Source organism: Pogona vitticeps, chromosome 15, assembly GCF_051106095.1.
Source record: "Pogona vitticeps strain Pit_001003342236 chromosome 15, PviZW2.1, whole genome shotgun sequence".
Classification (NCBI taxonomy): domain Eukaryota; kingdom Metazoa; phylum Chordata; class Lepidosauria; order Squamata; family Agamidae; genus Pogona; species Pogona vitticeps.
This window is the reverse complement of record NC_135797.1, coordinates 10,303,211-11,438,260: the sequence shown is the minus strand read 5'-3', so window position 1 is coordinate 11,438,260 and position 1,135,050 is coordinate 10,303,211. Positions and strand designations below refer to the sequence as shown.

At 47.4% G+C, this 1,135,050-nt stretch overlaps 15 protein-coding genes and 3 long non-coding RNA genes across 66 annotated transcripts; 8 read left to right on the top strand and 10 right to left on the bottom strand.

Annotated features, from left to right (window-relative positions):
* Window positions 1-18,490: 18,490 nt before the first annotated feature.
* POLA2 (DNA polymerase alpha 2, accessory subunit) lies at window positions 18,491-46,163 on the bottom strand. Of its 2 annotated transcripts, none has more exons than XM_072983831.2 (18): window positions 46,006-46,163; window positions 43,286-43,410; window positions 42,054-42,130; window positions 41,742-41,799; window positions 40,568-40,674; window positions 38,561-38,754; window positions 37,463-37,551; window positions 36,615-36,770; window positions 35,886-35,948; window positions 34,289-34,331; window positions 32,929-33,053; window positions 31,811-31,849; window positions 30,134-30,207; window positions 28,986-29,094; window positions 26,258-26,361; window positions 22,045-22,104; window positions 20,482-20,608; window positions 18,491-18,917 (listed from the first exon to the last, which is right to left on the bottom strand). In XM_072983831.2, exons 1-18 carry the CDS (start codon window positions 46,100-46,102, stop codon window positions 18,771-18,773), a joined length of 1,794 nt encoding a protein of 597 aa, XP_072839932.2. In that variant the 5' UTR covers window positions 46,103-46,163; the 3' UTR covers window positions 18,491-18,770. The 2 variants fall into 2 exon arrangements, with proteins under 2 accessions (XP_072839932.2, XP_078238201.1); XM_078382075.1 differs by lacking the exon at window positions 46,006-46,163 and adding an exon at window positions 45,281-45,409.
* Window positions 46,164-47,459: 1,296 nt separating this feature from the next.
* CAPN1 (calpain 1) lies at window positions 47,460-93,303 on the bottom strand. Its single transcript, XM_072984396.2, has 22 exons — window positions 93,147-93,303; window positions 75,563-75,850; window positions 73,453-73,522; window positions 71,047-71,165; window positions 67,988-68,121; window positions 67,635-67,803; window positions 66,063-66,146; window positions 64,424-64,509; window positions 62,641-62,715; window positions 61,998-62,158; window positions 60,653-60,828; window positions 60,518-60,529; window positions 59,591-59,802; window positions 58,717-58,756; window positions 58,384-58,449; window positions 57,169-57,226; window positions 55,509-55,573; window positions 53,294-53,362; window positions 51,986-52,064; window positions 51,198-51,314; window positions 50,630-50,688; window positions 47,460-49,404 (listed from the first exon to the last, which is right to left on the bottom strand). Exons 2-22 carry the CDS (start codon window positions 75,827-75,829, stop codon window positions 49,378-49,380), a joined length of 2,145 nt encoding a protein of 714 aa, XP_072840497.1. The 5' UTR covers window positions 75,830-75,850; window positions 93,147-93,303; the 3' UTR covers window positions 47,460-49,377.
* Window positions 93,304-96,591: 3,288 nt separating this feature from the next.
* On the bottom strand, window positions 96,592-107,143 carry SPDYC (speedy/RINGO cell cycle regulator family member C). Of its 2 annotated transcripts, none has more exons than XM_072983985.2 (7): window positions 107,057-107,143; window positions 104,534-104,786; window positions 103,544-103,602; window positions 102,946-103,031; window positions 102,145-102,316; window positions 99,186-99,465; window positions 96,592-97,408 (listed from the first exon to the last, which is right to left on the bottom strand). In XM_072983985.2, exons 2-7 carry the CDS (start codon window positions 104,742-104,744, stop codon window positions 97,347-97,349), a joined length of 870 nt encoding a protein of 289 aa, XP_072840086.2. In that variant the 5' UTR covers window positions 104,745-104,786; window positions 107,057-107,143; the 3' UTR covers window positions 96,592-97,346. The 2 variants fall into 2 exon arrangements, with proteins under 2 accessions (XP_072840086.2, XP_078238202.1); XM_078382076.1 differs by having other exon boundaries at window positions 104,534-104,784; window positions 107,082-107,116.
* Window positions 107,144-109,773: 2,630 nt separating this feature from the next.
* LOC144584878 (uncharacterized) lies at window positions 109,774-127,240 on the bottom strand. The gene is made up of 5 exons (XM_078382074.1): window positions 125,632-127,240; window positions 115,947-124,020; window positions 115,716-115,789; window positions 114,806-114,881; window positions 109,774-114,226 (listed from the first exon to the last, which is right to left on the bottom strand). The coding sequence occupies exons 2-5, from the start codon at window positions 118,079-118,081 to the stop codon at window positions 114,139-114,141; spliced, it is 2,373 nt and encodes a 790-aa protein (XP_078238200.1). The 5' UTR covers window positions 118,082-124,020; window positions 125,632-127,240; the 3' UTR covers window positions 109,774-114,138.
* Window positions 127,241-151,677: 24,437 nt separating this feature from the next.
* On the top strand, window positions 151,678-158,271 carry LOC140702761 (zinc finger protein-like 1). The gene is made up of 5 exons (XM_078382072.1): window positions 151,678-152,052; window positions 155,257-155,450; window positions 155,752-155,825; window positions 156,520-156,686; window positions 157,284-158,271. The coding sequence occupies exons 1-5, from the start codon at window positions 151,944-151,946 to the stop codon at window positions 157,286-157,288; spliced, it is 549 nt and encodes a 182-aa protein (XP_078238198.1). The 5' UTR covers window positions 151,678-151,943; the 3' UTR covers window positions 157,289-158,271.
* LOC144583050 (zinc finger protein-like 1) lies at window positions 156,767-173,326 on the top strand. The gene is made up of 6 exons (XM_078382073.1): window positions 156,767-157,404; window positions 160,625-160,818; window positions 161,120-161,195; window positions 161,896-162,062; window positions 162,762-162,891; window positions 172,002-173,326. The coding sequence occupies exons 1-4, from the start codon at window positions 157,296-157,298 to the stop codon at window positions 161,982-161,984; spliced, it is 468 nt and encodes a 155-aa protein (XP_078238199.1). The 5' UTR covers window positions 156,767-157,295; the 3' UTR covers window positions 161,985-162,062; window positions 162,762-162,891; window positions 172,002-173,326.
* LOC144584935 (maestro heat-like repeat-containing protein family member 2B) lies at window positions 164,765-168,223 on the bottom strand. Its single transcript, XM_078382221.1, has one exon. The coding sequence runs from the start codon at window positions 168,221-168,223 to the stop codon at window positions 164,765-164,767; it is 3,459 nt and encodes a 1,152-aa protein (XP_078238347.1).
* Window positions 173,327-189,967: 16,641 nt separating the features above from the next.
* Window positions 189,968-226,068, top strand: SYVN1 (synoviolin 1). 4 transcript variants are annotated; one of them, XM_078382070.1, is made up of 16 exons: window positions 189,968-190,561; window positions 197,264-197,422; window positions 198,602-198,694; window positions 199,345-199,442; window positions 201,636-201,684; window positions 204,442-204,545; window positions 206,655-206,781; window positions 206,987-207,086; window positions 209,176-209,241; window positions 211,398-211,514; window positions 213,223-213,389; window positions 214,974-215,126; window positions 215,687-215,806; window positions 219,564-219,750; window positions 220,899-221,080; window positions 222,088-226,068. In XM_078382070.1, the coding sequence occupies exons 5-16, from the start codon at window positions 201,636-201,638 to the stop codon at window positions 222,237-222,239; spliced, it is 1,524 nt and encodes a 507-aa protein (XP_078238196.1). In that variant the 5' UTR covers window positions 189,968-190,561; window positions 197,264-197,422; window positions 198,602-198,694; window positions 199,345-199,442; the 3' UTR covers window positions 222,240-226,068. The 4 variants fall into 4 exon arrangements, with proteins under 4 accessions (XP_078238196.1, XP_072840568.2, XP_072840569.2 ...); XM_072984467.2 differs by having other exon boundaries at window positions 199,290-199,442; XM_072984468.2 differs by lacking the exon at window positions 189,968-190,561 and adding an exon at window positions 190,606-193,662 and having other exon boundaries at window positions 199,290-199,442.
* Window positions 226,069-229,056: 2,988 nt separating this feature from the next.
* LOC110083759 (NACHT, LRR and PYD domains-containing protein 12) lies at window positions 229,057-255,050 on the top strand. 4 transcript variants are annotated; one of them, XM_072983927.2, is made up of 11 exons: window positions 229,057-229,157; window positions 229,812-229,957; window positions 233,155-233,209; window positions 235,816-235,982; window positions 236,897-237,074; window positions 240,466-240,531; window positions 242,058-243,783; window positions 247,462-247,548; window positions 249,042-249,212; window positions 250,972-251,139; window positions 253,969-255,050. In XM_072983927.2, exons 3-11 carry the CDS (start codon window positions 233,203-233,205, stop codon window positions 254,054-254,056), a joined length of 2,658 nt encoding a protein of 885 aa, XP_072840028.2. In that variant the 5' UTR covers window positions 229,057-229,157; window positions 229,812-229,957; window positions 233,155-233,202; the 3' UTR covers window positions 254,057-255,050. The 4 variants fall into 4 exon arrangements, with proteins under 4 accessions (XP_072840028.2, XP_072840030.2, XP_072840029.2 ...); XM_072983929.2 differs by having other exon boundaries at window positions 229,065-229,157; window positions 229,812-229,875; XM_072983928.2 differs by lacking the exon at window positions 229,057-229,157 and adding an exon at window positions 229,182-229,328 and having other exon boundaries at window positions 229,812-229,875.
* Window positions 255,051-264,988: 9,938 nt separating this feature from the next.
* Window positions 264,989-275,952, bottom strand: LOC110083760 (cystatin-POGU1). The gene is made up of 3 exons (XM_020802468.3): window positions 275,684-275,952; window positions 273,658-273,783; window positions 264,989-265,239 (listed from the first exon to the last, which is right to left on the bottom strand). Exons 1-3 carry the CDS (start codon window positions 275,900-275,902, stop codon window positions 265,150-265,152), a joined length of 435 nt encoding a protein of 144 aa, XP_020658127.3. The 5' UTR covers window positions 275,903-275,952; the 3' UTR covers window positions 264,989-265,149.
* A 25,416-nt stretch (window positions 275,953-301,368) lies between these two features.
* FRMD8 (FERM domain containing 8) lies at window positions 301,369-332,191 on the bottom strand. Of its 2 annotated transcripts, XM_020802462.3 has the most exons (11): window positions 332,084-332,191; window positions 328,467-328,548; window positions 327,643-327,810; window positions 325,451-325,552; window positions 324,440-324,498; window positions 323,156-323,322; window positions 318,183-318,413; window positions 317,045-317,168; window positions 315,399-315,542; window positions 312,399-312,615; window positions 301,369-311,805 (listed from the first exon to the last, which is right to left on the bottom strand). In XM_020802462.3, exons 2-11 carry the CDS (start codon window positions 328,546-328,548, stop codon window positions 311,687-311,689), a joined length of 1,413 nt encoding a protein of 470 aa, XP_020658121.3. In that variant the 5' UTR covers window positions 332,084-332,191; the 3' UTR covers window positions 301,369-311,686. The 2 variants fall into 2 exon arrangements, with proteins under 2 accessions (XP_020658121.3, XP_072840556.2); XM_072984455.2 differs by lacking the exons at window positions 328,467-328,548; window positions 332,084-332,191 and having other exon boundaries at window positions 325,443-325,552; window positions 327,643-327,804.
* A 1,954-nt stretch (window positions 332,192-334,145) lies between these two features.
* Window positions 334,146-348,734, top strand: SLC25A45 (solute carrier family 25 member 45). 2 transcript variants are annotated; one of them, XM_072984456.2, is made up of 7 exons: window positions 334,148-334,508; window positions 335,011-335,077; window positions 337,555-337,598; window positions 338,507-338,578; window positions 343,100-343,285; window positions 344,440-344,710; window positions 348,109-348,734. In XM_072984456.2, the coding sequence occupies exons 1-7, from the start codon at window positions 334,431-334,433 to the stop codon at window positions 348,375-348,377; spliced, it is 987 nt and encodes a 328-aa protein (XP_072840557.2). In that variant the 5' UTR covers window positions 334,148-334,430; the 3' UTR covers window positions 348,378-348,734. The 2 variants fall into 2 exon arrangements, with proteins under 2 accessions (XP_078238194.1, XP_072840557.2); XM_078382068.1 differs by lacking the exons at window positions 337,555-337,598; window positions 338,507-338,578 and having other exon boundaries at window positions 334,146-334,508.
* A 44,283-nt stretch (window positions 348,735-393,017) lies between these two features.
* NRXN2 (neurexin 2) lies at window positions 393,018-952,521 on the bottom strand. 37 transcript variants are annotated; one of them, XM_078382057.1, is made up of 23 exons: window positions 952,175-952,520; window positions 888,856-890,008; window positions 856,086-856,103; window positions 805,611-805,640; window positions 778,521-778,589; window positions 728,040-728,341; window positions 723,638-723,682; window positions 691,198-691,359; window positions 687,480-687,918; window positions 682,878-683,261; window positions 678,498-678,701; window positions 675,665-675,691; window positions 666,001-666,120; window positions 663,278-663,662; window positions 651,074-651,264; window positions 649,077-649,250; window positions 643,194-643,313; window positions 538,463-538,644; window positions 484,156-484,327; window positions 470,849-470,938; window positions 458,642-458,964; window positions 437,955-438,033; window positions 393,018-402,301 (listed from the first exon to the last, which is right to left on the bottom strand). In XM_078382057.1, the coding sequence occupies exons 2-23, from the start codon at window positions 889,574-889,576 to the stop codon at window positions 401,997-401,999; spliced, it is 4,542 nt and encodes a 1,513-aa protein (XP_078238183.1). In that variant the 5' UTR covers window positions 889,577-890,008; window positions 952,175-952,520; the 3' UTR covers window positions 393,018-401,996. The 37 variants fall into 37 exon arrangements, with proteins under 37 accessions (XP_078238183.1, XP_078238184.1, XP_072840291.2 ...); XM_078382058.1 differs by having other exon boundaries at window positions 663,278-663,659; XM_072984190.2 differs by having other exon boundaries at window positions 663,278-663,659; window positions 723,659-723,682; window positions 952,175-952,519.
* Window positions 604,869-607,991, top strand: LOC144584877 (uncharacterized). The gene is made up of 2 exons (XR_013539358.1): window positions 604,869-605,096; window positions 605,400-607,991. It is a non-coding gene; the product is annotated as an uncharacterized LOC144584877 (long non-coding RNA).
* Window positions 710,292-723,749, top strand: LOC144584876 (uncharacterized). Its single transcript, XR_013539357.1, has 2 exons — window positions 710,292-720,773; window positions 721,719-723,749. It is a non-coding gene; the product is annotated as an uncharacterized LOC144584876 (long non-coding RNA).
* On the top strand, window positions 741,549-745,981 carry LOC144584875 (uncharacterized). The gene is made up of 2 exons (XR_013539356.1): window positions 741,549-743,572; window positions 745,706-745,981. It is a non-coding gene; the product is annotated as an uncharacterized LOC144584875 (long non-coding RNA).
* A 55,351-nt stretch (window positions 952,522-1,007,872) lies between the features above and the next one.
* Window positions 1,007,873-1,064,242, bottom strand: RASGRP2 (RAS guanyl releasing protein 2). Of its 3 annotated transcripts, none has more exons than XM_078382036.1 (17): window positions 1,064,118-1,064,242; window positions 1,054,993-1,055,159; window positions 1,054,377-1,054,479; window positions 1,052,815-1,052,877; window positions 1,051,832-1,051,963; window positions 1,050,656-1,050,806; window positions 1,048,458-1,048,631; window positions 1,043,871-1,043,987; window positions 1,042,256-1,042,537; window positions 1,037,731-1,037,808; window positions 1,031,109-1,031,231; window positions 1,029,602-1,029,717; window positions 1,021,800-1,021,941; window positions 1,018,545-1,018,581; window positions 1,017,884-1,018,042; window positions 1,009,988-1,010,084; window positions 1,007,873-1,008,234 (listed from the first exon to the last, which is right to left on the bottom strand). In XM_078382036.1, exons 2-16 carry the CDS (start codon window positions 1,055,063-1,055,065, stop codon window positions 1,010,026-1,010,028), a joined length of 1,809 nt encoding a protein of 602 aa, XP_078238162.1. In that variant the 5' UTR covers window positions 1,055,066-1,055,159; window positions 1,064,118-1,064,242; the 3' UTR covers window positions 1,007,873-1,008,234; window positions 1,009,988-1,010,025. The 3 variants fall into 3 exon arrangements, with proteins under 3 accessions (XP_078238162.1, XP_078238161.1, XP_078238163.1); XM_078382035.1 differs by having other exon boundaries at window positions 1,054,993-1,055,150; window positions 1,064,117-1,064,241; XM_078382037.1 differs by lacking the exons at window positions 1,007,873-1,008,234; window positions 1,009,988-1,010,084 and adding an exon at window positions 1,014,484-1,014,550 and having other exon boundaries at window positions 1,054,993-1,055,150; window positions 1,064,117-1,064,241.
* A 23,016-nt stretch (window positions 1,064,243-1,087,258) lies between these two features.
* On the bottom strand, window positions 1,087,259-1,116,452 carry PYGM (glycogen phosphorylase, muscle associated). The gene is made up of 19 exons (XM_020802471.3): window positions 1,116,076-1,116,452; window positions 1,112,801-1,112,902; window positions 1,111,704-1,111,782; window positions 1,110,498-1,110,733; window positions 1,108,363-1,108,474; window positions 1,106,274-1,106,356; window positions 1,105,254-1,105,397; window positions 1,104,164-1,104,256; window positions 1,102,467-1,102,613; window positions 1,100,205-1,100,368; window positions 1,099,697-1,099,811; window positions 1,099,402-1,099,503; window positions 1,097,834-1,097,981; window positions 1,095,434-1,095,492; window positions 1,092,582-1,092,723; window positions 1,092,273-1,092,480; window positions 1,090,938-1,091,072; window positions 1,088,905-1,088,971; window positions 1,087,259-1,087,960 (listed from the first exon to the last, which is right to left on the bottom strand). Exons 1-19 carry the CDS (start codon window positions 1,116,316-1,116,318, stop codon window positions 1,087,808-1,087,810), a joined length of 2,532 nt encoding a protein of 843 aa, XP_020658130.3. The 5' UTR covers window positions 1,116,319-1,116,452; the 3' UTR covers window positions 1,087,259-1,087,807.
* Between the last annotated feature and the right edge of the window lie 18,598 nt (window positions 1,116,453-1,135,050).

The window sequence follows — 1,135,050 nt, the reverse complement described above, 5'->3', positions numbered from 1 at the left end:
CTTGCAAGAAGTCCGCTCCTGGTGAATCTTCTGATTTGTCCAGACTGATCCCAGACAGAACGTCTGGTGCCCGCCGGCAGCGTAGAAAACCTAAAATAAAACTCCAAGTCTCCTAGTTTCATGGGACTTCTGAGCACATGCCCCCCCGGGCAAGAGGAAAGACAGACAGGGTGTCTGCATTATGAAGATTCCCCAGGATAGTTATGCCTTCCTCCGATAAAAAAAAAAAAAAAATCCGGTTTCCCAGTCACTGAAATAAGATAGGCTTTCTTCCTTGGCACATACAAAGTTCAAGTTTTTATTCATCAAAGTGGGCATTTATGCCGCGGGAGAGTCCAGAGGTACCACCTACGCATTCTCCAAGGATCTCGTGTCAGTGGTTTAGGCCTCCGGCTGTGGAGCCAGAGGCTCGGAGTTCGATTCCCGACTGTGCCTCCTTGATAGGACTCCATCATTCAAAGGGTCCCTTTCCAGCTCTGCAATTCTAAGATTATAAAATGTGTCGTCTCCAATAATAAGGGCTCTGATTCCCCACAACCACATTTCCCCCCCCCTACTGCTGATTTCTTATATGATCCATTAGATCCTTTGCCAAGGTTTGCCCCCCGCAATCAGCGAACAAAAACATCTTTTGAGCCCGTCCTTGATCCGCCTCGGGAGGAGAAAAATGTCGAGAACAGCAACGAAAGAACTAAATGTCACGCCGTGGCCTGTAATTAACAACACTAATTGAGGGCTTCTTCACCGAGTAATAATTACTATAATCTCCCTACTGTGTTTGGTGTGTGTATATTCTTTTAAATTGCGTTTTTCAATTATTTTTTTTAAGCAACGATTTTTCTTCCACAATAAAAACAAAACAGCAGCTCGTCAGGAATCAAACTCATCAGGGGAACCTAATTTTAATCCACGGGCTCGTTCTGAGGACAAAGCGAACGGCAGAATTCTAAACCCAGACCTTTTTTTTCCCCAGCCTCTCAGAATTTTTGGGAAAATAGAACGACCAAGGAGGGGGGGAAAGACCCACACAGGTCAACTAAGGTTCTCTGAAAAGGGGCAAGAGAAAGATAACCAATAATAAAACTACAGTGGTGCCTCGCATAACGAGTGCACTGTTTAATGATGAATCCGCATAGCGATCTCTTTTTTGAAATCGCTAATGCAATCGCATTGCGATGTTTTAATGGGTAAAACATTGCATTGCGATGATCGGTAAGCGTTTCACTTACTGATCTTCGCATTGCGATGTTTTTTTTAAAACAGCTGATCGGCAGTTCCAAAATGGCCTACAACCTGGTTAAGAGAGGGGGTGCTTCCCAAAATCTGGGGTATCCCGGCCGCAGCATCCTGGAGGTACTTAGAAATTTGTTGATTTTCTTCTCTTCAAGCCCATATAAGCAGAGGAGGATGAACAGGGAAAGGCACAGAAGGAAAAGCGGGACTCGCTTACCTTCCGCCATACCTGGGGGGGGAGCGAGTAAAAGGCCAGACCCTGCAGCGAAGACAAGACCCGAGGATTCAAGGATCCGATCAGGCCTTTTCTACCCATAGACTCGTCGGCTTTGGGCGTTTGCCCAAGGAAGAAAGCAAAATAATGTTCGGCAGGCCCATCAATGTGGCGGGACAGGATGCAGAGGGTCTACGGATTCCTCCTTTGCTGAAGGGACTTAAAAAAAATAGGAACCTGGATGGCCCCCCTTCTCTTTCTTTTGCATTATATTTATCTGGCACTTTTCCTCTGCCCGGCTCAAGGTGGAGCATCCCGCATCCCCACCTCACCTGTGGTCCAGAGCTGATGGAGAGGCAGAGAGAGGAAGCAAGTGTCGTGGACCTCGTGGCTCGGCAGGGATGGACGCCCAGTGCTCCCGGGCCTGGGACTGAGGGCGCTGGGTGCTGCGGCATGGGCCAGTGGCTAAGAATAGGCCACTGGCCTGACCGGGCTGGAATCGGCCGAGGGCTTAAGCGCCACTAACTCCAAACAGAAGCAGGGAAAAGCTGACGAATGAAGCAGCCTTTTGTCCCGGGCGCTTGGCACGGCCCTGATACCAACCGGAGCTGGACGCCGGCCGGCTGGCTTGGCTCGGCTGCCGCCGACGTGCTGACAGAGCAGGTGCGGGCGAGGCGGGCGTTCGTCAGGAAAGGAGGATTTGCAAAAAGGGAAACAAAAGGCCTCGTTGGCGAATTTGCTACGGGGCCACACGCGCGGGCAGGAAACCACAACCTGCGGTGGCCTACCGACAGACAGACTTTTTTTTTTTACTACACGCCGGAACAAGGCCAGCCCTCCCGCCGGACAGAGCCCAGCAGCCACTGCAAGCCACCGATCGGAGACGGCACAAAAGAAGGGACCACCCGTGTCCTTTGTTCTTCTGGCACTTTGACAACCAGGGAGAGAGAAAGGGGGCCGCTTGTGGGGTTTTCCTGCCTCCGGTGCTGCCAAAATAATTCGGTTCCCCTCGGACGACCACGGCTTGGGGGAGGCACAGCCGTGGGAGGGGATAAGTGGCCTATGGGGCTGGACTTCAACACCCATCCTTACCAGCTAAATGACTGATGGGAACTGTAATGCAACAGCTTGTGGGAAGAGACAGAGGCTGACCATGGGGCACAGATATATTTTTTCAGTGTATAAGACCCCCCCCCACTTTTCTAACCCAAAAGTAAGAAATCTAAGTGGGACTTAGTGTAGGGGGAAAGGGATCAAAGCCCTGCAGGATCGCTTTGATCCTTGCTTTCTTTCCACTTAGTTTTCTCTCCTCAGCTTACTTCCGTGGATAAGACGGCCATCAATTTTTATTCTAAAGATTTTAGACAAAAATATAGTCTTATGCACGGAAAAATACAGTGTATATATTATATATGATTCCCCCAGGCCACAACCTGTAAGGGGATCGCTACAGCCATTTACGGCCGACTCTGAGACAAACACACGTGGGTATAACAGCAACGGCAGTGTCAAGAACCCAACCAAATTTTTACCGGACACACACATGGTGCAATGACCATTGAATGGACATGAACCCCAGGACGTAGCCCATCTGGAGCCATCAGATGGTGCTGGGCAGCATTCATCCCCCCCCGCCTTCCTCAAGCCTAGTACAGTCTATGCTCGCTATTGGTAACCATGGTGGGGAAAGCACACACCCCCATGTTCAGAGGCAGTCTACCTTCGACAGACAAGACCAGGAGCTGTCAGATCTTGCTTCGAGGCTGGCGATGGGATGGTTGCCCACCTCCTCTCCTCCGAAGGCTAGCTTAGAAAGGACTGGGCAAAGCTGCCTTCCATATCTCCGCCCGTTTGTGGTCCCTTCTCAGCGTCCACCATGATGCTTCGCTTGACCGGAGAGCTGCACTGACCCTTGAGCATCACAGTCAGAATAGGGGAAAAGGGCAGAGAAAGCTCTCGTCCTGACTTGCCTACGAGCCTCCTATGCCCCATTTCTGGTCTTGGCCCCCCCAGTAAACTCACCAGGTGACCTTAAACCAGTCTTCTCTTCCTGCTTTTGTCCCTCCGTCCAGGAGGGGAAATCATAGGACTTTCCCCTGCTTTGGACTCCGGATCCCATCTGCCCCCCCAGCTAAACCAACCAATGGTATGAGATGACGTATACCATCAACATCGAAGGAACCACGCATGTTCACGGCAGGTAAGGAGAACCACCCGGTATGGCCCATTTCGGGCTCTGGACACCCTCGTGCGTGATTTCTGGATGGGTGCACCCACTCTTTGGGACTGCCATTCCCATAAACCCCTGACCCCCATGGGCTGGGGCTCCTGGGAACTGGAGTCCCAAAACATCCGGAAGGCAAGAAGTTCCTAAAATGTTTAGGAGTATCATCAGATCTTGACTAAACGACAGGCGACGTGCTTCGTGGAGGATTCTGGGAATTATGGGGGTGGTGGTAGAAGAGATGGAAAAGCCTAACATTCCCAAGCTATGATGATGACGACCATCAGCACTCTCTCCAGGGACACCGAGGAGGGTCTCCATAGATTCTGCACATACATAGAACAGGTGGCACATTTTCCACCCGGCCGCCCAGCGGCATGCCATCCATGCGCTGTGCCCCATTACCCCCTCTTACCAAGCCCTCCGTCTCCATTTCACGAGCCCCCCCCCCGGGGTCTCCTGAGCCAAGCCGGGTCCAAAGATAGCTCCCGACAGGGTGGGGTAGGGTTGGGGGGGTATCTAAAATTACAAAGCCATTCCCCCCCTGCTCCCCGTCAGGTATTGTTGGCTTTCGAGCTTGGCGAGGGTCCCAGAATCCGACCGGCGAGCCAACAACCTTAAACCACTAAGAGTAGACACACACACACACCCCAGACCCCAACAGATAGGACAACATTTGGGGGGGGGCAAAATGAAGCTGGGGGGGCAATTGCAAAGAAGGATACCCTGCTTCCACCAAAAATTATGCTAATTTTGTATTTTAATCATTTTATCTTTAATTGTTGTAAGCCGCCCAGAGACCTTTGGGTACAGTGGGGGGCATATAGGTTAAATAAATAAATAAATAAATTTGGCTCCCCAAAAAATGCATTAGGGCTTATTTTTAGGGGATGTTTTTTTTTTTTCATGGACAACTATCTGCATTTATTCAAATAAAGTCCTGTCCCCTTCTTCTGGCTGCTGCACGAGGGTAGAGGACGAGGTTTCACTGAACTGGGGCTTATTTTGGGGGTAAGGCTTATATTATGACGAGCATCCTAAAAAATCCTACTAGGGCTTATTTTCAGGTTAGGTCTTATTTTTTGGGGGGGGGGGAAACAGGGTAGGCATTCCCGGGGGGGGGCTTTACATCGACTTGGGGGGGCGTTGTAGGGGAGAGCACTAAGTGTCCCCATTTTCCAGATTTCCTATTAGACAATGAGCCGTTGTCCCTTTAAGGATCTTTAAACCTTTTCTCCCCTCTTGACGCCTATATACGTCGTTACCTAACGAACCACCACCCTGACGATGTCCAATTTTTTACTTACGCCAATAAAGTTTTTTTTTTTTATCTCTCTCTCCTGCAGTATCAGCGAGTTCATGGATCCGACCTTTCTGCCTACCACACCCTAGCCATAAAAAAGTCCGGATTTCGCCCTTCCCTCCCCCTAGCCTTCAGCCCGACCCGTTTTTTCCCCCAAAATACAGAGGGGGGGTGTCGAAGTTTTCACGCCAAGACAGATGGGGAACAGGCGGGTCTGGCTCACTTTTTAATGGGCTGGGGATCACTATTATTATTATTTTTTAAAAGGCATCATTTTTGAATCTGACTTTTTTTTAAAAAAAAGCTGTTCCCTACGATTCCAAAATATTTCGGCTCCTCCTCGCCCTCCAAGGCTGGCACAATAAAATCCTTGTGTTCATTTCTAGAATGGAAAAATTAAAAAAAAAAACTGGAGATGCAAAATAAATAAATTTTTAAAAAAACATCGTGGTGCGTCGTCATTTTCTTTCAACGACAGACCGAGAGCAAGGAAATGCAAAAATAAGGGAGAAATGATATATAATAGGAGGGACCCTATTTCATCTGGGGGGGGGAATTAAAGCATCTGCAAAAGAGTTAAGAAAGGTGTCTGGGGGTATTTTCCATCTGCTGACAGAATTCAGGGGGGGGAGGCTGTTAAGATCAAGCAGAATTTATTTGTTCTGTGCGACATCCTTTGGAACTCTCTGCCACTGGACGTGCTTTTAATCGCAGCCTCGCCTCCAAACGCTTTGGGGAAAGGATTACGACCCATTGGTGGAGGGAGAAGAGGAAGTGAGCGTTAGCCACGTTTTGGTTTTATTTTGCCACGTTTTCTACCCCATCCAAGAGGTCAAAGGGGTCTTCATGGCAAGGTCCGCCCAGCAACCTTGCGAGGTAGGCCGGGGGGGGGGAAAGGTAAAAAATATATATATATCAGGGCTTTTTCATGGTGATCTTGAAATGCAAAGGGGCAAAGATCAGGGAAACCTGGGAGGAGACGGTCTGACAATCCGGCTGCAAACATGCAGACCTTTTGCCTAGGAAGGTTTTTGTGGAGCGACCCCCGGGCAGAGGCAGAAGAGCAGGAGCTGAGCTGGTCAGTTGGCAACCCCAAAAGAGGGGGGGGGAGGCTGGTGGAAAGATCCACATTTTAAAACCCTCCTGCATGCAATCCGAGGAGTCTCTTTGCAAACGCCCGATTTAGTTGGACAAAGTTGGCTGAAAACACACACACACACACACCCGGCCAGCGCCTGCTGGGCATTGTAGTCCCCCCCCAAAAAAGTCAAGCTTTTTCTAGGAGAAAGAGATTCCCCGAGCCAAATTCTGAACCCGACCTGTTCTACCTGGAGAAGATCTCCAGGACCTTTCCCCCGACCCCCTTTTTTTAATGGATTATTTTAATTGATGGGGTGCAGGGGGGGACGAGCCCCGATCTCCTAAAAGCCGAGTCTCCCCCCCCAAAAAAAAACAACAACCGAGAAAAGGAAAGGAAGACACCCACCCAAAAAAGACCGAAATCACTGAAGACCCGCATGTTAACGCGCCAGCCCCACCCGAATCCTGACTTTGGCAACGTTCACACGTTCCGAGTCAAGGGCACAAGCCAAAGGAAAGCGATCCCGTGCAAGCAGACCCGTGTTTGGTTTGAAAGGCTCGCCAAACCCCCACCACCACCTCCCCCTTCCCGGGCTTACCTGGCGGGGGGGATCCTCCAACCGCCGCCGCCGCTTCCCCTCCTCTTCCTGCGGCAACTCACACGACCCCGCCCTTCGCGGGCCGAGGATAAGGAGCCGCCGCCGCCGCCGAGGCCCCGCCCCCCTCGAGCCGCAGCCAATCGCGAGGCGGGCAGCGCCCCAAGCCCCGCCTCCCCCTCGTGGGTTCTCTTCCCCCCCTCCCAGGGGGCGTTCCCTCCCCTCTTTCGCTCTCTCTCTCTCTCCGCCTCTTTGTCGGTTCGTTCTCAGGTTTGCTGGTTCGAATCCCCACTGGGGCTCCTGGATTGTGGGGGGGGCTGGACTCGATGACCACACAGTACCCCCTTCCAGCTCTGAGATGAGAAGAAGGGAAGAATAAGGCCAACCACGCCTGTTGGGCTGTTGTTGTTGTTGTTGTTGTTGTTGTTGTTGTTGTTGTTGTATTTATTTATTTATTTATTTATTTATTTATTTATTTTCATCCCTAACCCGTGGGGCATCTACTCGGTCCCATTTCCCCCCCTTCTGTTGGCACTGATGTGCTTTTTTTTTGTGCCAAGGAGAAGCCCTGACAACTTGAAAGCAGCAGCAGTTTTGCTTCGGAGCAGCTTCTGAGCAAAGCAGGAGGTTCTCTGCGGGGTGGCGTTGACAGCGACGGAACTTGGTCCTGAGTTCGAATCCCTGCCCCAACCATTGAAAATTCCCTCGGATTGCGGAATGGCTTAAAACTGGTCCTTAAATACAGCGGTGCTTCGCTAGACGATGATAATCTGTTCCATTGAAATCGCTGTTTAGCGAAATCATCGTCTAGCGAAAAGCATTTTCCCATTGGAATGCATTGAAACCTGTTTAATGCGTTCCGATGGGGGGGGAAATCGTTGTTGTCTAGCGAAGATCGGCCATAGGAAAGCCGCTTTGCGAACTGCCGATCAGCTGTTTAAATCGCTGTCTTGCGAAGCTTAGGTCCCGAAAACACCCGTTTTTGCGAGCGCGGAGGGAGCTGTCAAAATCGTCGTCTAGCGAAAATCGATTTGCGAAGTGGGGACCAAACATTGTCCAGCGAAATTGCCCCATAGGAATCACTGTTTTGCGAATTGCTATAGCGATTGGAAAAGGCCAATGTCTAGCGAAAAAAAACTGTCTTGCGGGGGTAAATGTCTAGCGAGGCACCACTTGTATCTCGCTCACCTCAAAAGCCCTTTTGGGGGCTGCTACACGTCCATTCCGACTGAACTGACACAAAATCAAGGCATTGCCGGGTGTTGATTTGGGGTTGCTCGGCCCTCCTGGCTCATTTCCCAAGGAGTGGCAATGTTGAGGGTGTTGCAATGGAACAGCCACTGCTGGTGCCTTTTGCTTTTCCCTTCCTATTTCCGCAGCCCGTGAGCAAGCTGGTCATCCCCACGCCGGCCCGAAGAAATCATCCCAACGCCGGCCATCTATTCGACCAATAATTAGACCTAGTAAAAGACACTGAATCGAATCCTGCTTAAGCCATTTAAAATGCATTTTTAAAAGCAATGTGCAATCTCTCTCTCCCTTCGGTTTAAGCCCTGGCGTTGAGATCATTCGAAAAGCAGGCCGGCGGTTTTTTTTAAACACCCCACAAGTCCAGGCCTGGCAGCATCGTGGGTGGCCTTTGGGCGTCATGCCTCGTTTTTTTTGGGAAGCTGGACCGCCCTTAACAGGGTTACTCTGTGAAAGCGAAGTGCGACGAGCCTCTCGCGCATTGAGAGTGTGGAAGATTTCTCCACAAATACTATCAGCTTTGGGTATCTGGAGCCGCTGGCTTTCAAATTAAGACTCACGAGGGAAGAAAGAGAAGCATGTCGAGTCTAAGATAACGGGGGTCACCGTCCTACGCCTGCATCCGAGATCGGATGCGAGATGCCCCGATGTTGCCCGTTTCCGGGCAAAAAATGATCTCGCGCACTTCTGTAAACTTCGCCGTGCGTTTTTCTGGTCATGACATGTCACCAAATCACCCCCAACGGATGCTGACCCTGTGAATCAAGAGATCTGGAAAAAAATAATGTCCTGCCTTTCTTGAAAACTCAACCCCGTGGCTTCCTTGAGAGAATCCGTCCATCTCGTATTCGTCCTTCCTCTTTTCCTGCTGCCTTCCACTTTTCCCTGCATTATTGTCTTTTCCAGACATAATCCTGCCTTCTCATCTTAGGCCCAAAGTAAGACAGCTTCGGTTTCAGCGTTTTCGCCTCCAGAGATTGTTCAGGCTTGATTTAATCTGGGACCCACTCGTTTGTCTTTCTGGCAGTCCAAGGTAGCCACAAAACTCTCACTCAGCACTAAATTTAAAAAAATACGTATTCCCCCCCCATCAGCTTTTTTCCCCCCTGTCCAACTTTATACAGTCACACCTGTACACGGTGATCGGAAATACGAGGGTGTGGATGACCCTGGTCTCCGGTGATACATACCTGCACTTCGTTGCTCGCCTTCCGAGTCTCCGCTTTCTGATTTCTTGTATTGAATTCCATTAAATTGCACAACGGTGCTTCTGATCCCGATGGTGAAAGGAAAAAGCCGCAGGAGTCATGTCACAGTGCGAACCCCGAGGGGCTTGCTTCTGACTCAACAGCATGCCTGGGATTGCAGTGACCCACAACAAACCACAACGTAGACTGGGCTCCTTAGCTTTGCATATTTCCTACACGTCTCCGGAGATAAACGTGCAATTAAAAGTGCAAGAGTATTTTTTTTTTCAGCTGCTCTCCTGCCTCCGTAATTAGGTGCATGACCCAGATTCGAAAAGCGTTAGGAATCTATTAATATGGAGGGGGACGGGGTGGGGCGGAGGAGAAGAGAGATGGTCAGAAACGTGTCTCACATGCCACACATCTCGAACTTGTGACGAAGACATGAATCCATCATGCTTCATCACTAAGAACAGCTTCTGCTTGGTTTCTCCAAGTCCCATAGTCCCCCTCTATTCAACACTGGTTAGGTCTCGCCTTGAACCCTGTGTCCAGTTCTGGACACCACACTTGAAGAAGGATGCTGACACACTGGAACAAGTTCAGAGGGAGGGCAACCAGGAGGATGATCATGGGGCTGGAAACCAAGGAGGAAAGACTTAAAGAACTGAGCATGTTTAGCCTTGAGAAAAGAAGATGGAGGGGAGAGAGGGGAGCCCTTTTCAAATACAGTGGTGCCTCGCTAGACGGTTACTCCGCATGACAGTTTTTTCGCTAGACATTGACTTTTTGCGATCGCTATAGCGATTCACAAAACAGTGATTCCTATGGGGGAATTTCGCTCGACAATGTTTGGTCCCTGCTTCGCAAACGAATTTTCGCTAGACGACGATTTTGACAGCTCCCTCCGCGCTCGCAAAACGGGTGTTTTTGGGACCTAAGCTTCGTAAGACAGCGATTTAAACAGCTGATCGGCGGTTCACGAAGCGGCTTTCCTGTGGCCGATCTTCGCTAGATAATGACGATTCTTTCCCATTGGAACACATTAAACAGGTTTCAATGCATTCCAATGGGGAAATGCTTTTCGCTAGACAATGATTTCGCTAAACAACGATTTTATTGGAACGGATTACTGAATCATTGTCTAGTGAGGCACCACTGTACTTGAAAGGTAGTCATACAACGAAGGGGCAGGATCTGTTCTCGATCATCCCAGAGTGCAGGACACGTCATTATGGGCTCTAGCAACAGGAAGTTAGAGTTAAGCTGAATATCAGGAAAAATTTCCTAACTGTTAGAGCAGTACGACAAGGGAGGTGGGCGAGCGCTCCAACGCTGGAGGCATTCAAGCGAAAACTGAACAACCATCTGCTTTGATTGGCACTGAGTTGGATTCAACGGCTTTAGAGGTCCCTTCCAACTTCATTATTCTATGAATATGAATATGAATGGCAAATCTTTGGTGGAGACCTATCTTGGGGATCTATTTCATTTCTTTCAGAAAGGTGGGTTAGATCCATTCCTTAACCCACTTCCATTCCTCCCCTCTGATAAAAGCTGCTTTGGCATCTGTTGGGCATAACGAGTCATTATTTCTCCGCCCTGACCCAAAGGTTTCACAGAAAACTTGACTTTTTCTGCAGTTGGCCATTCCAAACAGTTTGCCATTTTTACAGCCAAAGCTATAAAAATCACACTTGACTCGAACAGCCGCAGTTCCAGAGCCACTTATAGATCAATAGATTTTACCTTGGTTTTAAATGTTTTATTGTTCAGTTTTATTTGTTGGTTTAATATAATGCACTTGATTGTGCCGTTTGTTATTGTTATAGTTATTGTCTATGAATCAAAGGGACCCATTGATCAGAGGGATGGGATATGAATGAATGAATGAATGAATGAATGAATGAATGAATAAATGAATAAACAAAGAAATAAACAAACAAATAAATATATAGCATAAGCTTCTGTCGGCTACATGGGCCACCCAGGTGGAGTCTGCAAAAGACACCCAGCATAACCGGTTCGTCTTTAAATTGCCACAAGACTTCTGGATATTTCTGCACCTGAGAAACGGGGTAGAACACAGAATATATTCTGCAACACGCTAACGTGTCTATACTCCACTGGAAATGTTTCGTCAGATGATTTAGCTTTCCTTAGGAGAAAAGTGGGTGTGGAAGCTTGTAAATAACAAAGCAATTTCACGGATCTTGTCTTTTGACCACGACAGTCAATAAATATGTCCGTTCAGCATAGGACAACAGTTTCTGATGAGGAACGGACCGCAGGCGCCCCCAAAATGCCACCTCTCCATCACATGAAGATGACTCTAAGGTCTCAAAAATGACAGTCGTGGAACACAAGCCATGAAATTTCGGACCAAGCTGGGAAGACTCTGAGTATATCCAGGAGAGGAGATGGCGTCTCCGCCATCCAACAAACACCCCAGCTAAATATGGAGAGTCATATCACTCCAATGTTTGTTTCCAGAAAATGAATTGCACACCACAGTAAGTATTCTGAGCACTTAAACACACATACACACTCAATGCAAAACACTCATGAAGATGTTGCATTGTTTTTTTTTCAGCCTGGAAAGCTGTCATTGAGAAAATATTTCTAGATTGTGGCACATATCAAACCCTTTCATTGTACAGTGGTGCCTCACTTAATGAGTGCCTCACTCAATGTTGAATTCGCATAACGATGGCCTTTGCTGGAAATTTGGCCACCTCACCTAACGATGTTTCCTATGGGGGATTTTCGCATAACGATGTTTGGGACCTTGCTTCACTTAACGATGACAGTTTTAGGTCCCCTGTTTCGTTTAACGTTTTTTTTGACAGCCCTGTTTTCGCTATTTTAAAAATATTCTAAAATGTTTAAAAATGTTTAAAATGCTTGGAATCGCTAGTGCACCTAATAAAACCTTCGTTAAAGTAATTTGGCTTCGTTCTGAGTCGTTTTGAATTTTTGGTGATTTTTTTTCACCATTGAAATGTATTGAATAGGCTCCTATTGGAACGGATTAACCGGTTTTCAATGCATTCCTATGGGAAATGGTGTTTCGCTTAACGATGTTTTCACATAACGATGTTTTAAATGGAACCAATTAACATCGTTATGCGAGGCACCACTGTATATTCCCTCCCACCATCTCAGGTAGAAGAGCTTTTAATGCAGTCTTCTCTTTCCCCCAAGGACATCGGTCCAGTACATCTGACCAAAGCAGTGTCCAAAACCACAGTGTCCGTAGTGACGTGGTAGACTTAGGAACCATACAGCAAAAGCACAGTGATTTGGAGTTAGCTGAGATGGTGCCACCATCTGCTCTTCCCCATCGGATTTCCCTGCTTCTTCTGGGCTCAAATTGCAGAGGTTTTGCGACCGCCATTTTGCTTCACAAAACAGCGATTCCTATGGGGGAATTATGCTGGACGATGATTTGGATGTATTTACCACTTAAATGATTAATTGTCTTCCCCGAGGGAAGGGTAAGGTATAGTCAAAGCCAGCTCAGTACATTTTGCTCTCTGAAACTAAGGGTAATTTGTTGTTTAGTTGTTGTATCCGACTCTTCGTGACCCCATGGACCAGAGAGCACGCCAGGCCCTCCTGTCTTCCACTGCCTCCCGGAGTTGGGTCAAATTCATGCTGGTCGCTTCGATGACCCTGTCCAACCATCTCATCCTCTGTCTTCCCCTTCTCTTCTTGCCTTCACACTTACCCAACATCAGGGTCTTTTCCAGGGAGTTTTCTCTTCTCATGAGATGGCCAAAGTCTTGGAGCCTCAGCTTCAGGATCTGTCCTTCCAGGGAGCACTCGGGGTTGATTTCCTTCAGAACGAAGAGGTTTGTTCTCCTTGCAGTCCAGGGGACTCTCAAGAGCCTCCTCCAGCACCACAATTCAAAAGCATCAATTCTTCGGCAGTCAGCCTTCTTTATGGTCCAGCTCCCACTTCCAAGATAAATGGTACTCTTCTCTATCCTGCGCATAGAAGCTGGCTGGATTGGCTGTCACATCTTAACTTCCATAGTGATAACAAGACAAGGTAGATGACCACACACCTGAGGGCATCACCTGGATTCGGAAGTGAAAGGAGGGGACTGCGTGACTTACGTATTTCTGCCCTCAAGAGAGAGAAACGGTCCAGGGTAAATGGCCGAGAGGCTGCCCGGGTGATGACCTCACCCTGCCTTGCGGTTCATGATAGTTCCAGACGGAGTCATGCTTTATTGAAGTATCTGGAGAGCCGGAGATCTTCCTATGACTTGGCCCAACAAGGAGGAGAAATCAGAACTCAGAAGCAAAATCCATATTTGGCCTGGCTTCTCCTCTGCTTAAAAGCCGGCCAAGCCTATAATTTTCAATAATCTGTCAACGTGGAATCCTTCCCAGTTTGGGATGAGATGAACAAGGTTGGGGGGGGGGAAATACACATTCTGTTTTTGGAGGTGGAGGAATGTTGAAGCCAGTGATCATCGCTTTGGTTTCAAAGCTGAGAACATCTGTTCCACCTGGGGCGTGCGTGGCATCGGTCCCACACAAAGCCGATGCCACGCATGGCCCAGGGGGAGGAGATTTTATCAGCTCGGGTTTCAGAGCAGCTTTGAAACCGAAGCGGTAGTACGTGAAGCCAGGTTGTTTGTTTAGCGAGGTGTGGCGGTGTGAAAACAGCAAGGCCAATGAGTCGGCTTGGGAAACAACCCTTTCCTACATTCTGGACGTACGTACAGAAGGAAAACATCTGCGCCGCCCCAGTCGACGTGGGGAACGGCAGACGCTCCTTGGCTGGGAGGCTGGTGCAACAGCCCCCGAGGTTTTCAGAGTTTTGCCCACTTTTCACAGCATTGGCTGCCTTGCAAACTGACGCAGCTTCAGGATCTGTCCTTCCAGGGAGCACTCGGGGTTGATTTCCTTCAAAATGGATAGGTTTGTTCTCCTTGCAGTCCAGGGGACTCTCAAGAGCCCTCTCCAGCACCACAATTCAAAAGCATCCATTCTTTGGCCTCCATATCTTCCCCTTCTATTATATTTCCCTATTCTATTTGCCAGGAGGTGATGGGACCAGTGTCCATGATCTTAATTTTTTTTTTTTTGATGTTGAGCTTCAGACTCTCCTCTTTTACTCTCATCCCTTTACCGTCCTCCGAAAAAAGTGGCTTACCATTTGCAAACGGCTGGAGAACAACGCTACAAAGAAAGAGAGGTAATCCCAAACAAACCCCAGAATCTATTCTGGAGTGATATCTGATTAGAACTAGAAACACACACAAAAAATGTATCCCGATCTTTCAAGGTTTCACATGTTTTTGTCAAGATATTGACAAAATAAAATGGTGGACCTAAAAACGAAGCCAGAAGCTGGATCTTAATGCCACGCAGACGACAAAGACTTAAAAACCAGACTTCCTCCTGCTCGCCAACAAGATCTGTAACGTTGACAGCCCACTCGCTTCGCGACGAAGGTATCCGTTTGATACGGACGTCGGAGGGAACCGTTATGTGCATGTGTCACAGACCCCAAAGCTGGGGACTCAGCATCTGTCCTCACAAAGCAATATACAGTCATGCCCCGCTTTACAATTACCGTTTAATGACGAATCTGCTTGACGGTGAGGTTTTTGTGATCGCTTTTGCGAACGCAAAACGATGGTTTGAATAAGGGTTTTCCCGCTTTGCGATGATCGGTTCCCTGCTTCGGGAACTGATTTTCGCTTTACGACGAAGAAAACAGCTGATCGTTGGGTTTTCAAAATGGCGACTGGGTGTACAAAATGGCTCCCCGCTGTGTTTAGGAGCCATTTTTCACTTTACAGGCACCCAAAAATGGCTGCCCCTATGGAGGATCTTCGCTGGACAGTGAGTTTTCAGCCCATTGGAATGCATTGAGGGGTCTTCAATGCGTTTCAATGGGTTTTTTAGTTTCGTTTGATGTTTTCGCTCTACAGTGATTTCGCTGGAATGAATTAACATCGTCAAGCGAGGCACCACTGTATTTTAAAAGAAAAAGGGGGTCGGGGAAAGCATCTGCCCGCCTTCCAAACCAGAAAAAAAAAATCCCAGATCTAGTCTTCTTTGGTGTCACTGGGAATAAATATAAATGAACAAGCAAGCAAGTAAAGGTATATCAACTTTTGGCACATGGCCGCTGTCCAGAGGCTGAGCTTCCCATTCTGAAATCTTTTTTGGGCTATAGTCTAAAGCAAATTTTTGTTGTTGTTTAGTCGTGTTCGACTCTTGGTGACCCTATAGACCAGAGCACGCTGGGCCCTCCTGTCTTCCACGGCCTCCCGGAGTTGGGTCAAAATCATGTTGGTCGCTTCGATGACCCTGTCCAGCCATCTCGTCCTCTGTCGTCCCCTTTTCCTCTGGCCACCGAAATTCGGGGGGGCAGTTCCTACCCATTCTTCTGCCAGCTGTTGAAGGGGCAAAGCTTGAACTAAAACTCCAGCCGTGGGTTAAATGGGAGCAGGAGAGCAGCCTTCCACCCCTGCCCAAAGCTGACCTTCAGCCCCGTGGAAGAGATTACACCTAAGCCATACCGGCCTGACTCTGACGTCTGCCTGATATCGCCTAAGATACCGGCCCTTTATGACCGGAAAACATTCCCATCATTGTGGGGAAGAAAAAAACATTCAAACATTTGACAAGCCCCAACTGTATCACATGCACGCCCATCCATGCTCACAAGCATGCGTGCACGACAACCAAGTAACACAATTTTCCAATGAGCTTCATGGCCTTGAGAATCTGTATTTTGCAGTTCTCCAAATACTGTCAGTTCAGGGAAATGCCTGATTTACGTGAAAAATAAATTGCTTGGGCAGACCCGTATAAAAGGCTTGGTTATCTCTCTTGAAAAGAAGCCTGCTTGTTAATCGTAATTCCGTCTGCTTTTTCCCTTTTTGTTTTGGCAAGAGTTAATTGTCTCAATTAGAACGCCTTGCCTTACTGTTTGTGCATCACCCCCTAATGATCTGTCAGGTTGAAATGTGTGTTGTAACAACTAAATACGTGTCCGGAAACTGTGCGCGATTACCTTCTGGCATGCGAAAGGCACTCTGTATAGGATTCCTTACATCTTTCCCTTAGCACGATTTCCTCACACACAGCCTTTAGACCACGCTTCCCCACACAAAGCACCCTTTTACTTACAACGTCCTCATCAAGACCTTCATTAAACATACAAATTAGCAGACACGCACTTTAGGCAAAGGGCCGTCCCCTCCCCACCTCCTTTTAATTGTCGTTTCTGCTAATTACGCATTACTCCATTTTGCGGGGGGGGGGGTGATGTCGGGATCTTGCGGCCAACTTTTGTTCTAGAAAGCTTGGCAACTGGCTGGGAAGAAAAAATCCGAGCCTCGGCTTCTGCATTTAAAACCTTGTCGTATTGACCTCAAGGCTCTGTACAATCATAACCGCCCGTCCCTCCTCACCCCAAATGACATTTCTGGCTGAAAAACACCTTAACAAGATTGCGGCGAGATCTATAAGGAAGAGGCCAACAAACTGGAGCCCTAGGAGGAAAGACGGAAAGAACTGGGCAGGTTTAGCCTTAAGAAAAGAAGATGGAGGGGACATAGGAGAGCCTTCTTCAAATCCTTAAAAGGTAGTTTTAGAGGGGCAGGATTTGTCCTCAATCATCCCAAAGCACAGGACACACCATCATGGGCTCAAGCGACAGGAAGCCAGATTTAGGCTGACGATCAGGAAAAACTTTCTAACTGTTAGAGCAGTACGACAATGGAGCTCATCTCGGGAGGTGGTGAGCGCTACAGCGCTGTGGCGGCATTCAAGGGAAAACTGAACCACTCTCTGCCCGATCTGCTTTGATTCAGATTCCTGCCTTGAGCAGAGGGTTGGATTCGATGGCCTTTCGTAGACCCTTTCCAATTCCATCATTCAATGTTGTTCCTCCTGCTCTTATTTAGGTGCTGTCGTAGTCATTTCGAACCCGCAGCAGCCTTATGTATTAGTGACCCTCCTGAAGGACCTTTCACGAAATGCCCCAATTTGTCCAATTAGGGGTGTGTGTGAACTGAGCTTTCGACCTTCTACCTGCCAAGGGGGACCCTCTCCCACTGAGGCCCACTCTCTGTTCACAACGACCCCCCTGTATCCCGAGATAATGATGGTCCTGGGGAACGGGCGATGATCCAGATGTTTCTGGATCCCGATGCTGCTCCCCAGGACTGATGGCGATCCATCCAACATCTGGAAGACGCTGTGGTGTCCACCTCTGCCCCAGAATCCCGGATTCTTCATGTCAGGACGTTAACAGCCCAGGCGTCCTCCGCACAAATGGGACCCACAAAGCCGACGAAGAAACCCTTGACGGTAAGAGGATTCTTTTCGACGAGCCCATAAATGCCTTCTTTCGTTCAGTCCCTTTTCTGCCCTGCTCTTCCCGGAACCGAACCCAACAGGAATTAAGACGCCCCACTTGCTGGCCTCCACAGCCGAAAGAGAGCGAACTCGGTCCCTCTCGTTCTTTTTTTTCTTCCGTCTCTTGGTCTGGCTTGCCTTTGGGGGAATCTCCTGGCGGCTGATGCCTGAATATCCGCCCACCCTGAATTCCTTTCCCTTGGTATCATCTTTCCCCTTTTAGCCTTTGCTGCTTTGCATGAATTTTATTTCTGACATTATAAAGCCTGCTTGGTTATTGTTTTCCCCCAAAGCCCCTCCCCACCAAAGGTTTGGGGGTTCCTCTGTAATCTCTTTCAATTTTTTTTTTTGGGGGGGGAGGAAGCATTTTTATGAAAATTGCTGCCAACTGGGTTTTACGCCGCCTAAGTAGATCCCAAGAACCGGGACGCTGCTGTACGACAGGCCAAGGACCATGATTTTATGACATCTCTTTTAGCGGAAAGTACCTAGAGATAAAAAGTTGGGTTGTCGTTGTGTTTTTCTTCCCAGATTCCAAGTACTCACATTTTTATTACCTGTTCTGCACTTTTAACTGTATGGAGCAGCCCAGTTTTACAGACTGTGTACTACGTCCCTAACACAGCGGGAGAGAATTCCCGTTTCAGAGTTAAAAGAGTTTAAAAAAACAGGTTCCTGCTTTAACAACAGCCCGGAGGACCGGTGACCCCAACACCCCCTGACTCCTGAAATGCCTCTGCGCGTCATCCCGTCTCTACGCAGAGATACACTGAGTCTCAACATGGAGGCTCTATTAAGCAAGACTTTACATAGCCAGGCCCCTTCTAAACCCCGTTATTCTATGATTCATGCCGAAAGCATGCTGGTTTTTTTTGGTAAGCGGTCCAAGAACATCTGGAGCGTCGCCGTTGCCCAGTCTTGAGACGCTCAAGACTTTCCAGAGAGTAAACTGTGAAATGAAAAGTTCGCTGTAAACAAAGTAAAGGACAGCCAAGCAATAAACAGGAAGACTTTTTGTTTTTAAATTTATCAAAAGCGTGTGTCAAGAAAACCAGGCCCCTTTCGGCCCACTCCGGTCGGGGCGATTGCATCAGATGATGAGGTGCAAATCTCTCCAGATGTCCTGGATTCCCAGCACCCTCTGGTTGCTGAATCTGATGGAAAAATCCCCAAACAGCTGCAACCTTTGACCTCGACGTGGGAACTCCCTTCCTGCCTCGGACCCGGGATGTCTCCTGCTCCGAGTTCTAGCGAAACCTCCGCTGGGACGTTCAGCGCAGAGACCACTGGGTTAGATCCGGACAACCTGAGCCGAGACGCAGGGGCTCCTCCGCACCCCCTCGGAAGCCTGTCGCTGGAGCCACAGACGCCCGTAGGTGCCCCCCACCTGGCCTTTCGTGAGCCGTCCGGGATTAACGCAGACACACCCGAGGACTTCCTGAACAGGAGGACGACCGTGGAGAAGAACAGAAATCGGATTAGAAAATCCACAGAACAGAACAGTTTGGGCTAATGGGGAACTGGTGACATTCCATGTTGGATGGGAGTCTCCGTCAGAGCCATCTAGATTTTTTGGGTCCCTCCAACTTCTTTGATCAGAACAAAAAGGGCTAACTCTGGTGAGGAACACGAACACAGACCTCAGGCTCTGTTGAGTACGGGGCAGAAATTAATTCACACTGCCCCTTGGAAAGGTAGCAGTTGCATGCATTGAAGTTTGACCAAGAGGCTGACGGAGCCGTAAGGAAGTCAAAACTGCCTCCTGACCCCGGGCAGCAGAAGCAGCCATACAGTAGGATCCCCTTTATCAACAGGATCAGTATCTGCAGATTCACTGATCCACAATATGAAAATATTAAAAAGAAGAATCCTAGAAAAATATATTTCTACAGATGAAGTTAAGAGAATTGGCCACTAGAGGGAGCGAGAGACCCGGCTACGTAAAGCGTTCCCCAGAGAAATATATTTCCATCATGTCATTACCAAAATTGGCCACTAGAAGGAGCCAGAGACCTAGCTATGTTAAGCGTTCACTATCATCCACGTTTTCCAGCATCAGCGGTAGGGGTTTGGAACCGATCCACTGTGAACACGGGGTCCTACTGTACTGTCCGGAGGCTGAAAGCCTTTTGAGATAGAAAACTGAAGAATGGTCATATAGACCAGATGGGCGGGATACAAATCAAATAAATAAATACATAAATAAATGGACAGAAGATGAGCAGAAGCTCCAGGACAGAAGTCTGCTTAGAAATCTGGAATGTGAAAAGTATATAGGTGCTGGTGGTGGATCTACAGTACAATAAAATTAATGAAGTTGAATCTTCAGATTTTTGGGTATAAATGACACCTGTCAATTCAGGGTGGGTGAATGACAGGCAGAGATACCAGGCGTCTTGTTTTTACTTGGGGGGCCGGCGATGCACAGCATTGTTATCCAGTTGCAACCCCACCATACCAAGATGTTAATGGCAGCCATTCCAGTCCTCATTGAGAAAACCTGCTTCAACTGCAGGGTAATTGCCACGTACATTAGCATCATACCACTATACTGTCCTACTGTTCCTCTTGACATTGAGTCCCGTCGTGTCCGGCTCTAGGGCGTGGTGCTCATCCCCATCTCCAAGCCATAGAGCCAGCGTTTGTCCGTAGGCTGTTTCCGTGGTCAGGTGGCCAGCGCGACTAGACATGCAACACCGTGACCTTCCCACCGAGGTGGTCCCTATTTATCTACTTGCATTTACATGCTTTCGAACGGCTAGGTTGGCAGGAGCTTGGACAAGCGACGGGAGCTTACTCCATTGCCTGGATTCGATCTTATGACGGCTGGTCTTCTGACCCTGCAGCAGAGGCTTCTGCGGTTTAACCCGCAGCGCCACCCACGTCCCCTTTTAATTTATACTACACATATAAATGACAAATAAAAGCAAGTCCCAAGTCTGGCCCTGCCAGGGCTAAACACAGCTTAGAAAGATGCAACAAAATGGACGAGCCGCTCCTACCTTAATGAAATACTTCAGGTCCGACGGAGTGATCAATACGTCCGGGGTGAGAGGCAGAGGCGTGTACTGGCAGAACTTCTCGTAATCGATGTTCATCTCTTCGGCAGGAGGGTAGAGCGGGTAATAGCTGTTTTAGGATTCGAGGCAGACAGGGAGAGGAGGCATAGGGTGAGGAGGGGAGAAAAGATCTCGTTACCTACACTTCTACAATCTTTTCCCCCTACAGACCTCTCTCTCTCTCTCTCTCTCTCTCTCTCTCTCTCTCTCTCTGTGTGTGTGTGTGTGTGTGTGTGTGTGTGTGTCTGTCTTAAATTCAGTGTTAAAAAAAGGCACTGAGTTCCAAGGTGTTTTTTTCCCTTTCCCTTTCTGGCGCATTTCCACTGCAAGGGGCTGGAGATTCTGCCAACGGTCACCCTCCCACCCTCTTGAGCCTGCAAAGTTCGGGCATGGCTGGGGTGAAGAGGAGACAGAGGGTGGGGAGAAAGAGGCCCTACCCGCTCACAAGGATTAAACATGGTGAGATCTGGTGGGCGCAGCTGGCATGCCAGATTTAGCAGTCCTAGCGCTCAGCCTGGCTACCACCGAGATTCGGGCATCCAGGCTCAAGGCGTGACCCCTTGGAAGGCGAACCTGAGTGGACGGGGCGAGCACGGGGTGGCTGTTGTTCCCTGGCCTGCCTTCTGACACCTCCATCTTGTCCAGTTGAAGCATCGGCTTCAGAGAATCCTAGAATCATGGGGTTGGAAGGGGCCTCTTAAGGCCATCAGGTCCAACCCCCTTGCTCAGTGCAAGAATCCTAATCAAAGCAGATCTGACAAAAGGGTGGTCCAATTTTCTCTTCAATACCTCCAGCGTTGGAGAGCTCCCCACCTCCCAAGGTCATTGGGTTCCATTGTCATACTGCTCTAACAGTTAAGTTTCTTCCTGATATTTGGCTTAAATCTTACTTCCTGTAACTTGAGTCCATTATGATGTGTCCTGCACTCTGGGACGATCGAGAACAGATCTTGCCCCTCCTCTGTATGACTATCTTTCAAGGATTTGAAAAAATGCTATCCTCTCTCCCTCCGTCTTCTTTTCTCTAAGCTAAACATCCCCATTTCTTTCCGTCTTTCCTCCTAGGGCTTCCTTTCCAGTCCCCCGATCTTCCTTCTTTTGTCCTCCACTGTATTTGCTCCAGTTGGTTGGCATCCTTTTAAAACCGTGGGGTGTCCAGAACTGGATACAATCTAGTTTGTTTGCCTTAACCCGGTTCCTTACTGACATAACCCAATAATGTGGGAAAAGAGTAATACAGGAACGCTCTCGGCGACAAACTCGGAGCCGGCCGCCTCGAGCATTTTTGTGCCAGAAGCAAATGACAGACCAGAGACCCTCTTCCTTCTCCCATTCTAGGTTTTTTTAAAAAACGGAATGGATTGCTTGCTGAGTTTCCCTTCAACCCCCTGGGAAAAGGGCAGCATCCTCCGCCATACCTAAAGGCAAAGAGGGAGGCAACAGACAGAGAGAGTGGGGTAGGGGACAAACTTACTTTCTTCTATGTTCTGTAACTAAAGATCTTACCTCCGCTGCGTCAAGATGTGCTTCAGAATTCGAGAAAAACGGTCCAAAGCACTGAAAGAACTGGGGAGAAAGAGAAAATGAAGGGGGATAAACAGCATAGTGAAAATGGAAGAGGGGATACTTTTAAAATACAGTGGTGCCCCGCATAGCGAGGTTAATCCGTTCCGGATTAGCCCTCGCTATGCGGAATCGTCGCTAAACGGGTAGGGAAAAGGTACTGAAACGCATTAAACTTAGTTTAATGCGTTCCAATACCTTGCTTACTTACCCGTTCAGCGAGGATTCCCCTTGCCGGCAGCCATTTTCGCGCCCTCGCTAAGCGAGGGCAGGGCGTGAAAACGGCTGCCGGCAGCCATTTCCGGGCTTCCGGCGGCCATTTTGGAGCCGCCAAACAGCTGTTCGGCGGCTCCAAAATGGCCGCTGCAATACCCGATCTTCGCAATGTGGGTTTTCCCCATTGCGAAGATCGGGTATGTTTCCGTATAGCGATCCCGAAAAAGGGATCGCTATACGGAAACATCGCTATACGGTGCACTCGCTAAGCGAGGCACCACTGTAGCTTTAAAACAATACTCTACATTTGTAATCGCTTAGACAGAGATGAGGAAACATGGCCCCCTAGATGTTGCCGAACTTCAAGTCCCATCCTGCCAGGCCGCCTAGAGATTATGGGAATTGTTATCCTTCTCACAACTCTTTATCTACAAACTCCTTCCAGGCCTCATCGGCGTCACAGGCTTTGTTATGAAGAGAAGCCGCATTTGGGGAGAAGACAGCACAGAATGTGTCAAAGAATGGATCCTGTTCGTTCCCAGACAAGCCTTCGCAAAAATAAGCGTTTAAATCTGGCCCTTGAAAGAATGCCACATAGCACTGCTTGTAGACATGATCATGGGTGGAAGTCAATTCCACACACACACACCAGCAAAATTTATAACATAAATTAGATCTCTGGTATTTAGAAACACCAACAGATTTATTCTCCGTTTTTTTTTTCTCTCTCTCTCTGGATTGCTTTGCTGGAGGACTCTCCAGCCTGTCCCCTCTTGAGAATATAAAGCTTCCACGCGGAGGAAATCAAGTGGTGTCCATCCATTGCAAACTGGGCCACAGATGACTCCCAGGAAAGCCCAACACATTCTCGGGAGCAGATCCGCACCGGGTTTCTGCCTCTCCATCAAAGGGGAAAGAGGGTGGATGGAAGAGGCAGGCCTGTGGCTTCCCACATCAGTTCTGGCAACCAGGGCTTTGCGCTCCAGGGCCCCCGGATTTAGAGGGAATTGACATCTGGAAGTGAAACTAATGCCGAGTGTTAGAAAAATAAACTCTGATACCTCCTGGGCATGTTTTACTCTCCTTTTTCTGGAAGCATAAGCCTTTTCTTTGGGAGGGGACACTGAATCTTCCTCCTCCTTTTTTCCCCCACAATTATTTCATGCCCACGTCCCACCACAGAGGATTAGAGAGGGTCCCACTTCCAGCAGGTACCCAAATACACAACGGCGAAAGGCAGGGCGAGGAACCCTTGCGTGGGGCTGGGACTTGGGACGTGGACGTTCTAAGCCCCACTGAGCCATGGAACCCGTTGGATGACCTAGAATGTTGGGGACTCTCATCAGGGAAGAAGGCAGAGGAGAAGTAAACACTGGAGGAAAGGCGGGATAGGCAAATGAATGAATAATCTGGAGATATCTGTCCATATAGGGGGCAGAGGAGGTCTATGGAGTGTTCTCCGCAGCCATGCTGCAGCTGCCAAGACATTGCCGAAACAGGTCTCTGTGCACCCACAAAAGCGTCTTCGATATCAGAGAAAATACCTACTCTACATTGCTTACCTGGCGGTCTCTGAAGGAGAGGAAAACAGACCCCCTTAAACCAAGGGAGGGAGAAGTTGGGTGGGCAGGGTTTGCACAGGGCGAGGATGGAAAATGGGTGCTAGATTAGGGGGAGCTGCTGAGAAAAATGGCTCTCATGGACTCTGCAACTCAGCAAGTTCTGTGGGGCATAGTGCTTAAACCTGTAGTCAAGCCTCTGCTCAATGACTTGAATTCAATCCCAATAGGTCCAAGTAGCCGGCTTGAGGTTGACTCAGCCTGCCATCCTTCCGAGGTCAGTAAAATGAACACCTGATTCACGGAAAAGGGGGGGGGGAAGAAGTGTTCCTTGCATAATTGTGTTGCAAACCGCCCAGAGCGTGGGGCAGTTTATAAGTCGAATCCATCCATCGATCGATCAAAAATAAAACCACCCGCAGCCACTTTAAGCCGCTGCAGTGAGCCACACGTCTGCTGTGGGAGGTGCACCGATAGTGAAAAACCCACAACAGGGACACCACGAGTGTTCACGTTCACTCTGATATTTCGGAGTTTAAATAGTATACAGGGTGGTGGCCTTATTGACAAGTTTGGAAAGCGAATCACTCCTGTTTGGAAACTTCACCTCTTCTTTTGGAAGGAAGGAAGGAAGGAAGAAGGCTGGAGCATATACGTGAGAAAGCTAGCCTTGAGGGTCGGCAGGCGGCCCCCCATTACGTCATGAAAACAAACAAGGAATGTAAAGAAGATGTTCACGGCCGAAATCCTGTTCGTGCAGCCCCACCACGTAAGACTGAGGTCATCAGCCACGGGGATTTTTTCAGAAATGAAACATATCCATTATCAGGTCAAAACAAAATAAAGAAGATAAACATGTGGTGGCATCTTAAAATACCTCTTCTATAAACCTTTCTCGTCCCCAGTGGAAAGCCCCAATCCACTCAACCCTTTCCACGGAAGCCTCAAAAGCTGCGATGATTTGAGTGGCCGTACTGGATGACACTGAGCAAAGTTACAGACACCCGGCCCTCGGGATGTATTCATAATATTTTATACCCCGCCTTTCTCCACCTACGGCAGCTTCGGAGCCCTGTAAAAGCAGCAAGGAGAGCGTGCGAGAGAACATTCCTCTAAGGAACGTTTAAAAAAAAATAAGCGGGAGGCACCCTTCCAAGACCCACACAAAGTTTGGGCTGAGGTTTGAGAGCCTCCTGACCCCCAAGAAAGGACCGGGGCAGCTGTAGACTTACTTCTCTCACTCACTCACACAACTGTGACACTTCTGGGAGATTGAATCACGCCTGATTCATATTGTTTCCTCTCCGACCGCAGGGCAACCCCACCCTTTCCTCTCTCAGAAGGGACCACGTTCTCTGTTACTGGTAGAGTTCTCTCTAGATTAAGAGTGCTTTTTTTTTTAAAAAAAAAGAAAAGCAATAGGGTTGAGCAAGAATTGCTGATGATTTACCGCCTGTGAATGAGCCACCAACCTCCCACTCTCTGTTTTGACACACAATCGGACAGGAGCGTGGCGTCGAGAGAGCTATTGGCCTTCCCTTTAGGGGTATTGTTGCCTTCTATCGGCACATTTAGCTTTCTGCTTCTATTTTTTTGGCCTTTCTTCCCAAAAACCTGATGGTAATAAACACGGCCTTCTTCCCCTCTATTTTCCCAACCCACCGGTGAGGGAGATTGGGATGAGAAACGGGAAGGCGCCATCCAATAAATTTCAGGGCAGAGCGGGAACTTGAACCGGGGTCTCCGGCGTCCTAGTCTAGTCCAACCACCCCTGCCCCACACGGGCCCGAAGGATGAAGGCTTTCTTCCGACACGATTGTCCATGAGACACCCAGGCCCGTGACTTATCATCCAACACGATTGCTCCTCAAACCCAACACTCGTTGAGCGTGTCAGACCCTAACGTCTAGGAACAGGGACCTGATTCATGCCACTTGCTCTTAAATTGGACTGACGTTGCTCCAGTTACTCAAGGTGTTGTTGTTTTTTCAATGAATCAAACCCAACTTCCGGTTCAGAACCCACCCAGCCCTCCTTTATTTTTTTTGGGGGGGGGGTGGGAAGCCTGTTTTTAAGAGGGACTCAGGACCGAAGAATCAAGACTCAGGACTTGTCGAAGGCCGCCAACCTAGAGGGCCAAGTGTACGTAACATTGCTGAGCCGTGTCTCGAAATACAGCCAACTCAAGGAATCACAGCAAGTCCTTGGACTACAAACCCCATGATCCTCAGCCCCACATAGCCACTGCTTTCCCCTCCAAGCGGCGCTGGAGAGCCCTGGCTCTATTCACCGCCGAAACCATGGGAGTTGTAGTCCCACCTATCGGGGGGGGGCGCCGGCTTGGGACCGAGGAGGCTTTCCTCTCACGGCTGGGAACCTACCTGATTTCTTCGGAGCCCATGTGGAAGAGCAGGTCCACTGACGTCAGGCCCAGAAGCACCCCGTTGACCTCCAGGGTGCAAGGGTCGGAGACGAACAGCACCCTCTGAAATTAGAAAAAAGGAAAAGGGAAGGACGAGGGGGCAACTCCGTGAGTCAGCTTCAAAATCCACAGCGCGGTCCAAGACCTCAGATACAGCAGAAGCAGATTTTCACACTTATCTATAAACATAGTTCTTTGAATGGCCTCTCCCAATTCAAAGAGACCCTTGTCCAGCAGGCCGAGGCAAAGAGGCAGTCCCGAACTCAGCCAAATCAGGGAGCTGGACAGGGGACAGATTGTATTTGTCTTCAGCATGGAAGGGATGGTCACTCTCAAATTGGCCTTCTCAGCCACACTAGACGCTGTTCCAAGACCTCCATCGGCTCTCGAGACTGAAGGATGCCTACACCATCTCATGCTTTAAGACTGTGTCTCTATCTTTAGCACAGTATACCAAGCTCCCCCACAACTTTATTTGACCCTCTTACTTTTAGGTGCAGTTTGAAATTGGCAAGGGCTCTTTTGACGGGATTTACAGCCGGGACACCCTTCTGCGTGCGCTTTCCAACTCCATTATTGTATGTTTTTTTTGTTGTTGTTTAGTAGTTAACTCGTGTCCAACTCTTCGTGGCCCTATGGACCAGAGCATGCCAGGCCCTCCTGTCTTCCACTGCCTCCTGGAGTTGGGTCAAATTCATGTTGGTGGCTTCGATGACCCTGTCCAACCATCTCATCCTTGGTCGTCCCCTTCTCCTCTTGCCCTCACCCTTTCCCAACATCAGGGTCTTTTCCAGGGAGTCTTCTCTTCTCCTGAGATGGCCAAAGTACTGGAGCCTCAGCTTCAGGATCTGTCCCTCCAGTGAGCACTCAGGGTTGATTTCCTTTAGAATTGATAGGTTTGTTCTCTTTGCAGTCCAGGGGACTCTCAAGAGCCTCCTCCAGCACCACAATTCAAAATTCTATGACTACGTAAATCTGTTTCAGATAAATAAGCAAAACAAGACTGGTACAAAATTCACAGATGAGCAAGGATTCAAGGCTGAAAGAATCCTAGGTCCGGCTGAAGACTGCAACCTAGGGTATAAAGAAACCTGAAACTTTACCAATGTTCTGAACTATGACATCCATCAGCCCCACCCGGGACAGCCAAGCGGGGCTGGAGCTGCGTTGACAGATGCAAAAAGCTGTTCCATCAATTTTTTAAATTTTTATTTTTTGCTAGAAAAGGAATAAATAGGGCAGGAATTTCTGTCCTAGTCAAAAATTATGAGTTTGGGGACAGCGGCCGGAAGGGACGACCGAGTGTTATTTCCTAACCGTGAAATGAAACAACCGGCCGACGTTGCAACAGATCTTCCAGGGAAGCCCCACCATTAGCCTCCTCTCCTTGATGCGGGAAAAATGACTCAAGACTCCTTTGGAAAAAAAAAGGAGAATGGCTAAAAATGAAACTTCCTGCCCCGTGAGAAACAGGAAGTCCTTTTCAAGGGTGAATTTTGTGCCGGAAGGATTCTCCCAACGCCACCCTCCCTTGGGGTTCATTTTCTGAAAATTCGGGGAAAGGGGTTGAAAGGCTGGTTTCCGGGGGTGGGGGGATGTCAGGCCACACTACGGACAGCCTGATCCCTACTAGAGGGCGTATCGGAGGGCAGGTGGGCCTGATTCCCTTTTGCAAATTGGGGTCCAGCCCCTCACAGAGGCCCACAGAAACCGAACGGGTCAGTGAGGAACTGCAGAAACCTGGCTTGCAGGCTGTGCATTTGGGGGGGGGGGGTTCCAGCCAGGAGATGACGGTGCATACAGGAATTACCTGGCTTCCCCACCTATCTCTACGGACAACAATACATGAAACTACAGGAGGAGCCCCACATTTGTGGGGGGAACAGTTCCAAGTGTGCCCCCCATGGATGTCAAAACCCTGCAGATACAGAGCATCGTTTCTTCTCCCTCTAGTGGCCACGATGGTCATTACATTCTGGAAACACATACAGTGGTACTGTACCTCGATTTACGAAATTAATGCGTTTTCCGGGACATTACGGAAAGCGAAAAATTCGTTAAACCGGAATGTGGATTGCTATAGGAACAGGGGCAGTGCTATAAACCTCCAGGCACTAATGCATCCTGGGGAAACTTCCTTTATACTCCAAAAAAAAAAAAAAAAAAAAAAAAAAAAAAAAAAAAAAAAAAAAAAAAACCAGAAACCGAGGCATTATTTTCAATGGATTTCAGTTCGTAAACCGAAAATTATGTTAACCGAGGCATTCGTAAACCGAGATACTACTGTATTTTTGGTTTTCTCTTTTAATAGTTTCAGACTGTGGATAAGGGAAACTGTGGATACCGATCCCGCGGATATGGCAGTCCTATGGTATTTATAGGCCCCCACTTCTAATTTTTTTTAAAAAAACTGGGAAGCGTTTGCCAGCTGGCGGAGGGATGACCCCCTCCGTCCATCCTGCTTCCCACCGAGGGCCTCAATGCGCTTTCCTTTAACTCCTCGCTCCTCGGAGGCTCCCGTTGCTTCTCAGGTCTCAGTGGCCACCCTCTCCAAGCTGGAGGGGCCCACAAGCTCGAACCCTGGGCTTCCTGTCCCATCATGACTGAAAATTACAGCCACCAGAGAACAGCCAGACTGAGATGTCTTCCCCGCGAGCTTAAATAAAGGGGCAGGTTCTTCGATGTACCTGCTTGTCTTCCTTCGACAGCTCAAAGCGGGCAAAAGGCGGCTGGGGGTACACGCAGACATGGTGGACGTCTCTCAGAGAAGGGACGATGACCAGGTGCGAGCCGGCACTGTTGGAAAGACATGGACAAACCGAGGATAGGTAAGCGGGAATATCTGAGGGGGGGGGGGGAATCACAATGACCTGTATGTGCATCCTGGACACCACACGGTGCCTAATGTGTCCGGATGTGGCAGTGCAGCAAAATGAGACAAAAAGAAATACAGTGTTGCCTTGCTTAATGAGCGCCTCGGTTAACAACAAATCCGCATAGCGACGGATTTTTTACGATCGCATAACAATATTTTTAATGGTAAAAAATCGCTCTGCGATATCGGTAAGCTGTTTCGCTTACCGATTTTCGCATAGCGATGTTTTAAAAACAGCTGATCGGCGGTTCCAAAATGGCCACCGGGGAAAAAATGGCCACCCGCTGTGTTTTCACGCCGATTCCTCACATAACGGGCAGCAAAAATGGCGGCCGTATGGAGGATTTTCACTTAAAGGTGAGTTTCAAGCCCACAGGAATGCATTAAACGGGGTTTAATGCATTCCTATGGGCTTTTTCTTTTCGCATACCGACGAATCCAGATAACAACGATTTTTCTAGAACGGATTATCGTCGCTATGCGGGGCACCACTGTACATTATGTTGGAAGTGAAAAAAAAAATACACTTGCTAATTTTTTTAAATTTTGGTGAAGAGACAAGTCTTCTGTAGGTTCAAGGACAGTTTAAGAAACTCAGGCCCATTCCTTCCTCCTGTCTTTCATTTTTCGGGCGTCACTGAGCCCGAGAAGGGACTTCTGCAGGACTCGAAAGGTTGCGCTCCAATCGAAACAGAAGGCACCGTTCAACTGGGTGTTTTATGTTGGACGCGCTTGCCTGCGGAGAAGCGTCAGGCTCTTTCCCTCCTCATATTCAGAAAACGCATTAAACACATTGCTTTCCGGGAGGCACTTTGGAATATCCTCTAATTTCGATTATATTTTGTAGTTCAATCCCTGGGCATTAAGATCATCAGGGGAGGGCCTTTCTCTCGATCCCCTCCACAAGGTGGGGAGACCCTCTGCAAAATCGGGGCAACCTAAGAAGGTCCAAACTCTTACCTCCTTGTCCTTTCAATGATTGTCTTCAGGCAAATCTTGAAAACGTCTTCAAAGGAGGACGTGAGCTGGCAGTCCTAAGAGAAACAGAACGACAGAGAGGAGCAAGAAGTCACCCTTTCACTCCACACACGGAACGTCACTTGTTTAGTCTCTGAGTTATATTCATGAAAGACCCCTGCCTGGAAGTCTGGAGAGCGGGTGAAACCAGCCAAGGGGGCTGATGTTGTGAAACAGGCTTGTTTATTTCATGCATTGGTATACCGCTTAGTGCAAAGTGCTAGTCTAAGCGGTTTACAACGACATAACGGAAACCCAACCACCGAACATAGACGCAAATAAACAAGCAATAGATACAAACCCAACATGATGGTGACCTAGGACATAGCTTAAGATGATTTTGAACGTCGCTTGAAGGAGGGGAGTCACAGAATCATGGAGTCGGAAAGGGCCTCTAAGGCCATTGAGTCTAACCCCCTGCTCAAGACAGGAATCCCAAAAAGGTCTGACAGAGTGGCTCAATTTTCTCTTGAAGGCCTCCTGGGTCGGAGCCCTCGCCACCTCCTGAGGTCATTGGGTTCCATCGTCTTCAGATCCTCTTATTACGGAATGGGATCTTCGTACTTCAACGGGGATCCCCTTCCGTAAGGATGGGCCACGACCGAGAAGGCATGATTTCTTACAACAGTCCTCTTTGCCTCTCTCGGTGTGGCAACCTGGAGAAGCAAGGCCTGAGAAGAATGGGTGGCGTGGGCTGATGTTTATTTATTTATTTATTTGATTTATATCCCGCCCATCTGGTCTGGTCGAGGAAAAGATGCTCCAGCAGATACGGAGCAGGACCCCACATGGTTACCGTTGAACCAATAAACTTGACTTGGCAGAAGTTCTTCCCGGGTAAACGAACCGCTCAAAATCATGAGGACCGGAAGCTTACTTGACACGTAGAGCAGAGATGTCAAGTCAGTGGCAGAGTAGCCACCTGAGACCCACAGCCCTGCAGCCAAGGGGTGCAGCTGTGGGGCAGAGCACAAGCTTTGCATGCAAGTCAAGGGGGCTCAGCCCCAAAAGGATCGGGTCTCCAAGAATGAGAATAGACCCTGATGGGTCTTTTGGACTCTGATCAACTGCAGCCTATCAGCAAAAGGAATCTTGCGCTCAAGAAGCCAGTCGCCGGATCGCAGGCAAGGCAGGCAGCCCGCTTTCTTCCAGGAAAGGATCCAGAGCTGAATGGGAGGGCGGCTACATCTCTCTCATCGGCGACCGGCCTCAGAAATAGGAAACTCCTTTATTTATTTATTAAATTTGTATCCCGCCCATTTAGAGATCGTCCACTCTGGCCGGCTCACAATAAAATGGAATAAAAACAATCAAATAAGCTAAGAGGTTTTTAGAGAAGTACAACACTACGGGGATTTCCATCCTTTCACTTAACGCCCGTGTATAAAAATCGTAAGGTCAAACTAAGAAAAGGAACCTAAGTCAGCAGACGTCTACTTTTCTCCTAAAGTCTGTGGAAATAAGACACTTGATTTCTGACAGATTCCTGAAAGACAACTGGGAACTACAGGATCTCGGAGGGGGGGGGGTTTCCACGATCCGGGTGCCACCACCGAGAAAGCCCACCCCGACAACAGCTTAGAAAAAGACGAGCTTTCATCACTTTATCCCGAAACCTACCTCAACTTGTTTGTGCTTCGCGTCAAGGAAGGGTCCAAGCTGTCAACAATGAAAGGAAATTTAGGGTCAACCCAGGCAGGAAGACAACACCCTAATTAGTCGCGACGGTCGTTTCTGAAAACTCATCAAGCACCTTTCAATGCTGTGGGCCATGAAGGGTGAGCAGCGGAGAAAGGATGTGTTTTTAATTCCAAGAATTGGAAAGCTTCCACAAAAACCCAAGCGGATGCCAGATGTGATGAGAGCCGCAGAGAAAAACAGCTCTGTGCGAATAGGCAGAGTAGGAATCCGTAGCCTTCAGATGGGTTCTGGACTACAACTCCCAGAATCCCCAACACTCATGGTAGCTGTAGCACCAAGTGCCCAGAGGGCACCATTTTATCTTGCACGTAGGGAGGCAAGGGTGGGTGGCACCTTTATTAAACTACACACATCATCTTAGAATGGCAGATCTGGAAGGAAAACTACCGTGGTGCCTCGCTTAACGACTGCTATGTTAAACGACAAAACTGCAATACGATGAACTTTTTGCAACCACTTTGCGATCGCAAAACGATGTTCTAATAGGAAAAATTCGCTTTGCGATGATCGGTTCCCTGCTTCGGGAACCGATTCTTCCCATTACGACGATTTTAAAACAGCTGATCGGCAGTTTCAAAATGGCGCCGGCTGTGTAAAAATGGCTCCCCGCTGTGTTTTTGGACAGATTCCTCGCTTTACAGGCAGCGAAACTGGCCGCCCCTATGGAGGATCTTCGCTGGACGGTGAGTTTTCAGCCCATTGGAACTCATTAACCGGGTTTTCAATGCGTTTCAATGGGCTTTTTATTTTCGCTTAACGAGGATTTCGCTGGAACGGATTATCCTCGTTAAGTGAGGCACCACTGTATAGACCTCACCAAGTCCAGCCCCTCACAAGGAGGCAGAGGTGGGACTCGAACTCCCAACCTCAGGCTCCACAGATACTTCAACCACTGAGCTATCCAGCCGTTCACAAACAGAAGCCAGTTTCTGACCTATTTCAGGGCTTCCTCGGACCCAGGAATGGTGCAGAAGAGTAACGAAGTTCCAAAACAGGACGGCCAAGGGTAACTATGATTGTGGATGCTTCATGCTTACCAAAATGCAAACGTCCGGCTTGTCTTTATTAATAACGTCTATTAAGTCCAGCATGGGATCGTAGGTGATGCTGTCTGAGGTGGTATAGGGGCCGCAGGCGACCAGCACCATCTGTGGCCCTAAATCTGAGGAGGTTACAAAGATAAGAGACATGCATAAGACATAAGATCCCATACAAGCGTGGATCTGTTGAGCCCTGGTTGCGCTGAAATCCCCCACTTTTTAGAATCTTGCACTGCGGCGTCCAGATCAAAAGCTGTACAAAATTGCTCCTATTAGGGAAAAGGACTCACAAAACTGCACTATGTTTGGGATACAGTGCTAGGAGAAGGGCTGCTTGTTCAGAACGGTGTACGGTGGGACCCTATATCCATGGGAGATTGGTTCTGAGCCTTCTCCCCGTGGATGCTGAAAAACGCGGATAACAGCGAACACGATTTTAATAGGGAACGCTATATATTGTGTTGTCTCTGGTTCCCTCTAGTGGCCCGTTCTGAGCGCTCCAACACTCCCACCCCTTCTTTTTTTAAAAAAATTAAGGTCTTAAGGGAAAGGCTGCGCTCCGTTTTATAACATAGCCACCTCTTCAGGAACATAACGTGTCATGTTTTCCACTAATTCTTTTTTTAAACCGAGAGGGGTTTAGGAAGCCCACGGGCCCCCCAAACCAGCTTCTGACCGCCTAAACCACCGAGCTATCCAGCAGTTCCTCCCTGTGCTACAGGACATGCGATTTGATCTTACAAGCCAATTCCTCCCACTTTCCCTCCATTCTGTTTTAGCTCTTTAAAAAAAAAAACAAAGCCGATATGCCTGGATATTTTCATAGGGGTGCAGGCCTCCAAGACCAAGAGAAAAGGAAACCTTCCCCCCCCCCCGGATCCTTACGAGTAGCCCACCAAATTTTTTAAAAACAGAACACAATTGAAGAGCACAGTTCCAGCTTTTATAGGTCTGAAAAAACATGAACAGCTAAGTTTCTAGTCCTTATGAATACTTACACAGAAAAGGTTGGTGACAATTTAAGGAACAACACATAGGAAGTGAGTAAGATTTCTACCCTTAAATAAAGCAGATTCTGCAAGGGTAAGGTTTATCTAATGCAGAATCCGCTTTATTTTTAATTCCACCCTAATAGCCACCATTTAGAACGAGCTGCGAAAGGAGCATTTCATGTGGGCAGACGGACACTAAATCTTTGACACTGGTAGACTCCAGCACCCATCTCTCCCAGCCCAAACAGACAATGGCAAAGGATGATGGGATTTGCAATCCAACCCCCTTTGAGAGGACTACATGTCCTAGAACAGGTTGAATCCTAAGACCTCGTTTAAGAAAATAAGCATCAGGACTAACTCACTTTCTGCCTGATCCGAAGGATGATGGAAAGGCAGTGGCACTCCCTGAGGAGAAAAGAAACAAGATTTAATATTTGCACTTTGAAAAAAAGAACACAAAATGTTCTCAAGTATTTCTATATGTAAAATATTTTTCACTCTGCCTTTCTCTTAAAAAAAGGACGCAAGGTGGCTTACATCATTAAAAACAATATTAAAAGCTAAAAACAGTAAATCATTCAAACGTTAAAGAAGAATGAACAACAATAGATCAAAAAGGTTCAGGAAAAGCAATAGGAAAAACAGATTTAGAAGCCGCAAAATAGAAATCATCCTGTTTATTGTCTTCTAATTACTCAGTCGCTGAGGGAAAGCCTGCCTGAAGAGAAGTCTTGGCCTGCGTTCAGAAAGACAACAAAGATGTGGCCAGCCTGGGCCTCCAGTGGCAAGGAGTTCCACCGTCTGGGAGAACACCTTCTCCCGTGTCCCCGCGAAGTGCAACTAAGAGATCCCGGGCTGGTGATTTGACGTTTCAGGCCACAAAATTAGAGCGTGAGAGAGAAGCAGCTTTTAAAAACGACTCACTGAAAACAGGTTTTATTATTTCAGTTATTTAGAATTTGCTTTCCAAGCCGTCACGAGGTTCCTTCCGGGGGGCGGGGGGGGGGGGAGTCGTTTGCAACTAAAAGCAATCAGAAACTAACCAGGAAGCGAAAGTGCTCAGAGGTCCATCTCCTAGCCTGTTATTCCAGATACAAGTCATTCCCTATTTGTTATTTATCACCCTGTTTTTGAAAGCAAATCATGGCCATTACCCATTACAATGTTGAAAAAGTAACTTTTTATGTGGCTTGTTACTTTTTAAAAAAAATAAGTTTAACAACAACCACCTGAATACTGTAACTCATTTTTGAAACATTTCTTACAAAGCAACAAATTATAGGTAAATAATTTACATGTCATTTTTTAATGTCAAAACACTCTTTGGAAGATTGGCAACTAACTTAAAAAAACTGGGTTATGTTTCTGGTTTGCTACAAGAGCTACGAAACCAACAGGTTTTAGATGCCATGCTAAGATTCTGGCCCCTGGTTCATCTCTGGCTTCCTTAGACCAGTGCTGGAGAAATAAATTTATTTATTATTATCTATTATGGTCGGGTGACCAGCTCATAAAATGTATTTATGGCTAAAATATACAAAATGCAGTTTAAAAAAATATACAACCAATTAATAAAACATGTTATGTGGCTAAAATATACAAAATGCAGTTTAAAAAATGTACAATCTGTTTTTAAAACGTATTATGTGGTTAAATATACAAAATGCAATTTTAAAAAAGTATAGAACAAATAATTAATTGCATACTGGTTGCAAAATATGGGGAGAATCAAATCCAGCATTTTTTCTAGCTGTCATTTAAACCACTGGATCGTCTAAGGCGAACTAGTTTGGTGCTGGAGAATGTCACCCTATAAGGTCAAGGGTCTCCAAGATTTTCAGAGGGAGGGCCACAACCTATAGGTTCCAGATTTTCAAGGATCGAACCACACAAATTCCAGAAAAACTCCAGCCGTGAAAAAAGCACCAGAACAAGCGAGTGTAAACAGCAGTTTCTCACCTCATACAACTTGGATGCAAAGAACATTCTGCCCGTATTGTTGATACCTTCCATAACCACAACCTGGAAAATTTGGGGGGGGGGGGAGAGAGAAGTGAAACTCAATCAAGTGGAACTTTTAAAAAACATTTTCTACTGCAGTATGGTAGAAACCCCTCATCCATGGGATCAGTATCCACTGATTTGCTTATCCACGGTCTGAAAATATTCAAAACCTTAAAAGGAAAAAAAACCTAGAAAAATATACCGTATTTTTCCGTGTATAAGACGCCCCCATGTATAACATGCCACCCCCACTTTTTAAATCCAAAATTAAGAAATCTAAGTGGGGCTTAGCGAGTGTAGGGGGAAAGGGATCAAAGCGCTGCAGGATCGCTTTGATCCCTGCTTTCCCCTCCACTTGTTTTTGTTCTCTCCTCAGCTTACTTCCGTGTATAAGACGACCTTCAATTTTTAGTCTAAAGATTTTAGACAAAAGTATAGCCTCATACACGGAAAAATACGGTATATATATTGAACTTCTCAACACCCTTCTTAAAATGTGATGCCCAGAACTGGACACAGGACGGTGAGTGAGGCCTGACCGAGACAGAAAAGTGGCAAAAATACATTCCTTTTTCTCTGTCATCAAAAAGTCACGTAATTTTGTCCACTCTTGCTGTGTCTATAACTCAAGTCTTCTGAAAGGCAGAGACACCTCGACGTTGCCCTACCTGCAAGACGCCTCACCTGTCCAGGGAAGAAGGAGTATTCTGGGAGCTCCGAGACATCCACAGGCACCAGCCCTCCCGAGGAGTGCTCTTGATCCCCTTCCAGGACCACAGACTTGGCGTTTAGCTTCCCATTGGAATCGCATCCGATCTGGCCCAGAACAGTCACACGGGCCTTCCATTAAAAAAAAAAAGAGCATAGGTCAATTTTTAAGACACTTTACATGAAATCTGATACACAAAATCAACGGCTGCCCATTCCTGCAAGGAGAACCCTTGGACCCCCTTATCCGCGGGATCGGTATCCACTGATTCACTTATATAGTCTAAAACTGTAAAAACTATGAAGTTACCAGGACGGGCACTAGAGGGAGACAGAGATCACGCTATGCATAGTGTTTGCTATTATAATATTATTCACTATATTGCGTTTTTCAGCATTACTCATCGGTGTGGGATTTTGAGAACTGTAATTCAAGAAACTAATTTTTCTATCTCTGCATCTATACTCTCTCTAGTTCAAATAAATAGATAAACTGCATTAAATAAATATAGCTTGCCGCAGTTCTCTACTTATTAGGGAGGGCTCCCCCCCCATTTCTAGATAGTTCCAACCCCACCTGCGGATTCTGAAAAACGTGGATGATCACAAACATTGTAATAGCAAACGCTATACATAGATAACCATGGTTTCTGGCTCCCTCTGATGGCCAGTTCTGGGAACCATCATTAGAAATATATATTTCTAGGATTTTTCTTTTAATATTTCCAGACAGTGGATAAGTGAATCAGTGGATAAGGGGATCCTACTGCACTCATAAAATGTAAAAGCAGCAGAACTCAGAAAACCTTAGGCATATAGATTACCTGGGTAGGGATGACCAGAGAGCAAAATTCTTCTATTTTGTAGTACTCCTTTAGTGCTTCACCAAGTTCTTCAATCTTACAGGAGATCACTGACATTTTTTTTTAAAAAAATGAGACGGAAATCAAGATTAGTGTAAGGAAATAAAAAGCAATAGGACACCACCAAAAGTCGTTAAATAGTAGCAACCGCAGCAGCTTGCTTTAAAGTTGCACAAATTCCAGCATTTCTACAGCCATGAATACAAGACGAAAGAAATATAAGCCCAATCAGGACTGTATAAGCCACATAATGAATCTTATTTTATTTATTTAACTTATTTGCCGCCCACTCTACCCAAAGGTCTCTGTCATATTAAGGTGGCATCTGAAGAATCGTTTCCAGTCTTGTGGGCCTCTTCAAATGTGCCAGGGCCATTTGGAGGGGCCCACAGACTGGGAAATGTGAGGATTTTCTGATAGGTAATCCTGTTCGTATTGCATCCTCCTTTGACAGGGGGCCCTGGACACTGACAAGAGTTACCCAAAGATCTGTGGCCAAAAAGGGGTTAAGAAGGGTTGCTCTAGAGAATCTTCCATATACAGCAAGACCCCCCCAATATCCACGGGGGATCGCTTTCAAGTCCCCCTATTGATCTGAAAAAGCTGATTATAGTGAATAATATACATAACGTGGTCTCTGGCTCTCTCTAAGGGCCAGCTCTGAAAACGTCATCTTTAGAACTCGATACCGTTTCCCCCGGAAATAAGACCTAACCTGAAAATAAGCCCTAGGATGATTTTTCAGGAAAATAAGCCCTACCCCCCAAAATAAGCCCCATTTAAGTGAAACCCCCACCTCCACCCTTGTGCAGCCACCAGAAGATACATGAAAAAATAAAACATCCCCTGAAAATAAGCCCTAAGGTGCTTATTTTTTGAGCAAAAATTAATATAAGACCCTGTCTTGTTTTTGGGGAAACATGGTATTCCTAGGATTTTTTTTCTTTTAACATTTTCAGTGCCATGGATAAGCAGATACTGATCCCGTGGATATTGGGGGGCCTGGGTTACCTACCCTATTCCCACCCAGGTCTTTTAAACTTATTTATTTTAAAATACCTTCCCGGTAGTCCATCAGATCCTGGAACATGAATTTGTATGGCTTTGTGAGTGAATCTGTGTCCGCCGTAAACTGTGTCACCGTGGCGGTCGCACCCCCGCTTCCATGCCAGGAGGCGCCGTGGACAGAGCCGAAAGAGGCCACCACCTCCCCACGATTGCTCCGGGAGCTGTATTTCTGTGACGGGGTCGCGCTTCGTTTGGACGGAAAAATAGTTTATTAAAAATGTGACGTTGATTCCACACACAGACACCCCATTTTCAAATATCACTCAGTCTTAACTAGAGATGGGCAGTTCGGGGGTTCGTGCCGGTTCGTCCTTTGGACAAACAGGCGTTCTGCGGTTCGCAGCCAAGCCTACCCCTGCAGGCGCCCACTCGAGGCGGTGCCCCAGCTTCTCTGCTCTGCCTCCCCCAGGCGCTGCCTCTGAGTGGGCGCCCACCAGAGGAGGCAGGGCTGAGAAACGCTCGACACCTGCTTGTCCAAAGGACGAACTGGCACGAACCAGCGGTTCGCACCCATCTCGTCTTAAATTTCGCCCAATCCTAGTTAAAGCTCTGACTGGATTAGTTGGCGGATTCCTTTATTTATTTGTATCTTTCGCTTTTTCCTGCAAACCCAAAACGGCTCACAACATACATTTATGAAAATATAGCTGGGGAAATAAAATTACAGGATGAAAATAGAGGTCTGCGCAACCGGCGTGACATCACCAGCAACAGTGTCGGCCCTATGCCTTCAGTCTATCAGGTGACAAGACCAACCTGAAGCCAGATCTGAAAGAAAAATTTGAAGCAATGGTGTCTACTAACCATGGTTAGTAGAAACCATGGTTAGTAGAAACCATGGTTAGTAGAAACCATGGTTAGTAGAAATCATGGTTAGTAGAAACCATGGTTAGTAGAAATCATGGTTAGTAGAAACCATGGTTAGTAGAAACCATGGTTAGTAGAAATCATGGTTAGTAGAAACCATGGTTAGTAGAAATCATGGTTAGTAGAAATCATGGTTAGTAGAAATCATGGTTAGTAGAAACCATGGTTAGTAGAAATCATGGTTAGTAGAAATCATGGTTAGTAGAAATCATGGTTAGTAGAAACCATGGTTAGTAGAAATCATGGTTAGTAGAAATCATGGTTAGTAGAAACCATGGTTAGTAGAAATCATGGTTTCTACTAACCATGGTTTCCTGTCTGCTAGAATCCAGGGGTTGCTCTGATGAGAAAGCTTTTCCCTGTCATTTCCTTTCCTCTTCCTGTGGCAGATCAAAGTAGTTGAAAGAATGAGTGGCTGTTGTTCTGTGCTGTCAAGATGGGTGTGAAGCAGAAAAACGGGTCGTTCATGAGGGTTTGTCACTAAACATGAGCCACCACAACCCCCTCTAGAACAACTAACCCATTTGCGGTTTGTTTTTCCAGTTCAAGCCGGGAGGTATTACCTGCTCCTGCGGGCGCCACCTGCTGGGGCGGCCGGAGCAGGCAGAGGGAGCGGCAGGGAGGGGGCCGGTGGGCATCCCTTTTTGGCAAAGCAAACTAAAGGGCAAAGGGGAAAAAGTTTCCCCAGAGAAAAAGGTCGCTGAACCGGGTCGCGAAACAAACCAGCCCAGTTTGTTGGTGGAATTTTTTGTTTGGGGTTTGTTTCGTGCCCACCTCTGTCTTAGAGTGGCCTTAACGGGACTTTCAAGATCAGTGAGATGGTTTAAAGACCCGTCTCGCCAGCTCTACACCACCAGTGAGTTTCTACAGCTGAGCGGGGATTTGATCCCCTGTCTCCAAATTAAGACACAGTCCATGTCTCTGTCCATGACCCCACACCGGGCATCTGGAAGAACGAGAGCATGGATAAATTGCTTTTTCGGGCTAAACCGAGAACCCACCTCACTGGGGGAGGTGGGGGTGCAACGCGTAGCACGCACAACTGAACGGTAAACCGCCCCGAGAGTGCTTTAAGTGCTTTGCTTTGGTTCAAAGGTAAGCAATTTGTTCAACGCCTTGGTTAGGGCCTACCTGGGCGAGAAACTGTTGGGAGAGAAGGCCAGGCGGGGGCTGCGGCCAGAAAGAGTCCGTTTGGACCGCGGGTTCTCCGGCGTTGTGATCTCCCTTTTCTGAGAGGCCTGCAAGACAAGGTAGAGTGGGACTCGGCGAGGGGCGGCAAGAACGAGAGAAGATCCTTACGATCGCACAGCTGTTAGCAGGACATGTTGGGTCTTCTCTTTTTTCAGCCCTGTATGGAGCTGTGAACATGCAGACTGTGCTCTGCCACTGAGTGATGACTGTCCCCTCGGTTTGCGAAACGGATCTGCTACGAAAGGGGAGGCGCTATAGGCGCCATGCGTCCTGGGAAAACCCTGTCGTAGTGCAAAAAAAAGAGAAAACAACGTAACCCAGGGCTTTATTTCTTACAGATTTCGGTTCGCAAACCGAAAATTACGTAAACCGAGGTGTTCGCAAACCGAGCCGATCAGCTATTGGAAAATCATCGCTATGCGATAATCGGTAAGCGAAACAGGTTACCGATCATCGCAAAGCGATTTTTTCCTATTTAAAACATCGCAATGTGATCGCTTTTGTGATCACGAAATCTTCATCGCTATGCGGATTTGTCGTTAAAAGGGGCGTCCGTTAAGCGAGGCACCATTGTAATAGCAAATACTATACATGGCATTGTCTCTGGCTCCCTCTAGTGGCCCATTCTGGTAATGACACTGTGGAAATATATTTCTCTAGCGAACGCTATGCGTTGTCTCTGGTTCCCTCCAGTGGCCAGTTCTGGTCATCATTAGAAATATGTATTTCTAGATTTTTTTTTCTTTTATTATTTTTAATATTTTCAGACTGTGGGTCTGTGAACGGGTGGATCCTGACTCCACGTCTACAGAGGTCCAAATGTACTCAAAATAGTCTCACCAGACCAAGCCAAAGGCTCACCTCAGGTGGGAGTCTGTTTCCACAGGGGCCAACGAGATGAGACTAGGTTACCTCAGCGTAGAACGTGAGGCAAAAGCACCTTCCTACTGAAGTTCCCCAAGAAATGGTACCGAGAAGCAGGTTGACTCTGCTCCTAAAGAGACCATCCTAAAGAGAACCAACCTTGTATCGGCGAAAAAAGACATTTGTCATCTACACTCTTCTAAAAAGGAGCTTCTCTCGGGCAGAAAAACAGAGCCCGGCGCGTACTTACTTTTGACGGTGATGTGTAAGTATCCAGAAGATGCTGGTCCTCCTCCTCAGCGTCTGAACTGAGCAAAGTTAAGAGTTAAAAGCATCCACTCATGCCTATGTAAACCCATGACCCTCCAGTGACTACAAATCCCATCTGCCCTAGGCAACATAACCACAGAGGAGGCATGCCTCTAGGGCTAAACCATGGAGAAGAAATCGGAGAAGGTTGTGTTCCACGACCCAGCTTGTTCCAATGTCTTTTTTTTTTTTCCAAATCCCTGATAAAATTGGGCACCTCGGCTCCGACCCTACCGAACATTATAAAGGATACTGCTCAGTGATCTGGTGGATTCCAGAAGTACGGGTTTCCTTCCTTCTTGAAGGTTTCGCAGTTCGCTTCATAAGCGCCTGGGGAGAAATCCCACACAGTCAAATGCCTGGAAGGTCAACCCCTCTCATCGCGAAAGACACTTCGGTATTATCAAAGTAAAACTCAGCCGCTGTGCGGTTTTTTGTTTTGAGAATGGGAATTCTCTTCAGAACAGACTGTCATCTCTCAGCTGTGATGGCTATACCAAGGAAAGAGGGAGGGAAGATGAAACTACAGGCAGGACCCCCAATATCCATGGGGGATCAGATTCAAGTCCCTCCCACGGATGCTGAAAAATAATATTTATGGCAAGCGCTATTACAGTATAACAACAAAAAATGCTATACATTGCATGGTCTCTGCTTCCCTCTACTGGCCAATTCTGGTAATGACACTGAAATATATTTCTCTACTGAACACTATACACAGATTGGTCTTTGGCTCCCTCTAGTGCCCCGTTCTGGTAACATCAATAGAAATATATATAGGATTTTTCTTTTATTATTCCTAATTCCAGACCGTGGATAAGTGACTCAGGATTTTGATCCCATAGATAAGGGGATCCTACTGTATGTTTCTGCTTTCTTGCTTTTAAATCAGGAGCACAGGCCTTCCCGTACATCTAAAATGCTGACTCGATGGGAAATAGGAACACGGATATTTATCATGATTAAGTTCACTTTCTGCTTAACTGAGGGACAATCTGTGCAATGCCCCCCCTCATTTTGTAAGGCAAGGATTTTAACCCCGTAGACTTGACCCGGAAGCTCCTTAGTGCTTTAAGGTCACTTACAATCCTGAAAAGGACAAGCCATTTTTTTTCCTTGTCAAAAAGTTTGGTCTTTTATTGTTTTATTAAAGTTTTTACTTGGAAGCTAAACCTGTAAAGTTTTTTGAACACTCCCAGCTGCCTAGAGATTCAGATACCTGTAACTGGAGCTTGGGACATGGTTGAGTACAACTCCCATCATCCCCAACCACTGACCATCCTCATAGGGGCACATGGGAATTGGGATCCAACCAATTCTTGGGGGCCCCCCTGCAGACTCCCAATTCCTAATACAGACAGCACAAAACATGACGGACTGGCAACCTTAGAGCAGCCTCTTACATCCCTGCCATTAGCCAATGCTTTCTCTCTAGCCCATAATTTCCTTTTTTCCACGTCCAAACCCAACTGCTAATCCCCTTACCTCATGTTCAAAGACGTAGAGGGAGTCAGCGGTCAGATGAATGGTTCCCTTTGTGGCAAAAAAGGCGACCAGTTCTTCGGCTAACGTCACCGCCTTCAGCCGGTGCAACATGCAAAGTTCTTCCACTATGCAAGAGAGAAACAGACCCAGAACAGATTATTTTTTATTAACCAGAAGAAGGGGAGCCGTTTAGCGCATCTCACCGGTTTTTCCTCTAAGGGTGGCTCCACCCTATCTTGTACCACGTCCTCCGTCCAGACGGTGGCTTTCTCTAATCCAGTGCTAAGGGGCAGGGAGAATGGGATCAATAGTCCAGCGCGGCTGGGGAAGGAGTGTCAGTGACATGGGATGGAAATTTACAGATTTGTTAACCAGTAGCAGCTATTTGGCTGAATTATTTCACACACTTTCAAGAAACAGCATGGACAGTCATATCCAACAAACCATCCCTATTTAGAGCATTTCTTAGCTTGTCTTCTGTCTCTAGCGGGAATGTTTGCAAAACCAGGCTGCGACAGAACTGAACACCAAACACAGGCCATAAATTACTGCATCTGAGAGATGGACCCATACATCACCGACTCTCAAAGCTGGCATGAATACTTTGTGAACTCTGTATTTTACTGACTTCTCACATTAAAATAGAACAGTTTGCCTTTAAGAGTTATATCTGATATTTCCTTTTTGGGACGAGTGCAAGTGTTCCTGCTGGCTGGGGGATTGAGTGATTAAATTTTTTATACTGCCCATCTGACCGACGGTCACTTTGGGTGGTTCGCTATGATAACAACATAACATAATCCAAGTGCAATTAAATTCGATCGCAATTGAACTAAACTGAGAAACATTCAGATTAAAACGAAAGGCCGACAATCTCCGCAGTTCTTGCTGGGCCAATTTTGAAAAGCCGGCCGGAATTACAAAAAAAAAAAAATTGAGAAGCTTCTTGAAAGACACCTGTCAGATTTTGGTTGGTCATTTATTCCAATTCATTCTGGGAGGAGGAACTCAAAAACGTTACCACTGTCTAGATGCACAACTTAGACCCAACCCAACATACCTAAAATTCTAGACAAGACGCCATGCATCGGCTGAAGTGGGTTGCAAGCCCACCAAAGAAGGGAGTAAGCGTCATTAACGTATGGCCGGACACTTGGTTACTTTTGCTGTTCCGGAGGGACACCGCTAATCCACTGCTGATCAGCCTAGATGGGTCTTTGATTTGATCCAAACCATTGCTCTCTCCTTAAAATTTGTCGCTCCTTTATTTAAAGCCCCTCCCTTCATCGCCGAAAGAAACTTCCCACCCCAAATCTGACCCCTTCTTGGCTCTCCAAAGTCGATGCCCTTGAGAGGTTTCTGATGGCCACCTCCCTATTGGCCCAGACCCCCCCCAATGCTGGCCGCTGGACGTCCCAAAGGGAGATGGGAGTCCTGGACCATCTGCGGTTCCACAAGCTGCCAGTCTCTACCTTCGACCCACAACTCTTGTCTTGCTGTTGTGTGCTTTGGTGACCTGCAAAACAGCCCCTCTTCAAGCACCCTGCTATGCTCTTGCAAACTTAAAAGCCAGTGGCTTCCTTGACAGAGTCCGTCCATCTCCCTGGCGGTCCTCCTCTTTCCTGGCTTCTTCCAACTTTCCCCAATTTCTATGGCTTAGCACAGACCTGAGCCGTTTTGGACATCAAAACTTTACTGGTCTTTGACCGCAATAAAGTATTCAAACCATTCGTTCAAACATCAAAAACCATTTATAGCTTTTTGTCTAAAGTTGATCAGTTGCTTCTTTTTAACATACCGCAAAAAAAACTCTTTAGTATTTGTGAAGATTTAACACGTTTGAAATAAAAACAATCATAACATCCCTATTTTATTTTTAGGTAAAGTTGGTTCACCACCACCCCGAACAGTTCATATTTTTCATGTGCCCCCCCCATAGAAATCAATTGCCCACCCCTGGCTTAGCACAGTGAACAGTGTTTGAGCCGGACCCACCGAATCCATGGGGATTTAGGGGGTCGCCTCCTCCGTAAGTCCCATAGATTCCCATGGGTCTACTCGAACTGGGAATGACTTCAGCCTAGAAAGCAACAGTTAGAGCAGCGCTTCCCCAAACCTTTGGGGGGGGGCTCCAGATGTTCTTGGACTACAAGTCCCAGAAGCCTTTGCCACCCCCTGTGCTGGCCAGGGTTTCTGGGAGTTGTAGTCCAAGAACATCTGGAAAGTTGGGGGCCGTGGAGTTAGAGCAGTTGCCCCCAACCTTGGGGGGCCTCCAGATGTTCTTGGACTACAACCCCCAGAAACTCTGGCCAGCAGAGGTGGCGGCAAAGGCTTCTGGGACTTGTAGTCCGAGAACATCTAGAGGTCCAAGGTTGGGGACCAGGGAGTTAAGAGGAGTCCCCCTTTGAACCAGCGAAACCTAGGAAGGAGGGAGCCGACTCACCAAACCCCCATGGATTCAGTGGGTCTACGCTCGTGTAAAGAGAGGGGACTTTTTTGGGGCCCTGGTCTCTTCCAGGGAGACATAACTTTCTTGGTAAGGAGAGTTGCGGCTTGGTCTGCTCTAGGATGACCGCCACCGCCCCCCCCGGGTTGCTGGCCTGTCTTGCTTCGCCCCCCACCCACCCCCCAAATGGCTGCCCCCTCCCCTTCCCCTTCCCCCCTCATAGGGATCGGGGCCCTCCACTCCCCCCCCCCACGTCCCTCGTCGGCTCCCGTACACTTTCCCGCCACGGCCTCCTCCTCCTCGCCCTCCGCCAAGTCCAGCCCGAAGGTCTTCAGCTCCCCCCGCACGACCTCCAGCACCGGCGACCCCATGGCGGGCTCCGCGTTTCCCGCCACACAGGGAAGGGGCGTGGCCAAGGCCGGGGAGGAAGGGGCGGAGTCAGACCTCCGTGTTGTGATTGGACGACGGGCTCCCCAGGGAGGCGGGGCCGGAGGAACTTCCGCGGAGCCGAGGACTTCCGCTCGGCCGGGTTGCTTGGAGACGGGGGGCCGTCGAGTTTTGCTTTCCAAAATGCCTAGAGCGGCCGGCTTCCTTCTTTTGGCTTTTGCAAACGGGAGTTTGCGTTTGCAAACTTGTGTACAAGCAGCGCTGCTTCCCCAACCTTATTTATTTATTCTTGTGCTTGGACTGCAATTCCCAGAAGCCCCGCCTGGCCTATCTGGGGGTGGGTGGGTGAAGGCTTCTGGGAACTGCAGTCCAAGAACACTGTGGGGCCACCCCCAGCTGCACATTATTCCCTGAAGCAAAATGAGAAAAAAAATGAGTTGTTGTTTTTTTAGGACTGCAACTGATGGCTCTTCGCCAGCCCTGCAGCAAATGTCAGGCTGCAGTTTGTAGGACATTTCCTTGCACCAGCTTCTATGCAAATAAAATAAAATAAAATAAAATAAAAAGGATTAAGTGAATCTGAAAATGCAAAGAAAACTTAACAAGTCCCAGCATCATCTTGTGGGGTTTCTGGATCCCAACGGAGAGACACCTTGGATGACTATATTTGAATCAATGTAGATGGTTGTACATGAAACAAATAAAACATCCCCTGAAAATAAGCCCTAATGTGTTTTTTTTTTGGGAGCAAAAATTAATATAAGAGCCCTGTCTTATTTTCGGGGAAACACGGTACTAAAAAAGATCCAACCAGAAGGTTAATTTGTGTGTGTCTATTTTTAGAGAGGAGGGGATTGCTCAGCCTTTATAGTTGTTGGGACACCTTGCCAGAACCACCACATCAGAAGTTATGGCTGCAAGCATTTTCCCATTTAAGCCAGCAGCTTAAATGGGAACCTCCAAATATACAGGATTAAAAATCCCGCTTCTCTTAGACTTTCAGTAAAGGGGAAGTCTTTTTCCCTTTGGAGTGTTTCTTGACAGACATACTTGAAAACAAGTAAACTGAATTTTAGTAAATATTTGTTATCTAGGGTGCCAAAGATGTTCATCTTCCTTTGGAAACATGGAACCTCATCTTGAGTGATAAACCATTGTGGGCACGATCCATTAATCTAATTTATAATTCACCAAAGGAATGATGGAAGTTATACTAAATTATACTAAGATCATCCACAGGCCCCCAGATTGCCCATCACTTTTTTCAGGAAACGAATGCCATTCAGGTGGAGAGAACTGTGGAAAAAACATGTTATATAAAGAGTTGATTCATGCCAGGACTTCCAATTTTAATAATAGCACTTTTATGATGATTTATTTCTGGCAATAAAAGAAATCTCTTTATACAATACAAAACAAACAAAAAAAGAAGAAGATAAAAGTACCCAGTTATATCAGGAGAGTACAAAGTAATCCTTATTATGGAAGCTCCCAGCAAGATTACAGAAGGAAGCCCATCCCTCAGGCAAAAATTATTCCATCATCATCAGGTCAGCGAAGCTGGAAAGAGCTCCGAAGGGAAGCTAGGAGCATCCAGGCCGCCTCAAAGCTTAGCCAGCGTAGATGGAAGCAGAGAAGGAGTGTACAAACCACCTGCATTGAGGCATCAGGCCACCACATTGCCCATCGCGAGACAAAAAAACCCACAAATACGCATACCTTAAGGGCAGTTAAGTAACAGAATACTTAGGAAAGCTTCCAGAAAAATTATGCATGTACCCAATGATTCGGGCAACAACGTGGATTTTTTTTAAAATTTCCTCCATCAACTCTTTGGGGGGCAGAGGAGAAAATTGCTAATAATGCCATGCCTTTTGGATCTTTGTGGGCTGTCAGCTGGGGAAGTGAAGAAACCCTGATGAATTCCCCATTCTCTGCAAGACAGGCCACCTCAACGCTTTAAGACTTCTCGAACGAGTGTCGGTTTCCCCTCCGTGATAGTTCTCATTTCTGTTGCGAGAACCTGACGAGCGAGTCAGGATTTGCTATCAGCACGTCCTGAAAATGGGTCGGTGGAAGGATGTCCAGCTCAGAAAGTGAAAGCTGCTTTTTCGAAGTCACTAGTTATTTGCAATTTAAATCCCCCCTTCTCCTTCTCCTTTCGCTCCTATTGTATTAAAACGGTAGCTTTTGCCATTACAGGGTGTATGGCCTGAGTGTGTTTCGCTCCCCAGGCGGGGCTGTATGTGGCTTATAAAAATGACCGACAGTGAACTATTTCATGATTTTGGAAGGGCAAAAAAGTAGAGCGACATTTTAAAACACTGAACTATACAAAGCAATGACTTTTCATGGCTTATGACTGTAATTAGCGACTTTTCAAATTCAACTTCCAAGCTCTAGTACAGCTCCTGAAACCTCCCATTTCTTGCCAAAAGGGAGACAGAAGGTTATCACCAACTTAAAAAAAAAAAACTTCCTGTGAATTGTGATGGCCCAAAATATTTTGATGCCAAGGCAAGATGGCTCACATACAGGAACAGACTAAGCTACGATAGCCTGGCTGTTGACATCTTAATTCATCCTTCGGAGGGGAGATTTTCCTCTGCGATACCTGACAGCAGAAGGCTGGCTGAAGGCCTGCAGGATTGGTGCAGGACCTCCTTCAATGCCATCTCCCCGCCCTGTATCCAGAGAATACCTTACTTTTTGGGGGAAATAAATCCTAAAAAGACTGGCCAAGGAGCAGATTGTTTTCTCCCCCCAGCCCAGCAACGTCTACTGTCCGAAGCTGAGCCACAGAGTCCTTATGCTGGCACGGCACATCAATAAAACTCAGTTTAGAGTCCACGGCTGTCAGACCTGTTTTGGGGCTTTTTGGCACAAAAAGCATGGCGATTCCTTGGCCAACGCCTCTCGCTTACAGATCCTTAAAAGTGGCATTCCATTCAAGTGGCTTCTGGGGGGGGGTCGCACAAGGGGACCAGGCACAACGGTGGAGGTGGAGAAAAAGAGAAAATTCAACTTTGGCAGGCGAAGGTCACGTCGGAGGTGGAGGGAGGGTGTCGTGCTCGCCCAGGTGCGGCTGTGTGCGTGCGCGCCTGTGCACATCTTTATATTTGGCAGCAGCAAAACGAAAGCAAGAAGCAACCACGTTGTTACGCAAGGCACTTGCAGGTTAAAAAAAAAAATAAGAAAAGGTGTTCCACGGAGGGGGAAAGGCTGTAGAGCCATGCAGCGTTGAGTCCGTGTTCTTCTTTCAGGCAAACATGGTTAGCTGTATCCACTGCAAAGGGAGAGGAGAAAAAGGGACACAGACATCCGCATTAGCAACGTCAGTGGTTATGACAAGTATGGATAGATAAAGACGGCAGCCCTTGAAACAGGGTGATCTCTGAGACAGAAACAAACAAAGAGGCCTTTTGGCATCAAGTTGCACATACCGATTATCGATGAACTTAAGTAGAAATTATTGATTATTATAATTTAAACAGGATTACAATGCCTCTCCCCGCAGTGAGAAAGACAGAGGCTAAGGGACTCTCTCCCTGTGTGCCAGCGACTTTCCAAGTAGAACTAAATTTTAAAGCATTCAACTAGAGAAAGCAACAATTGTAGTTTCCATCTGGGATCGACCAGGTGCTTGATCTCCAGAGATCCTGACGAGGCTTTTGGGGTCTGAGTCCCAAATCTGATTCTTTGGTGAAGGTGAAGGTAAAGGTTCCCCTTGACATTTTCAGTCCAGTCGTGTCCGACTCTAGGGCGCGGTGCTCATCCCTGTCTCCAAGCCGTAGAGCCAGCATTTGTCTGAAGACTGTTTCTGTGGTCACGTGGCCAGTGTGACTAGACACAGAACGCCATTTTACCTTCCCACCGAGGTGGTACCTATTTATCTACTTGCATGCTTTCGAACAGCTAGGTTGGCAGGAGCTGGGACAAAGCAACGGGAGCTCCCTCCATCATGTGGATTCGATCTTACGACGGCTGGCCTTCTGACCCTGCAGCCCAGAGGCTTCTGTGGTTTAACCCACAGCGCCACCACGTCCCTTGTACCTTTGGTACCACGTCCCAAATCTGAGTCCCTATTAAAAGCAAACTTCTCCCCCACCCCCAGAATAAAAGAGAGGAAGGGGTGGGGGTTCTGGGTCACAAGTCAAGTCTGAGTCATTTGGGGGGGGGAATGCAAAGTGAGTCTGAGTCAAGACTTAAGTCCAACTTAAGTCCAACTTGCAGTGAATCCCACAACTTGAGTTCCCATGTCCCTGTTGAACCTGTTTTTTTACTTTTTGAGACACTGACCAAACAACTGTTTGCCTGATTCATCTGTTGACCTCTGAGCACCACACACTGTTGTGCATGAGTGACGTGTGTGTGTGTGTGAAGTAATTTCTCTCCACTAAATCGGGAAAAAAACACCCTTTAAAATAACTAATTCTGTTCTGTCTCAGTCCCTTAAATCTGAGCATCTCTAGGCCCTCCGTGTGCTGTTCCCAGGACTGAGAAGGCATTACCTTAACCAAGTCAAAGGTGACGATTCCGTCCTTGTCTGAGTCCAGGGCTTGGAAAAATCCTGAAGAAAAGGAAATAAAGAAAAAAAAGAGGAAGTACTGTATGACAAATTAAAATAGCCAATTCCCTTGCAGGGCTTTTCCTGGGAAAAGAAATCAAGGATCATGACCTAATACATCCCTCACTAAATTCTGTATCATTAAAAGAAAAAGTAAGATGGGGGGGTAAAGTAAGTACTTTCCAATTAATAAGGTACAGATCAGTCAAATCCTGCAAAAAAAAAATTTCCATTCAGCCCTATTCAGCCCAGCTGGAACCCATTCATTCCTTTTTGTGGTGCACCTCACCTATCATAAGCTTCCCCCACCCAAAATTTGCCCTGTCCAAAAAAAAAAATGAAATGAGAAGTAAAGAGTAACTTAGTGAGTAATTAGTTACTTTTAAAACACAGGAACAGGACAAATGTGAACTACTTTTATAAAGTAACTTTCTTCGCTCTGTTCTGTAGGCAAAGCCAAGAGCTCCACCGAGTCCCGGGCCTTCCCCCCCAGGCATCATCACCCTACTCACGGAACATGGTTTCAAGTCGCACTAAACAGCAGACAAAATTGTCGAAATCAATAGCCAGGTCTGGCTCTGCATAGCGCGTGATGATCAACTCGTAGAGTTTCTTGTTCAGCTTGAAGCCTGCCGAGACACAACAGGAAAGCCCAAACTCGTTTCCCTTCCCCACGGAGATAAAATTAAATTTTTTTTTTAATGCAGAAAATGAGGATTTGCTTCTAAAAATGTATTAGGAACCATGCGGGACAGCGATTATACTGCAATACTGCAGTCAAGACTCTGCTCACCACTTGAGACAGCTTTAAAGCACTATGGCGTGGTACTGTATATAAACAGCGCAGCTTGATCCTGTTACCAATAGAAACAGGATTTGAACAAGATTTAGCTAATTTTAATTCTTTTTTTAATGACAGCAGAAAAGGTCAACCTCTAGACTCATTTTTGTTTGTTTGTTTGTCAGTGGCTCTTTATTTTAACTCATTTAAAACTCGCAGTTTTATGAATCAGCTTGTGCCCTGTGGACTCCTCGGTCACAGAAAATTGCTCCTCATTTCTATGTTGTGCGAGTTCTCAGTTTGTGTGTTTGTGTTTGTGTGTCTCCTCTGCCAGGAAAGGAGAAGCAAAATTGAGATCAAGCTCAGAGAGTACGTCATGGGCTCAAAGATATTTAGAGAATTTAGTGGTCAAGTGAGAATTTGAACCCGGGTTTGTTTGAAAGGTGGACCGGATACAGAATAAACCTGAAAAGTGAGCACCTCGTTCCTTCATTTGTTCCATTTATATCTGCATCTCACCTGCAGATTCCAGGGCCATCCGCATCTCGTAGGCGCTCATGCTTCCCGACTTGTCTAAATCAAACTTCCTAAAGACCGCCTTAAAGTGGGGGGAGAGAAAAAGAAATCAGATGACCAACAAGACGGCATCTTGCAAAATCATCCCAATGGGATAATCTACAAAAAATTTTAGACTATCAGAGGCAGGGCCCAAGACACACTTCATAGATTCTGTAGAAATCACGTTGAGAAGCCTAACCTGGTCAATAAATAGTCCCTCCTTTAGCAAGCCAAGAAAAAGCTCCCCAAATCTTCTCTTACCTGCTGAAAATGGACCCAATCCTACCCTAAGCAAAACAATTTTGCCTGCCAGCAGAAAAATAACCCAGATGGAGTTATTTCCATTTCTCTGTTAGGAGAAAGTTACACAGTTCTAAAAAGACCCCCTTTATTTTCATTACCAGTTGTGTCTACCGAACTCAGAGATGGGCTTGTCCCAAATTTCTTGAAATCAGGAAGATTTATATAGGGAGATGTGGATCTTCAGATAGCCTTACTTTCCAAAAGAGGTAAACAGGACAGAACTTTGTTTGCTTCTCATCACATACAAACTCTAGATCCTGGTTTGTTGCTCCTAAACAAGCCAGGATTTATTAAATTGTTTGAAATTTGGAAGACGTATCTTGGGAGGTGTGAATCTTCAGATAGCCTTACTTTCCAAGAGGTAAACAAAACAGAACCTGTTTGCTTCTCATCACATACAAACTCTAAATCCTGGTTTGTTGCTCCTAAACAAACCAGGATTTGTAAAAGCAAATATATATATATATATATCCTGGCCTATTCATGAGATCAGCGTGGTCAAGTGTCATAATCAGCTTTCCATTTCGGGTTTGTTTTGCTTTGCTTCATCTTATAAAAAGATTTTCAAATTCTCTTTTGGATTATTCAAAATGCCACTCGTTTTTACTGAAAAAACTGCCCATCTACAGAATATTTGGGGTATGTATATGTGGAAGGTCGGTTCAAGCCCCCTCCCAGACATGGAAAAACACAAAATTACCAAACATTATACATTGCATCATCTCTAGCTCCCTCTAGTAAATACACCCTGGAAATGCATATAAATACTTATTTCTGGGGGGGGGGGGTTATTTTGTATTTTCAGGCAGTGGATCAGTGAATCCATGGGCAGCGATCTCACAAATGGGGGGGGAGGTGTCCTGCTGTATTCACAGAAGAGCATTTCAGGTGGATGAAGAAACCTCCTTAAGAGCTAAATTGGATTTCCATTCCTCCTTTTATTTTTCATCGTAAAGGGAAACTTACCAAATAATTTCTAATCTTCGTCCAAAGGACATTGAATTCCACCAGTCCAAGCTTTCCATTTCCGTCCCTCTGATCACGGAAGGAACCGTTAAGGAGACGTTCCTGCTGAAGATTGGCAGTTTCTCCCTTTTCGTCATTCCACTGAAAAGCCATGCATTTCTCTAAATATCTAGTCGGGAGGAGGACATGCACCCCTGCGCGCGTTCTGTGCCATCACGTCAGACTTATAGACCCCCTAATCGGGTGTTTAAGGGGAGTGAGATGTTTAAGGAGTGCTTTTCCATCACTGAGCGGGGATTTGAACCCTGTTCTCCAGCGCCCTCATCACTCAACCCACTACACAACACTGCGATCTAGTTTGATAGGTTTATCTGTAATATTCACAGGTTCTGGGGTGGGTGGGTGGAATCCGTTTCCCCAGCATCAATACACTGCTGTGAACTCCCCCTCTTGAAATGCCAGGTGTTTGGGGTGGGCTTGATCTTGAACACAGAACCATCAAGTTTAAAGAACAAGGGAATCACAGACGACTAGCAATATTTTGTCCAGGCAACAGAGATAAGGTGGCTTATCTATCTATCTATCTATCTATCTATCTATCTATCTATCTATCTATCTATCTATCTATCTATCTATCTATCTATCTATCTATCTATCTATCTATCTATCTATCTATCTATCTATCTTATCTACCTACCTACCTACCTACCTACCTACAGTGGTGCCTCGCATAGCGATGTTAATCCGTGCAGCAAAAATTGCTGCTAAGCGATTTTGTCGCGATATGATTTTTAAAAGCCCATAGAAAAGCATTGAAACCCCTTCAATGCGTTCCTATGGGCTTAAAACTAACCTTTAAGTGAACATCCTCCATAGCGCCGCCATTTTCGGTGCCTCTAAAGCGAGGAATCTGTCCCAGAAAACAGCAGGCGGCCATTTTGAAACCGCTGATCAGCTGTTAAAAAAATCATCGCTTTGCGATGATCGGTAAGCGAAACAGGAACTGATCGTCGCAAAGCAAAAAAACCCCATAGGAAACATCACAAAGCGATCGCTTTTGCGATTGCAAAAAGTTCATCGCTATGCGGTTTCGTCGCTAAACAGAGCGCCCGTTAAGCGAGGCACCACTGTATCTATATATCTATTACTGGGATATGACTTATGAATGGTATGCATACAAATAGACATAAATATAAAGATACAGATGGACAGAGAAATATTTGTTTGTGTGATAAGACTACCCTTTAAAGGGCCTTCTTTCCTCTTTCTCTGCAAGATGACACATACATTTTCAAAGAACAAAGAAAATAATAAATGGCAGTCTGGCCATAAGGGAAGCTGTTACCCTTAATGAATATACAGTAAGACCCCCGTATCTGTGGGGATAGGTTCCAAGTTCCCCCCGTGGATGCGTGAAACTGCGGATAGCCACAAACTCATTCAAGAGACCACACGGAGGGCTGGGTTGCCGCAGTGGCAGCCGCAGACCGCCGAAACTGCGGACGACGGCTCCATGATAGAGAGATCCTAACGGCACAAAACCGGGGGAAACATCACATTTCTCCGCTCGGTTATCTTACCGGTTTTGTCATAAAGCTTGTTGGGAAAGGCGTGACGGTGACGGGAACTGACTTGCAGAAGACGGCAAGGCTTCTGGAGGGGCAGAGAGCCAGGATTAGATCTAATGGGCGTCATTTCCAGGAGGAAGAGAATGGCATGACTGGATGGGTGACGTCAACGGTATACAAACGGCTCAAGGGCGGATTGTTTCTCTTTCCGACCGGAGCAGGGAAGGCCTCTGGTACCCTAACCACTGGACAATCTAAACCAAGCCCAGGAGGGAACAGATGACCTCTTCCACGTCACAGTCCTCTAATTGCAGTAAAAGGTATCGATGAGTCACATTTCTATCCATTCTTTCCTCCACCGGATTCATGTCCTTCCCCCCCGGTCCCCCTTTCCCATTTCACCTGCAGAATAACCCCGTGAGATAGATCCGGCTAAGAGGGAAGGTTATCCCGTGAATTTCACGGCTGAGACTGGAACACGGGGCTCCCGAAACTTTCGAGCACGACACCGTGCCGGATTTCGTTACGCACTTTATATAGAAACCTCCCAAAAAGCCTGAAAATAGGATTATAATTCTCGCAGCTGCTTTTGTCACCAGCAACCGGGAAAAAAGAGGCCCTGTCCCCACGTTGCCTGAAGAGGATACATCCATGAGGTTCACCATGCTCCGGCAGGACTCCAGGCTGAAGCCTTTGGTGCGAAGATCTTTATCTGTGGTTCGAAACAGAGAGAGGGGAAAGTTCAGAGCAAGGGGGCAGGTGGGACAAAATCTACCACTGGTGTTGGAGCGCTCACCACCTCCCGAGGTCATGGGTTCCATTTTCGTAGCGCTCTAACAGTTAAGAATTTTTTTCCTGATACAGTGGTGCCTCGCTTAACGACGATAATCCGTTCCAGGAAAATCACCGTTAAGCGAAAACATTGTAAAGCGAAATTAAAAACCCCATTAAAACACATTGAAACCCGTTCAATGCGTTCCAATGGGGTAAAAACCATCGTACAGTGAAGATCCTCCATACGGCGGCCATTTTCGCTGCCTGTATAGCGAGGAATCTGTCCCTAAACACAGCAGGGAGCCATTTTAATTACCCGGTGGCCATTTGGAAACTGCCATTAGAAGAACATCGTTTTGCGAAGAATCGGTTCCCGGAGCAGTGAATCAATCATCGCAAAGCGAAATTCCCCCATTTAGACCATCGTTTTGCAATCATAATTGCAATCACAAAAGGATTGTCGTAAAGCAAATTTGTCGTAATGCGGGGCAATCGTTAAGCGAGGCACCACTGTATTCATCTGAAATCTGGCTTCCTTTAACTTGAGCCCATTGTTAAAAGAAAGGGTGGGCACGGGCGGAAATTCAAGAGGACTAAACAGTCATGGTGGTGGTGGATTTTGTCTCAAGACCTGAGGTTTCCTGTTGCTCTTTCTGTGTGTGTATGTCTTCCATGCCATCAAGTTGGTGACCATTCCACAGGGACAGAAGCTCACGGGGGCAGCATTTGCTGCACACACAGAAGGTCCTAAATTCCATCTCCCGCCGCTCCCCTTAGAAGGATCAGGAAGCTGAGAGGTGGGGAACTCTGGAGCGCCATGACTGGCTTGTGCAGACAAGACTACAGTGGTGCCTCGCTTTACGATTGTCCTGCATTGCAACAAAACTGCATTACGATGATGGTGTAAATGGGGTTTTTCACTTTGCGATGATTGGTTCCCTGCTTCGGGAACCGATTCTTCGCAAAACGACGATTTAAAAACAGCTGATCAGCAGTTTCAAAAGGGCCGCCAGGTAAACAAATTGGCTCCCCGCTGTTTTCTGGGACGGATTCCTCACAAGACAGGCAGCGAAAATGGCTGCCCTATGGAGGATCTTCGCTGGACGGTGAGTTTTGACCCCACTGGAATGCATTGAAGGGGTTTCAATGCGTTTCAACTGGGGTTTTTTCGCTTTACGATGTTTTCGCTTAACGGCGATTTTCCTGGAATGGATTATCGCCGTTAAGCGAGGCCCCACTGTAAATGGAATGTAAGCAGAAACGAGGCTGCTTTCGGCCTTCTTACGCCAGAGGAGCAATGAACATCAGAGGGAATTTCTGCAAATGGCAGTCCATGAAAATAACATTTCTGGGCATTTTCCCTGATGCAGGGGACCCCGACTCTCATACACAAGGATGCTGCACAGGCAAGCAAATAAAGTGTGTGAAACAGGTCTGCCCCTTGAGGTATATTTGGGTTCACCCACCACCACCTTCTGCATGCCTCATTGGAAGTTTTTTAAAAAGCAGGACCAATGTTTTCTCCAGACTTACGTTTCCCTATGATTCTGTTGAGAATCGTCTGCAATTCACGAACGCTGATTTCCATGTCCTGGAAGGAAATGCAATTCTATAAAGATTAGAAAGTCAACTCAACGTGTTTTGAAAGCCTGGCTCTTGGTCCAGCTATCCCATCGGATCTTAAAGGAGAGCCAAACCCTTGCAGGACCTCGACGTAACAGCCAGTCTCGACTTTCGTTTTGGCCATGCATGGCCGTGAACACAATTTGAAAGAGAGGCTGAATCAGGACGGTATAAGTTGCATGGCAAACTTTATAATGTGGCAAGTGAAGAACAGTTTCCAGTCTGGGGCCCCCTTCAAATGTGCCAGGGGACCCCAGAGGGTCATCTACCCCTGTCGGGAATGGCTAACCTAAATACTACAGTGGTGCCTCGCAAGACGATTTTAATTCGTTCTGCGAAAATCGTCGTCTTGCGAAAAAAAGTCTTGCGATGTTCCCTATGGGAACCTCGGAAGACGAATGAAATTTATTCATCTTTTGAGGCATCAGTCTCAGGGGGAAAACCGTCTTGCGAAGCACGGGCATAGAAAAAAAACATCTTGCGAGGCACCATAGCGATTGCAAAAACTAATCGTCTTGCGGATTAATCGTCCTGCGAGGCAATCGTCTTGCAAGGCACCACTGTACTCCAAAGCAGGCTGGTTCACACCTGGCCCTCCAGATGTGGTCAAATTGCAGCTCCTACCATTCCGAACCACAGGACAGGGAAGGTACGGATAAAGAGAGTCGCGTACCAGCAACATCTGGAAAAACACACATCTCCCTTACAGGAGAACGTTTGAGAACGATGTGTACTAAAACAAATTTGGGAAGTCCAGATGTGTACTATTTCCTGCAGGAAGCGATCAACACGTGGTCCTCTGCACACAGTGGAAATGCAACGCTTGGTATCTTTTACCATTCTGGTCGGACAGATGGGAGTTATAGTCCAGCCACATCTGGAGAGGGGCGTAAGTTCCTCTTTGGCGGAATAATTTCCCCCAGGAAAGGGCGCTGCCTTCTTGACAAGCGTTTGTCCCTTAGCGCGGCTCAAGTTCATTCAAGTTGTTCTCATCCTCCCTCGCCTTCTTGTCGAAGGAGGATGGCCCCCTCGCCCGCTTGTGGGTTTTTGCCAGTGAAGGGACACTTCTCCCGTCAAACGTTGCCTCCCCCCCCCAAGAGAAAAGAAGGTCCTATGTGCACTCACCGCGCCGGCCAACTGCTTAAAGAGCTGCTTGAAGCTGTCGTCAATTTCGCCCTCTGAAAGCACTTTCTACGGGTGGAAAAGAGAGAAGGATGGGTGTCAGGGGGTTGGCCTCAGGGGAGACCACATAGAAAAACACAACACTTAGTTTCTGCCTTTGGAGCTGGCCGGTGCTAATTGTCCCCGGTTGCTCACACAACGGTTTCATTTTATCAGATATTTTTGCGGCCACGACAGCTGAAGGCTTCTGGGAGATGCAGTTAAAAAAAGGAGCAACTTTGCCAAAGTCTAGACTCCCCACAAAAGGGTGAAACGTCCCTGCCAGAAAGTTCCTACCTCATCCGGGAGATTAGCCTGGATTTCATCGTCCATTTCCCTGTAAAAATACACGCAAACAGATGGATTTGTGTAGAGAAAAACACAAACACAGTGCAACGCAATCGCGAGTGAAGATGACGGAAAACACACTATAAAGCGAGCAGGAGGAACAAGGATTTCAAAAGCGAAACAAGAACACCTCGGACAAGTTTTGAGCCTTCAAACCGATCCACCCTTTGGGGACAGTTGTTTTTTAAATCCTGCCGCATTGAAACACTATTAATCCCAAATAGAAGGGAGGGAGGTCTCCAAACGCCTCGGGTTCTTTTCCGAAATGCGTGGTGAGAGCACTCCTGAGCATGTGCAAAGTATTTGTCTCATTTCAGAGAACAGCTACGCTTGAGCCTCGCTGAACTGCTGCCGGTCAGTTCCCACAGGGCTAGGCTTGAGGGTCAAACTGAATGCACCAGGACCTTTGTATCTGCAGGGGATTATTTTCAAGGTGCCCCCCCGTGAATGCTGAAAACCGCAGATAATAGCAAAAAGAAAAATCGTAAAAGAAAATTTCAGATATAATATTTTCACCATGTATTACCAGAACTGGCCACTTGAAGGCGGCAGAGACCATGTATCCTTCAACAACATAGCATGCTTTCTGCCTCCCTCTAGTGGTCAGTTCTGGTAAACACCTCATGAAAATATGCATTTCTAGGTTTTTTTTTTTTCTTTTAATATATTTTATATTTTCAGACCGGGGATAAGTGAAACCACCAGTACTGCTCCGACCTATACAAAGGACCTAGTGAATAAACCTGCTCTTTATGTTCTGGTTACAGACAATTGTTCCCTCATCGCCCTACCTCAACGCAGCCCCCGGACATGAATGACTTACACCGTCCCGGCTTTGTTCTCCGAAAAGACGCGGAGCACGAAATCCCCTTCCTTGTTTGGCTCGAACGTGGAAGGCACCACGATGTACTCTCCCGGGGGTAGCCGGAACCGGGTGCTGACCTCGCGCAGGTTAATGAACTGCTCGGAGCGGGCCCGCGAGGCGTTCGACAGGAAGAAGTCGCGCTTCAGGTGGACCGACGCCTGCCCCACATACTGCCGGGGAGAAAGGGGCAGAGATTGAGGTGGGGCTTTGCCTCACACAGGAACTTTAGAGAGGACGTAGGTTTGATTCCGGCCACTTCCAGATACGGAGGAGAAGAAAACCATCTGAAACCCTTAGCGTGCAGCTGCCGGTCAGAGTCTGGTGTACTAAAAACAAGACGGACCGACAGACTAGTAGAGGAACATGCTTTATTTTCCTCTTCTGTGTCAACCAGTCCTTCGTCCTTGACGGTGAGGACTTGAATTTTACTTTCACTGCCTGGAGAATCAACACCCGACCAGAAAAGACGGGTCTTACACATCGCCGAAAAAGAGCACCCAATTGGCCTGAGGTCACCCAATTGAGCTCCGCGGATGAGGTGGGATTTGAACCCAGCTCTCCTGAGTCCTCGTCCTCTAACCACAACCGCACACTGGCTCCCCCGTAGAAGCCAGCCTGTCTTAAACCGAGCGCCACCCAGATGTGTCACGAGCGACAATTCCCGTGCACGGCGGTCAGAATACTTAATCCTGAACTTAAATGGATCAAACATTCGACTCCGCGTCAGAGACGGGCCAGTCTGCGGTTCCGGGGTGCAAGCAGCAAGACCCAAACCACACATCTGCACACCTCTGTTCAGCAAAAGGAAGACTCAGCACTTCCCAGACTCCTGATCGAACAGCGTTGGCGTTACTTACTCGAGAATGTCGGGCTTTGGACACCTACCTCAGGGGGGACCTGAAGAAAGACAGAAAAGGAGGCAAATCCATAAATCAGCCAAAGCCGGAGATCGATCCAGGCCGCCAGGACTCTGCTGCAGGCAAGCCGGAAGGGCGACCCCCCGCGGCCCGCCGCGGTTACCTCGTAGACAGCGAAGCCGATGGTCTCCATGTCCTTGCCCAGCCGCCGTTCCCGGCGCCGGTGCTTCTGCATCAAGGCCAGAAGGAAGCTGCAGCCGGGCTCTCTCCTCCCATCCTCGTCCTCGTGGTCGACCTCTTCGAGGCGGATTTTAAACTGGGGGTTGATCCAGAACGTTGCTGACGAAGGCAAAAGAAAAAAAAACGGGTGGGAAAGATTCGCAACAGGGCAGAGCAAAAAGAACAAGACCCATCTGTGGCTACAGCCGAAAAGAACATTCATACCTGAAGTTTCAATCCATGGGAGGAAATTTAATCTATTTATCTTAACTTATCCCCTTTCTGCTCTCGGCCCCATGGATTTTATGACATGTAATCATTTTCTACTCTACCTTTTTTTTTTTTTGCTTTAATATTCAATTTCACCTTCCATTTTTTTTACCTTTAACTCTTCTTCTACCTGGTTCTTCTCCATGTTATTTTATATCCTTATTGTCCCCCCCCCGCTCTTGTCTTCTTTTCTTTCCTCTCCTATATCTTACTCACTTTAGCTTCTACTTCCCTAAATTCTCAATTCTTTCTCTTCTTACCGGGTCTCACCTATCTAAATAATATTTTCGGTTATATTATAGAAAATACAATAGAAAATTATTCTATTCTATTGTAGAAAATTATATATTAACATATATCTCTGATGTTTTTACAAGAACGTCCGTGCTAGGATTTTATAATGAATGTTTATTTTTTTTTGTATTTTTGTATCTTCAAGGTGGATTTTAAACTGGGGGCTGATCCAGAACATAGCTGAAGGAGGCAGGAAACAGAGTAAAAAAAGATTCACAATACAGAGCAAGTGGAATGGTGTTTACTCCCCCGTTTCTTGCATCCTGCTCCAAGCATTCGAATAGTGACATGTCCTGACTTCCTAGGTACAGTGGCGCCTCGCTAGACGATAATCCGTTCCACTGAAATCGCTGTTTAGCGAAATCATCGTCTAGCGAGAAGCATTTCCCCACTGGAATGCAGTGAAACCTCTTTAATGCGTTCCAATGGGAAAGAATCGTCGTTGTCTAGCGAAGATCGGCCATAGGAAAGCCGCTTTGCGAACCGCCGATCAGCTGTTTAAATCGCTGTCTTGCGAAGCTTAGGTCCCGAAAACACCCGTTTTTGCGAGCTGTCAAAATCGTTGTCTAGCGAAAATCGGTTTGCGAAGCAGGGACCAAACATTGTCCAGCGAAATTCCCCCATAGGAATCACTGTTTTGCGAATTGCTATAGCAGTCGCAAAAAGCCAATGTCTAGCGAAAAAACTGTCATGCGGGGTAACTGTCTAGCGAGGCACCACTGTACCTGGGAAGTTCCGACAGCCACCTGCGGTGCTTCCCCTCCTCCAGGTGCCGTCGTACAGGTTGGTGTTCCATTTCCGGATTGTGCGCGACTTCAGTGCATCCGGGGTGAGGTTGCAGATCTCCAGGCGGTTAAACTCTCGAAGGAAGTCTTGGAAGGACATCCTGGAGCCGAGGGTGATGGAGGGGAAAAGAAGAGGGTGGTGAGCCGAGAAATCACATGCCTTTATTTCGGAGGGCACATCGCAAACAGAAAACCACCTCCGTCCCGTTTTTAAGAATCCCCCCCTTTTCTCTTAGAAAGCGTCCCATTGCTAAGAAAAAGCCTTCCGGGAGAGAAAGGTCTTTGTCGAGTAGCGGAAAGAGAGGGCCAGCCCGGTCTCCTGTGGCAGGGAGTTCCACAGCCCAGGAGCAGGGATAGAGAAAAGACCGCCCTGGGTGGGTGGTGGGACGGAGAGAAAGGCCTCTGTTGAGGATTTTAAAAGCCGTGCAGTGTTTTTAAAGGGAGAGATGGCCTTTCAAGTCGCTTGGGGCCATGTCGATGAGGGCTTTATAGGTCAAGACCAGCGTAACTTGTAAAGAGAAAGAGCATGAGTGAGAAAGTTTAATAAAGGAAGCCTTTAAAAGCAAATGAAAACGATTCCTACCAAAATTCGCCATCTTCCATTTTAATTCTCAGCTGCTGTCCGATCGCCGGATCCACCACATTCCATTCGCCAGAACTGCAAAATAGGAGAGAGAGAAAAAATCCAGGAAATTGAGAATTTTATTTCAGGTCAAAGATCCCTCTTCTTGCGGAAGAAAGAGAGATCTTTGCTTCTCATTCTGCTTAGAAGTGAAAACAAAGGGGAACTCTTCAGGATGGCTGAAAATCCAGTAATAGGTTGCAATTAGAGTAGAGTTTGAAAGCTGGACAGTTAAGAAAGCGGACAGAAAAAAAATATTGAATTGTTGGAAAGGTAGCGCTGGACGAGAGCTTTCTGGATACCCGGGACTGCCAGAGAGACAAGCAGTGGGTCCTAAATCAAATCAAGCCTGAACTCTCTTGAGAGGCAGAAATGGTGAAACTGAAGCTCTCCGACTTTGGCCACCTCATGAGAAAGCGGGATTCTCTGGAAAAGACAATAATGCTGGAAAAGGTGGAAGGCAGCAGGAAAAGAGGAAAGACCCAATGTGAGATGGATTAATTCCCTAGAGGAAGCCACAGGTTTGAGTCTGCAAGGAGATGACATTTTGGGGATCCCTCTTTCACGGGATCGCCATACGTTGGAGACCACGTGTGGCACATAACCACAACAAGAGCAGGCCCCTTGAATCAGTAGATTTTAGGCAGCATTGACTCACCAAATCCAGGCTGGCTCAATGGGCCGACTCTATTTGCAACTTACTATTGGATTTTTGAAGGGAAACCCATTCTCAGTGAAAACCCCATCTGTTTTTCCTGGTTTATTTCTCATGTGTTTTGACCGGGATGAGAAACAAGTTTGGAAGAGGCTGTAGGAGTCACGAAGATCTGATCTCTAAAGGGGGGAGCTGGACGTCCAAAAGTTTTGTGTTGTTTGGACAACACGAAGTCGTAAGCAGCACGAGGGTAACGGGGACTCTTGGAGAAAAGGTGGACAGGAATTGCTCTCCAACCAGATGTGGCCCCCTCCCCAGAACACGGAGGGGGGGCCCACACGTTCCTATACCCCAAAGTACCCCAAACCTTAATCTTTGTGGTTGTTGTGGGTTTTTCAGGCTCTTTGGCCGTGTTCTGGAGGTTGTTCTTCCTAACGTTTCGCCCGTCTCTGCGGCCGGCCCCTTCAGAGGACAGCACTCTGTGCTCTGGTGTTGTTGGCTTGGGAATGGAGTATTTATGGCTGTGAGATGGGCTTTTGTCCTTTTCAGGAGATGGGTGATTAGTGTGTCTTGTTGTCGGTGTATCTTTGTGTTCACAGAATACAGTGACAGACAAACGGGTAAGCAGCGCTTCTGACTCCCACTGTGTAACAAGGTAAGACTGGATGCAGAATCCAGATACTTGGAGTCCCACAGAATCTGGTCAAGCACACGTACACACACTCACGGCTATAAAAGCGTGCGGCTTATATATTGCCCCACGGTGCTTAAAGCACTCTCTGGATGGTTTACAGTTGAATTATAAAGGCTCGACATTGCTGCCACCCCCACCACCATACGAGCTGGGTACTCATTGTACCAACCTTGGATGGATGGAAGGCTGAGTGAACCTCAAGCTGGCTACCTGAGGCCACTGGGATTGAACTCAGATCGTGAGCAGGGTTTTGGCCGCAGTACTGCAGTTTAACCACTGCACCAAATCAGTAATCTCTGCTATGCCAAGTGGGGCGACGTCCCGCACATACACACACACACACGATGCTTCAGCAACATTGGTGCAAAATTCCTCACAATGGCTGAGCCCCTTACTTGTCACTCCACGCTCCGGTCCATTCTACCTCTCCCCAGGGGTTTCGTATCCGTATCAGCTGAACCCTCTGTCCCCGATAGTTGACCTGAGGGAAGACAGAGGCAAGAAGAGAGGCCGGTTACGAGAAAATCTACTACCAAGGAAGGGGGTGACGAGTTGGCGCTGGATTTTACAGGGAGTCAAGGTAATTTTCTTAAGACTTTCCAACTGGAAGAGAAGTTTCCCAGTGGCCAGGGGTTGGAGAAGTCAGTTATGAGGGAAGGAAGGAAGGGCAGTGAGTGAGCCAGTGAAAGAAAGAAAGAAAGAAAGAAAGAAAGAAAGAAAGAAAGAAAGAAAGAAAGAAAGAAAGAAAGAAAGAAAGAAAGAAAGAAAGAAAGAAAGAAAGAAAGAAAGAAAGGGAAGGAAGGAAGGAAGGAAGGAAGGAAGGAAGGAAGGAAGGAAGGAAGGAAGGAAGGAAGGAAGGAAAGGGAAGAGAAAAATACAGGGCAATCTCTTTCTGAAAACAAAGCAAACCGTAAAACTTTCCCACAATGCCTTTCATGCATGATCAAGTTGATAAGTCTGGGTTTCAAGCAGTACTTTCTGCTTATCTCTTGGGGACATACTTAAGCTTCGCTTTGACAGAACAGAAATTTATCTTTACTGGCCATCAGGTCACAAGCCCGGCTCCTTCCTCATCAGGCTGTCTCTCACATCCAGTATCAACAAGGACGTGACTACCGAACTTTATTCTAGGTTATTCAGAAGAGGAAAAAACATATAGCCGGAGGGGGAGGGGGAGGGAGAACCCACCCTGATGCTGAAAGTCACTGGTCAGTTCCAGAAAAGGGCGCTGCCCATCTGTATGGCTGATGTCTACCAGTATATACGAAAAACTGTGAGTAAAATGAAGCCTTTTATTCTGTCTCATTACTGGTGTCTCTAAGTGAATGCACTGAGATAGTAAGTACTGTACCTATTGACGTAAACTACCCAAAACAAGGGGTGGTCTACTGAGAGAAGACTTGTGGTTCAATCTGTACTGCTGGTCCCTGAACTTTCATGTACTATGTAATTAGAGGAAGTAATTTTAAATAATCAGACACGACTTAACGACCAAACAACAACAAAATTTTTAAAGCACGCTCAATTCTGCACTTTGTCTACCCTTGAACTACTGCAAGACATCAGCCATACAGATGGGCAGCGCCCTTTTCTGGAACTGACCAGTGACTTTCAGTGCAACTCTTTGTAACTCTTAATCATCCACTGTAAAGGTTTCACGCTATATCCTGCGTTGTGGCCTGTTTTGATCTACAGCGGTGCCCCGCATAGCGACGTTAATCCGTTCCAGGATTAACGTCGCTATCCGGATTCGTCGCTATGCAGGGGAGAAACGCTTCCCAATCATCGCAATGCGATGTTTTGCCACCTAAAACATCACAATGCGATTGCATTAGCGATCGCAAAAAACACGTCGCTATCCGGATTCGTCGTTAAACGGTGCACTCGTTAAGGGAGGCACCACTGTATATTAGTTCCAGAATGGCTCATGAGCAGCTGTATTTTACCTTATGGGGATCATTTTGGTTCTACTGCCCACTAAACGGGAACCATCTGGTTAAAAGCAAAAAAAAGGGGGAATGACGGGAAGATCACCTGTTCCGCTCCAGTGACAGAATAAGCGTGGCCCTTGACCAGTTTCTTGAATGTCACGGCCTCCATGTCAAATGCGCTGGTTATCTGAAGAGCAGGAATAAGGGGTTGGGGAGAGTGGAGGAAGAAACGGAGTTACGGTCCAAAACGTATAATCACAGAATCGTAGAATAACTGGAGTTGGAAGGCACCCAACACCCCTGTTCAAGGCAGGAATACAAATCAAAGCCGATCCAACAGAGGGACATCCAATTTGCCCTTAAATGCATAGAAGCCCTCACCAGTTCGTTCCATTGTCGTACCACTCTAACAGTTAGGAAGTTTTTCCTGATATTCAGCCAAAATCTGCCATCCTGTAACTTCAGCCCATTATGACATGTCTTGCACTCCGGGACGATCTAGAACGGATCCTGCCCCTCTTCTTTATGACAGCCTTTTGAGTCTTTGAAAAGGGCTCTCCTATCTCCCCTCAGTCTTCTTTTCTCAAGGCTAAACCTGTCGAATTCTTTCCGTCTTTCCCCCCCAGGACCTGGTTTCCAGTCCCCTGATCATCGTTTGAACTCGCTTCAGGATGCTGCAGCAGCAACAACAACATCCATAGGAAGGTAAGACATTACAGTGGTGCCCCGCATAGCGACGATAATCCGTTCCGGATTAAATCCGGTTTAATGCGTTCCTATGGGGACAAAACTCACTGTTATGCGAAGATTCCCCATACGGCCGCCATTTTCGCCGCCTCGGTAAGCGAGGAATTGGCGCGAAAATGCTGCGGGCAGCCATTTTCTTCATCCGGCGGCCATTTTGGAACCACCGATCAGCTGTTCTGCAAACATCGCAATGCGAAGATCATCATCGCAATGCGATTTTTGCCCATTAGAATTATTGCAATGTGATTGCTTTTGCGATCACTAAACCCGCATCGCTATGCGGATTTGTCGTTAAATGGGTCGCTCGTTATGCGAGGCACCACTGTATTATGGGAACCGAACGAAGCACCTGATGCACACCTGGCCCCGAGAAGGTAGAAGATGGTCTAAACCACCGGTGCAGTTGAACAAAGGCACCCGCGGGGCTCAGGTGCTGAGTTTTTCCCCCTCTTCCAAGAAGGATGACTCGTTAAACCCAGCAGAACAAGAGCAGTAGAAGAGGTGAGCTGACCCGCTCGTGCAAAAGGCAACTTCTACGCCTTTCAGGTGAACGGAACTGGTGGATTTATAGAGCCACATTTGTGCCAGGAAGGAGATCCTATTAACATTTTCCGTGTCAGCCCCCAAACGACCTTGCAGGTAAGGCGCAAAGGTAATCCGGACTCCAAGAGATGAGAAGATCATTTATGACGATGGCCCCTCCAGGGTTCCTCATTGCCTCTGAGCTTAGGTGTTATCCACATGGTAACATCTGGGGGAGTGGGTCTCCATCGTGAGCACTCGGCCACTTCCCATTATCCCACTGTAGCCCATCATCCTTTGCTGAGGCGCATGTCCAGAAGCGCCCACCTGTCTCGGATTCCTTCATATCAGAAGCGCGCCCCACCGGAGACCGCAAACGTCGGGGGGGGGCTGTTGACATACTCACATCAATGGAGCAGCCCATGAGGGACCCCCTCTCCAGGGCTTTCAAGATGATGTGGAAGAGGTCGCTGGGGGGCTTCCGGAGGTCATACCACTCCGTCACGCCGCCGGTGAAGTCTTCAAACCCTTCCGAGGTGCTGCCTCCGGAGAGCGCCTCATAGCAGCCGTTCAGCCTAGGGCAGGGAGAAGAACATGTTAGCGGTTGCGTCTACGAATCCCCAGGAAGGTGTTGATGGGGGAAAAGGGAGCCTGAAAGGGAAGGGACTGGCCAACGTCACCTGGGGAGGGGTGGGAGAAACCCCTCGTACAACCCACACCGGCCACTGAATGCATACCGCCAAGGGAAGGGGTGCTTACTTGGCGTACGCCTTCTCCAGCAGAGCGCTCCAAAATTCGTTGCCTTCTGCCGAATGCACAAACACCAGCTTGCCATCTTTGGTCGGGAGCAGGTCGTCCACGACCACGTCTATCCACTCGCCAAACTGCCAGATCTGCATCGGGGCGGGGCGGGGGGGGGACACACAAAACCGACATGTTGAAAAAGTCAACCCAGGCATGGCGCGAACATCGTTGCCAAGTTACACCGGACCACGGACTTCAGAGTCAAGCCAGATCTAGCGTGCTCTCTCCTGATTCCCATTGGCTGAACAGCCACGGAAGACATAACACTCGAAACCGCGATTATTAGTGCCGGGCCGCGGTTTCCCATCTTGGACTACAACAAATGCTCATGCCTAGATCATGGGTTCAGACATCACTCTTAACCATGACCGAAAAAGAATTACCATGATTAGGTGTTTGTGGCCAGAAATATTCACGCTAATTCCCTGAGAGCCATTGTAATCAATTGTGCTGGAGACTCCCAGATATGAACGGTCTCTTATTATTTTATATCTCTGTGATTTTATTCTGATTTTATTTGATTATATTTGTATTTTAAACAATTGTGACGGCATTTAGCTAATAGAATAAACTTAAACTTGGAACTTGGATTAAGTGTTGTTGTTTTTGTCTGCACTGGGACATGGTTACAGGCCAAGCGATTTCTAGGAGATGCTGTCCGGGAGAACCCCTGTATCCGCGGGATCGTTATCCGCTGATTCACTGACCCATGGTCTGAAAATATCAACCATATTAAATGAAAAAACTGAAGATATATGTATTTCCAGTGCTGGCGTTACCGGAACAGGCCACTACAGAGAACCAGAGACTATGTGTTTGCTCTTTTAAGAGGAATAATAACCATGTATGGTAGGGTCAAGCTGAGAGATGGAGAGAGACTGGCTCAAGGCTGCCCAGTGAGTTTCAGGGGTCACTGAGAATCTGAATTTTCCAAGTCCAACCCTCTAAGCGCCCTTATAGAATCATAAAATTTAAAAAACTTCATTTTATAGAAATAGGACTTTCCTTTTAATATTTTCAGATCATGGATAAGCGAATCTGTGGATACGGATCCCGCGGATAAAGGGGTCCTACTGTGTTCGTTTATTGACATGGAACAGCCTGGCTGATAAGTCTTTTCTGGACTCTTACTAGGTGGGGGGGAGCCTACGGGAACTGTCACAATGAGGGTTTGAGCGTTTCCTGCCACTGACCTGCTTGCTTTATTTGTATCAGGGTGTGGCACACTTTAAAACTATGCACATCGATTAAATATAAAGTCCATTCACATTTAAAACGTTAATAGGATCTGATTCTTTTTGGACCAGAAGCGGGCTACTTCGGTGGCGCTATCTCCGGGATTTATGAGCTCCACTTTGCAGCCGGCTAATCCTTCCCGTCCAGAAGCGTTGCACAGCCAACCCACCGGCCGAAAGACGCTCTTTCTGACTTGCCGACGCCTGCCAAGGGCACTCTGCACATGTTCAGAGGTTGACTCCCTAACTCGCATTTGTGTTGGGCCTCTCGGTCATCCCCCCCCCAGCCCAGTCACCGTGCCAGGTGCAACGACACAAGGGAGGGTGGCGTCGGCTTTGGAGAAGACACCTCCCAGCCAGGAGGCGCCAAATGGTTTTCACCTCTGCCACCGACTGCCCTGGGCAGGGAGCGGCTGCCCCACCCCTTAGCCCTCCCAAGGAGCAGGGCTGAAATGCCAAGGTGGTTCCCACCTGCAAGGGCAGATTCCAGAAATGGGAGGGCCATCGGGCGCGGCGGCTTAAAATAACCCCAGCCATCACATCACGGCTTGCCAGAGGCTGCAAGGCGTTCTGCCGGGTAGGGGGTGGGGTGGGGCTCGTCATAGTGCGAATGGGGATTTCTGCCCTTCGTGAACCGGGTTTGCGTGGAAGGAGGAAAGAAACAGTTCAAAGAAAGCAACGGCACATGTTGGAAAGCATTGCAACCTGCACAGGATGCCTTTTAAGAGGTTTTTAGCCAGGAGGGACCTTCCTGGACTTGGGTGAATGTCAAGCAATTCCCCTTTCTCCCTCAGATTCATTTTCCCTGTCTTTTTTTTTTCTTTCCCCCCAGTCAGAGTTCAGTTGAGAGTCTGTTACGGAGTATGAAGACGGTTAGAGGGAGGTGTTCTGTCAGCTGTGTAACCCAGGCAGTCAACATGAAGCTAGTTAACCAGTTCAGCTCAGCCGCGTAACCAGTTAAGATTTAATCCACAATATATGTATGTATGTATGTATGTATGTATGTATGTATGTATGTATGTATGTATGTATGTATGTATGTATGTATGTATGTATACACACCAGGACTAAAGGTTTCGTTTTACTGACAGTTCTTCATATATATATATATATGAAGAACTGTGAGTAAAATGAAACCTTTAGTCTTTCTCAGTGTCTTACCAGTGTCTCTGGTGTGTGTGTGTGTGTGTGTTCTATATATAGAACACACACACACACACACACACACACACACAAAGAACAGTGTAAGTAAAATGAAATCTTTCATTCTTTCTTATTACTGGTGTCTCTGCATGAATACGTATATTGAGACAATATGTGTGCCAGTTGAAGTAAGTTAACCAAATAAGGGGTTGATCTACTGAGAGGAGACTTGTAGCTGTAGGTCCCTGAACTTTGGTCCACTGCATAATCGAGGACGCCTTTTTAAGCTACACTCAATTAATTCCTCATACGCACCTGGCCAATCAGACCCACCCAGCCATAAAGAAACAGGGCGTAGCCCTAACCAGAGGTGGGGTCCCATGTGCCTCACCCAGGATCTGTGTCCAAAAAAACAACAACAATCTCTACAGAAGTCTCTTTTTTCCAAAAATGGCTGCAAACATTCCAGCGAGCCCTGCTGGGGAGCCAGCCACGTGGGGAGCCTCTGCCTCGTTTCCTGGACCAACTGTGTTTGCCGCAGGTGGGCAGGAGTGCGATTCTGCTGGGGAAACCAGGTGCGCAGCCCCAACACCTGGGCCGGTGTCAGCAACCGTGCCCCGCCAGGCAGTGGCTCACCTCGAAGTGGAAGATCCCAGCGTAGCCATTCTGGAAACTCTGCCCGTGGGGGACGACGCGGTGAAGAAGCGGATCGTTCAGGGTGAGCGAGGCGATGGCCGCCAGAAGCCAGCAATCGCCTGGAGAGTGAGGAAAAGAGACAAAGGAAGGATCAGCCAGGGAAAGCTGTTCTAATCTAGAGGGTTATGAGTTGACTTTCTTGCCAAGGTCTCGATCACGACGCACAGCCTGCGTTTCATTATTCTGGGCTACTGCCGGAGATCAGAATGCCCCACTTCCAAGCTTTTTCCGAAGGCTCTTTATCCTTCCTTAGAAGCCTAAGGCAGCAGACGGCTCATCTCCTCCTCCTCCCCCTTGATCTTCACAACAGCCCTGAAAGGTAGGCGAGGCTCAGAAAAACAGAACGGACACCAAGCCACTCCTTGTTTTCTCATGGGTCAGTGACGAACATGCTCGAGTCTCGCTAGAGCAGTCGAAGCCCTATACGGCTTGTATCCGGGCGACCTGAAGGACCAAATCTCCCCATATCAGCCTTCCTGGTGTTTCAGATCGTCAGAGGAGGCCCTCCTCCTCTCGGTCCCATTGCCAGCGCAGGGAGGGCGGATGGGGACACAAGACGGGGGCCTTCTCGGTGGTGGCTCCCGGGTTATGGAATGATCTCCCTCGGGAGATCAGGCTGGCAGCCGAACTTCCTTTTTTTTATCCTTCCGCCGACAGCGGAAGACTCATATTTTTCAGGCAGGCTTTTAACCATCCTTATGGATTCCCCAAACGCCTTTTAAAAGCTAGGACAGTTTTTCATGCCTCTTTGCTTTTAATGGTTCGATTGTGTTCTAATTCACATCTAGTTTAAGTGTTTCTTAATGTTTAACTTATTCTCTTTTTAATTCTGATCTTTTTAATATCGTGAGCCACCTGGAGAAAAGTGGGTCATCAATAAAGCAAATAAAATAAACCATTACTCCAGGCTGCTCCCCTTTCTAATAATTAACCATCACACACACCCAGAAAAACCACCCGGCCATCTGTTTCCTTATCCACCTTCTTACTCTGAACAAATCTGACGCTCTTTGATTTCAGAAACTAAGCAATATTGAGCGTTATTTTATTGGTATCATTTTTATATTTCCTTTTCTTCTTTTGAAAAAAAAGGCTTCCATTCAGATGATGAAATCTCTAGGCCTACGCAGAATGAATAGATTTTACTGCTTTTATTGTTTTAATCTCATTATACCCAGGGAACACCTGGTTAATGGCCCAGAAAAGTCTGTGCGGCATGCATTCGATTCCCTGATTTGAAATGTTCTTGACCATTTGACATGTAACTTCGGTCCCCCCCCACTCCCCCAGAAGCAATTTGTTATAGATGACTGTGTTATAATTACAGAGGGTATTCATATTCATAGACTAATAAAAATACCCCCATATATGAATACTCTCATCTCTAGTTACAATCACAATTCCCATTCTCCCCATGCTACATGGAGATGGTGGGTGCTGTAGTCTAATGTGCACAGAGGGCTCTCTGGATGGGTTTCTATCTCCAGTGGGAATGTTTACAATAGAGCTTAACACCAAACGCGTGAGATGTAACCGCACACCCAGGATGCTTAAAGCCAATGAATGTTTTACTCGTGATTTCTGTATTTCATTCCCGCTACCCCATTATGTCTGAAGAAGTGGACACAATCTACAAAAGCTGACATTGAAATACAGTGGTGCCTCGCATAACGAGCGCACCGTTTAATGACGAATCCGCATAGCGATCTATTTTTTGGGATCGCTAATGCGATCACATTGCAATGTTTTAATAGCCTAAACATCGCATTGCGATGATCGGTAAGTGTTTCGCTTACCGATCTTCACATTGTGATGTTTGCGGAACAGCTGATTGGCGGTTCCAAAATGGCCGGCGGGTGCCCAAAATGGCCGCCGCAACCGTTTCTGCACGATTTCCTCGCTTACCGAGGCGGCGAAAATGGCGGCACTATGGAGGATCTTTGCATAACGGTGAGTTTTCGCCCCATAAGAACGCATTAAACTTCGTTTCTATGGGGTTCCCCCCCCCCCGGCATTGCGATGTTTCTGAATAGCGACGATTAATCCGGAACGGATTAATGTCACTATGCGGGGCACCACTGTATAATCACCTTTAAGGTGCCACATGGTTTTTTATATCTTGTTTTGTTTTGTTTTGTTTCTTTGGACTTTTGCCTGATAGGCTAACTCGGCTACCGCTTCTAAAACTATAATATTTAGTTATTTCGCATTCTCCCTGCATTTCCCCAGGAGCTCAAGACAGTGCAGATGCTTTCTCCTCTCCTTTTTATTGTCCCAGCAACCCTGCACGACAAGAATCAGACTTTAAAGACAGTTCACCCCCTGCATTGGAGGAAAGGGACTTACCCAACGCTCCTTGGCAAACATCTGTGCGGGTGGCCCCATCGACAATGAAGAGCGGGTTACGGCACAGCTCCTGAAACACACAGCAGAGCGGGGCGCGTTATCCTTCTAGTCTGTGGCTGCTGGATCAAGTCTTAGCATCCCCTGCCGGAAACCTTAAAGGTGAGATGGATCAGTGGCCCAAACTCAGTCGATTCCTATGTTCCCAATTAAACCAGTCATTTAATTCAAAACTAGGAGAGGTGGGCTCTTCGTTTAATTCCCAAAGGTCTCATGTTCTACCTTGGGAAAGACCTCTAACTCCCTGGAGGGCCCCGCGAATGTGGAGCGAATTCAGCTAGACAGATTCAGCTTTCTCACTCCTATTCAATGCCAGTGTTTTTAAAGAACGACAAGGAGCATGCATCTTGCTTTGAATTAGCATAGGGCAACTCTCTCTCCTCCCTAATTCATTACTCATTCAAGCAGTGGGAAACCCTTAGCGGTCCAGATGTTGATGAACTACACCTTCCATTATCCCCAAACTCCACTGGACAGGGTGGCTAGCACTGGTGAGAACAGGAGTTCAACCTCTGGCCTTAAAAGAGTAGAGAACCGGTCAAAACAAATCAAGCGAGTTTCAACGGGGAGGGAATGTAAAGTTCTCTATATAGGCGGGGGGGGGGATGGACGGACCACAAAGCACAAATATAGGAAGGGACACCATTGGCTTGACATGTGAAAAGAATGGAAGGATTGCCGTCGATCGGAAGTTAAGCATGAGTCAGCAAGGTGACGCAGCAGCAAAAAAGGCGAATGTGATATTCAGCTGCATTGACAGACTCATTGAAGAGCACTATGGGAGGAAAAAAAAACCCAATCCAGCAGTAGAAAAGGAAGACCAGCTGGAAGTCACCAAAGGATGGGGAGAACAGCCAGTGCACAGTGCAGCTTTGTAGCCATGAACGTCAACAAGATCATGAAACTGTGATCAACTCCTTGATACAGTAAATCCAGAGATGGACCATCCCGAACCGATGCTGCCCTTCCTCTGCTTCCAGAAAAACCTGCTGAGAGGAGAAACCCGCTCACCCCTTTTGTAACCATCCCCACCGGCCGGGGTGCTCAGGCAGTAAAGACGTTTCACCGAACGTTCCACCGTAATCTGCTCTCCTGCCACTCAAGCCCATGAGATCCAGGGCCGCCCTTTCGATCGGCAGCCGATAACAAACCTGGACTACCTTCCACGCGACAAACATTCATCTATCTGAAGAGCCGCCGTGAGGACAATCCATTTTCACCAGGCCTAATCTCGTCAACTTCTGAAAGACGTCGTCAGCCTCGTTTTCTGGTGCTCTGAAATGCCACCATGATCATCACCACCCCAAAGACGTAGATGGAGAAAATATGATGGCCAGCCAGCCAACGAACTAGATCAGTGGTCCCCCCCATTTTGGGTCCCCAGATGTTCTTGGACTAAAACTCATGTTGTTGTTATTTAGTCGTTCAGTCATGTCCGACTCTTCGTGACCCCATGAACCAGAGCATGCCAGGCCCTCCTGTCTTCCACTGCCTCCCAGAATTGGGTCAAATTCATGTTGGTTGCTTCGCAGACACTGTCCAACCATCTCATCCTCTGTCGTCCCCTTCTCCTCTTGACCTCACGCTTTCCCAACATCCAAGTCTTTTCCAGGGAGTCTTCTCTTCTCGTGAGATGGTCAAAGGATTGGAGCCTCAGCTTCAGGATCTGTCCTTCCAGGGAGCACTCAGGCTTGAAAACTATGAAAACTCACAGAAGCCTTCAATACTCGTTCTGCTGGCCAGAATTTCTGGGAGTTGCTGTCCTAAAACATCTGGGGACCCAAGGTGGGGAGCCACTGAACCAGATAAATAAACAGGCACTAGAATCCCTTTCTAAAACAAGGTGCATGATCTTGTTTCAGGGGAAGAGGGGATGACGAAGGGGAAACTGAAACACGAAGTGGACTTCCAGTCCCGTACAAGTAAGAGAGACCTCAGCTACTGAGCTACCCAGCCGTCTACAACAACAGCGCCGGCCCGCCTGAGTCACAAAGCCACCAACGAGAACCGACCAAAAAAGGACGATAAGGGCCCAGCACAGCTTGCACCTCACCGTAGGTCTTTTCCACTTGACTCCGTAGGTTTTGGAGGAATTGGGACCCAGCTCTTTGAAACCCAGGGAAGACGCCGAAGCCGGGAAGGTTTCGTCTCTGAAAAGAGTTCCGTTCCGCAAACATTCGTTCCGAAGTCTCTCAAAATCCTGTCCCAGGTACTTCACGGCGTTCTCGTGTTTCCCCAGCCCCAAATCCTTCGCTCGCTGCTTTTGGACCTGGGCAGAGACCCCCGTGCAGTAGACCGGCACAATTATTTCTTCGGACATCTTGGCCTTTGGGAAACTTTCCTGAAATAGACAGAAAGGAGTAAAAACTAGAGAACGGAACGCCAGTTTTACTTCCCCCCCCCATGTGCAGGTATATTAAATCCCACATTCTCCCTTCCCCTCTGAACATGACGACATTTGAAACCGTCTTTAAAAAACCTATAAAATTCTTTGCCATGTAGCAAATCCAATAAATGCAAGTGTTCTCAAGCCTACATTCCTGTAAACGTTGAGGAGCGTGCTTTAAAATAAAGAGGTGGCCCAACCATCGCTCATAGGAATTTTAAGCCAGACCTTGAAAACTTTAGCAGTCAAAAGTTCTGGATTTGGATGAGCAAAGCTGTCAGCATCAGCTTTTTCCCACCTCCAAATGACTAAAAAAAAATCTCAAGTTCTTTCTGTCCCAAATTAGGAAGACGTTTGCACATTCTTACCGAAAACATGAGACAAAACGTTCGCACATCCGTATTAAAAAAAAAGCAGTGGGATCCTTAACGGAGCGAGTATAAAGCAACTATCATAAAACAAATCAATTAAATAGTAAGGCAGAAGTGTTCAAAACTAAACGGGCTGTCGCTGCCGAGTTTGGAAGTAAAGATTTATGAGTAATGCAGTTAACTTCTTATGTTTTTGGCTAACAAGAGTATAATGAAGTCCCATTTGAAAGGCAGAACACTTCAGGGTAAAAATCAGGGAAGAAAGTCCATATACTGCTCTAAGAAGTAAACACTTCCTACTGCTATTCAAGAATTACTTTTAAAGGCATTTTAAGGAAGTTTTAGTAGCGTTTCAAAGCATGTTTTCAACTTGTCTACAGTTTTTTTTATCCATGTGGAGCACACTGTGTTTTCTCCCCCCCCCCAATAAAAAATAGCAATCACAGAAAATCAAAGAAAGTGACATCAAGGCTAAACTCCAGTAGTAAGTCATAGAATCATGGAGTGGGACGGGGCCTCGGAGGTCATTGAGTCTGACCCCTTGCTCAAGGCAGGCGTCCACATCAAAGCAGATCTGACAGAGGGTGGTCCCGTTTTCTCTCGAAGGCCAGTGTTCGAGTGCTCACCACGTCCCTGCGCAACTAGCGCAGGCCCATGGAATCAATGGGACTGACTCACTAAATTCCCACTGATTCAATGAGTTTACTCTCATTGCGGCTTACTACTATATTTCAGCCACTGTGTTACATTTTTTTTCCCAATACTGTACTGAGTGACGGCTATGGATTACTTTTTGACAGCTCCCTCCCCGCTCGCAAAACGGGTGTTTTCGGGACCTAAGCTTCGCAAGACAGCGATTTAAACAACTGATGGGTGGTTCGCAAAGCGGCTTTCCTATGGCCGATCTTCGCTAGACAACCACGATTCTTCCCCATTGAAATGCATTAAACAGGTTTCAATGCATTCCAATGAGGAAAATGCTTTTTCGCTAGACGATGATTTCGCTAAACAGCGATTTCAGTGGAACGGATTATCATGGTCTAGCGAGGCACCCCTGTACTTTGAATTCCAGCCGGAAAATGGACTGGCAGCTTCAACTCCAGTGTTTGTACTGAAGATGGCTTTTTATTTGGAATAAGGACAACCCAAACTTGACTTCCTTTTCACGGGAAGACTGGGGTAGCTCAGTATGACAAAAGATATTTTGTATTTGATTCCTGCCATTTCCCTGTAGCGCCGCAAAAGTTCTTTTGGCAGGAAAGCCCGGACAACGGCTGTGAGTCAGTTGTTATAGAGCCCGTGGATCATTGACATGCGCCGTTGGCCCTCTCTACCACCATGCGATGTTCTTCCTGGCTCCCTCCTGGCCCTGTCTCCAATCATCTGGGTATGAGTAGAAGCTACAGGAATGCAGAAAAACATGCAGAATGGGATAGTGGGGATCAGATGTGAACTTCTCACTGACCTCCACTCGCTAGCTTGCTTTCCAACCCTCTTTCCCTTCCGTCTTCCTTACTCGCGAAGCACGCTTCTCAACCCGCATGGCTGTGAAACATCTGGACGACACCCAGGTAGTCATACCAGGAGATCAGAGATAGCAACAGGGTGGGAGAGTTTGAAATCATGCAAATCAAGGGAAATTCTGTGGTTTTAGAAGTTTAATTTGTATAGAAGCAGTAGATGACCGGAGTCTTCTTAAACAATGAAGACTGGGGACACAGACAGCCCCATGCTGAAATCCTGCAGCAAGTTCCCACCAGAGGAAGCTCATTGAATGGAATGGAATTTACACGGGAGCTGACTCACCAAATCACCACCTATTCAGTGGCCTACTCTAGTTGACTTACTAACGGATGTTAGCCACCGAATTCAACTACAGGAGACCATCTTCTTTTTTCCCATTCAGCTGAATATTAATCCATTTATGAAAATGCCAAATATCATGTAGTATTTGGAGATATTTACAGTGGTGCCTCGCATGACAAGGATAATTCGTTCCGTTGAAATCGCTGTTAAGCGAAATCCTCGTCAAGCGAAATGAAAAAGCCCACTGAAATGCATTGAAACCAGTTCAATGCATTCCAATGGGCTGAAAACTCACCGTCCAGTGAAGATCATTCATAGGGGCGGGCATTTTCGGTGCCTGTAAAGCGGGGAATCTATCCTGAAAACACAGCAGGGAGCCATTTTGCACAGCGGGTGGCCATTTTAGAACCACCGATCAGCTGTTTCAAAATCGTTTAGTGAAAAATCGGTTCCCAAGCAGGGAACTGATCATCGTTAAGCGAATTTTCCCCATAGGAACATCGTTTTGGGATCACAAAAGCGATTGCAAAAACTTCATTGTCAGGCAGTTTTGTCATTTAACAAGGCAATCATTAAGCGAGGCACCACTGTATTCATATCTCAGACAGGCATTCTAGGCACTCTGCTTAGCTGTGCTTAGAATATTCTCCATCTGAATCCCAAATATATCACAGCTAGCAGCTGCGTATACATCGGCACGAGGATAACACCGTTTCCAATACTTCACCCTTGCAAAAGTCCATCGGAGTCTTCTGATCCTGCTTCACTGAAAGCAGGGTGGCTAAAAATCAATGTGTTTTTTTTAAAAAAATCAAACTGATTTAAATCACAATTTAAATTTTAAAAATGTTTTTTTAAAATTTGACATCGTCAAAAAACCCAGAATTTTTTAAATTGTGATTTAAATCAACTTCATTTAACTGGGATTTGAGTTGTTAACTTGCTCCAAGTTTTAACTTGGTCAACTCGATTTAAATCCCATCCACCGCAGCGATTAAGCCAAGCCTGACCCAGGTCACTGATAAAGAGGGGTATTGTTAAAGAGTGGCAAGTATTCATTTAAAAAAAGAAACAAAAGGTACGCCTCTACTTCTTATAATTACTAGAAGAAAATTTTGTAATGTCGTTGCCACACCAGATACATTCTCCTGCATGATATAAATCAGCGGTGTCCAACCTTGGGGCCTCCAGATGTTCTTGGACTACATCTCCCAGAAGCCTTCACCACCACCTCTGCTAGCCAGGATTTCTGGGAGTTGAAGTCCAAGAACATCTGGAGGCCCAAGTTGGAGGACCACTGATATAAATGATTATGACAATTTTAATTCCTGGCCAGGGAGGCTATGTGGAAAGATGACAAACAGGATTCTTCCAGATGCTTGAGGCTATCTATGAGTAGAGAAAAGGGACTTAATCTTGGTGCAGCTTAGGCCCACTCAGGAGAAAACATCTGTCTCTTCTCCGGAGAGGTCAGACTGGCAGAACAGTCAAAGAGTGTTTAAGTGGAATTAACTCGGGAGAGGGAGGTTCTTAAATCATCCATGAAAGGCCTGCCATGGACGGAGTGGGAGAAGAGAAACGTGAAGACTGAAAGAACAACAACAACAAAAAAGGCTCGGTTGTCCGCCTGCCTGGGAAAACCGGCTTGTCATTTGAAGAAAAATCAGCTAATGCTGATCTGGTAAGGCACCGGTACAGAGGGGGAGAAAATCAGAATACCCAAGCAAATTGAATCTAGGGATCTGCCCCACCAAGCCGGCCAGAATAATTAATTTTATTTAAAATATTCTCCCCTTCTTCTTTCTCCTTAATAAGGACCCAAAGCAGCTTACATCATTAAAAGACAACATTCACGCTAACCACTGGGAGTATACAAATACAGTGGTGCCTCGCAGTGCGACGTTAATTCGTTCTGAAAAAATCGCTGTTGCACAAAAACGTCGCAATGCGAAAATAAAAAGCCCATAGAAATACATTAAAACCTGATTAATGCATTCCTATGGGCTTAAAACTCACGGTTCAGCGAAGATCCTCCATAGCGCTGCCATTTTCGCTGCCTCTAAAGAGAGGGATCCGTCCCAGAAAACAGCGGGCAGCCATGTTTTTTTCCTGGTGGCCATTTTCAAACCGCCGATCAGCTGTGCGAAAAGGGTTGCTTTGCAATGATCGGTCATCGCAAAGCGAAAATACCCCATAGGGAACATCGCAAAGCGATCGTAAAACCGATCGCAAAAACAGCGTCGCTAAGCAATTTTGTCGCTAAACAGAGCAATCGCTAAGCGAGGCACCACTGTAGTGAAAAGAATCAAACACCATACTAAAACACAGAAGCAACCCAAAAACACATTCCATGCAGTAAGGGACAAAAATCCATTTAAAAAAACAAAACACTTGTTCGCTTGCCCGGTGGACTCTCTTGATCTTCCATTTAGTGTCCTTCCACTTACCCTAACGTTTGATATTAACGAATCGTGGTCTCATTCTGACACAGAAAATACAACTTCTCCTTTTGTTGCTTCCAGTTGAGTCATTGGCCTTCTAGGGAGGGCCATGTGGCCAAAAGCCATCTCTTCAGTTGCCTGAAGCCAAGTTCGTACAATAAACAAAATCCGGCCTTTGCAGAATTCAATGAGTCACGTTTCTGCTGACGGCTGAGGCCAAGTTCTCGATCAGAGTCTGGTGATCATTGATCTCTTACCTTTGCGTTCCAGTCAACGCTTATGATCATCATTACATCCCAGTTTGGTATCTGATGTATTTCGTCTTCCCCACTGATATAAAAGCTTTCTACGTTTTTCTAGCATCCGAGGCTGAAGTTAAATGATGGTTATGTTGATACGTTTTCAAAGATATCTGACTGATATGAATCCATCAGAATTTGCATTAGAGCCCCTCACTCTTTGTGCTGTGCCTAACCCCATTCATTTTCTTGTCCACTTTAATTCGCTCACAGCAAGCAGTGCAATCTTCAAATGTCCTATTTCTCGCTTTACAGTTTGTACCTCGATTCATACTTCTGACATTACGTGTTCTAATTGTATTTGTCACGCAACACTGGGTTTTTCCTTCTGCTCTCTGCAAAGACACAACTAAACATCCCTTTGGCTCAAATTCAGTTCCTTCATTAGCAACAGTGCTGTTCATACTTGTCCATGCTTTTTCTTCCTCTAACAGCTAATTAGGTACTTTCTGACCTAGGAGTCCTCTCTTCCAGCACTATCTCTTGCTCCATTTTGGACTGTCTCATCCTCATAGAGTTTACAAGGTATAAAACATCCATAAGTGGCTTACTCTTGCCATCTTCTGCACAGTACTAACAAGAGTTAGCTGGAATGTCACCGCTGTTGTGAAAAATCTTCCACCAGTGTCACTTTCCACAACTGTGGATGCCCAGTTGTTGCCTTTTGTGAGTTTCTCCACACCTCCTCTTGCCATTGAAACAACTGCACAACAAACTTGCAAACTGCTCTATAATCCCAGAAAAACATTTTAGGGCAAACTTTCAGGCAGGCAAGAAGTTCACAGATGAGTCACCCTCGCCCACGGTTCTAACTGCATTGGAATAAATCTGATGAGCTGTTATTGGAGGCCACACCCTAGCTGGGTGCAAATGTGTTCAGACCTGCTCAGGCGTTATCAGGGGAAAAAAGGTGACGATGTCAGAAGACTTGAAACTGAATGCGAATTTGAGGATGGAGGACAGACACAAATTTGGGGACGAAGGCCAGCGAACGTTGAGTCTAGAGCGTCTCTCATTCCGGGTTGAGGGACTCCGGAAGTCTATGTTTCTGGTACTCCACAGAACCACGAAACTCACTGAATCTGGAGCAGGCATCATCTACTCCTCATCCACCCCAGAACGTTTTGGAAGGACAGATGTGGTGAAGAGCCACGTACCCCCACCTTGACCTCGTTCAAGGAAAGGCTGGAGAGAACTGTAACAAATGAATAAATATGTACAGTGGTGCCCCGCATAGCGACGATAATCCGCTCCGAAAAAATCGTTGCTATCCGGATTCATCACTATGCGGGGCAAAAAAGTCCATAGGAACGCATTGAAACATGTTTAATGTGTTCCTATGGGCAAAAAACTCACTGTTATCCGGAAATCCTCCATGCGACCGCCATTTTCGCTGCCTGGTAAGCGAGGAAAGGGCGCGAAAACACTGCGGGCGGCCATTTTCTTTACTCGGTGGCCATTTTGGAACCACCGATCAGCTGTTAGAAAAAACATTGCTATTCGTTTCGCTTACTGATCATCGCAAAGCGATTTTTGGCCATCTAAAACATTGTTATGCGATCGCTTTTGCGATCACAAAAAACGCATCGCTATGCAGATTCGTCGTTAAACGAATCGCTCGTTATGCAGGGCACCACTGTAATCGGAACCATCCATGCTCTTTCCTCAAATGGATGTCTTACAAATAGGTGGGGTGCCCCACTGCCATCCTCCCTACAAGTGGGCGCAATGGGGGTTTGAGAGTCCAGTGTCTATGGAAAGTGGTGGCTTTTGGAAAACGGCATTCAGTGACTCTTTCTCTGACTTAATTCTCAATAAATTTACCATTTCTTTTGCGCTACTTGTGCAGTCATCTCAGCCTGGTAAAGCAGACCTGAGCCCCTGAATGCTGGTATCCTAATAAATCAGGGAGGATTTTATATACCTTGTTTTCTCTTTGCTGTGGAACTCCCTGCCACTGGAGGCCAACCTGGCCCTGTCTTGGCTGTCCCTTCACAAGCAGACAAAGACCTTCCTCTTCAGGCAAGCTTTCTCTCAGTGTCTGGTGACCTGGGTGTGATTTTTTAAATGAACTCTTACGCATTATTGTTTTGACTGTTTTTTAAGTATTGCTTTCGTATACCATTTCTCAGAGAGGTATTTGTTTATTCCTTTTTCATATCTGTCTATGCAGCTGACAGATTTTACTTTCTTGGGCTCCATGATCAGTGCAGATGGGGACAGCAGCCACGAAATTAAAAGACGCCTGCTTCTTGGGAGGAAAGCCATGACAAACCTCGACAGCGTCTTAAAAAGCAGAGACATCACCTTGCCGACAAAAGTCTGCATAGCCAAAGCTATGGTTTTTCCTGTCGTGATGTATGGATGTGAGAGCTGGACCATAAAGAAAGCAGACCGCCGAAGAATTGAAGCCTTTGAATTGTGGTGCTGGAGGAGGCTCTTGAGAATCCCCTGGACTGCAAGGAGAAGAAACCGATCCATTCTGAAGGAAATCAACCCCGAGGGCTCGCTGGAAGGACAGATCCTGAAGCTGAGGCTCCAATCCTTTGGCCATCTCATGAGAAGAGAAGACTCCTTGGATGATGTTGGGAAAATGTGAAGGCAAGAGAAGGGGATGACGTAGGACGAGATGGATGGACAGGGTCATTGAAGCGACCAACATGAATTTGGCCAAACTCTGGGAGGCCGTGGAAGACAGTTGGGCCTGGTGTGCTCTGGTCCATGGGATCACAAAGAGTCGGACATGACTTAACCATACTTGTTTTTAGCTTTAAAATTGTCTTTCAATGATATCAGAATCTAAGTGGTGGCTTGCAGGGCCTACTTTATTGCAACCGGCAGGGTGATGGAGGGAACCAGAGGCTGCACCGTGGTTGAGTCTGCCTGACAAAGCCCTCTGTGCTACTCAAAACCTTGCCACATTGTAAAACCGCAGGATGGTTCCAGGAAAAGATGCTATCTCCATCATTTGCCTGCAAGGGTAGAAAAATGAGGAAGAGAAACTTCTCTCGGTGTCAAACCCAGGTTCCTTACCTGGCTGAATATTCAAACCTGGAACTGCGCAATGCGTTTTCTGTCCGTGCATGTCAAAACTCTTCTCTATTAATGCATCTATCCACACGTCTATCTCCTAAGCTTTCGGACCCTCCCTCGGCAGCCACATTTATGAATATACTCTTAATTTGTGGTTGTTATTGTCAAGTCACGCCTAATGTACGGTGATCCTATGAATGAACATTCTCCAAAACAGGTCTTGTAGACTCAAGCCTGTGGTTTCCTTTAGGGCATCGTCCATCTCGCATTTCGGTGTCCTCTCTTCCTGCGGCCTTCTAATTTTCTCGCCATTATTGTCTTTTCCAGAGAATCCTGTCTTCTCAGTGAGGTGTGGTCCAAAGCAGGACAGTCTCCATTACAACCTTTTTGCTCCCAGCGATCATTCAAGTTTGATCTGATCTGCTTGTCTTTCTAGAAGGCTCCAACACCAAATTGCAAACAGATCATGTTTTCCCCACCCCTGTCCATTTTCTTAACGGTCTAGCTTTTCACACCCATCCGCGGCGATCGGAAAAACAACAGCGTGGATGATCTTGATCTGGGTCTCCGGTGACACATCCTTGCACCTGATGATCTTTTCTCATTCCTCCATGGCTGCCCTTCTATAACTCCATCTTCTGATTTCTTGACTGAAGTTTCCCTTTTGACTGGTGACTGACGGTTAAAATGTTGTCCTCTGGATATTATTCGGCTGCAACTCCAGCACAGTCATCAGCGAGGAATTCAAAGAGTGTCTGGAAGGCTGCGTTTCGCTCGCCCTGCAAGCTGAACTGCTCTTTTCCATGTCTCCCAACCTAGTTATTCCAGGAATCAAGGGATTTAAAAAAATGCTATGGAAGACTTCAAAGGATGTGGGGTTAACACCTAACCCTTAGTGAAGCCTCAAACCAGGAAGTAGGTATATTGGCCAAGAAACACAACTGAATAGTGGGTGTAAATTTGCATTTCAGGGAAAGCCAAGAGGGGAGGTGGAAAGAGAACCACATTTAGGACAAAGGGCAACATAAAAGGAAATGTAGCGGCATAGATACCAAAACCACAGCAATGGGAGATGTTCCTCTATGGGAAATGGCGATCCAGCATACAAGTGGTGCCTCGCTAGACAGTTACCCCGCATGACAGGTTTTTTCTGCTGGACATTGACTTTTTGCCATCGCTATAGCGATTCGCAAAACAGTGATTCCTATGGGGGAATTTTGCTGGACAATGTTCGGCCTCTGCTTCGCAAACCGATTTTCGCTAGACAACGATTTTGACAGCTCCCTCCGCGCTCGCATAACGGGTGTTTTTGGGACCTAAGCTTCGCAAGACAGCAATTTAAACAGCTAATCGGCGGTTCGCAAAGCGGCTTTCCTATGGCCGATCTTCGCTAGACGATTATTCTTCCCCCTTGGAACGCATTAAACAGGTTTCAATGCATTCCAATGGGGAGATGCTGTTCGCTAGATGATGATTTCGCTAAACAGCAATTTCAGTGGAATGGATTACCATCATCTAGCGAGGCACCACTGTATATACAGGCCAGTCTGGACTATGAAATTTGGTGTGATCCAGCAGGTGCTTTAAAAGTCCTTAATCTTCAGTGCAATTGATTTTAACTCAAGTACAAGCCCGGGAAGGCAGAACAAAGAGCTGGTTTGCATAGCAATGAATCATGACCAAAAGACTGGATGCCAGAGCAGTGTGCCACAAAGGCGTGGGCCAGCTCTTAAAGGGGAAGGGCGGGTCATTTAAAGTAGAAACACAAGTAGACAAGGCCTTTTCTCCCCCATACCAAACAGTGCTATCAGGGAGCCGCACACCGTAACTACCACGGCTGCACCAGGCTGGCAAAACTGTCTTCAGGGTAACAAGTTTCCGTTTCTCAGTGTCTGAGGTTGTGTGTCACAACTAGTTCCTGATCGTATTCAACGAATATTGTTCCGTGCAGAATCCTTTCTGCTTTGTATTTTGGGTCTTATAGGTCGATAGGGATGTGGTGGCACTGCAGGTCAAACCGCAGAAGCCTCTGGGCTGCAAGGTCGGAAGACCAGCCGTCGCAAGATCGAATCCATGCGGCGGAGGGAGCTCCCGTTGCTTGTCCCAGCTCCTGCCAACATGTTCGAAAGCATGTAAAAAATGTGAGTAGATAAATAGGTACCACCTCGGTGGGAAGGTCACGGCATTCCGTGTCTAGTCACACTGGCTACGTGACCACGGAAACGGTCTTCAGACAAAACGCTGGCTCTACGGCTTGGAAACGGGGATGAGCACCGCGCCCTAGAGTCGGACACGACTGGACTGAAAATGTCAAGGGGAACCTCTATTACCTTATAGGTCCACATACAATCCAAAGTTAAGACCTAGGTGTTTATTTGGGGGTAAAACCACAATCGGAGTGGCTTTCCTTTTAGGTAACCAGAAGTCGACGCGAGGCCTGCTCACATCTAGGAGAAAAGGCACACATTTGAGTTTTAGCAGAGTTTAGGTCCATTTCTATCATAATATGAGCCACGTTCCTCTAATGCATCTACGAAAAGATTTTCTATCTTTTGAAAAAAGCGGTGTGATTCGGAAACAAAGGCAAGATCGTCGGCATAAATGAAACCCTCCAGGAAGCGGGCGGTCCTTGGTGTGTAGATATTAAACAAAACAGGAGCCTGGACGTTGCCCTCGCGTAGACCATACTTTTGCATCAGTTGCGTTATCCCTGAAAGAGTCGTGCTTTTACAAAAAGGGTTGCTATTCCTTGAATTCGGTGGGTGCATCCAACAGTTAGAGGCCTCGCTCAATGAGCTATCCAGCCAGCCCTACCAGCAGCAAAGAGCACATGGTTAACTCAATCATCTTCCTCATTCCAAGACATCCTCAATATGTTACATTAAATGTAGGACTGGCGCTCTACCGTTCTTCTCATGTCCAAAGCTACCATTTGGAGAGAGGACCGGTAGGGTCCACTACAGTTAAGGACTCTGTGCAAACAGTTCCAAAAAAAATGATGATGATTCATTTCCAATAGTGGGCCTTGGAGGTAGTTTCATCCTCTGGATACAGACAAATTGGTCACGGGCTCCCAGGGAATGGACCGATGTTTGTACAGTACCGTACTTCCGCTAACCCGCTTCTTAAGAAATCATCTCTCCTGCAGAAGAAGGCTGCTCTTGATCGTGTCTATCATCTTGAATTGTGAACCTGCTGGCATGAACTGGCACGCCATGGGCCAGTGCTATTTGGCATTGGGGTACAGACTGAATTCACCCACCGTTGGGTTACAGGCTCAGTAACAAATAGGTTATAGTTTTCTGCGGCCATCTCCTGCCATTGAAAGATGGGGGATAATTTGCTTTCATGCCTCGAGGCTACTTGGAAGGTCCCCTCACCCTCTATTTTAGCACAGCTTCTCCATGGTTGAGAGGCTGCTTAAGAGAACTGTCTGGGGTTTTATAGATTGCATGGGGCGGTTTATAAATACAGGATACCGTGCAATTGCTTAGCTCCACTGTTATTATCTCTATACCATCCGGTTGGGTGCAATCTTTGCGTCGGCCATTTGCGTTTCGTTTTTTTCTTCTACAATCTGAGCAACGGCTTTTAAAAGTCGTGCAGCCGATGCGTCGGAGATGCCGGGAGGCTTGCCCGCCGCCCACAGCCCGGGCGGAACCAGCGGCCTTAGGATCGCTTGCCATTTACTCCTTCAGCTCCAGGTTGCTGGTAAGGTCTTCTTTAGGCGGCCGGCTCCTTTCGACAATGGTTGCCTGTCATTGCCCTCTCACGCCTCGGGGAACCTAGAAACGGTCCGTTCTGCCCTGTCCTCGCGCTAAACAGAACCAGACCCGGAGCCGTTTAACAAGAATCAGTAGAGGTGTCTAGTGGCCAGCGTTGGTCTCTCTCTCTCTCACTTTCCCCAAACAGGTACATTTGGGAGAACAAACATCTCACTTGGAAGGCCCCTTCATAAACAGAGCCCAAATGCCACCCAAATGCATGTCGGAAACCGTTCAAACCACCTTTTCTAGGAGGAGTAACAGACAAGATATACACCCAGGCGGGATTTGGTGTCCCCTGCCCATCTGTCTTTTCTAGAGCCGCAGGTAGATTGGTAAGCTTCCTTCCTACTCCTTCATCAGCTCACTCTTCCCCAGGGTACAATGAAACAATGTCATACGGCTTTTCCATAACTGTTTTGTTTGTTTAGTCGTGTCCGACTCTTCGTGACCCCATGGGCCAGAGCACGCCAGGCTTTTCCATAATAGCGGCCAGCAAATCTTAAGAGGCACAAAAGCCAGTTCTAGAGTTTCTGTAAAGTGACTTAAGGATCTCCCTATTCCCTGGGCTCTCCCCAAATGGCTCCAACAGCCACGGACTCACCAGAAGACCTCTGTTACTCTACCGCTATAAATACCAAGTGATTCTAATTCTGTGAGGCGGAGAGCGGAGCCACCCATTTGGAGAAAACGGTGACCTGCCTTAATTTTATGTACAGAAACCAAATGTTCTGACAAATTGAATTTGACGTGGATATGGGGTGGGATCCCTCACCACACCTGAGGCAAGGAGGCTGTGACTGCCATCCTGCAATATCTGAGGAGTCCCTTCACTCTTGTGTAACCGGACGGCTAGCTATTGTTTACTTGACGTAGGAAGAAGGGTTCTTTATTAGGAGTCCAGACAACACCTCCCACACGAGCTTCTCCAGGTTTCAGATCCACTGCTCTAAAGGCAAGAGCGGAGAGGACAGGACTGTGGAACTCCCATCCACTGGAAATCAAGTGGGGCCTCCCTGCTGTCCTTCCACCTTTAGACAATTTTTTTTGTGTGGAACTGGAGAGGCTAGCACAGGATAAACGTTCTTTTAAAAATCTCACCTTATATCCCCTACATGGCAGGAAAGAGAGACATACACTTAATAATAAATAAATAAATTTTGTCTGCAGGCCATCACTCTTAACCCCACGCAACAGACATGGTGAACACCATCCACCCGCCCGTAACGGTAATTTGCCTTAGATCCAAATCAACTTCCTTATGTTTTTATGTCTTCGGCAGGGTGGAATGTCCCATTGAGAGCCAGGCAGCTGACAATTCAAGATGATTGATATTTCAATATTTATCTTCGGATGGAGTTTGTAGGACACGGATGGGGGGAAAAGTTACTTTTTAAGACTCCCGCTTCCAGAAACCGCATTTGTGATCCCCAATGGGGTGGGTCCAAAAATTACTTTTCTAATGATTTGATGGCTCTGGTGAGTCACAAGATATGTGCACTGAACCCTCAGCATTCTCCCTACTTATTATCTCGGCTGATCTGGCGTGACTGCCAGAGTAACGGCTGCAAAAACAACACTCGAAATTTATGAAGCCTGAGCAGTCACAGAATCATATGGACTACTTGCTCTACTTCTGTCACCTATGAAAACCCCGCAGCTCTTCAACGCTTTTATTAACGACTTGGATGAGACAGTGCACGGAACACCTATCAAATTTGTGGACGATACAAAATAAAGTGGAATAGCTAATACCTTGGAAGACAGGAACACAATTCAAAAAGATCTTAATAGGCTTGAGCACTGAAAAACCACAGAATGAATTTTAACAGGGATAAATGCAACATTCTAGGCCTAGTGGGGAAGAAACCAAAGGGTGGCTCAGTAATACTAAAAGTAAGAAGGATCTTGGAATTGATGCAGATCAAAGCCGGAAAGCCCAAAGGGTGATGCGGCTGCAAAAAAAGCAAATGCGATTTTAGGCTGTATTAACAAAAGTATAGTCTCCAAATCCCATGAAGTATTAGTTTCTCTATTTGGCACTGGTGAAGCCTCGTCTTCAATGCTGTGTCTCGTTCTGGACGCCACCATTCAAGAAGGATGCTAACAAATTGGAACAAGTTCAGAGGAGGCAATAAGGATGATGAGGGGGGATGGAAACCAAGCCCTTGGAGGAAAGATGGAAAGAACTGGGCAGGTTTAGCCTTGAGAAAAGAAGCCGGAGGGGAGAGAGGACAGCCCTTTTCAGATCTTTGAAAAGGTCAGTCAGAAGAGAAGCAGGATCTGTTCTCGGTCATCCTAGAGTGCACGACAAGCCATAATGGGCTCAAGCTACATGAAACCAGATTTCGGCCGAATATCAGGAAAAACTTCTCAACTGTTAGATCAGTACGACAATGGAACCGAGGACCTCGGGAGGTGGCGAGCGCTCCAGCGCTGGAGGGCTTCAAGGGGAAAATTGGACAACCGTCCATCAGATCTGCTTTGATTTCGATTCCTGCCTTGAGCAGGGGGTTGGACTAGATGACCTCTGAGGGCCCCCTCTTCCCACTTCCTTGTTCTGCAATTCTTGACACTTTGCCTGTGTTTAATGCTTGGAAAAGCAAGCCAACCGGCGGGCATGGGTGTACCATTGGCAGGATCTACGAAACAGCAGATGGAAAAGAGTGACATTTCCAGACGCTGGGGAAGAAACGGCAAAAATACAATATACTCCCACAAAATGGAGTGGGGGGGGAAATCTTGCCTTTTGCCTCAGGCGGTAAGGTATCTTGCAATGCCTCTGTAAGCAGAACCACAAGAGCACACAGTTCGAATCGTGCAACTAAATTGCTCCAGGGCCCTCCTAGTACTCTTAGAAACAAAGCAGCCCATTTACCTCTTTATTTATTTATTAATTAAATTTATACCCCGCCCAGCTAGACCCAGAAGTCTACTCTGCCTCACATGCAAATTTCCAAGTAACGACTCGTTTACATAACAATATACTAAACAGGCCTGTTCAGGACACTTACTCTCTAAGCTCTGTTGCCACATCAACATGGAGGGGGGGGGAAAGGCTGCAACACACACACAAAACATATGGTGGAAATTAAGGGGAGGGGGAAAGGGGGGGAGAAACAACTAACAAAAGCACCAGAACATATTTTCAGCTTCCTTTTTTTCCTGGGAGGAATGAGCGGACTCCACTTTGAGGCCAGGAACACGGCCCCGGGCTTTCTCGTTAATAGTTCAGAAGTTATACATTTTTAAAATAATAATAATTTGTGTCTGTGTGTGTGTGTTATCGAAGGGCAGCTCCCATCGTTCCTAATCAACATCGTTAAGGGTGTGGTGGGGGGATTGTGGGAATGATAGGCTCCAACACAAACACACACACACACACACACACACACACACACACACACACAAGTCACGCAAAAGACATTAACAAGGGTTTTTTCCTCGCTTCGCTGTGCTTTTTCACCGTACTCTCATGAATGTATTCGTTTCAACTTTACATACAACCAGTCCAGTTCTGAATGCTGGCCAAGGATCAATATTTTTTTTTCACTGCCTCCTCTTCCTCTTCCTCTCTTTACACCAGGCATTCTTATCCAAGGGATACACCGAAGGCAGCTTCCAATCTGCCGGTAAATTCATCCTCCAGGCCAGAAATGAGCCCCAGAGATCCTGTTTCGGTTTAGACCCCGATCCTGCTGTTACTGAGAATCCACCTTTAGTTTTCATGCTGTTGGTGTTTTTAACCTTCCGTCTCTTGATCATGTAAAATATATTTTCACTTGTCGAAGCGGCCAGAATAGGGATTTTGCACTAAGGAGACGGTATATAATTTTTTTAAAAAAATAGCTAAGTAAACACTTCTTGCTCGCTCTCGGTGAGAATTAGTTTTTAAACTTGGCACTTCCCTTCCAGGCAGAAACAAGTGAGGTTCGGGCTGGGTTTGAGAGGGGGGGACTGTGAAGAACAAGCCCACCCCCTATCAGACAAGCCAGTTCTGTTCACATGTTCGGAACAGGGGTAGACCACGTCTCCATAAGCATCAGCACCCGGCTGGATTAGGCCAATGTGACTGGTAGCCCAAGATCTTGTCTCAAAACCCTGGCCTGTAAGATCACTGGCTCACAAGCCCAGGCCAAGAACACATAACCACCTCCCCTTGCTATTTCCTCAGGTTGGCCTTCAAAGGGATAGACTGCCCCTGAACCATGAGGTTCCACTAAATGGACCAAAACAGGGTTGTCGGGTTTTTTTTAACAGCCCACTGGGCTCAAAGCCATTCCAATCTTCCCCTCGCAAGTTCCACACATCCGTCATAAACGGTGTCCGAAAACGGCTTCCTTTCCTCGCTACTGCCTGTGAATTCTTTTGGAGAGACTCCGTGGTTTCAATATTTTAGACAAACACAACAACGGCTTGGCCGAGGGAATCCCGGCTTCTCAGGTTTACCTTTCCTTGGCACGAGGGATATTACGACAGCGGCGAGGAAGTCGATTTTTCGCCACCATGAACCTCGTGTGGGTGTCTACTGAGAGCCCTAAGCCGTCCCGGGGTGAGCAGGCAGGCCGAGGATCCTTCCTGGGGGATCCCACATTTTGGCAAAACTCCTCCGCAGGGACAGAAGTCGAAACCCCGAGGAGCGGGAGGCCTCCGAGTGGCCGGCTTTGCCAAGCGGTTCAGAGGAAACCGTTCCATGGGGACCAGCTCCAGAGCCGAGGCCTGAGCGTCCACTGTTCTGGGGTGAGGAGCCCAGCATTGCAGCAGAGAGAGAGAGAGAGAAAGAGGACTTAAGCCTGAGTTAAGTGAGTTTGTATTATTATTATTTTATTCAAGGCATCCTTCCCTAACCGGTTCAAAGTCGGAGCAGGGAAGGGCCGGTCCAAGCACTGCAAATGTTGGCAACCTTGCAGGGTTGGGCTGAGTCTCTGAGGCTGACTTGGCCTTGACCAGGGGAAGGCAGAACCGTTAGCTTTGCAGAAGATCTGCTCCTGGCAAGAGTAGCCACCACTGGAAGTGGGTTTGTGGACGGATCTGGACCCAGCTGCTGCCTGCCTGGAAGGGACTCAGACTCTCTCTCTCTCTCTCTCTCTCTCTCTCTCTCTCTTTTCTTGGGGGCCCGATTCTGGGAGTGCCCTGCAGAAGAGAGCGCAGGAAGCCGCTGGGCTTTTGGCACTCTGAACGCAAGCCTCCCCCTGTCCCCGATCCTTCTCTCCTTTTCTCCAAAACCGAAAGTCACTCACCCAGTGGCTCCATTTACGCACAGGCACCCCACCCCAAAGAAACACGACCGGCTATAAACAGAGCAAGATCAAGAGCCATGGAATCCGTGGGTCAAGCCAACTTCGCCGCCAGAAAAAAAGAAAAAAAGAGGGCGGCGGGGGTTGTGTAACCGGGCAGGCACCGCGGAAGCGTCAGGCCCTTTCCTTACCCCCCCTTTGCAGCCCAGCTCAACGCCCTTCTCAAAGGTCCCGAGCCGATCTCCCCCAAAACGCTTAGTATCCCCCCCCACCCAGAGCCCACCTCCCGGGAAGGCTCACCTGTCACCCAAGGGCGTCTCCAGCGGGCCAGGGGGGATCGCCAAGGCTCCGGGGGCGATCTGCTTCGCCCAAGCCCTGGCCGACTCGCGTGTAGCTCCGATCCCCCCCTCCCTCCGCCTCTGTGCAGCTGTTGGAAGTCAACGGAGGAGGAGGAGGAGCGGCTCCTCCCTGCCAGACTCCTCCCTGCGTGCGCCCTCGCCAAACCGGGGGAATGGAGAGGCGAGGGCGCACGGGCTGGGGGGAAAAAACCCTGGGGGTAGGGATCGGATCGGGGTTGAAGGCGGGGGAAATCGCCCCGCTTGCTCGCCCCTACCCCGGGGGGAAGGGAGAGTAGGCTGCCCGGCCCCTGCCCCCCTTCTCTCCGCATTGCAAGGGGGGCAAAGGCGCTCCAAGGGGCGCACGAGCTTGGCGCGCCACGGCCCGTGCGCTCTCCGATCGTGGCGCACGGATGGACTTGGGGGGGGGGGCGCAGCAAGGCTGTCTTTTCTCAACGCCTCGCCCCCCCCCTGTGCCTTTGGAGGACCCCAAGCGTGGCCTTTGAAAAACTGCCCCCCCTCCAGTGAAGCCGGAGCAGGGGATGGAAGGGGGGGGGCTCTCAAACAGCTCAACTTAATAAGAGTCATCTTAGAGCTGCAGAGCAGGAAGGGACCCTGTGGGTCATCCAGTCCAACCCCGGTAAGCACCAGGGTGGGGGGATTCGAACTCGCAACCCGGGAGATCTAAACCGCCGCACGATCCAGGTACCCCCTGGTGTGTATTCATTGAGGCAATGAAGAAGATGTAGGCAGGAAAAGGGCTGCCAAGGTCTTCTTTATATCATGGTCCTTGGCTGTCCTGGGGATGCGACGCCAGACGTTTCTGGGACGTCTGCCCAATAAGGCAGCCGTTTTATAGCTATAAAATTTTGCCACAAATTGGGTTGTGAATATCTGCTGCGCACTACGAAGCGTGGATCTCGGCTGAGTCTCTCCGAGATGTGCTGGAACTTGTTCGGCCAGCCAGTTTCCGCCTCTCCATTCTCCCTATTTTCTCAAGATCCTTTCTCCCCCTCAGCAATACACATCCTTTTTGATACCTCGGGGACATCCATGTCTTTTCACCTCACCAACCCCAGAGCTTCAGAACGCAGCCAAGATGATCTGGAAAACCAGGAAATTGCCTTTAAAAAAAAAAAAGCTATTTGGAAATAACTCTCAAACACCTCATTTCCTGCTTCTTTTAAAGAAGCCATCCCCGTTTCCTGCTGGATTATGTTGTCAAGGGTTGGGCCCTTACAAAACAGCAAGGTAATGTATGTGGGTCCTAAGCCTACCAAATACTGTCAAAGGCTGTTGACATTATCCTACTTGAACATCAAGAAGTTAGGATTTGATATGTTCCGCTATGTATTAGCAGTATGGTCTCTAGGACCTCTTCCTTTTCAGAATCCAGCCTGAACAGAAGGTATTTCTCACTCCATGTTGCAACATCTTGAGCATAACGCTGTGCTTTGCATGGAAAATTAATGCAATGGTCCTATAGCTCCTGCACTCTTTGACATTACCTTGGATTGGAAAATATATTGAATGTTTCCCATCTGCAGGCCATTGTTTGGCTTTCCATATTGGCCACTGTATTCTTCTTAGGATTTTGATACCCTGTTGTCTGGAGTAACACAGGTGCGCAGTTTGAGGGTGCCTTTGGATACATCTCTCAGTCTGGATTGCCCAGGTTTCAGTGGTGCCCAGGACAGCCTTTGCACAATTTAAAGTACAGTGGTGCCTCACTTAACGATTGCCCCGCATTACAACGAATCCGCTTCACGACGTTTTTGCAATCGCTTTTGCAATTGCAAAACACTGGTCTAAATAGGTTTTTTTCCACTTTGTGATGATCGGTTCCCTGCTTCAGGAACCGATTCTTCGCAAAACGATTTTTTTAAACAACTGATGGTGGTTTCAAAATGGCCACCGGGTAATTAAAATGGCCCCCCGCTGTGTTTAGGGACAGATTCCTTACTATACAGGCACTGAAAATAGCCGCCGTATGGAGGATCTTCGCTGGACGGTGAGTTTTTAGCTCATTGGAACACATTGAACGGTTTTCAATGCGTTTCAGTGGGCTTTTTATTTTCCCTTTACGATGTTTTCGCTTAACAGTGATTCTCCTGGAATGGATTATCGCCGTTAAGCGAGGCACCACTGTAGTGTGTGAGCTGTGCCTGATCCTGGAGACGTCTGATCTGACACATGGATTAGTTACATCCCGACTGGATTACTGTAATACTTTCTATGTGGGGTTGCCTCTCGAAAGTGTTCAGAAAGTTCAATGGGTCCAAAATGCAGCAGCCAGAGTGCTGATAGGGTGGGTCACAGGGGATCACATCATTTCCCTGTTTTCAGCAGCTCTGCTGGCTGCCAATCTGTTTCCAGGCACAATTCAAAGTGCTGGTTCTGGCCTATAAAGCCCTCATTAATCTGGGTCCAAACTATCTCAAAGACCATCTCTCCCATAGTGAGCTGGCTCGTGTGTTAAGATCATGAAGGGAAGCCTTTTTCTCAGTCCTGTCACCTTCACAGGTGCATTTGGTGGGGACTCAGGAAGGGGCCTTCTCTGTGGCTGCTCCCAGACTCTGGAACTCCCTCCCACATGAGGCCAGGCTGGCCCCATTTTTGCTGTCTTTCCACAAGCAGGTGAAAACCTTTCTCTTCAGGCAAGCTTTTCTGGGGCGAGTGACTGAGTGGGTTTGTTAAATGTATTGCTGTATTATACTGTTTTAATGTGTTTTGGTGTTGTTTTTGTTTACCATTTTTAGTGTGACATTTGTTTGATCCTTTCAGTATTGTGTAATCACTGTTGTTAGGTTAACATACTGTCTTTTAATGATGCAAGCCACCGTGACACCTTTCTAAGGAAAAAGGCATGGTAAAAATATTTTAAATAAATAATAATCCTATTAGTATCCCAACTATTCCTGGTGATTTATTTTTTTCCAAATGCTTTTAGAGCAGCTTTCACTGCACTTTCTAAAACTAGGTTCTTCATCACATGGTTCTTCTTCAAAGGAATTTGGCATCCTTGCATGGCTTCTGTATAGTTCTTCAGCAGACTATTTCTATATTTTTTTCTATTTTATCCTGATTAGATAATATGTTCCCTGTTAATCTTTGAGCACCCCTATTCCAGAGTTAAATTTCCCTTTAATTTCTTGGATGTTTGGCCTCTCATTTCTTCCCTCTTGTTGTTTCTTTACACTGATTATTGTACAGTAATAGATCTCTTTGTCTCTACATGACAATTTACTGGAAGATTACTTTTAGGATTCTGATCCTGTCACCTCTTACGTTTGCTTCTCACTTGTCCTTAACAATTTTAAGAGTTTCATCAGTTTAGGCTTTAATTTTCTTAGTCCAAATTATCTTTTTGCATCATTCCGTGTTAGTAGACTACAGTATTTTGAGCACCATTTCCAAGGGAAGTTTAACTTTATATGTAAACACAATGTAACTTTAAATGTAACAATATAACAATATTGCAACATTGTTACAATATAACAGGTAACAGTAACAATATAACAATAAATACATTTCAAAAGGCAAAAGCATAAGATATTCCAGGGGGGGAAAAAGGATGCAAACCTATTCTCTACTAAAAGAAGGTCTTGGTTTGGCATTTCTTTGCCCTCCTGTTTTACCAAGCAGTGGCCATTCCATGTTTTCACCCGAAGCGACCAGTACAAGGGCTGTAACTTTATGAAGTAGCACCCTCTTAAAAAACGAACCTCCTCCCTCATTCCCTTTTCTCTTCTGAAATGTAAACCTGGCAGCAAGGAAATATTTTTTGGAAAAGATAAACGGGCTTTGGAATGCCTCGGGCCGAAAAGCAGCATAAAAATGCACCATGAATAAATGAATAACCGCTGGTGAATCAGAAATCATTAAAAGTTCTCGACGTTAGCCTGGTCTCCTAGATATTTTTTTTTATTAGGAGTCTGTCCAGCCAGTGTATTTGGCATTGAACGAGTCGTACTGAATAGCCCGTGTTTGTTAGGTTTTTGTTTTTTTAAATACATACAAATACAACATTGTGTGTTCTCTCTATGAACGGGAAGATAAAGTGCATAAACACTGCAGATGGAGATGAAAAATAGGAACGTCCAACAAGAACCACTCCGAGGACGGAAATAATGTCTGTGTGGAGAAAAGCCTTGACCACCGGATGCTAGCCCAGGAACTGGCCGTCCTTGTCTGTTCCCTCCGTCTCCATATCAGATTCCTGCAGGACTGCCAGCCAAAAGATTTAAGGTGAAACCATAACCTGCAGAGAATTTAGAAGCTACACATTTGATGAAAATTATAACCACAGCATTACTATTATCTTGAACGCAGAAGTGTTCCGACTAGCGATGGGGTAACTGCTGTGTTGACGGAATACCCATATTAAAAACAGTTGCAGACTGCCATCCACAAACCATCAATTCTGACATCTGACAGAAAACGGTACACCCCTTCTTCTGGCAGCTGGGGGGCGGGGGGACAGGGAGGTGGCGGCTGTGTCAAGGTCCCAAATACTGTGCTGACACACAGTAGAACCCCACACACACACACACTGCTGCAGCAACCATAGGTTCTGATTTAGAGAAACCCCCTACCCATCACTTTGGACTGGGACAATTATGGGACAATACTCTAGAAGCTTTAAAAAATATTTATATTAACAAAAAAGTTTCCCTTTCTCATGCACAGTGCTGCCTCGCATTACAATGTTAATTCATTCCAGTGAAATCGCTGTAGAACGAAAACGTCGTAATGCAAAAATAAAAAGCCCATTGAAACGCATTGAAACCCCTTCAATGCGTTCCAATGGGCTGGAAACTCACCGTCCCGCGAAGATCCTCCATAGGGCGGCCATTTTCGGTGGCTGTCTTGCGAGGAATCCCTCCCAGAAAACAGTGGGGAGCCATTTTGTTTACCTGGCAGCCATTTTGAAACCGCCGATCAGCTGGAGGAAAACCGTCGCTTTGCGAAGAATCAGTTCCTGAAGCAGGGAACCGATCACCGCAAAGCGAAAAAATCCCATTCAGACCATCATTTTGCGGTCACAGAAAGATCGCCGTAATGCGGGGCAATCGTAAAGCGAGGCGCCACTGTAAGCAGAAATCTTGCTAAACACACGGATTGGTAGAACTTGTGTATTCTGTGCTGTCAATTCGGAACTGACATAGCAACCCTAATAGGGCTTTCGAGGTAAGTGAGATACTTTAAGGAGTGGTTTGACCAATTCGACTCCCTCTCGGTGAACTTCCGTGGCTGAGCGGGAATTGGAACCCTCTTCTCCAGAGCCCTAGTCCGTCCCTCTATCCAATATATCACACTAGGAAATTCAATAAACTGACCACTTGCCATTTCAGCATTTAAACTGTGCCTGTCCTCACCCCAGAGAACCACCCAGTTTAGATTTAAGGTGCAAACCCCACGGACTCGTTCATCGCTATTCGGCACTGGTTAGGCCTCCTCTTGAGTCCTGTGTCCAGTTCTGGACAGCACACTTTAAGAAGGATGCTGACAAATTCAAACAAGTTCAGAGGAGGGCAATAAGGATGATCAGGGGGTTGGAAATCACAGCCTTGGAGAAAAGATGGAACAAACTAGGCACGTCTATCCTGGAGAAAACAAGACAGAGAGGAGATAGGATAGCACTTATCAAATGTTTGAAATACAGAGGAGGGACAGGACCTGTTCTCAACCACCCCAGAGAGCAGGACACATAATACTCAAGCTACGGAAACCCAGATTTCCGCTGAAGATCAGGAAAAAGTTCTTAACTGTTAGAGCAGTACGACAACGGAACCGATGATCTCGGGAGGCGGTGAGCGCTACAGCGCTGTGGAGGCATTCAAGAGAAAGCAGGAGAAACCTCTGTCAGCTCTGCTTTGATTTGTATTCCTTCCCTGAGCAGGGGGGTTGGACTGGATGGCCTTAAAGGTCCCTTCCAACTCCATGAGTTTATGATTTTCAGTTAGAACGTGCATCAAGTTAAAAAGGCATTATTAGTACTTACTCAGCATGCTATAATCCGTTTGCAGATCTACCATCAGAAGAGGGAAGCTGTTCAAATCCTGGGTCGGTGGCGTGGCAGGCATCCCGCTGCTGCGGGAGGGAGCTGTTTCCGTATCTTCTTCTACCAGATCGCAGGCACAGAGAAGGCAGACTGGGGGCGTTACCCCCGGCCCTCTAGGGAGCAAGTCGTCGTCCGTCTTCAAGTAACTCCTCAGCGCCCCACTGTGGTGGGCGGCTCGTTCGCGGGACCATGCCCAGTGAGAAGGCTTCCTCAACATGATCTAGGCAACAAGGAGGCTAGCCGTTACAAAAAGATAATAAATCCAGAGCACCAAATACACAGAATACTTTGGCAAAAAAAAAAATCAGTGTAAATCGTTCTAGCGTGGTGTTCCGAAAACTTCACTCCGACCCTCCGCTTCGGTGGTGTGTAAAATGGCTCACAGAAACTCCCCAGGGCTGGATCTGTCCCGTTTTCAAAAGACATGCTCTTAGGTACGGTTCCTCTGTAAAATGAAAAAAATTGTGCACTGGAAGATGGAGGGGAGAGAGAGGAGAGCCCTTTTCAAATAATTGAAAGGTAGTCCTATAGAGGAGGGGCAGGATCTGTTCTCGATCATCTCAGAGTCCAGGACACGTCATAATGAGTTCAAGCTACAGGAAGTTAGATTTTGTCTATCACGAAAAACTTCTTAACTGTTAGGGCAGTAGGACAACGGGATCAACGAAGTTGGAATGGGGGTGAATGCTCCAACGCTGGAGACATTTTCCAAGAGAAAACTGGACCATCCTCCGTCAAGATCTGCTTTGCTTTGGATTCCTGCCTTGAGCAGGAGGGTTGGACTGGATGGTCTTCGAGGCCCCTTCCCACCCCATGATTCTAGCTTCTCTCACTCCTCTTATTTAACACCCGGTGCCCCCGAAGACCATTCTTGCAGGTCCCCCCCACAGGGCCTTCCGTTCTCGACTGCTAAGCAGAGCAAAGAAACTGGTTCGGGAATGCTGGGGAGGGGCAAACAAGAATGGCCAGTTGTTGGAGGAGAGTGACGTACAACATACCAGCTCTGCTTTGCACCCCTTCGGCAGCCCAGAATTTATTTATTTATTTATTTATTTATTTATTTATTTATTTATTTATTTATTTTATTTATTTATTTATTTATTTATTTATTTATTTGATTTTTTACCCTGCCCCTCTAGACCATGTCTCCTTTTTTTTGCTTTGTTGAGTTCCTTTGTTGCAGTACGAAGGCTCTTTAACGCTATACATGGAACCACTGCTGGAGATCATTCATAACTTTGGAGTCGAGTGTCATCACCAGTGATCTGCTGATGACACCCAGTTATATCTGTTGTTAACCCAAGCAGCCAAACGGCTATAATAATCCTTATCCGTTGTCTTGAGGCCGGGGCAACGCGGCTGTGGGTTAACAAACTGGACCCAGAAAAGACAGAGGGGAGTCACGCTGGTCATTCACCAAACAACAAATCCAGCTGTTATCTCTGGAAGGGCTGATGGACGAAAGATGCCCTTGTAAACGAAGGTAAGGTGTTTTATTAGATCCAATGTTCTTCCTAGAGAAACAGGTGGGAGCTAGGGACAGCTCCTCATTTTACCATCTGTCCCTGGTCTGGAAAACTTTTGTTCCTGGTCTGGAAGACATGATCCTGCTGTCCAATACTTCTGTAACATCAAGACTAGACTACTACAATTGTCTCTACGTGGGCCTGCCCTTGAAGGCAAGACTATTGACAAATGCCTCTGGTCACAACCATATGACATCGATTCTGCACTAATAACACTGACCACCCCTGTTTTTTCCTAGCTTCAATTCAAGATGTTGGTTATTGTCATTCATTCATTCATTCATTCATTCATTCATTCATTCATTCATTCATTCATTCAATTTCTACCCCGCCTATCTGGTCATAGCGACCACTCTAGGTGGCTTAAAACTCATTAAAAACAGTTAAAAACTTGGCTATTTAAGCAGGCCTTTCCTCCAGTCAGCTAAGTCTTTTCTTTTTTTCTCATCTTATCCCATTTTGCTAACTTTTTCTTAATCTAATTGTATGAATTAATATACTAATTGTATTTTAAGATTATTTATATTTTATATTGTCTTATTTTATGCTGTAAGCCGCCCCGAGTAGACATGGTCTAGAGGGGCGGGGTATAAATAAATAAATAAATAAATAAATAAATAAATAAATAAATAAATAAATAAATAAATAAATAAATAAATAAATAAATAAATAAAATTAAAGGCATAGGATCCACAACCCCCAGGGACAACAGAGATGGTCTGGGTATCCCCTTTTCCAGGTGTCAACTCTTCAAGTTGTTTAGCTTGAAAATAACGGGAAAAATATATTTTCTTATCGCTCCCTCCAGTGCTCTGGAACGTGTTTCCCGAGTCCCGACAATATCAGATGTCCTTCCAGGAGCGAAAGCCAAGTCGAATTATTTCAGCCAGCCTTGGGATGTTCCAAATTTTTCTTTTAAAATGTCAATTTTTATAAATCCGGTGTCTTCACTGCTAATGTGAAAATATCTGTGCTGTTTCGGATTGTGACGTTTATTATAGATTTAGATGTTTTGTTTAACTTTACTGTATCGTGTCATTCTTCTCCAACAAAACTGTATACAAAAGAAAATAATAAATAGACTGTTGCTCCACCACCACTAAAATAAAATTTAACAGGTAGCCCCATCAATTTCTATATTAGAATAAAAAGGCGCTCTCTTTGGCATTTGGCCCTCATCTGAAAAATGCCATAGCTTTTAAGGAGGGGTCAAAATAGAATTAATTAATTAATTAATTAATTAATTAATTAATTAATTAATTAATTAATTAATTAATTAATTAATATGCAGAGACATCATTATTCTTCTCTGATCACCCCTTCCCAGCTCAGGATCAAAACCAGGCAAACTAAAAGTAGCGGCGCCAGCTAACCTCATCGCAGCACCGCCGGCTAACAAATGCTCTATACTTCATTTTCGCCCAAAAGACATCGCGCATTTTCAGAAATTCCGGGATCATCTTCCTCCAATTGTCACCAAGGGCCCAGGGGAAGATCTCATATTTGTAATCTTCTGCGTCTTCTTCCATGTCATTTGCTAGGTATCTGTAATTAGGACAAGGTAGTCATGGGGGACATGTGAACACCTCTAGACATTTGCTCTTTACAGGCAAATACTGGCTGATTTCCCAAGTGCAGTCGTGCCCCGCTTTACGATTACCCCGTTTAACAACGAATCCGCTTGACAGTGAGGTTTTTGCAATCGCTTTTGCGATCGCAAAACGATGGTTTGAATGGGGTTTTTCTGCTTAGCAATGATCGGTTCCCGAAGCAGGGAACCAATTTTCGCTTTACGACAATCAAAAACAGCTGATCGTCGGGTTTCAAAATGGCCACCGGCTGAAGAAAATGGCCCCCCACTGTACTTAGGGACGGATTCCTCGCTGCACAGGCATGGAAAATGGCTGCCCCTATGGAGGATCTTCGCTGGACGGTGAGTTTTCAGCCCGTTGGAATGCATTAACCGGGTTTTAATGCGTTTCAATGGGTTTTTTAATTTCGTTTGACAATGTTTTCACTCTACAGTGATTATCATCGTCAAGTGAGGCATCACCGTAGCAGAAAAGAGTGGCTGGAGACCTAGAACACGTTCAAGGGGCCCTTCCCGCAACCTTTTCCGAGCAAATTCCAATTAAGGACCCTTCCATTTTACCAAAGCATTACAAGACACTTACAGAGCAACGAAGAGATTAATCCGTGTGTATTCTCTCATATGTAGGCCAGCACGTTTGAAGTACATCAGAGCCATAGCGATAAGATACTGAAAGAGAGGATTACTAAATTCCATTCTGGACCACAATCATAACTTAAGGGGTGGAATGGGGAAAAGGAAGAAGGCAGAAAAGCCACCTGTAACAAACAAAGACTCAGAAATCTCATGCCGGCTAAAATCCTACTGCATAGTTACACCTGTAAAAGGTGAGCAGCGTAACATATATTTTTTTTTGCACACCATATATTTACAAAAATAAATGAAAATTACTAAAAATGGCCACCACCACCTCAAAAGTACTCTCCAAAAGTTAATTAATTGGAATAATGCAAAGGACGGTTTATTATTCAGTCCGTTAATGCCAATGGCATTTAAGTTTCAGTTACAACTCTTATTTTTTTAATTATCAAATTAGGTATGACACACTGATTTTAATAGCTTATTTCCCAGCTCTGGGAACATATCATGCTATGACATAGAATTTGGTTTCCAATGATCTTTTGAAACAGCCATGATGCTGTAACAGCAATTTTAGGTTAATCACGTGATGGAAAACTCACCTTATCTGAGATTCTATAACATGTGTCCATTGATAGGAAATCTTGTATTAAACCATCCTCTGAAAAAAAGAGAAAACCATTTTCTACCATTTTTCATTAACAAAGGCTGAGATAATTCTTTTAAAATATTTGTCTGCTTGCTGCTTTTAAATATGTACTGTATAGTCGTTTCAGTGAACTCAGCTGCCTTGGGTACTTTTAAGGAGAAACACTGATTTTAATTCCTGTTGTTTTTAAATTATAATACTTGTTTAATTCTTTTAAAATATTTGTCTGCTTGCCGCTTTTAAATACGTATAGCCGTTTCAATGATCTCAGCTGCCTTGGGTACTTTTAAGGAGAAACACTGATTTTAATTCCTGTTTTTTATTATAATACTTGTTTAAGTCTTTTTAAATATTTGTCTGCTTGCTGCTTTTAAATATAGTCTTTTTAGCCATCTCAGCTGCCTTGGGTACTTTTAAGGAGAAACATGGGGTTAAAATATTTTAAATAAATAAACATTTTGCAACTTAAAATAGGCAGCAAATGGTACTTTCTACTCCTCCAAGCGAAGGTGCGTACCGCCTCAAATCAGCCCGGCTGTTTTAGCATTCAAGGCAGGCTGTCTCCACACATGTCAAAGTTTTCAGTAAATATACAAAAGCAAATATTTAAAAAAATAGTGTTGTGGCGTGATACCCTGAAATCTGTGGCCTGGAATCATTGTCTGATGGGAAGATTTGTACAGAACCTAGTTCCCGACCCATGCAATGAAATGATGGGGAAACCCTGACGTCAGCCTTTGGTTCCACACCTCCACGAGCTGTCAAAACAGAAGGTTTAGATCAGTGGTCGCCCAACCTTGGGGGACCTCCAGATGTTCTCGGACTACAACGCCCAGAAGCCTTTTTGCCACCACCTCTGCTGGCCAGGATTTCTGGGAGTTGAAGTCCAAGAACATCTGGAGGCCCCCAAGGTTTGGGGAACCACTGGTTTAGATGATCTCACCCAGCAGGCTGAAGAAGGCCTCTTGCTCTTCTCGACACAGGAGGAGGAACGGGAGATGTGAGACGGTCGAAGGCTCTCTCTCAAGTCCTGGCGCGCCACTGTTGGGTCTCTTGACCTCCTGCCTGCTGCAACATCGCTGTTGCCCGAGGCTCTCTGGCTTCGCCCCTCTGGCGACGGCAGGAAGGATGCAAGCCACCGGCTTGTCTTTCATCTTTCCTTTCGAAGGGTAGCAGCAGAAGCTGGAAGACCACCTCTAGGGAGGAAGAGATACACACACCAAGCTTCAGATCAGCCAAGAACCATTCGGAGGAGAGGGACCTTCCTAACGCTCTTATACTGCGCAGCTCACGCTGGTCCTCCATCCCTATCGTGTCCAGGCAGGGAGATCCCCCCCAGGTTCACCCTCCTCTTGAACCAAGCCAGGCCACTGGCGCTTCTAACCCATGACGGTCTTCCGAGGCACCGTCCGGCAAAGATTCTAATGGTTTCAACACCATCCAGAGATGCCCTTCCTTTCAAGAATCTGCCTTGGGTGGCCGGCCATCATTAGGACCGGATGGTCACGGCCGGAATGGCAGGTCCTCCTTCCCACCAAGTAAACAGTGACCCAAGGAGAATCTTCTCGAAAGCTTGCGTATAAGTTAGAACGGCTGAAGGACAGATATTCCAACTGGGGCTGTGAATCACTCGTGAAAGCGTTCTGCTCCCAGTATGAATGGTTAAATAATGGGGGATAAATCGGAGATTCAGGAAAAACCAAAACCACATATGGGGGATGCTGCTGCTTGTAGTAAACACCCCCTGCTTTCCACTTCCTCATTTCGTAGCTTCTGGCTACAGGTCTGGATAAAGGAACAGCCAAAACGTAGTCACTGGACCACACGTAGAGAGAGGTGGCCACCACCCACTCCTGTCTCCGTGGCCAGACAGCCAGTGGGATCTTTTGGGTAGAATATGGGGCTACTAGGGCCTGGAAGAGTGGGACTTTAGTCCCCATTAAACCACAGGTACCCAGTGTGGTGTGGTGTCGTGGACAGAGTGAACCCTGGACTCTGGAGAGCAGGGTACGAATCCTTGCTCAGCCGTATAAACTCACTGGTGGGGGCCTTTCTGATTGCACTCTGAGTTTATCACCTCATTGCTCTGGATTTTTACAGCGAATGTACGGCTCATTCACTGGATTTTTGCAGCGAATGGACGGCTGTCCGCCATGGTCTACCATTCCTCTAATACCTTTGGAGAAAGACAGAGGAGCTGCAAAGAACATTCAAATATTTAGCGGAATAAGCGCCTTTCTCTGAAGCCATCCTTAGACGAAACGGGAAGCAGCAAAATATCCAAACTCTCTAATATAACTCAGTCTATTACATGACTGTTAGTGAGAAAAACCGATCACAAGTATTCAAAGATGCAACCCTGCCTGGCTGGAGGGGTAGAACTTATTTGCAGGATAAGTACAGTTTCCCAGCTATCAGGAACACCAGATACAATCCCTCTATCACAAATGCGTAGAAGGCAAATTCCCAACCTATAAAGCAATTAAAAATAAATCATAGCTTTAATTACATAAATTCTCAGACATGCATCATTAACGTCTTCATTTATCTAGTTTGAATACCATGTCATAAACACATTATTTATCATTTTAAAAGAACATATTCCACACTCCATATTTTCCCCCAATTTTTCCAGAATAAAAAAGCAGCTTTGGGGGGGGGACCCTCTTTTTCCTCCAATTTTTCTGATTTTTCACCCCCAGGTCTTCTCATCTCCAGTCCTAGGTTGAGTTTCTGACCCCACCAAGCCTTTTAACATTCCCTATAGGCACCACAGTACACTAGGACCCCCGTTATCCGCAGGATCGGTATCCGCAGATTCACTTATCCATGGTCTGAAAATATGAAGAGAAAAATCTTAGAAATAAATATTGCTAAAGATAAAGTTACCCAAACTTGCTCTTAAAGCGAGCCGGAGACCAGGCTATGCATAGACTTCCCAAGTACATTATTATTATTATTATTATTATTATTATTATTATTATTATTATTATTATTATTATTATTATTATTATTATTATTATTATTATTATTATTATTATTATTATTATTATTATTATTATTATTGCTGCATCCACGGGAGGGGGAGCTTGGAACCAATCTCCCACAGACAGAGGGTCCTACTGTAATTCGGATTACACCCCTAAAAGCACACATCAAAACGCTTCTGCAGCACTGTTTTTACACAAAACCGTCTCTTCCTTTGCAACCACAGCTTCCAAGGCCAAGAGAAGTATTGCTAATTATTGCAGCATATAAATTCCCTTGCTTCTGCCTGAACTAGCATTAAATGCATTCCCCCAGAATTAAGACACATTTGCAAAAAAAAATAAAAATTAAAAATAAATTAAAGGGGGGAGACTATTATTAATAGGAAGTTGGGAGGGAAATGACCCCCCCAAAAAAGAAAATAGAACCCCCCCTTTCCTTGACCCCCCCTTCCCCCCACCTTTCCCCCCTCCCGCACCTGAGCAGAGCAAAAAAAACCCAACCCCTCCCAGTACAGTAAATGGGAGCTGCTGGTGGGCGGAGCCTCCGGCGACCACAGGGAACACGCCCAGTTTTTCCCCCAGCTCTGCCTTTTTATAGGTTCAGAGGCGCTCCCGCTCAGCCAATCACGGAGAGGGAGGGCGGGGAAGGGAAGGGAAGGAAGGAGGGGTCAAGGTATGGTCAGGCACCAGAGCCCAGTTAGTGACATGCGCAGTCGGTGGCTTGAAATTGGCCAGGCTGTGCACTGATGTGCAAGGAGGCATGGTGGGGGGGGGACTCATAGTGACCCTCTGCAAAACTCCCCCTCCTCAACTGCCCTGCTCTCAGCCATTGCACATGCAAAGTTGTGGATTCCTGTAGGGACTCCGTCCATCTCACATTTCAGCCTCCTCTTTTCCTACTGCCCCCCAGTTTTCCCAACATTATGATCTTTTCCCAAGGAACCAATCTCCCACGGACAGGGGGGTCCTACTGTAATTCACATTACACCCCTGTAGCACACAAAACAAAATACAAAACAATTTCTTCCTTTGCAACCACAGCTTAAAGGGCCAAGAGAAGTAGTATTCCTATTATTGCAGCATATAATTCCCTTGGTTCTGCCTGAATTTGCTTTAAATGCATTCCCCCAGAATTAAGACACATTTGTTAAAAAAAAGGGGGGGGGAGACTAACAGGGAGTTGAGAGGGAAATGACCCCCCAAAAGAAAATGGAAACCCCCTTTCCTTCCCCCCCTTCCCGCACCTGAGCAGAGCAAAACAAAAAACAACCTCTGCAAAACGCCCCGTCCTCAACTGCCCTGCTCTCAGCCATTGCAAATGCAAAGTTGTGGATTCCTTTAGGGAGTCGTCCATCTCACATTTCAGCTTCCTCTTTTCCTACTGCCTCCCAGCTTTCCCAGCATTATGATCATTTCCCAGGGAATCCTCTCTTCTCGTGATGTCCCCAAAGTAGGGCAGCCTCAGTTTCAACATTTGCACTTACGTAGGAGTAGATCTGGTTGTATGAATAGGCCACGTTTTTGCACTTTGCCTGTTCCAGTACTGGCTGTCCCATGGCCGAAGCAAAAGAGGGGGGTGCATTAAAAGGTTTCCATCATCCTTGTTCAGAACATGTCTCTGGAAGTTGGTCCTTCGATGCCGTAAACCCAAAACTCTTCCATTTTACTTCTCATTTTCCGGAGGCCTCGACTTTCAAGAGGACAGTCCTTGGCAGGGAGAGGAAGAGTTTGCAGAATAAAATAAAAAGCCTTGTTTAGTCGTTTAGTTGCATCCGACTCTTCGTGACCCCCCATGGACCAAAGCATGCCAGGCCCTCCTGTCTTCCATGGCCTCCCAGAGTCAGGTCAAAGTCATGCTGGTCGCTTCGGTGACCGTGTCCATCCATCTCGTCCTCTGTCGTCCCTCTTCTCCTCTTGCCTTCACACTTTCCCAACATCAGGGCCTTTTCCAGGGAGTTTTCTCTTCTTATGAGACTGCCAAGGTATTGGAGCCTCTGCTTTAGGATCTATCCTTCCAGTGAAAAAAGCCCACAGTGTGGCAAGGGCCGAGGAAAACCTTCGGCAAATATTCGTGGGGAGAGAGGCCGAGGGTGGCCCCGGCCGGGCGTTCCCCGGTGTGCAAGGCAGGACACGGTTCTCGTCCATTTCTGTGTTTCCAGCCCTTAAAGGAGGGGAGGGTGAGCAGGTGAGGCCTGGGCGAGAGGGAGGGAACACACACACACACACACACACACACACACACACACACACACACACATACCTTAAAGCCACGGCGACACCCTTGAATCCTGGGCTGCCCAGGCCTTTTGCACATGCTCAGAGGCAATGCGGGTCATTCCGGCTTTTTCAAAAGACACAAATAAGGCCATTTTTAAAAAATGCAACTTGCCACAGTTCTGGCATCGGATGCCTAGACTGTAGCGTTCTGATCTCCTCTTCCCCCCCCCCCCGTGCATTCCAGGGAACCGAATGCAAATTGTGCTATTTTGGGAGGTCCCCCTGTATATTTTTAACTTAAAAAAACTGATTGCCCCCCCAAGGGGCAGGAGAGGGCTCCCTCCGTTTTGAAAAGCACCCCCTTTAAAGATAAATATTTAGAGGCTGAGCAAGCGGGACGCTGGGTGGGGCGTCTCCAACCCCCTGGAACTTTTCACCCTTCAGTGATCCAGGGATTGTTTCTCTACGTTCTTGGCAGGATTTTGCTCCAGGGTTACACGGCGCTTCCCTGCCTCACCCAGAAAGGAGCAGCAGACAGCGTAAGGATCCGGCCCATTCTGGGACATGTGTCGGCCCATTATTTAAAGGTAAGCTTGCCGGAAGAGAAAGGTCTCTTGGCCCGCTGGCAGAAGGACAGCCAAGAGCAGGGGGCCCAGCCTGGCCTCCAGTGGCAGGGAGTTCCAGAGGCTGCAGGAACAGCCACCGAGAAGGCCCTGTGCTGTGTCTCCCCACCAAAGTCCCCAATGAGGGTGGGGGGGACCGAGAGAAAGGCTGCCCCTGATGATCTGAACAGGAATGGCTCCTCTCGCCCTCCACCATGCTATAGGAAACATAGTGTTGCTGCATTAAACGTTAGATGTTAGATGCGCTGCTCACATCCAAGTAGCCAAACAGGTTTTTGTGAGCATTGAAAGCCACTGCCCCCCTCCCCTGGTCAAACAAGTTTGTTTCAACCCATACCTTTGTTTCACGCTTTTAAAAAGCTGCTTTCCAAAGCAGTCTACAATAAAAAAATAGGACGTCACTGCCGAGATTGTTTTCAAAAACTTTAATAGAACATTAATAATGATACTGGAAAAGTTATAAACAGCAGCTATTACTGATCGTAAATTATCTTAAATAAATAAATAAATAAATTACAAAAGGAAAGGCCTAGTAAATCACAGAGTCATAAAATTTGGAAAACTTGGTTTCATGGCTGGGATCTGATAGTTGTTGTGGGTTTTTCGGGCTCTTTGGCCGTGTTCTGAAAGTTGTTCTTCCTAACGTTTTGCCCGTCTCTGTGGCCATGGGCATCTCCAGAGGACAGGAGTCAGAACTCTGTGCTCTGGTGCAGTTTGTTTGGAGAGTTGAGTATATATAGCTGTGGGATCAGCTTTTGTCCTTTTCAGGAGATGGGTGATTATGGTGATCGGTGTTTTTGTTGTTGTTGTGGGTAGATTGTTGTGATAAGGAGGAGAGATTATCTGTCAGTGTGATTGATGGGTGTCGTTAGCTGGTCTTCTGCGTGCAGTGATCATCGGTCCTTGTGGCTGGGTAGAGTTCGTTGACCTTTTGCAGGCTGTATTTCTCAGTGCTGTTAGCCAGGGTTTGTTGAGTTTTAAACTTTCTTCTTTTTAGTGGAAGGTCTGCTGATGCTTGTGGGTTTCAATGGATTCCCTGTGCAGTCGAACGTAGTGATTGCTGGTGTTGTCCAGTACAGTATTTTGAAATAGAATTTCATGTCCAGTGTGTTTTAGGGCATGTTCAGCTACTGCCGATTTTTCCAGTTGTTTTAGTCTGCAGTGTCTCTCATGTTCTTTGATTCCGGTGTGGATGCTTCATTTTGTGGTTCCAATATATACCTGGCCACAACCGCATGGTATCCGATATACTCCTGCAGTGGTGAGAGGGTCCCTTCTGTCCTTTGCTGACCGTAACATTTATTGTATTTTTGTGGTGGGCTTGAATACTGTTTGTAGGTTGTGTTTTTTCAAAAGTTTCCCCATGCGATCTGTGACCCCTTTGATGTGTGGCAGAAATACTTTGTTTGTGGGTGGCTGTTTTTCCTCTTCAGTTTGGTTTTGTTTCCTTGGTTTGATGGCTCTTGTGATTTCATTTTTGGAATAGCCATTCGCCTGTAGGGCCCAATTCAGGTGGCTGAGTTCAGTGCTCAGAAACTGAGCTTCACATCCTATTTGCATGCTCTACCACTGTTTTGATTATGCCTCTTTTTTGCTGTGGGTGGTGGTTGGAGTTTTTGTATAGGTACCGGTCTGTGTACCTATACACAGGTGGGTGGGTGGCTTTTCTGTAGACCCTGAGTCCCAATAGGAGGTCAGTTTTGCATATGACCATGGCCTCTAAGAACAGGAGTTGGCCCTCTATTTCTTTTTCCATGGCCGTTCTTAGATGCTATGGTCATCTGCAAAACTGACCTTCTATTGGGACACAAGGTCTACATTAAATCCACCCGCACAGACCAGTACCTACACAAAAACTCCAACCATGACCCACAGCAAAAAAAGGCATAATCAAAATACTGGGAAACTGTGCAAATCGGAGCTGTGAAGCTCAATTTCTCAGCACCGAACTCAACCATCTGAATTGGGCCCTACAGGCAAATGGCTACTCCAAAAACGAAATCACAAGAGCCATCAAACCAAGGAAACAACACCAAACTGAAGAAGAAAAACAGCCACCCACAAATAAAGCACCGTATTTTTCCGTGTATAAAATGAGACTTTTCTACTTAAACAATTAGACCAAAAATGGAGGGTCGTTTTATACATGGCAAGCAGCCGCTTTCCCTGCCTTTTGCAAAACCACAGATTAAAGCATCCATGAAAGGGCAGTGCACTCGCACCCCTTTGATCCTGAAGCAGCCAGGAAACGGCGTCAGGATCAAAGGGGTGCGAGCGCGCTGCCCTTTCATGGCTGCATTACCCATTTCCTAAGCTCCGGAGGGCTTAGGAAGTGGGAAATGCAGCGGGGAAAGGGTGTCAGGATCAAAGGGGTGCGAGCGCGCTGCTCTTTCATGGCTGCATTACCCATTTCCTAAGCTCCGGAGGGCTTAGGAAGTGGGAAATGCAGCGCGGAAAGGGCGTCAGGATCAAAGGGGTGCGAGCGCGCTGCCCTTTCATGGCTGCATTACCCATTTTCTAAGCTCCGGAGGGCTTAGGAAGTGGGAAATGCAGTCGGGAAAGGGCGGGAGGATCAAAGGGGTGCGAGCGTGCAGATTTTCTAATTTGGGGGTTAGAAAAGGGGGTCGTCTTATACTTTGGGTTGTCTTGTAAACGGAAAAATACGGTATTTCTGCCATACATCAAAGGGGTCACAGACCGCATGGGGAAACTTTTGAAAAAACACAACCTACAAACAGTATTCAAGCCCATACAACAAATGTTACGGTCAGCAAAGGACAGAAGGGACCCCCCTCACCACTGCAGGAGTATACCGGATACCTTGCGGTTGTGGCCAGGTATATATTGGAATCACAAAACGAAGCATCCACACCGGAATCAAAGAACATGAGAGACGCTGCAGACGAAAACAACCGAAAAAATCGGCTGTAGCTGAACATGCCCAGAAACAAGCTGGACATAAAATTCTATTTCAAAATACTGAAGTACTGGACAACACCAGCAATCACTACGTTAGACTGCACAGGGAATCCATTGAAACCCACAAACACCAGCAGAGCTTCAACAAAAAAGAAGTTTAAAACTCAACAAAGCCTGGCTCCCAGCACTGAAAAATACAGCCTGCAAAAGGTCAAGAAACTCTACCCAGCCACAAGAACCAGTGATCACTGCATGCAAAAGACCAGCTAACGACACCCATCAATCACAGTGACAGATCTCTCCTCCTTATCACAACAATATACCCATTTTAAAAAAAACCACTGATCACCATAATCACCCATCTCCTGAAAAGGACAAAGGCTGATCCCACAGCTATAAATACTCAACTCTCCAAACAAGCTGCACCAGATTACAGAGTTCTGATTCCTGTCCTCTGAAGAGGCCGACCACAGAGACTGGCGAAACGTTAGGAAGAATAACTTTCAGAACACAGTCAAAAGCCTGAAAAACCCACAACAGCCATTGTTCCCACTAGGTTTTTTTTTTTTTGAATTGTGTGTGACTTTTGCCATTTATTGACAATGTTCTCGTTGGTCTGTCTCCAGGACCGCTTTTTTCCAAGTATGGCCAAGCCAGAAACAAGGAGGGGCCATAATAATAAATAATCATAATCAAGAAGCAAGGGTCTTCCTGAGGCCAAAATCAGCTTTCTTCTAGCACCAGTTCCAGAAATGATCAAATGCATCTTGAATGAAGCACACACGCACACTCGAACCCTGTCCATGTGGCTTGGCGTGAATCGTTCTCATGTCCGCACAACAGAACTTGCCTCCCGGAGGCAGGAGAGCTACCTTTCCGTGGCCCAACTCTGACGGGTTTTCCCTCCTTTCTCCATCCGAGAGAGATCATCAGGAACAGAGGGATCTCTATCGACGTCGCCTCATTCGGGAAGAGGTTCGGGCAAACGGGAAGCCAGCGACACACGTCCCTCGGGCTCTGATCAAGGGTGAAACAGACTCCCACCAGTGAAGATGTTCTCCCTGCTCAAAAGGCACAACCTGGATCCAGTTTCTGTTGCATCAGCACTGGTGTCCTTGTTCCTTTGAAGAATCTCAGGAGGTCCGGCCGATGAGCCGTATTCGTGACTCGGCCAGCTGGTGTTTCCTAGGTGAAACTCCTCTATCCGTGTCTTCGGCTCGGGTCGGTTTGGGGGACTCGGAGCGCTCTTCCTCCCTCCTCAGAGGTGCTGCTGAGAAAGCCGATAAGGCCACAGCGAGGAGCTGCCCAGGACAGGTGGGTCCCATTGCAGGCATGTTGAGGTTGGAAAAAACCTTGAGGCGGAAAAGGCATGATGCGGGAGAGGGCTGTCTGGTGGATTGGGCCCGGATAAGGCCTTGCCAGCTCGTCCGGAGAGACCTGGAAGCGAGGGGGAGAGAACAGCCCTTCCGTCGTGGCTTTCAAAATCCATCCATAACTCAGACGGAGGCCTTTTATAAACCCATTTTGTAACATCCGGGAACATAAGATGAAGTAATTTAGTTCCTGTTTGTTATGATTTTGTAATGTAACTTGCTGCATTGTAGAAGCTAACTATTTACAGGTAACTATTTACAGGTAACTGTCTTCTAGGTCAATCATAACGTCCAAGTTTAATTGCAGATTTGGGCAGTTTTTTTTGGAAGGCAGAAAGAACTGAACGGCGGCCGAGGCAGATCTTGTACTGAAGAGGGACGATCTCGATCTTCTCTAGGGGTCCCTCTGGGCCAGCGCGGACCCCCTCAGCAGATGGAGCACCTGTTCCTCTTCATGTGCTTCCACCTCCTCCGGAGCTGCCCTATTCCGGGAGAGGGGCCCACCTCTGCAGCCCTGTGAGATTCGGAAGAAAACAGGGGATGAGGAAAAGAGGAAGGAAAGAAAGACGAGAGATGAGCATTAAAGATTGGAGACCCCCCCAAAAAAAGCAGGGTTAACCCGTTCTTGCACTTGCCAAAGCCATCTCCCTTAAAGAGATCCTTGCATCTGCTTCGGCCCAAAACACCCCCCCCCAAAAGGTAATAGCCCAATACTCGGACCAAAAAAATACAGTTTGGCCACGAATCCGGGTCAGGCTGGAGTGCATTTCCCCGTGTGTCCTGTGACGGGCCAGGAAATAGACAGCACCGTACTGCACCACAAGGGGAACAAACTGGAGGCTCTAGTCCTCATGATACCGAATAAAAGGCAGTTTAAATGGGAATAGAGGACACTGCCTGACACCAAAGGCACCGTGGGTCCATCTCAGATGGCAGAGAGGGTGTCCACAAACTGGAGAAACCGCTGATCTCAAACCCCGGTTCCTGGGAGATGGGACAGGAAACAGGGTTTTTCCCTCTTGCCCATAAATAAACCCACCCACCCCTCGTTGGTTCCCTCTTTTGCCCGTCAACCGGGAACAGGAATACTCACTGCGTCACGAACCGGGTCCTCTGATGGGGCGATTCCTGGAGGACCTGCTCTCGCCGCCGCCGAAGCCTGAGCCCCTCTGCGCCGTTGGGAGAGAGAAATCGGAAGAAAGGCAAAAGAAACTAAATATTGATTCCCACCGCTTTCGGGCTTCGTCCTGATTTCACTTTGCTTGGCTAAAACCCCTCCCGCTCCTCTGTCTGTGGGGGGGGGGGCGTTTGGTCAAACTGAACACAACAAAGGAGCAAAAAAAGTGTGTTGCGTTTTTTTTAAAAAACAGGACGCGACAACCACCGCTGTTTGAAATAAAGATTGACTCACAAGAGCCAAGTGTAGCTTAAGAGCAGGGGGGGAAAAGAAGTAGAGAATGTTGGAGCGATTGCAATCTTGCACGCTGCCTTTAGTAGGCGTGGCTGGGAGGACGTTTTCTAGGCTGCGATGACCATCAATCTACCCAGCAGTAACCAATCGTTCCTTCCTGCCTCTGAATTCAAAGCCAGCCCCGCCTCTCTTTGCTCAATTCTCCCCCCCCCCCCCCGGTCTGTGGTCTGCTAATCGCAGTCCGTCTTTTGAAATCTGTTGCTGAAAGCAGTCGCGTCTGTCAGTTTGCTATTCAAAGGGCAAGTAATTAAACCTTTTATTCTTTCTCCACCTAATCTCTGAGAGAGAGAGAGAGAGTTATGGAGATTGCAGGTGCCACTTAGTGAGAAAAAAGGAGTGGCCTATTTTGGGGGACGTGAAGCTATTCTGCTCTGTAAATCCCTGCCCTTTTGCAGCACAGCTAGAAGAGTTAACCAGCACCCCAAACTCTGCAGCAGAGAAGAGGGACTCAAGAAAACGGTCTCTTATCCTGCTGGGCGCTAAGACGGAAGAAACACTGAGCGCTAGAAAATGACACGCGGCCCCTCCTGACCTTCTGTCCTCACGGCTTTGTCCAGGTCTTGGTTCAGGAATTTGTAAAACCGATCCAGTTCACGCTCCTTCCTCCTGGAAAAGGAAGCAAGAGGACAAAGAAGCTTAGAGGGGAAATCGTCCGACAGGGCCCTGAGCAGAAACCCACTGTGGGGCAAATTCAAAAAAGGGAGCGAGGGAGAAAGGCCCTCCCCTTCTGCTCCGGTTTACTCCCTCGTCTTCATATACTCACAGCGACAGCTGGTCCTGGAACCGGAAATCCGCATTGGCCTGAGCCCCCAGGCCATGATACTCTGATGTCCCACATGCCTCCAGGTTGGGTGGGGCAGCGTTAAGCATCTCTGCTAGGAGGAGACTTCGATGGTCCCCCTCACCACTGTTGGTCTGGTTATTTTCTGCCTTCTTGAATTCCTCCATTGGTGTCTCATCCATGAAAACATGGGTGGGTGGGGCAGGGGTTAAGGGCTGATTGGATTGGGATTGCTCCCCATCGGCCTCAGCCTCCAGGCCACGATCTTCTGAATCGGGAGGGTCTTCCAGAGAAAGCGAGAAATCCCCAGAACCATCTCCGCAAACGTCCCAGGTGGCGTTAGCTATGAACTGTCCATCTGGTTCGTTCTGATCCACCTGGAGGGACACGTCGCCCTCGGAGCATCCCAGTTCATTTCCTTCTGCGACATCTCCATCGCAGGGCCCGGGGGCTCCGGGAGCACCAAGAATGTCTTCACTCTGGTTTTGGTCACAGGAGGGGGTACCAGCGAGGATGATGTCAGCTGGCATCTCACTGTCTCCACATCCCTCCAGGTTGGGTAGGGCAGCCTCAGGCATCTGTGCCAGGAGGAGACCTTCACTGTCCTCCTCACCACTGTTGGTCTGGCTGTTTTCTGCCTTCTTGGATTTCTCCATTGGTGTCTCATCCACGAAAACATGGGTGGGTGGGGTGGCGGTTAGGGGCACATCCCATTGGGATTGCTCCCCATCGGCCTCAGCCCCCCGGCCACGATCTTCTCCATCGGGAGGGTCTTCCAGGGAAACCAAGAAATCCCCAGAACCATCTCCGGAAGCGTCCCAGGTGGCGTCAGATACGAACTGGGACTGTCCACCTGGTTTGTTCTGATCCACCTGGAGGGACACGTCGCCCTCGGAGCATCCCTGTTCGTTTCCTTCTGCGACATCTCCATCGCAGGGCTCGGGGGCTCCGGGAGCACCAAGAACGTCTTCACTCGGTGTTTGGTCACAGGAAGGGGTGCAGGTGAGGATGATGTCAGCTGTCATCTCGCTGTCTCCACATCCCTCCAGGTTGGGTAGGGCAGCCTCGGGCATCTCTGCCAGGAGAACTTGATTGTCCTCACCACCGTTGGTCTGGTTGTTTTCTGCCTTCTTGAATTCCTCCGTTGGTGTCTCATCCACGAAAACATGGGTGGGTGGGGTGGCGGTTAGGGGCACATCACATTGGGATTTCTGCCCATCAGCCTCAGCCTCCAGGCCACGATCTTCTGAATTGGGAGGGTCTTCTAGAGAAAGCGAGAAATCCCCAGAACCATCTCCGCAAACGTCCCAGGTGGCGTCCGCTATGAACTGAGACCGTCCATCTGGTTCGTTCTGATCCACCTGGAGGGACACGTCACCCTCGGAGCGTCCAAGTCCGTTTCCTTCTGCGACATCTCCATCGCAGGGCCCGGTGGCTCTGGGAGCACCAAGAATGTCTTCACCCTGTTTTTGGTCACAGGAGGGGGTACCAGCGAGGATGATGTCAGCTGGCATCTCACTGTCTCCACATCCCTCCAGGTTGGGTAGGGCAGCCTCGGCCATCTCTGCCAGGAGAACTTGATTGTCCTCACCACCGTTGGTCTGGTTGTCTTCTGCTTTCTTGAATTCCTCCATTGGTGTCTCATCCACAAAAACATGGGTGGGTGGGGTGGCGGTTAGGGGCACATCCCATTGGGATTGCTCCCCATCGGCCTCAGTCCCCCGGTCACGATCTTCTGCATCGGGAGGGTCTTCCAGGGAAACCAAGAAATCCCCAGAACCATCTCCGGAAGCGTCCCAGGTGGCGTCCGCTATGAACTGAGACCGTCCATCTGGTTCGTTCTGATCCACCTGGAGGGACACGTCACCCTCGGAGCGTCCCAGTTCATTTCCTTCTGCGACATCTCCATCGCAGGGCCCGGGGGCTCCGGGAGCACCAAGAACGTCTTCACCCTGTTTTTGGTCACAGGAAGGGTCGCTGGTGAGGATGACGGCAGCTGTCTTTTTCTCAATCATCCCACACCTCTCTGGGTACTTTATTCTGTAGTAACAGCACATCCATGGAAAATGTTCGTGGGGCGGCAGTTTTGGGTGGATCATATAGGGATTGCTCCCCATCAGCCTGACCGCATGGGCCACGATCCTCCGGTGGTTCAGGAAAGAGGACCAAGAGTCCCAAACTGGAAGGTGGCCCCACAGCACCTGTGTCTCTGGAAAAGTTGTTTCTTCCGTCCAGCACTCCACCCCCTGTTCAAGCTGGTCGTTTGGCTCTGGAGGGTGCTCCGGGGAGGATGATTGTGGGAGTGATCCATCCAGGGCCAGAGATCTTGACTGGCGTGGGCTCCTAATCCTAGGAGATGCACCACATCCGAAACCTTGAAGAAGAAGAAAAGAAACACTTTGTTACAAGACGGAGGGGGGGGGAAACGTGGCTTCTTGAGAAAACTCGATTTCTTCTATTGGCAAATAAATTAGAACTGATATATGTATGGAGAACAAGCTATCCCAAATCCAGAGACTATGCCTTCTACTCAAATAGACACCAATCATGGTCAAGAATTGATGCATGCTGGATCCCTCGAACATGGATAGATGAAGTACAAGAAACACAAATGTTACCCAGGACAATATCAGACCGCTGTACAGTTACACTGAAGGTCCAGACCTATACAAAACCCATCACAATGGAGACTAAACACCAATTTATTGAGAGACGAGGAAGCAGCGAAGACGATTAGGGAAGAGACGGAAGACTTCTTCCAAAGAAATGCAACACAGGGAATGTCAACACAGACTATTTGGGAAGCAAGCAAAGCAGTATATTCCAAGGTGTGTCCATAAAAATTACAGCAGCAAGGAGAAGGGAAAGAAATAAAAAATACAAAGCACTAGAGGCAGAACTGAAGAAAGAGGAGGCACAATTGAAACAACATCCAACAGCGACACACTTAAAACAGAAGATACAGATGATACAACATAAATTGAATACCCTAATAACTGAGGACCTAGCAAACAAATTAAAATATACAAAACAAATATATTTTGAAAACGCCAATAAAGTATGGAGACGGCTGGCATATAAGTTAAAGAAGCAAAGAGCCAAATATTATATCTTAAGCCTCAGAAACCAAAAAGGAGAACTAGTCACGGGACCTCGAGAACTCAGAGAAATAGTGGAAAAGTTCTATACAAAATTATACACAGAAGGATGCATGCCATCCAGGAAGCAGAAAGAATATATCCAAAGAAAAAAACCACACCAAGCTATCAAAACAACAACAAGATATTCTGAACCAGCCATTTACAATGTATGAAGTTTCAGTAATAGAAGCACTAGTGCATCAGATACGGATATCGGATAAAATTAAAGGACTTAAAATCAGAGGAGAAATATTCAAGGTACAGGCCTTTGCGGATGACCTGCTCATAGTAGTTGAAAATCCTAAGGAATCAATAGAAGCTATAATTTTGGAATTAAAAGAATATGGTGAAATGACAGGGTTAAAAATAAACCACAAAACCCCAAAATTATGACTAAAACATGCATAAACAGGAGATTGATTAATTATTACAAATTACAAATTTTCAGGAAAGGAAAATATTTGGGCATATTCTTTACAAAGAACACAAGCACTCTTTTGAAAGATAATTACTTAAAATTGATGGACGAAATTAAGAAAGACCTTTCTAGTTGGACAAATCTACAATTATCAATGATGGGTAGAATTGCTACAATCAAAATGAACATTCTACCAAAATTCATATTCCTTTTCCCAACAATCCCAATTGTTTTAAAACAAATAATATTAATAATAATGATAAATTTATCTGGCAGACGAAAAAACCCAGAATTAAAATTAAACATCTACAAGACCAAAAAATAAGAGGAGGAATGGGGCTTCCGAATTGGCTTCTCTATTACAGGGCATCTGCATTGATATGGATTAAGGAGTGGATAATGTTGGAAAACACGAGACTCCTAAAACTAGAAGGATACGATCTGAAATAGGGCTGGCATGCCTTCGTATGGCACAATAGAACAGAAGACTTCAAACAATCCAATAACCATATACTAAGGAAGGCACTCTTGTCAAAGTGGAATAAAGTCAAAAACCAAATGTATATTAAAATACCACAGTGGGTAACGCCAATTGAAGCATTTGTTCTACCACATTTGAGAGAAAATAAGAAAATAGTAAGATGCAGTGAGGTTATAAATATCGACGGTTCTATTAAAAGACAACAAGAGCTAATAGACCGAGGCATTGAAATGGATTGGTGGGCGCGATCCCAATTAATATCAAGGTATACTAAAGATAAGCAACAGGGATTTTATCAAGAAAACACTCCTTTCGACAGAACTCTTTTAGAATCAGAAAGAAAATGGATTAAGTTACTGTATATAGTTTCTTGCTAGATTTTGAAACACAAGATGAAGTAGTAAAAGCATGCATGATCAAATGGGCACTGAATGTAGGACACAATATTGAATTAAACCAATGGGAACAAATCTGGAAAATAAATATAAATATAACTAAATCTACTGTATTCAAGGAGAATATACTGTATATAAAATGTTCTACAGACAGTATATGACTCCCACAATTCTGGGCAAAATAAGCACTCAGTTCTCAAATATATGTTGGAAATGTAAACAGAAAGAAGGGACATTTTACCACAGTGTAAAGAAGCCCAAAAATACTGGCCCAAAATACTGCAAGAGATATTAGAAACTCCAGTATCAATGATACCAGAATTTTTTCCTACGAAATATTTTGCCTAATACATCAGATTCTGAAAAAAATATTCTTAGCCATCCATATGATAACAGCGGCGAAAATAGTCTTCGCGAAACACTGGATGGAGTCTGGAATACCCCAAATGGATGAACTGATAGGGAAAATACTGGAAACCACAGAAATAGAAGTTAACAGAATGGTTGAATCCAAAAACGAAAAAGGACCATCAGGAAACTTGGCTGTCACTATATACATGGTTGCAAACAAAACAAAACAAAACAAAAACCCAGCTACATAATTACCGTAATAATGGGAATTACAAAATACCTGTCTGGATTTAGATTTTTTCCCCTATATAATGTATATATTTTTGTATGATAATTGGAATTATTCTTAGAAGAGATTATTTAGAATTATTATGGGGGAAAAAATACCAATTTGTAATGTGACCGTTCAAATCCACCCCCTCTAAATGTATCCTTACCCCAGTTGTCCCTTACTCTACCCTACCTCTATAAAGAGAAAAATTAATTAATTAATTAATTTAAAAAGAGAGAGAGAAAACTCACCTTTCTCCTCCTCCTCCTCGGGAGGATCGTCCACATCGCGATTGGGTCTGCGCATCCATCTCTCAAGGGCTTGAGCGATGATCACCGTGAGAGTCAGCATTTTGCGATGGAAAAACACAGGGATGAATCTGTGCTTCCCTCACGCTCGCTGTCCCTCAACAGAGTGAGCCTTGGTCCTCCTCCTCCTCCTCCTGAGTAAATCCTGTTGTCACAAGATGACCTGGCCAAGGTTTGTGAAGTCACAGAAAGGTGCCAACTTGAGCTGGCCAAGGAGGTTGACAAAAAAAAAAATGGGCTAACCCTTGTATGTTAGTAAACCTCCCTATTCATAAATACGTGAAAAATAAATATCTCCCTTCTCCGGGTTTTTGATACCCCTGAGGACAAGCCGTGGTTAAGCACAAGCACAAAATAGGCTCATTTGTAGAGATAGATTTATCTATCTTTTAAAAGATGGTTTCCCCACCTTTCTCCTTAAAAAGGGGCCAAAGCAGCTGAACATCCTTAAAATAAAAGATAATATTCAGTTCTTCCAAAAAAACACACACACTGGTTTATGAATGTGGAATATTGAGCATCTGTCTTCATGATTCGAAAAGCCAAGAAAGGGCCCGAAAGGGCGGCACAATAGGGTGCCCGCGTTGCCAGCAGGAGAAAGGACGCCAAGCTTTACCTAGCGGAGGGCAGCCTGAATCTTGACAGCACCCACAGCAGCTGTCTAGAATGATGGCCAGCAAAGGGCCCCTTCCAGCTCAAGAGTTCTAAGAGGATGATGATGGCCAAGCTACTTCATTCCTTTCCTGCATTCTATTTCTGTTTCAGACGGGCACCCTAATATTGCAACGCTCAGAGACTTAAAGCACTGAGGTCTCCAGCCAGCTCTACTACCATCTTGATCGTCCTGTTATTTTTTTTCATTAAAATGGTCCTTAAAGTTTCTAAAAATTTCAATTTTTTTTCAGTGCAGAACGCATGTATACACTTGTTGTTATGGACCATAGATTTATGGTGATCCTAACAGGGCTATTTAAGGGGTGGTTTTACCAGTTCCACACACCCCATGAGTTTTAATGGCTGAGCAGTGATTCGAACCCAGGTCTCTGGAATCTCAGTCATTAATTTACCCACTTCCCCACATGGGATGTCACATATACGTACTTATACACCACCCCCAAATAAGGGAACCACAATATGATAAGCAGCAGAGGCAAACCAAGTATCTTATTCATATTAAAAATTCTCTTAAGGTAGTTCTTAAAATGAAAAAAAAAACAGTGTTGAGATAAAGTATAATGAAGTCTCAGGAACTCCCTGCTAGTGGAGACTGGGCCATAGCTTAGCAACCTTTTCTTTTTGGACTACAACCCCTATTCTCTCCAGTCAGCATGTGCTTGAACTGACAGGCCAGGGTTTTCTCCTCGCTTCTCACAGGCCGTCAAACGTGTGATCTGGCTCAGGGTTGAAAAGCAAGCGGTTGCTTCTACTTATGGGCATGTTTTTAAATGTACTCTTCATTGGTGCTTCTGCTTTGCCTTTGCAAAAAAATGTGGATTATGGTTAATACTCTTTTAACAGAGAACACTAGCTCTTATGACTTCATCTTCAGAAATATTTGTTTCTAAGATTTCGCTTTTAATGTTTTCAGACCGTGGATCATTGAATCAGTGGATACTGGTCCCGTGGATAAGGAGTCCTAATAGCAAAAAACATGTTTTTTGCATCCTGCGTTAGATGAAGAGGGTAGCTGCTTCTGAAAACGCGCATTGCATTGAAGGCCACCCAGCCTTCCTCAAAGGCAGGAGCCGCTATCCTGTATTTTCCGAGACTCCCACTGGCCCATCATCTCCCTGAAAATCCCCCAAATGAAAGCTTTGCTTGGAAAGCCTCACTAAGTGCCCTTCTAGGTGCGTCGGGTGAAATTCTTATCATGCTCAGGAGGCATGACCTGGGGAGTTCGTGCTGGTTCTGAACTGACTCATGCGTGTTTTCTCCTTGCACGGAGATTCCAGGGATTCGAATCCAAGACCTCTTCCACACAGAGGAAGAGCTCTGGGGAGGGGGGGGGGTCTTCTTCCCGAAAAGCACAAACCCTAAACTTTGTTTGTCTTCGAACCCGCGCAAAAGTCCCCTTTCCGAGCCAGACAGAAAAACCACACACACACCACGGAGGAGGCGACTGGAGGTTTATTTGGTCTCGCTTCTCAGGTTTCAGTCTGTCCCTCGATGGGGCCGGGCTAGACACAGTAGGGGTTCCCTGGCGCATGTGGGGGGGCAGGAGGGGGCATGCCAGGGAGCTGGGCACGTGTGCGAACTTTTCAAATCAGGATGGCACAATTGTTGTTGTTGTTTAGTCGTTAAGTCGTGTCCGACTCTTCGTGACCCCATGGACCAGAGCACGCCAGGCCCTCCTGTCTTCCACAGCCTCCCGGAGTTTGGTCAAATTCATGTTGGTCGCTTCGATGACCCTGTCCATCCATCTCGTCCTCCGTCGTCCCCCTTCTCCTCTTGCCCTCACACTTTCCCAACATCAGGGTCTTTTCCAGGGAGTCTTCTCTTCTCACGAGACGGCCAAAGTATTCGAGCCTCAGCTTCAGGATCTGTCCGTCCAGTGAGCACTCGGGGTTGATTTCCTTCAGAACGGAGAGGTTTGTCCTCCTTGCAGTCCAGGGGACTCTTTCCCTGTTGCTCTGTGCTCTGTCTCATATCAGGACTGGAATCATGAGCCAAGATTTCCAGGCAGATCTGCAACCTGTGTCAGCCGGGGAGAGAAAGAGGAGTCCACGTCTTAAAAATCAACCAAGGCACTGGCTTCTCCGAGGTTCCCCTTCTCCTCCTCCACCTCCCTGGTGTCTCGCCCGCCTTTTCTCCTGTCCACCCTGACCAAGACACCAAGATCGCCTGGCGTCTCCTGCAGGAGAATTTGCGCAGAAACGATTTTACCACCATCCTACATTGCTACTGTGTTTTTACTGTGAGGTGTTGGCTAAAGAAGGTTTGGCGTTTCTCAATTCGCACTCAAATCCCTCGGCTCCTGTAGCTCTTTCGCTCAGGACGGGAAAAGCCCAAATTTGGGAAGTTCCTTTTAAAAACTCCAGCTACCTCAACTGTGGGTGAAAGTTCATTATTTTGAAAAACAAACTCATTATGTGTTTTGAGGACTGTTACTTTTTTTTGTTTGTTACTGTGCCTTTTCCTTCCTAAAAAAATAAATAAACCAATAAAATGTAGTTCGATCCTTCTTGTTGCATTGCTTGAGAAACTGAACTTTGTTAAGCCTTTCTTCTCAAAGAAGAAAAGAAAAAAGTAATTAGTTGCAGGTAGTTCTGTTACTTGTAACTCATTACTCCCCTCTGTGTGGAGGCTTCCAGAGACCCCTTTGAGGAGAGGGACAGCCAGACATTAAACATGGAGCCAGATTTTAAATCCATGTGCCACCCATCGTCCGGGTCAACATTTCATGGAATCAGAAGGAACTGGGAATTTTAGGGCAGAATCTCTGTGGTTTTCTTGTTTTTTATTTTCGGCAGGAATCCTCCGAGATCAGCCTGGAGACTTCCAGCTTTAAAGATCGGGTAGAAGAGGGTGGGAAGGGCAGCTCTCGGAGAGCGGTCGTTGGTGCCGACGGACGATACTGGGTGAGGTGGACAGTCTGATCTGGCGGATGGCATAGGCCAGGGAGAACCCAGGTGACCAGCAATCGTGGGGAATCGCCTGTTCATCCTCCAGGTGGGTGGGTGGGGGGACAGATCCAGGCTGACCCAGGTGGAGGAAGAACGGTCTGGTTTACAAGCAGGCAGCCTGGAGAGAACCAGGCTGGCCATCTGCATAACAATCAGATCCAGCAACCAGGAGTCTTCAGGCACTCATTCAGAGACACCTCATTTCCCAGGATGCTCCATTAGAGGGTTGCCTCCCTGGCTATCCGTTCCTCTGCTCTGTCGTCTGCCTGCCTGCCTGCCGTGAACTCTGAGCAGGCTCAGGCCTGCCTCCCTCTTCAGCCCTGCTCCCGCTGACTGGTCAGGGTCCCGGGTGCGAACGGTCGTCTTCAACAGCGGGGAGCCAGGGGTCCAGCCAACAGCACCAACAGTCCAACTGGCCAGGAGAGGAGCAGGGGGACGGAAACCTGAGCACGGAGCCAGAGCCGAAATGCTGGGTCAGGAACCACGGATCTGGAGCACCAGGGGTCAAGAGCACAGGAACAGCCCAGCCAAGGACTTCCGTTCTTGAAGTCCTCCGGGCTCCCCAGTGGACCTCCTGAGAGCCCCCACAGCTCTCGATCCTGCAAACACTGGGCTCCTCCGGGGACCAAGCTGGCCCCAATCCTGCAGCTGCCAGGGCGGTCGTGCAGGGGACGCCTTACCGCCACCTGGATCCTGTTCTTCCTCGCGAGCGTCCCAAGGAAGCGAGGAAGGAATCCACTGGACGTCTGGTAAACGGTACTGGACCGATCTCTGAAATGGTCTTCACTAAAGGTAACTGACAACATAAATGAAAAGAAGATCATCATTAGCTGAGAACGATTTATTTATAAAATATAGATGAGATATTTTATATCTCATTCATAACCGAAGAGTCGGACACGACTAAACGACTAAACGACGGCAACGACGAGATGAGATATTACATTCTTCCCTCCTTCTGCCACACAGAAGTGAGGCCTCTATTTATTTCCAGTATATTCTATACCAGAGAGAAAACAGGTTGTTGCTACTTTTCTAGAATAGCTTACGGTGCTTTTAGTAATAGCAACAAACACATAAACGTTTGAAGCAACGAAAGCATTGAAAATACTTTAAAACGCGACACTTTTGAGACAAGGAAAGAGCTGATTCTAACTCTATTTGGATTCGTACTGGGGAAATCCCACTCTCTCTTTTTTCCCCTCCTTTCTTCCCCCTTTACCAGAAGAGAACCGACTTTCCCAAAACCAGTTCTGAAATTCAGATCACATCCTCCTCCCAATTGGATAAGCAGCGCCCTCGGATCCGGCTGTCGCCCCGCAAACACCCAGCCGTTTCCCTTCCAAGCCCTGGTAGGCGGCCTTCCCACCGCCTTCTCTTCCCACCTCTCTCTGGAGGATGGAGACGGCTCTGCTGGGGGCCAAAGGGTCTTCCTTCCCTGGAACCCCAAAACCCTCCACAGGCAGGTTAAGGGCACAAAGGACGGGAGACGGATCATTTCTAGGGTGTATCTTAGATCTAAAATTTCCTAGCAGAGCTCTTCACTCTTGACATGCTGTCCTCATTATGTTTAATAGCTCCTGAATCCTAAGATATGCTTTTTCCAAGGCTCTTGCAATTCATACCCAAGACTGAGAAACCCAGGAATAAATGCTAATAGAGGACAACTTCTGTTTCCTGTTGAATACGTTAGCTCCGTGGTCACCAAACTTCGGCCTCCAGAGGTTCTTGAACTTCAGCCCCCAGAAGTCCTGGCCAGCAGAGGTGGTGGCGAAGGCTTCTGGGAGTTGTAGTCCAAGAACATCTGGAGGCCCAAGGTTGGGGACCACTGCGTTAGCTTGTATCTACAAATCTACACAAAATAATAAGGCAGCTAGCAGGCCAGGCGCAAGTGTATCGGTATTTTTGCAACTGAAACAACATTGAAGGATGGAGGCAGAAATTCCAGCAGTTGTCCTCTCTCCTGATCCGGACAAGACAAAGCAAGGTGTGGAAGCAAAACTTCCTTTTCAGGACAAGGAGCTCCTTGGTGGGTCTCTTCCCACCAGTCTCTCTTTGAAGCAGTGGCTGGCGCACAAGCTGTTCTCCCGAGGGACGGAGAAGGCTTTTGGGTCCTCCTCTCTTATTCCCTGCACTGGCCTTGAGCAAGAGCCCTGGAACGGGCTTGCCTCTCTCCTAGTCTGAGCAACCCTGCCATCCTCTCTCTGTGTCTGCATGTGCATGCAGGCAAGGATGGACATGTGCAACCCTCACCCCATCCAGACTGATATGTGGATGACAGGCGCTTCCCCCACCCCCCAGGTGATAGGCAGGCCTCAGAGGGTGGCATGATGCTGCTAGAGCATTTGGACCACACCAGAATCTTGTTGAAATTCTCCACAGAGGAGGAATTGTATCCTTTGCTGCCCTTTCTTTGTAAGAGAAGCAAAATTAAATCTGCCTTTTCTGAAGAAGCATGCCTCCTTTAGCCAGTTTGGATATCCAAAAGGGGACAACTTAAAAAAGGAGCACATCAAGAAATCCCGATTGGGAGGTTCAGAGCTATCCAAATGGGCATCTTCAAGAACGTGGTGGTCCTGTGAAAGCCTCATAACTTCCGTAAAGATGAGGGAAGCCCGCCGAGCCGTCTTCTTTGGGATGTTTCTCCGGGGACTTAGAAGAAAGAGCAGCTGCAGCAAAAGACGACACAGAAGAAACGACAACAGAACTGAGCTGGAAGTCTTCATTGTGCGGAAGACTTTTTCCTCTAGTGCTTGCTCGTGTCGTGACACCCGAGGGTCAGCTGTGGGTGCAAAGAAATAGCAAAGCGGCATTACAGCCCATCTCCATCTTGGAAAATAAGGCCCTCCTTCAAGGAGGAAGCCACATAAGAGGGAGAAGAGGGACTAAGCCGCCTAGAGTGGTCTTAACCGACCAGATAGGCGGGATAGTAAGTAAGTAAGTAAGTAAGTAAGTAAGTAAGTAAGTAAGTAAATAAATAAATAAATAAATAAATAAATAAATAAATAAATAAATAAATAAATAAATAAGGTACAACAGCGCCCCAATCGCAGGGCAGAACGGAGTGATTGGCAGAATCAACCCCTGCCTACTGAGACACTGTGGATCTGCATACTCCAATGTATTTTTATTTATTTTTATTAGACTTATATACCATCTAGGACATGTGTATTCTGGGCAGTTTACACAAAAAACAAAGATACAAATGTAATAACTGGAAACATAAATGTATTAAACTCCTCCAACATGACTGAGTTGACCATGTGAAGCCTGAAACATCCCAGGCATCAAAGTTAATATATAATGTTTACTAAAATGTGATCTAAGCCACTGGTTCTTAACCTTGGGTTACTCAGGAGTTTTGGACTGCAGCTCCCAGAAGCCTTCACCACCAACTGTGCTGGCTGGGGTTTCTGGGAGATGCAGTTCAAAAACATCTGAGTAACAAAGGTTAAGAACCACTGATCTAAGCAAAAGGGATCACATTGATAAAAAAAAAAATCAGATATACATTTTTTTTTCCTTCTGGTAAGATTACGCATAAGCGTTGGGTGTTGTTCTGAAGGTGACTGAATGAGGTCTGTGGGGAATCTGTTTGTTCGCTTTTACAGGCGAGAGAAAATAAGAAGAGCCCCAGAGAGTCAGTGGTTAAATCCTAAAACATCAAGCAAAGATCTGAAGGGCCAGAAATCTGGGGAAACGCTCCAAAATCAGGATCCGGCTCTCAGAAAGGTTTAAAAAAGGCAGGCAGCCATTTTCCCCCCCACAGGCAGCCATGTGGAGAAAAGGAGCAGATTTATTAGATCTGGTTCATGAGGGAAGGGGAAAGGAGGGGTCCGGCCCCTCTTCTTCAAAACTCTCAAATTCCACCCTCTCAAATGCCTCCCTGAACTCCTCACAGACTCTCTAACTCTCTCTCTCTCTAACTGACATTTCACTTCAGACTCTCTCCTTGACTGTCTCCCTCAGGGATTCATGGCCTCAGGGACCAACGGACAATCTCCATCACCTCCCCCCTCCTCTGGCTCCCTTGCACAGCAGATTACTTCCTCATGGAAAGAAATTTATTTTAAAAATTAAGTTTCCAAATTTTATTGCTCTCTGGAAAAACAGATCTGCTCCATCTCCTTCATCACAGCCTTTGGGTATTTGAACATCTCTGCAACATCTTCTCTTCCTCCATGGTCCCTTCAAAAGAATTGGCTTCCAGATCTATTATTCCAGCACCCGTCCAAACATAAGGTCCTTATCCGTGGATTTAACATGCCCATAAAAACATGTCTAACATGTATCAGGAAATGCCTGCCATTTACTTACACCAAAATGACGGAATTATTTTTCTGGAAAGGTCTGACAAGTTCTTACCCCTACTATTTATTTATTTATTTATTTTATTTCTATCCCGCCTATCTGATCATATTAGACCACTCTAGGCGGCTCACTCTATGTGAGGCTGAGGCATGTTATGATTTGAGCCCAGGAGAAGGATTTGGTGACCCTCTCCTCAAGACAAAGCAGGGTTCTTCTGCTTCTTGCACAACCTCTTAGGGAGGGGGCCAGGCATAGCTCAGCCAGGAGTCGGCTGCAAAGGGCTGGTGCCACAACCAAGGACGCCCGATGGGGAAGTTTTCATGGGCTCCTCCAGTGTGGCAACCCAGAGGAGCATGGCTGGAGAAGATCTGGTGGCATGAGTGGGAGATATCCTTGGGAAAGACACTCTGAGGGTTATGGGCTCCCAAACTGTAAAAGGTAAGCACACTAAAACCTTGAACTTGACCGGAGGTGACACAGGTAACCAGTGCAGACAAGCCAAGACTGGGGAAGATTTGGTCAAATGTACTCAAATTTACCTGGTGGCTTCATTCTAAACCCACTGCAGTCTCCAGGTCAACTTCAAGGGAAGTCAGAAAGTTCAGGCAGTAAATCTTGGAGAACATCAGTGCATGCACCAGTGTCCTCGGTTTATTCGTTCATTTATTAAATTTATACCCCGCTCATCTAGACCAAAGTCTACACTGGGCGGCTAACAATAATAGACACAGCTGGCGCACGCAGCACATGATTGGTAGTAGCTGAAGATCGGAACTGATTTCACTGAATCATCCAAGGTGAGCAGCATTTTGTACTGATGACCTCCCACCCCTCGAAGTACAACCGGGAATCTTATTTCACCTGCAGGACCGCTTCCTGATTTCATACAGGCTGACAAGTAGGTTGAGGAGAGTGGGCTGCAAGTGAGCCCCCAACTCCCCCCAAATGAATTAAGGACCCTGCAATGTATCTAGTCGATGTGACTCACAGGTAGACCTGTTTGCAGGCAGTGACCTTCAGGAGGCTTCTTGGCATGTGAACCTCGCTGTCCTCATTTCCACACAGGGGCCAGCCACCATGGATCGTTTGCGTGCGCCCCCCCCCCGTGCTTCCAAAGCAGCCCCATTCAAAGCAAGACAAGTCGGGAGCCCTTTTCATTCCTCCCCGATTCCTCAAAACCGAAGGCATGTGAAACACACGTGTGCAATTTGAAGCGTAACGTGTGCAAGACAGAGACCCACAAACGTGCTATGGAGGTCGTTTGCATTGGAGAGGCGCCGGAAATGCAAAAATGGCAGGGACTTCCACACCCGTCCATGGGGAAAGGGTCCATTCCACGTTCTGTCACCAGGGCAGGATGGAGCCCAGCTGCAATGCATTTGAGATCAAAATACAGTGGTGCCTCGCAGAATGAGCGCACCGTAGAGCGATGAATTCACTCTACGGTGACGCTTTTGTGATCACATTAGCGATCGCAGAGCGATGCCCCCAATGGGCGAAAATCGCAGAGCGAAGGTTGGTAAGCGGTTCGCTTACCGACCTTCGCTTTGCGACCCATCAATCAGCTGGTCGGCGGGTCCAAAATGACCGCCGGAACAGCCGAAATGGCTGCGCGCAGCGTTTTCGCACCCTCCCCTCGCTTACCAAGGGCGCAAAAACGCTGCAGCCGGCCATTTCGGCTGTTCCGGCGGCCATTTTGGACCCGCCAGACAGCTGATCGCAGCCATTTTCGCGCCCTTGTTCAGCGAGGGGAGGGCGCGAAAATGGCTGACGGCCATAGGGAAGCATCGCTGAACGGTGAATATTCGGCCCAATTGGAATGCATTAAACCATGTTTAATGCGTTCCAATGGGTTTTTTCTTACCGCTCAGCGATGTTTCACACAGCGAGGGTTAATCCGGGACAGATTAACCTCGCTGTGCGAGGCACCACTGTACAGTATTTTTAGATCATGGGCTTCTGGCCCCTTCATGGTCACGCTGACTACCTCACGCCGTTTCCGTTCTGTCAACCAGATCTGCTCCGGCATGAAGGGTCCCTCAGGCCCACTCCATCCATCAGAACTTCAGGTGTTTTCTCCCAACTCCTGCCCAGATAACACACCTGGAGAAACATCTGTCTTACTAAGGAACAACATTTTGCATAGCGAAGAAGTGAAAGAACTGCAAGAAGGCGGTTCCCAAGAGGGGGCACAAACTGAACTCAACCAAAGAACTTCACGATAGCTCAGAGGTTTTAGGTCTCTGGCTGTGGAGCCAGAGGTTGGGAGTTTGATTCCCCCACTGGGCCTCCTTGGAAGGGACTGAACTGGATGATCTTTGGGTGTCCCTCCCTCCAGTTCGGCCGTTCTCAGGTATCCCAGTTGTCCCGTCCGGCAACTCCTTCGCTCTTCTAGTTGACTTTCGTCACTCATGATCCTTCAGGCAGAGATTTATTTACTATTTATTTGTTTAAAATACTTATATTCCACCTTCCTCCTAAAAGAAGTCAAAAGGATATTTGCTTTATACTTACTGCTGACCGTTACTAAGTGCTTCAATCAATGCAAGTAATATAAATGAATCCAGAGTGTACATCACAGTGCAGAACTTAATTTTTTTTGTACAAAAATCAGGTCAAATTCATGCAGGTTTTTCCTTCTTTCTCCACTTCCTTCGTGCATCTTTGCAACTTCCTTTTAGTCCCACGAATGCTTAAAAGGAACCCCCAAACTCTACAAATGTGAGAACAGACGATACCTTTATTGGGCCATAAAACAATAAAAACAATTTTAAAAACCCAACTGAAAAGAAACAAACAAACATCAAGCTCTCAATAAGTCATCTTCTCCAGGCTGTGCACCAAGTTCTTATGGGTAGTTCCAAAATTATATACTTTGATTGAAGCCCCAAAGTCTTACAGCCATTCTAGGGGCCAAGTTTAGCTTCTTAGATGGAAACAGCTGCTTACAAACCCCTCTGACATGTTGTTTGAATGCATGAGGATAGCTAGGCTGCTTCGGCCACCTGAATAAACCTGTAACTTTAACTGGAAGAGGACAGTTGGTGCTACTCAGTTCTTCTTGGTCTTGGGGGTGTCGTACTTCCTTTTGCTTGAATACCGCAAAAGCAACAGGATGACAATGGAGGGAAGCGTCATGACCCCGAAGGCCGCCATGCGTGCTTTATCTTGTCCTAGTTTTGAACCATGCCAGAGGATCGGACTCCAAAACCCCTCCTCCAGCAGGCAACCACACGCCCCCCCCCTGCGCCGCCCGGCCAACCCTTGAAGGCAGCGGCTCCCAACCTTTTCCAAACCCTGGACTGGTTGGGAGGGGGGGTGTCCGTGTGTGGGAATGCGTTCCCTTTTTGTCTTTCTTCTCAACTTAGTAATTTAGACACTGATATTTGAAATTGTCATGCTTCGAGGGGGAAAAATTCTAAGGCCCAAGAATTTTTGAAAGATATCTTTAACTATGAAGTAAAAGTCCATGTTCTCTGACATGTGCCACTGCTACAACTTTTAAAGAGTCTCATCGCCAGGACCAAAGTCTTTTTTCTTTTTCTTTTTTTTGAAATTTTTTTTTATTTTTAATTTTTTTCCCCTTTATTTATTTCTAAAGAATGAAAGGACAATTGAACATTTTACAAATATTGAATACAAAACTATTCCCCACTTTTCTCCAAATCACACATATATACCTTTACCCATCACCTTTTTTAAAAAAATTGACCAACAATCTAACTCTCTTTTCAAACCACATGTCTCCATTTTATCGGCATATTTTAATAATGGCTTCCAGTTTTCCATGAATTTACTATGGATTATTTTGCCTCTATGTACTCTAACTTTATTCGTCATTTTTTCCATCAACAATGTATGCCATATTTTACTTGTGAATGCTTGCAGTGAGAGATCTTGGGATTTTTTCCAATTTTTAGCTATTTCAGATCTTGCGGTGCCTATGAGATTTGCAATTAATTCTTTATATTGTAGTTTCTCATTTCCCCCCGTGAATAATGAAAATAACAATAATGTTTCATTAATCTCTATTTTTTTATTAGTCAGTGTTTCTATCCATTTAATTACCTCCAGCCAAAAAGTTTCTATTTTGGGGCAAGAGATCCACATATGTTCCAGAGTTCCCTTTTGACCGCAGTTCCTCCAACATTTATCAGATATATCTTTATTAATTCTGTGTAGTTTTGTAGGGCATAGATGCCATCGGTGCACTACCTTTAGAACCATTTCTTTTGCACTTGCTGAAATAGATTTATATGGATATTTTTTCCAGATTCCTGTCCAAGTTTCTTCAGGTATATTAATATTTAAATTTGTTTCCCAGACTGTTTTAGATCCTCCACCTTTTCCATATTCTTTTTCAATAATACTTTTATATATTAGTGAGGTTAATCCTTTCTTTTTATTTTTATCTTTTTGTATACAATATTGTTCGAATTCGGTTAATGTTCTTAGAAGGCCAGTTTTTTGTTGTAAGTGAGTAGCGAAACTTCTTATTTGTTTTATTTGTAGCCAACTGCTTTTTATTTGCTTTGTTTTCTCCTCTATTTGTCTGATAGTGAGTGGTTCCCCTGACTCGAATAAGTCATTAATTCTATATATTCCAATTTGCTTCCATTCCTTAAATTGTGCACATTTTTCTTTAGACTTAAAATCTGGGTGATCCATGAGGGGACATAAAGGGGATACTGGGGGGGGCCAATGTTTTACTATGTTTTCTCCATATCCTTAATGTTTCAGAAATGAATGGGTTCTGTATTTGTTCTCCTTTTCCAATTGTTTTTGTAGTATAAATATACTTGTTTACTATGTCCATTTTCATTTCACTTTCCATTTTAACCCAGTCTGAATTTTTACAAGTCTCGTCAATTTGTATAAGTTTAATAATTTGGTTTATTTGCAAAGCTTCATAGTATTTTAGGAGCTGTGGTATTCCTAATCCCCTCTTTTGACCCTGTCTATATTTGACACTATTTATAAATCTTATCTTCTTTCCCTTTCCTGCAATAAAATTTTCTAGCTTTCCTTGCCATAGTTTTACTTTTTTTGTATCTGGCTGTAATGGGATATTTTGGAATAGAAATTGAAATTTTGGTAATATATAAGATTTAATCAGAGCAATTCTCCCCAGCATTGATAAGTTCAAATTGACCCATTTTGTCATTTTTTCTTTTGCAAATTTAAATAGATTTTTATAATTTCTGTAGATTAATTGATTAAGATTTTTTGTTACCCATATTCCTAAGTATTTAAAACTTGAATAACATAACTAAATGAGATGCATCTCTAATTTCATTTTGTTTCCTAATAGGGATATTTAAACATAATAATTTAGATTTTTGAAAATTAACTTTTAAACCTGTATATTGACTATACTCCTCTAATATTTCTTTTAAATGTTCTATTCTTTTTAATGGGTCTTCCAAAAAGAGAAGCATATCATCTGCATATAAATTAATTTTGTGTTGTCTGTTTTTTGTGGACAGTCCTCTAATGTTTTCACTTTCTCTTATTTTTGTCGCAAGAGGTTCTATTATTAATGCAAATAGGATTGGAGACAAGGGATCGCCTTGTCTAGTTCCCCTAAATAATGTAAATTTTTCAGATTCCAATCCGTTAATAAGTACCGTGGCACCTGCTCCTATATATAATTCCTTTAAAACTTTAATAAAGTTTTTACCCATATTCATTTTTTCCAACAGATCAAACATGAATTTCCATTCCACCCGGTCAAAGGCCTTAAGAGCATCCAGTGAGAGTATTGCCATCTTCTTTTTTTCTTTATTGGCTGTGTATATAATATTCAATACTCTCTGGATAGCATCAGGCATTTGTCTTCCTGGCATAAACCCATATTGGTCTGTATGAACATATTTAGTTACAAAACTACTTAATCTTTGTGCCAGTATTGTTGAAAAAAAATTTGATCTTGATTTTGCAGTGTTATAGGTCTGTAAGATGAAGGAAACATTGGGTCTTTTTCTGGTTTCAATATAGTTATTATTCTGGCCGTATGCCATGACTCTGGTATTTTGTCACCTCCCAAAATTGAGTTAAATAGCTTTAGAAGATGTTCTATGAGATCTTCTTCCCATACTTTATAGAAATCAGCTGTGAATCCATCACAGCCTGGTGCTTTTCCTTTCTTAAGTTTTTTGATAACTGAATTTATCTCAGTTTTTGTTATTGGGCTATTTAAATAGTCTTTATGTTCCTCTAAAATTTGGTTTATTGGTAATGTTTGTATAAATTTTTTAGTATTTATGTCCGGTGTTACTTCTGATTTATATAAATCTTTATAATATTCCATGACCAAAATCTTAATATTAAATATTAAATAAATATTAAATTACTATGGAGTATTTATTACGCAATGAGGGCAGAGTTTTCCCTTAATAATTATCCTGGAGGGATGGAATAAGGAGCCGGGCAGGCCAAAGTCGGTAGGGTGCTGCTTTCTCCTCATATTCTGAGAGGGCTGGGCATTTGCTAGATAAAATCTTTCTAGTTAAATTCTGAGACTCCCTACCCATTTTCGCCTTCTACATGGGCTTGATTTATGCCACCAACTTCTCCCCCCCCCCATGAACAGCAACTGAAGAAAAATTAAGCATGGACCAAATCCCCCAAATCGGGCTTGGGTTCCCCTTCACTCCACAAAGGGCGCTGAGGACATGTCCACACCAAATTCATGGAGGAATTCAAACCCATTAAAGGACTATTGTTCAATTTGCGAAGTGAGGTCTCCCTTCCACATGGCCCTGCATTTCTATAAATTCTCTAGAATGAGGGTTTCCATGTAATTTCTCTGGCTCGAATGGTCCTGGCACGGAGGAGGACTCCATAGGCGAGTGTTCATCCCAGCGCCTTCATCAGTATATGGAAGAACTAGGATTTTTCTTCTTCGCATAACGCCTTGTACCTGGACTATGACCGTAGTAAGATTCTGTCCAGGCAGAGCTGGGAAAATGGTGGTGGTGGAGGTGGGGGTTTTGGCCCACAGCTCCCAACCCCACACAGCCACTGGGATTGCTCCCGGAAGCCCCCCTTCCACCCACCCCACAAGGAGGGCTGGTGGTTCACTGGTAGAGCTTAGCAGGTTGATGGACCCAGCTCTAGTATCTGCCATAGATTGTCAAAGGAGCAGGAGGATCCGTCCAAGGGGGGGGGGAAGGCCAGGGGCTTTTTGGCAATGAGTGACACCCACCAAAGGTGGGACGAAAGCTCCCAGCCCAGGGAAAGCAGCTTCGGAAAGGCATGCAAGAGCAGTGCCCAAGGCGAGCCTTTCCTTTGATTGCAGGGAGAGGGGAAGACGTTTATTAAATGTTAGAGAATCGGGTCCTGGGGAGGATAAACTAATAGAAATAAAATATCTTAAAATGCCCCCAGAATTTAGAAGCTTCTACGATAGGGCTGGAGAAAGGGCTGAGAGCCTGCTTGGTCTTCTGGAGAGGCTGAAGAATAAGAGGAAAAACAAGAGGCCAGCAGGAAGGAAGAGAAGATGCGGGGGAGAAACCAGACACCACAGCCATCCTTCCTGCTCCTGAAGCAGAAGAGTCAAAAGGGACATCTCAGGACCCCATCTGGCTAAGGGAGAGGCACCGTAGAGCAACTTCTCCCTGGGAAGGCTGAGCCGTGCTTCCCATCCATTCCTCTTCCACACCGGTGCCACAAATTTGGAACCATCACTCTGGTGGAGTGGACAGTGCAGAAACACGTGGGCAAGAGTTTCCTCCGCTCCCATGATCAATGTCTTTCGAGGCATGGGATTCCTTTGAAGCTACCATATAGTAAGGCTAGCAAGACCCATTTGCCTACTCCATGGGTAAAAAGGGGTCTGTTAACCTCACACAGGTGCCGCTTTCCATGCCCTGGCATAGCTGTTCTAACAGGCAAGGGAGGGGATCCCATGGGTTGAGCATCACACAGAAGGAAATTCAAGTAGACAGACACTGAAGACGTGGATCTTCTCTTAAAACATCCCCTCCTTGTATTAGCTGTCCTTAGGGCAGCACTCTGCAAAATTCTAATGCAACGCCCAATTTTCTGCTGAAGGCAGGCGACCCTAGTTGGACTGACCTACTTACTAGATCAACAGTCATTGAATCGGGTAGTAGGAGAGTGAGAGAGGATGAGTGAGAGGAAGCAACATTTCCCAAGGTCTCTGTAAATTCCAGAGGAAAAAGTTTTAATATTTCATTTGTTTTTCTTTCCCAAGATATCCCCCACGGAAAAAAAGAATATGAAAATACTGATTTCCCCTACCCAATCTGTTTAACTATCCTTGGGAAATTTGGGGACAGTTTAAGGAAGATGGAAACTTCTGTAAGGAATGGGGAAGAAAACCTCCAAGCCTGACCCCATAACCGCCAGGGTCTGTCCTCTGAGGAGTCCGAGGGCCCTTCCGCCTCCTCGACAGGCCTCCACTCCTTGGATATGGGAAGGTTCCTGGAATATATCTACCCTTTCACCGGAGACGGCAAGCGACCGGCAGAGAAATCGTGCTGCTCTTTTCGATTGGAGATCAAATTCTCCTACTACTCAGTTCAGGGCTATTGGCGAGACTTCTTATTTCCACTTCCCTCCCCCTCGTGGACAGGCAGGATGGACCTTTACATTTGTTATAAATCGCCGGAAGTGGCGGCGGAAGGGCCCCCCCCGGGTGCCTCGAGACCCCACTCCGGATCCGCTGCCAGCACCAGCTGCTCCAGATCTGCCTGCCGAGGTGGCGCCAGCACTGCGGCTGCAACCCCCTTCTCAGGTCTGGGGGGTTTCTGAAGACCATTGCAGAGATCGAACCACTACTTCTTCTTGACCTAAGGCCAGGACAGGGACTTGCCCAGTCCCACGCTGAGGCCGGTGCCGTGTGGCCGAAAAAGAAGATGGAGGACTCCACGTGGCGAGCGGCGAAGAGGGGTCTGGGTAGGCCCACCAAGGAAGGACCTGGCAGCACAAGCCCCTTTGAGGTGGTGTCCCCAACCGCTGGTCCGGAGCCCGGTAATGGGATGTAGCCTTGGCAGGAACGGGTGGGGCAGGGTGAGCTCGTGCGCATGCAGGCAACGACACGCCCCCTGGCGCTGCCCAGCCAACCCCCGAAGGCAGCAGCCCCCCAACCTTTTCCAAACCATGGACTGATTGGGGAGGGTGTCCGTGTGTGGGGATTTCTCTCCTTTTTCTTTCTTCTAAACTTAGTAATTTAGGTACTGAAATATTTGCTGGAAGTGCAGCCCCCCCCAGGAGAACCAGGAGCAGCCGAGATGTCTCCCGAGAAGACCTGCCCTCGGACCTGGACAGACCCCTGGAGGCACCCTTGACTTCAGAGAAAGCTGAACATCTGTTGGCAAACCTTTTTGGGCTTGAGTTCCCAACCTGATGGGGTGGGGGAATACATCGGGTGGTGTGTTACCGTCGGGGCAGAACCGGAAGTGGTGGCGTGGAAGGTGCCTCGAGACCCCACCCCGGATCCGCTGCCAGCACCAGTATGTATGCCTCCACCGCGGCAGCCCTCGGCTATGGTGCGGAGGATATTAGACAGCAAGGTCACTGGGCATCATCCTCTTATCATAGGTATGTCCGGGCACTCCCTAATGTGTAGGCAGGGGCCTACTGTGTTTATGTCTTACAGGTGCCCCACTGGAAGCAGGACGGAGACACATCGTGCTGCTGGGTCGCAGTTATGTTTTTTGGGCAGTGAAAGATGCTGCCGCATCCCCATGGGGGAGCAACTTTCGCCTTGATGCAAGCGCTCATTTTGAATGGAGAGGGCGCCGCGGCGTACTGTGGATTCAGCTTGGTCGAGCGGCTGCCTTCGGACAACACCTGCCAGACGTGTTGGCGACACACCTGGGCGATACACGATATGGCACGGTTGAGGGGCACCTACCCTGACATGCGTACTGTATGGTCGACAATCACCCCTCGCCTGTTTTGGAGGGATGGAGACCATTTTTGCCCGTAAACACTGCCCGTCGCAATGTTGACAGGGAAGTCTGCAGAGCTGTTTGCAGATGCCTGGGGTCTGTCGTCGGCCACCACAGGATCTGTTGGGATAGGCCAGGATTTTTCCGGCCAGATGGCGTTCATCTGTCCGAAGTTTGGATGTTTTCCAGGAAGACATCAAGGGGGGCCCACTTGGTGAGCTAGATCAGCTTGATGGTGGGCATGGGACATAGCAGGGCTGTGTGGTGTGGATTAAACAGGTATTTGAAGGAGCAAAATCAAATTGTAGTGGCAAGTAATTATACCTTATCCGAACGCAGATCGTGTGATTACAGTGCTTGGGGGGAAAGATGCACTGAGGACACACTTGGACCATCAGTCGGCACACAGCGAGTGGCACGAGGTCCGGAGCGGTCAAATTTTGACCGGGGGGTCCCACTGTTTTCAAGGGGGGGAGGCCAGAGATGAGGGTTTAGCACATTGGCGGTTTAGAAGGGTCATTTTAGCCCCTGAAACCTGAGAATCTGTCAAACTTCAAAACTCCAAAGTCAATGGCCTCCATTTGTTTAAAATGGTGAAAACATTATGCCTTGCCATGCACTTCGGAAAACTAACAGAGTCCTGTAAAAACAGAAAAATAATTAACTATTCACTGTAAGAAGTGCAAGGAGACAGCAAATATCTACAAGAACTACTCTGGGCATTCTCATACTGCTATGAGAGTCATGCAGTTTCACTTTCCTAGGCAAAACAGTCAAGAAGCTAAATCAAATAGAAATTTCACCTGCCTCTAGTATTCTCTTTCTGTTCCTGTACAGAAGAGCACCGCAACAATGGACATGTTTTCCCCTTTCTAGCAGATTTACGCAACTAGTATGTTGCTCCTCCCTAGGCACCCGAAGTCATTCCCAGTCCATGGGTCCTGTAGCCAAACCCACTCCCGACCCCCCATATGGGGTCTTCGCTCCCTTTTATCTCCACTGCTCCTGCCTCAGTCTCCACCCTCTTTTTCCTCTCTATTCCTGCCAAATCGTCCAACGGCTACCCTTAGCCCACGCAATTCTTTCTCTGAGTCGTGGGCATCAGGACCCCATTGTCCAGTTCTTCTAGGTGTAGGCACGGGTGACATTTGGGCCTCCTTTTCTGCTTTTGTTGGAAGGGACTCCGGCGAGAGATTCTTCTCTCTCGCCCCTCGTCTCACACTTTGCTGATGCAAACTGGGCATTGGGTGAGAAAACCACTTCAGATGAACATCCTAATAAAAGTCATTATTTTAATGTTAAAGAAGTGTGTTTGTCTATTTATTTGTTTCTATTGATGGAGAACTCTTTATCCATTTATTTACACCAGTACAGTAATAATATTCAGAGCTCGTGGGAACGGGGGGAACCCGGGGAACTAAATGTGCAGGATTTCATTTCCTCAAGACTCTGACATTTAAGGCAGCAAGCAGCAGCAACACGATTTTCTCGTGGTGCCTCCTTGCCAGCTCCCCTTTGCTCCGAAAGGCCAGGAGAGAGGAGGAGGAGGGCAACGCTGTCCCCTTGCCACTGACGGAATGCTTTGGGTGACAGCCGACAAACGCCAGCCAGCCAAGGAGTCGCCTTCACCTTCCAAGGGAGAAGCGGGAGGCGCCCAAGTCCAGCCTGCGGCCAACGGACGACCATCCCTTGGCGTTCCAACTGGGCTGGCCTTTGTCGACAGGACGCGATAAGACGAATAGAAGCTGCTTATATAAAAGAGCAGTTCAATTTCACTAAAATACGGGTGTGAGTCTGTGGGCCCAGGCAACTGATCACGTTATGCCTTAACTATTGGTAAAGCTGGACACGCACACACCCTAGCCAATGTGTGGGGGATCGGTTCCAAGCTGGAGTTGGCCAGGAAAAGTCATAGATCTACAGGGAGACTATTTGGAGGATCCCATGCTTTTGAGTAAATGAGAAAGGGAACCGCGGAGGGGGTTACTGCACCACCAGGAGAAAAGTCTGAAATTAAGAAAGCTAATACAATGGGGGAACCCAACGTCCAATTTGCAGAGTTGGCCGCTAGAAGAACTGAGAAGGAAGATCAGAGGAGCAGGTGAACAGCAATGGGGCTGTCCAACCGCTGAGACAGTAAAATACCAACGTCAGCGATGCTGGCAGTCTAGGGCTAAAAGTAATGTTACCCGGGTAATGACAGATGTTTTGTAAAATGTACAAATTTGAGAGGAAAAGACGGTGGCATTTCTTGATAGCCCCTTTAATGTTCGCCATTAGAGAAGTACCTCCAACGTCTACTGCTTTCCCCCCCTCTTGACAGGATGTCCGGGTGGGATCCTCGAGGAGTGTTGGATTTAGTGAGAGAAAAGCGGGAAAGACGAGCCGCCAAGAGCGGTCAAGCCACTAATTGAGACGAGAACTCACTTTAAAAAAGTGGCCGAATTGGCAAAAGTTCAGCTACAAAAAGGACGACAAGGGCAGAAGGAAAGATAAGATTTGAAGGTACGACCTAGACCATTCGAACCAGGACAAAAAGGGGGGCTGTTGCGACCTGCCGATAATGCAAAACTCTTTGCTCTTATGAAGTAATAAGACGCGTAGGGCAGGCAGACTATGAAGTAGTCATGCGTGACAGAAAGAAGATGAAAGGCCTTTTTCATGTTCATTTGCTGAAGGAATGGAGGGGGGGAGAGGTCCTTTGGGGGGAGGAAGAAGAAGAGGACTTGTGTTTTCCTACAGGCCAGGGTTAGCTCCTACAGGACAGCATCAAATCCATACCCCGCCTCAGGTCATGGTTCAGGGACTGGAAACCAAAGGCCGCGCAGGACTGCTCCGGCCTCCCATCTGCAGCTGGAACTCGCTTGTCCAAACGGTCAAGATTGACCAGAATCTGTTAAAGAAAAAGCATATGAACCCCAACCACATTTTCCCACCAGAGATGTGTAATGGAGTGGGTGCGTGTAGGTGCCCCCAAACACATCACCAGGAGCAAAGGGGGGGGGGATCCAGAAATGTCCTTTCTTGTGTGATGTCTGAATTCAACCAGCCCTCAAGCCACTGCCCATTGTACCACCTGCCTTTTAATTTAAATTCCCGGGGCTTCAAGATGAACCCCACAGCTGGCACGCAAGCCCAAAAAGGTTCGCCACCACTGGGACTCTGACTGGATTTGATTTTGGCGCATTGCCTTGTACCTGGAAAATTAGCAGAGGAGAGCTAGGCTACATAGATCTGGGAAAATAGTGGGGTTTTTTGGCCCACAGCGGCACTCACCTATCTCTTAGCACACACACCCCTTTGTAACTTGAACCCAGTATCGCCTTTTTTTCACCATTCCTTCTTTTTTGGCTTTATTTGAAACCTCTTGCAAAGTGGGATCATCTTGCTGCCACAGTCACGTCTGTTCGCGAGGCGCCCCTTCCAAAAAATCCTCTCCTCGATCTTTCCTCGGGCATTCTCCTTGGAACCGTTCGTTTGTGTCCTCCAACTGCAATCCAGACCAAGGAACATCTCCTTTGGGAGGCTCGGGTGCACCCCTCCTTTCCGTTTCCTTTCTTCTCCTGCTCCCTCAATGTCTGCCCAAGCCGTATGAGACGCTTCCAAGTCCTCACGAATACCCCTCGCGCACAACGTTTCTCCCAGCTGAACGCCTCGGGGAGCCTCGACCCTGCCCCAGAGTTGCTTCTGCCCCCTCTTTGAACCCGATCCTTCTGGTTCCCAGTGCAATCCCAGCCATGACGGCTTGTCGGCAGAAGCTGGGATTGCCAACCTGGTCTGAAGTTCTGACCCAGCCCACGCCCAGGAGAGTTTGAGTGAGAGGGAAGGAAGAAGGACGATCCCATCCCCTGCCAGGACCAGCGGAAGTTCTTCCTTTATTCCCACCTCCCTCCTTGCGAGCGCTGGGGATTCCTCCTCAGTGTTGTGCTGTGGTGGCTTTCCCCCTTCTTTCTTGCCTTTCACCCCACCGCTGTATCCCACCCCCCAGAGGTTGGGCACGCAAGCCCAAAAAGGTTCGCCACCAGATGTTCAGATTCCTCTGAAGTCGAAGGTGCTTCCAAGGGTCTTTCCAAATCATTGATTAGGTCCTCCAGAGAGTCCCGGGGGCTGATCACTGCACTTCCCGGGGCTTCAAGATGAACCGGAGACCAGCTGTGGCAAGCGTGCCATACGTTTGCCAGCTCTGACTTAGACCACATACCGATGAAGGTGACGGGATGAGCCCCGCGCTGAGGCCTTCGCCTACCCGCGGTGGGAGAGACGTCAGAGTACCTGCCCCCAGCATCTACAGCGAGCTCCAGCTGCAGATGGGAGGCCGGCGAACAAGAATAATCCAAGTCAGTATTTACAGGTGTTTATTCCTGCAATTCTTGGAGTTATAATGAACTCTGTTGGTGTAACATGCTTTACTTATTATACTGACACATATAACTGGACCCTGCATGACTGCATGTTGTTTGGCATTCTTCTTAGCACGACAGACCCTGTGCTCTCTATGGCTTCTCTGAAAAATGTTGGGAAGTAAGAGAAATTGCTTTTCTAAAGTACGCTATGCAAGAGACGTGTATCCCTGGGGATACAAATATGAAGAGCAGCAGCGCAGGTGCCACGGAGGTCCATTCCTTTCCCCCAGAACCGTTGGGGCTCAGCTTATGATCTGTTTTATAAAGGGAATTGTGATTGCACAAAAAAACCTGCCTTATGTCAATCTCCATGCCTTTTTTAATACTCCACCCATCAAGAGGGCAGAAGACGGCGGTCCCAACACAAGCCCGGCCTCCCTTTCCATTCCAAGGTTGCCAACATCCCCAAGCCCAGATGGGGACCAAATGCGAGACTGAGCTGAACTCTCCTTGCTTTTTTGGGAGGGGACCAAATACAAAATAAATCCCTCCAACATTTGCAAGGTGAGATTTCAAGTCCCCACGAATACACCTCACCCACAAAGTTTCTCCCCCACGGCGGGGGAGACGTCAGAGAACCTGCCCCCAGCATCTACAGCGAGCTCCAGCTGCCGATGGGAGGCCGCCGAACAAGCACAGTCCATGTCAGACCATCTACCTCCTAGAGTGGTCTGGTAGTCCAGCTAGGCGGGATATAAATCAAATAAATAAATACCGGTGAAGGTGATGGGCCGAGCCCCACGCTGAGGCCGGAGCAGGGACTGGGGCGTCTCCGCCCGTAGCCGAAAAAGAAGACGGAGGCCTTTATAAACTGAGGATCCGAGAAGAATGCCTGGGAGGTTAAAGCTTGTGTTAATGGGGAAGAAAAAAGGGCCCTCGTGGCTCCTGGGTGTGGAAAGACTTTGGTGTGTCGCTTGAGAGGCGTTCAGCTGGGAGAAACGTTGTGGGCGAGGGGTATTCGTGGGGACTTGGAAGCGTCTCATACGGCTTGGGCAGACATTGAGGGAGCAGGAGAAGAAAGGAAACGGAAAGGAGGGGTGCACCCGAGCCTCCCAAAGGAGATGTTCCTTGGTCTGGATTGCATTTGGAGCACACAAACGAACGCCATGAAATGGAGGGTTCCAAGGAGAATGCCCGAGGAAAGATCGAGGAGAGGATTTTTTTGGAAGCGGCGCCTTGCGAACAGACGTGACTGTGGCAGCAAGATGATCCCACTTTGGAAGAGGTTTCAAATAAAGCCAAAAAAGAAGGAATGGTGAAAAAAAGGCGATACTGGGTTCAAGTTACAAAGGGGTGTGTGTGCTAAGAGATAGGTGAGTGCCGCTGTGGGCCAAAAAACCCCACTATTTTTCCAGATCTATGTGGCCTAGCTCTCCTCTGCTAATTTTCCAGGTACAAGGCAATGCACCAAAATCAAAACCACTTAAGAGTCCCAGTGGTGGCGAACCTTTTTGGGCTTGCGTGGCCAACCTGTGGGGAGAAAAAGCGGGCCGTGTCCCGCTGCAGTGGCAGAACCAGAAGTGGGGGCAGAAGGGTGGATCCTGGCACGGAGGTGCCTCGAGACCCATTCCAGATCCGGAATGGGGTCTTCTCAGGTTTGGCTGTGCGGGGTGTGTGTGTGTGCGTGCAAAATATTGATCTGGCAACTTATGGCTTGCGTGCCAGCAGAAAGGGCTCCGCGGGCCAGCTGGCACAGAGGAATGGATACCCAAGTGCTCGTCCCAGCACCTTAATCGGTAGATGGCCTGACTAGGATTTTTCTTCTTCGCGCATTTGCCTTGTACCTGGACTATGACCGTAGTAAGAGTCTGTCCAGGTAGAGCTAGGAAAGTGTGGGTGGGGCTTTTGGCCCACAACTCCCAACCCCACACAGCCACTGGGATTGCTCCCGGAAGGGCCCCCTCCCACCCACCCCACATGGAGGGCTGGTGGTTCACTGGTAGAGCTTAGCAGGTTGGTGGACCCAGCTCTAGTATCTGCCATAGCTTGTCAAAGGAGCAGAAGGATCCGTCCAAGATGGCGGCCGGGGGGGGGAAAGCCAGGTGCTTTTTGGGAATGAGTGACACCCACCAAAGGTGGGACAAAAGCTCCAGGCCCAGGGAAAGCAGCTTCGGAAAGGCATGCAAGAGCAGTGCCCAAGGCGAGCCTTTCCTTTGATTGCAGGGAGAGGGGCAGACGTTCATTAAATGTTAGACAATCGGGGTCCACTGGTCCGAAGCCCGGTAATGGGACCTGGCACTTCAAAGGGAGGGAGTCCAGGGCCTCAAGTTTAGCACGCACTCTTTCAGAATCGGTGCGGCCTCCACCGCGGCAGCCCTGGGCTATTGTGCGGAGGATATTAAAGTCTTCATCCGGCAGACCCTGTTGCACAGGAACGCTCTGCTCTCCTCCTTCATCCTGGGCCGGGAATTGCCAACCGCCCCTCAGGACCCCCCAAAGCCCGCCCCTGCCCTGCATGTGGAGTTGTGCAAAGAGGAACCCCTAATGGATCTTCTGGTCGATGTCGCCTCGGGGGGGGGGAAGGATTCCGAAATCATTGTAGATCACAAGAAGAATATGAGCCAATCGTGTGATGCAACAGCAAAAAAGGCCAATGCTATTTGAGGCTGCGTTAACAGAAATTTAGTCTTCAAATCCCATGAGTTGCTAGTTCCCCTCTATTCTGTACTGTTTAGGCCTCTTCTTGAGTCTTGTGTCTCTGGAGAAAAGAAGACGGGGGGGGGGGGAGATAGGAGAGCCCTTTTGAAATACTTGAAAGGCTGTCCTACAGAGGAGGGCCAGGATCTGTCCTCCATCGTCCCAGAGTGCAGGACACGTCATGATGGGCTCAAGCTACAGAGAGCCAGAATTCGGCTGAAATGTCAGGGAAAACGTCTTAACTATTAGAGCAGTATAACAATGGAGCCAATAATTGGGGAGGTGGTGAGCGCTCCATAGCTGGAGGCATTTAAGAAAAAACGGGAGCACCCTCTGTCGGGTCTGCTTGGACTTGGATTCCTGCCTTGAGCAGGGGGTCAGACTGGGTGGCCTTGTAGACCCCTTCCACCTCCATGAATATTTTGATTCTATGCCGAGAAAAAAGTGCTTGGAGGCTGCTGTTTAAAGCCATCTTTTTCCCTCTTCTAGAGGGTGCTCTCCCCTCGCCTTCCTCACTACGTAGCCCCTGTTCCCCTCGCCCTCACTCCCCTCACGCCAGCCTCATTTCCTGGCCCTGGCCCTCCCATGTCCGGATCACCCCCTGGATTTTCGTCTCGTCCGGACCTCGCACCTCGCCCGGGAGGGCGCCCGTCCAAGCTGCCGGCTCCAGAGGCCACCAACTCTTTCGCGGTGCCCACGCTGGACCCCTTCGCCCATGGAGACTTCTCCGCCCCAGAAGAGCCACCCAGCCCGGCGGCTTCCAACCCTTTTTGCGGGGGCCCCGCTGGGCGGCTCTGCCCTCCTCCCTCCATGCCAGGCTCGGTGGGCCAGCCCTGGTGGTTGGCATCTGGGGCCCCAAAATGAGCAGGCCCGGAAGAGGGACCCGCTTGCCTTCAGCTTGTTTTGGATGTGAGCAACATACACTCGGCGCTGACTGGACAAGATTGGTGGTCAAACACTGGAAGCCCAAACCGCCGTGAAAACGGGGTGAGGGGGTCGGAAGTATTTCTGGACTGTAAAAGGGGGCGAACCTTGAAGTACTCCGTGACCGGCCTTCTCCTCTCTGCCCTGACTCCCTCTTCCCAAATCCTTCCCATACCTTACTGGAATCCCTCTGCTCCTTTCGCAACCGGTTCTTCCTCGCGAGCGTCCCAAGGAAGCGAGGAGGGAATTCGCTGGACGTCGGTCACGGTCACAACAGGGAAGGGAAAAGGCCACCGGGTGCAAGAAAGGAGAACTGTTTTCACTGCCTTTCCTTGTAACGAACACTAACCACTGAGCATTACTTTCCTGTCTCTGTTGCCCGCCCCCCACGCTCTCCAGAGGTGCAGACGTTCGGGGCAGGGAGCGTTCCCCATCGGAGAGCCATCTTCCTCCTGCCCTGGGTGCCCATCCTGTTTGCCCCGTGCCAAATTGACTTGCCACGATTGTGACGTGGGCGCTCTCCCTGTTGAACGCCGGGCGGGGAGGCCTCTTCAGCAGCCAGCCCCACACTCTTGCCATCCGTCCTCGCCTTGGGGGCGCCGTCCTTTTCGTTTTGACATCCCTCGTGCCGCCCAAAACCAGAGGAGGAAAAAGCCAAGAGCTTTCAGCTTGCCAAAGCACACACACACACCTTTTGTCCCCGCTGGGTAAGCCTCCTGCCAGCCGGGGATGATGGGAGACCTTGCCCTGGCATCTTTCCTCAAAAATAGCTCTGGGCGGCGTTTGGCTGAGCCTTGCCACACGAGCGGGAGACGAGAGCGCCAGGCAGCTGGGCAGTGGGGCCTGCAGAGCCTCTCAGGGTGGGCTTCGCCGCGGAGGGCGCTTCTTGGCCGCACTTCCATTCCCCAAAAGGCCTGGGCCCCCCCTTTGGCCCCTGTCCCAGAGGTGGGGGAGGGGAGGGCGTGGGCTGGGTTGGGCGTGGGTGGGGACAGGCCAGAGGCCCACCTGCCCTTCGAACCCGCTCCCCATCGTGGTCCTTGGTAGGGAAGGGAAGGGAGCCATTTCCGTGGGGAAATTAGATTTAATTCCCCTGGTTTCCCCCGTTCCCACGACTCCTGCAATTGTGGGTGAGGATCAGGCGGGGGTCTTCCAGCTGAAACCCTGCCTCACCCTCCTATTGGTGGTGTCTGTGATCTTCTTGGTCGGGGGGGGGGTTGGAGACCCTCACAGGTTGAAGAGGCAGAAGGCCTTCTCAGGTGGGGCCACATCCTGATGAGACTGAGAACTGGGGCGGGGGGTGGTTGTGTGTGTGTGTGTGTGAGGTCGTTGTTCAGATGCCTGGGTTCCTTTCCTAAAGGAGAGTTTGTGTGGAGGGATCATCGCTTGGGGGGCTCCGCATTTTAAGCATCCGGCGGCAGAGCAAGAGGTTGGGAGTTTTAACCCCCTGCTTGGTGGGGTCCTGGGAGAAAAAGGCAGCCTGGGTCGCCTTGGGCAAACTGCACAGATCCAGAGGGAAAAAAGAAGGGTAAAGCGATTCTGTACATTTGCTCCCTAAGAAACTGCCTGGCGAGTCAGAATGGATGTGATCGCACATCAATTATTGCCAAGAACAACCAGGCTGGATAGCTCAGTGGTTTAAGTCTCTGGCTGCAGAGCCACAGGTTGCTGGTTTAATTTCCACACCACCACCCTGTGCCTTCTGCAAGGAGAACCAGCCTGGGTGGCCTTGGGCAAGCAGCTCAGTCCCAGAGCAGCCCCCGACAAAGGGAAGGGTCAACCACTGCTGTGCCTTCTCTACCTGGAAAACTCTGGGGGGGGGGGAAGGTCACCCCAAGTTGGAATTGACTTGATAGCACATAGTGAGAATTGCTTGGGACACCCTTTCCTGATGGGGGCTAGAAATAGTCCCACTGTGGTACCTCGGTTCCACTCCTGTGCAGATGGGAGTGCTGTCGTTGGGATACCTTTTTGTCAGTTCGGGGTGAAGGACAAACTAGGCGATGTATTTGTTTTTAACCCATGAACACCACCGCCACCCACGCACACACACACACACCGGTGCTTATCAAAAAAGAAATAATATTTGTAAGCTCTGATTCTGGCTTGAAGTGTCAGGCGGGCGGGGAGGGAATAACTTAGGCCTACATTTCTGTGTCTTTGTTATTTATTTAAAATATATTTTCACCCTGCCTCTCTCTCCTTTAAAAAGGACACCCCCAGGGGGTGCCGTCCTCATTGAAAAGACAATATTTAAAAGCAGTAAGTATACAGATAGGAAAAGGGAGTAAACAAAGGAGCCTTCGGTGGCTCACATCTTCACCCAAGGCTGGGAGATGCGTGGGTGTTTTCAAAGAGATGAAAGAGGGTGAGAGATGGCCATCTTTCAAGGATGCTTTCGCTATGGATTCCTGGTTTTGTGAAGTTTTGGACTTGAAACGCCTTGGAGACGTTTTCCAACCCTGCAATTCTATGAGAGATGATGTTCTTAGGTAAGGAAACTGAGCTTTCGGTGAACACAATATCCCGTGTGTTGTTTATGTACGTATGGCCTTAAGGATCTGTAAGGATTGCAGGACTATCGGTCTTGAAATGTCCAGCATTGAAGCAAGCAAAAAGCAAAATTAAACCCACTTCCTACCTTCCAAAGGGTCTGTCGCTAGAAGAAAGGGCAGCTCTCTTTCAGCCTTTCTGCAAAGCCCTGGGCAGGCCTGTTGCTGTTCCTTCTGTCTCAAACTGCTTCCGTTCCTTTCTCCGTAGATCTCTTTCACTGGTCCTGCCTCAATGAGATGGCCAGCCAGTTGCCAAAGAACATGGCCCCGGCTGGCTACCAGTGTCCCAGTTGCCAAGGGCCCGTCTTCCCACCAGCCAACCTTGTCAGCCCAGTGGCATCGGTGCTACGGGAGAAGCTGTCAACAGTGAACTGGGCACGGGCCGGACTGGGACTGCCGCTGGTAAGAGGTGGCTCTGTGGTGGGTTTCTGTGCTTGATCCTGGGCTGGGCTGATGAAGTTTAAAAAGAAAACCTCTCTTTTTCAGAAGCAGCCTTACTTCAATTTTAATTTACTCTAATGCAATCTTAGATTTTTGGGTAATGGTTTAAGAAACCTTGGCTAATATTTAATCCATTGAGGTGGATGTCCAGCATGTGTATATATTTTATCTCAACTTTTTTTGTTTCCCACCGCTCTGGATTTTGTAATTTTGTATTCCTAGTCATGAACCTCGGTCTGGTGTTTGCTTTCTGTCCACTCAGATCGATGAAATAGAGGCAGTCCAGGAGAGATTCTCTCGACGCCACAGACTACACAGACTGGTCCAGCTTCAGTGGTGAGTCTTGCCCAAGCCACAAGGGGCCTCACCGTTCCGCTCACTACCGTGCATTTCCCAGCCACCATCGTCATTCTGACCTTCAGAGGCTAAGAGGGGGATATTTAATCCTCAGAATTTGCCAATAAAATAGAATTCGGCATAATCCACATTTTTTTCCAGCATCCTTGGGTTTTTTTAAAAATTGATCCCCTGTGGATGGGGGGGGGGGGCGTCTTACTGCATTGCCTTTTGGGGTTGCCCTGGTGATTCGTGTTCTCTAGTGTGCAATCCACGGACCACTATAACGTGCAAACCATAGAAGGCGGAGTACGGGCACCCCATTAAAAAAAGAACAGTAGTGAAGAGTTAGAACACTGAAACGAACAAAATCAGCATGAAAATAAACACTACTAAGATTCCTAGGTGTGTTGCTGGAGTTAGAGTGTCCCGTTAGGACTCACGAGACCTGGGTTCAAATCTCCACTCAGCTGTGGAAACCCATCGGGGAGGGTCGCCATCATGGTCAACCCCTCCGGGAATGTTTCACGTACTTTGAAAACTCTGTTAGGGTCACTGTGTGTTGGAAGCAGTTTTGCACCCTATATCAGGGACCTCAAGAGCCACAAGTGGCAGAAGGGGTTTTTAAAGTGGGTGGGGGAACAGGAACATTTTGATAGAGAGTCAGGAAGATCAACTACCCCCCCTTCTCCCTACACAGGGCTCCAGACGGAAGAGGCGGCCCCCCAGCCAAGCTCCTACGGCCCCAGCTCTGCCTTCGCCTCTCCTCAGCCACCTCAGCAAAGCCTGAACAACGGCGGTGTGCAGGAACACCACACGGTCATCGCCATGAATGCCTTGGCCAGCGGTCCTGTCACCATCAATGCAGGTAGGGGGGTCCGTGAGCAGCCATTTTCTACAGGCGAAGCCGGCAGGCCCTGGGGAGCTTTCTACGGGGGGGGGGGGGCTGCCCTTGAGGTCTGTTCAAATGTCACAGGTCCAGAATGCTCTGCTGCCGTGTTGGTCTCTGGAGCGTCTCTTTATATGACCCATGTAACCCCTTATCCTAGCTTATCTGCCTTGACTGCCTATTTGCTTCCGGGCCACATTCAAGGTGCTTCTGTAAACTCTTATAAAGCCCTTAAGGGTTTAGGACCCTGTTACCTGGCTGAGCACCTTGGAAACTGGACCCTCAAAACCAGGCCTTTTCTGTGATGGCCGCTTTCCTTTGGAACTTCCTGCCACCAGAGGTGCCACTGGCCCCGTCCCTTCTGGGTTTTAGGACGCCACTGAAGACCTGGCTGTTTTCCCACGCCTCTAATCAAGTCATTTTATCTATCCCTTCCACCCCCAGCCTGCCATTAATCTTTTTTCTTTCCCTTTTGTGGTTCCTGTGGTCGTGTCTGGAACCCCCTTTTCCCCCTCACTGTGATTATCCTTACTGATTTATGCCTGCGTTGTCCTCCTGTTCGCCACCCAGATTAAGTAGTTTATGACACCCGGGAAGGCAGAGTCGGATGAGCTTCAGAGGCCCGTATCGACTTTGACGAGGACAAGTACCGCCGGCGGCCCGTGCTCGGCTGGCTGGCCCAAATCCTCAAGTAAGTTCGGGAACAGCACAGTGGAAAGCAGGGAGGCTGAGAGACACGCTACGGGGGGGGGGGTCTCCCTCCCTTGCTTCACGCTGGCTTTATTCCACGTAGGACCTGGTTTTCTCAACGGGACTGGAAGATGGTGGTTTGGATGTGAAGGGGCTGGTTGCAACCCCATTGTCATAGACCACTCCCTGGTCAAATTTAGTCTATTAGCTTCTTCTCCCCTCTGCAAGGGTGGGGGATCTATTAAGATGACCCACCCTCGGAGACTAATGGATCCAGATGGATTCCTGAATGCTCTGGGGGATTATCCGTCTGAAGCTCAGGTCACCTTATGGAATAGGGAGATGACCCGGGCGGCTGACACGATCCCACAGGCCTCTCCCTGTTCGCCGAGCCCAGACAGCTCCTTGGTATACTTGGGCCCTGGATACCTGAAGGACCGCCTCCTTCCATAGAGCCTACCCGGCAGTTAAGATCTAGCCAGGGGGCCCTTTTGAAAGAGCCGTCCCTCAAGGAGGTAAGAGGGACGCCTTGCAGACAAAGGGCCTTTTCGGCAGCTGCCCCCAGACTATGGAATGCCCTCCCGACTGAGATTCGTCGGGCGCCGAGGCTGATGACATTTCGGCGCCAGGTCAAAACCTTCCTGTTCCAGAAGGCTTTTAATCGAAATAATATCAGCTGTGGGTCCTGATGATGGCAATTCTAATTGTATTTTAATTGTATTTTTTAATCATAATATCTTTTATTGTATTGAATTTTAATTGTTGTGAGCCGCCCAGAGACCTCTGGGTAGAGTGGGCGGCATAGAACTTAAATAACTAAATAAACAAACAAACACATAAACAAATAAATAAATATATACAATGTGGTATTCTTCTTGTCTTCATCTAGTTTGGTTTTGCCTCTTTTCTCCTCATTTCCACTTCCTCCCTAGAATTAACGTTCATTTTTTTGTTGTGCTTTCATAAAATTTTGTATTCTTCTTGTATTCATCTTGTTCGGTTTTCTTCTGTTTTCTCCTCGTTTCCACTTCGTCCCTAGAATTAACTATTTTTGTTGTGGTTGTTGTGGGTGTTCCGGTCTTCTTGGCCGTGTTCTGAAGGTGGTTCTTCCTAACCTTTCGCCAGTCTCTGTGGCCGGCATCTTCAGGGGACAGCAAACTGTGCTCTGGGTAAGCTGGGCAGTGAGAAGGCTAGTTTGTGAGATAGGCTATTGTCCTAACCAGGAGATGGGTGATTAGTGTGTTTTGTTGCCTTCTCTCAGTGAGGGGAGGAAGACGACGTCCCGGGAAGGGGCGGTGGGGGCGGCCTCGGAGGCCTGGGTCCTCTCTCTTCCGCGGGGGAGGGAGCGAAGGCTCGGACGACGCCTGGGTCCTTTCCCCCCCCCCACAAGGCTTATTATATGTGAGAAGGGATCGTAGCTCGGACGACGCCTGGGTCCCTTTCCGGGAGGGGGGAGGGGAGGGGGGAGGGGGAGTTAGTGGGACGTTTGACCTCTAGGCCGCCTGGGTCCGTTTTCCTCAGGATATGTTGTGTGTGTGTGTGTGTGTCTGTGAGTGAGTGAAAGAAAGTGTCCTCCCTGGGACGCCTGGGTTCTTTTCTCGAGGAGGGTGTGCCTGAGGGGGTGGGAGTGGAAGCAGCGCCACTAGGACGCATGGCTTCCCTTCCTCGGGGGCGGGGGGGGGGTTGGAGACCCTCACAGGTTGAAGAGGGAGAAGGCCTTCTCAGGTGGGGCCACATCCTGATGAGACTGAGAACTGGGGCGGGGGGTGGTTGTGTGTGTGTGTGAGGTCGTTGTTCAGATGCCTGGGTTCCTTTCCTAAAGGAGAGTTTGTGTGGAGGGATCATCGCTTGGGTGGCTCCGCATTTTAAGCATCCGGCGGCAGAGCAAGAGGTTGGGAGTTTTAACCCCCTGCTTGGTGGGGTCCTGGGAGAAAAAGGCAGCCTGGGTCGCCTTGGGCAAGCTGCACAGATCCAGAGGGAAAAAAGAAGAAGGGTAAAGCGATTCTGTACATTCTCTCCCTAAGAAACTGCCTGGCGAGTCAGAATGGATGTGATTGCAGACTGGATAGCTCAGTGGTTTAAGTCTCTGGCTGCAGAGCCACAGGTTGCTGGTTTAATTTCCACACCACCACCCTGTGCCTTCTGCAAGGAGAACCAGCCTGGGTGGCCTTGGGCCAGCAGCTCAGTCCCAGAGCAGCCCCCGACAAAGGGAAGGGTCAACCACTGCTGTGCCTTCTCTACCTGGAAAACTCTGGGGGGGGGGAAGGTCACCCCAAGTTGGAATTGACTTGATAGCACATAGTGAGAATTGCTTGGGACACCCTTTCCTGATGGGGGCTAGAAATAGTCCCACTGTGGTACCTCGGTTCCACTCCTGTGCAGATGGGAGTGCTGTCGTTGGGATACCTTTTTGTCAGTTCGGGGTGAAGGACAAACTAGGCAATGTATTTGTTTTTAACCCATGAACACCACCGCCACCCACGCACACACGCACGCACACACACCGGTGCTTATCAACCAAGAAATAATATTTGTAAGCTCTGATTCTGGCTTGAAGTGTCGGGCGGGCGGGGAGGGAATAACCTAGGCCTACAGTTCTGTGTCTTTGTTATTTATTTAAAATATATTTTCACCCTGCCTCTCTCTCCTTTAAAAAGGACACCCCCAGGGGGTGCCGTCCTCATTGAAAAGACAATATTTAAAAGCAGTAAGTATACAGATAGGAAAAGGGAGTAAACAAAGGAGCCTTCGGTGGCTCACATCTTCACCCAAGGCTGGGAGATGCGTGGGTGTTTTCAAAGAGATGAAAGAGGGTTAGAGATGGCCATCTTTCAAGGATGCTTTCGCTATGGATTCCTGGTTTTGTGAAGTTTTGGACTTGAAACGCCTTGGAGACGTTTTCCACCTCTGCAATTCTATGAGAGATGCTGTTCTTAGGTAAGGAAACTGAGCTTTCGGTGAACACAATATCCCGTGTCTTGTTTATGTACGTATGGCCTTAAGGATCTGTAAGGATTGCAGGACTATCGGTCTTGAAATGTCCAGCATTGAAGCAAGCAAAAAGCAAAATTAAACCCACTTCCTACCTTCCAAAGGGTCTGTCCCAAGAAGAAAGGGCAGCTCTCTTTCAGCCTTTCTGCAAAGCCCTAGGCAGGCCTGTTGCTGTTCCTTCTGTCTCAAACTGCTTCCGTTCCTTTCTCCGTAGATCTCTTTCACTGGTCCTGCCTCAATGAGACGGCCAGCCAGTTGCCAAAGAACACGGCCCCGGCTGGCTACCAGTGTCCCAGTTGCCAAGGGCCCATCTTCCCACCAGCCAACCTTGTCAGCCCAGTGGCATCGGTGCTACGGGAGAAGCTGTCGACAGTGAACTGGGCGCGGGCCGGACTGGGACTGCCGCTGGTAAGAGGTGGCTCTGTGGTGGGTTTCTGTGCTTGATCCTGGGCTGGGCTGATGAAGTTTAAAAAGAAAACCTCTCTTTTTCAGAAGCAGCCTTACTTCAATTTTAATTTACTCTAATGCAATCTTAGATTTTTGGGTAATGGCTTAAGAAACCTTGGCTAATATTTAATCCATTGAGGTGGATGTCCAGCATGTGTATATATTTTATCTCAACTTTTTTTGTTTCCCACCGCTCTGGATTTTGTAATTTTGTATTCCTAGTCATGAACCTCGGTCTGGTGTTTGCTTTCTGTCCACTCAGATCGATGAAATAGAGGCAGTCCAGGAGAGATTCTCTCGACGCCACAGACTACACAGACTGGTCCAGCTTCAGTGGTGAGTCTTGCCCAAGCCACAAGGGGCCTCACCGTTCCGCTCACTACCGTGCATTTCCCAGCCACCATCGTCATTCTGACCTTCAGAGGCTAAGAGGGGGATATTTAATCCTCAGAATTTGCCAATAAAATAGAATTCGGCATAATCCACATTTTTTTCCCAGCATCCTTGGGTTTTTTTTTAAATTGATCCCCTGTGGATGGGGGGGGGCGTCTTACTGCATTGCCTTTTGGGGTTGCCCTGGTGATTCGTGTTCTCTAGTGTGCAATCCACGGACCACTATAACGTGCAAACCGTAGAAGGCGGAGTACGGGCACCCCATTAAAAAAAGAACAGTAGTGAAGAGTTAGAACACTGAAACGAACAAAATCAGCATGAAAATAAACACTACTAAGATTCCTAGGTGTGTTGCTGGAGTTAGAGTGTCCCGTTAGGACTCACGAGACCTGGGTTCAAATCTCCACTCAGCTGTGGAAACCCATCGGGGTCGCCATCATGGTCAACCCCTCCGGGAACGTTTCACGTACTTTGAAAACTACGTTAGGGTCACTGTGTGTTGGAAGCAGTTTTGCACCCTATATCAGGGACATCAAGAGCCACAAGTGGCAGAAGGGGTTTTTAAAGTGGGTGGGGGAACAGGAACATTTTGATAGAGAGTCAGGAAGATCAACTACCCCCCCTTCTCCCTACACAGGGCTCCAGACGGAAGAGGCGGCCCCCCAGCCAAGCTCCTACGGCCCCACTCTGCCTTCGCCTCTCCTCAGCCACCTCAGCAAAGCCTGAACAACGGCGGTGTGCAGGAACACCACACGGTCATCGCCATGAATGCCTTGGCCAGCAGTCCTGTCACCATCAACACAGGTAGGGGGGGGCCGTGAGCAGCCATTTTCTACAGGCGAAGCCGGCAGGCCCTGGGGAGCTTTCTACGGGGGGGGGGGGGCTGCCCTTGAAGGCTGTTCAAATGTCGCAGGTCCAGAATGCTCTGCTGCCGTGTTGGTCTCTGGAGCGTCTCTTTATATGACCCATGTAACCCCTTATCCTAGCTTATCTGCCTTGACTGCCTGTTTGCTTCCGGGCCACATTCAAGGTGCTTCTGTAAACTTTTATAAAGCCCTTGAGGGTTTAGGACCCTGTTACCTGGCTGAGCACCTCTCCCTTGGAAATTGGACCCTCAAAACCAGGCCTTTTCTGTGATGGCCGCTTTCCTTTGGAACTTCCTGCCACCAGAGGTGCCACTGGCCCCATCCCTTCTGGGTTTTAGGACACCACTGAAGACCTGGCTGTTTTCCCACGCCTCTAATCAAGTCATTTTATCTATCCCTTCCACCCCACAGCCTGCTATTAATCTTTTTTTTCCCTTTTGTGGTTCCTGTGGTCGTGTCTGGAACCCCCTTTTCCCCCTCACTGTGATTATCCTTACTGATTTATGCCTGCGTTGTCCTCCTGTTCGCCACCCAGATTAAGTAGTTTATGACACCCGGGAAGGCAGAGTCGGATGAGCTTCAGAGGCCCGTATCGACTTTGACGAGGACAAGTACCGCCGGCGGCCCGTGCTCGGCTGGCTGGCCCAAATCCTCAAGTAAGTTCGGGAACAGCACAGTGGAAAGCAGGGAGGCTGAGAGACACGCTACGGGGGGGGGGTCTCCCTCCCTTGCTTCACGCTGGCTTTATTCCACGTAGGACCTGGTTTTCTCAACGGGACTGGAAGATGGTGGTTTGGATGTGAAGGGGCTGGTTGCAACCCCATTGTCATAGACCACTCCCTGGTCAAATTTAGTCTATTAGCTTCTTCTCCCCTCTGCAAGGGTGGGGGATCTATTAAGATGACCCACCCTCGGAGACTAATGGATCCAGATGGATTCCTGAATGCTCTGGGGGATTATCCGTCTGAAGCTCAGGTCACCTTATGGAATAGGGAGATGACCCGGGCGGCGGACACGATCCCACAGGCCTCTCCCTGTTCGCCGAGCCCAGACAGCTCCTTGGTATACTTGGGCCCTGGATACCTGAAGGACCGCCTCCTTCCATAGAGCCTACCCGGCAGTTAAGATCTAGCCAGGGGGCCCTTTTGAAAGAGCCGTCCCTCAAGGAGGTAAGAGGGACGCCTTGCAGACAAAGGGCCTTTTCGGCAGCTGCCCCCAGACTATGGAATGCCCTCCCGACTGAGATTCGTCGGGCGCCGAGGCTGATGACATTTCGGCGCCAGGTCAAAACCTTCCTGTTCCAGAAGGCTTTTAATCGAAATAATATCAGCTGTGGGTCCTGATGATGGCAATTCTAATTGTATTTTAATTGTATTTTTTAATCATAATATCTTTTATTGTATTGAATTTTAATTGTTGTGAGCCGCCCAGAGACCTCTGGGTAGAGTGGGCGGCATAGAACTTAAATAACTAAATAAACAAACAAACACATAAACAAATAAATAAATATATACAATGTGGTATTCTTCTTGTCTTCATCTAGTTTGGTTTTGCCTCTTTTCTCCTCATTTCCACTTCCTCCCTAGAATTAACATTCATTTTTTTGTTGTGCTTTCATAAAATTTTGTATTCTTCTTGTATTCATCTTGTTCGGTTTTCTTCTGTTTTCTCCTCGTTTCCACTTCGTCCCTAGAATTAACTATTTTTGTTGTGGTTGTTGTGGGTGTTCCGGTCTTCTTGGCCGTGTTCTGAAGGTGGTTCTTCCTAACCTTTCGCCAGTCTCTGTGGCCGGCATCTTCAGGGGACAGCAAACTGTGCTCTGGGTAGGCTGGGAGTGAAGTCTTTATGGCTGTGAGAAGGCTAGTTTGTGAGATAGGCTATTGTCCTAACCAGGAGATGGGTGATTAGTGTGTTTTGTTGCCTTCTCTCAGTGAGGGGAGGAAGACGACGTCCCGGGAAGGGGCGGTGGGGGCGGCCTCGGAGGCCTGGGTCCTCTCTCTTCCGCGGGGGAGGGAGCGAAGGCTCGGACGACGCCTGGGTCCTTCCCTCCCCCCCCTCAAGGCTTATTATATGTGAGAAGGGATCGTAGCTCGGACGACGCCTGGGTCCCTTTCCGGGAGGGGGGAGGGGAGGGGGGGTTAGTGGGACGTTCGACCTCTAGGAGGCCTGGGTCCTTTTTCCTCAGGATATGTTGTGTGTGTGTGAGTGAGTGAGTGAGTGAGTGAGTGAGTGAGTGAGTGAGTGAAAGAAAGTGTCCTCCCTGGGACGCCTGGGTTCTTTTCTCGAGGAGGGTGTGCCTGAAGGGGGGGTGGGAGTGGAAGCAGCGCCACGAGGACGCCTGGCTTCCCTTCCTCGGGGGCGGGGGGGGGGGGTTGGAGACCCTCACAGGTTGAAGAGGCAGAAGGCCTTCTCAGGTGGGGCCACATCCTGATGAGACTGAGAACTGGGGCGGGGGGTGGTTGTGTGTGTGTGTGAGGTCGTTGTTCAGATGCCTGGGTTCCTTTCCTAAAGGAGAGTTTGTGTGGAGGGATCATCGCTTGGGTGGCTCCGCATTTTAAGCATCCGGCGGCAGAGCAAGAGGTTGGGAGTTTTAACCCCCTGCTTGGTGGGGTCCTGGGAGAAAAAGGCAGCCTGGGTCGCCTTGGGCAAGCTGCACAGATCCAGAGGGAAAAAAGAAGAAGGGTAAAGCGATTCTGTACATTCTCTCCCTAAGAAACTGCCTGGCGAGTCAGAATGGATGTGATTGCAGACTGGATAGCTCAGTGGTTTAAGTCTCTGGCTGCAGAGCCACAGGTTGCTGGTTTAATTTCCACACCACCACCCTGTGCCTTCTGCAAGGAGAACCAGCCTGGGTGGCCTTGGGCCAGCAGCTCAGTCCCAGAGCAGCCCCCGACAAAGGGAAGGGTCAACCACTGCTGTGCCTTCTCTACCTGGAAGGTCACCCAAAGTTGGAATTGACTTGACAGCACATAGTGAGGATTGCTTGGGACACCCTTTCCTGATGGGGGCTAGAAATAGTCCCACTGTGGTACCTCGGTTCCACTCCTGTGCAGATGGGAGTGCTGTCGTTGGGATACCTTTTTGTCAGTTCGGGGTGAAGGACAAACTAGGCAATGTATTTGTTTTTAACCCATGAACACCACCGCCACCCACGCACACACACACACACACACACCGGTGCTTATCAAAAAAGAAATAATATTTGTAAGCTCTGATTCTGGCTTGAAGTGTCAGGCGGGCGGGGAGGGAATAACTTAGGCCTACATTTCTGTGTCTTTGTTATTTATTTAAAATATATTTTCACCCTGCCTCTCTCTCCTTTAAAAAGGACACCCCCAGGGGGTGCCGTCCTCATTGAAAAGACAATATTTAAAAGCAGTAAGTATACAGATAGGAAAAGGGAGTAAACAAAGGAGCCTTCGGTGGCTCACATCTTCACCCAAGGCTGGGAGATGCGTGGGTGTTTTCAAAGAGATGAAAGAGGGTTAGAGATGGCCATCTTTCAAGGATGCTTTCGCTATGGATTCCTGGTTTTGTGAAGTTTTGGACTTGAAACGCCTTGGAGACGTTTTCCACCTCTGCAATTTTATGAGAGATGCTGTTCTTAGGTAAGGAAACTGAGCTTTCGGTGAACACAATATCCCGTGTCTTGTTTATGTACGTATGGCCTTAAGGATCTGTAAGGATCGCAGGACTATCGGTCTTGAAATGTCCAGCATTGAAGCAAGCAAAAAGCAAAATTAAACCCACTTCCTACCTTCCAAAGGGTCTGTCGCTAGAAGAAAGTGCGTCTTTCTTTCAGCCTTTCTGCAAAGGCCTGGGCAGGCCTGTTGCTGTTCCTTCTGTCTCAAACTGCTTCCGTTCCTTTCTCCGTAGATCTCTTTCACTGGTCCTGCCTCAATGAGACGGCCAGCCAGTTGCCAAAGAACACGGCCCCGGCTGGCTACCAGTGTCCCAGTTGCCAAGGGCCCGTCTTCCCACCAGCCAACCTTGTCAGCCCAGTGGCGTCGGTGCTACGGGAGAAGCTGTCGACAGTGAACTGGGCACGGGCCGGACTGGGACTGCCGCTGGTAAGAGGTGGCTCTGTGGTGGGTTTCTGTGCTTGATCCCGGGCTGGGCTGATGAAGTTTAAAAAGAAAACCTCTCTTTTTCAGAAGCAGCCTTACTTCAATTTTAATTTACTCTAATGCAATCTTAGATTTTTGGGTAATGGCTTAAGAAACCTTGGCTAATATTTAATCCATTGAGGTGAATGTCCAGCATGTGTATATATTTTATCTCAACTTTTTTTGTTTCCCACCGCTCTGGATTTTGTAATTTTGTATTCCTAGTCATGAACCTCGGTCTGGTGTTTGCTTTCTGTCCACTCAGATCGATGAAATAGAGGCAGTCCAGGAGACAGATTCTCTCGACGCCACAGACTACACAGACTGGTCCAGCTTCAGTGGTGAGTCTTGCCCAAGCCACAAGGGGCCTCACCGTTCCGCTCACTACCGTGCATTTCCCAGCCACCATCGTCATTCTGACCTTCAGAGGCTAAGAGGGGGATATTTAATCCTCAGAATTTGCCAATAAAATAGAATTCGGCATAATCCACATTTTTTTCCAGCATCCTTGGGTTTTTTTTAAAAATTGATCCCCTGTGGATGGGGGGGGGGGCGTCTTACTGCATTGCCTTTTGGGGTTGCCCTGGTGATTCGTGTTCTCTAGTGTGCAATCCACGGACCACTATAACGTGCAAACCATAGAAGGCGGAGTACGGGCACCCCATTAAAAAAAGAACAGTAGTGAAGAGTTAGAACACTGAAACGAACAAAATCAGCATGAAAATAAACACTACTAAGATTCCTAGGTGTGTTGCTGGAGTTAGAGTGTCCCGTTAGGACTCACGAGACCTGGGTTCAAATCTCCACTCAGCTGTGGAAACCCATCGGGGAGGGTCGCCATCATGGTCAACCCCTCCGGGAATGTTTCACGTACTTTGAAAACTCTGTTAGGGTCACTGTGTGTTGGAAGCAGTTTTGCACCCTATATCAGGGACATCAAGAGCCACAAGTGGCAGAAGGGGTTTTTAAAGTGGGTGGGGGAACAGGAACATTTTGATAGAGAGTCAGGAAGATCAACTACCCCCCCTTCTCCCTACACAGGGCTCCAGACGGAAGAGGCGGCCCCCCAGCCAAGCTCCTACGGCCCCACTCTGCCTTCGCCTCTCCTCAGCCACCTCAGCAAAGCCTGAACAACGGCGGTGTGCAGGAACACCACACGGTGATCGCCATGAATGCCTTGGCCAGCAGTCCTGTCACCATCAACACAGGTAGGGGGGGTCCGTGAGCAGCCATTTTCTACAGGCGAAGCCGGCAGGCCCTGGGGAGCTTTCTACGGGGGGGGGGGGCTGCCCTTGAAGGCTGTTCAAATGTCGCAGGTCCAGAATGCTCTGCTGCCGTGTTGGTCTCTGGAGCGTCTCTTTATATGACCCATGTAACCCCTTATCCTAGCTTATCTGCCTTGACTGCCTGTTTGCTTCCGGGCCACATTCAAGGTGCTTCTGTTAACTTTTATAAAGCCCTTAAGGGTTTAGGACCCTGTTACCTGGCTGAGCACCTCTCCCTTGGAAATTGGACCCTCAAAACCAGGCCTTTTCTGTGATGGCCGCTTTCCTTTGGAACTTCCTGCCACCAGAGGTGCCACCGGCCCCATCCCTTCTGGGTTTTAGGACACCACTGAAGACCTGGCTGTTTTCCCACGCCTCTAATCAAGTCATTTTATCTATCCCTTCCACCCCACAGCCTGCCATTAATCTTTTTTTTCCCTTTTGTGGTTCCTGTGGTCGTGTCTGGAACCCCCTTTTCCCCCTCACTGTGATTATCCTTACTGATTTATGCCTGCGTTGTCCTCCTGTTCGCCACCCAGATTAAGTAGTCTAGCGACCCAGTTGGGCAGGATAGAAATATAAATAAATAATATTTCTTTTTTTAATCCTTATTTGTGCTCTCGTCCATTCCTTTGGCCGCAGGCTCCTCACCGCAGAAAGTTTATGACACCCGGGAAGGCAGAGTCGGATGAGCTTCAGAGGCCCGTATCGACTTTGACGAGGACAAGTACCGCCGGCGGCCCGTGCTCGGCTGGCTGGCCCAAATCCTCAAGTAAGTTCGGGAACAGCACAGTGGAAAGCAGGGAGGCTGAGAGACACGCTACGGCGGGGGGTCTCCCTCCCTTGCTTCACGCTGGCTTTATTCCACGTAGGACCTGGTTTTCTCAACGGGACTGGAAGATGGTGGTTTGGATGTGAAGGGGCTGGTTGCAACCCCATTGTCATAGACCACTCCCTGGTCAAATTTAGTCTATTAGCTTCTTCTCCCCTCTGCAAGGGTGGGGGATCTATTAAGATGACCCACCCTCGGAGACTAATGGATCCAGATGGATTCCTGAATGCTCTGGGGGATTATCCGTCTGAAGCTCAGGTCACCTTATGGAATAGGGAGATGACCCGGGCGGCTGACACGATCCCACAGGCCTCTCCCTGTTCGCCGAGCCCAGACAGCTCCTTGGTATACTTGGGCCCTGGATACCTGAAGGACCGCCTCCTTCCATAGAGCCTACCCGGCAGTTAAGATCTAGCCAGGGGGCCCTTTTGAAAGAGCCATCCCTCAAGGAGGTAAGAGGGACGGCTTGCAGACAAAGGGCCTTTTCGGCAGCTGCCCCCAGACTATGGAATGCCCTCCCGACTGAGATTCGTCGGGCGCCGAGGCTGATGACATTTCAGCGCCAGGTCAAAACCTTCCTGTTCCAGAAGGCTTTTAATCGAAATAATATCAGCTGTGGGTCCTGATGATGGCAATTCTAATTGTATTTTAATTGTATTTTTTAATCATAATATCTTTTATTGTATTGAATTTTAATTGTTGTGAGCCGCCCAGAGACCTCTGGGTAGAGTGGGCGGCATAGAACTTAAATAACTAAATAAACAAACACATAAACAAATAAATAAATATATACAATGTGGTATTCTTCTTGTCTTCATCTAGTTTGGTTTTGCCTCTTTTCTCCTCATTTCCACTTCCTCCCTAGAATTAACATTCATTTTTTTGTTGTGCTTTCATAAAATTTTGTATTCTTCTTGTATTCATCTTGTTTGGTTTTCTTCTGTTTTCTCCTCGTTTCCACTTCGTCCCTAGAATTAACTATTTTTGTTGTGGTTGTTGTGGGTGTTCTGGTCTTCTTGGCCGTGTTCTGAAGGTGGTTCTTCCTAACCTTTCGCCAGTCTCTGTGGCCGGCATCTTCAGGGGACAGCAAACTGTGCTCTGGGTAAGCTGGGCAGTGAGAAGGCTAGTTTGTGAGATAGGCTATTGTCCTAACCAGGAGATGGGTGATTAGTGTGTTTTGTTGCCTTCTCACAACCATAAAGACTCCACTCTCAAGCCTACCCAGAGCACAGTTTGCTGTCCCCTGAAGATGCCGGCCAGAGACTGGCGAAAGGTTAGGAAGAACCACCTTCAGAACACGGCCAAGAAGCCCGGAAAACCCACAACAACCCTTAGGTCCCGGCCATGAAAGCCTTCGCCAATACAAAATTTTGTTGTGCTTTCATACAATTTTGTGTTCTTCTTGCATTCATCTTGTTTGGTTTTCTCTCTTTTCTCCTCGTTTCCTCTTCCTCCCTAGAATTCACATTTATTCTTGTTGTGTTTTCATAAGATGTTGTATTCTTCTTGTATTGATCTTGTTTGGTTTTGTCTGTTTTCTTCAATGCCATTTTTCAAAAAATAAAAATAAAAAACAGGTTATCTGGGCTACCCAGAAATCAATAAATGGGTCTGAGGTGGACCAACCTACAGAATTCATCGCCACGTGATCATCTCTCTATTAGGCGAGGATCTCACAGGAGGCGATGCATTGGAACCTGAACTCCAGTTCCTCCAGTCCCACGTGCCAGGTCTTGGATCTTGTCCTATGGCTGGTGAATGCCTGGCTGTGTTGTTCGTTTTCAGGAGGTGGGCCGTTTGTTCTGAATGGAATTTAGTCTCGCCGCCAAAACAGAAGCCTCTTTCGCCAGGTGCGACCTCTCGGAGTGGTGCTGGTGGTGGCCTGTAGAAGATCATCCTTCTTCAGGATCGTGGCTTCCAGAGCCCCCGTGGCGGCGGCTGCCCCCGGCAGGTTTGGGCCGGCCCTCTCCCGCAACGCCTCCAGCCCAGTCAGAACAAGATGCAGCGTCTCATCTTCTATCCCTGTCACTGGGATGCTCTGTAAAAGGGCCCCTGAAATTTCCAGAGCTTTCATCCGGACCTCGTCCTGGCCGCTCGAGAAATAGGTTGCCGTTTTTCTCAGGAGGTCCACGCTCCGTTTGGGGCTTTCTTTGACCAGGTGCTGGCAGAGGTCTACAGTAATTTTTGTGGAGCTGATGTTGGTCGTCTTACACAGATGCCGAAGCCGTTTTTCTGCAACAAAATCCAGGGCGTGGGAAAAAGCAACTCTGCACGCCTCCGAGACTTTGCGGTTGCGGTCGCTCTGATGGACGAGCAGGGGCGCCAGATTTTGCTTCACCTGCTCCGCAAAAAACGCCGGGCACTGCCCTTTGGCCGAGGTGGCCAAGACCGCAAAGAGGTGGAAGGCCGCCCCGCGAACGTGGTCATCCTCGTCACACAGGAACACTGTGACGTTCCTGCAGATGTCCTTGAAGACGGAGGCCACTTTGTCCCACCTGAGGTGCTGGAGAACGAGGGAGAAGGTGTCCAACACTTCAGCCACCACCGGGGCGTCGCGTAGGTGACCGCAAAGGACTTGAAGGATCACCTTCTTTTGTCCTCTCACCTCAACCGGTGCCCAAAAGAGAAGCCGGCCCAAGCTTCTCAGAGCCATGAGGCAGATGTCCGGCTGCCGGTCTTCGGCTCGTTCCTTCAGGACCGGAAGGAAGGCTCTCAGCTGGATCCTTTCTTTGCTGCAGAGCGGAATCACCTCGGTCAAGATTGTGGTTCCCAGGAGCCGGAGGTTTGAGGATCCCGACTTCATCCAGGGAAGGACCCTCTGGATGAGCACGCCCTCGAGCATGCCAGTCTGCAGCAGGCACCCGGTCAACATACGGAGGCCCTCCGGGTGAGTCGCAGGATCCCCAAACGAGCACCAGGACTTCACTTGCGCCGGGAGAGAGTACAGGAGCTGGGGAAACGCGTTCCACACCATCACCTCCATGTGCAGCCCCAAGAGCACTTCGTACATGGCACAGGTGGCCTTGAGGTGTTTTACTCCCACCTCCTCCTCCTCAAGCTCTTCACGGCCAGAGCTGGAAATGGTCCCCAGGATGGACGGCCGGGTCATGAAGGACAGCAGCTTCGGGAGGATCAGCAAGGCTAGGGATGGGTCCCCACCTAAGTGCCTCCAGATCCTGCTGGTCCCACTGGCCAGCGGAAGGGGTTGGCGGAGGAGGTGACTCACGACGGTGTCCAGGTGCTGGTGGGCCAGGGTGAAGACCGCCTCCATCAGGACCTCCTCCAAGCCATACTGTGTGGTGGCCGGCAGGTGGCTGGAGAAAAGGTCCAAGAGTCCTGGGATCTGGCTCTTTATCGTATCCCCACGGTTTTGGACGAGGGCAGGCAGCCAGCAACCTCCAGCCGTGGGACAGATGGGGATCCTGGAGGCGAGGTCTTCCAGGAGGGCTTCCACGAAGTCCAGCACCTGATCTTCAGGGAGGTGGGTGCTCACCACCTTAGCCAGCGTGGCCGAGGCCTCAGTCAGATCAGGGGGGACTTCCGCTTGCAGATCACAGAGGGCGGAATCCAGTTCTTTGTCTTCCTCCTCTGTGATTCTTGACCGGCCTTGAATGAGCACCAAGTGGCTGATGCCCTTGGCCGCCCATCGCCGGCACTCGATGGAGCTCTCCCAGGTATAGGGGGCTAGGAAGACCACCCGGCCACCATAGGCTTTCAGATTTTCTCCCTCCGGAAGACCTGCAGTGACCTGGAAGGCAGCGAGCACCTGGCAACTGGCCTGCAGGGCCCTCTCTCGGATCCACTCGGATCGCGTCAGCCAGGGCTCCATCACCTGGATCATTTCCTCAGTCCTCTCTGAGCTTGGATCTTCCTTCACGAGGACCTGGATGAGCTTCCCCATAGCTTCCATCGACCTGGTGTACTTGATCTCTACGTCGGAGGCCTCCTGCTCTGTCCTGGCCCTCTTTTTCAGGCGCTCCAGGGGAGGGAGGGGAAACAGGCACCTGGTGACGAGAGCCAGCAGACCCCGGAGGTCTTCAGCCGGCAGGCACGGCTTGAGTTGGCTGACAGAGACGACGGCCGTGATGGCTCTCGGGCAAAGGGATGTCTCAAAGAAGCATTTCCTTCCAAGAAAGCCCAACAAAGTGTCCAGGATCTCTTCTTTGCAGGCCAGCCGGAAGCTGGCATTCTGGGCTTCGTGGACGGCGTTGCAAATGTCCGTCACGCTTTTGCAGAATGTCAGTTCCCTGTGGGTGCCCTTGTTCTCAGCGGTGACACCCAGGAGTTGGCAGCTGGCCCTGTAATGGCCGAGGGCTCGCCTCAGGATGCCCGTCCCCACCTCCAGCGACAACAACTCTTTCCGGGCCTTTAGGGTGATCTGGCCGTAGATGAAAACCAGTCCTTGGTGGAGCTGGCCTCGTCTGCTGTTCTGGTCATCCTTCTGGTGGGCGAGGAGGGCAGCCATCCCAGCTGTGCAGTCCTCTAATGTGGCCAGAGTGAGGCCCAAATGCCCCGCAGCAGAGAAAGAAAGGATCTTGGCTGCTTTCTCTATCTGTGCTGCTTCCCGGAAATCAGATTTTTCCACCAGCTCCTTCAGCCTGCCCTGAACGAACGCCCGGTCCTCGCAACAGGCCAGCGACACTCCCAGCGCTTTATAGAGGAAGCTCTTTTCCCGGGACCCATCGGTGTAACTGGGCCTCTGCTCTTCCAGGTTGATGATGACATTTTGGGACCACCCATCATCCTCTATCCTTTTCAGGGTTTTCCTCAGAAACTGCAGAAGCTTCTGCTCCCATTCTGGCTGGCTCGCTCTTGGGCCTTCTGCCTGGCAAAATCCCCAGATCTCCGGGATCTGCTCTGCCCAAAGCTGGATGACGGCTTCGTGGACGTCAGCCCGTAAGGCGTGCAGACGTTGGAGGGCCCAAAACCCTCTCCGGCTACGAGGGGCAGCCGAGACCAGAAGCCGCACAAGGAGCTGCTGAGGACTTGGAAGTTTTACTCCTCCTTGGCAAGACCCAAGATGCAGCCTGGATCCTTCCGGCCGAAGGGCGGCCAACTCCTTCAAGCGCCTGCAGAGTGGCGTCAGAGCAGGAGCGTATCCCTCTGCCACCACAAGGGACAAGAGCTTCGGCCACAGAACTTTATTCCTTCCTGGGGCTGAAGCGTTGAGGTGCTCAAGCACATTCATGGCTGGTCCTTGGGAAAGGACCTCCTTTTCTTTTTCAGCCAGGACTCTGACAGAGTCTTGGCCGTCTACGAGCATTGCTTCCATCATGAGACTGATCAGACAGCCAGTCTCTCTCTACTGGAAACAGTAAAATGATGGGGCAAGTGTGTGAGGAGGGGAAGGCTGGTTTTACTATTGTGACAGGAGATGATGACTCATTGACCAGGGAGGCTGCTGGCCTGGGGGCTGCTCCCATGGTCATAAAGGGCCACCAGTTGATCTCTTTCCTAATTTTATTTATTTATTTATTTATTTATTTATTTATTTATTTATTTATTTATTTATTTATTTATTAAATTTATACCCCACCCCTCTAGACCATGTCTACAAGGAGATAATTATCTACATAGGAGATAATTATATCTCCTATGAAAGACTGAGGTCCATTCAGGACTTCACGTTGAAATAAAAACAGGTTTATTGGTTTTTAAGTTATTTCAGGATAATGGTTCTTACGCACATTCTTAAAGTTACAGAAAGCTTCAGAATTTTCCCTTTAACCCCTTCTATCTTAACTAATAGACCTTTGGTCTAGATGGGTGGGATAGAATTTTAATTAATAAACAAACAAACAAATAAACAAGTATCTCTCATTTGGTTGCAGTTTTTATATATGTAATCTCTTCTATCTTAACTAATACCGATCACGCTCTGGCTCTTCACTCCCTGCACACACTCTCTACCTCAAAACTTAAACGATCCTCCTTCCTCTTCCAAACTTTTATTCCCTCCACACTGATTTATAACAGAAAAAAAATCCACAGTGGGTTCTCTTATGTACCGGACTGCCCAGCGTTTTGGTCGCTGTTGAGCGTGCCTTGGTTTCTGTTAAGGACTGCGCTGGAGAGACCATTTTCCTCTCAGACCTGCGTTTCACGAGCGGGGAGACGGCACCTGGAAGGGATGGGGGAGAACGGGATGTGAAAAACAGAGGTTTAACAGAGGGAATCCTGGAATTCAACTTTTTTTTTAAAGGTTCCTTGGGTCCTTTTTTAAGGAGAAAGCCAGGGTCAAGCCTATTTTAAATAAATAAATAAATAAATTCACACTTAGTCAGAAAACCAAGCAGCTTCCATCGGAATTCACAGCAATCCTGTAATACAGCACAAGGCAAAACCAGCACCTCAGTTTCATTAGCCATTTCACTTGCCAAATGGAAAAAAAAAAAAAAAAAAAAACCTTCCCAGTGGAAATTGAACCCTGAACTCAACTGTCAAAGCCAAAACTGCCAGTCGGGAGAAACAATCACATTTGGCCACAGATGGCAAACTAAAGATTAAAGATACGCCCTTGTTGTTCTGCTGCTGCCTTCCACCTTTCCCCGCAGGATGGTCTTTTCCGGAGAACCCTGTCTTCTCATGATCCACCCAAAGTAGGACAGCCTCAGTGTCATCATCTTCACCTCCGGAGATTGTTCAGGCATGATTTGATCTAAGACCCGCTTGTTGGGTCTTTCTGGCCGTCAGGCGTAACCACATAGCTCTCCTCCAGCTCCAGCTTTCAAATCTGGTGTTTCGACTCATTCCATCCCGAATGGCTTTTGGCCAGGCCGCCTCCTTTTCTTGTAATTTTATCACCTTTTCGGCGATCATGGCGTGGACGGGACGATGCCTTCTTTGCATTTCTCTTGGCATTTCTGTTGTGATAAGAGGCACGATCCTGGTGGGATTTATTTTTTTAAAAAAAATGTAATTAAATAAGCACAGGAAGAGGCTAGGTAAGCAAAATAAAATCAATGTAAACATTTGATATAAGTAAATAAACAAGTAATCAAGTAAATAAGTCAATAAATAAGCTAATAAACAAATAAATGTATCCACAAAGGCTTTCACGGCCGGGATCTGATGGTTGTTGTGGGTTTTTCGGGCTCTTTGGCCGTGTTCTGAAGGTTGTTCTTCCTGACGTTTCACCAGTCTCTGTGGCCGGCCTCTTCAGAGGACAGAAGTAGCACTCTGTGTTCTGGTGTGGCATTTTAGTGAATCTTTATTGAATGTTTGGGGACACCCATATTCCACCTTTCCCGAGTGAGCAAAAGGCGGCGCTCCCTCCCTCCCTCCCTGTTTTATCCTTGGAACAACGACCTAGTAAGTCAGGCCGAGAGGCAAAGAATATGACTGACCCCAGGCGAATGTACTATTTTTTAAAAAAATATGCAATTCGGCTCCCGAAATTGTCAGTTTTGGGGCAGGAGGAAGAGTTCTTTGTTACTCTAAATGAGGCTTGGAGGTTTCATCTCTTTGTGGTGTGAGTGACTTTTCTATTGCATACCTTGCTTGCGTGGATCAGTGAGACTGTCACTGGTTCATGCATTGGATATTCTCTGGGATTTTAAAAAAAAACTGTTTCTAGGCAGAGCAACAGTCTTATGTGGTACCTTTAACTTGAAAAAAATCATAGTAAAACGAGGACGGTTGTTTGTTTGATTGAAGCGGTCTCACCCCAAAACTTTTTCCCTCTGTGTCCTGCCCTCATGCCTTTTCAATCACACACCCCCTCTGTCTCGAGGCCATTTGCTTTCCTCCTGTGACATCAAGGACTCATCCTCCCCCCTTTTCCCCCAGTGACACCTCTGCTCTTTCCAGGGCTTTATCTCTCTCACCCATATCCCACCTCAGATGGCTCAGTGTGGAGTGGGAAGGGAGGCAGTTAATTGTGCCCCCTCCCCCTCGTTCATCGCTGGTCACCTGGCCCCTCCTCCTTCATTCATCTCAGGCCAACAAACGGTTCTAAGAACCAATAGTACATTTAGGAAGCGGTTCTATAGAATAGGTGAGAACCTGCTGAATCCCACCTCTGCTACTACTCTATACTAAAGGGATCATGATGAACTCCATATGGCAGATGGGGAACCAAGGATGAGAGACAAAATGGCTGACCAGGCCACACCGTGAGTTCGGAGCCGAGGGGAAATTAAAACTGGAGACTTCTTCCTTGTCAGTCCACCACCTTCACAAGTGCCTCTGATGGGGACGCAGGAGAGAGCCTTCTCTGTGGCTGGCCCTGGGGTTTTTATGGCTTCCTCCTGCAGGAGGCCAGACTGGCCCCACTTTTGCTCTCCTTCCGCATGAGGGCAAGGACCTTTCTCTTCAGGAAAGCCTTCCCTCAGGAAGCAGCTACATGAGTACTGTGGTTTTTACATAGATTATGATGCATTACTACTTTGAATGGATTTTTAGAAGGAGGGCTCCAGCCCTTCTTCTTCAAAATCGTTTCCCTCGCCAAGCCAAAGAAAGCAAAGCAACGTGGTCGGGGGGGGGGGGGGGAACGACCCCTCGAAAAAATTGGAGGGAAGAAGGGTATTCTCTTTTTTAAAAAAATGCCAGAGAATCACAGGCTAACATAGTCTGGCTGGCAATGACCCCACCCCAAATTTACAGAAGCATATACAAAAGAAATATAAATAAATGGTACGGGGATAGAAAGGTTTATGAACTGCAGACTTTAGTGTTTCAAAAGGAATGGTCAAAATATAGCCTGAAAAATAAATAAGTCCTTTGTCTTATGCCTATGCAATATTAAAACATAGAGAGTCATATAGCCAATGATTAGATTAATACTAAATATGTCTGGAACAGATTGTGTAATTGCATTTTAATTATTTTGCCCTTTTATTTTGCCTTTTTATTGTATTTTAAATGCTGTAAGCCGCTCAGAGACCTTCGGGTAGTGTGGGCGGCATATAAGTTAAATAAATAATAAAATAAATAAATAAATATATTCCAGGCAAGCATTGGTATAGTGTGGATGTTGAAACTGATTTGTATAAAGGCCCATTTGGCCTTTGAATGAAAAATAAAGAAGACTTTTGTCTCATATCTTCTAGGCAAGTTTCTCTAGCTTTGAAGAACATTTCTAAATTCGGTACACCATCCCCTAAAGCTGGATGGCATGGATGCAAGCGTGGATGGAGAGAGAGGGCCCTCAGAGGAGCATGTGCTCAGCCCTTCTCCATTTTGAAAATAAGGCCCTCCTTCCAGGAGGAAGCCACATAAGAGGGAGAGGAGGGACTAAGGCACAAGAGCGGCCAATAGCAAGGCAGAACAGAGTGATTGGCAGAATCAACCACTGCCTACAGTTACACAAGGGATCTGCATACTCCAACTTATTTTTATTTATTTTTATAAAACTTATGTACCGCCCATTTAGGACATGTCTACTCCAGGCAGTTTACACAAAATACAAGAAAAAAAAGATACAAATGTGATAAATGAAAACATAAATGCATTAAAGTACTCCAACATGACCACAGGTTGTAAAATAGCCAAAAAAAAATGAAAATAGAAATATTAAAATAAAAATAACCCTTTAAAAAACATGAAACAGATGGCACCGACTCATTTCAGAGTGGATAGAGGAATCCTCTTGCAGCGGATTGATGGGCCTCCCCCGAGAGGTCACCTGGATGACCTTGTGGGTCGGGCAGATGACATTAATTAATTTATTTGAGACGCTCCAAGAAACAACATGGGCCCGAACTGTGCAGGGCTTTGTATGTGACTGTCAAAACCTTGAACCTGATCTGGGACGTCACAGGCAACCGGTGGAAGCGAGCCAAAGCTGGAGTGACGTCCAATTGACTCGCACCAACCACCAGTCTGGCTGCCACGTTCTGGACCCGCTGAAGTCTCTGGATCAGGTTCAAGGGGAGCCCCACATAGAGGGAGTTGCAGTAGTCAATCCAGGAGATAACCGGGGCCTGCAGCAAAGGTCCTGAGGGAGTCCTCGTCTAGGTAGGGGCGAAGGTGGACAATTAGCCTGAGCTGGTTAAAGGCTGATCTGGACACAGCTGCAATCTGGGACTCCCAAGAAAGATAGGGATCCAGAAGAATGCCCAAATTCTGCGCTTGACCTCTACACTGGAGGGGAGCACCATCCAACCTAGAGACCACCATCCCCAACCTCTCAGAGGTCCCCCCCCCAGGAACAAAATGTCTGTTTTGTCCCGGTTCAGTTTGTTAGCCGTGGTCCCCCCCCCGATTTTTTCTGATCCCCCCCAGGTCTTCCCATCTAGTCCTAGGTTTAGTTTCTAACCACACCAAGCCTTTTAGCATTCCCTAAACTTTAAGGTACCACAGTACACTAGGACCCTCTTATCCACAGGATCAGCATCCGCGGATTCACTTATCCATGGTCTGAAAATATTGAAAATATTAAACGAAAACTCCTAGAAATATATATATATATTGCTAAAGAGAGCCAGACACCTGCTATGTATAAACCTCCCTACTATTACAGTATAGTGTTCATTATAATCAGCGTTTTTCAGTATCCACGAGGGGGGGGGGACTGGGAACCAATCTCCCACGGACAGGGGGTCCTACTGTAAATTGTATTACACCCCTGAAGCACACAAAACAAAATATAAAACAATCTCTTCCTTTGCAACCATACCTTCAAGGGCCAAGAGAAGTATTCCTATTATTGCAGCATATAATTCCCTTGGTTATGCCTGAATTTGCATTAAACGCATTCCCCCAGAATTAAGGCACATTTCTTTAATAAAAAGGGGGGGGGAGACTAACAGGGAGTTGAGAGGGAAATGACCCCCCAAAAGAAAACGGAAGCCCCCTTTTCTTTCCCCTTCCCGCACTTGAGCACAGCAAAACAAAAAGCAACCTCTGCAAAACGCCCCGTCCTCAACTGCCCTGCTCTCAGCCATTGCAAATGCAAAGTTGTGGATTCCTGTAAGGAGTCCGTCCATCTCACATTTGAGCTTCCTCTTTTCCTGCTGCCTTAAAGCTTTCCCAGCATTATGCTCTGTCCCCAGGGAATCCTCTCTTCTCGTGATGTCCCCAAAGTAGGGCAGCTTCAGTTTCAACATTTGTGCTTACATAGGAGTAGATCTGGTTCCTTGAATAGGCTACGTTTTTGCACTCTGCCTGTTCCATTACTGGCTGTCCCATTAATGACACTTAATAATGACTGGGTTGGGTGCCACCTGGCAGGTCCTCACCCACCGGTGCGGTGCCAGCGCCCTGGATTCTGCCCCCCACCTCCTCCCCCAGGCGCCCCCTCCAGAGAAGGAGGCGGAGCAAGAAAGGCTGCAGGGTTGCTTCCAAGAGGGTGCCTGCAGGAGGAGGTGGGGGGGCAGGATCTGGAGCAGCTGGGCAACACCTGTGGGCCCGATCCACCAAACTGCGCTAAGTACCCATCTCTATCTACTCTGCTCACATCACGTCAAATTTTTGAGAATCCCTTTTTAGCATAGACTGAACCCAGCAGGACAGGATTCTCTGGAATGAGAAGACATGGACCTCAATATGATCCTTTTATTCATCTTCTGATCAGCTTATCAGGATGCTCTGATGAGAAGATGATAATATACTGTTTATCGAACGAGGGTTCATGTGTTACTGATTGGGTTGCTTCCCCACCCCCACCCCTGCATTGCCAGGCATATGAAAGCCCAGCTGGGTTAGTTGCGTTGGATATGTTGTCCATTTCTGGCTCTTTGAGTCCTGTTGCTTAATTTCCACTTACTGCGTGTCTATTTCTACATTGTTTTAATGTGTTTTAATTTTTGTAAGCCGCCCCAAGTAGACGTTGTCTAGGGGGGGGGCGGGGTAAAAAATTGAATAAATAAATAAATAAAATAAATAAAATATTTAGCAGTCCTTTCTTTCTTTCAGCTCTGCTGAACATACTTTTTAAACCAAAAAATCCTCCTGCATATATCATCACATTTTTCATTGGAGTCGCAATTAGAACAGCAGCCTGTTTTACGTCGCAGGTACTGTGTCTGCACTTAATGAAGTGGGAGAAAACAAAGAAAGCAGACTATGTATTTTCTTGTACAAATGAATAGAAAATAGTAGTTTGCAATTTGGGAAGTTTGTAATTTGCGAAGGGTGTTCTTGCAGCATCAAAAATAAATTCCAGCAACAATTTTTCATTTCGTAGCACAATAAGTACTGATGGACTGGAGTATCCCCACCCTCATGCCGTACATAACATGATAGCATATCAGTGCTCAAAAGCTTGGGCCAGTTGGAATCTGACCCTTTGTTGCTTCAGTTGAAAAATACCGATACAATTCCACCAGGCCTGCTAGCTGCCTTATTACTTTGTGTACATTTGTAGATATAAGCTGGTGGATCAGCTAATGTATTCAACAGGAAACAGAAGTTGTCCTTTGTTAGCATTTATTCCTGAAATTCTTTGCTAGAGGACCTATGCCTCCTTGTCCTCTGCTTCTTAGGAATGTGGCTTGATATGTTCCCTCCCCCCCCCCCCCCCCGTTTTGGTTCATTGTTTAGATCAAATTGATCCTTCACTTTCTGGCAACTTGAACACTTTAGCCAGGGATCTAGTGAGAGATCATTTTCTGGAAGATCTAAATCTTGAGTATGAATCGCAAGCGCCTTGCAAAAATCATGTCTCAGGATTCAGGAGCCATTATAATTACAGAGGACAGCATCTCGAGAGTGAAGAGCTCTGCTGGGCAATTTTAGATCTAAAATACACCTTAGAAATGATCAGTCTCCCGTCCTTTGTGCCCTTAACCTGCCTGTGGAGGGTCTTGGGGTTGCAGGGAAGGAAGCCCCTCTGGCCCCCAGCAGAGCCGTCTCCATCCTCCAGAGAGAGGTGGGAAGAGAAGGCGATGGGAAGGCTGCCTACCAGGGCTTGGAAGGGAAACGGCTGGGTGTTTGCGGGGCGACAGCCGGATCCGAGGGCGCTGCTTATCCAATTGGGAGGAGGATGTGATCTGAATTTCAGAACTGGTTTTGGGAAAGTCGGTTCTCTTCTGGGAAAGAGAAGAAAAAAGAAAGGAGAAAAAAAGAGAAAGATAGTGTGATTTCCCCGGTACAAATCCAAATAGAGTTAAGATCAGTTCTTTCACTGTATCAAAAGTGTCAAGTTTTAAGTATTTTTAATGCTTTTGTTGCTTCAAATGTTTATGTGTTTGTTGCTCTATCTAAAAGCACTGTAAGCTCGTCTAGAAAAGCAGCACCAATCTACCTTCTCTCTGGTATAGAATATAAATAAATAGAGGCCTCACTTCTGTGGGGCAGAAGGGGGGAAGTATGTAATATCTTATCTATATTTTATAAATAAATCATTCTCAGCTAATGATACGTTCTTTTCATTTATATTGTCAGTTACCTTTGGTGAAGACCTTTTCTGACATTGATCCAGAACTGTTTTTCCATCTATTTACACCAATAATAATATTTACAGCAGCATTTCAAATGGATTTTCATGTATTCCAAAAATCATTTTGTCAGGTAAGTTGTATAATGTCCAGTTCCTTATTTAGAGGTTTACTGTCCTCACACACGAGGATAAGGACCAGATTGTCCAGAAATGTGTGTCGTCAGAGCAGTCCTTCTGAGGAACAGGGGCTTCAGGAGGGGATAATCCGAGGAGGAGGAAAGCTAACCGATTAAATTGGGGTCCTGATGAGCAAAAGTCTTTCGATAAGTTAAAGGAAATATTGTCAGCCTTGCCCAGCCGATATGCCCCCGACTTCAATATCCCGTTCATCCTTCAGACAGATGCTTCTGACAGAGGGATAGGCGCGGTTTTGTCCCAAAAAAGGGGAGAGTTGGAATATCCAATAATGTATCTCAGTAAAAAGCTAAGTGAGAGGGAGAGAAAGTATGCCACGATAGAAAAGGAAGCATTGGCAGTTAAGTGGGCCATGCAGACGCTGAGATACTATTTGTTAGGGGCTCCTTTTACGCTAGTCACGGACCATGCCCCTCTTCAATGGCTGAACCAAATGAAAGACACTAATCCGCGGTTAACACGGTGGTACCTTAGTCTACAACCTTATTCCTTTCAGGTACAGTACAAGAAAGGCGCAGCCCATTCTAATGCAGACTATTTCTCTCGGCAGGAAAGAGAGGAGCCCGAATGGAAGAGAGGATGGCCCACTTGGAAGGGGGGGCGTGTGAAGGAGGAAAGAGGAGTGCGCCGTCCTCCGTGGAAAGTCATACTGTAGAAGAGGCCGAATATGCAGTAGGAATACTAATTGACATTGAGCAGACTGAAGTAGTGTCAGTAAAACCAACGGAGGTGTGCCTTGTGAAGGAAGGAGGGGAGGAGCTAGATTTAATAGTTTGGGAGGAGATAAAAGGAGGAGAAAACGCTCGGGCTTTTAGAATCTGCACCGATGCAAACATAGAGAGGAGCAAGAATCGAGGGGTCCAGACTGAACCCATGCTTGGATTTGAGACTCCAGTAGGAGTTGCGGCCGGTTTCCCCAATCTGGCTACGGGAGGAGGTTTGTTGCCAGATCCGAACTTTCCCCGAGGGTCGGAAAAGTCTTATGAGCCTTTGGAATGGCTGGTAACGGTACACCACCGCAATTATCCTGGTGGGAGGAGGGTAATACGCCCTGGACCCGAATACCAGAAGAAGCCCCTGGAGGGAGACTGGGCGAGGCACCCTTGTTGCGGAACGGTCTGTGCCGTTCGGAGTGCCCCCCTCCGCCCCATGACCGATCGAGAGAGGTTCGGACCGGCCCCTTACTAGGTGATCATGAAATATCCTCTGATGTGCGCGCGAAGAGGTACCATTTGTTAGATGACCGTATGGTTACAGGATCCGTTTAATCCAAAGGAACTAAGCTTTGTAAACAATAAACTTTCTAACGTTGGATTTTATGAAGAGCCTCCGACTCTTTTTCCCGCCTACACAACCAGTGCCCCCCCCCCGGCTAGAGAAGAACTTCCTTACATATTGTCAGTTACCTTTGGTGAAGACCTTTTCTGACATTGATCCAGAATGGTTTTTCCATCTATTTACACCAATAATAATATTTACAGCGGCATTTCAAATGGATTTTCATGTATTCCAAAAATCATTTTGTCAGGTAATGTGTATAATGTCCAGTTTCTTATTTAGAGGTTTACTGTCCTCACACACGAGGATAAGGACCGGATTGTCCGAAATGTGTGTCGTCAGAGCAGTCCTTCTGAGGAACAACAGGGGCTTCAGGAGGGGATAATCCGAGGAGGAGGAGAAGTGGTGCAGATTGCAGATGTGCCTAAGTACCAGCTGTTTCTCCTCCAAAATCTCCTCCAAAGTCATTCCCCCATTGGTTCTGCATTATTGTTAAAATTATATAAATAAATTTGAGGAATCCTGTTGGAATAAATCAATTTGCAACAAGCGGCTGAGAAGTAAACTGAAATTAATAGGTGGGGAGTTCCAAACACTTGGAAGTTTTCATTATATGTGATATGTAACATAAATTACTAAGGATTACTGAGAAAGCTATCAGAAAGTGAAAACGTTGACCCAGTGTGTAGCTGCTGTGAAAAGGGTTTTAATTTTGTACTGGCTTAATGCGGCTCCTTGGGCATAATAGGTTGATTAGGGAAGTATTTCTTTTATATATTTTGGAAGATTAGATTTGTTTACAATATTGTCAAAGAAATACAGTAGCTATTGCAGGACTTGAATGGATGCACCATTTAAAAATGATTGGCCAAGGAGCCATACGTCCTGTTTTGGGAACCATCTTTAGTTAATTTAATCTCTGTTTAACCTTTTTCTTCCTTTTTAATTCATCATATTTTTGAGTAATATATTGGATGCTTTTGACTGTTTTTATCTCTTTGAAGCATTTTGAGTTAAGTAAAGTCGTGTATCTCAACAAATAATAAATAAACATGCACCAGATAAATGTCCACAGAGATTTCTTAGCGTGCAGGAATTCACTTTAAAAAGTCATGCCTTTTGTGTAAGTGTGCAACAGGATTTCAACCAATATCTTTAAAAATGAAACCAGGAAATTGGGCTGTGGGCTTCTCATTTCACAAAGTAAAACGCTTCTGAAGTCCTTCACAGCCTTGTGGGACAAATATGCCCATGTGCAGCCCTGAAGCCGAAGGGTTGTGGAAGGTCCACATGCTTTCAGTGCCTGCTGCCAGACTGTTGGATGGCTTCAGGGGACATCCTGTGCATCCACTCTTGCTCAGAGCATTACGAGCATCCTCTACAGCTCAGGAAGAAGGAAGTGCAGCCACTAGAACAGAGGACTTGCCCGGGACCCCTGTGAGCAGGCTGTACATTTGACAAGAATGTATTGATTATCCGGGATGAACGTTTGGTGGGATTCTCCTGTGCCTGAGCTATAGGGCCATCCTTGCCCACTCTCCTGTTCTGATGGAGGTGCTTCTTTCACCCCTGATTCTACTGTGGGTTGTGCTTTTTGTAGCTGATGTGTGGGAACTGAGCAAATAGGCAGGAGCTGTGCCTAGTGGAGCATATGCTGAGGGGATAGAGTTGGGTGCCGTCACGACGTTAACCGGGCTATAGCACCGTCCCAAACTGAGCTTTACTCAGGCGTAGAACCATTCAAGGGGTTATGGGAGGTAAGTGAGTTGTTTTGTATGTGTTCATGAACTGTTGTGAAATTGCAGTCAGACAAGGGTGAAGGGGAAACCTCCCTAATGTGTGTAAACGGGTTGATTGGTATAAATACATAATTCTTACATTCCCAAACTTTCAGTCATTTTGAGTTTCTTAACATTCATACTCCTATGGCATTAAAACTTCAGTCCTGCCTCCCTTCATTTAATATAAATGGATGTAGTAAATAATTCTGAGATACTGTAAATGATCCGTGTACATTTTAATTCCAATACTGTATATATATGTATTGTATTTACAGGTGTTTATTCTTGCTGTTCTCGGATTTTTAATGAATTCTGCTTGCAAAGGATTGTTATCGTATAAAATTAATGCACATAACTGGTCCTGGGATGACAGCATATTGTTTGGCATTCTTCTTAGCACGACAGACCCTTTGCTCTCTGTGGCTTCAGTAAAAAATGTTGGTAAGTAAGAGAAATTGCTTTTCTAAAGAGACGTCCATCCCTGGGGACACAAGTATGAAGAGCAGCACTGCAGGTGCCACGGAGGTCCATTCCTTTCCCCCAGAACCAGCCGGGAGTGATTTCAAAAGAGATTAAGAGCCTTCATTTTTGATTTGCTCCAAATATACAATATTGCTTTGAACTAGAAATGGAGGTGTTCGTATACGAACATGAATACCCCCGTACTGGTGGTGGACATGACGAGGGTCCAGCCCCACACAAGCTGACTCAGCATGCCATTTCCCAAGGGTAGGGTCTTGCACTATTTATTGTGAAAACACGTCCTCTGTTTCTTGAAGCCCACAAAGGACAGATCTGCCTTGCAAGGAGGCCGTTCGAGTGTCGCCTGCTGATTGAGGAAGAGAGGAATACCTGTAACGTGTGGATTGGTATAATTAGTTGCCATCTGCCTCCTGTCTAAAAAGGGTATAAAACCCATCTGAAATAGCCTATTGGTGTGCATCCCGGTCTTTGCACCGGCTGTATCTCCACCGGTGGAATACAGCTGTTTTGAATGTGATATAGATTATCAATTTATAGAATTTCAATTGTAAATGAAACTCATAAAGAAAAAGATGCATAGTACTGAGGCACTAAAAGCCTTTAAATAGCATTAAGCGGTCACTAGAAACACTGAATAATATTTTTGCATTTTGTAAAAGTAAGAAGTACACTTACAACTTGATATAGTTGTAATTGAATAGTTTATTAGAGGCACAGAAGAAAAAGATGTTATCGGATAATTTGCCAATCTCGCGGCATGAAAGGGGGCGATCTGTGGTCAGTGCCTGAGACTGCTTTCGCTCTGCAGTGCCTTTGGGCGCCTCAGATTGCACGGAAGCCTTTCAGATTTAAACAAACCAAGTGCTTCTCGATTGCCACTGGCAGGACTGCGATGGCTGGCAGGGATCTGGCAGAATTGGCTTTACTTTGACAGGCTCCCCCCCCCCGAAGTCTGAGGGTCTCAAAGGGTTCCCGAGGGCAAAAGGGAGTCCCGGGGAACCTCATAATTCAAAAAGAGGGAGATAAGGAGGCTTCTCCTTACTTTACCCAAAAACATTTCACCTCAGGGAAAGCACTGCTTCAAGAACTTGGTCTTCCCCCAGCTTTCCACCGATTCTCCTACTGTTTACCCTAAACTTGTACCTCAGAGAATCGTCTTAGTCGACAGGGAAACTGACCTTTTCACACAATTCTTAACTCTTTGCCGAGTTAGAATTTCCAGCCTATAAATCCTACCGTACAGGATTTGCCAGAGACCTCCTCAGGAGTTCCAAACTCACCTCTACCTAGTCTCTAAATCCACCACCTAGAATTTTTCCAGACCTCTCCTGGTGTTTTAAAATCTCCTGGTGTTAATATCTCACAATGCTGCCACCAAATATGTGACCACCAGCCCTATCCTGGCTAATCACCTGTAAACTATCCCTTTTGTTCACTGGGTTTGCCTATATTCGTAATTCTTTACCATTACCTTAAAACGTTTACCTCAGGAAATATGTTAAAACTCTTCTTGAGACTTATTTCTGTGTCCAGGCTAAGCTCTCTCAGTGACTCTTTACTTTACCCAAAATGTTTTTACCTCAAGAGTTCACTACACCACTTGTTTCTAGGCTCAAGCCACTTTCCAGCAATGCTTCTACTAATTAACCTCAGACCTCCCTCTGGACCTATTACAGCCAGAGTGGAGGAAGGCAATAGGGACAAAGGATTCTCACTAGTCTTTTAATTAGAGAGAATGGAAAAATACTCTAAAAGAAGCCTAGGGGTAAATTGGATGAGTTAGTAACTCATATTTTAAGGGAGATTCTAGAAACAGGGAACAGCGAAAGGTATTTCTGCACCACCAGAAGAAAAATTTCTGAAATTAAGAAAGCTAGTAACATGGGGGAACTGAAGGTTCAATTTTGCAGAGTTGTCAGCTAGATAACTGATTACATAGATGAAATGACATGGTTTTGTATTGTAGGACTGGACATACAAGATGTGTGCTTGCTATTTTAACTTGCATTTGATGGATATCCCAAACGATGAACAATGTGACTATTATGATCCAATGACGGATGTTGTCATTCTTGTCCATGGTGCTGTAAAAGATTGTCAACTGGGCCAGTGTTACTACGCACCCTGTATTCTACTGAAAACATGCCGCCATGTAAGGAGAATTGGTGTCCTCATTTAGCCCATAGCACAGTTTCAGCACCGGAAGGGAGAGAGCACAAATCCTGCAAAGGTAGGTTCCCTGATGGGATGGTAAAGACCGAGTCTTTGCTCCTCCCCTCTTTCCTGCTATTTGGGGCCCTTGTGCCTCTTGAATCCAAATGGGACTGAGCTTTCTCTCCATACTCATTCTAAACATCTTAAAATCTCATTTCTTTTCTCTTTCAAGAAATAAGCACCTTAAAAAAAATGTCAGCAATATTTCAGAAACCATGAAGAAACTGTTTTAAAGCTATAAAATGTTCTTTTCTGATAAGTCTTTTCTCCTCTTTGCTTTAATAGATTACTGCTAAATTGAAACTTCTCATGGTGGCAAACTGCCGCAAACCCACTTTGGAAACCAGCTCTAAAAAATCTTAAGGAAACGACTCTTAGCCCTTCTCCTTTCTGCTGGAGTTTTTTGTTTTGTTTTGTAGGTTTGCTTAAGTCAAATACTGCTAAACCGAAGGCTTCCGACATTGTGAACATCCACTGCTAATCCAGTTTGGAAATCATCTCTCTTTCCCCCCCCCCCATCAGCTCCTTTAAAAATCTTGCAGAAATGTTTTTCTTTGCTGGCTGTTATTGTTTAATGCCAGGGTGAAAGCTTCCAGCCAGGAAAGCCCTTGCCGTCCAGTCCACTTTGGGATACAAAGTTAAACAAACAAACAAAAAACACAAACAGAATGTAGTTTTTGATGCACTTTTTCATAGCTGACACTGCCGATGAAGGTAATGGGATGAGCCCCGCGCTGAGGCCTTCGCCTACCCGCGGTGGGGGAGACGTCAGAGGACCTGCCCCCAGCATCTACAGCGAGCTCCAGCTGCAGATAGGAGGCCGGTGAACAAGAATAATCCAAATCAGTATTTACAGGTGTTTATTCTTGGAATTCTTGGAGTTATAATGAACTTTGTTGGTGTAACATGTTTTACATATTATACTGACACATATAACTGGACCCTGCATGACTGCATGTTGTTTGGCATTCTTCTTAGCACGACAGACCCTGTGCTCTCTGTGGCTTCTCTAAAAAATGTTGGGAAGTAAGAGAAATTGCTTTTCTAAAGTACACTATGCAAGAGACGTGTATCCCTGGGGATACAAATATGAAGAGCAGCAGCGCAGGTGCCACGGAGGTCCATTCCTTTCCCCCAGAACCGTTGGGGCTCAGCTTATGATCTGTTTTATAAAGGGAATTGTGATTGCACAAAAAACCCTGCCTTATGTCAATCTCCATGCCTTTTTTTATACTCCACCCATCAAGAGGGCAGAAGACGGCGGTCCCAACACAAGCCCGGCCTCCCTTTCCATTCCAAGGTTGCCAACATCCCCAAGCCCAGATGGGGACCAAATGCGAGACTGAGCTGAACTCTCTTTGCTTTTTTGGGAGGGGACCAAAAACAAAATAGATCCCTCCAACATTTGCAAGGTGAGATTTCAAGAAGCGGCTTAAGTTGCTTTGCCCCCCCCCCCCACTCTCTCCTCTCAGTTTCCCTGGCCCAGCAGATGGGACCCAAATGCTGATGCTTTTGCTCCCTGAGCTGACACAAATAGGATGCTATCTGGACAGAGGAGCTCATGCTTTCACCCCGGACAAGCAGCCTCTGAAAAAGAAAGGAGCTAACAGCTGCATTTTCAGGCACACGGAGTACTTGTAGCAGTGGGAGCTCCTGAACCCATCCCCAAGAATCCCCACTGCTGTCTAGGGAGCCCCCTAAATCGTATGAAAGGGAGCAGAGCAGAAGTGGAGCCTACAGAGGCCTCATCACTCCGGGTCCTGCAAAGTCACAGCTCAAAATTGGCATTTGGTCAAAGGGGGGGGGAGCATTCTGTGCTGGAAAACACAAATACCCCATAGTTTCACACACACACACAAGCTCTTGCTGGTCTTCACAGGACACCGTGATCGATCAGAACTATCTCACAAAGGCCCTTTGCCCGTCTGATCCATCTTGGAGCCTTTGCGTGCCTCAGATTGCATGGAACCCATTAAAAGTTTTTTTTAAATTGCTTCTCAATTGCCACTGGCAGGACTGTGATGGCTGGCAGGGATCTGGCAGAATTGGCTTTACTCTGAAAGGCTTCTCTGCCCCCCCCCCAAGTCTGAGGGTCTCAAAGGGTTCCCCAGGGCAAAAGGGAGCCCCGGGGAACTTCATAATTCAAAAGGAGGGAAATAAGGAGGCTTCTCCTTACTTTACCCAAAAAACATTTCACCTCAGGGAAAGCACTGCTTCAAGAACTTGGTCTTCCCCCAGCTTTCCACTGATTCTCCTACCATTTACCCTAAACGTGTACCTCAGAGAATCGTCTTAGTCAACAGGAAAATTGACTTTTTCACACAATTCTTAACTCTTTACTTGAGTTAGAATTTCCAGCCACAAGGCTTATAAATCCTACTGCACAGGATTTGCCAGAGACCTCATCAGGAGCTCCAAATACTCCGAAACATCTTTGGATCTTACTCCTCTACCTAGTCTCTAAATCCACCACCTAGAATTTTTCCAGACCTCTCCTGGTGTTTTAAAATCTCCTGGTGTTAATATCTCACAACGCTGCCACCAAATGTCTGCCCACCAGCCCTATCCTGGCTAATCACCTGTAAACTATCCTTTTTGTTCACTGCCTTTGCCTATATTCCTATTTCTTTACAATTACCTTAAAATGTTTACCTCAGGAAATATGTTAAAACTCTTCCTGAGACTTATTTCTGTGTCCAGGCTAAGCTCTCTCAGTGACCTTTTACTTTACCCAAAATATTTTTAACCTCGAGAGTTCACTGCACCACTTGTTTCTAGGCTCAAGCCGCTTTCCAGCAATGCTTCTACTAATTAACCTCAGACTTTTACCTCAGAGAATGGCTGGGCTGTACTAGGTTTTCTCAGTGTCTCCTTACATTACCCAAAAACATTTCACCTCAGGGAAAGCACTGTTTCAAGAACTTGGTCTTCCCCCAGCTTTCCACCGATTCTCCTACCATTTACCCTAAACTTGTACCTCAGAGAATCATGTTAGTCGACAGGGAAACTGACTCGGGAAGTCTCTGCCCCCCCCCCCAAATCTAAAGCAATGGTGGATATCTTCTAGGCAAGTTTCTCTAGCTTTGAAGAATATTTCTAAATTCATTACACCATCCCCTAAAGCTGGATGGCATGGATGCAAGTGTGGATGGAGAAAGAGTTCCCTCAGAGGACCATGTGCTCAGCCCTTCTCCATCTTGGAAAATAAGGCCCTCCTTCCAGGAAGAAGCCACATAAGAGAGGAGGGACTAAGGCACAAGAGCGGCCAATAGCAAGGCAGAACAGAGTGATTGGCAGAATCAACCACTGCCTACAGTTACACAAGGGATCTGCATACTCCAATTTATTTTTATTTATTTTTATAAAACTTATGTACCGCCCATTTAGGACATGTCTACTCCAGGCAGTTTACACAAAATACAAGAAAAAAAAAGATACAAACGTGATAAATGTAAACATAAATGCATTAAAGTTCTCCAGCACGACTGGGATTAAATTGCAAAGCCTCCAACGTCACAGGCTTCAATGTTAGTATATAATGTTTACTAAAATGTGATGTAAGCAAAAGATACATTTTTTTAAAAAAATGACATATATTTTATCAGCTTATTTGATAGTGTGAAGGGTAAAAGGGGCTAAAGTGGGAGCTTCTGCTTGGCTGTTGGGACCCGATCAAGCCACCAAGTTCTTTGCAACAGCCCTCCTCACAAGGCTCTCTTTAAAAAAGAATAACGCCAGAGAATCCCAGGCTAACAACATCTGGCTAAAGGTGACCCCCCACGTGTCCCCTACATAAACACACACAAAAGAAATATAACGAAATGGTACGGGGGGGGGGAGGAGAAAGGTTTATTAACTGCAGACCTTAGTATTTCTGTACCAATGGTCAAAATAGAGGCTTTGAGGGGAAAATAAAGAAGGCCTTTGTCTTATATATTCAAGGCAAGTGTTTGTATAGTGTGGCTGTTGAAACTGTTTTACATACAGGATCATTTAATCCCTACTACTTAAAGGGATCATGATGAACTCCATATGACAGATGGGGAACCAAGGATGATAGACAAAATGGCTGACCAGGCCACACAGTGAGGGAAATTAAAACTGGAGACTTCTTCCTTCGTCAGTCCACCACCTTCACAAGTGCCTCTGATGGGGATGCAGGAGAGAGCCTTCTCTGTGGCTGGCCCCAGGCGGTTTTTATGGCTCCCTCCCGCAGGAGGCCAGACTGGCCCCACCTTGGCTCTCCTTCCGCATGAGGGCAAGGACCTTTCTCTTCAGGAAAGCCTTCCCTCAGGAAGCAGCTACATGAGTACTGTGGTTTTTACATAGATTATGATGCATTACTACTTTGAATGGATTTTTAGAAGGAGGGCTCCAGCCCTTCTTCTTCAAAACCGTTTTCCTCGCCAAGCCAAAGAAAGCAAAGCAATGTGGTCGGGGAGGTTGGGGACCCCTCGAAAAAATTGGAGGGAAGAAGGGTATTCTCTTTTTTTAAAAAATGCCAGAGAACCACAGGCTAACATAGTCTGGCTGGCAATGACCCCACCCCAAATTTACAGAAGCATATACAAAAGAAATATAAATAAATGGTACGGGGATAGAAAGGTTTATGAACTGCAGACTTTAGTGTTTCAATAGGAATGGTCAAAATATAGCCTGAAAAATAAATAAGTCCTTTGTCTTATGCCTATGCAATATTAAAACATAGAGAGTCATATAGCCAATGATTAGATTAATACTAAATATGTCTGGAACAGATTGTGTAATTGCATTTTAATTATTTTGCCCTTTTATTTTGCCTTTTTATTGTATTTTAAATGCTGTAAGCCGCTCAGAGACCTTCGGGTAGTGTGGGCGGCATATAAGTTAAATAAATAATAAAATAAATAAATAAATATATTCCAGGCAAGCATTGGTATAGTGTGGATGTTGAAACTGATTTGTATAAAGGCCCATTTGGCCTTTGAATGAAAAATAAAGAAGACTTTTGTCTCATATCTTCTAGGCAAGTTTCTCTAGCTTTGAAGAACATTTCTAAATTCGGTACACCATCCCCTAAAGCTGGATGGCATGGATGCAAGCGTGGATGGAGAGAGAGGGCCCTCAGAGGAGCATGTGCTCAGCCCTTCTCCATCTTGGAAAATAAGGCCCTCCTTCCAGGAGGAAGCCACATAAGAGGGAGAGGAGGGACTAAGGCACAAGAGCGGCCAATAGCAAGGCAGAACAGAGTGATTGGCAGAATCAACCACTGCCTACAGTTACACAAGGGATCTGCATATTCCAATTTATTTGATTTCGTGGTTCATTTCATTAGACTTACTGTATCTACTGCCCATCTAGGACATTTATAACTTGGGCAGTTTATACAAAATACAAGAGGGGAAAAAGATACACATGTGATAAATGAAAACATACATGCATTAAAGTACTCCAACATGACCACAGCTTGTAAAATAGACAAAAAAAATGAAAATAGAAATATTAAAATTAATAAAAATAACCCTTTAAAAAACATGAAACAGATGGCACCGACTCATCTCAGAGTGGATAGAGGAATCCTCTTGCAGCGGATTGATGGGCCTCCCCCGAGAGGTCACCTGGATGACCTTGTGGGTCGGGCAGATGACATTAATTAATTTATTTGAGACACTCCAAGAAACAACATGGGCCCGAACTGTGCAGGGCTTTGTATGTGACTGTCAAAACCTTGAACCTGATCGGGGACGCCACGGGCAACCGGTGGAAGCGAGCCAAAGCTGGAGTGACGTCCAATTGACTCGCACCAACCACCAGTCTGGCTGCCACGTTCTGGACCCGCTGAAGTCTCTGGATCAGGTTCAAGGGGAGCCCCACATAGAGGGAGTTGCAGTAGTCAATCCAGGAGATAACCGGGGCCTGCAGCAAAGGTCCTGAGGGAGTCCTCGTCTAGGTAGGGGCGAAGGTGGACAATTAGCCTGAGCTGGTTAAAGGCTGATCTGGACACGGCTGCAATCTGGGACTCCCAAGAAAGATAGGGATCCAGAAGAATGCCCAAATTCTGCGCTTGACCTCTACACTGGAGGGGAGCACCATCCAACCTAGAGACCACCACCCCCAACCTCTCAGAGGTCCCCCCGAGGAGCAATATGTCTGTTTTGTCCCAGTTCAGTTTAAGGCTGTTAGCCCTGGTCCCCCCCTCAATTTTTCTGATCCCCCCCAGGCCTTCCCATCTCTATCTAGTCCTAAGTTTAGTTTTTAACCACACCAAGCCTTTTAGCATTCCCTAAACTTTAAGGTACCACAGTACACTAGGTCCCTCTTATCCACAGGATCAGCATCCGCGGATTCACTTATCCATGGTCTGAAAATATTAAAAGAAAAATTCTAGAAATATATATATATTGCTAAAGAGAGCCAGACACCTGCTATGTATAAACCTCCCTACTATTATAGTGTTCATTATAATCAACGTTTTTCAGTATCGGGGTGGGGGTGGGAAAGAGTTGGAACTAATCTCCCACAGACAGGGGGTCCTACTGTAATTTGTATTACACCCCTGAAGCACACAAAACAAAATATAAAACAATTTCTTCCTTTGCAAACATAGCTTCAAGGGCCAAGAGAAGTATTCCTATTATTGCAGCATATAATTCCCTTGGTTCTGCCTGAACTTGTATTAAATGCATTCCCCCAGAATTAAGACATATTTGCAAAAAAAGGGGGGGGGGAGACTAACAGGGAGTTGGGAGGGAAATGACCCCCCAAAAGAAAATGGAAGCCCCCTTTTCTTTCCCCTTCCTGCACTTGAGCACAGCAAAACAAAAAACAACCTCTGCAAAACGCCCCGTCCTCAACTGCCCTGCTCTCAGCAATTGCAAACGCAAAGTTGTGGATTCCTGTAAGGAGTCCGTCCATCTCACATTTGAGATTCCTCTTTTCCTACTGCCTCCCAGCTTTCCCAGCATTATGATCATTTCCCAGGGAATCCTCTCTTCTCATAATGTCCCCAGAGTAGGACAGCCCCAGTTACAACACTTGCACTTACACAGGAGTAGAGCTGGTTGCATGAATAGGTCAGGGTTTGGCACTTTGCCTGTTCTGCTACTGGCTGTCCCATGGATGACAGTTAATAAATACATGATTGAATTTAGAGCTTCCTTTGAGTATGAACATAGAGAAGACGCTGCATTGCAAGCACACATGACTTTGGAAACGAAGTGCAATCACCCTTCCTGCCAGGAAGATAGATATGTATATGTAATAAAAGGTGTGTGTGTGTATATGCAGTAACTATAATTAACCCAATAGACAATCTTTATCTATGAGCAAGTTATGCCAAAATCTGTGGGACTGCCTTTTATTTAGATATTCTTCATATTTTTATCCCATGTTTTCCTCTAGGAATTCAATGTAGTTTTTATAAATCTTCTGTTTTCACCCACACAATTCTATTCCGGGTTTTGAACTGGATTCAGATTCCAACCCAGGCATGGAAATTCACTGGGGGAGTGGAACTGCTAAAATCACTTCTTAAATGCCGCACTGAGAGCCCCGTGAGGGTCGCTAGAACTCTGTTCCAACTAGACAGCACAGAATAAGCAGGCAGACAGGTATGTTCGCCTCTTGCAGCCAAAGCAACAGAGCCCTGTGGCACCCTTAAGACTGAAAAGTTTTATTTGGCACAAGCTTTTGCAGACTTTAGCCCACTTCAGATGCTTCAGGCAATCCATATGTTCTTCTTTAGAAGCAAAAAAATCACAAAACAAAAAAAACCAGTCGCTTCTAATCGGGCAGGATCCGGTCCACTGCCAATTGAATAACATTTATTGACTTTTAAAGTGGAAGAAGACTCTTGTTGGACCCTAAAGCCTCCGCGTTCCAACTTCTCCCCTCCCTTAGCAACGCCTCTTCCAGCCGAACTCGGCAACAATTTTTTGATTGGACAACTCTCCAGACTTTAGACCAATCAGGAGGAGCCACGGGACCCTCTTTTTTTTTCCCCTCCAGTCGGGCGTTGGAAGACAACACGAAGCCGAGCTGTTTTGGACTGTACCATGTGGTCCCTTGAAAGGGGGGGGAATAGTAGAAAAAAAAGGAGAGATAGAGGCGGAGGAAACGAGACCCAGGCATTGAGAACGGCTTTATTTTTAAAAAAGGCTTTTTAAAGAGAACCAGTAAGCCTCAGTTTGGGTGAGGAGGCGAAGAAGAAGAAAATAAAGTCCAGGGACAGACTCTTGGTACTTCCCAACAGGAAGTGAGGTGTCTCTTGAGCGTCGGGACTTCCGGTGAAGGGGGAGAAGAGACGACTTAGTGGAGGCGGAGGAGGGGGAAGGGGTTTTTCCGGGGCCAGCGGTTGTGGGTGAGTTATGGGGCCGGGGGGGGGGTGTCAAAGTGTGGGGAGGAGAGGGTTAGCTGGCCCCTTGGTGGCTGCCCTAGGGATGGGAAACGGGGGGGGGGGGGAACACAGCTCGGTCCCTTCCCCTCTGCGAGGTTTCCTACCTGAAACGTGTCTAAAACCCGGGACAAGGGTGCACGCATTCACACGTGTACACGGGATGCAGGCCTAGTGGTCTGCCCACACGGGGCTGCTGTAGGTAGGAGCCTGTGGGAGGTGAACGCTTGCCACGAAGTGGGGAGGAAGACCCAGGTGAACGTCAACATAGACGTTCAGAGTGGTCGACTAGACAGACCAGCTGGGCGGGATATAAATCAAATAAATAAATAAATAAAATAATCCTCTTAGAACTGCAGGGAGGGACCCCCAAAGATCATCAAGTCCAGCCCCTGCCAAGGAGGCCCATTGGGGGGAATTGAACCTTTGCCTCTGCAGGCAGAATATCTACACCACGGAGGTATCCAGATGTATTCGCGAAGGCTTTCATGGCCAGGATCTAATGGTTCTTGTGGGGTTTTCAGGCTCTTTGGCCGTGTTCTGAAGGTTGTTCTTCCTGACGTTTCATCAGTCTCTGTGGCCGGCCTCTTCAGAGGACAGGAGTAGGAACAGAGCATGGACAGAGTTCCGACTCCAGTCCTCTGAAGATGCTGGCCACAGAGACGGGCGAAACGTCAGGAAGGACAACCTTCAGAACACGGCCAAAGAGCCCGAAAAACCCACAACAACCATTAGTATCCAGATGTGCTGGCTGAACTACTATTGTGTGGAGGTGGCTGATAAAAATTTTGCAGAACAGTACCCACAGAACCCTTGCCTTAGCAGGCTGGTAAAAAAAAAATAATATAAAATGTAAAACATTGCAGCCCTTTAAAGTTTTATTTTGGTATGATCTTTGGGGGTGGGGGTGGGGTTTCAAATCCACTTCCCCACACATTTGACTTGGGGAGGTCAATTTGGGTCCAGGAAAGCTCAAGCTAAAAGGGTTAGGCTTGAAATTTGTTTTTATTTTCCCAAAGTTATGTGTCCCTAAAACAGAACAGATGTTAGAAGGCCCTGACCAGTGACAGGTTCAACCTTTCTGTTATTCTTTTGCTGCTGTTACCCAGAGTGGAACTTTTTCTCACCTATTGCAACAGAAATAAGAGAGAGCCTTGAAATCGTGTAAAGACTCATCAGTTTTTGGCCTACGTGTTTGTAGACTTCAGTCGCTTCTTCCAGCTGCAGTGCATGAAAGTTTATGCCAAAAAAGGAGAGGCTTTAATATGCCACATGATTGTTTTTGTTAGTACTGTGTTCATGTGCACATGACTTACAATGCACACATCTGTGGCACCTTAAAATATTTATATTAGAATGGTTTTGGAGTGATATCAGTATACAGCTTGTGTGTGCCAATGGCTTTATGTGACTTGTTTTGTTGTAATGTTTGTCGAGAGCTTGCTGGGTTAGTCAACATAATTATTTTCCGTGGTGCAGACTGTGTGGGTTCTGAAAGATGTGCGTGTTTTAGGTTGTTTTAAACAACGAATAGAGAAATTTGGTACCCCCAAATGTTTTGAATTTCAGCTCCAAGAAGTATCAGCCAATCTGGCTAATAGTAAAGAGTGATGATAGTCACAGCCCAATACATCTAGTGGGCTAAAAGTTTCTCACTCCTGCTTGAAGACAGAATACGTTAAGGATGGGGATGAATGGCATATTGCTCCAGGCATCCTATGTGTTTCTCTGCTTGTGAATAAGCAATGTGCTGTAGCTTCTCAAGATGCCTGTAGGCTTATGGAAGGAGGCGGAAACTTTGGCCCTCTAGATACTCAGGTGTTTTTGAACTGCAACTCCTAGAAATCCCAGCCAGCACAGCTGGTGGTGAAGGCTTCTGGGAGTTGCAGTCCAAAAACACCTGAGTAACCCAAGATTAAGAACCACTGCTCTAGATTAGGGATTCCCAAGCTTGAGTCTCCAGATGTTTTTAGACTACAACTCCCAGAAACCCTGGCCAGCTCAGCTAGTGGGGAAGTCTTCTAGGAGTTTTAGTCCTTAGAACATCTGGGGACCCAAGGTTGGAAACAGCTGCTCTAAATATTTACGTTCAAGTCCCAAAAAACCCATAGGAGGTAGTGGGAGCTGAAGCCTAAAGCATCTGGAAGTACCTAACTAATAAGCCAGGCTTTATGAACAGATGCAAATGCAGGCTTATAGATGGTACTCAGTCAAATAATTCATATTTGACTCTCATGAGAAACTCAAATTTGCAATTGTTTTACCTGCCTGTGCCCTGGAAGGAGCTTCAAAACTACCCACGGACTTCAGAAAATAACTGAACTTTTAACCTGGGTGTTCCTGATTCAAAGCTGGGTCACCCAGAGGGTAGGCTGTGTCTCAAGCGATGTAATTGACTGACACTCGATTGAATGGCTGGTAAAACAAGGATAGAAATAGCAGGAAATTAATACCACTGTATCTTGCTTTTCCAAAATGTGATGGCGGGAGAGCGCATATAGCTCTGTCTCTCTTTTGGTTTTGATACTTTTATTTCAGATTGTATCTTGTTTCCCAAAAGTGGTTTCAGGGTGTACTCGAGATAAAAGAATGTTTATAAAATAATAGCAGAAGCAGTAGATTGGAATTACCAAATTACAGCATGTTTTTCAGTGTTTTGGTAGAGGTGTGAGCTGGGCATCCATATGTTGTGAGATGGCATCTCCTATCAGCCTGAACCAGCATAGCCATGTTTGGGGGAGATGATGGAAGTTGCAGTCAACAATCTTTTTGAGTATGCTGAGATGCCCACCTCTGATGCATCACAAACTCCAGGAAAAAGTATAAAATGGTTACAGGATGCTTCTGGAGCACATGACTGAGATTTCCACAAGCCATTGTAGTGACACTTCTAACCCTTATAAATATTGTTTATTTGGTGTCATCGATTGACATTGTGCTTTACAAAGAACGGATGGACAGATCTCTGACCATTAGGAGCTGTTGGTGTATAAAAACAGACCACAAACCAGATGGGGCAGCTTCATAGTTCCAAGAGAGGGGCACTACACTTCAGAGTGTAAAATTCTGTGAGTAAACAGAGGACTGTTTGTTTACTTTATTTAGAGAATTTATATCCCACCTTATAGCCAGATAAATCCTCAGGACAGTTTACGAAGTTAGGATTAGATAATTTGCAGGAATGACTGCTTCTAGATCAGGGGTCTTCAACCCCCTGGTCTGTGGCCCAGTGCCAGTCCGCGGATACGGATCACCCCACCGCCCGCATGTGCGTGCGGTGGGCGTCTCACGCTCGCGCAAAAAGGTTGGGGACCACTTTTCTAGATGATAGCAGAGATGATGGTGATGTTCTGCTTTTCTCCTTTTTTTCCTGTTGCCTTCGTTCCTCACTTGTGAGCTGCCTGCTAGTGTTTGGAAGACCCGAGCTGCCACTATCAGGAAGCAGAGTGAGGCAGCAGCCCCTTACTCTCTGCTGGATAGCTCAGTGGTTTAGATCTCTCGTTGCAGAGCTAGGGGTTCAACCTTGACAGGGCTGGACTTGATGATCTCTAGGGTCCCTTCCAGCTCTGCACTTCTAAGCTTATTAGTATTCTTATGGTCTGAGCTGCCTTTATTTGGAGAAGGTGCTGACATCCATGTGGAAGTAAGACTCATGGGGAGTCCAATGGGCTATTTTGTCTTTTGCCTCGGGCAGTAAAATGTCCAGAACAAGCTTAAACCTGAATGCAGATGCATTTCTGATTTCTTTCAGTGTAATTCCCCTCTTAGGCTACTTTCTTAACACATTCTTGAGTACTTTTGACACTGGCTTTTCCACCAGAGGTCACTATCTGAGCGTGTTGCTTTAAGCCTACTGTGTGTTCAGTTGACCACAACAGTTCTCTTTTAACGGTTTCTGCTTATTCATTTTTTTTTAGTCTCACCATGCAAATGGTTGTATCTATTTATAGGGGAGCAGTATGTGCATATTTTAGACAAATATTTAAACTTTAATGCCAGCATCCGTGCTTCAAGAAGAATCTTGCACAGTTTCTTATTTCTGCTACCTGTTACCAAGCCTTGGATCTTCATTGGACGTAGCAGCTCTGCATGAATCATAGTATCGGAAGGAGCCTATAGGGTCACCGGGTGCAACCCCCTGCTCAAGGCAAGAATCGTCATCAAAGCCGATCTGAAAACTGGTTGTCCAACTTTCTCTTGAATGCCTCTAGTACTGGAGCACTCACATTCTCCCGAGTTCATTAGTTCCCTTGTTGTACTGCTCTAACAGACTTAGCTGAAACATATCACGTTTTTTTATTTGAATTGAAGTGCGCACTATAATTTGTATAGCCAGGAACTAGAGTCCCATCTTACATTAAAGGGAGTAAATTCTGTTAAGGTTTTTTTTTAAGCTGAGGTTCAATGGACACTTATCCGGGATAAGCTTTTGCCGTGGATTTCTTGTACTAGCAGGGAGCTAAACTCGTTAACCGTTAGGACCTCTTCCTGCTCTACAGTTCTGTGGCTTTGTTTCCGAAGGGTCAAACCAGCTCGCTTCCAGAGTTGGATTCTCTTGGATCTATGTTGAATATTTTTAGGGGCAGCTTCTCTTCTGAACTCTTTGGCACTTGAAGCTGTCAAGCATAGCTGAAACTAAAAACAGTCTTGGCTCTGAAATGAAATTGCATGCCATCTTGAAAGCAGGTTTTTTTCTTGAGCTTGGTTCACATTTCAGTCTGGCTGGTCGCTGTACCTAGAGTTGAGAAAAGGAGTCTCCCACCCTCTGTGGACCATGTGGCTTCCATTCCCAATTTACAAGATTCTGGAATGAAATTCCCTTCGAGTTACATAGTGTAAATCTTGCTGAGTAGAAGCTTGGTTTTCTGAATGCTATCCAGGGATGCTGTGAGAATTGCTATGTTTGGGCCTTTTTTGGGAAGTAGTTTTCCAAGGAGCAGAGATAAGCTGTAGGTTTAGAAGTTCCCTTGCAACCCAACTGCTGAAAGAGTCTTACTGTGTATTCCATATTGTCTTTGTGCCCATCAAATTTCTTTCAATTCCCTTGTCACAACAGTCACATTCCAAGAATGGAATGATTGAGTTCCTTTGCATAAACAGGGTGCAGTTGGTTGTGCTAAAAAGCGCTGAATTCAGCATTCAGACATTCGAATGATCACTTTTCCTAAGAAAACCAAGTTTAAAACCCCCTTCGTTCCCATGATCAGCTTGAAAACACGGGAGGAGTGCTAGAGCCTCGTGGCGCAGTGGTTAAAACGCTGTACTGCAGCTAAAACTCTGCTCACGACCTGGGGTTCAAATCCCAGGTAGCCGGCTCAAGGTTGACTCAGCCTTCCATTCTTCCGAGGTCGGTAAAATGAGTACCCAGCTTGCTGGGGGGGGGGCACTGTGTAGCCTGTATAATTAAAAATTGTAAACCGCCCGGAGAGTGCTTGTAGCGCTATGGGGCGGTATATAAGTCCAATAAATAAATAAATAAATAAATTGTTAAAATCTCCAGTGATGATGATCTGAGTAAGAATCTTTGGTGGGGAGGAGTGGCTACTGTAATGCATACAGTAAACTTGGGAAGCTGACCGTTAAGGAAAAAATTACCCCAAAGAATTCAGAACTCAATAAATCCAACAGACATGTGACCACTTTTATAGTGTATTGTACCTTTTTGTTACTCATATCAATAAAACCTCATCCCGGTCTCCCACTTCATTATGGAATGATGTTTATGAATAAGTCTTCCGCTACCTGTTCTTTATTTGTGTTGAAACCCTTGTTAAATAAGTTCTTCCTTGACCATTCGGAGCTGGATATTAAAAGTTAGTTGTATGTGTGAGAACCAGGCCCTTTGGGAGAGAAAGAAGCCTGTATTTTCTGAGAAGAGATTATTTTACCCCATTAAAAATACCCTTTTATGCAAACATAGTGGGGGTTTGCACGTTATTTGGCTACTATAAAAGGGGGTTCTGACTTGAAAAGGTTGGGAATCCCTGGAGTCTCATATACGTAATGAATTTTCATTATTTTTCTATCTTCCTTATGGATATTGTTATGATTTTTAAAGCATCAATAAAAATATTTTCTAAAGAGCTGGCATATTAATAATTAATTTTTATTTATTACTATTGGTGCTTATTTTTTTATATCCTATCCTTTTCCCACAGGAGCTTGGGCAGACTAACAATCTATTTAAACCATAAAACTAAAAATTGAAAACTACAAAAGAAGCCAGGGCTTCTTCTCAGGGTCCATAGTAGAAGGAAAATTAGGCTTGTAAAATAAGTACAGGTTCAAAATGTCCTTCTATCCCGCCTTTATTGGGGGGAATGGTGGTCAGAATTTGGTTTTTCTCGTTGCAGAATTTATGGGCCGTGCCGAGCACTGAAGGATGTTTCCGAAATTGTTGGCCCAGAAAAAGTATTTTAAAGCCCACTGGCTAATCCATGAATGAAAGGTGAACAATCCCCCAGTTAGCACAGTGAGAATATTCTGAGATTCGTAGTCTCACAAATAGATTAACAAGTCGGCAAAGAGTTTGCGTACAGATGGCTGAGAATAACGACATGGAAGCACTGGACCATTAGAATGCAAATAGGGTGGCTTCTCATGTTCTATGTTTGTTTTCTTCACCTCCGCTGCTGTTGCCACCTCTAACCCAGCTGTCGTCTTCCGCAGTTTGCCGGCCTTGGGACCTGTGGGGAGATGTTTCGAACGGCCATCATGATGGCTGGCAGCCTGGCTTTGACCTCCGCGGTGGTGGCTCACGCCTATTATCTCAAGCATCAGTTTTACCCGACCGTGGTGTACCTGACCAAATCCAGCCCAAGCATGGCGGTAAGTACGCACAGCTCGGTAGCATCAAGTAGGGGGTTTTATGGCGTTGCTGTGGTCCGTTTACAGTTGCACCATCAAAGAGGCCAGTCAAAATTCAAGAATCTGGCGTAAGAGGAGGGGGATCCTCTCCAACCCAAGGACTCAGTTTAGTTCCCGAAATCTGTGTGGCCTCTTCAGGCAACAAGGCTGAAGGCAAAGCAATGGGACAAAAAAAAAGCCAGCGTATTTTAATTTCAGGTTTTTTGCTGGCCTTTGGAGAGACTTTTCAGCTTTTTCAGAATATGGAATTTTCTGTACAGAAGCTTGAACAACTTCTAGTCTGTAGTGCCGTGGAAGGATTTGAGGGTGGGTGGGTACTGCTAACTGGAGAAGCTGCTGTCTTAACCAGGGTGGACTCATTGATCCATGAGATTTAAGTATATTGATTTACCAGTTGGATTCAGTCGGTCTTCTCCAACTGAGATTAGCATTTGGATGCAGTCTTAGAATAGAAGTGCTGGATAGCTCAGTGGTTTAGGTATCGAACTCTGGAGCCAGAGGTTTGAAGTTCGATTCCCCTCCTTGGAAAAAGTTGGGCTCACTGATCCATAGGGTCCTTTCCAGCTCTGCATTTCTAAGATTATTATGATATTATTATAATAGGCGTAGAGGAAATGTGTTTAAGCTGCAATGCCTATCAGCCTTGGTGCGGCCAATGGCTTGGTGTGGCCAGTGGCTTCCAAAAATAGTTTGGAAGGCACCAGTTTATTTATTTGTTATGTTGATTGTCAGCATCAATACACAGTTTAGGGCTGTTGAGGTTCCAACATCGATGTCCCATTCAAAAAGAGAGGGCGTAGCTGTCCATGGTCGTCTGGTTTCAGGATCTGGATCAAGCTTTCTAATTGGTCACCCTCCAGTTCTTGTTAGACGTCACTGCCACCATCCCTGACTTACTGGCCTGGGGCTCATGGGGTTTGTAGTCTGGTGTATCTGCTGTCTTAAGGAATGAGGCAATTGGAGATTTCTCTCCATGTCTGCCGGTTTCTGTTCTGGGGATTCCGTTGCAGACTGGAAGGAAACAATCTTTGGGCAGGAACGGCTGGGAACTGTCCTTCTATATTAGAGGCGAGTTTCCTTCAGAGACGGTTGCTTGAAATGCCTTCTCCCTCTTTGCCATTTCTCTGCTTGCCTCGCCAGGTGCTGTACATCCAGGCCTTTGTGTTGGTGTTCCTGTTGGGCAAATTTATGGGGAAAGTGTTTTTCGGGCAGCTCCGAGCAGCAGAAATGGAGGTAAGCCTCGCGGAGGGAAAATTGGAATAAGCCTCAGGTCTCGTTCTTGTGGGACACTGTGAGGGTTTTACTGAAAACATTGGGCATCGTGAGGAAGGGCTTCAAAAGCTCCTTTAAAAAACAACAACTCTGGCAGCATCTCCACTTATCGTGAAGGCACGATGGAGGTCTTCATTGGCCGTCTCAGAGGCTGCAGTAAAGTGTCGGGAGAGAGAGCTTCACGCCACAAAGAAAGCATTAAACAGAGAGATAAATTTGGTCTCAAAAGGCCTCTCTTTGTTATCCTGTCCTTGATCCAGCGAGCTGAGGGTGGCGTACGTTCTCTTCAACAGCCCTGTGAGGTGGGCCAGGTTGAGATTGGCATGAAAAATCATCCAGGGCGTTTCACAGATTGGGAATTGGTGGGTGGTTGCAGGGTGGACTAGAAGTTGGATTTTCCCAAGCCCAGCTCTCTAATCCCGACATCCTCCTGACTCCTTCCTAAAGGCAGTGTCTTTCCCTGGAGGCAAGGAGGGCTGAGGCCCTTGGAATGAGGGGCGCAAGGGGAGGGTCCTGGAATCAGAGAGAGCGCCTTAAACCCATCTCTCTTGCGCAGCATCTGCTTGAGCGGTCATGGTATGCCGTGACCGAGACCTGCCTTGCCTTCACAGTCTTCAGGGATGACTTCAGCCCACGCTTTGTGGCTCTCTTCACCCTCCTCCTCTTCCTGAAATGCTTCCACTGGCTCGCCGAGGACCGGGTGGACTTTGTGAGTACGAGGGGGCGAAGCTGTGGTTGGTGCGGAAAGACGTTGGGATCTGGGAGGAAGGAGAGAGAGAGAGAGCCTGTGCCTCCTTAGTGCAGTGCACAACCCTGCTGTGGGAGGGGGGGAGCAATAGGATAAAAACGCAGCAAGCATGAATCGGTTAAATAAAACCGATAAGCAGCACACAAGACAGGACAAGCTAAAACGCAGCACGAGGCAGGTAGCAAGCAGAGCAGCAGAAAAGCACATCAGGTGGGGGTTGCCGGAAAAGGCCTCTCTATAAAGCAACTGTTTTCAAGGGTCTTTTAAACGTTGAGAGGGAGGCAGCCAGGCGAAGTTCCACCAGCCGGTGATTCCAAAGTGTTGGCGCCACTGCAGAGAAGGCCATGCTCCTACTAGATGACTTCCTGGCAGATTCAATCGTGCAGTTTATTTCAGCCGTATGGGCTGCATTCTGCATTATTTATTTATTTATTTATTTATTTATTTATTTATTTATTTATTTATTTATTTCCAGTGGGCTTTGCACGCATGTTCATATTTGCATACACATCTTATTGTGGTTGCCCACTCCCTCTTTCTCCCTTGCGCACAGACATATAGTAGCACATTCATATCTCCTGGCAGCTTCCAGAAATATCCGCTGATTCACTTATCCATGATCTCAAAATATTAAAAATAAATATTAAAGGAAAAATCCTCAAAATATATTAACAATGAAGTTAGCAGAACCGGTCACTAGAGGAAGCAGGAGGCCATGCTATGTATAAGCATTTGCTGTTTATAATGACGTTTGTTATAATCCAGCCTCTGGGACAGGAGACTTGGAACCGATTATCTGTAGATGCAGGGGTTCTCCTGTAAACAGCCACAGAAGCAAGGGAGGACCTTCCCACCCATGCCCCCCCTGACCCGTATCTTCTTGAAGATCAGCTCCCATCATTCTTCATCGCTGGTTCTGCTGGCTTTGGCTGATGGGAGTCATATGCTAAAAAACATCTGGAGGGACACATTTCCCCCCCCCTTCTCTGGAGGAAGTGGAAAATTTAACACTGTGGTGTCCACCCCAGGTCATGAATATTGAAATGATATTTGCATAGATAATGGGGGTGCTGGAGAGGCGGAGTCACGAGATACAAGAGACTGAGCAGGAAGAGGGGACTTTAGATAGGGAGTTTGAGAGAGAGTTGAAGCGCTTGAAGAGTTCTGGAGTTTTGGCTGGAGAGTGGTGTTTGAGAGGAATAAAGGAGAATGGTTGTGTAAGAATTAACAACATTGCTTATCTGTAACAAACAATTTCTATTTGGTTCTTTTAAAATGACATACGGCCTGGGCCTCGATAATTAATAATAGGTAAGGTTGATGTAATCAACTGGTGGCAGCTGAAGGGCACGCCGCGTGCGTTCTTTGTTTGGTGAAACAAGCAGGGGCCACGTGGGAATCGTGACAAGCACTAACCTTTTGAAAAACCCGATCGAAGTTCCTAGTCCACAAAAAAAAAAAAAAACTAGAGTAGCCTGTGTTTCCATGTTGGCCATAGAGGAGGGGAAGCCTGCTGGTTCCATGATGGCAAATCAGGATCCAGGTTCTCTCGGAAGGCAGTTTTCCCAAAAGATTTGTCTGCCAGGGAGAGACTGGTAGGACCGGCAGGACAATATTTGCCCCGCACTCCACCCTGCGTCGTCATCGGTCCCTCCTCTGCCAGCCCACATGCCTCCTTCCCTGCATGGGATCTCTTCTGGGCCATCCTTGTGGCAACCGGGCAGTTTCTTAAAGAAGAGGCTATTGCCAAAGGGGTCTCTGGCTTTTGTGTTCCCAAGGCATCCCACAGTTTCTTGAGAAACCAATTCGCTTGCTTGCCATGACCAATCTTTCTCGCAAATCTACCACGGCAGGAATTTTAGTTTAGGGTCTCCATTGGGTCCGTCATTCACGTGAGACCGTAGCAAGGACCAAAAGGTCGGGGGGGGGCAAGAGAAGCTCCTTAAGAAGTGCTCCAGAGTCTTCTGGGTGCCACGCTCGAGAGACCCGCGTTCCCCAGGAAGAAGCCCTTGTGATGGGGCGCCATCCCGAAAACGTTTGGTCAGGGTGGAAGGATGCTATTGTTATTGGGGAGAGGGGCCTGCCAAACGGGTGGGTGAGGAACGGATACGCTGGCTGACTCCTGACTCTTGATCCTTTTCCCCTCCTCTTTAGATGGAGAGGAGCCCTCACATTTCCTGGCTCTTCCATTTCCGCATTGTCTGTAAGTACCCCCGCCTCCCCTGGGGCTTTTCCTCGGGTTCAGTCATTCCTTTCTTCAGCTGCTGATTGACAGACGCCAGCCTTGTGTCACCGCACTGTGTTCGGTGCATATACAGGCATTCTGCAGCCCTGTAGCAGAACATCTCGTTACATTCCTGAGTCTCACTGAATGCAGTGTGGAGAATTCCTATTCAGGATGCCAGCCAGCCGAGCTCTTGCCAAACGAGATTCTGTTCCACTACAACCTATGTTCTACATTTATTTAATAATCACTGGGTTGTACAGAAGGGCCTTTTTGCCTTCTTAAGTCCGCTGTCCGCCCCGCCCCCCCGCCCCAGCAAGAGCACTTGTGTAATCCTTGGGATTTCCACCCCAATAAGCTGATACTTCCATAATCATTCCCAAGCTTCTGTGGTGGGTCCTGATCATCTTCTAGTTAAGGACTGTCTTCAACCGAAAAGGAGTTTCTCCATGCCTCTGATCTTGTAGTGGATAGGTAGCACCAGGCGGTGGTTTGAAGGATACCCTCAGATTTTCAGTTCCGCTCTCCTTGGCACTGAATTTAGACAAGCTTGGTGTACAGCCTACATGTTCTCCCCCCCCCCCCTTATTTACATGGGCAGTTAAGAGAATGCAGCCTGGCGACCACATGGGGTTGCAGCCTGTGATCCACAGAGGAAGCCACGGGCTTGACTTTGTAAGGCCCAAACGGGGCTGTGAAGGTCAAGCCCTTTTGGAGGCGAGCGTGCGCAAAATCCTGTTGCGTACATAGTGCACACCTTCCCATTGTCTGCCAGTGTAAAGGGCAAGCGCATGCGTGCTCATGTGTTTGTGAATGGTTTAGCATATGTGGGCGGACCTCTGTGCGTTAGTAGTTCCATGCAAGGCAAAAATCCTCAAGACCTGAAAATGGCTTTCAAATGATCTTTAAAATACCTGTATATTACTAGGGTCTCTGCTAGTTTGAGCAGGACAGCAGTGCCAGCAGGTGACCCACAGATGCTGTTGCAGTCTGGATTGGGTGTTGGAAATACAGTGGTGCCTCGTATAGCGACAATAATTCGTGCAGCAAAAATCGCTGCAAAGCGATTTCGTCACTATGCGATATTAAAAAGCCCATAGGAATGCATTGAAACCCCTTCAATGCGTTCCTATGAGCTTCAGACTCACCTTTAAGCGAAAATCCTCCATACGGCGGCCATTTTCGCTGCCTGGTAAGCGAGGAATCCATCCCAGAAAACAGCGGGCGGCCATTTTTTTTACCCGGTGGCCATTTTGAAACTGCCGATCAGCTGTTAAAAAATCATCACTTTGCGATGATCGGTAAGCGAAACGGTACCGATCATCGCAAAGCGATTTTTCCCTATTAAAAACGTCGCAAAAAGTTAATCGCTATGCAATTTCATTGTTAAACGGGGCGCCCGTTAAGTGAGGCACCACTGTACTTGGTTTAAACTAATGGAAAGCTTCCTGTCCTTCAGGTGCTGAGGTTGTGGGATCGCCATTTGTCCTAGGGAACCATCCTTCAGGTGGTTCGGATCCCAGCCATGGCAATCTGGCAGCAATTATTTTACTTCTAAAGCCCCTGGGGAGCTTTGCAGCAGGAAAGGAGCGGGGATGGGAAGCTTTCCATCGGTTTAAAGTAAATAGATCCAGGGTCCAATCTAGGCTACACAACATAAATGTACAGAACAGGATTTAGCCCCATGAATTTGGAAGCAAATTGACAGTACAGTAGGACCCCCCTCCCCCGGGATCAGTATCCTCTGGTTTATGTTTCTGCTGCCTGGAAATACTACAAAGAAAAACCACTCAGAAATACATACAGTGGTGCCCCGTATAGCGAGGTTAATCCGTTCTGGATTAACCTTCGCTATACGAAAACATTGCTGTGCGGGTAAGCAAAGCCTATTGGAACGCATTAAACTTAGTTTAATGTGTTCCAATAAGCGTGGAAACTTACCCCTCCAGCGATGTTTTCGCTCCGGCGGCCATTTTGGAGCCGCAGAACAGCTGATCGGCGGCTCCAAAATGGCCGCCGGATGACCCGAAATGGCCCCTATCAGTGTTTTCGCGCCCTCCCCTTACTGACGGAGGTCGCGAAAATGCTTCGCGGAGGCATTTCGGGCCATCCGCGGCCATTTTGGAGCCGCCGATCAGCTGTTCTGCGGCTCCAAAATGGCCGCCGGAGGCCCCAATCGTCGCAAAGCGAGTGCGGCGATTGGGGCTGATCCGTATAGCGATCCCCAAAAAGGGATCGCTATACGGATTCTTCGTTAAACGGTGCGCTCGTTAAGCGAGGCACCACTGTATATCTATTTCCAGGGTGTATTTTCTGGCCACTGCAGGGAGTCAGAAACCATGGCACGTGTCCCGTTAGATCCTTTTTGCCCTCTGCAGGGTTGCTTGGGACCGATGAATACTGGGGTCCTGCTGTTGGCAGTGACACCAACAGCCCCAGTGATGAGGAAACCTGGGGCCTCGATAACATGGGATTCCAACTCTCGACAGGACCTGCCCGCTCGGCTTTTGTGCCCAGTGTTCGGGAATGATCTCGTGCCCTCTGTACCTGTCCGGTGTATTCTTTTTCCAAGGGGAAATGGGGGGGGTTGAAGTGTTCTCTGTAGGCGCTGTGAATGCCCAGTGGGCAGAGCGGCAGGTGGTGAAAAGGGCACCACCACCACCGGTGTGCTGCTTCTCACGCACCACCCTTTCCCTCGCTCGTCCGTCTTCCCCTGATGGTCTTCCTCTTTTGTAGCTCTGATGGTTCTCCTGGGCATCCTGGACTTCCTGTTCGTCAGCCACGCCTACCACAGCATCCTCACGAGGGGGGCCTCTGTCCAGCTGGTCTTTGGCTTTGAGGTGAGGAAGTGCGGCGGCTGGAGCATCATCAAAGGGCTCCAGTAGCCTTCGATGGAACCCTCAGGCTGCAAAGAGTCGGGGCCCGTGGGAGTCTGGCCACTGTCCCAGGGGCAGCAGAGCCTGGAAGGATGGCGTGGGTGTCGCCTCCCCAGGCATTGAGTTCCTTCCCCCCCCCCCTTTGGAGACTCTTCCGTGTCTCCATTCTGCTCAGCGGCCCAACTGCTGTGGAGGGAATTGCACCACTGTTGCCCGATGCCCTCTTGTTGGTCGTTGGCCGGAAGGAGGTGCACGTGCAACATTGCACAGGCCGCCTCCTGCACGAGTGGGTTGATCAGCTTGCGGCAGATCCCTGCAGCCTGACGATCTTCCCTCCAGGGCTGAGTGCGAAGCTGGGTATGTCGGCAAAAGAGCGGGGGGGGGCTCTCTGCTCTTCCTCCTCTTGCCCACTTGGCTTTTACACTGGCCGTGGGGGAAGGGAAAGGGAGGAAAAATCCCTTTTGCAGCCAGCGGGGAGGATACTGTGGACGGGCAAAGGAGAAAACGAGCACCCTCTTTCTCCTCTGCTAGCCACCTGCATTTCTACCCTATGGATTATTTTGTACTTCCTGCTTATTACCCATGTGGTGCTCTGGTCTTGTGAATATCATGGGAGTATTTTCTTGCAGGTACAATAGAACTTCCTTATCCGTGGGAGCAGTATCCGCTGATTCACTTATCCACGGTCTGAAAATATTAAAAGGAAAAAAACCCAAAATACATAGAGTGGTGCCTCGCAAGACGAGCGCCCCGTTTAACGGCGAAATCACATTACAACAAACTTTTAGCATTCACAAAAGCGATCGCTTTACCATGATTTCATTGGGGGAATTTCGCTTTGCGATGATCGGTTCCCTGCTTCGGGAACCGATTCTCGCAAAACAAAATTTTCGGCCAGCTGATCGGCGGGTTCAAAATGGCCACCGGCTTAAAAAAAAATGGCTCCCTGCTCTTTTCTGGGACGGATTCCTCGCTGCACGGGCAGCGAAAATGGCTGCGCTATGGAGGATCATCGCTGGACTCTGAGTTTTAAGCCCATAGGAACCCATTAATCGGGTTTTAATGCGTTTCTGTGGGCTTTTTTGTTTCGCATTATGACATTTTCTTTCTACAGTGATTTCGCTGGAACGAATTAACGTCGTAATGCGAGGCACCACTGTATTTCTACCAATGAAATTACCAGAACTGGCCACTTGAGCGAGCCAGAAATCATGCTGTGTATAGTATTCACTATTATAATAGTGTTTGCTCTAATCTGCATTTTTTTAAGCATCTGCAGAGGAGATCGGGGCCGATTCCTCATAAATAAGAGAATTCTACAGGAAATATCCTTTGGGGGCCTTGGTAGCAAATCTCTTGCTTCGGCTGTTGCTCAGTGAACTGATGCGGAGCAGAATACCCTGTCTGTATTCATGGGAAGGAGACCCTTAGCAATGGCTCTCATATGGGCTCCAGTGCAGAGCAGGGCTAAGAAGCATGTTTGAAATGGCTGATTAAGAGCCTGAAGTTCAGGCTGACATCTGCCCAGTAAAAGAGCAATAAAGGAGCCACTGATCGCCGACGGCGTAGAAGACCATATTTTCTAGCCGGTTAAGGCTTAAAATTCCGGGCAAGTTATAAATCTTTTCAGCTTCTAGACAGAATCAGGCCAACGTCTGGAAGAGTGACAGGAGCGTTTCCATTCTGACCCTTCTTGCCTTGGCCCACGACAGAATCTGGCACACGGGGAGGAACGCTAGTTGTGCCAGAGCAGAAACAGGGAACACGTGACCCCCCCCCCATCTCCTGGCTGAGAATTCCCAAAAAACCCCTCCTGTTGCTGACTGGGGTTGATGGAAGTCCTAGAGGAGCAGTGTTGGAAGGGCTCTCCTGGGGATCGTAGTAGAGATTTTCATAACATCCACGAGGTCCGATGGTGTGCTCTCCCACTCCCACGAGTCCTTTCAGCGGGAAGCCCTTAGTTTTCCTGTTACTAGGAAAGGGAGGCCCTCGTTCATGAGAAACAGCATAACGGCTCCCTCTTCCAGGCAGTTCACTTGGGGGACCCCCCCTCCCCGCGGCTTGTTTCCACAGTATGCCATCCTGATGACGATGGTGCTCACGATCTTCATCAAATACATCCTGCATTCCATCGATCTGCAGAGCGAGAATCCCTGGGACAACAAGGCCGTATACATGCTGTACACGGAGCTCTTCACAGGTAAGGGGTTCAGCCAAGAGGTGGATCCCTCTGTGGCTAGATGCTTGGAGGGATCTTTTGCTAGCCGGGGATCCATTTGGTCTCAAGACTGAGCATAGCGGTGATCTTCCTACAGCTGCTCCTCTTTGCTTTCCGTGAGCTTAACGGGGACAGAGTGCAGGAGCCAAACCTTGACACTATCCTCTCCTCTCTTCCTCCTCCCCAGGTTTCATCAAGGTCCTCTTGTACGTGGCCTTCATGACCATTATGATCAAGGTGCACACATTCCCGCTGTTCGCTATCCGGCCCATGTATCTCGCGATGAGGTGAGGTTAAGGGATGGGACAAGCGTGCTCCTGAGTTTGCGAGGGGTTTTGTCTGCCCGGACTGGCCCGGATGTGTAGTTGCAGGGAAGGCACAACCTCCTCTTGACTTGAAAATGACTTCAGAATAAAAATTTTTTGAGAACGGTCGCAACAGACCTCCTCTGCATGGGGTTGGGGTACCTTGTGGATTGTTTTAAAAGTCTGTAAATAACTTAGCTCTTTGCAAGCTTGAGCCAAACGACCCAAGTGTCAGTGGGTCTTGTGCTGGAAGACAAATGTAGATCTTAGCTATCTCTATCTGGCATCCAATACGTGTAATTTGTATGTCTGATACAAGGAGCCTCGTGCAGGGGTTAAATTGCAGCACTGCAGTCAAGACTGCTAACAACCCAGGTCCGATCTCAGCTAGCTGGCTCAAGGTTCGCTCCGCTGTCCATCCATCTGAGGTCGGTAAATTAAATTGCGGGTGTTTGTGCAATGTGCAGCCTGCGTAATTAAATCCTAAACTGTCAGTGACAAGATCCCCTAAAGGATTCTTGCTGCCCGAACAGAGGGGGTCCAGGCATATGTCCACTCCTAATTAGTTGAGCAGAGTCCGGGTGAGCCAGCCAGGATGTGACACAAAGCCTTTTCCACAAGTCTGTTCTTGTAAGTAATTAAGAAATTAAAAACAAAGATAAAATCATGAGCTTTGGGGTCTGCCAGGACAAACAAAGCTCAGGCAAGAAATGGACTCTGTAGCATTCTGTGGCCTAACTATTATTCTGGAAGCAGGCTCAGCAGATTGGCTGTTCAAGAGACCAAACTTAGGATTTTAAAATAATTGTTTTATTAGAAAAATAAAGTATTTAGAAATTCTTCAGTTTGCTGCATGAGCAAAGCATAAGTTACATTTCCGTAAGATTTTGCAGTTAGAATCTTAACAAATTCCGTTTAGCAAAAATGAAATAAAATTCTAAAAAAGGGCTTGGAAGGCAGGCAAGGCATAGCCCCCCCCCTCCTCTATTCTCTCTCTAAACTACATCTTAGCAAAAACACTAAAAACTGTCATCTGGAACTCAATCCTCCATTCTAGTTCCTAATTCTAAGTCAAAGTTCTAAGAACTAAGATCCTGTCCACATCCTCCATTTTCTTCATTGTTGGCACCGCCCTGCTTCTTCTTCGTTCTTCCAAGATGTTAACCAATCGGCGTAAAGGATGGTCTCCCCCTCACCACGCCTCCTTTTCCCACGAGAAGTACAGGTGGTGTTTCCCCATCACTTTCCCTGCCATCAGAGTGGTATCATCTGCATATCGGAGGTTGTTGATATTTCTTCCAGCAATCTTAATTCCGGCTTGGGATTCCTCCTGTCCAGCCTTCCGCATGATGTATTCTGCTGGATTCTTTCTACAACTACATATCCCATTCATAATTCACATTTTAACCTTAATAATCTATACCATGACATAAGTGCTGTAAGCGCTAAGGAATGTTATATGAGCAGCATGCTTTGCTTTGCACCCCCCTCTTTTTTATTATTTGTTTGTTTATTTTATTTTGGCTAAGTTTCTTGGCGAGAAGCATACTGCTGCGTAAATCCTGCCTGCTCGTTGCCATGAAGACTTCCATGCTTTCTGTTATGCGAGCATAAATCAGCTTGTAAAATTAGCTCTGGCCTGTCTGAAAGATCTGCCTTGGGATACGGCTGCTTTTATAGGATGATCCCCTGCCGAATTGGCCAATCGTCTTTTACGTTGGTGAACTGTCACCCATAGATTCCTGGCTCTTTGTTCTTCTGAGAAAGCGAAGGCACAAGTTCTTTACAGACTTCTAAAAACAATTGACTTAAACCAACTTAATACCAATAAGGAGGATACTTTTAAAAATGAGCATCTGGGGTCACTGAAAGAAGAGGGATATTATTACAGTAGTCATAAGGACTGGAGTAGGGCCCTTTCCCCATAGATATGGAGGTCCTCCAGTACATTTTTTTTCTGATAAAGTATTTGTGAAGGGTTTCTACCCCACATGATTGATCTCGTGGCTGTCTTTGAGGGGTTTTTGATAAATCGGTCGTAAGTTTGATTTGCCTCTCTCTGTCTCCCCAGGCAGTTCAAGAAAGCGGTGACCGACGCCATCATGTCCCGCCGGGCGATCCGCAACATGAACACCCTGTAAGTAATTTCTGTGCGGAAGATGGCCCCCAGAGAGTGCTATATTTTTCTATATGGTGTGGTGGGAGAGTTCACCAGTTCTAGAGCCAACTGGAGAGGAGGACTAAGCAGTAGGACCGAGAAGGCAGAGGGGACATGTCAGGGAAGAATAGCATTTAATCCAGGAATGAGCAATTTGTCATATTGTAAGGCGACATTTTTTGCCACCCCTGCAGTGGACTCGCCCTGCTTCTGAGCTTGCCAAAAAAAATGGAAGAAAATTGACACAGGAAATAGCTGGATGTTCTGGTTTTGGGTTTTTTTTTGTTTCGGAATGCAAATTTGCTGTCCCTGGACGTTTCTGATGTCAGAAAAGACCATTCTTGTCTGAGAAAGGAGTCTTGTTGCAGCCACGCATAGCCAAAATGCCACTATGCATTTGTAATTGACCATTTACCAGCGGGTACTGCCCCATGTAAAGGCGGCAGGGCCAAAACCACCCCTGCCGGAAGTGACACCACCTCTGTAATTGGCCAACTCTTCCAGAGGCTTAGGGCATCCCTTTCTTGTGACTACCGAGTCATTAAGGCCACAGATCCTGACTCCTCTGCTTCTCCAGTCAAGGAAGGAACCTTTCGCTCAATAGCTGTAACCAGAGCAGAAGGACGTGATTGAGCATCAGGAACTTACCACCGCCATCACATAACCTGTAGAGAAGGCTTTTGTTTTTAAAGTTTCAAGAGAAAAAAAATAGAAAGGCCAAATTTAACAAATGCACGAAAAGAGCAGTTCAGCGAACTCTCTTGAGTGTGCAGGCAGGACAGATTAAGCAAGTGGTAATGAGCTAGCTTTGGATTTCACAGACTCTGGTCGTCGGCCTATGGCCGAGCATACACAGAGTGCATCTCAAGGAATTAATTATCCAGCAAGAGGGCGCAGTGAGGGAAGTGAGGACACAAAGCAGTTGATTTCGCCAACCCTCATACCTTTGGAACCCAGAAAGATCGGGATTCTGGTGTGTGTGCCGGTTCTTGAGAAAACCGGTGCTCACAATGGAGAATTTGTGCTCACAATGGAGCTTGTCTCCAAGGTTGCTGTGGCAGAGACTGTGCTAAGACCACAATTTAGGCCCCACAAAGCGGAAGTGGTTTCTTCACGGGGACACCCAGGACCCTCAAAAAGGCTGGGGGTGGGTGGATAGCATGTGTCCTGCATCCTGTCTTTTGTCGCCGCCGCCCCTCCATTATAAGCACTGAGAGTTGTGTGGCATCTGAATGCCTGGTTTCATTGCACCCCACTCTTTCTGTGAAACATTATTCCCAGTTGAGGAGCTCAAACTATGAGAGATGGGCACAAGCTATCGGTTTGGTGGTTCCGGTTCGCTTCCCGGCCAGACAGATCTTTGGCGGTTCTCAGCCCTGCCTCCCCCAGCAGCTGACCACTCAAAGGTAGTGCCTGGAGAAGGTGGGGCCCTGCCAGAGGAGGCGGGGCTTGGAAATGCGGAACACCGCTTGGACCGACGAACTGGTTCGTGCCTGTAGCGGATAGCCCAGATGTTGCCTGTCCGTCACTGCGGAACCTTGACGGGAGAGCCAATAGAGAGACCATCAGGCGGGGCCAGAGAAGAGTTTTGGGGGTCAGGTGAAGGAGAGGAGTGCTGGAAAGAGGGTTAGAGAGCTGTTGGCTTGGGAATTGGACCGGGGGCGGGGGGCAGAGATAGATAGATAGATAGATAGATAGATAGATAGATAGATAGATAGATAGATAGATAGATAGATAGATAGATAGATAGATAGATAGATAGATAGATAGATAGATAGATAGATAGATAGAGTTAAAAAGGGTGATTGGAATGAACCGAACCTTGATTAATATAGGTGATTCGCTTTGTGATTTACACTGCAATTTTCAACTGATAATTAACCCCACCCTGTTCAATAAACTGATTGTGTTTGGCAGCGTAAGTGTCCACTGTTTAATTGACATCTGGTGGCAGCGTGAAGAGGAGGAGGGAGCGTGAGCCTTTGTGAGGACGAAATAAAACAGGGGCCGCAAGGGCGAGCGCCGCAGTGCCCGTCTCTAATACCAGATTTCTGCCCTGTCTTGTTTCCTTCACCTGGGAAAGTTTCACAACTCCCTGTGCGGACTTGATGACGTGTCCCCTTTCTTCCTCTCAGGTACCCCGATGCCACTCCGGAAGAGCTGCATGCGATGGACAACGTGTGCATTATTTGCCGGGAAGAGATGGTGACGGGAGCGAAACGCCTCCCTTGTAATCACATCTTCCACACCAGGTGGGGAGAATCTTGAAGGAGAGCCTGGCTTTTCTTCCTTCCTTCCTTCCATTTATCACAGGCACCTTGACGCAGAAGGGGGGGACCGGCTGTAGCTGTCCCAAGTCTCGGTGGTGAAAGAGGGAGAGGGGGGCAGGCCTTCCACAGCCATTTTCCTGGGATCTTTGGATCAAAGAAGCTCAGAGCGTAACCCCCTCACATCAACTTGTCCTAAGGAGTCAGTATTGTCTACTGCGTATTGTCCTAACCTTTTTAAAGTCACAGGGATGTTGAGAAGGGGAAGGTCAGCCAAGCCAGAGAGAGCTGTGTTTGCCACTTTGAGCTCGCTAACAGAAGGGTGGGATGTGTAAATAAATAGTTAATAGAACAGTTCCTGAACAATTAGCTCTTGACATCCCAGTCGCTGCCGGCAGAGTGTGGTTCTTTGGGCGAGTGTCGGATTCCAGCTGCCCTCCTCCTTCACCACTGGCAGTGCTGCCGTGACTCGCCAGCCTCTGGAGGGTCACATGTTTCTCTCTCTCGTTTGCTTTCTGTCCCGTTGGGCCCTGTTGGAATTTCCAGAACAGAGATGAGGGAATAGGACCGGGCTTTGTCGCCCTTGGAGAAGGGGTAAGGCTGGGACCATGGCCCAAGTGTGAGCCGGGGCATCACCACGATTAGAAAAGTTGGGCTGGCCATAGAGTTTCCCGGTTCTCATTCTTATTTATTTATTTACAGTGGTGCCTTGCTTAACGATTGCCTCGTTAAACAACAAAACCACTATACGATGACTGTTTTGCTATTGCAAAATGATGTTTTAATAGGGAAAATTAGCTTCCCGACAATCAGTTCCCTGCTTCGGGAACCGATTTTTCGCTAGACGACATTTTTAAAACAGGTGATCGGCGGCTTCAAAATGGCTGCCCGCTGTGTAAAATGGCTCGCTGCTGTGTTTTGGGACGGATTCCTCGCTTTACAGGCACCGAAAATGGCCGCCTCTGTGGAGGATCTTCACTGGACAGTGAGTTATTCAGGCCATTGGAACACATTGAATGAGTTTTCAGTGCATTTCAGTGGGATTTCGTATTTCGCTTAACGAGGATTTCACTCTACAGTGATTTTGCTGGAACGGATTATCTTCGTTAAGTGAGGCACCACTGTATTTACTTGATTTCTATACAGCCCTATTCGTGCAGAGCCCTATTCTAGGTGCTTGACAACAGTAGATAAAAATACAGGACTGAACAGTAAGTCCGCAGCAATTGAAACGTTAAAAAGAAATAAATAGCAAGCTGCACCAAGGACAGTTACGTGAATGAGGACAGGGCAGGGAGGGTCACTGTGGAGGGTAAAAAACCCTGAAAAGCAGTGGATTTGAGTTGTCTTCTGAATGTTAACCGGGGGGGGGGCAAGTGTAGTTGTGTCGGGAGCAGTTCCACAACATTGGAGCTGCCGCGAAGAAGGCCCGACCTCTTGTGGACGGCTTCTGGGCCTCCTTTTGGGGGGGGGGGTGTGACCCTGAGGAGCTTAGCCTGGGAAGATCGAGTCGGTCATTGGGGAGAGGCATTGACCCATGAAATCCACGGACGTGTTTCTCTCAGCCTGGGCTAATTCAGAGGGTTGTAAGGATTATGTGAAGCAAAACGTAGTGTTTTATTGATTTGACGTGCAGGAGCCTTGAGCCACGTGATGCTTATTCTGAGGGTGGTTCCCTTTCTTCTTTCCTTAGCTGCCTGCGGTCGTGGTTCCAGCGCCAGCAGACTTGTCCTACCTGTCGGATGGACGTTCTCCGGGCCTCCGTCCCCACGCAGTCTCAGACCCCCCCGGAGCAGCAGGAAGGAGGGCCGCAGCAACAGCCCCCACACCAGACCCCATTGATACCCCAGCCCCCAAACTGTGAGTCTTCTTTAGGAATCGCTAAGCGCAGTGTCCCAAATAAGTTTCCCGTGAATCCCAGCTTTTTACCACCAGGAAATCCCAGAGTAACCGCATTCATTTCCCCAGATTACCAAAAGGAGAAGATTTTTTTTTGAAAAACGACCCTATGGGGTTCCTGCAAATTTCAAGAAGGGTGTAACTATTCCTAGAAGTGGGCAAAACTAAAGTGTGGGGCGAAGAGAAAGAAAGAACAAGCAAAATATTGTGTATCCCTTTAAAACTTAAGAGATCGAAAGATTTAAAGAATAAACTCGGTCCAAGAAATAGCTGTTAACATTTCCATGGCATCTGGCCTTATCTCCCTGACCAGGACCTGCTAATTCAAGTAATTAACATTGTCCGTCCGTTTGTTTGTTTTGCTTTTATGCTTCTTTTCTCCCCGCAGCTAGTTCACAATCGGTTATAGTCAGCATTAAAAAGACTGCCAGAAGGAGCACTAACAAGCAATGAAACGTAGATCAGTAGTAAAACCACCATTAAAGGCAATATTAAAAACATCTTTAAAATTTCTACATTCACTAGTTGCAGCGTTCTTTTTTAAAAAAACCTCACCATTTAAAAGCCTGTCTGAAAAGGAAGTTAGAGACTTCCTTTCCTGTGTTAATGAACCATTTCACTTAGTGTATTATCTATAATATATCATTACCTGGTCATGAGGATAATATCTTTTTACGTGGCACACACAAGATACAGTATAGAGAAATACTTGCACGTGTCTAGATGTCTGAGGAAGTGGATGTGGGTCACCCCAGCTCACATTGCAATAATTCTCGGATGCTTCTGTTCAACAAGCACCTTGTAACTCGAATGGTCCCCTCAAATAAAGTGGTGCCCCGCATAGCAACGTTAATCCGTTACAGGAAAAACGTTGCTATGCGGGGGGGGGGGAACCCCGTAGGAACACATTAAACTCCGCTTAATGCGTTCCTATGGGGACAAAACTCACCGCTAAGTGGGAATCCTCAATCCGGCCGCCATTTTTGCCACCTCGGTAAGCGAGGAATCGGCGCGAAAACGCTGCAGGCGGCCATTTTCTTCTTCCAGTGGCCATTTTGGAACACCAATCAGCTGTTCCAAAACATCGCAATGCGAAGATCAGTAAGCGAAACGCTTACCGATCATCGCAATGCGATGTTTACCCTATTCAGAACATCGCAATGCGATCGGTTTTTTGATCGCAAAAAATGTGTCGCTATGCAGATTCGTCGTTAAACGTTGGACCGTATGTTTATTATTTCCTGTAATAGCAGACTTGTAATTAGACAAGATACTTTTTTGGCAGAAAACAAGAAACGCACCTGCTAGAAACTGGCTCAGCCCCCGCCAATTGAAAGCGTTACGTTCAGCTTTTTCTATCAACTCAGTCCTCTTCAGTTGCTTTATATTTTTGTTTCGCTCTGCGAGAATGCTTTGGTGCCCAGGAGTTGGCCTGTTCTCCTCTTGGCAGGCTCTCCCTTTCTGTGACCTTTTGAGCTGCATCCGCATGGGGCGCCCTGACGCTCCTTGATCCTCAGTGCCTCGTCTCTCTTTGTTTTTCTGCAGTTCCGCAAGGCATCCTGCCCCCCTTCCCGCCGGGGATGTTCCCGCTGTGGCCCCCCATCGCTCCGTTCCCTCCCGTGCCGGGCGTCCAGCCACCCAACAACGCGGACGGTGCTTCAGCAGCCTCGCCTTCTACATCCGGAACACAAACAGCAGGTAAGCGAGGCAGCATGTTTCCCTTCCCTGCTGTAGGGCATTATCTGTTCTGTCCGGACGGTGGCTCTCCTTGAAAAACACACACACACACACACACACACACACACACACACACACACACACACACCGTCTGGATGCCTTTTCTGCCATTGAGAAGAAATTCCACACGGACGTTTCCACCCCAAGGCGCGTTGCCTTCACTGTCCCCTTTCCAGACCATCATGGGAAAGTCCTGACCCTCTCTTCTTACCGTTCCTACCTGAGATGCTAGAGAAAAATGTTCTTCTCTACAGAACAACATTCACGCTACATCTTCCAAGAGGGGTGGGCTGCTAATTCTCTGTTCCAGTGGAAATATGGAGGAGGTGAACATCTGGCTTAGCTTTACGGCCCGTAGGGAATGCGTCTCAAATGACCAGTGTGAGAGGCAGGCAGCCTCCCAGAATCTGGGATGTGAATAAACAAGTATCCACTGAATGCAGCACTGGAGGCAGAGTCAGGATTTCTGGATTTGCTGTGAACCTGTCCCACAAGCGTGACATCCGTCTCTTCTCCTGCAGGCGCCACAAGGCCCAGCGGTGATTCGGCCTCTGCGTCGGACACGACTGCTTCGACAGGAGCCGGGCCAGGTTTTCCCTTCCCTCCCGCATGGATGGGGATGCCCTTCCCACCTCTCTTTGGTAAGTCCAGGACAGAAGTACCTTATCTGCAGGATCAGTATCTACTGATTCATTTATCCGCAGTCTAAAAATATCAAAAGAAAGTACAGTGGTGCCCTGCAAGACGGACGCTCCATTTAACGACAAAACCGCTTGATGTCGATGTTTTTGCGATCGCAAAAGTGATTGCAGAACGATGTTGCCAATGGGGGAATTTCGCTTTGCGATGATCGGTTCCCTGCTTCGGGAACCGATTCTCGCAAAGCGATGATTTTTTAACAGCTGATCAGCGGTTTCAAAATGGCCGTCTGCTGTTTTCTGGGACGGATTCCTTGCTGCACAGGCAGCAAAAATGGCTGCACTATGGAGGATCTTTGCTGGACAGTGAGTTTCCAGCCCATAGGAACGCATTAACCGGGTTTTAATGTGTTTCTATGGGCTTTTTAAAATTGTTTTACGACATTTTTGTTCTACAGTGATTTCGCTGGAACGAATTAATGTAATGCGAGGCACCACTCTATATATTTCTAAAGATGAAGTTGCCAGAACTGGCCGCTAGAGACCATGCTATGTACGAGGGGGTGCTGATAAGTATCGAGCCTTTCCCAGAAAAAAAAATTGAGCTAGGAAGCTGTAACTGCCACACTATTATTCTACACAATTCCCCCAGGAAGCCAGTGTGCTTGTGACATCCGTCCTGCAGCTTCTCGAGTCCCTGCAAATAAAATTCTTCCATCTGCTCGTGTAACCACTCATTTGCAGCATTCGTTGCCTCCAGAACACTCCCAAATTGTTGTCCCTTTAGGTGTTTTTTTTTTTTAGTTTGAGGAACAGATGATAGTCAGAATGACTATAGTTTGTGACATTTCATCATGAATCTGCTTTGCACCTTTCCCTTGGAGAAACAGGAACTTGATTATGGTCTTACGCTCTTCCACATTGAACTTTTCTGGAGGTGCCGCCATGTTCACTTTGAAAATGAAAGATTAAGTTAAAATCATAGGTAGTTGATTTTTGCACCGTTGAATATAGACAAATTGGCCAATATACCCTGCAGTTTATAGCTTCCTGGCTCAGGTTTTTTTTCTGGGTGAGGCTCAGTGCTTATCGGCACCCCCTCGTATAGCGATTGCTGATTTTCTGTGGGCAGAAGCAGTCCTCCTGTACTTTGCTGACTTGTGCGGGAGGGACTTATGGCTGGCAGGAGAACGGCGGAGTTCAAAATTCCCATCAGATGCTTCTAAAAGGGTTCTCCCTTAAAAAAATTAATTTTTTTTGAATATCACTTGAAAATGTTGCTTTCTCTAGCCGTAAAATAGCTTCGCTTTTGCTGTTCTGCTATTTTTCCAACGTTGCTTCTTTCACCTTTACGCTGAAAACCTGTGCATCTCAGGCTGGGTGATTGAGGATGCTTAACCCCAGGAAAGCCCGAGAAGGAGCAAACGGGGAACCGGGCCTTCTTGGTGGCTGCTCCCCTGCTTTTGGAACGAGCTGCTGCCCAAAAATTCCACCTGGCCCCCCTTCCCTCGAGATTTTTAAGAAATCTTTTTTAAAAAAAAAAACTTCTATTTCGACAGGTTTTCCTGGCCACCCCACCCTAAGAACTGTCCTGAGAATATAGACTATACATTTAGCATCTAAAACCGCCTTGACAATTTTTTGTCCAGTCGTGTTCGACTCTAGGAGGCGGTGCTCATCCCCGTTTCCAAGCCGTAGAGCCAGCGTTTGTCCGAAGACAATCTTCCCTGGTCACATGGCCAGTGCGACTTAGACACGGAACGCTGTTACCTTCCCACCGAGGTGGTCCCTATTTATCTACTTGCATTTGCATGCTTTCGAACCGCTAGGTTGGTGGGAGCTGGGACAAGCGATGGGCGCTCACTCCGTCGCGTGGATTCGATCTTACGACTGCTTGGTCTTCTGACCCTGCAGCACAGGCTTCTGCGGTTTAGCCCGCAGCCCCTCCACGTCCCCCACCTAAAACCGCCACCTGACTTTAAATTAGTTTTAACTGTTGTTGAAATTCTATATTATATTGTTTATTGTTGTGCACACACAGATGGGTGTTTTAGAAGTTTAAAAATTAATTAATTGATTAAGGTTTTTACCTTCATCTACCTTGAACACAAGAGGTTAGAAGTGCAGTTCTTCCACCCGGTCCTGAAATTCCCCGAATTATGTAGGACAAAGCAGGTTAAACTATAGCACTGCAATTAAAGGAGGGAGTCTTCGTCTGTCTGTACAAGCTGCCCTGCCTTGTGTCCGTTCCTGCCCTTTTGATGTTCCCGACTGTCAGCTGGATTTGTCTTAAATCAAATTGATTTCAATAAAAAGATCAAATTTTTTGGCCATTTAATTTTAAAAAATATTTTTTTAAAAAAAATAAATCATAATTTAAATCAATTTCAGTTTTTTAAAAAAAGCATTGATTTTTATTCAACCTGCTTTCTGCTAGATCAGTGGTTCCCAACCTTGGGCCTCCAGATGTTCTTGAACTTCAACTCCCAGAAATCCTGGCCAGCAGAGGTGGTGAAGGCTTCTGGGAGTTGTAGTTCAAGAACATCTGGAGGCCCAAGGTTGGGAATCACTGCGCTAGATGATGAAGGATGTCCTGTGGATTTGGAATTATCCCTGTTGTGCCCCTCAAAAGCCAGAATCAAAAAGTCCAGAACAAATTCTGTTCTTATTTGAAAAGAGCTTTTAGAATAAACACGATAAAATTGTGATCGGCTGAAAGATAAGTGATCAGAATCATGGTGTGTCACTTCTGTCTGTGGCGTACATGGCTGCCTTCGCGCCTTCGTCCACACCACCAACCCTGCGAGGTCGAAGGCTGAGTGACCGCCTGAGATTGCTAAGTTGAGTTTTATGGCTCGGTGGGACTAGACTGCGGACGTCCCAGTCCAGCGACACCACATGGGCTCACGTCATGTGACATAGCAGATCTCGCGGCCCAGGGTTTCAAGGTCCTGATAGAGTGACTAGCTATCAGTTAGTGATGGGACCCCCTACTTAATGAAGAGGCAGACAAGATGGCCAAAGGGGGGGGGGGGAGAGAGAGATCTTCTGCCTTCCACTCTGTGATTTTGGCTGCCCGTTGGGTCTACCGGTTAGCTCAGATGCCCCCCCCCTTGCCTTAAGAGGGCCCTGCCCTTAGACTCAGGTGGCTGAACAGCCTGTTACGAAGCCTTAAAACCTCTGAGGTCCTGAGCCGCTCCGCCTGGAGGTTGGCTTCTTAGAAACGCAGTGGGAACAGTGACTTCCCTGTACCCTTTCCTTACCTTGTTCCAATAGCTTTTATCTCTTGTCTGGTGGCTAGCGCCGTCTCGGTCCCTAGTCGTCGTCATCTTAGAACTGCAGGGCTGGAAGGGTCCCTATAGATTACCGAGTCCAGTCCCTGCCGAGGAAGCACAGCGGGGGACTGGAACTCCCAACCTCGGGCTCCCCACCCAGAGATCTCAACCACGTGGGTGCAGTCCACACGTCATGAGGGGAGAGCGCTCGGCCCGCTCCCTTCTGCCGTTGCTTGCCACGAGCAAAAGCGATCGTCTGACAAAGGGCTATTTTGGTGGCCTTCCTCACCGTGTAGCCGAAGCCACGTGGAGAAGCGGCCTGAATCCAGCCATTTCCCTCCCCCTCCCCGATGGAGAATGTCCCTTCCATGCCTTAAAAGTGACGGCCGGAGGATTGCACACACTCTCTGCTCACTGGCCTCGGCGAGGGGAGGAGGCAGCTTCGGACTGACTTGACATCCTCTTGTCCTCTTCTCTGCCCAAAGGCTTCCCTCCGATGCCGGTGCCCCCCTCCGGGTTTGCGGGACTGACCGAAGAAGAGCTACGTGCCATGGAAGGCCACGAGCGGCAGCATTTGGAGGCCCGGCTCCAGTGCTTGCAGAACATCCACACCCTCCTCGACGCGGCCATGCTGCAGATCAACCAGTACCTCACCGTGCTGGCGACCCTCGGGTGAGTGAGCGCTTTTCTCTTGTGGCGTTGGCCGGGAGACGCAAAATAAGTTTTGAAACCAAAGTCTGGTTTTGCAACGGTGGCAAGCGCTTAAGTGTGCAACTGGAACGCTTTGCACTGGGAGGGGCACACTTTGCCCCCTCCTCTTTATTTATGCAGCACACACTTTTTAAAGTGGTGCCATTGGGGCTGGCAGAAAAACCTGGCGGTGTGACATCCTCCGGTCTTAGTGCCGGCTCAGGGTGCTCTTTTTACACGCCTCATCCTCATCGTTGGCTAACATTTGGGGGCCGGTGGATGCAGTCCCCCCCCCCAAGTGGGCTGTTTTCAGAAGGAAGGATCCACTGCTGGGGCCTTTTAGAACCGGTTCTTCCAATACCACCTCCCTGGTGATCCTGCCTGTTGCCCCTTTGGCTTCTTGAGCACCAGAACGTACAAAAAGGAATTCTGGACATGGATTGATGTTTATATTACAGTTGGGGCCCCGTGTCTGCAGCAGATCGGTTCCAAGCCCCCTCTCCCGTGGATGCTGAAAAACACGGATTGTAGCGAACATTCTTAATACTAGGGAACGCTATACATAGCATGGTCTTTAACACCCTTTAGTGGCAACTTCATTGTTAGAAATATTTATCAGCTTTTTAAAAAAATATTTTTAAAATTTTAGACCGTGGATAAGTGAATCGGTGGATACTGATCCTGCTCATGGGGGGGGGGTCATGCTGTATTTATTCAAGGTTTAGACTTGAATAAGTCTTGAATGTTCTGACTGTATAAGCTTTAACTTTTTTAGTGTGGGCTTCCTAGCGTTGGGGTGTTTCGTTAAAGACTTATTAGCATTTCATGCTTATGATATGGATTACTGAAATGGAAAATGAGTAAGGTGCCTACGCCCAGCCAGCCACGGCCTAATGTGTTTGTGACGTCTATATCCTGCCCTCCCAAGGTCGCGTATGTGGCAGCTTCCTTTCTCAGCATCACATCGCTGTGAAGTGAGTCAGGCAGGGAGAGCCGTGGCGGGCTCAGGATCATGCCGTTGAGTTATCAACGCTCAGTTGCAATTTCAGCGTGGGTCTCTTTTAAGTTGCAGCCCAGCACACGAATTGGCGGTTGTATCCTTCTCACTGGTCCCCCTCTGTCTCTCCCAGGACGCCGCGACCGGCACCGCCACCAAGTGCTTCAGCCCCTTCGACATCTTCTCCAGAAACTCCCAGTCCTGGCCCTGAACCTACGTCCAGTGGCGAGCCTGGCCCCACGACCTTCCAGCCAGCTGACAGCACCTCTTCAGTAGTAGCCGCCGCCGCCGACACAGAGTCCTCTGGTCAAACAGGTATGCAAATAATAGGAAGCCCCATTTGTAGGGGGGCAGTGTGGTAGACTTCGTTTTTAAAATCCATTATCCATTTATAGCCTGCTCTTTCCATCCTTTGCTTTATAAGGTTGGAAAGAATTGTGTGGGGCATTCGTTACTGCTGGGATTGGGGGTAGACGGCAGAGTTGCGATGGAGAAAGCAAAGAGAGAGAGATCTCTCTGTGAGAAGGATCCTGGAACCTGTTGTAGATCAAAAGCTGAATATGAAGCCCAGCAGTGCAGTGTGGCTGCAAAAAAGGCAAACATGATTTTAGGCTACATTAACAGAAGTATACTCTTCAAGCCCCATGAGGTACTAGTCCCTCTCTGTTCAGCACTGATTAGGCCTCCTCTTGAGTACTATGTCCGGTTCTGGACCACCACGTTATTAAAAAGGATGCCGACAAACTGGAGCAAGTTCAGAGGAGGGCAACCAGGAGGATCAGATGATTTGGAAGCCAAGGAGGAAAGACTGAAAGAACGGAGCATGTTCAGCTTTGAGAAATTAAGATTGAGAGGAGATTGGATAGCCCTTTCCAAATCCTTGAAAGGCAGGATCTTTTCTCCATCCTCCCAGAGTGGAGGACAGGTAAGCTGTCCTCAGGAAGAAGGCAGCTCAAGCTACAGGAGACCAAATTTCAGCTGAATATCAGGAAAAAAAAACTCTCAATTGTTAGAGCAGTATGACAATGGAACCTATGACCTCTGGAGGTGGGTGAGCGTTCCAGTGCTTGGAGGCATTTAAGGGAATGTTGGATGTTGAAGTCAGACCGGTTGGGATTGATGGCCTCCTCAGCCCCTTCCAACTCCATGATTCTGTTAGAAAAACAATGGACAAAAGACAAATAATTTTGACCCTTCCGCGTTGGAGTAAGTTTGAAGCATAGGGACTAGAAACTTGATGCTAATGATCATTGCTTTGCATTATTTTGGTGTGTTCCCCCCCCCCCGCCTTTGGTGTCACTTCTTATTCCTGTTTATTTCAGATCCACGCCTGGTGGCAGGGGCTGAGGGCTACACGGAGTCCCCTGAATGCAAGCAGGATGGGGAGAACTCTTTGCTGGAGGAACCAGACACCGCAGAGCTGCGCCGGCGCCGGCTCCAGAAACTAGAACTGCCCTCCTCTTCTTCCCATTGATATCCCCACCCGCCTCGCCCGGTGCCTGAGTCCGTGGTCCCTGACGGGTTTTCTCTCCATGGGCGATGAAAAGGAAAAAAACAAGTGGCAGGCCGTGCAAGCAAAGCGGGGCCAGACGAACGAGGCCTGGATGTCTTAAACTTGTGCCATCGCGTGCCCTTGGAGGAAAGGCTGGGAGGAGGCCCCTTTCAGCAGGACGGGTGGGGTGCGGGAGGCGTCTAGAACTGACTCTGCCTTGATTTATACCGTGACGAAAAGACGACTGTCCATCCAGCAGCAGGCGAGGCCAGGTCGTCCAGACTTTTCCCCCCATCAGGACATGGCCCCTCTTCCTGGGTGACAACCTTTCCTATCTCAGTGTCAGCTGGATGGACTTCCACTCCGCAGTAGCAGCGGCCTCAGCAAGAGAGAGCGGCCTCTTTTCTCTTTCTCTCCCCCACCCCAAATGCCATCTGAAGTCAGTTGAGAAATTACCCACATCATTAAGAGTGGCAGCCCGTGGCTTCTGCATATAATTGGTTTCCGTTGGCTTTAGTTCTTCCCCTTTTCTGATTTTTTTTGGGGAGGGGGCAGGTGCATGGGTTCTTCAGCTGCCCTTCCTAAGCATGGCAGCGGCATCAATACGGAGCTGACAGAATATATGGTTTCCCTCTCCTTTTTTTGTGGGTGTAAGAGATGGCCTCCTGATCCCTTTTACAGCAGGAACCAAAACCTGTTCAGAAGGCGTCGTAAACACAGCGAGCTTCATTTGGGTTTCCTTTTAAAACAAAACTCTTTAAAAAGTGGGATTCCGTGGGATGAACAAGGAAACTGTAGATGGAATACGTTGGTATGCGGTGTCGGCTTGATCTGATTCAAGGGGCCGGTGTGAGGTGGCTTCACCTCTGTTTTCTGGGTGGAATGAGATTTCGGTTGCCTTCAACGGCATCTGTGGGTCTTTGGCGTCCTGATCCCTGGGTTTCCAGCTCTGAGCCTCCACTGTGGCCAACAGACCGTATGTTTAGCGCAGAGAGAAAGAAGCACACCCATAATGTGGCCCACAGAAAGGGGTGAGACCCAAAGCAAAGGTCCTCTGGATTTGGACGACGAGTCCTATCAATCCGGTCAGGGATGATAGGGATGAGAACTGACGGGTGTTTTGAGTTGAGCCCCACCTGTGGAGGCCCGTGCCTTCCACCACTCTCTCCAAGAGCATGCTTCGTGGGACACCCTGTTTGTTCACTAGACCAATGGGTTCCTAACCTCGAGTCATCCAGGCGTTCTTAGACTACAAGACCCAGAAGCCTTCACCAACAGCTGTGCTGGCCAGGGTTTCTGGGAGTTGCAGTCCATGAACACCCAAGGTTGGGAACGCACCGTGCTCCAGCCTTGCCTGTCCTCTCCCTTGTGTGCGCTGTCCAGAAATCTGTCATAACTTACCATTAAGATACTTCTCAATTCTGATTATTTTCTCTTTTCTCTTCTTCCTTTCTCTTTTTTTTTTCTTTCTCTCTTTTGGCATATATATGTATTTATTTAGCTTCAGACCCCATCTGCTTATTCAGGAAAACTGGCCCTGTTTTTGCAACTCCAGGCTAGGGGTTAGGGTCTCTCTCTCTCTCTTTTTTTGGTGTATTGTTTAAAACAGGTTAGCAAGCTGTGAAATGCAGTATTAATCTTGGCTGTCCAGCCCAAATAGGGAATCAGAAGCCGAGACAGACTGGATGCGATGGAAAGAAAAGGACGCGGCAGGGATGATTTGAAGTATCGATTTCAATAAAAGATTTTGGTCAAGGTTTCCCCCCTCTTTCTTGGTTTCAAAAGACCTCTCTCTCTTCTCCCACGGTCTTATGATAAAATTAAGAGAGAGTAGTGTACTGTTTGCTAGGCAGGGAGCTGGCCCCTGGAGCTGGTGTCAGTCTGATTGTGGGGGATTGTTATACCGAGGAGTCTGCTGGAGGAATATCGGAGAGGGTGATTCGGTGACGAGTGCATTCCTTCCCTCCCACCTAGTCATGCAAACGTCACTCTTAGGAAGAGAGGCTGGAAATCCGTGCCTGGTAAGTGAATAGGCCACGTGTGAAGGGAATTCTGTGGTTACGTGTCGGGGTGGTGATGAACTGGTTTTGGGAAGACAGAAGAGAGGCATGAAGCAGAGGTGATATATGCCGAGCTTCCCCACCCCTGGTGTTGCTGGACAGGAGGTGCCAGTGAGTCGGGAGGTATAACTAGCGGGCCTTAGAAAACCAGCAACATCTGGATGACCCCCCCTAGGGTCTAGGAAGCAGTGCTCCCCCCCCATCACATATCAACAGACGAGAAAACATCAGCAGACATCCAGTAATTTTTGTTGTAATGCTAGTCTTTTATGCACGGGTAGGAAACAGATGATGGGAGCCTAAGGACGCAGCAGGTGGAAACGGCATCCGGTCGCGTTCTCCAAGCTTGGTCCTCGTGCTGTTCTCAAAGGATTCCCATCTTCTGTTGGTGGCGCTGCGGCTTTCCTTGGCCCCCCCTCGGGTCCTTCTTCAAGGCGTTTCCTGGGCTGCGTCCCTTGGTCCTGGAGAGAACAAGCTTGAACCCACGTTGTCGGGACTCTTCAGAGCCAGAATGCGACCTAGAAGGGGAAGGGAAGAAAGCGTGGTAGGCTGCCGGGCTTTGTCGGGGGGGGGGCACAGTCTGGGGACCCGCCCAGAGGTCCGACGTCACTGCGTTTCGTTTCACTTAGAAGCTGGGTACATAACTTTGATCTTACACAAATAAATAACATTATTGGTAGCTAAGTAACATTGTTGGTATCTTTTTTCTGTTAAAAAGAAAGCTTAGAGGAAACACATAGGATGGAGCAGAAAGAAAACAGACCTGAGGAAGAAGAAAAATACAGATGGAAATTGGAGAGCGGGCTTTCTTTTAGGTGTTAAGATGACCAGGGTTTGCTAGGTTTAATTCCCTTTCCTGCTTCTGGACCCTTCCTGTGTGTTTGGGGGGGGAAGCCTTTGGCATTCCAGGTATTTGGGGGCTATAGTTTGGATCTTCTCTCGTGTCCAGTCCTATCAAGTGGTTGGGAGTGGCAGAGGAAAATCCAGCATTTTTTCGCTTTCTCGGGTGGAATGGGCTGAGTCTATATGCAGAGGATTGGATGTTTGCTGCCAGTTTTCTTCCCTTGTTTAAAACAAATAAATAAATCTCTGTGAACCGTTGGCATCCAGTTAAGTAGCGAGATTTCTTCACTCCTGCACAAGCCATGCACATGGCCGGCCTCTCTCACACCCGTGCGTCTTCATTGCTTTTGCAAAGTGTTATCCCCTTTTGATGTTCAGAGATTTTATAGCAGAAGGAAACGAGGAGTAAATCCCCCTCCCAGCCTAGACGTCTCCGTTTCCCAACCCGATTCCAATCTTCATGTGAAAGAGATAAACTGTGTTTTATAAACACGCTCGCTTGCACATAAAGAACTGTTTCTAAGGCCACCGCGGCCGTTTGTAACCTCTTTAGGATGAAATAAATGCCATTTTTAAAGAGCAACTTGGCAGTAGAGGGGAATGGAATGATTAAGGGGAAGAATCTGTAACCCTTGCTTTGATTTTGTTTGTTAAATCATAAGTATTTGGGTCACGATCTGTTGAAGGCCACAAGAGTTGTAATTGTCACCTTTAGATCTGGCTCCTCGGCAGATTTGATATTGAGAACTGAAGCAACACAGCTAAACAAATGTTTATGGCTTCTAATTTCCTGTTCAGCCACATGTTACACATGGAGGTTTAGGGTAATTATTTAATTCTTTGTAAATATTATATAATTTTTACTAGCTTGAATTGTGTATATATGGCAAATAAAAACTTGCATTAAAGATTGTGTTGTGTTTAAAACAACAACAACAAACCATCTGCGATTGTTACAGTTTGCATTTAGATGGTGTTCCCTTAACACCAGAACTCAACTGCCTTCCAAAGTCAAATGATAAATGTCTCCAGGGGTTCACTTAGTTTAAAACAACGCTCCAACGTTGATCTTTTGTGCATATATACACTAGGACCCCTTATCCACGGAATCAGTATCTGCTGATCCACCTAGCTGAAAATATTAAAAGAAAAATGCCCAATATATATTGAACGATGAAGTTGCCAGAACAGGCTAATAAAGGAAGTCAGAGACTATGCTATGTAGTATAACGTTCACTATTATAATATTGTTTTCTGTCAACTGTGTTCTTCAGCATTCCATTCCAAGGGGAACTTGGAACCGATCCCCAGCGGACCACAGGATTGTGCTCACAGGATCTCCCTCCAAGCCCACTTTATCCAACAAAGCTGTGAGATTCAAATAAAGTTGTCTGCTACCCAGCTGAATGGGGTTTGGTACCCATGTCTCCCTAGACCTGGTTGGATTCTGACCTCTGTACTGTAGGGACTACCCTTATGCTGTTTACTTCTTGCTCCATTTATGCTGGAGCAAACCAGATCCTTTTGGAAAGGGATTTAAAAAACAACAACAGTATAGCAGGAAAAAAAGAACAGTAAGTTGGGCGGTTATGGGCCCTGGAACTGTGGCCGTATTGCAAACCCCACCACCGCAGCCCTTGTCAGCATACCTCGGGCGGGGGATGATGAAAGGTGCAGTTCAACCACATCTGGAGGATTGCAAGTTGAGCATCCCTGCACTAGAGGCTCCTGCAGCCCTTCCGGCAGAGTGGCAAAGCCAACGCCTTCATCTCAAACCGTTACATAAGCAAAGCTGGGTTGCAACATTCCGGTTCAAAAGCCATTCTTTCTGTGAACTAAAAAGGGGGGGGGAATGAGTTAATCACTAGTATTCAAAACAGGAGAAAGTTCTTTAGGTGCAACTAGGACCCCCTGTCTGTGGGATCAGTATCTGATTCATTTATCCACGGATTCATTTATCCGCGGATTCATTTATCCACGCCCTGAAAATACAAAATAAAAAATCCAGAAGTGGCCAATAGATGGCGACAGAGACCATGCAATTTATGTATAGCATTTGATACTTCCATGTTTTTCGGCATGGAACCAATCTCCTTCGGATACAGCGGTTCTACTGTATTCTTTATTTTAGTTATATGTTGCCTTTATTCTCATGGGGGGCACCAAGACTATTTGGTCAGTTAAAACCGCACAATAAACGCAATTTAAAATGTTGTGAGATGCAACATTTAAAAAAAGCTAAAATCATCCAAAAAAACAACACAATACTTAAATGTTTCAAGAATAATTTTTTAATCTGAGTACAATAGATGCAGCATTCTTCACTTATCCCTTTAAAACCTGTCTGAAAAAGAAAGGTCTTTGTTCAATGATGCAAAGATAGTGTAGGTCCTAAGCGGCTGTCGGTGCCCTACGCAAAAGAAAGACAGTTGCTTTCGCACATCAACCCACTTCTGACTTAATGGTGAGCCTATGAACGGAGGACATTCAACAGGTCCTGTCCTTAACAGCCTTGTTGAGGTCTTGCAGACTAAAGGCCACTGGCTTCCTTCATGAAGTCGACCCATCTCACAGCTCATCTTCCTCGTCTCCTGGTGCCTTCCGTTTTCCCCATCACCCTTGCGTTTCCCAGCAAATCTTCTCGTGATGCATCCAAAACAGGAAAGCCTCGGTTTATTCCTTTTAGTTTATCGGGGGGGTTCCGGCTTGATTGGATCTTCACCCCACTTGGATATGTTCCTGACAGTCCACACACTCTGTGAAGTTTTCTTCTAACATCTTGTGTTGAATAAATTAATCCCCCCCTCCCCTTCCAGTTAGCTTTCTTCACTGGCTAGGTTTCCTATCTGCATAATCTAGACCAGTGATGGCGAACCTATGGCACGCGTGCCACAGCTGGCACACACAGCCCTCTCTGTGGGCACATGAGTCATACGTTGCCATCGATAAATACTTAACTGTCCTCTGATCCTGGATTTCGGCACTCCCCTCTGCTGGTGCACAGGGAAGTGGTGGCGCTTCGGGTTAAACCACAGAAGCCTCTGTACTGCAAGGTCAGAAGACCTGCTGTCGTGAGATCAAATCCAGGCAACGGAAGGAGCTCCCATTGCTTGTCCCAGCTCCTGCCAACCTAGCAGTTCGAAAGCATGTAAAAAATGTGAGTAGATAAATAGGGACCACCTCGGTGGGAAGGTAACAGCATTCCATGTCTAGTCACGCCAGCCACATGAACATGTTTTGTTTTGTTTTGTTGTTGTTTTGTTGTTGTTGTTGTTGTTAATGTTAATGTTAATGTTAATGCTATTAATATTAATATTAATATTAATATTTTGTTGTTGTAAGAGTGGCAAGATTGATATTTGCAAGGAATTGGAAGAATAATAATCAAATCGAGATGGAGGCATGGTTTAAAGAAATGTGGAATGTGGGCATTCATGATAAGCTAACGCCTAGAATTAAGATTAGAAAATGGTTTGCTGGTGACAAATGATTTTAAAGTTTTGGAAGAAGCAAAAAGCTTAGTCTGTGCAAGCATTAGCAGGGAATTAGGTTTTAGTAGGTGTGTCTGAGAAAAAGAAAGGTTATGTCTCATTAGGATTTCATTTTGTTTCAGGAGAGAAATGGGGCAGTTACAAAAGATAAATAAACCTAGAAGCGTTTTATACAAAAGACCAAGGAGGACAAATCAGCAAAATTAGCCCCCAGGCTTGGTAAGGAAGGACGGAGTGGGACACGTGTATTGAGTGCCTGCTTGTTTTGTTTGCTTGCTGAGCGAGTGGCCTTTTCTTTTTGAGGTCCTGGTTTTCCTTGTTTTTTTATTGTCCTCTTTTTTAAAAAAAAACTTTCCTTTTTGTATAGAAAAGGCGGCCGGGCGGAGGGAAGAGAACCATCGGCTGCTCGGACTTTGCTCGTGTGAAAGCGAAACTCGCGGGGCGAAGTCCTCGCCTTTCAGACGCGCCCCGGGAGGGGAGAGCTGGGCGGATTAGGCTCGATCCAGGTCGGTGGGACTCCCACCCCACCCCCCCAATCATCCTTCAAGGGGTTCTGGGTGCGAGGTTCAGCTGGCCTTCCTCCTCCTCCTCTTCCTCTTCTGCTCCAGCCATTGGACACAGCGGAGCCACGCTCTTCCGTGTCGGGCTCCCTCGGTCGTGGGGACGCTCATCCCCAGGTTGGCGTGTTCTCCGCTCCAGATGCTCCTTTTGGCATTTTTGTTGCGTAAAATGGGGGGCCAGCACCCTGGACAGAGCGAGGCTTCCTGGGGGAAAGGAGGAGGAGGAGGAGAGATCCACCCAGGTTTTTGCACAGCCATGGCTTGGAGGTTTAAATTTTATATTTTGGGTTATTACTGTTCTGGCCCAGATCTCATGATTGGTGTCTTTGTGGGTTGTTGTGTTTTGAATTGCAATGAAAGTAGCCACCCCCAGAGAATAGTGCCTTGAGCAGGGTGTCAAGGTAAGGAACAAAGCAGGTGAAGGATCATGGCCAGCAGCCTCTTTGATTTGGGACCATGTATTAAAGTATTTGCCATGTAGCCCCATGAGAAAGTGGACTGGCTGGGTCAGCGAACGCTCACAGGAAAATAGAGCAATTAATCTCTCCGGGGCCACAACATTTTGATCTCGTTTAATGTTGTATTTTCTTTTTATTTCAGCCTGATTTGCTGGCCCAGACTGACAGGGCGACCTCTTCTAAAGCTGCTGGTTGACGTTACCAGGGTACGTCTCGCTCTCTGGGAGAAGGTCCGGTGGAGATCTCCCTGCCTCGGGCGGGAACTTGGGCGCCTTGATTGGAAAAACGGTACGCGCATTTGCCTGCAGTCAAATGCCCGGCTCGTCCAAAAGCCTCACAAGATTCCGTTGTGCCCTTCGGTCGTCTGCCAGGTTATCAGTGGGGCCACCAGAGAGAGCAAGCTTACCGTATTTATTTATTTCCGATTGTTATTTGTACTGATACCCCGAAAGGTCTAAAAGTTTTAACGCTTGCCACTTTTTAATGTTGTTTTTAAAGAAACATGTGCACCCTCTACTTCTTGGTTGTGGCCCCTTAAGTCATAAGCTGCTGCTCTGAACTACCGGAAGGCTCAGTGGTTGTGGTCTCTGAGTGCGGAGCCGTCGGTTGGGAGTTCGATTCCTCCACTGGGCCTCCTTGGCAGGGGCTGGACTTGTTGACCCGTGGGGCCCCTCCGAGCTCTGCAGCTCTAAGATTATTTTTGTGGTTGCTAGAATGTAACTGAAACATTTTCTTTCTTTTTTTATTTTTAAAATATAATTCCATTCTACTTTTATGCTCCTGCCTTTTTTGGGGGGGGATTGATTTCTGATGTAATTATTTGCCTGCCACTGAATTAATTAATTAATTGCACACTGTTAACTCAGTTCCGACTTACGGCAACCCTTGTATGATTTTCCAGGTAGAGAGTACTCAGAAGTGGTTTACTCTACTCTTCCCTTCAGCTGGGGGGCCTCCTAGGATTGTGCAATTTGCCCAGGGCGACGCAGGCGGCACAGTGGAGAATCGAACTCCCAACCTCTGGTTTTGCAGCCAGGTGGCTAAACTATCAAGCCGGCTTGCCTGCAATTTAGTACCCTGTTTCCCCGAAAAGAAGCCCTAACCTGAAAATAAGCCCTAGTATGATTTTTCAGGGTTCTCGAAATATAAGCCCTACCCCAAAAATAAGCCCCAGTTCAGTGAAACCCCCGCCCTCCACCCTTGTGCAGCAACCAGAAGAGGACAGGACTGTAAAATAAAACATCCCCTGAAAATAAGCCCTAATGCATTTTTGGAGCAAAATTTAATATAAGACCCTGTCTTATTTTCGGGGAAATACGGTGTATTTGCGTATAACATTTTACCGGCCTTTCTTAAGGAGACACAAGGCGGTTTGCATAATTAAAAGACAATATTTACCGCCAAAAACTATAAGTATACGAATGTTAAAGAACAAAGAAATACCACACGAAAAGACAGTATACGAAAGCAACACCAAAAAATACATTCAAAACAATAAGGCGCAACCATCCATTTAAAAATCTCACCCAGGCAGCCGGTCATTAAGTTTCGGTCTTTGTCTATTTTTAAGCATTTGTACCTACAAATTTTTTCATTATTGTAAGTTTAATTTCTGTATAAGAGAGATTTGTCTGGAGGAAAGAGACAATTCAGTGGGGGCAGCCGGAAAAGTTGATGGCATGTTTGTCTTGTGTAATGCGGCATACACGTGCAGCGAGTGCAAAACTGGTGGCATTGTTAGAAGAAAAAGTGAAAGAACTGAAACAGTGAGTAGCCACATTTAAGGCTATAAGAAAAGATGAATTATGCATTGACAGAACTCTTGAGCTGCAACAGCAGTCAATGGGGGCACTTCCTAACCCTTAGAGCAGTACAACGATGGAACCCATAATCTCGAGAGGTGGGGAGCGCTCCAACACTGAAGACAGTCAAGAGAAATTTGGACGACAACATGGCAGATATCCTTTCATTTGGATTCCTACCTTGAGCCAAGGGTTGGGCTCGATGGCCTTAGAGGTCCCTTCCAACGTCATTATTCTATGATTTTCAAAAAGTTACATGGTTTTAATAACTCTTGAGTTTTTGTACATACAGTGGTGACTCGCTTAACGGCGATAATCCGTTCCAGGAAAATCGCTGTTGAGCAAAAACGTTGTAAAGCGAAAATATGGGCTGAAAACTCACCGTCCAGCGAAGATCCTCCATACAGTGGCCATTTTCGGTGCCTGTATAGCGAGAAATCCGTCCCTAAACACAGCGGGGAGCCATTTTAATTACCCGGCGGCCATTTTGCAATCACCGATCAGCTGTTAAAAAAACATCGTTTTGCGAAGAATCAGTTCCCGAAGCAGGGAACCGATCATCGCAAAGCGAAAAAAAACCCTATTTAGACCATCGTTTTGCAATCGCAAAAGCGATTGCAAAAATGTCGTGAAGCGGATTCGTCGTAATGTGGGGTAATCGTAAAGCAGGGCATGACTGTAGAAGCAATACAGAGGAAGAAAGCTTTTAGAATTGCCTAGAATCAATTCACCGGTGAACCTCCTTATACTGATACCCACGTGAATTTTGGAATGGCTTGAAAAGGTTATCTGGCACACATAGGAATTAATCCTGTTAAGGATAAACATCAACTGTGATGGACCACCACAGATTCAAACTTTTGAAGGCTGTTATAAAGTTTTATATTGCTCTGAGGTCATTGTTTGAGTGCTGTACTTTGGACCTTGACATAACCAGATGTTGGAGAATTTTTGCCTAGGGGTTAGGGAAAAAAAGCAAGAGAAATCTGTGGAGCCTGCAATCTTGTTAGTATATGTTTCGTGCTTCTGGCAATAGGACAATACATGTGAGCATCACAAAAGCACCAGGTGGCCAATCCGGATATCAAACAGACTGCGTAACTGAAGGTACTAGGTGTGTTCCCTCCACCAAAACAAAACCAGGAGCTGATTCTGGTATTAACAGGAATTGTCAATATCAGACCCTAGAGTAAAGCTGAAAAAGAACACTAAGAGAACCATAGTTCCAAAATGCAGTTTAAAAACCGTTTCTGATGAAACTGTCTGTGAACCGTGCTTATCCATTACGATCTTCCAGTTTCCCCTACGATTTCACATATTTTACATCTGATATGCTTTTTGCACTGACTGAAATCCGGTTGCTTTGAGTAAGAAGATTTGTAACTTTCAGTCTGTTCCTAGCCAGCGTCTCTGCTACAAGTCTCCGAAGTGCGCGTACACCTGGCCCGGTGTGTATATGTGTGAGAATCACTGCAAGGCACAACACTTCTGGGTTTTCATATTCTCTCTTTAAAAGAGTCTTACTCAAGGAAAGCCTGCCAAGCAGCAAGACCTTTGTTCCACGAGGCTTCTTGTATTTCACGCATTTCCCCATTTTGCTGTCAGATGAGGTTGTTTGTTTGCAGTATGTTTACAGCAAGAATTCTATTTAATTTTTTTAAAAAAAATTTATCTCCTTTTCAGACTTAATGTGAAAGCCACCCCAGGGACCTCACTCACGGAAGTAGCAAAATGGAAGGTAAGCCGTATCTCTTGTAGTTATGTGTCATCGAGTCCAAACCGACTTATAGTGATTGTTAGAAAACTTTCAAGGTAAAATATTGAGATATTTAGGGAGAAGAAGGGGTTAACTCTTTCCATACCTGCCACTGAGTTTCCATGGCTGAGCGGGAATTCGAACCCAAGCCTCCTGAGTCTTAGTCTGTAAGTCTGTCCACGACAACATACTGGGTGTTTAAGCCATGTGTTTGCAGTGAGGAGTTGTCAGGAATAAGGAGGGGCTACCACTGTAAGGGACGTGGTGGCGCTATGGGCTAAACCGCAGAAGCCTTTGTGTGCTGCAGGGTCAGAAGACCAGCAGTCGTAAGATCGAATCCACGCGACGGAAGGAGCGCCCGTCGCTGTGTCCCAGCTCCTCGCCAACCTAGCAGTTCGAAAGCATGCAAATGTGAGTAGATAAATAGGGACCACCTCAGTGGCAAGGTAAAACGGCGTTCCCTAGTCACGCTGGCCACGTGACAACGGAAACTGTCTTAGGACAAGCGCTGGCTCTATGGCTTGAAAACGGGATGAGCACCACCCCCTAGAGTCGGACACGACTGGACAAAAATGTCAAGGGGAACCTTTACCTTTACCTTTTTACCTGTTCTGTTCTCCATTGGTGTCATTTCCATCAGAGCCTGGAAGTGTTTGGATTACACTGTGATTGTGGCTCTTTCCAAGTTCTGAGTTTTATACCACTTCCTTCGTAAGCGGTTTCCCTCCCATCCCATAAGGAAAGGAGGTTTTGTATTTCTTTGCATATAAAATTGTCTTGCAAATGTGCTTTTTTAGCACCTGTGTCTCCCACTTACAGATTTTGGTGCACACATTTTTTGTAAAGCCAAGAATTATATCATCCGTTTCACCGGTGTGCAATTTCTGGACAGTGTAAAAAGCAAAAGCCAAAAAACCCACCCTGAAACAATTCGATCCAGAATTTTATGCTGTTGAAAAGCAGGGTGGAGGGGGAAAAACCAACAATGATGGTGTCTTTAAAATCAAACGGATTTAAATCATGATTTAAATCAAATTGATTTACAAAAATTGAAATGGTCAAAAAAATTCCAATTTTTAAAATTTAAATCGTGATTTAAATCAAAGTATGGAAGAGCACATGATGAAAATGTCCTGTTCAATGCAGAGGAACTGATTATGTCAGGTGGTTCACTAGCATGATTTGGGCTCATCCAACTCTTAATTTGGTTACAGTGGTGCCTTGCTTAACGACGATAATCCGTTCCAGGAAAATCACTGTTAAGCGAAAACGTCGTAAAGGGAAATTAAAAAAACCATTGAAACACATTGAAAACCGTTAAATGCGTTCCAGTGGGCTAAAAACTCACCGTCCAGCGAAGATCCTCCATACAGTGACCATTTTCGGTGCCTGTATAGTGAGGAATCTGTCCCTAAGCACAGCGGGGAGCCATTTTAAGCATCCGGTGGCCATTTTGAAAACCCAACGATCAGCTGTTTTTTATTGTCGTAAAGTGAAAATCGGTTCCCGAAGCAGGGAACCGATCATCGCTAAGCGAAATTCCCCCATTTAGACCATCATTTTGCGATCACAAAACATCGTCGTAAAGCGGATTTGTCATAATGCAGGGTAATCGTTAAGCGGGGCACAACTGTAGTTGAATATTCTGGTCCGCCCAACCAGAATATTCTCTCGTCAACTGCCAGAGAGACATTCTCTGTACCTCTTGAATTATTTAGCATAGCATAGGCATCCTTCAGTCTCGAGAGACCATGGTACTTTATGCCCTGAAATTCTCGTTGCTGGAAGGAGCCAGGAAAAAAATGGTGTCTTAAAAATACTTTACATTTCGCTTTTGTGGTAGAATCACAGGATCATGGAGTCGGAAAGCGCCTATAAAGCCATTGACTCCAACCCCCTGCTTAAGGCAGGAATCCGGGTAAAAGCAAGAAAGAATATTTGTCTTAGGAAGACATTGTAAACATAGGTTGAAATCCTGTTCCGAAAGTTACACCGCATAAGGCTGATGATGTGGTCAACCATGGGAATGTTTTGGGAATTAAAAAAAAATTAGAGTTCCCCTCCACCCAACCCCCCCCCCAAAAAAATGGTCTCAAGGCCTCCATGAAACCATTTATCGTAGAAAATCAGTTGAAGGGCATAGAATAGGCCGGAGTCTTTTAATTTCTGAAAAATCACTGCTGGGGGGGTTATTTTCAGGGGCTGTTTTAGGAAATTAGACTTCTCTCTGTCCTGCTGTGTAGAAGATTTCAGCTAACAATTGTCACGAAGGGTCCAGAGAAGGACGATGATTATATTGTAGGTGGCAATTCCTTTAGCTAAATGATTCAAGTTAGCCACATCGTATGTTTTTTAATCAAGCACTTGACTTAACAGTGTTCTCTGGAAACTCCCTGCGTTTAAATAGGTTTGTTTGCAAACTCTCGAAACAAGAACGGCTGACGATCTCGTGCTGAAGCTGCAGAAGGAAGCGCCAACTGGGTTATGTAGTTACGACACTACCAGCTTCTGGAGGCTTCGGAGATGATGGTCTTTAGAGTCAGCTCCATAACAGCTATATGTTATGCTGATGTCATTTATGTTCCCAGGAAATATCCAAGAGTTTGGCCGCTGTCTAGACAGCTTTACAGAAGGCCAACTAAGGAAACTTACCGAGCACTTCAAGCAAGACTTGATTTATGTCATTGAAAATGACATTAACGGGGTGGTCTCCAACCTGAAGCGTAAGAATGTCATCACATCTCAGCAAGCCCAGGTAAAGAGTGCTCTGCAGTTTTGCAATCAGCCCTTCTCAGGCTGTTGGTGCCCTGGATATAGTTTGCATAAGGATTTACAGTAGGACCCCCTTATCCGCAGGATCCGTATCCGCTGATTCACCTATCCACGGTCTGAAAAGTTTTAAAATATGGAGGGGAAATTCTAGAAATGTATATTTCTGAAGATGAAGTGAACGGAACCTGTCACGAAAGGGAGCCAGAGACGTTCCCTAGAGAAATATGTTCCCATGTTGTCATTACTAGAACTGGCCCCTCAAGGGAGCCAGAGACGGTGCTATGCGTAGCATTTGCTCTTAAAATAGTGTTCACTATAATCCACCTTTTCAGTGTCTGCAGGACTGCAGGACCCCATGAATAAGGGGGTATCCTTCTGTCTTTATTTAAAATATTTTTGCTCTGCCGTTCTTCTTAAGAAGGATCCAAGGGAGCTTGCCTCATTCCAAGACCATATTTAAAGCTCAAAACAGTAAGTAGAGCAAAGGACCAAGCAAAAGCAACCCCTAAAACATAAGGCGCAACTCTCTGTTTAAAAACCCCACTCACGCAGCCAGTCCCTGAGGGAAAACTTGCCTGAAGAGAAAGGTCTTGGCCTGCTTGTGGAAGGATAGCCAAGACGGGGCCAGCCTGGCCTCCAGTGGCAGGGGGTTCCAGTGTCCGAGAGCAGCCACCGGGAAGGCCCTCTCCCGTGTCCCCACCAAACGCATCTCTAAAGGTGGCAGGACTTAATGCTGAAGTAAACTCATAAAGCAAGATGTCCTTTATCTTGAGCCTAATCCGTTTAGCGCTTCCTAGTTTAGAACCAGCGCTTCGAATTGTTTTCAAAAAAAGAGAGAGCTTTAGCCAGCCAGTCATGAGTTTTATTTAAACTCTCCAAACTGCGCTTTCCGATTAGGCTTACACGGAATTGGAGACGCGCCAGGATTCAACCAAAGCAGCAGAGAAACTGGTGGCTGACTTCTTTTCTAAGAGCAAAGTGATGGCGATGGAGCTCTGGAAGTGTCTGTTTTCTCAGATGAGCCAGTGTCCTCACCCCAACCTTGAAGGGATGATGGATGAAATCATCTGCAATGGTAAAGTGCTGCTCTCATAAGAATCACAGAGTCATAGGATAAGCGCGTGGGAAGGCGTCGGCAGGGCTATTAAAGCCAATCCCCTGCCCAAATCAAAGCGAAAATCCTCCATACGGCGGTCATTTTCGGTGCCTGTAAAGCAAGGAATCCATCCTAGAAAACAGCGGGGGGGGGGGCATTTTCTTCAGCTGGTGGCCATTTTGAAACCCGACGATCAGCTGTTTGCTGATCGTGGTAAAGCGAAAATCGGTTCCCGAAGCAGGGAACCGATCATCGTTAAACGAAAAAACCCCATTTAAATCATCGTTTTGCGATTGCAAATGCGATCGCAACAACCTAATCGTACAGCAATTTCCTCGTTAAGCGAGGCAATCATTACGCAAGGCACCACTGTATTTGAAAAGGGCTATCCTATTCTCTCTCTGTCTTCTTTTCTCAGAGCTAAATGGGACCAATTCTTCCTGTCTTTCCTCACAGGGCTTGGTTTCCGGTCCCCTGATCATCTTTCTTGCTCTCCTCTGAATTTGTCCTAGTGTGTTGACATCCTTCTTTAAAGTGCAATATCCAGAACTGAACATGTTACTCAAAATGAGGCTTAACTAGTGGCACATAGATGGGAATAAGCACTTCACAGTATTTGGAGACTGGAATTACGTTAGTGCCGCTTAAAATAGCATTTGCTATTTTTGCAGCCACATTGCACTGTTGGCTCCTATTCAGCTTGTGAATTTTAGTCATTCCAAGATCCTTCTTATTCACAGTATTACCGAGCCAAGTATCCCCCACCTTGTAACTGTTTGATTTATTCCACACACACCCCTCGGGGCAGATCTTTGCCCCTTGTCCATGTTAAATATCCTTCTGTTATTTTCAAGGCTCGAATTGGTCAAGATCTTTTTTACTTTGGCCCCTGTCTTCCAAGGTATGGGCTCTTCCACCCAATTTTCTGTCATCTACAAATCAGATAAATGTTCCTTGCACCTCCTCATCCATGAATAAAAATGTTGAAGAGCACCAGGCCCACAAATTAGCCACTGAGTAGCTGAGCCACTATTTCTTTTCTTTGTCTTTTGCTTTATACATGCTGGAAAAATGCTTTTTTGTTTCTTTTAGTGTCTCTAGCTAATCTCAGCTCACTCTCAGCTTTTGCCTTCCTAATGCCATCCCTGCAATTCCTGACTACAGTCGTGCCCCACTTAACGATTACCCCGCATTACGACGAATCCGCTTCACAACAATGTTTTTGCAGTCGCAATTGCGATCGCAAAGCGATGTTTTAAATGGGTTTTTTTCGCTTTGCAAAGATCGGTTCCCTCGTTTGGGAACCGATTCTTCGCATTACGACAATCAAAACAGCTGATCGTCGGGTTTTCAAAATGGTTGCCGGGTGCTCAAAATGGCTCCCCACTGTATTTAGGGATGGAGTCCTCGCTATACAGGCACTGAAAATGGTCGATGTATGGAGGATCTTCGCTGGACTGTGAGTTTTTAGCCCGTTGGAAAGCATTAACCAGGTTTTAATGTGTTTCAATGGGTTTTTTATTTTCGCTTTATGACGTTTTCGCTCTACAGCGATTTCGCTGGAACGAATTAACGTCGTTAAGGTGAGGCACCACTGTACTTGTCTGTAATCTTCCTTTGTGGCCTGGCCTTCTTTCCACTTCCTCTATGTGTCCTTTTTTTATTTTCAAGCCCAACTTGCGTTCAGTTTCCTGTTAGGATCTCCTCCTGCAGGACCGTACCTATCATTGTTCTGAGTTGATTAAAACTTGGCTCTCTTAAAACCCAGCGTATGCATGCAGCTGCACTCTGCTTTTTGTTTCCTTTGAAATCAAGAACTCTAGTAGAACATGCTCACATTCTCCCAGAGTTTCCCCTAGTGCCCCTTCTATAAAAACTCATATTTGTTGGTTAAGATTAAGTCAAGGATAACTTCACCTCTAGTTTCTTCCTCCACTTTTTTGCGGGAGAAGATTATCCGCCCTACAAGCCAGTCTCCTTTTCAACAGGTGGTCTGGTCGAAGATCTCCCAGTATATCCAGTTAAAAGAGGATGTGTATCTATTCTTTTCCTGTTTAATAGCATTTTATGTAGGTGGTTTTTTAAAGGAAAAGTTACGGCATGACGTTGAATATAGTAACAAAAGGAAGAGATTGTTTCCCTGGATCTTGCATTACTCCCTGATAAAATTTTGCAAATGAGAAGGCTGAGCAACAGAATGACAGCCTTGGTGGGCACATCAAGCTTGATGACCCGTCCTTCCCAATGCTGTTGAGAAATTATATTTTGTTTGAATAGAAATTGGTGACACACAGCTTCCATTTTTTACCTCTGAAAAGACTTAGATCAATTTTGTTGTTGTTTAGTCGTTTAGTCATGTCCGACTCTTCGTGACCCCATGGACCAGAGCACGCCAGGCCCTCATGTCTTCCACGGCCTCCCGGAGTTGGGTCAAATTCATATTGGTCGCTTCGATGACCCTGTCCATCTTAGATCAATACCTGACGTTATATATCTAGCCATCTTTGTCTGCCAGCCTATGTTCATAGTAGAGCCAACCCTGCCTCCTGGACCTTTAGCCAGAGGAAGACAAATGAGAGACCGATGGGTTCAAGGAAGAAGAGAGAGACAGCCTTGGGTTTCCACAAGCTGAGGAGGGCTTTTAGATGTCACAAATCCACAGGGTCCCCTGTAAATTAAGTTTCCCAGGTAGGTGGGGCTCATCAGCCTTGGAAGGCAGCCCATCTAAGGAGAAGGAAAACTCCGATTCCAAACCTCCACTGCCTTGTGGCTATATCCACTCATGGAAAAGGCTTCAGGATTAAACCTAGAGGCAAAATCCGGCATCCTGGAGGCAGTTCGTGTCATTCTGGCAACTCCTGCAACGTCGCTGGAACCAGTTATATTGGCTCTCGCCTTTCCATTGGACCATATCAGTGACGTGGAGAGGGGGGATTTGCTGCTTGTGTAACAGCCTATCCTCCACATTATTCTACCCAGGCTTCGGGCTCTAGAGAGGACACTCCAGCTACCTCTATGCAGAGCACGTTACCATCGTCTCTCGAGACTGAAGGATGCCACTGAATGGCAGCCTGTAAGTTGGAAGTGACCTGAGAACAGCACCTGGTGGTTAATTATTTTCTGCTCCTTCCCAATGTTCGTTTATTATTTTGTTATCTATTTATTATAATATGAACTTCCCCAGAGCCACTTTAGAAGGTTAGTAATTAGAACTTTTAAACTTACATACATAAAAACAGGCAGTCTACCAGGATCACACACAAACTTGCCTTTTCAACATAACACTCAGTTGCGATTTGATGGAGGAGATTTTGCTGAGAATAATGTTTGACTTTTCTCTCTCTCTCTCTCTCTCCCATGACTTTCCAAGGTCAAACTCTGTTAGACGAGATTCTCATAAATGAAACCGGACACACTCTTGACCCAGAAATGAAAGGTACCCGAAGGGTGAGGGGGCCGTACGGTGGGCGTTGCTGTAAACTCAACAAAGCTATAGAAAAACGGTGATGGCTTTAGCTGAACACACCAGTCAAAGCACTGGACCATTAAGGGCCCCATGATAAATTACAGGCCCATCATTAGAAGGGGGAAATTCAGTAGTGTTCCAGAGACGTGATTCAGGCAGACCTTTGTGACCGAGGAATCATAATTGCAAACGAAACACAAAGCAAGCTAATTTCCTCGTTTTGGGGTGTGAAACGGTCCTGCTGCGACAAATCAGACATTCTTACAAGAAATGGGCACGAACTGATTCGTCCCGGTTCGCTTCTCCCCTTCCCACCTTTCTCTGGCTCCAACCGCTACTCGCCAACTGCCGCTTGCGTGTTTTTTTAACACACCCTTGGCTCATCTTCCAGTCACAAGCAAGACTTCTCTGCTCCATCCTTTTGCCCAAGGGAGAGATCAGCCGAGAGGGCCGGGCAAAGAGCTGCTGCCGGGGGGCCGGAAGATCAGTCGAGGAAGTGCGGGAAGCTAACATGCTGGTCCCGATGAGTGAGTGATACCTGACTGAGCCCGAGGAGGCCGGGCGGGGGAGGCGCAGTACAGTGGTGCCTCGCTAGACAGTTACCCCGCATGACAGTTTTTTCGCTAGACATTGGCTTTTTGCAATCGCTATAGCGATTCGCAAAACAGTCATTCCTATGGGGGAATTTCGCTGGACAATGTTTGGTCCCTGCTTCACAAGACAGTGATTTAAACAGCTGATCGGTGGTTCGCAAAGCAGCTTTCCTATGGCCGATCTTCGCTAGACAACAACGATTCTTCCCCATTGGAACCCATTAAACAGGTTTCAATGCATTCCAATGGGGGAATGCTTTTTGCTAGACAATGATTTCGCTAAACAGCGATTTCAGTGGAACGGACTGTCATCGTCTAGCGAGGCACCACTGTACCTGTGTCGCCGCCTTTGTTAGCATTCATATGAAGACGAAGAGTGAGATAGGTGGGGGTCTGGGTCTCCTTCATGAGAGAGAAGATACGGCCTTCAAGATTTCATTTCTTATAACTTCTTTTTGTTCATTGAGGGTGGGAAATCTGGCTCTTTTTTTTCCAGCTCTTTCCCCTTTTATCTTCATAACACCCCTGTAAGGTTTGGCTGGAAGACGGGGCCTCCTGCCAGGTTCGCCCAGCGAGGTGATGCTTTAGGGTTGTTCACCTGCTCAACTTATTGAAACAGGAGGGAGGACCGAAATGTCTTGAGGACCAATCCTGCACACCAGAGCTTTGGTTCAAACGGAGGGGCAGGATTTGGGGGAGTTCAAAAATCAAAGTGTGGGGTTTGGGGAAGAAGTCCCCAAAGGAAAATGGGCGGCACCCTTGACACATTTTGAAGTGATGGTGGCATGGTCACATGCCACTATCACCCCATGACACTGTTTCCTCCAGAATGTGATGTCGCCCAACACTGTTGATTCCTGTGACACCCTTGTGTGTGTGTTTTGTTGTTGTTGCTCTCATCAGTTGTTCAGGATGAACTTAAAAGCATTCTGTTTGAACAAACGCGTCGACTGCAAGAAAACAGAGAAGGAGCGGGACCCCACGGTCAAAGCTTCCCCATCGTCAGCCGCTACGTAGAGCTGAAAGTGATCTCAGAGGCTCACTTCAGAAGACAGAGGCTCCAGGAGCACGAGGCCCTGGCCGCTGCTGGCGAGCTGAACGAGTATCGCCTCCGTCAGAAAACACAAGCCAAGCTGGAGCGGATCACTCTGGACCGCCTTTTCCGATGGTGCTCCCGACTGAAGCAGACGGCCCGCTCGGTGATGGTGAGCGGCGTAGCCGGGGTGGGGAAAACCACCCTGGTGCAGAAGTTTCTGTTCGACTGGGCAACGAATAAACACTATCAGAAGTTCTCCTTTGTTTTCTTCTTCAAGTTCCGAGACCTCAACGCGGTCGGGTCAGGAACCAGCCTGGAAAGCCTGATCTTACAAAGTTACCCTGACTTGGAAGTCCAACTGGGAGCCATTCTGCAAGACCCCGACAGACTCCTCTTCATATTTGATGGACTGGACGAGAGCAACGGTGACCTTCATTTGAAATCCCCCGAGTTTTGCACCCGGCCAAAGGATGTGAAGCCGGTCCCTGTGATTGTCGCCAGCTTGCTAAAGGAGAAGCTTCTGAAGGGGTGTTCCATCCTTCTGACAAGCCGCCCGAGCAAACTTGCCAATTTGGAGGCGGGCGTCTTTCACAGGGTGGTCAGTATTGTAGGCTTCTTGTCTCAGGAAAGAGAAAGGTATTTCCTTAACTACTTTGAGGAGGAGGCGGTGGCACAAAACGCCTTGGCCCACGTGAGGGACAGCCAGGTCCTCTACACCCTCTGCTACAATCCCTCTTACTGCTGGATCACTTGCACCGCCTTGCAGCCTTACTTCACCGCCAACGCCGAGCGAGGCCATCCGTTGCCCAGAACCGTAACTCAGCTCTTCGTAAGCTACGTCAAGCATATGTTGGTCAACCACACCAGCGAGCCCCTGAGGCAAACAGACGTGCGGGAGAGGCTGACTCGTCTGGGCTGGTTAGCCGACTACGGCCTGAACCACCACATACTCATTTTTGAGGAGAATTCCTTAGAAGGCTTCCATGTGCCCGAATCTCCTCTTCGTACGGCTTTCCTGGTGGAGAACCTCAAGCTTCACAAGCCTCCTGAGGTCACCTATTCCTTCGTTCACCTCACCGTTCAAGAATTTTTCGCTGCCCTCGTCCCTTTTCTGGAATTCGACGAAGATAATTTTGAAGAGACCAAGGCGGGAGCCCGAGGCGACCGAAGTGGGGAGTTCGACATATTTCTTCGCTTCCTCTCCGGCCTGTCCGATCCTGCGACCCGCGGACCCTTGGAGGCCATTTTGGGGGAATTCTCAAAACCAGCCTCGGGAAAAGTCATCGATTATCTCTCTAGCATAGACTGCACGGCTCTCCTGAGCAGCACCGAACACGGCGGTAAAAGGAAAGCCCTGAACTACCTCAGTTGGCTCTTTGAAGCTCAGAACGAGCCGCTTGTCCTCCAGATGTTGGGCGGCCACGTTTGCATGACCTTCTCCAAACTGATCCTCACTCCCGTCGATTGTGCCATCCTTGGGTATATCTTGCGCTGCTGCAACCAGATGGAACGTCTCGACCTCGATTCCTGCTACATCCAAACCGAAGGGTTACAGAAACTTGGCCCTCATCTGCACAAAATCCGAGAGCTCAGGTAAGAGGTGAAAAAGGAGTCTGATTTTGTTGCTGTTGCGTGCCGTCAAATCGCCTCTTGACTCAAGGCAACCCTGCGAATGAGCCCTCCCAAAACGGCCCCCGCCTTTAACAAGCCCTCCTAAACAATTGTAAACTGAAGCCCATGGCTTCCTTAAGGGAGTCTGTACATCGTGTATTGGGTCCTCCTCTTTTCCTGCTGCCTTCTGCTTTTCTCAGCATCATTCTCTTTTCTAGGGAATCCTGGTTTCTCCCAATGTGCCCAAAGTTAGTACAGCCTCCGTTTCACTGTTTTTGCCTCCAGAGAGAGTTCGGGCTTGATTTGATCCAGGACCCACTTCTTCAGGTCTTTCTGGCAAAAGGGGTTTGTGAATAATGTATAACTGGGAATTCAACTGAAGATTTAGAAGGAGGTCTAGAAGGCCATTGACTCCAACCCCGCTGCTCAAGGAAGGAATCCAAACCGAAGCAGATCTGACAGAGGATGGTCCAGTTTTCTTTTGAAGGCCTCCAGCGCTGGAGCGCTCACCACCTCCCGAGGACATGGGTTCCGTTGTCATACTGCTTGAACAGTTTCCAAATACAGTGGTGCCCCGCATAGCGATGATAATCTGTTCCAAAAAAATCATTGCTATACGGATTCGTCGCTATGCGGGGCAAAAATGCCCATAGGAACGCATTAAAACATGTTTAATGTGTTCCTGTGGGCAAAAAACTCACCGTTATGCGGAGATCCTCCATGCGGCCGCCATTTTTGCTGCCTGGTAAGTGAGGAAAGGGCACGAAAATACTGCGGGCGGCCATTTTTTTTTTTACCCGGTGGCCATTTTGGAACCGCCGATAAGCTGTTTAAAAAAACGTTATGCGAAAATCGGTAAGCGAAACGCTTACCGATCATCGCAAAGCGATGTTTTACCATTTAAAACATCGTTATGCGATCGCTTTTGCGATCGCAAAAAAACCATCGCTATGCGGATTCGTCGTTAAACGAATCGCTCGTTATGCAGGGCACCACTGTACTTCATGGGATTGAAGCAGATAAAATGCAATTGCAAGATGTTTTGTACTGGTATCAGGGCCAGGCTAGGAGATAGACCTGTAGGTGGAACCAGACTTCACAGCCTAGAGATAAGGATTGGTGTCATCAGGTTTTTAAATCTGATGACACCAGTTTTTAAATCAGGCCAATTCAGTCCATCTCCCTTCCACTGTCAACAACTGAATTTTGCTGGTGCAGTAAGGTACCGACTACTATTAACTCTATTATTCCTTTTACTCAGGTGGCAAAATATGACTCTCATAACTTACGCAGTGGGCAGGTTGCCCCTAATAGCAGGTTAAAGCGCTGCTTTGACTAAATGGGTCCCTGCGCTTGCAGGAACAAGAGCTTGCTTGTGTACCGTTTTGCTAATTAGGCAAAATGTGGTGGGCGTAAAGCGCTGGTGGAACTAAGTTGGTCAGGGACCAGTTTGCTCTATCTGCAATTCGGGACCCTTTCAAAGCAGAATGGGAAGCAAAGTGTGTTGACTGCATACCGCCCCATAGAGCTTAAAATTCTCTCTGGGTGGGTTGCAATTTAATTAGACAGACTACACATCGCCCCCTCGTCCCCATGAGCGGGGAACTCAGCGTACTCACCTCAGAAGGATGGAAGGTTGAGTCAAACTCAAGCGGGTTTTTCTGAACCCGGCATTGAACTCTGATGGTGAGCAGAGTCTCAGCTGCTATCCACCTCCCTTAATAGTTTTAGCACTCCCTGCGGACAAAATTTCACAGCTTGACCCCTTTGCTGAAGCCTCCTCATGATCTTAGGAAACCGAAAACTCCCTCCTACCCATCTGCGGAGTGGGAGAAGAAGTAAGGGCTTGTGGGTTTTTAAAAGAGCCTTTCTAAGGGACCTCTGGGTGATACCTCACTTAGGAAATGAGAAGCAGACTTTTGCTGTCTGTCTCGCTCCCCCTCCACAGGGGAGTTGGAGGACATTTTCGGTTTCCTACCGTGTTTCCCTGAAAATAAGCCCTAGTATGATTTTTTTCAGGATGCTCGTAATAGAAGCCCTGCCCCCAAAATAAGCCCCAGTTAAGTGAAACCTTGTCCTCCACCCTTCTGCAGCAACCAGAAGATGACATGACTGTTTTTGAATAAATGTAGATAGTAGGTACATGAAAAAAATAAAACATCCCCTGAAAATAAGCCCTATTGCTTTTTTTGGAGCAAAAATTAATATAATACACTGTCTTATTTTCGGGGAAACACGGTAGTATCATGAAGCAACTTAGGCAAAGTACGTAGGAACGCATAGGAGGGGATAAGGTGAAGTCTGTTACTGTTTTTTCTTCTTCTTCTCTCCCTTTAAAGGGAAAAAGGCCCAAATAAGGTCGCTTGAGGTGCTGTACAAGGATAATCCCAAATAACATACGGGAGGATCCCACCCACCCACCCCCCATCTGCAGGGTCAATACCAACTTCCTGAAAATACTAAATAATTTTTTTTCCAAAATACCTCGTTATATATCTTTCCTGGGTGTATGAAAGAACTGGTCACGTTTAGCCTTGAGAAAAGAAGACTGAGGGGTGATATGAGCACACTTTTCAAATCCTTGAAAGGATGTCCTACAGAAGAGAGGAGAGGATCTGTCCTCGATCCTCTCAGAGTGCAGGATGCATCATAATGGGCTCAAATTTCAGAAAGCCAGATTTAGGCAGAATATCAGGGAAAACTTCCTAACTGTTAGAGCAGTACGACAATGGGACCATGACCTCGAGAGGTGGTGAGCACTCAAACCCTGGAGGCCTTCAAGAGAAACTTAGACAACCACCTGGCAGATCTCCTTTGATCTGTATTCCTGCCTTGAGCAGGGGGTTGGACTGGATGACCTTGTAGACCCCTTCCAACTTCACTATTCTATGCTTTACCAGAAATGGCTACTAGAGGGAGCCAGAAACCATGCAATATATAGTGTTCCCTAAAGGTAAAGGTACCCCTTGACAATTTTGTCCAGTTGTGTCCGACTCTAGGCGGCGCTGCTCATCTCCGTTTCCAACCCATAGAGCTAACGTTTTGTCTGCAGACAATCCTCCGTGGTCACGTGGCCAGCGTGACTAGACACGGAATGCCATTTACCTTCCCACCGAGGTGGTACCTATTGATCTACTCGCATTTTTGCATGCTTTCGAACCACTACGTTGGCGGGAGCTTGGACAAGCGACGGGCGCTCACTCCGTCGCGTGGATTCGATCTTACGACTGCAAGTCTTCTGACCTTGCAGCACAGAGGCTTCTGTGGTTTAACCTGCAGCGCCACCACGTCCCTTAATAGCATTCGATACATCCATGGAGGAAGGGCTTGGAACCGATCCCCTCCTGGATACCACAGTCCTACTGCACCACACTTCAAAACAATCCTGTTTGGCACAGTTCTAGCCTGATCCAGGCTGGGAGAATTTGGCTGTCTGGTCACACTCCAAATTGTAGGTTGACTCACCGGTCAACTGCGCCTCTTCTTCTGCCCTTTTGTACACGGATCGGCGTGCTCAGAGAACAACGCCTGTGGACGATGAGGACAGTGGCTGACCATCCCGCAGCGGACAGAATTCTACGCCCCTTTCCAGTTGTATTTCGGAGTGTCGTGACTGCTGGACGCTTTGGCGATACTCATTCTTTCAACTTCTTTCCCCAGTCTTTGCAACAATTATCTGCAGGATTCTGCCGTCAAGCACCTGGCTGCTGCACTGAAGCATCGGGACTGCCGCCTGGAGACCCTGAGGTATGCTTAGAAGAAGCGTAAGCTGGTGTGGTCCGTTCCCTAGTAAACCGATGCTAGGTGCGGGGTAAAAAGGATGGAGGAGAAGGAATTCAAGTTTCAAGTTTATTTAGGTTTTGGTCGCCCGTGGCTCGTACACCATGTCAAGTTTTAGAGCTTCAAAAAGACGCACACCTTTAAACAAACCTTTGCCGCACCGGCGACACCATGTTTCCACCGTCTGCTCAAGACCAGCTTTAGTCTTGAGGTATCCGAGAGGGTTGAATATGTGTGTCAATTGCGATTTTTGGAGGAATTGCTTCTCTTGCTGTTTCATCGGTCGGACAGTCGGAGAAGGGGTGGGGTGGGGTATCGCGTTACTAGCAGGCAACAGGAACGGGGGCCCAGGGGTACCTGGAGAAAGTGTCCCCGTCGGAAGCGCAGGCAGCGAGCACTCCTATATGACCGCCTCAGCTTTGGGACGGTCAGTAAGATAAAGAGGCAGGTGAAATTGGGGAGAATATCTTCATTCCCAGGGGAAGTAGGGAGCACTTCTGCCCCGCATCCTCTTGGAGAATGCCTAGAAATTATCCTGACTAGAACTGGCCATTAAAGATTCGTCCCTCTGCATCCTGTTTTCAAAGTGCTTTGTGTTTTTAGATCAGCCATATAGCCGTGATGGGAAATCTTAAGTTCTGGGTTCAAATCTGGCTCTCCTGGAGTCCTCCTCCGGCCATCTGGGGTTCCCAAGATGGTCACATCCCCTTTCCTCGGGACACCACGGCTTGGTAGCGGTTCTGGACAGCTCAAATCCAAAGTGCTGCTTTTAAGGCTTCGAGACGGGTGGAAAAACTTTTAAGCTGAATATCATCCTGATTATGCATGCACAAGATGGCACCGAAGTACAGTGGCGCCTCGCTTTACAATTGCCCCGCATTACGACGAATCCGCTTAACGGCAATTGCGATCGCAAAACAATGGTCTAAATGGGGGGATTTCGCTTTACGATGATCAGTTCCCTGCTTCGGGAACCGATTCTTTGCAAAACAATGTTTTTCTAACAGCTGACCGGCGGTTTCAAAATGGCCACCGGGTAATTAAAATGGCTCCCCGCTGTGTTTAGGGACGGATTTCTCGCTATACAGGCAGTGAAAATGGCCACCGTATGGAGGATCTTCGCTGGACTGTGAGTTTTTACCCCATTGGAACGCATTGAACGGGTTTCAATGCGTTTCGATGGGGTTTTTTATTTCGCTTTATGATGTTTCCGCTTAACGGCGATTTTCCTGGAACGGATTATCATCGTTAAGCGAGGCACCACTGTATCCCTTTTGGGAGGCTATGCTGAGAAAAAAGATGGAATATAAATCAAATAAATAACATTGCCCTGTGATCCCCCTTCTTGCTGGCAGAACCGAGCACATCAGGACTCCACATTTCATTTGGGTTCAGGGAATTCGTTCCAGAGGCTTGATTTCTTTCTCTTTTTCTTTCCGTTTTCCTTTTGCCATTTCCAGTTTGGCAAAGAACGGGCTAACCGAAAAGTGCTGCGAGGGCTTGAAGCAGGCCTGCTTAGCCAATCGGACCCTCTTGCGCCTCAATCTGACCCGGAACAAGCTGCAGAACGAAGGCATTTCCATCTTACTGGGCGTATTCAGTAATCCAAACTGCGTGATAGAGGAGCTATCGTAAGTGGTAACCGAAGCACCCCTTCCTTGGGGGGGGGGATTTCAGAAAGCTGGCAATACACCTGATCGCTTTCCAAACAAAAAGACGCAATTCTTGAACGTTCATTTATTTATCTATAAAATACATCCTCTGCCCTTTGAAATAATGAAGGTGAGGTCTCCCACCCACCCACTTCCCCCCAAATAAAACAGCAAGTGGAAGCAAGAACTGCCAATGATCAAGTTTGATTTTTTAAAAAGGTAAACCTGCCCAGTTCTTTCCGTCTTTCCTCCTAGGGCTTGGTTTCCAGTGCCCTGTCCACCCTGGTTGCCCTCCTCTTGCGTTACTTTCTGTTTGACCAAATCCTTTTCTTTGTGGAGAGACTGTTCTAGAGCAGTGGTCGCCAACCTTGAGTGCTCGGGGATTCTTGGACTCCTAGAAGCCTTCACCGCTATCTGTGTTAGAAAGGGCTTCTGGGAGTTGCGCTCCAAGAGAAGCGCCTTTAGTGACGACCACTGGATAGAGCTGCTGAAGCAAACCATGGAAAGAGGGAGAACGAGGGTGGGTGGGTGGGTGGATGGATGGATGGATGGATGGATGGATGGATGGATGGATGGGTTAGTCAATAGATGGATAGATGGGGGGAGGGAGGGAGGGAGGGAGGGAGGGAGGGAGGGAGCACCGTTCTGGATAGTTTGCAACCATAGATAAAACATGCAGTACAAGCCAGCATATAGCCAAGAATTAAAACATCAATAAAATAAATAATAACAAGCGATAGCAGGTATGTAAAATCAAAATCAAACATGGTAGCCTCCCTGAAAAGCAAGGTTTTAAGTTTGAATATTAGCAGGGAGGGGTCCAGGTGTAGCCTCCACCGGGAGCTGGTTCCACAATATCGGAGCCACCACAAAGAAGGCCTGATCTCTCGTGGAGGACGTCCACACCTCCCTCAGAGTGGCTACCCAGAAGAGCTTTTCTTGGGAGAATCTGGTGGATAGGGTGGGCCCCAGGAGGGTCTGACAACCTCCTGCAGACCCATCATGGATTGTATCACACACACACCCCACCATCTGAAGTGGACAGAAGTCCCTTGATGATTTGAAACCTGCCTATTTTTATTTTAATATGAATTTTTAAAAGGCACACAGGAGGTGTGCTTTGGAATTGAAGGAGAATTGGGCTTTTCAGAATGTGATTATGCATGATTTAATGCAAAATACAGTGGTGCCTCGCTTGAAGACATTAATTCATTCCAGCAAAATCGCTGTAGTGCGAAAACGTCGTCAAGCGAAATTTTTTAAAAAACCATTGAAACGCATTGAAACCGTTCAATGCATTCCAATGGGCGAAATACCTGCTCGTCCAGTGAAGAACCTCCATACGGCGGCCATTTTCTGGTGGCTGTAATGTGAGGAATCCGTCCATAACACAGCGGGGAGCCATTTTCTGCAGCCGGTGGCCATTTTGAAACCCGACGATCAGCTGTTTGCTGATTATCGTAAAGCAAAAAATCGGTTCCCGAAACAGGGAACCGATCAACTTTAAGCGAAATTCCCCCATCTAAACATCATTTTGCGATCGCAAAAGCGATTGCAAAAACTTCAACGTTAAGCGGATTCGTCGTCCAGCGGGGTAATCATCCAGCGGGGCACCACTGTACTCTTTTTCCACTGGCGGGCGGGTGTTATGGGCCTTAGATATGGCTTGCAGGCTACTTGTTAGTCATGGCTGGCCTTTCAGATCGACCACCTTTGAACCGCGGCGTCTGTGTTCCAGATTCCAGGAGAATGCTTTGTCCGACGAGGCCTGCCCGATGCTGTTCTCGGCTCTCTTCGGAAACCAGACTCTCAGACGTCTCAACCTGAGTGGCAACAACTTCACAGATGCGTGTTTTGAAGAGATGTGCAATCTTATCCTGGCGTGCCGTGGCCTTGAAGAGATCAGGTATGATAACGAACCATTCAAGCACATGCCTGTTAAGAAGCGAAACATCCTTGGTGTAGTAGGTGTGTGCAAGCTCAGGGTGTTTGTGCTGCCTTAATTTGTGTGCGCACACAAAAATCAAAGTAAAAATTACTGTAATAAGTACCTCCCCCAACTTTTTTTTCCCCATAACGGAGGTATAGTGGAGTTATATTTCAAGTGCTGTGAGCTGGGGAAAAATGGGTTCTTAACGGTGGTGTCTCTAAAGCAGGTTTCTAGATGGTGTTTTAAGATGTTTAGATGGCGTCTCGAAAGGTTTCCCAGATGTTATTGAACTATAACTCCCAGAGATCGTGGCCGACAGAGCTCCGGATTAAGGCTTCTGGGAGTTTTAGTCCAAGAACACCTGAGGAAGCATTGCTCTAAAGCAGTGGTCCCCCAACCTTGGCCATCCAGATGTTCTTGGACTTCAACTCCAAGAAATCCTGGCCAGCAGAGGTGGTGGTGAAAAGGCTTCTGGGAGTTGTAGTCCAAGAACATCTGGAGGCCCAAGGTTGGACAAGCCTGCTCTAAAGGTGCACGTGGTATTTGTCCCGTACGGCTGTCACGTGGCGGAAGAGGACACCCTCAACTGTGAAGTTGTCTCTCCTGTTTGCTTCCATAGGCAGGGTCTTCAGACCGACCAGGCTGGCCCCGGTTCCCCCTTAAAAGGGCGCCTTTCTCAGCCTTTGGTTGCCATCAGATGAGGTCGTTTGGGCCACTGGTGGCGGAGAACCGATCCTGCTACCCCCCTCTGTATTTCAAAAATACTATCGTATCTCCCCTCAGTTTCCTTTTCTCAAAAAGAAGATCCCTCCCCCCAAAAAAGCAATTATTTTTAGTGCCATAACGCTCGATCCTTTCTTACCCTCTGCTCCCACCCTCAAATAAATTATCCTCTGCTTTTTAGGGACTATTCCCACTTCTCTTCAGTTTTTTCCCCCTTATTTCGTTTTTCTTTACTACGACCACAAAGAAGTCACTTTTAGTCTCTTACGTGCTCCTCTTCTTCTTGAAGAGGCCGCAGACAGCAGTGCGTGGGCTAAGTCTACGGTTGAGCGCAACAGCGATAGCCCAGCAGGAAAGAAACCCACCAACAGCTGCACGGCCAAATTCTCCTTGGGTTGAAAAGTTACACGGTGTGCCTCAGATAGCACTGGGTAGATTCCAAGTCCTCCCGTCAGAGGCTCCGGTAATGGCCTCGCGGTCGTCTTCCATGGGGGAACACCACCAAAATTCATGGAGACAGAGGCTGCGTTAAAGGAGAAGGATGAGGGAACGGTTTCTGTTGTGATCAGGGCCTCCTTTCTGTCGACAGAAGAGATCAAGAAAAGGGGATCCCAGGACAATATTAAAATTAAGGCCAGGAATTAAGACACGCCAAGCAGCTGCCTTTGTAGCCGATGCAAATCTGGACCTCATGCAGTTTGCTGGTGGGGCACAAGCTTATCCCTGCCGGGAGACATACTGGGCCAAAACTGGTGGGCCAACACCAGGCTAAAAAAGAGCCTCGTGGTGCAGCGATTAGACTGCCGTACCATTGGCCAAGACTCTGGTCATCATGATCTGCGTTTGATCCTCATGGGCTCACATAGTTGGCTCAAAGTTGATGCCAACCTTCTGAAGTTGGAAAATAGTGTACCCACCTAGCTTGGCGGGGGCAATGTGTTGCCCACCTATTTGAGCTATAAACTGCCCAGAGAGAACATTAAGTGCTATGACACAGTATATAAGCTGTACACTAATGCTCTTGGTTTTAAAAAAATAACCTCACCTTGTACCCTATTTTGAAAAGATTCTCAGTGAGGTGTAGTGGATAGAATGGCGGATGAGGACTCTGGAGAACAGGGTTCAAATCCCCGCTCAGCTATGGAAAAACTCGCGATGGGAATGGAAGTGTTAAAACCACTCCTTAAATTTCTCACCTTAAAAGCCCTGTTAGGATCACAATAAGTTGTTTATGACCTGACGGGACAGAACAACGCACAATGTTTTGGAGCAGACGAAAGTAGCTGATTCTTGTTCTTCCGTGTTGAAGGAAAGGTTAACTTGCCACTCTTCTTGGTTTTGGATACAAAATGGGGGAGGCATTCTCTTGTTCTTAGCATAGATTTAGTTTCCAGACTTTGGAACTCCCTGCCACAGGAGGTTAGGCTGGCCCCAACTTTACTGTCCTTCCCTAAGCAGGCGAAGACTGGCTACCTGAGAGGTTGTTGTTGGTTGTTGTTGTTTTTTTTGTACAGTATTTGTTTGATCCCTTTTAATATTTGTATAACTGCTATTATTACCCTGTTTCCCCCCAAAATAAGACCTAACCTGAAAATAAGCCCTAGTACGGTTTTTCAGGATACTCATAATATAAGACCTACCCCAAAAATAAGCCCCATTTAAGTGAAACCCCGCCCTCCACCCTTGTGCAGCAATCAGACGAAGATGACATGATTTTATTTGAATCAATGTAGATGGGTGTACATAAAAAATAAATAAAACAACCCCTGAAAATAAGCCCTAATGTGTTTTTTGGAGCAAAAATTAATATAAGACCCTGTCTAATTTTGGGGGAAACACGGTAGCTTTAAGTACTGTCTTTTAATTACTGTATGTCAGCCGCCTTGGGCCCTTTTTAAGGAGAAAGGGGTTAAACATCTATTTAAAACAAACTTGTTTAATTCTGAGGTGTTGGCATTTGTTAGAAATAGGAACTCCGGACCCACAAAAATTTGTGATAACTTTTATGAGAGTGGCACAATCACACCTCCTATTAAAATTGTTTTTTCTATATACAGTATATATATTTGCCTCTTCTTCTAGGCTTAACTTATGTGACTTCACTCCAGAGGTGGAAAAAAAGCTGAAGACACTTGAAGAGTCCAGAGAGGGCCTCAAGATTTTCATCTAAAGCTCTGGCACTAAAACACATCCATAAAGCATACGTAGCAAGAGAAAGCAAGGCCACCGCAAGCCCTTTTTCGAGGCCTGCTTCCTTGCACTTTTGCTCTTCCTCAACGTTTGATAGGGGATGGAATTTTTTTTAAAGTTCTGGGCCAACAAATCCCATGGTTCTCCGTTCCGAGTGCTCTACCTGACTGACAGACAACTAAATGTGGTTCACCTGGGGAAAGGGCCTCAAATGGAAGGCTTTGAGGCTGAACTAGGCCTAGCTGCATCCAGCTTCCTGTTTTTATTTTCCCCCCTCGTTTCCTACTGCATTGCACTTTTTCCTGTTCATGCGAATACAGGTTGACTTTTACTGTTACAAATGGATGTTTTCCATTTGTAAGGCCTCCGTATTATCTCCTATACAGTGGTGCCTCGCTTAATGATTACCTTGTTAAATGAATCCGCTTAACGATGAGGTTTTTTCAATCGTTTTGCAATTGCAAAACGGTGTTTTAATGGGCAAAAATTCGCTTCCCGATGATTGGTTCCCTGCTTCGGGAACCGATTCTTTGCATTACGATGATCAAAACAGCTGATCGTCGGGTTTCAGAATGGCCGCCCGCTGTGTAAAATGGCTCCCCGCTGTGCTTTAGGACAGATTCTTCGCTGCACAGGCATCGGAAAATGGCCACGCTACGGAGGATCTTCGCTGGACGCTGAGGTATTTCCCTCCTTGGAACGCATTGAACCGGTTTTCAATGCATTTCAATGGGCTTTTTTTAGTTTGCTTGACGAGGATTTTGCTCTACAGCGATTTCGCTGGAACGGATTATCCTCGTCAAGTGAAGCACCACTGTACAAGCCAACCAAAATGAAACTTGTACGTATATGCTTATAAGTGCCAAATGTTATCTTGCCATGATTTTTGGAATGTCCGTCATTCCCCCCCCCCGCGCACCTGCACCATCCACCACTGTGGTGGACCAAGTCTAGTAAACACTTTTATACAATCAGATGCTAGCTTTTGTTTGTGACTTTTTTTTCTTAGCAGTCTGATAAGAGCATCGCCCACCCTTGCCTTTGCTGTGTTACCCATAAAAGCCTCTGGACGTTTGCGGAATGCATTTCCTTCTCTCGCCTTCTTTAAGCTCCACCCCTGGAGGGGGGGTCCATTAAAGCAGAGTTCCACAACCCTCGGTCTGTGGCCCGGTGCCGGTCCGTGGCCTGAGCCGGACCGGTCGTGGAGAGACACCTTCCCCCTTTGCACACACTCCCCACACACAGCCCCTTTGTGTCTGCGCACAAGCGCTGCACCACGCTTTGCGCATGCACACGAGCATGCGTGAGAAAGAGCGCTCCTTTGCACATGCACATGAGCACAGGGCAGTGCCCTGCCTTCCCCAGCCGGTCCGCGGGGCTAAGAAAGGTTGCGGATCGCTGCTTTAAAGTATTCAGACTGAATGGAAGGTGTGGAGGGGCCCTTCTTAGGTTTGCACCCTCCCTCCGCTCCATTCCTGGAGAAGAGGCAGAAGGAGGCAAACTGGGCCCCCAAAGTGGGTGGGGTTGCTCCAGCCTAGGAATCGGATGATCATAGAACCAGAATCATGGAGTTGGAAGGGGCCGAGAAGGCCATCGAGTCAAACTCCCTGTTCAGTACAGGAATCCCAGTCAAAAGCCGATCTGACAGACGATGGTCCGATTTCTTCTTGAATGCCTCCAATGTTGCAGCAAACACCACCTCCCAGAGTAATTGGTTCCACTGTCGTGCTGCTCTAACAGTTAAGAGGTTTTTACTGATATTCAGCCTAAATCTGGCTCCCTGTAGCTCGAGACCATTATGGCCTGTCCTGCACTCTGGGATGATCGAGAACAGATCCCGCCCCTGCTCTGAATGACTCCCTTTCAGGTATTTGAAGGGGGCTATGCGATTCCCCCTCAGTCTTCTTTTCTCGAGGCTAAACATGCCCAGTTCTTTCAGTTTTTCTTCATAAGGCTTGGTTTCCAGACCCCTGATCCTCCTTGTCACCTTCCTCTGAACTTGTTCCAATTTGTTAGCATCCTTCTGTAAAGTGCAGTGTCCCGAACTGGGCACAGTACTCAAGAGGAGGCCTAACCAGTGCTGAATAGAGGAGAATTAGTACTGCACGGGATTTGGGGACTATACCTCTATTAATGCAGCCGAAAATAGCATTGGCCTTTTTTGCTGCTGCATCACATTGTTGGCTCATGATGTTAAGAGCGTGGCTATACCTCGCTGCATCCTCTGGCCAGGTAACCCATTGCAGTTTCCCATCCTTAGTCTAGAAAAATCTGGGATGGCAGGCCTTTGTGTCCTGCTCTTTCCTGCTTCTTCCACCCTCCAGCTGTCACGGTCTTCAGCTTATGTGGCACAACTTCCTGTCCTTGCCAAGAAGCACTCTGAGGAACCCTGGACACAGAAAGAGAAGAACTTTACCCTCACAAATGTGTTAATGACTGCCGGAATGCTGCCTTAGGCACCGGTCTCTGCACTCAGAAAGCTAATCACTCAGGGAGGTGAATCTTAGCAGCTAGTCCTTCCCGCCCCACTTGCTTTTTTAAAAAAAGTGGCATTCAAATGGTGCAAGCTCCCCAGATTGTAACTTCGTTGTCCATGCTAGGCGCAGCCCGGCAAGAGCTGTGCTGAGAGGCACCCCATATTTTGCTCTTGAGTCATGTAGCAGTGCTTGTGTGAGTCAATTTTATTCTGCTATTTCAGGACACAGGAAAATAGGAGTCTACCAGATTTTTAGGCTAAGACAAACCTGCAGTGGATTCAGACTGAATTCCCAGCTTCAATGGGGTGATTTTTAAGTGATTTTATTGCAGTTGTGGAAGGAAAGGTTGGGTGGAGAAGGATCTTCAGCATCTAAACATGTTATGCTGCCCAGGTTGTCAAGAATATTCACAGGTCTGCAGTAATGGCAGGTGTTCTGTGCCTCCCAACCAGAAACACTGTAAACCAGCATTTTAGTTTCTGGAAAGGGGGAAAGGGACAAAAAGAGAAATAAGTTGGAGAGCCATGGAATTTGCCCCCTCCTTTGCCAGGGACGTGGTGGCGCTGCAGGCTAAACCACAGAAGCCTCTGTGCTGCAGGGTCAGAAGACCAAGCAGTCGTAATATCGAATCCACGCGTCGGAGTGAGCGCCCGTCGCTTGTCCCAGCTCCCGCCAACCTAGCGGTTCGAAAGCATGCAAATGCAAGTAGATCAATAGGGACCACCTTGGTGGGAAGGTAACAGCGTTCCGTGTCTAAGTCGCACTGGCCACGTGACCACGGAAGATTGTCTTCAGACAAACGCTGGCTCTATGGCTTGAAGAGCGGGATGAGCGCCGCCCCCTAGAGTCGAACACGACTGGACAAAAATTGTCAAGGGGAACCTTTACCTTTACCTTTACCTTTTGCTGGACTTAATATTGAAGAGGGACGCAAGGGGATCCAGGCAGATGCTGGACAAATGCTCAACAATCTGGAAACAAGGCTGAGGGCCAAATTTCCTCCCATCTCCCTGCTGACAACTGGGAGGTTGGATACAGCGAATAAACCTGGGGAAACCCAACTTTCTGGATGGATGTTCACCGTGGATCCACTCGTACCCTTAGATAACCTTCTTGTTTACTGGTTCCAGAAGAGCGGTTCCCAACCTGGAGTCCCAGGATGTTCTTCAACTAAAACACTTGGAAATCCTGGACAGCACACCTAGCGTTGCAAGCTTCTGGAAGTTTTAGTCCGAGAACATCTGGAGACCCAAATTTGGGCAAGGCGCTGGAAGGATAAGATTCAGGACTTTGCCTTCGCTTCCCTAAAACGTTAGGGCCGCCCTCTACGTTTTGGGAGGCTCCAGGCCCAGATGGAGTTGTTTTTATTTATTTATTTATTTATTTGAGCAAAATATTTTTGCCCCGCCTTTCTCCTTTAAAAGGCCGCAAGGCCACTTACATCATAAAAATGCAAGGTCAAAGCTAACAACAGTGAGTATACAAACATTAAAAGGGATTAAACAAATACCATACAAAAAAACCAAAAAAAACACCCATAAGCAACACCAAAACACATTCAAAGCAGTAGGGTACAATGATTCATTCAAAATCCCCCACGCAAGCAGCCAGTCACTGAGGGAAAACAGAAGGAGAGCTAAGATGGGGCCAGCCTGACCTCCAGTGGGAGGGAGTTCCAAAGTCTAGAGGCAGCCACAGAAAAATCCCTCTCCTGAGCCCCCACCAAATACACCTGTGAAGGTGGTGGGACTGAGAGAAAGGCCTGGTGATCTCAACACTTGAGTAGGCTCATAAAGGAAGATGCGGTCCTTGAGACAGCTTGGAACCAAGGAATTTGGGGCTTCCTCGGTCAGAACCAACACCTTGAATTCAGCACAGGCTGCTTCCCTATCCTCTGAAGGAGCAGAAGCCACCTACCCGGCAGGATGGCCGCTGAAGGTCAGTTAACTCCACTTAGCAATCTGCCGAGGACCCAGAGGTATCGCGGGACATGGATACGTCCTTCGATGCCAATCGGCTCCTGAAACGATCTTGTCAGGGAAATCCACCTCCCGGATGCATCTCTGTTCCTAAAAGGATCTTACCGGACCAGGGCTTAGCCGGAGACCAGATGAAATGATACGAGGCCATGTGTCGAGGCCGTGGAAGGAAGAGCGCATCGTCCCCAAGGCTGACACATTAAACATCGGCGTCCATCCTTTACTCAAACACCAACGACCCAAACCAGCCGCCAACTTACCTCCTGCTCAGATTCAGGTGGTGGCTGACAGCGTTTCGGATCCTCGTCCTCTTGTGAGTCAAAATGCCTCAGGAAGTCAAATTAAGGCAGAGAACGTGCCCTGGTCCTTCCTTCCTCCTTTGTCCAGTTGGTGTTCACCGAAAATATGGTGAATGAAGCTGAGGGTCGTCCCAACGGCTTTCTGCAAGAGGAGAGGGAGGCCTGTCTTTTTTTGAGACACGCTGAGTTCCTTCGTGGCTCCACAAATAAAGCTCCCCCAGCCTTTGCACTGCAGGAAAGGGTCCAGAGCAGACCTTGTAAATATTACATTTTGGGTGAAAAGAACTGCCCAAATCTCAGCTAGTATGATCAGCGGCCATGCCAGCTGGCAGGAACTGCAGTTCAAAAGTAACTTCTCCAAGCACTGGGCTACACCGGATACAAAGCCCAACACTGCCTTCTCTTTTTGGAAATCAAGCACCTCCGTTTTTCAGCCATTCTGATTCTCCTTCGTCAAATACAGTGGTGCCTCGCTTGACGATTGCCTCGTGGGATGAAAAACCCGCAAGACGATTGTTTTTTTTGTGATCACTATGGTGCCTCGCAAGATGTTTTTTTTCTATGACCCTGCTTCGCAAGATTTTTTTTTTAGACCGATGCTTTGCAAGACTCTTTTTTTTTTACCAATGCTTTGCAAGACAATTTTTTTAGATCGATGCATAGGGAACCTTGCAAGACGCTTTTTTCACAAGACGACGATTTTCACAGAACGAATTAAAATCGTCTTGCGAGGCACCACTGTACTTGCCCCACCTATAGCTTTCTTACAGTTTAAACTCCTCTGCCTCAGATACAGTACCAAATGGTTACTGGCCTCCTTCGGAGCGGCCACCCGGAGGAGCATGGCCTGGGAAGATCTGATGGCGTGGGAGGATGATCTTGGGAAAAGATGCTCCAACACATAAAGGTCCCAAACCACGGACAGCTTTGAAGGTGAGTGTCAAAACCTTGAACCTGATCTGGGGTGTAACAGGTAACCTGTTCAGATGAGCCAGGACTGGGGAGATGTGTTCAAATTCACTCACACCCACCATGAGGCCTGGTGGACGCGTTCTACACCCACGGCAGTCTCTGGGTCAGCCTCAAGGGAAGCCCCACATAGGAAGTGTAACAGCAGTCAACCCTGGGGAAATCATCCATGCATGCACCAACATCATGAGGGCTCTCTCATCTCGGTAGAGGCAGAGACGGGCAATGACCCATAGTTGATTAAAGGCTAACCTGCAACTTACAGAGGAGCTGACTTACTAAATCTCCTACTCTAGTGCAACTTACTGCACTAAGCAATAGGATTTGGGCCAACATTTACTGTATATTGATATTATCTCTACTTATCCCCATTGATTGACACTCCTAGGTTGCTACTTTCTTCTTTTGCATAACCTTTTTTGAATAAATATTAAAATCAAGGTGACACTCTAAAACCCTCTTCTAATTTCTTATTTAATCAGAGAGAGAAAAGTTATTTTCTGATATTTGGATTACTGGTCCCAGAATACTTCAGCGTGTGTGGCTACTGGTTACATTGGCTGGGAGAATACTGGGGCTGTGGTCCAAAAAAGTTACTTTTCTAGCTTTTTTGTAATTACAACCAAGAAGACCTCTAAATAGGAACTTTTATAAAAGTAAGGAGTTTGTTAGGAGCAGCTGAAAAACGGGTAAATAAACAGTTTGGCCGAAATCCTGTTGCATAAATTTTGGCTGTGGAAGTCTGGTGATGCTGTGGGCAGGAGAAGATTTTCCGTCACACGGTTGGTATGACCCACTTATAATCAGCCTCCTTGTATGGGAGCAGCAGGACTGAAGGATCTCTTTAATGACCTGAAATCTCCTCTGCTTGATGACATTAATTGGGGTGGGGTGGGGTGGCTTGATAGAGCCTCTTTCCATCTTGGGGGGGTCCTACAACTCACACGCAATAAGACTGATTATGCACGCAACTCAGACAAGCTGTGGAATGGAAAAGGGGACTCTTTAATTGCCAAACATCTCTTCCTGCTGGTGACCTCACCACCATTCCATAACCATAACTTATGCAACAGGATTATGGCTGTTGCATAAATGGAAAGACAACAGGATACAATGGGATTACATTAAAAAAATAATAACAAAGGTTTCCCTATGTTATCTGTCTGAATTCCTCGGGGTTCTCTGCTTCTTTCAATGGGGCCTCTGCTTCCCTTACCTCAATCTGCGGATCTGCATCTTCCAAATGTCTGTACAGTGGTGCCTCTCTTAACGACGATAATCCGTTCCAGGGAAATTGCCGTTAAGCGAAAACATCGTAAAACAAAATTAAAAACCTATTGAAACGCATTGAAACCCATTCAGTGTGTTCCAATGGGGTAAAAACTCACCGTCCAGCGAAGATCCTCCATATGGTGGCCATTTTCGCTGCCAGTATAGTGAAGAATCCTAAACACAGCAGGGAATCGTTTTAAGCACCGGTGGCCATTTTGAAAACCTGACGATCAGCTGTTTTTGATCGTCGTAAAGCAAAAATCGGTTCCTGAAGCAGGGAACCGATCTTCGCAAAGCGAAATTCCCCCATTTAGACCATCGTATTGCGATCGGAATTACGGTCGCAAAAAAGATTGTCATAAAGCAGATTCGTCGTAATGCAGGGCAATCGTTAAGTGAGGCACCACTGTATAAAGACCCTGGGTGCTGCTTATTGTAATATTCTAGGGCCTCCTCCTTGAAGATGTCCACTACAGGATGAAACTCCCCATGTTCTTCCAGCAACTGGGTTTCCTGGTTAGCCTCCATCCGCAGTCGCTCTTCTGAGTCTAGCAGTGGTTCTTCTCTTGCCTCTAGTCGTCTAGGTCTTCCACGTCTTCCCAGAAAGGCTCTTCCAGATCTTCCCGGAAAAGCCGCAGCTCTTCCAGGCTTTCCCAGAAGAGCATCTCCTCTGAGTATTTTATTTATTTATTAGATTTTTTTTATCCTGCCCCCCCTCTAGACAATGTCTACTCGGAGGTATTCTTCATGTGTCCCACACACCGGCTGCCCCAGGAGGAGCACACCCCCCCCCGAGGAGCAACAGCACCCAGGAGACCCACATTTTTGGCAAGGGGACACTGGAAAGCGGGGGGCTGTCTGGCTGGAGGTGGGAGACCTGCTGATAAAAGGGCAGGGAGGAGCCCTCCCTCCATCTGGCTCCACTCCACAAGCCATGAAATCGTAAAATTACAATTTAAAAAAAATCAGGTCTGACAACGCAGCAGAAACCTCTCTTAGTTACAGGTACATCTCTTTCCTTTCTCCCTGTAAATTCACCTGACCTGGCTCTGCACCTCCGCATTTAACGACCGGACCTCCTCCCAGGTTAATCAGCCTGAGAGGGGAGCAACTGGCCCGAGGCGACCCGCTGAGTTTGGCTCATTGGGGGACAAGAACCCAGATTCCCCAAGTTCTCGGTCCATTACTGGACCCACACCACCGGCCCTCCATTTGTGATTTCAAGGCAACGTTTGGGGGGAAGCACTCCAGTTATTATGGATTCTTGTACAGTGGTGCCTCGCTTAACGATTGTAATTGGTTCCAAAAAAAATCGCTATGTGAAAACATTGTTAAGCGAAACACCATTTCCCATAGAGATGCACTGAAAACCGGATAATCCGTTCCAATAACGGATTATCATCCTTAAGCGAAAATCCCCATAGGAAAAAACATTAAGCGAAACCCATTGAAATGCATTGAAGCCTATTTCAATGGGGGGGAAAATTTACAAAAAATTCAAAAAGTCTCAGAACAAAGCCAAATTAAGTTAACGAAAGTTTTATTAGGTGCACTAACGATTCCAAGCATTTTAAACATTTTAAACATATTAGAATATTTTAAAAATAGCAAAAACGGGGGCTGTAAAAAAACGTTAAGCGAAACAAGGGGACCTAAAACTGTCATCGTTAAGCGAAGCATGGTCCCGAAATCATTAAGCGAAAATCGCCCATAGGGAAAATCGTTAAGTGAAGCACAAGATTGCTCCGAAAAAGCCATCGTTAAGTGAATTTTTCGTTGTACGAAGCAATTGTTAAGCGAGGCACCACTGTACTTTGGTCAACAATGATGACATTCTAAGTTCCTTTCCCCAGATTTCCCCCTCTGTCGTTCTTGTCTTTCCTATCAGTTATGGATTGTCCCAAAGGAACAACCAAATACTGTTCATGGTCTGATGTCTTAGCCCCCCATTCTCTAGGGCATTAGGGAGTTAACCACGTAAAACAGGCCGTCAGGGCATCTCCTTCGCTCACACCACGTAGCTAGCAGGTTATTCCAGCAAATTTGGGGGAAGAAGCAGAGAAACCTCTGCAAGCAACTATCTCTGGATAAATTCAATAATAAGAAAATAAATGACACGTTTATTTCCTTTCTCTGACACCACGTTCTACCTAATTGGTAGGGCTGCCTTCCAGAACATAACGATAGGAGAGAGACCCCCCCAGTTCCCAAACGAACCTAAAAAAAGCCAGGGATCTCAGAGGCAAATCTGAGGTTAAACCTTTCCTTACAAAACAACCTGAAGTCAAAGATGGGTGACATCGTTATTAGACCATTGGGGGGGATAATCATAAAATAATGGAGTTGGAAGGGGCCTATAAGGCCATTGAGTCCACCCCACTGCTTAAGACAGGAATTCGAATCAAAGCAGATCTGACAGAGGGTTGTCTAATGTTCTCTGGAAGGCCTCCAGCATTGGAGGGCTCCCCACCTCCCGAGGTCATCGGTTCCGTTGTCGTACTGCTCTAACAGTTGAGACATTTTTCCTAACACCGATAGGGCTCAAAGTACGAGCTAGTTTCTGAACCCTCGTGGTCCTTAATTAGGCAATTGATGTGGGACAGGCCACGTTGTTTAAAGGAAGTTCCAAGATGGGAGCTACAGACTCAGGTCAAATGTGAAGATTTCGGATTCCACCTCTGGAATCCAGTGTGGGTTTGAATCTCTCTGTCTTGCTAGATGAAATACTCAAGTCTTGCCTTTGGATTGTGTACAAAGACTACATTCCCTCCCCCCTTTTCCTCATTAGGACAGGCCCTCCCCAAAAGCAGATCCGAGGTCATAGCAACGCATTCGGCTTGATCTGAGCCCCGTCACAGGGACAGACAGTCCTGTCGGAAGAGCCTTTGAAACACTGAGCAAGAAGATGCTGCCCCTCTGAAAGGGGCCATTCACAAATGCTTTCCTTGGCAAGGCGTTGCAGGAGGTGCGATTAAGGTGGACGGGAAGTACCCGGTTTGCAAACAGACCAAAGGCCAAGCACAACGCTTCTGCCCGAAGAGATACCAGCCCTGGTTTACGCCCCGATGCACTTGATCCCTGGGACGTTTGATCTAAATGTCACTGCTCCCGGCTGAAATGGCATTGCGTGGCTGTTCAGGTGAGCTTCTCTGTAATTGAAGTACATCATGGCTTAAAATGAGGAGTTGTTACTCAACGAGCAGAGCAGAATGGCCGTGTTCCTTTCCTGGCCTTTCAGGTTTAAAAAGAATCGGCTAGAAGGGGTGGAAACCACGTTCCCGTTGCCGACAAGCAGACCTTTTAAAAAATGAGTTTTGGACTGCAGTTTCCAGAAGTTCCTACTGGCATTTCTGGTGGGGTGGGGGGTGGGTGGGAGAGAGACTTCTAAGAGTTCAGACTTGAGCAGGTAGAATTTTCCATGATCTCTGTGTCGTTTCTGTGCCGTCAAGTTGGAACCGATCAATAAGTGACCCTTAAGAGGGCTTTCAAGGTAAGTGAGAAATTTAAGGAATGGTTTTACCAGTTCTACTCCCCCAGTGAGCTTTTCTGGCTAAGCGGAGATTTGAACTCGGTTCTCTATTGGACCCCACTGAGAATTTTGGTATTATCTAGCACCTGCTCTCTGGCATGATTCCTAAAAAGCTCTCCTCCAACATCATATTTCCAATTAATCAATTTTAGGCCTGCCAGCCTTTTTTTTTTGGGGGGGGGTTAACGAGTTTTCACTTCAGTACACAACACATGCAGCCACCCCCAAAGGGAAAAATAATATTGTTAAAAAGATTTCAGGGGAAAGAGCTGAAATTCGCATAAAAGGTGAGGTGCCACTCCTGTAGGTAGCCAATGGGGAACTTCCCTTTTCTGTTTTGGGGCTTTAATTCAACTAGCGCTTAAAAATATGACTGCAAAATGTACATTTTTCAAGCTGTCAAGAAAATACCTTTATTAAGACCAGTAAACCAAATCACAGAAGAAAGAATGATCAAGACGAATGATTTTTACAAGTCGGAAAAGTAAAATAACAAAAATAGTGAGCCATGCTTCCGAGCCGTGGTTCCATTTCAGCTTCCGTGACATTCAGGAACTCGAGGGCGTGCAGCTGATGGAGGACAGCCTTGTGTCTTGCATCCACGGACGGGACCATACCACGAATTCACAGATTTGCTTCTGGGGGAGGGGGGAAAGAGACAAAAATGGGATTGAGATAGTTAGCGCGCTTCCATTGAGTGGGAATTCTTGCATACATGGCAAAGAGAACAAGTCCAGTCAGAAATTGAGCCACCTCTTTCTGGATAGAGTACAAGAATCATCCTCCACCTCATCTTGGTCACCCCTCCTGGACACTAGTCCAACTCAACAGCTGGGCTCACACACAACGGCAAGCCAGGAGCAGGCGTGCCGAATGCTAGCTTGTTGTTGCTGTTTTCTGAAACTGTCTTAACAAGCCATGGTTGGCAAACCTTCATTACCGATCTTGGTCTGATTAAACCATAGCTTGTCATTACATCTGAACTGTGGTTTGTTTTAGATTGACCCAACTTGAAACATAAGCTGACAAAGGGACAAAAGAGAAACAGATCAGAAATGGAAAGGGTTTCACACCTGCAGAAAAATCCACAGCTAAAAGCAACAACATCCGTTAGCTTGCAATGCACATCGTGCAGCCTTTAAGGATTGTTCTGAAAAGTTCCCAAAATTAAAACAGCTGATGTTCCCATAGAAACCAAGATAACCAGGCCCATAGGAAGCACAGTTCGTTAAAATAAGCTGCCGTCTCACTTTTTAAAAAAAAAAAATCTATTTTTTAAAATTTAAAAACAAGTTTGGTGGTTTTTTTAAAACTGGACATGGCCCATTTCATCGATAAGGGCAGATTCATCTCCTAGAGAGTCCTCTGGAAGTAGCCCTGAAGCACTAGAACTTGCTCATCTTCAACAAAGTGTAACATGCAAACACAAGGATTGAGGAAACGAATTCAGAGATCCATTGACGAGATTCTTCAGGCACAGCCCCCACTCCCTGTCATTGGGGCCGCCAACAATTTCCTTCAAGGGACCCCTTCTACATCTACTCTGATCCAGAGATTACAGTGGTGCCTCGCTAGACGATGATACTCCATTCCACTGAAATCGCTGTTTAGCGAAATCATCGTCTAGCGAAAAGCATTTCCTCATTGGAATGCATTGAAACCTGTTTTAATGTGTTCCAATGGGGAAGAATCGTCGTTGTCTACTAGCGAAGATCGGCCATAGGAAAGCCGCTTTGCGAACCGCCAACCAGCTGTTTAAATAGCTGTCTTGCAAAGCTTAGGTCCCGAAGAAACCCGTTTTGCGAGCACGGAGGGAGCTGTCAAAATCGTAGTCTAGCAAAAATTGGTTTGCAAAGCAGGGACCAAACATTGTCCAGCAAAATTGCCCCATAGGAATCACTGTTTTGCGAATCGCTATAGTGATTGCAAAAAGTCAATGTCTAGCGAAAAAACTATCATGTGGGGTAACTGTCTAGCGAGGCACCACAGTATCTCTGACCTGTTCTGAGGAGCACGCAACCCATCCTCCATGCAGTGACCACAGACTAGCCACCTCAGCCAGAGGTTACTTCTTCAATCAACTTATTCCAAGAACAAGATGAAAACAATCTTATTGATTCCAAAGCCCCAGGAACCACAGAAGCTGGCAAACCCAGCTCATCAAAATATAAGTATGTCGCCACTGTTACTCTTTCAAGGGCTGCGGCAGTGCGAGACAAACTCACCATGGCTGTTTCTTCGAAAACCGCATAAACTTCGGACACTTTCAACCAACGAACAAGAAGGCGTGAATTTCATTTATTCCCTGGAAAATGGCTATGGAGACAGAGCGAGTTCTATTCCCTTCTAGTCTCTAAACTGCAGCCATTTGTCACCATGGGAAAAAATAGAGGGCGACTTTGAAAGAGTACGAGAAATTAGGCTGGTGGCGCTGCGGGTTAAACCGCAGAAGCCTCTGTGCTGCAAGGTCGGAAGACCAAGCAGTCGTAAGATCGAATCCACGCGACGGAGTGAGCTCCCGTCACTTTGTCCCAGCTCCCGCCAACCTAGCGGTTCGAAAGCATGCAAATGCAAGTAGATAAATAGGGACCACCTCGGTGGGAAGGTAACAGCGTTCCGTGTCTAAGTCGCACTGGCCATGTGACCACGGAAGATTGTCTTCGGACAAAAAAACGCTGGCTCTATGGCTTGGAAACGGGGATGAGCACCACCCCCTAGAGCCGGAGACGACAGGACGAAAATTGTCAAGGGGAACTTTTACCTTTACCTAATGATCTTATCCCAAGTTCATCAAAAGAAGGCTTGCCGACTAAAGGGGGGAAAAATGGGAGTTACTCTTCTTCTTTTGCTTTCGGCAAACAATTCTGCGGGAGAGAAGATATGGTACGGGGGGGGGGACAGCTCCTTTGAACCCTTGACAAGCTGTCAAGTCTAACAAAGCCATGACATGCTCTCTTGTCGCTCGCCAGAGGACAGCTCCAGGTTTAATGGGTGGGGGTTACAGGAGAGCAGATATGAGTTGAACATTACGGCCACTGTAGAACATTTGTCTAACTTACTGCGACTCGCTAGAGATGCCCGGGCACCTTGGCAATCAGCTGCAGCAAGTTATGGGAAATGGACGGGACACATTCGAAGGACGGGCAGAACGCTTCACCAAGGAATCAGGGACTTAGAGGGGTGGTAATGGACTCCTAGGAAATGTGGCTTCGGCGCAATTTTGAACTCCATGACAGCCTTTGAAAGAAAATGGCATCCGCCAGTCTGAAAAAGAGGTGGCTGATGGAAGCAGAGGCGCAGTGGAAGCTGGCCAGATAGATTAGTGCATCCTGGACAGAATATTGAGCCAGGTGCCAGCTCCCTCCCACACGTTGGCACTTCCCACCCCTTTTGCTGGAAAGACAAGCGGGCATGACGGTAATTCATCCCAAGAACAAGACGAACCCAGAGCAAGCATTCCAGCAGTACACGTGGCACCAGAAGAAACAGCATCTTAAGACGTAGCCTGTTTCATCCCTGTTTAAATCCCTGAAGGAAGGGAGAGGGCAAAAGGCTGCGTGGGGAGCAAACAGTCTGCAAAATGTGGTTAAAAAGAGCAAGACCTCTGGACTTTTGGAGACTTTTCCCACGGAAACCCAATAAAGTCGAAGGCCGCTCTGAAGATCCAGGGTCCCGGCAGACCAGGTTATCTGTGATCACTAAATCACCATAACTTCAGGGAGATGAAGATTCCGTTCCACTCTTTAAAGTCTTTTAAATCTAACTTTTGTTTGTTGATTACAGAGATCGATAGTGATTCATGAGTATCTTCTTTAGATTTCCTCGTTTTTATAATTTGGTATTTTTACTTGGCTTCTCTTAATGAGCTTATCCTTACAGGTTAGTTGGGATGAAGAACGGGGACCGGCCGAACGTCAACCGTGAGTTTCATGGCTCCTCAGAGACAAGAATGCGGCTCTCCCAGTTCCACACCCTACCTCATGCAATGATCTAAGTAGGCTGATGACCGTTCTGCATTTTTGCAAAATGATCGGGAACAAAATCTCTTCTTGGCACGGTCAGGATGTCTTCTGCCCACACAACGGAGCTGAATGTTAAGGCCAGTCATAAACTCCAGCTATTAAACTGGAGCTGGACGGGATTTAAGGGAACAACGAAAACAATCAGTGAAATGGGGAAGATTCTGAAAGCAAGGAAGTCTTCTTTTTCTAGAAAGGACGCCCAAAATAGCCCAAAATGTTGCAGCTTGCTTGGGGGAGGCAAATTTGACGGCATGACAAGTCCAAAGAGAAGCTTTCAGATATTTCTGGGCCACAACTGCCATCATCCTTCACAATAAGACTGATGTGTTTGGTAGCCCAAGAACATCTGGAAGGCTGCTTTCTTCATGCCTGCCCTTATCCTTCACAAGCATGAATGAACTCAACACAAAGTTTGTCCAAGAACACAAAACATCCTGGCAGCCTGGACTTTGTACTTCTCAGCAGGACCTGAAATATTATTTGCATTTTGCAACCCAGCCCCCCAAGAGTGCTCCTAGCTGCCCCCATCTGGATTCAAGCTACAAGCATAATCTTGAAGGCCAGGATCCCTTTCACAACACTAACGCAACACAGGGCACACAAAGACCTTTGCTTGTCAGATATCTGATGAGTTGACTTGCTCTATGCTCAACTTTCTGGTGTGCCAGTCTTCCCAGTGGCTCTCAGCCTTTGGCCCTCTTGATCAGTGGTCCCCAACCTTGGGCCTCCATATGTTCTTGGACTACAACTCCCAGAAGCCTTCACCACCATCTCTGCTGGCCAGGATTTCTGGGAGTTGAAGTCCAAGAACATCTGGAGGCCCAAGGTTGGGGGTCACTGCTCTAGATGGTCCAGCTAACCCCGATCAACATAGCTGATGGTAAGCGTTTTTCAGAGTTGGAATAAATATCTGAATGGCCCACTTGGAACTAAAAAACCCAACATAAAGCTCTAAATGGATCCCTGCTATCAAAAAGGCTGTGTTTCTCTCTATGAGCCCGTTCCGGTGTTGAGATGATCAGGGGAGACCTTTCTCTCAGCTTCACCAACTTCACTGGTGCATTTGGTGGGGGACACAGGAGAGAGCCTTCTCTGTTGCTGCTCCCAGACTCTGGAACTCCCTGCCACTGGAGGCCAGGCTGGCCCCATCTTTGCCATCCTTGCACAAACAGGCAAAGATCTTTCTCTTTAGATAAGCTTTCCCTTTGTAACTGGCCATCAGGGAAGAGTTTTTAAATGGAGTGTTGTGCCTTCTTACTTTGAATCTGTTTTTGGTTATGGTTTTGTTTACCATTTTACCATGGTATTTTGCTTGTTTGCTTCTTTTTAATAGCTGCATACTTGCTGTTTTTAGCTTTTACACATTGTATTTTAATGTTACTCTGGGTCCTTTTTAGGGAGAAAGGTGGGGTAAATATTTTAAATAAATAAATATTTAGCTGCTTTTTATCCCCTGCTTGTTTGAAAGTTTTATTTTCATTGCCTTGCTATTTTTAATCCCTCTTGCAAAGAGCTCTAACCTGGTTGGTTTGTGTATGGGGGAAATTTACAAAAAGACTAAATCAGTTTTTAAAATACAGAGGATGAAAGCCAGCAATCCAGATGTCATAGCATTCACCACGACTGGCCTTGATTCCCAGGTGTTGCAATTCGCCAACATCTGGAAAGTCACACGTAAATACTGAAACCTTTGTTAAAACGGTGCCTAAAATTCACCACCACAAGAACTGCTGGTCTTCATCCACAGTCATTACTTAGAAATGTATAAATATAAACTATTTGTAATTACTTAAAGAGTACAGGTTTTGAGAGCTTCACCAACTGGAAGGAAAATTTGTGGAGGGTGTATTAAATCAGGGATGGCCACCTAGGTGAGACTCTCCAGATGTCCTCAGACTGCAGTTCTGGTCCACCCTCACCATTAACCAAGCTGGGCAGGGCAGATGGTTGCAGCCTGGCAACATCTGGAGGGCTACCAGTGGCCCGTGACCCTGGAGCCTTCAACCCGAGCTAATACAGGCTGCTCTATAAGAGAAGCAGGAAGAGATCAAGAGTGGATTTCCGCCCTGTCACAAGTCACTCGTTTTGATGACTTCTGTCATCAACAGGATGACAAAAAGAGAAGCTGATTGCCAGCGTCAACCAGACAACCTCCCTCTCATGACCTTCTTATGTTGACTAATTCTTAAATACAGGGAAGGAGTGGCTCATAATATTCCTACCAGGAAGTGTTGAGGGCTTACGCAATGTTTACAATGAAAACAGGTCTATAGCAAAGCTCTGCGGCTTGGGGTGAAGCAGCCACGTTGCAGACAGAAGTCCCAGCTCTGAACTGGGCTCCCCAAGCAGGGCCACTGGTGGGGCTTCAGATGCTGAGCTGTGTCTCCCAGTGTTTCTTCCCCCATTGAGCTGTCTGGAAGCTCAGCCCTGGCTCTCAAGGTAGGAGTAAGAAAGGGCCATTGGCAAGAGCTACAGAATGTGTCCCAACTGGTGTGAACCACGCATAAGCAACCAGGCGTGGTGAAATCCTGAAATTTCCCCCTCAAGCCTCAGCCAGCACGGCCGATGGTAAGACGTTGTGGAAGTGGACCTCGAAATGCGTGGGGAGCACCATGTTGCTGTTGTAGGGGGTGCTGAACGTGGTGGAACCACAAAAAGGTTCTTAAGTGCTTCTCCAGTGTCGGGGCCAGCAGAGCTGGCCAGAGGATGTTGGATAATTGTGTCCCATGAACAGCTGTCATTTCAGGATTTAGCAAAGTCAAATTCAACATCGAATATCCTCCTCTATACTTAGCTGAAAAGGTCAGCCAACAGCCACCTCAACAGGCTTATCTTGCAGACGAACTCAAGGGATTATGACTTTTTACGTAAAAAGAGGAAGTTGCTTGAAACCCTTGGCCCGTTTCCATTTGGACCAGCAGGGGCTCGGCTAGTTCTTGGCCAGAAACCTGTAAGGGCTAAATCCTGCTTTACATTTTTCCACGCAAAGCAGGTGTGCCACAATTCTCTCTATAGCTTCTTGCTGTCCTGGAGCAAACTGTAGAATCCGCCGATGCTAATTTAGAACTGTGCCTTTTAATACAAGGGGTCTAAGTGATAAGATCTCGAGACAGCAGAGCAAACCAGATCCACACAACTCAGGAGAGCAGTCGGGGTTCTGTGGGACTCAATGGGGCTCTTAAAAATTGGGTTGAGTATCTACATAAAAAAAACCCAGCTCAAAATGAACTGGGAATGATGTACAGTCGTGCACCGCTTAATGATTGCCCCGCATTACGATGAATCTGCTTTACAATGATCTTTTTGCGATCGCAATTGCAATAGCAAAACGATTTTTTAAATGGGGTTTTTTTCGCTTTGTGAAGATCAGCTCCCGAAGCAGGGAACCGATTCTTCGCATTACAACAATCAAAACAGCTGATCGTCGGGTTTTCAAAATGGCCGCCAGGTGCTCAAAATGGCTCCCCGCTGTGCTTAGGGACGGATTCCTTGCTATGCAGGCACTGAAAATGTCCCCCATATAGATGATCTTCACTGGACTGTGAGTTTTTAGCCCACTGGAATGCATTAACCGGGTTTTAATGCGTTTCAGTGGGTTTTTATTTTCGCTTTATGACGTTTTTGCTCTACAGCGATTTCACTGGAACGAATTAACGTCGTTAAGCGAGGCACCACTGTATGTGATATTTGTCCCCAAAATCTGATAGTTAGGCAACTTTGATGCCAGTTTTAGATTACTGTGATCGACCATTATCGTTTCAGAACCGCAGAGCTGAGAGGGACCTTATAGATCATCCAGTCCAGCCCTTGTCAAGGAGGCACAGTGGGGAACTGAACTCTCAACCTCTGTCTCCACAGCCAGATGCCTAAACCACTGAGCTATCCAGCAGTCTGGCCCCTCCGTTGCCACCCAAAAGGCAGAGTTTGCAAAAAAAGGGGATCCAAGCGAAGAATTAACTTCTGAGGGGGTGGAGGGAACATGTAGATTGCAACCCACACTAGACCCAAACTACAAAGACCTAGTTGCTAGACTGCAGGCAAAAGTATCTGGAGATACATACAATGTGCGTTGTTCAAAAAATGTCAGTCATTTCCAATGGCTGGAATCTTACTGGTGTTCACATATGCTCTGCATGAGCACCAACGGATCAGCTAATTGCAGCTGATGAATGAGGTGCCAGAGTTCGCTGCAGTTGTATATGTCATGAGACATGTGACTAAGACATGCCCAGCACCTCATTAATTAGCAGCGGTGTAAACACCAATAGGAGGCTGGCCATGTTGCTTTCATTATCATGGTACTGCTTGACACCCCTCCCCAAGGGTTCTGAGAACCTGGGATCTCCAGCAGTCAAACTAATTCTCAGGGTTGTTTACAGGCGTGTAGGGTGGCGAACCCGTCTCCTAAATCTGGCCCCTTCTGGGCCTCAGAGCTTCCCAAAAGCTTTTTTTTTCACTAAAGTGGGGTTTCCGACAACCCCCTTTAGTGAAAAGTAAAGCTAAAATATCTGATCTTTGCACAATACGACATGATTTCACCTTATACACCTGCCAAAAATACATGTAGAAACATCTGTCAAAACTTTACTCCAGTTTACAGGAAGGATTTTAATTTCTTTTTTAAATTCTGGGAACTGAAAGGTCCAGGGGTAGAATGAAAAACAACAGACTGCCCACAGATTCCATTTCTGATCTCTTATCTAAAAAGGAAATCTAGAATTTTAGCAGTCCAGCCTCTAGGACAAACCTCTGATAACACGGACCAACCGAACCAACGGGATTTATATCACTGTTGACTTACCTTTCACCAACTGATGGGATGGTCGACTTTGTTTGAGACCAGCCACCAGATTTAGGCCAAGGTGTAACTATATTCTTTTTATTGGGGGAGGAAATAATTGGGTTTCTCTCCTTGTTTGTCATTGCGCCTTTTGCTGCAAATTCAAAGCCAGTTAAGAGACGTATTCCAGAAAGGGTACCACCCTTTATCATGAGATAAACCCTGACATGCTTGCTCTCGGCAAACCATCTCACCTGTTCTGCTTCGGAGGGCACCGCGCAGTTCTCTGAGCCCACGTTCTTCAATCCACAGCCAACCTTCTTTTCGCACCGCGTGTTCACGATCTCTACCGTCAGATAGTATTGCATTCCTGACACCACCTGGGGAGTGGTGGGGGGAAGGACTGTTAATACAGCATGAACATGATACTTAAATTTTTTTTTAAATGTGCACGGCTCCATGCCCCCAAAGTAGTTCCAGTGAGTCAGCAGAGAGAGAGAGAGAGAGCTTTGGGGGATTACTTTTTTTTTAAAATGAATCAATATAAGCACCTCTTGACAGCAGCCACCCAACAGCAATCCAAACCTGGAAATGCTGCTCCGGGCTTCCCCACCGTCTTGCCAACACCCGCAGAAAAGAAAGGAGGTATCAGTTCAAGAAGAAAGTCCTTCAAGCCTCTCAGCTGACAGTGGAGTAAAACAACAGAAGAGAGGCAAGATCTCTTCTCGATCATCCCAGAGTGCAGGACATGCAACAAATGGGCTCAAGTTAAAGGAAGCCAAATTTCGGCTGAATATCAGGAAAAACTTCCTAACTGTTAGAGCAGGACGATAAGGGAACCAGTGACCGCGGGAGTTGGTGAGTGCTCCAACACTGGAGGCATTCAAGAGAAACTTAAATCATCACCCGGTCGATATGCTTTGATTTGATTCCTGCCTTGAGCAGGGGGGTTGGACTGGATGGCCTTATGAGGCCCCCTTCCATCTTCCACTTTTCTATGATTTCTATGAACCTTTCTTGAAACTGCCAAATAATCTTGACTTGTTTATTGGTTACATTTATACCCTGCCTCTCTGACCACAAGCTGAGGGTGGTTTAGAGTGCTCCTGTCCTCATTTTGTCCTCCTCACAACCCCAGGACGCTAAGATTTATTCCCAAGGCCGAACTCAAGCCCTCGGATCCAGCCCAACGCTGACACCCCCCCCCCTTCCCTCCTCTTTTCATAGGATTGTAGCAAAGGCTTTGAGGGACCAAAGCTCCACCTAACATCCAGAAATCTTGTCTCTAGGACAGCTTCAGCCCTTTCCTTCTGCCCCTCGGGCCATCATCCTCTTTGATCCTAACCCCCCCCTGGAACTCCACATTCCACCACTTCCAGATTTTCAAGATCTCCCTCGCCTTGCCAGTCACGGCTTCCCCACACCGCCAACCTGACCTAGGCAGAAACTTTCTGTTCTATACGGTTGTCAGACAAGAAGAGCGTGGCTGGAGTGTCAAGGAGCAAATCTGGAACGGCAATGTGCAAGACAGCCAAAAAACAAAGGGAGATTCTTATTGGTTCTTACTGCATTTTCTCTACCTCGGCAAGCACTTCCAAGACTTTTCAACCCCATGTGCCGAATGAATTTCCATGGCTTTTCCTACTTAAATACCTTCTTGTGCAAGTCTCTCTCATCAAGAAAAGTGCCTTTATATTTGTTTGGTCTTTATGTTTTTTATACTGCCACCCATTTTTCTCATTTTCTGCTTCTTATGAACCACCCATAATCATCACACTACTGGGGACAGTACATAAAGTGGATGAAACTCAAATAAATATGTGCAGGGCACAGATTTCCTATCCTGTCTCAAGCCAGCAACCTGCCTTGGGCCAGACTTCGAATCCCACAGTCGTCTTTCAGCCCCGGGCCAAACAGATTCAGGATCAGACCTAGGCTGTTATATTGCCCAGTTTGCACCAGCACTGACAGTCCCCCTTCATCATCACTCGGCCTTATTCACCCAAGGGCAGGCTTGCAGGAACCCTAAACCAAAAAGAGCATTTCCACACACCCCCAATAACTTAAGTTTTAGTTATTGCGCTTTTATTTGCTCCTGTTTTAATTATGCCACACTGGATTCCATTTTCGGGGGAGGGGGGGAAGAGAGGAAAAGGAGGCTAGAAACCAATCGGGGACATAATCAAGCCAGCGAGAAAAAAAAAAGCGAACCCCGCAGAGTCTTGGGTCAAAGGCCTTCCGCGCCTCCTCCTCCTCCTCCTCCCGTTTTACCTGCCTTACCTGCGTCTCCGCCTCCAGGACCCGGACGGGCTTGTAACAAAACATGCTGTTGCTGGCCCTGTTGTAGGCTTCGAGGGCGAAGCGGGCGGCCTCCTGAACCCCCGGGTTGGAGACGGGCACCTCCTCCAGGGCCCCGACCGCCCGCTCCCCCCGCGCCACCAGGGGCAGCAACGAAAGCAGCGCCACCAGCGCCCATACAGGTGAGCCTCCCGAAGCCATGGCTGCGTCACTGAAGGATGCGCTCGGCTCCGGCCGCCGCCGCGGTTATCACCCAGCCGAGGCCACGCCCACCGGGCGCAAACAGCCAATCGGAGGGCAACAAAGACAGCATGGACAGGTGAGGCGAGGCTGCCGCCTTTCTCCGGACAGACGCTCCCGGGGAGCCCCTCCAGGTAAGGAGACAGGCGCCAAATGGGGTGCAGGAGAGGGGAAATGAGCAGCACGCTTCTTGGGGAGTGGGGTGGGGCAGATTTGGGACACCCCCCCAAGAATTACGGGGGTGCTCCAGCTTTTTCATGATACCAAAACAAGAGCAGGTGATTATAGATCATTTTTCTTAAAAAAAATACTAGTTTTTCTGTAGGTATACTAGCTTTCATTACGCTTTGCACCAGTCTATTGTGAACAGTGCGGCCAAATAATAATATTTAAACTGAAATTAAGCAGTTTTAAGACATCAACCTTGTTTCGGTATAGTTAGATAAAATTCTATGCACCCGTACTTGCACACATTCCACTGAATGTCTCAAAAACGTAGTATTTAAAATTCTGTGCTTTTAACTGTAATTTATTGTATTGTACTCGTTTTACTGCATTTTATGATACAGTATTTGATTTATGCCCAATTGTACTGGATTATTATTATTTTGTATATGTATTACTTTGTTACTCTGTTGTTTTATCTGCTGTAAACCGCCCAGAGTGGCCCTGGCTGCCAGATGGGCAGTATCTAAATCAAATAAATAAAAATAAAATAAAATAAAAAATAAAATGAATAATAATAATAATAATAATAATAATAATAATAATAATAATAATAATAATAATAATAATAATAATAATAATAATAATAATAATAATAATAATAATAATAATAATGTCCCAAACCCAGGGCAGATGCCAGTACTTTTATTTGCCCCCCCCCCCCCCCCAAAGTGAGCTCCCAAAGGCAGGCTGGCAATGTCAACCAGAGACATTTCGGGGTCAAATCCTACGGCAGGCGGTTATGGGTTGGGTTCTTTTTAGGGATGCATAGGAGCACCAACATTTGGATTTGGAACTCATCAGATTCATAATGACAGCCCTCGGGTTCAGGATTTTTATCAATCCACATTTCCAGATATCTGGAGCTCTGTCACCTCCAATGTCAGTTAATCAGGCATGGACGGAGGCCTCCTCTCCTTTCATCAACCCATCGACATCCCCTAAAGCCCGCTGGGGAGATCCATACTTTGTGAGCCGTATGTGGCTGCCACCATTAAGCAGGCCAGGAATTACGTTTCCATCTGGATTAGCCCACAATAGTTCTTTTAAATGGGATCTCGCTGTACTTCCCACACCGTAAGGCTACAAACAAAGCAGGCAATTGTAATGGGGCAAAGGGGGATTGGCTTGGATCATTATTCTGTCACATTTGTAGTATTAGAGCTTATAATCATTCCACGACAGGTTTGGGACAAGCTGAAAGCCCCCCCCCCCCAAAGAACATATTTAATCTTCATCCTTTTGTCACAGGATGAAGAAACAAAGTGGCTTGGGAACTGAGCGATGTGGGGGGGCTTACCCCAATATTCCAGCCCCTCTTGCCCTGACCATGAGCCACCAATGCTTGACCCCCCTTTGAGGGGTAGGGCTGGCGGTCTCTTGTGTTGGAATGTCATTGGGGGAGAGGGAATTATGTGTGTAAGAAAAAGCATTTTTAAATAATGTACAATACCCAGTTGTGCTTTGGGGGGTCAGCCAGAACTCTGCTTTATTGAGCAAACCACCTCTTCACCTCAATCTCTTCTCTTTATCTTCCCATTTTGTTCTGAGAAACTGGTGTTTTTACTAGGTCGCATTGGCCAGAACTTTGACACAGTCTGTGCTTTTGTGATTCCTGTCTCCAGCATGTTAATTAGCCTAAATCTGGTCACCAGTCACAACTCATTTGAGTTACTTACAAAAAGGCAAGTCTGCTCTTGTACAAACGCTATTGATGTACTGAGTCTACTTTAGCCAAGACAAGGTAGGCCCTTTGTGATCACACGGTGTGTGGGCGGAAATGGGGCTTTATACTGTAGACGACAACTCCAAAATCACAGCCCCACTGGTTATAGGGATTTGGGTCTTGTAGTCATGAAAACCCAAAAGTTCCAACTCAAGTTTTGCAAGAATGTTCCAACAGGTTGTCAAAACTTCATATTCTCCCCAGGAATGTGGGGACCACATTCCTTTCAAAACTGGTGAAAATAAAGGACTCAGGGCAAAGCGCGCCATCTCTGCTGGCCTAAGGCCTTCTATCCTCCCCCTGTAGACTTGGGCCTGAAAGCTCAAGGCACCGTATGTGGACAGAGCGGGTAAACTGTAAGATGTATGTGTGCGTTAGGCGTCAACAAGTCACATCAGATGTACAGAAACCCTAACAAGATTTTCAAGGGAAGTGAGTTATTTGGTTTCGCCAGTGATTCACAAGTTCCCATGGCTGAATGGAGATTTGAACTCAGATCTCTCAGATTCTGCTCCATCAATGTTATACCTTGCACCACACTAGGTGTTATGACTAGCCAGAACCAGCTTTACATGCAATGCTGTGTAGGTACACAGGAGGCTGGTTTACTGCCGTTCACGATATTTGTCCACATCTGTCCAGAACAGCAAGCATACCTGAGCTTTTCCCCCTCATGTGCTGCCCGACCCTTTTGACAAGTCTGTTGACAAGAAATGAAAGCCGTATCTTCCTGTTCTGAAAAACCTGCTTTATGCCACTGAGGAGTTACTTCTCCCTTAACAGTTGTGGCCCTCTTTTCTTTGTCACCCTCCCTCCTCTCCCAACAAGAAAGGGGCCCCTTAAAATTAAAGGTATTATTTAATCAGAGATTAAAGAAAAACGCCTAAAAATAATGGGTGTGCATCCACTTGTGGAAGATACAGGAAGGAAGAGGCCAAGACAGCCTCCTACAAAAGTTCTACATCCTAGGCACATTGCCAGGTGTGAAATGCCACTGTCACAACTTGTGCCCAGAGAACAGTCTCTTTTGGGGCCATAAATGAATATTTCCAATGTAATCCCACGTCTGAGGAATTGGGGCTCGTCCACAAAACCTCAAATTAAAATATAGCCCTTTGTCTTTATGGCGCCAAGTGTTTTTGTCTTTTTTACCTTTTGTTTTTGATTCCGTATCCTAGGAGCAAGACTCCTCAAGTCTGTGATTCCAGAAACCAAAGGGGCAAAAACTATTGAGAGAAGTGCCGGAAAATGAAGTGCTTCCCTGACATCCACTGACAAGCTTGCAGCAACGCAAGAAATTACTCTGGAGGATGTCTGCCCGCTAAGACACCTTGGAACATACTGTGAACACGCTTACTTTGTAGTAGCCTGTAACCGAAGGAAGATACTCTAGGGGCCAGTGGTCCCCAAACTTGGGTCTCCAGATGTTTTTGGACTTCAACTCCAAGAAATCCTGGCCAGCAGAGGTGGTGGTGGCTTCTGGGAGTTGTAGTCCAAGAACATCTGGAGGCCCAAGGCTGGGGACTACTGCAGTTTAGGCAACAGAATGTACCAAATTGGGCTTCATTTCTTGGATGGGATAGCAAGCAACTGATCTCATATGAAGAAGCATTAACAGAAATGAGACAAATTGATTAGCAATCAAATCATTTATTAGAAAATTAACATGAAGATTTCCAAGTGGCAGCTCTACAATACATCTGTAACAAGGGCCCTACAGCGAAGGGAGCTGTGCTCCTGCTGAATGAACCGTCATATTCTTAGGAAGAGCCCAAGCTGCATTTTTTTATTATATAAGGCAGTACAAACCACTGGAACACTGAGTGAAAAACATGCCTCCAAATGGAATGAAGGTAACTTGTTGAAATAAAGGGGGGGCCACCCCAATTGTCCTGGGCTGCTCCTCTTCTCAAGAAAGAGTAGGCTCCCCCGTTCAAATTAACCGATTGACGAAAAATCAACTTAAAAGGAGAACAAGAAGCCATCGTTAGAATATCCTCTTTTGCTTCACAAAAAACAGCCATGTTAAAGGTGTCTTTAATAGTTGAGCCATGAATGGGTAGAAAAACATAAACACCAGTTGCACTGGACGTAAGCAAGGGCGCCGCAGGGATTCGAACCCCATCCTGGAAACCAGGAGTGCCAACCACCAGCACCTTTTGCTTTTTTTTGGGCAATACAACCAGGTGAAAAGCAAAACCTGAGAAAACACAAGGTTGTTCTCTCAGGAAAAGAAAAACCTTATGGAGTTATGATGAAATCTGCTCCATAAAGCTTCCACTTCTGACCACTGATCTACTGCGACCTGAAAAAGTCTTAGCACAGAGTTGCAAAAACCCTCCCCAAAGCCGCCTGCACTAAAATACAAACAGAGAGCAAAGAAGGCACCACCCAATGCACAGAACCGTTGATTAGAATGCACGACCGTTTTATTAATTTTTAAAGTATGTCATCTAGACCGTACTGGCTATTTGTTTTGTGCTGATCACATTACAATCATATTTGGTTATCTGTGGAAACCCACATTTCAATTGTGAGGCTAAATTCAGAGTTAGAAGTTACAGGCAAGCTCCGCCATCTACTAAAACTAGTCTGATAATTGGTATTTGAAAGGCGTTACCTTGAGAACAGCAGCAGTGGGCAGGATCCAAGCTTTTAACACGGTGTCAAGTGATTTGTGTTGTCTGAGCTATGAACTGAATGGCTGTTCCTGGAAAATTCTGAGCAGAAAAACCCGGTTTGGGGCATAATCCCTGTCCTCCACCCCCAAATGCATGTATTTGTCTGTTATCAATTTAGGAAGTCTAAACAAACCATGGCTTGAGAGTTACCACCACCATGGCTGCAGGCACATACACCTCATGGCCTATTTTAATCCGTCCAATGCAGAGTTACTGCATGGTGCAACTTTCAAAATGAGTCTGCTATTTAATTGTACAGAATTATGCTGGACAAACCAGTCTTTCTGTCTGTTCTGCCTCCCACTTAATTCTGTGTCACGTGATCTAAGGCTTTGCGTTAAAATGGGGACTTCCCATAGCCTTGAAGACTAATGGGTCTCTCAACCCATCTTGCCTTAATCCTAAAATACAGGAAGACATAATAGTAACACCCTTCTGAATGCAGCCATCAGCATGAAGCTGGGTCAGCATACTTAACCTGAGGAGGCAGGACAGGAGATTGATTACAATCTCCCACTGAATATTCTAGTCTTATACTTGAAGAAGTAGCAAAAAAGATTATTCACCTGTTCTTTTGTCCACTGAAGTATGAATTCGTGTATCTGGCAGTTTCTTCTACTGATCTGTGAAAAGCAACCTCAAGACACTAATGCCCCCCCATATTCTTCATAAAACTGAGTAGAAATATATTTTTAATACAGCTATTCTTACTGACAACTTCTGGGGCTCATCGTGAAGAGCTGGTTTTGTCTGAATGTCATATGTGTTCTTGATTGCCGCTGCTAAAAAACCAGAAAAGGAGAGACACCCACACAAAAGCATTGCACTAAAAATGGTACTAAACTGGTCAACTTTAGTCACATGAAATCAGCGAGGCTTCATCTCAGGCTTATAATTTATTTGAATGGGGGCTTCCCACAGCCTTGAAGACCAGTGGGTTTCAACCCATTTTGCCTCAACCCTAAATAATTCAACTAGCACCTTTTCGGTGCAGCCATCAGCATAAAGCTGGGTCAGTCTTGTTAATCGGAGGAGGCAAAACAGAGGTAAGTTTAAATCTCCCGTAAAATATTCTGGTTTTATACTTGATGTAAATAAAAGAAAAGATGGTTCACCTGTTATTTTGTCCACTGAAGTGTGAATTCATGTATCTGGCAGTTTCTTCTACTGATCTGTGAAAAGCAACCTCAAGAGACTAATGCTCCCCCCCCAAACTTTCCAATAAAAATGGGTAAATTCTGAATACAACTGTTCTTACTGGCTTGACTTCTATGGCTGATCATGAAGAGCAGGTTTTGTTTTTTGAGTGTTGTGTGCTCTTGATTGACACTGTTAAAAAACCAGAGAAGGAGAGACGCACACAAAAGCATTGCACTGATAAAAAGGTCACTAACAGACAACATGTGAAGTGAACTTGCCATCTGAGCTTCTTGAGGATTTGATTTCTTGTGTCTTAAGATGCATCTGGAAAAGACTAAAGGCTTCAGTACCCGCCCCCCCCGCCTTACCCCAAAGAACAAAAGTGCATTGTTACCTACAGCAGCCGTCCAACCGTACATGTCTCCCAATCACACTAGGGACATTTACACACCAGGGCTTTACCCAAAGCGGGATTCACGAGCTCCTTTCAACCCACAGGCATTTTGTCACTCAGATTGGTCATTTGTTGCTCCTTCTACAATCAATCACTATTCCACACCAAGACAAGCTTTTCTCATATGCTCTATGCAAGCAGATCAAGCACACTGCCATCATTGTTACTTGCCACCTGAACAGATCTGTTTCGGAAATGGCTCTTTCTGAGATCTGCAAAAAAGAAGAGCTGGAACAAGGTGAGCCCTGCCCTCCCCTCGCCCACCTCCCTTAAAACATGTTCAAATCCAAACTGACAGGATGTGTATGAGTGGAACTCACTGCATAGGGTCTTCACAGAGTGACACATGAACACACAAGGAGAATCAATCCTTGACAGCTTCACAAGCGGCAGAGGAGCAGCTACTAGGCACTATGAGATGAAGCCTCTGAAACAAAGCACTCAACAGTTGCCCCCTTAATTCTCCACCCCCAGCCCTGTCGCCCTCATGTAAACTGGGAGGAAATGACATTCACGAGCACTGCAGAAGATGGATGCAAGCAGTTGGAAGTGACATGCAAGTTTCTACATAGGCTGACTGACAAGGGTTATTCTTTAGGCTCTGTCTGCACAGTCACAAGACATATGTACTCGTAATTTTATCTCCACAAATTTAGGATTGGCCTGGTTTTATTGACCAAGGCTCAGGCTCTGGGGAAATACAGAGCTGCTTCTGTCAGAAGGCATGGATTAGAAAACTACTTACCCCAAACTGCTATGTTTTTTATCCCCACTCGTCTAGTTTTAATCAGTTTAGGAATCTCCCTTGGTCAGATCATTTCCTTAGTTACAAGATCTCTATATGCCAAGTGCCTGGATCTACAATTGGTCTCAGTGGAATAAAGAAAGGAGGAAAACGTATGCAGCAAAAACTCCTGCCTGATTTAGAGAGTCAAGTCTTCTGTTCAATTTCTGCTCTTGTCCATTAATGACCAGATGTTCTCGGAGAAAAAAATCTGAAAGATCGACAAGAACACCCCCCACCCCTGCCCCCAAAGGCCCCCACAACCATCCACAAAAACAGCACAAGCACATTTTATTTTATTTTTTAAAAAAACAAAGACATAACTTTCTATTCCCGGAAAGGATTGGAAACTTTATTAAGATGTTGGTGTGCTCCTCTTGGGGGTTTTGTGCAACTGTTTTGAGTGCAACAGTAGAATGAATCATTTACTTCCTGATGCAATTTATCAATTCAGTGCTCACTACTGCCTCCAAAAGGTGGCATGTACTCCCCACCCACCACCATCTTTTGCCAGCACCACTTGGGAGTGGCCTGCATGGTGTGTCAAGGGGCAGAGCCATCAAGGCCCATGTGCCCAGGAGATAAAGAGGGCAGGAACTCCCTTCAGCAGGGAAGTGGGAGCTACAGACAACCCAACACATCCATCAATCAGCAGCCACAAGGGCCAGGGACAAAGTTCTTTGGGAGGGGGGCGCTCCTATGCTTGGCCAGTTTAATAGCCCAGAAAATATGTTTTGAGAATTCATGCAACCCTGGGTAGTGGGGTGAGGAAGACTTATCTGTAACCGAGGCTGGTTGGCTTATACACCTCCTGCTTGGAATGAAGCCCAATTCCTTTTCTTAGAAGTGTTGAGCACCTGGCTGGGGTAAACAATCAACAACACACAAGCCGCCTCCTCCTCGCCTCCAATTCCAAGACAGCACATCTGACACGTTAGGGCATTCTCCATTAATATTTTTTCTCTTCAATTCCATTATGAATCAATTCACATCAACTTATTCTGGTAACCGCTTGGTTGAAAGCAACTCGGCTTTCTTCCCCTGAAGATTTTTGGCTTTCAATTTAAATTATCGTATCGTAGAAAATGGCATTGCTCTCCTTTGCTTTATGCTTGCTTCTCACTGAACAGAACTTGGGGACATCTCACAAATCAAGCCACACACTTCCAATTCGCTTTTTTCATTGCTTATGGCTTTGTGGATTTTCTCCACGCTCGCTGACAGGGCACTTGCACTTGATTCCATCTGGCATCTTTTTTTCCATCAAACAAGAGGGCATAGAATATATCTGCCTTTACTTATCATTCCCAAGGAAGTTGCTCCCTCTGCTTTATAGGAGGTCATGGCTTTTCCCAGGCTCCAAGAGCATTCTAGCTTTCAGAAGACGGATCTGAAAAAGGTCTAGACAAGAGTTGTTCCCGCGCCAAGCCCCACCCCGACACAAGACACATTTCAAGCTATGAACATTTAAAGGCAGGTTCCTCCGTTTTAATTAATGATAAACCATCGTTACTCAAGCTTACATTAGCTAATGACCACCAGGGTCGTTCATCTTTCAATTTTTCCAGTATGTTACAACATCACTTATATATGCTTCAATGCATTATCATGCCTCAACTGAAACACTCATTTACATAGAGAAACAATCAAAAGCGGAATATCTTACTTGAAACATTACACAAGCTACCATCAGAAGGACTCAGACCCCAGGATCATTAAGCTCCTTCTTTCTTTCTGAAGCCTCTACAGTAGCTTTAAGACATTAAGCACCTGGAAAAAATGCCAAAAGAAAACCAGAGACTGGCGTATCTGAAGGGTCAAGATTTCCACACCATCCCCTGCCAATGCAATTTGAGGTTTTTAAAGTAAAAAGGCAGCAGTTCCCGTTCTCCTTCCCAAGTTTAGAGGGTCCGCAGGAGAACTAGCTCACTCGGCTTGATGCCCGTATCATTATACAGCGCTTAAGCTGCAAGGGACTTTGCTTGAAGCGTCTGCAATTAGTTACCCCGAGAACAAGATTCACCTTAACTTCTAAACATTACTTGCCCATCCAGGCTAGAAGCTGGTTTTTGTTTGTTTTTTTCTCCAGGCCTGATGTTACAGAGCTCCTGGGAAAAGAATCTGAGAACAGCAGAGTTAACACCCCTCCCCTCCGGTCCGGTCACGCATCACGCCCTTTGCATCCCGCATTACACACCGACAAGCAGGTCACTACTCCGTAGTTTCCCCTAGGAAGAACTTAGCTTTCCAGTCCCCAGCTCTTCTTAAACTGCCACTGAACGACACCGATGGAGAGAGAGCGAGCGGGGCCTCAAAGCAACCTCCAGCTTTAGGAACTGCACTTTCTTGCCAGGAAAAGCCGCTCCCGCGTCTGAGGTGGTGGGATCCTTGCCACAGTACTGCAGAACCACACTTCTACACCAAGCCACCCAGGCATGTTACCGTACCTGAAAAAAGCCTAGACGTAAGCTGCTGTTTACTTCCCAAACCCATCCCGCTGCGCCCAGCCCACAATCAAGGCTAAATCACAATCAAGAGGTTTTGATACTTAGCACTTATTCGCAGAGAAAAGGTGCAGCTACACACAGCATCCTGGGTCCGCCTGTCCTCCAGCAAAAACTCCCCGGCTCCTCCTCCTCCTCGACCACTGGGACTCAGGAGCGCCCCCTTTGGCCATCACCAAATGTTTCCTCAATAGGCCACCTCTGCCTCTCTCTCTTTTTTGACACAGGGACCACCAAGTCATCCTCAATAGGCTTCCTTTACCTTTGGGCTTTGTTTCCTGGAACTTTCTGGAAATCCTTTGCTTCTACACAATACCTGAAGGGACAAAAACAACATTTCCCTACCGCCCCCTCCTCCCCCGCTACCAAGAAGTCCCAAGAACCACAAATTAAGCGAAATATTCTCACCCTTTCCCAGGGTTGCTTTTGCTGCCGCTACCTGCCAGGTTCGCTCTCCACCTGCTTTTTTTTTTGGCGAAAGGCTACAGCCACACAGACGGCTAAGCTACCATTTCCAGAGCCAGGTGGGGGAAAAAAGAGCTTTTCTAACCTCAGGAAGACGGTATACACACGCAGCTCGCTTCCCTTCCTTTGTAGACTTGCTCATTATGTTCTCAGCAAGAGACAAGGCGTAAACAGGCCTGCAAAGAGAGAGACCTACAAGAAACCCCCCATCCCTTCCCCCAAGAAAAGAAACCCCTTTTACAAGCAGGCTAAAAGCCAAGATGGCCAAACATTTTCACGAGGATTAGGTTACCAACTACGCAGAACCACAGGATCTTCGCTTCTGTTCCCCTTCATGTTTTCCCCTATAAAGGATTCTTTCTTCATCTTTCTAGAGCCTTCTACACCTAAGGATCTTCCCACATTTCCTCTTCCTCAGCAGTCTGTTCCGCTGACTGTGCCTTCTTTCTTTTCTAGTTTTTCTTTTTTTCTAGCTTCTTTTTTCTTTTCTAGCTTTTCTTTTTTCTAGCTTCTTTTTTTCTTTTCTAGCTTTTCTTTCTTTTCTAGCTTCTTTTTTTCTCTTTTCTACCTTCTTTTCTAACTTCAGGGGCTCCTTCTGTGCCTGTCTTCCTAGGCTTCACAACAAGAGGCCCAATGCCGCCTTGTGCAAGCCAGGTGGCTCCTTTACGGGGCTTTTTCATTTTAGTCCTCTGGCAAGGGCAACACAAATGCACATTTAAAAAGAAAATTCTTCCCTAGGCAGCATCCCTTATACAGGAAAGTCCCACCAACACACAACTACCACCAAAAGGGCTGCCAACCTTTAGTCCAAATAGCCCCTGCGCTGTTATAACATGCAGTTAAGATGGCAACAAATGGGACCCCGTTGGGAATTTCTTACTCAGTCCTTTTCCTTTCTTCCCTCTTTGCTAGCTTGTCCACAAATGCCCAAAAGCTGAGTTAAAGACATCTAGAGGCTCCTCTTCCCTTCTTGTTTTTGCTCCGGATCATCTTCTAAGTCGCCTTCTAACTTCTCTCTTCTAAGTATTCTTCCCAATCTTGTTTTTTCCTACCTTCAGCAACTCTTAAGCATTTTATCAAATTACTTCTGTAGTTGCTCTTTTAAAAAGTAATTTCTCTTTTTTTTCTCTGCTTGAAGCAGACTTATCTTCATCTAGATTTTCAGGTTTGTTTACTCTTTAAAACTAGTCTTCCATTAGTCATGGCAAAATACTTTTTTTCCTAACCAAGACTATGCTTTTCCTTTCTCTTGCCTTTTCTCTCTTCATTTTTTTTAAAATCTTCAGAAAAAAAATTACTTCATTTTCAGCCTTCTAATTTCTAAAATTTTCTTACTTCATTTTCAGCCTTCTTATTTTCTAAAATTTTCTTACTTCATTTTCAGCCTTCTAATTTTCTAGACTTTTAAGAAGTCTGCCTTTTGTCAAAAAAAAAATATTTTCTCTATTTAAAAATTAATTCATCTTCTTCAATTTTCTAGCCTTGCATTATTATTTTTCGCCTTTTAAAGTTTTTTTTTTCTTTCTTGATTTTGCCAGGAACCTAATTTTCTATTTTTTAAGATTAATTCATCTTTTTCTTCTGTCTTCTGCTTTCTTTTAGTATCTATTTTGCCTTTAAAATGTTTCCCTTAGTTAACTACATCCTTTTTAGTTATAAACTATAATTAATATTTTAGCAAAGTAAAACAGTCTTCTCTTACTTTTAAAATATTAGCTATAGTTATTAAAGCAAGTCTAAACTGCCTTGTTTAAAGTTTTCTTTTTAAACCTAACGTCTCCGCACCACCTCCCATCCTCGCCTCCCTAGCGCTCCCTACAACTCTAAGGAGGGAGGGGCTGAGCCCTCCTTTTATAGCCAGGGACAGTCTCACTCACTGGAATTTGCTCGCTCCTTCCGCCGAGTCACAAAAAATAGTTCTTGGCCCTATTAACATACAGCGTGTTCCTTTTAAAATGGTTGCTCTTTGCAGTACTTTTGTAGGCTGTTAGTAATGCATACTAATAAATACTATAAAGGGCTGAGGGGAAGTAATACTTTTCTGTGAATCATTTTCGTACTTAAGATGGCATGCCTGTAAATGCCAGGCAAATTAGGTGCTGTAAATAGGCTTACAATTTTGCCTTGTCATTAAGGGTTTAATCCTAAATATACATAGAGAGCATATTTAGAAGGAGGCCCTGTCCACCTTTTTATTTTGCTCCAAGTACTCCTAGATTGGATACAGCACTAAAAAGATGTACCTCACCACCGTGTTTTTGCACAGTTTGAACGAAAAAAAGCAGACTTTGCCCTGAAGGTTTTTATAAACGGGTACGAGTTCTTTCCATCCCCTGATGAACAACATTGTTGAATTTAAGTTAATTGTGTCCTTTTTTTATATTCAGGATGGTCTTTATATCCCAGTTTTCCTCAGACTTAACAGAAGGCAGTGTACAGTATATATATATATAGTCTGAGGAAAATTGGGATATAAAGTCCATCAGGAATATAAAAAAGGAGATACTTAACTTAAATTCAACAATCTTGTTCATTAGGGGATGGAAAGCACTGGTACCAGTTTATATATATAATATATTATAGCCCTATATATATATTTGGGGCACTTAGGGCCCCAGAGGATTTGGTACAGGATAAAAATGGGGAGCAGCCATTTTATCCTGTACCAAATCCTCTGGGGGTCCTGAGTGCCCCAAATTTTAATCTGGCAATATAATCAGAGAATCACTGTGGGGACTAATCTAACTGACCTTTAAAATTCAGTGTGCGATGACACTATGTAGCTGCTTTGCTCAAAGTATCAAAATGCCAAAAATAATAAACAGGGTGAAGAACAAGAATAAAGGGACCTATTCTAGCCAGACTTTGCTTTATATAACATGTTTCCAGAAGTGTATCTAGGTTTGCCTGTATCCTATTCTAGGTACAATCTATCTAGTTTAGGAAATAGCCTAAGGGTAAACTTTGTTTTTCCAGTGTGGGCTTTTGGGAGGGGTCTAAAAAAAATCCATGAAAATTCACATTGAAATAAACAGATCAGTCTTTTAAGGTTCCACCCTTGTTTTGTTTACATGGCTCTGTATTTATATAGCCTATCAGCATTTCATGCCTCCGGAAAGGGTAGTGTGGAGAGCTGCTCCCTATGTTTACTCGGAAGTAAGTCCATTGGCCAGTGGCATGTTGTGATGCATGATTGTGCAAAGCAAAGAGGGGCCCAATATCCTCCTTTGCCACAGGCAGCAAAATGTTTGGGGTCGGCCCTGTTCCTCAACTGGCTCACTCAATGCCCTTTTAAGGAAAAAAGCAGGATTAAAATATTTTAAATACAGGAAATGGAATAAAGAAGGGCAGAAATGCTGCCCAAAAGCGGGGGGGGGGGGGAGAGAAAACTTTTCTATGGCCCGTTCATCCATAACTGGGTACACCTCGATGGTTTTATCCTCTTACTTTTGTCTCACTTTCTAGGTAAAAACAGAATAAATAATAATAATAGAAGAAATAAAAAACCCAGAAAATTGCTTCTGGATAATTCAGGAGCTCCAAAATCCATTTGGGTTGCACCTCCCCCTTTTATGAACTGTAATATATTTTTCAAAGCTGCAAACTGTATATATATTTTTCAGCCCACGGTGATGGTGGTTTTTCCAGTCATGGGCTTCTGCCAATTACAGAGTTTTTCCCTCTAAGCAAGCAGAAAAACAGGAAAATACGAAGCAAGTGAAATGCTACGAAGATATCTCAAGGTTGTTCTGATTAAGAAAAAACTGAGTTTTGTTAAATTCCTCCAAACATGGGATATAACAAATTAGAAAACAGGTACAGAATAATACTTCTGCACGAATAGACCACTATATATTATTATTATTAATGATATATATTATGTACACAGTGTTCAGGCTCTTTGGCAGAGCCTATTAATAGACTGCAAATCGTGTTATTTTGGTGTTGATCTGTCCACATGCTTTTATGCGTGTGTGTGTGTGGGGGGGTTGTGCCTTCCGTGCACATTTAAATTTATATCCAAACGAAACAATATTCTCTGCAAGTGGGGGGGGGGGAGAGAGAAGAGGTAGGCAGAAAGGCTGGCGTTTGTTATTGCCTCAGGAGTGCAAACATTGTATTTACTTGGGAGTTATCATGGCTTTTCGGTTCACAAAATGGACGCCCGGGCTGACGTTCAAGCCAGGCGGGGGCGGGGCGAGGAGCGCACGCAGCGCGGAGGGATACGAAACGTGCCGGCTGAGGCGGAAGGCGAAAGGCGTGTGTCGCAGCTGCAATTGCTCTGGCAGGCCGGTCCTATCCGGCTCCAACCGGTTCCAGCCGGTCTGTTGAACGCCGCCTGAATGCCGCAGTGACTCAGTGCGCATGCGCGATGCAGAGACACTCTGGCTTCCGCCCCTAGCTTTGCTTTTTTTAAAAAAAATTTTTTTGGCAAGTTGTTTGTTTAGCAAGTTTGCAGCGCATGGGAAAGAATAGGAAGTCTAGGGGGTTGGGGGCTGAAGTTTCGATAGGAAAAGGGGAAGAGTTTTTAGGAGTGCAATGAAAATTAAGGGAGTCAGTCCCTTCCTTAAGCGAAGGTTCATTCCTGTCTCCTGGAGGCTTATTTAGGGCGCACCCTCCATTTTGAATTAAATGCAGCCTCATGAAACACGTTACTGAATTTTTTTCCAAAACATCTTCTCCTTTAGGCTTATGGTTACTGGATAGCCTGAGGGAAAATTCCCTGAGGGAACTCAACCCCCCCCCCTCAGGCTTGCACACTTTCGGTGGCCTTTTGGTCAATCCTTGAATACCTCAGGCATGTTAAAAACATCTGCTTATAATGTTAAAAACATTGTTTCCACCCCTTGGAAATGACTTTTGTGAGCCGTCAGCCTACATGCCCTGGAAAGAGGCTGGCGAGCCATGGAGGAGCATGGTTGTGTTGATAATTTTTTTAAAGCTTCTTGTTTTTAAACTCACTATTTTTCCAGAGAGGTGTGTGAGAGGACTGGGCTGTTTTGTCGTAGCTGAAGCAACAGGGACCAAAGAGGATGGCAAGACTTAAAGCAGATTAAATCAGTGGGAAAGGCTTTATTAAAATCTCGTCAAAGGGCTCAAAGCAGTGTCCTTATAGCCTCTTAATTCCCTCCTCGTTTGTGTGGTCTTCTCGACAAACCTGTGAAGGAGCTCATTTTGAAAAGGGGGCTTGATAGATCATTTGTGGAAACAGGGAAGGCTGTGCTTATGGGGATGATGGGTGGGGGAGGCTAAATTCTACACACCCACCCAGCTGGATGACAATGAGAGTTTTGCACCTATTATTCCATCATCCACCTCTAAAGGGACAATTTAAGACTTATGGAGGCTGCATGGCATGGATTAGTGGAGGGGGAGTTTGATAGGCGGTGTGTCTCCTTCCAGGAGAAGCTGGATTGCAGATCCCATCATCCTTGGCTGGGGCTGAAGGGCCGAGAAGCCCCAAAATGTCTGGATGGCCATCGGTTTCCTGTCCCTGAAACAGAATGTCGTGAGGGCTGGGGAAACCCATGTTCAAATCCCAGCCATGATAATTTGAGTCAGTCACCTCTTTCAGTCCTTCTTGGGGTGGTTGTGAGGGTGGAAGACACACTTGAGCTTCTGAAGGACTGAGTAAGGGAATGAACATGTAAAAATGTGATAAGACATAATATTAAAATCTGTTATTTGCAAAGGAGGGATTAAGAATACAGAGTGCTTGGATTTTATAGGAGGTGATTTGGATGGAAACACCCTAGAATCATGTGTTGTATTGTTAGAGTGTGGGTTTCTGGGGTGGATTTCTCAATAATGTTTCTTAAAATATTTCAGCGTGAGCTTGCCTAGGTTTTGCAACACTAACTGCCAAACTGGGACTCCAGAGCCCTTAATGTCCAGCCAGCATGGCCAGCAGTCAGACGTGATGGAAGCTGTTGTAATTCAACATCTAGATAAATACAAGCTGACCATTGTTGTAATCTAGTACTGTATTGCCTTCACATTTCAGTAAGAAGGATAAAATGGAACATACTGGACCATATTATGTTGGACAAGACTCCTTGTCAACTTAGTTCAGTACTGGCCTCCTCTTGAGAACCTGGAAAATAAGGAAGGTCTTTCTTAACACTTTCTGTCTAATCCTCTGTGAACGGAAAATACCAGACACTGGGGGAAAATTCTGATTTTACATTCAAAGTGGGTTATTTTGCATTCAGAGTGCAGGCATCCTCCTTTAGGATTCAGTTTGGGAGTGAGTGATCTATAAATAATATAAATAAATAAAAGCTACATTTTATTCCTTTGCTTTCATTGTATCCATTTTAATGGAAGTTTGCTGAATCATTCTCTCTGCATTGCAGCACCAAATGGAGTGGAAAGGCTGTAGCAGTGAACCACCTCCTTCCGTGATTTGCCTGCAGGCATCGCACTCTTAAAGGCCTCACATTCTTTGACTTATTTTTCTTTTTAAAAGCAGCAGCAAGGATATAAGGTAGCATACTTTTCAATGTGTTAACTTGCATCACTTAGTAGGAAAGAAAACCACAATAAAGTGTCAGCATTCCTTACAATACCAAATGTAGATGCAGTCACTGAGTGCCTGTTCCTTTGCCAAAAAATGTGAGGCATAAGAAAAAAGCTAGCGGTTTTTGAAGAATCTCTTGCAAATGGGGATGTATATTGGTTTTTAAGCTCAAGGTGGGGAACAGCCTTTTAATTTTCAAGGTCCTAAATGGCTTAGACCTGTAAATTTCCAGAGTCTGTGAAATGTGAAGTACCACAGGTTTTAAATGTCATCAGCTTTCTTTGGGGTCTGGGGGACCATGGAGAGATGAAAGGAAATAGAAAATGCAGGGGAAAGAATTGGTCAGAAATCCTAGGTGGAGATTGGGGTGGATTCTAAAATCTTTTTTTCTTGCATTACTTTGATTTTGCACTTCCATTTAATGCTTCCCAGAAACCACCTAGTTAACTAATTCCTCCTCACAACAGGAACATAGGGCTTCGGTGAATATTAGTACGTGGTTAAAATCACTCTCTTGTCTCCGTTTTTATTGGAAACTTTCCCTGAAAGAGCCAAGCCAGCAGGCACGTTTTATAGTCTCTTATTCCAGAGCCATCACACCTCACTCAGCAAACACACCCACACAGAGTTGTTTTTGCACTGACAAAAGCCTCCATTTCGAAAGGATCAGGTTAGGCGTTGGTGCTAAGTTCTGACCTTTGTCTTCTGATAAGCCAGAAAAGAATTTTTTAAAAATCTGAGTTGTTTACAGTTATGCTAAGTCTAGTCTCTGACTGGTGTTCTCTATGTGAATTCTCTCACACATACGCATACTGTACATCTTTTGTTTCCCTCTGTGAATTGAAATAATGCCTTTCCCATTTGGAAACTTTGAGTATGGAGCTGCCCACGGCCGGATTCCTCATTCTGCCATTTCCTGAGCTGTAAATAAAATGGTGGATCTTTAATCATTTTGCTGCTGTTGCTTCTGTAACTTTTCTCCATTCTGTTGTGGTGGCTGCTCCTCCTTTTTCTCTTCTAAGCCTACATGAAGCAGCCTCTGTGCCTTGCCTAAGGTAACAAACGGAAGGAAAAGACTGTAAGCTGATACTTCCTGCTTTTAGACAAGTTACTGAGAAGGAAACAGTGTTTTTAAACCTTGATTGTGTGTGTGAAAAGTTAGGGTGATAGAAGAATAATGCTTATACAGTAAAAATGGGACGTTTTTCTCATAGATGGAGGTGGAAAATGGGAGAGAGGGGCCTTGAGACTATAATAGTGTAAGTGAGAATATAAGCCATGGTTAGAGCTAAACTAGCTGACTACGCAAAAGCCTTTGACTGTGTGGACCAGAGCAAACTATGGCAATTTCTTATAGAAATGGGAGTGCCTGACCGCCTCATCTATCCCCTGAGAAACCTATACATGGGACAGGAAGCAACAGTTAGAACTGGATATGAAACAACTGATTGGTTCAAAATTGGGAAAGGAGTACGACAAGGCTGTATATTGCAGTTAGGCTCCAATACTTTGGCCATCTTGTGAGAAGAGAAGACTCCGTGGAAAAGACCCTGTTGTTGTTCTCAAGAGGAGAAGGGGACGACAGAGGATGAGATGGTTGGACAGGGTCACCGAAGCAACCAACATGAATTTGACCCAACTCCGGGAGGCAGTGGAAGATAGGAGGGCCTGGGGTGCTCTGGTCCATGGGGTCACGAAGAGTCAGACATGACTTAACGACTAAACAATAACAAGCTGGGGAAACCATTGTCAAACGCTCCAAACCGCAGATTATGACCAGCTAGTGGCTCATTCATCAACTGACCCATGGAACATTCTCTGCATAATGCCAGATGTATCAAGTCAGCCATAACAATGTGTTGGCAGCAGAGATGGTTTGCATATGAACTTCAATGCAAAAGGAAGCAAAAAAAAACCTGCTCTAAAAATACAGGATCTTGCTAGATAAGCAGTAGTCATCCATATTATTGGAATTTTTGGATAATTATTCAATTTTTCGTTCATGTAACCTTCTTTAGCCCCATGCTGGCAGGGGCCAATGGGAGTTGTGGTTTTTTTCCCCCAACCTTGGGTAACTCAGGTGTTCTTGGATGGCAACTCTCAGAAACCCCAGCCAGCACAGCTGCTGGGTGAATGCTTCTGGGAATTTGCAGTCCACGAACACCTGAGTCACCCAAGGCTAGGAACTGCTGGTCTAACACATCTGGAAGGCATCAGGTCAGAGACCATCCCGCTTTCTCCAATTTCTTGCCTAAATTTCGAAAGCTGATGTCAAGGCAGTGGAAGATAGGAGGGCCTGGCGTGCTCTGGTCCATGGGGTCACGAAGAGTCGGACATGACTAAATGACGACGATGTCAAGGCAGTCCTTGGTTGATGTAGGAGCAGACTCTGTCCTGGCTGCCAAGCTCTTTCTGGTTGTGTACAGAATGTGTTGGAAGCTTTTGTAAGGTAGTCGAGGCAGAAAATAAGATTGAGCCCATAACCCTGGGGACGGAATGGTGCTGGGAAAGCAAGTCTAATTCTGTCGATTTGACCTTACTTCTGAGTAAACATGCACCAGATTGTTGGCTAATCCTCTCAAACCGCCCTATGCCTTAAATTGAATATGCAGCCGATAAAAGCCTTAACGAACCTCGGAGGTGGTATAACCTGTTCTTGGTTTGTTTGTTGCCAACTGCTTTAATAATAATTAAAAAAACAACACAAAGTATTCTTCCTGTTCTTTCTAGCAAGGCTGGGTGGAGGTTTTGCATGGTGAGCGGTTACATGAAGTTATGTAAGTGTCTTTGGGGCAAATCCGCCCATGGGGTTTCTCTTGGCCCCACTCCGATTTCTGTTGCGCTCAGCACAAAGCTCTCCCTTCTGCAGGGGTGGGAGGCGGAATAAGCGTAGGAAAGGATGCAGCCGGCCGGATCTTATTTCTATTTCTCCTTTGCCAGAACTCAGTGGAAATTTCCCAGAGCCAGCAAAGAACGAGATTGCCTGCCTTTGTTCTCTCCCTCAGTTTCCCTGACTTAATCATCTTTTCATTTGAGGGGGGCTTGGGCCTGTTGCTATATCAACCCTCTGCTCCCTGGATTGGTCAGGGTGGTGTTGTGAGGCTGGGCTGGGGGAAAAACATCTTTTATTTTACTTTTATTTTAGGTGTGTGTGTGTGTTTGTGTGGTGTCATGGGGCTGGCAGCCTGCAGATCCTGCGCAGAAGAGGCACTTACGCAACTCCGGACGTTCTGCCTTCTTCACTTCCCGTGGAAGAGCCACTGTGACTGTGTGGCTCTGAATGCGGGATTAGAGAGAGAGAAAAAATCAACATTGGTTTATAATCTTTACCGGGTCATTAAAATTAATCTGGATCCGGGAGTTGGACTCAATGGCTTTAAAGGCCTTTTTCCAACTCAATGATTCCAAGTAAATTGATCACGATGGGATAGAACAGTTCATCTTTAAGGCACCCCTATATTTTTTTTGAATGTTTTCTCTTTTCATTTTGTCTGGATATCCTTTAGACTGGGCATGGAGAGACTCATAATTATATATAAAAATCTTAGAATTGCCGGGTTAAGAGGGACCCTCTGGATCATCCAATCCCACCCCTGTCAAGTGGCCCCTGTGGGGAATTGAACTCCCAACCCTACCTAAACCACTAAGTGATCTAGAAAGTTCTAGAAAGTCTAAAAACCATCCCAGCCTGGTATTGAAGAGAAAAAAAATCTGTCACAAGGAAAGCATTCCAGAACTGGGGTACTGTCTAAGAAGGGGTTCTTAAAATGGGCCCATTGTCTTTCTGTTTTTTTGTTTGTGTGTGCATGTTTTAAGTACTGGTACTTTTTAATCTACCAGTTTTTAATGGTATACTTGTTTAATTCTGTTCCCATATTGTAATATTTTCTTAATACTTTTTTTTTAATGCTGTAAGCTGCTTTGGGCCCTTTGTTACTTAGTGAGGTAGATACATGCTAGTGGTCTAACTAAAGATGGTATCTTCTGTTTCCTTTCCCTTTAGCCCTGGTGAATTGAGCAAACAGCAACATCCTCCTTTTCCAAGTGCTAGGCTGGGTGATTTCAGAAAGTGCAGCAACAGGGCAGTAAACGTGACCACCATCTATCGGTGTTTGCTCCTCGGCAGTTGTTGCCCAAAGGTAGACTGCCTCGGAAACTGGAGGTTCCATTTCTAACAAATAAGAATAGTAAAAGAGTCTTACTGGATCTGGCCACTAAGTCCAGAATTCTTGTTTCCCATGGGCAATATTTCCCCTGGGGGAGTACCAGATCCCTATAGGGGAGACCACACCAGAGAAGTTAAGCTTCGGGGGGGCGGGTGTTGATCCAGGCCTGGATGCAGAGAGTGTTGTTCTCTCGGGGCCAGGAGGGGATAGAGAGAGCTTAAAAGACCCTGCCTTTATGGATCTAAAGAAAATTAATTCCCTCCTCTCTGTAAATGGTTTGGGCAGACCTGATTTTCAGTAAATGGGAGTCAATGCAAGAGTTCAATTCTGATCAGAAGCACAAAAACGCACAGCCCCTGAACCTGGTGACATCTAGTCTTTTAATGGCTGTAGGTTTGCCAGGCCGTAACCATGAGGTCAACGGGCAGGAAGGGAGGGAGGGAGGATTTCTCTGCCTTTTGTCCGATTAGGAAGCAGCTTCCAGCAAAGAGATGATGCACACAAAGGATGAGTCACTGGACCTAAAATGGCTTCTGCGGCAGTGGTGTGACTAAGTTGAGATCCCTGCCCACAGCAGGAAGCAGATCCTGCTGTGGCGGTTGGTGCAGGATCCCTCCCACTTCTGCTTTGAGGGAGGAGAGATTCCTTTTGCACCACGCTCCCCCCTGTCTTCTGGTGAGGAGTGTTAACATTTCATTTTCATTGAGTCTGTTTTAGGTCCACACGGGGCCACTGTGAGATATTTCTCCCCCGTGTGTGTGTGTGTGTTTGTGTTGATTGACTGATGGGTTGGTTGAATGTGATGCAAAGGACCGATGGCCCTGCGAGATGTTGGTGGACTAGCAATATTGGTGCAGCCAATATTGTCAATGACAGTAGCAGTCTGAACCCAGTAAGACCTGAAGTGCTTGCAGGTCCCCGACTCTTGTTTTATTCCATACCCAGTGTCTCTTCAAGGATTTCAGAAGGCATGAAGGATTCAGCCTCCTTCCCCTCACATTTCATCCTCAAAATGTTGGGACGTTGGGAGGTGATTCTGAAAGAGAGAACATCTGCCTGCACACTCAGCCTGGGGTATTCAGCAGTTCAATTGGGCTCTCCCCTCCCAATGTCTGAATCCCTCCAAATAAATTGGACTACGGTGTCCCTGTTGATGGGGATGATGGGAACGGCCATCCATGTCATCTGGAAGACATTCATTAGGTAGGGATGCAAATAACCCTTATAACATGCTGGTTCTCATTCACATTTCTATTCTCTCTCTCTCTCTCTCTCTCTGCAAACCTGGATAGAAGCACAAGTTTGGAGAGGAAAACAGTCTGAAATTTAACACCAGTGTCCCCACAGCAAAAGTGGGTGGGTGCGTCCCGTGCTGAGAATTTAGATTCCGTGGCTTAATTAGCAGAGGGCAGAATGTAAAAAAAAAAAGTCATACCCTTGTGAGGAGGGAATCAGAGAGGGACAATAAAACATTGCTCACTGGTAGTGACTGATCAACAGTATGATCATTAAGAACATTGTTTTTCTAAGACAAAGGTCATTTGGAGGTTGTGTCAGAGACAAGCTAAGGGCAGAAGTTGCAACCTCACAGCAGTGCAGAAGAAGTCAGGGTAGAAAACACACAAACTGCAATGAGAGCAGGATTTAAATACAAACCTCTTGCTATATAGATGTTCTAAGAATAACATCCTGCACGTTGGAGGCCATTCAGAGCTGGTCTGTGTTTTCTTTGGGGGGGCATCCTTTACATTTCAGGTCAAAACTCTCTCCTTCCATAGACAGTGTGAATTCTGTCTTACCTCTCTGATTTTTCACATCCAGAGAAGCAGGAGGTAGAAGTGGTTCCACTATGAACCTTGTTCTTCCTTTACTGCCACTGCTGCCTCCACTCCCATGCCAAAATGCTGCTCCCGTGGTAGAAATGTGATGTCGTAACTAAATATGTATGGAAGTGAGAGCTGGACCCTAAAGAAGGCTGACTGCTGAAGAATTGATGCTTTTGAACTGTGGTGCTGAAGGAGACTCTTGAGAGTCCCCTGGACTGCAAGGAGAACAAACCTCTCCATTCTGAAGGAAATCAACCCCGAGTGCTCTCTGGAAGTACAGATCCTGAAGCTGAGACTCCAGTACTTTGGCCATCTGATGAGAAGAGAAGACTCCCTGGAAAAGACCCTGATGTTGGGAAAGTGTGAGGGTAAGAGGAGAAGGGGACGACAGAGGACGGAAATGGCTGGACAGTGTCATCAAAGCGACCAACATGACTTTGACCCAACTCCGGGAGGCAGTGGAAGACAGGAGGGCCTGGCGTGCTCTGGTCCATGAGGTCACGAAGAGTAGTACACGACTAAACAACTAAACAACAACAAAACGAATATTCTACTACTGTATTTTTAAGAAGTTGATAGATTTCTTTTCCCTTAAATGTTTTTTTTTGTTTGGTTAGGCTCTACAATATTTTAAAAATTCCCTTTTTTGAAAAAGCACAGAGCAAGAACCTAAATTTAGACATAGCGGAAGTTTGCCACTACCTGTCCTGTTCTTCAGTCAGAAAATAATTGGGCCAAATCGATTTGGGCTAAACTCCATCTCGTATCCTTTATGTAATTATCAGTTCAGCGTTGTTTTCAAAATTAGAAGAGGCCTAATTTAGATTAGGGTTTGGGCAAAATAATCTTTAATCTCTTCCAGCACAGTCCAAATTCATCCTCATCTGTACTTGCTGTTTTCTTCCAGCTCTTACTGGTAACCAGAAACATTAGATCAGAATCAAGAGGGTGGGATACTTAAATAACAGTACTTTGTGTTTGAAGGTTATCTTTCAAAGAAATCTCAACAACAACAACAACTACAACAGCCCCTACATACAAACACATACAAGCTTTGTGTTTGTGTTTTGATGACACTAACCTTTTCCCACTTAATACAAACAAAGCCCTAGGAGAAAAGACTGAAAGAACTGGGCATGTTTAGCCTTGAGAAATGATGACTGAGGGGAGATAGGACAGCACTTGTCAAATACTTTAAAGTTAGTCATACAGAAGAGGAGCAGGATTTGTTCTGGTCATTCCAGAGTGCAGAACACATAATAATGGGTTCAAGTTACACGGAAGCCAGATTTAGACTAGATATCAGGAAAAATATCTTAACTGTTAGAGCAGTATGACAATGGAACCAATTACCTTGGAAGGTGGTGAGTGCTCCAATGTTGGGGGCGTTCAAGAGAAAATTGGATGTCCATGTGACAGATCTGTTTTTGTTAGGATTCCTTCCTTGAGCGGGAGGTTGACTCATTAGGCCCCTTCCAACTCCATTATTCTATGATTCAACAATGCTAGTGATGGGCAGTATTGTAATTCACAGTTGTTGTTTTTTTGTAAACAATGCTGTCTGTTGTACAACTTGAATGCTTAACTACATCATTCTGAGACAGGGAGAAAGATTTTGGGAATAAAGAGGGTGCAGAGCCAGACAGCTGATTTGGAATATCACAGTAAGGTAGCAAATTGTTAGGGTTTAATGCATCGCTGGGAGCCGAGGTTGTGGGGAGTGACAGATTAGGAGCCCTGGCTTCAGATCTCTGCAGTAGAATCTCACTATGTATGTTTACATGATAATGACAAAATCACTTTTTAAAATTTCTTACATACTTAGAAGTCCTTGTTAACGCTGGAAAAAGTTGGATGCACCTTGATGACACATATATATTCGTTATTGGTGGGGAAGTTGCTTGCATGATTTGATACCTTAGGTGCTAAAATAACAACACTGTGCGCTTTGCTGGGATTTGGTTAGCCAGCGGCTTGATTTGATATACCACTTCCTGTAGGAAGCCCACTTGAGCCATTGCTACGACCGACCTATTATTTCAACAACTTGAAGGCAATCAGGATAGCTAGGTTTATTATTATTATTAGATTAGATGCCAACAAGTTATTTGAAAGTTGATTCTCTGAATGCAAGTAGATAGTCCTTTTTCCACAGCAGTGAAAAACGTACCACCCGCCATCCATATTTCTCGGCACATTAAAAGTTGGAGCCTGTGTATGTAGTGTAGCTGGACTGGCACATGGGAAATCCAGGTTCTTTTAACTACTGATCTATTATAAAACCCACCGAGGGCCATTCATTCTGTCTTCGCCTGACCTACCTCTCAGGCCTGTTTTGAGGAAAGTGGTAAAGAGAGGAGTTGTGAACATCACCTTTAACTTATTAAAAGCAGGATGTGACTGTCATCGTAGGTGTTCCCAGCCCATCATCACCTCCTCTACAGTCATCCACTGCTGATACAAATTGCTAAGTAACACAGGATGGCATGTTTATGACTTAAGAGGATAAGAATATCCATTGCAGATGAGTTTAAAATTACCGCAGACTGCAGTGTCTTTAAATATCACAGTATCCATTTTAACACTAATTCTTTGATAAAAGTCATGGAAGAGTTTTGTCACTACTGGAAAAATGATCCTTCATTGATCAACAGTGTGCTATAAGACCACCCTCCTGGAAATATATGTTACGTTTGATGGAGCAACACTGAGTGGGAAATGTACACCATTTCCAGAAGATGAAAGCATTCCCTTTGGTGACCATCTAAATTAATTTTGATTCTACTTCTTAAGATAAGGCCAGTACTTGGAAGTAAGGATACCAAATGTTCACCGTCTACCAAATGTTGGGCGTAACATCTTAACACGTTCTGCTTTAAAACTGGAGAGGGGTGAATCCCACATACTGAAGTAATTAAAGCTCAGTCACGCTTCCGAATGGTTGATTATGAAATTTATTCTGGAACTAAAATAAAGGTTGTGAAAACTTTATTACTGTACATTTTTAATGAACAAGGAAAAAATAAATGAATGTGAGACGACCTACAATTAACAAAGGCACTTTACAACATGAGAAACAGTTTTTGGAGGAAGGTGTTTGAGTTGCAATTGAAAGATTAATGTTTTAACTTATAAAAAGTAATATTGTTAGATAGAACCAAATAAAGCCATTAAATTAAATAAAAGTATAATTCACGAGGCAGGTGACAGAAATCATGTTACTCTAATTTAGTGAGATAGCAGCCTCATAGATATTCCAATAAAAATGCATCTGAGCCCAGATCAGTCATCTGTCTTTAGCATTGCAGGAATTACTGAACGGTATGAAGCCTCTATCATGCATACCGTGGGAGCGAGTCAAACTTTATATTTAAACTTATGAAATCAGATTGGGTTGGCAAAACCAGGTAAACACGAAGCAGGTGATGCTGTGAACTATAAAACACATTCACATGGTATTCAATGAAACCACATCCCTCGTAAACATGTATAGGTTTGCAGGCATCCTCACCAGATGTTGCTGTCAATGTCCAGGTCACTGTATTTTTCCGTGTATAAGACGCCCCCATGTATAAGACACCCCCCCACTTTTCTAACCCAAAATTAAGAAATCTAAGTGGGGCTTAGCAAATGTAGGGTAAAAAGGATCAAAGCCCTGCAGGATCACTTTGATCCCTGCTTTCCTTTCTACTTGTTTTTTTCTGTCCCCAACTTATTTCCGTGTATAAGACGACCCTCAATTTTTAGTCTAAAGATTTTAGACAAAAGTATAGACTTATACATGGAAAAATACAGGTATCTCCTGAAACCAATGCCTCAGAGCTTAGCCACCTTTGATGGTTTGCAAGTCCCATCAAGCCATCATCAGCCAATACACTGCTGTTGAAACTAGTTACTAGAACACTACTTGGTTGGCTGTTCATTAATAAAGAATTCCAAGTGATATTCATATAGCCTATGAAAGCCGTTTGCTTCTTCGCAAATCCACTGACATTCCATTCCCAACCCTAGAACACAGTCACTGCCAAAAATATATATATCCTTACCACGTTCTTCTCCTATAAGAGTCGGAATACAAATGCTATTTAGGTCTGTTAACATTTGTCATCTGTTTTTTTTCCTACACAAAGGCAGATATGTGTATTTTCAACCTCCTTTCCCCTCAACCCACAAGCGGACAATACTGGAAATGCACGAACTGTCAAAACTGCTGACATATTTTAAGAGGACAATGTCAGTTTATTGTGTTCTCGAAGGCTTTCAACAATGTCAGTTAATCCACAGATTTAAGAATTAGTTTTGTGATCCAAATATAGTGCCTGTGTATTTTGCATATATGATAGAATGGTTATTTTTGTGTTTGTCCATGGAAACATTTAAATTGTCTGGGTTTTTTTTTTTTAAATTAAAATATTCTGATAGATCTACCTTTAATAGTTTGCTCAAGACAGTCTCCTTTACAGAGGCTTTTAAGGGCATCTTTGCACGAACCTATTTGTCTTGCATGTCCAATTATGGGTTGATGTTCTTGAGTCGTTTGCCTCATGGTGCTTGATTTGATTCAGGTACTTTTTATTATCATGGTTATTGTTTAATTTATTGTTATATTTTTGCTTTGACCTTATTTGATTGTTAACCACCCAGAATAGTCCTTTGCACTAATTGGGTGGTATATATAAATAAATAATAAATATAAAAGTCTAAGAAAGAAATTTAGGAAACCTACCCTTGATAAACAATAAAAGGTCTAGTTATCGCTTGCTGGAGATAAAGAGGAAGAAAATGAGGAAACGTACGAGGCTGATTTACTTATCCTTTATGACAAACCATTTTAAATACGGAGCTGACAATGCCCTTTAAAATATGATCAAACCCCTCTCAATACTAAATATACACTGAAAGCGAAACAGTACGGATCTTCTTTATGCAACTCTTCAGGTAGGAAATCTGGAGTCTGGCTCACCTCCCCAGTTCCCACCAGATCTAACAGCATGGCAAATAATTGTGGGTAATGGGAGTTGTAGTCCAACATATTGGTAGCCCAGTTTTCCCCACTGCCTGTAAGTATGCCTGATAAGGCAACTCAGCCCTTTAGACATCATCCAGACATCAATTGCAGCTGTTTCTTTGACTCTGCCTGCTGAGAGACCCCCTCCACGTTTAAAGCCAAATACTGCGCATGTTTGAGCAACTGCAGTCCTTCAGATGTTGCTGGATGGCAGATCCCATCAGCCGTATTTTATTTCAAGCGCATCGTTACTCAGCTTCAGTTAGGGGTTAAGGAGCTGCTGTCTAAAACATCTGGAAGACCACCTCGGTATTTAGGGGGAGGCACCACTGCAATTAGCAGGGTATTCAGTGTAAGTATATTTGAGATTGTAACCCAGCTTCCCTTAAAATAAAGAATTTTATTCTTCAGATCCTGCCACCTTAAAATACATTATGGATACATTTCTTTCTTTCTTTCTTTCTTTCTTTCTTTCTTTCTTTCTTTCTTTCTTTCTTTCTTTCTTTCTTTCTTTCTTTCTTTCTTTCTTTCCACATTCCAGAGCATCGTTTGCATCATTTTACATCAAGCAAACCAGCCCCTTGCCCCAATTAGCCACAACATCAGAGACCCCTTACTTGTCATGAAAGAAAATGGTAAATCTTTTTCCTTAGGGGAATAAAAATGAACACACAAAGCAGAGTTCCAGTATTAGTATGTTCGGGTTTCCACATTCTCCCCCTGCTTAATAAGGCACAAGAATTGGAAGTCTCTACAAATAAAAAAGGTATTTGGCAAGAAAAAACACTCTTCTCACCATTCCCTTTAGAAGCGATTAAATACAGTTTTACGTTGCAGCATCAGGATGAAAAAGTATGTCCTTCCAAAAGAAAAAAACTCATCCTGGCTTTGCATGAAGAGAAGGAACCAAGAAGAGTGAGTCCCCACCTTTCACGAAGCCGTCTCAGATGAAAAGTTAATGTGGAATAACCCCTTTCTCCTAGTTCTGACTCTCTTTTTTTTAAACTCATCATGGCTGTGAGCTTCTCATAGCATTCTGCACTGCCGGAGAAAGATGCAGAAAATCAGGATGAGGCTGTAAGCCATTCCTCTGACCACTGTTAAAAGTGCAAAAAAAATTTGCAATCTGTAGGCGGTTTCCCCCCCCCTTCCCCAAAATGGTGCTGAAACATGGAAACTTAGAAACAAAATAAATGTCAGCCTAGGATGGAGAAAAGCTACAGCTCTGATTCCTGCTCTCCTGCATGCTCTTTTTTTATTTCTTTCTGACCCTCCAAAAATCTCTTTAGGGTTTTGCACTGGGCGAGCCAATCTGATCTCTTACGGTCTTGATCTGGTCACCTTGAGAGAAACCAACGAGAGAAACCTCAGTGGCCCCTGCTTCCTCCAGCCGACTTTTTTCTAAGATCGGGTGAAGAATTCACCTGGAAGAGAAAGCTAACAAAATGCTGATCGTTGGTTCCCACCCACCAGCCTAGTGGAGGATCATCCGGTCTGCCCTTGCCAACAATACCCCACCTGGCCCCAAAATACTAGGTCAGTGCACGGTGCTGTATTGAGAAGATCCTCTTGGTATTAAAGATGGCACCGAGAAGGCTCAGCGGGGAGGGGGGGGTCACCAGCCCCACAACCTTTTGCAAACACCCCCAGCACCACCTCGCCCCCCCCTCGCATAAAACTTGTTTTTCTCATAGGATCCCACCGGAGTTTAAAAGATGCTACCTTTGGATCCAGGAACCTTACCTCTGGAGAGCAAGAGAACGGTGTGGGTTGACTCACTCTCTGACCCCTGGAAAAGAAAACCGCAGAAGATTTTGCACACAAACCTTCTCCACCCCCCCCAACACACACACACGCTCAACGCAACCCTGAACCCCACCACTGGGAAATCTTACATAGGAGGAGACCAGCCACCCTCCCTCTTTAAGCCCTCCCCTTATTCCTCCCATCATTTCAACAAATGCCTACTGGCCAGCACCCATTCCGCCGAGAAAGGCCTACACGACATTGCAGGGGAGGATTTTCTCCTAAGCATCCCTACTTGAAGGGGGGGGGGAACAGCCTTCAAGGACCCCTGTGCTCTCTAGTAATGCATTCCCTCTTCCTACTTCCCCCGCTTAGCATCTTTTTAAAAATCTGCCTCCCCCCACATCATCTCCACTGCATTCCTGTTCTGGACCACTAAAAATGCCCTGGTTACCAACAGGGCCATCAACGGCCTCTGCCTGCCTGCTTTCTGAGAGCATCCGCTGCCTCCTGCACTTTATAAAGCCTGTGGCGAGGCTGAGCACCGCCGAGCCAAGGACCCCGTCGGAAGGATTCCTCCACCCCATTGAAGCCGAGATGGAGAGAAAAAAAAGTCCCCATCATGTATTTTCAGTTCCCCCGCAGCCCCTGTCACTCCACTGGTTTGGTGTGCGAACCACAGTACATTTTGTAATGTTTAAACTGGGCACTAATGTAAACCCTTTTTATTTCCTTGTATTTTTTTTTTTCAGTGGTATTTTGGGAAGATGCTGGCAGCTGCATTGTCCCTCTACCCTCTTTGGCTTCAAAAGATATAAACAAGATGTCTAGGGAATGCTTGGTGCTTTTCAGAAGTGAACAGCAGTCCATGAAAATTCTCGTGCTGCAATACATTTCGGATTAAGCCGGCGACTCGTTTTTCAAATGGGGGAAAAATGGGGGGTGGGGGGAGAGAGAAGTCGCAGCGGTTTTCATTTCAGGTGAAACGTTCAAAGCTGCTTAAATGATTTCAGGCTATAAATGCAGTCCCGCTTTTAACACCATAGACGGTTGACTCGGGGAAATGATAAATGGACACAAGTAAGAGAAATGCCATTGATTTCAGTGGGTTTGCTCTACTTTGGGCTAAAATGACGTACATTTATTGCAAAACCTTCTGGGGGTTCTTGTCAGTGATGAAAACTGGTTTAATAATGCTTTTATAAACTAAGTTAGTGGAAAAAGAAGCTTGTTCCTCCCCTGACGTACGTACTGTCTTCATAATCCAAAATGTTTTCTGGTAGTACCGTTTACATGCAATATTTTGTCTTATTTCAGAGCATGGTTCTCATTCTGCAGCCGAGATGTAAACCGAAGCCGCTTAACACTTTCAATCTGGAGTTTTCCGATTGATAGACGTCAAGTGACACTGGAAGATCTGCTTGAGAGGCGAAGATGCATTTCCTGCCTGGACACTTAAGGGCTGATATATAGATTCGGATTTTGTGTAGATGAGCAGCTGCTCCCTGTCGATCCGGCTTCTCTCCCCTGTAAACACGCCGCCGACTGCGTTGCAATCCAGGACAGCTGCCAAAGGCCGGGCAGGAATTTTCCATGGCCTCTCGCTGAATAACAGACCTTCCCATCCCCGTGGTGACATCACCCAACTGAGATGATCCACCATCTCAGAATTATTCTAAAAGCCCCAAGTGGAATTAACGAAATTAGAAAGACAAGACGAGGAAACCACGGGAGAGATTTTTGAGTGTTCTGGACCTGCAATTTCCCAATTTCCTTTCCTTTGGGCTTCCAGTCCTGGTATAATCTCCATACTCACATATAGACACACAGGCTAACCCATCCATCTTCTTAACCTTCGTTCACGGACCATCCAATTTTGGTACAACTATGCAGAGGAAGGGTTTGTTGGTGCTTTGGCGTGATGGGTTGTCTTTGCGTGCAGCTGCTTTCGTTTGTCTCTAGAGGAAATCCCGCAACACAGGAGCAGTTTTAATTTTTTTTATTGGGAGCAGGTCTTTTGTCAGTTTAATGGATCTTAATGACCCATGCAAAACCAAGATCCTCCGGAATAAATTTGCAGAATTACAGGGATAAAACATGACTGGGAAGATGTGGCACATGTGTGTCTAATGCTAGATAGCTCAGTGATTAGGTCTTTGGCTGTGGAGCCAGAGGTTGGGAGTTCAATTCCCCCCACTGGGCCTTGTTGTCAGAGGCTAGACTCAATGATCCAGAGGGATCCTATGCAACTTTTCCAGCAAGTCTTGGCTTCTCACATCTAAAGTACAATAGTCTTTCTGTGGTCAATTCAAGCTTGATTTGACCCACTTAATCGTCTTTCTGGTGGTCATAACATCCATATGGAAATCTACAACAACAGTGACATTTCTATGGCCGAATTAAACCTCACACATACATTACAAAGCTGTGTGTGTGTGTGTGTGTGTGTGTTTTTAAAAAAGGAAACAGTGAGTGGAGGAAGTCCCCTATTCAGGAATAGCAATGATAAATAATAACACCATATTCCCAGATAGTGGTGAATCCTCACAATACCTGGGACAGAAATGAGTATTCCCAGGAACAGTGTATTGTTATAGAGCAAAATATTTGAGAGTGGTTTGCTCTGAAATGAGCAACTAAGAGCCATTCACTTTACAAAAGACGTGCCACTCCTTTGTTGACGTCGGCCGATCCAGCCGCCTGCGTTTTGGACTCCCTATATCCAGTCTTTGGGGGCGACTCTTGTGATGAGCAGCCGTACTTGAAAATTTTCCACTAAACCACATGCCGCTGCTTTACAGCCGAAGATGTCCTCAGAATGGTGTAAATGCTAATAAAAATTAAGACTCTGCAGTCCTCAGACTTGCAGTCTAAAAAAAAAAAAATAAGAGCACAAGACAAAGAAATGGGGAAGAGAAAATAAAAGCCAAAAATGATTTGTATGGTGGGCTCAAAGGCAGTGTTTATGGCTTTCTTTCTCGCTCCTTTTCCCTTTACAACAACACAGTAAGGTAGGCCATGTTAAAAAAAATAGAGCCAGAGAATGAGAGTAAAAGAAACTAGTTCAAGGTCTTGCGGTCAGTTTTCATGGCCACTGGGGGGACTTGAACCGGGTTCTAGAAGGTCCCGCTCCAACCCACACAGTGAGCAAGAGTGCGCTGCACGCAAGCTGTAATGCTTTCTACAGGTTTCATTTCTGTGCTGCTTTTCTCCAGCAATCCGGGATGTCTGCCTTTGTTTTCTAGCATGAAAACTAGTTTGACCCAAAACTGGCTAATTAGAACACTCAGGTTTCTTGTGAAGCAGAGAACAAAAGGAAGGGCTTGCCAGCTCTTATTCACCAGCTGGAGATGTTTTATTGTAAAGGGTGTGGTACCCGGTCAAATATACCATCTGCAGGAAGAAGGAAAAGCAGCTGACGAAGTGGATTTGCAACGCCCCCTTGTGGGCTCAGAATACCAACAGCAACAATCAATATCAGACGAAGACAAAATCATAATACAGTGGTGCCTCGCTTAGCAACGTTAATCCATTCCGGAAAAAACATCGCCAAGCGCTTTAATCGCTAAGCGATTTTTAAAAGCCCATAGAAACACATTAAAACTTGTTTAATGCGTTCCTATGGGCTTTAAAACTAACCTTATGCGAAGATCCTCAATTGCGGCGGCCAATTCCGGTGCCTCTAAAGCGAGGCAACACAGCGGGTGGCCATTTTGTTTTCCGGTGGCCATTTTGAAACTGCCGATCAGCTGGCCGAAAATGGGGGCTTTGCGGTGATCACTTCCCTGTGATCATCACAAAGCGATTTTTCCCCATAGGGGCCATCGCTAAGCAATCGCTCTGGCAATGGCCAAAACCCCATCGTTAAGTGATTTCATCGCTCAATGGAGCAATCGCTAAGCGAGGCACCACTGTAATCATAAAAACTTTAAAGGCAGGGATCTTGGAAAGACATTGGCACCAAGTCTGAGTTTTCGGTACTGTCCCAAGCCCCATGTCCGAGACCCTGTTAAAGACAATCTTTTTATTTTTCCTCAGAAAAAGGGGAGACAGAGGGTCCATTTTGAGCCGAGAATCGAATCTGAGTCACTGGGGGGAAGAAACTGAGTCAAGTCACAGGTGCGATTTACAGACTGCTTTATTTTAATGTGAACTTTCATGGATAATACCCACTTCCTCAGACATGAGGGTGAGGTTCTTAAACAGCAGTGAGAATATTTTTTTAGTGAAGCACGAGGCCCAAAGCAGCAACCCAGGTTTTTCTAAACCCTCTCCTGGTACCCAGTTCAAAATATGGGAAAAGTGAGATGCCCTTTTCGCTATAGCGATTCGCAAAACAGTGGTTCCTATGGGGGAATTTCGCTGGACAATGTTTGGCCCCTGCTTTGCAAACCGATTTTCGCTAGACCACAATTTGCTTTTCGCTAGACAATGATTTCACTAGACAGCGATTTCAGTGGAACGGATTATCATCGTCTAGCGAGGCACCACTGTAGTTTGAATTATGGTGCTGGATTGACTGCCAGAAAGACAAACCAGTGGGTCCCAGATCAAATCAAGTCTGAACTATCTCTGGAAGCAAAAAATGTTGAATCTGAGGCGCTCCTACTCCGGGCACATCATGAAAAGTCAGGATTCTCTGGAAAAGGCAATAATGATAGAAAAGGTAGAAGAAAGCAGGAAAAGTGGAAGACTGAAAAAACCCACACACAAAAAAGAAAAGAAAAACAGTTTGCAAGACTTGAGTAGGGCTGACGAGGAGAGGAGATTTTGGGGATCTTAATAAGGTGGATCCTAATTTGGAGGCCCACAACAACAACAACAACAAATTGGTCGAATCCATTATCTTTATTCCAGTAAACGATGCAAATTACTAAGTGCGCATGTATATACAAATTCTTGGGGGAAAAATTAGTAAAAGATCGATGGCATAGTGTTACTTTGGAGTAAAACCAAGAACTGGCACTTTCTGAAACAATCATGTGACAAACAGGTGTATTGGTATGCAAAATTCATCTTGCAGCTTAAAAAAAAACACCAAACCTATCCGTGGCCACCCTATGAGGAACGGTGTTATATCCAAAGGATGCTCTAGTGAGGTTGACAGATGATGAGGCTTGAAGGGAGCTGCAAAACAGCATGGTAAAATCATCACGTCTGAAGCTCTTCCAACTCAGGAAAGGGACTGAGGAAAGGAGAAGAAAAACGGCTAGCCGTGAAGACAACCTGAGAGATCCGGAAGGAAATGTTAGGGCTTTCCTACATCAGAAAGAGAGCCTCCTCTTTAGACAATTAATGCAGAGACTTAAAAAGGAAAAAAAAGAGCTCGTAAACACCAAAGCACAGTTCAAAGTATGCCAGGGCGCTCTCTCTCTTTGGCCGTTTTGGAAAAAAGTTAATCTGAACGCATGGGAAAGAGGGGGGGAGAGGCGAGTTTTCCTCCTCCTTCGAATTCTTCTAAATTGTGCCCCACATGGAGAATGTCCCTCCAAAGGGCAGACAGCCCCCCCCCGGATGGAAGGGCCCCAGGGTGGGGGTGGGGATCCCAGTGGTTTGGTGAGGCTCCGTAGGTAGAGGACCCCCCCCCCCCCTTTCACACATTTGGATAACCACGCTGGAAGGGACCAGCCTTCTCCTGAACCCAGACTATCCCTTTTCTGAATGCCCAAAGAGATTACAAAGTCCTCCTTCGCCCCACTCCAAACATCCAAAGAAACCCATTTAAACCTGCTTCCAAGTCACGTTTTAGCGTAACCCCTTCCACCCTTATTAAAGTGTGTGTTTTTAAGCCAGTAGAAATGACGACAGCTCAACCCAATGCCCCTTTTCAATATGAACTCTGCTAGGTTCCTAAGTCATCCAACGGTGTGAAAATATATTATATCCCCCCCCCCCGCCTTTCAGTGATATGATATAAAAATGACCAGAGGAGTGATTTGACAAAAATTGACTTAAGGAAGCCACTGCCATGGTGCGAAAGCAAAGCAAACATTCAATGCAGAGGGCCAAGAATAGGTAAAAAGCTCAGTTATTCCCCTTCCAAATCGGCCAGTGGAGGATTCCGCCCGGACTGCTCTGTTTGATTCTGTTCCAAGTGAAAAATCTTGCTGGATGAGGCCGAAGGGACAGGATTTGGGGCAGCCCATGGAGACAGAAGAGGGAACGTTGATCCCCAAAAAAGAACGCAAAGCTTCCAGGTGCTGCTGATGTACCGATGGGGTCTCCACTGCATGCTGGGAACAGAAACAGGGTAGTGACGAAGGAAGAGACCCCTAGAGTAGAAAACAAGGCATTTTAAGGGTTGCCCAAACCTGAAACAAACCGATGAGATACAAGCTGGACAGAAGTCAAAGAGAATCAACGTGGCATCTTTTGAGACGATGGGAGACAGGCAGGAGGTGAGGTGGCGTTTTACTCCGGAAGAGACAACGTTGACACAATGATGAGTTTGTTTCCCATCCCAAGCTGAGGTCAGCTGGTCGCTTCGTCGCCAAGAGGAATCACCCTTGTTCCAGGTTCTCCGCAGCCCGCACGGCCGCGTAGGAGGTGGGGACGTTTGACAGCTGGCGGCCGAAGAAAGAGGCCGTCCGCCGCGGCTTCACCCTCTTGATCTCTTTTCCTGGAATGGAGGAACGCAAAGAACAGGAAGTTAAAAGACCAGCCGAAACCATTCTGAGCAACGACGATAAAGAGAGCAGGGCTCCGCACCCGCATTCAGGCGACTCCTTCCTAAAAAAAAAAAAACCGCTCTGCCGGATTTCTCTTGTCCAACAACCTGTTTCCCCCACCAGCACAACCCCTGTCTCCTGTTTGCCTTGTCCTCAACGTCGGAGGTAGACTGTTCCTATACGGGGAGGCCAGCTGGTTTGGGGGTTGCAATCTCTCTGCAGGCGACATGATGTTCAGGGTCACTGGCAGGGATGTTGACAAATCTGAGCCCCACATTCGAGTGTCAGTCTTGAGTTGCTTGCCTCCCTCCCGGGGGGGGGGCTGCATGCGCAAATACAGCAAGCCCGGAAGGGAAGCTGGGTTCTAGACCATGTGCTGGGTGGGAAAAGAGGGACAGAACCCCTCAAAAAGTCCCAAAGACTGACCAGGCTGAGCTTAAATCAGCTTCACCGCCCCACCCATCATGCGGCTTGCATTCTGGTGACACCGTAAGGGAGGACAGCCGTATCTCTCCCCCCCCCCAAATCCACCTGTGCTGCTTACCCTCCTCCACGTAGTCGATGGTGGAAAGATGCTGGATGCGGCTGCAGAGCACGCTCTCCTGGCGCTGCAGTTTGGGGTATCGCCGGTGGGGCTCTGGGGGAGCCGTCTGGGGTTCAGAGGAGGGCGCCGACCTGGCAGCAGCGCCGTCCTGATCCATCTCCTCGGCCGCTGCATTCAGCTCAACGCAGTACTCGATCAGACCGCTCATGAGTTCAGCCTGGTAAAGGAGGGAAAAGCCGCAAAGGACATTTAAAAAAAAACTATCCAGTTGGCTTCCTTCCTCATATACTTGGACAACAACGCCCATCGCCGTGGACTACGCTGGGTGGGGATAATGGGAGCTGTAGTCGAACATATCTGGAGGGCTGGAGAGTGGACAACACGGCCATCACCTTCTCATAGAGCACCTCCTCCCCAGTGTCAACCAGAGCCTAGGACATCCCATAATTCCCCTTTCTCAACCCTCGAGAAAAATCAAGGCAGCGACCAGGAGCCAAGTATAAACCGGGGAGAAATTAAGCTATTTGTATACCTGTCGGTACTGAATTTCCGTCAACCGTTCAGTTTGAGAGCTTTGATTAATCGTTTAAGAACTGCCTGGCGGTTAATGGTCTGACGGTGGAACGGTCTAATGCGGGACTCTCTTTCACTGGAGGTTCACGGAGGTTAAATGGCTCTCCGTCAGACCCTTTAGCTCTGGATGTTCAGTTCTGGTGGAGGCTGGACTAGACAGGGGTGTTGGCAAGACTTTGATACCGAGTCCCTGTTAAAAAAATAAGCTTTCCCCACCACCACCAAAAAGGGGCAGGTGGATGGGTTCTGAGTCATGACTCAAGACCAAATCATTGAAAAAAAACAAACCAACCCAAATTAAGTCTAAGTTGAGTCACTGGTGTGACTTAAGTCCAGCTTGACCGCAAGTCCTGCGACTTGATTCCCCATCCCTAGGATTAGATGACCCCCCCCTCAGATGCCTAACCAATTCACACCCTACCTACAGCTGTTCACAATAAAATTTAAGAGGAAACCCGACAATACACAAGCGCGTTCAAATTTTAGGACAAAATTCAATTTAACAAAAAAATTTCCAAACTACATCAATAAACCAAGCAGTTGTTGAGGAAGCATATGTTGTCTGTATTCATAGAATCATGGTTCTGGGAGGGATCTTTAAGGCCATCAAGTCCAACGCCATGCTCAAGGAAAGGGATCCAAATGAAAGCAGATCTGAGAAGAGGGTTGTCCGGTTTTCTCTCGAACGCCTCAAACACTCACCACCTCCCGAGGTCATGCGTTCCATTGCTGTACTGCTCTAACAGTTAGGAAGCATTTCGTGATAATCAGCCTAAATCCGGCTTCTTTATGGACGTGCTTTGAAATGGACATGGCGTTGGCAATTGAAAAAACAGTGCACCCACCCAATAAGAAGTGATGAGCAAATGTTTGACTCTTGGATGGCACTGAATCCGGCATCACTTTGAGGACAGCATGCATAATAAAGCTTTGGCTTCGAGACAGGTAGGCCATGTAATGACATATGTCACCACTAGTGGTCAGATAGTTGCACCGCACACCCATTTTGTCACAAGTGCAGGCGATGTGTTTCATCAGCGTCTTTCTCCCAGTCACCCAGACCAGCTGAGACAGAAAGGAAGAATCCACTGCCCTTAAAGCTCAGTACAAGATGAAATTCATTCTTGATCACATAATCAAATTCAGGCTTAATAACAAGGTAACTACTGACCGTGCTTCGCAAGATGTTTTTTTTTTTTTGAGACCGATGCTTTGCAAGACTTTTTTTTTGAGACCGATGCATAGGGAACCTCGCAAGATGATTTTTTTCACAAGACGACAATTTTCGCAGAACGAATTAAAGTAGTCTTGCGAGGCACCACTGTATAAGTGCTGCATACTCATTCTTCATGTAAGTTAAATGTAAATACAGTTTCTAGCTAACCACGGTTTCCTGATGTGCCTGAAGCAGTAAACTAGGGTTCACGGATTCCACACAGGCCAGGATATGAAGCCATTGTTTATAGCTTCCGATTCCCGACTTGATTGGAAATCTTCAACCATCTATACAGGAAGCAATGCTTAATTATAGAATCATAGAATTGGAAGGGGCCTAGAAGGACATCCAGTCCAACCCCCTACTCAGTGCAGGAATCCAAAGCAAAGCAGATCTGACAGACGATGGTCCAATTTCCTCTTGAATGCCTCCAGCGTTGGAGCCCTCACCACCTCCCGAGGTCATGGGTTCTGTTGTCGTACTGCTCTAACAGTTAGAAAGTTTTCCCTGATATTCAGCTTAAATCTTACTTCCTATAACTTGAGCCCATTATGTCCTGCCCTCTGGAATGATCAAGAACAGATCCTGCCCCTCCTCTCTATGATGAACTTCCAAGTGTTTGAAAAGCGCTATCATAAACGGCCCGTTCTTGGTTTGTTTCTCCGCTTGACGCAAAGGGTGGTGCGCCAGTACGAGCTTCTTAGGTCAAAGTCACCTGGAACGGAGGCTCAGTCTAGAGAGAGGAAGTGGGTCTCACAAGAGGGGCCCTTCTCTACACCGGAGGCAAGACGTTACTCCGGATTTGGAAGCGGTGGCCTCACCAGCTGTACTCCTGGGGCCTGGCAAGGCTGGAAGGGTGGTGAAGCCAACATGGCAGGAACGGCCCACATTCTTCTCTGCTAGTTAGAATCCATGCCAGTCGTTGATTTATTTCTCAGTCTCTACCACGCCTCCTTTTCCTCCTCCTCTTCTCTCTCGACTTCACCTTTTTTCTTTGACCTCCCTTCTGTCTCTTTTCTCCCCCCACCCCCATCACCAGCTTGTAGCCTCCCACTGTCTTCCCAACCTAGCCCGCTTTTGGGGGACAGGCAGGCTGGTCGGGGCAGAGTCCTCAACGGAGCCGTTGGCAAAAAGCCTTTTGGAAGAAGAGAGGAAACCCCGCAGGGACCACTCAAAGCGTGGGTCAAGAGAGCATCCACCTACCCACCCACCTGCTTGGAGTAGATTTTGAGCAGCTTGTTGACCGGCGTGCCTTCGCTCTCCCCATCAAACTCCAGCCATAGGATGTGCTCCTCCTCACTCGGGAACGTGTGGTCCCATGAAAGCTCCTGGAAGTGGAGGCCTAGAAGGACATGCTGAGAGAGAGAGAGAGAGAGAGAGGGAGGGAGAAGGAGTGCAATAAGACCACTCGGATGGATGGAGGACGGATAAAAAGAAAAACATGGAGACCAGGAAAGGCACAGCCTTTGTATTTCAATCTCACCTAAAGGCTTCCCTTTTCCAAACTGGGAGGTCCACCTACACACCCACCCACCCTCTGCCACTATTTCTCTGTCCATCCACCAACCCATGCAATAATCTGGAGATCCCATCGTGCCACCTGTGGGAGGGTGATGATGAGATGATCTTCCAAATGACTTGCGCTAGGAAGCCACCGTTCATGCAGCAAGAGGTACAGAATCAATAGCCATGATCCTTTCCAAGTGGGGTAGCCTTCTGGATGCAGATGACTACAATTCCCATGAACCACTTCACCCAAGGCCTGAGACAATGGAAAGTGCTGCCATCCATCCATCCATCCATCCATCTTTCTCTTTCCATCCATCCATCCATCCATCCATCCATCCATCCATCCATCCATCCATCCATCCATCTTTCTCTTTCCATCCATCCATCCATCCATCCATCCATCCATCCATCCATCCATCCATCCATCTTTCTCTTTCCATCCATCCATCCATCCATCCATCCATCCATCCATCCATCCATCCATCCATCCATCCATCCATCCATCCATCCATCCATCCATCCATCCATCTCTCTCTTTCCATCCATCCATCCATCCATCCATCCATCCATCCATCCATCCATCCATCCATCCATCCATCCATCCATCCATCTTTCTCTTTCCATCCATCCATCCATCCATCCATCCATCCATCCATCCATCCATCCATCCATCCATCCATCCATCCATCCATCCATCCATCCATCCATCCATCCATCTTTCTCTTTCCATCCATCCATCCATCCATCCATCCATCCATCCATCCATCCATCCATCCATCCATCCATCCATCCATCCATCCATCTCTCTCTTTCCATCCATCCATCCATCCATCCATCCATCCATCCATCCATCCATCCATCCATCCATCCATCCATCCATCCATCCATCCATCCATCCATCCATCCATCCATGCGCCATTAAAAGACATTTCCAGCTAAAAACAGTAAGTAGACAAACAAGCAAATACCACACCAAAAGTTGTAAACGAAATCAACACCAAGTCCAAAGCAACAAGGCACGAGCCTCCTTTTAAAAACTCTTCTCAGGTGGTCGTCCCTAAAGGAAAGTTGGTTGAAGGGGAAGGTCTTTGAAGAAAGACAACAAAGGGGGTCCCAGGGCATCCGGAAGACCCTGGACAGGGAAAGGCTGGAGCTTCTTCCCAAACAGCGGATCCCCCCCCCCTCCTGGAGTGAGGGCAAAGCCAGCCAACCCATCAGAATCCCACCCTCTCCAAAAGGGACATCGGTTGACGTACACGGGGGCGTCGTTCATGAGAGGTGAAATCAGCCTTGCTTTCGAATCAGCCCATGGGTTGGGGACGTCCGGCGATCCCTTGAACCCCGTTACCTTCTCCTTGCTGTCGATGACGTAGACGCCTTCCAAACTGATGGCCACCGTCACCGCTTTGCGTCCGCCCCGATGCAGCAAGCCCTGGGCCGGCTTGTCTATTTCCCCAGAGAAGAAGGCGCAGCTGGAGGAAGCAGAGAAAAAGAGGTCACCGTAGAGGCCCGGCGCCTATACTGCAACATGAAACATAGAAAGAACCTCCCCCCAGGATCATTAGACGCTGTCTAGGGGGGTGGGGTATAAATCGAATGAATAAAATAAAAAATAAATAAATAAATAAATGAACATGTGGGCTGGGTTCAAAGCACGGGGTCTCTGCCACAACCTGATCAAGTCAGTTCCACGACTCTGTTCTGCAGCTGTTAAAGCAAAAGTCCAGCCCTGGGGGGGGGGGTGGATGGGCAGGGAAGTATGAATATATTCTCCTTTTTTTGGGGGGGGGGTTAGCTACCCAAGAAATCTGGGGTCTTCCATATTCATTTTGCAGGTTTCATTTATTTTGCAAGACATTCTTGTTTCCCATTCTCCTTCATGTCTACAAATCCACCAAACCTATTCATTCATTCATTCATTCATTCATTCATTCATTCATTCATTCATTCATTCATTCATTCATTCATTCATTCTCTCACTGATGGCTAGAATCCTCTCGGTCTCTGTGTAACTTGCCATGCCTGATTGCCAAAAGGGGCCCCCTGCACCTCCAAAAAAAAAACAAAACAAAAAACAAAAAAAAACAAGCTATGCTAATGGTGTGTGAAACTGCACAGGATTTTACCTTGAAGCAGTGCACAGGAAGAGGATTAGCTCCTTCTTAGGACTACATCTCCCAGGATCCCCCTCTGGCCAAGGTTATTCTGAGAGGTATTCTGTAGTTAATCCCCAGCTCCCTTTCTGATCCTGCACCAGCTGCAGCTTCCACATTGAGCCCAAAGACTAGTTTTGTCTTAAGGCCCTGCTAGTAACAGTTCTATTTGTTGTTGTTTAGTCGTTAAGTCATGTCCGACTCTTCATGACCCCTATGGACCAGAGCATGCCAGACCCTCCTGTCTTCCACTGCCTCCCGGAATTGGGTCAAATTGATGCTCGTAGATTCGGTGACCCTGTCCAGCCATCTCGTCAACCGTCCCATACCTACCCGTAATAAGGCAACTCGTGGCACTTCTGCAGGTAGGTGTGATACAGCTTGCACAAGGCAGCGTGCTCCTCACAAGCCGCATCATCTTCCTCCTTGGATACCGAGTGGTAGGCACGCAGCAGCCCTTGCTCGGCGGCAGGGGGCCGGGTGGCCCCACGTCTCCACAGAGCGGCGAGAAGCCCATGTCCTCTTTGGCAAAGATGGGAGGGCAGGAAGGTGTCCAGCTTCTCTCTGGAATGAGGGAGAGATCCACTCAGCCCGGAAAGGCAGAAAGGAACAAATACTGACTACTTTGTGTCTCCCCCCCTTGAAAAGAATCTCAATTGCACGGGGTCTCCATTCGCAACCAAACACTCCACTCGTAGCCCCTTTAGTGTGGAATCCCTTCTGTGGCAAAGATTCACACACTTACCGTATTTTTCTGAGTATAAGACTACACTTTTGTCTAAAATCTTTAGACTAAAAATTGAGGGTCGTCTTATACACAGAAGTAAAGCTGAGGAGAGAACAAAAACAAGTGGAGGGGAAAGCAGGGATCGAAGCGATCCTGCAGCGCTTTTGATCCCTTTCCCCCTGCACTTGCTAAGCTCCACTTAGATTTCTTAATTTTGGGTTAGAAAAGTGTGTGGGGGGGTGTCTTATACATGTGGGCATCTTATACACGGAAAAATACGGTACTTTCAGTGGCCTGTTCCTGCTGAAGATCAAACTATACAGGATACACAACCCTTCGTGAGAACTAGCAGCCTCCTAGCGCCACATGAATCAGGCAGTCTTTTGGGCCTGAGAAATCAGACTTCCAAATTAGAAAATGGTGAAACAAGAGAAAAGCCTCTCCTGATCTTAACAACGGGGCAGGCTCATAACAGGAGATGCAATTTTTTTGTTCTCCATCTTCCCAAATTTATAAGATTACAGTGGTGCCCCGCATAGCGACGTTAATCTGTTCGGGATTAATCGTCGCTATCCGGAATCATCGCTAAACGGAACTAAAAGCCCCATAGGAACGCATTAAACTTTGTTTAATGCGTTCCTATGGGGCCCAAACTCACCGTTCAGCGAAGATCCTCCATAGCGCCACCATTTTCGCCGCCTCGGTAAGCGAGGGCAGCGCGCGAAAATGCTTCTGGCGGCCATTTTGGGCACCCGGTGGCCATTTTGGAACCGCCGATCAGCTGTTCTAAAAACATCGCAATGCGGATTCCACTGCGAGGCACCACTGTACACAAATCTTGATTGCAGTTTATTCCACAATGGAAGCCATCCAAATAGCGTTCTACACATCCCTGTTTCTGTCTCTATCGTTTTAACTGATGCTCATTTTGATGGCGTTTATGTTATTACACTTACATTTTAAATTCTATTTCTAATTGTTTTTAGTCCTAATTCTTGCTCTAGCTTTTGATATTCTGGTTTACTGTTTTTAAACTATTCTGGACACCACACTTTACGAAGGATGCAGCCAAACTGGAACAGGTTCAGAGGAAGGCAACAGAGAGGATCAGAAGACTGGAAAGATGGAAAGAACTGGGCATGTTTAGCTTTGAGAAAAGAAGACGGAAGGGAGATAGAATTGCACTTTTTCAAATCCTTGAAAGATTGTTCATACAGAGGAGCGGCAGGCCTGTTTTCGATCATCTCAGAGTGCAGGACATGTTAAAATGAGCTGGGGCTACAGGAAGATACATTTCAGATGACTATCAGGAAAAATTTCCTAACTGTTAGAGCAGTATGACAATGGAACCAGTAACCTTGGGAGGTGATGGAGACATTCAAGAGAAAGCTATACAGCTAGACAGATATATTTTGGCTTGGATTCTTGCATTGAGCATGGGGTCAGACCTGATGGCCTTATGGGCCCCTTCCAACTCTGTTTATGATTCTATGACGGTGTTATTCTACCCTTTCAGAGGCAGCTGTAATACAGTGGTGCCTCGCTTGACGATGTTAATTCGTTCCAGCGAAACTGCTGTAAAGCGAAAACATAATCAAACGAAATTTTTAAAAAAAACAATTGGAACACATTAAAACGAACATCTCATGTACCTTTATTTATTTATTAGATTTATCTAGACCGAAGTCTACTCTGGACGGCTAACAATAAAAATACCTTGAACACTATTATGGCGTGAGGGAGCACAGTCAAAAACACCAGCTCTGGACTGTGGCTGTAAAAGAGAAAGCCAACGTATAAACTGAGTGCAATAAGAAGAACTCACTGGGACTACCTACTAGGAAACATTTGAGTTCCAGACATCTTTGCTGATTTACTGAAAATTACCCAGATAACTAAAGGAAGATTAACCTTCGGTCCACCCCTACATAGAATTTTCACAGCTTTAAATGATGCCGGAAGAAAATATCTCACATGCTAGATGAGACTTGATTATATGATTCAGTTTATTATACTGCTAAGAGGTTTTTAAAAAATATGTGAACTTTGGAAGCTGATAAGGAGAAAGCCAACTGTACCAACGAAGTACAGTGGTGCCTCGCTTGACGATGTTAATTAGTTCCAGCGAAATCGCTGTAGAGCGAAAACATTGTCAAACGAAATGAAAAAATCCCATTGAAACGTATTGAAAACCCGTTCAGTGCGTTCCAATGGGCTGAAAAACTCACCATCCAGCGAAGATCCTCCATACGGCGGCCATTTTCGGTGCCTGTATAAGGAGGAATCCGTTCTAGAAAACAGCTGGGGGCCATTTTGAAAGCTGGCAGCCATTTTGAAACCCGACGATCAGCTGTTTGCTGATCGTTGTAAAGCGAAAAATCAGTTCCCGAAACAGGGAACCGATCAACATGAAGCGAAATTCTCCCATTTAAAACATCGTTTTGCGATCGCAAATACGTCGACGTAATGCGGATTCGTCGTAGAGCGGGGTAATCGTCCAGCGGGGCATGACTGTATTAAACAAAAGCAGGCAGTGTCCGATGCTCTTTCTTTTCAACCATGCAAAGAAGGACAGTGCCAGATAGTTCTCTCCAATCTGCTGCTACATTTCTTAAAACTCTTCTGTCTGTCTCCCTGCCCCATCTTCCTTGGGTATCTTGCTTGGTGCCAGTCTGTTCTTTTGATGGCTGATGAAGTCTTTCGAAAACATCCGCATCCACCCACTCGCTCTCTCCCAGAATACCAAATGGGCAGCAGCTCCATCTTTCAAGTTTCCTGGAAGGGACAACGGGTCGATTGTATCGCCTCCCCCGGCTCCTAACGAAAACCCTGCCAAGCTCACATTCCTCGAGGGGTGAGCCATATGCTTTCCCCCAGAACTCTTGCTATAAGCACAGCCACCAGCTGCCGTTGTCAGTCCATCAAGGCTTGAGAGCCCAACACCGTGGGCAGCTGTCCAGTTTGGCCAAACACCGCAAGAGCAGTTTCTATACTGACACGCAAACAGGCCGGCGGTGCCTTTTGCTTGTACAATGACTACAAATCTCTATCTACCGTTATATAGGGTTGCAAACCCTTGCTTTTTTTCATTCTTGTACATGAAAACAAGACACTTCAAAAATCTTCTCCTTATTAAGCATATAGCAGGACTTTATCATTCCAGACAAAGCCTTTCACATTTGCAAGAACAATTCTGGAGAAAACCCCGCAGCTAAACTAAACTGGCTGCTACTCTGTTGCCCGTGTTTGACGATTAGAAGCATGCGATGGGTTGTTCTCATCTTTTTGACCCATCAGCCCATTTTTCTGCACTGCCGTGGCTTGCTTCACAAAGGGAAAAGGCAGACGTTTTGCACAGAGACATTTCCTGCCATTCGTGTCAATCTTGATTTGGGGGGGGGGAAGTCTCGTCTTGTTCTCAGGCTGAAAACGAGACCTCTCAGGAGGGCTAACAAGATCCTGGCAGATGGTCTTGAGGGGGTGCATCAACCTGTCTCATCGTGTCCTTGATCTGCATTTCTTCCGAGCCCTACTGCTAGGCCACTGAGGACCCAGGACTCATAAAAGGCAGCAAGTGGCTAAACATTTCTTGTTGAGGAAAGATGGATCTGTCGTCCCAAAAGCACACAGCTGACTTCGAACAGATGCCCCTTGATTTCACTGGGGTGGTGGTTAATGTATGCAACTTGATTTCAGTGATTGGGATACCCTTGGTCACTTCACAACACTCTGCCTTGAAATGCCCCCCCATCTCCATGTTTTCTTTGCTCTGCTTGATCCCCTGGCCTCCCCATTTAGGACCACAACCCTCACCGTCCTCACACACTAGCCATTTTATCTGGGATGGCAACCCTGGAGGTCTAAAAGGTTTGGAGAACATGGGATGCCCACTCCTGCTTTGTAAGGCCACTTATAGATGAATCACCATCGCCGCCGGGCACTGACTGCGGAGTTCCATCCCTGGCATCCAGAAATTAGCTGTTTTTTCCCCCCCACCTTGGACCCACTGGACACTGACGTCAGCACCGTTTGCTCTGTCTGTTTCCTGGTGTTTCTGCCAGACAAAAGTCTTCCCTCCCTCCTGCCGTCTCCTCTGTCTTTCCTTTTTTTCCAAACTGGAGGGGCCGGGGATTGAAACAGGGTCCAAAGGAAGCTGCTTTCAGCGGACTCTGAACGTAGATCCATCTTAACCCAGTATGGCTGAGTGAGAAAAGTCAGAGAATACTGGAGTTGGAAGGAGCCTATAAAGCGGGGGATGTTGGCAAGCCTTGCACCCCCGAGTCCCAAGTCCGAAGGTCGGTCCTGGGACCCCAGTCCCGAACGCGAGTCTCGGGACACGAATCCTAAGCCTTGAATCGGAATCTTGAGTCAATTTATTCAGCCCTCCCTCTTTCCCCCCCCAGTGAGGGTAGAGATTTGGGACCCAAAGACTCCGTATCTAAAGATGGCGGCCGCAGCAGTGGCAGGCCAATAGGGACTCAAGAGGGTCCAAGTTGCGAATCAAGTCTCAAGCCCCCCCCCGAAAACTCCTGAGTTGAGTTCAAGCGTTTCTCTCCCTGCCCCCCCCTTCCCCACTTACTTCAAGAAACAGGCCGTGTGCTGCTTGGGGTCAAAGGGGCCGAGGTTCACCCGGCAAACCACGGCCCCCAGCGCTTCGCAGTCGGCCACATCACACGGATACCTCCCTTCTAGGATGTTGTACTTGGCTTCTTCGTACAAGAGTCGCAGGACATCCTCGTCGTGAATCTGGGGATGGGAGCGCGAGAGAAGGGGGGGTGTCACAGGGGGAGCAGAACTCAAGACTCCGAAAAAAGGAAGGCGCACAATCCTTAGGAGGGGGAACGTTAAGAGTGAAACCCACCCACAGCCAAATACAGCTCAGCAAGGATTCTTAATGGACGAAGAGAGATGACTTAGTATGGAAGGATGAATTCCACCCAAAGATAGAGCAGTCCACAATCTTCAGGCATCTGGCAGCCTCCTACACCCATTCCTGCTTCTTGGACAGCCGCACCCAATCCTGCAATCTTCCATCCCCTAAAAAATTCTTAGAAGTACAGTTGTGTCTCGCTTAACAATTGCCTCGCTTAATGAGGAAATCGCTATACGATTAGGTTTTTGCGATTGCTTTTGCGATTGCAAAATGTTTTAAATGTTTTTTTCTGTTTAACAATGATCAGTTCCCTGCTTCAGGAACTGATTCTCACTTTACGACGATCAGCAAACAGTTGATCATCGGGTTTCAAAATGCCCCCCAGCTGTTTTCTAGGACGGATTCCTCGCTTTACAGGCACTGAAAATGGCCGCTGTATGGAGGATCCTTGTTGGACGAGCAGGTATTCAGCCCATTGGAATGCATTGAATGGTTTTCAATGCATTTCAATGAGGTTTTTTTGTTTCGTTTGATGATGTTTTCACTCTACAGCGATTTCGCTGGAACGAATTAACATCGTCAAGCGAGACACCACCGTACTTTTTAAAAAAAGAGCTCACATGCACCCTCTAGTGGCTATATATAAAATTTTTAACGCATGTGTCTACAGAGTGTTAGGGGAAGCGTCATTTAAGTCCTTAAGTGCCAAATATAACCTGTAGCCTCTGTGTTGCTACCCCTGGGCCACATCAAACCCTCCAGTTCTGAACCACCACACGGAGAAGTTCTGCAACCATTAGACTCTCTCCAGCCATCAAGACTTGAGGGATTCTGAGAGTTGCAGCCCCTTCAGAATGAAATTGTCTTAAGCTGTACTGTGAAAGCAAGACCCAAGATGAAGCCAAGCATGAATACGTGGTGGGTCTCATCCTGCTTCACTGCTCTGCCCTCCCAAATCCATACATCCCAGTACCAGCTTCTATGGCTCACCTGTAGCTCCTTTCTTCTTGAGAAAAATATGTCTCTTCGGAACTGCAGCGACGGCTCGTCTGCCAGGGGAAACGGGCAATGAAGACGTTGTGACTCAAGAGCCCAGCTTTCTTAGAAGACAGCCAAAAGCAGGATCTTTTGGGTTTCCCACCCAACAATGCCCTGCATATGTTTGCCAGGAAAACGGACTCTGGCTCCCGGCAGGGTTCTCTCCAAGGACCTGGGCCGTCAAGGACTTTGCCAGGATCTGGCTCATGCAAAGACTCCTCCCGGATCCTGCCCCTGCCAATTCTCTCCAGTCCCAGAGAGAGGGAATGTTATTTTTGCTTTTATGCTTTATAACCCATCTTTTTTGGGGGGGGTTAAATCCTCCCCTAATAGCATGCCAGAAAATGTGAAAACACCGGCCATGACAAAATCGTAGCCGCCTGCCAATTGGTAGCAGGGCATGAGATTTCTGCCAGGCAGAGACGTGAAGGTGCAGCTAATCACTATGGGGGGGTGGGTGAACACGAAGGGGAAGAGAAAGCTCTCCTTTCTGGATCATGCTCAAAAATCCCCGTGCAGAGCACTTCGATGGCCCACTACTAAAAGCAAAGCAAAGCGTGCTGCTTATATGCCGCCCCATAGCGCTTCAAGCACTCTCCGGGCGGCTTACAATTTAATTATGCAGGCTACACATTGCCCCCCCAGCAAGCTGGGTACTCATTTTACCGACCTCGGAAGGATGGAAGGCTGAGTCAACCTTGAGCCGGCTACCTGGGATTTGAACCCCAGGTCGTGAGCACAGTTTTAGCTGCAGTACAGCGGTTTAACCACTGCGCCACGAGGCTCTTTTAGACCCCACTGCCCTCCACTCTGGAAAATGTAGAGCAGAACCCCCAAAGCCCCCTGTTTACCAAGCCTCTCCCTCCCTGCCGCCATGATCTGCTAGGTTTCAGGGGCAGTGCAAGGGTGGGAGACAGCTGGGGGGGGGGCGGGCGGAGGAAGTAACGTTGCTCACATCCACACCTTCCAGAATCTCCTCCCCGGAGCAACTGGTGAATCGGAAAAGGAGCTCCTGCCACTGGCGACACAACTTGTAAGGCAGGTGCTTCGGCTTCAGCTGCAACTCTGCAAGAGGGAAAGGAGAGACGAGTCAAGCTGGGGTGGAGAGCTTCCAATGAACTGGGAAACATCCTGGCCCAGTCCTTTAATCCAGTGGTCCCCCAACCTTGGGGCCTCCAGATGTTCTTGGACTTCAAACTCCCAGAAATTCTGGCCAGCAGAGGTGGTGGTGAAGGCTTCTGGGAGTTGTAGTCCAAGAACATCTGGAGGCCCCAAGGTTGGTGACCACTGCTTTAATACACAAATACACACACACACACGCACGCACAGAAAACCTCCTGAAAATCTGGGAGGCTCTCAAGTGGCAAACGGGGTCTCCTCCAGTTATGTATCCGGCTGTGGAGTCAGAGGCTGAGAAGGGAAGAGACAGTTTGGGTGGCCTTGGGCCAGCGGTACAGTCCCAGGATGCGCCCCCCCCCCCCCAAGAAGAAGGATACGGTCAACCACTTCTGAGTATTTTTCTACCTAGAATCCCTGAAAAGGGTCACCATAAGTCAGAATGGACCGGACAGCATATGATGAGGATGATGAATTTATTAAATGTATATACCGCCCCATTGGTGGTGCTGGGCACTATTCTGGGGGGTTAAAAAAATAATGCAGTGAAAGAAACAACCGTTAACACAGGAGACAGCAATAAAATAATTTTGTTTGTGTGTGTGTGTGTGTGTAATCAGAACAGGCTATTATAAATCTCCAGCACAGCATTTGCATAATAATACCCCTTTCCCCTGAAAATAAGCCCTAGCATGATTTTTCAGGATGCTCGTCATATAAATCCTCCCCCAAAAATAAGCCCCAGTGAAGTGAAACTCTGCCCTCCACCCTTGTGCAGCAAGCAGAAGATGACTGTATTTGAATCAATGTAGATGGTTGTCCATGAAAAAAAAATCCCCTGAAAATAAGCCGTAATGCGTTTTGTTTTGTTTTTTGGAGCAAAAATGAATATAAAACTCTATCTTATTTTTTGGGGAAACACGGTACCCAATAAGCCATAATAAGAGAGCAGGGGCACATAGCAGGGAGGGGGACAGGCGTGGTCGGGAGCTGCTTGCAGGAGGTTGGGGCCACAGCCGAGAAGGCCCGGCTGGCTTCTAGTCAATGCTTTCGTGGCCTCCTTTGGCGTGGCCACTCAAGAGGAGCATGGCTTGGCAGGATCTAGTGACTTTTTATGGAAAAAGTTTGACAGGGTACCAAACCATGGAGGGCTTTATAGTTAAGTCCCAAAACCTTGAACCACGAGCCGGGACAAGAAGGGTCGTGGGTAGGGTTTGGCTCCCTGCGTCCTCGAAGCCCAATGTGTTGCCATAGGGAGAAATTGGGAAAGGAGTCCATTTTTTTCTGAAGAATAGCTCTTGAGGTCGTTCCCCCATTGAAGCAAAATGCTGAGAAAATCCATGCAGATGAAAGGAAGCTCTGACACAGCATATAGTTAACCTACGGAACTCACTTCCACAAGATGCAACGGTCACCAGCGGCCTGATCGGTTTTAAAGACCCATGAGCCATATAAGTTATTTTATTTTTCAATGTATTTTGGAATTTAATGTGATTTACGGAGTTCAATTCCCCCCACTGTTATCTATGGGTGGATAAAGTGACTGGAGTTATACCCAACCCTGCTGAACTTCATATTATCACTCGTTAAGTTAAAACCGTATCATGTCTTTGCAAGCAGAAAAAGGAATTTGCAACAGGAAAGTAACTTGTAACTAGTTACTTCCACGTTCCGTGGATCAGAGATCCCTTCCTCTAAAAATCAGCACCAAAGAGACATTTCTTGACTAGAACGCCTGAAATGGAGCCGGGGGGGGGTTCATTTGGAGAAAAGGGGAATTGAACAGGGGTGGAGACTGGAGTGGCAGGATTCGTGCTCAAGTCGGACTTAAGTTACACCAGTGGGCTCAACTCGGACTTAACACGTGTTTTTTTTCCCCAGTGACTCGGAGTCAAATCGCGACTTGGAACCCACCCACGCTCCCTTTTTCTGGAGGAGGGGTGAAAGCTTGTTTTTAATAGGGGGGCTCAGACTTAAGGACTCGGACTCAAAGACCGGCCAACATCCGTGGGAGCAAATAAGGCGTCTCAGGGTCTTACCCAGAAACGGCGAGACGAGCCATAAAGAGAACACCTCCAGGGCGTACTCCGGCAGCCTCAGGGTCTCCACCACGATCCGATGCAGTTCGCGCGCCGTGACCGAAGGCAGGCTGTCCACTATGAGTCGCACAATCGTGTCATCCACAAGGTAGATCAAGACGTCCTGGGCTGGGGGGGGTGGAGAAAGGAGAGGGGAGAAGATGATGAGTAAATCAATGGACTCTCCTTCTTTTCCTTCCTGCAAACCGAGTCGAGAAGGAGCATCAGGCCCACGGTACGTGATCTGCGGATGTCCGTGCTGTGCGGAGAAGTCACATTCTCATTTCTGTGTTTCACAGAAACTGGACGCAGAAATCTAGACTTCCTTCCTTCCCTGGCACTGAAAACAAGGAAGTTTTGGTTTAGGGCTGACCCGAGAGGTTTTGCTGCCTGAGGCAGAGGGCAAAATGTCCCTCCTCTCTCTTCCATGCCTAGAGGATTAATGAGCTGGGAAGTTGGCTCTTCAAGGCTGGCAGGTGGGGAAGGGCGCACCTGAGGGCAGAGGGGGAGATCTTAGGTGATGCAGGAAAGACTGTACGGCCCAGAATGGGTTTTGCACCAGAATGAATGGTGCCACCCCCCAAAAATCTGCTGCCTGAGCCGCTGGTCTCACTTTGCCTGAAGGCAGGGCCAGTCCGGATGTAAACTAAACACCCCCCAAAAACAGATGCAACCAAGACAACATCAAGAGGGCTCGTAATTAAAGATCCGGAAGAATTATCTAGCTGTCGTCCCAGGCCATTTCTGCGAACGAACCCCACCAGAAATCTCCTTTTCCCACTCACTGCGGGGTCCGGCGGAAGAGATGCTGCTCCGTTGCGAACGCTCATCCATGGTGAAGGGTAGAGCCAGACGGTCCCCCTCCATCTGCAGAGACAAACCGGGAAAGGAGGGGGGGGACATGTTTGGGCACGTGCTCAGTTTAAACCCATAGTTGGGGGCGGGGGGGGCGGACACATGACCCGTTTGGACTCCGACTCCCAGCACTCTCACTCAGCCAGGGACCTGGTGCAAAGCACAAGCCAGCCATAACACACATTTTGGGGACCCCCTCCTCCCCGAAGCTATTGCACAGCCCCTCGTTCTGTTTAATCCGAGCTCTACCCTCCCGCCTTGACCGGCAGCAACTCTCCAGAAATTCTGGAGAAAGGAGGTCTTTCCCAGCCTTGTCTGGAGACGCCGGTCATTCAGCATGTTCTACGGCCCCTTCCCTAAGGTTCTAGTCCTCACGATGACTGCAAATAAAGGGGGTTGTGTGTGTTTATAAGGAAAGTGACTTTAGGGCAAATCAAACTTACGGCCCATCTTGTTGAGCACTGTCCACTGGAGGTGTCCAGATTTGTGGGTTTTTTAAAAACACTAGTTGCCTGGAGAATTCTGGGAGTTGTAGTTTTTTTAAAACGCAAATCTGAACACCTGACATCCATTCTAGATACGGCAAGAGTCCTGTGGGATCTCAGATCGTCTTTCATAGCTGTAGCTAAATCGTACCGCGGACCGTCTGCATCTGGCCCAACGTCCTCTTTTATTGCCTCTTACTTCTCAAACACCTTTCTCTCCCCCCCCCCACAAATCCCATGTCCCCAAAAAAAGAAAAACTTGGTGTGTGTGTGTGTGCTCATAGCCAGACCACCTTCTTTTGCATGCAGGAGGTCTTGGGTTTGAGTTCTGCCATCTTCAGTGAAAAAAAAAGGGCCAGACAGCAAACGACGAGGAAGAAGCCCTGGAGATATGCTGCCAGTCAGAGCAAGCAACCTTGGACTCTATGCACCAGCCTAAGGCTGCATCCTGCATTCCAGGGAAGTGCCCATAGCTCAGTGGGGGAGCACCTGTTTTTTTCCTGCAGAACATCCTGGATTCAACCCCTGCAAGCTTGTGTTTAATTATATGGGGCAGTGGTGGTGGTGGTAGTGGTAGGAGGCCTCTCTCTTTTCCTGGGAAACCCCGAAGTAAGTGCGACTACCACACTGACTGCACAACGGTTGGCTAAAGCAGTGGGGGCGTTTGGCAAATCTGGGGGGTTAGTCTTCTGCCCACGGGTCGGTCCGGATCCCGTACGCATCTGCAAAAACGTGACCAAATGAAACAAACCGAAGCAGCTGGAAATCCACCCACAGTTTTGGGAAAAAAAAAGTATTTGTGTGTGTTGAGGAGCCTCGTGGTTAAACTGCAGTATTGCAGCCAAGACTCTTGCTCATGACCCAGGTTCGATCCCAAGGAGCCAGCTCGAGGTTCACTCAGCCTTCCATCCTTCCGAGGTGAGTAAACTGAGCACCCGGCTCACTGGGGGTGGGTGGCCAATGTGTAGCTTGCATAATTAAGTTGTGAATCGCCCAGAGATTGCTCAAAGCGCTACAAGATGGTATATACGCAGCACGATTTGCTTTTTTTTTTTTTTTTTTGCTTTGTTAAATGGTCTTGCCCGCTCGGTGACTCGTTAGAATGGGGGCCTGCTTCACTTTGAAGCTTCTGGCAACTACAGTTTACCTCCCCCCACCCAAGCCCAAGAAGCTGGGGAGAAAGGAAAAGATGATGCGGGTGGGAAGTCATAATGAATGCCAGGAAACATGGGGAGGTGGTAGTAAGACCACTCCTTAAAAGTTTCACTTACTTTGAAAGCCCCTTTAGAGTTCCTATAAGCCAGTTCCAATGCAGTAGCGCATAACACAAATATCCTAGCATTGTTCTTATGAGTTATCCTCAAGTGTTTGGGAGAACGAGATCTATTAATGTTATTCTAAATGGCATATAATATTTTAATGACATTCCACCCCTGGCTGCCTTGACCTCACTATTCACAAACCACCTGAATGGACCTAAGGCTGCATCCTGTATGCGTGTGTTCTGTGCTCATTTATAACAACCCTAATAAGGCTTTCAAGGTAAGTGAGATATTTAAGAAATGATTTTATCAGTTCTACCCTCCAATGAGTTTCCATGGCCAATTCGGAATTTGAACTCTATTCTCCAGAGCCCTAGTCCATCATTCTATCCACTACACCACACTAGGAATCTCCCAAACCATGTACAATGTTGCCTCGCTTAACGATGACCTCGTTAAACGACAAATCCACTTTACGATGAGGTTTTTGCGATCGCAACAGCGATCACAAAACAATGTTTAGATAGGGAAAATTCGCTTGACGACGATCGGTTCCCTGCTTCAGGAACCGATTTTTTGCTAGATGATGGTTCTAAAACAGCTGATCGGTGGCTCTAAAATGGCCGCCTGCTGTGCAAAATGGATCCCCGCTGTGCTTTAGGATGGATTCATCGCTTTACAGGCACCAGAAAATGGCCGCCCTATGGAGGATCTTCGCAAAACAAGCAGGTATTTAGCCCATTGGAACGTATTGAACGGTTTTCAATGCATTTCAATGGGTTTTTAAAATTTGCTTGACGACAATTTCGCTTAACAACAATTTCAACGGAATGGATTATCGCTGTCAAGCGAGGCACCACTGTACTGTATACCATATATAATCTATAATAAACGTCTTAGAACTGCAGAGCTGGAAGGGGCCCTCTGGATCATCATGTCCAGCCCCTGTCAAAGGAGGCCCAGTGGAGGAATCGAACTCGCAACCTCTGGTTCTGCAGCATGATACCGAAACTACGGAGCTCTCCAGGAGTCCATTAAATTTTCGAAACCTTTTATGCTTCCTTTTCATTTTAAAAGCTCTCAGAGCCATTTATAACAAACAACTAAGCTGAAAATTAAAAAAAAGTTAAGAAATTAATAAAATAATTCACAAAAAATCCCCCAAGCATAATTCACAACGCCTCTCACTATCCAGGAAGTCAACAAAGTTTTACTTTCGCAGACCGATGCAGTGGGGCTGCACTCGAAAGAAGCTTACCCCGAACAAAGCTCGTTTTGTCTTTCAACTAACACAACAAACGAGCACGGCTCTCTCCAGGGGCCAAACCAGGAATAGGATGTGGGTAAATGAAATGCCACAGGACAGAAGGATCCCATCCACGCCGCAATGAGATCACATTTTTTGGTGGGACAACAAAAGTCCAAATCTCTCTCACCCAGGGAGGAATTCTGAGTTGTCATCCAGCAACTCCAGCCAGGGAGGAATTCTGTTGTGAGTTGTGATCCAGGATTCTGCCCCAACCAAAGAAAGTTTGCCAAGCTGACAAATTCCAGAACTTTCCCGCACACTGTCCTTTTTTTTAAAATTGATTTCTGAAAAATCCTCACCCCTCTCCTGGGGTACCCTTTTTAACCCCAGTTTCACCACTGAAAAGGATGCACTGAAAAGGAGAAGGAGGAGGAGGCGCGTAAGAGAAGGACCGCGGATAGCCGGGACACTGGGAGGGGGGAGGAACAGCACAAGAAAGGCTGTTCTTCCTAAAAGACACCCCCCCCAAAAAAAGAGGGAGCCCCTCTTACCTGCCCACTTCCTCTGCCAGGCTGGAAAAACTCTTCTGAAAACTCTTACCCAGGGCCCCACCCCTATTTGCTCCTGACGTCACTCCCATCCGGCTCCCGGATTGGCTGCTCCTTTAATGCGTCCTCTTCCTCCCCCTCCCCCCCCGAAAGCCCGGAATTCCGCGGGGGCGGGGCGTCGGGCGGGGCTAGTCCCTTGCGCGCGAGCTCCGCCTCCTCCTGAGAAACGTCACCAGGGAGGGGAATCCGCGGTGCCCGTTTGGTAGGGGGTATACGGTAGGGAGCGGCGGAACGGGCGCCCACTGGGAAAGGGGTGCCTGGTCGGAATGAATGGGGGAACTAAGACAGGGTTTGATCTAATTATGAAATATTGGGGGGCCAAGTGGTTTTTCCCCAGTGTTTTTCAGACCTTTACCCGATTACTTGGGAGTCAAGGCTTAGAAAACAATGCTTTCCCCCGTGTTTGTTTTACTCTGTGCCCTCCGAACTCAAAACAGGGGGGGGGACCTGAGCATTTCAGCAACAGGTTGTGTTTTACTGTTCCCAGCGGTCCCACGCAGGACAGTTGCTGGGGAGGGATAATGGGCTTTGTGATCCTAATCATCTAGAGGGGCCAAAGGTTGACTGCCATGCTTCTATCCGTTGCTCCTGTCTGTCCCTTCTGCACTTAATGGAAACTCCTGTTCCATTTAACAACAACGAGCCTCCATGTTCAAGAGCAGCCAACTGAGAGACTGAGGTTAAAGTGTACTGTAATTTACATGCTTCCCATTATTTTGACTTTGGTTTTCGAAGGGCCCCAAAGCAGCTTGCAAAGATCAGAAGCGAGATAGTCCCCCCCCCCAGCAGAAGAACAGCTTAAAAGACGAGGTTGGGAGGGAGGAGGAAAAAAAAAACTGGGGCATGCACTCAAGGTTTGGTACAACAAAACCCATAGCTCTCGTGTCCCCTGCCTGCCTGCCAACTTTGGATTGGACTAGAATACCCATCATCCCCAGCCAGAGGTGATTGTGGGTGGCAGTCCAAGTCCTCTCCAGGGCACAAGGGGTCCAGGACAGACCATCTGAAGCTCCACAGAGCCTCGTCCCTATAGTCAGAGAGGCTCTCCTGTGGAATTTCAGCCTGCGTTGCTGATGTTAAAAGCCTAGGTGAGCCTTGGGGGCTCATCAGGACATTTGCAGTAGCCGACTTTTCCCCCCTTGGAAAATCCCCAAATGCAGGCCGCTGGATGAGCCCATTTCAACAAACACAGAGCAGGTCTTTTGTAAACTTAATGACTCTTCATTGTCTATTCAAAAAAAAAATCAGCCTCCCTTTACTATTTTGCAGGGGTGGCCTGCAGCAATACTGTATAATATTCCTGGAGAAACCCATTTCTCTTCGTTGCAATAATCAGAACGAATGACCGAGGAACCTGGGCATGTGGCACTGGGCGTTATAGTACAGGGCCTTGCTTAAAAAGAGAATCACCGCTCTTGGAAGCTTCTGGGTTTAGGAGTCCCCTGGGCAGGAGGGGCCTAGGGGCCCCCAAACCATTGAGGGAGACCATGGTTCCCCTGTTTCCCATCCCTACTCAATAGAACAACGGTTGAAACCTGTAACAAAATGTTGCAGTACATCCTTGCTTTCTTTACCCCAGCTCTGCTCTAGTTTTCTGTTTCTGGGGGTTGGCCACTGAGGGAAACAGGAGTGCGGACTAGACGGGCTTTTGGCTTGATATAGCACCATGGGAGAGTGAGTGCGAGTCTCTGTGTACAGTGGTGCCTCGCTAGACAGTTACCCCGCATGACAGTTTTTTCGCTAGACATTGACTTTTTGCGATCGCTATAGCAATTCGCAAAACAGTAATTCCTATGGGGGATTTCGCTGGACAGTGTTTGGTCCCTGCTTCGCAAAGCGATTTTCACTAGACGACAATTTTGACAGCTCCCTCCGCTCTCGCAAAACAGGTGTTTTCGGGACCTAAGGTTCGCAAGACAGCAATTTAAACAGCTGATCGGCGGTTCGCAAAGCGGCTTTCCTACAGCCGATCTTTGCTAGACAACGGCGATTCTTCCCGATTGGAATGCATTAAACAGGTTTCAATGCATTCCAATAGGGAAATGCTTTTCGCTAGACGATGATTTCGCTAAACAGCGATTTCAGTGGAACGGATTATCGTCGTCTAGCAAGGCACCACTGTATACCATTCTGACGCCATGTGAGTGTACTGGGTCATTGGTCAGGCCTGCAGTGTATTTGTATATTTGTGCAGAATTAGAAGTTCCCATTGTGACTTCCTTTTCTTTTTCAGACTGTCTTTGCATGTAACCCCGTTTAGCCAAACACCGTTCCTCCGCCTCGCTGCTTCATGGCTCCAGCCCTTGATGATGATGAAAGCTCAGGTTCCTTTCACCCTGGTGGCCTTCCGGTCGCTGCTGTTCTGCAGGTCGATCCTTCTTGGGCTGTTCTGTAAATCTTTAGCAGCCTTTCAGGATGAAAAAAAAAAAAGTTAGGATTTTTAAAATCAGAATTTAATGTTATTCCACCCTCCGGTACTCTTGTCCCCTCTGAACTTTGTCGGATCTCTGGTTCCTCCAGAGCCATGAATTTTAGAGTGGCGTAAACCTGGATGGATAATTAAGATCCATTAGCTTTCCATAATACTTTGCACCAACAGGGAGGGGGAGGGGAAAGGTAGAACAATTTTAATTGACATGGATCACGATATCTCTTGCATTTTTGGATCTGTCCTGAGAAATACCTGCATTTCCACTTCTACCTTGACACTCCAGGTGCCCAGATCTCCCAGCGAAGTGTCTGCATTTCCCCCCAGTTAACTCCTGGTTAATGGCTCATCTCGGGAAGACAAAGAATGTGCACTTGATTAAAGATTAAGGCAGTTCCACAACGACATTGACTCTGACCAGATCTCTTTCTTCCACGTATAGATTTTGCCAGAGTGTCCAGGTTTATTTACGATGCCCACTGCTGAGTTTCTTGCCGGCTGGCTTTCGGGTAAGACCACTATCTTATAAGCTCACCTTTATCTCTTTTCACAAGGAGCAAGATAGAGGCTGGGGGTCCGACCGTCCTCTGTAGTCCTCTGTACAGTTGTGCCCCGCTGGATGATTACCCAGCTGTATGACAAATCTGCATTACGTCGACGATGTTTTAAATGGGCGATTTTCGTTTGACGATGATCGGTTCCCTGTTTCGAGAACTGATTTTTCGCTTTACGAGGATCAGCAAACAGCTGATCGTCAGGTTTCAAAATGGCTGCCGGCTTTCAAAATGGCCTCCAGCTGTTTTCTAGGATGGATTCCTCGTTATACAGGCACCGAAAATGGCCACCGTATGGAGGATCTTCGCTGGACGATGAGTTTTTCAGCCCATTGGAATGCATTGAACGGGTTTTCAATACGTTTCAATGGGATTTTTTCGTTTTGTTTGACGATGTTTTCGCTCTACAGCGATTTCGCTGGAACTAATTAACATCGTCAAGCGAGGCACCACTGTACTTCGTTGGTACAGTTGGCTTTCTCCTTATTAGCTTTCAAAGTTCACATCTTTTTTAAAAACCTCTTAGCAGTATAATAAACTGAGTCATATAATCAAGTCTCATCTAGCATGTGAGATATTTTCTTCCGGCATCATTTAAAGCTGTGAAAATTCTATGTAGGGGTGGACTGAAGGTTAATCTTCCTTTAGTTATCTGGGTAATTTTCAGTAAATCAGCAAAGATGTCTGGAACTCAAATGTTTCCTAGTAGGTAGTCCCAGTGAGTTCTTCTTATTGCACTCAGTTTATACGTTGGCTTTCTCTTTTACAGCCACAGTCCAGAGCTGATGTTTTTGACTGTGCTCCCTCACATCATAATAGTGTTCAAGGTATTTTTATTGTTAGCCGCCCAGAGTAGACTTTGGTCTAGATAAATCTAATAAATAAATAAAGGTACATGAGGTGTTCGTAAAAGGGCATGCGATGCCCACACACCAATGAGCAACCTCATATAGCCAAGCAGGAATTTAAACCTCAAGTCGTGATCTGACATGCTTCTTCCAACCCCCCACTGTTTCCTCCCCATGCCCTAAAAAATGTACTTGTCGTTTTTTTGTTCCCGTTTTTCTTGTTCACAAAAGCAGAGTGGGGCAAAACCTTTCTTGCTTGTGGGTGGAGCATTACAAAAACTGGCATGGGGCAGGGGGGGGGGGTGAAATCTAGAAATCACAGAGTTTAGAAAGCATACTTTGCCCCCCCCAAGCAAAAGAAATTTGCCTCTCCTTTGAAAAATCATTGTGGCTGGGTATTATAGCTGCAAGATCTGTACAGCGATAGGGTCGTAGGAGGCAACCCCAAGGCAGAGAGTTCAGCCTTAAAAAGCCAGCTTGAGATGTCGCATTATTAGGCTTCCCTTCAAGGCATATAGAATCAATTGTCAATCTCTGTTCTACATTCATGGCTATGTGTCTTTTTCAAAAGCAGCCAAAATATTACCTGTTAGGTGTTTTACCGTATTTTTCCCTGTATAAAACTATACTTTTGTCTAAAATCTTTAGACTAAAAATTGAGGGTCGTCTTATACACGGAAGTAAGCTGAGGAGAGAACAAACACAAGTGGAGGGGAAAGCAGGGATCAAAGTGATTCTGCAGGGCTTTGATCCCTGCTTTCCCCTCTACTTACTAAGTCCCATGGGGCTTAGCAAAAGGAGGGGGGAAAGGATCAAAGCAATCCCGTGGCTGTATAAGGGGGGAAGGGAACAAAACAATCGTGCATTCGTGGGATTGCTTTGACCCCTTTCCCCCTCCTTTTGCTAAGCCATGTGGGGCTTAGCACAAAGGGAGAAAGCAGGGATCAAAGCCATCCTGCAGTGCTTTGATCCCTTTTCCCCTACATTTGCTAAGCCCCACTTAGATTTCTTCATTTTGGGTTAGAAAAGTGGGGAGTGTCTTATATGTGGGGGTGTCTTATACACAGAAAAATACGGTATTTCTCAAGTAAAGCCTCAGAATGCTATATATGCTGTGGTCATGGGAGACAAGACATACTGGGTGAAATCTTGTTGTGCAGTTACACAAAAGGCATAACTTTTAGTGGTGAATTGCCAGAAGTTATGAAACCTCTGTCGATATTAGCCAGTTCTGTGTGCAACAGATAATGCTTATGGAAATGTCTTAACTTTTGCCAAAGCGTTGCTAAAAGTTACGCCCTTTGCTTAAGTGTGCAACAGTATTTTGGCCACAAAGTTACACCCTCTCACTAAAAAGTAATTAAAAGTTACACTGCAAAAGTGCTGATGTGGTCCCTTGTTGTGCTAAAGTTGTCACGTAATGTAATTATGCTTTATTGATTGCCAAAAAAGAAATGAATTAGAAGTAACCGTCCTCTTTCAGGCTCCTGCAAATTCCAACTTGCATGGCCAGGGATGATGATGGCAACATTAGTCTTAAGCACCGGAAGCAAACACACTAATTCTCCTTTTCTTTTGCTGCAGGGGCAGCAGGACTTGTTCTGGGGCACCCCATCGACACAGTCAAGGTGATTTGTGGCGTGAGAAATGTGAGGGGGAAGCAACCCTCTTGCACTGGGGGGGGGCCTGAAAGGGCATAGATCCCAGACAGTGAGTAGGGGAATGATGGCAGCCGTAGCACTGGGAGGTGCACATCATAAACCGTGGGAGGATTTGAGCCGTTTCCAAAAACAGACAGTTGTGAAGCAAGCTGTTCCAAAAGCGTACAGGGGAGAGGCTGTACAGAACAGCAGGCTAGAGTGTTGATCTGGTCTCACGGCATCATCTCCCACTCACTTTCCCTGAAGCCATTGGGCATAAACCGCCACCAAGAGACAGTTTGGACTTAGAAGGAGAGCGAATAAGGCTAGGAGGGCTTTTTTTGTAACATTCACTGCTAGATTTGGGTGCAAAATCTGTGCCAAAGCCCCATGGGCCTGCTTACCTCTGTCTGATGTTCCTCTCATCTCGGTTACCACCGTGTTCTTTCCGATGGCTTTTGGCATCTTTTAATTTATTTTATTTATTATCTTCTCTTCCTTTTTTGAAAACATGGTCTATGTGTAACCGGGGTAGGCGGGTGTTTGACACTATGCACTTCCCACTGGATAGGGATCTCCCTGCTTATGATATTGCAATGAGTGCCAAAGAAAGGTTTAGTTCCAGTAAAGAAGGAGGTTGCTTACAGATTTCTTTCAAAAAAAATTTCTTGAAGGTCTCTTAAAGAGAGTAGAAGCTGGTGATGAAGGTGAAATTTGGATGCAAATCCTACTCGCAGTCCTGAAGCATCGCAAGTTTACAAAATCTCATCCCTTAATGAGATTCTGGGGAGATGCTGCCTGGATTTCAAGCAGACTTGGGGTCCCCCTGACCCTAGGCTGTTCTGGAATAAAAGGAGGTGTAGCGGTAGCTCAGCAAGCTTTTTGTCCTGTTCCAGGTGCGGCTGCAGACGCAGGCGGGCTATCGAAATATCCTGGACTGTGTCGTCACGACATACCGAGACGAAACGGTGTGTATGTTTCTGCGTTGCTTGCTTGTGGACTTTGGCCTTGAGGCTCACCTTTGGGGAGTCCATGCTCAGGGCAGGGCCAGTATGAGTTGTTGCCTGAGGAGGAGAAGGAGGAGGTGGTCCCTCATCGCCCTGTTCAGTGTACAAAGTGTGACTGGAGATGAACACAAAGCACTTTGTGCCCTGTTGTCATAAATCATCTGCACGGTAGCACAGCTGCCACACTTCCCTTCCACCTCCCTTCCACCAGTTCACCCACGAACCTGCTGATGTGCGCTCCCCGTCACATGATCTTCTGGTCTGGGAGGAACCCAGATTTCTCTGCCTCCTCCAGCAGCTGGCCACTGAAAAGCAGAGCAGCCGGAATCTCTACCCTGCCCTGCCTCCTCCAGCAGCTGGCCACTGAAAAGCAGAGCAGCCAGAATCCCTACCCTGCACTGCCTCCTCCAGCAGCTGGCCACTGAAAAGCAGAGCAGCTAGAATCTCTGCCCTGCCCTTCCTCCTCCAGCAGCTGGCCACTGAGAAGCAGAGCAGCTAGAATCTCTGCCCTGCCCTTCCTCCTCCAGCAGCTGGCCACTGAAAAGCAGAGCAGCTGAAATCCCTGCCCTGCCCTGCCTCCTCCTCTGAGTGGCCAGCTGCTGGAGGAGGCGGAGAAGGGAAGTTCAGGCTCCTGCCCAGACCGGAAGATCACGCGACAGGAAGGAACAGGGCAGCATGCACCGGCAGGTCCATGAGTGGGTGAGCCCGCGGGAGAGAGGGAGAGGAAAGGAACGATGACTTATGGCGAAGGAGCGTGAAGTAAGTACTTCATGCCAATCTCTAAGTGTGACTAAATTGGAAATCAAATGTGGGAAATGCTGTGGATTATGCTGGGTTGGTTTGCATTTTTCCCCATCAATTACATGATGCAAAGGGACGTCCGAGTCAGTCCCAAGTCCTTGATCCCCCTAATCTCTAGTCTTGCCCTTGTCAAACAAGTGATCAATTTGTATTCGTTTGGATGTGTGATGGATTGAGCTGGTGCAGAAAAGCTACCTTGCGGCCTGCTGCTCCTGGCTGCCTCACCCCCTCTTAACATCAACCACCTGGCCTAGGGGGAGAGAGAGCTTACAGGCCGGAGCTGCCCCTGGGACCGCACCAGACCATCGTGCCTACACCCAGAAGGAGCTAAAGACCATCTGCCGGCCATTAAGAGCCTCGTGGCGCAGTGGTTAAAACGCTGTACTGCAGTTAAACTGTGCTCACGACCTGGGGTTCAAATCCCAGGTAGCCGGCTCAAGGTTGACTCAGCCTTCCATCCTTCCGAGGTCGGTAAAATGAGTACCCAGCTTGCTGGGGGGGCAATGTGTAGCCTGTATAATTAAAATTGTAAACCGCCCGGAGAGTGCTTGTAGCGCTATGGGGCGGTATATAAGTCCAATAAATAAATAAATAAATACCGCATCAGCGCACAGGAATGGCAAGCAAAGCCCTTCAGAAAAGGCGGCTTCTTCTTTTTTAACAGGTAAGGGAGAAGCAATGCTTCTCAAATGTTTTGGCAATCCTTTTTTTTTTTCCAGCTCAGGGTGAGCGTAGCCTTTTATTGTTTTAAAGCGCCGAAACAGCTTGCAAAGTTGGCAAGACTCTTATTTTGATGCGCTGGAGCATCTAATAACACACACACACACGCACATGCGCTGATCAGAGGAGGAAATGACAGGAGAGGACAGCCTTTTTGCAGCTTAAGGCAGTTCCGTCCAATCGTGCCTTCTACCGGCACTTTAGTAAAACTGCAAATGAGGGATATAAAAAAGCTTTTCTCCTTTCTGCCTGTGTGGCGGCTTACACTGAACAGACCTGGATTTGCCGGTGCAGCTTCATAGCTAGTGGATACGAGTGAATTCACATTTCCCTCGCTGGCTAATCACACCCTAAGGCTAGTGGATGAGTTTTACCTCATCCCTCATAAAATAATAGAATAATTGGGTTGGAAGGGACCTAGGAGGCCATCGAGACCAACTCCCTGCTCACGGCAGGAATCCAAATCATAGCAGATCTGGCAGAGTGTTTGTCCCAAATGTTCTCTTGAATGCCTCCGTTGTTGGAGCGCTCAACACCTCCTGATGTCATGGGTTCCACTGTTGTGCTTCTCTAACAGTTAAGAGGATTTTCCTGATATTCAGCCTAAATCTAGGTAAAGGTAAAGGTTCCCCTTGACAATTTGTCCAGACGTGTCCGACTCTAGGCGGCGATGCTCATCTCCGTTTCCAACCCATGGAGCTAGGGCTTTGTCCGCAGATAATCCTCCTCTGTCTGACTATGTCTTAAGGATTTGAAAAGTGCTACCCTGTCTCCCGCCCACACCCCAGTCTTATTTTCTCAAGGCTAAAACATGCCCCATTCTTTCCGTCTTTCCTCCTAGGACTTGGTTTCCAGCCCCTTGATCGTCCTCATCACCCTCCTTTGAACTTGCTCCAGTGTGTCAGCATCCTTCTTGAAGTGGGGTGTCCAGAACTGGACACAGGACTCTAGGTGATGCCTTAGTGCTGCTTAGAGGGGGACCGAAACGGGCTAAGACTTTGACTTCCCTTACATCATCTGAGGAAAGCAGGTAGTTTAAAGGATGCAGTGTGATAGAGGGGAATAGTGAAGAGGGGCAGGAGAAACATCTGGTGTACTGCCATTTGTGTGTGTGCGAGCATGCGTTTGTGTGTCTATACACATGACATCTGCTACCTGAGATACAGTGGTGCCTCGCATAACGAGTGCACCGTTTAATGACGAATCCGCATAGCGATCTGTTTTCTTAGATCGCTAATGCGATTACATTGCGATGTTTTAATGGGTAAAACATCACATTGCGATGATTCGTAAGCGTTTCGCTTACCGATCTTCGCATTGCGATGTTTTTTGAACAGCTGATCGGCGGTTCCAAAATGGTCGCCGAGTGCCACCGCAACCATTTTCGCGCCCTGCCCTCACCGAGGGCGCAAAAATGGCGGCGCTATGGAGGAACATTGCTGAACGGTGAGTTTGGGCCCCCTATGGCTTTTTCCGTTCTGTTTAGCGATGTTTCCTCACAGCGACGATTAATCCGGAACGGATTAACGTCACTATGCGGGGCACCACAATAGTTGCCTCACTCTGCCTATTGACAGAGCTGGCCCCGCCTCACCATTGAAATCATGGATCTGACATTTTCGTCTTAAATTACTACCTTGAGACCAATCAGTTCTGCTGTAATGTTTAGAGAGGGTTTGAAATAAGGCGGTAGCAAGCCATCATTAATGCATAACTCCTAGAGTTAGGAATTGTGTATTATTTATAACGGCGTTCCACGTCTAGCCACGCTGGCCACATGACCACGGAAACGCTCTAGGGATAAAACGCTGGCTCTATGGCTTGGAAACAGGGATGAGCACCGCGCCCTAGAGTCGGACACAACTGGACTAAACGTCAAGGGGAACCTTTACCTTTACCTATTATTTATCACTTGACTGCATGCAATTATTATAGTTAGGAAGAGTAATAAATAGTGAGCCATGCCTAATGCGTTGCTTTTAGAAAATAACTTTCCAGCTCTGAGTAACACCCTTCCAATCATGTTTGAAATTATCTATGGGGTAGACAAAAGTTGTTCTTTCTGTGTTAGATCACTTCCTCCTCGTGAGGTCATCCGGGAATCGGAATGGTAGGTGATTGTCTCAAGTAAGAGGGAAGGCAGTCCTTGGGAGCCAGAGTTGAAAAAGGATGTTGACTGACTGAAGTGTGTCCAGCAGAGGAATGGTGAGGGGTCTGAAACCCAAATCTTCCACAGACTATTGAAGGAGGTGGTATTTTTATTCTAGAGAAGAGAAGATACTAGTACTTATTCCCCTCTGTTCAGCATTGATCAGATCTCGTCTAGACAGAGTACTGTGTCACTCCACTCTTGAAGAAGGATGTCAACAAATTGGGAGCAGATTCAGAGGAGGGCAGCCAGGATGATGAGGGGACTGGAAACCAAGCCCAAGGAGGAAAGACAGAAAGAATTGGGCATGTTTAGCCTTGAGAAAACAACACTGGGTGGGTGGGTGGAGAGAATAGGATAGCACTTTTCAAATACAGTGGTGCCTCGCATTACGATCGCTTCGTTTAACGACGAAATTGCATTATGATGAACTTTTTGCGTTCAATGCATTCCAAAAGGGTAAAAACTCACCATCCAGCGAAGATCCTCCATACGGTGGCCATTTTTGCTGCCTGAATAGCGAGGAATCCGTCCCTAAATACAACGGGGAGCCATTTTAATCATGCGGTGGCCATTTTGAAACCGCAGATCAACTGTTCAAAAAACATAGTTTTGCGAAGAATCAGTTCCCGAAGCAGGGAACCGATCATCGCAAAGCGAAATCCCCCCATTCAGATCATCGTTAAGCGGATTTGTCGTAATGTGGGGCAATCGTAAAGCGAGGCACCACTGTAGATGCCGTCTGGTACCCCAAACCTTTGCCAGAGCTAGGCTCTGGGGGCCCTCCACCTCACTTTTCTGCTTCTGTGCAGGTCCGTGGCTTCTTCAAAGGCATGAGTTTCCCGCTGCTCAGCGTGGCGGTGGTGAATTCCGTCATGTTTGGGACATACAGCAATGTTCTCCAGTACCTGTGCGACACCCACCACCGCGACCACAGCGTCAACCCTCCCAGATACGCCCACATCTTCACGGCGGGCTGCGTCTCAGGAATGGTGCAAGTAAGAGCCAGCTTGGGTGCCCAGCCGGCGCAGTGTGGCCTAGGAGCTTAGTTTCTTGGACTGGTTTTGAAGAGATCTCAGCTGAAGTCCTCCCTGAGGCATGAAATCGGATGATCTTGGGCCAGAAACCCTCCTTCCATGGCTCATCTGCTTCCCAGGCTTGTTATGTAAACCAAATTAAAAAGCCAGAGCTCTTTGAAGCCCAGAACAGGGTGGGGGTGGGTACCTCATCCAAAATTGCGGTTAAAGTGTTCTCTCTTTCTCAGTTCATGAGCCACTGGTGAACACACTATGTAGGGCCTCCCTATCTACAGGATCAGTATCCGCTGATTCACTTACCCACTGGCTGAAAATATAAAATAAAATACCATATTTTTCCATGTATAAGACTATACTTTTGTCTAAAATCTTTAGACTAAAAATTGAGGGTCGTCTTATACATGAAAGTAAGCTGAGGAGAGAACAAAAAAAAGTGGAGGGGAAAGCAGGGATCAAAGTGACCCTGCAGCGCTTCGATCCCTTTCCCCCTACACTTGCTAAGCCCCACTTAGATTTCTTAATTTTGGGTTAGAAAAGTGGGAGGCATTTTATACATGGGGGCGTCTTATACATGGAAAAATACGGTACCTAGAAATTCACACACACATATATGAATTTCTAGGTGTTTTATTTCGTATTTTCAGCCAGCAGATAAGCGAATACGCGGATCCTGATCCTGTGGATAGGGTGTATATCCAGGGTGTATTTACCAGAAGTGGCCACTAGAGGGAGCCAGACACCATGCAATGTATAGCATTCCGTACTTCCACGTGTTTCAGTTATCCACGGGAGCGGGTTGGGGGACTGGAACCTTTTGAGAGCATTGCAGTGAAAGAGCAGAATCTTGGACCAGATAATGAAGATTCAGATTGCCTGGTGGTGGGGAGAAGACCACATTGGCTATGATCAGCTTTTAGAGAAATCCCAGGGGTATAAAAAATAATAAAAGACATGGTTTTTTAGAGGCCTAGAATTTGGTTGGGTCCCATTTCCAGCTTCTCTCGGATGAATGCCAGGGAGAACCTTCCCCTTCAGTGGCTGCAGTCATGAATCCCAAGAAGAACCTTTGGGGGAAATAATGTCCTTTGGCTTCCTCTCCCCGTGTCTTGATGCAGGCCATGATCCTGGCCCCGGTGGATCTCATCAAAGTCCGGCTGCAGAATCAGACCCACCTCTACAGCCGCCGCAGGGCCCTGACCGGGGCGTGCCAGTCACGATACAGGGGCCCCGTCCACTGTGCGGTCAGCATCTTCCAGGAGGAAGGCGTGGCGGGCATGTTCCGCGGTGGCCGGGCATTGGCGTTCCGGGATTCACCCACCGTGGCCGTCTACTTCCTGACGTACACGGGGCTCTGCAGGGGGATGACGGAGGAAAGGCAGGATCCAGGTGAGACGCTGGGATGGGATCAGGGCCGTTGCGTTGGCAACGTGGCATCTCTGCCCTTTCCAGGGGTGGAATCTGACTTTTTCTCATAGAAGCAAATCCTGTAACCTTCAAAGTCCCTTATAACAGTGGTCCCCAACCTTAGGGCCTCCGTATGTTCTTGGACTACAACTCCCAGAAGCCTTTTCACCACCAGCTCTGCTGGCCAGGATTTCTGGGAGTTGAAGTCCAAGAACATCTGGAGGCCCCAAGGTTGGGGACCACTGCCTTCAAAGTCAGGATGAGAAAAGAGGCCAGCCGGGTGGGGTTCGGATGCTACATCGGGGTGAAAATCATGCGGACCTACCTGCCACATGTCACTCCCGGGCGGGTTTCTGGCAGCCTAGTGCGTTCACCAATATTAGGAGAAAATGGCCTCATGAGAGGTATGTCTTCTTGAAAAGAATGGGCTCCTGTTAGGTCAGGGTGTCTAGTCCCTCATCATCCTCCCAGCCTATTTAAAATATTTTTACCCTGCCTTTCTCCTGGAAAGGAACTGAGGTGGCTTACAACGAGGAAAAGACAAATGTTTAAAAGCTAAAAACCGGGAGTATACCAATATTTTAAAAAGGAATTAAACAAGGATTATACAGTGGTGCCTCGCTTAACGAGTGCACCGTTTAACAATGAATCCGCATAGCGACCCATTTTTTGCGGTCGCTAATGCAATCGCATTGTGATGTTTAGATAGGCTAAACATCGCATTGCGATCATTTCTGCACCCAGCGGCCATTTTGGGAACAGCTGATCGGCGCTTCCAAAATGGCCGCCGGGTGCAGAAAATGGCCGCCCGCACCATTTTCGCGCCCTGCCCTCGCTTACCGAGGGCGCAAAAATGGCGGCGCTATGGAGAAACTTCGCAGAGCGGTGAGTTTAAGAGCCATAGGAACACATTAAACTAAGTTTAATGTGTTTCTATGGCGTTTTCCGTTCCGTATAGCGATGTTTCCCCATAGCGATGGTTAATCCGGAACGGATTAACCTCGCTGTGCGGGGCACCACTGTATTTGAAGTAGCCAATGAAATAAAATACGGAAAACACATTTAAAAGCAACAAAGCACAGGCGTCCGTTTTTAATAAACCCTCTCTGGCCGCCAGTCACTAAGGAAAAGTCTGCCTGAAGATGAAGGTCTTTGCCTGCTTGCGGAAGGACAGCAAAGATGAGGCCAGCTTGGCATCCAGTGGGAGAGAGTTCCAGAGTCTCTGGGAGCAGCGACAGAGAAGGCCCTGTCCTGTGTCTCCAACATACACATCTGTGAAAGAGGTGGACTGAGAGAAAGGCCTCTCCTGATGATCTTAATTCCTGGACAGGTTTATGGAGGGAGATGCTGGCTATTAGATAGCTTGGACCCAAGCTATTTAGGGATTTATAAGTTAAAATCTACATTTTGAATCTTGAGAGCCCAACAAGTACTTCATAGACCTCTAGGGGAGAAAAAAATCAGAAGCCTGTGTTCATCACAGCCGGCATTTATCCCATTTAGATTTCATTCCAGAATGAAACCAAACAATCTCGGACCATCAAATCAAAATTCTTTTAGCACTCTGTCCATTCAGAATTTGCCATCGTGACCTGCCTTACCCCCTCGTGCCTTGTTCTAGTTGGAAAACCACTTTTTTTAAAAACCAGGGGTTTGACGTAACTGGGAGGGCCGGGTGCAGCCCGCAGCGAGTCCGAGGTGGTGTCGGAAAATGTCCCCCTTGAAGCTGGCAGGGCTTGGCACAGCGGTAGGCGTCCCGGGGCTTTCCAGATTATTTCGACTACAACCCCAATCAGCCCAGGGTTGCTGGAGCAATGGCTGGGGATGATGGGAGATGTTATCCAAAGCCGTTGGAAAGACTGAGGCTGACTCCTTCCTGTTTTAACTCTTTTGTGGAGAAGGGAGCCATCCCATTACGGGCTGCAGGAGCGGGTGAAATGTACTAACTTGCAGCTACCTGCCTCATGGTGGCTAAAGATCATGGGAGTTGTAGTCCAAGACCTCTGGAAGGTGTCCAGATCAGAAAGGCAAGAGTTCACTTCATCATCTGCAGAGGGGCGTTCCAGTCTCCAAAATTATTTATTTGCTGACACAGAAAAGAAGTGACCTGTCTTTTTCAGGAAGGGGTTGCACAGGCTGGTAAATAAGATACCCGTATTTTTCCGTGTATAAGACGCCCCATGTATAAGATGCTCCCCACTTTTCTAATTCAAATTTAAGAAATCTAAGTGGGACTTAGCAAGTGTAGGGAGAAAGGGATCAAAGCGCTGCAAGATCACTTTGATCCCTGCTTTCCTCTCCACTTGTTTTTGTTCTCTCCTCAGCTTACTTCCGTGTATAAGATGATCCTCAATTTTCAGTCTAAAGATTTTAGACAAAAGTATAGTCTTACACATGGAAAAATATGGTATATAAAATTGTCTTGAAAATATACACAAATATACACACATATACCGTATTTTTCCATGTATAAGACTATATTTTTGTCTAAAATCTCTAGACTAAAAATTGAGGGTTCTGTTATACACGGAAGTAAGCTGAGGAGAGAACAAAAACAAGTGGAGGGGAAAGCAGGGATCAAAGCGATCCTGCAGCGCTTTGATCCCTGCTTTCCCCTCCACTTGCTAAGCACCAATTTGATTTCTTAATTTTGGGTTAGAAAAATGGGGGATGTCTTATACATGGGGGCGTCTTATACACAGAAAAATACGGTGAATCATAATCCTACAGTCCTTAAACTCCTTCATGGATTACTGCCTTATTGTGGCGAAGGGGCTTGAGTAATTCAGAGAAGCTTAAACAGTTCTAACATTTTCTAAGCGGTGTTACCTGAAAGCAAGGAAGTGGGGGGGGGGAATAAATTAATCCAAAGCTAACAAGAAATAAGTTTATTGGGTTCAGAGGTCTAGTTCCAATCAGCCCTCCACAACATGTGTCCCGGTTGTGGAAAAAGAAACGTCTGGGCACATTCAGAGACACATTTGTCAGAGACGAGAGGCTGCGAGACTCCCTCTTCCAGGAGGCGAAGCTTAGGTCCCTGCCCTCTAACCTTGATAGGCTCTCGAGAAGCCATTCTCGGCCTTGTTTTGTGGCCACGGCCGAAATATAGGCTGGGCTAGGATTGAATGAATGAAACTTGTAAGGTGGTGTGTGAAGAATTGTTTCCAGTCGGTGGCTCTTTTGGGGGAGAAATTAAAATGAACCCGGTCCAAAGGAGCTCCCTGAAGGTGTCTTTTGGGAAGACCCATAAGGACGGGGATGATGGGAGTTATAGTCCAGCGCATCTGGAGTACATTGCTTTTAGGGTTTTGCATTCCCCTGTGGTTCTTCTTCACCCTGTGATCCTGTCTCCTCCCCTCCTCCCAAATAAACCCTTCCAGGTCCAGTGACCATTCTGGTGGCCGGTGGTTTCGCTGGGACGGTGTCATGGGTTTTGGCCACCCCGATGGACGTGGTGAAGGCCCGCCTGCAAATGGACGGGGTGAAGCAGGCAGAGTATCGCGGGATCTTGGACTGCATCCTGGCCAGTGCCCGTCACGAAGGCTGGCAGGTTTTCTTCAAAGGTCTCTCTCTGAATGCTCTTCGGGCTTTCCCCGTCAATGCTGTCACCTTCTTGAGTTACGAGCATCTCCTTAAGCTGCTCTGCTGAACATTGGGGAGCGACGTGTCGGGCGATACCTGGGACCGTGTCTCTCCCTCCCTACCTCTTGTCCCACCTCCTTTAGGTGGTGGTTCCCCTGTCACATGCTGGGCCTTCTCCGTGGTGGCTCCTCTCCTGCTGGTGGCTTCAAAGTCTTGCGGCACGGATCTTCATGAGGGACGCCTGGCAGACTGGAGGTGCCGTGCCGTAGCTGGAGACACCAGAGAGAGCCCTCAAGGACTACAGTTGATTTTGAATGAACTCTTTATCTGTGGAACAGCCAGGAGTCTCTGGTTGGCGAATTTTTGAGGCTGACTTTTCGTTTGTTTCCATAAATGGATAAAATTTAAAAGAGCTGTAACCATTTCCTCATTGCGTGGGCAAGTGGAAGTAGCTCCGATGTGTCCTGGCAGTCATCTAGCCTGTTGTTTGGTGCTTCCCAAATGGAAAAAGGTACTGGTCATGCTTGGAGATGTTTTTTTGCACAAAATGGGGAGAGCACAAAATGTGCACGCACAGTTACGAGATGGGGAATACACGGCTCAGTTACACAACGAATGAGAAGGATCTTGGGATTGTTGTAGATCGAAACCTGGAGATGAGCCAGGAGTGTGATGCAGCAGCAAAAAAGGCCAATGTGATTTTAGGCTGCATTAACAGATGTATAGTCTCCAAATCCCATGAGGTACCAATCTCCCTCTATTCAGCACTCCTTTGGCCTCATTTAGAGTCCTGTGTCCAGCTCTGGACACCACACTTGAAGACTTGGGCTGAAAATACAGAAAGCCAGATTTTGGCTGAATATCAGGAAAAACACCTTAATTGTTAGAGCAGTATGACAATGGAACCAATGACTTTGTGAGGGGTTGAGAATCTCATCGCTTGAAGCATTCAAGGGAAAACTGGACCACCCTCTTGTCAGATCTGCTTTGATTGGGATTCCTGCCTTGAGCAGGGGGGTTGGACTGGATGGCCTTATGAGGCCCCTTCCCACTCCATGATTCTAGGATTCTATAATGTCTCGTTGCACCGGAGGTGAGATTCGGCACAAGGGAGAGGAAAATTCTCGACTGGATGAAATTAAGACAAAGATGAATTGGCTTCACATCTCTTCTGATTGCTAGCTGCTTCTCTGGTGAAAGTTAGAAGCAGAATTGTAATTTGCTTTGTAGAATCTACATTATGGGAGGGCGCGGAATCATCCACTGTGAGGAATCTGTGTCTAAGCCCCTCAGTCTTCCACCCACATGGGAGTGATAATGGCTTTGTACAGCAAAGATGTGGCTAAACTAAGTAACCTATTTGAAAGGAATACTATCCATTAGAAAAGTTCACATTTTAAAAAAAGAAGCAATTATTGTGTTCACGCTAAAGTTCCTATTCATTTAAAAGCATCCATCTGATTTCTGCCTGTATCCTGTCAGGCAACAATGACATCCTGAATCGATTGAAAGTATAGATCGGAAACGTTTAATTAGAGTGTAAACTTGCTTTGCTAAAATGGTGAAGCCCGGCAAGAGGATAGAGGCTTTTTTTTTTTTTAATCATTCGAAAGCTAGCTTTACAAGCTGTATAAACACTTCCTCTGAACTTCTGTTTCGTTAATATTTATTTTTTAGAACAAAAAACAATAGTTTAAGTCAGCGTTGTATTTGGAACGCTAAATTTGCTTGAAGCTCTCCAAAAGGGTACCATTTCAACTCCCATCATCCTCAGTGAGCCTGTGGCTTAGGTCTGTGCCTCTGGGGGTGATGGAAGCTGTAGTCCAGTATTTCTGGCGCAGGCCAGGTTGGGCAGGGCTAAAAAGATGAGAGGGGGATATGGACTTGAAGGTGTTAAGTTTGCCTGCATGATAGGTTACCAGTACATGTGGCCACCACATCTTCTGGTGTGACAGGAAAGAGTAACAGTGAGAGCTGTTAATATACAGTGGTGCCTCGCTCGATGACATTAATTCGTTACAGCGAAATCGCTGTAGAGCGAAAACGTCGTCAAACGAAATTAAAAAACCAGTTGAAACACATTGAAAACCGTTCAATGTGTTCCAATGGGCTGAAACCTGCTCGTCCAGTGAAGATCCTCCATACGGCGGCCATTTTCGGTGCCTGTATAGCGAGGAATCCGTCTTAGAAAACAGCAGGGGGGGGCATTTTGAAACCCGACGATCAGCTGTTTGCTGATCGTCGTAAAGCGAAAAATCGGTTCCCAAAACAGGGAACCGATCAACATGAAGCAAAAAACCCCCCAATCTACGTTAAGCGGATTCGTTGTTAAACGGGATAATCGTCCAGCGGGGCACGACTGCCCCAACCCTGCATTTATGTACCTAAGAAATAATTATTAATCTTGCACATGTTGAAGAAAAATACCCCCCAAAAAAACCTGAAGTTACACTTGACAAAACAACTTCACAATGGAGAAGGAAGGTCCCAGCAATACTACATATTCCATGAAGCATGTCATTTAGAAGTTGAGACCTGCGAGTGTGGTAGCTATGTGGGTTCAGGAGGACATTTGGGATAGAGTCATTTCCCTTGTAACCAAGGCTTGGGATTGCTTCTAGACGGACAAACACAAAGCAATCACCGGCTGGAAGGGATAAAAAAATTCTTGCTGTGGCAATCAGATGTTTCCAGCTCTGAAGGACTTCCTCCTTCTAATGACAGGCAAGCTATAATGTCTACTTTGGCCCTCACGCGAACCATCCCCTCCAGATAGGAACTCCTGAAAAACCACAGCTGCAGGGGGCTTTCCCAACCCAGCGAGCTAAATCCACTGTATTCATCGTTAGAGCAGATCCGTTGAAATCAATGGGAGTCGCCTGAGCATTGACAGAGTCGGAGACCTTTCAGGGGGGTCTGTTCTGAGACTCGAGTAAACCAGGCGTCTTCTGTTTCTTGGTTATCTTGTGGTTCCCCGGTTCTTGTCTATTTAGTCGTTAAATGGCAGGGCAAAGAGACCATGTTCAAGCTTCGGCCGTTATCACCAAAACCTCCTGCTGGTGGCCTTCACACGCATGTGCGATTGTACATCTCACACACACACACACAGAACAAGGCTGTCGGCATGCCGGAGGTTTCCTCTGTCCCTATTCATTAGTAATAATGCTTTCCCTTTTCTTAACTAATTTAAGTCGTCAGCTTCTCACCCAGAACATGATTTCATCGCTCAAGCTGATCTTGGCAAATTTTATTGACATTAAAAGCAAAAGGGAAAAGCGGCAGCCCATTAGGCTCTGGCCTACGGGAACGTAATTGCTTCCCTTTTCCCTCATCAAATAAGATCACTTGGGGTCTGAATTTAATGTGAGAGACGCAGGAAACGGCGGCACTTGATGCCGGCAGGACGAGAGCTGTAGAGAAAAAGGCTCCATCTTGTTTCCGAAATGTGACAACTTACCGTATTTTTCCGTGTATAAGACTATACTTTTGCCTAAAACCTTTGGACTAAAAATTGAGGGTCGTCTTATACACGGAAGTAAGCTGAGGAGAGAACAAAAACAAGTGGAGGGGGAAGCAGGGATCAAAGCGATCCTGCAGCGCTTTGATCCCTTTCCCCTTACACTTGCTAAGCCCTACTTAGATTTCTTAATTTTGGATTAGTAAAGTGGGGGGGGGGCGTCTTATACATGGGGGCGTCTTATACACGGAAAAATATGGTATTTATTCCTTTCTTTTAATTTCCTTTTTTCATCCTGCCCATCTGGCCGAGGGCCACTCTGGGCAGTTTACAATCAAGACGTGCAGCAGCATAATTAAAATGCCAATTCAGTAGGACAGATAATGAAAATAAACGGTATTTTCAGCAAGCACTAACATACTTTTACATAAGAAAACATTTAATATGGCGGAATGGGTCATATTAAGGCTAGATGAATTCAGCCGACTCTGCAGGTGTAATATTTTGAAGCATCTGCTCGAACAACAGCGTTTTTTGGTGACTTTTTAAAAAATCGCCAGCGAAAGGGTCAGACGAACTGCAGGCGCAACCACCAAGAAGGCCCAATTTCTCATTTTCTCCCTCTGGGCCTCTCTTGGGATCATCATCCTCAGCCAGCTTGCTTGGGATGTTCATGTAGGATGAGCAAATTTGCACCCGAATCTTTCTCTCTTTCAACCTCATTTATGCATTTTGCAAAATGGCTCAGACTTGGCAAAATGGCTTGCTTTTTTTTGGAAGGAAGTCGTGCAGAACTTAGTGGGGCTTGCACCTAAATAAGGATAGGTAGGAGTGTATTATAATGCTGCCTGACTTCAACTCCCATCATCCTTCAACTGTGGCTGTTGTCAGCGCATAGCGAGTTGTATTGTTTCTGCCTGCTGTAGAGATGTCAAAGGTGAGGAGCCCTCGGTGGGGAAAAAGGTGGCAGCTCTAACTCTGCAATGACATGGTTGAGTAGAAACCTGATTTTGGAAAGTTCTCCTCTTAAAATCCTGGGCTTGGGTGGACGATTCTGCCAGTTTCTACGGTCCTTTCTGTGCAGAAGGGGAAGAAATCATTACATTTTTGCCCAATTTCCAGCCATTCGTAGCTAGCCGATCAAGGCGACTCGGATTTCAGACCCTGCAAGGTCTTTGCCTAGCCAAGGGGGAAAAAAAACCACAATGGTCGATACTCAGGCTGAGCTACCTCACAAGGTTGTTGTTTAAAACACTCGGAATCCATGTTCTCAAGTGAAACAATTAAAAAAAACCCCGGATAATCTCGTAGAGGGAAGATAAAGGCCAGTAACTTTGCAAGCTGTAATCCTTGAGCCACAAAAATTGAAATAGAACGGCATTATTTTTAACCCTTCGCATCCAAGCCGTGGTTAAGCCCAATGGCTGCTCTTTGGCTCGGCCACGAGACGTTCTGTTCCAGTTTTCCCCGCTCGCACAGCCAGCCGGTCCCTCTTTTGCCCCGCAGGATTCTCCTGGAACGTCCGTCGGTGAGCAGGGCAGGTCCAACAGAGGTTCCTTTGGCATTAAGCTTCACCCTCGGGCTCACCGAGAGCTGTGACTCCAGATCCAAGACGCCAGGGAATTGGTGCTAATTTGGTGTGAAGGGCAAACAGGCCTCAATGCCTTCGGTTCCAGTAAGGCTTTGCTCGGACAAAATAGGGTTCTGTCTCCAGCCAAGCCACCTCATCCAACCACCAGATGGCGGCCGAAGACTGCTTCTAGAGCACAGCTTCCAAATGTTGGGCCCCCTCCCCATCCTTTTTCGAGAAGACAGTCCTCCATTTGAGGTCTCTCATTTACGAGGGACCATCCCTTCTTCTAAAGGTGTCCTCCATTTTGTAGGTTGTCTGGTCTGAGTCCGATTTAGAGATTTATTTTATTTATTTATTGCATTTATATGCTGCCCATCTAGATCATTCCCTGCTGCGAAACGCCGTCCGATAGGGAAACAAGCTGTTGTGAAAGAGGATGGGCTTCCATTGAGCCAAGAGTTTTTTAAAAACAAAGGTTGGAGGGTAATCTATTTGGGGTGTTTTTGTCGGTGGATTTCTTGCATCAGTAGGTGGTTGGGCTAGATGACTCTGGACGCCCTTTGCAACATTACAATCCCAGGTATGGACCGTATGGAAGGAGATTGGGGCATGACCTTAAAGCTGCTCATCCTTAGTTGGTGCCACCTGGACAGCTGACTAAAGAGCAGGCAAACGGGGGCTGCCTGGTCATTGACCTTCCCACGTGGTTGAGGATTGCGCTGCTGTTTACACACTAGACATCATTGCTACTCTTGCATCTGCCGATGTCCATTCATGCATGCAGCTCTATATACATCTGTGCCCTCTTTTCTGCTCCGTTTTGGTGACGTACGAGTGGCCATGCTGTCATGGGCATCTCCTTTCATCTCTAGGAGACAAACCAAGGTCTACTGGTGCCGCTGGCTGTGCTGGTATGATGGGGCTGATGGGGCTCGTAGTTTGGGGAAGGAGCCCATTGCTGTCTTGGCTGCTTTGACCATCCTCCAGCTGACACAGACATGCACTAGAAAGAGGGAGAGAAGATGGGCTAAAACTGCAGAGAGAGAGAGAGAGAGAGAGAGAGAGAGAGAGAGAGAGAGAAGACTTTCGGTTCCAAGGAGAGTCCATTGAGCATCTTTCCCTTGCCCAAGAGGCTGGCGTTGGCCCTCTGGGAAGAACATTCCAGTAGCAGCTCCCTTCCTTGCTTCAACATGCAACACAATTCATGATGCTCTTGATCCATTCATTCCAACGGATCAGAGGAGGTGCTGGAGATCTGTGAATGGGCAGCCTTAGCCCAATCTGGAAGCTGAGTCATGGCAACTGGTAAGGTAAAGGTTCCCCTTGACATTTGTTCCAGTCGTGTTGGACTCTAGGGGGCGGTGCTCATCCCCGTCTCCAAGCCGTAGAGCCAGCGTTTGTCCATAGACAGTTTCCGTAGTCACGTGGCCAGCGCAACTAGACACAGAACACCGTGACCTTCCCACCATGGTGGTACCTATTTACCTACTCACATTTGCATGCTTTCGAACGGCTAGGTTGGCGAGGAGTTGGGATGAGCGACGGGAGCTCACTCTGTTGAGTGGATTCGATGTTAAGACGGCTGGTCTTCTGACCTTGCAGCACAGAGGCTTCTGCGGTTTAACCCACAGCCCCACCACGTCCCTTTCATGGCAACTGGACTTCTTTCTTATTAGGTTGAAACGTTTCGCTACTCATCCAAGTAGCTTCTTCAGACTGAAGAAATGTTTTTATTTTAAATTTTCTTCTCTCCTTCATTTATTTTTATTGATTTTTCCCCTTTCTTTTTCTTTTTCTTTCTTTCTTTCTTTCTTTCTTTCTGTCTTTCTTTCTTTCTTTCTCTTTCTTTCTTTCTCTCTCTCTTTCTTTCTTTCTTTCTTTCTTTCTTTCTTTCTTTCTTTCTTTCTTTCTTTCTCTTCTCTTCCTTCCTTCCTTCCTTCCTTCCTTCCTTCCTTCCTTCCTTCCTTCCTTCCTTCCTTCCTTCCTTCCTTCCTTCCTTCCTTCCTTCTTTCTTTCTTTCTTTCTTTCTTTCTTTCTTTCTTTCTTTCTTCCTTCCTTCCTTCCTTCCTTCCTTCCTTCCTTCCTTCTTTCTTTCTTTCTTTCTTTCTTTCTTTCTTTCTTTCTTTCTTTCTTTCTTTCTTTCTTTCTTTCTTTCTTCCTTCCTTCCTTCCTTCCTTCCTTCCTTCCTTCCTTCCTTCCTTCCTTCCTTCCTTCCTTCCTTCCTTCCTTCCTTCCTTCCTTCCTTCTTTCTCTTTCTTTCTTTCTTTCTTTCTTTCTTTCTTTCTTTCTTTCTTTCTTTCTTTCTTTCTTCCTTCCTTCCTTCCTTCCTTCCTTCCTTCCTTCCTTCCTTCCTTCCTTCCTTCCTTCCTTCCTTCCTTCCTTCCTTCCTTCCTTCCTTCTAGTTTATTAACTATACTTTCCTTCAGGCTGAAGAAGCTACTTGGATGAGTAGCGAAACGTTTCAAGCTAATAAGAAAGAAGTCCAGTTGCCAGGACCCAACGTCCAGATACTCTCACTTGGAGGGCTGAGAAGCTTCACAGATATATCCTTAGCCAAACTTGTGTAGTCCAGGAAAATAACGACGCCCAGTGCTTAATTAGCAAGGCTCTTCTGGAGGGAAACCAGAGAGAGAAGTTTTTACATGTTAGATTGTACGTATAAGAAGAGCATGGTCAGCTTTCTCCTTCCAGGTCGGAGTCAATCTCGCCCCGTCACCACCGCTCTGACCTGCCGTGGCTGCTCTCTGGGGTCTCAGGCTTGCTGTCATGCCTTGCTTGTGGCTCGCTTGAACTAGAGAAAGCCCTGAGATGGAACCAGGGAATTTCCTTACCCAACGGCTCTGCCGGTCAGCTGTGGCTCATAACGAAGGTCTGCTGATCCCGCACCCAATCTTGTCTAGGTCAGCCTTCAAGGTGCCATACTACACACCCCATTATCCCCATCCAGGATGGAGTAGGGGGGGCGATGGGAGTCCCAGTCTGGCACATTGCAAGAACTGGGACTCCTGCAAAATGGCTCTCCTGAGTTTGAGGCCGGGCCCTTCCTTGGCCTTGCGGGCAACACCCGGGGCTGCCGCTGGGCCTCCTCTTGGCCCAGCCAGGGCTCTACCATGGAGGGGAGGGCAGGCTCTACCATGGAGGGGTGGTCAGCCACTTCTTGAGCAGGACCCTGAGGAGCAGCACAGCCCCACCATCCCAGAGCCACCCCGAGAGGTGTCCATGCCTATGGGCTGAGGTCTCTTCCCTTGGTAGACCGGGGCTTCCACTCTGTGCAGGAAAAAGAGATCTCAATCGGGCGGATGAATGCCAGAAACAATTCAGATCATTAACCTTTGGGGCCAGAACTCCCAAGTTGGCTCAGGGATTCTTAGACTTGCAGTCCAAAGGGTCTTTTCCCAAGCTCTGGAATGATTACAGTGGTGCTCCGCATAGTGACGATAATCCATTCTGAAAAAATCATCGCTATACGGATTCGTCGCTATGCGGAACAAAAAAGCCCATAGGAACGCATTAAAACATGTTTAATGTGTTCCTATGGGCAAAAAACTCACCATTATGTGAAAATCCTCCATACGGCCGCCATTTTCACTGCCCGGTAAGCGAGGAAAGTGCGTGGAAACACAGTGGGCAGCCATTTTCTTTACCCGGCGGCCATTTTGGAACCGACGATCAGCTGTTGGAAAAACATTGTTATGCGATAATCGGTAAGCGAAACACTTACCAATCATTGCAAAGCGATGTTTTACCATTTAAAATATTGTTATGTGATCGCAAAAACGATTGCAAAAACTCATCGTTAAACGAATCGCTCGTTATGCGGGGCACCACTGTATTCTTTCCTGGAGCTTTCCTGTTGCCTTTCTCTTACCGTCTCCGCCGCTTTCTCCTTGGCACCCAAGTTACTCTCCTGCAAGGCCTTGCATCTCTCCTGGAAGACAGGATTTTGCACAAGAGTTGTCTCCTGCAGCAGATTATTTGTGGTGATGGGTCCTGTCCGTAGAAGCCTCCCAAAGCACATGGCTTCACCTCTCCTTTTGTTAGCTTCTAACCCCTTCTGGGCATTAATAAACTGACCCACCGCTGGGTTTTCAAGGTAGGGTTCAGGCATTGGTGACCTTGACTCTCAAAAGTAGAGTAAACCACTGCGGGCTTTAGGCCAGACTGAAGAGTCCAGGCTAAAGGCTCTGGACCGGATTCCCCAAATCCTGCCGGATTTGGCAACTTCCACTGCTCTAGAACCCAGGAGTCAAGCTAGTCCTCCTCTACTCAGTGCTGGGTTAGGCCACGTCTTGGGTCACGTGTCCAGTTTTGGACACCGCACTTGAAGAAGGATCCCGACAAACTGGAGCAAGTTCAGAGGAGGGCGACCAGGATGATCATGGGGGTGGAAACCAAGCCCTTGGAGGAAAGACGGAAAGAACTGGGCATATTTAGGCTTGAGAAAAGAAGATGGAGGGAGGATAGGAGAGCCTTCTTCACATACTTGAAAGGTAGCCATACAGAGGAGAGGAGAGGATCTATTCTCGGCCATCATAGAGTGCAGGATACGTAACAATATGCTCAGGCTACGAGAAACCAGATTTAGGTTAAATATGAAGGAAAACCTCTTAACTGTTAAGAGTAGTATGACAATGGAAATGATGACCTCAGGAGGTGGTGGGCGCTCCAACACAGGAGCAAATTGGGCCACCCTCTTTGAGATCTGCTTTGGACTTGATGGTTTAATTGGCCTCTTCCCACTGAATGATTCTAGGATTCTATTCTAAGCGTGAAGCAGAACTGGGGGAGGCGTAAACGGATGGTTTCCTGTGTGCCAGCCGGAGTTCTGCGCTTTGGTCTGCAGATGGCGTGGGTCTCCTCCTTGGAAACTGGGTGAATTCGGAGAAAAATCCAAATACTGTAGATATATATAGACACACACAGAGTCTGGGTGTGTTTTAGTGGCAATGGTGTCACTGCGAGAACACTTGCGAAGGATCAGAGATCCTCCTTTTGTACAAAATCTGCTTCGCAACTCGTCACGGGATTATTCGGCCATCAAATTTTGCAATTTGCCTTCTCCATTCTTCTCCATCCATGGCAACCCCCCCAAACCCCACCCTGCACCTGCAGAAGACATGGCAGAATAGACTCCCCCCCCCCATTATACCCTGCAGTCTGGGAAATCACAGGGAGATGCAGGGGAATCCGACTGAACCTAACCATGGCCCTTGGACATCTCCCAACGGAGAAGGGTCTTTACGACCCCCTTGAAAACCTGCCAGTGGGGGAGAGGAGGCTGGAATCGGGACCTTCAGCCATCAAAGCCCGGCCTCTGCCCCCTTGCTCTTGGTTATCCCCCAAATGGACCCTGGTTTCTCGCCTCCACCTGGCCCATTGCCAGCCCATGACCTGCCTGCTCACTGCTTTGGAACAGGGCCTTTCGCTGGAGGCGGGAGGGACCCCCTTTGGGCCGGGGGTCAGGGCTGCCATGGGGACCCCACGGAAATCCCCAGCCCCTCCTTCCAGGAGGACCCCTGGCCCTTTTCTTCACGGCAGATGGTGCCGAGTTCGGAACACTTTCTCGTCCTCGTTTGCTGCCGCCAGGGCTGCCTTAAGCCCTCCTCCTCCTCTTCCTCCTCCTCCTCCACCACCCCCCTCCCCAATTTGGTGATGGAGGCACGCGCCTGTCAGCCATTTAATTATAAGCCTCCCCTCGGATCCCATTGCAAGAGGCTGTTGTTTAAACACGGTTGACAGCTTGGCAGATCTGAAACTCGGAAGGGGAGAGAAAAAGAGAGAAGGCAGCCAGCATCAAAGGGGAATCTGGAAAACGCCTCGAGACAGTGATATGTATCTCTCTCTCTATATATATATTTTCCATTTTGGCTCTCCCCCCCCCCCCGCTGGCTGAAAGGATCCCCCATCCCTGGAAAAGAAAGAAGACCAAACGCTCCCTTTCCCAACCTCAGATATAGTCACTGAAGGGGAAACTGAGGCGGGGGGGGGGTAGAAGAGGGAGGAAGAAAGGGAGCAGGTTTTTGAGACACCTTGGTCTCCAACACAGCATGTGACCAATTAATTTCCCATCTAACAATGATCCTTGACAAACAAGCTGCTTTCCTCGGCCTTCCTGCCAATGGCAAGAGGACAGCACCTTCCTTCATGCCTCCCCGTGCCAAGTGGCCAAGGTCAAAGAAGCCGGCCGGGTGCCTGGAAAGCCTGCCTGCCCGGTCACGGCTGAACCTCCAGAAGTCCCACCTGCTTGCAAAGCTTGCCGCTCAACCTTGAGGTCTAGAAACTTGATTTTGGTTTGGTTGTAAGATTTGGCAGGGGTGGGTCCTAGGAGGCAGGGGCGGGCCAAATTACGGGGGAGGGGGGGAGAAGCCATCCCTAAATAGACAGAATAACCATATGGGAACCCACAGCCATAGGGTCTGCCTACAAGGGGCCACAGAGGGATGGGGCCGGCCAGAATCATTCCTCATGGCTAGTCACACTGAGTTGAATTCCGACAACACCAAGGAATCACAGAATCATGGAGTGGGAAGGGGCCTCTTAAGGCCATCGAGTCCACCCTCCTGCTCAAGGCAGGAATCCGAATCAAGAGCAGATCCCACAGAGACTGGTCCAGTTTTCCCTTGAATGCCTCCACAGCGCTGTAGCGCTCAACACCTCCCGAAGTCATGGGTTCCGTTGTCGTACTACTCTAACAGTTAAGAATTTTTCTCTCTCTCCCGATATTCAGCCTGATAGGGAAGCCACACCCTCCCCATCTCTGGCCTGAAAAGCCAGCCTTCCCTAACCCAGCACCCTCTAAATGTGCCGGACTACAGCTCCCACCATCCCCGAACAGCACAGCCAAGGCTGGAGGTGTGACCACTCACAATCCCAGAGGTTTGTTATAGAGCCGCGGAGATGCGCACAGAGGCTGCCTCTTCTCCTCCATCTGAGCTGCTGCTTCCGTGCTTTCTAAAAGTGGCGTAAAACCCGGGTGGCTGGTTTTGCTGGCCTGGAGGGGCTCCTCCTTCCAGTTGACACTGAAGCGGCCTCCACCTCACTGGTGGGCATGGATGTGTGTACACACACACACACGTGCATGCATGTGCGTGTGTGTGTCTGGTCGTCACTCACCCTGGCCGACAGCAGATGTTTTATAGCAGCGAAGACTGCCTGCCTCTGGGCCAGATGCGTTCTGAAGCAAGAGATTCTGGGTTGGATCCAGCCATCCCGAGCTACGGAGGGAAAAAGAAGGGCTTCCGGGCGTAGGAAGAGGAGAAATCCAGAGGCTGAAACGCAAGGAGGAAATTTCAGGCCACGCTCTGTCCCTCGGATGGGGAGGAAGGGGACCCAGACAGCTGGCTGATCCCCAGAGATAAATCTGCCTCATTCCTGGGGCTCAGGAAAAAATGTCCTTACCCTCTGCTCCTCTTTTTTATGAGGGGAGGGGAGATGTGACGCTCAGCCTTCCCAAGCCTGAAGGCTTGGGAAGGGCATAGGGGTATAAGGGCATAGGGGTATGTCAAGACCCCTCACCCTCCTTTCCTGCAGCAGCCACGGAGAGCTCACACGGGGGAGCCCAGAGACAGGACAGGTCGAAACCCCCCCTTCCTGTTCGTGCTTCCCAGCAAGTGGGACACTGTGGTAGACCGCCACTGCTCCTGGAGTAGCACCAGAGCAGGCCCGAAGTTCCTCTCTCCCTCGAATCCTAGATCTAGGCTAATCATCTTTGAAAGCGATCGAAGCCGAGAGCCATCGCTCCGTCTTGCGGCCGGGTGCTTCCCAAGCAAATGACTCCACCAGGAAGAAGTATTTACTCTCCTCGAATCCGGGCCTCCAGGCAGTCTGTTTGTGGATGGATGAGGCCATCTCCGAGCAGCCAGAGAGGAGAAAAGGCTTCCTTCCATCTGTCTCCTCCCCCCCCCCCTCCGCTTGCGGGTTCCTCATCATTGTCTTCCGGCCCTCTTTGACATCTTTGTTGGGAGATGGAGCGGATGCTGCGGGAGAGGGGAGGAACCGAACCTCTGGCGTCTGAGGTCTGGGGGCCCCTTCTATGCGTTGGACCCCTGGGATGCCCTCCTCCGGACCCCAGAAGGCGTGTGGGGGGGCGTAAGGTGCAGCCAGATGCATGCTCTCTCTCATGCCAGGCTTCTGCAAGAATTGGCCCGGAGCAGCTCCAAAACGGGGCCCCAAAAAGAAGCAGGATCCGGCTGGTTCACGATCTCCTGTATATTGTCTGATGGCCAAAAAGAAAAAGATTTTTAAAAAAGCTCACACTGGAGTGTGCCCAAACTGTGGTCTGTGTCTCTTTCTGAACACCCTGTGCAAGAGTGCAGTAGCTTAGCAGCTGGCTTGGCGTGAGCCGTCGCTCGGCCAAAGCTTCTCCAGACCTCCGTTCCTCGCTGAACACCCACGCCCCCCCCCATGTATAACATCTCTTGATTGCAGACTCAATCAACCAGGTGGGGGCCTTCCGATAGATCTACACTCCAGGCGCTTTTCGATCCTCGACCCTCGGAGGGGTTCCAACGGGACCAAGTGGTTTTGGTCTCTGGCTGTGGAGCCAGAAGTTGGGGGTTCGATTCCCCCCACTGGGCCTCCTTGTCTGGGACTGGACCCCCAGAGCCCCGCCCAGCTCTGCAGTTCTAAGGTGTTGTTGTTGATTATGATGATGATATTTCAAAAATACCAGGCGAAGTCGATCAAAATTATTTTTTTTTTTAAAAATGAGTGGTATTATGTAACAGATACAAGTTTTAAACAAAAACCTAGGTAAAGGTAAAGGTTCCCCTTGATATTTTTTAGTCCAGTCGTGTCTGACTTTAGGGGGCGGCGCTCATCCCATTTTTCAAGCCGTAGAGCCAGCACTTGTCCAAAGACAGTTTCCGTGGTCACGTGGCCAGCGTGACTAGGGAGCACCTTTTTATCTTCCCACCGAGGTGGTCCCTATTTATCTACTCACATTTTTACATGCTTTCAAACTGCTAGGTTGGCGGGAGCTGGGACAAGCAACGGGCGCTCCCTCCGTCACGTGGATTCGATCTTACGACTGCTGGTCTTCTGACCCTGCAGCACAGAGGCTTCTGCAGCTTAGCCCACAGCACCACCACATCCCAACCAAAAACCTAAGTACCTGTTAAATATTGCTGCAGTGTTTATGCTGTTCTTAATGTTGTTGTTGTTGTTGTTGTTGTTGTTGTTGTTGTTGTTGTTGTTGTTGTTGTTGTTACTACCAGAGGTGAGGCATACACCATTTCTAGGATGTGTGTATGAAGGCAAAAAGCTTGGTAGCGGCATGTCTGTTTCCTCTTTGGGAGAACTTCCTTCGACACAAGAAGTCCATGAAAGCAGAGGAACTTAGGGTGGCACAACAGCCATAAGGTCTAGCATCTTGGATATTTATTTATTTTTATTTATTTTATTAGATTTATTCCCCGCCCATCTAGACAGGGATAGTCAGATCCAAGGATCTTCTTGGCAGAGGTCTTGACCGGGCTGGCCACTGATGCTTCCAGCTTTTTGCCTTCATACACACACAGAGAGAGTTGTATACGAGAGGAGACATCTTGCCTTCATTTTACATATGGGGAAACTGAGGAACAGCACCCGGAGCAGAGGCTGCGACTGAGGCTGGTCTTTCTGAACCTCCCGAGAGGCAAATTGTGGGGCAGCCCGGTCTTTCTGTCACGCCGCTACCGCGCAGAAGCTGGCCTCCTCTCCTCGACTGGCACAGCTGTCAAAATGAGGGGTTACTCCGCGCGTTCTCCTCCATCTGTTTCAGGAAATAATGAGCGCTTCGTGTGTGTTATGAATTTCCTGGGTCTCTGCCTTTTCTGCAGAGGGATCGACAAATCCCCGGGGAGGGCCTGGAGAGATGAGTGAGCAAGTGGCAGATGCATTTAGCACGAGAGACAGACAAATAAAGTGGCCACACAGAGCTTAGAGACAGGGCTCGGAGAACTCGAGGTGCGCCGGGAAGCAAGAATGAAGGAGAGAGAGAGAGAGAGAGAGAAAGACAGCAAAATAATGTACTCCAGTTCAGAAGAAAGCCCCCTTGGGAACTTCTGTGGGTCAAGAAGAGGCACAGCATTTTTGCTTAGCTGCAGCCCCAGCGAGAAATCTGTACAGAGTTCCAGCTTTACCGACCAAGAGTCCAGTAGACCTTAAAGATGACCATTTTTGTTTTGGCACGTGTTTGGATTGCTGTGTTGCTGCTGGAAAAAAAAACAAATCAGCGAGAGTTCATGCCCTGTGAACCCCAGATGACTGGTTATTTCTGCTGTTTTTTAAAAGTTACCTCTTAAAAAGTAATTCATTACTGTTTACTTGGCACCGCATTTAACAAGTCAGTAGAACATGTTACACCTGAAATCGCCAAAGTAATTGCTGTCCTGCTCATTACATTACTTTGAAACATAACTTGATAGCACCTTGTTATCAAAAGAACACGTAGGTAACTATAGTATCGTAACTCATTACTTCTAAATTCTGGTTGCGTCCACCTCTGCAGACACATGTAGCATGGAAATATGGCACATGGAGGTACCTTTAGAAATGCACATTTTTTTCTGCACACAACTTCCAAAATGCTCCAGTGAGCATGGCGAAGGGCGGTGTTGACTGGGGGATTCTGGGCGTTGCGGTCCAGAAAAGGAGCTTTCTTGGTCTAACGCTGACGGAGCCCCTGCTTAATTGCGCTGCATTCCGGAGTTGTCCATCCATACCTCCTCCTCCTCTAGGGAACTCAAAGAAGAATGGCCGGCCCGGCCATTTGACAAAATGTCCAAAACACCGCACATGACCAAGGACCCAACAGTGCCCTTTGCTTTCCAATGTGGGGCTTTCTCCTTCTCCCCACCCCACTGCAATGACAGATAGCAACCAAAACCTGCTCCAAGGATTTTTTTTTCATCTCCCTTAGAACAGGTTTTTAGCTTGCATGGGGGGAGCAGCAGGATCCAGGGACAAATTCAATGGGGTTCATTTCCCTGTTCCTCCACGCCAACAACCCTGTGTGGTTCGACAGAGCGAGCGGAGGATCCCAGTGCCAGCAAAGTTCAGCAGCTTTCGAAGGATTCTGCAAGGAACTGAATGCATTTTGGGGTAAGGCCTCAGCATCTTGGACAGAGAAACCAACGTTCGGACTAAAATGTGGAGAGTATGCATTGCCCACCCCCTAAGACGTCTGAATCACTAGCGTCCGTCAGAGATGGGAGGGGGAAGAGAGACAGGTGGTGGTCCAAATTTCCCTTGAACACCTCCAGCGTTGGAGCGCTCGCCACCTCTCCAGGAAATCGATTCCACTGTCGTACTGTTCTAACACTTAGGACTTTTTTTTTGATATTCAACTGAAATCTGACTTCCTGTCACTTGAGCCCATTGTTGCATGTCTATTGTTGTGACTCTGGGAGGATCGAGAACAGATCTTGCCCCTCCTCTGCATGGCAGCCTTTCAAGAATTTGGGAAGTATTATCCTATCATCACCCTTCAGTCTTCTTTTCTCAAGGCTAAACAGTTCCTTCAGCCTTTCCTCGTAAGGCTTGGTTTCCAGCCCCCTCATCGTCCTTGTCGCCCTCCTCTGAACTTGTTCCAATTTGTCAGCATCCTTCTTGAAGTGGGGCGTCCAGAACCAGACACAAGACTCAAGGTGAAGCCTAACCCATGCTAAATAGAGGGGGACGACCACCTTGCGGGATTTGGAAACTATACTTCTGTCAATGAAGCCTAAAATAGCATTTGCCTTTTTTGCAGCTGCTTCACACGGTTGGCTCATATTCAGCTTGTGATCTACAACGATTCCAAGATCCTTCTTGCTCGTAGTATTGCTGAGCCAGCTTGTAACTCTGCATTTGGTTTCTTTTCCCGAGGTGTAGTCCTTTGCCTGTATCCCTGTCAAATTTAATCCCTGTTGAATTTCATTTCATGTTGTGATGATCAAGCCAAGGAGGCCAGCTTGCAAAAAGCCTAGATACAGACGTGAGAAATTAATGGATGGATAAAACCAAGCTGGCCACAGTTCTTCACCTGCAGAATACTTTGGTGTTTTGTTGCAATGTATTTCAAAGGAAGGAACTCTGTCCTAGTGGGTAGAGCATATGTGATGAATGCAGGAGGGTTAGAAGGGGATGATGGGGAGGGAGCCCCTCTTCTGCTTGACGTGTCAGAGAACGAGTCAGCGGAGACAACAGATCAGCAAAGATGAACCAATATATGAGGTGGTCTAAAGTAGATTTTTACGACCGTGCCAGTGTCAGCCACACTGAGGCAGATGGACCCCATCCTCTTAGCTGCTTCTTATGGGTCCCCTTTCAAATCCACTCATTTTGAGGGAGTCATGAGAACTAGAAACCTTAGTATAAGCCTGCTTCCTATTTGGAAGGAAGGCTGCCGGCAGATATTTTCACACTGAGTCCTTGCAAGGTGTGTGTGTATGTGGGAGAGCCACAGATTAAGGATCTGAAATTACTACAATATCAATAGTCCCCTCACCACGCTCCTGACCCCCCTCCCCTGCCTGCCAAACCCTGCATTTACTTTGCCACAGGAACCAAAGGTGTCTAGTCACACTTCAGCCAAAAAACTAAAAAAGGAATCTCCTACCACCACAAAAAAAGGAAAATAAAAAAAAATCATTTTAATCGTTGCTTTGAGTTAATTTGCATGTTAATGACTTCCTCGGCGGTTTGACTCCCCCGCCCTTCTCTTCTCTCTCTAATGCCCCCACGCCAACTCCGGCTGGGGTGGTGGGCGGGCTGTTCTTGCCCCCCTTTCCCCTATACACCCCACCTCTGGAGGGCAGGCGGTGGGCAAGGTGCCCCCCACGAGCCCAGGAGGAGATGCCTTGGTATGATCTCAGCACTGGGGGGGGGGCACAACGGGATGGGGGGGGGCTCCTTTCCCCAGCCCACTCCCTGCTGCAGTCTGTCTTCTTCATGAATACCTAATGCTGGTGGAATTCTATGCAAAGCACCTGAATAAATATAAAATTAATTTGCATAATAAATCGTGCTCCTGTGTCTTTCTGTCTGCCTGCCCGTTTTGTGTCGTTCCTTCTCCTCTTCTCTCCCGAGAGGCATCAGCGAAGGGTGTTCTTAACAAAACAGGGAACCCTTTCTGTTGTTGTTGTTGTTGTTGTTGTTGTTGTTGTTGTTGTTGCTGTTGCTGTTGCTGTTGCTGTTGCTGTTGCTGTTGCTGTTGTTGTTGCTGTTGTCGTTGTTGCCGGGAAATCATGGACACTCTGTCTTTGTGCTGTCTAAGCGCCACTCCACAAGGAAACAAACTGTTTTTAAAAAAATAAAAAAAAATAAAACCCTGCGAGGATCTGTAGGAGGAAATGGAAGCCTGGTCTACTTGCACACAAAACACAAGCAATGACAGGGTGATTTCGGCTGTCAATGCTCGGAGACGCAGGGTGAGCTAAAATTGGCATCGCAGAGACTTGAGGTCCGAGCTTCGAACTGCGCAGCGCTTACCTGAGGGCCGTCTTCACTAACAAAAAGGCCGTGCCTAATGATCTCCCATCCACCTCTGGCCCCACAACGGGATAGGTTTCCTTGTTTTAGGTCCCCACAAGGAGAGCAGCCCGGCCTGCCTTTGTGTGGGTGAGCATCAGTAAAAAAATACAACAGTTAATGGGTCTGATTTCCAAGCAGTGAGCAGAATGACGGGGTCAGCTCGGTTAGCTAAGGAATGAAAAGCCGAAGGAGATTGGGAGGGAGCGCTGTGTGTGTGTGTCGTGCCAAAGGGCCGGCCCTGCTCTTAGGCGGAGCGAGCAAGGTGCCTCGGGTGGCAGATGCTAAGAGGTGGCACTGGAGCGCCGTGCTGTGTGCCAGACAGCCCTGGGCCTCCATCAGTCTTGAATAAATGTTGGGCTGCCAGCTGCCTCCGTTTGTGTAGACGGGAAGAGGAGAGGGGGGTGTTTCTCTTGCAGCGACGGCCGATGGCAGATTCCTCAGGGGAGGTGGACCTTTAAAAGTCCGAACTTTAAAGGACGTGCCCAAGATGGCGGCACCTATTATGGGGGCTATGGGTCAGCACCTTGGATAGCTCCTATAAGATCTGCCCTTAAAAGCCAGAGAGGCTTCGTGACTCCTGCAGATCCAATCGATGCACTTGCTAAAAACCAGACATTTTGCACCATCATACACCAGTCTCAGAGATCTGTCTTTAGCTTCGCTTGATAGCAAGTGCGTTTCTGAGTGTGTGCAGAGTGCATTCCCCACCTTCCCACATGATCTCTGTTAATCCTTTCTCATGGATTAAAGGCAATGTGTTATTTAACATCTACATGAAACGGATGGGACAGGTTGTCCTGAGTTTGGAGGTTGGTATCACCGGCAAGCGGATGACGTCCAACTCTGACTCTTCTTGCTAGTTAAATCTGAGGCAGCTTTCTCTGCTCTAGATCATTGCCTGGAATCAGGAATGGACTGGATGAGGGTGAATAAACTGAAATGTAATCCCGGCAAGACAGAGGTGCTCCCGGGCAGTCGAAAGGCTGCTAAAGGAAGAGGGCTGCAGCTGGTGCTGGATGGGGTTACGCTCCCATTGAAGAAACGTTTTTTAGTCCAAACTTTAAAGGACGTACCCAAGATTGCTGTAAAATGTTCTATGGAAAGTGCCAGGAATAGAGACGGGCACAACATTAATCACGAACCAGGAAATTTGTCAATTGCTAATCGATTGATTCCGATCAGTTCAGGAAAACCTGAATTTTCCGGAACCGATGGATTTTTGGGGGCAATTTCCGAACCAATCAGCCGAGATGGGGGAACATGCGCAGAACCCACCAGGCCGGCTGATGGGCCAGCTAGCACGTCCCTGGAGACATGCACTGAGGCCCCCGCCCCAAGCTGACTGACATACTGGCTAACATCATCATCATCATCATCATCATCATCATCATCATCATCATCATCATCATCATCATCATCATCATCATCATCATCATCATCTATTTTGTTGTTTGCTGGCCCATCAACTGCCCCGTCAGCCTCTGCCACTGGGCTTTCTAAAATAATAATAATAATTTTAAAAAATCCTGCACGAACCAATTTTCAGAAAAAGTTGTGGATGAACTGCTGTTTTGGCCGTTCATGCCCATCTCCAGTCACAAAACCTCAGCAGGTCCAAAACACAGCAGCCCTGTCACTAACAGGGGCTGGCTAAAAGGGATCACAGACCTTCCCCCCCCCCCCCCCGGGGGCAGCAGTTCCAACGGCTGCCGATCTATTTCCAGGCTGAATTCAAGGCGTTGGTAATGACCTATAAAGCCCTAATTGGCTTGATTACAAGCTATTGCAAAGGCCACGTCCCCTGTTATAAGCCTGTTCAGGTTATCACCTTTCTTGTGGTCCCACGACCTTCACAGATGCATTCAGTGAGGGCACAGGAGAGGGCCTTCTCTGCGGCTGCTCCCGGACTGTGGAACTCCCTCCCACTGGAGGCCAGGCTGGCCCCATCTTGGCTGTCCTTCCACAGGTAGGCAAAGACCTTTCTCTTCAGGCAAGCTTTCCCTCAGTCCCCGAGTGGGACTTTTAAATGGATTGTTATGCTTTTAATGTGCTTTAATATTGCTTTTGTTCACCGCTCCTCAGAGTAATATTTGCTGTTTCCCTTTTTTTAGCATGTTTACGTTCGATGTTTTTAGCTCTAAACATTGCCTTTTAATGATGTAAGTCACCTCGGGGCCCTTTTGAGGAGAAAAGCGGGTTAAAAATTTTTATAACTAAATAAATAAATACAAGCCCCCTCCTGATTTGAGAATGAAGCACGGAGAGGACCCAGGAGTCCGGGACAACTTTTCCACAGAGCCATAAATGTGGGTTGTGTGTGTGTGAAGGGCGAGGTGAATCCCAGTTCTTTTGTTCCGAGGTCTCATCAAAGCTGGAGGCAGAAGCCCTCCGGAAAACCGGCAGGATTTATCCCTCCTTGTCACATGTCAAGGCAAGTGACACCATCAGCAAGACTCTTGATTGACAGCAGATGGTGAGTTTCCCAGTTAAATGTATTTACACTGAGTGTGTGTGGGGGGGGAAGTGGATGGTGTTTGACATAATCCGGAACATCTGGGCATCCCCTCTCCATCCCAGCTGATCGCTCAGGCCCAGCAAAGGTTTAGACCCGCTTTTTTTTTTTTTTTTAAAAGAACACCAGGAATTTTCTTCTGCCCATGGTTGGCACGAAGGTGCCTATGGCATCTCAAAGGGCCTTTCCTTCAACCCCTAACCGGGGGTCTCTCAGAACACACTTCCCTACAGCTGCTTCCTGGGCAGGAGAGCAGAGCACATATCCGTGCAACAAGCGGCAAACGGCCCCAAAGCAAAGCTTGATTCTGTCCAGATCGTAGAATCAAAGGGTAATGGAGTCGGAAGGGTCCTTAGAAGGCCATCCAGTCCAACCCCCCCCCCCACTGCTCAAGGGAAGAATCCAAATCAAAGCAGATCTGAGAGAGGGTTGTCAGATTTTCTGTGGAATGCCTCATGCCTCCGGCGTTGGAGAGCTCATCACCCTTGCGGTCATTGATTCTGTTGTTGTACTGCTCCAGCAGTTAAGAAGTATTCTTGATATTCGGCCTAAATCTGGCTTCCTGTAGCTTGGGATCATTATTATTACAGTGGTGCCTCGCTTAACGATTACCTCGTTAAACGATGAAACCGCTATACGATGACTGTTTTGCAATTGCTTTTGTGATCGCAAAACAATGTTTTAATAGGCAAAATTTGCTTCCCAACTATTGGTTCCCTGCTTCGGGAACCGATTCTTCACTAGACGATGTTTTTAAAACAGCTGATCAGCAGCTTCAAAATGGCCACCCGCTGTGTAAAATAACTCCCCGCTGTGTTTTTGGACAGATTCCTCGCTTTACAGGCACCGAAAATGGCCGCCCCTATGGAGGATCTTCGCTGGACGGTGAGTTATTCAGCCCATTGGAACGCATTGAACGGGTTTTCAATGCGTTTCAATGGGATTTATTTCGCTTAATGAGGATTTCGCTCTACAGTGATTTCTCTGGAATGGATTATCCTTGTTAAGTGAGGCACCACTGTCCTTGTCTTGCACTCTGCAATGATCAAGAACAAATCTCGCCCCTGTCTGTAGGACAGCCTTTCAAATATTTGAAAAGTGCTATCCTATCTCCCCTCTGTCTTCTTTTCTCAAGGCAGTTCTTTCAGCCTTTCCTCCTAGGGCTTGGTTTCCACCCCCCTGGTCATCCTTGTTGCTCTCCTCTGAATTTGCTCCAATTTGTCGGCATCCTTCTTAAATTGTGGTGTCCAGAATTGGACACAGTACTCTAGAGGAAGGCTGACCAGTGCTGAATAGAGAGGAACTAGTACCCCGCACGTGATTTGGCGACTATATTTATGTTCGTGGAACCTAAAATAGCATTTGCCTTTTTTGCAGTTGCCTCTCACGGCTGGCTCATCGCCAGCTTTCGATCTACAACAATTCCAAGACCCCTTCTCCCTCATTGTATTAGAAGGATCTTGCAACTGTTGTAGATCAGAACTGAATATGAGCTGACGGTGTCCTGTGTGTGTGTGTGTGTGTGTTTAGTCGTTTAGTCGTGTCCGACTCTTCGTGACCCCATGGACCAGAGCATGCCAGGCCCTCCTGTCTTCTACTGCCTCCCGGAGTTGTGTCAGGTTCATGTTGGTTTTGGGGAATGGCGCTCAGTTCCCATGGAACAGCTTCCTTGGGAAAGTGTGTCAAGCATTGCTCTCTTCCATCCAATCCATCGCAAGGCACACAGACACCCGTCACTTTCATGTCACAGCTTGCTTGCCTGCAAAGCACATCTGGGTTGCATGCAACAGCTTTTCAGCCTTCAAAGCACAGTTCAGTTCTCAGCTGGGTTTTAAAATAGCTTCTTCCTTCTTGCATCGAATTGCTGACTAGAGACAACATCACAGGAAAACGGAATAAGTAAGGCCACCGACGTGTCTTGCATCCCTTCCTCATCCCTCTCCTTAAATTTCCAAAGGGTCTGTAGGCCATGTTGGACCACTCAGTGTCCTTCCCCCCCCCCTCGAGACATCTGGAGGGGCTGTTCCTTGACCACGGCAACCGTCAAACCCAGTTTTTAAACAACCGCAGCCTGCTATTCATTTGTTTACCACCTAGGCAGCTTTCCTCATGATCATGCAGGTTGAAATGAATTAACACTTGCAAATGAGCGCCGGCTTTCTCCTCTTCTCCCTCTCCAGGGAAATGATGCACAGGCATGCCAATTGCTATCAGCTTTGCAGGAAAGTGGGGGTGGGTGGGTGGGTGCGTAAGGGTGCAAAAAAAGGTAAGGACTCCCAAATCTAGGTCATTTTTTAGGGTGTCTGTGAGAATGGTAAACTAAGGGGTACCCACGAGAATCTGCGCCTACAAAACACTGCAAAAGGTGTGTTGGCATCCATCTTTATGTGTTGGGTTCTTGTGTCGCCCCCTTTAGGGTGGACTGAAGCAAAGCAACAGCACCGCTTGCTGGCAGCTCGAAGGGAAACGAAGCCAGGCCCTCACCACCTCCTGCCAGGTAATAATAGCACAAGTTGATCCAAGACCATTTGGAGGTGCGGTGTGAGGCGTAGGACCACAGCACCCACTGTCTGTCAGCAGAGATGACAGGCACTGTCAGCAACCGCATCCTCGGGATGTCAAGGTGATGACGGGAGGGTGACCCCCCCCAAAAGGAACACCCTTTGGGACACTGATTTGCCTAAGGCTGCATGTGCGAATTCATGTGGCCAAAGCAAAATTGGAAATACTTCTCTTGGTGGAAGGAGAAGAATAATACATCTCGCCTCGGCGGGACTGAGTTTGGTGACGTTATGTTCTGGACTACGCATTCCAAAATTCTTAATCGGGAGATGTTGGGTGTTGGTTAAAAAGCGACTTCTCAAAGTTCTGAGCTTTGAACTCAAAGTCCTGAACACACCCAGAAACCCACACCTGCCAGGGCCCTTCTCCCTCCCTCCCTCTCATTATAAGCTCAGTCCCGCTTTTTTGCTGTGAACGGCAGACGCTCCTTTTGGGAGAAATTAGAATTCCGACCGCCAGCGCACCCTTGTTAATTCTGTTGCAACGCCTGGATCCAGCCAGCTGGTTCCAGGAGGGCTTGCTCTCTTCCGCCAGCCCTCAATTGTCTGTCCTCCTTTATCTCCAAGAGCAGAGCTGCTTGGCGTAGGGATTGGCACTCTGTCTTCCCCGGAGTGCCCTCGAAACCGGCTAAAAGGCATTCAGGGGCTTGAGGAGAAGAAACTGGAGGACCTCCACAGGCTAATAGGGGGCACAATACACTAGGAAGGCTTCCCATGTGAGACGCATGGAAGAGGACAATCGGACGTCCTACGTGGCATGGGACAGTAGGGTGAGAAAGCCCATCGGTCTGACTTGGTCAGATGCCACTTTGCGTGATTCCATGCTCAACTGGTATGACACGTAGCTTCTACATGGCAGTCCCTCATGTCTCCATTTACAAAAGGGATCTGGGAGCAGACAATGGGAACTATGCATTAATAAGAAGTGTAGTCTCCGGATCCCCTCTATTCAGCCATGGCTAGGATTTGTCTCGAGTCCTGAGTCCAGTTCTGGACACAAGACGGATCCCTACAGACTGGAGCAAATATCAGAGGAGGGCAACAAGGATGATCAGGGGGTTGGAAACCAAGCCCTCGGAGGAAAGAACTGGGCATGTTTAGCCTTGAGAAAAAGAAGACGGAGGGGAGATATTACAACACTTTTCAAATCCTTGAAAGGTAGTCCTACAAAGGAGGGGCAGGATCTGCGGTTGGTCCTCTCAGAGGGCAGGGCATATCATAATGGGGCTTAAACGGCAGGAAACCAGGTTTAGGCTGAATATCAGGAAAAACGTCTTAACTGTTGGAGCAGTACGACAATGGGACCTGTGACCTCAGCGGGTGGCGAGCGCTCCAACCCTGGAGGCATTCGAGATGAATTTAGACAGCCGCCTGGCAAATATTCCTGCCTCGAGCAGAGGCCCTTTCTAACTCAGATACTCTATGAGTCTATGATTCTTCTCCACCACAAAGTTTGGAGACCCTTTTCTGCTTGATCCAGATATGGCGGATATGGCACTTCCTCATGAGTATTATCAAAGGTCAGGAGTCTACAGAGCTTTGGGTTATTCACCTCAGTATATTATGAACAAGCAGGACAATGTGGCGTAACATGCCTATGACAGGAGAGAGGAAAACCCCATGAGCATTGATCCCCCCCCCCAAAAAAAGTAGGTGATTGCCAGCATGTGTCAAGGGCTACAGCTCGGTGGCAGAGTGCCTTGAATGCATTTACGTGCAGAGTTGTCCACTTACAGACCAAAATTTGCACCTCCTGGGTTCCTAGGCAGCATCTCCAGAATCTCCCATCTGTATTGTGGGAGACACCCCCCCACCCGCCCCATATATATATTTTTTTTGGACTTATATACCGCCCCATAGCGCTACAAGCACTCTCCGGGCGGTTTACAATTTTTAATTATACAGGCTACACATTGCCCCCCCAGCAAGCTGGGTACTCATTTTACCGACCTCGGAAGGATGGAAGGCTGAGTCAACCTTGAGCAGGCTACCTGGGATTTGAACCCCAGGTCGTGAGCACAGTTTTAGCTGCAGTACAGCGTTTTAACCACTGCGCCACGAGGCTCTTTATTCATCTCTACAGTCGCTCAGCTCAATGGGCCAAAGATTCAATGCAGTATCGGGCAGCTTTCTGTACTATTTTTCCCCCAGGTGTAGCAGCGTTTTATTCAGATTGATGAGAACTAGAAGCTTGCTTTTTAAAAAAACAAACAAGCCACAGAGGTTCTGTCTTGCATGTAAGTTCCAAAATTCTTGAAATCTCCCAGAAAGGGGAAGAGATGCAAGCATGCGACGGATTGATTCCATAAAAGAAGCCATGGTCTTTACTTTGAGAGATCTGAGGAGAGCTTTTAGGACGTTTTGGATGTCATTAATTCTTAGAGCCACCATTAGGTCAGGAGTCATAAAATCAGCACCACCAGCATCTGTGGTCCACGGATCTAACTCTCAGTAAGGATGTTCCCTGGCTTCCTTTTAAAATTATTCTTCATTGAAAGACATGAGGACTAGAATCTTACTGTGTTTTTAGGGGAAAGGCCAGCTCTTGGTAAGGTTTGTGTGTAGAAATGCCCACCCAAACACAGAAGAATTCTAAGAAGGAGGAGGTATCATTTGTAAAAAGAAATGTTGTAGAAATGTTGTATTTAAAACACACACACACACACACACACACACACACACACACACACACAGTCCCCCAGCCGAATAAAACCCAAGACTTATATTTTGAACATTAAACATGTTACAGCACCCATGTCTTGCCAGAAACTCTTAAAGAGACTGCACTAAGGCCGCAGAATGAAGCCGACCAGCTGGACACTGGTAGAGTGCACCTGAACGAGGAGGTTCTATTTGGCCACATATTGTGGTTCTCGAACACTATGCCTCTGTTGAGAAATAGGTGCTGGGAGTGAAAGGCTTTTGTGGATGCGTTCCGTGAAGCGGGCTCCGTATTATCAATTTTCTCTTTTTGTAGAAATTAAAAAGAGGGATGGGGGGGGGGTGCGGGTGGATGGTGAAAGATGGAGAAGAGAGAGAGAGGAGAAGCGCAGACGCCAGGAGCCACATAATCACTTCATTACATTGTCAGATGGTTGCCGTAATTTGAGTTTTTCTTCTTAAGGAAAAAATTAATGCATTTCAAAACAATCAAATTACTCCCATTAGGAATTTTAAAAAGCCAGGGTGGGGGTGGGGGAGAGAAAAGCAGTTTTAAAGGTAAAAGAAAGCAAGCAAACCTAATCAAACTAGTCGAAGCAAAACACTGCAGCTTAGAGAAGATTTTTGTTTTGTTTTGTTTTAATTTTTCTCCTTCTCTACCAGCACGAGGCTTCCAAGCTGTCTTTATCCTGCGTGTCTTTGATGTGGGAATTATTGACAACGCGGCATGTATATCTCTCCCCACACCAGCCACAAAGGCTGCTCCATCATGTTAATTGGCAAAGTTTTAACTCTTCCCGAATCAAGGGGACTTTAAGCGGAGGATGAGCCCGGAATCCTGGATAAAGTGACATTTATCGAGCGATTCGTCTGTTTATTGCATTTGTTTTCGGACTGCCCGGCGACCAAAAGTCTCCACGTATCGATCGGTTTCAAACTTGGGATGCGAAAGAATGAACGAAGAATGAGAGGGCACCAGATAAAAGGGGTGTGCATTAAAATTGGGAGAGCAGGAGGAGATTAAAAAAAAAAAAGTTCGGTGTGCAGCCCAAAAGCAAAGCAAAATTGCCAGCAGATACTGGAGGCAGGTTCGCTAAAAGGGTGGGCCGGCAACGTACAGCCTTCCAAATGTTGCACGTCCCATTGGCATCCTCCTCTTGGGTGCCCGGTCATGGGTCAAAAGTAATGTCCCAAGATTTGGGATCTCCTGCCCTTAAAGCATCCTCCTTACTCTTCTGGAGCCTGCCAGATCTGTCAAGACGCCAGGTTCCATCATCCCGGCTACCGAGCTGGCTGGGGATGATGGAGTTTGTTACCGGATGCCTTGAGCAGCCCCCGTTTCCATGAAGAGTTTGCTGAACCTCTTTTACCCTGATGCCACAATCCGATGTCTTTTGATGAGCCCTGGAGGGTCTATTCTGTTTTACGTCTTCTGGTCCCTTGCGAACCAAAGACGGGTGGGGAGCTACCAATAAATCTTCAAGGAAATAAACATTAATAATAAAAATGGAACTGTAGTGATGTTGTGCCTTTAGGGGGGTCAATTTCTCAAGGCAATGTATTTTCCTCAACTAGCTTCCCGCCTGCCCCCAAGGCCTTTTCGTGGCACGCTTCCCATTCCTCAGACAATAATATTCAGAACAAACAGTAAAGCAGCACCGAGTTCGGCTTCTACCTCCATCATAAAAACACTTGTCGAAGAGCCCTTTGTTAGTCAAAAGCTTGCTTCCCTCATTTCATGAGGGAGAAAACCATAGTCAAAAGAAGACCGTTTCTTTAGCATTTGGCTTGCCCTATAGTCTTTTCTGTACTCATATATTTTATTTCCCATTTAGGCCAGTGATTACCATCATCCAAACCCTTTAAAACAAAATACTTAATTCGCAATTTAAAATTCAAGAAAAAATTCCCAAATTATTTGCTCATCCCACCCTCTTTTTGACGACTGATTCTCTCATACCCTCCCACCTCTCCGTTACCATCATCCAAACCCTTTTAAACAAAATACTTAATTCACAATTTAAAACCCACGAAGAATTGTGGCTATGGGTGGTCACCTGCCACTTATGGTGACCCTCTCCAAAATGTCCTGTCCTCATCTCTTGTAAACCCAAGCCTGTGGCTTCCTTGAGGGATTCAGTCCATCTCATATTTGGGTCTTCCTCTTTTCCTGCTGCCTTCCACCCTTTCCCAGCATTATAGTTCCCCCCCCTCCCATAGAATCCTGCCTTCTCATGATGTGACCAAAGTAGGACAGGCCTCAGTTTCGACATTTTCCCCTCCTGAAAGAGTTCAGTCTTGATTTGATCCAGGACCGACTTGCTTGTCTCTCTGGCAGTCCAGGAAAAATATTTAAAATTAAAAAAATAGGCAGTTTTTCTTGTGGAACCCTATAACCTACTCACAAAATCTATCACAGATTTTTTTTTAAAAAAAGAAAATAAAAATATGTTTCTTCTCTGTGGAAAATTCACCTTCTTGTGCCCTCAAGTTTTGAGAACCAGTGCCTGACCTTGCTGAAGAGATCACAGGAACTCTGAAGCTTGCAGATTATCACAGAATTCTAGTTGGTCGTAATAAAGGTATTGCCTGCAAGCTTGCCAATTTTGGATTTTTTGTGTAGCTCCTGTATTTGCAGGCACTTGTGTCTCCTTTTGGCCTGGGAGTGGGGGAACAGAGGGGCCGTGGGTCTTGCATGGAGGGAGTACCATATTTTTCCATGTTTAAGACACCCCCATGTATAAGACACCCCCCTCACTTTTCTAATCCAAAATTAAGAAATCTAAAAGTGGGGCTTAGCAAGTGGAAGGTAAAGCAGGGATCAAAGCGCTGCAGGATCGCTTTGATCCCTGCTTTCCCCTCCACTTATATTTGTTCTTTCCTCAGCTTACTTCCGTGTATAAGATGACCCTCATTTTTTGGTCTAAAAATTTTAGACAAAAGTATAGTCTTATACACGGAAAATATGGTAAATTTGCAGCTTCAGTCTTGTGTTGCAATCATGACTTTTCTGTGAGGAAAAGCCACAACTTTCCTGCTGCTTTTTGTGATCCTGTTCCTGTCGGAGGCTGTATGGCCGGCTCGAGACTTTTTGCAGCCAGAGCTAACCGATAAAAGCTTTCATCCACACAGTGTTGTAGCTAATTTTGCATCCAGGTATTTCCATCAGTCTCTCTTCTCCTCCATGCTTCATTCCCGGAACCATTCTGAGGGGTACATCATCCTGTCTGGCCCAGAGATCACCTTGTGAGACTTGAATCAAATCCATTCATCCAGTAATCGAATAACTCCACCACTCTTTCAATTAAAGTTAAAATGCTTTCTTGATTTTCTTTCAAGGGCCAGAATCCTGTTTCCTTGCTCCCGCCGGCATGCCTCCATGGACGTAAATCTTGCTGATGCATTGTCACAAGTTAGTAAGTGGGTTAGGAGCCAAGCGGCAATGACGAGAAGCCAGACAACTGGAAAAAACTTCGGAACCTGCACTGCTTCGAAGCTGAAATTTATACCCATAGGAGCGGTGCCTGTGTAATTCTTATTTGCTTGCTGGCCTATAGATCCATATGTTTAAAAATACTAAAATGTTTGCATGAATTAAACTCTATCCAGGGGATAGGAACTCAACTCGGACTGGCGGTCAAGTCAGATTTAAATCACACCGGGAATTTGACTCGGGTTTGTTTTCAACTCACAACTGAGAACCCTAACCCACCCCTTCCTTTTTTTTCTGGGGAAAATACCATATTTTTCCATGTATAAGACTATACTTTTGTCTAAAATCTTTAGACTAAAAATTGAGGGTGATCTTATACACGGAGGTAAGCAAAATCCGCCTCGCTATGCGGATTCATCGTTAAACGGTGCACTCGTTATACAAGGTACCACTGTAACTGATTTTTTTTCAAAAAACAGCCCCATTGACCATAACAATGCAATTTCCTCTGGCCCCACATAATCCACCGCTTCCAGTCTGGAAGCAAACCTTATGCACTGCATGTTTTAACCGTTTCTCAAACCGTGAGAGAAATCAGACAATTGCACTTTGAGAAACAAGCGCTAGTGTGCACATGGAACAATTGATTTTTTCTTTTTTAAAAAATCGGCTGCATTAAAAACAACAGCAACTATCCCTTGCTTCATTGGTAAAGTGCTTTTTCCTTTCCCTCTTCACCGTGGTTTCCAGTAAAAGGGGGGGGGAGAAAAAGGGGGGAGAAGGAAGCCATCCAATTTTTATTATGTGAAAATGCAAGTTGCATTGAGCATGACCTGGAGTTAAGTGTGCTTAAGCTCCTTGAAATCAATGGGCTTAAGCATGCATAACACCGTATTGCCTGCTTACATCCGCCCAACATCATGCTAGGGATGTGCGGTGCCATAATTTCAGGGCTCTCCCCTCCCCTACACACACGCATGAAAGGGAGCCCGGATTTCCAGGGAGAAGCCTGAACGCTTGGCAATTCACCAGGTTTCTAAGCAGGGTTACAGGGCGAAGGAGAGGAGGGGGGAAAAAGGGAATTAAATGCCAGGTGAGTTTTCTCCTGCAAGGCAGTGGTGTGTCTGTGTGTGTGTGTGTGTGTGTGTGTGTAGGATCCATCCCAAAGCAAGTGTATGAAAGGCACTGTTGATTTCAAGGAGATGGTTAAGCTTTTAAGGGGCTTAACTTCTCTCCCTAGAAAACCACAGGGGACTTCAAAGTGTGCCGTTTGGTGGCTGCAGGTCTCCTTATGGGCTTTTTTTTTTAATCATGAAAGCTTCAATTGGTTTTCCACCTGCTTCCCTGGGGCTCAAAGCTTCCATGCGGGAAAGGGGGGCCCACCTGCCCCTCACAAGGCCATCCGCTCTGCCATTAAACCAGCTCTCTGTGCTACGAGGTTCCTCCTCCTGGTTTACTACAATCTGCTTCCCTACAAATTTACAACCGCCGGTTGTAGCCTCTGGAGGAACGGAGAACAGGCCTGCTCCGCCGGATTGGCAGCCTTTAAGATACTTGATGAAAGCGCCTCTTGATTTTCTCTAGTATTTTTTTCCTCCCTACCGCTTGCTCTGAGACTGGGTTGCCAGCCATGCGCCTTCATGTCCTTCCAGAACCCTTTCAACCTCCTTATGAAATTCGTGCAGAATGAATTTCAGCCCCTGACAGGAATGATTTCTTTGCTAATGAGGTAATGGGTTACATTTCTATCCTAGCTGCCTGCTCAAAAGTGCTCAAGGCAATATGCATGCCTTTTCTCCGGCTTTAGATCCACACAAACCAAGTTGGGTAGGCCGGGCTGAGAGACGGTGTTGGACAATAACCTGATGAACAATAACAACCACAGTCTTAGAACTGCAGAGCTGGAAGGGACCCTATGGATTATCGAGTCCTGTTAAGGAGGCCCTGGGGAGGGGGAATCAAACCCTCAACCTCTCGCTCCAGAGCCAGAGGCCTCAACCGTTGAGCGATCCCATAGTTCTGAAGCTCCACAGCTCAATGGTAAGTAGAACGTGGATTTTTCCCCAGTCATTGTCTGTCATTCTAACTAGAGATGGGCATAAATTAGAAAAATTGTGGTTCGTTTTGAATTCGTGATTCGTCAAGGAATCACGAGCGAGGAACGCACACATTTTCTTCTGACGAATCGACGAATCAATTCGTCAATCTGGTTTTACTTTAAAACACAATAAAATGACCACCAAAGTACCCAGAGACACCAAATTTGCGGGGAAGCTTCCCCTGACCTCCCTCTACAATCCCTCCAAGTTTGGTGAAGATTGGATTTAGTGATTTTTGAATGAATGTGGTTATTTGTTTTTTAATTTGTGCCCACCTCTAACTCTAACCACTACAGCACGCGGCTTCTCCATCTTCTACCCAGATATTAGCTTCCTCATATTTTCTTGGGCTTTGGTTGCACATATTTTACCACTGGGGTGTGCTTTCTTCCTCCTTCTGTGTGGTGAGGAACCCATCAAACCCTGAGACCAGTGATTGTCGATCTTCCTCCAACCAACATCCTACCAAAATCTCTGTTTTAAAAACCTCCATCCCATCTTGAGGGTGACCAAAACCAACCAACCAACCAACCAACCAACCAACCAAACCAAACCAAACCAAACCAAACCAAACCAAACCAAACCAAACCAAACCAAACCTGGATAATTGTATTTTTACAGAGTTTTCTGTTATTGTATTTACAGGTAGCCTGTTAATTATGTTTATCAGTTACGGTAAGTGCTAAGGATATTAAAATTTGCAATAGTCTTGTTAGGAGTAAACCGAGACAAACTAAACCAGTTATTCTACTTCGTATATGAAAATTATAACAGTATTGTTGAGCGTCAATGTAACTGCTACAATAACTGGAAAAACACAACAGTCGTAAACAAGGGAAACTGCAGTGGCTTTATTGAGAGTTAATTTTATTGCTGCAATGGAAATGAAAACAGAAAGAATAATTCTATAATTTCATGTTATGAAAAATCCTATGTCACACATAGAAATATTCTGTGTCCATACCATCAGTGTTTGAGAGGTACTTCTGATTTGGAGGACAATTTGGAAATTGGACAATTTATAATAGATAGGGCAGTCATTTCAAACTCCTCCACTGTTTAACATGGATTGTCAAATTGCCTGGTTATCTCGATTTTAATGAAGAAGAGTAAATATACTGTATATATTTATATATACCTGTATTATATATATATAAACATATGCATGCTGTACTGTAAATTATGGGGCGTCTGTCTTGTGAAGAAGGAACTCTTTATGTGTTGAAAACGTCTGATTGTCATTGGGCTGACCCGATCCTTGCCTCCCACAGCTTGCAAATCAGCTTTCTTTCTTTTGCGATTGGTTGTTGGAAGGGAAGCACAGACTTCATTTGCAAGCAAGCTTCATTCAGCCCTGACGCTTTGCCTGAATCACGTCACTGGAAAATGGGTGGGATTCAGTTCATCACAACAGGGCTATCTGTACAGTGGTGTCTCTCTTGACGATGTTAATTCGTTCCAGTGAAATTGCTGTAGAGCAAAAACATCGTCAAACAAAATTTAAAAACCCATTGAAACGCATTGAAAACTGTAAAATTTCAGTTTTCAATGCGTTCAGTTTTCAATGGGCTGAATACCTGCTCATCCAGAGAAGATCTTCCATACGGCGGCCATTTTCGGTACCTGTAAAGCGAGGAATCCGCTGTTTGCTGATTGTCGTAAAGCAAAAATCAGTTCCCAAAGCAGGAAACCGATCATCGTTAAATGAAAACCCCCCATTTAAACCATTGTTTTGCGATCGCAAAAGCGATCACAAAAACCTAATCGTAAAGCGATTTCCTCATTAAGCAACGCAATCGTTAAGCAAGGCACGAATGTAATTGGTGATGGCAGATGAGCAGAATTGGATTTTCATGAGGTGAGCCCAGGGCTCAGGTAAAAGCTGGGTAACTGGGCAAAATGTCAACACACGGCCCGGAGGAATCCCTTTTGCGGCCGGGAAGGGTCACAAAATGCACCCAGGAGTTGTATTGGCTGGATAGCCCAGTGATTTAGGTCTAAGGCTGCAGAGCCAGAGGTTGGGAGTTTGATTCCCTCCCCCCCATGGGCTTCCTGTGAGTAGAGCCAGCCTGGGTAGCCTTGGGTAAGCTGCACAGTTCCAGGGCTCCCCCAGAAGAAGGGAAAGGTCAACCACTTCTAAGTATTGTCTTAGAATAAGGGTCACTGTAAGTCTGACTCGACTTGCGAGCACACAGTTATTAATTAGTGGTTTCTCCCATTTGTATGGGACTCTCTCCCCATATATGTGGTCGAATAAGACCAGATAGGTGGGATAGAAATGAAATAAATAAATAAATAAATAAATAAATAAATAAATAAATAAATAAATAAATAAATAAATAAATAAATAAATAAATGACCCGTGAGGAGTTTTACCAGGGTCTAGACCGCTGCTAGGTGATTGAGCATGTTCACCGCCAACAAAAGAAGTCTCCTGAGTCACAGTGCTTTACCTCCAGCCTTGCTTCAGAGGGCACAGGGAGCCAGAGGGCATTTACTCATTCTGCTTCTCCACCTCTTAGCTTTTTGGCGCACCCACATGATGCTTAAACTGGAGTCACGAAGGCCTTCCTTCCCGCCTGCCCTCTGTGCATCTCCCTCCGTGCAACAGCTGCGCCCGGCATCCAGGCGGCACGAGAGAGCCACCTCAGGCGGCCTCGTTTGTTGGGTCCTATCTCGTGAGCACAAGGCGGCTGTCAAAGAGGAAGGTAAGCACATGGCTTTCGGATCGGGGAAAGTTGGCAGGATGGGGCTGCTTCTCTTCCTCAGAAGCTCAGCCTCTCTTGGGTGTATCTCGGTTAAGCTATGATGTTTCCTTAAAAATCACATGTCAGTTTGTGGTCCAGGCTTGCTTAGTAACTGGGTTGAAGACATCTGTATCCAACATGAGGCATCGCTGTCAAGGTGCTGCTGAGTGGTAAGGCTGGGAGGCAGGAATAGGGTCTGTCCTGTGGCCGGGGTGCTTTGCTCAGCCTCCTTCCACATGGGCTTCCTCAGGGCCGGGACTTGATTGAAGAAAGATCTATCCGCCTTGTGAGGTGGCTTTTCCGGGGTGGTGGTGGAAGGACACCTTCTTGCCACGGCTGCGACGAGGCTGTGTTGCTGCACATGCACACAGCCGCCCAAAGGGGGCGCTTAGGGCGGGAGAGGCAGCATAGATAAAAGGGAACTCCTCCCCCTTCCCAAAGCACACCGTTAAGCAGCGGAACTCCCTGCCACCAGACGTCCTGTCATCCTGGATGGCTTTAAAGCGGGATTCGTTCAACTGAGGGACGTTGGAGCCACCGACATCGTTAGGGTGCCAGAGAGGCCTAGAGGCGAGAGAGCCTTTCATCTCACCCAGCAGGCCCCCCTTTTCAGCTCTTGGATGACGAGAAAGAATAGGGCCTTCTGACCTGTTCTGTATTCTGTGCCCAAAATAAACCTGTATTTATTCAAACTTTGGTTGGGTGGTGAGGAGAGGAGGTAGACTTTCCTGGGCCCCTTCCAGAAGCAACGCAACTTGGCGGGCTGGCATTGCCTCAAGCCGCACGCCGCGACCTGGGCTGGACAACGACAAGCCTTTTGCTTGAGCCAAAAGGAAAGCCAACGTTGGGCGAGGTGCGGGCAACCAGCTAGCCCGATGTTTTCCTCCTGAAATCCCCGCTCAGCTTCAAAGAAAGCCTCAAGGTCCTTCGAGAAGGCCCTTCGCTGACCTGAGCCACGCTCTGATTTAAAGGGATGGATTCTGGCCTGACCTTCCGCGTGACAGAGAAAAGAGGCTTTGAAGAGATTGGCTTTAATTTGTCCGACAGAGGCTGGAATTTCCACACCGTGAGGGGCGAGTGCGGAGGAAGACTCTAGCTGGATGCACAAGGTGTTAGAAGCATTCTCTTTTTTTTTCCATGCCCCTCTGGGCATTGACTTAGCTTCACATCTCAGTCTTCATAATTACAGAAGACATCACAGGTTCTGCAAAATATCAAACCCCCACCCCCAAATAGGTTCAGTGCCAGGATTAGAGACTTTAAAATTCAGACAAAAACCCGGAGGCGGATTCCACAGCCCCTGCGAAATGGGAGTCACTGGACAGGGCCATGTCCAGCCTCCCCAGATTCCAGCCTTTGAGGGCACTGTTTCGAGCAGCTGGAAAATACAGAAGCGGACCTGCGGATATTGCCGAGATAAACGCTCAGGAGCTGCGCTCGTTGGATATAATCAGAACGACAGCAGGGACGAGAGAATCACAACAAGGCCCTCCTGGCTCCGAGGAGAAATCTTCCTCTTTCCCATTATGATCTCCTGTCTCCTCTCTTTAGGAAGCCTCCACGGCTTTTCTCCCTGTCTTCACCGCCTTGTCCTATTCTTTTGACAGCCCTGTAAGCTTTGTCGTTATGCGCCATCAAGTCACTTCTGACTTATGAGTCAGTGACCTCCACAAAGTCCTATCGTCAACAGCCCGGCTGAGCTCTTGCAAACCCCAAGCTGTAGCTTCTGTTATTGAGTGAATCCATCTCATATTTGGTCTTCCTCTTTTCCTGCTGCCTTCAACTTTGCCTAGCATTACTGTAAGCTTGGTTAAGATGAAACGAAGTCACTGGGCCTTGATCCTCACTGTGCTTCATGGCCATATAAATCTCCTTTCAGAGCTCTGTGACCCCATTCAGGCCTTTCCGGCCTTTCCACACATACGCCTGTGTGCACACCTGTGTTATGTTGATAATTCACTCTAGAAAGACTCTCAGGGCAGCTGACAGAACTGGGCATAGCTAACCTTAAAAGGGGGGGGGGGAGATGGAGGGGAGACAGGATCTCCCTTTTCAAATATAGTGGTGCCTCGAATTACAATGTTAATTCGTTCCAGTGAAATCTCTGTAGAAAGAAAACGTTGTAAAGTGAAATTAAAAACCCGCTTAATGCATTTCAATGGGCTGGAAACTCACCATCCAGCGAAGATCCTCCATAGGGCGGCCATTTTCGCTGCCTGTGCAGCAAGAAATCCATCCCAGAAAATAGCGGGGGTCCATTTTGTTTACCCAGCGGCCATTTTGAAAACACCGATCAGCTGTCCGAAAATCATTGTTTTGCGAAGAATCGGTTCCCGAAGCAGGGAACCGATCATCGCAAAGCAAAATTCCCTCATAGGAAACATCGTAAAGCGATCGCAAAACCGATCGCAAAAAGTTCGTTGTGATGCAATTTCATCGTTAAACGGAAAGTTAGTCATACAGAGGAAAGGCAGGATCCATCCTGAATCACCCACAGAGTGCAGGACACGTAAGAATGGGCTCAAGCTGGAAGGGGCCTACAAGGCCAAAAAGTCAATTTCATTTTGATTTTAAGATTTTCTTCAGCTATTTGATATATTTCCCTTCTGACTTTTGCGTGCACCATGTTATCTGCTTCTAGTATTCCAAGGGATTTATAATTTCCATCACTTGGTAGTGATTTTATAATATTGTCATTTTTTATCTCTGTGCCTTCTGGTTTTTGAATCTTGCCATGGTGTATAGACAGAGCTGCACATCACCATCATCATCATCATGATTACTATTATTATTATTAAGCAACAAACAGTTACATATCAAAAGTGATTCAAAGAGTAATAATTGCATTCTTCAATTGGGTGGAACGAGCAACATATCCTCGTTGTGTGTAACTGATATTTTTAAAGGGCAGTTTCAAGGAGGCATTTGTCGACTCTAGGGGGCGGTGCTCATCCCCGTCTCCAAGCCGTAGAGCCAGCGTTTGTCCGAAAACAGTTTCCGTGGTCACGTGGCCAGTGCGACTAGACACGGAACGCCGTTACCTTCCCACTGTGGTGGGACCTATTTATCTACTCGCATTTTTATATGCTTTCGAACGGTTTGCTTGGCGGGATCTGGTACGAGCGATGGGAGCTCCCTCCGTCGCGTGGATTCGAACTGCTGATCTTTTGACCTTTCCTTCTGTACAAACATACTGAAATTCTGCCTCCAAAATCAAGGCGATTCCATCCTGTATCCTCCTCCGGGGGGGGGGGCAGCCGCTCTTCCTGTCTCCTCCAGTTCTTCCTCTCACTTCCCAAACTGCCCCTTCCCGCGATCTCTCCACCCACTGGGTTGAACCAAACTCTGCATGGATAAAAAGCTGAGTGAACAACACACATCGCTTGGGTTCAATCACAAAGCCACAGGTAAAGGAAAGTCATAGTTTCAGAGATTGTCAGGGGACATGCACTAGGAGTGCCCTTCCCTTTTCCAGCTGTGTCAAACTACAAATCCCACCATCCCCAGGTAGCTGGTGGGGTTGGTACGTGTTTATGGGGGGGGCAACTTGGGAAAGGCAATGCCAATTCCCAAGGGCACTTTGGAAGGAAGGAGCCAATAAGAAAAGGGGACACTAGGGGGCGATGCTGTCCATCGAGGTCTTGTGTGCCAACTTGTCTGCTAATCCTGTAGTTATGATGACCAGAATAACAAAATGTGTGCAAGTATACCCCAAAGATTATACTTTTTTGAGCTCACTAATGTTTTAACCAAATGAGTTTAGATGTTTTCTCTCAATGTGCCAGTAAACCCCACTTGGTTTATGGGGAATTATTCCCAGGTGTCTTTGACTGCAGCTTGAATTCCTTTACCTTTCTTTTTTTAAAAAAAAACAGGTCATCAACCCCCAGGGCCGAATTCGGCTCCTGCCACCCCGAGCCACTAATTACAGGTGACCAGTTACCGGCACAGTTGACTAATTGCAGGAATTTAGCTGAAGAGGGTAAGGCTTAGATTGCATAGATCTAATGAGAGACACCTAGTTACTTCCAAAGATGACTTTGGAGGGACCTTTTAGTAAATGTCGCAGACATTTTGACCAGGATGTTTCAGGTTCTCTTATCAAGTAGCAAAGGAAGCCTTTTCTCTTTTGCATAAATATTTCCATGGTGCAAATGTCAGGATTATAGATGGTCCAGGCGGTACTTGGGTGTTACTAATGTCAATGCCCTGTTTAAAGGGCAACTGATGCCACCATGAACATAAGCAGAGCAACAATAAGAACAACAACAGTAACGGCGTTCAAGAAGTAATGAGCAATTCACCTGACTTCCAAGCATGCCTTGGGCACATGCCAGGGAGAGCCTGGCTACCTGACATGGCCCCGGTTGGCATTTAATTTCCCATGATGCTCGGCGGCGACTCTACACTAAGGGCCTTGCAGAATATGAAAATATTGAAAAGACAGCCGATCGTCTCTTGGACCATGGACTGCAGTTATCCGTGGTTAGAGCAGCCCTGTTCTAATCACCAATTCTTCTCGTTAGAACATCCGGCAGCCTTTCCACCAGGCGGCCAAACGTTGTTACTTAAAGAATGTGTCCACAAATGTTCCTGTTTTCCTTTTCCCACCTCATCCTCCCCTTCCTTTGGTGTCTTTAAAGCCTTTTAAAATTCTAAATCCAAGAAGAGTAGGGCCTGTTCCATCGTTTTCTTTTTAATTACCAGAGAATCATAAAACCATTGATTTGGAAGGGGCCTTGAAGGCCATCAAGTCCAACCCCCCCTTGCTCAAGGCAGGAATCCAAGTCAAAACAGACCTGAGAGAGGGTTGTTTAATTTTTGGTCCAGCGTTGGAGCACTCCTCCTTGAGATCATTGGTTCCGTTGTCGTACTGCTCTAACAGTTCACACGTTTTTCCTGATATTCTGCGTAAACCTGGCTTCCTGTAGTTTGAGCCCATTATGACATGTTCTGCACTCTGGGACGATCAACCATGGATCCTGCCCCACCTCTGGATGACAACCTTCCAAGGATTTGAAAAGGGCTATAATATCTCCCCTCGGTCTTCTTTTCTCAAGCCTAAACATGCCCGGTTCCTTCAATTCCTTCCTTCAAGGGCTTGGTTTCCATCTTTGTTGCCCCGCTCTGAACTTGATCCAGTTTGTAGGGATCCGTCTTAAGGATGTGGCGTCCAGAACTGGGCACAGGACTCTAGAACCCGTTCTGCTTCCTGCCTGCTTTGCTCACTGGGCCCACTTCCTCCTCTCCGCAGCCAGTTACGCAGGGTGTCATGGGTTCAAAAAACCCACAATCCTTCTATCCCATTCCCTTTGCAGGGGAGAGTAGGACTTATGAATCCAAATGCTTCCCCACCATTCACAGAAAAGCACCTTCCTTCCTTCAGGGACTTGAAGAAAGTCGGCATCATTAAATTCCACAACATGTGTATAGAGTTAAATGTTAACAGATCAATTAAAAGAGTCCAGCACATCCTCCTGGCAAGGAAGTGAGGGGCCTGCTGGTACATCGGGACGGATTCTTAACTTGGCTCTTTAAGAACAGCAACTTGTCTAAATCGCTTTCTAAATAAGTCAGTAGCAACCTGCTGGTCTGCTGGAACCAAACCGGGGGCCACCTCAAATACTTTGCTACCGAAAGCGAAGAAAAACCAATGGCGGTCTTTCCCCTTTTAATTTGGGGATAAATCCCAATGGATTGGAGTCGCTCAGCTTTTTTTGAAAAGGGGGAGGGCTGGAGTGGGGTGGTGGAAGGAAAGCCGAGTGTCCTCATCATCCTAATGAAGGGATGTCTTCAGCACTGGTGGTGGGACGGCCCATTAAAAGCAGCGAATTAGGTCAGACGTTTCATGACATGTCAGGTTTCCATCTCTCACACCTTGTTGCCCACGTCGTGGTGTTTTCCACCGGAGGCGATGTCTTCGCTCCGCCTAACGGTAGGGCCAGCCCTGCTGACTTACGTGAGTCATCCCCGTACAGGGCCCGGGAGGTATACTGGATAATTGGCTCCATGCCGGAGCGACGGTTTAGCTTCTGGCGCTCTCTGGTTCATCTCGGAACAAAGTGGATTTCACCGGTCTGAAATCTGCCCGGTCCGATGGATACCCGGTCGAGAGAGCGATGGGGGCGCAAAGCCCAGAGACGTGCAACCTCAAGGAGAGATTTCCAGACCGCACGTGAGAAGAAGAGGTAACAGGCGCTCCGCGGTGATTTGTGTTGAAAGCCGGTCGCTTGGAAAAGCGCAACCAGTGACTCTTCTTGGCCTCGTGGGTTGGCCATTAAAGGCGAATTCTTCTCAGACGTTAATTACAACAGCCATCTGAACAAGAAGCTAGCCCTGTCCAAGTAGATTTGATTCCTGCCAATGCTCTGGTATTGCAGCACAAAATATGACATGACAAATCTTGTATTCTGTTCCCTTCCGAGACCGAACCGGACTGCAAACTGGAGAGGATTTCCCCCCCCCCCCAGCACAATAGGCGAAATGCAGCTCGATTTCCGTTCCTGCCTTCAACCTTGTTCTGAAGTGAACCCCACCACGTGAAAAGCCATAACCGGTTCAGAAGAAGTCACTCAGTAATGAGAGGATGGGGTTTGTCCGAGTACTGTGAGAAAAGTTGGCTGATACACCTCTGGCTAGAATCCACCTAAGAAAGGGGAGGAAACCGGACGCTGATGGAGCAGAGATCCTGCATGCTTTCCCTCTTTTGGGAAGCCTACAATAGCAGCTTTTTGCTTGCATTCCCCCAGTGACAGATTGTAGTAGAATGCCTTGGAATATGGAAGTTCCAGATCTAATTATTGTCGCTTACCAGGACGTAGTGGCGCTGTGGGTTAAATCGCAGAAGCCTCTGGGCTGCAAGGTCAAAAGAACAGCCATCGTAAGATCGAATCCACGCGGCGGAGGGAGCTCCCGTCGCTTGTCCCAGCTCCTGCCAACCTAGCAGTTCGAAAGCACGTAAAAATGCAAGTAGACAAATAGGTACCACCACGGTGGGAAGGTCACGGTGGTCCGTGTATAGCCGCGCTGGCCACGTGACGACAGAAACACTCTTCGGACAAAACACTGGCTCTATGGCTTGGAAACGGGGAGGAGCACCGCGCCCTAGAGTCGGACACGACTGGACTAAATGTCAAGGGGAGCCTTTACCTTTACCAGGGCTCTAAGAAGAGCCGCTCAGGACCAGATGCTTAAAGGCCTACCTGCTCCAGCTTTGGTGCCCCCTGTGACCCACAAGCTGTCGTGTACATCTTGTACAAACAAATTCCACAGTTGAAAGAAGGCGCCGAGTGACGGAAAAAAGCCCTTTTCACCTCTCCTGAATCATCCAGGTGAACGGCAGTCAAGGTAGGCCTTTGGAGTGATCTGGACAGCCAGATGTTGCTTCTTACTATCCATAATAACTGATAATGGAACAGCTATGGACCGATGCAGTCTACCTTGACATAACAGCTGCTAATGAGCAGACATGGGAGGCTCCCGTTGCTTTTGCATCCCGTTAGGGCGTCTCCTAAGAACGCAGGAAGAGACCGCCTTAATTTCTAGGATGAGGAGAGAGGGATGCTTACATCTGACTCACCGTTTTCTCCCGGCAAGGTACATTTGTATGCTCTGCTGTGAATTCTCTCCAACTCACCTCTTTTCCTAAGCGAAACAGCTCCAAATATTGTAATCTTTCCTCGCGGGGGACTTGCTTTGGCTCCTTGATCGCCTGCCTTTTTTTCTGCATCTTTCCCAGTTTTGTAATATCTTTTTTTTATGTATATATACAGTAACCAGAGCTGTCACTAATACTGCAATTCAAGGTCATCGCAGTTGGTCTCTTCTTCTGTTTGCCCTGTTTTTCTTCTTTTTTTTTGGCTTCATCTTAGACCAAAGAAAGTCTGACTTTTAAAAAGAGAAGCACCTCTTCACAGGTAGATACTCATTTTTGTTTTCCTCGTTGCCTGAGGGGGGGGGTGTTGCCAAGTGAAGCCCCCGGGGCGCCTTTTGCAGCTCCTCCACCAATTTTTTCACCTCCCAGAAAAAAAAAGGGGGGAAGAGAGAGCAGAGTGTGCTTGTGTGTGTGTGTGTGTGTGTGTGTGTGTTTTGTCACTCCAGGAAGCCTTCAGGAATTGTAATTCACCTTTTAAATAGGTTACAGGGCTCCCCTGCAGCGTTCAAACGCTAAAAGCACCAGACAAGGCACAACAGAGGAAAAGCAAAAAAACAACAACAAACCCAAGAAGAACACAACACCCAAGCGCACAAAATAACCCCCTTTTTTCAAAACAAGAGGACGTGGGGCCGACTTTTAGGTTTTCGGTCTTCGTTAGGGACCCGCCTCGCAGACAAAAATCAAGGTTTCTCCTCCCGAGACATGATCTCAGGAGGCTTCAGCCAGCGGCTGATGGGAGTTGTAGTCCAAGAGACTACAACTCCCACCAGCCACCCTTCTTGTGTCAGGGGGATCCATTCAAAAACCTCATGCTGGGTTAACAAAGAAAAAATTCTCCCTATATTTCTGCCTTGCCAGGGTATTGGATTCCACCACCAACCTTCTGTGGCTTTCAAAGGACTGAGTATCCGTCTACCTTCTAAGTGGTCCCCCAACCTTGGGGCCTCCAGATGTTCTTGGACTTCAACTCCCAGAAATCCTGGCCAGCAGAGGTGGTGGTGAAGGCTTCTGGGAGTTGTAGTCCCAGAACATCTGGAGGCCCAAGGTTGGGGACCACTAATCTATGCCATTTCATGGGTTGTTTTTTTTAAAAAAGAAAAGACGATAACACTGTTTGGGAAACAGACTTTAAAGAATCAAGCGTTTTGGTTTTAACATTGAAAATTTAACTTTAAAAGGCACACATTCCTTTTTCCCCTACCAGATTGTTCCCTTTCAACTGACATTTCTCCTCGTTTTCTCTCCTCCTGATCTTCACCAAGGGTACACCTCTCGTGTCAAGGTAACCATATCATCGCACTTTCATTTCGAAGAGCGCTTTAGCAGAACCTTAAAAATTAGATTTTATTTTTTTTTTTTGGAAAAAAAGATCCCAAATATGTTTTTTTTGTTGTTCTTTTTTAAAAATGTCTTGCCCCCCATGAATTAACAATTCCTCATTCACTCAGTTGTCTTATAGCGGCTACCCACAGAGGGACAGGATAGGAGTAACATCATTAAGTACAAATTTCCTTCAAGTATAGAACATCACTGTGGTTCTACATGTAACATACAGATAAAGAAGAACGACCAAGTATCGAGAAGAGCTGCTGGTCTGGAAGCATCTCCTGTACAATATTATTGAAGATATAGTTTTTACATATGATAAGAGCAACGACATAAATGAGCGCTCTTGTGCATCCTTTCCAGACCTGGTGGCGGAAGCCTCCGATTTCGCTGATGCAGGAAATCTGCAGTGACTTTTAGACTGTAGAAGAAGGTGCAGGATCTTGGCCCACTGTACGTTTAGCACCTTGTAAAGCTCCCATCTGACGAAAATCCATGGCAGATCTACTTCCCCCAAGGAATAAAGTCACCAGCTGCCACGGAAAACCTGTCATTTCCCATTTCTGTTGGACTACCGACCGACATGAATTTGACCGAACTCCAGGAGGCAGTGGAAGACAGGAGGGCCTGGGGTGCTCTCGTCCATGGGGTCACAAAGAGTCGGACACAACTTAACGACTAAACAACAATAACAAATGTTACTTCCCCCCCCACAACTCTCAGATTCCCCCACTTGCGTGGCCTACGATGGGAGTTGTTGTCACATTAAAAAGTGGGTATTGTAGTTCTAAAAGCAAGCTCTGCTAAGGAGTAATGGGGGTTTTGGGGAGGCCCTGTTTCCTCGCTCTGCCTAATAGTAGGGCTGGCCCAAGACGGGGGACTGTGGCAGGCAATGGACAACACCAGAACGAAATTTCACCACGTCATTATTTTTCTTTGCATAGCTGGTTATATTGCCAGCCTAAGAGGTTGTGACAGTACCAATCTGACATTTATCAGAACTGGTTCAAAGAGTGGTGAGTTCATTACGAAGGCATTTTTTGAATCAGTGCGATGTAACCAACACGTTTTAGAGGTCGATCCCCAGGAAACGCTGATAAATTTCAGTTTTGACGTGCAACTGTGCATCCTTCTTCAGATTCAAAGCCGCTCCCCCACCACTATAAAATAAAGACTAGCACAACGTATACGAAGTATAGAATCAATTGTATTCCCCTTTGTGCTAAATGTACATGGGTTGGACGTTTTTTTGTTTGTTCATAATCATCTTTTTATCAGTAACACTTTACAATAACATTGAAGAATACAGGAATTTTACAGGGTAAATATGCAGAATCACAGTTTATCCCCCCCCAAACCCTCCCCAGGAGGAAAAAAAAAGAAACAACAAGTTTTTTTTCTGTTTTAAAAAAGTATCAGTTACCAAAAAAATCAAATCAAATTAAAACTGATTTCCACCCCAAATGGAATGTCATAAAAAAATTTAAAAATGTCTGGAATTTCACTGTCAAAATGAATAGATTCTCCCATTCTGTTCTTCTTCTGTTTTTTTAATTATTAAAAAAAAACAACAACAGTTTTTGGGGACCTCAGAGTGTTTTTGCTTATGGAGGGGTGTTTTTTTTTTTGAGCTTCTGCATGTCCCCCTCCCCAGATAAAAATAAAATATTAATAATGTACAAATAAATTTACATTTGGTAAGAATGTTCATTACACTCTCATAGAAACGGGCAGAAAGACCTGCCATATAAACAGCTGAGGATTATGAAGTTGGCTGGGTGTGTGTGTGGGGGAGAGATATGAAAATTAAGGACATTTTCGAACAAACTTTTCCCATCCAGTTCTTGACTGATAGTGTCGATCAGCTCTGAATGAGAGAAACTCAAGAGCGTGCAAAGTTAAATTTTTTGGGGGGACTACGGCTCCTAGAATGTTGGAATTGTAGTTCCAACAATAAAAAAAAAAACAACTCGAGACCAATCTGCATTTGTCTTTTTGTCAACCAAGGAACAATCGCTTCAAATCAGCCTGACGTTGAAAATGGGCCAAAGGAAGAGAGACTTCTCAAAACCTCCCCCTGCAGGAGCGGGAGATGTCGTTAGGATCAAGGAGATGTCAAAGGCCTCATTCTTGAGCCAGGACACCACTAGATGTTATATGGATGGTCAAGAATCAGCTAGCTTGTTGTGCTTCTGTTTCCTTGGACAAAGCCAACGAGGGGGGGGGTCGCCTCCTTCTGTTGACCAACCATCGTTTTGCACGAGGGGGCAGGCTTTCATGCTATACAGATTCTGTGGGGAATGGAGGACTCCTAGATTGATGGGGTGGGGAATCTGCTCCAAAACTCTCAGGACCGCTAGATTCACCACCTTGCTAGATTCACCACCCTGACTCGCTGCTTTGAAGTTCTGCCTTAACCCCCCCCCAATTGTATTTTGCACTCTATCTTAGAAGCTGAACACAAAAAAGCTCAACAAACAACAGGCCAGGGAAAATACCCTGGGCTTGGTCGAGGAAGCACAGTTTCCCAGTGGTGCCTCGCTAGACATGACAGTTTTTTCGCTAGACATTGACTTTTTGCAATCGCTATTGCGATTCGCAAAACAGTGATTCCTATGGGGGAATTTCACTGGACAATGTTTGGTCCCTGCTTCGCAAACGGATTTTCTCTAGACGACGATTTTGACAGCTTCCTCTGCACTCGCAAAACGGGTGTTTTCGGGACCTAAGCTTCGCAAGACAGCGATTTAAACAGCTGATTGGCGGTTCGCGAAGCGGCTTTCCTATGGCCGATCTTCGCTAGACAACGGCGATTCTTCCCCATTGGAACGCATTAAACAGGTTTCAATGCATTCCAATGGGGAAATGCTTTTCGCTAGACGATGATTTCGCTAAGCAGCGATTTCAGTGGAATGGATTATCATCGTCTAGTGAGGCACCACTGTAGTTGGAAATGCTTCCATCCCGAGTTTCTGATCACTGTCGCCAATTCACTCAATTCTGACTGCCCCTGCCTCCCGGCTTCCCATTTATGGAATCTTGGCTTTGGAATAATTTGGTCCTCCAGTTTGCTTGCAAAATCCGAACGATGGGAAGGGGTAGGCGATGCCTGGAGGTTGACCATGGAGATTCAGAGTGCTTTGGGGCTGTGTGTCTCCCTCTCCCAGAGTTCTCTGTGGAAGAATCAGCTGTGATTCTCTCTTGGCCAGGACCCCTATTAATTCTAAGCTGTCCCTGACTTTCAACTTTAGCAATCTCACAAAACATCCCAGTTCTTCAAAAAAGTCTCTCAACTCTATATTCCCTGGGCGTGTTGAGACTACAAACCCCATTGTCCCTGGGATTTGTTGTCAACACACATCCAGAGGGCACCAGTTTTTTTGGGGGGGGATGGGAGGCAGTTCTAGAAAGCTTTATTGTCAAATTCTCTTTAAAGGGGATCCATATGGGAAAGGGCAGAAGTCGGTAGGTGGGCAGCCCCAGGAGAATTTGCCGGTGATAGGCAGCAAATCGGTTAGCATTCCTAATTTCCTGTTCAACAAGAATGAAATGTTCTGGAACATTTCCTTGATTAACCAGGAGTGATTTTTCCAGCCCGGTGTGTCAGCTTTCTTCAGTTTAAGGACTGAAACCACAGCAAACCGTTCCTGGGTGTCTTGTTGTCTGGATCTGGTAGATCTCAGGGGTTTCTCTCCAAACCCAAGAGGAGATCCTATCAACTGCCGGGCAGTCCCTTGCCTGATTAGCTCCGTAGCTACCAGAAAGCTCTGGAGGTTGCGCGAGACCACCAAGATCAATTTGACTGGAAAAAACTACCTTCAAGGATATGATCCTCGAACCAATGTCCGTAGCACCAAGAGAGTGCTGACACTGTCCGTTCTCTCTCTCCCTCCCTCTTTCCCCACCCCTGAACTTTCATCCAGAGGCAAAGCTAGGGAAACCGATCTTTAAACTCCCAGGATTCCCACCCAGCACGGCTTGGAGACGTCCCAAAGGTAACTTCTCCAAGCCATGCTAAGGAGAAGCCCTACTCCTTAAAAACGGAAAGCCCTGTGAAGTCATAAGATGGAACATCTGCCATTTCTTACAGGAAGCCAGACCTACGGAAAGATGGTGGTCCCCCTTCCCCAACTCAAGATGTCTGCTCCATCCTTTGGAAGGGCCATGTGCCCCTGGATGAAGCGCGCCCGTTATGGGGGGCACATTTTACGATACAACCACTGCTACCGCCACACACACGTAGCATTGGGATGGTGAAAATGCCTCAGGTTGTCAGGGCTGGCCGCCCGAGGCAAGGCAGCTCAACGAATCTCCCTTTGAGGCAGCAGGCTAGTTTCAGAAGAGTCGGACCTCCCTTCCGACTGGTCCAGGAGCCTCAAGACGGGCGGTGGGAGGACCAGACCCATTACCTGCCACCTGAGGTGACCATCTCACTCAGCCCCCTGATGAGGCAAGTCCTGTCAAAGGAAGACCTTCTGTCATTGATCATGTCTGGGGAATGAGAGAGGATGTAATGCTGTATTTAATGGCAGTGTTCTGCAATTCACTTAGAAACAAGTTATAAATTTGGTAGGAGAAAGATTGAGAGAGAGAGAGAAAGAAAAACATGGATAATCTGCATTTTAATTTGCTAGCTAAAATTTACCTTCGTAGCCCCTTATTCATTTCCCCACTCTCTACATGCCCAAATTAAGGGGCAGCAAAACATTTAGGGGGTGTGAAAACTGTGGCTAGGGAGGCTGTCCTTCAAAATAAATGGCTTTCAGCCTGCCAACGCATTATAAGCTTTTTGGAAGCACCAAGCCAAACTGAATGTTGAAAAAGTGGGGATTTGGAAAGAAAGAAAGGAAAAAAAAAGGGAAATGGAAAGGTGAATTCCGATTCTGAAAAAGTGCCAAACCAATTTCAGGGCACCGCAGTCTTTTGTTTTCGAATCTCAAAAGAACTGAGACTCTGTCACGCTTAAAGTGAGCCCGCAACAGCGCATGGGAATTTAAGTTAATCACCGCTAACTCGGGTCACCGTGATTTGAACAGTTCTGCTCTACAATCCAGATCCAACCTGTGCTTTTGTAATTGGCTTTCCACATAAATCGATGCTCAAAATGAATCTTTTCCCACCTGGTGCCCTGTAAACGCCCTTGGACTACAACTCCCACCAGCCACAGCCAAGAAGGTTAGGGGTGATAGGAGCTGTAGTCCCCTATGGGAAGAAAAGCTTAATAGTAAAGAGATAGACAAACAAACAAACAAACAGCTAGAGGATATTAGATTGTGGGAATTCAATTAAATCATGGGCTTTCCCCCTGACATTTAATTTCTAGATTACATCCAGATCATGTTTAGTAAAGAAGTGGGGTAACTCTGCCTCTCCTCCGATGTCACTGGGTTCCAGGTCCCATGAGCCCCAAACAGCCTTCAAGGAGTGATGGGAGTTGAAACTCATCATAATCCGGAACCTGAGCTTTTTCTGAGGCTACACAGTGACAGGATCTACCTTTCTTCCCAACCCGTGGGCTCCTTAAAGAATGTGTCACCCTTCCTGCCTAGCTTGACACTGTCCCGTTTAATGGCTGGGATGGTCATTCTCCCCACGGATCCTGCTCTTTTTTTGCTCCCAAGTAACTAAACGGCAGAAGAAAGTGGCGAAACCACCACTGGAAGCCCAAGTTTGCTCAGCTTGCTTTTGCAAACAACGGTGCATGACAAAATATGGAATGGAAACACGCAAGGCTAACCCTAAACGGATCTCTTCCAAAGAGCACCTAGCACCGACTCTTAACAAAGTTTGTGTCTGTCTGTAACAGAAATTTGTTCTTTTCACCGGCTGGTGTGTGGAAGTCAGGATGGGACACCTATGCTGTGGCAAAGCAATTTTAAAAGGTCCACACTCCCAACATGTTCAATAAGACCACAGATTGTGGTTTCCACCACCTTTCCACAACCCTGTCTCTGGCTGGCTATGACACAGCTTTTATCCAGAACTTGAAGAAGTGATGTGGGTTTTGAATTTTGATTCTCTCCCCATGCTTTTTACCCAGTCAAGCTTGCTTTGTGGATCCCAGAGGGCAGAGAAAAAAAATCCAGGGGGTCAAGAGCAGTCGAGAGAGAAAGGGCTCAGCGCACAGTTTCCATATGGTTCATTTCCCTGTTCCCACGCAATTGCATCTGATTAGGTTCCCAACAAAGTTGGACAAGAAGATTGAAACAGAGGATGCAGATTTGCATAACATTTCCACAAATACAGTGGTGCCCCGCAATACGACAACCCCGCATGATGAAATCGCTTGACGATGACTTTTGCGATCGCTATAGCGATCGCAAAACAATGGTTCCTATGGGGTTTTTTCGCTTTACGTCGATTAGGTTCCTGCTTCGTGAACCGTTTGTTTGCAAAACAATGATTTTTCTGGCTCTGCAAAATGGCTTCCCTTCACAAAATGGCTGTTTTCCGGACAGAAGTTTCGCAAAACAGCGATTTTAAACAGCTGATCGGTGGTTCAATATGGGCGGTCTTCGCTGTACAATGAGGTATTTCCCCATTGGAACGCATTAACTGGTTTTCAATGCATTCCAATGGGGTCTTTTTTTGCATGAAGACGATTTCGCTGTACAGCGATTTTGACAGAACGGATTATCGTCATCATGCGGGGCACCACTGTAAATATACAGGTAGATGTGAATGATAAAAATTACAGCCATTTAAAACAGAAGCGTAATATAGCTAGTCCTAATGGGGAAGACGGCGGTCAGGTGACCGATGTGCCTGCTTGCCCAGGCCAGAAAGCAGAAATGTTTCTTCAAACTACAATTCCCATAATCCCTCCCTTCTAAAAGTTCTTTATTGGAGAACCACTGTCACGGATTGCGACTCGAGGGCTCAAATTCCCATTCGGCCACAGAAAATCAGGCCAAACCAAATGTCGTTAAAACCCTACTGGGGTCGCCATAAATTGGATGTGTGACATTAACACCCAGCACAATCTTGCTGTCTTAATTTTTTTAAGTCTTTAAATGGTTGTAGGATTTGCCGTCCCTTCAAATCCAGACGCTGCTGTCTAAATCAGGATTGTGGGCCACTCTTTTCTCTCCATGACATCCGAACTGGCCCAGAGGCGGACAGGAAAAATGCCACAACCCCTCTCTGCCCTGTCGCAATCCATGCGGGAAACTGCGCAACAGAGGGATCCATACCAATATCAAAGAACAGAAAATGCAAACAGCGCGGGGAACAAATGCACTCCTTTAAATTATGAATATAACTCTATTCCAATTATTTTCGAACATTCGGGGAGACAAGGAAGAAGGCACTCTCCCTTCCCCACGCTGAGAAAAAAATAAAATTAAATTAAGGGTCATTTCCTCAAGTCCTCCCTGGCCGTTTCTTCTTCTTACGGTAACAAAGCAGAGCTTTACGAGTTCCCTATAATAAACTCGTTTCCCCCACTGACTGCATTTCTGCTTTCTCCTGTTTGGTTTCGCACTGCAAAGAAGTTTACCTACATCATCTGCTCCCAAGGGAGAGAGGAACTCCACTCCTCTCTTTCTGTCCAGCTTCCCGACAACGTGCTTGGTGGGTCAGGCAGGGTCGGTGGCACCACAAACCGGTACTGTGGCCGGCTGAGGCCCACGACCCCCCCAGCGGGATTTGGGTTTTGGACCCTGGAGCCCCATTTCTCTCCCGTCCGGCTGCCTCCACCTGAGCCCCCCCTGCTTTCCGCCGTGGAATGCATCTCAGGCGATCCAAGGGGCCGAAGTGATGGTGAGGGTGCTTAGAAAAGGGGGCAGCCATCCTTCCACCAAGCCCTTCCTACTCCGAAACCCCTCATCCCTTCACGTTCAAGGGGACCAGATCTGAAAAGATCACCTTTTGGTGCTCCGTCTCCTCTCGGCTCGCCATGTGGCAGCTAACGTCCTCCTTGCGTGCGACCAAACCCTCCAGGCAAAATCCAGACCCGGGAAGAACGCTCAGCGACCTTCCAGCCCCTGCCTTGCCTCCGTCCCCCACAACGCCTGGGGATCATGGTATCCCGGATACAAGCATTTCCCTGCAGCCAAAGCTCTGGATGGCCGGCTGTCTTTTTTGCGCTCCCGGGCTAGGAAAACGGAAACGCGGCCCCTTCCTAAACTGAAGGATCGTCCTGAGCACCTGCCTCCCCACCCCTCAGCACCAAATCCTGATGGGACCCCCAAAGGACACTTCTTTCCAATGGCCTCTGAATGCGCCCTTACTTCAACGCTGCATATATTTTGTAGAATATCTTAATATATCTTTATATCTATGTATCTATATATATGTATTTATAGATAGGTCTCTGAACAGAGTTATCTATGGCTTCGTCATGACTATTTATTTTTTAAATTTGGAAGAACCAGTAAGACAGGTACGGAGGAGAAAAGGGGAGACGCGGCCATAAAGCGCTCGTTCACGCGCACGAAGAGGGGAGGGCCCTCTTCTGAGGCCGTTCAAATGCATAAAGATCTCTTTTGTGTATCGCTCTGCGCACCTTTAAAAATGACAGCCACCTCCCCACCACCCTTGACAAAATGAAATGAACAGGCGACACAAGTTTCACATGCTTTTAACACAGTTTAAAGAAAGTCGATGTAATAGCACCTTGATCCGGGGGAGAGCGGGGGGGGGGGGAGAGGGACGGACGGATGATGAACGGTTCATTTCGGCCCCCTATAAAAACAAAACCCCAGGAGATATCCGGCCGCGCGCCCCCCTCCGCACACAGCGCAGCTGCACCCCAAAATGCCTCTTGAACTCTCATCCATATCGTAGGTGTCGAAATCTCATTTTGCCTTAAAAAAAAAACAAATCAAAAGCCACCCTTGAGTGTACTCTCCCCCCACCCACCACCCCCACTTTTTATTACAAGACAGGATATTAGTTGGCTGTTGGGAAAAAATGGGAGCATCCTCAGTCCAACAGCACGAGCAAAAAAAAATCCACATTACCTGCTTTTATTTATTATCATGAATAGTATTTCCTTTGGGAAAAAAAAACTTGTTCATTTTATTCCACACATTTCCAAGACTCTGACACATTATAACAAAGAGAGAAAGAGAGAGAGAAAGAGAGAGAGAGAGAGAGAGAGAAAATGCAGAAGGACGGACGCGGACCCTTTTGTTAGAAATAATTCAGAGATGGGGGGAGTCGGATGCTGTGGCTGCCGTTCCCCCCCTCCTCTTTCCCCGGTCCATTTAGGGTTCTGCAGAGAGAGGTGGGCTTGGCGGCCGTTTCGCCTCTGGTGGGAATCTCGGTTCCATTGCATGGTGCCGGGGAGCTGGCAAGATCGGTGGGACCCCCCCATTTTCTTTCCACATCAGGAAGTACTTGAGCCCCTGGCAAAGAGGGGCAAGCAAACTCACATGCGCACACATGGCCACGCAAGGGGAGCAACGTCCTAGCTTCGAGCGGCGAAGCCCGAAACCAGGTTGTGTGTCCCCCCACACTCCGCACGCCCGGATTTCATCCTTTGGAAGCATCCACCCCTCTCTTCCAGCTGACACGCAACCGCACGGCGACTCGAAGCAAAGGGCTTGGTGTTTGCCATTCCGGCTTTCCACACACACACCCCCGACCCCCCCCAAAAAAACTCAGTTTGCGTTTGGAAACAAAACCGGACACACACCCCCGACGACGACCCTGCAGGTCGGGGCAGCCAGGTGGAGGAAGGGGGGAGGTAGGCCCAGTAATCTTGTCACTTTGATTTGACTGACATACGTATATATAGATATATAGATATATATGTTTGTGTGTGTTTGTGTGTGTGTGTGCTTTCCCTCTTGTTTAGACAGGAAAGGGCTGCGAAAAAAAGAGAGGAAAGCACACACACATATATATTTATATCTATATCTATATATATATACCCTGTGCTTCCCAATCCCCTCCACCCACTTTTTGCCAGGGGAAGGCTGAAAAGTAAAACAGGAACAAGCAAACGGACGTGGGGGGGACGGAGGACGCCCCCTTAGGGTCTCCCCGGCCGGAAAGGAAAGGATGCGCCTTTGGGTGTCCTCCCCTCTCCAGAAAGTCAGAGGGGTGTGTGTTTTCTCTGTGTGGGTCGGCCGGGTGTCGATCTCTCGGTTCCACGCAGGGATGGGGGGGGCGGGCGGAGAGGGGGGCGGCCGAGGGGGGAGGGAGAGAGAGGGGGGGGCTCAGACATAATATTCCTTGTCTTTGTTTTTCTTGCTCTTGCTGGGCGTTTTGGCCGCGGCGGCCGGCTTCTCCTTGACCACCGTGCCATTGCTTTGCGCCGAGTTACTGATGTAATTCCGGCTTTGGTCCACCTGGTAGGAGCCTTCGTCCCGGTTACGGTATTTGTACATGGCGTACAGCAGGATGAGGATACAGAGGGCTGCGGCGGCCACGATTCCCACCACCATGCCGGTCGTGCTGCTGGACTCCCGGATGACCTCCACGGCTCCAGGGGGGCCCCGCTCCCCGGGGCCGGTTGGGTTCACTGTGGGCAGATTGTGGAAATTGGGGGAAGAGGTTACACCGGGGTACTTAAACCTGTTTAGCTTGTCAGGTTCAAAAGAAGTGGAGAAAGGGGGGAACTGTTCTGGGTGGGGCTTGAGGGGCTCCCGGTTGTTCATTTTGCCGGCGGGGATGTTACGGACCAAACTGGGAGAAGTGGTGGAGGTCAAGAGGTCGGGGATGGAGGGTGACGCCGGCAGTCCTGTCCTAAGGTTGGGACGATATCCGTGGGCCTTTTTGGACGCTCCTTCGGGCCGGCCAATTAGGGTCCTATCCGTGACCAGGGGGAAAGTGGTGTAAAAATCTTCGTCGTCGGTGGGGGGGAGGCTGGAGTCGAAGACCTCGCCGGAGGCGTAACCGGAGGCCTCGATCCCCTCTTCGCAGTCGCTGTCGTCCTGGTCGGCCAAGCAGGGGGGCCTCGGATGGGACGGTAAGGAGAGGGACTCTTTGGTGGTTTCGACTACGGTTAAGAAGGGGCCGAAAGTGGGAGGCGGGGGGATGAAAGGAGAGCGGGTGGCAATTGGAGGGGTGTCTAGTGAGTCTTCGGTTATTATGGGTAATACTAATTCACCTCCTAGAACAGAGAGAAAAGGGGAAAGAGACAGAAGGGAGGGGGGGAAACAGGGTTAGTGACCACGGCGAGACTCTCCGCCTCGGACACAAGACAAACTGAAGTCACATCTTAACAGCTATCGCCAAATCCCTCTGCTCCCAAATCCCTGGCTCTCCTCTTGCCTTTGCCAATATATTAGTCTAGAGAAATCATAAAACCAAAGGAGAGAAAAAAATAAACAAATAATATCAAATAATAATAAAAGAATTTAAAAAGTCATTTAATGCGCAAAAAATTAAAACAGATAAGACAGCAGAATTAAGAGCAATCACACCCTCGCTTGCTGAGCCTCTTCCCATCCTCTTTTTCACTAAAGCACTCATATTTTTTTTCCTTTCCTTTTCTTTCCTCTTTTCCCTTTCTGATTGTTCTTTTTTTTTTGTTTAAAAAAAAATAAGAGAGCAAACCACGGAATTCAGTCAACTTACATCAACAAATAGGCCGTGTGATATTAGCATGAAGAAAAAAAATTACAAAAAAGAAAACTAGGTAAGAAGGTTTTTTTTTTCGGGAGGAAAAAAACAACGTTTTTCTTTTGCTTTGCTTTACACATCTTTCTCTGTCTCTCGCTTTTTTTTAAAAAAAGGTCTCCTTTCTCTCTAGATTCATTTCTGTTCTTTTCTTTCCATGACTGGATTGTTTCAAACCCTCCCTTTATCCCCCCCCGATCCCCACCAGTCAACCCCTTCACCCCCTTTCTTGGTGGGTCCCCTTTCTCATCCTGCCCCCCCCAGCCCAGCCCCAGCCCGAGATTCTGAAATGATCGTTCCAAAATCACAAGAGCAACCTGCCAGCTCCAGATCTTTTTTTGTGCTTCGCAAATTTGTGCTAGCAGGGGTGGTGATGGGGGCGGAAGTGGGTGGAGATATAGATATTTATATATAAAGTCTATTTTTTTAAAAAAAATCATATATTAAAATGACTTTTTGTACCAAAAGCAGATCAGAATTCTCTGCTGCTGGTGGATTGGGACAGGATGATAGTTAAAATGGCAGTTGTCACAACAATTGTGCAGTAAAGCTTCACGGGAACAGAACCTGGGAATCCGAGCCCTCCCCACCGTTACCTCCCCTCCCCATCTCAGGGTCTCCCTCACCCAACCTTAACTTGAACCAAGGCAATCTGTCTGCAATGTGAAATACAGGACAGTGAAATACAGGAGAACTATAGAGACAGAGATAATTCGTAAATTCGTAAACGAATACGAATATCCCAATTGGAGCTGCGCCTAGTGCAGGTACGGCCCCCGGAACTGGCCCGTCCACTTACGTGTCCCGGCACCACCAGCGTCCTGCTCTTCCCGCCCATCGTGGAAGTAGCTCCCCCATCTCCTCGCTCGGCTGGCCACTCAGCAGCCAGTGCAGGGAGACTCGTCCTCTGTCTGGAGTGGCCAGCCGAGCGGGGAGACGGGGGAGCTAATTCCACGGTGGGCGGAAAAAGCGGGACGCCGCCAGCACGAGTGGACAGGGCGGTCCCCGGGGGGGGCGGTCCCCCACGAGGGGCAGCTGGGACCGGCATATCCGTATTCGTTTACAAATACGAATATCCCCATCTCTAAGAAGAACCTTTAGACATGTGCAGAGTTAGGAGAGGGGGCAACTGTTATTTTATTTTTTTCATTTTTCTGTGAAGCAGTGTCCGTGACTGTGATGCAAGGATGGGAAGACTCCAGGAGGGGTTGCTCCCTTGAGGGAGTAGGCACTCAAGACACCGGCTCTCCCCAGCGTGATGATTGTGCATGCTGCAGGAAAACCTTGGTGGGAACCAGAGTGGCTCGAGGTGGGGGCTAAAAACAAACATACACGCCTCTCCGTCCCCCAACACCAAGAAAACGGTTTTATGTGAAACGCACAGTGTGCAGATGTGTGCATAGGCATGTGAGTCTCTTGTGAGGGAACCCACAGGAAGTTTTAAAGCACCTTAAAGAGGAACAGGGTTTTGTTTTTGTTTTTTTCCTGGCATCAGCTTTTGTGGATTGATGTTAAGTGGGGTGCCCGAAAGGCTATGGGTGGATTGCGCTAAATGTGGACAGAATCAAGATGTTCATGGAATGTGGAACATGAGTTCTGGTGGGGTGTGTGTGTGTGAGAGAGAGAACGATAGATAGATAGATAGATAGATAGATAGATAGATAGATAGATAGATAGATAGATAGATAGATAGATAGATAGATAGATAGATAGATAGATAGATAGATAGATAGATAGATAGATAGATAGATAGATAGATAGATAGATAGATAGATAGATAGATAGATAGAGACAGGGAAGGAAGGAAGGAAGGAAGGAAGGAAGGAAGGAAGGAAGGAAGGAAGGAAGGAAGGAAGGAAGGAAGGAAGGAAGGAAGGAAGGAAGGAAGGAAGGAAGGGAGAGGTAGCTCAGACTGATGCAATTTGGGGAAATTTTGTGTCATAAAATTATAGAACAATAGACTCGGAAGGGGCCTATAAGGCCATCAAGTCCACCCCGGGCTTGCTTTCCAGCCCCCCTGATCATCCTTGTTGCTCTCCTCTGAACTTGCTCCCATTTGTTGACATCTTTCTTCAACTAGACACAGTACTGAAGACGAGGCCTAGCCAGTGCTGAACAGAGGGGAATGAGAACCTCGTGGGATTTGGAAACTATACTTCTGTTAATGCATCCCTAAAATAGCATTTGCCTTTTCTGCAGCCACACCGTGCTGTTGGCTCATATTCAGCGTGTGATCTAAAAACAATTCCAGGATCCTTCTCACTCGTAGTATTACTGAGCCAAGTATCCCCCCCCACCATATAACGGTGCATTGTTCCCCCCCAGGTGTAGAACTTTGTATTTATTCCTGTTACATTTCATTCTGTGGTTTGCAGCTGTGGTCCCCAACCTTGGGCCTCCAGATGTTATTGGACTGCAACTCCCAGAAGCCTTCACCATCACCTCTGCTGGCCAGGATTTCTGGGAGTTGAAGTTCAAGAACATCTGGGGGCCCAAGGTTGGGGACCACTGGTTTACAGTAACACATCCACTGCTGGGAGATTCTAGGAGTTACTTTTCCACGATTTCCATTTATTTTAATTGAGTATAATTAGGTGTCAGGAAAGGCAGTTCCAGGGGTGGCTTCTATCCTATCTTCACCTGCCTCGGTCAGCTACCATGACGGGGGGGGGGGGGGTTTGCTGGTCCCCCACTCCTGATTCTCCCTTGTTTTTCTATTCCTTTGTTCCGTGTTCTTTTCTTTTTCGTTTTCTCCGACAATCCGTTAAGGAGAAAAGACAGAACGGCTGCAAAGGGGTTTCTAATTGCTAGCAGAACAAAAAAAAAAAAAAACCCTCTTTCAAAATTACTTGGCAGTCTGGATTCAGTCCAAGTGTTCTGAATGAAAGGGGGCTATGATCCAGAGCCAATTTCCGTGCAAGTGAGCCCACGGGACCCAATGGAACTTACTTCTGAGCAAAGGCAACGACAGTCACACTGTGTTTAGATGAGGGGTGGGTGGCAGAAGGGGTGGAGGGATTCGGTTCCCCTTCCCCTCACCTCCCAGACCCAAACCAGAAAAAATGAACCCACAACCTGATTCGTTTTCCCAGGGTTTAGGGGAGTTTTGTGGTTTGCCCGTGTATCTGTACCCTGTTATCCGGGTGCAAGAGACTGGATTCTCGAGAACTGGGGGGGGGCAGAAGACACCCAGAATGGCTACCATCGGATCGTTGTTGTCTTCAGAGCAGCACGCCTGCTGTCTTCAGGAGGCTGGGAGTTAAAAGATCCCGGGGGAGACGCAGGCCGGCCGAGGCGACCCAATTAAAAGAGGTGGGCTAAGCTGGGAGTCTATTAGTAGCGAGTGGCCGCCAAGAAGCATGTAGGCAGAGGCGCTGACCTGCTCCGGCTAGATAAACCTGGCTATCTAAATGCTAATGCCAGCCGTCGGCGGGCGGCAGGATCGGCTGCAGCTGGCGGAAGCCAAGCGCCAGCCCCTCTCTCGGCAGCATCCTTGAGGCAGGCTTTTCAAAGCGAGAGCTGCGCACACTGCCTGGCGCACAGGCCAGAATTTTAAAAAGGGTGGGGTGCTAAAAATGGGTAAGAGGTGGGCTGGGTTTGCATTTTCCCTTTGTTAAAAAAAAGCAGTTTTCACATATACACACACAGACGGACTAGCAGTAGGATGGAGCACATCATGTGCCAAGAATCCATACCATTCCGAGGCTTGCAAATGTCTTCAAGTGGAAAATAGGTGTACAAAACTCTGCGTGCACTTGGAAAATGTGCACAAGGAAACACGGGTCTCTTTTGGAAAAAAAGAGCACACTCTTTGGTCAAAGGGAGAAAGCAGACCGTGTCTCCAAATTGTACACATTTTTGGGGGCATTTTTTTTAACAAAAATGTATTTCCTCCCTCCCAGGTACTGAATGCCAGTGGCATGCTTTAAAATGCCACGAGAAGGAGGCAGAGATGTTATCGTAGTGCTAAGATGCTGCAGTATGCTATCATACACCACGGACTGTGGAAGGCCATGAATAAAGAGGAACCCCCCCTCCCCACCCCCCAGGAAAGAAGAGGATTTTCAAAACTTCCAGCCTGGAAGTCCAACCAAGCCACAGAGTGATGATGGGCACTGGGAGGAGTTCATAGGGGGCCCTGCCAGCTGGAACAAAAAGAGAAAGAAATTCTCTCAGGACCCCAACATACACGTGTCTGATGGAAACACATGTATGTCCAAGCGTCTTTTCAAACAGCTGGAAGAACAAAAAATTTCCGTCTATATTTGTTTAAAATTTTTAAAATGTCAACAACCAGATTTACGCTCAATGTTAGGAAAAACTTCTTAACTGTTAGAGCCGTACGACAATGGAAGCCATCATCACCTTGGGAGGTGGTGAGCACTCCCAACGCTGGAGGCCTTCAGGAGACAATTGGACAACCATCAATCAGACCTGCCTTGGCTTGAATTCCTGCATTAAGTAGGAGGTTAGACTCGATATGACATGGTGGCGCTGCGGGTTAAACCGCAGAAGCCTCTGGGCTGCAAGGTCAGAAGACCAGCAGTTGTAAGATCGAATCGACGCGACGGAAGGAGCTCCTGTCGCTTGTCCCAGCTCCTGCCAACCTAGCAGTTCGAAAGCACGTAAATGTGAGTAGATAAATAGGTACCAACTTGGTGGGAAGGTAAAAGCGTTCCGGGTCTCATCGCACTGGCCACGTGACCACGGAAACTGTCTACGGACAAACACTGGCTCTACGGCTTGGAAACGGGGATGAGCACCGCGCCCTAGAGTCAAACACGACTGGACTCAATGTCAAGGGGAACCTTTACCTTTACCTAGACTCGATGGCTTTCTAGGCCCCTTCCAACCCAATTATTCTGTTATTCTATGAACCTATCACATGAATGCCGGTGCATTCGCCGCGATCTTTCATCTGTATTTTGTTTGTTCACCTTCATTTTATAGATGAAAATCTGGGCTGTCTGGCCCATCCGATTCCCTAACTGGCTGGTGGAGGTAGCAAAGGACCTGAACATTGCATGCCTTTGGTGCTACAAGTTGGAAAAGAGCAGTCCGTTTTTTTTTTTTGCAGGGAGAAAGAAACAAGCAGAACTTCCAGACTAGCAAAATCTGTGATGGTAGGAGGCACAGGGACCCCTTGCGGTGGGCACCCATGGGCGAAACGGTACGGTATTGAACGGGTGAAGTGAAAAGCATTCCTGTGTGAATACACGATACCATGTCACCACCTCAGTCTTGAGAAAGAGGGCAGGGAGGAAAGATAACATTTGTGAAAAAGCCTCCCTTTCAGGGTGCAAAAAAGAGATTTTTTTGCCCTAGATATAAAATTATCCATAGGCGCAGGCTTTGGTTTTCTTCCCCGTCATGAACTGTATGGAGAATGAAGGAAACCATCTAGGTAACTTTGGCCCCTGGTCTAAACTCTTTTTTTTAAAAAAAATTAAGTATTCCTAATATAAAAAATTGTTATATAGCGAATCAACTAAGATTTATTGGAGATGTTCTATATAATAAAGGAAGGTTAATTTGGTGGGATATGGAATCCTCGGAAATAAATGGGAATAGTGGAAAAAATTGTTTAATGTAGTAAAAAGAAATACAATAAATCGGGTGAACAATCTTTTTTTAAAAAAGAAATATATTAAATGTCTGGAACAGATATAAAAAGAAGTTATATCCCTTTACTTCACCACTAAAATAGAAAATTTCCCAGCAAACTTGAAGGTTTTTTTTAGCTGATTCCTTTAAGGACAAAAAAAGTTGCCAGATTGAAGGATTGGGTGATTAAAATGAGATCCGAGGATCAGATTATAGTTAAAACTTCAAACTAATAAACTATCATGGTATAATTGTATCCTATTAGATCGTTGGACAGATGAACGGTTGAAGACTCATGGCATATGTAGAGAATGTACTAAGTAATGAACGATTTTCTATCATCACATGAAGACATGCGTAAAGATGCTGTTGAGGACGGGAGTGGTAAGTAGAATTTATAACCTAATTTTGGACCCACTCTGAACCCGCCCTGCAGCTTCTGTGCTTTGCCTGGCATCGCTGAGAACCCCAGCTGACCAAGCTGGTTTTTCTTAGAAGAGGGAGCTGCGTTAGTCTGTTCGCGCATGACGGGGAAAATCCGGAGAAAAAGGAAAACGACAAAACAAATAAAAACGGCAAAAACATTGTAGCGCTTTTAAGGCTTAAAACAGAACGCATGAAGAAGCCACAAATGTTTTCGTCCTTTTAATTTTTATAAGAATAAAAAAATTGTCCTTTTATTTTTTTTAATTTTTTCTTTTGTTTTTAACTTGGTTCTTTCCCCCCCTCTTCCTGCACATTATTTAATTATTCTATTTCTAGCCAAAGGTGGCCTTTCGTGGCTTAATGGGATTTCCAAAATCCCACGGCGTCAATCGAGCGATGATCTATCTTGGCTCCTGGTCGCGATCTATACCAGCCGCTCATTTTCTCCAGCCAGGATAGACACAGGCTGCGGAACGATGTGACAATGGATAACCTGAGTCTTTTCAATTCTGTCGAAGGATAATCAACTGTGGGTCCTGATGGCAATTTTAATTGTATTTTAATTGTATTTTAATCATTTTATCTCTTATTGTATTGAATTTTAATTGTTGTAAGCCGCCCAGAGACCTCTGGGTAGAGTGGGCTGCATATAAATTAAATTAAATAAATTAAATAAATTAAATAAATTAAATAAATAAATAAATAAATCACCCAATCACTGATCATCGGCCAGGAGGGTTGGGGCTGATAGGTGTTGGAGTTCTAACACCGGATGTGGGAAACTAGAACATTTCCCCTGCATTCACAGATGCCAAAAAAGCACCCCTTACGTTAAAAGGCATGTAGTGCAAAATGCATGGGGGGGGGGGTTGAATGAGAAATCGCAAACTCAGCTTCTGAATGAAGACGTGAAAAGCTGATGGAAGGACTCACCTGTCCTTCTGAGGACAGATGTGGTGTTCCTCCCTGTGGGATGCTGTTTCTGAAGAGGCTCAGTTGGGGGCCTTTACTGGTGGCAAGGCATTGTGTATCCTCGGGTCACTTTTTTAAAAAGTACCAAAAAGAGGATTCAATTATAAAGCCCTGGGCCCAAGCTGTCTCAATGGCCATGTCTCCCATCCTGAGCCGGATCGGGTGTTAAGATCATCAGGCGAGGCCTTTCCCTTGATCCCATCAACTTCGCAGGCACCTTTAGTGGGGACACAGGAGAGGATCTTCTCAGTGGCTGCTCCCAGACTCTGGAACTCCCTGCCACTGGAAGGCCCAGCTCGCCCCATCTTTACCATTTTTCCGCAAGCAGGCAAGGACCTTTCTCTTCAGGCCAGTCTTCCCTCAGTAACTAGCTACCTGTGCGAGATTTTTAGATGAATTGTTATGCACTTCCTCTTTGACTGGATTTTTAGTACAGCTATTTTCCATTTTATGTTTTCCATTTCTCAGTGTGGCATTTTTTAAAAAATATATTTGTATACTTATTGTTATTAGCTTTAATATTGCCTTCGAATGATGTAAGATGCCTCTTTATACTCACTCTTCTTAGTTTTAAATATTGTCTTTTAATGAGGTTAACCATCTTTGTATACTCGTTTACAACTTTAAATATTGTCTTTCAGCGTTGTAAGCCGATGATCCAAAAGAGAAAGGCGGGGTGGAAATATTTTAAAGAAACAAACACAAACAAACAAACAGGTACTGCTTTCACCTGGTTTTCCTTTAGTGTCATATTTTGAGCTGTGCATTGATAGGGTTATTTGTCTTTTTCCATTTTCTTTATACACTGCATTTCTCCCCATAGGGGAGTCATTGGGATATAGAGACGAAGCCATTCAAGGCCTTTGGAAGGGGGAGGTTCTAAAAAATAATCAGTGTGTCCTCAATTTTCAGAGTTTCTTTTTCAACAACAAAAAGTGTGCTGCTTATATACCCCCCCATAGCACTTAAAGCACTCCCTAGGCAATCTAAAATTTAATTTTGCAGGGTAACATTTCCTCTGGATAAAGAAGGCTGGACCATAAAGAAGGCTGACTGCCGAAGAATGGATGCTTTTGAATTGTGGTGCTGGAGGAAGCTCTTGAGTGAGACCCCTGGACTGCAAGGAGAACAAACCTATCCGTTCTGAAGGAAATCAACCCTGAGTGCTCCCTGGAAGGACAGATCCTGAAGCTGAATATACTCAATTCTCATTCAAGTGGCTCTTCCCTCCACAAAACAACGGTTTTATGCTTTCACAAACCCCAGGATCCCAATCTTCCTGATACACCTCCCTCATTTTGAGATGTTCCTTCCTCCTATCCCTTTCTTTTGGCTAAGATCAAGTGAGACGTTCCTTCCCACCCCACTTTGGCCACAATCCTCAGGACTAAATTTGCTATAAAGAGGAGTTAGAAATACATGGCCTTTTTTAGCCTTAAAGGTGCTATGGTACTTTTGCTTATGAGTTTTTTTTTTGTTATAAGTAAATAAATGAGCGAGGGACGTGGTGGCGCTGCGGGCTAAACCGCAGAAGCCGGTGCTGCAGGGTCAGAAGACCAGCAGTCGTAAGATCGAATCCATGTGACGGAGGGAGCGCCTGTCGCTTGTCCCAGCTCCCGACAACCTAGCGGTTCGAAAGCATGCAAATGCAAGTAGATAAATAGGGACCACCTTGGTGGGAAGGTAACAGCGTTCCGTGTCTAAGTCACACTGGCCACGTGACCATGGAAGATTGTCTTTGGACAAAACGCTGGCTCTACGGCTTGGAAACGGGGATGAGCACCGCCCCCTAGAGTCAAACACGACTGGACAAAAATTGTCAAGGGGAACCTTTACCTTTACCAAATAAATGAGCAGAAACATCCAGAGCAGTAGCTGCGTTCGAAGGGGCAGCAGAAAGAACAGAAAGTCAGGTGGCAACTGAAAGATTAATAGATGCCATTTGGCAAAAGCTTTTCGTAGCCTGCAATCCATTTACACTTGTCTGATGGGACCAGCCTGCAATCGACAAACACTTCTAATCCCAAACAAACCTCCGAGCCTTGGTGTTGCCACAAGATGCAAAATACTAAGGCGCACACACACTTTGTGTCTGGCTTGCTCTGGGGTAAAGTACCCCTCTCTCAAACCCCTGTGACCACAAGCCTCACCTCTGAACTGACATCACAGCTTTTGGTGGCCAAGTGCTTACACAATGACTCGCAATGGGAAGTAAGCAACGGGTGTGAGGTGGCCACAAAAAGCGCAAACGCTATTGTAGGCTGCATTAACAGAAGGATAGTCTCCAAATCTCACAAGGAGATCGCTCCTCTCTATTCAGCCTCACCTTGAGTCCTATGTCCAGTTCTGGACACCACGGTTCAAGAAAGGATGCTGACAAATTGGAAGAGGTTCAGAGGAGGGCGACAAGGACGATCAGGCGGCTGGAAACCAAGCCTTACGAGGAAAGGCTGAAAGAACTGGGGCATGTTTAGCCTTGAGAAAAGAAGACCAAGGGGAGATCCGATGGCACTTTTAAAATACTTGAAAGGCTGTCATAGAGAGGAGGGACAAGATCTGTTCTTGATCTTCCCAAAGTGCAGGACACGTAATAATGGGCTCAAGTTCCGGGAAGCCAGATTTTGGTTGAATATCAGGAAAAAACTTCCTAACTGTTTTCGAGGAGCACAAGAACGAAACCTGTGACCCTCAGGGGGTGGTGAGTGCTCCAACACGGGAGGCATTCAAAAGGAATGTAGACCCCCACCTGGCAGATCTGATATGGATTCCTGCCTTGAGCAGGTGGGGATGGCCTTGTAGGCTCCTTCCAACTCCATGATTCAATGATTCCAGGGTTGGGTCCCTCCCCAAACAGTGACCCAGGCCACCCATGACCTTAGCTATGTCTGTGAATTATCACTCCTGCTTAAACAAACAAACAAACAAACAAACAAACAAACAAACAAACAAACAAACAAACAAACAAACAAACAAACAAACAAACAAACAAACAAACAAACAAACAGTGTGCTGTTATGGCTCAGTGGGCTGGAGCACCTGGCTGTGAAGCCAGGCTTTGGGTGTTTGATTCCCCACTGTGCCTCCTAGGAGAAAAGCCAGCACTGCGCATTATTGGGCAAGCTACACGGTCTTAGAAAAGAGGGAATGTTAAATTGCTTTTGAATATTTCATATCTAGGAAACCCCGAGGAGGACCACCGCAAGCCAGGACTGACTTTATGGCACATCAATTATTCATTTACAAGAAATACAACAAAGGCCAGAAAGCTATAATCATCACGGCTAAACCAGGATATACAGGAAAAAGACCTTTCTCTTCAGTCTAGCCTTCTCTCAGAGACTGACTACCCGGATGTGTCTTTTAGATGGATTGCTATGCATTACTGCTCTGACTATGGCTTTTAGTACTACTTGTGTTTATCATCTCTCAGAGTGGGACTCGTCTGCTCTTTTAAAACACGTCTATACAGTGGTGCCTCGCTTTACGATAGCCCCACATTACGATGAATCTGCTTAACGACGATCTTTTTGTGACTGCAATTGCGATCGCAAAACGATGGTCTAAATGGGGGAATTTCGCTTTGCGATGATCAGTTCCCTGCTTCGGGAACCGATTCTTCACAAAACGATGTTTTTCTAACAGCTGATCGGTGGTTTCAAAATGGCCACCGGGTAATTAAAATGGCTCCCTGCTGTGTTTAGGGACGGATTCCTCGCTATACAGGCAGCAAAAATGGCCGCCGTATGGAGGATCTTCGCTGGACAGTGAGTTTTTACCCCATTGGAACACATTGAACGGGTTTCAATGGGTTTTTTAATTTCGCTTTACTATGTTTTCGCTTAACGGCGATTTTCCTGGAACAGATTATTGTCGTTAAGCGAAGCACCACTGTACTTATTATTTTAACTTTAATATTGTCCTTTTAATGACGTAAACTGTAGTTGTATACTCATTGTTTTGAGCTTTAAATATTGTCCTTCAGTTATGTCAGCCGCCTTGGGTCCTCTTGAAGGAGAAAGGCAAGGTTACAATATTTTAGATAAAAACAGTGGCCAGTGTCTTATTGAGCTTCTGCTGAGTGCAGAGTCCGGCCAGCACAGTGATCGCGCTTCTCTGCCCAAGCGTGGTTTTGGGTTTTGTTTAGGGAGGGCTCGGCCTTCTCAGAGTAGGACTGCTGGTGCAAGCCGACCCCATGCCATGACCCCTTGGGGAAACCTTGCACTCAGCAGAAGCTAAGCAGAATGCTGGCAGAGAAAATTAAATCATAAACAACAGAAAAGGAATCGCAACCAAGACAGATATGCAAATGCAAACGCACACCGAAAAGTTATTAGTTGTGTTTTAAACATGAGAACACCAAGGGAATTCCTAGTGTAGAGTTCCTCTGGCCACCCATAAAATGCATTTTTTGTGTGTTCTGTGTTGTCAGTTTGGAACCTAATAGGGCTTTCAAGGGAAGTGAGATATGCTTTTGCTTGTGGCGATGGCGGATATGTCTTCTCCAGCTCGGCACCTTCTGGATGTGTAGAAGCACAACTTCTACATCATTATCCCAAGCCTGCTTCCGATCAGCTGACAGTCCAGGCTTCTGGAAGCGTCCTTTGCCACAATCCAAGGCTTGGATGTCACCTGCAGTGGTCGCTCCAGGGCAAAAGCTGGGTGGAAGCTGTACCCAAACACACAGGCAGGATAACAGGTTGGGGAAGAGGGGTTTTTTTGAGCTGTTTCCACTTATTGTTATGGATACAGCTTTGTTTTGTTGACACCGGTTTACGGAGTGTGTGTTTCTGATCATGTCTGCAAAAGGCCCTGGATATTTGCATAGAAAGGAGGAATATCGACCGGGATTGTAAACAGGCGAACGGAAGTTTACCCAATGATTTAAAAATGGATTGCACGACAGCAAGAGAGCGAGATCCTCTCATCACCCATCTTAAACTACAAGACCTCCAGATCGTGATGGGAAGTTTGTTTGTTTTTGTGATTGACTGTTTAGATATGGATTATTTGCTTTGTAGTATTTATTTTCCCTTTCCCCCCTGTCCCCTTCAATGTACTGTTATTTAATCAAGCTTTTTTTTAAAACAAAAGGTGAAAAAGACCACTGGCAGTGGGAGAATTCTTCTTCCAACATTTACTTAAGTTAGCTGCTCTCATCTTCTCAAACTCAATCGGTTGAGGACTAACAGTCTGATCTAGTATCACAGAAGCATGGAATGGGAAGGGACATATAAAGTCATCAAGCCCAACCACTTGCTTAATGGAAACCACGAAGGAGAAGAAAGTATTATGTCTGACAGACGTGTATGTCTCCAGCGTAAGTCATCGGTTCCATCGTCACACTGCCCTAACAGTTAAGAAGCGTTTCCTGATATTCAAGATAAATCTGGCTTCCGGTAATTTGAGCCCATTATGACGTGTCCTTCATTCTGGGACGATGGAGAACAGATCCTGCCCCTCCTCTGGATGACAGCCTTTCAAGTCTTTGAAAAGGGCTCTCCTCTCTCCCCATAGTCTTCTCTTCTCAAGGCTAAACCTGACCAGTTCTTTCAGTCCTTCCTCCTAGGGCTTGGTTTCCAGCCCCCTGGCCATCCTTGTCGCTCTCCTCTGAACTTGCTCCAGCGTGTCAGCATCCTTCTTAAAGTGCGGTGCCCAAAACTGAGCACAGCACTCTAGACGAGGTCTAACCAGTGCTGAACAAAGGGTAACAAAGGGTAACCTCGTAGGATTTGGAGACTATACTTCTACTAACGCAACCTAAAATAGCATTCGCCTTTTTTGCAGCCACACCACACCGTTGGCTATTATTCAGCTTGTGATCCACAGCAATTCTTGCTTGCAGTATTGCAGAGCCAAGTATATCCCCCGCCCCATTTTGTAACTGGACATTTTGTTTTTATCCCCCTAGATGTTAAATTCCTTTCCGTGCTCCAGCCTCTCAAGATCTTTTTGAATTTTGTTTCTGCCTTGCAGGGTATTAGCTATTCCACTCAAGTTTGTGTCATCCACAAATTTGATAAGAATTTTCTGCACCCCTTCATCCAGATCATTAATAAAGAGCCCTGAGCCCGAGACTGAGCCTGGTACCCCATTTTATTTATTTATTTATTTTATTTGTATCCCGCCTATCTGGTCAATCGAGGACCACTCTAGGCGGCTTTATTACCTCTTCCCAATTTGAGAAGCAGCCATGGATAAGCAGGATTTGTCCTTAACAAATTTTTCTTTCCTTCTAGCTACAGTGGTACCTTGCTAAACGACGAATCTGCATAACGATGACTTTTTGCGATCGCTATAGCGATTTGCAAAACCGTTATTCCTATGGGGGATTTTTGCTGGACGTCGATTAGGTCCGTGCTTCGCGAACTGTTTGTTCGCAAGACAACATTTTTTTCGGCTTCACAAAAGGGCTGCCCTGTGTTTTCTGGACCCATGCTTCGCAGGGCAGCCATTTTTACAGCTGATCGGCGCTCGCAAAATGGCTTCCCTACGGGCGATCTTTGCTGGACAATGAGGTATTTCCCCACTGGAACGCATTAAACCAGGTTTCAATGCATTCCAATGGGGAAAGGGTTCTCGCATGACGACGATTTTGCTAAACAGCGATTTTCACGGGACGGATTATCATCGTCATGCGGGGGACCACTGTATTTCTGCCTTGTTTTCAAGGGGCTTGCAGAGTGACCACTTTATGACCTGCTCCAGAACTTTCCCTCAAATTGATGTCAGGCTGACTGGTCTCTACTTACCAGGTTCTCCTTTTTGACGTTTGGGACAACGTTAGTCCTTTTTGAACCATTTATATTGTTCAATTGCTGTCTTTCTAATCACGGGAGTCATCCCAAAATGTTCAGTTATCCCTACCAAGTCATCTTTCAACTAACATTTCCAGGTCAAGGATCTGAGAGCATTTTTTGCCGTTCCATGGGTGAAGGAGGATTTCTCCTCCTTTTGCTCCCAACGGTGACTCTTTCCCACGGCGCTTCGTCCACCAAGTTGGTTCTCTATTCTACCTTCTCCTTCAACTGTTCTCTGTCTGCGGATTCTTCCACCTCCGCTGCTTCCCTTGGCGGCGGCTGCTTGATAGTCCTGTCTTTGTACTCTTCCTCTCCGCTTAGAGCCTTAAGCGTAGCCACTTGCTGCTCTGGTTCTTCCACTTTTTCTTTCCACAACGGGACTAGTTTGCACTTGTTGCATGTGTACGCTGTGTTGTTCTCAGGCGCCTTGCAGGCTAGCACCACTGAAGTGTCTCTTCCCTCCGCAATCCATTTTTACCTTCCTACTTTCTTCTGTTTGTCTACGAGTGTCTTTCCCTTTGTCTCGTCTGCCTTGAAGGATGCTGGGAAAATCCACCAATATATAACTCTCTCTGCCTTTTGTCTCCTTGGTCTCCCCATTTCTTTTGTCTCTTCCTCCAGTAGACCCTTTCCTTACTCTGTTTCCTTACTATCTCTCCTCTGTCCAACTCCTGTTTATCATGGGAAGTCAGACGTTCTACTTTACTGCATTGTGGGAGATGTTTGAGCCCAACTCCTTTTTCTAGGGTGGGACCCTTGCGGTGCTGGAGGAGGCTCTTGAGAGTCCCCTGGACTGCAAAGAGAACAAACCTATCCATTCTAAAGGAAATCAAGCCTGAGTGCTCCCTGGAAGGACAGATCCTGAACCTGAGGCTCCAATCCTTTGGCCATCTCATGAGAAGAGAAGACTCCCTGGAAAAGACCCTGATGTTGAGAAAGTGTGAAGGCAAGAGGAGAAGGGGACGACAGAGGACGAGGTGGCTGGACAGGGTCATCGAAGCGACCAACATGAAATTGACTCAACTCCGGGAGGCCGTGGAAGACAGGAGGGCCTGGCGTGCTCTGGTCCATGGGGTCACGAAGAGTTGGACACGACTAAACAACAGTGCCAAGGGGACCTCAAGGCTGCTTTGGAAGAGAGGAAGGTGTCCAATTTGAAGCACCGGGAAAGGATGACACCTGATGAACAAGATGTCATTCTTCAGATGCTAAGGATTCATAGAAGAGGACTATACAGATCTTGATAATGATATAAGTTTTCCTTTCTTCCCAGGGTCTTTGTCAAGTAGAGAAGAACAGATTGTCTCTGTTCTGGAAATCTTAGGAGCCTCGTGGTTAAATCACTGTACTGCAGCTAAAACTGTGCTCACGACCTGGGGTTCAAATCCCAGGTGGCCGGCTCAAGGTTGACTCAGCCTTCTATCCTTCCGAGGTCGGTAAAATGAGTCCCCAGCTTGCTGGGGGGCAATGTGTAGCCTGCATAATTAAATTGTAAACCGCCCGGAGAGTGCTTGAAGCACTATGGGGCGGTATATAAACAGCACGCTTTTTTGCTTTAATATTCCTCATCAAGGGTGCACCTCACATCAACATGGTGTTGTTCTTGTTTCCTCTAGTGCTCTGGTTACAGACGGAAGGCACACAGAATCAGTTTCTGGGCTTTTTGAATGCTGAGATCATCGCTGGTAGGAACACTGGGTCTAACTGCTGGATTGCTGAATCCAGGTAGGAACTAGGGTGTCCCTCTGAGGAGTTTTCTGAGCTGCAGAGTGGATGATAGTTGATGACCTAGGGTGACAGAATAACTGTGGTAGGATGTCAGGGGGAGGACACTTGTTTTCTGGTGAGGACTCTTGTCTTATGCTGAAGATCTGATTGAGTCTGGCTTCAGAGGAAGACTCCTATGACCTTGACATTGCCAGGATCTCCCGTTTTTCTCTTTGCGAATTGTACAAAGACCTGTCAGGTGAACCTATAGATCCTACAAGTGAAGCCCCAAAAGCCTGAGAACCTGGCGTGTGTAAATCGGCCACTGCAGCCTCTGTTTTCTGTGTTCACCAAAACACAGGTGGGGATCTGGATAATGGACATCTCCTCTTGAGTCAGGGCAGGTTATGGTTTTACTACCCATATTTTTACCAGATCTCGTAAGAACAACAGTCTTCTGGAACAGTAGGTGGCTACCAGTGGCCAATACGAGAAAATCTTCCTGATTACACTGGCCGAAAGGGACGGAGGCATGTAAATGTATAGGAGGCCCTTACACAGCTTTGTCTACACTCATTTGGAAAGCTAAATGGAAGGTGGTACCCCAGACTCGTGAGTACCTGTTGATGGAGGCCCTATGATCCTATCTGCTCAACCGCTCTGCTTTGGAGCAGAGATTTCCCCGGATATATTCTACTTCCCAGTCAAAGAAGGAACCAGTGAATACCTTGGTGCCCTCTCCACAATTCACTTTTGGACACCGTGCTGTCTCTTTGTTCTGAGCCTCCTTATCCATCCCTATCATAGGCATCCTTCAGTCTCGAGAGACTATGGTAACATGCTCTGAATCGAGGAGTGTCCTCTCCAGAGCATGAAGCCTGGGTAAAGTAGTATGGAGGATAGGCTGTTACCCAAGCAGCAAATCCCCGCTCTCCACGTTGCTGAAATGGTCCAATGGAAAGGCAAGAGCCAATACGACTGGTTCCAGCGACGTCGCAGGAGTTGGCAGAACGACACGAACTGCCTCCAGGACGCCAGCTCCGGATTTTGCCTCTAGGTTAACTCCTGAAGCTCTTTCCATCAGTGGATATAGCCACAAGGCAGTGATGGAAGATTCCCATGGGCAGGGAAGATCTCATAAATAGATTCAGAATGGCTCCCAGATGCAGTAGTTTTGTCTCGATTTTTTTTTAGATGGGTTTCTGTTGGTTTGTTGACCGTTTCCCGCAAATTAATAAAGAAGTCATTTTAGAGATGCCCGTAAGTCCTTGGGGGCATTGACAGCAAGATGGAGAACATCAAGGACGTTCCTCAAATATTGGTAGATGTGGATCTTGTAATTACTCAAGCAACTTTATCCCAAGTGTAGAGCCATCGTGGTTTGGTTGAAGGGGTGCTTTTATAGAAAATGTGCTCCTCCTACATGAAACTCTGGTATTTCCAGTGAGAAAGGCAGATTAATATACACAAATAGGCTTTTAGAGTTTCTCCACAATTTTGAAGGCTTCCACGTGAAATTTCTGCTTCCTTGCCTATTACATTTTGAGGACCAACAGTCTAACCTAGCATCATAGAATCACAGAATAATGGAACTGGAAGGGGCCTATAAGGCCATCGAGTCCAATGCCCTGTTCAATGCAGGAATCCAAATCAAATTATTTCTGGCGGAAGGTTGTCTAATTCTCTCTGGAATGCGTCCAGCTTTGGCGCGTTCACCACATCCCAGGTAATTGGTTCTGTTGTCACATTGTTCCGTTAGTTAGGAAGTTTTTAACTGATATTCAACTGAAATCTTAGATTCCCGTTAACTTGAGCCTATTGTTACATGTCCTGCACTCTGGGACGATGAAGAACAGATCCAGTCCTTCCTGTGTATAACAGCCGTTCAAGTATTTGACGAGTGCTATCCTATTTCCCTGCAGTGTTCTTTTCTTTTTATGTTTGCTCTTAAATTCACTCTTCTTGCTATCTTGGTTCTCATCGACGTCATACCTTTATCTGAGGAAAACTACTTGAATTCCTAGCACACTTGTGGAAAAATCCACCCTAGGAAGAGTTAGCTTTGCTGAGGTCTTGCCGTGTGTCCCCTAGGGAGCTTCTGACTTACGGTAACCCTATGAATTAATAACCTCCAAAAAGTCCTACGATTTACAAACAAGAGGCTGGGGTTTCTTTTCTTGAGTCAATCCACTGCACTGTAATTCCTCTTCCCTTCCTGGTTTCTTCGGTTTTTCCTAACGTTACTGGGTCTTGCCTTTTCATGGTATCTTCAAGTGTGGTGCCCAGAACTGGACACAGTCCTCCAGACAAGTCCTTCTAGCTTTGAAAATACGGGATTCAATCTAGAAGCAAGGCATTTGTCATCCTGGTGGTTCATGGTACCAGTAAAGTTCTCCTCCAACACCACATTTCCAATGGCTCAATTTTTTTCCCCATTTCAACTTTCTTTACTGTCCAACTTTCACATCCTTCCATATTAATTGGGAATATCAGAGGACAGATGATCTTGACCTTGGCCTCCAGCGGCACATTTTTACACTCAGGATCTTCCCTTGTTCCTTCCTAAATACATTTCCAAGTCTCCGTCGTCTTCTGACTCCGTCTTCTTCTTGCCTGCAATCTTCTTTTGGATTGATGACTGAACCACGCACAAAAAATCTTTCATGATCGCAATTTCTTCATTATTTAATATTAACTTTTAACAAATGTGTTTCTAGGCTGCGATGCCCTGGGCGCTGGTATTCTTTCTTTGAAACCTCCATGAAGGAGTCGGGGTGAATAAGACCACCATCCCGTTTGAAAACCCAGCAGAGTTTGGTAAAGAGTCCTCTTTTTCTAAGCCTGAGAGGTTAGATGTAGGATCCTTACAAGGTTTGCCAGGGACTGCCAAGAGTCCGTTCCTGGTTTCATGCTGGGCGAAGTTCAAAAGGCTTTTTGGTCTCCTATTCAGGGAATGCTCTGCCTTCTTTCTGTAGGGCCGGAGAGGCAAAGCAGAGAGGGTCACTGCCCTTGTCTGGTCCAAGGTCCATCTTGAGAGGGACACTCAAGTTCTTTTGGTGACTGCTTGTTCATCCCTCCAAATGCAATGCTCATGCGGGGGAACTGGTTGGTTTGTGGAGCTTGTCCGTCTCGTACAGGGCACGGTTGAAGCTGGATGAAGAAAATGTATTCTCGAAGGCTTTCACGGCGGGGATCTGATGGTTGTTGTGGGTTATTCGGGCTCTTTGGCCGTGTTCGCATGACGATGAGTTTTTGCAATCACTATAGCGCTTCGTAAAACAGTGTTTCCTATGGGTGATTTTCACTATACGATGTTTTGGATCGTGCTTTGCAAGACGGGTTCCCCCCCCCGGACCGATTTTCGCAAGACGGCGATTTTAACAGCTGATCAGCGCTTCGCAAAATGGGTGTTTTCGGGACCGATGCTTCGCAAGACAGCAATTTTAACAGCTGATCGGCGCTTCGCAAAATGGCTTTCCTATGGGCAATTTTCACAAAACGACGATTTGTCCCCATTGGAACGCATTAAACGGATTTCAATGCATTCCAATGGGGGATCCCATTTTGCAAGACGATGTTTTCACAAGACAGCGATTTCAATGGAAGGATTAACATCGTCTTGCGGGGCACCACTGTACTCAAGGCTCCCCGCATTGGAGAAAGTGGAGGAGCAGCTCCCCCATGGAAGTCTGCCTCCACTGTATGGAGAAGAAGAAACCTTAACGTCCCACTATCTCCTACATTTTCTAGTTCAAAAATATTATTTTGTAAACTGTCTTGAGGAGCTTTTGCAGTATGAACGTGGTATCACATCTCCTTCTCCCTATTAAGGAGGCTGCGCTCTCTCAATTATCAACACAGAATCATGGAGTTGGAAGGGGCCTCTTAAGGCCATCAAGTCTAACCCCCTGGTTAGTGCAGGAATCCAAATCAAAGCAGATCTGGCAGAGGGTGGTCCACTTTTCTCTTGAAGGCCTCCAGCGTTGGAGTGCTCCCCACCTCCCGAAATCATGGGTTCCATTGCTGTACTGCTCTAACAGTTACGAGGTTTTTCCTCATATGCAACCTAAATCTGCCTTTTTTTTGTAGCTTGAGCCCATTATTATGTGTCCTACACTTTTAGATAACTGAGAACAGATCCTGCTTCTCCTCTGTATGACAGCCTTTCAAGTATTTGAAAGATGTTATAATATCTCCCCTCAGTCTTCTTTTCTCAAGGCTAAACATGCCCAATTATTTCCGTGTTTCCTCCTAGGGCTTGGTTTCCAGCCCCCCGATCATCCTTGTCGCCCTCCTCTGAACTTGCCCCAGTGTGTCAGCATCCTTCTTCAAGTGTGGTGTCCAGAACTGGACACAGTCCTCAAGACAAGGCCTAACGGCGTTCCGTGTCTAGTTGTGCTGGCCACGTGACCATGGAAGATTGTCTTCAGACAAAAACGCTAGCTCTATGGGTTGGAAACAGAGATGAGCACCGCCCCTTAGAGTCGGACACGGCTGGACAAATTGTCAAGGGGAACCTAGTGCCTCGTGGAATTCTATTAATGCATCCTAAACTAAGCATAACTAAAATAGTTCCAGTTCCACTGCACAAGAGGCATGCCTTGCCCGTTAACTTCCTCAAAGTTCCAACTGGATATACTGTCCCATTGGATTTATTTCGGTCTGGGTACCAAAAACAAACAATTAGTTACTATCAACTCACCATTTGTAAGGAATTTCTTTATAGGTCTCTGTTAAAACACCATCCAACCCCCCCCCCCCAGTCTCACAGGAAAGCGCCACGTGGCAGATAAAAGGCTGGAAAGACCAGGGGCCAGCCCTACCCTTAGGCCAGCGAGACAGTAGGCGAAGCTTAAGTGTCAGGAAAGGGTGGCAAACGAGTCACCAGCTTTGTTCCTACTTCGTTTTTTGATTACAAAGGATGGGATTCTCTTTGTGGGAATTATATATACAGTGGTGCCTCGCTTAACGACGATAATCCATTCCAGGAAAATCGCTGTTAAGCAAAAACATCGAAAAGCGAAAATAAAAACCCCATTGAAATGCACTGAAACCCGTTCAATGCATTCCAATGAGGTTAAAAACTCACCGTCCAGCGAAGAACCTCCATACGGCGGCCATTTTTGCTGCCTGTATAGCGAGGAATCCGTCCCTAAACACAGCGGGGAGCCATTTTAATTACCCGGTGGCCATTTTGAAACCGCCGATCAGCTGTTTGAAAAACATCGTTTTGTGAAGAATTGGTTCCCGAAGCAGAGAACCGATCATCACAAAGCGAAATTCCCCCATTTAGACCATCATTTTGCGATCACAAAAATTGTCGTAAAGCAGATTCATCGTAATGCAGGGCAATCATTAAGCGAGGCACCACTGTATATATATATTTGCATCATCAGCTATGGAAAATAATGTGGCTGGATTCATATATGACGTCCTTTCACTGGGAGAGGTGCTTTTGCTTCCATCTGAGACACTTGGAGAAAAAGGGAAAGCGGTTCCGTCCTTTCTCGTGGTTCTGAATTATGTTCTGTCCTGGCAGCCACCTCCCACCCTCCTCCTCCCCCATTAATTAAAACCTAGCCACATTTTTTTTTTTAAATAAAAAGAGTGGATTCTATCTGGTCCTCTCAGGCTTCTCCGCCCCGCCTGCCTCCTCCCTCCCTCTATTCCTGAACATTGTTTGGGAGCATTTGGCAACCTCTCACAAAGGAACAGACGCTGCTTTTGATCATGCAGCGGGGAGAGGAGGCGGCGTCAGCCAGCCACCATCAAAGAGGGGTGTGTGTTGGTGGTTGTGTGTATATTATCGGGCAGCGAAAGAAAGGGCTGACGGATTCTCTAGGGAGGGGTCCGTGGGGTGGGGGGGGAAGAGATGCTGAAGGGCTGGATTCACACTTTGCAGACAATCAACTTGCTCTGCGCTCTGAGGTTTTACTGCCAGGCACTGATGTGTGTGTGTTTGTGTGTGTGTGTGTATGTCCCAGGAAAATGTGTCCTTGTTTTCTGTGCTGTTCTGTCGTCCCAGTTCTCTGCATTTTTGCATATAATCTGGCTTAATATACACCCCCCCCCCAAATTTTCTTGATTTTCCAGCATTCTTTTCTACAAATGTATGCATTTTTTAGGGCCCATTTTTGACTCGGGAACTTCACAGTGGCATCGAAAGATGTGTGGGTTTTACAGGATAGCAGCATATTTTTTTGGTTTGCCTATTGGTCTGAAACAGCAAAAAACGAGGGACGTTTACATGAAAATGCAAAAAGGGACTGATTTCTGCAGCCTCGTTCCGACTTCTGTCGTTTCCCCCCTCCTTCCATGTTAAGGAGAGCTGGCCGTATCTGGCAAGCACTTGCCTACAGGGCCCTCAAGGGTGACCCTCTTTGGTCACTCTGCCCATTTTCAAAGGTACTGCTGGCTTTATCTCATCTGTTCACTCCTGAACTGCTAAACTGATGGCATGAAGGGCAGCAAGCTCTGGGGCAAGACCTGGAAAGGAACAGATTCCTCTTAGTGGAGCCCCTAAGGATGATTGGTTCCCCAGGTGAGGAGAAGCCATGGGGTCACAGAGTAAGTGTTGTGATCTCGCTTAAACTGTTCCCTTCCCTGACTGACCAGCCACCTGCCTCTGAACTAATTAAATGTACAGTGGTGCCTCGCTTGACGAGGATAATTCATTCCGTTCAAATCGCTATTAAGTGAAATCCTCATCAAGCGAAATGAAAAAGCCCATTGAAACGCATTGAAAACCGCTCAATGCATTCCAACAGGCAAAATACCTCAGCGTCCAGTGAAGATCCTCCATAGGGCAGCCATTTTCTGGTGCCTGTAATGCGAGGAATCCATCCTAAGCACAGCGGGGAGCCATTTTAAAAAACAACGTGGGGCCATTTTGAAACCCGACGATCAGCTGTTTTCTGATCGTCTTAAAGCGAAATACTGGTTCCCGAAGCAGTGAACCGATTATCGTGAAGCGATTTTTCCCATTTAAAACATCATTTTGCGATCGCAAAAACTTCATCATCAAGTGATTTCCTCATCTAATGAGGTAATCGTCAAGCGGGGCACCACTGTATTACCAAAATCTCCACACACCAGGCCAAGAGAGACTGCTGAAAAAAGGGTGAGAGATAATAATAATAAATGTATACATCTTTTCGGTTGCAGAGTTGTGCTGACCCAGAACCAGAGCAGGGGAAAAAGTTCATTAAAAACACCCACCCCCTCAACCCCCAAAACCTAGACCTTTCTGCAAAGCACGACCCCTGGATCACAACTCCCATAATCCTGAGCCAATGGTTGTGCTGGCCGGGGGATTCTAGGAAAATGTAGACTCTGCCCATTATTTGCTTGTCTCTTCTCCTGAGCAGCAGGCACGAATGCCACTGCAGAATACAAGTAGCCCCCAAGGTATGTAATGCTCATGAAAGTAGGTAGACAGTGACATGTCTTTCCCCCAAATTGTGCCCATGCTAAATGCAGGCTTCGGTGGGAATTAATGTACAATGTGTACAGAAATGAGCTGTTTTCCAGCTGGAAAACTGCCAATAGATTTTTTTAAAAAAAATGTCCTTCCCAATTAATTAGCATGCTCAGTATGCTGAATTAAGCTTCCACAGCTCAATCTGCTGATCGAGCTGTTTAAGATATACGGCCCTATTAAAACAGGCGTGAATGGGAGACCCTGCATCCCCCCCCTATTCTTTTGCAGGGTGTTTGTGCGGGTGTGCCAAAGCAACCTCTTGATCCTTTTGCTCCATCAGAACACATTCTGATCTCCAAACTCTGTCGCAGGCCATCCTGTGTCCGTGAGTTTCACGGGACTTTCTTTTCTAAATGGGAAGGGCCAAGTTTGGAGGAACACTTAATACGCAGTCCAGGTTTCAGGGAAAGGACTGGCTTCACACATCAATAGGAAGATGTGTGAAGCATAAACACACACACACACACACACACACACACACACACCAAAAGCCCTGGTCATTTCAACATCTTCTACTACATATTCTGCAGGTTGTACATGTATGAGAAGGTAAAGGTAAAGGTTCCCCTTGACAATTTTTGTCCAGTCGTGTTCATCCCCATTTCTAAGCCGTAAAGCCAGCATTTTGTCCGAAGACAATCTTCCGTGGTCACATGGCCAGTGCGACTTAGACACGGAACGCTGTTACCTTCCCACTGAGGTGGTCCCTATTTATCTACTCGCACTTGCATGCTTTCGAACTGCTAGGTTGGCGGGAGCTGGGACAAGCGACGGGTGCTCCCTCCGTCGCGTGGATTCGATCTTACGACTGCTTGGTCTTCTGACCCTGCAGCACAGGCTTCTGCGGTTTAGCCCGCAGCGCCACCACGTCCCCCACATGTATGAGAAAGCTGCTTTATATATGGGCAGCTCAATCATGCCGTATACTAGAGCAACGGTCTAGAACCACCTTTCCATGCAGAAGGTCCTGGATTTCCTGCTGGCCAATGTACACAATGTTGAGTTACCAATCCACATTGCAATGCATAGCTCAGTGGTTGAGGTATATGGCTGTGGAGCCAGAGGTCAGGACTTTGATTCCTCACTGGTCCTCCTTGATGAAGACTGGACTTGATGAGGTCTAAAGGGTCCCGTCCAGCTCTGCAGTTCTAAGAGTATTATAATGATTGTGTGCTGTCAAGTAAATTCTGACTCACAGGGGAACCCTTTGCAAGGTTTCCTAGGTAGAGAGTACTCAGAAGTGGTTTCTTGCCCCTTCTTCTTGGGGGGGGGGGCATCTCTGGAGTGTGCAGCTTGCCCAAAGCCATCCAGGCTGGCTCTTCTCCCTGGAGACACAGTAGGGAATTGAACTCCCACCCTCTCTGTCTCCTCATCTGGAGGCCTAAACCACTGAGCTATCCGGTGACCTCAGAAACAGGTAATTTCAAGTCTGGTTTGGCTTTCTGAAATGTATGGTGTGACCCTGCAGTAGAAGTACATTTGCAACTCTTAAATACTGCACAAAAAAGCTGCTTATATCTTGGTTTATGGGATATAGAGGGACAGGATCAGTTCTCGATCGTCCCAGAGCGCAGGGCTTCGTAAGAATGGGCTCAAGCGACAGGAAATCAGATTTTGGTCAAATATCAGGGGAAAACTTCCTAACTGTTAGAGTGGTACAGGAACGGAACCCATGACCTTGAGGGGAGGGGAGCACCCCAAACCTAGAGGCCTTCGAGAGAAAAAAATTGGACCTGCTATGATTTGGATTCCTGCCTTGAGCAGGAGGAGGCTGGCCTCGACAGCCGGCCAACTCCATTGTCCTGTGATTCTACGATAAAGCGGCTTCCTTTTTCCCTCAAGAACGCCAGTCCATGATTCAGAATCTTGAAGAGGCACATCTTTAAGGACCCTACCGCAGGGGTGGAGTTGCACCGCCGTGCACAGAAAATGTCCAACCCTTAGCCCTGCCAAATTCGGGGTGGGGAGAAGACTCCTATCAGTGTCCTGGACAGCTACTGCCGCCCATCAACACACTGAAAAACCAGAGGTGGACTCCATGACCTGGATTGACAGGGAACCTCCCTGCCATCGTATCAGAAGACGGTGTCCTTCCCCAGCAATGTTGGTGTCAGAGGCCTTTCGACGGGAGAACGGAGGGTGAGAGACCTTCCGAGGAGGAGCAACGGGGGATACTCCTTAAGGCAGAAGGAGCACTCTGCAGACCCCCTACTTTCATTGAATGACACACACACACACACACACACCCCGTTGAATGTCTGGAGTGAGAGGGGAAGAGGAAACGATTCCTTCCTGTTTATTCTTCCTGCATTTTTAGAAGCCTCTCTTTCATGCAGACGGCAAAGCCCAACCTACGCCAGGGGTAGGCGGTCGGGCTCTGGGAAAGGCACTGCAGAGGCGTGCTCAGCCGCTGCAGAGGCCGGCCGGAAAGAGCAGCGCCGGGAAGGCAATGCGCAGCTAGCAGGCGGGGAGAGAGAGAGAGAGAGAGAGGGATGGGGAGAGAGAGAGGGACAGAGATGCTGCGCCCCCACCACCCATGGGAGGCACAGACGGTCTATACGGCGTTGTCTGCCTGCCTGCGGCCACAGCCGAGGGGAGCCCTGGGGCAGAGGAAACGGGGCAGCCGCCCGCCGAGGCTCAAGGCACGATGGCATCTCCCAGGGCAGGCCCCTGATTTTATAGAAGGACGGATGGTGGGGAGATCCAGATGCACTGGACCGACCAGCTAGCCAAGGGGGCTAACTTGTGAGGGCTTCTTTCGGGTGCGGAAAGGGGTGTGTGTGTGTGCCGTGGATAGCCAGAGAGCGCCTCTCCAGCAGAGAGTGGGCACAACTCTGCAAATCTCCCAGCCAGTGGGATCTCTGCTCATAAGCACAGGAAGAACTCTTCAGCAGGTGTGTGTGTGTGTATGGGGGGGGGGAAGAGACCCTTTGTATGTCCTCAGAGGCACTTTTGCCTAAGGCTGGTGCTACCCGTCCCTAACAGGCAGCACCTCCCCAACACACACTTTCCCCCAGAGTCTCATGGCTAATCAGCAGATGGGTCTCCAAACACTACTGCTGAACCACGACTTGCAGGGGGGGGGGCTGTGAGAGGGTCCAGAGCCAAGACCCCTGGAACCAGCAAGTGCGGGATCCAAGCCAAGTGAGGGATGGCTAGGGTGGTGTAGGAGGAGACCACCGTTGAAGAGAAGCACCCACAAAGGGGTGAGGAGAAGAGAGTTCCCCTCCAGCTGGGGGCTCTCAGGGAGGCCTTAGAGGAAGTGGGGATGGCTGGCGAAGAGGGCATCGATGGGCAGGTACTTGCAACAGGGGACCCATCGGGTCTGGAGGAGGAAGAGGTTGCTTGGTGGGGCAACCAGGAGGAGGCTTGAAGGGGCCTACAGAGAGGATGATGAGGTCCCAGAGCCCAGGCGGGGGTTCTGGTTGAACTTCACATGCCCCGAGGGCAAGGCAGCGTGCCAGGGGGCTCCTGGCCTGACTAGCCATCACTGGCCTCCATGTTGGAACGGCCAACCTGAGAAGGGCCAAGTGAGTTGGGGAACGCTGCCCCTAGCAGCCCCTCAATGGGTTCAGCACCCTGGACAGCTCACTAGATCTCTAGACTGAATCCCAGCGCTGTATCACCAGCCCCAGTGACGCCCCGGCTACTAGCCCACGAGCCTTAGCCCCTGCCACATTTGGTACGCCAAGCGTTGTGTTGCGCCCTGCCGAAGGAGAGAAGAAAGCTAGGCTGGCACAGCAGAAGGCCGCTTCTCCCATCCCTGCAATCCATGCGCGTAGCGAAGTATGTGCTCCCTCTTTGATGCAAAGCTCTTCTCTTGTCGTTCCTGGGTGGAGTTTTAAAACAAGGGATAAAACCCAGGAAAGAGATGGTCCTGAGAACGGGTCAGAGAAGCAAAAGAAAAGGCCCCATTTCTTTTGGCTGTGTCAGAACTTAATTGGGAAGCAGCCTTATCATCTCGCATCATCTACCCTTGGATTGTAGAGTGACCTGCAAATTTTGGAATGCATCAAGTAGCGTGCATGACTATATTTTCTGCTCCTCAAGTTGTAATTCCATGAGCAGTATTCAAGCTGCTCTTTAAAAGAACATGGCTTGGCAAGGGGCACAGAGCCTAGTACGGACCCCCGTATGGGGGAGGAGCAAGGGGTGTAGTCATGGATCCTACCTTGCAGAGACCCGCTCTCTAGTCCAAATGATGTCTAAGTCTGCTTTACAGATACAGAAGACTAAGAAAGTTGAGCTTCTTCATCCACAACCGCCAGCCTTCCCTACTATGGTGAGGACATACTGTATTTCACAGAATCATGGGATCACCGAATAATGGAGTCGGAAGGTGCCTTCAAGGCCATGGAGTCTAACCCTCTGATCAAGGGAGGAATTCAGATCAAAGCAGATCTGACAGACGGTTCTCTAAATTTTCCAGCGTCGGAAAACTCACCAACTCCCAAGGTCATTCATTCCATTGTCGTACTGCTCTAACATTTTTTTTCCTGATATGCAACCAAATCTGGCTTTCTCTAGTTTGAGCCCATTCTTATGTGTCCTGCACTCTGGAATAATCAAGATCCTGACTCTCTTCTGTAGGACCACCTTTTAAAGTCTTTGAAAAGGGTGCTCCTATCTCCCCTCTGTCTTCTTTTCTCAAGGCTAAACCTGCCCTGCTCTTTCCGTCTTTCCTCCGAGGGCTTGGTTTCCAGTCCCTTCATCCTCCTTGTTGGCCTCCTCCGAACTTGCTCCAGTGTGCCAGCATCCTTCTTCAAGCGCCGTGTCCAGAACCCCTCTATTATAGTTTATTTCTGAATACGCCTCTGTTTGCCTCAATTGACACATTACACACTTTAAACAAATCTCTGTGTTTGTGGCTGTCGTCATGCCTGATGGCGATGCACTTTGTTTTCCGAGAAGCCAAAGCGTCTGCGCACGTCCCAAAAGTGGAATCAAACTCACCAACTCCCCTGTTTGTTTTAAATGCGAAATTCCAGGCAATACAGGAGATTTTTTTTGAAGGAAAAAAAAAAGACATTGCACAGCTTTCATCGAGTTTGCTTCTCCTCAAAGTGGCCACTCCTTTCTTGCCTCTCAGTAATATCTGCCAAGACACCTCTCTGAGGCAGGCAGCCTTCTGCAAGCTACAGGCTCAGCACCAATGAAACATCATCTCCGCTCTGATGGAAGCTGGACTATTATTTGTGTGTTTGTATGTGTTTTCTCCAGCCTCATGTGTGATGGGGCAGCTACTGCATAACTGGTGGGAACAGCAGCTTCTGATCCAGGGTGTCTCCCCTCTCCTCCCGTCACCTCATCTTGCTAATCCTAGTACTGTAGCCACCAAGAGCTAAGATCCGAGGAGATCACAGCCGGAACTGATATAGCTGCAGGCATAAAACAGAGACAGGGAAGGAGCGGCAGAGAAGGGAGAATGGGAGGCAGGTAGAGTGTCTAGCCTTCTCTGCCTCGGCATTAGAAAGGTGGGTTTTGGTGAACATCCTGGTGGAACGGTGTGTGCCTGGATGTGACAAGGGGTGTCGGCGACAGTAATATGAAAAGGAGATGCTGCCTGAGATCAAGAGCGGCTATTTAAGTTGGCCACTGGTCTCTTCCTTGCATTTCCCTCCCTCCCTCGCTGAGACACAGCAAGAGCTTTGTTTTTTTGCTTGCCAGTCTCTGTTGAAAACCAGAAGCACTGGATGGTTTGCTTGCATCTTTTAAAAATTGAGTGGCCTCTTTTCATGCACTTTCCTTGCTAAAGAAAGAAAGAGAGAAACCCTTGTTCTCTGCAAAGACTCTCTTAATGAGGGTGAAGAAAGAGGAAATCGTAAAAAAATGGTCTGAAGCTCAAGATCAAAAAAACTAAGATCATGGCCACTGGTCCCATCACCTCCTGGCAAATAGAAGGGGAAGATAGGGAGGCAGTGACAGATTTTACTTTCTTGGGCTCCATGATCACTGCAGATGCAGACAGCAGCCACGAAATTAAAAGACGCCTGCTTCTTGGGAGGAAAGCCATGACAAACCTCGACAGCATCTTAAAAAGCAGAGACATCACCTTGCCAACAAAGGTCTGCATAGTCAAAGCTATGGTTTTTCCTTAGTGATGAATGGTAGTGAGAGCTGGGCTATAAAGAAAGCTGACCGCCAAAGAATGGATGCTTTTGCATTGTGGTGCTGGAGGAGGCTCTTGAGAGTCCCCTGGACTGCAAGGAGAACAAACCTGTCCATTCTTAAGGGAATCAACCCTGAGTGCTCACTGGAAGGACAGATCCTGAAGCGGAGGCTCCAGTCCTTTGGCCATCTCATGAGAAGAGAAGACTCCCCGGAAAAGACCCTGATGTTGGGAAAGAGTGAAGGCAAGAGGAGAAGGGGACGACAGAGGACGAGATAGATGGACAGGGTCATCGAAGCGACCAACATGACTTTGACCCAACTCCGGGAGGCAGTGGAAGACAGGAGGGCCTGGCGTGCTCTGGTCCATGGGGTCACGAAGAGTTGGACACGACTAAACGACTAAACAACAACAACAAGCAGAAACCTCAGTGACAAGGAGAGAAAGGAGGGTCCAACTCATTTTCACACGGGAAGTGGGGAAAAATCTAGGAGGAATAAAGAAGTCTCGGCAGGCCATCTCCCCAAGAGGAGGTAAAGCAGTGAGGCGCTGCTTGTTTTTGATTTAAACCTCTCCCTCACCTGAGGGATCATATGATCACATACAAATGCATGTCAGAAAAGCTTCTTATTTTCGGATGATAAGTCACCCTTGCCAGATGGGAAGTGTTCCCAATGTCTTGGGGATTCTGGCATATGCATTCCCTCCTCCCAAGGAACCTTTTTGGTTTGAAGTGGTTCAGCCAGGGTGGTTCAGAGGACTATTCCTCTTGTAACAAGAACACTGTTTCCACCCCACAACATTTATTTTCTCTGATTGGCGGTGTCAAAGCTCCCGTCTTCCTGTAGCATCCTTCCTTAAGAGCTGGAACTGTGGTTCGGCCCTGTGCGTGCAACTCACGGCATCTGTCGTTATCTCGTATGGGAATGTTGACCCAAATGTACTCCTACCATGGAGCAAAATGAAGAAACAACCTTCTCTTGTTGGATTAAATTTAAAAATAAGGAGAGGAGGAACCCTTCAGATACACATTCGATGCCATGGTGGAAGAGCTTCACGTGATCAGTCATTGGTTCTTAAGGACCAGGAAGTCACGAGCCAACTTGGGACCTGGGGGTCTGCCCGTCCGTTACTAGCCGTCTGCAAACCCAAGACAATTTAAATGGCAGAAAACGGGAGCTGCCTGCCACGGAGTCGGCTCGCCAGTCTCTCTTGCTCTTCACCAGCTCTACACGGACCAGCAGCAACTCCCCAGACCTTCGGGGAAAAGAACTTTTCCTTGGACCTTCTTGGGAATGTTGGAAATGAGCCACCCATGAAGTGTGGCTGCAAAAAAAAAAGAAAAAAAAAAGACCAGTGCTGTTTTAGGCTGCATTAACAGAGGGGTAGTCCCCAAATCTGGGGAAGTACTAAGGTAAAGGTTCCCCTTGACATTGAGTCCGGTTGTGTCCAACTCTAGGGGGCGGTGCTCATCTCCAAATCGTAGAGCCAGCGTTTGTCCGAAGACTGTTTCTGTGATCACGTGGCCAGCACGACTAGACATGGACCACCGTTGCCTTCCCACCATAGTGGTATCTATTTATCTACTCGCATCTTTACATGCTTTTGAACGGCTAGGTTGGCAGGAGCTGGGACAAGCGACGGGAGCTCACTCCATTGTGTGGATTCGATCTTGTGACGGATGGTCTTCTGACCCTGCAGCACAGAAGCTTCTGTGGTTTAACCCTCAGCGCCACCACGTTCCTAACTGAAGTACTAGTCCCCCTCTATTTGACACAAGTTAGACCTGTGTCCAGTTCTGGATGCTTCACTTTAAGAAGGACACAGACAAACTCGAACCAGTTCAGAGGAGATCAACAAGGATGATTAGGCACCTGGAAATCAAGCCCTCGGAGGAAAGACGGAAAGAACTGGGCACGTTTTGCCTGGAGAAAAGAAGACCGAGGGGAGATAGGATAGCACTCTTCAAATACCTGAAAGGCTGTCATACAGAGGAGGGGCAGGATCTGTTCTCAGTCATTCCAGAGCTCAGAGCATGTTAAATGGGCTCAGGTTACAGGAAGTCAAGATTTAAGCTGAATATCAGGAAAAACTTCTTAACAGTTACCGCACTACAACAATGGAACTGATTACCTCGGGAGATGCCGAGCGTTCCGACACTGGAGGCATTCAAGCAAAAATTGGACAGCCGTCTGCCAGGTCTGCTGTGATTTGGATTCTTGCATTAAGCTGGTCTTACAGGCCCCTTCAAACTCCATTATTCTATGATTTTACGTTGCCTGTGTGCTCTACCACAGGTAAAAATAAAGATTCCGGCCCTCATGGTTCTTGGAGCAATGGGAAGGCTGCTATAGTATCTTTCATTTTTCAGTGCTAAGTATTTGATACCTACAGCCGTGTTTTGCCATCTCCCAAACGAATGCTTAACAAAACATCTATCAAAAGCAAATTGGATAGACCAAACACCGATTGACACAATCTAGTACAGTGGTGCCTTGCTTGACGACGATAATCTGTTCCATTCAAATCGCTGTTAAGCGAAACTGTTGTCAAGCAGAATTTTAAAAACCCATTGAAATCCGTTCAATGCGTTCCAATGGGCGAAATTTCTGCTCGTTTTGCGAAGATCCTCCATAGGGCGGCCATTTTCTGGTGCCTGTAAAGTGAGGAATCCGTGCTAAAAACAGCGGGGAGCCATTCTGCACAGCGGGCAGCCATTTTTAGAGCCACCGATCAGCTGTTTTATAATTGTCGTCTAGCAAAAAATCAGTCCCCATAGGGACATCGTTTTGTGATTGCAATAGCGATTGCAAAAACTTCATCGTAAAGTGGATTCATTGTTTAATGAGGTAATTGTTAAGTGAGGCACCACTGTATTGGAAAAAAATAGGTAGTCTCACAGTCTTAAGGGTGAACTTCTAACGGACACAGAACCAGTGTCTGGTCCCTCTTATCTTGAGTTGAAACAGTAGGTTTCCATCGTCCAGTATTACACCAAGGATTCGGTAGAGGCTCTGCAGGGTATTTGAGTCAAGGGAAACGAGCGTCTTTCAGCTCCATTCGGCCATGCACAATAACAGCATTTAGATACAGAAACAAGAAAACAAACCCCGAACCCATCTAGAAAATAACAAACTTTGGGAGGGGGGTGCTTTGTTTTCTGGGACACGGCACAGCAACAAATCGTTCCAACTTCAGAGGCTTTTAGTGGTTTGTTTGATGTTATTTTGGCTTCACCGCTGATCTCTTCCCAGATCTATGAGATTTTTTTTTTCAGAGTAAGGGGCGGAGGGAGAGGCGCTCATAAGGTTTTTTCGCCCTTCTCCCTCTTAGATATACAGAGTAGAAAACTGGGTCAAGGGATTGACACAGATCCTTAGACCTCTATATTGGGGGAGGGGGGAGAGCATGCAAATTATGCTCTGCACATACCCTCCCTGCATTTTTGCTCCCCCCCACCCCAAATTTGGTGCTACGCTGCCAAATTTTGGTAGTCGGTCAGAAATCCTCCTGCTGCACGGAAGCTGAACACAAAGAACACACACCTTATTTTTCTAGCGGCACTGTACGTCCGGAAGCGCGATTCAGACCGGAAAAAAAAAACAAAGGGTGTGCTCACCCTATGCTTGTTCCTTCTGTCCAAAACAGAATCTGGGTGATGGAGCAGTTCTGGTAGAAAGACAGGAGGCTAGAACGTGTGAAAGGCAATAGGTTGGGCCCTCCTCGGCAGTGGGACAGATCTGAAAATTGAGAGGATTCCTAGAACCCTCCTCTTAGTTAGCCCATTGGGTTCTGCTTCTAAAAAGTCTGGCACAACCGATTCCCTTTTCTCAATAGCCATGGGAACAGAAGGGGAGGTGAAAGATCTCCAGTTGACAGCCGCTAAACACACCTGCTTGTCCGTTTGGCTTCTCAGACGTTGAATTCGAACACATCTTCATGGTCAAGAAAGCCAACAGATTACTTTTTTTACAATGACAGCAGCGATTCTGAGAAAAAGGGAAGATGCTCTGGTCTCTTTCTCCAGAGCTGTGGCACATGCACATCTTCTCCTATAAAAGTACCCAGGTAGGCTTAATTTTGTCCTGTAGAGCAGTGGTCCCCAACCTTCAGCCTCCAGATGTTCTTGGACTTCAACTCCCAAAAATCCTGGCCAGCAGAGGTGGCGGCGAAGGCTTCTGGGAGCTGTAGTCTAAGAACATCTGGAGGCCCAAGGTTGGGGACCACGGCTGTAGAGCATCTTTTAAAAATTCACCTCTGGCAGAACTGGACGCTGCAGAAGGAGTGGTTCCCCATCAGGTGGAAGGAGCTTTAAAGCGAGTCTCCAAGGGCCTGCCCAACAGTCTTGGCAAACAACTAGATACACACAAAGGCAATTGATGTTCCCTTGGTTAGCGTGCGGGAACTTCCACTCTTCCCTGCCAATACACTGCCTGGAAGGGAAAAAGCCACTCAAAATCATGCCACAGAACTATCTTGTGTGGCCGTGCACCTGAGAAGCACCTCAAGAACCCTTTTAAAATAAATCAGCCTAGGGAAAAAGTCTTGGTTGCCAGTTTCCCACAAGGCAGGTCTAAATAAAGAGCACCGATTCTGGCTGCCCCACATCTGGCTCACATCTCATGCTGCAAGCCAGACTCACAGGAGCCCCGAAAGCCGGTTGTTTTTTAATTAACTGCTTAACGTGCACATCTTGTTCATTACCTGGATTTTTTTTCCTATGAGTGAGCGACGGGGCAAGCACAAAACTCTGCCTTGGGTTGGCCTTCTCTGTTCACTCAAGGATGAGTGTGGGTCATGGACCGTGTGGTCCCTTATGAATGGCTGCTTCCACTTTGTATTTGCGCAGGCAAAGGTAGCGCACCCCGACTTCCCAACTTCACACCCTGGAAAGCTGAGTTACGTTGGCCAACCGAAATGGTTTCTAAATACGAAAACTGCCTTAGAACCAGTAAAGTGATGTTACTAATATTGTTGCTGCTGCTGTTGGTGGTGAACAGCTGTTATTATTATTTCGTACAGACCTGCGTTATCTCAGTGCAGAATATGGGAAGTGACATCTAAATAGAAATTTGTTTCCATTACTCATTCGGCGTTGGAAAAGTAACCTGTGGAACGTTACAGCAAAAGCTCAGATCTCCGAGCACGTCTGTGTAAACCTACGGGAGCCATTTTACACGGGAGGTTGGGGGGGAAAAGGGGCAAGAGAGAGAGAGAAAAACAGAGAGGAGGGAGAGAGAGCAAGAGCGAGCAGGTATATGTGTTGGTATCGTGTGATGTCAGTTCTGGCAGACTAGCTGCGTGTTTGGTATCTCTCTGCATAGGGATTCTAAGAGGGATTCCCCTACATCTCGGGGTGTGTCGCGCTGGATCCCTGCACAAGGGCCAGCGAACCCCTCCCCTTCCCGCTGCTGACTGTGGGTGTGCCCCAGGGTCAAGAAGACAGAATAAAACCCACCGGTGCTCGGCTCACACTCCTCCAGGTCTTCGTCGTCACTCGGGCACTCGGCCGAAGCCACAAGGAGATCGTCTGTGTTCTACAGAGAAGGAAACAGGAGATCCGGTTGTCAGGTGTGTGTGTGTGTGTGTGTGTGTGTGTGTGTGTGTGTGACAAAATACACCATGGAGACACCCACTTCTGAACCCTTCCCACTCTACACCCCCCCCCAATCTCCACTACAAACATACCCCTTTGGGTGCAATAATTAAGTTGGCAGCTATTATTTTATTTCACTTCCAAAAATCTTTATATTTGCTTCTCCCCCTCACCTGGACACAAACGTCTGTCCCCCCTCCCATCAGCTTCAGCAACCCAGAACATAATGCCTCAGATGAAGGGCAAAGCAGGCATTTCCAAAAAGCTTGAGGAAATGAGCCATAAAGGAAGGCCAACATTATCCACACACATTAAGTCCTTTTCACTAAAACTGGGAGCACTCCAGATATTGCACTACAAGCCCCATCAGCCCCAGCACCCATGTAGTCTGGTTACGGTGGGGTTTGAATCACTGATGACCTTGAGGGGTACTTAGATTTGGGAAGAATACCTTTGCCTTTAAAACACAGGATTCCGAGAAACCAGGAATCACATTTCTGAGAATTATCAAAACAACTTGGGTCTTGCCGAGGACAACTTTGATTGAGGGGCTTCCTATAAGGGCACTTAAAGAGACTGTATGGTGTAGTGGTTTGTGATGGGCTGCGATGCCACCTTATTCTATGATTTGCCATTTCTACCTTGCAGGGTTGCAGGGAAGACAAAACAAAGGAGGAAGAGGAGAACTCACAAGAGGAAATATAGACTATAAAAGTTACATGCATGCATCCAGAGAGATGAGTACGCATTTAGCGAAGGCCTGTAAAAAACCACGCGGTGGTGATGGTGGTAGAGAAACATCTTAACAGTTTACAGTGGTGTCTTGCATAGCGATGATAATCGGTGCAGCAAAAATCGCTGCAAAGCGATTTCGTCGCTATGCGATATTAAAAAGCCCATAGTAATGCATTGAAACCCCTTCAATGCGTTCCTATGGGCTTCAGACTCACCTTTAAACGAAAATCCTCCATACGGTGGCCATTTTTGCTTCCCAGTAAGCGAGGAATCCGTCCCAGAAAACAGCGGGCAGCCATTTTTTTAACACTGCAGCCATTTTGGAATCGCCGATCAGATGTTAAAAAATCATCGCTTTGCAATGATTGGTAAGCGAAACAGGGTACCGATCATTGCAAAGCGATTTCCCCCCATTGAAAACATCTCAAAGCAATCGCTTTTGCGATCGCAAAAACTTCATTGCTATGCAATTTCGTCATTAAACGTTAAGCAAGGCACCACTGTATTTTAAATTGCAATCAACCACTTGGGGTTGATTTTGTGTTTCAGGTGGCAGGACGGGCACAACCGTAGTGCGTGCAAACTAGACTATTAACAGCATAAGGTGAAGCTGTTTTGGGGGATTTTGATCTTGTCTTTTCTCTCCCAGTGGGCCACTGCAGGAGGCTAGCTTTTAGTCTGACTCCGCAGCTGGATGGTCATGCCTCCAGGTCTTCCCCAAGGCAGACATACTAGAGGAGAACGTTTTCACTGAGGTGTCCGAGTTGATTTCCCAGCAAGTGCCAGGCATCGCTTCCATTTGCACAGTGTTGCCCCCACCAAAACACCAGGGATGAGGAGGGAGGAGACTGGAAAGAACCAGTGAGGTTGAAGCATTCGGAGCCACACATGTGCTTTGGCTCGTTGAAGCATTTGGAGCCACGCAGAGTGGATCACCAGCATCTTGACTCATGAGCCTTTCTTGCTGCCCAAGGCCTGCCGAAAAATAGAATCACAGAATAGTGGGGTTGGGAGGGGCCTCTAAGTCCATCGAATCGAACCCCCTGCTCGGTGCAGGAACCCCAATGAAAACAGATCTGACAAAGGGTTGTTCAATTTTGTTGTAAGCCACCCAGAGACCTTTGGGTAGAGTGGGCGGCATATAAGTTAAATAAAATAAAATAAATAAATAAATAAAATTTCTCTTGAATGCTTCCAGTGCTGGAGCGCTCACCACCTCTCGAGGTCATTGATTCCATTGCCGTACTGCTCTTACAGTTAAGAGGTTTTTCTTGATATTCAGCCTAAATCTGGCTTCCTGTAGCCACTGTGATGTGTCCTGCACTCTGGGATGATCGAGAACAGATCCTGTCCCTCCTCTGTAGGACTACCTTTCAAGCATGTGAAAAGGACTCTCCTATCTCCCTTCAGTCTTCTTTTCTCAAGGCTAAATATGCCAAGTTCTTTCCGCCTTTCTTCCTAGGGCTTGCGTTGCAGTCCCCTGATCATCCTTGTCGCCCTCTTCTGAACTTGCTCCAGTTGGTTGGCATCCTTCTTCACGTGTGACTGTCCAGGAACTGTAGTAGAAGGCTTGGAAAAACCCTCCATAGGTATCACGTGCGGTGTAAGAATGACCACACGGATTATGAGCCTGCCCTCGCAGTAAACGCTGCATTGCTAGACGCATTTCACAAACTCAGCCATTAAACGAAAGCAAGCAAGCAAACAAACATACCCAACAGGAGCATTTTGCCCCGTTTTGGTTTGCTATATTAACGGATAAGCTGGGTTGTACCCTGATGTCTGTGCTACAATCAGCTGCCTGCCCCCATTTCTCTGACATCACAAGGGGCTGCCCCTTCGTTTCAGGTAATGGGATACTCCTATCCTGGAAACCCCTACCTCCGAGACTAGGGCTGTACACTATGATTGTAGACATATGTATGCACATATGTACAATTTGCTCCAAATATCATCCAGCAGCTATTCTGAGCTGTATCAGAGAGAAAGAAAAGGTCACGAGCACCCTGTAAGCTCAGCTGATTACAGCAACAGTTTTTTGCTCCTTGCTTTCCTGCTCTGCTTCTCTTCTAAGTCAGTGGTCCCCAACCTTGGACCTCTGGATGTTCTTGGACTACAACTCCCAGAGGCCTTCACCACCACCTCTGCTGGCCAGGATTTCTGGGAGTTGACGTCCAAGAACATCTGGAGGCCCCACGGTTGGGGACCACTGTTCTAAGTGATCATGTTGAGAAGACCACAAACTTCTGGCCATGGCGGTAGCCATTACAGGGGCCTGATTACGTTAAGAACGTCTGCCTGCCTTGCTTCCTTTCCTTTTCTCCTGTCTGCTCCCCTTGACTTTTGTGTCACTTTTTTTAAAATTCAGAAGACCAAACTGAGAGGCTCTTTTCCGTTGACTGCCAGCCCTCCGGGATTCTTCCCCACCAAGACTCTCCAACAGGGTTTATGCAAAAAGAAGGCTCAGGAGCTCCACTCCGTGCCTTGATCCTTGTGGCAATATCCAGTCCCCCACCCCCTTATCCTCACTCCTGACTTTTTGCTGTGCTGATTTCATGGCAGTACAACAGGAGAACACTGGGTCATTGGACCAGGACGCAACAGGCAACGGTGCATCCACCCTTGCCAGCAAAAAAAAACCCCAGACTTTCTCCTCCACCAGCACCGCTGAGCCGGAGATCTCTCTCTGCACCTGGAGACGAAGGGAAGCACCACAACTCTCCGAAACGCCTGCTGGCGCCCTGACGCTGGCAACCCGAGAGTGGGCAAAATGCTATAAACGAATGAATGAATACAAAGAGACAATTCATCCACCATCCGCTACCACACATGTTTACTAATATTTGGATCGAAGGGTGGGGGGAAGAGTGCCTGGTTTTGTCACTATTTTAACATTTAGCAAAACCCAATGGGAAATTAACATGACAGACAGATCCAGCCGGTCCTTCTGCTGGTTGCCAAGCAGCTTCTACCCACAGCGGCACAGCAGTACCATTACATAAACCTTACTGAGGGCTCAGTCCCCACCGGAACTGGGGCTGGCCTCTGTCCGAAGACCACTCACATACCTCCTGCCTAGGGTTGAGTCTGGCCCCATAAACAGCAGGTGCTGAGCATGGCCTGGGTGCCATCCACACACTCCCCTGAGGCTGGATCCAAACGCGGAACGGCTTGAGCCAGAGAACAAGATGGTGACAGGAAGAAATGCCAGCTGGCCTGGCAGCTGGGCTTTTAAACACTGGCAATGAGGCAGCATCCTCCATCGAATGTGAAAGGTAGCAGGCTACTGTCCACTGCTTACTTCCTCTGGGACATACACACAATGCCACCCGAGGTTGGCACTTCTTCTGCCTCGCAGTAGGGCCAGCCCTGTACCCAGGGTTTGAGTTCTAGGCTCTCTGCCTGCCATCTAGATCTAGAGATCTATTATACTTGATCTTAGCCAAAAAGGCCAAGAAGCAAGCAATGCTCAAGCATCGCCAAATTCCTCGGCAACTTTGATGACTAGACGGAAGGGAGGTGAAATAACAGACTGAATAAGGGTGAATGAACAGAGACTTAATCCAGAAGTGTCTCCTGGTCAGTTGAAAGGCCCATCAAGGAATAAGGACGCAGCCCGTGCTGGATGGGGTTGCACTCCCTCTGAAAAGACAGGCGCACAGCTTGGGGGGTAATGCCCCTCCTGGATTCGTCTCTGAGCCTGGAGGCCCAGGATTCGGTAGTGGCCAGGAGCGCCTCTGCACAGTTTAAACTAGTGTGCCATCTCGTCTGGCGACCCTGACACATGACTTATTTACATCCCGCCTGGATTACTGTAACACGCTCTACGTTGGGCTGCCTCTGGAAAGTGTCAGGAAGCTTCAGCGGGTCCAAAACGCAGCAGCCCAGATGGCAAAGAGGGGCTGGCCGCAGGGATCACACAACGACAGCAGCTCCGCTGGCTGGCAATCCACTTCCGGGCAGAATCCAATGTGTTGGTTCTAACCTATAAAGCCCTAAATGGCTTGGGGTCCAAGCTATCTTGAGAACTGCATCTCCAGGGCTTGAAAATTTTTTAGAATGTCTCACCAGGCAGTCAAAAATTTCACCAGTCAGCATGACCGGACTATAGACGTGCAATTTATTGGGATTGGGAATCACTGATTTATACCCTCAGACTTGGGTTGCTTATTACCTGCGTGCCTGTGGGGTCATGAAGCTTGTATTTCGAATGCCTTTCTTTTGAATGTCTCCAGCAAAAATAAAACTGAAAGCCAAAGCGCCTGGCCTCTTAAGGAGTCACAGTTCCCTCCCACCCCAGGATGTGTCCTTGTTCGGTTGAAATTGGGAGCAGGGAATCGCCATATTCTCCAGCATGGGACTACTCTACATTCTCCTGCAGAGCCATATCTCTATGTGACGCTCAGACTCTCTTCTTGTGAGAAGAGGGCAGCTTTCCTTTTGCAGTGGGAGGGGGGAGGGGAGGACTGCAGGATTAGAGAGAGAGAGAGAGAGGCAGAGGGGAAGGAGGCAGGCAGGGAGGGAGCTGTGACTCGTCCAGCAGTGTATTTCACTCATCACAGACGAGTGCATTTTTCAAGCCCTGCGCATCTCCCATTATGAGTCTGCCTGGGTGACAAGATTATCAGGCCCTTCTCTCAGCCCTACCGCCTTCACAGATGTGTTTGGTGGGGACATGGAACAGGGCCTTCTCTGTCACTGCACCCAGACTCTGGAACTCCCTCTCACTGGAGGCCAGGCCGGCCCCAGCTTTGGTGTCCTTCTGCAAGCAGACAAAGACCTTGCTCTTTAGACAGGTGTTCCCTTGGTGACTAGTTGTGTGAGAGGGAGCTTTAAATGGTTTGTTGCACCTTGTTGCTTTAAAATGTTTTTAGCACTGATTTTATTTACTGCTTTTAATGTAATATTTGTTTAATTCTTTTTTAAATTTTGCATACTTACTTTTTTTTAGCTTTTAAATATTATCTTTTTAATGACGCAATCTGCCCTGAGTCCTTTTAAAGGAGAAAGACAGGGTAAAAATATTTTAAATAAATAAGACAAGCCTGCTCTCAATGTGCAAATGAGACAGCGAGTACTTTCCCCCCCATTAAGGTTTGTGCAAATTGCACAACATGCTCTTATGCAGAACTTGTCTCTTTTTTTCCCATTGTGAAGCAAAACACACAGTGCGCTCACACAGAGACAGCCAGTCCAGAAGAACGGACTGATTGTTCCAAAGAGGAAAAGCATCAGGCACTTCACAGTCCACGCAATATGGCAGTGGCGTGTGTAGCCGAACTGTGTCATTTGTGAAATTTATGCAAAAGTCATTCTTGCAAATGAGAAGACTCTTTTTGACAGCTGGGGAGGGATGTGGACACCTGCCCGGACATTAAAACAGCCAGGAAGGGGCCATTCACAGCCTCTGGAGTAGCTAATACTTGATGGGCCAAAGAACTGACTCAACAGAAGGCAGAGTCCTATGTTACTCCCTGTGAGGAAGACAGGAAACCCCTGCAGAGGGCCATGTCAATGGGGTACAGCAGTGACTGCACTAGTCGTGGGGTGCACAGGAAACCCTTCCGTGCCACGAACCTTCCTGACTCCCAGCCAGGTCCTCACTCCCAGCCGGGACACTGAAGTGATGACTGAGGATGGGACTTTTGGAACGAAGGGACTCCCAGTCCCATCATTCAGTGGGACACTGTGCAATCCCCAAGCAGAATTACAGGACCAGGAATCCTTTTTGATTCCGGAGATCCCATCTCTTGTAAAGAGTGGCCTCAGCCGAGATGATCTACCTCGCAGGGCTGTTGGGTGGACAAAATGGGCTCCCCGTCCCCTTCACGTTTTGTCTTGGGAGGAAGGAGCAGGACACAAGCTTTCCTTAAGGATCAGGAGGGAAGAAGCCGAGAGCCTGCGTGGAATGCGAGACACGAGAGGCTGTGGAAGGGGGCATCTCATACCCTTTTTTCTTGCTCTCTCCCCCCCCCCCCCCGGACTCTTCGATATTAGTATTCTGCAGCCATCGCTGTGCATCTCAACCCCAGTGTGTCAGAATTAGCATGACAAAGGCCTGGACAGGAACCCGGGGCAGGGAATCAATCATGGGGGACTGAGTTCCAAAGGGGGCGGAATATCAATGAGGTGGCTTGGAGACAAACGATGGCAGGAGAGACGCCCCGGCCGCCTTGCCCCTCCGTTCTTGTCGCCACTGCTGCAGCACTGCATGGCGGCTCTTGGCAGCCTCCTTTCATCGCGCGCCCAGCCGATGCGAGACAGCAGCGCCAACCCACCCGCCCTCTCTCTCTCTCTCTTCCTCTCCTGCCTCTCCCCCTCTGCATAGCTTGCCAGGTGTCTTTGCCTTGCAGGCAGCTGGAAAAAATAGCCTGGTCTTCAAGAGGACTCGTTTTAAGAAGCTGGCCTGGCTTTATCCCCCTCTTCCTCCCAATTTCTGTGCTCGGCGAATCCATAAACATGCCCAGGCATTTAGCTCAGATCCACCGAATGAACCCGTTTTCTGCTGTCTTCCAAGGTCAGGGCTCCCGTGTTGAAACGTGCGAAGCCGCAGGACGATGCCGGCGACCCTAAGCACACGCAAAGCACTTTCCGCTTCCCGACTACATGGCCCCTTTTGGCCCACCCTCATAGAGCAGGGCTTTGGGGCAAAGATGATGGGCACACCCCGGCAGGGCGCCATCCTTTGACCTTCCAGCCCCAGGTGGCCTGTGAGGAAAGATAGTTTTCTGGACAACGGCATGCACAATACACCTGCCGGCGGGACCTCTGGCTGTAGAATTCTGGGAAATGTAGTTTTCCCAAGAACATTTCCAAACCAGAGCTGTAGGTAGGTCCTCTCTCCATGCTTGCCTGGCAGGAAGGCTCTGCTGGTAAGACATGGCACGCCATGACTCCGTTGGGACAAGCCATCTTATTTTAGCCCTACTCTTCTAAAGTTCGCCCAGATCTTGTTCCTCCTTGCCCCTTACGGGTATGTCGACACACTGAGGCCTTCAGGACCCAGTGATTTCTCCTACTGGGAACCCCATGAATGGAAAAGGCACTTGGAATCTTGAACGTGCACCTCCGTTCTGCCAGGCCACCCTGAGAACATGGCAGGGGAGCGATCTACTGGAAGGGAACGCGAGAGGTTCAATCCCACTTCTGTACCAGCGCTGGCAGAGGCCGTTCGCAGTGGGCTTTGGAGCGGACCACGTTCTTGGGTAGCCAAGCTGCTGCAGGGAGCTGGCAAAGGCGCCAAGCGATACGGAGCGGCTCTCGGACGGTGCCAAGTGGCCGACAGGGATGGCAAGAAGTGGCTGGGGGATAGTGGAGGGCCCTGGGGAGGCAAACAGGTCTCGCTAGAGTGGCTCTTGATGAAATAGCGCATGATCCACGAGGCCTGGCACAACGGGAGAAGATGCATCTCAACAATTTGGAGACTCGGCCCGCATTTGGGTCTTCCCGTGAGATGCTCTGGAGGAAAAGAGAGAGTCGTGAACGACTCCTGACATCAACTTCATCGCATTTCTCCGAATCCTGCCTCCATTTTTGCCCAACCTGAGCTCAAATCAAGCCGAGGGACAATGTTCTTCTTTCCCGTATACAACTTGGGCTTTTCGCATGAAATCTTCCTAAGGTGCGAGTTTTCCTACGCATTTTAAACTAGTGTACCCACTTTGTACACATGTCCCTTCATCGATTAAATGGCGTTGGCGCATAGTCTTTTGTAACGGAGAACCAAATGTACAGATTCTATTTTAAATGCTAAATTTGGTTTCCAGTGCATTTCATTTCTCTGAAAATTACCCCAAGTCTTGTCACTTTGCCCATTGCCGAAGCAAGGGGCACTTTGCCTCACAAATTATTACCACAATAATTTTGTGCTGTCAAGTCACTTCTGACTCATGCCAACCCTTTCCCGGATTTTCAAGGCAGAGAGAATTGTACTCAGAAATGGGTTCCCCTTCCCTTCTTCTGGCACCGTGCAGCTTTGCCAAGGCCCCACCGGCTGGCTCTCCTGGGATGAACTGCGGGAATCAAACTCCCAAGGAGCTAATCTAGCCAGCGAATCAAAAGATTATACGAGGGGCGAAACAGTCTCGTATGTTGAGAATCTCAACTACAACATATATTCTTCCTCATCCCTCAAAGCGGGGCCATGTCATCTGAAAACAACAGAGGAACACAGTGAGACCCACCATTCAGTCTGGAAGGGGCAGATCTTACTTTTCCACAGGGGTGTGAGTGTGTTTGTCTATCTCCTAGTGGCTTAATTTATTTGTTACATGCCTTTCCTCTAATGAGCTCAAAGCAGCATCTCCTCCTTCCCACGGTATCCTCACAGAAACCCTGTGACATAGGCCAGGCTGAGAAAATATACAGTGGTGTCTCGCTTTACGATTGCCCTGCATTACGACGAATCCGCTTTACTACAATCTTTCTGCAATCGCAATTGTGATCGCAAAACGATGGTCTAAATGGGGGATTTTCGCTTTGCCATGATCGGTTCCCTGCTTCGGGAACCGATTCTTTGCAAAACGATGTTTTTTAAACAGCTGATTGGTGGTTTCAAAATGGCCACCGGGTAATTAAAATGGCTCCCTACTGTGTTTAGGAATGGATTCCTCGCTATACAGGCAGCGAAAATGGCCACCGTATGGAGGATCTTCGCTGGACGGTGAGTTTTTACCCCATTGGAACACATTGAACGGGTTTCAATGCATTTCAATGGGGTTTTTATTTTCGCTTAATGGCGATTTTCCTGGAACGGATTATCGTCATTAAGCGAGGCACCACTGTATGACTCCAGTCTAGTCCAGGTTTACCCAGGTAGCTTTGTGGCTAAGGGGGATTTAAACCAATATCTTCCTAGTTCTCTCTCAGATGGATAATTTTCCTATCTACCTCTTCTAACCACTATGCCACACAGCCTCTCACTACCTGACTGTTACTCTTCCGCTGCAAGCTGCTAGCGGGACAACAATTTATTTGTCTAAGTTTCAGAGGGAGGGGATATCCCTGTTATTCTGTTCATATAGCCTGTCCACATTCTACTGGGTTTGACACTTTTGCATGAGTAGAGTTATTTCACCCAAGCCATCCTTTCCAATAACTTTAAAAAAAGAAACATTTTCCACGTAGATCTTTTTAAAAAAAAGGTAATCGTTTGATTTATGTCAAAAATACTTATGCACATTTCATAGTCAGATTGCTTTCAAGACTTAGGAAGCCAGGTTTCGACTGAATATCAGGGGAAAAAAATTCTTAACTGTTAGAGCAGTACAACAACGGACCTCAAGAACTGGTGAGCTCATCAACGCTGGAGGCATTCGAGAGAAAATTAGACAACTATCTGTCAGACCTGTTATGATTTGGATTCCTACACTGAGCAGGGGATTCAACTCAATGGGCTTACGGGCCCCTTCCAACTCCATTAGTCTACGATTCTATGAAAATGGCTTGTAATGACAACAAACAGGTGAAAGTGGGGGGGGACTCGTGTTCTTAAAATGACAACAGAAACAGAAGCAGGCTGCCATGCTAAAAAAAAAGAGTGCAGTACTACTCTTGCATTTAAATCCTGCTGTTTAAAAATGTGCTTATTGTTCTTAACATACCTAAAGAGTGCTAAAGGGCTACTTGATAAAGATAAATCCAAAACACAAATTAAAATTAAAGCTGTATCAGAATGGTTCCAGCCAGAAAAATAACTGGGGGGTGGGGTGGGGGATGATTTCCCACGAGATTATTTCATCTGGCTGACATGCCACCGTGTATGTCACATCCATAGTGTTTTACAAAGGTGGAAAAACAATGCCACTGTGCTCTGTAGCTCAGGAGAGACATACTTTGCCCAGCACAAAACAAAGCGAAAGACACACACGATTTTCTATGAGCAGCAGTACGGAGATAAGCCCAAGAGGATGAGAACTGAACAACATGTGAATGCAGATGGCCGCTTTCTGCTGAATTACACCCTTGGCCATCATTCACCCCAGTGTCACCGACGCTGGCTGGCAGCCATCGCTCTCCACGCTTCCGATCAGGATTCTTGCCTAGCCTCACGCCCATATCCCCCAGGATCGACGGGCGGTTCCCCCAAAATCCGGCAAGATGGAGATGTTTCCGTCAGCCGTAGGAAGAGGTGGTGGTGGTCTCATGCTATGAAGGTGTCTTGAGGGGAAACATACAGGGAGAGCCGGACCCTCGGCCACTCTGCTGAATAAGGCCACGTTCTCCCATCTTCGGATACCAAACCCTGCATGTGTGCGCATGCACTGGGGGGTGGGCAGGGCTAGGGTTTAATCCGGACGACTGCTTGCGAGCCCCACGCCAGACGACGGTGGCTATTCTGGATGGATCCACACCCACGTCCAGGGGCCGGATTCAAAGATTGTGTGACATCCACCACACGTTCGTCTATCTTGATGTACCGCCTGTCCCGCTCCATCACTACCACACCCCACTCTTTTTTTTCCAAGGGATAAGAAACCAGGCCAACCTAATTACTGGCACAGTTGCCATAGCAACCGGAAGAGGACTTTGTCAGTGGTTTCTTTCTCTCTCTCTTTTTTTTTTTGCTTTTTTTTCGGGGGGGGGGGGAAGGTTGGAAAAAGGGAAAGAGACGTCATCTGTGCCAGCCTGCGACCGTTTCGAGGGACGTGGGGCTAATTTTCATTTCGCATGCACGGCAAAGCGCAGGGGTGTGAGCGGCATGAACAAGAATTGCCACACATGCTCCCGGCCTCTGGTCCCACGCTGCCCGCCCCGCCAAATGGCACCCGCAGCCGCTGCGGGGACCGGACGAGGAAGGGAAACGGAAGATAAAACCCTCGCTCAGCCATGCCAGAAGCGGTGGCACCTCCTGCAGCAGGCGCACGATACCGGGTGTCCTTCGGCGCTCACCGTGGATCCCGGTGGTTCGCCTGCAGAAGGTTCCGGATCCAAATTCTCCGGCACCCTCGGGGATAGCGGAGAGCGCCTTGTTCTCCGAAAGCCTCGAAAGGCGCTACCCAGCAGGGCAGACTAGGAATGAGAAACCGTGGCCGGTCCGGGGGCAGGAAATGGGGGTCGGTCTTGCACCCCTGGAATCCAAGTCTTGGCATCTCTTTTTGGGGGGGGGGTCTGTTCGGAGGGGAGCCCCGAACTCCATTTTATAGTGAAATCACCATTCACTGAGATTTCTCAAAAGCAGAAAGTGACATTCTTCACCCACAATCCTTTTGGGGACAAAAATGGGTTCAGGGGGGCCTGAAATCACCACTTTGCTCAGCATCGTGTATGATGCCGAAGCTGGACAAATCAGGGTTGTGGCTCTATCGGAAGGCAGTTTCCTACCTTAACCAGAGTGTGCAAAAGATGCTTTTTTGGTCTATGAGCAAGAGATCCCCCCCCACTCCCCGGTCCTGGTCTCAAGGGTGTAACAAACTAAGGCAATCCCAGACGGTCAGGCAGCTCGGGTGCAAGCACCCCCCCGCGCGCAAAGCCAAGTCGGGATGGTCGTCCCCAAAACAAGCAAAGAGGGCTGAAGAAGTGGTGTCAAGCCAACCCAGAACGTCGCCCACAACCAGGGAGTTGGCGGAGAGCGTTCGGTCGGAGGATCAGGAGCCGGAGAAGGTGTCTCCAGCAGGAACCCCCCCCCCCCGGTCCAAGCCTCAGGCTTAGGTAGCAGATCTGCTGCAGCCTCAACTCGAAATCGACTGCAGGCGTTTGGTGAACTGGCAGAAGAGCCAAGCTCCCGATCAGGCCTGCAGGTGCCGTTGGCAAGAGGAACCTTCCCCTGCTCTTGAGGAGGCCTCTTTTTTGTCAGTAGTCCTTCCCTGCAGCCAAGGATGTGGACGGGGGATTGCTAGCCCATCTTGCACCTTTATTGTGCGCATCCTATTTGGGGTGGACCGGCCTCTCCTGCAACACTGCCTTCACCGGGAGCTCAGCCTCCCTGAACCCCACAGGGCCCAGGACCTGTAGCTCTTTCTCCACAACATCAGTGTGTGTGTGTGCGTGTGCATTTTGGTATGGGAGATATGTGCATCCTTCCCTGGAGGAATCATCATCCACCATGGTCCGGGCGAGCCCCAGTCACTACGATCAACGAGCCCCAAGGTTGGAAACAGCTACAGCGTATGCTCTGCATGCCAAGGTTGCTGACACAACCTCAGCTGCACCCCCCGAGAAGAGCTAGGAAAGAGTCCAGTATGAAACCTGGGTGCTAGTGGTGCCTCGCTAGATGATTGCCTCACGGGACGAAAAACCCGCAAGACGGTTGTTTTTTGTGATCACCATGGTGCCTCGGAAGATTTTTTTTCTACGATCGTGATTCGCAAGACTTTTTTTTAGACCGATGCTTCGCAAGACTTTTTTTTAGACCGATGCTTCACAAGACTTTTTTTTTTGAGACCAATGCATAGGGAACCTCACAAGACGATTTTTTCACAAGACGACGATTTTCGCAGAACGAATTAAAATCGTCTTGCGAGGCACCACTGTACTCTGAGATGCCCAGGGGGCCCCAATTGGGTACAAAGCAGATTTCTAAGTTTGCAAGACCCACTCGAGACTTTGCAAACCAAAACAGGTTAATTTTCATGATGCAAGTTGGCATATGTTGCTTGGTAGCGAAGTAGGAAAGCTGGGATCCTGGCAACAGGGCAGATTTAAGCACAAAGGATAAGAAGTCTCAACATTGGTACAGTGATGGATGCTCCCGCCGTCTAGGCTTTCCTTATTTATGCATATTTATCTTCTACCTTTATATCTCATGTTTCTTCCAATGAGTTCAAGGCTGCCCTCCTTTATTCTCAACAACTTTGCGAGGGCGATTATGCCGAGAGAGAGTGATTGGCAAGAGTCTTGGGTGGCCTCCTTTCTTCTCTGTACTTTCAGGGGGGTCTTTGCCCCCCCCCCCCCTGCGCAGAGAGGACGTGGAGCGGCCACCCTCCCAGGGAGGGCTTTTCTGGATGATCACCTTGCTCTCCATCAGCAAATAAGAAAGCAGGTGCCAGAACCTACTGCAACAGGGTCCCCTACGAAAAACGGAACAGCTAGCATCTGGCACACTTCAGGAAAGCTTTGTCTGAATGACACCAGTCACTTGCCAAGTCTGGCAGGAGAGATTCGGCTCAGAGTTCTAGCTGTGCAAGTGGATGATCTTAAGAGAAGTGCTAACTGGGTCTCTGGAATCCAGTGCCAACCCAGAGCGATCCAGGGCATGCTCTCTTGCTGTCACATGCTGTCCTGTTGCTTTCAACCAACGACAACTCAACCAGGGCTTTGACCGTTTGTGAGATATTCACAGAGGGCTCACTAGGGCTGCCCTGGAATTTCCACGGCCGAGTGGGGAGTGGATCCTAGTTCTGTATCCCCAACACCACACCAACCCTTAGGAGGTCTGCTCAATAACTTATTCCGCTGAGTTCTGAGCCATCAAAGGCTTAGAATACTGTTTATGGTTTATTACATTAATTTTATAGATGGAGGCTTTTTGTCTGCTGCAGGGTGTGTGTGTGTAATAAGAAGAAAGAAGGCATTAAGAGGTTCCTTGCTGATCACAAATGGGCTCATGGAGGATGATCACAAATAAAGGGATCAAGGCAGAGGGTGTATTATCAAGCATTAGAGTATCCAGTAACGGCTGGATAGCTCACTGGCTTAGTTCTCTGGCTGTGGAGCCAGAGGTTGGGAGTTCGATACCCCTCTATGTCTCCTTGACTGGGGTTGGACTCAATGACCCCGGGGGGGGGTGTGTCCCTTCCAGCTTCACAGTGCCAAGATTATTATTTTAAGTTTATTATTTATTTTTTGCTTGCTTACAATATTAGAATCAGGTTTTTTTCCCCCCAATGACCCCAGATGGTGCCCCTGGATGCGTGCAAGGTTTTGAATCTCACGCCAGACAAAGTGTGCTGTGAAATCTAATTATACTTTTTCATTACTGGGGAAAAAAAAGTTTAAATCTTTTTTTTTTCTTCAGATGCTTTTAAAGTGATGTACCACTAGCCTCCCCACCACCCATTGTGTTCTTGGGTTTTAAAATGTTCCTCCTCTTACGTGCATTCTAATATTTTAATGTGATTTCCATCATGTTTTGTGATTTGCAAGTAGAGCGATAACGGCATTTTATTGTGTTTCATCGAACTCCTGTCGTGCCAAAATGAAGGCAGGGTGGGGCAGGAGGAAGGGAGAGACGATATACTGAATTTACCCGGAGCCAGGTTAAGCACGAAATGCTGAGTTACCTCCCTCCTCAAGTCCTTGACTCCTGATTCTCCTCCATCAGACAAAGCCAAAAGGAGCAAAGCACCCCAGCAGAAATACTGCCCAATTCAGCGCGTGAACAACTGAGTCATATTTCATAAGCGACTTTGATGTATGTGAGAACTGTGCACCTATCCTGCTATATTAGCAGCAGAAATGGCATAAAACCAAAGACTACTGATAGGGAAGAAAAAAAAATTAATTTTGGATTTTCAGGCAAACTGATCTCATTCACACTTCCTCAACCAAAACACAGTCAAACTTCAACAGGGTCACTTTTGTGAATTCTGCCCTGCCACTCTTTAGTGAAGGTAAAGGTAAAGGTTCCCCTTGACGTTTAGTCCAGTCGTGTCCGACTCTAGGGCATGGTGCTCATCCCCATTTCCAAGCTGTAGAGCCAGTGTTTGTCCGTAGGCCGTTTCCGTGGTCACGTGGCCAGCGCGACTAGACACGGAATGCTGTGACCTTCCCACCAAGGTGGTACCTATTTATCGACTCGCACTTTTACATGCTTTCGAATGGCTAGGTTGGCGAGGAGCTGGGACAAGCGACGGGGGCTCCCTCCGCTGTGTGGATTCGATCTCACGACGGCTGGTCTTCTGACCTTGCAGCACAGAGGCTTCTGCGGTTTAACCCACAGCACCACCACGTCCCTCTAGTGAAAGAGGTGTAAAAAAGCACATACGCTTGAGGAAGTTGTGTCCGGGGCGGGGGGTGGGAATGCATATATTAATGAAAAAATATTGCAAAAAAGCATGCACTGTGTGTATGCATGTACACGTATAAACTCCAATGGCTTGGAGACGAAATGCAACAAAAAAGGGGAAAAAAAAGAAAAAAGGCTCACCCAAATTGTTTTATAAAACTCCGGACAGATGTAGAGGCGAGCGTGACAAATGTAAAAGGTCGGAAAAATAAGCGCCTGAGGAAATGTGTCCGGTTTCTCCGCCTCTCTGACGAACAGAGCAGGCCAAATGGCGCAAGGAAGGAAATGTCATCGGAGTTCCTGTTTGTTCCAATGGCGCCTTTGCCTATTCCAAGAGGCGGCTTTGCGGGGGGGGGGGGCGGCCGACCGCTGGCCCCCCCATCCCCAAAATCAACCGGCGCTTTGTTTCCTTTCAATTAGCTGGGCTTCAGGGAACGCCAGTTTCGATTATCGCTCTTTAACGGCTCTGCTATTTGTTATTGGCTATCTTTAATTATGTAAGGGGGATCGTGCGTGGATGTTTCCTTTACCTGTTTGCTTTTATAGGACTCGTCTCTTCCCGCAAGTGACTCGAGGCTGCTCACCGTCAACGAAAGGTCTTTTTGTTCTTTCACGGGAAAATAAATAGGGCTGTTCAGTCCAAGCCTAAGTCTGATACTTTGGTCCCACATTCGGAGTCCCGAATCCCCAGAAAAAAGGGTGTCTGGCTTCTGAGTTGCGAGCTATGTCCGTGTCATTGAAAAAAACAACAAACCATCAAGTCAAATCCAAGTTGGGTCAACTCTATGACTTAAGTCTGACTCAACTGCGCGTCCAACGACTGGAGTCGCCATACCTGAAAATAAGGGTCCCATAACTCAGGGACGCTCAGAGGACATGCGGGAAGCATCTGCCTGTCATATCCTAAAATTCCTACATCACTGCTCCCAAACCGAGGGCTGGCAACAGGCTCATGAAGAAATTCAAAGTGGTGGAGAGATTTCCATAAAAGTTAGGGTTTTTTTCCCCCTCTCATTTTAAACAAATTTCTGCGATAAATACAATTCCTAGCATTTAGGATTTCTCAGGGGATGGCTCGTTTTTAGGTTAAGATCATTTTAATTACATATTTGCGTTTATTTTTAATGTTAAATTATGGAGGGATGGGATTAGATTAGATTCCTACTCCATCTTTCTCACTGTAGTGGGATCTCATCGGTACACCTTACCAAGGATTAAAAAACATAAATATGAAAAGTATTGCAAATATAACAGATCACTATATTGGAAAAATAACCCCAGTTCAACATATTAATTAATCAGTTGTTAAAAGGAAGCAAATACCGTATTTTCCCCGAAAATAAGACAGGATCTTATATTAATTTTTGCTCCAAAAAAATGCATTAGGACTTATTTTCAAGGGGATGTTTTATTTTACAGCCATGTCATCTTCTTCTGGCTGCTGCACCAGGGTAAAAGGTGGGATTTCACTTCACTGGGGCTTATTTTGGGGGTAAGGCTTCTATGACGAGCATCCTGAAAAAAATCATACTAGGGCTTATTTTCAGGTTAGGTCTTTTTGGGGAAACATAGTAGAATCTATTTAAAACTACTTGGAATAGATTTCAAGTGGTAATAAAGACACCACCTGCTTTTAGTATCCCTCCCTGACCAGCAGTTTATACAATACAAGTCTATCTCAAAAGGGAAGATCTTTGCTCGTCAGCAAGGCAGTTGAGGGATGGGGGGAAGTCAACTAATTTCCCCCCTTGGGAGGGGATCGAACAAGCCGGGGGGCCACCACCGAAAAGGCCCTCTCCCGTGTCTGCGCCAAGCGTATCCGTGAGGGTGGTGGGACTGACAGAAAGGTCCTCCCTGAAAATTGTAAAAGCCAGAGAGGCTGATGTACTCTGTTCATGCTCAAAATGTAACATTGCTACCTCCTGGTGAACCTTGAATAATAACTTTTGAACTGCAGAGCTGTACGTAAGGGAACCGTTCTGATGCACCTTAAGTTAATGCAAGATCTATGCTGAAAACCACAGGGCAAGATATTTATGGAGGGGGGGGGACATCCTGGCAGGTAGCAGTGGTTTCGGCCACTGATTTGCATCTCTCCGTCTAAAGAAGCCGCCATGCCATTCTGTCCGAGCAGGCAAGCAAAATTAAAGGAGGGAAGAAAGGACGAGCTTTTGCAGACCCAAAATCCAATTCTTCAGATGCAAAGAAGTAGATTTTGATCCACAAAAATCTTACACTGCAACAGATCTGTTACTCTTTACGAGTGTCACAATATTTTCTCTCTGTTTCTCCTTCCCTGCTTTCTTTCCCTTTCATTTTCGCCAGCTTGCGTTGCAGTGTGACTAACAAAACTGGGGGGGGGGGGGGGGAAATACAAGAAGATGTGGGGGAGATCCAGGCTGGCGCGAAGCTTCCCAGCGGTAGCACTTTGCCTTCGGAATACTGTCCCGACAGAGATAATGATTAGCCTTAATTTTGTTTTCGTCTTACTACCAAATAAAAAATGTCCTGTTTTGCCCAGCCGTTTTAAACGTTTTTTTTAAATAAATGATTTACTTGCTTGCTTGCTTTCTGGCTGAATTGTTTTAATGCTTTTTATTTCATTATTGTTGCTTTTAAATAACATTATCTACGCCACCTCGAAGATCGTTTTGGACGTGATTGATTCATAGGTTCACCATATGCCGGAAGCATTTTGGCAGCACATAACAACAACCCCCACCCCACCTTATGATCTCATGTGAATGAAAAGGTTGTTTATAAAACCACACAGCTAATAACTATTAGCAATGATTTAAGTTTCACTTATTTCAACAGACATTAATTCCACGAAATAGCTATGTTTGGTCTGTTGCAGCAAGAACAGACGTAAAGCATGGTTGGAAGCAATATATATATAATGGTATATTGCTATTTTTCAGTGTATAAGACACCCCCACTTTTCTAATCCAAAATTAAGAAATCTAAGTGGGGCTTAGCAAGTGTAGGGGGGAAAGGGATCAAAGCGCTGCAGGATCGCTTTGATCCCTGCTTTCCCCTCCACTTGTTTTCGTTCTGTCCTCAGTTTACTTCCGTGTATAAGACGACCCTCAATTTTTAGTCTAAAGGTTTTAGACAAAAGTATAGTCTTATACATGGAAACATAGGGTATATAAAAAATCCAACCTTACAGATACATTGATAGGATTTAAGGGAAAGCGGAATAGAGAGTGATTCATGGCAAAGCAAGTGATATTTTATGACATGCCTGGGAAAAGTACGGGATGTGATCACACAAAATGAAATGTCAGCACAAAGAAACAGGTCTTGCCAGATATTAAAAATCTAACGCGTTTTATCTGGTATGAATTTTTGGGCTGTAATCCGCGAAAACCTGTGCCTAATAGAATTGCTAAACTTTCGAATTGTCTAAAACTTGTGAATGGGGGAATATGTTACTGCAGCTCTGCCTTATTCCTGGGATCAGTACAGCCGTTTCACTTATCCACCGTCTCAGGATATTAAATACCCCCCCACGAAATATATTATTTTCAAGGTGTATTAACAAAACTGGCCACTAGGGGGAACCAGAGGCTGTCTAGGGTTTTTGTCGCTGGGGGGAGTGTGGCTTGGAACCGATCCCCTGCAGATACCACGACCCTATTGTGTACAGGCTAAACCAACAGGGCAAGAATCCTGCTTTTCTTGCCACACAGTGGTGGATGATGTCAGTGTGGCACACACCATGATGAAGACTGAGCCCTGCCCCCATTTTGTTCCTTCGTACACGAGTGGAGGGGAACTTTCTGAATGATGGGGGCAGAGCTCAATGGAGATCCCAGCAACAGCCACACCAGTCTCCTTTTCCTCTCCAAAGGGCTGGGTCCGGACTGCTCTGGCCAAGTGCTCCTCCGTGGAATAATGGTACTCTAGTCCTCTCCCCTCTTTCTGAAACCTTCATCAGAAATGACGCTGTGTTTGCCTCTCTTGCCCTTCGCTCTCTCCTTTGAACTACAGTGCCCATTATTCTGTCCGCCCTTAAATACAGCAGTGCCTCGCTAGACAGTTACCCCGCATGACAGGGTTTTTTTGCTAGATATTGACTTTTTGCGATCGCTATAGCGATTCACAAAACAACGATTCCTATGGGGGAATTTCACTGGACAATGTTTGGTTCCTGCTTCGCAAACTGATTTTTGCTAGACGACGATTTTTACAGCTCCCTTTGTGCTCGCAAAACGGGTGTTTTCGGGACCTGAGCTTCTCAAGACAGCTATTTAAACAGCTGATTGGCGGTTCTCAAAGCAGCTTTCCTATGGCCAATCTTCGCTAGACAACGACGATTCCTCCCCATTGGAACGCATTAAACAGGTTTCAATGCATTCCAGTGGGGAAATGCTTTTTGCTAGATGATGATTTTGCTAAACAGTGATTCCAGTGGAATGGATTATCATTGTCTAGTGAGGCACCATTGATGTTCCCCAGTTCTTTTGCACGGTGCAAACCCCCTGCCTAACTCAGCTTCCCTTTGCCCCATTTCCAGCCCACAGAAAGCTTTTAAGTGGGTCGATTTTGCAATGAAGCAGGGCGTAGCCTCCCAAGCCGAAATCAAAACCCAACCCAACCCAACCACAAGAAGACTTTCAGAAATAGTTGGCTTCAATTTTTGTTGTTGTTGCAATTTCTGCTAATTGTGGAGGTTAGTCGAGACCTCAGTGGAATCCCGGGAGGGGGACAGCACTGGACCCTGAAACTGCCCACCCCATCTACGCCAATCCTCTTCATCCATGTCCCACCACGGGGCCCCTTCCAAGACCTTCCCCCACCTCTCTCCTCTTCTGCAAGAACCTTCTCCCGCACGTCCAGCTTGGGGCCCCTCCCGCTCACTGACCTGTGTGACGCTGTCCCGCATGGTGGGAGAACGGCCACGCCGCGTCGTGGTCGTGGCCATGGTGGTGGTGGTCTCCATGATGGTGGTGGACATGTCCGCCAGAAGGGTGGTGGCCGTGGTCTCTGTGGTCATGACCGAGGGCACCTCGCCCACCAGCCGAAGGTTCCCCTCCACCTTCACGTTGGGGTCGCTCTCGGCCGCCAGGGACAGCACCTTGAGCCCGTTGTAGTACAGCCCCGAGATCTGGCCCTGGAAAGGTCGGCCTTGATCCCGGCCTCCGATCTTGATGGCAGCCTGGCTGTTAAATATCGTCAACTGGCGACCTGGCAAGGGGAGAGGGAGGGGCGGGAGGGGCCACGGAGGGAAGGGAGCGGGGAGGGGGGGCAAGTGGAAAAAGAAGGTAGGAAAGGTGAATGCGGAGCTCGGCGGTCGGGGGGGGGGAAGGGCTCAGCAGACAAGACACAGTCCAGCCCCCGGCGGCTGGCCACCCTCTCAGCTAGACTCCAACGGGCAAGGCTGGGCCCCTGCAACCCCTCCTTCTGTCATTTCATCCTTCCGGCCAAACGTTCTGCACTTCTGCCTGTTTCAACTACTCTCCCATCTCCTTTGGATACCGTGACGCCGGCCACCAACGACAGCTTGTACTTGCATTCTTGCTGTCGCCTTTCCTTTTTCCTGCCTGTCCATCCATCCGATGCCTGATATTTTCACATTTTTTTCCTTGCTAGTCCTCCTTCCGATCGATCAGTCCCTGTCATCACACTCTACCCAGCTGTTATCTATCTCTCATGCCTTTCCTTCCTTCTCTTTCCCAGTATCCTTCTGTCCTATCAGTCTTTTCTACCAATCTCACACATCCTTCCTAGCCATCCGTCATTCAACACCTATTCATACCTCCTCTGAGATCTGTTTTTCTCTCTCCCTTCTACCTTCTCCATCTTTGCTTTCAGCACCATCCGCCCCAACCTTCATTGCTATCTATCTATCTATCTATCTATCTATCTATCTATCTATCTATCTATCTATCTATCTATCTATCTATCTATCTATCTATCTATCTATCTATCTATCTATCTATCTATCTATCTATCTATCTATCTATCTATCTATCTATCTATCTATCTATCTATCTACCTCCACTGCCTTGTGGCTATATCCACTCATGGAAAAGGCTTCAGGAGTTAACCTCAAGGCAAAATCCGGAGCTGGAGTCCCAAAGGCAACATGTGTCGTTCTGCCAACTCCTGTGACATTGCTGGAACCAGTTGTATTGGCTCTTGCCTTTCCACTGGACCATTTCAGCAACGTGGAGACGGGGGATCTGCTGCTTGGGTAACAGCCTATCCTCCATATTACCTTACCCGGGCTTCATGCTCTGGAGAGGACACTCCTCGATTCAGAGCATGTTACCATAGTCTCTCGAGACTGAAGGATGCCTATGCTATCTATCTATCTATCTATCTATCTATCTATCTATCTATCTATCTATCTATCTATCTATCTATCTATCTATCTATCTATCTATCTATCTATCTATCTATCTATCTATCTATCTATCTATCCATCCATCCATCCATCCATCCATCCATCCATCCATCCATCCATCCATCCATCCATCCATCCATCCATCCATCCATCCATCCATCCATCCATCCATCCATCCATCTTTCTCTCTTTCCATCCATCCATCCATCTTTCTCTCTTTCCATCCATCCATCCATCCATCCATCCATCCATCCATCCATCCATCCATCCATCCATCCATCCATCCATCCATCCATCCATCCATCCATCCATCCATCCATCCATCCATCCATCCATCCATCTCATTCTATTTTCTCTTTTGCCTCTTCCTGCAAGGGCCTATGTTGTGTCTCACGGCACCCCTCCCTCCCTCTCTCCCTCCCCACTAAGGCAGGAGTGCTGGTGCAGCAGCAGTGTCTAGACTGAAAGGTCAAGGGTGGCTTGCAAGGCTCAGCTGCGGCAACCTGGGGTGGCCTGCGTCCATGAAAGGCCATGTAGACACTCTTGCCTTCTTACCCGATCGATCTGTTCCGCCCTTCTAACAACCGGATGAAAAAAAAAAAGGATCAGCCTAATGAAGACAGAACACCTCTGTCTTTCTTTTCTCTTTCTTGCCTTCCCCCAAAAGACCGATCCAGCTCTTTTATCCCTCCTTTCTTGGAAGCAGTGAGCGAGAATGGGGAGCGCTCCATGGGTCAGCCAGCCACCGGGGGGGGGGGGCAGAGGAGATCAGCTGGGCACAGATGCCAGATGCGGTACTTAAAAACCAAACTGTAATGCCCTTTTGTGGATGAACAGGCATTGCAGAAGTGGGGCATCCACCCACTCCATCCTCTGGAGGAAGAGGTGTAAATTTGGGAAGGCTGCCATGTCCTAACCAGAAAAGTTTGAGAAGCAGGCCCACCCCTGTTCTAGTGGGGTCGGTCAGGAGATCCAGTGGCCCGATTGGGGACCCAGGCAGCTCGGGCTTGGGAGGGGGGGCACCGCAAGCAGAGTCAATCCCATAGATGTCCCTATTGGGAACTTTCAATTTAGGTGGTACCTAGCTCGGGACTTCTAGAGGATTTCTGGACCATGTGAGGGTCACCATAGAGCTATGGGTCCCCAACCTTGGGCCCCCAGATGTTCTCAGACTACAACTCCCATAAGCCTTCACCACCACCTCTGCTGGCCAGGATTTCTGGGAGTTTGAAGTCCAAGAACATCTGGAGGCCCCAAGATGGAGGACCACTGGCCCTAGGAGACAGAAAGCCAAAGGGGGAAAACAAGGTGTAACATGGGAATATGGAAGGTAAAGAAGGGGCAGGCCAGGGCAGGCCAGTCATGCCCGGCCTTGTATGGTTCCCCAGTTTCAATCCTGCCTCCAGGCATGGCTTTGGGCCGATAGGTAATAGAGCTAAGGAAGGGCAGGACACGCGCCCAGAAACAGCAAGCGAATCCAGGGCCCTCTGTGTTGCGTGAAAGGTGTCTGGAGGTGTGTACCTGGAGGGGGGAAAACAAGAAGTGGCCCTCCAGAGAAGGCAGGCCATCTTGTAGCTGGGAGCAACTGGGGGAGGACAGAGACGAAGGGCCAAGTATTCGGGGACCGAATGTTTTGGGGAGAATTTGAGGCTAGGAGGCAGAATCAAAGGGGCTGGTGGGAGGGAAGCAAGGACGGAGCACGGCACTCCGAAAGCATGTGGGCCACCAGCCACTCGGGACTAGAAAGAAAGGATGGGGGGAGAAGGCACCACCAGAAGATTGGGGGGGGGGGTTTGGCTGCCCAGCAAGGAATAAGGAAGAGCCCAAGGCATCGGAGTGCGTTACTGGGCTTCGTCTTGGAGCACCCCAACTGGTTGAAGACTGAGACCATGGAGCAGCTGGCATCCGCTTCCTCCCCCAGCCCCACAGGCCTGCTCGCCGGCCACTGGCCCCGCCAGCGGCAAAGCTTCGAACGCCGCTTTCTTTCGCAGGACGGTCTCTCCCCCACCCACCCCACCCACCTCGCTCACTCTTCGTTCAAACAGCTGTCTGTTCTGTGTTTGCGCCTGTGTGCGGGTGCAGAAAAAAGAGACGGGGGGAAAAAATGTTAAAGGGACCGTCTGTTGCAACCTAAAAAAGCATCTCCAGATGGAGAAGACTGAACTTTCCTAATCTGTTACGGGGGAGGAAAAAAAAAAGAATTAAAAAAAAAAACCTGATTTTTTTTAAAAAATAAACATCTCTTGTTTCTCCCTGGCCCTCCCCAACTCGAGAAGTGTGCAAGGGGATATATATATATATTTAACCCTTTCAGTCTCTTTTGGTCCCCTTGATTTTAGAAAACGAGATTAGTACTATTTTTTTAAATATTGCTGGTTGATCAAGGTTAAATGTTCAGGCCCCAAAGCAATGGATTCCTCTTGGTATCGACTGCCGCTCCCTGCAGGATGGCTCCCTCTTTCGTTTAGTGCCTTAATTAGTTTCGGTTCTCAATAACCACCATTTTTTAAAAATTTTTTTCATTTCTCTGGTTTAAGGTAAATTCCTCTTAGGAGTGTTTATGGCACACTTAACTTTCTTCTTCCACCCCCCCTCCTCAAGTGTGGCCACAGGTGTGAAAACGGAGGGGTGTGCAAGCACAGACACATGTGGGCATGTACGCCACACACATGTGAACACCACCCTTCCTGCCCAGAATGGAGAGCCCTGAGGAAACAGTGGAAAAAAACCTGTAAATGCTTGTGAGCAAAGGCATAGTGGCATGCGCGTTTTGCTGAAATCTTGCAGCTCACAAACAAAAGGGGTGCGCATGTGTGTGTCTATCAGTGAGAGAGAGAGAGAGAGAGAGAGAGAGAGAGAGATGAACAGGACTAACGCCAAATTAAACATTTGTAGAAGCCAAGACAGCTTAGCAACCTCCCGGGAGGAATAATTCAGGCACAAATCCGGCAAGTAGCCGATATCCCTTGTGCGTGTGTGTGTGTGTGTCTCCCTCCTTCCCTCTTCAGCACTCAAGCATGCCGAAGCACATAGAAATTAATCTCCAGACTCGGGATTCTTGCTGTTGTGCCAAGCAGCCGTACAAGGTGGAGCGTGAGGACCAGGAGGAGGCAGCAGCCAGAAGCAGCGCTGGGTCTCGCGTGATTGCTCCTCCACCCAACACCATGGGCCACGGGGTGGCAAGGGAAGGTGTCGATGCGCAGGGCGACAACGCATGCGAAGAGCTGGGCCGTGGTGGTGCAGAGGGACACCCACAGAGAGAGCTTCGTTTGATTCAGGAATTAGTTCTGTGGACGGTGCGTTCGGGGGAAAAAATCACTCCGATCCCCTTGGCACGTGGGAACGGCCCGTGAACCTGTAGAGACCGCCCGTCCTACACCAGAAAGGGGCGCACGTGCCAGACATAATGAATCCGACGCTGGCTGGGTTCCCAGCCCTGCCGTCTTCTTAAAGGGAGCTGGCCCTTTGGGAGCAGAGACGGCGCTCATCTCCATGCGGTGGGACTCCACGGACGTCGCCCTTCCCTAGCAATTAAAAGGCAGGAGGCCTGAATCTTGAAGGACGGGGGGGGGGGTTCTGCCATGTCCCTGAGCAGGTGCTGAGCCCTGCCTTATAATCGTACGCCAGGCCAGCCACATGAGCTGAAATATGGCCACTGTCCTCTAGCGCACACAAGAGCGGTAAACTGAAACAAATAAGGGCATCAATATTAACAGAGTTTCCTGGGAGGCTCTGGGCCGTTAACTTCAGTGATGGCGTATGACAGATTCCCCCCCTTTAAAAAAATAAAACAGAGACCAATTTACAGTGTGGTAGGATTTGCGTTCTAGATCAGCTCCAGCCTGACCTCTTATTAGAGGCTAACAAGGCTAAACGGAGGTTATGGGAAGACAAGACTCGGTAGAAAGAACAAAAAATGTTCAGGGTAGTAGGGAAAGAGGAAGAATCTACCACAAACTGGACTGACTCAATAAAGGAATCCCCTGCTGAGATCTGAGCAGGGTTCTTAACCCAGGACATTTTGGAAGTCAAGAGTCACTGTCTGTCTGTTAGCATTGAAACCTGGCTTTTAAAGTTGTTGTGTTTTTAAAACAACAACGACAACACTCCTCCACCACCATGTTGGGTGGTTGTCCAAGGTCTTAAAGGGTTTGAGACAGGGTCTCAAGATCAGACCCTCTCCGTTGGCTGTGGCAGGGTGGAAGGGAGACGTTCAAGTCCAGGGTGGCCCAGGGGCCTTCGGAGGCTCCCACCCAACTCGAATTGTGGGCAAATCAAAATGTCGCCGCAGTGGAAGAGCACCCATTGCGTCTTCGCAACACGATGCCAGCCAACCTTAGTTAAAAAAGTAATAATAAAGGGAGGAAGTCTTTAAATGGCTATCTCTGCCGGTCTTCCACCAGAGAGCAGAAGGGTTGCAGAAGAGACCCCATGAAGGTTGTCTCTGAGGTCCGTCGCCTGATTGATCTGGTTGAGGAAGGCAGACTGACCTCGTCCTTTCCTCTTACCTCAAGGCCTTGCGGGCGTTCAGTGTTCTCCTGCTACAAGAACACGAATGTGGAAAATAATAGTATCTTCCATTTAAGGTTAAAAAAAAAACACACCCCAAAACATCAAACACAGTTTTCTTCTCTTTTCACCTCTTCAAGTGATCAAGGGGCTTTGTCATTTGTGAGATTGGTAGAAGATGGCAGAGAGAAATCAGTCACAACGAACACGGACATTCATTGTGAACAAAAGGGATCTTGGGGTTTGGAAATCTCGAGGGCTGACTCCAGGGTTTGTGTGTTTCAACCAGACCTGGGTTATGGAGAGGGAGATCTGTCCACTTCGGCAGCAGTGGTGACGGTGGGTGGTTTTAAAGGTGGAAAAGCCGAAGCCTCTCCCTGAATCTTCTTTGTCTAACTTTCCAAGGAGACACTAACTGCCAGATGAGATGCAAAACGGAGTTTAGCTGTGAAGACTGGGGGGTGGGGGGGAGACAGGACAGCACTTTTCAAATACAGTGGTGCCTCACTTAACGAGGATAATCCGTTCCAGCGAAATCGCTGTAGAGCAAAATCCTCGTTAAGCGAAATTAAAAAATCCCATTGAAACACATTGAAAACACGTTCAATGTGTTCCAATGGGCTGAATAACTCACCGTCCAGCGAAGATCCTCCATAGAGGCGGCCATTTTTGGTGCCTGTAAAGTGAGGAATCCATTCAAAAACACAGCGGGGAGCCATTTTATAGAGCGGGTGGCCATTTTGAAGCCGTCAATCAGCTGTTTTTAAAAATGTCGTCTAGCGAAAAATTGGTTCCCGAAGCAGGGAACCGATCGTCGGGAAGCAAATTTTGCCTATTAAAACATTGTTTTGCGATTGCAAAACAGTCATAATATAGCGGGTTTGTAGTTTAGCAAGGCAATCATTAAGCAAGGCACCACTGTACTTGAAAGACTGTCATACAGAGGAGGGGCAGGATCAGTTCTCAGTCATCCCAGGGTGCAGGACATGCAATAACGGGCTCAAACTACAAGAAGCCAGATTTAGGCTGAATATCAGGAAAAACTTCCTAACTGTTAGAGTAGTACGATGATGGAACCCACGACCTTGAGAGGTGGTGACAGCTCCAGCGCTGGAGGCCTTCAAGAGAAAACTAGACCATCGTCTCTCAGATCTGCTTTGACTGGGATTCCTGCCTTGAGCAGGGGCTGGACTCGATGGTCTTATAGGCCCCTTTGAACTCAACTATTCTATGATTCTAGGAATCCAACACATTTGGAAGATCTTGGATGGCAAAGAAAGGGTGCTGTTCATCAACTCCAACCTTACCGTGGCTTCTTAAGGACACTGCTCTCCTGCCCAGAAACCTTGGAACCAAGAAGATGCTGAGAACTGTCCTGGAGAATTTCATCTCCCCCCCCCCCTTTCCTCAAATGTCAAGACTACAGTTCCTAAAGAAGACGGGAACAGAACTACGGACCTTAAGCTGGCTGACTTTGGAAGCGCAACTGAGTACCAACACTAAGTGCCACAACACATTTATCACTGCAAATTTTCCAAAACTTCTGAAAGCACATAACTAATGGGGGGGGATTTTAGGTCTGCGAATTCTTTCTTGTGCCATTCTCAGCAAAATGCACAATTTTCTTCTTTCCTCGAGAGATGAGGTTGTTGCATTTTTTTTTGTTTCGGGTTCTTGTTTTTGCTGATCTCAGACTTCATTTGGGCATCTGCAGGACCACTCTTTATGCACACTGAAAAACGGACGTTTCTGCAGGAAGATGGATTTTTTTGCGCTTAGCAACAACAGCTGCCATCCTGCTGAATTGTTTTTCGAAAAGCAGAAGGACGACGTGGGTTGTGTGCATCTTTTCTATCCGTCACCCAAGACTTGTGTGTTTGCTTAGTTTCATAAAGGGGAAGGACACAAACCGCAGGGTTTTTAGAGAGCTAAAAAACAAAAACAGAAAAAAAAAACCTCAACCCAGAAAATCCAACCCCAAGCCAACAACACTCCTTACTTCCATTCTAGGACTAGGGTAAAAATATATACAGTGGTGCCTCGCATAGCGAGGGTTAATCTGTTCCGGATTAACCCTTGCTATGTGAAAACATCATTGAACGGATCAAGAAAACCCATTGGAACGCATTAAACATCGTTCCAAATGGGCCGAAAACTCACAGTTCAGCGATGTTTTCCTATGGCCGGCAGCTTACCGAGGGTGCGAAAACGCTGTGCGCGGCCATTTCGGGTCTTCTGGAGGCCATTTTGGAGCCGCCGAACAGCTCTGAACAGCAAAACGCTTACCGACCTTCGCTATGCGAGTTTCGCCCATTGGGGCCATCGCTTTGCGATCGCAGTTGTGATCGAAAAAAACCCTTGCTATGCGGATTCGTCGTTCTACGGTGCGCTCGTTAAGCGAGGCACCACTGTATATATATCTCGTGATGGTTAACAACCTGTTGACAGGTTGCCTTGATATATGAAGTTGGCCCAACCCAATGAGCGTGAGAGGCGATTAGTGAGATTTCTCCACATTCCGAATATCAAAAGGAGGAGAAAGTAACTCACAAAAGGACACCAAACGTGATCCCTGGGACACCCAAGTCAGATTAGGAATCATGTTTGCAGCAGCTGGCACGATCGTCCCAGTTCTGTTTATGTGTGATTACCCATGTGTTTGTTCTGATAGCATATGTAAAGTAGAATAAGAGAGAGAGAGAGAGAGAGAGAGAGAGAGAGAGATAGGATGTGTGGATGGATGCTACTTTTATAATATTCAACCATTACTCACATGTATTTACCCCATGATGCGCCCCAGGACTCTCCATCAAGCCAGTCCCTTTCAGCCCCCCCACAGTAACCATTTGGTTAAAGCTGGGTGATTTCTCTCCCACCTTTAGAGCCATCCACCCCTCCGTTCTCTCTCGTTCTAAACGAGCGGCTGCTTTTTCTTTTCTTCCTTAGCAGCCCCTTTAACTGCTTTAGGTGGTCTGTTTTGCCGTCCACTTTGTGGCTCTTGATTTGTTTAAACCATCATGTTATATAGACATTTAAAAAAGAAAAAAAAGATACATTTAGATGCTTATTTCCCCCTTTAGAAAGAGCCATGCCAACTAAGCTGGTTATTAAGACATTTGAAATTTAGCGGTTAAAAAAACTGTTTAGCACTTGGTTTGTGTTAAAAAGCACGTTAAGAGTTATTAGCTGGTTAAATTAAGATTTAGAACGATCTTTTCTTTCTTTCTTTTTTTTGTCTTTTGTTTTGTGTTACTCAAGTTCCTTTCCCCACTTAATTTAAAGTGTTAAAGGTGCAGCTCTCCGCCCGGAACAATACATGCATGTTTCCGGCCTCCCAGGATGTTAACAAGCAGAAAAAAGAAGTCGCAAAGCTGGTGCGAAGAGGCAGACTCCATCTGTGGGTCCCACCCAACCCCAACCTGATACATGTCCCAGAAGTACTAAAATGGAACTCACATTACAGCTGTTTGGGGTATCAGAAACTGTAGCTCGGTAGGTCTGGAGGGCACCGGGCTGGAGAGAGGCTAAAAGAGCCATTACTCATATGTATTTACCCCATAAGTGGCAAGGAAGGGCACTGAGTGACATCTACAAGGTACTGTATTTTTCCCTGTATAAGACCATGCTTTTGTCTAAAATCTTTAGACTAAAAATTGAGGGTCGTCTTATACACAGAAGTAAGCTGAGGAGAGAACAAAAACAAGTGGAAGGGAAAGCAGGGATCAAAGCGATCCTGCAGCGCTTTGATCCCTTTCCCCCTGCACTTGCTAAGCCCCACTTAGATTTCTTAATTTTGGATTAGAAAAGTGGGAGGCATCTTATACATGGAAAAATATGGCAACTTTATAGGAATTTGGTACCATTTTAAATGCCATGAATTCTGGGATTTGTGGCTCAGTGAAGGAGTTCACATTCTCTGCCTGAAAGCTCTCATCCATTTCCCCAAACTACAAGAGAGAATGCTAAATCCGTCACCAAACTACATCTCCCAGTACTTTTTTGGTATTGAAGACAGAATCAAACTGTTCCAAGTATCCTTCTGCGGACAGCCCTCCTGTTCCTTTTCTCAACCTGCTCCCTTTTTTCCTCCCCAGTCAGGAGGCCCTTGACACAAGAACTAGCAGTGGGTGAGGGAAGGCGGCTTAACCAAGATGAGAGCAGGATCGGTGCAGGTGGGGCTCACAGGTCCTTGTTTTGCTTCCTCCATCGCTCCTCACTTCGGGCACTGCAGTACAAGTGTCGGACTGAACAGAAGCCTCTTGTGGTCAGTTCTCTAGGCTTCTATGTTACAGTGCTTGTTTTTTTGCTGGGTGGGGCAGGAAACCAGGAGATGTGTCTGAAAGTGGACCATCTACTAGGCCGACCTTCTCTGCATCAGGGAGGAGGAAAACGCGTGACCAAAAACTGTGATCTCTCCTTTGGAACCTCCTGTCCTGTCCTGGCAGCTTGACCGGGAAGATGGGGTGAGGGCTGTGATAAAAACAAGGCCAAACTTCTATTCCCATGGATGGTGGCTGCTTCTGAGTTATGCATACGCTAATTTGTGACACTGATATGCACATTTTAAATAACCCACCGGCTGAGGCCACTCATACCCCCCCCCTTGTCAAGAAGAAAAAGCCCAGGTCAAGGCAAAGCTAGAAACGGTGAGATCCGGAAGCAAAAGGAAGCTCTGTCACCGCTCTGGGGAACGCCTCGCAGGACCCCCCCTCCCAGGGCTGACCCCTTTCAAGGTGGGAACAGTAGCCTGTGAATTCGGAGGAGGGGGCAACATGGTCAACCCCCCCCCCCAGATTTCCGCAATGGAAGCCAACTCTGGCAAAGGGTTTCAGCTCCAGTTTTGGGAAGGGCTTCTGGAGCGTGGGAGAAGTCTCTTGTTTCACGGAGAGGGCGGTGGGAGGACCCACCGCAGCCTGAGACTCAAAGCGGAATGAGGGTATTGCAAATGATAGGTCCCCCGTCCTCTCCCGCTTGGGTGTCTCTTTTCTCTCTTTCTGCTGATGCCAAGCCTTACACAAAGGACACTGTGGGGGGCTCCATGCTGTGCGTTTCCATCCTCCAGCAGAAGACTGCCAAAGCAACAAGGCAGAGAAATGGAGCCCCCCCCCCCCCCCGTGCAATGATACCCCATCACACACAGGATTAGGCTCCATGTTATTGGAAAGAGCAAGGAGAGGGGAGGGGAAGCAGGCAGAGAAAGACATGGGGGTGGCCGCAACTTCGTCACTCTTGCAATGTCTGGGATGCTGCATCAAGCAAGGCTCAAATTGAGCCACCTTTCTTGCCCTTGAACTTCTGGGGGAATTTTTTTTAAAAAAAGGGGTACCCCTGACTATGCGCAAAGTGTATATCCTGGCACATATCGGATTCAAAGGAAAAGATGGTCCAGGGACTGTGGGAAGGGCGGGTGATGGAACTGCAGGTGATGGAACTGCAGGCGATGTCCTCTTGGTGGCTTTCCAACAGAAACTGTGACTCCGCCTTGCTCCCAACCACTCTCAAGTTTTCCTCTCCATCACGCTTCCACCCGGTTTCCTTGCTCCCCGTCCTTCCACTAATTCGCAAAACTCACGGAGAGCAACGAGAGCCGCCAAGCCAATGCAGAAAGAGCGTGCGGTCCTTCCCGTTTGACACGAGAGGCACGGATGCCACGAGGATCTGGAATCTGCTCACCACCCAGCCCGTCCCCATTTTGGCTGCAGCCAGCCCATGGGGTGGGGAGCGGTGTATTGCCACAGGCCGAGGAAGGGGCTGGGATCAGCCCTTTCTTCCAACCCCATCTTCAGACACCAGCCTTGAACCACCAACCTGCATGAAACACTCCGCTGGGGAGGGAGAGAGAAAGGAAAGAGGGGTAGGGGGTCCGGGGGGATGAGCGTGGGTGGGGAGGACTGCACCTTTAAACTCTTTGGCCAGAGTTTTGTTGGGGGAAAAAAAGCATCCACAACAGTCATCATGCAAACAATTCCTCTCTCCCCCCTGCTTTTTGATGGGGCACCCACTGCACGAGCAGTCACACTTGGCTTGCAAAATTGGTTGTGTGGCCGGTCGCACAAAATTGGTTGTGTGGCCGGTCGCACAAGGGTCCCTCTAGCAAACCAGGGGAGGCTTGCACGGTCACCACTGCGTGCACGATTTTCTTCCAACAGAACTCGGGCCTTTGTTTAAAAAAACTCGCTCATTAATTAACCGGAATTAATTATTGTTAATTACCTTTGTCGAGTAGCCATTCATCTACTACTCGACCGAGCCGATACGGAATTCTCTGTCTAGCAATCGCCAGTCGCTCATTATCACTGTTCCCTTCAAAGAGTTTAGAGAGAGATTTGCAGATGGTTAAAAGAAAAAAGAACACAAAGGGAAAACAAATAGAGAGAGAGAGAGAGACATATACGCCATCTGGAAGGTCAAAGTTCAGAGGTTAGCATGTTTAGAGAGGTCAGACTAGCTCAGGTACATAGCAGTTTAAGCGCAGTTTAAGTTAGGTTTCCATTAATTTGCTTCTTTTTGTTTGTTTTGGTTTGGTTTTGGTTTGGAGGGGGAAAGGGTTCAATTAAGAATTTGGTTTGGGGTTTAGCGGTTTTAACAGCAAAGGACAAAGCACTAGTTATCTGGTTTAGTGATGTTTAAGCGTTAGGATGAGTCACTGAAGATTAGAAGGGTTTATGTTGCATTGAAAAGGTGGGAAAGCACCCCAATGCATTATTTTTTTTAAAAAAATATATTAAATTCACTTTATTAGTAGACTTTAAGCCCTAGTCACAAAATGGTGGAAAAGGGGAACATCACACTTTTGAACGTTCTTGGAACACCCCTACTTTCCCATTCCCTTGTTTTCCTTCCCCCACCCCCCACCCCCAGGTCCCAACTTGGTCCCTTAACCCTACCCAACGCCCTTAAAGCCAACCACCTTCCCCCTCCCTGATTTTTTTTTTTTAAAAAGCCCACAAATTTGTCATGCATTTGTATCTGGAAATGGGCACAGACGTTTTGGTAAATCTGTTGCACAAATAACCACAAATTTGGGGCAAAGGCCCGCTCTCTTTCATCAGCTGGACAAGCCCCATCGACAAACAATAATGCTGAATTTGATCCCATGAAATCGAATCCCACAATTCCCCTACATGTTGGTGGTTTTTGTTTGTTTGTTTGTTTTGCACAGGCTACAACCACACACAAAGTGCCGGCTTCTCCCACGCACCTAATTCAAGCCATTAACCTCCACGGGGACCCAAGGTCTGTCCCGTTTTCCAGCCTCCCTCTCGTGTGCTGACATTCTGGTGGGACCGACATCTGCCCGTTGGTCATTCCAGACTCAAATGTGTGCATTCTGAGCCTCACTTTGTGAGCTTAAGTTACTCAAACCTGCTCCTCCTTCACCGTGGTTGCCAAGAACTCTGGGAGCCTAGAAGGACATCGAAAAGACCGACCCGACATCATCACAACACTCAGGCGAATACAGAGGGAAGAGGCCAAGGCTGCGTGAACAGAGTTAGGGGACATGTTCTCGACTTCCTTTCCCCAAAGGGCATTGTTCCTGGAAAGCCTCCATGTCTGAGTTTCTCTGGAGGTAGGAGAAGATGAAAAATGTCATAAATCCAACTGCCTCCGAAGACAGTTCTTTTTGGAAGAACTGGCCTCTGCCAGCCTGCTCTGGGGCCTGCCAGTGTTCGTTCTGTGGAACGGATGCTTTCTGAACTCTCGACTCATGTATTCTCGAGTCTGGTGAATGGTGTGGGCGTTTTCATCAACAAGGAGGACATTGAATCCACTCAAGATATATTTGCTGCACCCCACAGCCTTTGTTGGGGTTTTTAAAAGTCCAATCCTGGGCTTCTGTACCTGTAAAGAAAGCAATGTCTTGTTCTAGCATCCTCCAGTTGGGTCTTCTGGGAACGGCCATCTTTTCTCAAGCTCCTGGAGTGAGCCATAAAAAAAGAGACAGCAAAGAGTTTGACTGTACAGAGAGTGACTTTCTCTCCATTTGGGCATGCTCAGTCCACACAGATTAGCTGGAGTGCGGAGATGGTTCCTTTTTCAAGTCCTACCACACTGTATCATTGGCTACCTCTGTACACATGCAGAATAGAGCAGCCGCTGAAAACAGGAAGGTGGGAAATTAATTAGCAAGGCTGAGGCTGCAGGAGTAGCCAAGCCAAGAGAGGTGACGGTGTGTGAAGGAAGTAGATGACTCTTTGGAGCTCATTTCTGTTGTGCACTCCTTGGTGACAATGGCAATCGTGATCTCTTTTCCCAGGTGGTCTTCCGGAACTAGCCATAGATTTCCTGCGGTGCTTACCTGCTACAGCGCTTTGCAGGCACGTGCCTGCCCATTTCAGCTATTTACACAGCCTGCTGTTTCGGGGATGACGTGGCAAGAGGAAACAAGAAGGAAAAATGTCGACATGCGATGCCAGGTTCGAATTCCATTCCAGAATGCCTTTGCCTTTTGGTCCACCCGCCAGAGCAAAACCGAAACGGGAGGGGAAAACAATTTCTACTATGATAAGACTCATTGGAAAAGGATAATAACGCTAAGAAAGGTAGAAGGTGTTAGGAATAAAAGGAAGAGCGTGCATGAGACAGCTTGACTTAATGAAGGAAGGAAAGGCACAACCTTTAGCCTGCAAGACCTGAGCAGGGCTGTTCACAACAGGACCTCATGGTGGTCATTAATTCCTAGGGTTGCCATAATATGGAAGAGTGCCCCAGCCTCCTGGGTGGAAGGGCAGGGTAACTAATATCACAACAACAGCAGTAGCCACTTCAACGTGGCATTAAAAAGCAGAGAAGAAATAAAATCACAAAAAGCTCTGCCTTATCCCTTCGCCCCACCACATTTGATGAAATTAAAGTAACCTCTTCTGCCCCAATAATCCATCTGTGAGTGGGAGGGGGGGATTGGAGACCAGCCGTTTGGGTTCCCTCCAAACACCTGTAGAAAGGTGGCCGGGGGGGGGGTTTGCACTCTGCAGTGGGAGCTGGCTGACTCCAATTTCACTGGTGCAGTGACTCTGCTCCATGTTTCAGCATTAACTTTAAAGGAGCTGTCCATGGTCCTACCCAATACAGAAGCTTCAGCACCATGGATAGCTCCTGTTTTAAAACAAGGGGGGGGGAGTGAGAGGATTCTTATTCCTGTTAAGACTGGGATAACCCAATGCCAGCTCCCCTGTATTTGCAGAAGTCCCTCCTTTGGTGGGAAACCTTCCAAATGCCTGACCAGTTTTGGGGAAATTGGCAGGTCCGATGGCGGACCCAATCGCTATCAAGGCTTGGTGGTTTCATTTCCCTTCCCTTTCTCCTTGCTAGGATGTATCTGTTTTCCCTTTTTCTTTATAAAATGTTTTCACACACACCCGCCCCAGATTTCCCTTGACTCATTTCGGAGTGGGAGATGCTGGAGCCATTGCAAGGGGGGGGGGGGCTGAGTTCTCAACAAGTGTCAGCGCAGCTGCGAAACGAGAGAGAGAGGACCAGCAGCCCAGGCATTTTGATGGGGTTGGGTGTGTAACGTCCACAAAGGCAAAACCCCTTCCTCACTCACTCCTTCCCCCCCCATCTTCTTCTTCTCTACTGTGATTCAGCCCCTAATTAGAGGCGGTCAGAAGCTTTTCATGCTCTCATTAGCTTCTGTATTAAAGAGATGATTAACATCTTTTAATTAAAAATGCACCATCCTCAGAAAGTGACCTGAGTCCCTAATCAGGATCCGGCTTGGGAGAGACGTCTAGTGCACAATGTTTCCATTTCATGGCTTCACCGTGTGCTAAAAATACACCAGGGATTTTGTGTTGTGAATTAGCTGCACATTCCTCCTTCCTCCCTCCTTCCCTTCTGCCCTGCCCGTCCAAGGGAAGGAAAAGCAAAGGAAAAGCAAAAAACAGATAGGCTGTTAAGTTAGATAAAGACAGTATGGCTGCAGGCTGGTCATTGAGGATATTTCCGTATTTTGCACGTTACTAAATTATCAAAAATATGAAATAATTAATTAGAGGGTGGATGAAAACCCAAATGGCCCAGAGGATCAACAAGGGCAGCAGGCCAGGCAGTTTGAACCAAATGAGCTTCTCAGTGGCCTTGCGTTGGTTGTGCAACACAGAAAAAGCTCATTGTGACATTACATGTTGTATAGGGAGAGGAGGAAAGTACTGCAACTGAGCAATTTCGGGGTCAGTCATTGGCAGGGGTTCACACCACCCGATTTCACGTCAGTGGTGCTATAGTTCTTCAGGAGGAAACGTGGGGGAGGAGACGAGGGAGGAACATGAAAACTGAGCTAGATTTCTCAGCTGAGTGCCTTTCTAATGAGAAAAAGCTTTCTCTACAGATTTCAGCCAGAATGGTGTGGATCTGAAACCAAACCATTTAGTTCTAAGTACCATATGACGGGCTCTTAACAGGTGGCATGCACGTCTGCCCCCTTTTCCTCCTTTATCCTGAGAATAATCCTGTTAGTTAGGCCAGGGTAAGAGACCTAAAAAATGAACATCAGAAAAACTAAGATCATGGCGACTGGTCCCATCACCTCCCGGCAAACAGAAGGGGAAGAGATGGAGGCAGGGACAGATATTACTTTCTTGGGCTTCAATGATCACTGCAGATGGGGACATCACCTGCGAAATTAAAAGACGCCTGCTTCTTGGGAGGAAAGCAATGACAAACCTTGAGAGCATCTTAAAAAGCAGAGTATCACAAAGGTCCATATAGTCAAAGCTATGGTTTTTCCTGTAGTGATGTATGGAAGTGAGAGATGGACCATAAAGAAGGCTGACCGCTTTTGAAGAATTGATGCTTTGGAATTGCGGTGCTGGAGGAGGCTCTTGAGAGTCCCCTGGACTGCAAGGAGAACAAACCTATCCATTCTGAAGGAAATCAATCCTGAGTGCTCCCTGGAAGGACAGATCCTGAAGCTGAGGCTCCAAGACTTTGGCCATCTGATGAGAAGAGAAGACTCCCCGGAAAAGACCCAGATGTTGGGAAAGTGTGAAGGCAAGAGGAGAAGGGGACGACAGAGGACGAGGTGGTTGGACAGTGTCATCGAAGCGACCAACATGAATCTGACCCAACTCCAAGAGGCCGTGGAAGACATGGAGGGCCTGGCGTGCTCCGGTCCATGGGGTCACGGAGAGTCAGACACGACTTAACGACTAAACAACAACAACTAAGGGACCTACTGGCTGGCTCGAGGCCACTTGCTAAATTTCCTGGCTCACTGGGATGAGAACCTTAATTTCACAGAATGGTGAAGTTGGAAGGGGCCTATAAGGCCATCATGTCCAACCCCCAGGTCGATGCTGGAATACTAATCAAAGGATATCTGTTTCTTTTGAAGACCTCCAGTGTTGGAGCACTTGTCGCCTTTTCAGGTGATTGGTCCCACTGTCTTAACAATAAGAAAGCTTCTCCTGATATTCTACCGAAATCTGGCTTCCTGTAACTTGAGCCCACTGTTGTGTAGTTTCCCTAACCTAAGCCTCAAACTCTATAACCAGCGGTTAAATGAAAAGGAAAGAATACTTTTACAAGAAAGGTAAAAGTAAATTCTGTACATGCTCAGAGGCATTGACAGCAGTATCCCAGGGCTGACTCAAATTGTCGAGCCATTTCTTCATTCCCCCTGCGTTGGCTTTGCAGAATGGGGAACCGAGCAAGGATTGCTCTCAGCTCAGCTGAGTTCTCATTTGCACTTCACACACATTCAGTGGTTTAAAGGGAACTGCCCCCCCCACCTTGTGGAAAAAAAGGGGCTCAGGACTGGCAGGATGGCTCGCTGCTCGATCTAGGGGCAACAAGCTTTGCAGGCTTTCCCTCCGAACCTTTTCAGGCCATCGGCCTCCACGGCATTTTCCATCAAGAGGGACCGCTACAGCTTCATTTGAGAAAGAGTCCTCAAAACACCACCTGGATTTTTGATAACAGCAATATTTATTTTAATTGCCTAATTAGCCAATCAATCGTTTAAGGGCAAGGCAGTTAATCGACTGCAAACCTCAAAATGGGCTTTTCCGTGCGCGCCGCCAGAGTCGCAGGAGGCGCCGTAAATGTCTTTTTGTGAACCGAGAGGGAGTAAGGGAAGGCAGGGGCGGGTTGATGGATGGGGCAGATTGGGGGAGGAAGGCAAAGGGCTTCAGAGAAGTCTAAGGTGGAAAAAGAGAGGCAGAAAGAGAGAGACAGCAACAGCACACAAAGGAATGAGAAATGCACCCGCCTTTTGCAGGAATTCTTCTGGAAGGATTTTTCCCACCCTGAATGCAAATTCCTCTGAGATCAAGCCCAGTCCCTAGACTCTTAGCACATGGCCGTGATGTCTCCCTTCTAAGCAGCTCACCTGTCCTTCTCCATCCCCCCCCCCAATTCAACAGGTCTGCACTTGCTACTCATTGCCACTCCGTGGGAGTTCACCAGCGTTCACACCACCTGGTTCCCCTCCCCCAATGCTGGTTAGGCAGAGGAAGCGTAAGCTGGTAGGGCGTCCAAGCCTGCTTCTGCTCCTGAGCCCCCTCTGCCGATGACCCTACCCGATGTGGGTGAGAATGCCCACAACGTCGCCCCTGAAAACGTAGTACAGGAGGGGGAACATGGGTTGGTGGACAGGAGAGGAGGAATGAGGGCCGACTCAACGTATCTTGCTGCCCGGAGAAACCAAAATAAGCATTCCCCTCTCATTCCCCAGGCAAAACCGGGCCTTCTCGGCAGTGGCTCCTCGCCTTTGGAATAGCCTTCCTCTGGAGATTCGCGAGGCCCCCACGCTGGGTATCTTTAAAAGTCAACTAAAAACATGGATGTACATCCAGGCCTTCCCTCCTGTCAACATTTGACTCCTTTCTCTTTTTTTGCTATTTATTATTTACTATGTTTCTGCACTGTATCTGCTATTGATCGTATTGTAATGCTCTTGTGCTATTTTAATGTGTATATATGTTATGCTGTAAGCAGCCCAGAGTGCTAGAATATACCAGATAAATGAATGAATGAATGAATGAATGAATGAATGAATGAATGAATGAATGAATGAATGAATGAATGCCAAGTGGCCTGGCAACTGGGCGTTGTAAGGACGAGCATTCCTTGGGTAGATGACAGGCGACCCAAGAGGAAGGCCAGTGGCACAAAGCTCTCTCTGCCAGCGTCTTGCTTTGCAGCCTCCTCTGCCAGCGCTTGTCACCTCTGAAACCACAGCCTTGCCGTGCCTCCGGGCAGGATCCAGCGGGGGAAGAAGTGCTCCTGTAGGTGAGGGTGGGGTGAAGAGGTGGGCTCCCTGTAGTATTCCAGGCGCATAAGCCTTTTGCTTTTGTAGCCTAAAACATGGCTCGGTTTTTTGACATACCACTCCCCTGTGTCCTCCCGCCATCTGTGAGGTTGACGGAGCATGGCCACGCAAGAAGGCACAACCATGCATGCATGCGCCGAGGCAGAGTTATTCACTTTAGTAGTTAAGTGATATCTGAAAGGGTTTCTCTGCTTGGCGAGGACCTCGTGGCAGCACATGCAGGTTGCAAAAAGGTGGCCTTAAGGCTGGAGTTGGCTCGGCGTTCACCTTTAAAACAGTGGCTGAAATCCTGTTGCGCAGCTCCAGGTGACGACACATCTCAACAGTGACGACGCATCCTCCTCAGTGGCAAACTGATGCTGAGGAAAGTCTCCCTTTGGGGATTCCGGGGTGCGTGCAACTGTGTTGCATTGTGCACAAATCATGCACACCCTGAAATCTCCTTGAATCAACAAGCCACAGTTTACCACTTCAGTGATGTCGTCACCATTACATGCAGAGCAACGCAACAGGATTTCGATGTCGTCACCATTACATGCAGAGCAACGCAACCGGATTTCAACCACAGAGTAAGAAAGGTAATTTGCAATGCAGGGTGTGTGTGTGTGTGTGTGTGAAGAGAAAATGTTGCTGAAACTGAAGCTGGAGGATGGACGGAAAATCTGGACTCCCAACTATTTCTTATGTACAAAACAGAAGTCCAACATCATGTTTCTACTTTCATGAGAAGACGTTTCTGCTCCAGTCCCGCTACCTGAATACTACCATGTACTCCATGCTCTGTTTTCTTGAGATGTGTAGGGAGGCTGCGTTTCTGACATGCTTCATTGCCACGCAGAGGAACTGCAATGGGATTATGCCCCTGAAAAGTTACAAATCCACAGTCCTCAGTTTTCCCCATCTGCAAAACGGGAATGAAGTTTGAGAGAACTGCTCTATGGACAAATGTTCAGGACTAAATGTATTAAATGTGCTTTGATATGTATTTCCAGGCAAACTTAGGTGTGCAGTACCATTAAGATGAATACACTGAATTTCAGACTGATGTGCGTTTCATAGTTCTTAGGGCCCTAAGTTGGAAGTTTGTATCTGTGTGTGCTTGTGTGTGTGTGTGTTATAGAACTCTCGGTGTAATTTAAATAAGTAATAATGTACATATACGTTATGTATACATACCTGTATTGAAAAAAGTATTGAAAGACTATCTGCTAATTTGAAAACAAAATCCAACCATACAATTTCATTATTTTTTAAGAAAAAGAGTTGTTTCCAACATGATCATCACCCAAATGTGTTATTTTAGATTTAATTAGCATCTCTGTGGTAGGTTTCCTAGGTTTTTTTTCCACTTAAGAGGGCAAAACTTAATTCCTTTGCTTGATTCCTTTGTTTTCTACGAAGTGGCAAGGCATGGAGAGCCTGGGCTGATGAAAACGGAGTACTTCGTAGATAAGGACTATGGAATCAAATCAACAGTTTCCCAAAACTGAGGACCAACGCTTCCTCTAATTTTCCATCAGCGCTGAGCGGAAACCCCGCTCTGCGCATGTAAAGTTCTGGTGGCAATCGGACCCAAATAAGCGGCAACACAAACTGCGGGTAAGTGGCACCCACACAACACCATGCAGCTCGCAGCTTAGAGAGAACGTTGCTCAGGACCGTGTGCCCCCCCTTCTTCCCCATTAATGCTCTCATCCTATCCGGTCCTATTTATTACCCCAAGAGCTGAAGTTGGCCATCGTTTTGGCTCCACGGCATCCTTTCCCCCACCCTTCTTCGAACATGAAGCAGCATCAATGCAAAGATATTTTGCGACCCCCAGATCAACCGCCACCTTTTGTTTTCAATTTTAAAAATTATCTCCAGCTGACACGGTTTGCATTTTTAGAAAAGGCATCTTTTAAAGGTAAAAGCCAGTCTCGTTTCGTCGCAAAGCCATCAAGAGAAGAGACACATAAAGCGTTCTTAAAAATAAAGGTGCCACGGAAAGGAGAGGACAAGAATAAATTTGCTCCCCAGCCCTTCCGGTGCTCGGTGGCTGCTCCTCCCGCATTTCTCACAAAAGGGCTGGGAATAGATCCACGCGCGCCAGCTGCTTGTCAATCTCCAACGAAATGAAGGCAGGCAGCAACATGTGATTTGAGGAAGGCACTCGGTGCCATAGGGAGAGATCTTGAAAAACACACAGAGAAAAAACGTTTGTGTGTGTGTGTGTGTGTGTGTGTGTGTGTGTGTGTGTCTCTGTGTGTGTGTGTGTGTTGTGTGTGTGTTTTTAAACCACTGGTTGCAGCCTTACACTTCCTCCTCCTGAACATGGAAGCGGAGTCTTCTTGAGCGAAGCCCCTCTGAGGATGAAGTTGTGATTGCTTCTCTCTTTGCGTCAACGCAACCATAGCGCTTTCTGGGGCGGTGGCCTGTCCTTAGACCCCACACAGCCCCGAACATGCTCGGTGTTGAACAGGCAGTCACCCTTTTTTGCCAGTCGGCCCTTGAGAGTGTACATCAACACAAAAACAGGAACGGGACCATCAAGGGGTTCTGCCTTGACGCGCCCAGCTCCCTTTCCTTGCAAGCCCCACCAGCCAGTGCACAAACAGGGGAATGCCGAAAGCTAAGAATCCGTTTGTCCTGGACACCTCACGGGATATCCCGTTTCACCAGTTCTGTGGAATGAGTCGCGCGATGCGCCCTGGCCTTTGCGAGTCCAGGTTTATACGATTGTCTGTCTGTCTTGCAATGCACAAACCTCGTATGAGTTTTGTCTCTGACGAAAAAAGCGGGTCTTCTGGTCCTGATTGACAACGTACAAGATGGCCACTTTGTAAGACATCCTCGGGAGATTTCTGATGCATGTGGACAATCCTTTCTGCCACGCAGTGTCTTGATTCTCTCACTTTGTTACTGGCAAACCGCAGCAAGCGAAGATGACAGCGGAAGGGTAGGCAAATTAAGCGGCTTTACACCGCCAGCATGCCACCAGCTGGCCTTCTGCGCAGTCGGGTGGCAACGTCCTCGTTGATAAAAGCTAGCTTTTCGGCTGAAAGAATAGTCCACTGGGATCCAGAGGCCAGGAAGCGCTCTAAGTGGTGGCGCCTCTAGGCAGGAACTATGTCCATGGAAGAAACAGATCTCGGGTGAAATGCCACTGCCTGGAAATGCCCCCCGAAGTCCCAGCTTGCAATGCCAGTGCAACCGCAGGGGGAGGGAGGCACTGAGGCCAAACCTGTGCCCCCGGTTGGACCCAGGAACGTGCTTTGCTGCTCTTTCAGGACCTGAAGAAGCTCTAAGAGTGGATGCACACGCGGGGGTTCGTGCCCCCTGGCACAAGGCTGGGTACGGTGGCACCGATGTGGCTGCGCAAAGGCCCGAGCTCAGACGGCTAGGTGATGCAGCTTGGCTCTCTCTGCAGCACGGGGGCATCAAAGAGACTACAGGATCAGGCCAGCAGGATGGCAGAGCGAGAAGAGGCACGGAGGAAGGGGAACGGAGGGGAGGTGGATCAAAGCGGCTGGCGAATCCCAGGCGGGGCCAGGCGCTCTCCCTTGCTTTGCCTGCCTGCGGCACTAATGACCTTGATTAGGTTTCGCCTTCCCCCCCCTTCCCCTTCTCCAACCCCCTTTCCACGTTTCTCCCGCTGGGTCCTGGGGAGAAGCCGACGCACTGTGTGTGTGTGACTCAGCCAGCTCATGGTGGAGGATACCCGATCTTGGCAGAAGGCCCTCCCAGCTGGGCGGCATCCTCAGGCACAAATGCAGCCACAAATTTCAGGGTCTCCCAGCCATAGCCACAAGCCCGTGGCTTAGTGGAGGTCGGAACCAGCCTCTGATCTCTGATTGCAAGCCCGCCGGCCCAGTTATTCCAGCCCTGGGGGTAGTTCTCCTGGGAGCCTGGCCAGGGGTGGTTGGGGGTGGCCGCTACCTAGCCCGATGGGAGCAGAAAGAGCTCCGATCTTTGGCTTTAGCTGGCAGCTTTCTGCCCCTGTGCTTTCTCTACCAAAATTCCTCCCTCCGGTCGGTCCCTCCTAGGCTTTCCTCGCCAGTGTCCTCCACCCCAGCCCACCCATCTCCTTCACGCTGCCGCCCGCCGCCACCGCCCCCCAAATCCCCGGCCACCACTCTGTGGCCCACTTGTGCCCTCCCCTCCATCTCCTGGCATCTCCACTCTGGACCTTTTCTGCAATTGCCAACCTTTTCAAAGAATAAAGGAGATGAGAATGAGATGCGTCGAAAGCACTTTCCGGACTGAAAAGGACTGTAAAAAATTATGTGATCGCAGAAAAATGCCAGCTGCTGAAAGAATGTCAAGGGCTCTCATCACAAGGAGGGTTCGGGGGGGGGGGGAGATTTTTTTTTTTAAAAAAAGAGGGAAGTAAAAAAAAAAACACAACGGATTCAAGTGCCACTGACTCAATTTTCTGCTCAGCTTTGGACAAATACTCGAGGGGACGTATCCTTCTCCCATGCATCAGTTTCTCCTCTCTGGAATGGGAGCCTGTGGCTGACCTCACGGAGTTTATTGTCAAGGGCGGGGGGGAAATGTCCCCTCCCCGACTATCTCAAGTTAAGAAAAAAGGCTAAGTATGATTCTACTATGTGTTCTGGGCCAGGCAGGGGTCCGATCTCAGTTCTCTGTGACATTAAGCTAAAGCCAAAAGCAAAGCAAAAGCAAGCTGCTTATATACTGCCCCATAGTGCTTCAAGCACTCTCTGGGGGGTTTACAAGTTAATTACGCAGGCTACACCTTGTCCCACTGCCCCCAAAACAAGCTGGGCACTCATTTTACCAACCTCAGAAGGATGGAAGGCTGAGTCAACCTTGAGCCGGCTCGGTGGGATTGAACCCTGGGCCGTGAGCACAGTTTGGGCTGCAGTACAGCAGTCTAACCACTGCGCCATGAGGCTCCTTGTGCTCATGCCTAAAAACTCCCAAGGTAAAGGCAAAGGTTCCTCTTGACATTGAGTCCAGTAGGGGGCGGTGCTCATCTCCGTTTCCAAGCCATAGAGCCAGCGTTTGTCCGTAGACAGTTTCCATGGTCATGTGGCCAGCGCGACTAGACACGGACCTTCCCACCGAGGTGGTCCCTATTTATCAACTCGCATTTTTACATGCTTTTCGAACGGCTAGGTTGGCAGGAGAAAAACCTCCAAGCCCCCTATCTAAAATATCTCTACAACAATGGCTCCTCTTCCTGAGCCTCCCCCTGCAGAGGCCAGCCTTGGGGCCCCCTGACGAGGAAGATGGGGCTGCCAGGTCCGAACAACGGACTCGCCTCTCTGCTCTTCTCCTTTGCCCTCCCGCGTTTTCACCCACTTGGTGAAATGGGGGGAAAGGAGAGCTCAGTGCCCATCAGGTTTTCCTTGTGCCGGCTTTATCCCAACCTGCCCATTCCGAGCAAGGCTGCCTGGGGATTATGAGACATGTAGTCTAGCTCAACCTCAATCCAGATCTGTGCCAGGTTCTTTTGATTCTTCTGCTCATCCATTGCACGCGCATGCCTATGTATGCATGTCGACAGATACGCCTATGCCTGTCTATCTCACCTGCCATTATTTTTCCTCATTCCTACACCCACACACCTGCATCGCAACGGGATGTCTGCTCCTCTTCTGCCTTCCTGATATCTGGACTGGCCTTATGGAAAGGCAGGCTTGCTGAACTGGGAGTGCAACTCTCTCTTGTGATGCAAGATCTCCTAGATGTAATGCTGTGTAAACGCTGTCTGATGAATTAACTGGACCAAACAAACAAACAAACAAACAAACAAAAAAACCGGGGGGGGGCTGTCCTTAAGAGACTTCCTTGGAGGAGAAACATAGGTTACGCTGCATAAGGGCTGCAGGTTTGACCCCCCCAAAAAAACATCTCATGTTTAAGGGATCCACAGAGAAGTGATAAGGAAAGACCTCCACCTTTGACGCGAGATGGCTAAAAAAAAAAAAAAAAAAAAACAGCCACAAGCAGGTCTTCTCCGTTTCTTAAATCCTCTGCTTTCGGGTCTTTCTAGGTTCTCCCTCCCTGCTCGTCCCTCCTCTCCTAGTCCTTTCCTCTGTGCTAGGAAATGAAAGCAGGGCTGCTTGGAAAGTCAGGGCGAGGATGGCGCTAAGCGCACGGCGCCCGCCTCGGCAATGGCGCCACATCCCCGTGGGGGTGGGAGCAATCAGAGGGCCAGGGTGGTTCCGACATCCACAGCGCGTCTGGGGGAGACGGGGGGCGAGCGGTCTGGCAGGCGTCGCCTCCCGGTCCCTACCTGCAGGATATCGTTCATTGATGGGCCAGTTGTCCACCTGCAGCGTCGCATTGCCGCCACTCCGGGTGAAGCGCACCACGTGGTATTTGCCGTCGTTCACCATGGCGTTGCTCTCCTCGATGGTGATGTCATCTGTGCCCACGTTGAAAATGACCCCGACCGTCCCCTGGTCCTGTCGGAAGCAAGGCGGAAGGCAGTGGGGAAGGAGAGAGAAGGAGAAAGAGAAAGAAAGAGGTCAGAGAAGAGGTTGACCTGGGGGGTTGGGGGAAGCAAGGAAAATCCCGGTGAAAGGGAGATGATGATGGGCAGCAAGGCTCAACTTGACTTAATTTCATGTGGGTTTCCATCTTGGCATCGGGATCTATTTATCTGTCTCTCTATGCTCTACCTGTCCGCCAGTTCTGTCCGTTTATCCAGCCTTCCTATCCACTCTGTCTATCCACCTATTATCAACTTCTTCACTCCTTCCTATCTATCTATCTATCTATCTATCTATCTATCTATCTATCTATCTATCTATCTATCTATCTATCTATCTATCTATCTATCTATCTATCTATCTATCTATCTATCTATCTATCTATCTATCTATCTATCCATCCATCCATCCATCCATCCATCCATCCATCCATCCATCCATCCATCCATCCATCCATCCATCCATCCATCCATCCATCCATCCATCCATCCATCCATCCTCTTCTCTTCCTATTTATTGCTCCTTCACATCTGTCTTAATTCACCCCATTTCTTTTCTTCTTAACTTCCTTTCTTTTTTTCTGTACCTGGGAGCAAATCTGTCTGTCCATCCGTCCAAACTGGTGCACTATCCTGGCATTCCCCCCCTCTTCCCCCCCGACTCTGTCCATCTCTCTTTCCCCCCTCTTGCTGCCTGCCTGCCTGCCAGTTTGTCAGCTATTTCTTTATAAACTGTCCCTTTACCAAAGCGATATCCGCGCGGTGAACAAGTAGGCAGGGACTAAAATCCGCAGAAGACAACCCCAGAACAATAAAGTACCACTGGTAAAATGGGAAACAGAACAAACGACCTTCAAACGACATGCGCACAAACGACCTTCAAACGACAAGTTCTGATTTGGTGCCAAACTGACTGCGACGCTGGCCACCAACCACACCTCCCATGTGCCACCACAGGGGGCGCCTTCTCGCCAGATGTCACATGACAGGCCTTGAGCTACACCGAAGGAAAGCCAGCCACTTCAGCGATGGATCCTTGGAGGGCGACGGGGACAATTAAAGATCCCGCCCATCAGGAAATCCGGAGAAACGTGGAATATAAAATGTGGCAAATACATGGAGGAACAAAAGCAGCGCATGGCAGCATTATCAGTCACATCTGCAGTATCTTAGGTTTGGCTTTTTTCCCCCACACCTTACAAGAGACAGATGTTCCTGCTGACAAAAAAAAAGGTGCCACACCTCTTTCGTGTTGAGCTGGCATCATACCCAGAAGGTGTGCAGTTACTCTGGGAGTAACCCGTGGGCACTGGCCTCTACTTTACAGGGTCTGGCAATTGTGAATTCACAGCAGCGGTGAACCTGCTCTGAGCGGCCACCTTTCTTTAAGCAGCTCTCCAAGGTGCTAAAGCTGTAGGGGGAGGATTTCAGCACCTTGGAGAGCTCCTGTAATGGCAGGGCTACCCTTCTGAGGCAGAAGCATAACCTATCCCTGAAATCTGAGTCCCCACCCTCTGTTGTGACGGGCCTCTTGCAACCCTGGGAATGGGGGGGGGGAAGAGAGGGAAGAAGACCACACAGTGGGATCCTGCAGTGGTCCCCAACCTTGGCCCTCCAGATGTTCTTAGACTACAGCTCCCAGAAGCCTTCACCACCACCTCTGCTGTCCAGGATTTCTGGGAGTTGAAGTCCAAGAACATCTAGAGGGCTAAGGTTTGGACACCACTGCTTTAGAGCCATGCCGGCTGGAGGATTCTGGGAACTGCAGTCCACAAGAACGTCGCATTCCGAAGCCCCAACGACGGTGCGGTTGAAAAGAGTTGGCAAGGCCAGCCCTCGTCCCGTCAAGCGGAACCGCTCAGAGACATTTTGATGCAAGGGGGAGGATCCGAGGGGCGCCCTCCATTCCCCGTTCAAGTACAGAAGCCGACTAGGCTGGCCAGCTGAATTTTGGCTTCGGTGCTAGCAATGGGAGGGAGAGGTTTCTCCAGCACACCCGAGGTTATAGGGAGAGAGTCGAGGGAGCCCGGCGCCGGCAGAAGCAGCTCTCCTGCCCAACAGGAGGAGATAATATGTATGGCGCGTTCATGAGGAACATCCAAGAGGCTGCTGTTGTCGCCACGGGAGGCAAAAGGGATGCAAGCCAAGCTGCGAAGCAGGCTAGCGCCCACCTCTCTCCTCAGCTCCAACCACTAGGCACCACCGTTCCTTTTCAGCCCTGTTGATTCCAGGACTCCCTCCCTCAAACGCTCTTCCTGCTCCTCCCACTTCGACCCGCGGCCCTGCTGACTAATCACCGCTCCCTTAATCCAGTTCTTGGTGCAGCCGCCAATTGACAGCGTGCTGCCTCATCTCGTTTGCCTCATCAATAACCTAACGATCAGGGCTGCTTAATTTCATTTGCAGCAAAACGGTAATTAATCCAGTTCCGCAGCGCCTCCTCCCTGGAAAGAAGGAGAAGACACTGCGGGTCGACAAGCGGCTCAGGGTGGCCAAGTGGATGCCCCGTTGTGTTACTCCAAGGGGAGCGTTCTACACACACACACACACACACACACACACACACACACACACACACACACACACACACACACACACACACACACACACACACACACACACACACACACACACACACACACACACACACACACACACACACGGCTCTTTGGCGGATACAAGTTCCTTCCTGCCCATCTCTTCTATTCACAACATTAGCAAACAAGAAACATTTCCCCACAGCAGATGCAGTCCAGTAGAGCAGTCCTGTGCATGATGACTCTGTAGTGAAAGATGATGGAGACTGATGAGCCTTTTTCTCAGAAGAGTGAGAGGTTAGAGGCCCACATTTTGGGAATGCGGTGTAGGTGTACACGGACCGAGACACCCAACCCACTGCTTAAGAAAGTGAAAGTCAGATTGCAAAACCCCAAACCAGAGAATTCAGACAGAGGCAACCCCGTGGCATGCAAAACCAGCTCTTTTGCACAGATGCATAGGTTGTGTTAGTGGTGTATGGAAGTGAGAACTGGGCCATAAAGAAGACTGACTGCTGAAGAAGTGATGCTTTTGAATTGCGGTGCTGGAGGAGACTCTTGAGAGTCCCTTGGACTGCAAGGAGAACAAACCTATCTGTTCTGAAGGAAATCAACCCTGAGTGCTCACTGGAAGGACAGATCCTGAAGCTGAGGCTCCAGTACTTTGGCCATCTTATGAGAAGACTTTCTGGAAAAGACCCTGATATTGGGAAAGTGTGAAGGCAAGAGAAGAAGAGTATGTCAGAGGACGAGACAGTTGGACAGGGTCATTGAAGCGACCAACATGACTTTGACCCAACTCCGGGAGGCCGTGGAAGACAGGAGGGCCTGGCGTGCTCTGGTCCATGGGGTCACGAAGAGTCGGACACGACTTAATGACTAAACAACAACAATAGGTTGTTTGCTTGTTTGTTACACTCCTCCCTCGCCCATCGTCTGCTAAGGTCATGGTTCTCCCTCCCCTTGATTTACCTTTGCAACAACTCAGCAAGGTAGAGCAGGGAGAGAGAAAGGATGGCTGGCCCAAAGTTACCCAGTAAGCTTTACGAGTGAGCAAATGGTGATTTCAAGATAGATCTCCTGGGAACTAATTAAACATTTTAATGGCCACACCGCACCATATGTCATCGTGGTGGCAGGGATAACGGAATAAACCACTTTCCTTGAAAAGCTGGGGGATTCCCCGAGACGGAACGTGGATGTCTCTTGGTGCGGCTGGCTACATCCTTCTTCCTTCCCGTGTCCTTTAGATGCAGAAGCCCCCTTCTCTGCTTTTGAAGAATTTTTTTTTTTAAAAATAAAATCAATCCATAACTCATGGTGGGCTGTTCATACTGAGGAAGGGTGCTTAGGAGGTTATAAAAAGCTCGAGATGAGTTATGGAAGCCCACAGCACAAACGGCCACAATTCAAGCGAGCTGTCGCCTTAAGTAGCAACTGGCTCTCAGTGGAGAGGCTAAGTGCTTGGAGCAGGATGGGCGTTTTTCCCTGGGCCAGGATCCCGGAAAGGGGAGCAGTTTCAGACTGCAAAACCCAGTTCCTGGTTCCCTCCCCCCTGTTGTTGTTGTTTAGTCCTTACGTTGTGTCCCACTCTTTGTGACCCCATGGACCAGAGCACGCTAGGCCCTCCTGTCTTCCACTGCCTCCCGGAGTTGGGTAAAAGTCATGTTGGTAGCTTCGGTGACACTGTCCATCCATCTCATCCTCTGTCGTCCCCTTCTTCTCCTCTTGCCTTCACACTTTCCCAACATCAGAGTCTTTTCCAGGGAGTCTTCTCTTCTTATGAGATGGCCAAAGTACTGGAGCCTCAGCTTCAGGATCTGTGCTTCCAGTGAGCACTCATGGTTGATTTCCTTCAGAATGGATAGGTTTGTTCTCCTTGCAGTCCAGGGGACTCTCAAGAGCCTCCTCCAGCACCACAATTGAAAAGCATCCATTCTTCGGCGGTCAGCCTTTATGGTCCAGCTCTCATTTCCGTACATCACTACTGGAAAAGCCATAGCTTTGACTATGCAGACCTTTGTCCCCCCCACCCAAACCTATGCGAACATTTTTGGGAGGTGCTAGTTTCCTGCCCCAGATCCAGAGCTGACTTCCACATCTGTCGTTCTACATGAGACTTGACTTAGAAAACAGAACTGCAGGCTCAAAATGTGTAAAGAAATAGTGGGCCCGGTGGATGTAGAGAATGGCTTTCCTGTGCACGCCAACCTCTACACCACTTGTACATGTGGCACAGTGGGTAAACTGCAGTCCTGCGGTCAAGACTCTGCTCAGGTCCTGCGTTCAATCCCGATGGGGCTCAGGTAGCAGGTTCAAGGTTGACAGCTTTCCATCTTTCAGAGGTGAATAAACGGAGCGCCCTGATAGCTTGGTGGGGGGCGGCGGCAATGTGTAGCCTGTATAATGAAATTGTAAACCAGCCAGAGAGTGCTTTAAGAGCTTGGGGGGGGCAGTATGTAAGCAGCCCGCTGCTTTCCTTCATTTTGCTTTCCTTTGCTAGAAGTCTGGTTTCCCTGGCTCAACTCTCATACAGACCCTGCCGTCTCTTTTTTTAATTAAATTTTTAAAAAGTTGATTAATCAAATGAGTAGTAGTCCTGAGAAATGCCTCAGCTCAGTGTGTGTAGATTGGCGTGCAAATAATTCTGATGACTGCTGTGCTACACAGGCCCCCTTGCTAGCTAAGAAATGCTTGAAGAAGCATCGAAGGCTCTTCTTGTGTTTGACAGGCAAGACGAAGTACTTCTTCTACAAATTGCACTAGTTATTTACATTTTCCCCCACTTTTGGGTGATGCAAAACATTTTATTCCAACTGATAACATTTGAAATAAAATTTCCAGATCAATAAATCACCTATGTATTTTGTTATTATTATTACGGTATTTCTTTTAATTAAAGAGCTTAACCATGTACAATGATGCCCCGCTTGACGATGATAATCCATTCCAGGAAAATCGCTGTTAAGCGAAATCATCGTCAAGCGGGGAAAAAACCTCACTGGAATGCATTGAAAACCATTCAATGTGTTCCAATGGGGAAATGCCTCATTGTCCAGCGAAGACTACCCATAGAGAACCGCCGATCAGCTGTTAAAAATCGCTGTCTTCCGAAGCAGGGGTCCGGAAAGCAGCCATTTTGCAAAGGGAGGGAAGCCATTTTGCAGAACCGGAAAAATAGTCATATAGCTAACAAACAGTTAGCGAAGCAGGCTCCTAATTAAACGTAATGCGGATTTCCCCCATTAGAACCACCGTTTTGTGATCACAATAGCGAACGCAAAAAATTCATCGTTAACCGATTTTGACGTCATGTGGGGTAAGCATCTAGTGGGGCACCACTGTATGTTCCCGACAGATTCTGGAGCAGGTCGGTAGAGGATTTTTTGACGCTACAACTCCCAGAATTCCTGAAGCAGTCCAAAAACCTCCCACACACGTCTGCATCTCTCCAGCAAGAAGCTATTTCCTCTACAGAAGCCTTTCTTAATTTGCTGTGTTGGATCAGGGCCATGTTGGCTGGGGATGAAGGGAGTAGGGATTCAATACACCTGGAGCAGAACGTTGCAAAGTTAACACGGCGACAATACCCTGGACAAAATCCTGTTGCTTAGAGTAGTAAACTGCACTAAAGTAGGCCCACTGAATCGAAGGGGATCTAGTAAGTGAACTCCTCTGTGAATTTCTATGATCCAAGTAGGCTTACTCCAACTGCAATTGGCGTCCGCACGCAAAGTCAGAATTAAGAGCCCATTGGAATCTATTTAGTTTACAGTGGAGTTGACTTACCAAATCCCTATGGATTCAACAGGCCTACTCTGGTGACATTTCCTAGAGTAAAGAGGGAGTCCCCTTGTGGGACAGACTCTTCTTTCTTGGCCTTTCTTCCTTCCCCAAGTCACCCCAACGATCCACCCAGCAGATACAAACCTGTTTTTTTAAAGAAATTGTGCCAATGTGGGAGAAAGCAGCAGCGTTGGATTCACAGAGCTCTTAGTCATAACGGGGAACCGCGTTCTGTTGCAGTTGGAAGCCAGCATACTCTTATACAACGGACCTTTAGCCAATCCCCAACAGCCAGCCGACCCACCCATCCAAATCCCCAGCCCATTGCGCTTCAAGCATCCTAACCACCTGGAAGCAAAACAGCAACCACGGTCTGCTTCTGAAAATCCCCCCACGAAGGCCAAGAGCATTGCTGTGTGGAGCCACTGCTGGGAGAAAGGGGGGGGCACTATTAAGGGCTTATTATGCTAAGCAGTGATTAATACCGAGCGATGGGAGCGGCTGGCTGGCTGTGTGTGTTCACGCTGCTTATTAGAGCTATGCATGTAATTATTGCATTAAACCCGGATTATTAGAGCGCTGGGGTGTACGGGCTTTATCAATGCCCGCCCCTGCCCCCTGCTGCTTGGAGAGATGGGCGGCATACCTGGAGGAGAGATCAATACATTCCCAGGGCCAGGCGCGGGCCCCTTAATTGGATCTGGATGCCCCCCCCCCCCAGTTTGGTCCAACGTATGCCCCATCGAATTCAATTTGGACCCCATGTCTCCATCCGTCTGAATCAGAGTTTTGCTTTGACTTACACTGGAAAAACCAAAATGGCTGAAACCTTATCCGTTCTGCTCAGACGGACGAATCTGGAGGCATAACAGCCTCTAAAGAAGGGGGGGGGGAAGCATGCTGATTTTCAGGCACGCAACTTCAGATAGTAGGGACAGTTGATCTCTCCCCAAGACACACGTATGAGAAAGCTTTGAACTGATTTGATTTGTTCCCTGTTCATCGATCAATCCACTTTATTTTGCCCCCCCCCCCAAAAAAACCATATCCAGTCAATCCCACTTTAGCTTGGATCTCATACAAATCAATCCAAACAAAGCTGATCTTTTGGGGAGGGCGGCAAAAATCTGGCCTCTGAGCCTCGCTTCAAGTGGTCTTTTGCTCTTGAGGAGAGAGCCGTCCGTACCACATCTGTACCCATAAACCTAGCATGCCAGGCTTCAGTTCAGGAAGGACTTCCCTCACTGCCAGTGTTGAAATAAGAATTGACAGTTTAAGTACACTGGTATATTTGTGTGTGTGTGTGATCTTCATCTTTCCTTCAAGCAGCAAACAATCAGGGGAGACTAGTATGTTCTGTGTGCCTTGCGCGCCTTGAACATTCCTTGCAGCCCTAGTAAGCTGGCATACCCCTACCAGGGTGCAAAGGGAGGGTGCAGGGCTATTGTCAAGAGCTGGCATGGCTGGGCACCTCTAATGTTTGGCACGTTTGTAAGAAGAAGCCCACTGCCAACTCCCCAGGCCTCCCGATACTCCCCGTAGCTTCTTTTTTAGCAGTGCTGTCTGTTCCTCTGTCTTCTCCTGGTACGTAAGTAGCATCCAGTGTGAGTTGACGAAGACTTCTCCCTAGGCATTTACAGAGGTTGTGCCCAGAGGCAGAGCACGCGAATGGACTGTGGAATACCTGGCAGGAAGGATAGTGGGCTTCCTCATCACAGGTGGGATCTTGCCCAGTCCCCTTCTCCCTAAAAACATGGTACCAACGTTGGTGAGGGCGGGCACTTGCTTATTGCTCTACGCGGTTTAAGGATGGGGGAGAAGGTGGTTTGTGTTCAGAAAGGGCAGCCTTCTGCTTGAAGGTGTGCTTCATTTGAAAGGCCATCCAGTTGATGGAAAAAAAAAATATTTTGGAAAAACCCTAAAAAGGGAGATCAAGGACCTTGAAGTGGAACATCTACCATTAGCAGGACGAAGAGACGGCAGACAGGCAAGCAGGTCCCCCAGCCCCACCAAATCGAAAATGTCTACATCAAAAAAAATAATATTTCATTTTGCATATTTGCAATATGCAAAGCACAGGTCGGGGTTCATCTTCCTTTTCAATGGATGCGCGCCTTCTTTTCAGGCGAGGTTAAAAACCACCCTAGACGGCAGGAGGGGCACCACCCTACTGGGGTTGCAAATCAGGAACCTTTTCTCCTCTTCCGTGGCGCGGAAGCGTTCGAGCGAGCGCAGCCCGGTAATGGCCATGCATGCAAAGAAGGGAAGGGAAAGCATTTAAAAGGGGGTCAGCGTTTTCTCCTCCCTCCCCTCGGGAATACCGATGTCGTCACGCTCCATGCGCGCGCAACGACGTGGGGGCACGGTGGCATCTGAAGACGGGTGGCAAGGTGTTACGCGGACGAGGAGACAGCTGTGACTCTGTGTGTGTTTGTGTGTTTGTGTGAGAGAGGGAGGACCCTGGTCTTATCGCTTTGCGCCTTCAACTGGCACGAGGTGACAGCCATGTAGCTATCGCTAAGCCCTTCCGGTGCCTGCTGGGCTACAACTGGCACACTGAGTTACTGAGAGTGAGATTTATGTCACTCACAGGGGCTGGAAATTAAAAAGAAGGAGAGAAATTGAGCAAGAGAGAGAGAGAGAAAGGGAGACTGAGGAGGGAGAGATGGAGAAACGAGGATTTACGAGATGAGACACAAATCCCCACTCCGGTACAGCAGGCGGTCGTAAGGGCTGGTGGGCACCACTGCTCCTGCCTGAGGGCCCCCAAACTGCCAAGGGTCTGAGAAAAGGCGAGAAAAGAGGGCTTCTTGTCGACTCCAAGATGGCTGCAAAGAGACACCAAAATGGATGCCATCCCCACTTGCACCCCGGCATGGAAAGCAGGGGCTGGGGGGGGGTTCAGACGGGGCTGTCTCGTTCAATAGGCCTTTTCTTAATTTTAATTATTATTATATATAATAATAATTATATTAGCAGGCTTAGCCATGCTGACCAACTCCACCGTTTGCAACTGCTTTGAAAAGGGCAGGACGGAGGGGCAGCAAAAGGCGAGAAGGGGGGGCTCGTTTGGGAACCTCAAACCCGACCAAAAACGAGCCGCTTGATGGACACGCGCGCTGCAAGACGGTTGCCGTCCCCTGCAAGCAAGCAAGGCAGCAAAATGGCTTTCCCTGCTGTATGTCAAGAAAACACCTGAGAAGGGCCAACGCCGTGGCAGTTTTTGCTGGAGCCATGAATTGTGCCAACGTAGCGGCTGGTGCCCGCGTCACTGCAGACAGAGGGAGAAATAAAGACAGCCGCCACCTCGTCGCAGTTAGGAAACCCTTGTTTCCTGCTTGCCTGCCTCCTGAGTGTCAGGAAACGTGTCAAATCCAGTGTCCGCGCTCTGGTTAATGAAAAACAGGAATGACAAGCCGGATGCCCCCACCTGTATTACATAATGTTAACAAAATGGCTCCCCGTCTTGTTGAAGGACAGCTTTTCGTCTCCGTCCGTCCAACCCGAGGCTCCAGGCAAATGCGATCTGTGTCGGAGGCGCCTCCACAATAAACAGAAGTGTTTTTCTGCCGGGGGCTGAATGTCTAGCTGCGAGATGCCACTCAAAAAGGCCTCTGGTTTAGTCGGCGTCGATTTTAGGGGCATCTGAGATGGGGAGACTGGCCGCCCCGATCGGCTTCTGAAACGCTCTGCTCCCTGCCATCTCTGCCAGCCGTCCTGCCTGTCTCTCATCCATCAGTCCTACGGCACTCAAAAGGCACCATTTTGGGGAAGAAAGTGCATTAAAAAAATGATCACACCTTTTTTAAAACAGACTGAAAGAACAGAGGGTCCCCCTCACCCAAATTGCTGAGCCTACATCTGAGCAGGGAAAAAACCCGCTGTTTTATGTTTGGCCAGCTGGACCCGAATTTTAATACAGTTCCTCACTAGTGAGGAAAAAAAGGCATTCTGCACATGGCCTGAGAGCGCTATTCAACAGGCTATTTCTGGGACTAAGCCTGCCATCAATAACAGGGCTCTGGCTGAAATTTAAGCCCCAATCCCCTTCTGTGTGCTCAGGGCTAAGGGGAAAAAATCTCTTTTAAATGAACATGTTATTTAATTAATTTATAAACATGAAGAATTCCTCCCCCAATTTCCCCTGAGAATATTTTTTCTGCTGGGACACAAAGCTTTGTGAGACCAGTTACTCTTAACCGGGGGTGGGGGGTGGGGAGTACACCATATTTATTTCTCTATTGAATTTACTCCCTGCTTTTTCCGCTGAAGAATGGCACTAAAAGCAGCTAACACTAACAAAAATCAACAAGACAAATGCAATCAAACATAAAGCAGATAACAAATATTTCTGTTTTTTTTTTAAAGAACAATATCCACCAGATTAGAAGCCCTCTTGTACAGCAATCCGGCTTAATTGCCGAAGACCTTAACATGATGTTAATTGCACAAATGCAATTAAGGTACACTTTGGGGGTATGTAAATAGAAGCCCGATCTCTCTCTCTCTCTCTCTCTCTCTCTCTCTCTCTCTCTCTCTCTCTCTCTCTCTCTGTATTTAAGTTATTTAATGGCAGCTTCTCCAACATTGACTATGCGAAAGCCTTTGACTGTGTGGACCACAGCAAACTATGGCAAGTTCTTAAAGAAATGGGAGTGCCTGACCACCTTATCCATCTCCTGAGAAACCTATATGTGGGACAGGAAGCAACAGTTAGAACTGGTCATGGAACAACTGAGTGGTTCAAAATTGGGAAAGGAGTACGGCAAGGCTGTATATTGTCCCCCAGCTTATTTAACTTATATGCAGAATACATCATGCGGAAGGCTGGACTGGAAGAAACCCAAGCCGGAATTAAGATTGCCGGAAGAAATATCAACAACCTCCGATATGCATATGATACCACTCTGATGGCAGAAAGTGAGGAGGAATTAAAGAACCTTGTAATGAGAGTGAAAGAGGAGAGTGCAAAAAACGGTCTGAAACTCAACATCAAAAAAACTAAGATCATGGCCACTGGTCCCATCACCTCCTGGGAAATAGAAGGGGAAGATATGGAGGCAGTGTCAAATTTTATCTTCCTGGGCTCCATGATCACTGCAGATGGAGACAGCAGCCCTGAAATTAAAAGGCGCCTTCTTCTTGGGAGGAAAGCGATGACAAATCTTGACAGCATCTTGAAAAGCAGAGACATCACCTTGCCAACAAAAGTCCGAATAGTCAAAGCTATGGTTTTTCCTGTCATGATGTATGGAAGTGAGAGCTGGACCATAAAGAAAGCAGACCGCCGAAGAATTGATGTCTTTGAATTGTGGTGCTGGAGGAGGCTCTTGAGAATCCCCTGGACTGCAAGGAGAACAAACCTATCAGTTCTAAAGGAAATTGACCCTGAATGTTCACTTGAAGGACAGATCCTGAAGCTGAGGCTCCAGTACTTTGGCCATCTCATGAGAAGAAAAGAGTCCTTGGAAAAAACCTTGATGTTAGGAAGGTGTGATGGCAAGAGGAGAAGGGGACGACCGAGGATGAGATGGCTGGACAGTGTCTGCGAAGCAACCAACATGAACCTGACACAACTCCGGGAGGCAGTAGAAGACAGGAGGGCCTGGCGTGCTCTGGTCCATGGGGTCACGAAGAGTCGGACACGACTAAACGACTAAACACACACACTCTCCAACTTCTCCCATCAGATAGGCTGGACAACAGATCCCATAAATCCCCATCAGTTTGCCGGGTAAAGAGCTCCCAAACAGGATTGTGCAGGATCCACCTCAGCCCTTCTTTTTACAGCAACACAGAAAGAGTGAGAGAGGTGTGTACACTGTGTTCGCCCAACGAACGACTCGTTTGACCCTGTGAAGCAGCAGCAGATCTTAAGGAGAAAGAGCAGAGGGAGCCGTCCCCCTCCGCTAGAGATGATGGAGCAGGAGAAAGTTATAGAAGTAGGGGAGACCAAAGAAAGCAAGGAGTCGAAACTCGTGGAAGGAAGGAAAGGGGAATGAAAGGAGAAAGAGGAGAAGGTTGAAATATGTCATGTGGAAGAGAGAGAGGGAGAAGAAGGGAAGTAATTTTACCCACGTAGGAGCAGGAGATACGGGGGGAAAATTGGGAGGAGACAGTTCTATATAAGAGGGAGAGAGGAGAAGGGAAGAAGAAAAATACAGAAAAAAAAAAACCAGAAAAAAAATGATAAAATGCGCGGATGAGAGGACTTTCTGAATCTGAAGGTAGGAGGGCTGCTACCTGATCTGGAAAAAGCTAAGGATAAGAGGACCTCGGCCAAAGCCCTAGAATGGACGGTCATAGTTTTCCCGCGAGGACAGGGTCACTTGAGGAAAGTGATTCGACCAGACCCGTCCTTCAATCATCCACCTCCAGAAGGAGGTTGGGCCAGGCACCCTTGTTGTGGGACAATACTCCTTCCATGGAGGAAGCCCACCGCTCGGGAACGTTTTGGACCAGCCCCTCAATGAATCTTGTCAACTGATGGACAGAGTTATCGTCCTCACAAACTGATCAGTTGCCAGACCTTGGTTGTTGCAGGTTCACAAAACGTTAAATTGAATAAATGTGTTAACGTTCAAAAAGAGACTCAAGTCGCCATTTCTCGCCAAATGATGAGCCCAATCACAGACCCGGAGACAACAGAGTACAAACTGCCAATCTCTTCATAGAGATGAACCCAGATCCCCCCCACCAAATCCCATTCTTTCCTCCATTGTAGACCCACCCAAAGTGGTAATGAGCAAAGTTGAGCTTCAATACACCCTTGGCACACACAGCCCAGCGTGGCAAACAAGTCTCCGGATACGATTCTTGAATCACCATCCCATTTATTCTGCCCGTCGGCCGGGAGTGTCAGCTACCAAAGCAAGGAGCGGCCCCTGAACGGCCTGCCAGCTGATGTCCATCTGCGTTTCTGGTTCATTTCCTGTTGTCCAAGTGAGATTGAGGGTTATTTACGGGAATTACTACGGCACTGGGGGGGGGGGAGCAGAATGGGACGGTTCCTCCACCCGCCCCATGAGCCAGTGACAAGTCGTTCCTTACAGAGGCTGCTGGCACAGCCTTCAAAGAAGCAGTTCCTGATAAATAGGGGGAAGATCGGAGAGGAGAAGATCTAGTGGATGGATTAAGAGCTGCAGTATTCCTTGGAGGGGTCAAACCCTTCTCTCTGCGTCAGCCCGTGATTTATTTAAAAGAACCCAAGCAGTCCTCGGAAGACGGATGCGACAATACGGCAGCAGCACACTAGATTGCTCATCCCTAGCCGATGCACTCTGCACGTGCTCAGGAAAATCCCCCTCTCCCACGTTCCAGGCCCAAGCTCTCAAAAGGGATAGACATCGCATCTCCCAGGAGTTTGCAAATTCCTGCACGAAATCCACATGACTTGATAAGCTATCAGGTATATAGTGGGGTTTTCTCCCCCACCTCCAGCATACTTGCGCAGCAAAGCCCAACTCAGATAACAGGATGGTATTTGTGGGGACCATGAGGGTCTAGGGCTCAAAAGCCCTAGGTTCTCGTCCCCAGTGGGCCATGAAATCGGGGTGGCTTTGCGAGACACACTCTTATCCTGAACTACTTCACAAGGTTGTTGTGAGATTAAAATCAGGAGCAGAAGGGGATCCAACATGGACCGCACGGGAGGAAAAAGCCGAAGAACAAAAGTGCAGGATCCGCAGCCACATGATTTTAAAGCAAAGGTGGTTCTGCCCGCCATTCATTTTGTCTTGTTCTCCATCGTTCACCCATCTTGCCAAAACCAGAGAAGACCTCTTTTTCTGTGTTTTTCTCTTTAAGGGGAAAGAAACTGCTATTTGGGGCTATTCTAAGGGGATGAGTCACTCCCAAAAAGCCCTTAAGAGGAGAGCCACTCCATTTAATGCACGATTGTCTCTTTCTTTCTTTCTATCTTTTCTTTCTTTTTCACGGCTCCCAGGAGGCTATGCGTTGGCCATCCCTGGTTTAAAGGGCCACCTTGTGAAAAATCCCCCGCCTTCCTCAAAAAGGAGAGACTCAGGGCTCAGCCTCTTTTCGTATAGGGCCAGGTATCCTCTCTGCCACCCCCCAACAAGGAGGGAGGCAGATGGACATGAGAAGGGAGGCCTGCCCACTCCCAGCGATGAGATGGTCCAGCCCCTGCAGTCAGCATCCTCTATTTTGACATCTTCGCCTACTCCTCCCGGTTCCTTAGCAACAGGGCGGGATCAATCTCTCGGCAGCGGGCACTCCATCCACCTGTCAACCTGCATCAACACCTCATCGCTCACCCTGGGGCGGCCGAGGGTGCACCGGGTAATAGAGATGCATGTGAGGACCAAGCTGGTGTGAGGCGGACTTGGGGGGGGGAAAGGAGGGGGGGTACGCAGTGGAGAAATTTGCAAGTCCCACATCTAAAACTGATCACAGACACTGGCTTTAGGAGGGGCAAAAGTGTGGTCCTCAAGACTTAAAATGAGCTGGCCAGCCCTCGCCCCATAACCTACGTTGAATGCTCAGTTAAATCTGCAGAAAAAAAAGGCCGAAATTGACAAAAGGGACCCCTGGATTACATGCCTAAGACTAGCACCGACTTTCATCCTTTTTTGTGTGTGCAAAAGATGCAACTAGGTTTTGAAATACAGTAAGACACGAAAAGAATCAGGATGTCACTGAGAATGTGCAGAGTACATTTACTGCACCTTGTTACGGACTGAAGTTTGCAAGGCTGAAGACTCAAGATCAAAATAAAATCAGCGAGGCTTCAATCCTACATATCTTTCCCCAGGAAAAATCAGCTGTTCTTATTTCTGACTCGGACACACTTACAAATGAAGGTTTTCCCCGCTGCAATTGGAGATCCTATAACCAAACATTAAATAAAAAAAAAACACAACAGCAACAAAAATGCAGATTAAAGAAATCTCCCCCCGGCCCCCTCCATCACAGCCCGGCTTCACATATTGGCCCAAAGAGCCAGCCAAAATTTGGGCTCGCCATCCAATATGGCTTTATTAGTTTACTCATTTCTATCTTGTCTTTCTCTCCGACTGGGACCTTAGGCACCGCACAAGAAGATTAAAACGTGCAGATAAAAACAAGTAGGGATAAAACATACCCAAGGTTATCATGTTAAAATGAAGTTAAACTAATTATGAAATTAGAGTACGATTGAATTAAGGCATTGCGATTGGATCTGTTCTCCATTTGGGGTGTGTGTGTGTGTTTGTGTGTGTAAGAGAATGCATTTGTATAAAAGCAAATAAATCTGTGGCCTCCAATTATAACTGCAGGAGGGGGAAGCAGGAGGGATGAAAGCTGACTGAGATAGAGGAGAATCAGGGTGGCTGCAACAGCTGCCTCCGACTTAAGTCCTGATGACCCTTCCCGCCCCCAAATAAAAGCGAAACAGTTAATTAGAAGCTAATGAGTCTAAATCCGCACGTGAGGCAGACAGCTTATTAGTGGGGCCTTAATTACATTTTTTGCCAATGAGAAAACCTGCACCAAAGGTATATAGCCGGGGTTTTCTCCCCTGCCAGCCCAAAGCAAAACAACTCGGCAGAGAAATCCTGTGTATCTCCTTATACCTAGAGCCAAACAGAAAATAGCTTTTTAACCAATATGACTTCCAGAATCCCAACTGCCATGCTGGCCACTGGGTTCCGAGAAGTGTGATACAAACGACAACCCGTCTCATTCTTTGGTTAAGTTGTTGAGAACCCATTGTCAAGAACCAGCCAGATACCACAGGGCCACCACCCTACCCATCAAGGCCACTTGGCTCATTGTGACACCAGAGCTGTCTTTCCCGTTTAGCACAAGAATGGACAAAGCAAGGTCTTTAAGATGTTGATGGTAAGGAGCAGATGTGCTACCTTGAATTTCCTGGAGGAAATGGACCATATACAAGTTAGCTCGTAAGTCAATAAACTCCCATCATCCTTTACAATCGGTGGTGCTATTTCAGGCAGATGGGAGCTGCAACTGACCAATACCTAGGAGACCACAAGAGCACGGATCCACATGTACACTTCGACTGGATTTTTGGAAACACGAACATGTCTTACACAAAACACTGGTCTTATCTTTAACTTCGTTTTGATGGGGGTTACCAATAGTCCTATTTTGTGAGAAGTGGGAATAACGATCCAATAAATTAAAAAAAGAAACAAAACGGGGAAAAAAATCCCTTTAAAGGGCCACTTTCCCTGGCCTCACAGCCTTCTGATAGTGTGGACTTCTACCTCCAATCATCTTCAGCCAGCACAACTGATACAAAGGAATCCTGTGACTTTTAAAAAAAAAATACAGAGTGTGCTAGGAAAGAGAAGGCATCCTATCTTATCTCCGTTTTCTTGGAAGTGGGTAAAATCCATAATCGAGAATAACAAGGTCCTGCAGCCAGTGTTGTAGAAGAAGATCCAACAGGCAGATGTTTGCAAGCTGGCCTCCCATTTCTTCTGCTGGTTGGTGATGGCTGAAGCTGCAGCCGAATGTATTTAGAAAGTGCTAGTTTGAGGAAGGACAGGCTGGAAAACTAGATGGGGTGGGGAGATAGGTAAAGGGTCCCCTTGACAATTTTTTGTCCAGTTGTGTTCGACTCTAGGGGGCGGTGCTCATCCCCGTTTCCAAGCCATAGAGCCAGCGTTTTTGTCCAAAGACAATCTTCCGTGGTTACGTGGCCAGTGCGACTTAGACACAGAACGCTGTTACCTTCCGACCGAGGTGGTACCTATTTATCTACTCGTATTTGCATGCTTTCGAACTGCTAGGTTGGCGAGGAGCTGGGATAAGATCCTGGAGATATAATACCGGGCCGCTGTGACTGCACGTAATCCTAACAGTCCCATGCATGGATTTAAGCAATTTATGCCCTACCAGATGCACGACGAAGATCTAGTAATTGGTCAAGATAATGTTATTGAAGTATCCCATTTCTGATTTTTTTTAAAAAAACCCAGTCTAATAATTTTAATACCTGAATCTTATCCATATTTTAATTTTTGAAATCTATATTTTAGATACATTCATAACTTTAAATTGTGCAACACGCTGATATGATTTTTTTTTTTTAAAGTAAAGGCTTCTCCTCTGGACATTCATATGGTTAGCTGGGGGTCTATAAACTTTTGCCTCCTGGCTTCCATATCACATTTTAAGATATTCGGAGATCAGAAGGCTTCCTGGTTTATGATGACAAAATCCAGAACCTTCCAGCCATTCTGACCACCGCCATGCTGTCTGTTGGATTCTGGGAGAATTTCGTCCAAAGAAGAAACGCTCCAGAGAGAAGCATCGTTGGTTTCCATATAAATTAGCCGGGGGGGGGGGGATTCAGGAAATAAAACCTAAACTGTATGTGTGGATTAACTACCAACAAGATATATATATATATCCTATTCCAGCACTATAGTTGTAGGAGACAAAACCCACACCAAGGCGGAAGCACTATTCACAAAGCACTGTTGTGCTACAGCGGGATGTGAATTGCACGATCAATAGTGCAATCAAACTGCAGAATGCTCACTGCCTGGGTGGGTATTAATACCCTGCATACTTCTGTAGGCGTAAATTAATGTTATACCGACTGTAACAGGATTCTAGCCATTGTTTCTGCATGGCTGGACCGAGCGGTTTGTTTACAAATTAGTGTAAGATTGTGCTGTTCAAATAAACATGCTCCGCGTTACAACTTGTTATACTATGGGTTGGGCTGTTAGCGTTTCGGCGGAAGACTGTATTACCGTCGTCCCTGTTTGACTTGGATGTTGGGGAAACAGCACACAACAAAGCAAAGGGCGAGCGCCTGTTTTGTAGGCAGAATGGCATTCGTTGGATTTCCGGCTCAGGGTTGTCCTCTGCCCGAGGCTGCCGAGGGCTTTAATCGGCTGCTGCAGATTGAACTCAGCCAGGCATGCTAGTGATCGGATGCTATCTACGGCAGAGTCTTCTGTTCCTGTTTGAACCAGCCCCTCCATAAGGACTAGCATCTTACTCTCTTTTTACGGAAGGACGAAGCGGTACCGCTCCTGAGTTGCAAACAAACGGTGCCAAGTTCAAGCCTCACCATTTCAACTTGTGTCTGAGAAAGGCCCCTGTCTCAAACATTGGCGAGTCAATATCTGTGGAGCCAGGGGAGAGACCCTCCTCTCCAAGGATGTTGCAGTTCACGAGAGCTTGGCCCGGCTGCGACTTGGGCTCCAGTCGCTAGTCACACAGGGACTCTTTACCATTTTTAAAAGGGCAGGCCAAGAGGTGTCAATTGCGATGCCCGCCGAAGACTCCAGCATCCCTCCCCAGAGCCTTCACTTAAAGAGAGATTAAGGAACAGGAGACGGGAAGGCCTGGAGGGGGACTGCCACGCACTGTAGAAAATACTGGGCTACATGGACACATAAATCCGTCACGGTAGAATAAGGCAGCTTTTTATGTCTTGGGGTGGGGAGGGGCCGCCCTGCTGCGGAATCCACCAGCTTTGCATGCGAAAGCTTGGAGGACTAAATCCCTGGCCGGTTTGCTTTAAATAGATTGCAGGAAAGATCCTTCTCCGTTTGAGACCGGAGAAACCTGGAGCCGCCCTCTTCCTTTCGGTGTGGTGACCACACTGCTTTTCCTTTTCCTTCCAGTTACGTGGGGTGACAAAGAGGGACTGTCTCTCTCTCTCTCCCCCCCCCCCACACGCTTTTTGACTCATCCTTCACCCGCCTTTTGCAAAGGAGAGCTGGGTCATTCTGAGTGCCTTGCAGGGCCATTTTAAAGGAAGTGTAGCAGCGTCTTCGCCAGCGACATCTGGATTGCTCGAGATGGTCCATCATTTGGCCTCTTCCATTCAGTGCCTTCCTGCTTAACTGCTCAGTTAAAAAGCCAGCTTTCTTCCAAAGGAAGGCGAACAGCGGGGGTGACACCGGGCGCGCTTGCTGCCGGGAAGGCCCGCCACGGGGCTCCCAGGGACGCACCGCAATAAGGAGTTCTGTTGTGCGGAGGGAGGAGGAGCTCCTTCCGCACCCCGCCGCTCTGCTCCATGTTGAAAAAAATATGAGCCCATTGGCTGCAAACAGGTCAATGCTGGAGGAGAAACCAATTACGCACCTTGCACGGTCTTTATCTCCCTTTTGGGCGCCGGGGCTCTCAAACGCCGGGAGAGCTGTGGGTTCACTTCTAAAGTGGAACATAATTATGCCTGTCAATGTCATCTTGGTTACCGCCTGTCCTGGGTAACAATTGAATTACATTTGCCACTTGGCTAAGCAAGGTGGCTTGGCTTTTTTTGACGCCCTAATTTGCCCTCTCCGTGGTGGAGGAGGGAAGATGGCAGATGGGAACGGCCCCGGCGGGGAGGCGTCTTAGGGCATCCCGCCGCTGCCACCGTTCCCCCAGCATAGACGCGAACACACCCCAAATGCTCTGCACGTCCAGGTTGACGTGAGACTCGAAACAGAAATTAACACAGATAAATAGAGATGAGACGGGTTGGATGGATGGAGAGGAGAGGGCAGGCGGAGAGGTTTGAGATAGAAAGGATAAAAGATCGATGTAAAACAGATGGAGGCCAGATAAGTGAGATCAAGAACGGGCAGAGATTAGACAGATGAAGAACGATTAGAAAGCGATAGGAAGACTCAGCAGAAGAAGGACAACAGAGACGGCGGCGGGGTGCGATGGGGGGGGAGGCGCCACTCTGGGGCTGGGGAGGGAAGAGAGAAGAAGGCAAAGAGAGCAGATCCCGGTTCCCTGGAAGCCCGACACCACGGGAGGAGAGGCCCTGAGCGTTTTCTCAGATGCCAAAATTCACTTGCGTACAAAGGTGACGGTGTGAGGCTGGCGAAAGAATTTAAGACTCCAAGGAGACATTTGAAATCAACAGCTCTGGCGAGGCCGCCCACAAACACACACATACACACCTGCCAGCCGGTTGCCCAGCTGGGGCCTTGCCTCTATAAGGCAATAAACGTCGGGACCACAGACAAACCCGCCGCCTGATGCTTAGCTGGGGATGGACCGGGGTAGGATTGGAGGGCAGCGGCCCCCAGTCCAATTCCCGACGGCACGATTCAACGTGCTGTCCACCACCGAGGGCCAGCGGCTCTTTTTCTTTTCGGCCGACCTCACCGGGGCTCTCGTGACGGTGAAGAACCTCAGACCTTTGGGGGATTCCAACACGACAAACAAATGCCCGGAAGATGCTTCAGTTGGAGGAGGAGACTCCCCACCCTTTCCCACCCATCACCTGCACGAGGCTGCCTCTGGGGCACTGTGGATCGGAGGGGAGAGCTACAAAATAAGTCTAGTGCTGCCGGAGGGAAGGATGCGGCAGTGTAGGATTCCGCTTCTGGGGACCCCTTGACCAGCCCCCTCCCAGGAAGCTCTTCGAGAAGAATTTCATCCCTCTCTCCAGTCCGGTCCATATAGAAGGGAGGGGGTTCCAAGGGGCTGCTTTCACACATCCTTTGGAATTCCGTAGAAATAGGCATGGACCACACACGGTCCTAAACCCAGGAATGTGCTTCAGATCAGGGATGGCTGATGGCTTGAATTTGGTTCTTCTCCTCCTCCTGCTGCTGCTAAGGACTTTCCAGCCTCTGCAAGCCATGGGCAAACAGGCTGGCTGCTCTCCGCTGCCCTCCTCACCCCCTTCCCTGAATTCAAGAAACACGCTCCCTCTTGACGGGAAGGTGGACTCCGGCTCCCATCGCCTCCAGCCGGGGAGCAAAACCATCCACCCTAAGACCCTGGGGGAAATATTTTTCTTTTAAAAACACAGTGGGAATAATGTCTCTTGGGGGGAAAGGGTGGCCCACCTCAAAGGAACTGAAAATAACAATAATCATCTTGTGCTGTCAAGTCAATTCTGACTTACAGTGACCCTTTTCAGCATTTACTAGGTAGAAGGAGTTTCCCCTTCCCTTCGTTTTTTTTTGGGGGGGTGCATCCTGGGACGGTGCTGCTTGCCCAAAGCCACCCAGGGTTGGCCCTTTTTCTCAGGGGGCACGGTGGCAAATTGAACTGCCCGTCTTTGGCTCTGCAGCCAAATAGTTAAAGAACTGAGCTACCCAGCCAGCCTCAAGGGGACGAGAAGCGACAAGTTTTTGGCTGCAGCTCCCCTGGTATCTAAAAACAAAACAATAAACTTTAAAGCAGGAGAGAAATGGAACTTCAGGGTTGTGTGTTTTTTTTTAAAGGGGTGTTTAGGGGAACGATCCTGTCACTGATGTAAAGCCTACCATTTCCGGAAGCATTCAGGAAAAGAAAGAACAAACAGAAAAGCAAAAATAATATATGTGTTTTTTACTGGAGCGTTGGTGTGTGGTCTTGGTTTGCATCTGGCCCACCCCACACTTGTGTGGGTCTTAAAGGCTCCCCTTGACATTTAGTTCCAGTCTTGTCCGACTCTAGGGCGCGGTGCTCATCCCCGTCTCCAAGCCGTAGAGCCAGCGTTTGTCCGTAGACCGTTCCCGTGGTCACGTGGCCAGCGCGACTAGACATGGAATGCTGTTACCTTTCCACCGAGGTGGTCCCTATTTATCTACTCGCACTTTTACATGCTTTCGAACGGCTAGGTTGGCGGGAGCTGGGACATGTCATCAAATCACATCTGGACAATATTGCCGATGTAAGTGAAGTATCTAAGGACTGGTTTGACCAGCGACACAACTCTGGGAGTTTCCATAATGGAGTAGAGATTTGAACCTCGGTCTGCCGAGTCCCTAGTGCATCACTCTATCCACTGCATCACCCTGGGTGAGATTCACTCCATTGCAGGGGAGTAAATAAACATTTAAAATAAGACATGCGCCCAACAGACCTTGTTTCAACAAAATATTTTTAAAAATAGTGTTTCTTTAAACTAGAAGTGATTTGGTCGCCTCCTGATTTACATGGGGAGGGGCTAATGTGTACCCCCCCCACACACACACACACCAAAGGCTGGAGAAATGATGGTTGGGTTTCCTAGACCCTGTCTAGTCCATTTAGCTGCAGGCTAAACTGTAGAAGCCTCTGGGCTGCAGGGTCAGAAGACCAGCCGTCGTAAGATCGAATCCACACGACGGACGGAGCTCCCGTTGCTTTGTCCCAGCTCCTGCCAACCTAGCAGTTCGAAAGCATGCAAATGCGAGTAGATAAATAGGGACCACCTCGGTGGGAAGGTAAAACGGCGTTCCCTAGTCATGCTGGCCATGTGACAACAGAAACTGTCTTCGGACAAGCGCTGGCTCTACGGCTTGAAAAACGGGGATGAGCACCGCCCCCTAGAGTCGGACACAACTGGACTAAGAATGTCAAGGGGAACCTTTACCTTTTACAAATACTGTATAGGAAAAAGCCAAGCAGAAAAAGATCTGAGATTTGCAGCAAAAGTTATCTTTGGGGAAGGAATAATCATCACCATCTGAGAACTGCATAGCTGGAAGGGGACCCTCTGGAACATCCAGTCCAGCCCGTCAGGGGGGCCCAGTGGAGGAATCGAACTTCCAACCTCCGGCTCCTCAATCAGAGACTTTAACTATGGAGCTATCCAGCAGTTATTCTGAGTTGGGGAACAGGGACCTGCCGCAGGATAGTATCCCAAGGTCTCGTGATGGTGGCCTCGGGGGTTGATTTGGAGGTGTGACTTGAAAGGCGAGGCTTTGTGATGGGAAAAAAAAATCTCGCTAACTTCTGCTAGGCGAAAAGGTTGCTTGGCAGCGAGAGAGAGGCACTCTGCATGCGCTTCAGATCTCTGAGCGCATTTCAAATCGCCACACGGATGACGGGGGCTTCGGGTCTTTAACTTTCCGCACGACCAAAAGATCTGTGATTTCAAAAAGCCTGCCCAATTCCAGGTCTCTTTTTTGGTTAGCAGCCCTTCCGGTTGGGAAGCTTAATTACAGGTGCGCCGAAACCCTTCCAAGGAGTTAAAGCTGTAAAATGTGAAGCAGACTTTGTAGTTAAGGGTTGTTAAACTGGGATTCAAAACGTGATTTTAAAAACAAACCTGCCTTGCTTTTTGTTATTATTACATTCATTCGTAATGACTGTATATTTCTTGCTATAATAAACTCTCTAATCACATTTTACTCTGCATTTATTACTGGTTTTCCTCTGCTTGATATTTTGCATTTTAGTGTCGTTTTACTGCATTTTCATTATATTTCTGTTGTTACAGCTAGCCATCTGGAATACTTATTTATCTGATATATACATAAACACAGTGTATTTGCTTATTTACTTATGGGTCACATTTCTGATCTTTCTTCCCCTCGAGCGAACTCAAAGATGGAATGTCAGCCTGCCCGCACTTTAGCTTAACAACAACCATTCCGTGTAGGTCAGGCTGAGGGAGTGTCACCGACCTGCAGTCACTCAGCTAGTGTGATTCATGGCTGAGCTAAGAGTTGAACCCAGGTCTCCAAAGTTCAACATGAAATTACTCTTGCTACATAGAAAGAATCTCAGATAAATTACAAGTTAATGTTAGAAACAACTACAAATAAATGAAAATATATGCAAGGGATTTAAGCTCTGCACATGCCCAGAGAAACATCATTGGCTGCTTGTTCTGTGCATAGGCTCAACACTGATTAACAAGAGATGAGATCAGAGATGTGCAGGGCTTGAAAATATTTTAGAATGTCTCACCAGTCAGTCAAAAATTTCACCAGTCAGCATGACCGGATTATAGCCTTGCAATTTATTGGGACTGGGAATCAATGATTTACAGTGGTGCCTCGTTGGACGATGATAATCCGTTCCACTGAAATCTCTGTTTAGCCAAATCATTGTCTAGCTAAAACCATTTCCCCATTAGAATGTATTGAAACCTGTTTAATGCGTTCCAATGGGGAAGAATCGTCGTTGTCTAGTGAAGATCGGCCGTAGGAAAGCTGCTTTGCGAATCGCTGATCAGCTGTTTAAATCGCTGTCTTGCGAAGCTTAGGTCCCGAAAACACCCGTTTTGTGAGCGTGGAGGGAGCTGTCAAAATCGTCGTCTAGTGAAAATTGGTTTGCGAAGCAGGGACCAAACATTGTCCAGTGAAACTCCCCCATAGGAATCACTGTTTTGCGAATCGCTATAGCGATCGCAAAAAGTCAATGTGTAGCGAAAAAACTGTCATGTGGGGTAGCTGTCTAGCGAGGCACCACTGTATACCCTCAGACTTGGATTGCTTTATTACCTACGTGCCTGTGGGGTCATGAAACTTGTATTTTAAATGCCTTTCTTTTGAATGTCTCCAGCAAAAATAAAACTGAAAGCCAAAGCGCTCGGCCTCTTAAGGAGTCACGGTTCCCTCCCACCCCAGGATGTGTCCTTGTTTGGTTGAATTTGGGAGAAGGGAAACGCCATATTCTCCAGCATGGGACTACTCTACATTCTCCTACAGAGCTATATCTCTATGTGACGCTCGAACTCTCTTCTCGTGAGAAGAGGGAAGTTTTCCTTTTGCAATGGGAGGGGGGAGGAGAGGACTGCAGGATTAGAGAGAGACAGGCGGAGGGGAAGGAGGCAGGCAGGGAGGGAGCTGTGACTCGTCCAGCAGCATATTTCACTTGTCACAGATGAGGGGAGAGTACATTTTTCAAGCCCTGGAGATTTCTCTCAAGCAGAGCCCCCCCTCTGTGTGTGTGTGTGCATGAGAGAGAGAGACAGAGAGAGAGAGAGAGAGAGAAAAGCCAGAGATGATAGCGTCTCTCTCATAGATGCTGTGTGCCACCATCATCTGCTTGTGCCTTTGTTGGGCTTCGCCTGAATGAGATGTATCACAACCTTCTGGGAGACATGTGTGTGTGTGTGTGTGTGTGTGTGAAAGAGAGAGAGAGAGCACTGCCACACCAACTCATTGTGCACTCCCTCTGCACACACACATTCCAGTTCACTTGGAAATGAAAAGTCAGTTCTGTTTTCTGCTGAGGATAGTAGGATCCAGGTCACCTCTTTCAAATGCCTTAACTGCGTCCTGGGAAAACATCAAGCCATAACGAAGACGTCCGCTCCTGTGAACATGCACAGAGTGCTGTTTCTGCAACACTTAACTCCCGTGGAAGTCTGAGCTTCCAGGCTACAACGTGTGTGACGCCCGTTGCATCCCCAACCTGTCTTATGTTAGGTGAGAACGACATCTATGAAGAGTTCGCAAGGAACTAGTTATAAATAACCAGCTACTTGGACTGGTGTAACTGCATTATGGGATGGCAGGGGAATCATTCTTCTGGACGCCTTAATGCAGCGCCATAAATATGGCATGTGGTAATGAAGATGGCAGGACCTCTGAGCATACACAAAGCACCATTTTTAGAGCAAGCAGAGATGGCTTGTATCTGACATTACAGAGAAGAACTTTAAGCCCATTATTTTTTTTGTCTATTCTTTCAATCATCAACACACCCACTGTTCAGAAGTAACTAATCACAATTAACCTGCTACTCACATGTTTTGTCCTAACAACTATGGTGTAACTACTGCAGTTGCATCTTGTCAGGGATAACTTTCAAAGCTTAAAAAGAAGTTATTTTGAAGAAGAATGAATATACAACCTGTTGAAAACCTGAGGCATCAGTAGGATGATGTAATGAGTTCCAGAGGTAACACTTGGAAATGTTCCTTTTTTTTTAAAAAAGCAACTCCTGCCAGCTTGGGGATTCTGGGAGCTGTAGTCCAGAACATCATATTACCACCGCTTACAGTGGGCTTTTCCAGGGTTATTCTCATTCTTCTTAGAAAAAACATTTTTTTCAAATCCCATTTTACTTCTTTTGTAGTTTCATTGCAACTTTTGATTTCTTTTACAACTTGAGTACCACAGTAAATGGTGGCAGAGGACTATCACATCAGTTCATTTGCTGGTTAAGATTTTTTTTTAATGTATTACTAGTGATCATTTGAGGCACGTGAGCTCCTAAAATCCCCTAGCCCAGTGGCTCCAACCTTGGGTGACCCAGGTGTTCTTGGACTGCAACTCCCAGAACCCCAGTGAGTGGTGAAGGCTTCTGGGAGTTGTGGTTCTAGAGTACTTGGGGGACCCAAGGCTGAGAACCACTGCCCCAGCCCATATGGCCAGCAGCTAAGTGCAAGCATATTACATGGTCAAGCTCAAAGAACACTGCAATTGTGGTTGCAACTTAATGATGGACAACTTTCAGCTCTTGGAAAGTTACTTTTGTGCTACCAATGGCCATGCTAAAAGGTAAAGGTAAAGGTTCCCCTTGACCATTTTTGTCCAGTCGTGTTCGACTCTAGGGGGCGGTGCTCATCCCCGTTTCCAAGCCATAGAGCCAGCGTTTTGTCCAAAGACAATCTTCCGTGGTCACATGGCCAGTGCGACTTAGACACGGAACGCTGTTACCTTCCCACCGAGGTGGTCCCTATTGATCTACTTGCATTTGCATGCTTTCGAACCGCTAGGTTGGCGGGAGCTGGGACAAGCGACGGGAGCTCACTCCGTCGCGTGGATTCGATCTTACGACTGCTTGGTCTTCTGACCCTGCAGCACAGGCTTCTGCGGTTTAGCCCGCAGCGCCACCACGTCCCTTAATGGCCATGCTAGTGGGGGGAATTCTGGACGCTGGCAGTCCAGAAACCAACTTCCCAAAATTCTTATCTAGGTCCCATGTTCTGTCTCCATAATGGTCAACCAGATGCTTCTGGAAAACGCCCAAGCAGGGGAATAAGGGCAACGGCATCCTCCCTGCTACTCATGTGCAAGAGAGGGTCGTTAAGCGACACGCTGCCCGCACAACTGGAAGTCATGCCGCAGGTTCTCGAAGTGACGGAAACCTCCCAGTGTTTCTCAGCCACTGAAAAGGGTGTGTAGATATTGCCGGAGCCACCACCGTCTCCCCCTTCAGATTGTATTAATCATCCGCTCGCAGGCCAAGCCATTGTGACAGGAAAAGCAAACACAGCGTGAGTTCATTCCTGGTACCGGTTTTGAAATTTTACTTTTCGCATCTTACCCAAAGTGACAGAGTGTCAAGGTCAAGTGATAAAAGCGCCTGTGCAAGTTAATATGGGTGGTTTTTTTTTTAATGCCAGACATTAGCAGGGTGTGAGTATGTGTATGTGATAATTATGAGGATCCTACAGGCTTAGAGAAGTTTAACCCTCGCCTTCCCTGTGGCTCCAACCCAGAGAACAATGCCTCCTTTGAGGGTCTTATCTCCGATTTCTTCCTGATCTACGCTGCCGTTTCAAAGGAGCCGTTTTCCATAAGGACCCCAACAAGAGATGAAAACAGTTAATCCCCCCCTTCCAACTGGCTGAGGTCCTGATAATTAGCAGTCTCCCCGGCTATGCTATTTGCATTTTAAAAATGCTTTTTTCACCCCCTAGAGGCAAAAAAAGGACGGATTTTAATTTCTGGCCCACTGTGGTCTGCCAGTGCCAGGTCTGCAGCGCCACGACGAGAAACGTGCAGTTCATTGTTTTTTTTAGCTGCTGAATCCCAGAATTCTCCAGGAATCCCCCCGGCTGAATTCTGGGAGTTCCAGTCTGATTTAAGGCTGAAAATTATATTCTCTGAGGGCATTTTACTTTTCCTGCTACGGGAAGATCCTTGTAGATCCTCCTGGCAGAAACTCGTAACAAGCGAGAAGTGCCAAAGAATGCTCCAACTACTGTACAATTGCACTCATTTCACACGCTAGCAAGGTTGTGCTCAAAATCTTCCAAGGTAGGCTTCAGCAGTATGTGGACCGAGAACTCCCAGAAGTACAAGCTGGATTTCGAAGGGGCAGAGGAACTAGAGACCAAATTGCTAACATGCACTGGATTATGGAGAAAGCCAGAGTTCCAGAAAAACATCTACTTCTGCTTCAGTGACTATGCAAAAGCCTTTGACTGTGTGGACCACAACAAACTATGGCAAGTCCTTAAAGAAATGGGAGTGCCTGACCGCCTCATCTATCTCCTGAGAAACCTATACGTGGGACAGGAAGCAACAGTTAGAACTGGATATGGAGCAACTGAGTGGTTCAAAATTGGGAAAGGAGTATGACAAGGCTGTATATTGTCCCCCAGCTTATTTAACTTATATGCAGAATACATCAAGCGAAAGGCTGGACTGGAGGAATCCCATGCCAGAGTTAAGATTGCCGGAAGAAATGTCAACAACCTCCAATATGCAGATGATACCACTCTGATGGCAGGAAGTGAGGAGGAATTAAAGAACCTCTTAATGACGGTGAAAGAGGAGAGTGCAAAAAAGGGTCTGCAGATCAACATTAAAAAAAACTAAGATCATGGCCACTGGTCCCATCACCTCCTGGCAAATCGAAGGGGAAGATATGGAGGCAGTGACAGATTTTACTTTCTTGGGCTCCATCATCACTGCAGATGGTGACAGCAGCCACGAAATTAAGATTCCTGCTTCTTGGGAGGAAAGTGACAACAAGCCTAGACAGCATCTTAAAAATCAGAGACATCACTTTGCTAACAAAGGTCCACATAGTCAAAGCTATGGTTTTTCCAGTAGTGATGTATGGAAGTGAGAGCTGAACCATAAAAGAAAGCCGACCGCTGAAGAATTGATGCTTTTGAATTGTGGTGCTGGAGGAGACTCTTGAGAGTCCCTGGACTGCAAAGAGAACAAACTTATCCATTCTAAAGGAAATCAACTCTGAGTGCTCACTGGAAGGACAGATCCTGAAGCTGAGGCTCCAGTACTTTGGCCATCTCATGAGAAGAGAAGACTCCCTGGAAAAGACCCCGGTGTCCGGAAAGTGTGAAGGCAAGAGGAGAAGGGGATGACAAAAGACGAGATGGACGAACAGGGTCATCGAAGCGACCAACATGAATTTGATCAAACTCTGGGAGGCAGTGGAAGACAGAAGGGCCTGACGTACTCTGGTCCATGGGGTCACGAAGAGTCGTGCACGACTAAACAACAAAATATCAATAAATCAATGAATTGAAACGTATAAATTACATTTATATTCAGCTTGTTCTCTGCTGAGCCCATGATGGTAGAGATGCTGTTCCTCTCCAGACATTCACCTCACAACAATTCTACGAGGCAGATCAAGCTGACGGAGATAGTGACCAGCCTTAAGGTTTCCTAGTTTCATGACTAGTTTCATGAACCAAGATCTCCCAAGTCTTCGTCCAGATCTATAACCACTACTCCCCGTTACTGAGATTAAATGACCTCACTGTTTTATGTCTGTGATCTCTGTTGGGAATTAAAATTACGCAGGGCTGTGGCACAAGTTTTCGGGATGGCTACCCACTTGGGTTACTTTAAAAGGTGTGTGCTATGTGCCATCAAAGCACATCTGACTTCTGGTGACCCCCAACAGGGTTTTCTAGAAATGTGGAATATTTAAGGGCTGCTTTTTTCAGTGCCATTGCTGCAGGGGCAAGAAGAGATTTGAACCCAGGTCTCTTTAGACTCCCGTTGTCACTCTGTCCATAACACTACACAGCCACCCCAATGAGCTTTAAAAGGGGTTCAGATAAATTCTTGGGTGATTGGTCAACTGGTTATGATCACATGATCATTACTATCATCTGTACCACTCCTGTGCCCTCCCGGTATTTACATTCCATTTTTCACCCCAAGCAGCCCTTCAAAATCCTTTTCTCGTTTTAATGCTCAGAATGACCCAGTGAGGTAGATCAGGGTAAGAGACCTGCCCAGTGTAACATCATTACGCAAAACGTAGGTCCATTTTTTGTAGCTTATTACTTCCAAGCTTTAGCTAACGGTGACCGCACTGGAAATCATCAGGAATTGTGGGTGAAGCATGCAGTTGTGTGTGTGTGCCTGCATGTGTTGTTGTGACTTTGGCCCCCAGGTGGAATGGTTGTGCACCCCTAGGATGGTTGTGCACCCCTGGAATGGTTGTGCACCCCTGGAATGGTTGTGCACCCCTGGAATGGTTGTGCACCCCTGGAATGGTTGTGCACCCCTGGAATACTTGTGCACCCCTGGAATAGTTGTGCACCCCTGGAATAGGTGTGCACCCCTGAAATGGTTGTGCACCCCTGGAATAGTTGTGCACCCCTGGAATGGTTGTGCACCCCTGGAATGGTTGTGCACCCCTGAAATGGTTGTGCACCCCTGGAATGGTTGTGCACCCAATTGCCACTATGGAGCACAACAAAAGGAAAGAGCATAGACATCCCACGGCTGCACTCACATCATGTGAGTTATCTTTAAGGGTTTCTTCTGCCACCTTCCAGTTTATTTATAATTCTTACACTCCTATCCTTCTCTCAGCTCAATGGGGCATGCGGGGCTCCCCGTTTCTCTGCTTTCACATCACAGGGGAATCGGGTTGAGAGAATAAGGGGCGCTCCGCTCACATAGAGGCCAGCCCTAGGTGTCAACCTCCAGAGAAGGGCCCTGCCCTGGTACAGGGGAAGGGATTCTCAAGGCCACCTCTGAGTTTGTGCAGAGAGCCTTGAAATTGCAGGGAAACTGCAACCCCTACCCCCCCCACCCTGGACTCTGAAAAAAAAAAAAGACACGCATTTCCAGGCAGGCTTCCCGCCTTTCCATTTGGGGTCCTTGTTTTGGTGATTAAGCCCTGCCAAGCGAAGAAGGCTTAAGCTAGTCGCCCGTCGCAGCATGGCAAGGCACACACAGAGGTATCGGCGGCACGGCTGGGTTAGCAAGCCGGGGGGCTGCCAGCCAGCTCTATGCGATGGCCCACGTTCGCTCCTATGGCTGGAGGAGGCGCTTGGCAGGCGGCTTCCTTTGCTCCTTGGCCGCCGGCCGCCTTCCCTCGCTCCAGGGGACAATGGGAGCAGAGAGACGGAGCTAAGCTGCTTAGGACGGTGGTGAGCACACAGATTGGGCACGGATCAGATACCTTCTCTCGAGGAGAGAAAAAGGGGAGGCGCGCGCGGCGGATTGGTGTCGCCTCCGGCTAAGTGGAGGAAGGTTTTATGCGATAGGTTTTGGAAATGCCAGAGCAACCCAATGTTGAGTCTCTTTGCTCCTTGCCTTTCAGATTTCCGAGCTGAGAAGCAGGGGCCAACCTGGGGGAGAGAAACCGCTCGAGGTAAGGGCAGCGACTTTTCTGGATTACACCTCCCAGTTTGGGCTGTGGGTATTCTGGGAGTTGTTGTTGCCTAAAGGATAATTCTCCCGGTCTCCTGCAAAAAGTAACCAGGAAGGAAGAGAGCCAACCAAGGAGAATTTGGGAAGATTTCCCTGTTGGGTGTCATCTCGCTCTTCCCCACTTTGTCGTTCTCTCTCTCTCTCTGAGAGAGACAAGTCAGCCTGACCTGGCACTAACACGACTCTTGCAAAGATAAAAAGCGGAGAGCAAAATAATCTGCGGAAGGTCACTAATTAATCAATAATCGCTCACAGGTTTTCATTGGGCATGGAAAGGAGCGCATATCCAGTTCCGTGACAAGGCACCTTTCTAGGAAAAGAATCCCGTAATTTGCAAGTGCCAGAGATTAGGGGGAGAAAGGAAAGGGAAGTTATTGAAGGGCTGTGATGAGCGTATTCATTTGTAGAACAAAGAAGAAAAACATTCCAGCAGAAAGACATAGCTTCCCCCCCCCCATTGCACCCCTGTTCCAGCAACAAAAGGGAGAATGTCACCCGGTTGCCAGTTATTAATTCCTAATGCCACAATTACTTCATTACCAGGCAGGTAGAAGAATGAATAGCTGGAGGTTTACAAAGGCAAACAATCATCTGAGTCAAAATTAATTTACTAAGCACAGCAATTCCTTCTTTCCCCCCACTCTGGTGAAAGAGTCACAGTGTTCTTAAAGCGTCTTCTTTTTAAAAAGAAAAAAAAATAGGCCTTCTCAGGAAAGAAAAAGAATTGCAGTAGAATTAAAATCAAACTTAGGGGTAGAAATCACCTTCCACCCCCCGGCTACTTCTGTGGGTCCCACAGCCCCCCAATTTTTAATTGATCCTTCTAAAAAGGGAGAATTTCACAGTCAGAGGTGTCCCCACCCCGTGACACAAGGCCTTTCTTTCAGAAAAATAACCCTGTTCTGTTTTGTTTTAAACTAGAAATGATTTTTGCAAATCAAAAGCGACTTTCTAGTCGCTTCTGATTTTACTTGACTCGTTCATCTCCCAAAAGGTCTTGGGAGTTAGAAAAGTGCCCCCCCAATGCCAACCTGCCTAACCCTTCCCAGAAATGTTATTTCTCAGGCTTTTTTAGCAAAAGTTCCTGGTCCCTTCTAGTTTCATAATCAGGCTTTGGCTCATGACTGGGGATCAGTTTCTAACGTTTCAGTTAGAAAATAGGCAATGATATTACAGATGATGCATTCTTAGCTTGCAAAGGGTAGCTTACCTCATCACTGGTACCGAAAGCGGATGTTGTCGTTAACCCTGGTTTAATGGTGGCCAAGCGTTACATCTGAAAACATCAACTGGGTTTAAGGAATGTGGCCACAAACAAGAAGGTGGGTTTCGGTTTGCAAGCTATGATTTGTGTTAACCACAATCAAGTGTGTGCTAAGTGAAACCACAATGAACACAGTTGCTTCATTACCTTAGTCTGTGCCCACAGAGGTGAGAAGTAAGCAACATTTTGAGTGTCTACTTAGCATGCCTTCAAAGATAGAACTAAGCCACAGTTTAATGAGGGTTTAGGGATCTGGGTGAGAGTTACTAATCAGAATGACAATAATCAGAGGCTGCATATATGTGTTTTGGGCTATCCAAGTTGTAGTGAAAAAACACAAATCTGCACAGCAGTAGCAGGAACAGTGGTTGTATGTTATGCGTGCCCTGGGCCAGAGCAGTTGCTGCAGATAAAGATCTAAGGTGTCTAAAACCGATGAAACAGTTGCCCAGCATATCTGAGTTCTGATACGTCTCTAGAAGAGATATGAAGAATGCACATTAAATTCCTCATGCTCATTGATTCAAGATGTCTTGATATGTCAAGATAGCTCAATGAACAGTTTTCAAGCTCTATGAAAGTTCTCGCATCCAATGAAGAAGCAAGACATGGGGCTTAAGGGCTGGGACTGAATTTGCAATTTGCGCAAAATGTCTCCGGTGCGAAAACTAGTACCCCTTCACCCGGAGAAGCAAAGCACGCATAGAAACACAGCACGCACTGGAGATGGCTGCTCCAGAATCCAACCAGCCCCAATACTTCTACGCTTCAAAACTCTTGCAGTCTTCTGCAACTGTGCGAAATTTGAGCAAAAATCGTTCGACACGGCAAGAACGCCACTCGCTCGCCAGAAAATTATCTTGCCAGTGATAATTATCTTGCTCAGTAAACTAGGGACGGGTGACACATGACCTTGTGGATGTTGCTGGTGGATCACAATTCCCATCATCAATTAGCTTTTCTGGCTCAGGCTGATGGGATTTCAATCTGAACATCTGGAGGTCTTCATGATCCTACCCCTATGGGAGATGTACTGGTGACTGTCTACCTAAGAAAGCACATCCCCTTGGATTTCTATGGTTTGACATAATCAAGACATAATAAAAAATCATCTGGTCCTTTGCAGGTCTGAAAAATTAAAAAACTACAGCCCCAGATGAAGAACAACATTTGACATATTTCACTGTGTCATAACATATTTAATAAAAATAAAGCCAAAATGGAGAAGACATATGTGGAAAAAAAAATAAGTACAGTGGTGCCTCGCTTAATGATGATAATCCGTTCCAGGAAAATCACCGTTAAACGAAAACATCATAAAGTGATATTTAAAACCCCATTGAAATGCATTGCAACCCCTTCAAGGCATTCCAATGGGTTAAATACTCACCGTCCAGCGAAGATCTTCCATACGGTGGCCATTTTCGCTGCCTGTATAGCAAGGAATCAATCCCTAAGCACAGTGGGGAGCCATTTTAAGCACCCGGCGGCCATTCTGAAAACCTGACGATCAGCTGTTTTTGATCATCGTAAAGTGAAAATCGGTTCCCGAAGCAGGGAACCGATCATTGCTATGTGAAATTCCCCCATTTAGTCCATTGTTTTTGCGATCGCAAAAAGATCATCGTAAAGCAGATTCGTCATAATGCGGGGCAATCGTTAAGCGAGGCACTACTGTACTCCTTGTGATTCATTAGCTTGTGGAAACACCTTTAACTTGAAGTAATAGTTTTCTGTATGACTTTATCAGTCTCTTACATTGTTGTGGAAGAATTTCGGCCCATTCTTCTTTATAATGTTGCGTCAGTACATTGAGGTTTGTGGCCATATGCTTATGCATAGCTCTCATAAGGCCCATTTTAGTTGGGCTGAGATCTGGAATTTGAAAACAGGCCCAAATCATCACCCTTCCACCACCATTCTTGACAGTTGGCATGAGGTGTTTGTTTGTGCCGATAGTGTTTGGTTTTCGCCAAACGTGACCCTGTGCATTATGGCCAAACATCTCCACTTTGGTCTCATCGGTCCAAAGGACGTTTTTCCAGAAGTCTCGTGGTTTGTCCAGATGCAACTTTGCAAACCTAAGTCTTGCTGTCAAGTTCTTTTTAGAGAGAAGAGGTTTTCTCCTGGCAACCCTTCCAAACAAACCATATTTGTTCCATCTTTTTCTGATTTTACTGTTGTGAACTTTTATCATTTAACATGTAACTCTTGGGGTTTTTGCAATTTCTCTGAGCATTGCACGGTCTGACCCTGGGGTGAATTTGCTTGGACATCCACTCCTGGGACGAGTGGCAACTGTTGTGAATGTTTTTCCACTTGTGAATAATCTTCCTCATTGTAGAATGATGTACTTTAAACTGTTTGGAAATGGCTTTATAGCCCTTCCCAGATTGATGGGCAGCAACAATTGCTTCTCTACAATCACTGCTGATGTGTTTCTTCTTTGGCATTGTGCTAACACACACCTGAATGCTCCAGACCAGCAAACTGCTAAAACTTCAGTTTTTATAGAGGTGGTCACACTTGCATTTGGTTAGCAGCACCTGGCTGCTATTTAGCCTCTTAATTCCTATGAAAGCAATAAGGGTGTACTTAGTTTTTCAAACATGACTTCGCCATTTTGGCTTTATTTTTGTAAAATATTTCATGATATGGTGTAATATGTCATGTGTTGTTGTTTCTCTGAGGTTGTATTTACCTAATTTTCAGACCTGCTAAGGACCAGATGATTTTTATTATGTCCTGATAGATAAAGCCATAGAATTCAAAGATGTACTTTCTTCTTCATAAGACTGTAGGTGATCAAAAGAAGAAAACGGTAGAAAACTCTCTTCAATGGGGTTTAGAAACACTTCCGTGGTGGCTTTAAAAGAGACCATGTAGATTCATGCTTACCTCTCTCTTGATTGTTTTTTAAAAAACTACCATTGCTCAAATCTAGCCCATTGAGGAGGAGGGACATGGAAACAGCTGGGGAACCTTTGGTCCTCCAGATGTTAATGTACTCCAACTCCCATCCTTCCTCACTACTAGCCATGCCATCAGGGCCCAAAGGGAATGGGGGACCAGCTACCCCAGCCGACTTGATCTAATCAGGGTTTGCTCTGAATTAACCAAACAGATCAACCTGTTCACTCAATAACATTTTCATTTGCCAAGAGATAATTTTGGGTCACAAATGTACTTATTATCTCAAGAGCGAAAGCAAAGCAAAATGTACTCCCAGTAGTGTGACACCCCACAGCTTCTCTCTCTCTCTCTCTCTCTCTCTCTGTGTATGTGTGTGTGTGTGTGTGTGTGTGTGTGTGTGTGTGAGAGAGAGAGAGAGAGAGAGAGAGAGAATCAGAATAGTAGGAGTCAGACTAGAAGTAACAAGCATTCGGATGTCCTTTCACCAAAGCTGCACCCCACGTGGGCACTAAACCTGATTTGGCTAAGCTTCTCTTTACAGGCAATGCAAGGAATCCAGAAGCACCACCGGCTGCTGTGATAAACTGCCTGCCTGTGCCCATGACAAGCGCCCATAGATGTTGCTGCTGCTGCTGTGCATGCTCAGCGATGCACTGCTCTCCTTCCTCTGCATGACCCCCATCCATCTCTCTGGCATGCGAGACCAGGCAGAGTGCTTTCGGACACAGCTGGGTTCGCCTGCTAGGAATCTTAAGAGAGAAGAAAAGGTTTGAGGAGTGAGAGGAGCGGGTTGGGAAAGAGATGAAATCTGGAAGCAGTCCTTGGGCGCACGTGTCCAAAGCGACCCAGACGGTGTCAGGGGCAGAGCGTCTGCTCCAGATTCTGTTCTAAACTTTGACGGAGCCTTGCGAACGGCTGTACAGATTCAGCACTCTGAACAGCTCCATTAAAGTTCAGACTGAAAACCAAAATGGATTCACCACCCCAACAATACTGGAGCCACCAGCTTCTGCTGGCCTGTAGGTGGACAATGAGTGACCCTCCAGAGGTTGCTGCTGAGTTGCAAACGCCAGTATTGAGCACCACTGATTATTCTGGCAAGGGAAGATGAGGCACAGACCAGCAAAGTACAGAGAGCTACATGATCCATACCACTTTTTTCAGTCCGGGATACTGTTTCCAGAAGGGGAAAGCCAGATACCCAGCTGGAGACTCAACAGGAAGACAAGAGGGCAATTGCCCTCTCCGGCTCTGGGGCTCTGTTGGCTGGCCTTTGGATGCACCTTGCTTCCATCAGAAGGGGCTCCATAAAGCCCATCATGGGAGACACCCAGTTTCTATACCTCATTCCATCCCAAAACTCTGGCCTGCCATCCTTCCCCAGCCTAAGCTACTATGCAGGCCTGTTGTGAAGTTACAGTGAAAGTGGCATCAAAGTGCCGGTGTTGTGCAACGCACAGAAAAAGCTAAGACAGAGACTGGGTGGGAGGCTCCAAATGCCCGCCAAAGGGAAGGATCTGCTCTGTAGGAGATCTGGCACTGTCGGCATGAGATGAAGAGAGGAAGCAAGAAATGCAGTGTTGGGGGTGAACTGGAAACCCATCATCTACAGGCATAAAACAGGTGCTGGGGATAAACAGTAGCTCAGATACTGTCCTTCCCATCCCTACAGGAAATCCTCCACTCCCCCCAGCATTCAATATTGCTGTGTCTGGGGCAGTGTTAACACAGTCATGTCAAGAGTTCAGGATACCAGGATGCTGTGATTGGGCTGATAAGCAGGTTCATCTGCTGCCTATCTCCCCCACCCCCCTGGTGTGTACCATCTTGAAACGACAAGCTGAGTAACAATGATTGCAAGTACCAATTCTGACTTCTGTCCCAACCCCGACTGGGAGTCCGCCACCTGCTTGGCTCCTTATTGTGCAAGCGCATCTTCTCTGGGTGGGCACTTTGCTACCCACCGCCAGGGGCAAACCAATCCCTCCCACTCACTCATTGAGTACTTTTGGACTCCTTGCGTGTAGGGGGAAGAGTCAGAAGCAAGATTCAAAGTCTTGGGTGGGAGGCTTTCCTATCCATGCTGGAGATCCTAGTAGCTAGGGTTGGCCCACAACGCGTTGCTGCTGGAGGCAACTTGTGTTCCTTCTGTTCCACAAACAGAACCCAACTAAAAAAAAAAAAAACCAACAACAACACCATGGTGTCACAGTAAAATCCTCTGGCAGACCTTAGGCGCCAACCTAGCAAAAGAGGTCTGAATCGGTGGCACATAGAGCTTCATACCTCAAGAGATGGAAATCTTGGAATGCTGAAATGTTCAACTGTACACATAAGCCAAGAACTAAAAGCTTTCAACGGCATACATGCAATCTGCAATTACCAATTCACAGATTAATTGAGCTGGAAGGGGCCTGTTAAGGCCATCAAGTCCAACCCCCTCACTCATTGCAGGACTCCAGATTAAAGCACATCTGACAGAGTGTTTGTCCAATGTGCTCTTCAATGCCTCCGGCGTTGGAGCGCTCACCACCTCCTCCATTGTTGTACTGCTCTAACAGTTAAGAGGTTTTTTCCTGATATTCAGCCTATTATGATGTCTCCTACACTCTGGAAGGACTGAGAACAGATCCTGCCCCTCCTCTATATGATAGTCTTTCAAGGAACGGAAATGTGGTATCTTATTTCTCCCTAGCCTTCTTTTCCCAAGGCTAAACATGCCCAGTTTTTTTCCGTCTTTCCTCATCGGGCTTGGTTTCCAGTCCCCTGATCTTATCCGAACTTGCTCCAGTTTCTTGGCATCCTGGACACAGTGCTCAAGATGAGGCCTAAGCAGTGTCCAATACAAGTACTTCATGGGATTTGTTGACTATATTGTTATTGCCTACACCCAGAGTAGTCAATTGATTAGATTGGCGGGTTATACAATGGTGCCTCGCATTACGACGTTAATTCATTCCAGCGAAATCGCTGTAGAACGAAAACGTAATGCAAAAATAAAAAGCCCATTGAAACGCATTGAACCCTTTCAATGCGTTCCAATGGGCTGGAAACTCACAGTCCAGTGAAGATCCTCCATAGGGTGGCCCTTTTCGGTGCCTGTCTTGCAAGGAATCTGTCCCAGAAAAGAGCGAGGAGCCATTTAATTTACCCAGTGGTCATTTTGAAATTGCAGATTTGGAAAATCGTCGTTTTGTGAAGAATCGGTTCCCGAAGCAGGGAACCGATCATCGCAAAGTGAAAAAAGCCTATTCAGATCATTGTTTTGCGATCGCAAAAACGTCATCATAATGTGTTTTCGTCGTAATGCAGGGCAATCGTAAAGCGGGGCACGACTGTAAATGCAATGAATCAATCAATCTTGCAGTCTAAAACAGCATGGCCTTTTTTTACAGCCACATTGCACTGGTGACTCAGATTCAGCTCGTGATCTACAAAAATCCCAAGATTCTTCTCATTCATGGTATTACTGAGCCAACTACCCCCCATCTCATAACTGAGCATTGGCCCCCTCAAGTGTAGAGCTTTGTATTAATCACTGTTAAACTTCATTCTGTTGTTTTCAGCCCAGTGCTAAAGCCTATTCCTTTGTATTTTCCCCGTCTTCCAGCGTATTAGCTATTCCACTCAAATTTAATATGTATTCTCTGCACTCCCTCATCCAAGTCATTAGTAAAAATGTCGAAGAGCACCGGGTCCAGGACTGAGCCTTGGGTTACCCCACTTGTTCCTTCCTCTCAGTTGGAAAAGGAGCCCTTGATAAGCACTCAGTACGATTCTGTAACCAGCTGCATATCCAGCTAAGAGAGTTGCTCTATCCAGCCCACACCTATTCAGAATATCTTGGGGAACTTTGTCAAAGGCTTTGTTGAAGTCAAGATATATTATATCTACAGCGTACCCACCATCTTCCAGGGAGGCTACCCAATCAAAAAATGAGATGTGATGTATATAATGGCCCTGCCACTGTTCCCTCTGAACATCTGTGGCATGAGGCAGGTATCCTGCCCCGCCTAATGGCAGGGTTGGGCTGGCTAAGTAGGGCGAGATGTGGCCCAACGAGAGGACGGGAAGACTAGAGGTTCGGAAAGTGGTGGTTTTGGACTGCAGTTGTCTGAATCCCGACCACTGGGAGGGATACTGGGTTTTCCATAAAATAAAATAAAATAAATCAGCTTCCCCAGTTTTTGAGACACTCTGCTTCTGTTGATGAGGCTTGGCCTAACGGGACTCTAAGGTTAGCCTTGGCTTTGCAAAGTGGAAAAAAATCCCTACCATTCCAAACAGGAAAGTATCCACAGGCAGGCACGTAACCCGCACATATTCCTGGGGAGCTCAGATCCACACGCTCACAGTGTTACAGGGTTATTAATACACGACTAACGCATCACCAGCCCTCGGGTCTGTCTCAGCCTTGAAAAAAGCACTTGCCTCAGTAATTGGGAGGGTGCAAAGGGTGCCAAGGGATGAGCAATTCGGGGACAACAAGTAACCTGGCGATGCCACTCACGATTCTCATGCAGAAGGAGCCAGGTTCCGTTCCCAGCGTCTCTGGGTCGTGTTGAGAAAGAACCTTGTGTCATACCGCGGAGACTCACTTCCGCTTGGTGTAGAATTTAAATGGGAATGCAGGAAGCCGCCTGCCACCAAGCCAGGATCTTGAGCTCTGTGTTCAAGTTGGGAGGGGGGGGAAACGGGGACGGCCAAAATCTCAAATCTGCGCACCTCGACATTTTTCATGAGGACGTGGTGGCGCTGTGGGCTAAACCGCAGAAGCCTTTGTGTGCTGCAGGGTCAGAAGACCAGCAGTCGTAAGATCGAATCCACGCGATGGAGTGAGCTCCCGTCGCTTTGTCCCAGCTCCCGCCAACCTAGCAGTATGAAAGCATGTAAAAATGCGAGTAGATAAAAAGGTACCACCTCGGTGGGAAGGTAAAATGGCGTTCCCTAGTCACGCTGGCCACGTGACAACGGAAAACTGTCTTCGGACAAGTGCTGGCTCTACGGCTTGGAAATGGGGATGAGCACCGCCCCCTAGAGTCGGACACGACTGACTAAATGTCAAGGGGAACCTTTACCTTTACCAACAATTTTCAGGAAGAGTGACCTGCATCATATGAATGTGGCCGGCATACTTAAACGAAGGAGAAAGGAAGAGCAAGGCTAGGAAGTAATGGAGCCAACGGGCACCACGTCCTCCACTGGGCAAATGGGCAGGGCCACCTTGGGAGACCAAAAGTCGGCGTGTCTCTGCCCTGAGACGGGAGCTTAGAAGAATCGCTGGAGGTGGCTTGACCTCTGAAGGGTCTCCCTCGAGCTGCCTGAATTTCTGTTGCCGCCAGCCTTTTCTTCAGAACCAGGAGGGCTCGGATTTTGCACCCCTTTTAGAAGAAATCGCTGTAGTGAGCTCCCGTCGCTTGTCCCAGCTCCCGCCAATCAAGCGGTTGGAAAGCATTGAAAGGGTTCAGTGTGTTTCAATGAGCTTTTTATTTTTGCATTACGACATTTTTGTTCTACAGCGATTTCGCTGGAACGAATTAACGTCGTAATGCGAGGCACCACTGTATATCCCGCCAATCTAAGAAAGAGGGATGTGGTGGCGCTGCGGGCTAAACTGCAGAAGCCTGTGCTGCAGGGTCAGAAGACCAAGCAGTCATAAGATCGAATCCACGCGACGGAGGGAGCTCCCGTCGCTTGTCCCAGCTCCCGCCAACCTAGTGGTTCGAAAGCATGCAAATGCAAGTAGATAAATAGGGACCACCTCAGTGGGAAGGTAACAGCGTTCTGTGTCTAAGTCGCACTGGCCATGTGACCACGGAAGATTGTCTTCAGACAAAAACGCTGGCTCTATGGCTTGGAAACGGGGATGAGCACCACCCCCTAGAGTCTAACATGACTGGACAAAAATTGTCAAGGGGAACCTTTACCTTTACCTTTAGAAGAAAGACCAACCATCCAACGTCAGAGAGTCAGGTGGATGGTGGGGGTCTCGTCACCTCCAGCTAGGGTTGGGTGAGAAAGCTTTAGTCAGATAAAGAGAAGTCTGGGTTAGATGGAGATTTTATTCCAATGGACTTCTGTCAGTCAGAACCATGAGGGCTAGGACCTTTGTTTTTAAAAGAAAAAGACCAGCACGGCTCACTGGAAGAGCACTGACTTTTCAAGCCCACAGATCTTGGGTTAGACCCCAGAATCTACAAGGAGGGCTGGTGGAATGAAACTGGGCAGGGGTGAACCTAGCTGAGACGAGGCGGGGCTGGCAGGATCCGATCTCGTGCCAGATGCCTCCGTCTCCCAGCGCCACCCGGCCAAGCACGGATGTAAAAGAAACACCCTACGCCCCAAACAAAAGCAGCCCATCCGTGCTTGTTACGGGCAGGGCAAAAGCGATGCGTAAAAACAGCTGCGCGCGGCAACTGGCAGAAAAGCTACAGTGCCAGTCCCTGACACAGACGGGCATACATTCTCTCTCTCTCTCTCTCTCTCTCTCTCTCCCCTCCATACACACGGAGACAAACAAAGACACCCCGGTCCCGTTGCCCTCTGCCAATCCGCCAGGCTCACAGTCGTCCCCCCCCCGTTGCCAAAGCGGCACAGCGCCACGCTGGCAGCCGCCATTGTGCAAGTGACACGGTGAAAGCGCGTCTCCCAAGATCCAGCCGAGAGGGGCTTTGTCCGCCCTGGCAGCTATGAGCAGCTCAGGAAGAGAGAGAGAGAAAAAAATAAAGGAAGGGGAGAGAGGGAGAAAAGCAGAGAGTCGGAGAAACATCTTTCTCCTAGTCTGCCAGAGAGAAGTCCAAGCGTCGCCTCTCTCCAGCACTGGGGTTCCAGAATTCACCACCTCTCTGAAATCCCGCTCACAAAAGGGAGCACGGAGGGGACCAGGGTTGGCTCAGAGCAGCTCCGGGCTGCGTGCTTAAGAGCAATTTCGACACCTCTTGTTGGGTTACCAGAGCGAATTTGTTCTGCCCCCCCTTCGAGTCTCTAGGAGGGGAGAAAGGAACACAAAATCTGATTTTTCCCGTTTCAAATGATTTTTAAAGCCCAAGCCTCCCTCCTCTTCTGCCTCATCTCCTGGATGGCATCAGAGCTCACAGGCTCAGTGCGAAAAAGTGCAATGGTCTCACAGGACTGGAAGAGCACCCTAGGGGGTCATCTAGTCCAACCCCTGTCAATGTTGGTCTCCGCAACTCAATCCTCTTTGACTGGGGCGAATCCGAGCCTCAACACAAGGCAGTCCATTCGGAGAGAATCCATCTCTCTCTCTCTCTCTCAAACAGCTCTACCCGGAAAGTCTTCTTGATGCTAGGGAGGGTCTTCTTTCTCATAATTCGAATCTACCAGTCCTGGCCTTGCTCTCTGGAATACGAGAAAACACACCTGCTTCCTCTTTCACACGTCATATATGTGAGGAGGAGAACAACACCCCCACTCTCAAGTCACAGGCAGATTCAGCACAGTCGACTCTTTCACTTTGCGTGGGTGTGGGGCTTATACAATGTCATTCTGCCGTAAATCCACAACCCCTTCCTAAAATCAACCCTACAGGGCATGCCCATCACGGCAAGGCAAGGGGAGAGAGAAAACCCACCACAGAAAGGTTTTTCTGCCAACACACACCTACTGAAATGATTTTGAGCCAGATGGAAGCACTCCTGGTGGCAGTCATCCTATCAGTACTTGGGAGGGAGTCATACAATACTTTGGCCACCTCAGGAGAAGACTCCCTAGAAAAGACCCTGATGTTGGCAGAGTGTGAGGGCAAGAGGAGAAGGGGACGACAGAGGAGGAGATGGATGCGGCCAACGTGACTTTGACCCAACTCCAGGAGGCAGTGAGTGCCTGGCGTGCTCTGGTCCACGGGGTCACAAAGAGTCGGACACGACTTAACGACTAAACAACAACAACAAGGGGTGGTAAAGGAGAGATAGAGCTCCTGATGACTTCCCCCAGTGAATTAAACATACTACCTAGTGGTGGTATTGATGCTTTGAATTGTGGTGCTGGAGGAGGCTCTTGAGAGTCCCCTGGACTGTAAGGAGAACAAACCTATCAATTCTGAAGGAAATCAACCCTGAGTGCTCCCTGGAAGGAGAGATCCTGAAGCTGAGGCTCCAATCCTTTGGCCACCTCATGAGAAGAGAAATCTCCCCGGAAAAGACCTTGATGTTGGGAAAGTGTGAAGGCAAAAGAAGAAGGGGAAGACAGAGGACGAGATGGTTGATTTTGAAAACCAGCTGTTTTGATCATTGTAATGCGAAGAATTGGTTCCCAAAACAGGGAACCGATCATCGTGCAGCGAAATCCCCCCATTTAGACCATCGTTTTGCGATCGCAAAAAACATCGTCGTGAAGTGGATTTCTTGTAATGCGGGGTAATAGTTAAGCGGGGCACAACTGTACTGAATTTCAAACCCACCCATGGCATAGGTGTCCGTGGTTTAGGACCACTGATTTAGCTACCCGCCCCACTCCTCTGGCAGCTGCATGGATTTGAATCCATGTCCCTCCTACCTTCCAAGCTCATTTGTCCAACAGGCACCGAGCGAGTCTCAGGTCCAAAAAACTGCATCGTGTGAAGGACAGGCGTTACTACGTCGGCACCAGCGGGTTGTGCCGTCGCCCTGCGTTAGCCTGGCAGAGCGGTGATGGGGACGCCGATGTGAGGTGAAGGCACTGGATTGGAGCGGAGGCCGCCCGGGGGCTTGGTTTGACACATTGGGCGCTCCCTGCACCAGCCTGCCTGCTCTCCTGCCAGGCAGGATTAGTGGTGGCGCCTTCACGTGGCGCGTGCCACAGGGCAGCCGGAGAGACAAGGGTGCCCTTGTTCGAGCGTTCCCAATGTGTTGTGGAGCGCGATTCCTCGCGCCGTGTCTCCCTGCCCAGAAAGGGCAGGAACCTTCGTGCCGGTCGCACAGCAGATGGCAGGGAAACTCTGCCGAGTCTCGTCATTGATCATCCACATTTTGTTCCAACTCCCGAAGCCGCCTTGAGGAGAGACATACCCAGGCTGTGAGACACCAAAGCATTCAAAGCTGCCTTAGACTGGGTGAAACCATTGGCCGTGTTTTGCCTACACGGACTGGCAGCCATGGGTTTCAGGCAAGGCAGCCTCCGAGCCCGTACCTAGCATTTCCTGACAGTCTCCCCTCCAAATGCTGACCAGCGCTGACCCTGCTTAGCTTCCAAAATCAGTGTGGTATAATGTCTCACAAAACTGTCCGGACTAGGGCTGGGAAGCCCTGCATTCCAATCCGCACTTTGTTATGAAGCTTAGTGGGCAACCTCGCACCAGATACACACATTCTCTCTCACCCCAATAAAATGGGGGGTGGGGGTGAGAGGGGGTAACTAGCCACTCAGCAGACAGGATTTAGCATGACCTCAAGAGACTAGAAAATAAGAGCTGAAACTAATACCAATGCAATCACAAATACAGTAGCACCTCGGTTTATGAAATTAATACGTTTTACGGGACGTTACATAAAGCGAAAAATTTGCAAACCGCAACGCGGATTGCCATAGGAACGAGGGCGGTGCTATAAACCCCTGGGCCCAATGCATCCTAGGGAAACTTCCTTGGTACTCCGAAACCCCCCGAAAAAAGCCCCCAAAACCAAGGCATTATTTTCAATGGATTTCCGTTCGTAAACCGAAAATTATGTTAACCGAGGCGTTTGTAAACCAAGGCTACACCTGTACAGCAGAGACAACGTTCTCAGTAAGAAAATAAATTCAATTTAATCCCAGGCGATAGATTGAATCAGAATCCTGTTGGGACTTTCGGGTGGAGCTTTAGGTGGCGATTCTGCAGCTAATTAACTGGGTGGCGGTTGCGTGCCTCTCTCACGCCCTGTGGCATGAACTTGCTTGTGACCACGGACACAACTGCCCCCTCGTTAATCAGCTGCGATCTCTTGTCGTTATCTTGTGCAGTTTCACTCACTCTAGAGCAGCCATTCTCAGCCACCTTGCGAGGTTCGTCATGCGACTTAATACAACCCTGATTTGCCCTGAACTTCTTCCCTATTGTGTTTTAAGTGCTCTGGAGTAAAATCCCAATAGTTTTCGGGCCGATATAACAGGATACCATAGCGGGCACCTCTTTCCATACCTCCCCATACCCTAAAAAAACCCTTCCTGTTCAGACAGGAATTTGCACCTTAGGTTTCGCTAACTTTTCTATTCATATTATTAAATACTTCCCTCTTCTTATTACACTGTTAATGTAATTTGATTGTATCTAATTGTGTTTAATCACTGCTTTTAACTGCTGCTAGATGCCCTGAGTGGGGTGTGAATGCTAGAATGTATGTTTTTGTGGGTATTAATTAATTAACTACTAAGAAGCAGCACGGATGTTTTGTGCAGAAACAACGCCTTGTGAGCACTAACAGCGCAATCCTAAGCATGTGGACTGGGAAAAAAAAAGAGTTCCATGGCCGCCTAATGAATTTATTATCAGCTTTGGGAGTCCATAATCCCCCCCCTTCTCCCACTAATGCAATTGTTAACCTTCAAGGCTTCCCTCTGCACCTCTGCTCAAGCACAGCAACACAGCCGGCCGTGAGAGGTCACCCTGCTCCGACCTCACCAGTCGGTACAGTGACCCATTTGGGGCACGTTCTTTACGAAGAACATGTGCCAACGGGAACAGATGTGGAAGGTGATGAAGGTTTCAGAAAACAAGCTGAATGAACGAGAAACCGGATCTATTTAAGCCCGGAGAAACGAAAATTGAGGGGTCACCAACTCTGTGAAGCGTGCCAGACAGAAGAAGAGAAAATACAGTGGCCACAATCCAGGGGCGTTTTTACACTAGGACAACGCAAGCCTTATAAATCTTGATAACGAACTGCCACAAATTAAGGTGGGCATTTTCTGTTGTGAGTAGACGTGGTGCGTGACAGCAAATGCCTACACCGACTCTATAATCTCCATCCATCTCCTGCCAAGATGGATGTCTATCCTGCGACGCTGACTGACCCGACTCACAGGATTTTGGCCTTTGGCCTTGCTGCCCCACCACACGACACCACTAGGCGTTAAGGACCTTATGTTACCACAAGGCAGCCAAACAGGAGGAGAAACGTTGATGCTTAAGAGCAATGTGGCAACCCCTGTGGATTAGCAGCCTGCCAGCTAGGTCTATTCACCAGGATGGTGGAGTCAGCAGGAGTGGTGTCCAAAACTAATGTGCCCTTGGGAGGCCAATTAAATTTCCTAAGTAAAGGTTCCCCTTGTTTGTCCAGTTGTGTCCGACTCTAGGGCGCGGTGCTCATCTCCATTTCCAACCCATAGAGCTAGTGTTTGTCCGAAGACAATCTTCCGTGGTCATGTGGCCAGCGCGACTAGACACGGAACGCCGTGACCTTCCCACCGAGGTGGTACCTTTTTATCTACTCGCATTTGCATGCTTTTGAACCTCTAGGTTGGCAAGGAGCTGGGACAAAGCAAGGGGCACTCACTCCGTCGCGTGGATTCGATCTTACGACTGCAGGTCTTCTGACCTTGCAGCACAGAGGCTTCTGTGGTTTAACCCGCAGCGCCACCACGTCCTAAGTAGGTGGCCGGAATTCATAACCACCAAGGTACAAAAGGCTACCTGTTCTACAGGCAGATATTGAAGAAGAGGGGTCTCAAAGGAAGGGATGAGAAGGTTGAATCTAAAGTGACACATCATAATCATTGTGTGTGAAGTCAATTCAGACTTACAGCAACCCTTTCTGGAGTTTTCTAGACAGAGAGAAGTGGTTTACCCACTCCTCCTTTTGGGGGCCTCCCGGGCTGTGCCGCCTGCTCTCGGCGACACAGGCTGGCTCTACTCACAGGACGCACAAGGAAGAAATGAACTCCCAATGGAACGTCTACAGCCAGATCCCTACCTATCCAGCCAGCATCCTGCAAACTATACCTGCTGAAATTCCACCTTAAGCAAAGCTCCTAGGAGGACAGGAGCCTTTCCGTGGGGTCAATCTAGTGGCATTGGGTGGAAAGGTTTCGATTCTTTAGGAACCGGGAGATGCTTGGGGCAAGCCGGATCTGCACCAAATCGGCAGTGTCCTCTTGATATAAAATGGACATTGGAGTTTAATCTCAAAGAAGGGGCAGAACACAATTAAAACGGATCTTTGGGTGGGTGGGGAACGCAAGACAAACTGGGGACTATTTGGATGGGCTCGAAGTTGGTCATCCATGTACGACTGTCGTGACGGACGACTTTCATGAACTGGCGAATGTCATCACAAAGCCAGCTCGAGCTTCCTCTTTTGTAACCCGGATCTGGAGTGCAGAAAGAAGGCTCTAGAGTTCCTTTCTAGAAAGGTCGGCAAATGGGAAGAGCGCTTAATCTTAAGCAGTGCCCCAAATCTGCTGACTTTTTCTGGACTGATTTGAAATCGCTGTGACCCTGATGGTGTTCAAGTCCACATCCGCTCATTTATTATTGATCCAAAGCATATGTCTGTTGCCTTCTGGCCTGGCAGAAATTCCTATGAAATGGCATTTATTAGCATGTCAGCTAGAGAGAACCAGTTTGGGGGGGGGGAAGAGGGCAGATCCCTCGCCACTTCCGCTCTGCACCCCACTTCAGCAACTTGCTGCCATCTCATTCTGCCTAAGGGTAAGGCCAGCCTTGCCACATGGGGGGGGAATCGTCCCTTCCTCTATGGGGCTGGGCGATGCTAGTGCCGCTTTCAAAAACGGAGCACACCGACCGACCAGGGCCTTTGATTTGCATCTGCGGCCGCAGAGAAAAGGCAGAGAGAAAATGAGGGCGGGAGGACAGAGAGCCGATACTGCAAACCACAATTCAGGGGCGGCTCAACCAAGGCGACGCACATGCGCACCGAGGAGGGAGAGGAATGAGCCTCTTGTGTCCCACACTCCCCTCCGGGCAATGAGTATTTCATTAAGTAACGAGCTTTCCTCCTCCTCCTCCTCCCCCCCTCAGCCCAATATCATGCACAGCCATTAATGCATAAATATTAATAGGAATGACACCAAGATGGACTGGGCGCCCGCGGCCTCTTTTGAGACACGGCGTTCACACAGGGCGAAGAATGAATCAGTGCGCTCCACTTGGGAGACGGAGGGAGGCAGAGGCAAGGATCGGCTTGCTGGTGCTCGGGGAAAGGGGCCGGGCAGAATACCAACCTTCCCTCGCGGTAGGGGAGGGCAGAAGCAGTGCGCAGGGGAATCACACAGACCTGACGGAAGGGACCCCAGGGTCATCCAGCCCAACCCTCTGATAACATAGAAACTGACTACCAAGCCCCCTCTAGAGAACCTCCATCAGTTCCACTATCAATCCGCTCCTTTGTACACGTCAGGGCGACCCCATCGCTGCTCCATTGCTTCCTCTCCCATTCCCTCGGCCATTTCTCCCATGTTGGGCTTCCGAGACCTTTTGCCATCTTGGGACCATCTTGATCGCAGCCTCCTAGACCTGGTTCCAGCCTGAAGCCACCCCCCCCACAACCCTTCAGTTGCTGAACTACATCTCCCACCATGCTTCTGCACCAGCCAGGCGGTGCAGAAGCATGTCCCCCGGCTTATTTAACTTATATGCAGAATACATCATGCGGAAGGCTGGACTGGAAGAAACCCAAGCCGGAATTAAGATTGCCGGAAGAAATATCAACAACCTCCAATATGCAGATGATACCACTCTGATGGCAGAAAGTGAGGAGGAACTAAAGAACCTTGTAATGAGGGTGAAAGAGGAGAGTGCAAAAAATGGTCTGAAACTCAACATCAAAAAAACTAAGATCATGGCCACTGGTCCCATCACCTCCTGGGAAATAGAAGGGGAAGATAGGGAGGCAGTGACAGATTTTACTTTCTTGGGCTCCATGATCACTGCATATGGAGACAGCAGGCACGAAATTAAAAGACGCCTGCTTCTTGGGAGGAAAGCGATGACAAACCTCGACAGCATCTTAAAAAACAGAGACATCACCTTGCCAACAAAGGTCCGCATACTCAAAGCTATGGTTTTTCCAGTAGTGATGTATGGAAGTGAAAGCTGGACCATAAAGAAGGCCAACCGCCAAATAATTGATGCTTTTGAATTGTGGTGCTGGAGGAGACTCTTGAGAGTCCCCTGGACTGCAAGGAGATCTAACCTATCCGTTCTGAAGGAAATCAACCCTGAGTGCTCACTGGAAGGACAGATCCTGAAGCTGAGGCTCCAGTACTTTGGCCACCTCATGAGAAGACTCCTTGGAAAAGACCCTGATGTTGGGAAAGTGTGAAGGCAAGAGGAGGAGAAGGGGACGACAGAGGACGAGATGGATGGACAGGGTCATCGAAGTGACCAACACGAATTTGGACCCAACTCTGGGAGGCAGTGGAAGACAGGAGGGCCTGGCATGCTCTGGTCCATGGGGTCACGAAGAGTCGGACACGACTAAACGACGACGAGGCGGTCAGGGCTGATGGGAGCTGGAGTCCAACAAGATCCATAGCCCCCCCGATTCTTCCCTGCTGTGTTAATGTGCCCCCTGTGACGATACGTACACACCCTCAGACACCCACAGGATGACGATACTACACTAGTAGGACTTATCTCTGGGGATGATGAGTCTGCGTATCGGGACGAGGTATTACAGCTATCCCGCTGGTGCAAAAAAAACAATCATTTATTTAACATCCAAAAAACCAAGGAATTCATAGTGGACTATAGGAAAAAAAGAGCAGATATTCAGCCACTGTATATAGATGGAGTTTGTGTGGAACAGGTGGTTGAATGTAAGTTTCTTGGGACTATCATAACAAATGACCTGACTTGAATTGCAAACACCGCTGCGTTAATCAGGAAGGCACAACAACGGTTGTATTTTCTAAGGATTCTTAGAAAGCAACAATTGACTGAGAGTTTGTTAATCACCTTCTATCGGAGTTCGATTGAGAGCATATTATCCTACTGTCTCTGTGTATGGTTCACGAGCTGCACAGTGGCAGAGAAAAAGGCAATTCAAGGGGTGATCAAGACGGCCCAAAACATCATTGGCTGTTCACTCCCCTCTTTGGAAGAACTGTATAAGAACAGATGTAAGAGGAAGATATCTAACATACTGAAAGACTCCTCTCATCCGGGATATCAGCTCTTTAAACTATTACCATCAGGAAGGAGATTCAGGGTATTGAAAGCAAGGACAAGCAGATTCAAGAACAGTTTTTACCCAAGTGCAGTATTGAGTTTAAATGCGGGGCCATAGGTTTTTGGTGGAATTTTAATTGCTGAGAGAAAACGGGGTATCTATATTTGGATGGTGAAAGTTGTGTATATTTTAACTTTTTTTTGTAGTGTTGTCCAGTTTTACCTTGGGGAAGAGCACCTCATTTCGTTGCACCCACTTGTGAGCGCAATGACAAATAAATTTCTTATGTCTTATGTCTTATGTCTTATAATTCTCCATGCCCGTTATTACTTTCCCTCCTTCCTCTGGACTCACTTTTTTCGACAGTCAATGGGGTTTAGCAGATAAGAATGTTGCACCACCACCCCGGAGTCCCAAGTTCAAATCCCGATTCAGCCCTGGAAGCTCACAGGGAGGAAGGGCAATGGGAAGCTGGTTTTTGAACTTTTGCCTAGGAAGGATGCTAGATGATGGAAGCTGTAGTAGTCCAACACCTTCTATAAGTTGTATAAGTTGTCCACACCAATCGATCAACTCAGAACGTCAGTGACTATGTGCATGTGTACAGTGGTGCCCCGCTTAACGATTACCCCGCTTGACGATGAATCCACTTCACAACGATGTTTAATGGGCTTTTTTCGCTTCTCGGCGATTGGTTCCCTGCTTCAGGAACCGATTCTTCGCATTACGACGATCAAAACAGCTGATCGACGGGTTTTCAAAATTGCCGCCAGCTGCTCAAAATGGCTTCCCGCTGTTTTTAGGAGGCATTTTTCGCTGCACAGGCACCCAAAAATGGCCACCCTATGGAGGATCTTCGCTGGACAAGCAGGTATTTCCCCCATTGGAACACATTGAACAGTTTTCAATGCGTTTCAATTGGCTTTTTTATTTCGTTTGACGAGGATTTCGCTCTACAGGATTTCGCTGGAACGGATTATCTTCGTCAAGCGAGGCACCACTGTATGTCTACCTCGACCTGTGTAAATTCGTCAGAGTGTCTACACGGAGAGAAAAATGAAATGCCTGACAGCCCAGCTTTGGCTGCCGGGGTGCAACATGAAAGGCCTTCAACAATAAGGAGAGAGTCACAGAATCATGGACTAACATAATATGTTGGAAGACAGGGCTAAGAAAGCCATCGAGTCCAACCGCCTGCTCAAGGCAGGCACCCCAATCAAAGAAGATCTGACAGATGGCAGTCTAAATTTCTCTTGAATACCTCCAGAGTTGGAGCGTTCACCATCTCTTGAGGTCACGGTCTCCGCTGTTCTGCGCTGCTCTAACAGTTAAGAGTTTCCCCCTCATATTTAGCCTGGAGCTGGCTTCCTGCACTCTGGGATGATCGAGAACAGATCTTGCCCCTCCTCTGAATGACAAACGTGCAAGTCTTTCAAAAGTGCTCTTCCCTCTCCCCTCAGTCTTCTTTTCTCAAGGCTAAACATGCCCAATTCCTTCTGCCTTTCCCCCTAGGGCTTGGTTTCCAGCCCCCTGATCCTCCTCGTCGCCCTCCTCTGAACTTTTTCCAGTTTGTCAGCATCCTTCTTAAAGTGTGGTGTCCAGATCTAGACACAGTTCTCAAGATGAGGCCTAACCAGTGGCAAACAGAGGGGATTTGGAGACTACACCTCTGTTAGGTAAAGGTAAAGGTTCCCCTTCACATTGAGTCCAGTCGTGTTTGACTCTAGGGGGCGGTGCTTATCCCCCGTTTCCAAGCCATAGAGCCAGCGTTTTGTCTGAAGACAATCTTCCGTGGTCACATGGCCAGCGCGACTTAGACACGGAATGCTGTTACCTTCCCACCAAGGTGGTCCCTATTTATCTACTTGCATTTGCATGCTTTCGAACCGCTAGGTTGGCGGGAGCTGGGACAAGCGACGGGCGCTCCCTCCATCGCGTGGATTTGATCTTACGACTGCTTGGTCTTCTGACCCTGCAGCACAGGCTTCTGCAGTTTAGCCCGCAGCGCCACCATGTCCCTCTGTTAACGCCACCTCTGTTAATGCAGCCTAAAATAGCATTGGCCTTTTTTGCAGCCACGTCACATTGTTGGCTTATATTCAGCTTTTGATCAACAATTCCAAGATCCTTCTCACTTGTAGTATTGCTGAGCCAGGTATCCACCATCTTTTAACTGTGTGTTTGGTTTTTTCCCCTCTAGGTGTAGATCTCTGCAATTATCCCTGTTAAATTCCATTCTCTTATTTTCAGCCCAGTGCTCGAGCCGATTCAGATCTTTCTGATCCCCCCGCCCCCTTCATCCAGGGTATTAGCTATGCCACCCAATTTTGTATCATCCACAGATTCGATAAGCTTATCCAAGTCATTAGAAACATGTTGAAGACCACCAGTTCCAGGACAGCCTTGTGGTACCCCACTTGTCTGAGAAGGAGCCATTCAATCAATACCCTCTTGAGTGCAATTCTGTAACCAACTATGTGTATCTACCTGACAATTGTTCTATCCAGCCTACAGCTAGTTAGTTTGCTCATCAGAATCTCACTACATTTTTTACTGTCTTTCATCTTTTTTTTTTCTTGTTGGAATTGTGCCTTTTTAAGAAACTCCCACCCGTCTTGGATTCCCTTTCCTATAAGGATCTCTTGCCATGGGACCTTACCTATCGCTGTTCGGAGTTCATTAAAACTGGCTATCCAAGCTACCAATCTATCCCTGTATACAAAAACAGAGCACTCCCTGAGTAGGTGTGACAGGGAAGGCTTTTCAGACTGCCCGGCACTCCCTGTTGTGTCCTATCTACATGCGTTGTGACTCTGCCTCCTGCACAGCTAATTCAACTCATCCCGCATATTATGAACCCATGGCAACATCACCTGCAACGACCACCACAACTGCCTCTTCCTCTCCAAGCACCAACTTACTGCAAGCTGTTCCTGTTTGCAAAGTACATCGTGACAACTTGATCATGAACAGGTGATCAAGACCCCCATAACTTCACAAAAAGATCTGCTCCTTGTGTCGATGAAAACCCCCCAGAACTGGTTTCTTTAAGACCGCCTCCAGGTGGCTGCCTCCACTTCTAGATTCTCCTTAGATCTCAAAAGGTATTCCCTTCACCGTGGGGGTGGGAGGAGAAATCTTTCCATCCTAAAGCTGCAGGCAACTTCTTTGCAACCCGGTTCACATGGACTCACATAAAGCAGCAAACAAACAGAAGAGCACTGAAGGCATGACATTCTGTTGCAGCTGGTAAAGACCCCAAGAGGGCTGTTGTTCCGTCTTGAGTAGGAAAAAGCAGTTTTGCAGAAGAGCAAGCGCTCCCCCTTCTCTCCGTGCTCACACTCCAGAAACTTCGTGCTGTGCAATTGGATGATCCAGGCCTCTTTCCCCTTTAGAAGGTCATCCCTCCCGCCCTCTGTTTGCCCCAGCGTATCAAAGCACCCTCCCTCCCAGTCCGTCCGCCCACCCGACGATTCTTACTATATGCAGCTGCAAGTAGTCTCCGAGCCCAGAGGCACTGTCCACCCGCACCAGAATGGCGTTCTTCTGATGCGTGCTGAAGCCCACGGCCAAGCGGTCGGCCCGCGTGCTGGGGCGGTCGTTTGGTGGCCACGTGTACGTAATCAGCGCCCCGCCCTTTCCGAAAATATACGTCGTGCCAGCTGGAAAGAAGAAGGAGAAAGAGAAAAGAACGGTCAGAGGAGAGGGAATGTCCTGCTGTAGTCTCTGAGGTCAGAGGATTCAAGTGAGCTTCCATCAGCTTAGTTACTACAGTGGTGCTTCGCTAGATGATGACAATCCGTTCCACTGAAATCGCTGTTTAGTGAAATCATTGTCTAGCGAAAAGCATTGAAACCTATTTAATGCGTTCCAATGGGGAAGAATCGTTGTTGTCTAGTGAAGATCGGCCATAGGAAAGCCGCTTTGCGAGCCGCCGATCAGCTGTTTAAATCGCTATCTTGTGAAGCTTAGGTCCCGAAAACACCCATTTTGCGAGCGTGGAAGGAGCTGTCAAAATTGTCATCTAGCGAAAATTAGTTTGCGAAGCAGGGACCAAGCATTGTCCAGTGAAATTCCCCCATAGGAATCACTGTTTTGCGAATCGCTATAGTGATCGGAAAAAGTCAATGTCTAGAGAAAAAACTGTCATGCGGGGTAACTGTCTAGCGAGGCACCACTGTACTACTACTACTACTACTACTACTACTACTACTACTACTACTACTACTACTACTACTACTACTACTACTACTAATAATAATAATAATAATAATAATAATAATAATAATAATAATAATAATAATAATAATAATAATAATAATAATAATAGGTGCCCTTGCTTTGAACTCCAGGGGCGAAAGCAGCATGCCAAGATCAATAGTGCTTCAGCTCAGCTCTGTGACCTGCTGAATCTTCTACCCGCTTAACTCTGTAATGCAGTACGAAGGGACTGGGTTTGATTTTTTCCCCCTCCTCCCTCCCCATCCCCTTTCTTTCTGTGCTGCATCTGTCAACCACTCCCCAGCCCTTCTGCAATGGAAAGGTTCCAAATAAATGAACCAATATCGGGAAAACTCTGGTATTTTTGAGCTCCAACAGAGTTCACGAAGAAAAATACCCCTTTCCTCCAAGTGCTTATGATCTGCCCAGATGTGTGGTCGCAGTGGGACACACTTCATCTGGGAAGCCAATGAGCAGGGATTATAATAAATGTTTTATTACGGTCATTGGCCAGCAAAAGTAAGGAACATTATTTAAATTAGGAGACATAAAAGCAATCTAAAAACATCTATATACATATATATAAAACTACATTCATACATCTTACTAAATATCTCCTGCCTCCCTATCATAGGCCTTATCTATGGGCTATTGCAGCTTGTACAGAATGACAGAATTGTGACTTTGAAGCTCATAGAGCTCGTTTGATCATTATACCAAATTATACCAAAGCTCATAGAGCTCGTGTGATCATTATACTATAGCTGCGCTTCAGGTGGAACCTTTCCTCCACGGATTTTGATTGCAGCAGCACAGAATTTAGCTACTTTTGTCAGCATATCTGAATTTTGGTTTCGCCCAGTATATCTGCCAGGGCATCACCCTGTCAGCAAAACCAGTGTGTAATGTGCCTCTGATCGTCCAGGAAATGCCCTTATGTAAGGGTTAACAAGGACTCCTCAATCCCAGAATAAAAAGCACAATGAAGTAACACCTGGGAGCAGGGATTGCCTGTGACAGTAGGAGAGAGGATACCAGAGCATGCATCGACAGTTTTGCCCTCCTGCAGTGTTGTTATTGTTGTTATTCAGCCTAATAACTGTAGACCACACAAGCATTTTTCAGCTGAAGGATGACACTAATGTGACTTGAGTAAACAACAGCTATAAATAAGGGCCTCCAAGGCAACAATCCACCCATGCTTAGGAAATCCATTTATTATGGTTTGTGTCACACCCGACGTTGTCCACAATAGCTTCCAGGGTGTGAAGAATGACAAGCAAAGGCAGTGCCGGTGGTTAGACTGGCACAGCGCACACCTAGCCTTCATCCCCAGTAGACAAACCCCCCGGGGAATCTAAGAAGAGCCGCATTCAGGGGTTCCAAAAAGGGCAACGTTTGAGTGCCTTGAGGAGGAGACAGCTTTCTGTCCCCGAAGTGTCTCTATGCAGCTGGGGAACCTGGAAAAACCAGGTTTCTTAATCACGCAGAAGAGTGGAGGGGAAGCCAATCCGACACGGGAACTCTCAAAGACAATTCAGCACCCTGGACAGATCCTCGGTTCAGCACCTTGGACAGATCCTTGATTCAGCGCCCTGGACAGATCCTCGGTTCAGCACCCTGGACAGTGCCTGGACATTCAGGCAGCCCCTTGCAGTTGGCCTTTTGAGTCGCCAGCCTCTGCAGGTGTGGAGAAGATCCGTGTTGGTCTCCTCTTCAGCCTCTCTTTCCTCTGGCAGGGGTCAAGGCTAGCTTCCTCTGCCCCCTGGCCACCATTTCAACATCACCCCTTTTTCGGAACGCCAGGCTAAGGCGACAGGACTCGGTTCTCCTTCCTCCCGCACTCCCGTGTATTAAAAACAAATAAAATAAAAATAAAACCCTTATATGCTCCTGGGGTCGAATGCGTGGCAAATCCACGTTTACCCGAACAGAACCAAGATAAATTCTAGCCCTGGTCGTACTGGCTAAATGCAACACAGCTACAGTCCCGGCGGGGACAGGACCCTTTCCAGTCAGCCGGCTATGAAGCTGGTGACGGTGGGCAGTCCATCCACGCCAAAAGGGGCGGTAATCCTTATTCTGTGCCACTAATATTGAGATGAATACTCAGTGATCCGAAGGCCAAGATTCTAAGATCTCATACGTATTTTCCTCGATAGGAGAAATACAAAGGTTTGGGTTTCTTTCTCAGGTCTGCATCCTTGATCTTTTATTCTTTCCGCCAAATTTGCAAAACTCTGGAGACATCCGTATAGAGAAAAAAAGGAACAAAGAAAGCCCTCATCCAGCTACACCCAACTGGAGTCCCCCCCCCCATGCACACAAATGCACACACACACACCTTGTCCCTTCCCAGCCACGAAATGCTAGGGCTCTGTGCCTCCCCTTCTGCATTTCGGGACACAGCCTGGGCGAGGAACAGGGTTAGGAATGATGGACGGAGAGGCGTAAGGGTTGAGACAGAATCATCCGTCTCCTGGCCACCCGGCTCTTTTCTCAGTCCCCTCCAGGCACGGGGTTCCAGCAGGGCTATTCATCAGCCCTCATCTGTATTTCTGGCCCACCACGGACACGCCTGCCTCCCGGCTAAGCGATTCTCCAACCATCCCATCCATTGTCCTCAGCTTGTCCAAAAGCCAACGCTACGCTACGAAAACACGGAATGGATAAGGCCGCAAAGCTTCCAGACCACGCCGGCTTCTTGTGGGTCTCGAGCCCCTTGATTTTCAAAAACAATCATTTCTACCCAAGTCTCTGGCTACAGAGCCAAAGGTCGGTGGTTTGATTCCCCACTGGGCCTCCTGCGAGTAGTGGCCTTGGGCAAGCTGCACAGTTCCTCCTAGAAGAAGGAAATGGTAAACCCCTTTTGAGTACTCTTTATCTGGGAAACCCTGGAAAGGGTTGCCAGGCATCAAAATTGACGATGGCAATTGTTATTAATTTTCAAAAGCAGTAACGTCTGTCCAGTCCTAAGGACTGCACTCCTGAGCAATAATGAGGTTTTCATTAGGCATTGTACAAGAGGGAGACCCTTAGCTCCTCATGGGCAGCCGCTAGGCGAGAACACTCGGTCTGCATTGGTCAGGCACACAGTAAGGTGATCAGAGAGCCAAGGAAGGTTATGTATGTTAAGTCCCCCCCCCCCCCCGCAGAAACAGGTCTTAAGCTCCCAACTGGCCAGGTCACTAAAGAGGAGAATGCCACGCCGGCACAGCCACTAGCCATGCTAGCTGACTTATTTTGGGAGTTGTAGTCCTGCCACCCCCCCCCCAAAAAAAACCCCACATCTTTTTCCAATGTCTAGACCAGGAAGTCTAGATTTCCAGTATGGTGTAGTGGATGGAGTGACAGACTAGGACTCTGGAGAACAGGGTTCGAATCCTCACTTGGTCTGGGAAACTCAATGGGGGAGTGGAACCGGTAAAACCACTCCTTAAAGGCTATCTTACCTTGAAAGCCCTATTAGGGTCACTATATGTCTTGCTGACATTCACAGACCTTTGTGTGACAGACACCCCCACCCCTCTTCTTGGCTCAGCTTTGTGTGCTACACACACACACACACACACACACACACACACACACACACAACAACGACTGGCCAAATGCAAAAATATTCCACCAGCTATCTTCAGTTTTGCTTACTATACTTTGACTGCTACGGTCCTGATATCAGAGTATGGATAATCAATGCGTGTTAGCATTCTGATTGCTATTCTGCAGGAGACAACTGAAAATTAGAAATTAATATTTACCCCTTCCCCCAACAGGTAACACTTCCATTCCTATGTATATGTATATTGACAGGCCTTCCCTCCTGTCAATATTTAAATCTTTCTTTATTTTTTCTGTCATTTATTATTTGTTTTATTGTTGTATGTGTTATGGACTGTTTGTAAAATCCTTATGTTTTATCGTATACACCTTATTGGAAGCCGCCCAGAGTGGTCGACCAGACCAGATGGGCGGGATATCAATCAATCAATCAATCAATCAATCAATCAATCAATCAATCAAACAAACAAACAAACAAATAAATAAATATGTAGTTCTTTAAAACTTGCATATGTTCATGAATATCCATGAACCCAAATCTACCTCCAAAACAGGTATTTTATCGGAGAGAAAAGGACATGTTATCGAAACAACAGGAGAACAAAGCGAAGAGTCCGTGAGCAGCAGAAAAAGAGAATTCTGAAATTATGCATCTGTAAATTATTAAAGAACCTGTGGGATTCAGAAAGCTTTGCTCATCTCAGTAGGGTTGAAAAGCCACCCCAGTCTGATCTGGGTGTCAAGAAGAATACCCACTGCCTTCCAGTTCTAGGCACTTTTCATGAGAGTCCCCTTCGCCAGACCCCACCAGGGAGAAGCCGAAGAGGCAAGCGGCTAGATTGACTGCACCAACATGAAAGGAGCCGGTCTTTTGTGGAGTTAATGGCTCTTAATTACCCTAGGAAGACAAAGCCCCACTCAAATATTCTGTATTATGACAAATTGGATGGCATTATATCATTTTCCTAGGAAAATGTGTTTCTTTCCCTGCTACTCTGAGGAGTGCAACTAATCTCAAGAGAAAACAGGAAGCCTAAAAAGGGGGTGGCAGGTACCTGTCACAGTCCCTGCTGCTCAGAAAGTCCCAGAACTTTGACCCGACAAGCCGGGTCTCCACTACACTACTGAAGTGGCCATAACTCAAGTGCTAAACGTTCTCTTTCCCCCTTCCAGTACAACGAGGAAGCTGCACAGGCGGTAAGAGGCAGAGATATTGTTCTCAATCTCTTCCGGACACCAAGGGCGCTTACTTCCTTCGTTTATGCAAAATGCTAAGCTAGAACTGTAGCTTTTCGGAAATGACCAGCAACACACAAGCAGCCAAACAGATGCTTTTTCCAGCTGCTCCCAGATTCCTGTGGGCCAAACCAGCATCTCTCCTTTCTGAGAATGAAAAAAAGAGCTGTTACTGGAAGGTCACGTCCAGTTTTCCAAATCTAAAGATGAAACAAGGCATTCATGATGCACTTCTCTACCTTTGGGGGGGGGGGGGCGCTTGGTGTTTAAAAGCTGCCCAGTGCCGATTTGTGTTCTATACCGACAGAAAGAAACGAGGAAGCAGAAAAGGCTAGCATTTTGCCCAAATCGGGTTTCTCGCCTCTAAGACGTCCAAGTCCAAAGCTACAGTTGAAAGCTGGCATCTGAATGCAGGCTTATGAGGAGAAGTAACAAACCAGGATCCAAGATCAGAGGTAACGCTAAGCCAGGCTTACAGGAGAAGTCCAGCAAGGCAGCCACTGGCTTGCTCGGTCCTGAGAAGCCAGAAGTCCAAGGGGTTATCTACTGGAGAAGCCGCTGCTCCCACGTTCCCCCACTTCTTACACCGAAAGGGGAGGGGAGGGCCCTCAAGGCCCTATGCTTTGCCACCCACCCATCTCTGCGGGCTTTGTTGATTAGCTTGGAAACCATCAGCATTTGCACCCCTAGGGCACCGAGGAGACTCACAAGACCAGCAGGCAACTACGGCCAAGCTATCAGAGGGAAGGTTCCCCTTGACAAATTGTCCAGTCGTGTTCGACTCTAGGGGGCGGTGCTCATCCCCGTTTCCAACCCATAGAGCCAGCGTTTTTGTCCGAAGACAATCTTCCGTGGTCACGTGGCCAGCGTGACTAGACACAGAACGCTGTTACCTAAGGAAGGGGGAAAACTGCAAGACGGTCGGGCTTCTTCCCCTAGCCAAACAGAATTCCTTCCTTTCTCCCTTGTCTGAAAGGCGAGCAACCACGTGTCATAGCTCACTGAAGCCGGGTAGATGACGTTTTTTCTGGGCTCAGGATCAGCCCTCCCAAGATTCAGAATGAGGTGGCAGCCGGGAGCAGAAGCAGCATCCTAGCTATTATTCGTGACCACCTCTGCCCCCCAATGCCCTCCAACTAGTCTGATTCTCTCGGTGAAGGGCCTGGTGGCCAGTGCGAAGGGAAGACTCAATCACCTATTGGGCTGGCTTCTACAATCTTGCATTTAAAACGAAAAGGGATACATAGAGGAAGTGGAAAGAAGGCCAGACCATAAAAGGAAGAGTGCAGACAAGTAGCAATGAATTGCAGGGATGGCATTGGGAAGGCAAACGCTGAGAATGAGCTGAGGTTAGCTAGGGACGCTAAAAGCAAAAAAAAGAAGCATTCTTCAGGTACATAGGTAGCAGAAAACTGAGAAAAAAAAACAGTGACTCAATTACTCAATAGGGATGAAACAATGGTAACAGGGAACAAAGAAAAGGGAGAAATGCTCAGTTCCTACCACAGTTCAGTCATTTCCCAAAAGCAAGTCTAAAACCCTCCAGGCAAATGTGAAGTACAAGTGGAGGAGACAACATTGCAGCTTGAGACTGATAAACAAATAGTCAAGGAATACCTTATTACTTTGAATTCAGAAGAGACTGACGATGTTTTTCATTATTTATTAAGGTGCCCTTTATATGAGCACCCCAGAAGTCAATTTCCTGCTGACACTCACAGACCTTTGTGTGACAGACACCCCCCACCCCTCTTCTTGGATCAGCTTTGTGTGCTACTTGTGAGCACAGATGTAACCATTACCTATCAAGCAGCAAAACTTGCTTTGGCAGCAAAGAGATGTGCTAAACATCATAAGAATCTAAGAGAAGCCCTGTGCTGGATCAGGCCAAGGGCCTATCTCGTCCAGCTCCCTGCCTCTCACGGTGGCCCTGCCAGATGCCTCTGGGAGCAAACGAGGCCACGAGATCCTTGTCTTCTGATCCTCCTCCCCTGCATCTGGTATTTGGAGGGGGCTTACTTTGAAGCCTGGAGATTGTACATCCCCATCATCATGGCTTGTCACCTGCGATTGACTTTTCCTCCAGAAATCTGCACCATCCCCTTTTCAAAGCATCTAGGACGGATGCCATCACCACATCCTGTGGCAAGGAGTTCCACAGACTAACAATATGCTGGATAAAGAGATATTTTATTTGGTCTGTTCTCACTATCCAAACACTCAACTGGGGTGGATGTCCCCTGGTTTTAGTATTGCGTGAGGGGGGAAAGAGCTTTCCTCTATCCACCCCTTGCATAATTTCAGGGGTCCTCCTCCAGCTTCTTCTCTGCCATTTCTGTGACGGCTCAAGCACAGAGGAAGGCCAAGCATTTTGCCAGTGGCTCCCCTCAGATCACATCTGGCCTTAAACGTAGAGGCTAAAGCCATATATTTTCCATTTCCAACTTCACCATTCACTATTATTCACTAACTACAGTTTATTTCATTTTTGCTCAGAAAGTCCCATAAAATGCTCTGGGGGTTGGGGGGGGGAGGCTGTGCCACGTCACGAAGGCCTCCTTCCACTTCTGACGGTCGCCGCCCTCAAAGAAATCCTGAGCTTTTTGGAAATCAAATTGCATCACTAGACGTTACCCATGGCTTTTACAGTTAAAAAAAAACAAACAGAAAACTTTTTAAAAAAAGAAAGTCAGACTCATTTTTAAGCTAACAAAAAACCCTCTATAATGATCTTTATAAGAAAATTTAACTTTACGTTTAAATAAATACTTAAGATATGGACATGGGATTGTCTTGCCAAGCCCCTTTCCCTAGGCAGAGTGGCCACTGGGCTCCCAGCAAATCTGAAAAACAGCCCTCGGCCCTGTAGAGCAGTGGTCCCCCAACCTTGGGCTTCCAGATGTGCTTGGACTTCAACCCCCAGAAATCCTGGCCAGCAGAGGTGGGGGTGAAGGCTTCTGGGAGTTGTAGTCCAAGAACATCTGGAGGCCCAAGGTTGGGGACCACAGCTGTAGAGAACATCCACCCTGCCTGCCTCATCGCACTCCAGGGATTCTCCTTCTGTGTTTCCCTGAAGGCCTTCCTCTGAGACCCTCTTCCAGGTCCCCCCCCCCCACCGAACAGGGTGGGATGGGTGGCTATAAGGAAAGGGGGCCTGAAACTATTTACTAGTCCTTGGGAAAGTACGAGAGTCACTGAATCTGCACCGTTGGCTGAAGAGTGAACTCCACCTTTGAGAACTCATTCAATTGTAGTTGGGACTCTGCCATGTGGGTTTTAGGCAAAGCATGGGAATATTATATTTTTCAGCTATAATTTTATAATTCCTACAGCTATGATTCTCTAGTCCAGAGAGAGAGAGAGAGAACGATATCTATCTATCTATCTATCTATCTATCTATCTATCTATCTATCTATCTATCTATCTATCTATCTATCTATCTATCTATCTATCTATCTATCTATCTATCTATCTATCTATCTATCTATCTATCTATCTATCTATCTATCTATCTATCTATCTATCTATCTGTCTGTCTATCTATCTATCTATCTATCTATCTATCATATCTCAGTCTTTTTCAGTCTTTCCGATGGTGCCACACCACCTCTGGAACACCCTCCCCAGAGAGACTTCTGCAACAGCTCCATTATGGCCTTTTAGGTGCCGGTAAATACCCTTTTTTAAATTCTCCTGGGGATTTTAAAAGCAGCCTTCCCTGCTTTTAGACCTTTGTAGTCTTTCGCTTTGCCGCTGAATGTACTTCGGCTTTATAGGCTGCAGTGTTTTTATTTTGTCTGCCTGGTTTTTATCATGTGTTGCCTCACGTGAACATTTATGGTGTTTTGTTTTTTTTAAATTCAGGCTGCTCTGAGAACTTTTGTTAACAGCCTGTTAAGAAGCACAAATGCGCCCATGTGCCTGCAGACATGCGTGCCCAGAACTTGTGTTATTACATTGCAACAATACAACAACACCATGAATGTTGGTGGGATATATATATATATATATATATATATATATATATATATATATATATATATATATATATATATATATATATATATATATATATATATATATATATATATATATATATATATATATATATATATATATATATATATATATATATATATATATATATATATATATATATATATATATATATATATATATATATATATATATATATATATACACACTGACTTAAGATTTATAAAACACTGACTTAAGATTTATGAAACACACATCACAATTTCAGAGCAGTGTATAACAATCGTAAAACATAGTATACATAGCAAGACGTAAAATCCATATACAGCAGCAGTGAGCAGGATCTGAGAGTTTTGTGGCTCACTTTCCACCATCAAGACCCACAGTGAGACGCTTAACCCCTGAAAACGCATTGGGGTTTTTTAAAGGAGGATGTAATTGGAAAAAACCAAATGACAAGTATAGTGGTGCCTCTCAAGATGGATTTAATTCGTTCCGTGGTTAATGTCATCTTGCGAAAACTTTGTCTTGCGAAACACGTTTCCCATAGAATGCATTGAAATCTAATTAATGTATTCCTATGGGCAAAAAAAAATCAGAACAAAGTCAAATTTGGTTTACAAAGGGTTTATTAAGTGCTCTTTAAAGTCATACATAATATTGTGCAGATTATTTAATAAATATCAATCAAAAAACTTTAACTTTTTAAACATCATAGAAAAACATTTTAAAATCAGCAAACATGAGGCAGGAACAAAAAAAACCCTGGAAAATATTCGTCTTGCGAAGCACGGCCATAGGAATATTCGTCTTGCGAGTCATCAAAACCATTCGTCTTGCGAGTTTTTTGTCCTGTGAGGCATTTGTCTTGCGAGGCACCACTGTAACTGTTCAGAAGACTGGAGTATCAGTTATTTCATTTGTGTATCATATTTATTTATCTGTGGACTCCTTCAGCTTAAACTGTGCTAAAGCTGCAGAGAAGTAATTAGAGCCTCTTACTGAGGTTTTGGGAGATCTGGGCTCAAGTTCTCCTGAGCCCATAAAATTCACAGGGTGACTTCAGTCACACACTCAGCTGACCTCTTCGGCCTCACAGGGTTGTTTGTTGTGAGGCTAAATTGGGGGAGAGGATGGCCACAGACACTAGACTCTCAGCTCAGCAACAGGAAAGTGAGATAAAAATGCAACTGATGAATAAATAAAACCTAAATCCAACTAGATTTAGTTGGACTGGTGAGTGGCGCGTGGCGAGCGCTCCAACGCTGGAGGCATTCAAGAGAAAATTGGACAACCGGCTGTCAGATCTGCTTTGATTCGGATTCCTGCGCCGAGCGAGAGGTTGGACTCGATGGCCTTTCCCAACTCTGTTATTCTATAAGAATCGCTGAATCAGTGGATTACACCAATATTGACTTCCATTTACCAGTAGTTTTCTAGGCCTCTTCTAGCAATTAGACTGAGATCCTAAGTATCTGAGGGGCATTTTTAGACCAGAGGTATTTTAATTGGCAGGGTAGGAACTAAAATAGTAGTCATCGTAAAAGTACCTGGATTTTTTTTCCCATAAAGAATCAAAATCACAGGAGCACTATAGACTAAGAGAGCATTTTAGCATTAATTAGAAGACGGATAAAAATAAATGAAGTGATAAAACGGCGCCAACTGGTCAGATAATAGAGAAGGTGGGCTGAGACTTTGATAGGCTCATCAACCTCAAACTTCACTGGACACATGAAAACTAATGGTGAGCGGACGTGGGCCTTTTTCCTTTTTCTCTGAAATACAGTCGTGCCCCGCTTAATGATTACCCCGCATTACGACGAATCTGTTTTACGATGACGTTTTTTCGAGCGCTTTTACGATCACAAAACAATGGTCTAAATGGGGGAATTTCGCTTAGCGATGATTGGTTCCCTCCTTCGGGAACCGATTTTCACTTTACGACAATCAAAAACAGCTGATTGTCGGGTTTTCAAAATGGCCACCGGGTGCTTAAAATGGCTCCCCGCTGTGCTTAGGGACGGATTCCTCGCTATGCAGGCACCAAAAATGGCCGCCGTATGGAGGATCTTCGCTGAACGGTGAGTTTTTAGCCCACTGGAATGCATTCAACGGTTTTCAATGCGTTTCAATGGGTTTTTTATTTTCGCTTCACGACGTTTTTGCTTAACAGCGATTTTCCTGGAACGGATTATCGCACTTAAGCGAGGCACCACTGTACTTAAGAAGCCTGCGATTCACTGAGTGGTACCAGGGGAAGGCACAGCTGCTCCCAGATGGGCAGACATAGGGTAAGAATTAAAGGACGCCTTCTGAGTCCATTCTCAGTCAAGAAAATTCATCTTCACTATGTCTTTCAGCAAGCAAACCACTGTTAAAGTAAAAGACAGTAAAACGAAACAAAGGCTCGGATCTTCCTTGAGCTATCTTGAGTTCACCAAAAACAAGCGAGACAAGGAGCATCTCAAGTGCCAAGAAATTTTATTTGGAGCAAGTTTTTGCAGTCTTCAGATGCAGTCCATGGAAGGTTATGACAAAACCTGTTTTTTCCCCTTTTTCTTTTAAGGTCTCACAAGACCCGTTATCGCTTTTGCTGGAACAGACCAAACACAGATACCCTTCTGCTCACTTTGGCAGCCTTGCTTATTTATTTATACGACGCCTCTGTTGCTCCTGGAGAGAGACAACAGGGAATCAGAAGCTCCGGCCGATTTACAGTAAGGGCACGGAGGACCCAGTGGTTGATCCTGGCCTGCTTCTGCACCAGAGAAATCCCTCTTGGAAAGAACCAAAGAGAGGTTTGAGAACCACCGACTCCTGGGAAAACGGCGCTCTTGCTCTATTCTTTGAAAATACAAACCAACAAGCCAGAAAGGCTTTGTAAGCAAAAGGATAAGAAAATTTGGCCGGGGGGGGGGGGGAGAATGTGGGAGGAGACAGGCCATGTTAAAAAAACGAATGAACCAAGCACGACACTTCCAGAATAAATAACAAGTGCAGAAGCAACCTCTTTGTAAACATATAAGTAGCCCAGTGTCAGGATGATGGGCCAAAGCCTAGCCCGTCTCTGTATCATGATGTGTTTCTATCTATAGGGAGTTTTAAATCACAAGTCCACGCCGAGACCTGCTGCTGATTGAAGTAGAGGGAGTATAAAGACAGTGCCCCTCCCTGTTCCAGGGAGAGAGTTCAACTGGTCTGGCAACGGACGGGTGGTGGACTGTGGCCCGTGTGGCGTCTTTCAGCTACAGGCTGGCTTGAGAAGCCAAGGCTGTTTGGGACAGACATGCATGCCACTGCCCACCTCCTAGCCTCTGCCACCTGAGGCAGCTGCCTATTAATACTGTATTTTTCCGTGTATAAGACGCCCCCATGTATAAGACGCCCCCCACTTTTCTAATCCAAAATTAAGAAATCTAAGTGGGGCTTAGCAAGTGCAGGGGGAAAGGGATCAAAGCGCTGCAGGATCGCTTTGATCCCTGCTTTTCCCCTCCACTTGTTTTTGTTCTCTCCCCAGCTTACTTCCGTGTATTAGACGACCCTCAATTTTTAGTCTAAAGATTTTAGACAAAAGTATAGTCTTATACGAGGAAAAATATGGCAAGTCCGCTCCGGCTGGGGAGTATATAAAGAGGTACTTCCGCATCCTCCAGGCATCGGTACTGTGTTGATTCATATCCACCGGCCCATGGCTGACACCTATACTAGCTGGCTGCCTCACTCCAAGGTCCAGGCGGCTGCCACTCTGCCATGATGCCGGCTGTTCCGCTCCCTGAGACTCACAGGGCTCTTCTCATGCCCCAGAGACTGGAGTGAACCCATAAGATGCAGTCACAACGGCTAGAAATGGCATCAAATGGGCCAGAACTGTACAGTACAAGTACACACTAAACCTAGGTAGAGGACATGATTGATCATGCTTACAGCAAGGGGAGGCAGACAAGTCTTTCCTTCCCAATATTAGCCTTAACCCTTCCTTTTAAAAGCCTTGCACATCTCAAAGAGGTTCCCGGAAACCTCCTTGAAGGAACGCCACGTTTTCCCAACTCCCCAAGCCCGAGTCAGCTTTCAAAGCCTGGACATCCTTTCACACTCAGGTTTCAGGTACAACCCATCTTCTGAACCCAAGGAAATTGAGCAAGAGGCCCTTGTCTCGCTGCCTGCCTTGAAGACCGCTTCGGCTGCACCCGGGGTTGCATGTGTTACACTGCTGTAAAGGTAAAGGTTCCCCTTGACAATTTTTTTTTGTCCAGTCGTGTTCGACTCTAGGGGGTGGTGCTCATCCCCTTTTCCAAGCCATAGAGCCAGCGTTTTTGTCCGAAGACAATCTTCCGCGGTCACATGGCCAGTGCGACTTAGACATGGAACGCTGTTACCTTCCCACCGAGGTGGTCCCTATTTATCTAGTCGCATTTGCATGCTTTCGAACCGCTAGGTTGGCGGGAGCTGGGACAAGCGACAGGCGCTCCCTCCGTCACATGGATTCAATCTTACGACTGCTGGTCTTCTGACCCTGCAGCACACAAAGGATTCTGCGGTTTAGCCCACAGCGCCACCACGTACATTGCTGTACTGCAATATAATCCCCAGAGAATCAAAGATTCAGAAATATGCAGCAATTAACCTCAAAATTTCCAGAGATCCCGACTTGATCATGCCATATAATCCCGAACAGGATGATGAAGTCCAATTTTGAAAGCTAAGCAGGGCCTGGCATGGTATGAGAAATATCAGGAATCTCCAGTTAGTGGGGAGTGGGGGATTCTTGCATGAAAACCGGTATACAGTGGACCCTCTATTTACGGAATAAATCCATACTGGAACAGTGGTTGCAGGTTGAAAAGTCTGTAGGTCGAGTCTCCATTGACCTACAATGCATTGAAAACCTATTAATCCTGTAACCGGCCATTTTTGTTCCATTTTGGCTTTTTTCTGGTCTGTAGGTCGATTCTCCGGCTGCAAGTCGCACCTAAATTTTGTGGCCAGAGAAGTCTGTAACTCGAAAAGTCTGTAAGTCAAGCCGTCTGTAAGTCGAGGGTCCACTGTACTGTTAGTGCAATTTGCTTATACCAAGTTTGGAAATAACGCATGATGTTAAAATCGTTCGTTTCACATTAAACAGGAGGGCAAGCCAAAGTGATAGCAGTATTTTAAAAGTCACCTTTCTAAAGCTAATGCATTATTACTTTCAAAATGTTATTTACATAAGACTGGATACATTCCTGCGCAATGCAAACATGACAATTTCAGCCCCTATGCAGTCAAGTAATACGTCGCTACCCCAAACTGACCTACACAGACAGAGCCTATGACCCAGCCTAGGGGTCAACTTTCTACTTTTTCTGGATACCATAATTCAATGGCCAAAATCCTGTGACTTAGCCTAGTAAACTGCACTAGAGCAGGCCCATTAAATCAACTGGGAATTTAGCGAATCAGCTCATCTATCAATTCAAATGGGCCTACTTTAGCTATGATTTATTTTAACACAGTAAGCCGCAGACAAGAGTTGCTCATTCGACTCACCCGTTGATGGTATGAGCCTACTCTAGTGCAATTTACTATGCTAAGCAACAGGATTTTGGCCAGCATTTCCCCAGCTGTGACCATAGTTAGCCACGCTGGTGGAGTCCAGGATTCTAGAAAAGGAACTAAAACCATGGATGCTTTGGCATCAAAGCCCTTGAAGTGGATGATGGTCTTTGATCTGTGGCACTGCCTCCTGAGGAATCTGCAGCTGGATTTCCCTCTCCTCAAGAAGGACGGGGGGGGGGGGGGAAACGGTTTTAAAAAACTACCTTTTCCAACGGGCTTTTAATTGCAACACTCCTGTGTGGTAGGATGTAGGTTTTTTAGATTGCTGGCATTTGCTTTGAAACCATTGCTTTCTGAACTATCGGCTTTAGGTGAATTCTTGATTGCTCTGTATTGACTTCTTCGCTGCTTTTGAGCTCTTTCTCTCTGTGCCTTTTGAAAGGTTTCTATTATCTTTCCCCTGCCTCCAGATGTCTTGCACTTAAACACCCAAAAAGGGGTGGAGGTGGGGAGATTGCACTCACCCAGTGGGATACAAATGTAGGTAATATAAATTTACATACATACATACATGCATGCATGCATGCATGCATGCATGCATGCATGCATGCATGCATGCATGCATGCATACATACATACATACATACATACATACATACATACATACATACATACATACATACATACGTTAGTTAGGTTAGGCATCCTTCAGTCTCGAGAGACTATGGTACCATGCTCTGTATGGAGGACTTGGAACAGCGTCTAGTGTGGCTGAGAAGGCCAATTCGAGAGTGACCATCCCTTCCACACTGAAGACAAATCCAATCTGTCCCCTGTCCAGCTCCCTGGTTTTGCTGCTTTTGTGACTTCCTCTTTGCCTCAGCCTGCTGGACAAGGGTCTCTTCAAATTGGGAGAGGCCGTGATGCAATGCCTGCCTCCAGGCTGAACGCTCAGATGTCAGGGTTTCCCATCTGTTGAGGTCCACTCCTAAGGCCTTCAGATCCCGCTTGTAGATATCCTTGTATCGCAGCTGTGGTCTCCCTCTGGGGCGATTTCCCTGCACTAATTCTCCATACAGGAGATCCTTTGGAATCCGACCATCAGCCATTCTCATGAATACATACATACATACATACATACATACATACATACATACATACATACATACATACATACATACATACATACATACATACATACATACATACATACATACATACATACATACATACATACATACATACATACATACATACATACATTTAATATACTGTACCCATTAATGCTACAGATCTACTCTGGGTGGTTCACAGTGAAATATACAATCAAATAATTAATACAATAAAACCATAGACAAAATAACTGCATAAAAACAGAGGGTGCCAGAGCATTCATCAAATCCACACGAAACCCTGAAGAGGTTGCACTACACTTAAAACCTCAACTTCATGTTACCCTCCACCCTGCCCTGTTGTCTTCTGTGAAGTATCTCGTTGTTTTATCCGTCCCCAAGTTGTGTTATCTCACAAACGGCTCCCCACCTCCCGGAACTGCAAAGAATTTGCACAACTGCAGATGTTAGGCTGGGAACTACAACTCCCAGAATCCCCCAGCCTGGAGGATGTGGTCCCTAAAAAAATGACATTCCAAGACTGTCCTTTAAACCAGCACAGATGCTGCGGGCAACTCAGAGCCGACCCTCGGAGAACCGAGTTCCTTTCTGGGACGGCGACAGCCCAGATCTTCCCGTGTGGCACACGGCTCGTGGCCCGTGGACCACTGCCCTTCCTTCCACCTTGCGCAGCGCCCCTGTGTGGGATACAGGAGCTGGGAAGCAACAGCATCCAGACGGTTCCCGAACAGAGATTGTTTGGCGGCCGAGCCTGCAATGGTTTGGCGGTACACGCATGTTGATGCCCGAGACGTGGATGAGGGTGACCCCTCCACCCCTTGGATTTCTCATTCCACACACACAGACCTTTTGACAATATTGAGAGACACACACACATACACACTCCAGCGCCCATTGCTCCCACGCTGCAGAACGCATGGAAGAGGAGGAGAGGAGGCGATGGAGGAAAGAAAATGAAAATGTAGGTCATCAGCAGAGATGCAAAGATCCCTCCTCCTCCTCCTCCCCCCCCTTCCCCATTTCCCCCAGAGACTGCGCGTGGGGTGGGAGGAAGGGGCAGCGATGAATAATTCATCACCCCCTATTAAGGCCTGGGAAAAAGGGGGTGAACCACAAGAGAGGGAAGCAGCGAGATGGAGGTTTGGGGGGGGGAGAAGAGAGAGCCAGAAATGCTGCTGAAAAAAGATGCACAGGAGAGAGAGAGAGAGAGAGACTGGAATCTTTCATGGGAAAGGAGGAGAAAATGGGGTGGGAGGGCTTCATCCCAAAACAGCATGGGGGGTGCCATCCCCCCCACCAGCTCACGATCTGCCGAGGGATGAGGACCGAGGCATGTTGGTCTCTGGGTAGACCAGATGAACCCATCCCAGAATCAAAGGATTGTAGAGCTGGGGGGGGGGAGGGAGTCCCCAAAGATCATCAAGTCTGACCCCGGCTAAAGTAGGAAATCTATCGCTCGAGCCTCGGTAATAGACGGCCACCTCCGAGCAGGGCCCGGGGATCAGCTGTCTCCCCCCCCCCCCAAATTGAGGAGAGCTTGGCTGGTGGAAGGGATGGCTGTCCAGGTAGACAACCCCCCCCAATACTTCTCTTTTTGCAGTCCCTCCCCACCAATGGACCAAACAGCACGAGGGCGTCAAGGATTCGTAGCCCAAGGCATACATCTAACTGCTCGTCGGAACAAAATTGAGTCCATCGGAACTTGGAAAACAAATCTCCCCCCCCCCCAATAAGGTCCATTGACTAGAACACTGGATTTCTGCCCTCAAAAGCAATTTTTTTGGGATATGTGTGTCTGTCTGGGAATTGTAGTGTTTTTAAAAATAGGAATTTTTCTTGTCACTCCCAGCATTTGCCAACACTAAGCCTGCCGGCCTTTCTGTACATCTCTTTAGAGAAGTCCTGACATGAACATGCCAAAGGAGCTGAAGATTCGTCGGTAGCTTAGGACCAAAGCGGAGGGGTACCCCCCAGAAACCCTTTCCTCGTGGGTCACCTCAGGGTAAAAACTATGCAAATGTGCTTTTTCAAAATGCCTCTGTCAAATAGAGAGAGGAGGTTTGACACATTGCAGTACTGCTTATGGGTATGCCGGGGTAATACATAAGAAAAAGGTATTAACCCCAGGAAAGATACAAGCTTAGCATGCAGAACTGGTTCCCAGTTCAATATTCAGCGTCTGCAGGAAGAACGGAGGGGCTAAAATACTGAGAGCCCCTCCCAGTCAATGTGGAGCCAGGGTGGGAAGCACTTTGAGCGCCTCAGACTACAAATCCCATCATCCCTCGCCACAGGCCATCCTGGCTGGCGTTCCTGGGCGTTATATTCCAAACCACCTGGGAAGATGGACTCTGTCCCCTGGGGACCCCCCCACCACAAAATTAAGTCACACGATCCCAAGGACATGATGCCGTAGAAGGCAACTCTCCCCATTCCACCTCTTGATTGAAGCATCATGAGGACTGGAATCTTACTTCCTTTTTCAAAAAGAAGAAGAAGATGAAACTCAGCAGCAGAACTAATCTTCTGTACGCATCAAGTGGGTTGGATCTTGAATGGCCAGTTAAGAGCCCCTAGTTTTTCAGCCAGCCATGAACTTTATATAAAATAACTAAACTGAGGCTACTGTAATTTGGACATAGCATAAGATTCACTAGGAAAGATAATGTTACTCGGAAAAGTGGAAGGCAGTAGGATAAGCGGAAGACCTAATACGCGATGGATTAATCCCATTAAAAAAGCCATCGCTTATTATTTGCAAAACATGAGGAGAGCTGTTAATAAGCAGACTCCTGGTAGGTCATTAATTTATAGGGTTGGCCTATGTCAGAAGTGACGTGGCAACACACAACAACAACAACAACAAAAACAACAACTGTACAAAAGGCCTCCTCTTTTTCTGTGGATATACACTGATTTGTACTTTTGGACTTCATTTATAGGGGGAGGATGGCTATGGCAACGGGTAAGTATCAGCCTTTCCACGTTTACCGCGACACCACTTTATAAACACCAGCCCTGCAGTACATTTCGCTCAAGAGGCGAGCCCCATCAAATTTAATGGCTTGTACGCTCAGAGATTGAAGTCTAAGACGGGGAGACTAACCTTTAAACCTTGCCAAGAAACATACTCTGAGGCAGGCCAATGACCTATTTAATGCGACAAATCCCGGATTTTGCATGCTTCCCACAAAACCCAAATATATAAATAATGCACATCTGAATTCCTGCAACACATTTCGAGTGACCGATTCCGCTCGAGAGCTGCCTCCCCTTCCTTCAAATTGATGCAAGCAAGCCACCGCTGACAACGGCCCCGACTTCGCTCCCCCTGCCTCTCCGACCCTCCCCGCCACCCGGACCGCGGCTGTCAAATCACCCGACGTGGCACGGACATCTCTCAGGTCACAGGGCAGGCCAGGAACATCTCAGCAGCCCGAGAGTGAGCTGACCTGGCAACGGCTGCCTGTCCAGAGCATCTCCGAGAACCAGGGGGTGGGGTGGGCCAAGCAGAGGCGGAAGGAAATGGAGAAGCCACAATCTCTGCGTTCCTTGAGAAAAAGGTTTGGGGGGGGGGAAGGAACCCCTCCCAGAAACTCCCAAGCTTTAAGCAGCCAGCGGAGGATCTGTAGTGAAGCCGGGCTCCGGGGACCCCCTCGAGGGACCGCATGGCGACTCCTGAAAAGCGCCGGTCCCTCCGAAAGCTAAGACGCTCCAGGAGCGAGCGCTCACCCTGTAGTGTCCAGTCTTACCCTCTGTTTCATGGACCATTACAAATGCTCCAGTTATTTGAGTAGCTTGGAACAGGCTCCCTACGCCCGTTCCGGCCACTGGCAGGTCTAACCACATATTGCCAACTCTAGCCGGCAGCAGAAGCAGCCCGGAGTTTCAGGAAGGATATTTGCTTAGCCCTAACTGGAGATTTTTCTTTTAAAAAAAAATTATTTTTTTTTGGTTCTTACTTGGTGGTCTCCCGTCCAAAGACGAGCCAGAAGCAACCCTGCTTAACGTTCACTAACCAGACAAGACCAGGTTGCGTCCCGGAGGACAGTTGCATACTGTTTTGAGATTTCGAAAATCTAATCTTCTACAAACATTTTTAAGTAAGTGGATTGGCTCCATAAAGGAAGTTTCACCCTTGAGTTTGCAAGAGCTGAGCTGTTGATGAAAGGACCTCCTGGCGTCCCACTCAGAGCTAAGGTCAACGTACGTCAAAGCCAACTTAATGGCACATAACAGGGAAATAAATAGAGAGGAATAGGATGGTTATCAAATCATTTGTATAAGGGGGGGGGGGGAACGCACACCTTCAAATAAGCTTGGGCTGCAATTCTCATCATCCCACACCAGTGTCTCAGCTGTTCTTGTTCCCATGGGCTGCCAAGCTGCTTCTAGCTTTACGAATCGGGGATCCGCAGAGGGTCCTGTCACTGACAGCCCCCCCCCCAGGTCTTGCAGACTTAAGGAGGCGGTTTCTTGGATCTGGCTAGGGTGAACGGGAGATGCAGTTCAAGTGCATCTGGAAGGCCACGTGTTTTCCAAAAACTACGGACTTGTAAGGTCAACACGGGCTGGCAGCCGCTCCTCGGGGTGGTCTGGAAGATCACCCATCAAGCTGTCATCTCATCCGCCGGACTACAGGTGGCAGGGGAGTGAATCTGGGGTATTTTGCATGCCAAGCAAGGGCTCTGCCTTCCCCTAAAACATAGGAAGCTGCCCTAGAAGAGGGCCTGCCTGCTCTGACTGGCAGCACCTCTTTTGACTCTTCGGCAGAACCTGGGACGTCCCACACATAACTGTAGCTGTCCTGCCCCCGAGCAAGGATAGGTTCTCAACGGGAGACGGAAGGGTGCCAGGTCTTGAGATGAACTCTGGGGCGGGGGAAGGCTTGCTTGGGAACCAAACTCCAGCGTCTGCCCCTTCTGCAGAAGCTGGACCGTTCAAACAGATGGATCACAGCCCCAACCCGATCGTTCAGACATCCTTCAACCAGATGCTCCCGGGAAGCCATCCACGAAACCAGCAGGGCAGTGGCGGCAGCAGGAGGCTTATTTGGCTTATTTTACTCACAGTACGTGAGTGGCGAGGGGGTGTGGGGCGCGCGCGCAGCAGAATGGACCACTGGAATGACTGGATCCACCCGCCCTTCTCTCAAACAGATCTCTCTCTCTCTCAATCCCTCTCCCTCTCCTTGGCAAAGGGTGACATAACCCCGGACTGGCAACTCCCCAAAGGGACTCTCCCGTTTCCATTGCAGCAGACCAGACTGCAGGGACGGGAGATTCTCGGCGGTGGATCCGCAGCAAATGAACAGTCAGGCTGTTCTTCCACACATCTCTCCCCCCCCACCAGTGCCAGCCCTGCCTCCGCCCCGCGCCCGCTCTTCTGCACTGGCGTCCATGAAGGTATGCAAATTCGTACTAATGAACGAACGCCAGAATGCCATTCTCATCCCATTAAGGCCTTGCTTTTTTTAAAATAAATATTGATACCAGCAATGGCACGCCATGAATGGCACTGTTATGGCATGAATAATGGGGCCTAATGGGGGTTTATTTTTAAACCAAGGAAACTGACAAAGATCATTAGAAACTTAATAGAAATCCCATCATTAGCATAAGTATCGGAGATTAAAGGCAAAGATTTCTCTATTTTGCCTTGCAAGCTCTCCTCCTTTGCTTCTGACAGCATCAGCTGGGAGGAGGAAGACGGCAGGGCATTGGCTTTTACACTCCCTGAACCCAGTGTTGTGTCAGAAGCTGGGCTTCGGGAATCAAAGCATCAGGCCTTCTTGGCCAGCGGAGGGGAAAAAGGTCACTTCCTTTCCCCTGCTCAGCTGAATTACAACCTTCCCAGGAGATGGTGGTGGTGGATTTTCTCAGCAACAACAAACTCCCCTAATTTCTCCATTAAAATGCAAAAATTGCTTGGGTTGGTCCTGAATTAGTAATTAATACCTATGAGCTCTTGAATTGTGGTGCTGGAGGAGACTCTTGAGAGTCCCCTGGACTGCAAAGAGAACAAACCTATCCATTCTGAAGGAAATCAACCCTGAGTGCTCCCTGGAAGGACAGATCCTGAAGCTGAGGCTCCAATACTCTGGCCATCTCATGAGAAGAGAAGACTCCCCGGAAAAGACCCTGATGTTGGGAAAGTGTGAAGGCAAGAGGAGAAGGGGACGACGGAGGACGAGATGGACGAACAGGGCCATCGAAGCGACCAACATGATTTGACCCAACTTCGGAAGGCCGTGGAAGACAGGAGGGCCTGCCGTGTTCTGGTCCATGGGGTCACAAATAGTAGAACATGACTTAATGAATAAACAGCAACACCTATGAGCTAGAGCAGAGCCCATGGTGTCACAGCAAAGGCTTTTAACTTATATGGAGCAAGAAATGCCTCAGGTTCAAGCTGGATTCAGAAAGAGTCATTAGAGACCATATTGCAAATATTCGCTGGCTACTGGACAGCACCAATGCTTCATAGAGGACAACAACACCTTTGACAGTGTCAATCATTAGGAACTATGGGTTGATCTGCAAAAAAGAGTGTGCCTGAGCACTTGACCATCCTGATGAGTAACATGTATTGTGAAGAAGTACAGTGGTGCCTCGCTTAGCGATGTTAATTCATGCAGAAAAAATCGCTGCTAAGCGATAACATCGCTAAGCGAAAATAAAAAGCCCACAGAAACACATTAAAACGCGATTAATGTGTTCCTATGGACTTAAAACTCACCTTTAAGCGCAGATCCTCCATAGCGCCACCATTTTCGGTGCCTCTAAAGCGAGGAATCCGTGCCTGAAAACAGTGGGCAGCCATTTTATTTACCCGGCAGCCATTTTGAAACCGCCGATCAGCTGGCCAAAAATGGGGGCTTTGCGATGATTGCTTCCCTGCGACCATCACAAAGCGAAATTTCCCCATAGGGAACATCGCAAAGCGATCGCTTTTGCGATCGCAAAAACAGCATTGCTAAGTGATTTCATTGCTATATGGAACTATTGCTATGCAAGGCACCACTGTAGTTAGCACAGAATATGGAGAGACAAAAGGGTTTCCTCCAGGCAAAGGTGTCAAAACAAAGATGCATTTAATCCCTTTACCTGTTCAATCTGTATGCAGAGCATATCATATGGAAAGCTAGGCTAGATTCTGATGAAGGAGGAGTGAAAACTGGTGGAAGAAATATCAATAATTTAAGATACGCAGATGACACCATCTTACTGGCAGAAAGCAGCCATGACATGAAATTACTTTCGATGAAAATGAAAGAAGAAAGTGACAAAGCAGGACTGCAGTTGAATATTAAGAAGAGCAAAATCATGACTACAAAAGAACTAAACAACTTTAAGGCGGACAACAAAAAAACTGAAATACTGTAGTGAGATTCCGTATACCTTCATTTAATCATCAGTCCAAATGGTGACTGCAGCCAAGAAATCAGAAGACTGAGATTCAGAAAGGCAGTAATGAAGGAAATGGAAAAGATCATCCAGGGTAAGGGAGCGTCACTGGAGACCAAGACCAAAATAATCCATAATCTTGTATCACTGTGTATGGGTGTGAAAGCTGGACGGGGTAAAGAAAGCTGAGAGAAAAACAAAATTGATTGTTTTCAAATGTGTTATTGAAGGAGAGCTTTGTGGACACCAGGGATTGCCAGAAACGCAAACAAGCAGGTCCTAGCTAGATCAAAGCAAGCTAGAAGCAAAAAAATGTTGAAAGTGAGGCTTCTCCTACTTGGACATATGAAGAGAAGGCAGGGTTCTCTAAAAAAGACAATCATGCTGGGAAAGATAGAAGGGAGCAGGGAAAGAGGAAGACGAAAATATGAGATGGACCAATTCCCTAAAGGAAGCCACAGGCTTGAGTTTGCAAGAGTTGAGGAGGGCTGTTGAGGGCAGGATACATTGAAGATGACTCATTCAGTGGCTATAAATTGGAGGCGACTTGACAGCACGTAACAAAAGCAGCTTGATTAAAGTTTGCATGCCCACTGCCCCCCATTTGGCCTTCCAGTGGAGTGGGCTAGGGTGGAGGACCAGCCCAGAGCCCCCCCGTCCCCCTGCCCGAGGGGGGCAGCTCTCTGTGCCGAAAGGGTTGGCTGTGGGTGCTTGGCTGTCCTGCCACGGGGCAGCCGTGGGGAAATACGGTGTGCTGGATGGTGTGGCAGCCGGCGTTTGTGTGTCTTTGTGCGAATATGCCTGGCCACGGAGGCGTGCGCGCGCCGTCCTAGCAAACGCCTATCGGTAAAGAGCGCTCGCAGTATGAACGCTCTGAAGTGCAGCCAGATTCCAATTTGGATTGAGGTCCGTTTGATGAATTAATTTCATTTTGAAGAAATGGTTGCGCTTTAGAGACTCGCGTGAGCTTCTGAATCACCTGCCGGGAGCTCGGGAACACACTTCTGGCCAGCCGATAGGGAGCTCTCGGGCCCCTTCGCCGGCTGAAAAGACTTTCGCCACGGCGCGGAAAGCATAAACGCCCACCCTCCATTAGTCATGGAAGAAGTGAAGACCTCATAACCCTCGCAGCAGCCAAACGTGTGGCGTATAAGCATCGATTCCACACGGAGTTCTATTTGGTCATCGGTCATCTTTTCTTGAAATGTATGCACAAATGCTCCTCCTTTTTACTGTGGTGTTCCCATTTTTTATTTCTTTGCTATACTTTTTTGAATTATATTTCAATGTTTTTTATAATCCTTTAAAAATATTTTTTATGGAAAGAAGGAAGGAAGGAAGGAGAAAAGGAGAGAGAGAAGGAAGGAAGGAAGGAAGGAAGGAAGGAAGGAAGGAAGGAAGGAAGGAAGGAAGGAAGGAAGGAAGGAAGGAAGGAAGGAAGGGTGTTTCTGACAGCTGGATGAGAGATGCCAGAGCAGCTATCCATCTGTATTAGACTTATATCCCACTTTGCCTGCACTCAGCCCATGCTGACCTACAGCGGACCCTCAACTTACAGACGGCTCCACTTACAGACTTTTTGAGTTACAGACTTCTCTGGCTGCAAAATTTAGCTTCGACTTGCAGCCGGAGAATCGACCTACAGACCAGAAAAAAATCAAAATGGAACAAAAACGGCCAGTTACGGGATCAATCGGTTTTCAATGCACTGTAGGTCAATGGAGACTCGACCTACAGACTTTTTGACCTGCAGCCACTGTTCCAATACGGATTAATTTCACCCTCAGAACAACCGCCCTGCAAGTCAAGTAGGGATGAGGGAGAATGTCTGGCTCCAAATCGGCCACCGAGTGGCTTCGTGGCTCGAGGGGGAATGCGAACCTGGACCTTTTCAACTTCTATTAAGTCCTCCCCTCTCCTTAGCTTGAGGCGTCCTTCCCCAGAGGCGGGCTGGGGGTTCAGGGCCTGCTCCGACAAGGGGTGAGTGGCCGAAAGGCTCAACCGCGGGGGTTTTCGGCACAGAGATCCTCCTCGACGGGGCCGGACCGGAGTTCGGAAAAGCACCTTGGCCAGCATCCTGCTTACGAAATTACACCGGCAAAAACGTGCCAGCCATTCCCGCCAGCAGCAAGGGGCCGTGCGATGGCACAAAAGCGACCGCACGTCCCCCAGCGCCATGCCCTGGCAGATGCATTTGGGGGATCGCGGCTCCGTCTTGGCGGGGGCTGCCCAGCGACGGTGGACATACACCCCGGGTGGCCTCTGTGTACAAAGGTTTGTGGTCCAAAAAAAAAAAAAAAAAAGAGGAGCCAATCCGGTAAAATTGCGAAACCATTTTCCAAGGTGAACCGTGACAAACTCTGGACTTAACCAAAGCCATGGCAGAACAACGCAACTCTTCCCCGGGCGATTTGGCTCAAAATGACAGGCTGCCTTTTAAAATGTAAGCTTTTAAAATGATGTGGTGGGTGGTTTGCGGGGTGGGCGGGAAGGGACGGATCCTGAGCGGAGCAGAGGACTTCCTAGTGGAAAGATCACGAGTACCAACACAAGTCCAAAACCTGTAACCTTCTTTGGTTTTAGAAAAAAGCAGCTCCGGTTTCTACCGTTCTCTCTAACTACTGTCTTTCCTTAATACATCGTGCATACTGTAAGAACGATTTCACATACAAGGATGGTATTGAAATACAGAACCGTAATTTTTTTCTTTAAAAAAAAACCACATACACACATCAACAGCCTGTCACCAGCTGTTCGTATTACACGGAAACTTCATTTTAAAAACTTAATGAAGGCGGGAGGGTTTTTGAATGGCCTCGTTTGATTACATATTGCATTCCGGTATTGCACAGAAGTTCTATTTTAGCAATATAGGAAAAAAAATTAGGAAAAGTATAGGCTTATGTGCCCTCTTCCCCACTTCCTTCTCTGCATTTAGCGATGTGCGCTACAAATTCTTAGAAAAAGAAAACCACGTTTATTACATTAATATCTTTCTTCGCCTCTACTGGCTCAAGGTGGGGTGTGTGGCTGTCCTATTTCCTCACTTTTTCCCTCATAACAATCCTATGAGGTAGTTCAACTAAGAAAGTGTAAGTTTAATGACCCAGTGACCTACAATCCTGTTTTTCCAAGCTCTAATCACTACTACCACGCCAGCTTTCCACACCCTGCTTCCTGGGACAATGCATCTATTTTTCATTAACAGAAAATTTCATTACAGGTATAAAAACGGGAGAGGGGTTTAAGCTACAGACATGAACATCTGGGGAGAAAAAGTGGGAAATTAGATTAAAAAAAAAACAAAGCCTTTTTTAAAAGCACCTTCTAGATAATTTTTCCAATTTTAAAAAAAAAACGGGAAAATTTGGGGATGGTAGAAAAAGTCTGTAATAAAATGTTTTCCCTTTTGAAATAAGACGTTTCTCGTGAAAAAAAAATGTATTCACTCAAAACGCCAGAAATTTCATAGTATGAAGTCCTGTCTGAATGCATAACAAAGCCCGCAGAATTACACTGCCATTAATTCCAGTTAGACATGCACAATGCTCAAATCTCTAATGCGCTTGCAATATTTCAGACAGATGCTGGGGAGTGGGGGGGGGGCTTCCATTACTTATTAACTGATGCTTGTCATCTTCCTGCAAGCTCTGTTCCAGTTTTGTGGAACCAGTCCCGGAAGAAGTGGTAGAAGGAAAACTGTTTCAAATCAAACAATACACTTAATTTTGCTTGTTATACGACTTGTAGTTGCTGTTTTCATTTTTTTCCCCCTCATTTCCCAAATGGCGAAAAGATCACCGTATGTCAGAAAAGACTGGATGGCAAACGATTATTATTATTGAGGCAGTTGGCAGGTCTCGCTGTTCAGTAGGGTAACACATTCACGATTCCACTTTACGCCAAACTTACAGCTTTTATTAATTTTAAATTTCACCACTCCGTCAAAAAGCACAATTTTATATTCTGTAATGGAGAGAGTAATCTATACTACGAGCGGCCGCCCAATCAAGGAGATGTGGGTGAAACCTTTAAAAAACAAATTGCAAGGATTTCAAAGAGAGACGATGTAGTAGCGATGGGAGATTTCAATTATCCCGATATCTCTTGGGAGACCAGTTCTGCCAAATATGCTCTTCCAAGAAATTTCTGGCTTATGTGGCTCATAATTTTCTCCTAGGAAAAGTTGAGGAGGAAACAAGACGATTAGCTATCTTGGACTTGATTCTAACCAATAGAGATGATTCGGTGGAAGAAATGGCAGCTATGGGTTCTACTTGGGTTTTTTAAATTTGAACGAAACAACAGTGGAGCAGAGCTGGCTAGGGTACGCCAGATTTTAGGATAGCCAAATGTAGTTAATTCGGAACAATGGTAGGTAAGGTCCATTGGCAGGGGATCCTAAAGGGAAGGATTCCAAAATGGGTGGGAGCTTCTTAAAAAGGAAATTCTAAAGGCAACACTACAAACAATTCCGATAAAAGGTGGAAGACAGTGAAAACGACCCATCAGGCTTCACCAAAAGAGGATATGAGTACATAATATAAGAAGTGGAAGAAAGGCCAGGTCACAAAGAAAAAAATACAGACACGTAGCAAAGAATTGCAGGGATAGTGCTAGGATGGTAAAAGCTGAGGATGAACTGAAGTTAGCAAGAAAAAGCAGCAAAAAAAGTATTCTTCAAGTAGATGTATAGCAAAAGACGGAGAAAAGAAAACGTGGCTCAGCTATTCAATGGAGATGGGGAAATGATACGGGACAACGAAGACAGAAGACTGATACACAAGCAGTCAAGGAGAACACAGACAGAGTTCTGACTCCTGTCCTCCGAAGGGGCTGGCCACAGAGACGGGCGAAACGTTAGGAAGAAAAACCTCCAGAACATGGCCAAACAGCCCGAAAAACCTCCAACCACCATAAGATCCCGGCCGTGAAGGTCTTCGAGAATCTAGATTAGGCATCCTACAGTCTCGAGAGACTATGATGTCGTGCTTTGTATGGAGGACTTGGAACAGCGTCTAGTGTGGCTGAGAAGGCCAATTCAAGAGTGACCATCCCTTCCACACTGAACACAAACGCAATCTGCCCCCCGTCCAGCTCCCTGGTTTTGCTGCTTCTGGGACGGCCTCTTTGCCTCGGCCTGCTGGACAAGGGTCTCTTCAAATTGGGAGAGGCCGTGACGCAATGCCTGCCTCCAGGCTGAACGCTCAGAGGTCAAGGTTTCCCATCTGTGGAGGTCCATTCCTAAGGCCTTCAGATCCCGCTTGCAGATCTCCTTGTATCGCAGCTGTGGTCTCCCTCTGGGGCGCTTTCCCTGCACAAAACTTTATGAATTGAACACGCTCAACTCTCCAGAGCTGGGTGAGCTTCATCCAAGAGCACTGAAGGAATTGGCTGAAAAACTCTCAGAAACGCTATTATGTTCTTGAAATCATGGAAAGGTGAGGTGCCAGATGACTGGAGGAGGGCTACAGTTTCCCTAGCTTCCAAAAGGGCAAGAAGCAGGAACCAGGGAACTGCAGACCAGTCAGCCTGACATGAATCCCAGGAAAATATTCCAGAGCAGGTTATCAAGCGGCCAGTCAGCCACAGTCTGGACAGTCGGTGTTGGTTAAGAGGCTGAGCTCCCCAGTCAGAACAAGGTCGTTTCCCAGTTCCAATCACTCTGGATTATATGGGAAATATTTCTACCTAGCAAAATCCTCTTATGTAAACCTATGGATCTAGTGGAACCGACGTGGCAAATGACTGCATTTGTCCCTGGAAGTGATTGACAGCTGGGCAGTGATTGACAGCTGCCGCGCAGGCCAGCAATGGGGAAGGGGCTTCACCTGGCAGGCTAGAGCACGCATGCACGCACACACTGTGGCCCAGATCATGTCGGGAAGGCGGCTGCATCCACAGATGCTCCACGCCCTCCAAGCGCCGGCTGGTATTCTTCCGGCTGCTGCTTCAGCAGAGCAACTGGCTTGAAGTCCGCCCCTCAAAGGAAGGATTGGGCCCCCCGGGAAGCCCAATGAGCACCGTGGGGCAGTGGTCTTCCTCTTTGGCATGAGCTGCTTCTCCTCGCATGGAGATGCAACGAGCGGCCATTTCCCTCCGCTTGCCATGCGAGCAGCTCTGTGAATGCTGCATTTGCAAAGCCAGGTATAATCAAACCAAGGGGAAATGCAATATAATTCCAAGAGTGTTTTCACATTTATTACGGAGCGATTTTCCCCCAGCCCGGCCCTGCCAAGGCAAAAAAAAAAAAGGTGTGGCAGATTTCGGAAGTAAGGAGATTTGCTTTGGGGTTGGGTTTAACAAAATAAAAAAGAGGATCCCAAATAGCTACCAACTGGAATTGGGGCAAGAGTGGCCAGCCTTTAGCTAGAGGGTTATTATTTTTTAAATAGCTTCTCTTCTCTTTAAAAACCAAGTCAGAAACCGCTGCCAATCTCCCGGAAAGGAACCTGAGACCTGTTAAGTTCTGGTCTACCTTCTGCTCATCCCTGATGTGCAAGCTTTAATTGCCTCTTTATAAATTCAAGACCAGACCTGCTGAGCTGCTTTATTGCCCAAATCTGTTCTGCTTTACCACATCTTTATATCGAGCAGCATGTGATAGAATTCTGACAAGCCCGTAGCAGGTTTTTACACGGCATGTTTGTTTCTCAGAAAGAGAGTTAAAGAAAAGCAACGCTGAGTTCTGATCCTTTGAAAGATTCCCCCTCTGCAAAATTGTTTCTAGAAAATCTGCTGAGGAACACAAGTCCAAAACAGAGAATCCAGAGGTCCCAGGCCTTGAACCATGGTTTAATTGAGACACAAGAAAGTGCCTCGTCCTGAATCACACCATTTGACCACCAGTTTACCCAACACGGACTGGCAAACAGCTCACCAGGGTGCTAGAGAGACCTCTTTTTCCAGTGGCGTCCAGAAAGTGGTGTCGACCAGACCACATGGGCGGGATATAAATCAAATAAATAAATAAATCAAATAAATCAAATCAAATCAAATCAAATCAAATCAATCAATCAATCAATCAATACGACCTGGAATTGAACCTGGGCCTTTTGCACGCAATGTGCATCCGAAACCGCTGAGTTGTGGCACTTCTAAAAACAGAAATAGGTTTCTGGTCCTCATGGTTCCAAATAAAGGAAGTTGCCTCGTCCAGCTGACTTGTCCTGCTCCTCTTGCTTTGGCAGAGATGTGTAGATTTGTAGTTTTAACTACAACTCCCAGAATTCCAAAGACCAGGCATAGCAGCTACCTGAGGAACACTGGGAGTTATAGTCCAAAAATGTGTACACCTTTGATCTTTGGTCCATCAAGCACAACAAGGTAGTTAATAACTCACTCTGTCTTCTTCTAATACAGTGTTGCCTCGCTAGACGATGATAATCCGTTCCATTAAAATCGCTGTTTAGCGAAATCATTGTCTAGCGAAAAGCATTTCCCCATTGGAATGCATTGAAACCTGTTTAATGCATTCCAATGGGGAAGAATCGTCGTTGTCTAGCGAAGATCGGCCATAGGAAAACCGCTTCGTGAACCCCCGATCAGCTGTTTAAATAGCTGTCTTGCGAAGCTTAGGTCCCGAAAACACCTGTTTTGCAGTGCGGAGGGAGATGTCAAAATCGTTGTCTAGCGAAAATCAGTTTGTGAAGCAGGGACCAAACATTGTCCAGCAAAATTCCCCCATAGGAATCGCAAAAAGTCGGTGTCTAGCGAAAAACTGTCATGGGGGTAACTGTCTAGCAAGGCACCACTGTACAGCACTTTTTAAGATCTACCCAGAGTTATGGCCCCTCCCCAAAAGGAAAGTAAGCTCCTAGTCCTCTGGTTTAGAAAATCAATGGGCAATTTAAGTAAGAATTTTGAAACTCAGGATGAGGCTATTGGTACCTTCAGCTCCCACTGACACCTTTGTAGTAATTTGTATAGGAGCCTTTTTTATTTTTACCACCAACGTGGGCAAATGTGGCCTTAAGGACTTACTGGGCCCCCCACAAGTACCCACTAAAAAGAAATGTAGCCCCCTGAGTGCACTGTCTGTTCCTCCTACAAGACTCCAGGCATGGCGAAACCATAACCGGGCAGCGTCGCCTCAAGACGCCAACATCAAGAGGGCACCAAAGTCTTTACGTGCATCTACTGAAGAATGTCGTGAAAAGCTACTGCAATGCCTCCTCGCCCTGTAAAACTTCCTTGAGTTGATTTGATTTTTTTTTTGGAAAGCATAAGCGGTCTTTCAGAGGGGCACCGCCTCCTTCCTTCTGCTAAGGGCTGGAGTTCTGTCCATGCTCTAGAGAGAGAAAACACGGGTGGCTGACTGCCACCCTCATCCTTTGGGGCCAGAATTGCTAGTTACGACTCCTGTTTTGGGGTAAAGCTAGGGTTGGGTGAGCAGGGAGGGCACTGATCCAGGGCACCTAAATTTAGAGGGCATCAAAACTTGCCACCTGCCGCTGTTTGCTGAAAGGTCACAAACCTGCCTGTTCCAAACACGTGTAAAGGATTCCAGACGGTATTCCCTGGGAGGAAAAGCAAAACAGGAAGGCTGAGTCGGGAGCTAATAAGAGGGCACTCAAACCCAGGCCTTCCTCCCCATCCTCCTGCCCTCGATCTCTGCCCCCAATAAGCAAATCTCACACGACCGCCAGCTCAACCAACAGGACATTAGAGGCCAGACACCGAATACGCTGGACCTTCTGAATGCAAACAATATAACTTTATTCTAAGCAAGGACAACGGGCATTCAAGCAACTCAAGAGACAACATGAAGAGATTCTTCTGACCCAAAGCAAGGACACCACAGTGTAAACGTGAGCAGGTCTGGAGGAAAAAAAAGAGAGAAAACCCTCCAAAAGTGGGAGGAAGAAACCCAGAAAGGACAAGAACTTCACTTCGGATTTTGAAAAATGGGTATTTTTTAGGTGCTCGACGACTTTATGGATGTGACCTCTTTTGAAGGTGAAATGCTCCAACTCCAGAAGCGACACCTGAACATTCATTCATTCATTCATTCATTCATTCATTCATTCATTCATTCATGCCAGTGTCGCCCAGTGGCGGAGGCGGCAGCAAGAGCCTCCCCAGGGCAGGACAGAACAACACACCTACCAATCAGCACCCCGTGTGCCAGGCGTCGTCGTCCGCAGCCGCCGGTTTGGCTGGCGTTTTTCACACACAGCCAGCCCGGATCCCCAGGCAAGCTGGGGCAGGAGCTATGACCTAATGTGGATTTGGGGTTTCAAACCACCATTGTAGAGTGCAGATTCTCACAATCCATCATAAACACCGGCGTGTGAAGTCCTATCGTCCCTAGGCAAGTAAGGACGACGGGCAGTGTTGGCAAACACATCTGGACCATCGTTCTATTGAGATACAAAAAATGCATGCAGGAGAAATCACACAATATTTTCCTCTTCAGAAATTTATTAAGCGCCTACCTCGCAGGGCTGTGAAGAAGACAGAGGTGGGAATTCGTGGATTGGTCATTCTCCCTCAACCCCGCCTACCTCTCCGGATTGCTCTGGGAACAAAAGGATACCCCGTACATCCCACTTTACACTTCGGGTGGTCCCTGGACTGATTTATTCCCCCCGGATGGTCAACAGCCGGTGATTCAACGCAATGAAATGCAACAAGGGCTGCCCACTGCTAGGGTACTGACCCAACCCAGGGCCCTTCAGATGTGGTGGACTACAACTCCCACCATCCCCAAGCCAGCAGGAGTTGCAAAATCAAACTTTGCAATGTTATTTTCCACCCCCCCAAGTAACATGTTAGCATTAGGTGTTACTCACGACAAAAATGGTAATGTATGAGTTGTCAATTTATGAATAGTATTACTCACATGTTATTACTGTTATCATCATCATCATCATGGGTAAAAGGCAAAGAGTCCCCTAAAATAAACTTTCAAAAGCTGGTAGTATAGAAATAACAAGTATTTTACTGCATAAATAATGGCATTAAGGGGTGCTTATTGTGTTACTTTACCGAAACAATCTGTTTTTAAGAGCAAACTTAAGACCTGGCTCTTTAGGCAGGCTTTCCTTCCTGTCCTCACTGGAATTTTTTTTCCCTTTTCCCCATCTTCTGCCACATTACTATTGTTGGTTTTTACTTTATTATATGGTTTTTATTCCATGTTTTATTCTTAGCCTCCCAGAGCAGACTTCGGTCTAGATGGGCGGGGTATAAATCTAATAAATAAACTAGATGCCCCATATTGTTTTTAAAAACTGGTAGAATCTGTGCTGTTGTCTACAGCCTGATCGGCTATAAAACAATAAAGCACTTGGACACGTAAAACCATACCCAATACAGTGGTGCCTCGCTTAACGGCGATAATCCGTTCCAGGAAAATCGCCGTTAAGCAAAATCATTGTAAAGCAAAAATAAAAAAACCCATTGAAACGTGTCGAAACCTGTTCAGTGCGTTCCAATGGGGTAAAAACTCACCGTCCAGTGAAGATCCTCCATACGGCAGCCATTTTTACTGCCTGTATAGCGAGGAATCCATCCCTAAGCACAGTGGGGAGCCATTTTATTAACCCGGCGGCCATTTTGAAACTGCCAATTAGCTTTTTAAAAATCATCATATTGCGAAGAATCGGTTACCGAAGCAGGGAACCGATCATTGCAAAGCGAAATTCCCCCATTTAGACCATCATTTTGTGATCGCAATTGCGATCGCAAAAAGATCATAGTAAAGCGGATTTGTCATAATGCGAGGCAATCGTAAAGCGAGGCACCACTGTAGACTAATGATTTAGGGTAATGTTGGAAAGTAACTAGTTCTGTCGCTTGTCAGTTACTTTTTTGTTACCGATTTTGCTTCAGGGGTGTGTGTGAAGCAACTGATAAGGGAATGGTATATATGTAATGTGAAAAATTCCTGCCCAGCTGCCCCTATTAAGATTTCAAAGCATGCAGAAGACATGACTCATCCCGTCAATCAAGTAACTTCATCCCTGTTTGTTCTGCAATTCCCTGCACCTTTACATTTACCAAAATGTAATCTTGCTGTAACTCGGCGATATGCAACTCACTACTTTCTAGTTTCGCTTGTTGCACCAATGTGCACTTCTACAACACACTCTCATGCAGAAGGGGGTACAAGCCCCCATACCGACCTCGCACTGTTCACGTTTTGATTTGAAGTGCCTGCCTCAAGGACCTTCTCCTACACACCCTTGTCCCCCCAGCGTTAGGTCTTCAGACTCCTCCTCTGACCAGGAAGGGCCTCGCTTTGGAAAGAACGCGGATTCGAGCCAGAGAAGCAAGTACAGTAACAGGCGATTCTGCAGCCGGGGGAGAGACACAAAGAGCCAAGACTTATTCTACACATAGATCTCCACCTGCGGAAAAAGATGAAGGTTTCCGGGTCACACTGAACTTTTCATGGGTGGAAGGGAGCAAGGTCTTCAGTTTCCGAGAAGCCCCGAGGAAGATGTTCGCAAAGGTTTTTGAGCCTTTTTGCAGTGAGATGGAAGCCGAAGCACAGATGGCCTCTCTTTTGTCTTTCCTCTCTTGGATCTTTGTACCTTAAAAGGAGGCTCTCCCTCCTGGTTACCTGCGGGCATCCTCCTGCTTCTCACAGGTCTCCTTTCCTTTCACTCCCTGCAGAGGGAATGAATCCAGCCAATTTTTTTTTGCAAGTCTTTAAAGTTTTCATGAAGTGATTAGCAGGCCACATAGTGGCAGCTCCATCATCATTGACATATACTGTATTTTTCGGTGTATACAATGCCCCCATGTATAAGACACCCCCTTACTTTTCTAACCCAAAATTAAGAAATCTAAGTGGGGCTTAGCAAATGTAGAGGGAAAGGGATCAAAGCGCTGCAGGATCGCTTTGATCCCTGCTTTCCCCTCCACTTCTTTTTGTTCTCTCCTCAGCTTACATCCGTGTATAAGACGACCCTCAATTTTTAGTCTAAAGATTTTAGACAAAAGTATAGTCTTATACACGGAAAATAAGGTATATTACTTTTAAAAAGACAAGGTAGAAGTTTAATGTCACCTGGGCTGAAGCCGTGACACAGAATCCACGCATACACACAGACTGGCCCCAAAAAGCGTAGAAAGTTGTGCTACAAAGAGTGCCTCTGAGCACAGCCACGAGTTCTTAAGACAAGTCGTGCGGCTATCACCTCCGATGCCCCAAAAGATTCCTGATGGGAAAGCAGGCTTTCGCCCAACGCCTGTGTTCTACCTTGAAACACCTAACCCTGAAGTCGCAAATGACGTATTGGAAGATTGATCTTTCATTGCCCCCTCCCCATCCCAGCCGACTGCAAAAATAATAATGGAAATCAGGAGGATAATATCAATACAAATAACAGGCCATGCCACGTGGTTGCTCTTGACCCCCAGAAACTGCCTTCCTAAGACATCCTGGCTTCATAAACAGGCCAACCCATAAGAATAAAAATCAACAACAGCGTTGCTTCGATCCTGGCTTCCTTTCTCTCTGCTTGCTGCCGATTTTCTTTCCATGCCAACCTAAAGAGCCCCAAGAAAACTCTAAAGCTGGCAACCTCCTACATCAAGCAAATTTAGCTCGGGGGGGGGGGGGGGAGAGAAAGAAACCAACCCAACCCTGTCTTCTTAAAAAACAGCAGCATCCCAACTCCGTTTTCATGCGCCTTCCCTACATACGATGTGAGGAACGCCGGATGAAAGTGAACGCTCCGGGAGAAGCACCAAACCTCCTACCTGCCAAGGGAGAGCCATCACTGACCTCAGCCATGTGGGCACCACGACCCATCAGGGAAGATGTTCAAAGACACACCCAAGCCCATTGTCCCCAGGTCAGGCCCAAAACCATGATCCCCAGCACACTGCCTGGTAACATGCTCTCTCTCTCTCTCTCTCTCTTTGGACAACTCTTACAGCCCCCAGGTTGCTGGCTGGGGATTTCAGGACTTGTCGACAAAAAGGCAACATCTGGAAGCAGTAAACAAGTGCAGATGCTTTCATTGACTGCTGAATAGTTCAGTGGTCGAGGCATCTGGCGGTGGAGCCAGAGGTTGGGAGTTCGATTCCCCTGCTGGGCTTTTTTTTGACTGGGGCTGGACTCCATGAGCCACAGGGTCCCTTCCAGCTCTGCAGTTCTAAGGTGATGATGATGATGATTATCAGTAGCTCAAGCCAGCCTGAGTCACGTCCCAGGTCTTTTGCTCTTTGGGGCAGTAACGCTTGTTGGGTGGCCAACGGGGAGGGCCCTGTAGCTGCAAAGGGCAGGGCCATCTGCTTTGCAGGCCCCCAAAGGTTCTGGGTTTGAACCCCACCCTCCCCAGCAAAATAATCATCACAATCATCAGCACGTGATGGGAAAGAACCTTCTTGTTTCCAGATAACCGCTGCTAATCGAAACAGGAAATGCCGGCCCAGTAGGATCCAAAGTCCGATCCGGTCAAAGGCAAACTGCTTTGGGACCTGATAGAGTGCAAGAAGCTTTGTGCTGATGACACCGGATCCCTAGTTCAAAGCCCCATCATCTTCCGAAAGAAGAGGCAAGGGCAGCAGGTGACGCCCATGGTCTGAGATACAGCCAGCCCCAGATGGTGTTTTTTTGGGGGGGGGCAATCATTCTGTGTCACTCTGCCACCGCTACAGGTCTCCTGCCCCCCCCAGGAATGCCACCCATAATTCCTTCTCCGCCCAGAGTTCCAGTGGGCATCCCCCCCTCCAGCCCAGGGCCAAAACCCTCCCGTCTGTGCTGCAGAAGGAGCCAAAACGACACCGCCTTGCAGAGAGCAAACCTGATCTGCTTCCCGGTGCCAACGGGCTCTATGGCACGGAGGGACGCGGTGTATTTCCCAGCCTCAACGAGAGCCACCCCAGTGCACCCGCCGAGGTGTTCCAGGGCTTTCATTCTGCCTCCCTCTAAGAAACGGCCCACCCAAATCTATTCAAAGGATCGAGCTGCAGGTATCGGTAGATGATTTTCTCTGTCCCCCAACTGTGGAGTTACTGGCAAGGAGCACAGACTCCCTTGGAGCATATGGATTCATCCCAAAGTAGGACTGGACGATGGGGCATGTCTACATTTGCTGAAGACGGTGGCCTGACATGACTGTGACCCAAGACAGGGGTGGCCAGAAAGGAGATCAGCATCATCAGACAGATCTCTGGGTGTTTTGTCATCGTTTGGCATGGGCTTCTTCCTCCTTCCCTCTCAAGTCAAGGTCTGGACCCGGAGTCGTTGAATCTCTGGGTCTGAGCAAGATCAGCGGACAGCCAAGAACAAAGCAAGGCGAAAGACTGTGCGGGCTCCTGCTCAACAGCAGAAGCGTCTTCCACACCCCCACTGCATGTTAAGCCGACCGAAGAACAGTGGTGCAACGGAGCCAGGAGGCTGAGGCTTTCGGAGTACGAGGGGCTACAACGTCAAACCCCCTCCCCAGCTGCTCAGATCCCATTCAGCTTGGTTGCAGACCTTCAGAAAGAAATAGATTTCCCCAGAAACAGTATATTGCTAAGACACATTCCTTGTTAGTTGCTGAATGGGCAGTTAAGAGCCATTGGCTCTGCAAAAGACCTGCTCCTCATTAGCTAATGTGGACGGATCCAGCTGCCTGGATTCTCCAGGGATGCTGGCAGACCACCTCCATGCCTATGCCCCCCCCCCAAATTCACCACTGAAGGCTAATGACAATAGAAAACAAAGAATTCCAGGACAGAACAATACCGCCTGCTCAAATGAGCAAGTGGTGCTACACACTGCCAAGGAATTCCCAAGTTAATCCTGGCCAAAGACCTTCTGTCGATCTAAGGAGAAGCAATATCCTTTCCCAGGACCAGAGATGACATTTCACTATTTCTTGAACCACATCTTCCAGAATCCAAGGCTGGCTAGCAATCCAAAAATAATTTTCCTCATCTCCGCACGACACCAAATACAAAATTCCGGTTAGAATCATCACGCCAAGTCCATCCTGCCATTTCTCCAGAGGGAAATTCTAAATCAGCAGCCCCGGACCTTCGGCTGCCTTCACTTTCATTTTTAACCCAGTATGGCAAACGTTCCATGCGGGCAACACTCCAGTGGCAATGAATTCCAAAGGAGGTCTGCATTACCAGTTGAGAGCAGCGCACTAAGAATCAAGACCTTGCAAGGAGCCTCGGTGGAAATCACACACAAAGGCTCCCAATCCAGCCGTTCATCGCAACGCGAATGGAATCAATGGAAAACTCTTAAGCGAACATTCATGTTCCCATCGGCTCAAAAGGTCCTTCTTCTTAAGGGAGGACGGAATAGGAAAAGATGCCGGCTCATCTTGCAGATAAATACGCCCATCTCTTACTCGGAAGGAGAGATCTCATGAAATGGGGAAGGAGAGAAAACTCTGCCCGGGCCAAATCTTGATGCCGGGGGCTCGTCGGACTGAAGCTCAGCAATTTCGGCAGAGCTGGCTGGAACACGGAATCGTTATTGTCTAGCCCAGAACGGAAGAAAAATGGGCCCGGCCAGGAACAGCGCAGAAGGCCTGGAAGCAGGCGATGCCGCCGGTGTCCGCGCAACTTCCTGCATTAAAGGCTTGGCGTGGTCATAAAGGGCGGGGGGGGGGCGATGGGGAGGAAGACCGGGCCTCCCTTCCCTTCTGAAAGGAAGTGGCTCCCTAAAGTGCTTTCATCAAAATCATTTGTGGGAGGAGGCCAGCCACAGAAAGGAGCTTTGGCACACGGGCGTGCGCGGCAACATGGGCAGAAAATAAAACATGCGTGTGCGCGCACAGCCATGGTCTTGCGGAGGCCCGCTTCCTGGAAGCTTAATTACCCATTCTGAAGAGGTTGGCCGTTTACGGGAACCGGGAGGTCTGCGAGAAGGCGACAGCTCTGCCTGGCCGACCGCGGGCACGCAAGCCAACCCTGCACGATGGAGCCAATGCCGGCTGTTCTTCATCTCAGAACCCAGGAGCGATTGCCCGCCTGCAACCCCAAGCCCTCTCCCCCGTCCGCCTGTGGCCTACAAATGCTGCCACCCTCCATGCTTTGCTTTAATAGAAGCTGAGAAAAGGGAAGCAGTCTGTCGTTGGCCAGGCTCGCCCAAGGCAGAGAGTAAAGGAAAGGCCTTTCACGGCAGCCGGGTAGGACCCAGAGAAACTCTGGAAGCAATGGTTCAACACCTCCGCCACCGGCCGTGGCGTGGTGGTGCAGCAAGGGGCGATGGCACGGATGCTTCAGCCCTTCGCCCTCCTTCCGAGAGCGCCACATTTACCCTCGGCATCTCCTTAAATCAAAACCAAAGGAGAAAGGGCTTACCGGGGGGGGGGGGGGGGAGAAATCCACCAAGGATCTCTTAATCTGCTGGATTAGGAGGTCCCCCAGATCTCTTAATCTCCTGGATTCTGCTAAGGAGCTTTAGAGTGCCGTCTGAGAAGTGTCTGACCTGACCCCCAGCCCCATCATCCTCGCCCATCCCAAGGACCCTTGCTCCTCTCCCGCAACAAGGTCTGCTGGACCTGACTGGGGAGAAGAAAGAAGGGAAGCACAAGGACATTGGGGGGGGGGGAATCACAAAAACCACAGTAAGGGTGGGACCACGGCAAGTGGCACCGTACACCCCTAAAAGGTCCAAGGGGCCTCTAAAAGCCCCAACATTTTTTTTTTTAAAATGTGTCTCTTATTAAGCTGGCCCTTACCATTGTCCAACGGCTGAGGTCCGGAGAAGGGAGGTCAAGGAGGAGGGCGAAAGGACCAGGGAACGGAGGCAGTTTTTTATCCTCACCGCCCGACAGACAGTCGGCAGAACAAAAGTCATGCCCACAAAAATCTTATCTGTCATCTGGCTAATCCCCACTGCTGTAATTTTTTCCCCCCTTTTCATTTTCAATCACTTAGGCAATGACAATCCAATTAAATAAATCGCTGGCTAATGTGTCTGCGCTGATGGGTGATCTTCAAAGCCATGCCTGAATGGGGGGCCGCCTTCCACGCACAACGCGGGGGCCTCCCCCTGGGGTGCCCCTTCCTTAGCCCTTTAGACGTTGCCTTTATCCCAGGTCTGTCTGTCTCTCTGTGCCACCGAATGTTTTCGATATTAAGGGGGAGACGGCCCCTCCAGAAATCTCTCCTCTCCTCTTCCTTGATCTGCTTTTAATTAAGAAGGTCCAAGAATTGAACCCGGGACCTTTTGTACGCAAAGCCACTGTTCGGCCATTAAGCCGATCAAACCCGTGGCTTATTCTAGATACCTCCGGAAGCAATAAAGGGAGTTCTCTTCAGCCACAGTAAAGCGTGGTCAGTCTGAGCTGAACGGACCCCATTCAGAATTAACCTATCAAATCAAATCAGGTCTGAATGCTCTCTGGAGGCAAAAATGCGAAAACTGAGGTTGGTGTACTCGGGGTGCGTCACGAGAAGACAGAAATCTCTGGACAAGACCGTCATGCCGGGAAAGGTGGAAGGCAGCAGGAAAAGAGGAAGACCGAATATGAGATGGATAGGCTCCCTAAAGGAAACCACAACATTCGAGTTTGCAAGAGCTGAGCAGGGCTATTGAAAACGGGACATTTCAGAGATGGTTTGTCATGGAGTTGCCATACGTTGAGGACAACTTGCCAGCATATAACAACAATAAGAGAAATGAGCTGCTTCTCCCCACCTTATTTACTTATTTATTCTCTATTCACTTAATTTACATCTTACATATGTGCCCATAAATTCTGGGCAGCGTACCTATTTCCCCTCCTCCTCACTTTTAACCAACCTTTAAACCACCGGACCGGTTACGAGAGTAACGGAGTCAACATGGGAAACCTTAAGTAGGATTTCCTGAATCCCAGCCCAGCGCTCTCATGGCTATTTCGTCAACACTCTGAAACCTCCTTTCGCAAGGGGTGCTTTCAAAATCCAGGATTTCTGAGAAAACTTTATAGTAGACTTTATCCGGAATACTGGATTTTAACAGCTGGGAATAAGCAAATACTGATAAGCTGGAATCTTGCCAAACAGCTTACGTTTCACAGCCAAACTGCAGCAAATGAATGCAACAGATAAAAGTCTACGGAGAGTTCTTAACTTACGGAAAGTCACTCCCAAAAGCTACGCCATTTGCGTAACTGCACAACAGGATTTCAGCCACTAGACGGGAAGCTGCTTCTGCGTTGAGATGTTTCTTCTCATTTATAGCAACCTGAACAGTTTTCAAGGTATGTCAGATGCTCAGGAGGTGCTTTTACCATTGCCACCTCCTTTCCATGGCTGAGCAAGGATTTAACTCGGGTCTCCTGTTTCAGCGTGGTGTAATGGACAGAATAATAAAGGAGGGTTCAGAAGGCCTGAGTTCAAATCTCCACTTGGCCCATGAAAACTGGTGCGTGACACTGGTAAAAACTCTCCTTAGATATCCCCCATATCTTGAAAACTCTGTTAGGGTTGCTGTGCATCAGACATTACAACAACTGAGTTATATTCCAGTACTGTAACCACTACACCACACCACCTCTCATAAAGAATTTATTTCAGACTATCTTGTTTTTTTAGACTCCCACCCCACCCCGATATCTGTCTTCTCTGGAAATGCGGCTTCAAACATCATTACCTTGGCAGAAAGATGGAGGTAAGGGGAAAGAAAGCTCTCCGGCATTCAGAAGAAAACATTTTTTTCCGCTTCCACTGAAATTGCACAGTACAGGAACCCTAGTCTTTCCGGATCAGGACCACAGGGGGTTGCACGGAGAGGATCAGGGCTGCCTAATCTCAGCACCCCATATCCCTGCTCAGCTCCATAGGGGAGGAACGGCTGTGGGGAGCGCCTCAGCAACCAGATAAAACGGGTGTGTTTTGGAACCGAAAAGATATTCTGAGGCTGTCACAGGTGAGCCTCGGCACCTATGTTAAGGCCACCTGCCTGAAGGCAGGAGAAAAGGCTGCTCCAGATGCTGCAATGAAGCTGACTTGATAGGTTTCTTTACAGGTTTCTTAGGAGATCAAAAGAAACCAGCCCAGCCAGTGGCTCTCTGTCCAGTTTTAAATGGGCTGCTAAAGGTGCCAGCATTGGATACTTTGGTTCTGCCAGAGACGTTTAAAAAGCACTGCAACACCTTAAAAATTCGCACATTTGCTACAGCAGGACATTTCAGGGAGCATAGCCCACCTCATCAGATGCACGAAGCATTACCAAGGTCCATCCGGCCGCCCAGCAAAGCTCCTGCTAGAATAGCTGCCTTCCTCTTCGAAAGGGCTCAAGGCTGCACTGACTGTAAAAAAAAATCAATTTTGCACGCCCTTTTCGAATCTTCGGTGCATTGACTCCGGGCTCTGTGAGCACCTTTCTTCTCTTTCATTGTACTGCTTTAAAAAAAAAAAACAACAACCACCAGCCCCCACCATCCCCCCTCTTCAGCAAAAAAGCTTTTTAACACCAGTGTAAAACTTTTAATTGCAAGGTCACCTCAGGAGCCCTCCTCGAGACAAAAAGGCAGATCAGAAAACTTATAAATAAATGAAACCTGTCCCCAAGCAGCCTCTCCAATCTCTCTTCCAAGCAAACATGGAGGTAAGACTCAAGACACCGGCTTTCCAGTTGTTTTCTATCAGGGTCCATTGCATTCAAAGTTTTTAAAGGGAAAAGGTCTGGTAAATGGGAAGAGGGGGGAAAAACACCAGAAAAAAAAGACTTTTTCTGAAAGCCTCCCCAAACCACAAAAACTGTTTTCCATGTTCACAATAAATGACCCCCCCCAATGCGTGGCAACTACTGGTCAGCTGCTGGCCGTAGGAAAGCTTGGTTCTGTAATAGAAAAGGCACACTCCACCCCAAGACGACCCTAAACTCAGAACTCTAGAAGCAACCTGGAAAACCTCCTCGGTGAGATAAGGGCATCCTTCACATGCTCAGAGGCACCTTTTACACTTGATTATAAACCCTCCTTCTGCTTAAAAAAGACTCAAGCCAAGGTACAAAACGGGGTCGGACGAACCAATTCCTGTGCATTCTTCAGTTTTAAAAAAGGGGAAGATCCAGACGGGATGAGCAGCCAAGCGCCTGGCTTAGCCTTATTCTGAACCGGGTCCATTCCAACCATTTATACTATATTAACACTAGACTTTGAACTGCAGAGCTAGAAGGAGACCCAGCGGATCTTCGAGCCCAGCCCAGGCCAAGGAGGCCCGGTGGGGGAATCAAACTCCCAACCTCTGGCACCGCGGAGACAGAAAGGTGACAAATGAGTGATCGTTCATGTGCCCTCCCGCCCATGCCACATACAGATGTTGAGTGGAATCTTATTTTGGACACTGGCGCCCTTCACTAGACATGAGGCTGCAGGTCAGAGGAGGGGAAGGCCAGACAGTGGTCCTACAGAGGGCACCTGGCAGGGATGCGTCTGGGCAAGCCCTCCTGCAGGAAGAGCCAGGTTGGCATCTCCAGCTTGTGCCCCTTGAGGAGGTGACCTCGGTCTCCCTAAGGGTAATGCCAGCCTTGTTTAGAACCTATAGATCAACCGCCTCCTAACCCTAAAGGTTCTACAGTGGGGTCTCTACTTAAGAACGTCCCTATTTAAGAACAATCCAACTTAAGAACAGCTCCATTTGCTAAATTTTGCTTCTACTTGAGAACAGAAATCCAAGATAAGAACAGGAAAAAAAACCTTTTCTGCTCTTTTTTTAACCTTAGGTCATCTTAGGTTAAAAAAAATTCTCCCCCTAGTGGTAGAGTTCGTATTAACCAGCTTTGCATTAGTTCCTATGGGAACTAATGCTTCAATGTACGAACGCACCTCTACATAACAAAAAAGTCATCCAGAACGGATTAATTGGTTTTCAGTCCATTCCTATGGGAAATTTTGCTTCAATTTAAGAACGTTTCAACTTAAGAACACCATTCCAAAACGGATTAAGTTCTTAAGTAGAGGTTCCACTGTAGTTTCTATGGACGGAAAAGAGCAGATACGGATTAAATGGTTTTCAATGCATTCCTATGGGAAATGCAGATTCAACATAAGAACTTTTCAACTTGAGAACCACCTTCCAATACGGATTAAGTTCTTAAGTAGAGACCCCACTGTACTACAGATGGGGGTTGGAAACCCGTTTCTGTTCACGTGAGCCACGCACACCCAGAAAAAAAATGTGGGGCATCTTTGTTTTTTGTTTAAACTCATCTGTGCTTTTTTTGGGTGGGTGGGGATTCAAAGCACCATAGAAATAGCACAGTCCTCTCAAAGCAAGGCCCATTGGGAGACAAAACACTGTTCCTACAGGAGGATTCAGCCCATGGCTGCCCCTTATGATCCGAAAAGCTTTTCCGAGTCCTTCCCTGGAACTCCCCCAGTTTGGATAAGTGCAAAACCCAAATGCAGTTAAAATGTAGGGAATGCTTGGCTCAGGAATATGATGAGTGAGAAGGATCTTTGAGTCGCTGTAGAACAGATCAAAAGCTGAATGTGAGCCAACGGTGTGACGTGGCAGCAAGAAAAAAAAAGGGCAAATGCTATTTTAGGCTGCATTAACAGAAGGAGAGTCTCCAAATCCCACGAGGTACCAGTCTGCCTCTATTCAGCCCTAGTTAGGCCTGATCCAGAATGCTGTGTCCAGTTCTGGACAACACCCTTGAAGAAGGATGACAATAAATGAGCAGGTTCAGAGGAGGCGACAAGGATGATGGGGGGACTGGAACTCAAACCCTAGGAAGAAAGATGGAAAGAACTTGGCATGTTTGGCCTTGAGGAAAGAAGACTGGGGAGAGATATTATAGAACTTCTCAAATCCTTGAAAGGTCGGCATACCGCGGAGGAGCTAGATTATTTTCCTTGACCCTCCCAGAGTGCAGGACACGTCATCATGGGGGTCAAGCGACAGGAAGTTAGATTTAGGCTGAACACCAGGAAAAAACTTCTTAACCTGTTAGAGCAGCATGACAATGGAACTTATGAGGTGGTGTGCGCTCCACCAATGGAGGTACAGTGGTGCCTCGCTTAGCGATTGCCTCGTTTAACGATGTATTCGCTTAGCGATGAGGTTTTAGGAGCGATCTTGCGCTCCGTTTAGCGATGTTTCCAATGGGGAAATTTCGCATAGCGATGTTCGGGACCATGCCTCGCATAGCGATGACAGTTTGGGTCCCCCTGTTTTGCTTAGCGATGTCCGTTTTCGCTACTTTTAAAGTGTCTTAAAATGTTCAAAAACTGTTTAAAATGCTTAGAATCATTAGTTCACCTTGTAAAACCTTTGCAAACTTAATTTGGCTTTGTTCTGAGTCTTCGTTAATTTTTGGTGAATTTCCCCCCCATTGGAATGCATTGAACTGTAGGTTTGACAGCTGTCAATGCATTTCAATGGGGGGAATGCATTCCTACAGGAAATGGTGTTTCGCTTAACGATGTTTTCGCATAGCGATGTTTTTTTTAACCAATTAACATCGCTAAGCGAGGCACCACTGTATTGAAGAGAGAATTGAGCCATCCCCGTCAGATCCGCTTGGACCTGCCGGACCCAATGGCCTCCTAGACCCCCTCCAACGCCATCAATCTATAATTCTACGATTCTACTCCAGAAGCTGCCAAGAGTGTTGCTTTCCCCTCCCCTTCCATTCTTTCCTGCACTTCTCTCCAAGCTCCAGAACCGTTGGCAAGTCCACCCAAGACGACGCCATGCCCAAATATTCTGCATTGCAAATACCTTACAACAATAAGTTGTTCATTTGATCCATTTCCCTCCCAGCTACTATGAGGGCTGCGCCTAAGCCGAAAGGGAAACAGAAAGCTCTGGGGTCTTAGGAGTCCCAGCGACTTGGGGGAGTCCTGGATCTTTTGCCCCTGTGTGAGACCCGCCTAGTCGAAGCTCCCAAGAGGGCCGAGGTTTGGACTGGCAGGGGCGGTCGGGGGGGGGGAGGAAGAGCCGCCTCCTTTCCAAGTGACATCTGTAAAGCTGAGCAGGTGCTTCTTCGTGCACAGGTGTGAGCTTCGAGCAGATGGGTGTGTGCGTGGACACACACACAGAGTGCAGGTGTGGCCCCTATCATCCCCACCCACCCCCAGCCAGGGATCTGAAACATCTTATTTTTATTCTTTTTGGACTGCTACTCCCAGAACTCCACGCTGGCCGTGGGGTTCCGGATGTTGCCTTTTAATAAAAGCCAAGATTGTGACCCCATCCCTGGCTATTCAACTCTGTCTTCCCCTACACAGATCAACTTCCCCATTTCTGCCCCTTACCGCCGGCTGTACCAGTGAGGAAGGGCGACAGTTTCCCTCACCTTCTACTCGCGAGGCTTGGGGTAGATTTCTGCATACATGGGGGACTCAAGAAGAAGGAATCTAACTGTGGGGTCAGGGTTCCATGTAACTCCCCCAAGAGGGAGGAGGGGAAAGTATATTGGGAGCTGACTGTAAACCCCAAAGCACTAGGCAAAGGCGTGTTTATGTGCCGCGGCTTGTGCCAGCTGCTGTCTAGCGCATGACAGGACGTTTCCCCTTCTTCCATCACGTGTGCCAAGACCGCTGTAAGACAGGGAACAGGGTGGGGAGCTCAAATCAAAGGATCAGTGGCTGCCATTTGTCAGGACCATCCATCCTCCTGGGAGAGGGTCTTGGGGTGTCTAAGACTTGCATGGCGCTGAAAAACATTCCCGGGTCAACAGCTGGCGAAGCAGGAAGTCGCGCCTGGCTTAACACTGGCTCACTGTGACCAAAGAGGCAGAGGCCGGTTGTGTCCGCAGTGAGAGAACCTCCAAAACTTTACTGCTATGTTACGTGCATCAGATTTATGGTGTCCTGACGGGTATCTGTGATATTTAAGAAGTGGATTTACCCGTGCCGTTCCCCAGCGGATTTCCATCATCAAGTGGGGATTCGAACACAGGCCTCTCGACTCCTAGCCCCGTCGTTCTACCCATTACCACGCTAACTGGAAAGTCCCCAAAATGTGTGCAAAAACTTTTTTGAGACTGCATTTTTTTTTCCAAGTGTGATGTCTCAAGAGATTTGATACAGAGGAAATACGTAGCTATAATGACTAGTGAGCCTGGCAGTCAACATATTCTACGCATCATCTGTGTGGCATGTGAAAACGCAGAGTCCCAAATTGTGCGCATCAGCTATCAGGTTTCACCCTAATTGCTACCCTGGCAGACTAGACAGAAGCAGGAGAAACAAAAGACAAACGCTCCTTCTCGGTTTTGGGAATGGGGGGCGGCTTCTGAAAAGTCAAACTGCGTTCCTTGTCATCACATCTTAAAACAACAAGCGAGTTATAGGATTTTCCCACCAAGTACTTCCAGCCCTTTCTTTTTGTTGGATGCTTTGGAACGGATTAAAAGAATGTCACGGAGGATCAGGATCTCAATGGCTACAGTCGTGATCACTGCAGATTATTACCTCTAGCACTGGGGGGGGGGGGGGAGGATGCTGGGGGAGAGAAATCCTGGTGCTGCTACTCTTATCTTGCTGGTGGCTTCCGGGCGCATCTAGTTGGCTACTGTCCCTCCAGAAAGCTGAACTGGTTAGGCCTTGGACGTGAAGAAGCACAGCTCATTTTTTTTCACTTTTGCAATGGAGCCTCCAGGTCCAGAAGCAGTCCACCTCTGGGCAGAGGACAGAAACAGGGAACCCATGTTATTGCTGCCACTGACCGCTCGTGGGCTCCTCGGTGGTGGCTGGGTTCGGCTAAGGTGGAAGCAGAACGCGGAACTAGAGAAGGATTCAGTCATTCATTCACTTACTTAAACTTACTTATTTAAACCCGCCATTCCCCATAAAACAAAACAAAAAAAAAGCCGACTGTGCTACTTATATGCTGCTCCATCGCGGGCATGTTACAACTAAATTACACATTATCCCCCCCATCCCAAACTCCGCAAAACAAGCTGGGTACTCGATTTACTGACCACAGAAAAGAGGGAAGGTTGAAGTCAGCCTCCAGCTGGTTTACCTGTCGGGATCAAACTCAGATGATGAGCAGAGTCTTCACGGCAGGACTGCCGTTTATCCACTGCACCAGGAAGCACCCGGTTTATTCTGTGTTATAACTCACGGGGGGGGGGGGCAAAGGGCTGCCTTCCCACCCGCAAGGCTCCCGGACTCCGTCTGTGTGTGTGTGTGTGTGTGTGTGTGTGTGTGTGTGTGTGTGTGTGTGTGTGTGTGTGTGTGTTTGTGTGTGTGTCCCAATTCAACCCTAGCTGGAAGGGGGGGGGGGAATCCCATTGTCTTATGTTTATATCCAACTCCACCCACCAAAGATCTAGGAAAGGACCTTCCAGGTTTAATTTTTCTTTTTTAAAGAAAGTGGAAAGAAATAACAACAGCAACAAGACGGTCTTCTACTGATGTAAGCTGCCTCGGGTCCTTTTTTTCAAGGAGAATGATGGGGTTAAGCGTATTTCAAAGAAATCATCACCACCGGTTTTGGGGCCAAGAGACAACATGGCTGCATGAAGAGGCAGCAAGAGCAGAGCAGAGGGCGTCCCCCCCCCATACCCAGGTGCTATGGGGGGGGGCGCGATATCTGAATGCTCGGGGAACAAACCCCTCGAACCCTCGCCTCCCCTGTGGCCGTATCCTGCAGGGATCGATCTGGTCTCTCCTCCTCCTGGAAAGAGGGTGAGAGGGAGGCAAAGAGAGGGGGGGGGAGGCAGGGTGGGCGTAATGAGCCCCCCCCCAGCTCCCATCTCTGCAGCGCTCCTGAATCTCCGGCTGTTTCCACGGCAACGCAGACCCGAAGCCCTCCCTCCTTCCCGAAACCACAGGCATACCCAATGGGAAGGAGGGGAAGACGATTAACTCCTCCGTTTCCAATGGGCACAGCGGTGGGGGGGGGGGGTTAGAGGGAAGGGGGGGATCCGAGGCTGCCCACTGTGCAGAACCAAAAAAAATTAAAAATGGGGGGGGATGGCCGTGGAGGGAGCCGCGGAGACCCTGGCCGGGCATCATGCAGTCCCTGTCCCTGCATCATCATCACAGACAGATCACGGGGGAAGAGATGGAGGACAGCTCTCATCTCGCCCTACAAAACACACACACACACACACACACACACACACAAACGAGTCCCAGTCATGTTTTGTGCTTGCAAACCAACATGCCGGAAACCCCACGCACCAGGATCCAGGCCTAAATCTTCTCCATCATGCTAATCATACAAAGCCAACGAATAGGGAGAAATCTGCAGCCTGGTTGACACAAAACAAAGCTGGCACAGCTCGAAGATACAGTACCTTGTTTTCCTCCCTCTGGCAGGAAGAGGAACATCTTTCCGACCTCCATTCCCACAAAAAACTTGGGATGGCGTAGGCCATGCGTCACGGGAGCCCCCCCCCCTTTGGAAAGGCTGTCCGGGGACGGGCTCCGCTCCCCCAGCCAGTTGCCCTGGCAGAGCCGGGGAATCGAACCCAGGTCTAGGCTGTCACTCTGTCATTAGTACTCCACATGGGGTCCATTTATATTTGTATCTATCTATCTATCTATCTATCTATCTATCTATCTATCTATCTATCTATCTATCTATCTATCTATCTATCTATCTATCTATCTATCTATCTATCTATCTATCTGTCTGTCTGTCTGTCTGTCTGTCTGTCTGTCTGTCTGTCTGTCTGTCTGTCTGTCTATCTGAGGGCATTTTTCTCCCACAGACACTTTCAGCTGAGGAAAAAAATGCCTAGTGCAGTTTCTGCACAATCTGGGATTCTGACGCCCGCTTTTCTCTTTCTTTCTTTCTTAATTTAAAAAGAGCAAGATCAGCTCACCCACCCACCTCCCAAGTTTGGCTTCAGTGCCAAAGCATCACAAACTCCAGAACGGGTGAAGCAAAAGGAAAGAAAGAAAGAAAGAAAGAAAGAAAAGAAAGAAAGAAAGAAAGAAAGAAAGAAAGAAAGAAAGAAAGAAAGAAAGAAAGAAAGAAAGAAAGAAAGAAAGAAAGAAAGAAAGAAAGGAAGAAGGAAGGAAGGAAGGAAGGAAGGAAGGAAGGAAGGAAGGAAGGAAGGAAGGAAAGAAAGAAAGAAAGAAAGAAAGAAAGAAAGGAAGGAAGGAAGGAAGGAAGGAAGGAAGGAAGGAAGGAAGGAAGGAAGGAAGGAAGGAAGGAAGGAAGGAAGGAAGGAAGGAAGAAAGAAAGAAAGAAAGAAAGAAAGAAAGAAAGAAAGAAAGAAAGAAAGAAAGAAAGAAAGAAAGAAAGAAAGAAAGAAAGAAAGAAAGAAAGAATGTCCCAGAGCACATGCGAGACTTAAGCCCAGCCTTTCCCTAAGAGTCCCTGGGTGAAAGCTTTTACGGAGGCATGTATGCAATGTCTCCTTTTCCTAAAAGGGTTAATAACCATTTCCCCACAGAAGTCTTGTTTGTGGGTAGACTCCTCTCACACATGCAGACACAGAAACACACTCTTATTGGGCTTCCCGCGGGAGAGGCGCTTCATCAGAAAGAACGCCGCTCTCCCGCAAATGGGCTCTTTTACATCAGACTGGATTTCCGCTGCATTAAAGACAGAAATCCCTCCTTAATAAATTTCTGCTTAAAGCTGAACCGGGCTCTTCAGGCTGGCTCGCTCCCCCCCCCCCATTGCCTTTCTCAGCTCCTGGCTCCCTGGCCACACTCTCCCCCCCCCCCGGCCCTACCTTTGAGGGAAGACGCTGGCCATTCCTTCCTCCCACTTTGCCCACCAAACTGACAGTAGGCACAGCGCTCGCTGTGTCATTTTCCATGCATCACCAAACGGTGCACCTCCATGCAAGAGAGCCTCTCATTGCACACGGCCAGCTTCCTTCTGGATCTCTCCCCCACCCACCTCCAAATACAGAGCTGTGCTTGAGACATCATCTGGCCCAGGAAAATGTGGGCTGGCAGGAAGAAATCTCACCACTTCTCCTTTGCAGCTCAAGAGAAATACCAGAGCTATTGGCCTCTTTTCCCCACCCAAATCTACCTTGGTTGAGAAGTACAATGCATCTCTTCCCCTCCATCTAATGTTATTCTCAGAATCAGTTACTCCCATTTTGCTCGATTCCAGTTTGTTAATTTTTTTCTGCGTATAAGACTATACTTTTGTCTTAAATCTTTAGAATAAAAATTGAGGGTTGTCCTATACACGGAAGTAAGCTGAGGAGAGAACAAAAACAAGTGGAGGGGAAAGCAGGGATCAAAGCGATCCTGCAGCGCTTTGATCCCTTTCCCCCCATCCTTGCTAAGCCCCACTTAGATTTCTTAATTTTGGATTAGTAAATTGGGGGGAGTGTCTTATACAAGGGGGCATCTTATACACGGAAAACTATGGTACATCCATGGTTAGGTGCTATTTTTCCTCCAAAGAGCTTCAGATCAAGTTGTCTTGCCACACCAGCCACCTCTACAACAATCCTAGGGTTAAGGGAGCCCAACTGGGGCAAAGTTGCCCAAATGACCACTGCAGCTGAGCGGGGATTCGAACCCAGACCTCCTGAGTCCTGCTCTGACAGTCTAACCACGATACATGGCCACAATTCCGCCGTAGTGCTCGAGTCGGACAGCTCCGTTACAGTCCCCCCACCAGCAAACTATCGGTACAAAATGGGTCCCTGTTCCAGCAAAGTCCAAGGAACCTGTTTGGTCTCCAATGACGGCTATTCTGCCTCATAGGATTGCGAGACAAGTGGAATATAAATGTAACGGCCACCACAACATCCATCATCCACAATGGTCGTCCAGCAAGCCATTTAACCGGGCCAACAAACATCGCCAGATGGGAGAGTTTGTCCCTGGATTTGCCTGTTTCCTTTCGCCTCCCCTATCTCCTTTCCTTTTTATGTCACGCATTCTTAAATTACTAGCCTGAAGGAAGGAAGGAAGGAAACTATCTTTAAAAGACACACAGAGGGAGAAAGAGAGACAGAGGTAGATATGTAAGCTAGTCTGACAGCTTTTCCATTTGTAGATCAGAGTAGGACTACACTGGCAAAACATCTAGTCCGACTAACTCCCGCAAGCGAGCCAAAGCGCGCATGCACACACACACACACACACACAAACACACACACACACACACACACCCCGATACTTGCCCCTTTGCCACTCAGTCGTTTGGTGCAGGGGAGCCAAATTCTGTGATTGCAAAGGGGGCGGCCAGGAAACAATGAAAGAAGGAGCAAAACCCAGAACGGACTTCACCCACTTCAGCCCCTCGCTGCGCTTCAAGACAATGACCAGGAGCCCCCGCGCTCCTACTTGTGAGATCTGACGGGACCCCACTTGCACATCTGGGGCTCATTTGCACTATAGTCCCAATCGAAGAGCCAGGAAAGGTTTCGGAAACTCCAAAGGAGGTCGGACGGGAGCGAGAGAAGAAGGCAAGGACGGGGAGGAAACCACGACCTAAATTCAAATGGCACGGAATCAATTACAGTGGACCCTTGACTTACAGACGGCTTGACTTAGAGACTTTTTGAGTTACAGACTTCTCTGGCCGCAAAATTTAGGTTTGACTTGCAGACTGAGATTTGACTTACAGACCAGAAAAAAACCAAAATGGAACAAAAACGGCCTGTTACGGGATTAATTGGTTTTCAATGCACTGTAGGTCAATGGAGACTTGACCTACAGACTTTCTGACTTGAGAACCGCCTTCCAATACGGATTAAGTTCTCAAGTCAAGACCCCACTGTACAGGGCAGTGAGTCGGCGCAAGACCCACTGATTCAGCAGGCCTACGCCAGGTTGGGATGACCTACCGGATCCTGGCCAAAGAGCGCCGCTCTTTCCAAGGGACTAGAGAGGGAACTTAAGGAAGGTCTACCGGACTGTGGGCAGGAGGGAGGAGATAAAGGACAAAAATGGGCCACCCATCCTTGGGGCTCAGGATCCCTTTTCAGTCTCCCCCATACCTCCCCGAGCAACGTCATCTTCTACATAAACACCTCTCCTCCCAAAGGTGGCCTGGGGAGCTCAATGAGTTGGAGCACGTGGTGTCCGGAGCTGGGGTTCCCCACCACGGTAGGTGCTTTGCAGGAGAAGAGCCGGCCCTTGCATGGCCCTCGGCAAGCTTCAATGATACTGGGACACCACCACCTCTGTGCCTAGGAAAACCCCAAGAAGGAGTGGCAAGTAGGCATCTTGTCCAGCTGGATTTGCTATTTTAAGGATATTTCCCTGCCCCTCCCTCCTCTGGCCTGTTTCAGAACTGAAAGACCTCTTTTTTAAGAAACAGGAAGTGATTGGAAGGAGAAAAAAATAGTATCCATTTTGTACTTCCCGATAGTGGCTTTGAGAAAAGGCACCCCCCCCCCAAAAGCTTGCCACATATTTTGGAAGAAGGGAGGAAAATCGACCCGAAACACCTGGCCTGCATTTGGAAAATGCACATAGATGGGTTTTAAAGTTATGGGTGAAATGGGTACATTAAAAACGCACTCGAACGGCGTAGCTTTTGAACAAATTATCAAGAGGAGAAAGAAACCCTTCCAACACCCAACACCATTCCGGCAAGCTTCTGCATAAAAAAAAGGAGAGAGAATGAGATGGGAGAGGTTTATGCATCCGAGGCAAGGGAGGAGAAGGCTCGATGACGATGCTCTTCCCACAACCCCATCGCAGTTGCCCAGGACTCATGAGTGGATTTCCTGGAAACGATGGGGGAAGCTGCAGCCTTAACACCAGACGTTAACCCTTCTCTGCTTTAGGGGGCTTAGGCGGTGGCGGTGGGGAGCAGTAATTAATTAAAAGAACCATCTGTGCGCGTGAGGCCCATAACTCCTGGGCTCGCCGTAACCTGGAGCGAGACATGCCATAAATAGCGCCGTGGCGGCACGATAAAAACACGGAACGCGAAACTGGGGCTGCCTTGATTAGCATATTAAACTGCACACTAGAGCAATAATTAATGGCCAGACGGATTCCATAAATTGAAGGAAGGGTGACGGAAAGAGGGACTAATGGAAGGAGCAAAGGTGGACGACTCGCCAGCCAAAAGGGAGAGCTCTCAACGCCCCGGGCCGGCCATCCCTGGGCAAGGGGTCAGGCTCACCCTTGACCTCCCTCTCCCCCACCCCTCTCCCTTGCAAGTTCGACAACTGATTTTTCCTTCCTGTTCAAGCAGAATTTGAGACGGGCGAGAACGCCATTCATTTTTAATCAGGATTTGTCCAGATCTGCAAATCTCCTTCCAAGGTTGAACTGTTGTTTCCTCACTTGCAGGGGAAGGGGATGAAAAAAAAAAGAATCGGGAAACCCTGGCAGGTTTTCGTACCCTCAACAGAAAAGGTTACATGAGGGGTGATAGGATAGCACTTTTCAAAGATTTGAAAGGCTGCCATATAGAGGAGGGGCAGGATCTGTTCTCTGCTCATCCCAAAGTCCAGGACACACAACAATTGGCTCAAGTTAAAGGAAGCCAGATTTCATTTGAATATCAGGAAAACCTTCCTAACTGTTAGAGCAGTACGACAGTGGAACCAGTGACCTCAGCAGTTGGTGAGCGCTCCAATCCTGGAGGCATTCAAGAGAAACTTAGATCATCATTTGGCAGATCTGCTTTGATTGTATTCCTGCATTGTGCAGGGGGGTTGGACTGGATGGCCTTGTAGCCCCCTTCCAACTTCACTTTTCTATGATTCTATGATATATTGAGACACTTGGGGGGGGGAGGAATGGGGATTTACTGCAAGGAAGAGCCAAAAAGCAAAGCAAAACAACCAGATACTATCTTACCATCAGCTACAGTGTTTGCAAAACAATTTGCATGTACAACTTTACTGCTCCGCTGAGAGCCTTCCAAGAACATCATTGCGTGCAAAAAAATTATGCAAATGTTCACAAAAGTGCCAAAATATTAAGAGAGAGGAAGAGAGAGAGAGGATAAAACCTAGGAATTTCATCCAACACGGAGGAAGCTTTTGCAATTTTACATTCTTGCCTGCAAGATTCAAACATGGTCTATATTAGGGATGGACGATAATTTTTGTTGCCACATTTTTAACAGCGGTTTGACAGGCAGGCCTACCGCGCCATGCCACCTTTTGGGAACAGCTGTTGAAATTGAGCAATGCAAAAAAAGAGAGAGTCAATTTTACTTCTACAGGTTTTTGAGAAACTTCACAATCCACAAATTCCGCTTTTGTATTGGCCTGAGATTGAGAGGAAAACTGGCATGAGGTCTGAACCTCTAACTGGGATGGATAAATCTCAAAATGCCGGTGCTGAGGAGATGCACCTCCTCCCTTTGAACCTGTTCCCTGTCAGTGGTCCCCAACTTTGGGCCTCCAGATGTTCTTGGACTACAACTCCCAGAAGCCTTTGCCATCACCTCTGCTGGCCAGGATTTCTGGGAGTTGAAGTCCAAGAACATCTGGAGGCCCAAGGTTGGGGAACCACTGCTGTAAGTCACAGTAGGCAGAAACACAGGCATGCGCGCACACACATGCGTGTCTCCAGCAGGCCTCCTGAAAAGGCAGATCCTGCCATTTCAGCACCTGCTTGCTGCAGAGCTGAAAGAGCCGTTGCTACAGGCAGCTAAGAAAAAAATGGCATTGAAAGAATCCAGTGGGGAGATTATAACCGGAAGTGGGCATTCTCTTGTGGGGGTCTGGGAAGTGCAGAGATGGGGGGGGGGATCAGGGGCTGCGTGCCACGGATGAGGACGACACACCAATAAAGATGGCTAAGTAGAAGGAGGCCGTAGCGGAGGGAAGGGAAGTGGACAAAGAGGAGGCGAAGAACAGGAGGGAGGAAAGCCCAGGCAAGCAAAAGGTTGTCGGTCTGGCCTAATTTCAAGTTCTCTTTCCCTGATTTGGGGGCATTCGGCACCTCATGAATAATCAACAGCTTGCGGTGAATCATCGGCTCACAGAGGGGCCAGGCAAGAGTGTGCGGGGAGGGTGGAACCGCCTATGCGAGTGTAAAAAGAACATCTCTGACATAAACCATGATTTCCCACTGCAGAGGCCAATAGGCGCTGGAAGGATTCGGCACAGACTGCCCCCCCCCCCGAGCTTCAGTTACCTAAGCACCTCGCGGATGCAAGGGGCTGCTGCCTGCTTCAAAATAAAAAAAACCAATAAACGGGAGCCTACAGAAATATTCCAGCCGCAAACTCCCCCAAATCCCCGCTGAGTCTGCAGCAGCAGACCTGAAATCTTAGATCAACCCGCCTTCCCTGGTCAGGAGACGCTGCTCGGCACGTACCTCCATTTCCCCCGGCTGCAAACTGGGAGCGCTGGAACCCTGTTCTGTGGGCAAGACCAAAACACAGGCTCCCGGTTTCCCATCTCGGAGGCCCGTGTGCGCCATCGGACAAGAGAAAGAGGAGCAGGCGGTGGCTGCGTCAGCACCCTGGACAGATCCGATCAGCTGGGCCTCCTTTCTTCAGCTTCCCTCAAAGGAGGGTTTCTTCCCCCATCTTGGAAAGATCTGGCAGCACCAAGGACACAAGGAACTGAGGGGAAAGAAGGAGGACTCCTTCTTCTGCAACCAAGGGCCTCCCATCGTGACAGAAAAATCCAGCAACCATGGAAGGCCGGGTCTAGAAAGTCCACTCCTCATTCCGTACGGAGGCAAAGATTCGAGAACAACTCACCAAACCTAAGCGGATGAATCCAGTTATTTTTTTTTTAAAGGAAATTTCTGGGGGGGGAAAAAAATCTCAGATATATAAGAAAATGGAGACAGGAAACTGCCGCCTTCTGCTCTTTCTGAAAATAGTTATTCACATTTCTCCTTTTCTTATTTATTCATGGAAATACGATGTCCCCCCCCAACCCAGCGTTTTCTGCTCTAAGCGGTAGCAGTTTGGTGTTGGTCGTGGTCTCAGCAAAACAAGAACAGCAGCAAATTGCCCAGTAGCCATTTAAAGGCTACCATTAAACCGTATCTGTAACTAGCTGGACAGCTCTGTGGTTTAGTTATCTGGCTGCAGAGTCAGATGTTGGGAGCTGGATTCCCCCACGGTGCATCCCCTAACAGCCAGCCTGGGTGGCTTTGGGCCAGCTGCACAATCCCAGGGTGGCCCCAGAAGAAGGGAGTGGTAAATGACTTTGGAGTACTCTCTCCCTGGAAAAAGTCCAGTCAAAGTCTTACACCAACTTAAGTACCTGTTTCGCCCACTCATTAAAGTGAAATCTCATAAAATGCTTCATATTGGCGGCATCACGAAGGCAGAAGATGAATGCACAAAGAGTATTTCAGCCCAGCCTGGGGAGGTTCCCCCCCCCAAAAGGACCAGGAATAACTGCTTCACGTCCCTTGGGAGTCCCTTCTAGGCACCAGGGTGGAGTGTTTGAAAAGGGGACCATCATCATAGGATCCACCGGGCATGCAAAGCTTTGGGCCGTGGAAAGCTCCATGGGGAAAGCTCAAAGCTCAAAGGGGAAACCCCTTAAACGTGGTCCAGAAGCGGAGACGTGTGTGTAGAATCTGGAAGGTTGGTGTCAACCTCTCTCTCCAGATGTGTGGGATGAAAAATGCCTGTCGCTGCCGCACCAGGAGCTCTGCTCCATTTGGACTTGTCCAGGGCCGGACAAAGAGCAGGTCAACAAGGGGGACTGGTTTAACCCTAGGCGAAGGAAGAAGGGAAGGCCTACCAGCCCAGGGTCCTGCCTCCAAACGAGGCCGCCTAGATGCTCCCAGCAGCTAAATAACCGCTTGCCCCTTGCCTTGAGCAAGGCACCTGGTGTCCGGAGGGAGACCACGCAGGAAGGGGGGGTCTCCTTTCTACTGTGTGGGGGTTAATGGGCCTTAATGGACCCGGTTCCCCATGAACTCACCTCTTAAAAAGTCTGTTAGACCACCGCAGCTTTCCACTAGCCAAATGTCCCCCCTCCCACACCACAGAGCAAACTGGCCACTGGGGCTTCGGACCTCCTTCGATCTCCCCCAAGTTAAAACTGCCTCCCAGGATTGGCTTTAGGAGGCATGATGCTTTCCCGCGAGGCTTCCCCTACATCCTCTCCCCAAACAAGGTGGGGAGTCTCTCCCCCCCACCCTGCCACAACTCCAGGCTTCTTATTTATCATTATTATCAGCTACAGTTACATACTGCCTTCCCCCCCCCCCCCCTTGTTAGCTCATCACAATGTAGGAGGTTCAACTCCCCCCTCGCACTGACCCTTCACGGTAGATCAAGATAAAAGCAAGAGCGACTCGCTCGAGGCCGTCCCGTGAGCTTCTTGGTACAGAGAACACTTGAACCCAGATCTTCCGGGGCCCAGCCCAACCACTAACCTAGCGGTCCCCAACCTTGGGGCCTCCAGATGTTCTTGGACTACAACTCCCCAAAATCCTGGCCAGCAGAGGTAGTGGTGAAGGCTTCTGGGAGCTGTAGTCCAAGAACACCTGGAGGACCAAGGTTTGGGGACCACTGCGCTAATCTATGGGCTCTTTTGTTTACCTCTCTGGCCTTGTTCTTCCCCAACCAACTCAACTCAGGTAGAATTCACAAGTTCCCGCCCGGCACTTCCAAGAACCGACGTGCCAGGACTGGCCACGCGGCCATGGCTCCCGATTCCTCCCTTTGGAGTGACAGTGTGGCGTATCGATTTTGGGGGCCCCAGAGATTCAGAATCAAGTCACCCTACTGAGCTTACAAAAAAACCCCACAAACACCACCCAAGTGATCTTAGAACAATCCCTCGCTCTCCTTGGCCCATCTCACAGAATTGCTGAGAAAATCGGGAAGAGAAAATCTTTTTGAGTTTAGCGGGGGAAAAGGTGAGATTGGAATGTAACCGATATACGTATAAATCCATTGAAGAAGAAGAAGAAGAAAACCAACTGGTTGTGCCAGCTGGAAGGCCCTTCAACTTGGCCCAGAAAAGCCTCATTAGCTAATGAAGGAAAAAAGAATGTCTTGGTCGGGCAGCCTAAAATGAAGAGTTAAGGAAAGGAATGGGAAAGGTCTCTGTCCGTCGGGAGGACAGCAGGATTTTTTCTGGACGGCTCTGCAGAAAAACTCTTCTACGCACACAAGACACTTTATCGGAGAAAAGCTCAGGAGACAATGCTTATTCCGCAATCTTAAAAGAGATTAATAATAATAATAATAATAATAATAATAATAATAATAATAATAATAATAATAAGAAGAAGAAGAAGAAGAAGAAGAAGAAGAAGAAGAAGAAGAAGAAGAAGAAGAAGAAGAAGAAGAAGAAGAAGACACACAACCCACGGAGAATTTGTAGCATGTCCCAAGTCCAGCTCAGGACCCGAATTTGAATCCTCCCTTTGGCCACCACAGTTGCTGGTTGACCTTGGTCTATTTTTGGGCTCTCTTTGGCCGTCTACCCCAGAGGTTGGTTGTGGAGGCAAAATAGGAGCCAGAGACTCCTATTGGCTTACCTGAGTCCCTTGGAGGGACAGCGCTGATACAAACACCGTTCTAATAACAATGACGTTGGTGATGCACACTTTCCCGGCAGTGAATTCTCAGTTATCTCAGGTGAAAGAGCAGGGAGAATGTTTGCAACCAAAACGGAGCCCCAATGACTTCTGAAAATCGAGTGGGAACTATTTAAGTAGGTTTAGGATGGATGCCCACCTGGTTGACTATGGACAGGTTATTGACTAGCAACGGTGGTTCTTCCACGCGGTCCTCTGGGAAGTGACACAATGGGTGTTCCACGAAGAAGAACTACAAATGGCAGTCAAATGGGACCCTCCAAATCTTTTGGACTCCAGCTCTCAAAAACTCCAGCCGCATGGGCAATGAACAAGGAATGAGCGAGTGACTGTCCACAGACACCTGATCAAAGGTTTCTCACCTCTTCTGCATCTGAGAGGGTTCTTGGCTCCATGGTGGAGCACCAGCTTGGTGTGCTGAAAGCTCCCAGGTTCAGTTTGGGGGCATTTCCACAAAGGAAAGAGAAACATCCTACCTGCAACCTGACACAGCTACAACTGCCAGTCAGCGTTAGCAATATTGGGCAGTATGGACCAAGAGTCTCTCACTCAGAATACGGCAACAACCTGCGCTGCTTATTTTTAATCCGTGGTTCTGCCCAGCCACCCCTAAGAATAGTTCGCAAGAGGCTTCAAGGGTTTGATCCTGTCTGCACACTTGCGGGGCCTTAGCACACACAAAAAGCTAGCTCCTAGGGTCGCTCTGCCTGCAACTCACACGGCAAACCGCACACAAAGCAACTCTCAGGCAAACATACGGAACACCACAAATGCGCAGCAAGTGGTCTTCTCAACTCAACACAATCACAGTGAGATGTGATACAAATTGTGCGCAGCCGAAAAAGCTGGCACCGTCCAAGCCTCGGCACGCCGTAATAACAACAACCACGTAAACAGAAAAGTTAGCAAACAGTACGTATCACATAGATAAACGTCTATACCTTGCTGGAGAAGTAGCTCGGTGACTTACCAACATTCTGGACTACAACGCCCAGATTCCCCTGACCAATGGGAACAGCTTCTAGGAAGTGTGGGGCCCCAAAACAGGAAGGGAGCAAAGCCACTGGGGTGGGAACCCTTCTTTGAAATAATGACCCATTCTGAAGCGGAAGCAAGTCCAGGGAAACCCTCACCCCAATTTTTTTGGGGGGGAAACTCATTTTACAAACTTTGGGACTGAACAGTGTGTTTTGATGGGGACTGGTCCAGCTTACAGGTTCACACTGAGGCGCAACCTCCCACGTGGCCGACTATAATGTTGGCGCCATCATTTAAAACCTGCGACACTCGAGACAAGCTGAACTTGAAGTTCCTTTATTAACCTTGGTGCCCGGGGTTGCTGAGATCCGATTTAGAGGCTCCAAAATGGGAAAGGCAGATCTAAGTAATGAAACAGATTCAGTTTAGGGAGACTGCCAGCAGGATCATGGGAAACACATCCCAATAGTCAAAATAACTCGCCAATGACTTCAGAATTCCTCTGGAGTTATCTGTAAGGCTACATTGGGGTCTCGACTTACAAACTTAATCCGTATTGGAAGGCAGTTCTCAGGTCGAAAAGTTCTTAAGTCGAATCTGCATTTCCCATAGGAATGCATTGAAAACCATTTGATCCGTATCTGCTCTTTTCTGGCCATAGAAACTAATGGGAAGCTGCTATTCCGCCTTCTGCCACTAGAGGGGGATATTTTTTCTTTTTTCCTTTTAACCTAAAATGACTTAGCTTTTAAAAAAAGAGAAAAAAAGAGTTCGTAACTCGAATCTAAGTTCGTAAGTCGAGTCCATATATTCCTATGAGAGCGGTTCGTAAGTCGAAATGTTCGTATGTCGAGCCGTTCATAAGTCGAGACCCCACTGTATCTCAGTTTCCCACAAGAAGCTGAACTCATTTAGAAGTGAAATTGTGGGGGTAGATTATGGACTAAGAGGGGCCTGACAAAGCTGAATTTGGGGGAGGCGCCCTCCTCTCCTGGTTGTGAGCTTTCTAAAGCAAATGAAAACAAGAGGGAACATTGCTCACCAAAAGTCTAGAGATGCTCTCCTGCAGTAAAAGAGTCTAGTAAGTGCCTAAAAAACGCAAAATGTTTATTTCAACACAAGGGATGTGTCAACCCTCCAGGTACCACTAACCACCTGGTTGTTTTGTTTCACACAGCACTATCGGCAGGGCAGGCAGCCCATAATAGTAGGCAACCTAGCACAACACGGACATATTGTGTGATGGTTTAGGTGGCTCAGCTGGAACTTTAAAAAAAACAGGTCCCATTACAGACGAAGGCACTTCCTGGGTCTAGTCAATCTCCTTCAAACCGGCCAACCTCAAAGGTTTGTTATGGAGACAAAGAGGAGGAAAGGAGAAGTACTAATGATGCCACCTTGAGCTCAGTGAAGAAAAGGGGGAGGTAAATGTAATTAATAAATAAAAAACAAAGAGAGAAAGAATCATGCCACTCCTAGGCAATCAGTTCCTCGCTTCGAGATCCAAAGCAAATCAATGTGTGAATCTCTCCCAAAGCTTGGCCACCTCCTAGGCTAAATGGGCAAGACTTGGGCCCCCAACAACTTCACAGGACAAAGGTGTGTGTGTGTGTGTGTGTGTGTGTGTGTGTGTGTGTGTGTGTGTGTGTGTTTGTTTGTTTGTTCAGGGGTGATTGGCCACAATGCAGCCCCACACAATGCCCACCCCTGCCTTTGAAAAACAGAATATGCCAGGTGGGGGAAAGAGATGCCATCTCGTATCTCTTCTATAACATGTCAGAAGGCTGGGTGCAAACCACCGGCTTGCGAACAATTCAGAGCCTCAGGTGTTTTCCTGAACCCACCACTGCTTGAACTTTCAGAAGGGCCTTTACTGAAACAATCTCTCTCTCTCTCTCTCTCTTTCTGTGTGTGTGTGACACACGCACATAGACACACAGAAGAAAACAAGCAGCCTCTCCACTCCACTTCTATACTTTCAATATTTGTGGAGCATCCATGAACACCAATACATGCACAATGAATTCCTCGTTCCCACATCAATCTGCTCAACTCGTCTACTGAAATTCCCCACCACTCCTACATCTAGCAGTGCCCTAATAAAACAGTCGCACAACAAACCCTCCGTTCTGTGCAACCACATCCAGGGGGACACGCAACGCCATCATCTCCCTGGCGAGTGCACAACGCACCCACAGAGCGCACCAGTCCTCCGCCACGCCAACCCCCACGGCCATCCTTCGTCTCCCAGGTCCCCACAGACCAATAAAGCCCGGAGATGTGCGCCAGGGCAGAAAGAGCATAAGGAACAGGAGCTGTGCGGGTGAGCATTACATTGCGCTGCACCTGAATGGGAAAAACATGCGAGGAGCAGCTGAACCTCAGAAATGAACAATTTGTTCCTGACTTTCAACCTTTCTTACCAGAAAGGAATCCAAGCCATATCTGTCTGCATCTTTCAACACATGCACAGACACATGCGCGTAGTGTTTTCCTTCCAGTTCAAGCATCCTCTGAGAAACGCACACCAGAGTTGGCCGAGGAATGGCACAAAACCAGGCAGAAGCCCATCAGAGACGGGATTCAGACCAGCTAGGCCAGGTGCACCGAGGGAGGAGGGACTGGAAGGGATGGAGGTCAGCCCATCCTCCCTGCCCGCTCCTGCAAAAAAACGATCAAACACATCCACAGGCGGGGAGCATGTTGTGAGGGGAGACAAGTGAGCACCAATTCGGTTGCTGGGGAGGCCTGGCTGTTACATAATGCCTGGGAGAGAGAGAGAGAGAGATGGAGGGAGAGAAGGGGATGCTACCTACTTTAGCCCAGGTATGGGAGGGGAAAAGGGGAGGAGACCCCCAGAGGAAGGAGGCACAACCCCCCCCCGCAGGAAGCGATGGGCACCTGGAAGGCTTGCGCACCTTCTCTGGGGTCCAGGAACACAAGGGCAACAGGGGGGCTCAGCGGAGAGAAAGGCACTCTTGACACGCCCAGGGGCAGGGTGTGTTAACATGACCAGGAGGGGCTCGACAGCCTGATGGTGTCCCACCTCACAACCCCAGAGGCTTCAGCAGGGGAGCGGAGGCCTGGCCTGAAGCCAGCTTTGCCACCGGCTATAGAAAGCCTCCCCCCCCCCGTCGCTCCCTCATTTCTGCCACACCTGCCCCCTTCATCCCCACTTTCCAAAATGCATGCATGCCCCCCCCAAGAAAAACACACACTTCCAGAGCTCTCCAGCACCCACTGGCATCCCCTCCTCAGGTGGCAGAGATCCCAAGCTGCCCCCCTCCCCGGATTCCTGAAGAAGGCCCACGATCCGGGGTGGAGGAGAGGGAGGCAGGGAGGGGATGCGATGGAAAGCGCGCCCCGGGGGGGGGGGATCTATGCTCCCTGGCACTGGGGGGGGCAAAACTCTGGGGTCGCCCACGACAAAGGAACCGAGAGGGCAATTGAGGGGGGGGGTCTCTCCTCTAGCTCCGGAACCACCCCACTTCCACCAGCCCCCCACCCCCGGCCTCCGTCTCCCCCTTGGCTCCGTCGGGGTTTCCACCCTAAAGCCAGCAGAGGCGGCGGCGACGATGCCCGGGAAGGAGGCGCAACGGCAGCGCAAGGAGACCCCTCGAGGGTCTCGAGGGGGACCAAGAGGGAAGGCAGGTGGAAGCCGAGGGGGGGAGAGAGGGCGGGGGGTCCTCGGTCTCCCGGCCCCCACCCTCCTCCCACGCTGCCCTCTTTGTGCCCACCGCCGGCCACGCTGTCCCTCTTCCGGGAGGCGCACGGGGGAGGCGGCGGCGGCGGCCCCTTTTGCGCACGTGGAGAGGCGGGGGGCGCGCGGAGAGGGAGGGAGGGAGAAAGGAAAAGCCCCCCCTCGTCGTCCTCCTCCCCCCCAGGGCAGGGGCCGAGCGCCTCCCCCCCCTTCCATGCGAAGCCCAGCCGAGCCCCAGCCCAAAGACCCCCGCCTCCCCAGGCAGGCGCCCGCCGGACTTACCGTGCCCGCCGCGGGTGAGGAAGGGCGTGCGGTTGATGGCGATGGGCACCGTCCCGTGCTTATTGTGGAAGTGGTGCACGTGGTGGGTGGTGCTGAGGCTGGACGAGACGCGCGCCGCCCCCGCCGGGCCCGGCCCCGGCCCGGCCGCCCCGAGCAGCAGCCCCAGCAGCAGCGCCAGCAGCCCCGGCCCCGACGCCGACGCCTCGCCACCGGGGGCCCGCCGCGGCCCGGGGGGAGCCATGGCGCCGGCCGTGCGGGGCCCCGCGGAGGGCGCTGCCGCCCCGGCTGGAGGCCCCCCCCTCCCCGCCTCAGATCCCGGGGGCGGCGGAGGAGGAGGCGGACGAGGGGGCGCCCATGCCCCGCCGACGGTCCCCGGAGGGCACGGGAGGGGCCCGAGAGGAGCGGGGGGGGGGGAAGGCGCGCACCCGGCAAACGAACGAGGCAAATCCAGTCGCCCCCCCAAAATGGGGGGGGATTCCCTTCCCCCCCCCCCCGCAAGAAAAAGCGGATCAGGCGTCTCCAGGCAGCTCCGGCGCTCGAAATTCCAGAGGGGAAACCAAGGCCGGGCAACGGGGCTGGGCTGGGCTGGCCCCCTCCCGCCTGCGCTCGCTCACGGCCGCCCCCCCCGGCCCGGCGGCCATCAGGAGCCCCCCGCTCCACCGCCGAGGGGGGGAAAGAGGACCCGCGAAGGAGAAAGCGGCGGCGGCGGCGGCGGCCGAGGAGGAGGCGAGGCCGGAGAAAGAGGCAGCATCCAGGACTGGCGGGGGGGGGGAAGAAGAAGAGGAGGAAGAGGAGGAGGAGGAGGAGGAAGGCGAGAGATGGATGGCCGGGGAGGGGAGGAGGCGAGAAAGGAGAGCGGAGGGAGGGAGGGAAAGCGAGGGTCCTACGGCGCCGGGCCGGGCATCCTTGGCGCGGGAGGGGGGGCAAAAAAGGGCGAAATGGACCGGGAAATCGGGGGGGGGGGAAGAGAGGGAGAGCAGGAATGGATGGAGGGGGGAAAAAAATAGGGACGCTCCGGAGGAGACGGAAAATCAGCAGGGAAGGGGTGGCCTGTAATCCGTGGGGGGGTGGGGGGTGGGCGCCCGATCTCCGTCCCCACCCGAGCCGAGCAGCCGCGATGCGATCCGTCCCCTTTCCCAGCACCGGAGAAGGCGGCGGGCGGGCGGGCGCGCGGGGCGGGGGGGGGGGGGGAAGGAAGCCTCGCTCGGCTCCGCGGCGCGTCTCTGCTGCAGAGCGGAGGGAAGGCTGGGGCGCGGAGGGGGGGGGGGAGAGGGAGAGGGAGGGAGGGAGGGGAGGGTCGGCGGAGGGAGGAGAAAGAGGGAGGGGCGGGAGCCGGCGCCCAATCGCCGGCCGGGGAGCGCCCCCCCCCCCCGCCCCGAACGGGAAACAAATGCGCGCCGCCGCCCCCCCCCCCTCGCTGCCACGGCCTCTCTCCCGGCGCGCACCTTCCGGCACCGAGCCTGCCCCCCCTCCTGGGTTCCCCCTTTAAAAGGAAGGAGGAGGCAGACGAGAACGGGGGGGGGGGTTTGAGATCAGGATCCCTAGTAAGAGCCCCCCCCCCCGCAAGCGAATCTCTCTCTATCTCCATATATATATATATATACACAGTCTAAGTGTTGACTGTAAGACTTCCTCCCGCATCCCAGGGATGCCCAGGTTCAGAGGCGCTCCCCCCCCCCCGCCCCGATGCCTTCTGGACTCGCCCGCATTTACAGACGCGTAGGGGTCTGGCCAAGGAATCGCGCTAAGGGGACCGTGTGCTCGTGGGGATGCAGGTGAGTGTACGCGTGTACGCGCCTGGCGAACAGGGGCTGTTCGGAGAGACGGCGGCGTTTACCTCTCCTCTTCCCGCCTTACGGGGGGGGGGGGTGGCTGCTCCCCCCTCCCCTATAATTGTTTCCAGACATTTCATTTTCAGTCTGGAAACCAAGGGGCATAAAAGATGATGGGTTACAGGGTAATTCAACATGCAGTTGTTGCGCGGGAGGGGGAGGGAGGGAGGGATCAGCTCGCCCCTCTTGAATTGTTTCTGGATGGCTTCCCAGACCTCTTTTTTTTTGTTCCATTTCTATCCTTAGTTTCCTCCCCAGCTCTTCTCCTGCCCATTTGAGCCGCACAACAGTCTTGCGAGGTAGGTCAGGTCGAGGGAGGACGACTGCTCCAAAGGCAAGTGCAGGGAGGATCTGAACCCGGGCCTCCCAACATCTGAGTCAGCCAGTCTAGCGGCTACAGGACACTGCCCCCCCCTCCAAGACAAAACAGTGAAGCGGGAGGCCGTGCCCACGTAACCCCTTAACTCTGCCCTCTGCAGCTCGTGGGGCCGTCCTGACCCCAAAGACAGAAACCAGGCGATGCTAATTTTTGTCATCCTGGCACTCGGCGATCTTCCCCAAACGTGATTCTGGTTCCGATTGCTGCTCTCTGCCCCGCTCAGTTTTGGCCCTCTGCACCGACGGCACTCCTGCAAACGGGAAGCCCAGCCAGGAAGGAAACCAAATGCCCCCTCCGGCAGAAAAGCCCAGCCAAGCTGAACTTGGAGGATCTTGGCATCGCCGCCAGCAGGACTGGGGTGTGTGTGTCAAGAATCAAGGACTTGAGTTCGAAAGAAAGCAGAGAATCCAGGTGTGCCTGGAAGGCGGCAGCTTCACAGACGAGTCTTGACTCTCCGGTACAAGCAGGGGTGTAATATAAGGTCCCCCCCTATGCTCACAGACTGCCGGTGTATGGCTACAGTAGAAAAATCGCTCTGCCTGTGCTCAGAGGTTATCAGCTTGTGATTACAATTGGGGGGGGGAGAGGCATGGTTTGGATAATACCTTTCCCTAGACCACTGTGGTCCTCAACCTTGGTCCTCCAGATGTTCTTGGACTTCAACTCCCAGAAATCCTAGCCAGCAGAGGTGGTGTGAAGGCTTCTGGGAGTTGTAGTCCAAAAACATCTGGAGGCCCAAGGCTGGGGACCACTGCCCTAGACCACTAAAAAGGTACAAAGAGGGCAGGCTTCCAGGTTCCAGCAGAAATATTCACCAAGCAAAAGAGAGTATACCTGTCTGATAGGACAACACCCAGCAAAGAGTTCCGTTTGTGGTATTGCCCACTTTGCACATGTTCAGAGGTTATGGCTCCATCAAGGGTCCTGGAGTCGCCCCCTGAAAAGAGCAATCCTACGGTTCAAGCCCAGGCTGAGATGATAGCTTGCCAGCCAACCTAGCCAGCGCCTACAAGAAGTGGCTCGCTCTGCAGTGACGGCGCCCGACCTTATCGCACTTGCCCACCTTGTGGCCTTCGGTGCTGTGTTCAGGTCGCGGCCCCTACCACGTTGCCTGGGCTAAAACATTTCCCTACCTCCCTGCCAGGATTCCTGCAAAAAATAAAATTAAAAAATAAAAACCAAGACATGCCAACACGTGTCATGACCCAGGATATGGCTGGTCGGCTGTGTTTTTACCCAATGAAGTGTCGGTCATAACCAGTAGGGCCAGAGATTGCATCTGGGGCAAAGGAAGATGCCCCAGGAAGATGCCCCGATTTCCTACTCCTTCGACCCTGAACTGAAATCTTGACCCTCTCAACATACGGACCTCACAGTGGCAAAGGAAAAAAAAACGGAAGCGCTTGGAAAGAGATCGTTTTTAAATGGGACCCAATAACCCGGGTACACGCTAATCTCACTTGACACTTGAATTTTGATCCAAAAGGAGGAGGGGGCGGAAGCCCAGCTCACCTGCTCGTCTATATAGGTGTCCTATAGGTGGACACAAAATAAAAATTCAAGTAAACAAAAAAAGGACAAAAATAGGGTGGTACCTCAAAGACTAACTTTAATATTTTTAAATGTAAAGTCACATTTTTTAAAAAAAAATTATAAAAGTTAAGTCCTTAAGGTGCTACCACGTTTTTTTCTTGTAAACAACTTTTTTTTCAAATTTATTTTGCTTCACACACTTAACACGGCGACTCCCTTTTATAAAACTACAACTACGCAGGTCTGTACCTGATTTGGGAGCTGATGGGGAGAAGTCCTCGCTTTGCTGAACTTCATCTGTCGACACCTGCCGGATCACGCAGGGAAGATGAACACACACACACACAAGCCACTAATCCACCCTTGATCCTACTCCCCTTTGCAATTCTCTGCCCTCCCCCCTTTTTTTAATGGCCAGGATCCTGCTCCTTGGGGGAGGGAGGGAGGCAAATGGCATCCCCAACCCACAAACAAGCCGGGGCAGAGGAATCCGAGAGCCCTACCCTGCAGGACAGCGTTGGTCCATTCAAGATCTCTCTGGGTGCGGCAAACCCAGCAGGAGGGGGTGGGTGTGACATCTGGGAAACGACATGGGTGAGTTGGGGAGGAGCGCTCTGCTGTTTTATATTTCCGAAGGGTCGGCTTGGAGACAAAGTCTGGGGTCTTGAGAGTTAGCTGGGCTTCAAAGCCCTGGCCGGACACGAGGAGATGGCCCCAGCCTTGGCTGGATGGCTGCAGGGCCAAGCCAAACATCTGCAAACAGACCCCGGAGTTGTGACCAAGAGGCTGTTTCCTGACCTGGCACTCTTCAAAAGAAATGACGCCGATGCCACCCGAGAAGACAAGGATTGGTCATTTCCAGAGGGGGGACACGGGAAGCCCAGCCGACAGAGGCAGGCTGCCCACCTGCCGGCCACAGGCACAAAGACACCCCAAGCGCCATGATTTCGCCCCCCTCTGAGCTGGGCAGAAGGGGGATGAGGGCCACAGTTCCCACTGGACGGCCACAGGAGGTTTCCTGGGGGCAGCCCTCCTTCCCTCGGGGGTCATCCATTTCTCCCTAGGATCTCGCTGCCAGAAGGACACAGGGAGGGGATGGTGGGAAGCCAAAGGGGGAGAGGAGAGCACATCCAGATTGGGGGGGGGGGGGGAAAGTGATACAGATCTTGGCGTAAAGCCTCTTCCCCAGCCCTGCCTGTAGAACATGATATTGGTCTCCTCTTGGTCCAGAGGGTCAGACTAGCCAGAGAGCAGACGGCAGAGGAGATTCTGGCTAAACAGAATGTGAAACGTCCTCAGGCCCAGTGGTACAGAAATAAGGAAGTATATGTGCCTATACATATATAGGCATATACATATGTACATATACATATACATACATATATGTATAGGCACATATGTATAGCCGCAAAATTAAAAGACACCTGCTTCTTGGGAGGAAAGTGATGACAAACCTAGACAGCATCTTCAAAAGTGGAGACAAAGGTCCGCATCGTCAAAGCTATGGTTTTTCCTGCAGCAATGTATGGAAGCGAGAGGTGGACCATAAAGAAGGCTGAACAGCCGAAAAATGGATGCTTTTGAATTGTGGCGCTGGAGGAGACTCTTGAGAGTCCCCTGGACTGCAAGGAGATCCAACCTATCCATTTTGAAGGAAATCAACCCTGAGTGCTCCCTGGAAGGACAGATCCTGAAGCTGAGGCTCCAATCCTTTGGCCATCTCATGAGAAAAGAGTCCATGGAAAAAGACCCTGATGTTGGGAAAATGTGAAGGCAAGAGGAGAAGGGGATGACAGAGGATGATTAGATGGTTGGACAGGGTCATCGAAGTGACCAACATGAATTGGACCCAACTGCGGGAGGCAGTGGAAGATAGGAGGGCCTGGCGTGCTCTGGTCCATGGGGTCACAAAGAGTCAGACATGACTAAACGACTAAACAACAACATAGGCACATATCCTGGTACTTCCCAAAGTCAGGGCCCTAGGAGATGCAGGCAGCTACGTAGGTCAAGGCAGATCAACAGACCAACAGGCTCTCATTGGTCTTTTGTAGAGCTAGTGAAAAATCCTACTTCCAGGTTTGTATGAGGATCACAGCTAAATTCCAAGGGAAGACACAGGCCTGAAAGGGGTGGGAAGATGATACGTACTGCTCCTGCTACTCAGAAATCCTGAGCACTCAGACCCTGTGAGTTGCGGCTCCACGGAGTAATTGGTAAGAGTTGTTTGGCGGTGGAACACGCCATCCTGCGAGATGGGGTGGGGGTGCAGAAACTGTGTTTCTGAGCATGCACAAAAACTCTTTAGACGGCTAGCTTCTCAAACCGGGCCTTGGCACCCTTCCAAATCTCCTCCTTGCTGCTTTTTTACCTGCCCTTTGAGAAGGAAGAGCTGAAATTGGGATCCGTGGGTTGTTCCCAGTTTGGAGATGAATCAGGATCCCGGAGAGGCACGGGGGGCCTCTCCCCGAGGTTCTCGCCCACACCCTCAAACGCGCACAACGCATGGCAAAGCCGTGTAACATTTGGAGAACGCTGAAGCCGAGGCTAGAATCGCAACCTGTTTGGAAGCTATAAATACGAGCGGGTGGGAGACGGATGGAATGACAGACCGGGTGGGTGTCTTGTGTGCGAGGCGAAGAAGGAGCTCAGGTGGAAGCCAGCTAAAAAGAGAAAACCGCCGAGCGCCAGAGGCAGGGCAGAGCAGAGGCTGGTAAAAGGCTGAGGCCGGACGCCAGCCTAAGCACCCCCATGACCCCACTGCAGAAAGGCAGAGCTTCCGGGGTCTTGTGGGGCAGGGGGGAAGAGAGAGAGAGACAGATCCTTCTTTCTGGAACACAGACCTTCCTTTCAGACATCAAGACTTCTCTTCCTGCCCCCCCCCCTGCAAGGACGGCATCCTGCATTCCCAATGAATTATGCCCGTCTGGGCACAGGGAGGATGGCTCCTTGAGAGTAATTGCAACCTTAAAGGTGGGCTGACCATTTGGGTGGCTGTTTAGGGTACAACATGGGGCTCTAACACTCCATGCCTGGGGGAGGGGGGAGTTCCCAGAGGGACGATGGCCGGCTGGTACATGCAAAATCATCCCAGTTTGATTGCCAGTTAGAACCAGAGTCGAGGTGACGGGAAAGACCTTTCTCTGACCGAGAAGAGCATCTAGAGAGCAGCTTAATCAGTCCATCACATGCGATGGTAGGAATGTACCGCCCAGCATGTGGACTCCAATTCCCAGAATCCCCCAGCCACGGCGTTGCTGGCTAAGTGTTCTGAGACCTTCAGGCCGTAAAAAGTAACTTTGCCAAGATCTGACGGGGCAGGACGGGATGTGCCAACAACACTGCCTTCTTCGAAAATCAAGTTAAACCAGTCTTCTCCCAGCTTGTCCCTTCTAGGGAGGCTGAGATTACAACTACTATCAGACCCATCCATGCTGGCAGGGGATGGTGGGAACTGGAGTGTACCCTGCCCAGAAATATTGGCTTAAGGAAAGCGGTGCTAAACAGACAGCCATCCTTCACAAACACAATCTTGGGGCTGCTTCCTTTTGTTTACTTCCGTTTATTTCCTATTTGCCTTCCTGTCACCCAACTATCTCCCCAAGGCATGGGAGGGAATCCTACATGACTCCAGAGGAGACATGCAGTGACTTGCTACATTTTAGTTACACTGTTATACCTAGTCACCTTCAAACGTTTTTTTAAAAAAGCCTTTTGGCAGGAATTTTTCAAGTTTAATTGTCATTTTCTCATCAACTCTCAAGTATCAAGACAAGCATTTATTGGTTTCACTTTGGAAGTTTTTTTTTTCAACTACTTCCAAGGTGTAATATCAGAATTGGCCACTAGGGGGAAAGGGAATGTACAGTGGTGCCTCGCTTAACGACGATAATCTGTTCCGGGAAAATTGCCGTTAAGCGAAAACATCATAAAGCCCACCTGTCTAGGCCGTTTTGGCATTGGGAAGATGAATGAAAATGGCCAACGTTTGCTGGAGTTTTGCTGTTATTATGGTCTTTGTGTCACCAACACATTCTTTAATACGAAGCTGCAACACAGAGTTTCCTGGAGACATCCAAGATCAAAGCATTGGCATCAGCTTGATTTGATCCTCACTAGACGTTCTAGCTTATCTAGTATTACGATCACACGCAGTTACCAGAGTGCTGATTGTGACACTGATCATTCCCTGGTGTGTAGCAGAATAAAACTACAAACAAAGAGATTGTATCACACTAAAAAGGAAGGAAAACCACGTATAGATATCAACAAGATTCGCAATCAAAGAAAAGTGGAGGAATTTGCCCAAGCGCTTCAGGAAACCCTTCCAGGCCCGGCTGATGCGAATGCACCTGAACGATGGGAACACTTCAAGAACGCTGTTTATAACACTGCCTTGTCCACATTTGGCAAGAAGACCAAAAAGACGGCTGACTGGTTCGAAGCCCATTCGGAGGAGCTGATTCCAGCCATCGAGGATAAGAGGAGAGCTCTAGCAGCATACAAAGCCTGTCCTAGTGAGTACAACTTGCAGGCTCTTCGAGCTGCTCGTAGCCAAGTCCAACAGACTGCCAGGAGATGTTCCAATGATTATTGGCTTCAGCTCTGCTCTCAGATACAGATAGCAGCAGACACAGGTAACATCAAGGGAATGTATGATGGTATCAAGCAGGCTTTAGGTCCAATACAGAAGAAATCTGCTCCCTTGAAGTCTACTACAGGCGTGATCATCCAGGATCGAGCACAGCAGATGGAACGCTGGGTACAGCACTACTCTGAGCTATATTCTAAAGAGAATGTAGTAACGGAAGAGGCACTAAATAACATTGAGTGCCTGCCTCTCTTGGAAGAGCTGGACAGTGAACCAACCTTAGCAGAAATAAAAGCAGCCTTGGATTCCCTTGCCTCTGGCAAGGCACCTGGAAAGGACAACATCCCCGTTGAAGTTTTGAAGTGTTGTAAAGAGATCATCACCACTGAGCTGTATGAACTCTTTTCTCTTTGCTGGAGAGAAGGTGGAGTACCACAGGACATGAAGGACGCAAACATCGTCACATTGTATAAGAACAAAGGCGACAGGGGCGACTGCAATAACTACCGTGGTATCTCTCTTCTCAGTGTTGTAGGGAAGCTGCTGGCCCGTGTTGTGCTGAAGAGACTTCAGGTGCTTGCAGACAGAGTGTATCCAGAATCACAGTGTGGTTTTCGAGCTAACAGATCCACCACTGACATGGTATTCTCCCTCCGACAGCTGCAGGAGAAATGCAGGGAACAACAACAGCCACTCTTTGTGGCCTTCATAGATCTCACAAAGGCCTTTGACTTGGTTAGCAGGGACGGACTTTTTAAAATACTTCCCAAGATTGGATGTCCACCTCAACTCCTTAATATCATCAGGTCCTTTCATGAGGAAATGAAGGGCACTGTAGTTTTTGATGGCTCAACATCAGATCCCTTTGACATCCGAAGCGGAGTAAAACAAGGCTGTGTCCTTGCGCCAACCCTGTTTGGGATCTTCTTTGCTGTCATGCTGAAGCAGGCCTTTGGAACTGCAACAGAAGGTGTCTATCTCCGGACTAGATCAGATGGAAAGCTTTTTAATCTCACTAGATTGAGAGCGAAGACCAAAGTCCAAATGAAATGTATGCGGGACTTCCTCTTTGCTGATGATGCAGCCATTGTTGCCCACTCTGCTGAAGACCTCCAACAACTCATAAATCATTTTAGCAAGGCCTGCCAAGACTTTGGACTAACTATCAGCCTGAAGAAAACACAAGTCATGTGCCAGGGCGTGGACTCACCTCCCTCTATTACTATCTCCATGCAAGAACTGGAGGTTGTTCATGAATTTGTGTACCTTGGCTCAACAATCTCTGACACTCTCTCCTTAGATGTCGAGCTGGATAAACGCATTGGGAAAGCAGCTACCATGTTCTCTAGACTCACAAAGAGAGTATGGCTTAACAAGAAGTTGACGGCATACACCAAAATCCAGGTCTATAGAGCCTGTGTCCTGAGCACACTCCTATACTGCAGCGAGTCCTGGACCCTTTGTGCACGGCAGGAGAGGAAGCTGAACACCTTCCATGTGCGTTGTCTCCGACGCATTTTTGGTATCACCTGGCAGGACAAAGTTCCAAATAGAGTAGTCCTAGAACGAGCTGGAATTTTCAGCATGTATACAATATTGAAACAGCGCCGTCTACGTTGGCTTGGGCACGTCGTGAGAATGGCTGATGGCCGGATTCCAAAAGATCTCCTGTATGGAGAATTAGTGCAGGGAAGCCGCCCCCGAGGGAGACCACAGCTGCGTTACAAGGACATCTGCAAGCGGGACTTGAAGGCCTTAGGAATGGACCTCAACAGATGGGAAACCTTGACGTCTGAGCGTTCAGCCTGGAGGCAGGCGGTGCATCATGGCCTCTCCCAATTTGAAGAGACACTTGTACAGCAGACCGAGGCAAAGAGGCAGTCCCGAAACAAGCAAAACCAGGGAGCTGGACAGGGGACAGATTGGATTTGTCTCCAGTGTGGAAGGGATTGTCACTCTCGAATTGGCCTTCTCAGCCACACAAGACACTGTTCCAAGACCTCCATACAGAGCACGATACCATAGTCTCTTGAGACTGAAGGATGCCTACCTCTACATAAAGCGAAATAAAAAACCCCACTGAAATGCACTGAAACCTGTTCAATGCGTTCCAGTGGGGTAAAAACTCACAGTCCAGCGAAGATCCTCCATATGGCGGCCATTTTCGCTGCCTGTATAGCGAGAAATCCGTCCCTAAACACAGCAGGGGGCCATTTTAATTACCCAGTGGCCATTTTGAAACTGCCAGTCAGCTGTTAGAAAAACATTATTTTGCAAAGAATCGGTTCCCGAAGCAGGGAACTGATCATCGTAAAGCGAAATTCCCTCATTTAGACCATTGTTTTGCGATCACAATTACAATTGCAAAAAGATAGTTGTTAAGCGGATTCATCATAATGTGGGGCAATCGTAAAGCGAGGCGCCACTGTACTTTCTTGTATTTTTGGCCGGCTGGTAAAGACAACACAATGCATGTTAATAAGGCACAAGACAACAAATTACTTGTATGACTAGAGCTGTTGGCTGCTGAGAAGGAATGACTAACACAACAACTTACTCTTAAAATATATACGGTACATTCGGAGATCTGGAGAGTGCCTTTTCTTCCTTGCCATAGAATGATAACCAGGCCAGGGAAGTAGAAAGAACAGCTTAATTTGTCAAAAATGAAACCTGGGTTCTGTGTTTTTGTTAATTAGTGGTTTAGATGTGTTTCATACTACAAGCCAGTGGCCCATTTCATTGAGAGGCTTCTTTTAAAAGGTAACTAAAAGTAACCATTTCAGTTACCTCTAAGAAATAAGATGATAAAGTGTTACAAGGTTAACTACAATGGTTACTAAGTATCTTGTGAGGCCCAGGTACTGCTATTACTTCTAAAAGCAACATTTCAATTTCTTGTCACATTTTCCTGAGCATATGCAGAGTATGTTTCCTTTAGTAAGTGGGAATCCCTTGCGTTTATTTTTCCGTTAGTACGTGTGCATCCCTTACATTCACTTGCAATCTCAGCTGATCCAAATTCTATTTAATGTTGCAAATTCTTCCCTCCTCTCCGATTCCTTCACAGAAATCCATGGGGATTTTGGGACACAGACGTTTGCTACGTTGCTGGTGGGATAGCTCAGCAAGAGGAAGGATGTGGTTCGGAAGTTTGATCCCAGCCACGCAACCTCACAACACTCTCAGAAAAAAAAACAATGGCAAGTCACTTTTGAAGACTCTGTAGCTAAGAAGACTCTAGGAAGGTTCACTGCAAACTGGATTTCCTTTGATGGCGGTTAATCAATTAATAGATTGATTAATTTAAGTTCCTATAGCATTCCAAATCTGATCTCCTGTAGCTTGAGCTAATTATTGTGTGTCCTGCATTCTAGGATGTCCGAGAACAGATCCACTTTTAAAGATTTGGAAAGTGTTTTCTTTTCTCAAGGCTAAACCTGCCCAGTTCCTTCAGTCTTTCCTCCGAGGGCTCGGTTTCCAGTCCCCCGATTATCCTCGTTGACCTCCTATGAACTCACTCCAGCTTGTTGGCATCCTTCTTCAAGTACAGTCTCCATAACTGGACACAAGACTCTAGAGGAGGCCTAACTAGGGCCGATTAGAGGGGAGGGCTGGTAGCTCATGGAATCTGGAGATTATATGTCTGTAAATGCATCCTGGAACAGCATTTGCCTTTTTTGCTGCCACTTCACACTACTGGCTCATATTCAGCTTGATCTGTAACAACTCCAAGAGTCTTTCCATTTGTAATATTACTGAGCCAAGTATCCTCCGTCTTGTAAATGGGCACTTGGTCGTCCACCTCACCCCCCAATATAGAACTTTGCACCTTCTCCCTGTTAAAACTCCATTCTGTTGTTTTTAGCCCAGCACTCAAGCCTATCCAGATCTTTTTGAATCTTGTCCCTGTCTTCCGGGGTATTAGCTCTTCCGTCCAATTTTGTGTCGTCTGCAAACTCGATAAGGATTCCCTGCAGTTCCCTCATCCAAGCCGTTAATAAAAATGTTGAAGAGCGCTGGGTCCAGGACTGAGCCTTGGGGTGCCCCACTTGGGACCTCCTCCCGGTCGGAGAAGGAGCCCTGGATAAGCGCCGTCCACATCCACCCGACAGTCGTTCTCTCCAAGACCACTTCTCCTTGGCTTGCTATGTAAACACAACATGGTGGTTCCCAGCCATGTTTAAGTTAGGGCACTGCAAGCCAATACGTCTTAAATCTGGGCTGACAGAGGGAATCTGCCCATGTGCAGAGTGACGCCGCTACGCATGCTCCTGCACTGGGTCCTCTGGCGACTGTGTGTTCGTAGCTGGGAAGTCCCCGAAAATCTCCCACCTTTTAAAAGGAAAGGCGACCCGAGGAGGCAGGGAAGCTGGGGCGAGGGGTGCCTGGGGTTTGTTTCCCTGGCGGCGCCAGCCGTGTTCCCACTCAATCCAATCTTTCCAGTTTATTAGGCTCGTGAAAGCTCCTTCCTCCGTTTATGGGTGAGCGTTGGGGAAGAGGGAGAGCAGGAGAGGAGCCACTAGGCAAAGCGATGTTTCATGAGGATGCAAAGCAGTGGAAAGGAAAAACACCCCCTCCCCTTGGCCAGACCCCGGTATCTGTAGTAAATGGATTTCTAATATCCCCTAATGGGTTTGTAATCTCCCGTCCTGTCCCCCCACCTGAGCCGTCCCATTGATACGCCTGACATTTCTCTGGTCTGGCACAGGAAGATAATAGAGAGAGAGAGAGATGGAGACCGGCAAGGGAGGGGAGCACCGAAGGGGGAGGCGGGGAAATGGCTTCTTGCTTCTGACGGCCGATGGCCTTGCCCAGAGCCCATGCCGGGTTGCGCTGCTCATAGCATACGCCAACACGCTGTCATAGGGGACATCAAGGTGAGGTAGGCATCACAATGCCACTCTGCACATGGGCAGATGCCTTTTTCAATAGGCAAATAGGTCCTTAGAACCATTTGTTGGGCAAGTAAGTGCGACTGATTGTGTGGTGGGAAACTCTTGACGTCCAGGCATTCCTCAAAACACGGCCCCTAGCCACTGCTACCCAAAAAAGAAGTGTCTAAAAACACCGTATCAACACGTGCTGTGTCATCTCCATCAAGAGCGCGTCTTTTGTAAAGATAATGGATCTTCAGTGCCCATTGAAAACCAAGGCATGCCACAACACTCTGCATGACCACAGTGATAACTCACAGAATTCCCCTGTACACCATGAATACGATCAGGATCACAGAGGAAAGCTAGAGGTGGCGCATCGAAACATCATCCCTGCTCACCAAGAAGCCCATTCTCTGCTGCCCACTTCCCAGTCAAGACATTGGCCCATCATTTCTTTGGGCTCAAGTTGTCCCTCTATCAAGAACCTGTGTCCCCAAAGCGGTAGAAACAAAAAGCCCACTTTATAAGAGAATGTTTTTTTCTTTTGTTTTATCAAGTTACAGGAAGCCAGACTTTGGCTGAAGATCAGGAAAAACTTGCTAACTGTTAGAGCAGTACGACAACGGAACCCACGACCTTGGGAGGTGTTGAGCGCTACAGCGCTGTGGAGGCATTCAAGAAACAGTTACGAGAGCCTTCTGTACGATATACCTTAACTAGGATTCCTGCCTTGGAGCAGGGTGTTGGACCCGATGGCCTTCTACGCCCCTTCCAACACTATGATGCTATGATTCTGTTTATGAGCACTCTGTTATTATACATGTCATTTATCGCAAGGTGGCGGGGGGGGGGAGGAAACCCCTACTCTCCAAAGTTGCTGGTAAAATATCACAGAGGCAGGAAGGGCCAGCAAGAGATGACACGCCAGACTTGCAGGAGGAGATGATACCAGCATGAAGTGCAATAGTGGAAATTGCAACGAGCCCTTATAGCCTGAATTACAGGCCAGTTGCAGCAGCTGGTGTGCGCGGTAAGGGGGACAAGGGGCGGCTCATCCGCCAGGCGCAAATTGCTGTTGTGGTTTACACCACTGCATTTACAGCACTTGGGGTCTGAGTTTGAACCCGGCCTGAGGGTTAACCTCCCCAGCAAAGAGCTGGAATTCAAAAAAAAAAAAGAGATGACATACCCAGGGTTTCCTCCCGGGATTTGGAAATTTTACTTAAAAATAAAAATCCCTAGATTTCTGAGGATTTCCCCTGTCGTTAGCAAAGTTCTGGGAGCCGTCATTAAAAAAAAAAGCAGCTTTTCCAACCCCTGGATCATTCTCTCTTGGTCTCAGGATCCAGCCAGACTGGAAGGAGTGCTTAGATGTCGGCTACAGATACACAGACACACACACACACACACAAATGCACGCATCTGGGTGCCTGTGCCCTGTGCGCGCGCACGGTGCTGACTCTCTCAATGCTGTCATCAGGGCCAGAGTCGTGCCATCGCCTCCACGGGGAGACTCACCCCGTCAGCCGCGCTCCTATGTCACGGAGGTGGCGGGTGCGAGCAACACCTCGCCCCCGGACCGCACAGGGTGCCAGGCGGTGACGAAGCTGCCAGTGGCAGGGCTGTGTCACGGGAAGGTCTGGAAAGGGGGTGGGGAGCAGAAGTGCACACTCGGAAATGCAGTGCCCCCTCCCTAAGACGCTGACACACACACACACACACACACTCCCTCTCCCTCTGTGTGTGTGTGTGTGTGTGCCAGCCTCTTTCTGGAGAGTGTGCGCCTACATCCACACACTCCAAACCATCAGAAGCTGCAACGAGATGGGGCAAGGATCTGTGGGGGGGGGGGAATCTATGGCCAGCTGGAGGCCCGCCACCCCACCCCACGCACCTTCTTCTTTTGTGGCTTGTGAAACGCACGCAAGGGCATACCCAGAAGGAGTCCGGTGGGGGGTAAGGATAAGCACCAGGCAGGACAAGTGTGTGTGTGTGTGTGTGTGTGTGTGTGTGTGTGTGTGTGTGTGTGTGTGTGTGTGTGTGTGTGTGTGTGTGTGTGTGTGTGTGTGTGTGTGTGTGTGTGTGTGTGTGTGTGTGTGTGTGTGTGTGTGTGTGTGTGTGTGTGTGTGTGTGTGTGTGTGTGTGTGTGTGTGTGTGTGTGTGTGTGTGTGTAGGGAGAAATATCCTTCCCAGGTGTAGGACGGTTTCCAAGGAGCAAATAGCCTGAAAAGATGTGATCTGAGGGCGACCACAGGGGAGGAGGTGAAGGGAAACACACACACCCTGCAAAGACATCTGCACCCCTTTCCCCACTCGCGCGGCCAGTGCGAGCAGCCCAGAGGAGGTGGGGAGGGTGGCGCCTGCCCTCCTGCCAGGGGTCTTCCTCCCCTCCGCCCTCACCCACCTGGGCCATGCCTGTCGGTGGTGGAGGAGGAAGAGGAGGGAAGAGGCATGCATGGGCGAACATATGCACACCCTGCGCATATACCCACAGCTTCCGGAGGCTGCTTCTGCAGGGCGCAGCTGGCACCGTCGGCAGGTTCTCACAGCAGCTGCCGCCGAAGAAGACCTTGTGCCCCCTTAAAGGCTAACAAGCTATATTTCGCATAAGCATTTGTTGAGTTTTTTTTTCCAGATGCAGCATCTACGTTTTGGGAGGCGCAGACCGAACACAAACACACACACTGAGAAAGATGGGGCGGGGGGGAAGGAGAGAACATTTTCCAAGCACTGAACCTAAGAAGTCACCACCTGTCGGAGCGTCTCTCCCCAGCGTGATCTCCCTGATCCACCAGATCCTCCCAGGCTATGATCCTCCCGGTAGCCACCCCAAGGAAGGCCCAGGAATCACCCACATGAGGTTGGGCCTTCTTCGCAGTGGCACCGCTATTGTGGGACCAGCTCCCGGCGAAGCTACACCCGACTCCCTCCCTGATCATATTCAGGGGGGGAACTTTAAACCCTGCTTTTCAGGGAGGCCTTCCACACCCACCCTACATGATGCACGCCTCCAGTCTTGCTGTTTTTATTGGAAACCTGCCGTAGAAGACATTTCTCCCTGCAATGGAAGTAGAAGACCACACTGATTCACTTAATGTTAACTTCTTATTATTTATTTATTTGATTTATACCCCGCTTATCTGGCCCACCAGACCACTCTTGGTATGCATTTGTGTTTTGTTGCATGTATCTTTTACTACCGTTGTAAATAGCCCAGAATAATGCATCGTACTAAAAGGGTGGTATATCAAGTCAGGCAAACAAACCACTTCCTGAGTGCTAGAAATTAAACCCACCCGGTCACAGGACCACCTGCAAGAAAGGGGCAAACCAGAATCCAAAAAAAATCATATAAATCATTGGGGATGCCCAACGGCTATCTGGTCCAACCACTGATGAAGGGAACGCAGAAGGAAAGGATTTCTGATAAGATTTTTGAAGCAGAGGTTTGATGGCCACCAGTCAGGGATGTTTTGGGTGTACATTTCCTGAATTGGCAGAAGCAGGATGAGATGATCCTTGGGGTCCCTTCCCAGCGTGACCGTTTTAGGATTCCATGGCAGTCCAGCCTCTGCCAAAAGATTTCCATCAAGAAGACTCCAGTGCCGCTTTAGGTAACTGGTTCCAGTGTGGAACAATTGTTATTATCCAGATGTTTTGCCTAATTTGTACGCTCACGGAGGACCCCAGGAAGCTTCCTTATGCAGCATCAGACTCTCGTTGCATGTATCCCTAAGAGGGACAATATTGTTATGGTTGTCCAAAGCTTCAGGCTGGATTCCTTTTGCAGACCTACCTGGAGATCACTCGTGGCTTCCCATCCAAGTCCTAACCAGGCCCAGCCCTGCTTAGCTTCCCAAAATCGGATGAGATCAGCTGTGGTTTAAAAGGTACATAAAGTCAATAGAATCCAGAGTTTAGAAAGCTACTTCTCCAAAATATTTCTCATAGTTATACTGAACTAGGTCCCCAATAGTAGTTTGTTAATGTTATAGTCATAGAGTTTCAAAATTCTTTCCTTTCCAGTTTCTTGAAATTAACTTAAATATTTTTATTTAATTATTTGCTTCCAGAAACTGGTCTCAGGCAGAAAAATACTCTCTTTCTATTCACTCTGTTGTCTCCTCAACACAAACAAACAAAACCACACAAAGCACCACTTGAAGCATGTAACATTCATCCTCCACCATTTAATGAGACCAAATATAAAAGGAACTAAACGACCTATGTTAACCCATGACAATGGGTGGAGAAAGACTGCAGAAGTGGGAATATCCCTCACCCCCCAGTCCTTTGTCCATCTAAGGAGCCGATTCAGACCAGGGGGAAGTGAAACCAGCATGGAAGATATATCATGGATCTCATACCAAGTCCTCTCAGACTGAAGAAGCTACTTGGATGAGTAGCAAAAGGCTTCAACCTAATAAGAAAGAAGTCCAGTTACCATGACTCAACGTCCAGATGCCCTCACCTGGAAGACTGAGAACCTCCACAGACATAAAAGGAACTAAAGTTACACTTAAATTGCAAAAGGAGTACATTTATCCCTGTTTGCAACCATCATGTAGTTACAGCTGAGCTGTAAAAACAGGAATTTGTTAGAAGTAACTACTTGTTTGTTACAAGTTACTTCCAACCTCTGGCTGCATTCTGAGCCTTTCCTCTGAAGCAGTTTTTGCCCACTGTTCCCTGCCTAAAACTCTGGAAAGCTACCCTGCACTGGTGCAGACAACAGTGGGTTAAATCTGCTTGGGATCTGAATTGCAGTATTTTAGCATTTTATTGGACATTTGATTGGCCAAAGCTGGGGGTCAAACAAGGGAGAACGGATGTCTCTCACCACATGAGTAACCTCCCTGCTGAGACACACCTTCCTCCAGGCGTGGGTAAAATACTGCTCTGGGGTGCAAGAAAACACCCAGGTTTTTTTTTTCATGGACCTCAGCCTCACCGTAAAACTTCCTGTTTGTGGCCAAAAAAAGAAAAGCGAATTACTATCTCCTGCAAGCATCCAAGAGTATGTATTTAACTAATATACCATCCCATTAATATGATGCACTGTTGACAAAACACAAGGGCCAAATAATAACAAAGAAATCCAAAAGATAAAGTAGAGGTAAAATGAATCATAGAATGCTGAAGTTGGAAGGGGCCTATAAGGCCATCCAGACCAACCCCCTGCTTGATGCAGGAATACAGATCAAAGGAGATCTGCCAGGTGGTTGTCTAAGTTTCTCTTGAAGGCCTCCAGGGTTGGAGCGCTCACCACCAACTCTCGAGGTCATAGGTTCCATTGTCGTACTGCTCTAACAGTTAGGAAGTTTTTCCTGATATTCTGCCTAAATCTGGCTTTCTGAAATTTGAGCCCATTATGATGCATCCTGCACTCTGGGAGGATCGAGGACAGATCCTGCCCTTCTCTGAATGACAGTCTTTCAAGTATTTGAAAAGGGCTATCCTATCTCCCCTCAGTCTTCTTTTCTCAAGGCTAAACGTGCCCAATTCTTTCCATCTTTCCTCCAAGGGGGTGGTTTCCAGTCTCCTGATCATCCTTGTTGCCCTCCTCTGAACTTGTTCCCATCCCTCTTTTTTGGGGGGGGGGCATCCTTCTTAAAGTGTGTTGTCCAGAACTGGAGATAATACTCAAGGTGAGGCCTAACCAGTGCTGAATAAATGAGGAGGTAGCACCTAGCAGGATTTGGAAACTATACTTCTGTTAGTGCAGAAAGAGTAGTAATTCACCTTTTAGATTGGTCATATTCTCTCCTCTTGCACCATTTAACACCAAAAGATTCCAGTTCTTGAAAATTAGAAATGTACTTCCAGTGACGTCCTGTTTCTTTTCCTTTGCAATTTTTTTTAGCACTTTGGACAGCCTGCTGGCTCCATGAAGGGACCAGGGAAGAAAATGACCTCCCTGCTCTAGTCTCTTATTAGTAAGAAAGTATTGGATGAGGTGGGTCTCTGAAGTACCTCCACCTTGCTAATCCAGCAGTTTCTAAGAGATAGGGTTCGCCGTGAGAAGTGGCTACTGCAGAAGCGCTTCGTTCACAAAGGGTTGTTGGTTTTTCACACTGCAAACAATGGCCATCTCAACTGGGCTGGTAGACAGGCCATCATTTTGGACCCAGACGGCTCCCTCCACTTAACGTCATTCTGAGACACTGCAATGGTGGTAAGGACACACACACACACACACACACACACACACACACACACACACACACACACACACACACACACACACACACACACACACACACACACACACACACACACACACACACACACACACACACACACACACACACACACACACGAAAAAAAAATTGTAGAAAACATTGTGCAGTGTGGTCTTCTACTTCCATTGCAGGGAGAAAAACAGAACCCACCCACACACACATACACAAAAAAAAAAAACCACCTAAGGATTCCTTAGCTGCATTAGGAGTGAAGCAAACACAAAAACCTTGAACCTCGGTTATGAAAATTTCTCCAAAATTCCTCCCCTTTGAAATTCTGTTGCGAAAGAATTCCTCTTCCGTCGTCAGAATGAACAAGAATGAGCCAGGAGAAAATTCGGGGACATCTTGACACAATCACAGGGAATGACTTTATTTCTGGAACGGAGTCCACATCTGCAAAAGAGATGCTAAAAGCAGCAGCAACAACAACAAAAATAAGCATTCTTCAGGTGCGTGCATAGCAAAAGGCAGAGAAAAGAAAGAGTGGCTCATCTACTCAACAGGGATGGGGGAAAAAAAGGTAGATGAGCTAAATGCCTACTTCTGCTCAGTCTTTTCCAAAAAGATAATCTATGACTCTCCAGCCAAATGTGAAGTGCACGTGGAGGGGAAAGGATCTGCAGCCCGAGATAAACAAATAGTCAAGGAATACCCTTGTTACTTTGATCAAGTTCAAGTCTCCAGGGCTGGATGAATTGCATCCAAGAGTATTGAAGGAACTGGCTGGAGAACGCTCAGAACCCCTGCCCATTATTTTCTCGAATTCACGGCGAGGCGCCAGATGATTGGAAGAGGATTAAGGTTGCCCCTATCTTCAAAAAGAGCAAAATGAGAGCAACCTGGGACCCCAGAGACCAGTCAGCCTGACATCAATTCCAGAGAAAACTCTGGAACAGATTATAAACATTATGTAAACACCTTGAAAACAATGCAATAATAGCCAGATGCCAACATGGATTTGTCAAGAACAAATCCTGCCAGACTAATCTGATCTCATGTTTTTTGATCAGGTATCCTCCCTGGTAGACAGTAGGAATGCTATAAACATAATATATCTTGACTTCAGCAAAGCTTTTGACAAAGTGCCCTGTGACATTCTAATGAGCACAGGAACCAAGTGTGGGGTAAAAGGTATAGGTAAAGGTTCCCCTTCACATTTAGTCCAGTCATGTCTGACTCTAGGGGGCGGTGCTTGTTACATACAGCACTGATGTTACCTGTCTGTCATGGGTTTGGAGGGAAAGTTCCATCCTATGGGGAGTGGAAGGCGGGACATCAGGAGGAGGGGCTGTACTGTATATATATGTGATGCGTGTGTGGAGAAGTTTAGACGCTGGGATGTGACGAAGCAGCAGCTGGGAAGAAGAAGCTGGTGTGGGAGTCTGTGTGTCAGACAGGGTACTACTGTGTGTCAGTACCAACCTGATAGGTTCAGGTGTCTGTATGGTTAGCCAGAACTGATAAGTTCAGGGTCTGTGCTTCAAGTTAAGGGTTCTGTGTGAACCAAACTGTATGCATGTATGAATGAGAATAAGCCACGTTACTATATCTTATTCACCTGATCATTTTATTTTCCCTGTGTGTTGTTTTAAATAAACCTTATTCTTTTATTGGTTAAAAATCCATCCCTGGTCTGTGTGACTTCTTACAGGGAATGGTTGGTGGCAGCTTAGTTAACGTGTGGCATATCCCAGTAGGTCTGGGTTTGTCACATTGATTGGTGTCCAGCGTGTGGGATACGACTGGTCCAGTTGTCCAGTGGTCCAGCAAAGCCTTGGCAAGTGTGCCCAGAGCAAAGGGGGGTCTAGTCAGGGACAATCTGAGAGCGCGTAGGTAATCTTCTAGGTGTACCTCACGGGGGGGTGCACTAGTAGAAGAACGTGTAACCTCAGATTGGGGACTAGATTAGGGAGCTCTGAGGTAGCCTGTTTTTGGCGGGAAAAAAGCTGAGGCAAAACTGTGAAATAGCAGTGAGCTAGCTTGTCTGCTGAGAGGCCCAGCAGAGGGGGGTAGACTCTAGCTCGCAACTGTTGCAAGTAGTGCTGAAGGACAGCAGCAATCTATAGGGAAAGCTGGTTCTGAGGCAAAAGGAAAAAAAAAGTGGTCGTTTTATTTTGAGGCTTGACTTTTTAAAGCAGCCTGTTCTGAGGGGGGATTATGCCCTTGACTCGAAGCCAAATGGCAGAAATGGGTGAAGTGAAAGACCCCCAGGTTGACCAAGGTTCTGAGGATGAATTTGGCTCAGTGCAGGGTGACAGCACGGGAGAACAGAACCCAGAACTTAGAAAATTGCTCATAGCCCAACAGCATGAACTGAGGATGAGGCAATTTGAAATGGAGGAAAGGGAAAGAGAAGAAAGATTAGAGAGAGAAAGAAGGGAGGAAAGGGAGAGGCAAAGACAATTTGAATTGGAATTGCAGAGAGAGAAAATGGCGTTTGAATTAAGAAAATTGGAAATGATGAACCAGAACAATAATAACAATAGGGATTCTGAGGGAGGCCAATTGTCTAAGGCTGACCTGAAGAAATTCCCTGTGTACCACAAGGGAGATTGTCCTGAGGTGTTCTTTTCCCTAGTGGAAAGAGCGTTTGTGGACTTCTCAGTGAGGGAAACTGAGAAGATGACCATCATGCGATCTTTAATCAGTGGTAGCCTGGCTGAGGTTTATTCAGAGATGCCACAGGAACTGATGAGAGATTTTGCAGAGTTTAAAAAACTGGTGTTTGCAAGACATGGGATAAATGCGGAACAGCTGAGGCAAAGATTCAGGTCCCTCACAAAGAAACCAGAGCAGACTTTTACCCAAGTGGGGGCTCAATTGGTGAGGCTGCTAGAGAAATGGCTATCTCAGGAGGGGACAGAGACCTTTCAGCAGCTCAAAGACTTGATAGCGCTGGAACAGTTCTATTCAGTCCTGCATGGGGAACTGAAATTTCAGGTGAGGGAAAGGAAACCAAAATCTGTGGCAGAAGCAGCCGAGATCGCAGATTTTATTTACCAGATAAGAAAGCCCTTAGGTGAGGAGAAATCTGTGGGGAAACCTAAAGAAACCTACAGCAAGTACTCTCAGGGACCAGGGAAAAGCCAGCAAGGGGGAGGGGCCCATGGTGAAGGGAAGCCCTCAGACATGAAACCAAGACCTCAGATTTTGGAGGGAAAACCAAAACAAGATGAGAGAGAATCAAAATACACCAGAAAATGTTATTTCTGTCAGGGAAAGGGCCATCTAATCTCAGAGTGTGAGAAATTAAAGCAGCTAAAAGGAATTGTGCCTCAGGATTCGAGTGGAACCAAGCCAAAAGCTGTGTTCTGTGTCCAGAAAGAGCAAGGCTCATTGTCACTGAGGGAGCCTGTTGCCATGGCTACTCAATCTGGAACAGCTACATCTGCTGATCAGGCTGAGGAAAATGGTCCTCTTGTAGAGGTCAGGCGCTGCCTGCTGGTGAGAACAGATTCTCAGTTGTTTGAGACAGCAGGGGTGGACGTAGGAATACTTGACCGTCAGTATCGGGGGCTGAGGGACACTTGTTCTCAGGTGACCCTGTGCCATCCAGATATTATTCCTAGGGAGTATGTAATCCCAAATGAGAGCATGAAGGTGGCAGGGATTGAGGGGCAGGTCATCTCACTGCCAGTCGCGGAGGTACCTGTCAACTTTCAAGGCTGGAGGGGAGTTTGGCGGCTAGCGATTTCATCGACTCTGCCAGCAGCCGTGCTCGTGGGAAATGACCTGGCTGAACATGTGAAACGGGTGCTAGTGATTACACGCTCACAAGCCACCACGGGGACAGTTCAGGGGGGTAATGATGAGCCCGAGACGGAAGCAGAGGGGAGTTCAGAGGCTGTGGTGGAAACCTTAACCACAGACAGCAGATTTGGACAAGAGCAAAAGGCAGACGCCACTCTCCAAAAGTGTTTTGAACAGGTGACTGACGCCCAGCTAACACCTGAAACCCCAGTGAGATTTCTGGAGAAAAAGGGGATATTATATAGAGAGACCCTGAGGAATATCTCAAAAGGGGGAGATGGGATCAGAAGTCAGCTGGTGGTACCTGAAAAGTATCGCCCCATGATCTTACAAAGGGGGCACTCTGACATGTTTGCTGCACACTTAGGGGTGAACAAAACACAGCAGAGAATCACACAGAATTTTTACTGGCCTAACATAGGGAAGCAGATCAGGGAGTTCTGTAAACAATGTGATGTGTGTCAAAGGCAGGGGAATAGCCGCGACAGGACCAAAGCAAAGTTGTGCCCTTTGCCTGTGATTGACACTCCGTTCAAATGCATAGGGGTGGATATTGTGGGACCTTTGCCCAAGGCCACAAAGAGGGGGAACAGGTTCATTCTCACCATTGTGGACCATGCCACGAGGTACCCTGAAGCCATTCCCTTGACTAACATTGAAACTAACACAGTGGCAGATGCCTTGGTGGGGTATATGTCCAGGATGGGATTTGCCTCAGAAATAATCACAGATTTGGGCGCATCGTTCACATCAAAGCTCATGAAACGCTTATGGCAAATCTGTGGAATTAAGCACAAGGAAACTACTGCCTATCATCCTGAAAGTAATGGGTTAACTGAGAAGTTCAATGGGACTCTAATGCGCATGATTAGGGCTTACTTGGCAGAGAATCCAAACAATTGGGACCAGAAGCTGCAATCCCTTTTGTTTGCTTATCGATCAGTGCCACAAGCCAGTACCGGGTTCAGTCCATTTGAACTTTTATTTGGGAGAAGGGTGAAAGGGCCCCTTGATTTGATCAAACAAAATTGGGAGCAGATCACCCAGGATGACCCACAAGACGTTGTGACATACATAGACACCTTGAGGAATGACCTAAAGAGAAACCTAGAGCTAGCAACAGAGACCCTGCAAGCTCAAAAGGTCAGAAAGAAAGCCTGGTGTGTCCAGAAAGCCAGGGAGAGGCACTTTAACCCAGGGGAGGAAGTGCTTTGGCCTAGGCTCTGCAAAGAGAACAAACTGCAGCTGGGTAGCCCAGAAATAAAATACTTGGGTCACATGGTAGGGGGAGGAGTGATAAAACCCCTAGAGGCCAAAATAGAAGCTGTTCGTGATTGGCCTAGACCCAACACCAAGAAAAAAGTCAAATCATTTCTTGGGTTGGTGGGCTACTACAGAAAGTTCATCCCGAGGTTTAGCGAGATTGCGGCTCCGCTGACCGATCTGACGAGGAAGAAGGCTGATGACCGCATCCCGTGGACCAGCGACTGTGAGGAGGCGTTCCAGAGGTTGAAGCAGGCGCTCATCAACTATCCAGTGCTGCGTGCTCCAGACTTCGACCGGGAGTTCATCATCTACACCGATGCGTCTAACAGCGGGGTAGGAGCAGTTCTTTGCCAGGAGGATGAGAATGGTGACCAGCATCCAGTGTCCTACCTGAGTAGGAAACTTCAAAAAGGTGAGAGACATTTGGCAACCGTGGAGAAGGAGTGTTTGGCCATAGTCTACGCGATCCAGAAGGCCAAGCCTTACATCTGGGGAAGACATTTTGTTCTGTGCACTGACCATTCACCACTGCAATGGTTAAAGACAATGAAAACCCACAATAGCAAACTTATGAGGTGGGCTTTAAACCTACAGGACTATGACTTTGAAGTGAAGGTGGTCAGAGGGTCAGTGAACTGTGTTGCTGACGCCTTGTCAAGAAGACCTGAAGAATGAAGACGGCGAAAGAAACATGGACTATGTATATATATTGATGACAAAAAGTTAAATGTACCTGTTTTTTGAACTTGGTTTGTATGAATAAAGGTAAATTGATGTAATGTATGTGGTAACTGTTTAAATGCCTAATTGCTATGGTTAACTTAGAATGTAAGTATAAGTAAGTATGATATGGTATGTATAACTGTTGTTGTGTGTTTTATCCAGGTTGTTTTTTGGGAAAAAGCACGTTAGCTTTCCCCCTACAAAACAACTTATAAAGAGGGGAGGTGTTACATACAGCACTGATGTTACCTGTCTGTCATGGGTTTGGAGGGAAAGTTCCATCCTATGGGGAGTGGAAGGCGGGACATCAGGAGGAGGGGCTGTACTGTATATATATGTGATGCGTGTGTGGAGAAGTTTAGACGCTGGGATGTGACGAAGCAGCAGCTGGGAAGAAGAAGCTGGTGTGGGAGTCTGTGTGTCAGACAGGGTACTACTGTGTGTCAGTACCAACCTGATAGGTTCAGGTGTCTGTATGGTTAGCCAGAACTGATAGGTTCAGGGTCTGTGCTTCAAGTTAAGGGTTCTGTGTGAACCAAACTGTATGCATGTATGAATGAGAATAAGCCACGTTACTATATCTTATTCACCTGATCATTTTATTTTCCCTGTGTGTTGTTTTAAATAAACCTTATTCTTTTATTGGTTAAAAATCCATCCCTGGTCTGTGTGACTTCTTACAGGGAATGGTTGGTGGCAGCTTAGTTAACGTGTGGCATATCCCAGTAGGTCTGGGTTTGTCACAGTGCTCATCCCCGTTTACAAGCTGTAGAGCCAGCCCTTGTCCGAAGACAGTTTCCATTGTCACATGGCCAGCGTGACTAGGGAACGGCGTTTTACCTTCCCACTGAGGTGGTACCTATTTATCTACTCGCATTTGCATGCTTTCAAACTGTTAGGTTGGCGAGGATCTGGGACAAAGCAACGGGAGCTGACTCCGTCACGTGGATTCGATCTTACGACAGCTGGTCCTCTGACCCTGCAGCACAGGCTTCTGCAGTTTAGCCCACAGCACCACCACGTCCCTTGAGTGTGGGGTGGAGAGGACAAATGTAAGGGCTACGCAGCTGGTTACAGAATCATACTCAGAGAGTGCTGATCAATGTCTCCCACTCAAACTGGGAGGAGATAACAAGGTACCCCAAGGCTCAGTCAGGGCCCAATGCTCTTCAACATTTTCATTAATGACTCGGATGATGGAGTGTAGGGCATTCTTATCAAATTGGCGGACGGCACATAATTGAGTGGAATAATTAACACCCTGAAACTAAATCCAAAAAGATCTTGATAGGTTCCAGCACTGGGCTGAAAACAACAGAATGAAAATTAACAGAGATAAGTGCAAACTTCTACACCTTGGGGGGGGGGACACAAATGCTTACGTACAAGATAGGGAATGCTTGGCTCGGTAATATTATGAGTGATAAAGATCTTGGAATTGTTGGTAGATCACGAGATGAATATGAGCCAACGGTGCAACGTGGCTGCAAAAAAAGCCAGTGTCATTTTAGGCTGCATTGACATAGTCTCCAATTCCCGCAAGTCACTGGTTAAGCCTCGTGTACAGTCCTGTGTTCAATTCTGGACACAGGACTTGAAGAAGGATGCCGACAAACTGGAGCAAGTTCCCGGGAGGGTAACACAGTTGGTCAGGGGACTGGAAACCAAACCTTAGGAGGAAAGACTGAAAGAGCTGGGTATGTTTAGCCTTGAGAATAGAAGACTAAGAGGAGATGGGATAGCACGCTTCAAATATCTCAAAGGATGTCCTACAGAGGAGGGGAAGGATCTGTTCTCGATCACCCCAAAATGCAGGACATGCAACAATGGGCTCAAGCTACAGGAAGGCAGATTCAGGCTAAATATCAGGAAACGCTTTCTAACTGTTAGAGCGGTACAACGACGGAGCCCATGAGCTCAGGAGGCGGTGAGCGCTCCAACGCTGGAGTTAAATCTCCCTCCTTCTCCGCCGAGGCCACCACCCACAACAGCTCACGGGCTCTTGGGCACCAGGGAGAGGTGAACCTGATGAAGCGTGACGCTTTTACTATTTCACTTTATTTTCTATCTTCCGGCTCCTGTACACAATTTCATTATGCCGGCGTGATTTTAATTTTATGTCAGATTTTAATATTGCTTGCAAAAAGCCTCCCCTCCTCCAAATCCTCTCTGCTTTTCTCCTGCTCCCTCTCCCCCCTTTTATTTTTTGCTTCCAGAGTCTGCCAGGCCAGTCAGAGGCCTTAATAACAGCTTCAAGACACTTTAATTTGCAGCTTTTGGAAGCGGTGTCATTTCTCCTTTAATTTTAGCGCCAGGGGTTGGAAATCAGCTACCCTCTGCTGCCTTGCTTCCCACGTGTGGCTTTACCCCACAGAGGTGTGTGTGTGTGTGTGCGCACACACACACACACACATCTATCTCATTAAAAACATACTCCCAACTCCTTGCCTCAAGAGGAACGGGGGAAAAAATGTGCCAGATCCAACAACATGAACAACAGACCTTGATAAACAAGACAGTGTCTCTAAACATGTACAGAGTTCTTTCTGCTCCCCGCGTTCCCCTGGTTCAAACAGCAGAGCAGCCCATATCCTATACATTTGGGATTACAGTGGTGCCTCGCTTAACGAGCGCACCGTACAACGACGAAATCGCATAGCGATCCCTTTTTTGGATCGCTAATGCGATCGCTCAACAAGCTTTAGATAGGGCAAAATTCGCTTTGCGAAGATTGGTAAGCGTTTCGCTTACCAATCTTCGCAAAACGAAGCTCCGACGATCAGCTGTTCGGCGGACAAAATGGCCGCCGGAAGCCCCAAAATGGCCACACGCAGCGTTTTTGCGCCCTCCCCTCGCTTAACAAGGGCGTGAAAATGGCTGCCGGCCATAGGAAACTTCACTGAACGGTGAGTAAAGGAGCCTTTTGGAACGCATTAAACGATGTTTAATGCATTCCAATGGCTTTCCCTGTCCCGTTCAGCGATGTTTCGCTATAGCGAACGTTAATCTGGAACGGATTTACCTCGCTATGCGAGGCACCACTGTATCTGGTACTTTCCAGATACTCAGGACTACAGTCTGCATCCTCTGCAAACATGATTATCCGACACGTTTAGAGGATGCCGAGCAAAGAAGAAGTGGATGTATAGTTTCCCTTTTGAAAGGAACTGGTTTTCCTGCCGGTCCTGCACTGCAGTCTTCTCCAACCGAGCGTCCTCAAAATGGGTTAAGGCTAGTACGACCCCTGTAACCTCCAGCCAGCTTTCCATTGGCCATACAAGCTGGAGACGATGTCAAATCTAGTTCCAAACAGTTGCCTACCTTACCCAGGGACAGGGGCTCTTGCTCTTAAGAGCTCAGTACCGCTGGGCAACGGGCATCGATCCAAGAGGCATTTCAGGCTTTACCCAAAGACGCCAAGGACTTAAACCCAAACTCCTTTGCATGCAAAAATACACTTTCTGCTCTGCCCACGGACTGGGATCCTCTCCTGTTGGCCACCCGCACGATAAAGGAATCAGTCTAAAGAGAACATGAGATTCTAGTCCTCAATCTAGTCTGGAACGAAAGGGCTGGCACCGATAAGGGCGGAGAACCGATTTCGAACAAGACCGATCCTCGTGCATCTGACTCTGCACCCGTGACACCGACTGGCCAAGGATCTCCAGGGTTTCAGCCGTTTTCCTCCCAACCCCGTTCGGCAAAGGCTGAAAACGGAGCAGAGATGTTTTCACGCCGCGTGTGCATTTAGGTGTATGTGCGTGGCTGTGTTGTCACACTGAGCACTCAACACCTCTGGAAGGTACTGCCCACTGGGCGGAGGTGAGATCCTGCGGCCCTTTCTGCCCCAAACCAAGCAGAGACCCGGGTGGCCTCAGGATATTTTGCCGCCCAAGGCAGAGCAGCGAAGACAAAGCCTTCCGCCCACTGAAATCAAGGACCACGTCACTCGGGTCCCACCCAATGATTCTGGCAGACAAACCGGCAGGGGCGCCTCTCCCCATCCTGGTGGGCTTCCAGATTAAACTGAGTCACGTTGCTGCCTTTGAAGGCCTGCTCCAAATTTGCACCGACATCACTCTACCTAATGGTAAGGCTGGGCCAGGTTGGAGGAGGGTGCAAAAATCCTTTCTCTCATCCTGCCCCTCAGATCTACGCTAGATTTCATCCGGGAGTCGATGAAATTGCCCAGTCTCTCCTGCCGGAAGGAGACCCACCACGCAACAGGGTGGCCTCAAGCATTTTGCTGCCCGAGAACAAGAAGAGGATGGCATTCTCCTGCTGACAAAGCCGGCCGGGCTGGCATTTGAACCTTCCTCCAGCCCTGGCAAAGCCCAGCGCCCTCCAACGCAGCGGCACATCTTCACAGCTCTCTGGCCGGACACTTTGATGCCCCCACAGAATCTGCTACCTGAAGTGCTTGCCTCACTGGGGCTAAGAACTTGCACTGCTTGCGCATGCGCAAAAGGAGAGAGGTCAGATGGCGCTTTGCCCGGGGAGCAAAATATTCGGGGCTGGTTCTTCCCCACTCTCTCTCCTTTGCAAATTCCAGCGCCAAGCCCTGCCCGGGGCAGGTACTGGCCGGAGTGGCTGCTCAGGGGTTAGAGAAGTTGCTTTCCATGCAGAAGTCCCCAAGAGTCCCTGGAACTGCCAGCTATGGCAGGGAAAGGGAGAAGGTACTCTTTGGCTAGTCTTTGGGGATTCTGGGAGTTGCAATCCCAAAAAGGGCATTTTCTTCCCCAGCCCTTGAAAGATTCCCAGATGACACGCTAGGCAACGACTGCCGATATGGAAGGAGACGGAACAGTGGCCTGATCTGTTCACTGTTGGGCTCTGGACCCAGCTGCCTCGCTCTGCGGTGAAGCTCTTGTCAGCTGACCATCCAGTCGGTCTCTATTATTCAGTTCTCTGACCTCTGACGCAGGTGCCCCCTGCTCGCGTGCCTTTTCTCCCCCACTCACCCACCCCGAGAGAAGCTGGCACCCGAGAAGTCGGCTGAGAGTCCCGAAGACGCCGCGATCGCCCACCCCTGCCCGCTTCTCCACGTCCACTCGCCTGCCCTGGAGGCGACCCTTCCCTGCTCCGGCCACGGCTAATGGCTCCGACGCGCAGGCGAGGCGCATCGGGAGCTGTGGCATGGAGTGCGCATCCGATGCCCTCTCTTCACTCAGGGCCAGAACTCTTCACAGCCTCTCTAATCAGAGGGCCATTAACGACTTCACTAATAGGGAAGGGGGGAAAAAAACCCACGTCCTTCATCCTCTGATGTGGGAAAAGAAAGCCGCAGGTCGGCTGGCTGCTCTCCTTCTGGCCTTTTTAAAGAGCGTTGGGCGGCCGGGGGGGGGCTCCTTTCGTCCCCTTCCGAAGCCCACGGACAGGCCACTGGGAAAGGGGGGGGGAGAAGAAGGGGAAAGGCGATCCTGTGTGGGAGAGGCTGTGTTGTGCAGTGGTGAGAGTTTGGGACATTTTGACCATGCCGTAGCCATGGAGTTCTCTGGGCGGCCTGGGACCCCCGGGGCGGAGGGTCTTCTTTCTCTACCTGGGTTTATGGGTGGGTGGTTCAGACATTTAGCAAACACGTGGCCCCAGTGCCTCCCTCTCAGCACGGAGTCCAGAGTTTGCTGCACAGATAAAACAGAGGGAGAACTTGGACTGGACTCTCCCCTCCCTCCCACCCTAACTGCCATCATCATCATCCGGCGCGCTGCAGTCAAGAGTATTAGATCCTCCCCACCCTTCCAGCCACAGAACGCACAGGGAGGCCTCTTGGGCCAGCCATCGTTGTTCGGCCTGGCCCGCCTCACAGGGCCGTGAGGTGGACAAAATTGCGGACGCCAGCCATGGCTTGGTGGGGGATGATGGGAGTCTAGTTAAAAAAAGACACACAGGGAAAAGCGAAGCACCCGGGTGGGGAGGGGAAATTTGGGGCCTTGTTGGAAGAAGCCGAGGTGGCCACTGCTTCCGGGGTCCCTCCAGAGACGACAGGAATAAGTAGCACGAAGTGGTTCGAGGGATGCTCTCCACCCCAAATCCTACGAGGGCGAGGGGGGGTTCCCTCCGTTCTCCACATGCGCGACCCCCCCCCCCCAGCAGAACATGAACTCTGCAAGAAGCAGGCAAGCTGTGAACAGGATCCCTTCATCGCTGAGGCAGGATGCTTCCACTGACCGACCCACTCCACCTCAACCACAGTTCTTCTCCTCCACCCTGTAAATCTCCCAGGCCTGGGCTATTTATGGCCAGCCCTCTGATTTACAAGGCAACAGGCCTTCCCCTTGCAGGGGGGGGGGAGAGGCAGGCAGGCGCTGGAGACACGGAGTGCTTGGCAAGGCAGAGGGAGCAGGAGGAGTGGGGAAAGGGGGTGGGGGGCTCTCACATCCCCATGAGGAGACCCTCTGCTCCAGATGTGGGGTGAGCGGTGGGGGCCTCGCAGCCTGGCCTCCCCCACCATAGAAGGGGCTCTTCCTGCCTCACCCGTGTTGAGCTGAGAGCCAGCCCCCCAGCCCGGCCTCAGGCAGCAAAATCTCTTAGGCCGTCTGAACCTCAGAGCCACGGAGTTTGCTAGCACTATCAATCTGCACATGCACAGAGGCACTGTGAGCCCCTTTAAGGAACTCCTGTGACAAAGCCCGGTACAGCTTTTCCCAAACTGACACACACACACACCCAAATCATCTTGGATTACAACACCCATCGTCCTTAGCCAGCCAAAGAGTGTTCTGCGCAACCCATCTTTCTTTCTTTCTTTCTCTCTCCTCCTCTCTCTTTGCCTCCAGCCTCTGGGGTGTATGTGGTTTGGGAGGAAGGCGGTGTCTCCATCCATCGGTAGCATTTGGGGGGGGGAAGAAATGACCCATCAGGTCCCCCCCCACAACCTTTCCAGCATGCTTCAGGGGAGCAGCTTAATAGAGCCTCGTTAAAGACTCCTTGGACCTCGTTAGCCATTCCTTTGTCTCATTAAAATGGATCGAGCTGTCAGCCCCTGGATGAAAGCAGCTTTATCAACATGGGAGGGGCCCAGAGGATATTGGGGGGGGGATTGTGGAGGAGGGGGGCACGAGGAAAGGAGCCCTCATGGTCCAAAGTCACTCGGGGGGGGGGGGGGCGCTCAGCGCTCCAAGGGATTTGCAAAGTGCTTTGCTTCCACCGACCACCACCCGCCCGGATTTCTCCCAGCTCAATAATTTCATGCAACTCCCACTTCCCGTCGGCTGAGAAAAGCCACAAGCTTTGCTCCCCGTTTGACAGCCGGTCGCCAAGCAAGCTGGGGGAAACCTGGCCTACCTTGCAGGGTCGGTGTCCGTCTGCACAAGGTTTTGTTCCTGCCCCGTACCCTTCCCTTCCTGGCCTCCTTCTGATCCGTTTCTTATTCAGGAATTACAGGAAGGGCTTTGAACCTTTTACAGCCGGGGAGGAGAGCACAAGCCGGTTGCACAGTTGACGCACGACAGCCACGCAGACGTGAAAAACATCCGCCCAAAGAAACAGCCTCTCTTCCACTCTACGTAGACTTGACTGTTTTTGAAGTGCTGGGAATCTCCAGGGAACCCAATATAAGAACAGCCGGCCTCTTGTCCATCATTTCATGAGGACTAGAGACTTAACGGTCTGTTCCCAACACGCAGTCTGAGTCCTGGTGCTTATGTAGCCAAAATGGCACTACTCAGGCTTAGAGAAGACGATCAAAGTTTGGAGAAGTTTTTAAAAAAAACAATCAGGGAAGGGGACATAACTTTGAACAAGGGGAGCCCCCCTCCCAGAGAATCTAGCCCAGCGAGTCTGAGTATGCTCAGTGGCTGCAGCAGGCTGCCTGACTCATACAAGGAGCGAAGTTTTATGGAAATTCAGCTGGGGATCTCTCCATTCCAGTCTAAAAAACCAAAGATTTCAGTCCTCATGGCTCGGGGTGGGGCGGGGAGGCAAAATACGATCAAAATAGGCTGGCAACGTTTCATCACAGTCGCTGCTACTTTTCAATAGCTCTCCGGCACACTATGATTCAAAATGAAACCTCCATGACACGTCGCAGTCTACCTGTCTGTATCGACACCTGGGAAGGTCAAATAAGATGAGCTTTTTAACGGCTGTTCCCAGCGACCTGGCTGGCCGTAACTGGGCTACATAAGCCTTGACTTAACCCAAACAATTGGGTATAATGTTAACACGGAAATGTTTAAAGATGATGGACGTTATGATTCCCCCCAAACAGCCCGAGGGCACCCAAGTTGGCAATCTTCAATGGAGCCAATGAGTTCCATGCATCACCACAAATCTGTCCCCCCCCCTTTTTTTCTTTTAACTTAACTACACTGCAGGGGTCTTGTGGGGCTGAGAGGGGGGAAAATGGGATTTAGATGAAATCCGTAAATGCATTCTTCAACATATTGACTGGCAGAGAAAATGAGATGTGTGGGAGAGACACATTTCCCCATATATATTCTCTGGGGGTGAAATTCTCTCAACGTTTTTCCTCTACCATTGGCCCCATCAATAACAGCAAAAGCAGAACCTGCAGCCAATGTTTCCAAACCCCCCCCCCCAAAGTGTGGGCAAAATGGCCCTACCATTAGACCGAAGGAGGGGACTGCCATGGGCTAACCACAGCCCCGGGATACTTACAGCTGCAGGATGATGGTTTGTTTTTATGTTGTGACGCCTGTGTTTTTACTGCCCGGGTTGTGGGAAGAGAGGAGCTGGTGAGATGACCCATCTCGTATACGAAGGAACCAGGCAGGGTTTAGTTACCACATACCCAGACTTGTAAGCATGCAGCACAGGGAACGTTGCTGCCCTGCCTTAGGCAGTAATATTTCTTGGGTCAGGGCCGATTGTGGGGGAAACAAAACGGCAAACACACCATGGGCACACACAAGCATGTGTGCATGCACACACAAAAAACATGGAGAATATTCACCGTTTTTTTCAAGGGCTGGGAGTCCCCAAAAAGAGGAGGAGAAAGGAGGCTGACATCATTTCACAGAAAAATGTCCAGAAAATTTGGCTTTTGCTCTTTTGCCGACTGTCCTGCCTGCATCTAACAAGGCACTTCTCTTGCTCTTAGCCCACCCCTCGGCCCATTAAAAAGTCCCAAGCCGGAAGCAGGATCACGTCAGCCCACCAAAACATCAGCACAGAGTTTTGAGTTCCACCTGGCTCTTCACCAGAGGGAACTCTCGTGTCCGGATTCTGCTCAAAGATGACACCCATGGCTTGCTTTCTTACTTTTCTTAGGCTGGCATTGAAACCGTTGGGGTGCTGCTCCTTGCAGGTACAGCTGGTCAAAAGAGGAGGTGCCTCAGTTCATAGCTTCGAGCATGATTACATCTTTTGTCCGAGGACCTTCTCCTCTGAAGGCCAGCGCTCAACCTCATGATGGGAAAGGTGCTTTGTGCATGTTCTGAGACACCTTCTTTCTTCCAGAGTTGAACCTGGGACCAGACCTCGGTCGCCTTTGCTCCTGCTCTGTGAAACACACCAAAGCCATCCTCTCCTCGGGCAGCCCGGCAGGAGAACAACCTGGCCACCTGTGAGGATCCCTTTCCCTCAGAAAGCTTCCCATGAAACACACGCCGTTCCCTTCCCAGCCTTCCCCTTTCTGATATGGCGTGGAGGAAACTGCAAAGCACAGGGACCGATCAAGATACAGTGGTGCCTGGCTAGACGGTTACCCCGCATGACAGTTTTTTTTGCTAGACGTTGACTTTTTGCGATCGCTATAGTGATTCGCAAAACAGTGATTCCTATGGGGGAATTTCGCTGGACAACGTTTGGTCGCTGCTTCGCAAACCGATTTTCACTAGACTAGACAGGTGTTTTCGGGACCCAAGCTTCACAAGACAACGATTTAAACAGCTGATCGGCAGTTCACAAAGCGGCTTTCCTATGGCCGATCTTCGCTAGACAACAACGATTCTTCCCCATTGGAACACATTAAACAGGTTTCAATGCATTCCAATGGGGAAATGCTTTTTGCTAGATGATGATTTCGCTAAGCGATTTCAGTGGAACGGATTATCATCGTCTAGTGAGGCACCACTGTAAAAACTTGGTGGAAGAAACGCAGCTCTTCCTTCGGTGGAGAAGCAGCCACCTCGGTCTCTTCCATTCCCATAGTCATGCTTCCCTAGACACATGAGCAGAGTCGGAGAAACTATTTGGAGGGTTTCTTTTCTTCTTTCCATGGAGGTGGGAATACAACTCCCAAAATCCCACAGGCCATTGATTCTGGGAGTCATACTGCAAAAAGCACGCATCCCCTATCGCTGCCATTGAGTCCCTTTAAAGTCTGCCTTGCTACCGAGCTACCAGCCTGGCCGAACCCCATGCCGTCCGAGGGCCTTCCAACCCTTGACCCTACCTGTAATCTTCCCAAGGAAGAGGGGCAGAAGTATAGAATTAAAGAGGGACGGGTCTATTCAAACGGCAGTTTGGCTGCTCCCAAGGGGGGGCTTCCTACGCTCCTCCAGAATGCTCTGGAAATGAAAAAGGTCCATGGCCGCCTCGCGTTTGGAAGGCTCCCCTCTGTTGCTCGGTTGCTCTTTGAGCTTGGGCGCTCTCCCCTGGGAAGCGGAGGCTCAAAACCAACCGCCTGCTTATCTCAGACCTCGCTGGGGCTCGGCCTGTCCACAGAACATGGAGGGCATTCTAAATTTTTCAACACAGTCAGTGCCTCCCCCTTTATCTCCATCCGGCCCTTGAAGCTGAACAAGGAGAGCTTGGCTTCTGCTCCCCATGGGATTTGCCCCTTCGCCTTCCTCCTCACTTCCGTTTGTCTCCGAACCCTTCTGGCTGCGCCAGTTTCCTTCGGGTTGAGCTCCGAGGATACGGCTTTGAACCGCATGGAGAGGCCCAGAACTCGGGACGCGAAACCTCTATTCTGCAAAATCCTGCAAAAGGGCTGCTGATCCTGGCAACCAGCCTCTGGGGCTTTACCTTGGGAGCAGCTCTCTGAAGTTTCAAGCTGAGAGGGGGGGAGGATCTCTACTCAGCCATACCTGAATGTTGATGCTGATGGATTCTGCCCAGATGTTTTAGTTTCTTGGACTCAATGATCTCTGGGGTCCCTTCCAGCTCTGCTGTTCCATGATTCTGTGGCAGCATCAGCATCAGCATCCGCTACACTGTTGTTGTTGTTTATTGGGCACGTCCGTGTCTCAGGGATGGGACCCCGGACTCAGACTCAAAGGCTTGCCAACCTCCCGGCCACGATGACGGATGCAGGACTCAAGCCCGTTTGGGGCGGATGGAGCAGAAGGCAGACTTGACATATCCCCGGCTCCTTCCGCTCCCCCTGTTCCCCGTAATTTCAGAAGAAAGGGGTAGGTTTTTGACTCCTGCATCCACACCCTCGTAGGGCCGCAGGGCAGGAAGGAACCTTAAGGGCCATCCAGTCCAACCCCATGCCCAGGCAAGAAACCTCTCTAGCGGAAAGGTCTCCGAGATGTTCTTGAAAAAACCCCAAAGGTGAAGAACTCACTCACTTCCAAGATAGGCCATCCTAATGACCAACAAAGGTTGACATCTCTCTCTCCCCCCCCCCCCAATAATTTGGAGTCAGCCGAACCCCTCTGGAGCAAGACAAAGCAATCTCGATCTTTCCCACCCTTGCCTGTCAAGTAACAGGAGAAGGCCACCTTTCCACCTCTCTCCCTTCCCTTTTCCAAACGAAATACGACCCATGTCCTCAACTGTTCCTCGCAAGGCTCCGTTTCCTCTACCGTCCTGGCCACCCTGTTCTCAACCTCCTTCCACAACCGTAGTGCCTCGAACGCGACACCGGATTTCACGGGAGGTTCGGCTGGAAGAGCAGCGCGGTGTCCTTTACCACTGAAGGTCCGGCCCGACCGTTAGACGAGGGGAAGCATCCGCCTCAGGCAGCACAACGTCCTAGGCCACATCGGTTTGGAAATTTAGCTCCCCACATATTTATTTGGATTTCCACTTCGGGCAAAAAGTTCCTCCTTCCAGTTCCTGCCAAAGAGGTTACACTAGATTTGTTCGCCCAGTTCCCATGACAGACAACTCTGACACGTCTCTCACTACATGCATCCGGACTCTTGCGCACAAAACTTAGGCCAAAATAGAACATCTCAGTCTTTAAAGCGAGGCACAGGATTCTCTATCAGTTCTGGTGCCAACAGATTAATACCCTGGCCCCTCTGGATTTCCTTCCTTCTTTCTTTTTTTAATTGAAAGAATCCCATAGTACTCCGAGCTGCCTGGAAATCTTGTCAGCTAAAATATATCACGCATCTCGGTTTTGCGAGAAAATGCATTCGGAAGGGCGTTATGAAACGTACCTACGAAAGATTCTTCCCGCGTTTTCCAGGCGGTCCCTTTAATGGGACCCAATGGATTTGGGAAAGAACAGACACAAAATTGGGAGGGGGAGGAAGAACAGAGAGCGAAAAGAACAATCCATTGATCCCTTCCGGAATCTCCCACAAACTGAACCAACGAGGTCTCGTCCCACAATTCGCGGCTCATCTCTTGTTCCTCTTTGGAGAACAAACTCCCAATTTAACCTTTCGGCTGCCCTTGTTTGACCTACTTTTTTCACTCCGGAATGATCTCCTTCCATGGAAACGATCCTTCCTCTTCCCTCTGCCCATTTCTCTCTGTGAGATCCCTCGTTGGGCCTTCCAGGTGTAGATCCTTCTCCACCAAAGCCCCTTTCCAATCCCCAAAGATGTGGATTTTCAGGTCAGGGATATTTTCCATACAGACGTCCGCTGCCCTCCCCTGGATTTAGCAAAGCCCCTGAACTATCCCTCCGGCTGCCAGCATTCTGCACTCCAGATGCACAAGGTTCTCCTCCTGTCATTTTCACCGCCTACTTCCTCTCCTCTGTCGTGTTCATAAAGGAAGAAGATCTTCCAAGCAAAGTGGAGGAACTGGACTTTGTACACGGGGGGACGGGGAAATTCTGACCCTTTTCGACGGCTCTTCCCATCACCCCTTAGTACTGGGGATCACGGCTGGGACTTCTGGGAGATGAAACACATCAAAATTTCCCCAGCTCAGCCATGTACCCTGGCAATACCTCTCTGCACAAGAGGCAAGAAGAAATACAGTGGCGCCTCGCTGGACAGCTACCCCGCATGACAGTTTTTTCGCTAGACATTGACTTTTTGCGATCGCTATTGCGATTCGCAAAACAGTGATTCCTATGGGGGAATTTCACTGGACAATGTTTGATCCCTGCTTCGCAAACTGATTTTTGCTCAACAACGATTTTGACAGCTCCCTTCGTGCTCTCAAAATGGGTGTTTTCGGGACCTAAGCTTTGTAAGACAGCTATTTAAACAGCTAATCGGCGGTTCGCAAAGCGGCTTTCCTATGGCCGATCTTCGCTAGACAATGACGATTCTTCTCCACTGGAGCGCATTAAACAGGTTTCAATGCATTCCAATGGGGAAATGCTTTTCGCTAGACGATGATTTCGCTAAACAGCAATCTCAGTGGAACGGATTATCATCGTCTATCGAGGCACCACTGTACTAGCGTGTTGTTCCAGGGCAGGATGTGGCCTTGATGCTCGCTCGCTCAATCACTAGCTCACTCAGCAGCTGTGATGCAAGATTTAGACCAGGAATGGCTTGGCACTGCCAGCTGAGCTAACTCCTGTGTTTGTGGAAGTCCAGACGGGGGTCTTGAATAGAAGCTGAGCCTTTCTCAAGCCCTGCCTTCCTCATTCTCCCTCTTCTTTGAAAGACACAAAGCCTTTTACAGATAGACACATATAGATAAGTGAGACAAATAGACCGATAAGGACAGATAGATCACTATTATCTGCAATGGAGCCTGCAAATAGGTACATGGATGAGAGATCATATGAAATAAATCATACAGAAAGCGAGCAAGCAGTCTGGTGGCTTCAAATACCCAAGGCCCAGAGATTGGGGGGAAGCGATTGGGCTTTGAAAAAATTTAAAACAAATTGAAAGCACCTTCTTGCCCTTTCTATTAGCCAAAAATAAAGTGTGTGTGTGTGTTGGGATCTCTTAAAACATGGTGAAATTGGCCCCTACAACACCCCCCCGACAACACAAAAGGACGATTTGGGGCAGAGGCTGCTCAGCTTGGAGACAGAGAGACAGCGAGGTCACCAAGGGGAGAGAGGTGCGTGAAAGGCCCTGTTTGTCCAGCAAGCCCAGTACTCAATTGTAAACCTATATCAATCTAACTAATATTTCCATATGGCAGAATAACAGTCAAAAGGAGCATAAGCCTAAAGTAAGAGAAAATAAAATAAAGAGAAATAGACAGAGCGTGGTGATCTGCAATGCACAGAGTCTTCAGAGAGACCGACAGACAAACCGTTTCTGTATTTTGCTGGTAACCTGGAATTTGGAGAATTTGACAATGCCACCCCTTCTTCATAGAAACCAAATGCCACCTCTGTTCATGGAGAACATTTTGTGGTCTTGCTGCTTTTGTTCCTTCCTTTGGTTCAGCCTGAATTGGCCAGGGTGGGCACTCAACGCTTTGGGAAGCCGCCAGGAGGCCTTGGTGATGGCCATCTTCGCAGAAGACACAACCCGTTTCCCCTTTACACCCTTCCCGCTGGAGAGAGTGGCCAGGCCATCCGCTGGACTAGAAACGCCCCCCCCCCGTGTTTCCCCTTGTGCAAAACCTCCCACCACCACCGCATCTAAGTCTCCCATTACTCACGGTCATTGCACACCGGGCCGCCGTACGAGGTCATGGTGCAATCGCACGTGTAGCCGTCCCATTGCTGAAGGCAGACGCCCTGATTGGCGCAGGAATCCTCCGTGCAGGTGGTGCTGGGACCTGGGGGGGGGCGAGGGCCAAAGAGGGAGGGAAAGGAAGGGAGAGAATGACAGTTCAGCCAACAGGGCCGTCAGCAAAGGACTCCAAAGGGGTGGGGGTGGGGAGAAACCTATCCGGTCGGGTTTAGCAGGTCTTGATGTGAGTGTGTGTTTTATGCAGTAGGTTCATATAGCCTTGCAACCTACCGTATTCTTCTGTGTATAAGACGCTCCCATGTATAAGACGCCCCCACTTTTCTAATCCAAAATTAAGAAATATAAGTGGGGCTTAGCAAATGTAGGGTAAAAAGGATCAAAGCCCTGCAGGATCACTTTGATCCCTGCTTTCCCCTCCACTTGTTTTCGTTCTCCCCTCAGCTTACTTCCGTGTATAAGACGACCCTCAATTTTTAGTCTAAAGATTGTAGACAAAAGTATAGTCGTATACACAGAAAAATAGGCTGGACATGAACACAGGTAAAGACCCGAAGGCATGAGGATCAAAAGGGAAAGCTTTAAGCCAGGCTCAAGGGTCCTAAGAGCAGGATACAGGGGTGGATAGCTTTAAACCTTCCCGACAGCCAAGCTGAAAGGTGCCAAATAGGAAATGACAGGAAGGGAGGTCCATAACTGAGTGGCCACCACTGGAAAAGGACCTGCTCATTGTATGACCATTCTAGATGTTCCAACTGGGGTGGAAACAAGCAGACCCCCCCCCCCCGGAAATAAGGCCTAACCCTAAGGGCAGGATACGGTGGGTGTTCAGGTAATCTGTTACCACTTTGCTGAAGGCTTTGAAAGTAAGTAAGCCACTGAAAGTAAGCCACTGAAAGCCAGCCTCAATGATTTCTCCTCTTCCTCTGCACTTGAGGGGGAAAAAAAAACAAGCTATGATCCTTCCCTGATTTGACTACAATAAATCTGTGGGTTGGTGAATTATTTTTACCCCGCCTTTCTCCTTGAAAAGAACCCAAGATTGTATTTAAAACTACGATCAACGAATCTTACAACATTGACAGGCAATATTAAGGCAAAGATCAATAAGTATATATATACTTATATATATACTTATTGATCTTTGCCTTAATATTGCCTGCCAATGTTGTAAGATTCATTGATCGTAGTTTTAAATACAATCTTGAGTATTTGTATTGTATTTTAATTGTCGTAAGCTGCCCAGAGACCTTTGGGTGGAGTGGGCGGCATATAAGTGAAATAAATAAACAAATAAACAAATACATAAATAAATATTAAAAAGTCACTCTGAGAAATGGAAAACACACAAAAAAAGGAAACACAAGTCATACTAAAAATCCAGTTGAACCAGTATTGCATAGCAATCTACCTAAAAATCACACCCAGGTCGCTAGTTATTGAGGAAAGCCTTGCCGGAAGAGAAAGGTCTTTGCCTGCTTTCAGAAAGATAGCAAAAAATGGGACCAGCTTGGCCTCCAGTGGGAGGGAGTTCCAAAGACTGGGAGCAGCCATAGAGAAGGCTCTGTCCTGTGACCCCATCAGATGCACCTGGGAAGGTGGCGGGACCGAGAGAAAGGCCTATTGCGATGATCATAACACCCGAGCCAGCTCATAATCCAGGCCACTGAGGGCTTTATAGGTTAAAACCAGCACTTTGAATGGTGCCCAGAAAAAAATCCGCAGCCAGGAGAGCTGCTGTAACAAGGGGGTATCATAATCTCGGTAACCAGCCCCAGTCAGGGATCTGGGCTGCTGCGTTTTGGACCCACTGAATTTTCCTGAAGTTTCCCACGAAGAGTCGGACACGACTGAACAACTAAACAATGACGACGAAGTTTCCTGACCCTTTCCATCGGCAGCCCCACGTAGAGCAAGTTACAGTAATCCAGCCGGGAAGTAACTAGGGCATGTATCACAGGGGCCGCATCAGAGCTCTCAAGAAACAGACGTAGCTAGCGCACTCGTTTTAATTGTCCAAATGTACTCCTGGCCACTGCCGAAAACTGGGCCCCCAGGTTTAGGGATGAATCCAGGAACACCCCTAAGAGGCGGACCTGTTTTTTTCAGAGGGAGTGTAACACGTTATATCCCTCTTCCTTGATCTGCCTTTCGACTGCCCAGCCGCCCCTCTGGTCTTGCCTGGATTAAAGTTTCCGTTTATTCACCCTCGTCCAGCCCATGACGGACGCCAAACCACGATCCAGAGCCAAACAAACTTCTGCAGATTTAGGTGGCAAGAAGAGGCACAGGTGGGTGTCATCCGCAGTCCTGGTGACACTGAACCCCGAAACTCTGGACAATCTCTCCCAGTGGGTTTCGTGTAGGTGTTAAATAAGATAGGAGACAAAACAGAAACCCCGAGAGACGCCACAGGCCACCAGCCAGGGGGGTCGGGCAAGAATCCCCCAGCACCGCTTTCTGAGTCCTTTCCTCCAGGAAGGATGGGAGCCACTGTAAAACGGTGCCCCCCCCACAAGTCCCATTGCAGAGAGATGGCTCAGGAGGATACTATCATCGATAGTATCGAAAGCGTTGAGAGGTCCAGCAGAACCGGTTAGGGACATACGCTCCTTATCTAGTTCCTGGGGCAGGTCATCCAGAAAAGGCGACCAGAGCAATCTCTGTCGGTTTTTGACTACTGCCAAGCTCCCTGTTGTGGGCTTGCCTTTGGAGACAGTTCCGGCTCAGCACCCAGTCCTGAATCAGTGTTTCCCGTCAGGAAAGGCTTTAGAGGCACCTAATCATCCTCACTTTAGCACTCTTCCATGGGTGTTGATTCAAGGGGGAAAAAATTATTCCCCACCAGAAACCCTGCAACGGTAACTTAATGGAGGGGGGGACAGGAAGCAAAACATCCACTTCTTGTTTTTATTTTTGTTAATATTTGTAGATTTCTAAGGTAAAGGTAAAGGTTCCCCTTGACAATTTTTGTCCAGTCGTGTTTGACTCTAGGGGGCGGTGCTCATCCCCGTTTCCAAGCCATAGAGCCAGCGTTTTGTCTGAAGACAATCTTCCGTGGTCACGTGGCCAGTGCGACTTAGACACGGAACGCTGTTACCTTCCCACTGAGGTGGTCCCTATTGATCTACTTGCATTTACATGCTTTCGAACCTCTAGGTTGGCGGGAGCTGGGACAAGTGACGGGCGCTCACTCTGTCGCGTGGAATCGATCTTACGACTGCTTGGTCTTCTGACCCTGCAGCACAGGCTTCTGCGGTTTAGCCCGCAGCGCCACCACATTCCTATGTAGATTTCTAACTACAGTGGGGTCTTGACTTGAGAACTTAATCCGTATTGGAAGGTGGTTCTCAAGTCAAAAAGTCTGTAAGTCAAGTCTCCATTGACCTACAGTGCATTGAAAACCGATTAATCCCGTAACAGGCCGTTTTTGTTCCATTTTGGTTTTTTTCTGGTCTGTAAGTCAAATCTCAGTCTGCAAGTCAAACCTAGATTTTGCAGCCAGAGAAGTCTGTAACTCAAAAAGTCTGTAAGTCAAGTCGTCTGTAAGTCAAGGGTCCACTGTAGATGAAAAATGAAAGTCGGTGATGTTTTTAAAAACAAAAGTCAAGAGAGATTTAAACAGACGGATGGGGACCTTCATAGCAGGACTTCTGAAAGGTGATGGGGCCAAGGACACACCATGGGGGAAAAACATCACCGGTCAAGCCACTCCCTGCCCCTCCAGCCACCGATCTTCCAGAGAGATAGACTAAAAGCGGTCGGTCAGCCCACACTGGGCAGCCTGTGTTGGAAGTTGGGACAACCTAGGTGTGGCTTGTCAAGGGCATCAATGCAATACCATAAATGCGTCATCATCTTTGTAATAAAGCCTAAATGCATACAGATTTGTTCCTGTTGTGCAATCGAAATTACTTCTGAGTTATGGCAACTCAACGAAGGGAGCGATCTCCAGAACGCTGCGCGAGCAACAAACTCTGCTCAGCTCTCGAGAAACTCCAGGCGGCGGCTTTTTCATCCTCATGTCAATGCATTTCATGCTTCCTCGTTTCCTGCTGCCTTCAACTTTTCCTAGCGCTACTGTTATTTTCCCACAAAGCCGTGTCTTTTCGTGACGTGCCCGCAGAATGACAACCTCAGTTTTTGTCATGTTGGCTTCTAGGGAAGAGTTCAGACCTGATTTGATCATCGTTCTGGCAGTCCTGGATATCGGCAAAGCTCTCCTCGAGCACAAATCAATTCCCCCCCCCCTTCTGACATCCTTGTTCACTGTTCTGCTTTCTCATCCATACATAGTAACTGGGAGTGCAATAACATGGCCTTGGTCTCTAGTGACACCTCCTAGCACTTTTCTAACTCCTTCCTTACCGCCTTTCTGAGTCCGTTTTTTTTTTTAACTTGAATCTCCATTTGGACTGATGATTGAACGGAGGTAAAGAAAAGCCTTAACAACTGCGATGGCTTCGCTGCCAACATTAAAGTTACTCAATTCTTCCGTGGTCTTGCTTTTCTCTTTTTAATATTCAGCTGAAGTCCTGCTTTTACACGTTCTTCTTTCACCTTGACCAGGAAGTTCTTTCAAGTCACGGCGGCTTTTCAGAGACAGTAAAAACGGCATCATTCCCCCAGTCTTCAATTATTGATGTTTCTCTTGCCAATTTCTTTCCCTATTCATTTGAATCCCATCCAGTTTTCGGTATGAGCCATTCAGTGTACAGAGCGAACAGACAGGGAGATAAAACATACACTCATCTGACACGTTTGCCAATGGGAAACAATACTGTTTCTTCATAATGCTGCTTCTGGCCCAAAGATTTAGGGCAACCCCGGGGGGGGGGGGTTTCCTGGGCACGTATATTTACAAAGTGGCCTCTACCCATGTCGCTCCCCCTCCCCAGTAAGTTTTCATAGCCAAATGAGTTTCTGAACCCCGGCCACCTGAGTTTTAGACTAACAGTCTCCCCAAAGTGCTGGTTAGGAGTCATAATTTATAACCGACAAAGCCCAATATGGCTTCAGACCAGGCTATTTTGCAAGACTGGAGGGGGGGGGGGCGTTGTGGTGCGGCAGCTAAACTGCAGCACTGCAGCCAAAACACCGCTCATGACACACGTTCTATCCCAGGTTGCCAGTTCGAGGTTCGCTCACCCTTCCATCCTTCTGAGGTCAGTAACCTGAATACTCAGCTCACTGGAGGGAGGGGGAGCCATATGCAACCTGCATAATTTAATTATACACTGCCCAGAGAGTTATTTAAGTGCTATTGGGGAGGTCCATAAGCAGCATGCTTTGCTTTTTTTTTTTCCAAGCTTGCTCAGTTTCTGAGATCATCTTCTTAAATAAAAAAAGTCCTTAAAGAGGACATTCTCAGTGGCTGCTCCCAAACCCTGGAACTTCTGAAGTGCATTCAATCAGTTGCGTGCTGGTTACCTTTGCAGGGAGCAATGTTTTTTTTTTTTAAAAAAAAAATGTTTCATTTTCTTATTAATATTTTAATGTGGTGTGTTTTAATCTTCGTTTTATGACCACTAGCCGCTTCTTCTTTTGGCAGAAAAGCAGGGCTTTCCTGCCAAAAGAAGGAATCTTTTAAGTTAAAAAGGAATCAAATAAATTAAGGAATCAAATAAGTTGAAAAAAAGAAAGAAAGAAAAGAATTTGGAGAGGGATTTTGGAGCGAAAAAGCAGGAAAGAGGAATTTCTTTACCCGAGTCCTACAATATCTTCATTCCCTGTTGCAGCCTCTTTATATCGACAAGACAGACCCACCCTACCCACCCTTCCTCCATCCCCCTCCACTCTTTCTCCTTCCCCACCCTCTCTTTTTCTGCCCACCCCCCCTTTGGCCTCTTACCATCACATCCCCTCTCGACGTGCCCGATCCGGTGCAGGGCGTCAGCGATGAGATCCGGGAGTCGGCCGTTGAGGTCCACGGAGGCCAAGCAGCCCTGGAAGCCATCCCGCGAGGCCACCAGCTTGGGCAAATTGCTGAACATGTTTTTGCTCAGGCCCCCGATGTACAGCTCTCCTGCAAGATAGGGCAGCAGAAGACATACATACTAGCGTGTCCTGCACTTCGAGATGATGAAGAACAGATCCTGCCCCCACCGTCAAATCTTTTGAGAGGTATGAAGACCTTTCAAAGATTTGATGGTGACTTTTATGAGTGTCACAGCATGTAGGGAAAAGAAATGACCCCCTCCTCCCACCTATGGGTCCTTCCAGATGACTCCTGTGGGTCATGATCCTGATCCTTATCAGCTCACCCACACAGCTGTTGTTTTAACAAAACCAGCCACATAGATTAACAAACTGAAATCCTTTCCCATTATAAATCTAGCCTAGATGTCTAAGGCTGAGGCTGGGTAGTTTTTGTCTTCTAAAAGGTAAAGGTAAAGGTTCCCCTTGACAATTTTTGTCCAGTCGTGTTCGACTCTAGGGGGCGGTGCTCATCCCCGTTTCCAAGCCATAGAGCCAGCGTTTTTGTCCATAGACAATCTTCCGTGGTCACATGGCCAGTGCGACTTAGACACGGAACGCTGTTACCTTCCCACCGAGGTGGTCCCTATTGATCTACTCGCATTTGCATGCTTTCGAACCGCTAGGTTGGCGGGAGCTGGGACAAGCAACGAGCGCTCACTCCGTCGCGTGGATTCGATCTTACGACTGCTTGGTCTTCTGACCCTGCAACACAGGCTTCTGCGGTTTAACCCACAGCGCCACCATGTCCCTCTGTCTTCTAGACTAGATTATCTCTACGATCAGAGGCAATTTGACCATATTGGACATGGGGATTCTGGGAGTTGTCCTTGAAACAAAAAAAAGGGAGGGGCAAAACCTGGAGACAGCAAAAAGGGGGAGAATAAAGCACAAAGAGGAAATGAGGTTCAACACAGAGCCCGTGGAAACAAGAAATGGCCGGCCAGGCTGAGAAACGTGGAAAGAGACTTAAGGAGGGTAACAGGTACCCTCCCACTGTTGTCACCTGTTTGCATTGAAAAAAGTAACTCATTACATTGCCTGTTGCATGGTTTGATTTTTTTGGGGGGGGGGTATTTTTGGTTCCTTTTTTACCCTTGGGATGAATAACAAAACAACATGAAACGTCTTGCCGAAATGCTTCTAAAAAATGATTTAAAATGCTATTAGAAGGTAACTTTTAGAAGTAGCCAGAAACATCGATCATTAAACCAACAATGTAACAATTTCTACTCCTACCGCTACTTCTGACACCCTTTTAATACTAAAAACAAACAAACAAACAAACCAGCAAACCAGAGTAGCAATTAACTGTGCTACTCATATATTACTTTCTGCCAACTTTCTGCTCAAGAAAAAAAAGTCTTTATCGTGGAAATCAGGGAAGGCCTTCCCTTCGTGACTTACGATGTGTTCCCCACATGTAATCTCAACATACGCATCAGGTTGAAAGAGGTCTTTGAAAATATTTGACAAGCAGCCTTAGCTTGTGCATCTTCAGAAGGAAACTGTTAATTGCTTTAATTTCACATTGGGTCTGTCTGTCTGTGACTGTGTTTATCCCTATCTTTTTCAATTAACCTTGCTTTAGCTACCTTTAGTCTTGGTTATGGCAGAGAGAGACATACATTCAATCAGTCCCAATGTTCTTTGCAAAAGGGAAATCTAATGGTGACTGCCCCCTAGTGTCACAAGAGGTTAATACAACTAGGTGAACACAAACTTGGTTAGAGCAAAAAGGGAAAGGTTCTCTCTCTCCCCCCCGCCTCTGTGTGTGTGTGTGTGTGTGTGTGTGTGTGTGTGTCTGTGTCTGTGTCTGTGTCTGTGTGTCTGTGTGTGTCTGTGTGTGTCTGTGTGTGTGTGTGAGCTCACCCTTGAGATCCAGGTTACGGGCACCGTTGGAGTGCTGTGTGACAGTGCGGGAGTCAATCTTAAGCGTGTGTACGTTGTTGGTGTCACGGGACACGATGACGTTGTGCCACTGATTATCGTTGACCGGCTTGTCGGAGTTCCCCTTCATCAGCGATGGCCCGTTGCCCAGGTCAAAAACGTAGTGGATGTACCTGCACAGGAACCGGAAAAGATCAGAAAGGTTATCACACCAAGGTGGAAAGTTCTTTCTCAATCTAATATAGCAAAATAGGGCACTGTGCAGGTGTGTAAGAGAGGGAAGGAGGGAGGGAGGAGGGGTAGAACACTGTATTTCTGACACCCAGAGTTCAAAGCTGTGACAGACTGTCATCTCATAATATTGAGTGAGTTCTTCTTTTGCCTCACTCTTGCTCATCTGCAAAATGGGAGCAACGCCTGTCTGCGTTACGGCTAGAGCACAGAGGCTCACCAGGTCAGTCGCCTGGGGTCAGTCATATTCTTTGCCTCTCGGCCTGACTTACTAGGTCGTTGTTCTAAGGATAAAACAGGGAGGGAGGGAGGGAGGGAGGGAGCGCCGCCTTTTGCTCACTCGGGAAAGGTGGAATATGGGTGTCCCCAAACATTCAATAAAGATTCACTAAAATGCCACACCAGAACACAGAGTGCTACTTCTGTCCTCTGAAGAGGCCGGCCACAGAGACTGGTGAAACATTAGGAAGAACAACCTTCAGAACACGGCCAAAGAGCCCGAAAAACCCACAACAACCATCAGATCCCGGCCATGAAAGCCTTCGCGAATGCATTTATTTGTTTATTAGCTTTTTTATTGACTTATTTGTTTACTTGATTACTTATTTATTTACTTATATCAAATGTTTACATTGATTTTATTTGCTTGCCTAGCCTCTTCCTGTGCTTATTTAATTACATTTTTTTAAAAAAATCCCACCTGGCAAGTGACAGAGCAGAACAGGATCGTGCCTCTTATCACAACAGAAATGCCAAGAGAAATGCAAAGAAGGCATCGTCGGGTCCACGGCATGATCGCCGAAAAGGGGATAAAATTACAAGAAGAGGAGGCGGCCTGGCCAAAAGCCGTTCGGGATGGAATGAGTCGAAACACCAGATTTGAAAGCTGGAGGAGAGCTATGTGGTTACGCTGGACGGCCAGAAAGACCCAACAAGCACGTCTTAGATCAAATCATGCCTGAACAATCTCCAGAGGCGAAGATGATGACACTGAGGCTGTCCTACTTTGGGTGGATCATGAGAAGACAGGGTTCTCCGGAAAAGACCATCCTGTGGGGAAAGGTGGAAAGCAGCAGCAGAACAACAAGGGCGTATCTTTAATCTTTAGTTTGCCATCTGTGGCCAAATGTGATTGTTTCTCCTGACTGGCAGTTTTGGCTTTGACAGTTGAGTTCAGGGTTCAATTTCCACTGGGAACGTTGTTGTTTTTTCCCATTTGGCAAGTGAAATGGCTAATGAAACTGAGGTGGTGGTTTTGCCTTGTGCTGTATTACAGGATTGCTGTGAATTCCGATGGAAGCTGCTTGGTTTTCTGACTAAGTGTGAATTTATTTATTTATTTAAAATAGGCTTGACCCTGGCTTTCTCCTTAAAAAAGGACCGAAGGCACCTTTTTTTTAAAAAAAATGCTTAATTCCAGGATTCCCTCTCATAAACCTCTGTTTTTCACATCCTGTTCTCCCCCATCCCTTCCAGGTGCCATCTCCCCGCTCGTGAAACGCAGGTCTGAGAGGAAAATGGTCTCTCCAGCGCAGTCCTTAAGAGAAACCAAGGCACGCTCAACAGCGACCAAAACGCTGGGCAGTCCGGTACGTGAGAGAACCCACTGTGGATTTTTTTTTCTGTTATAAATCAGTGTGGAGGGAATAAAAGTTTGGAAGAGGAAGGAGAATCGTTTAAGTTTTGAGGCAGAGAGTATGTGCAGGGAGTGAAGAGCCAGAGCGTGATCTGTATTAGTTAAGATAGAAGAGATTACAGGTATAAAAGCTGCAACCAAATGAGAGATGCTTGTTTATTTGCTTGTTTGTTTATTAATTAAAATTCTATCCCACCCATCTAGACCAAAGGTCTATTAGTTAAGATAGAAGGGGTTAAAGGGAAAATTCTGAAGCTTTCTGTAACTTTAAGAATGTGCGTAAGAACCATTCCTGAAATAACTTAAAAACCAATAAACCTGTTTTTATTTCAAACTTAGTTCTTGAATGGACCTCAGTCTTTCCTAGGAGATATAATTGGTAAAGAGATCAAGGGGTGGCACTTTTTTACCATAAAAGGAGCCCCCAGGCCAGCAGCCTCCCTGGTCAATGAGTCATCATCTCCTGTCACAATAGTAAAACCAGCCTTCCCCTCCTCACACACCCTTTGCCCCATCACTTTACTGCTTCCAGTAGAGAGAGCACTGGTTAGCTGATCAGTCTCTTCATGATGGAAGCAATGCTCGTAGACAGCCAAGACTCTGTCGGAGTCCTGGCTGAAAAAGAAGAGGAGGTCCTTTCCCAAGGACCAGCCATGAATGTGCTTGAGCACCTCAACGCTTCGGCCCCAGGAAGGAATAAAGTTCTGTGGCCGAAGCTCTTGTCCCTTGTGGTGGGAGAGGGAGACGCTCCTGCTCTGACGCCACTCTGCAGGCGCTTGAAGGAGTTGGCCGCCCTTCGGCCGGAAGGATCCAGGCTGCACCTTGGGTCTTGCCAAGGAGGAGTAAAACTTCCAAGTCCACAGCAGCTCCTTGCGCGGCTTCTGGTCTCGGCTGCCCCTCGTAGCCGGAGAGGGTTCTGGGCCCTCCAACTTCTGCACGCCCTACGGGCGGACGTCCACGAAGCCGTCGTCCAGCTTTGGGCAGAGCAGATCCCGGAAATCTGGGGATTTTGCCAGGCAGGAGGCCCGAGAGCGAGCCAGCCAGAATGGGAGCAGAAGCTTCTGCAGTTGCTGAACAAAACCCTGAAAAGGATAGAGGATGATGGGTGGACCCAAGATGTCATCATCAACCTGGAAGAGCAGAGGCCCAGTTACATCGATGGGTCCCAGGAAAAGAGCTTCCTCTATAAAGCGCTGGGAGTGTCGCTGGCCTGTTGCGAGGACCGGGCGTTCGTTCAGGGCAGGCTGAAGGAGCTAGTGGAAAAATCTGATTTCCGGGAAGCAGCACAGGTAGAGAAAGTAGCCAAGATCCTTTCTTTCTCTGCTGCGGGGCATTTGGGCCTCACTCTGGCCACATTAGAGGACTGCACAGCTGGGATGGCTGCCCAGAACAGCGGGCGACGCCAGCTCCACCAAGCCCTGGTTTTCATCTACGGCCAGATCGCCCTCCAGGCCCCGAAAGAGTCCTTGTCGCTGGAGGCGGGGACGGGCATCCTGAGGCGTGCCCTCGGCCATTACAGGGCCAGCTGCCAACTCCTGGGTGTCACCGCTGAGAACAAGGGCACCCACATGGAACTGACATTCTGCAAAAGCGTGACGGACATTTGCAACGCCGTCCACGAAGCCCAGAATGCCAGCTTCCGGCTGGCCTGCAAAGAAGAGATCCTGGACACTTTGTTGGGCTTTCTTGAAAGGAAACGCTTCTTTGAGACAGCCCTTTGCCCGAGAGCCATCACGGCCGTCGTCTCTGTCAGCCAACTCAAGCCATGCCTGCCGGCTGAAGACCTCCGGGGTCTGCTGGCTCTCGTCACCAGGTGCCTGTTTCCCCTCCCTCCCCTGGAGCGCCTGAAAAAGAGGGCCAGGACGGAGCAGGAGGCTTCCGACGTAGAGATCAAGTACACCAGGTCGATGGAAGCTATGGGGAAGCTCATCCAGGTCCTCGTGAAGGAAGATCCAAGCTCAGAGAGGACTGAGGAAATGATCCAGGTGATGGAGCCCTGGCTGACGCGATCCGAATGGATCCGAGAGAGGGCCCTGCAGGCCAGTTGCCAGGTGCTAGCTGCCTTCCAGGTCACTGCAGGTCTTCCGGAGGGAGAAAATCTGAAAGCCTATGGTGGCCGGGTGGTCTTCCTAGCCCCCTATACCTGGGAGAGCTCCATCGAGTGCCGGCGATGGGCGGCCAAGGGCATCAGCCACTTGGTGCGCATTCAAGGCCGGTCAAGAATCACAGAGGAGGAAGAGAAAGAATTGGATTCCGCCCTCTGTGATCTGCAAGCGGAAGTCCCCCCTGATCTGACTGAGGCCTCGGCCACGCTGGCTAAGGTGGTGAGCACCCACCTCCCTGAAGATCAGGTGCTGGACTTCGCGGAAGCCCTCCTGGAAGACCTCGCCTCCAGGATCCCCATCTGTCCCACGGCTGGAGGTTGCTGGCTGCCTGCCCTCGTCCAAAACCGTGGGGATACGATAAAGAGCCAGATCCCAGGACTCTTGGACCTTTTCTCCAGCCACCTGCCGGCCACCACGCAGTATGGCTTGGAGGAGGTCCTGATGGAGGCGGTCTTCACCCTGGCCCACCAGCACCTGGACACCGTCGTGAGTCACCTCCTCCGCCAACCCCTTCCGCTGGCCAGTGGGACCAGCAGGATCTGGAGGCACTTAGGTGAGGACCCATCCCTAGCCTTGCTCATCCTCCCGAAGCTGCTGTCCTTCATGACCCGGCCGTCCATCCTGGGGACCATTTCCAGCTCTGGCCGTGAAGAGCTTGAGGAGGAGGAGGTGGGAGTAAAACACCTCAAGGCCACCTGTGCCATGTACGAAGTGCTCTTGGGGCTGCACATGGAGGTGATGGTGTGGAACGCGTTTCCCCAGCTCCTGTACTCTCTCCCGGAGCAAGTGAAGTCCTGGTGCTCGTTTGGGGATCCTGCGACTTACCCGGAGGGCCTCCGTATGTTGACCGGGTGCCTGCTGCAGACTGGCATGCTCGAGGGCGTGCTCATCCAGAGGGTCCTTCCCTGGATGAAGTCGGGATCCTCAAACCTCCGGCTCCTGGGAACCACAATCTTGACCGAGGTGATTCCGCTCTGCAGCAAAGAAAGGATCCAGCTGAGAGCCTTCCTTCCGGTCCTGAAGGAACGAGCCGAAGACCAGCAGCCGGACATCCGCCTCATGGCTCTGAGAAGCTTGGGCCGGCTTCTCTTTTGGGCACCGGTTGAGGTGAGAGGACAAAAGAAGGTGATCCTTCAAGTCCTTTGCGGTCACCTACGCGACGCCCCGGTGGTGAATGAAGTGTTGGACACCTTGGCCCTCGTTCTCCAGCACCTCAGGTGGGGCAAAGTGGCCTCCGTCTTCAAGGACATCTGCAGGAACGTCACAGTGTTCCTGTCTGACGAGGATGACCACGTTCGCGGGGCGGCCTTCCACCTCTTTGCGGTCTTGGCCACCTCGGCCAAAGGGCAGTGCCCGGCGTTTTTTGCGGAGCAGGTGAAGCAAAATCTGGCGCCCCTGCTCGTCCATCAGAGCGACCGCAACCGCAAAGTCTCGGAGGCGTGCAGAGTTGCTTTTTCCCACGCCCTGGATTTTGTGGCAGAAAAACGGCTTCGGCATCTGTGTAAGACGACCAACAGCAGCTCCACAAAAATTACTGTAGACCTCTGCCAGCACCTGGTCAAAGAAAGCCCCAAACGGAGCGTGGACCTCCTGAGAAAAATGGCAACCTATTTCTCGAGCGGCCAGGACGAGGTCCGGATGAAAGCTCTGGAAATTTCAGGGGCCCTTTTACAGAGCATCCCAGTGACAGGGATAGAAGATGAGACGCTGCATCTTCTTCTGACTGGGCTGGAGGCGTTGCGGGAGAGGGCCGGCCCAAACCTGCCGAGGGCAGCCGCCGCCACGGGGGCTCTGGAAGCCACGATCCTGAAGAAGAAGGATGATCTTCTACAGGCCACCACCAGCACCACTCCGAGAGGTCGCACCTGGCGAAAGAGGCTTCTGTTTTGGCGGCGAGACTAAATTCCATTCAGAACAAACGGCCCACCTCCTGAAAACGAACAACACAGCCAGGCATTCACCAGCCATAGGACAAGATCCAAGACCTGGCACGTGGGACTGGAGGAACTGGAGTTCAGGTTCCAATGCATCGCCTCCTGTGAGATCCTCGCCTAATAGAGAGACGATCACGTGGCGATGAATTCTGTAGGTTGGTCCACCTCAGACCCATTTATTGATTTCTGGGTAGCCCAGATAACCTGTTCTTCAACGTGGTTCTCTATGAATCCACACTGATGGGTTAACAGCACCTGCGCTGGTCCTCTCGGAATCTTCCAGAGCTATAGGGAAAAGATACAAAGTTTAGGTTGCCCTATACTGCGCACGCTCCGCCCACCAGAACCCCAGTTCCATTTTTCCACTCGCACTCACAATCTGGTTCCGATATTGTGGATGACACCTTTACAATCTGGAGTCACGGTGAAATAAAATTGGAAGAATTTCTCAACCATCTCAGCAGCATCCACCCAAATATACAATTCACTATGGAAAAAGAGAGGGCCAACTCCCGTTCCTAGATGTTATGGTCCTTCGCATAACTGACCGCCGACTGGGACGCAAGGTCTACAGAAAACCCACCCACACAGGCAAGTATCTACACAAAAACTCCAACCACCACCCACGGCAAAAAAGAGGCATAATCAAAACACTGGTAGACCGTGCAAATCGGAACAGTGAAGCTCAGTTTCTCAACGCTGAACTCGACCACCTGAATTGGGCCCTACAGGGAAATGGCTACTCCAAAAATGAAATCACAAGATCCATCAAACCACGAAAACAACACCGAACTGAAGAAGAAAAACAGCCACCCACAAATAAAGAATTTCTGCCATACATCAAAGGGGTCACAGACTGCATGGGGAAACTTCTGGAAAAACACAACCTACAAACAGTATTCAAGCCCACCACAAAAAATACATCAAATACATCAGCAAAGGACAGAAGGGACCCCCTCACCGCTGCAGGAGTATACCGGATACTTTGCAGTTGTGGCCAGGTATATATTGGAACCACAAAACGAAGCATCCACACCAGAATCAAAGAACACGAGAGACACTGCAGACTAAAACAACCGGAAAAATCTGCAGTAGCTGAACATGCCCAGAAACAAGCTGGACATGAAATTCTATTTCAAAATACTGAAATACTGGACAACACCAGCAATCATTACTTCAGACTGCACAGGGAAGCCATTGAAATCCACAAGCACCAACAGAATGTCAACAGGAAGGAGGAAAGTTTGAAACTCAACAAAACCTGGCTCCCAGCTCTCAAAAAAACAGAGTGCAAAAGGTCAAGGAACTCCACCCAGCCATAAGGTCAGGGGATTACTACACACAAAAGACCAGCTAATGACACCCATCAACCACAGGGACAGATAATCTCCCCTCCTTATCACAACAATACACCCACAACAAAACACACTAATAACCCATCTCCTGATTAGGACAATAGCCTATCTCACAAACTAGCCTTCTCACAGCCATAAATACTCCACTCCCAGCCTACCCAGAGCACAGTTTGCCATCCTCTGAAGAGGCCGGCCGCAGAGACTGGCGAAACGTCAGGAAGAATCACCTTCAGAACACGGCCAAGAAGCCCGAAAAACCCACGACAACCACAACAAAAATAGTTAATTCTATATGGTTGGCATTTTGTTGCTTCTAAACCTGTTTTTGTGATGCTTTGCCTAACATTCTTAATATAAGGTTATTAATTTGCGTAATATTTGAATAATGCTCTTTTACCTTTAGCATTGTGTTTTAATGATATAAGCTGCCTTGTCTTTTCTCAGGAGAAAGGCAGGGTAAAAATATTTTAAGTATGGTAAATAAATGTTCTGAAAAGCATGTGTGGAAAGAAGGTTTGAATCTTGACCATAGTACATCATAGAACCAAATCCTGTTGCTTAGCACAGTAAATTACACTGGAGTAGGCCCATTGGGTCCACGGAGATTTGGAAAGAGCTGTGACTTCCTAAGGCAAAGTAAGTTGCAGTTAAAGTAATCCCATTGGAATCAATGGAATGTAGGGAGGAATTGACTCACTGAGCCTCCAAATTGTTTAAGATTAACATAAAGCTGTGGGGTAAAAATCCCAGGAAGTGGTAGAGCAAATCAAGCCTGAACTGGAGGCAAAAACATTGAAGCTGAGGCTGTCCTACTTCAGAATCTAATATACTTGGCTCAGAACTTGAGCTAAAGTGACAGAGAATTCTGATACTCTATTTTAAAAAGAACCAAGGGCTTCCCCCTTTGCTGTCCTGTGGGTTTTTATTTCAAGCAAACAAACGAAAATGCAAATGCTTTAGGCAATACAAGGCACGTCCAAACCCTGCAAGAGCATAATACAGTGGCGCCTCGCATAGCGACGTTAATCCATTCCGGATTAATCGTTGCTATGCAGGAACATTGCTAAACGGAACGGAAAAAGCCATAGGAACGCATTAAACTTAGTTTAATGTGTTCCTATGGCTCCCAAACTCACCGTTCAGCGAAGTTCCTCCATAGCGCCGCCATTTTCGCGCCTTCGGTAAGCGAGGGCAGGGCACGAAAACACTTGCAGCGGCCATTTTGGGCACTCGGTGGCCATTTTGGAACCACCGATCAGCTGTTTAAAAAAACATCGCAATGCGATGTTTTCCCTATTGCAAACATCGCAATGCGATTGCATTAGCGATCTAAAAAGATAGATCGCTATGCAGATTCATTGTTAAATGGTGCGCTCGTTAAACGAGGCACCGTGAGGCACCACTGTATATGTGTAAAGCTTTCTTTACATAATTTTCTATTCTGTAGAACTTGGTACAGAGTTTCCAGGTTTCTAGCACCTAGTTTTTTTCTGGTATCTAAGCTATGCTGATCGTTTTTACGTTTTGTAATGTCAAAGGCAGCAGGAAAAGAGGGGAGACCCAATACAGGACAGACGGACGGACTAAAGGAACCACGGGCTTGAGTTTGCAAGAGCAGAGGGATGAAAAACAGCCATCTGCAGGAAGCAAAGCCAGGGTGAGGGTCACAGAGGCGGACAAAGTAGGTGGGGAGGGGGGCTTTCCTATGGTACATTCAGGACAATGAGCTGGCTCTCTTTCCAAGCTACTGGATTTTAAATAAGGAAGTCCAAACAGGTTTCTTGAGCTGAACAAAACTTGGGAAAATCCTAGAATCATGGAGTCGAAAGAGAGTCTAGAAGGCCATCGAACCCAACCCCCCTGCTCGAGACAGGAATCCCAATCATAACAGGTCTGACAGAGGGTGGTCCCTTTCTCTCTTGAAGGCCTCCAGCGTTGGAGTGCTCACCACCTGTCGAGGCCCTCAGTTCCGTTGTCGTACTGCTCTAACAGTTAGGATGTTTTTCCCGATCTTCAGCCTAAATCTGGCTTCCTCTAGCTTGAGCCCATTGTGACGCGTCCAGCCCTCTGGGAGGATTGAGAACGGATCTTTCCCCTCCTCCTTTGGACTACCTTCCAAGTCTTTGAAAAGGGCTCTCCTATCTCCCCTTTTCTGCTGCTACAGCTTCCTTTCTTTGGACTAAAACGTCCAGAATTCCTCAGCTTGTATAACCTTCTCGGCTAGGGAATTCTGCAACTTTTTAAGAGTCCCAAAGATCAAGGAACTTGGCCAAACGTCATTCCTAAGCAGTCGTAGGCTTCCACGGGCTGCGTGGATTTCTATTGCAAGAAAGCCCAGGGCCTCTTCGTTTTTGCTCACCTCCTGCCTTGAATGAATCCCAGGAATTGGCCTACATGAAATGGGAACGCTTTGCGCCTCCTACAATGTCAATCCATGGCTGGCCAACTTTCTGGGACGTTTCATAGCACCTGACAAAAGGGCCTTCCGCCCTTCATCTGCAAGGCACGTGCTGGGTCTTTTAAGAGATCTGAGCGGTTCACACAGTGGCCGGAAGGGAGCTTTGCCGGCACGGTCTCCCTTTGAGGCGGCTGCTTGCCTCCCACCTGAGCCCTCTCCTGATCGGTTCTGAGGGCACGGAGAACCCTTTGTTATGCCGTCCCCAAAGCTTCCTTCACAGAACAAGAGTCCTGGGGCTCTTCGGTGGGAAGCCGGGATGATCAAGAGAGGCGAAGCATGAGAAGGAAACTATTATTAGGCGTAAAATGTGTTGGGTGGGCAACAGAGCCATTTCTGGCAGCGGCCGGCGGACTTAAGAGAACTCGGACACTGGTGGAGCACCAAGGCCGTCTTCGGCCCATCTGATGCAGCTTTACCTGCTCTGACTGGCAGCTGCTGTCCAGGGTCGCAGGAGGAGAAGACTCTTCTTCACCTATCCACCCTACTTTTGCAAACGGCCAAAAAAACTGAGCATGATGCTTTATGCACAGAGAGCAGGTGCTCCCCCACACAGCTATCAACCTCCCCTAAAAAGCCACTTCCTGCTTCTTATGGTTTTTAATACAAGGTCGATTTGAAGAGGAATATGAGAAATTATATTCGCAAAGGCTTTCATGGCCAGGATCTAATGGTTGTTGTGGGGTTTCGTGCTCTTTGGCCATGTTCTGAAGGATGTTCTTCCTAATGCTTCGCCAGTCTCTGTGGCCATGAGCATCTTCAGAGCACAGAGTGCTGTCCTCTGAAGATGCCGGCCACAAAGACTGGTGAAATATTAGTGAGAACAACCTTCAGAACATGGCCAAAGAGCCCGAAAAAACCACAACAATCAATCTGAGAAATTGCCTTATCTTGGCCCCAGGGCGTTGGTCCAGCTAGCTCAGGAACATCCATACCCATCAGCAGTTCTCGGAGCATTCAGAGGGAGTTCCCCAGCACTGCATGCAGATGGCAGGACTTGAATCCAGGACCCTAAGCATGCAAAGTTGAAGCTCTACCACTGAGCTATGGACTCTCTCTAGCAGGAAATTGAACTCGATCCAGTTAGACTACGAACACGCCTATTCTATGCGGGATCATGGCAGGTCTCTGGAGTATCAAGAAAAGCGAGGTCTTCCCCTCCTTTCAAAGGGAGGCGTCAGGGCCTGAATTTGGGGCTTTTGCTATCCAGCTACAAACCTCTCCTATATGGCCACCAGAGACAGTCGCCTTAAGCCTGAGCGAGGCATAGGTGCGCATCCCAACAGACCCCACAGCCGCCCTCTCCAAAAGAGAATCGAAAAAGGCGGGCCCCTGGATTGATCCACATCAACCACCATGTTCCTGTCAACAAGCCTACAGTATTCCATCCATTTTCATCAAAGGGAGAAGGACAGCTCTTAATTGTCCATTTAAAGGCCAAGTCAGCCCCAAATGATGTTGCGTTACAACCGGAACAACAGAAAGTTTCTGGGCCGACCTCCCGTCTCTAAAACCAACATGCTGTCCTCAGAAATTTAGTAATTTTTTAGAGATGCTCCTCACTACAATCCCTTTAGGTAAAGGTTCCCCTTGACATTTAGTCCAGTCGCGTCCGACTCTAGGGCACGGTGCTCATCCCCGTCTCCAGGACGTAGAGCCAGCCTTTGTCCGAAGACCGTTTCCGTGGTCACGTGGCCAGCGCGACTAGACACGGAACACCGTGACCTTCCCACTGAGGTGGTCCCTATTTATCGACTCGCCTTTTTATATGCTTTCGAACGGCTAGGTTGGCAGGAGCTGGGACAAGCGACGGGGGCTCCCTCCGTCGCGTGGATTCGATCTTACGATGGCTGGTCTTCTGACCTTTCAGCCCAGAGGCTTCTGCGGTTTAACCGCAAGACTAGAGCTAACTGCCCTCCATGGCCCATTTCCAACCAAGAGAACTCCAAACATTGTGCAGCACAACCTAAATCCCTCACAATAGTATATTTCTGCTGGGGAAATAGATTTCTTTTCCCCTGCACAGGATGGTGAGGACTGCAGCCGAATTCAGAGGGAACAGGGAAGCTTCTGCTTCTGTTGATGAAACCCCCCCAGAGCGGATGCTCCAGCTAAAAGTACCAGCTTGGTGTGCCACAAGGGAAGAAGGATGGACGCTATTTGAAGATCGAGCTGGGAATTGAGTCGCAGATTGGGTCTTCCAATGGAGATGTCCAGGTGGATGATGATTGTGTGGACTGCAGGGCTCCCCAGAGGCGAGGGCGGCCTGCTGTCCGGAGGCATCATCCCACTGGAAGGGGGGTCTGCTGGGGTCACCCTAAGAGCCCAACAGCCAACTTGTGCTCAACCCAGCCCATGTCTCTTAACAGCCTCTTAACAAATCGCCATTTTTGCCCCGACCTCCCCTGCCCACCCCTACGGCCACTATCCCACCAGTCCCGGTGGGCGCCGGCCGACCGGCACGACTCACCCCTTGACGAGCTCCACCACGATGAAGTCGTTCCCGTTGCCGCTGTTGAAGAGGATGAGCCCGTCCGTGGCCGTGGTCTTGAACTGGAAGAAGAGGTGCATCGAGGCGTAGGCTTGGAGCGTGGCCAGCGCCAGGTAGCTGGCTTTGCTCTTGAAGGTGACGGGGTCGGCGATGATGTTGCGCAGGCCGAAGCGGGCGTTGAGCTCGCAGTAGCTGATGTCCCCGTTCTTGCAGAGGTCCATGTAGGGCAACCCGTTGAAGACCAAGCTGCTCAGGTGGCCGATGAAGTTGGAAGGCACCACCGAGATGAACCGGCGCTCCGTCATGATGCCCGTCTCGATGTTGTGGAATTCCAGGCGGGTGTGGGCCCCCGCCATCTGTCCTGCTTGGGCCAAGCACAGGGGAAGGGGGGGTACTCTGTGAACACCCAGCCAAGCGGGGCACCTCGGGGAGCAAAAGAGCAAGTGCACCCAAGGCAGGCTGTGAACGTCGCCGCTTGGGAACAAGAGACGCGCCGATTTGCACTTTTTGGACTACCACAGTAGCTGCCTGGGAAATTCTAGGCGTTGCCGTCCAAATCTGCACATGGGGTTACCTGGGATGAACGGCTGGATAAATAAGGCATTTTTCTAAGCTATGATTGCAACAGGATCTCAAGCTGGGGGGCTTAGGGAGTAAGACAGCTTCAGGGAGAAGGGCCAGCTCAAGTCCCAGAACGAAATGACGCTTTCTCAGATACGCACACACACACACCCAATTCCATGCACAAAACCCAACTGGGCTGGGAGGTGGATCTCCCTTCAACACGGGTGACTCAGTGGATTTTTTTCCCCTCCACCCTCCGTCTCGCCCTACGCCTTCTCTCCTCCCTCTGGATGCCTGGGGAGGTAGGCAGCTTTCCGTTGGAGTGGGCTACCTGACCGCAAGGACCCCGCAAGAAAGGCTGCTCCTCCTGCACACCTCTGACCAAGCAGGATGAAGGGAAGGGATGCCTCTGCTGTGATGCCCGGCCATGGAAACCCTCGGCCTTCCTGGCAGTCTCCCAACGGCCTTCTCCGGCCGGGTGAAGCAAAGCGGAGCTGGGATGAGTCCCACTGGGAAATTTGTGACGGGGAAAGGAGACTAACTCAAAACTTCGCCATGCAATAACCCCCGAAACCAAATGACTGGGGTGGTGGTGGTGGTGTCTGGGCTTGTCTATTCTTAGCTCTGGCCCAAACCACCGTCTCGTTTCTCCACGCCCAAAACTGATCGTTGTTGAAAACACTCATTGATTTACTTGTGCCCAACCGAGCAAGCCAACAAGTTCCAGTCGGAGCAGAGAGCGCACGAGAGACAGAACGCCGCGCTCCAAAACCTTGCTGTGCTGCGAGATTCTTTTCTTCCTGCACGAGAGCCAAAAGGCTAGCACCTTTTTTTTTCATCGCCAGCCACGGGAACAAAACTTGTCACGTGCATTAAGAAGCCCCGTGTTTTCCTGCAAAACACACACGGGTGGCGTGCAAAACACAAGGGCGATTTGAGAGACTCCACAAGCAACGAAGTCTCTTTACATTGTTGCGCCTGCTTCCCTGAGCGCATGGCAAGTCCCGGCCCAGTGTCATTGTACAAAACATAGTTTTTTTTCCCGCCACCACCACCAACAAGAAACACTGCTTTGGTTTCATGTCATTTTTTCCGGCCAAAGAAGTGATGACAAAATGAAAAAAGATAAATCCACAAAGACCCCTCATAGTCGCACTTTAGCAGGGGTGGGGGAGTTCTGAATTGTTTTCATTCTCACTGAGGAGGATGAAATAGGAGAAAATCAGCGTTCCAATTTGGGGTGCTTCACCCGCCTCCACGCTCCTACAGGTAGCTCACCTGGAAGAGGCCTGCAGGTGGCCCTAGGCCTACTTCCTGTCCAGACAGGAAGCTGCCCTGGTACTTCCTGCTAGGCCTAGCCCTTTGTGGGAGAGGTAGCGCTTTGCAGGAGCGCTTCCCACAGAGCTCGATGGGCAGTGAAACTACAGCTCCCGCAAAGACCTGAGCCTCCCAAAAAATATATTTTCCTTTTAAAAAAAATCAGGAAGTAGACCTGAGACAGCCTGAAGGGTTAAGTGTCTCTTCCAGAGAAGTGACATGCTGTTGCATAAAAGCACCTGAGGCAGAAAGTCCCAGCATTCTGCCTGGGGAACCCCTGAAGAATTCTGGGAAATGGAGTCCAAAATGCACACCACCCCCATCAAGGATGGGATGGGGTGAATCCTGAGCTTTACATTCGGTGTCTTCTTCATTAGCAGCCCCCATAGCCATTTGTGTGCAGAGGTGCACAGATCATTTAAAAAAAATAAAAATTATAACTCCCAGAATTCCCTGGGGCATTTCCATCATGCTGCCCAGGGAATTCTGGGAGTTGTAGTCCAAAACACACACACACACACACACACGCCTACAGCCCCTTCATTTCCATGCCATGCTTAATGACATGCCAAGAGCTCCCCCAAGTGGCCAACCCAGAAGTTGCACAAATTGGCTACCACCTGGCAAGGTATTCCCAAGAGCAGCCATGGGCCAGACCTCGGAGGGATAATCCGCCACTCCACCAGGAACGTGGCAAAAACGTAACGGGGAAACAGTTCCTCCAATATTCCACGGGAATGGGAAGTCCCTGAATATTAGCCGAGGGCACCCCTTTCCCCCCCTTGCAGGATCCCTCCCTAATACGACTTTCCTCCACTTACCTTCCACCGTGACGTTGTCCACCGAGAGCTGGAGGTTCTTTCCACGCCGCACCACGCGGACCGTGTGCCACTCGTTGTCGTTGAGTTTGTGGCCAGCAAAGAGGGTCTCGGGGCCTTTACCTGCAAGGAGGACAGGCAGGATGGCCGGGTCAGGGAAGAGGGCCGCCGGGCCAAGAGGGGGCCACTGTATTCCCCCCCTCTCCCTCTCTCCCCACCTTAACTCAAGCCCACCTTCCCCCCCAGCAGCTCCACCAGATCTTTCAGCCCTCCAGGCACGCACAGACAGACAGACACACACGCACAGATCCCTGCCGGGACCACCTCCCCACTCTCCGCTTGCACTTCAGCCTCTTTTCCTGCTACGAGCCATCGTCAGCCTCGGTGAGGGTCCAGAGTCGGGAAAACCTTCGGCCCCTCCGGATCCTTCACCCGTCAAGATGCCTAGAAGCCCCAGCCAGCCCGGTCGGCGGCCCAAGAAGACAGTGGGAATTGTGACTCCAAAGGGGAGGAGACCGGCTCCTTTGGCTGAACCGGGCCGGGCACCCCCTGACCCCAACGTCGACCCTTTGGCGTGGGTCAGGAGGCAACCTGGCCACACGGGAGCCTCGCTTGGAACACCAGTTCTTAAGAAATCTTACTTTTTGAGTTGTCATAGCCCAGGACAATTTTCTGGAGGTCTAAATCCCACTTCCCTCTGTCCTCAGCTGCCCCCCTCCCTCCGATCAGCGTCATTGGACAAAAGGCAATCCCTTCAGCGCACGAGGCAAAAAGATGACCGCAGAGAGTAATGCGTCTAATATGACGACGGAGCCCAGTCCAACATGAGCACACTCTCGCACCCAGGATGTTCAACACCCATCTCTACAATCTCTGGACTGGGTGCAATGGAAGACTTCCCACACTGGTCCATCGCAGGAAAAAAATACCGATTTATACGGACTGATTGTCTCTCTCGTTCCAATAGAAACACTTATGCTCCTTTCTGGTCATCTCTTCTTTCAGCACCATGAGGACTGGAGTCTTAAGGTCTGTTTTAAGTTAAGGGCTGCCATTCAGTCACTGAGCACTTACTTTGCGGGAAGATGGCCCAGGGGCTCCATCCCTGGTGCAGCTGGTAGACTTCCCCCCCCCCCAGCGACCCCATCCTGCCTTCCAGAACAGCTGGACCCCAGGTGGATGATGAAATGGGGCATCCTCAATAAAGGCCATGTAAGGCGCCAAGGTAGGCTTGGGTTATTCTAGATGGATGGTGGAGGGGGCCTTAAAAGACCAAGAGGGGCCCGATTACAGATGTAAGAGAGAAACCAGGCTCGCCATTAATGCCAGGTCGCGTTCGACCATCATCACGCTTAGCCTTGGGGCCTAATGCGGGAGAAGCAAAAGGGTGCTGGAATCCTCCAGCCTGGTCGTAGCAACCGCACATTTTGTCCGCTGCACGCAAAGCCCTGCCAAAGGTACATTTATCACCCTTGTCCTTCCCAATCCAAGCCTCTTTCATCACTGGTCCCTTTCTGCCCTTCTGTCTGAATGTTCTTCTTATTAACGGGCAGCCCTCCCGAGAGCTCCCTTCCAAAATTACAACGAACGGGGCCATCCAGCCCCGTGCTTTGAGGGTTGAAGATTGCCCAGCCCAGAGGGCTTTTAATATTTTTTTTATTAAATTACAAAATATAAACCCAGAGGGTTTTAAGGATACAGACTGCCGCCTCCTGGCCAAGTCATGCCACTGCAAGGGGAAATGCAGTCCGTGGAAATCCCGCTCCGGGACTGGTGCTGCCACCACGTGGCGTGAAAGGGGTACTGCCAGCTATGGGATCTCAAGGAGGCAGAAACCAACCCGCGTGGAGGGCAACCGGTGTGTGTGTGTGTGTGTGTGCCATTTCTGGTGGGCAACCCCCAGATCCCGCACAGCAGGGCAGAATCCTCTCCCCAACTGCCCAGTTCTTCTCCTATCCTGACCAGGGTAATAAAAAAAGGCAAGCATGCCACGTTTCACACTGCTATCGTCCCCGTATCCAAAACTACCTCCGTGACGCTGTTGCTGCATGATTACAAATTCATGCCACAAAGGCCATTTAAAAGATTTTAAGAAACCCCAAACCAAGGATGTGTCTGTTTCTCTGTGTTGCCAAAACATCAGGGTGCAGCAGTGGCAGAATGCATAAACCTTGTGATTTGGGAGTGGGGGGTCCGGTGTTCGATGCTGATGACCCCAACACAAGAGACGGCTTTTTCCAGTGTTTCTCAAGAGGCACGCTAGCAGAAACGCAGAAATCTGGCTTTACCTCTATCCAGCCCAGTGCTGCTAATTTTCATAGAACCGTGAAGATGGAAGGGGCCTCTGAGGCCATCTAGTCCAACCCCCAACCCCCCGCTCGAGGCAGGAATCCAAATCAAAGGATTATCCGGCAGGTGGTTGTCTACATTTCTCTGGAAGTTCTCCAGCAGCCAAACTAGTCCCACCAGCTGTACTGGGAGACCAGTAGCTTTCGCCCCTTCCCCAGCTCTTGTCGGACAGCCGTTCCCTCACTCTGCTGGACTCCCTGGAGGGGAAGCCGGCCTTGGCTGGCTGGCTTTCTCCTTATCCCTCCTCCTCCTTTTTTCCTTGTGTGTTCCTCTTTTTCAATCCCAAACCTGGGGACAGGGCTTGCTTTACTATTAATCTTGCGAGGCTAAAGGGAAGGGTAAAAATGATGTGATTACATCAGATTAAATTGGCGTCAGGTAAGGAAAGGCTTCCCTAGAGCCACACAGCTAATTGGTTTAAGGCAAGCAGGCAGGGCGGCTGGCTATGGGCCGCCCTCCCTCAGCTGATGCCTGCCGAAGGGGGGGCTGTAACTTTCCTAAGGCCCATCTGGCATGCATGCTGGTCGGGAAGGAGAGCTCCCTTTGCACCTGTCAGCAAAAGCCCCCACACTTCCTGGAAGACACAGGAGAGATTCCCTAGAGGTTTATGGGTATGGACGGTGAATACCCTTGGAGACCCACACGCTTGCCCTCTTCCATACCCAGAGAGCGACAGAATTTCTCTCCAGCCTAGTACCAGGGTGGGTGGGGGGCATATTCACACCTCCTCATTGGCACAGGGCAGTCTGAGGGCAGAGAAGGTGCCCGTGGGTCTGCAGCTGGGGGTCCCCGAGGAGGGTCCCAGTGCCACCCCCCCAGAGGGCAAGGCCACTGGAGGGCAGAAGGGCAGGCATCGGGTTCAAAGAGAGAGGAAGGGGGGTGGGGATGGCTGTCACCCTCTTTGGAAACAGGATCAAAGAACTGCTCTGAGCCCCCCCTCCCAGTGTTCTGCACCCTGGGGGGGGGGACACACCAGCCCCTGCTCCTCTGGGACCCACAGACCAGGCAGTGAGTTAGCTTTGCCCTCAGAGGACTAGGAAGGGGGGCACTGAGAGGGCCCCCCCTCAATGGCGAGCCAGAAGCCAGGAGGCCCAGGCCAACCCATAAGAGGAACTGGAGGGAGGACGAGGCACCACCAGCGCTGGCTCCAGTTGGTCTCGGAGAGGGCCAGGGGACCTCCATCAGCCCCCTCTCCCCAAGGAGCGGCTGGTTGCGGTCGTGGGGCAGCCCAGCGAACTCTTGACGGGCCTGTGACAGAAACTGGGCCGAAGGAGGAGCCGTGGGCGATGGGGAGCTAGTGAAGTGGACTCCGTTACCCGGTGGACTCCCCGGACGGGGGCTTAAGTTGTCCAACCTGACTGGGGACCTCATTTCCTTGCCCTCATAAAGGCAAGCACCAGCCACACTGAGTGTCTGGAGGTCATAGAGCCGATGGTCGAGGAGAGGCACCCACCCACCCCCTCCCCAGGCAGGGGTAGCAGTGTTAATACACTTTCAAAGTTACCTCCCCCCCCAATAAAAATACCATAAGGGAATTGCGTCTACCAACCCCATTGGGTTACTAATCCATCCATCACCATTAAATTCCTTTCCCTCCATCCACTCATCAGTACTTCATGCAACGAGGAAATGGAGTACAGTAGGACTCCCTTATCCCACAGGAGCAGTACCCACTGATTCACTTATCCGCAGTCTGAAAGTATTAAAAATATTTTTAAAATCCAGGGGGGAAAAAAAACATTTTCAGGTGTTTTGCCAGAACCAGCCAGTAGAGGGAGCCAGAGAATCCTTGAAAGTGAAGAATACATAGCACGGTCTCTGGCGCCCTCTTGAACCTAGTTCAGGTAATGCATGCAAAAAGAATTTGTTTCTGTGTTTTTGCCCTTTACCATGCGCACGTTCTCTCTCTCTCTACTGCTCATTATTATCCATGGTTTTCAGTATCCACGGTGGCTTGGAACCAATCCCCAGCAGATATGGGGGTCGTACTGTATAGGAGAATTAAGGAGGTGGGAAAGAGAGAACTTCTGTGACTCCTTTGGACTCAGTGAAACACATTTTCTAAACTCTGGAGAGACTGTAGCTGAATTTTGGACTTGGTACTGCAGTCTGTCTTCCATGGTAGAGAGGCCGTCTGAGTACGAAGAACAAGCCAGCGCTTCTGAGCACACACAGAGAGCCTTTTCACCCCAATCAGGCCACATATCTTTTGGATTTGTAGGGCCAAACAGAATAGAATAATTTTCAAACAAAAATGAAAACTCATAGCATTTTTTTTTAAAAAAAGCCAAGTTGAAAGAGTGAGAGTCCCAGAATAACTGGGTTCCTGGCCATAACATTTTACACACTTTTTGTTGTTTCACAAGTGTGTGTGTACACACACACACACACACACACATCCCTACAGCTTTTTGGATTTGAATTTCTGCCACTGGCACTGTTTTGGTACCATCCAATACACTTTTTTTCTCTGGGTACCTGTCAATGGGAAAGCGATGTGTTACATTTTAAAAATAAATAAATGCAAGAATGTGGAGGCCTTATTCTCATTTGTGTTGACAGCCGCAGGCTCAGTCTCTTTTGTATGCCACTGATGAAACCCTGCTTCTCTATATATATAAAATCTTAAAAATGCTCTGTGCTCCTGTCTCCTCTCCATCCTTATCCAGTTTGATGGCCTTTTACTAGAGAGTGAGACCCTGGCTTGAACGGTGGAGTTTTCTTTTCGTGTCGTTCAAAAGAGGCCTCCCAGTTTAGCAACCTCTGGAAAAGGCAGGTGTTGAGATGTTCACCTCTTCCCAGCACCCCGAGATGTAACCACCCACCATCTTGCAAGCACCTGGAGCACAGGAGACAGGCATGCAAAATGTGGGAGGGGGGGATATGTGAACGGATGGTCACAGGCAGCCAGATAGGACCATCGTGGCAACATGATCTGCCCCCCCTCTCTGCTGCCCCCATTTCCCGCAACTGGGGACCCACCATTTCCAAACATCTCGAAGAGAACGTGTCCAGAACCGTGGAATGGAGAGAAGGAAGGCCGAGAGAGGCTGGGGAGTCTTTCTGCCTCTATGGGAGCTGAGGCTGAGGTCAGCACATAGGCTTACTGCCCTTTGCTCTGCAAAGGAGGATCAATGTAGAAGAGCAAGGCCGTGGTGATCCATTTGATTATTCCGAGAGCTTCTCTATCTCCCACTTCTGCACCTTGCCGGGCAATGGCCATTGCCTGGAAGTACTTTAAGACCCTTGTCTGATCTGTTATACTGAAGTGGGAGGGATGCGGGGGGGGGGAGATACTGCCTCTTTTGAATTCTATAGGAGTAAGAGAAGTGATCAGTTGTTGTTCTTCTTTTATTAGTTGGGGTTTTTGAGTTGTTTTGTTGTTGTTGTTTCAGAAAGGTATGTGAAGCAGGGCTCTGGGGTAGGTGCTCAGGAGGGCCCCGATGCTACCTGAAAGCCCAGGGGGAGAGTCTTCTTGGCTGTTCCAAGGGGGTGAATCAGGCAGCTGTGGGAATGAGGAAAGAGGCCTTCAAAGCCACTCCAAACCTACAGGACTCTTTTCAAGGCATAACCTTTGTGTAGGCTCACCTTCATGGCTACTCATTGGAGAGGACTCCGTTTTCCGGTACAGCTCCGCTTGGATTTCATCTTCTCTCTAATTTTTCCAAAGTTACAATTGTTTTGGCTACATCCGCATGTTGCGCCCACACAAGAAAATCACGCACACTTCCGTGTTTCATCCACGATGCAAATTCCTGCACACTCTTCCCCCCCCAATCCTATAGTTTTGCAGGCAATACACCCTACCCTACCACGTTTCCTGCATGATTTTATGCAGAATATCTCCTAATAGATGCCTTTTGTGCATGCTCTAACTGGAGAAGGACGTGGGAAAAATCAGAGGAGGGCAGATTTAACAAACAGTAATGTGTTCCTATGCATGTTTTGATGTAGGCGATGCAAAGGAGAGAGTACTCCACAAGGTCCAGGTTAACCAATGCAATTTCTCCCTGATATTTAGTTTTTAATAAATCTCCTACATGCTCCTGGAAAGCGTGAGCTAGAAATGGGATTCCGGATCAAAGTTGGAATGCCGCTTTAGCTTGGCTTGGAAGAATAAGGGCATGTGCTTCTTTGGGCAGCACAGACCATAGCGAGGTTCCATTAACAGGCCCTCTCGCTTCACGATAGCATTGGCAAATGCTCTCCCCTCCCCTGAGCCAGCAAAAAAAAAAAAAAGGGGGGGGATGCCATTTCCTGCCACACCTGCACAGCCGGTGGAAGAGGAGGGACACCTTTGGCCACAACTCCGCAATGCCCTGGTTCCAGCATGGTTCGCCTAGGAGAGGCGGGAGGATGCAGGCAGCCAAGGGGCGGGAGGGCAGAAATGGTTGGGAGGCAGAAGCCAGAGCAGTGGCAGATGTCTCAGGCAACAGAAAGTGGGGGGTGGCGGTGCTTCCATCTGGCACTCACCCCTTGACGCCATGGCTAGTCCAGGTTCATGGACATTCCCCCCCCAAAAAGCCACTGCATTGAGTGATGCCAGTGAGAATCCTATTGTGCTCACCGTTAGGGCTGCGATTAGGGATAGCTGAAAACCTCAACGTGGTGGCATGACTCTAGCGAGAACGCCGATGCCTCCCTCTTGGGAGAAACTCTCCATGTGCCTGAAGGGGGCCCACCTGCTCATGAGCGCTAAAAACATGCCCCTCCTGCTTTGCCGCATCATGTTGCACTGAAAAACAGCCCAGAAGATGTGTTATCCCAAAAGCACCCCTTTGGCTGGGGCAGTGGACAAAAAAAGCAATACCTTCGTTTGAACTTTTCCCCCTGGCTCTTCTTTGCTCACGACCCCCACTCCCCCAAACTTTAGACATGCAAGTGGCCCAAATCTGAGGACACTGTCTACCTACAACTGTCTGGATGTCTCATGGACAGAGAGGGTCTACCACTGCCCCCTGCTGGTTGGAGCCTGACCTGCACCTATTAGAGCTGCAATTCCCTCCTAGTGGAGCGCCATCTGGCGGGTGGATTTGTGCACCGCAGCCTGACCTCCCCAGAGAACCGGTCTGCCCACCCTTCCTCCAACAGGGATGCCCATATTTGGAGGAAGGGAGAGGGGTTGAGGTAGGGAGCCCATCGTTTTCAGTTGGAAGCTCCCGCAGCTGAAACAGGTCAGAAACGGATTTACGTAAACAGCAGGCAGGGATCCTAAAGTGTTAATGACGTCTGGCGTGCATAAGGCCCTGGCTCCTGTTTTTGAATGGCTGGATAGCTCAGTGGTTTAGGGGAGTTCGATTCCCCCACAGGGCCTCCTTGACGAGGGGCTGGTCTTGATCCAGAGGCTCCCTTCCAACTCTGCCGTTCTAAGAGGAGAAGGATTTCGTTACTACCAGTGTGCAGGAGATAGCTGATGTGCTAAGATCTCCCAAGCCTCTTCTCTAAACCACTTTCTGCCCAAATCCTGGCAAAAAACTACCAACGACATTCACTTTTTCCTCCTCTTCCTCCACTCCTATCATGACTGAAGCCCACCCAGGATCAGGCCCCTTGTCAAAAAAAGGGGGAAGGTCCCCCTCCCCCCCGAGAAGGGTAGGAGACATCGTTCTTGCATGAACACCAAGCCATTCTAAGGAGGGCAGCTCTGGCTTTGCATTTCGGCAACAACAACAACAACAACAACAACAAAAGAAACGCAAAACCCCAAACCCACTCTTAGGATCGCAGATGACAAATTGTCATCTGTGAAAACTCACGCTGGGGGGGCAACGGACCTGTTCGTCTTATCGGTGCCACAATTATGTTGGGTTTCTTGTGGGCCTCAGGTGATTTTGGACCCAGCTTGTGCTGGGGGTCCCCTTCTCTGGCAGTCGGTAAGATTTCGTGTGCCTCCGGACATGGCAGATAAACCTTATCCAACAAAATCTAGTGTCCCCCCCATCCCCATCCCCCAGTACCCCCAAATCAACTCTCTCCTCCTTAGCTCCAGACTGGCACTCACACTACGGGATTAAAAAAAAAAGAACGTATCTGGAGGCTTAAGGGAAATTGACAAGACCTTCCTCTACCTTTTTAGCCTGCTCAGCCATCCCCACAAGAAATTAAACAAGGGGGTAAGGTAAGGGTAAAGGTAAAGGTTCCCCTTGACAATTTTTGTCTAGTCGCGTTCGACTCTGGGGGGCGGTGCTCATCCCCGTTTCCAAGCCATAGAGCCAGCGTTTTGTCCAAAGACAATCTTCCGTGGTCACGTGGCCAGTGCGACTTAGACACGGAACGCTGTTACCTTCCCACCGAGCTGGTCCCTATTTATCTACACGGATTTACATGCTTTCGACTCGCTAATTTGGCGGGAGCTGGGACAAGTGACGGGCGCTCACTCCGTCGCGTGGATTCGATCTTACGACTGCTTAATCTTCTGCCCTTCAGCACAGGCTTCTGCGGTTTAGCCCACAGCGCCACCACGTCCCTCAAGGACCTCAACAAGGGGGTGGGCATCCTCAAAGAGAGTGAGTCGCCTCTAGGCCCTCATCACTGTGGCTTGAGCGGTGCCCTCTCGCCAAACGCAACGCACCTCTATCCTCTCCATGGGGAATTTTCTCCGAGTTGTGGTGCACAGCTCTTCGGTCATCATCATCAAAAGAAAAAAAAACAGGTATTGGGGATAAAAAACCACCACCGGACACCGACTCACCTCGGAGATGCTGTGTAGAGACTCTTGACGGCCTCATTGGCGGCTGTTCTCCCAAAACCAACCTGAGGGGAGCTGCTTTTGATGGCCGTTTTTGAAAGTGGAGGTGTTGGGTGTATGAAGAGGTGTCTTAACCGGAGAAGCAGAGAAAGGATTTCGCCGCCGCCCCCCCCAACACCAACGCTCTCGCGTCCACAGAAAGTGCCATAAAGGACAAACCACGCTAACGTCTTGGCCTCGGAAAACAGCCCCGTCCTATTGATCCCCCCTTCAAAGGATTTTGCAGGCATCTTGTTATCCTACGTCAAGGATGAGGAGCGTCGGAATCTCCAGGAGGCTATTATTATTATTATTATTATTAGTTATTGAATTGAATTCTGTGACCCTCTCCTAATTCTTTTGTTGTTGGAACTCTTTCTCCCCCTCTCTCATGTACACGCGCACAAGCACACACACAAATGCACGCACGCACACACACAGAGAGAAACATGCACCTTCCATCTTGAGCAAAGCAAAAACGGTACCCAGAACCCGCAGGAATGGAAAAGTTGAAGAAGACATGAAACAGAGAGAGAGAGAGAGAGAGAGAGAGAGAAAGACAGAGAAAGCGAAAAAAGAAGAGCAACTTACTAGGGTTACAGCCTATCCTCACACAGTCTGAGATGGGGGGCCGGGGGGGAGGGAGGGGAAAGAGAAGAGAACACGAGTTTTATATCCTTCAAAGTAACGTTTGCAACCAAACACCCAAAAAGTTCATAAAGCCCACCATCCGGGGACAGACGCGTGACAAGGCGGACACTTGCTTTGCACTGGGGAGGAGGGGAGATTTCCCCCCTCCCCAATCCTGCTCCCCCCCCCAAGGGAGCCAAGTGGGCCATCGTCACCCGCTCCCCCTCCCCGGCCAAGCAGCCCAGCTTCTTCCCACCTGGGTTGGCTTCTTGGGAGGGAAGGGGAGGTGGGGGGGGTCCTCCTCAGTGCTGGCAAGTGCCCGCCTTGTAAAGGCCAGCTGTGCAGGAGAAGGGACCCGAGGGGGGCAGTCCTTCTGTCCTCCCCAACCCGAAGGGACCCCCCCAGTTGAGGATGAGGAGAAGGGCACCCTTTTGCGTGTTAACTGCACGAGAACTGGAGAGCCGGTTGCCTGCTCCTGCCTTGGCACGGACTCCGCTCACGGATGTCCGAGGGGCTGAGCCCGTGGCAGGGAGGAACTGGGCAGCCCCTCTCTCCTTGACCGCCACAGGGAGAACCAGAAAGGGCCTTTGAAAAGGGATGTGCCCGAGCCCCACCTGCCGTGTAAGGCCAAGAAGCTTTTCTCAAACTTTAAAAGCCAGAGGGACCAAGGATGGCCCTGGTGGTGGAGGTTAAGCACCCACAAGCTTGTTTGTGGGGCAATAGCTTCCCAAACGCCCCCCCCAAATGGGGCATTTCTAAGCTGTGGGCAACGAGGGGTACTTCTGATGTCCCCCTGGGTGGGTCTGGACAGAAGAAGGGGGAAAGGGGGGGTCCCACCCCAGCCAGAGTGCACAGCTGGCCTTGGCACGCGTCGTCAACCGCTGCAGAAGAGTGGATGCAAACAGCCCTTGGACCGAGAAAACGTCCTTTCCAGGGGGTTACGGGCAGGAGGGGACAGTGGGCAGCGAAGGGTCAGTGGAGGGGGTGGGTGGGAGAAGGAGAGGGGAGTCGTGGGAAGGGGTCCAGGGGAGGGGAAGGAACCACACCGTGGCAGGATGAGCAGAGAAAGCCCACGGGAGAGGGCCCTCGGTCACAGTGGCTGTTTGCTGTGGGCTGGCCATATATGTGCCGATGAAGGGTCAAAAACCAAGGTCAGAGGGTGGAGGAGAAAACCTCCCACCGTTAGGTCAGTAGAAAGAAGCAACCCTCCCCTTTCTCTCTCTAGGCACCCAGGAGGGCCGGAGGTGTGTGTGGGGGGCTTCAGAGTTTAGGAAAGTTATACAATTCCCAGTATATATATATATAAATGTCCCCAAACTCTGGGCGGCAGACCCCACCACTTTTCTCCTTTTTTCCATCACTGGCACAGGTACCCCAAGGTGGGAGGCGCCCCGATTTAAAAGAGAAAGGGTCAGCTCCAGACCCCAGCTGCTTGGATGCGGGTCTGTGGTCTGACGCTGACCCAGAGGAAAGGGCAGGGAGGCTCCAAACACGGAGCAGGCTTTCTTTCCGAAGACCTAACCATCGATGGGGAAGAACCAGAGAGCATGGAATGGGTTCCCGGGCGACATTCGCCACCCACCCTCCCGTCTTCTGCGCGCTGAAAAATAAGCTGTGAGTAACTTATGGCACAGTTTGGAAAGCAAAATCCACCAGCTGTTATGTGTGGTACACTGGACGGAGAGTCGGAGTAGACTTCAGGAGACCTGGGTTCAAATCCTTGCGAAGACATGGGATCGCAGGAGGACGTGGCAATGAAAAAAAAACCCCACTGCTTGAACATCTCAAATGCCACAAGAACGTGGGTCCACGGAAGCCAGAAGTGACTCATCACGACAACGATGGTCTCATGCAAACAGCATCTTCTTGCTCCAGGTGAACCACAACACCCATATTCCCCTACTGAGCATACTGGCTGGAGAGATACAATCCAGTCCACACAGGTGGTGGGTTCAGCTCACACCGAAGAGAGTGGGCTGATGTATTTCTGCCCCGGCTACCCGTTCCATGTTTTAACTGAAATTGCTCACACACAGAAGTTGGAAGCTCAGAAGTTTGTGGAAGCGAAACTTTCACAAGGGCAGTGAAATGACGTAGCTGTAAACCTGCGTTGCTGCAGCCCTGAAAGATTTGTCAAAACCGGGAGCGTCCTGGCAAACAAGGGTTTTTGTGCACCCCAGGGTTGCCTTTGGAGAAAATTCCCCCCAGCCACACCAGACTTATCAGGATACAGTGCTCATTATCCCCAGGTATAATGGCTGAACTCTGTGTGTGTGTGTGTGTGTGTGTATCTGTTCCTCCTATATACTATACATCACCGCCTTCTCTTCTTGCAGTCAAAGCTTACTGTAGCATTTTTTTCAAATGCAAGATTGAGAAGACCTGTGTGTTTTCCTATGCACGATACAACATCTGCCTACGATAAGGAAATGGGTAGCCAGAAGCAAAATCTCTCCACGCTAATCCTCAGAGTGATGGGAAGATTCGAGTCTCCAGGTGATCAATCTTCCCCTCTTAAAAGCATGTGGATTTTGCATTCCAAACGTTACTCACAGGGAGCCCTCTGGGGGAAGCTGATCCATGAGGAAGCACGTTCCACCACGGCAGCTTTCCCAAAGCGAGAGCCTTCCCAGCCGCAGACTACAAAACCCCATCATCCCCACTGGCTAAGAAGTGATGGGAAATGTAGTTCCATGCGCCCGGAGACGGCCCAGCTGGGAGCTTTTTTTTGGACCTGAAAGCACAGAAGGCCAAGGAATAGGACAATCTCAAGAGGGCTTGACCAGTTGGTTACCTAGGTTGACCGTGAGCTTCATCTGGCCCCCATCCAACTCCAGGCGGAGAGTGTCGGCCGACTCTTTGGAAGTGGTGGCCATCATGAACCCGTAGGCACGCTGGGACATGAAGCGGAGAGACACGTCTTCGGCCTCCGTGTGCATGACCGTCGGCAGCATGATCTTCATGTACATGCTCCCGTCGTAGCTCAACACTGTGGCCTCTACCGGGCGGAGGAAAGATAAGGAAGCCAAGAACAGGATGGTTAGCTAGGCACGATCCAGCCTTATCACAGAATCATAAAATCATGGAGTTGGAAGGGAACCTAGAAGGTCATCAAGTCCAGCCCCCCTGCTCAAGACAAGAAACCAAATTAAAGTAGTTCTGACAAAGGGGCGGTCTAATTTTCTCTTGAATGCCTCCAGCGTTAGAGTGCTCCCCACCTCCCAAGGTTATCGGTTCCATTGTTCTACCGCTCTAACCATCAGGAAGTGTTTCCTGACATTCAACTGAAATCTGCCTTCCTGTAGCTTGATCAAACTATTACATGTCCTGCACTCTGGGACGGTCGGGAACAGACCCTTCCCTTCCTCTGTAGAACAACTTTTCAAGTATTTTAAGAGTGTTCTCCTCTCTACCCTCAGTCTCAAGGCTAAAAAGGCCCAGTTCTTTCACTCTTTCCTCCTAGGGCTTGGTTTCCTGACCCCTTGGTTCCCAGATCATCCTTGTTGTCTTCCTCTGACCCTGTTTCCAGCTTGCATCATTCTTAAGTGCCGTATCTAGAATTTGACACAGTCCTCAAGATGAGGCCTGACCAGTAACAAATAGAAGGGAAACTCTATATTGTAGAAGGGCACCTCCCTTATGAGGAAAGGCTACAGTGTTTGGGGCTCTTTAGAGAAAAGGCGCCTGAGGGGGGACATGATTGAGACGTTTGAAATTATGCATCAGTTAGAGAAGGTGAATAGAGGGAAGCTCTTTCCCCCCTCATGCAATAGCAGAACCAGGGGGCATCCACCCCATTTGAGTGTTGGGAGAGTGAGAACAGACAAAAGAAAATATCTCTTTATCCAGCGTGTTGTTAGTCCATGGAACTCCTTGCCACAGGATGTGGTGGCGGCATCTGGCCTAGATGCCTTGAAAAGGGGATGGAGCAGATTTCTGGAGGAAAAGTCGATCGCGGGTTGCAAGCCATGATGGGGATGTACCATCTCCAGGCTTCGAAGGACGACCCCCTCCAAATGCCAGATGCAGGGGAGGGCGATCAGGAGTCAGGGATCTTGTGGTCTCGGGGTCACCGTGAGAGACAGGAAGCTGGACGAGATGGGACCTTGGCCTGATCCAGCAGGGCTCTTCCTAGGTTCTTACGTTCTTAACTGATTGTCTCTCAAATTGTCTGTTCCAGGACTGGGAAAAACCATCTTCCAGATATTATTGACCTCCAACTCTCATGAACGACAGCCGTTGTGGCTGAAAGTGAGGGATATAAGGGCTTGTGCTCCAGAGTCCAGAAGGGTCCCCATCCCCTCGTCTCACCTAACGAGCTCTGCAGCTCTCCAGGGTCTCCGGCGGAGAAAGAACTTTCCCATCTTCCGCCATTTTGTCTCCTTAACGGACGGTCCTGGGCCCTGATCTAGCAGGCCTTGTGCATGTAGGCAAAGAGGGAACACTACTCCCGAGGAAGCTGCCTTCAAAGAGGTCTGGCTAATTTCCCCCTCCACCCTTGCACTTTCTGCTCTCACACAGGTGTAACCGTGCGGTCTAGGGTTGGTTTGTGAGGCAGTTCACACTTAGAGCAGACCAACCCAACAGGGCTTCACTTAGTTACAATCTGAGCTCAGGAAAAGTTACTTTTCTAGGGACTACAGCTCTCCGAATTCCTCCATGCTCTCAAAGTCTGCGGGCCCACGAACTTCGAACTTCTGGGAAAGAACAGGTTGCCTATCGGCAACGGTAGCTCTTTGGGCGTCTGTCTGCAAACTCACACCAAGTGTGCCTGTGCAGTCCCATCTTGGAATCTTTCAGAGCTGAGCTGAGGTGTTTTGGTGGGAGCGCCACCCCGTGGCCAGGGTGTGAGGCGCTCAATCCATTCCATTGCCCTCGGTTTCGGTCCACTGTAAAGACAGGGACGTCCGAGAGGGGAGGGTTGTGTGCGTTTACAGTTGACCCATTGAAGAACCAGGGTTAGAGGAAAACAACATCTTCTTTTTTTGTGGTCACAACCTTTCCCTGCCTCGCTCCCCCACCCTCACGTCGGGATCTCACCCTCCGCCTTCACCAACTCATTAAGGCACCCTTTCGAGCCGACGGTCCCTGCGGCTCTTGGACCCCTTAAAGTCTCCTCCCTGCTCAGCCTCACTTCCCGAAGGAGAAGGCGGCCCTCTGAGCAGAGGTTACCCTCGTTCCCAAGAGGGTCTTCCATTTTCACCTGGCGCACAGCATCCTACTCTCAGCCCTTTGTCGGATCCCCTTCCGCTCCTCTGAAACTTTCGCCCCGCACCCCTGATGTTCGCTGAGCCCTCGCTTTCTACGTACACAGAGGGAAACCTTCCCGCCCGCCACGGTGGCAACTGGTTCGAAGGAGGGTTTGTCGCTTTCGTCCCTAAAGTTTGACAGACGGGTGGTTGACTCCAGCGAACTCTGCTGCCCTATAGCTCGCACCCGGCTTCCCGAATCATTTTGGGGCCCGTCCCTCCGGTTCCCAGCCCCCTGGAGAGCCTCCCTGAGGGGCATTCCACTACCGGATGTCATGAAACACCTTGGGGAGTTCCTGGCGCCTGAAGACGAGTGCTCGTCTAGATACGCACTTTGGCCAGGAGGGGTCATCATCCATCCTACAGTCACCTCTGCCCACCTTCCTCGAGGGAAGCTCACTCCTCACCTACTGGCATTCGCAGAACAAAATTTGTTCCTCTTCCCTTTGGTTAGGATTAAGTCTCAATTATTTCCGTGGATGTATTGTAAATATAATTAATGGTGGGCCCACCTTATATTTTCATACAAGCCCATTGTTTAAAAACTTGCAGATGGCTGGGGGCACTCTCTCGGAAGAGGCATTTCCTCCTTTCCCACCCCCAAGGAACAGCCTTCTTCTAAGACAGTGGTTCTTAACTTTGGGATATTCAGGTGTTTTTGGACTGCAACTCCCAGAAGCCTTCACCACCAGCTGCGCTGGCTGGGGTTTCTGGGAGTTGCAGTTCACAAACACCTGAGTAACCCAAGGTTAAGAACCACTGCTCTAAGATAGAGCTGGGAAGCATTGAAAACCAAGGAACGCACCGCCGAGAGAAAGGAGAACTAAGGATTATTTGCCGCTAACATGCAGGAATGACCACTGCTGTTGTTGTCGTCATCATAATCGGACCAAGTTTTCTCTAAGCTCTTGCTTAAGGCAGCCTTCACCAAGCCCCTGCCTTCTAGTTACTTTGGACTACCTCTGCCCACCAGGACAGGAATCGGAGTCGAAGGCACCTAAAGGGTTTGGGGAAGGCTGTCATCCAGAAGAGGATCAACACCTAGGTGCAAAAAGCTGTGTGGCTTTGCCTTACCCTTAACCTGTTAGGGCCACTGCGCAGAAGCAACTACTAAATGTATCGCCCTGTCACAGAAATGTGGCAGTGTTAAGAGTCCAGTGCTCTTTCCCCCTGAACTGAATGTTTTTTATGCAAAATAAGAGATACTGGGGGGCTTCCAGGATTATGGCTGACTTGGTCTGGGTTATCCCTCTACTTTTGTCTATCAGTCTGTATCCTTCCTTCCTTCCATTCATCACCAGCTCCTTCCTTCCTTCCTTCCTTCCTTCCTTCCTTCCTTCCTTCCTTCCTTCCTTCCTTCCTTCCTTCCTTCCTTCCTTCCTTCCTTCCTTCCTTCCTTCTTTCCTTCCTTCCTTCCTTCCTTCCTTCCTTCCTTCCTTCCTTCCTTCCTTCCTTCCTTCCTTCCTTCCTTCCTTCCTTCCTTCCTTCCTTCCTTCTTTCCTTCCTTCCTTCCTTCCTTCCTTCCTTCCTTCCTTCCTTCCTTCCTTCCTTCATTCTTTCCTTCCTTCCTTCCTTCTTTCCTTCCTTCCTTCCTTCCTTCCTTCCTTCCTTCCTTCCTTCCTTCCTTCCTTCCTTCCTTCCTTCCTTCCTTCCTGTCCAACCTGCCTATGTTTCCATCTTTCCCTCCCTTCCTCCTTCCCTTCCTCCATCTTTCTCTCTCCATAAATCAGGCTGGACGTGATGCTCCGTAGAGCCCCTTATCTGTCCATCCGTCTATCTTTTTCTTGGAAATGGTGAAACTGACCCTGTCTCTCTTCAAGCCAACCGGCATGTCTGGCGTTTTCAGCCTGGGCCTATGTAAAGCCTTCCCCCTCAACTACCACCAAACCCCCTCCCACTACACACACGTGCGCGCACGCCCTCACCTCTCTCGCACAGCCGTCCCAGGTAGCCAGTGCCCACGCAGTCGCAGATGAAGCGGTTCCAACCCTCTCGGCAGAGGCCGCCGTTGCGACAGGGCGAGCTGCTGCACTGCTTGAGGGTCTCCCGGGAGCAAAAGCTGGAGACGCCGGCCACGCTCTGCACCTCTGCCAGGCGCCGGACGTCCCGGCTCTTGCCGTCAATGAAGAGGTCCCGCACGCAGCCCACGTAGCCGTAGTTGAGGAAGGCCGTCCATACCTCGGGGGGCAGGATGAGATCCAGGCGGTTCTCCGGGAGACCCCCCAGGTACATCTCACTGTCCAGGTCCAAGATTTCGCTCTCCCCACTGGCCAGGAAGGGGGTGCTGCGGCTGTTCACCGAGATGGAGCCTGGAGGGGGGAGAGAAAGCGGTGGAACGGAGGCACCGAGCTGGGTTTGCAGCCTGTCTCCCATTGTCCCCCAGGCTGCTGTGATGAGATGGGTTTTTAAGATTAAAATCTTTTAAGGCATATGGGTTTTGTAATTAAGAAATAAGCCAGAGAGGTTCCATCTTGTTTCTTTGTATATAGTATCTGTGCTATGCTGACAAGTTGTTTTCTAGGCGAGCACAGAGAATGTTATTCTGAAGGCCTGAGAAAGGACTGTGTGATTAGATAGATGGGAATTGTTGTGACTCTTTGAGAAACCACAGTTAACCCAAATAACATCTGCTGTGTATGAGAAAGAATTCATGTGATGTAACAGGACTGTTTGCCTAGTAACGAACTCTGATTGGATGACATTGTGGGATGGTGCATTAGGCCCTTGCCAGTTACTCTTGAAAAAGGAACTTTTTACCTATGGACTTTGTCTTTCCAAGACCGACCTTTCAGTGATTCGTGACCTACACTTCAGCCATTTGGGACTTACCCTGATGTCTTGAGAGAGAGTTTGGTGGCCTACCTACATGGACTGGTTTCTATGCTTTGCTGGATTACTTTTGGACTTATGGGATTTTACCTAAGGACTGTGCATGGACTATTTTCTATGGACTGTTACCTATGGAATATTCTTTATGGACTTCTTTTCTTGGAATACTCCATATGGACTATGCTCTTGTAATTTAGTAAGGACTATGGTATATTTACTGGATTTTTCTTTTCTAAGGACTATGGGACATATAATGGATTTTTACTTTTGTTTAGGGGTTTTTATTCTATAGGATCACTGAGGACTATAGCCTTTTTATAACCAACTTGGATTATTTTGTTTTTAATAAATATTTCCTGGACTGGAACTGTTTTTATTCTTTTTAATGGCTTTTTGGGTTTTTGAATACTTTTCTATTTTTCATGTTTTCTTTGCCTCACTACATCTTTGTAACTAAACAGCACAATGCTAGATTATTTGTTTTGGTTTAATTTGGCTTTGAATATTTAGTAACATGCTTTTTCTTCAATAAAATAAAGATTATAAAACTCATTTGGTTTCCTGAACAGTACACTTGTCATAGGGTCATCTGAGAGTGCTGCCTCGGCCTAGCTTACTTAGAGTCCTGTCAGTGGTGCAAGTTAAGTCTAAGGACTACAAAGCCCACTTGACCTTTTCACAATAATATCTGAGAGTACCAGGGTGTTCTTATGTGGGCAGACCTGTGAGAAGGAGTGTTGTAGCATGGCTGGCTGAATTGGACTCTTTCAGCTCATTTTAGCATGTGCAAACTCCTGATTGCTCTCTGTCCAAGCTTACACGTGTGTTTTCGGACCCGTGTTCGTCACAGCTGCGCCCGGCACCCCGCATCTAGAGCGATACTATAAAGTCTATGGAATGCTCTCCCAACTGAGATTCGTCTGGCGCTGACGCTAATGACATTTTGGCGCCAGGTCAAAACCTTGCTGTTCGAGAAGGCTTTTAATTGAAATGACATCAACTCTGGGTCCTGATGGCAATTTTTAGAGTATCTATTTTAATTGCATTTTAATCATTTTATCTTTTATTGTATTTTAATTGTTGTAAGCCGCCCAGAGACATTTGGGTAAAGTGGGCAGCATATAAGTTAAAGAGATAGATAGATAGATAGATAGATAGATAGATAGATAGATAGATAGATAGATAGATAGATAGATAGATAGATAGATAGATAGATAGATAGATAGATAGATAGATAGATAGATAGATAGATAGATAGATAGATAGATAGATAGACAGATAGATAGACAGATAGATAGATAGATTCCACAGGTGCCTCCTTAACACTCTTTTTGGCTGATGAGCTGCATTTCAAAAATGTTATAACAACTGAGAATACAACAGCTTTAATGAATCGGCAAGGTTTCCCCCCCCCCTCCAATGTCATTTGCAAAAGCCATTTCAGCGATACACACTTTTTTTCCTATTGACTCTGTTCACGTTTTATGCCATTATCTTCTCCATTTTAAGGATTTTTTCCCGAAGTAACTAGGCATTAGTTACTTAGAAAACCACCCTCTTCAGTGTGATCTATAATGTCATAATTTATCTTTTCAACACTAAGTAGGTAACAACAACTGGTTACTTTTCAAACACCATAATGGGAATGAGTCCGTTTTGAAAAGTCACTTTCCAAACTCTAGTCATTCGTTCATTGCCACATGTCCATCCTACCCTGGCCAGCAGTGGCTGGTTGGCCCACGGAAGTGGTACCACAGGGAGGACAATGGAAGGTGTTGCCAGAATCAACAAAAAAAGTTAAGCTATGTAAATTGGGATTTGTCTCCTTCCTCCTCCCTCTTAGCAAGACACCTTAATGTTTAAGGTTGATTCGTCCATTCAGTATCCACAACAATCCTCCGTTGCTGGAGGGAGGATGTGCAGCGAAGACTAGAGATTATGATTCCACAGATGTCCTTCTGGGCTTTCTACTGCACATCGTAGGAGGTCTGCAAGGGGCCGGATCCTGTCTCCCAAACAGGGTCAGCACTTAGAATACCTTCCTCAACGTTCAGATGAACCCAGAATGGATTTGCCACAGAATCACAGAATCATCGTAGGGTTGGATGGGACCTTGGAGGTCCTCTAGTCCAACCCCCCTGCCCAAGGCAGGAGACCTCAGACCATCCCAGACAGATGGCTGTCCAATCTCCAACTTCCAGCGATGAGGCGCCCACATCACCTTGGTGTCCTCAGTCTCCACTGGAAATACAGACCCTGCTCCCTTCCTACCCCCCTCATTGTCCAGTTCAGTCAGTGTTCTAGGGTGAGACGTGGCCGCCGGGTAAGAAGGCAGGCAGAAGCCTGCCGGCAGCAGTGAGCATAAGCCTGGAGAAGTGGGGGATGACGCCTGCTTTGCCCCTAAGTAGCCAGTCTCTACCATGGCTAAGGTTGCATTTCTGATTTTGCAGCAAAGCCACCCCACCCCCATGGCAGTGCCTTCAGCAAAGTCTTCTGTGTGCCAAGGAAGGATGTGAGCCTCATCCAGTCTTATTTCTGTTGCAATTCCCAAGAGGGCCACGAGCATTCCTGACCCACACCAGGCCTGTTATCCCATTGTGAGACCGTTTTGCCTCTTCCTTCGTGTATGGACCCACGTGTGCACGGATCTGCTCCCCAAAGGTACCCATTTTGTAATGCACAACACTTTGTTTGCATCTGCAAACGTTGACTAAAGCCACTGTGCGCGCATTTTCCAAAACATGTCCCTGTTACCCATGCATTACCGCCAGCAGATATTTCAGAATTCTTTCCCACAGCACCAGAGAGAGGTATCATATCTACAAATCAACCACTTCTAGGGGTTTTCAGCATCAAAAGATAAAGCTGATTTCTTTCAAACGAATTCACACGAAACAGGGGTTGGCGTGTGACCCCCCAATCCACCCTCCCAGGATCCTACGCACTCTCAAGTGTCTGATATTTAAGGTGCCTTTTTGGTCATGCCTGGTGACTTCTGATTTTGAAATCTACGCAAACTCCCCTACCCCACAATAAAACAGATATGTATGGCAGTGCTGAAATTGCTCTTGCAAGCGCTACAGGGTGCAAGACGGTCTTCTTAAGCTTTAAAAAAAAGTTTGATAGGAGTTTAGCCATCGCTGAAAAAAAGAGGGCAAAAAGTGGACACAAATCTGAACAAAACTTTGCCTGTGTTAATTCACATGTATCACTGAACATTCAGAAGTAATGGCCATCATGTAAAGCAGAAACCCAATTTCAATTTCCATCCCGTCCGCCCAGCGGCTGCTGGCTGTGGGTAGACACGACCTCCCCTTGCTCTCTGCCTTCCTTGATTTCTTCCTTTTAAACTAAACTTGAACTGAACCTTTACGTTCCCAGGAGTCACCTTCAAGAAAAGCAGCAATGAGCCTGGCAGCACCTCAAAGGCTTAAAAAGGATGTATTTGTCATTAGCTTTGTGGGCCCCTTTGGACGATGATGGGCTGTGGTTCCCCAAAGCTGATGCCAAATAAACCTCATAAGTTTTTCAAGCACTGCAGGATTCATGCTTTTGGTGCACAGAAAAGGGGCAGCTGCTTCTCTTGGGACGCCTGGAGGTGAGAACTCTCTACTCGGGGAGAGGGGGGTCTCCTTCAAAAAGAGGACCGCCCTCCGGATAGCAGGGCTGGTGGCCGCCCGGCTGCACCGCCGACTCACCCTTGCGCCCATCGCGTTGGAAGTCCACGTGACACCACTCGCCGTCGTTCACCTTCTTGCTGCTGGCCCGCATTTTGATGCCGCCCGAGCCCATGTCCAGCAGCAGGTAGAGGTAGCCGTCGAGGAGCTCCATGGCGAAGTAGTCCGCCTTGTGCAGACGCTCCGACCGCCCTTCTTTGGGCGGCTGGAGGCGGCCGTGGCTGAAGAGGAGGAGCCCGTTGGGCTCCGTGGTGCGGAAGTCGAAGGAGATGGAGCCGGTCTTCTTGGTGTTCCACTTGGGCAAGGAGATGTAGGCCTCGGGCGATTCAAAGGTGACGGGGTCGAGGGCGGCCACGTTCTCGCAGCGGAAGACCAGGTCTCCGTTGATCTTCATCTTGGGGTCGCCTTCTTTGGCAAGGCGCGACAGCTCCAACTTGAAGTCATTGTTCTTATAAACCACCTGTTAAGAGACGGGAGCGGGCCGGGCGTCAACTGGACATAGAGAGCCCTGTTGCGTGTGTGTGTGTGTGTGTGACAGAGAGCAATGCCTCCCCATCTTGGCTGCAGACGTGCCCTCTTGGTGTTGGCCAGAGAGAAGGAAGGAAGGAAGGAAGGAAGGAAGGAAGGAAGGAAGGAAGGAAGGAAGGAAGGAAGGAAGGAAGGAAGAAGGAAGAAAGGAAGAAAGAAAGAAAGAAAGAAAGAAAGAAAGAAAGAAAGAAAGAAAGAAAGAAAGAAAGAAAGAAAGAAAGAAAGAAAGAAAGAAAGAAATGATGGATGGAAGGAAGGAAGGAAGGAAGGAAGGAAGGAAGGAAGGAAGGAAGGAAGGAAGGAAGGAAGGAAGGAAGGAAGGAAGGAAGGAAGGAAGGAAGGAAGGAAGGAAGCTGGTGATGAATAGAAGGAAGGAAGGAAGGAAGGAAGGAAGGAAGGAAGGAAGGAAGGAAGGGAGGGAGGGAGGGAGGGAGGGAGGGAGGGAGGGAGGAAGAGAGGGAGGGAGGGAGGGAGGGAGGGAGGGAAGATGAGTCGTAGTTTGGACTTTCTCCTGTGGATGGAATCGCCAGGAGGTCTAGGCCCAAAGGGTCTCTAGAGATCAGCCCTTGCTCCATTTCCTACTTACCTGGACTCCAGGGGCCATTCCCAACCCCTATTGTGGCCACCAGAAGTGGCCAGAAGATCACTTTCTTTATTTAACACAAACAGCTTCTTTTTCCTTAACAAAGGATGGCCCTCTCTCCCTCTCATACAAAAACACACACAGAGAGAAACTGTTTTAGGCTAGAAAAGGGAAAACAATTCTTAACACAGGGAAGAGTGCCAACTGTGGAACTCATTGCTACAAGCTGTCGTGAGGGCTGCCAACAGGGACGGCTTTAAAAGAGGGTTACTTGGCAGTCTACCTGTAAATCCGAGCTGCTGGGGCCATGTGCAGGAAGGCAACCTGGATCCCACTGTGACCCGGATGGATTTTACCTGGTTTGTTTTCACTTGAAGCGTTTACGCGCACGTTTTCACTGCCCTGTACCCTGCCAGTGAGGTGTCTTTTACAAACGCACTTGTGCGATCTGCTGTGTACATGGCTGCCCAACACGCACAACACAACCCAGGTGCAAAAGGCCAGTTGTGCACCTGGAAATCCCCAACAGGATATTGGTTGTGATATTATTCACACACATGCACACAGACACATATATGTACGCATACATGTATGCATAACTACACACACACACACACACACACACACACACACACACACACACAGAGGAGCCAGCAGTTGTGGCCCTCCAGATTCCAGATGTTCTTGGCCCACTGCTCCCATTATCCCTGGCCACTAGCTTTGCTAGCTAGGGCTGCTGGGATTTGTAGGCCAGAAACAGCTGGAAGAATGGCCCTGTTGCCTATCCTTGCTAAATATACAGTAGTGCCTCGCTTAACGATTGCCTCGTTAAATGACGAAACCGCTATACGATGACTGTTTTGCAATTGCAAAACAATGTTTTAATAGGCAAAATCCGCTTTTACAAAAATCAGTTCCCTGCTTTGGGAACCAATTCTTCGCATTACGACGTTTTAAAAACAGCTGATCTGCGGCTACAAAATGCCCGCCCGCTATGTAAAATGGCTCCCCGCTGTGTTTTTGGACGGACTCCTCGCTATACAGGCACCGAAAATGGAGGATTTTCGCTGGACTGTGAGTTTTTCAGCCCATTGGAACACACTGAACCGGTTTTCAATGCGTTTCAATGGGATTTTTTATTTCGCTTAACGAGGATTTCGCTCTACAGCGATTTCACTGGAACGGATTATCCTCATTAAGCGAGGCACCACTGTATAACCAGTCACAAATTCCTAGCCTGCCATCTCATCATGCTTTGAAAATACCGGCCGATTTTCAAAGGCGATAGTGGAGCAGACCATCTGGCAGGGGTTTGCACCTGGATAAATCTTCAAGGAACATCTGGAACAGGGGAGCACGTGGCTATCAGGCGAGACTGGCCTAATCGGGTATAAAACAATTGGGTGCGAGGAATACTTTAAACGTGTCCCAGACTTGGTGACTTTCTGCGTCTCACCATGAAGAGAGTCCAGGATTTCCCCTTTCCCCAGTAGGAGTTCCACGTTTTTCATGAAAATGAGATGCTTCTCCTGTCTCTCAACTTCCCTCATTTTTCTCCTGTTGTCTGAGAAAGGTCTGAGAAATCCAGCACGATTTCCCCTGAAATTTCTCACGAGGAAAGGAAAAAAAAAAGATCTTATACAGAGAACTCTGGCCGTGATGAGGAGAAACAGGTTTCTTTTTTAATCCCCTTGATTTCTCCTTGAGAGCGAGAAGCACAGAAGCTCGCAACCCCTTAAGAGGCTCATGGCCACAAGGCTGGCCACCCGGCGGCGATGACTCAGCCAAAGAAAGGGCAAAGGGAGAGGATGATGTGGGATAGTTCAGATCTGAAGCCCTGCAAGGACTTTCTGTGAGGAAGAAAAAACACAGATCTTCAGAGTGCTGAAGGCACGTATGTTAAAGCTGCGTCGGGCATTGTAGGAGGCAGCTGTAATATGAATTTGTGAAATAAATAAATGTATTTTGGAAGAGGCAGGTGTGTTAAGCCTGCGCAGGCATATCAGGCAAAATCCAAAGGAACGACGACAAAACAGGTGGCACCTGGAAGACTAACTATTATATTTTAATGTGACCTTAAAACAGAATACTGTAGTCAGTCCTTAAGGCTGTTTTTGGCTTTTGCTACGTTTTTGTTAATTGCTATAACTGTACTTTTTCTGATTTTTTATACATGCTATATTGATGTGTTTTTATCAATGTAAGCCGCCCCGAGTAGACATTTTGTCTAGAGGGGCGGGGTAGAAAAATCTAATAAATAAATAAATAAAATTTTGTTTCATTGGATTTTGCCCAATAAATGTGAGAGATGGATGAGACTGGGGGGGGCACATCTGTCTCACATCTGGGCTTGTAGAATGAAGACAGCAGAAGCAGGCTGAAACGGGACACCATTTCCCCCCCGGACTCCCCCTCTCCCCAGCCTTCCTGTTTCAAGATCCCCACCAGCTCTGAGAAGTCGCCAAGACAGAAGAGGTCCCTCTCCATCATCACCACCACCGCTACCGATGGCAGACGACGCCCCCCCCCAAGCCAACTCTGAGCTGCTTCCTCTCCCCAAGCAAACCTTGGGCGCTTAAGCCTGCCCGCCGCCCAGTAGGCCACCCCACCCTACTCCCAAAGACTCACATCTTTGAGGCATCCCATAAAGTTGTTGCTGACCGGGGAGCCGGGCAAGTCGGCCGTGTTGGGGCTCCCCCCGATGTAGAAGAAGTCGTCCGAGCCCAGCATGGTGTAGTCTTCTTGGGTGTAGCCCGTCGTGGTGAGGATGCCATCCACAGAGATGGTCACCTGTCCGTCGTGAGCGCAGGGGTTGGGGGGAAGGGGTGGGGGTGGTGGGGTGGGGGGAGACAAGGAGACAACAGAAGTGTTAACCAACTGGGGAACTGGTGGGGAGAAGGGGAAGACTTTGGGAGAGGACGGGCTGCTGACTCATTTTTATGTCTGGTTGTCTCTTTGGAGAAATGCCACATTTGTTTGATTTTTTAAAACAATTATTTTTTTTTAAAAAAAATTTTTTGATAGGGTGGGAAGTAAGAAAGAGATAAGGAACAAGGCAGAATTGTAGGGGGTGGGGGGTGGAGAGAGAGATTCTGCACAAGGTTTGATGGTCCAGCGGGGGAATCATCCTGCGCGCACCACGAGGCTCTGTCGGCTCAAACCGTACACTCACTTAATCGTTTGGCTTGGGGTTTGCAAACAGCTCCCCCTGCATGTCCTGATCATAACCCCCCCCCACTCCATCCCACTGCCATACTGTGCCATGGAGGTTCTGCCAACCTTCTGCGGGTCTTTCAGGAGAAGCTCCGTGCCGTGACCTGAGAGGAAGGAAGGAATCAGAATTTTTGAGGAACAGGTTGCCGAAGAAGGGCGCACCACATTTAAAATGGTTCGAAAACTGGTTGGAAATGGGTTTTCCCCTCAAGAGTCGCTTTCTAGTACTTTACAAAATAGGTTGCAAGAGATCCCGAAATAAGCCTTCTATTCCTCCAGTCTACTGGAGGAGCCATGATTTTTAGAAGAAGTTAAAAAATTGATTCAAGCCTTTGGGGGGGGGGGGACACACACTCCTGCAGTAGTATCGTTGTCAGTCCTGGAAGCCCTCCCCACGCCAACATGCCACCATTGAGGATCCAAAAAAGTCCAACAACAGGCCCGGTGGGTCAATCCATCTGAATAACAAACCAGTCATAGCCACCCGCCATAGAAGCAGGTCTTTCTTTGGTAAAGTGAATGGCCCTTGACTGCCTTAAGACCAAGAAAACTGGAGATCATGTTGCAGCAGGGGTAGCTCACAACGAAATATTGCAGCTATGGAAGTCTACTTCCCCTTGGGATATTATGAGGATTTCAGTTGGAGCTCAGACAGAACAAAGAAGGAAGTTGGCGGGGGTAGCAGATGAGATTGTTGTACTCACTAATCAAAACTTTGGTGTGTCTTCATCTTGTGAGACTGGGACCTGCTCCTTTGCTCCTGTTCCCACCCCCCAAAATACTATTTTACACACCCCACTGCACCATCCTCAGTTTTCTGGTGTCCACTAAGTAAATACAATAAAGATAATAATACAGTGGTGCCTTGCTTAACGATTACCTCGTTAAACGACAAAACCGCTTGACGATGAGGTTTTTGCAATCGCTTTTGCGATCGCAAAACAATGTTCCAATAGGAAAAATTTGCTCCACGATGATCGGTTCCCTGCTTTGGGAACTGATTTTTCGCTAGACTATTTTCAAACAGCTGATCTGTGGCTCTAAAATGGCCGTCCGCTGTGCAAAACAGCTCCCCGCTGTGCTTTAGGACGGATTCCTCGCTATACAGGCACCTGAATATGGCTGCCCTATGGAGGATCCTCGCTTTATGATGAGGTATTTAGCTCATTGGAACGCACTGAAGGGTTTTCAATGCGTTTCAATGGTTTTTTAAAATTCGCTTGACGATTTCGCTTAACAGCGATTTTGCTGGAACGGATTAACGTCGTCAAGTGAGGCACCACTGTAACTACATGCCGTCAAGTCAGTTCTGACTTACAGCGACCCTTTTTCTGGGTTTTCCAGGTAGAGGATACTCAGAAGTGGTTGGCCATTCCCGTCTCCTGGGGGTGCCCTGGGATGAATGTGCAGCTCGCCCAAGGCCACCCAGGCTGGCTCATCTCCTGCCAGGCACAGTGGAGACTCAAACTCCCAATGTCTGCAGCCCAATGCCCCATCTCATTGAGCTACCGGGTTCCATTTATAACAGAATACAAGGGCTGTATATAAGATGAGCGATGTAACTAAGCAAGCTGCTATAAATACCTAAGCTGTAATTATACATTCTCTTGTGAGCGGCTTCGCTTCTCCTACCGCCTATCCCAAAATACTATTCCCAAGCTCATTCTCCACCTACACCTCCCTTGTCTTCAGGAGCAAAGGGTAGGTGCCAGCTGCGCACAGAGGGAGTACAAGGATCCTCCTTGTCCCTCAACCCAGTCTTGTCATAGGGGTCAATGTCTCTATATCAGCTGTTGACCCAGGGATCTCCCCATTGCCTCAACCTCCCTTGGCAGGATCTCCCATGCATTGGAGGAAACAAAGAGGGAGCATCTAGGAGCCCTGAGGAGGAAGGGGCTGAGCATCGAGCATCCACCTTGCTACCACCTCCACTGGAACGGAGAGAATTGCCCCAGAATGAAGCAGACAATTCGTCCTGCAGGAGACGGTGGAAAATCCCGTTGCTCTCGGCTATTATAATAAGCCTGCACAGTCTTCTTGGCCCTGTTTGGGGATTTCTCCTTTCCAGTTACAATTATTTTTCCTCTCTCTCTCTCAGTGCTTTTTGCACTTATCCAAATATTTGCCTCCCCCCAAAAAACTTGCTGATGCCCCCTCAACTCTTTGGAGACAGGGCTGCTTCAGTTATGGCAACGTCAGCGCTCACTGCCAAACTGTGGGAACCGCAAGGCAGACGACGCAGATAACACGGCTGCGATCGGAGGGCAGAACGAGGGAAGGATTTCTGCCCAGTACCGCTTAAACGTTCCACGCAGAAGGACCATTCAACCACCTGCATCTCCAGTTAATTAGGATCTTTTGGAAAGACACGGACGGTTCAGGAGTACATCTGGCTTTCCTAGACAACTTTGTGCAAGGCAGGTGGCTAGCTTTTAAAAAATAAAAATAGATGCGGAATACGTTTTACAGAGCAGCTGCTAGGCATGACAACTGAAAGGGACCACACTGTGCAGGAGTAGTGTACCTTAGGAGAAAAAAAAGAAGGAGGTGGAGATAGACAATAGGTGCTGGTGAACATCCTGGCTCTGATCTTCCACAGAGAATGGGTTGCTCCCTGTTGGAGGATCTGGTGGAACAGAGCCGCCATGCTTTTCAGAAGTGATCTGAATGAGCAAAGGTGGGACACAGGAGAAAATATAATCCCCGGTATGTTCTTCCCGCTTATCTTTTCTAGCTCTGTGTTTAGACTGATACTCAAACTTCCTTCCTACTCTCTCTCAAATTACTTCCTGCTTCTTCTTGCTCTTCCATTCTGGCTAGAGAGAGAGGCAGAGCTACAGACACGGCAGACAGCTCTACGGGCGTCTCTATATTTAGAGATCCCGTTCTCCAACACTACTCCTAAACAGATTTCTTGAACTAATAAATAGTAAACGGATAGGAAAAAATATGTGTGTGATTGCCTTACTTATCAGAGCAAATAACTTGTTCTCAATAGTCACAAGTGCTGCACCAGGCTGCTGCACTCTGAAAACTTCTATACCAAATAATCCTAGCAGGATTAAGAGGCCATACAATCCATACATCCAGAATATATAATCCAGGACTGCTGGAAAGCCAAAATGTTCTCAGACTTGGTTGGTTGGTTGGTTGGTTGGTTGGTTGGTTGGTTGGTTGGTTGGTTGGTTGGTTGGTTGGTTGGTTGGTTGGTTGGTTGGTTGGTTGGTTGGTTGGTTGGTTGGTTGGTTGGTTGGTTGGCTGGCTGGCTGGTTGGTTGGTTGGCTGGCTGGCTGGCTGGCTGGTTGGCTATTTGGTTGGCTGGCTGGCTGTTTGGCTAGTTAGTTGGTTGGTTGGCTGGTTGGCTAGTTGGTTGGTTGGTTGGTTGGCTGGCTGGCTGGTTGGTTGATTGGTTGCCTGGCTGGCTGGCTGGTTGATTGGTTGGTTGGCTGGGTCAGAAACTACATCAAAGAGCCAGAGACCTCCAGGCTTCTTTGTGTGGGCACTGCAACCACCACCACCCTCTTGGAACTGCAGAGCCGGAAGGGACCCTCTGGATCACAAAGTCCAGCCCCTGTCAAGGAGGCCCAGGGGGGGAATCGAACTCCCAACCTCTGGCTCCGCAGCCAGAGACTTAAACCACTGAACTATCTAGCACAGAGAACCACCATGGTGGCGATAAAAGTGGGGTATCAACAAGGCACAAACTTCCAATGATAAAACCCACTCCGTTCTCAAGGACCAACCATGAATACAGCCTTCCCTGACAGTAGAACAGCCTTTCTCGTTGTATCCAGAAGCCCTAACAGAGCATCTTTCCAGGACACGTCAGGATAAATTTAAAAAAAAATAGCAGTCTCAGCTGCCTACTCAAGTTACCAGGGAAGTCTAGTTCGAAATGCTTTATGGCCTATGACAAAGCACATAATTTGACACACATCCCCATTCTATTCATAGACTGAACCGAACTGGCAGGGGACGGTCTTCTTCCTGACCCCTGAGAAAAAGCAGAGGAGTTTTTATGGGGCACGGGACAGACGTCACATCCAAAGAGGGCAATACTTCCAGAGCGCCTCCTCTCCAGCCTCTGCTGCTTGCGCCAGCCGCCTCCTTCTGCCTAATGGCAGGGCTGGCTCCAGCTGCTAAAAGGCGCTCTACTGAGGATTTATCACATTTGGAGCTGTCCCTTTTCATGGCAAGTCATTCAGCCCAGATTCAGGACAGACACAAATGCAGACAACGGAAGCATCTGGCAAATTAAAAGCACAAACAACTGTGTCGTTTGGAGGAGCCTCCTCTAATCGAGTGCCCTCCGAATTTCCATCAGTTTACCTGGAAGGTACTGTTTCTAGAAAGGATGTCAAAAACTCCTATTTTCTTTCCCCGGACCACTGCTTTCCAAGGATGCTGAAGGCATTTCAAGAGTAAGTTCACCAAACCTGGCTGGGAGCGATGGGTGTTGTTCCCCAACACATCTCCCTGGCATTGAGTTTGGAGAGGCCGTGACAGAGACACAGATGGGTCCCTTCCTGATCCTTAGAGGAGTTTCATATCAGGGGATTCGGTGTGGCTTCACAGCCTCCCAACCCAGCTCATTTCTAAGTTGCTCTTTTGTCCGCTGTGACCTCAGCCTTTGGCTGTGGGAACGGTGTGCCTGGCTGCATGAAGAGGGCTTCCCTCGCACAGGGACCTTGCAGACGAACTCATTCTTCAGAAGGCAAGTCTTTATGGAGCCAAAACGTTGTGCTATCCAAATTAGCAGGCTTGGGGGCAACCTTGAGGTTTGCAAAAGCACACCCACAAAAAAAGTTATTTCACCAAAAAAAAACATGCACCCCTGGAATCCAAAAACAGCCCACAGTTGATGTGAGATTCTTTAGTGGGCTGACATTTTGCACTCCACACAGCCGCGTCCACTTGTCTGTTATTTCTGGACAGACGCTGCGGGCAAAGGTCGTCCGCGATCAGATGTGCCGGATCCAGTGATGCGAGAGAGATACGTCTCTTGTCCAAACTCAGCCGGACACTCCCGGTTTCAAAGCCAGCCTGCTGCAAGATATTATTATTTTTTCTCTGCCAGAAGTGAAGAACCAAATTGCATCTCTCCCACTCCACATACAAAAGCCAACTGGACTGAGTGTTGGATCTTGCTTTGACGGGGGGCAATGGGGCAGAGTGCAGGCTATGGGGCCCACCGTTTTCTCCTTAAATACCTGCCTGCCACCTCCCCGCAGGCAACGCACTGACTCTGACTCTCTTGCAACCTGAGCCACTTCCTGCACTTTTAATACTGTTTTATTGGCTTGTACCACATAATTAGCAGCCCAGAAGGCGAGTATTCTTTTTGAGCAGAGAACTCCTTGAGTAACTTTGAGTCCTGGCAGCTAATGCAAGGTTTTCAGTCTTTGGAGAAAGATTTGACTGCCTCGGCTCTGAAAGGTTCAATCCATTGCTCTTAAAAACGATGGATTAAGAACTATGGATTTAGAACTCTGGATCTGGAGGCAGCTTCATCAAAGGAACCATGCTTTTAAAAAAAATGAAGGCATAACCGACTGGCCCAGCTGCAACAGTGCAACAGAATTGGTAAGATAGGGAAGAAAAGCAGCCGCAGCTCAATATCCTTCTGCACGCTTTTGACCAGAGTTTGACAAAGTTAACTTTTTCAAACTACAACAGAAGAAGAATCCCACAGGCACGCTGGCCAGGGGATTATGGGAGTCACAATCTTAAAAAAAGGAATTTTTTCCCCAGGCTTTGATTCTGGAGCAACTTTCAAACATTTGCAAAAGATCAAAGGGCTTCCTTCCACAAGGGAAGAGTTTGGGAAGACGCGAGGGCACGAGATGCCCCAGTATCAGCACATCTCCTAAATTCTGTGGCGTGCACAGAAGATGATGATCCAGGGTCCTGATCAGGGATCTTGGTTGTGTGGAAAGCAAACTGCATTAGGCTGGGTTTACAAGATTACCAGCACCAAAGAAGACAGGTCTCCAGTGCTTTTAAGCAGTATATGGAGGAGGGAATTTCAAGTATAGTTTGTCATTTAAGCTACTCCTGCTAAAAGGAATCTTTTCTAGGGAGCGTTGGGTCCTCCAGATACTATTGGAAAGCAAATCCCAGTCTCCAGTGCTATTGGCTATGCTGGTTAGGAATGATGGGAGTTGTAGTTCAGCAACATCTGAAAAGTTTCTATATCCCCATAGAGTAGAACCCTTACCTTTCTCTCCTTCTAACAATCTAAGGATCCTTCAACTGTGGTTGGACACCAGCTTCCATTACCTTTAAGCAGCCTAGTCAATGGTGGAGAATAAGGGACGTGGAAGTCCAGTGACATCTCAAGAGCCAGAAATTTCACACCTTTGACATCCCTGATGGAGAATCTTGGATACCTCCAAGCAGTTTGCTTCGGCAAAAGTTCTCTTAAAGTGCAAAGGGCTGTACGTGCAGAGGCCTTTCCCGTCTCTCCGTCTCCTGACCTGACCTCCATGGCCCCCACCTTGTTGGGTTAAGCACAGGGTGGCCACCAGGGAAAGGAAGAGAGGGCTGTCCAACTTCTGATAGTGCTGTTAGAGAGCTGCCCCTGCTGATACTTCACTCCTGCTGATTCTTCCGCTGCCAGTTGACAGACTCTATTCAGATCGCAAAGAAAAGGTACTCACGCCAATCAATGCTACAGATTCTGTGGCTAAAGTTCCAAAAGGATGAGCATTTCTAAATGGGTGGAAGAGACGGAGAAGAAAGTCGCTCAGAGCGCTTCTCAGTGGTGAGCAAAGCATTAAAAAGGCCTGTCTTAGCTGCCTACGATCCTAAGCTTGGGGACTGCACCCTGCCTGGGTCTTGCTCGGTGGCTGGGGATGTTATCAGAGCTGCAGTCCAAAAAAGTAACTCGTCCAAGTTCTGCAGTCCATCCCAACTTATTTGCGAGCCTCTTTCGTACTGGAGGTACTCAGCCAAAAACTCTCAAAGGTTTCGGATCTCCAGGAAAAAGGAGGAGGGCCAGGGAAGGAAGATAATTTGACCCGTGTTTGTTATGTTGCATTTGTGGCCTTTTTATTTATAGGAATGAGATCGGCTTCATCCGTTTGGCTGCCAACCACAAAGCCATTTAGGCCAAGGGAGCTGTGCTGAAATTCCACGGAAATAGGCAGCAGCGTTAATGCTTCTGTGGGTTGCAAGGGGCCTCCGAGGGTTCGCTCTCAAAACCATTCCATATCTGTTTGCTTCCTGGCCTTCATTATCGTTTGCTTGGTTTTGTTCGAGAAATAAAAACGTTACTGGCTGGATTCCCAAGCGATTCTCCCTCCCCGATGCATTTGCCCCACGGGGGGTGGGGTGGGGAGCGGCTCTAACCCAAAAGATGCTCCCAAGAGGCTCCGTAAACATCGAGGGTTTCAATCTCACAGATAGAAGCAGGGAGCTCGGCTGATCCGAGAAATGAGCTTTGCCTCCCGGAAAGAGATTCCAGACCCCTGCATTCACCTGGAAGGCTTTGGAGAAACACGGAATGGGGGGGGATGTGGAGCCCACGGGGAGGGGGGAGGTCAGGACCGATGTTGCAATGGGGCCAAAGCATGGGAACGGTGCTTCTGCTGAACAACAATACCCCACATCCCCCACCCAGGGCTGTAACTAGGATGGAGCAACTGAGACTTCACCTTCAAGCACTAAAATCTCAAAAGCACTGAAATCTAGATGTGAACCGACTAATAAATGTTTGGTCCCGTTCCCTTCCCTTCCTTGTGAAAAGCGTACCCTTCCTTTCGGAGGGCAGCATATTCTCCTTCTCCTCGTTCTGGGGGTCGGACCTCCTGCTCCAGGGTGAAGTGGTGGGAAATGGGGGCAGATTGGTCCTGGGGGCCAAAATCGCTAGTTAACGCTTCCGGTTGCAAGAGGTCAATTGCAGGCAGATTTCGGATCGGCTCATTCGCTTATTGCCCTTTGCATTTTATAACCTGTCTTTGTTTTGGGGAGCTCAAGGGGGGTGTGAGTGGCTTTATTCTTCCATATTTTTATTGTCATAACAAGTCTGTAAGGGGAGGTCAGGTTGAGAGGCTGTGACTGGCCCAATATCACCAAAGTGACTTAGCGGAGAATTGAACCTGGATCTACCAAGTCCGTTCGACCATCTAAGTGCTGTGCCATACTACTTCTCAATGTTAAGTTCGCCAAGAGGGAGCTCAGCTCCCCAAAGGAATCATCATGAGGACTTGCCTCTGAATGCTAGGCTAACCTAGCAGATACACAATGGATTTTTTTTGTCTTTTTCAAGAACATCAAGATTCACCCACAGAAACCAGGCACCGAAAATCGACCGGGAAACCAAGCAGAGAACAGAGTAAACCATTTCCCCAGCACAGAAATTTGCTTTTCAGTGTCAGGATGGGAACTTGCATGCGCATCCTTTCCTACAAAACTCCAGTGCCATTCCACTCTACCTTTTGCCATTCAGGGTGGCAATTTAGCCAAATTGCTGATTCCTTGCTCTCACGGTCATGTGTCACCAAGTTTCAAGAGCCCTAACAGAGTTCCTAAAAAGAGTGGCTTTACCGGGGCAACTCCCTACATGAATTTCCATGACCAAGCAGGAATTTGAACCTAGGTCTCCTGAAAGACTGAAAGAACTGGGCATATTTACCCTTGAGAAAAGAAGACGGAGGGAAGATCTGATCGCACCTTAAGAAAGAGTCAGGGGCAGGATCTGTTCTCAACCATTCCAGAATGCAAGACATGCGATAATGGGCTCAAGCTACAGGAAGCCAGTTTTAGGATGAATAAGCAACTGTCAAGGGTAGTATGACAATGGAATGAATGACTTCAAGAGGTGGCTCCAACGCTGGAGACATTGAAGAGAAAATTGGACAACCATCTGCACGATCTGTTTTGGTTTAGATTCCTGCATCGAGCAGGGAATTCAACTTAACGGCCTTATAGGTCCCTTCCAACTCAACGATTCTATGATTTTGAGTCCTAGTCCATCATGCGATCTACTACTCCACACCAGTAGCTCAGTCCTGGCTAATCTACTGTAAATGAACACTATGTCCTACCCACGTAATCCCTGCTACAGGACTAGCATGGCCAGCCTGTATGTTTGTTTGTACTTCATTGCAATATGCGCTCCACCAATACACTGAACCTTGCCTGGCTCTTTCCTCTGAGGAACAGGCTGCCTTTTAAAGCTTTCCTCTGATCGTGGAAAGGGGAAATGAGAAACACTTAGAATGGTTGTCTGATTTAAAGGACATTGAGCTACCCACCCACCCCAAAAGTTCTACAGTGGTGTCTCGCTAGACAGTTACCCCGCATGACAGGTTTTTTCGCTATACATTGACTTTTTGCGATTGCTATAGCGATTCACAAAACAGTGATTCCTATGGGGGAATTTCGCTGGATAATGTTTGGTCCCTGCTTCGCAAGTCGATTTTCGCTAGACAACGATTTTGACAGCTCCCTCTGCACTCGCAAAACGGGTGTTTTCGGGACCTAAGCTTCGCAAGACAGCAATTTAAACAGCTGATCGGCGGTTCACAAAGCGGCTTTCCTATGGCCGATCTTCGCTAGACAACGACGATTCTTCCCCATTGGAACGCATTAAACAGGTTTCAATGCATTCCAATGGTGAAATGCTTTTCGCTAGACAATGATTTTGTTAAACAGCGATTTCAGTGGAACGGATTATCATCGTCTAGCGAGACACCACTGTATTTGTTTCATCATCATCATCATCTCTGACTCGGTGAGACACTTGCCTCTCATCTCTTTCTCCCAGGAATGTAATGCTGATCTGCAGCGTTGACTCATCAGAAATGTTCCATTTGTGATTAACAAATCCAAAGGGGCCTGATTAAGATAAACCTAGTTCTGAATACATGACAGTCAAGCAAAGAGAGGTGACCCTTCCACACGCTGGAGCAGCAGGAGGAGCCAGCTTCAAGTGCCATGTGGGATCCTCCTGAACCCATCACAGATTGGACGGAGGCCAACTTTCGCCCTGTGGCTGAAATTTGGTGTCAACAACGCTCGTTCGCTATGGTAAAGAAAGGTGCTGCAGGGTCGTTCCTGAAGTTGGCGTCAACAGGGTAGAGCACCTCTTTTACTTCCAGAAAGGAAGGTGAGGCAGAGAAGAGAAGAAAATAACAATTAAAACAACCCGACCAAATTATTCCCTCCAGAGATGCTGCCATCAGCTCTTGATGGTGTGGATTTGTTGTTGTTGTTTAGTTGTTAAGTCTGACTCTTTGTGACCCCACAAACCAGAGCACGCCAGGCCCTCTTGTCTTCCACTGCCTCCCAGAGTTGGGTCAAATTCATGCTGGTCGCTTAGGTGACACTGTCCAACCATCTCATCCTCAGTCGTTCCCTACTCCTCTTCCTTCACCCTTTCCCAACGTCAGGGTCTTTTCCAGGGAGTCTTCTCTTCTCATGAGATGGCCAAAGGATTGGAGCCTCAGCTTCAGGATCTGTCCTTCCAGTGAGCACTCAGGGCTGATTTCCTTCAGAACGGATAGGTTTCTTCTCCTTGCAGTCCAAGGGACTCTCAAGAGTCTCCTCCAGCACCACAGTTCAAAAGCATCAATTCTTTGGCAGTCAGCCTTCTTTAAAGTCCAGCTCTCACTTCCATACATCACTACTGGAAAAACCATAGCTTTGACTATGCGGGCCTTTGTTGGCAAGGTGATGTCTCTCCTTTTTAAGATGCTGTCTAGGTTTGTCATTGCTTTCCTCCCAAGAAGCAGGCATCTTTTAATTTCGTGGCTGCTGTCACCATCTGCAGTGATCACGGAGCCCAAGAAAGTAAAATCTGTCACTGCCTCCATATCTTCCCCTTCTATTTGCCAGGAAGTGATGGGACCAGTGGCCATGATCTTAGTTGTGGATTTGCAGGCAACAGCAAATGCAGGCAGCACAACATTGTCTGTGAGGGTTGCTTGGGAGGACTGCATTACAGAAATAGTTGTGACGTTGGACAGAGGAGCATGCCTTGTTCAGCCTTCTCCAGTCAGTTGCCTTCTAGACGTTTCACACTGCCCCTCCCATCAATCCCAAAATGTGGGTCCAAGAGACAAGGATGATGGGAGTCATTGTCAAAAAAAAGTGTTAGAGCAGCAGGATAAAGGAGACTCCTGGCTCCTTGTGGCCGTGACCGCTCGGCTGCATGCCAGGATGAAAATCTTGTGGCTTGTATAATCCTGAACTGGGAAATCTGCTGGGTCTCATAGGAGTTTCAGAATATATAAAGGAGGCAACCTCAGAGAATCAGGGGGCTATGTTCCAGCAGAAAACCTATCAGAGGCCACACTGTGCCCCCCATTCCAACAAACGGTCAAGACATTATAAAAAGAAAAGGAAGTTGGTAGAGTCAGTTCAGGGGGAGGGGAAGTGCAACTATCCTATTCCGGTGCAACTGACGACTTCTAGAAGTGTAAAAATGATTTTTCCAAGAAGGCCATCTTGGATGAAGGAAGAAGCTTGATGGCTACTGAAACTATTGCAACCAAAGTCTGTCTCTGCTATCCTGGGCACATGATGCATAAACAAGGCAAGATGTGGGCCGTGAGGTTGGACAACCGGAGGGAGAGTAGAATCGTATGGATTTTGTATACAGTGGTGACCCGCTAGACGACGACCTCGCAAAATGACAAATCCGCATGACAATGAGGTTTTGTGAGCGCTATAGCGATTCGCAAAACAGTGTTTCCAATGGGTGATTTTCGCTGGACGATGTTTGGGTCCGTGCCTCGCAAACCATTTCTCGCACGATGACGATTTGGCACTGATCGGCGCTTCGCAAAACGGGTGCTTTCGGGACCGATGCTTCGCAGGACAGCCATTTTAACAGCTGATCGGGGCTTTGCAAAATGGCTTTCCTATGGGCAATCTTCGCAAAATGACAATGATTTTTCCCCGTTGGAACGCATTAAACGGTTTTGAATGCATTCCAATGGGGAAACGATTTTCACAAGACGATTGCGATTTCTATGGAACGCATTATCATCGTCGTGCAGGGCACCACTGTACGTTCATCTGCAGTTCTACTTGCGCAGCCAGAAGAAAAGCCCACAGGCAGCTTCTTGTCCACAGCTCAGTGACTGCATCTGTTCAGTCTGCTGCCAACTCTGGAAGTGCAATTCCAGGGTCATCTTTCTGAGGAATCTTTGGCCTGCAGTGGCGACTCAAGGTCTCCCACCGGGAAATTGCTCCAAATTGGGAAAATGAGTCACCATGATTACAGGTGGGCACAAACTGCCAGTTCGCCAGTTTGTTTATTGGCCTAAACAGGCATTCGGAGCTTCAAACCCCTGCCTCCCCTGGCAGGCGCCCACTTTGGGAGCTACCTCTGAGTGGACGCCTACCGGAGGAGGCAGAGTATTGAAGCACCAAACACCGACAGGTTCAGCTGATAAATGAACTGCCACGAACCGGTTTGGTGGTTCGCGCCCATCTCTAGCCATAAGCAGAACTCCAGATAATGGTGGTCTGTGATGGTTCAGTGTCCAAAAAGACCCCAAATGTTTCCTTGGGGGGGTCTTCCCTAAAGATCTACAATGCTAATAATCCCAGCCGGAAACTAGATCTTGGGTTGAGGACGGCCTCCTTGGCTTGGCCTTACCAACACTGCCCTTCCACCTTTTGGTCTACGCAAGAGATTCGCACCCAGATGGGGAGCAGGGAGCAGACGGGCCCACCAGACATGGTCTGACTGAAACCCCATCATCTTTCCCCATTTGCTGAATTGAGCAATGGGTGATGGGAACTGGATTTCTAGCAAAACCTGGAAGGCTATACATGACCCACCACCAATCCAGACAGATCTGCGTATCTAACACCGCAACCGGAGGCGTCCCCAACCTGTGCCCTTCCAGATGTGTTGGTCCAGATCTGTCACCATCCCCAGCCAGCACAGATATGAGCTGGGGCTGATGGGACGTGTAGTCCAACACTTCCAACAGCTTCAGAAAGTGGCCCCAGAAATCGCTGACTGCCATCCCAGTCTCCCTCTCTTGCTCCATTTTCCTTCCGAGGGAGGGCCAGGGGACCCCTGTGGGCCAGATTTTGGGCATGAGGGGCACAGGGTGTCTACGGCCAAAGCTGCTTGACCATCCCTTCAAAGCTCTCTGTGCCCTTGACCTTACACGCACAATTACCCTCCTCTATCCAGTTGCCGACAATGAGAGCGTTTGGGCCGGGGGCTTGGCAGCCCTTTGGAATCCAGCCCGCCCTGAGCCACGAAACCTTATTTTAGCGTGACCTACCTCGGAGGGCTGTCGTGAGGATGGAGTAGGGAGGAGAAGAGCCATAGGTGCTGCCCTGAGGTCACTGGTGGGAAGACAAGCTACAAATATAATAACTGCTGAATGACGGAGGCCTTGCTTTCTGAAGTGACTCTTCCCATCTCCCCCTCTTGCGTCTGGAAGTCCATCGTAGGACACCCCCCCCTTGTGTTGCCACCGCCCTTACTTTCTTTCAGCCCCCCCCCAAAAAAGTTCACTTTTTCCAGATCAACTTCGTGGTCCCTGTATAGGGTTACTCTCAAATCAAGGTTCATGCAATAGAAACAATCACCTTTTCTTCTCCCATGTAACAACGGGCAAAATCCTGCTACAGTACATTTACGCTGGCATAACTCAGATCGGGCACTGGGAATATTTACCGTATTTTTCACTCCATAAGACGCACCTTTCCATAAGACGCACCAATTTTTTAGGAGAAGAAAACAGGAAAATATAATCTGTTTTCTTTGCTCCATAAGACGCACAGACTTTCCACCCCCCTGTTTTGTGGGGGAAAGGTGTGTCTTATGGTGCGAAAAATACGGTAATTTAAACTAACGGAACCTTTCCTAATTGCCCCCCCCCCCGCCCCCGTGTTTCTGGTTCCAGGGCTCACTAAGGCTCCTTTTAGCCCTGGCGAAGCCTTTGGGAGCCTCAAGATGGGATGTGGAGGGACGCTTTAAATAGTTAAAAATCACTGCCCGTGGCCCTAATCCTGGCATCAGGGATTCGGCGGTGGTTTGGGACTCTTATGAGCTTCCCCAGCCATTTGGAGGGTCCCAAAGTTTTCCCCAGGGCAAAAGGCAGCTCTAGTGAACTTCGGGAGCAGAAAAGAAGGAAGAGAAGACGTTTCATTAGTTTGAATTAAATATTTCCATTGCCCAATCTAGGTTGCGCCAGCCTAGATTCACACGACAAGATTTTGCCTGATTTATCAGTGTTGTCTTCCCGTTGTTGTTTCCAATCATCATCACCCTCACGTGCCGTCAATTCTGACGGATCGTGACCCTTTCCGGGGTTTTCCAGTACTCAGAAGTGGTTGACCATTCCCTTCTTCCGGGGGCAACCCAAGACTCTGCATAAGCACCATGTACAGTGGACCCTTGACTTACAGACGGCTTGACTTACAGACATTTTGAGTTACAGACTTCTCTGGCCGCAAAATTTAGATTTGACTTGCAGCCTGAGAATTGACTTACAGACCAGAAAAAACCCAAAATGGAACAAAAATGGCCTGTTACAGGATTAATCGGTTTTCAATGCACTGTAGGTCAATGGAGACTTGACTTACAGACTTTTTGACTTGAGAACCACCTTCCAATACGGATTAAGTTCTCAAGTCAAGACCCCACTGTAGTAGAGACAGCACTATGGAAATTCACCACCACAGTCTCTGCTGTCATTTCTGCTGGGGACAGGGCACAGCAGTCAGCTTACCCTGAACCAGGAGACCACAGTTCCCATCGCTCTTTGCTACTGGGCCAACGAGCCAGGGCGGATGGGAACTGCAGTCCCACAGCATGTGGAGACCCAGATGTCCCCCCCCCCCAAAAAAACTGGTAATACATAAAAGCAACCAAATAGTAACAAGGATTTAAATCAAAAGATTGAGGGATAATCTGAGATTAAATCTCCTTTCTTCTTCTTCTGACATATGTGAGATGCAATACATCGCTCTGAATTAGCTCGTAATGTGATTATAACTATACAGTTATAGAATTTTGTATGTCAGGTTTCGGAAACGTCCCGAAATATCACTGGGTAGAGCAGCAAGTACTGAAAATGTCAGAATCACCCGCGATATCATGTTTGAAGAAAATGGGTCAAAATGGGCATCTGTGTTTTTTTTCAGCAGCTTGTTACCCTTTATTGACTTCTGTTCAGCATCGTTTGGGTTATCCACGCCAACACCTTTGTTCTGCGATGCTATCCTTCAACTCTCTGCTTATGTTACTAGTTCATTAACAGCTAGCTTTGTGAATATATGGCTCAGTTGCTCAGTTCATGCCGATGGAAGACAGACAGCATACATGTCAATGTCTTCTAGTCAGCACTGGCTGAAATCCTATTCCTTTCAGAAGAGCAGGCCCACTGAATCAGGGGAGATTCAGTGATTCAAACTCCCCCTAAGTTCCATTGATTCAAATGGGCCTACTCTAGTTGGGACTTACTATGCTAAAGAAACTCGCAAAGAGACGAGGCCTATCTGAATCCATGGAAGAGTTGCCTCACCAAATTCCCATTGATGCGATGAGCACTACTCTAGTACAACTGGCCACACTAAGCAAAAGATTCAAGTTATTGTTTGAATTCTGCAGGTGTAACCAAGCGACAGGATTGTCGACCTGTGTTTTGGTTCTTTTTGCTCAGTTTGTTCCTATTATGGATGAAACAAACCTTTCCTTCCTCTAAATGAAAGAAAAAACTGTATGTGTGTGTAAGAGAGAGAGAGAGAGAGAGAGAGAGAGAGAGAGAGAGAGAGAGAGAGAGAAGGATTTATAGTCTTTAGAGTAACCGATCTGTCAAAGCTAAATTAGGTTTAAATTAAAGATGCTTCCAAACCTGGCTTTCATTCTGCAATTGGCCTGCCTCATTCACAATATTTCACAGGGAACACGAATGCCAGGGTCATTCATGATCAAACCTCCCACTGCCGTGTATTGTTCCTTTTTGCTTCTTCGTTTCGTTTTCCTTACCAGGAAGAAGAAAAATCTAAGGCAGAAGAGGTCGGAAAGCTACGCAATCCCTTTTGTTTGGTAGCGCAAGAATTTTTTTTTAACTAGAAGTGAAGTTTGTATTGGATAAATTCCATCAGCGTTGCTTCCTCTTGCATTCAGATGGGTTAAACCCCAATTCCTTCAGCCCTGAACATGGGAGTAGTGATTTTTGGGGGGCACATGGTTCAAAAGCAAACAGGAATGAAAATTTCCCTCATATGTACTGGCCAGATTCAAAGACGAATGGTGCCAGCGCATGCGTTTAGCACCTGTCCAGTCATTCTTTCTCTATCTCAAATCATTCTGGAAAGAAGGGAGCTCTCTGGCCATACCTTCCTCAACTTCAAATGCAGTTGCTCTCCTCTATATGGAGAGCAGCTAGTCTGAAGATGGAGAAGTGCTCCACGACCTGTGACCCAGGATCGGATTTCCCATCTCACTTGGGGAATGTCCATAAATAACAGAGATTCTCCTCTTTAGATTCACCGGTGTCCATGCACAGGAGAGCAACAGAGACCGTGTCCGATCGGGGATTCTGAAGCATGAGATTCTAACCCATGGATAGCTTAAATATGAGAAGGGTTCCAGGAGAGAAGTCATGGCCACCTTCATTCAGCACCAATGAGGCTGGACGCACTAGTATCCAAGGTGGAAGGTGGAATAAGGTTGTTTTCTGATGCTCCAGCGGGCAGGATCCAAAATAATGGATCCGAATTATGAGATTTTGCCTAAACATTAGGAAGATTTTTTTTAAAAAAATGGTTTAACAGTGCAATGCACTGCCTCAGAAGCTCTACTGTTCTAGGATGCCACGAAGATTTCATCCAATGCCCGGAACGGAACGGACAGATTTCTCCATCTCCATCTCTCCTCAATTTCTTTTTTTTTTCACCCTCGTTTTCGTCTGATTATGAGTAAATCTGTGAATTTTGGGGAAAGGTTTAAAAAAGAAAACAGAGAGAAGATTCTCTGTCATCCCATCTCAGCCTGTTCCTTGGACTGCCATCACATCAGAAGTACAGGAAAATATGGGGATTTCTTTTTTTTTTTAAATCACAACACCCAAAATTCCACTCTCTATAAGATTTTGGCAGCTGTAGTCCAAACAGACCTCCAAATATCTTCCCCCTCTGGGTATAGATGGGTACAGGCTGCAGGGAATTGCGGCTGATCAGGGGTTCCCTGTCTTGTCTGCCTCTATTGAATGCATGTTTCTAAACACCTAAGTGTTTTGACCCAAGCATGCAGGATAGAGAAGCCTGCAGTAAAAGTGAGACTTCTCAAAAAAAAAAAAAATTCTATTTTGGCAGGCTTTTCAAAATCTGTCTGGCCTTTCACATTGAACGACCACCTGTTTTTAATCTGTTTTCGAATGTTCTACTTGTTGCTTGGATTTAATTCAAGGCACTTGGGTTAGATCATTTTTTTAAAATGTTATTGTTACTGTCATGGTTGTGAACTGCCCAGAATGACCATTGGTCAAATGGGTGGTATAGAAATTAATCAAACTGATAGATAGATAGATAGATAGATAGATAGATAGATAGATAGATAGATAGATAGATAGATAGATAGATAGATAGATAGATAGATAGATAGATAGATAGATAGATAGATAGATAGATAGATAGATAGATAGATAGATAGATAGATAGATAGATAGATAGATAGATAGATAGATAGATAGATAGATAGATCCTCCCGAGCGCATGCTGCTTGGCTGCACTCAGAAGGTGGCACTGCTGAGCTACATATTCGTCCTTCCCAGAGCCATAATCTAAGACCAGCCACAGATAAACAATAAATCAATTTGCAGGGGTAGCTCTCAAAGGAGGGGAAGGAACCTCATAAAATTTCAGGACGAGGCCCACCCGCCCCACACTCAGACACGAGCAGCCCTCCCTTTGCGTAAAAAACCCTGAATACCTGAACTCAGCTGCAGGAAGTAGCAGCAGCAGGAGGGAGGGGAAGGAGCTGGAAGACAGATCACCTCCTCGATGGCTCCTTCAGGTCCGAAAGTGCGTGCATGTGCATGCGCACACGCGCACATACCCCACCTAGAATTGGCAGGGAAACCCCCCCAGAAAACAAGGCAGCTGCTTGGGATTAGAAGCTACGTTGAGGTCACCGGTGTTGCTTGAACCAGCTTGGGCCTCCTGTTCCCTGCTGTGGTGTACACATGGCGAAACAAAGCACGGTGTGCATGCATGCGTGTGCATGCGCCTTTAAGCCCCTGGTGCAGCAGATCCCCCTTTTTGCCCCCTTCAGACTCCAACATGAACCATCAAGACTTGTGCAGACAGGACAGGACGGGCAGGAAGGGGAAGCAGGGCTCCGAGCGAGGCAGCCAGCTCCTGGGCGTGCGTGCGGCTGTGGGGCAGGGGCTGGATTTGGGGGCTGGGGAAGGAGATGCGTTGGTGTGTTCGGGGAGAGCTGTCTGGGAAACCCCTTTTCCACTGCAGATGTTTTATCCTTCTCAGAACAAGCCGAGGGCGGGGGAGGGGAGAGGGAGGGGTGGGAGGGTGGGGGGAGGAAGAAGGATCTCATTAGTAATTAGTCAGTACAACAACATGCAAACAAAGCTAGAAAGCAAACAGGTTGTCGGGGAAGAGCAACTGGGTGGGTAGTAGAGATCTAGTGACCTGAACAGAGCTTTCTCCCTCCCCCCCCCCGCTTTTTGCATAATAGTCTCCAGAATCCTATTTCCCTAAATCCTTCAAGGAATATAAACGAAATCTCATCCATAACGAAGCCTGTGGTCTCTGCAAAGACCGATGTCGCCACTTGGCTTCCCTCGTGTCCTTCCGTCGCCCAACGAGGCGGGAGGCCAGGAAACGATGCCTGATGCAGGCTGGTGTACAACTGGGAGAGCCAAGCCTGAGAGCTTGATGACCATTTCACACCTGACTGTCTATGTGGGACCAGCGATTCCCAGCAGTATCCTTGGGGCTGCTACTGGGCTCTGGCTGGGATCTGGACCAGCAAGTAATCAGACCGATCAAGCTTAAGATGTCTGTTTATCCAGAGAAACAGAATCCTAGGGCTGTCGTTGGCAGGCACCCTGCAGCTCCTGGAGAGGTCGGGCAGGGTAGAAATATCAGGCGCTTGGCCTTGGACTCCTGCTTTGTTGAGCAGGAAGGAGGAGATCTTTCTCCTTAAAACACGCTGCCTGCTCCTTCCTAGCCAAGAGAGCAGGGGCTTCGTGGGTCCAGTCAGCAGCCTCAAGGGATTCACCTCTAGGTCTGGATTCGAGAACCGGCGCCCACAGCCCCATCCTGGTTCTTGGCAAAAAAAAAACCCCACCAAAACTGATTCCGAGAAGATCTACAGCTTTACGAGAGAGCAGCACCAAGGCCAGCCTGGCAAGAATCGGTCTTTTGTGTTGGGACGACCACATCCTACCCACCCCTCCCGCACTGCCACACTGGCTGGGCAACCAGCCACAAAGGCTACCTCCGCCAGAGCACTGTGTTTTCAAGCTTGAAATGAAGGGAGCTGTCCAAAGTACTGAAACCTATCCCCCCCCCCCCAAAATAGGCTCAGCAGCACCTTAGAGAGTTTGTGTAAAGTTCTGATTTAAACCCTAGCAGAGACTGGCATTGCCCCACGGCCTCCGGGTCATCAGCCTCCACTGCTCGAGAACATCATCTGAGTTATTTCCGGCACCGAACATGCCCGGAACTCAAAACCCAAGGCATACGTTGTTTTCCGTGAGCTGGATGGCGTTACTCACGGGCCTTTCTGCTGTCCTAGGAGGAGCATTCCTCCACGTGAGTAGTGCCCTCTTAGTGGGTGGATCACAAACGCCCATGGGACTAGGCAGAGGGGACCCGAGGGTCCTGTGCCACCCCCCCCGGCATCGGGCCTGATCCATTCCTATCCCATCATCAGCCACCTTTCCTCTTGCCTCGTCTTTCGGGAGTTTAAATAGCAAAAAGCACAACCTCTCTTCCCTCCCGCTCACAAAATGTTAAGTTGGCACAAGGGGCTCCAAGCCATTTCCCCTACAATCGGTTTTATGAGCCCTGATTTACAAGACTTGAAAACTCTCCACTCTGGGCATTTAACAGAGCAACCCCTTTTTTTTGGGGGGGGGGGAACCAGCCAAAAGAGGGACAGGAAGAGAAAGGACAAGGGAGGGGAGCGGGCCTAAGAAAGGGAGGGGAGGGGAGGCCAGGTGTTTGAATAAAAAAATTGAGGGCAGTCTCCTTGGACAAAATTAAAATTCAGACACAAAAATGGCAGTTAGTAGGAACAATCAACACAATCTTTAATTAGTACAACTATTAGTACAACAGGAGTTAATTACTGGCTAGCATTAATCATGGCTATCAATTAATTAATTAATTAATCATCAGAAAGAGAGAGAGAGAGAGAAATCAGCTGAGAGAAACGTGGATGGAGACAGAAGCCATGCATGGCAGGAGACGAGGCCCCAAAGCGACCGTCATGCGTGTTAGATGGGATGAGATGTGGGGGGGGGGGTCAGCCGCTCATGGGATAGAGAGAGAGAGAGAGAGAGAGAGAAAGAGAGAAGAGAAGCAGGCAAAAAGCAAACATGCAAAGAGAAAAGAGAAAGAATGGAAGAGGCCAAAGAGGGTGGAATCGGAGAGACAAGACTCAGCAGAATTGTGGTCGCTTTGCCATTTCTAATGGGAACGCCTGGCGAAACACCAAAGTTGGTCAGATGAGCATGTCTGTGGGGAGACAGAAGGAGGTGCCCATCTTAGGTCCAGATTCGAGAAGATGTCCCCTCACTCATTCACACACACAGACACACACACACACACACACACACACACACATACACACACACACACACAAGGATGGGAGCATCGCTGTTTCATACCCGCGGGAGGTGAGTCAGCTCCCCCACGCGACTACACAAAGAGCAGCACCTTTCCACCACAAACTGCACACCCACACCGCCGTCTAGACGTACAAGGACAGCCATGCGCTCCACGCTCTCCAAGGAAACGGCGTACAAAGAGATGGTTCAGAAACACATCCACACCAGCTGGGCAGGCACAATCATTAACCCACATGTAGAAGCCACATCCATCGCAGGCTTCAGCACACACAATCTCTCACTGAACCGACACCCGGACGGCTGCCTAAGAGGCACCGGTAGGTGTGCGTACAAGAGCAGTCGCACACTGAGTCACACATCTGCCTTCACCCCAACTGCACGCTCAAAAACCCAGAGGAGCTCTAAATAGAGGGTTACGCTGAGCACAGAGCAAAAGGAGCGTCTCAACGGAGAATTTATGCATCATTGCCTAAGTGGCCAGTGGGATTCTGGGCGTTGTAGTCCAAAGCCACAAATCGATGCAGCCTCTAGGTAGGACCAAGAGGGTCATGCTGGGTGAGGTATCACAGCTGGAAAAAGCGATAGCAGTGAAGTGGAGGCAAAGAGGGTCTCAACACAAGACCTCTTTGACTGCCAGACCAGTTGATGCCCTCTGCCAGCGACGTCCTCCGAGCAGTTCCGTGTCTCCGGGACCGCAGTATCTGCCTTTCGCAGAAAGAGAGGAAGCAGCCTTACGCAGAGAGCCAAATCCTTGGCTCATTTATCTTAGTATTGTCAACTGTGACTACTAGCAAACAGCTTTCCAGGCTTTCAGGCAGATTAGAGCACTTTTTTCTGCACAAACATAATTGAAGTGGCGCACGCACGCACGCACACTCTGCATTCTGCGTGGCATGGAAAAACCTCCTGTGTTTGACACCCCAAATGCGAGGCTTTAAATGCACGATAAAGATTTTTGTGTGGACCCAGGTTTTGTTTAGTTTTTTTTTTTTTTTCGTTTTGCTAATGTTGTTTTTGATGGGGGGGAAGAGAACTGCTAGTCTTTGTTCCACGTCTTGTGTGAGCAATAAGAATCTCTCGGGGATGGCCTGTTTCCCCTTTGTTTCTGACAGAATGAGGACGGAAAAAAAATTGGTGGGGACTAATTCCCTCCTCAACCTGGAAATCTCTCGTTTTACACGGCGGTCTCCCGTCCAAACGCTGCGTTCCGCAGGCCCAACGCTACTTAGCTGTTAAAATCTTGTAAGATTGGTGGGTTTGGGGTGGCCTGGGAAGGAGAGATGGATTTTTCTAGCAACACTATGTTCTTGTGAGCCTTGATGTGATATGGAGTATTCTGGAGCGGTCTTGGAGGAGCATTTAAGGCCGTGAAGTTTGCAAAAGATCTGCCCCGTGGCAGAGATGGAAACCGCTAAGGCCTACTTTCTTGATACGGAGCAGCGCAGCTCCCCGTGTTTTGGGGAGTCTTTCGGGGTCTGCTGAGGCAAGATGACATGAGAAATGCCCGCACCTCAAAAGGTATGTCATGCGTCTGGATAGGCACCCCTGGGTCCTGCACGTTACCCACACTCTGTACGGTGGATCTCCTGCGAACGACCAGATGAAAACCAACGGACGGGCAGGAGACAAACTCAAAAGCACACTTCCAGAAGAATACCTCTCCTTACACAGACCTGCACCAGCCCAAAGGAAAAGGCTCCCTTCTTTTCCTGCATCCACTTGGGACTCTGGAAAAAATCCCTGGAGGGAACATAGAGTGCTTGATGAGAGCACATCGTAGGCAGACAGAAAGATCTAACATACAACCCTAGCTCACATCTGGAATTGGGACGGTGGAGAAAATCATCAGCCAAAAATTCAAGAGAGTTGCTTCTAATCAGTGAAGATCATAGTGAGCTACCGGGACCGATGGTCTCATTCATTATAAGGCAGGTGCCTATGTTTCTCTTTAAATCAGCACTTTATTCGGTCCCCTGAGGACGAGAATCCTGCTTTCTGTTAGGAGGACCGCAGCTTGGCTGCAGACCGTTTCGTTTCCATGCGGGACGTCCCAGGTCCAGCATCGGCCGTTGCTGAAAAGGACGCCCAACTATCAGAGCCCTCGTGGGCCAGAGAGGGCGTCCTCGGGGGCACAACGCTGTTGCTGCTGCCCAAAAGGGGTGTCGTTAAAAATCGAACCGAAGCAGCGCGAAGATAAAGAGAGATTTCTGGGAGAAAGAGGCCCTGCGGTCCTGCTCTGCCACGTCGGAGGATGCTCCACGGAACCACCAAAAGCTACGCCACTGGCGTGTGAACTTTTGGCAGCAGCTGTCAAGAGCGGGGCACGGTTAGCCATGAGGGTCATAACTAGGGGACAGTGAGAGGGACTTGCCTCCCCCCAAGGTGACATAATTTAGAGGAGAAATGAAATCTAAATTTGGGAGGACCTGCAACACCTTGAGGGTCACCCTAGATGGGGGAAGGGGAGCCCTGGGCCCTTACGCTCACGCTCTCACCCCCCCCCAAGCATGCTTCATCCATCCACCCATCATGCGCTCAGACGGCCCCTCACTCCGCCACCCCTCTGCCCCAATTCCTCCGGCTGCAGTGCAGAAGGGCTGTCCAGGTGAAGATATTGGGCTATGAATGGGGCGATAATCGTTGCCCCCTTAATTGTTGCCCCCATCAGGGCCCTAATCCAGGCCAGCACCTGCAATCTGTTGCTTTTCTGTAATCTTCAAAAAGTAATGTTCCTAAACTATGAAACAAGGGGAAAGGGGGAAAGAATGTGGGGTGGGCTCACCTTGCAGGCCACGGGGGGGGGGCAGGATTCACACCGAAACGTATCCAAAGCTCAGCTTATTATTTCTGAATCTCAGCAAGATGGCTGGGGGGGTGATCTTCCTCTACCCTCCCCTCTAATTATTTTTGTTTCTTGCAAACCAGGTGAATCCGCCCACGTTCTGCTACTAATGGAAGCCAGGATAAGGGCTGGGCCACGGATTTGGTCACAATTTCAAACAGAGTTGGCCTGGCTTGACTCGATTTATACGGTCAAAGTGGAATGTCACATTCCCTGCTGGGGAGGAGGGAAGTGAACTGACCAATCGATCCAGAGACGAGCCGCAGAGTGAATCAGATAAGCTACAAACCACCCTACCCAAGCAAACCTTTAGAGGTGCTTAGTATAGGAAACTCTGAAGCTACCTGTCTGATATCTGATAGATTTAGATACCTCTCTAGAGGCCATCATCTCTCCAAATTGCACATACATAATTAAAAATACAAATAAAATAAAATAAAATAAAATACATCCATTTGGTACTCCTGTGCACTGACTTTTAGAAATCTACAAATCAATTTAGATCTGAAATCAGAGAAGGCACAATAATTTGCATTCATTGATATCAGTCACAGTTAGTTGGACTGAAAGGCCAGCCTTTCTTCAAAATTCAACTTTACTCTAAATTAGGATATTCTGAAGTATATCATCTTGGACCTATATGTCAGGTTCTTATCTTTTTCACATACCAGCCTGATTATTTTTATTGACTGACTGGCCAATCTATCTATCTATCTATCTATCTATCTATCTATCTATCTATCTATCTATCTATCTATCTATCTATCTATCTATCTATCTATCTATCTATCTATCTATCTATCTCTATCTCTATATATGTGTTAGAAACCGCTAAAGTACAAAAAGTATCTATTTTAATTGTATTTTAATCATTTTATCTTTTATTGTATTTTAATTGAATTTTAATTGTTGTAAAACCGCCCTGAGACCTTTGGGTAGAGTGGGCGGCATATAAGTTAAATAAATAAATAAATAAATAAATAAATAAATAAATAAATAAATAAATAAATAAATAAATAAATAAATAAATAAATAAATAAATAAATAAATAATTCTGGAGCAGATGCAGATCCATTCCAGACTCCTTAACTGGCCTCCACCCCCAAATCAAGGGACTGGTGCACAGTGCTAATAGTGATGATACATGGAGGATGATCCCAGACACCATTCTACAGCTCCCCCGGTCACCCGAAAAAGGCTAGAGGGCATCCTTTGCCTACAGATTTTCCCCAATTTGATTGTGGAGACCCAGTTTTAAAAAAAAGCATCTCCTGGAGAAGAGGTGGCTGATACATGCCAGAGACCAGTCCCCCCTGCGCACCATGCTTTCCAAATGTGCTGGGCCACGCCTGACATCGCTCCAGGTTGGATGGCCCTTCGTCATGCTGGCTAAGGACAATGGGAGCTGCATCTCAACTCATCTGCCCAGCACTTGGGGTTTCGGCAGGCATCACTGGTCTAGATGGACTAACCGTCCAGGGCACTTGAGAACAGCTTAATTAAATCAGCCCCCCCCCCCTTTCCAAAGAGAAACATGAGGGCTGATTCTTTGCTTCTTTTTTAGGAGACAACCACAGCATCTTCTGTGCATGTGGATGAACCAAGACTCAACTTTTGGACCGCCAACTTGAGTTGGGGAAAAGGTCGCTGTCTGAAAACCCTGGATTGTGGCTGCCAGCCAGAGGAGTTGCGACTAAGCGCTATAGGAAAACAGCTTGACTTGAGAGAAGGCAGCTTTTGGTCTACACTCCCTGCTTTCCGACGCTCCTCTGTTTGGTATCTAAGGAAAGTTCGGTGAGACAAAACCCTAAGACTTTCTACGCCAAACTGAGCATCAACCCTCTTTCATAGAGTCAGGGAGGGCAGCCAGCCAGACAAACCCACACATTCTTTGCACACGCGATTGCAAAGCAAATTTGTATCCACGAGGGGGCTGATCCATCTTGCACACTTTTCAGGCATCTCATGTATTGCAACTCCTCCAAAAAAACACACCCAATGATGCACTACACACCTGCATACATACACATACACACACCTGTTTCTGTGACACACACATGAACATGGGAACACCCCTCATCTCTGGACTGCGCAAGCCAAACTGCTCAGTCTCACGCTTTATCCCTGAACCCACCAGAGACCCTATCTGGAAGGAATGTCGCACGGACCCTTCTCAAAGCTCACAGCAGTGTCAGGATCTACGTGTGACCGCACCAGGGAGGAAAGGGTCGAATCTTTGGTCCCTGAGCTGTTCAACCCTCCCCAACACTGCTATTTTCATGTTCAAAACATTGACTTTGCTTGCATTAATGCAAATGACGCCAATGAAAGCTGATTGCCCTTGGCACTTGCACATATAGACAAACTGAGTCACCCCATCCTCTGATCTATGGTTAAACTGGATTCAAACTGCTGTAACCAAAGCCAGAATCCATAGGAAAGCAGGCCTTGGACGGGTCAGAACGGTGAAGGGGTCCATCGGTTATGGTGTAAGGAACTTTGAAATGTGCTGGACGACAACGTCCGCCATGCCCAGCCAGCAGTTCAAGGCATGGAGGAAGTTGTCGTCCAGCACATTTCAAAGTTCCTTGCACCATAACCGATGGACCTTTCACCATTACTGCAATTCAATGCATTTGAGGAGAATCCGTGTGCTATGGAAGAGCGATCCGGGAGATTTCTAGGTCTCTTCTGAAGACCTACGATTTTATCTGGGCTGGGAGGACGGCCATCCCAACAACGGAAAATGGGTAAAAACGGTGCAGTGCTTGGATTCATACCAACGCAAACATGCACACAAATGGGAAACCCAGCGATTCCCCCAACCGTGCTCAGCAGGACTGAGACGTTCCTGATGTGCAAAATGTCAAATAACGTTTAAGAGCCCAAGCAGAACTGGGTTGTATCAGTTCAACGCATAACTCAACGCCTTCTTTAGTTACATGCCTCTTCCCTCAGAAACAGACCCTCTGAAGAGCTACAGGAGCAGCCCTGTATCTTCCACAGGTACCGTTGCTTAGTCATTTCCCCAATTTTTCTACTAAAAAAAAAAGACGAAACCCTTTTGAACGCTGTCAGAGAAAAATCCCGGAGGAAATTCTCCAACCAGGGAAAATGTAAAGGGGGCCTGGATGAAAACCAACATTTTGAGACCCTATACCTTCAAGACGAGCCGTCCTCCACCTTGTGTTCTCCACCCGCGTCGGACTAGGATTCCCATGATCCACACCAAGCAGCCGAAGAATGCTGGGACGGGTAGTCCAGTTTGGGACTATTTACGGTGGAATCAAGAACCTAGGCTGCTGTGTTTCAGCACTCCTTTTACACATTCTTTGACAGAGAGACAGAGAGACACATAGACACAGACACACATGGACACACACACACAAGAGCATCCACACTCCCCTTCTCTCTCGCCATACCGGCGGCTCTCAGTCCGGCCACCCACCCAGCGTCCGCAACCTTCCTGTGCCAATGGCTCCCTTTGGAAACGGCAAAGTGGTGAAGTTTGTGGGGCCATGCGAGGCAGAGAAAGGGGAAGGGGTTGGAAGAGTGTGGGGAGGGGGAAAGGGGGAGGGAGGGAGGGAGGGAGGGGAAAGGCGGGGTGTGTGGGTGGGGTGGGAGACAGGACAGTGCACAACACAGAGTGTTAGTTTTCGGCCCCAGAGAGATGCTCTGAAAATAATAATAATTTAAAAAAACAAAAACAGGACATGGGGAAGCGACATGCCCCAAAGCGACACCAGCAGGCCATGCAAGATGGAAGGCCGGCAGCAGGACCCCCCCCCCAAAAGGGAGCGGGACGGGATGTGGGGCAGCCAGTGTTTCCGGGGACGCTATTCTGCGCCATGGTGGCCCCACGGGGAGACCTCTACTAACTCTTCTTCCGAGGGTCAGAAAAGAACCCCCCCCCAAAAAAGGGTCCCACGACCGAAGGGAGGATTTCGACCTCCTGGATCAAACCCTTCGCTCCCACCCACATCGTCTGCCCCCCCCAAGGCACCCTAAGGCTCCACCAGGAAATGATAAAGCGGGGGGGGCACATTTGCCTGCCGTTTCCTCTCCTCCTCTTCTTCACAACAAGATGGCCAAGGTTGACCCCCCCACCCCACCCCAGCTGGCTGCCGGTTACCATCCTTCCCTGGGAGGGGGGGGCAGCTGAGGTCACAGCGCAAGTGGAACAGCGCACAGAGCTTGGCTTCATGGGATGGTGTTTTCCATGGATTTTTTTTTTTCAGGGAGTGGGGGGTGGGAAGGGGAAGGGGGAAAAAAGTAAAAAAAAAAAAACCCACGAACTAAAATGTATTTTCCCACCACCACCATCATCCTCCCAGCCTTCTGAATTTGTTGTCGTTTGGATTCTTGATTTTGCCAGAAAAAAAGAGAAAGAAAACAAGAACAACAACAAAAAGGATTTTTTTTAAAAAAAATACATTTTAGGTGTGCAAGTGGCTTTGGCAAAAAAAAAAAAAAAATGAGGAGGGAAAAAAAAAACACATCAGGAAAGGCTAGAGAGAGGTGTCCGGTCCTCATTAAGAATAGGCTGACGGGGTAGGAACACATCTGCCAGAAAGGCTCCTTTTGTGTGTGTGTGTGTGTGTGTGTGTGTGTGTGTGTGTGTGTGTGTGTGTGTGTGTGTGTGTGTGTGTGTGTGTGTGTGTGTGTGTGTGTGTGTGTGTGTGTGTGTGTGTGTGTGTGTGTGTGTGTGTGTGTGTGTGTATGGGGGGGGTGCGCTTGGAGCCAGGTTACGTTACTCTTCTGGACCATCACGCCCAGAATCCCCCTGCGGGAATTCGGGAAGATGTCGTTCAAAAGGTTCCCTCCTATTAGCCTAAAATGTTTTGCTGGAAAAGCAAGAAAGGAAAGAACTTGCGTTGAGCCTGAACATGACGATGGTCCTTAAGGCGGAGAGAGATCACATTCACTTTTGCGTCCTGTTGCTCTCCTGACGTCATTGGTTTTTTTGGTCAAATTAGCCTACAAACAATTACGGGATGGGTGGGTGAGTAGGTCGGTTTGTAATTGTCCAACTCCCGTCCTTGAAGAAGGGTTTGTAGCAAACCCAGATTTATACCAGAAATCTATTGCGACTCTATAGATCTCTTATTACTGTTCTATATTCCTAATATATCAAGCTGTATCTCTAAGCAGGTTTACATTCTCTCTGCATTTTTTGGATCAGATTCAGCCATATATGTTGTTGTTGTTGTTTAGTCGTTTAGTCGTGTCCGACTCTTCGTGACCCCATGGACCAGAGCACGCCAGGCCCTCCTGTCTTCCACGGCCACATATAGATTCTCTTTTTCTCTTCTCGAGCAGCGTTGGGTTCTCCCTTCTGTCCTGCAATCCAGGTCTGTCTTTCCCGAAGCCATTCAAATTACGTGGGGAAAATAAAATGGGGAGGGGGGGGAAGACAGAGAGGGGGAAAACCCCTCTAACATTTAAAAATTAACAGATTTATTTCAGTGTGGGCTTTCATGGATCAAAATCCACTCCTTCAGACATAAGGAGTGCAAATGCGTGTTCCCTGTATTTACTCCTACGGTGGTGAAATTCATTGTATCCCTGCTTTGAGCAAGGAGTTGAGCTCAACGGCCTTATAGGCCCCTTCCAACTTCACGATTCTATGATTATATGTCCAGGCGAGGATGCAGGTAACAGAGAAAATGGATTTGTTTGAACAGGAATTGAATGATCAAGCTTTTAATGACCAGATCTTAGCCACAGTGATAACCTAGGTAGTCTTGTCTGTCACAGGACCGCTATGAGTTGTTCATGGCACAGAATTTATAGCAAAGGAATTATTTGTTACCCATAAAATATTACAGTACATTGGGTTATCATCATCATCATCATCATCCTTGAACTGCAGAGCTGGAGGAGACCCGATGGATCATCAAGTCTAGCCCCTGTCAAGGAGCCACAGTGGGGAATCGAACTGCCAACCTCTCGCTCTGCAGCCAGAGACCTACCATATTTTTCGCACCATAAGACACACTTTCCCCCCACAAAACAGGGGGGTGGAAAGTCTGTGTGTCTTATGGAGCGAAGAAAACAGATTATATTTTCCTGTTTTCTTCTCCTAAAAAATTGGTGCGTCTTATGGAGCGAAAAATACGGTAAATCATTGAGTTATCCTGTAGTTGGCCTATTGACCTATGTCATGTGCTCAAAAGCCTTGATCTCTACTCAGAGACCCTTAAGAGATGGGCTGGAAGTTGTTCATGCAACCAAATTCTTCTTTCTCCCTCTTGAGTCTGTCTTCGTAATTTCTTTTTTTCTTTTAAATTTAACAGGACTTTGAGATCTACCCCAGAGTGTCCTAGCAGGTTGAAGGGTTCTGAAACAGTATTTCTCTGTGTTGCTGCTCCTGAGCGCAGATTTGTTTCCATTCACACGTTTGCGCCCAAACTGTCCTGTTTGTCCCATGCAGAAAGTGAGGAGAACTGCTGGCAGAAGATGGCAAAAACTCATAACGAGGATAAACATAAAGGATGCATGTCTGCACCCTGTGTGTCTGAGGACATGGGCTTCTTATCCACGAAAGCTGGCACGGAAATAACCTGTTCGTCTTTAAAATGCCGCAATATTTTGCCTTTTTTTCTCTTTCACCTCCACAACTTTTTATTTTTTTTGGACAACACATGCTGAGACACACTAATGGTGTGATCAGACAGGAATATAGGATTGTGCCAGATTGTGGAGGAAAGAGATGTTCTACTGGGTGCGATCTCTCTCTTGGAGAAACCCTTCTGTGCGCACACCATCCAGCCATGATCACTTGAGCCCAGACCGGACATGGGCTGGTTAGAGATTCCCAGCTGGTCACTGGGAAACAACTCAAACTGAACGGTGCTACAAGCAGTCCGAAAGATGAGCTACGTTGCTGCCTCACTGCATCTTAACATGGCTAGGTAAAGGTAAAGGCTCCCCTTGATGTTTAGTCTAGTTGTGTCTGACTCTAGGGCGTGGTGCTCATCCCCGTTTCCAAGCCAGCTTTTTGTCTGTAGACAGTTTCCGTGGTCACGTGGCCAGCGTGACGAGACACGAAACGCCGTGACCTTCCCACCATGGTGGTACCTATTTATCTACTCACATTTTTACATGCTTTCGAACGGCTAGGTTGGCAGGAGCTGGGATGAGCGACAGGAGCTCACTCCGTTGCGTGGATTCGATCTTACGACTGCTTGGTCTTCTGACCCTGCAACTTCTGCGGTTTAACCCGCCACTAACGGTAAGTAAGGCCAATCCTAAAAGCTGAAGGGCCACATGTTCCTCCACCCCTTCTGGTCTGACCTACTCCATGAGCTGTCAAACTGAGCAGGTTTTAGAACGGACAAGGGTTTAGGGGCACGTCTAGATAAGGGTCCAAATCCTCATTTACGCCGTGTAACACTAATGATATTAACTATTAAAGGTGAATTGTTTTGAGTGAAGAAATCATTGCAGACATGATACCCAATAGCTCATATCTATGATGGTTTCTTAATTGAGGGAATTGATTTCCAAAAGTTAATGCTGTTAGCATAAGTCCTCGAGAAGATTTGGGGCAATGATTTAGTTGTGAATTAAATGGAGGTCCCTTTTACTGCATGCGTAAGGACAACTGTGTGAGCAGTTTTCTAATTTTTTGGGGGGTGCTATGGAACCATCAGCGCATGGCAGAGTGTTTGGCAGAGAGATCATCAGACATGAACTACGCAACTAGACTTCTACACCCTTACGCTATTACTCTTGTGTGCTCTGTGCTTCTAACAGGATTCTGGCCAGAAAGTTACATTGGCATCTCCTTCCTCCTCCTGTCATTTTTCAAGTGTGGAAAAAACATGAAAACCACACTTATACTACTGATAGGGTTTAAAGAGTTCTTTATCACGGAAAATATTCTTCTTTTAAAATCAGTTTGGATATATCGAAGGAGCTTCCCGTGGGCCCCCAGCTGCTTCCCTCTGGAAGTGTTGCAGTAAAATCAGTAGGGTTCTTTGGGGAAAACAATTTAGTACGCGTTTTAGTTTTAAAAATCAGTTCAGATAAAACCTTTATCTGTTTGCTTGTGTGTATCGGTGCACCAGTGCGTGCTCAAAAATTTTTTTTTTGTTCAAAACCATGGTAATTTTAAAAACCCAATTAACAGATTAAAAAAATAAGGAAGGGGGGAGGGGAGGGGTAAAACCCACGGCAAACCAAATGATTAGACAATTAGACTGATATCTACCAGGTAATGCAGTTTGTTTACCATAGCGTGTCCAATTCCTGCGTGCTGTGTGCATTAAAAAAAATGAAACAAAAAAAAATCGAGAAGGGAAGGGGGTAAACGGGGGGAAAAATGACCAACCATGAAAATTCAAGGAAGATTTAAAAAAAAAAGAAATAAATTTCCCCAGTTCTCACAACCATCAAAAGAAAAAGACACTAAATCACACAACCCCCCCCCACTCCCCGCAAGTGTCAGGATCCCTCCCCCCAACCTCCCAATCCCACCCCAAACCCATGGAATTTTCTACATCTTGGTTAGTAAGGAAAGAACAGAACGAAATGAAAAGACTGGAAAAAACGAAAGAAAAAATAAACGACCGACATTCCGTGGATGGGACAAAGGTTAGTTCCGGATTCTCCGGCCCGAGGAGTTGGGGGGGGTCTTCCCTGCAACCGCCATCACCCCCCCTGCACCCCAAGAAGCGTGTTAGTAACACACAACGACAAAAAGTTGCCAACGCGGTCTCTAACAAGGTGGTTCAGAGGGTGAGGGGGACGGGAGGGTGAGGGTGAGGGGGTGGAAGGATGGAGGGGGGGACAAAAAGCCAGGCCCATGTTAGCAGTATTAGTAGATCCAAGGCGGCCGGTTTTGCAGAGGGAAGGGGACGGAAGGGGGGAGATTGGGGCCGTGGGCCTTGCTGGGGTCGTCCCAGCCTTGATGGGTGTCTGCAAAGGGGTGGGTGGGTGGCGGGCAGTTGGGAGGCTGCTACTGGGAGATCAGGACTGGATCCGAGTGTCTTCGGAAAGAGAGAGAAATAGAAAGGAAGCAGCTAAGAGGTGCCAAAGGAATGGTAGAGGATTGGGACCATTCCCCCCCCCCCCCCGGTCCTTCCCTGGGGATAAACGTGTGCCAGATTTTTGCATTCATTGATTTTTTTTAAAGAGTGGGGGAAAGAAATCTGGATTAGCAGAGAGAGCCGGCCAAGACTGAGTTGAGGAGAGCCGTTCTGTGAAGCCCAAAGGCAGCCAACAGAGCAGGCAGGAGGAAAACAGATTTGGGTAGACCCCCCCCCCCCCATTTGCAGCATCCCTCACTTACTGGCTACGCTGGCTAAGACGGACCGACGTCGCACGTCCAACCGGACCCGGAAGCTCGCACGTTCCCAAAGCCTGTTGCAAACTCTTCGCTGATCGCCCCACGGCCAGTGCCCGGTTGGGGTGATGCACCCGCTCTCACACATCGGCACACCCTCACACCCACACCGATATGTAAACGGAAGGGCACGAAATGCACACTCTGCATCAGCTCAGAGGCACTCTCCTGACTCCCCCGCCCATAAACAGGGCTCTGAAGGGCTGTAACCAGTTAAAAGGCATGGCATGGCTCGCAAGCTGTTTTCTGGGGAATAAGGCTATAACAAAGTCACATTTCAAAATCAGGTAATGACTAAGAGTAAGGTAACTTTATTGGTGCAGCAAGTGACATTATACTTACTGCATCAATAGTTTCTTTTGTAAGGGCACAGAATGGCATCGTTAAGAGTGGTTTTCATACGAATTGTGAAGTGTTATTCCCCCATTGTTGGAAATCCTTTAGAAAGAACTGAAAGAAACGGAATGGGATTAATTCTCAAGACTGGAAGGAGCCACAAGAAAGGTTACTTTCCGATCAGAATCCTACTGGTGTTGGCGTACAGCTTGTATCATCCGCTACGGCTAATTGCGGCTAATTGAGGATGTGCCAAGGTTAATCTCGATTGGCTAATTGTGGCTAATTGAGGATGTGCCAAGGTTAATCTCGATCGCACAATCCATCGTGTGAGCAAGGCATGCTGGCGCTCCGCCTCAATTCACCATGGCAAATTGCGCAAACCCCAATAGGATTCTTGCCAATATAACGAGGAATCAGAACACATTACAGTCGTGCCCCACATAGCGAGATTAATCTGTTCCGGATTAACCTTCGCTATGGGAAAACATCGTTAAGCGGGACGGGAAAACCCATTGGAACGCATTAAACTTCGTTTAATCTGTTCCAAATGGGTTCAAAACTCACCGTTCTCCGATGTTTTCCCATGTTCCGGTGGCCATTTTGGGTGTTCCGGCTGCCATTTTGGGTGTCCCGGTGGCCATTTTGGGTGTCCGGCGGCCATTTTGCAACCGCTGAACAGCTGTACCCCCATCGCATTGCGAGCATGCCTTCACATTAGCGATGGGGAAATCCGCATCGCAATGCGGATTAATCGTTCAACGGTGCGCTCGTTATGCAAGGCACCACTGTACTTCTTAGAAGTAAATCTCCAGGCTCTATCCGCATCCCTTCCCCGTGGCTTTCTTCTGCATGGGCAGAGGAGAGCCTTTTTCTTTCCTCTCCTCTTGATCTTCCTGGGGTACGTGTCCAGAGGCCCTGCCTTCAAGAGAGGGTTTCATTGGCAAGGGGAGATGCTTGCATGGAAGGTCTTCAGATTCTGACCCTAGTCACGTGTAGTTCTGGTCTTCCTCGGGACGTCGCTGGACTACAGCTCCCAGCGGACCCGGCAAGAGAAGCAGAATGCTGGGAACTGCAGTCCAACCTTGCCTGGAGGACCACAGAGGGGCCCCCTTCGACCCTGGCCTCTCTATGCCCTGCTTTCTTCTTTGCCCCCCAGTTCACACCCAGATTTTTATTTTCATTTTTTTTTTTTTGCCATCTGCCTCTGGAGCCTGTGAAGTTAGAAGGATGTCTCTGAGTGCATTTCTTTTTAAAAAATAACCACCAAAATAACATCAAGTGGCTTGGATGCTTCAGAGCCTTCGTGCTCCTGGTTTTAGAAATTTTAAGTATTACACAAACGCATGTGCGCACACGGACACGCACACACACACAAATACATGCGTCCCATCTCCTTCACCCGCAACCCCTGTTTTTTCTTCCTTTCCAAACAAAGCCCATGCCTTCAAATCCACAGCTTTAGCTCGCCTGGCTAGGCTCTTCCCTAACCCAACTCTCTGTTTTCCTAATGCTGCTTTGGAAGGGGAGAAAGAGTGTCAGGGAACAAACAGAGGCTCCCCCTCCCTTTAACCGTTTGCTCTTAGGATTCACAGAACAAGGCTTTCCCCCCTTTTCCGTACGTGCCCCTCCCACCCCAAACCAAACCAACCCTTGCAGGATCCAACATGTTTTTTTCAGTCATGCGAAACATGAAAAACCCACCACACGGAGCAGCATCCGGTCAACTGTGCCAAGGAAGGGCACGGGGCAACGTCACCGTCCAGACACCAGAAAGAGAAGGGGCCAAACCGCTTTGCTTTCTTGGGACCCGTTCATTAATCAGCCCCCCCCCCCCAGCATAACTAAGGCTCATCTAAACCTCCTCTCGTGAGAGGCAAAGGGCCGCTTCGCTGGTCTGGAAGGCGATGGGGGTTTAACACTTTAGTCCGGATGATTCAACCCCACCCTCCAAAGCTGATTTTGGTGCCAGGCCTCATGTTTGGGGCAGACAAGGTCCTCTTAAGCGTTTCCACAGACTGTGCCATTGCTCTGAAAAATGGCAACCTCGTATGCCTGCAGGCAGTCAAGGGGGAGAAGACTGTCAGGTCAACGGGACCTTTGAAGAACTGGGGGGAAAATTGTGTTGTTTTTTTTTCCCTTGACCCAGCCCTGTCATCAACTGGCAAGTTGTCCCCACGGCTTCTTCATCGTTGAGAGACCCTGTCTGCTCCTTCGACCTCCCCATCTCAAGAACCCCATTTGCTTTTGCAAGCAAAGGGACACAACTCCCTGTAGAGAGGAGATGCTCGAACAGAGACCACCAGCAGCAACTTGGGGTAGGGGTGTGGCAGAGGACCCCCTTCACGCCCTGTATGGGGCAGGGCCACAACCGTTGACAGAAACACGCCACTGACACCCTAGTTACCACCGAAATCCGGCTGCAAGGGCAGCAGCTCTCTATGGCACAAGGGGTGCCCGACAATCTTCCTGCACCATCGAGCCCAAGAGGGTAGAATGGCAGGAAGGCATCAAAGATCAGCGGTAGGGAGCAAGGGTAGAAAATGGAATTCAGGGGCGGTGGTTCCATGGCAAGTGTGCTTGGGGGCTGTGCAAAGTCCACATGTGGCTTGGTTCCCCCCCTTCTCTGTGTTAAAAGTAGGGGCTCTCAGTCCCAACCAGTGGCCTGCAGATATTGATGGACTAACTTGCTCCGAGCTGGCACAGCCTGACAGACACTATACTTGTCTTTGTCTTGCTTGTGTTTTGGGCCTGTTCTCTCTATGGTGTCTGGCACAACTGGGGCACTATCCTGATAGCAACCCAACGAGGTGCACTCTCCCCCCACACACACACAGCAAAGGAACCGCCCCCAAATCCAAACTTATGCCCACACCACCACCACCACCGCCACACTTCAAGTGCAGAGCGAACGTGGGCAGCGCCCGCTCACCTGGCGCAGGTTTCTGGTCACACGGATGTCATGCCAGTTGTTGTCATTAAACTTGCCATTGACGGGCTCCACCAAGGCCTCGAAAGCCCCCGAGCCCAGGTTGATGACCAGCCAGACGGCGCCGCTCTTGAGCGAGAGGTTGACGTAGTCCGCCGACTTCCCCGTGTGGAGCATCAGGCCGTTGCGCTGCAAGGTGCGGAAGGAGAGGGTGATTTCGTCCGTGCTGCTTTGGATGGGGTTGTGCGACAGGTCGTAGCAGAAGAACTCGTTCCCCTTGAACGTCGCCACAAACTCTTCTTTCCCTACGGACAGAAAAAAGAAGCCAGTGAGTGGGTGGGAGAGAGTGAGAGAGAGAGAGAGAGAGAGAGAGAGAACGTTGGTGTGATCTTTAGGGACACCCCATGTGTTTAAAATCTACGGTACATATCCCATCCGAAGGAGACAGGCTGATATCTCAACTGCTGGTCTTCATTAACATTCATCAGAAAGCTGTTTCTAAAAAAAAAATAATTGGTCAGCAGCACTTGATAACAACGTTTGAAAAGTAACCCACTCTTTGTTTGGGGATCTAATGAATTACTCGCACTTCTCCTTAATGAAAACTGGCGTCTCTGACACATGGAGACACCATCTAAACGGGCAACTGCTGTGAGATTTTTCACTCCTACACAAGGGCGAAAGACCAGCGTATTTTTTCATCAGCAACAGCATTAGAAAAAAAAGAAAAGAAAGTATATTTCGGCAAGAAAAACTTTCCGTTAAAAAAGCATGGATTTTTTTGTGCAAAAAACACACACTCGAAAGGATTTTTCACAGAAATGTGCCAAAATGTGAAAAATGCTTTTAAAAAACCCTTGCAATATGTCCCAGCAGGGAGAAAAGTTTTTAAATAGTCAAAGAGGAGGAACCGGGGAACTACAGACTGGTCAGCCTAACATCAATCCCAGGGAAAATTCCAGAGCAGATATTAAAGCGGTCACTCCGCAAGCCCCTTGAAAACAAGGCAGTAATAATGAGAAACCAACATGGATTTGCCAAGTACCAGTCCTGCCAGATTAATTTTATCTGTTTTTTTAATCGCGTCACCTCCCTCGAAGATCATGGGAATGCTGCAGATGTAATATATCTTGACTTCAGCAAAGCTTTTGACCAAGTGCACCATGAGATTCTGATTTGCAAGCTAACGGTGCTCCCTAGTCACGCTGGCCACGTGACCACGGAAACGGTCTTCAGACAAGCGCTGGCTCTACGGCTTGAAAAACGGGGATGAGCACCGCCCCCTAGAGTCGGACACGACCGGACTAAAAATGTCAAGGGGAACCTTTACCTTTTAGGTGTGGGCTGGAGAGATCAAGTGGATAGACAACGGGCTACAGAATCATACACAGAAAGGGCCCTTATCCATAGCTCCTTCTCAACAACAAGTGGGGTACCGCAAGGCCCAGTCGGGGCCCTGTGCTCTTCAACATTTTTATTAATAACTTTGAGGAAGGAGGGCAGGGAATGCTTATCAAATTTGCAGATGGCACAACTTTGGATAGAACAGCTAATACCTTGGGAGATAAGGAACAACATTCGAAAAGATCCTCGTTGACTTGAGCCCTGGGCTGGAAACTACAGAACGAAATTTAGTAGGGATACGTAAGTGCAAAGTTCTACACCTGGGGGTGGGGGAAAAACCCAAATACACAGTTACAAGATGGGGGGGGGATACTATGAATGACAAGGATCTTGGAATTGTTGTAGATCAAAAACTGAATATGAGCAGGACAACTATCCTGCTTTGATTTGGATTCCTGGGTTGGTCTAATGGCACCTTTCCAACTGATTTATGATTCTATGAGGTCAGTAAAATGAGTACCCAGCTTGCTGGGGGGCACAATGTGTAGCCTGTATAATTAAAACTGTAAACCGCCTGGAGAGTGCTTGTAGCACTATGGGGCGGTATAGAAGTCCAATAAATAAATAAATAAATAAATAAATAAATAAATAAATAAATAAATAAACAAACAAACAAACAAACAAACAAACAAACAAATAAATAAATAAATAAATAAATAAATAAATAAATAAATAAATAATGGCACCTTTCCAACTGATTTATGATTCTATGATACTATTAGTTGTTATTCATTGCAATGTTATAAAGGTACAATGTGTTGTGTACCTTTTGCTTCTCACACATTTTTTTTTGGTCTTGTCATTACTTTTTCGTAGAATCCTAGAATCATGGAGATGGAAGGGGGCCTCTAAGGCCATCAAGTGCAAAACCCTGCTCAAGGGAGGAATCCAAACCGCAGCAAATCTAACAGAGGGTTTGCCAGGTTTTTCCTGGATATATTTGCTGAAAAGAGATCTCATCACTGATAAGAGAATGGCATTAAAGTGGAAAAAGGTTTGGTCAGGACACTTAAAATAATACGGTAGGGCCCCCTTATCCGTGGGATCAGTCTCCACTGATTCACTTATCCATGGCCTGAAAATATTAAAAGAAAAAACCCCAATATACCGTATTTTTTGCTCCATAAGATGCACCTTTCCATAAGACACACCAATTTTTTAGGAGAAGAAAACAGGAAAATATAATCTGTTTTCTTCGCTCCATAAGACGCACAGACTTTCCACCCCCCTGTTTTGTGGAGGAAAAGTGTGTCTTATGGTGCGAAAAATACGGTATATATTTTTAACCATGAAGTTATCAGAATTGGCCTTTAGAAGGAGCCAGAGACCAAGCTATGCATAGCATTTGCTATTATAACCATGCTTGCATTTTTCAATATCTGCTGGAGGGGGCGCTTGGCCCCATCCTACTGGACTGGAAAAAATAAAATCTTGCATTTTCTGCTTTAACACTGGATGTCTGCAGGGAGCATATTCTGCCAATAAACCTGGAATTTCCCTTCCCTTCCCTCCCCCAGAAGCTTTGAAACTACCCTTTCTTTCCTGTTGCTTCTTATATTCATTGCCTTCCTGCTCGCCTCCATTTTAATCCTCCCTAAAGATAGACATATGCAGCTGTAGCTCCACACTCCATTATGGGAAAGAACAAAGCCGTAACGACAAATAAAAGCTTGTTGTTGTTCCTTTTAACCAAGAACCAAGCGGATGGATCGCCGTTCTCTTTTCCAAGGAAGGAAGTGATCCCTGCGCCCTTTTACCCACACTAGAAAAGGAGTCACCTTCAATTCTGAACCTGTCCATCCCCCAAAATAGAAAAGAAAAAGGCCTTAAAATGCCATTGAAAAGTAACTTTTGAACGTAACTAGAAACCCCATGTTCTGGTCTGTGGCATTACTTTTGCAGAGCAACTGCGCCAATGGTATAGAAAACGTGGCTTGCGCCACCAGAAGCTGGAAGCTAGGCAGTCCACATTATTTGATTAGAGGAAGGTATGGGAGAGGCAACCGGATCCTGCATATTTAACACCTGTATGTACAGGACAGCTGTCAAGGGGTGTCATGCTTATTTTTAAAATGCAATTTGAAGGCTGCCTTTTCGAAGGGTAAATCTTAAGCATGTCCTGCAGCAAGGGCCAAAAAGCAACCATCTCCCTTGAGGTGGTTGCATGTTTAACTTCCATCACCTCCAGGCAGCCTCGATAACAATCACAAATGGTGAAAACTTAACAACTTCTGGACACGCCCCTAAAACAAAACGACGTTTAAATTTTAAAGGTTACATTTCCCACCTCCCCGGCGGACTCTCGCTCATGCATTTGACCTTACGCCGTTTATGAAGCCTTGGCCCATCTGTCCTTCTGCGCGTGGTGTGTTTTTTCTCCAAATGGATTTGAGCCAAACTGTTTAAAATATGCTTCATGCCAAAACAATCCTCCCATAACAGCCAGATTTGGTACCTGTTTATTCTTCCCCACTTTCCTTGAAGGGCGTCAAGGAACTGTACGGGGTTCTTCTCCCAACGGCACGTCTATTTTATTTGGATAACGGTTGGTAAGGTAAGTGAGTCCTAAGAAAGAGAATGGGGACCGGTGGCCAGAGGAAAGATTCCAACCAAGTCTTCCCGATCTTAATTGTTGTTGTTGTTTAGTTGTGAAGTCATGTCCGACTCTTCGTGACCCCATGGACCAGAGCATGCCAGGCCCTCCTGTCTTCCATCACCTCCCAGAGTTGGGTCAAATTCACGTTGGTCGCTTCGATGACCCTGTCCAACCATCTAATCATCCTCTGTCGTCCCCTTCTCCTCTTGCCTTCGCACTTTCCCAACATCAGGGTCTTTTCTAGGGTGTCTTCTCTTCTCATGAGATGGCCAAAGGATTGGAGCCTCACCTTCAGGATCTGTCCTTCCAGTGAGCACTCAGGGTTGATTTCCTTCAAAACGGATAGGTTTGATCTCCTTGCAGTCCAGGGGACTCTCAAGAGTCTCCTCCAGCAACGCAATTCAAAAGCATCTATTCTTCGGCGGTCAGCCTTCTTTATGGTCCAGCTTTCACTTCCATACATCGCTACTGGAAAAAAACATAGCTTTGTCTATGTGGACTTTTGTTGGCAAGGTGATGTCTCTGCTTTTTAGGATGCTGTCAAGGTTTGTCATTGCTTTCCTCCCCAGAAGCAGGCGTCTTTTAATTTCGTGGCTGCTGTCTCCATCTGCAGTGATTATGGAGCCCAAGAAAGTAAAATCTGTCACTGCCTCCCTATCTTCCCCTTCTATTTGCCAGGAGGTGATGGGACCAGTGGCCATGATCTTAGGGTTTTTTTGATGTTGAGCTCCAGACCGTTTTTTGCACTCTCCTCTTTCCCGATCTTAATACAATATGGTACCTACTACATTGCTCTTGTGCAGTTCTGCATTTGTGTGTGTTGTATAGTGAGTCACAGTTGAAGGTTCCTCGCCTCCAAAGGGTCAGACCGAGACATTTCCTGACCCAAGGCAGAAGACACAGTGCCATCTTCCAGCGCCAACCATCCACGAAGAAAAAGCCAAACGAAGGTAGTGAGTTGAATCTTATTTCAGAAAAAGCAAGAGGGTGTAACTATTATGGGATAAGGGTGGAGCTCAGGGAAGACATGAGCCTCCACTGAAAACAGGGGGTGGCTTTCCAACAGCCTCTCCCGATTTCTACAGCTTCCTCTTCCTTCCAAAACCCCAGAAGATGTCCCGTCCTGCAAACTGGCAGGACTTTATGGGGCAGAAGGTCACCCTTGCACTCTCCCGCACCCTAGTTGCTGCAATGGCCACGAATTTCAGTAGCCACGGCAACATGTTGGAGAACTCAGTGGCAGCGACAAGCGTTGCAGCCCCCGATATGGGTAGGCAATGCCGCTAGCACCGGGAAATGTAAGGAACACCAGGTGTGTGACATGACATAGAGAACTCTTGTCCTCCAAGACCCATTACCTATTCCCCTATACTCCCAATATCAGCCACCAGAGGCAGGCATAGGACTCTGCCCAAGGGTAGGACCGGCCTTGCTGACTTACGGTGAGATATAGCAGGGGTGAAGGGTTACATATGCTCTCATTCCTGCTGTGGTACCACAGTGCACATATAGCTTTCCCAGATGGGGCTGCTACTCTTATTTTAAAAATCAACAATACCAATAATTTTGTGACTATTGCCAGGAAGCAATTCCAATCTTCAGATCTGGGAAACAAAAAAATTTGCACTGTCTTCCGTGATCCAAATCCCTCATGCCCCGAGCCTTAATTCTAGCATATACAGTGGTGCCCCACATGACGATGATAATCAGTTCCATAGAAATCGCTGTTTAGCGAAATCATCGTCATGCAAAATCCGTTTCCCCATTGGAATGCATTGAAACCCGTTTAATGCGTTCCAATAGGGAAGATACCTTGTCGTCCTGAGAAGATAGCCCACAGGGAAGCCATTTTGCGAGCGCCAATCAGCTGTTAAAATGGCTGTCCTGCGAAGCATGGGTCCCGAAAACATAGGGAAGCCATTTTGCGGAGCCACCGATGAGCTGTAAAAATTGTCTTGCGAATAAACGGTCCGCGAAGCACGGACCAAATCATCGTCCAGTGAAAATCCCCCATCGGAATGACTGTTTTGCGAATCGCTACAGCAAAAACCTCATCATCATGCGGATTTGTCGTTTTACGAGGTCGCCATCTAGCGAGGTACAAAGATTCAGGCGGTCGCTTTGCTCAGTTATCCTCAGCATTCGAGCCCCACAGCTAAGCTTACGGAGTCCAGGGCCGTCTCCCCGGCCAACATCCTCTGAAATCTAACTCAACATGGATGACCTGAAGGACGAACAGGAAAAGGGGAAGGAGACGCTGGCAACTTCAGTCTACCTGTTACAGCAAATTCACTTTGAGTTTGAATCCAAAGTTTAAAGGACCCTCTCCAAGAGGCGGAATCTATTTGGGGACGTGATTCAGCACCTGGGGCACCTCCTGCAAGGTCTGAAATCATCCTCAGAGCAGATTTATCTCCTCCGTGACTTGAGATTCGCCATCAGCTCCCACTGCAAGGCAGGTAGGCGCGCACGCCATTGCCGGCGACCGGGATGAATATTTACTGCCTCCAGACGGTGCGAATCTTCCCTCCGCATATTCCATATTTGCACAGATGGTGTGACTCTTGGGTACGAAAATGTCCCTTTCTCCAGATGACACCTGCCAATTAATATGCCATCCTCTCTTCTCTCTTTTTTTGCGCCTAGGAAACAATTTTTGCTGTCTTGTTCTCTCCCTTCACCCCACAATCATCATGTCATTGAAAGCCATTTGCTGGTTCCTCCCCACCCCTACCCCCCCACCCCGCATCCCCTGGCAGCCTCGGCCTCTTTAGGAAGAAAAGGAGAATTGGGGGGGGGGAGAAACAGCAACGGGAAGGGGGGTGAGTGATGAGCAGCTGCTGGCCAAAGTCAATTCAATTTTAGATGTGGGGGGCTGAGTCTTAGCTTATTTTTCAAACTCTTACTGCCTTTGAAAATGAAAATATAACAGGCCAGGTTTGCCAGGTACGGAGGAGAGAACAGACACTCCAACCAGGAAGGGCAGCTGGCACCTTCGGGGTGTACATGAAGGGAGAGAAAGAGTATGTGTGCACCCACACACTCACACATATGCATGCATGCGCATGCGTCACACAAATGGGCCTGTCTCCAGCCAGGCACAGGTTTTATGGGTTTGCTTTTGCAGAAACGCCGCAATCTTTGAGCGTTTCTGCAGTCTGCAAACTGCCCTAATTTTTGCACATTTGACTGATATGGGGGGGGGGGGCGGAATACAGAAGGCAAAGTGCTTTCAGTTTGGAGGCCTGTGTTAGATTCTGTGAGATCTGTGACACCGGCTTCACTGGGACACAAGCCACAGGGCTGTAAGGAGATCAAGGCAAATTAAGAGTCAGCAAAATGATCTGCATGCGGAGATTTATTTATTGATTGCACTTTTTAAACTGCTTGACAAATAAAGTTTGTCTGGGTAGGGCATTCTGTATTTTAAAAAGTACTTATTTATTTATATCATGCCTGTGCGCATATGCACGCATGAACACATACAAACTCTATTCTGTATCTATATCTAAACTATATATATATATATATACTGTATATAAATACAGAGAGAGGGGGAGGGAGAGAGAGAGAGAGACCTACACCGAAAAACTTTATGCATCAAGCAGTTTAAAAAGTGCAATCAATCAATAAATTTCAGTATGCAGATACTTCCGCTGTCTCTTAATTTGCCTTGACCTCCTTACAACTCTGCGTGAGTGTCTACAGTGTCTCTATAAAAACCGTATCATGCAAAATCCAAAGGGTGTGGGGGGGGGAATACAAAACAAAAGACAAAAATAGGTGGCACCTTAAAGGCTCACTATTATATTTTAACGCATACTTTCATGAATCCAGTCTACTTTTTCAGACCTATGGAATAAAATTAAATCCAGGCTGAAATACAAGATTCACAAGTAAGACATTCAAAATAATTCATTGGCTTTAAGAGTCTTGAGTGTGTGGTTACCTCCCATGTGTGGTAAAATCAGTGACATAAATCTGAATATGTGACAAAGACAAGGATGTAATGCGCAAACACGCGCGCGCACACGCAAACACACACGCACGGAGAGAGAGAGAGAGTAGTGACATGTTATACATCTCTTTCCTTTTCCCTCTGAATATTTTGGCCTTCTGCACCTGCTCAAAGGGATATATATCCAAATGTTAGGATATTCCAGCATGACCCTGAACGTTCAATGGGTACTTGGTATTATTTATTATTTATAGAGCTTCATGCCTTGCAGAGTTACGTAACCCCGAAAGAAAATAAATAAATAAAATAACAGCAGACAAGCCTTTAAAAGAGCTTACAGTCTAAAATAAACCATAGACAGCTGAGTCTGGAAAAGGAGGGGGGAGAAGATAAGACAGGGCTGCTATGAGCGTATATGAATTTGCTCCAATATTCAGTCTAATAATAGTCTGAGACACTCTGATTAGCGGGATGGGGGGATTAAAAACCAGACATCTATGGTTCTCCCCTTGGAACAGCCGACTTGGAATGTATTCCCATAATGATTAAAGGGCTTCCACAATTTGATCCATTAGCAGATCACTTGGTATGAAACCTGTAACTTTTACCTACTTCCAGAATGCTGACATACCCGTTCAAGAGGTACTAGAAAACATTGGTGTCAAAAGTGGCCTCTTCATGTGGCCATTGATCTATTACTCGAAGCAGTGGACAAAAAAAGGACACAGGTTGACATAACATTTGGATCTCCTAAAACGTACCGTATTTTTCCATGTATAAGACACCCCCACTTTTCTAACCCGAAATCTAAGTGGGGCTTAGCAAGTGGAGGGGAAAGCAGGGATCGAAGTGCTGCAGGATCGCTTTGATCCCTGCTTTCCCCTCCACTTGTTTTTGTTTTCTCCTCAGCTTACTTCCGTATATAAGACAACCCTCAATTTTTAGTCTAACATTTTTAGACAAAACTATAGTCTTATACATGGAAAAATACAGTATGTGTTCCCCAGTGCAGTGTATTGGATAGCACTCTGGAGATCAGGGTTCAAATCCCCACTTGGCCAAGAAAGCTCATTGGGGTTGAGGAACTGGTAAAAAAAACCCCACTCCTTAAATAGCTCACTGATCTTGAAAATCCTATTCGGTTCACTATAAGTTGGGTTTCTACTTGATAGCACATAACTAATGAACGAATATTTGTGTGCAGACGCAAAACTGGAAATAAATGCAATTTAAAATGAGGGCTGTGCATCTCAGTCAGACAAATCACAAATTTCGAACTGAATTGGCCTAATTCAGGCCAATTTTTCTGAGGTTCGGAATGAACAAGACTGGGCAGAAGTCGAAGCAAAGTAAATTTACGAATCAATTTGTATCTGATCACTGTAACGCACTCTCCATGGGACAACCCTCGGAAAGCATTCAGGAACTTCAGTGATTCCAAAATGCTGCAGCCAAAATGTTAATCGGCTTGGTTACTGGCTGTTAGTCCATTTCCGAGGCCAATTCAAAGCCCTAAACAACTTGAATTCGAGCTATTTTAAAGACTACACCTCTCTTAAGGGCCTGGATGGGCTCTAACATAATCAGGGGAGACTAGCCACCCTTTTAACATTGTCATAATTTGTTCCATTTTTAAAAATCTTTTAATATTGTCTATTTTACGGTACTTTGTAAGAAACTGTGGTTCCTCTTGGGGATAAAGGAAGGGGACAACTAATAAAAACGAATGAGTGCAAGAAAGAAATCAAATGGATAGGGTACAAATTGTTCATGTCTTCCCACATTTGGAGGGGGGGAACCCCAAACTTTTGGTCGTCTAGCGAAGCTGAGCTATCTGAAATTTGGAAAGTTTAACCTCCAGCTTGTTGAAACTTTGAAAGTTTGTACACAGCAAATGAATTTGACCCAACTCTGGGAGGCAGTGGAAGACAGGAGGGCCTGGCGTGCTCTGGTCCATGGGGTCACGAAGAGTCGGACACGACTAAACGACTAAACAACAACAACAAAACAGCAAATAAAGTGTGACTATTTAAAAAAAACCACAGATTATAATTAATATTCGCCAGAGAGAGAGAGAGAGAGAGAGAGAGGCAGAGAGATGTATGTGCCAGCAGGTAAAAGAATAATCATCCAGTTGTAGTAAATTTTACTTAAAAATAAAACCTCATGTTAACTGTCACCCTTTCTTATATCGTGACAGTTAACCCTCTAAGCACCTATTGGCAGGCACCAGACAGAATCTGACTCAGAATCATATTCTCTTATGCAAATAATACAACTCGTTTATTCTTACGTATATACTGTGTACATACACATATACAAGCTGGGTTGCATAACATTTATGTATTCTAGCAGGCTTATTGTGCCTCTAAATTTTAAGCCCAGCGGTGCAAAAACAGAACATTTCCTGCCCTCTCGGTTGTTCCAGTGCAAAACTTACAAACTGACGGACTCGGGACCCCCCCCCCCCCAAAGGCCCCAAATTCACCACAGGGTCAGAGCTGGGAAGACTTGCACCACCATATATAAACTCTAAAACTTAAAATCCTTGAGCGGGCCGAGAGATTGTGCATTGCTGTTTCGATTTTCAATGTTCATAGTGCGCTTGCTGCTCAATTGACTGCCTAGATGCTACTAACTGGGGATGAGCAACTTCCATGCCCCTTAACGGCGTTCTTTTCTTAAGGCGGAGCTGACCTTCAAAGAACGCCAGCAAATAGAAGGCTGTCCTCTCTAAAGGAAGACTCGTGGCCCCATTAAAGCTTTTTTGGACTGCCCCGTCTGAGCCCGTTGGGCGAGAGATATACAGTAGGACCTCTATATCTGCTAGGAGTTGGTTCCAAGCCCCCCCTGAAGGATGCTGAAAATGCACATTACAGCAAACACTACAATGGAACCTCGACTTATGAACTTAATCCGTATTGGAACGGTGTTCGTACAGTAGGTCGAAACATTCGTAAGTCGAAGCAAAATTCCCCATAGGGCTGCACTGAAAACCATTTAATCCATTCTGGCTGTTTTTCATTCTTATCTAGAGGCGACGTTCACAAGTACAGTGGTGCCTCGCAAGATGATGTTAATTCGTTCTGCGAAAAACGCTGTCTTGCGAAAACATCGTCTTGCGAAACGCAGTTCCCCATTGGAATGCACTGAGATCTATTTAATGTGTTCCAATGGGGAAAAAATCGTTGTCTTGTGAAAATCGTCCATTGAGAACATTGTCTTGCAAAGTGCAACAGCAATCGCAAAAACCAATCGTCTTGCAGATTAATTGTCCCGTGAGACAATCATCTTGCGAGGCACCACTGTAGAGGCATTAGTTCCCATAGGAACTAATGCAAAGCTGGTTAATCCATACTCTACCACTAGGGGGAGAATTTTTTTTCTTTTTTCTTCTTTTGACCTAAGATGAACTTAGGTCAAAAAAAGGGCAGGAAAGGAGGGGGGGAGGGAACACTTTCTAAACAGAACACCTTTTAACCCAAGCACCTTTAAAACAAAACCAAGCACCTTTAGCTTTGAAAAAGGCAGGGGAACACCTTTTAAACAGAACACTTTTTTCGTTTGTAAGTCGAAGCCCCGTTCGCAAGTCGAAGCAAAATTTTGCAAACAGAGTGGTTCGTAAATCAAAATGTTCCTAAGTAGGGACATTCATAAGTTGAGGTTCCATTGTATTTTGATAGCATACATAGCATGGTCTCTGGCTCTCTCTAGTGGCCAGTTCTGGTAATGGTCTTGTAGAAATATATTTCTTAGAAAATGCTATACAGAGCACAATCTCTGGCACCTTCTAGTGGCCAGTTCTGGTAGCTTTAGAAATATATGTTTTCTAGGATTTTTCTTTTAATGTTTTCGATTATTTTCAGACCATGGATAAGTGAATCAGGGGATACTGATCCTGCGGATGAAAGGTCCTACTGTACTATGATAACAAGACATGTTTATATGCAATGTTGAACACTGCAATACAATTTCCCCCTTCTCCTCCTCCTGTTTCGGGACAAGTGAAAACAGATTCCCCCAACCCAGTGCCTCCAGATGTGTTGGGCTCCAGTCCCTCTTGCCACTCAGCCAGACACGGCTTTGAATGAGGGGAGCAGTGGTTCTACGGAAAACAAGAGTTCAAAGACCAATATTTGCTAGCCGTTTTTGAATGTTACTTTTAAAGGCTGGTTTTAGGGCCATTTTGAGTCAGGAACTTTCCAATTTTTTATCCAGTGGCAAAGCAAGTGTTGCAATAATGATAATGATGATGATGATGACAATAACAACTAACCAGCTAAACAAACAAACAAATTTTAAAAATAAACAAACAAACTATATGCAAAAAGTTCCACAGAGATAGAATCACTATTAAGCACAGAACAAATATTTAGTGAAGATGTTCAAATGAAATTTGGAATTGACAAATGTGCAGCTCTGGCTATACACTGCGGCAAGGGCCAAAAACTAGATGGAATAGTGTTAAAAATGGCAACATTATAAAATCACTCTCAAGTGATGAAAATGATAAATACTAGAAGCTGACAGCATCATGCACACGAAAGTTAAAGACCTGACAGGAAGAGAATATATCAAAAGACTACAGAAAATCTTAAAATCAAAATTAAATGGGGGAAATATAATATAAGCCATAAACACATGGGCTGTTCCAGTAATTAGATACCCAGCTGGAATAATAGATTGGACTCAAAATCATAGAGTCATAGAATCACAGAAAAGTGAAGTTGGAAGGGGCCTATAAGACCATCAAGACCATCCTCCTGCTCAGTGCAGGAATACAATCAAAGCCAGGTGCTTATCTAAGTTTTTCTTGAATGCCTCCAACTAGAAGAATTGGACCGAAAAACATGGAAACTAATGAACATGCATTATGCACTACATCCAAAAAGCGATGTGGACAGATTATATTTACCACGAAAAATCGTAGGCCATGGATTACTGTAAATACAGGGGGTAGGAAGAAAAAAGATGCCTAAATGATTATATCAGTACAAGCAGAGAAAAATTACTGAAAGCAGTGACAATGGAGAATGCTTTGAAAACAACAGAAACAAAGGCTCAATATAAGAAACAACAACTTGAAAAGAAATTAAAGAGCTGGAAAAATAAACCACTACATGGACAACACCTGAGAAATATTGATGGAAAGCATTATCATAATTCAACATAGGCACAGCTAAAACTGGGAACCCTTAAGAAAGAAACCGAAGACTTGATTTTTGCTCCACAGCAACAAGCATTTGACCAAGTCAAGGTCTTGTGGAATTTCCGGATCCAAACGGACAGACACCTTGAACATAACACACCAGACCTAGTAGTAATACAATGAAGAAATGTCCAGATCATTGACCCTGCAATTCCAGGGGCTGCAAGAATTGAAAATAAAGATTTGGAAAAACTAACGAAGTACAGAGGCCTGGCCATCGAAACATCTCGCCTCTGGAAGAAGCACACTTCATTGGTCTTCATTGTTATTGGGGTTTTGGGAGCAGTATCAAGAAACTTCACAGCAGTTGCAGATCTCAGAAATCACACCACCAGAGCTAACGTGAGTAAATGAGTAAATGAAAGAGGAGGAGAGCCTAAGCAGCAGTGATAGTGAAACCAGTTCGTCTGTAAACCCGGGGAAGGGAAGGATACAGAGAGCTGCAAGGATGGCATACAGCACGGGAGGAAATATAGGTGGCCTGGCCATAAATAGACTGAATGAAAATAATTATAGAACGTGGGCAATTAAAGCGGAGATGTTGTTGAGAAAGGAGGGTTTGTTTCGCTACGTTACAGCCCCCCCAGTGCAGCCCAGTGAGGAGGAAGAGGCAGAGCATGAGAGAGCTCTAGCCACGATCATTTTGGCCATTGAAGATTCGCTTCTAACCCACATTCAAGGACTGACAACAGCAAAAGCAGTCTGGGATAAACTAAAAGGCATTTATCAGAGGGAGACGACAGGCACAAAGATTTCTCTTACCAGGAGGTTGTTCCAATGCAGGATGAAACAGGATGAGTGCGCTTCGGAACACTTAAAAAATATGAAGGACATGTTTAATCAACTGCAATTAATGAATGTTGTCTTCCCTCAGGAACAGCGCGTTTATATTTTGCTAAGTTCTCTGAATGACGATTACTCCATGCTAGTAACAAGTTTGGAAAGCATGCCAGAAACTGAGCTTTCAGAAGAATATGTGACAAACAGAATTCTCCAGGAGGAACAGCATTTAAAACAGAGAATGCTGAACAAAAAGGCAAGCCACGTGCGTGCTGACCACGAGAGACAGAGATACGCTGATGGCAGCGTGCCCAGGAGGCGGGCGGACGGAGAACAAAGAGGAAGGGTGATGATGACGAAAGCCTGTTTCCTCTGCGGATCCACCAATCACCTGCAACGGAACTGTGACAAAAGCGGAAGTCCTCCAAGCAATAGAGACGGAAAAAAGAAGGTCTCCAAAAGGTTTCAACAAAGAAACGACATGAGGCCGGTCTCCTTGGTTACCAGAGGAACGAGGGACAAGGTTCCGGGCAGCCACACAGAGGCGTGGCTCATTGACTCGGGGGCTGTCGTACATTTGTCTAATAATAGAGATCTCTTTTGTCTTTTAGATGAAACCAGCCTCAGAAGTGTGATGATGGCAAATTCACAAGAGACAGCCGTTGAAGGACAAGGAACTGTTTACATTCCTTCGTTGAATACTGAGATAAGTGGGGTATTTTACGCTCCTGAATTGTCGTTTAATATAATAAGTGTATCAGCGTTGGCTGAGCAAGGGTTCACTGTCACTTTTGAGAAACAGGAGTGTATAATTAAGAAAAATGGTAAAATAGTTGCAAAAGTGAAGCAAGAAAATAATCTGTACATGTTAAAGAGCCAGACACATGAAAGTGCACATGTGATACATACAAACAAACCACAACATGATAACTGTATACATTTACTGCATAGGAGGCTGGGTCATGTAAATTTTAGATCACTACAGAAAATGGAACATTTTGCCAGGGATGTAAACATAAAGGAATGCAAAAATTACTTGGACTGTAATGTCTGTAAAAGTAGCAAGACAAATGTGGCCCCAAAAGGGAGGAAAAGTGACAGAGTCACAACCAGGCCATTTGAATTAGTTCATGCAGATTTAATGGGACCATTTCCTCCATCATTAGGAGGAGCGAAATATGCAATGGTTCTAGTGGATGATTTTACAAGGTTTTCTTATTGTTATACACTAAGATCTAAAACAGAAGTATTTGATACATTTAGAAAATGGTTATTTTCAGTAGAGAGAAGATTTGACCACAAGGTGGCGCAGTTGCAAACGGATCGAGGTACAGAGTTTACAAACACTAGGTTTCAAAGATGGTTAGAAAGTCTGGGAATTAGACATAGAAAAACGAGCCCATATAGCCCATTTCAGAATGGTGTTGCTGAGAGACGCAACAGAGTGTTACAAGAGATGAAAAATGCATTGTTGGCAGACTCTGGGTTGCGTCACGGTCTGTGGAGTGAAGCGATACTAACCTCTAACTTTTTGGTTAACAGAATTTATTCTTCCTCGATAGATGACACACCATATTTCTTGTTATACGGTAAGAAACCATGTTTAAAATATTTGAGGGTGTTTGGATGCACGGCTTGGGTGCATATCCCGAAACAACTCAGAAGAAAAGGTAAAAATAAAACAAGAAAAATGACATTTGTAGGGTATGAACCCAATTCAAAGGCATACCGGTTTTTTGATGGGGATAGAAGTGTGATAATCTCTAGGTCAGCCAGTTTTAATGAAGGGGAAAACTGGGACCAAGTACATGCAAACTCACAGTTATACATCCCTCTACACGAAAGAAAAAGTCAATTAAGGCAGACAGGAACACTTAAGCAAGGCATGGAGTCCTGTGCTGATGATGAAGAAGGAGGAGCTACTACAGATGATGAAGAAGAAGAAGAAAAAGAAGATAGTGATGAGGAAGAGGAGGAAGCACACACTAGTAGTCAGATAGAAACACACACAAATTCACATGGTCCCAGGAGGTCCCAGAGAGCAAATAAGGGTGTGCCACCCAATAGATTTGGAGTGAGTGGAATTACAGTGTGTAATGTTTATATTGAGCCCAGAAACTATAAAGATGTTTTGAAGCTTCCTGATTATGAGAAGAATAAGTGGTTAGAGACCATGGAGGAGGAGATGAATTCCATGGAGGAACATCACGTGTTCACTGAAACCAAACTACCACCAGAGCATAAGGTAATAGGTAGTAAGTGGGTGTTCAAAAGAAAATTGCAAAATGACGGAAACTACAGATATAAAGCAAGGTTGGTTGCACAAGGTTTTACACAGAAAAGATTTCTACATTATGATGAGATATTTTCCCCGACAGTTAGATCTGAAACATTGAGAACAACGCTTGCCTTTGCTGTCAGTAAAAATTATGTAATTTACCACTACGATATAACAACTGCATACTTAAATGCAGACTTAAAGGAAGAGTTATATATGGCAAAAGCACCAGGTTTTGAGGGTACTAAACCAGAACTAGTGTACAGGCTAAACAAGGCAATTTATGGTTTGAAACAATCTGCTAAAAATTGGAATGATTGTTTACACCAAGTTTTGATAAAACTAGGATACAAGAACGGTCTAGCAGACCCTTGTTTATATACCAAAAAAGTTGGGAATGATTTAAATATTCTTCTGGCGTATGTTGATGACCTATGTTTTGTAGCAAAAGATCAGAGCCAAGTAGAGTTGTTTGAAAAACAATTAAAAAAGGAATTCAAATTTAAAAATCTAGGGCCAATACAAAATTATCTGGGTGTACAAATAAAGAAAACAGAACATGGACTTGAATTAAGTCAAGAACACAAAATAAAACAAATGTTAGAAAAATATTGTATGGGAGAGTGCAAGAATGTGAGTACTCCCATGACAGTGGATTTTCAAAAGGAAGATGAAATAAGTAAAGATTTTGAAAATAAAGATTTATATCACTCAGGAATAGGGAGCCTAATGTATCTAGCGAACTGGACGCGCCCGGACATAGCGGCGTCAGTAAACATACTCAGTAGATATATAGAAAAACCTAGTGAAAAACACTGGCAAGGATTAAAAAGGATTTTTAGATACCTAAAGGGAACATATAATTATCATCTAACTTTGCAACCATCAAAAAAATTAAAACTGTCAGCTTATGTGGATAGTGACTGGGCTAACGATGAAAAAGACAGAAAATCTATGACTGGATTTGTTATAAAATTTGGAAGTAATATAGTTGGTTGGAAATCACGAAAGCAAAATTCTGTAGCAATCTCAACTTCTGAAGCAGAGTTTGCTGCTTTGTCAGATTTATGCTCTGAATTAATCTGGTACAAACAATTAACAAAAGACTTAAAGTGTAAAACAGATAATGCAATAAAAGTAATGGAGGACAATACCACTTGTATACAAATGGCCAAAACAGATAGAGTAAAAAACAGGAGCAAACATGTTGATATAAAATATCATAACGTAAGGGAAGCTGTAAAAGGAAAACTAATTGAATTAGAATATTGTAAGACTGAAGAAAATATTGCAGACATTTTGACTAAACCGTTGTGTGCTCAAAAGCATGAAAAGTGTATAGATGCATTGGGAATGTGTAATGGGTTCAGGCAATTTAAAAATTAGGAGGAGTGTTAAGGTATATAATTTTTATATAGCCTGAACATAATATGTGTGTGTGCAGAACAAGATTGAGATGACATCATTCCTTCATCCCTGGCTGATGCAATTTCTCTGCAATATGAAGATTGCCACACCTGTGTGCATGAAGTCACCTTAGACGGGATTGGACCAGACTGATGCCAGAACTGTATTTAAGAAATGAACTCTGTACAGTCATTCTCTTCTCCTGTGCACTGATGTCTGCATGTCATGCTGCCGGTTTGAATACTGAATACTGAAGTGCTGTATGTATGTATATCCTGTATATATTTTGTAAATACACTGCTGAAAAGAAGAAGCTGTTGTGTGCGTTTATCTGCTCTTTACTCTGCGAGAGACAAGATAAAGTCACAGACGCACACTCCCTTAACACAAAAAAATGGCAATACGAGTGGCGCCTCGCTAGACAGTTACCCCGCATGACAGTTTTTTCGCTAGACATTGGCTTTTTGCAATCGCTATAGCGATTCGCAAAACAGTGATTCCTATGGGGGAATTTCGGTGGACAATGTTTGGTCCCTGCTTCGCAAACCGATTTTCGCTAGACGACGATTCTGACAGCTCCCTCCGCACTTGCAAAACAGGTGTTTTCAGGACCTAAGCTTCGCAAGACAGTGATTTAAACAGCTGATCGGCGGTTTGCAAAGCGGCTTTCCTATGGCCGATCTTCGCTGGACAACGACGGTTCTTCCCCATTGGAATGCATTAAACAGGTTTCAATGCATTCCAATGGGGAAATGCTTTTCGCTAGACAATGATTTTGCTAAACAGCGATTTCAGTGGAATGGATTATCATCATCTAGTGAGGCACCACTGTATTAGGAACAGCATACATACCGTGCCAATACGTAACAGATAATTAGGTTTTTGGTTAAAACTTGTATCTGTTATATAATGCCAGTCAATGTTTTTATAATTTCGACTGCCTGGAGTTTTTATAATAATAATAATAATAATAATAATAATAATAATAATAATAATAATAATAATAATAATAATAATAATAATAATAATAATAATAATAATAATGTCATCTAGTCAGTGCCAGCATTTCTTTGATACAGAGTACTCTGAAGTGGTTTATCAGCCCTTTCTTGAAACTAGGAGCTCTCTGTCTTGCCCAATACCAGACAAACAAACTCTTCTCCCTATCCTGACTTCTGACTCAACAGGGATTCCAGTTCACTGAGCTTTCCCTGTCAGTCAGTTCTTTAGATATCTCCAAATACCTAACAAAAGTGGTCACTAGGGGGAGCCATACAGCATTTCAGTGTCCTTTCTCTGTTGTGCTATCCTAATAATGCACATGTATACCTGAGTGAGCTATGTAGGAACAACATTAAAGTGGTGCCTTGCATAGTGACGATAATCCGTGCAGCAAAAATCGCTGCAAAGCGATTTCGTCGCTATGCAATATTAAAAAGCCCATAGGAATGCATTGAAACCCCTTCAATGCGTTCCTATGGGCTTCAGACTCACCTTTAAGCAAAAATCCTCCATACGGCGGCCATTTTCGCTGCCCGGTAAGTGAGGAATCCGTCCCAAAAAACAGCAGGAGGCCATTTTTTTAACCCGGTGGCCATTTTGGAACCGCCGATCAGCTGTTAAAAATCATCGCTTTGCAATGATTGGTAAACGAAACAGGGTACCGATCATCGCAAAGCGATTTTTCCCCATTTAAAACATGGCAAAGCGATCGCAAAAGCGATCGCAAAAAGTTAATCGCTATGTGATTTCATCGTTAAACGGGGCGCCCGTTAAGCGAGGCACCACTGTACTTTCAAACTAGTTAAAATTAAAATAAAAGTACCTTTAAAGGGGATTTAAAGGCCTTTCTAGATTTAGGACAAGCATTTTTCTTGTTTTATGCCAGTCTGCTACATGGCAAGGAAAATATACTTTGCTCTTGCCTTCTGCATTTTTACAAATATTGCCAAAGTCCAATATCAGAATAGGCCATTAGAGGGAATCAGCAAATACTTCCCACTGTTCTTCTGAGAAAGGAAGTGTGCATGCCATTAATAACGCATAGCATTGCTAATTATTTGCGCAACTGGAGCAATGATAATGATAATGGCTGCCTGACTGCTGAGAGATAAAAAGCTTTGCTCAAAAATAATACATTAACACAGGAAGGTCCCAAGTTCTGACAGGAGAGCAGCCGAGATGAGCAGGGGGACCCGACTGGATGCCTGAAGCTGGCCCTTATTGATAAATTTTTATTTATTTATTTATTTATTAAATTTAAACTCAATTATTAACAGGTATTGCACTCAGCGAAATACAGAGAGTGGTGGTAGCTACTATTGGAAGACTTAAAACATCTACCTCAAAGGCATATCCGCTCTTTGGCTACCATCCTGTCCCTCCTGCATTAACATTAAAGAAAAGCTTTCTCAGAACATCTGTTGACCTTGAAGGAGCAACAGAGGATATTGGGATCATCATCATGTGGAAAGAAAGAACTGCCCACCTCTTAAAATGGGTGGAAGCTCAGCCAGGTCTAGCTCTTGGTCTCATAGAGAACTGGACTAACTCGGAAGTCCTTTAAGAGGCTACGGACTGGAGTTGGCAGAACCGAAGCGAGCCTAAAAAAGGAGGGGTTTCGCTCTGAAAGAGTCCTTTGCAAATGAGAAGAAGAACAGGCTACGTCACATGGGGGGGGCAGGAACTACCTGCATGGTATCTGAAGGAATGGCCTCCAAGAGAAGGGAAGAGCCGGCGGGTCTCAGAAAAAAGCTGCCCCCCCAGATCTGCTGCCTGAGGCAACTGCTTCACTGTCTAAGAACAGGGCTGGCCCAGATCTTAACATTTCACTGGCTAGCCAGCCAACTCTTGCGGCTGGCCATTTGCAGGAATCGGACTCTTAATTCAGTCCGACCTACGGACTCGAAATGCGCAGAGGAGAGAAAAAAGAAAAATGGAATCGCACAAAACAAGGCCAAAGAGCATATATTCATCATATACACATGTTTTCTTTGGTTGGCCATTTACAAGGTGAGCCACATGATCTCGTGGTGTGATTACCCCAAACAAAAATCCTCTCGTGTCCGATGGGAGTTAATTCCAGGTAAGTGTGGACAAGGTCGCAGCCTAAATGAAGACCGCAGGTTAGTGAGTCATGATGTCTTCTATTTGTTGATGGAAAATCTTTTCAAGCTACCCATCACCGTTGCTGGTACTTGGGCGGCGTATGATCAGAATGGTCATATAGGGCAGTGGTCCCCAAACTTGGGCCTCTAGATGTTTTTGGACTTCAACTCCCAGAAATCCTGGCCAGCAGAGGTGGTGGTGAAGGCTTCTGGGAGTTGTAGTCCAAGAACATCTGGAGGCCCGAGGTTGGGGAACACTGATATAGGGTGTACACTGAAAACAAATAACATGATCTAAAAGAGCAACAAGTTAAAAAGAAAAGTTCAAGACAAAATTGCATAAAGGTCATCACTTTTCAATTATTGGGGGATAAACATCCACCTGCCAGCACCCTTTGCTGTACTCGTTAGGAATTAGGCTCTTATTTTATTAGTGACTTTGAACATTCTTAATCATTAATTTTAATGGCCAGTCAATATATCTGCTGTACAGGCAGATTGTTACAGTTCCGAAGAGACTCAAAAATAGACGATATTTTATTTCATTTTACTTCTTTATGGATTTTTCCCCCTTTACTCTGCATACTAAACTGTAATGGCTTTTAGCCAAATGCAGTAAAGATTTGCTTTAGAACAGATCACATGACCCAATTAAAATAGCTGGGCAGAGGAAATGTTTTTCAAACCGGTGCCAAAAAGAGACTGCTACGTTGGCACCATTCCACGGAGAGGACGTTCCATTTTGCAGGAGGCCATGGTTCCCTCCGTATCATCCTGAACACAGCTCATCGGTGGCTTTGGAAGCTAAGCAGGGTCAGGCTTGGTTAGGATATGGATGGGAGACCCCGGAGGGAAGATCTACAAGTCGCCGGATGAAAGAGAGCCCATCTGAAAACCCTCCAGAGCTGCTGGAGGACACCATTCACAAACGTGTGGCTGAAGACAGCTATGGTCTCCGTACGAGGCACCTTTCTATCATTGGCATATCTCAACAAAGGGGGAGGTTGATATGAGGAAGGGCATTCTCTTGGTGGATCCGGCCCAAAGCTGTGAAAAGGCTTGGGGGCCAAGCCTTTGTCCCACAGCACGGATCTACACAGGGACCCATAGAGGCTCCATGGGGTATTTCAGCCAGGGCAGTAACAACACCAGGAAAGGCGGTCCCACCTTCTGGCCCCAACCCTCCAATACAGGTGGCTTATGAGTCAACATCCCATTCTTCCTTGCAGGTTATTTACTACTTGTATAGAGTGGTGCCCCGCTAGACGCTTACCCTGCATGATGACGAAATCGCTTGACGATGACTTTTTGGTGATTGCTATAGCAATCGCAAAATGATCTTTCCTATGGGGGATTTTCGTTTAATGACGATTCGGTTCGTGCTTCGCGAACCAATTGTTCGCAAGGCGACAATTTAAAACAGCTGATCGGCAGTTCGCAAAATGGCCACCCTTATGGAGGATCTTCGCAGGACGATCAGGTATTTCCCCCACTGGAACACATTAACTGGTTTTCAATGCATTCCAATGGGGTGTTTTTTTTCCGCATGACAACGATTTTGCTGTACAGTGATTTTAATGGAACGGATTATCGTTGTCATGTGGGGCACCACTGTATTGGAAAACCTCTTGTCAAAATTCCTCTAAAATGCCTTTAAAATGCCATTTTAAAACTGTTTTTAAAAAAAGAACTGGAAAAGTGATGTTCTCCATTACACCAATAAAGTAACTCTCCTCCCGCTTGTTGATTGCTTTTGAAATCTAACTTTCATTACACCTCCATTGTCCGATGGGGTAATGATATTACCTGTGACATGTTCGTTCCCGAGCTCAGCTCATTACATTTTAGAAGGAACTGGTCTGGCCACTGCGGGGGACGGAAAGAGTCTCTGGTGTATGCTCAGAGCTGCTGTTGTCTTTAAGGCTCAGCCCCACTGCTTCTATCCCACCTTGTCTCTGTTCTGAAGCAGCTCAGCTGCAGCATCGCCAACTGGGTAGCCTCCTCATCTATGGGGGAGATGTCTCAGCACAGGGAGATCCTGGTGCCACCCATCGCCAACCAACCACCCCATCCTCCCGGGGCACTAGGATGCCTGCCAGGCGTACGGAAACCAATCCCTTCTCCTCTTCCCCGACCAGCTTTCGAGCTTCATAAGCACTAGATCAGGGGAGCGTCTCCCGCTATGAGATAAATCGCCCCCTGGTCCACAGCGTGCCGGGATTGCTATTAATTTGCTGCTCACCCGGGGCCTTCTTGCTTCCGTAAGCAGTTTTCTCTTCCCCAGCTCAGCGACCTTGGGTTGCAGCCATCCCTCTCAATCCCGTCCATGCCCCCAAAATGCTGACCTTCCTGGTTAAATTTTGCAAACACCAGAGAGAGGGGGAGAGAGAGACAGCAAGCGTCCAGCGGCAGGACAACGAACTGCTTTTTGAAGAACTGGAACGGCGAAAGAAGCTGGATGTCATGTAGCAGCTTGAGGACTGGTTCATTTTTAATTTAATTAAGCTTTCATGGATCCAAGCACCCTTCTTCCATTTTGAAAGCCAGTCTCAGGGGCAAAGATGAGGTATAATTCTAGAGATGTAAAATTTCTAAAAATTTCTTCTTCTTTTTTCCTGGGGGGAAAAACTATCCCCCCCCTCTTGGAAATTTTTGGAAATTTTAGATCTCTATATCATTCCAATATATAAACAGATTTTAAAAAGGAAGCAGATAAATAATCAGAAGGCATTTAATGTCTCCTCTCTGTATCCCAATAAAAAGCCACTTCTCAACGCTGCTCATTGCATTTCAAAGGGAATCCCCACAGCCACCAAAAGGACATTCCTCAGGTTTTTATGCAAATAACCATTTCGTAGAGGGAAGGAAATTCACACAAAGGCAAAAGGCAAAAACACAGGCCAGCATTTCAACTGCAGTGTAGATCCAAGGAAATACAGTGATGCCTCGGTAGACAGTTACCCCGCATGACAGTTTTTTCGCTAGACATTGATGTTTTGCCATCGCTATAGCGATTTGCAAAAACAGTGATTCCTATAGGGGAATTTCGTTGGACAATGTTTGGTCCCTCCTTCGCAAACCGATTTTTGCTAGACGACGTTTTTGACAGCTCCTTCCGCGCTCGCAAAACAGGTGTTTTAGGGACCTAAGCTTCGCAAGACAGCGATTTAAACAGCTGATCGGCGGTTCGCAAAGCGGCTTTCCTATGGCCGATCTTCGCTAGACAACAACGATTCTTCCCCATTGGAACACATTAAACAGGTTTCAATGCATTCCAATGGGAAAATGCTTTTCGCTAGACAATGATTTCGCTAAACAGTGATTTCAGTGGAATGAATTATCACCGTCTAGCGAGGCACCAATGTAAGGTCCAGCAGTGAATTAAGAAGTTCAAGACTGTGTTTCTTGTTGCCCAACAAACCCAATACCCCCTCCTCTCCAGGCAGCACCAAGAAAAAAAGCCTTCATTTCTTAACTGAAAGTCATTCACTTCTAAGCATCATGCCATGGGATTCTGGCCAATTAATTCTTCCCTTGCAATGTGGGATTGATGGGATAAGCCTAAAAAATGGTGTGAAAATATTCCTCATATGCCTTAAAATGCCATTTAAAATTAAATGTTGAAAGCAAGCGCAGACGTTGTTCATTTCACCAGAGTAACTTAGGAGTTACACGTTAGATCTAGAAAGTAATCCTGTGTTTACCAGGCACATTACTCGCTACCCCAAAATCAAGTAGTTACAACTTCCAAGTTCTGGGCAGGAACTGGGGACAAACGGTCAACCTCAGGGCCACACCGAGTCGTGGGTTATCTTCCCGGGATGGGTGACAGGTGGGAGAGGATCGTCACTAACACGCAAGGGACTCATCTTTTTCGGCAATGACAACCTACACCCCCCCCCCAAACCTACTGCTCCACTTTCTTACTTCTTACCGTATTTTCCATATATAAGACTATACTTTTGTCTAAAATCTTTAGATTAAAATTGAGGGTTGTCTTATACACAGAATTAAGCTGCAGAGAGAACAAAAACAAGTGGAGGGATCAAAGCGATCCTGCAGCGCTTCGATCCCTTTCCCCCTACACTTGCTAAGCACCACTTAGATTTCTTAATTTTGGATTAGAAAAGTCTTATACATGGGGGCGTCTTATACACAGAAAAATACGGTACCTGTTCCCTGGGGAGTGATTGAGCAGGAGCAAGGAGCTGTCTGGAAAGCAGGTTGAGATCTACTCCCATCCTGTGATCTCCCCACTCCATTGCTCAAGTGATCCACAGAAAACATCCGAGGACTGTTGGAGGGCAAGAGTTAAGGGCAGTGGACAAGTCCTAGAAAAAAGGGCTGGTGAGCCAATTAAGGAGGGCCACCAACAGGCCGCGCTGGGGTTCCAGGCTGGAGGATGATAACCAGGAAGCTGCAAGGATGGGAGATGATGAGACAAGGAAGGGAGGGCTCGTTTTGTTTTTTTGGGGAAAAATGTTCCCTTCTAAATGTTATTTCTGGCTCAACTGAGGACCGGTATTACTCGTTCCATTAGGCACCGGGAATTTTCAGGGAACGAATGAACAAGCTGTGTTCAATAAACAGAGATATTACTCATAGCATGACGCCTGCTATGATTTTACGAAGTGCCATCAATTAACAGCGGATGAATCAGTCTAGCCGGCCCATGTCACCTTTCCATGCATTTTGTCGGCAAGCCCCTTCCAGTTCCACACAGTTCCATAGTTTTGTCGTAGTACTAACAACGATAGTAGTTATTGCATCCATTTGGCTTGGCAGGTCAAGGAAAAAGACTCCTGCCGGACACCAAAGCAATCCTGAGGTGGGCATGGGAGATTTGCGGTCCAAGCAGAGGTGACACACACGTGAGATGAATTTTGAGCCGAGGCACTTCCTCTGTTTGATCTACGGGCCACGAACGGCAAGTCTCTGGTGTTGTATAAGGCAACATTCTCTCTTCTGCTGTATCTAGCGGGAGGACTGGACTCTCCTCCAGGTAAGTCTTCCACCAAGGTGACCAAAGCAGCCTCCGTCCCATGACCAGACCCGAAGCCAGATTGAAATGGGATCTAGATCATCCGAACCCCTGCAGCTGACAAGCCACAACCCTCTCCAGCACCTTGCCCAAGAACGGGATATGAGAGATTGGCTGGTAATGTCGTGAGTCTTGTCGGATCCAAAGAGGGCTTCTTCAACGAGGGTTCTACTATCACCTCCTTTAAGCATGATCCTACCCTGGGGCAAGGAGGCACCCCCACCCACCCCGCTACCCATGCGACCAGTCCCTTTTGGGCCGCTGGTCCAGGAAGAGCGAGGGTCCAGTAGACACATGGTGGCCTTCACCCTTTTTCTAAGGGTCCTGTCCTCATCCTCAGGCGGAAGAAAACGAAACGCATGGCACTATCCAATGACAAAGATCTGTCTTCCATGAAGAAGACCCAGGTTCAGTTCCTGACACCATCTCCTACTAATCGCTCAAAAGCACGTCCTGCTCTTGAACCTCAGAGAGCTGCTGTCCATCGGTGGCCAGAATCCTACTATTTATTTATTTTATTTATTTATTTTATTTCTATCCCGCCTATCTGGACATATTAGCCCACTCTAGGCGGCTTACAATAAAAGAAACGATATAATTTTAAAACATTGCACCTAAACTAAGATAGAAATCAAAGAAAGATATAAGAAAAGAAAAATCGTCAGGAGTTTTCTGTTGGGAAAGCCTGCCTATACATCAATGTTTTTAGTTGTTTCTTAAAAATGTCCAGCGAGGGAGCCACGCGAATCTCAGGAGGTAAGTTGTTCCAGAGACGAGGAGCCACCGCCGAGAAGGCCCGATTTCTGGTCTTCTCCTTCCGGGCCTCTCTCGGCGTTAGGCTCCTCAGCCTCACCTCCTGGCTCGCACGAGTGACACGGGTAGATCTTGGTGGGAGAAGGCGTTACTAGTTACACAAACTGCTCTAAATCCACCGGAGTAACGTTCCGCATTAAATCTCTGAAGCTTACCAAAAACAAACAAAAGCCACATCATCCGTCCACAACACAAAAGCAAGTGCTGGTGAAACAGGCTAAACAGGGGCCCTGAGTCGCAAAAGAAGCCGGGCAGGAGGAGAGAACCACGACCACCACCCGGCCACGCTGTGGTTGATGAGTTGGGAGAGAAAAATCCAACCAACAGAGGCCTGCTAGGGACGAAATCTGAAACCTACATTCCTGATTTGTGTTTGCAGTCTGCATTTTGGAACTTGCTTTTAAGAAATGGACCTGGCACGGGCATCTGTCGTAGCTTTTTGGAACGTTCATATCTTTCTTTCTACACCAGCTGTAATGTATTGGGCGCCCAGCCTGATGTAAATGGCATAGATTGAAAGCTAGCTGTTTGTTTGTTTTTTAAAGCGGTCTAATAAAGGTAATAAGGGGTTCTCAGTGTGATGTAGTGGATAAAGTGACAGATTAGGACTCTGGAGAACTGGGGTGAAATCACTCCTTAAATATCTCTGTTACACTGAAAGCCCTATTAGGCTTGCTATAAATCATACACACACACGGAAAAACCTATGTTGATTTCTTGCTGCTGAAAGTTATGCTGATGGAGTTTGCACCAGGATAATCCCGGAATACGATCCCCGACCAGTAGTGTTCTCCAGTTAGTGTCCTGCAGAGGTGCTCTGCCACCAAGCAGCGCCTTCCGCAGTCACCAAAACCCACGGCTGACGATGATGCAGTCCGTGGCCCTTTGCGTCAGGAGGCCACTTAACGTGGGGGCAGCTGGTGCGCGGAGTGCCGGGACAGCCCGCCAGAGTGGGAACTCTTTGGTGGCAACTTCAATGCTCAAGTCCGACTTCCTCTCTCACTGCCCCCCCCCCCCGTTCTCTCCATGTCACTTTCCAATAGGGAAAGGTGGCAGCTCTGAACATATTTTCTGCACTGACCCCTTTTATTGTAAGAATATTTTTGCCTCTGCTGAGCAATGCAAGCTAACTCCAGACTGAGTGTGCAGCTGGTACCTCAAGGCAGACGTACGAAGCAGAACATTTTAAATGGAACACGTTTGTGGGTGTTGTGGCGTTTTTGCTTTCCCCTTTCTTGGTGCCTGCAGCTGTGAAAGAGAAGAAGATCCAAGCCAGCCGTCACCCCCTCTTCCCTTCCCTTCTCCGGCTCTCTTTCCTCCAACCAGCCCTGCAAGCGAGAGGAATGTGTTATACGGGAAGAAAATGCACAGCGCCTCGGCTCCGACTGGCCGAGGCTCTGTGGAGGCAGCCAATCCACGCTGTTTGCAAGGAGCCCACGCTCCCAATCATCCTGCAGCCTCTTCCAGTAGTGGACTCCCTCCTGCTCAACATCAGCCTCTTCTCTTGTGCAAAAGGCCGCCGAGGGCAGCAGCCTGTTCATTCTCACGCGTACACATGCGCATGCATGCACACTAAACACTTCTACATCAGCTATAAGAGAAGCAATCCCTCATCAAAAATGGGACCTTGATTTCCATAATATTTGATAAGCTACTTCATCAATGATGAACCAGTGCGGTGGACAGACTGAGGGACAAAGACTCAGGAGGCCTGGATTCGAATCCAGGGAAAAACCTTGAGGGTTAGCTATGGTAAAGGTAAAGGCAAAGGTTTGTCCAGTTGTGTCTGTGTCTAGGGGGTGGTGCTCATCTTAGTTTCCAACCTGTAGAGTCAACGTTCGTCCGAAGACAATCTTTTGTGGTCACTTGTCCAGCGTGACTAGACGCAGAACGCCGTGACCTTCCCACCGAGGTGGTCCCTATTTATCTACCCACATTTTTTACATGCTTTCGAACAGCTAGGTTGGCGGGAGCTGGGACAAGCGAGGGGAGCTCATTCTGTTGTGTGGATTCGATCTTACGACGGCTGGTCTTCTGACCTTGCAGCCCAGAGGCTTCTGTGGTTTAACCCGCAGCGCCACCAACCATTCCTTAAATATTTCACATAGGAAAACATGCTAGGGTTGTCGTACAACTTGACGGCACAAATCATATGAATTGTTATTCTCTTATTGAGGGAACTCCAACTTAGGGTGACCCTTCCAGAGTTTCCTAGGTTGTGTACCAGTCCTTCCTTTTTATTGGTGGCGATCTGGGGTTGTGCAGCTTGCCCAAGGCTACCCAGATAGCGAGGCACGTTGCCCTATCAGCCACACGCTCCCAGTGATCAAAGCTGGTCCGCGACACAGGGGAGATTCAACCTCCTAACCTCTGGCCCCACAGCCAGGCGCTCCAATCCCCTGAGGTACAGCAGTTCGGATTTATCTATTTAGATGCAAAATTAGTTGTTTCCTTAGTTCTTTAAGGAAAAACACAAGACACCTTTGCAGGGACGGGGAAGACTGTCGATTCAACCCATCCAGATGACAGAGATGAATGGGCAACATTGAAGACCCTGAATCTGTTGCTTTAGATCAGACTTGGGCACCCTCCACAATGAAGAACATCTTCCAAAAGAGAAGCGTCCTCTTCACCCAGCCTTCAAAAAGAGAACTGCTCCCTATAAGAGTGGACACCCAGGCACCTTCCCGCAAGAGCACTCCTGGCAAAATGCACTGTTTTATCTTGTCCAGTTCTACTGGCAAGCCAGTGAGAAGTATTGCCGCCTCCAAGGTGTAACTCCAATATTCCTGACTGGCCGAATATTTGGATTGCCATTGAATGCAGCCGTGCTTCTTTTCCGTCACCTGTCATGAAGTCCGAACTGACTTACATTGACCCTAATGGGGTTTTCAAGGGGACTGAGATGTTTAATCGGTGGGCGTACCAATACCAGCAGCTCCGTGAGCTTTCATGGCTGGGCAAGGATTGGAACCGAGGTTTCCGGACTCCCCCTAATGCCTCGCTCTATCTGCTCTCCCATATGGGATATCTACAACACTTTGTTTGTTTGTTTGTTTATTGCATTTATATGCCGCTCATCTAGACATACAGTGGTGCCCTGCATGACAATGATAATCCATTCCATAGAAATAGCTGTTTAGTGAAATCATCGTCATGCGAAAACCGTTTCCCCACTGGAATGCACTAAAACCCGTTTAATGCGTTCCTATTGGGAAAAAGACATCGTTGTTCTGTGAAGATCGCCCATAGGGAAGCCATTTCGCAAGCGCCGAGCAGCTGTTAAAATGGCTGTCCTGTGAAGCATGGGTCCTGAAAACACCCGTTTTCCGAAGCGATAATCAGTGTAAAAATCGTTGTCTTGCGAGAAACAGTTTGCGAAGCAGGGACCCAAACATCATCCAGCGAAAAACGCCCATTGGAATGACTGTTTTGTGAATCGCTATAGCGATCACAAAACCTCATCGTCATGTGGATTTGTCGTTTTACAACGAGGTCGTCGTCTAGCGAGGTACCACTGTAGTCTACTCTGGGCGGCTCACAACATAGTGTGTGTGTATCTGACTGTGAGATAGGATGAATGTGTCTCTTCCACAGATCATGCCTCTTCTGCAGGGGGTCGCCCTACCTGCTAGATCCTGCCGCCATTGTTTAAAAGAAACAACAGTTGTCGTGTCCTCCTGTTTCAAGTGGCCAGACGGCCATTGCTTTCCAAGCATGAGACATCAGGCCTTATCCTGCGCCCTGGTTTTCTGTTTCTCCAATATCTTTCCACAATGATCTGGTGGATCACCAAAGAAAAAGCTAGCTGAGTCTTTTGCAGGGCCCTGCAGAGTAACGTTTGGTGTGCTGAGCATGCAAAATCACAAAAGATATTTTAATAAACCGTTTTCTTATAAAACTAGAGCTAGGGAACCTTTTGGGGGTGGTTCTCTCTTTTTTTTTGGACACTTCTCAAAATGCAGTCCTGGGAATTAGGGAAGTCGTAATCTGAAAACATATCTTTCCAGCTTTCGTATAAATCTGGGAAAGACTGAAAAAGCCACACAAAAGAGAGAGAACGCCTTCTCTGGCAAAGATAACACGGTTGGCACCTCACAGACATCACTAGGTAGATAAGGCTTAGATAAGATTTAGAAGTGGCTTTCTTTGAAAAAGTAATTTGTTCCCGTTACTCATGATGGTGTCCGAAAAGTAATCCATTATTACTTGTTATGATGCCGGAAAAGTGAGTCGTTGTGTTAAACACTGCTGTAGTTATTCCTTTTTACTGAGCCTATAATTGTGCTATTATTGTTGGGAAAATTGGGTTTATAAGGGAGTAGCATAAAAACTTGAAAAAATCCAATCAAAATGTCCTTATAAGCCCTTAAAAAGGACTCGTGAAAGCAACAAGAAAACACTGCTACGCCAATATAGCCACCACACGAATATCGGAAAGCCAATACATCAGCATTATATTAGCTAACACCAGGAAAATACTTTCTTCCTACCTATTGGGTTACTTATGAAATGTAATTCCGTCATTCTTTAATTACTTATCAAAGTAACTAGTTATAGAAACGACATGACTTATAATTCATTGCTTCTAAGCTCTGGGCTGGCAGGAACTTTCTTGGATTTGATGAGCTTCAAGTTCTGCCACCCCAGCCTGTCTGGTCAAGCTGACTAGGAAGGGAGAGAATTGCAATCCAACTCATTCAGAGGGTGGGGATCCACAGCGTACACAGTCGAGACCAGAAGAGAAACAGAAAATGTCTAACTCTATGGAAACGATCAAGTCCCCTGCCACTAGCGATTACACTATAGAAGGACAGTAGCCGTGCTTTCTCCCAACAACGAAAGGAATTGCATTTCAGAAATGTTGTCCCAGTGGTCCCCAAACCTTGGGCCTCCAGATGTTCTTGGACTACAACTCCCAGAAGCCTTCACAACCACCTCTGCTGACCAGGATTTCTGGGAGCTGAAGTCCAAGAACATCTGGAGGCCCCAAGGTTGGGGACCACTGCCTTAGGCAACGAGTTTCATCTCTAAAACTTGCAGGATTCCTAATAAAATGGAGCGAAGCATGATCTGAGTAGCAAGAAAATCCACTGTTTCAGAGCTTGGAAGCCTTGTGGTTTCTTTTTTTTGGGGGGGGGGGGAATACAGCTCCAGGAATTTCCTAGCTGAGACGATGTTGGCCTTGCCTTCCAATAATAACCGTCTCAAGCTCTGGTTTCCGTTTAGCCTCTCCCAAGATCTATTGTGTGATGGCCGGATAGCGCAGTCGTTTAAACATCTGGCGGCAGAGAGCCAGAGGTTGGCGGTTTGATTCCTACTGTCTCTCCTGGGAGTTCAGCCACCTTGTGTAGTGTTGTAGTAGTCCCAGGGCATCATCCCCAGAAGAAGGGAAGGGTCAACCACTGCTGAGCATATTCTACCAGGAAAACCCTGAAAAGGGTCACCTTAAGTCAGAATTGACTAGATGGCACATGAGTATTATTAAGATTTATTGTGCCTTTCTAATCTTAGCATGATATTAAAAGACGCCTGCTTCTTGGGAGGAAAGCGATGACACACCTAGATAGCATCTTAAAAAGCAGAGACATCACCTTGCCAACAAAGGTCTGCATCGTCAAAGCTATGGTTTTCCCAGTAGCGATGTATGGAAGTGAGAGCTGGACCATAAAGAAAGCAGACCGCCGAAGAATTGATGCCTTTGAATTGTGGTGCTGGAGGAGATTCTTGAGAGTCCCCTGGACTGCAAGGAGAACAAACCTATCCATTCTGAAGGAAATCAACCCTCAGTGCTCCCTGGAAGGACAGATCCTGAAGCTGAGGCTCCAATACTTTGGCCATCTCAGGAGAAGAGAAGACTCCCTGGAAAAGACCCTGATGTTGGGAAAGTGTGAAGGCAAGAGAAGAAGGGGATGACAGAGGATGGGATGGTTGGACAGGATCACCGAAGTGACCAACATGACTTTGACCCAACTCCAGGAGGCGGTAGAAGACAGGAGGGCCTGGCGTGCTCTGGTCCATGGGGTCACGAAGAGCAGGACATGACTTAACGACTAAACAACAATCCTAGCAACTTCTAGTCATGAGGAACAACCCTTCCTGCCATCCTCATCCTCTGGAGAAAGTCTGGAGTTCTAGAGGAAACTGGTAGCATTTCTCCTGCTGGTTATTGACTTCTTTAATTTATATACCATTCTAATCCAAAGCACTATTCTGTATGGTTTACAGCATATAAAATGGAATAAACCATAAACAAACAATCGTAAAGTCATAAATCAAACAAACCGAACGGAACAAACAAACAAAAAACCCAACAAATGAATGCCGCGATCAAGCCAGGCATAGCTCCACCGGGAGCTGATTCCCGGGCATTGGTGCCACCGCAAAGAAGGCCCAGCTCCTTGTCATTGAGTTCCCGGCCGACTTCAGAGTGGGCACTCAGAGGAGCGTCGCTTGGGAGGATCTAGCGGAGTGTGGGCAAATGACCTTGGTCAAAGGCGTTCTGACAAGTAACGAGATCTCAAACCCTGAAGGGCTTTAAGGGTAAGCATCAAAACCTTGAACCTGTCCCAGAACACAACAAGTAACAGTGCAGGCAAGCCAGAACTAGGGAGGTGTGATCCAGTTTGCTTCCACCAGCCGCCCCGTCTGGCCTGGCCCTGCTGCCGTCTCCAGGTCAGCGGCAAGGGACGCCCCAAGCAGAGAGCATTGCGGTAGTCAATCTGCAAACCACTGCGTGCACCAATGTCCTGATGGCTTCCCTCAGTAGTCCATCCTGGAGGTCACCAACGCCCGTACCAGCGTCCTGAGGGGTCCTTCGTTGAGGTAGGGGTGGAGCTGGGCTATAAACCTCAGCGGATTAAAGGCTGCTCGAGACGTGGCTGCAATCTGGGAAGACAGCCGGACCCTGATCCCTAAGCGGGAGGTCTACACACCAGCCAGCCTAGGGAGAGCGCCTTCTCATCTGCTCGGTCGCCCCAAGAAATGACTCCACCATGTCTCTCCTAAACCAGGAAGCGTCAGGCCTGCTCACAACCGCCTCCCGTTCTCAGCCAAGGTGAAGGATTATTTTTCCCCCCCAAATCCGTGGCTACCTTTGTTCCTCAGAGCACAGAAGATGGCCCTTCTGCCTCTGTGTGGAAATCTGACCAGGTGAAAAGCAAGCAAATCTCTTCTCTCTGCGCCGGCCCTTCTGCAGGATTATTAAGAGTGGGAGCTTTCTGCCTGGCTGGGAACAGCTCCTTTTTTTTCTTGGCCTTATTATTATGACCGTGCAGGTTTTAAACCTGACTCCTGACACTCTGTCACGGGCAGCTTAAGCCCTATTCAGGTCTTAAGCCTGAGTCCATGTAGAGGGGCTTAAGGGGTGGCGGTGCCACACAGAAACCCACTCCTACGTCCTCCTGGACGTCTCTTGTATCTTCGGGTGCTTAACACAGAAGAGTGGCCGCTGTAAGCTCTCTCTCTCTTTTTTTCCTATGTGAAATTTTGAGAGGCTTCCAGGCGGACGCGGGCAAGGCTTACATGCCCAGCACTTGCCCCACCAACCTGCCCTAACCATGCCTTCAGGTTTAATACAGGGCTTCTGAGGACGTGGCGCTTGGAAGCCAGACAGGAACTGTATTGCCGCAGTGTGAGAGCGGGTGAGCTGGGGGGGACTCGTGAAAGGTTTACCTCCATGTCCCCCTGGCCCTCCACGGCCAGAGCGATACGGTGGATCCCTTCCGCTGGGCATGACCCCGGATTAAACTGTTCAGTGGGGGTTTGGAAGCTGGAGAGACCCCAGAGAGGTGAGAAAGGCAGTAAAAAGCCCCCCCCCCCAAAAGGAATCTCCTGCCAGGTGGAGAATATAAAGGAGGCTGAAGAGGAGCTGAAAAAGGAGAGAAAAATGAATAGGATGATGCCCCCTCTGCATGGAATGATGCCCCCCCCGAGTGGAGCAAGGAAAAGCCAGACCTTCCCATGAAGGCTGGATCCGCAACTTTAAAACCAGCCTTTCACCAGCTTCTTAATTTCCCAACTACGAAATAAATAGAAGAGTCGGGGAACCCCTTCAGAGCTGAGGCCACAGACCTAACCCTTTAAGAAGGAGAGTCTGGCTGAGTGGGGAAATCTGACCTGCGTCAGCGATGTTGTTTGAGCCACACAAGTGGCACTTCAAACGATGTGTTATTCATGGTTCCCGTCCCTCTGGAGGAGTGCTAGCCCTTCACAGCCAGAGTTGTGCGACTAGACTCTACAGGAGCGATTTGGCCTTGTTGTGCTTTGATTCTCAGCCTTTATTACATTTGAAAACGTAGCTGGCGCTCACACACGGGCTGCAGATTGATTCAGGAGTTCTCGGTTTCATGCTGAATGCAATGTGGTTTGCATTTCAGCCCATGCATCTTTGTTCCTTCCTTCCTTCCTTCCTTCCTTCCTTCCTTCCTTCCTTCCTTCCTTCCTCTGGCCCTGCCGCAGCGGATTTTTCCTTCCTCTGGTGCCACTGCTGTCAATCTAACAGGGACCTGACAAGCGTATAAATACACAATATAATGATGATGATGACTCAATGATACGGTGATACAGTGATCTCCTCCAATCACCCTCCCATTTTAAAACTTTTTTTAAAGTTACGTATACTGTATCTCTATGAGGTTAATACCGGTGTAAGAAATGTTTAAAAATAATAAAAAAACAAAAACGGAAAGTGATCAAGGAAGAGGAAAGAATGTGGGAACGTGTTCCCCCAATCTTGAACATCACACCTCTAATGCCTACATCACCGAAACACCACCTACAGACCACTTATCTTTACAATAACGTATCACAACTAACCACACAGCAAAAAGCCCCTCGGAATAGTTCCAGCTTGAAAATGTAGAAGCTCCCCAGCGGAAGAGGGAATAAGCGACTTTTTGATCAATGAGGGCTGGACCAATTCAAATCAGCCTTTGTATTTGACCGTGTAATTGCAACCTCAGTTTATGTCAGAGCAAACACAGGAAACCCCTGACTCCACCCAGATTCTGGTGCCATCTACTGACTAAACCCTAGAATGACGCTATCCACCGATCAAGAAGGACATCCTGTTGCCTTCCTTTAGCATAGCAAAGGAAGCTCTTTATTTGCCTTTGCTTCAGTGTTACTGACAAGGGAACTCGGGGAAGAGTTTGACCAATGACTGCAGTAGAGAAAAGCCTGGCCTAAGCTACTGTGCTCTCCGAGACAAAAAGCAAAACGGTGCATTTCTTCATTCAACAACCTGCCGAGTAACACTTGGGGGGAAAATGCAAGGAAAACAGAGGGCAAAGATGGGGGGAAATCATCTGTTTGGAATCCTTGAAGTCCCTTCCCTATTCTCTATTCTGCTTGAGGGGGGCACACACAGGGAAAAAAAGGGCACGCGACCATCTGTTTCCACCAAAGACAATGTGCCCGCCTTGGGGGCCCCTCCACCTTCTGTCCCCCAACGGAGCCCAAGGCCCCTGGCAAGCTGGCACGGCTATTTATCAACTCGATGTTGTTCAACCCCTCTGGCGCTCGGCTTCCGCATCCCATAATAGCATCCCCAAGGGTGCCATCTGAGGAAGCAGAAAGAGGGCACGTTGCCGGGCAGGAGGGGAGGGTGACTCAGATAAAGGAAACCAGTGGATGTGAGGAGCCATTGACTGCAGCAGGGTGGAGGGAGCAGAAACTACGAAAGGCCAAGGAGGGGGGGGGAATAGGTAATCAGGTTAAAAGAGAGATTTAAAAGGGCGTCCTTAGCAGTAGGGTGGAGTGGTTTGGACGGCACTTGCTCACCGCGGAGACTGTCGCAAGGCGAGTTCAAAAACGAAGGCAGGGGCCTTGAGCTGCTTCAACAAATCCGTTCCAGCCGTTTGCAATCTCTTCCAGGAGCAGTTGTTTTGTAAATCTAATGGGTCTTAACTGCCCCTTCGAGAAACCTCCGAATGCTTTGCCGTCAGAACAGGGGCAGCTCGCAACGAGAAAACGCTGCTCGACTGCCGTGAACATTCCCGTCGGACTCCCCGGGGGAGAGAGCAGGCGGCATCCTTATCCGGGCCTTGAAAAGTTCCGGCGCATGGCTTAAGACCAGCTTTCATGTCACTACACCACCTTGCCTGGGGCAGATGGCAGAAAAGTTCCTTTTTTTTTTTCCAGGCCACAGACAGATCAAAGCTGTGCTTGTTGGGGAACGCTGAGATTTTTTTCCCCAAGTTCTGTCACTGCTCAGTCCCTCTTGAAGAGCATAGAGATGGCCCCTTTCATGATGGGAGCCTGTGCAGGGAAAGAGGAGATCTTCAGAAAAAAAATTGTCAATTTGCAGAAAGATCGGTTCGGATGCCTATACACCTCTCTTCCCTCTCCTCCTGCTAAATTAAGGAATGGTTTGGCAAGCTCAGGTAGGCAGAAGAAAATTCCTGCTCCTCTGCACACACACACACACCCAACACTTCACCCACCGTTGTTCGCGCTTCCTAGGCAAAACCTATCGTTCCCACTCCAGCCAGGTGTGGGATGTCAATCACAGCTTGTCAGGATCCGTGAAGCCTCCCACTTCTGTCACGGTGTCCCATTGGTGCGTGGGCCATGCAAGGTAGGGGGGGCGTGGCAGCACAACTACCTGCGAGCGCCTGATGAGATGTAGGCTCTTATGGCACATGGTCCATCTAATCAGAGAGGTTTTGGCGTCTAGCTTTTTTTTTTTGGCATGGAATTGCAGATATACTCAGATGGCAGGTTTTGCAGTTTAAAGATCTGACGCATGCCGGGTGGCCACCGGCAGCTAAACAGCTTCAAGGACACAACTTTCACCAGCTTAGATTATTTACCTCCTCCTGGTTACAGCGATTAGATTCAGATTAGACCATGGCCTCAAAAAAAAAAAAAAGAAAAAAAGAAATACTTCTGACAATATCATAAAACTTGAAAACACCTTGCCCAAATCCCCTGAAAAGATAATTTTTGAAAATAACAAAAAAGTTACTCTTGACACCTAAAATGTAAGGTGATAACTACTAGTTACATTATGTGTTACTTTAACATTAAGTAGTTATGGTAAATTATATTACTTGCAACTAGTTTCTTTCAAATTCTACCGAAAAGCAATTTAAAAAGAAGAAAAACCCCTTTAAGATGAACAGATTTATTTCAGCATGAACTTTGATGGATTACCGTCTGCTTCTTCAGATCCAGAGAGTACAGTAGGACCCTCTTATATGCGGGATTCCCTTATCCAGAGTCTGAAAATGTTAAAAATATTAAAAGAAAAATCCTAGAAATATATATTTCTAAAGATGAAATTATCAGCTGTGTAGCATTCACTATTAAATCTGTGTTTTTCAGCATCCGTGGGGGGTGGGGCTTGGAATCAATACCCCGTGGATACGAGCTCCTTAATGTACGTAGAATCTGAGGTATAGGTACCATATTTTTCCATGTATAAGACTATACTTTTGTCTAAAATCTTTAGACTAAAAATTGAGGGTCGTCTTATATACGGAAGTAAGCTGAGGAGAAAACAAAAACAAGTGGAGGGGAAAGCAGGGATCGAAGCGATCCTGCAGGGCTTCGATCCCTTTCCCCCCTACACTTGCTAAGCCCCACTTAGATTTCTTAATTTTGGATTAGAAAAGTGGGCGTCTTATGCATGGGGGCATCTTATACACGGAAAAATACGGTATGTACAACAGTCATTGTTATGAGTGTGGCATCAGACCGAAATGTAATATGGAAAAGCATGTAAACCGTGTCATACAGAAGTGTCTAGGAAGTGGACTAACCAGGTCCATGAACGCTTACATTAAAATACAACAGTCTTTAAGGTGCCATGACTTTTTTGTCTCCCTTTTACAGTATTTTGTAAGGTTCTGATTGAAGAAATCTCACGCTAAAACAAATCTATGGTTCTTAGAGATGCCACCAGACTTTTTTTTTAATTGTACTTTTTTTTACTTTTTTGGTTACATAGCGTAATAGGGTTACGCCTTTCGAATGCTCTGGGAAGGAGCACAGAGAGGCTGGAAGGAAGTCAAATCACCAGGCACTCCAGCGCAGTAAGCCCCTTTCCCCGTCTCTTCTTCCTGCCACCCATATCGCATGCAACATGGCAAGGGGCTGAAATATGAGCAGCAGCACCTGATGTCCAAGCCAAATGGTCTCACCGAATCCAAGAAACCAGATCTGGGGCTGCCTGGAGAAAAAAAAGGCTCCGAAGAATTGCTGAGAAAGCAGAACGCTCGGCTGACGTCAGGGCCGCCAAGTCAGAAAGACCGTGTCAAGGCAAGACAACCATACCAAAAGGACTGCAATCAAGCCCTCGTTAATCCATGTAACGCAGCGGCATAGCCTTCTAGCAAAGCAAACTGCCGCAAATGACTTAAAAGCAAAACAAAAAACAAAACAAAACAAAAAAACACAACCACACGCACGCACACACACAAGGAAAGGCGGAGGTGCCCTGCATGGTGAATGAAACACAAAACATACACATGGCAACCATCCTTCACTCAGATTAACGAAAGCAAGGTGACCATTAAGTGTAGCAGTAATTGGTAATAACACAATCAACTTGGCAATAATAAGTTGATTGAGACTTGGAGTGGGGACAAGAAATAATTATCCCTATTCCAGTCTAGATGTTTGGCAATTACAATATGGTGCTTTTACACCTACGTTACCCCGGTTATTGTTAGAACAGCCTTACAAAGGTGGCGGCTTTTATTCTTCTTCTTCTTCACCGGCCACATGTAGGGAGCTGAGGCTTAGAGAGGGTCGTTCTGAAGAAGCCATGTGTCCCCGTGCCCTCTTTAACAGGCAACGGTCCTCTATCTGAAGGTGTCTTCTGTTTGAAAGATTACAGAATATAAGATCAAGAAAGAGAAGAAGGGAGAAACTGCCCGTCCACCGTTAGCGGTACCTGGAATGAGTAGAAGGCGTGCCAACGCACCAACGAGGGCAAAAAAAAGTGTGTTCCCATTCCCAAAATTGGGAAAGGAGAATGACAAGGCTGTATAGTGTTTTATTTAACTTATATGCAGAATACATCATGTGAAAGGCAGGACTCAATGAATCCCAAACCAGAATTAAGATTGCCGGAAGAAATATCAACAACCTCTGATATGCAGATGATACCACTCTGATGGCAGAAAGTGAGGAGGAATTAAAGAACCTCTTAATGAGGGTGAAAGAGGAGAGCGCCAAGAATGGGAAAGACCCTGATGCATCCAATGGCACGGTCTTCCAGTTTCAGTTCGTCTTCATGGCTACTGCAGTCATCGATTCAACATTTGCGTCTATAGACTTTGCCACATTTTGCACATGCTTTTGCCTGATTTTGCCTGCTGTGTAGGTGATGCGGTTCCCCCCCCCCCCCCCCGCGTTGACACTTGCTGCATCTGTAGCCATCCTGCAGGTTACAGGAGACCCAGAAGCTGCTACTGAAAACAACATCTCCTCCCCTGCTGCTCACTCTTGGTAACGATAATCAAAATACACTTTGCTTCCTGGGGCTTCATTGGCTGGAACGGAGGGAGGAAACTAGCGGCACAATGACATAATACAAGCACACACAACATCCTTGACGGCCGCAACCTGGCACTTTCCCAATGTGTTGGAGTACAAACCCCATCATTCCCGCAGTCACAGGCCCAACGTCCCCCATCTCCTGGCCAAAGCCGCTACAGTATTTTCCTCCCTCTTTAGAGCAAGGTGAAAATCGTTCTTGATGCTCTAAATCAGGGCGATTACAGAGGCATAAAGCCACTTTCGCCAAGCGCTGTCTTGGCGGCACTTTTGCTCCTGTCTGGAGTGGGGAAGGTAAGGGGGCACCAAAACCAGCTCCCTCCAGCTCCTAACTCAGATCACTTCGGAATGGGTGGGTCAGAGGGGGGAGAGAGGCAAAAAGCAAACCACCGCAGGGCAGACGAGGAGGAGCAATGCAATTTGAACGTCCTCATTCAAAGGGTTGCAATTATTTCTAAACTTGAATTTGTTGTTGTTTAGTCATTACGTTGTGTCCGACTCTTCGTGACCCCATGGACCAGAGCACACCAGGCCCTCCTGTCTTCCATGGCCTCCCGAACTTGGGTCAAATTCATGTCGGTCGCTTCGATGACCCTGTCCATCCATCTCGTCCTCTCTCGTCCCCTTCTCCTCTTGCCTTCACACTTTCCCAACACCAGGGTCTTTTCCAAGGAGTCTTCTCTTCTCATGAGATGGCCAAAGTCTTGGAGCCTCGGCTTCAGGATCTGTCCTTCCATGGAGCACTCGGGGTGGATTTCCTTCAGAACGGTTTGATCTCCTTGCAGTCCAGGGGACTCTCAAGAGCCCCCTCCAGCACCACAATTCGAAAGCATCAATTATTTGGCGGTCAGCTTTATGGTCCAGCTCTCACTTCCATTTAAACTTGAACCCACAGCTTAAAAACAGCATGTGCAGATATTATGTAAATATGTGCCACCTCTGGTCCTTTTTTTGTAAAAGATACATTTCCTCTGGTGCTGGTGATGCATAAGCCCCCCTGTGCGCAACACGAAGGGAGGAGAGGGGAGGACATCACCTCCTCACATGTACAGGTGCCCCAACTGCACAAAAGTTCTTTGTGATACACCGGGGGTGGGGACTGATTCGGGGGTGGGGGGGGACATAAACTCAAAACTCTCTAACTCAAAGAACATGGAGCCTGGCCCAGCCCCACACAAAGAACGATATGGAACAAAATGACAATTTACTTTACTTTCACCAAGTTCAGGAGACAGTAAGGATGCCTTTGATTTGCATGGAAGCCTTCTTTGAGCGTGGGAGGAAAACGATCAGCCACAGGACATGCTCCGTGATCCCAGATGGATGCTAGCCTTGAGGAACCAAAGGACGGAACAAGGGAGGGACAATGTTCCGGAAATCATCTGACCCCAAGGTCTAATAGAAAAACCCACCTTATGGCAGGGTTGAGAAAAGACTGCATTTGATTGTGCCAAAAGGGGTTACTTTGCTGGGAGCGAGCTGCCTACAAGCAACTCCTCCATCTGTATAGGAATCACGCCAGCTGGGCCCCTTAAAAAAGCACCTACGTCGCTGAACCTTGCTTTGGGCAAACAGCAAGAGCCGGGCTGGCTCATTTTGGACGGTGCCCCAAACGGTCCGGAATGCAAGTTATTTCTTCCTCCAGTTGCAACCCTGAGACATTTGGCAGCAGCCATCATCATTCGAAACCCAACTGAACAGGATCTATTGTCCACCAAGAATTACTGTGTTTTTTTCCATGTACAAGATCCCCCCGTGTATAAGACGCCCCCCCACTTTTCTAATCCAAAATTAAGAAATCAAAGTGGGGCTTAGCAAGTGTAGGGGGGAAAGGGATCAAAGCGCTGCAGGATCGCTTTGATCCCTGCTTTCCCCACCACTTATTTTTGTTCTCGCCTCAGCTTACTTCTGTGTATAAGACAACGCTCAATTTTTAGTCTAAAGATTTTAGACAAAAGTACAGTCTTATACAGGGAAAAATACGGTAGCTTCCTTATTTTATCTGTAATTTTGAAAGAGCTTAATGGCTAGTTTTAAGGATGGCCAACCGGTATATCTCAAAGGGCAACCAAAGACAACTATAACACCTGCTGCAACAGGCAGCCGTTCCGAAGAGATCCCAAAACAGATCATCATTTTCCGACCCCTTGTTGTGGGTGGGTTTTGTCACGCCGTCTCCTAAAAACTGCAACCGCCTTTGGCTAAGCACAACATAGAGTGAAATCCTGAGAAGATCGCCAGCTTTTTGCGGTGACTTAAGAAGGAGTGGTGTGAAGAGGGCTGGAGAAGAGGTGGGTGAGATCTGGGGAGGGGGGAGGGAGGGGGCAGGAATTCTCCTTGTCATGTTGATGTTCCCCTCCCCAGGGCCAGCCCCGAGGCTGCTGCTTCTCCCCAAGCTGGTTTCCTCCTTCAAGCATTCCCTGCCAGCCTCATCTATTTTTTAAAGCCCACTTTTCTCTTAAAAGCTCCCGTTTAAAAATAACCCTTTTGAAGACACTTCCCGGCCCACCTTGCCTTCAAATCTCCCTTAACCGAGTAGAGTTTTGCTTTGTCTTTTGGAAAAGGCAGGGAGATGAAGCAGAAAGGGAACTACTCTTGCTCACGAGGCGAAGCAGGCCCCCCCTCAGTGGAAGCTGGAAGGCCCCTTTCCCAGGTAAGGTGGCATCACGGAGGAAATGGCTAGCCCACATCTGGCAACACCTGGACAGCAGAGGGAGCAACAGGTCCGCAGGTCACCCCCACGGCTGCCTCAGCGCGAATGATGACAATCATCTCTAACTTTGCATCCACAGGGCAAGACACCCCACATCTCTGCCCCCCCCATAAGAATTCCCATCTCCCGTATGAGGGCTGCACATCAAGCAATCCTTAGCAAGGTGGATAAAAATCGGTGTTGTTTTTAAAATCTAATTCATTTTTTTTTCAAAAAAAATCAATTTTCATACACTTTTTCAGACACTGTCCATATATTTTGGTGCCCTTCTCCCAAAAGGCTTTGAGCAAACCCTACTATTCCTTCTCTCCCTTTAATTCTCAAACTCACTTTCTTTCTTCACGGCGTATACATTCTGCCTTTCCTCCCATGAGCTCAAAGTAGAGAATATGACTAAGCCCGATTCTGTCCTCACAAGAATCCTTGGATAGACAGTACGTCGGCCTGAGAAGGTCTGACCAGCCCGAGGCCACCCAGATGGGTCTCGTGGCTAAAGAGGAATTCGAACCCAGGTCTCCCAAGTCAGAGTCCAGCACTTTAAGCGTTGCACCCCGTTTAGTTCACATTTAGAGCAACAGATACAGCTTTAGGGCTGCGGTAATTTGACATTTGGGGCCCCAACGTGGTAACAAAAGCTGCCAAGATTTGTTTAAAAATGTATAGATGGAAACATCAGTAATGGACGGCTACCTCTTCCTGCAGACCAGCATCTGTGCCCATTAATGTTATGGCCATTTTCGAAGTGCAGGCATTCATATTACGAGGGCGCCCATTACCAGCCCTTTGCCCAAAAGGTGCAGGCAAAGTGACCCAATCCACCAACCAGTTTTAGCAGTTTTCATATCCAGCAGGAACAGCGTTCTCTTCTTCTTTTTGTACTAAGGGGTCTTAATGTTCCCAAGGCACCCTGAAAATATATTGCATTGGTGCAGGGATTGTTCACAACAATATACAACTGCAGACTATCATAGAGTACTCAGGGACTCATGATTCATTTGATTTTTATTCCAGCTTTCTCCCAGAACGATGAACCGAGGTGGGTCACAACAGAATCAAAACATGTGCAGGTAAAAACATGAGAAGCGCAAATGCACGAAGTGTTAAGAACACGATTGAAGAAACTTTAGCGCTAAATCACTATTGAACGGAAAATTACAAATGTGTTGATTAAACGGAAAAAGCACACTGCCAATCTGCCGAAAGCACTCTCAACTGCAAACCTCTTCTTTGCCTTAAGTAGAGTGGCAGGGATTGTTATCGGCCCTGCTAATAAAAAAATCCTGGTGCGTTGACCCCGGAAGCCCGGACTCCACTACATGATGAACTCTGTGCCAGAAGTGAAAAACTCTTCCAAGCTTAGGGGCCAGGTTTTCATCCCAAGGCTCCCCACCCCACCCCCAATGGATTGCACTAAATTTAGGTATGTCCCTTCCGAACAACCAAGAGGAGGATTGAATCCACTTCTTGGGTGGTGCTGGTGGGTTTTTTTTATTTTTTATTTTAGTTCTTGTTCTTGTTGTGGTTTTGTTTTACAGAGGGGCTTAGACGGCCTGCAAATCTCACCCACCCGCAGTGCAAAAAACCACTCCTGCTAGAGTAGGGAGGGAATGTGCCTGTTGACTTGAGAGCCATGTAACAATCACATAAACGTAAAGGTTCCCCTTGATATTGAGTCCATTCGTGTCTGACTCTAGGGCACGGTGCTCATCCCCATCTCCAAGCCGTAGAGCCAGCGTTTGTCCGAAGACAGTTTCCGTGGTCACGTGGCCAGCGCGACTAGACACGGAACGCCATGACCTTCCCACCGAGGTGGTCCCTATTTATCTACTCGCATTTGCATGCTTTCGAACTGCTAGGTTGGCAGGAGCTGGGACAAGCGACGGGCGCTCACTCCATCGCGTGGATTCAATCTTACGATGGCTGGTCTTCTGACCTTGCAGCACAGAGGCTTCTGCGGTTTAACCCGCAGCGCCACCACGTTTCTATGTAACAATCCAGTTCACGTCCAAAACCCTGTGCCCCACGCATGGAACCTGCACGGCGAGAGCCCCCATCAATGGCTCCTTCCGGCTTCCACAGACCGCCCCAGCAACAGGTAACTTGCACAAGCAGTGAGCGTGGCTGGCACCATGAGAGCCACACAAGCAGCCCAGCTGAAACCTGTGCCCACTTTTCCAAGAGGGCTTCGCTCTGCTCCATTCCCTGCGCCCTGTGCTTACGCATGCACAACTGTCCGCACTTTGCAAGCTCGCCATCCTTTGCAAAAACATCGCCGGCAGTGTGTCCCCCCCTTGCAAATCTGCACCAGGAGTGGCTCAGTGTCAAGGCCGACGACGAAACCGCCCCTTCAATGCACACCCAGCTCCAGTCATTAGCTCATCAACTCAAGAGACTTCTCGGGACAATTAATCCTCTCCCCCCTTCCCCTGGGGACCCTGCACGCCAGCATCCCAGAGCACGGTCGGCATAGCAACCAGCTGGCAGCCCGATCCAGGGACATTCATGTCCTCTTATCGCAAAGGAGGAGAGAAAGCCAGAGACGGGGAGGGGAAAGGAAGAAGAAACGGCTGCAAGGGACGAAAGTAAGACGCATGTGCTCAACTCTAGGCTCCACCAGTCCCCCCCCCCCAAACCCTTTTTCATCCTTTCTTGTTGTGGTTTATTTGGAAGGGGCTGTGCTTGGCTGGGAGACAACACAAGCTATTGAAACCTGTCCCTTAGGAAATGCCAGCTCCTCCACGCCCCCAACAGGTACTGTATACCTTTCCTGGTATATAAAAATATCCTCATTTCCAGAATAGAAACCAGCCTCCTTCAACGATGTGTTGCAGTCCTTTCCTTGGGTGCAAATGAAGGGGGGAAACAGGACATCCCAAAGCAATCATATTACCCTGATTACAGTGGCGCCTCGCTAGACAGTTAACCCGCATGACAGTTTTTTCACTAGACATTGACTTTTTGCAGTCGCTATAGCGATTCGCTAAACAGGGATTCCTATGGGGGAATTTCGCTGGACAATGTTTGGCCCCTGCTTCGCAAACCGATTTTTGCTAGACGATGATTATGACAGCTCCCTCTGCGCTGGCAAAACGGGTGCTTTCAGGACCTAACCTTCGCAAGGCAGCAATTTAAACAGCTGATTGGCGGTCCGCAAAGCGGCTCTCCTATGGCCGATCTTCGCTAGACAATGGCGATTCTTCCCCATTGGAAGGCATTAAACAGGTTTCAATGCATTCCAGTGGGGAAATGCTTTTCGCTAAACAGTGATTTCAGTGGAACAGATTATCATCGTCTAGCGAGGCACCACTGTGTTTGAATGTGCGGCCGGCAGCTTCTTGCCTTTAAAATCTCTTGGCAGCATATATGGCTTTTTATTTCCCCATTTCATTCTCCGAACAACCCTGTAACAGAGGTCAGTCTGAAAAAGAGACTGGCTCACGGCTGTGATCCATGGGGAGTTTTTTAAAAAATGAACTGCATCCCCAGGCCCCAGGCTATTAATCTAGTCTCCATGCCACACTATCTTGGTGCGTGACCTCACACCGATGGAGTTCTGCCCCCTTCAAAAGTCCAGCTAAACCCAGGCACTTAAAACCACATCTTGGGAAGCGTGTTAGACCCAGCATCTTGAGCCTTTCAGCGTATGATTTTGTAGCGATGGGGTTCTCCCCCCCCCAGAAGTCCAGCTGCGTTTTTCCCTTCGGATTTCTTGCTGCAAAAAATAAAAAAAAAAAAATAAAAAAATAAATAAATCCAAAGGAAAAACGCAGGTCTTCCGTGGCCCGTGATTTCAAACTTAGCATAGGGACCGGGAGGGGTTTGGAGATCCCCGTTTTCACCTTGCCACTGCACCGCCTCCTTCCCCCAGGATTTCCTGCCCATGGTGGCTGATGCACCTTATGCGCATGAATTAATTCAGGTCACAAAGCTCCTGGTTCTCTCGGCACAGAGTGTGCAACAAGGTTTGAGGGATCCTGAAGTGTCCCCTACAGCTAATCCCTGCTGTGAGTTAAGTCAAGTTCAAGGCTTTGCCCCCTCCCACCCTTGACCCAGTGTGCAGGTTGTGCTACTGAGTAAGAAAAGCGGGAGCATTTTCTACCATTTTTCTTCCCCTCGTAGGAAAACGGGCCACGCTTCCCAGTGGCTGGCCCTCAGCTCTGGATTGCCTGCAAAGGGGGAAAAGGCTGAACCCCCTCCATTACCTTGCTTCAGGCATCTGAGCATCTCTGCATTCAGGAAGGCTGCAGGCGTGGAAACGGGGTTATGGATGCTTGTGGGAGCGGCTTTTGGGTGACTGGCCCTACTATTTAGGCAGGGTGGGGCAGTCATGTCAGGAAACAGGTTTGGAACAGAACTGGAAAAATACATTTTAAAGTAGTTCATTCCGTTACCCATCATGCAGTTTCAAAAGTACAGCGGTGCCTCGCTAGACAATGATAATCCATTCCACTGAAATCGCTGTTTAGCGAAATCATTGTCTACCGAAAAGCATTTCCCCATTGGAATGCATTGAAACCTGTTTAATGCATTCCAATGGGGAAGAACCGCCATTGTCTAGCGAAGATTGGCCATAGGAAAGCCGGTTTGCGAACCGCCAATCAGCTGTTTAAAGCACTGTCTTGCAAACCTTAGGTCCCGAAAAAAACCATTTTGCGAGCGTGGAGGGAGCTGTCAAAATCGTAGTCTAGCGAAAATCGGTTTGCAAAGCAGGGACCAAACACTGTCCAGCAAAATTCCCCCATAGGAATCACTGTTTTGCAAATCGCTATAGCAATTGCAAAAAGTCAATGTCTAGCGAAAAAAACTGTCATGCCGGGTAACTGTCTAGCGAGGCACCACTCTAGTTCATTCTGTTACCCATTATGCAGTTTCAAAAGTAAACTGTTTTCATTGTCTGTCCCAGTATTGGGCAGGTAACCTGCCCAACACTGTTATGTGTCCAGGTTTTCACTCTTTTCTTGTTACTTAAAATAAATCATAATAGGATTGTCAAGAGAATGGCATAAAATCTGAAATGTTCCTTTAAATGGCCTACAAAAGTAAAATCTGAAACTAATAAGAAACATACCATAAATGTAACTCCCCTACAGCCACATTATCCCAAATAGTGAGTAATTCCAGGTATCTACATTCTGGTTTTGAGTCTCAGGGGGTAAAAACAACAACTGCAAACTGTTCATTATTTAATGTCTTTGTTTTTTGTGTTAAATATGGGAAACAGCACTTGAGGGATTTTTCTGCTCAAATTTTCACACAATAGTCATTCACCCGCACCCACAGCTAAATAATATACAGCTAAATAAAGAAAGTTTGGGCTAATCAGAGATGGAATTTTATGTGGAAATGCTGCGAACTCCATTTAGTTCTGGCATTGTCAATCAATGATTTGAAGTTCTATAATTCTACATTAATGTCTTTCAGAGGATCAGACCAAGACATTTTGCTGACTGAGGTTGAGTGGCTAAATATACTCCTCCCACCCCAAATGATGGTAAACAGTACCCATGACCACCAAACTGTTTTTTTTAATTATTGACAACAACAATAATTCATAGGTAAAGGTAAAGGTTCCCCTTGATATTTAGTCCAGTCATGTCTGACTCTAGGGTGCGGTGCTCATCCCCGTTTCCAAGCCGTAGAGCCAGTGTTTGTCTAAAGACAATCTTCCGTGGTCAGGTGGCCAGCGCGACTAGACACGGAATGCCATGACCTTCCCACCGTGGTGGTCCCTATTTATCTACTTGCATTTTTACATGCTTTCGAGCGGCTAGGTTAGCAAGAGCTGGGACAAGCGATGGGAGCTCCCTCCGTCGCGTGGATTCGATCTTACGATGGCTGGTCTTTTGACCTTGCAGCCCAGAGGCTTCTGCAGTTTAACCCACAGCGCCACCACGTCCCACACAATAATTCATAAGTGGCCACAAATCGCCACAATTTGTCTGTTACTGCAAAACAACAGTACAGAGAATTGTGGGGCACCTGGGAATGGTACTTTTGTGTCTAATTCACACCCATAAATTGGTAGGAACCCCTCACGCCAAATCATGGGAATGTAAAAACTTCTTAACTGTTAGAACAGTATGACAACGGAACCAATTATCTCGGGAGGCGGTGAGCACTCCAATGCTGGAGGCATTCGGGAGAAAATGGGGCCGCTCTCGGTCAGATCTTCTTTGCTTTGGATTCCTGCCTTGAGCAGGGCGTTGGACTCTATGACCCTTTCCAACCCCATGCTTCTATGATTCTACTCTAGGAAGGACTGAGAATTCGAATTTGGTCCTTTTACCAACGGGACATTTCCCACCACCCACCAGCGTTTGGGCTGGCACAAACACTATGGGCTTGGGTCATGCTGGGGAAACCATCTGCCTTGTTCTCCTTCCCCAGATCATCTTCTTCCGAATCAATCACGGCCATTTGTACATTAATGGCATCTTATTTGTATCGAATGCATCATTAATGTTAACTATCCCTTTGAGCCTTTCCCCCACCTTCCCTGGACAGCGCACATTAATTGCTCACAATGTAATTAAATATTAAGGCTGGGATTTTTCACACTTCATGCAGCTGGAAGGGAAGCAGGTGGGCATCGGTCTGCGGCTGAGGCTGGCAGCAAGAGGCGACGTGGCTGTACGTGAACACAAGGCGCGAACCACGTCTCTCACCCTCACCTTCAAGCTGGACACAGTTACAGCAAGGGGTGTGCACTCACACACACAACAGAAAACAATGCTGCCGTGCTAAATCTAGACGTTCAGGCACTCCTGACAAACCTCCCCATAGCCAGCCTCAGAGAGAGACCAGAAATGGAGACAGCTGGGTCAACCCATCTCGACAAATCAGGAGCACATCTTTTGTATTCTTAATGGGTCTTGATTGTTGCACTTTCCACCAACAAGCAGTGTGCATCACAAATGCCAACACCGATTTCTTAACTTGCGGTAATTCACCTTCACGATTGACATCAGCTGACTGACACTGCGGCTGTAGCCACGAAGATCCTAGCCACAGCATGTCCCCGCGAAGCAGGAGGTGCTCACAAAGTCTATTGTCCGTCTGCTGGCAACTGTGGAGGAGTAACAAAGGATCCCTGATTCTCCTCCTTCAAATCTGACACAGACTGTTCTCAAAATGGAGAACACCTTCAAAAGGGGACACGGGGCCATCTTAAGCTAGGGGAGCCCACCCTGTTGTCCTTCCATCACCGGGCAAGGAAAAGCCTTTTCATCCAGAAAGACCTCGGCAACCCACACTGGTTGACAGCAGAAAGGGTGCCTGCTTTCCTGCTCCCAGAGCTTGGCTACGACACGTAGACTGGATACGGAAAAAGAAAACTTGGGAGATTTCCAAGCAGGACTTTTGACTCCCACCAGGCTGTTCATATCTGGGCAACATCCACAGTGGCATCTTCAGCACACAAAGGCTTATGAGAAAACAAGCACACAAAAAACTACTCTTCTACTGCGTCTTCTGGTTATGTCCGTGTCACCCTTGGAAAGCAACAGAGCACAGGACCCTGAATACACAACCCACCCACCTTACCCTAAGGGGTACGAAAAGCTCCTTATTTCGCCCGATCCGCAGCTCGCCCTTCCGCAGCAGGCACCCTGGCCTTGCATCTCACATGAACCGGAGGCAGGCAAAAAGAGGAAGAGGGAAACGTGACACTGACCTTTCGATGTCTGGTGCACCTCACCGGCTCCTCTCCCTGCCCCCCCTTCCGAGTACGGTAGGGACCCTCCTAGAGAAGCAGAACCATAGCATTAGGGCAGAAAGGCCAGAGGAAAGCAACTGCGCCCCCTTAGTAAAGCATATTCCCCCCCCCCATCAAATGCAAAGCCCAGGGAAGGGCCGGTCCCTAGGCGTCCGTGACTTAACCAGCCACCTGCAAAGGAAGAATTTCTTCCAAATTATTACAGTGTCTAGACTGTACAGTTATATCAATTCGACAGTACTTTAAATGTCACGACTCCATCATAAGGAATCTGGGGATTTGTAGTTAAGGGTTGAAGTACATAGAATTCTCTCCTGCAGTTCAGAAGAGAGCATGAGAGCTTTCTGGCAGAGAGCTCGGAGTCCCTTGTCAAATTAGAGACCCCCAGAATGTGCTCGGATGGAGCTAAGACGGTTCAAAGCTCCATCAAACGGCTGCCTGAAAGATACAGGGCTCTGCTACAAGCTGCCCACAATCCCGCAGAGAGTCTGGTCACACTCGCAATCTCTCACACCACTATCATATTTATTTATTAATAAAACTGATAGGTCCGTCACTCAACGGGCAGATGCCCTTTGGGGTTGTTTGCAATTATTCTAAAAAGAACAACCCCCCCCCCCCGGGTGGTGAAACAACAGTGAAAATGATAGAACAGCTGATTTCAGTGGTAAAAAGAGGTTGAGATGTTTGAAAGCTAGCTGTAAATAAAAGATAAGACGAGCAACAAATTAAAGATTGGGCACCGGCTGGGAATGGCAGTCCTCGAAATATGTCTCAGGATGGTGCCACACTGGTTTCCTTCAGGTACAGTGGCGCCTCGCTAGACAGTTACCCCGCATGACAGTTTTTTTGCTAGACATTTGCTTTTTGCGATTGCTATAGCGATTCGCAAAACAGTGATTCCTATGGGGGAATTTCACTGGACAATGTTTGGCCCCTGCTTCGCAAACCGATTTTCGCTAGACGATGATTTGGACAGCTCCCTCCGCGCTCGCAAAACGGGTGTTTTCGGGACCTAAGCTTCGCAAGACAGCGATTTAAACAGCTGATCGGCGGTTTGCAAAGCGGCTTTCCTATGGCCGATCTTTGCTAGACAACGACGATTCTTCCCCATTGGAACGCATTAAACAGGTTTCAATGCATTCCAATGCGGAAATGCTTTTCCCTAGACAATGATTTCGCTAAACAGCGATTTCAGAGGAATTGATTATCATCGTCTAGCGAGGCACCACTGTACTTTAAAAAGTATTTTTCAAGTTCTGCTCTAAACCTGTTTCCTGATGTGACTGCCCCACCCTGCCTAAATAGTAGGGCCAGTCGCCCAAAAGCTGCTCCAGCAAGCATCCATAACCCCGTTTCCACGCCAGCGATTTCAGTGGAACGGATTATCATCGTCTAGTGAGGCACCACTGTATTCCACAGAGGAGGGAAGGGTTTGAAGATCAGCCGGGCAGAATTCCAGTCCTTCAGATTTCATGGTTAGAAGGGGAGACTGGGAGGCTGGCCACCCGGCGTCACATGTGTCGGGAAGGACGAGAGTTGGGAGTGAATCTCTTTCCCTCCGTGGAAATAATCTCAGAGCTTTGGAAAACGGTGTTTTTGCATCACAACTCCCCAGTTCACGCAGCCAAAGTTATTGCGAACTGAAAGTCCAAAAAGATGGTTTCTTAAACTCTAGGGAAAACCCATGCAGAGCACTGCTTTTGTTCTAACTTTTGGGGATCAAGAATTTAGGACTTAGTACTGTACAGAACTGGAAAAATTCTTCTCAGAATGTTTGAAAAATAGGTCCTTAAAAAAGTTAACATTTGAAAGCAGCTAGAAAGAAAACAATTGTCCATTACACCACAAAGATACCTTCAACGTCCTTCAGTACATTACTTTTCAAATCTAGCTTCACTCATCCTTTTTACCCCAAAAGTAACTGATTATAGGTTACTCGTAACTCATTATGCCCAAGCTTTACTTTTACAACAGCACTCAAAATCCGACCTTCAGAAGAAGGACAACGGATGGCTTAGGAATCACATTTAAGTGGTAAAAGTCAGAACAGAGACCATCTGAAGCAGCTTCTTTAAGAGGAAGAGCATAAAATGCATCAAAACGTAAATATTGGCTCCAAGAATATACACTGCACACTATTAGTAGCCTCCGTTCTACTCTATGGCATGGAACCACGGACTTTAATATAAGCTGCTATTAAAACAAGAAGAAGCATCTGACAGAGAGGTTTATTATAAGTGACCCAAGAAGACCCTTTAAGCCAGCGGTCCCCAACCTTGGGCCTCCAGATGTTCTTGGACTACAACACCCAGAAGCCTTCACCAGCACCTATGCTGGCTAGGATTTCTGGGAGTTGAAGTCCAAGAACATCTGGAGGTCCAAGGTTGAGGACCACTGCTCTAAGGCATATTAATAAAGACCAAGAAATTACAGAACACATAAAATAGGAAACGCCAGAATACTTTGGTCACATAATGAGAAGGAAATAATGCAGACCATTACAGCTGACTGAGATAATACAACTGAGAAAAGAAATCCAGGAATGCAAGCAACTGGTTGGCTGCGGGGGGAAAATTAGATGCTGGTTTGGACACAACACAACATGTTTAAGGCTGCCACAGGAAAAGAATCAGACTAGTTATAAGGATGCCCAGGCTTTGACGGGAGAGGAATGAGGAGGAGGAGATGGCTCATGACGTCAGTCCAGAAGGGACTACCCCTTTCATTTACGAATCTGCCTGTCAGCTTAAGTCCTTTGAGGACACCTTCCCATTCGTTCTACTCTGAGGCACAGTTGGAGGGGATGCACAACAGGGACACGTCTGTTGCGCCACCGAGGGGGTATCAATCCTCTAATAAAGGAGCAGACAGACAGTTCTGCAACGGCAGCAAAAACGGTACCCTGTGCTTAACGTTCCAGATTTGGGGTTATCGGTTATCATTGTTGTTGTTTTTAAATACACCCAGACATCCACATTCATTTCCGGTGACGAGGCAAGACATTCCCAAGCCTTCCTTCATCACTAAGATTCTTAAAAAGCATCACACAAGAAACAGCGGCAACAGCTAGTTATAACCTTCAACCAGGAGATCATCTTCCAAAGCAGAAGTGGGGAACCATCTTCTTCCCAGATGGGTTTTCCCCCACCTGCTATTCTTGAAGTCACTTTAATCGCAGTTAAAGGGGAAACAGTTTAAAATAATCCAGTAAAAAGTAACCCAGACACTGTTCAAAAATCAGTCTGGATTACAGTTTCTAAAATACAACAACCAGTTGATAAGAAACTCCCGGCCACGGACACAGCTGGATGGGAGATTCTATGAATTGCAGTACCCCTAGAAAGTAACTTTTTCCCAATTTTACCAAACTGCAGTTTCCAGACCCTGGTTGGGCATAGTGGCATGTACAGTGGTGCCTCGCTTGACGAGGACAATTCGTTCCGTTGAAATTGCTGTTAAGTGAAATCCTCGTCAAGCGAAATGAAAAAGCCCATTGAAATGCATTGAAACCGGTTCAATGCATTCCAATGGGCTAAATACCTCAGTGTCCAGCGAAGATCCTCCATAGGGGCGGCAATTTTCGGTGCCTGTAAAGCGAGGAATCCATCCTAAAACACAGCGGGGAACCATTTTGCACAGCGGGCGGTCATTTTAGAGCCGCCAATCAGCTGTTTAAAAATCGTCTAGTGAAAAATCTAAACATTGTTTTGCGATCGCAAAAACTTCATCATCAAGCGGTTTCGTCGTTTAACGAGGTAATCGTTAAGCGAGGCGCCACTGTATTAAGGAAAATGCCAGCTCAGATGGCATTTATGCACCATTAATAACTAGCATTAAAGATTCTTCTGGCAACCTTAAAAGCTTAGCCCATTTATTACGGCGTAAGATTTAGCCAAACACATTATGTGTTAAGTTGGTAGGGTGTGTGTATGAATGTGTGCATATGCATGCACACGCATACATACATTTGAGAAAGAATAGTGAACAGAGAGGTCAAAATGCAATGACATGCAAAAAAGTACAGATTGTGCTAGTTATAGTAAAGCTTATGTGCATGTAAAATAATCACAATGAGATCTGTTTTGCACTTTACATCCATTCCAGCCTTAAGGTTAATTGTCATAGCCTGTACTTTATGCATGCCTTTGGTTTTCCCCTCCTACCCCACTATTCTACCTGGGAAGCAGGAAGCAGAGGGATTAGGCAGTGCCAGCACAAGGACAGACTTGAATAAAATCTCCCTTTTTAAATTTTTTAAAAGATACACATTTTAGTACACCAATTGTGTTATGTAATGTGCCGACAAGTCAGTCCCAACTTATAGAGATTCCTAAACAGAGCTTTCAAGGAAAGTGAGATAATTTAAGGGGTGGTTTTACCAGTTTCGCATCTCTGGTGAGCTTCCGTAGCTGAGTGGGGGGATTCAAACCCGTGGCTTCTGAATCAATGGAGTTGGAAAGGAATTGTAAGGCTGCCGACTTCAACCCCCCCTGCTCAAAGCAGGACTCCAAATCACAGCACATCTGACAGAGAGGTGTCTAATTTTCTCTTAAATGCCTCCAGCGTTGGAACACTTGCCACCTCCAGAGATAACTGGTTCCACTGTCATGCTAACAATTAAAACATTTTTCCTGATGTCAGCCTAATTCTGACTTTCCTTGATCCCATTATTACACATCCTGCTCTCTGCCGTGATAGAGAACAGATACTGCCTCTCCTTTCCATGACAGTCTTTCAAGTATTTGAAGAGTGCTTTCCTATCTCCCCTCAGTCTTCTTTTCTGAAGGTGAAACATGCCCAGTTGTTTCATTTATTTTCCTCATAGGCCTTGTTCTTCCTGATCCTCCTTGTCGCCCTCCTCTGAACTTGTTCCAATTTGTCAGCCTCCTTCTTGAACTGTGGTGTCCAGAACTGGACACAGTACTCAAGGTGAGGCCAAACCAGTGCTGAATACAGGGGGACTAGCGCCTCGCGGGATTTGGAAACTTCTAGACTTCTGTTAATGCAGCCTAAAATAGCATTTGCCTTTTTTGCAGCCACCTCACACTGTTGGCTCATATTTAGTTTGTGATCCACAATAATCCCTAGATCCTTCTCGCTCATAGTTTTGCTGAACCAGGTATTCCCCGTATTGTAACTGTGCAATTGGTTTCTTTTTCCAACGTGCAGGACTTTGCACTTTGCACTGTTGAATTTCATTCTGTTGTTTTCAGCCCAGTGTTCCATCCTACCAAGATCACTTTGAATTTTGTTTCTTCCAGAGTAATGGCTATTCCATCCAATTTTGTGTCATCCGCAAATTTGACAAACACTCCCTGCACTCCCTCATCCAAGTCATTAGGACTGTCCCTTGGAGTGCCTGATTAATCATTCATTCATTCATTCATTCATTCATTCATTCATTCATTCATTCATTCATTCATTCATTCATTCAATTCATACCCCGCCCCTCTAGACCATGTCTACTCATCACCCTCTGAGTACGATTCTGTAGCCAACTGTGTATCCACCTGACACTTGATCTATCCAGCCCACACCTAGTTAGCTTGCTAATCAAAATCTCACGGGGCACTTGGTCAAAAGCTTTGCTGAAGTCAAGATATATTACATCTGCAGCATTCCCTCCATCTCTCAGGGAGGTGACCTGATCAAAAAATGAGATCCAATTAGTCTGGCAGGATTTTTTCTTGTCAGATCCATGTTGGTTTCTGGTTATTACTGCCTTCTTTTCCAGGGGCTTGCAGAGTATAATAACAATAACAATAACAATAACAATAACAATAACAATAACAATAACAATAACAATAACAATAACAATAACAATAACAATAACAATAATAATAATAATAATAATAATAATAATAATAATAATAATAATAATAATAATAATAATAATAATAATAATAATAATAATAATAATAATAATAATAATAATAATAATAATAATAATAATAATAATAATAGTGGTTCTGAAAGTTCTTCAGTCAGTTCCTTCAGTAGACTTAGATGCAGTTTATTGAGCCCTGGAAATGTAAAGTCATTCAAGTAATAAAGTATTCCTTGAATACTGTATTTGTTTATCACTCTCAAGCTGCAATCCTGTCCCCTTCACTTTTACTTAACATTTGCCTGGAGGGTCATAGAATGTCTTGTGGGGGAAATGAGCTAAAATTAGAATTGAGCACTTCAACCTTTTCTTTCTTGTCTGTTAATATTTTCCCATCCCCACTAAGTAGCTCAGTCACTATTTCTTTTCTCTGTCTTTCGCCACACAGGTAGCTGAAGAATACTGTATTCTTCTGTATATAAGACACTACTTTTTCCTAAAACCATTATTCTAAAAATCGCGGAGCATCTTATGCATGGAAGAAAGCTGAGGAAAGAACAAAACTGCCCATACCTTGCCTCTGTAAACAGGCTTTCTTCAATCACAAGTCTTAGCTTCCTACAGTCAGACTTAGCTTCCTCCAATCACAAGCTGAACAAACCAACTGGAAGACATCTTGTTGGAGGTGGAGCCTGTAGGCTCAGATTCAACAGGGACTCGTAATGTCGAAGTGTTCTGGGCCCAGAGGCTGAATATTCCAAGCTGTTTTCTTAATTTTGGGTTAGAAAAGTGGGAGGGTGTCTTATAAACGGGGGAGTCTTATAAACAGAAAAATACGGTTCCTCTTTTTTTCCCCTTTTCTTTTAGTGTTTTTTGCTAACCTCAGCTTATGCCTTCCTAATGCCATCCCTGTAGTTCTTTGCTACCTATCTGCAATCGTCCTTTGTGACCTGGCCCTCCTTCCACTTCCTATCTGTGTCCTTTTTCTTTTCAGGTCCTTTCTGAGCTTTTTGTGAAGCCACATTGGTCTTTTTCACTGTATTCTATCTTTTTTTCTTGTTGCAATTGTTGGTAGTTGCGCCTTTAGAATTTCCTTTTTTTAAGAAGCTCCCACCCATCTTGGACTCCTTTGCCTGTTAGGATCTCCTGCCATGGGACCTTACCTATTACTATTCTGAGTTTATTAAAATTGTCTTTCTTAAAACCCAGCGTATGCATGCAGCTACACTCTGCTTTTGTTTTTGTTTTTTTCAATCAAGAACTCAAGTAGAACATCATCATTTCCCCCCAGAGATCCTCTTACTACCACTTTTCCCACTAAGTCCCTTCTGTTGGTTAGAATCACGTCAAGGATAGCTACGCCTCTCGCTTCTTCATCCATCTTTTGTAGGAGAAAATTATCAGCCACACAAGCCAGGCTCGTATTTGGCAGAATTTGCCTCCCTACAAATTCATCATCATGTCTCTTTGAAATTCTTGCAATTTATTTTTCGAAGGTTTCATCTTCATCTTCTCCTTGATTGAGCAGACTCAATCTACCATGTTCACCCCAATTATATTAATCCAGATACGCTTGATGGGACAATTAAACTCATCCTCCCATACTTCTGCACAGGAATGTGGATTTTTGACATATGGTGAAATTCCACCACTCTTTCTATTCTTTCCTTCAATTGCTGGATTCTAGACTGAATCCTAGTCCTTTACTCTATCACACCATCCTGGGTATCTATAATAACTGTGTGCTATCAAGTCAATTCTACCTTATGGTGATCCTTTCCAAGGTTTTCTAGATAGAGAATATTTGAAAATGGGTTTACCATTCCCTTCTTCTGTGGCGCACCCTGGGACTTGCCCAAGGCCACACAGGTCACGCTCTTCCCTCAGGAGGCACAGTGGGGAATCGAACTCCCAATCTCTGCCCCCTTGCCTGATAACTAACTCATTGAGTTAACCAGCCAGCATTAACTGCCTGCAGTCAAGTTACTTCTGACTTATGGCAACCCCATTTCAGGGTTTTCTAGGTAGAGTACAGTGGTGCCTCGCTTAACGATTACCTCGTTAAACGACGAAACCGCTTGACAATGAACATTTTGCAATCGCTTTTGCGATCGCAAAACAATGTTTTAATGGTAAAAATTCGCTTAATGATGATCAGTTCCCTGCCTCGGGAACCAATTTTTCGCTAAACGACGATTCTGAAACAGCTGATTGGCGGCTCTAAAATGGCGGCCCGTTGTGCAAAATGGCTCCCCACTGTGTTTTCAGGATGGATTCCTCGTTTTACAGGCACCGAAAATGGCCGTCCTATGGAGGATCTTTGCTGGACGCTAAGGTATTTAGCTCATTGGAACTCATTGAACTGGTTTCAATGCATTTCAATGGGCTTTTTTGTTTCGCTTGATGAGAATTTTGCTTAACAGCGATTTCAACGGAACAAATTATCCTCGTCAAGCGAGGCACCACTGTACTCAGAAATGGTATACCATTCCTTTCTTCTGGGACTGCGCAGCTTGCCCAAGGCCACACGGGGTGGTTCCTTTTGAATACATAGTGGGCAATTGAACTCCCAACTAAAACTGAGAGCTGGATTCACAGCAGTTCTGAAATATAGTCATTACCAGCTGCCACTTACTCTTTTTTTTTTTTTGATTATTTTTATTTTCAAACTACTAGGCATGGGATAGGGAATACAGAAGGTAAAAGGGAATACAAGGGATGGAAAAAAAGGTTTGAGGATAGGAGAACACAGTATATAATCATCCATTCTATTCATATTAAGTATGTATGCCTCTGATCCACTCATTTTCCAGTACAAAAAAATTCTATTTGATTATCCTCCATATATCCGCTTATATTCATGTTTTAATTTAAGTCTAAGTTATTCCAACTCTATCATAAAATCGAGGCCAGTTATAGAACACATCCCCTCTTTGATTTTCTTTCTGCCATGGACCTATCAGCCTATCTGGAAAGCTATCCATTTCTGGCACTTCCCATATTTTCTCAGTACATTTTCCCCATTTCTGTGCCTCTATTTTCTTCCAATCTTGGGGAGATAAAGTTAAATCCAAAACAATAGTCTGATTTTTAACATCGCCTTTTCTGACTATTGTAGCTGAGTATCCCACGTGGCAACTTCTAATCCCCTCTATGTTACCAACCATGTTACCTGACATCTCTCTCAATAAAAACTGTTCTGGAGTTTCAATTTCATTCAATTGCTGTTTAGCCTCTAGTGGTTTCCCCTTCATCAGGTCTTCTAACTCTCCAAGTTTCTGAAATATCTGCTGAAATCCTGTTTTTGCCATTCGCATGGTAACCATCCATTCTTTGTCTAACAGCATTCCCACTAAGTATGTCCTCCCCCTCCTTGCCCAGAAATTATCACAATATACTCAGAATCTACACAGTCCAGCCAAGAGAGGGTCCACAGTAAACGTCAAACAGGAAATCAGTCTCTTCTAAAAAGAAAAAAACCCATCGTAGTCCTGTAATAACTCCAGCTCTAATTTTCTTCGGTCCTCCGTCTGTTCTGCTGAGCTCCTGTCGCTACTAAATTAATAGTTTACTGTCGTTTCCCGTGGCTTTATTCTTTCTTCCAAAACCAAAAACACTTCTGTTTTCAAAGTCCCGTTCGGTTTCCTTCTCCCCCTCTTTCATCTGTGTCGCCACGCTGATAATTCCTTGCTTATTTTTTATTCCCGAAAGTCTGTGCCTCCTGCTCCAAAGATGTGGTTTTATTTTCAAAGTCCACTCAGTAAGGGAAGTCCAGATTGCACAGCTCTAACAAGAATTCGGTCCCTCTTGAACAATATTTCTCCTGGGATTTTTTCCAGAAACACAAAGTTTTTCTTGCAATGTGTCTGACCTTGGCCAGCTTGTTATTTATCAGAGTTCATTTTAGGAAAGAAAAAAAAAAAAGACAAGCTGGTATGCTAGCTTGCCGCTTCCCCTCTCTCCTTTTGGTCAAATATTTTTCACTTTATTTTCTTCAAAATATTGATGAGGTTATTCATAAATCAGAGGCTTACTTTGCTGTTGTTTCTGTTCTCCTTCCTCGGGAAGTTGGGGGTGGAGTTTTCCCACAGCTTTCTGCCATAAGATATGGCCTCCCGTCTCCGGTCTGCGCGTAGATGAATTTTCAGAGGGAAGAAAGACCCGGTTGCTGCCAAATCTTCTACCCTTCTGGGCTCATCTGCTTGGAGGTGCCTCTCCTGACATCCCCTTCCGTCGCCCCCTTCTTGGAGGGACGGGCAGGCCGAACGGTCCAGTTTTCCCCGGAGCTGTTCACCGGGTGCTGCTGGCTTCACTGCAGTCAAGCTCCGCCTCCACCAGCTGCCACTTACTCAATGTCTTCTAGGAATTTCTGACCTGATCATAGGGGAGTCATTGCCTAAACACAGAGAGAGGACTCAAGCAAGGCTATGGGAATTTCTTTTTTTTTAGGACAGGTATGACTGAAAAGGACAGAAGAGATAATCAGTTTAGGTAAAGTTGCACATGTAAATTTATAAATTACAGATGATATTTTAAAGAATTAAAACAGCTTTATTCCAGTGGGAAGGCAGCCATCAATTGAACTGCATGCCTGCGGCTGAGTCTGCTGGCCTTCTAGAGTCAGAGGGCTCTTTGGTGTGTTTGTGTGTGTGTGTGTGTGTGTGTGTGAATGTTTGTGTACTTTTGTGTGTGCATGAGAAAGAAAGAAAGAAAGAAAGAAAGAAAGAAAGAAAGAAAGAAAGAAAGAAAGAAAGAAAGAAAGAAAGAAAGAAAGAAAGAAAGAAAGAAAGAAAGAAAGAAAGAAAGAAAATGTGTGTGTTTGTATGTGTGTGACCCCTTTTGCCTCATGGGGCTCCACACACAACTGCAGTGCCTCTTACATCAACTACCACAACAAGCACCCGATGCCACTGTCCGAGTCCACCTTACTCTCAGAGATAAGTAGGGAGAGAACAAAGGATGCTATGAGAAAGACAAGAAAGGGTTGTGTCTGATTGCAATGGAAAAGATTGTTTTGCAGGAAGTGAGGTCCCTTGAAGCAACCCTTCAGTCCTTGGAGGAATTGCACCCCAAAGGTAGAAGCTTTATGGCTGGATCATAAAAAGGCATTTATCCGGGTCAGGCTGGTTTGCAATCTCAAGGATGTTGCATGACTGCCGCAAAATAGCTCCCACTGGAGCATGAGACGGGCGGTCCAAAATACGAACCATTTCCCCATCACATCACACACCCTGACGGAGTTCCTACTTCACTCTCCCCTGCCTTACCTCTTCCAACCAGGAAGGGCTCAAAGAAACTGCAGGTGGCTCCTATCTGAGCCAGGTGCCTCAAAGGAAGGGCCTTCAGCTCTACTCCTTCCTTCCTTGGCATGATCTTACCAAATGGAGGACACAGCATGGGTGAAGGCCGCTCTGCCCTGATCAAATCAATTGGGAGGTGATGACGACTGGGGTAAGGCATAATCAGAGTCACACATTTGGGGTGGGGTGGGATGGGGAAGGAATCTGGCCCTCACTGATGAAAGCCAGTGTGATGTAAAGAAAAACAGGGTCCGACCGAAATTCAGAAGACTTGGGTTCAAATCTCCGCTTAGCCAAGGTTTCTCTCTTTCTCCCTGCTTTCGTAGCTTATAACCCACTTCCTTGCACACATGGGTGACCGTATTTAACTTCAGGCTTATACACCCAGCGACCATAGGTGTGGGATAGGGACCAGGTGTGCTTGAATGTCCATTACCTGTGCTAATATTTTCATTGTCACTTTGAAAGTCGACCGCCTGCATTAATAACTGTCAGTATCCTGTGTCATTTAGCCCCCAACCCCACAATCATGTACATTCGTGTACATCTAAAACCTGCAGCTTAAGCATTGTACTCCAGCTGTCCGAATAAATCGATTGTAATCTATGAAAATCCTAGTGAAATTATCATCCACAGCGGGAAATAATACGGGATAAACGGCAGAAATAGAACAGATGAATTTGTAGGTTTCTTGAACCGATTTTACGACACAAAAGCCAATGTGAATCACTCAGCTCATTTTGGTTCAGATGCAGAGTTTGTTTCCCGGCCATGTGGGGAAGGGTGGCTTTTCTACTTTTTAAAAAAATCACAGCGATTCAAATTGTGTTTATTCTGTGTGGTTGGCTGGTACTCTGCTGGTATACAAGCTGGGTGTGATGATTTGGACACTGGAACACACACACACACACACACAATATGATATTTCTCCCTAGTAGCCCCAATAGATATATATATATTAATGAATTTCCAAGTTTAGTGCTAGACCACCTTATCACTGCACTGATAGATTAGTTTAGCACTAGATCATCTTTGCAAGGGCAAAAGAAAGAGATAAAAATCAATATGAAATACAAATGACTCTGATGCACTACAAGAGATTACCGTGCTTCTGCGGTATGTGTTTGAACATTACGGAGAACTTTGGGAAATGGCCCCTTTTCCCTAATGCCACACAATAGTTTAAACAGCACCACCAGCTTTAAAATGAACCATAAAACGAGAGCCGGGGATTGGCAGAAGGCTGGATCAAAGAAAGGGGCGCTGGGGTGGAGAGGAAACACATCAGATTGAGGGGCCAGTGTGGACGTCGATACCGAAACAATCTGCATTCTCCATGTGATCACAAAATCCAAATACTGTAGAAGCGTAAAATAGGCTGCAAACCAGGTCATCGCAAAGCCGAGTCACTTTAATTCAAATTGCCAGCGCAAGTTGCAGCGCCACACGCCACCTTCTTTGAAAAATCATCATTTCCATCATGGCAACGGGACAGGAAGGGCTGAAAACAGAACCACTAATATGGTGCGCATCTGCAGTGCACCATTATCTGGAACACTGTGTACAGCGGAGGTCACGGTGACTAGGGAAGGATTTTGGAGAACCCCCCAAAAAATGTGCAGAAAAGGACCATCCGCTGATCAAGGGCCTGGAGCAGCTCCCCTTAAAAAACAAGACTATCACATTTGGGGATTTCTGGCTTTTAAAAAATGGTAAGCAAAAGGGAGAAATGATAAAGTGATATAAGATCATCTATAGCGTGGTGAACAGATATCTTGGCCAGAATCCAATTTCTGACTTAGGCTTGCGTAAGCGAAATGACTTGAATTGTGCCGGCAAAATGCCACTCATTAATGAGATGCTACTTGTATCCCTGGATGTGTGTCTGACTGCGGATCTGTTGTCTGCCCAGAAACTCACCCAGCACCTTGTGAACAAGCAGCAAATTGCCAGAGCGACTTTATGTCATTTCGATTACACCAGCATGCCAGAAATTGGATTCTGGCCAATAAATACATTAAAGAAGTAAAGAAGATAATGGCTGGAATCCTGTTGCATGACTGAGTGCAGATAAATCCCGATGATGTCATGCCTTCTATCTTTCATTAAAAGTTTCCTATTTCCCCCCACACACACACCCTCTCACACGTTATGCTAGAATGGGAGAGGGTGTTAACACCTGAAAATTGCCACAGTCAGTTCTGCCACCAAAACCAGACCAAAACCAGCTGTTTGGGGGTATTAAAGACTTCCTTTCTCATCCTGAGACCCCTCAAGACTTCCCAGGGTCAAAAGGGATCTTTTGGGATCATTGGAGTCTGAAAGGGGGAACGAGAAACTTTAAAACAAAGATTAATGTGATGATGTCATCACAACTTCCACGTGAGCAGCTTTGCAACAGGATTTTGGCCAGTTAAGGGTCTGTAAGAGGAGACCAGGAAGACACAAAACTGATTACAGTGGTGCCTCGCTAGACGATGATAATCCATTCCACTGAAATCGCTGTTTAGCGAAATCATCGTCTAGCAAAAAGCATTTCCTCATTGGAATGCACTGAAACCTGTTTAATGTGTTCCAATGGGGAAGAATCGTTGTTGTCTAGTGAAGATCGGCCATAGGAAAGCCGCTTTACGAACCGCCGATCAGCTGTTTAAATCGCTGTCTTGCGAAGCTTAAGTCCTGAAAACAACCGTCTTGCGAGCGCGGAGGGAGCTGTCAAAATCGTCGTCTAGCAAAAATCGGTTTGCAAAGCAAGGACCAAACATTGCGATCGCATAAAGTCAATGTCTAGCGAAAAAACTGTCATGCGGGGTAACTGTCTAGCTAGGCACCACTGTATAATGCTAAAAGACTAGAATCTGGCACTTAAGTGATGGATTCAGGACAGGCAGAAAAACAGCTTTTTTCACACCGATCCCACTAGCACGGTGGAATTCACTGCCACTAGATGCAGTGATGTCTGCCAACTTAGATGGACTTGAATGAGGCACTGATAAATGTATGGAGGTTCGGGCCATCAACTGCTATTCGTCAGGATGGTTATATATCATGTTCAGCAACAATTCCCAGAGAGTACGAGACAGTTCTGGAGGCAAGGGAAGCTCTCACGTTTTTTTCTTGTCTTAAAAATCTTTCAGTGTTTCTTGGATTGTAACTGGCTCAAGAACAAGAAGACGACAGCAGGGCGATCTAATCAGGACCCACACAGGGCAGAGAGGTGAATGAACAATGGCTATTCCTGGACAATCTGTATTAGGAGTCTTTTAATTTACCTGCGGACCGAGCAAGGTGTTTAGTGTGCAGAGGGAGAGAGAGATCGTATTACATGCTAACAGACACACCTTTGCTCCCCATTGGAAAAAAGATTCCTGCAGACATCCTGGCTTGTTCATTAATGATCCAGAGCAAAAGGTGAGCAGAGAGGAGGCCAAGGTTGCAGAGAGAACTAAATTATTTAGGGTACTGAACGCAAGAAGTCTGGATGCTGCCCATTGCTACGGCTCAGCGTTGCTGCCTCCCAAGTCGAAATGGGCGTGACGACATCCAACTTCTAGGAGGGGAGGAAGAAGGTGGAAAAACAACAGGAAAGGGAATACAAAGCGCTCTAAGAGGATGTGCCCAAAGTGGCCGAGTGAGCATTAAAATGGCAAATGCCGTTCAGTGAAAGCAAGAGCAAAGTAAACGACATTTTTTGGGGTGGGGGGAAGAGAAATCTCATCTGTATTTATTTCCTAGAAGCTGCTGTGTTAGGATGTCTGTCTCAGCAAAACAGGTAGTGATGATGCAAAGCTGAGCAGGCTGCAACCCAGTGACCGGGTTTCACCCCTCAAGGGCCTCCAAGGCAGGCATTACTTCCATACTCCTCCTTCCTCGTTGCAGGAGGAGAGAAAAAAATATCACATTTTGCTGAAAAATAGGACACAGGGAGCAAAACGTGCCATTTAAAATGCAATTGAGGTGTGCGTGGCTTGTCTTTGGTCTTTTTAGAATATGAGAGCGGAACTGCAAACTGAGGTCCAGGGGAAGTAAAAATAATAATAAAATAGTCCCCAGACTCCGAAAGGTCCCCTGTTCTAGATCAACGTGTTTTGTCTGACATAAACCTTCGTAGACGGCAACCCATTTCATCAGGGGCATTTTGCCGCTAATGAAGTAGGCTGCAGTCCACATAAAGATGTTTCCTAAACGCAGCAGGAACTGTGTGTGTTTACACGTTTTGAGCAATAAGATCTCAGAAACAGGCAGGGCTGTAGGAAATTCTTTATGGAGACTACCAAGATCCCATTTTAAATGGCTGGGTGGGTTCTGCTTCAAATGGCTGTGCTAGCTGAGGATTCTGGCCATTCGGGGAACTGTTAAAAGGATCAGATTTCCAAAATGGCCCAATTACAAATACAGTAGTACTAATAACCAACGACCCTCGCATCTTATGAGTTAGAAGAAAGAAAAAAGTGGACACGAAAAATAATACCGGAACGGGGGAAAAGTACCCTGTTTCCCCGAAAATAAGACCTAACCTGAAAGTAAGCCCTAGTAGGATTTTTTTCAGGATGCTCGTCATAGAAGCCCTACCCCAAATATACCTTATTTTTCCCCTGTATAAGACTATACTTTTGTCTAAAATCTTTAGACTAAAAATTGAGGGTCGTCCTGTCCACGGAAATAAGCTGAGGAGAGGACAAAAACAAGTGGAGGGGAAAGCAGGGATCAAAGCGATTCTGCAGCACTTTGATCCCTTTTCCCCTACACTTGCTAAGCCCCACTTAGATTTCTTAATTTTGGATTAGAAAAGTGGGGGCGTCTTATACATGGAGGTGTCTTATACATGGAAAAATGCAGACTGCATTTGAATAAACGTAGAGAGAAGACACTGAAGGAAGGGTGGGTCTCATAGCTTCTTCTTCACGTCGGCAAAGCCTGGCACATGCAATGCTGATACAGCGGTGCCCTGCATAGCGACGATAATCCGTTCTGAAAAAAATTGTCACTATCCGGGACTAAAAACCCCATAGGGATGCATTAAAACACATTTAATGTGTTCCTATGGGGGAAAAACTCACCACTATGCGGAAATCCTCCATACAGCCGCCATTTTCGCCGCCCGGTATGCGAGGAAACCGCGCGAAAATGCTGCGGGTGGCCATTTTTTCCCCGGTGGCCATTTTGGAACCACTGATCAGCTGTTTTAAAAACATCGCAATGTGAAGATCAGTAAGCGAAACTCTTACCGATCATCGCAATGCGATTTTTAGCAATTGAGAACATCGTTATGCAATCGAAAAAACCATCGCAAAAACACGTCACTATGCGGATTCATCATTAAACGGGGCGCTCGCTATGCGGGGCACCACTGTACTTAAGATTCCTATATCTTATACAAAGACCCATGCTCTTGTATTTGCCACAGTTGATTTTACTTTGATATTTTTGCTGCTGCTTAGCTCTCCTTCTAAGATCTTCAGTCTATGCTTTGACCCTCATTTTTACCATAAACAGCCCAGAGACCTTCACTGATTGAGTGAGTACTGTGTAAACCACAAGCAAATAAACCGGAGTAAGCAAAGCTACATCTCCACTGCATCCTTTTTGCCCCTCTTTAAACAAACCAAAGGAAAGCACAGGTGCATCTCACCGCCACAGTCCACACTTATGAAATAATAGCAGCCTGGAGACATAACCGTGTGGCATGTGTCACGGAAGCAGAGGGAGCTGCCTTATTTGTCCATTGAGTCCAGGGCTGGCTACACTGATTGGAAACAAGTCTCCAGAGTCTTTCATCATCTGCTCCCAGCTCCCTGTTTAAAATGAAAACACTGGGGCAACGTAATGCCTCCTACATGGGGCTGCCTTTGGAAAGTGCTCGGAAACTTCAGTGGGTCTTGCCATCTGCAGCCAGATTGCTGGCTGGGGCTGGTCACAGGGATCATGTAACCTCACACGCATGCGCGCGCGCGCGCGCGCGCGCACACACACACACACACACACACACACACACGCACACACACACATGCACACACACACAATTACAGCAGCTCCATTGGCTGTCAGTAGATTTCTGGGCACAATTCAAGCGACTGGTTCTAACCTATAAAGGCCCAAGCTATCTCAAGGACCAAACCTTCCTTTACGAGCCTGCCCAGGGGGACATAGGAGAGGGCCTTCTCTGTGGCTGCTCCCAGTCTCTGGAACTCTCTCCCACTGGAGGCCAGGCTGGACTCATCTTTGCTGTCCTTCTGCAAGTGGACAAAGACCTTTCTCTTTCCTTGAGTGATTGTCTGTCTGAGAAAGGCTTTTTTAAATTGATTGTCCTGCTTTGTTCTTTTGAGTGTGCTTTTTTGGGGGGGTTGATTTTGTTTACCATTTTAGTGTGACACTTGTTTGATTATTTTTTAAAATATTTGTATATTTACTGTTTTTAGCTTTTAAATCTTGTATTAAACTGCCTTGGGTCCTTTTTAAAGAAAAGGGCAGGGTAAAAATATTTTGGATGGATGGATGGATGGATGGATGGATGGATGGATGGATGGATGGATGGATGGATGGATGGATGGAAAGAGAGAGAGATGGATGGATGGATGGATGGATGGATGGATGGATGGATGGATGGATGGATGGATGGATGGATGGATGGAAAGAGAGAGAGATGGATGGATGGATGGATGGATGGATGGATGGATGGATGGATGGACGGATGGATGGATGGATGGATGGATGGATGGATGGATGGATGGATGGATGGATGGATGGATGGATGGATGGATGGATGGATGGATGGAAAGAGAGAGAGATGGATGGATGGATGGATGGATGGATGGATGGATGGATGGATGGATGGATGGATGGATGGATGGATGGATGGATGGATGGATGGATGGATGGATGGATGGAAAGAGAGAGAGATGGATGGATGGATGGATGGATGGATGGATGGATGGATGGATGGATGGATGGATGGATGGATGGATGGATGGATGGATGGATGGAAAGAGAGAGATGGATGGATGGATGGATGGATGGGTGAGGGAGAATCTGGGGAAATATTTTAAACAAATAAATAAGAAAGAACGAATCTGAGATGTTCTGTAAGCAAAGTCCATAATCTACTCTTCAGACATGCCTTGTCCTCTAAAAATAAAAACAGAATCAAAGAATCATAGCATAATGGAGTTAGAAAGAGCCTTTAAGGCCATTGAGTCCGACCCCCCACCCCACCCCAATCAAGGCAGGAACACAGATCAAAGGAGATCTGCCAGGTGGTTGTCTTAAGTTTCTCTTGAAGGGCTCCAGTGTTGGAGTAGTCACCACCTCTTGAGGTAACTGGTTCCACTGTTGTGCTCGCTTAATAATTAAGAAGGGTTTTTTTCCTGATATTCAACCGAAATCTGGCTTCCTGTACGATGAAACGTTTCCCCCCCAGCAGGCTTCTGGAAAGGCTCGTAGACTTGCAAAACATGAGTTTGGATTTCCAGTTGGCCATCTCACTCAGTGACCTTAGGTGCATTGCTCTGCCTATGTTGTTTTTCCACCTGGATCCCAGGTGTGCCACAATGAATTTCACAAAGAAAGAAAAAAAAGGGATCAGGAATAAGAACTAAGCCAGGGTTTTGTGGAAGCATGACCCTGCTAGAATTCTGAACTAGAATTCCTGGAATGGTGATTCACCATATGTACAGGCCACAGCCCTTTCCCCTGTACCGTTTATATAATAATCACCTGCCCCTCCAATTAATTCTGACTTACGATTAACCTTTTCCAGGATTTCCCAGCTAGAGAACCCTCAGAGGTGCTTTACCCTTCCCTTCCACTAGGGGCGGTGTGGGGCTGCTCAGCTGGACCAAGGCTACACAGGCTGGCTCTTCTCACCTTGGAGGCACAGTGGACGGAATCGAATTCCCAGCCTTTGGCTTAACTGGGCTATCACCCTAAAATCCCAATTTTTTCCAAAACTGGAGCTGGACTTTTAGACATTTCTGATTTCAGTTCCGTCATTTTAAGCCATTGCCAAAGAAATCGCCCTCTCGCCAGACCAGCCACAGTTGCCCACTTGAGTTCTAGTGATAACGGACAATTTAAGTTAAGATGCTTCTTGGCCGCAGAGAAACAAAAACAGTGGTCGGCACCAAAGCTAATTTGCACTAGGGCAGACCTCGGCTTGTTCAGTCTGGAAATTAATCCGTAGGTGTTAACCACTGGATATGGGCAGATTAATTCTTACATGATTTCATGTTTAAACCTGAAAACATTTAACGGTTGAATTAGCATTTATTCATTAATCACATTATTAGCAATCATCCTCTTGCACAGGTCCACCGGCAGAGCTGGAACAATGTTTCTGCAAACACCAGATTTCTAAAGATTTTTTTCCCTTTGATTTTAGGGTGAATGTGACCTATACACGAAGAGATAAAGTTGAGTGAACCCCAACATTGAACTCTTTACTTAGCGGCAATCGGCTGCTGTCACTGACTTCATTCCTGCTCTGCCAATAGAGTTTTGCTAGAGGATATTTGCCGTTAGTTGTAAAAAATAGTGAGGTGTACAGAGAAGGGCATGGAGGTTATTATCTACTAGTAGAACATTTGTCACTAGCTCCTTCAAAAACGATAGTTCTGCCGCTTTTAATTAGTCTTCCTGAACTGGGCATTTTTTTCTACATGGACTACAAATCCCATAATACAACTGTTAGTTAAGAATGGAGGTTCCTATGTAAAAACTATTGCATCGAGGAAGGATGGGTGTGCTTCCACCAAAGAGAAATCCATGTACACCCAAACAGACTAACCCTATATAAAAGGTACAGTCGACCCTCGACTTACAGACGGCTCGACTTACAGACTTTTCGAGTTGCAGACTTCTCTGGCTGCAAAATTTAGATTCGACTTGCAGTCAGAGAATTGACCTACAGACCAGAAAAAAACACAAAATGGAGCAAAAATGGAACAAAAATGACCGGTTATGGGATTAATCGGTTTTCAATGCATTGTAGGTCAATGGAGACTCTACCTGCAGACTTTTCGACCCGTAGCCACTGTTCCAATACGGATTACATTCCGTAAGTAGAGGGTCCACTGTAAAGGTTCCCTTGACAATTTATTCAGTCGTGTCTGACTCTAAGGGGCGGTGCTCATCTCCGTTTCCAACCCATAGAGCTAGCGTTTGTCCGAAGACAATCTTCCGTGGTCACGGAACGCTGTGACCTTCCCACGGTGGTGGTACCTATATATCTACTCGCATTTTGCATCCTTTCGGACCGCTAAGTTGGCAGGAGCTGGGACAAGCGACGGGGCCTCACTCCATCGCGTGGATTCAATCTTACAACTGCAGGACTTCTGACCTTGTAGCAGAGAGGCTTCTGCAGTTTAAACCACAGCGCCATCATGTTCCTCTACATAGAGGCAATATATTTAATTTCTTAACCAACTTCCAAATGTAATGGAAGTTCCCCTAGCCTTGCAATCTCTCACAGACTACGTAGGTCACAGAGACCTATTTGTGTTCCCACCTGCAAGACCTTTAATGTTATTGGGCTGTAGCTTCCAGAAGCCTTGCTCACTGTCTGTGCTGACCAGGGCTTATGGGCATTGTAGTTCACCAACATCAGAAGTGCCAAGTTGAGGAATCACTTGTCTACAGCTGGGTCTTATTGGGCCTTCTTTCTGGGCAGGAGGAAGAGGAGTGTAGACACACTGGCATAGCAAGAAGAACAATCTGAATGTAGGGAAAATAAGGCAAGATTATTTTCAAAGCATTCCAGAATGGAATGCTTCTTCTCGCCATTGGATGGAGAAAGTAATTAATCTAACACTAACCCCTTAATTTTAATTCGTTCTCTCTAAGATCTGACTGAGAGCCAAAAAAAAGTCAGCATGCAACAGGTAGTATCTATGGAAATTTCTTAACTTGAGGCAATTCACTTCCAAAAGTTATACCATCTGTGTTACCCGGCAAGAGTTTTTGAGCCAATGTGTTTTAATTATTGGTCTAATCATTGTCTGTCTGTGTATCTGTTTTAAATGCCTGTTCTAAACACTGAACCTCCCCCTTTTGTTTGTTTGTTTGTTTGTTTATTCCTTACAGAGGACAAATAAATAAATAAATATCTTCCTATGAACCGTATTTTTCCATGTATAAGACTTTACTTTTGTCTAAAATATTTAGACTAAAAAAATGAGGGTCGTCTTATACACAGAAGTAAGCTGAGGAGAGAACAAAAACAAGTGGAGGGGAAAGCAGGGATCAAAGCGATCCTGCAGCGCTTTGATCCCTTTCCCCATACACTTGCTAAGCCCCACTTAGATTTCTTAATTTTGGATTAGAAAAAGGGAGGGTGTCTTATACATGGGGGCGTCTTATACATGGAAAAACACGGTAATTCAATAAATAAATAAATAAATAAATAAATAAATAAATAAATAAATAAATAAATAAATACCCCAGCCAGCACAACCATGCTTTTCCAACACTTTTCAAACTGTGGAGTTTATTGTGATAATTGCAAAATATACTACCTCGCCACTGCACCCAGGTTGCATGATATAAATGTGCTATACATGTGGATTACAACATCTACCTTTTTCGAGGCCTAAAGCACAAACATCTTGCTGGGAACAAACAATTTACTGGGCAATTTTGAGAGCTGCAGTCCAACAAATCTAAGGGCCACCAAGCGGCGGGAGGCAACCCTAATTAAATCTAATTTTGACAATTAGATGTCAGGGTGCAGGGCGAGGGATGTGAGGTCAGCCAAATAATTTTGGATGGCAAAACCCATCATCCCTCACCCTAAACTAACTTGACTAAGCCTGACGGGAATCACAGACCAACGGTATGTGGAAGGTCATACTTTGCCTGCTCACCCCAGCCTGCAGTGTTGTTAATCTTGTTCGAACATGGTGGCCAGCTTATCCTGATGTAAATGGATAAAGCTTTGCTTTTAGAGCTTTTTTTTTCTTTTTGGATGAAAGGCAGAGGAACGAATGCAATAAATAAATGGCCCAGCTGGGTCTGATCCATGTTTGTAACAGCTTCGAATCACGCCACTAAGAGATGGCAAAAGATCAAGGTAGAAATGGGCACGGTACCAGGAAGCGTGGCAATTTAGAATTCAGCACCTCTTGAATGGAGTGCTCAATGCTCAACATGCACGCACACACGCACGCACATACGAGGATGCGCACATGCCTGCACCGTCTCCTTAACCAGGGATCTTCCTTCCTTTGACTGGCAGGCTCCCGTAGGCTTTTCTGCGCCCGAGAAAGGGTGTGTTCATGCCAGCCGGCTGCTACGGCTGGTTGGCTGCTCAATCGACCCTTCCTGATGGACAGTTCTGGATTTGAGCGGCATCCACGGTTAGCCAGCCTCCAGAGGCAAAGGACAACATGGAAAACGTCCTCTCTTGCTCCCTTACTTTTTCGACACCTTAACAACGGTACAGCTCCCTGCATCGTATCCAAGGGCACTGACGAGCTTGGGGAGGGAGCAGGATACAGAATGCACCTTTTTTCCCCCAACCCTCACTTGTGTCTCCCCCCCCGTCCCCGTTCACACCCCCCCCCCCATATCTGACACTTGGGCTGGCTGCCTAACAGTAGGGCTCACTATGGCTGCATCAAAGAAGATGAACAGAGCGGTACTGCTGTCACGAGTCGCCTTAATCCTGTCTGAGGCACAGTCCCATCATGGCACTATCCTCCCATGCTCCATATACAATAGGATGGTAAAGCAAGCTGCAACTTCTTTGGGACCAGATAGCAGTTGCTCATCTTGGGGAGCAAATCCAGATTAAAAAGCACTTACTTACAGTGGTGCCTCGCTAGACAGTTACCCCCGCATGACAGTTTTTTCGCTAGACACTGTCTTTTTGCAATCGCTACAGTGATTCGCAAAACAGTGATTCCTATGGGGGAATTTCGCTGGACAGTGTTTGGTCCCTGCTTCGCGAACCGATTTTCGCTAGACAACGGTTTTGACAGCTTCCTCCGCGCTCGCGAAACGGGTGTTTTCGGGACCTACGCTTCGCAAGACAGCGATTTAAACAGCTGATCGGTGATTCACAAACCGGCTTTCCTATGGCCGATCTTTGCTAACAACAACAATTCTTCCCCTTGGAACACATTAAACAGGTTTCAATGCATTTCAACGGGAAAATGCTTTTCGCTAGACAATGATTTCGCTAAACAGCTATTTCAGTGGAACGGATTATCATCGTCTAGCGAGGCAGCACTGTACTTACTTATTTATCCTGTCTTTCTCCTTGAAAAGACCCAAGGTGGGGTTCCTGTCCCTAACTGCTCGGCCCAGCTCCTCTGCCTTGCTCAAATGCAAGACTGGGGATTTTGAAGGACGCAGGAGCTAATTTTCTTGTCCAGGGACCTCGTGTGGGCTGCGTCAGGCCTGGAGCTTTGAGGAGGAAAGGTACTTTCCACAATTCTGTCATTCTGCTTCCATGGGGAGGGTGGCTACCGTTCGACAGCGGCCGATCTCGTCCTGGAGGCTACCAGGAGAAGAAAAGGGCCTTTTATGGACCCGTCATCTTTTTACCTGCAGCTCAAAAAAAAAAAAAAAAAAGGATGGTGAGACTGTACTGTCCCATCCCTGGCTTGAAAGGCACAGTGGGTCTTTTCCCATGATGGCTCCCGAAAACAGATGGAATGGCTGGTCCCAGGTAGAGAGTCAGATTCCCTTCTGTCCTCTTGGGTGGGGAAGAACTGGTTCGAAAAGCCAGTCTTCCCCCATCCTTCTTGGCTTGGTTTTATGAGGGATATGGAACAGCTAGCTGGCTCACTCAGCAAGTGAGATGTCCAGCTGCAGAGCCAGAGGGCATGAGTTCCAATTCCCCACCATGCGTCCCAGAAGGGCCAGACTGGGTAGCCTTGGGCAAACTGCACAGTCCCAAGATGCTCTTGGAAGGAGGGAACAGTCAACCACACTTGAGTACTCTCTGCCTAGAAAACCCTGGAAAGAGTCATCATCAGTCAGAACTGATGACACAAAATTACAGTGGTGCCTCGCATAACGAGCACACCGTTTAACAAAGAATCCGCATAGCGATCTATTTTGGGGGATTGTTAATTCGATCGCATTGTGATGTTTTAATAGCCTAAACATCGCATTGCGATGATCAGTAAGCGTTTTGATTACCGATCTTCGCATTGTGATGTTTGCGGAACAGCTGATCGGCGGTTCCAAAATGGCCGCCGGGTGCCCAAAATGGCCACCGCAACCATTTTCGCACAATTTCCTCACTTACCGAGGTGGCGAAAATGGCGGCGCTATGGAGGATCTTCGCATAACGGTGAGGTTTTGCCCCATAGGAACGCATTAAACAAAGTTTAATGCGTTTCTCTGGGGTTTTCCCCCCCGCATTGCGATGTTTCCGGATAGCGACGATTAATCCGGAACGGATTAACGTCACTATGCGGGGCACCACTATATTATGGAGCATCTACAACTCAGAAAAAAAGAGCTCAGAAGAATGATAAGCTCTTGAAAGCAGCCTTGAAGTCCGTAGGGTAGAGGTCTACTTCCATCCAGAAAGGCAGACAAGGGGTGTGATGCAGGGCTTAGAGTAAAGGGCTAGGATGTGGGCGGTCCAGGTTCAAGTCTCCAGTCAGGAACCTCACTAGGTGACATTCGGTCTGTCACTCACAGAGTTACTGTGAGGGCAAGAGGAGGAGGAGGAGGAGAACCGCAGTCATTGCCTGCAACTTATTGGAGGAAAGTGGGGCTATAAGTAGAAAGAATAATTCAATTAACATAGATGGCAACAGGGCTCTGAATTGTTTCAACTGAACTTAAACTACCCTGTTCCCCCAAAAATAAGACCTAACCTGAAAATAAGCCCTAGTAGGATTTTTCAGGATGCTCGTCATATAAGGTAAAGGTAAAGGTTCCCCTTGACAATTTTTGTCCAGTCGTGTACGACTCTAGGGGGCGGTGCTCATCCCCGTTTCCAACCCATAGAGCCAGCGTTTGTCCACAGACAATCCTCCGTGGTCACGTGGCCAGTGCGACTAGACATGGAACGCCGTGACCTTCCCACCGACGTGGTCCCTAATTATTGACTCGCATTTTTACATGCTTTCGAACGGCTAGGTTGGCGGGAGCTGGGACAAGCGACGGGGGCTGACTCTGACGCGTGGATTCGATCTTATGCCTGCAGGTCTTCTGACCTCGCAGCACAAGAGGCTTCTGCGGTGCGGTTTAACCCGCAGTGCCAGCACGTCCCTCACTCGTCATATAAGCCCTACCCCAAAAATAAGCCCTAGTTAAGTGAAATCCTGACCTCCACTGCTGTGCAGCAGCCAGAAGATGACAGGACTGCATTTGAACAAATGTAGATTGTTGTACATGAAAAAATTAAAACACCACCTGAAAATAAGCCCTAATGCATTTTTGGAGCAATAATTAATATAAGGCCCTGTCTTATTTTCGGGGAAACACGGTAAAAGGGATAAAGACAAACCAGCCAGGGACCTTGTGTGATTCTCCCATCTCTACACTATCCTATGCAGCTTGGGGGTGCTCCTGGATTCATGGTCCAAAATGCAGCAGCCACATTGTTGACTGATGCTGGTTACAGGGATCACATCACTCAAAACACCCCTGTTACAGCAGCTGGACTGGCTGCTGATCCCTGTCCGGGTGGCAATTCAAAGTGCTGGTTTTAACCCACAAAGCCCTTAACTGCTCGGGCCAAAGCAATCTCAAGGGCTGCTTCTCCCTTGATGAGCCTGCCCAGGTAATAAGATCATTAAGAGAGACCTTCCCCTCCATCCCACCACCTTCACAGGCACGATCGGTGAGGACACGGAAGAGAGCTTTCTCTGTTGCTGCTCCCAGACTTTGGAACTCCCTCCCACTGGAGGCCAGCCTGGCCCCATCTTTGCTCTCCTTCTGCAAATGGACAAAAGCTCTCCTCTTCAGGCCGGCTCTCCCTAAGCGACTGATTGTCTAGGAGAGATTTTTAAATGGGGTGCATTTTCTTGCTTCTAGATGTGTTTTTCAGAAATTCCTTGCACCTTACCTTTTGAATATAAAGTTAACTCATTCTTTTTTAAATACTGTATTTGAATCATTTACAATTTTTAAGCTTTTAATAGTATACTTCTATGCTGCCTTGAATTCTTTTTTTTAGGAGAAAGGTGGGGTAGAGAATATTTAAAATAAATAATTTTCTAACTTTTAGGGAGAATCTCAGCTAGCAGTTAGCTGGGGGAAAGGAACCATCCAGAGGGTAGATAACAGTGGCAACAAATTCTCACCCCCCCTACCTGCCCAGTAAACCCACATTCTGGCTGACATATGTTGGCCAACACTTGTATTCACTACCCATTTCAAGTGGGAGACACCATTATATGCCAGCTGGTAGATGAGTCCCCTAAGAACCCGTTCAAAGCAATTAACGAAGCAAACGGCACAAGACTGTTAATAATCGGATCATAAACATAAGTCACACAGTTCATCAAAAGCTCCGCAGCAACGGAAATGGAAACACATTTTCTTTTATATTCTCTTTCTGTCTCTGGTGCATGCTTTTCTTTCTAAGAAGCATTCATGTAAAAACAGCGATATATATATTCATATATATATTCATATTCATATATATATTCATATTCATATATTATATATATATATTCATTCTCATATATATATATGCGCTGCATAAGCAAGAGATTTAGGCAATGTTAGAAAACAACGTTGGATGAGAGAGTTGGAAGCAGATGATAAGAGAAAATCGGAGAGCGTGAATGAAAGAGAGAGAGAGAAAGAGGGATGAGGAGAAAGAAATGGAAATAGACGAAGAGAGAAAGAGGGAAAGGAAGAAGGAGAAGCAAGAGAGACAGTGAGAGATGGGGGGGGGAAGAAGAAGAGAAGAAATTAAAAAACTCATTTCTTAAAATAAACTTAAAACCATACCTTGGTTGTTTAACGTCAGGTGAGCCGGACCTTGAAGGGGAAGGAAAGGAAAAAAGAAAGAAAGAAAAAAGACGAGTCATATAAACGCACGGAAAAAAGGAGGGTCTTCCCCTCTTTGCCACAATTTAAAAGCTGTTTTTAACTTGTGACAGACATCCGGGTCCCCCAGCAGATAGAGAAGGGAAGGGGGTTGAGGGTCGGATGCCGAAATAAACAGAAAGGAGAGGAGAAGAAACTGAAAATCCCGGACAGAGCCAGACAAAACCAAGGCTATAACAAGAGGGGGGACAGAACAGAACAAAAAACAGAAAGTTTGGTATCTTTTTAAGATTTTTTAAAAAAAAGCATTTTGGGCTGCCTTGCCCAGTGAGAGAAAATGCTTTTTTTTTTCCCCTTAGAGTGAAAACAACAAAAAATCAGGGGTTGGGTGGGGGGTTCGGGAGGGGGGGAACCACACAAACCAAGCAGCCTTTGAGGGGAGAATGTTGAGTTTGCAGCAGGATAGACTTGGCATGAGCGAAAACAGCTCCAGGAAGGAAAATTGTTAGTGGTGCAAAAGGAAAAAAAAAGCTTTGCAAGGGCTCTCCTGGTGGAAGACACTTGGGGGGCTGGAGGGCTGAAGATGTCCGGAAGGAGAGAGACCCCGGTGCCTTCGACACACCCAGGCACCCATGGGATGGGGAAGGATTTCTCTCCCACTAGCTTGACAACATGTTTTGCAGGGTCAACACACAACACCTCCCAAGATTCCACCAGCAGCGGCCCGAGAGACCTTGCAGCAGCCTCAGACGAAAGGATCTTTGGCTGGACCCATCCAAATGAAGACCGGAAATAGGGTGCGCAGAGTAGGGTGAGAAAATAATCGTACTGCTTTGAGGAAGTCAGACCACCACTACCCCCTTCATTGGCCTCAGTATGACCTTACTGGAGATTCTCTGGATTGGACCTGGGGGCCTCTATCAGCTAAGAAAGTTCCCCTAAAAATATAGCAAGATCCTGCTCCTCATGGTTATAAATACAGTGGTGCCGCGCAAGACAATGTTAATTCGTTCCGCGGAAATTGCTGTTTTGAGAAAACATCGTCTTGCGAAATGCGGTTCCCCGTTGGAATGTATTGAAATCCATTTAATGTGTTCCAATGGGGAAAATAGTCATTGTCTTGTGAAAATCGCCCATAGGGTAAACCGTTTTGCGAAGCGCGGACCCAGCTGTCAAAATCGCTGTCTTGCGAAAATAGGTCCCTAAAAAAAAAGTTTTGTGAGTTGCGGACCTAGCTGTCAAAATCGTCGTCTTGCAAAAAATGGTCCCGGGGAAAAAAAACCGTCTTGTGAAACACGGACCGAAACATCATCCACCGAAAATAACGCATAGCGAAAACCGTTTTGAGAAGCGCTATAGCGATCATAAAAACTCATCGTCTTGCAAATAAACCATTTTGCGAGGTAATCGTCTAGCGAGGCACCACTGTAAATTGCTCATTTGAAAGGGGGATTGATAACCTGCCTCATATTGGATTGGACCATTGATCATAGGTGGGCCAAGTGAAGCGTCCCATTCCAAAATTTGGCCATATACTGCCACTGACCCCTCTAACTGGACATGGTCTCTGGACAGTCCCTCTGGAGAATGTGCATCAATGTAAAGCCAAACCTGCTGACTGTGGATGGGGGTTCCTCTTGGCACCTTCTACATTCAAAGCAGATGTTGCCCCCTTTTCCAACACCAGGAGTGTAGGAGAGGCTCTAAATGTGAGACCTAATAATGGCACCTAATAGGCATGTGTTGGATCCGGGGTATCCCCCCCCCCCAGAGTTTGGATCTGGGATATTCCCCCCCCCCAGCCCCATCTGGAAATGCTAGGTACTGAAGCTACCCACGTGCATACCACAAAGCTATGCTCTCTCCCCTGAAATGGTAAGACTCTCAATTTTTTTCTGTCACTGGCTGATCATTTTGAATGGCTGACCCTTCTGAACGTCTATTGTCACCCTTGAGCTACAGCTGCTGTATGAACCCCTCTCTGAAAAGACAGCAGAACTACCTCCATCTTTATGCATCGTCCTCGGGTCAACCGCACATTATTATCATTTTATTTTGTAACATTTAATTGGGATTAACTACCAACAGGTCAGAACACCTCATTCCGCTTTCACGAACAACAGCTGAAAGCGCAAGACACACATTTAGTCAGCAAATAAAGTAAATAAATACATGTGCATTGAAAAGCTGAGGACAAGATCCCGAGAGCAAGAGAGACAGAAAGGTAAACAGCCACCCATCTAGTCACCTGGGGCGAGCAACCAATTGCTCCAAGCGATCCATCAGGAAGCTCAATCTGACTAATACCAGCAGACGTAACCCAGACAAACAACTTGAAAGGTTAATTTGTAAGGATTTATTTGAAAGTTTGGATTTATTTATTTATTTATTTATTTATTCAATTTATATGCCGCCCAAACTACCCAGAGGTCTGAAGGATGTTTAAGGTAAGAGTGTATTCTCCTGGAGCAACGACGTGCCCCTTTTACCCAGGAACCTCGTTCTATTTAGAGGAGCGCATCTCAGCATGGAGCTGGGTGAAAGGCAGATATTTCTCTTCTACTGCATCCTTGGCTTCTGCGTGCAGTAAAGCAAAGTGCAACCCCCCCCCAACACACACACACACACCACAAGCAGCACATATGCAGTGAGCAGCCAGAAGGGGGAGGTAGGGCCGGTCATTGCATGTACTCTCCCCCCCCCCGCTGAAAAATGCAGCTGGCATCAAACTAAGATGCCATTGCAATTCTTGCTATGCCACCCATTCTGTCACCATTCATCACCATGTCATCTTCAGACCCGGGCGCTGGCAGCTGTTTCCGAAAAAGCACCCAATTTCATGCAAATGAAGGCTTCTCCCTCCTCTCGACCAAACACACAAACACACACACACACACTGATACCAATCAATCTGTCAAGCAGCCACGGCCTCCGAGTGGAGGCATTTGCCTGTTCTACACGCCGACGTAGAAAGATGCGCAGATCGGCAAAAATGTACGAGACCTGAAAATACATCGATAGACGCACACATGGACGGATCTTGCTTCTGATGACACCGGGGTGGGCCCATCTGTCTGCCTGTCCATCTCCCCTGTCATTTCTTCTCTCTTTCCGAATCACCCCAAAACAGTCCCTCCTTTCAAAAATCCCGTAAACCTGTAGCACTGTTGTTCCATCCATTTCACAATACCTTTGCTCCACCAACCACACCCCTTATTTCAGAAGGTCCTGCTGCTCAGTCCTTGACTCATGATGTGATGCTTCAAAGCCAGGCAGCTCTGTTCTGCCACCCTGAAATGCTAAGTCCTAAAACCAGACCAGCCGTGGGCAAGCAGAGATTTGGGGTCAGAACACTGCGTTTTAGAAAGAATACCAGCGCTCCAATCCTGCGAGCAATTGTTTTGCTCGTTATTAATGCAGTAATTAAAAAAAAACATTAACCAAAAAAACCCCCCAAACCCAATAATTCTGAGGAAAACTGAAGGCAGCAGGAAAAGATTGTCTTCTAGTTGCATAAGCTGTCTTGGGTTCTTTTTAATGAGAAAGGCAGGTTAAAATGCAATCAATCAATCAATCAATCAATCAATGGAAGACCAACAATTCAGATGGACTGACTCCATAAAGAATGCTGACCTCTGAAGAATGGATGCTTTTGAATTGTGGTGCTGGAGGAGACTTTTGAGAGTCCCCTGGACTGCAAGGAGAACAAAACCTATCCATTTTGCAGGAAATCAACCCCGAGTGCTCACTGGAAGGACAGATCCTGAAGCTGAGGCTCCAATACTTTGGCCATCTCATGAGAAGAGAAGAGTCCCTGGAAAAGACCCTGATGTTGGGAAAGTGTGAAGGCAAGAGGAGAAGGACGAGATGTTTGGACAGTGTCATCGAAGCGGTCAACATTACTTTGACCCAACTCCGGGAGGCAGTGGAAGACAGGAGGGCCTGGCATGCTCTGGTCCGTGGGGTCATGAAGAGTCAGGCATGACTTAACAACTGAACAAGAAAGACTCCATCAAGAAACCCTTAGCCTTAAGTTTGCAGGAACCAGGCAGGGCTGTTGAGGACATGACATTTTGGAGATCACTCATTCACAGGTTCGCCATAAGTTGGAGACAACTTAATGGCGCATAACAACAACAGGAACAATTTTAGCATCTAGAACTTTCCTGATCTATTGATTGGATTGTGACAAACTGACATACGTGAGGATAGGATGGAGGAATTTCAAGGAGTATCTATATCTGAATGTGCAACAGCCACATTCGTTCTGCTCTGACACAACTATTTTATGCTTCTTTCTGCCCAGTGAGGAGCAGCTGGAAGCAATATCCAACATTCCTGGGTTGGTTATATCCATGCCCTTCCTGCAGCAAACCACTGCAGTCTCTTGGTTACAGTACAGAATAACAGATCAATTAGTTCACCTTAACAATAAGTCAAAAAAAATTCAAGGAAATACTCTTGTGTTCTATCTAGTGGTGATTTCTGATATTATAGCCTAGAAATATTTATAAAAACAATGAAGACAAAACCAATGAGTATTTTCTTCCTTGCCACTTAAGGAAAACCTAGGAAAATACAGTCAAATTGTACTAGGATGCTTTAAAATGCCCTTTAAATTAAAGTATTCTTTGAAACTAACTAGGAAGAGTTGCTTGTTATACCAAAAAGTAACTTGGTAACTATAAGTTACATGACTTGTTACCTCCCAGAGAAACTCTGTTGCTTGTACCTATGTAATTACTTGCAAGCTCTGCCAAAGGTACATATAATGTATGTTCAAAAGCATTATTTCAAAATTTTCAAAGTTTTGAAATTTTCAAACACATGAAATCTGTCAGCTTAGTTTTCACTGAAAAATCCACTGCCATTCTGATCCTGGCACTGTGAGGCTGTGGGGCTTCCTTTTCCCCATATGAACATTTGTGCGCATGTTTAATATGCATTTCCCCCTAACATACACATTTCCCCCACTGACTGGAGTGTTTTGTGTGCCTCTTTTTCCTGCACAGTTTTCGTCATGTACCCTTTTCACATTCAGGCACGGTTCCCTGAGCATTTCTCCCCTTGACAAAACACACCAAAAGCATCAGACAATGCCACTGGTTTCCAAGGCAAGAGACATTCCATTCTATTGTCAGTCTGAGAATGTGCCAAATGAGCATTTTCCTAGAAAAAGGGAAACCAAACAAATTTCCTTTCCACCTGACCCTAACATACAAAAATAGGCTGGGGTAGAGCCTTTCACTGTCTCAAATTATCCTTATCTTATTCAAGGAGAAGAAACAGGTCTGTCCGTGAATCTTCTATTTGTGTTGCGATCTAGACCCCACTAAGTAACATAAGGTCCAAGTGTCCAGCAATGTTCAAGTAAATTCACCATTGCTAAGGAAGGAGCTTTATGTTGGATGGATTATATATTTTTGGCTAGTGTCCTAAATTACCATATTTTTCCATATATAAGACTATACTTTTGTCTAAAACCATTAGAATAAAAATTGAGGGTCGTCTTATACACGGAAGTAAGCTGAGGAGAGAACAAAAACAAGTGGAGGGGAAAGCAGGGATCAGAGCGATCCTGCAGCGCTTTGATCCCTTTCCCCCTACACTTGCTAAGTCCCACTTAGATTTCTTTCTTTTGGGTTAGAAAAGTGGAGGGCATCTTATACATGGGGGCGTCTTATACACAGAAAAATGCGACATATTTTAATTGCATTTTAATTTAATGGTATTCTAATATTTAAACCTGTTTTAAGCTTTAATTTCTCTCCATCTCCTACCCCTACAAGTGTCTCTGCATTTCATTCAAACTTACTAGAGGTCACCATGGAAAGGAGAGAACAGAGAGACAAAGAACAGGAGAGAGGTCTGTTTCATCCTTCAGTCTGTCAAACACAGAAAGCTGGGAAAACCATATTTGAGCCTCCACGGAGCTTTGCAACTCAATCAAAAGTCTTGGACCTGTCACCCTCTCTAGATTGGCCAACCTGGCATCCATTGTTGCAAAGGTCAGGATGCGATGAGGATAAAAGCCCTGTAGACCAACTTGAGCCAGGTGGTCTAGAGGCAGGAGGTAAAGCAAGGCTACATGGGGGGGGCATTGTGGGAAAATCAACGTGGCTGCTAGCCCCAGTTGCCTAGCACTGTTCTGAGTGATGAGCCAGAAAATAAATAAACGAAGAAGAAGGGCAAATCAGGCCATGATCTGTGAGCCCTGATTGCTGCCCTTATGCCCGTCTCGATCAAACAACATATTTATTTAATGAATTCATTCCTTACTTCCCTGCGTGGACTAGACAGAACAATCAACATTTCATGTAACACTTTCTTTTTCTGACAAGACTTCTGAGATTGTTCTCTTCCTTCGACTCAACGATGCTCCTACCCATCCCCGAAAAAGGAGGATCATATAAGCATAAAATAATTCTTCAACCATTATACCGCCTTTTTTTTAAAACAGCAGATGCCTACCCCCTCACCCTTTCTGCAAGTATACGTTCCAAAAGGACACCACATCCAACAGGGCATAGGAGGATACAAGACAAGGGGCTGGACAGAGACGACACAGACCCTGCTCTCCTATGGCCATCAAGAATTCTTCCTCTTTGTGGAGAAATTCCTTCCCCTTATTGCTCTGCCCATAAATAGGCTGGAAAATTCAAGAGGCTATTTTTCCCCATAGACTTGTTCCAAGAACAACATGCCCTTCCCTCTACTTTCATGTACAAAAATCTAGTGGGCAGGTGACTCTTTCTTCAATAATGTTTGCGAGATGGTCTTCTTCACCCTTCCTGCCTGCTATCCTTGGGAGGAAAGCAATGACAAACCTAGACAGCATCTTAAAAAGCAGAGACATCACCTTGCTGAGAAAAGTCTGCATCATCAAAGCTATGGTTTTTCCAGTAGCGATGTATGGAAGTGAGAGCTGGACCATAAAGAAAGCAGACCGCCGAAGAATTGATGCCTTTGAACTGTGGTGCTGGAGGAGGCTCTTGAGAGTCCCCTGGACTGCAAGGAGAACAAACCTATCCATTATCTGAAGGAAATCAACCCTGAGTGCTCCCTGGAAGGACAGATCCTGAAGGTGAGGCTCCAATCCTTTGGCCATCTCATGAGAAGAGAAGAGTCCATGGAAAAAGACCCTGATGTTGGGAAAATGTGAAGGCAAGAGGAGAAGGGGATGACAGAGGATGATTAGGTGGTTGGACAGGGTCATCGAAGTGAATTTGACCCAACTCCGGGAGGCAGTGGAAGACACGGAGGGCCTGGCGTGCTCTGGTCCATGGGGTCACGAAAAGTCAGACACGACTTAACGACTAAACAACAAATTCTTCATTTTGTTACCACTTCCCCAGAATCTGCTGACCGAAGGAAGGGCTTCACTCCTTTTGGCCCGTATCTGTTCAAACCATTTCCAGAGCGGAGAATCAATGTCTCAGGTATATCCTTGAGAAGGTTCCCTTCATGTCATGGGGGCACCCTTAAGATCCCACAACACCATTGAGTGACCCTATAATGGTGTCACAGGAATGGGGGGCTGGTGCAGAAGGGGCAGCAGCACCCTAAAATAAAGAGAAATCTTCTCACAACAAAAACTACCAGTTAATAACATGTTGAACACCTTTGCGGCTCTCAGATATCATTAGCCCTTATTTACAGTTCAAACTGTAGATCTCTGTTGAGTGATTTCTAATAACTCAAGTAGTTATTCGTTTTAAATTTCTGGGCACTTACATCTCAGAGGACTTCTCACAGAATATAAATGCCAACATGCTAGTGAAGAAGGCACAGAAGAGGCTGTATTTCCTGAGAATGCTCGGCAAGTTAAATTTATCTCAGCATTTACTTCTGTCCTACTGTCGTAGAACCATTGAGAGTGTCCTAACCTATGGCATTCTGGCATGGTTTGGGAGTAGCTCTGTAGCGGACAAAAAAGCTCTACAGAGAACCATTAAAATTGCCCAGAATATCATGGGGCTCCAGCCATCAACCCTGGACGACATCTTCACATCCTGCGGTCTGAGGAAGTCACACAACATCCTAAGAGACTCTTCCCATCCTGCTTGCAACTTTTTTGAACTGTTGCCGTCTGGCAGAAGATATAGAACAATTAAGACTTGGACCACACGTTTTTATCCCAGAGCTATAATTGCACTTAATAATGAGCTTAAAGACCACCAGTAGTGAATAGTTGGACAGTGTGACTTAGCCTGCGGTGCAAATGTCTGTATTCTTAGTGGGGGGAGGGGGTTAGTGGGTGGGGAGTATTTGGGGATTTTTTTAATGCGTGTGCATGTGGGTCTGGTCTCTGGGTGTTGGTGCGAATTTCGTTCTATGGGTATACTATATATAGTATAGTATACCCTGGAGGCAAGTGGTGAATCATGGCCTCTCCCAATTTGAAGAGACCCTTGTCCAGCAGGCCGAGGCAAAGAGGAAGTCACAAAAGCAGCAAAATCAGGGGGATGGACAGGGGACAGATTGTACATTTATCTTCAGTGTGGAAGGGATGGTCACGCTCGAATTGGCCTTCTCAGCCACACTAGATGCTGTTCCAAGTCCTCCATACAGACACATCTCTCGAGACTGAAGAATGCCTACCACACATATACTCACAACGACAATTGATTTGATTTGATGATTTGATTTGATTTGAAACTAAGATTTAAAAAATCATGGCAAGCCATTTCCATCAGAGAGAAAACCCTTCCACAGTCAGAATCCATGAAGCTTCCATTTAAAAAGAAGGAACGGTTTAGGAATTGCTCCAGGGATGGCCCCAAAATATTTTCTTCCCTGAAGGAAAGGACAAGATAGAGGCCTGGCCCATAAATCCACATGCAGAAGTACGCTGGCTTGGACCACGCCTGTTACTTCAGGGCAGGTGACAGAGTGCGGTCTGCAGTCTCTAGGGTGGGCAACGTGGCCCACACGGCTGTCCCGTTCCAGAAATGGGGACAGTGGTGGGGATGCCTTCATCATCTGCCCTCTGAAGGGGGTTTCCTCGCTATGCATAAAGGGAAAGGCCTGTCGTGATGCATAAAGAAAGGGAAAAACGGAGAGCATTGATCTCCCTGAGTGACCCAGTGGCATCCGTTTGTAGCCGCTTGTGGGCCTTCATCTCACTCGAAAGAGGATTTCCTCTGATTTATTTCTAAAAACTCAAGATGCAAACGTTCTCATTTCTGGACGAGACCAGGAAAAAATACCTTCCTTCCTGTCCATCTGTCCCCCTGCCTGGCATGAAGGCTGCATCCAAAGCCCTCCTCTAACAGCATGGGCACCCAGAGGGGCACCGGTCTGCCTCGTGCCCAACCGGCGGAAGGGGGCCGGCGGGCTTCAAGCGACGCGAAGGGGAGGGCGGGCAAAAAGCAGGCAGCTTATCAGGAATCCAGCATCCAGATGGAGCAGCCAAAAATTTGTGTGTGTGTGTATTTGGTACTCAGGAGGGGAGGCAGCAAACATTCCTTGGGATTTCGCTGATGTGCTCCTGAGGAATCGATGCTGAGGTGCCTGTTTTGGGAGGTTTTCGGGGTGCAGCAGGTGGCTTTGGAGGCCCCGGCCCTCGTCTTCTAACTCCCGTTAAGTGCCTGAGATGCTCAGAGAAGGGGAAAGGAGGCTGAGCGCATTAGGATGCTGCTCTCTCCTCCCGTCGCCATGGAGACCACTCCAATGATCCCTCAGGCATGACGGCGGCGGCCATATTGTTCCGACTGCTGCAGACACCCCCCCCGCCCCACCCCACCCCACTAGCGAAATCCCATTGTCTCTAAATGGCAGTGGTCTTCGAGCAGGGCAAAATTGAAGGGGGATTCCTTATAGGTGGAAGAGGTGCGAGAGGGCAGATGAACAACGACACACCCCTTCGCGTTCCCCTGCCTTGCGACAATGCTTTTGTCCACCTCTCTCTCTCTCTGTGTGTCTCACACAGACAACTGTGCTAGTGTGTCAGGACTTTCCCCAATGGCCTGTCTATCACCCTTCCGTCCTTCCGTTCACAACTTCACCTTTGAGCAGCATAGGAACACATGCACGCGTGCACATACATGCACAAACACACACTACGTGGTGAAGTAGACAAAGTGATTCCTTAAGTGTGGACATGGCATCAGGTCTGCCTTCTTCACTCCTCCACGCAAAAAGGAGCTTGCTCTGCGTGCATGCGCGTGCGTGCGTGCATGCATGCGCATGCGTGCAGTGCAATGCAAAGCAGGAATACATGGCAAAAGGGATGAAACCAAACCATGCACCCTTCAGTAAAGAGGTCGGGGCAACTGTTGCACCCCAAACACAGAGGGTCACAGTCTTTCCAGGAATAAACTTTGTGCAAGTCATTCGATTTTGTGTAACAAGAAATGGAACACAAGTTTATATTATTATCAAGTCACTTTCAAATGATGGCAAATCTAATAGGGCTTTTTGAGGAATGTGCCATGTTTCAAAGGAGCGGTTTTGGCCTGGCCCCCTCCTAGGAAGTGTTCCCATAGCTTCCCTCCAGGGAGATAATTGTACTGGCCCGTCGTTGCACTTTGGTCAAAATTCCCTGCGCCCAGTTTGAAGCCACAAAAAAATCCTCGAGATTTTGAGAATATGCCTTCCTAAATAGAACCTGCAGGACTGGACCCAGGTATTTGGCTGTCTAAGGCAGATCTGCAAACCACACTCCACCCATCATTCGGCATCCTTCAGTCTCGAGAGACTATGGTGTTGTGCTTTGCATGGAGGACTTGCAACAGCATCTAATGTGGCTGAGAAGGCCAACTCAAGAATGCCGATCCCTTCCACTCTGAAGGCAAATACAATCTGTCCCTTGTCCAGCTCCCTGATTTTGCTGCTTTCAGGACTGCCTCTTTGCCTCGGCCTGCTGGACAAGGGTCTCTTCAAATTGGGAGAGGCCATGATGCACCGCCTGCCTCCAGGCTGAACCACTCAGATGTCAAGGTTTCCCATCTGTTGAGGTCTACTTCCAAGGCCTCCAGATCCCGCTTGCAGATCTTGGTTCGCAGCTGTGGTCTCCCTCTGGGGCGCTTTCCCTGCACTCATTCTCCAGACAGGAGATCTTTTGGAATTCGACCACTGACCATTCTTACGACATACCCAAGCCAACATAGACCACACTCCACCCACCCACTGAAAAATTCCCAAAGGCACGCATGTTTATGCAGAAACAAGGAAAACCCAGAACCTCCTATCCCAGTGTATGGCAATAAAAATAACAGACAAGTAAATCAGTGAAAATGTACTACCTTTTCGTCTCAAATATTCTGCCCGAGGCAGCTGCCTCCCTCTAGCTTATGGCAGGGAGGGCCATGAACAACCCACACCCCTCAGCTTCTTGGCATGGCAGAAGCAAGTAACACGTGTGCCAAATCCAGCTTGCTGGCAACGATAACACATCCTGCCTTATCTCAGTGTGTTGTTTTAATGACAGGGCCCTTAATCAGGATGTAGCCAGTGTCCAGGTGATTAATAACCATGCTGTCATCAGACATATGTAGATCGCATCCTGGGGCGATTTGCAAAATTCTCTCCCATTGGCCGCATCCTCCTGCTCGCTCTGCATTAGTGACCCATTAGCTAGTTACACAGAGAAGCACTTTATTTGTATAATAACAGTTCAGTGGCCGACACACAAGTGTGCAGTTCGCAGGAGGAGGAGTGACGGTACAAAAAATGGCCCCAAGGTATCTTTTTGCAGCCTCCGAGGGCCTGTTCACAACACTCCCAGGAAAAATAGTTTTTAAAAATGGATAAATATCTACTCTGGAGAGCTTCCATGAGCAGCAATATTTTTTTGCATCATAGGTCTGGTGATGTGTCCTCCATTTTAAAAAAAAATTAAATGGAACCAGAAATACCAATCTGAGCACTTTCTGTTTAATTAAATAAATGGCCAAAAATGGACTCATCCAGACTCTCTTCAAGCCATGGAAGGGTCCAGAGGCACAAACGTGGTTTCCAAGAAGACCAGGAATTCTGGGAAATGTAGTCCAAAAACACACTTTCAGTCATCCTCATAGCTTGCTCAGGTAGCCTATGGCTTATTCAATTCCTATCTGTGCTTTTTTAAAAAAAAAAAGTCTAAAAAGTAACTTTTCCAAGCTGTGGATACAGCGGTTAGAATATCAGACCAAACATGGAGAATCTCAGGGTCAAAATCAGCCATGAAGCCAACTGGGTGACCTTGAGCCATTCATTTTCTTTCTTTCTACCGTGTGAAGATGCTGGATTCATGAAAGGATCATCCTTTTCACTACTGGAGGAAGAAGAGATGCCAATGCAGTTAAAGATACTTGAGGTAAAAGATCCACAGCTCAGTTGCAGATAATCTGCTTTCCAGACACAGAATCTTGGTTTCCCAACCGCAGGCATCTTCTAGGTAAGGCAGTCCTCCGAAGGCAGATTGGTCATGTCGTTAAGAGAGGGCGTAGATATGGGTATGAAAGCTGGACCGTTAAGAAAGCGGGCAGGAAAAAATAATAATTGGTTTGTTCTAAATGTGGTGCTGGAGGACAGCTTTGCAGATACAGTGGGGTCTCGACTTACGAACTTAATCCGTATTGGAAGGCAGTTCTCAGGTCGAAAAGTTCTTAAGTCGAATCTGCATTTCCCATAGGAATGCATTGAAAACCATTTAATCCGTATCTGCTCTTTTCGTCCATAGAAACTAATGGGAAGCTGTTATTCCGCCTTCTGCCACTAGAGGGGGATATTTTTTCTTTTTTCCTTTTAACCTAAGATGACTTAGCTTTAAAAAAAAGAGAAAAAAAGAGTTTGTAACTCGAATCTAAGTTCGTAAGTCGAGTCCATATATTCCTATGAGAGCGGTTCGTAAGTCGAAACGTTCGTATGTCGAGCCGTTCGTAAGTCGAGACCCCACTGTACGCTAAACTGCCGGAAATACAAAGAAGTGGGTCCTAGATGAAGCTTGAATGATCTTTGGAGGCAAAAAAATATATATGCTGCAACGAAGGCTGTCCTACTTTGGGCACCTCATGAGAAGGCAGGATTGTCTGGGGAAAAATAATGCTGGGAGAGGTCAAAGACAGCAGGAAAAGAGGAAGAACCCAATATGATGCCCACAGGTTTGAGTTTGCAAAAGCTTAGCAGATATGTTAAGGACGGGACCTTTGGAGATCAGGTTGGAAATGATTTGATGACACATAAGAAGAAGACATAGCTCGGAAGCATGAGCCTGCGTTTACACCTTCCGGAAGCTTCCCTCGAAACTGCCCCCAGGAAAAAAAACGATGACAAATTACGCTGTTGGATTTTGGGAACAGCACACCATTAGAATTCAAGCAGAACACGTTTGTTTTAAAACCCCTTCCCCACCACACACCAGTCTACTACCAGAGGGAGGGGGGGCAAAATAACCTTTTCTGATTTGCTACTAAAATTTGGCATAACTGCTTTCCTCAAAATTTCAGGGGTGATACAGCCATGGGCAAGTGGGTGCCGTCTTTGGCAGGTCCTGGAGAGAGCAAACCTGGCCCTCAGATCAAGTACAGTACAGTGTAGCATCTGCTAAAATTGCCCATCCCTATATTAATAGATTTTCTATTAATTAATGGTTCTTCTATATTACTGTTTTTTTCCAGTAGTGATTTATGGAAGTGAGAGCTGGACCCTAAAGAAGGCTGACCGCCGAAGAATGGATGCTTTTGAATTGTGGTGCTGGAGGAGACTTTTGAGAGTCCCCTGGACTGCAAGGAGAACAAACCTATCCGTTTTGAAGGAAATCAACCCTGAGTGCTCACTGGAAGGTCAGATCCTGAAGCTGAGGCTCCCGTACTTTGGCCATCTCATGAGAAGAGAGAAGACTCCCTGGAAAAGACGCTGATGTTGGGAAAGTGTGAGGACAAGAGGAGAAGGGGACGACGGAGGACGAGATGGTTGGACAGTGTCATTGAAGCGACCGACATGAATTTGAGCCAACTCCGGGAGGCAGTGGAAGACAGGAGGGCCTGGCGTGCTCTGGTCCATGGGGTCACGAAGAGTTGGACATGACTTAATGACTAAACAACAAATATTAATACAGTAGATGGAAGAGACAGAAGGATACACATCTGATCAGTGAGGAAGGCTTCATTATGTAGCACTTCTGAACAGAAAGGGTCAGCAGGTTTATTGACTAAGTTTAACCAGAAGAGAGTTGCCAGATTGGATCATTTAATTGCTCACAGTGTTTCCCCCCACAGAGAGTGGGTACTCCCTCTTCCACGTTCATATGAAAGCCCCGCCATCATTAGGGATGGGCGAAAATTTCTTTTCGGTTCAGCGTTGAAAAACTACTTAGCAGAACTTGCTCCTTTGTTTTCTTGTTTAGAAAGGGAAGAACTTGAGTTGAACTCACTGAAAAATGTGCCGTTGCTGCCTGGCTACCGCAGACTGCCACAAAGACAACGAAGGGTGTGTTAGATTAAATCAAGCCTGAATGATCTCTAGAAGCAGAAATGATTAAGCTGAGGCCATCAAACACTGGGCGCATCCTGAGAAGACAAGACTCACTGGAAAAGGCAATAATGCTGGGAAACTTTAAAGGCAGCTGGGGAAGAGGAAGACCGAATATACAGTAAAAAGGATTTTCTCTACAAAGGGATCGTGGCCTTTAGATGGTAAGATCTGAAGAGGGCTGTTAATGAGACAACCTTTTGGAAATTACAAATCCACAGGGTTGCCATCAATTGGAAGCAACTTGATGGCGCATAACAACAGCAAGGGGCTTCGGGTGCATAAAGTAGAATTATGAGCAAGACCACATCAACAGTGTCTCTTGCATGCGTGGCTGTGAGCCACTGTTTATCCTGGGGACACACATGGATTGCTGCCTTGTCGTGGCGAAGCGGCTTGAGTAACTCAGAGAAGCTATGGGCTATGCCGTGCAGGGACACCCAAGACGGACAGGACATAGTGGAGAGTTCCGACTAAACGCAATCCACCTGGAGTAGGAAATGGCAAGCCACTCCAGTATCTTTGCCAAGAACGCCTCATGATCAGAAACAAAAGGCTAAAAGATATGACGCTGGAAGATGGGCCCCTCAGGTCGGAAGGCGTCCAACATGCTACTGAGGAAGAGTGGAGGACAAGTACAAGTAGCTCCAGAGCTAATGAAGTGGTTGGGCCAAAGCCGAAAGGACGCTCAGCTGTGGACGTGCCTGGAAGTGAAAGGAAAATCCAATGCTGCAAAGAAGAATACTGCATAGGAACCTGGAATGTAAGATCTATGAACGTTGGGAAGCTGGAGGTGGTCAAACAGGAGATGGCAAGAATAAACATCGACATCCTGGGCATCAGTGAACTAAAATGGACAGGAATGGGCGAATTCAGCTCAGATGATTATCATATCTACTATTGTGGGCAAGAATCCCGTAGAAGGAATGGAGTAGCCCTCATAGTCAACAAAAGAGTGGGAAAAGCTGTAATGGGATACAATCTCAAAAATGATAGAATGATGTCAATACGAATCCAAGGCAGACCATTCAACATCACAATAATCCAAGTTTATGCACCAACCAGCATTGCTGAGGAGACTGAAATTGAACAATTCTATGAAGATTTACAACACCTTCTAGAACTGACACCAAAGAAAGATGTTCTTCTCATTCTAGGGGACTGGAATGCTAAAGTAGGGAGCCAAGAGATAAAAGGAACAACAGGGAAGTTTGGCCTTGGAGTTCAGAACGAAGCAGGACAAAGGCTAATAGAGTTTTGTCAAGAGAATAAGCTGGTCATCACAAACACTCTTTTCCAACAACACAAGAGGCGACTCTATACATGGAAATCACCAGATGGGCAATATCGAAATCAGATCGATTACATTCTCTGCAGCCAAAGATGGAGAAGCTCTATACAGTCAGCAAAAACAAGACCTGGAGCTGACTGCGGTTCTGATCATCAGCTTCTCATAGCAAAATTCAAGCTTAGACTGAAGAGATTAGGAAAAACCACTGGGCTACTCAGGTATAATCTAAACCAAATCCCTTATGAATACACAGTGGAAGTAAAGAACAGATTTAAGGAACTAGATTTGGTGGACAGAGTGCCTGAAGAACTTTGGATAGAGGCTCGTAACATTGTCCAGGAGGCAGCAACGAAAACCATCCCAAAGAAAAGGAAATGCAAGAAAGCAAAGTGGCTGTCCAACGAGGCCTTAGAAATAGCAGAGAGGAGAAGGGAAGCAAAATGCAAGGGAGATAGGGAAAGTTACAGAAACTTGAATGCAGACTTCCAAAGAATAGCAAGGAGAGACAAGAGGGCCTTCTTAAATGAACAATGCAAAGAAATAGAGGAAGATAACAGAAAAGGAAAGACCAGAGATCTGTTCAGGAAAATTGGACATATTAGAGGAACATTTTGCGCAAAGATGAACATGATAAAAGACAAAAATGGGAAGGACCTAACAGAAGCAGAAGACGTCAAGACGAGGTGGCAAGAATACACAGAGGAATTATATCAGAAAGATTTGGATATCCCGTACAACCCAGACAATGTAGTTGCTGACCTTGAGCCAGACATCCTGGAGAGCGAAGTCAAGTGGGCCTTAGAAAGCCTGGCTAACAACAAGGCCAGTGGAGGTGATGGCATTCCAGTTGAACTATTTAAAATCTTGAAAGATGATGCTGTTAAGGTGCTACATTCAATATGCCAGCAAGTTTGGAAAACTCAACAGTGGCCAGAGGATTGGAAAAGATCAGTCTACATCCCAATCCCAAAGAAAGGCAGTGCCAAAGAATGCTCCAACTACCGTACAATTGCACTCATTTCGCATGCTAGCAAGGTTATGCTCAAAATCCTCCAAGGTAGGCTTCAGCAGTATGTGGACCGAGAACTCCCAGAAGTACAAGCTGGATTCCGAAGAGGCAGAGGAACTCGAGACCAAATTGCTAACTTGCGCTGGATTATGGAGAAAGCCAGAGAGTTCCAGAAAAATATCTACTTCTGCTTCATTGACTATGCGAAAGCCTTTGACTGTGTGGACCACAGCAAACTATGGCAAGTTCTTAAAGAAATGGGAGTGCCTGACCACTTTATCTGTCTCCTGAGAAACCTATATGTGGGACAGGAAGCAACAGTTAGAACTGGTCATGGAACAACTGAGTGGTTCAAAATTGGGAAAGGAGTACGACAAGGCTGTATATTGTTCCCCCATCTTATTTAACTTATATGCAGAATACATCATGCGGAAGGCTGGACTGGAAGAAACCCAAGCCGGAATTAAGATTGCCGGAAGAAATATCAACAACCTCCGATATGCAGATGATACCACTCTGATGGCAGAAAGTGAGGAGGAATTAAAGAACCTTGTAATGAGAGTGAAAGAGGAGAGTGCAAAAAAACGGTCTGAAACTCAACATCAAAAAAACTAAGATCATGGCCACTGGTCCCATCACCTCCTGGGAAATAGAAGGGGAAGATATGGAGGCAGTGTCAAATTTTATCTTCCTGGGCTCCATGATCACTGCAGATGGAGACAGCAGCCCTGAAATTAAAAGGCGCCTTCTTCTTGGGAGGAAAGCGATGACAAATCTTGACAGCATCTTGAAAAGCAGAGACATCACCTTGCCAACAAAAGTCCGAATAGTCAAAGCTATGGTTTTTCCTGTCGTGATGTATGGAAGTGAGAGCTGGACCATAAAGAAAGCAGACCGCCGAAGAATTGATGCCTTTGAATTGTGGTGCTGGAGGAGGCTCTTGAGAATCCCCTGGACTGCAAGGAGAACAAACCTATCAGTTCTAAAGGAAATCAACCCTGAATGCTCACTTGAAGGACAGATCCTGAAGCTGAGGCTCCAGTACTTTGGCCATCTCATGAGAAGAAAAGAGTCCTTGGAAAAAACCTTGATGTTAGGAAGGTGTGATGGCAAGAGGAGAAGGGGACGACCGAGGATGAGATGGCTGGACAGTGTCTGCGAAGCAACCAACATGAACCTGACACAACTCCGGGAGGCAGTAGAAGACAGGAGGGCCTGGCGTGCTCTGGTCCATGGGGTCACGAAGAGTCGGACACGACTAAACGACTAAACACACAAGAGAGGGCCTTCTCTGTGGCTGCTCCCAGGTTACAAAATGCTCTCCCTCGGGAGATCAGGCTAGCACCCCCTCCTCCCTTTTATCCTTCCCCAACAGCTGAAGCAGACCCATCTCTTCAGGCCGGCTTTTAACAATCCTGCTTTTTAACTGTCAAGACTGAGTCCCTGAATGTTATTCTTTAGTTGAAATGGTATTAAAACTTTTATATGGTTTTTTTTAATCATTCAATGCATTTTAATTAGCCTTATGCTTTGTGGGTTTTTTTAATATATAACTCCTTGTGTTTTTAATTCTTTTTTAAAAAAATATAGTGAACTGCCTTGGGTCCCCTTACCAGGAGAAAGACAGCCAACCAACCAACCAACCAACCAACCAACCAACCAACCAACCAACCAACCAACCAACCAACCAACCAACCAACCAACCAACCAACCAACCAACCAACCAACCAACCAACCAACCAACCAATCAATCAGTCAGTCAGTCAGTCAGTCAGTCAGTCAGTCAGTTAGTCAGTCAATCAATCCTACACAGACCCCTGGTGTGCAGGTCCCCAAACACCCCAGGCAGGAAGAGGATGATGCCTCCTATCCCACTTCCCCCTTTCCACGCATCTCCACGTTCCCCACAAAATGCATCCACAGCACAAACTGTGGGATTGGCGCCACTCACAAGCGACTCTAGCAGAAGCCTGCGCACCTTTCTGGTGCCTGCCTCCTTTCTCTCTTTGTTTCTCACTGCTTTGTTTTGGATGGAGTGGCGCACCTCTCCCTTCCATCGGAGAGCGGGGGAGCAGAGAAGGCGAGCCACCAGCTCTCCACCCCACCCTCCTTTCCTTGTGTCTTTGTTTCTGTTCCAGGAAGTCACGACATCAAGAGCAAGTCAAAGTCACAGCGCCAGGAACCAAATCTTATCTCACCGGCGCAGACGCTGCCTGTTGTGTCCCTCCTCCTAGACTCACTATGCAGGATTGCAGGGAGGCACAGGACCAGTTAGAAAAGCATGCACATCTACAGGCACACAGACACACACACACACACGATCGGCAATGCACGAGGCTGAGAACATAAGCAATAGCGCGCATGTGCACGCAGCTATATGATGCTTAATTGGCGTACAAAATAAATCAGCAAATAACACAATGTGAGCAAAGGTACTCTGGGGCACCTCCCAAAGCAACAGAGTGATTATGAAGTTCTGGAACAAGTCTGGCAGTAGGTGCATAGCGCTTAATTTGTGAAGCCAAGAGCATAGCTCCTTGCTTCCTCTCTTTGTTTCTTCCTTTCTAAGATTCATTGCCTTTCCTCTGATGGCTTAAGTCATCATACGTAGCTCTTCTCTTCCCCTCCTGACCACGTCTGAGAGCATGACAGACCCAGTAAATTCCATCATGACTCACTACGGATTTGTAACTAGACGACATCCTGCCATTTCTAAGTCCAACACATTCTAGCCATTGAATCATACTGGCTCCCAGTATATACCTTTATATGACTGACCACTATATGGTTTCATTTGTTTCAATTTTCTAAAATGCTATTGTGATTTAATATAACAATGTCTCAAAAAGTCTCTGTGCCTATTTTTTTTATCCTCCAAAATATAAACAGTATAAGAAAACAGTGACAAACATCTTTTGTAGCCACCTGTTACCCAAATGATAAATAGCAATTAATAAATACAATGGTGCCTCACTAGACAATTACCTTACAAAACAGTTAATTCGCAAGACGATGTGTTTTTTTGCGATCGCAATAGCGCTTCGCAAATCGGTTTTCCCTATGGGCAATTTTTGCTAGACGATGTTTCGGTCCGTGCTTCGCAAGACTTTTTTTTTCTGGGACGGTTTTTCGCAAGACGACAATTTTGACGGCTGAGTCTGGACTTCGCAAAACAATTTTTTAAAGGACGTTTTTTTGCAAGACAACAATTTCCCCCATTGGAATGCGTTAAATAGATTCAATGCGTTCCAATGGGGAATCGCATTTTGCAAGACGATGTTTTCGCAAGACAGTGATTTTCGCGGAACGAATTAACATCGTCTTGCGAGGCACCACTCTAATAATATATATGTCAACTGCATGCAACCCTGAAAGACAATAAAAAATAGGAGCAAAAATCAAGAGTGCTGGTTATTGTATCCTCGAAGGCTTTCACGGCCAGGATCTGATAGTTGTTGTAGGTTTTTTTGGGCTGTTTGGCCATGAAAGCCTTTGAGAACACATTGAACACCTCTATGGGGAGGAAACAGTCAGACAGACACCGAGACTCGAAACACTCCGAAGCAAAAGCTCCAGAACACGTCCCAACAGCCCGAAAAACTCAGTGGTAGAGCACCTGCAGAAGGTCCAGGAGATGTAAGAGATTTGATATCTGGAGATACCAGTGCCAATTATTGCTTATAAAGACAAAAAAATGCTGGTTATTACCTATGAAGCCCTATACAGCTTGAGTCCAGGCTGTGTGAAGGATCGTACCACCCCATAGGAGCCTTCTTGGTTTTCAAGATCTTCCAGAAAGGCCTTTTTTTGGTTCTACCACCTTCCCAAGCTTGTTTGGTGAAGACACATGAGACGACCTTCCCGGTGGCTGCTCCCCAGCTTTGAAAAGGCACTATCCCAAGAAACCAGGCTGAGCCCCCCCCCCTTCCTCTTGTCCTTCTATCATCTTCCTTTCCATGCCAGCTTTTAAGCAATAAGTGCGGTTTTAGGGAACATTCTATTCATGACATTTAGATATTTTTTTAATCTTTTAAAAATGTTTTTAAAGGTGTTTAAAATCTTGTATTTAACATTAATGTATGCTGAATGTTCTTCTTAAATATAGTTTCTATAATATTTTGGAATTGATGATTATTATATAGTTTTAATTGTTTTATATATATATATATATTTATTTAAGGACAGGATAGGGTATTCAAAAAGTAAGGGGGAATAGGGAAAAGGGAAAAAGAATTAGGGGATAGGAGAACACAAAGTATACAATCATCCACTCAATTCATATTACAATAACAAATCAACTTTTTGTTTTTTCACAATTTGATTACCCTCCTGCTTTCATCTTATAATTTAATTTTAGTTTAATTCTATGTTACTCCAACACTATCTGGTAACTTTTGAATGTTCAGTTTGAAAGAAAACTGAACGATGGGATGTGTTGTATAAATGGCTGCAGTTACCAGATATAGGTATAATTGTTGTGATTCCCCCCCCCCCGGGTCCCTTACAGTAGAGGAAGGTGGCATATACATAAAAATAAATAAATACCTTGCACTTATAAGCTGTGATTTGATCTCATAACCTTTCCTGTGGATCTGCTTATATATCCATTTTTACCTTCGTCTGCTTTAATTTTGTTGCGATCCCCCTCGGATCCCCATTCTAGGAGAGAGGCAGGGTACGAATCGAATAAATATAGAAGAGTCAATATGCTTAACTATTCTATGCCAGTGGTTCCCATCCTTGGGTAACCCAGATGTTCTCGGACTACAACTCCCATATATCCTGGCCAGGACAGGTAGTGGTGAAGGCTTCTGAGAGATTTACATCCAAGACCCTCTGGGGACTCAAAGTTGGGAACCCTTGTTCTACGCTATGCCTTCACTGCAACATTAAACCAAGGTTGCTACACATAAAGTTTCTAGCTAATGATACAGATTTCACAACGACCAGGACAAGCCAAAATGCCACCGTAAACTTCACGAGTTCATGATAAATAAAGGGTGCGATCACATGGGGAAATAGATCACATTTTGGAAGGCTTGTGGCGTGGCCCAGTAGGGTCTACAGTGGTGCCTTGCATTACGATGTTAATTCATTCCAGCGAAATTGCTGTAGAACGAAAAGATCGTAAAGCGAAATTAAAAAGCCCACAGAAATGCATTAACACCCAATTAATGCGTTCCTATGGGCTTGAAACTCACCGTCCAGCTAAGATCCTCCATAGCGCGGACATTTTCGCTGCCCGCGCAGCGAGGAATCTGTCCCAGAAAACAGCAGGTGGCCTTTTTTTTTTAACCCGCCAGCCATTTTGAAACCGCCGATCAGCTGTAGGAAAATCGTCGTTTTGTGAGAATCAGTTCCCAAAGCAGGGAACCGATCATCACAAAGTGAAATTCCCCCATAGGAAACATCGTTTTGCAATCACAAAAACTTCGTCGTAATGCGATTTCGTCGTAAATCAGAGCACTCGTCTTGCGAGGCACCACTGTATTTCACAGTGATCACATGATGTGCAGGGCAATGTACTCCAGGCTGACCCCGATCTGTGCTTCTGTGCTCAAGCTGATCCTTTTGGTCTAGTCGTCGTCGGCTACTATCTTTCGAGGCCTGGCAAGAGGTAAGGGTCACTTTAAGGGAGAACACTCCCAGCAAATCAACCTTTCCTGGCGCAAGCAGGCACATGGGTTTCCAGCTGTCTGATCACACCCACAACCAGCTCACACGATATGATAAATGCCTGGTCAAAGAAAGGCTTTTAAAAAAAAAGAAATGCAGTGCAAATACAGTACCAGTTTCACTTCCTTTGGCAAGCAAGGTGCCTAATCAGGAAGGTGCCTGCTCAGGAAAATCCCCCTCCTTCACAGACAAGCAATCCACATCTCCTGTGAATGGATCTTGGAGGGTGTGTGTGTGTGTGGGGGGGGGTGCTCTGCCAAATCTTTAGGTCCTCAGTCCTGTAAGGCTTTCAAAGCAAGTCCTATTCGCAAAGATTAGACACTCTGCCCCTGTCTCCTATTACACACCGTTGTTTATTACTAAACATGCTTCAGAACCATAAACCAGGCCACCAGGCCATTTTGAGCCCTTCTTCATATTATTAAAGTTGGGAGCGGGGAAGTAAAGAGACACATGGGGGATAAAATCACCCCTTTAGGAAAAGGGTGGGAAACTAATGGAATCCGTGGATCAAGCAAAAAAAAAACAACTACTACTACTAATAGAATTTAGGTGCCAGCTCAGCTAATTCCGAAGAAGACGGGAACAACATTCTTGATAGGCTTGAGCATGGGGCTGAAAACAACAGAATTAAGTTTAACAGGGAAAAATGCAAAGTTCTGCACCTGGAGGGGAAGGGAACAAAGGCACGGTTACACAATGGGAGGATACTTGGCTGAGCAATACTAAAAGTGAGAAGGATCTAGGAGTTGTTGTGGATCACAAGCTGAATATGAGCCGGCAGTGTGATGTGGCTGCAAAAAAGGCAAATGCTATTTTAGGCTGCATTAACAGAAGAATATCTTCCAAATACCGCAAGGTGCTAGTTCTCCTCTAGAAAGCCCTGGTTAGGCCTCCTCTAGAGTAATATGGACACAGTCTGGACACCACACTTTAAGAAGGATGTAAAAAAAAAATGGAGCAAATATCAGAGGAGGGCAACAAGGATGATCAGGGGGCTGGAAACCAAGTCCTAGGAGGAAAGATGGAAAGAATTGGGCACGTTTAGCCTTGAGAAAAGAAGATGGAGGGGAGAGAGGAGAGCCCTTTCCAAATTCTTGAAAGGCTGTCATACAGAGGAAAGGAGAGGATCTGTTCTTGATCATTCCAGAGCGCAGGACACATAAAACTGGCCTCAAGCTACAAGAAGCCAGATTTCAGCTGAATACGAGGAAAATCTTCGTAACTGTCAGAGCAGTACCACAACGAAACCCATGAGCTCAGGAGGTGGTGAGCGTTTCAAAACTTGGAGGCATTCAAGAGAAAACTGGGCCGCCCTCTGTCAGATCTGCTTTGGATTCCTGTCTTGAGCAGGGGGGAATGTTGGACACAATGGCCTTCTAGGTTCTCTTCTGACTCCATTCTTCTATTTTTTTCCCCTATTACAGTGGGGTCTTGACTTGAGAACTTAATCTGTATTGGAAGGCGGTTCTCAAGTCAAAAAGTTCTCAGGTCAAATCTGCATTTCCCATAGGAATGCATTGAAAACCATTTGATCCGTATCTGCTCTTTTCCGTCCATAGAAACTAATGGGAAACTGCTATTCTGCCTTCGACCACTAGAGGGGAATATTTTGTTTCTTTTTTTCTTAGGTCAAGAAAGGTTCAGGGAAGGCAGGGAAGATACAGTCCAGGCAGTACCAGGCAGTCCGAAGACTGTCTCCCAATCCACTCTCTAAATGCTGGGAGGAGTGAGGAAGCAGACAGGCACCCTTTTCACTGGCCAACAGTTAACCGAAAGTTCAAATTTTGCACTTTCCCTGCCTCCTACGTGGGTTTTTTTCAGTTCTTAACTCAAATCTAAGTATGTAAGTCAAGTCAATATTTTCCTATGAGAGTGGTTCTTAAGTCAAAATGTTCTTAACTTGAGCCGTTCTTAAGTCAAGACCCCACTGTGTTCATTTGCAACCCATTCCCTGAAATTTCAGGACCAAAACAAGAGTAGGCCAACAGGGACAGACCTTTCTGAGGTCACAGAAACAGGGCAGGATGATTTCAATGGGGCCCAGCGTGTCTCCAGGAGAGCCAACTGTAGAAACGAGCCCAAGGGAGGGGAGTCCGGTAAATGGACGCAGGATCTTCGTGAAAGCCAAACCCAATAGGTAAAAGGAGGTCAACCTGGACCTTAAGGGACAAGCTATTTTACGTGTCGAGGCAGGTGAGAAAGTGCATGCGTTCACAGCAGCGTCTGCCACCGGTTCTGTTAGGGCTCCTGGTTTTCCAGACCCTACCTTGCCGTTGGGGCTTGCTGAAAAAAAGAAGTCTCGTAAGATGCAATGCTGGTGCTCCAGTTCCCTGCCTTAATCCAGGTAGTACAATGGGTCCATGGGCCTCCTTCCAATGATCATCTCCCTCCACCTTCCCACAGATCTTGGCTTTTTAGTGCACCAACTCTCTGCACGCACAGAACACAAATGAAAACTCCTTCACGCTGAGCTGGCACTCGTGGTGAACAGATGGAGATGAGTTGCTGGCTGCAAAGCCACTGGATATACTGCAACCGGCGTAAGACGCCTTTTAAGAGATTTTGGCTGGGAGGGAGCTGCAGTTCATGTCGATCAATACAGTAACAGCCAATAATTGCCTCTCTACCTCGGATTCTTTTTCTCGCCTTTTTCCCCGGTCAGGGCTCTGTCCGTATTGGCAATGGAGTCTGTTAAAAGTAGACAGCTAGAGCGAACTGTTCTGTCAGCAATGAAACAAGTCGGTTAGTCAATAATGAAGCTAAGATAATCAGTTAAGCTCAGTGAGGGTAACGAATTAATATTTTGACACAATATGATGCTCGTTTTTTCATCTATGAAGAATTGTAAGCAAAGAGAAACATTTTATTCTTTCTCATTATCAGTGGTTCTGAGCGAATGACTGAGACAGTAAGTGCCAGTTGAGGGAAACTAATAAGGTGTGGTCTGCTCTGTAGGTTTCCAACTGAATTATCCACTATATTATCCACAACGTAATTAGATGATATTTCATTTATTTTTACTTTTTTTAATGACACTCATACTCCCCCAAGAAAAGAAAGACACAGAAACCAGATTTTTTCCTCTCCCAGAGCATCTTCCCATGCAGAGAGCAGAGTAACCAGAACCACTGTTTGAGACTTCAGATTTTATTTTATTTATTTATTTATTTGATTTTTAAACCAGCCATCCGGCTACCAAGGCCACTCCGGGCGGTCTACACAGTTAAACCACACACCATTAAATAATAATTAAAAACAAAAACATAATAATATAAAATGAAAATTAAGTATAAACAGACCAAGAGAACTTAACTAATCATAACTAAAATGATGCAAAAGCAAGGCAGCAGGATTGATAATTCCATGTTTCCCTGAAAATAAGCCCTAGTATGATTTTTCAGGATGCTCGTCATATAAACCCTACCCCAAAAATTAAGTGAAACCCCACCCTCCACCCTTGTGCAGCAAGCAGAAAATTACATGACTGTATTTGAATAAATGTAGATTGTTGTACATGAAAAAAATGATTAAACATCCCCTGAAAATGAGCACTAATACATTTTTGGAGCAAAAATTAATACAAGATCCTGTCTTATTTTCGGGGAAACAGGGCATAAGTGTTAAGACGATGCTCTGAGATCTGAACCTCCTACACACAACATAATCAAGGGTGCCTCTGAGCATACACCAAATTTATTTTCCTTCAGTGATGAGCAACCACAGTTTCTTATCTGGCGCTAATGACAGCATTCCTCTTAGTTGAGGGGGGCGACTCTATTACGAAGGCGGACCGGAGGCACCAAGTCAATTGTTTAATTGTGTTATAATTTTTTTCTTATATTTGTGTTGTATTTGTATGTTGTAAGCCGCCTAGAGGGGTCGCAATGACCAGATAGGCGGAGTATAAATAGAATAAATAAATAAATAAAATAAAGTCAGCCTTCCTCCCCCAGCCGCTACCTCTCATGTGCCAGGGAAAACAGGGTCTCTTGGAAGGGGGGGGGGCTGAATCTCTGGTGCCCAAACCTCCTGCCCTGAGCCCAACTTCTTGTTAAAAATGGCTCTGTCTGCGCGAACACGGACGCTGGCAGTTTTCTTGGTGAGAGAAGTCAAAATGCCACCAAGGAGACAACGAAGGAAGGCCCGTCTGGAAGATAAGCGCCAGGTGATGGAGTGGGAGATGCTGCCGACGGCGGGTTTAATCTCCAGGCCCCTGCTCCAGGCGGTACAGAGGGTCATTTTTCTTGCAGATGAATGGCGCGGTCTGGCAGCGAGCGCTTCCCCTTCGAACAGCAAGGAGGCGGTGCAGAGTCACGAGAAGGCCCGGCAGAGAAGGGCCAACCAGCACCCCCCAGCACCCATAAATCATGGACATTACAACAGGGATTATTTGGAACAATACAGTCTTGTGGAAAACCCCATTTCACCACAAATTATGGGGCTCGGAGAAAACGCAGGAGCCTGGGAGTGTATGTAACAGATGATGGCACTGTCCCGAGAAGTCCTGGGCCAGTATCCTACCGATGTGGGCTAAAGCAGCGAGGGCTGCCGAGGCCAGTTTCAGAAGGGCAGTGATTCTGGTCTGGCTTTTAATTTGAAGTTAACGGGAAGGATCCAAAGGACACTGGAAAGCTGTTTTAAAATTCAGACTGAAGCCCAGACTGGATTCACCACCCTTAGGAAATTGGGAGTCCCTATCCTCCACTGGAAAAATGGAGGCTTTTGAGTTGTGGTGCTGGAGGAGGCTCTTGAGAGTCCCCTGGACTGCAAAGATAACAAACCTATCCATGCTAAAGGAAATCCACCCTGAGTGCTCACTGGAAGGACAGATCCTGAAGCTGAGGCTCCAATACTTTGGCCATCACATGAGAAGAGAAGACTCTTTGGAAAAGACCCTGATGTTGGGAAAGTGTGAAGGCAAGAGGAGAAGGGGACAATAGAGGATGAGATGGTTGGACAGCGTCATCAAAGCGACCAACATGACTTTGACCCAACTCCGGGAGGCCGTGGAAGACAGGAGGGCCTGGCGTGCTCTGGTCCGTAGGGGGGTCACAAAGAGTTGGACACGACTAAACGACTAAACAATAACAACAAATCCTCCACTGAGCACAGTGCTCTGTTTGCACAGCTTCCCAAGGCCTCTGGTTCACCCCTGTGCAAGCCAGAATCCTCCCTCTTGGAACAAATAGGGTCTACGCTCACGCTACCCGCAACCTCTTTGTACAAACTCCAAAACCCAACCACTCTTTGTGTAAGCCATCATTGGTGAGCCCTCCCTGTCACCCAGTGGCGTTGTACTTTCTGGTTAGCGGAGACGATGGTCTTCCTTGAGCTTATTTGCAAACATGGGGTGGCAGGAGAGGAATGCATTTTCCCAGGAACAGTGTTTATTGTTGTAATAGCAAAATGTGTAGGGGGGGAGGGGGGTGTTGGTCTCAGATGGCCTGGAGGTCCAGCCCTCGTTGGAGAAACCACCCCCCTTTCCACTGTTATTGACTAGGCTAGCAATAGCCAGCCTCTCTCACTAGAGGCACTGCGTTTGAGGCTGGGGGGGGGGGGGCAAAGACTTCCTTCTGTGTCCCCTGCAGGATTTTTTTTTCCAAGACAAGAGCAAAGTTGCGTAGAGGTGGGTCAGCATACTTTGTGTGCATAGCACGTCCCACAACAAAACAGCAAATCTGCCTGTATACATTAAAATGCTACATAAACTCGGGATTCCACGGGGACAAGCTTCGCCTTCCCTTTCCCCCGCCCCCCCCCCTTTCCACTTTCCCTCAGATGATGCCCCTGCTCCAGGCCACACACCACATAGATTTTCAGCTGGAAAGATTTCTATGCTGACAACAGCAAAGTCATGGCCTTGAATCTAAGAAAGGGAAGAAATCTTGCTAAATGACTCATTCTTGATGAGACAGGCTGTCCGGACACATTGAGTTTGCTAACCTTCATGAGATTTCCCATCTCCAATATGCGAACCAGGCACTGGGTAATCTCTTTTGCTGAGGTTCCTACAAACTGCACAAAATCTTTTTGTGCAAACTGGTGTCTTTCTCCTTGGTGGAGCTAGGGACAATCACACACACACACACACACACACACACACACACACATACACACACACACACACACACACACACACACACACACACATGCACACACACGCACATGCACACACACGGACACATACAGAGAGAGAGAGAGAGAGAGAGAGAGAGAGCAAGCACGCAACGGTGGTTGATTGATTTTAAAAAATCCATATAAAAATTGTCTGATTTTTAAAGCCTATGCAATAAGGCAGGACCTGTTCTCAAACATCATGGAATGAAGGGCATGTAATAATGCGCTCAAAGTACAGGAAGACAGATTTCAGGAAAAACATCCTAACTGTTAGAGCAGTACAACAATGGAACCAGTGACTTCGGGAGGTGGCGAGCGCCCCAACGCTGGAGGCCTTCAAGAGAAAATGGGATCACCCTCTGCCAGATCTGCTTTGCTTTGGATTCCTGCCTTGAGCAGGGAGGTTGACCCAATGGCCTTCTAGGTCCCTTCCAACTCAATTAGTCTATAATTCTATGGTTCTAGATATCACATTTGGGTGGTGCAGTTTACACTATCTACAGAATTGGCACAGATTTGCACAAAAATCATTCCTAAAAATGTGAAAACGATGATCAAGACTAGGTAAAGGTTCCCCTTGACGTTTAGTCCAGTCGTGTCCGACTCTAGGGCACGGTGCTCATCCCCGTCTCCAAGCCGTAGAGCCAGCGTTTGTCTGTAGACAGTTTCCGTGGTCACGTGGCCAGCGCGACTAGACACGGAATGCCGTGACCTTCCCACCGTGGTGGTCCCTATTTATCTACTGGCATTTTTACATTCTTTCGAACTGCTAGGTTGGCGAGAAGCTGGGACAAAGCGACAGGAGCTCACTCCGTCACGTGGATTCGATCTTACGACTGCAGGTCTCCTGACCTTGCAGCACAGAGGCTTCTGCGGTTTAACCCGCAGTGCCACCACATCCCCAGGCCCATGATCAAGACTAAGGATGGGTAAAATGTGACTCTCAGTCTGTAAGTGAGCCCACTGTCAATTTTGCACCCAACACCTAGTTTTCTAAAAGAAAAAAGTTTTTAAATGTCTCCTTGTGTTCTCTTAGTGGACATGGGGAAATTTCCCACGTTTTAAGGGGCTTCAGCAACACCAAGATTTCCTATAAGAACCCTATATTTAAAAAAAATGTGGTGCGTCCATGGCATCAGGGAGCTTTTTATAATTTCAAAAACAAGCAAACTTCTGTTGCTAAACTCATTTTTCAATTAACAAAAGCAAACTGTCGCAATCTTTATAGTACTTCAATTCAAGAAGAGAGAGAGAGAGAGAAAGAGAGAAATATGGAAATCAAGTTGCTGCCAGCAAATGTGAAAAATGGCCCTCAGCCACAGTGAGAGCGATGACCCCTGATCAAGAGGGTGAGACATTCTCATAGAAGCGAAGAAAAATGTTGTGGTTCCGTGCACTCTCACACACGAGAGGAAGACAAGTGATAATTCCCATTTTATTGTAGTCCTATGTGACGGAGAGAGAAAGAAGTTTCTCCTTCCTTTATCTGAGGACAACGCTTCAGCATCCAGGAGAGATTTGCTAAAAGCTGCCCCACCCTGAAATCCAGGACACATGTGCACCTTTTAAAAACTGCACATAGGAAAAAAATTTCCCTGTTAGAAATAAATGTGCAAAGTATGAATTCAACATGTTACCACGCTCGCATGAGAGGAGAGGAGCAAAACGTGGGACGGATTTCATCAAAGGATGTGACAAATATTTGCAACTTTTCTCATCTTTGGTGGAAAAGGGTGTCTGGACCTATCGAGACAGATCAAGACACCTTGCTAGGAAAAAAAAGGAACCACCAGGCCAGTACTTATTTTTCCAGCAAGAAGCATTTGTGAAATATTTGGGGTGGGGAAGTGGGGGGGTCGCTTGGAACTGTAGTTGCTCCAGCGACCCTTGATTTTGTGCAGAATACAAGGTTATCTGTGCGAAACACAAAGGTTTCTGCGCCAAAAAAAAAAGCTCTCCAGCAAAGTAGCAAAGCAACACACATCCAAATTGTCCTTTAAGATTGACTTCTCTCCCCCTGCATGCAGGGAAGAATTTTCTTATTGTAGCCAAATCTTCTCCGAAAGGCTGGAGCCGACTTGCTCTCTGTTGTTTGGGAATAAATAAGAAAGATCCTATGCCATCCAGTCAGTTCTGACTTATGGCGACCCTTTTCCAGGTAGAGAATACATAGAAGTAGTTTACTCTTCCGTTCTTCTGGGGGGGTGGGCATCCTGGGGCCGGGCAGCTTGCCCAAGACTACCCAGGCTGGCTGTGCTCCCAGGAGGCAGCATAAGAGAATAGAGCTCCCAACCACAACCCTTGAGCTATCCAGTCAGGCTTATGTTTAGGTTTCGGGAGGCAGGAGAAACATAAAGGGATGGGAATATGTGTCACTCAAAAATGGTGGGGGGGGGGGGAAGGTCCGCAATGTTGAAAGACGGTCAGAGGTTGCCTAAGAAAATGATGGGCCCCCAGTCGTTGGAGGGATTTAAGACAGAGGTCAAGCATCAACCTGGCAGGGATCCCTGCTGATGCCTACTGCAGTCCAGATCCGGCATGGAGCAAACAGCGGGGCTAGGCCATGCGCAAGAACCCTTCCGGTGGATTTTGGATAAAATCTGCCACCAAAACAGTAATGATCAGGGTTTGGGTGGTAGGGATCACCCCGTTTCAAGGCTCGTTTTCAAGATGCAGGAAGCGTGCCCTCTAACTCCGGGTTAGAGGGCTCACCTTTTATGTCACTGCACTGCCAATCCAGGCTCTCCGAGAAAGGAAGGGAGAAGCAGGCTTTGGACAATGTTGAGATGCAAGGGTCCCCAACCCCCGGTCCACGGCCCAAGAGCGGGCCATGACCTTGGCAGGACTGGGCCGCGGAGACAGATCTCCTGGCCACGCACGGATGCACCACCCACACATGGCCCGCCCGCATGCATGCAGAGATGCACAAACGCCATCCCCACGAATGCACGGATCCACACACACCCCGCCCACACACGCACGGCCCGCTCACATGCAAGTACGGATGCTGCTTTCCCCCTGCACGCGCACGTACGCACGCTAAACCAGTCTTCAGTGCCAAAAGGGTTGGGGAACACTGCGTGTGATGGAAGGCCTGGTGCCCATCTTCTTTGGAGCTTGGCTTATCACAGCCTTTTAAAACACCGTGGGAGGCGGACTAAGGAGTGGGGTGACCATTACAGCAGGGATGGGGAATTAATTTCTATGGGGGGGGCACATGAAAAATCTGAACTGTGTTCGGGGGCCGAACCAACTTTACTTACAAATAAAATGAAACAGTGATGTTATGATTGTTTTTATTTTAAACTTGTTAATCTTCACAAATACTAAAGAGTTGTGTGTGTTTTTTGCAGTATGTTAAAGATAAGCAACTGATCGACTTTAGACAAAAAGCTATAAATGGTTTTGATGTTCAAAACTGTCCACGGGCCGGACAGGAGCGGCTCGCGGGCCGTATGTGGTCCTCGGGCCGCACTTTGCCCAGGTCTGCATTACAGAAAGGGGGAGAGGTTGACGGCCGGGAGAGGGAGAGAGAAACAGGGAGTTAAGTGGTATGGGTATACGATGCAAATGGAGCAATGGATAAGAGCTCAGGGAGAGAAAGGTCAGGAGAGAGGCAGTTGCAATGGAAACATCAGCCTCTTCATAGTCAACCAGCCCAGCACCGTTTATAATTTGTCCAAGCCTTAAACGGTGCTGTGTCTTCTAATTGCTACCTGAGTCTATTCGATCAGGGAGCTCTTCAATATCATCTGCACACCCAAGACGACACAGAAATGCGCCTCTCTGTCGTTTAATGAAACTTCCTGATTTCTTTTCGGACTCCTGATGTGGATTCCAAAACAAGAGGCTGAAGACCTCCAGGCATGTAAGAGCTGGCGCTGGGAGGACCGACGGCCACACACGCCTTCCCACTGGACTCTGAGGTGGGGAGAGCCATTCTCTCTTCCATCGATTAGGCCAAATGCAGAATTTCTGGGCAATGACGGCCGAATCGCCATCTTTCACTTTTCTATCTCAATAACTCTCACGGTGGCTTTTTTTGGCTCCTGGCATGGCCGTCTAAGCGTATGTCAGAGTTAATTGCCAGCTGCACCCGTTAGGGGGTAATTTAGCTCAAGCAGAAACGGCAGCTTTACACTGTGGGGTTGTGTATTGTGAGGCAGCTTTTGTCTCTGATTTTCTACAAATTCTGCTGCCAGGAATAAGAGGGGTGGAGGGCTCGAATCGAAAAGGGAAGAGATTTGTTGGCTGTCATTGCAGAGATGACAGAAATGGAACTCTTTTCTCATGAGAAGTAGCATCACTACCACTCTGGCCTCGATGCTTTTTCAGAATTATTCAAATTCTTTGAATAATTCTGGATATTAAACACCTGGATATTAAAGTTCCTGAACCTGGCATCCTGTAGTGGTGGTGGATTACAAGTCCCATCATATTCAGCCAGTATAGATAATATAATATACAGTGGTGCCCCGCATAGCGACGATAATCTGTGCAGCAAAAATCGTCGCTATACGGATTCGTCGCTATGTGGAAATAAAAAGCCCATAGGAATGCATTAAAACCCATTTAATGTGTTCCTACGGGCAAAAAACTCACCTTAATGCGAAAATCTTCCATACGGCCACCATTTTCGCTGCCCGGTAAGCGGGCAAAAACACACCGGGCGGCCATTTTATTTACCCAGCGGCCATTTTGGAACCGCTGATCAGCTGTTCTAAAAACATCGCTATGCAAAAATCAGTAAGCAAAACAGCTTACCGATCATCGCAAAGCGATATTTTACCATTTAAAACATTGCAATGCGATAGCAAAAACGATCGCAAAAAATCGTTGCTATGCGGATTCATCATTAACTGAAGCGCTCGTTAAGTGAGGCACCACTGTAATATAATATAATATAATATAATATAATATAATATAATATAATATAATATAATATAATATAATACAACACAACACAACACAACACAACACAATACAATGTTTATTATTTATTTCAAATATTTTTACCCTGCCTTTCTCCTTAAAAGGACCCCTGTCAGCTTACATCATTAAAAGACAATATTAAAGTTAACCACAGTCAGTATACAAATAATAAAATGGATTAAACAAATACCATATTAAAAGAAATGAGCAACACCAAAACACATTTAAAGCAGTAAGCCACAACAATCCACGTAAAAACCTCACTCAAGGAGCCAGTGGTTAAGGGAAATCCTTGCCCAAAGAGCAAGGTCTTTGCCTGCTTGCGGAAGGGCAGCCAAGATGGGGCCAGCCTGGCCTCCAGTGGGAGGGAGTTCCACAGTCCGGGAGCAGCCACGGAGGAGGCCCTGTCCTGTGACCTCCCACCCAGGGATCTGTGAAGGTGGGGGACTGAGGGAAAAAAAGGTTCTCCTGATGATCGAACACTCAGGCAGGTACATAAAGGAGGTTAGTCAGGAGTAACTAGGGCATGTGTCGGAGTGGCCAGGCCAGACCTCTCCAGAAATGGGCACAGCTGGCACACTAGTTCCAATTGTGCAAACGCACTCCTGGCCACCGCTGAAACCTGGCCCTCCAAACCAATCACGAACCAATCCAGGAGCAAACTCCCCCCCCCCAAAGCTGTGCAACTGTGTTTTTAAAGGAAGCACAACCCAATAAAGCACAGGATGTGTTCCTGGTACTGGAATTATGGGATTTAAAGGTCCAGTGCCTCTAAGGATACAGGGTTGGGAAAGTATCCGTATACTGTATTTTCATATACTGGTGCCAAAGGAAAGTAAATTAGCAATTAAATATATTGATACCCTGCTTTTCATTCAGTGGTTCAACTTTTTCCCTACTTTATCCTCACAACAACCCTATGAAGTTGGCCAAGCTGAAACAGAAGGAATTGATTATGGATGGATGGATGGATGGATGGATGGATGGATGGATGGATGGATGGAAGGAAGGAAGGAAGGAAGGAAGGAAGGAAGGAAGGAAGGAAGGAAGGAAGGAAGGAAGGAAGGAAGGAAGGAAGGAAGGAAGAAGCTGATTAAGGAAGGAAGGAAGGAAGGAAGGAAGGAAGGAAGGAAGGAAGGAAGGAAGGAAGGAAGGAAGGAAGGAAGGAAGGAAGGAAGGAAGGAAGGAAGGAAGGAAGGAAGGAAGGAGCTGATTATGGATAGAAGGAGGCAAGGAGCTGATTATGGATAAAAGGAAGGAAGGAATGAAGCTTTGACAATTTAACTAGGGATAGAAAAGTAATCTGTATCGACAGAGATATTCCAACATGTGCCCAATTCCTATTCTGTAAGATTACTACCAAAAGCATGTACATCCTTCAGCTTTTCATTATAAGGCACAAACTACAGAATGAGCAAATTGCTCGTACTTCCTTCTAAGTCATGCACTAGTAAAATAATTAAAAACACAGTCGCCCAGAAGCATAGAGCAAGTTGCCCAAGAACCAGTGAGTTTTAATGGCTGAGTGAGGATGTGGGTAAGATCTTTCCTTTGCCACAGTGGATTTCAAACATCCTGTGTTTCATGCTAAAGGTTTTTGGTCTCTGGCTGGGAACCCAGAGGAGGAGAGTTCGGTTCCGCACTGTGTCTCCCTGCCAGGGGCCGGACTTGATGATCTACAGGGTCCCTTCTAGCTCTGTTCCAAGATGGTGATGATGATCCCTCCCAAGCTTTCCTTCAGGCCAGTCCCCTCTTCTCCGATTAGCCCACCTTGCAGGTTTATGGAGAAAATGTAAAGAATAATTTTGGCGGATCGGTAAAATAAATATGCCTGTTTGTGATTCATCTTTGTAGTTCGGGTCTCTGCTGCACGGGGCGAAAAGAACGGGAAATACTATACAAGGCATTAGAACAGTGGATGGCAAAATTGCACCTTCGGAATTTAGGTGACGAGGCTCAATCCCAAACTTAAAGGGGCGCCAAAAGGCGAGCAAGGGGCTAGAATGCGCAGACCGAAGACCAAGAGCATGTGGCGCCCCGATCATCTATCCTTACAAACTCAATTGCATAGTTTCCAAACCTAGGCGAATTATTTGGGATCACGGGGCGGAAAAAAAAATCCAGAAACACTGTTGCATCGTTTCTGGCCATAAAACCAGCAAGCGAATTAAAGACCAATCAAAAATTAACGATTCGCTGCCCTCTCATGACAACTGAGTCTGATCCTGGCCACATGCATGCAAACAGGAAGGAGGTGCTATATTCAAGATGGCAGTTATAGGGCAGACGGTGGGGAGAACTCCAAAGAGCAAGGGTTGTCCGTGAAACCTCAGCATCTCCACTCTATTGGTCCAGAAATTCTCCTGTGTTTTTTTCCTCTCTAACGGGCTTGGATCTAGTGTCATTCGTATCCAACATGAGCAGAGCAGATAGACCAAATTAAAATGCCTGGCCACCAATTCTTCCAATTTCTTGGTCAAGACGGCACACTTACAGTTTTTGAAGCGTGTACGTAGCATATCAGTTGATCTTTGGCCTACGTACTATAGAGGACATCCCCAGTTATCTGCATTCGGTGACATTTATGTACATTTATGTATGCTGGAAGCCTCAAATTGAAAGCATTGACATTTACTGATAATTCTTAACATTTTAGAAAGGTGGTGGGAAATGTCAGGAAATTCTCCAAAACCCAGTAAACTAGGAAAACCCAAACTGGTATCCATGGATAAACAAGTAACTTTTGTCCTCACTTCCGATCATTTACTAAAGAAAGATCAGAATACCCGCGGCAATGTAGAAAAACAAGCATGTGATCCTGCAATTTCTAACATTTCTGGTTCATCTTAAGAATCTCCAAAACAAAAACCCATTTCCTTTTCATTCGGCCTCCTTTCTACCCTTTATCAGTAGATGTCAGCATTTAACAGGACAGGCTGGGAATTCTCTGTGTCCTCATTAAAATAATTAATTGTTCAGACATTTCTCTGGCTGTCTGCTGTGACTTTGGAGAAGTCACAGCAGATATAGGGACGACTGTAGTTATTGCTACAAATCAATGCCAGCAGATGTGTTAACAGGACAACCTAGGGATTATTAAAGAGATGAGCAGCAGCCGGCAGCTGTTACTCGAGAGTAAACACACGGCCACGCTTTTTCTTCTAGCACCTTTCAAAATTTGCTCACTGGTACTGTTTTAATAGGCCTTTCCTTTGGCAATTAAATTTTCTTTTTTTGCAAACTGACAATGTAAGCATGCTCAAAACGCTTTTGATTAGAAGCAGTATAAATGCATCAAATGATTTAAAACAAAACAACTTCTGGGCAAAATTTTGAAACACTGAGCTGAGTGTTTACACCCAAAAAAACACATGGTCGCCAAATCAACAACAGACTGCCCTTTAAATGGTAGGATGGGGCGTTTTATCATCCTACCCAAACAATATGCCTTGTCAGTTTGAGATCAACTCATTCACTCACTCAGGAGAAAGCTAGAATTTGGCACATGCACGAGCAAAACCAAAAACCTATAATAAATGGAGAGAGCTGTGGAAGAGCGCTCAGGAAATACGAGACCCAATAACCCTAAGTCTAATCCTCATCCTTCTGCCCTCCCTCAAGACACTGGGATTTCGCTGGTATCTGAAAATACTGCCTCAGTCACCCACTGAAAGGTTAGTCTTAAAGGCGTTTATTTCAATTTTTTTAAAAAAATCTATTTTTGTGGTGTCTTCAAGAGAAATAAAACCAGGTGATTAAACTTCAATTTTTTTATTGTATTTTTGGAGGGAGGAGGGCCAACTCCATTAGAGGCACAGTTCCATGAAATATGTCACAAGCCACAAAAATTCACATTTTACCTGTATAAATGTGTCAGCTTTTACCATGCCTCAGGAAACTTAACTCTTTTTACTAGTACATCATTTATTTATTTATTTATTTATTTATTTATTTATTTATTTATTTATTTATTTATTTATTTATTTATTTATTTATTTATTTATTTATACCCCACCCATCTGGTCTAGTGACCACTCTAGGCAGCTAGAGTGGTGCACATTATTTTCATTGACCATTAATATGGCTTACATTATTTTCATTGGACCGGGGCTTTTCTAAACATGAATAGGTCTGCACCCAGCCAATAGAATCTTCCAATGCAAGATTTACAAGACATTTATCAACTCATTTTATTTTCATTCTTAATACTGTGGGACACACACACACACACACACACTGTATCCACAGGATCAGTATCCACTGTTTCATTATCCACAGTTTGCCACAGCCCAGCATACCATCCTATCACCCCTCCGTCTTTTTTTCTCAAGGCTTAACATGCCCAGTTCTTTCCATTTTTTTCCTCCCAGGGCTTGGTTCCCAGATCCTCCTTGTCGCCCTCCTTTGAACTTGTTTAAGTTTGTCAGCATCCTTCCTGAACTGGACACAGGACTCTAGATGAGAGCTGAACGATGCTGAATAGAGAAAAAACTAGTACCTCGTGAGATTTGGTGACTATATTTCTTTTAATGAAGTCGTATTAGCCTTTTTTTGCAGCCACATCACACTGTGGACTCATATTCAGCTTGAATATTGGTCTACGACGATTCCAAGATCTTTCTCGCTCGCAGTTTTGCTGAGCCAGGTATCCCCCCATCTTGTAACTGTGCATTTGGTTTCTTTTTCTGAGATGCAGTACCTTAAACTTATCCCTGTTGAATTTCATTCTCTTGTTTTCAGCCCAATGCTCCATCCTACCAAGATCACCTTGAATTTTTGTTTGTCTTCCAGAGTATTACCTCCTATTCCATCCAATTTTTTGTGGCATCTGCAAATTTGATTACCATTCCCTGCATCTCCTCATCCAGGTCATTAATAAAAATGTTGAAGAGCACAGGGGTCAGGACTGAGCCTTGGGGTACCCCACTTGTTACCTCCTCCCGCTTGGAAAAGGAACCATAAATCATCACCCTCTGAGTTGGAGAAAGAGCCATTTATTATCCACCTGACACTTGATCTCACCAGCCCACACCTAGTTAGGTTGCTGATCAGGAGATCATGGGGCACTTTGTCAAAAGCTTTGCTGAAGTCAAGATATACTATGTCTACAGCATTCCCTCTGTCTATCAGGGAGGTTACTCGATCATAAAATGAGATCAGATTAGTCTGGTAGGATTTGTTCTTGTTCATTTTTTTCTAGGTGCTTCCTTAGTGCCTGCTTTATCATCTGTTCCAGAATTCTCCCCTGGATTGATGTCAAACTGACTGGTCTGTAGTTTCCAAGTTCCTCCCTTCTGCCCTTTGTGAAGACAGGGACAATCTCAGCTCTCCTCCATGGAACTGATTTCCTGCAGATATGGGACTCCCTATGGACTTTTCTTGGTCTTTAACAAGGTCTTTTTCAAATGTTCAGTACAGCTTTTTGGATGTGGAGTGACAGAGTGAACCTCTCTCTCTCACTGTTAGGGCTCCTGTAGAGCTTGGGAAAGGTCACTTTTTTGAGACTACAACTCCCCAAATTCCCCCAGATAGCATAGTGAGCAGGGGATTCTGGGAACTAGAGTAAAACAAAAAAACAAACAAAAACAACTCGGCTTCTGACCACAAGCTTGGAATGCTGACTTTTTTATTTGGAAAAGCCATCCCAGTACTCTCAGCCACACAACACTCTCTACAAACAAGCCAGCTGCTCATCCTGGTCTTGATATACCTGGGAGGTAATGTTCCAGAGGTTAAAAAATAATGGCAGGTTCCAAAAGCCTTGCAATTTCTGCTGGTGGTTGCATGATCCTCCTCCACTAAGGGAAGGAAGGAAGGAAGGAACTGGTTATGGATAAAAGGAAGGAAGGAAGGAGATGGTTATGGATACAAGGAAGGAGCTGATTAAGGAAGGAAGGAAGGAAGGAAGGAAGGAAGGAAGGAAGGAAGGAAGGAAGGAAGGAAGGAAGGAAGGAAGGAAGGAAGGAAGGAAGGAAGGAAGGAAGGAAGGAAGGAAGGAAGGAAGGAAGGAGCTGATTATGAATAAAAGGAAGGAGCTGATTATGGAAAGAAGGAAGGAAGGAAGGAGCTGATTATGGATAAAATGAAGGAGCTGATTATGGAAGGAAGGTAGGAAGGAAGGAAGGAAGGAAGGAAGGAAGGAAGGAAGGAAGGAAGGAAGGAAGGAAGGAAGGAAGGAAGGAAGGAAGGAAGGAAGGAAGGAAGGAAGGAAGGAAGGAAGGAAGGAAGGAAGGAGCTGATTATGAATAAAAGGAAGGAGCTGATTATGGAAAGAAGGAAGGAAGGAAGGAGCTGATTATGGATAAAAGGAAGGAAGGAAGGAGCTGGTTATGGATAAAATGAAGGAGCTGATTATGGAAGGAAGGTAGGAAGGAAGGAAGGAAGGAAGGAAGGAAGGAAGGAAGGAAGGAAGGAAGGAAGGAAGGAAGGAAGGAAGGAAGGAAGGAAGGAGCTGATTATGAATAAAATGAAGGAGCTGATTATGGAAGGAAGGAAGGAAGGAAGGAAGGAAGGAAGGAAGGAAGGAAGGAAGGAAGGAAGGAAGGAAGGAAGGAAGGAAGGAAGGAAGGAAGGAAGGAAGGAAGGAAGGAAGGAAGGAGCTGATTATGAATAAAAGGAAGGAGCTGATTATGGAAAGAAGGAAGGAAGGAAGGTTTGACAATGTAACTGGGGACAGAAAAGTAATCTATATCAACAGAGATATTCCAACATGTGCCCAAATCCTATTCTGTAAGATTACTACCAAAAGCATGTACATCCTTCAGCTTTTCATTATAAGGCACAAACTACAGTATGAGCAAATTGCTCGTACTTCCTTCTGAGTCATGCACTAGTAAAATAATTAAAAACACAGTCGCCCGGAAGCATAGGTATTGCTACAATTAAATGTTTTGTTTTGTTTTGTTTACTACAATGACCACACTCCCTAAGTAAGCCTGGATTTGGGGAGGTGTTCTTCCAAAACATAATGTTTCTAAGCTCTGCAAACACGTAGGGATTTCTGTGTCAAAAAACTTGGAAAACTCTAGCAAATGGAACTGCGCTTAGATGGGACCAGTGACATAGTGGGATATTGGCAGAGACATAACAAAATGGAACTGACAGATTTTCACAGCCTCAGGAAAGCTGTGCCTCAGCCGCCCACCCCACACATTTTTATAAACTTTGCCCAACATCCCAAAAAGCAACTATAAACACACACACACACACACACACACACACACACACACAGAGAGAGAGAGAGAGAGAGAGAGAGAGAGAGAGAGAGAGAGAGAGAGAGAGAGAGAGAGAGAGAGAGAGATTTAAAATTAAAGTTTATGATTAAAGGTTTTAATTTTAATGGATAGCCATGGATCTAGATTGTTTTTGCAGATTGTTTTAACTGTATTGGTTTTTAGTGTGTATGTTTTAATGGAATTGTTAATTGCTGTTGTGCTGTTGGAAGCCGCCCAGAGACTCTTGCAGAGGGCGGGCAGCATACAAGTCGAATGGGTAAGATAAATAAATAAATACACGCGACACCATACAAATGGCCCTCTGAAATTTCGTACATCAGTTTTTCAAAACATCTTTAGGCGCCTCGTCTTTGCTGCTTTTCCCTGAATGTCTGTGTGATGTAAGCTGAAACTTACTTATCCGTGACCCCAATAGGTCTTTCAAAGTGAATGAGATATTTAAGGTGCGGCTTACCCCTTACATCCACCCACCCAGTGAGTTTCCTCAGCCCTATTTCATCATCTATCCACTATACTGCTCCGGGAATGCTAATTAATTTCATCATCGAGGGGCATCAAGTCAATTCTGACTTATGGCACCCCTTTTGAGAGTTTTTGAGGCAGAGGGTACTCTGAGAAACCAAACTCCCAACCTCCGGCTCCAGAGCCAGATGCTTAAACCCCCGAGCTATCCGGCCAGCAATGTCAATTAATATAGGCTCTGAAAAAGAAAACTTCGGAAGCTCTCTTTTAGTGTGGCCATGAAGTATATTCCGAAGGCGTGAAGGTATTTTCATGCTAAACAGAAAGATGGTGTAAGCCACACACAAAATGTCTAGTCCACGTTTTTGTTGATGAGTAGAAGAAAAGAGAAAATGAACTTTCCAAAATATGTGTCCAAGGTATTCGCGCAGGCTTCGGCACACCAATAAGCACATTGCAACGGCTTCGGCACACCAATAAGCACACTGCAACGGCAGCCATGCGCGCAAAGATGTGAAAGGGAGCTGTCGGGGTTGTTGTTGTTGTTGTTGCTGTTGTTGTTGTTTTCTGCATGCAAAGCATGCAACCCCGGTTGGGCGAACAACTTGCGTTCCAGGTGGATTGTCTGCTTGCAGAATGTGTGCTGCCTTGACTAATGGCACGGTTCACTGCTTCCCGTAGAAACGGACACAAAGCCACCTATCCATGCACATACATGCGTGCAGGAATGGAAAGAAAGCGGATGGAAGATCTCAGAGGCAGGTTGGAGACTACCTTGTCGTTACAACATGGTCGCAACCAGTTGTGGAATGGAGCCAGCAGCTTCTGGGCCAAAGACCCAGTCATTTTCAGGAGCAGAGATGACAACATCATCTGTCGTCTCCTTCAGGCTTTCCCTAGTGTAAGCTGGAATTTACAATATACTCCCAAGAATATTGGTGCCAGCTATTCCTGTTCAGGGTGGTTTGGTTTTGAAGAAGCAACTAAGAGCCAGTAACGACACACACAAAAACCTGCCCCTGTTTATTGATACAGACCAACCCAGCTGCCTGGATTTTTTTAGAGATTCATGTTAGGCAAGATGGGTGGTTCAAGGGACCAGCCTGATGGTCCAAATTGACCTTTATCACCAAAGTTTGAGACAGATGAAACTCAGGAAGCTCTTTCCACCAGGTTAGGCCAGTATCGCCTGCTTGGAGTGGTAGCAGCTTTTCCAGGATGGCAGAAAGAGAAGGTTCTTCACAAGCACCAGGGTCCATGGCCATCTTGACTGGAGGTGCCTACAACCTAATCCGGGGTTCCACCTCTGAAGAACGAATCTTCCCTTGCAAGATGAACGCTCAAATCTTGAGACAGCCCATCCCGCCAAGCAAATGGGTCAGATTCAGTCCTGCTGATCCCCTTATCTCTAACTGCCTCTGGTATCCCAGCTGACACAGGAGGTTGAAAACCTGGGAACAAGGGAGTGTGCCCTTCCTAACGTTGCTGGAACACTACCAATGGTGTAAACAAGCACGGCTGAAGACTCAAGACTCTCTGAACAGCAGGGACAATAATAAAATCTGCCGTGTCCCTTTCCAAGCTTCCCTGTTCCCTTCGAGCTTAGCTGCAACCTTCCCAGTAGAAAGAGAGAGAACTCGGTTTTGATTTGTTTGATTTAGTACACCGTTGTAATGAGAGTGATTTGGCTTGCATGGGTAATTAAGAGTCATTAGCTTTATAAAACACCTGTTCCTCCTTTGTTGACATGGACTGATCCAGCTGCCTGAATGTTTGGCCTTTCCTAGAGGGAAAGGAAAAGTACTTTTACAATGAGCACCTGGGCTTCCAAATTTACCACTGCATCCACGTAATCCCTGACCACCGACCATGATGGGAGATGATCTTAGAAGGGCAGAGTTTCCCCACACTTGACAAAGAGTATCACTTAAAACATACCATAGTTTTGCTTGTTGTTTTCACTTGCCCACCCTACCAACTGATCCACCTGCCCTATCGCTGCTCATGAATCTAAGGGAAGAAAATACACTTTCTGCCTTAGGGCAGTAGGTAAGGCCAGCATTTGGAAAAGGTGTACTTTGGACTACAACTCCCAGAATCCCAAAGTTGGGGAGGCTGTCCCCAAACAGCTACTTTTCAAAACAAAACCCCCATGTGTGGCAAACCATTCAGCCTGCACAAAGAGGTTCCCAGTTATAGGCCCTGCAGCTGTCCATGGTCCTGACGGAAGACGACGCTCGGCTTTCTGCTTCTGGGTGAACAGGTAGGGGCAGAATTAGGAAAGGTATTTTGTTGAACTACAACTCCCAAAGTTCCGTAGCATCTCTGGCCATGCCATTTAGGAGATTTTAAGTTGTGGTCCAAAAAGCCCGAAGCCGAACCTTTAGAATCACAGAATCATAGAATAAGGCCATCGAGTCCAATCTCCTGCTCAAGGCAAGAATACAAGCAGAGGGTTGTCCCATTTTCTCTTGAATGCCCCCCCAGCATTGAAGTGCTCCCCACCTCCCGAAGTCATGGGTTCCACTGTTACACCCATCTAACAGTTAGGAAGTTTTTCCTGATCTTCAGCCAAGATCTGGCCTCCTGTAGCTTGAGCCTATTATTATGTGCCCTGCACTCTGGGAAGATCGAGAACAGATCCTGCCTCTCCTATGCATTATGACTTTTCTACCCCACCAATCCCTGTATCTGGGGAACGTCTCTCCAAACTAGTAAAAGGAACGTTCTGAAGCATGCTCTCCTAATCTGCTAGGGTTCGCTCCCACTTGAAGAAGTTAGAGAGGTACACCTGTTTCTCAAAGATAAGGCCTCCCACAATTCAAGTGAACCAACATAGTAGTGCAAGCTGGCATCCCACGAGGCGAGGTTAGAGAAGAACGCCAGCTCTTACACAGCCACTGAGGCATGACAGAACTTGTTTCTGTTTGTTCCAACAAGGGAATGGGTAGTGGAAGAGACATAGATTCGGCTTAGATTTGTTTGTAAACTTTGCAGAACGAATCTGCACACCGAATATTATCCTTCCACGTTCATGCTTTTCCAAATTTGCCACTGCAGTTTTCTGGTTTACAGGTGTGAACAGGAAGGTGTGCATTAAGGGACAACCCACACATGCTCTCTCTCTCTCTCTCTCTCTCTCTCTCTCTCACACACACACACACACACACACACACACACACACACACACACACACACACACAGAGAGAGAGAGAGTGTAAAACTAATGCTAAAAACAGGAGAAATGCAACAGGGGGAAATGCTAACAAAATATTTACACTAGGCAAAACTGTGTAAAAACATCCGTAAATTACAACAAGCATGCCCGATAGTGTGGATGAGTATATTTTCTTTTTTTAAAAAAGATTAGAAATTAGTGTGGAAACCGGATGAAATAAATGTAAGGGGGAAAGGAGGGGGGGAATTAAACAGATTATCCTGTCCCTCGCTGGGTTTTAAGAGTGGCTCTGAAGAAACAGACGGAACCAAGACATAAATACCTTGAAATTCACTCTTTTATTTGATGAATTACTACATATAGTTCTCTTTCCTTTTCTTCCATCATCGAATTCAAGGCAGTAACAATTACCTGTTCCCAGGTATAACTCTGGTTAGTGACAGGTATAACTCTAGTCACTAACCAGAGTTATACCTGCTTAGCAAAGTGATTACTTTAAAGTATTTCAGCTCATCTCCATACCTCCCTCTTTTTTCCTCCCAGCAGCTCAGGATAGTATAACAAGGATTTTTTCCCCCTTATTCAAACCCCTGTTATCCTTCTGCCGACATTTGTGATGTCTCCACTATAAATTTAAACCTGATTCACACCTGCTTAACCCTTATCCCAACAAGCCACCCTTGCAATTTAGGATGGAACCAGAGGTTTACATCAGGATTCAGTCATGCACTCAGATATTTCTCCTGTGTCTTTCGCAACTCAGTGTCTTCCAGATAGGGCAGACTAAAATCCCCATCATCTGCAGCCAGCGTGACCAAAATGGGGTTGCTCAAGTCTCTAAACATGATACACACAAAATGTGTATATTTGTTGCAAAAAAAAAAAAAAATCATTCCAGAAATAGAACATTATCCAGAGTGAAACTGTTTGGGAAATCTTTGAACACAGTAGGATCCCCGATCCACGGGCTCAGTATCTGCTGATTCATTTATCCGCTGTCTGAAAATACTAAATAAAAAGAAATATTTATACGCATTTCCAGGGTGTATTGACTAGAACAGGCTACTAGAGACCATGCAATGGAGAGCATTCAATGCTTCAAAAAAATTTTCGGCATTCCGACCTTCCAATAGTTTCCACAAGGTGGTATGAAACCTCTTTGGGGATCAGATTCCATGGATTCAGAACTCTAAATATATTTAGAAGATATTTTAACCCCCCGCTAAAAAAAAACCTGCCTTTTTAAAAAAGAAAAGAAGATCATGGTCTCTGACATCCTGTGTGCGCAGTTACCCTGCGTAATGCTGATGATGTCATCAGTCACAGCCTCTCTCTTTTTGGAACGAAAGCCTTTCTAATGCCTCTCCCTCCAAGGGCTTGGGGCTCCTGTGGAATCTCTTTTATGCTGGGAAGCCACCGAGGGCCACGGAAGTGGGGGCAAAGTCTTTAATTCCCAAACATTACGTTGACATCACGGCATGAACAGGATTTCAGCTGCTGTTTCAGTTCTTCTTCTTTCTCCCACTTTTTAAAAAATTACCAAAGAATGTAATGGTGGAATTAGGCAATAACATAATCTAATGGGAAGGTTTCTTTAAAAAAAGTCACACTCCTACAAAGCCATGGCCCCATCATTTAAAGGCAGATATACTACCAATTGCATTATTATGAGGAAGGTGGGTTTTTTTTAAATTAAAAAGGTTTTTCAGTGCTGCATTAAAGGAAACAGCATACTTGCTGTTAGGCTCCAAGGACTTTAGAAACAGAAAGATTTGGAGAATTCAAGATCAAAGGAATTTGGGTCTGGAAAAAGGAGAAACTGGGGGTGGGAAGGTGGGGGAATCCATGCTGACCTATTTGCCTATTGCTTACCCCTCTCGGTCTACACAATGGCAGAGACGATTCAGGGCATATGGTGTAAAAGCATACTTATCTAGTTGGGCAGCTAGAATTGTCACCGGCTATGGAAACAGATGATACCCATGCCATAGGGGTCTGGAATTGAGTCTAGATTTTACAGGAGTTCCTCCAGACGCCAAGCCCCAACCTCTGAATAGGTTCAGCATCTTGGCTGTATCCTGTAAACTTCAGGCTAAGCTCTGGAGCAAATTCACTTCTCCTCCACAAAGCTGCAGCTAGACGAGTACAAATTTGCGGTTGGGGTTACGACTCCAAAAGCTGCAGTTCGAAACCACAAATCTGCACCCTTCTAACTAAAGCCACCCACGTCTACGGCGAGATGGAGAGAGGAAACATTCTTAGAAATAACAAAAATGTAAGGATTGCTGCAGCTTTTAAGTTCCTTTTTTTTTTCCCCAGCATGAACTTCCATGGATTACAAACCCCTTTTTCAGACACATGGAGTACAATATCTGGGACACCGGTTTATATAATGTGCACCTTTCTTAGAAATACCTTAGAAAGTCTTGACATCCTCTTATCCCAGTCTCTTTATACAGTTCCTCGTGCAAAACCTCCTCCTTAGGAGGTCCTAAGGAGATGTAGAATGAGAAGGGTTTGTGTATGTAAAAACTGGGTTCGGTGAATGCTGTGGAATGTGAGACAAAGAGGCTTGTTTTTCTTTTTCAAGAAGAAGGGGGGAATAACACAGCTTCTAAATGCCAACATGTAGGGGCGTAGAGCAAAGATGATTACCTAGCTGTTTTAATTTTAATTAGAAATTGTAAGTTAATTTAAACATAGTAATGGATGGATATGCTCAATGCTTATGCTTTAAAGCTACAACTGGATGCTAATGAATCTATTTTATTTCCTTAATAGGGAAAAGGTAAAGGTCCCCCTTGACAATTTTGTCCAGTTGTGTCCGACTCTAGGCGGCGGTGCTCATCTCCGTTTCCAACCCATAGAGCTAGCGTTTTGTCCGCAGACAATCCTCTGTGGTCACGTGGCCAGCGCAACTAGACACGGAACGCCGTTTACCTTCCCACCGTGGTGGAACCTATTTATCTACTCGCATTTGCATGCTTTCGAACCACTAGGTTGGCAGGAGCTGGGACAAGCGACGGGAGCTCACTCCATCGCGTGGATTCGATCTTACGACAGCTGGTCTTCTGACCTTGCAGCCCAGAGGCTTCGGCAGTTTAAACCGCAACACTGTCTGGAAGCCTCTCCCTGGCCAGGTCCCCTCTCCCTTCACTGCACCACCATGCCCGCATCTGGAGGAGCCGAAGACTCTGATGGAGCACAAGGCACCACCGCCAAAGACCCAAAAACGTCCCAAACCTGTCGCCATCTTGGGCATCGGTGTTCCTGACATGCACCGTGCTCGCCCTCGCTCAGGTCTCTTGGAGCCGGACGAACGCCCCGGGAGGAAGCGCCAATTCAGATTAAAATGATCTGCCTGTGGGCTAAGACGATTAAAATAAAACAGCATTCTGCAAACCGTATTTAATGTAATAAATATAACTATAACTACACCTAAAACGAGTCATGGCAACCCTTCAGTAAACACCCCCACGTTGTGATCTTGCAATCTCCAGGGTGTTGGAGGGTCAGCCGTGGGAAGCGTCTGCACGTTATCCTGCGGCAGACCCATTTCCAGGAAAGTTTCATCTTCAAGGGAATGAACAGAGTGCCTGGAAAGTGCTTAGGACAGAATCTGTGGAGAGATTCCACCGGTGGACAGATAACCATGTAAGAGGTCCCACCCGTCCATTGTTGTAAAGGCAGAGTTGGTTCACAGGACTGGGTTTTGTTTTTTTACCAGTGTGTGACTGGTAAAGGTAAAGGTTCCCCTTGACATTCAGTCTGGTCGTCTCCAACTCTAGGTGGCGGTGCTCATCCCTGTCTCCAAGCCGTAGAGCCAGCGTTTGTCCGTAGGCCATTTCCGTGGTCACGTGGCCAACGTGACTAGACATGGAACACCATTACCTTCCCACCGAGGTGGTACCTATTTATCTACTCGCATTTACATGCTTTCGAATGGCTAGGTTGGCAGGAGCTGGGAGCTCCTTCCGTCACGTGGATTTGATCTTACAATGGTGGGTTTTCTGACCTTGCATCCCAGAGGCTTCTGTGGTTTAACCCATAGCGCCACCATGTCCCACTCATGAGATAGACATCTTGCCAAAGAGGGAAATAGGTTCCATCGTCACCTTTCTGCATGCAGTTTCTTCCAACAGGATTGATTGATTGATTGATTAGTTGGTTGGTTGGCTGGATGGTTGGTTGGTTGGTTGGTTGGTTGGTTGAAATAGACCTGCTAGAGCAGTGGTGAAGGGGAGATACTGTTTCAGTGGAAGTTTGCCACCTATTCCTCCTTCGCCAGCAAAGGAAGAAAAAGATGTTACTTCCAACAGGATTGATTGATTGATTGATTGGTTGGTTGATTGATTGATTGATTGATTGAGATTGATTGATTGATTGATTGATTGATTGATTGACTGACTGACTGACTGATTTATGACTGACTGACTGACTGACTGACTGATTGATTGATTGATTGATTGAAATAGACCTGCTAGAGCAGTGGTGAAGGGAAGATAGTATTTCAGTGGAAGTTTGCCAACTATTCCTCCTTCCCCAGCAAAGGGAGAAGAAGATGTTACTTGCAAGATGCCACGGAATTGTTAAGGACAGCACATGCCAATACTTTGCTATACTCCAAATAAACAGTCCCTGGCATATCCCATAAAACAGACTACGCCTCCTCTCCTCCTAGTCCCACCAAGAACCATTTTCTAGCAGATCCATATCATACCCAAAAGATATGTTGCCAGGTGGACAAGGAAACATTTGTCAGCCACAGGATAATGGTCATAAGATGTTACTACTCTTTCCCCACATGTTCCCTTTACCATCTCTAAGCCACAGAGTCAGCATGAGGAGTATGTAGATTTTTAGTTTTGGACTACAACTCCCAGAATTCTCCTGGCAACACGGCTCTGCACACTACTAGTAGTCAGCGTACATTACCAATTCAACTCAGTCCACAGCCCTATTCTTATCCTGTGTATTCTCTTCTCTTCCTTTCCCTTCCTTCCATCCAACATCAGCTCCTTCCTTCCTTCCTTCCCTCCCTCCATCCCTGTCTGGCTTCTTTTCTTGTTTGCTCCGTATTAATATTTGTTGGTTTGTTTAATTTGTATACCGCACCATCTCCTGGTTTGCCACTCCTCCGGGTGGTGGTTTCGGACATCAATAACACAAAGACAGGAACCCACCCATCTCTACCAGGCCCACTAAAAATAATAATAATAAAAATTCGAACCACCCCAGCCAAACCCACAAAAATATAGAAACAATCCCCACCAAACCCAAGACAGAGACAACAAATCTGGGGGGTGATAAAACAACAAAAGCAGAGTAACCGCAGTTATGGGAGAAGGCTGTCCTGAAAGGTCTCTCTTAAAAGCAAGGTTTTAAAATACTTCCTAAATGTTAGGAGGGACAGAGTCCGGCACGCCTCCACAAGGAGCACATTCCGTAAGTGGGGGAGCCACCCCTGAAAAGGCCGGGTTCCTCGTCGCAGACGTCAGGCGGTAGATCTCAGGGAGAGGCGTTCCGATAAGCAACGTGGTCCCACACCGTTAAGGGCTTTGCATGTCAACGTTAAGACATTCAACTTGGCACTGAAACTTACAGGCAACCAGTGCAAGCGGGCCAGGATTTTTGAGGACAGGATCCCAATCTTGAAATCCCCAACATCATCCATATTTAAAAATGAAGTGGAAATCACACATTTTAAAAGTACACACCCTTCTTGCCTTCAAGGAGGTCCCAGCTGCTTAAAGACAGTGTCCCTTCCAAACCATGATCAACCGAAGAAATAAACATTTGTAGCTCTCCCTTCTCGTCCCTCCCATGCCTCATTATCAAGAGAAGGAAAGCTTTCGCCCTCCATGGATTACCGATCTGGGGGTGGGAGTCGGAGTCACAAAAACAGCACACGTAAGTTCTTCCATGAGGCGAACCTCTGAAACCCACAGCAACCTTCTCCACAATACAGAGGGTCAATCCCTTCTAGTCCCTCTCCCGCCCACCCTGTGCTTTAAAAAAGAAGCGCACGTTAAGCAACAACATCAGAACATCAGGGGGGGAAAAAAGGAGATGTACTCACCTTCCATCGTGAGCTCTTCTGGAGAGGAAAGAGAAAGAAAAGAGAGAAAGAGAGACGGTCAGTCCGGGGAGGAACCATTTTGCAGAGCAAAATCCAACAAGAAGGACAGATGGAAAGATGACATGGGAGGATCAATAAGAATGAAGTCTGGTCCTTTCAATTTTTTTTAATAAGAAGTTCCTCATATTTGCAAGAGTTTTTTTTTAAAAAGTCTGAAAAACTCAAAACATGGGGAAAAGCAGAGATGGCAGATGTCCCATCCAGGACCACAGCATTCAGCTTTTTAGAAACCTGACTTCAAATCTATGTCAAGGCAATCCTAACTCAAAGATGTGCCAGCCGTAGGGGGATTGGTGATCAACAGAAACGACTCGTCTAGTATCAGCAAAACTGATACAGAAGAGGTACTTCACAACTCATTGTTTTTATTAAACTTATCACATTTAACATGACTGTAATTTACATTTGTATTTATTTTGGCACCAAATTAAAACTTAGCTATTCACCTGAACATTTCAGGCTCAGTGACATCATGGCTTTGTCTCCAGTCTTTCACTTCTATCAGTTTTGTTTTGTTTCACCTGGTAAATTATTTTAACATGTTTCAAAATGGTTTTCAGTGGCTTTTAAGTTCCTGAACTGTTCTAGGTTCTCTTAAGGAAATGTTATAATTATTCCCTGTCCTGAGATTTGGTGCTGTATGGTGAGAGAAGGAAAACTCCGATTTCAAACCTCCACTGCCTTGTGGCTATATCCATTCATGGAAAAGGCTTCAGGAGTTAACCTAGAGGCAAAATCTGGAGCCGGAGTCCCGAAGGCAGTTCTTGTCGTTCTGCCAACTCCTGCGACGTTGCTGGAACCAGTCGTATTGGCTCTTGCCTTTCCATTGGACCATTTCAGCAACGTGGAGAGGGGGGATCTGCTGCTTGGGTAACAGCCTATCCTCCATGTTACTTTACCCAGGCTCCATGCTCTGGAGGGAACACTCCTCAATTCAGAGCATGTTACCATAGTCTTTCGAGAATGAAGGATGCCTATGATGATTTATTTATTTATTTATTTATTTATTTATTTACAGTGGACCCTCTACTTACGGAATTAATTCATATTGGAACAGTGGCTGCAAGTCGAAAAGTCTGTAGGTCGAATCTCCATTGACCTACAATGCATTGAAAACCAATTAATCCCATAACCAGTGGTTTTTATTCTATTTTTGTTCCATTTTGGTTTTTTTCTGGTCTGTAAGTCGATTCTCTGGCTGCAAGTCGAATCTAAATTTTGTGGCCAGAGAAGTCTGTAACTCGAAAAGTCTGTAAGTCGAGCCGTCTGTAAGTCGAGGGTCCACTGTTTTTATTTATTTATTTATTTATTTATTTATTTATTTATTTATTTATTCATTTATTTATTCGTTCGTTCGTTCGTTCATTCATTCATTCATTCATTCATTCATTCATTCATTCATTCATTCATTCATTCATTCATTCATTCATTCATTCATTCATTCATTAGATTTTTATCCCACCCATCTAGACGAAGGTTCTACTCTGGGCGGTCTACTCTTTTCTGACGGCTCACCTTCGCAGCATCCCGGCAGGCAGATCGGCCAGCCGCACTGATGTTGCTGGACAAGATCAACCATCAGAAAGCGAGACGGAAGGAGGATTTGCATTACACCAGATCCACGCTTCCTTCCTTCCTTCCTTCCTTCCTTCCTTCCTTCCTTCCTTCCTTCCTTCCTTCCTTCCTTCCTTCCTTCCTTCCTTCCTTCCTTCCTTCCTTCCTTCCTTCCTTCCTTCCTTCCTTCCTTCCTTCCTTCCTTCCTTCCGGGGACACCATCCTCCAGGCCAGCACAAAGTCAGACCAACACGAGGGGAGTCTTACATCATTTCAACATCCCTCATCTGGAGAGATTTGGTTCAACGCAGCTCCATCTGGCCTAACTTCAAGCTCGGCTAGTCCCAAGCCATCTCGACTAGTTGCAATTGTACTCTTTTGGTAGGCTGAACGAATGAGTTGCCTCCTCGGGTTGGTTTGTTCCTTGTGTGTAACAAACTCCATGGCAGGCAAGGTTCAAACGGTTCTCCTCCATTGCGTGGAACATTTCCAACTCTTGCCTTTGGTTAACGCTTGGCCGACAAAATTTTTATTGACCACCAACAAAACTTTCTAAAACCCATGTGTTTCTTCACTAATTTAACTAGATGGAACCTGGGGTTTTTGAGGGGCTTGTTTTGAATGATTGTGGCTCAACGTGAACATGACAGATCCATCTACAGTACAGTACTCCTAAGGCAGATCGGATTGACATAGGGGAAAAGATGGTGCAATTTTAACCCCCATCACCTTACACAATTGTTCTCACACTAGCAAGGGAAAAACTGCTAAAACAAGCAGGGTCTTTTTTAAGAATTAGAAGCTTCGAGTGGGCCGTTTCCCTCTTTCTGAACGATCACCCTTCTATGTTTGCACGGCGCGGCGGAGCATGCACGCTTTCGCTCTACAAAGCGAAAGTTCACTAGCTTTATGCAGAGATATTATGAATACCTTCCAGAGATTCTCACCCCTTCCAAAAGCTCCCTTTGTCTCAGTCTCACCATAAGAAAGATGAAAGAACATGGACATCGTATTTCTTGTGCCACAACAGCCCGAATCAATGAGAACGAGGAATTAAGTATTATTCACAGCTACGCTACAGAGACAAGCCCCACTTCGAAGCAGAGTGGCATGCAGCTCTGAAAGGTTGGGAATTCCATCATCCCTTGTATCCAAAGCCCATCAACCGGTGCAATTAACAAATGAAGTGAACTAGTCAGCTATGAGACTTAGTGGGCATCAGTGTTGCTGATGATAAACCTATATATATATAAATGTGATATATATCACATTTTAGAGGTCTATCATCATATATATCATATACAGTATATTGTCTGCTACCCTCCCTCTGAAATCAAATTTCGCTCTTGGGCTCAAAAGAGGTCTCCCCGTCCTTGGTTCACACAATATAATATCCAGGAAACTGAGCAGAATATTAGCTGAGAGACTGAGCTACCGATCTGGAAAACCCCCATTCAAATCTCAACTCCATCGTGAATTTACTAGATGAACTCCTGTCTCACCCTCAACCCTCCCCATCGGTAAAAGGGGAAACAAGAGTGCAGACTTCCTAAACCTTTGGCTTTCCCAAAATTTTTCTGCTACAGCTCTTCTTGTAGGCTGTTACCATCGGGGAACCCCCCACGTTCCCAAATCTGCGATCCTTTGGCGATGATAAAGATACAAGGCAGCAAGCAACAGCTTGAGTGACTTCCCCAGCTACCATCAACTACCATCAGGTGAATGGAACTAGTTACTTCTATGTATAATAATAATAATAATAATAATAATAATAATAATAATAATAATAATAATAATAATAATAATAATAATCTCTGAAACCACACCATCAGAGCTTCAATAAACATCAATATTAGGAACAGTATACATACTGCGCCAATATTTAACAGATACTTAGATTTTTGGTTAAAATGTGTACCTGTTATATAATACCAGTCAATGCTTTTATAATTTTGACTGTGCCTGGTCTTTCTGAATAATAATAATAATAATAATAATAATAATAATAATAATAATAATAATAATAATAATAATAATAATAATAATAATAATAATAATAATAATAATAATAATAATAATAATAATAATAATAATAATAATAATGACGATGACGACGATGATGATGATGATCCAACAATGTTCCAGCTCCTCACAGGAATACTTGCAAAATCAATATATAATTACTGTATTTAACTGAAAATTCCCTTCCCCAACTGAACAGAAAGGAATGCTTAGGTTTTGGGGTAAAACTTCTATCTGCTATGCAACACCAGTCAACATTTTCAATAATCTTGATTGACTGTGCCTGTTATCATCTGAATAGTAATAATAACGACATGCCGTATAGTGACCCTCTCCAGGGTTTTCTCTGTAGACATAACTCAGAAGTGGTTCCCCTTTCCCTTCTTCTCGGGGGGGGGTTCTCCTGGGGCTAAGCAGCTTTCCTGAGGCCACGCAGGCTGGCTCTTCCCTAGAGGCACAGTGGGGAATCATGCATACATTTTTCAAAGAACTGTTTTCCATGGGGTGGCTACGGGATGGTTTGGAAGGCCATAAAAATGCTCCTGGGTGGCCACAGGTGGCCCTAGAATGCCCTGTGCCCACTCTTATGATCCCCACAGATCTGTGTTTGTGGCTGCATATTTTGAGCGCTCCATCCAGAAAGATAGGATCGCACGAGCACCAATTCCACGGCCCAGTCGCCCACTAGGTCTCACAGCTGACTAGTTCGTTTGAGACACACATGTCTTTTTTTTTACATAGCTATCCAATATGGTTGGCTAAGTGACTTCACAACTCTATACATTTTATTCTGTACAGACTGAACAAAGACCGCTTCTAAAAACAGGGGTAGAGCTATGCTGGATCAAATTAGGGATTCATCTGTTTTGGATGCTGTTTCCACTAGCAGCCACCCAGATGCATCTGGACATGGAAATAAAAAATACCATGTTTCCCCGAAAATAAGGCAGGGTCTTATATTAATTTTTGCTCCAAAAAAACACACATTAGGGCTTATTTTCAGGGGATGTTTTGTTTTTTTCACAGACAACCATCTACATTGATTCAAATGCAGTAATGTCCTCTTCTTCTGGTTGCTGCACAAGGGTGGAGGGTGGGTTTTCACTTAACTGGGGCTTATTTTGGGGGGTAGGGCTTACATTACGAGTATCCTGAAAAATCATACTAAGGCTTATTTTCAGGTCAGATCTTATTTTCAGGGAAACAGGGTAGTAGAGATGGGGGGTATTCGTATTCGTATATCCTCGCATAGGTGGCATTAACAAGGGTCCAGCCCCCCAGGGCTGGACGGTCCACTCACTGACCCGCCGTGGACATGGACAGCATAATTCTACCAATGGCTCTGCAGTGCACGATCCGTTTGCCATTCTTCAACCTTGCAGTGAGGCTTGTCCTGCCAGGAGTGGCAAGCGGATCGCACGCTGTGGAGCCATTGGTAGAATAGTGCTGTCCGCATCCGCAGAGAATCGATGAGTGAACCATCCAGCCCCATGGGGCTGGACCCTCGTTAGCATCACCTGTATGGGGATATTCGTATATGAATACCCCCGATCTCTAAAAAAATAGTCACGATTTTTCTCATTCTAAGTAAAGAAGGTGCAATGTATTCTCAAAGGCTTTCACGGCCGGGATCTGATGGTTGTTGTGGGTTTTTCGGGCGCTTTGGCCATGTCCTTAAGGTTTTTCTTGCTAACGTTTCACCCGTCTCTGTGGCCGGCCTCTTCAGAGGACAGAAGTCAGAACTCCCACAGACTGCACCAGAGCACAGACAGAGTACTGATTCCTGTCCTCTGAAGAACACAGATTTCCTACTCCTGTCCTCTGAAGAGGCTGGCCACAGAGATGGGTGAAACATTAGGAAGAACAACCTCCAGAACATGGCCAAAGAGCCCGAAAAACCCACAACCACCATAAAGAAGGGGTGTTTCAACAAATCAAGCCAGCCCACTGAAGAAGATTTTTTCAGTTCTGCATGAAATGGAAAAGACCATCTCTTTTTTTTTAATGGCAACATTATTTGCAAAAGAAAAAAAAAACAGGTTTGATGTGAAAAGAATTGCTTTTCACATTTTTTAAAAAATTGCATTTTGTGCCAAACATTCTGTGTGTGAGCAAATCTCTTGTGTTTTCCCTATAAAAACCTATATTTTCGCAGAGCAAACCGTGTCTTTTGTGTGCACAGACAAAAAAAATTGTTATTAAAAAAGCGGTGAAACATACAAAATACACAGCAGTCTCGCCACTTTCCACCAAGTGGAAAGACGGCTTTTAAAAGATTCAGTTCTTTCTTGCAAAAAACAAGCAAAGTTTTGCATCTCTAGCATCAGGGAAGCCACACCACGAGAGGGGAGCAAACATCTACCTTCACTGAAACCCTATAGGGTAGGCGCCTGGCCACCAAGCATCCACAAGGGTGCTGCTGAGTGCATGCAAAGCACCTCTCTTTCATCTCCACCAAAGCCGTGGGCTCTTTCCCAAAGAAGTGAGGCAGCAGAAAATACACAGAAATCCCATGAGCTGAGACAACTGTCAGCCGGAGATACATCAGGGGAGATTTAAAATTCACATTTCTCGTGAATGGTGAACAATTCAATCCGTGTGATTTATAGGTTTATTCTTTCAGGCCAACATTATTCATATTTTAAAATCCTTATTACGAACCTCATTTGGAACCATTTGCAAATCTCCCCCATGGAAAAGAAGTCTTATGAGGAAAAGACGGAAGAACCAGGCATGATTAGCCTAGAGGACAGAAGCCCCCCCCCTCTGTGTGTGTGTGTGTGTGTGTGTGTGTACTATTTGGTATTTATACTGGCAGTGCTGAGCTACTCAGTACTGGAGAGGACTAACTGCTGCAGAAGCTTGTAATGCAAAAAAAAAACCCCAAATTCAGAAATGTAGTAGCAAGAACTTTGCTGCACTATTGATTAACCTTGGAGTATGAGAGGCCGGCGTACATGGGAGCAGGATGGGGAAATGTAAGGGGTCCCGGGGTTTGATCGCGCAACAGCCACATTGATTCTGCACTGGCCCCGACACACCAAGGGTGGAGACTCAAGTAAGTCATCAGACTTGCTGGGAAATTTGAACTTGAGTCACACTGGTGACTCAACTCGGACTTGACTCGGGCGGACGGGGGGGGGGTTAAGTGACTCGGATTTGACTCATGACTTGGAATCCACCCACCCATTTTTTTTTTCTGGGTGAAAAAGCTTGTTTCTAACAGAGACTTGGGACTCAGGACTTGGAGCCAAAGACTTGAACTCAGACCCTGGGCACATTCTGAAGGAACTGTTTAGCCTTGAGAAAAGAAGACAGAGGGGTGATAGGATAACACTTTACAAAGACTTGCAAGTTTGTCCTAGAGAGGAGGATCTGTTCTCAGTCGCCCCAGGGTGCAAGACACATTAAAATAGGCTCAAGCTATAGGAAGCCAGATTTAGGCTGAATAGCAGGGAGAACTTCCTAATTGTTAGAGCAGTATGACAATAGAACCCATGACCTCGGGAGGTAGTAAGGGCTCCAACGATGGAGGTCTTCAAGAGCCCCGCTCAGATCTGCTTTGATTTGGATTCCTGCCTCGATCAGGGGCTGGACTCAATAGCCTTTGAAGGCCCCTTCCAACTCAATTATTCTGTATTTCTACATAGTCTTTTGGTCCAGGCAACCAGGTTTTTGACCCTTCCATTCTCCTCCACGAGGGAAGGAACTGAGGTTGGCCCTGCTAATAAAAGGGGAAGGGTGTCTTCCCCACCCCTCCCATTAGCAGTCCCAACCCCAAAGCCATGAATGGATAGCCTGGCAACATAACCCATCCTTCGAGTGGGCAGGCAGGACAAGGAAATCAGCTCAGGCTGCAGATTTAGGATGTCATGGAAAAGCAACAAATGGGTCGTTGTTGGTTGTGTGATTCTGGTATTTTTACAAGTATCTGCCTTGTCTGGCTTTGGGTAACGCCCTGACTTGCATGAATGGGAGGAGCTGCTGTTTATTATTTGGCCTCAGGTAAATATAACAACCCTGAGTGCTCCTTGGAAGGACAGATCCTGAAGCTGAGGCTCCCATACTTTGGCCTCTCATGAGAAGAGAAGACTCCCTGGAAAAGACCCTGATGTTGGGAAAGTGTGAAGGCAAGAGGAGAAGGGGACGACAGAGGACGAGAGGGTTGGACAGGGTCATCGAAGTGACCGACGTGAATTTGGCCCAACTCCGGGAGGCCGTGGAAGACAGGAGGGCCTGGCGTGCACTGGTCCATGGGGTCACGAAGAGTCGGACACGACTGAACAACTAAACAACAAACAAAACTATAACAGGGACATCCTGCAGTCACTCTGCAGTGAGTGAAATGAATTCTGTGCATGATCAGGATGATGGGGGATGATGATTCTGCGTCCTTCTTATTCTCATCCTCATCCTCACTATCACCATCCTCATTTTCAGATCTTTCCTGCCTCGGGTGCCAAAATAACATCCCTTGTTTGCTTTATTTGTTTGTCTGTTTACTTGTACAGTTTACATACTTGTTTGTATTCTATTTTTCTCTTACGAGGGGGGACTCAAGGGGATGTGCAGTTAAATAAATAAAACAAACCATTATCACAACATGAAAGGAATCCAAGCACGCCCAAATACGTCAAGAGACTATTTAAAAACACACACCACCAAAAAAAGAGAGTAGCACAGGAGGACCCACCCTTTTAAAGACCCTTTCTTTGGCAGCAAGAAAGGTGTGTTGTCAAAAATGAAAGGTTTCGCTGGCTAGCAGACATACCCTTCCTTAGTAGGGAATTCTAGAGCCACTGAAAATGTCCTCTTTTCGGCCAAGATTCTGTGCATGCATTTAATTCAGGGACAGTTGCTTTTCACCTCTGGCACCAAAGTGTGTTGGGTTGACAAGGACACTCTCATTCCTTCCTTGCCCAGGTGATGGGATCCAAAGGATCATCAAGTCCAACCCTTGCCGAAGTATCCCTGGCAGGTGGGCATCTAACCTCCGTTTACATAACTCCAGTGCAGGACAGCCCACCACGATTCCATGGGCAAACAGCTCTTCCCATCCAGAAGTTCTTCTGAATGTTTAGGTGAATTCTCCTTTCTTGCAATCTTAATTTCAGTACTTCGGGACCTGCCTTCTAAAGTGACTGAAAAACAAGCTTGCCGGGTCCTTCCCCATGACAGCCCTTCAAATACAGTGGTGCCTCGCTTAGCGATGTTAATTCGTTCCGAAAAAATTGCTGCTAAGCGATTTCATCGCTAAGCGAAACACGGTTTCCCGTTGAAATGCACTGAACACCGGACAATCCGTTCCAATAGGAACGAATTGCTGTCCTTAAGCGAAAATCGTCATAGGAAACATCACTAAGTGAAACGCAGTTCCCCAATGGGGGAAAAAAATACAACAACAAATTTAAAAAGAGTCAGACAAAAATCAAATTTGGTTAACAAAGGGTTTATTAAGTGCACTTTATGGTTTCAAACATTTTAAACAGTAAACTTTAACTTTATAAATAACAGAAAAACATTTAAAAAACAGCAAACATGAGGCTGTTTAAACCATCGTTAAGCGAAACAGGGGACCCAAAATTTAATCGCTATGCGAAGCATGGTCCTAACCATCGCTAAGCAAAAATCGCCCATAGGGAACATTGCTAAACGAAGCGCAAAACGCTCCGAAGAATTCATCGCTAAGCGATTTTGTTGCTAAACAGAGCGCCCGTTAAGCGAGGCACCACTGTATCTGAAAATGGGGATCATTCTCCTGCTTCTCTTCTCTAGGCTAAACTAAATGAAAACTAGGGGCAGCCTCATAAGTGGCCAACTGTGCTGGGAAAATTCTGTATCACACAGCTTGCTGTCCTAGGACAAATTAGTCTTGTTTTCCCAATTAGGCATCCTTCAGTCTCGAGAGACTATGGTCACATGCTCTGCATGGTGGACTTGGAACAGCATCTAGTGTGGCTGAGAAGGCCAATTCGAGAGTGACAATCCCTTCCACAATGAGGACAAATACATTCCCTGTCCAGCTCCCTGATTTTGCTGCTTTCGGGACTGCCTCTTTGCCTTGGCCTGCTGGACAAGGGTCTCTTCAAATTGGGAGAGGCCATGATGCACCGCCTGCCTCTAGGCTGAACGGTCAGAGGTCAAGGTTTCCCATCTGTTGAGGTCCATTCCTAAGGCCTTCAGATCCCGCTTGCAGATCTCCTTGGATCAGAGCTGTGGTCTCCCTCGGGGGCGATTTCCCTGCACTAGTTCTCCATATCGGAGATCCTTTGGGATTCCGACCATCAGCCATTCTCACGACATGCCCAAGCCAACGTAGACGTCATTTTCCCACCATGCCCAATATTGCCTGCTCTGGTTAGCAGCAAGTTTTCAGGGAAAGAAAGATCTTTCCCATCACCATTTGATCCTTCTGACTCTAGATACCAGGGACCAAAATGCACACTTACTACATGCCAAGCAGATGTTCCCTCCCTAAGCTCTTTAGCTTCCTTCCACAGAAGGGAACCTCAAGATTCTAGTCCTCATTCTAAGTAAAAAGCGGATGTCGCCATATTCTTTAGACATCCTGCTTGTTCAAGCTGGCACTCCTGGGCAATGGATGTTGAGGTTTTCAAACAGAACTTCTTCCCAGCCCTGTCGGTACATACTAAGGATTGAAAATGAAGACTGGAGTGTCTTCAGTGTGCAAGGAAGATGCTCTGCCACAAGTTCTGGAACTACTCCCCATAATGGACTTTACTTCTGCACACCCTCGTGTGCATTATGGGAACCTATATCCTGCCATTCAAATAGATGGCCATAGCAATTTGCAACATGAGATCAAAGCATCAAACACACACAAATTTCAGGATACACACACCCTTCCAACCGGTACCTACTTTTATGTTATTCCTGCATCGGAAAAAGAACAAATTTAGGTGAAACATATTCATCTCACAGCAATAAAACAGTTCAGAGTTGATCTGCCAAGATTTTTACAAATGTGGCAATGACACAGGCAAGCGTCATGTCAGCCTCACTAGGAAAAAGCACTGAGCAATTTGTGGGCCAACACCGAGAAGACCATTTTCTTGGTATTCAGTCAAGAATGGTGAAAGAACTCCATGGAAGGACTCTGATGAAATACTAGAGCATTGACAGCTACATGAAGAAATAAGCAATTATTTAGATAGACTCGTAGCCATGGTGGAGCTGAAAAGTCAAAATAAGTATATTGAATTGAAACAGATCAGAGCCACAGCAGCTTTGCAAATACCAGCATGATACGTTTGTAACGCTTGTCCTCAGTTAAAATACAGTGGCTATACTTGAAATTAACTTCCACTTTCCAAACCACCTTCATGGGAAGCCCCACATAATAATTATTACAGTAGTCTAGCCTGGAAGTTACAACAGCATGCATAATGGAGGGTGAACTTGATTACGTGTCTTTTTATTTAGCTGTTTCTTTTTTTGCGGGCCTGCTGATGCTGTGTAATCTACATTTATTTTCTCCGCTGCCAACAAGACATTTTATGCTGCAATTTGTTCCCTTTTGCTATTGTATTTTATTATTGCATTTTTAAAAATATTTTATGTTTTTGTGCGCAGGCCAAAGAACATTACTACTGGGTGGCCTATATAAATATCTTTTTTTTTTTTAGAAAAAATAGGCCAATTGCTTAAGATCTCAGAAACCCAAAAGTCTGCTACAGACACAGTAGTAAAGGAGTAAAAGTCACTCAGGGGAAACTCCATTCTTATAGCCAGCTCTCTGCACATGCCCAGGGGATATGCAACACTGCAACAGCTCCTTGCTGAGGCTTTGCACACTCAAGCAGGACGTCTACAATACAGTTCAGACACTGTTTCCAGAATGAAAACAAAATTAGGCCCATTAAAGGCTTTAGAAATCATTCACCTTACCCAACATGGCCGTGACAGGCTTCTGGCACACCTGCTTTTCCTTAATGGCAAGACATTCCAGAATAGCGCATATGCATTAAAGGGGCCAGTACAGTATATAATTTGATAAATAATTAAAAGTAAAGTCATGGATTCTAGCCGGCCCCTACAGCCTCATTCCTCCACAGCAAGCAGAGATTTTAGTTTCCCGTGTGCAATCGTGGCGTTTCTTTGCCGGGGGGCGTTACCCAGAGGAGAGAAAAAAAAGACACCTTCCGGAAGCATGACAAAATAAATTTAAAGCACCAATAATGAATGCAATTACCAGCGAATGACAAATGCAGCACAACTAATGATATGGTGGTAATTAAGCTCAGAACTATGGTGGGGTAGGGACAACCCAGCACTTTTAACGATCGGGAACAATCCCTGCCCACTGAACCACGCGAGGAGGGTTGGCATCTCCCATCAGCACCATGGACAGCGGTCCGGTGGAGACTCAAGGGGCAGGCAAGCCGGGAGAAGGGAGGGAAGGCTAGGGCAGTGGGGCCGTATGGCAGGAATGTGCTCCAGCCCTTGACCCGTCTCTTCCTCTCAGCAGAGAACAGAGAAGCCCCTGGACGGCTGGACAAGAGTCTTGATCCCCCAAAAATCAGTTTCTCCAGATTCAGGGAAAGCCCTTGACAAAGATGAACGGTCTTCTTGACCTCTGTAAGGAAGACCACCCACTTTTCATGCAGTTCATTGAGTCCAACCCCATATTCATTTTCAAAGCAAGCAGAGGCGGATCCGCGCGCCGTGGAGAGCGCATCTCGGGGTCAGAGCACAGGCTCGGTTTGCAAATGACGCTGGGGCTTAATTCTCACGGTCTCCAGGAGAGGCAAGCAAAGAGATCCCTCTAAAATCTTGGGGAACGGCTGAGAATCATCACAGGCAACTCTGATCTAGATAGGCCTCTGGTTAAAGCGACAAAGGCAGCCTGTTTTGTTCCCACTTAAAACCGACCCTGTGATCCAGGCGCATGAGGACTGGGAACTTGAGAGTTGCAGCTCAAAGAGGAGCAGCTGAATGGCACAGACAAGAGACCCCAAATTCAGGTGCTGGCATCTCTTGGCAGTGGTTAGCAGTCAGAGTTAGCAGCCTCCACAGTCTCCAGGCAGGACTAGTAAAGAATCGGGCTTGGAAACCCAGACAGCTAATGCCTTTTCAGGGCAGATGATAGTGAACTCCCGGCCAGACTTAGTACAGGACGGTTTCCCGATTTCCAGGGGAAGGCAGGGGAAGGACTGGGAACTTCAGCAGCTGCACGGGGAGGGGGGGGGTTGCAGTCGGCTTCCCCGGTGCCTTCTCAGACCCTAACCCTTTTTTCATATTTGGACACAGACGAATTCTCCTGCACTTGTTGTTGGGAGTCCTCCGATCACCACGGGGTGGTGCCCTACTAGTGCAACCGTGAGCAAGAGGTTGGAGCAGTGCCCCAGGAGATGCTCCGCTGGGAAGACAAGAGGGCTACACACACACACATACACACACTCTGCATCTTTTGGCAGCGTTTGCAGCTGCCGACCTTGGCTGTCCTTGCAGGGAACGCCAAGGCTGACGAGGCCTGGTGTTCCCCCCCCCCCTGCGACAAGGAGCGCGACTCAGCAGGAAAAAAGGAGGAGAGGGAGGAAGAAAAGCTGAGCATCCCCATCACAGGGGAGGCGGCTAACGCGAGCAGGCAGGTGGGCGCTACCAACGCCTCGCCAACGGGCACGTTGTGGGGGGTCAGGAGTAGCGTTAAAGAAAAAGAGGGAGAAAAAAAAAGAGATTATACACAACAGAGAGCTTGGGAGGCCACGGAAGAGGAGGGCGGAAAGGCAGAGGGGGGGGAAGAGGAGAGGGAGAGCCAAAACGAGGAGGGGACGGGGCAGAAGGGGGAGAGAAAAAGAGGGGAGAGGGAGAGGCACAGAGAGGAGGGTACAGAGACAGGCAGAGAGAAAGGGGGGGAGATGAATTAGAAAACGGAGGGGCGGTAAATGGGAAGACAAATGTTGGGAGCCGATGAACTGAGAGAGCAGACAAAATCAGTGGTAAGGTAGAGAGAGAGGAAAGGGCAGAAGCTTATTTATGGATTCATCAGCCTTAAATCAAGCCGGTCTCCCGAACAGCAGAAAGCGGGGGCATAGATGGTTCCCTCTCCCTTCTCACCCCAGCCCGTCATTTCATCATCCCAGCAGCCCTGCCAGATAGCGAGCTTAGACCAAGAGAAAGGCGGGACTCCAAGTTGGGGCAGAATTCGAACTCACTCTCCCGAGGCTCAGAGGTCCCCAGTCTCAGTTTTACCCTGATAACTGTGACAGCTCAACACTTCCAAGTTCTTAAAAAAAAGGGGATTTATGGTGGCGTGGAAATCAGGCAGTGGTTACTCACAAGTGAAGGAAAGGCACTCCACATTAAATATGGAAAGAAGACTAATTAAATTCCTTGCCCCCGCCCCATGATTTAAGGATATAGGTAGGCTGTCTTAGCGAGATGGCACACCATGGCAAAGTATCTGAAAAGCCCCAGGAGATTGACTGTTCACAACCCCCTGACAGGGAGACCCACCGCTCTTCCCCCTCCCAAGTTCTGTATGATATGCACAAAACTCCTCTAGATACCATATTTTTCCATGTATAAGACTCCTCCATGTATAAGACGCCCCCCCCTTTTCTAAATCAAAATTTGTAAGGGGAAAGGGATCAAAGCGCTGCAGGATCGCTTTGATCCCTGCTTTCCCTTCCACTTGTTTTTGTTCCCTCCTCAACTTACTTCCCTGTATAAGATGACCCTCAATTTTTAGTCTAAAGATTTTAGACAAAAGTATAGTCTTCTACGCAGAAGAAATACAGTACTTATTTATTTGTTTGCTTGTTATATTACCTTTCAGAAGCCAAGCACAGGCAAACAGCACCTGAGCACAGAGGGACTGGCTGATGGTTAAGAAACACATACACAATCTTTTCACTGCTTCACACTCTTAATCGAAGCATCAAACAAAGCAGTCAGGGCAATACTCGCCAAAAATATTTTTTTAAAAAATAAATTAATCACTTTTGCATCTCCGGTTGGGCCTTTTATAGCCCGAGAACTGTGTGAAAACTCTGTCCAGAATGCAAAGAAACTTGCTTTACATCCTCAAGAGCACGGAGGAGCATTTTTCACATCCTCCCTCTTGCATCGGAGAGAAGCGAAGCCATTATTTACACGCATACTCTGCACATGCTTACGGAGAGTGTCCTCAGTCAAACCAAGGGAAAATGGTGGCTGGGACCCCGTTAAGTCCTAGCAAGCCTTGTGCACCCTAACTAAAAATTCCATTTAAAATGATAAACTCTAGGGGTGGAAGCATGAAAGCGGGTGGAGTGGAAAAAACCGCTGCAGTTTGGAAGCTTCAGCATCTATTTCTGGTTTTGTAGAAGCAACGTGCACAGAAGGAGACACTTCATCATCATTCCCCCCTCCCCCCGGTCCTGCCCATTTCAAATAACTGGCAAAGGATTAGCTACATCCCCCTTAGGATATTTGTGAGTAATGTTTCATTTCTTTAAAATAATATGGGGGAGAGCAGAGGCTCAAGTACACCCAAATCATGCCTCTCATTCAACCTAGTCATCAGGAGTGATGGTTCAAAATCACTTGGCAGCTAAGGGAGTACCCTCTGCCCATGGCCAGGAAAGACCTTTTCTTCTTAACTAGATCAGGTTTTGGGGAAACGGGTGGTGCAGGTTGAGCCGATTCTCAGAGTCCACACAAAATCGACCCAATACAAAGCCTGGGGCTCTGAAGATCCAGATTCCAGCGCCCACTGGGCCAGTCACCCTGCCCTACCTTGTCAGGTTGTTGTGAGAATTTATTGGGGAAGTAGAGAGCCCCGAAGGCATGGAAGAGTGAAACTGAGATGCTGTGGTCTGTCTCCGGCTGTTGCCCAAAACGTTGTCGCGGCCACTGCAGTTCCAGCCATTCTCCTGGGAAATGGGGCATTTGGGGAGCCCGTCCCCCCCCCGTGTTTCCCACAAGAAGCAGGCTGCCAACAGCAGGCGGAGGACGAAGAAAGGCAGAGCTCCCTTTGCATGCCTTCTCTCCCAACAGAACTGAATTTTGTTCTCGAGAACAAAATCCTCCAAGGGAACGGAGACACGAATTCCCTCCTTACCAGCAGAATTGTGGGGATGTCTCCCGTCAGAGCCTATTTCCAGGGGGAAGATGCAGCCCTCGAATAGCTGCCCCCCCCAACCCCACGGATCTACCAAATTCAGCAGAGTAAAGGCCAAACCAAGTCCTCCCTGCTTGTCACAACACCACAGGACCACCGCTACACGTGCCACGTGGAACACAACAAATGCATGCTCTCTTAGGCTGCCTCCGTAAGTTTTCGTGCTATTGTATCCGATGCTCTGCTGGGATTAGAGAGAGTACCTTACAGACCCTTAATGGACCAGTGGATAAGCTAATACAGCATATCCACTGCAACCTTCTTTATGGCTTTTATTTTATTTTTTTATTTTTTTGTTGGTAGGGGGGGAAAAGCTGGAAGAAGCATGGAAAAACAGGAGGGGATCAGAGGTGGAAGACCACAATAGCCCTAATTCAGTTGGACAGGATCTGAGTGGGCTCAACAGGTGAGGAAGGAGAGGTCTTCTCCACTGCTTACATCTTTCAGGCTTTGTCTTAAATTTTAAGACCGCAAGCCTAGAGGCTGGAATTGTCATATACAGTGGTGCCTCGCTAGACAGTTAACCCGCATGACAGGTTTTTTCGCTAGACATTGACTTTTTGCGATTGCTATTGCGATTTGCAAAACAGTGATTCCTATGGGGGAATTTCGCTGGACAATTTTTGGTCCCTGCTTCGCAAACCAATTTTCGCTAGATGACGATTTTGACAGCTCCCTCCGCGCTCACAAAACAGTTTTTTCGGGACCTAAGCTTCGCAAGACAGCGATTTAAACAGCTAATCGGCGGTTGGCAAAGCGGCTTTCCTATGGCTGATCTTTGCTAGACAACGATGCTTCCCCATTGGAATGCATTAAACAGGTTTCAATGCATTCCAATGGGGAAATGCATTTCGCTAGACAATGATTTCACTAAACAGCGATTTCAGTGGAACGGATTATCCCCGTCTAGCGAGGCACCACTGTATCACTATTTTGTACAAAGGTGCTAAAAGATGTAGTTGCTGACCTTGAGCCAGACATCCTGGAGAGTGAAGTCAAGTGGGCCTTAGAAAGCCTGGCTAACAACAAGGCCAGTGGAGGTGATGGCATCCCAGTTGAACTATTTAAAATCTTGAAAGATGATGCAGTTAAGGTGCTACATTCAATATGCCAGCAAGTTTGGAAAACCCAACAGTGGCCAGAGGATTGGAAAAGATCAGTCTACATCCCAATCCCAAAGAAAGGCAGTGCCAAAGAATGCTCCAACTACCGAACAATTGCACTCATTTCGCACGCTAGCAAGGTTATGCTCAAAATCCTGCAAGGTAGGCTTCAGCAGTATGTGGACCGAGAACTCCCAGAAGTACAAGCTGGATTCCGAAGAGGCAGAGGAACTCGAGACCAAATTGCTAACTTGCGCTGGATTATGGAGAAAGCCAGAGAGTTCCAGAAAAATATCTACTTCTGCTTCATTGACTATGCGAAAGCCTTTGACTGTGTGGACCACAACAAACTATGGCAAGTTCTTAAAGAAATGGGAGTGCCTGACCACTTTATCTGTCTCCTGAGAAACCTATATGTGGGACAGGAAGCAACAGTTAGAACTGGTCATGGAACAACTGAGTGGTTCAAAATTGGGAAAGGAGTACGGCAAGGCTGTATATTGTCCCCCAGCTTATTTAACTTATATGCAGAATACATCATGCGGAAGGCTGGACTGGAAGAAACCCAAGCCGGAATTAAGATTGCCGGAAGAAATATCAACAACCTCCGATATGCAGATGATACCACTCTGATGGCAGAAAGTGAGGAGGAATTAAAGAACCTTGTAATGAGAGTGAAAGAGGAGAGTGCAAAAAATGGTCTGAAACTCAACATCAAAAAAACTAAGATCATGGCCACTGGTCCCATCACCTCCTGGGAAATAGAAGGGGAAGATATGGAGGCAGTGTCAAATTTTATCTTCCTGGGCTCCATGATCACTGCAGATGGAGACAGCAGCCCTGAAATTAAAAGACGCCTTCTTCTTGGGAGGAAAGCGATGACAAATCTTGACAGCATCTTGAAAAGCAGAGACATCACCTTGCCAACAAAAGTCCGAATAGTCAAAGCTATGGTTTTTCCTGTTGTGATGTATGGAAGTGAGAGCTGGACCATAAAGAAAGCAGACCGCCGAAGAATTGATGCCTTTGAATTGTGGTGCTGGAGGAGGCTCTTGAGAATCCCCTGGACTGCAAAGAGAACAAACCTATCAATTCTAAAGGAAATCAACCCTGAGTGCTCACTGGAAGGACAGATCCTGAAGCTGAGGCTCCAGTACTTTGGCCATCTCATGAGAAGAAAAGAGTCCTTGGAAAAAACCTTGATGTTAGGAAGGTGTGATGGCAAGAGGAGAAGGGGACGACCGAGGATGAGATGGCTGGACAGTGTCTGCGAAGCAACCAACATGAACCTGACACAACTCCGGGAGGCAGTAGAAGACAGGAGGGCCTGGCGTGCTCTGGTCCATGGGGTCACGAAGAGTCGGACACGACTAAACGACTAAACACACGCTAAAAGATGGGCTACAAAGGCATTAAACAGAAATGATAAACAATACACAAACAAACCTGGAAACCGCCCTCTCCCATAAAATACTGTTGTCGAGGTGGACCAATTACATGCTTAAAAGCCTCAGCTGCAAGTAACCCAGATCTACCGTGGGGAAAGAAATCAAGACTCTGAGCAAACTGCTTAATTTTTTTTAAGACTGCAGTTCCAAAAATCAGCTTTCAGCCATGCTGCTGAGAGATTTTGAGAAGCTTGCAATTACTGTAGTCTACAAATGTAACTTTTCCAAGCTCTATTCCAGTGGAACCTGAAACCACAGGCACTTCTTTCCGTGGCATGAACACATTTTATGCCCCCCCCAAACACTCTTGATTTTTTTTTTTAATACACTGAACCCAGAAAGAGGGGAGCAGTGGTTGGAACCTCCATGTTATAGCATCTTCTTTGTGTTCAGTGGTTTTCAAGAAAATAGTTGTGATGGCTAAATTAGGGGTACAAATCCTTGATTCTTTTGCTTGACAAGAAAGTGGCCCTTTGTCTGCGACAGAACAAGGGGCTTTCAGCCTGACTGAGAGCTTCTTGTTCAGAATCAAGATTTTTGCATGAATAATACACATGTAACACAAATTGTGGTGATGCATGGAAGCGAGAGCTGGACCATAAAGACAGCTGACTGCTGAAGAATTGATGCTTTTGAATTGTGGTGCTGGAGGAGACTCTTGAGAGTCCCCTGGATTGCAAGGAGAACAAACCCATCCGTTCTGAAGGAAATCAACCCTGAGTGCTCACTGGAAGGACAGATCCTGAAGCTGAGGCTCCAGTACTTTGGCCATATTATGAGAAGAGAAGACTCCCTGGAAAAGACCTTGATGTTGGGAAAGAGTGAAGGCAAGAGAAGAAGGGGACGACAGAGGATGATTAGATGGTTGGACAGTGTCACCGAAGCGACCAACATGACTTTGACCCAACTCTGGGAGGCAGTGGAAGACAGGAGGGCCTGGCGTGCTCTGGTCCATGGGGTCACGAAGAGTCGGACATGACTTAACGACTAAACAGCAGCAACAACAAAGGGTGATGTATTGTGAGCTTCAGATACAATCTGCAGCCGAAAACCAGCAGTTGAGGAACATGAGCAGATGGGTGTTGTTCTCCTCATGTCCCGCTTAAAGGCTTCCCACTGGGAAAAACAATCTGGGACTACAGACTACTATAAGTAACTTGCCTTTATGTTCTCATGAAAGCAGTGCCTGCTAATGCTTTTAGCTTAGGTAGGCACCCAGCCAGCAGCCCAGAGATGCCCCGAGGCAGGGGTGAAGCAGAGGCCTCGGACGGCAGGTGCCGGGGGGGGGGGGGCGCAGCAACAATGGGAGCAACAAGGACGGATGGCAGCCGCAGCTACCATAACGCCTGTCCTTCCCACCCAAGTGGCTTCTGCCAGGTGCAACCCTACCACCCAGCTTCGACACAAGACACCCCCCTACCTGTTTAGATGGCTTCTGTAGGTGAAAACGGGAGGGGCATGAGTTTGTCTCTCCTCTCAGGTAGCAAAATTACTTCCGCTGGCCTTGATGTGGCATCCAGTCTTGAAGGGATTTTTTTCCCCAGTTGTGTTGAAGGGGATTTTTTTCAGTGCGTGTGTGTGTCACTATTTGGAGTTGCTATCCCCCCTGCCTTGAGCAGGGGCCGCTGGACCCAATGGCCTTACAGACCCCTACCAACCGCATTCTTCTATGATCCTGTGGCTCAAGAACTGAAGACACAAAAAAGGGAGAAAGGAGGTGCAGACTCTCTTGGGGTGGCTGGCAGTACAGCCCAAGGGGGATCCTTTCTTGAACGGAACAAGAATCAGATATACAGGTAACTCCTTCCTGCACAAGAAGAGGAGGGGGGTTTCTGGGCTAAAGCAAGCTTGGGAGAAGAGGGAGGGAGGTGGGGAGGAGGCTCCTTTGTAAGGATTTCCTATGAATGAATCCCAAAACCGGGACACCTCTCCTCCTCTGCGGGGAAGCCGCTTTCGGGATCCCCCTCAAAAAGAGGGCATGCCCCAGGGAGAAAGAAAAGAGAGCGTTCGCCTGCACAAGACGGCACCTGCCGACCGATCTGTAGGGTGAGGGTGCAAAGTTAGAAAGGATTTTTAGGATTTGCAGCAACCAGGTGATCCGCACACTGCATGGAGGCGGCTGACTACGAATGGCCAGTTCTATAGTCCCCGAATTCTCTTTCTATGGGGAGGTGGGATTGGGCCCACGGAAAAAGAGGACTGTCCTCAGTGAAATGGGGGGGAGGCATGTGGTCTGCCTAATCCTGGCTTATAGCCACACGCTGTACCGGGCCGAAGAGAGCTGCGGTTGCAGGCCGTCACCAAAGGGGCAACCCCCTTTCCTCCAGCAGCCCGTGTTTCGTCCTCATCTGAGCGCCACGGCAAGCCGTCCCGACCCCTCCTCCATGTGAAGCTGCTGCGTGAGCAAGCATGCAAATGACTTGACCAGAGGCTGCGTGGTTTAAATATAGACAGTGCCAGCAGGGCGCCCGGTTGGCACTTGAAACACAGGAAAGCGGAGAGAGAGAGAGATGGAAAGACCCCCACTTGGAAGGACGGTCAGAGGCTTCCCACGAAGGCCGCCTCCGCTGATGCCTGCTGGGGCTGGCTAGGCTGGAGGTGAGGGTCAAGAGGTTGCCAGAGGTGGAGGCAAAGCCATCGAGTTTAGTGCCCACCAACTACTTCTCTGCCCTCCCACACTCACCATGCTGATGGCTGGGAGGGCTTGGGTTGGCAGGGGCCCCATCCCCTGCCTAGGCCCTCGGGCCCACAGAGGCCATTTTGAGAAATAAGACCTATTCGGGGAAGGACTGGGTTGGGGGGGGGCAAACAATCTGCTATGGGGTTAATCATGTCGTGTGTCCAGCAGAATCTAGGCAGGATGCACTTAGCATCTCTTCCTACTGTTTCACTGTTGACGGTAGACTGCTAACCCCCACACTGCACAACACTGCTCACTTATTACGAGCAGTGGTGTAGTAAAGCCAGGCCTTGCGGTATCCAGACGCCCATGCATTTTGATTAGCAGAACCCGTCCTGTACCCTCGCCCTCTTAGCTTAGCTGCGAAACGTCACACAGCTGAAAGAACCGTGGTGTGTGTGAGGGTTTTCTCAACAGCAGTATATCATTGGAAGATATCTGTGCTGTGATTCAGATTAAGAGGGAAGGGGCTTAATTTTAAATTAGCAGTTAAGAGCCATTAGCCTTATAAAAGACCCTCCCCTCACCGAGAGACAAATCCTGCTAGAATTGGTTTGTTGATAGGGATCTGAAAAGCAGCCTGCCTTCAAAAACCTTTAAGGGTTTTCTAAGAGATGCTAGAAATGTGAAGAAAAAGAAGGATCACTGTATCATATGTGTTGGCCGTGTAAGGCATCAAAAGAAATTCTGGAAATCAGTGTACTTAATAATGCAAAAGATATTGAAATCTAATTTGCAAATGGAACCTGAATTATTTCTGCTGAGCATAATTGTTTCACCGTTGACTGGACTGCAAGGAGAACAAACCTATCCGTTCTGAAGGAAATCAACCCTGAGCGCTCACTGGAAGGACAGGTCCTGAAGCTGAGGCTCCAATCCTTTGGCCATCTCATAAGAGAAGAGGAGACTCCCTGGAAAAGACCCTTGATGTTGGGAAAATGAGAAGGCAAGAGGAGATGACAAAGGACAAGTTGGTTGGACAGTGTCACCGAAGCGACCAACATGGATTTGACCCAACTCCGGGAGGCAGTGGAAGACGGGAGGGCCTGGGGTGTTCTGGTCCATGGGGGGGTTATGAAGAGTCGGACACGACTAAACAACAATAAGCATAATTGACAAACAGAAAGGAACAAAGCAATACTTATTAGATACATAACAATGGCAACAAGACTTGTCTATAAGCAATATTGGAAGGTGAAGCATGTACGGACGGTCGAGGAATGGCTCCTCAAAGCCCTTGAAATGGCAAAACTCTTCAAAAGACAAAGACCTAGGAGACTTTTAAAAAACATGGAAATCCATACGGGACTTTATATTAAATAAAGGAAATACGGACCTAGGGATGTGTAGTTTTGAATCGTAGAATTCCAGATAACAATACTCCATATAGTTTAGATTTCAGTTTTCTTTACTCTTTATTCATTGTGTAAAAATACTCTATGATCATTATTAGTAATTAAGGAAAAGGTGATTAAAAGAAGAAATGAGAAATGTGTGACAAGATCCAATAGTTTCTTCATCGAGTGAAGAACCTATAAAACTGGCGAAGCCCTCGTGAAGCCCCCTTTCCGTTGCCCACTCCCTTCCCCCATTTTTTGCATTTTTGTTTCTTACTCTTTTTTTGCTCTGTATGTATTTATTGCACATTTGAAATATAGTAAAATTAAAAAATTAAAAAACTTAATTGCTAGCCCACGAGGATTTCAAGAACCCGCCTCGCCTCTCGCCTCCACTTCTTGCTTTCTGTGCTCTTCTTAATGCAGAGGTGAAAAAAAAATTACTTTTCTAGATATGCTGTTGGGGAGGGGGGAGCAAGATTGGGGGAGATATCACCCTAAAAAGAAACTTTCCTTAGCTCTAAATGGAGCAGCAAAACTGTAGCTCTAGATTTTGACAGCAAAAAAAGTTGAAGGATGGGAAAATTAAAGCGTCTACACAGGTCACCCTGTAAGATAAGGGTTCCTTTATTATATTATATTAGCATAAGGGAAAACACTACTTATGCGGTGTCTTTATAGCATCCTGCAAGGAACACAGTAAAAACTTTATATTTCTATACAGGGTCTGCAAAAAATATATATATCTTTTTATTGCTATTTTAAAAAAATGTATTTTATCTCTCTGTAGAACCAAACAAGCATAATTTAAAATGTAACGTACAAATAAAACAACATTAAAAGAAGCACACACCAACAAAACGCTAAAAACCACACGAGAGAATACGGCAGCAGGATTATACTATCAAGGAAACAAATAAATAGCCAGAACCATTTCAGATCACTTTCCAAGAACATCCCAAACTTAAAAGTCTTTCTAAACAGAAATATGGGCCTCTCTGAAGCAAAAAAAAGAGTGAGAGAGAGGCCTTTCTTGAGACACAGATGATTCCATAAAACCGTTCAAAATCGGTTTTAAAGAAGTCAGCGTCAGGCTGGCCACAGGCGTCAGGCCTTGAAATGGACAAACGCACTTCCGCGCATGCATGCGCAGAGATTTCGGGGTGCGATCCGTTGGGTTTTTCCAGTGAATTTTCTCCCTAAGGTGTGCCCGTAAGGGAAGAGTTTTGGTGAGGCCGGAGGGATCCCATACTGCCACAGCTTGCAATTGGCTCTCCACCCCATGGATTAACCGAGGAACGTTCCTGAGCACCATGGGGAGACATCCCAGGAGAGAGGCATCCATCTAGGTTCGACCTCCTCCTCCTCCTCGTGGCATCAACGTTGCAGAAACACAGAAGCCTCCATCCCCGGCTGGACCTGCACAAGCAAGCCGTGCCCGGGGAACGCCCCTCAAATGCCACCACACCTCGGTGGAATCCCACCCACCCCTTTCCCATGTTGTCACTGAGGAACGATGCATTGGATTCAGCATCCATCCTCTGGTTGCCACGGCAACGGACCGAGGGGGACCGCTTTCGGTTAGCCCCCTCCCCAATTCGACAGCCACCGTCAAGGAGTGAGCCAGGCCGGCTGGAAGCGACAGGAAGCTCCCCGTGGCCGCCAACCCATCTCCACGGCAACCAGCCACGGTATGGTTGCCACAACCATCTGTTTGCCAGCCTCCTCTCCCCCTACCCCCAACAAACACAAACACACAACACACAACCCAGACAACAGGCAGCCGGGAGCGTGCATGTGTGTGGGGAGGGGGAGAGAGGAAGGGAGGGCTTGCTCAGCCCCAGTGCCAACATCGTGTGGGTGTTGCGTGTTTACGTACGGAAGAGAAGCCAAGGGAGCCTTCCTGACGCAAGGCGAGCCGCATTTGGTGTCTGGTGCGAGACGCGGGGCGTGTTCGCCGAGAGGGTGATGTAAACTAAAACTGTCTGGTTGCTGTGGAGGTTCTAAAAATCCCCTGCTGCCAGCGCCGTGCAAAAACTAATAATAATAATAATAAGGGGGAAATGGTATCGATCGACATCGCATGCACACAGAGCAAGAAAAGATGATGGCAAGTTAGGGGTTATTTATTTATCTGAATTTATATCCCTGCACCAGCTGGCAACCAGGCCACGCTGGGCAGCTAACCACAAGGTTAAGGAATAATATTAAAAACAAGATCAAAATAAATTAAGACGTAGCAAATAGGGAAATTTAAAAAAAACAGAGGGCTATAAAGGTGGTTAAAAAGGGTGATGGAGAGGATGGCAAAAAGAATGATAAAAAGGGAAGGCGAGATCTTAATGATCCGGGGAAGCCTGGTGGAAGAGCCAAGTCTTCAGTGCTGTTTTGAACCCTTCCAGTGAGGATGCCCGGCAGGGATCTCCATGGGCAGGTTGTTCCATAGGTGGTGGGGGGGCGCAACCACCAAGAAGGCCCGGTTTCTTGTTCTTTCCCTCCAGTTCTTTCCTTCGGGGTCAAGGCCCTCAACCGCCCTGCGTGTGAAGAACAGGTATTACGGACAGAGGCGTTCTGAAAGGTCCCGAGGTCCTAAACCTTTTAGGGCTTTGAATGTAATCATCATAACCTTAGAGTCGATGCAGAAACGAACCAGTAACCAATGGAGGGCGGCCGGAGTGGGGGAGATGTGCTGGAATTTCTTCACCCCGGTTATTAATCTGGCCGCCGAATTCTGGACCATTTGAAGTTTCCACATCAGCCTCAAGGGTAGCCCCACGTAGAGAGCGCTGCAGTAGTCTATTCTTGAGATTACGAGGGCATGAATTAGCTTCGTGAGTGCCCCCGCGTCTAGATAGGGATGCAGATGGGCAATCCTCCGAAGATGGAAATGGGCTGCCCGGACCACAGATGCCACCTGGGTTTCCATGGTGGAGATCTGGGTCCAGGCAGATGCCCAAGCTGCGAACCTCACTCTTTGTGGGAAGAGTCATTCCCCCAAAGGAGAGGGAGTTTCCCAACCCAGTGATGCCCACGCACAAACTTTCCGTCTTGTCCAGATTCAACCTCAGTACACCTTTGACTCCCCTCAACGTGCCAACCAGCAGAAATCAGCGCCTATTTCTGGCTGACGTACCCAACCACAGTGGACCCACTGCGCTGATGAGTGGTGGTGAAATCAATGCTTACGTCAATCTCATGGGTTTTAGGGGTCTACGCTAATTGGAGAAGAGGCAATGAATTAGCCACGGACTATGACCAAGGTGATGTGGGTTCAAATCCCCATTGGGACATGGAAGCTCGCTGAGGGGGGTGAACTGTTGAAGAAGAAGAAGAAGAAGAAGAAGAAGAAGAAGAAGAAGAAGAAGAAGAAGAAGAAGAAGAAGAAGAAGAAGAAGAAGAAGAAGAAGAAGAAGAAGAGCAGCAACAACAATAATAATAATAACAATAATAAATGGCTGTTAGAGAAAGTGAAAGAAGAAAGCGCCAAAGCAAGACTGCAGTTGAACATTAAGAAGACAAATCTCATTACTAGAGAAGAGCTACAGAACTTTAGCACTGACAGTGAAGAAACTGAAATAGAGATTTTGTACACTTCAGTTCAATCGTCAATCCAAATGGAGACGGCCGCCAAGAAATCAGACAGGAGTGAGACTTGGAGAGGCAGCAATGAAGGAATCAGAAGAGATCCTCAAATGTAAGGATGTGTTACTGGAGACCAAGACCAAGATCATCCACACTCTTACGTTTCTCTTCTATATTTACTATGTACGGGTGTGAAAGCCGGACAGTAAAGAAAGCTGAAAGGGGGAGAGCGAGGCGCATTTTGAAATGTGGTGCTGGAGGAGAGCTTTGCGGGGTACCCTGGATGGCCAGAAAGATGAACAAGTGGGTCCAACCCAGCCTGAACTATCTCTAGATGCAAAAATGTTGAAACGGAAGCTTGTCCTACTTTAGGCACATCGTGAAAAGGCAGAATCCTTTGGAATAATGCTAGGAAAGGGTGGAAGGCAGCAGGAAAAGAGGAAGACCCAAATATGAGATGAACTGAGTCTCTAAAGGAAGCCACAGGTTTGAGTTTACAAGAGCTGATCAGGGCAGCCGAGGATAGTACAGGTTGGAGATTGTTCATTCATAAATCAGAAGCAGCCAGACGGCGCATGAGAACAGCGCTGACCCCTGAGACCAGGTATTCCAACACGACTCGGCTGTCACTGTTCTCCTCCATTAGCCGAGGCAGCTCCCTCCTTTTGCCTGAACGTGGGGATGGTCCTGGCTGTCCAGTCAAAGCCCTCCAGGGTACCTGTCCTATTCTTTGCAGATGCTGAAGGTTGAACCTGGGAGTAGAGGTGTACTTAACTCTGCATTTCTGGGCGACAGCTCCAAGAACTCGCCCGGCAGCCATGCTGCCTGGGGAATTCTGGGAGTCGTAGTCCGAAAACACAAATCTGCCTGTCGCTGCTTAGGACCTTCTCCATGCAAAGCAAATGCTCCACTGCTGAGCTACAGAGGTTGCTTTTCGGGGCTGCGAAGCTGTTTCCGACTCTTGGTGGCTCTAGCAGGGTTTTAAAGGCATGGGAGATGTTTCACCATGGCTACCCCACCGTAAACGTCCATAGGGTTTGAACACAACTCTTAGATCCACCCTTTACAGCACACTGCCTCTGAGCTAGCTGTGCCTAGCTCCACTCTAACAGGAAGCTGCCTTGGGTTATACTTTCAGCCACACCAACCCCAAAGTTGTATATTCGGACTGGTTGCAGGCGGAGGAGAAGGTCTTTCCCATCAGTTACCAGGTGGAGATACAGTGGTGCCTCGCTAGACGATGTTAATCCATTCCACTGAAATCGCTGTTTAGCGAAATCATCGTCTAGCGAAAAGCATTTCCCCATTGGAATGCATTGAAACCTGTTTAATGCGTTCCAATAGGGAAGAATCGTCGTTGTCTAGCGAAGATCGGCCATAGAAAAGCCGCTTTACGAACCGCCGATCAGCTGTTTAAATCGCTGTTTAAATTGCAATGCTTACATCCCGAAAACACCCGTTTTGCAAGCGCGGAGGAAGCTGTCAAAATCATCGTCTAGCGAAAATTGGTGTGTGAAGCAGGGACCAAACGTTGTCCAGCGAAATTCCCCCATAGGAATCACTGTTTTGCGAATCGCTATAGCGATGGCAAAAAGTCAATGTCTAGCGAAAAAACTATCATGCAGGGTAGCTGTCTAGCGAGGCACCACTGTATCATGAAATAAAACAAGACATGGAAACAGATGGTCCACCATTAAGCCACAGCTTAAATGCTGCATAATAGGAGGTCCTCTAGCCAAGGATCGTTTCTGGTCACGTAGGGCCAGCCAAAGACAGATGGCTGCCTGAGGCAAACAACAAGATGGTGCCTCTCTAAACCCACCTGTGGAAGTTGATCTGACCGCCTGTTGGATGCCGTTGATGGCAGGCTGGATTGCAATGTACGACAAAGGAACAGTCTAAGGAATGGAGGGACAGTGGTTCCCCCAGGCCAAAGAAGTTCCAAGTGCAAAGGTCGGTGCAGAAGCAACAATTTTGGGGGAATAAGAAGGGAGTTCTGCTGGTGGACGACCTCCAACAGGGTTCAACCATCAATGCAAAATATTACTGTGCTTTATTGACGAAGTTGAGGCAAAACATCAAGGAAAAACGTCGAGGAACGCTCTCCAAAGGTGTCATCCTGTTGCATGGCAACGCCTCGTCACACAGTGCAGGTGAAACAAGGGCAAAACCGACGTCCTTAGGCTTTCAAGGGATGCCCCATCCACCCTATTCTCCCAACCCGGCTCCTTATGACTATCGTCTGTTCCCCAAACTAAAAAAAAAACACCTAAAGGGACAACAATTTGGGAGTGTTCTGGAGGCAACGAATGCTGCAAATGAGTGGTTACACGAGCAGTCGGAAGAATTTTATTTGCAGGGACTCGAGAAGCTGCAGGACGGATGTCACAAGCACACTGGCTTCCTGGGGGAATTGTGTAGAATAATAGTGTGGCAGTTACAGCTTCCTAGCTCAATTATTTTTTCTGGGAAAGGCTCGAGACTTATCAGCACCCCCTCGTAAACTATACACTTCCAACGTTGTAAGCGGGCTGTCTTACGGAGCGCTGAGAGGGACGCCTTAGTAGGGTTTGATTTAGTTCAGAGACCAGCTGAGGCTCCAAAATGGATCCCTGCTCAACCCTGAATGATTTGTGCCCCATACCATGCTTGAGGCAACCTTAAAATTGGGGGAACGGGTGGGAATCTCCACTGGGAAAAAAAGCCCTATTGATTTCTGTCCCGTCCAAACTGAGGCACAAATTTGGTGGGCTCCCGCCAACCTAGCGGTTCGAAAGCATGCAAATGCGAGTAGATAAATAGGGACCACTTCGGTGGGAAGGAAACAGCATTCCGTGTCTAAGTCGCACTGGCCACGTGACCACGGAAGATTGTCTTCAGACAAACGCTGGCTCTATGGCTTGGAAACGGGGATGAGTACCGCCCCCCTAGAGTCGAACACGACTGGACAAAAATTGTCAAGGGGAACCTTTACCTTTACTTTTTACACCCTGGAGCACAACCTAGTTGTTCCATTTCAATGTGAACTTCGAACAAATCCAGCCCTATCTCCCAAGAGAGAGAGAGAGAGAGGCTGGTGCAGTCATTGCTTCTCCTTATTTTAGGGCTGGCCTGACTCTGACACGCAGCACTTTTCCGATGTCAGAGGCAAAAACATCTCTCTAGAAGCAAAAAATGACTAAACTGAGGTGGTCGTACTTTGGGTACATCGTGATGCAAGACTCACCGAAAAGAAAGAAAAAACACAGTAGTGCTGAGGGATGTTCAAGGCAACAGGGAAGGAGGAAGACCAAATACGAGATGGATTGAGTCAATGAAAGATGCCATGACTTTGAGTTTGCAAGAACTGAGTACGGCTACTGATGACAGGACTTTCTGAGGGGTCATAAGTCAGAGGCACCTTAACAGTGCAAAACAACAGCGAGCGGAAAATGGTAAATTTTCACACCCTGCCAGGAGAAGCAAGGGGATGGATCTCAAAGGTTCTGCATGCAGTATATGGAGTCTTTTTCGGAAGCCCTTTTAATACATTTAATACAGAATACATTTCGCTCGCTGCGGAGTAACCACAGGCTGTCCGTCCTTTCCTGGGCAGCCCAAGACTTTTTGCTGCCTGAAGGCCCAAGCCATCCCCACACCAAAGGAGGACACCGACTGAGTTGTGCAAATGAAGTGGAAGGGTGTGACACACACACACCGTAAGAGAATCACTTCATTGTCGCTCCCGAGGCCCAAACGCTCCCTGCCTGCCTCTCCCTCTGTTCCCGCCAATAAAAGGTAATTAACAAGGTCTCAAACAGCTCCTCGTATTTCTTGCTGTTTCGTGATATGCAAAAATCTGCTACCTGAGATCGCCACCCCACTCTGCCTCATCACACGGCCTGCCTTCAGGATGAGGGCTGTGTCCTCAGGACTGTGTATTCATCATCTTGACCCCGTGGGCTGTTGACTGGAAAGATGCGAAGGCGGGGGGGGGGCTTCTTTTCATGCCTCTGCCACCACTCTGACCCACACACAGGATCAAGGCAGCAAAGTTATTATTTCAGCACCAGCATCAGAAACTCCTCCAACTTCCTCTCTTTTGATCCCTGCCTGTTTAAACAATAACAATCACAAATACCATATTTTCCATGTATAAGACGCCCCCCCACTTTTCTAATCCAAAATTAAGAAATCTAAGTGGGACTTAGCAAGTGTAGGGGGAAAGGGATCAAAGCGCTGCAGGATCGCTTTGATCCCTGCTTTCCCCTCCACTTGTTTTTGTCTTCTCCTCAGCTTACTTCCGTGTATAGGACGACCTTCAATTTTTAGTCTAAAGATTTCAGACAAAAGTATAGTTTTATACACTGAAAAATAGGTAAACTGACCACTTGCTGCTCTCTCATAACGTCCAACATGCGCTGCCTGCTTCAGTATGCCTAATGGTAGAACTGGTTCCACCCAGCACGGAGATCTTAGAAAACACGTTCGTTCTCCCCGTGAACCACCGTTTCCAGAAGCGCAATTATGTTTTGAAAAACACAAATTATATCACCAGAATATGCCCGCAGGTGCCACACAAGGGGGTCAGGGAGAAGGGAGAACAGATTTTCTCTTCCCCTTCTCCCAGGGTCTCCCCGTCCGTCTTTCCCTCCCACACCCGCTTTTTCCAGGACCGCCGGCCTCCAGCCTATGCTGGACGCCTGCCAGAACAACAGACACGGTCATAAACAGATAAGTAATAGCTGAATAAATGGTGTGTAGCTGGGAACCAGATTGCCTATGACCTGCGAGGCGTTTGTTTCCTCTGCCTGGGCCGATTATTACGACCACTTTGGCTAAAGAACATCCTTCACCCTGCCCAAGGTGCTCTACTACGGGGCAGAAAAGGAGGGGCATTCCTTGCTTACAATCCACACAAACAGAACAGGGAAAGAGTTATCTGGATTTATTATTCTTATTATTCCAACTCCTGGAATGCAGCAAAAAATAAATAAATTTTCTCCCTGCAAATTATACAGCTAGGTTTTTTTAAAAATGTAGGAGTCAGGAAAAGGGACACTAGCTGGATTGATTCTGGGGATTGTCATGAAAAAAAACAAACTTTCCAAAATCCTGCCGTGGCCTTCCAGACAACAGATGTACTGCAGCTCCTATCAGCCCAGGCCCCCATAGCCAATGCCGGGGGATGATGGGAGCTGAAATCCAACAGTGTTTGGAAAGCACCCTTGCCCATCCCTGACCTACTTTATCATACCCACCTTCACGGCGCCCCAATGCAGCAGACCAAACTCACTCTCCCCTTATCACGCAGGGGAATGAGCTCGGTTTCCCCTGCCCGGATGGATCATCCGGATCCTGTCTACGGCAGAGGATTCTGCTTGCAGCCCACATGACAGAGCTAAACAAGGAAAGAACTGGGGAACCAACCCCGGAGCGGATTCAGCCGGAAGCGGAGAAGACCGAGAGGTGACAGAACTGTTAAACAGCCGAAGGGCCGTCATATGGACGACGGAGCAAGCAGGCTTCCCAAGGACAAGACCTGAACCGACGGACTGAAATTAAAAGGAAGGATATTTCGGGGCAAGAATCGGGAAGAGGCGTCTCATAGCAAGAACGGTTCTACGGCCGAGCAGGAGACGATGGGTTCAGAAGGCGATGGATTCCCTTCAAAAACAGAAGCCAGAGGGCCAGCTACCATCGATGATCAAGCGCTTAGTTTTCCTGCACCATCAAAGAGCTGGCCTAAACCAGTGGTTTTTTCAACTAATGGGTACGCCAGTCACCAGTGATATGGAGAAATTATCTGGGTAATAATAACAATCGAATGCCACTGAGTTAAATTCCAACCGAGGGTCGTCCCCTTCCAGGTTTCCCCCGGAATAAAGCACAACCTTCTTCTGCTGGTGGGACTGTGCAGCTGGCCCAAGGCCACCCGGGCTGGCTCTTCTCCTGGGACACACAGTGGGAATTATACTCCCGTCTCCTGGCTCAAAAGCCAAGTGCTCCATCTCACTGAGCTCTCCAGCCAGCTGTTCTCTCAGTAGGATGCTGCTTATTACAATTACTAATGGTAATTGTAGGGTTCTCATTACGGTTACTAAGAATTCAGTCCCCCTCTGTTCCCGTCTCCTCCTCCAAGCAGACTAAGCAAATTGTTACCCATTCTATTAATGGAATTATCATTTATGTTTCTTCGGGTATGCATCTAAAAATGTTACTGTATTTTCTATATGCTTTAAGCATACAACTATAAATGACAAATAGTCTCTCTCTACGTATCTATCTATCTGCCTGGATGTCTATCTATTTAGTTAGCTATCCTGCTTTTCTCCCAGTGGAGGACTCGAGGTGGCTCACATTAAAACACACAGCTTTAAAAGGCCTACGAGTAAAAACATAATTAAATGTACTATCAATTAAAAACGAGCCCTAGATTAAAACCACCAAAAAACCCATCTAAAAGCACAAGAAGAGGAATAAAGAGGAAAAATGCACAGCGGCCACCGTTAAAAGAGCCTTCCTCAAAAGCCAAGCGCGTAGCTAAAAGGCCTGTCTAAATATAATTGCAGGATGCCTGTAAACACATAAATATCCTTCTAGGAAACTGTGGCCTTCTCGTTTCTCTCGTGGCGGGACCCATCATGATCCGTATGACACGGAAAGTCAAGGACCACTAGACTAGACTACTTTTGGGGGGGGGATCCTCCCAGCTCAGCAATTCTGCATTATTTTTACGAATTCTGGGAGAATAATAGAAATGCAGGAGATTTGAATGGGACATCTCAGCTCACAGTCCCAGCTCCTCCCCGCGACTCTGGAGGAGGTCCGGGGGGTGGTGGTTGAGAGGCACCGGGTTCAAGGGACGCTCAGCCTCTTACCTTCGCTGCAAAACTTCCCCTGAAAGCCGGTGAGGCTGCAGTCGCACTGCACCTCGCTGTTCACCACGGTGCAGATCCCGCCATTGACGCAAGGGTTCTGCTTGGCGCACAGGTACTCCATGTCGCTGCGGATGCCCTGGCTGCCCAAGAGGGCGGGGGGCATGTCGCCCACCTTGAGATTGGCCACCATCCCCCGGAAGGGCATCTCATACTTGACGGTGCTGAGGGTGAGGGCCGAGAGGCGGACGTCCGGCGGGATGCCCCCCACGAAGAGGTCGCTCTCCACCGTCATGTCGCGGCGCTTGGACTTGACCTCGGCCACCCGGGCTTCGCCGTCCACCACCAACATCGTCTCCCGGTAGTTGCGCGTCAAGAGCACCATGTGCCAGCGGTCGTCGTTGACGGGCGTCTCCAGGTGGAGGCTGGCCGGCTCGGCGCACGAGATGGTGAAGCGCAACCGCAGACGGCCTTCCAGGATCAGGAGCTCCAGAAAGTCGCAGTTCCCCCCGTCGTCCAGGTACAGCACCAGCGCCCGCGAGATGTTGGTCTTGAGGCTGAAGCTCAGCTCCCCGGAGGAACTGGCGTCCCACCGGCCGTAGCGCGCCCACTGGCCGGTGGTGCCGCTGAACTCCAAGGCGGCGCCACCGGCTCCCGGGCTGAGCGTGGAGGCCACCAGCAAGGCCAAGGGGAGCAGCAAACGCACCGCCGGCTTCCTCGCCATGGCAGGGGGGGGGCCCTCTCTCTCTCTACCTGGAGGCTAACAGCGCCCCACCCCTTTGGCACACCCTCAAATCCACATCAGACAGGAGGGCACTCCTATGGAGGGGGTACGGAGGGGGTTGCTGGTCCTCACGTCAATCCAGAAGGTGCCAAGAGGACTTCCTCCGAAAGCCAAAGGAAGCCAAGAGCGCCCGGGGAGGTGGGGAGGGGGATCTCGGCTGGAAGGCGCAGCGATCAAGCGGTCCCAAGACTCCTTCAGGGCCCCACGTCCCCCTCCCCAAGAGGCCCAGGTGACCGGCTGCTCAGTGGCTCGCTACAGCATCTTCCTCTGCTGCACGTCAGGCTGGACCGCTGGCTCCGGCCAAGGCGCCAAGGTGCGTCTTCCTCGGCTTCTGAGCTCAGTCTGGAATGTGCATCCTTGAAGGTCTCAGGCCTGGAAGGAAGGTGGGAAAGGGGAGAAAGGAAGAGAGCAGAAGACAGAGAAGGAAATAAGCAGCGGGAGACTCTTTGGATCCCCCCCACCCCACTCGAAACCCAAACACACGACAACATCCATTTGTACAGAGGGTTGCGTCGTTGCTGGATCAGCAGGAGACACCCCGCCGATCAGCTTCGACACCCTAACATCACAACCTAGAAGACAGGGCCGTCCCTTGTCTCCCTGCCTGGCCTCCCTCGGAAGACCGTTGTGCGAGAAGGCTGACACCGGGAAAGAGAAGAGAGCCCTTCCTCTAACCGTAGCTGAAGTGGGGAAGAGCGGCATCACATAAATAAAAAGACAAATGCAGGCTGGCATCCTCTCCCCAGCTCCTTGGCCCTGATTTTTTCCCCTCTTGCCATTTCTCATGCAAAGGAAGGTAGGAACCATTGCACCTCCTTCCCAGCCTGCGCCCCCCCCACGAGCTGGATCAGGACCTTCCCACGTGTCACTCAGAGTGCTAATGCAATGCAAATTTCATTCCCGTCAAATTGCCTTTTTGGAATGATTACCCTTGTAACTGACTGTCAGAGAAGCAATTTATTCTCTCCCCCCCCCCTTTTTTTTCTTCCCTCCCCAGCGCCTACCGCTCAGGAAGGAGGGTGCATTTGCATCTTGTTACTGCAGAAGAGCCTGGTTATTTATAGCATGGGAGGGGGTGTACAAAAGGGACCGGGTTGGGGAGGGGGGACACAGACAGAGACAAAACGGAGGGGAAGCAAGCTCCTCCATCTATCCTGCCAACCGAAGTCAGCCCTCGATCTAAAGGAAAGGGCTGAACAGAGTCGGCAGCCAACAGAGCTGGTCAGGGTTGCCCCCACATCCATCATTTTAATCTCATGTGTCAAGATTGTTATATTAAGCTACGGGAAGCTTTGGCCCTCCCATGCTCTTGACTACTGCTCCCATAATCCCCGGGCGTTGATCACACTGGATGCCTCTGGGGAAGCCAGTTACTCCCATCCCTGGTTGGAAGGACTGCCTAAACCGAAACACAGTTATGTGGCCCATGAGCACAATCCAAAACCATGGGTGCATATGGTGGGGAACATGGAAGAGGGCCTTCTCTGTGGCTTCTCCCAGACTCTGGAACTCCCTCCCACTGGAGGCCGGACTGGCCCAATCTTCGCTCTCCTTCCGCAAGGTGGCAAAGGCCTTTCTCATCAGGCAAGCTTTCCTTGAGTGACCAGCTGCCCAAGTGGGTTTTTGTAAAATACATTGTACTATTTTACTGCTTTGAATTGTGTTTTGATGTTGCCTAAGTTTTTGTATGGTATTTGGTTGATCTTTTTTAGTATTTGTATACTGTTGTTAACTTTAATATTGTCTTTTAATGGTGTAAGCCGCCTTGGGTCCTTTTAAGGAGATGGATGGATGGAAAGAGAGAGAGATGGATGGATGGATGGATGGATGGATGGATGGATGGATGGATGGATGGATGGATGGATGGATGGATGGATGGATGGATGGATGGATGGATGGATGGATGGAAAGAGAGAGAGATGGATGGATGGATGGATGGATGGATGGATGGATGGATGGATGGATGGATGGATGGATGGATGGATGGATGGATGGATGGATGGATGGATGGATGGATGGAAAGAGAGAGAGATGGATGGATGGATGGATGGATGGATGGATGGATGGATGGATGGATGGATGGATGGATGGATGGATGGATGGATGGATGGATGGATGGATGGATGGATGGATGGATGGATGGATGGATGGATGGATGGAAAGAGAGAGAGATGGATGGATGGATCTTTAGACTGATCATTGCAGAAACTGGGATGTGGGAGTGCAAAAAATTCCCATCCAGCAGAAAATGGCTAAATGCTGAAGCTACAGGACCGTTAAAGTAACTGTGGCAATCTAGAATGAAAGCAATGGGAAGCTCCTGTCTCCTCTTAGCAATTTAACAGTAGATCTTGAGGTCTGGGGCTTTTCTTGGTACCCTCCTGCACAAGCTTTGGGATGCCCAACTGGAGGAAGAATCCTGGAAGATTCTGAAGACCACTTTTTAAATATTTTTGTGGTCTGTTTGTGGACCATAAAGAGAATGTCCAAATAATCGTTTTTAGCCAAGCACAATAAAAAGTAGCCGATTCACAGTATTTACTATTACAAAAGTCGGTGTATTTCTGCTAAATTTCTCTTTCTAACTAGCGCAGCCTCGGAGAAGAGAAGCAAATTGAGCTATTACCTTCCTGCTGCCCCAGAGTAACTAGGGATGGAGACCAGATGTCAAGGGGAGGGGCTCCCGATCCAGAAAGAGTAGACGTCAGGACATCAGAAAGGCCCCCTCCCCACATGCAGAGAGTCGAGTTCGGATGCCAGCTTAAACAAGCCTCCCCCCTTTGGATGCTGGGGAGGGTTGGATCTCCATAGCAACGGCAGTGATACGGCATCATGCAAATGAGCCGCGCGGCGGGGCTATTTATAAATTCTCCCTCGTCTGCTGCACCTCATTGGGTAATGGGCATAATTAACATTCGGCTTCTAATTAGCCAATCAAATTAAATTCCGCACCTGCAATGGGTGCTTGATTGAAGCTAGCTGTAGCCTTGCTCCCTTCCTTCTCCCCCCCCCCTTGCCACTCACTCCCACCTCTGAAGGGCTGCAGAGGATCCGAAGCTAAAGAGGATCGCCATAAAAACATCTTCTCCTCCTCTCTAACCGTCCTCCCCACCCCGTCCTGAAACGTTGCTAAGTTCAATCACTTTACGCTGCAAAAAAGGTTAAGTGCAGAGCTTCGCAAGGGCAAAGATGACGGGTTCCTTCAAGCCGGGAGCAGAGAAGGCAGCGCTGGAGTTGGAAGGCAGAGCTGTCTGCATGGATCCCCATCTTCTAAAGCAGTGGTCCTTAATCTTGGGTCCTCCAGATGTTCTTGGACTTCAACTCCCAGAAATCCTGGCCTGCAGAGGGGGTGGTGGTGAAGGCTTCTGGGCGTTGTAGTCCAAGAACATCTGGAGGCCCAAGGTTTGGGGACCACTGCTCTGAAGGAGACCCCTGGAGAGGAGACTCCAGCCCGGTGCCAGGGATGAAAGATGATGCCCCCGCCAATCCAGGCAGCTTCTATGTAGAGTAGTGGTCCCCAACCTTGGGGCCTTCAGATGTTCTTGGACTTCATCTCCCAGAAATCCTGGCCAGTAGAGGTGATGGTGAAGGCTTCTGGGAGTTGTAGTCCAAGAACATCTGAAGGCCCAAGGTTGGGGACCACTGATGTAGAGAACAGAGAGCATTTCTATTGTGGCCATTGGCTCAGGCAGCAAAATATCTTGGGATGGCCCCCTGAAAGACACCTGAGAGGAGTGGGGCAGGTTTTCAGGGCAGCTGATCCTGCTCCTTTCACCCTCCACCTTCACCCCAAACAAGAGGTGGATTTCTATCAGTTTCGGAATCATGGCTAACAGAAGATACAAGACACCATCGTGGTCCGTGCAGCGATCAGACTCCCTTCCCCGTCGAACGCCTCCCTCCCAAGTACCGGACCCACCACTCTTATTGTCTGTGCTAAGGATGTAATGAATACTCCCATATTTTCTCATCCGTGATTTAACAGCAACAACAAAAAGAATGCCGCAATGCATGACCCTGTCAAAAAAATGGTCAACTGCTGTGAGATTTTTTTCGTTGTTGTTCCTGCACGAGAGTGAAAAGATCAGAGGTTTTTCTTTTGTCAGCCTCAGCAAAGAAACGGTGGGTTTCTTTGTATTTTGAATCGTACTTTGCATCGAAGCGCTTGCATTTTGCACAGGACTTCCCCCCGCCCGCCCCCAAAGATAAGGTTGCATGAAAACTACTTCTGCAGCTATTTTTTGCAAAAAGAGAGAGAGAGAGGGAGAGGGAGAAAATCCACAAATTCTTTTGTGTTTGCCACACCCCACAGGGAAACGTCTTTGGTTGGTGTTCCGTCCCGTAAAAATGAAGCACGTGAAGATTTACATCCCTAAGTCTTCATCTCCAGCAGGTCCCATGGCCATGCTGGCTGCAGACACTGAGAATTGGAACGCAACACAAGGGTGGACCAAAACATAAAAGGAGAGCAATCTCTTCACTGAAAAGAAGACAACATGGGAAAGCTCAGCCTATGAAAGGGAGAAGCATACAATCAATCATGGAGTTGGAAGGGGCCTATAAGGCCATCAAGTCTGACCCCCTGCTCAGGGCAGGAATCCAAATCACAGAGGGATGTCTATTTTTCTCTTGAATGCCTCCAGCAATGGAACACTCCCCAAATCCCGAGATCATGGGTTCCCTTGTCGTGCTGCTCTAACAGTTAATAAGTTTTTTTCCTGATATTCAACTGACATCGGGCTTCCTGTACCTTGAGCCCATTATGACTTGTCCTTCACTCTGGGATGATTGAGAACAGATCCTGCCCCTCCTCTGGATGACAGCCTTTCAAGTTTTTCAAAAGTGCCATCCTATCTCCCCTCTGTCTTCTCTTCTCAAGGCTAAACATGCCCAGTTCCTTCAGTCTTTTTTCACAGAGCTTGGTTTCCAGCCCCCTGATCCTCCTTGTTGTCCTTCTCTGAACTTGTTCGTTTGTTGGCATCCTTCTTAAAGTGCGGTATCCAGAAGTGCACACAACACTCTAGAGGAGGCCTAACCGGTTCTGAACAGAGGACTAGTACATCACAGGATTTAGGGACTATACAGTGGTGCCCCGCATAGCGACGATAATCTGTTCCGGAAAAATCGTCGCTATCCGGATTCGTCGTTATGTGAAAAGAAAAAGCCCATAGGGCTTTATGCATTCCTATGGGCTTAATGCATTCCTATGGGCTTAAAACTCACCGTTCTGCGAAAATCCTCCATACGGCTGCCATTTTGGCTGCACGGTATGCGAGGAAACGGCGCGAAAACATTGCGGGCGGCCATTTTTTTTTACCGGAGGCCATTTCGGAACCGCTGATCAGCTGTTTTTAAAACATCGCTATGCGAAAATCGGTAAGCGAAACAGCTTACCGATCATCGCAAAGCAATATTTTACCATTAAAAACATCGTTATGCGATCGCAAAAACTATCGCAAAAACCTGTCGTTATGCGGATTTGTCATTAAACAAGGCACTCGTTAAGCGAGGCACCACTGTACGTCTGTTAATGCATCCTAAAATCACGTTTGCCTTTTTTGCAGCCGGCCGCATTGCACGGCTGGCTCATATTCAGCTTTTGATCTACGACAATTCCAAGATCCTTGTCACTTGTAGTATTAATGAGACAGGTACCCTCCACCATCTTGTAACTGTGCATTGGGGGGATTCCCCTAGGTGTCGAACTTTGCACTTCTCCCTGTTAAATTTCACTCTGGTGTTTTCTGCCCAGTGCTGATGCCTATCAAGATCACTTTGAATTTTGTTTCCTGTTTTCCAAGGTATTAGCTATTCCACCCAATTTTGTGTCATCTGCAAATCTGATAAGTATTCCCTGCATGCCTTCATCCAGGTAGGCGAAAGGTTCTTAATTCTCAGCTGCCTAAAGAAAAAAACATACAATTAGGCAAACCAGAGGCCTTAGACAGAGTTGAGAAGTTACACTGAAAGTTACACAGAAGTTACACTGAAAATATAAAATGGAATTGAAACTGCATCCATTGCAGTTACAACTCCAGCCGCCATTCCAGTTATATCTGCTGCTATAGGGAAAAGTTCTAAATTTCTCATTTCCCATTTCTCAAAAGTCGATGTTAGAAGCTACCGGCCGGCGGGACAAAACGCATCTCTCCCCTTACGTTCTCTGTCGCTGCTTCAGCACCACAGCAACACATGAGCCAAAGACCTTTCTCATCCTGATTTTTCCCAAGGCTTCATCCCCATCATCAGAAAAGTTGAGCGGGGAGGAAGGGACGTTTTTCACATTCTGACCCCAAACGGCATGAACCTGAATCTGGAATTGAGCCGTCAGCGTGCGCTTTCCTCCGTTCTCAAGGGAAGCTTTGAGGAACACCAGAAGCTGCCTCATAGCAAGTCAGACCATCGGCCTCGGAAGCCCGCTCTGACGGGCAGCTACGGCTCTCCACAATTCTGGGCAGCCGCCTTTCCTCGCCCTACCTGAGGAGCCCTGGGATCTCCTGTGGGTCTCCTCTTCAAATATCAACCGGGTCTAGCCCAGCTCTGATTCCAAAATCAAACAAGACCGCGCTTGCTGGGGGCCGTGGAGTGCCCACAAAGCTGCCTGCAAAGAATGACTCTTAATGGGCATCTCCCCTAATCTTTCAACCGGCGTGACCAGTACTAGCCATGTCTCGTATAAGGCATTTAGGGAACGTCTGGGGAAGCTCTACAGAGGAGCCAGCCAGAAAGTAAACACCCGGCCAAAGACAGGGGCCAGCTTCCGGCCCAGTGGCTGTGAGTTCCACAGGAGAACTTCTTTGGCCTTCAGAGCAAAGCTTTTCCACCAAAAGCATACATCTACCGTGTGGGGTGATGGGGGGGGGCCTGCGACGTGGAGGCTGCCGTTTTTGCCAGCTTCCCTCACACCCTCTGCACAGCCCTGTCCTCCTCCAGGCACCGAGCAGGAGAGTCTCTCGCTCCTGCTGCGCTGGCTTAATATGTCAGCCCCAGGGTGTCACATCGGATCAAGGGTGTCGCCAAGCGTGTAAAGACAAGTGTGAACAACCTCCGCCCGCACACGCACACATCTTTCTAGAGAGCTTTGCTTCTTCGTGAGCCCGCACGGCCGGTTAGTGAGGGTGGGGGTAACACACCATGTGAGCGATGGAGGGCGAGTGAGCAATCGCATGTTGTGGGGTTGTGGCTCACGGTGTCATAGCTCTGAGACTTTTTGATGAGCAAGGGCAGTGACATCATCTGCCACCCTCCATCTGGTTCCTCTCTGCCTTCTGAGCTTAGGCTTCTGTCCTCTTAACAGCTGCAGAGAAACGGATTTCTCTAGCATCAGGATCAACTGTTGGTATTGCACTGTAAAGCGTTTTAAGATGGCTTGACATTGAAGGTCACCTTCTCCCCCAGGAGAGCAGGTCTTTTCTAAGGCCGATGGATCTTGATGGCTCATTCAATACCAAGCCCATCTGACTCCAAGATATTCTATCATCTTTGTCAGTTTCGCAGATCAGCACACCATTTCCTCCCACGGGCAACTTTTCCATTGCCATGAGGAAACCATATCCACTTCACTGGGGGTCCACCTTGAAAGATCCTCAAGGTCACCGTGGAGGAGATTGAAGCCCGTGGTTTCTCAGAAGCTTAAACTCACCAGGGCCTCCCTCTCACCTGTGAGAACAGGTCGTATTGTAGGAATCTACCATGGAGGTCATCTAGACCATCCCTTATCAATGCAACATCTGCAATACAGGGTGCAACTACAGAGGGCTAAGCAAAGTGTTGGCCACCACATCACATTGGAACTGCAACTCCCATCAGCCTTAGTTGGCACATGCTGGGACCACTTTTGTCTCACCCCTGGACAGCAGCATCTTTGATAGATGGCCATCTGGCCTTGACACTTGCTATCAAAGGAAAGATGTGCTATAGAAGAGTTCGGGCCCACGGCATTTTCCTTGCGCTCTTCCCAACCCTCTAACCTATTCAGAGTATCAGTCACGGCATCGCTGGTTCAGAGGAAATGAATTTCAGGCAGGATTTATTCTCAGCATCTCTTATATTAGAAGATGAAGCGCTGTGCTATGACAGGCAGACTCCTATGCAGTTGCCACACACCCCCCTCCTCACAGCTTGGTAGCGGAGCACCCGACTAGCACCCAGAAGGTCTGTGGTTCAAGGCCAACTCCCGCCCCCCCCCGAGCATCTCCACTGAAGATCACACCCAGTGACAGCCGAGGGCAAAGAGGACCTGGTTCTCCCAGAGATCCTGCCAAGGAGGCTGCCAGTCAGAGCGGACCCTCTTGGGGACAATCTTCCCCAGCCTTGGTTCACTAAGAGGAGTTCGCACCAAGAGGTAGCGTGGCATAGCAGCTAATGTCTTGCACAGGAAACGTAGAAATCGAGGTTCTAGTCCCCAGTACGTTATGAAAGCCCCCCTCAGTGGACTTAGCACAGTCACCTCTCTTCTGCTTGTTCTACCTGGCTGGGTTGTTGTGAGGATACAGTGAGGAGGAGCAGAGGCGTTGTAGTCATCTCAGTTCCCCTGGAGGGTGGGAGGAACATAATACTATTGATAAGGAGGAAGAAAAGAAGAGGAATAGGAAGAAGGATAAACAAGATGAAGAAGAGGAAGAGGGAGGAGGAGGAGAAAGAAGAAGGGGAAGCAGAAGGAGAAGGAGAAGAGGAAGAGGAAGAAAAAGAGGAAGAAGAGGAGGAGGAGGAGGAGGAAGAAGAGAGGAAGAGGAGGAGGAAGAAAAGGAGGAAGAGAAAGAAGAAGAGGAGGAGGAAGAGGAAGAAGAGGGGGAAGAGGAGGAGGAAGAAAAGGAGGAAGAGAAAGAAGAAGAGGAGGAGGAAGAGGGGAAGAGGAGGAGGAAGAAAAGGAGGAAGAGAAAGAAGAGGAGGAAGAGGAAGAAGAGGAGAAAGAGGAGGAGGAAGAAAAGGAGGAAGAGAAAGAAGAAGAGGAGGAGGAAGAGGAAGAAGAGGGGAAGAGGAGGAGGAAGAAAAGGAGGAAGAGAAAGAAGAAGAGGAGGAGGAAGAGGAAGAAGAGGGGAAGAGGAGGAGGAAGAAAAAGAGGAAGAGAAAGAAGAAGAGGAGGAGGAAGAGGAAGAAGAGAGGAAGAGGAGGAGGAAGAAAAGGAGGAAGAGAAAGAAGAAGAGGAGGAGGAAGAGGAAGAAGAGGGGAAGAGGAGGAGGAAGAAAAGGAGGAAGAGAAAGAAGAAGAGGAGGAGGAAGAGGAAGAAGAGGGGAAGAGGAGGAGGAAGAAAAGGAGGAAGAGAAAGAAGAAGAGGAGGAGGAAGAGGAAGAAGAGGGGAAGAGGAGGAGGAAGAAAAGGAGGAAGAGAAAGAAGAAGAGGAGGAGGAAGAGGAAGAAGAGGGGAAGAGGAGGAGGAAGAAAAGGAGGAAGAGAAAGAAGAAGAGGAGGAGGAAGAGGAAGAAGAGGGGAAGAGGAGGAGGAAGAAAAGGAGGAAGAGAAAGAAGAAGAGGAGGAGGAAGAGGAAGAAGAGGGGAAGAGGAGGAGGAAGAAAAGGAGGAAGAGAAAGAAGAGGAGGAAGAGGAAGAAGAGGGGGAAGAGGAGGAGGAAGAAAAGGAGGAAGAGAAAGAAGAGGAGGAAGAGGAAGAAGAGGAGAAAGAGGAGGAGGAAGAAAAGGAGGAAGAGAAAGAAGAAGGAGAAGCAGAAGGAGAAGGAGAAGAGGAAGAAAAAGAGGAGGAGGAGGAGGAAGAAGGAAGAGGAGGAAGAAGAAGAAGAAAAGAGGAAGAAGGGGAGGAGGTCATAAGAACACAAGAGCTGCCCCAGTGGTTTATCTGATGAAAGTCTACCTGATTTCTGTTGCCACGATGGCCAACTCAATGTGGGAAGGCGAAATGCAGGGTGTGAACGAAAGCAGGCACCCATCCTGTTCCACATTCCAAGCCATGGCTACTAAAAGGGATACAGCCTCCCATCATTGAGGCAACCATGATTAAGTAGCTACTGACAGCCTGATCTTCCAAGCATCTGTCTCATTTTAAACCCTCCGAATAGGTGGCCCTCAGTCCATCCTGTGGCAGCGAATTCCACAGATCCTCTAAGGATCATGGTGGGGGGAACACTTTCTTTTCTCTGTCTGGAATCGCCCGCTGTTTTGACCACAGCGGACAACCCCAACGGGTTGCAGAATCATAACAGAGGAAGAAAAAAGGCCTCCCTGTTGGAGAGACCCACACAGTGTGTTATTTTATGCAGTTCCATCAGGTCTGCCTTATTCTCCTTTGTGCCAGTTAAGCTGAGCTCTCGTCCGGGCATGATGGATTTCGTAGGCCAAGAATATTGGAAAAACTGGGCGTAAGACAGGTGCTTCTCCTTTCTCAGCCTTTCCCCCAAAAAATGCCTTTTTTCCGATAATGGTGGTGCTCAACATCCCTCTCTCTCGCCCACACATCTTCCGTGACCTTCCCTTCTCCAACTGAGTGGCCTTGATCTCCACCTCTTGTGCCTTTTTTTCTGGACGTCATATCAGGGCAGCAAGCGATGCAGCACCCTCGGGAAGCGAATGACACGTTGCCAGCGGGGCTGGCTTCGGGAGCCCTCGTGCGCCATTGTACCTTTTGACCCCACCCTAAACGCCCACGCAGCCTGGAGGAACGACCCAACGGCCCCGGCAGATCGGCTTGTGGATCCGAGCTGGAGTAAGAGAGAGAGAGAGAGAGAGAGAGAGAGAGAGAGAGAGACAGAAAGAGAGAAAGAAAGAAAGAAAGAAAGAAAGAAGGAAGGAAGGAAGGAAGGAAGGAAGGAAGGAAGGAAGGAAGGAAGGAAGGAAGAAAGAAAGAAAGAAAGAAAGAAAGAAAGAAAGAAAGAAAGAAAGAAAGAAAGAAAGAAAGAAAGAAAGAAGGAAGGAAGGAAGGAAGGAAGGAAGGAAGGAAGGAAGGAAGGAAGGAAGGAAGGAAGGAAGGAAGGAAAGAAAGAAAGAAAGAAAGAAAGAAAGAAAGAAAGAAAGAAAGAAAGAAAGAAAGAAAGAAAGAAAGAAAGGGAGCCTGAGCAATCCTTTCCACCCATTGCATGCAGGCAGCTGGCCCGCAGCACCCACTGCTATTAATAAAGGCTTCCGTCATGACTGGGCAACACTGACACCGCCGAGGGCACCGGCTACAGCAGAGCAAACAGCCTGACAGCAGCTCCACCGCCCAAGAGAGACTAGAAGAAAGAGGGAGAGACGCACAGAGGAAAAGGAGAATCGCCAAACAGCACCTCCAACCACACCCCCCGTATGCTACCACTCCTCGAGCCACAGAAAAAGCCCTTCTTGCTCCATCTACCATCTGTTCTACCATCCCAGACAACCCGAAACTCCACGAGGTCATCGCTTCTTCCGTGCCGCCGTCTGGGGAAAGGGATCAGGACTCCCATCACCCTTCTGCTGCCACGTGGGAGTCACTGATCTTCGAGAAACACAGAAAGAAGCCCGCCGTTTCTTTCCGGGGTCATACGAGACAGCTGCCCTGGGGTCAGCCCCAGCTGTTTTGTGGTCCAAGGTGAATGGAAAAGAGAGAGCCACCTCCAGTGCCGTGCCCTAGAAGCACCTTGCAGAAATCTCCAGATCTAGAAAGGAATGGCTGGTCTAACTCTTGATTCTCTTCGACTTAAGACACACCATGAGACGGTATCCTGCCAACTCACAGCTCCTCTCGAGCTCTTTTCTGGAAAACCGGTGTCGAAAGAAAACCCTTTCACCCCGTGGGCTGCCCGGACATCCCTTCTGAAATAGGATTCCCCATTAAACCCACAAGAAGGTTTTTCAACGTTTTTGTGCACCTCGGCTCATTTTTTGCTGGAGAAATTCTGGTGTCCGAAGCCGTCCTGAAAGCTTCCTCAATTCCCCCACCCAATATCTGACCCTTTGCAAATCGTCAATGGCGTCACAAGGATTCTGCTCTCTTTAGCCTCGCAACCACCCTGGCAAAGTAGCTTAAGAGAAGACAATGGGCGCAAGGTCATCCGGTCAGTTTCACCCTGAGCTGCGACCCCAAAGTAGGACATGAGATCTGCCTGTCAGCAGCTGCAGATGCCCGGTCTTGCTCTTCTCTGCTACTCTTTGCCTCCCTCCGTTCTCCCCCCCCCACTGACAGCATGGAGATGGGAAGCCCTCCAAGGCAGCGGATCTGTCTTTTTAGGTTTATGTTACTCTGCAAAGCCATAAGGGGGGAAGTAGCCATGTCATCCGTCTGAAGAAACAAAGTTCCGGGATGGAATGGGAGACTTGAAAAGTTACAAGCAAGATGAGTTCTCATGCTCTGCCAGAAGCCGTCAAGCTGCCCCACGGGCTTCTGCATCAAACTTGACAAAGAAGGAGACTTGTGTTCTCCATAGAATCGTAGAACCGTTGGGTTGGAAGGGCCCCATAAGGTCATCCAGTCTAACCCCCTCTTCTCTTCTTCACCCAGAAGAGTGGACAGAAGAGTCCACAGAACACCCAAGCAGGGCTTTTGGCTGCATGGAGAGGAAAGGCTCTAAAAGGGACCCCTTGACATTTCTGTCTGAACTGGGACTACAACTTCCAGATTTGCTTTACCCTCAGTCGGTCTACAGGAGCAACGGGCATAGCATCCAGCCCAGTCGTTTGGCCTTCCTCCTGTTTTCCCCCAAGTTTTCTCCTCTCTTTACCTGATAGGGTTTTGGGAGACTAACCCAAAAACTCACCTTGTCGGTAACTGGATTATAATCCAGTCGGCTGCTGCAAAAGGCAAATGGCATTTGAGGGTGCACAGTGTAGTCTTCAGATCCTAAGAGGTACCAGGGCCCCCTCTATTCGGCACTGGTTAGCCTTGATCTACAATGTTGTGTCCAGTTCTGGACACCGCACTTTAAGAAGGATGCTAGCAAACCAGAACAAGTTCAGAGGAGAGCAACAAGAATTATCAGGGGACTGGAAACCAAGCCCTAGGAGGAAAGACTGAAAGAACGGGGCATATTGTATTTAACCAGATATTTATAATATCTCCCTTCAGCCATAACATAACACTTTTCAAATCCTTGAAAGATAGTCATCCAGAGGTGGGGCAGGATCTGCTCTCAGTCATCCTAGGGTGCAGGACATGTAATAAGGGGCCGAACCTCATACAGCAAGCCAGATTGTAGTTGAATACCAGGAAAAACCTCTTAATTGTTAGAGTAGTATGACAACGGAACCCATAACCTTGGAAGGGGGTGGGCGCTCCGACACTGGAAGCATTCAAGAGAAAAATTGGACCACCGTTAGATCTGCTTTCACTTGGATTCCTGCATCGAGAAAGGAGTTTTGACTTGATTACCTTACAAGCCCCCTCCCTATTCCCTTTATTCTATGAAAGTTATTACCCAATCCAGAACTTTCCTCTAGTAAACCAGTCTATGCCAACAGCAAATTATAAAGTATTCAGTTGCTCTGCGTTATGCCACACATACCTCCATCACCATCACCTATTTCCTTCAAAAGAGTCCAACAGACATGGAACGGTCTACCTACTCGCTCGTTTTATCCTGACAACGCTCCTGTGAGGCGGATCGAGCTGAAAGATAGCAGCTAGCCTGAGAGTCACCCTGTCAGTTTTGAAGGAGCGTTTATTTAAATGTTATTTATTGGATGGGTTCCCGCGTTGCTTTCCTGCTCACCCGGCGTGCCGCGCAATAAAATCAATGCAAAAGCAGAACGGAGGCAAAATGCGCCTTAAACCTGAGTTTTAAGTCCAACAGTTTGAGTCCAAAGATGTGGCAAAATAACAGTTTTCACCACCTCTCAGAAGCTTAAAAAGGATAAAGCTAGGCGGGCTTCAACTGGGATGAAGGCTCACGTTTCATGGTGCTGCTCGAGAGAAAACTCTGCCTCGTTCTCTCATCCATTTGATCCAACAAGGCCTTGCCAGGACACTTCAAAATCTGGGCAGGTGGTCCCTCACGTAGTCTCACCTCAAGCCGCTAAGTTGGGTCTCTGAACCTCAGTTCCAATACTCTAAATCCCAAACCACATGGGCTTCCTTACCTAGGACAGAACTTGCCCACCCCAACGTCGGTTGCCCCATAAAACACCTTCCTTATTCCATATTTTTCTTATTAAAAATCCTGCACAGATATTTTTTTTTTAAAAAAAGACTTCCTGGTTTATCCTTTCAAGGCTGACATTAAAAAAACAACTGTTATCATGCTTGCTTTCCTCTTACATGTACCTGTTGGTATTGAATTACTAACTTGTACCTAATTAGGGAGGATTATGAGAGTTTAATACATGAAGCGTGAGCCGAAGGCACAGCTCAAAAAGACCTCACCCGCAAAAATCATGAATTGTTGGGAGGGACTGTGGATTGATCACAGAAGAGAGGAATCAAGAACCTCCTGTATGAGGTCCTTCAGCTCTCTTAGGACTACAATGCACATGATCTCTGGTAGCACAGGTAAGGGATGATGGAAACTGTAGTCCAACAGCCGGAGAGCCCCAGGAAGGTTTGGAACGGTTCCTGGAGAATTCTGTTCAGTCTGTGTATTTGCTTATTTCAGCAAGGAGACCCAATCTCCACTTCCTGAACTCATACGGAGATGAGAAAAGATTACACATTTCTTTGAATTTTATGACACCGACTCTTGACTCAAAAATGTGCACAAAAATGTGTGTGTTTTTAAAGAGCAATGCATGCTTTGGGGGAAATGGATGCCATAAAAGTGTAGTTTTGAAACGTTTGTGTGTGCGTTTTAAAATAAGTTTGTCCCTGTGTGTTTCAAAATATTTTTTTTAAAAAAAAACTGAGATGGAAATGGACATCAGCTTGAACGCATGGGAGACTGATACAGACCAGAAACAGACAATTCTGTCCATTCTGATCGCTCTGTCAGCGGCAAAACTACAAGGTCATGGGTAATCGGAGAAATACTAGCCATGACATTTGCCAAGGGGGGCGTGGAGGGTAGACAGAAAAAGAGGGCACGCATTACAGCCTTTCCACCATCTCTCCTGTTCTAGATTAGACCACAGCGATGCACTGGTGGGATGATGGCTGGAGTGTTAATAAGCTGGAAGATCCTGTTTTGTATTTTGGTGCTCTTGTTGTCGTTTAAACCTGGTCTTTCCCAGAAATGCAATGTATTTTTACGCTGTGCTCAGTGTGGTTGCCCCTCTCCTCCCCCCCCCCCCGCCCTTTACACAGCCGTAACCAAGGCTGAGAACAGAAATGGACAAGGCCAACCCTAGAAGCCATAAAGGGGACGTGACCGCCGGTGGAAAAGGCAGAGACAAGAGCAAAAAAGAAAAAAAATCTCATTAATACAATAAACAAAGTGATTAGACAGCCACACCATCGATCGGCATGCTCATTACCGCCACCCTGACAGCTCCTTAAGGGCAAAGCTGAAGGTTAAGCCAAAAAAAAAAAAAAAATCATATATTTTTTCCCAGTGGGGGTGGCAGGATATAGAACAGAAATGGGTGGGTGGGTGGCAATAGGTTAGTGAGAAGAGGAGGAGGAGGAGGCAGGAAGACATCCAAGAGGTTGTGGGGTTTTCCCAAACATGTTGCCAACTGCTGTACAGCTCAGTGGTTTAAAGTCTCTGGCTGAGGATCCAGAGGTTGGGCCTCTTTGACAGGGGCTGGAACTGATGACCTTTAGGGTTCCTCCCCCCTTTTCCAGCTCTGCAGTTCTAAGATGACGACGACGACAAACTCAAACTTCCAAATCTTGCCCCGGGTGTTTCGAGCATGGGAGAGGAAACCACACTCCTTGGAAAGGAGAGGTACCTGGGTCGTAGAGCATCAGCTTCGTAGGCTGAATATCCTGGGTTCAACCCTCAGCATCCCCAGAAAAGGTCATGTTCAGGTTCAAGGTTTTGACACTCATGTATAAAGCCCTTCGGAGTCTGGGACCATCTTACCTGTCAAGAGCATCTCTCCCCTATGTCACCGGCCCAACCCACCAGGTCTTCCCGGGCTAGGCTCCTCCGGGTAACCCACTCTAAGGGAGGCCTGCACTTCTTCTACAAGGGGCCCAGGGCCTTCTCCGTGGTGGCCCCAACCTTATGGAACCAGCTTTCAGAGGAGTTACACCTGGCTCCCTCTCTGTCGTCCTTGAGGAGGCAATGCATTTCCAGGGAGGCCTTTCACACTGACCCTCATTGAGGGACTGCTTGCATCCATCCTGTCCTGCTATCACCAGGACATTGTTTATGGCGCCATCGGTTTTTACGATGTAATGTGTTTAAATCTCACTGTTTATTGATTGTTTAATTTATGAATGTATGTATGTACATGCATATGTATGCAGATAGATAGATAGATAGATAGATAGATAGATAGATAGATAGATAGATAGATAGATAGATAGATAGATAGATAGATAGATAGATAGATAGATAGATAGATAGATAGATAGATAGATAGATAGATAGATAGATAGATAGAAAGAAAGATAGATAGATAGATGGATGGATGGATGGATGGATGGATGGATGGATGGATGGATGGATGGATGGATGGATGGATGGATGGATGGATGGATGGATGGATGGATGGAAGGTCGAGAAAAGTAACTTTTCCTAGCTCTGCTCAACACAGCAATAGGCAGGGCAGCTTCTAATAGACCTGTAGCCATGCAAGCATTTTCGGTATCACCTGGCAGGACAAAGTTCCAAATAGAGTAGTCCTAGAACGAGCTGGAGTTTTTAGTGTGTATACGTGACTGAAACAGCGACGTCTACGTTGGCTCAGGCATGTCGTGAGAATGGCTGACGGTCGGATTCCAAAAAATCCCCTGTATGGAGAATTAGTGCAGGGAAATCGCCCGAGAGGGAGACCACAGCTGCGATACAAGGACATCTGCAAGCAGGATCTGAAGGCCTTACGAATGGACAGATCAACAGATGGGAAACCTTGACCTCTGAGCGCTCAGCCTGGAGGCAGCCGCTGCATCACGGCCTCTCCCAATTTGAAGAGACCCTTATCCAGCAGGCCGAGGCCAAGAGGCCCTCCAGAAACCAGCAAAATCAGGGAGCTGGACAGGGGAGAGATTGTATTTGTCTTCAGTGTGGAAGGGATGGCCCCTCTCGGATTGGCCTTCTCAGCCACATTAGACGCTGTTCCAAGTCCTCCATTCAGAGCACATGACCATCGTCTCTTGAGACTGAAGGATGCCTAAATCTGATCTGTGCACCAAAAAAAATAAACAAACAAAACCACAATCTAAGATTTTTCTGCCCCATTGCCAGTTGCCCTAAGATTCTGTCTGCTCATCAGGAAGCACAGCATAGGCACGAAGACTCCACATGACATCCCGAGACCTCAATGCCATCCTACGCTGACTTCTGCCACCGAAATGGCTTGAGCTGGCATGGCCCTCACCTCTTCACTACCACTAAAGACTGAAGGAACTGGGCAGGTTTAGCCTCGAGAAAAGAAGAAGACCACGGAGTGATAAGCACTCTTCAAATCCTTGAAAGGTTGGAAGGGGAGAATCTGTTCTCGATCATCCCAGAGTGCAGGATGCGTAATAACGGGCTCAAACTACAGGAAGCCAGATTTAGGCTGAAGATCAGGAAAACCTTCTTAACTGTTCGAGCAGCACGACAATGGAGCCAAAGTTCTCAGAAAGTGGTGAGTGTTCCAAAACGGGAGGCATTTAAGAGAAAGTTGGACAACCCTCTTTCAGATCTGTTTTGACTTGGATTCCTGCCTTGAGGAGGGGGTTGGACCTTATAGCCCCCTTCCAACTCTATGAATTTGCTACACCCAAGGACAACCAAGAGAGGTCTGTGGACTTAATTCATCAGCAACCGATACGCATCAGGTGACCTCTCCCAGAAAATGACAACGTTGGTTGTTGTGTGTTTTTCGGGCTCTTTGGCCGTGGTCTGAAGGTTGTTCTTCCTAATGTTTCGCCCGTCTCTGTGGCCGGCATCTTCAGAGGACTGGAATATGCTGGCCACAGAGACTGGCGAAACGTCAGGAAGAACAACTTCCAGAACACGGCCAAAGAGCCCGAAAAACCCACAACAACCATTAGAACCCGGCCGTGAAAGCCTTCACGAATACAATGACAACATTGTTTTCTTATTGAATAAAACAAGGATAGTAGCTTTTCTTTGGCCTTGGGGGTGTGCACGCGTATTGGGGAATGAATTCCCACTCTCCGAGAGAGTCTCAGGAGCCGCATTCCAGCCACAGGCGAACGGCGCAAGACGGGCGCCAAAGCAAATTGGGCGAGGCCAGGTGTCACTGCAACCAATTTGGGACAACTTCCCACCAAGCAAAGAAAGCAGGCCGCCTAATTCCATGCACATCATCTCAGCAATAGCCCCAAGACAGCAACTTTCTGGTCCAGAGAGCCGGATTCCATTTCACGCAAGCAGCTTCCCAGCCTTGAAACACCCTTCGCTGAGCACATAGAATCACAGGCAAGCAAAGGACCGCGGGGGGTCACCACGTCCAGCAACGGCCAAAGCAGGAGACGCTCTACCTACTGCCTCTCGGACGGGTCTCAGTTTCCAGCGCTGGGGAATCCACCACCCTATGAGGCCCGTTGATTCCTGCCCTCATTCGGAGGAGGTTCTTTCTCATGTTGAGTCAGAATCTCCTTTCCTGTCATTTCAATCCACGACTTCCGGCCCTACCCTTCGGAGATGCAGAAAACAAGCCCGCTCCACCCTCCACGACGTGACTGCTCAATTTTTGAAGACGGCTCTCAGCGGCAGAGCCCGTTGGCAGGCTGGGGAGAGGACACTTTAGCGGTCTATGACCCACAGCCCCCAGGTTCCCCACGTTTGACTTAAAACAATGTGATGAGGTGGACAAAGATGATTCCCGGACCTCCAACTTCATGGAACAGAGACTTAGGAGGTCAAAAGACACCCTGGCCTTCTCCCCGGACCGATTCTAAGACCAGAGAAGAGCCCCAAGCTGTTGCTGACCGAACCATTCACACCGATGACACTATGGTGCCAAGTGCCAGACAGACCGGGGAATTGAGCAATCTCTTAAAGGAAACGTATCGTCCAGTCCAGTTCAGAAGGAAGCCCTGTTGACTTCAATGGGATTCAAGTGAAACCAGAACAGGGGCGTGGGTGTGGGGTCTGGGTGGTCTTTCCACTACAGCTGCTTTTCATGAAGGATACAGTGGACCCTTGACTTACAGACGGCTTGACTTACAGACTTTTTGAGTTACAGACTTCTCTGGCCGCAAAATTTAGGTTTGACTTGCAGACTGAGATTTGACTTACAGACCAGAAAAAAACCAAAATGGAACAAAAACGGCCTGTTATGGGATTAATCGGTTTTCAATGCACTGTAGGTCAATGGAGACTTGACCTACAGACTTTTTGACTTGAGAACCGCCTTCCAATATGGATTAAGTTCTCAAGTCAAGACCCCACTGTAGTCTGCTAGGTGGGGGGGGTCAGGAGCTGCAGAGTGCAGGGGAAGGGGTCAAAAACAGCTGGAGGGAGGAAAGCAGAGCCATAGCGGTCAAGGTCACTCTGATCTTCCTTTTTCAGTCTGCCACTTCAGTTTTTTTCCCCCCTCTCTTTTTCTACCATTCCCCTAAGTTCCTTCACGGCAATTCTGACTTATAGCAACCGTATTCAGGGTTTTCTAGACAGAGAATTATGGAGAAGGGGTTTCCCATTCCCTTCTTCTGAGGGTGCCCTGGGATCACTGTGCATCTCGCCCAAGGCCACCCAGGCTGGGTTCCACCCCCCCCCAAAAAAAGGGCACAGTGGGGGAATTGAACTCCCAACCTTCTGGCTCCACAGCCAGAGATCTAAACCACGGAGGCATCCAGCCGGCGTTTTAATAGGGACTCAGGACTCGGGACCAAAGTCTTGCTAACATCCCTGCTGATGAGCCCTACTTGTATTCCTCCCATAACATCGCAAAATACACACATACAACACAGCTGCCTTTCATAACATCTTTGCCTGAAGAAAGGAACTGCGGGTCCTAAGAGCTTGCAGTTATTTCTGTGCCTTTTTTAAAAACTCGGCATAATAAAGGTAAGTGGTGCCTCGCTTAACGATTGCCCCGCATTACGACAAATCTGCTTTATGACGATCTTTTTGCGATCACAATTGCGATTGCAAAACAATGGTCTAAATGGGGGAATTTCGCTTTGCGATGATCGCCTCCCTGCTTCGGGAACCGACTCTCTGTAAAACGATGTTTTTTTAACAGCTGATCGGCGGCTTCAAAATGGCCGCTGGGTGCTCAAAATGGCCCCCCACTGTTTTCTAGGGACGGATTACTCGCTATAAAGGCAGCGAAAATGGCTGCCGTATGGAGGATCTTCGCTGGACAGTGAGTTTTTACCCCACTGGAAGGCATTGAACGGGTTTCAATGCGCTTCAATTGGGTTTTTATTTTCGCTTTACGATGTTATCACTTAACGGCGATTTTCGTGGAACGGATTATCAACGTTAAGCGAGGCACCACTGTATTATCACAATATAGATCTGTGGAATTGTCTAGGAATGATACAGCTACCCTGCTATCATTTCCCCCATAAGAGAGGGCCTTCTTAGTGGCTGCCTCCAAGCTGTGAGACTCCCTTCCACAGGAGATTAGATGGTTGTTCAGTCAAAAAAAAGCAAAAACACATTTTCCCCCCTAAGATGGCTTCTGGCATGTAAACGGGTCTGTTCTTACACTGAATCTAATTGGAGAAATGGTGACTCTGCCTTTTCTAGACTATGTTTTGGATAGTTTTCTTTGTTCTTTCCTATTACGCAATTAATCATGATTTAGTTTTTCCATCCATACTTTTAATACTGTTAACTGCCTTGTGTGCCTTTTTTTGGTGGAAACACAGGGCATAAAATAAAAGCATGAATTTTTAAAAAAGGAAATAATGATTTGAATATTTCTTCACTGCTTAGATAGATCAGTCGGTATCTGATCTATCTAAATTCTGCACAAGCACGATATGGCAAAATCATGGGAGGCCGCGTCCGGTGTGTGAACGGTAATGCACCCACGGAATCCTGCAAAGGCCACTTGACTTTCTGAGCCCACCAGAACCACACTGTGCAACGTCTGTCGCACGGCTGTGGTTTCCTTTGCACAACCAGTCATGCAAAAAAAGAGAGGTAAACGTCTTCCGGATTCCACATCCAAATATTTATGCTACTTAATCATCCAACAGGTTACTGGCCATTATGTATGGATTCTTAATCAGGCCCGTTGTTCAGACTAGTTCATTTTTATTTATTTTTTTGTGCAAAGGCCACGACCGGCAATGGCTCTCCATCCAATCTTCCACCTATTGCGAAATCGTTAAGAAAAACGACCCACTGGGCTTTCTGACCAGGGCTGCTTACCCGAGAAGCTGAGACGTGGTGAGATCAGAAAAGATATTCACGGGTCCTTTGGCTACTCCAAAGCTATTCCTCAGGGAACAACAAAAAAGGCTTCAGATCCAAAGGAGCTGCCCGCCAATAATTTCCGCACACAAATCAAAGCCGCGGCTAATTTGATTTGCTTTTCGGCCGTCTCCGGCGGCCCTAAGGCACGTGGAAGCTGCGAAAGATGCTGGCGGTAACAGGAAGCGTGCTTCGCTCCTGTTGCAGGGTTTCACTTTGGGAAACAGGTATGGTTTAGGAGAGAGTGCCAACGGGCAGGTCACCCAAGACATCAGGGTTCCTGGTTGTCACTGAACGTAAAGACCTCCCCGTGGCATGAGGGTACAGAGGAAACGAGCTTTTAGAGCACCACAGGTTGAGGACACAGAAAGCCAGAACGCAAGGACGGCCCTTCTCTTCCTATGAACAAGGCAGGGAGGGAGAGTCCCGCAAACCTCTCCTGTCCCAGAGAAGCCAACACTTACTGGGAGCCATCACCGACAAGATGGACCCTGGGAGACCGAAACAGAAGTATGGGGCAAGGTGATGATCTGTGATTATATGTCATCAACTTACTTCCCACTTTTGGTCCTATCCTTTGCTCCTCCACTCAGATCTTGCCAACTAAAGCCAGTGGCTTCCTTTATTGAACCAATAAATCTCACCTCTAGGCATATAAATTAAATAAATAAATGTGCCGTCTTCCTTTTTTCTTAAAGCATTATTTGAACATCGGGTTCCAAATAAATTAATTCCCTTCCCTCGTCTTTCTTTGTTTTGTTTTTTTCACTTTCATCTCTAAATATAGCAATCAAGAATATCTTGGCCTTTGTCCCCAGTAATACACTCTCACACCTGGGGAATCTTTTCTAGCTCCTTCCTAGCTGCCTCCCAAATCTTAGTCTTTTTCCAGTTTCTTGGCTGCTGGCTTTCTTCAGTTTAATTGATCTTTGAGTCCAAGCGACACCCTTAAGATCTAAGAAGCACCAAGAATATTGGGGTTTGCAGGGGAATGTGCCCGCCTTGGGTCCTTTTGTTTTTGTAAGGAGAAGGGTGGGATAAAAATATGTTAAATAATCAATTTAAAAATAAATTAAATCTCAAATTAAATTAAATCAAAAAGGCGAAAGATTTATACGATCTGAAGAGAAACCAGTGTTTTTAGTGTTTTTAATGCTTTTATATTGTTTTTATGTCTCCTAATTTAAAAAATGTATCTTACTTTTGCTGGTCAATGACCGTAATAAACATTTATTATTATTATTAATTAAATCAAAGCTGAGCTGCTGATCCAGAATAGCCATCCAGGGCCAGGTGGAAGCACACCGTAGGGCTGTTAGCGTTTGATTCAAATACAAGCTCACTGGGCATGTCCAGGAAAAAAGTGAAACAAGGAGCTGCAGTGGAATCAGTTAACTCCAAAGAGTCTAGTTGGTAAAGGGGTGGACTCAAAAAAAAAAAAAAAAACCCCGCTCTTCAGATGATTTTCACAATTTACAGTATTTATATTTATATTTATTTATTTATTGGGTTTCTATCAAGCCCCCCTAGAGAAAGTCTACTCAGTGCTGTTCAGAGTATTTAAAAAATGACCCTAACTTGTCTAAATTCTGGGGCATCCTCTGTGACTCTGAAGGTTAGCAAGGATTGAGTGACCGCTCTCACTTTTTGCCTCTTATTAATTTATCTTTTTAAAGAAAACCTTCTAGTCTCCTCTTTTTGTGTGATCGTCCAAAGAGGCTCACATATAATAGAATAAACAGAGTGTAATGGGAGAAAAAAAACAGTAATAATAAGATTTTCAAAATGCTCCTGGGTTGAGGAATTATAGTTAAGATTCAGCCCACCGTCCCTGAGAATCACCAGCCTAGACTCTTTAAAAAAAAAGCAAATTCGCCGTCTTAGGGAGCCTTTCGGAGCCAAGCGGGATGATGGGGTGGGTGGGATGGATTCTGCTGAACTGAAAGGCTCACAGGAATATAAAAACAGGTTGTTGAAAAGGAGACGCCTAAGGTGAGAAAGGACAAGCCGGACCACAGAAGGCTGGTTCCTGGATAATGGAGTATACTGCAGGAAAGGGCATGGTTGGCTGACCAACTCTATCTATCAATAGATCAACAGGCCTGGTCAACGGAACCTCTACAGAGGACTTTCCTTGGAACCCTCCGGGCCCTGTTGGACTACAATTCCCATCACCCCTTAAATGGTAAAGGATTGTGGGAGCTGTAGTCCAAACCATGTGGCATGCCAAGGGCGCCCACTCATGATTTAAGTCATCTGGTTACTCTACAGCCATTTATTCCAGCTTCACCCTGTCAAGAGAAGGTCTAAAGGCACACTTGGCCCCAGGTGTAGGTTTGCCCCACACTACATGCACCTTTGCTGGTGTAGCCTCAGAAATGGTATGGCCACAAGGGTGAGACTATGAGAGGAGACCATTTATATGTAAGTTATCAAAAAGCAGATTTTTTTTTCCAAATCGGTAAGCAGAAAAAATAAGGAATTCCTTTTTAAAAACTGTCACTAAAACTGTCAGAAACTACTTTTTTTCTTTTCTGCCCTCAGAACAGTAACTGTATATTGGTCCTCGCGTTCCTGCATAGTCCTTTGTCTATCATGTGTCCCCTCAGCGGGTCATGAGCCTTCCCAGCATGGGAATACAGTGGTGCCTCGCTTAATGATTTTAATTGGTTCCAAAAAATTCATCGCTATGGGAAAACATCGCTAAGCGAAACACGGTTTCCCATAGAAATGCACTGAAAACCGGATAATCCGTTCCAATGGGAACAGATTGCCGTCCTTAAGCGAAAATCGCCATAGGAAACATCGCTAAGCGAAACGCGGTTCCCCAAATGAAATGCATTGAAACCTATTCAATGCATCTCGATGGGGGGAAAAATTACAACAAATTTAAAAAGAGTTGGAACAAAGTCAAATTAGTTTAACAAAGTGCATTTATGATTTCAAGCATTCTAAACATTTTTAAACATTTTAAACGTATAAAAAACAGCCAACATGAGGCTGTCAAAACCATCGTTAAGCGAAACAGGGGGACCCAATCTGTCATTGCTATGTGAAGCATGGTCCCAAACATCGCTATGCGAAAATCGCCCATAGGGAACATTGTTAAACGGAGCGAAAGATCACTCCGAAAAAGCCATCGCTAAGCGAATTCATCATTAAACGAAGCGCTTGTTAAGCGAGGCAGCACTGTATGTATAGATATAGGGGACATATAACTGTACTATTTGCATTTGAAGAAGTGGATTTCGATCCACAGAAGCTCATGCTGAAAAATATGTGCCAGTCTTTAAAGTACCACACTCTTTCGCTCTCTTCCCCCCTGCCTTTTTTTTCTCCTTTAATTTTCCCAAACAGTCACAAATTATTTTTAAAACAAACTTTCCAGGCCTTTTGAATGCCAACAATCCTCTGTTCCTTTTTTCAGACTCCTGGGCCATCTTTTACCACATCGACACAATAAGCATGCCTTCGGAGCAACCATCACCAAGGGCAGGAAGGGGCATAATTGCCTGGAAATGTTTAGTGCCATGAAGCTATTAGCAACAGAGACATCTATTTGGCGAAAAAGAACAGCATTCTGGAAACACTTTTAAAAAACCCTTCATGACCATGGCAAGTGATGAGAATTAACATCCACCCACCCCTGTGCCAACGCCACCCATGTCTCCTGTCTTTTTGCTCCAAGAGCCCTTCATTCAAAATTTGCCAAGGATGTAATCACCCGCCCACGTCCCACACTTGCTCCCTCCCTCCCTCATACACACACACACCTCCTTTCGCAACCCACTGTGGTCCATTCTCAATAATTCAAGCACAAGTCTGTTCAGATTAGATCTGTGCTTGTCCTGACGGGGATTGGGGATAAATAAAATATTGCCAGTTATTACTCGCCGACAGCAGCTCAAGCGGGAGAGATAATAAGGAAGGGAAAGCAGTTTTAATAAAATGCTTCAGAGCTTTTGGCTCAACCAACGGCCACGAGCGGAAGGCGCGCTCCACACCCTAACAGGATCATGGCAACCCAGAAAATGCCACCTGCTCGCCTTTTGCAAGAACCCTTTGTGATGTTCTTTATTCTATTGGGCAAGCGGATGGAAATACGAAGGAGGATCCCAAACGGGAGCCCAAATCAAAACCAGGAGGAAGTCAAGAGATGCGGTCAACACAATTGGGCACACCCTGGGATCAGCACACCAAAATGATTAGCCTGTTAGCGAGATGGCACCTACATTTTGCAGTCTGCAAGACAGGACAAGATTCCCTTCTCCAGAAAATGAATGGACTGTCAGATCCATCCACTTAAATTACTAGCGACTTCCTCCTCCTCCCTTCTCCAAATCCATTCTATGCTACTTCTGTGAGGATTTTCTGATGAGGAAAAAAGTACGTAAACATGTTTTTTTCCCCAAACAGATGCATGACTAAAATAATGGTCACGGGCCATTTAGATACACAGTGGGTTTTCCACATTTTCAAAAAGAATGTACAGATTGGCAAAGGATTTCTCCCCTTCATGCAGTAGACTGCAAGTACAAAAATACAGAGGTTTCTAAACACCAACTGCATCTGTTTCCACGTTTGAAATGAAAAGTGTGGGTTGGGCACATCCTGCTAGGAGACTTTTGGTGCAATGATTAAACTGCAGTACAGTGGTGCCTCGCTTAGCGATGTTTCCTATGGGGCAAATTCACTTCGCGATGATCACGGGGAAGGGATCATCGCAAAGCGCCCATTTTCGGCCAGCTGATCGGCGGTTTCAAAATGGCCACCGGAAAACAAAATGGCCGCCCGCTGTGTTGCCTCGCTTTAGAGGCACCGAAAATGGCCGCCCCATGGAGGATTTTCGCTTAAGGTTAGTTTTAAGCCCATAGGAACGCATTAATGGTGTTTTAATGCGTTTCTATGGGCTTTTAAAATACGTTTAGCGATGAAATCGCTTAGCAACGTTTTTTCCTGCACGGATTAACGTTGCTAAGCAAGGCACCACTGTACTGCAGTCAAGACTCTGCTCACGACCTGAGGTTGATCCCAACAGGCTCAAGTAAGCTGACTCAAGGCTTCCAAGGTCAGTAAACGGAATACCCAAGTTCACCAGGGAGATAATTAAGTTGTAAAACCACCCAGCAAGTGCTTTAAGTGACATGGGACAGTATACAAACGGTACACTTTGCTTTTCTGAAAACCAAAAGGAGCAAGTTTCTCACACATTCCCATTTCAATGAGGGAAAAAACAAAAAATCACCAAAAATTAACGAAGACTCAGAAGAAAGCCAAACTAAGTGTGCATAGGTTTCACAAGGTGGACTAACTATTCCAACCATTTAAAACATGTTCCAAACATTGTAAGACACTTAAAAACCAGCAAACACGGACATCGTTAAGTGAAATTCCCCCATAGAGAACATCGTTAAACGATGCTGAAAATTCCTCAAAGAAACCCATCGCAAAGTGAATACTGTACATCGTTAAATGAAGCAATCGCTAAGCGAGGCACCACTGTATAGCCAATGTTTTTCTTGCACATGATACTTTTCATCTTAAGGAGGAGTCACCAGGCCAATTGTGTTCCGTGGCTAATGTCCCACCATTTATGGAATCAAATTCCAAGTCCTTTTCATGTTCCCACCCTGTGTTACGCTTTCATTTTGGACACTTAACTGCATTTTTTTGAGGCTGCTTGCTTTTGATTCATTACATGGGCTCGATTTTCTTCATGCTCGTTTTTGGATGATGCTCATTATAGGAACATCAGTGAGAACATTACTAGTGCAAGGATGTATTCTGCTCACAGCCTGCTTGAGGGCATTGCATAGGCGTCTGGCTGGCCACCAGGCACACAAAAGGACAGCTAAGAGTGACCTTTGGTCTCATCCTGGCTAGCTTTTTTCTTCTATTCCTCACCCGAGAACTGTTTACCCCACTTCATTTTCTGCATCTGTGGGGTGGTTTTTTTGTTTGTTTGTTTGTTTTTTGTTTTGTATTTTTAATCAGGCGCAACAGCGCATCTGCTACTTTCCCTCACAACGGGCAGCATCCTTCCCTACTAGTTGTATGCACAACATGATACAAGTCAACGCTCGCCCATGACCATCTGTGGAGGTATTTGCTCACTGGAAAACCCTGCCAAGCAACGTGGTGAATTTTAATCACACGTCTTCCCCTGGGAAGGAATCCATAGAGCAATAAGGGTTTTCAAAGTCACTCCTCCTTTCTTGGCCACTGCAGGCGACAAAAGGTAAAGCCTTTGGGAAAACAGGAAGGTACCTGGAATACAGGTATGTACCACTATTTGTCCACCTTCTCAGGTATCACCTCCTGACTCGCTAGCTCAAGCAGAGGTTTTCCGCATCATCCGATCCTTCTGTAAATGCTAGAAATCAAACTGGGGGGGGGGGGGGGTTGTTCATTCCTTCGTTTGTTATCAAAACATTCTTCCTGCTATGGCCAGTGTCCAGAATGAGAATAACACTGCTTATAAAGGGCAGCGACCCCCACCTTCTACAGGAAAGCAGAGAGATCCACAGGCTGGGAAGGGCACCGACCTTTGCCGAAGTACGCAAGATCTTGAAGGGGGAAGGAAGCCTGCAAGAAGTCCAACAACCGAGGGTGGAACCAGGGTAGGAGAGAAGATCAGATTAAAGGTTGGAATCCAGAAAAGAATTCCAGTGTTTCATGGCAGGTTTATGAACAAAACTCTTCCTTGACATATTCAGGAAGCAGGGCCGAAGAATCCCACCTCTTATGACGCTGTGAGTATCACCTGTTCATTCTAAATCGAGCCTGAAACAGGGCGTCCATTGTGGAAACGGGCCGAGGGCAGTCATGGTGGACGGACCCAAAACCAATGTAGAATCCGGCGACCGGAGGTCATATGGCAACCAACAGCCCAGCAGTCATTCAGCAGACAGCAAAACGTGCTCGGTCACGGTCGCCTGCGTTCCCCACTAGGACCTTAGGGACAAGGGACCTAACACTCAGCACCTTGATGCTCAGCCAGCAAATCGTGCCATCCCACGGGGAAAGGTAGAGCATGGGAATGGCGGTGGATTTGGAGGTGCAGGTGCTGTTTGCGGCCATAAGGAGAGTCCAAAGATGCCTATATCTCCACAATTTAGGAGAAGGTGTTATGTAAGGGCAATGGCTCTAAAGAGACCATTCAAGACCAAACCACGCATCAACCGTATCCATTCAGCTATGCTCAGAGGGAAGAGGAGATCTGAAGGCGCCACTGCTGATGTCACAGGCCCTGCTCCTCAAAAGGTAGCCCAAGGGCTTTGACCCTGCAAGCCCCAGCAGAGGCTCCCTTTGGAACGAAGACGTGGACTCGGGCTTTAAAATCAAACCTACATACAGGACCCAGGCTTCCTCCTCCTCCTCCTCGAGTCTTTGTCAGAATCCTTTCTGTTCCCTTGGCCTCTGGGGTCTGTGGAGCCTTGGCTGTTCCCTCCGGAAACCTTCTACTAGGATCCCTTGGAGGGCAGGCAGGAGTAAACGGGGAACCGAAGAACGCTGCACAAGAAAGGGCATCTCTTTGGCCCCTATCAAGCTCACGCTGATCTCCCATGTTGCAGCTCGGCCATTTCATCCTTTTGCAGAAAAACCCTTTCCTTGGTGTGCACAGACCTCCCACGGTCTTCATTGCCTTAGACAGCCTGGCATCCTCTACAGATGTCATACACTCAGGATGTGTTTTGGATGCAACGCCAATTCTATTTTTGTTTTATTCAGCTAAAAACTCACCGTTCTACTACTACTGGAGTAAATCTGGGGAAATCTACAGTGTGACAGAGCATACATGCACATGCGCACAAGCACACACACGCACACTTCTATAAGATGCCTAAATGTCAGGAGTAGGCACAGATTTTATATCCACAGGGTAGCTTTTGTGTCTGTCTTGTTTCATGACTAGCCTACCATGTGGCTGGTTGTGCAGTAAAGATCTCGGAATTGTCGTACATCACGAGCTGAATATGAGCCAACAGTGTGATCTGGTTGCAAAAAAAAAGGCAAACGCTATTTTAGGATGCATTAACAGAAGTACAGTATCCAAATCCTGTGACATACTAGTTCTCCTCTATTCCGTTTTGGTTAAGACTCATCTAGAGTCCTGTGTCCTGTTCTTGAAAAGCACAGAAGGAGTAGGATTTGTTCTCGATTGTCCTGGAGTGCAGGACACGTCATAATAGGCTCAAGCTACAGGGAACCCAGATTTAGGCTGAATATCAGGGAAAAAAACTTCTTAACTGTTCGAGCAGTACAATAATGGAACCAATGACCTTGGGAGGTTGTGACTGCACCTACATTGGATGCATGTGCAGATAATAGGTTGCATTTGGGTTGTCAAAAGGACTTTGTTGGCCCTCAGATGCTTTCCCCCCTTTTTTAGCAAAAAAAAACTGGTCAATTACAGGCCCCTAGAAAACCAGGATTTGACATTCGGGTCTTGGGCCCAATCCCTCCTCCCAAACCTGTTCCTCGGACCCTTTCCTTTTCACTTGGCTTTCAGAACCGCCCTTTCCAGCCCCCTCGTGTCCCAAAGAGAGGGCTGGGGAGCGACGTTGGGTCCCAAATTCTGCCTTGAGACGGACTGCGCACCCCGAGGACACAAGGAGAAATCCACATTATCATTTTATCTTTTTACTGTATTTAAATTTTTGTAAGCTACCCAGAGACCTTTGGGTAGTGTGGGTGTCATATAAATTAAATTAAATTAAATTAAATTAAATTAAATTAGATAGATAGATAGATAGATAGATAGATAGATAGATAGATAGATAGATAGATAGATAGATAGATAGATAGATAGATAGATAGATAGATAGATAGATAGATAGATAGATAGATAGATAGATAGATAGATAAGGAAGGAGTCGACAGACAGACAGACAGACAGACAGACAGACAGACAGACAGACAGACAGACAGATAGATAGATAGATAGATACAGTGTTTCCCCGAAAATAAGACAGGGTCTTATATGCAGTGGTGCCTCAACTTAATGAACTTAATCCGTTCCGGAATGGTGTTCGTAGGTCGAAATGCTCGCAAATCGAAGCACCATTTCTCAGTGAAATGCATGGGAACGGGATTCATCCGTTCCAGCATTTCAGTAGTAGTAGTAGTAGTAGTAGTAGTAGTAATCATCATCATCATCATCATCATCATCATCATCACCACCACCACCACCACACAGGGCGCCCCATCAGAAGGCGGTGGGGCTTTAAAAAAAACAACAACCAAAAATAAACAGAGCAGGCCAAAAACACCAAAAACAACACCTCACAGAAAAAATAAACTCCCCCTCAGCCGAAACCCACCCTGCAAAAGCCACCCAGAAGTTTCTAAAAAGCTAAAAAACAGCACCTTACCAGGCAGACTGAAGCCTCCTCGGATGGCACACACTCCCCAGTGGATGGTGGCCGGCCTTACTCACGAGTAGACCCGCCTCTCCTTCCTGCGCCTCAGGAGTTAAAAAAAGTTCCCTCACACACACAAACACCCCCTCCCCGCTCTAACTGTTGGAGCGAAAGAGCTACAAAGAACGGTTTGACTTTCCCGCCTTTTTTCTGTTCTTTAGTCGAAGCTCTGCTCGCAAGTTGAGGCACCATTTTTTTTTATCTAAAAAACGCATTAGGGCTTATTTTTCAGGGGATGTTTTTTTTTTAATGGACAACCATCTACATTTCTTCAGATGCAGTCCTATCATCTTCTTCTGGTGGCTGCACAAGGGTGGGGGGGGGGCGGGGGTTTCACTTCACTGGGGCTTATTTTTTGAGGTAGGGCTTCTATGACGAGCACCCTGAAAAATCATATTAGGTCTTATTTTCAGGTTAAGGCTTATTTTCAGGGGAAAATAGGGTCTGTCTCACAACGACCAGCCCTGATGCCAACCTCAGATATGCCGGAGGCCATTCCCCTCCATGCTAATGTTGAAATAAGATTCAGAGCTGCTTCGGCCCGATTCTGCACCTCAGACTGGGAAGGAGGACATCTTTGCCTCAGGCAGCAAAATGCCCTGGGCTGCCTTCTTTTGTTCTTCTTCGCCTGGCTTTCTCCTCAGGAGAAAGGCACGTTGTTCCCATAAGTTGGTGGGGGGCACAACCCTGTCCAGATACAGATGTCTGGACCCTTCAGCCTAAACCAGGACTCCCCAAATTCCATGGGGTCACCCAGGTGTTTTTTGAATGCAACTCCCAGAAATCCCAGCTTGCACAGCTGGAGGAGAAGGCTTCTGGGAACTGTAGTCGAAGAACCCACCTGGCTCACCCAAGGTTGGGAACCACTGGTCTAGACCTGTGGGATTTTCTCTTGTTCACACCTCTTCTTGAGCCCATGCTCCCCGAAATTTAATTCCTTCCAGCAACAAAGCCAATGGAAGTAACCTTAAAAAGGCTGAAAAAAGACCATCTCCATGCAAACAGCTTCCAGCCCTCCTGCAGGATTCCGGAAAGGAGAAATCCTGATCCTAACTCTACCCACTTTGGCCTTTAGCCATGCTCCCCAGCAAAATGCAGACATTCGTAGGTTTCTATTGAGCTTCTTTGGGCACCCGTCTTGTTTTTTTTTAAAAGTCTGCATCGATGCCTCTAGAAAGGTACTTTTCAAGAGTCATACATTTGTGATGAGCAACGTGTATCGGATGAGGTCCTTTATAAGAAGAAAAGTGGGATAAAAATATTTTAAATAAATAAATATATCATGCATTGTCATGAGTTACTGAAATGTTTAAAACGTGACTCATTACGTTAACTGACTTTTACCTGTTCTGTTATTATTTCTGTTACTTTCAGTTACAGTTTTTTTTTAAAAAAACTGCATTGATATGAGAATGGATTGAACTTGAAAAAAATTCTGCTAAGATCCCTCTAAAAATGCGTAAGGTGCCCGCAACAAAAGTAACTTCAGGAAGTAACTAGAAAATGTTCCCCACCCCATTAACAAAGTAACACCACTTCTACTTGTTTTGGAAATACAACCTTGTTGCATCGTTGTTATCCAAGAAGCTAACTAGTTACAGGTAAGTACATTACGGTGGGAAGGTAACAGCGTTCCGTGTCTAGTCGTGCTGGCCACGTGACCACGGAAACTGTCTACGGACAAATGCTGGCTCTACAGCTTGGAGACGGGGATGAGCACCGCGCCCTAAATGTCAAGGGGAATCTTTACCTTTACCTAAGTCCAAAATTTTCTGAACCTTTCCAATCTTTCGAATTCTACCAGTTGCACCTGTACTCTAGAACCAACCATCCAGTGTCCTTCCCAATATGGCAGAAGGAGCACCAATCATCCACCATGTTGCCAGATTTACCAATGACATTTCAACACCAAATCATTACCTGGAACCCATCTGTAGTATTTAAGTCTGGCTGCCAACCCGTTCAAACTGTTTTAGAGCTTATTTTCCCCCTTGTTGTTGGGCTCGATTTGCGGAGGATAAACAAAACAGATGTAACTTCCGGTAATCCTTCCAGGCCTTCTGCCACCACGTTCCTTGCAGATTTGACTACAACTCCCATCAACGCCAGCCAGCACCAGCTTCTGCTCATCTCCCTGATTCTAAGAATCGGTTAGGCTGGGGGAAAGAGGAGTACATCTCCTATCCAGGGGGCTGTCAGCCAAGCCCAAAGAACGAGGGACTGTTCAAGCGCACAACGCAAGATTATTCTCGTCCACTGAGCACAAGAGCAGGGATTAAGCAGGCATGAATGACAGCATCACCCGGGATCTATACCACAGCTGGAACCCCCCAGCCTCACTGGCTCACCGTGGCCAGCATCAAGTTGCCCATTTACACCAAGCATCAGTGAAATGGCACAAGAAACGGCAGCAAATTGCTACTAATTAATGGGGTGCTGATTGTGGTTCCTAGGCACATGCCCAAAGACACACCCAGCATCTCACTAATTATTGGCCATTTGCCACCAGAACCCATGCTGTTTCATGTCTTCAGGCATAAAACTGGCAACTGGCTCCCTTTAGATAAATCGGAGAGGGATTATTCCAGACTATGGAATGCCCTCCCGACTGAAATTCATCTGGCGGCGACGTTGATGATATTTCGGCACCAGGTCAAAACCTTCCTGTTCCAGAAGGCTTTTAATTGAAATAGCATCAACTGTGGGTCCTGATGGCAATTTTAATTGTATTTTAATCATTTCACCTTTTATTGTATTTTAACTGAATTTTAATTGTTGTAAGATGTCCAGAGACCTTCGGATAGAGTGGGCGGCATATAAGTTAAATAAATAAATAAATAAATAAATAAATAAATGAATAAATGAATGAATGAATGAATGAATGAATGAATGAATGAATGAATGAATGAATGAATGAATGAATGAATGAATAAAAGATGAGGCACCATTTAGTAAGTGATTCAACAGACCAACTCTGTTAGCCATTGTATTTAGGCCTTAGGGGGCAGCCTTTTTGCAGCAAATCCGCCCGACGCCATTAACAAACATAACTAAAACCATAAAATAATTGTTGAAAGACAAATAGAACAAACTCTGAAAAAATTAAAACTAAAACGACGAGCAGTGCAGCACCATTTAAAAAAAAAAACTCAACACAAGCCCTTTGAGCAGAACACCAATGTGAAACCAACAGTGTCTAAGGCCTGAAGATTAGACCTCAGAGGATGATGCTGGATGGCTCACTAGCTTAGATCTCTGGCTGCAGAGGTTGAGAGTTTGATTCCCCACCATGCCCCCTTGACAGGGGGGTGGATGTGATGATCTCTAGAGGGTCCCTTCCAGCTCTGCCGTTCAAAGGTTATTATCACCACCATCATCTTAATTCTGGGGCACATTCACAAGGGTCATATAAATGCACAGGATGCAAGTGGGGCTTTAACATGGAGACCTGAAACCCTGCCTTGTAGGAGAGGTGCATACAATTATGTTCACTTTTACAACATGCCTTTCCTTCGCAGAAACCCTTCCTACGAATTACACAGGGGTACAAGGTGTCTGGGGCCCGTCTGTCTCAGAAGTCAGTCAATCTTAAGAGCATTTGAGTGGATGAAATTCGGGCTTACATGAGCAACTCTGATGTTCTCCTCAGAGCCCTACATTTTGTCAATGATTACGGAGAGGTACAAGATGCCGTTCGGAGCAACTCGAGACCACCTTATAAATACATCCACAAAAGTGATAATAATAGTTACGTGCCATGAAATCAATTCCAAATCGTGACTACGCTCCCATGGTCTTCTAGTTATAAAGCACTCTGGACTGGCTCTCCAGTCGTTCCTGCTGGCGTGGCACCTGGACTATGTAGTTTGGCCAAAGCCACGCAGGTGGAAGGAAGAGTAACCCCTTCTGCAGCACATGCTGCCTGGCCGGCTTCTCACCCAAGAGGCATATTAAGGATACGTGAACTCCGGGCATCATGCTCCACCTTCAGGTTTTCGAGCTCAGAGAATGGTATCCCATCACAAATATATATATAATCCATAAGGAGAATGCAACCTGCCCGTGCTCAGTTGCATGCAACTCCTAATCACCACTGTTAGATAATGATAATGATGATGATGTTCCATCAAGTCAATGTCAAGTTATGGCCATTCTTTCCACCGTTTTCTAGGTTCTAAGCGCAGGAGGCATGCTAATCGTGAGCTTGCAAAAAAACCCCTAATCTGCACCTGGCCAGACTTTCTGCTCATCTTCGGAGTCCCTGTTGCCAAGCCCACCTACCCTAAATGTGAGATTGATGAGAACCCAGACAAAGCCTTCCCTTAAGGGCCCCCCCCCCAGCCGTGCAACACCTTTCCAGGGGGTCATCAGGCTCATTAGCTGCCTCCAGGCAACTATTTAAATTACACTGTTCAGCTGAGCAATTAAGGCATGACACTGTTCCTTGACTTTACAGGGGTTTCCCCCATCATACTGTAACTGTTTATTATGAAGTATTGTTTTTTAGGGCTTTGAAGTTGCTGCATTTTATTTGTTTTGTAATTTCACTGTCAATCACTGCTTCGCTGAAGGAAGGTGTGATTCAAAAATATATATAAATAAAGCAACTCATTCATTCATTCACTTCCCATTATCAACTCTGGTTCACAGCCCTTTCACATAAAATTTTACTCCTCCTTCTTTCCATCCTCTGCTCCTACTTTTTTTTAGTTTCATTCATCTAATTGAAAGAGAAAGAACAAATGCAATCGAACACCCCTTTTCTTGTTAATATTGTTAGGCATTTGGAAGCCAAAAAAACCCGGCCAGTTTCCAGCAGATCACCGAGAAATCTACCAATGAAACCTAATCGATCTCCTGCACATCTGAACAGAATTTTAAATCATGCTGAGGAACAAAGCCGATGTGGCACAGATGAGGTTGGGAATTGGCAGACCCAGTTTCGAATCCTCCGTTGGCCATGGAAACCCAATAGCAGGTGGTAATGGTAAAAGCACTCGTTGACTATCTCACATCCCTATTAGGATTGACATATGTTGGAAGCCACATGACAGCACATAATACACACAAGGCAACAAGACAGCTGGCACAGCTCAGTGGGTTGGAGGCACGCTTTCAATCCTCCCTAGACCTTCCAGGAGATGGGGCCCCTGAGACCACCCAGCATATGTGGAGTTGTATACTCTGCCACCTGCATGGCCTTGGGAAACCTGCAGAGTGCCACCAAAAGGAGGTGCAAGGAAAATACTCCTGAATTCTTAATACCTACAAAACTCTGGGAAAGGTTGCTGGAAGTTGGAATCGGTGCGACAGCATGCAATTGCAACAGAAAGCAATGAGAAAGTTCAGCACCCTAGACAGCGCCCGAGAAACCCCCTTAATCCAGCAAGGGCAGAACTAAATGAAGGCTAGGCACACTGCAGGGACTGGTGGACCAGCTCCCAGGTGCTGGAGGGGGCTCTTGAGAGTCCCCTGGACTGCAAGGAGAACAAACCTTTCCATTCTGAAGGAAATCAACCCTGAGTGCTCACTGGAAGGACAGATCCTGAAGCTGAGGCTCCAATCCTTTGGCCATCTCATGAGAAGACTCCCTGGAAAAGACCTTGATGTTGGGAAAGTGTGAGGGCAAGAGGAGAAGGGGACAACCGAGGATGAGATGGTTGGACAGGGTCACTGAAGCGACCAACATGAATCTGACCCAACTCCAAGAGGCAGTGGAAGACAGGAGGGCATGGCATGCTCTGGTCTGTGGGGCCACGAAGTGTCAGTCACAACTTGACAACTAAACAACAACAGCAACAATGTTGTGGATAAAGACTGGATGACAGGAAGATCAATCGACCAAGGCTTTTTGGAGTGTCCCATCCACAGCAGAATCCAGGCTCCCGTATTAATTAATGTATCTCACCCAAAAGGGGTCCAGGTCAAGACGGGACCCGCTAAGTTCCCTGTGGACTGGTAACCAGTTTATTTTGCTTTGATCAGGCCTCACCTAGAACATTATTTCTACTTATGGGCACCATAGCCGAATACGGATATTGACAAGAGGAAACGTGTCCAGAGAAGGATGAAAGAGATGACAAAGAGGTCTCGAAAGCAAACCCTATGGGGAACATAGCTGTGCATGTTCATCCCGGAGTAGAGAAGACTGACAGGTAATATAATTGGCAAGTATCTGAAGAGCTGCCATGTGGGAAATAAAGCAAGCTTGTGCTCCGCTGCTCCAGAGAGTAGGCACCAGACCAATGAAAGGGGATGAGATTTTCATAATGCTAGGATTTCCAGTCCCAGACGCTGCTCAGAATCCCCCACGTAGACTTCTGGGACTAGGAGAGGAGGAGGAGGAGGAGGAAGAAGAAGGCAAGAGATTCATCTTTCATAGGACCATAGGATAAATGAGTTGGAAGGGGCCTCAGAGGTCATCAAGTCCAACCTCCTGCTCAATGCAAGAATCCAAATCAAAAGCAAATCTCACAGATGGCAGTCCAGTTTTCCCTTGGATGCCTCCAACATTGAAGCATTCAGGGCCACTGTCTGCTTCACTCCAGATGGTTCAGCTAGAAAGAAGTCACCCTGCTTCCTCGGAGTCACCCCACTGCTCCGTGGGGCAGGGGATAATTCAGTGAAAGGGTCCCACTGTTGAGTCCAATGGGTAGCAAGACTACCCTACCTATAGACTACTGGGGTGCTTCCCAGGAAACAGCGCCACGGAAAATAAAGGAGAAGCATCATACGGAGGTACGAAGAGAGAGAGAGACTTCTTCTTATCCTCTTTCTCCTCTCCCAGCCCCAGACATCTGGGGGTTTTTAGGTGGCATCTGGAACCAGAGGTCCTAGAATTCCAGAAACCCCATCCCTACCAAGCAATTCAAAGCACAAAGGAAAGTCTAAGAATTAGGAAGAACTTCCAGGCAGGGAGAACTGCTTGGCAGTGGAATGGTCGACCTCAGAAGGGGTGGACTCTCCCCTTCACTGGAGGTGTTTAAAGGAAGGTTAGGTGAAGGATGCTCTAGTTCCTGATGTCCTGTATCTGCGGTGGGTGGCCCTGGGGATCCCTTGGAACAAGACTACGAGGTGCCTCTTTGTCCCTCTGGTGATCACAGAGCTGGATGCCTGGAAGGGAACCAAGGAAAAGCTGGCTCACGCTGGTTTAGAGGAGGACAAGACACACACACACACCCCAAAATGCCATGTAACTTTGCCAGTTTTAATTTGGCAGGACTGATTTCTGGAAGAAATGCATCGCTCTCTGCTTCTGGGTTGCTTTCTACAATTTCGTACAAACACCTACACAACAGGTCCAGTGCTGTACAGGTTTCTCTCCGCTCACTTGTGAAATCTTCCCAAAGAAACTCGCCAAGCGTATTAGTTACCCCCGTTGACCTACCCGTCCTCCCTTCGTACATCTCCCAGATGTGTTCGTAGCTCTTGCCCTCCCCAACCGGAGATGCAAAAAGGTACTTAATTGAGCTACAGCATCCAGAATCCACCATACATGGATTCCAGAAGCTGTTCTCAAAAAAACCAACATTTACAACTTCCACGGCACCACAACCTTTAGAATCAAAACAACCATCTGAAGTAAATTAGGCTAGGAAATGGTGATTTATCCTAAAGTCAGGCAGTGAGCTTTCCATCGAAGTGTGGCTTCAAATCCCTATCTCTGATGCAACAAAGGAAGAAATATTGGTCACCAACAGATTATATTATTATTCAAAAATACCAAACACATTCAATCAAAAAGTATAAAAACATTGACTGGTGTTATATAACAGATACTTTAACCTAGAACCTAAGTATCTGTTAAATATCAGAGGAGTATGTATGCTGTTCCCAATATTGTTGGGTTTTTGTAGCTCTGTTGTTGCTGTTGTTGTTGTTGATTGGACATATATCCCTCCCATCTAGCGGCGAACCATAACTCAGGGCGGTTTACAAAGGAAAAGATACTGTAAGGCAACACTGAGCATAAATAACGCATAACAGTGAAATAACAAAATCGAAGTAACAAAACGGGAAAACAGGCATCATAATCATATAGCAAACCCACACAGAGAGGGCGACAACAGGTCAATTGGAATTTACACAAAATAGGTCCAGAAAATATGCTCCAAACTTCCACTAAATGCCTATAAAGTTCAGACTAAAAACTGGAGTGGATTCTCCGTGTGGATTCTCTCCTACCCCACCTCCAAAATCTGAGTCAACGGACTTCCCTACTTTACCACGTCCAGGGGAGGACTAGCAAAGAATCCGGCCTCAATTCCTAGACAGCCGCACCAGCCTGCTCTAGACTGCTGAAGAGTCTGGCTTGGTTTTCATTTAAACCAGTCCTTTATTCAGGACAATGAGGACCAGCCTCTTAAAATTCTCTTTAAGACAGGCATCGTAGCTTAGCAGTAGAGCACATGCTTGGTACCCAGAATGTCCGAGGTTCTATTCCTGGCAAACCCGCTCAGTTTTGATATTATAGGGTCTTCTTTCTGCACTCCTATGGGAGTCTCCTCCCCTTATGACCCTTGGGCTGAGACTCCATCAGCTCCTTATAAATCCTCAGGAGCAGAGTGAGGAAATGATTTAGCCAGAGATCCTTTGAATGGGAATGCAGGCAAGTTTGGATGTTTACAGCTCTGCTGCATTGCTCTATCAGATTAGCAGCATTACCTTTTTGAACTATTCCTCCTGGATTATCCAAACTAAGGGGTATTTTTCTGGGGGTGGTGGTGGAGGGGCTCTTAAAAAAAAATATTCCTAAACTCCAGTGTCTAAATTCAACCACGACTCCCAACCAGAGTTAGACCCACCGAATCAATGGGATTTTGCTCAGTCAACAGGTATGTAAATTCCATTGATTGAATGGTTCTTCTGCTCCAGTTGGCACTCATTTAGCCTCCTTTATGTACAAACGGCATCCGAGACTGGAGACCTAAAATATCAGTTTCGTTGCATGCCTTTCCTCCAGCCCAGAAGTTGTTCCTCCCAGCGTCATTGCCAGATGGCTCTGCAGATTTATTAGCAAAGATTAATAGCTCGGGGGGGGGGAGCAGAATGGTGGAGGGCCATGTCTCTCCAGCATGCCGTGTCCTCTATCTGCCCATGGGGCTCTATTGTAGCAGCTCCCCACTTTCACATGCCCCCACACCCGTAGGCATGCACACTTTAGGATCAACAACCTGCAAGGATCCCCCTTCTCTTTCCTACGCCAAATTCACACAAAGCTTGGTGCACTTTCCAGATCAGCTCCTATTAACCCTTACATCTTGCAGCAAAACCAGCCAAGAACCTCGTGGCGCTTAAAAGATGAGAAAACTGGGTGCTAATGCACCAGTCAGGTTGGGAGATGATGTTTCTTGAGCACAAGTCCATTGCATGTCTCATTACGGCTATTCACTTTTAGCTGATAAAACTGGCAATCATTTTTGGACAGGAGCAGAGGCCTGGTGGCTACATGTTGCCTCTTCTTGCCCCGGGGGGGGGGGACAAGATGAAGCCAGAGATGACTGGGCCCAGAAACAAATCAGGATGAAGCCAGCGTCCTTGCCATGCTTCTTCCCTCCCTCCGTTTCCCGCCACTCCTTTTCTTGCCCTCCACCCCCTTTTCCCCCTCTCCCTACTACCACTGCAGAGGGTGGCAGCAGCCACGAAATTAAAAGACGCCTGCTTCTTGGGAGGAAAGCGATGACAAACCTCAACAGCATCTTAAAAAGCAGAGACATCACCTTGCCAACAAAAGTCCGAATAGTCAAAGCTACGGTTTTTCCTGTAGTGATGTATGGAAGTGAGAGCTGGACCATAAAGAAGGCTGATCGCCGAAGAATTGATGCTTTTCAATTGTGGTTCTGAAGGAGGCTCTTGAGAGTCCCCTGGACTGCAAGGAGAACAAACCTATCCGTTCTGAAGGAAATCAGCCCTGAGTGCTCACTGGAAGGACAGATCCTGAAGCTGAGGCTCCCATCCTTTGGCCATCTCATGAGAAGAGAAGACACCCTAGAAAAGACCCTGATGTTGGGAAAGTGTGAAGGCAAGAGGAGAAGGGGACGACAGAGGATGAGATGGTTGGACAGGGTCATCAAAGCGACCAACATGAATTTGACCCAACTCCGAGAGGCAGTGCAGGACAGGAGGGCCTGGCGTGCTCTGGTCCATGGGGTCACGAAGAGTCACGACTAAACAACAACGACAACACTACCTTTTTTCACTCTCTAATAGCCCTTAGCTCTTTCCAACTCATGTTTCCTTCCTTCCGCCTTCCATCCTGTGTCTGTCACTTTCCCTTACCATGTTTTCTGTTTCTTTCACTCTGGTGTTCTCATGTGCATGTGTATAAGTGTGCGGGTGTGCCATTCCTTTCTCCCCCCCCCCTTTCTCTTTCCTGTCTGCCACCTTTGTTCCCGGCCACCTTGCCTTCTCTTCCTTCTCTTCCTGCCCACACAATAGGCTGGCAGCAAGAACAGGAATGGATTCTTCTCGCCAAGGGAACGCATGGGGTATCCCTTCCCTTGGCGAGCAAAACCACCCCCTTTTTCTGCAATCCGGCCAAAGGCCTTAAGGCGACTTTGGCCCTGGATTTCGTGGAGTGCAGTCCACTTGGCCACAAAGCTCTGCCACCATAAACCTGCTCCTCTTCAAGCTGCTTTTGGAACAACTCGTTCGTGAGTTCGCCTGCGAGAAGGGCAAGCAAACGTTTGGGTCTTCCCGGCTAGCCTACAACTCCCATCAGCCCCACCCAGCACGCTCACCGTTCAAAGATGGGGAGTTAGGCCGAGGCATTCAGAGGGCCAGAGGCTCCCCACCTCTTCCGCTGGCAGTGGGGTAGTGGAGTCAGGCTCACTGGATCGAAAACTCAAGACTTTCCAAGGACCAGAGAACACAATCTCCTTGGCCACGATCCTCATCCCCCTCTCTTCCCTCTGAGGTCAGTGGCCATCCTCACAGGAGCCAGGAGAGAAACTGATTTCTCCAGGATCCGTGTATTATTGCAAGCTATGGTGGCGCTGCGGGCTAAACCGCAGAAGCCTTTGTGAGCTGCAGGGTCAGAAGGCTAGCCGTCGTAAGATCGAATCCACGCAACAGAGGGAGCTCCCATCGCTTGTCCCAGCTCCTGCCAACCTAGCAGTTCGAAAGCATGTAAAAATGCGAGTAGATAAATAGGGACCACCTCGTGGCGCTGGCCACGTGACCACGGAAGACTGTCTTCGGACAAAAATGCTGGCTCTATGGCTTGGAAACGGAGATGAGCACCGCCCCCTAGAGTCGAACATGACTGGACAAAAATTGTCAAGGGGAACCTTTACCTTTACCTTTATCCTTCTTGCAATGCAAAATATTCGAAGATGGGCATGGACAGGAACTTAAGAGTCATCAGCCTGACAAAAGACCCGCTTTCCATTTGGGGGGGGAGGTGGACTGAACGCTCCTTTGGGACTGAACTAATGACACAGTCTGTTCTGAAAAACACCTGCATTTCTGTTTGACCACAGACTACGGATTCTTCTTCTCTCTTTTTTTGGCAACAAACCAAGGTTATCAGGGCCATTAAGCTGACGCCTACTGTGCCTGGTGGGGTGGAAGGCACAGCACTCAACTGTGGGGAGATCTGGAGCAGCCACCCGCTGCTATCTGCTGCTTCTCCCCCCCCTTCATATCAGGAAGAGAAAACAGGAAGAGCTGCCCCCCACCTCTGGTAAGGAAGCAGACAGACCCTCCTTGGGTATAGCCAGGACCTTTATCTTAATGGATGAACCACCCATGCCTTCGTTCCCCGCCATCCCTTTGACTCTCTCCCAAAAGCTTCACGCCTGGCTGCAGGTAGCCACCACCTCTTTCAGATTTATTTTTCATGTCTGGAAAGGAAATGAGGTTTCCTGGATCCTTGTGCCTAAGAAATCATTCCTGGCCCAAAGACATGGAAAGACTCCTCCTCCTCCTCTACTCGGTGGGCCCTGAACATCCCTTCCTCTCCCTCCGAGGAGGCCACTCAGGAGCCCTCGAAAGTCAACCTGGGGGGAAAAATGGAAGCCAAGAAAAATCTCAGGCAGTCCGAGGAAAGGGGGGGGGGGGAGAGAGAGAGAGCAAGCAAGCAAGAAAGAAAGCATTCAAGCTTTTAATGGCTTGGCAATTGGGAGACCCCCCCAGTGGAATCAAGGACAAAGAAGCTTTGCTATAATCTTTGGGAGAGAGGAAGGAGGTGGCAAAGGAAGAGCGAAATCTATGAAAGCACCTTCTTGATCCCAACATTTGAACACTGTTGCCATCTTCGCAAAGCAAGAGAGATGCTGCTTTTGTCATAGGCAAGATAATACCATTGTTGTGAGAATAGGCATCCTGCTGACGGTGCCTAACACATACACACACACACACACACACACCTCTACAAAATAAAAGAGACCATCTCTTTTATCGATGTGCTTTTCTCCATCATATCTCCAAGTACAGAGATGCCTGAGACTTTCTGAAGGGAACTAAGGGTACCCTAGTTACTTTAGGGTAGGTCCGTCTGACTGATTTTTATTTTTTTTTTAAATGGATTCATTAATTTTCGTTAACTACCATCTCCTCATACCATCTTTAGTCACTAGATGGCGCAACTCCTTACTTTTCCCTGCAGAGAAAGTTACAGCTGGTCCTAAGCATTCTACAGAGGGCCTCTAGGCAGATTAATGCCTAGCATTGCAGGGCCCTCGTTTCAAAATGTTGAGAGAGAGTGACAGAAATGTTCTACCGCCCGGTAAGGAGGAAAGAGAAGGAACAGAAGGAAAGGATGAACGAACACTATGACAAAAGAAGAGAAAGACTAACCATCGGTCCAGATAGGTGGGGTATAAATCAAATAAATAAATAAATAAATAAATAAATAACTAGCAAGAAAGACAAAGAGGCAATGAGAAGAGAAAGAATGTATTCTCGAAGGCTTTCACGGCCGGGATCTGATGGTTGTTGTGGGTTTTTCGGGCTCTTTGGCCGTGTTCTGAAGGTTGTTCTTCCAGAGACTGGCGAAACGTCAGGAAGAATAACCTTCGGAACACGGCCAAAGAGCCCGAAAAACCCACAACAACCATCAGAAGAGAAAGGACATTAGGTTAGTGGTTGACTAAAGTGTTTCCGAATTGCTAAACAAAGGACATAGACATCAAACTCCCCTACTACATACGCAGCCACTTGTCTTACGTAGTCCTTAGGCCAAGGTCAGCTGTGGCCATCTAGATGTTCTTGCTGGTCCTCCAATAGCCCTACCCATCTTAGCTAAGGATTATGAGAACTGTAGTCCAAATCATTTAGAAGGCCAACGTCACCCATTCCTGGCTTAAGGTTTTGGTCTGACGCCTGGGAGAGGTAGCTTCTAGCCCCCAATAAGTTACGCAACTCATTGGGCAACCTTGGTCCCTCTGCCACTGCCAACAATAGCCCTGTGAGGTAGGACAATTAGAGAGGATAAGGAGGGGGAGCTCCTTTGAGATCACTGAAGGAAATGGAAGCCGCACATATCGCTAATAAATTACCGTATTTTTCACACCATAAGACGCACTTTTTTCCCACAAAACAGGGGGGGTGGAAAGTCTGTGCGTCTTATGGAGCGAAGAAAACAGATTATATTTTCCTGTTTTCTTCTCCTAAAAAATTGGTGCGTCTTATGGAAAGGTGCGTCTTATGGAGCGAAAAATAAGGTAATAAAGGTCTGAGACAGAAAAATAAAGATGCTCCTGGTTCCTATGCGAGGACAGAGTGGCCAGTGGCCTAACACTTAAAAAGAAGAAATAACATCACCACATATCCAACAGAGGACACAACTTTGCCTAACATTTGCACACATTAATGGAAACACACGGGCTAACGATGAAAAAAAGTCCCTATGATTTAAAGAGAAATGCACTTGCTCTCCAGGGGAAAAGCTTGTGAACAAGTGGCGTGAGTGCTTTGCTTTCCGAAAGCTGTTTCGCGGGCTTGGAGAGAACTCTGTTGGCACTCTCTCTTCTAAGATTCTTTCTCTATAAACCAGAACTCTTCAGTCTGTCTAGACAGAGGAAGGCATCAAACAGAGGACTACGCACTACAAACCCTGAACCCGGGCAAATAGAGGCCTGTCATTCATAGCCTGCATTGAAGGAGGTCCAACTTGGTGGCTGCCTCTAGACTTTGGAACTCCCCGCCAATGGACATGAGTTTTGCTTCCTAGCTTTCTGTACGCCAGCTGGGTTTGTCCGTTTCATTGTGTTTTTAACATTTTTTTCATATCAGATTTTAATTATGATTTTGGTTTTTTAACACCTACGTCACTCTTCTTAGCTTCCCTGAGTGCCCATTTTTGAGGAAATAATGAAGCTGACATTAGACATAAATAAATATAATAGCTTATGACGCTGGAATTCACGCACACCCACAAAAGGAATCGCAGAGCAGTAGAGCTGAAAGAAGTCCGTGGACAACCGACCCCTTCGCCCGTCACCATCCTTGCAAGGAGAGGCTGCATGTGTTTGGAAAACAGCAAATTGTTGAAACTGTCTGGAGTTCAGAAGGAATATTCTCCTCCTTTGGTCTATCATAACTCCAGATTTCATGTGTGTGTGTGCAAACCCCACACCCCCAAAAGGGATGGCTTTTTTAGTTCCCAAAACAAACCAACAGAATGGCTGGCAATCCAAATTTCCGAACTGGGTTTGGATTCAGGCCTGAACAAAACTGGACAAGATCCTAATCATTTGGGATTCATCCCAATGTGCCAAACTGGCTTCCAAACAAAGATCGGGGAAGCGCCCGGCGTAAGAGCGGGTGTCCCTTAACATCTGTAAAAAGAAAGCAGACACATTTTATTAAAACAGGAAGAGGGGAAACCTTATGGAGCCAGCTGAAGCAAGCCATACTGTATGGCCTAGAAGGGTTAGTAACCCAACAGGATCTTTCAAACGTTGCCAAAAGAAAAAGAAAAAAAGTTATTTTTAGATGGCCACTTATTTGCTAGCAAGAAGAAGAAAAAAGGAATTCTGTGCAGTCTGGGCAAGGCTGACAGTCATTAGCCTAAATGGCTATAAAGAACAAAACCAGAAAGAAACAATGCTCTAATCAGTGAATTCTTATCAAGCTTGGTTTGAGCGGTTGGGTGCCTCTAATTCTGGAAGAGAAATGGGATCCCCTTTAAAATGCAATATTTTCCAAATTAGGGGGGGGGGGGTTTCCCCTAAGCAAACAGGCCAAGAGACACCAAGAAGCCCATCTTTTACAGAGTTTTCAGCATTAGTACCTAAACCTGGATTGCTAGACTACAACTCCCAGCATCCCTCAACATCTTGACAGAGGCTTCTGGGAGATGAAGTCCAGTAAGAAACCAGGAACCAGAAGGTCAATGACGATGGATCTAAAAGAAGCCAGCATTTGGCCAAACCCATGGGCGTCTATTAATTCAGTTTATGACGGAGAGCCTTTAAGGCACAGAAGAGTTATGGCCATGCGGGCTGAGGATGATGGAACGTGTAGTCCGACACCTCTGGAAGGGACTGGGTTGGGGAAGGCTGATTTTCAGGGTCAGTTCAAGGGAATAAAAGAGAGATGCGGAGAAAGGAAGTTGATCTAAAAGCCCCTAAAACTTATAATAAATAAATGGGCAAAGTAGCGAGGGCTTCGTGAATCGCCTGCTTATGCACTATATGTACATGATACATTCCCACCACCAAACGAGGCTCCCCACATTAGGTGGGGCACCCCCAGCCCTCAAGCCAAGCCCAACCCCATTATGTTCCCCAGATGGACACAACTTTCCTCCCACAACAACAGCATTTGATGATTTCCCAGCTTCTGTGTGTGAAATATTTTTTCCCATTTGAAGGCATCTTAGGCCGCCATTTGGGGTCCCACTGTTTTGCTACCTAACAGCGGGAACTTCATCCCCTTGAAAATGCCGACGAAATTCCATCCAGGTCTTTCAGCCGGAAGAAATTCCCACCCACCCACTCCCCTTGTGGCACACGACACGGAAGCCGAATGCCCTTTTCCCCTCGGGCAGCAAAATGTCTCAAGGCAGCTGGGTCCAAAAATGTTCATTTGCTCCAGACTAGACATGTCTAGCGCTATGGCACTGCCTCCCAGTTTGGAATGAAGGGCCGTGGTAGTCACCTGGAGAGTGCTCGGTTGAGAAAGACTGCTCCAGACCATAGCAGGGTCAGATCTCAAGGGAACTGGGAAGACATGATGCCGCCTGTTGAATGGTACTGGCTGTAGTGGGGGGAAAAAAACCAAAGATCCTGTACCTGTTGCTAATGGTTGACTCTACAAGCCCTGTCTGGTTTTACCACTGACAAGGACAATCTTTGTCTACTGTTTCCCAACCTTGGGTCACTCATGAGTTCTTGGACTACAACTCCCAGAAACCCTAGGCAGCACAGCTGGTAGTCAAGGCTTCTGGGAATCGAAGTCCAAGAACACCTGGGTGACCCAAGATTGGGAACCAGCAGTCTAGAGCAACCCGTCCCTAGGGGACACAGAGTTACAGTGGTGCCTCGCTTAACGACGATAATCCGTTCCAGGAAAATAGCTGTTAAGCAAAAACATCATAAAGCGAAATTAAAAACCCCTTTGAAATGCACTGAAAACCGTTCAATGCGTTCCAGTGGGATAAAAACTCACCATCTAGTGAAGATCCTCCATACGGTGGCCATTTTCGGTACCTGTATAGCGAGGAATCCATCCCTAAGCACAGCGGGGAGCCATTTTAAGCACCCGGCGGCCATTTTGAAAACCCAACGATCAGCTGTTTTGATCGTCGTAGAGCGAAAATCGGTTCCTGAAGCAGGGAACCGATCATTGCTAAGCGAAATTTCCCCATTTAGATCATCGTTTTGCGATCGCAATTGCAATAGCAAAAAGATCATCATAAAGCAGATTCGTCATAATGCGGAGCAATCGTTAAGCGGGGCACTACTGTATCTCCCCTCTTCAAGCTTGCACTCTCTGGATTGGCTTCTCTGCTCTCTCCACCCGTTCATCATCACAGCAGACCTTAATTTAATACCAAGTCAATCACACAATGTCACCAGGCTCCTTTCCGGGCACCAAGTGACCCAGAAGCAACGTCAGAGACATGAGACCGCCTTGAAGAAAGGATGGCCTTGAAGGATGCAGAGAGGTTGGTCATCTGACATTCTGGACTACAACTCCCAGCAACCACAGTTAAAACCAAAGACTCACAAAGGGTAGGCAGGCCAAAACTGCACCCACTGTGTCCAATCCTCCTCCTCCTCCGCCGCCGCCTCTTAGAACTGCAGCCCTGGAGGGGATCCTATGGATTACCAAGTCTAGACCCTCCCCCCCAAATCAGGGAGGCACAGCTGGGGAATCAAACTCCCAAACTCTAGCCACAGACCTCAGCCACTGAGCTATCCAGCAGTCCTATCATCCCATGAAATTCAAGTACGGTGGTGCCTCGCTAGACAGTTACCCCGCATGACAGTTTTTTCGCTAGACACTGACTTTTTGCGATCGCTATAGCAATTCACAAAAGATTGGACGACCTTGGTCAGATCTGCTTTGATTTGGATTCCTGCACAGAGCAGGGGGTTGGACTTGATGACCTTACAGGCCCCTTCCAACTTCACTATTCTATGTGGCTATAGCGATTCGCAAAACAGTGATTCCTATGGGGGAATTTCGCTGGGCAATGTTTGGCCCCTGCTTCGCAAACTGATTTTCGCTAGACGATGATTTTGACAGCTCCCTCCGCGCTCGCAAAACAGGTGTTTTCAGGACCTAAGCTTCGCAAGACAGCGATTCAAACAGCTGATCGGCGGTTCGCAAAGTGGCTTTCCTATAGCCAATCTTCGCTAGACAACGACGATTCTTCCCCATTGGAATGCATTAAACAATTTTCAATGCATTCCAATGGGGAAATGCTTTTCGCTAGACAATGATTTCGCTAAACAGCGATTTCAGTGGAACGGATTATCGTCACACTGGCTGAAATCCTGTTGCTTAGCATAGTAAGTCACAACTAAAGTACGTCCACTGAATCAGTAGCAATTATGTGAGTTAATTCCTCTGTAAGTTCCATTCATTCAATGGGCTTACTCTAGTTGTGACTTGCTATGTATGCTAAGCAACAGGATTTCACCTATTGTTATCCATGCCTTGCCTGATTTTCAATTTCATCCGGTCGTACAGATCCCGTTTTGACTTCTTTGTTCCAGTTTCCGCTCGGAACATTGTCTCCTCCTGGGCTTGAAGTCCGGGGTCAACAGGCCTCCCAACCAAAGTGACCCCCCCCACTCGCTAAACTCTCAGAAGCTGGGCTGAGCTTTGCTAACTATAAACCCTACAATTTGAGCTGCAAATCCTTGGCAAGGATTCTGAGAGGATCCCAAATTTGGAAGGCTGTTCTTAACAAAATTGCTGCGCTATTTTCTAATGCTTTATGACAGCCAGCATTTTCCCCTGAAGAAGCAGAATGTCTGTGGATATTCCGTGACACAGCTGCCGATGGAGGTACTGGGAAAGTTTACGCCGAGATAGCAGGCAGACAGCAATTACAAAAAAAGAGACAAAATTGGACACTCCTCAACTATCCTGGCACCCTGTAGAGTTCCTGTAGGTTTAATCAAGTCTCGCTATAGTTTCCGTTCATGGCAATGCCTTCTGAACACGTTTACTCCAATCCAGATTCTAGCTCTGCTACAGTGGTGCCTCGCTAGACAGTTACCCTGCATGACAGTTTTTTTCGCTAGACATTGACTTTTTGCGATCGCTATAGCGATTCGCAAAACAGTGATTCCTATGAGGGAATTTCGCTGGTCCCTGCTTCGCAAACCGATTTTCGCTAGACGGCCCTTTGCTTTTCGCTAGACAATGATTTCGCTAGACAGCGATTTCAGTGGAACAGATTATCATCGTCTAGCGAGGCAACACTGTACTGGCCTTCAGGGCCACAATCCACAATCTAGGAATGTGTGATTCAGCACTAAAAAAGCATCCGTTCTCCGGGCATGCGCAGTTTGCCGGTCCACCGGCAGCCCACACTCATTTGGGATTCAAAAGCAGACCCTTCCAGCAGTCTGAAGCTCCAGCACTTCTCTCCTTTAATTGCTAGTCGCTGGATCTGATATGAAATCCCAGAGCTTCCCTTGACTCAACGGCATGGCCCCTTTTCAATACCAGAGCCAAGTCTGGGAAGATCAGAAGAAATAATAATATCATCATACAGTTGAAAGGAACCTCAAAGGTCACCTAGTATAACCTCCAGGAGATCCGCTGTGAAAACCTCCCAATTGTTTAAAAGCCTTTTTTTTAAAAAAAAATGCACCCTACTCCATCGTTTTGCTGAGTTGTAGATTCAGGGACTGAATCTGACTCTCGTGCATGTCAAGAATGAATTGTATCCATCCTTTTAAAGCACAGTAAGAATCTAGTCCTCATGGCTAAGCACCCACTTCCTTAAAAGAAATCACTTAAGCTTTCTCTGTCCCCCTGGCCCTCTCTGCCTTCCGCATGCCTCTTCTCACACTGCCCTTAGGGCAAGAAATCCTTAATCCATGAATCGGAAGGGGGGGGATTGCTGATTTAAGAGGAATTTGGGAAACCCCTTTCAAATGACTGAACTGAGGTAGTCGTACTTTGGATACATGCTTAGAAGACAAGACTCCCTGGAAATAACAGTACAGCTGAGGGATGTTGAAGGCAACAGGAAAAGAGGAACTCCAAATGTGAGATGGATTGACTCAATAAAGCCATCCGTGGCTATGCATTTGCAAGAGCTGAGCTGAGCTGCTGATGATAGGACATTGGGGAGAGATTATTCATCCGTTGGGTCACTGTAAAGCCAGAAATGACTTGAAGAGCATAAGGTTCCCTCTATTTCTCCATCCAAATCAGCACTGTCTACTATGGGCATGTTTAGCCTTGAGAAAAGACCGAGGGGGAGATAGCCCTTTTCAAAGACTCATAGGCTCAAGCGACAGGAAGCCAGATGTAGGCTGAACAGCAGGAAAAACTTCGTAACTCTTAGAGCGGTACGACGATGGAGCCCCATGACCTCAGATGGTGGTGAGCGCTCCAGCGCTGGAGGCCTTCAAGAGTAAGTTAGACAACCCCCCTGGCAGATCTCCTTTGTTTTGGATTCCAGCCTTGAGCAGGGGGTTGGACTGGATGGCCTTTAAAGGGCCCCTTCCAACTCCATGATTCTAGGATTCTCTGAATGACCATCAGGAGCTCTCCAGAGCCCTGAGGCAGAGGGCCCATCCTGCACTCCATGACCACTGCAATTGAACCTGTGATCTTCTGCATGCAAAAGAGGGTCATGATCACGAGCGAGGACTCTAAGCATCAGCTGCCAACTGGCCATGCCAGGTGGGAGATTGGGAGGGGGGATTTTTTAATCTGATAAAATGGTGTTGTCAGTCCCAGCTATTAAAGCAGGACTATTTGCTGTTCCAAGTAATGGCTCCTTCCTTCCGGATACCGATCCTGACACTGGGGCTGGAAAGGGGACCTCCTACCTTGTATTTAAGACCTAACCTGAAAATAAGCCCTAGTATGATTTTTCTCCATTCTGAAGGAAATCAACCCTGGGTGCTCCCTGGAAGGACAGATCCTGAAGCTGAGGCTCCAGTACTTTGGCCATCTCATGAGGAGACTCCCTGGAAAAGACCCTGATGTTGGGAAAGTGCGAAGGCAAGAGGAGAAGGGGACGACCGAGGATGAGATGGTTGGACAGGGTCATTGAAGCGACCAACACGAATTTGACCCAACTCCGGGAGGCAGTGGAAGACGGGAGGGCCTGGCGTGCTCTGGTCCATGGGGTCACGAAGAGTCGGACACGACTTAACTACTAAACCACAACAACGATTTTTCAGGATGCTCGTCATAAAAGCCCTACCCCCCAAAATAAGCCCCAGTTAAATGAAAGCCCGCCCTCCACCCTTATGCAGCAACCAGAAGATGATGACAGGGCTGTTTTTGAATAAATACAGATGGTTGTACATGAAAAAAAAATCCCCTGAAAATAAGCCCTAATGCATTTTTGGAGCAAAAATTAATATAAGACCCTGTCTTATTTTCGGGGGAAACACGGTATCCATGCCTGAGAGCCCACAGCTAGATATAAGAAATCTTGGGTCAGGAGGTATCTGAATTGATAATATCTTACCCTGAGATCCAGCTCCTCCACCACAACCTGCATCAGAACTTGAGTCTCTCGCTGTTTCTCCCAAAAAGAAAAGAAAAAAAAGATGTGGCTGAGCGTGCATTGTTATCTTTGCTTCTATTACCAGCCCCTCTAATGGCTGTTGGGTAAAAGAAATATTATCCAAATGCGTTTGGTCTTAGCTTCTTATCTTTACACCCTTCATTTTACCACTTTTAAACATTGGCTTACGTTGATAAATGTATTTAGTTTTCACTTGGTGGGCTGTTTTGCTTTGTTTTCCGCCAATGTTAACGGTGCTTCAGCTGACGTTATCTCTTAAAATGTACTACTACATTGATCTATTTCTCAAAAACTGATTGATTAAAGTGTACCTCTTTGAAATGATCCTGGGACTTTTGACAGCTTATATCTGATGCCACCTTCCTAAAAAGGGCCCTCGACCACTTTGCATCATGTTTCGGCCCTAATGTTGCTTTTGTCCATTATATTTGTTAAGGAGGTGGGTTTCACTTGTGGGCGTGCCGCTGCCGTAGGCAGAAATTCAACAGGCACTGCTTTTCAAGCACAGAGATACAGTTTAATAACACAAGGAGAAATATCCCGCATGGGCGGTGAAAGAGAAGGACCACGCAGTAGAAAGGATAGGTTCGCAGAGGTGAAGCACTCAATTGTAAAGTTCAAAAGTTCACAGTGATTCATAGAATCATTGTAGGGTTGGAAGGGACCTTGGAGGTCTTCTAGTCCAACCCCCTGCCCAAGGCAGGAGACCTCATCCCATCCCGGACAGATGGCTGTCCAATTTTTTCTTGAAAACCTCCAGCGATGGGGCACCCACAACATCAGGAGGCAAGCTGTTCCACTGCTTGATGGTTCTCACCATCAGGAAATTCTTCCTTATTTCCAGGTTGGATCTCCCGCTGACGAGTTTCCACCCATGGGTTCTCGTCCTATCCTCAGGCGCAATGGAAAATACAGTGGTGCCCCGCATGACGACGATAATCCGTTCCGGGAAAATCATTGTTAAATGAAATTGTCGTCATGCGAAAAACAATTTCCCATTGGATTGCATTGAAACCCATTTAATGTATTCCAATGGGGAAATGACCTCGTCGTCCAGCGAAGATCACCCATAGGGGAACCCATTTTCCGAGCGCCGATCAGCTGTTAAAATGGCTGCCTTGCGAAGCATGGGTCCTGAAAACACAGGGCAGCCATTTTAGGAACCCGACGATCAGCTGTAAAGATCGTCATCTTGCAAATAAACAGTCCGCGAGGTAAAGGTAAAGGTTCCCCTTGACATTTTTATCCAGTCGTGTCCGATTCTAGGGGGCGGTGCTCATCCCCGTTTCCAAGCCGTAGAGCCAGCGTTTGTCCGAGGACAGTTTCCGTTGTCACGTGGCCAGCACGACTTAGATTTGGAACGCTGTTTATCTTCCCACCGAGATGGTCCCTATTTATCTACTCACATTTGCATGCTTTCGAACTGCTAGGTTGGCGGGAGCTGGGACAAAGCGACGGGAGCTCACTCCATCGCATGGATTATATCTAACGACTGCTGGTCTTCTGACCCTGCAGCACACAAAGGCTTCTGTGGTTTAGCCCGCAGCGCCACCACGTCCCAAACAGTCCGTGAAGCATGGGCCAAATCGTCATCAACCGGAATTCCCCCATAGGAATGACTGTTTTGCGAACCGCTATAGCAATCGCAAAAAGTCACCATCCTGCGGATTCTTCGTACAGCATGGTCGCCGTCTAGCGAGGTACCACTGTAAATCGATGCCGTCTTCCCTGTGGCAACCGTTCGGATCTTGGACGACTGCTATCATCTCTCCCCTCAGTCTTCTCTTCATTAAGCTAAACGAAGAGAAGACTGATTCTACGCGGACCAGCTGATGAGCCTGACTTCATGAACTGATCTGGCTTTTAATCTGAATTTTGCAGTTCAGATCCAAAGTAAGGACCCTATTTTGAAGACAGGATTCTGTTTGTTTGATTGACTGATTGATTGGGTTCAACACTTCGGATATAAAGATCAGACAAACACTACAGCAGATTCACTTCCCCGACAAAATCAGAGTGATTGACCTCCAGAGGTGTGTGTTTATGCACCATATGCTCATGCGCACTGAAGAGCATAGCCTTCCCCAACCTGGCACCCTTCAGGAACTGAGTCGCAACGTCCATGGGCTGTGCTACCTAGAGGTGATGGAAGGTATTGCCCAAGCCGTCTGAAGCAGGCCAGATTGAGAAATGTTGACATAGCATCATACCGAAAGATCATTATGACTGCAATCATAGACACGGGAAGCTGGGAATAAGAGCTTTTGAACTCACAAGTGTTCACTTCTGGCTGCACGGAGAGGCTTCGTTTGCCCAATGCGCTGGCCGATAACCAAAGACCAAGTTGAAACGAAACCTTTTGTTCGTAACTGGAAATGCAGGTAAGCTCTATCAGATCTGACACACGGAAGAGTAAAACTTGAAAGACTTGTTATCACCGTCAGTTCACCGGTCAGAACAAGGGGGAACCCCCTCCGAGTCTCCTGCTCTGGCTGATGATGTCACTTCTCCTGATTTTGAAAAAACAACGGACAGGATTTTGCTGCCGTGCATTTTCCCTCTGTACAACACGGGAACTGGCAGACAGAGGTTCAAAGTGCCCTGTGTGACTTCAAGCACAACTCCCTCTTGTCCGCCTTAGCCTTCCTCCCTGTAAAAACCACAACAACGCTGGAAGATTGCAAGAAGCTTCCTCACAGGACCAGGCGAGCTGAAGGATTATAAAGCTCCTTTCACATTAAACGTGCTATAAAAGCACAAAGAGGATTGCTGCCTTAATAGATTTGCAAGGACCCCCCTTTTTTTTTGGCCCAATGCACGGGGAAATATAAATTTAATCTTTCTGTATGCCAGCGAACCCACAGCTCCGCTCTCTGGGGCACAACCTGATGGGTCTCTCTCTCTCTCATGACAAGATCAGCTTTTTAAAATCAGTTTGCCAGATCAATTTCAAAATCCATGTTTGCAGCAGCAACAAAAACACAGAACAAAATACATATACAAAAAAAAATTGCCTACAGTCTCCACCATCACAAATCACATCATTCCAGGTGCCCAGGAAAAAAAAAATCAATTATAGCCAGCCCAAGGGTTTATTTTCTGTATTTTCTTGCTGCGAGGGAGAGAAATTATTCATGTAAAATTTATCTGGGCCAACAGTTTAAACCACTCCAGAAGAGGACGAAGTACCATAGAGTACCCCTTTTAGGAGAGAGAGAATCAGGACTGGAAGGTCCGCCACCCCCTCCCCATCCCGATGAACACTCTATAGTATATCCCAATTTGCAATGGCCATAATTTTGTTTTATAATTGGAGGAGGCAGAGCGAACGAGGCAAGGAGGGGCGAAAGAAGCCATCAAGAAGGGGGGGGGAGAGAAAGCAATGTAGAGAGGATTTAAAAAAAAATAAGAATCTGCCACTGGCGGGCATGTGCATATATGCACTCACCTGCACACATACAGTCTGGAGTGAATTAAAAAAAGCTGAACTCCGGTGTGAACGCTGGAACGGGATGATAAGAAGCTACAGCCAAAAGTGAGATTCTCAAGAGGTTTTTTTCCTGCCTTTTTTTTTATCTGAAGCGATAAGTGAAATATTCCGAGGAGACACTCTGCAAACTATACAGAACGAATACATATATGCATGAAGAACACACACACATATTTCGGAAAAATGACAACCTGTTGGAACCCAAAGATAATTTAAGTCACCTTACTGGAATCCAAAGGGAAAAAAGTCTGTGCAACTCTTAGGCGGATCTGAGGCACACTGGTGTTTCAAAGTGGGAACCCGGAAGCCACGGCCACTTCGCATTCATTATCACCTCTCCGAAAGCCGTCCCACACAGACCTGGTTGAAATGATGGGAGACTGCATGGCTGCATGGCTCAAATCGAGTGGTGCGGGAACCCTTCCCCAGGAGTAACACTGTGCTGTAGCATCTCTGTCTCTCATCTGATCTCACTTAATGAATCAGGTAACCGACCCTCTGCCTTTGAGCCAGGATATGCGTTAGGAAAGTGTGAAGGCAAGAGGAGAAGGGGACGACAGAGGATGAGATGGTTGGACAGCGTCACCGAAGCTACCAGAAAACTTGACACAACTTCGGGAGGCAGTGGAAGATAGGAGGGCCTGGCATGCTCTGGTCCATGGGGTCACGAAGAGTCGGACATGACTAAACGACTAAACAACAACGACGTGCCTCCATACAATTGAGTGATACCTTCTTATCTCCAAGCAACACCTTCCTATCTCTGATGACTAATCAGAGATAAACAGAAGAACATTGGACTGGGCAAGACCTCTTCCCCATGTGTTTGACCCACAAGTTTCTCTTCCTCGCCTTACGGGAGGACTCCTCCTGATCTCACTCCACTTCCCTTGCTTCTTGGGAGAATGCACAGGGCGTCTGGATTTGTACTGGTCAACGCACACTAAATAAGTGTAAGGCGTGTGTGGTTTTTGGAATCCAAAAATATAAATCTGGACACTTCGGCTACAAACTACTGATAGCCATACTGGCAGAAATTTCATGAACTATGACCCCAACGTGCCTTGCAAACCTGCTCAAGGTAAGAGACAAAATCCGAACACAGGCCTCTCCAGTTCACACCTTCATTGTCCAGCTTCGCCTTGTCCATTTGTTGTGTTAATTTAACAGTCCTATGCTAGCCAATCATGATGGAATTGAGATCCAGTGCCTTTCAAAGATCACTGGTAGCCAATCATGATGGAATTGAGATCCAGTGCCTTTCGAAGATCACTGGAGGGGGAGAGGCTGCTTTAGGTTGCCACGGCCATCATCATTCCACATTAAAGGACTTCCAACTGCTGTCACTGTCCCCTTTTAAGCAAACTTATAGTCCAGAAGAGTAGTCCAATTTAATTCCATCAAGAGACAGCTCTAAGCAGGTATCCTTCTCTTCTCCGGGAAAATTAATGCCATGATAAATAACTACACGTAGAAGGCCAAACTTCGGCGTCCGCCGCAGCTACGCTCTTGGTCCATCTCGTGCGGTTCAGATTGGGAGCAGGGATCCCTGGCCTTGGGGGGGGGGGGATGCTTTTCATACCAGTGACTGAACCCAAGCTTTTGGAATGAAAAGCTATACTTCTCTCCCAAGAAGCGTGTCCTCGCAGTTCCCAATACAGTGGTGCCTCGCACTGCGATGTTCATTCGTTCCAGCGAAATCTGTTGAACGAAAACGTCGCAATGCGAAATAAAAAAGCCCATAGAAATGCATTAAAACGCGATTAATGCATTCCTATGGGCTTAAAACTCACAGTTCAGTGAAGATCCTCCATAGCGCAGCCATTTCTGGTGCCTCTTAAGCGAGGAATCCGTCCCAGAAAACAGTGGGCGGCCATGTTTTTTTCCCGGCAGCCATTTTGAAACCGCCGATCAGCTATGCGAAAATGGTGGCTTTGCGATGATCGGTTCCCTAAGCAAGGAACCGATCATCACAAAGCGAAATTTCCCCCATAGGGAACATCGCAAAAAGTTCATCACTATGCGATTTCATTGCTAAACAGAGTGCTCGCTAAGCGAGGCACCACTGTAAAAGGATGATTTGAATAGAAAGTGGCTTTATTCTGATGTTTGGCCCACTTAAATCAGTTTTTCTACACTACTTGGCAGAGTCTCAAAATTGTGATTTTAGATGTTCTATTTGGAAACGGCAGGGACTGAACCCTGGAATGATCCATGTGATGAACAGCACTGCCTAGTGCAACTATCCTGGGCATAGAAACAAGAATCAAGACCTCTGGGAGTTGTAGTCCGAAAAGTAACATTTCCATTCCTGCATCTGCCCATGACCACTTTTAAGAAGCATCTTTTCTGCAAGATTCTCTCTTTTCCCCCTCCCCTTTTTCTTGAGACCTCCAGTAATATAAGAAACCATTGTAGACCAAGTCAAGCCCATTGATCTTAATACTACAAACACTGACCGGTAGCCACTCTTTGGAGTATCAGAGATAAGTCTCCATTTTAGGTGCTAAAAACGGGACCGAGAAATTTTCCGTGTATCCTTCCTTTGCTCCATGACCTTCTCTCTTAGAAGAAGGGAGCTTGGCATCACTGCTCATGATGCTAAATAAATCATGATTCTGATTCAGAACTTGGTAAACGGTCTGATAGCCCTGCTCCACGCAGCTCTGAGTTACCTACACTGACCACCAGTAGCAATCTAGGGTTTCGGAGAAGATTAATCCTTAGCTTATACAGCGATATCAAGGATCTAAACCCAAGACATTTTCACATCAGCAGCACTCTATTCCTGAGCGATAGCCCTTCCATTCCACCAGTTTTTTTTTAAATGCATACAGTGGTGCCTCACTAGACGATGATAATCCATTCCACTGAAATCACTGTTTAGCGAAATTATCATCTAGCGAAAAACATTTCCCCATTGGAATGCATTGAAACCTGTTTAATGCGTTCCAATGGGGAAGAATCATCGTTGTCTAGCGAAGATCGGCCATAGGAAAGCCGCTTTGTGAACCACCGATCAGCTGTTTAAATCGCTGTCTTGCGAAGCTTAAGTCCCGAAAACACCCGTTTGCGAGCGCGGAGGGAGCTGTCAAAATCGTCATCTAGCGAAAATCGGTTTGCGAAGCAGGGACCAAACATTGTCCAGCGAAATTCCCCCATAGGAATCACTGTTTTGCAAATCGCTATAGCGATTGCAAAAAGTCAATGTCTAGCAAAAAAAAACTGTCATGCGGGGTAACTGTCTAGCAAGGCACCACTGTATCTATTTTTAAAAAAAAAACAGCAAGGCTACGAAGTTAGCCTACCTGCCAACACTGCACACAACAAAAGAAATTCTCACAGTGTGTCCATTACTGATTCATTGATTGATTGATCACTGAATGAAGACATATACCTCCCACCTCACCACGTACTTCTGGGGTCTTTACCAAGAATGACGTGCAGTGAGTAGGCCGTAGCTGTTGAGTGCTGCTCCAAAAGAGCTGCCCTTATGCCCGAGAAATCTCCAGCTGACCCTTGAAGGAGTTTGACGGATAAACAGAAATCCACACCTCGCTTAACACCCAATAACACAACCTGAAATAGTTCACGTCCACCGAGACACCTTGATCGGGTCCTTCATCTCCAAAACGGCCATTAGCATCTCTTTTAAGAGAGTGGGGGATTATAAAAGAGCTCAACCTCCTCGGGCAAGCCTCTCTTCCTCTCATCTTAATCCAGGTTCCGCCCAAGACATTTTGCCGCCTGAGGCAAAGAATGGGACAGCAGCCCCACCGCCACACACATACACACCCGCTCCATCCATACCCATAAACCGGCTGAACAGGCAAGTTGCGACTTTCGCCGTTCCCAAGATCACGCCGTTCACAAGTTTATAAAATTCCATAATGTTATTCTAGATGGTGAAGGATTGATGGGATGGTCCATAAGGCTTCTTCAAATACAAATTTGACTTGACTTGCGGCCCTAGAGCGAGGCATGCCACGCTTTCTGCCAACCTCTGGCTCGGCACACCATCGTATGCCGCCCAGGGGCAACTCCGCCATGCTCCCCTGATGGAGGGAAGGGCTGGTCCTGACCCGAAAACCTCCCTCACAGGGCTGTCGAGAAGATAAAATGACATCATCTCGGAGCTGCAGCCCATCCTTTGAGGCCGAACGCCGTGATAGAAACAGAACACGAGCACGCCCTGCTGTCGGGATGGCTTGGTGGATGGAGAACCCCCCTTTTTTTGTGTGGGACGAATCATGTCCAAAGGAAACGCATGCTTTTGTTGCTACGAGAGGCATTCGAGAGGGGGATTGGGGAGAAGCAACTGGCCATCACACACACACACATAGACACACACACACACCCAGTAAAGCAAGCTTGCTGCACTGGACAAAGGAGAAAGGAAACCATCTGTGCTTCAGCACACATCTCCAGCCATCTCCAGGCCCGAAGGGTGGCCCCTCTCTCCAAAAACGGCACGCAAGGCTGCCCCGCATCAATGCTCGGGACGGCCCTAAAAGCATCGTCTTCGGTTCCCAAAACAGCAGCCCCAAAAATCCCGGGGCTACGGCTGCTTCCGCAGCCTCAGGTGTGCTCCAAAGGACGGCCCCACACCTGAGCCACGCCGTAAATACCTGCCGCTGTCATTTCTCTCCCCTGCGCTGCCTTCAAAAACATATTTGTCATGCTCCGTCCTCTCCCTTCATTACTGCCTCTAGTGCCGCCACTGCCACCTCCCCTTCGGTGGACTTGGGCTGGTGCAATCGAAGGATTCTTCCCACTGGACTCACAAACACCCCTTTGACTTCCCCTGCTTCTTCATAAAAATTAATTAGCGCCGTTGAATACAATGGCTCTTCTCTCTTCCCCCCCCCCCCCTTTTGGAGGCAGCTGCTTTTCCCAGCGAGAGAGTCATGCAGCGGCTTTATTTATTTGCAAGGAGGGGAAAAGGGGAATTTCTTGGCTTTTTTCCCCCGCTCTTAATCCCAAGGAGGTCTGAATAAAAGCAAACGGCTAATAAATCGCATGTGTGCATCGGTGTGTGTGTTTGTGTGTATAGAGAGATATCGAGATATGATAAACGCACCAAAGGCAGCTTGTGAATTTATCTCCCTAAAATATGTCCTCCTTCAACGTGAACCTTACACTGTCACCGATGTTTGCTACAGAATTTGATGGGGGTGGGGACCTGGTGAAGATGCTGGACCTGAATCACACCCAGCACCGAATTAATAATATAATGGCCTGCGGAAGCGTGCATGCTACTTCTTTTGAGAGCCCCAAGACAGGACTATTGTCACCTCACAACAAGCCCCTGATTTCTTTCCTTCGGATGCAAGCGGCTTCTCTCCCCCACCTCCTTTCTTACACACACACACAAAAATTCCTCTTTTTCTCTTCCTATCCATCTATCTAAGAAAAGGAGACAGGTTCACCATTCAAGAGAAAGGTTTCGAGCCCCTGCCTAGGTAAGCAGCGAATCTATTCTGCGTGCCGGGGGGGGGGGAGAGGTGGGTTGGATCTCTATTCCTTCCCTTTAACACCCCCTCAAACTACCCGCTTTGCCACACAGCCAAAACTCACAACAAGAAACCACCCCTGCAATAGCTTCCATGACTTTAGACAAAGCTTGCCAGACGCTGGGAATCTTTGGCTGGGGAGGAGGAGGGAAAAAAAATAAATCTGAGAATACATTTTGGTTCTTCCACACTAGACAATCCAGATATTCGTCATTAGCACAAATGCAACATCATTAATATATCTGTGAACACATAGGCTCCTAAATACACAAATAGCACCCGTTATGCAGCAGTGCTGTCTTATACACATATATATAGAGAGAGAGAGCAATGTGAAAAAGGAAAAGCAGAGGTTTGTTACCCTGCAGGCAAGAGCACGCTAGTAGGATCGGGGCGCGGGAACTGGGAGACAGCTTTGCCTTCCTCTAAATGAAACGCTAAACGAGGGGAAAAAGAAAGAAAATCGTCCAGCAACCACCTCCGGCTAAAGGGGTGGTCTGATATCGGACAATAAATATGAATACTACTTCATCACAAAGGCTATCAGGCGAGGCCAGGGTGAGCTCAGCAGCAAATAGTAGTAAATAATGGAGAGCTTAAGGAGAGCTAAGCAATGCAGGTTTGCTGTCGCTGGCTCCCATCAAAATAGCGTGCTGTTTCGTATTACCCACTTCCTAAAATCTGGAGTTTTGCAAGGAGGTGTGTGTGTGTGTGGGGGGGGGATAAGAGGGAGAGACCAGGGTTTTAGGGAGGGGGACGAAAGCTGACAAGAGCCTCGGCCAGCCCATCTCCAGCAATTTTCCAGGGTTCTGGACGTGCAGGAATATTACACAACATCCTAAATCTACCCACACCCACCCCAAAAAAAGCAAAAAAAATCAGAATAACTGGGTGCTGGAAGGAGGGAGGAAAGATGGTCCAGCGGGGCATCCTCTTCCATCATCATCACCATCATCATCAATAACAACAACAAGGAGGAAGACCAACCAGGATTACTCAGATGTCAAGAGGGAAGAGGCAGCCAAGAAGATAATCTCAACCTTGGCTGGTTGATAACCACGGTGATGGACGAAGCCCATTATCCCCGGGGGGGGGGGGCAGAGAGAGAGAGCATCGGCGGCGGCTGCGGGTGGGAAGGGCAGCCAGCGGTGGGGGGGGTCTTCCACCACCCCACCCCAACCGGGTCAATGCCAAAAGGGCCTCGCCTGCTCTGCCCCCCCCACCCAAACCCCTCCCCACCCCATTGGGTTGCTTGAAGGGTCTCCAAAAAAAGGCAACTCCCTCCCTCCCTCCCCTCCATCAGGACCCCCTCCTCGGCTGGTACCGCAGCGCGACCCCCCACAAAAAAAAGACGCCACTCTCCACCAGCGTGGTGCCAAGGAGGGACCCTGGGGGGGGGGGGAGAGAGGGAGGGAGGGAGGCCAAGGAGGATGCCCACCATCATGGAGTGCCCCCCCCAAAAAAAGGGAAAGGCAAGAGCTACCCCCCTCCCTCCCTCGCCCCTCTTTCCACCCCCCCTCCCAAATATATACATTGCCAGCGGGGGCAAGGCCACCCCCCGCCCCCCCTCCCTCCCACCGCAAGGGCGCATCCTCTTTCTGGGTACCTGGAGCCGGGATGCAGGCGAGGAGGGATGGAGCCCGGAGGATGCAGCGGGAGGCGGCGGCGGCGGCGGCCGTAGCGTCGAGGCGGGTGTGCCCCCCCCCCCGCTTTGCCCGGGTCCCTCTCTCCCTCCCTCTCCCTCTCCCTCCAGGCAGGAGCTGCAAAGGAAGGCGCGGAAGACAATGTTTTGGGGGGGGGGGAAGAGAGAGAGGAGGAGGAGAAGAGGTGGGCAGCGGCGGCGGCGGCGGCGGGGCGAGTCCGTCCTTCCTCCCTCCTTCCTCCTCTTCCTCCTCCTCTTCCTCCTTCCTTCCTTCCTCCCTCCCTCGCCTTCGCCGTCTCCGGCTCCCGAGGAGGGGGTGGTAGTGGGGGGGGGGTCTCCTCTTGCAGGCGCCGCGCAAACCGGAGTGACAACCGGAGCGGCGCCTTTGGCCGGCCCTCTCGCCCCGCCTCTCCTTCTCTCTCTCTCTCTCGGCTGGGGAGGGGGGTGGGGGGGTGCTGACCACCATCATCACCACCATCATCTGGGCAACCTCAATACCCCCCTTTCCGCCTCCCACGTCTATTTTTCATCATCATCATCATCATCATCATCATCATCATCATCATCATATGGGGGTGGAGGGATTAAGAAGGGGGATACTTGGGGGGCGAGGAAGACACACACACCCCCGGTAACACCTGGGCACAGGTGTGCTCGGCTCCTCCTGCAGCCTTAGTTTCTTTCTTACCTTCCTTTGCCCAAGATAGCCTCTGTGCATGCACCGAGCGCCTTTGACCCGGCAGGCCAGAAGAAGCTGGACAGGGGGGGGGGATGCTGACCACCATCACCACCACTATCTGGGCAACCTCGATACCCCCCTTTCCGCCTCCCACATCTATTTTTCATCATCATCATCATCATCATCATCTGGGGTGGAGGGATTAAGAAGGGGGATACTTGGGGGGCAAGGAAGACCACCCACCCGGTAACACCTGGGCACAGGTGCGCTCGGCTCCTTCTTCTGGAGCCTTAGTGTCTTTCTTACCTTCCTTTGCCCAAGATTGCCTCTGTGCATGCACCGAGCGCCTTTGACCCAGCAGGCCAGAAGATGCTGGACAGGGGGTGGGGAGGGAAAAGAGGCATCAGACCCTTCCGCCGCTGACCTTTCGCTTCTTCTGCTGGGCACCCACCACCACCACCGCCGCCAGACGGGCGGTATATAAGACTAATAAATAAATAAAAATAAATAAATATTAATTGTTGCTCCCAAAAAGCGCCTGAAGCATGGCATTAAGGCACTCTGCATCAACACAGAGGCACCCTCACCCTCCCTGCATTGGATCCCCCTCTTTTCTCCGCGACCTCTGCTCCTTGACCGCAGGCAGCAAAATATCCCAATGATTTCGTTCAGCGTTCAGGCAAATACACACACAGAGAGAAGCTCACGCCCTCTCTCTTTTTTTTCTGGCCTGCGTACGGCTCTTCTCCATTCTGTCCGGACGACAACTCTGCAAGGCAGGGCCGTCTCGGAAAGGAGAAGATAGGAAAGCTGCCCCATAGGGCGGTCAAGCCGCCGGCGACAGTCCCTCTTCAGGGTAGTAGCCGACGTTGGTCAGTGGCAAGGCCAATCCGAGAAGGGAAAAGAAACACCGAATTAATGGCATGCCACGACTGGCACCTCTGGAAAACATCTGGATTAATACCGGTGTTGCAATATATGTTTCAGAGGGTATTTACTGGCACTGTATAATCGGAGGCCCTAAATCAAGGGTCATGACCCTTCCAAAGCTGCCCCTCTCGTCGCCCCATTCGGTTCCTCTAGGATACCCAAAATGGATTCCCAAAATAGATTCCCAAAATGGCGTCGCTCTCTCCTTCTTCCGAAGCCCCGCCGTCGGGCGGCTCCCTACCTTTTGTCCGTTTCCCAGCCTAAGGCTGAGGGAGCCCACTCTCTGGGGTTTCCGAGCGAGGAGGCGGCTTTCGAAACCGGGACCCCTCTGCCTGTGAAGGGCGCTGCCCGATTGCGGCGATCCCCAACACAGCAGGTTCGATATTTGGGAATTCAGGGGAAAGACGTCCCAACCACTGAAACCTGGGTTTCAGAACTAGGGGAAGGATTTTTGTTGGTGTGCGGATTTTCTGAACTACAAATGCCATCATGCTGGGAGCTCTCCCTACCTTACAGGCACTTTGCAAATACCTGAATCCACACCTGGGAATAAGGCCTACGCTGGGAGGCTCTGAGGCTTAGCTAGGCCTAGCTTGGCCCAAGCGTGCAGGAAGGTGACATTGGGGCGGAACTAGGCCGAGCTAAGCCAACGTAGGCCTTCCTCCCCGGTGTGTCACATTCAGGTACAGTGGTGACTCGCTTGACGACGTTAATTCGTTCCAGCGAAATCGCTGTAGAGCAAAAACGTCATCAAACGAAATTTTTAAAAAAACCATTGAAACACATTGAAAACCGTTCAATGCGTTCCAGTGGGCTGAATACCTGCTCATCCAACGAAGATCCTCCATACGGCGGCCATTTTCGGTGCCTGTAAAGCGAGGAATCCGTCATAGAAAACAGTGGGGGGGGGCATTTTCTTCAGCCGGCAGCCATTTTGAAACCCGTCAATCAGCTGTTTGCTGATCGTCAAGCGAAAATCGGTTCCTGAAGCAGGGAACCGATCATCGCGCAGTGAAAAAAAACCATTTAAAACATCGTTTTGCGATCGCAAAAACAATCCCAAAAACATCAACATAAAGCGAATTCGTCGTAGAGCAGGGTAATTGTCCAGCGGGGAACGACTATATTTGCAAAGGGCCTCTACAGTAGGCAGAATTCTCAGCATGTAGAATTGTGTTATTGGTAGTTCAGAAATCCTATCATGAGCTATCATGGAGCCATGGCTGGTCGGTCCCTCAAAAGGAATGTTACCGTTTTTCCCCGAAAATAAGACAGGGTCTTATATTTTTGTGTAAACTGCCCAAAGTGGACACGTTCTAAGATGGGCAGTATATATTGGTTTGTTTCTTATATTTATATCTCGCCCATCTAGTCATTCGACTACTCTATATAAGACTATATAAATCTAATAAATAAATAAAAATAAATAAATATTAATTTTTGCTCCAAAAAACGCAATAGGGCTTATCTTCAGGGGATGTTTTATTTTTTTTCATGCACAACAATCTGTGTGTGTGTGTTTAGTTGTTTAGTCGTGTCCGACTCTTCGTGACCCTATGGACCAGACCATGCCAGGCCCTCCTGCCTTCCACTGCCTCCCGGAGTTGGGTCAAATTCATGTTGATCGCTTCGATGACACCAACATGAATTTGGCACAACAATCTACATTTATTCAAATACAGTCATGTCCTCTTCGGGTTGCTGCACAATGCTGCACAATAGGGGAGGGCTGGGTTTCACGTAACTAGGGCTTATTTTGGGGGTTATATGACGAGCATCCTGAAAAATCCTACTAGGCCTTATTTTCAGGTTAGGTCTTATATTCAGGGAAACGGGGTATGTATGTCGCTAGTCCTCATGGTTCCCAATCAAGGGGTGATTTTAAAGAGGTACAGACCTAAGTCAGGCTCAGGGTCACCAGCTCTGACCGGCAGAGGCTCTGCAGTAGAGAAAGGATGTTTGGGCCAGTGGGGACCTTTCCCCCTTGAGCCGCCTAGAGTGGTCATATTGACCAGATAGGCGGGGTATAAATAAAATAAATAAAATAAATTGTAGGTAGATCGGTCCCTCTGGATTCAAAGCAGGGGTTCTGTCGCTGAGACATAAACATTGCCTTTGCAGCTGGACTGGGGTTAGGATCAGATCTTTCTGAGCCTCTGGCAATGGATGGATGATTACATCTCACCAACTTCCTCCCGGATGGATCCTTTCACACAAATTTGCAAAAATTGCACCTTTTGGGGGGGGGGTTTACCAGTCTCAAAATGGGGAGCTGGTTCTGTAGGCCAAAAAAAGTAAAATTGAAGTACTCTGCAAATTACGGACCAGATTCTCCCCTTTTTCAGCAGGATTTCCAAAAAGAAGTGGCCTGTTCACAAATTTAGGTTTATTTTGCAGCGGGGGGGGGGGGAGAGAAGGAAACCTGCTGAGAGTAAGAAACTGTAGTGATCAAAAAAAAATCCTTAAAAAATAAATCTAAAATAGAATTCTCCAGCTAGCATCGTCATTGTTAGGGCAGGCTCCTTCCCTCCTTCTGTTCAGGAAACTGGCGAAAGCAGAATTATTCAAATCTCCTTTCAACAGCTCCTGGTTGCTGTTAATCCCACCCCCCCTTTTTTTGTAGGAAATTTAGACCTATACTTGTGAATCACTATATTGTTGGACGTATTTTGTTACGTGGGGCTTTGTGGGATATTAAGTTTTTAACCTGTCAACCACCCAGAGTAGTGTCTGCACTAATGGTGTAGTATATAAATTAAATAAATAAACTGCTTAAAGGGGGCGGGGGAGTTGTGTTTTCTTCTCTCTGAGAAACTCAGAAGACATTAGCTTAAGAGGCTTAACCTAATGCCACGAATCTTAGGCTCTTGTTTAATGCTACGGGGCACGGTTCTAATAGTGATTCAGCATGTCCGTGAGCCCTTACTGTACATTGTGTCTTTCTCTGACTGCTAGTTAGTTGAGAAAAAACTACAGTGGTGCCTCGCTAGACGATGCTAATCCGTTCCACTGAAATCGCTGCTTACTGAAATCATCGTCTAGCGAAAAGCATTTTCCCCATTGGAATGCATTGAAACCTGTTTAATGTGTTCCAATGGGGAAGAATCGTCGTTGTCTAGCGAAGATCGGCCATAGGAAAGGCGCTTTGCGAACCGCCGATCAGCTGTTTGAATCGCTGTCTTGTGAAGCTTAGGTCCCGAAAACACCTGTTTTACGAGCGCGGAGGGAGCTGTCAAAATCATCGTCTAGCGAAATTTGGCTTGCAAAGCAGGGACCAAACATTGTCCAGTGAAATTCCCCCATAGGAATCACTGTTTTGCGAATCGCTATAGCCACATAGAATAGTGAAGTTGGAAGGGGCGTGTAAGGCCATCAAGTCCAACCCCCTGCTCTGTGCAGGAATCCAGATCAAAGCAGATCTGACCAAGGTCGTCCAATCTTCTCTTGCACACCTCCAGTCTTGGGGCAGTCACCACCTCTCCAGGTAATTGGTTCCACTGTGTTACTGTTGTAACATTTAGGAAGTTTTTCCTGATATTCAGCCTAAATCTGGCTTCCTGTAACTTAAGCCCATTCTTGCATGTCCTGCACCCTGCGATGATCGAGAACAGATCCTGCCCCTCCTCTGCATGACAGCCTTTTAAGTACAGTATTTGAAACGTGCTATCCTATCTCTCCTAAGTCTTCTTTTCTCAAGGCTAAACATGCCCAATTCTTTCAGCCTTTCCTCGTAAGGCTTGGTTTCCAGCCCCAATCATCCTTGTCGCCCTCCTCTGAACTTGTTCCAATTTGTCAGCATCCTTCTTGAATTGTGGTGTCCAGAACAGAACACAATATTCAAGGTGAAATCTAACCAGTGCTGAATAGAGGGGGACTAGCACCTCACAGGGTTTGGAAACTTCTATACTTCTATCAATGCAGCCTAAAATAGCATTTGCCCTTTTTGTAGCCACATCACACTGTTGGCTCCTATTTAGCTTGTGATCTACGACAATTCCAGGATCCTTCTCGCCTGCAGTTTCCCCCCATCTCGTGACTGTGCAATTGGTTTATTTTTCTGAGGTGCAGGACTTCGCACTATCCCTGTTGAATTTCATTCTGTTGCTTTTGGCCCAGTGTTCCAGGACATCATCACCCTCTGAGTACAATTCTGTAGCCAATTGTGTATCCATCTGACACTTAGATCTATCCAGCCCACACCTAGTGAGGTTGCTAATCAGGAGATCATGGGGCACTTTGTCAAAACCTTTGCTGAAATCAAGATATACTATGTCTACAGCATCCCCTCTGTCTCTCAGGGAGCTGACCTGATCAAAACATGAGATCAGATTAGTCTGGCAGGATTTGTTCTTGACAAAACCGTGTTGCCTTCTAATTATTACTGCACTTTTTTTCTAGATGCTTGCATAGAGACATGCTCAGAGGCACTTTTAAATACCAGCCTATCAACAGCGTGGTCCCAAATATTGAGCTGATACTGTACAGCCTTCCGTGGAACAGAGGACTGGAACCATAAACAGTTCACTTAAATCACCTCTTCTTCTTTCTGTTTCTGTGTTTTTAATAGCCTTTATCTCAACTGCGTTCAGATGATTTGCTGGATTTTATTGTAATCAGAGTGGATTTGATTTAAATCACAGTGATTTCTATAACGATTAAAATCATGATTTGAATTTGAACAGTCAGATTTTTTTTGATGATTAAAATGTTAAGAATTGTTTTTTTAAAAAAAAATTAAATAGCGATTTGAATCAATTTGATTTTAAAAAATCATTGATTTTTTTTAATCCATCCTAATTGTAATATTATTGTTTTTAATGCATATATTGTTTTAGTTAATCTTGTTGGGTGAGCCTCGGAGTCCCACTCTTAAGAGAAATGTGGGATATAAATCAAATAAAAAGAAAGTTAATACGGTTCCTTTCCACTGACGTAAGCAGAGGCTGTTAAAGGATGGCAAATTCTTCCTGCTTTTATATTTTCTTACAGTTGTTTATTCCAGAATTTAGGAAAATATTTAGGGTTTGGTGGATCTAGATGGCAGCTCCAAGAATTCCACAGGCCACGCTGAGCTGAGTGAAGAATTCTGGGAAATGTGGTCCCGAAACATAATTTTCCAATTGTGTTCCTCTCCTGTATATTTTCCTCTTCTGTCTCTCAGCTCAAGGCATACACCTTTTTCAGATTCTGCTATAACCTCTGGCACTTCCCAGGCGTTGAAATTCAGTAGTATGAATTTCTCTGCAAAGAACTGACCTTCTATTGCCACTGCCTCGCCCTTTGTAGCCTTTCCCTGCTCATCCATCTTGGACTGGTTGCCTATGGCGAGCAGAAATATCTTCCAAGCGAGCAAACAGAAGATAGATTACATAAGTACACAGGAACATGAAACCATCTTATCCTGAATCAGACCACGGAGTCATCTGGTTCTATATCATTGTATCTTTTGAGTCCTCCATTTAGCCCCCACTGCAGTTCCCCACCTGCTTACATGCCCATAACATAATCATCTGATGGTTTATTACCATCTTTGGGGGCACGTGGTGGCGCTGCGGGTTAAACCGCAGAAGCCTCTGTGCTGCAAGGTCAGAAGACCAAGCAGTCGTAAGATCGAATCCATGCAACGGAGGGAGTTCCCATCGCTTGTCTCAGCTCCTGCCAACCTAGCAGTTTGAAAGCATGTAAAAATGTGAGTAGATAAATAGGTATGACCACGGTGGGAAGATAATGGCTTTCTGTGTCTGGTTGTGCTGGCCATGTGACCACGGAGTCTGTCTTCGGACAAATGCTGGCTCTATGGCTTGGAAACGGAGATGAGCACCACGCCCTAGAGTCGGACATGACTGGATTAAATGTCAAGGGCAACCTTTACCTTTACCTTTCATTCTAAAATGCGGCAACACCTCTCATAAGGCAGTGATTTACACACCTTGGTGATTTGGGTACCATATGCACTTGCCTTTGGAGATATCTGCCACTAGATTGTGGCTCCTTAGGCTGAATGAGGTTACCAATGTCTTCATCTACAGTGGCTGATGGGCAGGAAGACCTCTGAAGGGTTCGGAGTTTTTACATCTTAACCGAAGACACCCAAGTCTGGATGGGGGACCTTTCGGAGTTCAAATTGCTCAGTCATCTCAGGATCAGCCACATTGCCGAGTCATCGCTAGCCTTCCCTGCACGGAGGCTGCCCTTGGTGCAGATGTTTGAAAATTGGGATTCTTAAATATTTAAACAGTTTCCTGCATTTGTATGATGAGAATGTCACTTTAAGTAGCCTGAACGGTATGACTAGTGTTTCTTTTAAATGTAAATAGTATGCACAGCATCTCCCAAGTGACTGACGGGGTGGGAGGGGTGGGGGAAGTCTAGAAGGCTTTAACTCCTTGACATCTGCTCTAATCTGAATCCAGAACCAGGGACAGTGGAGGGAGACACCCCTATTACAGTGGTGCCTCGCTTGACGAGGATAATTCGTTCTGTTGAAATCGCTGTCAAGCGAAATCCTCGTCAAGCGAAACGCAAAAGCCCATTGAAATGCATTGAAACTGGTTCAGCCTCCAGCGAAGATCCTCCATAGGGGCGGCCAATTTTGGTGCCTGTAAAGTGAGGAATCCGTCCTAAAACACAGCGGGGAGCCATTTTGCACAGCAGGCGGCCATTTTAGAGCCGCCGATCAGCTCTTTAAAAATCGTCGTCTAGCAAAAAATCGGTTCCCGAAGCAGGGAACCGATCGTCGTCAAGTGAAATTTCCCTATCTAAACATCGTTTTGCGATCGCAAAAGCGATCGTAAAAACTTCATCATCAAGCGGTTTTGTCGTTTAACGAGGTAATTGTTAAGCGAGGCACCACTGTATTTAGATTAGAAGAAAAACTTCCAGTCCGGCCAGGAGAGAGTTTTTCCTTCCATAGTAAATAGCAGGCACAGATGAAGGTTCTCCATCAATATCTCTTAACGTATGTCCTTTTCATAGAATCGTACAATAATTGAGTTGAAAGAGGCCTAGAAGGCCATTGAGCCCGACCTCCCGCTCAAGGAAGGAATCCAAATCAAAGCAGATCAGAAAGAGGGTTGTCCAATTTTTCTCTTGAATACCTCCAGCATTGGAGCGCTGGGAGGTAATGGGTTTCACTGTTGTACTGCTCTAACAGTTAAGAAGTTTTTCCTGATCTTCAGCCTATCTGACTTTCTGTAGCTTAAGCCCATTATTGTGTGTCCTGCACTCTGGGATGATCGAGAACAGATCCTGCCCCTTCTTTGTATGACTACCTTTCAAGCATTTGAAAAGGGCTATCCTATCACCCCTCTGTCTTCTTTTCTCAAGGCTAAAACATGCCCCGTTCTTTCAGTCTTAGGGCTTGGCTTCCAGTCCCCTGATCATCCTTGTCGCCCTCCTCTGAACTTGTTCCATTTCGTTGGCATCCTATCCTTACTGGCAAAACATTCAGTGAGAAAACTTTCCAGTAATTGGGTCTTTCAGGTTTGTATAGTAGCGTTGGGCACTTCAGGCTAAGGGGCCAGATCCAGCCCCGTGGGCTTCCTCAGATGGCTATGCCCCTTTCTGCCACAAGACATCATCCTTTGATGGTTTCCTCGCTTTTTTTAAGTTTCCCCAGCTCAATCTGAAAAGGCTAAATTTTGCTTCCTTAGAACTTACTGTATCTGAAAAACTCCATTTGAGTGTCGGGCTGAAGGGGGTTCCACACAACATTCCCAACCTGCTCCTAATGGAGAAAATGAACTAAAACATCACTGACATCCATTCTCCAGAATTTGGGTAAAGGATAAATATCTGCAGACAGATATTTAATTTATCCTGCCAGATGCATGCCATTAATATGTTCCCTTGTGAATACTAGGAGGTCAGAAAATTTCAAGAAAATGCTTTCTGATTCCCTCTAGTGGCCAGTTTTGCTAGTACACCTTGGATCAAGGGATGGACTAGGATTCTGGATCAGCTTTGAATCACTCACTTGGCCATAGAAACTCATTGGGATCGAATAAGACCACTCCTTAAATATCCCCCATACCTTGAAAGCCATCTTAGGATTGCTATATATACATCAGTTCCCACTTAACTGCACATAACTAACTGACCTTGGAAATGTAATGTGCAAAAATACAAAAGACAACAAAACGAAAATATACTCGTGTTGCCACTTAGCGTTCATGAGAGAATGACATAAAAGCTGTCAAAATGCCTCTAAAGTGTCTCAAAATGCCCTTTAGCCTAATACTGTAATGCCTGAAAGTAATGTCATTAAACCAAAGTAGCAAGCACCACCAGAAAATTAACTTTGTGGTGACTAGTTACATAACTCTTTATCCCAAAGTAACTTATTTATTTACAAGGTTCTGCCAGTTATTAAACATCCAGCACTGCCACATACCATTCCTAACCAGAATTTGGAACCTCAGTGGAAACATTTTGTCACTAAACTAAGCCCAAAATTCCAATCCATTTACACTCATGTTGGGTGGGAGAGATTTTTAACATGGGGCTGGCTGTTGTGTTTGTGTGTTTCTTCTCTTCACACCCTGCCTTTCCACTAAAAAAAAAAAAAAATCTCTCAAGGAAGGTGACAGACATCTTAAAAGCATAAAGAGTTTAAAAATGAAATAACAATGTTTGAATTCGCAATTAGAAACAATAAGACTGGAAATGACATATATTGTTTTGATTGACACCACTGGACATTTATTTTTCTTCCTGTTTGCGCTTGTTCGGAGTGTTCAGGAGAGTTTAAGTAAATCCTTACAAACTGCACTGTCAAATTGCTGGCTGGGGATGATGTGATTCATAGGCCCAGTAGGGGAATTGAACTCCCTGCCTCTTGACTCCACTGCAAGACGCCTAAACCACTGAGCTGTCCAGCAGTTCAGGAGAACACTGTCCTTAAGTGAGGTACAGTGGTGCCTCGTTTAACGAGGATAATCCGTTCCAGCGAAATCGCTGTAGAGCGAAATCCTTGTTAAGCGAAATTAAAAAGCCCATTGAAACGCACTGAAAACCGTTCAATGCGTTCCCATGGGCTGAAAACTCACCGTCCAGCGAAGATCCTCCATAGGGGTGGCCATTTTCGGTGCCTGTAAAGCGAGGAATCCATCCTAGAAAACAGCAGGGGGGCATTTTCTACACCTGGCGGACATTTTGAAACCTGACAATCAGCTGTTTTAAGATCGTCGTAATGCAAAAATCGGTTCCCGAGGCAGGGAACCGATCATCATGAAGCGGATTTTTCCCATTTAAGCCATTGTTTTGCGATCGCTTTTGCGATCGCCAAAACCTAATCGTCAAGCGATTTCCTCATTAAGCAAGGCAATAGTTAAGCTAGGTACCACTGTATCTGACAACCTGAGCAATGACATTTTGCCCCAGTCTGTTGCATCTTTTCTTTCCAGCTCCAGCCTCCACCAACATATATATTGGTCCTTCTTCCTTCTCACACTATGGGTCGTTTTACGAAGAAGCGGCATTGAAACTTGAAAAAAATATCCTGCCTCATTGCCTCTACAAATATCTAAACACGCTCTTTCAAAATAACATTAACTAGAAAACATTGCTTGTTCCATGAAAACAGCTAATGGCTTTATGTTACTGTGGAAATGTAATTTCATTAGGCCTTCATTACCCCACAAGTAACTTGTTCCAGGTATGACCCATGACTATACTCTGTAGTTTCTCACCTCTGCTCCTGAAAAAATCCACCTCCCCTCCATCTATCAGCATCCTGGCCACACGCAGCACCCCACACCACAAAAAATATGACTCTTACTGTAAATCCTTCTTGTGCCCTAGAAGGCAATTTTGCCATTTTTTGTAGGACTCCAAGCACCTCTGTCTCCCAGACCTAAGATTTTTTTTAAAGTTGCTTTTGGTTTTCTTTTTTAAATCCACTAGGAGGTACAAAGATCATACCCCATGTAAGGAAGTTGTTTTTTTAAAAAGTTAACCCATTTTTGTTAGGAAAAAAAAAGAGTAAAGTGTGTCATCAGATCAAGTCCAGCCCACCAAGTTCCATGGATGGGCATGTGGACCTCCAGATCTTGGAAAGTTTGCTTCTTCTTTTTTTGGACTACAACTCCCCAAATCCCCAGCCACTAACATTTCCAAGCTCAGCCGCGACTAAGCTACCAACTCTTCCCAGTTAGGAAGTTTCTCCCAAATCTTTCCCTGACATTCCCTCTCCCAAACTCTTGAGATCCATTGTGTTCTTGCTTCTCTGTTGTCGTTGAGAGGAGCGTCCTGCTTCTCTTCCCGAAAATCCTCCGTACAACTTGCCACCTTCCTGGACAGAAAGATGGATGGACGGACGGACGGATGGACGGATGGACAGACAGCCCAGCTCGGTTGTCATTTGCATGAACGTGGCAGCAGAGCGCTAATGCAATATTGATCCCTCGGAGCTCAGCCAACAGCTGACAGTGGCAGGAGATGATCGGGAAAGGGAGGGAGGGAAGCATTGAGGTAAACACAAAAAAAGCAAGAGGACAACAGGGAGGGGAGAATGGAACACCTCTGTGCCGAGATGATGTCGCTGTGGTTTTCCAACGGGAAGCCACCTTCAGCGGGCGAAGATCTAACGTCCAATGAAGCTACAGCCGACGGCCGCTGGTTGGCTTTATTCATTAGGCGTCAAGCTGGCCTTTCCTCTGATGAGCTGTCCAAGACTGGCCCGTTCCTCCTCACTTTATCCTCACAACTACCCTTCGAATGCGACTTGAGTCAGCCCAAGGTGACCCCATGAATTCCATGGTGCAGCAGAGAGGAGACGCAGGGCCTCCCACACGGCGGTTCACAACTGTAACTGCTGCACCACACAGCCTTTCCAATGACCCAGCTGAGCCTCTTCCCAAAAGCTATCCAGGTGGTGTTGGGCTTCAGCTTCCAGAAGCCTCCAGGCAACTCAGCCTATGATAAGGGTTGGAGGGCTGGAGATATTCTTTATACACAGTAGAGAATGAACACCCTTCTGAGCCTCAGATATGACTAGTATATGCACATATACTTGGCTAGCAGATGGCTAATGGAGGTAGGTGGATAGCAGAGATGTGCAGTAGATAGCTAGTAGAGGTGCACAGATTCATAGTTTTGGCTAGTCCAGCTCTGTAAGATGGGAGGTTGGACTCCAAAGTCAGCATGCTTTCTGGGGGATTCTGGGAATTGTAGTCCAAGGAGACATATCTCCACACCTCTAGTTTGCCATCTCCCCCCTAGTTACTGAGTCAACCCCTTGGAAGGAAGTTTTACTGGATGCATCTGCAAATCGCCAAGTTTCCTCTCAATCTGTACCAATATCTCTTTTCCTGTTCCACCAAAACTGGGTGGTAAGAGGTCCTAAATTGTGTGTAAAGGAACAAAAGGACTTCCAGAGGGCAGGAATGTTAAGCCATACCTTAAATTCAGCTAAGAATACGTCTCTCCCTGTAATACGCTGGCTCTTTAGGCATGATCCAGTGCTGCCTTGAAGACGATCATTTGGAAAATTTACCCTCATGGGAAGGAAAAGTTACCCTTAGATCAAGACCTTTCTTCAAAATATTAATTCGTCCAAGAGGCGCTTACGTACAACAACATTAGGCGTTAGTCTGGCTGACGAAAAGAAAAAAAACTCCTTTTTCATTTCGACTCCTGTGATCTGAAGTGCCATGAAGAGTTTTATTTCCATCCAGGAGCGCTCTAAACGAGAGCAATATGCTTGGCAGCTATAGATTAACATGAGCCTGGCGAAAGTCCAGATTGCTCAGTCATCCTGCAATGGGCAAAAAAAATAACCGAATCATCCCGAGAATTCCCTGCACGCTCAGCCAACGCTACTCTCTTCGGAGATGCTTAAGAAATGGGAATCCTAAATATTTAAACATTTCCCTCATTTGTATGATGATGGCATTATATTAGATAACAGTGGGAATCGTGTTTATTTTAAAGAGGTGTGAGCAACATGCAGCCTGCAGGCCATTCCGCGGGAGTCAAAATGCACCCCTCCCCGCTTCCCCACAGAACCCCCAATTGTGTAGGAAAAAAGGGTACAGTGGTGCCTCGCTAGACGATGATAATCCATTCCACTGAAATTGCTATTTAGCGAAATCATTGTCTAGCAAAAAAGCATTTCCCCATTGGAATACATTGAAACCTGTTTAATATGTTCCAATGGGGAAGAATCGTTGTTGTCTAGCAAAGATCGGCCATAGGAAAGCCGCTTTGCGAACCGCCGATCAGCTGTTTGAATCGCTGTCTTGCGAAGCTTAGGTCCCAAAAACACCTGTTTTGCGAGTGCGGAGGGAGCTGTCAAAATCGTCGTCTAGCGAAAATCGGTTTGCGAAGCAGGGACCAAACACTGTCCAGCGAAATTCCCCCATAGGAATCACTGTTTTGTGAATCACTATAGTGATCGCAAAAAGTCAATGTCTAGTGAAAAAACTGTCATGCGGGGTAATTGTCTAGCGAGGCACCACTGTAATTCGAAGGGCCTCTCTCTCTCTCTCTCTCTCTCTCTCTCTCTCTCTCTCTCTCTCTCTCTCTCTCACACACACACACACACACACACACACACACACACACACACACACACACACACACACACACACACACAGACTTTTTTTAAAAAAACTGGCTACTTGAAGGATGAATGAATGAATGAATGAATGAATGAATTTCCCTCCAGACTTAGCCAACCTCTCAGTAAGTGTTTGGGGGCCTCTAACTGTTGGCTAGAGGTAGGAAGAGCTGTCGATTTTGCCTTCTCTCGTGCTCAAATTTTTATGAAGGCGCTTATGCGTTTTGGGCCAAGTATTCAAAAATGAGCAGCAAGAAAACTCCCCCCCTGCATTTGCCCTGAGGAAATGCTGCATGTTTACTTATTACTTGTTAATTTAAAGAAATAATTTAATTATTTACATTTCTACGACGTTCTTATTTATCAGTCTTCTCTGCCCACCAGGGGTCCAAAGGCAATGTGTAATAAAATATAGTAGAACATGCTCTAAAAGGGGGGACTTAAAATCACTTTAAACCTCATTTTTAAAACCAGATTTAAAGATCAAAAAACAGGATTTACTCCCAGCCATAGAGGTGTTATAGATGAATAACCACTCAGGGAAAGTAAAAAAAAAGGTGGAAGCTTTAATCCAGTGCTGACACAGTGGAAAACAAAGGGAATCAAACCCAGATTTTGAAGAGCTAAGAATTTACAATCCTGGATCTGGACAGACAAATATCTCAGTTTTAGTTTCTCCCACACCTGACTTCTTATGCTTATCATCAAGGTGAAGGGAAAATTGAATTTTAGCAAATTCTTATCAAAATCAAGTAAACACAAATTTCCAACCAATTTTGACTTCTGTTGCTATATGCCAATCAGGTTACTTCTGATTTATGTATCCTAGTAGGATTTCTGAGGCATGTAAGATGTTCAAGGAATAGTTTACAGGCTTCACATCCCCACCAGTAAGTTTCTCAAGGCTGAAGGGAGATTTGGGGTCTTCAAAATTCTCGTCCTATCTGCTACATCAAACTGGCTTTCCTTCCTCTTCCCTCCCCCCCCCCCTTAGATCCAAGCCTAGATTCCTGTTCCATACACTGGAAGAAAATATCGCCTTTTTGATATGGATAGGCTTCCCATGCAAACAGCAAGTCGAAAAGCAAATTTTACTAAAAAGCTGGTCTAGATGCTGGGAATTAACATCATCATCAGGGCCATTACTTGCAACTTTGCCCTTACCAAGGGTCATTAGCAGAACGATCTGCTGACGTGTTGCTACGCAGTCCAACAAACAACACTCGTATTGCGTTAACCACGATCACTAATCTTTTAATCATGTTGAAGGGATGTCGCGCCTGTTCTGTTGTGCTTTGACTTTTATTGTTCTGTTGATTATTGCATTCTCCTTATTGTGATCACTTCCCTTTGATTCCTTGCAGTGGACAGGGTGTGTAGGTGCTGCATTCTGTTTTAAACATGAAAAGAGGAGTCTTGTATGACCCAAAGATTGTAATGAGACCATATCATCCTTGCTCCCCTGTAAAGCCCAAGAAGGCTGGAAGGCAACTCCCTTCGCGTCCTTGAATGACTGAAGCATCCTTTAATTCTGTTGATAAATAAAGATACCTTCAATAAGTAAAAGTAGATGAGAACAACAATATGGAGAGATACTTCTAAAACCCAGCTGACCCTTACAGTGTGCAATGTGTTACTTTAGAAAAGTAACTTCCATGGTCTACCCTGATTACACTTCTGCTAATAATTTTTAAAAACCATTGATGCAACTGATGATCGTTTGCCGGATGCTATGTCATGTCTGGCGTTCACGGTCTCCGTTCACAAGAACGAGGAGATTCATTGCCTGCTAGGCCAAATAAGTGATCTGCTTTTCCCTGGACAGTTTCTCTTAATTAACAGCTAACACCCCACCCCCGCCATTTATTCCAATTTTTTTAATCTACTTTTTAACACAGAGACGCCACCGACAAAGTTCTTGCAGCAGAGTTCAAAAAAATTACGAAAATGCCTTGTAACGTGAAACATGCATGGACACACACTCTCTCTCACACACACACACACAGACACACACTTTATTCCTATAATCCAATCTAAATAGCACCAACAATGAGATATATAATCCAGAGCCTCTTTAAGATGATTAAAGATCAAAAGCTTGCCCAAACAGAAAAAGGGTGGGACTGCGCACTGAGTTTTGATGTTATATTTGTTTGCAGACCTCCTGCAGGCATCGGGAGGGTACAGAAAAGCAGATGGCAGACTAGGTACAGAGTTAGCCCAGCACAACTGGGCTCCTGCGTTCACAAAACAACTCACTTCAAAGTGCTGATGAGTTCTCCCTGGCCCCAGGATCTTACCTATGGTGGCAACTATAATAGCAATGACAGAACGTCCAAAGATTTCAGGGGGAAAATACAAAATTAGACATGATAAGAGTGGTAAAATTAGTGCACTCGTCATTATTAGCATATGAATACTCCCATCTCTAGTCATTGTGAAAAAAATATAACTCGCCAGCCTCCAAAAAACCACGGGAACATCAGGTAGAGAAAGTGTCAGAAAATGGCCAAGTCAAGATCTTGTGGGATTTCCAGATCCAAACGGACAGACAGCTTGAACATAACACACCAGACCTAGTAGTAAGAGAACGAAGAAATGTCCGGATCATTGACATTACAATTTCAGGCGATGCCAGAGTTGAAGCTAAAGAATTGGAAAAAACTAATAAAATATGGAGATCTGGCCGTCGAAACATCTCGCCTGTGGATGAAACACACTTCATTGGTCCCCATCATCATTGGGAACAATATCAAGAAATTTCGCACAGTAAGCCGTCGCAGATTTCAGAAATCACACCATCAGAGCTGCAAAAAAAACCCAGCAATATTAGGAACAGCATGCATACTGTGACAATATTTAACAGATAATTAGGTTTTTGGTTAAAACCCGTATCTGGTATATAATCCTAGTCAATGTTTTTATAATTTTGATTGACTGCCCCTGGTCTTTTTGAATAATAATGATAATCTTAGATCTTGATTTTCCAGCGGGGGAATCGAACTTCCAAACTCTAGCGCTACAGCCAGATGCCTAAACCATTGACCTGTCTATCCAGCAGGTCATTAACACAGTCCATGCCCGCTTAGCTCCAAATCACGCACCAGTTTTATGTTATGGGTGGCAAAGCAGCTTAGTAAAACAGGCGGTGCTGGACAATCAACGACATGGATCTCTTAATTTATTATGATGATATATTCTATCACTCCGGTTAGCCTTAAAATCAGATGATATATAGGGTAAGATTCAAAGTGGTATAGCAGAGCTGTTAGGAGGGGAGAACTAATTACAAATAACTAATTATTTATAACTGGTTACTTCCATATTCTGAGATGTAGGCATGTTTCATCTGTTGCCATCCACATGTCAATAGATGAAAACAAGGAACAGACTAGTTACAAATGAATAGTTATTAGTTTTTTTTCCCCCTAATAAGATAGGTATTCTTCCTAGCAGATGCCTCTCCTTCTACTGGAATAATGTTCCCTGGCCAGCTACTCCAGCTGGTATTTGGTGGAATTCATCTCGATGGATATTCAAACTTTGCTTAAATACCTGTGAAAAGGAAGGTGTTACACCCGCACGCAGGCACACCCGGGCAAGTTCTTCCACTGTCAAAGAGTTCTCCTTGTTAAGAAAGTTTGCCTTCTGGTGTTTCCCCTAAAAACACTTTAAAAGTACTTACCGATCAGCCAGAGACCTAAACAACTGAGTCTAGATTATAGTTTATTTGCCTTTCTGGCAAAATCCAGGGAGACCTCCCTCGTTTCCACCATACAGAAGCTTTTTATTCAGGAGGGCTTTGGGTGTGATTTTTTTTTTAAAGCCGTAATGTGCCAGCATAATTTTTAGGATATGCTTGTCGTGGGTTTTTCAAGCTCTTTGGCCGTGTTCTGAAGGTTATTCTTCCTAACGTTTCGCCCGTCTCTGTGGCTGCCTCTTCAGAAGACGGGAGTAGGAACTCTGTGGTCTGGCACCTCCATGCCTTCGAGAAAACATTTTTAGGATTGTTGTTGTTATTATTTTAGTCATTAAGTCATGTCCGACTCTTCGTGACCCCATGGACCAGAGCACCCCAGGCCCTTCCTCTCTTCATTTTTAGGATGCTTTTTCATTATGCAGGGTTTTTTTTTTGTGGCTGTTAGTATTATTTGTCAGAAAATCTGGACAAGAATCCAGTTGTAAATTGATACTGGTGTCAGTGTGAAGGCGTGGGACCTAGCTCACGGCAGCAAACTGCCCCCAATAAATGAATTTTGTTGCTTGCATCCTATGACTGACTACGAATGCTCGCTGCGATTTCACTACATTTCAGCCAGTGTAAATCTACCATAGGATTCTGGTAAAGGTAAAGGTAAAGGTTCCCCTTGACAATTTTTGTCCAGTCGTGTTCGACTCTAGGAGGAGGTGCTCATCCCCGTTTCCAAGCCGTAGAGCCAGCGTTTTTGTCCGAAGACAATCTTCCGTGGTCACATGGCCAGTGCGACTTAGACACGGAACGCTGTTACCTTCCCACCGAGGTGGTCCCTATTTATCTACTTGCATTTGCATGCTTTCGAACCGCTAGGTTGGCGGGAGCTGGGACAAGCGACAGGCGCTCACTCCGTTGCATGGATTCCATCTTACGACTGCTGGTCTTCTGACCCTGCAGCACAGGCTTCTGCGGTTTAGCCCGCAGCGCCACCACATCCCTTATAGGATTCTGGCCCATCTATTATTGTTATACCGGGAGAATACAGGAAGATGCCTTTTATGGAGTCAAACCTTTGCTCCGTTGAACCCAATATGATCAGTTATCTTAGGGTTTGTCCAAGAATTCAGCCAGGATGTTTTAGATGAGGATCAGATGGGAAAATAGCTCATATACTGGTTTGTTTGTGGCACCTTCCCTTACACACTGATTCTACAGACAGAGGGGTCCTCTTAGGGCAGATTGCTCCCACTGAAGCAACTATTGCTGGTGTGATCAGATGTGATCCTTTCTCACCGTCTGATTATGCCCTGTTTTGTTCTACCTAGAGAGAGCTGGGGTTCCCCCGCCCAAGCAATAAGAAGCAGGCCAGACGTTGATTCCCTTCCAAAAGCAAAAGCAATCAAGTGTATTCCGCCTGATGAGCTGTTCAGAAATCTCAGAAAGAAAGCAGCCCTGATGGAATATTATTATTAGGTATCCTTCAGTCTCAAGAGACTATGGTGTCATGCTCTCTGTATGGAGGACTTGGAACAGCATCTAGCGTGGCTTAGAAGGCCAATTTGAGAGGGACCGTCCCTCCCACCCTGAAGACAAACGCAATCTCTCCCCTGTCCAGCTCCCTGATTTTGTTGCTTTCATTACTGCCTCTTGGCCTCGGCCTGCTGGACAAGGGTCTCTTCAAATTGGGAGAAGCCATGATGCACCGCCTGCCTCCAGGCTGAACATTCAGAGGTCAGGGTTTCCCATCTGTCGAGGTCCATTCCTAAGCCCTTCAGATCCCACTTGCAGATCTCCTTGTATCGCAGCTGGGGTCTCCCTCTGGGGCGATTTCCCTGCACTCATTCTCCAGACAGGAGATCTTTTGGAATCTGACCATCAGCCATCCTCACGACGTGCCCAAGCCAACGTAGACGTCGCTGTTTCAGCAATGTATTCATGCTAAATAAACCCAAGGCTTATTGGACCCGTGAGCCGGACACCAAAATTTTCTTAAGATGCAGCGGCTCTGAACCTGAAGGGGTCATGCAACTAAAATCCCTAGCCATCGCTGAAAAATGTACCTTTTATGAACTCGACCGACCTGCTCCTAAAGCAGCCCAATATTTTGGACATCTCTACAGCCTGTGGAAACGAACTGCAAACTTTAATGATGCACCGGGTCCCCTCTTTGTCTGCCCTGATCAGCTTGCAAGGTTCTCATCTCATACGAGAGAGGAGGGAGATACGCTTCCTTATTCATTTTCTCCATACCGTGCCCGATATTTGACACCTTTATTATGTCCGACAACCTGCCTAAAACCTCAGAGAGCATCTGCCGGTTGGTTTAGACCCATGAGGGGGAAAAGGTGTGGCTCTCCAAATGTGATTGGACCACAACTCCCATCATTCCCTCACCAGTGGCTTCTCTACCTGGGACTGATGGACGTTGTAGTTTAACAAAATCCGGTGGGCCCGACACGTTCCATTAGCAGATAAGCTGGTGGTCTGATTTGGAGAGAGGCAGAATGTAACGGGGGGGGGGGTGAAGATGGCCAAGAGAAGCCCCATCTCATTGCCTAACCCTCCCCACTCTTTACAAACAACGCTGTCTATTTTCCAGAAAACTCATTTGCTGCTCCTTTTTACTGTATTGCGATTTTTTTAGACCATTTTCAGGTATTCGGGAGGGATAGCAATTATATGGAAAATTACACCCACTGGAGGCTTTTGAAGAGATGAGTCTCGCTTTGGGCCGTTTCCAACCATCCCCATTTATATATTTTTTAAACAATGCTCAGAGGGCCACTCACGCAAAGCCTTTGAGCCATTTGTGGCTCTTGATCCCCAGGGTAGATTTCAACTGAATTTAAATCATGATTTAAATTTTTAAAATTGTTTCTTTTTTTACAATTTAAATCAGAAAATCAATTTTTTAAAAAAATAATAATTGTGATGTAAATCAATTAGATTTTTTTAAAATTATCCACCCTGTCCCCAGCATACTGAGCTGCAGTATAAAGCATTTCCCACCTGCTCTACTCAAGGCCTCATGCTTGCCCTTTCATCATCCTCGCTAGCCCATAACCGAGGTTTTGGAAACAGAAGGGAAACCTATAAGGCGTCAACAGTCCTTTTCTCACGAATCGGTTAGGGCTTAGGACAGAATAGATGCCGTGATCAGCTAAAGACTCCCCCACCCTCCAGGCATTTTAATACAAACTGACTTAGCATGTAAACCAGAACACAATTATCCTTCAGTTTTCACAGTAAATTTTGTGATGCGCTTGTCCAATCAAAACCTATACAGACATTGCTACGGAGCAGGAAATTGCATTAGCCAGTGGCCTATATTGAGGAAACTGCTGGCAAACAATGCATGTATTAGAAGAAACTGCCTCTCTCTCTCTCTCTCTCTCTTCCCTATGAATTTTCATACTCACAAAAACGGGCATTAAAATGCATACAATTTTTTTGTGTGTGCACGCTTTTATTTTTTAAAAAATCCCAGACGGATTCCAAAAGAAGGGAGAACAATCTGAAAGGGACAGATTCAGTTCCTTCCCTCCATCTGATTTCTTCACTCCCTTCCTCTCCCTCCCTGGATGAATTCAGTGCCCCCCATGGGTTATAATGTCCAGGATAGGTGCTTCTCCACTCCCTTGAATCTTCTACATCAGTGGTTCCCCCAAACTTGGGGCCTCCAGATGTTCTAGACTTCAACTCCCAGAAATCCTAGCCAGCAGAGGTGGTGGTGAAGGCTTCTGGGAGTTGTAGTCCAAGAACATCTGGAGGCCCAAGGTTGGGGACCACTGTCTAGCCTTCCCTAATTAGGAATTCTCCAGAGTTTTTTTTTGGACTACCCTTCAAATGCTCCTACAAGCCTTGGCCGTTGATGGGACTTGTAGTCCCATCCAGAGGGCGCCAGGTCAAGAAAGGGAAATACATTCACATTGTCCTCTTTCTCCAGAACTATGCCAACGGAGATGTCGCTGTTTTATGGAGACCAAGAGTGGCCTTCTTTTAAAAAAAGGAGCTGATTCAAAGGCTGTAGGTTGGGGAACAGGATGTCCCAAGGAACTGAGCAGAGGATTAAAGAAGAGAAAAAGGGGAAAAAAATAGAGAGCCTTGTGAGAAGGGCAGCGGGCATGAGGCTTCTGTCGGTCCGTCATAGACCTGAAAAATAGAATGAAAGAAGAAGGTGTGTTTAGAACAGCCCAAAGGGGTGGGGAGTGCAGGATAGGCACACTGAGGAAAGAGAATCTGATATCCTGGTGTCAGACATGAAGGGGATGGGGATGGGATAAGAAGGGAGGAAAAAGAGCAGGAAACCAGATGAAGGAGATAGAGAGCCAGGAGGTGGGACAAGGGGAAGCAACAAAAAGAGATGAGCCTTTGCCTCCCGGGGTGGGAATATATATGAACAAAGGAATCCTGGAGAGATAAATGGGAGAAGATTGGAGTTCCTCACGAGGAGACAAATTACAGGAGAAGATCCTCCATTGCGGTTCGTCCTTCTTATTGGGGAGAGAGAGTGCGGGGCTAAGGAGTGGCGGAGAAAGCTGAAGGAAGAGAGAGAGAGAGAGAAAGTAGAGGCAGAAAGACAGGCAAGGGCAGGAGGGAGGATTCTGGAGAGGAGAGGGCGGAGAAGAAAAGGGACAACAAGTACTGGATAGGCTGTGGGATACCCAGCGGGACAGGATTCCCAGAAATGACACTGTGTCCATTGTGTCCCTGTTCGCCAACCCCCACTTTGAAGCACTGGACGTCCACGGATCTCCCAGGATCCTGGAACACTAGTGATAATAACCCGTTTGTTGTGGAAATCCCTGTTGGCCATGTTGGCTGAAGGAGATGAGAACTCGGATCCAGTTAAAGACACTGGTTTATTTGTTAAGAGCAAAATAAATGTTCCTTGGTTAGAAAAGCCATCCACGTCCGAAGCATTCCTTTTGAATGAGCCGGAGGTGGCCCCCCGAACATGCACAGAACCCTCACAAGCCTTTAAATGGAGGAATATCTCATCATCTCCATTCCTAAATATTCCCTTTCCTCAATAATACCCATATGTACCCATTTGCTCTGGTGTTACCCAGACAAACATATGGACAAACGGACACACTCTACCAGTCTCATTGAGCTGGCATTCGGCTAACACACTGGGTTGATTCAGCCATTCCCGGCTGGGTGTGTAGGAAATTAAGTGGCGGGTCATAAAAGGCAAGTAATAAATAACAAAGCCGCACTAAAACCGACAGAATCCTTTGCCTGCACCACAGAGCAGTCAGTTTGGCTCCTTGGACAGCCGTCAATATTTCTTGCCGAATTCTGCTCCTGCCTGACTCGAGTGTCTGCCTTGGGCCAGGAAACCCCCCTCTCCAGCCCAGAATTTGTGGTCTTTCGCCCGGCAATTGTTTAAAAGCAACTATTTCCTTTCCCATGTCTCAAATGCACTTGAGATAAACAGTATTAGTATTTAGCATTCGTATTCACGTTGCTAAAAAAAAAAACACTTTTGAACGTAGTGGCACACGGTGTTAGCATGTTGTACTATCCCTTGTTAAAGCTACTCCGTACCTATGTTCCCCAGGAACATGAGAAGCTGCCTAAAGTTTAGCTAGATAGTTGGGTACATGTAGCTCCATATTGCCAGCTCTGACCTGCAGCAACACCTCGCAAGGGGTCTCAGACCGGATTCACTCTTAGCCCTACCTGCCATTCTCTGATATTCTCCGATGGTACCCCACTCAAGAATTCGTCGTCATCATCTTAGAACTGCAAAACAGGAAAGGAGCCTATGGGTCATTAAGTCCAGCCCCTTGTCTCGGAGACTGAACTCCCAAACCCTAGCTCCACAGCCAGAGACCTATCATTAACCCAGTCCGTGCCTGCGTAGCACCCAAATCACACACAAGTTTTATGTTGTGGGTGATAAAGCAGCTTAGTGAAGCAGGGAGTGTTGGACAGTCAATGACATGGATCTATTAATTTATTATTACGATATATTTTATCACCCCGATTAGCTTTAAAATCAGATGATATATAAGGTAAGATTCAAGATGGTATACCGCATTTTTCCATGTATAAGACTATACTTTTGTCTAAAATCTTTAGACTAGAAATTGAGGGTCGTCTTATACGCAGCATTAAGCTGACGAGGGGAAAAAACAAGTGGAAGGGAAAGCAGGGATCAAAGTGATCCTGCAGCACTTTTATCCCTGCTTTCCCCTCCACTTGCTAAGCCTTAGCGAAAGGAAAGCAGGGATCAAAGCGCTGCAGGATGGCTTTGATTCTTGCTTTCCCCTCTGTTTACTAAGTCCCATGGGGCTTAACAGATATGGGGGGAAAGGATCAAAGCAATCCCATGGCTGTATAAGGGGGAAAGGGATCAAAACAATCATGCAGTCGTGGGGCTTAGCACGAAGGAAGAAAGCAGGCATCAAAGCGATCCTGCAGTGCTTTGATCCCCTTCCCCCTACAGTTGCTAAGCCCCATTTAGATTTCTTAGCTTTCTTTTAGAAAAGTGGGGGCGTCTTATACACAGAAAATACAGTAGTATAGCTGTTATGAGGGGGGGGAAGAACTAATTACTAACAACTATGTATAACTGGTTACTTCTACATTCTGAGCTGCAGGTACGTTCTCCATCCACATGCCACTAGATGAAAATAAGGAACTGATTAGGTACAAACAATTAGTTATTTTTTCCTAAATAAGATAGGTATTCGTCCCAGCAGGTGTCCTGGTACTTTGTGGAACACATCTGGGTGGGCGTGAGATAGATAGCCATTCGAAACTTGCTTAAATACTTCTGAAAAAGGAGCATAAGGTGTTACACACACATAGGGGGCAAGTATTTCCACTATCAAAGAGTTCTCCCTGTTAAGAAAGTTTGCCTTGTGGTGTTTTCCCTAAAAACACTTCAAAAGTACTTACTAAATCTCGAGCATTAGAAATAGCCCATTAATAGAAGTGAAAAATCCTTGACTAGCAAAAGCATCTAGGTGTCACACAACAGAAGATTCTCTTACATCCAGCATGATGTGGATTAGTTTGCTTTTTTCTGTGGTTGGTTTTTGAAATGTAAACATGGGATGGCTTCAAAGTCTGATTTCGCAAACACAGAAGGTCTGCCTCAATCACCTCTGTAACATGATTATACTTTAAGTTCTAATTACAGATGATTGGGTTATCACTAATGTCTTGTTTCTGGCCTCACACTCTAAAATAAGCAGGCAATTATGAAGTCACTTGCTGAGTTCTCGTAGTACCCCAGATCCCCTGAAGCCATCCTTCCAGTTTAGCATGTAACATTTTTGGGATGCTAAATCATTTCACAGAGACGGTGCCTCATTTTAGCTGAAAACTACACCCCCTGGAAGCATATGGAGCCCTGATTTGTGCGGTTTGGTTATTTGCCTTTTCAGTTAACCAAAGAGAGTAGCTTCAGGAGATGCTTTGTTTACCATCTTTTAGTGTGGCTTTCGTTCGATGGTTTTTAGTATTTGTATACTTACTGTTTTTAGCTTTAAATACTGCCTTAATCATGTAAGCCACCTTGGATCCTTCTTAACGAGAAAGGTGTGGTGAAACTATTTTACATACACACATGCATACAATCTCCAGGGCCAGCAAGAATACATGTTTTCAGCCGGGACAAGGACTCAAGGTTTTAATTTTGAGACTCCAAGTCCTCTGACAAAAAAAAAAAATAATTACAGAAATGGAACATTTTTATCTGCTCTTTTTCCTTGAAGGACTCTAGTGGACACAAGAAGCAGGGCTGGGAAGAATGGTGGTGAGTACTTGTGGTTGGTGTGGCATAGGACAGGGGTGAAGCACCAGCACCAAGACTCATGAGACTTCTTGATTCATAAGCTCTGCCGGCAGCAGTGCAGGACCTTTGGGCTACCTGTGACTTTTCCACAAGGGTCAGCAGCACCCTGTGACAGCCTGGGAAAATGTCATGGCCCAAATCCTGTTGCTTAGCACAGTAGAGTAGACTCAATGAATCGATGGAGAGTTGTTGAGTCTACTCCTTCATGTGTCCCACTGAGTCAAAACGGCCCCATTCTAACTGCATCTTACTTTAGCATAGCAAGTGGCAACTTGAATTGAATGGGCCCATTTGTATCAACAGAACTTACAGAGGAGTTGACTCCATAAATCTCCATTGATTCAGTGGATGTACTTTACTGTGCTAGGCAAAAGGATTTTGGCCCATGTGCATGAGCATGCAGAAGGTAAAGCAGAGCAGGATCATGTCCTAATCTAGTGGGAAGATTGGGAACCAGCAGAGCTGCCAAAAAATAATTTCTTCCCCACCCCAGCTCCTCCTTTGCTATGTTACTTAGGTTTTACCTACATTCTGTGCCCTTTTATCATGAGACCACACAAGCCCCGTGTGCTCACTTTTGTTACCAGCGGTTTAGACATTAACGGCTGCGTGTTGCATTGTTTTGAGGGCACAGCACATTTACACTGTTATACAAACTGTATACTCACTGTTTTACATTGTAGCCAAGTGTCATTTCTTCCATGTCGTCGCATGAAAGGTATACTAAAATACAGTGGTGCCTCGCTTAACAAGCGCACCGCATAACGACAAAATCGCACAGCGATCCGTTTTTTCAGATCGCTAGTGCGATCGCTTAACGTTTTTTTAATAGGGCTAAATTCGCTTTGCGAAGACCGGTAAGCGTTTTGCTTACCGATCTTCGCAAAACGAAGCCCGACGATCAGCTGTTTGGTGGCCAAAATGGCCGCCGGAAGCCCGGAAATGGCCCAAAATGGCCACGTGCAGCGTTTTCGCGCCCTCGTTAAGCGAGGCGAGGGCGCGAAAATGGCTGCCGGCCATTAAGAAGCTTCGCTGAACAGTGAGTATTTGGCCCATTTGGAACGCATTAAACCATGTTTAATGCGTTCCAATGGAAATCCCTGCCCCGTTCAACGATGCTTCAGCATAGCGAAGGTTAATCCGGAACGGATTAACCTCTCTATGCGAGGCACCACTGTATTTAGGAAATGCGAGGGGGTGTACTCACTTCTCTAAGCTACTCTAGCAACAGAACGGGAACACTGGTTGGCATAAAGTTGTACGTCAGTTTGTAAGTATAGATGCCATATCTAAGAATGTGAACAGAATAACATGAACAGAATGTTAACAAATAATGCATGTCAACTGAGTGGGTGTAGGATGTGACAAAGTGACCTGTATCCCTCTGATGAATCTGCTCTCCAGGTTCTGCTAGAGAATAAGCAACTTTAAGGGCCTCAATCCCCTTAGTTCTAGATCTTTACTTTTCACTTACACTAGGCTAAGCTTCCATTCAAAAAAGAGAATAGCTTCCAAAAAAAAATAATAATTGCCTCCTGCAGGCCTTCAAACAGAGAACTGCCTCCGATAAAGAGGGACACACGACTGCAGTTGTCCTAAGGCTGAAAGCATGATGCTTGGAGCAGGAGAATGTAGAAAATTGCTCTCATCAGTTCCTACTTGAACCGCTGGTTTCCCATCTGTCTTAGCAGGCTAGGGGGATGATGGGGGTTTTTTTAATAGCAAAAAATCAAAGAGGGTCAGAAACCAGTCAGAAATCTTCTTGCCTGTTGTAGAAAATATCAAAAGCACTTTACTACGTGCAGCTTGGAAGGAAGACATATGGCAACCTTCTTCTCCGAGTGCATTGCCCCTAAGCGTTGTGCGGTGGAACTGCCCAGTCATTCCCCAGTTCTCAGCCCGTTACCTCAATCCCACCATTTGAAGACTGCACTACTGTATAAGTTACAGGTAAACCCATCATTAGAAGAGGGAATTCCTTAATGCTGAAAGCGTTTAAGGGCGTCCTAGCAGGATTTCTCCTTATCTCCCAGGTTTTGCAAATTTAGCTTGTTGTTGTTTGGCGCTTGGCTTTTGGCAGCTCAACATGGGTTTTTATTTGCACATCTGATTTCTCAGGCACTAAAAGGCCTTCCTGAATGATGTATCTGGAGCACTTAAAGTGATTTCTGCTTAATAAGTCATCTGTAGCATACAGTTTGGCCTTCAGACTGCAACAAATCCAAAGATCTTTCTATTTTTTTTTCTTTTAAAGGAGGGAATGGAAAAAACAAACAAACACCCAGCCGTCTTGCTTCCAGCCTGTCTTGTTGATGTTCTTCTAAATTTTGGGAAAGGTGTAGTAGCACTCATATATAAAGTAAGGTTATGGAAGGTCCTGCAGGGTTCGAGAAAAATTCCAGCTGTGTAATCCAAGCCACATAAACCAGCTTAACAGGTCTTTGTTGTTATTTATGCATCTTAACTGAGACCTGCTCATCTCTGGAATGCTCCTTTTCATATATTTTTTTCAGCCAGCCATGCCCTCCATGCCCAAGGCTGCTAGAAAGCTCTAATTCAGTCCCCCAAACTAGGGAAGAACACACAGTGGTGCCTCGCTTGACGACGTTAATTCGTTCCAGCGGAATCGCTGTAGAGCGAAAACATCGTCAAGTGAAAAGTTAAAAACCCATTGAAACGCACTGAAAACCGTTCAATGCATTCCAATGGGCAAAATACCTGCTCGTCCAGCGAAGATCGTCAAGCGGGGTAATCGTCCAGCGGGGCATCACTGTACTTCCTCCCCAAATGACACATTCTGGTATTCCATCCGAGAGAGCTGTGGCCATCAAAAGAATATTGGAACACCATACTTAGGGATAGGGTTTGGGGATTTTCTGTCTCACACATTCTGTAATTCTCCTAGGAGTTCCATCTGCCTTACAGACATGTAAATGTGGCTCGCCTGGGAGCTTGGCCTCAACCGGAAGGCCCTGAGGCTTAGCTAGGCCGAGCTCCACCCGTTTCCTGTTCAGAAAGGAAGTTCCCGGATAATGCTAAGATAGCAACAGGAAATTGTTGCTTGGCCTTTGGCCTAAGTGCCGGAGCCTTCCATTTGAGACCTTTCTCCCCGGGGCATCACATGTAGGTGTCTGCAAGGTCGACAGAATCCCCAGAATGGGCGGTTATGGTTCTTGTAGTCCAGAAAACTCAAAATTCCATCTCTAGTAATAGCTGTCCAGTGGACAGACATTCTCAAGCCTGGCTGCATGCGGTCACTCTGCTGAGCAAAGTTTGTGGCTCTTGACATGCTCCTGATCAGGACCCTGATGGTAGATTAAAGAAAGGCGGAAGCTGTAAAGAAATGCCATAAAGCTGACGGTGCCATTGTTACCTTAAAAAGTCATGGATCTTCAGCTTAGTGGATGGCTCCAAGTAAGGCAGGACTTGTACACATAGTTTAGGATGCAAAATCCCGGCTTGTGGGAGAGTGAATATTTTAAAATACTGCCATTTTTTTTTTGTAGCTCTGATGGTGTGATTTCTGAGATCTGCAACTGCTTATAGTACTGTGTGAAGTTTCTTGATATTGTTCCCAAAGCCCCAATGACGACGGGGACCACCAAAGTGTGTTTCATCCAGAGATGAGATGTTTCGATGGTCAGGTCTTCGTACTTTCCTCATTTTTCCCATTCTTTATTTTCAACTCTGGCATCCCCCGGAATTGTAATGTCAGTGATCCAGACATTTATTCGTTCTGTCACTACGATGTCTGGTGTGTTATGTTCAAGCCGTCTATCTGTGTAGATCCAGAAATCCCACAAGATCTTGACTTCCTCATTTTCTGATACCTCCTCTTATGTTCCCATGAGTTTTTGGAACCTGGCAAGTTAAATTTTTTTTTGCACAATGCCCAGTGCACTAATTTTGCCACTGTGTCATGTTGTGAGGCGGCGAGCCACCTCATCCACGATCAAGAGATTGTACCGTCCACCTCTCGAGTAAAGGAAGAAGCAGAAGCGATAGGAGTGGCAGAAAAAGAATTACGTAAACTAGAAATCATCTAGAAACTAAAGAAGGCTGATCGCCGAAGAATTGATGCTTTTGATTTGTGGTGCTGGAGGAGGCTCTTGAGAGTCCCCTGGACTGCAAGGGGAACAAAACCTATCCGTTCTGAAGGAAATCAACCCTGAGTGCTCCCTGGAAGGACAGATCCTGAAGCTGAGGCTCCAAGACTTTGGCCACGTCATGAGAAGAGAAGACTCCTTGGAAAAGACCCTGAAAGCTGATCCAGGAAGATCGTTGGATAGGAAAGTGGGTAGAGTTCAAGGTGCCTCGTGAGTATGCCGAAAGGGGATGGAGGTGACAAATGTATAGAAAGCCACCATACTGGGGGGAGACTGAAGAGCGAAAGCAAAGGAAGGAATACAAGGTATGAAGAGAGAAGAACAAAGGAGAGAAAGGCAAAAAAAAGTATAGTGATTCCCGAGAAGTCCCATGGGCCAAGCCCCTTCAAACCCCCGACAGAGAAAGATACGTGGCTCGACAAATGGGGGACTGCAGGGAACTATGACGTCTCATTCACAAATTTGAAGTGGGCTGAGAACAGAGTTGATGGATGCCAGACTCAAATGGACCCAAGAAGTTAACCGTTATTCCCCGTTGTCTTACCACGAAGAGATACCCAGTTTTAATAATGTCAAGACTTATGATTTGTTGTTGAAGTTGGATGTTGACAAACAAGACCCCCCCCCAAAAAAAAAATCAAAGAAGCCATGTTAAACAATAAACCGGTTTTATTAGAAGAATTGGGTGTGACGAATTTTTCTTTGGACAAAGTAAAGGGAGGTAGATGACAAATGTCACAGTCACAGATGTCTAATTTTGTAATCTGTTTCCTGCAATTCGCAGATGATTTCCTGAAATCAAGATATATTACATCTACAGCATTCCTACTATCTACTTGCAAGGTTACATGATTTTAAAAAAATGAGATGTTAGGATTTGCTCTTAACAAATTTGTCTCGGCTTTTAGTTATTAGTACTGCAGCTGTTTTCAAGGTCATTGCTTTATGGCCTGCTGCAGAATGTCTCCCAGAAATTGATTTCAGGTTTACTGGTCTGTACTGTAGTTCCCAGGTTCCTCCTTTTTTTTGAGATAGGGACAATATTAGCCGTTCTCCAATCACCCCATAGCTATGGAAAAGAATTATTGGTTCTTCGCCAGTTCCTTCAAAACTCTTGGAAACGATTCATCAGGTCCTGGAGAACGGAATTCAATCATTTTCACAAGATCTCCCCCCAGCTGCATAAAAATAATTTTTGTAGATGTCCGAATTCCACGAGAGAGTCAAGAACACCTTAAACTTCTCCATTACTGCCATTAGGAGAATTATTCATTGATCACATCTCGGTCCACCAGGGCCCTGAAAGCAAAGTATAACAACAAAAGACGAGAAATTCCGCTCAAAATGAGAAAAGTCTATTAATTTATTTTTAAAGCTGACTTTAAAAGAAAAGAGAAAGAGAGAGAAAGCAGACCAAGAACAGCCCTGTCAAAAGATCCCCTTTGGCTCCATGTGTGGTGAGATCTAAGAGGATACTACTAGCCTTAAACACCAAAGCTCATATAAAATAAAACAGGCTTAGCTGTCTATAGAAAAATCAGCAGAGAAGGAGCTGCCCTGACTTCATTTAGTAAAGAATTCCCCAGTCAAAATCCGGCGACAGACAAGAGGCTCTCAAACCAGGTTTAAATGTGTCCGTTGATAAAAAGCTTTGCGCTAATGACTTAGTTTCTGATGCCTACATCTCATCATCACTTGGCCAAGCCCTTGCGATCCGACTGATAGCTCATTGGCTTAAGTACCTGGCCAAAGGTTGGCAGTTCGATTCCCCCACTGGGCCTCTTTGACAAGGGCTGGATTCAGTGATCTATAGCAGTGGTCCCCAACCTTGGGCCTCCAGATGTTCTTGGACTTCAACTCCCAGAAATCCTGCCCAGCAGAGGTGGTGGTGAAGGCTTCTGGGAGTTGTAGTCCAAGAACATCTGGAGGCCCAAGGTTGGGGACCACTGATCTATAGGGTCCCTTCCAGCTCTAAGAGGATGATGATACACTTATAAGTCCAAACCAACCACAACCCTGAACGCTGGCTGTCTAGCAACAAGACCATTCCACCTCCTCTTGTGTAAACGTAGGGGTCTGTGCAGACCCTCCAAAAGCCTACGCTGGCAGTGCCCCACGAGAACACGTTTTTGAAGCCTGGAGGTTCTGTGCCCTAGAGATACAAAGCAACTCTAATAAAAAGTGAGTGCCTCTGAGCATAAACAGAGAACCCTCTGCCCATCACAGAATGGGAAGAGAGCAAATGAAGAAACCAAAAGGGGTTGTGAGTAGGTGCAGGATCCTATATGTACAAAGAGGAGGAGGAGCTTCTCCTTCGTGACATGCACAGTTTTCAAATACACACACACCCTTAAGTTTGTCATACATGATAATGGCCAAGATCCTGTTGTGTTTTAGCACTCATGTCATTGCATCCTTTAGAAATCTCGCTGGCGAGTTGCCAACTCAGCACGCGACCGTAAAAGCTTGCACTAATTTCATAACCCTTGCAGCCATTTGCCAATGAGTGGACATCGCTTACATAATTTTGACCAATCTTTTGGCATTTGATTGGCCTGGACATTTGAAATTATTGTGTCGCTTTTGTACTCTTCCGCAGCTTGTCTTGGGTTTATAGGCTGTTTGTTTGTAACTCCATCCCCCCCCCTATAAATGTACTTCGAATTCTGCATTTTTAATGTCATTTACCAGCCTTGGAATCCATTTGGATGAAGAGTGGTTTAGAAATGTTTTAAACAAGCAAACAAAAATCAATTACTTTCTACAAAAATAAAAAAAAAAATTAGCGAGCTGCAGGAAGAGGGAGCTTATTTCAGGAACGACATGGCCTTTTGCTTTTGTTTTTTTTTTTTTCAAATTAAAACACCAAGATTCTGGAATAGATGAAAGACATGTATTTAGAAGGAACTCTTCTGAGATGAGAAATTAGTAGTTTGCGGTTCCTCCATGGAAAAATCCAACACTGTTTTCGTTTGAACATGATAGCCGAAAGTTGTGGAAGGCGATGTCATTGGCGCCTTTGGATGTTACAAGAAACCATTATTTGCGCTGATCTTGGTTTGTAGCTTAACCAATGAACTGCAGGATAAACAAAGAAACCATGGCTGCCTTACCCCATTTCTGGTTTGTTTTTTTGTTAATTTATTTATTTCACCCCTGCCCTTTTTGTTACCTTCTTTTTAAATTTGGAAAAACAAGCCAAGGACAAGCTATAGCTGCAAGTTCAACCGGTACAGCAAGCCACATCTTAAACAAGGGAGAATCGGTTCAGACTGTGGTTTATTAGTTCAACCACCACGAGAAACCAGCTGTCAACAAACCACACCATGGCTTGTTAAACAAGGTTTCTCAATCGTTGCTGTTCTTAGACAATCAGGTCAGAAACCAGAGTGTATAAAAGCCCTTGTTGTTTAGTCGTCAAGTCGTATCCGACTCTTGGTGACCCCATGGACCAGAGCACGCCAGGCCCTCCTGTCTTCCACGGCCTCCCAGAGTTTGGCAAAGGCAGTCTGCATATGCTCAGGAGGCTTGTCTTCCTGCTTCCTGCATGCTCACTCGGAATGATTTTACAGTGAAATCTAACCTCTGGCTGAGCGCTGGGTTGAGTTAAGCTCCAGCTGAACATCGCCAGCCAAGGCATGAGCAAGCTCTGCAGAGTGTAGGGCTCTAAAGGGAAATCCATAGCTCAATCTATAAAGGTCAGGCTGACCGTGTAGCCAGAATGTTCTCCCAAACGCAGCTATTGTTAACGATTGCCAGCCAGAGGCAAATAGCGGGGGCTCTTCGGCATGTGAAGGCGTTGCGTGGAGTCTGTTGTGGTGGCTTTGTAGGTGGGAGAGAAATGCTGCAAGCCCGCCTTTCATTTAGCGATCCCTCCAAGGAACAAGACTAGATACTGTTTTCATCTCTGCGGCTCAGTCGTCCAGAAAGCGGCTGCTTCTCCGAGCATGCGCAGAATACTTTAACCTCACCTGCCACTTCCCATAGCGGTTATTAGAAAGGCGCTCTCTGTAGGAATCAGATATCAAGGATCTGTGCCCACTTCATCACAGAACCATAGAATCATTGAGTTGGACGGGGCCTGTAAGGTCATCCAGACCAACCCCCTGCTCGAGGCAGGAATCCAAATTAAAGCAGATCAAGACAGACGGTTTCCCAATTTTCTCTTGAATGCCTCCAGCATTGGAGCCCTCACCACCTCCCGAGGTCATTGGGTCCATTGTTGTACTGCTCTAACAGGAAGTTTTTCCTGATAGTCAGCCTAAATCTGGCTTCCTGTAGCTTGAGCCCATTCTTATGTGTCCTGCATTCTGGGATGACTGCGAACGGATTCGGCCCCTCCTCTGTATCACTACCTTTCAAGTATTTGAAAAGTGCTCTCCTATCTCCCCTCTATCTTCTTTTCTGAAGGCTAAATCGCTGGCCTTCCACTACATCGCCATCGCTACCAACAGCCATCCCACCTCGGCAGCCAGAGGATGTTACCCTCTCCATGAATTTGGCTGTACCAGCTTCCCATCCCACCCATCCTACGAAGGTGGGCCAAATGGTCTTTCGGAGCCCAAGATGAAACATGAAAAAAAGCGCCTCCTGTTTCAAGTGATTAATATTAATCTTAAGACCTGAGGGCGGGGGGGGGGGGGCGGCGGCGGGAGAGGATTAATTCACACTGGGGTGCTGGAGAGGAGTGTGACCAATAACCCTGATCAAGTCGAATCAATGGGTTCTAGATCAAACCCAACCCGAACTCTTACAAGAAGCCACAATGACTTCGGGCGTGAGAAGGCCAGACCTACTGGAGAAGATAGTCACTCCCGGAGGCAGTAAGAAAACGCAAGGTGGGTTGGTTCCCTAAAACCGACCAGCGTAGATTCATCAAGATGAGCCGAATAAAAGCCAAATAAATAAATAAAGGAAGGAAACCACAGACTTTAATTTGCAAGACCTCAGCAGATTCCTTTTCAAAGTCATAAATTCGTAAGGTTGCCCTGAATTGGAAACGACCGAAGAGCAGATAATAGTAATAATTTGGGCCCTTGGGGAAGGTCACCAGCCCATCGCAAATTAAAGCACTCGTAGACAAGTTCAGTTGTCTAAATGGGCCGACCACCGAAGTGGTGATGCTTTTGAATTGTGGAGCTGGAGGAGGCTCTTGAGAGTCCCCTGGACTGCAAGGAGAACAAACCTATCCATTCTGAAGGAAATCAACCCTGAGTGCTCACTGGAAGGACAGATCCTGAAGCTGAGGCTCCAACCCTTTGGCTGTCTCATGAGAAGAGAAGACTCCCTGGAAAAGACTCAGACGTTGGGAAAGTGTGAAGGCAAGAGGAGAAGGGGATGACAGAGGACGAGATGAATGGACAGGGTCATCAAAGCGACCAAGATGCGTTTGACCCAACTCCGGGAGGCAGTGGAAGACCGGAAGTCCTGGCGTGCTCTGGTCCATGGGGGTCACAACATGACTTAACAATTAAACAACAACAACATAGAGAAGTTGCTTGGTTGAAAGCCTTTCCTGATGCCAGCCTCAAGATTGGCAAGGGCTTCCCCCCCCCTCAAGCCAAGCAGCCTGTGGGTCCACCGCCCATGGCAGGATATGCTCAGTCATCGTGACCCTTCCAGTTGCCCTTATGACAAAGATGTAGTCATTCCCCCCATCATCTAGCCATTCAGTTAAAACCGTTTGTATGGGCTTTTAGAATAGACTGGGTTTGAAAATGTGTATTTTATCCACGAAAGCTCACATTAAAATACAAGACTTTAAGGCAGTGGTCCCCAGCCTTGGGCCTCCAGATGTACTTGGACTTCGACTCCCAGAAACCCTGGCCAGCAGAGGTGGTGGTGAAGGCTTCTGGGAGTTGTAGTCCAAGAACATCTGGAGGCCCAAGGTTGGGGACCACTGCTTTAAGGTACCACAACATTTTTGTTCTTTTTATTTGTGCTTTTTTTTATTAATATTTTAAAATTTTGTTTATGCCAACAATGCTTATTTGTACTGTAAAGCATTCCTCCAAAACCCTGTTAAGAACGAATCATTTTCCTCCTCCACCACCTCAGGGCTCAAGATTCATATTAGCTGCACTTTGGTTTGGCGTAGTATATTAGCCACCCCAGTGAAGAAAGAAATATAAATACCATGAATTACTATGACAGTCTTGTGAAGGCTCTTTTAGCTGTTGTGATCTAAGTATTTGCACCGATCATCTCTGGCCAGCTTTTGTGACTTCACTTCAAAATCCTCAAGAGGTAGTTGAGCAGCCCCACGGTGCATTGAAGAGCGTTGCACCATCAGTTTCCTTTGCTGTCCAAAGAGGGATTCTGGTGGTTTGGACTTTAGAGGCTCAAAAGAAAGAAGCCAAAATCAGGATTTTCCCCCCTCTCTCACTGCCTTCTTCAGTTGGGAACCAAAAATAAAAGCCTCTTAATTGACATCAATGTTTAGGAGGGCATCAAGCAATTAAAAATCCTCTAAAACAAATTGACTCGTGGCAACGCCCGTTTTTCCCTCCCCCTTCCTTGATCGGCCATTGAGGTCGTGGCATCTATTAACACATTTTCCGCTCCTTTACCTTTACTGCCGGATGCCTTCCTGATAAACTGGCTGAAATCCTGTCGCTTAGCATCGTACGTCACAACAGGATTAGGCCCGTTGAATCAGCGGGGGGGGGGTGTCGGTGAATCAAGTGCCCCCCCCAATGGGTTCCCTTGATTCAGTGGGCTTGGTTGCGTTGTAACTTACTGTGCTAAGCAAAAAGTTTTTCAGTCCCTGAATTTTCAGTTTTCTAGAAGGGGCTGGAGACCAAACCAGGGTTATAGTCTGATCTGGGGGTAGCAACCAATAGCTGGAGAGGCCTCCCTCACAGGGCTGTTGTGATGATGAAGCAGAAAGGAGGGGAGCCATACAGATCCTCCTGAGCTCCTTGGGGAAGTGACCAGATGTACAGTGGTGCCTCGCTTAACAATCACCTCGTTAAACGATGAAACCACTTGCCGATGAGGTTTTTGCAATTGCAAAACGATGTTTTAATGGGCAAAATTCGCTTCCCGACGATCGGTTCCCTGCTTCGGGAACCGATTCTTCGCATCACGACGATCAAAACAGCTGATTGTCGGGTTTCAAAATGGCCGCCCGCTGTGTAAAATGGCTCCCCGCTGTGCTTTAGGACGGATTTTTCGCTGCACAGGCATCAAAAAATGACTGCCCTATGGAGGATCTTCACTGGACGCTGAGTTATTTAGCCCATTGGAACACACTGAGTGATTTTCAATGCGTTTCAATGGGCTTTTTAAATTTCGCTTGATGAGGATTTCGCTGGAACGGATTATCCTCGTCAAGCGAGGCACCACTGTACATGCGACTAGTCATCAATGCATGAATAACACAGAAGAACAGGAGGAGAATTCCACGTTAGGGTAGAGCCAGTAAATCTGCTGAACGGGGACCCCAGATGTCTGCCTAAAAATTCTGTCCAGTGGCTGCCACTGGGGGAAAGAGTTGACGCTGCCCTGCAGCGGAGGCAGCTTGCAAATGTATTTGAATCAGAATAATAATGAGGTGCCATCAGGTGTATCCCCAGTTTATGGCAACCCTTCCCGGGTTTTCCTTGGCGTCAAGGGCTCAGATTCACCATCCCTCCTGTTAGCTCTCTGGGACACTCCCCCACATGCCATTCACCCAATGCCACAGAGGTGGCAGGGCACACAACCCACTCAGTCCCACATGCTGTAGGTGGTCTTGGCTGGCCCCTCTCCCAGGAGGCCAAATCCCAGCCCCCCCGGTTGGATAGGGTTACCCACGGGGCTCATCGCTGAAGGAGTACATGAAAAAGAAGGCATGCCATATTATGCAATGGGGCGAAAGCGGATGATTAACTCTGGAACTCCATTTGAGACCCAAACTCACAAGAGTGTGGGAGGGGCCATGGGTCTGCAGAGAAAAACACTTCACTCTGGAGATTGGCAGCGAGGCCGGTGTATGAGGCCAGCCCTGCAAAGGGTCATAAAGGATGGCTCGGTGCCATTTGGTGTGAAAAGAAAATAAAAGAAAGGGAGATCATGATTATTTTTTTAAAAAAATTGCAGCTCAACATGCTTGCTGCCTGATATGTTGGACTACAACTTACATCATCCCCAGCCAGCGCAAACCCCCGTCCCTCTGATTCATTGGCCTGCAACTCATATGCAAACATCCAACTTCCCTCCATGCCGGTTGGACTGCATCCTCCGCCTTTCCTTGTTCTTGACAGATAATCTGAAGTCCAGCCCCCTGCCTCCCCAACCAAAATGACATCCCCAGCTATGTTGGACCACAGTTCCCATCCTCCCCAGACATCCTAGTCCTATGTACCAACTCTCATCGTCCCCAGCCAGGGCCTTCCAGCTAGCTCAGACCTCACTGCTCATCCTTCTCACCCAATGCAACCGCTGGCTGAACTGGAAGGAAAGGTTATGGGAGAATAGTTCAATGCACGGGGGAAAGCAAAACCACTGTTGACCCAAATTGGGCAGCAGGAGATAATTCAGAGGGCACTAAAGACCAGCTAACGACACCCATCCATCACAGTGACAGATCATCTCTCCTCCTTATCACAATAATACACCCACAACAACAAAAAAACACTGATCACCATAATCACCCCAATCCCCTGAAAAGGACAAAAGCTGACCCCACAGCTATAAATACTCAACTATCCGACAAACTGCCCCAGAGCACAGACAGAGTTCTCTGAAGATGCCAAACACAGAGACGGGCTAAACATTAGGAAGAAAAACCTTAAGAACACAGTCAAACAGCCTGGAAAAACCCACAACAACCAGCACTAAAGAATCTTAAGATCTTGGCCACCTCTAAGAGAAGAGAGATCACAGACAAATGATCACTCCTGCAAAAAAGTGCAAGACAAGACAACCAGTTCTGAGTACTCCCTACATAGGAAGCCCTATATAGGTATCACCGTACATCGGAATCTACTCAATGGCAGATAATTATTGGCGCCAGGGTGGTGTCAATGGGTGGAGTGTTGAACTAGGACTCAGGAGGCGATGGTTCAAATCCCTACTTGGCCACAGAATCTCACCGGGGGGGGGGGGAGAGTGAAAGTGGTAAGACCACTCCTTATCTCTCTCCTACCATCTGGTGGAGATGACCTGACAGGGCTGAAAATACAAGACCGGACCAAAAAAAGATGACCAAAAAAAATGTTGACCAAAAAATTGTGAAATGGTTTGTCTTGGAGGCATGAAATCTACCTTTGTTGAGGTAGATTTCAAAAGGAAAGGTTTAAATCTGCATTTGGACCTTGCTGGGGGAAGGGAGAGCATATGCAGCCCCAGCCTATGCATTAAAAGGCAACCTGTGCTGAATGAAATCTAGGGAATTGAGCATGGATCGTGGGGAACTGCCGGTGTCGCCTGCACCGCTCTGCACACCCTGAGAAACGGATGGGCAGAGGTGGTATTTCTGCGCCCTCCAAAGTGGCCGAATTTGGTTTTCACAGAGAGCGCGACGCAAAGACATTGCATGGGAGAGGGGCTCCGTGCGCAATATGGATGATTTCTGGGGGGATGTGGGGGGCACAGGGGAGCACCACACCCTCTAAGTTGGGGAGGCGAGTTAACAAGGTCCCAGTTGCTTGGCCGGGAAGCAAAGGACCCGATGTGTCTTAAGCGGTTGCTCCCGGCCCCACGGAAGAGGGAGAAAGGGGCCGCGGCCGAAGAGGTGGCACAGCCTCCTGTCCGGGCTGGGAAGAGCGTTGCCGACGGCGTTGCCTAGCAGCCCTGAAGCCGAGAGGGCTGGCCCGCCGGCGGCCCGTAGAGGCCTCCCAGAGCCGCCGGTGACCTTTTTTGCCCTTGACTGGCAGAAGCAATTAAAATCAAGCCAGGCCGGGTTGGGGAAAGAAAGGCGGAAGGAAGGAGGGGGCACAAGGCCAGCAGGAGCATCGGGTGGGATCGGAAGGGTCAGGGAGGAAAGGAGAAGCAAGGAATGAGGAGGAGGAAGAAGAAAAGTGGGAGTCGGGGAAGGGCATGACCGCGTTGTACATCATGCCACAGCCGAAGCACTTGGGGGGGGGGTGGAGGAGCCCCGGTGCCATCATGATCTGCCAGTCCAAAGCTGTCAGCTCCCATCCTCTTCATTTTCGGGCACAATATCGAAGCTGAATCGGTCAGGGCGCCGAGAGAAACGCTTGAGCCGAGCCCACTGGCAAAGGCTTCGCCGGCCCAGGAGAAGCGGTCATGGAGACTCAACCCTGTCAAGAGTGACCAGGCAGGGCGGGGGGTTATTTGCTTCACCGCCTGTGAGGGCCACGGCCCTCTGGGCGGGCGCGGACGTCATCTCCCAGACTCCCCGGCCAGCTTGGACAATGGTGGGAGAAATAGGGAGTTGTAGTTCCAAGAAATATCAGTTGGGCCAAAGCTTGCCCATCCCCTGTTTGGGTCAGGGGATTGTCTCCAACATTTATTTGATCCGGGACTGTAGACGTTTCAAAGGCCGCACAAGTGGGGGCAGAAATTAAATCAAACCAGCCAACGAAAAGCATTGTGAAGTCACATTGCTAGTGGATTTTGTCTCCCACATAATCGTCTGGATAGGAAAGGGGAGTTAAAAGGGTTGCAGACGTTTGTGTCAATTGCTGTTAACTAGAGATGGGCATGAACCACCGGTTTGGTGCAATTCATTTCCTGGATGAACAGCCGATTTGGGATTCGGTACCCCAACACCAAACCAGCTGTTTGTCCAGGAAACGAATTGCTTCGAGCCGCCAAAATGGCAGTTTGTGCCCCCCGCTACTTGTAACAACAAAGCTGATGGCTCCATTTCTATTCCGGGGTGGCTCTGAGCGTGTGCACACTGCAACCCTCTTCTCCCATCATTGTTGTTGTTGTTGTTTTTGTTGTTGTTGAGTCGTTATGTCCGACTCTTTGTGACCCCCCTGGACCAGAGCACGCCAGGCCCTCCTGTCTTCCACTGCCTCCCGGAGTTGGGTCAAAGTCATGTTGGTTGCTTCGATGACCCTGTCCATCCATCTCGTCCTCTGTCGTCCCCTTCTCCTCTTGCCTTCACATTTTCCCAACATCAGGGTCGTTTCCAGGGAGTCTTCTCTTCTCATGAGGTGGCCAAAGTATTGGAGCCTCAGCTTCAGGATCTGTCCTTCCAGTGAGCACTCGGGGTTGATTTCCTTCAGAATGGATAGGTTTGTTCTCCCTGCAGTCCAGGGGACTCTCAAGAGTCTCCTCCAGCACCACAATTCAAAAGCATCCATTTTTCGATGGTCGGCCTTCTTTATGGTCCAGCTCTCGCTTCCATACATCACTACAGGAAAAACCACAGCTTTGACAATGCGGACCTTTGTCAGCAAGCTGATGTCTCTGCTTTTTAAGATGCTGCCTAGGTTTGTTATCGCTTTGCTCCCAAGAAGCAGGCGTCTTTTAATTTCGTGGCTGCTGTCCCCATCTGCAGTGATCATGGAGCCCAAGAAAGTAAAATCTGTCACTGCCTCCATATCTTCCCCTTCTATTTGCCAGGAGGTGATGGGACCAGTGGCCATGATCTTAGTTTTTTTTTATGTTGAGCTTCAGACCATTTTTTGCGCTCTCCTCTTTCACCCTCATTAAGAGGTTCTTTAATTCCTCCTCACTTTCTGCCATCAGAGTGGTATCATCTGCATATCGGAGGTTCCTGATATTTCTTCCAGCAATCTTGATTCCGGCTTGGGATTCATCCAGTCCAGCCTTTCGCATACTCCCCCCCCCCAAAAAAAACCACACAGCTCTTTTACACACCCAGAACAAAGAAGAAGAAAATGGAAGTGCCATGTTTGCAGGCAGAAAAACTGGAAATGAACTCTAGCGCAGCCCCGACATCGCCTGGGCACCCTCGCCTTTGTGCATTTAATCAGCAGAGTGACATGAAGGGAACAGACACACACAAAAAAAATCCACATCCTATGCAAGTGAAAACAGATTAATGCAAACCCCACAGCTCTCCATGAGCTTATGTGGGAGTTTGTAAAGAGGACCTCCAGTCAGAACAGCGAAGGGTGGGAGCGGATGGCGTTTGCAGGAGCCAGGAATCACAACACCCCTTCTGCTGTTTATACAAGGGGTCAGGAAGGGCCCTGGGTGCAAAATGTCACCCAGTGCCTTGCCTGCCACGGCCGGCGGATTCCTCCGTGGCCCATCAACCCCTGGCTACAGGCCGTGGGCCCAGAAGGGCAAAACGGCAGGACGATTTGTCACTTTAAAAGTCATGCGCATCCAATTGTCCTGATGTTGCTAGAGAGGCAGGGAAAAAGCCAGAGAACAGAGAAGCGCAAAGCTCTTGCCTGTTGGCCTCTCTTATCACATTTAAATATATGCAGATTTTAAAGCCGAAACCTTTAATTGGTTACGTCAGATCATCCCGGCAGCCTAATGCCGTGAGAAATAGCACTATGGACTCTCTGTGAACGGAAAGGGCTTTCTTACCGACAGTAAGATCTCAAAGTCTGTCGTTATGCAGGATTGGGAGCCCAGCTTTGGACAGTTGATTTTTTTTTTAAATTACAACTCTCGTGCATGTGGCGCTGCCAGTTTCTAGCGAGGGGGCCAGGAGGCACTCTGCACATGCTCAGCTACTCTCCGGCGTCCTTGCTTCATCTTTGGAGAAGATGACCTTTGCAAACAGATCCAAAGCAACATTTTTTTTGCTGCAGAAGAATTCGCCCTGCCTCAGATGTGTGTGTGTGTGTGCAGGACAATTAGGTCCTAAACCATAATTTGGGAGTAACTAATTACAAGTTAAGACCCATATGGAGTGTGGGTCCCTCCCCCCTGCTCTCAAGATCTGAAAGAGGCAAGATATGGAGACAAAGCTCAAGGCAGCATTTCAGACTGAAAAAAAGACTCGCTCCCCTTTCTTTGCTTGGCACTCCAATACCCGGGGTGCCATCCTTATAACGCCATGACGCCGACACCAGCCAGGTGTGGACGTTGTTTGTTTGTCTATGCTCAGAGAGGTGCCCCCTCTGGATGACAGCCAGGTTCGGGGCTGGAGGGGGAAACGGTATCACAGACAAGACCTCATTAGGAATACAGGCAGAGGGAACATTGGGGGAGACCCCCTGCCCTTGCTTAGGTCCCCCGATCCTAGAGGATGAAGGGGAGCAGAGGCAATGGAGAGCCATCTCTAGGTGTCACAAGGTGAGCAAAAGAAGATTCGTACACAAAGCCGGAACTGGGATTCATCCTCTTACTGGTCTATACCTCCTGGCTATGCTTGGCTGGGGGGGGGGGGCGAAATTTGGGGTACACAACAGTGACATTTCTCCCTGCCAACCCCACAGCCATCGAACCCAAAGAGGGTCCGCCACACTTCTTTGGCCGCCCGAGGCCAAAAAAAATTCATCATGGCATTGTCCTCATTTTGCACCCAGAGGCCTCTCCGAGGGGCAGCTGACATCTCCATGGGCAGAGACCTCTCTCGGCGGCTTCTGAAAACAGCATGTTTTATTGGGGATGGGTGGGTTTCAAAGCGTCAGTTGACCTTCCTAAGATGTCATCTTGTCTTCTGACATCAGGGGTTGCGATGTCCGGTCTTAATTAAAAGGAGATCGGGGAGAGAAGTTTTGGGGTGAAACCTCAACCCAAAAATCTTGGACCCATACCCTAGTCATGAGCCACCAGTGCTCAGACACCAGTATCCCAATCTTATTCTGGAAATGGATGGGATACAACTGTCTTTTCCTGTGTTGATAACACCAGATTTAAGACAGAATGAATGATTGTACTGTATTTTTATTTTTTGAAAGGGAACTTGTGGCCTTGTTCTTTACTTAGCTGCAGTAGGGTTGGTGCACGAAATCTGTTGTGTTATAAGCTAGCAATGCATTGTGGTGCTGTTACTTTCCAGCAGGGAAAAGTCTATCTTGTTTTAATTATATCTGGATAGCTCCTTCTAGTGGCCAATTCTGATATTGCGTCTTGCAAATGCTATAAAGACAGAAACGGCAAAGCCGAAGAATACTTTCCTTACTGCCAAGGATTGCTAAAAGCATGGTGTCAAACCTGTCGAAAATACACTAACATGCTTCAAACCCCTTCTTTAAAAGTAGATAGAGTGTGCTACTCATTACAACTGAAAATAACTTTATCAAACAACTTTTACATTGTAACTACTCATCGCATTACTTGTCAGGCAAAAAGCAGCTAGTTACAAGTACTTAACTAGTAATTAGTTACTCCCAAATTATGGTTTAGGACCCAATTGTCGTACACACCACATCTTCCTAAATCCCAGCCCTAATTCCTGGAATTGTGCAGCCTAGCTCGTTCAAGCTTGGCGGCCTCCAGGCGATGCTGGATTACAACTCCCGTCCCTCGTAAGGTTGGAGAAGGCAGCTTTAGCTCCGTTGTTTTCAAAGTTGCGTTCTTCCCATGGATCGGGAGGAAGTGGGTCCAACAGCGTCATCCAAGCATGAGACCACATGGCCTCTAGCTAAGGGTTCAGCCTCCTGCACCACCAAAAGTTCTGGAACCACGGAGTCTGCTAGTCCCTTGGCCCTTCTCAGCCTGGGGAAGCCTTAAACCACTGGTTCTTAACCTTGGGTTACTCAGGAGTTTTGGACTGAAACTTCCAGAAGCCTTCAACACCAGCTGTCCTGACTGGGGTTTCTGGGAGTTGCAGCTCAAAAGCATCCGAGTAACAAAGGTTAAGAACCACTGCCTTAAACATGTCCTTTAAAGAGACACGTCCCAGTGGTGAGTGTGGCCCAAGACTTCTAGTAATAAAAACCACATTGCATGTCTCCACAAATATCAAATGCAATTCTAACCACCACCTGGTATGATCTCCCTGTGGTTTTTTTTTTCAACAACTATGCAAACACTATACACACAGAGAGAGGCATGCCCTTTAAGGCAGTGGTCCCCAAGCTTGGGCTGCCAGATGTTCTTGGACTACAACACCCAGAAGCCTTCACCACCATCTCTGCTGGCCAGGACGTCTGGGAGTTGAAGTCCAAGAACATCTGGAGGCCCAAGGTTAGGGACCACTGCTTTAAGGGACAGCTCTGTTTTGAAACATAAGCAAACGGGTGCCCTCTGGCATAGCAGGTAGGGTCAAAGATGGGGATCTTTGCTTTTTTGCAGTTCCCCAAATCCCCCCCCCCCAGTCAACACAGCCACTGGGTCACAGTCCAAGATATCCCAGGCAGCCTCTCCCCGGGGGGGGGCAAGGGCACGGGGACCCCGTCCACCACACAGGGTATCAAGTCCAAAGACATTCCCGGTGCAGTTGGTCATGACCATGCAGAGCCAGAACAAGGGGCCAGGATGCAGGAGGCCAGCAGAAGTCAGCAGGGAGCAAGGCAGGGGCCGGAACAGATGCAAACACCCAGATGCAGAGATGCCAGAGGCAGGAGCAGAGGCAGGAAGAGAGGGACTCCAGAACGACAAGGAGCAGTAACCAGAGCATAGCCAAAGGCCTTGGTTGCTGAGGCCAGTTCTGGAAGGGAGAGCCCCTCCTTCAATAGGCCTTCGCTCCAGGTTTCCAGATGAGCCTCCTGAGTAGTCCAGCAGCTGGTACCCTGGCCAGGGAGCTCAGCCTGCCAACCCTGGGCCACTCCTGGGTCCGGCTGGCCCCGATCCTGCAGCTGCTGGGGCGGTCCGGGCCAGATCCTGACACCTGTCCCGATGGCCTATGGGGTTGTGTAAGATGTAGACCCGGACTCCCCCCCCCCCCCAAAGATCCACGACCTCTCCAAGAGCCATGTGGTCTTTCCAACTTGCTCGGGAAGCCCAGTGGGTCGCCTCCAGCCCTTCACAGAGTTAGCCTCCATCATCCTTACCTAACTCACAGAGGGAAAAGTGAGGAGGAGGAGGAGGAACGCCAGAGATTCTGCCCCGTGCTTGGGTATCCGAGCAGGCAGCGGTACGCCACGAGCCCCCTCCTGTGCCCTCTAAATTGCCCTCTGCTGCCCTTAAGGCAGGCTTTCCTGGCGCTGGTGTTGAAAAAGGAAACCCCCAAGGTACCCCTGCCCCACCCTGCTGATGCCAGCCTTTGTTCGTGGAAGACGAGGTGCAGGCCCTCTTATTCTTGGCTTCGGGCAGCAAGATGTTGTGGGTCAGCACGCACGCACACAGAGACACACCCTGATAGCCAGAGAAGCAACAGCTTGGCCAAGTGTCAGGAGAGGCACCGACACGGCTCCCCATTAAGTCTTCCCAGACCGACCGCTCTCCTAATGGAGGCAGGAAGCTTGCAAGGAAGGGGGGGGGCATCAAATTGCTGCAGGAAAGAACCCACAGAGAAGTGCGCGTTCAGGGCAACGAAGAAAACCACTAATTGGACACAGCCTCCTCTGATGCTATCAAGAGAACGGCAGACATTCCCCTCAACCCACCCACCCCGGCCGTATTTTCAGCTCCTGCTCTCATCCTCGCCTTTCTCGGCCCCGGAGAGAGATCCGGCCACACTCAAGGGAAGAGATCCTCCTTTGATTTGCTCCCCCACCCACTCCCCTCCGACCGGGGTGTTAAGGGGAACAAGGTTCTAGTCCTCAACCGTGAAACCTGCAGGGACTGACTCTGGGCCAGCCACTCCCACTCCACCTGTCCTGCTCCACAGGGCTGCACAGAGGATAAAGTGAGGAGGAGGAGAAAAGTTACAATGGCCACCTTCAGCTCCCCCTGCCCAAAGAGGGACAGAATTATAAATAACAGAAGTTGGATTCTCTGCACAGGTTTCTCTAGATTTCGATATCGTAATTGACGGCAGGAGGAACCCAAATGGAGGCTTGCAGTTGGCATTGCACACCCGAAGGTGGGGATTTTTTTTAGCCACAGATGTGTGTGTTGTAAAATGAGACAGAACCCATTGCTAGACAACTCCCAGCGCTCTAGCTCCTAATTCCGCTTTTCCCCGTCCCGCGCCAGCCCCGTGGGGTCTGATAGCATCCGCTTAGCCAGCTTCGCAGAGAAAGCCAGCCTAGGAAGGGGTTTGCTTTGCCTTCGACCTTCGGTTCCTTTTCCTCAGATGCGCCCAAGATATTTTGCTGCCTAAAGCAAGGGTTTTTTTTCCTCATTCTGCCTCCCATGTCCATGCGAGACTGGACGGTCCGGTAGTTAATCTGACTCCAGTTCAGGCACTGGGACGGTGGCTTCCAATCCCATCTGAAAGCAGCAAGGGTCACCGAAGGACCCGGCAATACGGAGCCCGAGCCACAGGCAGATCCATGCAGGGGGAGCGCAGAAACAGACCAAGCAGAGGCTTGACAAAACCACATGCGGGAGACTCGCAACCAAGGTCCAGGAGCAACACAAGGTCAAGGCAGCCCAACGAACCAGCAGGAAAAGCCGAGTGAAGCCAATTGAAAAGTCATGGAAGGTCGCGTTTCCACAACAGGTAAGGTTGAAAGGCTATAAGAAACATTTTCTGCCACAAACTCACATCCCGGGCTGCAGTTGAGGTAGCTGTTTCGGTGGACTCCACGCCTGCTTAACTGTCCGTGGATCGTTCAGAAACGCAGTATGGGTTTAGCCAGGGGTCTTGCATGACACGGATTGTTTCTTAGGTGGATATATAGGTGATGCCAATAAACTGGAACGTGACCGGGTGCACAAATCATGAAGAGCAAAAGCTGCGTTTAGCCAGAATATATCATAATTTTCTGTATATAAGACTATACTTTTGTCTAAAACCTTTAGACTAAAAATTGAGGGTCGTCTTATACTTGGAAGTAAACTGAGGAGAAGACAAAAACAAGTGGAGGGGAAAGCAGGGATCAAAGCAATCCTGCAGTGCTTTGATCCCTTTCCCCCTACACTTGCTAAGCCCCACTTAGATTTCTTAATTTTGGATTAGAAAAGTGGGGGTGTCATGAGTGCAGCCGAAGACCTGGAACCAGAAGGGTTAACTGAGGCTGAAGAGAATGCTGAGAGATCAGAAACACCTGAACCACCTCCAGATTCTCCTTCCCCAGAAGACAAGCTTCGGGTCAGGCTTCGGGAAAGACTTAGGACAAAAAGGTCAGAGGATCGCTCAAAGGCTGTCCACAGAAATATCCGTTCAACTAGCCCTGAGTATTAACAGGATGGAAAGGTTTCCAGCAGCTGAAGGAGCTGTTTTACTATAAAACAGCTCCTAGCCAGCCAGAATTTCTGTGGAAGCAACGAGTCAAAACCCTTGGCTTGCATCGACGCTTCTTGAACTGTGTTCCTGACTCTGGGCTCTGACCCTGGACTATGCTGTGTATTGGACTCCAGACTCTGACCTTGGACTGCATTCTGTGAGTTGGTTTATGGACATTGGCTTTGCATTCTTGGTATTCCTGACCCTGGACTGATTTATCGGACTTTGGCTGTTGTAACCCCTGGGAACGTGGCAGGGGGTGTCTTATATATATAGTATGATGAAGAGGTGATGCAATACCTGTCTTCAGAGGTTTGAAGGGGTGTTGTCACACAAAAGGCTTGTCACCAGGAGAGATGCTTGCTCCAGAAATGGAAGGTGATAAAGCATGTTCTCTCCAGAGACAGATTCCTTCAAAGCTGCTGGGCTGAGACAATCGGATTTGCAAATGAAGCCCATGTTTATGTCTCCGTTTATGTCTCCACAAAAGATGTCAAGGAAACCTTGTCCCATCACTTGTCCCAGCTCCTGCCAACCTAGATGTTTGAAAGCATGTAAAAATGCGAGTAGATAAATAAGTACCACCACGGTGGGAAGGTGTCAAGAGTTCAGCGGCAGATCCAGAACCTGAGGGGTTAACTGCAGCTGAGGAGAATGCTGGGCGATTAGAAACACAAACAGCTGAATCACCCACAGATTCTCCTCCCCCAGTAGACAGGCTGAGGGCCGGTCTTTGGCAAAGACTTATGATGCAAAGGTCAGAGGATCGCTTGAAGGCTGCCCGCAGAAACATCCAGTCAACTAGCCCTGAGTTCTGACAGGATGAAAAGGCTTCCAGCAGTTCAAGGGCTGTTTTTACTATATAAGCAGCTCTCAGACGGCTGGAAGTCCGTGGAAGCAACAAGTCAAATCTCTGGCTTGCATCCATGCTCCTGACTACCTTGAACCTTGTTCTTTGGACACTTGGCTTTGGACTCTGACCCTGGACTATGTTGTGCGATTTGGCTTTGGACTCTGACCCTGGACTGCGTTGTGCGAGTTGGCTTTGGTATTTGGTTATCGGCTCTGCATTCCCTGAACTTCTGACATAGGACTGGCTTATCGGACTCTGCTGTTGTAGCTCCCAGGAATGTGACAGAAGGTCACCGTGTTCCATGTCTGATCACGCTAGCCACGTGACCACGGAAACCGTCTTTGGATAAACGCTGGCTCTATGGCTTGAAGACAGGGATGAGCACTGACCCCTAGAGTTGGACACGACTGGACTAAATGTCAAGGGGAGCCTTCACCTTTACCTTTCAAGTGTAAAATTAATAGCTATAGTCTTTTCCCACTTTGACCATGGATTTATATACATGCTCAAAAAGCTGCAATATCTTGGAAAGGACAAAATCATACAATCAGAATAATTGAGTTGGAAGGGGCCTCTTAAGGCCATCGAGTCCAACCCCCTGCTCAAGGCAGGAATCCATGTCAAAGCAGATCTGACAGAGGGTGGCCCCTATTTTCTCTTGAATACCTCCAGTGTCAGAGCACTCGCCACCTTCCAAAGCCATTGTTTTCAGCCCGGTGCTCAAGCCTACCCAGATCAATTTGAATTTTGTTCCTGTCTTCCAGCGTATTAGTTCTCCCACCCAGTTTTGTGTCATTTGTAAATCTGATAAGTATTCCCTGTACTCCCTCATCCAGGTCATTAATTAACATTTTTCAAGAGCACAGGGCCCAGGACTGAGCCTTGAGATGCCCCACAACATAATAGCTAAAATGTTGGGCAGGATATATAGCAGCAGATTTCTTACCTTTGCAAGGGCTGGACTAAGTGACCTCCTGGGGTCCCTTCCAACTGTATGACTCTATTCGGTGATTCTCTTCGGGATGGCGCGATGCTTCCGGTCGATCCCGCAGGTCCAACATCATCTGCCGAACACGCCGGCTCAAATCAAGACTACAGAATGGCCAACACGTGCTTACTCAGAAGTAGGCATGTCTAGAGCTGGAAGCTTAAAATGGCTCTGCAAATGCGTAATTGCATAGCATGTGAAGTGCAGTATAAAAGCCATTTAAATTACCGTATTTTTCGCACGATAAGACGCACTTTTGTCCCACAAAACAGGGGGGGTGGAAAGTCTGTGCGTCTTATGGAGCGAAGAAAACAGATTATATTTTCCTGTTTTCTTCTCCTAAAAATTGGTGCGTCTTATGGAAAGGTGCGTCTTATGGAGCAAAAAATACGGTGCCTATAGAATAATTAGCTGTTAAGGTGGCAATATGGTTTTTCCCAGGAGCGCATCTGCCTACGGAGGGGCAAGAGTGTGTTGGGGTACGAAAGGGAAGAGATGTTTTGAGCTGCCTCTTTAGGGCACCCTTCAGCTAAAAATGCAACCGGGGGGGCCTACACTGTAGCCTCCCCTTTGCAACAGTCCGACACCTCCCACTGCCACATAATGCGCATGTGGTAGCCAATTGCACTTCGTTACAGACGCATAATTCGTTTGCCACAAATCCATTATTCAGTGGAACCTTTGGTCCTTCCCCCCCCTTCCTTTTCCCACCCCTCCTGCCTTGTTTCCCTCGTGTCATTTGGGCAGATGGACCGGCTAGACGCAGCCTCCCACACCGAACGGGAGAAGGTGGTGCGCTCAGTGTCAGAGAGGTTGACGCGGCGGTAAGACCACACGCGGTTCATTTTGTACGCCTATAAACCCGTCTCTTAAAATATACCCAGATGCTGAGATTCGCAGAAAGAGAGGGAGGGAGTCAGACGAAACTGCAAATCAGCCCTGTTCTCCTGCCCACCCCCCTTCATTTGGCAAATCTTCACCCCATAACCTTCCAAAAACAGGAGCTAAGAGGGGGTGGCCCGCTCTCGGCCACCCTGATCCCTCCGGAAGGGAAGCCCTTTGCTGACCCCATTGGCTTACCTGCACTGCCACACTCATCGGAGTGGAGTCTCCGATGGCACAAGCTGTTTATGTCCCACAACGCAGGGGCTTTGTGGGAAACGTTGGGGCTATGCAGAAATGGGCTTCGTTTAACCCGGCGAGGACTGGATGCTTTGAAAAGAGAGGCCAAGCCGACCTCAAACCTTCCTGTTCATGCCTGCTCATCATCTCTGTCTTGTGCTCTCTCACAATCTCTCACTCGCGCTCTCTCTCTCACGCACAAACACACACACATACAGTGGTGCCTCGCTAGACGATGATAATCCGTACCACTGAAATTGCTGTTTAGTGAAATTATCGTCTAGCAAAAAGCATCTCCCCATTGGAATGCATTGAAACCTGTTTAATGCGTTCCAATGGGGAAGAATCGTCGTTGTCTAGCGAAGATCGGCCATAGGAAAGCCGCTTTGCGAACCGCTGATCAGCTGTTTAAATCGCTGTTTTGCGATGCTTAGGTCCCGAAAACACCCGTTTTGCGAGCGCGGAGGGAGCTGTCAAAATCATCATCTAGCGAAAATCGGTTTGCAAAGCAGGGACCAAACATTGTCCAGCGAAATTCCCCCATAGGAATCGCTGTTTTAATAAATTAACTTGTAATTTAAAGGTTAAGAAAGGAGAGTTGAAAAAGAATAGTTTTTATGAAATATGGGGCAGATTCTTGGAATATGTATTAACAAGAAGAAAGGGGAAAGCTCCAAATCAAGAATCAATGCAGTTCTGGAGAAGGGAACAATAAAAGAAAAGGAAGAATATAAATGGAGGAAGAAGATGATAGCAAGCGGTCCCGTCTATGGTGGTAGGGAACACAGTTATATTGTATTTTGATTTGTGTATTTTATGTTTATGTTTTAACTAAAAAAATTTTTTTACAAAAAGGAATCACTGTTTTGCGAATCGCTATAGCGATTGCAAAAAGTCAATGTCTAGCGAAAAAACTGTCATGCGGGGTAACTGTCTAGCGAGGCACCACTGTACTCGAACCCATTCAGGGTATCTTATCACTAAGAAGCCAGGCCTGTAGGCCCATCATCTCAACCAAATCGGCTTCATAGAATCACGGAGTGAGAAGGGGCCTCAAAGGCCATCAAGTCCAACCCGCTGCTCAGTGCAGGAACACAATTCAAAGCAGATCTGACAGACGGTTGTCCAATTTTCTTTCAAATGCCCTCTAGTGTTGGAGCGTTTACCACTTCCTGAAATGATTACATGGTTCCGTTGTCATACTCCTCCTACAGTCAAGAAGTTTTTTCCCCTGATCTTCAGCCTAAATCTGTCTTCCTGCAGCTTGAATCTATGATTACATGTCCTGCCCTCTTGGGATTATTGAGGACAGATCCTGCCCCTTCTTTGTATGACAGTCTTTCAAGTACAGTGGTGCCTCGCTTAACGACGATAATCCGTTCCAGGAAAATTGCCGTTAAGCGAAAACATCGCAAAGTGAAAAAAAAACATTGAAACACATTGAAACCCATTCAGTGCGTTCCAATGGGGTAAAAACTCACCGTCCAACGAAGATCCTCCATACGGCAGCCATTTTCACTGCCTGTATAGCGAGGAATCCGTCCCTAAACACAGTGGGGGACCCATTTGAATCACCCGGTGGCCATTTTGAAACCGCCGATCAGCTGTCCGAAAAATGTCATTTTGCGAAGAATCGGTTCCCGAAGCAGGGAACTGATCATCGCAAAGCGAACTTCCCCCATTAAGACCATCGTTTTGCGATCACAATTGCGATCGCAAAAAGATCGCCGTTAAGTGGATTCGTCATAATGCGGGGCAATCGTAAAGCGAGGCACCACTGCATTTGAAAAGTGCTATCCTATCACCCCTCAGTCCTCTATTCTCAAGGCTAAACATGCCCAGTTCTTTCCGTCTTTCCTCCTAGGGCTTGGTTTCCAGTCCCCTGATCATCTTTTGTGGCCCTCACTATGTTCAAGCAAGTTGGTCTAGTCCTTCACAGCACCAGAGGGAAAGCACAACTGCAGAGCCCTTGTTTCTAGTCCTCATTCACTCACGAAGCATCCAAAGTTGACCGCATTGCTCTTTGCCCTTGCCTCGTAAGGGCTATTCTTGCAAAAGGGATGTGAGCACAAATAAATTGACCATCCTAGCAGCGATAAGGATGGAGGGAACTTAAACATTCCTGTAACAAAGCCAAACAAGCCAGAAGGCTGCCGCGCAGCCCTGCGCCAGCCACCGCGAGCAGCTCTGTGGCTCCAGCTGTGCCAGGGTGGACGCCGGTATCAAGGGACAGCAGCTGTTTTGAGTTCCTCTGAGCCACGGCTGCCACGATGGCAAAGTTGTCCGTCAGCAAAGGGAGCACTTTCCCGCAGTGTCCAGGGCTCGCTCCTGCTCTTTAATCCGCTTAGCAAGGGGGAAGCCAAGCGCAAGGTGGAGGGGGGGGCTGATTTTACCTGCCTGCTCAAAGCGGCCGGGTGCTTATCGCTCGCACCATCCCTGCGCCAATCAATATTTCTCATAATTCAATTTCTCCCCCCCTCCCTCCTGCCTGTTTAACAGCCTTCCATTTCAACGGGGAATATCAAAGGCACACCCACGTTGAACGCTGCAAAGAACCTTCCTCTGCTTCCCACGAAACTTGGCGAAGTTGGTGCTTTTTTTTCAATCTAGAACGCCTAGCACGGCATTGGTCGTGCTGTCTAGGGGGTACTGGGAGTTGTAGTGCGGGGAAGTAGCTTTTCCTAGCTCTGGTTAACTTCCATTGGATGGAACTGCTGGATAGCTCAGTGGCTTAGATCTGGCTGGAAATTCAAATTTCCCCACTGTGTCTCCTGGAGTGGGGCTGGACTTGATGATGCGTAGGGTCCCTTCCAGCTCTGAAGTTCAAAGGTGGTTGTTGTTGTTGTTGTTAATACAGTGGTGCCTCGCTTAACGAGCACACTGTATAACGACGAAATCGCATAGCGATGGGGTCTCAGCGATCGCAAATGCGATCGCATACCGATGGGCCCTATGGGCAAAACTCGCTTTGCGAAGATCGGTAAGGGTTTCGCTTATCGATCTTCGCAAAACGAAGCCCGACGATCAGCGGTTTGGCGGCTCCAAAATGGCCGCCGGAAGCCCCGAAATGGCCGCGCACAGCGTTTTCGCACCCTGCCCTCGCTTAACGAGGGCGCAAAAATGGCTGCCGGACCCGGGAAGCATCGCTGGACGGTGAGTTTTTGGCCCTATGGGCTTTTCTGCCCCGTTCAGCGATGTTTCGCCATAGCGAAGATTAATCCGGAATGGATTAACCTCGCTATGCGAGGCACCACTGTATTATTATTATTATTATTATTATTATTATTATTATTATTATTATTATTATTATTATTATTATTATTATTATTATTATTATTATTATTATTATTATTATTATTATTATTATTATTATTAAGACCTGTGTAGTGCAGGATCTTCTTTCCCACACGGGCCAACCGGAGCCCACCCACCTACCCCAAAACCCAATGAGGGTCAATATTCCATCTTCTCTGTCCCCAGCAACTAATATCCAGGGGGTAGACTGCTTCAGTCTGTGGAAGATCTGCTTTCTCAAGCGTGGCTCTGAGCTCTCACTAGACTTTCTCCACTTCACGTTGTTTGTGCAAAAGCACAGCTTCTCTCTGGAACCAAAGCTGAACTTTGAAACACGTGATGGGGCTAACAGTACCTCTGAGCATAGCCGGGGTGTCCTGTCCTTATCACTCCGGTTAGCACACGCAGAGCGATTCCCCACTCACTCAGCAGACTTTCTCTGGTTTCTTAGAAATTTGGTCCAGGACAAATCAAAAAGGGGTTCGTTGTCTATGGATTTGCAAGAAAGAAAAATTGGCTGAAATCTTGCTGCTCAGAAAAGCAAGACTGGGTCCTTTGAATCAGTAAGTTGTGCTAATTCAAATGGGCCTACTCTAGTTGTGACTTGCCTTAGCCTAGAGTAGGCCCATTTGAATCAATGGAACATGCGGAGGAGTTGACACACAAATCCCCAGAGATTCACTCAACCGAGGGAGGGAGACTTCCGTTAAGGGCCTTTGCCACTAATTCTTGGCCGTAGTGACAACAGCATTGACACGAGCGATGCAAAAATAAATCTAAATCTGTCACCTGGCTTGAGATGAAGAAGAAAATCAATGCAGACTTATTTTTATTTTACTTTCTTCTCTTTTCCCCCCCTCCCTTCCTTTTCTCTCCTTGACGTGAAATGAGAAGCGAGGAAATTGTAGAGGTATGTTGCCCCAATTGAAACAGGGAAGATGCACTGCAACACACACACACACACACACACACACACACACACATTTTAGAGCCACCACATAAAGCAGGGAACCGATCATTGTTAAACGAAAAAAAACCATTTAAACCATTGTTTTGTGATGGCAAAAGCGATTGCAAAAACCTAATCGTACAGTGATTTCCTCATTAAGCGAGGCAATCGTTAAGCGAGGCACCACTGTATATACACTTACTAGCTTTAAATATTGTCTTTTAATGACGTAAGCTGCCTCAGATCCTTTTTTAAGGAAAAAGGGGGGATAGATAGATAGATAGATAGATAGATAGATAGATAGATAGATAGATAGATAGATAGATAGATAGATAGATAGATAGATAGATAGATAGATAGATAGATAGATAGACAGACAGAAAAGCCACATTATCTCTTAGATAAACAGACAGACAGACAAATAGGTAATGTGTTAGGGGCTCAGAGGTGGGGGATCAAGATCTGCTGGTCTAGTGAAATAAGATCTCCACCCCAAGACCACAATCCCACAGCAGATTCCCAAAGAAAAGCTAAGGGCGTAATTTTGGCAAGGAAACAGCCAGCCAGAATGGAAGAGTCAACTTTTATTAGAATTATTATTACACCTCTGAATCCAGTTCTTGATACAAATGTACAGAATGGTTTCGGAACGCGCCCCCCCCCCCAAAACATCAGGTCTCTTCTTGACCCTTGCGGTAGTAACCTTTGCAAGCAGCTGTGCTAAGAAAGTGGCACCATCGAGGGGGCAACGATTGCCTAAACCCAGGGACTTCTTCATGGGGTGCCCTTCCTCTCTGCCCTTCTTAACCCCCACCCCCACGACCACCACCATTAGAAACATACGTCCCGGGTCTCGAGTCGCTGCGAGGGTCGGTCCCAGAGCCCAGCAGAGGACTTACTGGCGGAAGGGCGGAGAGAAGAGGACGCGGTTCTGCAGAGACAAAACATTGGAGGAAAGGCTGGGTTACACGAAGCAGCCGATACCCTAATTAAATCACCCCTCTGTGATATAGATCAGAGCACGTAGCGTTGCTGTTTGAGACGACAGCTAAGGAATCCTGGAAATTGTAGTCCCCAAACGACATGAAGTTCCCAGATTCACGCTTCGCTGCACCAGAAGGAAACATTTATGTGGCGGAACCTAGAAAAAGGCTCAGCAGAGGACAATCCTTGAAATAATCAAGGAAAGAGAACAGCTCAGGATGTAGAGTCTTTACAACAAACAGTAGGGCCCTCTTATCCGCGGGATCATTATCCGCGGATTCAACTTATCCGTGCTCTGAAAAATGTCAGAAATATTGAAAGAAAAAAAAAATCCAGAAATCGATTTCTAAAGACGAACTCACCAGAACTGGCCACTAGAGGAAGTCAGACACCATGCTATGTCTACCCTGTTTCCCCCAAAATAAGACCTAACCTGAAAATAAGCCCTAGTAGGATTTTTCAGGATGCTTGTCATAATATAAGCCCTCCGCCCAAAATAAGCCCAGTTAAGTGGAAGCCCGCCCTCCACCCTTGTGCAGCAACCAGAAGAAGAGGACAGGACTTTATTTGAATAAATGCAGATGGTTGTACATGGAAAAAATAAAAAAATAAAACATCCCCTGAAAATAAGCCGTAATGTGGTTTTTGGGGCAAAAAATAATATAAGACCCTGTCTTATTTTCGTGGAAACAGGGTAGCAATTAATATTAAAATAGTGCTTGCTATTATCTGCGCTTTTTAGCATCCACAGGGGGAAAGAGCCTTGAAACGGATTCCCCATGGATAGAAGGGCCCTCTACTGTAAGGTTTTCTGCACTCTCTCAACTGCATCCACTTTGATAATCTCCTTTAAAGTTCAGAGTAAAACCCAGAGGCTTTCACTGGTCCCACGAAATCAAGAGTCTCCAACTGAGTCCATGTCTGATAAGGAACAGTTATTTTCACCCTCACTTAATGCTGGATCTTGGGATTAGCTGAGAAGCTGGTGATTCGAACGCCTGATGAGAGGATGTCCTCTTTCATGCAGCTCGTGGTGAAACGGTGGAACTCACTGCCCCATGATGGCCAGCAACTTGGAGGGCCTTAAAATGAAGCTGGAGGACAAAGCCACTAGGAGACTTGCACAGAGACTAGCACAGATTACAGTGGTGCCTCCCATAACGAGCAAACCGTTTAACGACGAATCCGCATTGCAATCTATTTTTTTAGTTCGCTAATGCGATCGCATTGCGATGTTTTAATGGGCAAAACATCGCATTGTGATGATCCGTAAGCATTTCACTTCCTGATCTTCGCATTGCGATGTTTCCCCAACAGCTGATCGGTGGTTCCAAAATGGCCGCTGGGTGCCCAAAATGGCCACTGCAACCATTTTCACGCGGTTTCCTCGCTTACCGCGGGTGCGAAAATGGAGGCGCTATGGAGGATCTTCGCTGAACGGTGAGTTTGGGCCCCATAGGAACGCATTAAACGAAGTTTAATGCGTTCCTATGGGTTTTTCCGTTCCATTTAGCGATGTTTTCACATAGCGACGATTAATCCAGAATGGATTAACGTCGCTATGCAGGGCACCACTGTATTGGCATTACTTCTCGTATTGGAGACAAGTGATGGTTCAGGCTGCTTTATTTTTGATTCTCTAAAATATCCCAGCTACTTCCTTTAATTCTCAACAGCATAAAAAAAAGAAGAATCATCACCTGATGCACGGCTCCTAGGCAGCCTCTCAGTACCGGCCTCATAGGTGGACATCAAAAACCCCGTCCTCCACAGCTTGTGTGCTTTCCTCCTGGATTTCTGCAGAAACCAGCAGAAGAATGGACTTTAGTGGAAAGTGGAATGTAGGCTGAAAAACAATATATTTCTGTAATCTTTTGCGCCGGTCGTCACCCAGGAATCCGGGCCCCACCATGATACAAACAAAAACCTCATCCGTCCTGAGAAACAAAAAAGGCCACTGACACTGGTTTTTTTCCCCCTGGTGTGGCACTCAATTTTATCTCGTTTTTCTAATATGGCGACGGCCATGTTTCGTGTGCTTCTGCTCTCAGCCAAAGCAGAAGCCCTGTGCAATGCAGGGCTCACGGAGAACGTGGCCTTTTCTTTGTCTAACTGTTCATCGTCTAAGGGGAAATCTGATACCAAACCATCAGAGATGTTTTTGGCTTCCACCGTGGCCTTTACGGACAACAGCTTCGAAATGTGATTTTGGACTACAATTCTCAGAATCCCCAGCCCCCAGAGACATAGGATTTTCCTGATAACACTGACAGAGGCCTCCATTATTATATTTGCCATTTCAGGCAGGGGAGGGCAAAAAGTGACAGTTTTCTCCAGCAACCATCCTGCATTCCCCAACCCCACCGAGCTTTTTCCTGCGACATGCAAACTTTAGGGAAACTTTTAAAGACAATAACAAACGGCCTGAGAGGAGCTGACCGTCCACCCAAGCCAAGAAAAATAAACATTCCACCAGTCGTTGAAAATCGTGACAATACTGGGGAGTATAAATTTTACGGCCATAGTAACAGTAAAGCACAAAGATAATAAAGAAGAAAAATCGCCGCAACGTGATTGGGAATACATTTTGTGGCTTTGACTTCCAGAAGGACACGGGGATGGATGGAGACCAAGTTGTTAGCAAGGGATAGGAAACGCTTAGCATTCCCCCAGGGGTGCACAATACGGTGAGTTGAGGGACACTATCTCAAAGGACACACCAACAGGCTCCTCAATCCCATATACAGTGGTGCCTCGCTAGACAGTTACCCCGCATGGAAGTTTTTTCGCTAGACATTGACTTTTTGCGATCGCCATAGAGATCCGTTCCACTGAAATCGCTGTTTAGCGAAATCATCGTCTAGCGAAAAGCATTTCCCCACTGGAATGCATTGAAACCTATTTCAGTAGACGTTGTAGACGTTGTCTAGGGGGGCGGGGTAAAAATTGAATAAATAAATAAAATAAAAATATTTAATGCATTCCAATGGGGAAGAATCATTGTTGTCTAGCGAAGATCAGCCATAAGAAAGCCGCATTGCGAACCACCGATCAGCTGTTTAAATCGCTGTCTTGCGAAGCTTAGGTCCCGAAAACACCCGTTTTGCGAGCAGGGAGGGAGCTGTCAAAATCGTCGTCTAGCAAAAATTGGTTTCCGAAGCAGGGATCAAACATTGTCCAGCGAAATCCCCCCAAAGGAATCACTGTTTTGTGAATCACTATAGCGATCGCAAAACGCCAATGTCTAGCGAAATAACTGTTATGCGGGGTAACTGTTTAGCGAGGCACCACTGTATGTCTGCCTGAATGACTCCCAGTATCCGATATGTTTTCTTCCTCACTATCCCTCCATCCGTCAGCAAGCAAAGACCTTCTTATTGGTTGTCATGTTTTTCTGCATCTTTTTTTTTTGAAAAAAAAATCAGATATTTGCTTCTTTACGCTGGAAGGTTTTTCCTCCTCCTCCTTTCGCCCATTTCTAAGCGGTAGCTTTCTTCTTTAAGCACAATAAAAAAGGAATTGGAAAATATCCAAGCAGGCCCTGGGCAAGTCAGCTGGCATGTAATGGGAATGGCTTTTAATGTGGTGTTCCTTCTTCTCTAGATCGGCCTTATTCTGTCCTTCTAACCCCTTTTGTGTTTCAAGTGTGTTGTTTAATGTTGTTTCATTTCAACCTTGCCAGCTGCTTAGATAGCCGCTTTTAGCATGAAAGCCACCCCCCCAAGGTCCCTGTAAGACCAATAGAAAATTATTGATTGATTGATTGATTGATTGATTGATTAGATTCCTACCCTGCTTTTCTACCCACCAGCCCAAGTACAGAGCTCTCCCTCCTCCTCACTTTATCGTCACAATGACCTTGTAAGGTAGAACAGGCAGAGAAAGAGAGAGGGACTGGATCTGTTTTCCCATTTCTCCAAACACCACACATTCTTCTCCATCAGAAGCTGAGTGACAGCCAGGGCCCCCCCCTCCCTTAAGACCGACTCATGACCACAATGTTTTTCCAACCCAACAGGTTGACACGGGAGCCTTTAGGGCGACTTTCCCTTTCATGCTTAACAGGACCGGTTGCAAATTAAAAAAAGGCCAGCCAGTTTTTTTCACTTTCAAAACCATAAGTCATCTTTCAATCACATCCAGCTCTGGGAAAAAAAAAAACAGAGGAAAGTTCTGAAGGGCGAAAGACGGTGTGGATGCAGCTCAGATATGTGATTCCTTAGCGGCCCATCCGTCCTTCAAGACCACAGAATCATAAAATAAATGAAGTTGGAAGGGGCTTCTGAGCCCACAGTTAAAAAGCAGAAACAGCCCAGGACACAATGGATGCAGTTAAGCAAGAGCTTATATTGCATTTAGCAAAAACGAACAAATATGCAAGCTATCCAGTCACACTGAGCTCTTCAGCGGACAGACCAGAGAGGATGCTGCTCCTTGGGCCCAGGAGTTAAAATGCAAAATGTTATGTTGCTGCTACAGGAAGCGATGTGCAAAACTCTTTCCCATTCTGCAGGGTTGTGTGAAACTCAAGAGCTTTTTTTTACTGGGGCTTTTAATAAGCTTTTCCAGGAAAAAAATACTACCTTATCTGTTTTCCTATTTCTTTCACTCCCCACCCAAACAGCTGCACCTTAATACTGCAATAACTCTTAGAGATGCAAAGCTGGCACCAAACACCAGGGGGCGATGCTGTACCACTGTTCAACCCCTGGATCATTTTTAAGTCCAGACAAGTGGTGTCTTAGCAGATGTTTTCGGAGGAGAAACGGTAGTGCATGGTTAGGGTGAATGTCGAGATCAAAGCCACCCCACTATTTTGCCCCCCTAAGGCCGGACAAAAGGGCACCTCTCCCATTTCACATCCAGAGGCCAACCACAGTGGCTGCAGAACCAGGAGCCTCTTCCCTGAAACATCTGGACTGGGATGGATGCAGAAGAAGCACCTTGTGTGGTCAAGTTTTCGGTGGGCTGCAAAAGAAACCAAGGGCGTGGACCTCAAGCCAGCAGCCCGAGGAACTGAAGCGAAAACACGAGAGGGGAGCGGCGCCCACAGGAAACAGCCGGCCCCCGTTGTCACCCGTCAGAAATGCACCGAGCAGGAAGCATAGCTCGGCTGAGCCGTTATCTTGGAGGAAAGCTGGTTTCCGGCGCAGGGCGAGGCTCAATGGGTGGGGGAACGGAGAGGAGGCAGGCCTCGGGTGTGGATGTGTGAAAAACAACTTGTGCTATCTGGAGGCGGAGAGAGAAGGGCGAGCCCGAAATAGCCGAAATAATGCACAATGGGGGGGGAGGGGGTCCCCCAGATGGCAGTCGCTGAAGGGTTGAGCTGGGAAACATTATTTCTTGGTCTATATAGACCAGTGGCCATGCTGGCTAGGGGATTCTGGGGCTTACAGCCCCCTCCCCAAACAAAACCCCACAATATTTCCAGGTTGAGGAGGATGAAAACGGGAAAACAATGTGCTTCAAATGGCAGAGGCGATATTTCATGGAATTCGCCGCAAAAGAGGACATGAAAAAGCTGCTCCATTGGTTCTCCTGTGCTCAGTGTCGGAACTGGGTTCCGATCCAGTCCACTACCGGTAGCGCCCATCCAGAGTCTCAGACTCCGCAATGTTGAGGGGGGGGGGATTCCACCTGAACATGGACAATCCCATAAGCCTCCAGGAGAGGGATCGGCCCCTATCCGAGTGATTCCACGCCATCACCACCACCTATATCGTATATCGTGTATATCGTATATACAATATAGTATATCGTATATCGTAATAGTTCAAGACCATAAATAACTTTCCGATGGGGAAAGTTCCAAGGCAGCCCAAGGGGTGGGGGTGAAAACAGGCCAGATCCAGACCCCGAGACTTTGGCTGGCTGCCTCCCCCTGGTATCCAGGACCCCCTGAAAGCCCTCCAGGTTTCGAAGCGGGATTGTTTCCAAGGCCTGCCGGCTGACGCCAGTCACTCAATATACAGGTCAAGTCCTGGGTGGCTGAGAGATGAGTCTCCTCTAAAAGAAACTAAGGTTCGAGTTCTCATGGTTCCCCATAAGAGGCTGGTTTTAAATTGGAGTGTAAGACGCTCCCCGTAACTTCAGATCATCATCAGCCGTCTTCTGTTTACAGTGAGTGGTGAGGATGATTCTCCACCGTCTCAGCTCCACCTGGAGATCGCTGATGAAATGCCTGATCTTTTACATGCGTGTCAGCCCTTTCCTACGCCCGGTTTAACGATACTGCTGAAGTCTGGAACCAAAATCAATTCAATCTAAAAAAAAAATGATGATCTTTCAGATAACTGTTTTTTTTTTTCAAATGTCAACCCCTATAATGGAGGACTAGAGAGCCACCAACGTTAACATTTAAACTTTGTTTATTCATTCATTTGTTCGTTCGTGTATTTGTTTATTTAATAACAGGAACCAGAAAATGATGGAGACATAAGAATCTTCCTGAGGAGAAAAAATAAGACAAGGTTACCCATTCTATTAAAGAACATGCCTTACTCAGAATAGCCTCACTCCAACGTACAGCCTCCAGTTGTGTTGGACGAGGACTCCCACGAACCTCTTAATGAGGGTGAAAAAGGAGAGCGCAAAAAATTGTCTGAAGCTAAAAAAACCTAAGATCATGGCCACTGGTCCCATCACCTCCTGGCAAATAGAAGGGGAAGATATGGAGGCAGTGACAGATTTGACTTTCTTGGGCTCCGTGATCACTGCAGATGGAGACAGCAGCCACGAAATTAAAAGACGCCTGCTTCTTGGGAGAAAAGTGATGACGAACCTAGACAGCGTCTTAAAAAGCAGAGACATCACCTTGCCGACAAAAGTCCGAATAGTCAAAGCTATGGTTTTTCCAGTAGTGATGTATGGAAGTGAGAGCTGGACCCTAAAGAAGGCTGACCGCCGAAGAATGGATGCTTTTGAATTGTAGTGCTGGAGGAGGCTCTTGAGAGTCCCCTGGACTGCAAGGAGAACAAACCTATCCGTTCTGAAGGAAATCAGCCCTGAGCACTCACTGGAAGGACAGATCCTGAATCTGAGGCTCCAGTACTTTGGCCATCTCATGAGAAGAGAAGACTCCTTGGAAAAGACCCTGATGTTGGGAAAGTGTGAAGGCAAGAGGAGGAGAAGGGGACGACAGAGGACGAGATGGATGGACAGGGTCATCGAAGCTACCAACATGACTTTGACCCAACTCTGGGAGGCAGTGGAAGACAGGAGGGCCTGGCGTGCTCTGGTCCATGGGGTCACGAAGAGTCAGACATGACTGAACGACTAAACAACAAAAGGACTCCCATTATCCCCGACCAAGGAGGCTGGGAGATGCAATGCAATGCAAAGTATCTGGAGGATGCTGTGTCGCGGAAGGCTTGGACCAAGTTCCACATCTTAGATGTTTCTGAGGAGCCCACAAATCATGGATAAGGGCCTCTCCTATTTCTCTATCCCAGCCGACTGGCTCTGACGTGGGGAGGTTACCCCCAGTGGATGAACAGACCTGCAGTTTTTGGAAAGGGGGAGCGTGCCTTTTAGAAGAGCGTGATTCTATCTGAGCAAGGGAACTTAACATTTTCAAACACCTTTTCACAGATGCCCGAGACCTTCCTGGGGTTGGACTCAATAGCCTTACACGCCCCCTTCCGACTCCATCGATCCAGGATTCTTTGAAAACAAGGGCACCTCAAAGGGTCCCTTCCAACCGGCAGGGTGGGGAGAATCCACAAAAGTGTGCATAAACCCATCAGCATACATCTGGGCCAAAATAAAATAAAATAAAATAAGCCGCGCTTAGCTCCACCACCTAGCGGCTTCTAGTTGTGCATTTCCAATCGCCTGCTCGGACCGAAAGCAAGCCTAGGGAGGGCTGAGATGACATTGAAATGCCAGGCCTCCCTCTTGGGAGGCTTTGAGGCGCAAGTCGCACTTGCCCGGGATCTGGAGGATCAGGGAGTGAAGGAGGTACCACCCACCAGGGCCCAGAGCAGCAGAGACAACGGTGACCCCAAGGTTGTGCATACGCTCCGGATTTTAGCCAGAACATTTCAGGAACTGTATCCATGGTCCTGAACCCACAATAGGTTCAGAATTTTGTAAAGCTCAGACTGAACATTGACACACACTCACCGGCCCCACAGCATCAGAGTCATCAGTCTCCCCTGGTCTTGAGTAGGGTAAAAATGGGGCTCAGATCTAGGAAATACAACTCACTTGGCTTATACTCTTCAGAAGCTGAACTGGCTGGAACTCTTTAGGAACTGCTACAGAAGTAAGGTGAACGGCATCTTCCTGGGGACCAGTTCCTTCCTTCCTTCCTTCCTTCCTTCCTTCCTTCCTTCCTTCCTTCCTTCCTTCCTTCCTTCCTTCCTTCCTTCCTTCATTCCTTCATTCATTCATTCATATTTTTACCCCACCTTTCTCCTTAAAACAACTCAAAGCAGCTTACAACAATTAAAAGACAATATTTAAAAGCTAAAAACAGCAAGTATGCAAGTGTTAAAGGAGTTAAACGATTAGTATATTTAAAATAGTCAATAAAATAAATATGGAAAAACACATTTAAAAACAACGGAGCACAACAATCCATTAAAAAAACCCTCTCAGGCAGCCAGTCACTATGGAGAATCCTGCCTGAAGAGAAAGGTCTCTTGTCTGTTTGCAGAAGGACAGCTAAGATGGGGCAAGCCTGACCTCCAGTGGGAGGGAGTTCCAAAGTCCAGGAGCAGCCACAGAGAAGGCCCTCTCCAATGTCCCCACCAGATGCACCTGTGAACGTGGTGGGACTCGAAGAAAGCCTTCCCCGATGATCTTAATTCCTGGGCAGCCTCATAGTGGCGGAAATATTAGCGTTCCAGAGATGTACTCTCAGAAGAACTTCCTAGCTCAGAAATCAGACTTGTACAGTAAATGATTCTTGAGTTTATATCCACACCACCAATCAGAAAAGCAAGCAGGCTGCAAACGATGGGAGGTGTGGAAATGTCTTGCTGTGAACATCGGAGGCTTGGCTCTCTCAAGGAATTCCCTTTTTAAAATATATTTTTTTCAAGCAGGGCTGGGCAAAACTGCAGCTTTGGGCTAGCGGTGGGGTGGGGGTTGGGGGGAGAGAGATTGCTCAAGGTCAGTCCCCACCACCCCAAGTCCCCTGGTGCCCCCCCATGTCCTGGCTCAACAAATCCCCGGGGGCCTTCAAAAAGGAAAGAGGAGTAATCGTACCCCCATTTTGCAAGGGGACCTCCAGGATTCTGCCTCCCATCCCATACTTGCAGCTTTCTAAAATTAATCCTAGACAGCATGATGTTTTTTCCCTCCCTTCCGTTTTAAAAATTACTTTTAAAAGCATTTTTGGTTCACATCAGGGGAGCCGAGAAACAGGGAAATTGCTCCGCGGCTGTGCAGCAAAGCCCCTTTGACCCCCTTTGTCTGCTACCAACCAGAATGTTTTTTTTCCTAAGTGTCTCAGCGCTAGGGCAGGAAAACTCTCCCCAAACAGGGAAGGGAAGGGGCTGCGTCTCCTTGGGCTGCCCTCCCCCATTGTGCATTCCCTTGCCCCCCCCCACAACACCCCATGAAGGTGGGAGGGGGCCAGGGGCCGGTACCTGTATGCCGCAGAGATGCCCGTCCCGGACGTGGCAAAGAGAAGCTGAAGGACCGGGCGGGCAAGGTCGCTGGTCCATCGAGGCTGACGCTCTTCATGCGCTTGCGGCACTCCACGGAGAGAAGGTCCCGGCAGTGCTTGTGACAGCTGACGGCACAGGCTGGAAGAAATCAACCCACCTGTCAAATGACTCTCCCACGTGACCCCCACACACCCCAGAGTCGTACACACACCCTGCGCCCGTTGCCCCAGGTTCTAAGACTCAAGGGGAGCTGGCAGGCATGCCCTCTCCATGGAGGGCTCTGGATCTTTCCCACTGGGAGAAAAGGAGACACTCTAAACACTCTGTACATGGTCAGAGGAGCGCTGGTTTCCTTCGTTGCTTCTTGCATCCTAAACTTTGCTATTCTCTCCCTCCCTCCGCAAAGCTCACATCATCTGCCATGGTGGAAATGGGATTAAATCAGAATGGGCAAAATAAATAACTCTCCCTCTGTATTAAAACCGATGCGTGCTTTGCAAGGAAAGCTCTTTTGACCCCAAACGACCCTCTCCCGCTCAGAAAGGTGGATCCACGGTTCACGGCAACGTCTCCCACTCCGCCCACTGATGTGCTGCTCACTTTCCACGGGTAGGTGGACCCATTTCGCCCTATCCCTTACCCCGGCATTTCAGCCCCTGCTTGTAAAGTCCGAGGATCTGGGAAGAGAGAAAGAGAGAGAGATGTTCATTTTCTGGATGGGTGGAAAATATGGTGTCTGGACAAAAAAGCTATCTCACCCCGAACACATTTTCTTAAATCTGGTCTTCCCTTGCTTTCTTCTTCTTGTCCTTCAACTCAGAGCCTGGGCCGTTGTAGGTTCACCCCTCATTTTATGGCAGGGCTCCTCCAGCCCGCCAATTCTTAAGACTCCAACTCCCATAATCCCCTACCATTGGCCATGGTGGCTAGGGCTGGGCTGAAGCCCAATACATTTGGAGAGTCCTGTTTCGAAGCCTAGAGATCTTTAAATAACTCTGCTTACAAAGAGCAGGCCTCGCAGTTTAGCCGCCGGGGCTGAGGTGCATTTCATTTTCTGCTAGACGTTCCCCTGAAGTACAGGAGACATGAATTCCCAGGCGTCCCTCCACCAATGACAACTCCCAGGATCCCCATGGATGGAGCCACCGCAGTTGACGTGGCACCGGATTGGTATCGCTCTGCGCCGTGCAATTTCGCCCATGCCGAGCATTGGGCGAGATGCCCGTGCATTTCCACTTCGACAGTGAGACTCTGCGCGTCGTATTAACAATAAGGGTTTGAGAGCCAACTTCTCCTTTGGCACGTGAAACTGTCATTTGGCAAATGGGTTGGCTGGGGGACACCACGAGTCCACGTGGGCTCCTGCTGCTAAACTGCCCTGCCTTGGAAGCAGGCGGATGCTCGGTAGGGCGGTTTGCAGAAAGCGGGCGAGAACTGCCGGGCTAGCCCATGCCAAGGTCTGAAAGGGGACACCCTGGCCTGCAGGGAGAAGCCTCCCCAACTCAAAGCACGGGCCTCCGGTGTGGCACCCTGACGTGTCTGTCGGTGTCCTTCACTGCAGGGTCTGCCACAGCAAAACAATACGAAACCATTTGCCACATGCACAAACAAGCACTCGCTCAGCCACCCACCTCTGAAGCCTGGGTTGCAACCTCTAGCAGAAAACAACATTCTGGTAGGTAGGTAGGTAGGTAGGTAGGTAGGTAGGTAGGTAGGTAGGTAGGTAGGTAGGTAGGTAGGTAGGTAGGTAGGTAGGTAGGTAGGAAGGAAGGAAGGAAGGAAGGAAGGAAGGAAGGAAGGAAGGAAGGAAGGAAGGAAGGAAGGAAGGAAGGAAAAATAGAGAAGAAGGAAGGAAGCAAAGCAAAAGCAAAGCAAAGCGTGCTGCTTATATACCGCCCCATAGTGCTTCAAGCACTCTCTGGGCGGTTTACAATTTAATTATGCAGGCTACACATTGGAAGGAAGGAAGGAAGGAAGGAAGGAAGGAAGGAAGGAAGGAAGGAAGGAAGGAAGGAAGGAAGGAAGGAAAAATAGAGAAAAAGGAAGGAAGCAAAGCAAAAGCAAAGCAAAGCGTGCTGCTTATATACCGCCCCATAGTGCTTCAAGCACTCTCTGGGCGGTTTACAATTTAATTATGCAGGCTACACATTGGAAGGAAGGAAGGAAGGAAGGAAGGAAGGAAGGAAGGAAGGAAGGAAGGAAGGAAGGAAGGAAGGAAGGAAGGAAGGAAGGAAGGAAGGAAGGAAGGAAGGAAGGAAGGAAGGAAAAATAGAGAAGAAGGAAGGAAGGAAGGAAGGAAGGAAGGAAGGAAGGAAGGAAGGAAGGAAGGAAGGAAGGAAGGAAGGAAGGAAGGAAGGAAGGAAGGAAGGAAGGAAGGAAAAATAGAGAAGAAGGAAGGAAGGAAGGAAGGAAGGAAGGAAGGAAGGAAGGAAGGAAGGAAGAAAGGAAGGAAGGAAGGAAGGAAGGAAGGAAGGAAGGAAGGAAGGAAGGAAGGAAAAATAGAGAAGAAGGAAGGAAGGAAGGAAGGAAGGAAGGAAGGAAGGAAGGAAGGAAGGAAGGAAGGAAGGAAGGAAGGAAGGAAAAATAGAGAAGAAGGAAGGAAGGAAGGAAGGAAGGAAGGAAGGAAGGAAGGAAGGAAGGAAGGAAGGAAGGAAGGAAGGAAGGAAGGAAGGAAGGAAGGAAAAATAGAGAAGAAGGAAGGAAGGAAGGAAGGAAGGAAGGAAGGAAGGAAGGAAGAAAGGAAGGAAGGAAGGAAGGAAGGAAGGAAGGAAGGAAGGAAGGAAAAATAGAGAAGAAGGAAGGAAGGAAGGAAGGAAGGAAGGAAGGAAGGAAGGAAGGAAGGAAGGAAGGAAGGAAGGAAGGAAGGAAGGAAGGAAGGAAAAATAGAGAAGAAGGAAGGAAGGAAGGAAGGAAGGAAGGAAGGAAGGAAGGAAGGAATGCACGCACGCACGCACGCACGCGTGCAGGCACAGGCTGAAGGGAACAGACTTGAGTCTGCCTGAGCCTGCAGTGTTCACTGGGCCAGATAAAAAGGATGCGGCCCACGGGCCATAGTTTGGGAATCCCTGAGCTAGAGCATCTGATGGGGTTGGAGGAGATGCCGAAAGCCAACTGAAAGACAAATAAGTGGGTGCTACAGATGGGCACACACCCAGATTGGTGGTTCATTCATCAGCAAGTCTTCAGCACTTCAAAGCTCTGCCTCCTCTGGCAGACATTCGCTCGGAGGCAATGCCTGGAGGAGGCGGGGCAGGGAAGCCAGACCACTGCCTCCAAATGGGCATCCACCAGAGGAGATGGAGCTTTGAAGTGCTGAATATCTGTTTGGCCAATAAACAAACAGGCAGGAACCACCAAATTGGCAATTTGTGCCCATCTCTAGTGGGCACTAGATCAAATCAAGCTTGACTGTTCCCTAGAAGCTTTAATGAGCAGACTGGAGCTGTTGTGCTACATGAGAAGACGAGACTCAACGAAAGAGACAATAAGGCTGGGAAAACCTGGAAGCAGCAGGAGGAGAGGAAGACCAAAAGCAAAAGCATTTGACTCTATAAAGGAAGCTGTGGTCTTGAATTTGAAAGACCCGTGCAAGACATTTTCAGAGCACATCACAAACAAACCAACAAAAAACAGGTCTTCACTTCAAGACAAGCAGCCCCCCAAATAATTTAATTTTGCAAGAGGAGCGGCTCATAACAATATGGTTGGTTCTCGCTATGCAGGGTCTCAATAAGGGTTACTCATCAAAAAGTCCTGCCGTTTCAGGGCTTCTAGCCCTGCCCCCTAAACCACGCCACGTCACTATCATGAGCACAGACACACAATGCGTGCACACCACCACGCAATGCCACGCAATCCACTGCAGGCTCCTGACGGAACACGAGGAGCAGCTCACCAAGCCTTTGCAATGGCGACAGGCAACAGGGCGCAGAAACGTGGTTTCGTGGAAGCTGTGGATGAAGCCCATCTTGCCATTCAGGTCAGTGCTGGACTTCATGAAGTAGGAGATCATTTCTTCCCGACTGATGCAGCCGTCCCTGCGTGGCAAGAGATGAGAAGAGGGGAGAAAAGATTTGTACCCAGGCTCGAAAAGGGATGGGGTCCCACTCTGGAAGGAGGGCAGATCAATGAGCTCAGGGGCGTGTGCTCCACAAGCCACGCCTATCATATTTCCCTTGACTCCACCTACTCAAAGCTCCACCTAGAGACCGTATTTCCTATCCATGATAGGTGAGGAATTCTGGAACTTAAGTCAGGAACAATATATCTTGTGTTCTCTAGACAATACTAGGAACGAGGGAAATCTTGCTTGTGATACCCAAAGTCATCCCAGACTGCAGGAAACGTAACAATGGGCTCAGGCTACAAGAAGTCAGATACAGCCGTGCCTCGCTTAATGATTGCCCCATATAACGATGAATACGCTTTACGACGATGTTTTTGCGATCGCAATTCCAATCGCAAAACGATGTTTTAAATGGGGTTTTTTCACTCTGTGAAGATCGGTTCCCTGCTTCGGGAACCGATTCTTCGCATTACGACAATCAAAACAGCTGATTGTCGGGTTTTCATAATGGCCACTGGGTGCTCAAAATGGCTTCCCGCTGTGCTTAGGGATGGATTCCTCGCTATAGAAAGCCTCGTGGCGCAGTGGTTAAATCACTGTACTGCAGCTAAAACTGTGCTCATGATCTGGGGTTCAAATCCCAGGTAGCCGGCTCAAGGTTGACTCAACCTTCTATCCTTCCGAGGTCGGTAAAATGAGTACCCAGCTTGCTGGGGGGGCAATGTGTAGCCTGCATAATTAAATTGTAAACCGCCCAGAGAGTGCTTGAAGCGCTATGGGGCGGTATATAAGCAGCACGCTTTGCTTTTTGCTTTATACAGGCACCAAAAATGGCCGCCATATGGAGGATCTTCGCTGGACGGTGAGTTTTTACCCCATTGGAATGCAGTAACTGGGTTTTAATGCGTTTCAATGGGTTTTTTATTTTCACTTTACAACGTTTTCACTCTACAGCGATTTCGCTGGAACAAATTAATGTCGTTAAGCGAGGCACCACTGTATAGGCAGAATATTAGGAGAGTTGCTCTGACTTTACAACAGTGATCCATGCCTTTAATTACCTTATGGCTTGACTACTGCCATGCACACTACATGGGGCCACCCTTGAAGAGGGTCTGGGACCTTCCAATTGGGCAATGCGCAGCAGCTAGGCTGCTACCCGGTACATGATACTGTGATCATATGGCTATGCTACTGAAAGACTGGCGCTGCTCCCCAATTGCTTACCAGCTCCAATTCAATATGTGTTTAAGGCCCTTCCATGGCTTGGGGCCTTGGCTGTCTAAGGGACAGCCTGTCTCATTACAAGCCTATCTAGATACAGTGGTGCCTCGCAAGACAATGTTAATTTATTCTGCAAAAAATGCTGTCTTCCGAAAACATCGTCTTGCGAAACGCGGTTCCCCATTGGAATGCACTGAAATCTATTTAACGTGTTCCAATGGAAAAGCCGTCGTCTTGCAAAAATTGTCCATAGAAAACATCGTCTTGCTAAGCGCAACAGCGATCGCAAAAACCAATTGTCTTGCGGATTAATCGTCTTGCGAGGCAATCGTCTTGCGAGGCACCACTGTAATAAGATCATCAGGGGACACCCTCTTTAAAACATCAACAGAGGCTTGTCTAAGAAGCACATCGGAGTGGGCCTTGTCTCGGGTTGCTCCCAGGCTACGAAATGCACTCCCTTCCAAGCAGCGACCTGTTTCCACTACGACAGATTTAAAGAAGGGAGCAAAACCACATCTTTTTAGATTGCCAGATGCTATCTAACCCGCCCTACTGTGTTGTTTTCAATGGGCACCTTTTGCTGGTTTTAATTATTGTTCCATTTTGCTCAATTTTCATGCCATTTAGAATGGACTGAGTTAGTCCATGTTCTCCCAGAAGCCTTAACTACTAGCTTCGCTGGCCAAGATTTCTCGGATTTATAGTCTAAGAACATCTGGTTTCAAACCCCTGGATTAGAGTGTCAGGGGAGGAAGGAAGAGCATCCTTGAGCCTGCCTCCATTCTTTTTGACCTCAAAAAGTTGTTGGAAGGGTCACCGGGAGGTGGGGAGAAGAAATAATCAACAGATGGGAAGATGGTACCTTTTGAGTGGCTGGGAGATTAGCAAGGCACAGAAAATCTTGGATTCCGAGAGCTGTCGGTAAAAATGTGACTTTTCCCGTCTCTCAAAAAAGGACGCTTGCCCCCTTCAGCTCCTTGGAGGAAATGGAAAGGGGAAGTGACCAATGCAAACATTGCCATTAAAGCAAACGTTGAGCTAAGCAGAGAAGGAAGCCAGGTGCGTTTTTAAGAAGGGCAACGCCTTTGTTAGACCGGCCAAATACCGGCCTTCGAGTCCCCCTCAAAGCAACCCAGTTTTCCTCATCTTCTGCTTCCTGTCCCTACCCGGGAAGCCGAGTGTTCCTTTCATCAGCGGATGGAGACCCAACGGATGTGAGGAACAGCTGGACTTTCATATTTTATGGGGGGGAGGGAGGGGAAGGACTAGCCCTACCAACGCTAAGGGCAACCTGAAATCTGCATTGCGTCTATTTTGCAGAACTCCATTTCTGGACTACAACTCCCAGCTTCCCCCAAACCCTACAGCCAGGGGAATGCAGGGGAAGACGGTTGCCCTAAACTCACTTTTCCAAGCTCTCTCCGTGAAAGCTGGTTTGGGAGGTTTCCCTCCTCTCCGTTCATCTTAAGGATTGTGTGTCAACAGAAGCTCCATGGTGTCAGCATCACACAGACCTTTCATTTCTTGCCCTCTCTGGAACCCTGCTTCGTTAACCATGTCGCCTAGGAGTGGAAAACCAAGGTCTTTCTGTGTGTTAATGAGGAATTCCTAACCTTCCTTTATCATTGGCCAGGCTTGGAGAGATCCTGATGGGAACTGGAATCCAGCAACGTTTCCCTAACCCTGACCGTGTGACAAAATGTTCTGGAGAAACCATTTGCTCAGACGCAATGTAGTTGCTTGGTTTCCGTTGTATGCCATTTTTCTTGCTATGAGTTCAAGTAAACCTGGCTTTCCTCTTTTTCTTTTATCCCTTCCAACAGCCCTGCGAGGCAGGTCAGGTCATCACCACCAACGGTGACCCAACGTTTGCAGGGAGAGCAACCACTGATCTTCCTACACAAAAGGAGATCTCCAAGAACCTCTTGGCAGGAAGTGCTGTTCCACCCTGGAAGGAAGTTCCTTCGGTGGGGCGGATGATCCTTCAACTGGAGATATTTCAAAAGAGGTTAACTGGCCACCTGCCAGGGGGGGCCTTAGTGGTGGATCTCCTGCTTCAGCATGAGCTCGGCTTGATGACCCTGGCTCCCCCTTCCAGCTCTATAATTCCATGACGATGTGAACTTACAACAAAACTCATCTCCTGCTTATTGAGTCCACATCCATACAGCCCGTTTTGCTCCTTTTTGTGTCTTCTATTTATATCCCTCCTTTGTTTCAGCGAGAGCCAGTATGGATCGTGTGACAGATTGACCTGGGTTTGAATCCTCGCCCAGCTGTGGAGCCTCACTGGGGAGGGCAGTAGTCAAGCCACGTCTTAAACATCTCCCATACTTTGAAGACCTCGTTAGGTTTGGATGTGACTTGACAACACCCAACGAAGTCACATTTCTTTCGGCATGCTCAAGGTTTGCCTGGCTGTCGTATGGCTCCCCCCTTCCTGCTGTAGGCCCACAACAACAACCCAGTGAGGAAGGCTAGGCTGAACGTTGATCTCAACAAGTCTAAAAGTCAGCGTTTTAGCCACGACACCGCACTGCCTCTTTGGTCTGGCACTCGAGCTGGCCACATCATCCTAATGTAAACTTGGAAGGGTCTCCTCTGATGGGCCTGCCCACTATCCGTTTCCCTCTGTAAAATGTGGAGAAGAGGAACCGAAAACCATTCTGCGCTAGTGTTCGTTTTCAACCTTTAAAAGAGTGTTATTTTCCACCGTCCACAGACATCTGTCTTGAAAGAGGATGGTTAAAGAGGGTTAACCCAGGTCATTCCCCAGACTTGAACTCAGTTGCCACCAGAATTGTTAAATCCAAGAGCTAAAGGTAAAGGCAAAGGTTCCCCTTGACAATTTGTCCAGTCGTGTCCGACTTTAAGGGGCGGTGCTCATCTCCGTTTCCAACCCATAGAGCCAGCGTTTGTCCAAAGACAATCTTCTGTGGTCACGTGGCCAGCGCGACTAGACACGGAACCCCGTGACCTTCCCACCGAGGTGGCATCAATTTATCTACTCGCATTTTTACATGCTTTCGAACTGCTAGGTTGGCAGGATGGGAACTCCCTCCGTTGCATGGATTCGATCTTACGACTGCAGGTCTTCTGACCTTGCAGCACAGAGGCTTCTGCGGTTTAGCCCACAGCGCCACCACGTCCCACTCCAAGAGCTAAAACTCAAACTCAATGACATTCGGCCAGTACCCCCCCATCAGCAGCGAGACCCTCGGCTAGGGTGTTATTCGGGTTTTGAAAAAACAACACAAGACCGCCTTACGCCCAGAAATTCAAACAGTTTCAGGAGCCACACCCAACCCGTCTCTGTTCCCACACACTTGGAAGGTTGGGGGTGGTGGTGGTTTAGCCACCGGAAACCTCTAAGATTTGGTGAGGGGGAAAAAAAACACCCAAGCCTTAGGTGGAGGGGGGGCGCCGGAAGAGAGACTAGCTATGGAGTCAAGCAGCTGTGAGAGTAAGAGGCTGTTGACCGCAGGTCACCGAAAAAGGGAACAACGGGGCTGTTGGATGCTTGAGAAGGGAAACGAGGACTCTTGCATTGAGAAGCACAGGAAAAAAAAGATGGGTGGATGGGCCAGGAGCCAGGACTCCAGGCTCTCTCTCTGGGGGATGGACAGAGCTCTAAAATATTTGGTCTTGGCATCTCACGCCGTCCCCGAAACACACACACGGACGTATCTCCTTCCCTCTTTCTCCCAAAGACATCCGTGTACAAGGATCTCTTCCTTCAAACAGAATTTGTCCAACCCGCAGGAAAAGATAATTTCTAATTTAACACCATACTCCGGCTCTAACTGATCCTCTGCTGACTATTTAAAGCACATGGCCCGGCTCCCCGGTTGTTTTACGAAAAAGAAACCGACCGCAGTGTATCTCCAAGGCTGCTGATATGGAACTTTTAATTATAAACATTTGTTCAAAGAACAAGCCTGCTCCACGCTCTCAGATGTGTTGTGGAAACACAGGCTGTTGCTGCAAAGAAGGCATTCCGCTTTATGTTTTAATTTGCAAACTTGAAAAGCTGTGCCGAGTAGCAATGAAGACGGCCATGCCTTCAATTTTTTTAAATGGCTCTAAAGACCGGAAAAGTTACCTTTTCAGAAGACAGTTCCTGCAAAACTACAGCTTTGTACCTGCTATCCCCCCGCCAAAAAAAGTTACTTTCTCGGTTATGAAACAACGAAGAATGAGTTAAATCTATAGCTACCAGCTTTAATAACAATTAGGTTGTTGCAATAAAATCCTGCCCGGGGTTTAATATTTTTTTTTCACACAAGCTGCTTTGAGTGCTTCTAAATTGAAGCAAAAAGTGAGTTATAAATGTTTTATTTATTACAGTGAGTGCCTCGCTCAATGATGAATTCGCATAACGATGGCCTTTGCTGGAAATTTTGCCGCCTCACCTAACGATGTTTCCTATGGGGGATTTTCGCATAATGATGTTTGGGACCTTGCTTCACTTAACGATGACAGTTTCACTTAACTTTTTTTTTACAGCCCTGTTTTCGCTATTTTAAAAATATTCTAAAATGTTTAAAAATGTTTAAAATGCTTGGAATCATTAGTGCACCTAATAAAACCTTCGTTAAAGTAATTTGGCTTCGTTCTGAGTCTTTTTGAATTTTTGGTGATTTTTTTTCACCATTGAAATGTATTGAATTAGGCTCCTATTGGAACGGATTAACCGGTTTTCAATGCATTCCTATGGGAAATGGTGTTTCGCTTAACGATGTTTTCACATAACGATGTTTTTAATGGAACCGATTAACATCGTTATGCGAGGCACCACTGTATATACAATCATATATTGAAGGAACTGGGGATGTTTAGCTTTGAAAAAATAAGACTGAGAGGAGATATGGCAGCACTTTTCAAATATTTGAAAGGCTGTTATACAGAGGAGGGGCAGGATCGGTTCTTGATCATCCCAGAGTGCAGGATGCGTAACAATGGGCTCAAGCTGCAGAAACCAGGTTTAGGCTGAATATCAGAAAAAAATTTCTTAACTGTTCGAGCAATACGACAACGGAATCATTGGCCTCAGAAGGTGGTGAGCGTTCAAGAGAAAATTGGACAACCCTCTGTCATATCTGCTTTGATTTGGATTCCTGTATGTATTCCAGCATGGTGTTAGACCCAATGACCTTATAGATCCCTTTCAACTTTATGATTTCCGGACCCTTCTTCCCTCCACCCTCATTCCCGCCGCAGAGTCATATCCAAATTGCTTTTCACGGAAAATTATAATCCTCTTCCAAGTATATTATAAGGACCAATAAGTTCTGTATCCATCAAGGAGTCCCTTATTATCTATGCCGTTCATATGAACAACAAAAGGATGCCAGGCCATTGCAAAAGAATCCATATGTTTTATCCCTTTAGCTATATGTACTTTGGTGGTTAATTTTTCCTGCAGTACCACCTGCCCTGCCCTAGAGTATCGTGCAGCAATTGATGCTTTTAGCACATTTTCCCACCCAAGTCTGTCTTGGTGCAACAAGGAGATGGCCTATGGAGGGTTCATGTAAAATGGACTCCTTCTCCCCTAGGAAAAGGGTAAAGAGTGCTACTTCAGGGGATTTAAACATCATCAGAGTCATGATTTTATTTCATTGAACACCTTTTTTTTTTTTGCAATACCACCAGAAGTGCTGAATGCAGTCTCTCCGACACCTAGGTGACATTGCAGGATTAATATGGAAGAATCGAAGTGGAGTCGGAACACAGTTTTGGAATATTTTCAGTGCGGTCTCTTCACTGGCTTTAAGATTCTCATCACAACTCCTGCAACCCCATTGATGAGCGTAGCTCTAACTGCTGCTAATAAAGACTGGGGCTAATTATGAGAGATGGAGGGCTAGAAAAAGAAGATACAGTGGCGCCTCGCTAGACAGTTACCCCACATGACAGGTTTTTTGCTAGACATTGGCTTTTTGTGATCGCTATAGCGATTCGCAAAACAGTGATTCCTATGGGGGAATTTCGCTGGACAATGTTTGGTCCCTGCTTCGCAAACCGATTTTTGCTAGACGACTATTTTGACAGCTCCCTCCATGCTCGCAAGACGGGTGTTTTCGGGACCTAAGCTTCGCAAGACAGCTATTTAAACACCTGATTGGCGGTTTGCAAAGCGGCTTTCCTATGGCCGATCTTCTCTAGACAGCGGCAATTCTTCCCCATTAGAACGCATTAAACAGGTTTCAATGCATTCTAATGGGGAAATGCTTTTCGCTAGACGATAATTTCGCTAAACAGCGATTTCAGTGGAATGGATTATCATCGTCTAGCGAGGCACCAGTGTACCGGGGGTTGGGGGAAAGGCGAGCCTTGGAATTTTTGTGCTGTCCTCCAATAGGTACTTCCCCACCACCACCACCTCCAAAAAAAGCACTCACTGATTCTCATCCAGGTCTCCAAATTTGCAGAGGTATGGAAAGTTATTCCGGATGATCTTAAACTCTTCCTGGGAAATGTGGCCATCTCCATCCACGTCAAAGTTCCGGAAGACGGACTGAAAAAGACAGGAGGGGGAGGAAAAAGACTGAACGAGACCGTAAGAAGGTGGCGCTTTGCGAGTCTTGTTCTCGCAGGCGCGAAGGAGAAAAACATGAGATCCTTCACCATGCGTGTGAGAAGGCCAGATTGTCTCTGCTGGTCCTGATAAGCATTTTTGCAAGAATCTGTCTTTGCAGAAATTCCACCAATTGCCTAGCTCAACGCAGATAGCTGCTGTCTTGCTGGAGGAACATTTACAGCCACATACACCAAGGGAGTTGTTTATGTCTTTTTGACCCATCATCCAGTCCTTCCAGGCCTGCTTTGCTTCCTCAGAAACAGAGCGCCTCGCTTTGCACAGAGCCATTTTGCACAAACTGATCTGAAAACATCATCAACAGCAGCAGCAGCCAAGAAATGAGTTGTGTCTGGTTCTTATGGTGGAGAGATGAAATCTCGCAGAGTTTAACAAACCTTTCCGCAGGCAGTCTTGGCGGATCCAGACAAGGGCAAGCACTTCTGTGAGGTTTCCTAATGGGGAAGGAAGCAGTGGATCCCTCCCACATGCCCACGAGCGCCCCCAAATTAAAGGGGCCCCAGCAACTCCCTACCTTAAGACCTCTGCTGGTCATTTCCTAGGAATCCAGACCCTGGGGTCCAGCCGTACCAAGGTTTAAGGCACCACAAGAGGAACAGGAGAAGAATTAAAATGGGGAGGCTAGGTGTAAATAGTTCAACATGGATAGCAATGAGATCAGCCCAGCCTCATCTAGTGCACAGGATCCAGAGGGGGCAGAAGGCGTGGTCCCATCATTAATGTCGGAGGAAGGCACTATTGGCAAGGTGGCTGTGGACCTCAACCTTACCTCCTCTTAGTGCAAAATAAACCACCACAATCTCTGCAATTTATACACACTGTCTCTGGTTTTTTTTTAAAGTGTATGCTTTCTCTTTAAGAAGCAGCAAATACATGGACACACATAGGACCACTGGCTGATTGTTAAAAAAGAAACAAACAACCCATTCGATGCTGCTGAACCATGAAAGTCGAGGCAAGCGCCATCATTATTTTTTGGACATTTTATATCACTTGCACTAAACTCTGCGGTTTAGATCTCTGGCTGAGGAGCCAGAGGTTGGGAGTCCGATTCCCGCCACTGGGCCTCCTATGAGCCAGCCTGGGTAGCCTTGGGCCAGCTGTACATCCCAGGATGCCCCCTAGAGGAAGGGATTGGTCAACCAAAGTGATGGGCCTTGCAGTTGAACGTATCAGGAGGCCACTTGAATAGATCATCAGGGTCGGAGGGTTCCGAATGGCGTCATGAGCGCCCCATGAAATGCTGCGCCAGATGTTGTTTCTTGGCCATGCGCAGGCATGCGCGCGCATATGCACCAACCGGCACGTACCTCTACCATCTTCTCAATGTGCTTCCGCACAATCGCCTGGTCCGGCTTGGGTTTGGGCACCGATGCCCACTCCTCAATCACAACGGGCTGGGGGGATGGGGTGGAGGACGTGGGGCTGGAAGGCTGGAAGAGAGAAGAAAGGGAAGGGGGGGGGAATCCCAAGTTTTCAGAATACAAAGGCACAACACGAGTTCTAATAAGAGGAGCTGGTCCTCGGGGCTGCATGATGTGCATCACCGAGGGCACAATCACAGGGGGAAAGGGATTGTATTTTGGACCGCCTGTGGGTGTAGGGGAAATGGTCTCCAGCATGGCCTGATCTACGCCCAAACTGGACCTACTGGGGGCAGCAATTCCCCAGTACAGTCGTGCCCCGCTTCACGATTACCCCGTTTAACAACGAATCCGCTTGACAACAATGGTCTAAATGGGGGGAATTTCACTTAGCGATGATCGGTTCCCTGCTTCGGGAACCGATTTTCGCTTTACAACGATCAAAAACAGCTGATTGTCGGGTTTCAAAATGGCCATCAGGTGTACAAAATGGCTCCCCACTGTGTTTAGGAGCCATTTTTTGTTTACAGGCACCTGAAAATGGCCACCTCTATCTTCGCTGGACAGTGAGTTTTCAGCCCATTGGAACGCATTGAACGGTTTTCAGTACATTTCAATGGGCTTTTTTATTTCGCTTTACGACGTTTTCGCTCTACAGCGATTTCGCTGGAACGAATTAACGTTGTTAAGTGAGGCACCACTGTAGGTGGAAGGAAGACTGTTCCCAGAGACGTGACCCTTCTCTGGTGGATTGGACGCATCCCTTTCCTGCTTTCTTTCTTTTTTAAAATTTTTCATTATGTAACTAACAAACTAACACGACTTAAAAGGACTGATCGCATCTCGAGTGAGCGTCATGGCCCAGCTGAAGTGGGGAGGAGGGTGAGCTCAAGTTTTACCACTGCTGGCCGAAGTCAGCCCCACAGGATGGGCACCTGATTCGAACGCCCGTTATTCCTCACCGTTGTTCCTCCTGGCTGATTCTCATGTTAGCTGGGATGTGGAGAGGGGGGATTTGCTGCTTGGGTAACAGCCTATCCTCCATATTATTTTACCCAGGTTTCGTGCCCTGGAGAGGACACTCCAGCTTTGCATACAGCATCGAAACACTAGCCGCTGTTCCAAGTCCTCCATACAGAGCACGTTACCATAGTCTCTCAAGACTGGAGGAGGCCTATGAATGAGGAAGAACAAAATAACCCCCCTGACCCTCCTCTAACTGCTATACCACACTGTCTTATACTGTAGGTATAATACGAATTTCCCAATAAGTGTATTTCCTGCCTTTCCTCGTGAAGAACTGAGGGCCCGTCCAGACAAGATAAAGGCTTCTAGAAAGGTTCTGAATTCTGGGGTGTTTTTTGGTACTTTTTCCTGCAGCATCCAAATGACGCGAGACTCGTCGTAAGAAAGGCCGTGCGCTTCCCTCTGCTTTTCCAAGTCGGGTTTTGCTCCTCCTGAAGCCACTAGGGTTGCTTGTTGTTCCCGGGTTTGTTTTGGGAGCAAAGCCTGGTGGTTCCAGTGGGAAGTCATTTCCGAAACAGTGAGAAGCTGGGAAGCGTATTTCTATGGGAATGTCAAAGCCCTAAACGGCTCGGCGCCAAGCGATCTCAAGGTCTTCCTCTCCCTTTAGGAGCCTGCCTGAGTGTTAAGATGACGAAGAGACACCCTTCTCTCCGCCCCACCACCTTCAGAGGGGCATTTGGTGGGGACCCAGGAGAGGGCCTTCTCTGCCGTTGCTCGCAGCCTCTGGAACTCCCTCCCACTGGAGGCCAGCCTGGCCCCATCTCGGCTGTCCTTCCGCAAGCAGGCAAAGACCTTTCTCTTCGGGCAAGGCTTTCCCTGACAGACTGCATGGGTTTTTTTTAAAGGGTTGGTTGTCCCCGACTGCTTTGAATGTGTTTTGGTGTTGCTTATATTATTTATTTGATCCTACTTACCATTTTTAGCTTTAATATTGTCTTTTAAGGACGTACGACGCCTCGGGTCCTTTTTTTTTTTTAAGGACAAAGGTGGGGTAAAAATATTTCAAACTGATAAATAATAATACATTTCTAGTGAAGCAGTAGCTTTTTGAGACTGAGATTTTTTTTTTTTTTGAATGCCAATACTGGTAAACCCTGTTCTCCTCTGTGGCAATCCACAGGGATCTGGTGATCGCTTGGGTTGGGTTTCCTGTTCCCCCCCCCCCCCCGGAAGAGCCTTCATTGCCTTAGGAAAGCAGGCGATATGAGAAGACATATTCCAGGCTCACCAGAGGTGAGTGCGAGGACTTGCTTTTAACCCGGCTCCTACAACTGAACCCCACTAGGAAATCTCCTTGCACGCTTGCAGAGCAGAAAACCAACTGCCTTTCCGAAACTCTCTTCTTCCTTTTCATGCAATGTGGCTCTGCATTCTACTATACAGAAATCCTCCATCTGAAAGCTGATCAGAAAACAGTCCTCTATTTTAAAAAAGTGAGCAGCCCGCGCTTAGCGAAAAATTCCTGATCAGGGCCTTAAGAGTTCCCCATCTGCGCTTAGCAGAGTTGTCTCTCTCCGTCTGAGGACAAGCCAAAATCCTCCGAGGGTTTTTAGCCATCTCTCCTTGTCCTAGGGAAACAGGCGGGTTGATTATATTGTTCAATATTACGAGGACAACCATGTACATCTCCCTGATCGCCTCCGAGGGAAGGAGCGACAGCCGTGCAACAAACAGGTAAATAATAATTAGCAGGACTTGATCAAGAGCCGACTACGCAAGCCCCAGGGGTCCAGTCTTTGCTGCATTTTTCCGCTTCAATTTTTGGTGTTCATCACACGAAAGGAACCTTACTGAATCCAGGTTATTTACTCAAGTGTCGATTTATCAGGTTTCTATGGATTCAGTGTTGTTCTGTGCTGTCAAGTCGATTCGGACTCCGAGAGATCTCTCATGAACAGTCCGTCTCAGCCCACTAAGCCTGGCTTCCGTCTGCTCATTTCTTCCTTGGCCTTCCCATTTTCCCGCTGCCTTCCACCTTCCCCGGTGTTATTATCTGTCCTAGCGCGTCTTGCCTTCTTACGATACGCCCAAAGTACAACAGCCTCCGCCGAGGCATTAATTCAGGCTGCTGTCACGCTGGCAATAAGAACTGCATTTAAGCATCATTTAAATCGATTTAGATTTTAGCATCCACACGACGCGAGGGCAGAATCGATTTCTCCGGGCTGCAAAGCGAGGTGGTCGCTTTTCTCGACGGGCGGGCAGACACTTTTTTAAAGAAGGGCCCTGCTGCTAAAATCGACTGGATGCAATTCAGTTTTGTGGATCTGAATGCGGCTGTCCTTTTTAAATTGGCGCCTACGTGGATTTCGAGTGGCAGGTTTACCGCTGTTCTTCCCTTTAAATTTCCCCCCAATCATTTCTTGAAATGTTTATCGTTGCATCACTTCCTCAATATGTTCAGCATTACAACCACATACCCTGTTCTCTACATTCGGAAGGAGCCAGCAGAGCAGCAGAAGACAAGCGGGCACAGAGTGGTGGTACCTGGACACGGAGCGTGGCCCGTGCGCCAGGAAGCGTTGCCCGTCAAAGCAGCTGGAGGCGTCCCCCGCTCCTTTCTCATTTTTTCCAACATTAATCAGCTGGAGTTACCTCTTGTGTTTCCCCTGTAATTTCTAGCAACACCAGGTACCACTCCCTAGACACTCGATTTATCGATGTATCACTTACTTATTTTGGAAAAAAAAATCAAACTCTTTGAGAACAGCATGCTCTTCAAACAGAAAGGAAATTAAGTCGATGTCAGCAGTGTAGATGCCAGAACTGGTTTAAATCACTAGGAATAAACCAGTTTCTATTCAGTGCACAGGACCGCAGCTACCGGTTTAAACACCACGTGACTTGAACCTGATTTTTAAAAAGTCAGAACAGACATCTGTTCCAATGGCCCATGTGACCCCAGCCTTGGCTACTCTTTTCTGCCTGTGACTACACAGATTTAGATTCCAGCTGCGATTTCTAGATTTGTTCTTGTATATATAAAATTAGTATAGGTGTATTCTAGGCAGATCATGGCCTTCTTTGGTGAGAGCACTGTTTAAGGTACAGTGGTGCCTTGCTTGACGATGTTAATTCGTTCCAGCGAAATCGCTGTAGAGTGAAAACATTGTCAAACGGAACGAAAAAAACCATTGAAACGCATTAAAACCCGGTTAATGCATTCCAATGGGCTGAATACCTGCTCGTCCAGCGAAGATCCGCCATACGGCAGCCATTTTCGGTGCCTGTATAGAGAGGAATCCGTCCTAGAAAACAGTGGGGGGCCATTTTGAAAGCCGGCGTCCACTTTGAAAACCAACGATCAGCTGTTTGCTGATCGTCGTAAAGCGAAAAATCGGTTCCCGAAACAGGGAACCGATCAACGTGAAGTGAAATTCCCCCATTTAAAACATCGTTTTGCGATTGCAAAAGCGATTGCAAAAACGTTGACGTAATGCGGATTTGTCGTAGAGCGGGGTAACCGTCCAGCAGGGCACAACTGTACCGTCCTTCTCTCCTTTCAGACACCGGTTCTCTGCACTCCCTTCAGTCTGTCCCACTAGCAACATAGTGGGTGAGAAGACCCGTGGTGTGTGTGTGTGTGTGTGTTTGAGTGAGTGAGTGAGTGAGTGTGTGAGAAATGATGTTGAGAAAAAGAAGGCAGGGTGGGGAAGCAAGGAAGAGAAACAGCTAAATGTGATCATCACCGACACACAGTTGCATCCGGCCGCTCAGCTCAGTAATAACAGGAAATATATCCCCCGGGGAGGAAGCCTGGAGCAGGCTGTGAAGAAAGGATCCCTTAGCCCCTGCTTAGCCCCCTCCCTGCAAAACTGACCCCCCCCCAAGACATGGCTGGCAGGAGACATTTCGTGGCTAGAGGGACAGACAGCACCAAACCTCGCCCTGCAGAAGGAGCAGCTGGCTGAATCGCACAGGGAGGGGGAGCACCGGCCCACCAAGCCAAGATCGGTCCCCCCCTTGTGTCTTGCAGGAGAAGAGCCAGCCTGGGTAGTCTTGGGCATGCTGCGGTCTCAAAGCGCCCCCAGAAGAAGGGAAAAGGGGAAGCCACTTCTGAGTACTCCTGTGCCTAGGAAAACCCTGGAAAGGGTGGCCATAACTTGGAGTCGACGCCATGAAAAGAGTTTTCTCTACAGAACTGGTGCGAACGGCAAGCACAGGCTAGGACAACTTGCCATCCGGGGTCAAGGACAAGCCCGCTGCCCCTTCCCATCCCGTACAGAAAAAGCCTTGACCGCTGGACATTTCTTTGGCGAGGGTGCGGGAGCATTGTCAGCCCTCTCGCACCCTAGCTGAAGGAGGCCACCACAGGCGACCGGGCGGTCTCTCTCTCTCTCTCTCTCTCTCTCTCTCTCTCCTCCAGCGCCTGGCTGCCGCCTCCCAGTATCAGCAGCCTGAGGCAAACAGCTGCATGTCCACCCAAAAACCACAAGAGGAGCGTTTCCGTGGCCTTATATTTACCAAAGATGAGAGCAGACAACTTGAAGGATAAAGAGCGTGTGTGTGTGTGTGTGTGTGTGTGTGTGTGTGTGTGTGTGTGTGTGTGTGTGTGTGTGTGTGTGTGTGTGTGTGTGTGTGTGTGTGTGTGTGTGTGTGTGTGTGTGTGAGAGAGAGAGAGAGAGAGAGAGAGAGAGAGAGAGAGAGAGAGAGAGAGAGAGAGAGAGAGAATTGGACCAGCCAGTGGGCAAGGCCAACGATGAGGAAATGGGTTTCAAACCAGCACGCTAATTACTAGGTAAAGGTAAAGGTTCCCCTTGACATTTTTAGTCCAGTCGTGTCCGACTCTAGGGCACGGTGCTCATCCCCGTTTCCAAGCCATAGAGCCTGCGTTTGTCCGAGGACAGTTTCCATGGTCACGTGGCCAGCACGACTAGACACGGAACGCCGTGACCTTCCCACCAAGGTGGTACCTATTTATCTACTCGCCTTTTTACATCCTTTCGAACTGCTAGGTTGGCGAGGAGCTGGGACAAAGCGACAGGAGCTCACTCAGTCGTGTGGATTCGATCGTACGACTGCAGGTCTTCTGACCCTGCAGCCCAGAGGCTTCTGCAGTTTAACCCGCAGTGCCACCACCTCCCTTGCCACGCTAATGACTCCCCAGCGTTTAAATCAGGGGTGGGCACAGCGCCGCTCTCCGGAAAATAGTGGGAAGCTCACAGCATTCCTCACTATTAGATATGGTGGGGCTGGTGGGGGTTGTTAGTCCAACAACATGCAGGGGCACAGTGGAGGATAACGGGGGGCACAGTGATGGAAGAGCATCCTCTCCGGATTTTTAGCCGAACCTTTCCAGCAGCGGTACAAGATGCCGGACCCTCTCCCTGACTTAGGTGCCGCAGCCTGGGAAGCCCCTTTAGAGTTTAGGCCCCCCAAACCCGCAGCAGATCCACCACCTTAGGGACCTCAGACTCCTCAGATTCCCTTCAGCCTCCCACACGTGAGTTTTTCGAACGGCGTCCCAGAGGAAAGCCGCATCTCAGGACGGCTGCCCTCGGATGGCCGAGAGGGAGAGGGGGACAAAATGGTGCCACTTTACCGTGGATTTGTTCCGAGGCTCCCGCTGGAGAGACAGCTGGTAGATCTCCTCTTCGGTCTGGTACTGATCCAGAGAGACCTGCCAGAGACACCGAAGAGTCAGAACATTTGCACGCCCAACCACTGTCCGGTTTGTGAACGACCTTGAGAACAAATGACCTTCCGTCCCTGGTCGAATTTGAAGAAGTTTGCTTTTCTGAATTGCAGCTTCTGGAATCCACCCACCAGCAGCACGGGGATCCAGAGGGGGGACTGTCCAGAAAAGTAACATTCTGAAGTTAGACATCTTTAGGGAAAAGTCCACAAATGCAACATACACCTCTCTCTCAAACACACATACAGACACCAAAAAAAAAAAAAACCTGTTGTGGTTTATTTCAGAACTAGGTCCCAACAGCCCCCCTGGATCTTTGACAGCTAACTCAAACATCTCTTTCCTCCAGAATCACAAATTTTCAGAGCTGGACCAGTCATTTCCTTCAGCCCTCACCGCAGCCTCTCTCTAGTCCCAGATGCAACAACAGGCTTTCTGACAAGCTGATGGGCTCGGCTCAAAAGAAGAGAAACCTCCTGCTCTGGGCAGTAACAACATGGTCACGTATTGCATTGCTTATACAACCGTTGAATTTGAAGTACAGTGGTGCCTCACTTAACGATTGCCCCGCTTAATGAGGAAAACGCTGTACGATCAGGTTTTTGCGATCGCAAAACAATGGTTTAAATGGGGTTTTTCCACTTTGCAATGATCAGTTCCCTGCTTCGGGAACCGATTCTTCGCTTTACAACGATCAGCAAAGAGCTGGGTCTCAAAATGGCCACCGGCTGAAGAAAATGGCCCCCGCTGTTTTTAGGAAGGCTTTTTCGCTTAAGAGGCACCAGAAAATGGCCGCTGTATGGAGGATCTTCGCTGGACGAGCAGGTATTCAGCCCATTGGAATGCACTGAATGGTTTCCAATGCGTTTCAATGGTATTTTAAAATTTCGTTGACGTTTTTGCTCTACAGCGATTTCACTGGAACTAATTAACGTCGCAAAGCGAGGCACCACTGTATTTTTTACTGACCACAATCAGCAAAGGCTGGTTGTAACTGGTCTAGCCTTTTTTGCTTCTAAACTGGCTTTATTTATTTATTTATTTATTTATTTATTTATTTATTTATTTATTTATTTATTTATTTATTTATTTATTTATTTATTTATGTTGGTCTGCCACTGGGGAGCTTCTACTTTTTCAAGCTGGAATGATCTGAACCAGCTTTTTCCATGTTGTTAGTTGAGGTATGTTCTTGCAAAGATGGGTCAATGGGTCTGTAGGTGGTGCTCCTGTGATGTAGGCTATTGAGGCATGATGTTCAGGATCAAGGGAAACATGGCCCTGTCTTTTTTCCTCTCTCCCGACAGTCCTCCAATTTTTAAAATGTTTTTAAAATTTTATTACATATATGAGATTAGTACTTGATCACCCTTATCACCTCGTTGCTGGAGGCCATCATTATACAGTAGTTATTTGCCATATTTATGCCCCATAAAAGGATCAGCAGAGGCGGGACTAGAGGAAGGAAGGAAGGAAGGAAGGAAGGAAGGAAGGAAGGAAGGAAGGAAGGAAGGAAGGAAGGAAGGAAGGAAGGAAGGAAGGAAGGAAGGAAGATATGACAGATGCTTGTCCAATTTTCTCTTGAATGACTCTGGCACTGGATTGCTCACCATTTCCCAAGGTCAATGGTTCCACTGTCGTACTGCTCTAACACAAGAAGCTTTTCCTGATATTCAGCCTCAATCTGGCTTCCTGTAACTAGCCACATATTTGTTCTGCTCTACCACCAAGCAGATCTTGCCATGATGAAATTCCTCCTTACATTTAGACTTGCTGCAAAGGGCCAGCCTCGTTGATGAGTGGGAGACTCGCGAACTAGAGAATTAATCAAGAAACTTGGGGATCCTGACCCTTCGTGCTGCTGGAGTTGGACTTCCCGGGGTTGACTTGGCATCCCAAAAGGGCTAATTTCATGGGGGCAGTGCCAGGGCCACCCCTGGGCCTTCTGCTACCTGAGATAGAGAACAGTGGGGTGCTCTTTGAGGGGTCTTGTGAACGTGCACAGAAACTGACGACATCCATCTCCTATTCCTTTTGCGCAAGAGGCTGAATCTTTCTTCAATGTGGGTAGGAGAACACCCTTCAGCATACCTGACGACAATGAGATACAGTGATGCCTCGCTAGACGATGAGAATCTGTTCCACTGAAATCGCTGTTTAGCGAAATCATCGTCTAGCGAAAAGCATTTCCCCATTGGAATGCATTGAAACCTGTTTAATGCGTTCCAAGGGGGAAGAATCATCGTTGTCTAGCAAAGATTGGCCATAGGAAAGCCGCTTTGCGAACCACCGATCAGCTGTTTAAATCGCTGTCTTGCGAAGCTTAGGTCCCGAAAACACCCGTTTTGCGAGCACGGAGGGAGCTGTCAAAATCGTCGTCTAGCGAAAATCGGTTTGCGAAGCAGGGACCAAACACTGTCCAGCGAAATTCCCCCATAGGAATCACTGTTTTGCGAATCGCTATAGAGATCGCAAAAAGCTAATGTCTAGAGAAAAAACTGTCATGCGGGGTAACTGTCTAGCGAGGCACCACTGCAGCTTAGGGAGTGTGGGGCACCCTATGGCACACACCTTGTGTTTTCCCCCCATCACCCCATGGCCAATTAAGGCAGCTGCTTTGACATCAGGGCTGGCTCTAAACAGAGCACCGTTTAAACACACACTTCGGCCATTTTCTTCAGGTTGAGGAGGGCAGGTTCGGAAACCTGACCTGTAATTTATTGGAAAACTCCAGGAGACACACACACACACACACCGCGGAGCAGAAAAATGACATTCTTTAGCAGGATTCTCTCTTCCCCACACTGTGCCCACCCCACCCCCTGGCGCTATGCTTTGTCGTTTCAGTGATTCTGAGCTTCCAGTGAAAGCTTCAATCCTGATCCAGCAGCAAGTTTAGGAAGGACAGCAATGTTGCCACCACTGCAGGGAGGGAGGGAAGAGTGCTAAAAGTCCTTCTCCCCGTGTCCCTAAGGGACTCGTTCAGATCCCCTCCGTGTACAGCTGCTATTTGCATCTGGATTCCTGAAATCCAGAGAGAGAGAGAGAGAGAGAGGATTTGGCACAGAATCTGCTTTAGGATGATAACAGGAAACCAAGGTCAAGCCTGGGTCTTCTTTTGTGGGGGGTGGAGATAGAGAAAAAGAGTTTTCCGTTTGGCCTCCCTTTAGTCTGCTAGGATTAAAGGAGAACAGCGCGCTTGTTGTAGCAATTGTTTATCGCCCTTGTGATCCTGGCCTCCCGAAAGGTTTGCATTGTAGTTGATGGCAAGTTTGACAAGGGAGGGAGGTTCGGAGGGCGGAACAAACAAAAGAAAGCCAGCAGCCCGATGAGTCAGAGAAGAGCTCAAACTGTTATGGGGGTGGGGGTGGGAATTCCAACCCCTTCTGTCAGCAGTTTGGCTGGCCTGCCCTCCCTCGTTCTGCGCCCCTAAGCCTTGAAAAGCCCCGCCCTTGCCCATTCTCTCCTCCCACCAGCCACCGACTGGGTCGGGCTATTTGCTGCTTTCGAAGTCGAGACTCTTTCTTTCCTTTCCTCCGAACCCACCCTGTTGGCACCCAGCCTCAACCTTCAATAGTTGGAATGTTCATTAACATTCCACGACACCCTCGCATAACTGCTAAGGTCCTGTAAGGGTTTTGCCTTCCATAAAAGAGGCACTTGGAGGCCTGGCATGCACGCGCGCACGCATAAAGAGAGACACACAATCATGTATCGGGGTGGGAAATGTCCAGCCACGGGTCAAATGCCCATCTCTTAAGACTCTGATTTCAGGCCTTCCTATTCTCTCCTTTTCCTCCTCCTCACCTGGACACGGAGACTCGCCTTCTACACTAAAACTAGCAAAGGGCACCCGTTGCAGAGACTGGAGCAAGGATTTAAATGCCCTAGGGTCTCCTCTGTACCTGCCCACTTTGGGCTCTGGCCACACCCCCTTGTGGAACATGGCTGGGTTCCATGTCCAGCTGGGTGATTCTGGGAGACATAGTGGGGAGACCCAGGGGAGTATTACAGTTGTGCCCCACTTGACGATTACCCCATTTAACGATGAATCCGCTTCACGATGTTTTTGCGATCGCAAAACGATGTTTGAATGGGGTTTTTTTGCTTAGCGATGGTCGGTTCCCTACTTCGGGAACTGATTTTTTGCTAAATGATGTTTTTTCAACAGCTGATCGGTGGTTTTCAAAATGGCCCCCCGTTGTTTTTAGGAGGCATTTTTCGCAAGACAGGCACCGGAAAATGGCCGCCCTATGGTGGATCTTCGCTTTACGATGAGGTATTTCGCCCATTAGAACACATTAGCCAGTTTCTAATGCATTCTAATAAGCTTTTTAACTTCGCTTGACGAGGATTTCGCTTAACAGCGATTTCAACGACACGGATTATAATCGTCAAGCAAGGCACCACTGTATTATATACAACCTCTTACCATGAGCAAGTTGAGGAGGTCCGGATTGGCTTCAAAGGGGGGTCGGATACTTTGCACCATGGCCAGTTCACTGAGGATGCTGAAGAGCTGCTGCATCTTGTTCCCGTTGAGGCAGGTGTGGGCCCGGTCCAGCCAGTCCGGGAGGGCCACATGAACGGCCACCAAGTCCTTGAGGTGGACCCCGAGGATGGGGAACTTGAACCCCACGCACTCCGCAAAGCGCTTCCGGTAACGGCTGTAATTCCCCACCGAGGACAGCAACTCCAGCAGCGATTCCCAGACCTGAAGAGTTGGCACAGAAACCAGGCGGGGGGGGGCACAGCACTTAGAAACGGGGGTTAGAAAATACCCTTTTCCAAACAAATGGGCTCAGGGAGCAAATGGAAAGCACAGGAGAGGGAAGCCACGGCTTTCCTAGAGCACTGAGGTGCTGCCCATGAGGACTAGTGACTTGCTTTTATTCTCACATGGAAGCCACAAATCCCCATCAGCCAAGCTTTGTATTCAACTTGAGCAGAGGCAGGAGACGTCTGTTTGCTGAATTCCTGATTCCATGCTGTTTTGTGTGTTGTTTTTTGTTTGTTTGTTTGTTTTTTAATTCTGGGGACTGCAGTCCTAAAAGATACTATCATTTCCTCACCCCTCTGCCTCATTTTTAGGGATAGGAAATGTTTATCTTTCCCATGGAGAAATGAGGTGAGAAAGTATTGTTTTCCCATAGACAGGGCATGGGAAGACTGCTTGTCTTTCCATGGGGGGGGGGGGACACTTTCTCTAGCCTTCTCTCCTACCCTTAGTTGAAAACCTAATACCACACAAGATGTTCAGCTCTGCATTCAGAAGCAGAACTCCCTTACGTATTAGAGGACATCTGCTTGTCCTTGTATGGCCTTTTGTCACCTCCTCCCACCTTCTGTGATTGGTCACTGGGAGGTAAACACGAGTGTCATTTGCAAGTCCGATTGCTCAGACCTGCAGGTCCGAGAGACCTGCCTCACGGGAAGACTTGCCACATCCACGAGCAGATCACTTTTGCGTTGTGTGACCCTCGAACTGCCCGAGACAGTTTGCTGCCTGAGGCAGGACAGCAAAGGCCCCTCTATCAAGCCTAGACCTGCAGCACAACACAGCCGACCAAGTTATTTTGGCAACCCCAGGGGCAGAAAATCACTCAAGACATGTTGTCCTCCTCATCAGCCATAAAAATATAATGGAATAGGAATACAGTGGTGCCTCACAAGACGATTGCCTCGCAGGACGAAAAACCCGCAAGACGATTGGTTTTTGCAATTGCTATGGTGCCTCGCAAGATGGTTTCTTCTATGGCCATGCTTCGCAAGACAGGTTTTCCCCCCCGAGACCGATGCCTCGCAAGATGAATAAATTTCATTTGTCTTGCAAAGTTAGGGAACCTCACAAGACGATTTTTTTCACAAGACGGCGATTCTCGCGGAACTAATTACATTCGTCTTGCGGGGCACCACTGTAATTAACTCCTTGTCCCCATTTTAAGACACCCATGTCTTGCTGGAACCCATTTCAAACCCCACCACTGTGCCTGCAACAATCTTTTCACTGGAACCCCCTTTCTCTCTTTCTTTCTCTCTTCACTTACCTTGGTGGTCTCTGGGCTCACGAAACTGTGGGTCTCCTTGAGGCGGGCCACCGAGCTGTGGCTGAGGCCCCCCACGACGGCCATCAGGGTGTTGAAGTTCTGGAGCAGGAGCAGCCTCTGAGTTAGCACAGGAAGACAAGACAAGAGAGGCGATGGTTTCGCCAGCTACCAGATATATATAATGTGTCATGTATAGTCTAACCTCCAGCGTGGCCTGTTCTCCCACGAATAAATACCCTTCTCCTCTACGGACGTGGCTCATGTGGGGTGTGGCACAGACTCCAAGAATACAGAAATTCAGCAGCCAAGCTGGAGGTGAACTGGGGCATGCCACAATTATACCAGTCTGACGGCGTTGAACCTGTATCTTTGCAGGTTTTATATTTCCTTTGCTATGGCATATGGCTAATGGAAATACACGTCGATTGATTGATACCAGTTTGGTCCCACTTTAACTGCCATGGTTCCGTCCTACAGAATCTTAGGATTTGGTACAAGGGATTCTCTCCCAGAAGTCAACAAAGTAGCCTAAATCGCTCTTGCAGAGACATCTAAGGACGTCCTCCCGAGACTGCAAATGCCAGGATTCGATGCAGCAGAACGGCTATGAAACCAGTAGGACCCTGTAGCGTTAGATACACTGCCAGTTGCGACTACAGCGGGAACGGAATGACCTGGAGGTACAAACCAGGGGCGCCACTAAGATGCCACTGTGGGAGACCGATCTGGGGCCCCATTCAGTACCTTGAACCCAGGACCCGGGGTGACCCGGACACACTACCACAATCCGAATCAGAGCACCGAAATTTCGTTTTCTAAAAAGCAGCTCCTTCCTCTTTTCATCGCAACGTTCACAGTAGTTCTTGTTGCGATCGCAGTGTTTAAAAACTGCAATCCAAATGGCACGGGTATCCGTATCCATCGGTAGCATCCAAAACACCTGCCCGCCATCCACAAGATGCAAGCGCTTCCATGATTTTTCAGGGGCGGACACCGACAAAGACCCCAGACTTCTCGTCGTTTTTATTTTTATCGTGAGCTTCTCCTCTTACTTTATAATGAACTCAGTTCATTAAGGCAGTCAAAGTTTCCCAGCCCGTCAGAAGCCTTCGAAGTATCCAATTAGCCAGAAAAACAAACAAAGGAAAAAGCTCCAAAAGAGAGAAAACAGCAAGGAATCATTTAAAACACACACACACAAACACAGAGAGCTCTCTCTCTCTCTTTCTAACTCAAGAATAGATGCGTTGGTGGAGAAATTGGTTTTCCAAAACTATATTTTACTGGTCTCCAAGATGTTCTTCAAAGAGAAGAGGTTTCAGACAAGCAATCAATGAAAACGAAGTTCGGATGCAAACTCGTTAAGTGAGATTTGGATGCAAACTCATTAAGTCCTGCACTCCTTCACAACAAACAGGATCAGAATATTAGTTCCACCGAGAGAAGCCCTTTGTTTTTTCCCCTTTTAATCCAAAAATGTATGTGGTGGTGAAGAACTAGTCACAGGTAGCTGCATTATCTGTAAGAAGGTACAGTGGTGCCTCGCTAGACGATGATAATCCATTCTACTGAAATCGCTGTTTAGTGAAATCATTGTCTAGCGAAAAACATTTCCCTATTGGAATGCATTGAAACCTGTTTAATGCGTTCTAATGGGGAAGAATCGTCGTTGTCTAGCGAACATCGGCCATAGGAAAGCCGCTTTGCGAACCGCCGATCAGCTGTTTAAATCGCTGTCTTGCGAAGCTTAGGTCCCGAAAACACCTGTTTTGCGAGCGCGGAGGGAGCTGTCAAAATCGTAGTCTAGCGAAAATTGGTTTGCTAAGCAGGGACCAAACATTGTCCTGCGAAATTCCCCCATAGGAATCACTGTTTTGCGAATTGCTATAGCGATCACAAAAAGCCAATGTTTAGCGAAAAAACTGTCACGCGGGGTAACTGCCTAGCGAGGCACCACTGTACTTCCAAGCTCTGATTCTGAGCTGTCCTGCATCTCCCAGATATTTTTAACCCCCTCAACAGATCCACCTTAAAAATTTCTAAGGTGAAAGGAATTCCACTCTACTCATTGCCTGGGGTAATTCACTCAACTTTGCAACAAAGAACATCTTGCAGAGAAAGAAGTTCATCAAGGACTGTAAACAGCCCATCTAGTTAGCATTCATGTTACTCTGTCATTGTTATTTTACCATTGTTATTCTACCACTGTTAATTTAGGACAAGGTTTTCACATTCTTTACAGCACAAAAGTGTCTACTAAAAACCTGCATCAGACACAAAGCCTGACTTTCTCACCAACCAACCACAGTCTCTGTATTGATAGGTATGTGTATAAAATATTGGCCATGTTATTTCTCGTCTTCCGTCTGATGAAGTCGACTTGTTCACGAAAGCCCATATCAAAAAAAATATAAAAGTTAGTTTTTAAGGTGCCACCATGTTTTTCTCTTATTTTACTTTTTTTTTTCACCTACTACGATACTTGCACAGACTAACATACTGCTCCCTCTTCTACAATAAAAGAACAGTTCCTCAGTCCTCTCACCCCCAAGGCTGATAAAATGCAGAGATTGGGAGAAAAAAGGCTGATAGACCTCAGAGAGTCCTCTTTACTCTCAGGAAGATAAAAAGTCCCAGCCCCAAACACTCTGAATAAAAAAGTCCAAAATCACGAACTGTTGGTTTAATTCTAACTTCTTAAAAAGGCCCATGGGAACCGGAGCGAACCTGTATTTAATTTGCACTCTCCAGAGATTTGGAAATTGTTTTGATACGTATTAGGGCTTTAATAGTCTTCTCATGAGAAGAGAAGACTCCCTGGAAAAGACCCTGATGTTGGGAAAATGTGAAAGCAAGAGGAGAAGGAGACGACAGAGGACGAGATGGTTGGACAGTGTCTGCGAAGCTACCAACATGAATTTGACCAAACTCCGGGAGGGAGTGGAAGACAGGAGGGCCTGGCGTGCTCCAGTCCATGGGGTCACGAAGAGTCGGACATGACTAAACGACGAGGAGGGGTTTAAAAGTCTGGAGCATTTGTGAGACTGGAAGCCACAAGGTGGTGGGGAGTATGTCATCTGTGGACATCTCTGGTCTTAAATGTTTTCCGTACAACACTCGGTGTGTAAGATACAGGATGAGACAGAGAAGTTCTAAGAGGGAAGCTTGCAGCCCCCAGTCTCTGAGCTGAAGGCTGCATTGATTCTTGCTTGATGAGGGATGTATATCAAGGCACTCCTTCTTGATCTGTGAACGTATAAATAGATTTTTATTGATCTGCTCCTATGAACTCTCCAACCCACCCCTCTCTCCTTCAAATGAAAGCTACCTGGGGAGAGAGAGAGAGAGAGAAAAGGAGGAGGAAAATATTGCCCTGAACTTCACATCGTCCATCAGGGACCGATAAAAACCAAGCAGGTGTTATTTATATACCAGCTTGCTTGCCGGCCAACCAGCAGTTACTGGCGTTCTGGGGCTGTTTACTTGTCTAAAATCAAGTTTAGGGGTGTTTTGGAAAGCCATTGGATTCGAAGCGAGACCACGAAAGCGCAGGAGAGTAAATCGCATCAGGGATTTGAGGAGAACTTGTCTCCAGAACGATGAGGCCTTGGGGAGAAAAACCATGTGAAAATTGAAAGGTTTGTTCTAACTGCAACACGTCGGTCATGTTGAAAGCTGTGGATACTTCTAGATTTTAAGGTACAATGGTGCCCCGCATGATGATGATAATCCATTCCATAGAAATTGCTGTCTTGTGAAAACATCGTCTTGCGAAAACTGTTTCCCCACTGGAATGCATTGAAACCCGTTTAATACATTCCAACGGGGAAAAATCATCGTCATTTTGCGAAGATCGCCCATAGGGAAGCCATTTTGCGAAGCGCCGATCAGCTGTTAAAATGGTTGCCCTGCGAAGCATCGGTCCCAAAAACACCCATTTTGCAAAGCGCCGATCACTGCCAAAATTGTCGTGTTGCGAGAAACAGTTTGTGAGGCATGGACCCAAACATCGTCCAGCGAAAATCGCCCATTGGAAACACTGTTTTGTGAATCGCTATAGCGATCGCAAAACCTCATCGTCATGCGGATTCATCGTTTTGCGAGGTTGTGGTCTTCTTGTCTAGTTACTCGGGTGTAGCACAAACAGCAACACTTTTAGAGGCAGTTAAGAAAGCACTTAATTAATAATACATAGAGGGACTTCGCGGCCTACGGAAATTTGCCTCCAAATGTTACGCCATTTGCCTATCGATCTCAAAAGGATTTTGAGCAATCGGTCAGCAATCCGGGAGGACTGCTGCCAATCCAAATAGATCACGAAATAGCACTGCAAAGCAGAATTCACTTCCAGGGAACAACGACCCGGGCTGCAAAACCAGGTCAATTCATGCAACAGGTTGTGGGCTTTACATCCCGGCTCCTCTTTGTCCACCGGCCAGACGTAAGAGCAGAGGAAACTTGGGGACAGGAAGAGGGGTCCCTGCAGGCTACACCTTGAGGGGCTACCCAGGCCCACCCTAAACCAGACGGACACCCCCCTAAAGGGTCACGCAAGGTCTGAGATTTCCAGCCTTCACGTCTCCTCACCTGGGCCACCATGACGAAGCGCGTGATGACCTGGGCTCGCTGCTGAGCGGTAGGCTTGCTGAGAACCATCAGCTGAACCCACTGGGAGACGCTGTTGAAGAGGGTGATGAATCGCTCCAGGATGGGGTTGTCCACCGTGCAGCCGTGCATGACAAAACTGTGATAGTCCTGGAACTGGGAAGCAGGAGGAGACAGTAGATAGCAGAAGAGTCGTCAACAAGAGCAATAGAAGGATGCAAAATCACATGAACGGGGGAGAAAAATAACGATACCTAAGATTCTTAATAAGAGACTCATACCAGGAGATACAGTTCATGGGTCATTACAAACAGAGCTTCTTTAAGACATTAAAGTTTGTCTTAGATTGCTTCTCTTTGCTTGTTGCAACTTCTTTTTGTTTCGTGACCGGTTGTTTAGAGGGAAAAGGCAGGCTTTATTTGTATGTCTAACTGCTTGGGTGTGACGCTTTGAAGGAACTGTGTATCTGGAGGGAAAAGGTTTTAATAACAGGATGCAAGCATTTTCTCTACTATGCGTTTGTTGACCCTGACGCTGCTTATAAATATTGCACACATATTTCCTCATTTCTGGTTATCAATAGGAAACTGTTAGATTCTTGTTTTGTTTGTTTCTAGCGATACGCAGGAAAACAGACATAACCAAAGGGGCTGTGTATGTCTTCCTTGTAATTTTATACTCCAAAAATACGCAAACAAACCCGCCATCGTTTTGTCAGAGGAAAAAATGTGTAAAATGCATTAAAATTAAAGAGCAGAAACAAACAACACGCTGAAACACAATTTGGAAAATGTTCCTTTTAGAAGAATTCCCAGAATCTCTGAGCCGGAATGTGCGTGGGTTGTGTAACATGGGGGGATTCTGAGGAGTGGAATCGAAAAGAGGAATTCTGTTAAGTGGTGCTTTAGAGAAAAAGCGATGTGAAAGCCCAGGCATGCACAAAAATTGTGCAGAAAGGTTTTAGACCGCTAAAAGTGTTGAGTCGTGTGCTCATGGCTGGAGGAGCGCAAATAAATGAACTGCAATTTACACTTTTAAAAAACCTCAGCAAAGCAAACTTCTCTGTTTTTAGTCTTGAAAAGGTGACTCTCATCAGAAAGGACCGGGTTCGTACAATCACAGAATAATGGAGTTGGAAGTGGCCTAGAGGCCCATCGAATTGAATTTCCTTGCTCAATGCTAGAGTCCAAAATCAAAGCAGATCTGACACTGGGGGGTCTAATTTGCTCTTCAATGCTTCCACGGCTGGAGCGCTCACCACCGTTCCGTTGCTGTACTACTCTAACACTTAGGAAGATTCACATGTGGTTTCTTTTTTTCTAGGAGGACTTTCCACATCTCCCTGTTGAATTTCATTCTGTTGTTTTCATCGCAGTGCTCAAGCCTATGAAGATCTTCTTGAACTTTGTTTCTGTCTTGCAAGGTGACATCTATTGCACCCAATTTTAAGTCATCTGCAAATGTCCCTGCATTGCCTCCTCCAGAGTCATCAATTAAAATTGTTGAAGAGCACGGGGGGGGGGTCAGGACTGAGCCTTGGGGTACCCCACTTGTGACTTCCTCACAGTTTTATAAAGAACCATCGGTAAGCTGATTCTGGTACAGTGGTGCCCCGCATAGCGACGATAATCCGTGCAGCAAAAATCACTGCAAAGCGATTTCGTCGCTATGTGGAAATAAAAAGCCCATAGGAATGCATTAAAACCCATTTAATGTGTTCCTATGGGCAAAAACTCACCTTTAAGCGAAAATCCTCCATATGGCGGCCATTTTCGCTGCCCGGTAAGTGAGGAATCCGGGCAAAAACACAGCAGGCGCCCATTTTATTTACCCTGCGGCCATTTTGGAACTGCCAATCAGCTGTTGGAAAATCATCACTATGCGATGATCGGTATGCGATATTTTCCTATCTAAGCCATTGCAATGCGATCGCAAAAATGATCACAAAAAATTCATTGCTATGCGGATTCGTCGTTAAACGAGGTGCCCGTTAAGCGAGGCACCACTGTACTCAGGAAGGAGAATGAGAAAGAAGGAGAGATTTTAATATTGTGTTTTTAATAACATAAGCCTCTTTGGGTTCTTTGAGTTAATGACTAAACAACAACAACTATAACACCAGCACATCCTGGACATCCCACCCCGCCCCCCCATGCTCCTGGGCCGCTTCTCCTCCTCACCAAGATCTTGCTGAAGGACCGGTACTCCAGGTGGGTGAGGTGCTCGGCCAGCTCCCCCGACTCGAGGTGGTCAAAGAGCAAAGAGGTCTTGCGCTTCTTCTGCGCCACGGGCTGCCGCTGGGTGACTTGCCTCTTCCACTTGTAAGTAGGTCTGGGAGGGGAGGAAAGAAGTCAGCCTTTCTCCAGGGAGGTACAGAAAGGGATGCTTTGAGCGGTTGCCTAAAGAAAGAGTCCCCCAGGGTTGCACCTTCTCCGGCTGGCTGCCGGTCCCAAATCCCAAAGCCTTTGGATGCTAATTAAAACTAGGGAAGGGTTTTTTTTTTTAAGATGAGTACTCAGGGCTTGGAAAAGTTCCTTTTTTTGGGACTACCAGCCTCTTCCAACCAGAAAGCGCAACACAGTGGGAGCTGTACGCCAAAAAGATCCCCACCCGCCCCGCAAGTGCTGTAGCGCTGTTTCACTCTTGCAGCCTTGACTCTTCCAGAAACAGGGTTCAGAAAACTCACAAACAAACCCCAGGAATATAAATCAGAGCATTCACAACATCTCAGTCCCTACGAGGGATGAATTACTGCCACCAGCGTACTGCAGCATGGGGAGGTTCTGGCTAGGCTGGCTGATGGGCTCCGGAGCACATTTATGGGGAAGGGAAACTGAAGACTCGGAAATGTCCTCTTTCAAGACCACGAAGGCTCAACGAGGAAGACTCGGTGAAGTTTCTGGCGGGTTGTAAATAAGCCAAGAAAAGAAAATGTCTGGGTTCCAGTTACAGTGTTGTGTGGAAATGTGCTCCTCTCCCAAAGTTCAAGGTTTTCCTGTTTTTCGGAACCCCACTGGTGGGAAACCTGATGGAGCTTCCATGAGGTGGCAGAGATCCCCACCCAACGGGAGGCGCCCCTTGGAAGGTCCTGCTCCAGAAAAGCCACCCACCAAAGACGGCAAGATACCCCCCTGTGGGTTCAGGGGGAAAAAAACCACACAAATGGCTCCTGTAAAGTTCACACTGAAACCCGGAACGGAGTCGCCGCGTCTGCAAACACTGGCATCCCCCACCTCCGCTGCCCCAATCCCCCTTCTGCAAGAACGCAACCCCGCAAACAAGCGAGTTGACGAGCTAGAAAGCCCCGAAGGAGGATCAGTGGTTATGGAGGGCGTTTGTCTCCCTTGTTTACCTACATGCTCTCTATGTTGATCAGGCTGCTGTGCTGCTGATTCCCTTCCTGGCCCAGGAGTTCCTTCAGCTCTTTGATCTGTTCAGCCAGCTCTGGATTGAGATCGAATTCTGCCGGAAACGCTGAGATCCAGTATCTTCACGAGACCAAAAATCACAGGGTTAGTGCCAAAACCAGACATGGAATCTCAGACTCTGGTGGAGCCACCTTCCCCCCCCCCCCCCGCCTTCAGCTTAAGCCCACTGATGCCCCACTGGGAAGCACAAGATAGCACTACGCCTATGCCATCACATGGTGCAAAGTTTTAGCCACTTATCTAAAAGGCGATATTTCATATGTGTATGTTTGTACAGTGGTGCCTCGCAAGACGAAAGCAATTTGTTCCACGAGTAGCGCTGTCATGCAAAATTTTCGTCTTGAGAAAAGCGGTCTCCTATAGGAATGCATTGCAATGCATTCCTATGGGAACCTCGCAAGACGAATGAATTATTTTCGTCTTGCAAGGCATCGGTCTTGCGGGGGGAGGGGAATTGTCTTGCGAAGCACGGCCATAGAAGAAGCCGTCTTGCGAGTCGCCAACACAATCGCAAAACGCTTTCGTCTTGCGAGTTTTTCGTCCGGCGAGGCGTTTGTCTTGCAAGGCACCACTGTATAGCCTTTTATCTTGCAATATAAATGTTCTATGGCAAGGAAAGGGAGCCAGTTCAGTAACAGAACTCTGAATGAGGAAAACCACCAGAGCGACGGGCACCACTGCCACCCCCCACGATCTGCTGCCTGAGACAGCTGCCTCACAATAACCAATGGTAAGGCCAGCTCTGCTCCCACCCATGCCTTTTGAGACCTCATCTCTCAGAGAACATAATTGCAGTCCATCAAAGCACACCTCCAAAACAGAGGTCAGGATAAGAACCACTGTCCTAGCCATCCCATTTCAACCTCCTTCACCCTCTTCTATACTTTGAGGGCCCTTCTTTCAACACCTACCTCACCAGATGGCAGGTTTTAATCTGCAAGGAGCTGGTTTCCGAGCCGCGAGAATCTTGGTAAGTTCACAGCAGAGTTAAGGAGAAAAGAGAAGGAGAGAAACCGTGTACGCCTCCTTGGCGTTCATACCATGAGGGAGTTTTCCCACTGCTGGGTCTCAGTGCAAAAATGAGATCCAGGTTTCACCTTCACAGAATTTTGCTAGTACAGTGGTGCCTCGCTAGACGATGATAATCCATTCCACTGAAATCGGTGTTTAGCGAAATCATTGTCTAGCGAAAAGCATTTCCCCATTGGAATGCACTGAAACCTGTTTAATGTGTTCCAATGGGGAAGAATCATCGTTGTCTAGCGAAGATCGGCCGCAGGAAAGCCGCTTTGCGAACCGCCGATCAGCTGTTTAAATCGCTGTCTTGCGAAGCTTAGGTCCCAAAAACACCTGTTTTGTGAGCACGGAGGGAGCTGTCAAAATTGTCGTCTAGGGAAAATCGGTTTGCGAAGCAGGGACCAAACATTGTTCAGCAAAATTCCCCCATAGGAATCACTGTTTTGCGAATCGCTATAGTGATCGCAAAAAGTCAATGTCTAGCAAAAAAAACTGTCATGCGGGGCAACTGTCCAGTGAGGCACCACTGTATTTTAATTATAAAACCTATCTTTTAAATTTAATTTAATATTACAAATATCTATATCCTGAAACCCATAAAACAAGATGGCCCATGGTTGAAAGGTATGCTAACTAAGGGGAAGCATCTCCTTAAATGTTTCCCTAAATAGTGGTTTTTCAGCTGCTTTTAAAAATCTCTGGAGGGAGGAGGCCAGCCAGATCTTTGGTGGACGCTGGCTTCAAGGGATGCTCCGTGTAGAGAGCATTACAGTAGTCAATCCATCAGAAAACCAGTGCTTGGAACCAATGTTGCCAGTGACTGCCCATCCAGGAAGGGGCAAAGCTGTGTAATCTGCGGGTGCTGACAAAAAGCATACCTTACCACAGTATATGTCTAACTGTCCGGCTGCATTGCTTTTTAACTGCGTCCTCTGTTGATTTTAGCGGTTTTAATGCATTTACTTGGTTTCCTTAGGAGAAAGGGGATATATAGCAGTTTAACCACTGCACCATGAGGCAGGGAAGTGCGGCTTCTGCGCCCATAACACATTTGTGCAGCTTGAGCCCATTCTTACGTGTCCTGCACTTTGGGATGATCGAGAACAGATCCTGCCCCCTCCTCTTTCTGATTACCTTCCAAGTATTTGAAAAGTCCTCTCCTATCTCCCCTCAGTCTTCTTTTCTCCAGGCTAAGCATGCTCAGTTCAAGGGTAACTCAGCAGACAAGCCAGCATAAGCTACCTGGGGATAATGGATACTGAATTCCACCACATCTGGAGAATACCAGCACGGGGGTAAGGGTGGGATCCGCCCCGCTTGGAAGCAAACAGGGATGCTAACTGGAATTGCACCAAGGAAGGGAGTGGATCTGAGGCTTCTTGAGGTTCCTTCTGAGTTGACAACACTTTGATTCTGTGACTGGAGGGAGGATGATGCCTGGTAGGCTAAAGGATATATCTGCAGCAGCTTGGCAGCTAGCTTGGAGGATGGGATATACCATGGGTGCATCATGAGGAACATGCGGACGAGCTGGGGATCTCGAACCTTGCCTTCGCTGTCTGGAAAACAGAGCACACAATAAGGCTTTTTGGGGGGTGTCTGTGATATACTGAATGGGATGGGGTGGGGAACGCAAAAAATGTAGTTCATTCAGGCTAGAAATAGCACATCAACACATCGAACTAGTACCCCCGAATCAGCTGGTGACCGATAACAAATACATAGCCAGTGGGTTTCCCTTCTTGTATGTTACACATCTACATGCAATTTTTCACTCTTAGGCTTTCTCTGTCTTTCAGCTGTTGAGGTCACTTCCGACGTTGTATCCTTCTTCTTTGGGAAATGACTTTCAACACAGCTCTGTTGTGCAGTGGCCAGGCACAGGGGCTTTGTAAAGAAGTTTAAACATCCTTTTTTTTCCAACCCCACCTCTTCTCTTTTCTTCCACAATCCCAAACGCAGCGCAAAGAGATTGCAATTCGGGCCGAATACCGCCGCCCTTTTCTGCTTCGGCCACTTGTGACACCCGCACCTTCTCGATCCTGAGCCAGAGGCCCTCCCTTCTCCCTTACCAAAAGCTTCGATGCAACCATGTAGAAGTTCGTCCACCGTGCACCCCTTTTCCAGGTCCAGGGTTGCAGACATTTTGGGAGCGTGAGCCTGTCACTTGAGACAGATAGAGAAGGACCACCGGTGCTGGTAGACAAGAACCCTTCCCCAAGGATGAAACCTATGAAACAAAGAGAAGAAGACAATCAATACTGCAGCCGCCTCTGGTATGAGGTGGGCTAGTCTTCCCACTTTTGTGCATCACCTGAGAAATCAGAGCAGGTGCCTGAGGAATGTAGTGACTGGATCATAAACAGTTCGGGAAACACAGACAATCAAAAATCAGGGGAAACCCACAGGAAGCAAGGGCCTTGTGACAATCAGGTCCTCATCAAGAAAACACCCAAATCCAGGCCTGCCAAAGGAGACTCCAAAAAATGCAGGCAGCTGTGTTGAACCATTGATTGATTGATTGATTGATGATTGATTGATTGGCCTCCTTTCTCCTGACAAGGGGACTCGAGGCCAGTCACAATATTTGAAAGAACAGAATGAAAAACCTGAGTTGAACATTAAAAAAAAACACCATTAAACAATACAGTGGTACCTCGCAAGACGACGACCCTGCTGAATGACAAATCCGCATTACGATGACTTTTTGCAATCGCTATAGCGATTCACAAAACAGTCGTTCCAATGGGGGATTTTCGCTGGACGTCAATCAGGTCCATGCTTCGCAAACCCTTTGTTCGCAAGACGACGATTTTTCCGGCTCCGCAAAATGGCTGCCCTGTGTTTTCTGGACCCATGCTTCGCAGGGCAGCCATTTTTACAGCTGATCGGCGCTCACAAAATGCCTTCCTTATGGGCGATCTTCACTGGACAACAAGTTATTTTCCCCATTGGAACACATTAAACGGGTTTCAATGCATTCCAATGGGGAAACAGATTTCGCATGATGACGATTTCGCTAAACAGCAATTTTCCCGGAACAGATTATCTTCGTCATGCGGGGCACCAATGTACACAAATTAAAACACAACGGAATAATTAAAAGCAAGTAAACATTTAAAACTACCCTAACTTTTAAAAGGCATCACAATAAACCAGTGCTAGAAGTTCTCCTACACACCAGGAACAGGTCTTTGATATCTCTAATGGATCTTAATTGCTCATTCAGACACCAAGCCAGCAGGAAGTGAGAGCAGGGAGAGTTCATAAGTAGATTGTGGGTAGGAAAAAATCCCAGCTGATGTGAAGGTTGCAACCAGACCGAGAGAAGCTGGAAGAGCACAATATCATCACCTAGTCCTAGTGATTCCACTCCGACTCCACTATATAACTCCTCATATTCCAGGACTGAACTACTTCCCATTCCCTCCGCTCTGTCACTAGCAGGCAGTCTGTGGCTAAGAGGGTTGCTCAGACATGAGGACTGAGGTGTGCCCATATTTCCACCTCACCTTCTAGGGAGACAAGCCTGACGAGCATCAGAAGGAAGCCGGAGCACATACACCCGTCTGATTGAGGAGAAATCTGATAGCACTTTTCAAATCCTTGAAAGGTGGCCCTACATCTATTCTTGATCACCCCAGAGTTCAGGACACGTCATAATTGACTCAATTTACAGGAAGCCGGATTTAAGCCGAATACCCGAAAACACTTCTTAACTGTTAGAGCAGTACGACAATGGGAATCCACAACCTTGGGAGGTGGTGAGCGCTCCAACGCTAGAAGACCTTCAAGAGAAACTTAACTCTGTCAGAGTTTGATTTGGAATTCCTGTCTTCAGCAGGGAGTTGGGCCCGATAGCCTTAAGGGATCCCTTCCAACTCCATGATTCTATGATTTTTGGAAGCTAAATCAGGCCACGGTGGGTTAATCCTTGGTTGGGAGACCACCGGGAAATAGCACAAATCTTTGGGCACGCCTAAGCCGGAATCTAGCCAGAAAGTGTCGCTCGTCAAAGCTGACAGAGCAGCGATCAGAACCAGCGTGAGGCCACTTCCTATTGATTCCTCATGCCAGAGGTGGCTGATCCAGTAAAGGCATGGGCTCCCATCCCATCTCAGAGGTGATCCTTGTCTGTTCCCTTTACCACAGACTCTCACCAGCCCTTTTCCTGCTGAAATCTTGGGCTCTTCCTATAAGTGTGGAGAGAAGATATACCATATTTTTTTCCGTGTCTAAGACGCCCCCGTGTATAAGACACCCCGACTTTTCTAACCCAAAATTAAGAAATCTAAGTGGGGCTTAGCAAGTGTAGAGGGAAAGGGATCAAAGGGCTGCAGGATCGCTTTGATCCCTGCTTTCCCTTCCACTTGTTTTTTTCTCTCCTCAGCTGTATAAGACGACCCTCAATTTTTAGTCTAAAGATTTTAGACAAAAGTATAGTCTTATACATGGAAAAACAGGGTATATATTCTCCTCTCTCTTTTTTTCCCCGGACTTAATCCATGAAGGAAGCAAGTGAGGTGGAGGACAGGTCTGAGAGAAGGCCTGTCTCTCTGTATGTCTCCGGCTAGGCATGCTTACTAGGCTCACTTGCCTGCCTGTCCCCCCGGCTCTGCCTATCAACCATGCTCCACGGCCCCACCCCACCAAGCACAACATGTCCCAGCATCCACTGCTTCAGGCGCAGCACTGCCTGCCTTGCCCCGGGACCTAAACAAAGAGGTATAGAAACAAGGCACATTAGCTCCCCGGCTTGAGTTGGTGGCGCTCCTCTGCGTCTGGAGCTCCCGACAGCCGAGGGAGAAAAAGGCCTGGAAATCTTGGCTCCGAGCAAGGTTGGGATCTTTTTTTGGGGTTTCTGGACCTCCGCCAAGCAACCTTCTGCTCCCTGGAAGATGCTGGCCCAGAATCCTCCCCTCTGCTGTAGGGAACAGGGTGCAGGAGACACGCAGGCAGAGAACTTCCAGCGCTGGCTTCTTCTGAAAATAAAGGGGAGCCGCAGAAAACACCCACCACCTGCTCGTGCGCTTTGGGGACTGCAGTGCAGAGTTACAGCCCCCTCCAGGTCTCCCCCGAGGGTGGGCTTAAAAGGACCGGATTTTCTCTCTCTCAAGCGCCTCCCTCCAAGTACGGTGTCAGCGACCGACCGAGGGAAAGAGTCCTGGAATGTTTGGCCCGGCATGCCTCCAAGGCCCCCGGGGTGTTCGCCAGGAGATGACTCAGGCCTGGCAGCTGATTTTAGACAGTCCTCCGCCTGGAAGTTCAGCCGCTCTCGTCCGCAGAGCGAGAAGCAAACAGCAACCTGTTTGAGGGACAACTCAGAGACCCACAGCAGAAAAAAAGAAATGAGTTTGATGGGGCTTCCAAGCCTGCCCTTTTGCATGCTCTACTCCGTGAATCGCGAGAACAACTCTGGACCCAAACATATTTCAGACACGAGACTTTTCCAGCCCCTTTGCCCTCCTCGTTAGGACACAGGCATTAAAAAAGTGCTTTTTGAGGAACACATCAGCACGGGAAGCTGGCTTGGGCATCAACTAGCCCAGGACTGCCGGCTCCAACCGGCAGCCAAAGCCTGCCATTCCACACCCTTTCCAGAGATCCCATGAATTCTGGGGTGGCCTCCCATCCAAGCACTAGCCAGGCCTGACTCTGCTTAGCTTCTGAACTCAGACGAGAGCGGGTAGTTAACTCAGGATAACAAGGTGGAAACCACAAAACCTCAGTGATGTCCAGAACATAGCTTCTTAAATGGCATATACCGTACCTAGCCGTGAAATAGGGGCTTCTTGCACATGATTTGTGCTGTAAAAGAGCCGCCGTCTCTCATGACATCTTCTGAGCTACAGATTCTATTTTTTCCCCCAGGGCTGGTACCCAGGTTCAACCTCACTGGGCACCTGCTGAGGTCTGCACCCCACCCTTAGGGGGTCAGCAAGGATGTCCGCGGCCCCTTGACCCTGACCTCTCATTGAGCAAGGAGAAGAAACAGCCCCAGCTGATTTTCCTGGCCTCTCTTTCTGGGGGAAACTGAGGCCAAAGAGAGAGGAAGAGTGAGATAACAGTGACCCAGGATGGGCGAGGGCAGCGATTCGACAGCCATAAATGCCCAGGGGTTAGCTTTGCGATGGGTGCATTGCGAAAACAGCCCCTCTGAGCCTGTGCAGAGGGCATACCCCGCCTTGCAGAGTAGCCGTAGCGATTCTGCACAGGTGCAGGTTTACGGCAAAAGGGGGTGAACCCCTTGATCCTGGGTGAATTGCAAATTCCTGCAGGATCTTAGGAAAGAAATCAGGTGTAGAGTTTGGGGGAAAGTTTCATTTCCTTCCTTCCTTCCTTCCCGCCACCCTCCAGATTCTGGAGGCTATCATCTTAAAAGAAAAAAAAAAGGGGGGGGACTTTTCCAACCTCTGATCAAGTGTGCGTTACAACTGAACACACAAAACTGCGGCCGGTCTGGCTGTGTCTGGAAACAGGTGAACATCATCCGGGAGGGCCCAGCCCACTTTTTCCTGATCTTTGCCTTGACCAAGAACAAATTCGGTAGCAAATGCCTGCCAAGTCCTTCCTTATCTCTAAGCGTGGCCAGGAGATAGCCATGGAGGATTAGCTATTACACATACAGTGGTGCCTCGCTTAACGATTGCCCCGCATTACGACGAAATCACTGTATGATGATCTTTTGGGGAGAGGGTGACTCATGGGCCAAGTGGGAGGGAATCTCTCCCCAAAGTTTCAGGGGTAACAGCTCCGATCCTCTGCAGGCAAGACCACCCTGGGGTCTGGTGGTTAGATTTAAAACTGGATGGCCCGCTACAATATTTATTGGTATTTCTTTATTTAAAACATTTAGACCCCCCACACACACACACACATCTTTCTCCTTAAAAAGGACCCAAAAGAGCTGACATCCCTACAAGACAATATTTAAACGCTAAAAACAGGAAGTACATGAGTATGTACAAATGCCACACTAAAAGAGTAAACAAAACCAACACCAAAAGCACATTCAAAGCAACGAGGCACAACTATATGTTTTTTTTAAAAAACCCTCTTGGACAGACAGTCACTCAGGAAAAGCCTGCCTGAAGAGAAAGGCCATGTTCTGCTTGTGGAAGGACAGCCAAGATGGGGCCAGGCTGGCCTCCAGTGGCAGGGAGTTCCAGAGTCTGGGAGAAGCGACCGAGAAGGCCCTCTCCTGTGTCCCTGACAAACATGATCTTAACACGTAGTTAGGCTCAGAATCCCCCAGCCAGCATGCTGGGAGTTGTAATTCAAAACTGCTTCCAAACCATGGTTGGCTTTTTAAAAAGGTGATCAGATAAAATTCGAGGAAAATAAAGCCTTCAGCGGTGACTCATCGGTGGTGACACACATGATTAACTACCTCCACCTCCAGAGGCAACAGGCTGGACCGGACTGGAGCTTCCATGGAAGACGAGAGGAAGCAAGCGGCTTGTGGGCTTCCCGGAGCCAACTTTTGGGGCATTGTGGTGACACAATGCTAAACTGGAGTCACACAGCAAATCAAACCTCCATGTTCAGAGATAAGTCTACCACTCCATAGTAATTACTACAGAACTTTATTTAAAAAATATAAGCAAAACATGCTGCTTATATACCACCCCGTGATGCTTAAAAGCACTCTGAGTGGTTTAATATTGAATTATTCAGGCTGCATATGGCCCTCCCCCCCAGCAAGCTGAGTACACCTTTTACCAACCTTGGAAGGATAGAAGTTTGAACGAACCTCAAGCCAGATCCCTGGGATTGAACCCGGGGGTGTTGTGAGCAGAGTTTGGCCTGCAGCGCTGCAGTTTAACCACTGCACCACGAGGCAGGGAAGTGCGGCTTCTGCGCTCGTATCAGCCTTGTGGACATCTAGCGAGCCACTCCGCAAACAGAACGATGGACTAGGCAGCCGTTCAGGGGGACCCACCGATAGGCATTCTAAGTTTCTTATTAGCCATGGATTAAAGATAGAACCGTCGTACTCCAGATGTTCACACAGCTCTTGCTGTCATGACCTGCTGGCACATCTCCAGCACGCCGGACTGAACTGGCTTTTGATCTGCTCAGAAAGGGATTTAGACAAACCCACGGAGCACAAGATGATCAATAGCTAATAGTTTACAAGGTTATGGGGATCCTGCAGGATCTGGTTCATAGAATAACAGAATCATTGCGTTGGGAAGGGGCCTGTAAGGCACGTCGAGTTCAACTTTCTCGTACTCAAGGCAGGAATCCAGATCAAAAGCAGATCTGACAGAGGGGGGTCCAATTCTCTCTTGAATGTCTCCAATGTTGGAGCGCTCCCCACCTCCCAAAGCTATGGGTTCCGTTGTCGTACTGCTTTAACAGTTAGGACGTTTTTCCTGCTCTTCTTCCCACTGTCCGAGGAAGTCACACAGCATCCTGAGAGACTCTTCCCATCCTGCTTATAACTTTTTTTGAACTGTTGCCGTCTGGCAGAAGATGTAGAACGATTAAGACTCGGACCACACGTTTTCTGAATAGTTTTGATCCCAGAGCTATAATTGCACTTAATAATGAGCTTAAAGACCACCAGTAGTGAATAATTAGTTGGACTGTGTTACTTGGCCTGCGGTGTAGATGTTTGTATTTTTAGTGGGGGATTTTTTTAGTGGGTGGGGAGTGTTTGGGGGAATTTTATGTGTGTGCGTGTGTCTGGTCTCTGGGTGTCTGTGAATTTCATTGTATGGGTATACTGTGTATATACTTGCAATGACAATAAATAAATAAATAAATAAATAAATAAATAAATAAATAAATAAATAAATAAATAAATAAATAAATAAATCTGGCCTCCTGTAGCTTGAGCCCATTCTTACGTGTCCTGCACTTTGGGATGATCGAGAACAGACCCTGCCCCTCCTCGTGCGACATTTCATACACTCTGTCTCTTCAAAAACAGTCGGAGGATGCTAGATGGGGTGAGGGTGGGAAAAATGCCACCACCCCTTAGGAATTCCGTTTATTTGTTTGATGTTTTACCCTTCTTTCCTCCATCCAATACATTTATCCTCACAACAGCCCTGCAAGGTAGATTAGCTCCAGGGAGACTGGCCTGGCCCAAGTTTACCCGGTGAGCTTCATGGTTCAGAATTGAAATTCGAACTCAAGACTGTCTTGTCTGAGCTTAACACTCTTAACCAATACCAGCAATGCTAGCACGTAGTTATAAATGTCTTTGTGTTGTGGGAAAATAGTATTAATCATTCGAAACAAGCCGGTGGATTCACAAACAACGGGTTGATAACATGTTTCTGTTTTTTTTTTTTACAGTGAAGTTATTTTTAGGTAAGAGAGAGAGAGTGAGTGAGAGAATGTGTGTGTGTGTGTGTGTGTGTGTGTGTGTGTGTGTGTGTGTGTGTGTGTGTGTGTGTGTGTGTGTGTGTGTGTGTGTGTGTGTGTCACAGCTTTGACAATTTCAACAGAAGTGGTGGGAGAATATGGCCCTTTCCCCAGTTCCCACCTCTTTGGAATTAGACCCACCGTGGCTATAAAACGGACATATAATTATTATTTTCCTCAAACCCCCCCTCCCTCGTTGCTTCTTTCTCCCCATGCCATTTGCCTATGCACCAAGGTCTTGTTGCAAAATTTCCGTTCAGCAACACATTACAAAATAGAACTTCCCCCCACCCCCCACCCCTGATTCCACCTTCCTCAGCAGGATGACAATACGGCCCCGCAGACTGTGTGGCACAAACATTTATCAACAGAGGCAGCTGGTTGCACACAGAAAAAAGCAAACCGGGAGAAAAGAGAGAGAGAGAGAGAGAGAGAGAGAGAGAAAGGAAGGAAGGGGGGGTATACCCAAGTGCCCATGCTACTGATGCGCAGCGCACTCAGGCAGAGTGGCATGGCACACAAAAGACAAAGAAATGCAGAGAAGGCAGGGTTTCAAAAAGGACGCCAGCTCGCCCTCTTTGCACAGCTCAACCTGCGCATGAGCCCCTGTGCATGAGCGCGCCCACCATGCATGCGCCCCTGTCTTCATGCTCATGCAAGATGCAGTCCTTTCACACAGGCTTGCCCTCCGCCCTGCAATGAGAACGGCTTTCCTGGGCATCGCCTTTGCCCCTTCGCCCGGAGGGGTGGCACACCGGCGTGCCCACTGACAGGTGCACTCCCCCCCCCCCACACACATTGAGGTCCATGTGGTGGTGGGGAGCACACCTGGTGTGCTACGAAGCCCCCACTCGCCTGCCGGAACGGGTCGGACAAAATCACACACACACACACACACACACACACACACACACACACACACACACACACACACACACACACACACACACACACACCGAGAAAGGAAGGCTTTAAAAAACTCCTGGCGCAAAAAGCCTCTGACCGAGCCCCCCCATGCTAGAGAGGCCAGCCTGGCTGATGGGGAGGCAGGATTTGTGAGCCCCATTGAGAGCAATGGGGGGGCAGTGGGTACCCCCCCCCCGCGCACACACACATCCCACATATCGCACCATATAGGCCACGGGAAGGAAGCCCCTTCCCACGACCACGGATCCGAAGGAACAAGAATTCACACATACGCCTCCGTGATGCGCAAAGGGGGGGGGCATCCTGCCTGGTGCTGAGCCCCTCGACGCCCCCCCCCGCACCACGGACCCCTTCGTCTTAAGAGAGCGCGGATAAGAAGGGAACCCGCTGGGCAGACCAGGGAGCGCACTCAGCACATGCCCAGAGGTGCCCTCGGCTGCTTTGCCTGCCGGCGCTCAGTCCCGGCAAACGATGCGACCCCCCCCTCGGGGATCCCGTCCCTCCGAGGCTCCTGGGGGGGGGGACACCCCTTCCCGGGGCTGCTGCCGTTCTTGTTCCTTCTGTGTTTTTTTAATTCTCCCCCCCCTTCCTCCCCTTTTCATGGTATTTGACCCAAAATGGAAAAGGTGCCAGCCCTCCGGGACAGATTTTGGGAAGGGGGACCCGGGGGGGGGAGTAGGGTTGTGCCTCCTGCGCTTGGCCCAACGGGGCGCGCCCGCTTTGCACATGGCCCGGGGCACCCTTGCGCTCCCTCGCCCCAGGGTTTTCTCTTTTTTTGCTGGGGACCCAAGAGTTTTTTTTTCGCTCTTTGCGCAAACCTGCCCCCCCCCGTCTCCGCGCAAAGGGAAAGCAGCAGCCGACCCCCCCCCCCCGGGAGGCGGCGGCACTCACCGTGGCGGAGGGTCTCCAGGCGGCCCCGGCCGGTCGGTGGCTCCCCCCCGGGCGCGTTTGGAGAGGCGCGCACTCCGCTCGCCAACCGGGGCGGAAAGCGAGGCGAGGCGTGGGAAGGGAGGCGGGATGCGCGGGGAGGGGAGGGGAAGATGCGCGGGGAGGGGAGGGGAGATGCGCGGGGAGGCCTCCGCTTCTGCCGCGCTCCCTCCGTGCGCCCCTCGCCGGCCGCGCTCCAGGCGAGCGCACTGCGCAAGGCGGAGGCGGGAGAGGGAGCGCGCAAGGGGCAGCAGCGCCCCGACACACACGCACAATCACACACACAGAGTCCCACGCCCCGTCTTCCCCCCCTACCCAAGCGCTTTGAAGTGGCCAGGGTGCCCCTGACCATGAGCAGAGCGCTCGCTCTCCTCCCCCGCGCAGCGATGAACCCCCGGGAGCGCCACCGGCTCAAAAGCAGGAGGCCGACCAAATATGGAAGAACTGGCTCGCCCCAGCCTGTGGCCAAAAGGAGAGGCGTCGTCAAAAGGCGGGGTGGTGCCCCCCCTCGGGGCATGGGCAGAATGCTTCGGCCTGGGAACATGGGGAAGCAACGCTACATGCCCTTGGAGCATGTGCAGAGCGCCCCCCACACCCAGGATGAAGGGCAGCGAGACAGCCACAGGTCCCGGTTGGTCTCCCCTTGTTTAGCTATAACTCATTCTGCTAAGCGTAAAAGAGAAATTTTTGTCTCTTCCGAGCAGTGCGGAAAGGGCTCCACAAAATACCTAAAAATGTGCACAAAGAGAAAATAACATCTTTTAATATTCATCTTCTCCTTAGCTGGGAAGGCTGCCCAGGAACTGAACGGCTCAGACCGAGGGGGGGCACAATTCCGGGGTAGTTGCTCTCCTGCACAAGCACCACGGAAAGGAGGGACCGTGTGGGGTAGTGGTTAGAGTGCCCCACGCTGGAGAGATCCGAACTCAGCTCCCAGGAGCTTCGAACCCCACCCTGACACTCTGACCTTTGGTCTTTGCGCCTAGGGGACCTCGGCAGAGCGGTTCAGGAGGAGAAAGCGCAGGATTGCAGAAAGAGGCATTTTTAATGGGCTGAAGTCTTCCCTTCTTAGAAAGGAGAGGCATTTTTCTCCCCCCCCCCAAAAAAAAGGGCCTGTTTCTCACCCATTCACTCTTAAGGCTCCAAAAAGGTGTGGAAGAAATCATTTTAAGAAGGGCCTCAACAACTATAAGGCGACCCATGACCAACTTCCCCCCCCCCCCAGAAAAACCCTTTGGGAATAACCTTGTTTTTTTCCCTAGGAGGGGAAACACTGAACTAGGATGTGCATAAAAGAACATGCCCCAGGAACCAAAGAACGGTGGGCACATCCTGTTCCAGATCATTTAAGACCGTCTCGTTCCGTGCTGTACGCTGGTCCACACCAGTGAGCAGTCGTTCCTCCATTCTCTGAAAAAGCCCTCTAAAAACAGTCCTCGTCACCTTAGAACTGCAGAGCTGGGAAGGGACCTATGGATCATCCGGTCCAGCCCCTGCCAAGGAGGCACAGAGGAGATTTGAACCCCTAACCTAAATCACTCAGCTATCCAGCAGTTCCATGGGAGTCCCTCTTCCTGTAGAGTTTGCATCAGAGATCATCTATCCGGCTCCTCCTCCCACCTTTCTGCCAGCAAGAGCAGGCATAAATTGCCTTTCTTGTCTCCTGTGTGCCCCGCACAACAACCCTGAGAGGCGGGCCAGAGTGTGTGAGTGTGCAAAAGATGAACAAAGTGTGTGTGTTTGTGTGGCTGGCCCCAGGTCCCCACATATTGTCCCCCCATTTAATCTGCGCGATGTACAGGCATCATCCAAGCTGATCACCTTTTCCACTGCTCGGAAACTGCAATATATATATTTTTTTGCAGAAATGAAAGAAGGGGGTTAGAGATGGTCGGAAATACATCTGCGCAGTGATGTGCCGAGAGGAGTCGGTCCTTCGAAAGCTCTCCTGGCGTGGCTTTTCGGGGCGCCTGCTGGAGCAAAGCAGGGGTGCAGATGTCAGAGGCGTGAATCCAACCCTCCGGATGGGAGGTCCAAGATCACTCCACAATTTGGCATCCCCTGCATCCTCTGGTTGCTATAGCAACTGGCTCTGCCAGTTTCTGATTGGAGAGGATGGAAAGAGCTCAGCTCCCCCCCCTCCCCGCCCTATGGCCGCCCTACTGCTCTCGCCTTGGCCCCCCCCATGAAAGAAGGTGAGGGTACCTGGGATAAGAGAAGGGAGAACTGGCACTCTTTTTCTTAGGAGGAGAGCTTTGGGGAGCCCACCCCCCCCGATTCCTTTCCCTGCTGAAACCCAGCTGTATCTGAAAGGAACTGGGGTCCTATTAACCATGGCCCTCTGCGTATGCCTGGAGGCACCCTTTTATTTCTTGCAACATGTGAGAAACACTCCGAGTTCCCCCCGACACATGGATCCCTCCGAGAGGTACTGTAGCTCCCACAACGTGGCTGGAGAACAGCAAGAGTGTCTCTGAGCATGTACAGATTCTCTTTAAAGTTCAACAGCTTCTGGGAAGATCAGGGGACCTGTACGTTCTCAAGGGTACAAGTCAGGTTTTCTCGCATGGGAGGCCTACAGGAGTTCGGGACGATACAGTTCCTTCTGTCCTGTGAAAACTCACCACTGGTTGGAGATGATGGACATTTTCGTCCTGCATCTCCTGGGGGGGGGGTTGGGGGGGGAGGACACAGTGTTGTGGCAAAATTCAACACGGGGGGGGGGGGAATGTCAGCCTTGAGATGTCAACCCAAGCAGCAAAAATATCTAGGAAAAATAATACTGAACACTGGGCGGGGGGCCAGATTGCCAGGCCCCTTCCCTGCCAGGAAAAATGCCCGACCCCCATGCATAGGTCTCCCCTTTTAACCTGGCGGCCGGACCTCATTCAAACGCCGCACGCTTCAGTGTTTTTTCATCGCCTGCACATCTGAGTCCTTTGCCCACTTCCGCCCCATTTTGGCCTCACATCCCTGTGTTCACAAAACCCATGAATTCCTATTTTCTGCTCTAGTTTTTCTGGGCTGGCAACGAGGCGAGGGCAATGAAACGGACACCCAACCGGATCCCACGACTTTTGGTGCCCTAGCTTTTGAGTAGCTGCCCCCGCTGCCTGGCGAGCTCCCGATGTGCTGGACTGCCAAGTGCCATCCTCCGGGCAGGGTGATGGGAGCGGTAGTCGTCTCCACTCTTCTAAGCTGCGGAAGGCAGAACCATCGGGAATGGTTTTTTGGGGGGCTTCGCTGCCCCCTCGCTGAAGCTTGGGTCATGTGAGCTTGGCAGGACCTGGGGAGAAGGCAGAGGATTTCTGAGCATGCAACAGCCACCTCCGCTCTACCACAACCCCCCGCCCCCCCAGTTTGGGTCTCTTCTCGGTGAGGAGCAGCCAGAAGGATCACCACCAAGGATCTCGGGAGACTCAGCCAGTTCCTCATGAGATGAGCTTCAAGAGGCCGAAACGTCCTTTTCATCCAGACACCTTGATGCTGTGAGATGCGTCCTGCAGAGGGAAATAAAGATGAAAGAGAGAGAGGGAGAGGTTGGCTTACGTGTGAGCTCTCCAGCCATCGGAGGCTTTGAACATCTGCTTTCCCCACTCCTGGCTCATACCCTTAAACCCTACGGCTCAAGTCATTCCATCTAGAAGAACGTTTAGCACATACTTTGTTTAATAGTTCTTTGTGAAACAAGTGGGGACAAGGCCCTTTCCAACCAGGCGCCCTCCTTGACCATCAAGCGCGAGATTGTGGCAGTGGTTACCCAGATGTTTTTTTTTTACTACAACTTTCAGCAGCCCTGGCCAGAGAAGGCATCTGGGAGTTGTAGTCCAAGAACATCTGGAATTCCCAGGTTGGGAACAACTGGATGATGGGACTGATTCCTGTGACATAACCAAAAGGCAATAGTTCAGGAAATGAACACACACACACACAGAGAGAGAGAGAGAGAGAGAGAGAGAGAGAGAGAGAAAACAGGTTTGGAAGGCTTCTGTATTTTCTTCTCATAAAAGGATTTACAATGATACTTGTGGTGGGAAAGACCTTCTTTATTAAAGAGGCCTCAAAGCTGGTACGTAGAGAACAGATGAGCAAATAGGGAGTCCCGGTCTATATATTTATTTATTTAAAACATTTTCACCCCGCCTTTCTCCTTAAAAGGGAACCAAAGTGCCTTGCATCATTAAAAGGCAATGTTTAGAGCTAAAAACAATGAGCGTGCAAATACTACAAAAGAAAAAAAAACCCTCTGAGAAATGGTAAACTAGAGCAATACTAAAAAAAACACCACACATTCAAAGCAGGAAGGCATAACCATCCATTTAAAAGTCCCGCTCGGGGATTGAGGAAAGCTTTGCCCGAAGAGAAAGGTAATTTTTTTTGCCTGTTTGCGGAAGGATAACAAAGATGGGGCCAGCTCGGCATCCAGTGGCAAGGAGTTCCAAAGTCTGGGAGCAGCAACCAAGGCAGCGGGACGGAGAGGAAAGCCTCCCTTGATTATTGTAACACCCAGGCGGGACCGTAAAGGGAGGTGTAAGCCTTGAGATTGCTTGGACCCAAGCTGATTAAGGGCTTTATAGGTTAGAACCAACACTTTGAATGGATCAGCATCTAACAGAGCGACTGTAACAAGGGGGTTTCGTGATCCCTGGAACCAGCCCCAGTCAGGGATATGGGCTGTCGGTTTATATAACACAAAGCTAGATGGAGTGGTTGGCCAATTGGCTGCCTGTGTTCCTGTTTGGGACCATTCACAGCCACTCCATCATCTAGAACCATGAGGACTAGGATCTTACCGTCTAATTGGAACAACAGCCCTGAACGAGTGGTCGCGATCCTACCTTCGGTGCTGAAGAACGCAAGCTCAGTCTCTGGTGTTCCAGGCAGGGCTGGGAAAGAATTCTTATCTAAAATCTTAGAGAGCGCCTGCCAGACAAGGGTTGACAATATTAAGCGAGAGGCCAGCAGAGTTCCTTCCTTCTAGGTGGGGCAAGCCAGAGCAACGGCTTTGTATCCAGACCCGCTTGTTTGTGTTTCCCCTTTGCAATGGCTCCTGTAAACATGGTGCTTCTGATCCAAGTTGCCAAGATTAGCCAAATAGACAGGTTCAGTGACTAGACGGTTGCAAGTTGTTGAACCCGGCAGTTGTCTGTTGTTTCCTCAGTCCAAGTGTATTGACAAGGTAACTGATGGGGTCAACCTCATGTGCCATCCATCCATCCATCCATCCATCCATCCATCCATCCATCCATCCATCCATCCATCCATCCATCCATCCATCCATCCATCCATCCATCCATCCATCCATCCATCCATCCATCCATCCATCCATCTCTCTGTCTTTCCATCCATCCATCCATCCATCCATCCATCCATCCATCCATCCATCCATCCATCCATCCATCCATCCATCCATCCATCCATCCATCCATCCATCCATCCATCTCTCTGTCTTTCCATCCATCCATCCATCCATCCATCCATCCATCCATCCATCCATCCATCCATCCATCCATCCATCCATCCATCCATCCATCCATCCATCCATCCATCCATCCATCTCTCTGTCTTTCCATCCATCCATCCATCCATCCATCCATCCATCCATCCATCCATCCATCCATCCATCCATCCATCCATCCATCCATCCATCCATCCATCTCTCTCTCTTTCCATCCATCCATCCATCCATCCATCCATCCATCCATCCATCCATCCATCCATCCATCCATCCATCCATCCATCCATCCATCCATCCATCTCTCTCTCTTTCCATCCATCCATCCATCCATCCATCCATCCATCCATCCATCCATCCATCCATCCATCCATCCATCCATCTCTCTCTCTTTCCATCCACCCACCCACCCACCCATCTCTCTCTCTTTCCATCCATCCATCCATCCATCCATCCATCCATCCATCCATCCATCCATCCATCCATCCATCCATCCATCCATCCATCCATCCATCCATCTCTCTCTCTTTCCATCCATCCATCCATCCATCCATCCATCCATCCATCCATCCATCCATCCATCCATCCATCCATCCATCCATCCATCCATCCATCCATCCATCTCTCTGTCTTTCCATCCATCCATCCATCCATCCATCCATCCATCCATCCATCCATCCATCCATCCATCCATCCATCCATCCATCCACCCACCCACCCACCCACCCATCCATCCATCTCTCTCTCTTTCCATCCATCCATCCATCCATCCATCCATCCATCCATCCATCCATCCATCCATCCATCCATCCATCCATCCATCCATCCATCCATCCATCCATCCATCCATCCATCCATCTCTCTCTCTTTCCATCCATCCATTGACTAACCCATCCCTCCCTCCCTCCCTCCCTCTGCCGTGTGTGATATGACACCCATTTCTATCTGATGCCGTCACCAGCCTATGCTTTGCTCTGTGATGGAACCGCGCAGTGTGTGGCACAGCAGCTGCCCGACCATGCGGCCAATTAAAAATCCCCATGAATCCTGCCAGCTGCAGGTCCAATTACAGGTTGAGCAGCCAAGGCTCAGAAGATCAGGCCCAGAGCAGGCATACGTACTTAGGGAGGGGAGGGGGAACGCCGGGACCTGCCGCCTCGGACCCATCGCACGCCAGCGGGAAGAGACGGGAAAGTGGGGATCTGCCGTCGCGATCACAGGAAACCCCCTCTGGTCACAGCTTCAAAGCAGCTAAGAGAAAGGCCCTGTCAGCCTCCCAGGGACACCAGACTCCCCCCCCCCGGGTCCTACCCCCTCCCCCTCCCGGGGCTTGGCTGACGTCACGCGGCGCTTACATCTCTGCATCTATTTTTAATGCCGAGCTTGAAATCAAGGACACTAAAAGGAGCTTTGCTAAGTAGGGAGTGTCTCTGAGCAGCTACAGAGTGCCGTTTTCTTTAACATGGGGCAGACACCATCCTTTTTTGAACGTTGGTTCAATAGTTGGGGTGAGGGTCCTGCTGGACGGAGAAAGAGGGAGAGGAGAGAACAGGGCCGTGGCCAGCCTTCCTGAGAACCCCCCCCCCCCAGCCGGTCTGGTCTCTCCCCACCTGACTAAGAAAGAGGGAGAGGAGGCAAAGGAGACTCATCCTGTCCGTCATCCTGCAAAGCCAATTCTGAAGGGCTTCCCCTGTCCCCAGCCATCTTCCTTTTCCTCTTCCCTCCCCATTCCCTTTTCCTTTAGTGCTGTGTCTTTCTAGAGTCTTAGCTAAAGGGCAAGGACTGTCTCATCTGTGACTCATCTCCAAGCTGTTCTAAGAGCCTTCCCAGTTTTGGAGCAGAAGGAATGGCACGTGTACTCTGAGCATACACAGCATGCCTCTTCATCACCAGGACGCCATGCTGCCGCCTTCAGATCCCAAGACCTCTTTAATCTTTAGGAAAGGCTTCTGGGCTTTAAAACACTGGGGCCCAGCCACTGTCCTGGTATTGCTGTTGATAACCTATCTCTGCATCTTGCAGCCTGGCTCCTTTTCCAAACAATCTGGGGATACACAAAGGAACATAGAAAGCTGTCTTCTACAGAGTCAGACCTTCGTCCCCTTTGCCCAAAATTGTCCACTCTGATGGGCAGCATGTACTTTTGGATTTTTCTTTTTCTTTTATCATGCTATGTATAGTGTTCACTATTATCTACAGTTTTTAGCATCGGAGGGGGGAGCTTGGAACCAATCCCCCACAGTTATGGGGGCGCTGTTGTATGTTTGCTTTTATATAAGAAGAACCGTAAGTAAAACGAAGCCTTTTATGCATACCAACGTCTCTGACTGAACATACCGAAACAAATGTCATTCCCGGTAAGTTAACAAATTAGGGGCGGTCTGCTAATGTTCAATCTGCTCTACAGCTTCCTGACCAAACCATTTTAATCTGCTGCATAATAAAAGAACGTTTATTATTATTATTTTAATTAAAGCCATGCTCAATTTTCCTCACCCTGCTAAAAACACCGTACCCATCCAAGGAGAGGATGACACCCTCTGAAGGATTTGAGGACTGCGGAGCAATCTCAGTTGCCTACGCACATCGCTGCTGCCCCCTCTCTCTATCTGCCACCAGAGGCAGCTAATTTAGTGTACTTCGCGGTACGAGTACTGCCCACCCTCCCTAATTTAGCTCCCCGCCTCCCTTCTAACAAGGAATTAAAAAAAAAACTGGCAAGCTGTCTGATGATGGAGAACATAGCAGGTGTGGTTTTGAAGGGTCTATTTTTAGCACAATCCCTGGGCATGAAAGAGCAGCTGTTGTCGGTGTCCTTTTTTTGTGGGGAGGGGAACGTATTCAGCTTCTCCCTGGTCCCACAGGGACCCTCCGTGCCCTTATGGGAAAGGGGCTGCCGGCTCAAGGTCAGGCGGGGGAAAAAAGTTCAGACAGTTAGCAAAGGCCAACCACAGCCGAGAAGCGACGCCTGGCGTGTTCACACGGCCCGTAGCCTAAGACATTTCACGGCCAAAGGCCAAGCCGTCCAGGCGGCACCATCGCCCTCCAAGCTAGCCACCCGGGTTCTGGCAGCCGAAATATTGACAACATCCATGTGGACGTTGTGCGCTGTCAAGCCGATTCAGACTTACAGCAACCCAACGTGATTTTCAAGGTCTTTCAAGGTGCGCGGTGGTTTTACACACAGATACACCTTGCTCTTTTGAGTTCCTCTGCCCCGGCAGAGATTCGAAAACAGGTCTTCGGAGTCCTTGTCTTGATACCCTGCCAACGACCCTATGCTGGAACTCACCGGGAGGTTAAAATTAACTATTTGACCAAGTAGCCTGCAGCCTCAGAAGTCGCAGGATCATTAAGAAAGATTCTGTTGCTCTGCCGGTCCAGCAGAAGTCATAAAATCACAGAACGGGAGGGATGGGAAGGATCCTGGCACCATCGAGGCCTATCCTTTACCAGTACAGGGAAATGAACAGGGGTAGAAGCTGAGGAGGGCACCTTCATTTTTACCTTAGGGAGCAAACTGTCAGAGCCCTGCCCTGGAACTCAAGACATGGATCATCCATAGCTGCTTCTTGTTAAAAAAAAAAGTGGGGGGGGGAAAGCTGGGGAGCAGAGGAGGAAGAGCTGGAACGCTGCCACCTCCCACAACGGCTGCTTGAGGTAGTGATCATCCTTCCCCCTTCCATTGCACTAGGTACCAGCTCCCTTCTATTCAGCACTGGTTAGATTTCATCTTGAGTATTGTGTCCAGTTCTGGACACCTCACTTCAAGAAGGATACTGACAAATTGGAACAAGTTCAGAGGAGGGTGAGGAAGATGATCAGGGGACTGGAATCCAAGCCCTAGGACGAAAGAGGGAAAGAACTGGGCAGGTTTCGCTTGGAGAAGAAAATACTGAGGGAAGATAGGATAGCACTTTTCAAATACTTGAAAGGCTGTCATCCGGAGAAGAGGCAGGATCTGTTCTAGATCATCCCATAATTGCAGAACACGTAATACAGTGGTGCCTCGCTTAGCGGTCGCTCCATTTTACGGCAAAATCGCTTAGCGATGGACTTTTTGCCATCGCCAGAGCAATCGCTTAGCGATGGCCCCTATGGGTAAAAATCGCTTTGCGATGATCGCGGGGACACAATCATGGCAAAGTGCCCATTTTTTAACAGCTGATCAGCGGTTCCAAAATGGCTGCCAGAAAAACAAAATGACGACCGCTGTTTTGCCTCACTTTAGAGGCACCCAAAATGGCCGCCGCTATGGAGGATTTTCGCTTACAGGTAAGTTTTTAGCCCATAGGAACGAATTAAACGTGTTTTAATGTGTTCCTATGGGCTTTCTAAAATCACTTAGCGAGTAAATCGTTTAGCGACGTTTTTCCTGCACAGATTAACGTTGCTAAACGTTAATCTGTGCAGGAAAAACATCGCTAAACGAGGCACCACGGTACTGAGCTCAAGTTATGGGAAGCTAGATTTAGGCTAAGTATCAGGAAAAACTTTCTAACTGTTAGAGCAGTACGACAATGTTGCTCATGACCTCGGGGGGTGGTGAGCGCTCCAATGCTGGCGGCATGCAAGAGAAAACTGGACCACTCTCTTGTCAGATCTGCTTTGATTCGGATTCCTGCCTTGAGCGGGGGGGTTGGACTTGATGGCCTTTGATGCCCCCTCCAACAATGCATTCAGGTGAGACTCAGACCTGCAGCAAGATGAAGAGGGCTGTGTCACTCTAGCTTGTAGGCAGGCAGGAAAGCCTCCTTGTGCTAAAAAGAAACAAAAGAAAGACACAAGCTTTCGTGAACTGCACCCCATCCCACCAGGCAATTAGGAGGTGTCTTCAGGCCAGGCAGCCTTTGGTCTTGGAGGGAGGAAATGCCAATCAATACCAATCTACCTCGTGTGGAATCAAAACTCAGTTTTGCTTTATTGGCAGCCTGGCTCTGTGAACTCAGCATGTTCCATCTGGCTCAGTTTTCAAAACCATCCTTGGCCGATAAAGACCTCCAGAGAACTTGAACTTTTATGTGCAACTCACAGGTAATCCTACAGAGGCATCGTCTAACATTGGACTTTAGCAGATCCGATTCGTGGGCTGCAAACCACAAAAACGTACGTCACCGGGTCCTGAACGGCCACAGTACAGCACCGGAACAGATTCGCTTCCATGAGAACTGCGCAAGCAGAAATCTTTATGCCTCGGGGCCCAGCCCTTGCTGCGCACAGAACTTTATTTGAAACAGAGTCAAAAACGTGGGGCTATAAACTTGCATCTCTGGAAGTGACTGCAAAAGGTCATCTCTTTTAAAACTTGCAGTAAAGATTACTCTCCGTGGCAATCCATTCTATCACCAAGCAGCACTTGCACGATCTTCCTTCCAAATATATGGACAGACAATTTGTATTGATACTACTCATGAGAATATGCCCATAGCATGGGGAAGTTCCTTGTTTATACTACGGCTCCCAGTATCCCCTAGCTAGCATGTCCCTGGCCATGCTGGCTGGTGGATCCTGAGCGTTTTTGCCCAAACAAGCTACTCCTTAAATATCTCATATTTTTTTAGCTTGAAAACCTTACTAGGGTTATTAAAATGTGGTTCCAATTTGACAGCGCTCTACACGGAGTTCATATATTTATGCAAAAGTCCAGGGGGTCAGAGGTGGTAGAAGGAGGGAGGTTTTGACAAATTTAAAAGCCTGGGGGAATCCAGGTTGTTTGGTCCAGTTTGTTTCAGGAAAACTAGAAGAAGGGAGTCAGAACAGGACATCTGTGGCAATATTGGATATTCACACACCAAATTGTGAGCTTTGTGTCTTTCCTTGTTCCCTTCAATGCCCTGAGCACCCATTATCATCAGTCTTCACAACCTGAAATCAGCGCAATCAATCGATTTGACTCCAGTCCCCTCTGTCCCTCTTTAAACCAGACCTTTATTTACAGCCATGAAGATAGGGGACTTTATATTTAAGGGAAGTGTCATATTTACAAAAAGACTCCTGTAGGACCTTCCAAAAAAAAAACCTACCAATAATCAGTGTAGGCTATTCAGAGCGTGTGTCAGCTGGACGGGATACAGATGAAGAACACACAACATGGATTTACATGTTCCTGAGTCTGTTTCTCCCAAGACGCAACTTTTGGGGTGCTTTGTGCCAGCTGAAGCTTCCCAACCGTCTTCAAGGGCTGCCCCATGGAAGAGACACTCCAGTAGCCTAGCTGTTCCTGTCCCAGACCTGCACAGGCATTGTCTCTATTTCCAAAGGAGTCTGACGGCATCAAGATGCAACATGCGTCTAAGGGGCAGCTTGGAACTGAAACGGAGAACGGCAGAATGAAATCCCTCAGGCCCTCACGTTGCCAAGCTTCGTCCTCTGAGCCTCTCTCTCCGGATCACATAGGAATAGCTGCGTTATTCCATTGCAGTAAACATAACAGAAAGTCTTCTGGCACAAGGAAGAGGTAACAGATTTATTTTGGCACAATGTTTCATGGATCGGAGCCCACTTTTGCGTTATTCTTGGTTGGCAGATTTATATACACATATGGATATGGAAAGAAAAATGGTAAACAGCGGGGACGAAAAAAGCTGGAGGCACAGACATTTCTACTCAAAGAAAGGGGAGGGGGAGTTATGGGAATTCTAGTCCAAAGCAAGTTGTTTCAAAAAAATAGGTTTTTGGACTAGAATTCCCATAATACCCCTCCCAACTTACTTCTAAGATGTTATGTCACCAAAGTTCAAATGTCACATGGCAAGCACAAGTTGATTCCCTTAATGAGACCACAACCTGCCCGGCTTGGAAATAAGAGTCCTCCGTTTCAATCGGGACCAAAAAGACTAGATTCAAATTTAAGAGGAAAACCTTTGTCTCAATCGAACCCTCAATGAACACAATCAAATTTAATATTTGGAATTGAAGGGAGATGAGTCTCCATTAAGACTGACATGGTTGTGGAAACTAAGGCCAGTGGAGGATGGAGCAAGCTTGCCTTCGGATCTTCAGAGGGCACCCCAAAGTAATGGGTTCAAGTTATAGTACAAAGGATTTCACCCAAACATTAGGAAGAACTTGACAGTCGTAAGAGCTGTTCAGCAGCTGATCAGCCTCTTTGGTTGGAGGTTATTGCACAAAGATTGGAGGACCATCTGTCAAAGGTGATTAGCAGTGATTTTCCTACATTGGCAAGGGGTCGGAGTCCGTGATCCTTAGGTCCCTTCCAAGTCTATAATTCTATGATTGTGCGGTTTGACGGCCAGGAACACATTTGCTAATCAATTCTGGTTCAGCAATCTCCTGCTGGAATCTCCATGCCGAACTCTCATTTTAAATAGAAGCTCGGCGTCCCTCTTGAGCCACAGAGTGGCGTGTCGTTTTTTTAATCGATCTCGGATGCCCGCAGAAGGGTATTGTTGGCAAGTGAAGGCAAATCAGAGATCAGAGGCTGCGGAGGAGAATGTTGCCACACCAAGGCAACCGTCCTCCAACATGGAAGCCCTCCGGAAGAGTTATTTCCACTGCCATCCTCCCCAGCCTGCATAGAACATCATCTGAACAAGGATAATAGGAGCTGTAGTTCAACCAGTCCGGAGGAGAGCCGTGCTAGAAAAGCTGTTCTCCGTATTTCCTTTCAGATTCGTTGCTCACTACCGATTTCTTCAGCATATCATGCGTCTCACTCTTCTCCTTGAGCAAGTAGCTGACCTTGAGAAATCACCCCAAAATATTAGGATGTATCTGTCATGTCCCAGTGATGGGATATTGGGTGACCCACACACGTCACTATATATCAGATCCAGCACCCTGGCGCTTCTTCTGTCCATCCTTGGCAGGAATGAGGGCTGAACGCTCTTTTCTATGATAGAATTTGCAAACCTGGTTGTGTTGGTTAAAGGATGAGGTCCTATCGTAATCCCTGGAGCACGTTTTCAGATCTGCAGTTCCAGAATTGCTGTGGGATATCTGTGTATGAAGCAATGATGCCACTGTCCCGTACGGGGGGTCATCTTTTCTCTGAGTTTGGACTGCGTCGATCTGTTCCTCTAAAACAGTGGTTCCCCCAACCTTGGGGCCTCCAGATGTTCTTGGACTTCAACTGCCAGAAGAGGTGGTGGTGAAGGCTTCTGGGAACTGTAGTCCAAGAACATCTGGAGGCCCAAGGTTTGGGGACCACTGCTCTAAAAGACTCGGTTTATAGACGCCATTAGATTTAACTGCTTGAAAATACAGTCTATCTCCTGCGTTCAATATTATTTTATGAAGGTAAAAAAAAAATCAATAAACTGTATGCATGTGGATGACACACGCATGCTTCCTTTGTCAAACTGGGAGGGAGATTGAGGCACTGAGGTTGGGAGGGGGATGACGGGGGTCTGGAAGAAAGATAAAATGGGGTTGATAAGTGGGGTACCTCCCAAAACAGAGAAGGAGCTTAGCGTTCCTCTAAAAGTTATGGCACCCATCAAGTCAAGGGGATTTAATGTCATGCTGAATAACTCATACGTTGCAACTTGGACCCAGTCCAGTAGGCCCCCCATTTTTCACGAATAAGTGTGGGGGGTACCGAGCTGAGAAGTTAAAAGGGATAAGGAAAATAAGATTATGAGGAAGATGAAGAAACCCCATTTCAGACTCGTGAAGATAGGTTTTATCTGATAAACTCCACAGGGTACCAGTGGATGCTTAGGCACTCGCTAAGCTACGCCGAGCGAGGTCAGTCCATTGCTTGCCAGCAGGCAGTCTATTTAATTTTTTTTCTCCCTCGGAAATATGACTGATCCCTTTTGGAGGAGATGGTCTTTAAATCTGAATAATCTTCCGGGGAAACCCGGCGAAGTGGCTTGGTGCCGAGCCATCGCACCCACATGAGCGAGGTGAATGATGCCTGGGAGGGAATTGTAGAGAGGGAGAAGGTAATGCAGAAATGAGTGTCCGGTTGCATCAACCGCGCATTGAACTGGTGGTGGTGGAGGCTTCTGCTGGGTCACTGGCTTCCGACAGGTGCTCAGCACTTCCAAGGAAAGGAACAGGACTCCGTTCCGCCCAGGATCTGCACAAGCCAACGGGCACCGATTACAGATAAGTCTTCCTTGCTGCTAACAGCAAGCGGGGGGCATCAATTGGGGAGGAAAGAATAGGAAACCCCAAGACCTTTGCACTGGCCCTTCTTGGAAGAACATGCCACCCTTTGGAGTACATGTCCTTGCATCACGCCCAATAATGGCTTACTGTATTCTATTCCTACACTCAAATGGGGGCTATACAGGAAGCACACCTATAGCTTAATAAGTATTAATGGATCTTCTCCAAGATTAAGAACTTTTGATTCCTGACTCTGAAACAAAAGACAAGGTGCATTTGACTTGGGCTGCTTCCGGTAACACACTCTTTTCTGTTCCTCTTTGGGGTGGGGGGTGCGGGAGGGGCGATGAAGCCTTGAGTCTTTTCCAGATGTATCTGAAGATCCAAGAAAGGAAAGCCAACCAAACCTTCAAGAAGCTCGAAGAACAGGTCCTCTTCGCCCATGACTGGTTGGTGACCTTTTCCATTGCGACGTTTATTGGGTGGGTCTCTTTCTCCTTTTCTAGTCCTTCCAGACGGTGAATACAAGAGCACCAGGCACTCAGGTCCAAACAGCTTTTCACAATCGGCCACAGAAGTTGTCCCCACAACTTATTTCTCAGTGTGTTCATGGGGTTCCTGGAGGGTCCTTTCATTTCCTTATGTTACTTTTCACACTGTCGAACCATCTCGTGCTCTGTCCCTCCCTTCTCCTCTTGCCGTCACACTTTCCTAACATCAGGGTCCTTTCCAGGGAGTCTTCTCATGAGGTGACCAAAGTATTGGAGCCTCAGCTTCAGGATCTGTCCTTCCAGGGAGCACTCAGGGTTGATTTAAAACTAGATCATGCAAAATGGTCTGGACTTGCCTGCATTTCCCATGTTGGAAGCTCACCCCACAGCTAAAGGATGGCAACTAATAAAGGTTTGAATTCTCAGAGACATTAACATACTAAAGGCACAAACGCTGGATCCGGCACAAGCTAAAAAGAAATTTCTTAAAGGTGGAAAGCGGCTGATGCATTTATGGGGTCGGTGCAGAAAGGGGACAGTTGCCTTTTCTTTGACTGTGTCAACTTTTTTATTTTATTTTTTTATTATTATTTTTTGGCCCCTCTGTGCTAAGACTTTTTCAGGTCACAGCGAGCAAGTGGTCAAAAGTGGAAGCTTCATGGAGTAAATGTCATCCGAACTTTGAAAGGTGTTTCTTTTCCTGTGTTTTCTCATGTTTTGCTTTTCACCTGGTTGCGTTGCCCCCCCCCCAAAAAAGCAAAAGGCGCCGGTGTTTGGCACTCCAGGCTTCCGGGAGGGGGTTCGAATCCCTATAGGTGCCCTTGCTTAAAACCCAACGCAGCTGGTGCATAAACCTGTTCAGCTTGTCTCCCTCTGCTTCCATCTATTCCTAACCAGGTCAACCATTTTCTCATCCCCAAGGGCCATGCTTCCTATTTTTTATGTACATAATAGTTTCATGCTGTAAATGTTGAAACATTGGTTTCAAATTTTAAAAGCGGGCTTTTGACCGAAACGACATCTTCTCTCTAGTGACCAAAAAAAATTAAAACTTGAGACCCAGTCCAAACAAGGGCAAATACATAAATGTGTATTTTCAAAAATATTTTGAAATATTTTGGGTGGAAGAGTGCTGGGGAAGGCAAGAGGAACGGCCTGCCTTCGGCTTATGCCCAGCGCATGTCTCAGAAGGAACCGCTGTCTTTCACGTGCTACCATCCGACAGTCTGTTCCCCGATTCTGAATGGCCATAAAAGAGAACAGCATGATCGTCCGGTCTTTTTTCGCCACTACAAATCCTAGTTTGAATATTTTTGTCTTGGACCGAAGCCGCCTGTCTTTCCATTTTGATGTGTTCTCCTCCATTTTGTGGGATAACCTTAGAACGGGAAGGGGACCCAGTGGAACACCAAGTCCAACCTCACTTGAAGAACCCCTTTGAGGAATCGAACCGGTGTCTGGCTCTTCAGTCAGATGCCTAAAACACTGAGCGATTCAGTAGCCAAAGCTGCTCCCAATTTCCCTGAAATTCAGAGATGGACAACGGATGTGCAAGCTGCTTGATGTTTTCGGGAGCACAGAGAAAGCTGAAGGCAGATGTTATTTCTTATATGCCAGCAACAAGTGCTTTAACAATGCATACCTGAGTTTCGGGTGGCAGGATACTGATACAAGAGTACTTCACATGCCAGTCTTGCTATTCAAAGCATCCTGTAGCAATGATGACCCAGCATAAAGAGCTAAAACAATATAAAGACTGTTTGGTTTACTCAGTGGGTGCTCCGACCTCTTGCTCTGGCTCGTGAGCCATGCTGTCGTCCATTCCAAACCATTGTGTGTTGGAAGATACAGTGGTGCCTCGCTAGACAATGATAATCCGTTCCACTGAAATCGCTGTTTAGCGAAATTATCGTCTAGCGAAAAGCATTTCCCCATTGGAATGCATTGAAACCTGTTTAATGTGTTCCAATGGGGAAAAATCATCGTTGTCTAGTGAAGATCAGCCATAGGAAAGCTGCTTTGTGAACTGCCGATGAGCTGTTTTAATAGCTGTCTTGCGAAGCTTAGGCCCTGAAAACACCCGTTTTGCGAGCGCAGAGGGAGCTGTCAAAATCGTTGTCTAGTGAAAATCGGTTTGCGAAGCAGGGACCGAACATTGTCCAGCGAAATTCCCCCATAGGAATCACTGTTTTGCGAATCGCTATAGCAATAGCAAAAAGCCAATGTCTAACGAAAAAACTATCATGCAGGGTAAGTATCTAGCAAGGCACCACTGTACCCAATAAAATTGTCTGTTTTTAAGTCAGCGCAGAGTTTGTCTGCCTTTTCCTCTGGACCGTTTCAAATCCTGTTCCCCTGGCCGGGGAGCGTGACATCATCTAGATGGGCGGGGTATAAATCTAATGAAATAAATAAATAAAAATAAATTAAATGTTACAGCCAAAGCACATGAGGTGAAAATCATGGCAAGGTCATGGCGGTCTGCATCTATGAAAACTGCACTTTTCTGCTTTTATGGTCAAAAGCAGCTGTTCACATTTTTTTCAGTGTTGCCATTTTTTTCTGCAAACTATTTATTCTTCTTCGATATGATCCTCAACTTTCTACTTAAAAAGACCCCGAGGCAGCTTACACCATTTAAAGACAATATTTACAGCTAAAAACAGTAAGTCTACAAATACTAAAAAAGGGATCAAACAAATACTTATGTTAAAAGGCAGTAAACCAAGCAGCACGGAAAACACATTCAATGGGGCAACCATCCATTTAAAACCTCACTGAAGCAGCACGGTCATCTTGCCTGAAGAGAAAGGTCTTTGCCTGCTTGCGGAAGGACAGCCAAGAGGGGGCCAGGCGGACCTCCAGTGGGAGAGAGTTCCAACGTCTGGGAGCAGCCACAGAGAAGGCCCTCTCCCTTGTATTTATTTATTTAATTTTATTTAAAATGTTTCTATCCCATTGAAGCTGAGGTTCCAGTAGTTTGGCCACCTCGTGAGAAGAGAAGACTCCCTGGAAAAGACCCTGATGTTGGGAAAGTGTGAAGGCAAGAGGAGAAGGGGACGACAGAGGACGAGGTGGCTGGACAGGGTCATCGAAGCGACCAGAATGAAGTTGACGGAACTCCGGAAGGCAGTGGAAGATAGGAGGGCCTGGCGTGCTCTGGTCCGTGGGGTCACGAAGAGTCGGACACAACTTAACGACTAAACAACAACATCCCATTTTCCACCCCAAAAGGCCCCAAGGTGGTACCCTGTGAATATGGTGAGACGGAGAGAAAGCCCTCATACCCTGGTGATCTTAACATTTGGGGAGGCTCATAAAGGGACCTACCATCCTTGAGATAGTTTGGACCCAAGATGGAGGTAGCAAGGGATGGTGGGGGTTATGTGGTCCCTGTGGCCAGCCTCGGTTCAAAAACTGGCAGCTGTGTTTTGGACGCCTTGAAGTTTCCGAACGCTTTCCAGATGCGGCCCCACGTACAGCGTGTGACAGCCATCCAGCCAGGATGTCGTTTTGGTGCCTATTGCTACACAAAGTAGTCCTCCACCCTGTTGGCCAGGTCGAAGTGTGTACGTAAGACCCAAAGCCAGTCATGTTTCTCCCGAAGAAGGCATCACAAACACCCGTTCTCTTTTCGGCAGAAATACCGATTTCCCAACGACAAGACACGAGAAACGGTGCGGTCCTCGTCCACAATCGAAAGGCAAGTGACGGCAGGAACGATCTCTCTCTCTTAGATGCTGAAAATGGATAAGCAGAAGCTTCTGTTGATGAATTTTTAGCGCTCGGACAAAGGTTGGCTTTGAATAGCTGAGCAAAAGCACTGCAGAGTGAACAAGCTTCAAATGAATTCTTTTGTGCTCATGGTGCCAATACTGCCAAGAATCATGGGTTTATGGTTTTTTTTTTTACATCATGATGCACAACGGGGCAGAAGAAGCAGGCAGTGGTCTCCGTCCCTCGCCAGTCTTGAGGCAGAGAGTTTACACGAATTGAGTCAATAGCTGGGGCAAGATAAAATAGGTTTTAATGAGAACCCATCGACTTCCTTCTGAAATCTACTTTTTAGTAATTTGAGATCATGTCTTTTGCTAGTGAAAGGTTAACCGCATTGCAGCCTTTGAATTCACCCAGCCTTTTTTGCAGAGCGTTCCTTTCCCCTTCTTTCGTCTGCAGAGGCAGTGATTTGTCTGCTGTTGATCTGTTCCGTTGGTTGCTAGGCATGTGTGCAGGAAAAAAAAAAAAACCAGCATACAACACAAGTCGACCATTTCAAACAGCTATAAGAAATGTTTTTTTATTCTTTCTCTTACAAGTATCTCAGGGAGAGCAACTGCCAGTGAATGAGAAAGGGGTGGACGCTGGAGAACTTGTAGCTATTCTCCTCTGTATGTCTTCAGAGGAGCAAAAAAAATGTTTTTAAACCAGTAATTCAAAACTCTTGGCTTCCCAGTAAGTAATACCAATGGGTGGGTTCTTGCTCTTCCAGCAGCTGATTTTCACGCCGTCTAAAATCCAACACCGTTGGGTCAAAGCTCCAGATTTCGACCACTAGCCTGGACGGCCAAGGGTCCGTTTTGATGTCATTACCCCATTTCTTTATCTCTTTTAAAGGGTGGACTTCTCATAGAGGTGGAGAAACAGAGGACATTCATCTCAGAGATGCTATTCCATTCAGTTCAAAGCTGACCAAAACAGAGGTCCTAATTTTCTCCTTTACTGGACTCGTCTCCTATTAAAAGCCTTCCCATCGAGGAAAACCACGGGGAATCGTTTTTATATACACGCTGTTGTTGCATTGTCAGATTCTCACGGCTTCTGAATTATTAGCCCTGTGTGAATTAATAGGGAAGCTTCCTGGTTATTTTCACGTTATAGTGCTCTCTAGCGCGCAGTTAACACCCTCTCGTTCGTTCGTCCTTGGTAGCCGGGCTAATGCATTTTTTAAAATAGCTAGAAAAACACTTTGGGCGCTAATTAGAAGGCTGCTATTAAAACCAAGGCGGGGAGTGAAAAAGCCAAAGAAAGCTTCCTACGAGGGTTCGTTGCAGCGAGGGCAGGCCGAGTCGCCCGTGTTCATGCCACGGACGAGGCATTTGCCTGCCTCTCGCACCCAGGGCCCACAGGAACCCCGCAAGGTGTTTTTTCCATCCTTTCTGCAACTCCCCACTTGGGAGAAAAAAGAATTTCACTGAAAACTGGCAAATTACCACTCCCTGGGGCAGCAGATATACGAGAGGATACGTGTAATTAAGATACCTCCTGGAGTCGCAATTACCTTTGAGTCACAGCAGTCTCAGCCTCTCTTTAATACTTAAAATTTTTACCCCTCCCCATCTGAAAGTGGACTTCCAGACGCTTGTATTTTTTTTCTGATTTTTTTTCGAGGGGGGGAGTGTTGCTCAGTGTGAGCCCTTACCGTGTCTGACGGGTGAGGAGGTCTTTCAGTGACGTACTAAAGCCAAAGTTCATGGGATTGAAGCCTTGGTAATTTCTGAGTAGCAGAGACCGGGACACGATCCGCCAGACCTCTCCAGCTTCCCTCCGAGCTTAGCTAACAATCGTCAAAGTGGCTGTGAGCAAAAACAGATTTTTCCCACCAGTATACTGATCCACACAGTTTTTGTGTGTGTTGCATTTGCTGGAGAATATTTTAGCCTTGAATGAGCAATCAAGAGCCATTAACTTTACAAAACACCTCCTTCATATTTATTGATATTGACCAACCCAGCTGCCTTGTTTTTTTGAGCCCTTGTTATGCTGTTGCTGGTTAAGAGGACTGTTATGAAGAGCACCTCTGCTACCAAACTTTATCGATAACTCACGCCCTTCCCACCCTTGAGCTAGGGTATATTTTGTGTAGCATCTGCCCTGGTCATGAATATTCATGTGCTACCTGCATGGACCAATGAGAGTGCTGGAGAGGCGGAATCGCAAGGTACAGTGGTGCCTCATATTACGAAGTTAATTCGTTCCAGCGAAATCGCTGTAGAACGAAAGCATCGTAATGCAAAAATAAAAAAGCCAATTGAAACGCATTGAAACCCCTTCAATGTGTTCCAATTGGCTGGAAACTCACCGTCCAGTGAAGATCCTCCATAGGGCGGCCATTTTGGTGCCTGTGCAGCGAGGAATCCATCCCAGAAAACAGCGGGGAGCCATTTTGTTTACTCGGCGGCCATTTTGAAACCACCAATCAGCTGTTCTAAAATCGTCGTTTTGCGAAGAATCGGTTCCCGAAGCAGGGAACCGATCATCGCAAAGTGAAAAAAAACCATTCAGACCATTGTTTTGCGATTGCGATCACAAAAAGATTGTCGTAATGCAGTTTCGTCATAATGCGTGGCAATCGCAAAGCGAGGCACCACTGTATAAGAGTCTCTGCATGAGGAGTTGTTGAGATTTGAGGTTTTTGAGAGATTGTAGATTGAGAGTTAGGAGTTTGGGAAGGCGGTAGAGAACAGAAAGGAAGATTGTTATAGTTAACAACACTGTCTGAAGTTTCATTTCTTGCAATAATAAACAAATTCCATTTGGGTCTATTAAAAATGGCACGTTGCCTGAACCTCTATTATTAATAATACATAATGGTCATGTAATCAACCGGTGGCAGCAACAGGACATGTACAGTAGCTTCTGCCCTGGGATCCGGGAAACCACCAAGAGCCAGGCGGGAACGTGACACCTCGTAACGCTGACGGGAGCAGGAAAAAAAATACAGCATCCTCACCCCCGTGGCGTCCAAGTCAGTTGCAATGCCACTGGTAATCTGCAGCCAAACAGCAACCGCCGGTTCATACTAAGGAGCCGTGCATTTAACAACCGCTGATGCTTCACTGGGAAGAAAGCTTTCTCTAGGCCCCCGTCCTCACAAATGCACGGTGGGGATGGTGGGCATTTGTGGGGGCAAATCTGAACTGGCTTTGTACCAATGCAACACTACATTTCCTCCAACGAACTTTAAGTGGCTTGGATACCTTCCCTTCCCACCTCGAACGCTTCTTCCTCAAAAAAACCACCCTGCACGGTAGGACAGGCAGAGAGAAAGCATGGCAGGACTTCGATGGGCCATTATTCACTGAAGGGCGGCGTGAGCCTTTGCCCTCCACCACATGCTAATTCTAACTGCTCCGCCATTTATTTCTCAAATCCATGAACAACATGAATCATAGAAGCCTTGAGTTGGAAGGGGCCTAAGGAGACCATTGGATCCAACCCCTCTCCTTGGTGCAGGAATCCAAATCAAAGCAGGTCTGATTGATGGTTGTCCAATTTTCTCTTGAATGGCTCCAGCGTTGGAGCGCTCCCCACCTCCCGAGGTGTCAACAAACTGGAGCAAGTCCAGAGAAGGATGATCAGGGGGCTGGAAACCAAGCCTTATGAGGAAAGGCTGAAAGAACTGGGCCTGCTTAGCCGTGAGAAAAGAAGACTGGGGGGTGATAGGAGAGCACTTCTCAAATACTTGAAAGGTTGCCATACAAAGAAGGAGCAGCCCCTGTTCTAGAGTGCAGGGCACATAAGAATGGTCTTAAGTTATAGGAAGTCAGATTTAAGCCAAATTTCAGGAAAAACTTCTGACCTGTTAGAGCAGTACAACAATGGAATGCATGATCTCGGGAGGTGGTGAGCGCTACAGCGCTGTGGAGGCATTCAAGGGAAAACTGAACCACTCTCTGCCCGATCTGCTTTGATTCGGATTCCTGCACTGAGCAGAGGGTTGGATCCTGCCTTGAGCAAGGAAGGGGATGGACCTTATGGTCTTCCTAGGCCCCGTCCAACTCAATTCTTCTATGACGGCAGCGCGTTTGAAACTACCAACACCATAGGAAACCATAGGTCGGAGCTGATGGCGGTATAACTGCTCCTGCTGTGCCATGTAAATAAACTGTCTCTATGCAACCTCTGCCTTTCCATCAGTTTTTTTTCTACTTTAAAAAAGACATAAATCATTAAATAAATAAATCCAAATATCTGGAATCATTCAAAATGCAAACACACTCCAATGAGAGTAACAGGTTGGAAGGAAAACTCAATTAACCCCATCGCTTCTTTAAACACACACACACACAAAAACGTTAAGAGTAGTTTTAAAACCATTTATTTGTTTTCGTGTGGATGCGGGCGTCTCTTCTTCCCTTTTCGGGCTGGAGGCCCCTTTCCTCCCAGTGCCCCCCCCTTTGATAAAACAGACCCGGCGCCGCCTTCACAAACAAGAATATAAAATCTGCCTTCCCCGTCCAGCAGCGCATCCCTTCCGAATTTAGAAGAAAAAAAATATGGGATGGAAGGACGGAGCCCCTCTTGAAAAAAAAACGGGGAAGTGGTTGTCAAACTCTTGAAAGAAGCCCAAGGGAGTGTAATAAAAGCAGGGCACGATGGTAAATCCGTATTAAAAAGCCGTGGTGAGTTACAGGGGGAGGAGGGGGGGCGCCCGTGATAAATAAAGAGCAAGAGCAAGAAAAATAGGTGGGGCCGGGAAAGGAGAAGGACGTGGGGCACCGTCTCCCCTGCTTGAGTGATAGGCAAACTGTGGGGTGTGTGTGTCTAGAAACCCCCATGGATTTGCACTGCCCTGTTGTTGGATTCTCGTGAAGCAAAGGGGGAGGCAGACAAGCGACCGCAACGGGCAACTCACTCCCGAAGTTCATCGGGGGCAGCGAGCTTCGCGCGGCTGGGTTCCACGCCCCAGATCTCACGGGCGTACTGAGCAATGGTGCGGTCGCTGGAGAACTTTCCGGAACCGGCGATGTTCCTGATGACCATCTTGGTCCATTCCTTGGTATTCTGGTGGGTGGAGAGAAGGGGAGGAAAGAGAGGTTCAGAGGAAGACGAGGAAGATGCCACTCCGAGGTCCTTTTGAAGGGACTAGAGAGTGCTAAGCTGCTGTTGAGTTACAAATATCTAGGGACTTCTGCACTCTTGATGCTTCCCATCATGACATGTGTGGGAAGGAAGTGGCTGGTCATAAACAGCTGGCAATGTCAAATGTAGGTAATTTGTGCCAAGACTTCTCTGGACAGAGCTGCGATCGCTAAAACTGGCATCAAACTGGCCACTGTGTGGGTCACCCCATAAAAAGTCATAGCAACCCTCTACCGCCACCCTCTTGTTATTTCTCTCCTTCCTCCTCCTGTCCGCTGACCCTCTTTTGTACAGTCGTGCCCCGCTTAACAATTACCCCGCATAATGACGAATCCGCTTCACGATGATGTTTTTGCGATCGCAATTGCGATCGCCAAACAATGGTCTAAATGGGTTTTTTTTCACTTTGCGAAGATCAGTTCCCTGCTTCGGGAACTGATTCTTCACATTACGATGATCAAAACAGCTGATCGTCGGGTTTTCAAAATGGCCACCGGGTGCTCAAAATGGCTCCCCTCTGCGCTTTGGGACGAATTCCTCGCTATACAGGCATCGAAAATGGCCACCGTATGGAGGATCTTCACTGGACGGTGAGTTTTTAGCTCATTGAAACGCATTAACCAGGTTTTAATGCAGTTCAATGGGTTTTTTAATTTCGCTTTACGTTTTCGCTCTACAGCGATTTCGCTGGAACGAATTAACGTCGTTAAGCGAGGCACCACTGTAGTTAAATCCACGCTCCTGGCCAGTTTCTCCACAATTCTGTGGCCAACCCCCCCATCTCTACTGGCATGCAAACCTCACGTTACATCTCAGCCACCCTGCCGCCATCCCGTTCACCAGGGGGATTCCTGCAGCCTTCTCACCTTGTAAAGCATGCTGACCTTCTCTTGACATTTTATGTATGCCTCGTAATCAGCAAAGACTTTGAACCTACAGAGAAGAAGGGAAGAGGAAAAGAAAAAAAGGGGGGAAAGGTCATTTTTATGCTTGAAAAGAGAGAAACATCACCTTCGTAGAAGTAGAAGCCTTCTGCCCCCTGCCCCAATTCAGAATGATGGGCTGCTGTATCTAAATTTTGTGCATGTTTCTGACCTACAGTAACCGAGCAGATTTTATAACCTCCAAAAGTTCCTCTCATTAAGAATCCTGCTGAAATGTTGCCAACTCAAGGTTGTGCTTTCTTGAGTTAATAAGCTGACCCGAATATAAGCCAAGGCACCGAATTATGCCACAAAAACTGGGAAAACGTATTGACTCGAGTATAAGCCGAGGGTGGAAAGTGCAGCAGCTCCTGGTAAATTTCGAAAATAAAAATAGATGCCAATAAAATTACATTAATTGAGGCATCAGTAGGTTAAATGTTCTTGAAGATACTGCCTTTCTGAGATGCAAGACACACTTCACTGCCTGCGGAGGGAGGACTCATACTGGATGCTACACTTATCTACTGCTCTACTGCTGCGTAACAAGATGGAGGGAGACGGAGGGTGGAGGAGGAAGGTGGGAGGAGGAAGGTGGGTACATAGAATATGCAGAAGGAGGTGGATGGGGGAGAACATGTAATTTTGACACTGACTCGAGTATAAGCCGAGGGGGGTGCTTATTCAGCAAAAAAATATTATGCTGAAAAACTAGGCTTATACTCGAGTATATACAGTAATTGGCCTCATATTAGATATTTTAAGACTATCTTCAACCTTTTATGTATTGCCTTTCCAGTGTATCTTGTCTTCTCGTGCTACACTTACAATATTATTTTTTATCACAATACGATAGGGTCAGGCTTAGTTGTTTTAGCTTCTAGTGAGATTTTAATTATTTCATTTTGCACAGTTCCTTCGTTTCTGGCAGCACAATCCCTGCCCCCAAAAGAAGATGGCAGCAATGGCGATGAAAACATGGAAGACTAGCCATTTTCGAAAACATCTGGTATGGTGGGTGAGGACAGTGGTTTCCCTCCTTCCCTCCCCAGATGTTCTTGGACTGCTGCTCCCAGAAATCCTGGCCAGCACAGCAAGTGATGAAGGCTTCTGGGAATTGCAGTTCAAGAACATCTAAGAGGACCCCAGTTTGAGAATCAGTGGGTTAGGAGATGAAACACCAGAGTAGAAATTGGGGGGAATCATCTTTGCATCTTGGTGGGGAGGTGGAATATTTCCAGCCATCAAGTCCGTACCTTAGAGTGGCAGTAATGAGTCACAAGTACAGTCGTGCCCTGCTTTACGATTGCCCCGCATTACGACGAAACTGCATTACGACAACGTTTTGGCGATCGCTTTTGCGATCGCAAAACGATGGTCTGAATAGGGTTTTTTCGCTTTGCGATGATCAGTTCCCTGCTTCGGGAACCGATTCTTCGCAAAACGACAATTTTCCTTCAGCTGATCGGCGGTTTCAAAATGGCCGCCGGGTAAATAAAATGGCTCCCCGCTGTTTTCTGGGACGGATTCCTCGCAAGACAGCCACCGAAAATGGCCGCCCTTTGGAGGATCTTCATTGGACGGTGAGTTTCCAGCCCACTGGAACACATTGAAGGGGTTTCAATGTGTTTCAATGGGCTTTTTATTTTCGCATTACGACGTTTTCGTTCTACAGTGATTTCACTGGACCGAATTAACGTCGTAATGTGAGGCACCACTGTAATATGGTTATCTTTCATGAATTACTTTAGGGGGTATGGAATCCTATAACCACTGCAAGCAACATAGTTGTTTTATAACAAGTAATGGCTAAATTACTTAGGCCTTATCACTAGTTCCTAGTTACTTTCTAAAGTTTTTTTTTTAATTGCCATTTTAAGATCACAAGGATGGGAGGAATAGCGGCTGTATTAGTTGACCCATACACAGGACCCACCCCCTTCTCTGGCTCCTTCCTTGAATGCCAGCGTCCTCACCGGTCATGGTACATCAGCATGTTGACAATGTCCTTGAAGAGGTCAGGCTGTTTGGGGGAAAAGAAGCCGCTGCTCAGCTGGTCCATGACCTGCTTCAGTTCAGGAATATGGTCGTAGTAATCCTTGGCGCAGTAGCTGTGGGGAGAAGGGGGTCCGTGGTTTTAAGAGAGAGCAAGGCAGCACCCTCCAGTCCTCCCACCCACACCAAATACAGAAGAACACACGCGCACACACACACACACACACACACACACACACATGTCTGTTGCAAATTTCTGTATCAAGCATCTCATCCGCAAACTGATTCCCAGGGAAACTGTGGACAGAAAGTCTAACGGTATAGTAATTTTACGGAGAAGGTGCTCCGACTCGTTTATGGACCCACACTCCGAAAAAAGGACAATTAGGTGGGAAAATAAAAAAACACGTGCAAGCCAGGAGTGAGGAAACCTGTAATCTTCTGTTCCTTGTTGGACTACAAGTTCCATTAAGCCAGATGAGTCTGGGTGTGATGGGAGTTGGAGTCAACATCTGGAGAGTCACAAGATTCCCCACCCCTGCTTTAATCACTGATAGCATCCAGGGATTCCTTCACTTCGAATGAGTAATGTCAATGGTTTGTACGCATATTCTATTCTATAATAGAACAGTGCATAATATGACATGACATAAATATAATATAATAAATATAATATAATATACTGTATTTTTCTGTGTATAAGATTATACTTTTGTCTAAAATCTTTAGACTAAAACTTGAGGGTCGTCAGTTTACAGAAGTAAACTGAGGAGAGAACAAAAAGAAGTGGAGGGGAAAGCAGGGATCAAAGCGATCCTGCAGCGCTTTGATCCCTTTCCCCCTACACTTGCTAAGCCCCGCTTAGATTTCTTAATTTTGGATTAGAAAAGTGGGGGCGTCTTATACATGGGGGTGTCTTATACATGGGGGCGTCTTATACACGGAAAAATATGGTAATAGTCAAGACTTTGTACTGCTTGAGAAAAAGAACAGATGCCATACTGGCAGTGAAATCTTTCTTCGGCACTGATCAGAGGGTTTTTTTTCTCTCCACAAAACCCATTTATGGTCCTCAGGACACCCCAGGCAACCGATCCAGCATGGTCCTACAATAGGGGTGGAAAAGGCAGAGAAAAGGCTGGCATCTGATCCCTCAGTTGCCTCCTTCCGCCCAACAGTAGGGCCGGAGATGACCATCAGCAGGCAATGAGAAAGGCAAAAAGAAGACAGGAAGGAATAGGTCTGGGTGGCCAAAAAGGAAGTGCGGCGGAGTCCTAGCACGGGTGGGGTAACTACAAAGCCCATCCGACACTGACCCTTTCCTGTCAAGCTCTTCCACGTCCTCCACCCGCATGCCGAAAATGAAGAGGTTCCCTTCGCCAGCCTCTTCTGCCATCTCCACGTTGGCCCCGTCCATGGTGCCAATGGTGAGCGCCCCGTTCAGCATGAACTTCATGTTGCCCGTCCCGGAGGCCTCAGTGCCGGCTGTGGAAATCTGCTCGGAGAGGTCCGCTGCGGGAACAACTGTGGAAGAGAAAGGAAAGGCAGCTTCTTAGAGCAAGGTGTGTGGGGGGGACGCGGCGGCTGCCAGGCATTCATGGGAAGACGGCCAGAGCCCTACTGACTTTTTTCCGCCAGCGAGACGCGGTAGTTCTCCAGGAAGATCATCTTGAGGCGGTCGCCAATGACTGGATCGTGGTTGACGACGTCGCCAATGGAGGTGATCAGCTTGATGATCATCTTGGCCATGTGGTAGCCGGGGGCCGCCTGGAAAAATGAGGGAGAAAAGCGCCCTTGATGATGCTTTCTGCGTTCTTTCGTCTCATCGCGATTCTGCTTTTCCTCCTCCTGACTTCACCTTCACAATCGCTGTGTGAGCTAGGCTGGGGGGTGGGATGGAAGGAGGACTGGCCCAAGGACCGCCAATTCATTTTATGGTTCAAGACGGAGTAGAACCGGCAACTCACAAACCCCAGTCCGGCTCTCTAACCCCTGCTCCACGCTGCCTCTCCCGCTGAAGACCGCAAGGACAGCCAAAGGCTTATCTGCTCCAACCTTCTGCTTGCATGCTGGCCAACTAGATGGCTCTGGGATTCGAGGAAGCCGCCTCGTGCCAACCCAAACCGCCCCTCGCTTTAGCCTGGTGTTTATCAGCTCTATGCCAGCAGGAAGGGCTGTCCAGGTTTTCCAGAGAGATTCTTTTCCTAGCCCTGCCTGGAATGCCCTTCCTGGCGGTCTCCCATCCACGTATGAACCACCCCTGACCCTGCTTAGCTTCTGAAATCAGACAGCATTCCATGGTTCAGGGCTCAATGCTCATCAGCAGGAGTGCAACAGCACCCTCCCGCTCATCCTGCCTGCAAATGGAGTTACAAAACATACCGGCTCTACGACTGCAAAGAATTCCACCTCGTTACTTGTCGGAACGCCTTTGCCCAAGGTCATTTACCCACACTCTGCTAGATCCTCCCAAGCGACGCTCCTCTGGGTGCCCACTCTGAAGGTGGCCGGGAACTCAATGACAAGGAGCAGGGCCTTCTTTGTAGTGGCACCAACACCCGGGAATCAGCTCCCGGTGGAGCTATGCCCTTCTAACATTCCTAAGGCTTCTGAAGACCTTCCTTTACACAGAAGCCCTTCCAATACCACCCTACCCGATTTTTATGCCCTGCACATTGCCCTATACAGTGGCGCCCCGCATAGCGACGTTAATCCGTTCCAGATTAATTGTCGCTATGCAAAAACATCGCTAAACGGAACGAAAAACCCCATAGGAATGCATTAAACTTAGTTTAATGCGTTCCTATGGGGCCCAAACTCACAGTTCAGCAAAGTTCCTCCATAGTGCCGCCATTTTCGTGCCCTCGGTAAGCGAGGGCAGGACGTGAAAACACTTGCAGCAGCCATTTTGGGCACTCAGCGGCCATTTTGGAACCGCCGATCAGCTGTTCTGTAAACATCGCAATGCGAAGATCGGTAAGCGTTTCGCAATGCGAGTTTTTGCCTATCTAAACGTCGCAATGCGATCGCTTTTGGTTGCATCTGATTTTATCTGTTATGTCATTTCTTTGGTGCTGTTATCTTATTATTTGCTGCAAATCACCCAGAATAGTGCTTTTCACTGATGGGGCAATATACAGTCGTGCCCCGCTTTACGATTACCCTGTTTAAAGACGAATCCGCTTGACGGTGAGGTTTTTTTTATCGCTTTTGCGATCGCAAAACAATGGTTTGAATGGGGTTTTTCCGCTTTGCAATGATCAGTTCCCTGCTTTGGGAACCGATTCTCGCTTTACGACGATCAAAAACAGCTGATCGTCGGGTTTCAAAATGGCCACCGGCTGAAGAAAATGGCCCCCTGCTGTGCTTAGGGATGGATTCCTCGCTGCACAGGCATGGAAAATGGCTGCCCCTATGGAGGATCTTCGCTGGACGGTGAATTTTCAGCCCACTGGAACGCACTGAACGGTTTTCAATGCATTTCAATGGGCTTTTTTATTTCACTTTACGACGTTTTCGCTCTACAGCGATTTTGCTGGAATGAATTAACGTCGTCAAGCGAGGCCCCACTGTACAAAGCTAATAAATAAATAAATGAAACCCCCATATTTTGCCCCCCCCCAAAAAGGGGGGTAGAACCTGTTCTCACTTCTGCCGGCCTCCAGGAAGGGCTGATTTCAGCTTAGGGACCTTGGGAAGGTCCCCCGAGATCCAAACTTTGGGAGGAGGGTGGGAAGAAAAAAAACCCAGAAATGATAGGTGCTCATCCAAACAATTCTTTTTCTCCTCCCCCTCCTCCTCTTCTTGATTGTTCTGACCGTTTCCAGCTCTGGTGTTGCTGGTGGTGGGATCCGGGGGGGGGGGGCAAAAAACCCTGGCCCCAAGCCCACTAAGATCGCTCACCCTTAAGTTGGAAGGCGACGGGAAAGGGGCCCAGCGCCGGTGGAGAGCCTGGAGCGTTGCTGCCGGTCAGAGCCCAGCATTCCAGGTTAGAGGGAGCAACCGTTTGACCGGCTTATAGGGCAGATGCCACCTTTTTAAAACCTGGCCCTCTATGTTTTTTTTTTAAGAGGGAGGATCTTAGTCACGTCACCCTCCGAGAGACGATGATGCAGAAATCATCACAAACTGAACCTAACGGAAGAGATGTAACTCAGAAACAACAAGGCCCTGTATGGGGAAGGATCCTGCCTTTTTTTCCCCACCCTCCTTCCAGAATGAGTCTCCAAAATACACACCCCAGCCTATAAGCCCCCCTCCAAGTGGCGGCTGATGGCTCCAACGCCCGTGGAGTACGTAGCAAACGCGCTCCGGCTTTCCGTTCAACCGTCCTAGAAGCTATCCGAGGAAACTGAACCTCATTCTCCCAAATGAGGCACCGGGATAACTCCTTTAGTTCGGACCAAAACCCGGAGCGCGTTCACCACTGACCCAATCACCCTCAAACCCACCCACCCTGGTCGCTTTTACTTCTCACTTTGCCTCCAATCATGACCGTCCGGGGCACAAAATGCTTGTTGGGCTCCCTCTTGATCCCTGCAACGGGGTGGGGTGTGGGGTGGGGGAGACACCACAACACACAGTCACGAGAAAGAAAAGGAGAGAGAAAGAAAGAGAGAGAGAAAAGAGGACAGGCTAAGATGACGTTCTCCAGGCCCACGAGGGTCTCACGCCGAACGCCAACCCCTTTTCTGAGCCATGAGCTAGTTCGGAGGGGGGCGGCAAGAGAGCCATGCTATGACCACCGAAACTCTCCTTCTCCATTGGCGAAAGCCGAGGAAGCGTGTGGATTATTGGCTGAGCCTGCTCTCCTATATATTTTTATATATATTTTTAATTGCATTTTAATTGTTCTGAATTTTTATTGTATTTTAAATGTTATAAGCCGCCCAGAGACCTTTGGGTAGTGTGGGCAGCATATAAATTAAATTAAATTAAATTTAAATGAATGAATGAATGAATGAATGAATGAATGAATGAATGAATGAATGAATGAATAAATAAATAAATAAATAAATAAATAAATAAATAAATAAATAAATAAATAAATAAGAGGCACAGTGAGGATTTGAACCGCCAACCCCAAGTGCTCAAACTCCCTTAACTATCCAGCCTCACTCTCTCTATCCACTCTCCCCCACTGACCCTGGCCACATTCAATGATTTCGGCAATTCTTGACAGGGTATAGAATCATTGTATACCTGCCTGCAAACACCTTGCACCTTTGAAGATGAGGAGCCCCGGGGGGGGGGGAGAAATTGTGGAAACATTACTGAACATGGACAGCGATACCAAATGAGACATTTTAAAAGCAAGTTCTTAAGCCTGGACAGCCAGATCTCTCCGTTTTGTTTTGCTGCATATTTGAATACAGTGGTGCGATTGCAAAAAACTAATCGTACAGCGATTTCCTTATTTAATGAGGTAATCGTTAAGCGAGGCACCACTTGTTAAAGGGGAGAGTTCTGTTTTGTTTGTTTTAAACGAACCCAATGAAATTCTTACCCATCTCTAGTCCAAATGTCTTAGGGAGCAGGTTTAGCCACAGTCGCTCATTCTAATCTGAGGCTGTTATTTAACGGCTGATGGAAGAACGGGGTTTGAATGGGGTTCTTTCTCACAGCTTTTGCAGAAACGGGGCACACATTGTGTTTATTCAAAGATTCCTCCTTCTGGTCTATTTAGGCAAAAATGATGGAACTGAGGCTGCCCTACTTGGGAACGTAAGATTCGCCGAAAAAAACCCATAATGCTTGGAACAGTTAACGGCAGAACCCCTCCAACTCCCTATAGATAATGTTCCTCCTACTCGCGCTTCCCAAGCAGGACAACTGAGGGCGATAACCTGGAAGGAGGAAACAAGGAACCGGGGCTTCTTGGCGGCTGTGCCCCCTCAGAGGGGTGGTACAGAAATCAAACAAATACTGTATTTTTTCATGGATAAAACTACACTTTTTCCTAAAACAATTAGAGGAAAAATTGAAGGTCGTTTTATACACGGTAGTGTATAATTTTTTGCAAAGAAAGTGGAGGGGGAAAGCAGGAATCAAAGTGATTGGATCCCAGCCTTCCCCCTCCACTTTCTTGCAAAGAAAGAAATTTTGGGTTAGAAAAGTGGGGGGCGTCTTATACATGGAAAAATACGGTAAATAGATAAATGTTGATGGCAATAGGAAAAGAGGAAGAGCAAATGAGAGATCGACCGACTCCCTAAAAGAAACCACAGCCTTGAGGTTCTAAGGTAAGAGCGAAGCAAGACAGTTGAGGACAGGACATTTGGGGGACTGCTCATTCACGGGGGTCACCTTAAGTCAGAGGCCATTTGATAGTGTGTAACCGCACCAACACTATTACGAGGCATCTACATGAGGCATTTTTCCTGCCCACGGGAGTCCTCGATTCCAGCATGGTGGTGAGGCATGGGATAATGTTTTCCACCACCCACCCCACCCCATCCCAACGACGTCTCCACGATTTGCACAAAACGTTTTTGTGCAAAAGCAGCAAAATGGCTTCTCGCCTCGCTTTGTCCAGTTTGCACCTCTTGTGAAAAAAAAAAAAGGAAAACTATTCTTGCAAATGCATTCAGGGGAACAGTAAATATACATCATCCTCTTGATGAGCAAGGGGGGGGGAGAGAGAAACCCAGTCGTTTTTTGTTCTCATGCCTATGGTTGCCTGCTTAAGGCAGTGGTCCCCAACCTTGGGCCTCCAGATGTTCTTGGACTACAACTCCCAGAAGCCTTCGCCACCACCTCCGCTAGCCAGGACTTCTGGGAGTTGAAGTCCAAAAACATCTGGAGGCCCAAAGTTGGGGACCCCTGCGCTAAGGGCCTCGCGTGAAGAAGCCAAATGGCCAGACGGGTGCCCACTTACGGTTGTACAAGGTGATGACGTGAAGGCAGTTGAGCAGCTGCCGCTTGTACTCATGGATCCTCTTCACCTGGATGTCGAACAGGGAGTTTGGGTTGATTTTCACCTTGTACTCCTTCTCCAGGTAGGCTGCAAACTTCAGCTTGTTCTCCTGGTTTGTGGGGGGGGGGGAGAGAGAGAGAGACAGAGGGGAAGCAGAGATTCAAGCAAAGAGGGTCAAACAGAGGGTTACACACAGGCCAACCTCCCAAATACCACTGTGCCCCCCTCCCTCTGCTTGGCTTTCAGACCCATAGGCCACCTGACACCCCTTAACCCTTACCACGGCTGCCTCCGCATGGCGACATCTTTCTCCCTAGACCCGAGCTAGGGAAAAGTTGTTTTCCTCTCTCTCTCTCTCTCTCTCACACACACACAGAGGATTTTCAACAACGTGAGATGGGAGAACAAACACCACCGAGGATCGTCCACTTCCCTGGTTCTTTTGCTTTCTCTCTTTCTCTCTCTCTCTCTCTCTCTCTCTCTCTCTGCCACCCTCTGATTCTTCCCTTTCTCTCCGCCACGCCTCCTGTTTTGCTTTCTCCTGGATGCCCCCTTTCGTTCTCTCTCTTTCTCTCCCGTGTCATAATGGACTCGAGAGGCAGGAAGCCCAAAGACCAGGAAAAAACTTCCTAACTGTTAGAGCAGTACGACAATGGAAACTATGACCTCGGGAAATGGTAAGCCCTCCAACTCGGGAGGCGTTTAAGAGAAAAAATGGACCATCCTTGGTCAGATCTGCTTAGATTGGGATTCCTGAACTGAGCAGGGGGTTGGACTGGATGGCCTTTGGAGGCCCCTTCTAATTCTTTTAATTCTATGATTCTCTGACTCTGTCTATCTCATCCCTTTTTCTTTCTTTCTTTCTTTCTTTCTTTCTTTCTTTCTTTCTTTCTTTCTTTCTTTCTTTCTTTCTTTCTTTCTTTCTTTCTTTCTTTCTTTCTTTCTTTCTTTCTTCCTTCCTTCCTTCCTTCCTTCCTTCCTTCCTTCCTTCCTTCCTTCCTTCCTTCCTTCCTTCCTTCCTTCCTTCCTTCCTTCCTTCCTTCTTTCTTTCTTTCTTTCTTTCTTTCTTTCTTTCTTTCTTTCTTTCTTTTTCCTCTCGCTCTCTCTTTCCCTCACCCCCCATTCCTACTTTTTGGCCCTCCAGAAGGACTGGCAAGACAAAAGCATACAGATGCACACCCCCAGTCCTTCCCTGGTTGTATAGTAGTAGATGTGGCCCATAGAGCCACTGAATCGGTGGGAACTTAGTAAGTCAATACAGGCATCAGTATTGATTAACTGATTCAGCGAGCCTTCTCTACAAAACCAATTCAAACAGGTTTCCATCTCCATCAGGAGCAGCTCTTTTGTATGGCTAATGGTCCTTAACTTCTCATTCGAGATCCTGCTCCAGGGAGGATCGCCGGTGAGTCTGGCCGGATCAGGGGAGCGTGAAGGTGGCCGCCTGGAGGCCATCCACCCCTGCTCATCAAGACATCCGGCCACTTCCACCTGGCCAGCCTTGGCCCAGCCACACCTGTCCCCCTCACCTGCTTGACTTTTGCCACATCCCGGATGAAGCTTTCATCGTCCACAAAGTTTAGGAGCTTCTTCAGCTGATCCAGGTCCGAGATGTAATCCTCTCCAATACGCTGGAGATGGGACAGAAGGAAGTCAGGAGGAAATGGGCTGTCCGAAAGAACTCGAGGAAAGATCAGGCTTTTTTAAAAGGTACCACAAGTGGAACCCTTTGCCCAGCCTGCCCCCCCCCCGCCGGACAGCTTCTCCTCCCAAGATGCGGGCGGTCCGAGGAATTCGCCCTTCGTTTGCTGTGTGAAGTCTCACCTCCGCAATGACCTCGGCCAGCCCCGGGTTGCACAGAACGAGCCACCGGCGTGGGGTAATGCCATTGGTTTTGTTCTGGAACTTGTGGGGTTCGAACTCATAGAAGTCTTTAAAGCTGCAGAAGGAGGCAGGGAAGGGGGGGAAGGAGTTGTGGTTAAAAAACAAAACAAAATAGAAAAGGACTCAAAATGGCCGGAGAGACATCGGGAGTAGAAGGAGGACGTGAAACCCAACCTCTACAAATTCAAGACAGCCTCGGATCCTCACCAAGCGGGCCCATCAGAGTTTTCCCCAGAAAATCTCACAGCTTGGAGGGGGGAATGTTATTTTTAGATAGTCTTGGCCTTTATGCCTCCAATATCTTAGGTTGGATCCAGTGTCTGCTGTTTCCAAACAATGCTGAACTAGACGGCCATCCGCTCGCCGGGCTTATGAAACCCTAACAAGGTAGCACCTTGGAGAGCTGGCAGAGGGGAGAGGGGAAGCCGCTGTGGGCCCGAGTACCTACACAGTAGCCTTCAGGATGTCAGAGTGGATGCGGGCCACCCCGTTGACCGCATGGGAGCCCACGATGCAAAGGTGGGCCATGTTGATACGCTTCACGCTGCCTTCCTCCACCATGGACATGCGGCGCAGACGGTCAAGGTCTCCGGGGAACTTGGCGTAGACTTTCTGTGAGGACAAAGATAAATCTCTCACAGACACTCAAAAGTCAATAAAGGCCATCACCGTTCATCCACCCAACCCTGTATTGATGCTTTCTTCAAGCACAAAAGGCTGCTCAACGAGGTGGAAACAATGCCTGTCTTACGGAGCAGGATTGGGACCCCTCAGTTACTTTTTTAAAATATTCATTCATCTCAGTAGAGCACAAGCCAGCCAATTAATTCACATTAAAATCCTGTTACCAAAATCTAAACAGCCCAGAGTGTGATGTTGCTGCGAAAAAGACAAACACTATTTCAGGATGCCTTAAGAGAACTATAGTGGCCAAAGTCCACAAAGTACTAGGAGAGAAAATTGGACCACCCTCTGTCCGATCTGCTTTGATTTGGATTCCTGCCTTGAGCAGGGGGTTGAACTAGATGGCCTTATAGCCCGCTTTCAACTCAATTAATCTATGATCCTTTGATTTCAAAAAGATCTAAATTACAAGGTGTAGCTATCTAAAATAATAATAATAATAATAATAATAATAATAATAATAATAATAATAATAATAATAATAATAATAATAATAATAATAATAATAATAATAATAATAATAATAATAGATGATGTGTCCTTGTGATGATTCTAATGTATCAGGACCTTTCTCAGAGATTTCTAGGTATAAAAACGGTCACAAGTATTTTCCTCGCTCTTCCCTCTGGGGGGCGCACTGGTGCCTCCATACAGCTGTTCGAGATCCTTAACTTAATTAAAACATCGCCTAAAACTGCAACAAAACAATGCAAAGAAGCAGTGACGACAAACAGGATTTGCATCTTTGTTGCTCCCTTACATTGCTTTTGTCGTGTTGTTATATAATATATAAACAAACCAACCAACTAAAATAAAATAAAATAGACCAATACATATACCAATATACTCATTATATATGTCGGGTTCCCATTTCTCCAAATGCCAGTCCTTCTGTAGCCAAAACTAATATTTGAAAACATCACTGTTTGGACTACATAAGGAGCTGTAAACAGAAAAAAGCAATATAGTCCCAAAACAGCACCATTTAGACGTTTCAGCAGGCTTTGGGGGAAGCAAAGCCTGCAGGGAACAAAAATATAATTCCTTAAATCAAGGAAAACCTCCACTCATTGACACACACACACACACGGAACCCCATGAGGATGGAATTTCTGAAAGAAGATAATGCTGATTATAGAGGGAGATGCAGAAAACCTGGATTTGTTTTTTTGTTTTCAAAGGGGCACGGGTGAGCGGCTAGCATTTTGAACAGCGATGGTGAACCTATGGCACGGGTGCCCCAACCCTCTCTGTGGGCACACAAGCCATAAGAAATACCCAGCATCCGATCCTGGTGCAGTGGTCCAGTGGAAGGGTGCAAGGGGGGATTGGAGGACCAGTAAGTATTTCTCTGCTAAGTATTTCTCTTGGGGGGAAAAAACAAGCATTTAACCCTTGCAATGCAAGGGCAGCTATTTTTTTCTAAACTAAAACCTCAGTATTCAGGTTTAATTGCAGTGTCGGCACTTTGAAATAAATACCGTATTTTTTTCGTGTATAAGACTATACTTTTGTCTAAAAAATTTAGACTAATAATTGAGGGTCGTCTTATACACAGAAGTAAGCTGAGGCGAGAACAAAAACAAGGGGAGGGGAAAGCAGGGATCAAAGCGATCCTGCAGCGCTTTGATCCCTTTCCCCCCTACACTTCCTAATCCCCACTTAGATTTCTTAGTTTTGGATTAGAAAAGGTGGGGTGTCTTATACATGGGGGCATCTTATACACATAAAAAGTTGGTTTTGTATTGCAGTTTGGCCATTCGGGCTCAAAAGAGGTTTGCCATCATTGCTCAACTGCAACATTATCCCCATCTAAAATTTGCAAGAAATTAAAGGGAAGAGCTCATAGATTTCATTGAGGGACCTTGTCCTTTCCCCATCCCCCCCCAACCCAAATAATGTGTGCACTGCTTGGGAGCAGCCCGGGTCCCTTCTTCCCGAACCCACAGGCTGATCCACACGGATCTGGGACAGCCATGTCCCCACTCCTCCACCTCCACCATCTGTACTGGAATGTCGCACGCACATCAAGGAAGCGTTGGTTGATCTCGTAGATGATTTCCAGGTGACGAGGCAGGAGGGTCTCGAAGAGGTGGACAGGCCAGCGCTCCAGCGCTTCAGGCAGCACCGTGTGGTTGGTGTAGGCGCAGGTCCGGACGGTGATATCCCACGCCTACGACACAGAAACACAGAAGCTGCTCTAGCGGGCCATGGAGGGTCTTCAGTGGCAGCTGTTCCCCTTGGTTTTGGAAGGGGGCTCACCGGGAAATGCCACCCATTTAACCCAAGATCTTCTGCACTCCGTGACAGTAGCAAGCTATCTATTATTTACAGTGGTGCCTCGCTAGACAGTTACCCCGCATGACAGTTTTTTAGCTAGCCATTTTGCTTTTTGCTATTGCTATAGCGAATCGCAAAACAGTGATTCCTATGGCGGAATTTCGCTGGACAATGTTTGGTCCCTGCTTCGCAAACTGATTTTCTTTAGACAACGATTTTGACAGCTCCCTCTGTGCTCGCAAAACGGGTGTTTTTGGGACCTAAGCTTCACAAGACAGCGATTTAAAGAGCTGATCAGCGGTTCACAAAGCGACTTTCCTGTGGCTGATCTTCGCTAGACGACGATTCTTCCCCATTGGAACGCATTAAACAGGTTTCAATGCATTCCAATGGGGAAATGCTTTTTGCTAGATGATGATTTTGCTAAACAGCGATTTCATTGGAATGGATTATCATCGTCTAGTGAGGCACCACTGTATTAAGATCTTTTTTTTTTAATTGCAACTCCCAGGATCTCTGGGCAACATAACTGAGGATTCTGGGAGTTGTAGTAAAAAAATAAAAAGTAATGTCCGAGTCGTGGTAAATGCTGCACCATAGTTGATCACTGAAATAAATACATGTTTACAGACTTTATATATAAACTTTAAAATAAATAAAAATACGTAAAATCAACTACATCCATAAACCTAAAAGAAACATATTTTACGCCCACACATGTTTCTAGAATTTCTATTTCTTGCTGTCCTGGGTGAGCAGTAAATAACAAGCATCTGACTTCTTAAAAGTACTCCCCTATCTGCTGGATCAGCATCTCCAGGTTCACTTATCCTCTGCCTGAAAATATTAAATTCAAAACACACGCAGAAATGCCGTTATTTTTCCGTGTATAAGATGCTACTTTCTCCTAAAATAAGAGTAAAAAGTGAGGGTCGTCTTATACACGGAAGTAAGCCGAACCTACATGCCACAGCTAGCATGCACAGCTCTCTCTGGGGGGGCGTGTTATACATGGGGGGCGTCTTATAGTTATACATGGGGGGCGTCTTATAAACAGAAAAATACAGTATTTCCACAGTGTATTTACCAGAACTAGCCCCTAGAGGGAGTCAGAGACACTATATATAGAGTTCTCTCCTTCTGCAGTTTTCGGCATCTGTGGGAGGACTCAGAACGGATTCCCAGTAGATGCTGTGGTCCTCCTGTATAGGATTCCCATTTTGTTCTTTCTCCTATTTCTTCCAGTTACCGATAGCTGGCTACTGTCCCGGCTGTCGTTTGCCTTTTAACTAAAGCTGCCATCCTGATTTGCTTCAGATCACTTTTGCTCCAAATTGAAAGGTGTGTGGGGGGGGTGGAGGTAAGAAATGTTTTTAAAATTGCTGGTTTTGAGCAAAGCGGTCCCTCTTACTCCGCACACCCCTTCTACGGACACAGCCTCACCTTGTCCCAATCAAGCTTCTCAATATCCACCAAGATCCGCATGAGTTCTGGGATGGCCAACGAAGGGTGGGTGTCGTTGAGTTGGATCGCGACCTGGGGAAGAGAAGGGGAGAGGGTTCGGAGGGAGGGGGAAAAAACCTCAGCCTGACAGCTCGATCGCTGTGGTCAGCTCTAACTGGCCCTCCCAAGTTTCATGCAGCATTTCCCCCCCCCCACTTAGCTTTAGCTGGAAATTCTTGCTGGTCTCTCATTCAAGTATTTTAGCCAAGCCTGACTTCTGCTTAGCAGCCAAAATCAGATTCCACCGGTGGGTTCAAGACGGTTTGGTAGGTGACTGCCATAAATTCCCATTTTACAATTGAGGGAACTGAGGCAGGGAGGATGAGTCAAATTCACAGAGGATCATATCTGCCTGTCACCACAAGCCACAATCAGAGTTTATTGAAAACTGGCTTGTAATGGTATATAGAACCTTCCTCGGCGAGCCATACGTTGCTATTCAGCCACAAACCACGATCTGAATGCACAGCTTAGTTTTGAACTCTGGCTGATTTAAACCACAGTTCCTTGTAACATCAAAACCAGAAACCATGGCTAGTTTCCTCTACTGCTTACCACGAAATGGAAAAATCGGCATGAGAGAAAAAAAAAAGTCTGGGTAAGTCAAGCTATTGGTTTGTTGGTCAGCTGTGAGGCCACGTCAAAGCATCAAATACCCAAAACATTAAGTTTCACTCATTACATTTATCAAATTTATGAGATAAAAAAATAAAAGACTCAAGGCGTCGTACAAATATGAAATACAGAAAATTTAAGAACAGGAACAGCAAAGATAACGTATCTGCGATTTAAACCTGTACTAGCCCACCCCTATTGACAACGTGCAGAGGTCATTTACTGCAGGGGTAGAGAGAAACTCTGGCCTTCCGGGTGTCCTGGACTCCAGTTCCCATCGTCCTTAGCCAGATTGGCCGAAAGTAAGGGATTGTGGGAACTCTAGTGCGAGACAACAGGCGAGGCTGACAGCTCCTCCCTCCCCTTCATCCGGGATGGCAGATCAGATTACGTCCACGTCAGGCGCGACCGGTACCTTGTCCGGAAAGGCATCGTAAGAGGTGCGGACGGGATCCCGGCTGCCAAACTTGGAGGACTTGAAGCGACGGATGATGTCCTGGAGAGTAGCAGCCACGACAAAGTACTCCTGCTTCAGGCGCAGCTCTTTGCCTTCAAAGAACTGCGGAGAGACCAAGCGCAGAAGGACAGGGTGAGGCAAGAGGGAGAAGCAACCTGGGGGACCCCCCTCCAAGCTCGGAGAGGGGATTCTTCCAAAGCTTTCAATGAAATCTCCTTCTTTGGTCATCTGAATCCATGAATTTGGGCCCTGCCTTCAGGAACAGGAGAAAACAACCTTGTTCAAATTTTTGAGAGATGGTTCTTCAGAAATGGGTTTCAATGAATTCCAATGGGGAATTGCTTTTCGCATGACGATTTCGCTTAACAGCAATTTCCCCGGAACGGATTGTCGTCGTCATGCGGGGCACCACTGTATTTTGATATTGTTTGTTCTGTGAACTTTCCAAGACCAGAACTCTTTCTCCCAAACTTTTGGCCCGTCTTGCTGGCCATGACCGGCCATCTGGGGCAGGGGCTCCGTGGCCCCACCACGGAACCAGGTCTCCTTCTGCTGTGAGAACACTGGAGGCAGAAGACAAAGCCCGGGAGATATAAAGGTGGGATATAAACAAACTTCATACACTGGTGATGGAACTTGTAGTCTGAGAGTGTGGTTAAGAGAAGCTGCCCTCAAGAACAGGGACCTACGTTTTAACTGGGGGTATCTCTTGGAAGAGACCCTTGTCCAGCAGGCCGAGGCAAAGAGGCAGACCCGAAACCAGCCAAATCAGGGAGCAGGACAGGGGACAGATGATATTTGTCTTCTGTGTGGAAGGGATGGTCCCTCTCGAATTGGCCTTCTCAGCCACACTAGACATTGTTCCAAGTCCTCCATACAGAGCACGTGACCATCGTCTCTCGAGACGGAAGGAGGCCTAAACTAACTCTTGGAAGGAGTTGGGGAAAGCAAGCCAAAGCAAAGCAAGAAGGAACCTACGTTATCGTTGGGGTACAGCACGCGAGAAATGTTCTCTGCCAAGTTTCTGTCCAGCACCGCCTGGATGTAGCCACCAACGTTAACTGGGGTAGAAAAGAAAAGAAAAAGTGAGAAAGCAGTGGACAATCGGAATTAATCCCACTGGTAAGGTGCGCAAGAACTCCCTGTAGAATTCAAGGTGGTCCAGAAAGCTGCTGGAGAAGAGCAGAGCTGGCCTTCCTGAAGCCATTCGCCCACACGTGTGTTCGAGGGTTTGGTGCACGGTCCCCTCCAGTGGGCGCCCGCCAGAGGGGTGGGGGTGTCGAACTGTGGGGCCAGGAAACGGGCCAAACCGGGGGCCCTTCCTCTCCGGAGACAGGGAAGGAGCATCGTTCTGTGGTGCTTGAAGCCCAACCACACCCCTCAGGCGGATGTAAGAGGTTTGAGGATCCCCGGATTTCAGGCCATTACTTTGCAGAGGTCCTGATCCGGGCAGAAGAAGGTGCTTTTTGAATCACCGTGTTTCCAACCTCATCCGCTCCAGCTCTGCCAAGGCCCGACGGGAGTCCAGCTGGACCCCAAAACTTCCCCATTTCTAATACTTTTAATCTCCAAAGTCATCGCTGTGTGATGGGCCCAATCCAGCCCTTCCACCTGTTGAAACCGTACTTATTCTCTCCTGTGTCAACTGGCCAGCCGGAACCTCACACCCTCTTTTTGGGTCGGGATGAAGAGAGAAGGCGGATAGTACTCAACCCTGGTAGGGATGCCATGAGAGATACAGCAGTGGTCGGCAACCTTGGACCTCCAGATGTTCTTGGACCACAACTCCCAGAGGCCTTCACCACCACCTCTGCTGGCCAGGATTTCTGGGAGTTCATGTCCAAGAACATCTGGAGGACTCAAGGTTGGGGACCTCTGAGATACAGGATAAGATCCAGTGTGAGACACACATCCTGGAGAGGCCCCCCGCCGGCCACTCTCAGCATGGCCCTTGAGGCCATGCCATGCAAAGAGCTGAGCCCCATCATCCCACAATAGGAGGACTTCTTCTGACTCAGGCAACCACGGGGCTTTATAGCTTTGTCTCCCTCCTTTGCAACGGGGCAGGGAGGAACGTGAAATTGTCAGCCTCCGAGAGGGAGGAGAAGACTCTGCTCCATGCCACAAACCCACTTTCTTCCGGCCGTGTCAGCATGCCACCCTCTTGATCAGATCAGCTGCTATTAGAACAACAGGTTTGTCAGCTTCAGATGCAGTGGGTGGTTTCTTTCTTTGCTTACGGCTCCCACCGCATAGGTTACGTGACCTTCGTGAAATAGCATCCAGGGTTGCTTTCGGTACAACTCCTTTCCCCAGCCGATGCAGAAATCAAACACTGAGTGCTTGATTTGGCTTTTCTTTCCCTCCCTCTTTCCTTTGGGTCAACAACATATGTTTAAATACAGTGGTGCCTTGCTTAACGATTGCCCCGCATTACGACAAATCCGCTTTATGATGATCTTTTTGCTATCACAAAATGATGATTTAAACGGGGGAATTTCGCTTAGTGATGATCGGTTCCCTGCTTCGGGAACCAATTTTCACTTTACGAGGATCAAAAACAGCTGATCGTCGGGTTTTCAAAATGGCCACTGGGTGCTTAAAATGGGTCCCCGCTGTGATTAGGGACGGATTCCTCGCTAAAAGGCATCGAAAATGGCTGCCATATGGAGGATATTCGCTGGACAGTGAGTTTCTACCCATTGGCACGCATTGAACCCGTTCAATGCATTTCAATTGAGTTTTTAATTTCGCTTTACAATGTTTTCGCTTAACGGCGATTTTCCTGGAACGGATTATCGTCGTTAAGCGAGGCACCACTGTATATCAGAAATGTCTTCTTGGGACTGCCAGCCAGCAGGAGACGGGGGTGGAATCTGATATTTGGGCTTGCCCAGGGAAGTTTTTTTTGGGGGGTGCATGGAATAGAGCCAAGCCAACATGTGCTCCGGGGTAAGTCTGATGCTCCTCCTGCATCACAAAACATTCCCTGCTTGTCTGCTGGGCCAGATCAGGCATTTCTAGCCGGGCCCCCTTCCCTATTTTCAGTGCGTCCGGCTCTACTTACAGTCCTTCAGGTTGAACTCGTTGGGAGCCCGGGCAGACCACAGCCTCATGGTGTTCACTATGTTGTTGCGATATCCAGGAACAGGGGTGTCGTAAGGGAGAGCGAGGACCATCTGTGAAAGAAAAGGGATGGGTTTTTTTGTGTGTGTGTGTGTCAGCACGAACGTAACGGCTCGCCTGGAGGATCAGACCTGCAGAACAACGCCGAGCTACATGTAAACATAACCCTGACCGAATCCTCCGGATCTTCTTTCTTGCCAAGTCTTCCCTTCCCGGAGACTCAGCTAAACTGGCTGCTTGCTCCCAAACTCAAGCCTTAACCTTCGGGAAAGGATCTTAAGCATCACTTCCTTGCCTCTGCGTTAATTTGATGGTTTTCAGTTGTTTTCAGCTCAATCAAGGCTCCTGTTCTCTCATTATTTATTATCTCCACTGCTCTGTCTAGGACTTTCCGTCTCTTTACTTGCTTTTCACCTTGTTGTCTATAATCTGTGTAAGCTCCTGTATGCTCTCACACCTCCATCTGTAAGTTTTAATGGCATTTTTTTTAATTGAAATTTTTTTTCCAACAGCTGCCCGCTTGCAAAAGTCATCTCAAGGGCGACCTGCGGGCTTCGTGGTGCCCATCGACCCTTGCCAACCTAGTCAGTGGTAAGGAAGGATGGCAAATGTACTTTTTCCTGAGTCTGTGGGCCAAACTATATGTTATGGATAGCATGCCATTACAAAATCTATTAAGTGTTCCGGAGACATTATTCCAGCACTTTCACAACTGAGCGAATGATGGCTGGGCTTAGCTCCCGATGACCAATCACAAAATGAAGCAACCTTATTTGCAAGCTACCAGGAGCGTGAAAAGCTCCTACTGTGACAATCAGACTTTTTTTTTCATTGTGAAGAATTCCCTCTCCTAATAATGTGCTCTCTAATGTACAGTTTGACCCTCAAGAACCACAGACTCCGTCTTGAACAAGCACACGCCCCGCCGGCCAACCCAAGATTTGTAACCAGCTTGAACACAATCTTTGCTCTCCTACACTTTGCAACTTAGCTGTCTTTCGCTATCCCCATGCTCATCCCAGCTAAACTAGACCCATTGACTTAGTGAGATTTACCTAAGTGTTGACTTACCATGCAGCAACTGGATCAATGGGTCTACTCTCGCTGAGACTAAGAATAGGATACTGGCTGGGGTGCCCAGTCCTCATTTATTTGCTTTGCTGGACCCCACAATCGCCATTCAACATAGGGGAGAAGCCCCATAGGGAATGTTTTCACCTCCCACGTCTGCGCAGTCCCTCAGCTGATCCAAACCAAATGAATATTAAACAGCACCCATGGGCCTTCATGCAAGGACAGAACCATGGACCTATGCGCTGCTATCCTAAAACACACAGAGTGTTTTAGGATAGCAGCTCTTCACCAGCTCTCTTCTCACATGCAAGAACACGAAAACCTAACATTTTATCTTTGCCCTGTGAAAGGTGAGACGGCTACTGTTCCTCTCCGGGAGAGTTTCCCCCTTTTGCACAAATTCGGCAAAATGATGACACCGGATGCGTTGTCTCATGGCTTTGGATGAGAGGCTAATGACTTGTAGCTGCAGCTCACCCCAACATTTAAAGGAGGGGGGAGATGTCCCCCTGCCCTGGTTATGAGCCACATTGTGTGAGCTGGGTTGCTTGTTTTTTTGTTTTGAATAAACCATCCAGTCCTTCTCTGCTCAGTGCCCATGCAGAGAACTTGGCAGGGGGACCCAGATCTTTGTCTCGCTCTCATGCTGGAGAGAAACGTTCTCTTGTCTTGCTCTCATGCTGGAGGAGAGAGACATTCTCTTGTCTCACTCTCATGCTGGAGGAGAGAGACATTCTCTTGTCTCGCTCTCATGCTGGAGGAGAGAAACATTCTCTTGTCTCACTCTCATGCTGGAGGAGAGAAACATTCTCTTGTCTCATTCTCATGCTGGAGGAGAGAGACATTCTCTTGTTTCGCTCTCATGCTGGAGGAGAGAAATGTTCTCACAGCCTAAATAGATCCGAAGGTGGAACTTCGCAAATATTCTTCACGTGCCTCACAAAGGCATATCAATGCTGTCTCCCTCTCGCTACCTCACTAACCAGTGAGACTCCCACTTACCCTGGTGTCAACCCACTTCACCCCATCCGGGTCGTGCTGCACATGCCCATAGAAGTGCACAGGGATCATGTACTCAGGGCGTCCTTTCTCCCAGGGGTTGCCATAGCGCAGCCAGTCGTCCGCCTCCTCCACCTGCCAGCCCCCGCAGATCTTCTGGTTGAAGATGCCAAACTCATAGCGGATCCCGTAGCCGTAAGCCGCCAGACCCAGAGTGGCCATGGAGTCCAGGAAGCAAGCTGGAACGCGGAAGGAAGACAGGAAGATGTCAGGGAGCGGGAGGACAAAGACCGAAACGCAGGGACAAACAGAGAAGATGGAGGGCAAAAATATATGTTTCGGCCATCTCATGAGAAGAGAAGACTGCCTGGAAATGATCTTGATGTTGGGAAAGGGTGAAGGCAAGAGGAGAAGGGGACGGCAGAGGATAAGATGGCTGGACAGTGTCATCATAGCAACCAACATGACTTTGACTCAACTCCAGGAGGCAGTGGAAGACAGGAGGGCCTGGCGTGCTCTGGTCCATGGGGTCACCAAGAGTCGGGCACGACTAAACGACTAAACAACAACAAATGTGGACTATTGAACTATTTCCAAGCTAGAAAACTGAGCAAACCACCCTGGGCAACTTTGTGATTTAGGACCAGCCGGAAGCTCACGTTCTTTGCGTCCTGATGAAGAGAGAAACCACTAATGCAATAGAAGTTTGATGGGTGATGGAGCTATAGCATAACACAGTGGAATAAAAGGAAGCCTACAGATGCCCTCACATGCTGGAAAGCCCCCTGGCCTGCCACCGAGCCACGTGCCATGCAAAGAGCTGACTCTCCTTCTATGGCGGAAGGACTATCTCGACTCTGGCAACCCAGGGTCTTCATCGGCTGGCCTCCCCACTTTCCACCTGGCAGGGAGGAACGGGCAAACCATCGTCCTCCAAAGCAAACACCAAGGTCTCGGTCATTAAAGCCTCCCAAGGGGAGGGTCCCGCAGAAAAGAGACTCGGAAGGGCCAGGATCTGATACAAAAGCTGTGCAGGCACTGAACGTCGGCTCGCCTACGTTAATGCTATTTCTACTGACCGTCGGGCTTTGCAAGACGGGTTTCCCCAGCTCTGCTTGAGGGTGGCAAAAAAAACACAACCTGTCGCTTCTCTGTGTGCAAAGCAGGGGGCAGCAGAGCAAAGCAAAGGCCCCTCGCGGGGAGGCTCACCTGCCAGGCGTCCGAGACCCCCGTTGCCCAACCCGGCGTCTTCCTCGATCTCCTGCAACTCCTCCATATCCAGACCTAACTGTTGGGCGAGAAAAAGCAGAGAGGAAGGGAAAGATGACTTGAAGTAGGGAGGAAGTTAGCTGGAAAAAATCCCCCCCCCCCAAAAAAAGAAACAGCTCCTTCTCCTGGTGACGGCGCCGCTTGCCATTTTCTCTTCCGGACTTAGGGGCTCTTTAAATCGTCTTCAGAAACGACCTTTCGGGACGACGGCAAAGAATTCTGCGGCACCTCTAAGGCGGACAAACACTGCCGGGCGCCAGCGCGTGTGGGTTGTGGCCCTGCTTCTTCAAGGTTGTCAAGGAGCGGGTTCTAACCGATAAAGCTCTTGAGTGGCTTGGGCCCAACCGATCTCAAGGACTGAGTCTCCCATCATGAGCCTGCTTAGATGCTAAGATCATTAGGGGAGGCCTTTCTCTCGCTCCTACCACCTTCACAGGTACGTTTGGTGGGGACACGGGACAGGGCCTTCTCTGTCGCTGCGCCCAGACTTTGGAACTCCCTCCCACTGGAGACCAGGCCAAAGACCTTTCTCTTCTGGCCAGCTTTTCCTGAGTGACCTAAACGGAAGGTTGAGCCTTTTACTCCTTCGAATGTGTATGTAGTGTCGCTTTTGTTTACCATTGCTCATAGTGGCATTTCTTTTCATCCTTTTTAGCATTTGTCTACTTCCTGTTTTTAGCTTTAAATATTCATCTTTTAATGAAATTTGTCGCCTTGGGTCCATTTTAAGGAGCGACATTGTTTTTATATAAAATAAAAGCTCCGAGGTGTAGAGGGAGGGAATTCCCATAATCTCCCACCACTCTGGCATTCTGGGAACTGCAGTCTGAAAAAAAAACTAACTTTCCAAAACTCTATAAGCAAGGATGATTGTGGAGGGGGAGGGTTCCTCCTGCTCATTCCATTGCTGGGGGAGCGGGTCCTCCACCCAAAACCGTCTCCTGAAAGCACCGTTATCCCCTCCATCCTTTTCCTCTTTTACACCCAATCCCCCACTTTATCCCTCCCAACCCTCTCCCCAAAGCCCAGCCCCACACCTGGTAAACAGCTTCGTCGCAGGCATTCTGAAGGGCCAGGTTGACCATCGTGTTTTGTAGAGTTCGCCCCATGTAGAACTCCAAAGAGAGGTAGTAGATACGCTTAAGGGAAAAGAAGACAAGAGGTCAGTTTGAAAACATTCAGAAAGGAAGAGTAGGTGCATTTTCTTTTGACCCTCTCAAAAACAAAGGTGCTACTTGTGACCTCTTCTTAATTTATTTGCCATTAAGTTCTCAGGGACCGGAATCCACACTGTCACCCACATTCCGTAAAAGCTTCCAGCTCATCAAACCTGTCCTTGTTGGTGTGCCCATTGTGTGGGCAGCAGGATTTAGCATTCCAACTCAAAAAAGAGAGAGAGATCCCCCAAACAGATAAAATACACTTCTTGAAAAACAGCCTTGACCATTGCTTTGTGTTTGGATGAGAAGCGGTCAACCGATGGGAAAACAAAGGAGTCAGTTTCTGGGATTTCCCCCTGCCTTGTATCATTTTGTGAATGGTTGTGAGCACAAGAGGGGATCCTGTAGACCATCTCAACCGCTGACATTGGTGTCCTCAACATTCAGGCTGCCCTCTGCTATGTACAGCTTGGCATCCTTTTTCCTGTTGGCAACGTGGGCACAATACTGTGCAGAAAAATTATGAGATTATGGGACTAGAACAGTATCTGCTGCTACCACACACACACCATGCCTCCCTGTTTCCTCTGATATAAACATGTGCCACTAAGTTGATCCCCAGTTCTGGTGACTTTCCCCAGGGCTGCCTAGATGTTGAGTATTCAGATGTGGTTCCTCCTTCGGATGACACTCTTGGATTGCAAAGCTGGGACGAAACTGGCTTTTCTTTTATAAGGCGTAGCGGGGAATTGAACCTCTGGCTCTCCAGGAGGGTGCTCCAATGAACTAAGCTAGTGAGCCAGTGTTCCCTCTGAACTGAGCTGCAGTTCCTCAAAACAGGATCCTGTTGCAAGCTATCCCTGTCGTAATGAAAAGTATTTGAGTAGATAATTCAGAGTCATTAACCTTACAAAAGACTTGCCCTTCACTGGTTGACATGGACTCATAAACCACCACATGTTTTTGGACTTACTGGGAGGATTGTTGGCGGGGGAAAGCGGTGGGAGAAGCATTTGCTCTTCCAACCACCGAGAACTGGATCGTGCCAGAAAGAGTGCAGGGAGCCATGTTACTCCGTTGACAAAGAAGCTTGCAGTCAACGGAAGCTTATACCAAATAAAACATAGCTATTTTCCTAAAAGGGTGGAGTTGATAGCTTAGGACTCTGGAGGCTTAGATTCGAATCCCACCTCAGCCATGGAAATTCACTGGGGGTGTGGAACTGGTAAAACCACTCCTTAAATATCCCTTGAAAGCCCTATTAGGGGCACTATAAGTCAGTTCTAGCCGCACATAACAATAATCTTCAAAAAAGCCACAAGACGTTTTGACAAATTAGACAAAGATTCTGTTGTTGCTATCACTGACTATTTCACCCAGCCTGGTGACTTCCAGATGTGTTGGACGTCAACTCCCATCATGAAAAATCACATTTACTGTACAGCACATGGAGTAGAGACAGCCCTCCCTTGAAATTACTCCCATCTCCTAGTAACATAATAGAGAGCTATTGCTATAATAACAAACGGTGGTTCTCCGTTTGCCTGCTGACCTTTGAGGGACCAACCAAGCTCTCCTCAGCCCATCTTCGGCAAGCGGCCTCCAGACGTATCTGGTGTCCTTCTCCCCCCACCCCCACCCCAAGTCCCGGCTGTGCTGACACAGGCCTATTCCGAAATTAAATGGCAAAAGTTCACCGCAAATGTCAGGTTGGTCTAAATTTAAAGAGGAAGGGAGGCCTCCGTCTCCCGTTGGTGCACTCGCCACAGCAAACATGCGCGATAACGCTTTGGTGGTTGAAGAGGGCTCAAGGCAAACGCTGAACACTGGGGTCAACCCGACGGAGTTAACCTGATATCTGGAGACTTTATGACCCAGGCCAGTTTGAACGTCCACTCTGACCCTTAAAAGGTGGAATAGGATGTCAAAGAGGAAATAGAAGCCTTCTAGGTGAGCAATGAAAAAAAAAAACCCGCAATAATTGGCAAAGAGGGCAATGGATCTTATTTATACGAAGGTGCCTTAGCCCGAATCAGACTATCTCTCTGTACAACCCTGTACTGCTTGCTCTGGCTGGCAGCAGCTGTTGAGGGTCTCAACAGCTTCTCCCTTCTTCCCTGAGGAAAACGGAGGTTGCACCTGCCGACTCTCCTCCATCTGAACGGGATTTAACTTTGTGCCCGATCCTAACTGCCAGAGAGCTGCAGGATTTTGCCCACATTGCCCAGGCATAGGAAAGCATGTTCTTCTTTTAATGTTTTTAACTGCTTTTCAGATCAGTAGGAAGGCCCCCCCTTGCCTTTGCATCTCCAAATCACACGACTTTTTGGTGTTTGGAGGGGGGAGAGGATTTTCTCTTCCCCCCCTACCCGCCAATCTGGGCCTTGGGGCAGGCGGGCATCGGCCGCTGCCCCAGTGCCCGGTGCCACCTCCCACCATGTGGTGTGATATCTCAAGCAGCTATTAATACCCACCGGCTGCAGCAGCACTGATCCTTCTGGCTCCCTCTCGCCTTCGCCCAGGCAGAAGGGGCGGAAGCCTGGCTGGCGGCCGGCTGCCCTCCCCAAATCTGGCCCCCTAAGAGACAGCCCGCCTGCCTGCCTGCCTGCCAGGCTCATGCAGGAGCAGGAAAATGGGTGTGTGTGTGTGTGGGTGTGTGTGTGTGTCAAGGAAGCAAAGCACAAAAATCCCCTTGGTGGGAGAGGAGGCCAGCCCACGGACACTCCATGGCCGTCTTTGCGCACTGACTGGCCAGGCGAGGGAAAGGGGGCTTCGGGGTTTTGGGGGTGCCCTGCGCGGCTGGGGCGCGCAGCAGCCTTCCTACCCCCGTCAAGCGGGGGGCGCCCCGCATCTGACCCGCACCCCCGCCTTTGATCCCCCTCTCCTCCCCCCCAAACCCAAGATTTCGAAGACCCAATGGGGGATAAAAAAGGGAGCCCATTACGCGCGCACGACTCCGGGTCCTTGGGGAGGCCAGCGTTCCCACGACCGAGGGGGAGGCGAGGCGCGCGCGTTCGGGGGACGGGTGGGGGGGACGGGAAGGGCACCCCAAAAGGGACTCCGCCCCACACACACACACACACGAGAGCCGGCGACGGGAGGCGCAATGGGTGGCGCGCTGCCGCCACCACCATCCTCCCCGGAGCGCTCACCTTGGGGTCCTTCTCGTAGTAATGCTGCTGGGTGCGGATCCAGCGGCCGACCAGGTGGTCGCGGACGGTGTGGGCCAGGGCGAAGTAGTAGTCGCGCGGGGTGGCCACGTTGCGGTCCTTGACCAGCGTGAAGTGGAGGTGGCGGTTGAAGTTCTTCTTCAGGTCGGCCACGTTCTCCACGCCGGCCAAGCCGCGCACGCTGATCTGCTTGCGCTTCTCCGCGTCCGTCAGCGGCCGAGACATGGTGGCGGGGAGGCTCCGGCTAGGACGGGGGCTGGAGGGGCTGCTGGCTGGGCTGGAGGGCTGGCTGGCTCGCCCGGGACGGGAAGGGACGGTGCGCCAACCGGGCGGGGGGGGGGGACGGAATGCCGCGCTCTTGACTTTGGCACACCAGCAAATGCGCCCCGGGCCCCTCCCCTCGGGCCTTTTTAAAGCCCCCCGCGCTGTGCATTATTCATGAGGGGGGCGGGGCGGCCCCGCCCACTTGCTCTTGGACACCTCCCCCCCCCCAAAAAAAAACTGGTCCAGGGAATTCGCTCGGTGGGGACGCAGCATGCGCCTCCATCAAAAACGCTCAGCCTCGGTTGCCTGGCTTTGAGTTTTTTTAGTTCGTGCTTCCTCTTTGTTTTAGTGCATTGCAAGTGGATCGGTTTTTGCGCTCAAAGGGGGGGGGGCGCGCTTGCTGGATGCCGCGCTCCGCTAAGAACCATGAGGTCTGGGTCCTTATTTGATTTGTAGGAAGGAGAGCATCGCTCGGGGACACCGGACGTGGTTTCGGCGCGGAAGGTCCCAGTTTCAGTATCCTGACACCTCCAGGGAGGGGTAGGAAAACACAAACAAACAAACAAACAAACAAACAAACAAACAAACAAACAAACACACACACACACACACACACACACACACACACACACACAGAGGAGAGAGACAACTGAGAACTGCCGGGTGGCTCAGCGGCTGAGGCATCTGGCTACAGAGCAAGAAGCTCCCACTTGTGCCTTCTTGTCAGGGATGATGGGACTTAACTATCCTTCCGGGTGCTGCAGTTCTGTGATGATGATGATGATGATGATGATGATGATGATGATGATCTATGGCTCTCAAGAGGCAAGGCCAGGCAGTTTCCCCATTCCTGTTCTTTTATGCACGCCTTACCTCTCCTCTATGGAATTTATGGCACCTTCTTCCGGCCTGTTGCTCATGTCCAGCCGGTGGTGGAGACTCTGCTCACAACCTGAACCCAATCCCAGGTACCGAGTTAAAGGTTCACCCAACCTTCCACGGTCAGTACTCAGAGTACCCAGCGTGCTGGGGGGGGGGGGGGAGAAACCAATGTGTAGCCTGCATGATTAAATTATAAAACTGCCAGAGAGAGCTTTAAATGCAGTGCGGTGGTATGTAAAAGCTTTATTTGCTTTTATAGATACCCAATGACCATATAGTCAGGTCACTCCAACATAGCCTGAAGAAGATGATCATCGAAAGCTAGCTACCTACTTGATTTTTTTTAGTGGTCCAATAAAAATGATCACCTGCTCCCTGCATTGGTGTTCCATATGATATTGAGTTTCTTGGATTTTATTTCATCTTTAAAGAACCAACCTGGTATAAATGTAATTAGATAGTAGCCCCTAATGGAGAGTAGTGATGAGGCTTGAAGAGCAGGTAATTAAGGCCTCCTGGGGGCACAAGGAGCGTCTCAGAAATCCAGGCACCTGTTTTGGTCCATATCAACAAGTCAGTCCTACTTAGCAGGATTTGTTTCCACCGGGAGCAGGTCTTCGAGGAAACTAACGGGTCTTAATTGCCCATTGAGGACAACCTGCCCCCCCCCAATGAGGAAAGATGGAAAGAACTGGGTCTGTTTAGCCTTGAGAAAAGAAAACTGAGGGGAGGTAGGAGAGCCCTTTTCAAATCCTTGAAAGGTAGTCCTACAGAGGAGGGGCAGCATCTGTTCTCGATCATCCCAGAGTGCAGGACACATCACAATGGGCTGTAGCGACAGGGAGCCAGATTTAGGCTGAATATCAAGAAAAACTTAACTGCTAGAGGAGTACAACAATGGAACGTCAGAAGTTGGCGAGCGCTCCAAGCCTGGAGCCATTCAAGAGAAAACTGGACAACCCTCAGTCAAATCTGATTTGGATTCCTGCCTTAAGTAGATGGTTGGACTCAGTGGCCCTAAAAACCTCTTCCAACCCCGTTCTTCTACGATTCTAAATCCTTTGAATTACAACCATGAGGATACATCACAGCTGGCAAATTTGCACCTACAGCCTTTATAGCGATGGTGAGGATTGTGGTTTCATGTCAGGTGGACATGAATGTCCCTGATCATCGAAGAGTGTTGGCTGCCTTGCCATGTTGAGGACAGATGCCCGAGGGAGAGGTGGTAGTGGTCGAAATCCCTATTACGGTGGCCATGAGTCAGGTGTAGCTTACGGCCCACACCAACAACCAAGGAAGACCAGACTTGAGATGGAAATGGAGCAAGCCATCGCTTTCAGGATCTTTGCTTGAACGTTCTAGAGCTCGTGAATGAGAGAGATGGAATTACTAGCTTGGGTGAACGCTTCTTGGTTGAGAGAGTGGTCCCTGACACTTGGCCACCTCCACCGCCACGCTTCATACTCCCTAGGTTGGAAAAAAACAAACTCAACAAAGACTCGTTGAGGTCCTTTCCAAAACTGGCCAGTTTTATTTGGTGTCCGCATTTATGGGCTACAGCCCTCTTCTTTGAATATACAGTGGTGCCTCGCATTGTGACATTAATTCGTTCCGCAAAAATCGCTGCAGAACAAAAATGTTGCAATGCGAAATAAAAAAGCCCACAGAAACGCATTAAAACTGTATAATGCGTTCCTATGGGCTTAAAACTCACTGTTCAGCGAAGATCCTCCATAGCGCGGCCATTTTCGCTGCCTCTAAAACGAGGAATCTGTCCCAGAAAACAGTGGGCGGCCACTTTGTTTACCTGCTGGCCATTTTGAAACCGCCGATCAGCTGTTTTAAAATCGTCGCTTTGCGATGCTCGGTTCCCGAAGCAGGGAAACGATCATCGCAAAGCGAAATTCCTCCATAGGGAACATCGCAAAGCGATTGCTTTTGCGATCGCAAAAAATGCATCGCAAAGCGATTTCATCGCTAAACGGAGCAATTGCTATGCGAGGCACCACTGTATGATGACACCTTTAAGGTGCCACTAAACTCTCTCTCTTTCTCTCTCTCTCACACACACACACAAGACATGCTTATCCCAACGATTTGACACCTTTCTTCACCACTCCAGCCTGAGTTATGACGAGCAGGTGCCATTCAGCCTCCTGCTACCTAACCCGGATACCCTGCTCTTAGCACACACCCTCCTCCTCCTCCCATCTAATGGAGCGTTACCCAGTAACCGTTGGCTCTATTTTTAGCCTTTTCCTGCCCAGGGCTGGTAGAGCACCATGTGTGTCAGCAACAAAATGGCAGGGGTTTGCAGGCTGCTTGGCTCTCCGAGGGAGGAGAGGACGAGCAATGGGCTTTGGGTCTCTGAAGCTCACACGCACGTGTGCACAGACACTGACCCTTCAGATTTGTTGAGCCTGAATTCAAAATCTGTTTGGTTCACTCTTGGAAACATAACCCCGGGGAGCAAAGAGCCAAAGTAGAATGGAGTTGGAAGGGGCCTTATAAGATCTAAACTTATAAGGCCATCAGGTCCAACCTCCTGCTCAAGGCAGGAATCTAAATCAAAGTAGATCTGACAGATTACTGTATTTTTCCGTGTATAAGACTATACTTTTGTCTAAAATCTTTAGACTAAAAATTGAGGGTCGTCTTATACACGGAAGTAAGCTGGGGAGAGAACAAAAACAAGTGGAGGGGAAAGCAGGGATCAAAGCGTCCCTGCAGTGCTTTGATCCCTTTTCCCCTCCACTTGCTAAGCCCCATGTAGATTTCTTAATTTTGGGTTAAAAAATTACAGGGCGTCTTATACATGGAAAATATGGTACTGTCTAGCTTTCTCTTTGGTGTCTCCAGTGTTGGCGCTCTCACACCCGAGATAATTCTCCATCCTCATACTGCTCTAACAGTTAAGAAGCTTTTTTTCTTTCTGGTATTCTGCCTAAATCTGGCTTCCTGTCGCTTGAGCTCATTATGATGTGTCCTGCACTCTGGAATGATCAAGAACAGATCCTGCCCCTCCTCTGTAGGACGACCTTTCCAGCATTTGAAAAGTGCTATCCTATCTCCCCTCATTCTTCTCTTCTCAAGGCTAAATCCTATGAAGAATGACTAAAAGAACTAGGTACGCTTAGCTTAACAAAGAGAAGACTGAGGGGACACATGATAGGAGTCTTCCGGTATCTGAAGGGTTGCCACAGAGAAGAGGGCATCGATTTATTTTTCCACCCCATTCCATTCCACAAGAACCAATGGGTGGAAACTTATCAGAGGGAGATCCAACCTGGAAATAAGGAGGAATTTCCTGATGGTGAGAACCAGTAAGCAGTGGGACACCTTGCCTCCCAATGTGATGGGGGCCCCATTGCTGGATTTAGATTAACGACTGTTTAGTCGTTAATTTGTGTCCGACTCTTCGTGACCCCATGGACCAGAGCATGCCAGGCTCTCCCGTCTTCCACTGCCTCCCGGAGTTGGGTCAGATTCGTGTTGGTAGCTTCGATGACCCTGTCCATCCATCTCATCCTCTGTCATCCCCTTCTTTCCTCTTGCCTTCACACTTTCCCAACATCAGCGTCTTTTCCAGGGAGTCTTCTCTTCGCATGAGATGGCCAAAGTCTTGGAGCCTCAGCTTCACGATCTGTCCTTCCGGTGAGCCTATTGACCTACCCATCTGCAATAGATTGGTTGAAATGGGTCTACTCATAACTGGTAGAAGCAAGAGGATACCGGCTGGTGATTTTCAACCTTGCTAAAATTAGTATGTCAACATCTTGAGTTTCTCCCCTCCCCCCCACCCCCCTGAAAATCTAGATGATGTAAGAGAGGAAAGTGTATGCTTTTGAGTTAGGCATCTTAAATGATTTATAAGTGTTTGAATAAAAGGGATTGCAAGGAAAGCTTTAGTTGTGTTTGAATATAATATCTAAATTATGATAAGTCTGCAATCTTACATCCTTCCACCAGGGAATAAACTTCTGGCATTAAACTCGGTAGTATTTGCTTCACATTCGGCATCCTGAAAAGTGTGGGTCTGGAAGTCCACTTCATGTGTGCCCCTAATTCTGGATCTCTACCTTTCATTTGGTGCATGTATCCGTTTGAGGGTTTAATTATTACCTGTGGCAATTTGAGTTGTTTTTTTTCCTGCTGAGAGGAAGTCTTCATTTTATTGAGAACGCAAAAGTCATGCAAGCATCCGAAGGCAGGACGCTTCTTGATTTTAGAACAAAAAGAACATGATCCAGAAAAACTCATGTCACTGTCGTCACAGCAACCTTAAATGCTCTCAGTAGAGTCCTTGCTTCTCAATACAGGTAAAGGGAACAATCCCCTTCTGGATTCTTGTGTTGAACCACCACTCCAAGTCAGATTTCCCCAACCACTACTCTGAGCAGCTAACAGCAAATACCATATTTTCAGTGTATAAGACTCCCCCATGTATAAGACGCCCCCACTTTTCTAACCCCAAATTAAGAGATCTAAGTGGGGCTTAGCAAGTGTAGGGGGAAAAGGGATCAAAGCGCTGCAGGATCGCTTTGATCCCTGCTTTCCTCTTCACTTGTTTTTCTCTCTCTTACTTCCGTGTATAAGACAACCCTCAATTCTTAGTCTAAAGATTTGAGACAAAAATACAGTCTTATACATGGAAAAAACGGGTAATTACACATATCCATCCAACAACAAAGACCAAAATCATAAAAACGGGGAAAGTCCCAAAAGCAACAGCAACAACAAATTCAACACAAACACAAACAAATGGGACAGCAAGGGAATAATAGGATGTTTCTAAAGGCCTTAAAAAGCTCAGATTTCACTCATTTCATGCATGTGAAAAAATTGCTTATTTCTCCTCTTCCCTCCGTAGCCTTTTTTCCTTTTGTGTCATGACTATAAGAAGAAAAAGAGCCAAGTTCCTGGATCAAAGATAAAATCTTATCCTTTTTTTCTGTTTCCAGGCAGAAAAGCAGTTATCTAAGAACAGTGTGCCAATAAATACGCTTTCTGTCAAACCAGAACTGTAAATACTAGGGTAGACAAGACCTATTTCAGGATTCATTCTTCCCATTTTGCACACTAGGGTCCCCGAGACCAGCTGGTGAATGTCAAACCTTATAGGACGGACCTCGGCATGTCTACTCAGAGACGTCCATTAAATCGAACTGGAGTGAGCAGACACAGGCAACATGTCCCATTGCATTGTGGCCACCACTGTAAAGGGCTGGTTCCTTAGTGGCAGGTTTTCAAGCTTCTCTTGGGGTTGACCACACGTAACCACGAAGCCTGAAAAGACCGGCTAGCCCAGGTGGATGATTTTAGGAGAAGACTCTCCGACAATGAGTGAGGTCCCAAATCATTAAAGGCTTTATAAGTTTAAATATTAGCACTTACTGACAAGTCCTGAGATCTGGGGCAGGCCAACTGTGTGGGTGAGGCCAGAACTTGACTGCTACTCCCGAGAGAGGCGTTGCCATCTATCAGAGCGCTAACGTGCCTTTGGGTTAATTTGACAAGAGTTTTATTATGAAAATTTATTTACTATACAATTGAATGCTGGTAATTCTATACAGTGGTGCCTCGCTAGACGATGATAATACATTCCACTGAAATCGCTGTTTAGCAAAATCACTGTCTAGCGGAAAGCATTGGAATGCATTGAAACCTGTTTAATGCGTTCCAATGGGGAAGAATCGTCGTTGTCTAGCGAAGATCAGCCATAGGAAAGCTGCTTTGCGAACCGCCAATCAGCTGTTTAAATCATTGTCTAGCGAAGCTTAGGTCCCGAAAACACCTGTTTTGTGAGTGCGGAGGAAGCTGCCAAAATCGTTGTCTAGCAAAAATTGGTTTGCGAAATCAATGTCTAGCGAAAAAACTGTCATGCGGGGTAACTGTCTAGTGAGGCACCGCTGTAGTTGGCAAAGAAGGGTAGCCAATTATTTGGGAAAGTCTGGAAAATGCTACTGCGCCCGTATTCCCCTTCCATCCATTTTCCTTAGTATTTCTTGTGCTCTTGTTCCCGTTTGGAGAAATTTCACCAGCGAAATCCATTCAAGCGGATCTCATTTCAGACCATACCCCACTGCTTTGTTCTTTTAGGACGCCTGGCTTGCCAATTTGCCCCCTCCTCCCCCCGAGGGTTTTAGGACGGTCACTCCCATCCTGCTTGTTGCAGCCGGGCAATGCCAGCCGCCCATCCACTGAGCTCCTTCGGGTCCCGCGAGGCCTTGTTCGGTGCTTTTCCGATTCCCACCACCCCTCCACTGAAGCTGCAATCTGTTGCCGATCAATGTCGCAACCGTTGCACAAATACGTCGGGGAGCCATTGGTTTTTCCCTTGGGCACCAAGACTGAGATCGAGGAGTGAATGCCAGCACAATGAATTATATCCTGATCATATTGTCGTCGTCTTCCCTCTTCTCCTCGTTTGGCGATGAGCATCTCATTTTTTGGGGGTCCCCCCATTCACACCCTCTTTTGCTTGTTCCCCGTGCCCTGGGGCAGGATGGATGGTACTTGGGGGTGGTGGTCAGGAATGACTAGTTACAGCTCGGCTGGCAACCACCTAGTTTTTGCTCGATCTACACAAATGCTCACACTTTCGGCCGCCCTATGAAACCCTTCGTTAACACCCATCAAATCTTCTCCCTCCAGACGCTATTTCTGCCTCTTTCTGCTTGGTCTCGCTGTGTTCTTCCTCTAATCCTCCTTGATCTGGGCTGCCTAATTCTCTTTCCTCCTGGTCTTTATCATAAGTCTGCCTAATTTCATTCAGTTTCTCTGTCTAATCTCGTTACCCATCTAATCCTTCCAGTCCGTGTTCCCAAGCCCGGACAAACCCAAGTACAAACCATCCAGGTAGAAGCTGAAGGGTTTTGACCGAGCTTCTCGTTGACACACATGTTGTGGCAGGAATATTTGCAAGGTCTCTTGTAAGCAGCTGCGGCAAAGCCATAATCCAGTGCACAAGCGTGCAGAGGCAACTTTTTCCGTGTCCGCCAATGCCCATCGCAACTCCTCTTGCGCTGATGCTGTGCAAACGTTTCGTGAACGGCACTGGCTTCCAGTCCATTTCTTGATCCAATTCACAGCGGCAATTAAGCAGAAGGAGCACTTGGGGCAGGTTTTCTGAATCTCTCTCTCTCTCTCTTTCCTACAACACCCATATTTACCTGCTGGACCCTCCTGCCATCATCAAAGCCTTTCTCCAGGGACTCCCACCAAATGACACAAAGCTGGTGGCTATGGGTCAGAAAGAGACCTTCTCAGTGGTGAGGTTGCTGGTAGAATGCTGTCCCCCAAAAGCTCCCCTCGATGCTTATAACTGGGTATATTGCGGTCTTTGAGACAAAAGGAGGTGCCACTCCGTTTACGTATTCTCCCAAGCATGTGAAGACAGAAAACAGAGTTCTGCTGCTTGGATGGAGTCCCGGATTCCTCTCTTGAGCCGGGCGGCCCAGGGTTCAGCGGTGGCCAGGAGCGCCCTTGCCCCATGAACATCGCAGTGCCTTCCTGGAGAAGTAGGATGTGGCCACCGTGACACATGCCTTAGTCACATCCCGGCTGGATTACTCTAACCCACTCTCTGTGGGACTGCCTTTGGAAAGAGCAGCAGGTCCAAAATGAGGCAGCCGGACGGTTGACTGGGGATGGTTACGAGGGATCTCAGAACACACACAGCACACGTTATAGCCGCTCCACTGGGCACAATTCAAAGGGTACCCGAGCCTCCCTTTGTGAGCCCCCCAGGGTGTTAAGATCACCAGCGGAGGTCTTTTTCTCGGCCCCGCCACCCTCACAGGCGTGCTTGGTGGGAACAAAGAAACAGGCAAGACGTTTTCCAATCCTATCCTGAAATCAGAAGGGTAGCCAGCACCCCAAGAGTCTTTCTAGGCTGCGGGAAGAGGCACACGCTGCCTTTCTCTGCTGCTCCGCAAGGCTCAGGGCATCGTGCCAGCGGAAGACGAGTGCCAAGACCAGCAGCAGCAGCAGCAGAAATCTCTCCTGTGCCTGCCACTCAAGGCCATCAACATCCCTATAAATAGAGTGACTTTCAGAGAAAGGTCAGGTTGCTTGGCTAGGAAGCTGGCCAGGCCATATTTAGCACAGCTCTTTGCCACTCAGCGCTCGGCGAGACACTTGTCGGCTCCGAAGCACCCTGGGAAACGTAGTCCTGCCCACTGTTTCTGCAACCGATCCTCCTCCTCACCACCACCACCAAAAGTCGAGGTTCTCCTTTTGCTGATCCTCTCCTTCCTCCCTTTCTAGCAGCCCGGTCCATTTCAGGCCAGTTCCCAGGTTTCAGTGAGGTATTGACAATCCCTCTTACCGAAATGGATTTGCCTTCTCCCCAACCTGGCACTCTCCAGTTATTTGGAATAACAATTCCCATGACCCCCTGTTACATACAGCACTGATGTTACCTGTCTGTCATGGGTTTGGAGGGAAAGTTCCATCCTATGGGGAGTGGAAGGCGGGACATCAGGAGGAGGGGCTGTACTGTATATATAGGTGAAGCCTGTGTGGTGAAGGGAGACGCTGGGATGTGAAGAAGCAGCAGCTGGGAAGAAGAAGCTGGTGTGGGAGTCTGTGTGTCAGACAGGGTACTACTGTGTGTCAGAGTACCAACCTGATAGGTTCAGGTGTCTGTTGGTTAGCCAGAACTGATAGGTTCAGGGTCTGTGCTTCAAGTTAAGGGTTCTGTGTGAACCAAATTGTATGCATGTATGAATGAGAATAAGCCACGTTACTATATCTTATTCACCTAATCATTTTATTTTGCCTGTGTGTTGTTTTAAATAAACCTTGTTCTTTTATTTGTTTAAAAATCCATCCCTGGTCTGTGTGACTTCTTATAGGGAATGGTTGGTGGCAGCTTAGTTAACGTGTGGCATATCCCAGTAGGTCTGGGTTTGTCACATTGATTGGTGTCCAGCGTGTGGGATACGACTGGTCCAGTTGTCCAGCGGTCCAGCAAAGCCTTGGCAAGTGTGCCCAGAGCAAGGGGGGTCTAGTCAGGGACAATCTGAGAGCACGTAGGTAATCTTCTAGGTGTACCTCAAGGGGAGGTGCGCTAGTAGAAGAACGTGTAACCTCAGATTGGGGACTAGATTAGAGTGCTCTGAGGCAGCCTGGTTTTGGCGGGAAAAAAGCTGAGGCAAAACTGTGTAGTAGCAGTGATTTAGCCTGCCAGCTGAGAGGCCCAGCAGAGGGGGGTAGTCTCTAACTCGCTACAGTTGCAAGTAGTGCTGAAGAACAGCAGCAATCTATAGAAAGCTGGTTCTGAGGCAAAAGAGGAAAAAAGTGGTTGTTTTATTTTGAGGCTTGACTTTTTAAAGCAGCCTGTTCTGAGGGGGGGATTATGCCCTTGACTCGAAGCCAGATGGCAGAAATGGGTGAAGTGAAAGACCCCCAGGTTGACCAAGGTTCTGAGGATGAATTTGGCTCAGTGCAAGGTGACAGCACAGGAGAGCAGAACCCAGAACTCAGAAAATTGCTCATAGCCCAACAGCATGAACTGAGGGTGAGGGAAATGGAGGAAAGATTAGAGAGAGAAAGAAGGCAATTTGAATTGGAATTGCAGAGAGAGAAAATGGCGTTTGAATTAAAAAAATTGGAACTGATGAACCAGAACAATAATAACAATAGGGATTCTGAGGGAGGCCAACTGTCTAAAGCTGACCTGAAGAAATTCCCTGTGTACCACAAGGGAGATTGTCCTGAGGTGTTCTTTTCCTTAGTGGAAAGAGCGTTTGTGGACTTCTCAGTGAGGGAAACTGAGAAGATGACCATCATGCGATCTTTAATCAGTGGTAGCCTGGCTGAGGTCTATGCCGAGATGCCTGAGGAACTGATGAAGGATTTTGCAGAGTTTAAAAAACTGGTGTTTGCAAGACATGGGATAAATGCGGAACAGCTGAGGCAAAGATTTAGGTCAATCACCAAAAAGCCAGAGCAGACTTTCACCCAAGTGGGGGCCCAATTGGTGAGGCTGCTTGAGAAATGGCTATCGCAGGAGGGGACAGAGACCTTTCAACAGCTTAAAGATTTGATAGCGCTGGAACAGTTCTATTCAGTCCTGCATGGGGAATTGAAATTCCAGGTGAGGGAAAGGAAACCAAAATCTGTGGCAGAAGCCTCCGAGATTGCAGATTTTATTCACCAGATAAGAAAGCCCTTAGGTGAGGAGAAATCTGTAGGAAAACCCAAAGAAACCTACAGCAAGTACTCTCAGGGACCAGGGAAAAGCCAGCAAGGGGGAGGGGCCCATGGTGAAGGGAAGCCCTCAGACATGAAACCAAGACCTCAGGTTTTGGAGGGAAAACCAAAACAAGATGAGAAAGACTCAAAATACACCAGAAAATGTTATTTCTGTCAGGGAAAGGGCCATCTAATCTCAGAGTGTGAGAAATTAAAGCAGCTAAAAGGAATTGTGCCTCAGGATTCTAGTGGAACCAAGCCAAAAGCTGTGTTCTGTGTCCAGAGAGAGCAAGGCTCATTGTCACTGAGGGAGCCTGTTGCCATGGCTGCTCAGTCTGGAACGGCTGCATCTGCTGATCAGGCTGAGGAAAATGGTCCTCTTGTAGAAGTCAGGCGCTGCCTGCTGGTGAGAACAGATTCTCAGTTGTTTGAGACAGCAGGGGTGGACGTAGGAATACTTGACCGTCAGTATCGGGGGCTGCGGGACACTTGTTCTCAGGTGACCCTGTGCCATCCAGATATTATTCCTAGGGAATATGTAATCCCAAATGAGAGCATAAAGGTAGCAGGGATTGAGGGGCAGATAATCTCACTCCCAGTCGCGGAGGTACCTGTCAACTTTCAAGGCTGGAGGGGAGTTTGGCGGCTAGCGATTTCATCGACTCTGCCAGCAGCCGTGCTCGTGGGAAATGACCTGGCTGAACATGTGAAAAGGGTGCTAGTGATTACACGCTCACAAGCCACCACGGGGACAGTTCAAGGGGGTAATGATGAGCCAGAGACGGAAGCAGAGGGGAGTTCAGAAGCTGTGGTGGAAACCTTAACCACAGACAGCAGATTTGGACAAGAGCAAAAGGCAGACGCCACTCTCCAAAAGTGTTTTGAACAGGTGACTGACGCCCAGCTAACACCTGAAACCCCAGTGAGATTTCTGGAGAAAAAGGGGATTTTATATAGAGAGACCCTGAGGAATACCTCAAAAGGGGGAGATGGGATCAGAAGTCAGCTGGTGGTACCTGAAAAGTATCGCCCCATGATCTTACAAAGGGGGCACTCTGACATGTTTGCTGCACACTTAGGGGTGAACAAAACACAGCAGAGAATCACACAGAATTTTTACTGGCCTGACATAGGGAAGCAGATCAGGGAGTTCTGTAAACAATGTGATGTGTGTCAAAGGCAGGGGAATAGCCGCGACAGGACCAAAGCAAAGTTGTGCCCTTTGCCTGTGATTGACACTCCGTTCAAATGCATAGGGGTGGATATTGTGGGACCTTTGCCCAAGGCCACAAAGAGGGGGAACAGGTTCATTCTCACAATTGTGGACCATGCCACAAGGTACCCTGAAGCCATACCCTTGACTAACATTGAAACTAACACAGTGGCAGATGCCTTGGTGGGGTATATGTCCAGGATGGGATTTGCCTCAGAAATAATCACAGATTTGGGCGCATCGTTCACATCAAAGCTCATGAAACGCTTATGGCAAATCTGTGGAATTAAGCACAAGGAAACCACTGCCTATCATCCTGAAAGTAATGGGTTAACTGAGAAGTTCAATGGGACTCTAATGCGCATGATTAGGGCTTACTTGGCAGAGAATCCAAACAATTGGGACCAGAAGCTGCAATCCCTTTTGTTTGCTTATCGATCAGTGCCACAAGCCAGCACCGGGTTCAGTCCATTTGAACTTTTATTTGGGAGAAGGGTGAAAGGGCCCCTTGATTTGATCAAACAAGATTGGGAGCAGATCACCCAGGATGACCCACAAGACGTTGTGACATACATAGACACCTTGATGAATGACCTAAAGAGAAATCTAGAGCTGGCAGCAGAAAACCTGCAAGCTCAGAAGGTCAGACAGAAAACATGGTATGACCACAAAGCTAGAGAGAGGCACTTTGACCCAGGGGAGGAAGTGCTTTGGCTTAGGCCCTGCAGAGAGAATAAACTGCAGCTCAAATGGGCAGGACCATATAGGGTCATTTCCAAGATGTCAGACCTGAACTACCTTATAGAGCAGGAGGAGAACCAAGCAAGGAGGGTGGTTCATGTGAATGCCCTAAAACCCTACTACAGAGGGGAACAGAGGGTTTTATTTGCGATAAAAGCAGCTGAGAGTGAGGAAGCGGAATTACCCTTCTGGGAGGGTAGAGGGGAAGTAAAATACAACCCAGAGGAGGTAAAGATCAGTCCTGCACTCACCCAAGACCAGCAGCAAGAACTAAAAATGCTGCTTAGTAAATATCAACAGGTGTTTTCCAACAAGCCGGGGATAGTGAAGGGAGTGATGCATCGGATCCACACAGGGGATGCACCCCCGCAGGCAGTATCCCCATACCGAGTAACGGGACCCTATAGGGACAAGGTGCGGAAGGAGCTGGACGAGATGCTTAGGGAGAACATAATCGTCCCCTCTTCTAGTCCTTGGTCCTCTCCGATAGTCCTTGTGGACAAGCCTGATGGGAGCATTAGGTTTTGTGTCGATTACAGGAAATTAAACCGTGTAACCACTCCTGATGCCTACCCAATGCCCAGGCTAGACAACCTGATTGAAACCATAGGGGGTTGTCGGTTCATCTCATCATTGGACCTGGTAAAGGGATATTGGCAATTAAGAATTGATCCCAGGGATCAAGAAAAGACTGCCTTTTGCAGCCCTTTTGGTCTCTATGAGTTTCGAGTCCTGAGCTTTGGTCTCAGAAATGCACCAGCCACATTCCAAAGGCTGATGGACCAGACCTTGGCAGGGCTCAGTGACTTTACAGTGGCCTACATTGACGACATAGGGATCTTCAGTAATACCTGGGAAGATCACCTGATACACCTGGAGTTAGTGCTGCAGAGGTTAAGTGCAGCAGGGCTAACAGTAAAGGCCAGCAAGTGTCAGCTGGGTAGCCCAGAAATAAAATACTTGGGTCACATGGTAGGGGGAGGTGTGATAAAACCCCTAGAGGCCAAAATAGAAGCAGTTCGTGATTGGCCCAGACCCAACACCAAGAAAAAAGTCAAATCATTTCTTGGGTTGGTGGGCTACTACAGAAAGTTCATCCCGAGGTTTAGCGAGATTGCGGCTCCGCTGACCGATCTGACGAGGAAGAAGGCTGATGACCGCATCCCGTGGACCAGCGACTGTGAGGAGGCGTTCCAGAGGTTGAAGCAGGCGCTCATCAACTATCCAGTCCTGCGGGCTCCAGACTTCGACCGGGAGTTCATCATCTACACCGATGCGTCTAACAGCGGGGTAGGAGCAGTTCTGTGCCAGGAGGATGAGAATGGTGACCAGCATCCAATGTCCTACCTGAGTAGGAAACTTCAAAAAGGTGAGAGACATTTGGCAACCGTGGAGAAGGAGTGTTTGGCCATAGTCTACGCGATCCAGAAGGCCAAGCCTTACATCTGGGGAAGACATTTTGTTCTGTGTACTGACCATTCACCACTGCAATGGTTAAAGACAATGAAAACCCACAATAGCAAACTTATGAGGTGGGCTTTAAATCTGCAGGACTATGACTTTGAAGTGAAGGTGGTCAGAGGGTCAGTGAACTGTGTTGCTGACGCCTTGTCAAGAAGACCTGAAGAATGAAGACGGCGAAAGAAACATGGACTATGTGTATATATTGATGACAAAAAGTTAAATGTACCTGTTTTTTTTGAACTTGGTTTGTATGAATAAAGGTAAATTGATGTAATGTATATGGTAAATGTTTAAATGCTTAATTGCTATGGTTAACTTAGAGTGTAAGTATAAGTAAGTATGATATGGTATGTATAACTGTTGTTGTGTGTTTTATCCAGGTTGTTTTTTGGGAAAAAGCACCTTAGCTTTCCCCCTACAAAACAACTTATAAAGAGGGGAGGTGTTACATACAGCACTGATGTTACCTGTCTGTCATGGGTTTGGAGGGAAAGTTCCATCCTATGGGGAGTGGAAGGCGGGACATCAGGAGGAGGGGCTGTACTGTATATATAGGTGAAGCCTGTGTGGTGAAGGGAGACGCTGGGATGTGAAGAAGCAGCAGCTGGGAAGAAGAAGCTGGTGTGGGAGTCTGTGTGTCAGACAGGGTACTACTGTGTGTCAGAGTACCAACCTGATAGGTTCAGGTGTCTGTTGGTTAGCCAGAACTGATAGGTTCAGGGTCTGTGCTTCAAGTTAAGGGTTCTGTGTGAACCAAATTGTATGCATGTATGAATGAGAATAAGCCACGTTACTATATCTTATTCACCTAATCATTTTATTTTGCCTGTGTGTTGTTTTAAATAAACCTTGTTCTTTTATTTGTTTAAAAATCCATCCCTGGTCTGTGTGACTTCTTATAGGGAATGGTTGGTGGCAGCTTAGTTAACGTGTGGCATATCCCAGTAGGTCTGGGTTTGTCACACCCCCCACCCCGACTGGCTCTTGGGCATGGTGGCTGGGGATGATGGGAGCTGCAATCCCATTGGGAAGGCTACAGCCTTTGTATCCATGACACCACTTTCCTTGCTCCAAGGAAGCAAGAGGGAGGACCGGTGGGTGTCCCTCATCTTGGAGGTGGTTGCTCCTGGACTGGCCGGAACAGAAAGCATGTAAATTATCACGCAAAGCAAGAGAAATCACATTGGCGATGCTAATTAGCCTCATGGGGCTGTGCAAAGCATGAATGGCAGTTGTCCCACTGGTTTCTCTACTCTTTCGTTGTCCTCCTTCCGTTTATCTCCCGCCTTCCCTCTGAAGAGCAAAGGGTAGGCACGCCTTACTCCTCTTTCTTCCCACTTTTATCTCCGCAGCGACAACCCTGCCAAGTAGGACCTGCTGAAAGTGTGAAACTGGGCCAAAGTCACCCTGGACCACATGGGATTTGAAGCCCGTGAAGTACTGGCCGACACAAGAAGATGGGAGCGAGGACTTGCTTTCTGAGGGCCCAGAAGCCAATTCTAAGAGACCTCCATTAAAGAAGGGCGGATTCCAGTTCTATAATCATATATATGGCTAGCTCAGTGGATTTAGCCATCTGGCTGCAGAGCCAGAGGTTGGGAGTTTGATTCCCCCACCCACCCCCCGGCCTCCTTGACTGGGGCTGGACTGGATGATCCACCGTGCCCCTTCAAGCGCTGCAGTTTTTCTAAGTTCAGGAAAAACATCTCAATATAAGAGCAGTTCAACAATGGAACAATTAGAGGAGGCCATCCTCCCACACGGGAGGTCTTCAAGCAAATTCCCCCATGACGTTTTATGATTTCCTTCACTTGTTGCGACCATTTGTATGTTTGGTAAACCTTTAAAGGGAAATATATCTTTCAGCTTTCGAAATTACAGAGAACCTATTTTTCACATACATCATTAAAAACAATCCCTTCCTCTCACTTGCTGAAGAGTTTGAAGAAGAATTCACTTCAATGCTTAAACTGTCAAAAAAAGAGGAATTGGTTCTATTGCTTATTGTGTTGTTACTTTTGTTTTAATAAAAACTCCATCATGTCAGAAAACAGCATCAGTCTTTAAAAAAAACTATCCTTGTCAACATGCTTTAAAATCCCTCTTAACCATGGCAAGTAACTTTAAAATGCTACTTCTTCCACCAGTGAATTAGCTGCAATCCTGCCTGGTATGTTATTTTGACACACAAGTCCTCTTTTTTTTTACTCGCCTCTCTCCCATAACCACTTCCAGGCAACTTTCATGAATTGCATGGGTCTGAACAGCATGCTTTTGATTATACGTTTCCCCCCCAAATCCATGCATCCATGCACGCACGCACGCACGCATACATGAACAAATCCATGCATGCATACTGTGCCCAACCATCCAGAACTCCATGAGTTGACCTACACGGGGTCTCTGTTTGCCTTGCAACACCCACCCCTTTTCCCAGCTTCCAAGCCAGGGGAGACACGGCAAGGCTGAAAGGGCAGCTGCCTGGGGACTCTGCCCTGCGGCCCTCGATAAAAGTTGAGGCACTTCCATGGAAGACCCAAGCTGCTGCACCGTCCTCCCCTCTGTCTTTGCTCCGGGTCTCCCTTCTGCACCTGGTCCTCTTACCTGCAGATAAGGGCACCTGTCCTGCTTTGCAAAAGCATGCCCGGGTGAGCTTGAACTAACGAGATTAGGGCACTTGGCTGCACCTTAAGGAGGAGGGGGCTGCTTGGCCTGTTTTTGAAGGCCCTTTATTGGATCGAGACGATGAATTCAGCTCTCCGCCATCTCCCGGGCCAGACAACCCCCTTGCAAGCACCCAGCACGATGCTGCACAAGCAACACGACAAGACCACATAAATATTTAAGCTGTGGTTTTAGTAGTTTCCCCCCCACCCCAATCATGGAGGGATCTGAACCCAGGTCTCCTTAAGTTTTATTCCATCACCCTGTCCACGACATCACACTAGGTTTCGATGCCACGACCTGCAGCCGTTGGTTACGGTCCCATCTTGCATTAAAGCACATTGGCATGAAATCAACAAGGAAAGGCATGCAGGAGAGATGGCAATTTTAAAATTGAATTTCAATTGTTTTTACTATGTATATTTAAATTCTTGCAAGCCACCCAGAGACCTTTGGGTAGTGTGGGCGGCATATAAGTTAAACGAATGAATGAATGAATAAAATCCACAGCTCAGCTAGAACTGAACATTCAGCTCCTCATCCGGCTGCTTGCCCAGCTTTTGAGTTAAACAAAGAATATTCTCCGTTTTACAAAACTCTGGATCCTAGGCTTTATGCTTGTAACGAAAACTAGGAGATGGACGTTTTAAAGTGGGCTGGATCTACCTCAAATGGTCTCCCCATTGAAATTCATGTGAAAAGTTTGCAACAGCTGGTTTTGATGGGAATTTTGGCAGCAATTTCACCAGCCAGAGGTATCTAGGGTAGCTGGCATTACATTTTTACTCCAGAAGAGATTACGCAGAACAAGGGCACACTACAGATTCGCATGACTTATATAGAAGTCATTGTTTTGAGGATAGCTTCTCTTTAAAAGGACAGAAGACACCAAATAAGCACAGAAGACACCAAATTCTTACCCGTCTATCTCATAAAACTGTTAAAGGGTAAAGGAAGTCAGCTTCCTAATGAAAACTCAAATAAGTTGTATTAACCTCATGGAATTTTTTTTTTGGGGGGGTAGTATTTTTCTGCTACCCTGTGTGGTATAATGGACAGAGTAGAACTGTGGCAACTCTCCAGCTTTTCTCCCCTGGGCCTTTTCCAGCCCTACTTGCAAGGGGCTTCCTAACTTGATTATCACCCAGCTACAGTCAAGCCTTGGTGGTTTTCAATACGCCAAGTGAGCAGACTCTTCTCCGCAAGCTGCTACTCCTGAGACCTCTGCAAAAAGAAGCTTATCGACTCAAAACAGGCTCTTTAAGCGGGACCACAAGAAACTGAATTAAGAGTGGGAAAGCGAGCTAACTACCCATTTTGGTCCTTCTCGCCCTCCCATTACCATAATAAAATGTGTACCGTTTATTTAACAGAATCCTTGCATCGAATTGGGCTCAGAGCGCTTACATTCTAAAAGGGAACAAATAAAGCAACCAGCTTCTACAACCCCAGCTGGTGGTCCCACAGCTCTAAATTATTCTGCAAGAACAAAAGCGGTCCATTTGTCATGAAGGCATCCTGTCCCA

Coding starts and splice junctions, on each gene's coding strand:
- POLA2 (XM_072983831.2), bottom strand. CDS start 46,102: ATGGGGTCGCCGGTGCTGGAGGTCGTGCGGGGGGAGCTGAAGACCTTC. Junction 43,411..46,005: donor GGAGGCCGTGGCGGGAAAGT/GTACGGGAGCCG, acceptor TCTCTTGCATAG/TGGAAGAACTTTGCATGTTG. Junction 26,362..28,985: donor TGTCGAAGGAAGACAAGCAG/GTACATCGAAGA, acceptor TTCTAATTTCAG/AGGGTGCTGTTCGTCTCCGA.
- CAPN1 (XM_072984396.2), bottom strand. CDS start 75,829: ATGTCCGAAGAAATAATTGTGCCGGTCTACTGCACGGGGGTCTCTGCC. Junction 67,804..67,987: donor CTGGAGAAGGCGTACGCCAA/GTAAGCACCCCT, acceptor TCCCTGCCCTAG/GCTGAACGGCTGCTATGAGG. Junction 51,315..51,985: donor GATGGCCCTGGAATCTGCAG/GTGAGATGCAGA, acceptor GTGTCTCGGCAG/GCTTCAAGCTGAACAAGAAA.
- SPDYC (XM_072983985.2), bottom strand. CDS start 104,744: ATGAAAGACAAGCCGGTGGCTTGCATCCTTCCTGCCGTCGCCAGAGGG. Junction 103,032..103,543: donor GTTATAGAATCTCAGATAAG/GTGAGTTTTCCA, acceptor CCTCTCTTTCAG/TATCTTATCGCTATGGCTCT. Junction 99,466..102,144: donor GCCGGCGGTGCTGCGATGAG/GTTAGCTGGCGC, acceptor CTTGTTGCCTAG/ATCATGTTGAGGAAGCCTTC.
- LOC144584878 (XM_078382074.1), bottom strand. CDS start 118,081: ATGGGGAGCAATCCCTATATGATCCACCCAAAACTGCCGCCCCACGAA. Junction 114,882..115,715: donor CAAAGCCGTGAGGACAGAAG/GTCAGGAGGGGC, acceptor CCAACGGCGCAG/AGGGGCTCAGGCTTCGGCGG. Junction 114,227..114,805: donor AGGACCCGGTTCGTGACGCA/GTGAGTATTCCT, acceptor CGAATCTCACAG/GGCTGCAGAGGTGGGCCCCT.
- LOC140702761 (XM_078382072.1), top strand. CDS start 151,944: ATGACACCCGGGAAGGCAGAGTCGGATGAGCTTCAGAGGCCCGTATCG. Junction 155,451..155,751: donor CCGGACTGGGACTGCCGCTG/GTAAGAGGTGGC, acceptor CTGTCCACTCAG/ATCGATGAAATAGAGGCAGT. Junction 155,826..156,519: donor AGACTGGTCCAGCTTCAGTG/GTGAGTCTTGCC, acceptor CTCCCTACACAG/GGCTCCAGACGGAAGAGGCG.
- LOC144583050 (XM_078382073.1), top strand. CDS start 157,296: ATGACACCCGGGAAGGCAGAGTCGGATGAGCTTCAGAGGCCCGTATCG. Junction 160,819..161,119: donor CCGGACTGGGACTGCCGCTG/GTAAGAGGTGGC, acceptor CTGTCCACTCAG/ATCGATGAAATAGAGGCAGT. Junction 161,196..161,895: donor AGACTGGTCCAGCTTCAGTG/GTGAGTCTTGCC, acceptor CTCCCTACACAG/GGCTCCAGACGGAAGAGGCG.
- LOC144584935 (XM_078382221.1), bottom strand. CDS start 168,223: ATGGAAGCAATGCTCGTAGACGGCCAAGACTCTGTCAGAGTCCTGGCT.
- SYVN1 (XM_072984467.2), top strand. CDS start 197,291: ATGTTTCGAACGGCCATCATGATGGCTGGCAGCCTGGCTTTGACCTCC. Junction 207,087..209,175: donor CCCATGTATCTCGCGATGAG/GTGAGGTTAAGG, acceptor CTGTCTCCCCAG/GCAGTTCAAGAAAGCGGTGA. Junction 219,751..220,898: donor ACCGTGCTGGCGACCCTCGG/GTGAGTGAGCGC, acceptor TGTCTCTCCCAG/GACGCCGCGACCGGCACCGC.
- LOC110083759 (XM_072983927.2), top strand. Junction 235,983..236,896: donor TCACATCTCAGCAAGCCCAG/GTAAAGAGTGCT, acceptor CTTTCCGATTAG/GCTTACACGGAATTGGAGAC. Junction 237,075..240,465: donor GGATGAAATCATCTGCAATG/GTAAAGTGCTGC, acceptor TGACTTTCCAAG/GTCAAACTCTGTTAGACGAG.
- LOC110083760 (XM_020802468.3), bottom strand. CDS start 275,902: ATGGCTTCGGGAGGCTCACCTGTATGGGCGCTGGTGGCGCTGCTTTCG. Junction 273,784..275,683: donor TCCTGGAGGCGGAGACGCAG/GTAAGGCAGGTA, acceptor ACCACTCCCCAG/GTGGTGTCAGGAATGCAATA. Junction 265,240..273,657: donor TGCCCTCCGAAGCAGAACAG/GTGAGATGGTTT, acceptor CCCCTCCCCCAG/AAGCAAATCTGTGAATTCGT.
- FRMD8 (XM_020802462.3), bottom strand. CDS start 328,548: ATGGAGGGGGACCGTCTGGCTCTACCCTTCACCATGGATGAGCGTTCG. Junction 323,323..324,439: donor CAAGAAGAAAGGAGCTACAG/GTGAGCCATAGA, acceptor TCCCATCCCCAG/ATTCACGACGAGGATGTCCT. Junction 312,616..315,398: donor TCAAAATCTACTCCAAGCAG/GTGGGTGGGTAG, acceptor CTCCTTTACCAG/GCTGAACTCATGAGCGGTCT.
- SLC25A45 (XM_072984456.2), top strand. CDS start 334,431: ATGGCTCCAGCCCTTGATGATGATGAAAGCTCAGGTTCCTTTCACCCT. Junction 338,579..343,099: donor CGACATACCGAGACGAAACG/GTGTGTATGTTT, acceptor GCTTCTGTGCAG/GTCCGTGGCTTCTTCAAAGG. Junction 343,286..344,439: donor GCGTCTCAGGAATGGTGCAA/GTAAGAGCCAGC, acceptor GTCTTGATGCAG/GCCATGATCCTGGCCCCGGT.
- NRXN2 (XM_078382038.1), bottom strand. CDS start 889,576: ATGGCGAGGAAGCCGGCGGTGCGTTTGCTGCTCCCCTTGGCCTTGCTG. Junction 678,702..682,877: donor GGGACGGCTGTGCGAGAGAG/GTGAGGGCGTGC, acceptor TCCGCCCGGTAG/AGGCCACAGTGTTGAGCTAC. Junction 649,251..651,073: donor CCGTAACCTGGATCTCAAGG/GTGAGCTCACAC, acceptor CCTATCTTGCAG/GAGAGCTGTACATCGGGGGC.
- RASGRP2 (XM_078382036.1), bottom strand. CDS start 1,055,065: ATGTCTGCAACCCTGGACCTGGAAAAGGGGTGCACGGTGGACGAACTT. Junction 1,054,480..1,054,992: donor TGGTTGCATCGAAGCTTTTG/GTAAGGGAGAAG, acceptor TCTGTTTTCCAG/ACAGCGAAGGCAAGGTTCGA. Junction 1,050,807..1,051,831: donor CTGATCAACATAGAGAGCAT/GTAGGTAAACAA, acceptor CTCCCCTCCCAG/ACCTACTTACAAGTGGAAGA.
- PYGM (XM_020802471.3), bottom strand. CDS start 1,116,318: ATGTCTCGGCCGCTGACGGACGCGGAGAAGCGCAAGCAGATCAGCGTG. Junction 1,112,903..1,116,075: donor ACTACGAGAAGGACCCCAAG/GTGAGCGCTCCG, acceptor TTTTCCCTTAAG/CGTATCTACTACCTCTCTTT. Junction 1,108,475..1,110,497: donor TGAAGTGGGTTGACACCAGG/GTAAGTGGGAGT, acceptor TTTCTTTCACAG/ATGGTCCTCGCTCTCCCTTA.